The 1,153,433-nt window shown below is 33.7% G+C and overlaps 9 protein-coding genes, 2 long non-coding RNA genes and 1 pseudogene across 20 annotated transcripts; 3 read left to right on the forward strand and 9 right to left on the reverse strand.

Moving 5' to 3' along the window:
* Positions 1-67,436: 67,436 nt before the first annotated feature.
* LOC149412201 (dipeptidase 1-like) lies at positions 67,437-208,808 on the reverse strand. The gene is made up of 11 exons (XM_089645735.1): positions 208,474-208,808; positions 196,936-197,077; positions 191,946-192,102; positions 189,941-190,073; positions 184,876-185,032; positions 184,691-184,745; positions 181,270-181,446; positions 175,636-175,720; positions 74,820-74,895; positions 72,979-73,117; positions 67,437-68,035 (listed from the first exon to the last, which is right to left on the reverse strand). The coding sequence occupies exons 1-11, from the start codon at positions 208,568-208,570 to the stop codon at positions 67,916-67,918; spliced, it is 1,338 nt and encodes a 445-aa protein (XP_089501861.1). The 5' UTR covers positions 208,571-208,808; the 3' UTR covers positions 67,437-67,915.
* Positions 208,809-217,621: 8,813 nt separating this feature from the next.
* On the forward strand, positions 217,622-340,242 carry LOC149412202 (dipeptidase 1-like). The gene is made up of 11 exons (XM_089645757.1): positions 217,622-217,731; positions 226,044-226,161; positions 227,320-227,476; positions 230,863-230,995; positions 297,186-297,342; positions 298,259-298,313; positions 320,668-320,844; positions 322,998-323,082; positions 335,944-336,019; positions 338,880-339,018; positions 339,768-340,242. Exons 1-11 carry the CDS (start codon positions 217,725-217,727, stop codon positions 339,864-339,866), a joined length of 1,203 nt encoding a protein of 400 aa, XP_089501883.1. The 5' UTR covers positions 217,622-217,724; the 3' UTR covers positions 339,867-340,242.
* Positions 340,243-340,391: 149 nt separating this feature from the next.
* Positions 340,392-638,499, reverse strand: trol (terribly reduced optic lobes). 5 transcript variants are annotated; one of them, XM_089645751.1, is made up of 69 exons: positions 638,351-638,499; positions 534,669-534,813; positions 533,084-533,181; positions 519,664-519,704; positions 519,413-519,510; positions 518,911-519,073; positions 518,436-518,605; positions 517,886-518,020; positions 516,601-517,017; positions 515,620-515,730; positions 416,082-416,192; positions 414,487-414,603; positions 403,671-403,787; positions 403,188-403,323; positions 401,056-401,165; positions 399,434-399,540; positions 396,213-396,330; positions 394,186-394,401; positions 393,709-393,828; positions 392,866-392,925; positions 389,567-389,581; positions 388,651-388,784; positions 387,759-387,852; positions 387,521-387,661; positions 387,040-387,291; positions 385,691-385,884; positions 384,864-384,991; positions 384,262-384,481; positions 383,921-384,097; positions 383,198-383,349; positions 379,637-379,805; positions 379,297-379,511; positions 378,584-378,802; positions 378,103-378,363; positions 377,618-377,732; positions 377,356-377,453; positions 375,407-375,643; positions 374,664-374,754; positions 374,329-374,450; positions 373,725-373,908; positions 367,396-367,594; positions 366,760-366,929; positions 366,272-366,496; positions 364,496-364,685; positions 363,385-363,717; positions 360,983-361,199; positions 359,871-360,065; positions 359,243-359,528; positions 357,151-357,304; positions 356,031-356,211; positions 355,288-355,502; positions 354,567-354,761; positions 353,952-354,103; positions 353,670-353,799; positions 352,937-353,124; positions 352,412-352,619; positions 352,105-352,299; positions 351,785-351,926; positions 350,849-350,984; positions 350,590-350,759; positions 350,138-350,370; positions 346,427-346,563; positions 346,211-346,318; positions 344,828-344,977; positions 344,352-344,595; positions 343,853-344,050; positions 343,560-343,772; positions 342,767-342,905; positions 340,392-341,755 (listed from the first exon to the last, which is right to left on the reverse strand). In XM_089645751.1, exons 1-69 carry the CDS (start codon positions 638,402-638,404, stop codon positions 341,749-341,751), a joined length of 11,172 nt encoding a protein of 3,723 aa, XP_089501877.1. In that variant the 5' UTR covers positions 638,405-638,499; the 3' UTR covers positions 340,392-341,748. The 5 variants fall into 5 exon arrangements, with proteins under 5 accessions (XP_089501877.1, XP_089501879.1, XP_089501878.1 ...); XM_089645753.1 differs by lacking the exon at positions 393,709-393,828; XM_089645752.1 differs by lacking the exon at positions 389,567-389,581.
* LOC149412204 (uncharacterized) lies at positions 396,616-397,685 on the forward strand (annotated as a pseudogene).
* On the reverse strand, positions 407,266-412,791 carry LOC149412205 (CD320 antigen-like). Its single transcript, XM_089645756.1, has 4 exons — positions 412,148-412,791; positions 409,409-409,519; positions 408,120-408,359; positions 407,266-407,654 (listed from the first exon to the last, which is right to left on the reverse strand). The coding sequence occupies exons 1-4, from the start codon at positions 412,275-412,277 to the stop codon at positions 407,608-407,610; spliced, it is 528 nt and encodes a 175-aa protein (XP_089501882.1). The 5' UTR covers positions 412,278-412,791; the 3' UTR covers positions 407,266-407,607.
* Positions 638,500-662,815: 24,316 nt separating the features above from the next.
* Positions 662,816-679,601, reverse strand: LOC149412206 (eukaryotic translation initiation factor 4 gamma 3-like). 5 transcript variants are annotated; one of them, XM_089645763.1, is made up of 21 exons: positions 679,465-679,601; positions 677,776-678,031; positions 676,542-676,721; positions 675,694-675,833; positions 675,488-675,605; positions 675,080-675,249; positions 674,508-674,711; positions 674,167-674,313; positions 671,287-671,371; positions 670,799-671,024; positions 670,214-670,331; positions 668,780-669,001; positions 667,449-667,641; positions 666,804-666,863; positions 666,436-666,637; positions 666,126-666,318; positions 665,605-665,778; positions 665,321-665,458; positions 664,129-664,369; positions 663,597-663,707; positions 662,816-663,408 (listed from the first exon to the last, which is right to left on the reverse strand). In XM_089645763.1, the coding sequence occupies exons 2-21, from the start codon at positions 677,807-677,809 to the stop codon at positions 663,311-663,313; spliced, it is 3,054 nt and encodes a 1,017-aa protein (XP_089501889.1). In that variant the 5' UTR covers positions 677,810-678,031; positions 679,465-679,601; the 3' UTR covers positions 662,816-663,310. The 5 variants fall into 5 exon arrangements, with proteins under 5 accessions (XP_089501889.1, XP_089501893.1, XP_089501888.1 ...); XM_089645767.1 differs by having other exon boundaries at positions 675,080-675,216; positions 679,395-679,592; XM_089645762.1 differs by having other exon boundaries at positions 679,395-679,592.
* A 31,202-nt stretch (positions 679,602-710,803) lies between these two features.
* Positions 710,804-727,892, reverse strand: tll (nuclear receptor subfamily 2 group E member tailless). Its single transcript, XM_089645686.1, has 4 exons — positions 727,832-727,892; positions 712,987-713,220; positions 712,118-712,584; positions 710,804-710,986 (listed from the first exon to the last, which is right to left on the reverse strand). Exons 1-4 carry the CDS (start codon positions 727,890-727,892, stop codon positions 710,804-710,806), a joined length of 945 nt encoding a protein of 314 aa, XP_089501812.1.
* A 19,071-nt stretch (positions 727,893-746,963) lies between these two features.
* On the reverse strand, positions 746,964-772,042 carry LOC149412208 (uncharacterized). Its single transcript, XR_016304562.1, has 4 exons — positions 770,953-772,042; positions 754,595-754,732; positions 754,197-754,299; positions 746,964-747,049 (listed from the first exon to the last, which is right to left on the reverse strand). It is a non-coding gene; the product is annotated as an uncharacterized LOC149412208 (long non-coding RNA).
* LOC149412209 (tetratricopeptide repeat protein 39B-like) lies at positions 764,836-847,192 on the forward strand. The gene is made up of 15 exons (XM_089645758.1): positions 764,836-765,038; positions 819,237-819,311; positions 821,172-821,306; positions 830,558-830,586; positions 832,620-832,724; positions 837,001-837,187; positions 837,315-837,472; positions 838,181-838,346; positions 839,262-839,429; positions 839,886-840,049; positions 840,299-840,460; positions 841,343-841,532; positions 843,178-843,311; positions 843,414-843,533; positions 845,863-847,192. The coding sequence occupies exons 3-15, from the start codon at positions 821,196-821,198 to the stop codon at positions 845,939-845,941; spliced, it is 1,773 nt and encodes a 590-aa protein (XP_089501884.1). The 5' UTR covers positions 764,836-765,038; positions 819,237-819,311; positions 821,172-821,195; the 3' UTR covers positions 845,942-847,192.
* Positions 847,193-852,956: 5,764 nt separating this feature from the next.
* Positions 852,957-891,843, reverse strand: l(1)G0289 (plexin domain containing lethal (1) G0289). 2 transcript variants are annotated; one of them, XM_089646103.1, is made up of 12 exons: positions 891,741-891,843; positions 882,696-882,929; positions 879,617-879,760; positions 878,173-878,267; positions 877,915-878,046; positions 876,358-876,550; positions 873,351-873,560; positions 872,576-872,730; positions 871,049-871,121; positions 870,727-870,861; positions 866,001-866,167; positions 852,957-862,544 (listed from the first exon to the last, which is right to left on the reverse strand). In XM_089646103.1, the coding sequence occupies exons 1-12, from the start codon at positions 891,817-891,819 to the stop codon at positions 862,476-862,478; spliced, it is 1,686 nt and encodes a 561-aa protein (XP_089502229.1). In that variant the 5' UTR covers positions 891,820-891,843; the 3' UTR covers positions 852,957-862,475. The 2 variants fall into 2 exon arrangements, with proteins under 2 accessions (XP_089502229.1, XP_089502228.1); XM_089646102.1 differs by having other exon boundaries at positions 872,576-872,733.
* A 17,274-nt stretch (positions 891,844-909,117) lies between these two features.
* On the reverse strand, positions 909,118-975,441 carry LOC149412211 (Krueppel-like factor 5). Its single transcript, XM_089645687.1, has 5 exons — positions 975,361-975,441; positions 921,828-922,199; positions 910,861-911,056; positions 909,951-910,010; positions 909,118-909,434 (listed from the first exon to the last, which is right to left on the reverse strand). The coding sequence occupies exons 1-5, from the start codon at positions 975,439-975,441 to the stop codon at positions 909,244-909,246; spliced, it is 900 nt and encodes a 299-aa protein (XP_089501813.1). The 3' UTR covers positions 909,118-909,243.
* LOC149412212 (uncharacterized) lies at positions 975,408-1,079,459 on the reverse strand. The gene is made up of 4 exons (XR_016304570.1): positions 1,078,885-1,079,459; positions 1,073,679-1,073,768; positions 1,009,559-1,009,628; positions 975,408-975,447 (listed from the first exon to the last, which is right to left on the reverse strand). It is a non-coding gene; the product is annotated as an uncharacterized LOC149412212 (long non-coding RNA).
* Between the last annotated feature and the right edge of the window lie 73,974 nt (positions 1,079,460-1,153,433).

The following is a 1,153,433-nucleotide window of genomic DNA, read 5'->3' on the forward strand; positions in this document are numbered from 1 at the left end:
AAAGCTAGATGCACCTAAAATCTCCAACAGCTTCACTACATTACAAGATTACCTTTAGATAAATACATTTTTTCCTGTCCAGAGCACCTGACCGGACATCAGAAGGTGCGGGTTCTATTCCCGTCGGCGGCATTAATTAAAAAAGAATACATTTTTGTTATATGTTTTAGTTTTCAAATATAGTAGAGAGCCATCGTAACTGACCATAAAAAATAATAAATGAATGCACTTTAATTAAAAGAAAATGACGAACTTTGTTTCCACTTCTATTTTTAATGAAAATTATGAAGTTAATTATCAGTATGATCAAAACCTATAATTTATTCATTCGGGTGCAACATTTACTAAAAATTAATAATTTCACTGACTTGGTAAATGCAAAAAAATTTTTACATCAGTTATGTATAATTTTTTTTTAAGAGAATTGCACACTGCACAGTGATTATTGTAGTTATTTATAAGTAATTAATAATATGATAGTTATTACGTGTGGTAGTAAGTACATTACAGTGTGAAAGTAAAAAACAGTTATTATTCATTTGTAAAAGAATTGCCTAAAAACGGCGTAAATAATGAAAAAAATAAATTTCAGAACATACGAATAAGTGTGCACAAATAAACAACTATAGTCATAAAGTATTACAATGATGGCGGTTAATTAGTTATTATTAAAAAAAAATAACTCAATCAAATAACTGAAAATAAATAAAATTTTGGTTAAATTATTATTCTATTTACGTGACAAAAACTTTCATAAATGAAAAAGAAACTATCAAGGAGTAACAAACATGGTCTTGTGGCGATCGGAGATTAATCTAGATTGTCTAGCACATTACTCGAACTCACTAGAAGGTTCTAGCCTGTTGCCTAGGAATAATAGCAGCGCCAACGAAAGTTCCAGTAGGACCCAGACTAAGCAAGTTGTCTCCATTTTACTTGCGATCTCGCTTACCTACTGATGCCATCGGCCGGTCTGTATCAATAAGCCCGACGAAGCGAGTCAGTCAGTCATCAGTCAGCCGTCAATTAACAAGGCTCAACGAGTAATCACCCGCGCTCCTCTTACCCGCGCGTTAGGACAACATTCCTGGCTCTGCACGGATTCAACCATCGACTCCATCGTGACATCATCATAGTGCCTTGGCCCCGGCCACCGTCCCTGGTCAGCGCTACACTGGATCACAGCGCCCTGTTTTCAGCGCATCTGACCAGTGCTACATCCGCGCACCTAGACCACGCAGCGTCCTCCCTGGTCTATGCACCTCCCGTACAACCGCCTACAAGGTCCACCGAACCTTTGGTTTTGCTGTCAGCACTGAAGTATCTGAAGATCCATGTTCTTCGCCAGTTCCTGACCATCAACGAGTCCGGTCACCAGCAGCGGCGTCGACTCACTGACCCGCGCCTTACCAGCATATCATCGCCTGCATCCGGAGTGTACAAAATCGGTCCTAAGTCATCTCTCATCACGGCTACCTCACTCAATAACCTTCACAACCTCTTTCATTCCGTGCCTCCTAACCAGATCCCCAAAGTCTAAGTAAAAAACTTAAAATAAAAAAAAATAAATGCAGGAGTAAGAGAGTAGTAAGAAATGTGAGTAAGAGTAATGATATGTAAGAGATGGCTATTGCGAACAATTAATTGGATGTAAATTATATTTTAATAGACTGTTAACACTTTTGCCAATTTCTAATATTTCAATTCAAGTATGTAAACAATTTAACACATTATTTACGGCAAAATAATGATTTTTTATCTATAACTTGTCTCTTTTTGCTTCAAAATAGAGTTAACAACGATTTTGGACACGAGACTAGTGATTACAGTAGGAACACAGGGACACAAGAGTAACTAAGTAAAAATTACTACTTCCTTTGAATCATCAGTTCCTAATAACAGATTCAATTACATCTTAACTACACAGTTTATTGATTATAATTATTTTAACAACATCTTTTGTCAGCAGATTTGTGTAAGGTCTTATACAAACCTAGTATTCATTCAACTATTACTACACTATTAGATATTTATTTTAATTATGTATTGTCTCATTGCACTTCTATTAAAAACTGTATCACTTGCAATAATATTTTTGTGTACACATTACTTGTTCTGTAATTTATTACTAATATTCTCCACTGTATGCTTATAATCCGAAAACACTTTAATATAACTTTTTGTCATATTAGGATAACATTTACCAACCAATAAGTCGAGTATAAAACGGATACCCAAGGTATGTATTTGTACGGGTGGTTATAAAAGAAATACAATCCAGCCATGTAAATATAATCCTCAACAAATAACGACATTATGTATGTATACCGTATATTAACAGAGAAGATTAAAAAGCATTCAAGAATTTACATAAATAAACCATTTCCATTTGTGTTATTTGTAACATGATAAAACTTAGGCAAAGCAAAAAGTTTTATTCTCAGCATCCAATTAAGCAGATTCGAATAAATGAATATTCAAAAATAGCTGAGGAAACAAAATTTCCCACCGCGAAAATTGATCCTCGAAGTATAGAGAAGTACTCGCTGGAAGGAGGTGTGGGTGTTACCATCTCAGTAGAAGCATTGCGGCTCTAGCAATATGTGTCCCTTGTTGCGCCGCTGGCTTTTATTAAGAAAACTCTTCATTCAGTGAAATTCCTCCGCGCCTTGAAATGGTACCTATCTCTTAAGGAATAATGCCGGCTTGGTTTCTAAGGGCTTTACTTCCCCGGGAAAATTCAAAGCCTAGCAACCATGGCCACCTACACACCATGAAGTTCACTCACATTTTTAGATTGTAAAAAGGAATTCGTTCTTTGTCCGTATCGCACTGCGAGCACTTTAAAATAGGCGGGGTACAAAGTTATCAAAGATTCGGCCGGGGATCTTCAAGTGCATGTTTACTTTTTACAATATATGGGATATATTGCTCAGTGCTCGGTATCTCGGGAAGAACAAAGAAAGCATTGGGGCAATCTTGAGATCCCCGTTTTATATTGGTGTTTCCTGGCAACTTTCCATATTATTCCAATCTGAAGTTTTGTTCCAACTTTCATCCGATATCAGCATATTTGAACTAATGATATATTCTGAGAGAACGGCTGCTGGAATAGCATTAGAAGGGGATAAAAACTTGGACTTGTTTGGCGGTCTCGGTGTGGATTCCTGACAAAGATCTATTAGAAAAATGTCACAAACATTTCGACAATCCGTGCAAAACGTCGAATCAAAGTACCTAATAATGAAAAACTCTTTGTTTGAGAATTAAGCCGAATAGTATGCATTAGTTAACAAACTAATTACAAAATAGGAGGAATTATTTCAAGTGATTTTATAATTTGAAGGGTTTTCCGTCCATTACAATATTAATTACTGAAACAATATCAAGGGTATTCACACAAGGTTTAGCTGTACTCGAGAAGATTAGTTGGCATTTATATAAATAATGAACGAAAAAATAAAAAACAAAGAAAAAATTATACACAAGTGTGTATTCATATTTTATCCTCATTTAAAGAGAGCAACTTAACTTTTCCCGTAATATGAAAAATATTTTTTCAAATGAGACAAGGCTACATTAGGAGCATACATTCAGACATGAGTTCAGAGAACAAGGCCAAAAACTTCTGGTATCTAAAGTTCCATCTGAACCAAGATAAATTTAGAATTTCAGAAGAGCACTTGTATCTTTGTACAAGGAATTGAATACGTGGCATTCGATTGCATTTTTATCTGGTGTTTCTGCATTTCCGACTGCAGAACTTCATCGTTAAAAATATTCGCAAAATTCATTAAAAAAAAATCCAATAACCTCTTCTTCTTCTTTCGTATGGTGGGGGGGGTCAGAGGTGTACATCTAGGTCTGCGAGCCAGTCTAGGGCCTCAGGCTTCACCATGTTGACCTCATCAATCCCGTCGGAGAATGAATGGAGCGGGCATTCGTTGACCACATGGCGACGTTATCTCTTAACATCACTCTCAAATCACTGTAAATACGAAAAATAATATTTTACGTTTGCACAAAATGTTTCATGTCCGATTACAAAAAAATATCGTTTTCTTGTTGTTATTTGTTTTATTTTGCCAATGATGAAGAATATGTAGTAACTTTATTGAGTGATTTTCACTTTTTTATATATAAAAAAACTAATCATTGAAACGATGTTACACCCAAAAATACTTTCTTCAACCTAGATTTGACAGTCTAAAAATTATTAATTCATGTAGCAGTTATTGGTGCTTAAGACATTGAAGCAAACAGATTTTCCGCTTTATCGCCAGAACTTATAAAAGTTTATGTCACATGTTTGATGATGGCATTGTACTCTTATAGGTATTTGGTGTGTAGAGTGTATCGTTACGGGCGATACTCTTAAAAACATGTTTGTACCTCCATGGATCTTAAAAGCGTGACTAATACTTAAGTATGACGGCTAAAAGACCAAAAAAGCTTTGCAAAGCTTAACGACCCTAAGCGAACAAATGTTGTGTTAAAGTGGAAGTATATACGTACGTGCATTACTTTCCAGTGCAATTACAAAACGATCATATTAATTTGTCTCCAACAAACAGTTTCTTGTATTGGTGCACAATACAATATAAGAGAAGTAATTTCAAATACAATTCGACTATTTGATCTCCATACCATAAAGAACATAAAATACAAATTGAGAGAATTCAACATAAATTACTGCACACTAAAAAAAAAAATTACGTTAAAGCGATGCACTAGTTGTAACGATGTAATATTTGAAATTGAGCCGCTATCAATAACAACCCTTACGTAGATGGCGATAAGGTTTAAATTGCCGCTTAACACCATCCGCCTGTTTTGATTTAAACCAGAAAAAAACAAGGCTAAAAAGTGCCTTTTATTTTATTTTGTGGATTTTCAGGAATAAATATTTAATTTTTTTTCGATCATTTTATAAAAACTTAATATTCCACATTATACAATAAAATCATAACCGAAAATGGGTTCGTAAGTAGGAGATTTTGAACTTTAAAGCAGTTTTCATAGGCCTTTACAATATTTTTTTCTGGGCTTATAAAAAGACTTATCTAAAAAATACTCGACTATTTCAAAGGCCAAGATGTATTCCACTCGCAGAATTCAATTAAAGCATCTGAAACATTTCTAGGCAACCAAATTTTCAAACCAAAAACACATGATTTTGCATTACTACGTATGTGGCATCGCCTTAATATAATGAAATCACTTGATTTAATCGATACCTATATTTTTCAACAGAACTTTGGTATTCTGATACAAATTAGTCAATTACTCAAAGGATGCACTTAACAAAGCTAATAACGTTCCGAGTACGAAATCGTATCGCGAAGCTTCCAGTGGTTTTATTTGTTTATTCGGCGAAAAAGAACTATTTAATTGATTCCGCAGGCCAACGGCTACCATCAGCTTGGATATAAATTTAGTTTCGTTTATATTTTCATTAATTCCATACTAATAATTAAATCGGAATATTCCAACTCTTTGTTACCCCAATATTACATATTATAATCAGAAACTTACTTTTTAAATTCAAATTTACCATATTTACACACTGTTAACTTTTTCTTTTACTGTTGATTTTTGCTCTTTACTTTCGTCAGAAAGATTGCTTAAGGCTTGTTTTTTATAGTCCTATTATAAAAATATACTTATGACTTGCATAAAGCAATCAAACTGGTTAAAGTAGGATAAAAGTAAATGATTCCCAAGTCATTAAGAAACTAATCAGCAAATGTTCCCTTCATACCCACTTCAGACTGATTGAGTTTCATGGATGGATCACCAAAACGATGGACTTGCACATAATGGAGTTGCGCAAACCACGTCACGCGAAGTCTTAATCTTCTAACAGATGAATAACTAGGACTAACCGCTTCCTCCACGGCTTTCTTACTGTATTTTCCATTCATTTATGTTACTCTTCTTGCAATAATCTTTATTGATAAAGTTTGAATGGCATCTTGAATAATATCTGTGGATCTCGGGTAAATGGGTACCTCTCGCATTTTTACTCAAATTGAGTCAAGTATAAAGATCGAATGCTATTTTTTTTAACTTCATTCCAGTAAATGGGAATACCAATAAGCAAAATGCGGGTATATGAGAAAGAAAAATGTGGTTTTATGTTTGAGTACCTAAAGGGAAACAATTAATCCATTAGCGCCCGCGGATACCATATGGTTTAAATTATGTTGTTATTTTTTTATTATTTTTTTTATTTTTACTTTAATTATATTTATTAAATAATTAATCAATTTACAGGGGATAATCAATAATATTAACAAAGATAATTCATACGATTTGTACAATTAGTTTTCACTGCTTTTGATTATTTAATGTTCCTATTCTATAGAAGCTTGCGCTTGTGTCTAGAAGAGTGGTGAGTATCAACATGAAGAACATTTAATATTTGTAATTATGAATATTAAAATTTATAATTAATTACAAAGATAGTTTCATCATTTTGGTATTTTTACATTGAACTTCTCTTTAATTGCTTTTAGTAGGTGTTTATCGTTTTCTATTATTCTGATATTTTTGGGTAGGCTGTGGAAGTATTTTTTCCCTAAATATATGTAATGATGTTTTTTTCGTCGCTTTCTTAAAATGTCTGGTGGGAGGTATGATGTGATTGGTCCCATCAGCGTACCAGAGGTATGTGAAGACATCTGACTCAAAGGACAGGAATTTTTAGACACTTATGAATTATGAACGAGAGTCAATCAACCGCTTAGAAAAGGGAAACAAGAAATAAATAGTAAAGAAAATAACGTACCTAGAATAATTATTATCAAAGGTTTCGTAGCCAGAACATTCCCTACATATTTTCTGCAAGGTGATGGTTAGGAAGTGAAAGGAACTGGATAAAATTCCTAGATGAAAATTAATGGGTAAAAGGAATTTCTTTGGTGGGGGGAGAGAAGAGGAGTGGTCATATAAATTAAATACTGCGGGTTACCTGGCCGGCCGAAACTCACCCGGTTTCTTAATGAATGAACGAATAATTAGGCCACTTATGGGATCAAGCAAAATGGATCAATATCTTAAAAGGCTTATTTAATATCACAAACAACATAAACACGTTTAAACTTTATTGCATGAACGATTTCAGAGAGTAACCTGGCCATTCATTGGCCCGATATATTAAAATTATTTCGTTTTGGTCCAAGTATGATTTTCTTTAACCTTGTCTGCACTTGAGCAGTAATCAAAACTCGCAACATTTACTTTACCTTTTCCTATATTTATTTTGTTTCTGATTATTACAAATCCAATAAAGAACATGAATAGAAATTTAGAGAACAATAAAAATTGTAAATAAATCTCAAATTATATCTAAAGAACAATTCACAGTATTTCAAGTGTCCTTTAACTAACAATGAGCCGCAGCAGAGTGGTAAAATAAGATCGAAGCTGAACATTTGAATCTCAGCTCCTAGTGTCAGATTTGAAAACCGTCTGAACATATAACAATGCGTTAGATTAAATTTAAAAAATATATCATGTAATATGTCTGTACAACGAGCATTGTCATCTTTATATTATGCGTAGTGTGGTTTGGTATCTCCGCATTTGCTTTATGAACAAAAGAGAACGGCCTACCATGTGTTATTATTTCTTTTCCAATTTTGGTCTACTAATCAATACCTACCGCTTTGTTCTTATGACACTCCACATTCTGTTAGCATATTTATGTACAGGGTATTAACATCAATGTCAATTATCATGATTATCTGAATAATTTTTGAGATGAAATCCATTAAGAAGGGGTGTTAATTCTTCGTGCCTTATCACCATACTTAATTTTTTTATAAGAGGTACCATTTGTATGAATATAAAAAAGGTTTTACCCTATATGAATAAATCAGATATTTTGTACCTAGATTTGTGATCGTTGCACTTATCAACCTACACGATACACAAAGTGTACATATTCAAGGTATACACTCCATTTCTGTGTGTGGAAGCAAACATAATCGAGGCGTGAAGTAACCGCTCCTTATACAATTTTGCCAAAGGAAAAACAGAGGAAGAAGTTGTCTGGAAGGAGAGCCCTTCATCCTGTAGTGTTATTGTAGTAGTGAGACCAGAAATTTCAAATAAGATTGGTACTTTAGTGATTTGATTTTGGCGTACTATGACGTGTTGCGCTACTTCCTTATTTAGCCAACGTTTTATCACATCTGTCCGAAATGACCAATGAAGAAGGTAACGCGACACGGCATAATACCTCAAAACTAAAACACAAATATATATGTATACTTTTACTTTTGGCCGTGAAAATCTCAAATCATATCCAAAGTTAGTACTTGATTATTTAACTTGTGAAAATACCAAAATAATCAAATTCAAAATCTTGTATATACAATGGATCGTCAACCAAAGGTTGGGCAATAATTATTAGTCAACTCACCAAAATCCAAATAAATTTAGTTATTAGTGTGGTTATTCTCATGAATTTACTCAAAATACCATATCTTTAGGTACTCAACTTGTCTATGATATATAATAAACTATCCCGTTTAGTCAGCCTAGCCAAGCATAATGTTTAATTTGCTAAATATTGTCAAATTATTAACACCAAATCGATTGAATTTGGGAAGTTAAATATTTTTATCTACAAATCAAACATATCGAAAAAATTAAATATTATAAAAAATACAGTAGCTTAGATTATCTGTGACAGTTTCACTTGATTAACTTTTTTGATTTCTTATAAAATTATTTATAAAATAATTAAAAACAAGTTTTTTTCTTGAAATCGAACGTTTCTAGACTCTGTTTATCAAGCGATATTAATGCCTGTTACCTACGATGTAAGGTATACCAAGAATATATACATTTTTGGCTTGTGGTTTCCTCTTAACACTAAAACTAAAGCACCTCACCGGCAGTCAAAAGGCTATGGGTTCAATTTCCATCAGCAATATGTATTTTTTTAAATAATAATTTTTGTTTATAAACTTATGTTATCCTTTGTTCTACACATGAAAACCTTGTCTCTTAAACATTATTATTATTAATTACTGCTGTGTTAATCTGTTAAAAATGTGTTAGGATATGAATTCATAGTATTTTATAGTATGTGATTTTTAGAATAAAAACAACAAAAAAATGGTGCAGGCTAGCCTACGCTACCTTCATATCCACAACCTTCTACAGTGTACAGTATGAAATGTTTTTAAATTGGCTACTTGAAGGCTTTCATCTCAACTTTGTGGAAAGCAATTAAATCGCGATAACGGGGAAAAGTTTTATACACCAATCCTCACTCAAAAGTACTGATACAAAATACCAACAACATCCATAGTATTAAACAACATTATATTATAATAAACTTCGCAAACTCAGAAAAGTTACGTAAACTCGGTGCAAGAAATAATAATTATTTACAATACAATACGTTGTAAAAAAGGCATATTTTGTTTGGAATTAATGATCCTTAAAATAACCTTTAATAGGCTTCTAAAGCTATTCATAAAATTTAATGTGGGCCGAAAATCTTGTAATTTATTATTTCAATTATTCATGGTTTACAATCATGCTTGTTATGAAATATTAAATCCAATTCCTTAAAATTAAATTAAACTTAAAAATTAATCACCCAATATAGAGCAAAGACTGTCTAGTATATTGTCAGTAGGAATCCAAAATTTCAGTCCGTTCGGTGCCATAGAGACCGAGAAAACGACTCCCAAAGTTCGAACGCAGTTCGAAGCCTTTCGTTTGTGCCGGTTAGAATAATGATTTTTTCACTAATGCAACTGTTTGCAGATTTTGATATTTATTTCACTTTTGACCATGATTCTAAATACGATTAGGTTAGATAAGATTCGGTAAGGTTAGGTTGGGTTAGAATAGTTAAGTTTAGGTTAGGTTAGGTTACGTTAGGTTTAGTATGGTAAGGTTAGGTTAGGTGAAGCTAGGTAAGGTTAGGTTAGGTTAGGTTTAGTATGGTCAGGTTAAATAAGGTTAGGTTGCTTGCAAAGCTTCCTTAATTTCAGTCCGTTTGGCGTAATAGAGCCCGAGAAAACGACTCCCAAAGTTCGAACCCAAGTCTTGCATTTGTGCCATCTTGCATTAGAATGATGTTTTTTTTGAAAATGTTACTTTAGCATATTTCGATATTGATTTCACTACAGACCATGATTCTCAGTACGAATCCAAAATTTCATTCCGTTCGTTGCCGTGGAGCCCGAGAAAACGACTCCCAAAGTTCGAACCTTCGAAGTCTTGCATTTGTGCCCGTTAGAATGACGATTTTTCCACAAATGCTCCTGTTTGCAGACATTCTTATTTTTGAGTCTGCACAAATATATATGTACGCAAAACGTCAGAAGTCATTTCACTCGAACAACAAGTGGTTCGACCCACTCGTTGTCCTCTTCAAGAATTGTGGCCCTGGGCTGATACCAATATTACATAATCCGTGAAAAATTTCACTCGAACAACGAGTGGTTCGACCCACTCGTTGTCCTCTTCAAGAATTGTGGCCCTGGGCTGAAACCAATATTACATAATCCGTGAAAACGAAATATATAAAAAAAAAAAAAATTAAAAAAAAATAATTTTCTGTTAAAATATCTCATTACGGATAGGTTCTTAAACATTTGTCAAAATTTTCGAACAAATACTTCCTGTGTTGAAATTGATGACACAAATTTAAACCTAATACCAGTTTAGCGTTCAATAAGAACAATAATATATCTTTCTTGGAAGAAATTTCCATCTATATCTAAAAATACTTGTTAGTATAGTGTACATTTGCTTACAATTTCGTTAAGTAAAAAAAAATAACAATAGAAAATAATAAAATATAAAGAGAAGTTAGTAAGAAGCAAATAGAAATGTAAAGTTTTAATGTGAAGTTTCTAATTACCCTCCGCACTAGACTAGCTTGTGTTGAGGCAATAATTTTACAAGTTAATTAATACATATGATTATACCTACAATTTACTACAAAAGTTTTGTTCAATCAATAATTTAGAATTTTGGTAAGTGCACCGGTAAAGGCCCTATCACGATTTTTTATCCAACTTGAGAACCGGAGTTAGTTTCAATTTCATTACCGACACGTTTCTTAGCTATTTCTTCCAGCAATTATTCTTCTCTCCCTGCCTATTGTTTCAGACAGCACATTGACCATGAAGAGTTGCCTTAGTGTCCTGCAGAAGCCTGGTTCCATATGGCTGGACTCCGTATATCGTCTTAATTACCGTCTTTCTCCCTTGACATATATGGCCAATCCTTGCTTGCTTGGTTCACACCTCACTGGTTATGAGGGTAGTTAGGTCATGAAATTTATTGATACTTGATCGCTCCTGTAAATCCACGATTCTACTGCAATAATAATTCATGATCTGCATTTAGTATCATGAGATAATATAGCACAAACAGAAACAATTATCAAGTTTTAAAAAAACGGCATTTGTATATAATTTCACAAATTTTCATCAAATATTTGTCAAAAATCAAACGTATGGCTGATTTACTTTCTGTAACTTTCAAGTATATTTAAACAACGTTGTTTATAAAAACGGTGAAAACAGATAAATGACAGATTTTTTACACAGCAAAATTGGTAAATTTACGGATATTTGCGAAGTAACTCAAAATCTCGATTTAAAAATTCGAATTTCGCACATGAGGTTCTTTCGCATTACACAAACGATAGTTAATTGAATTTATGTTCATGTTTTCGACATTTTATTGCCTTGTTTTATCGATTTCATTATTATTTATATACATTTGTCATATTCATATATATATATGAGTGTATGTATTTATATATGTTTAATGGTATTCGTAAAACATTAATACTCCACTAGCAGTTAAAAACCCGCTCCGCGGGTTTTTGCTGCTAGGCCCTGCGGGCGGCACTTGGTTGGGCTTCGCCCAGTTTATGTGATACTAACAGTTACATTTAATAGGTAGATATTAGATCATTGGGTAGATATATAATAGAAAGACATTCTGCACCACTAAACACCCCTCACCCCAACATAAATCTCGTCAATGAGAAAAATGTTTCCTCTTCCATACCACCGAAATGATTTAATTTTTAAATCGAAATTAAATTGCAAAATATTTATATGTAATTCGAAAATAAAAAAATTTCAACATATTACAATATTACATATAACTTTGGTAAAATAATATACTCTTACCAAAAGACTGTCAAAGTAATTACATTTTTTTTAAATATATTAAGAATTATTTTATTGGGATAAGTCCTAAAAATCTACATATTTGGGTGAAATAATATTACGCTCTTACCTAACGATTGTCAAAGTAAATACACCAAAACTCTCTTAATTCGCGAAAACCTTACAGGTGGGATAAATTGAGTCATTTTCATTTCAAGGGACACAAAAAACAAAACTTTTTAAGCAAGTACAATTTATTATACTTTTATTTTTTACAATCTACAACATAATATTATACACTTTCATTAGGAAAAAATCTTTTTATAAACAATATTATCCGTATACCAATCAGTCAGAATTTGTATAAATAACGATGACTGCGCTCAAACTGTCCATAAGAAAATACTGGTTCAGGAAGTAACAGTCCACCCCGTTCAAAAGTTTGTCCTTGAGATTTATTTAATTTAATTTGACTGGAAAGTGTTTCCTGCACATATTGAATTATATTGTAACATCCGACACAGTGTTTTAAATTCTAGGAATGAAATGTAATGTACCTTTTCTGTTCCCTGTAATGATTTTGGCTTGAATTAAGTTACAGCTGAAATTTTTATAGCACCGCTTTTGTGAGATATCACCTCAGGGGCGCTTTCCGTTGAAGTACATCCTCATTGATTGCATAAACATGACTATTTTTAGGGCACAATATGGTACGTTGACTCAACTCTAAGGCATCAGCAGTTGTATGTGTCTCACCGTATATATAGTGAATCTTGACAAATATTTACATTGGGAATAAGCACAGATGACTCTAATGTTCCTTCTACAAAAGGAAGTTTGCCATCTTCCAAGTCCAAAAGCCATTTAGAAAATATATTTTCACTTTCTAAAGCTCTGACATTTGTTTTTAATTGAAAAGTTTTGAAATGGTACCAAAGTGTGCTGCTTTTATGCAAGCGGCAATTAATTGTCCTCGTGAAGCACGTTGACACACTGGAAGGATCTGACGAAAGTCTCCGCCCAAAACAATAACTTTGTTACCAAAGACAGAATCACTTCCCATGATATCACGTATAGTACGCTCAATTACTTCTAAAGCTACACCTGTCATTGGTGCTTCATCCCATATTATAATATCTGCTTTCGTTATAATTTTCCGATTCTTTGATGTGACCTTACATGTTGTATTGTCCTGTAAATTGAGGGGTAAATTAAAAGCAGTATGACACGTTACCCCACCTGGAAGCAAGAGTGCTGCAATGCCTGTCCAAGCGACTGATAAAACTCTTTTACCTTTTCGTCTTAGAGTGTGAATTAAAGTTTAGTAAAGGTATGTTTTCCCTGTTTCGCCTGGGCATCAATGAAGAAAAATTTATTGTCATCATTTTCATGTGAAAAAAACTTATTCAAAATAGAATTATATGCTTGAAGTTGTACGTCATTGAGTTTGGCAGCCATCAATTCACCTAAATTTTTTTTTAGAAATTACATTAAAATCAGATACTTTCATCAGGTTCAGGTAAGCCCTGCATTCTGCAAGATGAATTCTCCTTCATGAGAATATCCTGTATGTTTAAAATACAAAGATTAATAGCTGTTTCTTCAGCAACACCATGATGAAAAAAATCTTCAGCCGAAGATCGAAGGGATACATTGTATTAAAATTAAAACAAATAGATGTCTAAGAATTTTAGGCGTCAAATACAATGAAGCCTCCGTCATACTGCGACCATTCTCGTTTGTCATCAATGAACTTCAGTTCACGCGCCGCATCATGAAAAGTAGCTACATAGTAAATTGCCATCAACAGTTCGCAAAGATTCAAAGGATGTAGCTCCAGCCACCTTTATAAGAATCAACCGTAAATGATACAGTTCTATATTTCTAGGAGAAATTGAAGGTATTCATCCAATGATGTTTCCGCCTCCCCGCTGTCGCCTCGTCCACTTTTTACCAGCTGTAAAGACATAGTTATTTGGTACATCTTGATAGAGAATAGAGCTTCCCTCAATATTTTGAAGATTCAATTGGAACCACGCTGTTAAAGAGGTGTTTCTTGTAGATGCTTCCCTGAGAGCCTGTTCCTCCCGCCCAGAGGGGAGGGAGGAACAGGTTTATTTTGTAGAGACAAAATAAACAGATTGGCTGTCGGGTAAATGTAAAGCCAGAAGTAAAATTAAGTGAGATTGATCATGTATAGATAAATAAATACTATCCAAAGAGGAACAAATTTTAACACTAATATGAGCATCATATTTTTTGCTAAGGAATGCATTATATGGAACAACAAATCGATTGTCGATACGTATATCCCGAATAACGTGATTTTCAGAAAAATTATCACGTCTCCTGTAATCTGGGTAGCCTGCGGAATTATTATCAGTAGCGTCTTTAAATGATTTGGGGAATTTTTTAGAGCACTTACCGTCTACTATGCAGACTGACCTTGGATTAAGTACGCCACATGGTCCATGAATCTTATTTTTTTAAATAATACGGTACAAAGCCGAATTCTTCGGATGGGGTAGTTTTGCAGATACGGCATTATCAATATCAGAAGCTGTATACAACTTATCTTCGCTGCAAAGTGTAAACACACCATGTAGATGAGGTAGTCCTCTTTTTTGCTATTCAATTGTATACACCCAATAAATTACCTTTCCAAAAACATGTTTCTCAGTCATATCATGAATAAATTCCTTGACTTTTAGATGGAAAACCTTGGCTACTATATCAGGCCTGTCCGCGGCCGATTGATAATGTTCCAATTCGGTTGGTATATCTGGCCATTTGGGATTGCATGTAAAAGTTATGACGACGACAGGATGACCAAATTTACGTACCATAGCCATTGAAACTTGATAAAGTTTATTCATATGGCGTGGTCCACCAGTAAATGAAGATGGAAGAATGACTGTATTACCTGCACATACTCCTCTATCAGTGGCTAAATTTCTTACATGGTTTTGCAAACCTTGATAGCATTCCACTCTGAGGTGTCGTTGGTTTTTCCTAATGTAATCTAGGCGACCAGATTCATAAATAATGATAATAGATAAATAATGTAAGCATAAATTAAATACTGTTGAAAAAGTTTACCCGCATAATGGATTGGATTAAATATGTTTCTTCGCACTGCTAATTTACTTGCATAAAACTACATAGCAGTTACAGTATGACATTGAGCAGTACAGAAATCAGCATGATGCTTAAAGCCGGGGTCCAACCACATTCACCTGATGGAAATAGTAGTGGGAAAACCATAGGATCTAAATGCTTTGATAAAGTTGCCATCCTTTGAAGTCCTTAACATTTTTAGGTTAAACAGCAATATCTATACCCGATGGCAAATTCCCGTCTGTCTGCTACGTATACCATGGCGATATCGTGAGAACTGGTTGGAGCATTTTACCTCTGATGAACGTGTAAATAATAGACGTATATCTCTCACCTGCCCACCCTCAGCCGCAATGCGTATTTCTTCTTCCTCGACAGATTCTTTTACTTTCTTATACTGATGAGGGCTTATTTGGCGTATTTCACTATCAATTATTTGCATTATATTTTTATAGCAATCGGCATTACATAGATGGATGACTCATACGCACTCTAACAGCCTCATCAGGATCGTATAGATAAAGCTGAGCATAGGAAGGTATTTCACCTGCAACTTGTATACTTCTGGAAGTGAGATGATAAACCTAACCAGAAATTTTTAAACAATATGGACCATTACCTGGGATATTAGCTATTTGCGCTCCAAATGAGGCAAATCTATTAGCACTCTTGTATTGACAAATAAAATTCCTAAAGTTTTTAGATTGACTACAATCTCCGGTCAATAATTCGGTGCTGGATAATAAGCTAAAATTTGTGGTATTATTTTTCCAGTATGACAGCAAGAATGTAACAGTTTACCTTTTTATATGACACTCTTTTGATATGACGCCGAAATAATTCTGTTCTAGAAGCACATAATTAGGATTATTGAGCACACTTCAAGAATACACTACTATCGCTTCGCTTGGTAAATTTCCCTCTCATTCGAACATTCCGAAATTCGACCAATTCTGGTAAAATATTGTCCACATTCCTTTTAGCCATAGTAATTAAATTGAAATAATAATCTGAAAACAAAATATTTATTTTTAGCGATCCACAGGTAGTTTGTAAACAAATTTCTTGGTTATCACGTCAATAATTCTATAATTATCACATATGACACATATCAAACATTGACAGCGCATGGTGGCGCATGAGGTCGGTGTTGTAATATCAAAAAATAATTAATTACGTATTTAAGTATCGAGTGGAACTGGTTATTTTAGCAGCCGCCTTTTTAATGGTGGATTTATTATAATATATTATATTTATAATTATATATTTGTATATATATATAAATATAACTTTAAAAAATTACACTGACATTGTACATTGCTTGACACTAACTGGCTATAAAGGCTTTTTGCATTGATTGGAAATCGATATACGCTGGCAGCACTGAACAATGTGTCTTTCGCGTGAATAATGATAAACGTCAAATTTCAATACGTAATTGTGGATAATTTTTACTGTAATGTAATTAATCCAATGGATTGTGAACTTTCTAAAACATATTTTCTTCGATATTATCCAAAAATTATATGAGCATCGTGTCTTAATTTTCAAATCGTGTCTTAATTTTCAAATCGTGTCTTAATTTTCAAATCGTGTTAATTTTCAAGTTAGCGGAATTTAACCGAAACAGATAATTTAAATTTGACCAATCAGAGGGCCTACACCGTCCAGACGCTGGAGTATTAATACTATCAGATTATATTATATTTAGAACAAATAATGACATTTTGTCGGTGGAGTCCAGCCTTTCTGCAAGTGAGTGAAGATGGCAAGGAGTGTATGTATAGAGCAATGAGAGAATGTGTACTGGTGTCCGAGCTTAAAGTGCACTAACTTCAGGGGGGATCATTCTACATGATTTTAGTAGTCGAAAATAATAATAACTTTTTTTCGAAATTCCAAGGTTTAAAGGTAGTTTTTTAGTAAAGAAGTTGAATTGTTCGTATGGAAAAATAAATATCTATGGAAAATATTTAGGTATGGAAAAGAAAATAGAATTTCGAAAAAAGTTACTTAAATTTTTTTCTTCTACCATCATGTAGAATTAACTCCTGAAGTTTGAAATTTGCAGTTGTGTAGTCACGTCAGTTCATGATTGTACTATCTCTAACGTATTTTCTCAATTGGTATGATAATTGCACCATGTGCATATTATTGATGTAACATTTAAAAAAGTTGTATTTGAACCCGCTGCCTCTGGATCCTTAACCGAGGATCTTAACTCAGATTAATAAAAGTGCCTCTTTGTTTTTCACCCCGTCATTAAAGTGAATGTTACTGGTTTCAAAGTAACAAAACTCATTTTAAAATAAAGCAACCATAAAATTCACTTAAAACCTTACGTACTTGTGTTGTTTATATTCGCTCCTTGACTGGAGCTATTACTCTTTATTAAAGACTAGCTGCCATGTACCCGGCGTTGCTCTGCTTTTTTCTACTTTCTAAAAATATAATACGCACAAATATACAATTTATATATATCGTCCTCATCTGAGTCATGAGGAGTCAGCCGCGTTTTTCAAGATTTTGTCACTAAAAAGTCGTAGAAACTCCGCAGATGTACTATTATTACAAAAAATAGCCACCTCCGTGATAGATTGCCCAGAATTACTTGAAAGAATTCAATTAAGGGTTCTCATCAGACAAACCAGACAAAACCACATACTAAAGATCCCTCATTTTAATACTATTTTTTTTTATTTGGTACAATATTTTTACTTTTTAAGTTTTCCAGTAATGTAGGCCTCATTGGGTGGCTTGCCCGTGCTGAGGCCTTCATTTTATAATATGAAAATATAATCTACATAATACATTTAAAGAGAAAATAATACATTTAAAATTAAAAATACATAATACATTATAATATATTTAAAATTAAAAAATAATACATTGAAAATAATCTTGTGTGTTTGTGGGTGATGTGTGTTTTTATTGGTTTTGTGTGTTACGTGTAGGTTTTATTTTTATTTTATGCCATGACATTTTGGTAATATTATCTTTTTTGTTCTTTAATCCATTTTGTAATTTTGTGTGTGAATTTATTATTATTTTCCTCAATTTTAATTTCAAGTTTCACACTTTTGAAAGCTTTTATAGCGTGGTATTGGTAGTGTCTTTGTCCAAAGCATGAATTTACTGTATTATATATTTCAAAACAAAATACATTCACTCTCCGGGCTTTCCATACTTTCAACAATTCGTACAACACATTTAACTTATTTAACACAACACCACGCATTTTTAAATCTAAAATCATAAAATAACATTCACATTAGCATGTTACTCATCACATAGACTAGATCCATCCCATACCCCTCCCTTCTTCCATCCCATCCCATCCCCATAGGTCAATGTAACTTTTTTCTCTTATATTCATTAAATAATTAAGATACATCAGTGGAAACCTATTATTGGTTGTATTTTATATTATTAATACTGCTACACTTTATAAAATATTATAACTGTTGATTATCCAAATAAAACAAGATAAAATAAAATATAAATATAAACCTTCCGGAAAAAGTTCTCTAAACGACAGTGAAAACCCAATTACAATCCATTACGTAGTTGGTTTAGAAGAACTGAGCGCACAGACAGGCGCGGATAGCGACTTTGTTTTATACTATTTAGAGACAATAAATAATAAGAGTTTTTGTAGATAAATTTCACACCTACTCGTATATCTTCAATTTAAATAAATGTATTGTAATTAATGTTGGAACATGGAACACAACAACCAGCTGGGAATGAAGAAATTTTTTTGTGAATTCCGCCCTAGTACCAACATTCTGGAGTCAGTGATATTTTCAAAGTTTAAGTAATAGTGAGAATGGGAAGGAGATAATGAATATTAAGGTGTGGAAGTCCCTGGCTATTCAGATCTGGTCATTAAAAACGGCTGAAGCCATTTCAGGCAACTTTTCAATTCTGAATGGTGGTCTTTCATCAGAGAGTATCTTACGATTCCATGGTTCCACGAATACACTATTCACATAAAAAATACAACACAGCACTTGTATTTTCTCCCTTTTTTAAATGGAATCTTACCTAAAGACTATTTACCTAAAGTATCCCCCTACCTCTTCTGATAAAAAAAAAACGAATTAACGGAGGGTACAAAAATATACAGGTCTTAAAAAAAATCTCATTTATCAACAATTTCCATGTACGCAATGATTATACTGTGAATTTATGGATACTATTTTACCACTTTAAATATTTTTCAAAATTAATGTAAATATTTGCCAGGAGCGCGAGATTTGCATTTAACGCGCCTGCAAACATGTTCAGTATTAGATTGCAAAAATGGATTTTTACCTCAAATGTGTGAAGAAGTTAAGACATTTTTAAGTTAGTCAATAACTTGAGTCGGACCATGTTAAGAGTCAGATTAGAAAAGGGTACGAGTATGTGTAAAAATGTATAAAGCCATGAGTGTGTGCCATGACCTAGTTGTTTGAAGGTACGTCCTCTAATAATAATAATAATATTTGGATGATTTGTATAGAGCCGTTTATGTCAAAAATCACCTTAAGAGCGTTGTACAAATACACTTTGGAGGATTGTGATTATGGCCAGTTTAAATGGAATGTTGGCTGAATGATTGTGTGGTTCTCCAATCCGCAGAATCCAAGGTTGCGTGATTACTCTCGGTGTGTAATAATGAGAATTCGAATATTTTCGATTTAGTTTTTATTTTAACAAAACTAACATAACAATAATTTTATGAACAAAACAAATAACGTACGTTAAAGGAGATTTAGGGCCAAGCCGGCGGCTAGACCACTGGAGAGAGAATGAAATATTTGCCGCGCGAGTATACCGCGCGATACCAGTCTCACATAATTGTGGGTAAAAGTAATGTTGTTATTATTTCCGGGAGATGTAAACTCCCTATAATTTACCCTACAACACAATATATTTGTATAATTCTCCAACTTAATAGTAACTATAGACTAGACAAAATATTATAACAATTTACGGCTTACAGATTGCATCCACCCGTCAATCAGTAATTCAAATCTATAATATATGTACAATGCAATTTATTTATTTATTTATTTATTTAATATCAACGGTATAAATATACCATAAACAATGATAACATGTCACAGTTAAAATCGTAGAAATATTTTCAAAAAGAATTACAAATATATGTGGCATTTGATTGTGAAATGACATTAGAGAGTAAGTAAGTAAGTAAACAAGAGATACAAGTACATAAGTTTCTATAGTGCAAATAAGGTAGAATTAGATTAAATTAATATTGATTGAAAAGATTTGATAGCATAGCCCTCTTGTACCTACCTTGCGTGCAGTTAAATAGATCTGCCACATCTGCGTATCTATTACTAACTTGATGCAACCTAGGTACAAGCGAGTGTTTGGAATACTCAGTCCTGATATTGTTGCATTTAAACAAAATTTTAGAACGAGTAGCTCTCGTGGGTATATGAAATTCAATGAGGTTAATTAAATCAGGACTGTCTATACTACCATTTACAATTTTGAACATAAATATTAAGTCGGATATAATTCTTCGATCTGAGAGTTTTAATAAATTTAGATTTTTCATCAAGTAATTATAATTTATATTTTCAATGGGAATACCGAGTTTAAAATTAATGTGTCTTAGGAATTTATGTTGAATTTTTTCGATTGAATCTGAATGTATTTGTAGTGGGGGGACCAGATCGAGGAGTTATATTCGACTTGACTACGAACCAGGGATGTATACAAAATTTTTAGTGTTGAAATATTCTTGAAACCTCTGGAATTTCGAAGAATGAAGCCTAGCATTTTCATTCCTTTATTATTAATATTATTTATATGCGATATAAAGTTTAATTTAGAGTCAAAAGTTATCCCCAGGTCATTAATTTCTTCGACAGAGGTAAGGATTGAGTTATTGAGTTTATATGAATGAATAATTGGTTGATTTATTCTGTAAAATTTAATTGAATAACACTTATTTATGTTCAGATGAAGTTTGTTAAGAGAACACCAATTAATTAACCTGTTCAAATTATTTTGTAGACAGATACAATCTTCAGCGCTTTTGATTATTTTAAATATTTTTAAATCATCTGCGAAAAGTAACGTATTAATATCTTCATCAAATATATTTACAATATCATTTATGAACAGTAAAAATAATATTGGGCCTAAATGAGACCCCTGTGGTACACCACTGGTAGCTATAAATTTATTGGAAATGAACAAATTGATTTTTACAAGTAAAACTCTATCAGTTAGATAGCTAGCAAACCATTCTAAAAGTTTTCCGTCAATACCGAGCTTACGTAGTTTGATCAGGAGAATTTTATGGCATACTTTGTCAAAGGCCTTGATAAAGTCCGTATATATGGAATCGACTTGAGTTCTGTTAGCTAATGCGTTTGATATATAGTTTTCATATAACGAGAGATTTGTCAGAGTTGATCTACCCGACAAAAATCCGTGTTGATTCTGAACAATGAGATGGTTAATACATGGTGAAATTTTATCAAGTAATAGTTTTTCAAAAAGTTTAGGAATTACAGATAGCTTACATATTGGTCTATAGTTAGTAACATCACTTTTATTACCCTTTTTAAATATAGGAGTTAGATAACAACGTTTCCAAATATCAGGGAAGCACCCTGTGTCAAGTGATTGATTAAACAATAGAAAAATCGGCTCAGCCAGTGAAGTAATGCAATTTATCAGGATATTGGGATGTACATTATCAGGTCCAGCCTTTTTGTTTCTATCTAAGGATTTGATTTTACTTATAACGTCGTTTATGTTGATGTGTATGACAGGGATATGTATGCTATTATCCAAAAGAATTGACCAACGAACATTGTTTACAGTTTATTGGAGAAATTTAGACAGTTCGCAAGTAGAAGACATAATTTGGAAAACGCTTTATTGGAAATACTATTATTTAAACCTGGTATAATGAACGTTTTTAAAAGAAAGGAAAATCACATTTCAAGATGGGCTGTGCAAGGATTGGATTAGAATTTTTCTTCCTAAATGTGATTCGTCACTCAGTAAGAGAGAGATGAAGGTGTAAAGTGTTAATACAAAAGAAAAAAGAATTTCGTTTATTAAAGGCATTACAATAATCATACTCTCAAGTATTTATATTTAATATAAAGGTATGAGTGCCCAAAAAGGAAGTCTTAAGTTCGGACCAAAATTCTGTTGTGCTTCTGAGGTCAGGTAACTCGGAAATCACGATCTCCAAACTTCATAATTGGCTTGCGCTTAGGTCCCATCAGCTGATATGTTGCTAAATTAAAGCGTTGATAGCCTCAGACCAGAGTTTTCCGGGACACATAGTTCAGAGATGTAAGGTGGGACAATTTCATTGATGAATTTAAACAAAATCCGGCACAATTCCAAACTGGATTCTTTCTTGTCACCTGAGCCAGTAAAGGTTGCAAAGGTAAGCTGATATGTGCAAATATTTAGATACTGCGGTATGAGCCGTACCGCAGCATTAAGCGGGGATTAAAGTTTGTCAGTTTGATATTAATTTTGGAAGACAGTAATCGAGACTTGAGACTATTTAAGAGTTGATTAATAATTTTGTAGACTGACTTTAGCTGTCTTATATTCTGTCAATGCGCTTGTTTGTTTCAACTGTTGCGAGTTGCCAAGTCAACGGAGTCATTACGCGAAATCTTTTATTCACAGATCTACTAATGGGTAATTACTGCGTTCAGCCCGACTTATATTGTTCTAATATTTTGCCCTTTAACTTGAGGCTTAACTACTATCTCAAAAAAAACATTGCATTCCGAAAAAATTGATGTAATAAATATAGTGATGATTGTGTTATTTTCAAAACAATAACTCTAAAAAGTTGTCACATCAGCAAGCAATTTAATTAATTATTAGGTTGGTTTGTGCCGGAATGGAAATGCAGGCTCTGAATCCACATTTGCCTACCATTACCCAGCCTAGTCAGGATCAAATCGGGTGAGTTTCGCTTGATTACCGACAGTCGGTTTCGACGTTTTGTGATTGCCAATCTTCCACCGCATTTCAGATAATGAACTGGCTTATTCGGGCATGTTTTCAAAGGGATCAACTTCAAAGAAATTACAAAATATACAATTCAAAGGTTGATGTAATGTTTTAACTTTAAGTTAAATGGAAATTTTATGTCTCATTCCCGCGCTCCAACACAAAAACGTTCTTTCGACAATGGTGTTTTTTATGGTTTAATGGTAACTTTCATTAATAATTCGCTAACTCGTTAAAATATATTCCAATCGATTTCTTTAGTATCACATCCGACATTGTTGCATTGAAGATTAAATAATTCACGTTGGTCATCGTACAGGATCTTGCGAACGTATTCAAAATAGATAAAAAAGAGAATTTTAAAGAAAACTGTAACTTATTATCATCATATGTTGTTATTGCATTCAGTTTGTCAATCAGTTGTCATAAAAATAGGATATTTCTAGTGAATGACGACTCAAGAAGAGACGTAAGAGTTGTGGGAATTACCTTGCATCATCAAATCATTTCTTCAAAAGCAATGCTTATAGCTGATTTCCTGCATTTTGTTTCACAATTTCCATTGTGCTCACAATGTGGAGCAAAACATTACGAATGGAATTTTGTTCCCTCTCCACGCTGATAATTATCACAATTTCATTTGGAGCGACAGCGTTATGACATCTATTTTTACATGAAACATACAATATAACATCAGTTAGTTTGGTGTATGTAATTTTAATATTAAACCTTTTTGAATTTTATACTAGCTCAAACCCATGAAAAGTTACCGGATATTCCAATTCAATTTTACAAAAAGACAATTAAATAAATTTATATTAAAATTTTTAGTTTATGATTATTATTATTATAATAAATATTTAATCCAATTCCAATACATTCAGTCCCAATTTGGAAAATTAATTCTAAAATTCATTGAACCAGAGTTGAGATTATTATTTGTATTCTAAACATTCTATTAAACATGAATTAATTAAATTCTATTTTAATTGTTATTGTGTTTGGAAAATAAACTATTTGAATTCAACAAATATTAAAAAAGCAATCATTCAAGCGTTTGGTTGATAGGTTCTCTAAACAACATTTCCTCCACCAACCAACAGCCTTCGAGAAATCTGTCCTTCGAAATCGGCGAATTCTTCTTCTCTTATAGCAGAAATTATTAAGAACGTTGGCAGTCATTTGTAAAAAATGATAAATAAAATATTTTTGCATAGTTTTTCATCATTTAAAGTATTACATAAATCAACCCTTTTAGAATTGTTTATTTTCTATCCTGTATAACAGTCATTTGCACGGAAGTGTAGCCGACAGCATTCGAACATAGCATTCCACTACAATAAAACTTTAATACGACATTCTATTCAAATACAGCCAGTGACTTTATACCGCAGTGAAGGAATCAGCTCTCACCGTACATATCAGCCACGTGCGTATCATAAAAAATAACGACAAGATAAAATCGTAACAACAGACCTTTTCAGTTTGGTAAATTTCAACTTGTCCAAGTTTCCCAGATGGACGTGATGTATTACGAGTACGAGCGTTTCGTTACGGCGGGAACATCCCTTGGCCATACCGCAGCGCTATTAAAGCTCAACAAAAAGGTCACCGACACTTAGCATATGACCCTCGGACCGCCGCTGTTGACATAAATTAATGCCGGGTAGTATTTAAAGCAACGCCGAATGGACGGGAGATAAACACAATGGTGCCGGCGCGAAGTTCGTGGAATAGGAGGAGTTGTACGTCAAATACCTGATGTTTAATTGCATATATTAAATCTGTGGCTTAGTGCTGGAAGTGCCCATGTCAAATACTCGTAATGTGAATTGCTCAGGATTGGTGATTGTTGGTTGATTTATTGGCGAAACATTATTTTGAAATTCTCATTACGCCGGTCAGAATTTCATTAATATTGAGTGGCTGACTGAGAAAATAAGGGACATTTTTAAGTACGTTTTGATGGGAAGTTACATTTAACTTTTTATTTTATTTTAATAATAAAGCAATTATTTTATTACTTTACACAAATATACACACAGAAATAGATTATAAAAATAAAAATCGACAAAATTTAGAAAAAGATTCATTGCCAATTTCGGTGAGAATAAAAGAAAATATGCCGCACATAGTTTTAGTGAGAATAAAAAAAAATATATCGCACATACTTTTAGTGAGAATAGAAACAAACATTCCGCACATATTTTTAGTGAGAATAAAAGCAAATATACCCTACATAGTTTTAGTGAGAATAGAAGACAATATACCGCACATAGAGTTTTTGTGAGAATAGAAGCAAATATATCGCACAGAGTTTTGGCAGCCTGGCGAAAAGAGCCGACAAGCCGCCAGGCTGTTTCGTGTTGAAAGAAATTGATTTAGTCTATTGTGTTATAAAAATAATCAAAATATTACATCCTTAAAAAACCCTGTCCAGGTATGGTAAGAGCAAGTAGTATAAAGGTTCCTAGTCGAATTGCAAAAAAATGGTTGCAACGAATACATGACTGAATTCTGGTGCGAATTAAACCTTGGTAGGTGCTGATCAACTTTTTGATTTGGAGGTCAAGTTCTGAAAAGAGTTGGTTTCTGTCAACAATAAGAAATTCTCATCGGTTATATAGGAGAAAACGCTTATTTTTTCTTTATTTTAAATTGAATTTGTTCACATAACATTTTACGTTTATAAACTCATGTGCACATGGTTACATTTCGATATTTTTAAAATTATACTTTTGCAAAATCTAAAATTTTTTGAAATACGTTCATTCTTCAGACATTCAAGCATTTCAACATACACCCTTAAACCTTAAACCTGCGATTCTGTATGTGGCAATCTAATTCTTATTTCTGGTTACATAATTTTGAATATTTTTTTTAAATACTATTTCATCCTTAAAGTATTTAGGCATTTAGTTATTTTTAATTTTATGTATAAAAATTAACACATTATATAACAAGACAATTCCAAACGTGAGACTTACGGTTATACCTACGAACTTCAAATTTATTTATTTATTAATGCGCTTTGTAGGTGCTTTTTCGTAAGTAAAAATTATACATTATATATTTTAGGTAGGTACATAACTAAACGGTCTCAGTAAATCATTATTTGGTTAGTGACAAATTGAAGATCTCTACTGACTCGGTATAATTATTTCTCTCCATAAGTGTTCTGGGAAATAAGAGGAATACATAAAATGGTAGTTAGTCCCTGATTTTCTGCACTGAATTAAATACTGAGTATTACGTAGTAGAATCCGAAAGCTTATCCATGCAAGCAATTCCAGGCAATCAATTTCAGTATTTTATATAGAAATACTAAGGACGGGTTGTTTCGGAGAATTTGAAAAATTCATCAAATTTCAACGTTCATTTTCAAGTTCTGTGAAAGATTTTTTCAAGTTCTGTTTTTATTTCAGTTTTGTCAAGCAACTAGCCTACAATGATATAATAACAGAACATGAATAGGACTTTCACCGAACCCGAAAATGAACGTTGAAATTTGATGAATTGTTCAAATTCTCCGAAACAACTCGTCCTTAATCAGTGAAAATCCTTCTATCTGACAATTTAAGCAATTCAATAAAATTGCTGGAATACCCATTTTAAAACGTAATAATTTGTTTTGTGTTCTTTCCCTTTCCCTTCGATTGATCAATTAAATTCTCTTCTATGCTTACATTTTCAGAAACAAGTAATTTTTTTTCTGCATAGTGTCTCTCAAATTGAACAGAAATTCTTTTTTTCTTTCTTTGGTAAACAAATTTATTAACCAATAATACTCAGAAACTATTCGACCTGCTTGCTGCAGTATTCCATTAGAAAGAGGGCCATCTCCACACGGATTAGTGTCTGTGTGCAATAGTGTCAATGTCGGGAGGCTATCTTGCAGCACCTCTGAACAAACGGGTGGGACATAACCATTACCCCCCTCCCACCCCCTCCCCCTTTTCGACTCGTATTCAGCAACCCTACCAGACAAGAGATCAGGGAAGACTTGTCAACATATTGGCCACGTATATACCTCCCCCTCTCCGTCCGCCCTTTAGGGAACAACGGCTAAGCTTCGTGCTATGTTTTAAGTATAAAAGATGCTGCCACGAATCTAAGAGTATTTAATTTTTTTCATTATGAATGTTGATAATAATTATTTATGTAATAATGGTTTTTGCAATGCATCTCTCACTAAAGTAGTTGGAATTCTTGTGTGCGTAAAACACTTACTTATTTTTTATAAAGAGTTGTAATATAATATTGTATATTTTGTATAGCGGCGTTTTTGTGAAAAATCACCCCAAGGGCACTGACGTTCCATAAATTTTTTTGATTTAATTAATTTACCATGTTTTTTTTTGATTATCAAGAAAAATAAACATGGCATATTCATATATATATTGCAAAGTTTTAAAAATTTTACACAATTCAGTGTTTCCGACTAAAAACTTTCACAAAATTATGTTTTTCAACTAGAATTTTATTTATAAAAAAGTAATATGTCTTATATGATAAAATATTTTGCCATATTGTTTGATCTACATGTTTAAACTGTCTAATAAAGTGTGCTGAAACATGGAAAAAGTCAGAAGGTACCTTCTGGTGTTTTTTTTTTATTTTACAATTGTACTGATTGTAATTGACTGTGTCAAAAAAGAATGATACAGTATGTGGGTATTTTTATCCAAGTGAATAATGTATCCAAAGGTTTTTTTCCCATCACTAAACTGTGAAAAGCTCAAAGCGCGATTATTCATGAAAAGTACGAAGCTTTCCTGTAAAATTTCTAAACGGGGTTGTTACTGAAAATTTATTCGGGAAAATGTGTATGATTTTTTAAGAGATATGCTATCAGAAAAGTTGTGCTGTTAAGAACTCTGCTGTAAATTATTTACAAGTGTAATTCCACTGGAGATGTTTAAATAAGACATCGCAGTAAGATATCATTACAAGCAAAGAATATTTAAGTAATTGAGTTGAATGACTTTTTTTTTATTTATAACCCAAAAAGATAACTCTCTATTTTATAGTGATTTGGTTTTGGGGTATTATGCCGTGTTGCGCTACCCCTTTTTTTGGCCAACGTTTCGGACAGCATTGCAGTGTCCATCATCGGGGCAGATGTGTAATCTAAGGTTATGGTGAAGTGTGTGATACCGTGTTGCCACCTCCAACTCTCTAAGAGTTGACATTAACATATAATTTTAAAATGGTTTTCTGCGTTTAGTTTTGGTGTAGCTGTCAATTACCGGATACCAAGAACTACTGAGCTTAGCTCATCTATTTGTTTTTGATAAATTAAGTGTAAATTGAAATCTATTTTTCTTCCATCAACAATTGAAAGTCGAAAGTATCAATGGCTAGTTTTACTATTGATTACTCTTTATTTAACCTTAGATTTAAATAGGAAATTTTTAGCTCATTGCGGAAATGAGGTTGGATTGTGAAAAAAATTACGTTAGACTGGAAATTCTAGAATTAGTTAGTTAGTTGATTTCATAACACAATAGAGTATAAATAGTATTTATGTCTCGAGATCATCAAATCAAAAATTATTATGTCATGAAAAGCAGAATATTTTCACTCAGTGACAAGTAATTTGCGATAATTCAATATTGCCCCAAGTTAAATGTTTGATGACGAATTCGAGATTTTCATTTAATTTGTTTGACTTGGAATTTCATAAGCGTTTGTTTGATGTTGTTTGCTGAAAGTTTCCCCTGCCGGAACTAAATAGAAACATTTTTCAGTTTATCGCCAAAGTTGGTGGCGACTAGCGTCGTCGGTTAATTTAAATATATCCACATCCGTTGAAAGCTTTACTCCACTCAGTGCTGAGAGGCTCGACACAAAGGCGTGTAACTTTATCGTAAAATCAGAAGATAAAATGTGACTTTTATGCCGACCTTGCTGCTGATTCAAAAGATGCAGATTCTTTACCTAGTGTGCAAATCTTAAGAGCTTTATCACAAAAAATACACATACAAACTATTGAAATATATCACATCTATAATATACGAGCTGAAATCCTCGGCGTAGCCAGACTCTATAGAGAGTTTTTCTAAATCAGATGAAGACAGTTTTCCTGAAGTGTGCACAAATTCATAGAGAGGTATCAAAATTCTACTTGACGGTTTTAGAAAAAGAGTGGTTTTATGAAATCTCTTTTGAACAAGTGGGCAAAATTCATCATTTTCGGGTTAAAACCATAGATTTTTATTGAAAAACAAAGCCACGCGGTTACGTCCCCCGCCACGCCACCCCACACACTCTTTTTAATACGGGATATCTCAAAGAGTAGTGTAAAGCGAAAGTCCAGAGGTAGAACACTTCTGGGAGTACACAAATTATCCCCACGTATGTTCTAGGATTTTTTGTAGTTTTCGGATTATGATTTTGTTCGTATTTTTTGTGGAAACTTGTAATTACAAGAGATTATTGGTCACAGGAACATGAATTATTTAGATACATAGTGAATTTTTTATTTATTTGGTAAATAGTTTGCCTTGTAGACACACGGACAGTTGTGGGCACATATTATACCATTTAGTGAATAGTATGCCTTGTAGTCACACAGTCAGTTGTAGGCAGATATGATACCAATGGGCCATAAAAAAATGTTGGATCTCAAACTTAATTCAAATTCTAAACTTGAAATTAAATATGTTTTATAATATATTAATTTTCATGCATCGTAAAACTTGCATCTCAAACAAATGTTGCAATGCTTCGGCAGTGAACTCTCACCATCGCTTTAGAAATGTACCACCATTCGGAAACTAAGCGTTATTTAAAATTGTTGTTTGAAAATATAAATATTCAGGTACCTTCACTCAAACCTACCCCTTCGACTTTACCTCAACACTTTCTTTAATCACTCAACGATTCCAGAATAGTACATTCCTATGTAGGTACCACTAGCTTCAGGAAAATAGAATTTTTATATGGCATTATTTAAGAAAATAAATGCCAATAAGCAATACAAAAAGAAGTACATTCCTTTATATTATATCAAATTAAAGATATTTTTTCTAATTTGTTCTGCCAATAATAATGAGTCCGATATCGAATAGACGGAGATATTGGTATACCATTATTTTTAATAAGCTTTTCTGCCATTGGGAATGCGGAATATCTTCCCATCCTAGAAATTGGATTAAAAATTCTTCCGTCATACGACATCCCATGAGAATATCATGTTCCGAGGAAAACAAGATAATTTTTTAAAGAAATATATTTTATTTACAACTACATGGCTAATCATAATGTAGCACACGAAGTATTTTAGTTAATAAAAATACGTTATTTTTCTTTAATCCGTTCTTCGAATATATAGGTGTATATTTTATATTTAAAAAAAAAGGATTGTTTGAATTGGTACGCAACCTGAAATAGAGGTTTGGTAATGAGTAGTATTTTTTTTGTTAGTACTGTATTTCAAAATGGATAATATTCGTTTGAAAATTAGTCTGCGTATCATGAAATAAAATAAGAAATCTCTAAAATTCAACAGAGCGAACATTACGTAGCTTGCAGGTATATATTTCCGAAGATGTCAAAAACAAAGGAAACCTAATCATCTGTCAAATGCAAAAATTGAGAAGTCGCTGTAGGGTAATGAAATAAACTAGGATTTTGTTGTTTGCACGAAAAGTTAAAGGTTTCGGTTCCAACCTGCAATTTAAATACAAATAAAAAACAAATTTACAGAGGTATAACAATCAATTTACAGAGGTATAACAATTATATTTTCCAAACGAAAACTAACAACAGATGCTTACGAGAGAGTATACTTGTACAGATCATAGCAGGGGTGCTCATACTTATATCCAGGGATCTAGCTTTAAAATTTGGGGAGACAAGCCATAGATTGTGCAACTAAGAAAACAAACATCTTAAATCACTTTAGTGCATATCCGTTTATCATGTGATAACCGCACAAAAGGAGTAGAGCAATGAGAGGTTTAATCGAAATTTTTTTTATTTTTTTTTATTTACGCCCAAATTGAAATTATACATTGTTATCACTAATATAACATATTTAGCAGGTTATACACCACGTAGTGCAGCAATATAAAATTTTAGGTCATATAAAAATTATAAAAGCACATAAGTATAGCGTGCAAACATACATAATAAAATAAAAATTTTGAGGAATGTCGTGAGGTAGACGGAAGTGTGGACGTAAAGAGAAAGTTTCCAAAGTACCTGGCTGGTCAGATCTAGTCACTAAAACATTCCGACACCGTGTCATAAAATTATTTATTCCCACAATTCAACATGGGCGCCATACACTTGGCCTCTACCTACTAACAGCCCTACTAAAGAAAAACCACTTCACATTCTTTTTGTTATTTGTTTTTGGGGTGTTATGCCGTGTTGCGCTAACTCCTTCTTTAGCCAACGTTTCGGACAGCATTGCAGTGTCCATCATCAGGGCAGATGCTGTCCGAAACGTTGGCTAAAGAAGGAGTTAGCGCAACACGGCATAACACCCCAAAAACAAATAACAAAAATACTTTTGGCCGTGAAAATCTTAAATCATATTTCACTTCACATTCGTTAAACCGTGTTTTTGTTACACAGTGTATAAAGAATGTGAAAATTAAGATTCGAGTTGGTACCAATAAAAAAATATCTGTCACACTATTTTTTTTTAATTTCGCAACAATTGAATTTTTTCATTTCACTCATGCTGATTAAAATATTCTTCAAGCGCGAAAGCCGCGGTTGACAGTTGTTTTTATGTCTCACATATCATGAGGCTAGCCGAATGAAACGTCGTTCCGTGCAAGAACGTCTTGCCTACGTAAGAATCGGTTTTACTCCCCTAGACGGGCCAAAAAATGTCTCACTTCAACAAACCTTATCTCCGCGATCGACTATAAATTTATTAATAACCACCGTTTGAGCTCCCCTGCTGTATACAGGGTGTAAAGGCTATGGAAATGCGCCTATAGGAGGGCGAGGACACATTTGTGGATACTGCGTATCGACAGGGAGGAATTCCTTTACTCCTTAGTTTATGGGCAATAAATTTTCATGGAAACGGAACATAACATTTTTGTCTGGTACAACCATTACATAAGTCATTAATCGATCCACATTGAGTTCTAGCTTCGGCGGGGTAGAACACACATTTGGAAAAATAACCGAGAACAAAGGCGGCCGGGCTCAAGTTAAACCACCTCAATCCAGGCCAGGACGGTCAATCAAATCGACCTCTCATGTCCATAAGATCCTAATACATTGTGTTCATTTTTGAATAAATCATTTTACAGTGTTTCGATGAAGTAGTTATAAACCAAGGCAATCGAGCTCAAGCAAAACCACCTCAACCCAGGCTAGGACACTAAATCAAATCGGCTATTTGTATCAATAAGATCGTCATATTATATTTTTTTAATTAATAAATTTATATTATTAAAACAACTATAATAATTTCAATGTATTTTTAAAGGAAACGGTTTACATGGTTGTCGTGAGCACTCAGGCAATTTTACTTCAATCCTTTTATAGTAACACGGCCTCCTCGATAAACTTCCGCCAGGTTTATTTAATGTAGTAGTTAGTTACACAATACAGAATGATTTACAACATATTTATATAAAAGGATCTTCTACAAATTAATAAGAGGCCGATTTCATTTTGTTTCATGGCCTGGGTTGAGGTGGTATTGGCTCGAAGGGGCCAGTTTGTTTCTATCCCATTTACATGTGAAATACAATAGTCGGAATTAATAAAACGAAAAGCGAAAGCTTATTTTACAATCTTTTTAGGTGCTGTTTCATATATAGGTAAGCAAAGGTATTGATCAGGCATTGAATGTATGGTACTTACCTCGCTCATAATTAGTTATAGGGTATATACATTACGTATATTTTTGTACTTTTTTAACATTTTTTAAGTATTGTGTACAATATCAAAAATATCCTACAAGTTTCGAAAAATGTAATGGTTTTTATAAAACCCGCTTAGTGTATTTTCACTGTTGTTTTTAGATTAGAAAAAATTAATTTTTTTTTTTCAGCAACCCGTGCTTTTATTTTATTGTTGTTTTATGTTTTATTAAATACTTTTTTTTACCCGTCTCACTAGACTAAGTCTGTTTGATAATAAAGGTATTTTATAAGAATGAACGAATAAATAAATTAACACTTTACAATGTGCTATTTTCGATTTCCCTCCAAAATGACTTCTTACATTCGGCGGCGGCGACTGGAGGTTTTCATGTCATAATGATGTTGTAGCAAGTTGGAACCGTTTTAGATCGTTTTTAAAATCAATATTAAAATAACATATGTTTAGCACTATAATCATACTCAGAAAAATAAATAGTAATTGCCCCATTATAATATCGTTGCTAATTAAAAAAATAATAATTATTTTTAAATTATTAAAATATTAATAATTATTATATTATAATAATCATTTTTAAATATTTATGTTGAGGGATCAGTAGGATTTATAGGCCCTGTTAGAAGTTCTACCGAGCCGAACCCTCTGATATGAAAATATCTGGAGTCGGTGAATTATTTTCCCATTTGATCTCTGGTGAGTTGACGTGTTGTTCTTGTATTGTTTTGTATTTATTTTGCTTATATAATGCACTCACTGTTGATTGACTAGATGATCTTTTGTGGAAAAGTGAATGGAAGGGTTAAGTTTTTCCTTTGGGGAAGATTTAACCCGGACAACTAAATCGGAAGTTTAAAAAATACCACACATATTGTAAATGTTAGCAAACAAACTATTACACGTTATGAGTTTATTAAAATAACATATGTTTAGCACTATAATCATACTCAGAAAAATAAATAGAAATTGCCCCATTATAATATCAAATTAATTAAAAAAAAATAATAATACCACACATATTGTAAATGTTAGCAAACAAACTATTACACTTTTTTTTTTTTTTTTTTTATATTTACTCCACACAGGAGGCCCTGAAGAAAATAATTTCCCTCAGGGCCTATGTCATCTTTGGGGATGCTGTGTGGAGGGTCTTTTTGTAGAGAGGAAGGAGTGAACATGGGTCTTGAAGAGTCCCATGTTGTAGGAGGGAGGAAACACAGAGGCCGGCAGTTCGTTCCACAGCCGAGCTGTTGAACTTAAGAACGAATCGTAGAAGCGACCCGTTCTCATGTGACAAGTGTCAACTGTGTACAAATGTTGGGCGCGCGTTTGGCGTGTATCCCGACTACGCACCGGTGCCGAAGGAATCAATGACGCTAGTTCCTCAGAGCATCTTCCATTGTAATACCGATAGAACAAGGACAGCATATCTACCTGACGCCTGTGCTCTAAAGATTGCAGTCCGTCTGTTAAGATTGGGGAATCTATCAAACGGACCGCCCGTTTCTGCACAGAGTCAAGGGTTTTTTTCAGGTATTTTGGGGCTCCAGACCAGAGATGGCTGCCAAATTCGACAGTAGGGCGCACTTGCGATTTGTACAGGGTCAGCAGTTGTGTACTATTAAAGTATCTGCGGGCCCTGTACAGTACGCCCAGCTTCTGAGAGGCCAACTTTACTCTGGCTTCGATGGAGCCCCCGTACCTGAGCTGGTCACTTATAGTTACACCAAGCATATCAATGGAAGGCCTGTTCGGAAGATTGCTTCCGTTGAAGGAGACTAGATTATCATTTGTATCCCTTTTAGACGTAATCAGACAGGATTGGGTCTTTGAAACATTAAATTTGACGAGATTATTTTTACCCCAGGAGGAAATACTCTCGAGATAACCGTCCATTCTCTGCTTCAAAGCCCTCCGAGCCGTTGGAGTTATGCGTTAGTATTATTCATAGCATGATATTAATTTAGATTCAATATACAAGTTATTCACTTCGAAAGGTCGAGACCTTTGAACTTTTAATTATCCACCTCAAACATTGATACTAACACTTACCGAGTAATCTATCTCACTTTATTACTGTATCTTATGTATATTTTTATTGTCGATTTAACGTCAAAATTTTAACTGAAAAATGTAATAATATTCGTTTATCGCTACAATATACACGCACAGGCTTTATTTTGTTGTAACTACACTTTTACTAACTTGATTGTTTTTGGTTACATAAAAATTTAAAATAAATAGATAAAAATAAAAATCAATTTTGGTATTTATTAATTGATTACGATGACCGTATGGATATAATAATATATTATTCAGCAAGCAAAGGATAGTCGGTGAAAAGTTGATGTGAAGACGTTTTGATCATTTCACATTTCACATGCAGATCAAAAATTGTAAACATGACCACCATGCTGAAACTAAAATTTGCTTAAAATAGCTTTAGCCATGTTATGTGAATAGATCTGAAAATTGAAAAATTGTAACAAACACAAAACTATTGCCAAATAATTTTTGAGTAATATATATTTCATGAAGACATTAAAAAAATGTTTATTTCTTTGTTTGAGTTAAACAAATTACAAAAATCTAAATTAATATAATTGTAGTTAAATACACGTCTAAAATATAAGTTGCAAATGCTCATGCAAAATAAATTAAAATACCAACTGTGCGGATTGCTTCCTGTCAACCGGACGATATTTCAACACTGAGGACGGGTTGTTTCGGAGAATTTGAACAATTCATCAAATTTCAACGTTCATTTTCGGGTTCTGTGAAAGTCCTATTCAACTTCTGTTATTATATCATTGTAGGCTAGTTGCTTGACAAAACTAAAATAAAAACTTGAAAAATCTTTCACAGAACTTGAAAATGAGCGTTGAAATTTGATGAATTATTCAAATTCTCCGAAACAACCGGTCCTGACACAATTTCAACAAAATAATGACATTTCTGTTAACCTACTTGGTCTGACATCTTACGGATATCTGCACTGCAGGAAATCCCAAATAGCGCCATATACTACCTAAATAAATCTCTTTCTTATACTACAGGATATGTATTTAATAGATATTTTGCAGTGCAAAACAACCCAACTTGAACAAAGTGACGATAGCACGCAATATTTTTTTTTAATGGTTAATATAAGCAAATGGGGCTGTAACAAAGAAAAATGGAGTATTATCACGTTCATCATGTTCAGCGGGATTTGTATTGTTATCGGACAACATGTGCGGCGGCGTCGAAGGTAGGGGATTCAGCAGAGGGGGAATCTGAAATAATAAAAATAAATCTATATTAATTAGTAACAAAATAAAATCAAATATAAATTTAAAAAAAACATTACTAGGTTAATTTAAAAAAAAAATAATTTTCAAAATAAATAACTAACCATAATGCCAATTCCTTGTAGGGGTATGCAGAGAGGACGGACCCCCAAACGACTCGGACTTGACACACACTCCTTGCTTCATACATATTCTTCAATTATTCTCACTCTTGACTTTACTCAAGTATCTGATTCACTTGATCGTGCCATGTCTTCCTTGGGCGTTCTCGAATTCTGCTCCCATTCACATTTGCGTCATATATTCTCCTTCCACTCCTTTTTTGGCATTTTTCTCTTACATGCCCGAACCATCTATGTTTAAGTTAAGTCTAAGTTTCTTAATCTTACTCGTTACGCTTACATCAGCCTTTCAACAAAATTTCAACCACCACAAACTAGCATTAATAGTCCAGTTAGATGAGCGTACTTATAAAACTCTGTCGATACCCTCAAGCTTTAGACAAAGCATTCAGAAATCTTAAACTCAAATGAGGAAAAGTAAAACATTTCAGAAACAAAATTAAATATAGATAAAAGAACAAAAAGGGTGATATTACTTTAAAAAAAAAATATACAAAGTAAACAAATATATTAGGCACAACCGTATCATTAATTGCATGCACATAACTAACTAACTAACTAACTAACCATAGGTCCGTCCAGAGGACGGACCGCCAAACAACTCGGTCTTGGCACACACTCCTCGCCTCATTCACATTCATACATCGTCTCATACATACTCTTCTATTGTTCTGACTCTTGATATGGCCCGACTCAAGTATCTGATTCACTTGATCGTGCCATGTCTTCCTCGGGCGTCCCCGACTTCTGCTACCATTCACATTTGCATCTTATATTCTCCTTACACTCCTTTCTTCGTTCATTCGCTCTACATGCCCAAACCATCTAAGCGTCCCTTTCTTGATCTTACTCATTACGCTTACATCAGCCTTGCACTCTTTGCGGATCTCCACATTCCTCACACGATCATACATGGTGTTACCACACATACGCCTCAGGGACCTCATTTCAACAGCATTCAATCTACTTTCATCCTTTCTTTGCCAGTTCCATGCCTCACTTCCATACATCAGGGTAGGTACCAGCACTCCATTGTGGACTGCTAACTTTGCTTCTTTGGACATTTTTTTGTTAGCGCCAACTGCGTTCAGTCTTCCATTAATGGAGTTACCTGCATTTACTCTTCTTTCAATATCTCTGTCAGCCTTCCCATATCTCGTAAACATGCTTCCTAAATACACAAACTGATCCACCTGCTCCAAGTATTCCTCATTCACAGCTATATTGCACACTATTTTCGTACTCTCTCTTTCAAACACCATTACTTTAGTCTTACTTACATTCATCATTAACTCATTTTTCATGCATACTTCGTTCATCTTAGACATGAGAGACTGCAGATCATCCATACTATTAGCAATCAGCATCGCATCATCAGCATACAAGAGGCAACATACTTTCAAATTACTCAAATTCGCTCCCAATCCCACCTCTTTCAATTCTTGCACACAATTATCCATGTTATAGATTGAATAACCATGGTGACATTACGCAGCCTTGTTTAACACCTTTTGTGATATCAAACCACCCCGTAAAATCACCGTTCACCCTAACACATGCAACGCTTCCCCATACAGAGACGCAATTGCTTGAGTCAGATTCGTATTCACTCCATACTCGGACAACACCTTCCATAGCTTTTTCCTGTCGACTCGGTCGTATGCTTTTTGTAGATCTACAAAGGCACAGAAAAGTTTCTGGTTTTTTTGCCAGAAACTTCTCGGTGAGCATACGCAATGAGAAGATCTGGTCCATGCACCCCCTTCCACTCATAAAAGCACCTTGCACATTCCATATTTTATCCTTTATTTCCTTTCTTACCCTTTCAATCAAAATTCTACCATACAGCTTGCCAACTGAACTTAACAGGCCAATAGGCCTATGATTCCCACATTCCATACGTGACCCTTTACCTTTGTATAGTGGCATGATCACTGCCCTTCTCCAATCTAAAGGCATGCACATTGTCTAATATATTTCTTTTTATTATTGCCTTCATTATTTTATTTGCATTACTTTGTCTAATTACTATTTTACGTTATTGCTTAATATTTAATTTTTATTTGTTTGATTGCAATGCAGTCCATTTTATAACAAACCTGTATATTTTATATTTTCTACAACTATAAAATGAAGTCCTCAGCACGCACAAGAAATCAGTGAGGCTTACATTACAAAATAATGATTTATAAAAAAATCCCGTTAATGTATCAAAAATATAAAAAATGTTTACTACGTAGTGCGTTGTAGTGTACAAATCTTTTAACAATTTACTACCAACCTGCTTTAGAGACCGACTGCATTACAATAAGAACTTCAATACACACTATACAAGACGGAAAGAAAACACAAATTACAAAGAACGCACAAAACAAAACACATAATAGTTTACTCTACAGAAAAATTCCTTAACGCATTTCTAGTGGGAACACGTCCAGTGGTGCTAAAACAAAGTTCGGATTTGTGCTGGGATAGGTTGAGCCTGCAATGGACGGAAGTTGCTAAAATAGGTCAGGACAGATTAGCCTAAAGTCATTTTACCGAATCGGTAGGTCGCCGAACCGAATAGGAAAAGATGAAGAAGACGAATTCGGAAAGAAATTACATTTCTACTGTTGCTTCTTCAGGTTACTTCATTAATTTTAAGTATTTCTCCGTATTCTCCATGAAACGGTTGTGTACCAATATTTTACGGAGACCATTACAACTTGGAGGTATGGTGTAAGTATGAAAAGGTCGTAAAATCAGTCTTACTATTTTTTTACATGCATCAAAATACAGTTGCTGAACAGTTTGTAAGTGACGTTGAAAATGTCGATAGTCAATGCAGAATTCTTATCTGTTGATTCGCGCATTCTCGTAGGCTAAAGTCCTCGCTTTCGGAGCATAAAAATGCATGGGAACTCCCACTGTTGACGCAACTATCTTCATTTAACATTGTCCTTGCGATTTTTCCCATCCTATTCTACCTACAAGTACCTGTCACTATCCGACTATATCCACTTTTGTGTGACATTTTACAACAATAAACGTAACTGTCAAACCAGTTTATTAATGAAGCCTGTTTTATTAACATCTGTTTGTGATCAGTGCTTTTTATTGATATTAACTCGGGGTAGAAGACTGTGCAGTGAACATATCCGATTCCCTCAGTATGTTTCTTATCAAACCTAGATGTTATGAAAGCTTGTGTGTGTAAATCTCTTGTCTCCTGTGAGTGAAACCAACCATCAACATCGTTGAAGAACATCAAAGGGGTAAGTCGGATTCCTTCCTTACTCCATGTTCACCATCTCAAACCATAGTTGTGTCAACTCCAAAGTTCACAATTAATTTTTACAGTCCACTTTTGATTGCGATCACACCGACGATTGAACTTGTTAGGATCGTATAAGTTTTCCTTTTTCAAAACACGTGTATTAAATATTTTTTTAGTGATTAATTTATAAATCTTTACTAAAAAATATGACCCATAGAGTAAATTATGAACAAGAATCTTTGAAAATTTCAGATTTTGATTGAAAAAGCTACTCGCAATTTTATGGAGCTTTTGGATATTAAAAAACATCTTGTCCATATGATTTAAGATATTCACGGCCAAAAGTATTTTTGTTATTTGTTTTTTGAGGTGTTATGCCGTGTTGCGCTAACTCCTTCTTTAGCCAACGTTTCGGACAGCATTGCAGTGTCCATCATCAGGGCAGATGTGTTATTTGAGGTGGTGGTGAAATGTGAGCTTATGTATGAGGTTGTGATATCGTGTTGCCAGCTCCAACCCTCTGAGCTAACATTAACGTATCATTTTTAATTAAAAAATTATAATCATGAAATATATCTTCTATATGAAATGTTGTATTATTATTATTCTAGTTTGAAAAAAAAAAAAAAAAAAAAAAACGAAATGTATTAACTGTATTAACTGCATTGTATTAACTGTACACGTGACTTTATTTGTACATAATATGTGAAATGTTAACTCTTCTTCCATCCACAAGCTAAGGCTTTTAATGGAAGACCACTAAAATTATAATAGAAAAAATGTAACTAATAAAATTATAATAAAAAAAAAATAAAAAAATAAAATAAATAAATAAAAATATTTTCAAAATCGCTTTTTGGCGTCATTTTAATTTAAATAAAATCATTATACCATCGAAGAAAGCAAACACTTTGTGGCTTGACATTATACAAAATAAAAAAAAGTTTTTTGTTTTAAATCAAAGATTTAGGAACGGTAGATACCCTCAGTACCCTCCTGGTGAAAGACCACCAATAGGACTCGTTATGTTGCTTGAAATGACTTTAGCCATGTTTCTTAACGAGATCTTATTAGCCTGGTACTTCCCTCCTTCCTCTACCATATCTCCTTACCGTCCCCTTCTCGTAAGCCCCACAACATACCATCTTTGTGGATACCATTGTCCCACTAGCTTCGGGCGGTTGGGACTCGTGTTGGGTGTTCAGTGTTCACATAAAAAACTATCATTTTGATAAACATAACATAGATACAAGAAAAAAACAGTGATGACAAATTTCTTCTCTTCTCTAACATTACTCATACATTTACCAGTGGCGGTTTTCTCTAAAGTGCGTTTGTGCGGCGAACCCCCATTAAAAATATGAGAAAATAAAACATCCTTGTTTTATAATAATATAAGCACATTATAGATAGCACGCTATTAAAATTTCGCCTTCAAAACCCGCGCCACCGAAAAATACGATGCCTATTCCAAATTTGTGCGAGTTAAAATCCGCGCCAAACTCTCCATACAAATTAATCTTAGCCGGTACAGACCCTATGACGGTGATATATACAAAATTTGGTCTTTCTTTGCAAAAATAAGACAAATTGTGTGCGCCGAACACGCGTTGTGATATCACGTGACCTCCGAACATTGACGAATGTAACCGAAGAAACCCGAGAACTTCGCGGCCGACGTTTAACCTTTGAACCATAGGGATGCAAGTTAAGTGTTATTTTTTTATGTTATATTATGGTATTTAACTTTGTAGTCATTTTTGTACATATTTTTGTTTTCTTGTTTCTGCATTTCTCCAACCGTTTGCTTATGGCATTTGTAAATCTACTACCTATTTTTAAATTTATTTCGTGCCACCTTTATTTGTTTTTTTGATGTTTTAAAATATCTATTATATATTCTACGAAATTATTCTTCTCTAAAAAACAATAATAATTAGCAACGTACCTACATTGAGTGCTATAAAAACATTAAACAATTTAATTCCTATAAAACTTTTCTCATTATCTAATAATTGTGTCTAGGTAAAGTGATTTAAAAACAATAATATGTAGGTACCCCTCCCACTAACTTTATTTAAGTTGTGTGACTGCTGCCGTATTCGACTATTTGACGTAGGACAACAGTAAGTAAATCTTAATTAGATATGTTTATCTTCTCTTGAATTTCTGAACCCCCTGTTAAAAAGACCACGAACCGCCACTGACATTTACCATCAAATAATTATGAGAGAAAAATTCGTTTCGATTCCTTATTATTCGTTTCGTTGGCTGTTTACCAATTATTTGTTGATAAACAAACATAATATTTTTTTTCACATTTAAAGATAATCACTCTTTCTGCCGTGTGAAATTTGAAAAATATATTTTTATTTTATTTTGCAAATATAGCAATAACCCGTTTATTTTTATTTGTTTGCGTAACCATAGTGACGAGATGGTGTGTGTTAGCAGAAAAAAATTTAATATGTTTTTATTACACTGGTCAACACATTTTTTGTCCCTTTAACGAAAGTAGCCAAATCTGACAGAAAATTTCACGCTGATTTCAGATATGTGATTAGTTTTTTTCTATCACGTCAGGTTTTTATGGGTTTTAAGTTTTACTAAAATGTGTATTAATTCATATTTATTCGTGAGTTATAATTGATTTTTTTTATAATATGGCAACACAAGGTTCGAATGTCATTTAAATGTCACAAACATGAAAGAGAACTATGACAACATGAAGCTGCTGCTAACAAAAAATAAATATGCAAAATACGAATCGAAAATATGTGGTGATCTAAAAGTAATAGGGCTCCTACTAGGACTGCAAGCGGGATACACAAAGTATTGTTGTTTTCTGTGCGAGTGGGACAGCAGAGACAGGAAAGACCAAGGACTGGCCTACTAGAAAGCACCTTAAACCTGGCACAAAGAATGTTCAACATGCTCCCTTAGTGAAATCTAAATATATCTTACTTCCACCCTTACACATTATATTGGGTTTGATGAAAATTTTTTTAAAAGGCTTGTCTAAAGATGGAAATGGCATGATTTACTTAAAGCTAAAGTTTCCTAAGATCAGCGACGCAAAAAATAAAGAAGGAATATTTGTGGGACCACAAATAAGGGAGGTCTTGACTGATCCGAATTTTATAACAGTGTTGAGAACAGTCGAGCTAGCCGCTTGTTCATCCTTCAAGAATGTTGTCGAGAGCTTTCTTGGAAATCATAAAAGTGAAGACTATATCAGCATTCTGTCTGAAATGCTCATGGCCTATATAAATATGGGATGTAACATGTCACTAAAAATACACTTCCTTCACTCTCATTTGAATTTTTTCCCCGAAAATATGGGAGATGTCAGTGACGAGCACGGCGAACGATTTCACCAGGACATTGCGGCTATGGAAAAGCGATACCAAGGAAAGTGGAGTCCATCTATGCTAGCAGACTATTGCTGGACCCTGCAGAGAGACTCTCAAGATACTCACAAGCGCAAATCAGGAGCAAAAAAAATTAAATTGAATTAGTTTTGAAATTTTGTTAAGTAAGTACCCGTCATACTATGGAAGAATTATGTAAAATAACATTGTTAAATAATAAAAAAAACCTGACCTATAATTTTTTTTTTGTTTCATTTAGTGTTTATGAATACTAAATACATATAAAAAAATTAGCTATGCTTAAAGGACTGCACTTAAAAAAATAAATGTCGACCAGTGTTATTAGCGTTAGCAGAAAATTGTGTACTTTTGGTGGAAATAATCAGTGATTCAGAAAACCTGTGATACGGCGATAATTATTTTGATTATTTTTTTCCTTTTTTTTTTCTTTCATTTATTCGTAAAATATATTTTAGGTTTTCGACTACTACACTAGATTATTATTATTATTGTTTTATGTTGTTCTCACTTACAGCGGATGGATAAGAATTCTCATGATGTAACTGATGTTACAGAAGATACCATGAAATAATTTGAATCCGATGATTGTTATCCAAATGTCAGCAATCAGCAATTTGGAAGAGCTTATTTTCAAATTGATGGGAGATCAAGATCAGTGAAATATATATATATATATATATATTTAAGCCTTCCGGAAAAAAATCTCTAAATGATAGTGAAAACCTTATCAAAATAGGTTGTGTAGTTTAGAAGAATTGAGCGTATAAACAGACAGACGTGGATGGAGACTTTGTTTCATACTATTTAGAGATAAGTACCAAAATTCTATAAGTTTTTGTGAAAACAATCAGGGATCCTTAAAACTAGTGTTTTGGGGACAGTTATTGCTTTAAGATACTCTTATTCACTGTGGATCGATGAGACTTATTATCATGATAATGACGTTACAGAAGATGTCATGAAGTAGTCTGAAGTCGATGATCATCATTTAAATGTCAGCAAACAGCAATTTGGAAGAGCTTAGTTTCGAAGTGATGTTAATTACCCTAAGGAATTGATTACTTTGAGTGGCTTACATATAATTTGGAAAACGTTATGGAAAGGAAATATATAAATGCCCTGAAGGCGTGGTTCTGTAGAAAAATGCTAATTTATCGATTCAGGGAGAGCTGGCAATTAACCGTCTGCCAACAACGTATCCTAAGATATTTTGAAACTGCGAACTCAAACCTGAAGAAACGCAACACCTGCAAAGTGAAGGCAGGAGAAGCCAAGAACTTTTGCCGACGCGTTGGAGTGATCAAATATCATAGGTGTTCGGGTAACGATCTTCCGCAAACAAGCAACAACTAAGAAGAGAAGAATTTGATATATTAGGTACACATTAGTAAGACTTATGAGAACGGGCATTAGTTGTTACTAATAAACTATCAAAATGGCTGAAGATACTAGCGCAATCAGTGGATATTACATTTTGCGAATTATGAAGCAATTTACAACATTTTTTTTAATATTTGCCTCAGGATCATTGCCTTTCTTATTCCGGTTCTCGGAGCGGAGGTAAACCTGCCTCTCGAATTGTGGGAGAGATAATCAATTCCATTGATGGTCTGGGGCCTAGGAGTCAAACAGATTAATTTGTAGTTAGTCGCATGTCATATGTTCTATTTTCCGTCTAGAATTCGATAGTTTTAAAATATTCCTAGAACTTCTCCATCCAGAGTCGACAGCTTACTAGAAATATCATTAGCCATGTTCGGTGACCAGAACCGAATAGCCAGGTACTTCCCAACCTTCTTCTTCTTCATATTCTTCCCTTCCATACTTCTTTGAGTCTCACATCATACCTCGGTGAGGTTGCTTTTCCCCTGGCTTTGAAAGGAATGTCCTCTAATGTAGGCGTAATGGATTCAATAATAGGGTACGTATGTAATAGTAAATTATTTTTTCTTTTTAATGATTAACTACTATTTATAAGACAAGATTGGTATACATAACACAAAGGAGAAGAAATATTATATGCATTATTTGCCTGAAATACTCATCCATATAAACAAAAAATATCTCCTGAGTAAAAATAAATGCCGCCGACGGGAAATAAACCCACACTCTTCTGATTGCCATTCAGTTACTCTAAACCACTAAGCTACATAGGCTTTTTCCCAATCCTTCAATATGGAGTAGTATTTCATTAAGCAATTGTGGCTTAGTAAATTATTGTACTACAATGAAAGCCCATATTCACCAAGTCGTAAAATTATATTTTTTAATGAGAATCGAAAATATTTGTTTTTGAAAGGCGTGAATCCTGAATGAAATATTGTATAAATACAAATCCTACAGACATTATGTATTGACCGGTCGGTGGCCGAGTTGACATCGCGCTTGGGTCCCACTCAGGCGTAGTGTGGTCAATTCCTCGGCTGGCTAAGTCCTCCATCACAACACAAGCAACATTTTCAGCTTACTGTGGTGGTAGTAGGAGATTTTCAAATATTGTCAGGTTATTCGTAACCCGGGAATGTTTGTCTTTCTTTAAAAAAAATAATAAAAAATATTATACAGGGTTTTCTAATAAGAGGTGTTATTTTGATATTCAATCGTAAAAGATCAATGATTTCGTTGCTTGTGTGGCACCAAGCGCCGTTTTGTTGAAATTAAACGTTGTCCAGATCAATACCATCCAATTCAGGCCATAAAAAATCATTAATCATCTTTTGATAGGGCAATCCATTCACCGTAACTGTTGCTCCAGCCTCATTTTCAAAAAAGTAAGGTCCAATGACTCTGCCGGACCATAAATCGCACCAAACAGTCACACGTTGAGGATAGAGAGGCTTTTTAACAATAACTCTTGGGTTTCCCGAGCCCCAGATGCGACAATTTTGCTTGTTGATGAAGCCACCGAAGCCAAAATGGGCCTCATCACTCAAAATGATTTGCATTTGATTCACTCAAGTGAATTTTAATAATTTCAAGGCGTTGTTGAAGCGTGTATTGTTCCATTTTATTAATTGCGTAGTTTCTACTTGTCAAATGTCAAAAAATAACAGCTTCACAAGTAACATCTACGAAATAGAGAGCTATTCAAAATAACACCTCTTATTGGAAAACCGAGTAATATCCAGTATTTTTATAATGTGTCTATACTAGCTTGCCTAACAACGACTATTGACTTGCCTTTTAATGGAAAATATCAGATGGAACATAACACGTCAACCGGTTTAATTGTTGGCATATGAATCATCTAAATGCAGTAAAGATCGACGATTAATTTCATGCATTCACTTCATTCATTTAAGATATATATGTTTACTTTTTTATAAATCCAGTTAACCCATTGGGTGCATTTTGTACCCGTGTTCTAAAATTAATAATGAAACACCCTTATATTGTAGGAATTCTATTTCTGACGCTACTTAAATTAGAAAGATTATTCATTTTTCATATTTTTAAATATAAGTATGTTAATTGTATATCATTAAGATAGTAGTTATAGGCCTTAGTCGTAAATCACTAGATATAAGTCTCAGATGTATGTCACTAGTTTTAAGTCAGTAGTTCTAGTATTAACTATTTAAGAAATATATTTGTACAGCGCCCTTGAGGTGATTTTTCATGAAGACGACGCCATATAAATTATTATTAATCATGTTTATAATAACTTTAATATTTTAAAAACGATATAAAATCATAAAACCGATTACCTCATGGTTGTCAGTACAGTAGACTTTTTAAAAATGTGGATTAAAAAAAACATTATTAATCTTTTTTCATGGATGGCAAAAGAAATATAAAAGAGCGATAATAATTTCCAAAAGAATGCTCACTGTATGAACTGCGGGCAAGTTCCTATTTTGTCGTATATATATTTTTTAAATATTTGATGCTATTACATTCGAATTTCGGAATCTATGTTTCTTTCTTTAAACAAAAATAAAATCGTGATTAAACGGCCTTAAAATTTTATATTATTTGTAAATATTATACAAAACTATTGCTGTTTGAAATCAACAGGACTGTAACATGAATGTAAGTGCTTGTTATTTCGAAATTCGGACATCAATATCATTTTACAATATAATATGAATAGTTATTTGTTAAAGATAATTTATTCGGTTTCTTTATAGATGTATAGAGACGAACCTAACATGATTCCGTCAAAAGAGGTCCAAAAACAGGCAATTCCTCAGCCCATTCCAACAACTACCACTTTCATATTGTTAGAGGATCCAAGACCATCACAGAAACTGGTATGCTCTCCATCAATAGGAAAAACAATTTTATGTATTGGCATATTCTGTTGTGTTGGTTGGTATGCTACCGTTTTGTTGCGGGCTGCTTAAATAATTTTCTACGTGCATTGTTTACAACACAATAAATAACATCTTTCATTACATTCAATGAATGTTTTCTTTTAAGTTTAGTATTGTTTCAAATTATCCGTAGACAGTAACTCTGGCAAATAAGCAAAATAATGTGTTTTAGTTCGACAAACAATTTTATTCCACAAAAGCTTAAAGTAGGTAAGCCTTTCAACATCAATATGGTATAGTCGTTACTCAGGTAAGTATATTTCTGAAGCGGGAGCATCTTCAACAGTTTCGAGGGCTTCAAGACTTTCTGGCCACAGAATGCTACTACTCCAGGGGTATTCAAGCAGCACCCTGTGGGCCACAAGCAGTTCTGGCAAACTCGGTAACGGTTACGAGTTTGTTGTAGATTATCATGTCACCCGTTGACGAAATGTCACCGCATTTTCGTAGTACGTAGATTTGTTCATTAAAACCCTTAAATGCATACTGTTGTAAAACTGCAACATACCGTTCAAACCACCTTTCTCTTTGGTGTATACTTAATGCATGCCGTTTTAAAATTATCAAGTTCACGGTAATATATTTTATCGAGTGGCATCACCTTTTTTTTTCTTTCGCGAATGTCAAATGTCACTTTTTCTTCAACAAAGTGAAGATTCTCGAAAATTGGTTGGAGGTTAGAATTACAGTTTGGTTTTGCTGTTATTATTTTGATTTTCTTAGGTAAGTAGATACAATAATACAATACTTATATGTAATAACTCGTATTTTTCCGGTACACTTATTAGTTTTGAGATTTTTTTTTAGGTTTTTTTTTTTTTTTTCATACGTAAATTGTTCATATTATTTTTTTATTAAATACATGGTGTTGTAAATTTGCAACAATTTTTTTTAATCAAATATCATTAAAAAATTACAAATAAAATAAATTCTTTATATTTCCTTGCATATGCATGTAAATATCTGCAAAATATTTTTTTTCCAGAAAATTTAATAAATCATGCATTTAAGGGTTAAGTATTTGAAGGTCACCTGGAAATGGAACCGCTACAAATCAAACCAAGCCATACATTCAAACATAATTTTACAGAAAAGCACGTATATACATTAAGGTGGAGCGGTCTAGTATGGAGAATTTTTTTTTTCGTAATATAGAATTCGGCATACGCGGGATGGGTGCTCCGTTATGTACTTATCTTAAATAAAAAAATATTTTTTTATAATTACGACATCGCCATCACTTTGAATTTTTGATAAAAAACACTGAAAACACCAATAATGTTCTCCCGATTCTTAGAAATGTTTATAATTATGTAAAAAAAGAGTGTTTATTTATTACCAATGATATAATTACTTAATTATTTTATGATATAATTATAAAGTAGGACTGTAGGAACAGTTAAACTACTCCCCCACAGCAACGAATCCTTCTACCCCAAACGCGTATCAAACAGAGTGAAGTGTATCGCGTATCATCTTGGCGAAGTTTCCGATCCGCTAGACATTATCTAGTAGATCGGGGTTCCCTCGGACAAGGACTTCTCCTACTTAGGGTACTATTGTTTATTGGGGTTACGTATTGCGCAATGCGCATGCATCTCTTCACTGTTCTTTGTTTATCATGGTGCGCGTCGTTCGAGTTTACAATTTACGTAGTGGGTACTTGTAATTGTGCGCTGCAATAGAATAAATCAATTAATTTTCGAAGTTTGTGTTTATATCGACTGTTCTTTGAAATTCGAACATTATGACAATGTTAAGAAGTGAACTAACTTGTCCTGTATTCGGTTCTGGAAGTGATTTACCTTTGAATGTTTTGCCTACTTGTGAAGATGTATTAAGAAGTGTTTTGTGGGTGCACCATTCTAAAAAACAACAATTTAAAGATACATATGAAGTAATTTCCGTGAAGTTAGAGGATATCTGGAATAGAGCGTCAATTCCCATTATTAACCACAGGAGCTTTACGAGAGGAATTCGTACGTATTATAATAAGTACTATAGTTTAGTAAATAAGTCGTACAAAAGCAGAAAAAATATTACGGCTCATTGTCAAAAACTTCAACATTTCAAATAAAAAACCCCGTTTCTTTTTGATATAGCGACATGCAGATGCACATCTTTTGACTTATGTTTGTGTGAAAAGAAACGAAAAATTCCTATCAAAAAACAAAAATTCCTACTGGATCAGCGAACGGATCGAAAAATGATGATAGGAGGTCTGGACCGAGATGCTACATAAAAAACCATGAATTTATCGACAAGGAAAAAACCAATTAACTGACGCTATTCCTTCTTGTAGTTTAAACTTTAGACTCTCAAAAAAATGTGCTTCGTCTTCAATTCCTCAAGAAATAATGCAAAGTGAAGCACAACCAAATAATTCTCACCATGAGGTGAAAGACTTCCCTGTTGTAGCCAAAACATTAGACAGATATTGTATTTCAGATCGAGCAGGAGCTGCAATTGTTTCCGCTGTATTACAAGATGTCGGCTTAATTTCACAGAACGATACATCTCGCGTTGTGGATCGGAGTAAAATTAGTCGAGCTCGAATGGAGAAAAGAACTGCCCTTACTAGTAAGCCGTTAGTAATCGATTCCAATCAATTTGGTTTATACTTCGACGGCCGGAAGGACAAAACTTTAAGCATGGAGGACAACCGGTGAAAAATAATAACTGAAGAACACGTAAGTTTAGTAAAAGAACCAGGTAGCGAGTACATGGGACACATTTCATTAAAAACCTGAAAATATGAAGTAATACGTAATGGAATTATTTCATTACGGCGGAACTGCAGTTAATACGGGGTATAAAGGAGGTGTTATTCGGCGCCTCAAATCACATCTCAAACGGCCTTTACAGTGGATTGTCTGTCAATTACATGCAAACGAACTCATTTTGCGACATCTCTTTGAAAACATCGACAGAACCACGACTGGACCGCAAAGTTTCACTGGAATTATTGGTAAATCTTTAAATAAGTGTGAACAACTTCTTGTCGTGAAATTTAAAATCATTCAATGTTCATCACCAAGTATAACAAATAAACAGGATTTAAGTACAGATCAGTTCTTGTCACATAAATATTATGTGACTAGTGCAGTTCTTGCCTATTTGGTTATTTTGTCTATGGTATTTTTTTTTTGAAGTTTGGCAATCTTTTTGGGGAAGACAAATAGTTTTTTTGTTTATGGTCACTTCCTCTCGTACAGCCATGGGCTGGCTGCACGCAAATTAGTCACTCACCATGAAGGTGTTTTAATCTAAGTAAATCATGTGAATACAAGTTGTTTTTATCTTTAAAAAGGGAGCGGGGTGTTTTTTCTTAACACGAATAGTTCGTGTAGGTTTTTATTTTTAGTGGAGGTTATGTGAATCCCACTTTTTCGGTGTTGGCAGGTGGCCATTTTTGTGGAATTTGTTTTTTGACTTGAAATTATTAAGAGATTGGTCCTGGTTGTGGCTAGAATATATGCCTGTTCAACCCCGCGTCGCGAAGTCACGACGAGACTGGTTGGACCACGTGCTTCTCGGATGGAGATTCTTGAGACGCTCTTTGGAGGTGTAGCGCCCTCCTCCCCAAAGTGAAGGATGACCTAGGTTCCCTGGATTCGTTATATCGGATAGGACCCCGGTTGATCCGTGGTCCCGTCAAGGGTCCGTTCCCCTCTACCAGAATCAAGTTTTCGTTCGCCATCCCTTGTTTTCCTACGATATTCGGCTACGTTTAGTTAGCATAATGTGTTCAGGAGTCCATCTGGTATGTTTATGTTTTATATTCTTAATGTTACTTTGGTATAACTTTGAACTCCCATGTTTTTTTCTTTTGATGGTTACATTATAAATTTATAAAGTTCATCTTTTTTTTATTTACTGATTTCCTACCTACTTGACAGAAAACTAATCCCATAATCCTGAGCTGTGGTCTCTGCTCTGTCGTATAAATTCCACTACTTTCATCCTGATTATCTCACCATTACATTTGAATTTATCACCATTACACTGTATCTACTGAAAATGTGTAAAACTATTGACTCCGGATTCTGCAATGAAAATTTATCAAAAACTAATCCCGGTAAAATTGTACAATCCAGGTGGCTCACTACAGCGAATCGAATTCTTCGGCTTTTCATTTCTACCCTAAAACCATAAAAAATATGGTAACTTTAACGACATTTATATTAACAGTTTACGCACCTATGTGTCAACATTAAGACCAAACCATTATCTATTTCCGGTGCAAGGCACTTACACAAAACAGTAGTGCTTTCACGGTATTTGCCCAGTGATTAACTCTTAAACCCTACCACTCTGGGAATGTAATTATTCCTACCACGGGGTACTGCAGTACCCCGCGCAAAAAAAATGAATAAAATAAAAGTCTTTGATATTTTTTAAAATATTATTTTTACTATGGCAAAGTAATAAGTAAAGACAATAAAATTTATTAATAAAAACTAATAGACATTTTTGTCGTTACATGAAGGACAGATTTTGTATTGATGGTCAACACAAATATGGCGGCGACAAGTGTTACAGACAGATCGAGATTTTCTGTCCTTTGTGCGCGGACAAAAATATCAGCGACCAGGTTTGAGATTATTAGGGACCGGCCTATGATCTTCACTATGAATATTCAAGACTCCACGTATAGTTTCTCTGATATCCCGGGGTAAACTTTGCTATTGTAATTTTGCTCTCATATGAGGCTTTATGAGTGCCATTGACAAACACTTAAGAAATTCACGCCGCTTGGTTATTTTCTCTTCATCAATGTTAGTTAACAGCTTGAATAAAACCCAAGAGTTGACAATAACGGCATTTAGCAACCCGTAGAAGAGACACATGGGCCACCTTTCGATGTTCCTGGACGTCGAGTATTTCTTACAAAGTTTGTCGAACACATCCACCCCGCATTTGGTTTTACTATAGAAATGTATTATTTCTGGAAGGTACACTTCATCATCCTTTTCAGGGCTGTCATGCATGGTGGACAGCATGATTACAAGTTTCTTCTTAGCTGACTTCAGAGGACAATACGACAAAAGTGTGAGAGGTCCGTCGTAGGCAAACATTGATGTGTATCTCTCTCGATTTTTAGTGTCCAAGAAAACAGGAGGAATTTCTCGTTTATTCTTCTTTACTGTTCCAACTAATGTTATAACTTTTTCCAGTAACTTTTTGGCTGTGGGTATAGACGTGAACCAATTCTCACATGTCAGGTTTCTGTTAATACGTTACCAGGTGGGTGCAACAAAATATTGCGGCGAGGCATTCTTGAGCGAGAAGGCTTAACACCAGTCCACTTTTGTCGATTATTATGACCTTTTCCATACATAACTAATGGAGAATCAACCAAGCGCCTACCGTCTTCATTTATACCAGCCCAGTCATTTTCAGGCACTAAATACTCTTCATCTCCTTCCACACTATCTTGATCACCGTCTTCACGAGGTGCGACTTCAGAATGGTCCCGGAAATCCTCGATAACACCGTCGGGCTCATCTTCTGAATCTTCTCCTAGGTTGAGCTCTTCGTCATCAGATACCAACAAAGCAGCTGCAATTTAACCCTCCCCCCCAAGACTTCGAGTCTGGGATGCCATATTTGAAAACAATACAGACAACTTATTACAATACATACACTTTCATTACATTCATAACACATTATTAGTCCATGAATGTCTCGTTATTGGGCGCAGGCCCTCCCTATCAACACTGTACTCTAACCATTATCACAAAGTAAAGTAAATCATAAATAATGTGTAAACTTACCAGAGAGATGTCGAAAAATACCTTCAGTAATTCAAGTATAACTGGAAGGAATAACTAACAGTATTCCTACCACGGGGTACTGGGGTACCCCGGAACACCTGTGGACGCGAATGCACTTGCCGGGCGGTGACGGCTTCCTGACGTACTTACGCGCCAATTATCGAGAGTAGATTAGCTAGAGCAATTTTTGCAACAGTGCAATATTGTTAAAATTGTTGATATTTTAAACACCAGGGGGGTACTCCAGTACCCCAGGTAGGGTTTAAGAGTTAAAAGATATAGTAATCCAACGTAATGGCTTTTTTGGGCATCACGAAAATATATTGTTAGCCATGTTAAACGACAACCGAAAATACGTAAGAGTATTTTACATACATTTAGTATACACTAACCAAATTTGTAAGTGACGAGACAATTTTTCAAGCCATTATTGATCACACGATCATTGACGATGTCATACTACCAATGACAAAGAATTTTCCTTGCCACACTCAAGCTACAGAGAGATGTGTGAAAATTGTAACAGAAGCCTCAGCCGTTGTTTGTGGACACTTGAGGCGAGATGGATTAATAAAAACAAGGTTAGAGTCACGACACCTTATGCCTATTTTTAACACCAAAATGCAGTACCGTTCATAGTAACTTTTGTAACTTTCAAGTTTTTAAATGCGGTAAATAATATATGTACATTTTGTATTTCCACTATTTGTTCCATTCTTACAATCTACGAATGTATTATCGGTAAAATAAATGGTAAAATACAAATTTTATGTGTGTTTTATTTTGCGTATATGAGCTATAAATACTTAGGTAAAATCGTGAAAATGATAAAATATGAAGCTTTGGCGATGTCCAGAAATTGTGAATATATTATTTTTATTATTTTTGTTGTAATTGTTTATATATAGAGCATCTTTCCTTTTATGCTGATTTCGAAATTCTCAAAAAAAAAAATTCACTCCACCTTAATATACACATTTATATCATTTTATATGTTTATAAAATAGCAAGATGCCATCAGAATGTATAGGAAATGTTAGAAGTTGGAGCTAATAATAATATAACGGGGTATTTGGTAATATATAAATTGGATAATAACAATGAGTTATCGACGGAGCTTGAGTTAATGCCTTTCATTTAGATTGCTCCTTATTTCAGTTTGAATAGCATTTTTCTTCCTGTTTTTAACTACCTACGTTATTGTAGTATTACGTCACTTTCCCATCGTTATCCTGCGAAGCCAGAAGGTTGCGTACCCCTGTACAAGTGGGTTACAATCCATTGAGCGCCTGCCATTCCGAAAAGCGACCTCGGGGGAGAAAGACAAAAAAGGCCCGACCAGTAAGTAATTTAAAATGTACATAAAGGATATATTGATATTATTTGCATTTTCCGCTAGGGGATTTACAGTGGTATTATACTGGACGCATATTGTTATATCTACTTTGTCTTTTTTAGTGTAAAACGAATAGTTTTAGTATGATACAATGAAACAATGTGACTTTGTTTGAACCACTATATGTTTATTTTTTAATAAATGTCGACCGGTTTCTGAACAACCGTTTCTTTTTCAAGGAAAAATAAATACTAACTTAACACTGTAAAACAGAGGCTGAACACAAAACATTACGTGAAGTGGGCTAGTAGTGAAGAGTTTTGAAAAAAAATACACGGATAAATAATATTCTTCATATTAATAATAAAATAAAAAAGTTACATAACCTAGAAGCCTTAGACATAAAGAAATCTCTCAATAATAATGAGTTAATAATCAATTAAAAAATGTTATGTTACAGTCCCATTTTAGAACTTTTTCCTTTCAAGGTACGTTCCAGTTGATTCGTTGAAATCAACAAGGCGGTATTAATCGAACATCAGAAAAAAAACTAGTTTCGTTAATGGTGTAATTGTGTTACGTCCTGCAAAGGTCTATAATCCAAGAACCAAACTAAATCATTAAATCCGAGTTACTGAGCCAGGCAGAGCCATTATTTGGGGCTGTAGTCGACCGTGGTCATCTATCGGATTATCCTTTATCTCATCCCATCTTTCATGTCAATAGTCTATAGGCAAATAAAAAACTGAGTAAAAAACCTCCATGTATTATTATGTTCTAGCGAAGACCCGCGAAAAAGCAGGGATATTAAAGTTGTAAAATGTTTGAAGCCGAATTATCAGAAAATATTTGCACCAAGATCACTTTTCAAAAAGAAACCTTGTCAATTTTCTTTATAATATACAATAATTTCTTGTTTTTTTGATAAATTATAGAGATAACCTGTAATTTATCTTGTTGATGAAGTAGGTATAATAGTAAGGATAGTTTTGAGATTTTCACGGCCAAAAGTACTATCGATATTTATCTTTGAGGTACTGTTGCCGTGTTGCGTTTCCTCCTTCTTTAGCCAAATAAACTACCTTAGTAAATTTGAAAAATCACGAAGTCAATCAAAAATATAAACAAAATTAATTCACATTTCAAATACGTAATTATTGAAAATAAAACATATATTTTTTTTAATAATACATACTTCAATGCTTTCAATGTTTAAAATAAGTCTTATATTCAATTGAGTTCACTGAACGTGATAACTAACATTTCAGACACAAAAAAACGACTGAAAGTTCACAAACAGACAACCGATTAACATTTTACGCACAGACAACCGACTAACATTTCACACACAGACAACCGACTAACATTTAACGCACGTTCAACCGAAATTACGCTGACCAACGCTGAAGAGAAACTGTGACTTATGATTAAATAAATATATTTGAATTTAGGTTTATATTTTTATAAATAAAATTATTATTGGGATGATGTCTTAGGAACGGGACGAGTAATGCAAAAGAAATTTCCAACTAGGAAAAGTAAAAATCGAGCACAAACAGATTAATTACATACTAGGCCTTTCAACTGTAATAGAGTTCTGAAAGATTAGAAAATATATTTAAAATTTAAGAAACCTGCCCACATTAAATTTGAATGCTTTTAATAGTTTATTTGCCAAATTTCCATCTGTAAATAGTATGAAACAGAATCACTATCTGTGTCCGTCTGTTTGTGCGCTTATTTCTCCTAAACTATGCAACGAAGTTTAATAGGGTTTTCACTATCATTTGGAGAATTTTTTCCGGAAGGTTCATATATAGGTATAATAAATGGAAATTAGATTTATTGAAAGTAGAGAAAATTCGAGCAACGCCGGGTTTACGTCAGCTTGTAGATTAATATGAATAAATTATTAGCACGCATGATGATGTGAACAGACTCAAGATAAATAAATAAATATTGGCTACTTGCAGACAAAACTGCACATTCACCGAGCCACTCCTAACTAGTACCTTAAATAATAATATGCTTAAACAATGACGATTGGTGGAAAGAGCAGCAAACACTATTAGAGTCACAATTGATTTCTTACATTTATGTTGCCCTTTTGACTTCTTAATTATCTACTTGATGGTTGGTGCGGGGGACTACTTGAAAGAGCAAAACGGACAAAAAATAACCGTCACGGGACACCTGGTAGATGTGAAATATCGAAATTGATTTTTATTGAAGGAAGTGTAAATGTAAGTAAGCAAGTCTTCATATCTTCGATTAGATCCTTGATTACTTAGATTAGATTCATTATTTATTATGAATAGAAGCAAATATACCGCACAGAGTTTTGGTAGCCGTTGATTTGAAGTAGTTGATTCTGCTACATTTGATTAAAAACTTTTCTGTGGATCAATGAACCATCTTCGATTTACATACAGACACAGGCTGAATAATATATATCAGTTGTGGCTAGCATAGACCTCAATTACGTGAATGCCATAATATAGATAACGCCAACATACTTCTCACAATATTATTTTACCTTATTTAGAAAGGAGTTGGGGGCGTTTTTAAGGAATGAATAACTTTGCATTTATATGCTACTATATTCGTAGCGGAACTATTTCCGGTACGGATAAAAGTCCGCCTCTGGCTCCACAGTTTCCATGTAGCTGATGTAATACGCAGAGACATAAAAAAATATGCAAAGATAATCCAATTGTAAAGGAACCCACGCTCACCTTTTCCTACATGCAAGCAATGGTTATATGGGGGGAGTTTTTTTTATCTGGCACGACTGGGGCGAGGCCAAGCAAACTAGACGGAGTGCGAAAACGAGTTGAAGGTTGTTTTATAATTGAGTTTGTAAGTTACGGGAAAAATAATGCAGAAAAGACGTATGGCGGTGATAATAATATATTATTATAACCACCTCTGTAGGAGAGGGATTAGATTTTTTTAACGTTAATTCCTCACAGATGTGTCATCTTTGGGATACTGTGTGGAGAGTCTTTTTGAAGAGAGAAAAGAGTCAATATATGTAATTAAGAGACAAAGGTTGTAGGGAGGAAACACAGAAGCCGGCAATTTCTTCCACAGCTGAGCTGTTGAACTCTAAAATATCATCTTGACAGAGCGGTAAGATCCCTGACTATAAGCCCAACAGTTTCATTATCTTAAACCAACGATAATATAGTTTCAAAAGATAGAAGTGAAATGTTTGGTGTGTAATTAAGGATAATAATTTCCCTCCATCAAAATTTATTGAACCTGTCAAGTAACAAAATATTCTGCAATCAATTTTGTTGACTTATTTAAATTGATTACATAAAATTTCGACACTGCGTCGACATTTACCCGGGGGTTTTTCCCTCCTCTGGATTCAGTCTAATTTCACGTACTTTCTTTGTCAGTTTCATGCATACGTCATATATCAGTGTTGGTATTATAATTCCATTTAGAACTCACACCTTTATTTTCTTTCGCTTGATCTTATTAGTGGCTATTGCACTCATTCCTTTATTAATTAATTATTTATTTTATTTGCGTTATAAACAATCTTCACACATTCATATTACACAATGTTTTTATGTCATTGACCGATAAAATAACGACATTCAAAATTAACGACTAAAATAAAAATAATACCAAACAATAACAATAAACAGTTCTGACATAGTGCGACTTCAAGAAACAAAGTTTTTTTTAAATTTATATATCCAAGGATTACATTTAAACATGGAATGGGTTTCAATAATAGCAATAAGAGGATTTCATGATGTTCAATTAAAACTGCTAAAAGCAAAAAAGGAAAACGAATGACCGACCGAATGTTGTTTTTTAGGAATGTGAGGTTCGTGTTAGACACATCGATATCTGTGCGTAATTATGAACTTCTTCTTATGAATACATTTTTCCAAATTAGTATTGCTCTTAGAAATATAAAATGTGTCCAGAGATCGAGTAACTCTTTTTGGAATAGTTACAATACTATATCCTTTTTATCACTCACACCTTCCATGTTAATTGAAAAGGATATTTCACTAAATTATAATTTCTATTTTGTAATTTTACATTTTATATCATTAAATTGCGCATTCGGATAGTGGAGTCTGGGTAACGTAACCGCAGTATTCCACATGGAATAATGGTGGCAGTAGAGTTATATCTTATAATCTTGAGTTACAAGCGATCGGGAAAATCTACCAATACCACTGGAATGCAAAACGAAAGATTGTAACATGCGATCATAAATACATTTTTGGAATAACTTAATCATTGATGTCAATATCAGCGACTCTCAGCTGAAAGACAAACTAAGTTAATAGCACTCAGTCGAATTATAATAGATTTAAAAATTAATTTAGTTCATATGGTCGAATTAACTCTGAGTTCAAAGCACTTTCCGGCATTTTCTAGATGCTACTGAATCTCTTCTGGTTCACATCTATCGTTTGAATAGTAAAGTAATAAAGTTTTACTAACTAAGTTTTTCAACTATAAAAATATTCACCCAAGACTTGTAAAATAGTCAATAGATGTCTTTATAGCACATTAAAATAAAAATGGATATATTTATCCAAAAAACTATGTATTGGATTTAAATCGTGTAGAATCTTGCAATCATAGATTTTTTTACATTAACCCCACACAGGAAGCTCGGAGGAAAATAATTTCCCTTAGGGCCTATGTCATATTTTGGTGGGACTTTTTTAAGGAAAGAAAAGAGAGAAAGTTCTGCAAAGGTAAAGGGTATGATAATGGTGGAAAAAGAGGAGAGGAGACAGCACTAGGGCAACTGAGCACATCACATTGAACTAACTCAACCGAGCTCAATTGGGCGAGGCCTAATAGGCCAGTATGATTTCTGAAGGAGTAGACTGATCTTGCACAAGCTATAAAGTGCTATTGTTATCTCTAAATGATGAAATGCAGTGTGAAGTTTTGAAAAAAATATTTGGAAAAATGTGAAAAACTAGGGATGACATTACTTTTCACGTGAAATTATTATTATTATTTATTATATTTGTAATTAAAAACTCGCGTTTCTAACACATATTTTTGACCCTTTTTGTCGTAGCAACCTGCTTTGTATAGCAATGTTATGCAATAATGGGTTTTGAAGAAAGTTACTTAGGTCGAAATCGCATAGCTTTGGCTTGTCGGATGGAAAATTGTTATTTCAAAAGATCAGTAGATGTTGATTTCATTGTTTCTTTTAATTCCGATAGATGCTTTTCGCCATATTTACTTAAATAAAAATTAAAAAAATCATTAAAACGCATTTAATTATCTAGCGTACGTTGCATGGCATGTGAATTATTATTTTATAAATAAGATGTTTGTTTATTTCGTTTGTTGCACTTCACAGCAAACGAAAAACGTTTTGTTAAAAGTTTAAATTATACATGAGGGAAGCGTTGCATGTGGTGTAAACGGTGAGTAAGTATGAGCGTAAGGAGGATATATAATGCAAATGCGAATGGTAGCAGAAGTCGGGGACGCCGCGAGGAAGACATGGCACGATCAAGTGAATCAGATACTCGAGTCGGGCCATGTCAAGAGTCAGAATAATAGAAGAGTATGTATGAATGTGAATGAGGCAAAAAGTGTGTTCCAAGACCGAGTTTTTTGGCGGTCCTTCCTCTCTGCCTACCCCTGTGGGGAAACGGCGTGATGGTTAGTTAGTTTTTTTTTTTAAAATTATAATCATGTTTTAATTAGCGCCATCTATTGCTGTACCGAGATGAATGAGCGTTTCAATTTAAAATTCCCCCTGCACAACAGGGTTCTGTCCTCGAAGTTCGCCACAAAAATTTTGTCGGAAATGTTCGTATTACCACCTCCTCTCCTTTCCTTCTTCCGTGGGTATGAGGGTTGGGTAGGAATCTAGGGATCAGTTTGGTCGTGGGACCAGTTGGAGAGGTCGAAGATCTCCTCGAACCAGCCTCTCCCAATCTGGCATGCCACGAGGCTGGTGGGCAGGCGCATCATGAACACACGTCAACCGATGAACCCGGGCACCCCTGCTAAAACACCAAACCTACGACCTATGGCAGAGATGTTAGTTATCCAATAAATTGTGTCTGGGGCGGCGGTACCCAAACCCACCTCTCAAATTGAAATATGAGATAAAGATAACAGGCAAAAAAAACATGAGTTAAGAAAATGGAGTTAATGTTGGTAGCTCTCAGTCGAAGTCATGATACGGTTAAAAATTAAGTTGATATGATCGAATTAGCTCATTGGTCAGAGTACTTCCCCGGCAAGGAAGATGTCTTGGATTCGATTCCTAGTTGTAACGGAATCTTTTATTTTTTTATTCTTTCTTTTACTCTACGGTCTAGTGTCGTTAAAATTGGCTTAAATTATTAAATAAATATATTTAAATAACCATTCTCACTTGTATAGAATCCAATAACCAAGACTTTCGCGTATTTAAAATGTTCTTATTGGATTGTTGTTTAGCTCGACGTCATATTATTATAATTTAGATAGATATTATTATAATTTCCTCTTAGTCTAAGCGAATACAGTATGTCTCATGATTAATTAATGGCCTGCTCATTAAGAAGCAAGTCGCAAGAACGTGTTCATGAATATTATCTTTTGAAGGCAGAGGAAAAAGTGTAATGTGTATTAGCAAAACTTATCAAAAGCTTTTACATATAACTTGATTGTATTTGTGTAAACGGAGAGTATTGAAAGTTTAAAAACTAGTTTTGAACATGCCAGCTATCCCTTTTTACCCCGAAAATGCCTAAAAATGATAGGTCCTAGCGAATTTTCTCAACTCTGCTTAAATTTATACTCGCGATTCAATTCGATAATTTTATTTTGTTCATTATTCAACTTTCAAACAAAACACAAATTTAAAAATTGATGTTCGGAGGTTGCCACTCAAGAAAACTTATTCCACTCAAGAAAACTTCTGCCACTGAAGAAAACTTCTTCCACTCAAGAAAACTTCTGCCACTAAATAAAACTCCTTACACTCAAGACTGCAACTCAAGAAAACTTCTGCCACTCAAGAAAACTTCTTCCACTCAAGAAAACTCATTCCACTCAAGAAAACTTCTGGCACTGAAGAAAACTTCTTCCACTCAAGAAAACTTCTTCCACTTAAGAAAACTTATTTCACTCAAGAAAACTTCTGCCACTCAACAAAACAATATGGATTGAAAAAATCACATGGTTGTGAAATTAATAATTAGAAAATCTGTAACTTCATAATATTTAACATTTTTCAAAAATGTAAGGGTATACTTATACTATGATGTGTATAAGCATCCTTTCTACTCCTTCACAAAGAATGTTTACAATCTATAAAATGATTTTTATTTTTAAAGTTCACCCTTTAGAATTTGGTTACTTTACTTGGGTATTTAATAAGTCACTTTGATCTCTAATATCAAAGGTCAAATGGCGAACAGGTTCGTTAGCGTTTTGCCAAAGGTCGTAAAGGTCGCAAATTTGATTTTAAATGGTGCTGAAATATTTATTCTACCTACACTTGAAATGGTACCCAAATTAAATCAGCTCGTATTAGATATGAGACCGAGTAATAAACAAGAACAATGATTTTTTTTTTAATTACTGAGTATCCGTCGCTCTAGTTCGTTTTTATCCAACAGACCAAAGCGTAAATCCGGTAGAAATAGCGCTTCGAAGTTTTTTTTACGAAAAACGCATTACCATGAAATAAGCTCAATTCTAAACTTGCTAAAATGATTTAAAGTTATAGAAATTATTATTTTTAAGTGAAATTCGTTCCAAATGTTTAAAATTACGCAGAAAAAACGTTTTTAATTTGGATGTAGGACAAAGTGTTGGATAAACACGCTCGGAATGTTGTTTAATTTTGATGGACTTAAGACAAACTGCGTTTTGAAAACACATTAAAATATTTTTTTTTTTCACTTGTATTGTATAAATTAACGCTTTCTGAGAACAACTGCATACTTAACTAAATTTCGTCCAAAATAGTCTGTTGGACAAAATTGAAATAGAACGACTAATCGTTAAGCTGAACATTTAGCTAATAATATTGTAAAATATCAGTGCATAAATAAATTTTCCAAGGAAAATAATTCTTATTGAAAAAGCTTTATCTCTGGACTGCCCTATAGTAAAAACATAGATAATTGAACGTCGTTCTGCGCAATGAAGAAGTGCAATAAAATTTAAATTGGTACCTTGCTTTCATCGCATTAATGTCTTTAAAGTTTTGGAAATATTCAAATAACTTTTCGTGTTAATTAAATACTTTAACAGGTACTTATTGTATTCTTTGTTGGCGCTATTTAACCATCAACGGAGCTCGGTGTAGATGCTCTATGGATATAAATAGTTTTTGCGCACCTAAATTATGCCTGGGTTCAGTAGGTAATACGGTGTATGCCCCTTTTGTTAACCATAAATAGATTAACATCAATTGTGAACATATTTCTAGGGCATATTCAATTCATTTTTACGGATATATTTTTGGAAAAATAAACAAAGCTAGAAATTAAGGCTCGGATCTCGCAAGCGGTGCTTATGCTTCTTTCCCTGCTAATCCATCAGCCTAATTGAAGGAGGTGACAGATTACCAGATTGCCATAAGTTAAAAGAGATTTCAATCCCATACAGACCTGTCATACCTAAAATGATGAAATGTTACAAGTGTGGGCGTGGCAACGATATGCGCTGTGATCTGCTAACCAGGCTATATTCGAAAAGTATATGACCTTCTCTCCGGAACGCCGTAATTACGCAGCTGTTTTCTGTATAAGTGACAGATATCGTGCAAATAAATGATATTCCGCGGCAGTTCCCACAATTGATCTCACCCCCTCTCCTGAGGAAGATTATAGTGTAGTGTCACCCCAACATATAATACATATACACCACGCCTAAATTAGGCTTGATACAATATTTTTGATAATTTTTAATACATTTTTGTCATGGTACCGAGATCAAGGTTATTCTTTCGATGGTAGCAAGTTTGTCAAGAATAGTCCTGCATTCCATCACCGGCCGGAATTGCGTCGCATTTCCAGCGTCGTTACAGCTGCCAATACCGTCGATGGCAATCCATCACCGCGTAAATCATATATGACCACTTTGCAGGAGAAACAAAAAAACCGGGGATAATTTTACCTAAGCGGAAGGCAATTGAGATGTGTGGTGTTACTTTTTTCGTTGTTTCATTATTCCGGTGTAGGTTGATTACCGCCGTCGAATGGCATTGCAAGATGACGTACGCAGTGATGGATTGTTTATATTTTTATTCCTATATCTGATACATACATTCTTCTATGCGCACGCGCAGGCTAAGACAGCTTTCATCTTCGCTTAAAACATGGTACATTATATTCCTATTGGTTTACTGATTTTCCTCCAATCCCTGCAGACAGACCCCGGCCCCAGCTTTTTCTCTATTTTAGACCCATCTGAAAACCAGTTTTGTTCCTATTTGGAGGGTGAAACTGAATTTGTGTCCCATTTTTACCTTGTGGGGTACATCACTCTAAAGAAAGGTTATTTATTTACAATTTGATTTGAAATGGTGTGAATAAAATACCAGCGAAAAATAATTCACTCGCATGATAAATCTTTACACCAGTCATAGCTCTACCACGGGGCATTTTGAGCCCTTCAAAAAACTTGTAAATTTTTACATTCGCTGCCCACTTACCATTCCGCTGGAAGTGTTAAAACTTAAACGTTAAAACGTTATAGAAGCACGTTATATTTTGATTCAGAACCATCCCGTAATAAATCTCCGCAGTTTTGCCGTTGCTGATTAATTCGCGGAGTAAGCAGGCGGTTCCGGGCAAATTTATATTGCCTATCATGACTTGGCATGATTGGGCGAAGACTTCTGACAAAAGAGACTGTTGAGGGAGAAAATTACGTACATATAGGAAACTGCCATGAAGAAGTACTCACTCGCACACGTGAAGTGATGCTTTTATCACTTTGAAGATTAAGAATACAATATTGGTACCAAAGTGTTACGAGATAATATTTTAACCAAGAACTCTTTTTATAATTAGTTCTAGTAAATATAAATTATTTTGGCAACTGCTAAATCTAACCTTTTGCATAATGTTATTAACGGATGCACATAACGGTCTTAATAAAAAATTATTTGCTACCGTTCAACGGTGTTTTTGTTACACATTGTACAAAGACTATACACTTTTTATTACTAAAAAAATGTCTCGCAGCATTGCATTTTTAAGACTTATGCGCGTCATGCACGTCAGTTTTCCCGCAAATTACGGTGTTTAGAATCATGCTTTTAAAAGAAATTTCCATTCTAATGATTAATTCACTATTATGTTTGTATAATTCAATATATTTTCTGGTATTTATGGTATTTTTCATAAGTTTTAGTACATTAATAATGTCATATTGTGAATAAAATAGTTTCATATTGTCGAAAAAACCTTTTAATTTCGTAGTTAATATTTTAAATCACTCGATGAAAGTGATGTTTTTTACTAACATAAACGCTTTATGCATGTGTAGGTGAATGCAAAGTTTAAAAAAATCGATATTTTTGTTATTCTCTTGAAGTATTATTACAATTTTTAATCATTTTTTTATTGTGTGAACGAGATTAAAAGGGAAGCGACCGTTTTCTTGTAAAATTGTTAAATAAATGGACATTAATCTTTAAATCTCTTATTTTTATGATGTTTTGATTGAGCCTTTTTTTCGTGTTCAAAATTAAAATATTACAATTTTTAAACATTACTATCCTTATTAAAGAAAACCAAATCACATTCATTAAACGGTGTTTTTGTAACACATTGTATAAAGACTGTAAAAGTTTATATTCGAGTAGGTACTAAGAAAAAATATTTTTAACTGTGCTCCGAAAGAACTGGCAACGTTGGACTTTCCATTTTCGTTGAATTTTGGACACATTATTCTATAATTGACTATTACCGCGTGAATTTAATGAGAATTCTATGAGAGTGGTTTTTTTTTAAGAACTTCAATGTTATATGTAAGTGTAGGTAAATATAAATCACAAAAATCAACGTACGTATTACGCTAACAATGAGTTCACGATCTCAATTTTGTTATTATTCCCTCAGCCGGTTCGGGCATGACAGGTTCGCATACGTACATTTGTAGGGCAGTAGTTACCGTGGAATGCGCACCTACATTAAAGTAATCCGGAGCCACTCGCAAATATCAACATATGAATCTGATTTTCCCAACTTTCCTATGTTTAATTCATCAAGTTAAAAGCCTCCGGCAAAAGGCCTGTAAATTCAAGCGAGCCACTCGTATATCACGGGAGTGCGGCGTAAATGTTTCGGGACTTGAGATTAACTGGAAGAGTTTAAAGTGAAAACATTACTAAGCGAAAATCACAATTTACTTATCCGTATGGGGCTGGCGCATCTGCTTCGTGGAGAACCTACCGTATAGTTTTGTTGGCCCGAAGAATCCTTCCCGAATCTCTTGATTATGATTTTAAGAGCTTTCTTGCTTTGTTTTATTATTGCAATAAACCATTTTGGAAATGTTTATGTAGTAAGATAACATATTATTTTCACCCGGAAGTTTGTGTTTTCAAACTTTCAACAGATTTTGGGTACTGTGAAAGGTTCAAGAAAAGTAGAAGAAGAACTTAATCTACAACACCACATCCTTGGGAGGCGGTGGGATATTAGAGGTCATTTGTCAAAACTCGATGGATTCCAAGAAGATGTCTTAAGTTGATAAAGGTTAATTCGTACACAATTCATTTATTGTTCGACGTAGCTTATTTAAAATCCAAAGATCCGGATATTATACAACCTTTGTATTCATCCTTTTTCTTAACGCTTTCTTCTGACAAACAAAAATTAATATTATCGCTAGCTTCATACATCATACTTTTACAACAAAGAATACATGAGCATGTAACCGTTATCATTTATATTAAAGATTCATTTGAAAATAAGACTATTTGACAGGAAACTAAAAATCATAACCAAGTGGAAGCAGCCTAGAGGTAGACCAAGAATGCGGAGGAATGGAAATTGAAAATTAAGGACCAGAACCGAACGAAATTTTTTTGTTTAGACTTCAGGTTTTCATTCAATCCAATTACAACATTTGATGAATTCCAAATAAATATAAAATAAAACAATTGGTACAATGAGTATTGTTTATTAACAATATTAAATCACAAGATTCTTTTGTCGTACATTCATAATGTGTGTGTTATTACATAAATAATAATAAAAATTTAAAATTACGACCTGATTGTCATTATAATTCCATATTACACAATATCGGTTTATTAGCTGAAAAATACACATTGGTGTTAACAACAGCATATAACAAACTTTGTGATAGAAATGAGTAGTTTTTATACCATTATGCCTTGATAATATGAACTCGTATTGGATGAAGATTTTGAGAGGATTCAAAAATGATATATATAAGTAGAAAAGTTTTTTAATGATGAAAGTATTCCTCATAATATAATAAATTTATTTGCATAATATAATAAATTTATTTGCATAATATTTACAATTAGTACTTAGCTGATATACATTACTTTACAGCATCGGATAATTAATTTAACTCAAAATTATATTTTTTTAAAGTGCATTATTTTTAAAACATTTGTTTTTAAAAAATTTCACATCCAAATATTAAAAATATTACTTCCCTTACACCGATAAATAATTAAATTTAAAAAAAAATTGTTTCAATGGCCACATTTATTTAATCATATTTACACTTCTTCAATTTATTTACAAACCAAAATAAAATTTTATTTATATCTAACATCGCTTATGTAAATAACATTCAGATTCTTTCAAAATGTGAAATAATGAAATATATATTTTATCGAAAGGGAGGAGATTCAAGTAGATGACCACTTTTTTGTCATTTGGAAATGATCACAAGAAAGTTATGAAGTTATTTAATAACATCTTTATTATTTGACAAAAACACTCAGATTGACAATTGAAAAGGGTTATATTATTTTATCATTTTTCCTTTAGGATCACATAATACCGTTTAAGCACTGCCAAAATCACGAATGTGAAAAATACTATTTGAAAAACTCAGCTTATAAAATTTGGGCGTTCCTGCAGAGTTCGGTTAAAAATTCAATTTCCCAAAAACCGGAGATAACAATATCTGTGCTCCAAGCCAACAGTATATTTATGGAAAACAAACACACAGCGAATGTAACTTTGGCAACACTGTAACGATATCATGTTATATTTATTTATACGTAACATGTTAATGTTATGATGTATTGACGTTTAATTGACCGGTGTGAATTGTTCCATGTGGAATGCGTTACTGGTGCAATCCCCATTGTCTTGGGGTGAATCGGGGTGCTCCTCTGGCCCCACTCCTTGGGTCCTCAAATCATCACGGATCTTAAACAAACATATTAAATATTATAAGGTTTACAATTGACTGATTGGAACAATATGGATCCCGACCTTCAGGTTCCCACCTTATTTATCATATACTCGGTCTCTACAATACTCGATAGCTAAACGCCATCTATCGGTAACCTAATAGACTAATATACAGTGCCATCTATGTGTGAGCTTTTACAGTTATACAAGGTGTTCGGGGGTAAAGTGCGCTAACTTCGGGAGGTGATTCTACATGGTGGTAGAAGTAAAAAAGATAATCAACTTTAGTCGAAATTAATGTTTATTTTCCCATACAAATAAAAATTTATTTCCATCCAAACAATTGAACTTTTTTTACCTAAAAAACTTTGGAATTTCGGGAGAATTATTTTTCTTTTGCTTACACTATCATGTAGAAAATTTCCCCCCGAGGAAAGCTCACTTTACCCTAGGGCACCCTGTATAACGATATTACTCATCAGAAATCCTAAAAATGTTAATTATGTTATACTGTTAATTATTAATTAGTATTCAGTTTTGGCGTTGTGATCTTAGCAGTAATTTTAATGGAACCACCGAAGATATAAAATAATAGAAGTCTATTGTGGGCGTGTGTGTGTTTTCGAAGTTAGGTCAAGAGTCGACAGACGTTTATAAAATCTTCATTAACACCATTATTAAGAAGTGCTGAAATTTATCAAACGTTTTCACATTAGAGTAGGTCAAAAATTTACCTTGAACAGAAAATAAAACAAAAACAGTTCATGTGAATAATGTAAGAGTCCAACCGTATGGAGTCAGTGAAACTATAGCATCCCCAATTGGGGTATGCAGTGATGCTGAAGGTAGTGGGCGGGGAAGGATATGGGGAAGAGGAAGATGGGGAAGTACCTGGCTATTCAAATATGGTCACCAAATACGGAAAAAAGCAACTACAAGCAACGCTCCAATTCTAGATACTGAGAGCATCTTCCGCTTTGGAACGTTCCGCAAATATGCTCTATGTTCTTTTTAATTAATAAAATTTACCTATTTGTCCCGTGGACATCTGGAATGCTTACCCTTCGAAAACTGAGGCCATTAAATGACCTGTATGGGGCGTAGAAGTTCAAAGGTCTATGTATATTAGCGACACCTGTTTTCGTTTGTATCTACGGATTATCTGTTTGATACATGAAACGTATGATTTTTGATAGAAAATTTATTAAAATACGTAAGTACCCAATCTGACACAAGTAAGATTTTTTGCATATAGGCTATCTTATTAATTCTGTTGAAGACACTTAACTCGCCTTTCATCTTTATTTCTTAGAAAAATAATAATTAACTTTCCGATATGCCCATGTTTTAAGATACCTATAGAAATTGACTCCATTTTATAATCTGCCTCATCAACAATAACTTTGTTCAGTAAACAGAAATCTTCGTATTAATTTTGTTAAATTATCGAACATTAATGGAAATGATGTGAAATTATCGGTTTTCCAAGAAAAAATACTTAAATTCGAAATATTTTAGTATCCGTTTCAATACCGATCGGAAAAAAATTAATGCTTCAAGCTACACCTATAAACATAAATGTTAACTTTAATAACAATCATATCGAACCTTCTCAAACTTGTTCCCTGCTGGGAATACAACTAGATGCAAATATAAACTGTAAAGAACATGTATCTAAAGTTGTAGCAAAATCAGTACCTTTTCTTTTGCACCCTTAAAAATATCTTAAACAATCAGTAATCACCCCATACTAAGGATACGTATACTTAATGATAAAAATTTTGGGGAAATTCAGTAAACGCCAAAGATGTTTTTACCATCCAAAAGAGGTGCCTACGAAAAATTACAAACTCTGATCACAGAAATTCATGTAGACCAATTTTTTAAAATCTCAAACTTCTGACAGTGACGGACATATATATAATGGAGTTATGCCTGTTAGTTCGATCATCTCCAGAAAAGTTCCCACAAAAAAACTCAACACATAAAAACGCTACAAGATTCACAAAAAACTTATTAATGTAAACAAAACTATATTTCAAAAAGGACCATACTACATGGCCATTAAAGTATATAACAACCTTCCACGTAGCATCGAACAAATAACCGACAAACTTAAATTTAAATCATCACTAAAAACATGTATTTTAAAAAAATGTCACTGTTCCTTAAATAATGAATACCTCACATAAATTAAATACCTCTGTTTTTTTTATTTTTTATTTACATACATTTGTTAACATGTAATTGTTGTGTTATGTAATATAATGTATATTTGTTGGGTTTACTGGGAGAAATAGGACGTAACCTATATACCCTTTGTACTCTTTTTGTGCAATAAATATTTTTTTTGAATTTGAATTTTTTTGTATTGAGTTGTGTTTGATTTAAATTATCTTCAACAGAGTTACGTATTATTCTGCAAAAGAGCTAAACCATAACAAAATTTTCAAAGATACTCCCTTGGGTCGGACAGTGAGGATGGGTTGTTTCAGGAAATTTGAACAATTCTTCAAATTTCAACGTTCATTTTCGGGTTGTGTGAAAGTATTACTCGTGTTCTTTTAATATATCATTATAGGCTAGTTGCTTGATAGATCTTGAAAAAATCTTTGACAGAACTTGAAAATTGACTTCAAAATTTGAAGAATTGTTAAAATTCTCTGAAACAACCCATCTTTAGAGTCGAGGTTACCAAAACATACATACGTTGTAAAATTTTGGGTATTGTTCCGAACATTATATACATTTATCTCTTCACACAGTGATATCCTTTCAAAACCAAAAATTTTCCATTCCTAACTCGAATAACAAGTAAAAACACACGATGTCTTCAAGCAATGCATTTGTGTGAGTTCTGTGTTCGCATCAACTCTCGCTGTGGTATGTACTCATAGAAAATAGCTAGAATGTTAGTGGTTGAATTTCATCGAATGTGAAAGTTCTGCTTCCCGCCCGAAATTGGATTATGAAATTGTGAACAATTCCGCTCAATACAACTGCTCCGTTGTTTCTAAAAGTTATGAAAGAAGATTTACATTTTTTCCCGTAAATATATACCTCCACCCGCACGTGAGAAGTTTATGAAAAGGGTCTATACTTTATGGTAAGGAACATAAGTCAAGGAAGTCCGAGACAACAAATTACTGACTTACGGACTTATGTAGGTACTAAAGTCGTAATAATCAACAGACGTGCTCTTTTAGAAAATGTGCATAACTGATAGATTCCATGATATATCATAATATTATTTACGTTATCTGGTAAGAAAAGAGTGCCTCGTCTATTTCCCATTTCGTAAATAATAAGAAAAAAAATCGGTTTGAATTAGGAAAGTCAAAAACTTGTTTCTATTCGATCATCAAATAATAAGAAATAAATTATGGCACAAAAATAACAAAAAAATATTTAATTGCTCTGTAAAAAAACTAATCTCCAATATAAAATTGCAAGCATGATTTTTTTTTAAATAATTTCGCTGCAAATCTGAAGAAAAACGATTGAATCGCAGGAATTGAAGTGTATGAAGTAATTTTATCTCGATAATCAAAATTTTGATTTGAAAAGCACAATTCAAAATGAAAACAGATTCGGATTGTGATTAGTAAAAATTTTATCTGAATTGGTTTCATTTCTGACACTTCTGAAGGTTTCGAAACATCATCTACCCGTTTCATCTACCTGCTTCATTTATCTGCTTCATCTACCCCTCTCCAATTCACTTCCGCTTCAGAACATTACCTGATTGGGGGTTCCCAAGTCTCTCTCGTTGCTAGGACTCTTGAATGGAGTAATAATGTTTCTAATTCCCAGTGGCAATGTAGATATTAGAACCCCGTAATATTTCAAATGGAGGATGTTGGTAACGTTATGTACATCAAAGGAATTTTTTTGGTGATTATTATAAAAAACGAGGGTGTAAACTATGTTTTTAAGTTAAATAATAATAATAATTGTGAATAAATGAACAAAAATGATAGTTTCGTTTGTGACGAACAAACCTATTTGACCAAATACGTAATATTTAATTAAACAAACCCCAAAACAGTTGGTGAATAAATTTAAATAAAATCATGGTTAAAAACAAGATGTTAGTTTCATTTATTAATATATAACATTTGACGACCTTAGTGGCTTAGTTAACAGGTGAGAAAACAATTATTTTACTATGGGCATAAACCGCTTACTTTTGATTGCATCAGGTTTCAGAGAATGATACTTTCAGTGTTAAATACGTTGCTTGAGGTTGCGTTAGCTTTGATTAGCGACCATATCAAAACAGCCAGGTATGCAAAACTATACATAATATACACCCTATATGTTTGCAATCTCATTGCGCGAGATTTTATGGGACTCCGTAAAACACTACTTTTGCAGATAAATAACACCGTTACACTTAAAATGTGGAGTATTTTTTCCTACATATATGTAAGTATCATAACATCACACTTACAAGACATCAAATAATTACAAAGAAACATAAGGTGATTAATAGTATACAAAATATTTTAACATTAGTAGTAGTGGGCATTGGAATATTATTTTCATAGAAAACCAGGTTCATTCATTATTTTATTTTAACAGAATCAGATCGTACTTGTGCAAATGTGGTTAATAATTTTTTGTATTTCTTTGGCATTCACTATGTAACAATTTCTAGACATTTTTTGTTTTTAATGAGTTTTTATTATTCACAATGTACATTTGTTACATATAAATTTTTTTATAAAATTAGCGACCGAGTTTTAAAATAGCTAGTTAATGACACGGACGTGTCGAAACCGGTCGCTAATTTTATAAAAAAATTTATACGTAACAAATGTACATTGTGAATAATAAAAACTCATTAAAAACAAAAAAAAGTGGTTAATAATCTTAATTAAGGAAACAGTGTAAGAATAAAGATCTCATTAGATTGTTTAGTAATAGTAATGTCGAACTTTAGAATAATCACATACCTTTTCAACCTTCTGCATAACCCTAAGTATGTTTAAGCCGGCGAGGTTCTTTAGCTCCTGCACGCTCCACTGGCCGCTCCTCAGCAGTTCCGCGAACAGCTCGGGGTACTTGGACACGTCCTCCAGCCCGCGGGGCACCCTGGGGACATGGTATAACGGAGGGAATGAAAGCACTGAGCTATTGATTCAGGAACGATATTGGTTGTAGAGTGTATGTATATACTACAACCAATAGACTGACTACTCGGATATTGTATAAGTCTTGTAATTAGTATTTGAGTGAACTATCTTATTTGCTCGATGCAAAATAATAATTTGTGAATATTGGGGGAATCTTGGGAGTACGGAATAAGGCAGGTAATCCGGAGACGATATTGGTTGTGGATTGTGCATAGTCTGTATTTAAAATTGAAATATTTTTATGGTTATTCCAATACAGTTCCTACCTAAATTGTCTTTTCCTTTATTTTCCTTTGTCGCCCCTTCGTAATAAATGTAGATTACATTGAATAAGTGTTATTTTCGAGAGTGATCAAGGGACCATTCATACTGTGAAATAATAACTATTTGACATTCAAAAACCATTCATATGGTGAAAAAACATTAGATGTACATCTATAGACTATAGTGCCCATATCAAGACCAACATCAGAACTACTAATTGAAGCCACAACTTTGAAAAGGTAAAGACCTCCTTCCCATTTCTATTTGTTACTTGTGATAAACGAGATTGTTCATTCTTATTTTCTCGTTAAAAATTACAGTCCATCGAGTCTTGTTTACTATGTTACCTTTAAAGAAGACAAAGACGTTGTTGCATTGTATTTTTGCAGCTCTCATTGGCTTGATACATAATAATATTTTATTCATGAATACTCTGGGCACCTTGTAAATACGGAATAACGCAGGTAAGGTATGCAATTGGTTAAGAAACGATATTTATAGCAGAATGTAGTCTACTTCCTCGATATTATATGAGACTTATGTATTACACTTTTTAGTGAATATATATTGAGTTGGGAGTAAAAAATATCTCTCAATAGCTCACATTGGCTAGATGAAAAGTTGCTGCAGAATGCTTTTAGGATTCGGAGGTAAGGTTGACGTTATCAGATAAAGTTGACGATATGATTTAAGATTTTCACGGCCAAAAGTATTTTTGTTATTTGTTTTTGGGGTATTATGCCGTGTTGCGCTAACTCCTTCTTTAGCCATCGTTTCGGACAGCATTGCAGTGTCCATCATCAGGGCAGATGATGGCAGACACTGCAATGCTGTCCGAAACGTTGGCTAAAGAAGGAGTTAGCGCAACACGGCATAATACCCCAAAAACAAATAACAAACAAAAAAAAAAAAAAAAAAAAAAAAAGTTGACGATGTCATATACGATATTGATTGGGAAATGTCCATAATCTACTCAAAAATTTTAGTATGAATTTTTTTAAATAAAAAAAAAAAACATTGTCGTTTTGTATTTGTTTTTCTTTTATATAAAATGGTTTTTAAAGAAAAACCAAAAACAATATGCATATATATATTTAGATGAGAGTGAAAATTGGCGCATTGCATTTTAAAGTAAGTAACTCTCATAGGGTAGAATAAATTGTCCGTGATGCTTTTGAATACATTATAGTAAATTAACTCTATTTAGATATTTATAAAAAAATCAACAAATCAAAAACCTTGGAAAAAAGGTTTCAAAAGCCGTTCGAATCCGATCGCAGCGCCTTTGTGAATAAGTTCAAATCACGCCATTTCACGTGTTTCCAACATGTATTTAGTAATCTTGCACTCTTATATCCGTACATCCAAACAAAATATTATTGAAATCAAATAGTTACCTATTTACACCGTCATAGTCACCCCCCAAGCCAATGTGTTCAGCTCCAATCATTCTTTTGATATAGTGGATGTGTTCTGAAACAATAAGAAATATGTTTGTAATATTGTAACCTGTAATATTTTTAACATTGTCGATTTTTATAAAATGGAACAAATAAACAACTGTTTTTTTAGCGTAACCAATATTTTCTAATAAATTGTTTCCAAATCATTTTGAGAGTAGGAAATAAAGATTCCGGGAAAATATGCTAGCCATTATTTTCGCAATAAAACCTTGAAGAAATATTTTCACAGGCGGGCGGCCCTATTAAATTCAATCTCAATTCCTTTTTACCGAAATATTTTTTCTTAAATCTCTTGTTTTCTTCGCCGTAAGATTGATGGCTCAAAAGTTGAAAAGTTTTTGCTATTATCTTCACTTTCTAACGTTGAAACTTCGAGTAACTCATAAGTAAGACCGTGTAAAAAATTATAACTCCTGATACATCTATCATCCAATGTTTTGGCAAGCAATCTAAATGTCAAAAATTGGTAGAATGAAAGTATTGGGTTTATGCATAAGTTCCATAGACATATGAATATTAGTAGACCTGCCCTAAGTGATTAAAAGCGTATTATCCCCACTCCCCATACCGGTTCCATTGGAGCCGGCTGGGCTCGCGTATGGCCTCAAGTGAAATTTGAAAACGTGACGTCATCATTCTTGTGCGAACTATGGTCGAGGCATCATCGGTTCATTTTACGAAATAACACGGCAAAATGTTGACTTGTGATATGAAAACTTGTAAAAATAGATGTGAAAAAGAGAATAAACCCAATTGTCGTATTACATTCCATAAGTAAGCATTATTTTACTTTATTTTAAGCTTATTCACACCGTATTATATGGATCAGTTTTAGAAACATATACTATCACATCACAATGTAGCGATTCTCAAGTGTGCTCATCGTTGTTTACTGGGGTAAGTAAATTATGAAACATTTGTAAAAGTGTCTTAACTAAATACTCTGAAACTAACTACGACTCTGCAAACAGAAGAAATTTACTTTGCCAAATTTGGACTTCGCAAATTAGTTCATAACGTGGCGAGTAATTTGCGCTCCCACGTAAAAATGTCTATTCATTCAAAAGCAGATTTTACTTTTAAGAACTAAATGGTGATATTATAATGCGAGATGCCTATTTACTGTCAGATTGATTTATTGACGAATCACAGTCAGCTTAACCCCCTTCGTTCTTCAACAGTTGATTTTACCCCTCGCCATTATCTTCTCGTCTATTAATTCCTATGTCTGTGATAAGTTCTTAGTTTTCTCTTAAAATAAAAATAAAGAAAACTTAATTATTCTTAATAAAAATACTTTTCCTCTTCAATAATATCGCCACGAAGCCGCGAAAAAAATGTTTTGGCAGACTGCAAGTTTAACATATAAATTAAATATTCGTTTGTTAAAAATCTGAAAACTCCAAAAGTTCTTCACCGATTGATTTTACATATTGACACAACCTTGCATTCGAATACGCATGTGTTTTTATATACCTCTATTATATAGATGTCACATGTGGTAAATAATTGCTTTTAAAAATAAAAAAGCGCCTTCTGTTAGACGCAAGCAACACGAACAAATATAAATACCTAACACTGAGACCGAAAACTGAGCCAAAAAATCGCGTGGCGGGGTCCAGATAGTTTTATTATAATAAAGTGCAATCATTTGATAGTTTTACTTATGTTATTAAATTAAACCAAAACAATGTTTTGTTTTAACCGTTGATGTATTTGGTCAATGGTTTTAATCGCTTACTTTACTTACTTATTAGTTTCACTTCAGTCGAGCTTAAAGGGGTTATATTATTAACACTAACAAACATACCCAAGAAAAAGTAACAGTGTGACAGAGAAAGATTTGAAAGGTATATATATTAAAGAGAGTTATAACATATAAAATGAAAGAGACAAAACACCAAAAGAGCATGGGACTAATTGTAGAAATTGAGGATTTAACAAGAAACGTACCTAATAAATCTGTCCAGAAGTCCTATAAAGTGACTGTTTCATTATATATTATACTATGCGTCAACTCATTATATAAAAAAACATAGTATATTTATGCAAAATGCGCATTTTTTAAGCTCTTAGCAACATTTTTTCTAAATGCACATTTTTTTAAAGCAACTCGCGAGCTTTTTTCCCGCATCAAAGGAGTTTTATTATTTCTATAAAAGTAATTTTCCCTTCTCGGTGAAATAAACTTTGATAAACCTGCCAAGGCAATACAATTTTACACACTACAACACAGATAAATAATACTACCACGCAGGTTCCCCGGGGTAGACCGGGAGGAATGGCAATACATTTTTTGGTACCGATGTGCCATCTTTATTCCCTGCGCATGAATGGAGCTGATTCACTCTCACAGCCATTGGCTCCTGACGTCAGAATCATTGAGAATAAAACTTATGTTCCGCATTGTTCTTCTGGCAAGCTGTCAGTGGCGTATGGTAACATTTTTTCAAAAGTAAAAGCTTACCCTTTTCCCGGATAACAAAGTTTGTTCGAAATAATCAGTGACAGTTTGTTTTTCTTACTTTCAAACTGAATATGTAAAAAATGTTTTATTCTGATTAAAGTACACCGAGAGCAGTAGTTATTTTTCATGCTTAAGTACGCTAAGAGGAGTAGTTTTATAGTGTTATTCTGACTGAAGTACACCGAGATGAAAAGTTTTATTTCATGCTTAAGTAGAAGTACACTAAGAGCAGTAATATTATTGTGTTATTCTGATTGAAGTACACCGAGAGGAGTAATTTTATTGTGTTATTTTGATTGAAGTGCACTGAGAGGAGTAGTTTTATTTCATGTTTAAGTACGCGAAAGGGAGTAGTTTTATTGTGTTATTCTGATTGAAGTGCACCGAGAGGAGTAGTTTTATTTCATGTTTAAGTACGCGAAAGGGAGTAGTTTTATTGTGTTATTCTGATTGAAGTGCACCGAGAGGAGTAGTTTTATTTCATGTTTAAGTACGCGAAAGGGAGTAGTTTTATTGTGTTTTTCTGATTGAAGTGCACCGAGAGGAGTAGTTATGTTGTGTTATTCTGATTGAAGTACGCCGAAAGGAGTAGTTTCATTGTGTTATTCTGATTAAAGTACACCGAGATGAATAGTTTTATTTCATGTTTTAGTTTTTTAACAAAAATAAAAACGGTATATTTTTATTTAAGTCAGTACATCACAGTATCATTATAGTAATGGTACATACATATTTAAGTAAGTAAGTAATTAATATATATATATATTTTTTTTAAAGGAAACACAATTTTTTCAAGGTATAATACATATAATTCTCCTGTGTACCTACACTGTGTACTCATGATTTTATTTTAAATACCCAGAAGTATTTATCAACCATTTAGTACATCTTTTTATATATGTGATTAAATTTTAAATTAAATTTATTCCCAAATTGATAGATTACAATGAAAATTATTATAAAAATACGAAAGAATCAATACAATTTGTTGTATTACCTACTATTATGCCTTAAACTACATCTATTTATAGATATTTTTTTCTTGATTGAAAGAATTAAATGCAATGTTGGAAATTGAAATTAATCCACTTTCCGACATCAGATGAAACTCGACAGATAGATAGACACATGAAAATGCATTCTGTTGATATCATTTGGTGGCACGTACGCACAACAACACACGCGCACACACACGATTTTTTTTCTTTTTTTACGGGTTAATTTTTTATGCATATAAATAAAGAACAAAATTAAAAAATATATCCTGGGACTATGCGTTTATCTTGAAAAATATAAAATATATATTTTTTTAAAGAATATTATAAACTTTAGGCCACTTGCAAGAGACTTGAATGATTTTCAATTGCGCCGATTTTTGTAGTACATGTGGGTCCATATAGACAAATTTTTATCAACTTGAAATATTTAATTTCAATCAAGTTTTTTTTATGCGTTCTACTGTACAATGTTTGTCCTTTAAGTAATTTTGCGTAGCTACCCTTTCTTGTACCGTCATTTTCACACTGCCTTTCAGTTTTGATAATTAGAACGGATGATAAAAGTGTAAAACAATATACAACATTTATGATTTGAAAGGGCGTATATATGTGTAACGTGCGGACAATTGGTATTCATAAAAAAATGATGATCACCAAAAGAAAGGGCAGTAAGCGCAATATGATAAATTACAAGAACCTCATAATTAATCTTTAATTATTAACTTACCTCCCTTGATAAAAGTCATCAATCATAACATTAATGTTGGTACTTGATGTTATTATGAAAACTGTAGTTGATAAGTTGATTATATACAACTGTGTGTTCTGATATATATATATATTAGTGTATGTTTAATAACCTCTGCGTATTAGGTACTGTTGGCTTAAATGAATGCTCTAAATTTTCTAATAAATAAATTAGTATTTGCTTTAGCATTGTAACGTCTTCTATTACACGTAAATGAACTGTAAATCAAATCCACAATAAAAATACGACAGTGTAAAGCTCATTCAATTGGTTTTGAAAAATCACGGGAAAAGTGGAATGAAGGAACAGCCTACCTTGAATTCCCAAGAATCCCGGTAATAGGGCTCTCGACGAACTTGCACTGTTCACAGGGTGAAATTTCCTTCGAAACGAGATAATCTTTAATATGATTTTGATATTTGCAAACCGAGCACAAAGCATGAGAATAATACGACGAGGAAACTACGATTTCACCTTCTTGCTACATGACACGACATCGAATGTTTTACTTGCGACAATTTATAATGCAACAAACTATCCTCTTCTTTCCAAGTGTGGGTAAGGCTGTTTTTAAGGAATGAAATGGATAGTATATGATGGGAAAATTTGTAGGTATTATCCAAAACTGTTTCAATACTAAACAAGCATTCTCATTTACATGTCATTTTTACAGAAGTTGACAGTCTATTAAGACGATGTATCTTCGCTAAATGAACACATGCGTGTTTCTTGTTATTAATGCTTTGACTGAAGTTCAGCAAATTCGAGAACAATGTTATAGCTTAGTTGGGTACAAATAAATTAGTCACCATTAGTTTATACCTAACTTTGCCCAAGATTCAACATTTAATCAAAGAAATATTATAAAAATATGGAATTAACTTAACATTCACGATGTCATGTCTTTATTACTGTAAAAGAGTGGGTCGTGGATCCAGTCACTCGCCTTTTAAGGGGTTAATCTGAGTTAATCATGTGAATAGAAGTTATTATTTTCTTTCAAATGAGGCGCGGGGTGTTTATCCTTTCACGAATAGTTCGTGTTGGTTATTATTTCTAGTGGGGATTATGGAATCCCGCTTTTCATCCAGTGTTGGCCGTTGGTCATATTTGTAATACTCGTGTTTCGGATCTGAAACCGTAAATGGATCGGTCCTAGCTGTGGCTAGTAGTTGATGGCTGAGTATCCCCGCGTCGCGAAGGAACGGATTGCTGTTCCCGAAGTCTGTAAGACGAGTCTGGTCGGTTACCACGTGCTGCAGACCTGATGTTCCTGCAGGCGCGCGTTGTAGGAGTTGCGTCCTCCCGTTTCACTAAGAGAAGGATGTCCTGGCTCCGTAAGAAAAGTCTGGTTGCTTGCCTCGTCCTGCAGACCTGATGTTCCTGCAGGCACGCGTTGTAGGAGTTGCGTCCTCCCGTGTCCACCAAGAGAAGGATGTCCTGGCCTTCGTCCCGGGTCCGTTCCCCGCTACTGAAAACAAGTTTTCGTTCGCCAACCGTTGTTATTCCTTCGTTTCTCGACCACGTAAAGTTAGTTTAGTTTGGTTCAGGAGTCCATCTGGTATGTGCCTTACTTTTATTCCTATTGTTACATGGTTATTATTTTGTACTCCTTTGTTGTAACTTTTGATGGTTTCAATATAATTTCTATTAAGAATTTACTCGTATTATTTCTGATCACCCAACTTACTTGACAGGAAATTAATCCCACAATCATGAGATTGAGGTCTTTGCTCTACCATTTTTGTATACATTGGAATGTACCTACATTACTTTTTACACCCCAACAAACTTTACCATTACATTTGGCGCCCCAACTTTTACCATTTTTTTTATTTTTTTTTATGTGACACCTCACAAGAGTGTCCCTGCCTGTGCAGTGCACAGACAGGTGAACTATGTCACCACCCGGTTGGGCGGCGTTGTGAGGCGGAGTAAGGTAGGGGCTGTAGGAAGGGGTTTGTTAATGCGGGCCTTGAAGAGGCTCGGATTATAGGAGGGAGGAAAAACAGATGCCGGTAGCTCGTTCCACATACGAGCCGACTTACACAAAAACGAGTCGTAAAAACGGCCCGTTCTCATGAAGCCAACGTCAACCGTGAACGGGTGTTCAGTTCGTGTCCGTCGAGTTTCGCGCACGTGCACCGGTGCATCAGGAATCAATGCTGCTAGCTCCTTGGAGCAGGCTCCATTGAAATACCTGTAGAACAGACACAGCATGCCTACATTGCGTCTATGCATCGGAGAAGGCAATCGGTCTGTTAACAACGGATTTTCAATCAGACGGATCGCTCTCCTTTGCACAGACTCAAGCAGGTTTATCAAGTATTTTGGGGCACCAGCCTAAAGGTGGCTCCCAAATTCAATAGTTGGGCGGACTTGAGACTTGTACAGGGTCAGCAGCTGGTCACTGTTGAAGAATCTCCTAGCCCTGTACGAGACGCCCAATTTTTTGGAGGCCTGATTTACTCGGGCTTCTATGGATCCCCGATACTTGAGCTGGTCTGATATAGTAACTCCAAGCATTTCAATGGAGTCTTTATTGGGGAGAGTGCTCCCATCAAATTTCACCAGACAGTCATTGATCTCCCTCTTTGCCGAAATCAGACACGCTTGGGTTTTTGAGACGTTGAAACTGACCAAGTTGGCCTTACCCCAGGCACGAACCATCTCTAGGTGGTGGTCAATTTTTCGCTTCAAAACTTCCCGAGCTGTTCGGACATCATAGGTGGAAGGGGGCCTGTCAAAAAGATAACCCTCGTGAACGGTGCTGTCATCAGCGTAGCAGTGAATTGGTGCACATTCAACGAGATCGTTGATGCTTTCTGTTTGTGCAATAAAAACAGCGTCGGAGACAGCACAGATCCTTGTGGCACCCCCGCATTGATTTGGTGCGGTGAGGAAGAAGAGCCGTCAACCACGGTTTGAATTGTTCTTCCCCTCAGAAAGTCCGCAATCCAACTATGCAGGGTTGGGTGGATCCCATACGATGGTAATTTCCCGATAAGCGCCCGGTGCCAGACTCTGTCAAAGGCTTTGGAGATATCCAACCCAACGGTTTGGGTTTCACCAAAACGTTCCATGTACCGCCCCCAAATATGCGTTACATATCCGAGTAGATCGCCACACGATCGGTTTCGACGAAATCCATATTGCCGATCGCTTAGGATATTGTTATTCTCGAGATATGTGAGCAATTTGTTGTTAACCACCCTTTCTAATACCTTCGAGAGTATGGAAGTGATGGCTATGGGGCGGTAGTTAGAAGGGTCGGAACGGTCCCCCTTTTTTGGGATTGGGTGGACGATTGCTTTTTTCCAAAGATCTGGCACCTTTCCACCTTTGAGAGAGAGCCTAAATAATTTCGCGAGCACTGGAGTCATTTCTGCAGAACACCTCTTGAGGACCAAGGCAGGTATTCCGTCCGGCCCACTGGCTTTGTCGACTTTCAGCTCGTTCAAGACTCGGAGAACCTCTCTGTTCCGGATCTTCGGTTCCTCCATTTGAAAACCGCAGTGCGGAATGGAAGGGGGAGTCTCTCCGTTATCTTGAAGAGTTGAGTTTTCCGCGAAAATTTTGCCTAATAATTCAGCTTTCTCGCGGGCCGAGTTAGCCAGCCGACCATCAGGCTTGGTCTGAGGTGGGAAAGTGGTTCTGCAGAAATTTCTTCCGATCGAGCTAGCGAGTGACCAGAAAGCACGGCTACCAGTGGGGCAGTCAGCCAGCTTTTTCGCAATTCTCTGGTCGTGATCGCTCTTAGCTCTATTTAGAACTCTCTTACAATCCCTTGCCCGTTTTCGGTATTCCGAAAGGTTATTCATGGAGCTAATCTTCCGGAGTGCATTAAAAGCCGTATTTTTGAGTCTGACAGCTTCAGCACAGCGATAGTCAAACCACGGTTTTGTGCCCGCTCCAGAGAATTTGACGGAGAAGGGAATGTAGCAATCCATTGCTGATGTGATTACTTCTTCTACCTCGCGTGCACAAATTGATGGGTCCTCGGAGCTAAAGCAAACAGTACTCTAAGGAAAGGCGCCGAAGAAAGACCGCATGCCGTCCCATTTTGCTGCCCTGTAGTGCCATACCTTCCTCTTTACATGTTTGTCGGGTTGACGGTTCATGGAGGATGGGACAGAGGTGGTAATCAGGCAGTGGTCAGAGGATCCTAAGGGCGCTGTCACCTCCACTCTGTACCCGAGTGGAGGTGAGTTGGCTTAGTCCATGGATAAGGGCAAAGGATTCCGCTGATCTACCGGCAGAGTTTGTTGGGCCCGAGAACTTCAGCCATTGTTCATTATGAACATTGAAGTACCCCAGGATTACAAACTCGGCCGATGGGTAACGGGGCAAGAGAATATCTACAGTGCCAGTGTCCTCAAGTAAAAATGAGTGTAATCAAATCAAATATTTGGAGTCAAAAATCTATGGTAAAGATTACTTTTTCAGACGGTTTGACATTAGATTTCACAAAACATTAATTTTAATGAACTACATTTTCTCTAAAACATGTTATTTTATAAATCTTACCCAAATACTGTTGACAAAAATTCAATTTCGGTTGTGTTTTTATTTAGGTTATAATAACAACCATCAAAATTTTAACTTCTTTCCAGCGTTTATTTAACGATTTTCATTGTTGAAAAAATTCTTTCCGCCAAGATAAGAAAACTCCTTGAAATTAAAGTGAAAAGCGAAATTTAAAAACAGGAATCCCGACGTGAAATTTAAGACAATCACCATTTTTGATCCGAAAAAGTTGGCGTGTTAGTTTTTTTCCTTTTTCATAAGCTTAGACTTAATTGGCAATTTTTTTGGATTGTTTCGTGGCGCCCGGGACCATTTAGAAAAGGAATGTCAACTTAAGCCCCCGCTTTAAACGTAACAAAGTAACGTTCTCATTTTACGGTAAGTATCAGGGCTTTTTTCTTCATAATATTCCTCTTAAGAGTGTATTTTCGGAAAACCTACTCGTGCCATCAGGGCACACAATAGAATATTATTTTTTAGTAAAACACTACATAACTTTTAGACAAGTTGTTTATTTTGCACGGACCAGTTTACCCGTTTACTGAAATCACAATCTTCATCAAACTTGATATAATTGAATTTCAGTAAAATGTGAAAATGCCGTAAAAATAAGTGTTGAAAAAACGTTAATAATCTTAAAAGCATATGAAGAGACAAAGAAAATTACGAGATTAGGTTCTGACCTAGAATAGAACTCGGTACCTTTGCTCTATTGGGATAACTTAAAGCATTATTATTCAACTCTGCCAATTCAACTAATTAACACGTCATTATTCAACTCTGCCAATCCAATTAAATAACACGTCATTTTTAATAAGTTAAGATATCACCAAAGTCTCACAACCGTCTGTAGTCATGATCAATGAATATTGAATGAATATTGATCATAACTACAGACGGTTGTGGGGCTGAAGGTAGTGGGCAGAGGAAAGGAGATAAGTAAGAGGATGAGTACCCCAGTATTCAGATCACAAAACACGCAAAAAAATAAAGCCATTTCAAGCAAAGTTTCAATTCTTAATGGTGTCTTAATTACACCAGGGCGATCCTGATAATATATTTCAGTATAAGACCTGCCACAGGCATACTATATATTATTTTTAATGAATAAATTGTGAAATAACACAAATACATCAACAACAAAGAAATATTTGCGCACGACAAGATTTGAGCCCGCGACCTTCGAATCGTTAGTTGAGAGCCTTACCCCTCGACTACGGAGGCCGTCAATAGAAAAGTAGGTAAGCATTTACCATTTTTTTATGAAAATGGTCTAAATATCTCAAGATTGAAATCAAAGCCAATAAGCTTTTTAAAAATATTTTTTTACCGTCGATCTAAAGGTCTGAATAAAAAGTGTTATAAGAAATGTGGTCTTTGGTGATCTTTTCAGAATAGATTGGGATAAAGCATCACCGGTGTTTTGACAAAGAGGAAAGTTGACCTATAAACTATCCGGGTATATTTTTCATCGAAAACATAAAGCACCTGGGATAAGAGACCCGATTTCGTATAATAGAGTTAAGATGAAATCAATAAGACTTGATTTAAATGGGGTTTTGATGAAAGAAGCAAAAAAACTATTCACTTTGCTTCATGGAAAAAACCGAACGGAATATCTATTATTATTTGGGTGAAATGTTGACGTTGACAAAAATATGTTTTCTATAAAGTTCGCGATTCTGCTTTTTATTAGAAAAAGTATGCAAGGGCAAGGTATTTTGTACAAGGTTTTCGTTTTTCACAAGAGATTCAACTATCCGGGATTAGTGGAACTATGATATCTCCATTTGAGTGAAACAGGGGATGGTCAGAATATTGTAGTTATTCAGATCTTGTGAATTATAATTGTCACGTGCGCGGTGTCTTTTACGCACACCTTTAATAGTACTACCTCCTTCTTTAGCCAACGTTTTGAATAGCATTAGAGCGTCCATCATAAGGGCAAATGCGTAATGGATCGTTTATAAACCTGACCTGAAGTGTTACACTGTGCTACCCTCTACTACTACACTGTAATGTTATTTGAAACGTTGGAAAAATAATGAAGAAGCACAATTTTTTATTTTTTTATTTTTTTATTGTTGCTACATTATTTTACAATATTTATATTCTGATTCAGTAATGTTGGCCTCACTGGGTTGTTTACCCGTGCTGAGGCCCCCATTTTATAATATAAGAATTTATACATTTAAAAATAAAACAACATTAAAATAAAGATAAATTTAAACTAAAAATGAAGATTACAAATCCGGTCAGTGGTTGAGTGGGCATAGCGCTTGGGTCTCACCCGAGCGTCGCGTTTTCGATTCCTCGGCTGGCTAAGTCCTCCATCATAACACAAGCAACATTTTCGGCTTTCTGTGGTGGTAGTAGGAGATTTTCAAACATTGTTATTCGTAACCTGGGAATGTTTGTCTTTCTTTTATAAAAAAAATATATATAATTATCACACTAAAAGAAAAATATTAAAAGAGAATGGAAATCGGCATTTATAATGATTTATGTGTTTGTGTGTGTTGCGTGTTTTATATATTTTTTTGTGTTGCGTGTTTATGTTTTATTCTTTTATGTTATAGAATTTTGGTAATATTGTCTTTTTTGTTCTTTAATCCATTTTTTTTATTTTGTGTTTGAATTTATTTTTATTTTCCTCAATTTTTGTTTCAAGTGGAAGACTGTTGAATGCTTTAATAGCGTGGTATTTATGGTGTCTTTGTCCAAAGGTAGTGTTTACCGTCGGAGTTTTTATGTTTTCTTTGTACGCTTGTCTGACCGGTCTATTAGTGATATTTTGTGTTTGCAATACAGCATAATACCCCAAAAATAAATCAATATAATACTTTTAGCCGTGAAAATCTCAAATCATGTTGTTATATCCGAAACTGCTTCCGAATTGCAGCTTCAGATGAACATGAATTACGGACTGTGATTTTTATGAAAGAAGGAAAAATGGAGACCAATCACTAACCACGAAGCAGCACATAACACAATATAGTTAGTTCAAGCACAACACAATCACATGCGTTCCACCGCGATACCTCGAGGTAATAACTGTGGCCACAGCACGACGAATGTAAAGCACTTTTAATATAATTGAATTCCTTCTTTTCAATTATTAAACACATGATAAACATCAACAACTTGCTTCCAATAATTCAATTCGTATTCTGTCTTTTCCAAAACAAATGCACTCATGACCATGACCGAACAACCAATTTGCAAAGTGGTCTTGCCATTTTTCTAAATAACAAATCCTTTTTCAGCAAGGTGATGGTTGGAGGTAGGTAGGAACTGGATAAATAATATTCCCGTATGAACTGTATATATTTTCATTTCTAAACCAAACACATGTTTTAGTTCTGATTAAAATTTTATATGAAAACGCACATACCTGTTACCATGCACCATGAAAATACGCCACCCCATGGCCCAGATCAGACAATTTCACCGTTTTGCCACGAAGGTCAGTGAATATTTCCAATAAAAATTATTAAATCAATTTTGGCGTAACTTGTTCATTAGAATTACCCCTCTTACGTAAGTGTTTTAAGGCCATTTAAATTCCTTACCTACTTGAGGTTACAAAGGCACTATAATTATTTGCCTGAAATCGGATATTAACAACAGTATCTTCAGGTCCAAACTGTAACTCGTTGAAAGAGAATTATGGGTACCTATATATTATTGTTATTAAGCTGTCCACTTAACCAGCATTAAACTGAACTTAACTATTAAACCATAATAACCAAGCAGTAATAGTGCTGATACAAGGATTTTACTAGGTAGTAAAAATAGCTTGGATGATTTTTTTAAAAAAATTTTTTTATAGTGAATACCTCACAAGAGTCCCAACTGCTCCCGTCTGGAGCCAGTGAAACTATGGCATCCCCAATTGGGGGATGTTGTGAGGCTGAAGGTAAGTGGGGAAGGTAAAGAGGAAGGTGGGGAAGTACCTGGCTATTCAGATCTAGTCACTAAACACGGCTAAAGCCATTTGGAGCAACGTTTCAATTCTGAATGGTGGTCTTACACCAGGGCGATACTGGTAATATCTTCCACTCTGGAACGTGCCGCAAATATACTATATATTATTTTAATTAATTAATTGTGAAATCACACAAATTAATCAAATAAAATTTATTAGCGCACGCCGGGTTCGAACCCGCGACCTTCGGAATGGCAGTCCAATGCGTTACCACTGGACTATGCCGGCCGTCAGATATGCATCGGCATCTTAGCAGTTAAACAATTAGGATCACTAACAGCAACTAAATGATGTATGAGGGTGGGTTTAATTAAGTTTTGATTCATTGAAAATGTAACTAGATTTAACTGATTTAGTAACTGTAATCATTGGAAAATCACTGTAATAAAAATAATAATAAATAACTGAATTAGTAACTGTAATGAAGTATCTTGATGATTCTAGATTTTTTCTTGCAAATTGTTTAAGTTTAATGTATGAGGCTGGGTGTGATGAAGTTTCGAGTCATTGAAAAATCACTATACGTAACTGAATTAGTAACTTTAATGAAGTCTCTTGATGATTATAGTTTTTTTCTAGCAAATGGTAAGTTTAATGTATGAGGTGGGCTTATTGAAGTTTTGAGTCTTTGAAAAATTACTAGATGTAACTGAATAAGTAAATGTAATGTAGACTCTTAATGATTCTAATTTTTTGTTGTCCAAGTTTTAAATCTTTTAGAATCGTATTTTTTTATAAAACTGTTGCCGGAGAATGAATATTTATGGCATAAATGAACTGACCTATTAAACCACAATAATAAATCAGTTAATGATTTTATTAGGCAGTAAAAATAGTTCGATTAACATCTGTAATGAAACGCCGCAGTAATATATATATAGAATCATGAAGAGTAATTAAAATATGTATGAGGATGGGTTTCCTTAAGCGAGTAGTCAAAATTTGCATCGAAACCTAATTAATAATACAATCGGCAAACATTCCGGCCCAACCTTGAGTTGTGGGATAAATTTGCAAAGCACAAAGCGAATTATTAATTCAGTTAAAGTGGTGTGGCGACAAATTGGGTTGAAAGTTAGTCTCGTTTCGGTCGATAGAGAGTCGCTTAGAGCCTTTAACGGTTTTGCAACAAATACTCTAACAGAGAGGGGAGAATATTTGCAGCCTAATGGAAATGTCTGGGTGACGTTTTTGTGGTAAGATTCATAAAACCCCCCTCTTAAAGTGCTTTAGGACATATAAACCATAGAAAAGTTCCTATGGAACCATAGCATAAAATATAAGAATACAATATATCTCCCAGTATCCCAACTGAGTTTACAAGTCTAGAAATACAGAATTTTAAAAATGTGTCTATACGAGGGTACACAGTATTGATTAAACTTACCTTTCATGAAAAGGTAACTGAAAACTGCGGTACTTCTTTTTTTTTAAATAGTACGAAAGCTGTTTGAGACTTAATAAACTTCTTATCATCACGGTATAAATACAAACTCCGTTTGCCGACAGCGAAACATTTTCAATCAAATAAATATTTGAACTGCCGAATTGTGATGTATATGTAAATCAGAGATTTTTAATTTTATTTTAGCGTTAGCAACTATCTCTAAATGGGATAAATCAAAAATATATTTTAATGCCATGAAAGGTAATAGGTAAGATCGTCAGTCGTCAGTAACCATGACAATGAAACCATTTAAAAATGAACTAAAATAATTTAAAGAGTTGAAATCGCGCTTGGGTCCCACCCAGGTATTTAATGTTAATTTCCTTGGCTGGCTAAGTTCTCCAACACAACATAATCAATATTTTCCGTTTGCTGTGGTGGTAGTAGGAGATTTTCAAATATTGTTATGTGATTCGTAACTCGGGAATGTTTCTTTAAAACAAAATTATACAAAATAATAATATTTTTCCATTAATGTTTAATTATGATTATTTCTGTCAACAAAAACTAAAATGTGCTCTTAATTAGCGATTACAATAAAAATGTCGTTATGAACTTCCACACCTATTTGTGATAGTGTTTGTATTCTAGTGATGTTTGCATGACGCCGCTTCCTAGCTGTTTGCTAAAATTCTGTATTGTTCGTATTTATTATTTGTTCATGTATCAATTATAAAAGTATTTGTTTTAACAGCTGGTAAAATCACAAATATGAATCGATTCGTTTGTACAACACAACACTTGTCCGTTTGACATGATTTTGAGATTTTCTCGATCAAAAGAATTATCTTGGTTTATTTTTAGGGTACTATGAGATGCGCTTCCTTCTTTATAAAAGTCTACTAGTACATCAGCACTACATAAGTTTGGATGATCTACCCTGATGATGGACACTGTAACGCTGAACGAAAAGTTGGCTAAAGAAGGAGAAAGCGCAACCCGTCACACGTTTGTAAATGCGGCAAAATGGGCAGCTAGACTTCCTGAGACTGTTGAGTGCAGAACGCTCAAAATGATTTGAATGGAATCTAATTACTTGTAATGTGTTTTGTGAGCGGAGGGGGTCTTCCGACAAAAGAGTCTTTTGATTCAAAGAAACTTTCTTTGAATCGAACAATATCATCCGCCAGGTACAAGGAAAACAAATGTCGAGATTTGATAAGGTTGTATTCTTCCCATTCTTTCTTTGTACTTGATTTCTTAAGGAAAAACTTGATATAATGGCTTTGTCAAAGCCTTGAAACTATGGCGGTATATCATTATTATCTACCTGAAAATATTTTATTATTTTAAGAATTCAGAGGACAACCAAAGTTCTGAAAAACTTAAGATACTATATTAAATATCAATAAATAAATAAAAGCAGTGTTTTTTAATACATTACCAGACAACATAATACAAACAAAGAAATATCTAAAATAAAAACACATCCCCATATACACTAGCCTAGCTTTATTATTGTGGTTGTAATGATCTACCCTTTCTACTTCAAACTTTTCCTTCTCTTCTTTCTACGATACATTTTCCTTAAGTCCCGTAGGTAACTTTTCCATAAGGCTTTGGTTATATATATATATCCGGGGTAGGAAGGTCCTCCCTGCCGTCTTTTCTTTATTACACACCCCTTCAAGTGTGTACATCCTAGTTTGTCTACGTGACGTACGACCTTGAACGTACTCATTTCACGTGACGGTTCAGTATAAAAAGGCTTCACCGAACGTTGTGTTGGGTTTTTGTTTCTCGGTTTAGAAACCTAGTTATTTATGTTTTGTGTGGTATCCCTTGGTTCTTTTGAGATAGAGTGAGTTGAATCCATTACCGCTGTTTTTCAAAACCATTTTATAAACCTTATCTTCTAAGTCGCCTGCTCACCCCCCCCTAGCTACTCGATTCTACCTATCGTTGGGTAATGTGAATATAATAAAGTGTTAGATTTTATATATGTGATATACATACGATAAATTTATGGTGTTAGTTGTCGGCGCCATCCATGTATATATTTTGGGAGGGGAAGGAGAGGAAAGGAAATGAATTTTTTTCAAGTTAAGATTGGCTCCTCCGCTTACCAAACAAAACTGATGGATGATAATTTGAGCAAGGCGATCGATATCTGCGTGTCTGGATATCACAACCGGCCGGGTCTCCCCTTGTTCCAAATCGGCAACCTTCACGCCAGAATAAAGAGAACCAGGTCTCTTCACCAATTTCAGAATTGCCCCAATCTCAAACACCTCCAGGATAAACTACTTTACTGAGTGTAGAAGGGGAAAACCATAACATCCCTTTATCACGAATCTAGTCGCGAAAATGTGACACGTAAGGTCCTAAGTTACGTGCCACCTCTAGAAAACGTTGTAACTCCCACGTCGTCGGGGATTTACATCCCTTTCTAGGTCAATACACATATAACACACGACGATCTTGTCGACATTCTGCCTGCTTATTAACGATAGGTTGTGTGCCTACCCATTCAGCCAATTATCATGTGAGATATATGTAAGGTCTACTCGATATGCCAAATTTGGGATGAGGACTGTCTGTATTTTAATATTTGGTTCCAGTATTTATTTTATGAGGTTACTAGCATCCTCGTGTATTAGGTATGGGTAACTTCTACTGAATACCTATCCTCTCAGGTAAGGTATAAACGGATAATTGGTTTGATTTTTTGCATTTAATTTAAAGAGGCTGCCTACCTCTCGAAAGATACCTGTTGAGAAAAGTTGTTCGGTTGGTAGTTTTATTTCGGAGATTGCCATCTCCCTCTTTCGACTTTAGATTTGTTTTTGTGCATCCCAATTCGTAACTTAGAAAGTCAAATAATAGATGAAAAGTATTAAATTAGAAGGTCAAATAACAGAAGAAAAGTTTTCATTTCGTTCCGTCTGGTTGTATCCGATCGCTTTCAATTTGGGACGGCATACGCTAGCAAAACTTCCCCTTTGACTGACTGTACTCCGCGCCTCTCGGCCTATATATGAAAAGGTCGTTGACTCGTCTCTCGCTCACAGCTGATTGACAATGCGTCTAGCGTATCCCTTCTTATGGGAAGATTATTTGGGTTGCAGGCGTTGCAAACTCGATTCCTGTACCTCGGTTGTATCCTATTATTTAAAAGGTCCTCTGAAATTTTATAAATAATATAAAAAACTCACCCTGTTAGTCACCTCCAAATCCTTGTGTGAAACTTACCTGGTTACACTATATAGCTAAATCACTTTAATTTTCGACCTCCTCCCTACGCTTATAAAAGGGTAATTAAATATTCCTGTAAATAAAATTGTACCTCCCTAATCTGTTAGGATTCGAACCCACAGTTAATAATCTATTTGATTCTCTGGTTTTCGGTCTCCGTGGATAGAATGCCATCTCGCCAAATCAATAACTTAGCCCGATTAAACACTTCCTGCCTTTAAGTACATTCACTCTATTTTAAAAACGCAATCATTATTATTTTTATTATTTTCATGTTTTTAAGACAAGCAATCTAGTTCGAACTGTATACGAAATCACGATTAAATCAACACAACTTTGTAACACAATCGCGATTGCACAACACCTGGCGCCCCTGAGGTGGGTTTTTACAAAACGGCGCTCTACAAATTATCCAATTATTATTATTGTCATTATTATTAATTGTTTTCTCACTGAGTCCAACCACTTTCACTTCGCACAAAACCGGTTCAATAATATTTCACTTTAGTTCAAAATTCCACAATACTATTAACACCAACTGAATCCACTAATTCACTGCAATTTCACATAACACTTCTCATTTGTATAGATTTCATGGAGCTGTCAACGCACTCAAGTTCCAAACCTGACTGTCCTCCGGTCTCTCCTTTCCCGTGGGAATCTGTTTACTCAAGGCCTGTCTGTCAATAAATCTTCCGTCGTTGTTTAAACAAAAAATTTTTAGAGCACGTTATTTTATTATTTATCGTTTATTTTTGTGGATGTCCAAAACATCACAGCCTCCCTTTAGTTCTAAGCCCAACGGGTAATCTCGCTTCCTCGTGTTAGTCGATGGGATTAGAAATAACTATAGGTAATTTACGTTTCTCGAATACCTCTGTATTTATTTTTTATTTTTATTTTAAATTTTATTTTAATTCTTCCAAAATGTTGAGCGCCCCTGTTCTTCGTTTCTAACCTAGCATCTGTTTATTTTTTTGGTTCCCGTGATTATCGGCTTGTTCTACTGGTGAGTTTTTTTCCGCCCTCAGCTTTTCAAGTGTTTTTGTGTCTCTATGGGTAGAAATTCAATATGTCATGTCACACTTGTTTATTTTTAAACTCTGAGTTATTTGTTTAAACAGTGTTGTTTCACCTCAATACGTTATTTGTATTATGTTCGAGTGTTATTTATTTTCATGTTGATTTGTTTTTATTTTGTGTCCTCGGCGGTGATCCGATGGTTTTGTCTGTCTTTTATTATTTATGTCTTAAACATTCTCTGCCTTTTAGATCTGGAATAAACAATAATTGTTTACATTTATTCAAATATCAACGGTATAAAATATGCCATATACTTCACGATATCTGAATGCAATGTTTATTTTAGATTTGTCCCAGCTATCTTATTCTTGTGTTATAATTAATCCGATTTCGATGTTTGTTTATCCTTTGGCTTCGTTGTTTATGAACATTTTAGATGTTTTTTGTCGTCACAATGAATTCAATGTTTTCCGGGTCTGTCTGTTTATTCTATTTTGCCTTTGAAGTACGATGTCTCTGTTATCATTTTTGACGATAGGTACCATTTCTTTTGCTGTTAATGTGAATTAATAAGGTTTATGAAATCCATTTTTTTTTTCAACAACAGTAATGAATTCAAACCAGCTTGTATATCTATCTCTCCTGGTTTGCGGCATCAGATGTAATGATCTACCCTTTCTACTTCAAACTTTTCCTTCTCTTCTTTCTACGATACATTTTCCTTAAGTCCCGTAGGTAACTTTTCCATAAGGCTTTGGTTATATATATATATCCGGGGTAGGAAGGTCCTCCCTGCCGTCTTTTCTTTATTACACACCCCTTCAAGTGTGTACATCCTAGTTTGTCTACGTGACGTACGACCTTGAACGTACTCATTTCACGTGACGGTTCAGTATAAAAAGGCTTCACCGAACGTTGTGTTGGGTTTTTGTTTCTCGGTTTAGAAACCTAGTTATTTATGTTTTGTGTGGTATCCCTTGGTTCTTTTGAGATAGAGTGAGTTGAATCCATTACCGCTGTTTTTCAAAACCATTTTATAAACCTTATCTTCTAAGTCGCCTGCTCACCCCCCCCTAGCTACTCGATTCTACCTATCGTAGGGTAATGTGAATATAATAAAGTGTTAGATTTTATATATGTGATATACATACGATAAATTTATGGTGTTAGTTGTCGGCGCCATCCATGTATATATTTTGGGAGGGGAAGGAGAGGAAAGGAAATGAATTTTTTTCAAGTTAAGATTGGCTCCTCCGCTTACCAAACAAAACTGATGGATGATAATTTGAGCAAGGCGATCGATATCTGCGTGTCTGGATATCACAGCCGGCCGGGTCTCCCCTTGTTCCAAATCGGCAACCTTCACGCCAGAATAAAGAGAACCAGGTCTCTTCACCAATTTCAGAATTGCCCCAATCTCAAACACCTCCAGGATAAACTACTTTACTGAGTGTAGAAGGGGAAAACCATAACATCCCTTTATCACGAATCTAGTCGCGAAAATGTGACACGTAAGGTCCTAAGTTACGTGCCACCTCTAGAAAACGTTGTAACTCCCACGTCGTCGGGGATTTACATCCCTTTCTAGGTCAATACACATATAACACACGACGATCTTGTCGACATTCTGCCTGCTTATTAACGATAGGTTGTGTGCCTACCCATTCAGCCAATTATCATGTGAGATATATGTAAGGTCTACTCGATATGCCAAATTTGGGATGAGGACTGTCTGTATTTTAATATTTGGTTCCAGTATTTATTTTATGAGGTTACTAGCATCCTCGTGTATTAGGTATGGGTAACTTCTACTGAATACCTATCCTCTCAGGTAAGGTATAAACGGATAATTGGTTTGATTTTTTGCATTTAATTTAAAGAGGCTGCCTACCTCTCGAAAGATACCTGTTGAGAAAAGTTGTTCGGTTGGTAGTTTTATTTCGGAGATTGCCATCTCCCTCTTTCGACTTTAGATTTGTTTTTGTGCATCCCAATTCGTAACTTAGAAAGTCAAATAATAGATGAAAAGTATTAAATTAGAAGGTCAAATAACAGAAGAAAAGTTTTCATTTCGTTCCGTCTGGTTGTATCCGATCGCTTTCAATTTGGGACGGCATACGCTAGCAAAACTTCCCCTTTGACTGACTGTACTCCGCGCCTCTCGGCCTATATATGAAAAGGTCGTTGACTCGTCTCTCGCTCACAGCTGATTGACAATGCGTCTAGCGTATCCCTTCTTATGGGAAGATTATTTGGGTTGCAGGCGTTGCAAACTCGATTCCTGTACCTCGGTTGTATCCTATTATTTAAAAGGTCCTCTGAAATTTTATAAATAATATAAAAAACTCACCCTGTTAGTCACCTCCAAATCCTCGTGTGAAACTTACCTGGTTACACTATATAGCTAAATCACTTTAATTTTCGACCTCCTCCCTACGCTTATAAAAGGGTAATTAAATATTCCTGTAAATAAAATTGTACCTCCCTAATCTGTTAGGATTCGAACCCACAGTTAATAATCTATTTGATTCTCTGGTTTTCGGTCTCCGTGGATAGAATGCCATCTCGCCAAATCAATAACTTAGCCCGATTAAACACTTCCTGCCTTTAAGTACATTCACTCTATTTTAAAAACGCAATCATTATTATTTTTATTATTTTCATGTTTTTAAGACAAGCAATCTAGTTCGAACTGTATACGAAATCACGATTAAATCAACACAACTTTGTAACACAATCGCGATTGCACAACACCTGGCGCCCCTGAGGTGGGTTTTTACAAAACGGCGCTCTACAAATTATCCAATTATTATTATTGTCATTATTATTAATTGTTTTCTCACTGAGTCCAACCACTTTCACTTCGCACAAAACCGGTTCAATAATATTTCACTTTAGTTCAAAATTCCACAATACTATTAACACCAACTGAATCCACTAATCCACTGCAATTTCACACAACACTTCTCATTTGTATAGATTTCATGGAGCTGTCAACGCACTCTCAAGTTCCAAACCTGACTGTCCTCCGGTCTCTCCTTTCCCGTGGGAATCTGTTTACTCAAGGCCTGTCTGTCAATAAATCTTCCGTCGTTGTTTAAACAAAAAATTTTTAGAGCACGTTATTTTATTATTTATCGTTTATTTTTGTGGATGTCCAAAACATCACATGGTACATCTTATATACAGGGAAATTTTGAAATTTTGGAATCCGGTGACATTTTTGATGTTTTTTTTTGTTTTCAACTTAAAACATATAAAATCAATTAGTATTGGACAGTTAGGATCAGGGTGAAAGGTTGGTCGTTTACTAGGCTGAGTGATCAGTGACGACATTTAAAAAAAAAAATTCCTAATTTGCAAAAACAATTTTTGATAAAAAAAAGTCACCGGATAACAAAATTTGACTAACATTTTTTTATTCCAAATAATGTCAGGATTCACTAGTTAAAGTAAGTCAAGTATGTTTCTTTAACACCCTGTATAACATTATGTGAAATGATTACTATTCACACTGTAACACATTGTATGTAATCACGTAACATAAATTATTTTACTTTTATAATATTTGTTAAAGGTAACCTATACCTGTAAGTATATGTATATTGTAGAATGAAATATAGTATTTTATGATTTTCAATTTAAGTTTATGTCTGGTGTTAATTATATGTACTAATATCTTATTGATAATATTTCTGTATATTTTTTTAAAATTTTATGTTCTTCAAAACAATTGATTTTAGAAATATTTTTTCTAAAACAAAACCGCTTTACCACATTGTTGAGTTTTATCATTAAACTTGTCTGAATAAAGTAAAGGTATTACATTACATTTTGAATATGTGAATAATAATGCTGAATTAACGAAACCTTTAATTTAAAAGCAATCACGCGGTGGATTCCATATTTTTATTACGAAAACACATCACTAGTGAAATTTACGTGTTTTGTTAAAAAATCGATAGATATAATATTGTAACCAATCAAAATCACTGTAGATGGGGCCTGTAGAATGAAAAATCGCTTTTACATTAGGTACAAATAACACATGAAAAAAACTCAATGTTTGCTATCAATTAAACGATTGCAAAAAATCTCGCTGCCAAAACAAAACATTTTTTTTGTTTTCCGTGAGATAGATATATTTTTATTGGTTGTTCTCGACTAAGGGGAGAATGTTTATCCAATCCTCGTTTAATCCTACAGTTTTACAGCGAGAGTGTTCCTGGTAAATCCCCCTCCACCCCATACCTCCACAAACAAACCCCCTCCAAAACAACATTCTGCAAAGTTTTACAAAAAAAAATGTTTTTATTCTTGTTCGGGAAACACTTCAGTTGGTTAATCCTTCTGGTCAACTTCCCGGGAGTTACGTGACTAGTGTTGGGCAAACGTGTTCTGCAAGTTTATATTTCCACCATTACAAGTCTGTTAGTTCCGTAGACGTCAGACATGGCCCTACTTGGTCTGTTAGTTCCGTGGACGTAGGTCACAGCCCTATTTAGGAATACAAAGTGGCGGCGAGTGTGTACCGTAATCGATTGTTTGTTTTTATGCCATTCTTTGAAAGAAAATAATCTTCACACTTAGTTCGGGCTTTTGGTGTATCTTTTAGTTAGGGCCTACAGTCGTTATTTGTTTTGGTAGTTTGTTTTATTTTTGTACGGAAAAAGAGTACCTATGTGTAATCTGCGGTTTTATTCCGAGAATGATGAAATTTTGCACACACACCAGAGAAAAATCACTGTCCACGTGAAGTTTCGAAAAACTCATCCAATTATCTTTTCCCTCTCCTTCAACCAAAATTTTGAAACTTGTCATTTTGCACATTGAAAACTAGAGGAAAATTTTTGTGTGTAGGCACCCAGGTTTTTAATGATGCGATGAAAAGTATTGTAAATAATTTACTTGAACAATTTTGAAGAATTTTTGTAGTTTTAAGAAAATCGATAAAAAGCGAATATATTTTGATGCAATATCTTATTAGCTAGTTTATTTTCAAATTAAGCCACCATAATTGGAAACAAATATTAAAAACACTCGAATAATTAGTCATAATTAACAAACTGCTACGTAATATTTTCATATCCGTTGAGAAAAATCGGTGAAAAAACAAAAACTGAAATTTAAATATTAAAAAAAATCAAACGCATTAATGGCGGGTCGGGATGCTTCCATGTCGATATAGACCTTCCAATCCCTGGGGAGTGGTAATGAGTATTTTTTCAATAAAAAAATAATTAAGCTAATTGAAAATATGCTGAAGGAAATAAGATGAACAAAAAACCTCTAATTTATAAAAAAACTGCTAACCAGGTTTGTTCACTCTGTTATTAATTCTACGCCAAAAGACAATGAATATTCAATTTTAGCTAGAGCGGACAACAAACGTGAGCACAATATGGGGATCAGTTCGGTCTCATCTGCACATTATAATGTAACGACATAAATACATCATTAACAACCCTTTTTAGCTAAGATGGTATGCTTGTTAAGCTATATTAAAGTTATGCAATGCTATCCAGCGTTCAGTTCGTAGCTTATAATTATTCCATTAGAATGCAGGTACTCCTCTCCGACGAACATTGAAATAACATATAATTACACTATAAAAACCGATCGGATATAAGTGGGTGAAAGCAGCGAAAAATCGGCAAAACTATTGAGATTTAAAAAAGGGCAAGAAACACTTTTAAATAAATATATTTTATTAAAATTGAAATAATGAATTTAAATATGGAGAGTTGAGAGATACGCATCATCTCATTGCCTCCAGTAAAAGATGGCTCCAGAAGAATATGTTAAGAAAGGTACTTATAACGAAGAATAAATGGTTAAAAGAGTTTCAAACATTTAATGTTTAAAAGTATATTTTAGTTAGTTATAAAATTTATTATTTTATATCTAGTGTACACCTATTTTTAAACTACCATAAAAATATTCCATTACCTACGTACTTATTTTTGGACTTCACAACATGCAGATATAATCCACGTAAAATTACAACACTTTTGGCTTCCTTAACATTTAAAATGAGTTCATTGAACATTTTGAAACCTTTATAATAAATATCATTTTGTTTTGCTGATAAATTTGTCTAAGAAAGCCTAAAATCGTTGCAGCTTCTCTTAGGATAGCCATGGACTGTACAATTGATACTAAGAAAGCCGAAACTCATTACCGTGTCATTTCCAGCGTTTTGAGCTTACGAAATAAAAATTATTATATTCCTTCGACAATTTAGTCTATTAAAAGGCTTGTGCAAACACGATCTACTCGCCAACACCTACAGGTGTCCGTAAGGTGTCTCGGGCGAGATTTTACCTTCTGGCGGTTGGTGATCGAAGGAAAATGCTCATCGTTAAACCTGCCACGCTTAATTTCTCTGAACTTAAATTTACCTTACGTGAAAATACACTGAAACTTCACACTTCTATGAAAATTAACCGTACTGAGTATACTGTCACTGACGTACTACTGAGTTAACTTTATTTATATTAATTATCTTTTCAGTTCGCTAAATTCAGAATACTTTTAATTAATATGTAATGCTGAAAGAGACTAAACGAATTATTATTTTTGACACCGTGGGAATTTATTTACATTCGACCATCTGTTCAAATTTACACATCCCTCACAAAATAATATAATATTATCAAAATTAATAAATCTCCCGAAAAGGTCAATGAGTAATTAAATTATCATTAAAATATTTAGTAGGAACATTTTGTTTACTTTGATAGAAAGATAACGTTAGCACCATTAAAACATTAACACTAGCAACTCGTGTTTATATATAATTAAAGTTTGTTTATTTATTTATTAATTTTCGGGAAATCGACAGTTTACATTTTCATCAGTTTGTAAATAATATTATATAGCCAAAATAAAACCAATTATAGATTTCCTCCTTGTGACTTTACCTCTACTGAGATAGCATAATATGGAATAAGTAAATAAAATGTGTAAAAAAGGAATATGAATCAAAAATTTTATACAAAACAAAAGATTATATAAAACGAAAAATTTACAAAACAATACATTTATTGCCATGGAGAGAGTTTGTAGATATAAATCAAATCATAATAGAGATATAAACAATGGAGACATAAACATTATTCACAAACCATCAGAGAAATATTTTTTTGTGGATCTCTTGTATTTGGTAAGTTTGCAATTGAAAATATCAACCTTGGATAATACGCTATTGTAATTATTGCAAAGTCTGTTCAGAAGAATTCTGCTTAGAGTTAGTTTTGCATTGATCAAGATTAAATTAAAGTTTCTTTGTTTGTCTGGACTAATTTCAAAATTCGTTCTGATTAGTGTCACGAGTGTTTAGAGAGTGGATTGCATGGAATGAGATACGCAGTCAAATTAAAGACAATTTTATGTAGGTTTTTTAACAGCTACAATGTGGGCTCCATGAAACTATATGAAGTAAATGGTAGATAAAGTCGGAGACGCACGAATATAACATCGAGCGAAACGAATACTACAATGAAGATTTTTTTTCAATTTTTTGATAGTATATTATTTACACCAAAAAAATTCACTATGATATCATTAACCTTAGAATACACGACCTTCAAACTTTGAGCTCCAAGCAATTCATATTCCCGAGCGACGCCGGATGAATGTCAGTTAGTTAATTATATTTCCCTAAATACATGAAATGAAAAACAAAATACATATCAAAAATAACCATCTGAAAAATATCAATCTGTACGTTGGTGTAATCAATGTACATATGTTAGATAAACTACGTTCATTGTTGAGAATATCAAAGTAGTTGTGCAATGAAATGTTCGCATTAAAGTTAAATTTATCATTAAAGCATGTTTCATTTAATTAGACTCTTACAACCGGTATGGCTTTCTGATTGACTAGATCGAATAATAAAACAGTGTCTATCTTAAATGGCCATATTAATTATAATTTAGTACTAGATCTCCTTAGAAGGTAGCTTAATTTAGCGCACGCGGGTTGATCGATACTATGAGCCCTGTTTACTTTGGCAAACATGTGGCTAATTGAAATTATTTACATATAGCTATGATATCCGTTACGTCTAGGTAACACAATACCATTGTAATGGCATTACCAGGGAACAGGGTAGACGAAACATGAATGGACCGGGTGCTTAGAGATATATTTTGCCTAATAAACTTCGGGATATTGAAAATTGGTATTGATTTTAAAACTTTGTTTTTATTCACTGTCTGCCTAAGCGAGTAATCTATATCGTGGCATGTTCCACAAGCTTAGGAATTGTATAAAAATATGTGGCTGAAAATACAATTTACATATTTTTATATTATTATTGTCGTCATGGGTGCTTTATAAACATTTTACAGGTATCTAGGAATAATTACCAATACATATAATAAAATAATCAAAAAATCTCAATACTTTGGGTAGGTATCTATGTGGAATTGAGGCTCTGGAAACAGTTGCGGTTTTCTATAATCAGCGGCAGTGGAGTGAAGCTACGACGAACAAGGCTCACTTAGATTATTATATTACTACAGTATGAATAAACTTATCAATACAAGATATTTCAAAACTATAGATCTCAATGTAAAAAAATGTCTAAAATATTGAAAATCCTATACCTTCCAACATTCAGAACTTTTTCAATCATGTTAACTCTCTAAGAAAAAACAAACAAGGCTTACCCAACTCAATGCATTTCAAAGAAAAGAGTAGTACTGATATGAAAGTAAATGTTAACTACAAGTATCTTGCTGACTACTTCAAATGTGTTTATAACGAAGATATCCCAGACAATTACATCCCACCTTCATCCATTAACGAGACCATACATATCAATATAATCCAAACATATCAATATAATCCCTGTCATACATATCAATAAAAACTACGTTAAAACTAAGATTAAATACTTAGGCAAAATCAAGAATTCTATCTATATAAATTGTATTGATTCACTGGCTGAGCCGATTTGCTTATTGTTTAATCAATCCCTTGATACAGGTTGCTTCTCTAACATTTGGATACGTTGTTATCTGACTTTGACCTTTATTCAAAAAGGGCAATAAATGTGATATAACTAACTATAGACCAATATAGAATCTATCCGTAATACCGAAACTTTTCGAAAAACTATTACTAGATAAAATTTCACCTTATATTTACCAACTGATTGTTCTGAATCAACATGGATTTTTGCTGTGCAGATCAACTTTGACAAATCTCTCATTATATGAAAACTATATATCAAACGCATTAGCTAATAGAACTCAAGTTGATTCCATATATACGGACTATAAGGCATTTGACAAAGTTTCCCATAAAATTCTCCTCGTCAAACTATGTGAGCTCGGTATCGATGGAAAACTTTTAGACTGGTTCGCAAGCTTTCTAACTAATAGAGTTCTACTAGTAAAAATCAATTCGTTCCTTTCTGTTATGTATGGCCATGTTGGCAGTCCTGATGCGTCACGTGGGAGATTATAACGAGGTGCGCAGTGTCAATAAACGTCATAGGTCTGAGTCAACAGTCTTTTATTTTTAATAATCCCCGATATAATAATTGGCGACGAGGATAATCGAAAAAGTTAAATAAATAACGAGTAATATTAAGTCCAGTGTAAAACAGTGATTTCGTCTTTGTTTTTTCAATCATTTTAACATGTCTACGAGTACTTTGCCAGTGCCGCAATACGAGTCGAGTTGTGAAACCTTCGTAATGTTTTTAGAACGTGTTCAAATTTATTTAAAAGTAATTAATATTACGGACAAAGAGAAAATTGGATATCTTTGTATGATTATTGGTGCGGAAAAATATAAAATTTTAAAAGAAACAGTTCATCCGAAAAATATTGAAGAGTTAACTTATAACGAGATTGTAACAACACTTCAAAATAAATATGAAGAAAAAAAATGTACGATCGCCCAAAGATATAAATTTTATAATCGTCAGCAACAGTCGAACGAGGGAATTGATGATTACATTTCAGAAATAAAAAGTCTGTCAATATCATGTAATTTTGGAGCATTTCTGGATGAAGCCTTGAGGGATAAATTGGTGTGCGGTGTGAAAAATGAAGCCATGACTATAAGATTACTGTCTGAAGATGAATCGCTGAGTTTCGAAAAAGCAAAAAAAATTGTGAAGAATATGGAGACAGTAAGTTGTTCTGCAGAAATATTACACAAAGAAGATCTTTCATCGGGAGTTTTCGAAGTAAAGCCGAAAACGTCACGTCAAAGGAGTACTAGTCCGCAACAAGGTCAAAGGAGTTCAATGTCATCAAGTCGTATTTCATCTCCATCACGTGGAAATCCCAGAAAAAGATGCGAGAGGTGTTTTATCAGTCATCAACCAGAGTCATGTCCGTCAAGGAATTGGAAATGTTACAAGTGTAATACATACGGTCATACGTCAAAATTTTGTTCTAGTGTAAAATCAATTGTTATTAATCATGTAAAATGTGTGGGTAATATAAATGTTTTAAATATGTCCGTGTCTGAAACAGCTAATATTGATTTGTTTGTAAACGGTAGGAAAATGTCCTTCATGATTGACACAGGGAGTTCATCGACCTTGATAAGTCACAAAATGTACATAAAATTTTTCAAAACTTGTAAATTAAGTCAGTTCTATGGTAATTTGTTTACAGCAAATAGTCAAAATTTATATTGTTTTGGATTTTTTATTGCAAAAGTAAGTGTAAAAGATGATTCTAAATTGGTCGTGGATTTACCAGTATTAGTTATTAAAAATCTATCGTCTGAAGCTATTCTTGGTAGGAATTGGATAAATGTTTTGAATCCGTCTTGGGAAAATACATTTATAAATTCTTTTATGTCAAATATTGGTAATGATAATACTGTAAATTCAGTGTCTGTCAGTGGAAAAAATAAATCAAACATTGTCGAAAAATTGTCACAAAAATATTTAAATTCTTTTTCTAAAACGAATAACGACATACCAATTAAAGAGTTTTCGGTAAATTCAAGTTTAAAAAATAATTCAACTCCTGTTTTCCACAAAGCATATGAGGTCCCTTATGCACTGCGTGCAGAAGTATGCCAAGAGCTAGATCGTCTTGAAAGCGAAGGCATAATTTCTAAAGTTAAATATAGTACTTGGTCTTCTCCAATAGTTTGTGTACCAAAACAAAATGGAAAAATACGTTTATGTGCAGATTTAAAATCTACAGTCAATCCACAATTGAGAATTGATCAATATCCTATTCCACGTCCAGAGGATATTTTTAATAAATTTTCAGGTTGTCAAGTATTTTGTAAATTAGACTTAACAAATGCATATTTACAGTTGTCTGTGTCAGATTCTAGTAAAGAATTACTTACAATTAATACATGTAATGGTTTATATGTTTACAATCGTTTACCTTTTGGGTTGTCATCGGCTCCTGCCACATTTCAAATGGTCATTGATACAGTCTTGGGAGGCATAAAAAACTGTGCTGCATACATTGATGATATTTGTGTAGGTGGTAAAGATGAAACGGAGTGTTGTAATACTTTAGAAAAAGTTTTGTCAAAGTTAAATGAGTTTAATATAAAAATTAATGTGTCAAAAAGTGAATTTTTTGTATCTTCTTTTGAATTTTTAGGTTTTACTTTGTCAGGTCAAGGCAAAAGTCCGTCTTTGTCGAAAGTTGAGAAAATTAAGTCTACTGGGTGTCCAGAAAATGTTACTCAACTAAAATCGTATTTGTCAATGTTGAATTTTTATAGGAATTTTATTCCTATGTGTCCTACTGTACTAGAACCACTCCATAATTTATTAAGAAAGAATGTAGAATGGTGTTGGTCTGATGAATGCGAAAAAGCATTTATAAATAGTAAGTCTCTCTTGTCAGATAAAACTATGTTAGTTTTATTTGATCCGTCAAAACCATTGTGTCTTACAGTCGACTCCAGTGCATACGGTGTCGGATGTGTCTTAAGTCATGTCGTAAAGAATCAAGAATTTCCTATAGCTTTTGAGTCTGCAACGTTAAACTCAGCTCAAAGAAATTATAGCCAATTGCACAAGGAAGCCCTTGCTGTTATTTTTGGAATCAAGAAATTTCATAAATATTTAATTGGTCGTCATTTTACTATATATACTGATCATGCTCCATTGTTGTCTTTATTTGCCGAAGATAAAAAAGTCCCCGTTTTAGCTGCATCACGTCTCATAAGATGGTCTATAATATTGTCCGCGTACAATTATAAATTAGTTTTTAAAAATGGACTGAAAATTCCTCAAGCTGATGTGATGTCACGTTTGCCAAGTGAACAACAATTTAATGTAGAGGAATGTAATTTTGTATACATGTCAACACCCTTAATTCCATTTTCAGAAGTTGAAAGTCATTCTGAAAAAGATGAAATGTTATCTAAAGTCATTAAGTATGTTTCAATCGGTTGGATTGAAAACTTGTCAAGTCCAGAAATTAAAAAATATTTCAAATTCAGAAATTTACTGTCAGTCAAGGGAAAATGTCTTTTATTTGGTGACAGAATTGTAATACCAGAATCTCTTAAGTCTAAAGTCTTAAATTTAATACATTATGGTCATCCTGGTATAGTCAGATCAAAAATTCTTGCTCGTTCTTATGTTTGGTGGTTAGGTATGAATCAAGATATTGAAGATATTATTTCTAGATGTGAAATGTGTCAGTCGGTACAAAAAGCTAACAAAAATGTGCGTCATAATTGGCCTATTGCTGAAAGTCCATGGGAAAGAGTCCATTTGGATTTTTTTGACTTAAAAGGTTCCAAATACTTGTTAGTTTGTGATTCATATTCAAAGTGGATAGAATGTTTTTATATGAAAAATACTAAATATTCGGATTTGTTATCAAAATTAAGTGAAGTTTTTTCCAGATTTGCGTTTCCGAAAACTATTGTTTGTGATAACGGTCCTCCATTTTCATGTAAAGAATTTTCTATTTTTTGTAAAGAAAAATCTATTAAATTATTATTTTCTCCACCATATAATCCCGAGTCAAATGGATTAGCAGAACGATCTGTTCAAACATTCAAAAAGATTTTAATTAAATTTATGTTTTCAAAAAATTCTAAATTTTTGTCACCAGCTCAACGTCTAATAGATTGTTTGTATACTTATCGTTCCACCCCTACTTCTGTCACGGGTTTGTCTCCTATGGCTAAAATATTTTCGTATGAGCCACGTACACCTCTTCATGTTTTGACAGAAGAAAATAATGTAAATAAAAGTAAGCAATCAAGTAAAAATGCATTGACAGAGTATGAGGAAAATGATAATGTATTGGTATACTTAAGACATTTGAAAGGTCCTATGAAATGGGTTCAGGGAACTATTAAGTTAAAATTAAGTTCATGGGTGTATTTAATTCTTTTAATCGGAGGAGAGGTAAAAAAGGTCCATGTTAACCAAATAAAAAAAAGTTGCATAAAGTTAAAATCAAATTATGAAAATCCCGATAAATGGTATGACTTGGGAAGTCAAGAAAATAAAAATGATAGTGAGCCTTTACCCAGCACTAGTGGGAAAACTGATGTAGTAACTAGGGCTGGCAGATTGGTGAAACCTCCTGTCAGATTTAGTCATAGTGATTATGTTTAAGTTTTATTTGGTATTGTAAATTGTTTGAAAATAAAAAAAATAATAAAGGAGGAAAGGATGTTATGTATGGCCATGTTGGCAGTCCTGATGCGTCACGTGGGAGATTATAACGAGGTGCGCAGTGTCAATAAACGTCATAGGTCTGAGTCAACAGTCTTTTATTTTTAATAATCCCCGATATAATACTTTCCAACCAATTTATAGCTACAAGTGGTGTACCACAAGGGTCTTATTTAGGCCCAATATTGTTGTTACTGTTTAAAAACGATATTGTCAATACATTTGATAACGATATAAATAACTTTTTGCAGACGATTTAAAAAAAATTTAAAAAGTAAAAACTGTTGAAGATTGTATCCGTCTACAAAATAAGAATATAAAAATAATAAAAATAGGTTAATTAATTGGTCCACTCTAAATAAACTTTATCTAAATATAAATAAGTGTCATTCAATAAGGTTTTACAAAATAAGTCAAATCAAGAAATTAATGACCTGGGCATCATTTTCGACTCTAAATTAAACATTACATAAACTCAATTAACAATAAGGGAATGAAAATGCTTGGATTCATTTTTCGAAACTCTAGAGGCTTCAAAAATATGTCGACCTTAAAAATTTTGTATACATCTTTAGTTCGAAGTCAAGTCGAATATATCTCCTCGACCTGGTCCCCCCCATTATAATACATTCAGATTCTACAGAAAAAATTCAACTCAAGACACATTCCTAAGACACGTTAATTTTAAACTCGGTATTCCCATTAAAAGTATGAACTGTAATTTATTCAAACTCTCAGATCGAAGAATTATATCCGACTTAATATTTCTGTTCAAAATTGTAAATAGTAGTGTAGACAGCCTTGAATTAATTAAACTCATTGAATTTCGTGTACCCATAAGAGCCACTCATTCTAAAACCCTGTTTAATTGTAACAATTCCAAGACTGAGCATTTCAAACACTCGCTTGTACCTAGATTACATGAAATTAGTAATAGGTACGCAGATGTAGCGGATCTGTTTAACTGCACAGAAGCTAGATACAAAAAGGCATTAATATCATTTATTTTAAATCATTACCAATAAAATGTAAGGGTAAAATTCGGCTTAGGGGAGTCACTCGAATAACCGAAATTGAACTTGATTTAGACTAATTTAGGGCTGGAAAATCCGAATCTGTAAGAATTAGGTGGGGGGTCGGCACTATTAACTGAGTTATAGGGTCTTGAAATTTCGTACGCGATACATAGAATCCATGTTTTATTTTGTTAGCTTGTGTTTTTACTGAATTAAGAAAATCAAATTAATAACTATTTAATACTTTTGAAATTTATTCCAAATGTAAGTTTACTCATACTTGTTGTAAAAAGTCAAATAAAAAATAAAATTATTTAGAAAGGTACTACAAATACATTTTTAAGATTGAATGTTGAATTTTACACTATTATTTTGACTGGAATTACATTTCAAAGGGTAGGTATGGATATTATATTAGTCATCAGGTATATGAATTTGGAAGGCCTTTTTACTAATAAATTGAGAAAAAAGGTGTATATACATTTATAAAATTATCATTGTTTAATCTTTACTGACTGGTTTTCAACTATTTTACTGTTAATAATGCTTCGCTCAGTATTAAAAACATGTATATTAGGGTGTCCCAGGACATAAGGAAGAATTTTTTTTTCATGAATTTAAATATGCATACCCTCTTATTTTATTCCATTTGATCTCAATAACTCATATAATAAATATTATTTTGATTTAACACCGGCAACCCGTGCCGACTTGATGCCAAACATATGGTACAAACATTTGTACAGAGTTAATATGGAAGGATTTTCAACTTTCATTTTTGTCGGATAAATAAAATTTCAAAATGCACAAATGTTCAATTATGTAGTATTTTATATTCAAAAATGGTTTATTGATTAAATTTTTTTTTCATAGTTTGTTTTTTACAGTCAGGATAAATCTTCCTTTGTTCCTGAACGCATCGTAACAAAAATTATTTTTGTTCCTCTTCGACCGTGAGATTAAGCCATGAAAATCTTGCATTAACTTAACAGTTCTTTCAGCTGTATCATTCACTACCCTCAGCGGCGACACCTTCTTTCTGACTTCTTGATACGAAGCATTATTTGACAACATCGTAGGTAATTCGTTAAGAAAACTGGCATCTGTTTTCAGACGATCAAATAAATACTTGCTTTTGACTGAAATGAAGTCGTAAATATTTTTCTCTGAAACAAAAGTCACTAAATTATTATATGAACAAAAACCTCAATACAAAACATAATTTAAACTACTTAATAAACTTACCATCAAGATCTTCCTTCGATGGGATGTAACGTTTGTCATGGGTTGATAATTTTTTTTTTTTTAAATTTCGAGCATTTTTATTTTAGTTGTTTGATTCACAGCGTCGTCAAACAGCAATAAAATAGATCCTTCATCGGTCAAATACCATAACTGCTTACTGAACAGAAATAAAGCTGCCATTGAGATGTTTTCATCAATTTTTTCTTAAGCCTTCATCGATTTCAAAAAGCACAAGTCCTGGTAAGGTGCTTTAACTGCTATAATACATTGTAACCATGGCTTAACATAGAATGTTACTATGAAAAGGCAAACGTCTAAAAATGCCGCCTTATCCTTACCGGTAATTTTAAATTGCGCACAAATTAGTGATATTTTCAAGGAATAAAGCGCCTTTGCCATCCACCGAGCACCTGGAGGCCGAATCTTAAATTTTCTCGCTGTATCTCCTCCTAAAACTATCTCACAGAGCTCTAAAAACTCTCAATAGTCATCTCCAAGTATTTTTGTTGTCAGTGCAGTACGGTAAAAGTCAAGCAAATCATCGATTTCGGAAGCGGTTAGGTGCGATGTGAGATTTTCTCTGTAGCACTGAATTTTATCGGGATCAACATTTTTACAGTTATCTCGAAACTTTTTGAAGAGTGGTATGTCAGGGCTTGTAGTCACTTAACTGATTTTTACTTCAAATACAGCTTTTAATACCAACTATGGCCATATTTGGTATATATTGACAGTTAAATTCACTTTCCGGATATTGTAGAACAAAACTTCAAGAACTTGTCCATTAGATAGCAGTTTAGAACCCGATATTTGGTGTTTTACGACTCCCATTAAAAATATACTCTTTTTAGAAGTACGTAAATCTAACAACATCTCGCCTGAACGAGTGATTTTCGTTTACTAACAAAATAGCAAGTTACTACAAGCTCATCAACACGTTTGCTCGCTGGCGTCTTAATGTACAAGTACTGACATCTTTCGATGCAAGTCGGCACGGGTTGCAGTTGTCCAAAGTAAACGAAATTTTTTTTATGAGTGTTTTGTCATTATTAAAACAAAATTAGAGAAAAAACATTATTGATAATAAAAAACATCATTATAATAAATGAAATTAATGCTTTTTTGAATAGATTAAAGAATAGAAGAAATGGCCCGAAAATTGAAAGACGGGATAAACAGCAGATAGACTCGATGTCGACGACATTGCATCAACTTAAAAAACCATTGTAATTTAATAACCCAAAAAAAAATGTACCTACCTTGACATTGTGTACCTAATTTTGTATAAATTCTGTAACAAAAGAATTTCAATTGCCAGCCTGAAGATGTCCATAATAGGACGAAACCGGTACTGGTAAAATAAACAAGTGGAAATAAGTTAAAAAATGTTTTATTTTCTATTTTAATAATAAAAGTTATTTTAAAATCCATATATCTCAGTGCAAAATCTTTATTTTAAATTTAATAACTACTTTTTCATCTGCGTTCACCAACTTTTGAAATGACTTTACTTATGAATAAAGAAAAGTTGCCAACTGAAATTCATAATGATTTCTTAGTTCATTTACATCTAACTACGTTTAGTATAAGAGAGCAATAATTAGAGTTGAACCAAAGATTTTTTGTAGGAAAGTTTGAAAGGACGCTGATTGCGAAAAATGACTTGATATAATTTCAACCTTTTCCCGGTTAATGCAAATGTGTGCTAAAACTATGCATATTTAATTAATATAGGATACTACGGCTGGCATCCTTCCATTTTCGTACCTATAAAGTACGTATAAAGCTTTAAAAATAATCATTTTACCAATTGTCAAAATAGTGATTACTTGCTTTAAGAAATCCTAAAATTAAAATTAATTAAATTTCGCGCAATCGGGAAATATTATGTCAAATTATCCCAACACTCAGTTAGCGTGCATTTCTCGAGTTATAATCCCGGTGGCGGCAAACACATGCACTTATCTATTGATTAATTTATTTTCTAAAGCAGTTTAAATATTTTAAAAACGCTTATTTGTCGCTTGTTCAAAATATCCTGGACCGAATGGGGTGACTAGTTTGCTGGTTGTTGAAAGATGGAATAATACATTTTTTAAATTTTCGCATCGTGAATATACCGTAAAGATTTTCTGAAAATACAGAGGAAGTTTCGTGAAAAACAATGTAGTCTAAAAAGAAGCACATCTGACACGGTTACTGGTATAGTTTTATCACATTACTGGTAGAGTACAGATTTTAGGTAGAGAAGCTGATCATTGATGAGATCATCAGACATGTCCCATAGTATGGCCTGTGGGATTCATTTAAGTTTGGTGATAGCCGACCTCCGAGAGGAGATGGCAACAAGGGAAGAAGTAAGAAGGAGATAGTTAAATATTTTGTAATATTCATGTTTTGTAATGTTTGTCTGAATTTCAGATGATTAGGTTCGAAAACCGAGTTTATCCAAACAAATCTTTTTTTAATAAATTAACTAAAATACAGTAATTTATTCTTGGGGTTTTATGCCGTGTAATGCTTTTCGATATGTTGACTAAAGAAGGAGATAGCGCAACACGGCAGAATACCCAAAAATAAATCACTTTAACACTTCTAGCCGTGACAATCTCAAATCATATCCAAAAGTGTATTCGGTTGCCTGATCCGCCACTGTTCATCATAACGATAGCTTTCTATGTTAAACGAAACCATCTTATTATGATTCCCAACTCACAGCAAATACTTGAGACAGTCTGAGAGGGAGAGAACACTAAACATACAATCTCCAGAATAGTCATATATATAATCATGAATATGATGAAGGTAACTATTTCCGTAAATTTAATTCATGTTCAAGCGTGAATATCGACGTTTGAATTTTTTTGATTATTTTCTGGCAAGTAAGGCAAAATTGAGTTTGTTTCACGACACTTCTATAAGTTACTTACTGGAGAAAACTTAACGACATGATAATATATATTGTTAATTTATTAAAAATCTTTTTCAAATTAATCATTTTCTCGTTAAAATGGAAGTGGAGGCCTATAACTAATGATTTGACAAATTCTATAACAAACTATCATTAAAGCGAATATGTTATTGAGGAAGTCGGAACACGTATTCTTGAAAATAATAATGGTTTCGCATTCATCCATTATATTTATTTGGACAAGGGCACCTGCGTGAATATGTGTTCAGATATATTCTGAAAGATTAATTTCTTATTCGGAATCGTATCTTGAAAAAAAGCCGTACACATTTTTCTCCGTCTGGGAAAGAAGAATAATGGTAGGTTAATTACATGTAGTGAGATAGGTTAATTACATGAGTGTATTTTCTCTAATTTACGATGGCAAATATATATTTTTTATATACAGTTATCGGATGACATTTTTTTTCAATTAAAAAAAAAATTATATCACACTTCGCCACTGACCACACGTGCTACTCGTCCGGACGGGATCACATGATACCCGTTCTCTCTCCGCTGTTACCGTGCTGCTGGAACGAGACGGAGTGAGTATCACGTAACCTGCTAAACAGAACCCAACTATTGAAAAAAATGTTATCGGACAGCAAAATTAAATTACCATTTTTAACTACAAATATGTATTTAAAATCCTTTATTCACTATATGTAAAGATGGGTGTCCCGGTAAGGGTTTGCCTATTAAGCAAATCTACGTGTTTATTTCGAGATTAAAGATATGACCTTATAAATAGAAGTAAAGGCAATATTTAGATAAAATTTCTAAAAGTTACCCTCACACACTTTTCCAACCATTAAAGCAGCATTTTGATATATCGTAATGACATTTTGCACACTCTACGTTCACAATAGGAGGAATTTTATTTTGATATCTAAAAACTCACAATAAAACTGGGGCGACGTCGACGCTTGAGACTTCACCTAGTATCTACAATTGGTAATACTTTTAATGGGTCTACGATGTGCCCTGCCAAGATGTTCTAAATCGGTTTGTAACTGAGTTCTTCAAATCACACGATAAAGTTTTCCAGCATTATACAAGTTAGAAAAAAAACTTTAATTGACAGATGTAACTTGTAACTTCTTTAAAATTATTATATCACATTAATATATCTATAAGGTACGAGATTTGTTTCATATAACTTAATAACAATAACGCCGTTTCTCCGCAGGGTAGGCAGAGAGGACGAACAGCCAAAAACTCAATCTTTGCACAAATTTCTAACTTCATTTACATTCATATATCGTCTCATAGATACTCTTCTATTATTCTGTATTACCATATTACCCAAGTACAAGCTTCGCCTTTGGGTTTTTTCTTTTGTTATTTTGTTATATTTTACATTATAATGTGCACGTAGAAAAATGAATATTGCAGATTTATTTATTAACTTTTCTAATTATCGGTATTCCGGTTAAAAACGGGATTGCATGACGCTTTGTGACAAACTTTTATTACATTTGTATTTTTTACACTAACCTAACACAGGAGGCTTTAAAGAAAATAATTTCCTCAGGGCCCATATCACCTTGTATGGAGGATCTTCTTTAAAGAAAGGACAGAGAAGAAGCTCTGGGAAGGAAAAATGTATGAAGGTTGGGTAGGAATCTAGGGATCAGGGTATCCAGGAGTGACGGACGTATGTGTAAGAATAACCGTTTAAATAGGTTATGGGCCCAGTCCAATGTTAAAAAGGATTTTTAAGCAAGAGCGAGATTGCTAATGACCATTGATCCATATTAAAGGCGAAACTAAAGTGCAAAATGTATGGAAGAAATTGAAATCTTTGTTTGACGACTCCGATTTTACACGCAAGATCAGTTTACTAAGGAATTTAATTTCAATTCGCTTGGAGTCTTGTGATTGCATGACTTGTTATGTCACACAAATAGTTGAAACAGCACAGAAGTTAAAAATGACGGGTGGATTGGTTCATTGCTGTTCTTGCTGGACTTCCAGAAAAGTTTATTATAGAACATTCGGGCATGAAAATAAGTGCAGATGCTATTAAAACTAAGTTGTTGGACATGAGTACAGATTTTGAAAATAAATCGGATGGTGGAAATTCTCAGAAACGAGTCGGCGGCAATAGCGGCGGTAGTAAATTTCCAAAGCATCGCGGAATTACCAAGTCAAACATCTGTCAACTCAAATGTGAAAACTGTAACAGAAACTGTAACGGAATATGTAAACAGATTGGACATTATAAAAACCAATGTTCTGCAGAAAAAAATAAGAATGCATTCAGTGCAGTGTTTATAACGAATGAATTCAGTCAAAATGACAAGTACACCAATTCCGGTGCCAGTGTTCATTTAGTTTCAAATATCTCTTAACAACTAAAAACTAAAGAGATTATATTGGCAAATCAAACCCGTGTACAAGTTTTATGTTCCGGAGACAATTAACAACTGCAGTAGCAAACAAGTAGTATGAAATAGATGTAAACAATGTTTTACATGTACCTAACCCATAGACTTAACCTCACCACAAACTTGCTGTCAATGAGTAGATTCGTTGCGAGTGACATTTAATCAACATGGATGTTCTATGAACATATATTATCCACTGCGGCGTAAGGCGATGGGTCGAGAGACCAGTTGGAGAAGTCGAGGGGTCTCCCCAAACCAGCCTCTTCCGATCTGGTACGCCACGCAGTTGGTAGGCAGACGCATCCTGAATACACATCATCCGATGAACCCGTGCACCCCTGCTTAGTCACCAAACGTAACGAAACACTTGGGGTGACCTATGGCAGAGGTTAATTTTATCCAATAAATGGTTTCCGTGGCGGCGGTACCCAAATTTCTTAATAATATATAATGACAAAATGCGAAAATGTTATGATTTTTATGACAACTTGTTCCGACATCGTGACAAAACATTGGCATTTTACTAAAAGTTTATCGGGAGGCCTATCAATTAAATCGTTAATGGCCAGCAATCTCGAATTTAACTAGATTACGAATAATTTGAAGAGGTTCTTAATAAATTACCAATATTTTTATAAGTGATCCTATATAATATTTTTTCATTTAATCCTTAATTTGAGAACGTTTCTTCTCTCGTGTGATTTATCCGATGAGTTCGGTTTGTCTAACTTATTAAGTTAACGTGGTTAATTGTTGGGTTATTGTTCCTTATTGCGGTTCCTCCTTCTTTACCGAACAGTGTTACTTTTGTTTTGGACAACGTTACAGTATCCATCGTCAAGGTAGAAGTAATTTTTGGAGTACCCGGTCGGCTTCTCGAGATGAGAAGTGTTTATTGATTCGGATGTGTGCCGGTAAGATCGATTCCTCGATGCACCTATTGATAAAATCTAGACTTCCCAATAGATGGTTCCTTCTCATCCTCTGATTCTCTAATCGCCTTACCATGATGTAAACATCCTCCCCATAGACTAACTAAACTGACTAACCTTCCCGAACAAATACGCCAAAGAACTCGACTTGGCACACACTCTTTGCCTCATTCACATACATACATGTATTGTTCTGACTGCCGACATGGCAAACTCAAGTATCTGATTCACTTGATCGTGCCATGTCTTCCTCGCATCAGGCATGCATCAGCAAGTTACTAGCAATCCCTTCTTAGTCTAATTCTCATTCCTTATTTACCAACATGTGTTATTTACATTTATAGAGATTTACTCTTCCTTATTAAGACTGCTTATGTTGTTTAAACTATTTTTGATATGTTATTATTATGAGATTTAGACGCTACCATTTATGTAAATTTAAAGTTCCTACGAAATTCCTGTTTTTATGTAACTATAATATGATGATCATATATTGATAAATTTATGTGTATGTGTAAGCATAGATATGTACCCGCCTCAGAACAGAAATCTTCTAGTGAGGCGTGTTACTTTCATATTTGTAATTTTGATTTTGTTATTGCAATAAACGCCCGGGTTGCCGGCAATCAAAAATAAATTAAATAAATATATTCACCTTACAAACCACCTGAACAACACTTTAAATCTCACTCATTACGTTTACACGCTTTTTACACATTTCTCAAACGATCATACATGGTGTTCCCACACCACACACTCCTCAGGGATCTCATTTCTACTGCATTCATTCTACAGGGTTTTCCAATAAGAGGTGTTATTTTGATATTCAATCGTAAAAGATCAATGGTTTCGTTGCTTGTGTGGCACGTAGCGCTGTTAAAAGTAAACGCTGTCCAGATCAATACCATCCAATTCCGGCCATAAAAAATCATTAATCATCTCTCGATATCGCAATCCATTCACCGTAACTGTTGCTCCAGCCTCATTTTCTAAAAAGTAAATTCCAATGACTCTGCTGGACCACAAACCATACCAAACAGTCACACGTCGAGGATAGAGAGGCTTTTCAACAATAACTCTTGGGTTTTCCGAGCCTCAGCCACCGAGGTGGAAATTGGCCTCATCACTCAAGATGATTTCCATTTGACTCACTCAAGTGAATTTTAATAATTTTAATGCGTTGTTGAAGCGTGTATTGTTCCATTTTTATTAATGGCGTAGTTTCTACTTGTGAAATGTCAAAAAATGACAGCTTTAAAAGTAACACCTACCGAAATAGCGGGCTATTCAAAATAACACCTCTTATTGGAAAACCCTGTACTTTCATCCTTTCATCAGGGTAGATACCAGCATTCCATTGTGAACTGCTAGCTTCACTTCTTAAGACAATTTTTTGTCAGCGCCAACCGCGTTCAGTCATATGGAATTACCTGTAATAACCCTTCTTTCATTAGGTATCTCTATCAGAATTTGTCACACATGATTTGAGATTTCAAAAGCGAAAAGTGGCATCGTGGTTATTTTTATTTTTTTAAATTCCTGGATTAAATTTTAAATTTAATTAAATATAAACAATTTAAATAAAATGCTAAGGTATTTGTTCAAATTCATTCAAGTATAGAACACCCATAACACAGTTTCTACCAGTTTATCTCTTCTCATAACAACTATCACATTTTCATCTTTGGGCTACAATAATGAAGAAAACCCCCATTTTGTATTACGAATATGTTGCGTTAAATATAACTGTACCTAATCGTGAGAATATTTAAGACTTTAAGTGAATTATTTAACGTTATCTCCTATGAGATAATATGAGAGAAGGTTATCACAACGATGGAATTAGAGTATTTGCGGCTCAAGTGTTTGCAGCCAGAACAGGTAATTACCTTCTAGGTATGGTTCCCGTTTAGCGAAACGCAGAGCTTCGTTATATAATACTTAGTGGTGTTTGTTAGTGTTTTAGCCACTCGCGCGTACGTATCCTAATATCATGACGTGTTGGTGTTAATACAGTCATGATTTTTTGTTGGTGTTAATAAACTAACCAGTATTCTTTCCTATTTATTAGTTTAATACACTCACCGGAATTATATGCAATTTGTTGGTGTTAATACACTCAACAGTATTATATGGTATTTGTAGTGTTAGTATACTTTTCAGTTTTTAATGGCATTTGTTGGTTTTATGGGGTAAATTATAGGGATTTTATATCTCCCGAAAATAATAACAACGTTTGCTTTTCGCTACATTTATGTCAGACTGGTATCATTGTGAACTCGCGCGCGATACTCTGGTCTCAGCCGCCGGTTTAGCCCTAAATCCCTTCTAACGTACTCAGTCTACTTTTGTTCATAAAATTATTGTAACGTGAGTTTGTCAAAATAAAACAAAATTTAAAATATTCGAATTCTGATTTTACACACCCAGTGTAATTTTTTGTTTTTGTTTTGTCTCCCCAGATAATGCAGCGCTTCCCGTATGTTCACGGAGGGGCGAGTTCCCGGATATGCAGCCCTTATTAGATCCAGGGTGGCAGGAATGAGGGAAAGGATAAGAAGCTCTGGAAATATCCTCACTATGGAAGCCCGCCTCACTCCATCCTCCAGCATTGACGCACACTGGAGAAAAATACTAGCTAAATATTGAAGACAATATTAGTGATTTCTAAACGAAAATCTGAAACAGAAAAATCAGAAAAGGAAACGGTCACATCTGGGACCAGATGTGACCGTTTCCTTTTCTGATTTTTCTGTTTCAGATTTTCGTTTAGAAATCACTTATATTGTCTTCAATATTTAAATATTACAATTTGAGGTTTTACTCAATAAAGTTATTCCGAAAAATAAAAATACTAGCGCCTAATATAGTCACGGCTCCCTAAAGGCTTCAACTTTCTATTATTCTATTATTTTATCATTTTATTTTCAATTTATTCTGTTTTCTTTTCTTTTTCTTTCTGTTCTATCTTTTTGTTTTTGATTATATATTTTGTTTTATCTCTATATGGAATGTGTGGGACTGCACTAACCTCCCCACATACCGGAATAAACACCTTATTATTATTATTATTATAGTAACCACGCAACCTTGGGTCCTGCGGATTGAAGAACCACAGAATCATCCAGCCAACAATCTATTTAAATTGGCGACAATTTACAATCCTCCAAATTTTTAATACACTTACCAAAATGTGTTATGAGGATATCGGAACAAGTGTTCATAAAAATTCTAACATTGCGCATTTCATCATTACATTTATCAGTCAACAGTGTTCCGATATATTCTGAAAGGATTAATATTTTACTAGAAAATTGTTTTCCGTCATGTTTTTTACATGGTTTTAATATATCAGCCATCGCCGTGCAGTTAATTGAGAAATATTCTCGAATCTAACTAGGTAGCTAGTCTGTTTACATATATTTATAATTAATAAAGGTGTATATACAAAATAGTACGAACTTTGTCCATCATCTAGTTACTACATTTTCCCAGTAATTATTATCTTGGTATTATCAAAATAATTACAAATTTCGTACAATAAATAAAAACATTGATAATTATAAGATATTGATAAGCCGGTGTATAAAACGTAAGAGATCTTAATATACTACAAAGTTGGATAATAAAAAAATATATTAACAATATATATTAATAAAACCGGCTACATGATCCTAATCTCACCTAAAATAATAATACCGTCGCATAAACCTTTACAAATAGAAGAAAGGGACCTGCTCATTCTAGACAGCGAAAAATACCTTGGCTCACATATTGATAAATATCTGACATTTAAACAACACGTAGAAAAATTAAAAGCAAAAATCATCCCACTAATCGGTGTTTTGGTAGAATTGCCCATCTCCTACCAACATAGGTAAACAGGGGCTTATACTTTAGTTTAATCCAGTCCCATCTAAATTATTTAATAGAAATATGGGGAAACACATACATTACAATCCTAAATGATTTACAAACAATATAGAACAAAGTTATTAAAAAACTCTTCAATTATAACCCGGACACTCCCACAAAAAAACTATATCAGGAAATGAAACTCTTAAAATAAGAAAATTGTACGAATACAACATATGCCTCCTAATCTACATTATCCAAAATGGACACACAAACACAACATTTAAACAAACGTCACAAGTACACGAATATTATACTAGGCAACATAACAAACTGTACACAAATACTGTAAGGACTGAAAGTTGCAAAAGAGGCATTGGCTACGAGGGTGTACAAATATACAATCTCCTTCCAGATAACCTTAAAACTGAGAGTATAAGTGTATTAAAAAAAACTTTCTTAAGTAATCAGAACAAAATTAGAAAACTACTTATTTAATGTTGTGTGTACTTATATAAGTTAAGAAAGTGAAATTTAAATTTCTTTTAACTTAATAAATTTAAAAAAATAAATCGTTAACCGAATTAAACGTAAAGGCGATCGCTTCCTATTTCGTATTCACTTATTAGCCTCATCTTCTCGCTTTTGGGAAACAATCCAAGTCCCACCTGTCTACAGTTTTCCAGTTCTTTACGTCTTACGTAGGTAAAAATAAAATAAACAATCTACAGAATAAAGATATCATCAATAGATGTTTTAGCAACAGAGTTGTTATTGGAAATAATGTTGAAAGGGAAAAAGCTTTTTTTAAAACACGCAATTTAAATCCTTTCTTTGACCGATTTTCTGGTATTTTAAACTGTATTTCATTTCATAATATTTCGCCTTTGAAGAGTATTTCGAATGAAATCTTTTGCCAGAGTAGGTTTAAATACAAATAATATTGACATTGCACACAACTCTAAGATACCGATCCCATTGCAAATATTAATTTAAAGTAGGATCCTATTTATCATACTGCCGTTGCGCAACTCTGAAACCATTTAATGCAACGATTTATTGCACGGGCATGCTAAGGAGCTTATGGAATGGTTTCTGATGGCTTAAGCCCCAAAACCCTGAGAAGAACGTCAGTTCTCCTATGTGCGCGGATGAAACGTAAGAAACGACTTCGTAAATGTAAACATATCAAATGGAATGTGCGCATATGAATCCTATAATTTCTATACCCGCTATATCCGATTTTTTGACAAAATGATCTGAGTATGACATCTTGTTCAAATTTTTGCGAGCAACAAGAGGAGCCTAAAATTGAGTTTCAAAACCCTCCTTATCATGACCAAAAACCATGTTAAAACTGCGAGTGAGAAACCAAATCCGCTATATCATACAGAAAGTCACTATCAAAACCCGCTATATCGGATTCAACGAATCACAAGCAGTTATTTTGCCAAAATACAATATGGCCGCCGCTCTGACGCCACGCTCGTATGTCAAAATGATCTACGCGTGAGTTTCTAAACCCGCCATGTCGCCTCAGTTGACTTTCAAAATCACGAAGTGAGTATCAAAATCCGCTATATCCATTTTATTTATCGAAATTACTTAATTATTGCTAGACATATATAGAAAAATAAATGCTTTTCGAAATTTTATTACTCCAATTCATTATATAAAAAATTTTAATGCATTTACTTATGTACGCTAGAGATGTGACAGTTTTTTGCGGTTTTCTCCAAATCAATGAAAGTTGATATAGCGGGTATAGAAATTACACGACTCATATGTACGTGATATAATGTAGTATGCCAACATTATTCTACATTTAATTTGAGGAACGGAGAACAGAAGGAGGGAGTATTTCATTAATCAGTTCAAGTAAATAACTTATTTATTTATACATTTAAACGCCCTGATGGGCTTTTACGTGATAGACATTTAACATCATTTACTGCATAATACAGTGCCAACAGAAGATTTTCATTTTTAGAACACAAACAAAAAATAACAATATACAAATCAAGTATGTTCGTACATTTACAGTCATTAATATGTGTGCAAAAAACAAAATTATACTAAAAAGGAGTATGCGATATACTCGTAGGAAGGTATAGAGACTAGATTTTTTTTAAATACAATTAATGATAAAAGTTTGTAACGAGCAAATAGGTCTGAAATTAGTTGCCTTTTGAAACCCACAAAATTATTAACACCAAACATCAATAAGTTTGTTTGCGCGGTGATGAATTCTTGGAATTGGTGAATAAATAGAGTAGTTAGTATTGAGTTTGTTGTTACATTTAAAAGTTTCTTTGTTTCGATTTAGTCTGGCGGGTACATTCATGTACATGAATGCCAATAATTGAGGGCTGTGAATTATAAATTTAATAATTTTGAATAAAAATAATATATCAGTTAAAATAAAATAAAAAATCTAATGGTTTCGGTTCAGTTATTATTACAATTTATGAATTCGATGAAAATATCATTCTAAGGCAGTCAATTAGCTAAAACATTGATAAATGTATTATTATTTAGGGAGGTACCTACCAAACGCTGAAGAGAAAACATGTGAAGTACCTATTGATTTACCAGAAAAATGTTTTCTGGTAAATATTCACATATTTTTACTTTCTGTGAATTTACATTATGTGAATTTTGTATCGATAAGAAATATGTACTTTATTATTCACACACAATGGGAGCTATTCGAAATGCAAAATGCAGATATTTATTTCGTTACATTGCAGGGGAAGAATGATATCTAAATAATAGTTAGGTTTTATTCCAGCAAGCGTGTGTAGCGTATGTCAAAAGAGAAATTTATGTAAAAAAACAATACTTTTCCAAGTTGACTTCTTTTGTCAGATATTAATCAATAGCATTCGCTTAGTTTTAAACTGAATTTTTGAATATTTAAAATATTAGTAAGCAATGCCGCTTTTTTGTCTTACTTTTGGGTATAATTTCATAGTTTATAGTGAAAATTATTTTGCGGCCTCTAAGTACATAATACATTGCGTTGATCTGTAGAAAATGTTGTGCAAACTGCATGAGCCCAGATCTCTTCGTTCAAGAACTTTTATTGTTTCAGAATCAAACAAACGAATATAATATCAGCAGAATTACGTTAATTCATTTATAATTCACCATGTCAGATAATTGTGAAAACATTTCATTATTTTCGAACAGCATTATACCAAAAAATATTGTTGGCTCACTTACACCACAACAATTTATTAAAGTACTAGCTCAAGTCCAGGGCGTTTCTAGGGCTTTACGCAGAGTTTTTAAATCTAATGTATATAGTGACCTTCATCTTGTTTTGAAGGTCGATTAGAAAAATTTCATCTGTTTTGGAATATTACTGTAGATTTGTATAGAAATCAAATCCAAGTCGTTCGCCCGGTACCTACCCGCACGTTTCCCGCCTACCCATCACATATCTTTACAGAGGGTGCCGTGGAGTGTTAATATATTAAATTGGAAATAACTACACAATCCAATTACTTACAGCAAATTATTATTAAGAGATTACGTTTTAATGTAGTTGTGCACAACATTAAAGTTAATAAATGAAGAAACGCCCGTCCGCAGTATCCAAAGATACTTGGTGTGAAGCAATTGAAAAACAATTAATGCTCCACATAATAATGGAGTTAACGGCCTTTGATAACAATGTGGTTGATTTGACAAGAATATGAATCGGCCGCATATAGGTATATCTATTTGCATCACAGGCATATTTTAAATTGAAATATCGGTTTACCAAATACAAAAGAAAGAACGCATTATCGAATTTGCCGGATTTTGATGTAATTCAAACACACAGGGTCAAACGTCAAGTTAGCAATAAAATGACCGTTTTTTTTGAGGTTTGGAACAAAGTTTTACACGAGCTTTTCTCTTAAAGAGGTTTTTACACATTCCGTCATATATAATACATTAGTATATCTCTCTAAAAAATAGACAATCACATATCTTGTATACAAAAACATTTTCAAAACGTCTCAAATGAACACATTTTACACAAAATCGTGATAAAAACACATTTAAACATCACACAAACACTATATGGGGGAAGTCTATATAATTGCTTTCCAGAAGGCCTACAAAAAAGAAAGTCATGTATCTGAACAAAATAATTTTAATTTGCAATATTATATTGTCATACATGTTTAGGGTATTTTAATGTGAGTAAAAAAATATATAAAAGTTCAACGTAAGTCAAAAAGGTATAAAAAATTGAAAAAAATTTCATTCCTTCAGTTCTTCAAACGAAAGTCAAATTTGAAAGGACATCTTGGTACCTAATAAGTAGGATATTCACGCCTTGGTGTCCTGTTTACCTACAGATGTTCGGTACTCAAACCTTTTCAAGCGTGTATTTGTTTGACAGCTCTTGGTGGAGTTAGTTTAAATAAAGAATGCGCACAATACCAGCCATTTAAACACAGGAAATCACAAAACGTACTCATACAAACATTCTCATTCATTTGACATACGACCCTTCTGAAAGTCGGGCGGTTTGTCAAAGAAAAACATTGAATTTGTCCCGTTGGCGGTTTATTTAGCCTGTCCGTTCGAGAGTTGAATATTTTACGACCAGCAACGAGATTTATTTTGTAATCCTCTGAATATTAAATGTTGAATATCGCAAGGTTTCGCTTTATAATATTTTTTCTTTACAGTATTTACATTTGACAGTTAAATGAGGTGTATTTTTTAAGGTCGAAGAAAAAACATGTTGAGGTAGGTATTATTCTTTTGTCGAAGACTTATTATCTTTAAATGATACCAAAAACGGTAACTTTTTGTAAAGAAGAGCTAATTTTGAAAAAAATTGGTTTGATTGATCCGCAACTGTTAACTTAGTTGTATGTTAAGCAGAGCTGATTTTGAAAGATTGTGGGGTCTTTTTTAAAAATAGTGGATTAATTTTTACTTTCATTGATTGATTCCACGACTGCTTACTTTTTCTCAAGAAGAGCTGATGTTTGAAGAATGTGGGCTCTTTTTTTACAATAATGGCTTAATTGTAAATTCTTCGATTGATTCCACGACTTGTGATTTTTTAAACCGTGCCAAGATGGCAATCAATGTTGCCTGGTTTCTATAAATTTGAAAATCTCCGTAAAACAACACGATACAAGCCTTACATGTTATAAAAAAAGTTAAAATTATAAATTGTATACTATTGTTATCATTATTCAAAGGTTTGACCACGTAATGAAATAAATATATTTATATATATATATATATATATATATTTTAACGAATATTTCAGGTTCCCCTACGACATGAAGTGATTGAATAACACATATGTTTATTTAATTTTAAAACATTCCACATATCATAACGCTAGCTTGTCACCTTGAAATTGGAAGGAAGTTTCTGATATTGATGACGGGATAATACCTCTATTAATATTTTTATTAAAGGTATACATGTGTTTACAAGACAAGGTTTTATGCAAAGCACAAAAGATAAGAAATTTTTAAAAGCAATAATTATTAGCCTTAATCACAAATATAAATAGAAAAATTATCCGAAAAAAATTAGATAAACTTTGCTTTGATATCTCACAAAAGTGGCGCTATACAAATTGTCCAATAAATAAAATAAAAATTTTATTATTATGTACAACAAGTAGAAATATTTCACTATTGAATACAGATATAATATATCTCGACGCCACCTAGTGAAAAATTAGGTTTTTAACAATACCTTTTCTTCAAACCTAATGTTGTTTTTTTATTTCGCGTTTAAAAATAAGCCAACGCAGCATATTGGTTCCTTGCACCTGATGGGTAATCAGAAGATGCGGGTTCAATTCCCGTCATTGGCATTTATTTTTACTCGGAAGATTTTTTCAATTTATATTTGTGTTTTAGGCTAAAAATTATTTAATTTGCTAACCTCTATTAAATTATTTATCCTGTTCAAAGTAGATCAATGCAAAACAAACCGTAAACTAAATTTTCGCTTGAATTAAATTATGTAAACATTAAAACAACCATATTTTCAAATGTGGACATTTTCAATTGCGAGATTAACAAATATTGACTGTTTTGTAGTTTAAATTTATAATTCTGTTATGAATTAAATTTGTTTTATGCACCGCCATTCTTTTTATGGTTAGTAATAATAGTGTGATTTTTCTGAATTATTATTATCTCGAGTGAGTTTTTGTTGTTATTGTTTTATATAAATCTGTAGTGAATATAAATAATGTTATATCCCGTCTTATATTTACTATACTATGATATCTTATATTAATATGACAACGTCAATTACACCAGAATAAGCTCCACTTTACTTATTTTTCACAAGCTAATTCATTGTTTTTTATGTAATTTTCTTATAATTTTTTATCTATATATAAACATATATTTATTATATTGTCTTAATAGAGTTACAGTCACGTCGATAACTGGTTAATTTTGGCTGCACTACACATGTATAAACTGATATGATATAAACTGTCGATTTCCCTGAAATAAATAAACAAGCATTATCTCTCAGTATGTTGTTGCTTTAATACCTAATTAGCTACATATTTGTGTAATCCGTTAGTAACTGCATCTATTGTGCATCCTTGACAAGCGTGGGCTCGTTAACCACTTAGTAACCAGTTTGCAACTCGGGAAGTGTTAATATTATGCCACAAGAACACTATCCACATAACATATATTGTATAGGGAAGTGCCTTTACGGAGGACTTCGGTTTAGCGCTACGTCGATAAACCGACCGTTTTATACGACCCAGGTTGATCACGACCTACTGGCGAAGTGAGCGGGTACTTTGCGGGAAAAAATGTTATCGATAGATCGATGCACCGCCGCTGGTCGGTCAAAGTATTGGTAGACAGGAGGTAGACCTTTAAAATGTATCCGTTATCTGATGGATAGGGTACTTTCAGCTAGGTATTGGGTAGACTTATCAAAGCAATTTTTTTTTTTAAGGTAATTCCTGCTTTCGACCATATATGTATAAATTGTGTCGAACGGGCGCGGGCGGCCGTCCCAATTTTCGTTTTCCCCCTACAACAATAGACATGGTTAATCTGAAATAGACTGTCACGCGGTTGCATTTTCCAGTTGCCAGAGACTGAAACGCGGACTACTTGGAACTAATTATTTATCCAGTTACTTTTTAAACAGATACGTGGACTACTTGGAACTAATTTTTGATACAGTTACTTTTTAAACAGATACGTGGAGTACTTGGAATTAATTATTCAAACAGTTACTTTTTAAACAGATATGTGGACTACTTGGAACTAATTCTTTAAACAGTTGTTATGAAAATAATTACTTTTGTTTTATAAATAATTATTTTCCGAACTAAAATTAGTAATGTTTCATATTACCCCGGGTAAATTGCAGTCAGTTCATTATAATCGACTGGCTATGTATAATTTCATCTTTTCTCCGGGAATAGTTTAAGATTTGATCTACAGAGGGTTATTGGTCGTTTGGTTCACTTTTTTGGGAACGCGCCGACAGGCCACGGCACGTTACCGACTGGTCACAAAAATGTGGATTATTTATTAATAAAGTGTAACGGATCGGGGTGCAATTTAGTAGTATTATGTGATCGTTAAGTTTACAGCCGGTCGAGGAGCGACCGCGCTGATTTATTTGTCTTATCGGGAAATTCAAGTACGGAATTCCGGTTATAATGGCGGGCGGTGATACCGTCTTTGTAACATTCATATCCGCGGGATATTTAAGTCATCCGACCATGTTCGAGCTGCAAAGCGGAGGAATAAACGTCACATCGCATTACCATATTCGTGTCGGCTTATTTGTGGAATTTGGGGATTCCACCGACCTCATGTCGAGGGTCCACGCGCACACCAGCCAGAGGGAGGAAAGAGCTACCAGACCAGACGCTGATGCCATGAGGAGGGAGATGGAGGGCTCCTCAGGCCCGTGGAGTCTCCATCCCGTTTCCAGAAACCCGAATCGTCGCATCAAGTGATCTTAGGTACTAGATAGATAGCTCAGGTGTAGAATTGGTCCACAGGTATGTCTTTAAACCCAGGTATATTGACTAATAAATCTTTAATATCAATCCACTTCTATTTTCTTTATTATGATTCCAAAGCTCTAATTAATGTAAAAAAAACAGTGCCCATCCCTGATGATGATGATTCTCATACTTTACCACACTGTTCAGCATACTTTGTTTTCACTGGCATAGTTTGACGTCCAAGTTTCCATCAAAGGAAATGAAGCTGTTCACTGTGCAAATTGATTGCATCTATGTACCATATCTTATATTACCTACCCCACAATAGTAAAGATTGCATAACAAACTTTCCACCATAACACCTTTGCCCGTAGCACAGTTACTTTTTAAGCAGGTTCACGTTAGCGGGAAGGTTTATAGGTATGCTAATTGCTAATCTGATCCGGTTCGGATAACACTGGTCAACACATTTTTTGTCCCTTTAACGAAAGTAGCCAAATCTGACAGGAAATTTCACGCTGATTTCAGATATGTGATTAGTTTTTTTCTATCACGTCAGGTTTTTATGGGTTTTAAGTTTTACTAAAATGTGTATTAATTCATTTTTATTCGTGAGTTATCATTGATTTTTTGATATTTGACCATCCATTCCATTTGGTCATGCTGCAAACATGAAAAAGAACTATGACAACATGAAGCTGCTGTTAACAAAAAATAAATTCGTAAAATACGAATGGAAAATATGTGGTGATCTAAAAATAATAGGGCTCCTACTAGGACTGCAAGCGGGATACACAAAGTATTGTTGTTTTCTGTGCGAGTGGGACAGCAGAGACAGGAAAAACCATTATGCCAAGAAGGAATGGTCTACTAGAAAGCACCTTAAACCTGGCACGAAGAATTTTCAACATGCTCCCTTACTAAAATCTAAAGATATCTTACTTACACCCTTACACGTTAAATTGGGATTGATGAAATTTTTTCAAAAGGCTTCTCTAAGGATGGAAATGGCATGATTTACTTAAAGCAAAAGTTTCCTAAGGTCAGCGACGCAAAAATTAAAGAAGGAATATTTATGGGACCACAAATAAGGGAGGTCTTGACTGATCCGAATTTTATAACAGTGTTGAGACCAGTCGAGCTAGCCGCTTGGTCAGCCTTCAAGAATGTTGTCGAGAACTTTCTTGGAAGTGATAAAAGTGAAGACTATATCAGCATTGTGTCTGAAATGCTCATAGTCTATAAAAATATGGGATATAACATGTCACTAAAAATACACTTCCTTCACTCTCATTTGAATTTTTTCCCCGAAAATATGGGAGATGTCAGTGACGAGCACGGCGAACGATTTCACCAGGACATTGCGGATATGGAAAAGTGATACCAAGGAAAGTGGAGTCCATCTACGCTAGCAGACTATTGCTGGACCCTGCAGAGAGACTCTCAAAATACTCACAAGCGCAAATCAGGAGCAAAAAAAATAAATTGAATTAGTTTTGAAATTTTGTTAAGTAAGTACCCGTCATACTATGGAAGAATTATGTAAAAAAACTGTGTTGAATAATAAAAAAACCTGACCTATTAAAAAAAAAAATTGTTTCATTTCGTGTTTATGGATACTAAATACACATAAAAAATTAGCTATGCTTAAGGGACAGCACTTAAAAAAATAAATGTCGACCAGTGTAATAGGTAGAAACCACAATCAGTGTTAAATACTAAATATTACTTAACCGCTACAGAAAATTTCGTTTCATTAATATTCATGTGTCGTCTGATCGTCTCAAACAAACTATTCTGTTATTCTGACTCTTGACTCTGACATGACCCGACTTACGTATTTGATTATTTTGGTCGTGACACATCTTCGACGGGCGCCCTCAACTTTTTCTTAACGCTAAATAAAACACCGACTTTGAAATGAACAGTACTGGGAGTACAAAAGTGTATGCAAAAAAATCATGTTTGGAATCATTGCATAATTTTCATATTCCAGAAGAAACTAAAAAAAGTATCGGCTTCATATCGGTCTTCGTTAACTACAACCGCATTAGCCTTCAGATTTTAGGTATCTACCATTTATATTTTTCTCTTAACCGAAAGACCTCTCGGTCTTTTGTCCTAGCGGAAAATTTAGTAATCAGATGACGACTTAATTTGGGTTCCACTTCACTCTCTAATACACGCGATCAGCACAGCGGTCAGCTGGCGGCAGTTGGCGCACGAATGTGCCCAATAATCAAGGGTAGGTATGCCATTACTCTATCGGCTACCGGCAGATAACTCTTGGGAGGTATAACATAAACTTAAAAACAAAACAAATATTTCATTTAAATACTGAAGACAATATTAGTGACTTTTTCAAACGAAAATTTGAAACAGAAAAATCAGAAAAGGAAACGGTCACATCTGGGACTCGAACCCAGGACCCTTGTCTTTCCGGGACAATGCTCTACCAACTGCGCTAATGGGACCCTATCCTATTCGGTCACTTTTAACTGTATCATACTTCGAATAAGAACTACCAACGTTGTCTTCATTTTTTCACCGCACATTTTTATTGGCAACTATCTTTTATGTATGATCGCAAGATTCAACCCGAACTAAATGCAATCCTAGACAGCGTCTTATAGATAAACCTATCTTATTGTTTTTATTTTTAATGTGCGACATCTATTGACTTTTTCTGCAAGTCTAGAAAATGAATTATTATTTTTCGGAATAACTTATTGAGTAAAACCTCAAATTATAATATTTAAATACTGAAGACAATATTAGTGATTTTTTCAAACGAAAATCTGAAACAGAAAAATCAGAAAAGGAAACGGTCACATCTGGGACTCGAACCCAGGACCCTTGTCTTTCCGGGACAATGCTCTACCAACTGCGCTAATGGGACCCTATCCTATTCGGTCACTTTTAACTGTATCATACTTCGAATAAGAACTACCAACGTTGTCTTCATTTTTTCACCGCACATTTTTATTGGCAACTATCTTTTATGTATGATCGCAAGATTCAACCCGAACTAAATGCAATCCTAGACAGCGTCTTATAGATAAACCTATCTTATTGTTTTTATTTTTAATGTGCGACATCTATTGACTTTTTCTGCAAGTCTAGAAAATGAATTATTATTTTTCGGAATAACTTATTGAGTAAAACCTCAAATTATAATATTTAAATACTGAAGACAATATTAGTGATTTTTTCAAACAGTTGGTAGAGCATTGTCCCGGAAAGACAAGGGTCCTGGGTTCGAGTCCCAGATGTGACCGTTTCCTTTTCTGATTTTTCTGTTTCAGATTTTCGTTTGAAAAAATCACTAATATTGTCTTCAGTATTTAAATATTATAATTTGAGGTTTTACTCAATAAGTTATTCCGAAAAATAATAAATATTTCATTAATAATGATTTTTTTGGTCAACCTTACCACTCAACAAAGACGAAAGTAACAAAACATGTACCCATTTTAGTGATGACTGACCATTCACCAATTTAAATCGAAAAGTCTAACTGGTCAACGGTCGACTTATGAGATGCAGGTGATTATAACAAAAAAATATCTCGTAAAATCGCCGTTCCAACATTTAGGCCAGTTTTGACGAAAAGTTCATCTTAGCGCGGCATTGGTATTCTATACACCATCTCTAGTATACCTACCCTTGTTGTAAGTGGTGCGGCGTGTTTGGTATTCCAACAACTCGGGTGACAGTCAAACTTTATTCAATCTAACCTAACCAGAGTGATTTGGTAGTTTTCAATAGACGTTGACAACAATTTACGAAAGGTCAGTAATGGATTTAGTTTGCTTTGAACGGACGTGTAGTAGCAATGTCAATCAACGAGCATTAGTGACAAAACTTATTAAAACATCGTTATAAAAGAAGAATTGATATTTAAATTACATTGTTTTAGCAACCATTTTAATAATAATAATCAACATTTTTCAGAACCAATGATTCCTTCAAGGATACAAAGCTAAATGAAATTAAAAATAACATTTATAAGAATATATAACATAGACAAAACTGATGGTAACAATAATTATTGGAAAAAATTATGTAATTAAGTCTTAATGTAAAAATAATTATCAAATAAACAAACTTATTTATAATATGTATAAACGTACGTAATAATACAAAATAAAGTCTTCTGGAAATTTAAAAAACATTTTACTTTAATATTTATATACATCGGGTTACTAATCCTTAGTACATTTCTATTTTCATAGTTTTATGCGCAATATAGCATGAAACGTTTGCATAAAAATTTGAACATTCTCTAAATATTTTTGCCGTACATACTCATCTATTTTAAGTGTTTAAATACCAAAATTGTAGATATTTATTGATTTGACAGTTCAACGTATTATATAAAATGACATAAGTCAACATAAATATTATTTTCACGGAGTAAATAACCTAGGGGATTTGGAAGAAAGGGTTTTCAGAGGGATGTCACTATTTTTACAGTTATAGTGGCAGTTCCAGTTCACTACGGAATTAAGTAGGTAGACACATCACTATTTAAGAAATATATTTGTACAGCGCCTTTGAAGAGATTTTTCACGAAAACGGCACTATATAAATTATCCAAATATTATTATTATTATTATCACAATACCACGTGAAGTTTTACTATTCACATTGAAGTTTTGATTTTAAACCCGTTTTATAGATATGTCTCATGCCCAGGTTAATTTCCGAGAATAATACATTACATATTTTTTTGTATAATGCATATAAGGTGCGTATATTTTAAAATCTGGTACAATGGCGGTAGTCACCTGCGAACAATGAAATTTTTCCTTTACAATTTACCGTAGATTTACAAAAGATATACGATATTATAATATAATTTTGCTGTTATTTTACATATTTGCATAATTATAAATATGAATTAGGAACTCATATAGGTGCTGCCGGGGTAATGTAAGTAATAAATATAAATTGTGAAATTATAACAGTACGAAAGTTATTGTCTTTTATGAAATTCTAAATTTTGAATTTTGGAGAAAGAAAATGAATGTTTAAAGTTACAGTTTATTTATAAGTAGCCAGCAACATTAGTTAATTAACTCACGTTCATAGAAATGTGCTTCAAAACTTAAGTCATTCAGTCAAATTTAAACATAAAATCTATAAGTAAGTTGTAAAAGAGAATTTACTTTATTAACAAAGAGAAAATCAAGGAAGGTGATACATTTTGGAAGGTTTTGATGATACCTTAATTTAATTATATTACATAGTTTTTATACCATATAGTCGAATAAATGATTATTTAAGGAGATGAATTTTTTTTTAAATAACTGTTACTTTTGGCAAACGTGAAATATCTTTATATTTGGTCTTAATGTTTTTGATAAATTAACAATAATTTCATGTATCGTTATTAAAATAAACCCAAAGAAATACATTACAAATTAAAAATGCGTCGTCATTTCGAAGAGGTCTATTGCCAATTTTAGTCAGAATAGAATAGAATATAAAATATACATGCACGGAGTTTTGGTGGCCGGTGGAAAGAGCTAACGAGTCACGAGGCTGGCCGAACGAAGCCTCGTTCCGTGCAAAAGCATTGTTCCGTGTGTGCACAAGAAATTCGTCCGTCTTGCAACGCAGGAGTCAGTTTTACTCACTAGGCCCGCCAAAAAATAAAAAAAAAATAAACTTTTCCATCATATTCAATGTGTTTGAAATGAAAAAATAACATTTAGTGGAATTAATGACGAAGTTGCTAATATTTATCAAAAATTAAAAGGAGAAAATGCTAACATTTCACATATTGTGAAGGATGAAAATGCAAATTATAATAGACTAATACGAAGCAAATAGTATATACATCTGACGACGGTATGACCAATGTCCCGATTCGTAAGTACATTGAAAAATAGTAAGGAAAGCTTGACTTGGACAAAATGTTATGGAAAAAAAGGACAGAGAAATTTGAATAAACTCCAATACCATCAATGTACACAACAATATAGAAAGTGACGTTGTTTTAAATTGCAGATTTATTTTCATTTGCAGTAAATGCATGACATTTACCAGGGTCGTTTTTTTAAAACTTCCGCGTCCTTACATCGGATGTTTACGAAGCTGTTATAAACTTTGCTATTTGATTTCTGTGACAATTAAGACATCTGTTGCAAAACTTCTATAATATTGAACAATTCAATTCGGTCATTCCTTAGAACATTATTCTCGAAGTTTCCAACGCCGTTATAAACTGGCAAAGTTTGCAATACCGTTGTATTCTGTTTTGCTTTTAAAATAACCTGTGTTTTATAATATACATAATATATATGTTTTAATGTTTTAGTTTTTATTTATCTTGAACATACTTATTTATATCTCAGCAGGGAATATTATAATTTAAAAAAATACAATATTTATTATTTTAGGCGCCTGCCAAATCGGTTTGTTGCAAATCTATCCGAAATTTAAAATAAATATCTACGTGTCTCACTATAAAAGAATGCATTTATTACCAGATTGGAACAAAAAGTAATTACCAATTGTCATCTTGATACCAGTGATGTGTCATCAGCAATTTTGTGTATTTATTTGCAAAAAAAAATATAATGTGTAAGCAACTAGAAATACAATATCCATTAAGGCGATGCAATACGTCGTGTAATATTTTAAATTGAGCCGCTATCAATAACAACCCTTACGTAGATGGGCGATAAGGTTTAAATTCCCGCTTAACACCATCCGCCTGTTGTGATTTATGCAAGAAAAAAACATCGCCAAAAAGTGCCTTTTATTTTATGTTGTGAATGTTCAGGCAAAATTGTAAAAAATTTTTTCGATCATTTTATAAATATTATTTTTCGGAATAACTTATTGAGTAAAACCTCAAATTATAATATTTAAATATTGAAGACAATATTAGTGATTTTTAAACGCAAATCTGAAACAGAAAAATCAGAAAAGGAAACGGTCACATCTGGGACTCGAACCCAGGACCAGTTGGTAGAGCATTGTCCCGGAAAGACAAGGGTCCTGGGTTCGAGTCCCAGATGTGACCGTTTCCTTTTCTGATTTTTCTGTTTCAGATTTGCGTTTAAAAATCACTAATATTGTCTTCAATATTTAAATTTTATAAATAATTTGATTCGCCACATTATACAATAAAATCATAACCGAAAATGGGTTCGTAAGTAGGAGATTTTGAACTTTAAAGGAGTTTTCATAGGCCTTTACATTATTTTTTTCTGGGCTTATAAAAGACTTATCTAAAAAATACTCGATTATTTCAAAGACCAGGATGTTGCTACTCGCAGTATTTAATTAAAGCATCTGAAACATTTCTAGGCGATCAAATTTTCAAACCAAAAACACATGATTTTGCATTACTACGTATGGTATCGCCTTAAAGTGAAATTTTACAATCGAACGAACATGAATATCCAGGTACTTCGCCACCTTTCTCTACACCATCTCCTTCCGTTCCCCACTACCTTTAGACTCACAACATACTCCAATAGGGAACTCCATAATCTCTGTGGCTCCAGATTGTTGGGAGCAGTTAGGAACCTTATGCGGTATTCACATAAAAAAAACATGTATTTATCAAAATAATACATAATAGTAGAATATTTTGACAAATAAAAATAAGCAATTCTTGAATTCACAATCTAATGTTATTATGAACCCCCAAGTCCCATTTTTACTTCCCTGGATTCAGCCCTCCCGTTTGCTGCGTTGTTTATTCGGGTAACTTTAATTGCTGGGCCTTATCCTAACAATAAAAACATACCATTAATTAATTCAACTAAGGGATATTTTTAACCTTTTTATATGTACGTGAAAAATGTGGAGGTTCTCAGATATACCGTAAACGAGGTTTATAAAATATGAATATTAGAACCAATTATTCTATAGATTCTTAGAACATGTATAGGTTTTTTCTGAATTCTAAAAATTAACCCACGAAAAGACAACGAAAAATTAGAGATATAAGTATATTTTTTTACTCAATGTGGACCACAACTTTAAGCCCCACGCACCGAAGGGGGGTAATATACACCCCGCAAACGAGAGTTTTATACAATATCTACCCCCCTCGTTTTATCGTTATGCAATTACTTACTGATTGACTGCCGGTTAATGATAGCCGTTGTCCGGTTAAAACGGTGCGTAAAAAATCAACCCGTAAAACAGTTTTTGTCTATTAAAATGTCTATTTATTATTAATTATGTTTTTTTTCGTTTGACTGAGGATTGAACCTTCCTCCCCAGGGACTAGCTCTCAGCTGCTGTGAACTTTCTAAATGTTAAAATTTAAATAAAAAGTTATTTTGACTGAGGATTGAATTTTCCTCCCCAGTGACTGACTAAAATGAGTGGACGGCGCTATCTCTTAAGCTAAATGTTAACTGCTGTTGTATGCGTACGTAGTTGTGCGTGTGTGCCTCATTGACAGAATGCATTGTCATCGACAACGAGCCTATCTGCCGAGTTTTAGCCTTATCGTTTGTCAGGAATTGGGTTAATTTCCACTACAAAAAATTTCACACAATTTATTCATTTATTTACTAATTCATTCAAGAAAATAAAGTCGAAACTCAAATACCTTATATCTGAGTTTTACTGAAAAGGGGTTAAAAGATTATTAATAGACACAATCGCCCCGCGATGTATGGGGGACCCTAGTGACCCCCATTTTAGTCCAGTCAAGTTAAACATGAAAAGGGGGTTGTGCTTGCAAAAGGTCCAGTCATTCTGATTTTTTTATATGTTGTTAGGACCTAAACCAATATTAAAAAAAAAATTTTGCAACTTCGAAAGTGCTGTGCGAGCGGCGGTGGACCTAAAAAACTAGGAAATTTTCGAATTTTTTTCAGTTTTTTCTCAATATCTCAGTAAAGGAAGGGTCTTACCGGTGTAGTCGGTATAGATACTTTTAAAGTAGATTAAATTTTCTATAATTTGAGACCAAAGCAAGCTATATAAAGCCATTGGTTTTCAAGATACAGTTCTTCAAAAATAGGCAATTTTTTCCAAAAAATGAAATTTTTTCGAAATGGTCACTTATTTTTTTTTTATTTTTTATTTTTTTTTTAAAAGAAATACAAACATTCCCAGGTTACCAATAACCCAACAATGTTTGAAAATCTCCTACTACCACCACAGAAAGCCGAAAATGTTGCTTGTGTTGTGATGGAGGACTTAGCCAGCCGAGGAATCGAACACGCGACGCTCGGGTGAGACCCAAGCGCTATGCCCACTCAACCACTGACCGGTCGAATTTTGTAAAATAACTTCTAAAATACGCATCCCACGTCAAATATTATGGGAAATAAAGTTGTTGTAAATTTAATTAGCTTTCATTTGAAATTAGATTAATATCTGTAGACTAAACGGTTCTCTCAAAAATGGCAGATAACCAAAAACAGTCATAAGTGGATTTTGGGTGAAATGCAAATAAACTGTTCTCACGTCTTTTTATGGTTTTATTTATCAAACAGTTAACAGATTTTTGATGAAAAAAAGAAAAGATATTACATCTATCGGGAATTACGTCATCTTCAAACATTGTTTTATATACCTACATACCAAAATGCTTGTACAAACATCATGGTACCTACTATAAGGACAAATTACATGTACACAAAAAATAAAACTAATATAAATCATGTAGGTATTGTGTCTTGGTTGCCAAATCATGTATTTCTTTTTATCTTAGCTGGGAGAGGCGCCCAGTCTGTAGTCGGGTCATCTTCATCGTCCGAGCATTTCAGCTCCACATCCGGGACGTTAATGCAAAATTTTCCACCGCATGACTGACAGAGGACTGAGCAGTGGAGCCCAGCCTTTCTACACGAGCAGCTCCCAGAGCATCCTTTATTGCATTTACACGAAATTTTTCGCAAAAGGGCAGGAGGTGCGGGATCCACCGTGGTGGGGATGGGGGTGAGTCCTTGAGAAGACAGCTTCCACCCCCATTCAGTGGGATTCAAGTTGACTCCCCGCCACTTCTGCACTTGGAGGTAGCACCTTGCTGCATGGTGGCCTGCAGCATCTTCCGTCGGTGGCAAACGGGCGAGGTTTATGTTTGTTGAAGTGACAAACGTCTTATACCTCAGGAAATCCAAAGTATCCCTCGCGATGTCACCCCCATATAGAGCCACGAAGCACTTGATGCCTGCTTCACTCACGGTTTGTGGGGTAGAGTCTGGCCGAAGGAAGACCTCCACTTGCTCAGCAAGTGGTTCAATCTTGCTCAGAAGTGTGCTGATTTTGGTCTTTCCTTGGCCAAACGGTGCTGAGGTGGTATCGCACCCGGCAAACGCGTGGGTAAATAGTACCGTCCCTGGTAATTGTCGGGAGTCCTGGTTGTTGTAGGAGGTCGTAGAGTAGTGACAGCAACCAGCTTCACCCTTCGTGCTCTTCTGAAGATAGACGTTTGTCTCTTCAGCGCCTAAACCATTGAGAAGAACGATCAGGTCGACATCTTCTCCCACTATGACGACCCGATCGGCATCTGCTCTTTTTGATAACGCCATCATGACGATCTCTCGATCAGCATCTTCTTCGGCAACAGCCACTTCTACTCCCTCCTTCTGAAAGGCGTCACAGAGAAGAGTTATAAGGCGTCTCTTATTGTTTTCATTCCCCAAATATGCTCTTGAGCAATTTGAATTACTGTGGATTCATCGAAAGTCAATTCGTAGCTGGAATGAGCTGCGTAGCGCCGGAGTCGTTCCGCTGTTTTGGTGTTTTTTTGGTAGCATCTTCGGGGTAGCCGTCAAAAACGATGGAGACGTTCTTCCCAAAGTGGTTTCGGACGTAGGTGATATAACGCGCCAAAAGTGCTCGAACCGTGCTTTTCCTCTGCCACACGACCTTGTGCAAGAGGTAGCCAACATCCAAAATTATGAAAGGTAATCAGGAATTTCGTGGCTTGGGTGTGGCAAACGCATTTGCTGATCATTTTTAATCGGTCTACAATAAAGACCCTCCACTTCTAGAGATTAATAATGCGGCCACATTTAATACCAAAGGAGCTTCAAACGTCGATTTAGGTATACTTACGGAATCTGACGTTATGAGTGCCATAAGACTCATGAAGAACTCGCACTCTATCGGACCAGACTTCGTTCCCGTATTTTTTATTAAAGGGTGTGCCGAGTTCCTAAAAACACCACTATGTCTTATCTTTAACTTAGCTATAAATACTTCAACTTTTCCCGAAGTATGGAAAACTTCAAAAATATGTCCTATTTTTAAGAATGGTTCGAAAAACTTAATCGAAAACTATAGACCAGTTGCTATACTATCAGCTCCTGCTAAAGTATTTGAAAAATTAATTCATAAATTCATTATGCCTCAGATAGACGCATACATTATCCCAGAACAGCATGGTTTCCGGAAAGGAAGATCCACTGAAACCAACCTGATGGTTTTCACCGACTATGTTGCTAGGTCCCTAGACAGAGGTTACCAAGTAGACTGTTCGTACAACGACTTCTCCAAAGCTTTTGACACCGTGAATCACGATATCTTACTCATAAAACTTGCCCAGATGGGTTTTTCACTTCGGATGTTAGAGTTTTTTAAAAGTTACCTCAAGAACAGAAAACAATTTGTCACTCACGGAATCTTCCAATCTGCCGAATTTCTTGTTTTTTCTGGGGTTCCCCAAGGATCGATCCTAGGGCCTCTTCTTTTTTCCATTTTCATTAATGACATTGCTGAAGTCATTCGTTTTTCTCGCTTTCTGCTGTTCGCTGACGATCTAAAATTATTTCTTCTAATAAGAAATATTGAGGACTGCCTGCACCTTCAAGCTGATGTTGATAACATTTCAGAATGGAGTCAACGAAACAAGCTTCATTTCAATGTCATGAAATGCGTAGTTCTGACTTTCACCAGAGCATTTAGTCTCACATACCACAGGTACACTATGCTCGGTCATAATCTCAAACGAGTTTCAAACATAAAGGATCTTGGGATTATGTATGAGAATAAGTTGACATTTCGTCCTCATATCGAAGGGGTGTGCCAGTCGGCCTTAAAAATGTTAGGGTTTGTTCTCCGAACCGTCAGAGTATTTCGGGATACCCGTGCTCTGAAGATTTTATACTTCTCCCTGGTCCGCAGTAGGCTGGAGAGTGGTTCGCTTATCTGGAATCCTCATGAGGCAGGGTGCTCCCTCATGTTGGAGAGGGTTCAAAAAAAGTTTCTAAGATTTCTTTACATGAAGGAGTACGGCCACTATCCATGGCTCTACCCGACGAACTTTCTTCTGGGCATGCTGGGACTTCACTCCCTGCAGCTCAGAAGGGAGGGGTATGCCGCTACCCACTTATTCAGACTGCTGCGAGGCTATATTGAGAACTCAGCCATTTTGGAGCGCGTGAGTCTCTATGTTCCAGATGACTATCTTAGACAACGTCATCATAGATTATTCTATCTTCCTGCCTGCAGAACTAACCTGCCAATGGTTCTCCCGGTAGGGAGGAGTATATTGCTCCTGAACCAAATCTCCTCCGAGATTGATATATTTGGCGTCAGTGAGGAGAGATTCAGAAGGGAAATTCTTCTGATTCTTGAAAGAGTCTCTCCACATTGACGAGATCTTTCACCACTGCCTGAATTTTTTTTGGAAATTCCACATTTCTTGAAATTTCTTTTTCTATGTATAAATACTTAAAACCATATTTTGTAAAATTTATATAACCTAATTTCTTATATGTATTAAATCCTAATTTGTAATTGTGTAAGAAATTAATAAAAAATTATTATTATTATTATTATTAAAAATGACGTGAGTGCTGGCATCTATCGGCGTGTGGCTGGAAAGAGGAGTGAAGGCAGAGTACAGAGTAGATTTTGTGCCCTTGCGCATCCCCTGTTCATTGAACAGAGACATCGGGAACGGGGCCAACTCATACTTGAAGTCATCCTGTAAATCCTGTTCAGATTTCTTTGCAATACACACTCGCTGAAAAATTGTGAGCGGATCCACAGCCACTCTTCTGTTTTTGTCCGGCAGTTTAACGGTTGAGGTGATCGATGCCAGCGTGGTAACTTTATTTTTCCGTTTTATTACTACCTTGTCGTACATTTTCCCCACAATTTTCATTACTCCTTCCGTTCCAACTCTCTGGGCTGTGTGGCAATTAATTTCAGGACCTGCCAGTGAACCACCACTGATAGAAATTAAACTGTCAGTTTTGGGAAATGGAGGGTGGAGAGCAAACCAATATTTTAGTTTTTCCACATCACTATTATCTCGGATGATTCGAGAAGGTCTCTTGTCTACATGCTGCTCTCCAGTATGACATGATAAGCTGGAAAAACTTTCCAGTTCTTCACAAATGTTCAACATAAACACCATTCCTGTTGTCCACCTTGCCAGAACACTTTCGGAGATTCCTCTTCCTTGGGTCAACCCACCGTAGGTTTAAATGGATCGCATCAGCTTCTGCTCAATTGTTAGGTCTGACCACAACCCAGACCAAAACTCGTCAGACCGGCAAATGGTGAAGGATCCTTTTGTGAACATTTCGTATTCACTTTTATCCATCCGATCTTATAGAGTCATCATATCCTGAAGATAGAGGTGCGCGCTCTTAGCTTACAAAAAATGTCCAGCTGCGTGGAAAAAAGGGAGCATCTTGTGGACAGTGTACAAATGAAGGTTCCAATCACCAGCACGCTCTGCCTGGATGAATAGTTTTATCAAAGTGGTAATACGAAAGTATTGGACCCACAACTGTGATGTTGGTTCATTCGCTTCAATTTTCTCCAAGGCACTTTTAAATTTTGCCTTTAGTATTTAGTAGGTATCAATTTCTTCTGCTGATATAGTGAGAGACCTTTCAGTATCTTGCAGCAATTTTTCAGTATCGTCTCGCTCCTCAGGAGTTATGTCAACCTCATAAAAAAACAATGCTGGCCAGTGTGAGGTTTGCCAAAATGTGGGCTCGAACAGCTCGTGAATATGCGTGCCCATTCATATGGGTACCCATGGGTATAGGTACTAATGAGTACTTGAAATTTGAAATAGTCGTAATTATATTATAACCCTAGGATAAACCCACGATGATTAATGGATTTACTTCACAGCACAATAAAACCATAAAAAGACGCAAGAACAGTTTATTTGCATTTCACCCAAAACCCACTTATGACTGTTTTTGGTTATCTGCCATTTTTGAGAGAACCGTTTAGTTTACAGATATCAATCTAGTCTCAAATAAAAGCTTATTAAATTTACAACAACTTTATTTCCAACAATATTTGACGTGAAATGCGTATTTTAGAAATTATTTTACAAAATAAGAGACCATTTCGAAAAAATTTCACTTTTTGGAAAAAATTGCCTATTTTTGAAGAACTGTATCTTGAAAACCAATAGCTTTATATAGCTTGCTTTGGTCTCAAATTATAGCAAATTTAGTCTACTTTAAAAGTATTTACACCAACTATACCGGTAAGACCCTTCCTTACTGAGATATTGAGCAAAAACTGAAAAAAATCCGAAAATTTCCTAGTTTTTTAGGTCCACCGCCGCTCGCACAGCACTTTCGAAGTTGCAAATTTTTTTTTTAATACTGGTTTAGGTCCTAACAACATATAAAAAATTCAGAATGACTGGACCTTTTGCAAGCACGGATGTACATCTTGACTGGACTATTTGGGTGATATATGATTTTAACTATCTTAAGTTAAGTAGCTAAAGGTTAAAGTAGAGTTTCCAACAAAATAAATTTAATAATGTCTTTGCCATTAGTGGATTCGGTTAGTACAATGACAATGTTTAATATAACACTTTTATGGTTATCCCAACAATCCAGTTCCTACCTAAATTGACCTCTCCTTTGGTTTTGTTCCATTTTCTAAAGGTAATATTTACTTAGAAAAAAGCAAGCAAGAAGATTTAAAAATAGAAGCCAAAAGCAAGTGTCACTTTTTAAATGTTTATTTCGTCATTGTTGCAGATCATTGCATATCTGTAGCCCCCTCGTAATAATTATCGGAAAACATTATAAATTATCACCCCCAATCATCAAACATTAAATAAATATTGTATATTATCGAGACTGATAAAAAAAACCTTTCATGTTGTGAAACAGTAGATATTTTTATTCAAAAACAATACTACAACAATACTCGATGTACATTTATAAACCCTAGTAAAACCCTATAATTTTCAAAGGTGCAAAATCATTCCCAAAGTAAAGGCCTCCTTTCTCACTCCTATTTTACCTAGTTTTAAACACAATTGCTTAATTTTATTCTTATTAAAAATTACAGTCCATTTATCGAGTACCAATCGATTAGATACGCAATTGGCAAAATTATAATATTATTTAAATTATATGCGTGTAGTAATACTGGTAGTTTGTATTATATGTCTTACGTTAATATAATAATGTATTATAATATTCCTTATGTAAGATGCTGTGTGTTACGTATAATACATAAATATAGTGACGTGTAACTGATGCGAGGCTATTTATAACGTATACAGCGTGGCCCGGGAAGGGCAATTTAGCATAGGTACTGCTGGATAATGTTTCCTCATAAGACACATGAATCTTAATGAAATTCTAGGAAATGGAGAGAAACAAAAACAAATAGAGTAAAAACATAATATATGCCATTCAAGTAGATCCATTTTTGTACTAACTGCATCGTGTACTTGTGAGGAAAAGTAAAACGGAACCTTATTATAATAAATTAATGAACAACAACAAAAAAATTGTATAAATCTTTCTCTAGAGCATAATTCTCACTGGACGTGTTCTGGCATCATGAAATTAACCATGGATTTATGTCCAAAGAATTAACTTTTGTTTTTCAAGAAAGTGGCTATTTCTTTTCCATTACAGCGCGTGGAGATTTGAAATATTCATTTCCAAAAATAAGGTAACATGTTTTGTTTAGTGTTATTTGCTTGTGTTTATTTGTTTACTTGTGTCTATTTTGTAAGTATTCAACAAGAAACTTAATAAACTTTCAAAAACATGACTAAGCGCTTTAAATTGTGTTTTACAGGGTACTTAAGTCATTGTTATCGACTGTTAAAGTTCGAGTTAAACTGTTGGAGCTAGGAAATGGAACCAATAAAAAACAATATAATATCATTATGTCAATATGTCTGTCTACATTGTTAAGTTGTAATGTATTTGTTGCTATTCTTAAATTACATAATATATGTACAGTGGTTGTATTCTCTACATTTGTTCTATTACTACATTTGTGCATTAAACTCCCATAAGAAAATATATATTGTAATTTAACCATACTCGAAACAGCGCGCCATTCAATTTTCGTTCAAAAAATATACCGCCTATATGATACTGCGCAAGATGAGTCCAAAATAAATCCCTTATGTGTTTTATGAAATCAGAAATTTATTCATCACTATTATTTATTCATTCCAATCCATCGATTGTCCTGCGTTTTATATAGTCAAAAGGTCAAAACGTCTCGTAATATTAATAACCACTCCTAAGATGCCTGAATAGTAACGACTCAACCCAATTTGCAAACCAACTCAATGAAATAGATCGTATATTTAATAAAAACACAGGTAACTTCATAAGAACGGAAAGCCATAAACATGAATGGCCAAGTCATCGACAATCAAATCAACATATATAGAAGCCCAATACTTAGATTGTTCCCTATTGACAAAGGCCACTATTTTCCCAACCCCCTACCTACTCCTACAATCTCTTCCACTGGAACTCGTACCAATTTCTTACAACCCATATAAGCTTAATATATTGATAACACATGTTACTCGTAGATTTTAGATTTTAATGTTTAATACAGTATTATACAGCTCTGACGAAGCTATGGTTGTAGCGAAACTCAGTTGTCCTTAATTTTATAAATAAAAGTGGTGTACACTAAGTTATTTTTTTATTTAAATATATAAATTTTACTGGCGCACCCTGGGATTTGAACCCGCAATCCTCGGCATGCTAGACGAGAGCCTTACCACTCGAACACGGTGGCCGTCACGTTTATTGGTTTAGTCCCACCGACACTTAACTCTTATATTGTAGCACACGCAGAGAGGATGGAACCACCAAAAATCTCGGTCTTGGCACACACTTCTCGCCTCACTCAAATTCATACATTCATGCATACATTTTATTATTTTGACTCTTGACATGGCCCGACTCAAGTATCTGATCCACTTAATTCTGCCGTATCTTCCTCGGGCTTCCCCGACTTCTTCTAACGTTCACATTTTCGTCATATATACAATATTTTTTTCGTAATTTGTTCTTCATGACCAAATCATCTAAGTCTCCCTTTTTTAATCTTACTCATTATGCTTACATCAGCCTTGTATTCTCTGCGGATCTCCATTTTTCTCACACGATCATACATGGTTTTACCATGCATAGGCCTCAGGGATCTCATTTCTACAGCTTTCATTCTTCCTCTGTCAGTTCCATGCATCACTGCCATACATCAGGGTAGGTACCAGCACTGCATTGTAGACTGCTAGCTTCACCTCTTTGGACAATTTTTCGCTAACGCCAACTGCGTTCAGCTCTTGATTAATGGAGTTACCTCCATTTTTACTTCTTTCAATATCTCTGTCAGCCTTTCCATCACTCGTAAACATTCTTCCCAACATACAGAAATACAGAAACTCGTCCACCTGTTCCAAGAATTCATCATTCACAACTATATTGCACGCTAGTATCATACTCTTTCCTTCAAACACCATGACTTTAGACTTACTTACATTCATAATTAACTCATTCCTCATACATACTTAGTTCATCCTAGACACGAGAGAGTCTATCAAAGCGCAGTTAACTTTGATACGTTAATTTGCATAAATCCGTTTCGCGATAGCAAGATTTGTAATAAAAATCTTAGGAGGATGTAAATTACTTCCATTAAATGAAAACTTACGATTTCCAATAGTTATTCCTTTATGCCTTTGAGCGAATTACTAGATACAGCCAGTTAACTTGAGGAAATTAACAGATCTTGTTTTATTTTATAGGGACTTTAATTAAGCGTTAGGAAAGAAGAAGCCATTAAATCTTTATCGGAGAAAACTTTCATTGGGACAGTTCTAAAGATACTAATGTAAACTGTAGATTACTCCAGTTAAATTTTAGCAATTACACGTTCCCGTAAACCCACTGTTCTCTGTTCTTTTCATGTTTTATCTGAGAATCTTTAAATGAATAATAATTGTTTCGAAACAAAATTTTATTATGACTTTATTTAATACCTACTAGCGCAGACCTGTGATAAATCACGGGATATTACAATTCCACGAAGCTGAATAAATAACCTTTGGTAATTTTAGAGACGATCTGAAATTTACCATTCAAAAGAACGTGTGTCAAAAATTCAAACAATATGTACTAACTATTTTAATAAAATCAAAGCATTTCCCAGTTGTAGAGGTCATTGAACCGGAGTTACACACAGATATAGAGACGGACTACTGGAATGATTTTTTACATTTATAATTTCATTTAGGAATCTGTTAATTCGCGGCGAAGAATAAAATTATCAAAAATACCGATTGCTATTGTTTGTGCCTCCCGTGTAACTCTGGTTCAATGAACTCAAATTTGCATTCAATTTGTAATTTTTAAAATTCGAACTGGCTTTGTAAAAAAATCAGTCAACTGATAAAGTAGTTACATATCAACTTATCAAAAAATTCCATTTTTTTAAATGGAATATTTTTTTAGGATCCAGACTATCCCGTAATTTTTCACTTGTCTTTTCACGTGAGGTTTAATAAAATAAAACGCTGTTACCATCAAGGTTCGAAATTCCAGTGATGGTAAAAATTGTTGGCTAAAGCAACGCCTCCTAAGTTATTTACTTTTCACTAATAACCCCACTTACAAATAATTGATAAACCACCATGTACCATACAATAATTATTGTTTATCAGCTGTGTAAAACTTAAAACACATTTTCATGCCGTACACGTTTAAAATTTAATTCCTGTTTTGTTGTTTAGAGCAGTGTTCGGCAAAGCGTGTGCCGTGTACCGTGGTCATCAGTCGGTGTGCCGCGGAAAAATTCAAGGTATTGTGAAGATAATAAGAAAGCAAATGGAAGCAGATCATCAGTCACTTCTGTTCATACAGAAATATTATGGATTTCTCGCGGAAAAGTGCTATTTCGGATTTACGAGCTAAAAAATGAGCCCCAGACGTTTTTAGAGGCCCAGGGTTCAGATTTTGTTTCTGTGTTTAAAAAAGAAGAATTATGAGTAAATTTGCATATCTGGCGGACATATTCGTTCATTTAAATAAGCTCAACGGAAAAATGCAAGGTAGGAATTCTTATATTTTAACGTCTTCGGACAGAATTGAAAACTTTCGCGCTAAGTTGGTATTATGGATCAGCCACGCTGTCAATTGTAGTAATGAATTGTTTCCAAATGTCATGGTTGCCAATTCAGAAAACAATTGCAGTCTTTGATAGTGAAATCTTGGAGCTATTAGCAGAAAAACTGTTATTTTCCTAAGTGTGACCTACAACCTATGGACTGGGTACAAAATCCACCCGGATAACATTTCCCTTGGACACTTACCGATAAACGAGCACGAATAATTCATGGAGTTAAAAACTGATCGGACATTAAAACTAAAATATTCCAAAGTAGGGCTAGCACATTTTTGGATGCATATAAAAAATGAGTATCCACTGCTTTTAAAGCATGCTGTTCAAAATATATTACCATCTGCCACAACCTACTTATGCGAATTGGGATTTTCAACTCTCACTACTATTAAATTGAAAAAAAAAGACGAAGTTTGAGGCCAATCAATGAAGAGATGAGAGCAGCCTTATCAACGATTGCTCCAAATTTCGATCACCTGTGCTCAGTTTAACAGGCTCACATTTCTCACTAAACATCTTTTCATATTAGGTATATTGATTTTAGTAATAAATAAATATTAAATAAACATCGCACTTTTTCTTTGGTGTGCCTCTAAAATTTCTTAATTTGATAGATGTACCTTCGCGCAAAAATTTGCGGAACACTGGTTTAGAGAACTAAGACGTGTAAGAATGGGCAAAACTATAATTATTCATTATCTTAGAGCTGTGGGAGAAGCGGGATGTTGCTCTTACGAACGGTTTTAACAAAATATACATAAATATGTACGAAAAGCAGACTACATTACTGAAAATTTAAGACTCAAATTGCCAATGCCAAAACAAGTCAAGATTAAGTAGACCGCTTTAGTTTATTACAACGGCTCTCCAATAAAACGATTTTAAAAAGTACCAAATAAGAATAACCCTGATAATTATTACTACATTGGTGCCTGGATTGTTTTAATTTTGCTTTCATGCTACCAGGCAAATTGTTAGAATGCCTGACAGTGCTGCTTGCTGGTACTTTAGAGTGCACTCGGTCATGAATATTGCGCGAGTGGCTGGGGCATCCTTGTGGAACTCTGTGACTGGCTCTTCCCATCGCGCAATTAACTAAATGAACCGAACTGTTACTTTAATTATTTATTTCAATTGCTTTTGTGCGCATAATATTTAATATAATTTCAAAAAAGTATGCATTGTACCCCGCTTCACGCTTATTAGTTTTTTATTTTTTTTATAAAGGTACATATACAATGGTTTCTAAATGAGGTTTTGCTATGCGAGTCTGAAATAACGTTCATGGATAATGCAGCATTTGCATCAATGTTTATCCAAACTGTGATATCTATCTCCACATGTTTCAGTTTCGATTACCCCTGAAATAATATCGCACAAATTTACATGTATTGATCAAAACATTTTGCAGCCCTGCAAAATGCGATGAAATTGAAATGGTAAATGAACCCGTTTATTTGGAGGTGACTGTTGATTGCCATTTCAAATAGGACATTCAAATAAACAATATGTTTAAAAGACTGAGAGCCATAGTGGGTAGATTATATAAACTATAGTGTTTCGTTTATGTGAGTATATAAAATATTATTACCTATCACTCGCAGAATCAACTCTACGATATGGAATAACCACTTGGGGACATTCTTGTAAAACTAACTCAAATTACATACAATCAGTTTAAAATTCAATGGTTAACTTACTAGTTTCAAAAAAGATTTTTTCAGAAACGTTATATTTTATCGTTGTATCGAAACTTAAATATCTTGCCAGTGCTGGCCTTACTATTGGGCAATATATTGATTCAGCATATACCTGACTCTGAATATAAAAATAAATTGGAACATGAACAAAACACTTGGTTCACAAAGAATGAAGGCATGCTTGTTCCAAAATATGACAATAAATACGGACAGCACACCCAGTTGCCCAAAATGTTTAATATGTTTCCAAGTAACATAAAAAAATCTAAATACCCAAATAGATTCAAATATATGCTGAAAGCTCATAAGTAAAAATTCTTTATATTAGTCCTACTATCAATCAATAGTTGTTATTTAATAATAATAATCTGAATATCTAACAAGTACCAGCAACATTATGTATATTTATAATTAGTAATAATATTATTTATACATATTTACACTGTAATTGAACATTTACATCGTGTTGACAAACAGACTGCTTGATTGTAGTTTTACGGGAAGAAACTTTAAAGAACAATAAAAATAATAAAAATATTTAAAAGGAAAAATTAAATTGTGATAAAGTATATTACAGGGTTTTCAATAAGAGGTGTTATTTTGATATTCAATCGTAAAAGATCGCCGTTTAGCGCCGTTTTGTTGAAATTAAACGTTTTTCAGATCAATACCATCCAATTCCGACTGTAAAAAATCATTAATAATCTCTCGATAGCGCAATCCAATCACCGTAACTGTTGCTCCAGCTTTATTTTCGAAATAGTAAGGTCCAATGACTCCACCGGACCATAAACCGCAGCAAACAGTCACACGTTGAGGACAAAAAGGCTTTTCGACAATAATTCTTGGGTTTTCCGAGCCCCAGATGCGACAATTTTTTTTGTTGACGAAGCTAACGAGGTAGAAATGGGCCTCATCACTCAAGATGATTTGCATTTGATTCACTCAAGTGAATTTTAATAATTTCAATGCGTTGTTGAAGGGTGTATCGTTCCATTTTTGTTAATGGTGTAGTTTTTACTTGTCAAATGTCAAAAAATGATAGCTTTAAAAGTAACATCTACCGAAATAGCGGGCTATTTAAAATAACACCTCTTATTGGAAAACCCTGAATAAAAATACTAAAGGTATAGGAAAAAACAGTTATTCGTACACTTGATGTATCAACTTATCTAAACGGTCCGGCTTGGTTCTGACATTATCTGAATCCCATCGAGACGTCCTACGACTCCGTAGGATGACGTTGACGGTTGTGACGTCATACATAAATTATGTACAATCACCTGGTGTCACAATTTACTTTTAATTTCAACAGTTTTTAAGAGTAAAAAATTAAGCTTTTATCTATTTAAATACGAAAAACGATCGTTATTTAAGCAAGCTGGTTTACCGATACTGAAAGGAAAAATAATATTTTTCTAATCCTCGAACGTTTATTACATTTACCCTTCTCCAATTTGCTTTATTTTCTGAGCTATGAAGAGAAAGGGGCCAGGAGATGGCCAAGTGAGAGAGATTATTCTAGCACATTTATAATAATAATCGGACTATTATTTCACTGTGCGCCGTTTAGTAATATAATCACCCCGAGGGCGCTTCTCATATGCTCGGGACAAAGACAAAGGGTTAGCGAACCTGCGTTTCTTAACACGCCAAAACAATGGCGGGCCATTGTAAAGGGCGGGAAAATATTATTTTAATGACAACATCTCAAAATGGCGACGGCAGATAAAAGCCGCTGAGTTTTTGGAATATATCTCACCCTTGTTACTGATGTACAGATGGCGGGAGTTCTGTCCACACGAAAATGAACAAAATTATTATTGTAGCACACAAACAAGATAATCACAATGATGAAAGAATCAACAACCCACGTTGTTTTAAACCTTGTTCCGGAACAAACTTAAAATAATATATGGGATGTGTGGTTTTGCACATCTCCTCATATTCCGGAACAATTTTTTTTAGTAACGGAGAAAATACTACAGCATTTTAGAACAAAATTATTATTGTAGCACACAAACAACATAATCACAATGATGAAAGAATCAACAACCCACGTTGTTTTAAACCTTGTTCCGGAACAAACTTAAAATAATATATGGGATGTGTGGTTTTGCACATCTCCTCATATTCCGGAACAATTTTTTTTAGTAACGGAGAAAATACTACAGCATTTTCCCGATTCGCGAGATAATTTATTTTAATAGCTAACTTCTAGTCTCGTACTTTTAAAAATGTGTACACCACAAGCCTCATGAGTTATTAAATTTATTAATTAATCTAGCAAATACGCTTTTCCCAATGTTATGGGAACTATTTGTTAATTTATATTATTATTATTAAATATTCATGGTTATAAAATGCACGTGCCTTAATAATATATCTTGATGAATAATTGCGAAAATATTCGGATTTTCATGAATACGTGTTCCGACATCGTAACAATACATTCGTAAATTACTGAAAGTTTAATAGAAAACCTGTTAATTCTTTCGTTAGGGCCTACAATCCCGTTTTTATACGAATAGCCAATAATTTGAAGAGATTCATATTAAATTAGCAAAACTCATATTTTTCCATTAACTTACGTTTCCTACGAACAGCGACTCTTACTTTATTTATTTTTTAGTAATAAATATTGAGGGTACATAATATATAAATATGTATTCACAGTTCTCTTTAGTATCTACGATGTCTATCTAAACTTCACAAATAACGCAATAATAAAATTAAAAAAAAATTATGTTATAGTCTTCCGCAACTCGTACGAGACTTTCCAAGTAAATCAATTAGAAACCAAGTTTATCAAAAATACGAAGTGCACGCTGTAGTACAAAATTGGGGCGAACATTTTCGAAAACGCTTTAGTCATTGCTTGATGTACCTAACTTCATCGGCATTGTTCCGAGTGGTTCCATCTAAACTGGAAATTGTCTTCCTACCTTCGTCAAAACAAGAACAACAACAAAAAGTTGAACTGCCGACCGACTGCCGAGGCATAGACAATATAAGAGCCACCTACTCAGGATGAAGAAGAAAATGAGGGATTGACAATTTGGAGAACGAAGACAAACTTTGATGCAACTTTTTTTATTTATTTGTTTTGAATACAAGCGACAGATCTTTGCCGATATCTGCGAAATTTAGCATACGGTGTACTGAATAGATCGTGACTTGCGAGGTAAAATAATATCTCCTTGAACATACTTGTTAGATCGAATGCTTGCGAGCAATGGTTGATGACGAAAATTTGAACGTAGGTAGATGTTGGTTAGGTAAACAGGGCCTAGAATGGCAATCATTCCTGCAATACGCCTTTATAATTACAATTTTACTTTCAACTGAACATGACAAAACGCTGGAAAATTATATAGGTAGGTAATTTATTATTTGAATTGAAGAATATTGATTATACCTGTCACAATACGTGAACATGCCAAGCCAAAATGTGTAGAGTTTTATAGCTTTATATTGGGAGAGATGTATGTTACTGAAGAATTTCAAGAAATGCTTTCTTGCGCGAGAAAACGAAAAAATTAAAAACCATTTCAATTCTGAATTTTAGTCTACCAGAGTAACAACACTATTTCTCCCGCTTTACGTCTTTACCATGAATCCCACATCTCAATATATGCGCTGCGTCCACAGACGTTAGCTATTCTAAGTTGAATCACATAAAGTGAATTAACAAAGCACTGGACTAGGTTGTTTTATGGGTGGACGATGTCTTTATGTCTGTTTTTTTAAATGCCATGTGAAAATTAGAACAAGTGCTCCGCCACGGACAGGCATTCAATTACTGTATTTCATTTATTCCCCGCCGCAATGCGAGCTACGGACATGTTCGGCTCGTTGGACATACGCATTTGGCACATAAACAATTAGTGTAAACCAGGGACATATACATCACGAGATTGGCGTGTTGTATGGATGCGAAATTGCAATTCGTGACAGTAAGGAGAAAAACAGAGAAAAACAGAGAAAAATAGGGAAAATTACTTTTAAAAAATGTCATTTCAGTTGCATGCATTACCTCTTAATAGTATAAAGTCGCCACCCGCGTCCGTCCGTTTATGCTGTTTGTTTTTCTAAACTACGAGTATGTTGCTGGTTTTAATAGGTTTTGACTATCACTAAGAGATTTTTTTCGATAGGTTTATATATACAGGATTTTCCAATAAGAGGTGTTATTTTGATATTCAATCGTAAAATATCAATGGTTTCGTAGCTTGTGTGGCACGTAGCGCCGTCTTGTTGAAAGTAAACGTTGTCCAGATCAATACCATCCAATTCCGGCCATAAAAAATCATTAATCATATCTCGATAGCGCAATCCATTCACGGTAACTGTTGCTCCAGCCTCATTTACGAAAAAGTAAGGTCCAATGACTCCGCCGGACCATAAACCGCATCAAACAGTCACACGTTGAGGATAGAGAGGCTTTTCAACAATAACTCTTGGGTTTTCCGAGCCCTTCTTATCATTTTGTAGAAACATCTTAAAATAATTATGTTTATTTTCATTCAATTTGAAAAGTGAAATGACCCAATAAATAGGATGTAAAATTTTCATGAATAGTTTTTAATCGCGTTAACATTTTATTCAATCTTCTTGCTAAAGGCTTTTATACCATTCTATAGGTTTCTTTCTCAATGGTGCACGCTGTGCTTATATATTACAACCATATATGTATGTCAATATATGTGTACATGCTAACATTCAGCTAATTGTGTGTGTTTATTTTGTTTATAACGTGTATCATTGTAATGGCCTGTAAAGGGTGAAAATCTTTTGGAACGAAATAAAAGTGGCAACGGCTGCTCGCGTTTTATTTTATTTTATTTATTTCCGAATTGTTGGAATATATGTAGTTTGTTTAAAAAATTTTGCTTTAACATTTTTGCAAAATAAATCATAGTGTAAAATTAAAAAAATATATTAATGTCCTTGAGAATGAATACACACTAATGTTGTCACATTTCAGGGAAATTAATCTGGAAATATGCACAGTTGAATGGCAGATAATCGATCATTCTTCTTTTTCGGTAGAAATTAAATCACATTTTTCAACTGTAAAAAAATAATCTTACTACCATATCAGGCATAATAATCAAACGATAGAAAAATTACAAAAAATTCAACCACTGCGTACAGATCACTTGGAAGGAACGATATTGTATTCATTTTATACATTTTAAAATTTTGATTTTTATAAAACATTTGTCATTTTCTTTGTAGGATAGGTAAAAAGCAACTTAATGCTGTTTTTATAAAACATTTGTAAAGTAGGTACCGTGTAAATTACGGGTTTACAAAGGGAGGTGAGAAGTCAAATAATAAGAGTAACGGTGAGCGTTGTGACTTTTCAAACGCGTTAATGTATATTTGTATTCATAACGTATGTTTAATGCTCATGGGTGATACATGAAATGAGTAGTCACTATCCATTTTTGGTCAATATCTTTTTTGAACCCATCTATTTGAATTTCAATGTTTTTTTCTTGGTTGAATGAATAAATTAATTAATTAACGAAAAAAAAATTTGGAATTGGAAATTACCTCACATCCCGACATCCGATCGAGCTGCAACTCAGCAGACAGACTCGTTGTCGATGACATTGCATTATTTTAATTTTATTTTGATAGACACTAAAACACGTAGAATGTTTGTGAAATTGGGTCACATTATATTAATCATTTACAACCGTTAATACACGAAATAAACGTTGGTACTATCCTACTATCTAAGTAAGGTGTTATCCAATTAGGTGTAAGCGGTATTAACTCTAGTCCCTGGGGAGCATGGTTCAATCCTCATTTAAACCAGTTTAAAAAAAAGTAATATTATATTCTTTAAAATTGGCTACTAGCCAGCAAAGAGACGGCTTTTTCATTTCGAAAATTCTAGTTTATGTTATTATATTAAATTATTTTAAATATTAAACTAAGTAAATTTTAACATTCCAATAAACATTTGCCTATTAGATTGAAATTATCATAACATTAGGGTTAAACACTAAAAAAATATTTTCATGTGTAAAATATTCGTGATTTCAAAATGTGTCATGAATTATGTATTTGACACAAGACGATTTTTTTAAGAGTCTTGACACAGGAATTTTTTTAAAAAGAACAACTATGAGGTTATTGACAACTCTGTCCTTGCTTCATAAACATTCGCACAAAGTCTCTTCTGTTAAAATTAAAATTGATTGTAAATATTTGAATCGTTGGTCATGCCGTGTCTAAATATTTTTATTTGATTTTAAATATCCCTTGAAACTAAAAAAAAAACACGTTAGAAACTCATAAGACTCTGAAGAAAAGTCGACTCAACGGTTCTTATAAAGCTTCACAATATTATTATGCTCGGATATCGCTAAAACTTTAGCACCCGTCTTTCCCGGGAGATGATTGCTTATTATTGAAAAGAGATGGTTATTCTACACTCATGTACGTAAAACGGAAGATTTAAATTACGTTCTTTGGAGTTGAAAGTGTTTTCGTTGAAAACATCTTCATTATTTATATTACGTTGCCGGAAGGATAAGAATAAGTAGTTTCTAAGTAGATTTTAATCATTAATTCAATGTGTTTATATATTTTTTATAAAGCAAGTATTTCACTCACAATCTTTAAGAGATTGCGGTTAAGTTAAATATGTTTTTGGTTGAAGGAATTGTTCAGCACGATAAAAATTAGCGTGAGATTGCTGATTGGTTTGATATTATTATGCAATACATGCAAACTCTGCGCAATAAACTGGAGAGGAAGATAAAAGTGATATGTTGCTCTGTCCGAATCAAATCTTTTTCAGATGGGTAAAATCATTGGTTATGCACAACTTGATTCAATCAATCAAACGTTCACAGAACCTTGAATAGTACAACCACTGCACTTTTTCAGGCTCTTCATAATTACTGTCGTATTTCATCAGTAAAATACTTTCACAGATAGAAGTGGAGTACACAACCGACCTTCTGTATTCTGAATTAAGCATCGATCAAAAATACTTCCTTGATAAATTCAAAACAGTTTCCAGCGGACGTTGTTATCCTGATCGTGCCATAAAAAATCCAGGAGTCCAGGAGTGGTGCCACAAGCACGGTGGCTTACTCCATCGAGTCGTATCACACAACTTTGTATTGGAAGCAAAATGCCATCAGATAATTTGTACAAATAATCACGTTTTTTATGAGGGCATACGTTCCTATGTAGTTTGAATAAAACTACACGAGCCGTGCAAAGACGGAAGACATATTTTTAATATTAATTAATCCTGAGATTAAGCAAAATTCTTTCTATAATCCTGAATATTTACTCTTGACGGTGATAACAGAAGAATCACCTGCCACCAAAGAACTTGGGAAAAGGCCTTTATTGGAAGCCAGAGAGTTAGCCCGTCGTCGCACGGGTTAGAAAGCAACCGAGTGCAGTAAGACCATGTGCAGCGAATTAAGTTCGTTATTGTAAGGTATAACAAACATTTATTCAATGTAGAAGTTTTCTGCGCAAGGTCTTACTGCTTTTGGTTTATGTCGATTGTTTATCGACCGGATGGGCTTCGTTACCCCGGAGAGAAAATTTAAAATGCCGTTACAAAATTTGGATGCACAAACCTACATTAATATCATATCTTGGCAAGATTTTGCAAATCACATATCTTCCCATTTTGAAAGATGTAACATTTGACGAACTAGAGGAATGTCTAACATCAAAAGTCAGTTGCATTTTCATCATTTTATTTGACAGGTAGAATATGGAAGGCTTTATTACTACCACCATAAACTTTTGGAAATTACTCCAAAAATTGAGACAAAACGTTATTTCATACCGGAATAATTAATCACATTTAAGCATTCTGTTATCATTTTGACTTCAATTCTTAATTCGGTAAGTGTTTTTGATTGTAAATGTTATAGTTATAAATCTTTCCTGACATATCAATGGGAATAATTGACACAAATTATTTTTTAACCTATTTTCAATCGCTTGGGGAAACCTAATGAGGATAATACCAAAGAACTTGTTTTTAAATTTTTTATTAACAACAAAATATCAAAGATAGAAGACTTTTTATTACTACCTCATATTGATATACTACATTTTTTTCCAGTACACAGTAGCGACCTGCACTGCTCTTTATTCCCCGGGGTATAATCAATACTATTTAGAAATGGCTTCAGCTTTTCTTAACGACCAAATAATAAAAGCTGAAAACTTCCCCCACTCCTATTCCTCCTTAACTTTTATCTCACCAATAACATGTATCCAAATGAAAAATGACGTAATATCACGATCTTTGGGTAATTGCCACTCTATGCAGAAGCATTAAAGTGTGCCCTTTGAAAGCACGCAATGATATTTCATAAAAATCGTCCAAGCTAAAGTGAAACTTTTGTCATAGCTATCCACATTCATTAGCTTGTCTGTGTGGGTTCCCTCTAGTCGTATGTCTGTGTAAGCAAGGTGGAGATATAGCGGGGAACACGGGCAACATTAAAATGATTTAGGTGTGTGTGCCGCCTTATTATATTGTTAGGGTTTTGTTAATTTCCGTTTTATTTATGACTCTGAGCCCAGGTGGAGTCCCCTACCTTTGTGGGTGAATATTATATGTGAAAGCACAATATACACACATTTACACACTTGCGCGCGCTTCATGGTAAGTGTGAGGGGGATTTAATTAATTAATCTCTATTTTGCAAGAGCAATTTGACTTTTCTCAATTAAGCCGGTGGCGGAAACTGTACACGTTTTGTATGAATCAAGGCTACATGGATAAGTTACAGTACACACGTGTTGAATGGCCAAGTGCACTATTTTCAAAAGTTGATTTTGATAGATAAAATTACTAAAGTCGGTATTATAAAAAAAAAATTAACATACGGTATTCGATTATTTGTAAATACGCTTACCTAATTTATATCTTTAGAGTTTTTTTTTGTTTGTGCGAGAAAAAAATTGAATTAAGTAGGGGAAGGAAGAAGAAGGGGGTAGAGGAAGAATTCAAAATCTTTGCATATTAATATCTGATAACTAGCCATAGATAAAGCCTTTTCAAAGAGTGTTGAACCCTCGCGAAGGCTATACTGAGAGCATATCAGGGAGAATTCTTTAAAATTTGTGCTAATTTCATTTTTGTTAAGTTATATTATGGTCAACTTAAGGTTTGTAGCCAAATCGTAAAAATCATCCTGTTGCTTATTTCGTTAAGTCGGGAATGTATTTTTTCATTGTAAAATTAATATTTTATCTAAGAATGCTCCATAATAATATGTTTGTATTTCACTGCACAATAACTAATTTTTAAAGGACGTCGCGGGGGTGGGTATTGGATACTGACTCCCTCAGCACTTCGATGAGCATGATCGATTTTTCGCTCGCTTATTTTCAACTTTGCGGTTGTAGCGCTCATCTCCACATAATGCAGTCGGAAAACACTTAGTCTCGCCGCTAACAAAGCCCTGTTAGACTGCTGCACCGACTGATTCTGGCACAAGGACGAGATAGTTTAATGTTTGCAGCATCGGCAAAAACGTGTAAGTGATAAATAATTTGTGTTAGCCTTCCGAAGCCCTGCCTGGAAAACTTTTATTAGTGAGTACCCGGAAAGCACGGAGTGGGCGGTATTTTACTTCAAATAAATTTCTATTAACGTTTTAAACAACTTGCATTTTATTACTACTATTTATGTTTTGTTTCCTTTATAACGAATAACAAATTTAATTTATAACTGCACACACTTTCTAACATTTAAGAAAATTATTAAACTAATACTTTCAATTGATTCAGTTGATACAGATTTAAGAAAAGTTTTTCACACAGTTTCTCATTTAAAATTTGAAATACATGAAATTTGTTGCAACATCGTAGCCTGGTTTATGAGCTGTCTTAATAATAAACAACAAATTTTAAAAATAAAATCTTTGCTTTCAGATAAAAAAAGTGTGCAACAAGTGGTGTGGCACAGGGCTCGCACCTTGGTCCAATTTTGTTTACCTTAATTATAAATAACATTACATGTTGTATTACCAGATAAAGATAATTATAGGTGAATTGCCCCCTTGGTTTCTTTTATATTTTGGAGTTAGGAGTATGAAAGTTTGTCTGAGTAATATATTGTTTTTAAATGGTGCATTTTTATTTAAAATATTATCTTTGTAAATTTGTAACGTATTTAGATTTCTGACTTATAACGTGAACAGTTCATAAATAATATCGACACTATACGGAGAAAACTTACTGATAAAAAAATATTAAAATATGGTCAATTTATTCGTATTCCTGGTAAAAAAACTTTCTTAACACGTGTTCATATAAATTCTAGTAATGTCGCATTTCGTTATTATATTTATCAATAAAAGCGCAGCTGCATGAACACGTGTTCCTATATATTCTGAATGGTCTTATATTTAATTAGGAAATGGCTTGCCATCACGTTTTAACAAGATTTTAATAAATCAGTCATAATAATTTTTGTTCGTTTACGCAATGAGGACTATACCTATTTTACCTATAGACACGATTATTTATCAGAAAGGTACGACGAATTCACTATTGCCTACATTAAGTTATTGTTATTCTAATCACATAAAAGAATTCTACACCAAGTTTTAAAATAAATTACTACAATATAAAGTTCAAAAGAAATATTTTTTAACTAACGGCAACCGAGGGTTAAAGGGTAAATATTAACTTAGTCAATATGAAACATTTTGTGAAATTTATCAATTGGCATAAGCGTAGTTAAGTTAATTTAAAATAGTCTAATGTATAAAGTAAAGCGCTTAAAATTCTGTTGACACTGACTCAATCTAACGAATTATTTGTAAAATATTTGTCAAGGATATTTCAACTTTTATCAGGAAAATCATTAAAGTGTAACTGAACATTAAACACATACATTCGTGTTAGGGTCACCATTCCATGTAAATATATTTTTACAAAAAAAATTGACTCAGTTGAACCCATTCCTTCTAGATTTGGATCTGCCGTGAAGTTAGGGCTGGATGAAATAAACAGTTTCTTTGTGTACTATAATGGGGGCTATCGGGGAGCACGGGACCGACGAGAGTCTTCGCATATCTTTGTTGGCCCATAACCGCAAACAATATTCTGTACACTTCTATACCAACCCGCAAACATTCCACGTTTAAATATATACACACCCCCTCCCCACATATACATGGTGTAACGGGACTTATTTCTAAAGCAAACTAAGATTTATATGGATCGATTTATTACACCCTGTATTTTGTTTCCCCTTCCACAATCATCTCACATCCTTCTCCCAACATTCTATAACCGACTACCAACAACATATTACCCAACAAAATTCTTACACAACAACTTGTTTCTTTTTCCGGGTAATTTCGGCTATTTATACAGGGTGTATACCGTACTACGTAGGTACTTACTTTAACCAGTGATTCTTGACATTTTTTGGAGTTAAAAATGTTAATGAAATTTCGGTCTTCGGTGACTTTTGATTTATTTTTATTTTCAAAATTAAAAATAAAATTATACCTAACCTTAACCTGCCGTAAACCTAACCTAACCTAAAAACATAAACTTACCTAACCCAACAAAACTCTTACACAACAACTTGTCTTTTTCCGGGTAACTTCAGCTATATATACAGGGTGTTAACCTTTAACTATGGACGTCGGGTCTCAGAGGCCCAACCCCTTCTTCAATTTCTCGGAATAAACACCTTCCCCGCCCGTGCCATCCCCGCGCGTCTCAGTAGCTTCAGTTTTAGTTGTGTTATGACCAAGGAGGGAGAAGGTCGCGTCATCCGGCACTTATTACGTGAGTAATAATCATTTAAAATTAGATCAGGGCCTGGGAGACCCGTTGACTATAATTTTCATACAAATATACTCGGGCCTATGTGACCTGTCTACTATAATTTTCTTACATTTTAGTATTATAATCTTTTTTAATTTGTTCTAGATTTAAAAACAAAATGGCGGACAGTAGTGAGCCAACTACATCAGCTGTGAAACGTGGTGCCCAACCAACAAATGAACATTGCAGGCGTAAAGTAATGTTTGTAAATGACATGCAAGAAGCCAGTTTGTCTTCAGTGTTCCAAGCCTCTATGTTCTGAGTGCCAGTAATTTTACATAAGTTTGATCCTTGTGAGAATTTTTATTTTATTTTTTTCAGAAGTTTTTTTTATGACTTTTTGTTACTGTTTCTTTTATTAGCTAGGAAAAATTATTGGTTTTGATGTTTGTAATACCTACTATAATTAAGGAGCCTTAATATGATCTCAAGTCAATTAAGACTGAAAACTGACTAGTTTTGTTAAATTTAGAGATAATTATTAAAATATGAATAAAAGTTGATTATTTTTATTACTCGATCTTTTATTTATAAATACTTTATACAAACAAACTCCTTGCTAAAGTCAGATTGGTCCAGGTTTGAAAATTAGAAGAATTTTATGAAGGGGTCTGTGTGACCCGACGTCCATGGGAGTGTGATTTTTTTTCACGTCCATAGTTAAGGGTTAAGCTACATACTTGGCTTACTTTAACCAGTGATTCTTGACATTATTTGGATTTAAAAATGTAAATTAAATTTTGGTCTTCAATGACTTATGAATGTTTTTTATTCGTTATTAAATTTAAAAAAATTACAATTCTTTTATTTATTTCTTCCATATGTCAACATTAGTCGCTCAGCCGAGTGACAGCCCAACCGCTTAAATCGACCCTATTGTCCAATTCCGACTGATTTTCTATGTTTCTTGTAGCAAAACAGAAAAAAAAACATTAAAAAGTCACCGGAGACGATACTTCAAATAATGTTAGGAATCACTGGTTAAAGTAAGTCAGGTAACACCCTTTATATTGAAAAGAAGAAACAAGCTGTTGGGACATTATATATATATATATATCCATACTTCCGATCAACAACAACACCACTGTACACCAAGACGATACCGTTACTCGTTATCCTGTTTTCACAAGTTATTTTCAATCAGTGTCTTTTTTAATTCTCAGTATAAAGTATAAAGGAATTGTTACTGGGTACGTGCCTATACAGCGCCTTCTAAAGAGACGAGTTTACAAACAAACACAGTTTCTTGTTTCTCGACTAGCGCGTAAATTATTAATGAATCGAATACAAGTTTATTTTTTAACTTTCTCACAACGCCTTCAAATATTTTGGAAAGTTTAGAGAGTAATTAGTTACCCTGTTCTCAATGCTAAACTATATTATCATGTGCTTCTATTTCAAATCCACTGGAAAAAATCCAAGTAATATCAGACCTAGCTATCTGATTGTCGCAGCAGAAACTATGTAAAGGTTAATTATATCATATCATCAAAAAGAAGGTCAGTAGTGTACCGCGTATTATAAATTGACTACTTGTTCACTACTTGCACCTAACCTAACACAACCTCATTTCTTTATGTTGTAAATCTTAATCTAATTCCTCAAACATGTTATCACGTTATTTTTAATGATAAACTAATGTTTATAAGACAAGGTTTTATGCGTAGCATAAAAGATAACAAATAATTATAAACAATAATTCCCGTTGGGATATTTCACTCCACTAATTATTGCTTATAATTATATGTTATCAGGTGCCTGGTTTACATTGTTCAATACTACTCACTTATATCATACACTGTAAATCCTTAAATATTATATGAAACCAGGTTAATTCGGTAAATTTTGAATAAAATATATGCTACCAGGTTACTTTTTCTACATTGTCACAACTACAAAAAAAAACTCCATTTCTACTTTTCATTACTACTAAATACCTAACTTATCTCTTATACTGTAAATCCGAATTCAATATATGTTACCATGTTTCTCTTTACAAAGCCACTTAAAAATAATAAAAATAATCTGATGTTCTGATTTCTGATGGTCTGAGTTCTAATGGCGTATGATATAAATTTGTTTATTTCTAGTTTGTTTGACATAACGTAACAACATACTTGCTTAGGTACGTTGTAATTATAAAACATGCCTTAGAAATATTATGTTGTTTACTTTGGTATATTTATGTTTGTATTTTTTGGGGAGGTTACAGCAAATCCATAAATCCGATTATAAATGCATATAACTATAATTAAAAATACAAAAATGTTGGATAGGTGCCAATTTTTTTCTACTTCAAATAATATTATGTACCTTCTTTGGGCTTGAAAACAATGAATACCCGAGATACCTAAACAACTACAAAGCAGATTACACGTTGACGCAACCAGACTTAAAAAACAAAAAAATATATCAAACACATTTACCTTACACTGAAACACTCCCAGATATTACAAAAGACAAAAGGATTATTGAACTTTTTCACACGAGCATGATGATTGTGAATCTCACAACCCGAACACAACTCCAATAAAAAACAACAAAAAAAATACATTTCCGAAAATCATATTTTGATGTACTGGTTTTATTTGAGTTTTTAAACCATTTTTAAAAATCTATTCGTGTTTCGCCTTTTACTTGGCAGATATTTTCGTATATGTTGTAAAATCTGAAAACTCATGATAGAAATATTGATGCAAACTGAAAGGATAGGAATAGACCGGCTACAGAATTTTCATTTTCATCATTCATGCCGAAAAAGCTGCTTAAATTTTGTAACTCAAAAGCTTTCCATCCGAAATATGTTTCTTCTTTTAAACGTATCTACATAGTTTTGTTACCAGTAATGATGTAATGTAAAAAGTAATATCTTCTACTATGCAACACAGGTAAAATAAATTTAATTTATTAACTTTATAAGGATACTGGAGGATTTTATGGGAGCCTAGGATATACAGGGAAACAACTTGCACGGAGCAAATTTTATGTAACTTGTTCGACTATGTTCAGATTCTATTATCATGTTCCATATTTATTTTCAAGGAATATTGCATTTGACCTCATTGTTTGAGAATATTTGCTAAGGCAATTTCAACTAAATACATATATGGTTAATGCGGTAAAATGCTTCCAACTCCACGTTCAACAAATAGATGGGGGTTGACGAAAGACCAGGTTTTTTAGTGAATTTTGAAAATTAATTTTTTTCTACCTTTCCAAAACTTACTACAACTGAGCAGAAAAAAACTAGTTAGTTAGTTAGTTATTTTTTCTGCTCAGTTGCAGTAAGTTTTGGAAAGGTAGAATTAGCATTCGTGGCCAAAAAAGCAAAAAAGCCCAAACTTCTGATATACAGATGACACTACCCTCATTGCCTCTTCTGAAGAATAAATAAATCACATTCTTGCTAAAATAGAGATAGAAAACCAAATGGAGCGCTGATTGACAAAGCCTACAATATTTTAATAATTTAGTGCAAAATATTTAGAGAGACAGAGCCATTACGCAGATCACCAAGCTGAGACTCGTCGGGTACATAGAGATACAATTGCTACTGCGTACTATATTCTAGTCGAAACTTGTTCCACTGTTAGAACGTGATAAACAGTATTGAACCTGATTCGGTAGTTTGGGTTAGAGCATTGGGAGAGTTGCAGGTATAAAAGCGGAACTAATTTTATCGTTATTTTTTAATCTAAATATAATACATCAATATCCGGGTACTGATTTTACCACGTTTCTATACGTTGTAGAAACATGGACACCAGGGATAGGAAGCGAATATACCCCCCCGAAATCGGTCCCTACTTACACCAGATTGTCTCGCGTTTAGGTCCCTACCCATACCGAAGGCTACTAGGTAGGGATTAATGTGCGTTGTTGATGAGTTATGAACTCTGGTTGAAGTACTTGGTATAAAGTTTATGAAATCTTTAATGAGATCTCATAGTTCAGTTGACTTTAGTTCAAATAATCAAATTACAAGGAGGGTTCATCACAAATTAAATCTTACCAAATCCCACCCCAAGTTCTAGACAAAAATATTTGAAAATAGGTTTTAAATAAACGATCTTTAAGTTGTTTTTTGTAATTGTAAATTTCAAGCACACTATTACCTCACTGCGTCACCATGGGCCACGGATTCACTACGCCCGTCGTCGCACGCCCTTAAAGGAGAGGCTAAAATTAATGAACGACTCCGCAGGAAATTAAAATAGAGGCCAGTCCATGTGAAATCTTCCCTGGTCTGCGCCCCCTTTGCTGGTCATTTGCTGGCCTGCGCCTTAGACTTGCAACATCTTTGTCGGCTGGTATATTTTGATGGCATCATCAGCTGACTAGGTCACCCGCACCTTGGGCTTTCTTACTTCACCCTGGAGTACCCGAAAGACAAATGATTTTCACCAGTGCTGAACACCACCCACAAGTCCAGTCTCCACCAATGCGGTGCCGAGCCACCGACATCATCGCCACGATTACTCCACCACCGTACATCTCCACTTCATATGGGGTTGACCATCGACCCTTGACGCCGTCAACTAAATCCACCGTCGCGGTATCGATTTTCAGCCTGGGGAAATCGCCACCTAACATTTCCACTAACTGCGACGAGTATCGATTCGAAGTTATCGCAACACCTTCACTGACTCAATAAACGCTATGATACTACACTCATCTTTCATTCGCCTCTTACGTACCATTGCCAAAGTTCTTTATTAAAGTTCGGCATCAAAATTATTTTAAAAATTACTAAGCACTTGTTGTTTCAACGGAAGGCGTTCACGAAATCCCTCTTCTTTTTTATATTAAATCAACTGAAAAATAAAAGAAATTTGAACCGGTTGAGTTTTAGCTGGGCAAAAAGCATAATTATGTGATTACCGCATAAGAGTTCTAACTGTTCCCAATCATCTGGAACTGGTGACAATGTGGCATCCCCAATTGGTGTATTTTGTGAGGTTGAAAGTAGTGGGAGGGAAAGGAGATGTTGTAGAGGTAGTTGGGAAGTATCTGGCTATTCAAAACTTGTCACCGAAGACGTCTAAAATAAAATTTGAACCGGCGACCTCAATAACCACCCAACCACGAAGATCGTTAAACAATTTAGGAAAATATCCGGATTTTTTTAACATAATTACTAATTTGTGTATGTTATATCAATGGCTGGACCTCAGAAAACCGGTATAACATAGTGAGGTATATTTACAAGCTACCTTTATAGCTCCCTCTCTATATCGAAACATGAAACAGGAGAAGGTAACTAGAATAGTCAGGTTCCTAGTTGGTTAGTTATTCTGGAAAGCCATAACTTACGATATCTCTATGGCTGTACTTTGGCCTTTTGTGTGCCTCTGTAAGTTATATTATTTCGATACCACAGGAAGTAATGCCAACTGACCAACGCTTTCGAACACTATTATTAATTGGTTTAAGCATTGCTTTAGCAATGTGGAAATATAATGTACAATACTTTATAGGTACAAAGATTTATTCACAATACGTTTTTATTCCAATTGTTAAAATGTTTATTCTTAATCTGTGTGAATGTGTCATTTAAAACTCGCTATCAGCAAGTCTTAACGTCGTTAATTTTTTAAGCCTTTTTACAGTGGTTCCGAATTTTCGATTAGAAATTAATTTATATAAACACTGTGGAAACTCCAACAAAGTTTTAAACAAACTTCTTGTTGTGTTACAAATATCGTTATCTGAATACGGTGAATGTCAAATTTGACGCATTCGTCGAAACAAACAATAAGTTTACAACGTTTTTAGAATTACACATACACTTTGGAAACATACCGGAAACTCGTGGTACAAACGGGAGACTGGGGAATCAAGTCGATTTTGTGATGTTTTTTTAACTTTATGATTTGAGTTTTCGTTTTCGAGTAAATCAAGTTCGAAGTGGAAATGTTTAGGACAATTTGGAATAAAATATCACAGAGAAAAAGAAAATGCAACAGTGTTTTGTAGCGAATAAGACATATGAGAAAAAAAGTTATATGTAGGTGTATTACGATCTCTCCAAATTATCTCTCGTTTATTTACATTATTTATGTAGGAACCGAAATGGTAACATTTTCGTTTACATGTCTGAGTAGGTACCTGTATTATAAATCTGTTTTTAAAATGTAGGATAAAAGAAAATATTTTTCAGCTCCCTTTAATCGAGAAAATATGACACAGTGAAACAGATATTATTTAATGAGGTATGCTCAGTATTCAGATTTCTTGTTTGAAAAATAACAAGGTTAGTCGTTTTCTTTTCTTTTCGTAAACCCTTATTCGCATAAGCCGCTCCAGTTTTACGTGCGTGTGAGCAAAACCACCTCAAACCAGGCCATGGCACTACAATTTAAAGGATCCTCAAAAATTTATTTTATTTTTAAACGGTTGTATGCCGCGCGTTTACGCGCTCTAGGTAGCCGTGCTCACAAGGCCGGCCATACAAAATGAGCGCGTTAACATGCTGTTCTATATGACGAATTTGCTTGTCAAACTCAAGTAATTGGAAAAAACTAAAATATGTAACCCACGGTGACATCTATTGGGATGATGAAATAATTATAATATAACAGTTCACAGATTATATCGACTTTAGAGTGATCTAAATGAAGCTTATTTTAAAGTTAAAAATTCGCGGCCTGTCGGTACATCCAAGCAAAATACATTCCGTCATTTAAAGGGTTTTAATGGAAAATGTTTTTAAGATGTTAAAAATAGGACGATCTTGATCTTAAAGAGCCGATTTAATTCAGTGTCCTGGCCTAGCTTAAGATGGTTTTGGTGCAAGTCACGTGGGAGGGAAATGTACACGAATGCGGACGCAAAAGAAAAGAAAATGGCGCATGCGGTGATTCTATTTACAAAAATGATATTGTTATTGATTATATTGAATTGTGCAAAATAAATCGTCCGCGGATTATTCATTAGGTTAAAAAGATAATATCCTCTTCGCTTTTTGGTATTCATTCATACTTTTATAAAAATATATATTTAATTCCCACGTTATTAATTCGGTGACATACTCTATGTAATGTTAAAGTTGAACTAAAAATCCATGCCATCAACGCTTTAGAATAGTTTCTTACTGAAAGGAAGCGAATAACAATAACAACACAAGACTTTAATAATGGTGATTTGCTCGAGGCTCACATTTTAATTCCAACAAATTAATAACCATATTATTAATTTTTTATATTGAAACCCTAGGATATAATTATTTATATTTAAGATTAATAAATACATAACCTTACCATTAAAGTATTTTACCTAAAACATATTTTAAACATTTAAGAGTGTTCGTTTGGGCAAAGTTGACCGGGGTCGTGCGTCGTGTATTTTGTTCACGCCTTCTTTAATTACGTCGATAATATTCTGACATTATTACAGGGTATTGTGTCATTCTAAGCTGTCAAAAAATTAAAATAAAGTGTATTACATAAATTGTGACTACAACAGTGCACTCGGACCCTCCCATCAAAGTACCAGCTACGGACGGCATCACTCAACCTCCCACAATTATACTAGGTACATATCCGCTCGAAACACCGCAGCCGCATCAGCAACCAAACTATTTTCATATTCCAATTCAATCACTTGAACACAAAATGCAAAATGAACATTATATATTATCGGTCATAAATCACGCATATGCTTTCCTCACCCTCCGCTGCAAAGTATGAAGGAATTTTATACAAAGTAGTAGTTTTCCACGGGTCGGGGCAAGCATCATGGAATGGGTGAAATATTAAATTATCCCGATGGCACTCCTAGCAGGAAAATGTTGTACGGTGAGCATGTACATACTCCCAGCCGATATACTTGCGGTCAGGAGTAAGGCAAGGAAGGTGTATGTCCCCCATCCTGTTTAATGTTTACATGGACAAGTTGTCAAATCACCTGGGTGAGAGAGCGGGCTGTCGTATTAACAATGTATGCATGCACCACATAAACTACGCGATCCTACGAGATGATCCTCATAACTCCGTCGGTCAAGGGATTAAGATTACTGCAAAATATTTGTGAAGATTTTGAAAACACCACAATATGGTGTAAAACCCGAAGAAAATGGAATTTTTTTTTTTTAAAGAAAGACAAACATTCCCAGGTTACGAATAACCCAACAATGTTTGAAAAAATCTCCTACTACCACCACAGAAAGCCGAAAATGTTGCTTGTGTTGTGATGGAAGACTTAGCCAGCCGAGGAATCGAACACGCGACGCTCGGGTGAGACCCAAGCGCTATGCCCACTCAACCACTGACCGGTCAATTGATTGCGTTCCATTATGGAAAAAATCCAGAAACAAGTAGGATACTCCCCGTATACCTTAACGAGGCAAGAATAAATACGGTTCCATGATAACTCAACACAGTGACAATTCAACACTCTTTAAAAAAGTGATATAAAGTCATTAAAAACAATGAAAAAAAAATTTAAACCTAACCCAGTTAATAAAGTTTTTGTTTCATCACTTTCCATGACTTTTTAAAGGTGTAATGAATTATCAATTTGATGATTTATCCGAGCACCAATAAATACATGTACGAACGTTAAATACTTGGGGCACATTATTAACCAAGACCTGTCGGACGATGGCGATATCGAACGACAAAGGAAAAGCCTAATCACATTGTCGAATATGATTGACCGTAGATTTTTCAAATGCAGCAATTCTGTTAAAAAACCACTGTTCAACGCATTCTGTACCAGCCTGCATACGTGTGAGACATGGTGTCAATAACTCCACGACGGAACTACTCCAAATCCAATATAATGACTCCTATAGAATCATATTATGTAAGGATACAGAAGATACAGCAGCGCATCGACAATGTTCACGGAATTAGGAAAAATGGATTTGCCGGCCTGATGAGACACCGGGTCACTGGTGCCAGGATGCGGCTAATGGCCTCCACCAACACGTTGGTGACCGCAGCCTACCAGCACCAAGCGCCACTCCTGAGTGAGCGCTGGGCCCAAGCTCAGTCAAGACCACGCCCTACATAGTTGACCTTATTTCTAATTTATTTTTCTTTATCAATTTTTGCATTTTAAAAAGTCTCTACAAAAATGTGTATATCTATATGGGACGTGTGAGATTGCGCCAACCTCCCCACATCCTGGAATAAACAATATTATTATTATTAGTAGTTTCTTGAAAATACCTACCTACATGCTCTGCAGCCAAAGGTCTGAAATTATATGTACCCGACAAAACATTTGTTTTGCTTCTCTACAAACGTGCGAAGAATTGGTTGGCGCATAGAATAAACCCTATTACTAACGCAACTGCGGCACTTCAAACGGAAATAACAACATCATTATAGAAAACTGAGTGACTTTGTCCAAAAGGGCTGATCCTTTGACAGGAAGACCCGAAACAGACCAGTACATCACAACTGATTTCATGCAAAATTTACTTTTCCCCTTTGACTGCTCAACCATTTTCTTGCCAGCTGGGAGCGACTCAGTGCCTTGTGGGGGCATTATTAAATTTTGTATATACCATGTGCAAAATATTCGCATAAATGATATGTTACAGAAGAGACATTCGATGCAAACCATTTTTTATAAAAACTGTCGGACGCAAGGACACTACTAGTCACACACACTATGGTGTTGATGGTATATGTTCCTTGAGAGTCTGTGAAGGACAGATCTGACCGAGGCGTCCTTGCATAGTAATAGTATTCTTTTTTATTTTTTTTCTATAACGTAGAGATATTTGATTTGTTTGCCGTTTGAAAGAGAAATATAATAAAATATTTTTACTTGATTCCACGAAAAAAATCCTAAAATTTGTAAAAGTGTGCAATAACAAATTGACTGGTTTTTTCGTTGACAGTTAAAAGTTAACCAAATTGTGTATATTTTTTAGTAAAAATAGCATATTAAATTAAATTACAGTTTATGTTCTTATTCTATACAAAAAAAGGAATGTGTTCTCTGAATATCGACTAAAAATTAAGGACGATTCGAGTCAAATCATTTTCATGTTTGATACTAAAATTGTATTATTTATAAATTTCATGGTTTATTTTGAATACAAACTGTAAAATAATTTTATTTAATTTATTTAAAATAGTATTTGTTTTTAACAACTCAAAAAAAAGAAATTTAACCGTCGTTGGGACTTGTAGGTGAATATATTCAAAAGTCTAAAGGCTTAAAGGTCACATAAGCAATACCCTATTCCCTTGTTTGTATTGAAAAGATTTTCAAATCCTATTTTTGTTCATTCGGAACACCAGTCAAATATCTTCCATTTTCTTCTTGAAGATTTTCTTACTTTTTGAAGGAATGAGAACAACTGTGACAAGTAGACAGAGTGGTAAAACCAAGATACGCCGATATCTTGTCAAGATTACAAACAAGAAAAGATAACTCCAAGACTTAGCCTGCAAAAGGCCAAAAAAACATGTTTTTAACAATGTGTGCGTGTGTGTCAACATCTAATATACAGTATTTGATTTTATGCGTCAACATGGTAGCTAAACGATAAGAAAAACGAGATATTTCTATTATTTTTCGAGAAAACTTTTCTAAATGTTGTTTTTCAGCGGCGTGTTGGCAAAAATTCAGCCAGACTATTATTATCAAGTTATAAACATCAGGGTATTGTATCGGAAATTTATGGTTGGACGCTTTTCGTAAAGTGAAAAATATATATAAATTCGTTAAATAAAAACCAGCTAACATTAATGTAGTTTATACTGGTCGATAGCAGTAAACCATAAATTATAATTTACGCTGAAACCGTTGTTTTGGAAATACACATTTAAATTTGCTTGAAAGCCAAATTATTTTTAAATAAATTTATTTGACTTTATCAAATTGAACAGATATCTACATAATACCCAGTAAGTAAGTGATGCTATTCTTCATTGGTTTATTTGAAATTTCGAGTTTTTCATTAAATGAAAGAAAGTTTTTTAACCCTAACTCCACACAGCAAGCCCTTAAGAAAATAATTTCCCTCAGAGAATTTGTCATCTTTGGGTACGTTGTGTCGGGGGTCTTTTAGAGGAGAGGAAGGAATGAATACGGGAGTTGAAGACACTTGTAGGAGGGAGGAAAAACAGAAGCCGACCAATTGTTCCACAGCTGAACAATTGCAGGACAGAAGGGAACCGTTCTTATGAGACAAATGTCAACCGTGTACATAAGTTGGACACGCGTTTGGCGTTTTTCCTGACTACGCACTGGTGCCGAACGGATCAATAATGCTAGTTCCTCAGGGCATCTTACATTGTAATACCGGTAACACAGTAACAGAGACAACATACCTATCTGACATCTGTTCTCTAGGGATTGCAATCCGTTTTTTAAGACAAGGGAATCATGTCTTAACATGGAAGATTATTACATAATGTATTGAAGGGTAAAAGTATTTAAAATGTCTAAAAATACGTTTGGCCAGAGATGCATATTAGATCTATGAGGTTTGGGAGCGATTAAGATATTACCTGAAAGTTGCTAGATGTAAGCAATTTAGGAGCGGAAGATCGCAATTATATTGCAAGAAAAATCTACCTTCAAATTTTAATTGTTTTAAAGCACATTACGAATGTTTGGTTATGTTTGGTGGTGTTTCAAATACAGTTTTGCATGATATTAGATTCAAACAAATCGACGATCAGCGGTATAGATTTTTTTAAATGTGACTTTTTCCCGTTGAACGCCAATTCTCAGCGTGCTGAAGCAAATTATAATCAGCGTCAAGCATATCGGTCAAAGTCTTATGATTTACGACTGAAATGGGCGAGAATTGATTTTTTATAAAATAGCTGATCGTCAATCACATATTAACGAAGCTTGAATCACTCCAACCTTTCAGGGGAAATTGTGATTATGAACAAGTAATTCAACTTTTCGTTAGTTTGTTTAAAATTATCATTCTCAGCTAATGGGCGTAATTTGTATAAAAAATTAAACGAAAAAGAAAACTGTGTTTTAAAAATTAAACTGAAGTATTTATTATTGTAAATATAGAGTAACATCATACGATGCGAACAGCCTCTTTTCTACATAAATCAAGTAACTGTCTCGTAAATATAAAGGGTAGCGGAGTAACCCAACGCAATAACAAATGAATAACAACAGATTTCCATCTTGATTTGTTAGTTTAAGGTTAATATTTCAAAACATCAATAAACTTTTTAGACTTGTCTTTTTTCGACCGAACCGGTTTCATGCTAATATGGACATAATTAATTTATTTTACCCAACATTACATTTCACGTTACCTGGCGACTTTCTTATTTAATATTTTTGTTAGCTTATGCAATAATTGCCTTACATTTTACGTAGTCCATTTTTTTTTAATGAACGATTATAACTAGTCATAACAATTCATGTTATAGTATCTCACCAATAATATATTTTTATCACCATAAAAAAATCATGGATAGTAAAAGAAATGGCATAGTAAAATAGGAAATGAGTTCATATAAGGTTAAACAGAAAGTACGTAAGTAGTAAAAAATTTAAGGTTAAAATGTAAATAAATTGTTTATAAACTTATTCAGGCTTTTCATTAATTTAGTAAAAACATATTGTTATACGGGCATAAATAGATAATATAGTACTGTGATAATTGAATTACATGGGTGATAAATACCTATCTCAACACATGAACTCCTCCCACAGAGAAAGGCGCAGAAACACCATTGTTTAAAATTAGAAAAGTATGAACAAAAATAATAAATCATAGGTTTTCAGAAAAAGTAAAAATAATTCAATTATCACAGTAGCGTTTGTGTGTCATCTTGGGCTCATAAAAAAGTTTTCGAACTGGGTAAAGGGAAGAATAAATAAGTTAACTAATTTTTTGGAGAATCACAATTCAGTGAATAAATAAATAATTAAACAAAAACATACACTTTCAGAGAAATGTGTAAATAACTTAATTATTACAATAATGCTGTCTTGTCATCTTGGTATCGTAAAGAAGTTTTCGAACTTGGTGAGGAGAAGTTTAAATTAGTCTTCTCATTTATCGGAGATAGTTAAGGAGTTAATTCAGTACGAGAATAAATTATAAGGTGCTGGCGCTGCGGGCAGATACACGGTGTATGGAGATTCTCGGGGCATACTGTTGCCGTTAAGGCTGGGTCACACGGTTACGTTTTGTCGCTGCTACGTTACCGCGGCAAGTGATTGCCGCAATTGCGATCGCTAGTAGGCTGTCATGCAACTGCGAGTCGGTAGTAGTAATTCAAATATCGCAGACACTATACTCATAACAACTTGAGAACACGTTTAGGGATTCTGAAAGTCAGATGATGCAACAGTAGCGATGTATAGCGGCGACTAGGTAACGTGACCATTGGAGGTGACCCACCCTCTGAAACTGATTGTTTAACCTCCTTAGCCGCACACGTCAGGACTCTAATTTTTTTTTCTAAAAAGATGCTACATTTATTTTATGACGATTCTAGACCCTCCAATGTCCCTGCATGCATGATTGTTAGTACGAAATAATGTATGCATACTTACATTAATAGTAACACAAAATAAGAACACATCAGAGATGTGTTCGTCTGGTGGTTTGCCATCTAAAATTTATTTATTTATTTATTGACGCCCTATTGGGCTTTTAAGTACATACAAATTACAAAATTTCATTTTTAACAACAGTATAAAACAAACAATAGAAAATCGAAATAAAATATAATGCTTTCTCATACATTATTTACATTTAAACAGTGGTTGACTAATTTGGCTTTAAATGTTTTGAAGTTTAAATTAAATATGTCAGCGACATCACTTAGTTCATTGCCCAACCTATGTATTCTTTCTAACACAGAATTCGTAGCGAAGTTATTGTTGTAGAATAAAATATTCCGTCTAGTATATTTTGGAGGTATATGTAGAAATAGCAAGTTTATAGTGTCAGGGCAGTCTAACCTTGAATGAACAATTTTATATAATAAAAGGAGATCAAATATTTTTCGGCTTTCGGATAATTTCGATAAGTTAAGTTTACTGCGTAAATTGACATAATTGATTTCAATAATAGGAATACCAATTTTGAAATTAATAAAACGTAATAAAATTTATTTTGATTTTTTTCAATTTGTAAACAATGAGAGTTGAAATGAGGACACCAAATGGTTGCATTGTATTCAACCTGACTTCTAACCAGAGACGTGTTTAGTAATTTTATAGTTTTTATGTTATTAAATTCTTTAGCGATTCTGAGAATAAATCCAAGCATTTGTAATCCCTTACTGGTAATGCTATTAATGTGATTCAAGAAGCGTAATTTGGAGTCAAAGATAACTCCAAGGTCATTGAATTCAAAAACTCTTTTTAGATTGGCATTGTTAATTGAGTAGTCGAATAATAAAGGTGTTCTAGATCTATGGAAACTGATTGTTTGGCATTTGTTGATATTAAGATGTAATTTGTTTACGATGCACCATTCATAAAGTTTATTTAAGTTCATTTGTAGATTTAAACAATCAGAAGAATTACCGATCCATTTAAACATCTTTAGATCGTCGGCGAATAGAAGAAAGTGAATATTATCGAAAATTAGTGAAATTTCATTAATAAATAGTAGAAAAAGAATTGGTCCTAGGTGGGAACCTTGGGGGACCCCACTTAAGGCAAAAAAAGTGTAAGAAGTTGTGGAGGTAATTTTTACAGATAATTTTCTGTATGATAAGTAACTTCTAAGCCATTCGAGAAAGTTGCCGCTTATTCCCAAGTGTTCTAATTTTTCCATTAAAATGCGATGAGAAACAGTATCAAAGGCTTTGCTAAAGTCAGTATAATTGTATCAACTTGAAGACCCTTGGACAGTGCATTATGAATAAAATTTTCGTAAAGCAATAAGTTAGATGACGTAGATCTGTCTGGCATAAAACCATATTGAAATGATGATGTAATTGGTTAAATTTTATGCATGATTTTACTTAATATAATCTTTTCTAAAAGTTTAGGTAGTGATGACAAATAAATAAAGAAGGAAAACAATATTTACAAGTGGAAGTATGATTGAAACATAAAAATATACAAGCCGCATATCGAGGGCAGTTCACGTGACCAGCTACTAGGTTACGTGACTATCAAATTCATGTTTTTCTGGCGACTAGAATGGAACCGCAATCATTTAAAAATAATTCGCAATAAAAATCTATTCGCCCGCTACGTATACTAGCCGCGAGTCGAGCCACTCGCAGCGACTACTTGGTCATTTCGTAATTTTGTCGGTACTATTTAAGTAGCAGCGATCAAGATTTTAGATCGGGTGGGTACAGGTTAAACAGCGACACGGGCACACTGTTAACATTATAGCGGGTAGGTATACGATATACGGCGAGTTCACAGGCATACTATTACCGTTAGATATTCCGACAAGCAATAAATAGAAGATAGTCTCTAGAACTTACCGGCCACGTCTGCAAGGGTCGCATTGTCGCTGCACTTGACAAAGTTGGGGTAGAAATTCACCATGATGATGCCACCGGAGTCGCGCTGTGGGGAAAAATAACAGTGATTAAAACTTTTGCAATCAAAATCTTATAAAACAAGAATCTTCTAGGATAAACCCAGGCACGAGCAACTGAGCATGCAAATGTTTGTTTTTGTAAACGAAATAGAGCATTGAAGCAACAGCGTGTTTTAATATTTACTTTTCAGTCATTGTTTTTTTTTTTAATTTTTTAAACTGTAGAACGGTGAATAGAAAATCTTACATATTTTATTTATTGTTTCATAAAACGAATATATTTTACGATTCTCAAATCAAATTAAATAATTTACTTTTATTATTGATTGAGGCCTATGCCAAGAGGCAAACTGAGCTTTGGGATAAATTATAACAAACAAAACATTTATAATATTAATATACCTAACAGAAGTTCAGAATAAAAGGCTTAATATTATTATTATTATTATTGTGTTTAATCTTCAGCTAAAAGTATTTGTCCATTTTGTTCCTTGAAGAATATACAATTTGAAACGACATTATTTTTAAAAATCGTGAAACGGAAGTTTTATCTATTTTAAGTCAAATTGCGTTATTTTGAAATATTACGTTTAATTTGTATTTAATATACTGAACTAACTTTAGTTGAACTAATTTACATAATAAAACACCACACAATGTCGTGCTAGTGGGTCAGTGGCGAAAACAGTTGTCAGAGTTACTGAAGATCACATGGTTCAAATCAGTGGCGGTTCGTGTCTTTTGGGTGTACTAGAGTGCTAATATTAAAAAAAATAGCAGAATTGATGTGGTTGTAGTTGATAAAAAAAACTAAAATTCGTTTGTTTGTACGAAATTTTCAGAAAATGCGTGCGGCACACGGCCAAACTGAAATTTCTTTAAAATATTCATAAAAAAATCGAATTTTCGATAAAAATAAAACTCGTTTTCAGCTACAACAACATCAATAATGCCATTTTTGTAATATTGGCACTCTAGTACTCCCAAAAGTCATGAGCCGCCATTGGTTCAAATCCCGGTCTCGACAATAATTATTATAGTAGGATAGTTTATGTAATTTGATGTAGATGAATAAGTGCAATATTCTTATCCTTCTTATCGAAGTAAAACACATCTTATACGCTATTAGCTATCAAAAGATGAACGTTTTATTCAGAACGCATATACTTATTTGGAAAGTTTCTATTCAATTGAGTAATTAAGTCATAACGACCAAGGTTAAGAAAGCCTCGGGGATCAAAACTCTAACTCTGAATATCGACCGACTCAAGTCTGAAAGGCTTGCTGAATTTTGCGTTTCACTTTTACTTCTAAAGCCAACTTACTTGGAGTTCAAAAGGGGCGCTGATATACAAAAACACATAAACGAAATTATTATTTGCCACCGTAAAATTTCTCGAATACTTCGCCGAAGTGCGGAAATTTCCCGTGAAATTATTTCGCTTTTGTTGGCGAACTTGTGAATCGACAACTCTTAACTTCATCTTTTTTAAATCACATTTAAAATGTTCGTGAAAGGTTTCAGATTTCACAAAGTTATGACGTGAACAAAACAGCTGAAAATCTTTGACGGCAGTTCGTTAGTGACATTTTCTTTATTTTGGTAGTAAAATCTACTCTCACGAAAGGCTTAAATTTTTTTAAATATGTATTATAATAACTAACGAAGGCCCGTGAAAAAAAACGAGATTTCCTGATTAATAAATTTTAAAAGCATAAACTTATATTTAATTGAAAGAAATTCTAACGATTTGAATAATTATGTAAAAGAACAACAGTTAAGGTATGTCCACTGGACCTAGTTTAGTGAAACAGCGCGCATTGTCTCAATAAAGTATCTATGCTCTATTCATTATTTTAAGCATCTGTCAAACAGTTAATAAATTAATACACATTTTAATAAATAATTATAAATTCATTGAATAATTTTGGTACCCACCTACTTTATCAGTTTTCTGATTTATGATAACTAGTTCTAATATGTTGGACGAATTTCGAAAATTCATACTTGAATTATGTTACGAATTACGCAGGAATATTTCGCATAACTTAGTTACCCATACACCAGCAACCGAAATATTTTATATTGGATAAGATTGAATTTTTTTAAACTTGGAACCCTTATATTTAATTTAATTTTGTTCAATAATAGGGTAAGTAATTTTAAAATCTATTTCAAAGTGTTTCTACAACTGCTTGGTGTGGTTGGCTTAAATATTTGACTTGTTTGTCGGTTTACCTATCACAAACACAAAAGTATTATCGAAAATGTTAGCGGTTTTTTCAAACAATACGATTTCAGCAAAAACAATTCTTCTGTACGACTTTCCTTAAAATAAATATCCTGCGTGATTTACTCACTCTATGCTAGTCAGAAATATTTGAGGTTCATAAAGCCTTCAGGTACGATTTGAATATTACAAAACTTCGTGAACATTGCCAACTAGAATTTTGATGCATATCAATCGAATGTCAAATAAAACTTGACAATATTTTTAAAAGCTTCGAAGTGTCTAAAACATTTTCGTCTAAGCTCTAAATTGATTTGGGAATCAGTCCTAAACAGTAACACTACAAACGTGCCGTTGATATTTATTGGTATTTATCAAGGGAAATGCGAATATATTTTAAACTTAAAACTTTTGATTGGGAATCAGTCCTAAACAGTGAAACTATAAACGTGCCGTTGATATTTATTAGTATTTATCAAGGGAAATTCAAATATATTTTAAACTTAAAACTTTTGATTGGGAATCAGTCCTAAACAGTGAAACTATAAACGTGCCGTTGATATTTATTAGTATTTATCAAGGGAAATTCAAATATATTTTAAACTTAAAACTTTTGATTGGGAATCAGTCCTAGCCCTGCCGTTGATATTTGTTAGTATTTATCAAGGGAAATTCGAATATATTTTAAACTTAAAACTTTTGATTGGGAATCAGTCCTAAACAGTGACACTACGAACGTGCCGTTGATATTTATTAGTATTTATCTAGGGAAATGTAAAAATATTTTTCAAATTATTTATCTGAAATGTTTGCAAACATCTGAATTTATATGATTTAATAAGTTTAACTTTTGTTTTCGGGAATGCAAATCTTGGAAGTCGAATTCAACCCACTTCCCGATCTAGCTTAAACTCGGTACATAGGCTCGCTGTCCAAAACAATGCATTCTATCAAATTTAGGTGCCAATCACGATCATACAAGCGGAGTTGGTAGAATTCTCAACTTCAGTCCCGGGAAGGAAGGTTCAATCCCCGGTTAAAATTTTGTTTTAAGGTTTTTAATAATTAAATAGATGCATTATTAAAAAAAACTTTTTTTTTCGTTAGAAGTTTTATCAGGGTATCACTAATAATAAAATGATTGTGGAACTTTTTTATAGAAGTTCACGTAACACTTTCAAATAAAGAAAAGATATAATCTCTTAAAGTTGAACCAAATTAATTACATCTTAAAACTGTTTGATACATCTGTAAATGCAGTGGATTAAAGCAGGAATAACGGTTAAAAACAACATCAGGAAATATGTAATATGACTAGAGAAAAATTATTAAAGATATTTAAATATTACCACCGATGTCAATGCTATCAACTTTTGGTGGCAGGCACGCGGACATAAACGCATTTCTGTGAAATTGGATGACATTACAGCAGATATACAAAATAAATTACGGTCCAAGTCATCGGGATTTGATTTAGTCGTTAGCGCTGTTGTTTTCAGTCCCATAGAGAAGGTTCAATCCTCAGTCTAACAAATTTTGAGATTATTCTTCCTCATAGGATGGTTAATATTTGTGTTTATGTTCAATGAAATTGGGACGACAGTATTAGAAAATTTGGATGTAGGGAATTCGGGTACACAGTAAAGTTTAAATGTATCAAATATAAAGGTATCCAAGTACCTCAATATTTTTATTTATATATTTTACAACACCCAATAAGTCCCTAAAAATTTTTATTTAGATATTTTACAACACCCAATAAGTCCCTCTTTATTTTTATTTAGATATATTACAACACCCAATAAGTCCATCAATATTTTTATTTAAATATTTTACAATACTCAAAATAAAATTAGTACATCTTTTCTGAACACTCGGTTAAAAAGAGCAACGCAGAAAAATAAATTCGAAAGTTTATAAATATATTAATTTCGCTTAGAAGACAAGCCCTTTTCAATTCTAACCCCCGACAAGCCACGAAATTTTTGATTATATGCTCAATGCAAGCCAAATTAAATTAAATCTTACATTATTTCGGAAAACAGACAAGCCCATAAAATAATTTTGGGTGTTACGTATTATTTCAGGCATTTGCAATCAGCAATGCATTTTTTTGGTTAGTGGCCAAAATAATAACTACTATAACTGCGGTTCCTCAAATACAAATTTACTTCGTTCTTGAAAAATAAGCCAGTTACTTTAATCCCATTCGTAATATGAAAAAACTCAGTTTGAGAAAATCTGAGATTAGGAGAGTCTCAATGAACTAAGCGGCTTTTTTATTATAACTCTCAAACGTATTTGCTGATTGCGAGCATCTAGTGAAAGTCGAATAATCATCGATATTGTTAAATTTATCATTTTTAATGGGCACGGCAACGACGACGTTTCATTTACTCTTCTTCTTCTTCTTTCGTATGGTGGGGAGTCGGAGGGGGACATGTAGATCTGCGAGTTATACTAGCGCCTCAGGCGTCGCCATGTGAACTTCATCAATCCCGACGGGGAATGAATGGAGCGGGCATTTGTTGACCACGTTTTCGGTGGTCTGCACCGCACCACATTCACACATTGCCGACTCTTTAAGGTCCAATCTGTGCATTGTGTAGGCACAGCGGCTATTCTTAACCTATTGATGGCGGACCAGGTTTTGCGAGGCAATGAGAACCCAGGCTGTCTCTCGATGGGGTCCTGTATGAGATGGGCATTTCCCACGTTGGCCGTTTTCCACTCATGTTTCCATCTATCTTTTGGGATGAGAGGTAATTGGAGAAGCCTCTCTCCTTCCGCCCAGAAGGGCTTTCGGGACTTCAAGCGGCATGCCGGGTGGGAGACGACATCTTCGTGCGAAGGTATTGCGCTTTTTTGCAGCGCCTTCTTGTATTACCTAAATATTATTCATTGAGTGAAACGGATACCAAATAAAGTGGGCCTCCAACTACAAACTATGCCGTTATTTAAAGGGCCGAAGAACGATAGGTCTCCCGGCCAAGGGGTATCGATAAACATCGGGGTACAATTAAAAATGTCCCTGAATATTTAGGGAACCTCTATTTTTATAAAGAACGTACGTTTTTTTGTTTCACACGTGCCGTAGCCATAAGCATTTTAATATCACATATTGAATTTTAGTGTGCTAGATAATATTGAAAAATCATACATTATTTATTTTGGTGTTGCCAAAAAATAATTGAAACAAAAATCTAATTTGTCCAGGATTTTACTGATTTGCTGAATAAATACTAATATCTTCATACCAAAAATATTATTATACAAGACGTCCAGATATGGTGTTACAATTTAAAGCTAATATCTCCAGGATTCTATAGAATCTTAGAACTCACAATGGACTTGATGATGTCGTCGGGAACGTTCCGGTTGTGCGGGCACAGCGAGTACACGGACGAGTGGCTGAAGATGACAGGAGCCTTGGACAGCTTGATGACGGCCCGGCTCGTATTAGCGCTCACATGGCTCAGGTCAATCAGCATACCCAACCGGTTCATCTCGCGGACCACTTTCTGCAATTCAAAACAATTCAGGCGTATGCCAGGCGAACAAACAACATGAATCAATATAAGTTGCGCATGTAACAGAAAGAGAGGTTACAAAGAACCTATTAGCTGTGAAACCGTTACAATTAAATGTCCACATGGCACGAAGCAGGGTCGCAACGCAATATTTGTCTCGTGGAGTTTGGAGCTGTCTCCGCTACGCGGCATACGCTTGAGACACGTCCATACTACATGAGAACATGGACAAAGATAATATTGAGATTTGGCAATAGGTAGGTGGTGCTGTTTCAAATTCATTGACATTTTATGCCATTAAATCGAAGATTTACTTCATTTTGAATATAAGAGATTTTAACCGTCCGTTAAATGTCAAATTTTCGACTAGTTTTAACTGTGATCACATCATAATCAGCTGTGATTAATCTTTATTTAATCAAAATAAAGAATCAATTTAAACGGAATTTTAATTGACGCGGACTGTTGATTTGATGGACATACAGAGAGTTTGAAACACCCCAATATTATTTTTTGCCGTCAAACCGGTAAGTTTTCGTTAAAAGGTATTTGTGTTATATGCCAGTTAAGTAAGCACGAACTTACAACAGAGCTATCAATATTAAGACAAGTAGCCCATTGAATGCAAGAGTATTTTTAAACTCAATGTAGTACAAAGGTAGATGGAGATTAAAAAAAAATCGCTTCTCATAATATTAAATAATTAAGTCGCAGATGAATAATGTTAATTACCGAATTACCTACCTTCCAGGAATGTGAAGTTTTCGTTTTTCATAACAACATTTTTACTACTTTTATTATATGCACTTTGAAACTCAATAAAATCGCAAAAACATGTTATCGACTCACATGTTAACACGAGTTATAAAAAACATCTTATTGAGTGACAAGTTAACACGAGTTATAAAAACCATGTTATCGAGTCACATGTTATCACAAGTTATAAAAACCATGTTATCGCGTCACATACGAGTTATAAAAACCATGTTATCGAGTCACATGTCAACACGAGTTATAAAAATCATGTTATCGAGTCATATGTTAAAACGAGTTATAAAAACCATGTTATCGAGTAACATATTAAAACGAGTTATAAAAACCATTTTATCGACTCACATGTTAAAATAATATGTTTGCATTTTATCCACCGTAATATTATATGCGCAAGCGTTGGATGTGGCCATACGTATAACAAAAATTGAATAAGATGTAACAAAAAAAAAATTAAAACGTCAACTGGAGAATTCGCCTACATCCCAAATATTTCTTACGAATCAACACGAGCAAAGATAAATAAAAATTTACAAAAAAGTTTAGATTAATTTAAGGCGAGAAAAAACTAAATTAATATTGGTGCGTAGGTAGAGTAAGTAAAAATGCTTAGTGTCTAAACAAAGAATCAGCGTTAGGTAAAGCCTTACAATTTTTAAAAATAAAAAAGCAAAACCAAATTAAATAATACTAAAATATTTAATTTAAAAAAATATATACAAACATTTATTCTTTTAGTATGGGAATAAAAAAGAAGACTTGATAAAAAATATAGTGATTTAATGTAACTACAGAAAAAATGTTTTATGAGAGCGGAATTTAAAAGATTTTTTTAGAATTTTGTTAATTTCCAAAACGAATAAACATCAGGAGCACCGTGTATTTAATAAACGGTTTTCTCATGGTATATGAAAATAAAATAGCATTTTAGTAGATAATTCTGTGTTTTTATGTGGGTCTTGAGCATTTTTCACGTTATTAGTGTTAGTATAATAAACGAGCCGAATTAGTAAGGTGGTGCCCATGAATTCTAAATGGGAATTTTATTTACAAGAAGAAACGAATCATTTGATAACTAAGTTAATTTTTTTAGAAGAAAAATAGATGATCATTATTAGATTAACGAGACTTCTAAAAATCACAGGAACATTAATCGAAAAGAGTACATACGAATTTACATGGGTTGTACATTTTCGGGCAGTGTAATGATCAATTATCTTCACTTTGCTAACCGCAACATTATTTATCACTAACATAGTCACATTCGAAATAACGATTGCGTGATTGTGGAAATCACAAATTTCCTGCAAACAACAGAATACATTTTGAAATTTCATCAATGGCACGCTCACAAAAATTGGAAATACTTGATTTGTTTGAAAATCAATTAAGTACTTATGGTTTTCAGTCATTTGCAGGTTCTGATTTTCAATCAAAATGCTGCATATCAATATTCCCAACGCGTCAGGCATCAGACATGCTAAATTTTATTATTTTCATCGCATCCATTAAATCCAACTTTTGAACGTAATTTCAACAATTAAAAATCAAACATTCTAGATAATACAAATAAAATGATTTTTTAATTTTAGTAATTTTTGATATTCACAAAACATTTTAGCGTTTGTCTGACGTCCATCGGTTAACATATAAAATGAGGACAAACCAATAAAAAACTTCCGTCTCATAAAATTCTATGAAGTCAATTGGTGAAATATTATCATATTTTATGGGTGTACCTTGTAGAGGTGGTTTTTAATATTGATTTTTACACGCCGCATTATAATACAATAACAATAATGAGTATAGCACACATACAATGATATTAAATCGCTGTTTTGTTATGTATTTAGAAAAATACTCTGTATATTAGACTATATTAATATATGCGGTGTAAAAGGACGTATTCCAAAGACTTAACAAGCGATTTCTGGGCTTATTTGGAGTGAAAAATGCAAATTACATTTTGGTCTCCGTTGATGTTTTTTTGCAAATAACATCCAAAAATCTGTATTTCTTTCACATGTCACCACTGATTCCAGTGCCAACACTAGTTTCCATAGCGTTGGACAGTAAGGGTTGGTTGGTATAAAAGCGTACTAGCAATAATTTCTTGTTAGTGGCGACAAGTCAAAGAAATAAAAATTCTTTTATTTATTTTTTAAAAAATGTCACCGGTGGCAAAACGGCCACAAAAGACCACACACAAATTTTCGCAAGTAACCAAACTCAGGAATTGCTGGTAAAAGTCTTTTGGGTATCTTGAATGGCTAAAAATAAAGGCAACCAGGAGAAATTGGTAAATCTGTGTACACTTTCTTATTGAAATCGCAATACATGTATTATATTGTGCTCACTTTAGTTTATACAGTTTATCTTACATCATCAAAGTTTATTTTAAATATATGTGTTGTCACTTCCTCGGTCATGGCATTAGTTCAACGTTTGGTTTTTGTATATTTACCTCTCCGAATAGGCTGAGGCCATTCAAGTTGGGTTTATCACCGGAGGAATCCGCCCTAAAAGAGGAATTAAATATTAGTTGAGCAATAAATAAGAGCCATGCTCTAAACAAACTAATTATTTTCCTACCAACACATAATGAATTAACAAAATAGATTTTTTGAATATCTTGGTTAAGGTACTCACCACGGCGTGTTGCATGTGTGCGTGAGGGTAAGGTAGCGTACGCCCAGCTCATAATACATCCTGAGGACGCCCAGTGAGTTACCGATGCTGTGGCCCCCTTCCACTCCAATGAGGGACGCTATCTTCCGGGGCCGCGCCCCATGGGACTCCAGGATATCTGCAGAATAAACAAACATCAAACAACCAGACTAACAATGGGGAACTTTTTTATATGTGAATATTTTCATTGATCATTTAAGATCATTATTTTGCAAACTGAAAGTAGAAAAGTAAAACCCTGTAATTAATATATTACATTGAAATTTCATTAAAGTCATCAATTAAAGCGCTGGTTTTCAGAATACAAACTAAATTCTTTGTGTTTCATGATAGAAGTCTCATCGTGATACTAAGTTTTAAAAGTGGGTTCCAACAGCTCCAAACCATCTGGAGACAGTAAGATTATGGCATTTCTTATTGGGGCTTATTGCGAGGCCAGAAGTAATGGTGAGGGGAACTAATGGGAAGAGGAAGGTGAGGAAGTACCTGTATATTCAGATCTGGTCACGTAACAAGCATTTTTTTAAATTAACGCCACGTAGGAGGCCCTGAGAAAAAATAAATTCATTTTGGGCCTACTTCATCTTTGGGGATGCTGTGTGAAGGTACTTTTTTTCTGAGAATACAAAAGGTATGTGGGTTGGGTAGGAATCTAGGGATCAGTGCGTCTAGGAGTGACGAACATTTTTTTTATTTGGTACTATATTTTTTTACATTTCAAAGTTTTCCAGTAATGTTGGCCTCACTGGGTGGCTTGCCCGTGCTGAGGCCTTCATTTTATAATATGAAAATATAATCTAAATACAATCTACGATATAAGATAAAATAATACATTTAATATATAATCTTGTGTGTTTGTGAGTGATGTGTGTTTATATTGGTTTTGTGTGTTACGTGTAGGTTTTATTTTTATTTTATGCTATGATATTTTGGTAATATTGTCTTTTTTGTTTTTTAATCCATTTTGTAATTTTGTGTGTGAATTTATTTTTATCTTCCTCAATTTTAATTTCAATTTTTACACTGTTGAAAGCTTTAATAGCATGGTATTGGTAGTGTCTTTGTCTAAAGCTTGAATTTACTGTCGGAGTTTTTATGTTTTCTTTGTACGCTTGTCTAACTGGTCTGTTCGTGTTATTTTGTGTATGTTGAAATTTTTTTTTTGTCAAAAATGTAGTTTAGTAGTGTTTTAACGTATAATTGGCGTATATCTAGTACGTCACAGCTGTTGAATATTTGGTCTGTATCAGTCAGTCTATGTTTTTTTAGTATTACCTTTAAGATCGTTTTCTGTGCGGTTTCTATGTAATTAATAGCCAAAAACTCGGCTCCCCCCCAAGCAATAATTCCATATTCTATTATTGATTGGCAAAGTGCAAAATATATTGTTTTCAGTTGTTTTATTTTATATATGTTTCTTATGTTTAGGAAAATGTGTATTGTTATATATTATTATATATTATTACATATGAATATATCCCTCCCACTGCCAGGCGATGGGTCGAGAGAGGCCAAAGGGTTTCCCCAAACCAGCCTCTCCCGATCTGGTACGCGATGAACCCGGACACAGCTGCTAAATCACCAAACGTAGCGAACCACTTGGTGTGACTTATGACGGAAGTGTTATTAGTACAATAAAAGATTCCCGGGGCGGCGGTACTCAAAACCGCCTACATAATTGAACCAATGTTTCAATATTGAATGTTGGTCGTTAACCAGGACGATACTGAGAGTATGTTCGCATTCTAATGCAATTTACATATTGCTTTAATTATTCACTGTCTATCTGAAAAACCGTTATTTTTAAAAAAACGTTTCACGTTTTTGTAGCAAAAAAAGTATTTTTTTAGGCGGACTATTCAGATTATATTTTTGAACACCTCCCACATGAATGCAACTGTGGTATTCCCAAAAGGGGTTTTGTATCTATTGAGTACGCCACAATACAACGTTGAAAAACTTTATTTTTTATTTTATTTTTTTTTTCATAGGAAGCAATTACTTTGTGGCTAGACATTATATTATAAAATAAAACACAAACACTTTGTATTTAACCACGAATTTATTATTTCATATATCGACCGGTTTCACTTCGACCAAGCTTCTTCAGGATATAATAATAACTAAATGCTAAGACAGAGTTATGGCTTATATATAAGAGTGACAGAGAGAGAAAGAACAAAATTAGAGGGAGACAAAATATTTGACATAGGTAAAATGGATAATCAATTGGTGGGAGGGAGACAACAATACAATAATCAATTACTGGGGGGGAAACATCAATACACATCATAATCCCAAGTAAATGAACAAACAACAGTTAACTGTAATCTATGAGATATTAAAAAAAAAAAAAATCTTTTTTAGTTATTATTATATCCTGAAGAAGCTTGGTCGAAGTGAAACCGGTCGATATATGAAATAATAAATTCGTGGTTAAATACAAAGTGTTTGTGTTTTATTTTATAAAAACTTTATTATTGATGTAATAATAAAAATACTAGTTAAATATAATGCCCGTAATATTAATATCCTACAATTCAGAATCGAAAAATTGCCTGAAATGAAAATATCTATTTTTAGATCCCACATCTGAATAGCTGGATACTTTCCCATCCTCTCTACGATCTCTGTGTTCTTCCTATACCCATCCCCATTGGCCTCCATCCCTAAAAATAGATATTTAACAGCCCCACAGGCTCCCGTGGTCTCCGGGATCACATTAAAGTGATGCGGTAATTATATTTAAGAAATTAACAAAGCTTTGAATTTTTTTAAATACTTTGATCCGCGGAAAAACAAAATTCAAAGGGTATTTTGTAAATTTAATAATTCACTGAAAAGCTTTCATGCTTTGAACACTTGAATTTGAAAAATAATACAGGGCTTTATCTTGAGTATACTTCCTAATATTTAATGGTATCTATAAAAATCCTTCGTGGTTTAGGTAATAGCTCTTTGTTAGACAGTTACAGAGCCGTTACGTTTTTATAACATTTTTTTCATTAAAAGTTCTTTCAAATTTGACAAATAACGTATTATTGGTATTTAATGAAACCAAATTTTTCGTTCGAATATTATTAGTAGTCTAATAAAATCAAAATGATCAACCATCCCTATGATGTTGTATAAAATCTAGTCCGCGCTGTGTGTACTTGATAATAATCATATTATTTTGGACCTCGCTGAAAGCTTCTTCCATTTTTAAATTGAAAAAATTATTTTATTTTGCGCTTTTTGTTTCACGCCTCCGTCGACCCAACCTACCAATCGGTCAGACTAGAAAAGATAAAAAAATTCGAATATGTTCCGCGTTATTGAAATATATTATTTTAAATAAATTAACAGTTACAAAGTTAATAGTAGGATTCTGGCCCAAATTTAGATTCTCATACTCAGGGACGTCGCCATAATGTATTGTCAAGCGAGTCCGACCGAGCGACCAGGGTATCGATTCTCCAATTCAGGCCGCTCGCAATTACAGTACATTCATTGCTAGACATTCTTATTCTTGAGTTTCGACAAAGTCATTCCACTCGAACAACGAGTTTTTCGACCCACTCGTTTTTCAAGTGGAATGACTTTTGACGTTTGGCGTATGTAAGTATGTACCTTCGATGAGGCTCAGAATATGATTGTCGAGCAATTTATGTACTTTCGACGGCGATTGCAAGCGGCCTGGATTGTAGAATCAATACCCTGCTATCTGAACTTGATGTAAAATGTGTTCATCGAAACAGACGGTGATTTTTCAAGTATTTTAAAACTATATAATTTCTTTACTCATCAACGATACTTTTACAATGTATTAGATAATATACCATGGTTTATTTTTGGCAACCTAAATTTAGGTCGGTGATTTTTATGAATTAAAATGCATTATAAATTTGACTTTTTATTTTATTTTTATAAAACTTAAAAGAATTCAATAAACAGTGAAATCTTGGCGAGTTTTTTAGCCGTAAGCCGCAATAATTAGTTCATAAGTTTCAGTATTAATATTTGGAGGTATGATATTAATTCTATATCCATCGCGTACAAAAAAATCATATCAGGCTATTAATTAAGGGGTTCACTGTGACTTTTGATTATGCGCTAGCTGAAATAGTTTATTTGCTCTTTCTGAGAAGTTAGATATTTTTAATGGCAATATGAAAATTCTTAATCTTTTACATCCCTTTCCTTTCCTAACACGTTCAATAACCATGTTTGATGTCGTAATGCATGCTAAAGTTCAACAATTGTTTAACTGCACAGCTGTCTATGCTGTCACTTCGTTACAATATCTTCCACTAGATATTTCAAGTTGTGAATTTCTAAGCGCTAAAATTCTTTATTTTTATGAAAGTTCTCGTCACAGTGAAAACAACCTGTCACTAAAAATCAATACCAACAACACTAATTAATATTAATTATATAAAAATCAAAATTAAACACACACGTGTCCGGGGTTAAAATGCACTAACTCCGGGCGGTGATTCTACATGATATTATATTTATGGCAGTTTTCAGTTAAAAAGTTTATTTGTTTGTATAGAAAATATATTGTCTTCTTTGTAAGGGAAAAATAACAAAGTAATTTGCCCAATTCCCTATATATTATAAGTCTGATGTTTGCTTATGATGTTAGGATGTAATTAGCGTGAAAAATTAATTGTCCGGGAGAAATATATAGGCGGGGCTCACATTAATGAAACTTTATGGAGAGTTAACCCTTTCATCAGTAACTCAAAGCTAAACATTTTCTTATTGTTTCTTTGTTATTTGAGTCAAGTATTCAAGGTCATTATTGAACCATAGAGGTCATTCTTCTTTGTCATCGCACTGTACAATCTTTGGCGACAATATCGTAGTATAAAACAAAAATAATATAAACATGTAGATATCTTTTCTAATAGTACTTCTAAAACATGACAGAAAACAAGTGTTTTGCTGTAGGTACTTTCTAAAATTTGCTGAGCGACAACATAAAAAAAGCTATTTTATAAAGGTTAAATTTAATGTATGAGTAAAGTAGTTGTCTTACCGTTCACAGAGGTGGCGAACTGGAAATAATTGGGGTATTTCTCAACCAGGCGCTTGATAACATCAATCTGCTCGAGGGTGAGTTGCACGGCGTCTTTGTTCTGCGCCGCGCAAGGCACAAATGCAGACCAGAACTGAAAGAAAACTTCAAGTGAATACCGTACCGTCTTGTATCCATACATATTAAATGTACTTCTTCTCCACTTCTTCTTTATGTGCCGTATCAGGTCCCCCTGACGTTGGCGATCACTCTTGAAAATGTCTCTTTGTCTTGCGCTGCCCGGAATAGCTCCTCCACACTTCTAATGCCGGTCCACTCTCGTATATTTCGCAGCCAAGACATTTGTCTCCTACCAGGCCCTCTGCGACCCTCTATCTTGCCTTTCAATATTAACTGGAGCAAGTGATACTTCTCCCCTCGAAGTACATGACCCAGATATGAAATTTTCCTGATTTTTATTAATCTAAGCAGTTCTCTCTCTGCTCTAGCCCGTCTGAGAATTTCTGTGTTGGTGATCATGTCGGTCCATGGTCTTCTCCACAATAAACACTATTATTATTATTATTTTAGCAGTTATTAGAAGGAGTCAATAGGGTATCAATGGATTCACAGAAATCTTAACAAATTGTGTATAATATGAAGGTTACAATAAAAAACGGAAAATTGAAAATAATTGTTTGGAAAAGGATATGTTTCTCGTTTTTTGTTATATATATAAATGGGGTGATTAGTATCTCGACACTACAGTAACTTTTTATGTGAAAACATCACTGGGCACGACTTTTGTTTTTATGCTTAACTTGCATTTGAAATAATAATAATGTTTATTTCAGCTGGACAGAGCGGTGTGTGCAATGCTCTGCCTGCCATAAAAGTTTACATTCAAGTTAATACATACATAAAAATAAAATCAATAAAGAAATAAATAAAAATAATGAAAAATGAATACTTTGATGAGCACATTAGGACTTTATGGTGGCTTGAGTGAAATTCTCCATCTCTGGTGTAGAGGCGCTCCCTGCCACTGGGCAACGGCCTGGACAAGAGTGTTGTCCGATCTCTGGTAGCGCTGACTCGTCCCGGCTATTCTGTGGCGCATCAAAGCAGCGAACCCATGCACCCTTCCTTCGGTGAACATCTGTGAGGCGCTACATCGCCAGGGGAGGCCAAATAGGGCTCTGTATGCGTGGTTGTACTGTACTCGGAGTGTGTTCATGACGCCTTGTGTGTATGTCGTCCATAGCTCGCTAGTGTAGAAGCTCATACAATATGTTTGGAAAAGTTGCTTCTTCACCGGAGGACTGCATTTGTTGAATCTTCTGGCAAGCATGTTAGCTCGCACACTCAGTACTCTGCTTTGACGTTCTATGTCTTTTTTTATCATTTAGGTCATCGGTGATGACATGCCCCAAATATTTGATTTCGCTGCATATTTTCCGAGACGTATGGGTGGAATTCAAGTGGGACCAGTATTTGCTTTAAAGAACAGCAGGGATGACTTTTTAGCATTGTACATCAGCCCGTGATCATCAACGTAAGCTTCGCATATTGCCAGAAGTTTTCTCATCGCTCTTACCGATGAAGCTAGTATGACCATGTCGTCTGCATAGCTAATATTGTTCATACATACCCCGGCAATATGGCATCCGATTCTTGTTGTATTTAGTGTTTTACTAAGTTCATCCATATACACGTTGAAAAGCACTGGGGATATTGAGCCTCCTTGTCTAACGCCGCACTTTAATTTGGCCGCGCTTTAAAGCACCATGGACGTAAGAACACGATAAAGTAAGCGCACTAGCAAGCAACGAATAGTTTATTTTTTTATAATATCCATGCTTCTTGGCGCCACAATCCTTGGGCCAGGAGATATATGTGATGACAAAAAAAGCATTGGTATGAGAGCCTTATAAAATGCGTTTTCACTTTAACATGAGCAACAAAAAATATCAATCATTTGGTTTTCAGGGATAACAGGTTGTGATTTAATTTAATAATTGTTTACCTGTGCACCCACCATCCCCGCCCGCAGCTTAGGCAGGTCCGTGTGGGAGTATTTGGACTTGGACCAAGGTTCCACGATGGTCAGGTCGGTGTCCAAGTCGAACTCGTTTAGCTCGTTCCGCATGAACTTGCGAAGGTTCCACGGCAAGTCGTTGTGCCTGTGAACAAGACCAAAAAAATTTTCACATGTTACATAATAATATATTACCACCCCTGAAAAATCACTTTAATGTAAAAATAATTATTTGTGTTTTTTTTATAATTATTGTGACTGAGCAATAAATTTTTACAATAGTGACCAAATGGAAATTTGATTTCAAGTGCCGAATAGGAATACAAGACAAAATATAACATTCTTCTGCATTACATACACAACCAACTATCAGACACATTCACTGACTAATAGGATGCAATCTTATAAATTAGAGTAGCGTTGGTAATATAGATTTAGTGATTTGTCTTATATGTTGTACTGTTCTAGTTTCTATAATATTTAATGTTACTGTTACATGTTTTACTAATATTATTTTATATTCATCAACTTAATATTTTTTGTATAATTTTTGATACCTTACTAGATATATTCTGTTTTAAAATGCATGTAAAAGCCCAGCTGGGCGTAAAACCAAATATAATAAAATTATCCCAGAAAAATAACAAGACAAACGAAAGAAGAATAAAAGAAAAGAAGATTTCTGATTATATGTCCAAATAGAATTAATATCGTGAACCGACTTCTACACCTCTCGAAATCAAGCGGCGAGATTATGAAAACATCCCAAACAAAATATCGCCACTAGCGTAAATACAATTATATACTCCTTCAAAATATAATATCCCCTACTTTAGCCAGAGTTGGTCGGTGTGTTCCAGAGAGGAGGTTAAGGGCAGCGAAGCGTGTCGGAACCCGGGTATAATTTCATTCAGTAAGATTTTCTCCACTAAGTAATTCCGTACGGCGAGAGAATACATAAATACACGGACCAAATCTACAGAAGGACCATTATTTTAGAAGCAAAACCGATTTACACCGAATAAACCGTAATTTATCGATGCCCGGGAAATTAACAACATAGGTGACGGTGACGGGCGAAGGTGTAGGGCTGGGGCTAGGTGGCGCAAACCAGTTTAAAAACAAATCGGCCAATCGTTTATTTGGACAAATTCCAACACTCGATCAATTTTTTCTTGCAGAATCTCTAATTTGCACAAATAAGCATAAGCGTTAAGACGGCAACGGATTTGCGCAATCTAAATTAGCACAAGTAAGTAAATAATTTAAGAATTTATGATTGCGACTTTTGCACAAACTGTTCCCCGATGCAAGTCGCTGTCGTATGAAAACCGCACCACTCAACCGATTGCGCATATAAGTCGTTGGGTGTAGACGGACCTTAAAATATTTCAAGCACGTACTTCAATTTATCGAATAAAAATAAAATTTCCACCCACAACGGTTTTGCAGTTTTATTTGACCGAGTTCAGAATCAATCACCGATTTTTCGGATTTATGAGTAACCAAAAACCAGTTAGTAGATTGTAAGGATAAAAATAATGTCAGGATAGAAGCAAGTGGATAGAAGAAAACGTAGAGGATGCGCTAGGAAAACATCACAAGTTCAAGTAAATTAAATATTTGTGTTGGGTCCAAATCAGTAATGGATTTATCGTGTGTATATGAACAACCGAAAACCTGTAGGGATGATATAGTTAGAATGAAGGAAAGGAAGGAGAAAGCAGTAAAAAAGCGGATTGAAGAATAAATTGCTACATGGTGAGATTAGTTGAATCAAAATATTATTTAGCCTGTGCAATCAGTCAGATAATTTATAAGGATCTCAAAAGAACAATAAATTACAGTCTAACAGATACACAGATCTATTATGGTACGAGAAATTCAAAACAAATTAGATTGTAAATAAGGAAAAAAATCAAGAACACAGAAATCTCGTGTACCAGGACCAGGCCATGCAACTATGTAATAAAATCAAGAACGCATAAATGTCGTGTTTCAGGCCGTGCAACTATGTAATAAAATTAAGAACCCATAAATGTCGTGTTTCAGGCCGTGCAACTATGTAATAAAATCAAGAACGCATAAATGTCGTGTTTCAGGCCGTGCAACTATGTAATAAAATCAAGAACCCATAAATGTCGTGTTTCAGGCCGTGCAACTATGTAATAAAATCAAGAACGCATAAATGTCGTGTTTCAGGCCGTGCAACTATGTAATAAAATCAAGAACCCATAAATGTCGTGTTTCAGGCCTTGCAACTATGTAATAAAATCAAGAACGCATAAATGTCGTGTTTCAGGCCGTGCAACTATGTAATAAAATCAAGAAGGCATTAATGTCGTGTTTCAGGCCGTGCAACTTTGTAATACAATCAAGAACCCATAAATGTCGTGTTTCAGGCCGTGCAACTATGTAATAAAATCAAGAAGGCATTAATGTCGTGTTTCAGGCCGTGCAACTTTGTAATACAATCAAGAACCCATAAATGTCGTGTTTCAGGCCGTGCAACTATGTAATAAAATCAAGAACGCATAAATGTCGTGTTTTAGGCCGTGCAACTTTGTAATAAAATCATGAACCCATAAATGTCGTGTTTCAGGCCGTGCAACTTTGTAATACAATCAAAAACCCATAAATGTCGTGTTTCAGGCCGTGCAACTATCTAATAAAATCAAAAACACAGATGTCTTGTGTACCGTCATGTAATAAAATTCCGAAAGAAAGTCTTCAATAGAAAATATTTTTTTTAAGATGTTCGAAAATACGTCTGCCACAATCATTAAAGTTATTTTAAGTGTAGGTAATAAATAAATAAAGTGAAATAGCCAGTTTCTTGGATTTATAAACTTTATAACCGACAACCAGTTAGTAGAATTAAAGGATGGATAGATAAAGGGGTTTCAGGAAAGTATACCCATAGTACGCAAGTGAAGAGATGGCATGATCTGGTAAATAGTTACAAAATATCTCCGTAGCACGAATAATGGAAAACTGGTTAGTAGAATGAGGCGGTTAATTGGAAGCCCTGATGCCACCTCCAGCTGCCAGGGGGAGAACAATAATAATAGCTACCATCCATTATTGTAACATTATCTTAACGATCTTAGTGGCTAGATTAGATTTCTAAGCTTTTCCCTCCCCCAGTCGGGTGACCTTACAGGGCACTGAGGAGGTCTTACGCAATCCATCACGTCCGATCGGTTAGAAGAGCTTCTCGTTACGTGTAAGTTTATATGTATAGAACATCTATCGTATATGTGTAATATCCAACAGAATCTGACAGATGCTGTGTGAAAGGTCTTTTTAGGAAAGGAAGGGGAATAATTTCTAGGAAGAAAAAAGTTATGAGGGTTGGATGGGAATCAGTGTGTCCAGGTGTGACAGATGTATTAATCCATCCCTCCCACTGCAGTGCAAGACAATGTTCTGAGAGTAAAGCTGTAGAGGTCATAAGGTCTGTTTTAACAAGTATCTCTCGATCCGGACCGCCACCCATCTGGTGGGCAGACCAAGACCCAAACAAACAAACCTCACCCGATAAACCAGGGCACCCCTTCTAAGTCACAAAACTAATAAATGGTTCCCGGGGCGGCCGTACCCGTACCCGCCTCACAAATTTGATAACGAAAAATATTTGATCTCCTTTTAATATATAAAATTGTTCATTCAAGGTTAGACTGCCCTGACACTATAAACTTGCTATCTTTATACTAGACGGAATATTTTATTCTACAACAATAACTTCGCTACGAATTCTGTGTTAGAAAGAATACATAGGTTGGGCAATGAACTTAGTGATGTCGCTGACATATTTAATTTAAACTTCAATACATTTAAAGCCAAATTAGTCCTCCACTTTTTAAATGTTAATAATGTATGTGAAATCATTATATTTTATTTCGATTTTCTATTGTTTGTTTTATACTGTTTTTAAAAATGAAATTTGTAATTTGTATGTACTTAAAAGCCCAATAGGGCGTTAATAAATAAATAAATAAAAATTATATTTCCAACGAGAGGATCAACCGCCACATAACTTGGAATAACAATGTACTCTTTGCTTCTCCACATTCATGCATCATCTCACTCGTGCTTTTTTGCTATTCGAGATAACTTGCTAAAAGTTAATAATGGTGCTGATTTTTTTTATGTGAGTACTTCACAAGATTCCCAAATTCTCCCAAACTGTCAGAGCTAGTGAGACTATGACATTCTCAATCTGGCTATATTTATTGTGAGGCTGGTGAGGCGGTAATGGAAAGGGGAAGGAGCGAGAGAGAAGAAGGTGGGGAAGTACCTGGCTAATCAGATGTAGTCATCAAAGTAGTAACCAATGTATCTTTTCTGAATGATGGTCTTTCATCAGGGTGATACTGTCAGTATTTACTTTTGTGCCGCAAATACAGAAGTTCTAAAATATTATGTGAAATTAATAAATAATAAAATAACCAAAATGAAATAAAATGCCAATTGCATTACGATGTCCAACCAGCGATAAGCACCTTGACTAATCACCGATTTTCAGCACGTTCCAGTGTTGGAAAAAATTTCGATTGGCTGGCAAGCATAACAGAGTGATGATTATGCTAAACTGAAGTTTAAATTTGATCGAACCCCTAAACGGGCCGATAATCAACGGCTAAAGCGAATCTCTCAAAAGTCAAAACATTCTAATTAGCGATAGTCGTCAATGTATTACTTTGTCAAATCAGACGAAAGTTCACGTGGGGCGATGCATAAGAAGTAACCTACCTACGTACGCTTACGATATAAAATAACATAATATATTATATTCTGAATTTCAACATTAGAAATAAGACGTTTTTGTATTTTTTTGTAGAATCTGTATAAGTAAATATGTTGTCTTCTCCAAAATTCCTTCCTTCACATTATCAGGAATGTATGGTACCATTAAATCTGTGACTCCGGCCAGCCGGACAGTATAAAAGATCGGAAAGGGTGATAATGTGATTACCCGTCTACGAGCGGCACTTCAGCCAGAATCTGCATGGCAGTCTCGAGGCGTTCGCGGTCCGAAGCAGCGGTCGCCAACACAAGTAGACCGGCGGCCAGAGTCCATAGTCGCACGGTCATTCCGAGGTTCTTGTCCACGTCAACTGTAACAAGCAACAATTCAAATATTATAAAATTGTTTGTTTACGCTTTGGCAAGTGAAAAAAAAAGATATTTTAACACTTGGTCGACCAATAGAAACTATAAATTACAACTAGGTGATGAAAGAACTAAAATTATTAAAACTCTCAGATAGAAAATTGAATACAATTATAGACAGCCCTGATGTACTCAGTCTAATTACCTCCCGTATACCAAGTAGAACCCCTGGATTAAAAATTATTTTAAATTGCAACAACACTATCAGGAATTATGTTAATATTCGCTCGTACCTAGATTGCATGCAGTCAATACTTTCGCAGAAATAGTAAATTTGTTCAACTGCACGGAATATAGTTACAAGAAGGCTAATATATACCTCAATCGTATAAGAACCCTATATATTTCATTAGTTATAACTCTAGTGGAATATAATTCACCTATTTGGTCCCCTTTGTATAAAGTTAACTGTATCAATATAGAACGAGTTCAGCACACATTTCTTAGGTACATAAATTTAAGGCTCAAAATTCCAATTGACTACTTTAACTATGTCAGCTTGCATCTAATAACGCTGTCTGATAGGAGAATTATGTCACTGGGTGAACTACATCTCTTCACCTTATTGAAGTGAAACTTCTTTACGCGCGTCTTGCATTTTCGAGGAGCAGAGTAAAACCGACTCATGACCGTCACGAAAAACAGTGATCATTTGGTGGTGGGGGTACTACAATAATGACATTAATAACAGTGATCATTTGGTGGTGGGGGTACGGGACCCCCACCACCGCTCACCGTTCACTGACGCTCTTTCACCGTAGTCGCTTACTGAGGTGAGGGAGCCACTGACGAACGTTCTCTCTCTCTCTCTCTTCTCTCTTTTCCTCTCTCTCTAGCCAACGACGCCACGCCAGGCATCAAGGCTGCTTGCTTCGTGTACTGCGCGGTGAGTGTAATACGAGTGAAATACGTAATTGATTGTGGTTTATTCGATTTAGAACAGAGTTTTAGTGTCAAAAATGAGTAGTGACGAGATAGAAGTGATAAAAACATTCGTGGCAAAAGAATAATGAAATGAAAAGAGAGAGAGAAGAATACTAAAAGTTTCACTTCCGTCGTGCGTAGGCTTGCCACACACTGTATTTTTTTTATCTCACGTTTTTACAACATTTAAATTATAAATTTATTGTTTATTTTTTTTCTGATTCCCATTACACTAAACCACCTATGAAGGTGATTTTCACTATTTTTCCTCGTAAAATCCACAGACGCATATTTATGAAATAACGTATATATTATAAATTCCTGAAATCTATCCTATTAAAAGAACCACAGTACGAATGAAACATCGATAGCTTAAAACCAAGAGATTGCATCTCCGTTTTATTGCAATAATTGCTTAGATTCTCTTAAATAAATTCCAAATTTGTAAGGGTTAATAATGACATTAATAACTCTCGCCATTCCTAAGATATTTGCATATTTTAGTGCGTAGATTAAGGAGACACAATATCTTGAATCGGGGAAGAAAAATAAGCCACCTTTATTTAAATCATCTTTTTAAAAATTAAAATAGGAGATAATATGAATAAGTATTATTCACATATGAACCAACAACATTGCCATTTACGAATACAAACATATATAGCGACGGTCCGAAGTTTTGGTTTCGGCCAGTAAACGAGTTTCGGTTTCGATAAAAATTAGTCGAAACTTCGATTCAGTCGAAACCTGCGTTCGTCATGTGTCGGATGATGTTCGGCTTTTCTCGGGCGCATGTGTATGCATCAAGAATAACTAAAATGTTGTTTTAAAAGAAGTTGTACATTAAAAAAGTTGTGTTGTAGTTCAAAGTTAAGAGTTTTTAATTTTAAAATACCATTGATTTTGTCTAAGTTTATGTTTAGATAATATTTTTTGCATCTAACATAAAAACTAGACACATTTATTAGATTTTTGTATTCTTTTTAATTCCTATGTCGTTCCTTAAAGAACTATTAAAGGAATAACAACTAACCAAAAAACTCTAAAACTTAACCAATTTTATTTAACACCAATGAACTCTCAGAAAATTAACAATAAAAACGACTAACTATGAGGTACAGAGTTTGGTCATTACATATGTTTCGATTTCGGTTGCGGATTCTGCTAAAAAACAATCATACATGTTAGATAATGTTTGATTTTATTGAATTCCATCAAAGTTATTCAGTTTCTCAAAATGAGACTTTAATATTCCTTTAAAAGATTCAAATAGCTTTGTTTATTTAATTAATTCAATAATTAATTAATTAATGAATTCTAAAAAATTTAAACGAAAAAGGAGGCAAATGAAACCAAACACAATAAGAATTATTTTTGTTGTGAAATTCATTTCCTACAGATTTCGTGAAAATTTAAATTAAATACTGAAAACGTAGAGAGCATATTCACGTTCCTTACAGAAAGTAAAGAAACCTTTTAACTTTATTTCTTCATTTGAAATAATATTTTAAAGGTTTTTCAACAGTAGGTAGGTATTATATAATATTCAAGGAAATATGATGGTGTTTATTACAATAGTTTAGTTCCGAATATTTCGCAAAAGAAATCTTATGAAACGATGAAATCGATAAAATCTTGGATATTCCCATATACAATTTGAGAGGTTGGCCATATATTGGATAACCAACACCTCTGCCGTAGGTCACCTCAAATGGTTCGCTACTTTTGTTGATTTAGCAGGGGTGCCCAGGTTGATCGGTCGAGGTGAGCTCAGGGTGCGCCTTCCCACCCATGGGTTAAATTTATAGGTCCGCCACTCCTGAACACACTGATCCCTAGATTCCTACCCAACCTTCATACCTTTTACATTCCCAGATCTTCCTCTCCTTCCTTCCCTTAAAAAAGATCCTCCACACAACAAAACAACAAAACAGAACATAGGCCCTGAGATAAATTATTTTCCTCAGGACCTCCTGTGTGGCGTTAATTTTATAACAAAAAATGCACCTTTTTAATGACTAGTAGCAACTAATGTAATTAATAAATATTTTAAATCATGTATTGGATGTCGACAAATTTATTTCGTAATGCTGTCTCTGTCCGTATTCTTCTATAGAGAATATAGTTATTCATTTCTGTATTTCCACAGAAAATACGTATAAACTTTTGATTTCAGTGGCGTGTAGAACAACAAGGTTAAAAGGCAGTGCTTATTCTAAGAAATATGAACGAAAAAATTTAAAAGACGACAATATCTTTGATCATGGAGCAATGTACGCTATTGGTTAATTCATGATTTATCCACAACATGTACATGACGTAAAGCTAATTAGTAGATCGTTGTCTTCCTGGATATAAAATATAAATAAAATTGTGCTTAAAGCAAAATAAGTATATTTACCCTGATATTTGGTTACATAAATGTTACCCACAAAAAGCTGTGGAGTTTTTTAGACTTCCGAAAACTATTTGCCGGGAACCCAAGAAAATATAAATTTTTAAGGATTCAAGATATTTAATCAACAACCGATGGATGTCAAAAAATCTAAAAGCCTTGCAGCCTTTTGTAGTTTATGCCCAAATGCGATAAAGATTATGTTTTAGATGTAATAATAATAATAATATTTGGATGAATTATGAAGCGCTGTTTTTTGTGCAAAATCACCTCAAGGGCGCTGTACAAATTTATAATACATTTCTACAGCGATCTATGTTATGAGTAACTATTTATGGAGATAATATACAGTACAATACTTACTTGAGATTAACACTATATTAACATTAACTAATTGTTTATTAGCAAAATTTAGATACAGGATTTAGGACATAATTGAAAAATTGGATATAACTGGACTTTCTCTCAGGAATGGTTTATTTAATTTAAGGGTTGTTTAGACCTGAATTCTGTTGGACTTGTTATGGATCTTAGTTCCGGAGGGAGTTTATTCCAAGACTTCGGCCCAGATGCTCCGAAAGCACGATCACCAAACTTAGTATTAGGCTTGCGCTTAGGTTCCATCAGTCTGCCTACAGCTGCTGATGTTGCTGATCTAAGAGTTGACTGCCTCAGACCAGTGTTTTCCGGGACGCATAGTTCAGAGATATAGGACCATTTCATTGATTGATTTATACACCATCCAGCACAATTTGTACTGGATTCTTTCAGGGCACTGACTCAGTGAAGGTTACGAAGGTGTTCTAAAATGTGCGAATATTTTGAAACACCGGTTATGAGCCATGCTGCTGCATTAAACACTGATAGAAGTTTGTCAAATTTAATATTTTGGAAGGCTGGCATAAATTCCGTTGCAGTAATCGAGACGTGTGACTACGTAAGAGTTGATAAGTAGTTTTGATGCTTCTGTAAGAAGATTTCTTCGGACAGACTTGAGTTGTCTTAGGTGAAAAAAACCGGTGCTTACAGTCCTATTTATTTGACTTTCAAAAGAAAAGTCTGAATCTAAATTGATACCGAGAAGTTTGACTGTTGTTTTCGGGATGATATCGCTGCCGGAAATAGAAATAGGTGAATCGTCTATGAAATGTTGACGTTTGTTTGTGGCCCTCCAGAGAAACTCAGTCTTAGATGGATTCAACTTCAGCTTGTTTGAAGACATCCGACCAGTTGTTGCTTCTAGACATTCAGTTATACGGATCTTGAGACTATTGATTTCGTTTAGAGCGCAGTAAAAATAAACTTGCTGATCGTCAGCGTAGCAGTGAGACAAGAGACCAAATGACTCGATTATTTTAGCGACATCATTTGTAAAAAGATGAAGAGAAGTGGACCCAAAACGGATCCCTGGGGTACCGTTGAAGAAAGTGTTGCGAAGTTGGACAATTTATTTCCAACCCTCACGGCTTGTAAGGCGTAAAGTGTGCCCAAATATCATACAAATAATTTGCTAGTAACTCTAAAGTAATTTAGTTATAAAAAACACGCAAGTGTTTAAATAGATAAGTTATAAGTAGAGTAAATCTGCCAAAACTCAAAAAAATACACTGGCACTAATATATACGACATTGAAACATAAAACATTATTATATTACGACTATATAAATATTACTTTAAATAATTACTCTGGATGGAGTCACCACTAGCACCCCGACACTATATGTACTGATTTTTCACTGCAAAAACATTTTTTTTGTTTTTTTGAACAGCTTTTTTTTCCGAAAGAGCAATTTCCCGGTGGAGTTTTCAACGAAAAATTGAAGAATGTATCGTTTTAAAAAAAACTTTTCGAGTATAAAAAATTCACAGCTCTGGACTGGTAACCATTTACTAGGCAGGCCATTATTTTCCATGGGCCAGTAGCCGCTAACTGATTAGATATTCCGTTTATTCGTAAAAGATTGTACATTTTTTTAAGGACGAGCTCCTGTTAAATCGAGGGAAATAAATTCTTATCGAAAATGTAAATTAATTTGCTAAAAAATATAAATCGTTTGATAGTATTTACGATTGCCATTACAGAGGTGTAGTTTGAAAACATGTTTTTAGAAAACTTTCCTTTTTCCAAAAACGATATAAATGTTTTATTTGAAATATCTGCATTTATCGTCATCCGTATTTATGTTCAAATATTGTTGAACAATTGACTTCTCTTTTCACAATACATTTTATAGACAGAATTACACTCAGTCGAAACAAAAGTTTTATGTTATGTAAATTTTCATTTACATTTGTTGCTCTAAATAATGTCGGGAATCTGTGATTAAATTAAGTCAAGTACGTCTCTTAACACCCTTTATAATGTACATACGTACAATGTGATATTACTTTTAACAGCTTTCCTTAGTCATTCATATCGTAGTAGTAATTCTGAGGGCTTCCCAACGTGTTTATCATCAATCTTATTCCATGCAGTCAGATTACCTCGACATTGAACGGCTTCTCGGTTTTCCGCTTTGCTATGATTTACATTGATCGGTCGTATGTCATCTTGAATTCCACCACTTGAATATGATTTTCATTTTTCTGTAGTGTGTCAACTGGTATTAAATTCTTTCATTTGGATATGATTTTCGTTGTTTCGTCGTTCGTCATTTAGAATTAATCTACTTGGAAATGATCTTCATCGTTCCGTCATATATCATCTAGAATTTTTCCACTTGGATATGATTTTCACTACTCCGTAGTTCGTCATTTAGGATTAATTCACTTGGACATGAATTCCATCGTTCCGTCATATGTCATCTATCCACTTGGATATGATTTACATTTTTAATTTTATCCTTTTTGAGATCATTTAAATGTTATATCATATGTCATCTAGAACTCTTCCACTTTCCACCTTCTCACGTTAGTTCTTGAACTTTCAGAATCATGGATTTTTTTTAATACAGCTCCAAGAAAAATAAATAATTATAATTACATCTGTGGGGATGCCGTGTGAGTGTCTCTTCGAGGAGAGGAATGAATGGACATGGGCCTTGAATAGAACCCATGTTGTAAGAGGGAGAAAATACAGAGACCGGAAAATCGTTCCACAGCCGATCTGCTGAACTCAAGAACGAGTTGTAGAAGCGACCCGTTCTCATGTGACGGATGTCAATCATATACACATGTTGAGTGCGCGTTTGGCGTGTTTCCCGACTATGCACCGGCGCTGAAGGGATCAATGACGCTGTTTCCTCGGAGCATCTTACATTGTAATACCAGTAGAACACGAACAGCATTCATACCTGACGCGTGAATTATCTGTAATTAGAAGTCCCTGGCGTTGCCTAGGCTTTATACGAAGTTTTTCAAAATCAGATGTTGACGGTAATTTTGATCGTATTTTGAACGTCAAGTGCGCAAAATTTAATAAAGAATTATTAATATTCAGTTTTAGATAGTGGGAAGTTGGGTCGTATTTCTAAATTGCGTGTAGACAGTTACCTTCCTGAAATGGAATAAAACTGTAGATTTGTAAAAAAAATACAAATCTACGCCTATCAATTTTTGAACAAGAATTTTTCTCGTAATTTATTTTTATTTATTTATTTTAAATACATAAACGGCTATACTGCTTTTTATAAATAAACATATAATAGAGTACAAAGTAAAAAAATAATATCATTTCATTATAGTAGTTTTAAACTTAAAAATAACATACAATTATGTGTATCACAACCAAAAATAACAAAAAAAGAACATGAGAAATATCATCATTTTATTTTAACATGTCCATATTGCGTATATAAAGTTACATTATGGAAAAATAATTTTGAGTGCATGTTTATATTGCGCTAATTTTAAGAAATAAATGTCGCCGATGTTGGCATGTTCATTTCCTAAAATGTGTAATCGACTGATTGGTGAGTAATAATGTGATAATGTATGTGTGTTATTATGGTAGAACGGTAGAGTCAGTCTATTGTTAGCGCGACCAGGGCAATGAAATCGTATTAGTTCTATCAAATCAGGGGTATCCAGGACCGAGTGAATTATTTTATATAATATTAATAGATCACACATTTTTCTGCGATCTGATAAATTTACGAGATTAGTCCAGTTCAATAACAAATTATAGTCCACGGATTCTCTTGGAATACCTAATTTAAAATTAATATACCTAAGGAATCTATGCTGGACTTTTTCAATCGCTTGAATATGGATATTGTAATGTGGAGCCCAAATCGTAGAGTTATATTCCAAAATGCTTCTCACTAGATTTATGATTTGGGTTCAAGTTTTTACCAATTTCTAGGGAAGTTTTAAAACACTAACTGAGTATTTTGTAAAAAACAAGTTATGTATGTGTGCACGGGTTGGTATTTATTAAAATCCTGTTAAAACGGAATAGCAGGCGGCTTTCAAACAAAACACTTTCAAATTTCAAAAGACACAGGCAAAACAAATTATTAAACTTTCGTATAATACTAAACTCTAAATTAACCCATTCCAAACACCTGCAACTTATAAACTTAAACATCCCCACTAGAACAACGAGACACAATACTCAATTCTACCGCAGTCTGCTGTAGCGCAACTATATTGCTGATTCTCCCATACAAAGGTTTAACACCATGGAAAATCAATACTTATGTGATATTGATTTGTTTAATGTTGACTTTGGTGAATTTTGTGGATCATATTAAAAACCGATACCAACCCTTTTCTTGAACCTTTGAGTGTCTCTTTGTTAACTTATCTGATCACTGTATCTTAATAAAAAAATCTTGTGTGTTATTTCATGAATGTATGTATTTTTTGTTTATTTTTTTTATTTATTTATTTCATCAATAATTTACTATATAATATATCATTAGTAAGTTATATAATAATATGTAAGTTAGTAACAATGAGATTGTTGAAAGAATAATGTTAGAATAATAGAGCAGTTTCTGATAGTAGAAAAAGTAAATGTGTATGTAAGAGTGTTGAAAATATATGGCATAATATACTATATTTTAAGTTGTGCATAACCTGCCTCACTAGGCGAACCTGTGTTGAGGCAAAAATTTTAGTTTATGAATGAATTAGATGAATTATCATTGTAATTATTTATCCGGTCACCATCAAAATGATAATTCATCACATCTTTAAAAAGTTATATAAAGTCGTGGAAAGAGATGAAACAAAAACTTTTTAACTAGGTTAAGTAGGTTAGGTAAGGTTAAATTTTTTTTTTTCATCGTTTTTAATGACTTTTTAAATGTGTGTTGAATAGTCACTGTGTTGAGTTATCATGGAACCATTTTTTGCATATACACAATACGAATAAAGCTTGTTTCAGCACAATACATACTATAATCTTATTTTTATTATTTCTTCTATTGGTTCTAAATTATGCATCGCGTCAAATTATACCACCATGTAAAATCCCCACAAGCGTAAAACGAATTACATCGGAATACATCGGAATACCCGTGCATACACCTGAGTTTGTGCTATTAATATTTAATGACGAAATGCGACAGTGTAATGATTTTTATGAACACGTGTTCCAACATCGGGGTAATACATTTATTTTTTACTACAAGCTTAATATGAAACTTATCAGTTCATTCAGTAAGGGCCTGCAGTCCCGTTTTTAACAGATTACTAATAATTTTGAAGATATTTTTAATAAATAAGCAAAATTTTATATCAAGTTTTTCCGTGTGTAATTTCTTTGGGAAGCATTGATTTCATATTACAAATGAATAATGGTGTATTCAAAATGAAATTTTTATGCAATTTCCAAGCGGGGCCGAAATTTTAGTTTTTCGTACCGTACCCAAAGACAAAGAATATTATGGTATATTATTATTATTATTGGACAACCTACATAGTGCCGCTTTGTCTCAGTGAAAAGCCACCTCAAAAGCTCTTTACTTAATTTAATTAAACCTGAGACTTTTACGGGTATTGTAAACTTGGGTCGATTTCTGTCAGAATATGAAATATTAAATTAAGTATTTAGTAGAAAATTTCATAATTTATTTGGTTTATGCGATCCGTAAATTAATGTTTTAATATTCAGCAAATAATAATACAAATAATTACATTTGATAATAATTTATTAAAAGTAAGAGTTTTCCAGGATCTAAATCAATAAGGTTACGTGACAAAATTTCACGCATGAATGGACATTACATGCCAGAATTACACACCGACGGAATAACACACTGACGAAATTGCACATGGAGAGAAATACCCATACTAAAATACCAGATAACCTAACCTTACTTATTTCAGTATATAAAAATGATTTTACATATGAAAAAAGCACACACTTCAATCTGTTAATAACAATAACAAAAGATTTGTTGACGTTGTAATTCACCGAGTGTAATTCTGCCTACGTTTAACGTAGACAGAATTACATTCGGTTACTACGTCCGTGTGTAATTCTTGCAGTAAAAAAAGCTTGACTTTGCCTTAGAATTGAAAAAAAAGTCCATTATTGGTACGTTTAATTCACGCATGTCCTGGTACCCTAAATAATGCATTAACAATGTATACCTAATATCTCGGTTCGATGTAAACGATGTTAAAAACATTCTAATATAATGTATAATAACACCACCGCTTGAAGATTCGTGAGGGGTTATTAAGACGAGACAATATCCGAAAACGAAAGCCAGAAACTTAACGACGCATGTGAAGCAGCCGTGCACACAAATATGCGACGCGTGGCTCTGGTGTATTGGACAGACCTGCGGTTGAATTTTCCCTAGCAAATCTCAAAAATAAAGTGGGAATCTTAACGACATAAGTGATGAAGTCGGGTAAAACTATATTCGGCGAGCGGCCCGGCCTAATGGACGGGCTTATAATCTACTTTGCCCTAGCAGGCCTAGAAAATCGATCTTTACGTGGGGTTTATTTTAATTGTTTCTGATGAACGTATTACTAAAATCTCAAACGTTTCTAGAGAAATCCACTAATTTCTAAAGTTACTAATTCATCGAATAAAATAATTGAATTTGGTACGCACAACTAACTTTATGGTTGGAAAACGTTTTATAACATTTTCAAACCGTTTTACATAAAATATTTTAATTGTAAGTTCCTGTTTTTATTAATCTTTAATTTAAAAACATATTGTTTCTATAATGCGTATATATGTTATTTCGTCATTGAAAAAACAAATAATAAATCTTCTTAGTTCGCCTCAAATATTTATACTTGATTACATGGATAGAATAAAAAAAATCAATGGTCATCATTACGAATTGGTGGATTTTTTTTTAATTTAAAAAAAATTTTGATATTGTAAAAACAACATAAAATGTGAAGTGACATTATTCTTACTAATTACCTACACAAAGGGAATATTACAGAAATATCGAATTTTTTCAAAGTTATGAACGTTTCGGATCAAAACATACCGATAAGTTTTTTTGTTAACATTTTCATGTTTGATATTAAAAATATATATTTTCGAAATATCAAAGTTTATTTCAATTACAAACATATCGAAGATAATTTGATCTAATTTCTAAAATAGTATTTCTATTTATGAGAACTTTAAATCATCAGATACATCATAAGCATACAGAAATTCCATGAAATTTTACCATGTCATTGGGACTTATCGGAAAAAATCTTTTTAAATCTGATGGGTGAAATTACTTTGCATTCTATTTTATTCAAGAACTTTTAAATATTATACTGCTGCAGTCAGAGTGAAATATAACGTTTGTTTACATGTATGCAATATACAAACATAAATCTACTATAAGTTATGACATTTTGTTAAATGTTTTTCATGTGATAGCAATAAATCAGTTAGTACGTAAATAAAAAATCTCTTCGAGATTTTCCGTATGGGACAAAAATAGAAGGTATAAAATGACATTTTTTAATTCTAAGGCAATGTCAAGCTTTTTTGCAAAAATAGCAAAAAGGATTAAATCGAATCAATCTAGGTTTAGTGAAAGGTATTTCAAACGCAGGTTCAATAGTTGAAATGTAAAGACAAAAACGAAAATTACTTACCTTTGTAAAAATTTCTGGAAAATATGTGCGAAGAATACTGGATGACTGAAGAACATTTATCCCGGAAGACCTGCATAACTGTGTAAAAACACCACATCTCTCTTCACAATAAACTCTTCAAACCACCTTCACTATAGACAAAAGTTCGATATCTTAAAAATGCATGTTTTCCTCGTCCACCGTTTGCAGCAAAAAGCGTAGATATATATTTTCTTAAGCGTAGAGAATATATTTTTCAAGTTTTTCTAAGTTTAAAAAAAAGAAAACGCGACCACCGGTTGCTCCAAATATTCCGATAGATTTTCCGGAATTTCCTCCCTGAAGGACAAGCGTCCTGGCCGACGTGCGGGAACTGAATGCGGGAGGAGAGGAATCTCCATCGGAGGGAAGGGAGGGAGCTCTACAACCCAGCGGCAAAAAACCGAATACACTTGCGAATAACCCCGCACAAAAAGCATCTATACTACCATTCCTCATGCATAAGTACTGCTTTATATGTCGGGATCTTTTTTATGTGTGCTGCTATTTGGTAAGCTGTTTTAGGTAATAATTTCGAGGGAAGTTTACCGAGTCGGCTGTCGGCTCCACAGGCGGTTATTTGCCAGCGACACTAGCGCCATTAAGCTAAATTCTGAAGCTCGCATTAATGTTCATGCAAATTAGCACATGGGAGAGTGGGCAGTCAAAACATATTATTATTATTTTATTATTCGGCTCTGGGAGAACGCTTTAATCGATGTCAGCCATCTACGTAAGATAAGGAAAAGCGTGTAAAAAATATATTAAAGTAATATACTAACTTACGTGTACCCGACGTTTTCAAATGGTTTGGTGTAAAGTTTTTAGACTGTGAGGCCTTTTTAAGATACCTTCATACAATTACGGAGTACATTATTTTGATGTATTTCTTAGGGTTTACGCGGAAATAGTATAAAATATATATTTTTGAATTTCGGTGATTTATATTTCCTTATTTTTTACTATTTACTAATTTCATAACAATTTTCGGCACAATTAGGAATCTACTTAAGAAAAACCAACACAAAATAGTTATTTTTTACAATATTTACAGATGTCCTCCGTCTTCTAACGTGAAAATCTATTCGGTATCGACACCTATTTCGGTATCACATTATTTTAGGCATTTAGTGCAAATCAATAACTAGAACTAAATGCAAAGGAAAATGTCTACTTAAATAGTTCTCATTTTATACAATCTGCAGATAACCCCCTCCTCCTATCGTGCAATTCTATTCGGTATCAATACGCAAATTATTTTAGGTATTTAGTACAAATTGATGACTAGAACTAAATTCAATGGAAAATAAATAATTAAATAAAATAAAATACATGGCTCACTTTTTATACAATTTACAGATGGCTCCCGTCTCCTAACGTGCAAATCTATTCAGTGTTGATACACAAATTATTTTAGGAACTTAGTGCAAATCAATGAATAGAACCAAATTCAAAATAAAATGTTGAGAATATGTTTAATAGACGAATAAATAAGGTAAGTATCTTAAAAATAGAAGCATTAAATAATTTTTGCTACAGCGATTGCACGGCGCGGCGCACGTACCCACTTTGCAAAGACCTAGTTATGAGCGCCGTAATATGTTAAAATCATGTATCCACTGAACGAACAATCCATAGAAATTTCTGTACCGATTTAAACTAACTGTTCTGTGATCAGTGTTCCTCGAGTCCAAAAATTATTTAATTAATCAAAACCATTTTTTTTTGTTTTGTCAATTTGTAAACCAAAGTAGTTACCAAAGTAAGTTGAATACTCAAATCAACAATATTTTAAATTTCGATTACGGAATAATTTTCCCTAGAAAATATCACCATCTCAATTCTTTTTCAAACTTTCTTCAGGCCGGTAGGTATCATAAAATTGGTTATTCCGGTTTGACAGCTCGTAGTAGGAACCACACTACGGATTGCTATTTTACCCCTCGACAACGAAGATCTCATGAAATCACATCTCGAAAATTCATGCAATATAAAAATGTAGTATCAAACACGACAACCATCTTTAAACACAACTAGAAGCAACAAGCTTTCGAATCTTAGTTCCAAGATAGGCCAATGAAATTGAGTCCAAGAAAAATTACGAAAACTGAAATATTTTTTCAATTTCACCCGAAGGAAAATAGAGTTCACCTAATTTCTGGCGCAAAGATACGCCCACATTACAGTTCTGTCAACTTTCTCGTGAGTGTAGTTATTGCAAACGGGCTGATCGTTGATTCAATCAAAGTAAGATAACACTGAGGGACACGCCCACATCACGCTTCTATCAGTATATCTCTTCATAGGTGAATCCCCTTGGATCTCCGAGCGGAAACGCGGCCCGGACCCGGCTCTATCCCTGCTCAAACCGCTCGACCCTCTCGGCCCGATCCCCAAATATTGAGTTTGAGGGGTTTAAAATGGGCGAAACTTCGTCGTTATATTTCGCACGCAGGCAGACACTTTCATTCCTCGAAACTTGTGCACTCCTGGTTACGTGGAAATGGTTTGGTTTATTTATATATTAATTAACGCTTTATATATATTGATTCACAGCAGATAGAAACAAGTCAAGATAAGTGATGTGATTACTTAGAAATACACAGTATATTTTATTACAAGTGACGAGAAAGGTACTTATATTAAATAGTACGTAATTGAAGTAATTAGTTAAATCAATACAATATCTTAGTATTTTGGTTTAGGATGGGAATGATTTTTAATCTTAACTAATGAAGATTGGTATGAGTGACAATAATAAAAACATCAACAAGTAAAAACCTTTTTATTTACTCTAACACATCTATTTTAAAACTCAAAAAATGTGGTTTGGGACAGGATTAAACCTTCTTATGCTAGAACTGGAGTAGAAAAATCACAAATGTATTGGATCGAAATTTATTGCGCCTAAATAACTTCTGTAATTTCATCCGTTCCAGGGAAATGCATATAAGGTGGCGTACGTGCATGCGATTGCAGCAAAAACTTGGCATAATGTATTTTCATCAACAACTAGTTTCAGCTCGATTGGATGCCGGTAAGTGGTTCAATTTCCATTTCCAAGATTTGCATTTATTCTCAAAGTCAAAAGAGAAATTTTAGTAGACGTATTTAAAAATTCAAACCAATATATTTTCTACCATAGTACAGGGTTTTCCAATAAGAGGTGTTATTTTGAATAGCCCGCTATTGCGGTAGATGTTACTTATAAAGCTGTCATTTTCTAACATTTTACAAGTAAAAACAACGTTATTAATAAAAATGGAACGATACACGCTTTAACAACGCATTAGAATTATTTAAATTCACTTGAGTGAATCAATTGCAAATCATCTTGAGTGATGAGGCCCATTTCCACCTCGATGGCTTCGTCAACAAGCAAATCAATCAAGCTTTGTCGCATCTCGGGCTCGGAAAACCCATGAGTTATTATTGAAAAGCCTCTTTATTCTCAACGTGTGACTTTTTGGTGCGGTTTATGGTCGGGCGGAGTCATTGGACCTTACTTTTTCAAAAATGAGGCTGGAGCAACAGTTACGGTGAATGGATCGCTATCGAGAGATGATTAATGATTTTTTATGGCCAAAATTGGATGGTATTGATCTGGAAAAAGTTTATTTTCAACAAGACGGCGCTTTATGCCACACAAGCAACGAAATTATTGATCTTTTACGATTGAATACCAAAATAACACCTATTATAGGAAAACCCTGAACTTCAATTTAGAAATGTCTTTTAAAATTAAAAAAAATTGGCTTGACTAAGGATTGAACCTTCCTACCCAGGAACTAGAGTTGATAACTCTACCAACGTCGCCAAATGCCCATCGGGTAGGACTTATGTCGCATACGAAATGCTGTGATGTCATCCGATTTTAGAGAAATGCGTATATTTGATTGTGATTGCGTGTGAATGCGTGATTGCCGCCAAAAGTTGAGTTGAGTGAGATTAGTGAAATATACAGGTTAAAAAGGTATTTGGAAACATAACGACATATAAGTGCAAGTTTTTCCGTTGTTTGATTGATAAACACATAAAAAAATGTAGTACGACTAAGATCTAACAAAGTAACAGCTTACTTGATCTATTCTTCTTCCACCAGCTGTGGATAAACAAAAAATAATTCCGGATATAAATCTTTGTCAATTCAAGGGGGCAGCAAAGAAATATTTATACAAAACTCAACGTAACAATTCCAATAAAGATACTGACTGAAAGTGTCGGGTGAACGAGTGATGGAAAACTAAACGAATGAATGTGAATGACAGCGAAACGTTATCATTTATGAAATAACCCATTTATTTTATCCTTGAGAGTCGCATTTTAGAGAGTAAATTTTAAACCTGAGAGGGTAGCTCCTTTGAGAGTGGAACGATAGATGAAATCATTAAGAACAACTTCATTATTTTTACCACTCTCATATATCAACTTGCTAAATTGGAAAAATAAAATATCTACACCGTCGATACTTTTTTGAAATGAAAATGTATTTCTAATTTATATTTTTCTACTGAATTTACTTTTTAGAGCACCTATCTACTTGACGAGCAAGAATATTTCATGTACCCCTTTCTGTCACAAAGTTGTCTGTTATCTGGCCTCCTCTGGCGCCACAACCCTTGGGCCACGAGATATATTTAAAAAAATGGCGATAATAAAACCGTTTCATCGCGAACTTTTTCGCCTCAAAAAGTTGGAAAATATCAATTCATTATTGACTACCTTCGGTTTCGTAACATACCGATACCCCGATTGGGGTTGCCATTACTACCATCTCCATACGGTTGAGACTTTTGTGCGGTATTCACATATAAATATGATATTAAGGTGTATTTCCAAGTTTTCTGTGATACCTCATGATCTGATTAAACAAATATCATCTAACGTAATGCTAATCCTAGATTGTGCGATCAGCGTAGTTCTAAGGGGTATTCATCAAATAGATAGAGTGAGGTTGACCGGTGCCAGTGCGCACGGTATTATCTTATTTCCTCTGGAATCGTCCACTTCCCAACCCAATGAGGCTAAACCCAATCCAAACCGCAATTCATTAGAGTGATTACACGAAAATGTAGGCTTGTGTACGCAAATTAATGGGTAGGTACGTAAAACACAGTAGTATAAATTTGGGAGGCGGGTCCGGGTACCGTCGCCGCGGGAACCATTCATTGGTTAACTAACACCTCTGCGATAGGTCATCCCAAGTGGTTCGCTACGTTTGGTGAATTAGGAGGGGTGCCCGGTATCATGGGGAGAAGATTTTCTAGGTCTTAACGGCGGAGTCGTCTGCCCATCTAATGTGTGGAGATACTGGTTGAGGGAGATTTTTTTACCTCTCCAGCAGGATTCTCTGGACCCGAGTTTCTCTACACCCCAAGGGAAGGGATGAATTCAAACGTCCGTCACTCCTGGATACACCCTCATAGTTCCAAAATCTTCGTCTCCTTCCTCTCTTTCTTTTCATTAAAAAAAACACTCCACACAGCATATCCAACGATGACGTAGGTCTTCAGGTAAATTATTTTCCTCAGGGCCTCCAGTGCGGAGCTAATGTAAAAAAATATATATGAATGCTGTCCCTCATTTTTCCAAAAAAGAAATTTCTTCACTTATTCGAATGAGGATCGGACATTGCTCCGTTCCTTCCCATCTTTTTAAAATTCACGTCCTTGACTCCCCAGATTGTACATTCTGTGGTCTAGAAGTGGGAACTTTAGATCACATATTTTTTGGTTGTCCCTCTCTAAACAAATATCCACTCTTCTATCAAGCCTTATCTAAAATTGCCTCCCCCCCATTCAACATCTCATCTCTTCTAAGTCTGAACTCGACTCCAATTTTCATTATAATTTTGAAATTTGCCTATTTAAATAAAATTAATATTTAAATTCACCTTTCATTTTTCAATAATTTTAAATGATGGCCAAGAACACCCTTGAAGGGTGAAAGCCAGAAATAATGGAAAAAAATGCTGTTATAATCATATTTCTGGTCGGTGGCTGAGTCGACATCGTGTTTGGGTCCCACCCAGGCGTAGTGTGTTCAATTCCTCGGGTGGATAAGTCCTCCATCACAACACAAGCAACATTTTCTTCTTTCTGTGGTGGCAGTAAGAGGTTTTAAAATATTGTTAGGTTATTCGTAACCCGGGAATGTTGGTCTTCCGTTACCTGTATTTTAAAATTGTATTACAACATGTGTTTTCAACGTGAAGAGTCTGAACAACAGAATAGTGCCTAATGCCTACGTGTGAAAAGATCTATGGATGTAAATCAAAGGTGTGCCACGACAGATTTTAGTGTCAGTCCAATTTCTATGCCTACCCATTCCGGGATATACCCCTACGATACCATAGCGTGATGGTTAAATAGATCGGTTAATGGCAGAGTGGATAAATGTGGTGTCTGGTTCACTACCACATGTCGTGGATTCAACTCTCTGCTTACTATCATTGCAAAAGCAACATTTTCCACTTAAACTGATGAAAGTAAGAGCAATTCAAATATTTTCATTAACGTTATTAGCTGGAGTATGTTTTTTCTCTTTAATACAGACGTAAGAGAGATCATTATAAATAATAAGTTTACAATAGCTGCCTACAGTAAAAATCTTGTGCAATTGACTGATTTTCTCCCAAATACAGGGCTATATAAAGAATATTATTAATTTATGAGATAATAATAAATAATAATACTAAATCATTGAAAACAATATTAACGACACTTAGATCTCAAAGTCTATAGACTCGCAAATAAAAATAAAAATATTTATCCAAGACACTATCTATATTACATTTAGTTCAAGTAGTATCATGCAATCATACATAAATATAGCAGCCATAAAACATGCGTTAGTTAAATGAAAATAATGCTGGTAGTCGAGGTACGATATAGATGAAAATGACGTAGGTTAATATGGTCGAATTAGCTCAGTAGTCAGAGCACTTCCCCGGCAAGAAAGAGGACCTGGGTTCAATTACTAGATGCGATTGATGCTTTTTTCTGTTTCAAACCATTGCTGTTTCAAATTTTCAAATTGTCTTGGATGATAAAATTTTACAATTTGATGTTTTCCTCATTTAAAGTTGAAATAACTTTTTTACTGTAAAAATAATACATTTATTTGGTTTAGCCACTACTTTAACTAAAAATATCATCTTGTTTTAGAACCATTATTTTAACAGTAACCTTAGCTGATGTTTTGATTAATGGCCTCAGGTAACTTTTCCGCTTTTTTAAAAAAAATTACCGTTCAACTGTAACAAATCTAATTTCTGATTACTTTTGTCAAAAATACGCCTTTTAGCAGTTTATTTACAAAGTTAATTGAAAAAAAAAATTAACTATTATTTTTTTAATCTTTCAACATTAAAATAAACCATTGCAGTCTTTACGCTTATTGTGAAAATTATTATTCAAATATGATAAAGTATAAACAGTCTTGGTTGCTAACTAGTGAGTCATGAAATTTACATGAAAATAAAATAATTTGTATACAACACTATTTAATCAAAAGGTTTGACTTGGATAAAAATAATGAAATTAATTTAAAATGAATGAATCAAATATATAAAAATAAACAATTCAATTGACGCCACAAAATAATTTTGCGACTATCGCAATAATAATTATTATTGTTAGAATGAATAGAAATCACATTTAAATAAATATTTATGTTTATTCTACGAATAAATACAATTATATACAGCTGATAGCAAATAATATAACCATGTCGTAATATTTGATAGTGTGACCTGCAGAATGTGACTTTGTCAGAGATACGGAAATAATGATAAAATAATCTTAATACGTATTCAATATATCTCAATGGTTGAGTATCAACAAATCAAATATTTCTATTAAATTTACACTTAAAAATTTTAATAAATAATATTTTTTTAAACACAAATCTAAATAAAAATTAACTTTTAAATAAATATTATACACAATTATTCATCTATGCTTATTTTGGTTATGTTCCCCGTGTTTACAAATAATATAAAAATATACAAATTGAAAAAGTTTTTTGTTTTAAACCACTTTATTTTATTATGTTTATACGTCGACCGCTTTCGGTTGTTCCCAACCTTCTTCACGACAGTAAATATATAAACTATTTATTGTCCTGAAAAAGGTTGGAAACAACCGAAACCGGTCGACGTATATAATAAAATAAAGTGGTTTAAAACAAAAAAAAATATTTTGTATAATGTCAAGCCAACCTTGAAATGTATATTTCTCTTAAATTATCGAAGTTAAGCAGACAGTGGTGTAGTCTCAAAGCACGCGCTACCATTGTTTTAATGTACGACAGTTACAAAGTCCGTTTACTCATTGAAAATCCTCGGTTGCAATTTGGAAGATTTTTTTCATTTGGACCACATCACTATTGAAAGGACTCCCCTCTCAAAATCCATTAATAGATACATTTGAAGACGAGGAAGGTGAAGATACTGAACCTTATGACTTTTAAAATAATTAGTGACTGATAAGAGTGCAGTACTTGCAGCAGAATTTTTCCGGACTGCAATGTAAGTGCTATCCAACTTCCGATAGGATAAGGTTTCCAAAGAAGACCCAGAAGAAATCACCAGTTAATTGACTGAACATAGCGGAAGTTCAGTTTTAACTTAACCGTTTTGCGTTCCTTCTGCCTGTAAATCTTTTGCGTTTTCCGGTTCAAGATGGCTGTGTTGGATACAACCTTTTTACAACGCCAGGATTTTCCATGAGTAGTCTAAATCACGGTACCTACCTTCCTGAAGAAGGCTTAACTGTTGTCGAGATTCTTGAACGAATTTGGAATAAAATTATGTTTGATATAGTATTTATGGTTCATTATTACGTAGGTGGGTATTTAAGCTCCTACTATTTATTAAAAAAAAAGAATATTAGAAACATGCTTTTTCGAACGCGAGGTCTAGTGTTCACAGAACGACTAGCTTAAGTGATCGCCAACCATACGTCAACCTCCGATAAGAAAAGGCACTCAAAGTTGAACTGATAAAACACGAAGTAAATGTCGAAACTTACTTTATAATATTTTTAGGAAACGTTCAAAAGCCAACAAGATTGTGGTTATCAAAATTAATGTGATAGCAGTTTGAAACAACTCAACCTAACGCTTTTGAGACTACGCTTATCCAAAGATATGAAATTAGTTTGCTCATATTATGCATGAACACTTAAAATTTATCAGTTCACTATTGGTTTTAAAACGATACAGTGTGCAACATGGCTTGTAAGTTGAAATACTTTTTTTTCACAAATTTATTGCGAATATATAGTTTGAATTAAGCCTCCGCATACCCAATTTGTACCAATTTATAACAAGTTTCTCGCTAACTCCTTAAGTTTTTAAGTTCCACAAAAAGATATATGTTATTTTTAAGATAATGTGTACACATTTGTTATGCCGAAACGCTAATTGTATGAAATTCCCTCGGTATACAAAAATTACCAAGTAAGCTACGAAAATTATTAAAAACACGTTTTGTTCTGTTAATAATTTATGGGCATGAAAAAATTCTCACTGTACTTTCAAATGCAACAAAAGCATTTGACGAGAGGTTTTTGCTCTAATTCAAACGAGTCGTATTTTATTAAATATTATCAACTATTATAGTTTTTTAATATTAGCGCGCTCCCTCCAACATTCGTATTTACATATCTCCCTTTCAAACCATCTTTGAACGCTTACTACGGGGCTTTAAGTACTAATATAATTGTGAAATGAATTGTGAATTATGACATATGTATTATAATAAATTTTAAATACTAGCGAACCAGCGATTACATCAATTTGTGTTCAGCGTTTTTTCTATATAATGCGTTTGTTTCTTATATGTTTGAATATTTTTTTTTTATTTCAGTGGGACAGAGTGGTGTTAGCTATTGCGTGTCTTCCGTGAAAAAATAAAATGACATAAGATATTATTTATAATAATAAAAGAAAAAATAAATTTTCGTGGCCTGCTAGGGAAAATCGACAGCAAGTCCGTCAATTACGCTGGGCCGCGCGCCCAAATTTTTTGACACGACTTCTTTACTTACGTCGTTATGATTCCCACGTTATTTTATTGACGAAATTCAACCAAAGTCCATTCAATACACCATACATATATAGCAGACGGTCACATATTTTTGAGCATTGGCATCTTAACACTAGAAAGACCGAAGCGGTCATTTTGACCGTTTCTTGATGTAATATGACGATATTTTGCTTAAAATTTATGGTAATGATCTGATTTTTTTTTACTTTTCATGATTCATGATTTAACGACCATTGTGAAAAAAACAGGTACGTACCTTATTTATTTATCGAAATATAATGATTTATACCTACAAAGACCGCCGCGGTCAATGTGACCGTTAGGGCCATTTTAAGCTGGGTTTGTTTAGGATCTTCTTTATCCAAGTTACGCTCGCGGGGCTTATAATGCTAGCCACCTGTATATTGACTTATTATGGTTGATATTATGGGGACCCTTCATATTCAAAGAAACTATGAGTAAGAACAGGTTCAAAGAAATTGTGAAATATTTGCGTTTTGATTTGCGAACTACGAGATCTTCACGACTGGCAACTGATAAATTTGCATAAGCATCGGCAATTTGGAACAAGTTCTTAGATAACTGTAATCTGTGTTACGTTCGTGGTGAAAATTTGATGGTCGGTGAACAGCTTTTTCCTAGCAAAACTCGTTTTCCGTTTACTCAGTATATAGGAAATAAGCCTGACAAATTTGGAATAAAGTATTGGCTTCTAGTGGACGTAGATACTAAATACCTATGTAATAGATTTCCATATTTAGGTAAAACTGTGGAACGTTCAAATGAGTCATTACCAGAATATGTAATAATGAAACAACCGTTTCTCAAAAGGGGACGAAATATCACAACTGACAATTTTTTTACTTCGATGAAGCTGGCAGAGAAATTATGAACTGAACAAACAAGTATTGTCGGACGATGAGAAGGGCCTGGAGAGAAATACCAGCAGTTTGCAAAACCGTTTGTACTCCACGTTATGAATAATTTATTTTGAAGGCTAAAAATGGTACTACACTAAGGACGGGTTGTTTCGGAGAAGTTGAACAATTCATCAAATTTCAACGTTCATTTTCAAGTTCTGTGAAAGATTTTTTAAAGTTCTGTTTTAATTTCAGTTTTGTCAAGCACCTAGCCTATGATGATATAATAACAGAACTTGAATAGGACTTTCACAGAACCCGGAAATGAACGTTGAAATTCGATGAATTGTTCAAATTCTCCGAAACAACCCGTCGTAACTGTTTATCTAGGAAAACCGAAGAAAAATGTAATGATATTGAGTACAGTACATCCAAATTTTCAATTTGGCGACAGAACAAAGAAAATTCCCGAAACGATTGAATTTTACAATTCTACAAAATATTGTGTCAATACAAATATTACGTAAGAGCTGGAAGTAGAAGGTGGCCTGTGCACGTTTTCTACAACATACTTGATCTAACCGCTATAAATGCATGGATAATTTATAAAAAAATATATCTCGTCACAATTTTATTCTATAGCTTGTTGGAGAACTAAGGACAGCATATACAAATAGCAGAGCTGGTCCAGTTGTATTTGCTCCTGAAAAATTGACAGAAAGGGAACCGGAAAATAAAACTTCTAAAAGACAACAGTGCCAAATTTATAAAAAATGTAAGCAAAATAAAACAACCGACACATATGATAATTGTAAGAAATCTGTTTGCGGAAAGTGCCTTGGATATTATAAAAAAAAAACAGTTTGTACTAAATGTGCACCTAATTAATTAAAGTTAATCATTTTAATATATAATTATTGTTTAATTTATTTAATATTATGCCAAATATTACAAATATTACACAACTACAATAATAATAAACTCGCATGTTATCAGCGGTCAAAATGACCGCTGTGGTCTTTATAGGTATGGAGCAGTACCCGGTCTTTCTAGTGTTAACTTTATGAGTTCATTTTAGGGAATTGTCCCGTCTTAAATAGATGTTTTGTGAAGAACTCGGGCTATCGCATGATTTTTCTCGAGTCTGCTCTAGTATACCTTTAATTTTTTCTAAATTTCATGTTTCAAATTAACAACATTGGTATATTTTTCAATTTGTCATCAATAAAAAGAATATTTGATAACTCACAACAGACACAACGCTGTAAGTGACTTAAAGAACAAGGGTAAAAGAAGAGTGTGTAAATTTTATGATAAATTTCCCTTATTACTAATTCAATATTTAAAATTACAACAAAACTATACTTACCATAAGACGAAAACCAAATGTTCAACACACACTAATCCAAATGCGTAGAAATATTACATGTCGCGTAATAATTGGTAGCCCGTGGGTTTAAGGCACCTTTAAAATATTGTTTTCATATTGAATTTAAAACAATTCATTCGTTTCCGTTCATGTTTTTTTTTAAATATTAAAGTAAGTACCTACTTTGTATTGAACACTCAACGAATGAATAACGAAATAAGTGTTTTGCTCCGTTCGTTTCTCGGAGTTGTAAATATTTAGAAAATGAAAGGTTAGATAATCTTAAATAATTACAGCGATAAAGGTGAAGGTTGCGCCGTATTACATTTTGCTCCATCTTTTAAATACCTATATCTTATTTACGAGAAGGACGCCTGAAGTTCATTTGTAAAAGTGCCCATAATGGTGTTCTTAATGCTTTCTTGCGTTTCCAAGAATAATAATTTCCTTGTTATACAATAAAAAAAGTTTTTCCTTTATTTTGCTTTCATTGGAGGGATCTGTGAGGGAAGTGGATCACCAGTTGAGTCATGTTTGTACACGTAGAAAAATTTCAATTGAAAAATTTATGAAGAATCTCTTCCAATAAAATTATTGTTGATTCCGATTATAAACAAGATTGCAGGCCTTACGAATGAATTAGTTAATAAATCTATAAAAATTATATGCTTTCGTCTGGACGTTTTCGGTTCTCTGATTGGTCGAATTCAAATCTTATGTTTCGCGTAAATTCCGCAAAGCCTTCAATCAAAAAAATTAAATCGGGGGTCTGCAGGCAAAAAACGACCACTATGTCCATCAATTGTAACCAAACGTAAGATTCACTTAAGACTCAAAAAATTAAGACTTGAAAATTAAGACCCGATTTAATACTGAAATAACGTTACAAAATTTACCTACGACCCCATGGCAACCAAAACTGGAACCTCTCATAACTCACTGAAGAAATTCCGCCGTAGTTTTATTTCAAAGCGGCATTTTATCGTAATTTAATTGGATTAAATAAATTACGTTAAAAATTATCCACAATTACTGTGTTTATTTTACGTTTAAATCACGCGTTCTGAAGTTCCTTGAAAATTGAAAAATATACCTAGCCATTGGGACATTTGAAATATCTGATGGGACATAGGAAATGTCTTATTGGACATTGGAAATGTCTTACTGGACATTGAAAATGTCTGATGGGATATACGAAATGTCTTATTGGACATTGGAAATGTCTGATGGGACATAGGAAATGTCTTATTGGACATTTCCTTGGGTATGTCCGATAAGGAGGAAATATCTTATTGGACATTGGAAATGTCTGATGGGACATAGGAAATGTCTTATTGGACATTGGAAATTATATGTAATATTGTTGATATTTATTGTATTTCCGAATTACATATATTTATATTTTTTGCAATTTAATTTCGATTTGAAAATGAAGTCATTTCGGTGGTATGGGAAAGAAAACATTTTTCTCATTGACGAGATTAATGTTGGGGCGAAGGGTGTTCCTCTCATTGTCCTCGCTCTGACTGCTACATAATGTCTTAATAATATGTATCTACCCTTTGACCTTATATCTACCTATTAAATGTAACTGTTGTTAGTATCACTTAAACTGGGCGAAGTCCAACCAAGTGCCGCCCAAGGTTTTAGTTTTTATTATTGTGACATCTGTTTCGGCGTTCAAGGCCATTTTCAAACTCTGGCTAGGCCGCGTTGAAATGACTTATTGATGTGATTTATTTTGGTAGCTACTCAAAAGTAAATGTGAAAAAAATTTTAAAATAAAAAATATAAAAAAGTCTTGCACGATGTATATATCTATAAAAAAATATAAAAAAATCAATAAAACTTAAAAAACATTCGTCTTTTTTAAAATTGTATACTACTTATATTATCTTAAATTATGAACTCCTTATTTTCTATTAAATTATATATTTATTTTAATTTCCTTCTATATTTCTTACTTGATTTATTATTTTAATGTACTGTATTTATAATCAACCACCACAACTCGGGTACGTACCTAGCTTGGTGGTCTTAACATACCCAATAATTACCCAATAATAAGCGCCCTTGAGGTGATTTTTCACAAAAACGGCACTCTACAAATTATCCAATTATTATTATTATTATTATTATTAATTTAAATAACTGTTTATATATCGTTAGGGCATACATCGATTACTCTTCGTGTATTACTAATCATAATTTTTAAGTTGCGATCCTTATTTCTATTTATTGTTTTTATTTTAGTAATTTGTACATTTAAGTTTACAAATGACTAATTAATTATTAAATACAAATATACTATGTTTTTTTCTTGCTTGATGTGGCTCCTACACAACATCTTGAACTTTTCAATTGGGGCAGACTTAAGGTTTTCCGGCAGCGCGTTATAGTATTTTATCCCTTTATATAATATACTATTCTGGGTATTCGCTTTGTCCTTCTTTGGTAGCCTGATTTGATTGTACGTCCTAGTTTTATGTTTTATATTAATCTTTTTTTGTCTCTAAGAACCTTTTTACATTTTAAATAAGATTTTCAATTACTGAATCGATTGCTTAAATCTGTTTTCGAGTAACTTCACCAAGTACTAACCCATAAATGAATAGGCAACTGGTGGTCGGGAATGTGTTCATTCCGCCAGCGCTACTCGCCTTATCACAGGTCTCAGGAAAGATCAAGTAAACACCTTTCACGGGTCTGCTGAAACGGCTGTTTGGGATATCATTCTAAAACACGGCTAGAGGTAATGATTCCGTTTTGATTCTCCTGGCCTGACTTCTACGCTTTTACGTTATAAGCTTAGCTTACACTAACTTCAAATCTAATTTTAAAATATAACTTATTTTTACCGTTGCGAACAAATTTAATGTAACTGAGAGCGTTTTATGATTGTTGGTTGGTTTTCCCGTTATAATTTTTACGTTTTTCGTATATAAATATAATAACGTGAAAAGTTTTTAAAAGAATAAATATGAAAAATGTTTGCAAAATCTGTAAAAAATTTAAAATACAAAAAACTTTCCAAATTTTATTTAAACAAAATCATAAGAATCACAGCTGGACTGGTAAAAACAGATTGGCTAGTATTATTTTAGAATGTAAACCAATATGTTCAACTATAATCATAAAACGAAAATAGCTAGTATTATTATTAAATGTAAACTAATTATTTTTAGCTATTATCATAAATCAAAAAAAGATATGCTTGTATTATTATAGAATGTAAACCAATTTGTTCAAATATTATCATAAAACCAAAACAGTACAATATATACAAGCGACAACTGATAATTATTACTATCTGTGAAATCGATCACAATGAAAAACCCTTATAAATAGAATAGTTATAACCGTAAAAAATTCAAATCGTGTGTATTCAAATTTACAAATCTCCTTATCTGTCTAAATGACGGAGATGCATATTTTGTGTTATAACCTTGATATTTCTTATTTGCTTGGATAAAATGCCAAACGACTCGGTATTGGCAGTCAATTAGTCAATTGGCAGTAATTAACCTCTGATAGTTTAGTTATTATTATGTCAACTCTTCACGTGACCCAACTCAGGTATTTGATTTACTCAATCGTGCCATGCCTTCTTCTGGAGTCCCCGACTTGTTCTATCATTCACTTACATATTACACTCCAATATTCATTAACCCGCGCTATATGCCCACATCATCTAAGCGTCCCTTTATTAATGTTACTTTAACATCAGTCTTTCCTTCTTTCCGAATATCCACATTTTTGACACGGTCATACATTGTTTGACACAAATACATCTCTTGGATATCTTTTCTACAGCATCAAGTGACAGATTACGCTATAAGTTCAAAGCATTTTGTATTACTCCATATAGCTCACTATACAATCCCATACAGACCTTTCACACCTAAAAATATGATGTGATGTAAGTGAGGGGGTGGCGACGATATGCGGTGTGATCTGCTAGCCTAGCTATATTTGAAAAGTATGCCAGCCCTTTTCTTACCTACGGCAGGAAAAGGGGTCAGAGCAGTTTACGGAGCGCCGTAATTACGCGGCTGTCATCTGACAAAGTGACAGATCGCATACATAAAAATGGTATTGAGTCCCCCAATTGATCTGACTCCCTCTCCTGAGGAAGATTATAGCGTAGTGTGTCAGCCCAACATATAATGCGTAGTATTGCGTGTAATATAGCGTAATGTGTATAAGGCCTAATAGTCTAAGATCCCTTAAAGAACGACCGTCACCGAGATGTTTATTTGATGAAATGAATGAAAAGGATAGCGATAGACTCGTGCACTCTAGTCTTGATGGTACCTTGCACGAGTCTATCGCTATCCTTTTCATTTTCAAGAACAAATAGCATGCGCACTCTCTTTGTTTTAATGGACGGACAGCTGCTATGCTTTGTCCTCTTCTATCGCATGGGATGGTTGGTTGGGACCTCTCAGTCGCACACGAGAATTCCCGGCTAGTTTTCAAAAAGTTTTAGTTTTCAAAATTCGACAACCGGAATTCGGGACTGATTTTTAGCAGGCAACCTTATACCATCGTGTTCATAATGAAATAATCTTTAATTTCATATAATTTTTATTCAATAATCAGACCGGTGCAAAATGCTTTTTCGATTTACCTGTTTATACATGGCAACCTGAGAGTTGTGACCGGAAAAGAGTAGGCAACCTAACGTTTGCATATTCTATGGGTTTCATACTTTCGATTGGTATAGAATTTTTATAATAATCAAACCGGTGCAATGTTTAAAATTTTTTTTTTTTAATTATTAATTAATCATACCCTGGAATAAAATTTGCTAGGCAACCGATATGCAATATATTTATTGACATATTAAATTAATTATAAAATACGTTTCATCAAATAAACATCTCGGTGACGGTCGTTCTTTAAGGGATCCTATACTATAATTCTAATTGCATCTTTCTCTGCTAGTTCCGTGCCTCACTGCCATACACGTTCGGTATCAGTACTTTATTGCGGACTACTAGTTAGCGCCAACCGCGTACATTCATTCTATGGGGATATTTTGTTATTTTCTACGTTATCGTTAATATATTCTTTAAATAAACTCTTTGTTATTTTTTTTCAATTTGTACTAATTCAAAGTGCTGCAATTACTGCATTATATATTGTACGTACCTGTTGAACTGACAAATAAATAAAGTACTTGAAAACCTTTTTGTGTATTTCACTGCTTTTCAATACACGAATCCCAATGTTTTCCTGTTTTTCAAACTAATTTGAATATTTTTTTTAGCTCATCATCGATTTGGCACGATTCTTCGGCTTTTGGTCCTGGCCCTTTGTGTCTTGTTCTCCTTGGGGAGCAGGCAAGACGCTGAGATATTGCTGTCTCAAGTGCCACTCATAGACGGGTAAGGTTTCATTTTCTTTCTAACTATACTCTTTTCCAGAGGAAATATTTTTATAACGACCGGTTTAGTCAATATATTGTTAATGTAACTTTTAAGTAGAACAAATGATATTGAAAACATCCAGCAAAAAAATGCTTTCATTTTGATTAGATTGTCATTTAAGTTTTGAAGCAATTTGTAGTGTTTCGGGAAATTAACTTTAATTACATACCGTACAATACGCATTCGACGAGAGACACAAAATATTGTTTAATTTAAGACAACCGTTTGATTCTAACGTTTGATTTTGATGTGAAACCGAATTTTAGTTTTTTTTGGAAAGAAATTTCAGAAATGTCGTTATAAGAAAACATGTTTAGGGAATTTTTAAGAAAAACATAAAGGAGGTTTATTACAATGAAACTATATTATTGTATCAGAGACATCGTACAGAGAATCATTTTGGGATAAGTCGTTTTTACGATCAACAAAATAAATTCCTCGTCACTAAATCGATTAATTATTTGTCGATTTAATTAATAAGGTTCCAATAAATCATTGTAAATAACTTTAAATTAACAAGATTATTTCATTATTTACCTTTACCAGTAAAGTAACCATTTCTCGGATGATTGTTTCCGGGAAACGTATCCCTTTCTTCGCCTTTATTTTGGAATTCGTGTTTCAGCCGTTATTCCAATACTGCGTATAATAATACATTGTGCATGAAAATTGAAATATTCAATAATTCTAAGTTGTTCATATATTATTAATAATTTATTTACCCCAAACTTCTATGGAATGAAGTAAATTGGTTATCGATAAATTGGAAAATTCTACAATACATTAAAAATGCTGTGATGGTAATGATTACACCACAGATCTTAGAGATCTGAGAATTACATATAAGGGTTAGATTTGTCAGAAAAACTTATTCCGTTTTTAAGTACCCACAAGTAGTCAATTACTTTCAGATTTTTTCTTTTCAAAAATTACTAGTTGATTTGTTTTCTGTTTCTACAATATCTTGGAAAAATGTTTCAGGCATGATTAAGGTAATTCCTGCTACATCTAGTCTGATAATAACTGGAATAGATGCGTATAAAACCATATTCTGAAATCGTTTTCCACCGCGGATAATTTATATACTATAACTTATGTTGATTTTATTGATCACAGGCACAACGACTTGCCATGGAACATCCGAAAGTTTCTAAGGAACGAGATTAACGGATTTGCGTTGGACTCCGACTTGACCGTTGCGGAGCCCTGGGCTTCCTCGCAGTACTCCCACACTGACCTCCCTCGGCTGCGCTCTGGACATGTTGGGGCTCAGGTAAAGATAATACGCCTACTTATTTTTCTTTTTTAATGGAATTGAGCTGATCTTTGACCTGACCGTCCTTCCAGGACTCCAACACTGAACTCCAGACATATTTCCCTTATTTAACTTCAAATTCACAGGTGCTAGAATCTTACAATACAAAGATGGTGGAATTAAGAAATATAACAATCAATCACACCTAACATAACCTAAGCTAACCCAACCAAAAGTAAACTACTTTAAATATAATATATGAAGTGTATCATATTCCGTTTTATCCGATAACGGAAACATTCCAGTACTTGATCATTTTTATACAAAAATAAACAGGGGATCGGTCATAAAATGATCAAACGAAATGAGTACACTTATGTGTTTGTCCATGTCATTTTTTTCTTAAATACAGAATCAGGTCACATGCTTTGTGCTTTCATAAGTTGGTGCTTTGATTCCTTGAAGTATGTGAAACTTATCTTTGGCAATAATCTTTTTATCGTCAACAAAACAAAATCAATCCCCATCTTATCGTTTCTCCAAATTATAAAGCCGAAATACGGTCGTATTCTCATTTTTTGCGAAATAATGAAATGCGTGGAATAGCAAAAATTATTCAACTATCGCCATTTTGGTAAGTAAATGAAATCTTAATTTAGCGTTCATACTTTCGGTGTAAATGATGATGCAAATATTAGCTTTCAAGTAGAATACCAACAAAAAAAAAAATATGACGTTCACTTTTCGAGAAGATATAACATTATTTAGTGTATTTTAGATATATCATATAATGTAGTTACTGGTTAATATTTCTAAATATTAACTTTTACTTACAAACATTCCACAATCACTTCAACTTGTCACTAGAACACTCTGTTGGGGTGAAAAGAAACTGAAAACAAAAAAAATAAATTAATAAAAATGTCTGCTTTCATTTAAACCCAAAGTACCTTCATAATAATCTGGATATAGATACAAACTACTTAATCTGTTTGTGAACTTTAACATTGCAAAAAGAGAAAATGTAGTGATCAGTCAATGTGATTGAGATATTAAAACTGAATGAATTGATTTGAAAAATTCTCTCCCGCTGAAATTCTAGGAATTCCCTATAAAAATGTCATCGGTCACGTTGGCCAGGAAATGTGGCCGCATTTCGCGATTAACGTTCCATTTCCATTATGACATTCCATTTTCATATTTTTCTTTATTGTTGGAGAAATATTTCCCACGGGCTGGCGTTTCTCGTTCTGTTTTCTTTGCACCCTTTTCTCCTTTTAGTGGCCCACTTCAATAAGGGAAACTAGGATAAAGGAGTAAAAAAGGTCACTCGAATAGAAAACCTTTTGTTCGCAAAAGGATGTTGTTCAGGACTCAGAACACATAATTCACGCCCTTTTAATGTTTAATAAAAGGAGTCTTAATAGACTTAATGAATTTTATCATTTGGTTTAAATGGAGCCGCTTTTTAATGTGGTAATTGAATTTCTGGATTACTCTAACTTAAGCTGACGTTAGATAACTTATCTAGATGTATATTCATCGCAATGAAAGGACTTTGAAATGTCCCTAAAGCCACAAGCAATACTTAACCGATTTAATACTGTGGACATATGATTTTATTATCTCTACCGAAAACATTATTATTTATGACTGCGATTAAAGAAAATATGACTTTAAATGTTTATTTTATCTTCATCACTACGAAATTTTTATCTCGAATTTTGGAGTACCTATGTACCACACATCAAATGGTGACCGGATAACTTATCAAAATTACAATTCAAAACACCTTTAAAAAGTGATATAAAGTCATTGAAAGTGATAAGATACAAACTCGGCTAAATAGGTTACGTATGTTAGGTTTATAGGTTACTTTTGTTTCATGACTTTTTAAAAGTGTGCTGAAATGTCATTGTGCTGAGATCATGGAACTTGCCAAGCTTACCTAATCTCCTGCGTAAAAATATCTGTCTTTCCAGGTTCTCGAATAATACACCGCTGCTCATAAAATATAATGTTATTAATAAAATATAAATATTAATTTTTGGTATTATTTTGAAGATTAATTTTTAAATTGTTGTATTATTTTATCCCGGCTTTTGTCCATGTGAAGAGGGAGCCGCTCCGCCTGCTCCTAACAACTCGGAGGTTTTTCTGCCAGTTCGTTCTCCGATTACCGGCACTTGGTTTCCCTTCAATTATACCTTAAAAGAACAGCGTATTACTTTGAGAGCAAAACCATTGCATTTTCTAGAGCATTCAAGTATTCACCACATACTTAATTTTCTTTTTTTTTACAAAGAATTTTTATCATGCAGAGATATTATATTCAGAGAGAAGATATTATTTTCTCCTTATTATATTAGTTTCGCTCTCATTTCAATATAAGGTTGTTTTCTTGTTTCCTACAATCAAATATGTTTAGGTATATTATATCGATGACTAATAATCTGTATGGTGTACGTTTACTACTCCAAAAACTTTTTTCCAATTGGAGAATTGATATACATGGAACACAGATTATGGCAACCTATCCTAACCTAAACTAACCTAACCTAACTTAACCTAACTTATCCTCACCTTTTCAATCCTAACCTGTCCTATCCTAACCTGACCTATTGTAACCGAAACTAACCTAACCTATCCTATCCTAACCTAACCTAACCTAAACTATCCTAACCTAATCTAACCTAACCTAACCTACCGTTACTTATCCTATCCTAACCTAACCTAACCTTAACTATCCTAACCTTACCTAACCTAACCTAATCTAACCTAACCTATCCTATTTCAACCTAACCTATACTGACCTAACCTAACATGCCTAAATGCCTTTATTTTATTTTCATTGCTCGGCCAAATAGTAACTACCTAATTTGCATAGATTAAATGGTAACTCTAGCCACTCCTATGGTATCAGGAATACCAACATAAGAAAATGTCATCAAGAGAAATTATTTTGGCAATTTTTTTTTTCTTTCCAAAATGCAGTCAGTTTCTTTTTATAGTAATTAAGGTGAATCAACTATCCCAAATATTTACCAAAAAAATTTATGCAATGCTAGATACTAAACTCTACATCAAAATCCCACTCTCATTAAAAAAAACGCAACACAACATTTAAAACTTAAATAAAAATCTGCTCACAAACATAGTGAGATCTTAAATAGTTAACACACACCAAATAAAGAAACCACTCAACAACTCTACTTACCTAATGTAATATATTTTTTCATCAACTTTAAGTTATTCAAATACAAAATTCAATTTTAATACGTAAATAAATTTAATATGTCTCTCCGCACGGAAGATCTCAGTGAGGATATCAACGTATTACAACGACAAAAGAAAGAAAATAAAACATTTATTAATTATTATCCTATCTTTTTGTTCATTTTTAGTTCTGGTCCGCATACGTACCGTGCAGCGCCCAGAACAAGGACGCCGTGCAGCTGACTTTCGAACAAGTTGACGTCATCAAGCGCCTGGTCGCTCGGAACCCGGACTCACTTGTGTTCGCGACGTCCCCAGACGGTGAGTGGGTTCCATTTTTACCCAAATTGTTTTACCCCACTTAAGCGCTAGGATCATGAGACTCGGACTGGATGAGAGTGGAGAACTAAACTACCAAGAGAATTATCACCCTTACAATTCCAAAGCAATTATTTTTTTGTGTTATCTTTCTTATTTTGCGTAGAAAATATGATCCTGTCTGAAAGTCACATTTATCATAGATTATTAAATAATTTTATTGTCTGAGCTTGGTTTTAGTTTTCCGCAAAAATACCGAAAAAAAAACTTTGTAATCATTAAAAAAAATAGCTGCCAAAAATATGGGGAAAAATAGTTTAGAAGTTTAGAATATTCTTTTTATTTTTTGTATCTTATTCTTTTTCATGTTTTGTTTAGATTTTTTAAATTATCTTATTTAGCAAAGAACTCTATTACGACCAAGAAGACTTCTATTATGAATAACCCTGGAATTAAGTGACAGGGTTGCCAATTCGTGGGGAATTTTAACTGATGGGAGTATTCTGTTGGGGTACCTTGATGTGGTGAAACGCGGGGATTCAAATAACGATAATTTAAAGTGAAAAAATACTATAATTGCTTTTTCTTTGGTAGTAATTTTGAAACAAATTTCAGTAAAATTGTAAAATGACTTAATAATAAAAATGTTAATGGAATTTGGTTTCATTTTGAAGGTAGAATTATAAAGGAACTTGTAAGGAACTTTTAACTATTATTGCTTCTTTAAAATTCCTTCCGTGTGATCAATTCTTCGAATTGTCGCTCACCCCTTGAGATCATGCTAATCATATTATTTGAGAATCTCTAGCTCTATTTGTTTTGAATAAATGTTAATTAATCATCGCACCACTTTTATTCAATAACAAAGCTGGTGTCGCGAAGCTGCGACTCCACTATATATTTTAGAGGTGGTGTGATATGCCACACGCCCAAAGGACCAGTCCCAAACTACTCCGAATGATAGGTATGGGACGATATATGCATCCGACAAACCCGATGGACAGTGCAATAATCAAAGGTATAAATCTGGGCTTCTGGAGCACAAGATAAGCCCAGATTGGAATGCAGGAAAGATGGACTCACCCGTTGATGACTATCACACGTCTCCAGGAGTATTAGTTGATTTCACTTCACAAATTATATGTATATTCGCACTGTCTGATATTAATTATCACTCCGAACTCTGATAAGCAACTGACACCACTTGTCAGATTTCACATGTGTCGCAACAATATTTTTAATATGGTGACATTTTGGGATGGGTAAAAGGGTAGGTAGGACATTTGCAGGATTTGGTATTGACATTACACTTGTCCATTAAGCCTGTGGATGCATACCTAACAATCCCATATATATTGCGCGAACATTCTCCCGGCGTTGAAAGTACCTTCCGAAATTTTAAGTACTTTCAAATAAAGTAAAGAATTAAATGTAAAACGAAGTAAGATGAAATATAAATATTCTTATCAATACGCTATTAATATTACAAAGTTAAAACGAAAATTTATAAAATAATGAAATAAAGAAATAATAATTATTGTGTAGGCAAAGGACACAATTTTACGACTGGTCGTTTAAAGTTCCCGGAAGGGGTCCTTACGCGTGCGACACGAACCACTCCGTCTTTACCAGGGAACACCTCCTCAACAACGCCCACCGGCCAATAAAGTGGAGGCGCATCCTCTTGATTCACCAATACTATGGTACCTACTAGAATGTTATTCGCGGGACTATTCCATTTTTTTCTCATCTGCAGAGAGTGAAGATACTCTATATGCCACTTCTTCCAATAAGATTGAACGAGGTGGTCCAAAAGCTCTTTCCTTTTCAGTAGACTAATGCGTTCATTAGTCAAATCATAAGCAGGTAGATGCTGAATCGGGGTAGACATCAGAAAATGAGCCGGAGTAAGAGCTTCTGGATAATGAGAACTGCTTAATAAACATAATGGCCGTGAATTAAGTACAGCCTCTATTTGTGTCAGAACTGTGAGAAGCTCTTCATAACATAAAAGTTGAGTACCCACAACCCTATACAGATGCGATTTAATGCATTTAATATTTGACTCCCATAATCCTCCAAAGTGAGGAGCGCGGGGTGGAATCGTCTTCCATTCAATTCTCCGAATGTTAAATTCATTGCGAAGAACTTCTTTAGTTGAATTTGCCTCTAAAAAATTATATAAGTCATCCAGACAATTCTTTGCGCCTATGAAATTTGTCGCATTGTCACTGTACATACATGAAACCGGTCCGCGTCTGGATAGAAAACGCTTAAATGCGTTTAAAAAATTGTCCGTGCTTAGATCTGATACCACTTCCATATGTATAGCCTTCGTTGTTAAACAAATAAATAGACATATATATGCCTTTTGACTTTTTACCCCACGACGCCTAGAAAGGGTTATATTTATTGGTCCGGCAAAATCTACACCCGTATGTGTAAATGCCTTTGCTTCCTGAACTCTAGCTGTAGGTAAATCTGCCATTAGCGGTATAATATTAGAAGGTGCAGTTTTAAAACAGAAATTACAAGCATGTACTCTTTTGCGTATTAGATTTCTCCCCGATAAGATCCAATAACGCTGTCTAATTATTGACATAAGGAGATGTGCACCAGTATGACAATTCACACGATGGTGAAAGTCTATAATTATATCGACAATATGATCCTGTCTTGGCAAAAGTACTGGATGTTTGTTTTCAAAAGGTATATTCGCGTTTGTTAATCTACCACCTATACGTAACAAGCCATTATGATCTAAGAACGGGTTTAGTTTTCGGATTGAAGGTGAGCATAATTTATCCCTCTGTATTAATTGTATATCGGCACTAAAATACCTATTCTGTAAAGCTTTTAATACATTCATTTCAGCAATGTTTAATTCCGTGGAACTTATAACTGTTGAGCGTGATAACTTTCGCATAAATCGTAAAATATATACCACAATTCTCAGCAGTTTTGGCCATGAGGAAATTTTTAAAGTGAGATTATATATCGGAGAATTTTCCTCTATTGACGTTATCGTAAATGTATGCGATTTTTTCAATTCCAAAGTATTCTCCTCCTCTCGTGAGGGGGAAAATCTTTCGACAGGCCACTCGGATACTGGGTTCGCAGCCCAGGGCGGACCGTGCCACCAAAGAGAATGATCGACCAGCTGAGCAGGCAGTAGTCCTCGTGATAAACAATCACTAGGATTGGTAACGCCATCTATGTGATAAAAATGTTTCGCGGGTAAATTTTCCTGAATTTCACTAACTCGATTAGCTACAAAAGTTTGCCACCGGTGCGGGGACGAGTGAATCCAAGAAAGTGCTATTTTTGAATCTGAAAAAGCAAATATATCGTTTATCGAAACGCGATTTCTATAAGTATCTATAATAGATCTAACGAGTCTAGATAAAATAAGCGCTGCGCATAATTCCAATCGAGCGAGCGATACTGTTTTCAGAGGGGCCACCTTGGATTTAGAACATATCAAATTCATTGTAGTGTTGCCACCCTTATCCGTGACATGAAGATATATTACACAACCGTATGCTTTCATACTCGCATCTGCGAAGGCGATAATATTTATCGTGCAGTCCTCCTTTACTCCCAAATATCGAGGTAAATATAAATTAGAAAGCATCGGTAATTCTTCCTTGAATTTGACATATCTATTAACAATACTTTGGGGTAGTTCCTCGTCCCATCCTACTTTCTCTAACCACAGCTCTTGTAAAAGTAATTTGGCATATAAAATTACCAGAGCAACCAAACCTAATACATCGAATAAACGAGCTATTGTGGAAAGAATTGATCTTTTACATATAGTTTTTTCCTCCGTCGGACATATCATAAATTGAAAACAATCAGATATCGGATCCCATTTTAATCCTAAAATGCTACATTTATCCGAAAAATCCATTGTCGCGCGGTGCGACTCTGGTAATTGGGCCAGTAAATGAGGAGAATTACTCGACCATTTGACTAATTCAAATCCTCCACACTTGAACATCGCCATTAAATCTGTAGCCAAAGTGATGCCTTCACTTATAGTATTTACAGAATATACAAAATCGTCCATATATAAATCATTAATTGCAACTTCCGCCGCTTTCGGATAACGATTTCTTTCATCGCTCGCTAGCTGCCGTATAGTTCGCATTGCTAGAAATGGTGAACAGTTCAACCCAAACGCGAGTGAATTAAATTGATAAACTCCAATTTGTTCATCTTTGTGAAATCTATAGAGAATTTTTTGATATTTTCGATGGCTTTCCGTTACCATTATACGTAGATACATTTGCTTAACATCTGCGGTTAATGCTACAGCGAATAAGCGAAATTTAATTAAAAGTGTAAATAAATTAGATTGCAAATTTGGACCTGTATACAAAATATCATTAAGTGATAACCCTGAACTGGTCCTTGTACTTGCATCTAATACAACACGAGTTTTAGTTGTTGATTTATCTTTACGAATTACTGCGTGATGGGGAATGAAATATCCCTCATCAATATTAGATGAAGACGGAACTTCAACCCTCATATATCCCTTTTCCAGATATTCAGAAACTACTTCATTATAACTGCAATGCAATTCTGGCGACGTATTAAATTTCCGTTCTAAATATTCATATCGACGCTGCGCAACACGGCGCGAATCACCTAAATTATTAGGATCTATCTTAAACGGTAAAGATACAATATACCTTCCCGATTCATCCCGTTGGACTGACTCGAGGTACATTTTCTCACATTCTGCATCTTCAGCACTCATCAACGACTTAATAGGCATGTCTTCCATCGTCCAAAACTTGGATAACGCATTATATAAATCTACATTGGTTATGGGGCCGAACGTCCACGAAACCTCCGGCGTACACGTAGGTATTTCACCCATTACAATATACCCGAATACTGTCTGTATAGCCGGTGGTGCATTCGTATTATGTTTAGATAAAACCTTATTCCCCAGCAGAATATATGGAAATAACTGTGCACCTAATAAGATATCAACATCGGATGGAACGTTCCAGGATTCATCCGCTAAGTTTAAACCCACTAAATGCTCACATGACTTTGTGTCAACATGTTGTGTAGGAAGCTTATCAGTTATTTTATCGACAACTAATAGACTAATTTTATAAGTATCTTCTGAAACGCGGGATTTAATTTTTAACGCAACTTGTCCCAATATTGGTGTCTCTACTGAACCAACACTTTAACTACTGAATTATTTAAAGGAATTATTTTAAGATTTAATTCATTACAAGTGTTTAAACTGATTAAATTTTGTTGCGAGGCGCAATCAATTAAACACCTTACGGTTACTTGATTATTTTTATTGTCATAAGCAAATAACTGCGCGGTTGACAGTAGTACATTCGTAGCTATATTACCCGCAGAAAAATTATTATAATGTTTATTATTACGCGCTATTAATGTAATGGCTTCGTTTTTCGATTGACTTTCAGTATTCACCGTGCTCTCAAAATGCAGAGCGGTGTGATGTCGTTTTTTACAAATTCTACAATCCGATTTAGATGGACATTTCACAGTTTTATGTTTATCGCTTAAGCAGTTTACACATAAATTATTTAATTTCACAAACTGAAAGCGAGCATTTGGTCTTAATTCGTTAAATTGTTCACATTTAAACAATTCAACATGATCAGAATGATTACATTTCCGACACCTGTTACGATTATTATTACTTGACTTCGGTTCGACCACAGCGAATGAATGCGTAACTTTGTTTTTATTATTAACAACTTTATTATCATTTTGCCCAGTTCGTTCTAGGATTTTGACATGCGACCGAATGTATTCTATTAAATCGGTATATGTAGGTATAGCTTTCTCCCGTATAGACATTTCGAAATTTTGCACCAACTGTATATCTAATTTTTTCAGTGCAACATGTAATATTATAAAATCGGTTAGGTCATCAATACCTAATTCCTTGAGTGCAGCTATGGAAGACGCAAACCTTTCGATAAAATTATTTAACTCATTTGGGTTACTAGGTGCCAATAATTTTAAATTCAAAATATTGTTCAGATAAAAGGTACCTAGCACGCGTTTGTCCTGATATTTCTTTTCGAGAGCTTCCCAAATTAAAAAATAATTTTGTTCGTTCGGAAGTATTCCCGCAAAAACTGATAACGCCTTTCCTTGGAGTTTCCCTATCAGATATTGCATCTTTTGCGACGTATTCAAATTTTCATTTGAGTGAATGTTTAATTTAAAAGCTTCATAAAATATCGACCAATTCTCTTGATTACCATCGAACGATGGCATCTCGATCGGTGGGAGCTTAATTAATGGTGAATTATTTAACTTCTGTCGATCGCGTGATGAATCTTGCTTTGCTATAATGCTTTCGCGTATAGAAACTACAAAACAGTACTTATTTTCGAATTTACTCCATAAATCGAAATTCATATTGTAATTTGAATCCTTTTTCAACTGAAGTGTATGAAATTCATCACAAAATGTGTTAAATTGTGCATAATATGTAGCTATATTAACCGTTTGTTTAAGAAAATCCTCCGAACTTCTCGTCTCCCTGTCCGCAATACTTTTCGCTTTCTCGTATAATTCATTAACACGATTATGCATCAAATTAATCTTCGATTCTACTAACTTGATTTTAATATCCTGAGTACTATCGCTAGTCGCCATGATTAATTGTATGTAGGAATTTAAACACAACAATAATTACAAATGCAACCTAGTACATACAAATTAACAAAGTATAAAGAGGAAATAATATTTATTTATAACTTTAAATATGTTAATTTTAAATACCCCGTTGGTAATCCGGCTCGAAAGAACCAAAAATGGTGTCGCGAAGCTGCGACTCCACTATATATTTTAGAGGTGGTGTGATATGCCACACGCCCAAAGGACCAGTCCCAAACTACTCCGAATGATAGGTATGGGACGATATATGCATCCGACAAACCCGATGGACAGTGCAATAATCAAAGGTATAAATCTGGGCTTCTGGAGCACAAGATAAGCCCAGATTGGAATGCAGGAAAGATGGACTCACCCGTTGATGACTATCACACGTCTCCAGGAGTATTAGTTGATTTCACTTCACAAATTATATGTATATTCGCACTGTCTGATATTAATTATCACTCCGAACTCTGATAAGCAACTGACACCACTTGTCAGATTTCACATGTGTCGCAACAATATTTTTAATATGGTGACATTTTGGGATGGGTAAAAGGGTAGGTAGGACATTTGCAGGATTTGGTATTGACATTACACTTGTCCATTAAGCCTGTGGATGCATACCTAACAATCCCATATATATTGCGCGAACAAAAGCAATCCTCCTTGTCTTATACTAATCTTGATACAATGGCCCTGGATGGTAGAGTGGTTGAATTGTACGTGAATTTATTGTTTTACACTGGCGACCAAACGAGTCTAAATTATTATTAGCCAAATTGTGCAGTCACACTGTTTGGTGATCCCTTCAGCGCCGGTGTAATTATGGTTATTAAGTTATTATTTAATTTTAAAATTTATTCATGATGACCAAACAAATTTCGGTGTTTAGGTATTCGAAACCTAAGCAAATATTGATCTGACTTTTGGATCTCGAAAAACGCCAACTTAGCATTTCTTGTGTTTTTCTTTATTTATGGTCGTGGTCTTCGAAGTGAATTTTATCATACTTTTGGATAGATTCGTCAATCTTTTAAAATGTCGTAATACTTCCTTGAACAAATACGTAATAACTTTGACCTGCCTGGGGCCTAGGAGTCGTTATTTGGCATATCATTTTTACTCGGTAGGATATATCTGTGTTTGGATTAAATTTATTAAAAATCAATTATAAAATAGGCATCTACACTAAGGACGGGTTGTTTCATTTCAGTTTTCTGAAGCAACTACCAATAATGTTATCATAATAGAACTTAAAAATTAACTTTGAAATTTGATGAATCATTCAAATTCCGTGAAAAAACGAGTCCTAAGTTTTGTTTAAATATCATTATTTGTAAATAAAAATGATAATTTCTGTCTGAAACTCTTTGATTTAGGATTGATTTTTTAAATTGGAAGTGGTTGTATGGAAAATTCAGACAAGCGATGACACACTTATTTACAATAATATAAGATTAATAATAGAAAATTATTGCTTTCGCCATTGGAACACTGTTTTGTCGAAAACTCAGACTAACCTCAATGATTTACATATTATATGTAGATGAGACGCGAAGCCAAATAAATGTTTTATTTTACATTTTTACCCTCAATTAGTCTAATTTGACGTCCACCGTTCTGACGCCGAACGACCGGAAATTACCGAATTCGGTCCCACGTTTCGACAAATATTAGTAAAACAATAGCGCCTCTGTGACTACCCCATGATTTTTCACGGATAAACGGTGATATGATGGTGATGTTCACAACATTCCAATATGCTCAAATACTATTAATCGTATATTTTCAGCACAAAAAGTGACTTTATGCCGCCGTTCTTACAATATTTACAATTGTCAGCCTTCCAAACAGTTAATCGGGGTTAAATTCTCAACTCTAACATTTATTTTTAAAAAATAATTTATATTGGTATTTTTATTTTATTTAAAATTTATATATCCCGTGATTTTTTGCAGATTTACGCTAGTAATGTACAATGTACATGTTTGACAAAATAAAGATGCAGACAACTATGGCAAAATAAATGTTAATAAAAAGTATCTAGTCTAATAAACGGTTCAACTTTGAGTAACCCTTATTTCTTGAAATGTTTTTCGCTTATGAACATAGATTAATTATATAATTTTATCTTTTAAACCATATGGTATTAGTATTTCCAATTGTCTTAGATTATAATATATTCGTACATAATCTAGCCGACAGTATTTGTAATTGGTGATGTCGGCTTTAGTGGAAGTGAGATGATACCTCATTATTTACGATGTATCTTATCACTTGAATAATGGTGTTACTGCATCGATAAGCAGACTCAAAATAGTAATATTTTGATCGATATGGTATTAATATGACAATCCATCAATTTAAATCCCTCACCGTTATCGAGTCAGAGCGCAAATAATTGCTTAGTTGATCCGGCTAAGCCAATTTCCAGAAGGAAGATGGATGGAGTAATCATGTACTTACAAGAAAACCGGCCTTACTTTCTTTAATTTTTTTCTCAATAATCGATAAATATATTAGTGTAAAAAGGAGACATTTATCGATTTTTACCCCCGGTAGCAGAGTTGACATTGCGTTTGGGTCCCAAGAGTCGTGTGTTAAATTCCCCGGCTGGCAAAAAAAAATAAATTAATACATATACAAATATGTAATGTGATGGTGATGTATGCAACAGTACATATATATGTTGATGTGTACAACAATAGATATGTATTGTTATATATATATATATACCTATATACACCAAGCAACAACAATTGTATAATAATATATTCACAACATAATATATTTCAATGTTCTTGAATAATATAATTTAATACTAACTGCAGATATAAATGCTAAGATGGTTTTATTAATTTTACTCTTATTTTACACAAAAGTCAAATGCAAAAAAAAATCATGAAGACGTACAAAACTCCGTTTTAAGAGATGGAAAAGGATTTAAAAAGCTTTATAGAAATCGTAAGTAAACAAACACCTTCATTTTATTTTGAAGGTTGTGTGTGCAAAATTTCATCAATCTGTGAAAACTGTGCGATAAATATAAAAAAAACAAGGCCATGCCGCCCGCTACGAACACTTTTCTCACAGAAATGTAGAAAACCGGTTTTAAATCGACCATTTAGCATTTTGTCTGTCTGTAGATTCGGTGGTAACGTTCCGGTTCCGGTTAAAGATTTTGCCTGGTTTTATTGCTGTTGTAAAAAAAAAAAATTTATTAGAAAATTAAGTAAGCAGTTAGATATGTATGTACTTACAAATCTTATGATTTCATAGGAAATTTATGGTTTTGAATTGAGAAAACACGTTCTTTGTACGCGAGGGTGTACCCTTCACTATTATCGTTTAATAGATTATGAATATAAACTTTTTAGGAAAAAAATTTTTTTTTTTAAAGTTCTTAAGTTGGTCTCTAAATATTGTTTTAAGTTGTAATTTATGTATAATCTTAGTTATAGTATAAAATTATATTTTTTATTTCATTCTACCAAACAGGAAGTTATTCCTAATATAAGAATAATCATTTTTAACCATAAACCTGGTCTACTTGTATGTATAAAAAGTTTGTTTTTGATTTTTGTGTTAATGATAATGATAATTTGGAGTTAATGATGAATGTAAGTAAGTCTAAAGTAATGGTGTTTGAAAGAGAGAGTACGGAAACAGTATGCAATATAGCTGTGAATGAGGAATACTTGGAGCAGGTGGATGAGTTTGTATATTTAGTTTAGGGAGTATGTTTACGAGAGATGGGAAGGCTGACAGATATATTGAAAGAAGGGTAAAAGCAGGTGACTCCATTAATGAAAAATTATCCAAAGAAGCGAAATTAGCAGTCCACAATGGAGTGCTGGTACCTACCCTGATGTACGGAAGTGAGGCATGGAACTGGCAGAGAAAGGATGAAAGTAGACTGAATACTGTAGAAATGAGATCCCTGAGGCGTATGTGAGGTAAAACCATGTATGATCGTGAAGAAATGAGGAGAGAGTAAAGAGTGGAATGCTGATGTAAGCAAAATGAATAAGATGAAGAAATGGATGCTTAGATGGTTTGGGCATGATGAGAAAATGAGCAAAGAAAGGAGTGTAAGGAGAATATTCGATGCAGATGTGAATGGTAGCAGAAGTCAGGGACGCGCGAGGAAGATACGACATGACCAATCAGATACTTGAGTCAGGCCATGTCAAGAGTCAGAATAATAGAAGAGTATGTATGAGACGATGTATGAATGTGAATGAGGCAAGGAGTGTGTGCCAAGACCGAGTTGTTGGGTGGTCCGTCCTCTAAGCATAAGCCCAGCGGAAAAACGGCGTGATGGTTTGTTAGTTAGTTTTTTTGAAAAAAACATCAACAAAGTTTTGTCCAAAAACTTCACCAAAAAGGCCACTGTGCGTACGCCTTGCGTACCTATAAATGTTGATTTTTGGTTAAAAATAATAAATTACTTTTATTACTACGGCCTCCGTGGTCGAGGGTTAAGGTTTTTTGAATGCGCAAATAAAATTAATTTGTGTTGTTATACCATTAATACATTTATTAAAATAATATACATTTGTGACACATTCCGGGGTTAGATACTCTCAATATAGATTAGATTAGATACACTGCAAAACTAGGCTGGGCCGAAGGCACATCAACTATATTGCCCCAAAATTGTCCAATCTTTACCCAATTCCATCAACATGTGTGAAAACCTGAACTTATATAAGAAAAATGTTAAAAGTTGGATAAGAAATAATTTCAAAGCGAGTAATTTTTTTCTATAATTTAAGCCATCTGTTTCTAAATAACTAAAATACCACATGTCTTTTTGTAAATCAAAGAAATATACATGCATCTATGTTTTATGTGTGTGTGTGTGTGTGTGTGTGTGTGTGTGTATTTGTAAATTTAAAAAAAATAGAAACTTCTGTAAAAAAAACCAATCACATTGATCTCTATAGATACTTTTTACAAGTTTAAAAAAAACATATTTTAAACACCACTGTTTTATCCTTACACTATAATACCCACGCTCAGGCTTCGCCTTTGTGGGATTTTTTTGTTACTCTTTCATTCTATATTACTATGTATGTACCTGAATTGTATATGTATCAAAAATTTTGTTTATAATAAAAAAAAAATATCGTCCTGTTGAAATACCGTGATTCAAAATTGGAAGTTTGCTTGAAATTACTTTAGCCGTGTTTGATTACCAGATCTGAATACTTACCCACCTCAATCCTCTCCATTTCCCTCCCCTCCCCACTACTTTCAGCTTCACAAAATGCCCCAGTTGGGGATGCCATAGTCACATTGGCTCCAGACGGTCGGGAGCAATTTGGACTAGTGCGATATGTATACCGTTAAAAAATAAAACCCGTAAATGAATTTTTGGTAATCATTCAATTATTCTTGCTTCAGGTTCATTTAAAAGAGAAAGCGTAAATGAAACCTTGGGGCTCCGTGGGGAGGTATTGGAGAATGGAGGGCCTATTGAATTTGTCGCACAAATTTATAAATAATTAAATGCGGTTGAATCACCAATAACGTGTAAGGGTCGTTAAATCGGGTGGAAATAAATTTCAACGGTAATAAAATACGATCGTTCTTAAATTTGGCGTCCATTGACAACGTACTTTAAAATAAATTTAATTAAATATTTTGTATTGATATTTTATTATCATAAATTGATTAGCGCACAACAGGAAAACAATCACGGTAGTCATACAGGTGCTATTGCGTACTAATTTCTCATCGAAACGGGTTCCACTATTATCACGTTAGAGGTCAAATTGGACTAATTGGAAGTGAAAAAAAATGGAACAAGTTTTTTTCAAAAATATTGTATTATTTTCTGTTAAAAAATTATACTATGAGTAGGAACTTTATTGCTTGTCTGATTTCTTCAAACAAACACTTCCAAGTTTTTGAAAACAATGGCACAATTCAAGGCAAAACATTCAAGAGTTCTTTGAACCTGAATTACACACAGAGCCACATCCGAGATTAGTATTTGTATTGTTTTTTTTTAATGATAAACTAATATTTATAAGACAAGGTTTTTATGCATAGCACACAGGGTAATAAATAAATAAAAATAAGCAATAACTAGCCCTGGTAAAAATAAATGCCGCCGACGGGAAGTGAACCCGCGCCTGATAGTGAAAAATATAATAAGCAGTAATTTTTGATTGAAGTACTAGTACATATTTAATTATTTGGCGTGTTGAAAATAAGCCGACGTGGCTCAGTGGTCCAGAGCGTCTGACCGGACATCAGAAAGCGCGGGTTCAATTCCAGTCGGCGGCATCTATTTTTACTTGGGAGATATTTTCAATTTGTATTGATATTAGAGGTGACTAATTATTGCTTATAATAATTTATTAGTATTTGTATAGTTATGAACAGAAATTAACTGTTATAAAAGCCATATTATTAATATTAAACGGAAATCCGTGAACAATCAATTTCATAACACAGATCAAAACAATAACTTCCAAGAAAAATACTGACGTTTTGTAAATACTTAATTTTTGAGGATCAAACAAACTTTTCTCATTTGATTTATTATTCCAACACGAGGCTGCGTATTTTATTTTATTATTTAGTACCAAATATCAAGTTTCCTGACTCTCTCGGCTGTAGGCTAAGCTCGCGCACGCAATAATTTCCCGCATCCAGTTTCATTCGGAATAAAAACCGGAGTCACGCTCTTCTGGGCTTTTCCTTGAATTAAATTATAATCCCGCGAACGAAGCCACAAAAAGGAGACAAAAGGCGGAGCACTCGCGTACATTCAAATTAGACCTACATTTAATTGAAGGATTCGATTATCTCGCAGATGAGAGACCCGCGACCTTAATTATTTAATTTGACGCCAACAATAAACATGAAGAAAATCTTGAAATACTGCGGTCATTATCTTGGAAGGAAATACGAGCAACAATACACACTTTCATTCGATTTCATCCGAGGATTATCTCGTTTGGAGGTATTTTTTATTTAATGCGTCCTAAAAAATGACTCATTTTTCGAATACTGAGTGACAAGTTTAACAATCTGGAAAGTTCACATGAATATTTTTTTATAGATTATTACCATCACACCGTGCGGTGTCTACGGTTATTTGCGGTTCGTGATTTTCTTGTGCTAAAATGACATCAAAAGAAAGCTTTAGTAAAAACCTAGCAATTTTAAATAAGACCTTCTCATTTGGGACTCATTGTAAAGTTGAAGGAATTGCGGGAGAGGAGAAAGTGAAGAAAAATAAAGTTGAGAATAATCAGGTTATTCTGATTGTGTTTCTCAACAATAAAGGACAGCCTGAAAGTGAGACCGTGGTGATTCCAATGCATGGTAAACTGCACCATGAAGGTCTGTTCTTATTACAGTAGGTACGGAACATTAAATTAGTGAAGAGTTTTTAAAATTTTCTCGAAACATTTAAACTAAATATTGTGAACAGTTTATAGCAACAAAAAAATCATCTGTTGTCACTGGCTACGTACATTAATATCGTGATTAAATACAAGTATTTGGAAAAATAATGAATCATTGCTACCTTTTCTCAACTTCATAATTTTAACTTTAAACCCAATATTTTGAGAAGAAAATCCCCCGGGAATCTAATTGAAAAACAATGGAGGCTGCCGAGGGAAAGTTTCTTATTAAAATACTAAATTGAATAAAAGGCTTAAGCCCGAATAATTAATGCTAAAAGATTCACTCCTTCAGCCTTACATTTCACAGCCCGCATAGAAAATAAATTCTTAATTTTTAATATATAAATAAAATCTAATTTATTTAAGGAAGCTAAGCTTTTAAAATTAATTGTATTAATTTATATTTTCTTTTCTTGTAATTCATTCTTTAAATCCCCTCCGGACTCCGGGGATGCCAGCTTAGTTAATTAGTTAATATATTATTTAAGCCGTAAGGAGAAAGCTAACTTTAAGCATTGACTTAGACTTGCGTCTTAGTACAGAATAAAAGAGTTTGTTTTTAAATATGGAAATTCTCAAATATAGCAGTAATTCCAATCATTTTAGAATTTTATGTTTATTCAATTGTCATTGGATAATTATTTTATTTAAAATTATGAATTTTCATGTCCGAGGAAGACATGTCCCGATCAAGTAAATCAAATACTGGAGTCGAGCCATGTCTAGAGTCGGCACAATATAAGAATTTGACGGGTGTGTACCTATACAAAATTGTGTTTGCATTTAGTAACTAGATTTGAATAATCAGGTACTTCCAATCTATTCTTCCCATTATTTTAGCCAGTTGGAATTCATAAAAAAGGTATTTAGGAAGAAATCAATTTCCTAAAGCAGAAAACCTCACGGTTCATGAGCTCTGACTCAACGTAACTTTTTTTTAAATAACGGCTTTTTCATCATGAGATAAATATCGTTTTCTTGGCACTTTTATATTGACTGAGAAAACATCTCCAAACACAGCATACTTATTTTGTAGCATCAGTTTAATTCAAAATAATCAACACTTTTTTTTCACCACTTTTCAAAAAAACAATCCACATTTTAGACTTAAAATGATGGAAGTGTTTAAAACAAGGTGTTAATTATTTGTAATTAAATAGAAAAATGCTCAATGCTGCAGGCTTATAAATCAGACCTTTATTTTGTTTCAAATAAGTTTACGTACCTTCTGAACACCTTTATTTTTCCGGCTGAAAGTTTTCAATTTTTCTTCACTTTTCCAAGCTATAATAATAGTTATTAACGACTCATCACCATTATTCATCGCTCAGTGATATAATATTACTAATCAATCAAGGCGGCAATCCATTTATCTCGCTTCATTTAGAATGATTAAACCGCTTTCAACGACAAAGCCAGTCAAGGGTGATTGATCCTGGAACGTAATTCTAAGTGGATTCAAACGGAGAGGCTTGTACCAACTCTTGGCGTTGGTTCAACCTAGCGACGGCACCAATTGGTGTGCAAAATACCGTGCACCATAATATGTACACAGTTCTCAGCTAGTTGCAACTATTAACTGTTGCTATGTGATAGTTACGATACCCTCGGGTGGCAAATTCCTTGCGCACTTGCATCGTCTAATGGTGCCAAATACACAACCAATCTTTTTCGTAAAAACTGTAAGAAACTCGAGATACAATAATTATAAATGGAAATCAATAATAGAACGAATGATCCCAATAAACCATTAATAATTGATAAAGTAGGAAAATGAATTATTCTCCACTTCTCAGTATGTTCACATTAGCTAATAGCATTCACGTCATTATTAAACAATTATGAAAACACTGCCATTTAAAGTGGAAAAAACAAATTTCAAAATATCACACAAAACAGAGAATCTATTTTCATAGTTGATTTCTCAGTAAATCGGTTTAACCGGTAATAAATCATTTTAGACATCATACAGATTAAAGTTGGCGGGGGTAAATAGAATCATATAAATATTTGTCTCAACGTAGTCTAACCACAGTTTGAAAATGGCCTTGAGCGCCAAACAATTTCAGTTTTATTATTATTTTGACGAAACTGTCAAAATAATAATAAAACTGAAAAACTTGATTAACATTAATTTTGATTAACATTAATAATACAATAATCTACGATGCTTGCCATAAGAATTTTTATATTATTAACCCCTCCGACTTTTCGCGAACTTGAAGCTAAGATGTCTTTATTGAAATGTCAATTTCACGAAAACGTTGTGTTATTACCGCCTCACAAACAAAGCTCTATAAATGAAACATTACTGAACGGAGCCGAATAGTAAAAACTGTTTTAGAAAGGTTACAAAATAGGCTTTCAAATTGTTGTATCATAAATAAATATTAACATTTGTAAATATTTAAATTTAGAATGGAAACATGAAAAAATTGTAAAAATGACTCACCTGTAATGTTTTATGTAAAAACGATACTAAAATCACGGATAATGTAAAAAAAAAACACTTATTTCATCGTACAAATGTACAATAAACAATTCTGTCACTTCACTTTTTGACCATTTCATACAAAATATATTTTTTAAAAAATAATTAAACTTGCGAGGCGGGTCGGCACGTCAAACGGCTTTCTTGGCGTCGTTTTACGATTTGGCGGGTAAAATTTGCTTCCACTGAGTAGGTCTTTTTACGGGTTTCTATGGATAACTTTGAATAGAGATGTGAAGCTTCATTCAATACGAATATTCTACTTCTTGTTTTAGGGATGTCACTAGAAGAATAACGGAGTTATGACGATTTTTGTGGAAACACACGCGTTGACGTGTAAACACGCTTATTGTACTTGACTGCTATCGTTATTTTATCGTGTATATCTGCTTACGTTGCTGACCGTTAGGCGGTGCAAATAATACGTAATACGAAAAATATTATTATTTTATGCTTTATTTTGCGTAGGAGGTGTCGACCTAGTTTCTTTTTTAGGTTTCAAGAAAAATAATGTTTAGTTACCAGAAACATGAAGGAAAAATTTATGGTTCCAAGATAACTCAACACAGTGACAATTCAACACACCTTTAAAAAGTGATATAAAGTCATTAAAAATGATGAAAAAAAATTTTAAGCCTAACCTAATATAACCTAACCTAATTAACCCAGTTAAAAAAGTTTTTTTCATCACTTTACATGACTTTATATAACTTTTTAAAAATGTGATAAATATCATTTTGATGATTTATCCGGTCACCAATATATATATATATATATATATATCATTTCTCGTTTTCTTTTGGAGTCAGCTCAACGTTCGCGACCCCCCATTCCATTTTCCATGCTGCACAAAGCTCCTCCACTCCTCGCAGTTTTGCGATGCATGCAAAGCCATGGAAACCAACCTTTGCCATTTTACCAATTATCGTGAGTTTTTCCAGGTTGTGGTCCTCAGTTCAGAGAGCAACATGTCCAACTTGAAATACGATAGTCGATAGCCTATTGTGGATGTCTAGCATTTTCTCCATCACCTCATTTCGTCTTTCATAGGGCGTCTGTTCGCTCCCTTTCGCTGGCTCTAAGTGTCCATGTTTCCACACCGAATAGTAAAAAGGGAAAACTTATCGCCCGGGCGGGTTTTATCTTGTTGGTCTTCTTAATACCAATGCCATCCCATAGCTTTTGCATTTTCTCATTGCATCTTTTTCTTGCAAATTTTTTTTCACTTATGCTCGTAAATGATCCTAGGTATATGAAGTAGTTTGCCGTTCCTAAGTATGTGAGAGCATTTGTTTGTACGAAAGTTTTTGTTTTGTTGATTGTAGTTTTGTTTTGGCTTTGCTGATCAGTTGTAAAAGATTGCGGCTTTTTTACTCTATTTTAGCAAGATTTAACTAATTTCTTTTGCAGAAGATGCAATTAAGGTAGCAACAACTGTATTTCGGATAATTCAGTTTTTTTTGGGCCACATTTTCAAAAGTTATTAGGTAGGACAAATATTCACTTTTAATGATGTCAAATGCATTTTTCCTTAAAAAAATAAGGAAGATGAAAAATATGAACTAAATGTAGTCGAACCAATTACATCCCCTCTGTACGAGTGGTTTTCCTGGATAGCTTAGGATCCCCTAAAGACCATCAGTATTATAACCCTAGTAAAATAAATTCTATTGAGGGCCCTTGGATATTATGGAATTGCAGGTCATTACCGTAAAGGTGCCGTTCCTTAGATCACTTAACTATCAGCGAAGACCCTAAAGCAATTCAACATTTTCATGACGTATAATAAGACGTAGTGGGTTCTCAGCTAGAAATAGTTCACCGACGAATTTAAATAGTTGTAAAATTTATAAATTTAACAAATTTATGTAATTAGTAATGATTCATCGAATAAGAAGATATTATAATAAATCTTAACGAAACATGAAACATACTAAGAGACAAAAAAATAAAAAGTGTTCGGTCGCACTTGGGAAATGAACCAGGATCTCTGACTTACCGGTGCAACGCCTTTAACCACTTAACCATTGAGATGATTTTATCACATCATTTTTGTCTTTCTCATGTCTCATTATTAGATTTACCAATATTATCTTTAACTTTTATTATTTATCCTACTCTGTTTTATGATTCGTTAAGATTTATTAGTAATATTTCTTTCTTCAATGATTAAAAATAACATTGATGGCTTTATCCTTCAAAAGTTATTTCAATAATTTGTTATTTTTCGTACACTATATGAATAGTTTTATTTATTGTAGTTTGATTTTCACTGCCGTGTTGGACTTCCTACTTTTTTGGCATTACAATGTCCATCATGAAAACAGACAGGTTGTTATGAAAAGATTCGATTTACATGAGAATTTTTTTAGTGTGTCCGTGGATGATTTCACATATTTATTTGCTTGCAAAGTACTTCTTCAACGATTCTATTCCAAATAATATGGGGTTATATTCGGGAAACGTGTTAAGCGAATGATTATTACAGTTGAAAAGTTTTGCTTTCCATGATTTCCAAAGAAGGCTCTCCTCGCGAGTGCCGCGGAGAATTTATGAGAAGTCACGTTTCGTCAACTTTTCCCGGGTACTTAAAGCAGCTACACGGCGTTTCCGAAATAATCACCGCGGAGACGTGATCCCAAAGTTCTTTATATGTTGGGAATAACAGGTTTGAACTTATATTTGTAACAAATTCTTTTCATTAATGTTCAGTCCCAGAGTGGAAGATACTCTCAATATCACCCTGGTAAAAGACCACCATTCAGTCTCACTGGCTCCAGACGGTTAGGAACAGTTGGGACTCCTGTGAGATTTCACATAAAAAAATAATAAACACTCGCCATCGCGTGACGTTTTGGTTTTAAAAGGTTGATGCCAAAGTCACAAACTTAATCTAACAAATAAAAGCAATACTTGATTATTTTATTTTTGTATACATATTTTGATGAGTTTCTTATTTGTAATCAATAGATGTCGCACATTAAAATAAAAAAAGTAAATATTTTTCCAAGACACTATCTTTATTGCATTTAGTTCAATATCAATGTTCCGATCATAAATAAAGATATTAGACAATAAAAATGTGCCGTGAGAAAAATGACGATAATAATTGTAGTTTATATTCGCAGTACCTATGATACAGTTAAATATTACCTACCAAAGAAAATAGGGTCCCTTTTAGCGCAGTTGGCAGAGCAAGTTGGCAGGACCTTGTTGGTTGCAAATGCTCATTATCGTCTGATAAATCTGTGACTTCTTTGTTTCTTATCATAAAAAAATAAAATTTAGTGTGCTGATTAAAAACTTAACAATCTTTATTTTTCATATTTTTATTCAGTGAATTGTTACAAGCATTCTTAATATATTGAATCTGAAAAACATTTGTTTACTTTAAATAAATTCACTTGCAATAATAATCAATCGTAAGTAAAACATGTATTGTGTATCCATTATTATTTTAAAAGGTCTTTAGTCTCGTCATCTAGCTCCAGCGTCTTTTTGAATATGATCTGATGAATAGAGCAAAGAATGCAGAACATCTTCGTTTGTTACAGATCTTGAACACTTTCTAACCCGGTGCAATCTATGCATCTTATAGTCTTTATTTCTAGATTCCCGAGCACCTTCAGATAACTGTCCAAGTGGTACAATTGAATTAAACCTAATAATATTTTCTCCGTGGCATAATATTTTATGCACCGACGCTGGCATGTGATACCAGTTGTACTTGCTAACTTACAACTCTGCGGTTTTATTCGTATACTCTCCAAATGTATTTGCATTTATGACTCTTCCGCATGCCATGGTCTGTAAAATTTTAGAAAACCTTCTTATTATCTCTTCGTCTACTCCAGTTATATCAGCAGTACAAACAGGATTAGTAAAACATCTTCTAGCCGTGTTTCCGTCATTACTATTTCCAGTACCTTGTCTTGGTTTATCTATATAATCAAATCGAGCGCTTTGCGAAATCGTTCTTGAATATATGTTTTTGTTAGCCTTTACTCTCTTGTTTTGTTCATTTGTGGCGGACCGCTTCATAAATGATAAATTATATGATATGTGGAGTATCAATTCCATACAACGAATCCAAGCATGTAACGTAGATAAGCCAAATCTGTAAGTTTTCTCTCGGTCAACTTTTTGCCTTACACGCTCAGGATCATTCATTTCTTTGGGTTTTGTAAGGCATACAACACACGTAGAAGAAGATGGTGTGTCCTTCCCGGTATCATCGTAATAAATATTTGGTGTTTGACCGAAAATTCTTTCCCGTCCAGTCGAATATTAGACTCCACCAGCTCACAAATTGTCAAAATAGCTTTCGGATTATTGTAATTTTAATATTTAGGGCAATTTAAAATCAATAAAATTTTGTTAAATAGCTTTCTCACCTATTTTTTTTTAATATTAACTCCACGCAAGAGGCCCTGAAGAAAATAATTTCCCTCAGGGCCTATGTCATATTTGGGGATGCTGTGTGGTGGGTCTTTTTGTGGAGAGGAAGTAGTGAACATGGGTCTTGAAGAGTCCCATGTTGTAGGAGGGAGGAAACACAGAGGCCGGCAGTTCGTTCCACAGCCGAGCTGTTGAACTTAAGAACGAATCGTAGAAGCGACCCGCTCTCATGTGACAAATGTCGACCGTGTACAAATGTTGGGCGCGCGTTTGGCGTGTATCCCGAACACTGACGCTAGTTCCTCAGAGCATCTTCCATTGTAATACCGATAGAACAAGGACAGCATACCTACCTGACGCCTGTGCTCTAAAGATTGCAGTCCGTTTGTTAAGATTGGGGAATCTATCAAACGGACCGCCCGTTTTTGCACAGAGTGAAGGGTTAAAAAAAAAACTTAACAAATATTTTGATATTAAGCATGTCATTTAAAAACAATTCATCCTTTGTAGGTACTGCGACAAGTTAATTATCTGATAAAAAAGAGCAGCGGCAAAACCGTTTTTTGACGCTGTTGCGCAAAATCTCTTTTTTTAATACATTAATTTTTTTTAATAATATGGTGTTTTAATATCCACAGAGTCAAACCCTGCGACCAGTTAAAAGTTTACCTGAACTTTGTCAAAATCTGGTTTAGGTGTCATTTGCTTAAAGGGAGCTTATAGATCATTATTATTTCAAATTTAAATATTGAAAATACATCTTATTAAAGCTTAAAAAAAATCTTTTCGCTTAGGTATATATAATATGTTATTTTTAAACTAGTTCAAAAGCTTTAAATTCGCACCATGAAATATTCCACATTTTGATTCAATAAAATATCTCTGCCCGAACCCGCAGCTTCTTTTCTGTCCTTTTTTCCGTTTTTTCAACGGATATAAATACATCAATCATTTATGTACTCAAAAACCAAATTGTACCTAAAAAAAATGTCATTTTTTCGATTTATCAGACGGTCTTGTTCCGGGCCCAACCATACTGCAACGCCCCTGCAAGGCGAAGGACCAGATGTGTCCGTATATTTTCTATTTTAAATTTTCATTTAAAAATCGCTAGTATTATATTTATTTTATTTTTTAAATATTTAGAATTTTACCTACGTGAAATCCCATTACCGAAGTCAGTATGAGAAAAATTGTAAATCGTGTTATATATAATAATAATAATATTGGTTAAGTCCTATTTACTTTCAGCTTTATGGCTAAAAAAGGTCGAAATAGTAAAATATCCAAGGTACATTCGTCGAATCATAAAATTTAAGTTCTTTTTACATTAACTCCATTCTATGTCATATTTGGGAAGTATGCTGTGTGGTGGGTTTTTTCTATGACATGAAGGAGCGATCATGGGTCGTGAAGAGGCTCATGATTTAGGGAGGGAGGAAACACAAATCTTTTCACAACTGTGGTGTTGAATAGTAGAACGAGTTGTAAAAGTTGTATCAGTTCTCATGATACACACGTGCACATGTGCATATGTTGGGTGGGCATTTGGTATTTATTTCGAATGTGCACTGCGCCGAAGGGATCAATTACGTAGGTTTCTCAGACCATCTTCCGTAATACAAGGAAAATTCCCACCTGATGTCTGTGCTCCGAAAATTATGATATGATTGGCAAATCTATCGATCGGATGGTCCGTTTCTTTCTAGTCTCTAAAAAAACCCAATTTCCACTAAGCTCTTCTTAGCCTAAAATGAAATCCTCTCCAGGTAATCGTCCATTCTCTGCCTCAAAGCCATCCGAGCCGTTGGAGTTTGTGTTCCCTTTGGGGTTTGTCGAATAAAAGTTATCTTGTACTGAACTGTCATCCGCGTAACAATGAATCGGTGTACACTACAAAGAGACATTGATACGCGACAAAAACAAAGTCGGAGTCAGAACCGATCCCTGTGGGGCGACAGCATTTATTGATAGTGAGGGGGAGGTGAAACCGCCAGCAATCGTCTGAATTGACCTGATTCTCAAAAAGTTGGCAATGCACGTAAAAAAGGATGCGGGAAGTCCAAACGAAGGCAATTCGTTTATCTTTTATTAAAATCCTCGGTTCAAAATATAGTCCAAGTCCCTGAAAATAAACATTGAAACCTTGTTGGTCTCACCGTAATGTTCTAGGTGCCGCCACTAAACATGCGTCACATATGCGAGAAGATCACCGCACGAACGGTTACGCCGGAATCCTTACTGACGGTGGTTAATGCTTTTGCTTTTTTCGAGGTTTGTGAGCAGTTCTTCATTGATCACACGCTCCATTAACTTGGGTAAAACTAGGACGGGTTGGTGCGATCACCTATCTTCGGAATAGAATGAATAACCGCCTTTGGGTACATTATCGCGTCAATAATAAGATTCAAAGTAGGTATTTCTAAAATAATTAACAGCTCATATTTCCGAGTTTCAACTTACAAGTAAAAATTGAATATTTCTTCAATCTTCTGTTAACTAAATCACTCATCATTGCAAAGGCAACATTTTCCGCTCGTAATGATGGTGGTAGGAGAAAAAAAATTGGTAGGTTATTCATAATCAAGAAATTTTTGCAGTTCTTTAATAAAAAAATACCTATGCAAATTTTACATACCGAAATGTAATCAATTGCGATAAAAAAATCTGACTAAGTTTTATATAAATTTGTTACAAAATTTGAAATAAAATTCTTAATTATCAGTGTTTTCGCAGGTGCACAATTTTAACTTCTGTAAATTCAAACTTTTAGTTAACGGCCTAAGTTAGTTTTATTATTGACCTTTCGTTGAACCGTGTAGCTGCCCTTCCAACTTGCCGAGACGTTTCCACTTAACGCAGCGAGAAGGATGAGCGTCATTTCGGCTATGAAATTTTAGCGAAATTAATTTAGTACGCTGTTTGTCACAATTATGTTTTCCGACAATTTTGTCAGTGCCCTGTTGACATACGGGCATACTTTATGATGAGATATGCAGAGATTTTTTTCTATTTCTTTGTTATGCCAATGTTGATTACAACCCAATGTAAAAACTTATGACAACCTCGGTTATAGAAATTTAAGTGAAGCGAGGTGTTCAATAAGAAAGAAATGGGAAAAACTTAGGTTAGTATGTAACCGGATAACTAGATTTGGTCATTAAATACCTTTGTTTTTGTTTATAGACGTCCATGTTTACAACTATTATTTCTTCCAAAGAACTTAAAAATTTAGTGGGAATAAAACAATACTTATTTTACCATAAAAAATATAAATTTGTTTTTGACCACTTTAATTTTAATTACACTCTACCGGTTTCGGAAGCACCCTTCCTTCATATTATAACTAATTAAAATTAAAGTGTCGAAAACAAATTTATATATTTTTATTGTAAATTATGACGAGCAGTAAATGCTTATTACAAATATGTGACTTATTTTACCATTTGTTGCATTTTGTGAATGTATGATTGTGTGAAACGTATTCAAGCACTTTGACGTTGAGGTGCATATTGTATTTTCAAACATGTTCATTTTACATTATTAGTCGTTAGTTCTAATTCAACTTCTAATAGAATTCCAAATTTGTGTATTACTATGTTAATAAATGGAAAAAATAATTGAAGAAAAATCATTTTCAGATTGTGCATAAGATTGGAAAAATTTTACAAAAAAATACAAAATTTATCCACTACGCCAAGTTTTTTGGTTTTTAATATCTTATAAATAGGCTTTCTTTTATTCATTAGAGAAAAACATTTTGAATTCGCGCATAAGGACTAAAATTTTCATACATTGAAAAGTCAGACATTTGACTAAATCTCATAAATGAGGATAACCATTACGTGTTTATTTATGTTTGCAATCGAAAATTGCAAATGTGATGTGATGTACTTAGCAAGGTTCACATCAAACAAACTTGTTACTATATACTACCAGCTGACAAATTACAGAAGCAATTTAGACCTATTTTTAATAATTAAATAATAAAAAATATATAAAGCATTTGATATGGAAACATTGGTAAAGTCGCTTCAAGTCATGCATCGCTCCAATTCTAAATGGTGGTCTCACACACGCCTAATGTTTCTAATGGTTTCTTAAATATGGTATAAATTTAAATATTGTTTTTGAAAGATCTCAATTTTTTTAACATCTTCGACTGGGGGTGATTATTATTCATAATACATAAGTATTCTTTTAAGAATATCATAAACTAGAAACATGTTCAGAAAAGACAGGCAACAAATAATGTCTCAAACCACAGAAACCTATTTTCATCACCAGGTAAACACAGCAGATTTCAGAATTAGTTCCCGACCAACCCTTCCGTTCCCGCAAAAGTTTTACTGCGTTCCAGTCATCAATCTCGTAATTCTAATAGCTGTCAGCTAGTTTGTCGGCAGTGCCAGTGATCTGATATAATATTTTAACCAACTGAATGACACTGTTGTCGCCTCAATATGTGCTCTGGAAATAACTAAGTTTAAAAAGTGTGCGCACATATTACCAGAGTTCAGCATGAAAGGAGTACTTTTAACTTACCAATTTAAGAGAAATGGCTGTGCGGCCTTTTTATGAAAACTTTATTTTAGATTTGTGGCTAAAATATATTTTTAATCAAAAGATTTAGCATAAATCTTGTAAAAGTAAGTGCTTCGTCAATTATTTGTTTCAAATTACAAAATATGGGCCACTAAAGAAGTCGTTTTTAATGATTTTAGTGTTTCGTTTTACGTTCCTCTCAAAAAACTATTTAATTGATAAAAAAAATCCAATACTGCTATAGGAGAGCGGCCTGAACGGCTTTTGAGATCTTGTCACTAATCATGCCCTAAGCTTAAGCCGTTCGAGTAAAGTTGTATTCTGAAACGTCACCTACATAATATATGACTTTGGCAATGCCGAGAGGAAAAACAATATTCAGAATACTAACAACCGGTTAGCGAAGACATATTTTGGGCACAGAACTGTTTTAATATTGCTCGGGTGAATTTATTGAAGTAACTGTCCTATATAATATATGACTTTGGCAATGACGAGAGGAAGAACAATATACAGAATTCTAACAACCGGTTAGCGAAGACATATATTGTGGTCCCAGAACTAATTTCACATTACTCTGGTGAATTTAACTCTGGTGAAGTTATTGCTTTTTGTAAAAGGGTAAGAGAGTTCATATCTACCTATATCAGGTGATTTAAAACTGCTTCGTCGTTTTCCGATGAGTGTTTAATAATTTTATTCAACAAAACATTCCTGATCGGCACAATTTATTACCAATATTACCCACTTTTCGTAAGTTTGGCCAATGATACTTACCACAGTATGTGGACTTCTCATTAAATACCGCTCTGTAGTAATACACTAATTTCTTTGCGTGCTTATGAATACAAATTAAATTCTATTGGTAATGCCGAGAGTCATAATTCATCAAACCACTTAAAACGCTTTAAACTTCTAAGTGAAAAACAACCTCAATTTTTCGGTTTTGAAAACTCTATTTGTTTTCCGGCTTTACCCTTTTGAGTCGCAAGTTGCCTTTAAATTAATGCCATTTTTCCTTGAGAGTCTGAACATTCAAAGTACTCGTGGAGGTTCAGCGCTTAGTAAAATATTCAATACAACGTCAGTTTGAAAAATGTACACGACGGGTTTATAAATTTACATATTAGGTCTTTCGGATAACTTTATGAAATAATACTGTTGTATTTTTCAACATCTTTACATAATTTGGACATATCGTCTTCCTTTTTGCGGAGAAATGTGAAAATAACGAACCACTCCACTACTCGTAAGAAGTGTGTGTTTTGTGTTGAATTCGCACAAACACAATTGTTCACACGAACAATGTACCATGCGTGTTGTTTCACTTTCCATCTTATTTGTCTTTTCCACTTGAAGATATTTATTTACCAGAAATTGCATTTTTTAATTTTACAATTTTTTATTACATTCACACATTTCAGAAACCACTGTATTAATTTTGAGTTTTCTATGTTTCTACATTAAATTTAATACCGGTTGAAAAAAAATGCCACCTTACAATAGTCTGCCTCATACTATTAAAATTGATAAATAAAAACATTGTTAAATTTTGAATTCACTGAAACGATTTTCAATACTCATTTGTTGACATTTCAAGACTTTCGGCTTTATCGAAGTGGTGGAGAACTTACAAATATATATCGAAAAATCCTTTAGAGAAAATCGTTTGAGAATAGCATTTCTGAGAAAGGAGATTTATGGAAGACAATTCCCTAGAAGTCTTAAACATAACTATACCATCAACACCATGTATAATATGTAATGTAGCACGGAAAATTTACCCTGTCATATAACGATGATATGCATATTGTACAATAGGTACGGTAGTTCAAATAATTAATTTGTGTATCTTTTATTTTGATTTAGTCCGAAACATTTTGTTCATTTTATGTGTGGATGTATCTTTTGCATGTGTGTAAATATTAGAACAATCGATTTAATTGACCTAATTACCCAAATGCTTTGTACATGTTTTGTTAAGGGTATAATTATATCACGTTTTCTGCCATAGGTATGTACTTCTTTTTATGAAAATATGGTTTCTGGTTTACCTATAATTTCCATTGAATGGAATCTCCATTTCTGAAAGAATTATTACTAAGGGAAGTGGCTTTTAAAACAAAACCAATATTCACCCTTGACCTTTTCAGGCGGTACCGCCCATTCCAATTTAAAACGGTTGATTTATTATCCAATGCGGAACCTAAAACAACCCTTGTCATAAAACGTCTTGCAAAATCCAGAATTTAAGTCAATCGACATCAATATATTATTAAAGACCTCTGTCATTGTTAGCTCCACAAAAGCTGTCATATTATATAGCAACCTTTATTCTTACTCGCCCTGTACCTAGTACATATCGAATATTGTTCGGTCGGTGGCTGGGTTGAAATCTCGTTTGGGTCCCACCTAGGCGTCGTGTGTTCAATTCTTCGGATGACTAAGTCCTCCATCACAACACAAGTGAAATTTTCCGCTTCCTGTGGTGGCAGTAGAAGATTTTTTATATATTTTCAGGTTATCCGTAACCCATGAATGTTTTGTCTTTCGATAATTTTTTCTAACATATACAGGAAACTAAAAGCTCAGTAGTCAGAACAATGCCTCGGCAAGGCAATTTCGTTTGAGAGTTGTTAATATCGTCTTCGATGATTAAATATTACAATTTGAGTTTTTACTCAATAAGTTAATCTGCTATAAAAATGTTTAATATGAATTGTTTTGAGGAACCGTTCCTCTACAAAGATTCAATTAAAATTATCAATGTTACAATACTCGCAGCAATATTAGTTCGTTGAAGCTATTTAAAGAAATAATTTGAAAAAAAATCTTTTTGGATAAGATACAAAAAAACTTTTATGAATATTTTACAAGAGTTGATTTCTGTAATTTTATTTACCGTTGATTCTAAATGTATTTTCGATCATTCACCTTGTCAATCCCCCTCTTATGAAGTCCCCATATTGGGTTTAAAGACCCATCGTTTTGGTAAGGCGCCTACTACCACGATCAATTGACAATATCAGATGGATAGGCTCAACTTCTGACTTTTACATCGATGTGTCTCGCACGGTTCGGCTGTCGATAGTCAAACCGATATTGACAGACATACTGCCAAACTGGTCATAACTAGTGATATTTGAAAAGCTTTCGTTTTTCCAAGCTGGAACGGTATCAATCGATAGTGCATTCGATTTCTTTCAATTCTGAAAGCTTCGTTAGTTCACCTTCATCCATTAATAAGCCTTTTTTTACATAATGAACGACATTAATCAAAAGTTAATCTATATTGAAAGTTAACCGAAGTTAAACAGGCACCTTGGAGGTGGCACTAAAAGCGGCGGCTTTTATCTACCGACTGTGAGTGTCGGAATCATATGTTGATCGTACTCGCAAATATCGGTAACTGAACATAATTGACGGATTTAGTCAATAAATAGTCAATATAGAATTGATACAGGGTTTAATCGATCGACTGTGATAAACCTCCAGATTTTATTAGCCTCTCCCCTAACTCGTTCCCCTCCCCGCTCCTTTCAGCCTCACAACATACCCCATACTTCAGCTTCCTCAATCCATTGAAAGTTCAGTCTCTCCTTACACAGCTTCTATAACTGATTTTTCTGGGTAGCTCAACTTAGAGACTGTGGAATTTTTCCGCCCTAGTCACTTTACTGTAATTCGCAGTATTATGTCCTAGAAACTTTATCTGATATTTTCCTATAACGAGTAGCAAAGGTTCGGTTTTGAATATGATTTTATGTTGAGTAGAGTAGAGTAGCGAGTAAATTAGACGCAAGACAAAGGTAGCCGACATTACTATCACAATCTCCACACTCAAGGGGGGGTATATGGGGCCTGTGGCATTGCTAACAAACAGGTGGAATCCTGACAACATCCAGTGGCGTACACGGTTTGGAGAGTACAAAAACTAAGAATAACAGAATTCTATAAATTATGTGATAGTCTACAATCAAGTGACGTTTTGAATAGATCCATCTACAAAGCTGTAAGTCTAAAACTAATTAAGAACTGTCTACCTATCAGTAAACTCATTCAGAATTTTATGAGAGGCGAAAAAAAATCTGTGTGGAAAGTTTCTATGTATCACTCGTGGTTTCTTCCCTTTACTCTAGCTTATCAGAAATTAATGCCTAATGTGTATGCTTGCACAAACTAAATTCATGTTTGACACACTGTATTCCTTGCAAATTACACACCTTATTCGAATGGATCTGGATATTCATACAAATATCGATGTTTAGTTTATAAAACCGATAAAAATACAGATTAAACAAGGTTGAAAAGCATCAAGATACTCTCAGTATTGGCCTTGGCCCACTATTTAGATTTGTATCGTTGCTCGGAATGGCTTTAGCCGTGTTTGGTGACCCGTTAGCCTCACAACATACTATGATTGGGGATGCCATAGTATTACTGGCTCCAGACGGTTGGGAGCAGTTGGTACTCTTTGAGGTTTCACATAAAACAAAAAAAAGTCATAATAAATGGATAGAAATTTCTACCAAGCAATGTATTTTGAAAATGAGTCCAAACATACAACAAAGCGACTTAGAAGCCAGGGAAATCTAGTAAAGTCAAATGTGGATAATCGCGGGAATATCCTGATAATACCGAATTATAAATAATATCATTGATATGTATCGGATATCAATATCATAATATATTTTGTGACATAATATAACAGTCAAATAAGACACTTTTATTTGAACCCCAAAAATAAGTAACGTAGAGGCAACTTAAAAAATCCTACTCTTCTCTCCTCTTCACATGCGATGCTGCATAATATTGAACATTGATTTAAATTTATACATTCCACATAGTCAACACCGTAAAGGAACCTAACAATATAATGTTATGTAACATGCAAACTCTGTGCGAATATTACAAATTCATACTCAGTTAACCTACATAAATATTCAGTGATCCTTTGTACACACTCAGTGTTGGTACATTCCTGTCCCATTCCTGAGCAGTGTCCCGAGTACTAGGAACGTCCACGATTCCACAATGTTCCACAATGTTGAGTTCGGTACCATTCCAGGCGATAAGAGACGAAACCGACACTAGTCAGGGCGGCGAGTTTTAATAGACCGGAAATAAAGTTTTCGCTTTGTCATGCGAACAGCTTCCGCGGGATGATTCACTGGCAACAGAGGGCGAATATCTTAACGAGATATTTAATTCGCGACAAACTATTACTATGCTATGGTCCCGCCGCGACGTTATAAACTTCATTGAAACCTATTACTTGTTATGTGTATCGATAATTAATAATATTTAAACAGTATTCAAATTCCTGCCGCTAAAAGTTACAATGTAACTCAACAATGTCTCCTTGTCACTTCTGAAAACGAATAAAATGTTTACAATCTGAAGCAGCACCCGTTGAACCTTTTTTCTGTTATGTATCTACCTTCACTGTTTAAGAAGAAAAAGATAAACATTAATTTGCACTTCCGTCGAAATTTTAATTATTTTTAAGCTGTTATTAAAATACTATATTTTTAAATGAATAAATTCTGTTCGCTTCTATGTTAGCGTTAAGTATTTTTCACATTTAATGTAATATTTTAGAATTAAATTAAATTAGTTTGAATCTCCGAGGGCAAGCCGTAGCTTAGCGTTTAAATTTTCAATGTTCCAGACCAGAAATATTGCGGTTATTTATAATACTGAATTTATAATTTATTCTTTGAAGTTGTTCTTTTGATGTTTTTTCGGTAATTTATTGTAAAACACTATAAGTTCCTAGAAGTGTATAGTGGTGTTGTAAAATCTAAGGTAGGCATTTATTATGGTTTGGCAATTTATACATCGAATTCTCTTTCAATTTTTTATTTAATTCTTCTAACAAACATCTGCTCGGTGATGAAAGGGTTCCTCTGGATTATTTAAATCAGAGTCTGTTTTGTCAACAGCAGCTGTTGCCGTGGATATTGGTGACCAATATCGGAATAGAATAACTAGGCAGATAGGTACTTCTCAAATATCCGATCTCTATCCTCACTTTCTTCAATCTCACAATTGGAGAGCTGTAGTCGCACTTGCTCCGGGCGATTGTATGTCTAGTGCGTAATTACACTAATTATCCTAAGTAACATTATTTTTACGAAAGTGTGTTATATAATATATACTTTCATCTGGTCACACAAAGTAAAACATTCATTAAAATGTACCTACTTATTGTACATACAAATTATGAAGAAACACATTTCTCTCAACTGTGTGTAGGAAATTTAACATATGAAATCCGCTACATTATTCGGGCTCACATAATTCTTTTAATTAGTTTTCAGACTGACGGAGAGTAAGTTAGTTTTTAGTAGTATGTATAATGTAAATATCGCACAAGAATCCCAACTATTCAAAGCCAGTAGCTAATGCCAACTATGGCATTCCAAATATCGGTATTCTGTGAGGCTAAAGAGAGTTGAGAGGGGGAGGAATTGATAAAAAGGAAGATTAAAAGAGGTTGTTTTCAAATTGCCGCCATTGTTTTGTCGGTATTTCGTTTGTCGCTTTTAAGGAATTTTTTTTTATAGAGTAGAGTATGTCAATGTGATAGCACAATGAACGTTGGTGGCATCAAATTCTACATCTGAAAACTCATTTTTTTCCGGGTTTGTGGAACAAGTGGAAAATTATAACACTTTCCACTCACGTTCCTGGTTGGATTAATCAAGGAATTCAATAAACTTCTTAGTGCATTTTCGTGAATCCTTCAAATTTTTTCTTGAATTACACGGCAATAGCCATTACATATCTTATTGTTCTTCAATTTAACACGTTTATTCAACTGGTGTCATGTACAGGTGGAATTCAAACATCATTAGTGCCAACCTTTGTTGAGGGAAAGTTGGAAAACTACAAAACGTGCTTGAGACACTTGCCTTTTTCCTGTTATTTACTCTCCGGTATAATGGAAGTTCAAGGGAACATTATTCGGGTAAGTCACGAAAATCACAATATATGTTATTCAATTTGTTGCTTCTAATTGTCTTGTGGGAAGGCCAGCTCATGAAAATTATTATCGTATCAAAATAACATTACGAAGTACGACAGAAAGAATGTTTTAAAACTGCACAATTGTTTGAGACTTTTTTCTTCATATTTACCTTCTCTCTGATTTATATGCGAACTCACCGGAACGCTATTCGGGTTTTACAAAGAGATTAAAAGGAGATATTGCGGGGAGATTTACAACTAATTAGACGTCATCTGGTTAAAAATCGCTTTAAACCCCAAATTATACGTGATTTTTTTTTTCTTAAGCAGACCTGAGTTTTTCAATCCCAGAGTCAATGTTAGCTAACCAGTACGCCGCGCCGACACCGTACAGTGTCTTCATCTCATAGAACCAATGGAACCTGGTGAATTTTTGCGATATATTGAAATTAACTTCTTTTTGAGGATTATCTTGACATGATTTAAATGTAAAATTTATTTTAATGCTTATCCACCTGCGTGGACATAGTCTTGGGTTAAACTTGACACTATTTGAAGGTATTGAAATGTTGATAGTTTTTTGGTTGATTTTGAAAACTCGTATAGTTACTATTGATTACTGCATATGTAAAACATCCTCTGGCTTTTATTATAAATATAGGTTTTTCCAATAAGAGGTGTTATTTAGAATAGCCAGCTATTACGGTAGATGTAACTTTTTAAGCTGTCATTTTTTGACATTTGACAAGTAAAATCTACGTCATTAATAAAATTGGAACGATACACGCTTCAACAACGCATTTAAATTATTAAAATTCACTTGAGTGAATCAAATGCAAATCATCTTGAGTGATGAGGCCCATTTCCACCTCGGTGGCTTCGTCAACAAGCAAAATTGTCGCATCTGGGGCACGGAAAACCCAAGAATTATTGTTGAAAAGCCTCTCTATTCTCAACGTGTGACTGTTTGGTGCGGTTAATGGTCCTTCGGAGTCATTGGACCTTACTTTTTCGAAAATGAGGCTGGAGCAACAGTTACGGTGAGTGGATCGCTATCGAAAGATATTTAATGATTTTTTTATAGCCGGAATTGGATGGTATTGATCTGGACAACGTTTACTTTTAACAAGACGGCTCTACGTGCCACACAGGCAACAAAACCATTGATCTTTTACGATTGAATATCAAAATAACAACTCTTATTGGAAAACCCTGTACTTTTTTCTAAATTTCCACATATTTATTTATTTTTATGTTTCATGCTTTATGGATTTTTTACGGTGTCAATTTTTTTAAACTAAAATATAGTTTGTCCACCCGTGTCCTCCAGGAAACCAACATATAGAAAAATGTTAAAACTATTGAAGTTTTTTGTTCGAACTATTATAATATTATTTATTTTAAATGTTATAAATCTTTTGTATTTTATTAAAACAAAATCATAATGAACAGTAAATTTTTAAAACTAAAATATAGTTTGTCCACCTAGGTCCTCCAGGAAACCAATATATAGAAAATGTGTAATAACTATTCTAGTAAGAGGTTGAAAATTTTCAGCTACGGAAATTTTAGTTGATTGAGTTTTTAACCGAAAGTTAGTTTTTCTCTATTTTGAGAGATAATAGATATTACTTTTTATATTTGGATACTTCAGATAGCTGTTTCATGAATATAGATTAATATAATTTATGCCTACTAACTTTTTTATTTATATTTTCCTATACTCTTTCAAATATTTTAAGTAAGTACTAAAAAATTAAATTAAATTTGAACAAACCAAACGTATATTTCTCAATATTTTTATTTAGTACCTAATAATAATAATGATTGGATTATTTATATAGCGCCGTTTTCGTGAGAAAATCACCTCAAGGGCGCTTAACAACTTAATTTATGCAATGATCACTTAGACTTAATTACTTTTGGTTTATAACTAAGTTTCATAGATAGAGAGAGACTTATAACTGAGACTAATGTCAAGTGATTTACAACTAAGACTTTTAACTAATGACTTAAGCTATACATATTTTTATGACCAAGTGGGCATTTTTACACAATACCGCTACAAAACGACTAACATACATATTTAATTTATATTTACAAATACCGATTGTTATGATTTCTGCGCGTGGTGTCAGTTATAAAATATTTAAAAAAAATTGTTTACGCGTAATAAACAGTTAATAAAGGTGAAAAAAAAGGCTAATAGAAAATCCCCTGGACTGAGCAATGAAATACTACTGATGAATAAAACAATAAAAAAAGGTCATCATTCTGGATACGACAAGTTGAAAAGGTGAGTCTTTAGTTTTGCTCTGAACTCAGATGAGCTGTCGATCTTTCGCAAATATGAAGGGAGTTTGTTCCAAGCTGTTGGGCCTGCTACTGCAAAAGCTCGGTCTCCAAAATTGGTATTGTGATTGCGCATAGGTACTGAAAGTCTACCTATGGCTGTTGAAGATGCTGATCGAAGCGTTGCTTGCCTAACATTAACATCGTTTGGAATGCAGAGTTCCGACAAGTAGGGTGGCGCATTATCATGTACGGCTTTAAAAACCATCCAGCAGAGTTTGAATTGGATTCTCTCAGGGTACTTAAGCCAATGAAGGTTCCGCAAATGTTGTGAGATGTGGGAATATTTGGGAACACCAGTTATCAGCCTTGCTGCAGCATTGAAAACTGACTGAAGTCTGTCAGTGTATATTTTAGGGAGACTTGCGTATATGCCATTGCAATAGTCGAGTCGTGATACAACGTAGGAGTTTACTAACATCTTTGTGGCGCTAGCCGGAATATTTCTTTTTATAGATTTGATTTGACGCAGGTGAAAGAAACCTGCGCTTACTGTTTTGTTAATTTGGGATTTGAGTGAGAGATCTTCATCTAGATGAACACCTAGGAGTTTAATGCCATTTTTAGGGATGATGTTGCAGCCAGAAGTAATGAGAGGAGTTTTGTTTAACATTGACTGGCGCTTTTTTGTTGCTGTCCAGAGAAATTCTGTTTTGGATGGATTTAGTCTAAGTTTGTTCGAAGACATCCACTCTGTTATGGCACCAATGCATTTAACAGTAATATCTTTTAATTTGTCTTTCTCATTCGGTGCACAGTAGAAATAGATTTGCTGATCGTCAGCATAGCAATGGGAAAGAAGTCCGAATGAATCTATAATTTTGGCAACATCGTTGATGAACAGAATAAAAATTAGGGGCCCCAAGACTGAACCCTGGGGGACTCCAGAAGTCAGGGTCACGTAGGGAGAGTTTTTAACGCCCGCTTGTACAGATTGGGTTCAGCCACAGAGGTATGATTTTATCCACTTAATAATTTCACCACCCAGTCCAAAAGTTTTTTCCAGTCTGTCGATCAGGAAATTGTGGTCGATGGTGTCAAATGCTGCACTCAGATCTAATAGTGATAGCAAAGCTAGCTTACTTGACTCATTTTCAAGCATCAAATCTGACAACACGCGCAGTAATCCAGTCTCTGTAGAATGGTACCTCCTATAAGCTGATTGGTACTTTGACAGCAGTTCATTTTTCGCCAGATGGGCGGTTATCTGCCTGATCACAATTTTCTCTAGGATTTTTGAGATGAACGGTAGATTTGACACAGGACGATAATTACTTAAATCCTCAGAATCTAGTTGGGGTTTCTTTAGAATTGGTGAGACGAGGGCCTTCTTAAGCAGTTGGGGTACCTCGCCTAAGTCAAAAGTTTTGTTATATAAGTAAACTAGGAATGGTACTATATGTTTCAGACACTTTTTCAGAAGCCACGTTGGGATTGGGTCTAAAGCACATTGTTTGTTTAGTGAACTGGACACAATTTTGGTGACTTCTTCCGATGTAGTGTGTGTGAACTTAGTAAAGGATTCACCGTTGTAGGTGGTGAACGTAGGTGGAGGTGCAGATGCTGTTGTGGCCCGAATATTGTCGATTTTTTCTTGGAAAAAGTCGGAAAAATCTTTCGGACTGAGCGCTGCCGTGGTTGAGTTTTCAGACTCACCTCTGACAGTTTTAAGCGAATTCCAAAGTCGCTGGGGGTCCGAATCTTCACTCTCAATCTTCGTAATCTAGTAATCGGCTCTTTTTCTCCGAATCGTTTCCCTATATTCAGTTTGCACACTAACCCACGCTTCCCTTTGGCTGGCTAGTTTTCTGCTCCTGTATGTCCTCTCAAGTCGGCGCATAGCCCTCTTCTTTTCCCGGCATTCTGCGTCAAACCAGGAATCAACTTGCGAACAGCACAGGTTTTGGTCGAAAAGGGGGCTTGTTTGTTTATTAGTGTAGTTAAAATATCATTATAGACTTCTACTAGGCCAGATGTCGTATTTTGCAAGGATGGAAGTCTTCAGTTCTTCCTCAAAGAGGGCAAAGTCAAACTTTCACCACTCTCTGGTCGTCTTCGTTTTGTAGACAGGTTTGGAAGGATTTAAGTCTACCTCGGTACGCACAAGCCTGTGATCTGAGAGACCCACGTCTATTACTTTGGTTATTAGCGGTGGGTCAGTATTCCTAGATACAAAAATATCAAGTATTCCGCCTGCGTCATGAGTCGGAATATCTACCCATTGCCTACATCCGTAGTACTCTAAAACATCAAAAAATTTTGTTGTGTTAATGTCAGTTTTCCTATCTGGTACCTATATACCTTTATTATTTCGATGTTTCAATTTTTCTTCCTTCTAATTCTACAAATATAATTATTTGTTTTTTCCCGAAAGTGCATTAAAAATATAATTAAAAATAATTTTTAAAATTCTTTCAACTTTGTTTCCGAAAGAGATGTTTCCATTCAATTTAGTACATACGCCTTATTTTTAGCCACCTATTTTTTACCTATGCTACTCCATTCCGAACATAATAAGTAAAAAAAATTATAAATATATTTAAAAATAGTAAAATTTACCGCATTTCATTGTTTCAGGATCTTTTGCAGTATTTCAACCTTAATTTCAAAAACTTGTTTTTGTAACGCTACAACAATCTTAAACATCCATGAAAAATGATATAAAATTTATAATCTGTAAATTTGTTTACTATTAATAATACACCTATGTCATTAAAATAACACAATTTTTGTTTTCAATTTTTATTCAGTACCTAAATCTATAAACCCTTCTTTTTTTTACTTAATGCTACATTTATCTAGAAGCATTACAAAAATATCATGAAAAAATACCGCACAGTCTTCTCATAAACACCTTTTCGCGACACCGTGCGCGGCTCCGTTCCATGAAATCCATCATTGGCACCATTTATTTTTACCCTTACTGTTATTAAGTCTTTACATATATAATACTGTATTCAAGCAATTTATCCGGTCGTGTTTACTCAAACAAAGACTATTACGAATTCTTGGTTTCCGCGCGAGGTGGCGCGCGTTCGGGTAAGAAGGATATTATATTCCCGTCGCGTGGTACCATGTTATTCCCACCGCACTCCCATTATTCGCGGTTGGTATACATTCGGTTATCCATATCCATGTGTCAAAATTCGTTTGCTTGCAATTTCAAAAGGGTTCAGCAGGACAAAAATAGTGGCTGAATTTGAAGAACCAATTTAAACTTTTGTAACAACGAAATATATAAAAAATCAATTGGAATATCCAACTTTCAACTTTCCAACTGAGCAGTTTTTTTTTTATACGTAAGAAAATTATATTTTTAAATGATTTCATTAGATTTTCTTGTAGATATTTTTGTAAGATATAAATACATACGTTATGCGTATAGATGTACACATTACACACGTCGTTTATAGGCACACGTTCTTAAAGAGGATGTAAAACATTTTTACTGAAGCAGCAACATCTTTCTACTGAACGAATAGCTTTGTGGCTATGAAAAGTATACAGTTTGCTTAAACTGGAACTTCCAGATCACTTATTTTATAGAACTGAAATTCGCTTCTAGGCTTCAACGTCAGTTTTTATTTTCAGAATGAAACATATCAGGTACTAATCATTGATATTATTATTGATATTACTTAGTAAAATACATACAATGTAGAAATGCAATAGTTTACCTCTGAGTCTGTGAATGGAATAATACACCAATGTAAATGTTTAAAAATGAGACCTTCTCTCGTACCGCTCTGGTTACCTTTTAATCTCAAATAAAGCTTGAGAGAAATAAACACCCTGTACAATAACAGACTAACGTATGTATACCTATTGAATAGTTTCACGTGCGTTTTGCAAAGATAAAGAACAGGCTTGCGCTGGAAGGCCGGTTGATTGTCACTGCCACTGTCAATGCATTTAATTATAATTCCCTTTGTCCTTTGTGTTCGTGAACCGCTGCCTGCAAGGCATTCTGAGTACTAACCCAACAGAGATAGCGTTGGACTTAAAGCTTTACGTTCATTTCAAATTTAAATGCAGCTGAATAAAATTAATATAATAATAGACCGGTCGGTGGATGAGTTGACATCGCGTTTGTGTCCCACCCAGGTGTAGAGTGTTCAATTTCTCGGCTCCTTCATCACAACACAAACAACATTTTTCGCTTGCTCTGGTGGTAGTAAGAGATTTTGAAATATTTTCAGGCTATTCGTAACCCGGGAATGTTTGTGCATGTTTAAATAAAAAAATTAAAAACTCAGGTGACATTGTTTTTTCTTGAATCCTGATTTTTTAAATTTAGAAATTAGCACCAACCCGCAGAAAATAGAAAAAAAAATGGCACATTACAATTGATTTGTATTGGAGAAAATTAAAATGAAAGTTAGTATTTTACTTACTAATGATATATTATATATTCTGTAATTTTTTTGATGTTATAAATAAATTTAAAAAAAAAATCTTTTCAGGATTAAAAAAATTAACACAGTTATCTCGTTAATCTTTGGACTTAAGTCTTAAGAATTCAAATAGTCAGTCACTTAAGCACGTTATATGAATGTCAGCATGGCGTAGATATTAATTTAAGATCAAATAAATAAGTTACCGGGCAAAACTAACATTGTCTCCGGAAATCCCGTTATCTCGGAGTGGTAGATTTAAGAGATTTATTATCGCAAGAAGCCAAAAACAATTTTAAACGTAATGCGAACTGCAAAGAGGTAATGGTAGTCATTTTTCGTGGCCCGCTTACAATATTGGTTACCATTTGTTTCTAGCGTCGAAACCCCATCAGACGAATCGCCTCATCAGTTATGGAAGGTGTCAAAATACACGGGAGATAAAGAATAGATAACATGGCGTGTTCTTCTGGTATTAGTTAGGAGAAAAATATTGTATACGGGATTGCAGCCTGTTTCCTTATAAACTTATAGTGAATTCCTAATATATCGGAACACGCGTTCATGCACCTGCATTTGCATTTATAACATGTTATGACGAAAAACGAAGATATTTTTATTAACAAGTGTTCCAACATTATGATAAAATATAATGCGTTCATCACTATCTAATTAATTTTATTTATATTTATATGTACCACATGATGCGGTAATTACACATTCCCTTGTACATGTACGGTTGTACAATATAGAACTACGTACTCTATAATGCGTTCTTCACTATCGTATTAATTTTATTTACATTTATATATATATTTTTTTTTTTTTTATTTTTTTTGAAAGAAAGACAAACATTCCCGGGTTACGAATAACCCAACAATGTTTGAAAATCTCCTACTACCACCACAGAAAGCCGAAAATGTTGCTTGTGTTGTGATGGAGGACTTAGCCAGCCGAGGAATCGAACACGCGACGCTCGGGTGAGACCCAAGCGCTATGCCCACTCAACCACTGACCGGTCATATGTACCACTTGATGCGTTAATTATACAATGCGTTGTACATGTATGGTTGCACAATATAGAACAGTACTTTATACTGCGTTCATCAATATCTGATTCATTTTATTTCTTAATACCTAATAGTATGAGCACATCTGTTTGTCCTTACATTTACTCACTTATTAAACCGTTTACCCAAATGCTTAACTCCTATCCGACTCACATGCGGGGAATGATCCTCGCTTATTTATGGTAGTGGCACTTAAGTTTCTAAATTCTCACTATATTTTCCTAGCGAGTCCGTACCTACTCGGTAAAATGTAAATTTCTAAATATAAAATATATTCTTTGTAGGAAAATTTTCTCGGTTCGGTAAGTTATCAGGTTTTTATAAACTCGGAAAATTTTAAGTGCTTGTGTTTAAGAATAAAAAAGATAACCGCCGCGGCGGTTTCATATTCCGTAGAAAGTATCTATGTGAATAGTGGAGTTCAGATTTTGTATTAAAATATGTTGGGAATTACCACAAACCTTTATTTATAAAGGTTGTTGTCCCCTGTTTTAATGTGAATTACGCATAAAAGTGTCTCAGAGCCAATGTCTCTATAGCACTGCTTCTTTCTACGTTAATATATTATTTTAAATGTATAAGTTATGAAATAACACAAATTAATCAAATAAAATTTACTTGCACACGCTCCAATTTGAACCGTAGCCTTTGACTTGCTAGTCGAGAGTCCTACTCCTATCATTAAAATGTTACAAACTCCAAGTCAAGGTATTAAATTTCAGGTAGCAGAATCCGATATTTTACGCATTGAATATTTTTCCGCATAGAATTTCGGGTGAATCCATTGAGCCTGTCATATCTCCATCCCGCGGCGGGGGTCGCGCACAAAGTCGAAACTTTTTAGCCGAGTGAAATTTACGACCCAAAGGTGAGAAAAATGCGAATTCTTTCGATACATTTTAAAGTGTATGAATAGTGAAAGAACGTTTCTATTCATGTCTCTGCTTTTTGATTTTTATATTTGTAGCGGTTATATTATCTCGCTTTGTGCCCGGTGCCTCGGGGCTCAGGTAAGCCGGAAAGCTGCGGGCGCACGGGCCTCCATGTGTACTGAATGATTCATTCCGGGTCTGGAGGGTTTTTATCACCAAACTCTGAGGAAAATGGCCATAAAAACTGCCGCTTGGTTCGATCTGCTTATAAATGTTACTGGAAAATACTGATATAAATGCGCGGCCTAAGACCTTTTATACTAGTTTATTTAATATTCATATGAATACACTGGAAAAGAATTTGTATTACGCTTTTTACGAGCAGATATGCATCAAAGGAAATGCGAAACATACATGTTACGAATTTTGGTTGATATTTTGTAATATTTTATATATAGAAAACCTTTAGATGGTTTCCTGCGACAGCGCTGCGAGGCTTACTAATGGAAAGTGAAAATATTTCCTACTTTACGATGATAAATATTGTGGATCTTAGGTCATAATATGAAAAGTGCAAAAATGGTTTATATATACATTTATCTCTGGGGAATAGTATGAAACTTTCAATTTAAATCTAATCAAAACAAAGTTTCGCAATTTTTTTGGTTTTATTAGAAATCTCGTGAATTAAATAAAGTTATCATAGTTTTATCAAACTAAAAAAAGCGTGTATCTTTTTTATCGAAATGATTGTGGAGAAATTATTAGAAGCACTTATCATAATATATTGACCTCTTACCAATGAATAAATATATATCTTGCCACAGTTACAATATTTATTTATTCATTCATTTTCGTGAAATCGACAGTTTACATTTAATCAGATTGTACATAAGTATTATATTGTAAAATAAAACCAATTATGGTTTTCCCCCTTGTGACTTTAACTGAGACAGCATAATATGGAAGAAGTTATATAAATTTGTGAGAAAGGAATATGATTTAAAAACTTTATACAAAACAAAATATTATATAAAATAATATAATGTAGTGACACCCAGTCAAATGAATATTTTCGGTTAGCAAAATCAAGAAACAAAAAATTGAACGTGTACCTACCTATGTTTTTTTGCCCCTTTTTAAATACCTTTTGACAAACATCTATTCAAGTAATAACATAAAGCATAACGTAAAGTATCCAGCATATTGTTCTGATCTCAAATTCTAAGAAATTTAAATTTCAAAAGCATCTAAAGTGGCAGATTACAGATTGAACTGTAACTCACGAGAAAGGGATGTTTGTTAAAATTCAGAGTCAATAAACTTGAGATTGGTTGCAATTTCAAACCCCTTTGTTCAAATCTGATGGAACATTTATAACGCCCGCCTTAAAGGCTGCTAATGTTGAGAAACAGAAATACGGATTAACGGTCAACGCATCCCCTCACCCTTCCGTTCCCTTTCCCCGGCCGTCGCCACCGAGATCGCAATTTATAGCCTCAGACTTTACTGTTGTCTTTTTATAGATTCTCAACAAAGATAGATGGTATGAAATAAATTTGAAACATGAAAAATTTATGAAGACGTAAAAAAGTACACTTTTACGACGTATATTTGGAGAAGTAATTTAATTCGGATAATGGAAAGCATTAGTCTTGCTTACCTTACCCATGACAGGATATTGTACAGCTTAACATTAGTCTTGCTTACCGTACCCACGACAGGATATTTTACATCTTAACATTAGTCTTCCTTAACTTACCAATGACAATATATTGTCATCGGTATATTAGTCTTGCTTACCTTACCCACGACAGGATATTGTACATCTTAACATTAGTCTTCCTTAACTTACCAATGACAGTATATTGTCATCGTTATATTAGTCTTGCTTACCTTACCCATGACAAGATATTGTGTATCTTAACATTAGTCTTGCTTAGCTTACCCATGACAGGATATTGTATATCTGAACATTAGTCTTGCTTACCTTACCCACAACAGGGTATTGTACATCTTAACATTAGTCTTGCTTAGCTTACCCATGACAGGAGATTGTATATCCTAACATTTTTAAATCACTGGATAAAATTTTCTATAGATGCAGATTTCTTAAACGGAAAGATATTTACTTAATGGAAGTTACGGTAATAAGATTTATTTATTAAAAATAGTAATTTCTATGGTGTGTCTCTGTGACATATACCTATGTGTAACTCGGTATCAATGAACTCCAAAACTAGGATTTACTCGTACTTGTTCGACTAAGGATTGAAATTTCCTACCCAGGGACTGGCTCTTAGTCTGCTGTAAATTTAAAAGATGTCTTTAAATTTTTTTAATAATATAATAATTTTATTTTGACTGAAGATTGAATATTCCTCCACAGGGACTGGAGTCAACCGTACTAACTGATTCAAATCACGATAAGGTAGCATCGACATTTATTTCGTATATTAACTGCTAAAATGTCATCCAATTTCAGAGAAAAGTGTATATGTTTACTGGTGTATTCGTAATTGCCACCAAAAGTTGTTGCATTGCCGAGTTTTCACTCGATCGGACGACGGGAATAGGATTAATATTTCCACTTACAAGATTTGCATCCATTCAGATACGAAAAAAAAATTGAAATTCGAATAGAGGTATTTAAAAATGGTATTTAGTTTTAAAAAGCATATTCATATTATTTATCAACCGTGGTTCTCAGTGGATTACATTCGAGTATCTGTTTACTTTGAAAGCTTCAAATACGAACGCCTAGTCTCAACTTTTTTACTTTGATATGGCGGAAACTAAGAACATCTTGAATGGGAATTACGGAACTTTTTCGAGAAATTTATACTTATCTAGTTGAAAATATGCTTGTAGGGTTTTCTTTCTTTTTCAACATTAAGTAAGTACTTGAATGTTTTCGTGAAGAAAAAGTTTTGCTTTGAATGAGGAATAAATGAATCTGTATTATAGAATATAAAAAAGAGTGTTTGTGGCGGGCGGCCACATACTTTGTTTTTTATACAAATCTAAAGTTCTGTAAAATATAAAAAATGGCTCATTTGACCTTCAAAACAAGAGTAAGGTGATTTCTACACGAAACTTCGAAAAACCACCCAATTCCCATTTCTCAACCCTCAAAGGCGAATTTTGATACATATTCAAGAAATTTTTTACACTTGACATTCAAAATAAAACTTAAACTACTGTCTACTTCTGATTTAGAAAATCTCGGAGTAAAGCCCGGGCAACGCCGGGAACTTCAAATAATAACAGAATAATGTAAAAATAAAGAAAGTAGACTGATGTTGAATTAAGATCCCTGAGGCGTATTTATGAAAAACCGTGTATGATCGTGTGACAAATTGACTCTTAGACGATATTGGAATGTAGAACGAATGATCGGAGAAATGTGTGCAAGTAGAATATATATTTTTTAACTTTTATTATCAATATAAAGTTGTTCTACAGGTGTTTTTCGATATCTGTCTCACTAGGATGTCTCACTTGTGTCGATACAGACGTATTGGATACAAATATGAGTATTTACGTATTATTTGATACACGCATAACCATAACTAAAATATAAATTATAAAGTTGTGCACTTTTATGTATAATGTACAGTTGTATAATTATGATGCGAATGTGATTGGAGGAATAAGTCGATGAAGATATGGCTCGATCTAGTAAGCCAAACACTTGATTCGGGCCATGTCAAGAGTCAGAATAACAGAATTGTATATTTTTATGAGACGATGCATGAAAGATATTGAAGCAAAAATTGTTGCTAATTGTTTGGCGGTCTATTTTCTTTGTCTACCACTACGTATAAATGGCGTGATAGTTAGTTAGTTATGTTTCCTATGGCCATAAATATATAATTGATGTGATTAAACATTCAGTAAGTTGTAGGATAACATACTGAATCAAACCTTTCGATTAAAATGTATATTTTTGAAACTTAAATTACTATAAAAACCAATTACACATATTTTACGAATCTCCATCTAAATTTCTTTTAAGATTTCCACAATCTTCAATCCCTTTTGCAAAATAAATCTTTGATTTTTGTTGAAATGTGCTGAAAAGTGAATGAAAAAGTAAGTGCTTCGGTAACTTATTTTTGACCATACAAAATACTGCAATATGATTAACTACTTAATACAATAATTATTTAATAAAATGTTGCGATTGTATTAAGTAGTTAAATTTAACACATGGGCAAACAAGTAAATCACGTGAACAGCTATGAAGCTGCTAATATTGGGTATCCTATACACATTTGTATATGTTTAATGTACCAACATTTATGATATTAAGTAGGTATATGGCTTCTATATGATATACCAGGAAAACTATTGCGTGACCGTATAAAATATGTTCCCTACCAATCTAACCATTTTCTATTACCGTTGTATTGGTTTAATGTAAAATATGGACTGGATAGTGCTTAATATTTATGGTCAGCTGTGCATATTATGCTGAAGCGGGTGTTGGGTATATTAATTATTGTGAATAGCTTTTAACTAATAAGAGGGTTAATTCTAGAAGTGCATCTGATATTTTTTCGTAATTTGATTTTGGTACCAGAAAGTACTCTGAAACGTCGCGCGTCGCTTATTTGGAGACTGTGAACTATGAATACCTTTAGTAAAGTAGTTGCTCTGATGTAGAACTCAAAATATTATTCAGGTTTTTTTCTTCGAACGATCTTCATTCCTGAATGATTCACAAAATTGTGATAGGCACTTGTAGCATTAAGCGCCAGATGTATAGCCCACCCCTTGCTCTTTTAGACAGAACGTAGGCCCTAGTAGTAGTAGTCGGACGTGCAAATTGATCATTTAGTGTGGTTTTTATTCATGAAACAAACACTTTTGTAACCCTAACCCTGCGAACTGTGTGAAATCCAGCACTACAAAGCAGGGGTGAATAATTAAATTAACAAGACTCTAACACCTTGAACTTTAAATGCTGTGGTGTTTTTTTTTAATATTAAGAACGGCAGGCGTACACGTACTTTTTTCCTGTGTGGGTGGAGCAGTGCTATTCAACACAATCCTACAATATTATAGTACCTATATACACAGTTCTAGAAGAAAAAAATATATATATACGCAAAAAAAACAATAATGTTGTAAAAGAGGAATATTACATACAAAAGAAAAATGTAAAATAACTTTCAGAACCCATAGAAAATTTCGAACATACTTAAAGTAATTGCTAATATAACCCAAAATAAAAAGCACGAATATCTAGCAAATTAAAACTTTTAACAAATAACACCAGATATAATTAAACTTAACACTCTTAACAAATACTTTGCAACAATAGAACAGAATCTTGCCAATATGTCCCTAAATAAGATAAAAACGACAGAAAGACAGCTGACTATAAACTTCTACAGAGCGAGCCAACAAATTACTTTTTCCTCCCACAAACAAACAATAAATAAATTAATAGGATCATCTCCAAACTGAAACCCAACTCACTACCTGGAATAGATGAAATAACTTCAAATGTCATAAATAAATATAAATAAGGTATAAGAACACCTCTAAGACAATTTGTAATTTGAGCATGCAATCTGAAGTATTCCCAATTTGTTTCAAAAAAGCTATTATTTGTTCAATATTCAAAGGAGGAGATCCCTCTTATACGAGTAATTAGAGATAGATATCTATATTAAGCATGAATTTCTTCAATAAGCATAAACTAATCTCACCAAAACAATTAGGCTTCCAACAGAAAAATTCTACCGAAAATGCGATTACTGACATGACAAAACATCTTGCGATAAACATAGTTGCAGGTATGAAACGCATGGGAATATATACAGAGAATTTTTGACTTAATATCACAAAAAAACAGGAGGAAACTAACAATGATGGGTATGAGAGGCATACCGCTCGCCTAGTATTATGACGATCCTTAGGAAAGAACTCAAGTGTTAAAGTACGATGCTAAATTTAGTAACTCGAAAAACAAATCATTCGGAGTACCCCAGGGCAGTACGCTTGGATCAATACTTGGAATACTTGGAAATGGGAAAATTATAACATTTGCCGATGATACAGTTTTAATTTTTAAAGGAAAGATATGGGAGAAGTAAAAATCAAAATCTGAAACATGTCTAGTAAGAGTATCAAAGTGGCTATAATGTAATCTCTTGTAATTAAATGCAAAAAATAAATAAGTACTCCTTACATTAATAAAAATATTAAAGTCCATGTGAATAACACGCGTACACCAGAAGTAAAAATACAACACACAAGCGCATGCCAAGAACTTGAGAAGGTAGAATTAGTCATATATTGAATCGAATATCTGGGAATTGTAAAGATGACTCTTTAACCTGGAGATCGCACATTGAAAATACGGCCAAACGAATACTCAAACAAATATTATTCTTGAAAGATGTTCGCAACATTTTTGTCAAGAACACATTGAAAGAAAACATAGAAATCATTGAAATTGTGTACTACAAATTGTGCCATTCAATTATTAGGTATGGCTTACTAAGCCGAGGCTGTGCAGCAAAGACCATTCTGAGCTAACGGGCAAAAAACTGTAGAAAGAGTGGTGATTAAAAACCTTACATGTATCCATCCTTACAGCCAATGAAACAAAATTATTATATGTAAGGCAGATGAATATATATGCACTTATAATGTACTATACGAACAACCCCGGGCTTCATTGTCTTGCAGATCACAGCTACAGGATAAGATTAACATCAGAACAAAGAGTGATGACACCAAAAATGAATATATAGTTTGGACAACGTTTTCACATATTCCTAGCTCCTAAGTTGTATTATGGATTCAAACTCGGTAGGCATACAACAGACAATCTTAAAAAGCTAATTACAGTATGGGTGATAGAAAGTGGCAAAACAGAATTGGAAAGTTTCCTGAATAAAATCATTTTCTAACTCAAGAAAGACACTGACGAATCGTTGTGGAAATCGGGGTAAAGATTCCACTTATCCATCATTCCGTTTCAATCTCTATTATCGATCAACCCTGACTGTGAGACAACCCTGTAATAGAAGTGAAGAATATAAGTATACAAATTGGACTCGACTTGAAAACTAAACTGGACAGGACTAAACTTGAGGACTGGACGAGACATGACTGAACTTGAAGACTGGAGAAGCAGATTTCAGAATCTGCTGTTTTTCAACTGACATCTCCGTATTTTCCAACCAAAACCGAAGCACCATTATCTGTAAGCCACCAATAAATGAACAGTTACCCAAATAATGGAAAGGAGATGTCAAATAAAAATTATTTTTGTTTTTTATTAGTTTTATAACATATGTATATTATTGTATCATTGTTATTCTATTATTCTTATATATATTTTGTTACCACCATAATACGGACATTTACCCAGGTGAGTTATTTTTATAATACTAAATAAAAAATGTCGCCCTCGTAAAACCCTCCGCGAGAGTGTCATGAAAACGCTAGAAGTTTGCTACGAACCACAAGTGTCAAATAAAATGTTGCCACAGCAATTTAACGTCAGATTTTCAACTGGCATATAACGTGCATATTTTTCAACTGGCTAATAAAATATAAAGTGGAATTCATTTTCTTCCAAAAATATGGATTTTTCTTTAAAGATTTATGATTGTTTTAATCAATTCTACAAATACATGTTTTTCTCTAGTAACTTTACTCCAATGGTGTACATTTTTTTAAAACTCGAATTGACACTCTAACACTCACAATGAATTTAATGTGTTCATATAACGCGCTTACTTTACACAAATGGTAATCTATTCTATTGTTTATTTTATTAATTCTATCATGAAAGCAATGAAAATTGGATAAATTCTTTGTTTGATAAAATAGATATAACCAAAAGAGTATATAACTTATGACGTATTATTCATCATGAAATATAATATATACATTATAAGAAACAACGAAAACATGTTATTACAAAGGCGTACAAATTAGAAATAGAAGATACAGAAACAGCGTACAGAAAATAATGTTAATTGTTAAAAGTTAACTGAAAACTGGCTTTACATTAAAAATTGGTAAATGTGTTAAACGACCAAAGCGCACTTTTCAAAGTTGGTCACGAACCGACTAATTTAATAATTCAAACTTAACAACATCGGATCGACAAACTTCCGACGATTTATATCAACATCCCGAGCACGGCTGCGCCGTAGACACGATACGAAAACGTCATGCGATGGCAATATCGGCGAATCTGTCTGTGAAATGAAATTCCTATACGTCAGACGACTACGTAAAACCTAAAATACTAATAACTTGACAATGTGAAGTATTTTTACAATTGGGCAGTTGATTTATTTGCGTTTTTCTAGATGTCAAATGGCGTTATACAAGCGGAAATACTAAAAAAAAAATTATGTGAAAAACAAAAATATTTTTTCATCATGCAAGTCAAAGTTTTATTTTTTGTCATTCTTCATTAAAAAGGAGGGGGTAGTATAAATTGGCAGTCCGCATGCACTTTTTTACACTAAAAAGAGAGTTAATTAGTTCATGAGGATTTAGTCACAACGAACAACTTTAGTTTCTCTAAGCTGGAACGGAATCAGCACGATCTGACCTTGATGAATTAGTTAAGTCTATTTATTGTGCATACGATTTATTTCAATTCTAAGAGCATAGTTAGTTCACCATCATAAATAAAGAAAGACATTATCCAAATAGTTATGCATATTGCGACTTTTGTCTACCGATTGCCGGTATCATATTCTGATCGTGCTTGCAAATATCGCTAACTGATCATATAAGACAGATTAAAAGTTTTGTAGATCTACCGCGCTATATACCCAAGTGATTGAATTCCCGTCACATTTGATATTGTCAAAGTTATAAAAAGATGCGACGCATGGAAAACATAATGTAGTTCTGATACCAATATTTGTTGTTTAAGAGGAAGATACAAGCCAAAAATGTGTTTATTCTTGGTATATCGAAGGTAATAGATATTAAAATCGTTTGACAAACGGAGTCTAGAAACGTTCGATTTCAAGCAAAAAACTGTTTTTTATTTATTTTGTAAATAATTTTATAAGAAAGCAAAAAAGTCAATCTAGTAAAACTGTCACAGATAATTTTAGCATTAATACTACTTTTTTGTTGTTTCCTTTATGCGTTCATACATTTATATTGAAAAAACATTTTTTTTAGTAGTTTGCATTTATATTTTGTATTGAGTAATTTATTTTTTTATTTGTATTCTACACAAGCGGAGCGATAGGAAATCGTTCAATTTATCTAAAGCATATTTTTGGTATTCATAATAAACACCAATTCGTTATAGAGATTAATCAATATAGTGATTTGGCATTTAGCTTCGTCTTAACTCGAATCATTATCGCTTTTCAATTAACGCGTGAAGATTAAATTAATAGTCCAATAACGTATTTTTAAATACATCTTTTATTTTCGGTAATGAATGAATAAATGCAAATCTTTGATGCGAAAATTTTCCCACTTTCCGATCGAGCTGAAACTTGGTAGATAGACTTGCTGTCGATGACAATGAGATCTTCTTTTAGTGGCAATCACGTACATATGAATACACATGTTGATAGTTAAATATATTTTTACTAGTACCAACATTAATCTAAACTTTCACAGTGTTTATACAACGTGTAAAGAAAAAGGTTTTCATGCTCGAACTCGAAGTGTTCTAATAATGTCAGTTTATTACAAGAATACTTTACTATTCTTCTTCTTCTACTGCCCTCTCTTGTTGGGTTGGCTAACATCCATTTTAATTTTTTAACTGTTGCATGAATCAACTAAGTGGAACTGGACTTTAAAATCAAGATTTTAAAATTGTGTGGTGTCTCTTTCTCAGCCTTCAAACGAATCGAAAAGAAATAGCTGAATAATGAACAGTGAATTTATGTAAAAAAATGTATTTACATAAATATATGAGGATATATTTAAACGTCTTTTATTTGTTTTTTGATACTTCACGCCAAGTGTGTATAAATTCACCTCTTTTATAAAAATACTAACGAAGTACTTAAATTTTTGAAACTGAAATTATGAAAATTAAAAAAGGTTAAAGTTCGTGATATGGATTTTATTTATTAGTGTAGGAATGAGCATAAATTCGAGCACCGTAAAAAGCGCGGGTCGAGGAATTCGCCCAACAAAACCCCTCGTGGGCAAAGCAAAAACTGAATCTAGTGGTTTCTGAAGCACCTTAAAATTATGAAATAGTTTCATGGAAAATGTAAATTTATTATTTAAAAACCTCCCGCGTGCCGCCATGTTTAGCGTCGAAAATTTCAAGCAGTCTAGGAATTTAATATTTCATTCGGTAGCACAATTTTCCACCGGCATATAAAAATTCTGATGGCGAATGGGAAGTTTGCATTCAGGTGCATGCCGTCCCGGGCGAATTAACGACTCCGGAAACTTTTCAAGACTGAAAGATAATCATTTTAACGGAGTAGAGTCGCCGGCATTGTTTTCCTGGATAACGAGGTAACTAGATTGTTAAAAGTCTCGACATCGCCATGATGCAATGGTATCTGCAACTTTGGGGTGTTAGATTAATTTAAAAAAAGATAACACTCATACTGATAGATGGGTAACTAAAGTTTCATAAACATTCTTATTTATATTATGATGTAAATCTGGTGAAGCCATTATATGAATCAGGTCATGTCTACAGTTAGAGAACAACTGAAGAGTACACATGAGACAAGATACGTATGTGAATGAAGCATAAATAGGAAACGTTCGATTAGTTAGGCTGGATGATGTAGACTGGTGGTTTTACTTAGAGACCGGCGCGAAACCGTTGAAGATCACAAACAATAAAACTAATAAAAGCAAAAATGATAAATTTAAATAAAGAAATACGGAAATATGGAAAAAAACATTTGTATTTATTGTTTTTTTTTTAATTGACTAAAACCTTTAAAATAAAATAAAATTAAAATATTGGAGGTTCTCTACAAGTATCTATGTGAGGATATTGTGTCAGCGCTTTATTAGCAGCAGACACATACCTGGACGGATGACGAACCTCGTGATGGCACTGTTGGTGGACGCGGTAGACTCTCTCGCTGCAGCAGCTGGTCCAGTTTCTTCACCACCTAGAATTCTTGCTGCAGAGTCTCCATCTTCGTGTCACCTGTTCCTATTCTTCATTTTACTTAACTTCACTTTATTTTTGTAACATTTATATTTTTTGTAATACCTGCATCAACTGTAAAGCGCCCCTGAGGCGATATCTCACAAAAGCGGCGCTATACAAATTATCCAGCAAAATTAATTAATTATTATTAGGAGACCGAATTGATTTAGTGTGCCGGCCTTGTGCTCTAGGTGGTTTAAGTTCAATTCCTTTGCTAGCTCATTCCTCCAGCATTGCACAAGCTAAATTTTACGCTCATAATTATTGCGGTAGGAGTTTCAAATTATATAATTGTCAGTTATTCATGATCTGGATAAATTTTGTATTTCTTTAAAAAAAATAACAGATAATCAACAAATAATCCACAAATATTGTGCATTCATTTTATTACAAACCATTACATTTGTTTGCTTGTGCCTTTGTAGATCTACAAAAAGCATACGACCGAGTCGACAGGAAAAAGCTATGGAAGGTGTTGTCCAAGTATAGAGTGAATACGAATCTGACTCAAGCAATTGCGTCTCTGTATGATGGAAGCGTTGCATGTGTTAGGGTGAACGGTGGTTTTACGGGGTGGTTTGATATGTGTTAAATAAGGCTGCGTAATATCACCATGATTATTCAATCTATACATGGATAATTGTATGCAAGAATTGAAAGAGGTGGGATTGGGCGCGAATTTGAGTAATCTGATAGTATGTTGCCTGTTGTATGCTGATGATGCGGTGCTGATTGCTAATAGTATGGATGATCTGCAGTCTCTCGTGTCTAGGATGAACGAAGTGTGCATGAATAATGAGTTAATGATAAATGTAAGTAAGTCTAAAGTAATTGTGTTTGAAAGAGAGAGTACGAAAACAGTGTGCAATATAGCTGTGAATGAGGAATACTTGGAGCAGGTGGATGAATTTGTGTATTTAGGAAGCATGTTTACGAGAGATGGGAAGGCTGACAGAGATATTGAAAGAAGAGTAAATGCAGGTAACTCCGTAAATAGAGGACTGAACGCAGTTGGCGCAAACAAAAAATTGTCCAAAGAAGCGAAATTAGCAGTCCACAATGGAGTGCTGGTACCTACCCTGATGTATGGAAGTGAGGCATGGAAATGGCAAAGAAAGGATGAAAGTAGATTGAATGGTGTTGAAATGAGATCCTTGAGGCGTATGTGTGGTAAAACTATGTACGATCGCGTGAGGAATGTGGAGATCCGGAAAGAGTGCAAGGCTGATGTAAGCGTAATGAGTAAGATCAAGAAAGGGACGCTTAGATGGTTTGGGCATGTAGAGCGAATGAGCGAAGAAAGGAGTGTAAGGAGAATATACGATGCAAATTTGAATAGTAGCAGAAGTCGGGGACGCCCGAGGAAGACATGGCACGACCAAGTGAATCAGATACTTGAGTCGGGCCATGTCAAGAACAATAGAAGAGTATGTATGAGACGATGTATGAATGTGAATGAGGCAAGGAGTGAGTGTCAAGACCGAGTTGTTTGGCGGTCCGTCCTCTCTGCCTACCCCTGCGGGGAAACGGCACACACTGGGGCAAGAGTGATGAAAAACGCCCTTTATTCACAGGGACGTTTTTAAGAGAAAATTTGAATGTGGAAAGGAAGGTTATAAAAAAACAAAAATTTTAAATACATAATATATGTAAACTTTATTATGTACATATTATGAATACACAATTTAAATAAATAAATAACAAAAAAAATCAATTCTCTTTATCCGACTTGTTTGAGTCAAAATCACTATCATCATCACCATCATCAACACTACCATCATCACCATCATCAACACTACCATCATCACGATCATCATAATAATCGTAATCGTCACTATCATCATCATCATCCTGAGTACTTGAATAATTTTCACCTGTCGGCTGTAATGATGGAGCCATTATCAGTTCTACCACTTCTATGGGGAGTGTGGTCAATTTTTTTTTGTTGCTTCCTGTTGCTCGCAGAGGATCTGATGACAAAAACAACAAATTGAAAACATATTTTATAATTCCTTAGAATTGAGTGTACGTATTACATCGCCCTGAGCGAAGACCAAACGCTCAATGGTAAGATTGAGTATTGTCTGCAAATCAACATGAACTGAAGTATCACTAACATTGATTTTTGCAGTCACTGGGTAACATTCCTTTTTTGCGGCCTGTACAGTGTACAATTTTATAAGACGGGTATAGTTTTGGAGCATTTGATCTTATTACATTGTATTGATGTCGAGATAATCCCGCTTCCACTACGAGTGCTACAGCATCCTCTCCTGACATAGTAACTGTTTCAACAGAATTTCTATAAGCTTTTAAATATTTACTGGGACTTGATGAATCCGATAAAATATCAGTGATAAACGCCTCTGTCTGTCCTGTAGCTCTAAGTTCCATATGTGTGGCATAAACTAATTCATCTAGAGGAGTAGACTTCACAAATCCAGAGTATTTTGTCGTTTCATTCGTTTTTTACTCTGATCAAAGGTAATTTTCGGGCGACCGGGACCACCACGTTTTAGTGTAAGATTTGGAAAATAAATTGATGAATCCAGAAATGTTTTATTTTTCTCCAGAAATCTTACTTCAATCCGGTGCGCTGCTACCCATCGTGAATAGTGTTCCGATTTAAAGCGATTTATCCTTCTCGAGATATGTTTTCTGGGATCACCGATGCATCCTGTCCTCAACTCCATTTCCTTTTGCAGCGAATTTAGCTTATCTGGAATGTGTACGTGTCCAGAGTTTTTCATTATTGTGAATAGTTGTCGTCTTGTCATGAATAAGGTATCAGAATTCACACCTGTGTGAAGAAAATGAATAAATTTCTCCGCTCGGTTCACGTAGTGCTGTATTTTTCACGAAGCATAAAAAACCGCTAAATTGCGTTGTGCGTTGCTCACCAACTGACACGATTTTGTCTTTCAGAAAACTCGTTCTATCTTTGTTCTATTATGACCAGATATGTGGTATAAACAATTTTAGGAAGGGAGACCATGAAGTTTTATCATTGAGTTAAACTTTACCATCTTACGTCCAAAAAATGGAAATTGAATGTCGGTAACGATTATTTTGAAATAAATCTCTATTCTGACAGGTTTTGTAACTAACATGATATTAAATTGTCTGATCCCAAGTTTTTAAAAAAACTGTTCATTTTAATTATAGCTACCGATCACATTAAAATAATTCATTACTTAAAAAAGTGTACATGTGTGCAAGATTTTAAAAGTGATTCGTAAATAACAATAGTTACTGGTCCTAAAAGTGTTTGAATGATAGCCCGGAGTTCAACTAATCTCTAAAAGAAAATCAATTTTTTTTAAATCACGACAAAATTTTTGTATATATTTGATATACAATTTTATCTATTAAAATAATTAATAATGTTCAAAATTTAATGTGAAAAAATAAGATAAATATTTGAACATGATGGTTTCATACTCACTTTTGGGATTGGTAATAGGTGTTTTCCGAAATAAGTACTTGAATTTGAGGTTTATTCTGGCACTTGTAAACGGCGTATTATCTGCACGAGTGTTCGCTCTGTATTGAGCGGTGTCACAGGTAGAAGGGTATGGTCAAGGGTTTCTACCTGCTATATAATAATGCTACAACTATCGAGGTACCTCGAAACAAATGAAGCGACATCGTATTATTGAATTTTTTTTTTTTGTTTATTGTATCAACTTCTGGTATTTGGCCCCAGTGTGCGGCGTGATGGTTAGTTAGTTGGTTAAATTTGTGGATTACATATGTATCTATCTCTATAACAACACATATTATATGCTAAACACGATCATGATTGCCGATAATATAACACAGTACACGTGTCCAGCGAAACATGTATTTGACAGGCGGTTCAAAGCACAAATCCTTCAAAACCAGGGAGAGCTTGATCGCTTAAATGTATATTGAAGGAATAGATTGCCGATAACTTTAATGGAATGAAATGGCATGTTATAAAAAAATCGCGTTTTCTTTCAAAAAAATCATTTAATGGCGCTTAGTCTATTTCCTTTCGGTACGGTGTATTCATTTTGTTAAATATTATTTAAGTTATTATTAATGCTGGAGTCATTACATTATTATTATTTTCGATTTGTTTCGTCACGTGATGGTTTGACAATGCTTTAGGATGTCTGTAAACTGTCACTCGTAAAAATATATCGACTTCTTGGTCGAAGAAATGTACCTACCGTAAGACGAGGTTAAATCAAATAATCAATTTTTATGTTGTTGTTTTCTTGTTTTTTGTGATAAATTAAAGAAAAAAAAAAAAAATTATGTTTTGGTAACATAATTTATATTAAGTGGCGTAAAATTCCTACGAAACAGTTATGTATGTATACAGATAATGTATATGTATACAGATAATGTATATGTATACAGATAATGTAAATTCCCAATAATTATTATTATTGTTTTTGTAGAATCATTAGTGCTATTACATAAGTATGTATTTCATTGTTCCTATTAGAATTATTTTACCAATATAACACAGGCATTTTCTTATCTTGGGGTATTTTAATAATTAATACATAAATAAATAAAATCAAAGTCCCATGTACAGTTAAATATGGTTTAATATCAGAAATTCTTAAATATGCTTCTTAGCATATCCAAGCCTCATGGGTACAATCATAAGTCCTCTTTAATTGCACAAACAATTTTTTTCGATTATAATGAATCAGGAGAAATTTTCAGGTAATATCAGGTAATTTTTATGTATACCTATCCCTGCTCTCAGTTGACGTATTGTTTTCTTATTAGGGCGATGCCATACGTAGCAATGCAAAATCATGTGTTTTTGGTTTGAAAATTTGGTCGCCTAGAAATGTTTCAGATGCTTTAATTAAATACTGCGAGTAGAATACATCTTGGTCTTTGAAATAATAGAGTATTTTTTAGATTAATCTTTTTATAAGCCCAGAAAAAAATAATTTATATGGTCTATGAAAACTGCTTTTCAAAGTTCAAAATCTCCTACTTACAAACCCATTTTCGGTAATGATTTTATTGTATAATGTGGCAAATTAAGTTATCTATAAAATAATAGAAAAAATATATAAATTTATGCCTGAACATCCACAAAATAAAATAAAAGGCACTTTTTGGCCATTTTTTTTTCTTGCATAAATCAAAACAGGCGGATGGTGTTAAGCGGGAATTTAAACCTTATCGCCATCTATGTAAGGGTTGTTATTGACAGCGGCTCAATTTAAAATATTACACGACGTAGAGCATCGCCTTAATTGTTTCGTGTAGGGACTTGGAACGTGTACGCCATCAAATTTGATAACTCCAGTCGTACGCGCTGCCTCGTGTCTAAGCCACTTTGACCAATTCAGCAAACGCGCTGCTATAGCCGAAAACCCCTGCGAATACCAAAGGTTCGTGTTTAGAGTTATTCTGGGGCACCTGAGCCCGCTCCTTAATAACAAGCCACATGCATGCATTTTATAAATTTAAAAAAAATCGTGTAGGTGGATGTATCTTCTAAGATTTTACAAATATTACTAGAAAAATGGACACTTGCACAATCTTTTAATAATAAAATAAACAAATCCATTTTTCAACCTGGTGACGTCGTAAACATAAAAATGTTTCGTTAAGAATTTTCTTTTTTTATTGAATTCTACCGAGACTTCTGTTGACTTTTGGTCTTCCGAATTTTGACATATCGGCTTGGAAACATAACGATGCGGGTGTAAACATTCACAAAATGATACTTTAATACGTTTAATTTAAAACGTATGGTGAGTTTTCTACTTCACATTGGAAAGACAGTTTTTTTGTTGTTTTAATTAAAAACTTATTTAATTGTAAAATATTTGGAAAAATTGAAACAAACATCTAACATTTTAATGATCAATAAGATTGATCATAGAAAAAAAATAAGATGTAATATTGTCGTGCGCTTCGTTATTCCCCACTTCCATTCGTGTGGAATTCATCTGTTTTCAACCTGATTTTTTGCTATTTAACAAAAAAATGTACTGTCCTTCCGGTTTATAAATATTTCAGTTTATAAAAACACGGTTTTTCAAATAGAAATTTAAAAAAAAAAAAAATGGCCTGGACCAAAAGTAAAATTTAATAAAACACGACACAAGTGGCCTATTTTCATGAATTGACGTGAATAGAATGTTCATTTAGTTTAGTTAGATCATCCTGCTCTTTTATAGCTAAATTAATGATTTAAAAATCTAAATCACTCTAACCAAATGGTTCCGTTCACACGACGCCGAAAAACGCGCTGTGCGGCGAGAACTAGAAGTAACTTAGTAAGTATTTGAACATTGATGGAAAGGCCCGCACACTTATTAGGCAGTTTTGTTAGTTGGGAGCGGCTCAGCGCTTTGTGTGGTCTTCGTATGGACGTAATCCTTTTTTTTGTAATTTTGAACATCAATGTGTTTCATATGAATGCAGTGGTAGTTTAACTAGTATATCCGCGGCTCTCAAATTTTTTTTGATAACAATAAAATAATTTGGGTCTTTTTTGGAAGAGTTAAATGATTATTGTTTCACAATTTTTTAACCTAAAGCAGAAAATATTTGTTGTATGTTAGAAAGTTTACACAAAAACCCTCATAGTTTTATAAGAAAATGAAAATGTCCAGGTTATATCGGAACCCTCCCCGATTTCCATCAATTAAAGCGGAAAATATTGTTGTTGCAGAGAATTGAACCCGTTTCGCTGTACGTGTACCACTTGGCTACAATCCGATTAAGTCTGCTTTACAGTAAAGATAGTGTAACACCCCATTTGGTTAAAATAAATTTTACAAAAAATTTAATGACTTTTAAGACACGTTTAAAGAAGAGTTATGTTAGAATTATTTTATTTTTCTCGGGCCTGATTAGATGCTTCTAATGTTCTCTTCAGTGCTTGAGACACTGAAAAATGGATATTTAACGACCGTTAATTATCGGCAGGCCTCGTTCGAATCGCGATTTCGTTTCCGCCGCTAAACGAGACGTTGGATGTTAACAAGGTTGTTGAGTTTTATAATCTATATATAGAGTCGGTACCTACTTGACATACTTTACCAGTGATTTCTGACATTATTTATAGTTTAAAACAAAATAAAAATATAAATTTTCTCCTGTGACATTTAAGTAACTTTTTTTTTTCAAAATGCACAAAAACTAAAATTCTTTCACATGTCGTTAATACTTAGCCAAATAGTCACCCAAACCTCACCTCGACACGAAATTTCCTACTGTCTTTATGTATTATACTTCTTTTTTATATATATCCAGCTAACAGTAAAAACTAATTATAAAAATACCTTAATATAATAGAACTTATTTCTTCTTCTGACGTAGTTGCAAGTTTTTTCATATGTAAATATATATGTCATTAAGATAATAGTTATAGGTCTTAGTCGTAAGTCACTAGATGTAAGTCTTAGAGATAAGTCACTAGAAATAAGTCAGTAGTTCTCATAGACATGAAATTCCTATGTCTGTGGTAGTTCTAGTATTCACTATTTAAGAAATATATTTGTACAGCGCCCTTGAGGTGATTTCTCACGAAAACAGCGCTTTATAAATAAGCCAAATATTTTTTCTCTTTTCCGACTTTATGTCCGGGTTAAATCTTCCCCATAGGAAAAACTAAACCCTTCCACACACTTTTCCACAAATGATCATCTAGTCAATCCACATTATGCAAGTGCATTATATAAGCAAAATAAATACAAAACAATACAAGAACAACACGTCAACTCACCAGAGATCAAATGGGAAAATAATTCACCGACACCAGATATTTTCATATCAAAGGGTTCGGCTCGGTAGAACTCCTAACAGGGCCTATACAATTAATTATTATTATTTAGTTGAAAATAAAAATTCAAAATGTCGCTGTGGCCAAAATTTCATTTACAAATTTTTACTCCGACGTTGTCAGGAAACACTGGTTCATGTACCACAAGAGTGTCTGTGGAGGCACGGCAATGTTTTTTTATACGAACCTATATTTTTATTCCGAGATTGATGACATTTTGCCCACTTGACTTTCAAAACAAGAAGAATCCCATGTATACATGTATACACATTCTACATGTAATTTAAAAAATCACCCCTCATTCCTTTTCTATCCCCTCGAGGCCGAATTTGGATACTTTTAGATCAAATTTTGTAGACTTGACTTTCAAAACTTTGAAAAGGGAAGTATCCCCAGGCCGTCGAAGCAATAAAAACAAAACATTACATGGATGACTATTTAGATAGTGTAAATTCAGTAGAAAGTGCGAAGAAATTAATACAAGATATTACATACATACATGCTCAAGGCGGGTTTAATATCACCGGCTGGGCAAGTAACGCGCCAGAGGCGCTAGAAAACATTCCCGTAGCCCACAGGTCGAAGAATGTTGTTTGTTTCGAACAAGGTGAGGAAAACATACAGAGAACATTAGGTTTGCAATGGGATCCAAATTCAGACACATTGTCATTCGATCTAAGCTTCAAAAAAATTCCCGGGGATATTATTTCTGGGAAGTAAAGACCCACGAAAAGGCAGATGTTGAAAGTCATTATGACAATATTCGATCCGCCCGGGTTTTTAGCACCCCTGACAGTTCGGTCTAAAATACTACTGCAAAATGTATGGAGGTCGGGTACTGACTGGGATAAGAAATTAAATGATCGTAATTTTAATGAATGGCTTCATTGGTTGGAAGCCTTAAGGTCAATAAGTAAAGTTAAAATTCCTAGGTATTACGAGATTTTATGCGGTGGTGAAAACGCCGTAGACAGACAACTTCATATTTTCTGTGATGCGAGCGAAAAGGCAATGTGTTGTGTAGCTTATAGTCGTGTTCAAAATGCTAATGGTCAGGTCTTCGTAAATTTTATTGCTAGCAAAACCCGCGTAGCCCCAATCAAGCCGATGTCAATTCCGCGCTTAGAATTGCAAGCAGCCCTTTTAGGTAGTAGATTATATAAATGTATAATCGGTGAACACACGCTCACCTTTAACTCGAAACATTTTTGGACAGATTCAAAAACCGTAATGTGCTGGTTAAAATCTGATTCAAGAAATTTTAAGCCTTTTGTTGCGCATAGGTTAGGTGAGTTGGAAGAAACAGTTGGTTCAGAATGCTGGCGGTGGCTTCCAACTAAAGATAATATAGCAGATGAGGCTACCAGAGATACTAGGATGACAGATTTAGGATTAGAGGGGCGATGGTTTTCTGGTCCCGAATTCCTAAAATCACCTCCAGAAGTATGGCCGCAAGAGAATTTGGCTAAACAGTGTGATAGCATAAACAAAGAACTATTAGAGTTAAAACCATCGGCTATCTTACTCGCCACATCGGCGGCATGTTTCATAGACTTAAATAAATTCTCCAAATATTCAAGATTATTAAGAGCTACAGCGTACGTTTTTAAATTCATCAACAAATGTAGAGGCAAACAAGCAGAAAATAATTCTCTTACTGCTGATGACTTAACTTCAGCAGAACATTTTCTTATAAAAGAGTCTCAGAAAAGAACGTTTCATAGAGAAATTATAATTTTATCCAAAAAAGAAAGATTGCCAAAAGATAGTAGATTAAGACAATTAAGTGCGTATTTAGATGTAAATGGAATAATACGCATACAGGGTAGGATTGCGGCGATTGAAGACGTACAATTAAGTACAGTCTTCCCGATAATTCTCGACAATAAAGATAAGTTAGCTCAATTATTAATTACACAGTTTCACGAGATGTCTAGCCACGGTGGAGTTGAACACGTCTTAAATTCAATAAGACAAAAGTATTGGATACTTAATGCGCGTCAGTCTATTAGAAAAATTAAATATATATGTCAAACTTGCAAAAATAAGAGAGCCCAATCACAGGCACCTCTAATGGGATGTTTACCTATGGAAAGGTTACAACATCATATACGTCCTTTTACACACACAGGCATGGATTACTTTGGTCCCATGAAAGTAACAATAGGGCGCAGAAATGAAAAACGGTACGGTGTTTTGTTTACATGTTTATCAACAAGAGCCGTGCATATTGAAATCGCGGATTCCCTGACTACGGATTCCGCCATACTAGCAATCAGACGTTTTATTGCTAGGCGCGGTTACCCGCTAACTATTTGGAGTGATAATGGAACAAACCTTAGAGGTGCTGATAAGGTATTATCAGAATCATTATCATCTCTAAACCAGGACAAATTAAATAACGAAATGTCGGCAAGGAAAATAAATTGGAAATTTAATCCGCCAGGATCTCCTCACCACGGAGGCTCCTGGGAAAGTCTAATAAAATCAATTAAAACTACGTTTTACGCCATATTACGCGAGCAAGCACCACGCCCGGACACTTTGCACACATTGCTGTTAGAAGCAGAAAATATAGTTAATAGTAGACCACTCACACACGTTTCTCTCGATAGCAAGGATTTTGAAAGTCTAACACCAAATCATTTCCTGTTAGGTTATAAATATGACACCCCAATCGTAGGGGTCTTTGATCACGGCGATTTATGCCTAAAAAAGCAATGGCGTATTGCACAATTTTTTGCCGACCAATTTTGGTCACGATGGGTAAAAGAATATTTACCTACACTGGTAAAACGTTCTAAATGGCATGACGTGATACCACCTATAAAGGTAGGCGACGTAGTTATCCTATGTGACAACACGTTGCCCCGGAATACCTGGCCAAAGGGTATGGTAGTAAAAGTATACCCCGGAGCCGATGGACAAGTTCGCGTTGTAGATATTCAAACAAATCACGGTACGTTTCGCAGACCGGCTACTAAAGTAGCAGTATTGAAGATACAACCATCGCATTCTTTTTATCCGCTAGGTGAAATGAATTCACGGGGGGAGGTGAATGCGAAATTACCTACTACAACCATTTAGTCATAAGATATACATTTTTACGGGATTTCTAGTTTTAAGACATTACCTACTACACGATATTTAGTCATAAGATATACATTTTACGGGATTTCTAGTTTTAAGACATTACCTACTACACGATTTTTAGTCATAAGATTTACATATTCCACGGAATTTTTAGTTTTAAGAGTAGCATAAATATTTTTATTTTAGTAATTTTAATAAATTTAACTGGTAATTTTTGTAGACAAGCAGTAGGTACCTAATAAAGATAACAGTCGCATTCTTTGCCTATTTTGTGAAGTATCTTCACGGGAGGAGGTATGTATCTTCCAGAATGCGACTATTACATATTGCTCAGTAAAATTTAACCTTCTGGCCAGTTCTCACAATTCGTATTTTTAAAGATAGTGTAGCTTCCCACATTTGCAGATTCGACCCTACAATAAAACAATTCATTGGCCTGGTATTTTTATAAACATATTGCCTTGTTTGTATCATTTATGATTTAAGAATTGGTGACATTTTACTGCAAGCGGCGGCAGTTTTCAAATAGAGCTGTTCGCCTTCGATTTTATGATGACCCTAGTTAAACCATTATGCCTAAAAATATTTGCCAATACCTTTCCCACCCCTGTCCCATAGTAATAAAAACCCCAAATAAAGTTTCATCTTCCTCAAAATAATTCCTTTAAAATATTTCTATTGTTTAAGTCACGTTTGTATCATTAAGAATAGTTAAATGCATTTTATTTTATGTTAAGAATGTTGTTTGCCAACGAGCGGGTGGAACATCTTTATTTTGGTAAAATGTCCTTCAGAATTTAGTTTAAATACAGATACCTCCCAGAAAAAGGACAGTATTAGAGTGTTGCTATAACTGGTAGGTACATGCGTACCTAGGCAGTCAGTCGTGAGATAATTACTAGGTTTATGTAAACCTAGGGAAAACTGAAGAATAGAGGAAACTAGACCTTTATTTCTTTCAGTTTAAGTTTTAGCAGAGGAAAATAAGATCCTCTGCAATTATATTGTGAATTAATAAATTTATATGTCAAAAAGAAGAAGTGTTTTCCTGCATTCCATCTGACGGCGTGTTCTCGTACCACGATAGCAGAAACAGATGGGGTGAAAATCATCGATCGCTTTCAACTTGCTTGAAAAGCGATTAAAATTGTCATTCATGTTGCTTATCAGATCAAACTAAAAGCAGTTATTAAAAACAGTTTAAAACATAATTATTTACTGGAACTATCATTTCTTGGTGCCAGAAAGCAGTCATCATGAATGAGGATGACTTAAACTCGATTTCTTTACCTCCAGAAAGCAGGAAGCGACCCGTTCAAAATATATGTAGATCACTCTCTGTACAATTAGAGTTGATTTAACCTTCCCGTTGCCAAGTTTGTAAACTTCCTTCCGATCTCATGGTACATATTATTTGAGTTTACACTTTACGCATTCAGTTTACATAAGTTTAAATTAAATTATCCGTTAGATCATATCTGAATAGCTACATATTTATCTACTTCCTAACAAACCTCTTTCCCATCTCCTTCCTCCCACCTCCTTCCATCATTCCCCAAAACCCATACATAACATAACATAACTGATTAACATGCATTAACATTAACATTAACATGCTTAAACGAAATCTACATAAACACTTTGCTGAAATGTATGACTTCTCCACTCCATAGTGAAAAACCCATTTTTTAGCTTCTGTTTTTTCACTCTTTTCTTTTATGACTCTTTAACTTTAATATATATGTTTTAACTTTACAAATTAATATTGTAATTTAAATAACAATTCGAATATGATTTTAAGTCCCTATAAATGCTGATTAATTCCAATCCATTTATTTTTCTAAGTAAGTAAAAAAAAAAAAAAAAAAAAAACTGTTCTCCATAATGGTATTCTGTATTATTTGTAAAACATTTATGTACTACAGATATAATAACTATTTTATTTATATATGTACGTAAACTTCTAAATGTCACATAGTTAATGTAATAACACTAATAACAATGTATGTAAACGCCCAATGGGCGTTTAAATAAATAAATAAATAACATACCCCAAATTAGCTATAACATTGCCGTAGTGATTCCGGAAAATCGGTTTTATTGTGCTATAATCATATTCAATAAAATTGTACACCTGCATATTCTAACTTCTGATTAGTGGTCCTCTGGCAAAGTCAAGTGTCTCTAGATATTCCTGTCCACTGGACAGATATACAAAAGTAAACAAAAATCTTTTTCACCGCAACACCCTTTCACTCTACACTACGCATACAGTCTAGAAAACCAATGTGCAGAAGTTACAGATATTATTAATTGGTTTACATAATGTTTTCTGTGGCCTAATTATAATTTGTTAAAGTTTTTTGTAACGTGTTATTTTCATGATGTGTGTTTAAAGATACTTGTACCTACCGTAAATAAATAAAAAAATATCTTGAAGAATCTTTATCGATTTGAAAGAAAACAAATGTCGCCTATTTGCGGTAGTGGTTCTGTTTGTTTGCAGTAGATTTTTCGTAATGTTGATTATTTCGATTAGAGAACTCGTGCTCCAGGGAGCATAAGCGCGCTCTGGCGGGATAAAAAGTTACTATAAGACACGGCTACCATGTTTGCTAGTACAAAATTGACGGGACTCAGGAAGCACAAACAAATTTACAGATAGACGAAATGCAAAGGGATCGACTTAAAGTAGGACTTCGGTACGCTCAATCAATAAGAACACTAGACTAGTCAATTAAACTGATTATTTTGTTCAGTTAAGATTATTGGTATTTGTAAATTTTGGATAAAAAAATAAATAATAATAATTTTACTTTAGGTATACACATATATCTATAATACACTTTCTTCAGATGTCTTGTCAATCTGTCTTACTCAATTCTACACTTATTTATTCAGATTTAAGTAACATAATAATACATTTTTTTAAATTATGCATTTTATTGCAGACATCCTCGCGGCCCTCGACGCTCGGCCAAGGAAGATCGCATCTATGATCGGCATAGAAGGAGGTCACAGTATTGGAAATTCCCTGGGAGTCCTGAGGATGTTTTACGAATTGGGAGTTAGATACATGTCTCTGACCCACAACTGCAATACCCTGTGGTGAGTTTCTGAATTCAGTATACATTTGAAACATTGAAAATTATCTAGTCTTGAGATGGAAAGAAGAAAAAAAAAAGAAGTTGCATGGACGTAGACTTAATGCTGTGGGATCCATGTTTAATCCTGTTACAAATGTAAAATGCACGTGTACAAATAATATCGACATCCAGAAAGAAAACAGCGCTGAAGAAAGCAAAGTGAACTAGATTAAAAACACACACTCCGCTGGTTTGATCATGCAAAGCGGACGAACGGATGAGGGAGTATAAGAAATATATGAATGGTGGAAGAACTCTGAGACGTCCGAAGAAGACATGGCACTAGTGGTAGCTTGCGACTTTTCATTATGATAGAGTGCTAAGTTTTTTCTAAAATTCGATTTTTTGTATGTAGATTTTCAGGAAAACTCAGTTATTCACTCAGGAAAATGCCTTTTTGTAATATTATAACTCTAGTACACCCAAAAGTCACGAGCCTCCACTTCGTGGCACGACCAAGTGAATCTAATATGTGTGTCGGTATATTATGTATTATGTACCCGCCTCAGAACAGAAATCTTCTAGTGAGGCGTGTTACTTTCATGTTTGTAATTTTGATTATGTTATTGCAATATACGCCTGGGTTGCCGGCAATAAAAAAAAATATATATATATTGTCAGAATAACAGAAAAGTGTGAATGAGACAATGCATGAACGTGAATGAATAAAGTGTGCGCCAAGACAGAGTTGCGTAGAGGTCTATCCTCATAGTTAGATTTAAGATGTTTGCACAGAAACTGTAAAGCTTAGTAAAGAATTATATGATACAAATTTCAAGTGGTACATTAAAAAAATACGTGTACAGTTATGGAATTTCAAAGTACTGGGTACTACTATAATATAATGGGTATTTTAAGTAACTTCTTTCAACTTTCAGGGCTGACTCTTCAACTGATACTCCCAATTTGAATGGACTCAATGTCTTTGGCGAGGTAAGAAATTGAATCAAATATACTTGTATTTATTTTCTCCAGATTATGTATTAGATTATTAAAACTCCACGATATACTAAATATATTTATTTTCCGTAGATTGAAGGAACCCGTAGGTTTATTTTTCCAAACGTGTCATGACTCTCGTTCGCAAATTAAATTATTTTGTTCATGTAACTCGCTTAAAAGGTGTTTTATAGGTACCAAATCTGTTTCTCAGCGCAAATGGAAAATAAATAATTCTTTTTTAAATGTTTCTACTACACAAACATATTTTAAACGTTTTGCTCGGTGTTAAACCTGTGTTTCTTCAACAGTTTCGCGCTTTTCGTTAGGTGCCTACATCTAAATTCCGTTTACTTTGTAAAAAAAAGTCAAAATTGATATAATAATAAATCCTACATAAAACCCATAATGCCTTTAGAAACGCAAAAACTTTTAAAACAAGTTAACTGAACTAAAAAATCACTATGTAATCAAAATCGGTTACATTTTCGACTGCGGAAAATCCTACCTATTTGAGTTAGGATTGTGAATAATACAGTACAGTACATGTTTTATAATTTTTATTTCTTGGTAGAGAAATCCTGACGAGTTACAAAACTCATTGTAGGACGGGAGGAACTTACAATACATAGGTGGGAGTCAATAAGTAATTTTTTAAATGGGTATTTTTATATCAAGATTACAAGTTTCACGTACAAAAATATATAAAATAATTAAAATTATAAGTTTCAATACCACAGTACAAACATAGAAAAAGTGAGGTTAAGTAGAACACACAAGAAAAAACAAAAATGATTCGTTAAACTCGTTACACTTTAGTAGTAACACGTCGTTTAACAAGTATTTACGATTCAAGTTCTTGGGACTGCTTTGGTTGTTTCACAGAATTCGAACAATCATCACATTTCAAATTAAAAATTCAAGTTCTGTAAAATTCCTATTCGGGCGCTGTTAATATTCCACCATGTGCCTAGTACTTTGATAATAACTGAACATAAATAAGAATTTCACAAAACTCGAAAATTACCTTTCCCGTTTCCTTGATGTTCGTTTTTGCCGATGTCTATTTTGTAACCCTTCAGGTTTTAAAATATTTTTACAAATAAGTCCCAACGACGCGACCGTCGCGACGTGGTGAATTTTCTTGGTATTTCGGAATGCTCCCAGGGTATCTAAAATGTGCTAAATATTACTTATTTTTTAAGTTGTCGGTTAAAGAAAAACTATTTTAGAAACTAGATTAAATTGCTTAGCAAATATTTACATTTAAAAAAATTTGATCTTTCTAAAAATTTTATTTTTAATATCAAACACAAAATGTTAACAAAAAACTTACAAAGACATTTTGACTCGGAACGTCCATAATTTTGAAAGAATTAAATATTTATAAAACGTATTCCTTTTGTGTACGTAATTAGCAATAAAACTGACATTTCGCTGTTCGAACAATAAAAAATATATTAATATTTTTTTAACTGTCAATGAAAAAATGCCGCCAATTCGTAATCATGGACTTTGGCATTTTTTTTTAAATTTATCTATTTAGTAATGTATAAATTTTTGATACAAACTGTAAAGAATAATTATTTTTCTTTCCAATAAAGAACATTTCACATATCTACGCATTATAGAAAAAACAATAAAAATACTTTCATAATGTATTGACGCCCCGGTCAGATCTGTCCTTCAGAGGCTATAATGGAATATGATGTTTATATATGGCTAGTAATATCCTTCCGAGGCCTGAATGGTTAATAGAAAACTTTCATAAACTATTGGAAAGAATCTTAATTTTTATCACTCAGTCCAAACTTGTTTGGCTTAAACAATGCTTGCAACATTCAATTATCAAATAAGTTTCATTTTTACTGCTATTATTCAACTCTGTATTTTACTTTCAAGTTATGGCGCATCAATTCCAATATTATAATATAGCCAACGTTGGAACGACTGCTAAAACTTTAGTTATTCTTATAAACTTTTGTTTTATATCTGAATTTTTACGATCAGTTTAACGCCGAGGCAGCGAATTTACGGCGTAAACTCCCGAAGATATGTAGTATATACTAGCTACCAACGTCAAAATGAAGAAAATGAGGCTGTACTGATTTAATTAAATGCTCGCGCGAAATATGAACGCAGAAAATTGAATAATGCAGTAATTAGATCAGATCGAAACCTTGAATGCAAACTTCGCCATACTATAGTTACAATTAATACTCATTGTTCCGTCACGCCGTTTGCTTTTGTCAGGCCGTGTGCTAACCAATAGTATGGTCAGAATTTGAACTGTGTAGTTTAAATTCACACACGTCAGCTTTAACCACGGAGTGCCGTGAGCCGCACAATCGCACAAAAAACGTTCGTCCTGTCAAAACCAATGTGTATACTATCGCCGGTTATTTATCGGAATAATCCCTTAATACGTATTTTATCGCAATCCAATTCAAAATAACGAGTGCTACCGTACAACGATCACCGTTCCAGTGCTGACAGATGATTCTCGAGATGCAGATTTCATTCGCCACCCGGTAAGTTGATTGTGAATTAACCTTACGAATTGTATTTTCGCATTTGCCTGTCATAAGCCATAGGCTTCATCCATGCTTTATCAGTGTGGAATAGCCCTTTAAAGTACGGACATCCCAACCCTTGTTCGTTCCTCGAACACTCATTGTTATTACAAATGACTACCAGTAAAATATCATGGGTTAAATTTAAAAAAATGATCTGGTAATATTATCAGGCGTAGATATATATACTGCAGTGGATTTATGCACATTCAGGTCAAACAAGTTGCAGTTGCAGCAAGTAAAAGGCGCTTTACAATTTCGTTCTACTTAGAACGTCTTTAGATCACGGATATGATCTTTTAAAGATTAAACTTTTTTTTAAATGTCTTAAAATCTCACCTTTAGCCATATTGACTTTGTGTAATGTTGATTACTCCGATATGACAGCTCGTGAAAGTCACATGCTCATGCGCGAAGGCGGAATAAAAATAAACTATAAAATACAACCGCTATCTTGACAGCATCGACCGAACACGGAACAAATAAACAAATGTATAAACAGATGTAATGCGTAACGCTCAGTCATTAAAGATTTTAATTTAACGTAATAACACGATTAGGTACTAGATGTGAAAAAGGTATCCATATAGTTTAGTCTAGTTTTTTTCAACATTGGTGAACGAAGACAGCAACTAGGGTTGCCAGACGTCCTTTATTTTAAAGGACGTCCTCTATTTCAGACCCAAAAATTGATCTTGTCCTCTAATTTAAAATCTTCAATACAGGACAATACTTTGTCGTTTAATTTGGAAAAAATAAATGAATCAGCGTGATTTCGCGCGATGTGCTGCGAGGCGGCGGGCGGCGGCGCGGCGCGGGCGGCTGAGTCGAAATGCGGGGGAAGGGAACACGGTCGGGCAGCCGCTGACACTGACGAAAGAAATTAAGTTCCAGTATTTGCGCATCGTGGTATCAAAACTACATATACCTAATATTAACCTTGATGCATTGTATGAAGAGTTCTGTTCTGATATTAAAGCCTCTCCTCACGAAAACTATATACGATAAGAAGTGTGAAAATGTTCTTGAAATTTGGATTCAGATTCTCAAATCTACGGATGAAAACAAGAATCTGCTAAAAATAATACTATACGTATTTTCCATCCCCGTTTCTAATGCCCAAGCCGAAAGGATTTTTTCCTTGTGTACGAATACGTGGACCAAAAACCGAAATAAGTTAAATATTGATACTTTAAAAGCAGAACATTACACCAGTATTCAAACCCGGCTCTAAAAACGACGTCCAAAACTATCGGCCAATTTCAAAACTACCTATCTACAGTAAGATTCTTGAAAAGATTGTTCATGAGCAACTCTATGACTGTGTTAAGTCTGTTATAACTGATAATCAACACGGCTTTATTAAAAAAAGATCAACTGTATCCAATCTTGCAGTATTCACCGAATATATTTCAAAATCAATGGACAAACGAATCCAAGTGGATGCTATATATACAGATTTCTCCAAAGCATTCGATAAAATCGACCACAGCCTATTATTGTCTAAACTTTTAGCTTTAGGAATACACGGTAATTTGTACCGATGGCTAGTTTCATACCTAAACGGACGCTCCCAGATAATAGCAGTAAACGGTTTCAATTCTGAGATTGTCAATGTACCTTCAGGTGTCCCTCAAGGATCTCACCTGGGACCGTTGCTTTTTACTATATTTATCAATGACATTGTAAAATGCTTTAAGCATGCTAAAGTTTTACTTTTTGCTGATGACATGAAAATATTTCTTTCTATTAACTCTATTACTGAATGTTATAAACTGCAACAAGATCTTAATAGGCTTAATGATTATTGTACTGTCAACTATCTCCACATGAATACTGCCAAATATTATGTAATAACCTTTACAAAAAAAATAAATAAAATTGAATATAATTACCATATTACAAACAGTCAACCACTCAAAAAAGTCAATCAAATTCGAGACCTCGGTGTACTGATTAACGACAAAGTTTCATTCAAGGCACATGTGGATAAGATTGTCAAGAAATCATTGAGCATGTTAGGATTTTTATTCCGTATTGAAAAGGAATTCAACAATATCCATGCACTCAAAATTTTGTATTACTCCTACGTCCGTAGTCATCTTGAGTACGCTTCTGCCATATGGAATCCTTTTTATAACATTCACACAAAACGCATTGAAGCTGTTCAAAGAAAGTTTGTACATCACTTGAACTTCAGGAGACAATTACGTTATTATGATATGGAAAGCTCTATCAAGCACTACGGACTTAAAACATTAAAAAGCAGGAGAGACACTGGGGACATGATTTACTTACACAAAGTCTTGAGTGGTCATATTGACTGTCCAGCCCTTTTGTCATCAATCAATATTAGAGTCCCAAGTAAGAAAACTAGAGACAAATCATTGTTTCATATCGAAATTGCTTCAACGAGTCTCAGGAAAAATTCTTTCTTACTAAGAACTTGCAATTATTATAATAAAACTTATTTTGATGCTGATATCTGTGATGAACTTGCCCTGGGATAAATTTTTTTTATTATTGATTTATTATGGTGGGAAAGAAATTTTCAGTTGATCTCACGACATAGGGAATTACCAGATGTTGGACAACTGATTTTAAAACAAGTGCTTAGATTTATTATGGTAGGGAAAAAAACTTGGAACATGCCCTGCGTTCAGCAGAAGACCTCCGGGGTGGTGCTGAAATTCTCGGATTTAGTTCAGTGCAGTAGTAGCGGATTTGCCAGTGTAGGGGGCGGATAGAAAAAAAACCCTAACAAGATCAATAAGAAACAATTCACCTCCGTTGAGCAATGCTACTAAGTGACTTTCTAAGTAGGAAATACGCCGTTAAATATAGTCACGTAACTTTTCTAAGGATTTGGATGAATTATAATTATGAATAGCGAGGTAAATAATATTTTAACAGGACGAGTTTGGAATTTGCCTAGGTAAATTAAAATCCTGCAAGAAGATTTAAAAATAAAACTTATAAATAAAAGATGTTTAATACATCCTAGACCGTGTTGATAATTGTAAGCCGAGCTAAAATGCTGGTGGGCCGACACGCCACTGGACTGAGGGGAGTCGGGTTCCATTCTTTTGCAAAGAATTGGACAGTTTACTTGAGAAATAACAAGTTATTGGTTCTGAAACGATTTAAATTAATGTGACGGGTTCCAGAGCTTATAATCTATGTGTGGTCCTTTTAGTGCAATTCTGTCCTTGAACACACGAAATTTCGAGAATTCAAAATACATAAATTAGATATCGCATATGGCGAGAGGCGGAGTTGATTTGGGGGAAGAGATAAGGGGGTGGGGAAGGGGGTCTAGCTTGAGGAGCGCAAGGAAACGGGCGGAGATAATTAAGATAGTTAGCGTGGAAGAACGGGAGAAGGAAGTCGATGGTCGTGGTTAAAGAGCGCGGGCGGATAGTCAGGTTTTGATAGTCTAGATTGGGGAGAGCTAAGAGACGGTCGAGGGTGAAAAAGCGGTTCAAGATAGTCAGTTTTGAAAGCGTTGGGAGACGGTCAAATAGAGTCAAGGGGGTCAGAGATTCAAGGTTTGGGAGATGGTCAGGGATAATCAGGATCGGTCAGCGTTTTAAAATAGTCGAGTCAGTAAAAACTAGGAAGCGCGTCAACAAGAATTAATCGTCGGAACGCGAACACGGCTAAAATCATTTAGTGTAGAAGGAGTGGTTTTTCTAACAGCATGGGTATTTTACTGCATGTGACTGTGTTTGTTGGTTGTAGTTTTTTGGATTGTTGACACTAAGATGAATTGGTAAGTCTATTATAATTTAATTACTAACCCTTATTTTCCTTTATGTAAACCAAATAATTCAATTGTATTTTGAAGTAAGAGTATTTAACCTGAATACTATAGGTAATTATGTTAAAATCTTCAACAGAAGAATTGAGTCCGGACCCTTTTAGCAAGAGGGGCCATAAATCACCTATTGTGTTAAGGCCGCCTGGGCACTTGGTTAGTTTTAACACTTTAGATTATCGAACAATGCGCATTATTTGGGTTATGAGTTGGACTATTTTTTGAAATTTAAAATGATTTAATAATTCTCCAGTAATAATATTTAACGATTAGGTTATACGGAATTCATAAAATATATTTAATTAAATATAACTTATTCGACCATCACTCTCACTTAGCCATGTACAGCGAGTGCACCATTATTTCAACTATTAGAGCTACGTGCGTATATCTACGTACTCCTAATCCCTACTTCCAACTTCGTTTTGCGAACTTTGTGAAGGCTACGGTGTATTGTATTTATTACAGGGGGTTCTCTGTCAGCATATAATTTTCATTCATATTCGTGGAATTAACACAGCGGATTGAAGCTAGCCGCCGAGAGAATGCATCTGTCTGGCATTCCTATTCTATCAAGTGAGATTTTCATCAACATAAGTTTGGCGAAGACGAAGTGTACGAATTTTCCGTAGGCTGTCCTATCTTATCAAAGCGACGAAAGCGAAGGAAACGAAATTGGTAATTGGCTTGCCTAATAGGAACTTTGGTGTTAGCAAAGTCGATAACCCTGGGTACCGAGATAACGTCTATTTCAGTAGAGCAGCGCCGGCCCTTTCCCGTGCTCTTGGTGTGGTTGAGTTATTCCCGTAAAAGCATCGGTTTCTGTCGAAGGTGTTGGAGGACCAGCCTAAGATAGTTACCCTGGATAGACCCCTGTTTCGAGTATTTTCAGCTGGTGAGAGGACGCTTTCACGGAGTTCCAATCGAAGGGAACGAAGATTGCTAATGGGCTTTCCTACTTGAATTAGCTTGGTAGACGAAGGAACAAAGCGGATAATGGCTATGCTATTCTTTTCTGACGTATGGGAAGGATTTTCTCGCTGACAGAACGAAGGGATCGTGACGAATATGAAGTTGTTTCGGCGATTTCTGACGTCCTTCCTGTCAAATTCAATAAATACTTACCCCACTATAGGAGGAGAAGTCATCCAGAATTAGGTTGGGAATTGACTCCGACTGAAACCGTTTGAGCTGACGGAGATCGGATGACTTCAGATTCACGACCTGATAATTCCAGTATCCCTGATCCTTAGCGCCGGAAGTCGAGGATATCATTTTCTACCATTCTTTGATATTTGAAGCGAACGGAGGGTAACAAACGATAGAGCGAATGACCATGACTTTAAAGTGGGGTAAAATCTCCCGTCGCGGAAACATTCGTTATGTCGGATGGACGCCCTCATTCAAATTAAATATCGACATGACTATTTTGAGTGTGGACGAAAGACTTGAAGTATGTTCTGTATTGCACATATGGTAAACATGTGTCATTACCTCTACTGGAACGAGAAGCTGTATAGACTGGAGCCAGGAGCTATTTGGAGTAACGTGACTGCAGAGGCGAAGGCGAACAAACTGAAGCTGAATTCATCATTATTCTTACGAGCGTAAACCAGAGGGGTGTTCACGGGACTCCCGAACTCCCGACGTTGCTGATGCAAACCACTTCAGTATATGTTTATGTTTGAGGTTAGTAGAGTGGACTCCTAACTTTCGGCATACTGGCGAAGCTTAACTCATCATCGATTTGGGGGAGGTTGACGCGACCTAAACCTCGCGCTACCCACGTGACCCAAATGGTTCCTGACATCAGGCTGTCATGCCACCGGACCGGAGCAGCTCCTTGTACCTAACGGTATAAGATGAATCTTCCTCAATCATCATCATCATCAACATCATCATTTACCAACAAGGACCCACATCCCACCTTCATCACCCTCCGGCAGGAGGCAAAACATGTCATTATTTCATCTGTCGCTGAGCGATATTCAATTAATTTCTGGAGGTGTTGGGATTGGACCATCAATTTGGCTGTTCTCGAGCTGGTCACGTTGATGGGTGGGATTTGGACGGAGACCAATCGAAAGCAACACATGTTTTGTCTCTAGCTATTCCCAAAAATACCTACTCATAGAAATAACTCACAAAACTAACAATCCATAGTCAAATCATTAACCTAGAATCTTGTGCATCTTGAATTGAATTGTCTATAGAGAATTTCATGTACCTAATTGTATTAAATTGTCTCATTATATTAGCACATTATCGACTGCAGCAACCTGAAACGTTTGGGCGAGCAAACAAGGTAGGAAAAGGTAGTTAAAATCAGGGTAGTGGGTCATTGTCTTATTTTCAAACCATACAGAATGTAACACGTCTCATCTAAAAAGAACCAAAGTTACCACAACCAATTAAAAGGATTCTTCAATGAATTAATCACTGTCGAAACAAAAAATTGACACAACGTGACATATTAGTTCGTTAAGATTGAAGGGTTGATGAACCGCGAAAAGTTGCAAATCAGACGGAAGAAATTATATTAATCCAATTTCGATAAAAAACGCAAGGAGGGACTTTAAAAACATTACATATCCTGTCGTGTACCTTAGGAGCTTTTAAAAAAATTGTTAACAGAGTATTGTAATAATTAACCCTTTTCTAAATTTAATACATTACATTCATCATTTATTCATTATCACTTTTACATATTATTTTATTTAATATCAAATGTACGTGTGTGTGTGTATGTATGTATGCATGTATGTATGCGTATGTATGTATGCAACTATGTATATGTATGTGTGTACGTATGTATTTATATGTGTATATGCATGTGTATGTATATATATGTATGTATGTGTTTATACGTGTATGTGTTTATACGTGTACATTTTCTCTTATTATTTCCTTGTTTATAACATTTCTTTGTTTTTAACCTTTCTTTGTTTTCTTTGTTTGTTTATTGCTTTTTAACCTTCTTTATCTTTATTGCATGATGTGAACATTGGTTATTGGGTTGTAACCTAATTCTTTTACTTATTTTTTCTCTCTCTCTATGCATGTTATGTTATAAACCTGTTAATGTTCCTAGTAAAATAAAAATAAAATAAAAAAAAGAACTACTAATAAAGTCGAACTTCAACATGAAATGCAAACAATTTTATAATTTCATTATAGAAAACGAAGAAGCTCTTAGAGCAGCCAAAAGCAATACCAAGTATTAACTTTATTTATTACTTTAAATGCAAAATTACTAATTAAGGTCGTACTACTTACTTGGCTTCGATTAACATTGTTTTTTATTAATAAATGTAACTACTGATACCATAACAGCATTTTATTAAAAAAATATTGATGTCCTTTATTTTCATCATATGTCCTTTATTTAATCGTATCAAATCCTCTAATTCATAAAACGGGAGCTGGCAACCCTAACAGTAACACACAAGTTGACTGAAAATTATTATATAAGTATGGAAGAATATTACAAAAATTTTACAAATTTTCCTGGGATAAAAGCTTTGTCGCTTATGAATAAGCATAAGATATTCCTAATTTGCATTTTCTTTACTTAATTTCACAATTTCACAATTCGAAAATAAGGTTATATTTCAGATTCTACAATTAAATTATTATTTTTTTTTAAATAAGAAACCGAATATCTCCCTACCTAACACAAACAATACCTAAAGCACCTACTACTACAGTATTATTATATCTTCCCGTTTTGAAGGAGCATTCATTAACTGTACTGAAAATAACAAAGGTGATTGTTCCACGCTTTCATTGTTTGCACTGAAAAGTTGACAATCCCAAACAATTATTTTCTGACTCGATATTTACATGAGAGTAAGTAGGGAGTATGTGCCTTCCTCGAACTCGACCCTTTTCTGGACCTCAGTTTTTCCGTTGGAAATATTTAACCATTTTCGGAGCCTGCTGGTTAGGGCAGGAAGACGGAAAAACTTGTAATTTTGAATAATTCATAAAAATACAATTAATAATTTAGAAGCATTAGAGATATCCAAATCTAATAAAAATAAAAATATTTGCCCACTTTTAAATAAACAGCTATTATTAACCGACAGTCCAATCTTAAAGTTTTTCCCTTTGTCCCGAGGTAAACCCTACCCTTCTCCTCCACCTACCCCTCCACCAGCCTGTCTGTGATGCTCTCTCCCTCTCGCACATGCTTTCTTTTTTCCTTCCGTTTACCTTGTAATTGTCCTCTGTATTTAATTTAGTTTATATCTCCATTGCCCTGAAGGTTGAGTGCAACCGAAACCGGTCGATTCATATAACTCAAAAAAGTGGTTCAAAACATTTATATGTTTATAATTTTGATCTAAAACACCTGTTCTATATATCATTATAATATTATTATTATAATTATCGATTTCTAATTTTTTTCAAAAAGAAATACTTATGAATATTTTCTGTTATTGGTTTGTAAATCTGGAAAGTATCTCAGTTTTATTGAAGGACAGTTTTGTAAAAACCTAATTTGTGTAAAGACGATTTACTCAAATAATGAGAATTCCTGAGCTCAGTGGAGGGAGGCAAACACCTGTATTTGTGGCAGGTACAGTTGGTAGTTCCCTTTTAGAATGGCCCTGTGTTAATTTCTTTGTCCTAAAAATGGTCGTCTATTAAAGATGTTTTTCCCATGTACATAGTAGTTCATGCTAAAAACCTATTTGATCTTGGGTTTGAATTTTTATCTGCAAAAGACGCTTAAGGTAGAAAATGTAAATTTGTAATTTGTATAGTAATAAGTACTTTCTTAAATTGTCGTAGTAATTTGTGTGCACACTTTTGTACGAATGATTTCACAAATGCGCGTTGATATTGAAGAAAATAATAAATTTACTCTTTTAAGTTATAGTATGAAAGAAAAATAAAACAAAATTTATCTTCAATTCTTGAGATCAAATCTTAAAACAAATTTACAGTCGTATACGAAACTTTTGAAGTACCTACTTACTTTCTGAAATTGCTTAATAAATTTGAGCGGAAACTTTTTATCGTAGGGAATTTCTTAATATCAAAGCCATCAATATTGTTCGAAGTATAAAACAAAATACATTTAAATAGTGTTTAAATAAAAAAAAACCTGTGCCGTAATTGTTCAACAACTAATAATATGTATTTCACTAAGTTTATTTTTGCAAATGCGTAATTGTGTGCATGGTAATCAAGGGAAAACTATTCTTATGCGACCAACGTGGAAAATATACAAACAATAATTATAGTTATTTTCTATAAACAAACGTTTCTAGACAAATAACTCATTAATAGTAATATCACAAGTATTCTAACATAGATTCCGAATTTTTTTTTATGATATACTAATGTTTATAAGATAAGTTTTTTTTAATGCTTAGCACAAAGGCAAATTACTATAAGCAATAATTAATCGCCTGAAATATCTATACAAATTGAAAAAAAGCCGACGTAGCTCAGTGGTCCAGAGAACCTGACCGGACATCAGAAGGTGCGGGTTCATTTCTCGTCGGCGGCATTTATTTTTACTCGGGAGATATTTTCAATGTTTGTAGATATTTCAGACGATTAATTATTGCTTATAATAATTTGTTGATGATTCTGAAACTAGTTCTGGAAAAGGGCAACTTTTTCATTGTTTAGTTTTTTATATAATTCATCCTTTTAACACATACAGGTACTTCACATCAAACATAATAATTTCGATTTTCTGTGCGTTAGTCCTGCGTGAAATCGGGTTGAATGAACTCAAATTTGCTTGTGTCATCTTAAGAATTGGCACTGTATGTGTGTAATTATTCAGGCAAGCGATAAAGTAGGTACCTACCTATCAAATATACCAATTTCAGTTGTCTGTGAGTAAAATGCTGGTTATTCAGATGAAATCAATTTTGCATTGAATTTAAACGTCGTTTTCCAAATTAGAACTGATTGTTCAGAAAAGCAATAAAAAGTAGGTAGCACCTACCCACCACAAACAAAATTTAGTTTTTTTTTTAAATGATTAAATAATAATTCTTTATTAGAAATGAGAATTTCTTTTGTTAAAATTTTCGACAGCTTTTGACAACAAAAAATATTTTTAAATATTGTTATTTTTTTTAATACAAGGATACTGAGGCAAATATTTTCAAGTGCGCAAATATTACTACCATATCATTTCGTGTTTTTTCATGGGTCTGAGCTAGTAGTAGTCGTTGTCAACATTAAAACTATAATATCCCGCGTTTTTGCGGGATTGCTAAATTATTATAATGTTCATGAAAATGGTTCAAAAAAGAAATAAATTATATTTTGCCCTGGATCGTCAATAATAATTATTATAAACTGTTTACAACCTCTTCGATACTTTAATTCACTAATTGTATATTGTTTCCGCGATAAATGGATAGAACTGATAGTTAATTATAAATTCACACTAGGTATCTGTGATCAGTTTGGTATTTTGAAATGGAACAACGGGAATAACCTCCCGCTGCTTTACGATATGGTGACCGAAGACGAATCCAATATAGTGAAAGATAGGAAGTAAGAACCGACTTGCTCTACAAAAATCGCGTTCTCTTTGATAAAAACTTGGCAGACATCCTCGTATTCAAAGTTTTAAGCAATCCGAGGACTGTACGTATTTCGATGGAAGGAGAGATAAAACGTTTAATGAAGAAAATATAGGAGTGAAGCAACATCGGAGAACGACAGCAAAATAACATTACTCTATTTAATCTGAACTAAGATTTCACTACTTACGGCACGTGATACCATCAACGGGATTGAGTAGAATGTTCCAAAGACCATTCTAGACTTTTTTCAGTCGAATAGGTTCAATTTATCGGCAGTTGGATGTGATGAAACTGCCTTTATGGTCCAAGAAGTTGGTCGTCTGTCGCAATTGTTTATTTGTCAGCTTCGTGGCATATACATTCCCCTTCGCCAACTTATTCTTCGTATGATAAACCGCAGTGGCTTTTTCATCAATATTTACCTTTATTATGGCTTTTACCGGTACACTCACCCAAAGTGGTAATTATTGATTTAACAAAACTATTGTAATAAAATTGTAGGTATATTCATGTACTAATTAACTTGTAAAATGAATGCCTCAACACAGGCTAGTCTAGTGAGGCGGGTTATAAGAAACCTAAAATCATAACTATACATTTCTATTTGTTACATACCACCAACTCTTTATTTTTTTCAATTGTTATTTTATTAACTTACCTAATTTGCAAGTGTACACTTGCAAATCTAACATGTATTTATAGTTTTCACTTACAATTTTCTTGCAATTAATATTTATTATTATTATTATTCTAACAAAAAATACCTGTTTTATTTTTTGTGTTGTTAAAGTTAGATTTGTTAATAGTTTAAATAATTTTCAAAGTTTTAATTTTTTTTTGTATCTGTAGAAGTGATTTTTCAACAGGCGCTGAGTTTATTTGCTCTTAACATCGAACAACTCTTGGTAAAATGTAAGCATCTCGTCACCGATGTTATCATATTGAATCAAAGTGCAAAAATTTATCAATGAACACACTTTATCCATGTTTAAAAACAGGCTTTAAAATATTTTCATTGTTTCACATGTGAATGAGGACCATAGTTGCCAAATGCATATGTTCTAAAATACTCACAAACGATGAAGAGAATATCAAATTTTCCACTAGTTCCTTTACCATTAAAATGAAAAAAAAAATATATATATAGATATTTTTTTTTTTTTATATATACATTATTAGCATTGTTTTTATCATCTAGTCATTTTTGGATTTTCTCTCTCGTTCAGGTCTTAAAAATAAACTTATTTTTATAATAATAATAATTTGCTATATAAAACGAAACATAGAGCGTTCTCACAATAATTCTAAGTATTATTTTTCAATATTTTTGGACAGTCGACAGATACTCTCGGGGTTCTGTTCTCCCCGCAAACAAAATTCTTGAAAATCTTTCAAATTCCCTTTCGGGAATTTTCCACAAAGTGGAAACCCTTATGTGGAAGTTTTAGAACACAGAATAGATATATTACTCACGTAGAATGGTTGTGATAAAGCAGGTTCAGTCGTAACAAAACGTTGTGTTTTAATGACATGATGTTTTATTCGTTTTTAAATGAAGTTATAGCGATTGTTGATCTGTATAAATTTATTTTTTAAGCCATGATATTATTCACTGCAGGTACTAATTAGGAGTTGCAACCAAATAATGGTTTCAAAACCTTGTGAAGATAATTTGTTTTCACGCCCTTTTGAAACACGAGAATCGATGCGTTCTGGACTAATGAAGCATGAAATTGCTGTTTGTGTCTGGAATAGCTCTGAAGTTGACATTATTTTCAGTTCGCAACGCCATTCCATCATGAGCCATGCAGCTTTGAAACAACAAGCACTTAAATAATAATACAGATCGGTAGATATGTTGTTTGATACATAGGTGCTTTTGAATTGTTAATTGTCATTAAAAATATGTAAGTTGTATATATTTATACAAAAATTTATCTTAGCAAATCAAAATGTTTGCTAGTGTGCCTTGTAAGATAATAAAAAAAATTACGATGAAAATTTTTTCTAATGTTCCTTTTAAGAAAATTTAACAAAACAATAAAATTACTTTGAAAATATTCCTAGGTACGATAGAAGTGATCGTGGATGGCGAAAAACATGTTTTAAAAAGCAATCAGAAAGAGCAAATGAGACAAAAACTCACCTGTAAAAACTGTTCTAAAACGAACCTCCCAAAAAAAATCCATATATCGACTATCCGACTTTGCCTATTGGTTCTAGAACGTTCACTTTTCCCTGCTATCGACAAGAAAACATATTGAAATACTGAACATATATATTATGTAACATGTATATACTATATTCACATGACACAACACAATAGGAGTTCTCGCGTACAGCTAGAGTTTACTTGAATGTCAATTTGCTTAATAATATATGTAGGAAGTTTCCCTATTTTCTTCGTATATCCTTCATGTATAAAGAAAATAGCCAAAAACCAATGTTCTTCTTCGATACATACAATTTTGTATATTTTTTATGAAATTTAATTTGAAGAACTCCATTTTATTTTTAAACTTTTTTTCTTTTTAGATTATATTCATTAACAATATTGTAACATGTTCTATTACACGTAAAATGAACCGTAAATCAAATCTATTATAAAATACAACAGTAAAGAGCTCATTCAATTGGTTTTGAATAAATCACGGTAAAGTGGAATGCAGGAAACAGCAACCTTGAATTCCCATGAATCCGGGCAATAGGGCTCTCCATGCACTTGCACTGTTCGGGTAAAATTTCCTTCACAGCAAGATAAACGAGAAAAACGAGAGAATTTTGATATTTAGCACAAAGCATGTGAATAATACAACGAGGATACTAAGATTGCACCTTCTTGCTATACGACACGAATTCGACTGACTTGCGACAATTTACAGTGCAACATAAATCATCTTATTCTTTCCAATGTGGGTAAGGCTGTTTTAAGGAAGGGAAGAGATAGTAGATATGATATTATATGGATAGGAAAATGGTAATAGGTACTATCCAAAACTGTTTCAATACTAAAAAAATATAAATAAATTTACAAAAAAAAACATATATCTATTCGTAAACAATCTCTGCTGTGTAATTAATACTTCGGGTGACAGCTGTTTCACATTCTGAAGGCATTATCAAAATGTCATTTATTTTTGTTCGATCTAATTTAATGAATGGTATAATATTGTTACATTATACTTACATAAATTTGTACGGGTAATTACAATAATACTTATTAATTTCACGCCAAATCAAGATTTTTGTGAATAGCGTAGCCGTTGAACTTTTATAAACTAATACCTTATGCCACCTTAATAGCAGAAAATAATGAAATCGTGACACAGATAATTTTTTTATGTGAAATTGGTGCGCCTAAGACCGTAATACCGACTCCTGCGTAGGAAGCGTGGCAAGACGGGACGACGCTATTGCACGGAACGACGCTGCATTCTGCCAGCCTCGTGACTCGATGGCTCTTTCTGCCCGGCTGCCAAAACTCTGTATTACTATATTTGTTTCTATTCTCACTAACATTTTCAATTTATCTATTCTAAATGGGGAGGAATTTTTAATTTGTGGAATGTATCATTGTGTATACATATTTTAATAATAGTAAATATGTTTTAAAAATATTTTAAAAAAATGGATGATATTCATTTTCACTTCCTTTACTAAAAATCTATCTAATGTTTCATATCTGACGGCTATTATTTTATTTTGCGACTTTTACTTACACTATATACAGTATACTTTTAAAACTTTTATTAAATATCTATGTAATGTCTCATATCTGCAAGGCGTCTCATGACGGCTATTATTTTATTTTGTGACTTTTACTCACACTATAAACAGTATACTTTTGAAACTTTTACTAAAAATCTATTTAATGTCTCATATCAGCCAGGCGTCCCATGACGGCTTTTATTTTATTTTGTGACTTTTACTCACACTATATACAGTATACTTTTGAAACTTTTACTAAAAATCTATTTAATGTCTCATATCTGCAAGACGTCTCATGACGGCTATTATTTTATTTTGTGACTTTTACTCACACTATATACAGTATACTTTTGAAACTTTTACTAAAAATCTATTTAATGTCTCATATCAGCCAGGCGTCCCATGACGGCTTTTATTTTATTTTGTGACTTTTACTCAAACTATATACAGTATACTTTTGAAACTTTTACTAAAAATCTATTTAATGTCTCATATCTGCCAGGCGTCCCATGACGGCTATTATTTTATTTTGTGAGTTTTACTCATACTATAAATAGTATACTTATTAGCTTATAAATTTTAGAGCAGCGTGATGAAAACCCGGGACGTTTTGATTAACCCCATGTCATTCTCCTTCAAAAGTTGTGTGTTTTATCTTGTGCTGTGATAGAGAGAAAAATCATTAAATCCGTGTACCCGGATGCAAAACGGATGCTTTTTAATATTAAATTTTTGAAATTAGAATTTATTTTTTAATCACAAAAAAATAATCACGGAAAGTGTGGTCTACACATACATATTTGAAAGAAAATCATTTCATATGACGCGTTTGGCTACTAACCTCCAGACACGTCTATAAAATTAATTAACTACGCAAGCAGCGATGTGTAAAAATAAATGCGTACTAAACGACACGAACGTGTTCAAAATTCTATCAGTCTTTATTGAAAAAAAATCCAAATAATCAAATAATGAAATAACGCAAAAGCAAAATAAAATTATATTCAATAGTGTAAAATAATGAAGAACCTACCTAATTATTAATATAATATAAATATATAATTTGATATTACACGTTTATTTATGTACAATAACCTACATAGTCAAACAAATCGTTGGAAAGCGGAGGCACGAGGTTTCCCCGCACGGAAGAGTAAAAAATATCCTCTCACGCAAAAATCTAAAGCGCTCAACGCGTCATTACTTAATCTATCTTTTGTCTCACCTCTTTCCTTTGAGTAGCGTGTGTATATCAACCTTTTGAGATGACTGAGAGATAATGGCGCTGCAACAGAACTCTCTCAACTTTTCATGCACAACTACTCAAAGTTGACTCCATTGTGTACAACATGATCTTGTTTTACTTATAACGAACTGAGATTCCCATACAAACAGTTTCCAACAAAGAGAAAGATATCCAAGTTTTTTTTAATTCATACATAAATGATTCACATAACTGGGTAATGCGCAGTTATAATTCTTCATAGAAAAAAGTATAACAATAGATGAGCCTTCCATCGAAGTTTCAATGGAAACAAACGTTTATTTGGCCCAATAGCTCAGCGCTTCGTCTCACTTACATTTTCCTGACATCATAGATGTCCAACTTTTGAAGAAAATGATACAACTATTTGCTTATCTACTTTTTCGGGGGTATTGTTTGAAAAAGTGTCAAGCTTTGGCCTTATTCAGGTTTTGAGCAAAATCTACAGGTTAACTATTTATGTTCAGCGGACAAGGTGTTAATATCTACTCACTCATGAGCTTCATGTAGTTAGTTTGTTTTAATTTATCGTTCAAAAATATAAAACTTGTTTTAAATAATTTTAACTCGGGCTAGGCCGGATAGTAAAACTAGTAGATGTCATCTACAAACACTCTACATCACGTCTGAGACGAATTCTGATTGCTTTCGAAGAGAACATGGGAATGTAAAAGGAATGTCAATTGTTTTCCCTGAAAATGGTTTTTCCGTGAACCGAAACATTCAACAAAACTCACAATATTTATCCAACAAAAAATAAGTTTTATAAAACAAATAGATACACATAAATACTATGTTTTTCTGTAAAACCGTAAAAATTCGAAGCTCTTTATTTAAATTTTACTTTCATTTTTTGAGAATCATTTCGATTCTTCAGTTTGCCAAACTAATGAAAAAATCTCTTCCTCTCCCCTTGCGAATCATAACTAATGTTTAATTATTTAGAACAACAATGTTTTTATGTTTTGTTCTCTAAGTAACCCTAGTTGAATCTCCCGGCTGAAATCATACTGTGATAATATTAGCGAAACTTGCGCAGCGTCTACCATCCACCGTTCGGCCAATGTACATAAATGTTTCCTTTCTGCGAGCTAAATGTAAAGCGGAGACTTTGAGAAAGCGCTCCAGCAAAATCTCCTGAACACTGCATGCATAAATAATGAACGGTTGTCTACGAGTTTATTTCATATTATTTGCTAGGCTGTTCCGACCCACAGGGCGCTGAAACCTAGATGCCACCCTGCAAGACAATACCTGCAAATTGAGTTTCCGACAAGCAATCATTTGCCTACATTCAATTCAAAGAAAAATAAACAATAAGAGGTCCTTGTGGAATATCCAGTAAAGGGCTTTTCGCATTGATAAACACACTTTGGTACCCGTCTGCCTCTCAGCAAGGAAGACGCTATTAGTTTAGTTCTGGCGATAGAACAGCAACCAGATTCTAAGAATTTCTTTGAAAAATGAATATCATTTTTTTAACCCCCCCGGGTTTAGAAAAAAAACTACCGTGTCATCAAATACGCTGGCTTGACATTAATTTTCAAATAGATTCGCAGTTTTCAAAAGTACCCTAAAGGAACATACTACTTTTAAAGCAGACGCAAGACGACTTCAGGTGCAATATTTCAAAGGGTTATATCCAATTATATATTAAAATTTTGAATGCCAATAGCTAAATTAAAAATCGCTTACCACTGGTTTTTTTTGGTGTAAAATTTATTTGTCACTGAATTTAATGTTCCGGGAATACTATCGAATGTTCTGGACTGTTTTAGAAATTCTAGAGGGTGAAACTTTCAGCCCTTATATCTTCAAAAGCGCGCCCTTTCTATTAAAACGGGAACCTTCTTCATGGATGGGAGATAGAGGGCTCCCACACCATGTAACTCATTTGATCGTACCGGGACACGTTTCTGAGTTTTAGCGGCACGCACATTGTACACTAACTTTTATTTTTTACTTAATAAGTTAGTACAAATAAAATCTATAGAAATAGAATATTTCATAATATACCATCGAAAGAAATTTTGGTTACCAGGGGAGCTAAATAATTAAAATATTTCTGCCAATTAAAGGTATAAAAAATGTTTTCTGTTATACCTAATAGTGCATTATTATTATATTACATAATTGCTATTCACATAATATTACTGTTATTTTTTTACAAATTTGTACTTGATACTTGTATTTCTTTAAAAATATATATATTTACATATATATATCACATATTTAATATACAATCACATATTTAATTAATCACATATTTTTTATACAATCAAAATGTATATCTGTTGTGGACGTGTGGGATTGCACTAACCTCCCACATCCTGGAATAAAAATTATTATTATTATTATTTAAAATAATGTTATGTAAGACAAACTAAATCTGACATTTGTATATACATCTTCGGCGTGTGATCACAACAAAACCAAACAATTTTAAAAAAACTTCTAAAGTTGAAAATATGTTTGTAGCCTACTCACTCTTTTTGGGTTATAATATCACTTAAAAATATATATAAGAATTTTATTGGTAAGGGGATTATGTTTTAGTAAATGTCACATGTTTTGTACATATTATTATACCCTGTAATGAGGGCAGCTTGTGATTATGGAAACCATGTCAATCTTATCAACATGTGTCATGTAAATTTTGACAACAATAGCTCGACATCAAGTGTGTACAGACTGCGCATTGTGATAAACTATATTATATTACACAGGAGAATGTTCTTGATGGTAGATACCTTCTACCACTGCTGGGACGAGTTTATTAGCCATTGATGTATTATATTTAGATGAGACATAAAGCGAAAAAACAGGTTAAACTGTTTACCTCCATTTGAACTCCAATTGACCCCCAAAACTCTCAACGCTATAACTAAAACTATTGAATCCGGTCTACGCGCACCACTTAGCACGTTCAATAGTCGAACATGTTTAGACGAGATATTAGTATGCAATATCGCTTCTAATCGTATCCCTCCGTGGTATTAGCTCAACATACAGGGTAAATTGCGCTAACTTCGGGAGGTGATTCTATATAATGGTAGAAGTAAAAAATATGAATAACTATTTTCGAAATCCCAACTCTTTGTACCATACAAAAATATTTTTCCATAGAAGAATATTTGTTTTCCCGCACAAACAATTCAACTTCGTTGTAATTACGAAAAAGTTTACGTTTCTTTTTACTTGTAACATCATGTAGAATCACCCTGCAAACAATACTCCCGGACACCCTGTATAATAGGCCAGTAGAATAAAGAGATATTTTATTTACTTAGCTGTGCAATGACCATGAAACACAATAGCAAAAAATCGGATATTCTTCGCCTTTTTCTAATCGGATCAAAGAACTATCGCTTCGCTAAAACGCTCTTGTGCATTCTTGTCCTGTGTCACTTCAGCGGCCTCTACTTGCAAAACCTTCGGGATAGCTTTCCCGTACTTGAGGGGCCAGTCTGGCCTGAGGTAACACACTGGACGTCTATCTGGAAGTCGATCTTCTGGCAATCTTGGTACATGTCTAAAACACCGTATTTGCGAAAGCAAAATTAATTTTACATTTTGCCGTAAGCAATAAAAAGTGATCTTATTATTGTCACGGTTACTAGTGTTCCGTATACGGTGTCTAGATACCTGTAGTATAAGTGGGAAAGAATCTATATCACATTTAGAGTCGACTTTTAGGTACAACTATTATTTAATTTGAACTTTTACTTTCAATCAAATCGAGTCCGATTGGAATTTTTTAGGTTAAATTTAAAAAAAAACCGTTAACTAGGTGTAAAGGCGAATTTTAATGCCAAATCACTATTTTGATTAATCTTCTTAACGAATCGGTGAACATTATGAATACCAAAAAATATGCTTTAGATAAATTGAAGGTTTTCCTATCGCTTCGCTTGAGTAGAATACAAATGAAAAAATAAATTACTTAATAAAAAATATAAATGCAAACTAATAAAATAAATATTTTTTCAATAGAAATGTATGAACGCGTAAAGGAAATAACTTTTAAAAAATACAGTATTATAGCTAAGATTATTTGTGACAGTTTCATTTGATTAACTTTTTTGCTTTCTTATAAAATTATTTACAAAATAAATAAAAACCAATTTTTTGCTTGAAATCGAACGTCCCTAGACTCCGTCTGTCAAGCTATTTTAATCCCTATTACCCACGATATAAGGTATAACAAGAATATACACATTTTTGGCTTGTAGCTTCCTCTTAATATCAGCCGTTTCTAATACATAAATTAAATTCGTCAAGACTCCTACATGCATAGAACGCGTAGAGCCGACTTTTTTATCTGAAAAAATATATATATAAATCCAACGTTCTAAGAGTTTCCCGGTACCTTGAAAATTATAATTTTTATCACATTGAATTTATTGAAATGTAATATTTCCAGAAAGTGGTAAATGAAATGAATCGTCTGGGTATGCTGATCGACCTGAGCCACGTGAGCCCCGACACCTCGCGGGCCACCATCAAGCTGTCCAAGGCTCCCGTCATGTTCAGCCACTCCTCGGTCTACTCCATCTGCCCCACCAACAGGAATGTCCAGGACGATATCATCGATTCAGTTGTAAGTATGCTTCTTTTTATGTGAACAACGCACAAGAGTCCAAGAGTACTCCCAATCTTCTGGAGCCAGTGAGTATGGCATTCCCAATTGTGGTTTATTATGCGACTGAACGTAGAGGCAAAGAGGAGGAGATTTCTATTCAGATCCGGTCACCAAACACAGCTAAAGCCATTTCAAGCAAGGTTTCAATTCTGATTTAAAAGTTATTATGAATTCAAAATAAGAAAAAAAAATGAATTAGCTATCCCAAACTAACCTTGTTGTTTTTTTAAATGATGAATATAATTTTTTATGTCATGTTTATTTTAATAAATAATAATCTTACATTTGTTATTTCGGCTACTGGCATTATACCTAGCTCTCTCATTCAAAATTTAGGCGTATTAGATCTGTCAAAGAATTTATTCATAAAAATGCAAAAATCAGTCATTTTAAATACATGTTAGATTACGAAAGATTTTTTGAATATTTATATTTAGGGATCAGTAGGATTTATAGGTCCATTTAAGAGTTCTATCTAGAGTAGAAAAAATATTTTCCCATCTCTGGTGGGTTGACGTGTCGTTCTTGTATTGTTTTTATTTTATTTATTATGCTTACATAATTCACTTGCATAATGTGGATTGACTAGATGATCATTTGTGGAAAATTGTTTGGAAGGGTTTCTTTTTTCCTGTGGGGAGGATTTAACCCGGACATAAAGTCGAAAAAAATATTTGATACCTGTTTTTTTGTTAACTTATAATAATCATTTTGAGGTTTCCGTTGTTGGTGGGTAGTATGTAGAATCTAATAATGGTGAAAGATTGTGTTTATATTTCAGTTGGTGAAAAAATGGATTTTAATCATTTAGGTAACTAAATACACATCTCCATCTTCAGAGCGGATAATGTACATTTTGTCATATTGCTGTTTTTCATATTAATTCCATAAAGTTTCAATTTCTAAATAAATGTTTTATGTTATTTTACATAATGTTGATATTGGACAACTGTTAATATTAAAAAACAAATATATAAATAATATCAATGTAATTATATACTTCCCAGTTACCTACGTCAAGCTAGTTCACTCAAAACCACCTCAAGCAAGGCCAGAATAATGAATCCAATCGGCATCCTAACTTCTATAAGATCCCCTTTTGTATTGTAAATTGATAAATACATTTTTAAATTTATCATTGAATAATCTACATTCCTTTTATTTGAATGACTTTGTACTTGTCAACTGAATATGATTTTATCATAAGATAAACGACATAATACTGATAAATCTAAATTAGCTATGACACAGAACAAGACACAGAAAATACAAATAAGTCGCAAGTGAGGATCGAACTCAGGATCTCCGTCTTAACGGGACAGCACTTTTAACCACTAATTATTATCTGTAATGTTTAACTTATGTCAAATTTAAGAATAACAATTATTATCCATAAATAATTCCCAATTTTTGAAACTGTAATTTATTTTATTTTTTTTTATTTTTTTTATTATTTTTTTTTTATTTAGTAACTTTTTTAAATAATTAGGTACATTTTGTATGGCACATGAAATAAAAAATATATATATAAAATTAAAACAGATCATTGAAGTCCTCCTCACTAGGAGATCCTGTGCTGAGGGGGACTATATATATGTTAGTATACGTTTTCAGCTTTTTTTTTTCTTTTTCTATTTCGTTTTTATTTTAGATTAATTAATATTATCTTCTTCTTAAATGAAAATCAATTATAAACAATGGGAGGATCTTATAGAAGTTAACCTGTAGAACGCCAATGGGTCTCTTGAGAACATTCGAGCATTCTGATATGATTCTTACTAGAATAATTTGCGATAATATTTTGACCTTAATACTTCGAAAAATGTATGAAAACAAAATCAGCATCGTTTGGGAGTATTAGGGAGAGAATGACTTATAAAAAGGCTAAATGGTTTATCACATTTAAATAGATGACCACAAGAGTTCAGTGTTCTGGCCTTGTTTGACTCGGCTTGGTTTAGTAGGTTACGTATCTACTCGGAATTTGTAATCAAGTCGGGAGTGCTTAATCTCCAGCATTTAGCCCCGAGGGCAAACAATCTGATGCGGAAGATGCACTAAGCTCCTTCACAAGTGTTTAAGTAAACTTTTGTAATTTTCTCCCTCCGCAGAAAGAGACTGGCAGTATCATTATGGTGAACTTTTATCCCAACTTCGTGAAGTGTACCAATAATGCCACCCTGGAGGACGTAGTTGGTAAGTTTTTGGTTACGCAAAATGTCTGACTAAAATAAGATAAAGTATCCTATTCCGTAGGTACCGGCTCACCAACTTGGTAGAACATTTTTACCTGTGGAAACTGCTGTTGGTATTATTTTAATAATGATAATAAATGTTATATTATTAAAAAAATAACCTTGAGGGTGTTAAGATGCTCTAATTAATTAAAACACCTTTACATTTTTACCCTGTACCTTTTATTGGAAATGGAAGGTTTACATTTTATTATGTCAAAATAAAACGAATTATGGATTTCCTCTTTGTGACTTTACCTCTAATAGAACAACACGATAAAAAATTATTATATGCATGACAAAATTACATAAAAATCAAAAATTGCTCGTGAAAAGTAAGAATTTCATGTATTTGTGTAATTAAAGATGTTATATTATTATAAATCTAAGACAGGACAAAGTATTTATTAAGTTCAATGCAGAATTATATAAAACTCACTCACAATTATGATAATTCATAACAATTTTTTTTTCAGTTTACTTAAAACATGTACATAAAACGAATTCAATTCATAATAGAATTGTAAATATAAACAACAGAAAAGTTACGTTCTCGTGAAATATCAGAGAAATGCCCTTTTATGTAATTTTTATTATTACATAATCTGTTCAAGTAAGAATTTTTTTATATGTTTTTGCATTGATCCGCTTTGAACAGGACTAAAGAGCGTATGGAGCGCGCACGTGCTAATTTATACAGGAATAATGCATCTGTGTAATGCCTCAGTTAACACTACAGAACAGTTTCTAGTCGCAGGTGATATTTTCGGTGGTATCATGAATATATAATATACTTTAAGTTTATTTAAAGTTATTATTATTCTAAAACATGACTGAAAACAACTGCTCTCGCGGTGCCCATTAGTCAAAAGTTGCTAACAAATAACCGTATGTACTACGCTGTGGGGTTCTCTTACTTTCTAGCATAAAACGTATATATAACGTTGCCTCTTTCCTCATAAACAAAATATTGAACGTTTCTTTTAAAAGCCAGATACACGGTAAAAATGCCACCGCACGCCACTGCCCGTTCGGTACAGGGGCGTACCGAGCTGGCGGACACTGGGCATTTTCCAGCCGGCAAGAATTTTTCACCGTCATAAATAAAAACCCTTAAAGTCTTTTACATCAGGGTCGTTCAATCCGATAAGCGGTGAATTATCTGACCTTTAAACCGTCCGGTCCAGAAAAGAATAGCTTATAGCAAACTTGCTTCAAATTTTCGCCTGCGCCGCTGCCATTAATCTTTGCAATAAGTCTCTTACTATAATAGCTTGATTTGAGCTTATAAACGTAATATGTGTTTTATCTTTTAACATAATTCGATAAATAAATTTACCAAAAAAATATATTTTTCCATGCCGCTTCATAAGTAAATCGTTTTAAAAGGTATTGTTGTTGTATTGGGGCATGTAATATTAGCTTGTGGATCAACGCCTGTTGAAGCTAAAAACCACCTGTGTGGAGGAGTTACATGGTATTACAACAGGGAAAATTGTATGTTTCAAGCCGGTCTCATTAATTTACTTTCGTAATGTTTGTCAGTATTTTAAAGATGTGTAAAGATCGTGTACTGATTGAATTTATACGATTGGAATTGAGAATAGATGCTTATGGAAACGAGTGGTGTAGTGATTAAAATTCCAACTTTTATTCAGAAAGTGATTTTATAATATACTGTCAATAGATGTGTAGCGACTCGCTACTTCTAATACGGGCCGCGCAGTCTTGAAACTTTTAAATTTACGACGAGAACTCGCCGGCTTTCCCGCAGCTGCTAGAATAATCGGATCGGCTCTTCAAATATAAATGTCGCGCACTGCACCACATACACAGTCCAGTCTAGTACTCAAATACAGTTAGTCAACAGCTCACTTCACTCACCACCGCCATCCTGGTGCCGAAAAGGAGCAGGAGGACCAGGAAAGACTGTCATCTTCACTACCAGCTCTCCTTTACATCACTGAGCATAAAACCCGTTTCTCGACCTGGTGTGACCTAGCTGACATGCATCCCAACGTGATGCATACACCAATGCTGTCTATGTAATAGACCCAGTAATACCTCCTACTTTACCTCTCTACCTACCATTACCCACAGATGGAAATAATTAGGTATACAGTATACGTAATGTTTAAATCCGAGAAGCGATATAACAATGATCCCTGACCCAGACCGTGAGATCGGAGGGTGTCTGCAAGATCTAGTTGTCGCTAGTTAGCGAATCAGGTGAGTCTGCCAGCCTGTCAACAAAGGGGAAGGAACCCGTTGCTAGGTGGATGGCTACAGAGTGTTATAATATTCTGAATAAAAATGTGTACTTCACGAAAGAAAAACATTCTTTTCGGTTTGATACTAAAAGTCAACCACACATTTTTCAACTTTAATTCGGGTTATGATTCATGTTAGTCATTCGATGCGCTCTGCAATCTGCGTGGTTAGAGAAAACATATTCTACTGAAAATATATAAGTATATCGACATATATGAGTCCTGGTTTGATGAGTCAATGATTACATTAAAACACTTGAGAATTTCGAGAGGTTAGAGTTAGATTACTTCTACTTCTCTTAATACGTATTCGATTCTCTCCTAAGTGAAAATATTATGTTGACATGCTACATTAGAGCATTTCATGAGGGTTTGGTTCATTTTCGTGTTATAACCAACTGTATACCTGATTGTATAAATACGTCAATATTTATACGATATGCATAAATACTGACGAACTTTATTTAATTTCGTTTATGGACATTGCTTTTTACATTAGCTCCAAACAAGAGGCCATGAGGAAAATATTTTCTATCAGAGCCTGTGTCATCTTTGTGGGTACGAATCTTGGAGTCAGTGTTTCCAGGAGTAACGGACATATTAATCCATCCCTCTAACAGCGGTGCAAGGCGATGGATCGAGGAGCACTACTGGAGAGTTCAAAATGCCTCCATCAACCAGTATCTCTAGATCCGGCCCGCCACGCACTAAGTGGGCAGACGCATCCAGCGCCAAGACCTAAACAAACCTCACTCCATGAACTCGGGCACCCCTACTAAGGGACCAAACGTAGTAAACTACTAGGAGTGACTTATGCCAAAGGTGTTTGTTATTCAATAAATATTAGAACCATACCTACCTACCATATTAGAAAAGCACTCCATCACTGGATTTAGTGATTTTCACAGTTAAGTTTGATGTACCCTAGGTACACAAAGGTCTCTAACTATCGTTACAAAAAAGGTTTTAATAAATGTTAACATATCCACTTTGAGTGATTTTTATTTTTTTACCACATTCAAAAATCGTGCCTTATTTCCAAGTGGAAATGACCCGCCAAAGCCGGCGGGCTATCAAATAAAATTGAAAATTATATTTGAAATGATAGACGTTCTTCTACAATATCATATTTTTACTTAGGAATTTTCATGGACAGTAACGAAAAGCATTAAAAACTTCTAAAACCCACTTCTACACTGCAAGATAGTCATAATTTCTTTGGACTACAAATGTAGCCAACCGCACTACAGGGGTTAAATGCGTACTGCGTCGTTGGTGGGATGACGGGTCTTCGTCTCCATGCCAAGCCGTTGACAGACCTTATAGTTGGTACTTCCGACTGATAACATTATTGTCACAACAATATCACGATACGTTAAACTTGAAGGAAAACAATGCGTATTTGGCAAATATGACTATCTGCTTTGGCAACTCACCAAAAGCCACGATTTGAATGTGTCAAGGTACCTTATCTAGGTGATGGGTTTCTCTGGACATAAACAAGTGGGTACCTGATTAAGTATCTTGTTTTCGATAGTTGACTCAGACAATACGAACATAGGATTATATTATATATACTTGTGACAGTGTTGTACTGGTCAAACGTCAATGAGAAACATGTTTTTCTCGCTTACACCTACTTATTGTTTTTTATAGATTTTGAACATTCTAAAAGATTTCACATAGTATAACTTTGTGTTAAAATTTATTTATTTTTCATTTTCTCTGGAATAATCTTTACTAAAATTGAATAACAATTCTAAAACATGCTGTATGCAATTTTAACGTAATGCGTCTGTTTGAGAACTGTGCTCGACTATTGGAGCCAAATTAAACTTAAATGACATAACATAATAACTTCAATTACATGAATGGCTCATATTTAGTAGGTGGTGAACGTTTCTTTGCTGTATATGTGCACCAAAAAATTTAGCAGCTGTTTTTTATTATATTTCATTGTTGTTATGCCATACTTGAATGACTTCCTCGATGAAATTTTCATTCTTCACAATCAATCATACATGTTCGATAGGGTTCATTTCTGTGCTATTTTCAGATCCTTTTTAAAATTTCCTCCACACAGGAGGTCGTTACGAAAATAATTTTCCTCATAGCCTTTGTCGTCTCTTGGGATGCTGTGTGGTGGGTATTTTAGAGAAGAGGAATATTGGAGGGAGGAAATACAGAGTTCCACAGCCGAGCTTCTGAACTCAAAAACGAGTCGTTGAAGCGACCCATTCTCATGCGACAAATGTCAACCATGTGCGTGTGTTGGACGTGCGTTTTGCGTGTTTCCCAAGTATGCACTGATGTCGAAAGTTCTTTGGAGCATCTTCCATTGTAATACCGGTAGAACAAGGACGGCATATCTACCCGACCATTTGTGGTCTAAAGATTGCATTCCGCCTGATAAGATAGCGTGAAAATATTTGTTGACAATTTTGGTATTGTGGTAGGAGCTTTGTCGTGAATAAATGTTCCATCACCAGATTATTAATTTATGTGATTTTAATATTTTATCGAAATTCATCCAACTTATCAATAAAAATCACCTCCTTACCCTAAGATGAAAAACTTGCGAATTTATATTTGAGTCTAATAATCTACAAACATCTGTAAGCTTTGAAGAATGTAGATTCAAACTCGCTGTTAATGACAAGGCTGTGCAAAAATCTTAAAAGTTTTGCTTAGCATTTAAATGTTTTCTCTAAACCTTACGGGAAATAAGAATTTCTGTCTCTGAATATTATTATTCCATATAAAAGTTTCAAAGGTCTTTTATTTTTGTTCATACCAATCATCTGCTCAGAATATTAAATTTCGTCCAGGGAATTTTATTTTCCTCCTCGCTGCCGTTAGAAATGTTAAAATATAGCTATGCTTTCCATTTAATGGTGTTACTATGTAAATTCGTTGTATTAAAACAGAACCTTTGATTTGATGTATTTAAAAATGGAAATGAGATTGTGAACTCTAAATTAACATAATATTATGTATTTAGAGTAGAAAGGGAGAGCTTTTTTGCAGGTACCTATTTAATAATATTCACATTGCACTAAAAGCGAACGGTGGTAAAAGCAATAGTTTTACATGGTCAATACTTATAAGAGACTGACATGTTTTTAATGACTAAATTACACCATTATAATTTGTTTTGAATTTACGCACCACTAAGCGAAGGTACATCAAAAGCCAAACTTTCTTAAGCCGAAATCCTGAACACCGAAATACAAATAGCTGAAAATTAGAACAATAAAAGTCCGAATGACCAATATCTCAAATGATCCACGATAATCAAAAATTTTAAATCGGTCGTATTAAATTAAAAAGCGACATATTTCACCTGTAAAGGGGTGAAATCCGTATAAGGTATTGTTCCACAACCTCAAATTAACCCACTATCTCCATGAAGATCTGCATCTTTAAAATAGATGAAAAGTATGATTTTTTTTTCGCTTTGATAAAAACTGATTCCGAACAAAACATTATGCAGCATTTCAAGATTTGGTATTTTAACATAATACGATAATATGTTTTGATTGTTATATTTTTTTATTAATCATTTGTCAAAACACTGAAAATAATCCATAGACAAAATGAAAATAATAAAATGCGTACGTGACATAATGTTAGCAAAAGACCAATGGCCGGCAAAATTGTTTCAAAATAGTATAATAGCACAAGACCACCAGGTATCACTCAAAGTAGGTGATGCCTGCATGCAACTTTTGGAGGTCATCTGTGACAAGATATTTGTATATGTTAGTGCGCTCTCAAAAAATCAGTTGTGTCGTGTTATGTGAGTAATTGTTATTGAAATTGGTAGTTTGTGTCGGTTTTCACACATTTATTAAATATGTCGAAAATATCTACTTCCCCGCCTGTAATTTGTAATTATATTATAAAACTGCTGAACCACTCACGATACAGTAACGACAGAATTGAAGTGCTCTGTAAAATAAGTTGACAATGTGCGTGAAGCTGTTGTGATTCCTTCAGAAAACGTCAACGAACAGTTGGACAAAGAGCGTATTGACCTCCGTAGGTTCATCCAATTTCTAATATGTTGAATAAAAAATATCTGCAATTCGGTGTTTTCGCTCACAAACATTCCATCGACAAGCGTATATCCATCAACAAATGTGTTCTATTACGGCCGACATTCTTGCAAGATGTACATAAATAATAAGCAAATGAATATCAGCTATAAGATTTAATGTTTTCCTTTCGCCGAAGGCTACTTGTTCCGATGCACCTGGTACCTATATGATCCTGAATTAGGTCGGGATCATTACCGTTGTACCAGACACAGTTGTACTGTCAAAGATGGTGTAGGTAGACTTCCCCGCACATCTTTTTTTTTTAACAATAACTATTTCTGCACATCTTTCCATTTGAAGATCCTCATGGATATTAGAATGTGCGTTACTGGCATTAATTTTTAAACCAGTTCGATTTCCTAATCTCAACGGTTTAAGCATGTTGAAGACTTGGAAACTATTGCCAAAAGCTTACATTTTAACATCATCATTCTGTTTCTCCCTCCGCTCTTCTAATTACAAGTGAATTTGATGTGGCAGTAGATGTATATAAAGATGCATAAAATAGGTTTTAATCAACCCTTACTGACATTTTTTGCGTCATATTTAAAAGATAGAAGTCAGTATGTAAATATAAATGGATACGACTCCCATAAGTTCGCAGCTCTTTCGGGAATTCCTCAAGGATCGAATCTCGGTCCCGTGTTATTCCTTATTCTGATATATGACATTCAGGACTGCATACGTCACAGCTCATGTCTACTATTCGCGGATTACATGAAACTGATGAAGGAAATCGAATCAGATGATGATTATTCAAAACTGCAGGCTGACCTCGATTCAATCATGATATGGTCGGTAGATAATAAACTTAATTTGAATATAAAAAATGCATTGTTATGACTTATAGTCAAAAATAAAATCTGCTATTCTGCCCGTATAGAATGAATGGTGAAGTACTAACACGCGTAAACATCATCAAGGACCTTGGGGTGATCTTTGATCCCAAGCTGACATTTTCAAACCACATAGTGCAGCTTACCTCGGCTTGCTCCAAAACTCTTGGTTTTGTAATTGGAACTTGCAAACAATTCAATAACATAGAAGCAATGACCGCCATTTTCAACGGAGTGGTCAGAAGCAAGCTGGAATACGCTAGTACTGTCTGGATACCTTATCAACTTAAATACATAAATATGATTGAACAAATTTAAAAAAATCCTAAGGTATGTTTATATGCGATCATACGGAATATATCCGAAATTCATGCATCACGTGGAACTAATAAAGGAGACACATTACCAAAGCCTGGAGACCAGGCGTAGTGCCGGACTCGTGGTATTTGAATTAAAGTTACTAAAAAACCTTATCGATTGTCTATATCTCTGTCATGCTGTGGCTTATTCGTTCCTGATAAATACTGTCGAAATCGTAGCCATGACCTATTATGCATACCGCAGGGTCGTACAGATGTCATTGCTCAACATAGCATGATAAGAGCTATGACCTTGCTAAATGCCCTACCAGTGGATATATAGATGTGTTAAATATCACTATACCATGTTTTAAAAAAAATATGTACTTGTATTTGTACACCATAATTGGACTTACCTGTCTGTTGTACAAAAAAAATGTAGCAAACAAAATACTCGTATTTTGTTGGCAGGACAACTGAAATATTGGCCACAATCTATGATCGAAAGGAGCCAGTAAGCCAGTACGTTGGCAGAAATCGTAGTAGCTTAAAAGTAGCTTCGGTCCAAGAGTCGTGCTGGCCTTTATTTGGGTCTTCCCTCAGAAACACTCATGTAAATGGGTGGAAAGTTGCCCTGCTCTTTGAGGGAGTATGACCATGAGTTGGGAAACCAGATGACCAGACGATAGAGAAAACCTTCTCAGAAGGCATTCCGTGTAGGAAATGGCTCTTATAATTTAATTTCTTTTCCAAATCAGTCAATGCTGAAATCGAGCAATGACAGTACAAGTATGAAGAATATGGGAATCATGTGCCTCTAAAACAAGAATACCATTTGCCATATCTGCAAATGTCGTCTTCGTTGTACCCTGTGCAAAAAAAATCCAACGGTCTGTCGTCGCAGAGCTTGTTATCGTATGACTGCTTCGATGAGTACCCAGATTCGGCTAATTTTCCTCATTCTTTAAGAATTTCAATTTTTTTTTAATTTAATTTTCCAATTATTATTTCGCTATAGGAGCCTAGCTAATATTATATACCTAGTTTAGGTCTCTCTCCAAACTCAGTTTCGCGGTCTAGAGGCAAAGCGCCCGACTGTCGTCGTGAAGAACCGAGGTTCGATCCCCGCTTTAACTATTTTTTTTTTGTGATTTTTTTAATACGAGGAAAAGTGATAAAATGCTCTCGTGCTGCGACTTTGTCAGGCATACATATAAGAAGATATCTACATGATTTGTAATAATGTAGTAAAAAATTACATAAATTTGTTAATTTTAACCAAGAGTCTCCCGAAATGTCTAAATCCATTTAGTGAGACTCTAGACCGGCAGGTGTTCACTCGAGTAATTGGCTAGAAGTAACGGTCGGTACCTATATGATATTTTAGTCGAAATATAGCTTACAAATCGAGCCGGTGGAGTCGCTCGGTATTTTGATTAATTATTTTTATTTTGAATCATTAAAATTACTAATCAAGGCCGATAACGCGACTAATTACCCTCGCAGACGTGCGTGACAAGTTGTTTTAGTAAAAAACACAGCCGTAAGTGAATTTTTCAAAATTTAGAAATTTTTTTAAATTCAGACTCTATACGGGTGTGAGACTGTTAAAACACGATAGATCTTTTCCAAAACGGACAAATATACGGAAATATTTTTAAAAACGACAGTAATGACTTCACACTGCCGATATATCTTCGATTCGACCCTATATAAAGCGTTAACGAGACGTTATGTGATATTATTCATTTGCCGTGTTTGAAAACGAAAATTTGCGAGGGACAAGTCAATTGAGGAGTACACGTTGTATACGCGGTTCTCGTCGCGCGAGATACCTCTCCTCGCGGTCTAGAGGCAGAGCGTTCGACACTCGTTATGCAGGACCCGGGTTCGAATCCCATATTTTTATAACTTTTGATTTTTTTATTACATGCTACTTATAAATATGTCAATATTAGGAATCTAGTTAAACGTTCATTTGTTAACAACACGCCTATAAATAAATTTATGCTTTTTAAAACTATAATGTACAGCATTCTGAATAATAATAATATGAAATGAAAAGAGAGAGATAAGAATACTAAAAGTTTCACTTCCGTCGTGCGTAGGCTTGCCACACACTGTATTTTATTATAACATCGAATTACGACGATGATTCATCTTTTAAAAATCATGGAGGTAATGGGTAATGGTTGAAATTGTAAAATAGGTAAGTTAAAAATAAATCATTTGAATATATTTGGTTAGTAAATTAATTAGGGTACCTACTTTTTTTTTAATTCGATTAATAAATTTATCCGGGTTTTGAATGAGAAAGGTGGTTTTTAAGGATTTCAGCACTCGGTATTTCTGGAAGTAGGCTTCGGCAACATTACCCAAACATAATGATTTCACATGCGCAACGGAAAAATTATATTTTAAAATAAAATAAAAATTATAAAAATGTTTTTCAAGTTTTGTTATTATTTAACCATGGACCGGTTGTTTGACAGTACTTGATAGTAACATAACTTGAATAAATTTGATGAATTGTTCAAATACTGTGAAATAACCCGTCCTAATAGTATTTAATCCGTGTTGAAGTGCTTCATTTCCATTCGTTATCAATGCTTGAAGTTTTGTATTGTCTTTTCAAAACGCTCGCGCAGCCGGGAACAAAAATGTTTTTATTATTATTATTATCATTTGCAGCAGCTACTTCTGGTGTAGTAAAAGTGCAGGCAAAAATAAAATCTTCCATTCCGTGTATTATTTCAGCGCGCCCAAAGAATTCATTGTGGCTTTACATCACACGTCTTCTTAGCAGTCTCTTGGATGAGTTATTTTCATTTTTATTTCCCGCGAAGAGGCAGGGTATAACGACGCGCGATGTGGGTGTGAAACGAAACGGTGTTCGCTCGGCTCTGGAACACTGAACTGTTGTTCTCTGCTCTGAATATATCCAACACTCTTTTACGATGTGTGCACACAGAATTTTCCTTTGTGCAAATACTTTGTGCGACATTTTTATTATGTAATTGGGCAAAACTTAATGAAAATTATAAAATTATTTTGTATAGTTTAATACTTGCCTTTTATAATAAACATGAACACCCCAAATAAAAAATATAAAAAAAAAACTTCACAAGTATGCGAACACTATACAAGACAACATAATAAATTGTACACTAATACATTAAATACTGAAAGTGTTAAAAGAGCAATAGAACATGGTGGTAGAGACATTTACAATCTTCTTCTTGATAGCCTTAAAACAGGGAAACGAATAAATTTATGTTTTTTAAACTGTTTAATCTTAAGATAAGTGAACAATATTATATTGTGGAATAATTTTAAGATAACAATTTTTTGTGTATTATTGTTTTATTATGAAATTATTTTTGTTTTGAAATAATTAAATATGGCTTCGAATTAAGTTATTAGTTAGAAAACAAAATAATTATATATTTATTTAACTATAACAAATGATCAAATAAAAATTTCAAAAATTGTGAATCGCTCAGGAATTAAGATAATTTTTTAAAATCTTGTCGTAAAATACGATGATTTTTTTTTTACTTCTTCGTCCTACAAAAGACAAAGAAACATCTGACATTAACCCCAGAATACTTACTATATTTACACTAACACGTAGGTACCCGGGCAAGGGTCAATTCAAGAGTCGGAATAACAGATATATTTATATAAATAAAGCGAGAAGTTTGTGTTATGCGAACCATAATGTAGTTATTAAATTAAGCTTAAAATTATTTTTTTGTAAATACAGCACAAGATTCCCAGCTAGCCTCTAGTTTTATGTCATCATAATTCATCGGGGTATGTTTTGAGGTTGAAGGGTGTGAGGAGGAGAAGAGCATAGACAAGATGGTGGTGGAAAAGTACCTGGCTATTCAGATCTAGACCCAAGCATTTCAAGAAAATTTGAAAATTGCTAAAGCATTTCAAGAAACTCTTCATTTCGGAATGGTGGTTTTTCACCAGGACAATACTGAGAGTATCTACCACGGTATGATCATATGCCTACATAATGTACAGGCGGGATACAACTTAGATAGGTGTTTATTTTTTTTCTATTTAAGTTCATAAAACAGGCATGATGACCAAAAATTTACGTACATGAAAATTTTAATAGAGAGCAATAACAAAAATTACAAAAAGATATATATTGTATAGTCCACAAATATATTATGGTTTTCCGCATGTTGGCTTTTATAAAAGAGTTATAGAATAAAAAATCGGGTTGAATTGAATAAATCATGCCCAACGATGTTTGATTGAGTTTAATTTACGTATTATCCCGCGTTCCTTCAACAGACGAAGGATATAATTTATTTTATTTATTCATTTTCGGGAAATCGACAGTTTACATTTAATCAGTTTGTACACAAGTATTATATAGTAAAATAAAACCAATTATGGATTTCCTCCTTGTGACTTTACCTCTACTGAGACAGCAAAATATGGAATAAGTAAATTAAATTTGTGGGAAAGGAATATGAATTTAAAAAATTATACAAAACAAAGATTATATAAAACGAAAAATTTACAAAACAATACATTTATAGCCATGGAGAGAGGTTGTAGATAAAAATCAAATCATAATAGAGATATAAACAATAGAAACATAAACATTATTCACAAACCATCAGAGAAATATTCTTTTATGGACCTCTTGTATTTGGTAAGTTTGCAACTGAAAATATCAACCTTGGATAATACACTATTGTAATTATTGCATACTCTGTTCAGGCAAGAATTTTGCTTGGAGTTCGTTTTGCTTTGATAAACCCTGAACAGGACACAAGACCGTGTTGAACGCGCATGTACATTGAATGGAATCTTGTTTAGCAACTCTGGGCATTGAATTTTATTGTTAACTAGTTTATACAGGAATAGTGCATCCTTATGATGCCTCCGTACACTCAGTGAATTAATTTTAAAGTATGAAGCTGCCTCTGCATAATTATTAAATCTTACTTGACTTGTAACAAATATATTTTAAGATAATAACAATGAAGTCGTATTATTACGACATCGGTAGTTATAATTTGTAATAAAATTAATAATATATTAGTATATGTCTATCTATGTATTCAATACATATAAGAATAGTAAAATATTTTGTTGCGTGACTTTTTCTAATGGTGGGCCGTGTTGGGCTTAAATCTTAGTTTATCTGTGAAATTTCCTTCTGCACAAAAACTCTTATGTTGAATCAAGAAAAATGAGAAGGCTCGCGCTACAATCCATTAAATTATTGTAATAATATTATGTATTCGTTCGAAATCATATTGATTAAAAATATTTTTTTATTTCAGAACATCTGACGTACATCAAAAATAAGATTGGGTCCGAATATGTTGGTTTGGGCGGTGACTACGACGGAGTAAGCAGGTAAAGAAAACTGAAAGTTTGCTATTCATAAAACATAATTTCGATGAAATTCAATAAAAACAAACAGATATTTTGTTTAAAACCACGATTTTTTATTAATTTCTTAGTTTAGCTTAAACATCAGCAGGGTGTAAATTAACAATGAATTCATTTTTATTAATTATTATAGCCGGGTGCAAATTATTACTATATTATTTTTTATTAATTATTAATACAATATTAATTTTCACCCTGATGATGTTTAAGCTAAACGAAGCCAGTCGATCAATAAATTATTAAAAAATCGTAATTTTAAACAAAATAACTCTTTATTTTTATTAAATATGTATGTACATTTTACAAAAATCGCTGAAATTCTTTGGCGATGAGAAAATATCTTCCAAAAGGTTTAAAAGATTAATTTGTGAATTTCAAAAAATTATATTTTCAATTTCTATTTCGCTTTCTCCACAAATGTAATTATTTTAGATATGTATGTTAACGGGTGAGATCTCTGTGTGAATTATTATTGAAGAATAGGGTGAATTCATTTATTCAAAAGCCTTTCTATTCATGTAACATTATTATAATAAGTGTTTCTGTAAAATTGAATAAATAGAGTTGAACTTGCGCATAAATTTATCAAGAGTGAGAATAAGGCATTTAAATTTGGTCGGTTATATTTATATAATCACGCACTCTTGTACGTAGTATGCCAAGACGTGTGTGTACATTTAGACAATGTGTACATTTTATTATTTTTGTACGTTAACTCCACACATCTATGTCATCTTTGAGGATACTGTGTAAAAGGTATTTTTAAGGAAAGGAAGGAGTGAACACGGGTCTTGAAGAGACCCATGTTGTAGGATGGAGGAAACATAGAGGCCGGCAAAACGATCCATGGCCGAGCTGTTGAAATGAATAACGAGTCGAAAAAACGACCTTTGACAAATGAAAACTGTGTAAAAATTTGGGGCGCGTGTTTGGCAATATACTGGGTGCAAAAAAACAGACAGCGCTGTTTTTAAGGGCCGGTACATCCGCGTGATGAGAGTAGGAACCTGCGAGGGGTTTCATTGAGTCGGGAGGGTCGTGCCGTTTTCAGTCGTTACATGGTTTAGTCCGGAATAAACCGGGGCTTCGCCGTCCGCGCGTTTCTTTAAAGTGGCCGTTCTTTCGTCGCCACCCAACGGGCCTTCCGGCTGCACTTCAATCGTAATTTAACCGCGAGTTGGGTGCGTACATTCAAAGAAACTTGTTCCATACTAAGACCTAGGGGTTTAAGAAGATCCAAAATGGTAAGAACACCCGAAAATGTAACGAGAGTGAGAGAAGCTATCGAACGGTGGCATATGCCCATGCGATTGCATTGTGCATTGCTGACCGCTCACTTAGAAGGATTTTGCCTCAAGACTTATCATTCCACCCCTACAAGATTATGATTGTCCAAGATGTTCCTTGCACGGAGTGGCCAGCACGCTCACCTGATTTGAGCAGTTGCGACTTCTTCATGTGGAGCTACCTGAAGAAAAATGTTGAAAAATTCGCCGCTATACCCGTCGAGATTATCAGAGAGTCCATCTATAAGTTATGCTTGACCAGAAGTGAGAAAAATTGGATCTTACTTCGGGCAAACAAACAGTGTTTTTGTCAAACACGCCCACAACAAACTTACATCGCTTTATCGCTTCATGAAAAAAAAATAGCAGAATAAGAATAGAAATAGCATTATGGCGAAAAAGAGAGCATCCCCGAGGGTGCGATCTAAGCCACGAAACGGCATTCATATTTTTGTCCCTCACAAATATTTGTTAGGTTCGGAGCCCATTGCCCGGGCAATTATTCCCTGACGTAACATTTCCACACTGCAAATTACACCAAACTTCCAAAGGTCGGGGCATTATTAACCAAACAACGCAAAGGATTCTTGGACCCCGTCAGAATTGTTCTCGGGGGTGCGGGTGGTTGACTAATTCAAGATAGATAGACATATTAGTACACGCAGAACGACATTCTGGACTTTTGTTGATTCTCAGCACAGATTTTATGTATTTAATTAATCATATTATTATATAGTGCAGATCTACAAACTCTTTCGTCTAAGGCAATAAGTGGTTAAAGTTAAGCCGGCTTTAAGCTCGGTTTAAGGCTGTTTTAAACAAACTCCCGCCATTATTTTCATAACTTTCCCGTTATTATCGTTTTTTTTTAATATTTACGAGCTCCTTAAAAATCAAATCATCTTCTTCTTTTTTTTGAATTCTTACTACGGGGTGTAAAAAGATGTAAAAAAAATTCAAAAACAATTGTACTTTTGCATTTAAAAAATAGGAGACCTTTCATTTTGTATTACCCTTGTTTAATGACAATTATTTTTTCCACAACGGTAATCACGAAGAAAGGCACATTACATAGTTTTTATTTCTGGGCTTCTTCGAAAGGCTGCGATTTTGCAATTAAACGATTTTACAACAGAAATGACCATCGACTAAATGATAGGATGATTAAAGATCGATTTTGGTCGGCTACACTGATGAGTTTGTAGATCTCTGTTTTTTTATCTCGATTTTTTTTCCATTTTCTACGATTAAAACGTTTTTTTAATATTTTTATTATAAATAATAATTATTAGGTTGATATGATTGCTCTCAAATTTTTTGTCTCCAAACTTTGCACTCTAATAAATAATAATAATGGTACTGTATTCCACAATTCTTATTTTTATTTCCATTTCAATTATTAATAGGTACCTACACTTTTAACTATTTTTTAAAAAATTAACTGTTGTGCCTTCAATCTTCTTTCATACGATATAAATTTAATAATGGACTAAGTTAAACTGTTTTGAAAAACTTTGCTGTTTTTATTTGATTCGCAGGTTGCCCAAGGGATTAGAAGACGTAGACAAATATCCAGATCTTATTTCGGTCCTGATAGAAAGCGGAGACTGGACAGATCAAGAAATCAAGAACTTGGCTGGACTCAATCTCATCAGAGTTTTCAGGAAAGTAGAGCAGGTAAGATTATTAAAAATAAATCACAGATTACCGTCGATTCAATCAACGTTTTGAGCTATAGATATTAGATCTGTTGTATCCTCTCCCTCTCTTCCTAAAAAACGACGAATGTAAAAAAAATAACTCCATCAAAATCTTGTTCCTGTCTTGACTTGACATTATTATATTTTTTTGTGTCCTATAATAAAATATTTTTTATTCTAGATTGAATCACTTCTCCTTGTATTAACTTCGTTGAATATGTATTGTATTGTAATTGGACTTCATCGATTTAAAAAAATAAATTTAAGAGAAGGGGCACAGAATGGAGCTCTCAGTATGTTGTTTCGCTTTAAACTGACCGTTTATGAATGCTTTTGAAAGGCGTAACAGCTTACTAAAAAACAAACATTCCTGGCAGAACTTTAATCTGTCTTTATTTAATTTAATATTTACACGTGTTGCTCTTCTCCTTCCATCTTGAGTCAAAGTTTCAAACAGATTTGCAGATTTACTCATTGATTGCAAGGCTGTCTTTAACATTAGCCCATAAAGGGATATTTTACAAATCGTTTTCTTATAAATATAATTCTTCTTATTTCCTGGTATGGTTAGGAAAGGCTTGGCGGTACAGGCAGAATTTTAGTGATAATTTGTAACTATTTGAACACAGAGATACCTTTCCATCTATGTAAGTCCCTCATGTTCCCATCCTCATCTATTGTGCCTCATGTTATGTATTATGAATTTATCACCATTTACATTTTCAGGTAAGGGATGAATTAAAGCAAGCAGGAGTCCTTCCCCTGGAACATCCCGACTCAGCCCAAGACAACGGAAACTGCACCAGCAACGCTTTTGGAGTATAGTTCTTCCAATCAAAATGCAATACTCCATTTTCAGTTTACTATATTTAAAATTCATCACTTAATAATTGAGGTAATCAAAGTGGCGTAACCCTCAAAAACATACTAATAGAAAGGGTTTTAAATCTGTAAACAGAAGATGATAGATCAACAAATAATAAGTATTACCAGTGACATGCATCCGAGTTCTTTTCACATTTTTACAGAGAAATCACATAATATAACTTTAAAGGAGTTTATTTCAGCTTAACGTTTTGTTGTTGCACTGACGGCCTCAGTTATTAATAATTGTGCATATAAATATGTAATTCAGAAGTTACAAAAATATTAACATTTACTTTACACTATACAAAATAAATAGGTCTTGAATGAAATTTTATTCTCAAATTTTCATTATATCACCAATTCACCACATCGTCTAACGTCCTTGTCATTTTCCTCTTCACCTTTTCTCATGATATTTGCAGCCATGAATACATATGTATTATGGTTTTAAGATTACCTTTATTAGTTTACATTGGCCTTTTTTTATATGTATTTATTTTTAGTAGATTTTTTGTAAAATGCAAGAACAATTTTGTCAAGCCACAGATGTGTCGCCAGGGACACTTTTTCGTTTTTGGCTCCACCCTAGATCAGAAATAATGTTAAAAACGTATTTGTTTTATTTCTTATTTTCTATTCTGACCGGTCGGTGGCTGAGTTGAAATCGTTAGATTTCTTTAGTTAGATCGTTTCTACGCATCAATAGATACCGCCACATCACAGATTTCCACACGTTTGTTTGTATTGAAATAAAACCAGGTTTTGTTTATTTATGAATAATGATTATTTATTGTCAGAAGTAATTGATGTTGTTGGTCACACAATAATTATTCATTGCTACATTAACAATTGGTTAAACTTGGTTACATAAACATTGAACATTCATCATTAATGCAACATTTTATTTTGAATATATTATTTTCACAGTAATATTTTGTATTTTTAATAAATAAAAAATCTAATTTTGTTCCTTAAATAAATGATTATGATCAGAAGTAAACATACTGTGCTTTATCTTTATTACAACATATGGAGAATAAGATTGCACGAAATGAAGTCATGTAAATATTATTTTAAAGAAATGACGCTAAACAATAAATGCATATTAATCATATTAAAGTACTTAACTTAAAAGGCAGTATTGTAAAAGATACAAATAATATATTACTTTCAACAGAAATGTTTCTGCTTACTCCTTGGGACTTACACTGGTATCTTATAAAAAACTTAGGCTAAAAAATCACATATTTCTGAAATATCCGAGGTGATTTGTATGGTAAGAGTAAATAAATGGTGGAGACGTTCGAAGTAGTTTCAATGACTGCTCTAAGAATATCATAGTATTCAATGTAAAATATTATAGAAATATACCACCCCCCCAATAATGATAGTGGGACAGTTCTTTAAATGCTATAAAATCAAGTCTATTCGATATGTAACATTTTCTTTAGAAATAAGTTTTAACTAGATGCAGCATCTGAGCTAAAATATACATTGGAAGCTTAAACCCATAAGACGCCACTTGAAGGCTGATGTTGGCTGGATGTGATCTTTTCCAAAAAACTATTAGAATACCAATGTAGAGGCTGAAATTATTTCAAAACAAAACATGATCTTTAAGGCTCCGATCCACTCGCTGGATTCAATGTTGTAGACATATTAAATAATCGTTAGATTCGCGACATATTAGCTTAACATTAGCATTTAATCTATTGTGGCATGGCACACATTACACAGCAATATCTTATTTACAGTATTTATTTATCGAGCACAACTGTAAATTCGATTTTTATTCTCTAGGGTCACTCCAAGTTTACCCTTCCTCACTCAGGTCCATTCCTTAAAAACTGTAAAAGAAGCAAAAAAAATATTAATAGTGTGAATATAAGAATGGTAGGAATTAAATATTTTGATAAATTCTATTATATATAATGTAGGTTGCACATTTCCGTTTCTTGTGAAAATAGTAAAATAAATGTACAATGTGTCAATTTCATGGAGTATTTGGGAAAAAAATGTTAAAACATTACAACATTTAAATTATGAAAAGTATTGGATCTACTCACAGTTCAATAAAAATGATATGTCAATTTTGAGCTTTGGGTATTTAATAAACAAACATAACTTAACATAAGGGATGAAATCAAACAGAAAACTAAGGAAATGGATGGGGGGAAGGGGGGGGCGGAGTTTCGACGAGGATTAAAGTGGTGGGGATGGGGAATGTAAACTGGAGGGGGGGATTCCACTGCATCAAACTGCTCCCAGAACATGAGGGAGCCGAGAGAAAGACTGCTGCATTCCAAACAACAAATCACAGGGTATTACTCCTCTCAGTTGCAGTGTTTTCCTTCAATTTCAACCACTGTAGTTTATATTCCTCCCATATTTATTTATGTTTAAGCTGCTTACACCCAATATTCATTCAATCAAACGACAATTTAATGTAGGTATAATAATATTATAATATAATATAATAATATGCAATTTAGCCCCAAAAAAAGTTTTTTTTTTTTAATTATCAAATTTGCCTCATTCTACAACTTTGAAGGCCATAATTTCCTACTTATGCTGTTGAAATATATTATTTAAATAGATTATTATAATTTTGATGTCCTTTTTGATACAAAAAAAAAATTCATGAAATTTCATATCGACGAGTGCGTAAAAACCTTTTTATTAAATTCTATGGGAATCGAACCCTTCACTTCCAAATCAAAATAAATTGTTCCTAGGATGTCACTAGCGAACTATTGCTGTAAGATTTAAAAATTATTGTAAGTACTGTTCTTAATTTTTAGTACTTAGTGATTTCATTTTTATTTTACTATCTCGAGGATAATTATAAAAATACTCACGAAGAACATGAGTTTGCATTTCGGGATGCAACAGCTGTTCTTCCAAAGTTGACAGCCCGATCATCCCGGAACTCAATTTGGTGAATACATCCTGAGAAACCAATTAGTCCAGTGTTGGTCATGTCACTGGGAATCCCTCCTAAAAATGTTAAAATGAAGTTATTATTATATGTTCAATTTTCTACCGTAAATGTAATATCTTGGATCTAATTTTATGCAGACTAACTTTAAAAATGGAGTTTTGGCTATTTTCACACCAAGAAGTCCTTAAAAAAAAATTTTTTTCAGTTCAGGAAAGATTTCTAAGGCATTCAAATATATTTTTTTTTAATATATTTAATTTTTTTTTAATACACAGCAGAAAATAAAATAAATATATTATTTTTAACTCTTGATAAAAGCATTTTCTCGATGTAAACAAGAAAAGTGATATTTATTGATGTCCAAACAGTCTTACAAATAAAATTTTAAACAGCCAATATTACTAACAGCTGGCACAAGACATAACAGAGGTCGACTCAGTGTGAAGTTTGCTGTTGTCAGCAGAGGCAAAGAAAACGAAGTGTTGATAGAAATCTTTAGAAATAACTGAATAGCAGAACCAATTTTTGTACAGTGACTCCAACATTTTATTTCCAGAATTGCTTACTTTCTTATATCAATATTTTGCATTATTGTAACAGTAATGCATAATTTTCCTTTTAAAACAATTTAATTAAAGAATATCCTTTTGGTTCTAAAAACCCATAGAATCTAAATGATGATTTTGAATGATGAATGAAAATATACTAACCGACAAATATGTTCGAGTCGGCATTCAGAATCTGTGTCAGTCCCGGGGCCTTTCCATGGTCTTCTCTGCCATCAACTTGGAGTGTGGCCTCGAGAGCGGTTCTCTTCACAACCACTGAATGGCGCTGGTTGTCTGATACTGGAACTCTTGTGTTCTGAATGGACCCTACTCCGCCTCCAAGCTCCCACTGCAGCTCAACATATCCTCCATTCACTGAAATAAAGATGATGTTTTTGTCAAAACAAACAACTTCCAGAATTTATAATAATTCGAAATCGAGTTGCTATTCGTACCGCTTAGCATGATGAAGTCACCCTCCTTGAAATTGACGTCTTCCTGCTTTTGCAGCACAAGTAGTCCATCTGGAGACGATGTGGTGAAAACAATGGCGAAAAATTCCTCAGCCGTGGGGTCATTGTGGTCAAGCAGGGATGATGGAAGCTCCACGTATCCTTCTCCTGTCAGTGAAACATCATCTGAAAGCTCGAATACTGGAAACAAAAAAACAATTATAATACTTTTACTTTTATAGCAACATTCACTGGGAGAAATTATTTATTTCTTTTTAATCCCTTTCATGTGCCAACATTCATCTTGAACAACAATTATTATTTCACACAGTTTATTAATACATATATTTTTTTTATAAATGATCATCCATTACAATAATCAAATTGCAAATAAAAAAGCGTATTTAAACCACTTTAAAAGCTAACTATATTTATTAATTGTCAGCCCACACAAAATAATTCATCTTCCTTTTAAAAAGTCAATATTATGAGGTTAACTCACATTGTTTGCATTGGAATCCGCCTGTTCCCTTGGGACAATCGCACTGGTACATGGAGCCTTGCCTGGTGGGCCTACAGATGCCCCCATTCTCGCAGGGCTGCAGTTCGCAAGGGGATGTCTGGGGAGCGGTGGGGACGGCTGTCTCGCAGCGCTGGCCACGGAAGCCGACAAGGCAGGTACACTGCGTGTCGCCAGCCTGTGCACAGTATCCTCCGTTCTGGCACCAGCGGCATATGCCTTCATACTGGAACATTTCAAACATCAATACATACTTTATCGCATTGAAAGGCTTGTTTCATTTCTGGAAAATACCAAATTCTTATAAGTCAACATTAATTTAGGGAAACATTCTGGAAGGAACAACCATACAGCCATACACATCAAAGTTCTGGAATGTATTACAACCATGAGAGTGCATATTATACACAAGAAAGATACAAGTATATTAAGTATTTATGTAAGTTTATATTTCTTACTTCTGGGTAGGGAGTGTTGGCCTCAGAAATGTCTCCTCTTCTTGGTATTGGGTTTGCTGTATAGGGTTCGGATGCATTCTTGCACTCAAGTACATTCGCTGATTTTACTGACGAACTTTTTATGTCCAGTTTGACATCCGAAATTTTTACCTAAGGCAAGCAAAATTACAGCATGTTATGAATATAAAGTAGATTTCAGCATCAAACATATATTCATTTTACTTTTAAAACATTTTTTTTATATCTGTAAGAGTTTACCAGGGAGAAGACAAAAATATAAATAACATATTATCAATTATTTTACAAGCAATAATTATTCGCCTGAAACACTCATCCACATTGAAAAATCTCCTGATAAAAGATACATGACGCCAACGGGACTCGAATCCGTGTCCCTTCGATTTCCGGTCGACAGCTCTGACCACTGAGCTATGGCGGCTTATCCCGTTGGCGTCATGTATCTTTTATCAGGAGATTTTTCAATGTGGATGAGTGTTTCAGGCGAATAATTATTGCTTGTAAAATAATTGTTACCCTTTGTGCTATGCATAAAAAATCTTGTCTTAAACATTAGTTTACCAAAAAAATAATAATAACATATTATCAGATTAGGGTGCAATTGCAGCCTGTTATCTCTTTTGTCCTGTGGTTTGGGCAGAACTTGAATCTGTTGAACATTCTTATTGGCCAATGTATTTCAACTTCTTGCCGCCGAGGTTTTATTAATACTTTATCAATGGATTGTGAATTCCTACGCTTATGAAATTGTAGAATCAGTAATTACAAAATGTTACATTATTTAGTATCTACGCAATCCATGTCAAGGAATAAAATGTGTTTATTATTATTTAAAATAAGTAAATAATAGTATCAATCATATCAATTTTTGTTTTATAATTGATTGAATTTATAAACATAACTTACGTAGTCAATAAGTTACAATACTTTACTATTAATTTGTAAAAGTAATAATAATGAAAAAAATAATGAATAATCCCATTTTTATCAGAAAGCAACATTAGCGTCGAGCAATGTGATTGGCTTGCACACACAACGGATATTTTTCAGATGCCTACTCACGGGAACCATGAGGTGATTGGCGGCAAAAATTCTGACATATTAAATAAGTCAACCGGTATAATGTGAATTCTACTTTGTTTCACATACTTACAAATTAAAACGTTTTCATTGTTGACAGTTTGGTAAATATTAGATAATGACAAAAATTAAACTGTCATCTGCAAAATATGTCAGTCAGTGGTGAATGTTCATCAAATAATTGTTAATACTGATAACATTTTGGTAATTAAGATATAATGATGAAATTCGATTGATGAATTTTTTTACAAATTGTAATAGAAATAATGATTAATGTATATTTACATCTCCGATGCATCCATCAAAGCCGTCCTCGACTCCAGTTCCCTTATTAATAGTGAGCAATTCCGAGTCATAACCACCGACATAAAGTGGAGTCATAAGATTCAGCATCTGCCAAAAAAACATTGAAAATCAGTAGTATTCAACGACACCGTAATTTATCTTATACATATATAATTCACAATACAGATATTGATAAAGTCGAACAATATACTTTACCTTCTTCCCTCTAAGGCTTCCAGTGACAGGCTCTTGACCTTCCACTGAAAGTTTTCCTTGGTTTATAACCCTTGCAATATTCACGGTCACCCATTCATTTGGAACCAGAGGTTTGCGGCTTTTGATCACCACAGGCCCTAAAATTTACAAAAAAAAATAAGTGCATTGGAGTAATACAAGAATAACAAATTAAATAACTAAACAAATTAATTTTCAAAGCATTGTCACGTAACGAATCGGACACGTTCAAAACTCCCGCGAATTCAAATTAGTTAGCTGTCAGCAGTTTACCATTGTTCGCTGTGCGCATGCGTGCACAGTTAGGTTGGTAAACTACTCATGCTCGACACACGCCGGGCTGACGAAATCACCAACGGCCCGCCACTCACAATCTAACCTTGGCCTTGTCAACATGTGTGTTTTGCAATCAACCAAGACGCTATCGTAGCGCGCCTAAATTAACGGCTACTTTTGTACAAGTACTTTTGAAACCTGTACCTAATTTCTGTGCCAATTTACCATGGAGAACTGCACGCGCAATGGCGCGTACAGTATAGAAGATAACCCTCCATTTGTGGTTCAACATGTACGTGAAACCTACTGCAAATTCATGTAAGCTGATTAACTATCATTACCCTTTATGTGCCTTTTTATGACTTGAATCATGCCTACGTACAAACTTGCCAGCCAGAACTTTAAATAGAGAGAGATTGTTCCTAACAAACAACTAGGAATATTTAGGGTGTTAACCCAATGCCTGCCCAAGCAATATACTCTGTCAACTACGACACGCCAAGCTATTTCAGTCTTTTTTAAGTTCTCAATTAAATTAATCTTTACGGCATTCCCATTGCCATTGAGGGCTTTGTTTATACTAGATGCTCATTACTGATATCTTTGGTACATACTTGATAAGATATTTGAATCCTCGAGTGTGTCCCGTAATGTATTTTCGACATAAATAATAAACACCGACAGAATAATTGAGTGCGGTGAATCGCCATAGTGCTGACTCACTAACACAAATAAACAAAGAGATATAAGATAAACACTCACAGTCATTATGGATTGTATCGAGTCGGCAACGATTCTCCAACTTTTTTCACATTTTATATTTGATATTGCACTAAATTGTTTTACATTTTATTTACACAATGTTTTAAAGATTTAAAATTAATATTCTTTTTTCTCGTGGAATATTGTTGAGCATGGCCAAACACATAACGGTACGTTACATTCGCCACACATGTACTTCGTCGCTTTTCTTGTTTTTGGTCTAAGTTTAGTGTTAGAGCAAACATAACAGTTTTTATAAGGTTTTTGGGTTTTTTCCTTTGCGGGTATAGGTATCGGCATATGTTTTACTAGCATTTTGGCAGATAACCGTAATGGCACATCTTGTGACGTACATGGACCAACTTCAGGGTGCGATGTAGTATGATATTTTTCTAATAATTGTCTTATCACATATAATTGGAAATCAGGAAAAGTAATGTTTTTGGAAGTAACGGTTTTGTGCATAATGTACGAATTCAGTAAAAATAAATCGATTAAATGAAAGAAAACTTTTTTGTACCACTTAATTGATTTTCTAAGCGAATTTACACTAGTTATCATCATATCCGCTTTATCTACTAAGCCCATGTTTTTATTATAATCTTGAATACAATTTGGCTTCGAAATTACTTCTCCAGTTCTAAAATTTATTTTCCCAGTTGGAGAAACTTTATCATCATGAAGCGTCGTTAACATGTGAATTTCTCTTTTGTCGTGCCATTTTAATGCCATCAGTGAATCGGAATACTGAGAAGTAATTTCCCCTTTCTTCAATTTGTTGAATTTTGGCATGTTTTTACGGTTTTTTCGCACCGTTCCACATGCGTAAGTTTGGTGGTCATGCAAAAATTTAAATAATATTGGACTAGTGTACCAATTATCTACATATAATTTGTGGCCTTTTCCGAGGTAGTCATTTAACATAGTGGTGACAACAGCTCCTGAAGCCCCAAGACATTGATTGTCAGTGACATCCGTCCCATCTCCACAATAAATAATTATATCTAAAATATAACCTGTCTTCGAGTCGCACAAAATAAACATTTTTATTCCAAACCGATGGCGTTTGGATGGAATATATTGTTTAAACTTAAGACGTCCTTTGAACTCTATAATACTCTCGTCAATGCAAAGATTTTCGTATGGCACCATTGTTTCTTTGAACATTTTTCGAGTGTGATTGACCAGAAGTTTAATTTTATTTAATTTGTCACCAGCAATTTGAGAATCAGGGTCTGACATATGCAGCATACTCAGCAATATCTGGTAACGATTTCTTGCCATCGTCTTGCCAAATATATTACTTGTCAGAAGGGGATCTTTCGACCAGTGCTCTTCTATCGTGTGGTGCTTATTTCTGGTCATTAGCATTGTCACTGCAATAAATATGTAGAGTTCATTAACTGATGTATCTTTCCACCTGCGAAGCCGTGAATGTTCAGAAATAACTTTATTTCTAATAGTCGCTTGATAATATTTGTTTGTCTCCTTGACAATTTCGGCCATTATATTTGTATTTAGAAAGTGTTCAAAAAAATTTATTTCCGGGGAATTTTCTGATAATAATGGGGTCGCGATTATTCCAGATGGAAAATCATTAAATTGATGGATGATTGGTTTAAAATTTCCGGAATTCACAGTCCAATTTCCTGACGAAGTTCTTTGGGTAACTTCAGTCTCCATAGGCTCATCTTCATTGTCACTAAGTTGCGTTATAATATCTGAGTCATCATCACTCTCCTCAATTTCAGAGTCAATATCGAGGACGCAAAATATATTATCTCTTATCTCTTCTTCATTGAGATCGCGTCTTGACATATTTAGGGATATTAAAAATAAAGATTCAAAAATGATTGTATAAAAGTACACACGAAAAGAAATATCGAACTAAATTTTTAAAAAATACGCAAACTAAATTCTCAATTCGGGAATAAAAACTCAAGTCCACATTTCACCGAATATTAAAAAAACTTTTAGAACCACACCACAGAGAACGTAATAAGAACCACGTGACATCCACACACACGACGCTGCGATGGCGGGAGAATCAAACGACTGCGTCAAGAAATCTGTTGACCTTTTTTGGATGCTGCTTTTCGTAGTATAAACAATTAAAATTATCATATTTTACCAGAGATGTCGCAAAGAAACAGTTCATAATATTTTACAAAATAATATTTAGCCCCATCTACCGTTAGAACTTAGAAATATCATCTTCGAAACATTCATACTGGCGATTTACGTGATACGGCGTAGATGGCAGTTGTGGCACGGATCGTTCGTACGCCGATACGCGTAAATGGCAGCGATTGGGTTAATAATTCTTCTCACTTGTGTATCTGTTATGTAATCGTGCTTTGTGAATATACTTTCATACCCCCATTCTTGTGTTTCCTTTGACGAATATGGAGTGGTTGGTCTGGCATTTGTCCCTCGTGTAAAAGCCCAATTGGCTGACCTAACGCCTGACGATACGGAACTCAATCTCTACCACCTGAGCTAACGCCGATATGTTCCAAGGCACGCTCTTTGCAATGGACCCGCAGGGAAAATTGCGCTTTTTACAGCATTTATCTTTGTTTGCCATAAGTGACTGGTTATATACAGTATTCTAATTTAAACACTTGTGAAACTAACAGACTTTATGAACAGTACCTGTGCCAGAGTCGAATCTGAATTCCAAGAAGCCATTCTTCATGGCTAAGGATGTAAAATCGCCATGGCCGTGTCTGGATTCAGCGCAGTAGAGAATGATTCCATCTTTAAGAGGGTAGTTTGGTTTCACCCTCAGAGACATCTTCAGGTGGTAGGCATTCTTAGGAGTTGCGAAAGCCAGAAAAGACTTTCCTCCGAAGGCGGGATATTCTATATCAACACTGGTTTCGCATCTGCAAAGGAAAAAATAATGTTATTAAGAAGACAATAAAATACTTTGTAAATGTAAATGGATTCACAACTTTGTCTGTCTCAGCATTTTGAAGTATTTATTTTTATTTCTCACTCTACTATGCATGTCATTTTAGGAAAAGAAGGATTAAACCTGGGTCTTGATGAGGTATTAGGTTATGCCAAGGATATCGGGAAGATTGATTCCGTTCTAGTCTTACCTTTTTCCAGCGAATCCTACAGGGCATACGCAGCTGAATCCGTCTTCTGTATCTTTGCAGTGACCTCTTCCGCATAGTCCCGGGTGACAAGCATTTCCCGTTCTATTACAGTCCAGACCAGAGTATCCTTCGGTGCAAAGGCAAGAGTAACCACGCTCTGTGAGGGCTTCCTGTGAATCACAGCAACAAAGCAATAGTAAAAACAGTTGTTGTTTATTTAAACCAAAATTAAAAGACGAAATTAGAAAGCGGGACATACCTGGCACACGGCACCATGCCTGCAAGAGTTATGTGTGCACGAGTCGCACTGGTCGGCTCTCTTCGTCTCTAGAGCCTCTCTCATAAGGGAAATTTCAGAGCTTTCAAGCACAAGCTTGCCAACGCATCCCACAAATCTGTGAATGATAATTTTTTTGTCAGGTACTTCAAATCAACCCAAAATGCAAACACTTATCATAATATCAAGAGGGTAATTACTACAACTAAGTAACTATGAAATCAGCGTCAACATCAAAGTCAGCGTTGATTAACTTTATTTCCTCGCCCGTGTATGCCACAACACATTTTATGTATTTATGGTATACATGAGATTATATAATATATAAACCATCAACACATATTATGTTTTTGTGGTATACAACATGGGAGAGGAAATAAAGGTATGGTTAGCTTCAGTTGTGGTAATTACCTACCCCACAACATAATATTATGCAAGTAATGTAAAATTTGAACTCAATTTACATACATTTGTTAATACATATTGTACTGGACAGCAGATGGATGTACCAAAATAATTATTGGAATAATTAAGGAAATGTATGTGTATTTATCTGTTATCACACATTTTATGTCACTGAATCCTTTATGAGGCTTATCACTGGACATGTATCATGTGTCAAATGGGATCTAATGGTAGCAATTAAAATTCTGTGTTTTTCTTGGTTCTTTAATGCTCTCATGCATCCTATTTAGATATAAGAATAATTTCTGCACATTAACACATGTAGAAAATGTTGAATTTTAACTCAATATGCAAATAACTGGCCCAACCAGTCAGTAGTCCGATGACATTCGTGAAGTTGTGTTTCAATTGGAAATCCTTACCCAAGGTAACCATTAAGAGGAAGACGGCATTTTACAGTATATTCACTGGCGTAGGTATCCAGTGCAAATATTAAAGTATTGTATTAGTTACCCGGTCCTTGGCTGGAAGTCTTCAGGAAGTTGGTTGTAATCTGGTACTCCACCAATGTAAAGAGGCTCAAACAAGTCAAGGCCCAGGGGTTTGCTTGTTGAGGAGCCAGAGAAGGGTCCCTTACCATCGACATACATGTAACCTATCAAAAAAAATTCAAAATGAAATTATAGATATTGCAACACTTATTTATGTACGGTAAAGTGCATCAAGGAAGCAATTACTTTTACACCCTTTTACAATAAACCAAGTTAAGTGAAATATTAATACATACAGGGCAATATGTATAAATTAAAAATAGAAATTTATTTTAAACAAACCATCTTTACGACTCCTGGTAATCTTAATTGTATGCCATTCGTCGAGTGTCAAAGGTGTGTCTCCACGGATGACGACAGCAGAACCAGATCCCAAAATGTAACGGAACTCGGGGATACCATCAACCAGTGCAAGGGATACCATATCGCCACTGGGACCAGTCTTTTCAGAGTTGTAGAGAATAATTCCATTATTGTCTGAAAATATAGAAAATAAGCTTTAAAAACACCATTAATATGTTTCTATATTACACACTGAATAATTATCTAAGTGATATTCTAGAAGCCTCTTTAGCAGAGTTTAACTTACCTAGAGGTTTGATGATAATCACAATATCAAAGTAGTAGTAGGCATCCTTAAGTTTATTCAGGGCTAGGAAACCGTCACCAGAGAACCGTGGTACAACGTGTGTGACCTTCAGAATCACTCTGCTTTCCATCTTCAGGTTCTTGTGACTGACATGGCAAACATATGGTCCGGCATCATTTTCACTGATCGATGTCAACACGAGTTCAGGCTGCAGCAAATAAATATAACAATAATTACCCTTACATACAAGATTGTTATAAATTGGGTATCAATTCATTCAAAATTAGACAGTACGGTATGCTTTTAGCAATGATATTAGCAGCAAGCAATTATAAATGGAATGAAGTTGAAATTGCATGTGGGAACATATACATAACTCATTGAATTTACTTATTTTTTATAGGTAAACTAAATAATTAAATAAGACTTTTAACAGAGCCTGAGGTCCCATGTGCATAGAAATTATATGCCTACATTTTCATATAAAATTATTAATAAAGTAAATGGCTAATAATCTATACTTACCGATCTGGCTTGCACGCTTCTGGGCAGAATTGCATGGGGTCTTTCCCATTCGAAAAGTACGGGCGTCGGCAGATCGGTATCGCACGGCATGTGCACCACACTTCCAAGCTTGGCGGAGTACACCTTGGGTGAATCACTTAGCCAATCGATTTCTCGCTCTGTCGGCGGGGGGGTATTGGGCATATATTCTGTTGGATAAAATAAACTAATAAAGTAAAAACTAAAATATATAATTAATTTTTACAATTGAAGATCGCTATACATAAATTTCCTAAAATTAATCAATTGATGGCAGTGAGTAATTTTTAGCCAACAACACAAAATACTTCAGACATGTCATATTCTTAAAATATCAATAATACATTCTTTAATCAAATGTTTCGACAGCTTTGTAATCGAGAGCTTACCGTGCCTTGCCCCTTGTGTTACTGTGCCTTTTATTTCCACAGACACAGAGACACAACTTAATATTTCGAATGTGTTAATAGTTATTTTTATTTAATTTATTATATTTATATTTGTTTAATTTATATGTATGTTTTTATTTATACATAAGTAAATTTATGATGTGTCATTGCTTTTATGTCGTGCTTATTATAAATAAAGTAGCACAAAAATCATTTATCAATTATCAGAAAAATTGGATTGTGGTTATACGATAATAAATAGATTTACAATATTTAAAGTAGGAGAAATACAGTTAGTTATTGCAGGTCATAATTCAAAAGCATACCGGGAATAACTTCCAGAGTAAATTCATCTATCGTTGAGACCCCATTGTTGTCGAATCCTTCACATCTGTAAACGCCAGAATCTTGAGGGACAAGACTGTTCAGAACAAGTACTGATCCACCTGCCATGGACTAAATAAAAAAAACTAAATTAGAACATAATAATTCATACATAAAATATCTTATCACCATAAAGATTAATTATTAGGTAGTATTAACTGAAATAAAATAATCATCCATTGGGACAGTTTAAATAAAATTCTATCAGCTTTAAAAAATCCTACCTCGGTAATCAGATAGGTCCTGGTATCGGCCTTGGTCCAAATGATTCGGTTAATATTCCGGGTACCCTTGCAACTAACTCGTAGAGTGTCGCCGACTCTTGCTTGCTGGATTCCCCTGCCGGTTGAAATAGTAACCTTTGGAGAAATTGGACCTGCAATACAAAAAATCTTCCTTCATTCATTGACAGAATTTTTTTATTTGTATGATTTAAAAAAAGTACAAACAGAATCTAGTTTTTGTACACTACATATTCGAATGTATTGTAAACATTGGAAAAATTTAAGAAATATGTAAACTCTCAAACAATAGCCCAATACACAGAAACGGGAACATGTTGATTGGGAAGTAACTGACTATTCAGCTCTTCTAAACATCATCAAACAAGACATTAAGTGAAGTTTGGTAAATGGGGAGTAACTGACTATTCAGCTCTTCTAAACATCATCAAACAAGACATTAAGTGAAGTTTGGTAAATGGGGAGTAACTGACTATTCAGCTCTTCTAAACATCATCAAAAAAGACATGTGAGAAAGTGAAGTTCGAATTCTGAATGGTAGTCTTCCGCCAGAAGATTCTGGGAGAATCTAAATCTAAGTATACCTAGAGGACTTACCAGAAATATCACCACGCACTGGTTCTGAATCAATACCATTATCCAGAAGTGTGACCTGAACTCTTTCCTCTTGGATTCCAGCATCGTTTCGGGCCACGCAAGCGTAGGTTCCCTCATCGGCCTCTTCCACTGAAGGAAGGTTCAGAATGGCAACACCAGAACTCTCAGAACCAATGGTCTTTTCCTCGGGAGAAACTGAAATTAAAAATAATGTTGAAAGTCACAGAAATTTTTTTCATAACTATTTACATATAGGTATATAGATTAAATTAATAAGAACAAGACTTTATTTTATACACTTAACTAGTACACCACTCAACAATCAGCGCATACATGAACCGTGCGCAGCTCTATTTAGACATTTTTTCAAATTAGCATTCAACTTATTTTGAAACCATGATTCTTTTATTACAGTAACATAATGTAGCTACGGACCATCCCATACTAAAATTATGGTCGTAATTTATGATACCTACAGACGAAATATAAAATTGAATAAGCAAAATCGAAGCGAGAGAGATAATGATACATATCAACTAAATGGCGGGAGATCGCCTCCCAGTCGCCGGCTGCCTAGAATTAGGGACTTTATTTTTTCATGTTTCTAATTTATATTTCAATATATGTCAGTGGAAACCGCAGTGCGGTAGGCTTGACTTTCTCATATGTGAGCATCAGCGCAGGTAAAAAGTTAATCCAAATATGTCTAATTATTACTCACCCATAACCCAGTGAGCGATTGGTTCAGGGTAGCCAGATGCTCGACACTCAATGACCACTTCACTTCCTTGTATCGCGGTGATGACGGAATCGGGGTAGATGGTCAATACGGGGGGTGAGTGAATCTTGATGGTGGCATTGGCAGATCCTTCGCCAGCCAAATTCGATCCGGTGCATGTATACACTCCCTCTTCATTGACGCTGATTGATGAGAAGCTGGAAAAAATGTTCATTTAATTTATTTGTTAGAACTGTCAGTAACAAGCTTTATAAATTTGTGAGCTCCACCTCACAAGATAAGTAGCCAGAAAAGGAAGACAGCCAATCACCAAAGATTCTATATTAAACCTGCAGTGTTTGAATAAGAGCGCAACATTTCAAGGTTCAATAAAACGTGTTTTTCAAAGAATTAAAATATTTATTGAGTTATAATTTATACTTTTGGGAATTATGTATAGAACAACACGTCCGGTAAGTGGCTACCATGGCTTAGCTGGCATACACATTCACTTTTGGCAAAATTTGCAATAACTTTGTTGCATACGTGTGGCGGTATTTCATTGACAGAGTGTCTTATTTCAGCCTTGAATGCTTCGGTGGTCGCGGGCTTGTTGGCATTAACCTGCGACTTCAGATAACCCCACACCCAAAAGTCCAAAGGTGTTAAATTGCAAGAGCGTGGCGGCCAATTCTGGTCACCAAACCTGGAGATGACACGACCAGGAGCAAACTCGTGGAACTCACCTCAGTATGCCGTCAGGCAGCAAATGAGTATTGGTAGACAGTGTGCGACCAGAAGGTCGAGACCAGATAAGCACAGGCTCTGGGGCACCACGGTGCACTCGGCACTGCAGGCGCGCGGAGCTACCCGGGCGCACTGCCTGGACACCCTCAGGCCACACACTCACGGTGGGCGCCTCGCGCCCTGAAACAAGTTGAAAATTAACATTTCAAGAGACATGTCAGATGAACAACAGCTGAGTAAATCAAGAGTGCATGGCGACTATCTGGCGATAATAGAACGTCGTTCTATTACCTCTCTCATTTTTAAGCGGCTGGTGTCAACCTGACAAAAATTTTAATATGTTTCAGAGTCTGTTTATGTTCAAATTGAATATATAATGTATTTTTAATAGCGTGCTTCCATTGCGACTCTAAATGATTTTAGAAAATATTTTCCAAAAACTTCAGTTTAAAAACACCTATATGTATTTCATAAATTTCATGAGATTTTTCATTAATTTTTTGGTCACAAAGAGTTTTACAGCCTCTATAAACTGTACGCCACTGGATCTTTTAAAATCATTAGGCTAGAATTATTACAAATCTATCCAAACATATTAACAAATCCTGCGTAATTGCATTTCAGTCTATTTTATTTTAGTTAAGTTATATACATACTTCTCTTTTTAACATACAAAAATCTAAATATTATTGTTTACCACCTAACTTACATAAGTACATTTTAATTTTGCTCTATAATCTTTAAAGCATATAGTTTTTACTTAAATATATTCATTCTAATTACTGTTTTCTGGAAGGAGATTGTATGTGTGCACACCCTCGTGGCCTATGTTTCTTTTACTACTTTCAGTCTTTACTAAAAATGTGTACAGTTTATTATTTTGTCCCGTGAAGTGTTCATGTTGTTGTGATTTATTCATTAATGTTGTATTTGTGTGTATAAATCAATTTTGGATTTATTTAAACGACCTACAAAAATACATTATGTATGTGTTTCCCCAGATTTCAATTAGATAATTTAGATGGTGTTGTAGTTATTATAATTGGTCTTATTTAGTATGAATAGTGTCATAAATTATTATAGTTAAATGTGATTTATGATTTTTCAACAGTAACTCACTTTCAACTTCAATGATTGCTGATGACTGTGCAATTGTTTCTCCATCAAGAGTAGATCCAACGCAAACGTAGACGCCTCTGTCGGATAATTTGGCTTGTGAAATAACTAAAGCGTTTCCTCGCTGGCTTACTCCTGGGCTGAACTCGGCACCGTCCTGTGAAAATAATTAGGAGAATTATATCTTATCAGGCACAAGAGCTCCTCTTTTCTGATAAGGTATACATGACCAATTATGTACCTAAATATTATATTTTGCAAAATATGTATGTATTTATGTAACTATGAAATATATTAAAATAATTAAAAAAAAAAAAAACAATTAACATTATTGAAATCGATTCAATCCCATAAGCTAGAAATCAATGTGTTCTGGTTTTTTCTAGTAAATCTACCAACTATTTCTACTGAACAGTATCAAAACTATGTGACAAAAATATACCAGATAATACAAGGGTGTCCAACCCAAGACCTACCGTGACATCCCAGGTCAGGGCCTTGAATCAAGTTAGTCGCCTATTTATATGAAATTCAACAGCCATCGTGACTCAGTGTCACAAAAACCGGCGGTTTTGCATTTAGCCCGCGACAAGCCCTCATAAAGAAATGTATAAATATTTTTATTTACCGAATTGCCAAAGTGCAACAGGTTACCTACGGTCCACCAAGACTATCCAAATTAATAGTAAATTTGAAAAAACTAGATCTGTTTGACTAAAAGCCTGGTGTTCTATCCATTGACAACTTGTTGATAGAGGCAACTTGCTCAATCTGTCTCTCACCAGTGAGCCACTCGGGTACAGAGTGGAGGTTACAGTGCCTATAGGATCCTCTGACCATTGCCTGATTACCACCTCTGTCCCATCCTCCATGAACAGTCAACCTGACAATCATGTAAAGAAGAAGGAATGTCACTACATAGCAGCAAAATGGGACAGCATGCGGTCTGCTTTAGCTCAGAAGACCCATCAATCTGGGCATGAGAGGTGGGAGAAATAATCACATCTGCGATGGATTGCTACATTCCCTTCACCGTCAAATCCTTTGGAGCAGGCACAAAACTGTGGTTTGTCCTTGGCTTTGCTGAAGCGGTCAGATTAAAAAAGTGGCTTTTAACGCACTCCAGAAAATTGGCTCGTTGGATAAACTATCTACCCACAACGGGCAAAGGATTGCAAGAGAACCGTAAATAGACCTAAGAGCGATCACGACCAAAGAATTTCCAAAAAGCTGGCAGACTGCCACACTGGTATCCATTCTTTCTGCTCGCTGGTTCAATTTGGAGAAATTTCCGGTGAACCACTTTTCCACCTCTGACCAAGCCGAATGGCTCGCTGGCCAACTCGGCTCATGAGAAAGCTGAGTTATTAGGCAAAATTTTCGCGGAAAACTCCTGAGATTTCCCCTTCCATTAAGGAACCAAAGATTCGGTACAAGGAGGTTCTCCGGGTCTTTAATCAGCTGAAAATCGTTAAAGCCAGCAGGCCAGACGGAATACCTGCCCTGGTCCTTAAGAGGTGTTCTGCAGATTTATCAGCACCATTCACAAGGGTTATCCTTTTGACAAGCCTCCTTCCACTTATGATGTCCATACAGCTTGAAAAGTTTTGAGACAAAAGTTGACTACCACCTCGAGAAGGTTCATACCTAGGGTAAGGCCAAGCTGGTCAGATTCAATGTCTCAAAAACCCAAGTATGTTTTATTTCGGCAAAGAGTGAGATCAATAACTGTCTGATATAGTTTGGTGGAATTTGATGGAAGCACCCTCCCTAATAAAGACTCCATTGAAATGCTTGGACAAACGACGACAAACTTCATTGGGATGCACACATCAAAGGAATCTCAAAAAAGCTAAGGATGATAAAAAGAATGGGGCTCAGCATCATCAAACCATCTTAAACAACTAAAGAAAACTCAAAATTGGATCATAAAGACCATATTAAAGCTCCCCGTAAGGACGCCAACTACTGATATTTTTAATCTGTTTGATGTTCCAAGTTTACAAAAAATCTATGATAAAAATATTAACTAAAATATAAACTAAAATTAACTAAAATAAAAATAAAAACTTATAATAAAATCTATGAATGTTACCTTGGTCCACTTGATGATTGGCAGAGGGGCTCCTCTGGGCTCGCACTTGACGGTCAGACTCTGTCCCTCGGGTACGGTAGAGTGACTTCTATCTACGACCACGGTTCCTGGCACCATGGGCGGGCGCGGTGCCCTCTGCACGGTAACCACCACTCTAGCCGGCACCACTCGCTGCGGTGCGCTATCGGCTGAGCAACGGTAGACTCCAGCATCTTCAGGGCGTACTCCTTCCAGCCGTAACTGGCCATTGGCAGAGTGGGAATTTGGTGGAAGGTATCCTTCGTCTCTGTAAGATGGTGAAACAAACTTTATAAAATAAACCAAATACGTATATATATATATTTTTTTTTTTTTTTTAAACACATAAAGCTTAGTCATTTAAAGCAGAGAGTGTTATTTTTATCAGTAATGAAATGCTAAAATCACAAAAATATTTACAGTTCATCTTAAAGATGGGAGAGCAAGGTTGGCGATATTCAGATTTGATCACCAAAAAAAGCAAAAGCCACTTTTGCATATGCATTGTTTAATTTCAAAATGTGGTCTCTCACCTGGGTGATCAAGAAAGCAACTACTACCAATGGGTAGTGTTGTACTGGTTTTAAAATAGGCATAAATGTTTCCATACCTTGTCCATGTGATATAGTTGGAGGGCACGGAGGGTTCAGCAGCGCAAACGAGGGTCAAGGAGTCACCCTCCTTCACTACGGGCGAAGCGGGTCTGACTGACAGGATGGGCTGGCGCGGGTAGGGCTCAGGGGGTGGGTTGACGTAGATAATTGCTACTTTGTAATCCTGGCCTCCAGCATTGTTTGCGATACATCTGCGAACATTAAAGAACATGATGAGGAACTTTTAAATAGAATGCAGATACCTAGATATTTTATTTATTATTTAATATATTTGTATAATAGATTTTAAAATACAGATAGTTCTGAAATATAATATTACAAAAAAGGGAGGACAGGTTGTACCACAGAATTTAAACAATTTATCAAATTTCAAGAACATGAACATGAAGTTGAGTTCTATGCAAGTTCTGTTATTATTTCATCATGGGCCGGTTGTTTGCAGTACTTTGATAATCAAAATATTAATAGAATGTGAACATAATTTTGTAAATAATTTAGTTAACAAATTATAATAATTTAATAGAGCAGGCCATAGCTTCAACAAAGAAAAAACCAATTCAAATATTAATACATATTTTAATTTGTGTGCTATAGAAACCTTAGAAATTGACAAAAAAATAATTTTGTTAACAAAATAATAGTACCCTGTGAGTCACCTCTATTGACAATGTTCCAATGAAATGTAACAATAAGCTTTACAAAAAACACAATAAAGATTAATATTTTCAGTAATACTTTGAAAGCTAATAATAAGCTAGAATATTTCTGAGGGATCTTTTCATTACTAAAATCAAAATGCGTACATAGATATAATCAAAATTTATGTACAATTCATCGAAATAAATTACAACTTAGTATGTAATCAGTTGCTGTCGGAGTTATCTAATAATTGTTATATTTGTGATTCAAAAACTTTATAATTTTTTTCAGGTTTGATTTTTCACGGGTCTGCACTAGTACAACCCAATTAAAGTAGTTTGTTTTGTAATACAATTTCCCTTCCTTTTGAGGTAACGTAAATGAAAAAAAAAATAGACAACACCAAACACATAAATATTTTCATAGGTTATTGGCCATGTAGAGCACAAATTGAAAATTTCATACTCACTTGTACTCTCCTTGGTCAGATTGGCGGGCTTGGCTAATTCTGAACACTCCATCAACAAAAGTGTGCAGGAAGTTGAGAGGCTTGCGATCAGCTCGGGACCAGGTGGTGGCCGGAGTGGGGATTCCCGCAACGTCACACCTCATCTCGATTGGCTCTCCCTCGTACACCTCGATGAAGGCGGGGTTGATGGACACTTGCGGAGGAACTACCTCGTTTCCTGCAAAATAATCAAATATTAAAATTTGAGCTGATCTCTGGTTTATCTAAAGAAATAAGAAAATTATGAAATGATAAAATTGTTGTTAAAAAATTATTTTATTTTGAAAAGAGATAAATAAATATACAAAATAATATTTTTTAATTTTTCATTATGGGCGTACCGCTGAGATCACCGTCGTAACTTCCCAGTACATCACTCAAACTACATACTAAAAGACAATAAACAATATCCAATATGGTTTACTGGAGAGATCATTCACCGCATACGAGAGAAAAATAGAATGCACTATCTTTGGAAAAACCAAATGCCTTAACTTCAAAAATTACGGAAAATAATCAAGTGGTTAATTGTTCAGGCCTACACTGACTTTACACATGAGGCAGAGAATAGTATAATAACAGACCCCAGTCGATTTTAATGACTACAATAAATATGATAGATGTTCTGAGATCCCGGAAGGTTTCGCAGATTATTTTCAATCAGTACTTAGCGACAAATATCCAAAACTTGACGTTTTCTTCACAGCTTCGTCATCGTACAATGCTTTACACGTGTTTACGAAATTAATATGGACAATATTGTTACTGCTTTTCACAAGCTAAAACCAAAATACTCCGTCGGCCCAGTTTGTATACCATCTGTCATACTCAGAAGATACTCAAATTATTTAATTCAACCTCGGAAGCACATTTTTAACGTTTCATTTCGTAATAATATCTTTCTTGAAATTTGGAAACTTACAAAAGTTACACACATGCACAAAAAAGGCAAAAAGTCATCAATTGATAATTATAGACCTATTTGCTGTCTTATCAGCATCTGCAAAACTTTTAGAAACCACAATTTATTCACAAAATATAATCGAACCAAACATACACTCACCGAGAATCATCACGGATCTAACCCCACTCTATCACCTTCAACAAACCTTATGAATCTTACTACCTATATTAATAAGTCGTTTGAAAAAGATTGTACCTGTTGATGTGATTTATACAGACTCCGAGAAAGCATTTAACAAAAACGACCATATTATATTACAGTAAAAAAATTGAGTGACATCAGATTTTCGTAGTCATTATGTCAGTTACGGACAAAATCTTTCTACAGAATACAAAACCAACTCCGGTATTCCCCAGTGATCGAACATAGGACCCCTCCTCTTTCTTCTGTTCATTAACAACATTGGTAAGACCATCAACCACTCAAAATATCTCCGATGATATAAATATATATTTATATTCGCTGATGATATAAACTTTTTCAAAACTATTTAAAGTCACATTGTTTCTATTCTTCTCCACAATGTCCTTGATCTACTTGTCAAATGGTTGGAACTGAACAACTTTTCAGCATCCAGAAATGTCGTCACATTTACAAGATTGAAGGATACATTCCTGTTCCCCTACCACATTAATATATTTTTATCAATACGCAAGAACTTGATTTGAGTCCTTAGCGGGATTTCCAAAGCAAATCTCTCTTTCAAATCCTACATATATGACATTGTCTCCCGCAACAACAAAATGCTTGGATTTGTTCTTCGTAATGCGAGATCATTTACTAACGGAATCGCAGTACTGAGAACATATGAAGCCCTTGTTCGCAGTATCCTGGAACATATTTCCATTATTTGGGTACCTTCTGAACAAAACCATATCCAAGAAATATAAAAAATACAAAAGAGGTTTATGCGTTATATATACATGAGAGAATATACGTACTATCCATTTATGTATCCATCTTTGTTCTTAACAAGAATGCTCAATTTCCTTAGAAACTTATTTCACCTTAGAAGCACGCCATTTATAATATATATATATATAATAAATAACATTTTTTGTCAAAGTGATTTTTTAATATTCTTTATTAAAGTATTCTTTATCATTGAAATAAAAATAGTTTCATGATAAAGGAAATTGTAGAGAACACATGATAATTGAAAACTCCACTTGGAAAAAAATGTTAATAAATCGCTTGGCATTCTTAACAGAAAATAAATACGTATTATAAGACATACCTACCTACTTAAAGATAAACAATACTTACCAGGGGCATATATAACACTGTCAGGAAAAACTGCAGCAGTAAAAGGATAAAAAAATGTTAATGGTACAAATATATTGTATTATTTTTAAAATTATAGTTAATTTAAAGGTTAAAATCTTTATGGATAACTTACGTGGAACTGTCAAAGTGGCTCTGTCCATCGCGGTCGAGATTCCGTCATTGGCTTGGCAAATGTAGGTTCCGGAATCGGAAATTTTGAGGTCCCTGATGGTAAGCACTCCGCCACTGGCGTCTTCAATGAATCTTCCAAGTGGTAGGACTCCCCTCTCCTTGCTCCAGGTCGCTCGAAGTGGTGATGAAGAGTAGGAACTCCTGGCCGTGCAGATGAATTGGACGGTGCCACCCACTGGCTTATTCTCAATAGTCGGTGCTGCGATCACAACCTGGATCGTCGGGATGATTGCGGGCGGGGGAGTGTTTGGGACGAGGGTAGAGTTTCTGTAGTCTGAAATCGTTAAATAATTAAATTAATAAAACAAAAACTAAAAATTAAACACATTCATTTTTTTTAAAGAATTATCCACAATTTTTTAAAATGTTTAGCCTTAGCTGGTAGGCAAATCTCAAAAATAGCTAATAAATTAAGCTATTACTAAGCCAGATATTACGCTTTCCCACATTTCCAAGTTTCCCACGTCCAATAGTATTATAAATGTTATTTTTCTTTATGTGATTGAGACAAAACTTTGGGCGTTTAGTGATTTTTTTATTTTTTTTATTTATCAATAATTTTTTTGTTACATACATATTACAAAAGTAATTAAAAAAATATATGTACAATAGTATGCATTATAAATTATAACAATCTTTAAATACATTTGAATTGTAAGTTTTGCGCGTAAGTAAGTTTTTATAGATTTCAAGAAATTCTAGTTAATACAATGTAGGATTACTTATTTATGTCATGCAACCATTAAAGGGTTATGTGCTAATAAACCTTACCCTCTATATGTGGTATCACTTTCATAGAAAATGTACAAAAAAAAAAAAGTGCTGCATACAAATGTTATAATATAAACCTCAGGAACTCTCACCGTGAGATCAACATAACATAATATATTACATTGATTGCATAGCGAATTAAACATTATTTGAAGAATAGATTCAACAGTTTAATTAGAGATATACGATATGACAAATATTTAGTGTTTCATAAATGTACATATTAATCTTTGATGAAGGTATACTGTCCAGTAGATCAGTGATAAGGGTTGGCTACCCACCGATTCCGGAACAATCAACGCCGGTGTAGCCGGGCTGGCAGTCGCAGATGACATCGCGGCTGCCGAGGTGGCAGCCTTCCTCACGGTCAGAGCAAGGGCAGCGCTCGCAGCGGCCAGCCTTGGAGCGGTAGTGGCCGGTGGAACAGGTCTCGCAGCTGGTTCCACTGTAGCCAGAGGGGCAACGACACACCTAGAAGGATGATATAATGTGAGATACAATATACATATTGGACACATGGTGTAGTATCATAAATGTTCAAGTTCAGACAGATTTACAACCGGTTATCAAGTTTAATGGTAGATCAACCTTTTTTTGTAGACGGTTTCAGTCTTATCAAAAACATAATATAGAAGATAATATTAGCGATTCTTAATTCAGTAACTTAATCCAAATATTACATTTTAACAGGTTCGCTGCCGCCTATGCACAATATAACTGATCCTAGGTGCCAAGCGGCACCACGGTTGAAAATCACTTAGCAGGTGCCGGCGGTTTCGTCCGTTTAGTCGCACTCTTTTTACTCTCTTCTTATTATTTTGATAAAACAAAAATAGACAATTTTTTTTTTTGTCTTTTGTTCAAATAATAACTAAAATACAAGTAGCAAATCAAATAAGATAACGAAAGTAATACACATCTCATGAAGAAAAAATATTTATAAAATTTGGTGGTACTCATTGACGCACTCAAGTTCATTTTCTAACTCCCTCTCAATGTCTTCAACTTGCAGAGATTTACGTAAGGGACGAGACTTTTTAGGACGAGATGGTCCAGCATCATCACTCATTATGACAATAAGAAGATTTTTACACAAAAAAATTAAAAAACACAAACTTATCATTTACTTTTTTAAATGGCCCTTTACAACAATAACCTAATTTTTTCTTGAAAACCAATTGCTATAAAATGTTGGTACAATTGTCAACAACAACGCCAGCTACAGAAACAACCATTCGCCGCGAGTGCCGGCAGGAAAATGATGTTTGTGCAGACATACTACTCATGGCTCCGGCCGGAGCCGCCGGCACCCAGTGCCAGACGCCGAATGGCTCCGACCGGAGTCGCCGGCAGCGAACCTGTTAAGGTCTTACTCAAAATCTAAGTTATTCCAAAAATAAATATTCATCTTAAAATTGCAGCAAAGTCAACAGATGTTGCACATTAAAATTAAAATAGTATGTATGTATCCAAGACAGTGTGTAGATTGCATTTAGTTCGCGTTGAATCTTGTGACCATACAGCAGCCAATAAAATGTGCGGTGAGAAAATGAAGAAAATGTTGGTAGTTTTTATTTGAAGTGTGACTATTCAAAGGAGACAGGGTCCCATTATCTCAGTTGGTAGAGCGGCGCCCCGGCAAGGCGAAGGTCCTGAGTTCATGTGCAGATGTGAGCATATCTTTTTATGATTTTTCTATTTCAAATTTTCGTTTAAGAATCACTAATATTGTCTTCAATAATTAAATATTAAAATTTGAGGTTTTACTCATTAAGTAAAAAAATAAAAATAAAACATAATATCTGATTGGAGTCATTACGGGTTGGGGGATATAATTAATCTTCGTTAAAGCAAAAAATGTTACACCTATGTAAGTTCAAAACTACATAAGCCAAGCCAAGCTTGTACTCGGTTAAAGTCTATAGCGCAATCTACACTTCTGCCCTGATGATGGATACTGTAACACTGTCTGGAGAAAGAGCAACATTGTATAATAACCCAAAATTAATCACAATAATAGTTCTGACTGTAAAAATCTCAAATCACATCTTAATTACCTCAATGTTTCTGGCGAGTGGTTGCCCGGTTTCGGCTGGCACGGCAATGTCCATTGCAACATCGGCGATGTATGTGTGGGTCAGTTGGTCCGCGAGAGTGGCCCTTACGAGCACCTGGTGTAGATCAGCGAGGATGGACAGGAAGTCGCTGCGGGAAACTGGACGGGGAGCCTCTCCAGGGGACATGGTGCTCCAGCCATCCTCAGTCAGTGTTACTGAGTATGTCTGCAAATAATTTAATATATATATTGGTCAGAATATGAAAGATTTTCTTTTAGTATATTCAATGATCACAAGACAATAATCTCCACTTTGGGTTCTGCTGCTTGGAATAGGTATTAACATTACAATAATTTTGTGTGGATTTGTGTCTTGACAATCTTGCACAGGCAGAGTGGGTCCCCGGCCCCACTATGTAAGGGGATAAAAATAATGATGATGACATATGTGTTTCATTTTATAAAATATAAGTAACTAAGAGCACTTACTAGTGGAGTACCAGAGCGTAGGCGGTTAGGATTTTTCCAGAAAATGGTGTAGCCACTTCCGACCAGCAAGACATTGTAGTCATCGTTGTTGGAATATTCATCACGTCCTCTAGCAACATCAAATTTCTGGGTGACAGTTATCTGACCTCCATAGGAAGTTATCTTGTTGCCTGTTGAAGAAGTGACAACAATATTAGAATTACGATTTTTTTATCAATGTAATTGTTTTTAATAATAATAATTAGCAGGCGTCACATTGGAGTCCACAGCTTCGTTGGCATTATCAAAGTAACTGGCGAGAAGATCATGATCATCAGCAATAAAGCAACATTTCAAAAACTGTATACAGAAATAACGAATTGAAATTAGCGGCAATGTAGAGGAAGACATTATGTACAACCAGTGGTGGCTCGTGACTTTTTTTTGTATTAGAATGCTAATACAAAATCAAATCAAAAACATAAAATCAAAGTACGAACATTTGAGGTAGGTAATGGAAAAAAGAAATCCTTTTTCTAGTGGTCAACAAATATTTTCTACTGCCAAGAGCCTTCAGTAGTTTGTAGAGGAGAAGGATCATTCATCCTATTTCATTGACATACGGTTAAGTTATATATTTTTTTTATTTTAACTTACCGGTGAATGTAGACGGTAATGACCAGAAAAGCCTGTTGGCTCGAACTCTTCCATCGAAGCCATAGCTGATTTGATTCAAAGAAATGTTCAGTTGGAAGTTAGAATCAATCACAGTACGTTGGTCCAAAGTTGTCAATGTGAAACCGTGAGAGTCATCAAAGATGGCAGTTGGTATCTGCTGTCTGTACAAGTGGCTAGCCTGGAGGAAAATATGTATAGTTATTGAGTGACCTAGTAGGCAGGTAGTATAGTATATAATAATGATCATGTCGCAGCAGAAGTTGTGTAGAAAACAGTTGTTGAAATGTTTCTCCGGGAAGGTAAAATAAAGTATCTCTAAATATTTTTGTTATTTGTTTTTGGGGTGTTATGCCGTGTTGCGCTAACTCCTTCTTTAGCCAACGTTTCGGACAGCATTGCAGTGTCCATCATCAGGGCAGATGTGTTATTATGATGATGCCCTGATGATGGACACTGCAATGCTGTCCGAAACGTTGGCTAAAGAAGGAGTTAGCGCAACACGGCATAATACCCCAAAAACAAATAACAAAAATACTTTTGGCCGTGAAAATCTTAAATCATATTTATCTCTAAATAATACAAAATAAAGTCGCTATCTGCGTCTGTCTGTTTGTGAGCTTAGTTCTTCTAAACTGCGCAGCAGATTTTGATACGGTTTTTACTATCATTTAGAGAATTTCTTCCGGAAGGTTTATGTATATATAATGAATATAATACATTCATATTATATTTATAGAAAGTAGAGATAAGTCGATGGTTTGTAATCAAATCGTAAATAAAATATTTTCGGGCACTTACATTGCTAACGCTGGCTAAACCGTATGAGATACATAAAAATAATTTTCTAAACAATTGTATACATTAAAAAGGCCTTCAGAAAAGTCTGCAATGGTAAATGTATATCTCCTAAGAATAATTCCCAGCAACACCGGGTACACGTCAGCTAGTTTTCTTATAAATTCACATCAATACATGAAAATATTAAGCTTACAATTACCTTTCATCATTAAAATATATGGGCGAAACAAAGATAATAGAATATAAGGGATATGCTATCAGGGCTGCCCAACCGTCAGCGGATCACGGTTTAATGAGCGGGATTTCAATACGTAAAGATTTCGTTCATTTAGTCGAGTTTCTGTTGTCCACAGTACATTTTGTCCACTTTTTATTAAAAATGCCGTCTTGTTCAGTGCAACTTTGTGAAAATGCGATGCGCCAAGTGAACTTCAAAACAAATGGAATATAATTTCACCTGTAAGTGCAAAATTAGAATACGATAACAATTGTTTATGATTTTTCAAAGTTTTTATTGACGTCGGCCCCCGATTGTCGGCGAAGCTGTCTTCGCAAAGCTAGTAATGGAACGTGAGTTTGTTTAAATGACTATCGATATTTCACAATAATATATATTTTTTAAAATCTATTATTTTTTGTTGATAATTATTGTTGTAGAAGCTGATGGTGGTAGAAAAAATGCTTTTCTATTCAAATACCAAATATGATAAACTGTAACTTTTTTTTACCTATGAACTTTGATTGGAAAAATGGATCTTAAATGCATCGTTTACCATCTCTCCGGATGTAAATAGATGCTTGTTGTGATAATTAAGTTGAAACAAAGTTTTGCTTAAATAATGTGCGTAGCGGAGTAAAGAAATTTTATCCCTTTTTTCCCCACAATATACTCCAATTGGGAATGCCAGAGTCTCCATACGGATGGGAGCATGACGGATGACTCTTGTACCAAGTTCACTTGAAAAACAATGTGGATTATTTATTTATTTCTATTAGGTAAAGAATAATTTATCTCAGTTTTATGTCTCATAACTTATAGTATCATTAATTCAGATTTCCAAAGGAACGAAAAATTTAAGAAAAATGGATTGACGCAACGGGGAGAAAGTGAACTGGTTTCCTACTTGCCATAATATTATTTGCTCGTCTCACTTTGACCAAAATGGTTTTAAACCATTATCCAATATTCGCAGACTTACTGCATGGGCTGTTCCTACATTGAAACTACCACCTATGTATAATTATGTGTGATTTCTATTTATTTTTTATAATGAATATTTTTATAATATTAGGTTAGATGAGAAGAATAAATATTTTTTCTCCACGGTTGCACAATTTTTTGCTGTTTTAATAAATTTTTTTTTGTTGTTATTATCAGCTCTCAAGTGAACCCACAATCTATAATTCGCTCACTGCAGCTGTAGTGCAAACACCAACAATTGAAGATTCGTATGGTGAAAATAAGTTGCAGTTATTGATAGAATTTTTTTTTTAAATTTAAATAGATATCAAAAATTGCACATAAAACGTCTTCTATCAACCAAAAGGCGATATCAGAAATGCATTAAAAAAGAAATCTGATTAATGCAGATCAACAATAGTTGTTAGAGAGCTCCGACAGAGGAGTCGGAGACCTGAAGACTCGGTGTAATATAAGGCTAACATCATTCCGTTAAAACGAAATATACTGCCGAACTAAAAACTTTTGCAAACCCTTCACTTCTATTCTAGTTTAAAGCCTATGAATATATCAGAAAAAAGTTTGAGAAATGTTTCTGATTTCGAAAAACTCTGCGTAAAAGCCGGACAACGCCGGGTACCTCGGTTAGTTCTTGAAATTAGCTGATATGCTAAGCAAAAAGAACCTAGTTCAATTAACAAAAAAATTATGTAGCAAGCTCGCTAATTCCTTGCCTACTCTTGTCTTGATCACATCAATGTAAAAAATATTAACTTTATTGACACTTTTGTTATACACTCAACTATTTCAGACCACTATACAACATCTCTTTGTCTTAAAAACAAGCCTCCCACTTCTTCGAAAATTAAATACGTTGCTAAAACTAATTTCAACAAGTTAATTGAGGACTTGAGCGCAGAAAACTGGCTAAATGTTCTTGATAAATCAGATACTGACTTAGCAATGAAAGAATTTATTATCAAACTACACGAGTATATATCAAAACACACAAGTAATATAACCGTATCTAATAAACAAATTAAATTCACACCATGGATCACCCTGGGGCTAGTTAAATCGATTCACAGAAGAAATCATCTTCATGAAAAGGCAAAAATATATCCTGAGAATTTGGTATTACAATGTTATTATAAAAAATATAGGAATTTGTGTAAGAAATTAATTACATCGGCGAAAGAAAATTATTATAAAAAACTCATTTACGAAAACAACTGCAATCCAAAACGTTTTTGGGATACCTTTCGCAACATAACCAAATCCAAAATCAATAAATCTTCTGAAATAAAATCGCTATACATCAACACATCAAACTCTGAAGTCCCCAAAGATATGGCAAACTTTGCAAATAGTTACTTTTCATCTGTGGGTGACACACTTGCGAAAAAAATTCTCGATAAGTGTAAGAAATCAGAAACCGCTCTCGCCAATTTAACTATCCCTAGGATCGGTCACAAAATAGACTCAATCACAACTTCAACTTACGAAGTCATGAAGATAATTGACGACCTTAAATCATCAAAAGCATGTGGTCCCGATAAGATTTCATCAAATCTTCTAAAAATCATTAAAGTATACATAGCCATACCGATTGCGTTCATTGCGAATCTAAGCTTTAATTCAGGGAAATTCCCTAACCATTTAAAACAGTCAATCGTCATTTTACTACATAAAAGTGGGGACAAATCACTGATACATAATTACCGGCCTGTTTCCTTGCTCAACTCTGTCTCTAAAATTATGGAGAAAATTGTAAAGAACCGTCTCATCCTTTATCTCGAAAATAACAACATCCTTTCTAGTAGACAATTCGGCTTTCGCAAAGGTTTAAGCACTGAAAACGCCATCGCTAATTTGACAAAAATCATCTCTAACAATCTAGATAAAGGTAGTAAATGCATTGCACTTTTTTTAGATCTAGCTAAAGCGTTCGACACTATCTCGCACAAAATTCTGCTGAATAAACTACAGCGAATTGGGATACAGGGTCAAATTTTCAAGTGGTTTCTTAGTTACCTAGAAAACAGGAGCCAAAGAGTGGATATTAACGGTACTCTAAGTGATCCAGCCAATATTAAATATGGCGTACCGCAAGGAAGTACACTAGGTCCCATATTGTTTAATGTTTATATAAATGACTTATGTAATACTTCATTTGCAGACCACATTATTACATTTGCTGACGATACAGTACTTTTATTCGAAGGCAAAACCTGGAATGAGTCTTGCATTAAAGCTGAATTTGGCATAAACAAAGTTAAACAGTGGCTAGATAGTAATCTCCTCACTCTAAACTCGGATAAAACGAAATTCATCTGCTTCAGTTCAACTCAAGCGGGTCAACCACAAGAAATTATTAACATTAGAATACACCATTGTTACGACACTATTACATGTAAATGCAATACCTTAGAATGTGTGGACAATATAAGATACCTAGGAATTATCATTGATAAATTTCTGAGATGGGACAAACACATAGCCTTTACTTCCACAAAGGTCAGGAAACTTACACATCTGTTTATAGCAATAAGAAATATTCTATGTCTAAATGATTTGAAACGAATTTACTTTGCAATGTGCAATTCCATACTAGACTATGCTTCCTTAGGTTGGGGAGGTTGTGCCAAAACCATACTCGATCCCTTAGCTAAATCCCAGAAATCGCTTATAAGAGTCATACTGAAAAAACCTTTCAGGTACCCCAGCGATTCATTGTTCGCAGAGTTTCGTGTTCTTGATGTAAGACAATTATACATGAGGAAAATCATTTTACATACTCAAAAACAGAGGCACTACTTAGCTTCCGTAAACCACTGTCATAATACAAGACATGCAAAAAAAAACCCAACAGTTCCGCCCACCACTTCCTCATCTTTAGCACAGAGACAATTCTCATACTTAGGCCCTAAACTGCTCAATCTCATACCTGATGCATGGAAGGCAAAGAGTACTAATATTCTGCGTATGCAGGTAAACAATTGGCTTCTGGTCTTGGGGAGAGTTGAATGCGAGAATATGCTAAAAAACAGTAATTAAATTGTAAATTTTGTTTTTCTTTACATTCTTCTTTACATTTTAACTTATATTGGTATTATATTAGCATTACAGGAACTGTATTTTTACATAAAGAAAGTTCGAAAATTGTTCAATTCTTCGTGATATTTTTCCTTAAAGGAAAAGTTCCTTCTTTACTTTCATTTTTAATTTTTTGTTATTTTTCATTTCCTTGTTTTATATATTAATATTTCTTTAGTTTAATATATCAGCTAAACAATAGTAAAAAAAAAAAAATGAATATACATTTGTATTACCTTACCAACAGAATTTCTTCAATTCAGTTTCATTTTCTTGTTTTTATCTATTAATTCAGCTTATGTTATGTTAATTCAGTTATTATGTCAGCTAAATAATAGTCAAATATGTCGTGATATAACTGGAAGTATTCGAGAGTATGAATATACATATGTATTTTTTTTTTAACAACAGAATAGTCAACACTATAATGTACCATATATTACATGTAAAAACTTTATCATACTGGAATGTCCTAAAACGGGCAATCGCCTAGTTGGACATTTTAGGTTCATTAATTGTATTATGTAATATTTACAAACAAACAATAAATAAATATTTTAGCAAATGAATATACCAATTATTATTAGTTCAATTTAAATATTATATCTGATAATTGTAAACCACTCTAATGTAAGAAATAATTTTTTGCAATCATTGTTTGTAACTATAACCCTTGTGTACAAAATTGTAAACATTTTAATTTATCCAATGTAAAAGCCTCATGACTTTTTATCAAATGAAAGATAAACTTGAATAATTCAATAGAAATGTAGATTTTTATATCTATTTGTGTCTTGTAATCCCTACCCGTCTTCATTTGAAAGTATTGCTAATGATAAACGCTGTCGGAACGTGTAGGCATGGGAATCTGTTCTATTATTTGTGTCAATACTTGGCACGTTTCATGTTTAGGTTTGAAAAGGGGCAGAAACTTTAGCGTAAGCGAATAGTATTGGTTAACAAATTCGGCGGCATACTGTTCCATGGTGAAAATACTTCACAGTAATCCTTATATTATAATATCTTTGGGGCAGAACCTATCCATGTGCTTTCGAAATAAAATATTTATTTTTGGTTTGTATTTAATTTATAATAATATATTATATAAATCAGCACATCACAATAGCCGTGATAATCCGTACAAAAATTATTTATTTATTCTCTGGCAAAAGAGGAATGCGGGGATTGCAGCTCTCTTATTTTTAAATTTGGTAAACATTGTATGATGGCTCACCTCTTCGCATTGCACACTGACTCCGGAGCAGAAGCATTGTGCACATCCCCAAGGATTAGCCTCGGTAAGTTTGAATGAGCCACTCCTGCACTGATCACACCTCTCCCCTTCGACATTGGGCTTGCAACGGCAAGTGGTGGATCCTCCCACACAGAACGGTGCTTGTGTGCCACGGACATCGCATCTATGATAATGATAATAAATAATATGATTAATATTGTAATATATGTACAGTAATACTTAAACTTATGGGAAAACTGGTACGTCGGGTTTCAAATTTGAAATGTTTTGACTTACTCGAAAATGAAAAATTCTTACATGGAAACTTCGTGTGTAGGATATGCTGTGTACAGATTTATCCTTTTTTGAAACAGATTATATACACATGGGCCTTACTAATAAATGTGTTTTTAATTTTACACAACTGATAAACAACGTTGCAGTATCCTTCCCCCCGGTAATAATATAATAAGGTAATCATCCACTTACCTATTGGAGTGTGGTCTTATGCTTTCATAATTATTAAGATTTAATAATATATCTGTAAACTACAAATTTACAAAAACTACATATTTATTTAAACGTGAAAACAATGGATTCACACCTGCACAGAAGAGGGTTTTCTTTTCTGGGTTTGCAAGAGTCAGAATTACCAATAGTGGCATCTCCCTCATAGCCAATGGAGCAGTTTTCGCAAAACTCGCCTTCCGTGTTGTGTTGGCAGTTCTGTAACATCGTATTTATAATTAATTGAAGCTCTCCAACCGAAAAAAAAATTAGCCAAGAAAGTTATATAAGTATTAAATAGTATTTTTTTAAAGACAATTATGGTGCATCATAAATGTCTTCCGTAAATTGGAAATTTATTATTTTGAATGTAACATAAGGTTGGAGTTCATTTACATACACAATAAGATTATAAAATAAATGTAAACTTACCAAGCACTCTCCAGTTTCTGGGTGGCACTGGTCAGCGTGACCATTGCAGCTGCAGAGCACACACAAGCCAAGGTAGAGTCCTTCCATCGACCTGCAATAAGAAATATGTAATGTGTTTAGTGTCCAGTAATATAGTCAGAGCCGGCCCTCTGCAGGTGCGACTTGCCATGGCGCCAGAAAGTTAAGGAGCCAAGATAATACTTTAATGCTAATGATACCTAGCATAGCGCCCTTGAGGTTTTTACTAGCGCCAGGGGCCGTTTTGCTCTGGGTCGGCCCTGAATACACCTTTGAGAGGCGTTCGGGAAATATAAAGTGCCCTATTAAATAAATGGTGTACCTTTTTTAATTTTTTTTTCAATTTTTGATTTGAGCATTTTAATAATTATATTTTTGTATTTCCATTTTTTTCCAACCAAACAATACATTTGAAATACTTTAAAAAGCTTATATAAACCCCCTCTGACTGATTTTTGTAAATTTTGACCTAGAAAAATTCCAACTTCTGATGCAATTTACTCGAAAACGAATGTTCAAATAAAAAAATATTGTTCCATAAAATCTACTCCAAATGTGATGATATATTCCACCAGTTTCCTGCTTTTCCTATGAGTTTCCCGACACCTTGTATATTGTAAGTTAATTTTCTTGTAACTTTTGTTTTGAAATTTAGCCAATAGAACAATGTTTACTACTGAACTGTATTGTGTTCTAAATCTTTGTGCCTATCATATTAAAATCACCTTGTGTATCCTGGAGCGCAATCCTGACAGGAAGTACCTAGGTAGCCCGGCGGGCACTGGCACACCTCAACATGGCTAGCCCGGTCACCGGTTCCTCGGTCGTTGGCTACCTGCAGCGAGGCCGCCACCAGCGAGGCCCTCTCAGTTCCTGCCGCATAAGTCGCCTTCACCAGAATAGATTCAACATCAGCCAACGCCATCAGCATGTGTTCTCGACCCATTGGTTGACCGTCACTCCTATAAAAAAAAGTTAACTCATTGAATAAAGGCGAATTACAGACGGCAATTATTTTTTCAATCATAAATTGACTCTTCAATATTTTGAAGATTAACCTTTTCACCATATTCATGATGTATACACGATAACTAGGGGTACGTAAATTTCGTTTTTACGAAATAGATGCGATAAAAGCGAAATCTGCATTTTATTTGCGATAAAAGCGAAATTTGAAAATTAAATACTTTTGCACCTTTTTACGTTACGTGCTTTCAAATGTTGATCAGACGCGCTAACAATTATTACATCTGTTCAAAACAGACAGAGACGGCTATTTTATGAACCGAAAATTCTATCGATCACAGCATGATGTTGAAGACATGCTCAAAAGAGCTTGGATAAATTGTTGGTACACATGGGGCCGAATCCAACAAATGAGTGCTACAAGCACATTGACAGATTATTTTGTCCATCGGAAGCAGAAAATTTGCCCTCTTCTTCTGTCAATTCAAATTCCATAGTGGAAAGCTTGGCAAAAATTCCGTTTTTCAAAAGTGTACCACAAGACGAACTAATTGACGGGTACTCACATTTTCACAGACAATTACTTCGATTGGTCGGCCAAGAAGCTCCTGTGGATGTAATGCAAGTTTTAGTGTTGATAATTGCCCTGTCAATAGTGTTGATGCCGACAGGTACTTTAGTATCTACAACAGTGGTTCTTAACCTGGGTTCGTTCGAACCCCAGGGGTTCGGTGAGTTAGTCTCGGGGGTTCGGTGGAGGTCAAGACCCCCGAATTATATTTGATGAAATCATTGAAATTCAGCAGAGCCAGGTTCAACAGCAACTCTTCATAACAACATCATTCTTAACGTATTGGTGTCAACAAATGGAAACATACCCTGTTATTGCTAAGAAAGCTCTGGAGATTATTTGTACCGTTTGTTACAACATATCTTTGCGAGCAATCCTTTTCGAAAATGCTGGATATAAAAACTAAGAAAAGGAATTGACTGTGTTGTGAAAATGACATGAGAGTGGCACTTGCCAAGGTAAAGCCGCGAATTTCTGAATTGGTGTCTGAAAGACAACAGCAGAAGTCACACTGATTTAAAGTAAATAATAATTAATATGTTTCATGTTTTGATTTAACCATTAAAATTTAATGTTTTTTTTTCTTTTTGTACACCTATATATAAATAAATACCATGTTTTGAATTTGTAAAAATCCAATTTTATTTTTCAAATTAGGAAGGGTTCGGTGAATGCGCATATGAAACTGGTGGGGTTCGGTACCTCCAAAAAGGTTAAGAACCACTGATCTACAACATTGTCGTAACTGATCGCAGGCAAACAATGTAGAAATTACAGCAATGCTAGCCTTTAATTGAGTTTTTAACACCGTATTTCTTTTTTGCGAAATAAATGCGAAATTTTCTATTTTGGGTTTTTTTAAATGCGAAATCACGATTTTTTATTTGCGAAATTTACGTACCCCTAACGATAACGAATGTGTGCAATCTCTGTGACATTTATACATTTTCTTTGAAAATGAGCACATCCATGTAGCGCTGAGTGCATGCATTATTCACATAGTGTGCGCATAGCGGTGTATAAGTTTCTTATGTTTCAAATTCTCTCAAGGAAGGGGAAAAATTAAATAATACTTGAAAAATTAATAGTTATTATCATAGTATGTACCATACTTTCATACACAAATGCTATTTTTACCTTTGCCAATTCTGTTCCAAGAGTTGAACGGTTTCAGAAATATACCCATCTTCTCCAGGTGTGGCTCCGTTGTAATGCCTCAAGTACAGTCCATTTTTCTGCAAATATAAACTTTATTTAAACCTCCAACTTTGTCAGTTTTTCCATTAATTATGAATACATGTGATGTCAAGTGAGATTAATTAAATCACGTTTACAATTCTGGTCATTCGTAATAAGTTTCAGATTAACTGGGTTTCAGGAACCATTTGGGCAAACTTACTGAAATCAATTGAACATCGGGGTCATTGTTAGCATTGTTAGGGCCATTTCCTGCAACATGACGGATTTTGTAGTGGAAGAAACCACCGTATGCTGAGATCTTATCACCAGAAAACCTGTAAACATACAATAATCAATAAATTGTGAATGAATTGTAACATACATACCTATTTAATTAAGTTATGAATTCAATTCTATTTCATTCATTCAAATGTTCTACTTTTTGAGAAAGCTCACTTGACATTCAATCAAATGTACCCAGTTATGATTAAAACCTGCAGCTGAAATTAGCTTTTGCCTAAAAAATTATTTTTTCTGGCTAATGAAATGTGTTCATGTAAATAATGAAACAGTGTAGAATTAGTTATCAATGGCACATCATCTATTAATGATAATATCTGAACACAAATACATGTTCATTGCGAACAGATTTGCTTTTTTTTCAACAAAATTGTGCGTAGTAGATGGGTACATAATATTACATACCAGTCAGGTAGACTCCAGTAGTAGGTGTTCGGCTTGTTGGCATCAAATTCGTTGAAAGTGATCTCCTGCTTGGCGAGATCTGTTTTAAGTGCTTCGGCGCCAAAAGCACGAGATGTGGCGAGCTGACCATCCCATTCTAACAGCTTAACGGACTGTGCGGAAGAGTGAGTGACAAACTTGGCGCTCACCGGTGAGTACCTCCATCGAGAGCTACTGCAAGACCTCGTCACACCCATGCAGAAACACTGGGAGCAACCAAACCTGGAATTATTCAATTAATCAATATTTTTCAATGATGTTAAGGCCACTTGGGCAGCAAAACAAAATTCAGTGTGGATAGCATTAAAAAGCTGTTTCGACTTTCTAAACAAATTTAGGGAATTGTTTCATAGTAAACATTGTGGATGCTGCCACTCCTGTACCACACAGTGTGCTGTTATTAAAGTACACATGTTTCATAAAATTCTTATGGCCTACTCACATGTTTTCAATTGACAGGTCGAAAGCCTCTGGGGCACATTCATTACAGCGGGTTCCGACCACATTGGGCTTGCATCGACAGTTGTTACCATCCTCACTCGCCGTGCCTCTGGGATCACAGCGGCTCGAGGGAGGAGGGGCGATACGGCAAGAGTCTCCGGGCACGGTGGGGTTGCCGATGTAGCCCGAAGAACAGGTCTCACAACGACGTCCCTGGTAGCTGGAATACAGAAAACCACACGGTTTATGTTAAAACTACTAACATTCTTGCTATCACAACTTTAATCTCTAAGTGTTTCAATTCAATATTATCAATGCACTAGAAGTTTTCCAGTGAGCGTATAATGTCTTTTAATAAAAAAGGTCGACTTCCTGGTAGCCCATTAAAGCCTTGATTGCATGGGTCTAATCACGCTAACATGTTATAATTAACTTAAGTTTATAAATGTTCAAAACAAATCATAATGTGATGTTCAAAAGAAGAATGTCTTGTCAATAAAATTGTAATAATAAAAATTATCTGCATGTTCCTTTTCGAAAGGGTGTTTTAGAAAGAATCACCAAATGCAAGTTCTAAAAAAATATAGAAACTATTAAAGAGTAGACTGTAAAATCAAAAATTCTATTGTATCATGCCAAGAATTGAAGGGGCTGATCATCCAACTCTGTCAATAGAATATGTAGAAGATAATGATGATATATGCGAACACTTACCCAGGTGGACAATTGCAAGTGACCTGGCCGTCTGATTCGAGTCGGCAACTCCGTGAGAACTGGTTGCTCGGGTTGGTCATCGGGCACGGGCAAAGGCGGCAAGGCACTCCTCCTGAGGGGTTGCCATAGTAACCGGACAGGCAAGGTTCCTCTTCTCGTATACACCTTCCGAGCATTGTGCTGGAATCAGAGCGCGAGTATCCAGGGCTACATTTCTGAAAAAAAAAAATTTTTCTAGCTTAAAATTTTGTTGATATGTAAAATGCTTTCATAATTTTACTTTTGTTAGTGAATTTTATATTTATATTATCTATATGTCTTCTATCTTTTAAATACATACTTGGCAAGAGAGACCAGAGTGTCCTGGAGGACAAGCGCACTCCTCAACGAAGGAAGCGGATCCTTGTCCACTGTTGGATACACTGGCTGAATCCATTTGGAAGTTCTTTATATCCACACCAGATCCGCTTACTTCTCCTCTCAACAGAACTGCCTCAATAGTTGCCAACCTGGAAATAGATTAATTTAATAAGAATGCAGTAATACCATATCTAACATAATCTGATAAATATGGTGATGTGATGATAGTGGTGAATCTGCTTTAAATTCTTTGCTTAGTAAATCTTTGCGTATTGAAACTTCTATATTGGTTATTGTTGAGAAACAGAGCTCAAAAAAATAAGATTCTGAAACCCATTTAGTCTGCATATTTATTTGTATACATTTATTTTATTTGTGTAATTTTTTTATAACTTTCGGAAAAAATATGACCATACTGTTTAACAATTACAATTTTTGACCATATATTAAAATGTACTACATAGTATTTCTGTTTTTAAAACTGACAATTCATGGAGGAATTCCATTACAATATATTATAATAAAACAAATATGAAACTTGTAGACCACCCCTCTCCCCCTCCCCCATATGTTATGTATATTAACCATAGACTAAGAATAATTTGTACCAGTCTGAAGATGGCTGTAACGAGCTGAAACCGGTTACAGTCAATAAAATTTAAGTGGAAAAAAGTTTCATATTTGTTTTATTATAATATATATACATAGTAGTTCTGAGAACAGTAGACCTCGCATACAAAAAAGTATATTTCTAATTTTCTCTTATTTAATAAAACAAAACCAAAATTTTGTAAGCCGGTACTTAAATACATCTGTAGTTAATTATAAAGCACACATATTTTTATTTTTTTTATTAAGTCCATCTGCTCACGGGGCAACTGAAAAAAAAAACAGTTGTCAACTCAAGTTGCTATCCTGTGTATTTCAACGGCGGTCTGCACACAGAGCAAGTTACCAAAAACTAGTTTTCAATGACGATGCAACCAGTCACTTGCAACTCCGCTTGCGCATTTTCAGTTGCCAGTTGCCCATAGATTTGTCAATTTTCAAAAAATTACCATACCTCAAGAGCTGTCAGATTATGATATGTCCAGGCAAGAAAAGATAAAATTTGTTCAGGAGGTTGAAAAATTCCCGTGTATTTACGACTATAGGCTCCTGATTATGAAAGAAAAGAAAAAATAATAATGATAGTGACAGAGGACAGTCAAAGTGTTCTTCTTCATTCTATGGCTAAACAAGCTTAGATAATTTGTGAAATCGTAAACTTGAGTTCCACCGTGAGAGAAGCTTGATTGCCAATCAGTCTTAGTTTAGTTTATATAGATATAGCTATACAAATAATCCAATCATTATTATTATTATTAGTTGCCCATGATAGATGGACTAGGGATTTATACAATTCCAAAGAAAATTCGATATCTCAATTGCAATTCTTTTTCAAACTTTCTTCACCCAGGTAGGTACCATAACGTCAAAAAAGCAAATAAGAAAGTACACATAAACAAGACGATTTCACATTTGAAAAAAGAATCTTTACTAAACCATAGTCAGGGCTTGCCACACAAAATTACATATTGATAGGTGGGTCAAATCCCAGCACCGCAAAGAATGGGAGAGGGCACCTGGAATGAGACAATCCAAAGTATTCATAAAAGGACCAGACCCTAGATGAACCAAGAAACTACTCAATATGGACAGAAACTCGTTGAGGGAACTGGTAGGACTACTAATGGGACACTGCCATCTCAGGAGACACATGCAGATATTGGGGGTGGAAAAAACCAATAGATGAAGGAAATGTGAAGATGATGAAGAGACTCCAATTCACCTATGGTGCCAATGTCGAGCCCTGGTGGGAACTAGGCTCAGATACCTGGGGAGACATACAGTAGAACCAGAAGACATAGCCACATACCCAATGACAACCCTGGTGAACTTTATAAAAGGGACTGGGTTGTTGTTAAAGGATTGAAGTAAAATGGAAGATAGTCCAATGGGCCTATGGCCTAAGTGCTCACGGGAACTACGTGTAAACCATCTCCGCTTTAACCCTTAAATGCATACTGTTGTAAAACTGCAACATACCGTTCAAACCACCTTTAACTCTTTGGTGTATACTTAATGCGTGCCGTTTTAGAATTATCAAGTTCACGGTAATATATTTTATCGAGTGGCATCACCTTTTTTTTCTTTCGCGAATGTCAAATGTCACTTTTTCTTCAACAAATTGGTTGGAGGTTAGAATTACAGTTTGGTTTTGCTGTTATTATTTTGATTTTCTTAGGTAAGTAGATACAATAATACAATACTTATTTGTAATAACTCGTATTTTTCCGGTACACTTATTAGTTTTGAGAATTTTTTTTAGTTTTTTTTTTTTTTTTCATACGTAAATTGTTCATATTATTTTTTTATTAAATACATGGTGTTGTAAATTTGCAACAATTTTTTTTTAATCAAATATCATTAAAAAATTACAAATAAAATAAATTCTTTATATTTCCTTGCATATGCATGTAAATATCTACAAAATATTTTTTTTTCCAGAAAAATTAATAAATCATGCATTTAAGGGTTAAAAAAAAAAAAAAAACCATAGTCAAAGTACTGTGTATCAAAATAAGGCTTGCTTGAATAATAAAGTGGATGCAGCAGATTTTCGAAAATGGAAACTGAACACACAAACAAATTTAGTAGAATATCGATGGAATAAGTCTTGTCGTTTCTCATGTGTTTTTTATTGTTGTCCCAATGCTGATGTGAAAGTCAATGTGAATATGTATTTTGAATATCTTATCTGCTGAAAATGTCAATTCCTAAAGTTCAGTGTAGTGTTGGGCTGTACAGTGTACAGATTTAAATTCAATTCAACAAAAGTTTCTGACCTATTTAAGTTGCAAGGAAAGTCTGTTTCGGAAATGGTCGTAGAACAGATTAGAATATATTGAATACGTGATATTAGTGAGATGTCCGTCAATTCGTGCCTCTCATTTCTCAATCGGAAGCAAAAGGCCTAATAGTAGGTTAAGTATTTGCGCGAATCTCTCTGTTTGTTTCTAATTTGTAAACAGCCTAAACTTAACTAGACTGCAGAATTGTATATATTTTCTTTTTCAGATCATATCCGTGTTCCTGCCAGGATTGTGTGCGTATTTTATCATGCAAGGTGTAATTTTCATTGTTCTACCTTATTCATTAATGATTTAACCTGTTTGCCGTTTTATTGTCTTGCTGAAAAAAAAAACCTAATGAGTAACTGAGTTTATCATTTTTCTCTTACCAATTATTTTTTAAATATTTTAGGCTAATGAATGGGGTAGGCTCCTAATGAGAATTATATAGACTATGGTCGCGCCTTTTTTTCAGTTTCTTCTATCCTCGTCTACGGTGTTTTATGTAGACGAATCTCTTTTATAGAGGATTAATTTGCTTCATTCAAAAAGCACAGAGTTGTATAAGCCCAACGGTTGAGTTAAAACAGGATTTAACTAAGATCAGCCAGTTATGCACACACAGACTTTTTAAACAAAATACTTACACCATCATGATGTCCTCCCGTGAAGCAGTCTGTGGTCCATAAGCAGTCACTTTATTCCATTGGCCTTGGAACAGCCTCACGGAAACATTGTTCTCCTGGTCAAGCCTCATGGTTCCGGGAATGTTGTGGGTTAGGAGAGTACCGCCAGCACCCTAAAAATACAATAAATATTACTAATTTTACACTAATTTGTCTTGAATGAACATCAGTAATAAAATTATTATAATATGCGTCAAAGTATAGGGAATAAATACAAGTAAAACGCAAATAAAAAGGGCGAATAAACAAACTCATTCTCATAATAGATTTCGGGCATCGATGGAACCAAAGTATGAATTTTATTGGTAGGTAAAAATCTTTTATTATAATATGCATCAATTATTGATTATTTGTAGCAGCTGCTTTGTTGAAAAGATGCATTTTCTGTAAATAATTTATTTTTCTGTTGACCACACCAAAGTCACAATTACTGGTAGCGCTATGGTCAAACTGGGAAATATTAGGGAAACTTTTGAGATGAATGGAATAATTGGGAGATGAAAATAATGAACAAAGAGCGAGGCTATTCGAATTTAGACAAATATATGGCTAGCGCCACTTCAAGTTTTGTTTCAATGCTTTTTGATAATTCACCAGAGATATTAAAAACATCTGGTTTGGTGACTAACTATGTCAAATTATCTTACAAGAAGAATTTAATATAATAATATTAGTAATATATACCTTGATGATAATATCTGGCAGTGGAGAGTAGCCATATGGGGGTGGGTGTGAACCATGGGGTGCTACTGTGTACTTGATGTAACCTCCGTAGGACGTCAGTTGACTGCCGTGGTATGTCTCAGGCAGCGCCAGGTAAGGGTAAATGTTACGCGGAGACCATTTTCCAATGCGGGTGATCTGAATATTTAAAAATATATGTATTACTGTAAGATGACGAAAAATCGTATATTAGTTCATGGTGTCAATCAAAATATCGTAAAACATATACATATCATGATTTGTTTACGTGGTTTTTGTGAATATTGTGTTACATATATAAATATGATAATGATAAAACTCACAGTTGCGCCATTGTATTCTGGTGTGTACTCAAATATGTCAGAAATAGGTTCATCAGTAATTTGAAGAGGTTGTCCGGTGGGTTGGGTGACTCCAGCGAGGTGGGAGCCGCCGCTATTGAGGGGAGGTGGCAGTTGGTAAGTGAAGAGATCTGCGCTTGTGCACTCGCTAGTGGCACCAAAGCAGAAGCAACTGATGCAATCCTGAGCCACACGAGCCTCACTGGAAGGAAATAGTTTTGTAAATTAACAGAAGTAATCAGAGCAGTTAAATATCAACCTGATCTTGCATGGGCTTTTGCTATCCTGGCTTCATCGATAAACTACATAGTGCAATCAGATATGTATTCTGGATTTTTACTATGGTGGATTGATCGACAAACTACATGGTGCAATCGGATATGTATTCTGGACTTTTGCTTTGCTGGCTTAGCTAATTATATAACTGTTCTCTGTTGTCTCGCCCTATAGGCTTAAGAATGTGGTATTCAGAAAAACATGCATCAGGTTTGATTTTATTAAAGCGATATCTCCCGAAAGACTGCCGGAGAGGTTCAAGGAGGTACAAAATGAGAAACAGTAAGTTAAATGTACAGATTACATACCTGTTGAAAAATCCAGCTGGGCAAACTCCAGAATTAGTGCCATTGATGACTAAAATGGTGTCGGGTACGGCAAACACTGATCCACGATTGTTAAGAGCCTCGCAAGAATAAGCACCCTGGTCCGCGTTCTAAACAAATCATAATAATAATTAAAAAATATTCTTTTTGAAACCTCCACTGACCGGTTGATAACTTTGCTAGAGGATTGAAGACCTTGGAGAGAAAATCTCAAATGACACAAATGGATCATTTTTCGGCATGGTTCCACTGATGCTTTTTTATATTTTTGAAATAATAAAATGTAGAATCACATTTTAAGCACTGAATAGGTTGAACAAATATTATTAAAGTATGTATAATTAAATATTAATTACAAATTCAATGCGACATTTGCTGTTTTTACAAAAGATTTTGACCATTGCTGTTTTTTCATAAAAGTATGGAGAATTTATAGAAAAGTAGCAATTAACAAATGTCAAACAGTGAGTGATTACAGTGCTACGCAGCTGTAAAAAAGTGAACTAATGGACATTTGGGCCAATAATTAATTTTCAAACAAATTTTCTGGACAATTGCTAATTTTACAGAAGTACCATATTTCAATCAATTTGAGGGACATGATTTTTTTTAAATATATAACAAGAACGTCGCATAGACCCATAGACAAACACCGAAAAATTAACATACCAAGATTGTCCACTCGATTGTCGTTCCATGTCATGTTACATAATTGCATACGAGATGTGTCTGCCACATATCAAACAATGTTGTTGATATATTTTTAACCAAGCTGATGCTAATATTTCGAGAAGGCCATTAATATTTACCTGAACATTCGGGCAAGTGAGCGTTCCCAGACCGTTAACACTTGTGTATGAGCACTTGCTGGGGATGTGTCCCCAGTTGAGCCTCCAGACCACCTGTGGGGTGGGAACTCCCACCGCCTGGCAAGTGATTACCAGTGTGGAATACTCAAACAGGACCACCAGTGGGGGAGGGGGGCGAGAGATGTAAACCGGAGCTGAAATACAATTGAAAATACAAGCTGAAATACATTACAAGGTTGACATTTGTAACATGAGAATGGGTTGCTTCTGCGACTCGTTCTTGAGTTCAACAGCTCGGCTGTGGAACGATTTGCCGACCTCTGTGTTTCTCTACAACATGGGTCTCTTCAAGACTTATTTTCACTCCTTCATCTCCTCAAAAAGTCCCTCCCCACAGCATCTTCAAAGATGGCATAGGCCCTGAGGGAAATTATATTCCTCAGGGCCCCCTGCGTGGAGTTCATGTTAAAAAAAAGTAATATATTCCATAATTAGTTATTTTTGTATTCGGTAAGTACCTACTTTCTGTTATCACAAAAAAAGGTTAAAGTGCTGAAGGTTTCATCATTCAGTGATGATCTTATTTTAGTCGCTATTTTCCTACGTCCTGAAGAAACCTGTTTGGATTCTACGCTGGCAGTTGGTATGGATTTTAAATACTCAAATCATATTTCTAGATTAACTTCCATGCTATGTATCAAATTCTAAATTGGCCAGCTCATTTTTATTAATGATTGATATTACTTTGGCCGTTCTCGATTTAGAAGTGTTTTTTTATTTATTTTATTTAAGCCCTTTATAGATAGTACTATGGAGTTTTTGCAATCAAACGCATCTTACTTTCTAAATGATATGCTGCCGATGATTGAAAGAAGGTGACGATATCAACAAAAATTCTAAAATATGAGAAAAAAATCTGCCAGCACTGTAAACCCGGTATTTAGAAAAACTCAGCACCAGCCAAGATGAATAATAGAAAATTCATGTAGTCTTTTTTAAACTACCTGTATTTAGGGCTTTCAAATTATCTTCCTGAGAATGCCGAAATGGATTTTTTCTTCATTACTAGAAATTACATAAGAATCTCAACCCGAAAATGATCATTTTAGAAGTTAGTAACTTTTGTGGTTAATTTTAAATTTAAAACTTTATGTAAACCACGTCAATTAACAACAAGCTAAGAACTATGATATAATCCTCACTTCATGAGGCAGTACAAACAATTCAATAGATGTTTTAGTGTTTCAATCAATTATTCATTTTAATCATTTTTCTTCTCGCTGGACTGTCTTGTTGTGAGTAAAAATGTTTTTTTTATGTGCCACTTCATTACTAAATACTACACTTACAGCAACCAACTTCATCAGATCCGTCGAGGCAATCCTTCTCCCCATCGCAGTGGAAACTGCGCGGTACGCATTGGAGGCCGGATCGGCACTGGTACTCGTTTGGTCGGCAAACGGCGCCCACGGGGCCCTGGTCGCAATCCTGCTCATCCGAGCCGTCCTTGCAATCGTCCTCAGAGTCGCACAGCCACGTCTTTAGGATGCAGCGCTTGTTGGCACACTTGAATTCATTAGGCTCGCAAAGTCCATGAACATCTGAAATTTTGTGAAAAATATAAATGGAAGTGTAATCGATAAAAAAATGAAAGGTTTTCTTTTAGGAAAGTGATAAAGATTACAGTGATGAGTGTTTTTGTCATAAAAATCATAATGTTAATTAAAATGAATGGTAAATGTTTCTCGCAAGGGGATTACTTTTATATAACAGATATGTATACATATATGTACACTAATAAAAAATATTATATGAAATATTGTGTCTTACTGCATGCAATTTCATCAGAACCATCGGTGCAGTCATAGCGTCCATTGCAAACATTGATCTTTGGGATGCATTCACCATTTGAGCAAGTGGCTTCGTGTAGCTTGCATGCTTCCTGAGGGCGGGCCACTTCATTTCTGTTGTCTAAATAACATTAAATTTACAGTATTAAAATAAACTCGTGAATATTGTTGTAAAAAATAATACAATTTCAGAATGATTATAATATTATGATCCTTACATGCTTCTACGGTCAAACGAACAGAAAGTTCAGTTCCAGGGGTGTATTTTGGATATCCAACAGCAATGCAAATGTAGATTCCACTGTCAGAAACCTGAAATTATTTAACAATGTTGTACATACATATGTTTTTGATTTTGTTTATTTGAATAATAAGACATTATTTCTAAGGTAATCGTTAATAGGGTATTTTTTATTTTCGAAAAAATTTAGATAGTATTTATGATAATTGTAGTATTTGGTGATTAAAAGGTTCGGGTAAGTTCGGGTTCTACCGAACGCGACCAACCGTCTTCTGTTACATTTTCGGGTTCGCGAAGAGAGCGCTACTCTTTCGCTAGACGGCTTTTGGGCAACTTCTTACTTGTATTGTCATATAATTATATTCCGAATAAAACAGCGTCCGTGTATTAAGAATCTACGTGTATTCAATATTCGTACCAGATCCTTTCCTCATAGAATACTGGAGATAAAGGGCCCAGTATTCTATCCTAAGAAGATATCATAAAACAACAATACGTTACAATAATGAAGGTATTTTTATGTTGACAAATAAATTTTCTGTAACAATTTAAAAATTGCCATATATTTGTTTTTATTCATCAATTCGTTGGCGTTGAAATCACGCCAAGTGACAGCCGTCTTACCGGTGTTGGTGTTTTCTATCTCATACTGATGTTGTAGCCAGTTGGAACCGTTTCAGAATGTGCGGTTTGTCAAATCAATAATGATGGATTAAAATATTAAAATTACACATTTTTAGTGCAATGATCAGAATAAGAAAAATAAACATTCAATCTTTCTCACCCCAAAATACCCCATCGATTTACAAATGTGGGGAATTTAGATTCGGTATTACTGTTTGCATATCAACTGATTAATTTTTTAGTACCTGGATGTTTGGCATTTCGAGACGACCATTTCTGTCGGTGGAGTCAACTGGTAGTGGCCTGCCACCCTCTCGCACCCACTTCACGGAGGCTCTGATCGGTCCTTCGTCTCGGCATTGGAATACCACCTCTCCGCCTAAACAGTCAACACTTCTTTACTATTCATTTTCAAACAACAAATACATTTTTTCGACATGCGTTATTTCAGCCAACAATACATAGTTTATAACATAGTAAACTATAAATCTGCACTTTTAACCAGTGGCGTCACACGACTTTTGAGTGTGATAGAGTCCTAAGATTGAAAATTACGATTATTGATGTTGTTTCGGCCCGAAATTTTTTTTTTTTCGAAAATTTTGGTTTTTTGTATGAGAATTTTCAAGAATTTTCATATTGATGCACTGCAGCAATTTAAAAAAAAAACAGACTGCGTTTTTTTTATATTAGCACTCTAGCACACTCAAAAATCATGAGCTACCACTAAACAGGTTATAACGAAGCAATCAATGGTAGAAACTTATTGAAACCACAAAATGATACATAATGTTGAATATTTTTATTTGAAAATGATTATTCATTTTGAGGGGTGTACATTTATTTTGATTCTAAATGAATGTTCTATGCACTATATCGTAAATAGTGAGTCCACAAATGATCAACTGAAACTGAAGATTTTAAGTTTAGCTTTCATGCGCAGCTACATAAATGACTATTACATATGTCGATAAAATCTTTCAATGTGTACAATCAAATGAGTTTTTTTTAAATGCGTGTTTTTTTTTTCATAATTGTGATACAGAGTAGAATGCTGAAAATTTGCAGTAAGTAAGTAAAATGAAAAACAGTAGACATGTCTACAAGTTAGTAATAGCGTGAAATGAAGCAGAGGTCCCATATTTATTTACAACAACTCACCAATTCGATAGGGATCTGAGAACAGCACCATGAAAAGGGATAAATATACAGAATAGAATTAATAGGGTTAATCATTAATACAGTTGGAGGGGGATAAAAGATTGGGGATTAAAAAAATGTTAAAGAAAATATTTTGTTAATACAGAGCTTTGGGGAATTACTGCTTTCATTATGAACTTAGAAAGGTTGGTGTTAAAAAGTTTTTTGTTACAATTACGCAAATACTACTAATATTTCGTTTAGTTGATAGTATGTTAACACACTTTATACAGTCGAAAACAAGGATCCCATTCGAGAAAATGGATTTAGTTTTTAAACAGCTATATATTTGAAAATAATACATTTATATTTTAATGATTTTTTTTACATAGTACTCACCACACCCCAACTATAAAATTGTTTTCTGAAATTAAGCCTACTTTGTAATACGACTCCATAATCTGAAGTTGATGTCTTGGTTCACATTTTTAAATACATATACATATAGTTGGGACCCTTAAAAAGATATTGGTATAAAAAATGTATGTTAAATTTTCGGACAGCAATGCCTTTTCTGCCATTCAAGCAGGACCGATCTAAAAGGTAGAACTACCCTTCCCGGACAAAGTGTGTTAATACTTAAATTGCTGAACACAATATATTTTTTAAGGCTTCTTGCATGTAATTATCTAAAATATGTAGGTATGCAATTTAAAAAAATATATTACGATAAGAAAGAAATAGGTAGAGGCACAAAAATGTTTTTATTTTATATTACATTGTAATTTTCAAATGATCAGCTTTTATATTATTTGATCACAATGGTTTGGGTCAATAATATTTACCAATATAACATAATAATAAAATTAGGATGAGGTGATGTGATTAGGTTTGACATTTCATGACCATCAAATCAACGATTAGCGGCATTTTTAATTGTTGACATTTGAACGGCCCCTGTTAAACACCGATTTTAGCTTTTGATGAAATTACAATGTACTTTCTTTTTTTACATTTAACCTACACTGGAGGCAATATCCCTGATAATGTAATAATAATGTGTGGAGGGTCTCTTTAACCCTTAGAAGACATGTTATATGTTGTAAATATCTCAAAGCCAAATATAATATTGGAAATTTTATATGAAATAATTGACAGGCATCTACAGTGTCAACGTTATACAAATTTTCATGGACAATATTGAAATGCGTTCAAAACTTCTAAACCCGAGCTCTACACACTACACATTGTAGTGCACCTGAACGTAGTCATGACTTCACTGAACGGCTATTGTAGTTGGTCGGATCATAAGAGTTAAGGAAAGGAAGGAGAGGATGTTCGGGAAAGAAACTCCTAAATATTGTGACATCATCCACAAATGAAAAAGTCTAAAAGTCTATGAAATAAACTTCTGGCTGAGTGGAACATTTATGGTTGTTTGAAGCCATGCTCGTGTAGTTTTGACAGATTTGAATATATTGTTTATCCAATATTAGCGAGATGTCCGTTACTTTGTGACTCTCATTATTTATTACTATTTTATTTTATTTTTTAGTATAATAAGTAGGCTCTGAATGAGAATTGTACTGTCTATATACAGATGGCGCAAAACTACCGTTATGGTTTAAATGTTTAATAACTTTTTAAATTTATTTATATTTTTTATTTTTATTTCAGAATTTTGTGAAGAAAGCTTGGGGAATTTGAAATGGAACACTACACAACAGAACAGCGACCAACAATTGTTGAATTTTATTATGAAAATCAACGGTCAATTGTTTTGACGCAGCGTGCTTATCGTTGTTTTATTAATGTGCGTACTGGACCTTCCGCACCAACAATAAACCGCCTGGTTGCAAATTTTCGACAACATGGTAAGACACCTTCCATGTACCGGCAGACCACGTACGATCCACACAGAAGAAAATATCCAACATGTTGTGGATAGTGTGCAGGACAGTCCAGAAACATTAACAAGAAGACATTCATATCGCGGAGGTCCGTTCAGAGGATTTTGGCCACATTACACATATTCCCGTAAAACATTCAGCTTGTGCAAGAATTGAAGCCGATAGACTACCAACAACTGCTTGATTATGCCATTTCATTCTGACAAAAAGCAGAAGAAAATCGCGATTTCATTAACAATTTGATAATGAGCGATGAAGCCCATTTCCAATTGAATGGTTTTGTAAACAAGCAAAATTGCAGGATATGGACTACGGAGAATCCAAATCAGTTCATCAGCAACAATTACACCCACAAGTGTACTGTTTGGTGTGGTGTATCATCTGAAAGGATCATTGTTCCATATTTCTTTGAAAATGCACAGTTACGGTTAATGGTGCTGAATTTCGAACGATGCTGGTCATTTTTTTTAATCCAGCTGTAGAAAACCATCCGCAGTTGTGGTTTCAATAAGATGGGGCCACAGCTCAAACTGCAAGGGACACAATGGCTCTGTTACGGGACCTCTTTGGCGAACGCATTATTTCACGCAGAAGCGATTTCAATTGACCCCCACGTTCACCGAATTTGTTTTCGAAGACTGTTTTCTTTGGGGTTATTTGAAAGAAAGGATATACATAAATAAGCCAGCGACCATATCACAGCTAAAACAAAATATTCGCAATGAAATTCCAGCCATAACACCGGAAATTTTACGAAAAGTTATGCAAAATGTACTCGAAAGAGCACGAATGTGCGAAGCCGAAAATGGCCACCACTTGCGGGATATCATTTTTCACACTTAAGCCAAAAATATTCCCCATTAATATACTGTATAACAAAAAAATTATTATAATAATTAACCATTAAATAAAAAAGTTATTACACATTCAAACCATATCGGTAGTTTTGCGTCACCCTGTATTATATATATATATATATATTAGATATACTATTAGATATTTTAGATATATTATTGTTAAATAGAGGACCAATTTGTTTCATACAAAAAGCCTGAAGATATTGATCTAGTGATCTGTTGGTTTATTTATAGAAAAAGGTATAAGGGGTGTGTAGGAATCTGGGGTCAGTGAGTCAAGGAGTGACGGACCTATAAATCTGTCCCTCCCGCTGTGGTACAAGGCAAAGAATCGAGAGGGACCAATTGGAGAGGTCATAGGGTCCCCCTAAACCAGCCTCTCCGAATCTGGCCTGCCACGCATATAACTTTTTGGTATGGATATATTGTACAAAATGGTTAATTATGAGATTTCAACAGTTATGCTTTATTTATTATTTGTTTAAATTTGTTAAAGAAAACAATATTGGAAAACAGCTGTTAGTAAATGATGCTATATTTTTGCAGTACTTACTTTGCCTGATGATTTGGTCATTAGGATATGTCTTCAGATTTAATCCACGATCTGGGAAATCTGAAAAAGAAGTATCCGTTTAAAATAACAATCTTACAAAGAGGAACGATCTGATAAAAATAATGAATTCCTTGAAAAGAAAATTAAATTAGACTTGTAAAGACCAATGTATCATAATGGGTAAAAATCCATAATGAATATCAATTATTGTTTACTGAAGGAGCTTGTTTCCCAAATTACATAAATTAATCTTAAAACTAAATTATGTTTCTTAGTTTGACCTTTTTAATCATTTTATTTTAGGGAAAATGTATTAGTTGTTTAAAAAAATCTACTCAATAATTATTATGATTCAGATTTAAAAGTATTATGTATAAAAATTATTCATCCACTATTTCATGCACCGCATTATGTAGCGTGTTTCCAAATTATTAACCCTGTTCTGACAGAAAGTGTTCACTTGTAAAGACTTCTCTCACAAGATAACATTTGCACAAGGATACTATAATAATATTATAAATTCATATATAAAGTAATCACAAAACACTAAGAATAGGTGCAATAATTATTATAAGTAGCATGAATTGCATTGTAATTTAATTTTAGATAATAATTTGATAGCGTTAATAATATAATATTTAGTAGCTGAAATAATAACTTCAAGTGGTACATAAAAGTAAAGTAAATTGTTTATAATAAAATAAATTCATTTAACACACTGTTTTCATAGCAATGATTCCTTCTAGTTTGTTAAATGGAGTGCACTTGGATGGTTATTAATAAATTAATATTGTTACGCTTCGGCTTGTAAAGCATTAAGCTGTAAATGGCATCCATTCTTACTGGGGCAGTCGAGTTCATCGCTATTATCATAAGGGCAGTCCACCTTTCCATTGCACCGAAGTTTAGTGAGTATGCAGGGGCCATTTTCACACCTCCACTCATCGTGCCGACATGTCTCGTCTTGTAGAAAATATACATAAAAGACATTTCGAGTTTATCGAAGTTTGCATCAAATATCTATTAAGTGTATGCTTTTTGCGGCATCAACATTATTTGTATTTTCATGGGTTAACTTGCACTGCGTTGGGCTAAAAAGGTTTTTATTAAGAAGGGTAACAGACAAAATATAATTTTCGTGTAATCAATGTTAATGGGAGAGATTGAACGAAGTTTTAGGAGTTCACTTTACATTGAAGCTGCATTATGCAAGACAAGTTTACTTTTAGATGTAAAATAGAGTATGAACACATTTTTGTTGTAGAAATGTACCGCAAAAAGATATCTGTACAATATGTGACATGTGAATATGGGTGTTACCTATTGGCCCCCAAGGGTTGCTGGTGGTAATCTCAGGTGCCGGCGAGGGTGGGGGGCGGGTGTAGGGAGGCCGGGTGACATAGGGCAAGGGAGTGGTCACACGGCACGAAGGCAGCCTCTCATCAGAGCCATCGGGGCAGTCCGAGAACCCATTGCACAAAGTCGCCCTATCCACACAATCTCCTGAAGTGCACTGCCATTCTGACGCTCGGCAACCTACAACATTACCCCAACCTTTACCAAACACTATACTATTCCACAGATAATAAAACAACAATATTTTTTATGTTTCTAGTCAATTTATAAATTCTTTCCTTATTCTGAAATGATAGGAATATTTTTATTAAAAGTGATATTAATAAAGGGTTTAATTAATGGGAAATGAGTTTTTCTCTCATAAGTAGTTTTGATACTTCAAAAACATGTTTTTTTATTGAAAATTTTCGAAGAAATGCATCTAGATTTAGTTATTATTTTTTCACTACAGTCAGATATATTTATGTATACATTTTTTGTAATCAATGGAGCGGTTGTGTCATAGATTATTTTTTTTATTTAAAGGGGTTTATGGTATGTAATTTAAATTTAAACAAAATTCAATGCATGTTAGCTCGAATTCTAGTATAAAATGTTGTTGTAATTTTTTATAATCATTCACTAAACAGATCCAAAAACGAAACAACAAAATTTCTAATATCTACTATATTGTTTCATTTCCTGAACAGAACTCATTCAAGATGATGCGAAAAAGTCATAAATATTAAAAATAATGTGATTATTACATGAGAATACTAGTATTATTTATTTTAGAATAATATTATCTGACTTTTAATGCATTGGCCGAGCGCCTCACAGCACAGACACGTCAGTATGGTAAATGTCAAAAACATTTTGTAATGAACTTCATGCAAAAATAACTATGGTCTGTACTGCATTTCGGATGCTGAACACAACCAGAAAATACTTGAAATCAGTCAAAACCTTGTTGCAACAAGTTAAACATAATTAACCTGTAAGTTTTTCAAAGTAATGTATTTTTGCATGACAACTATACAATACAAAAAAAATTGAATCAACATGAAAATAATTAACTGGAATGGTAAAACAAAAAATGGCATATTTTTATTTATGTATCAAAAATTAGGGATGTTTACTTTACTAAGGAATTATAACGAATTATGTTTCTACAGCTATTCTAAGGGAAAAAATAAAAATTACATGAATGCATGTTTCTGTTGATTATTTGTAACGGAGATGCATCATCAAGACACCTTTACTAAATATGGGAAAAAGGGGTGGGTTCATGCTTCTGCGATCATATTATCTGAAAAATCAAACAAGATATGATGACTTGGTCATGCAATTTGTGACCTGTACCAGAATTGAAACAATTTTGTTCGTCGGAAAAATCACGGCAATCGTAAACATTGTCACATCGCTGAACGTGCGGCACGCACCCGCCGGTGTCGCAAGCAAACTGCGACTCGCTGCAGCTGCTTCCCAGTCCTAGCGACAGACATAACAAACTCACCTTACTGCATTGCATCAATATATTAATAGTCACATTTCACCATCCTTTTCCTATCCCTAACAAATATATATTTAGAGACGGATTCATTTTATTTTACTAAACTGGCTTTTTCAGAATCAGATTACTGATGCTTATTTATTTCTTTATCAAATCTTTATGTGTATTTTCCTACATAATAAAAATATAAATGTGGGCTTACTGCCTGTTGGCAATTTATTCCAATCAACCCAGATCCTTAAGCCTCATCATTTTTTAAACTGAATGTGATAATAATATATAACATTATCAAAATTTAGAGTGGGTTTTAATAATTCTACTAATAATAATGCTTTAGGATTAATTCATAAAACGTCATGACAATCAACATTATAACATCACCCACAAAAACTTAAGTTTCACGAAAACGAAAGTTTATATTATTTTTTGCCTGTTAAATTTATTTTTTTACTGAATAATTAAAATTTTGGTCTCAATTAAAGGAGGGAATTTCCCATACTTTCGCAATAACTCTCATCGCCCCCATCACTGCAGTCAGCGACTCCGTCGCACACCTTGGTGTATTTAATACAGCTGTGGTCTTCACACTCATACTCATTGGACAGGCAGCTTGGACCCTGAAAAATACAAAAATACATTCAGGTAATAAGGGCTATGATTAGTGATGTAGACCCGGGAATATTCCCCGGGGAATATTCCCGGGAACAGGAATATTCCCGGGAATATTCCCCGACCTGAAATAATTTCCCGAAAACGGGGAATTTATTTTATTTTTAATAAAATGGTTTCTACACTTCTCTTGGATGCTTTATTGACTGTTGCGGCCAATATGAAGAAAACGTGCAAGCTTTTACAAAGTGAATATCCACTATATAATATCCCTTGGGTGCATAGCTCATACAATGCACCTATTGGTGAATGACATTCTTTCTACCAAATCAGCAAACGTCTTTATTCAAAGGGTTGTTAGTATCGTTAAGACCATCCGTCAATCACAAATACTGAGCGCATTACTAACTGAAATAAATACAGTAAAGAAATTGAATTCGACTCTACATCTTCTTGTCAAAACACGCTGGGGCAGTTATTCAAATTGCCTTGACAGCATGATGAAATGTAAAGTAAGCCTGCAAACATTTGCAGTAAACGAAGCTGCCTCATCTTTACCTCGTGATATGAAGAACAGCCTGTTGGACGATGATGTTTACTGGACAAGAGTGACATCATTAGCCGATGTTCTGAGACCGATTGTTTCCTGGATTACACAGCTAGAGGGAGACGATCCACTAACACACAAAGCATTATATGCTTTTGAGGATATTGAGAGTAGTCTAAGTAAAACTCTTCCAGGATCTCTACTGTCACATGTCGAAGAGAAGCAAATACTGGAAAAGGCGGCGCAGCGCAAAGAATTTGCTATTACTCCAATACATCTGGCTGCTGCCCTACTAGATTCAGGTTCCCAAGGACATCTGCTAAGCCACGCACAGCAACTTGAAGCATTTGAATTCATTGACCAAATAGCAAGTCATATGGAGACTGTTGATAGTGCAAATGTTCTTGTTGATTTAGCCAATTATAGGGCTAAAGAAGAATCATGGAGCAAGGCATTCCTATGGAAGTGTGTCGATAAAATCACGCCAGTGACCTGGTGGAAGGGGATGTGTGGGTGTTCTGATTTGTCACAGGTTGCCATAAGAATATTGACTGCTCCCATTACTTCAGCAGCCACTGAGAGATCTTTTAGCACTTTAGTCGCATTCATACAACACGGAGGAATCGTCTAACAACTCAAAGAGCAGGGAAAATAACATTTGTGGCACACAATTGGAAACTTCTTTCCTCTAAAAGAGGCTCTCAAGTTGCTCCCAAGAAAACCCTTTCTTCCACGGATGAGCAGATTGCTTCGCATCATAACGTTTCAAACCTATCTGGTACTCGCAAACGCAAACATCCAATTGACTGTGCTTAGGAAGAAGAAAACGTAGATAATCCTGAGTCGTGTCATTTTTACAGTTTTACGATTGATTTTTTATATGTAGCTTTTGCTAGCATAAAGTGTATATAGGCTACTAATACTGTACAGTATACGATTATATAGAGATACTACTCACTTTAAAATAATTTTGATCTGTGTTTTTTTGTTATTTTTCTCTTGGATCCTATTCCTAAATAGTTTAGTTTTTTTATGGATCTATCCTGCTCTATATGTACCATATGTGTGTATATTTTATTTTTTATTTAATAAATATTATTATTTTTGATGTATTATGTTGTTAAAATCAAAATTCCCAAAATTCCCCGTCCAGGGGAATATTCCCGGGAATATTCCCAGGAATATTCCCCAGAAATAAATTCCCGGGAATTTATACATCACTAGCTATGATATAACATGTATCCACTTCAAAGTTCACCACTCTAAAGTAATGTATTTTGTGAACTCTACTGTACGTAGGACCTGTGAATATATAATATGTATTTTATTATCCAATCAGAATATCATAACATAGTATTAGGATAGAGTAACTAATTTGTCTTTCATTTAGGCAGAGTTTAATCACACAACTATGAAGTTACTGAGGTGCTTTGTGAATTGAGAAGGACTACAACTACTTTTTGTTGCTTATTATATTATATTATCATGTATTCAATATCTATATGTTCTAAAATGGATAATTACTTTCCTTACTTGTCAGATTTTTTATGGAAATTATTTGAACTACTCAAAGATAATATAGTAAAACAGTACTCTCTCACTAATCCACTACCCCATAAACTGATGAGTGACTAATTGATGAAAGTGGCGGAATATAGAACATACTTACAAAATATACTAAAAATGAAAACAGGTATGTACATATATTAAAATAAAACAAATATGAAACTTTTTTCTACTTTCATTTTATTGACCGTAACCAGTTTCAGCTTGTTAAAGCCATCTTAACCGTCAATAAAATTAAAGTGGAAAAAAGTTTCATATTTGTTTTATTATAATATATTATAATTGAATTCCACCATGAATTGTTAATTTCAAAAATAGGTATGTAGGTACATATTTTATAAAAAAAAAACACTGCTGTCGACCATTTGCATTTTTTGGGTTTAAAGTTAAGGTGTTATGTTTATACTTTCCGGAAGACTGCATTTTATAAACAAATTCAAACCAAAATCGTAGCAGAACGAAACAAACAGTAACACAGGCACAGCTTGCTAGAATACACAGCAACCAAAATGTCATAAAACTGGTAAAATGGTCAGCTCTAGCAAGCTAGACGGCAGTATAGTAACTGAGTGTGTAAAAATAAGATAACCCAACCCATCAGTGTACAAAGCTTGGTACTGGAGTTTAGGCACACAGTGGACTACTAAATTACATATATGAATGCTGACAAATTATAGAGTTTGATTTTATGCTTTCATCTGGCAAAAATATCATAAATAATAATATAGGCATTATCTGTATTAACTGTATTAAAGAAGTCATCAAGTTTGGGATGTTTGAACCACTTCCCTTTTTTTTGAAAATTATTTCGTTTTTTGATTAACAACCAATTCACAGCGCATTTTATTTTGTGATCAGTAATTAGCATGATCGTAATGGCTAATTATTAATTTGAGGAAACGCTTCATTTTGGTCATCCTTAAGATGTTATGGAGATTGAAACAACATAACCTTAATATTTTTTTATGAAATTTTTTGGAAAAAATGCTTGATTTTACCTTTTTACAATCAATTTCATCATCTCCTTTTGTGCAATCCTCCCTCCCATCGCAGACCAGAGCGGGATCGAGGCAGACGCCATCACACCAAACGCTGTCAGAACATGCTAAAAAGAAGTTTCGCTTGTCAAAATGTGGTTTTTCCATACTTTGAGGGTTCATATTTAATTCTTGAAAATTATGATTATGTAAGGCTATGATGTAGAAAATACAAGATTCGCCTATAGTATATCAAACATTATACTAATAGCTTGACATGGAAAAATTTGATTGGGCATTGTCTGTTTGGATTTCTTGGATCAAATAAAAAATGGATTGAAAAATAATTAGTTATAAAGTTAGTTATTCCTTTGTCTCACTTGAAAAGTTATCCGTGTCGAGATGTAGACTCAATGGATCTGTAGTTGATTGATTAGATTAGCGAAATGTGGAATTAAATTTCTCATAGTCATTTGAAACCATTCAAACATGAGTGACATTAACAAATAATTGTCTTGAGATTTCTCCAGTTTGGTTTGCACTGATAAACCAGCCTGATGGACTGATCCTATTCTATAAAAGTTACGGTAAAAGCTGGGCTGAACTAATTACGCGGTTCAGTTTCTTTTTAGCAATAGGTATTAAGTTTAATGATATCTATTTGTTATAAACTTTTGCTTTACACATATGAGGGCGCAATTATCTTCTAGTCTTTATTAATTATTACATTTTAACTGGAAAAAAAATCGCACTTCGTTTGTAAAAATTAACAGTGTGTTGTGTTCTCAATTTTGCAAAATTATTGAAATCGCAAAATATGAAGCAATAAAAATTAAAAGACATTACTTAATAGCGACCATGGCATAGGTGTAGGCAAGGGATTATTAAACTAAAAAAATAGAGAAGGCAGAAAGAATATTAATTAATTAATAATGCTATTAAACTCTATGTACCGACAAGAAATACTAGACAAAATACAACATTCTTTTGCGACACATATAAAACCAACTATCAGTCAAACTCACTTACCAATAGGATGCATGATTTGGGCAACAAGTTTGGTGGTATTATAGATATATTCCATGATTCCCTTTATAATCTTAAATTCAAATTAAACCAACACTTTGTGGAATCATACAAATTATTGTAATAGATTTAACGATTAGATATGTTATTGTAATGTTTTATATTATATTTTGTTCTTTGTTATTGTTAAATATTATGTTGTTTAAAATGTTTCTTTACGCCATATTCTTCAAAAACTACTTGTATATTTTTTTAAAATTCTTCACTTTTATAACTCTTAGTATAAATTCTAACTCGATAACTTATGTAAAACTTATTTATAATCTATGTAAAAGCCCCTATGGGCGTATAACAACAACAATAAACAATATACATTACGTATATAAAAAAAAAAAAAAAAAAAAAAAAAAAAAAAAAAAAAAAAAAAAAAATACGCTTCCAATTTTAAATATTCTTTCATAAAATCTTATTACTCAATCGTTTTTAATATTTTTCTCGGTTCTGATTGATTTATCATATTAACTAATTTATAGTATACAATCTGGGGAAAACGCTATGCAAATATGATCTCGTAATTGTGCTAATTTCGATTTATGTTTATTATTAAAGGTTCTTACAACTGGATGGAGAATCTGTTGGTGAGCAGTCAAGTTCATCAGTCTCGTCATCACAATCAGAGATGCCATCACACCTCCTGTCTTCGGGAACGCACAGCCCACTGTCGCATCTAAATCAATATGAGAAAGCCACAAATTATTCATCGCATTTTCGATTACCTGTACACAAGGGAATCTGACGAGACATGTGAAATCGCAATTCATCTGAAAAACCAATACTACATTCATATCGCCAATTTCTTGGTATAAAACTAATAACAAAAATATTTTCTGAATTTTGTCGCATAAAACTGTTGCTTCGCAAAATGTGTCGCAATATCGCAATGAATAAAAAAATGGTTTTACCAACAACTGAAAATGCAATATAGCAATTTAGAATCCTTCTCTCCCCGCCAACGCCTTGTGCCAGTCATACATGGATCAGAAAAAACAATATCACTTAATTCGCACACTTTCCCATAATCGCGAGGATGTATATTGGTGTTCTTTATCAATAATTTCATAATGTGTGAATGTTTTCCAGGGGGAATGAAACACATATAAAAGGTTTATATGATAGATTTGTAACTTTTCTAGTTGATCAGTTAAAAATAGGTCTACATATTATTATAATATGATAAACCGCTGTCCAAATGCAGTTGTTCTAAATTCTTAAAACAATGTTTTTTTAAATGTGTAGAGAATAAATACTAATCTTGGAATAATTATACTACAAGAAATTTAGAATTAAAGGTAAATTTTAATTTTTTTATTACGTGTTTATCAATAAAATATGTTTTTATCATTACAGAATTCGGTGAATGCAAAATGGAAGCCAACTGATCATCGATTTGGGAAAAAACAATTTATTCACACAAAATAATTAAATTAACGCCATCTATGAACGAGTAGATTATAACGTATGTCTAGTTTAACCTTAAGGTTAAACGCAACGCTCGTTGTATTCTACTTGTTCACAGATGGCGTTAATTAATTAATTTTGTTTAAATACGATTTTGCAAGGTATTGCTTTACAATATTAAGACAAATCATTTGTTTGCGCCCGTATATACGCAATATGAATATGAATCAATAGTTTTGTTCGTTTAAAGACTTAATTCTTTCGAGAAAGGCACACAAATACAATATTTTACCGATGATTCAATCCAATATTGTATTTGTATGCCTTTCTCGATAGAATTGAGTTTTTATATGGACAAAACTATTTATTCATATTCATATTGCGTATATGAGGGCGCAAACAAATAATTTGTCTTAATACTGTAAAGCAATACCTTGCAAAAGCGTATTTAAACAAAATTAATTAATTAACGCCATCTGTGAACACGTAGAATACAACGAGCATTGCGTTTAACCTTAATGGGTGTCAAAATGCATTTTCAACTGTCACACGCTTTAACAAAAAATAATATTTCTAAATTAATTTTAAAATTTGCATTCTACATATTTTTATTTGTTTGGCATTTCACTTTATATTTTAAGATAACATTAAGTTTTTCAATATATATAAGGATGTCAAAGTTTATCAATGATAAAATTTTATAACAAGTAACTTTTAACAAATATTTTTATAAGGAGAATGAAATATAATTTTACTATCCATTTTTATTCACTGATTGATCCTTTCGGAGGTATTCAAGCAAGAATTATAATGAATTTTAATAAACAATAATGATTTAAGAATATTTCTGTCAAAATTCTATCCACACCAGGAGAATTCGTATTGAGCAGAATCACCTGTCTTTTCTGACGGTTTAAAATAATCCCAGGGAACATATTTTTTAAATACATATTTCAAGTGTGACAAATCACATATAAGTGAGAGCAAACCATTATTCAGATAAGTATTTTTTAAATGCAAATCAATAATAAAATTTCCCAGATTGCGAGCGATGCACAGATATAAAAATATCATTTTTCTGGTTTCTATTAATTGTGTAGATATTGTACCAACATTTTTTTCACTCTTTTGAGTGAAATATATGTAATCGTGGTACAGATGGTAATAATCGACCAGGTAACAACTCATTTCCCAATGATCATGGGTACACACAACCTTTTAGTTAAGAATTAGTAATGTTATCCCTATGTGGTATCCTTCCTGTAACCTGTTAACCTTCCCGGGTCTGTACCTGAATTCATTGTCTTGGCAAGGCCCACAGTCCCTCTCGTCTGCCATGTCATTACAGTCCGCCTTCAGATCGCAGCGTTTGGAGTTGTCCACGCATGTACCATCTCCGCACAGGATGTCACAAGGAGCTGAAGATGCTGCAACATCAACATAAGCGTATTCAAGTTTGGTGATTTTGTGATATGATATGAAATTACTAAAACCGGAGTTTCCATTGCACCGTAGCCGTAGAGGTTGTCTCTTGGGGGAATGAATTGGAAAAAAGTACGAGATGGCTGGATATTACTTCTGTTTATAAGATATTATCTATCTTTTAAATTTCCACTTGCAGAATAGGAGGGGTTAAATCACAGTGAAATTTACACCTCTCACGCTGAGGACTGTATTGAGAATTACAAATTGAAAGGTGACATGTACAAAAATGAATAACTTAAAAAAAATTGCGTGGATAATTTGGCGGTTACATACTGAAGTAAGAACTTACGGCAGTTTTCCTCATCGTCTCCAAAGGGACATTGCTTGACGCCATCACACTGATATTGGTTCGAGATACAGATCGCAGCTGCTCGGCATCGGTATGCACCCGCCGCGCAAGCTGGGGCTGCACAAAATACACAAAGAAATTAAATAAACAATTAAAATAGGTTTATGCATTTGGCTATCTTTGGTAATGAATTTTAATTTATCTATGTTTTGAATACATAGACTATAAATATGAATATGTAGGCATTGCACCTATTTATATGGTGCTGATTTTGGAGAGGTATGCAATTTTTTGATAAAAAATGAAATTTTTCTGGCTACTCAGGAAAATTTAGAAAAGTGGCAATCAATACACTTTAACACACTCTTTAAAAGTGATATAAAGTCATGAAAAGTGGTGAAAAATACTGGGTTAAATAGGTTAAAAGGTTAGGTTTATTTGACTTTTTTCATCACTTCTAATGTCTTCACTTTTCTAATATCACCTTTCAACAGTGTATCGAATTGCCACTGTCCTGAGTTGCCATGGAACCATTTTTATTTGTTGACCAAACATTAGAATATTATAACCAAACTGGTGTATGTAGGTTTTATTTAAAACTTTTGCAAAGTGATCACCACAATGCTTACGTTAGTGGGTTGGTAAATTTGTTTCAATTAATAATAGATAATTATATCCTAAAGATATTATCAATATCATGTATTTTTATTGAACAAAGTCATATAACATAGTTATAATTAAAGTGGCGAACTTCATCATATAAATCTATATTCCTAAAATCGAAGTGGAAAGAAAAAATAGGATTAGTAATAATATCTAGACATCTTATATTTACATAAAGGACATTCACAAATATAAAATAATTTTAAAAAACTTAAGATAAATAAATATTTTATTAACATATTAAGCACATCATTGAATAATATGAAATAAACCAAAAGGATTTTTCTTTATCCACATAGGTTGGTAGGTAAGTAATTTCCCAATTCAGAATTTAAATATTATTATTTTACAGAAATAAGATATAATAATAAAATTGTATATTATTCTAATAAATTAATAGTGACCGACCGAAACTAGATTTTCAGCCAAAGCCTAAACCGAAAATTGTTTAAAAAGCACAATGAAATAAAAGACATCGGTTTTGATGAGTAAATCGGTTTACTTCAACGCTTTTCGGTTATTTTTCAATTTAAACCGTAGGTACTTTAACTTTAAGGAATTACAAAAATACAAATGATGTAAGAACTCAATGAAGAAGAAAATAAAACTAGTAAATCTAAATGAGACATGAAAGAGAACAAGACTCAGAAAAATAAAAAGAAAACGGTCACAACGGAATCGGGTGGTTTTTAATACGCCTGTCTATGTAAGACAAGAGATCCTGAGGTCGTTTCTTGTTCTGTTTCATGTTTTATTTATATTTATTAGTATTACCTTCTTCTTCACTGATATATTGCATTGATTGGTATAACCTTCAAAATAAATAATAAATTGGAAATTGTTCCTGATCTAAGAACTTCTTGATATAGTAAAATAAACAGTCTTGTCTTTAATAATCCTTATTTTAGACAATAACCATACAACAAACAATTATTAGAAACTGGCCGAAACCGAAACTTCTGTCGGTCACAATAAATTAATGAAAGGAAATAATAATTAATAAAGTGACAGTGATAAATTAATATGAATACTCATAAGTGTCGCCGGTAGTTTTACCTGATCATTAAATAGTAGATACCTACATATTATGTATTATGAACTGGTAAAATCTAAAAGCCGAGGCACACGAGTCAACAAGAGTAGGTACATCTTAAAATTTTACATTTCCTCTTACAAAATGATGGTTTTGACCCATGGACCATCAGAATGTCTCTCTGGTATATGTCATAATATTAAAAGTTTGAGTACAAACAGTTAATTATAGTCATATAATAAATTATATTGATTGATTTCATGATCCTTTTCACCACGTCTCAAACAAGGAACATACACACTTACTTTTTATTATTTATTAAGAAATATTCAAAATATACATACTTAAAACTATACTTACATATATTTTAATCCCAATAAATGTTTAAAGTTAAACAATGTATAACTATAGCCATACGAAAACATAGGTAGAAATTATATACATACCTACCTTTATTTTCCTATGGCTATAGTTAAACATTGTTTAACTTCAAACGTTTATTGGGAATATAATATATATGTAAGTACAGTTTTAAGTATGTATATTTTGAATATACCTTAAAATATATATATACTTGAAACTATATTTACATATAGTATAATCCCAATAAACGTTTAAAGTTAAACAATATATAACTATATCCATTCGAAAACAGAGGTAGGTATGTATATAATGTCTACCTTCACATCACAATGTATTGTCACTAAGCAATATAAAACTATAATATAGGTACATAATACTGTATTACATTAGTTACATTTTGAACATGACAAATAAATAGTTATTATTATAATACCTAATACATAGTAACATATTTCCCAATAATAGTAACAGGCAGGTACCTCGGTATAGCTAATGATTAAAACTAAAAAGCGTTTAATGTGATTTTTGTAGTTTTATAAGTGGTGTACAAAGAGGATTTTGAAATTGAACCGTTCTGTGTTTGAACGAAATTGGAGTTTTAGTATAACTTTAAAATAGGCCACTTTAAATAAATTTCTTGTCTTAACCGAATATTTATTGAATATATCAAATACTAGGCTAAAAATACTAATATTTAATTCATAAATACTTTTTTATTAAAAAATTTGTTCATTTTTAATGAATCGTCTGTATATTTTCTGTGTTTTGACGAACCTAGGCTTTTCTCTGTTCCGTGTAAGGCTATCCATTATCCATGTTAACTGCATAACAAAGCCTTGCACTAAAATCTATTTTATACTGAAATTATGTTTTATTTGTAAGACCGGGTACCTTCCTATTACACGGAGAAAACTTACTGACCAGGAATATTGCTAATTTATTAAGAATTTATTCAAATTATTCGTACTCCGATTAAAAGGGGGACGGCAGACCCTTAACGGATGAATTGACAGGTTTCCTAATAAACGTTTAGTAAGATACGAATGTATAATAATGATGTCGGAACACATGTTCATAAAATCCGAATATTTCCACATTTCGCCGTTGTATATTATTAACCCTTTCAATTCAGTCCCTTTATTTCAAAACAAAAAATTAATATCTCTTGATTTTGTCAAACGCTGTATCGCTTGTAAAGGATATTCCTCTTATTTTTTGAATGCTGCGTTGCAACTTTATTTCAACAAAAAATACCGTAAATAAAATGACAGATCCCGTTTCGGCTGTTTTGCTTGGACTGGGATGCATTATTATTTTTATGTTATCTTTGTATTTATGCATGTTACACTGTAAATTAATATATTTTATTCAATCAAAGAATTGTTTGTGCTATTGGTTTTTTTCCTTACTAATAAAAAATAAAGCTTTGAGACCTAAAAAAAAAAAAAATCTTAATTAGTGAACAAAAAAAAATGCTTGAAATATGGTCTCTATGTTGAAATAAAAGTGCGGCACTGAAAGGGTTAAGATAAATGCAGTTGTATGAACACGTGTTCCGATATATTAGGAATGTACTAAAAGTTTATCAGAAAACAGCCTGCAAATTCCGTTTTTAACGAGATTTCAACAAATTAACAATGCTCATTTTTCTCCGTGTATATATTTTAGTCAGAAATTGTTAGAACAGAATAAATATAACATAAAATTTCTCCAAATTTCAAATAGGCAGGCAATATTTCCGTAATGATAAATATTGTATGTGTAGCCCGTTTTTTAGTAAAATTATAATAAAGAAAAATAAGTTTTGCAGAGGAAGAATCATTGAAAAGCTCATAGTGTAAAAAATTATTGGATCCCTTTTAAGACTGGTTATTAAATTTACTTACGTTGTCTTACAAATTCCGGGTATTCGATGCAGTGATAGCCTAAAATCATTAATTTTCCAACAAAAACAACATTAAAATGCAACCATAACCACAAACAATAAGAGTAAAAAAGTAGTTTTTAGTTAAATTTTGAGAGTTAGATAATAATATGAATATCTGTTTTGAGGTCAAATGAATTGGCAATAATTTTAAATTGAAAATTTAAAAAAAAATCTGACACATGGCCGGAGTTAATAAAGACAAAAAAATAAGCTTATTTTGGTGTGTATTTTTTTTTGTTGTGTTTTGTTTTTTGTGCTGTTTAATGTTTCGTTTTTTGTTTTATGTTTTTGCTGTTTAATGTTTCATTTTTTGTTTTGTTTGTTTTTTTTGTGCTGTTTAATGTTTCGTTTTGTTGTTTTGTTTTGTTTTATTGTGAGAGTTTGATTTGAGTATTGTGTTTTACTGACACAAACCATTACCACATAATTATGATAAAACACAAGTTAAAGCGTTTGTACGTACCGCAGTTGTATTCATCCTCGCCTTCGGGACATTCGGGGATTCCGTTGCAATAACTCCTTTCGCCGATACAACTACCATCGTAGCACTTAAACTCGTGTTTGCCACATTGGCATTTCCATGCTCTGTTATTCCATTCCTCGCAGGGTGACAATGGCGGCATGCACCTGCGTGGGCCGAACTGGCGGCACCTCAACGGATGGAAACGTATCTCTACGGCGCCTAGTTTCATTTTGATATTTGCTAAAGCGACCACAACCAAATCATAAATACATTATTTATCAAACCAAACCTTTTATAGAGTTTAATATAAGTCAAGCACACCACTGCACACTTATTACTTTATTTTTTTTTTAAATATTTCAATTTTAAAAGTTAATAAGAAACAAAGTCAACAGTGTCTATCAATGTTAGAAAATTAATATAATACCGCTTCAAAGAAAACACATGTCCTAAAAATTGGTGTTTTTTTTTAAACCGTCAACAAAACACTTTTTTTTGTAAAATCAGACTCAAAGTTTGTCAATAAAATCGGCAGAAAAAGGACAAATAATTGTATGCAAGAAAAAAATTTTGGTGTTCTCATATGAATTTAATATTTTAAAATATCGCAAACATGGAGGCGTGTGTTGTATTAAAAAACCGATAGTGTCAAAAAGTTGACGAAATAAAATAAACAGAAATTAATTACGTAATATCTGGAAATCAAAATTCTGGAAAGCAATAAAATTTGCTCAAATTTTAGGAACTGGCTATTTTTTATTTCAGTTTGATAAAGCCTTAGAAGGCGAAACAATTGTCACGTGCAATAATAACTATATAACTTGTTCATAAATAAACTGTTTTTATAAATTGATTAATAATGTTATTGGAATATATAAAAGGAAAAAACGAAATTCTGAAAATTAAACTTGATAAAAAAAGAATTTAAAAATAATTGGCTATGTTTTATAAATTAATATTGGATGCATCAAAAATTTTCTAAGAAAAATTACTGTCACTGAAATCTTTGTTTCTATGTGTAAAGATACATAAATGTAAAATTTAACTACTAACCTAACAGAAGAAAGTAAAATAATAAGTGTGCCGACTACCATAGTATAAATAGGAAATCATATAATATATTTATAAATTCAAATAATAATAATCCAAACCAAAAGAAAATTACGTTAAATTTAAGCACAAATGAAACTTAATGAATCATGAAATCAAAATACACACGTCGCGTTGTATGAAATACTAATTATTATAACTGATGACTGAAGATATAAAATATATGAAACCAATCAAACCTCCGCAGCCTATCTCGTCAGAGGAGTCCGTGCAATGATTTAACCCGTCACATCGAAGCTCTCCTCTAATACAAACACCGGTACGGCACTCGAAGTCGTTATCTCTGCAGGCTAATAAAATGTGCATTCTTTGAACGTATTCAATTTCAAAATAATAAGAAACTCAATTTAAAAATTTGAAAAAGCAGATAGAGTCTAACCCACTACAGAATGAGAAAGTACCTACAATCAATACAAGAACCGAAACCATTTTTGTGTTAAAAAGATTCTGAGTAAAAAGCGTAAGTTATATAGTAGAGAGAACCAATTGAAGAGAGTCATAGTTCTCCATTAGGAATGATAAAACAGGAAACCCTATCAAATAGAAAGATTGTAGAAACATTTGAAAGATTGAACACACGGAAGAAGCCCCATGCACCATTTAAAAAAAATCAGAACATACTGCATCCAAAACCTTTCATACCGCATTCAGTATCAAAAGCAGAAGAAATGAGAAAGTTTTGTTTCAGACATGGACATTAAAAACTGGTTGTAAACGATAAGCAAAGAGAATAAATAAACCATGGCAGAAAACATACAAATTAAATAGAAGAAACAGTAATCTCAGTCAATGCAACTCTCACACCAATGAAGCATACATACAAATTAATCCGTAAAAAGGTTTTTTAACTCTAATTCGTATATCGATTTTTATTTTGTTTCATTAAGGATTGAACCTTCCTCCACAGAGACCTGCTCTTAACTGAAGCAAACTTTTAAAATACCTTTAAAATAATGGTTCAACTGAGGATTGAACCTTCCTCCCCAAGGACTGACTTAAATGAATGAACCACTTGAGCGCTATCACTTAAGGCAAATCCTAATTGGATGGTATCGAGATTTTTTTCGTATCCGTGTCATCCAATTTCAGAGAAATGCATGTGTGTGCGTGAGTACCATCTAAAGTTGGTAGAATACATTGTCATTGACAACGAATCTTTCAAGTTTCAGGTCGATCAGATATCGGGTGTCCACTTCAAGATTCCACATTCTTCATTCATCATTCATTCGCATATTCGTTTATTAAAGAAAGCAAAACCGAAAATAACGAATGTAATAATTAATAGGCAACACTCAGAGGAAAATATTGTTAGAATAGATATTGGGAAACAAGAAACAGCACAGAAAAATAAGAAATATTTAGTAAGTACTTCATAAAATTTACTTAAGGCGATGCACTACGTCGTGTAATATTTTAAATTGAGCCGCTATCAATAACAGCCCTTACCGTAGATGGCGATAAGGTTTAAATTCCCGATTAACACCATCCGCCTCTTTTGATTTATGCAAGAAAAAAACATGACCAAAAAGTGCCTTTTATTTTATTTTGTGAATGTTCAGGCATAAATATTAAAAAAAATTTCGATCATTTTATAAATAACTTAATTTGCCACACTATACAATAAAATCATAACCGAAAATGGGTTCGTAAGTAGGAGATTTTGAACTTTAAAGCAGTTTTCATAGGCCTTTACATGATTTTTTTCTGGGCTTATAAAAATACTTATCTAAAAAATACTCGATTATTCCAAAGGCCAAGATGTATTCTACTCGCAGTATTTAATTAAAGCATCTGAAACATTTCTAGGCGACCAAATTTTCAAACCAAAAACACATGATTTTGCATTACTACGTATGGCATCGCCTTAATCTACAAACTACCAACTCAATTAGTCAACTAAATGAACCTTGGATCTATAAAGTTTTTTTTCTATATAATGTCTATAAATACAAGTAAGTACCTACATTGTACATTCTATTCAATTAAAAAATAAAATTGTCTAAAAATATATTTCAAATACGAATTTTACATCATGCTTCGTATATTATTTTATATATTACATTAGGGTTCAACGTTATTTAAATGTAACTGAGAGTTTATAAATAAATAAAATAAAGATATTATACTAATTATCTTTGGTCAATAATTCTAACTACTACCGTTATTAACTAATTATTGTTACTCTAATAAATTCGAGGGAGGCGAGCAAAGAGATCTAAATTATTATTGAAGGTTAGAAATATTATACTAATTATCCTCTTTCAATAATTCTAACTATTACCGTTATTAACTAATTAATGTTACTCTAATAAATTCGAGGGAGGCGAGCAAAGAGATCTCAATCATTATTGAAAGTTTGAGATATTATAATAATTATCCTCTTTCAATAATTCTAATTACTACCGTTACTAACTAATTAATGTTACTCTAATAAATTCGAGGGAGGCGAGCAAAGAGTTCTAAATTATTATTGAAGGTTTGAGATATTATAATAATTATCCTCTTTCAATAATTCTAACTATTACCGTTATTAACTAATTAATGTTACTCTAATAAATTTGAGGGAGGCGAGCAAAGAGATCTAAATTATTTTTGATGGTGTTTATAATGTGTATGTTGTTGAATTTCTTGTTCATAAATAACTTGTTTTATAAAATTATAAAAAAGTCGATATGAATACGCTTGAATATATATAATATTACTATACCTACTGTTCTTTTGTGCGCGTACAGCATTAGACCTAACCAAATCTAGCGGTGATGTTTTTTTTCAAATACTTACCAACGTAAACACATTGTCGAACGGCACATGGTCCAAATTGCACAAACATTACAGAAAGTGTGGGTAACCCGACATAGGATAGCAGGAAAGCGAAGAGCCCAGTAATAGCTGCTGAAAATTTTTCATAAAAGACTTACGGCAGTTTTTCTCGTCGGATTGATCGGAGCAATCGTTATATCGGTCGCACTTCTTCTCGTTGGGGATACAGTAACCATCGCCACATTGGAACTGACCATAATTGCACCGCGTGCGGGCTACGTGTACCATGCAAACAAGAATGAATAACAGTCAGTGTAAGTAAAGTACTAGAGACTCACCGATGCAGTTTCGCTCGTCGGAGCGATCGGAGGGACAGTCCACATGGCCGTCGCATCGCTTAGCTTTAGCGATGCAAGTGCCGAAGTCACATTGCCACTGGTCTGGTGTGCACGCTATGGAATAGTACCGATTCTTCCTTACTATCAATTTTATCTGACAATCAGCGATCACTAACACTGCCCACAACGTTCGATTAAGTCAACGACTTTAAACAAAGAACGTGTTGTTACTTGTAACCCCATTTTATCTATATAAATCTGTGATTCCCAAAGTTATCAATAATACTCCCACAGACATAACAGGGGAGTATTCAATTAAAGGAGCGGCGAGTAGACCTTACAAATGTAAGTGAAATTGGAATTGTTGACCACCAATACTTCGTTACTTGTAATGTGCGGTCGCACTCTGGAGTCGATATTACTGGAGCATTTGCAGACTATTTTAAAGTTTGCAGTCAGCAAGCCGAGAATTTGAATGATTTTATACCTAGAAACTGTACTAAATCGATAGCGCAGAATGTATATATTCCAAACATCACCAAAAAGGATGTGTAATGATAGCAAATACTTCATTAAGTCTAAAAAATGTGTTAAAAACACAAGGTTTAAAAAAAATATCTTTTGACATACTTAAATCGAAAGGTCAGTAAATAATAATGATTGCAATATTTAGATAGCGTCGTTTTCATGAAAAAATCACCTCAACGACGAAAATACAGTGTTGAAAAAAAACTATCATCTTCCTGAAGTGGGAATTGGAGAAATAGAATCATTATGAAAAGGGGTGAATCAGATAATTTTGGGAATCTCTGATTTATAAAAGAGGGAATTTTAAATTTTGGCAAAGAATGTTAAATAATTTCATTGATATATGATATTAAATCTCTTAACGTACGGCAATCCGCCTCATCCGAAGCGTCCTTGGGGCAGTGCGTAACGCCGTCGCAGCGGTGCAGGACAGACAAGCACGTGCCGTCCCCGCACATGAACTGCCCCTGCTTGACACAGACGTGCACTCCGGACCAGCTCCCCTTTCTCCCTAACCGACCTCAACCAGCAGTCCGTTAAATGCAGCAGTAAAGAGAACATACACCCATGTCAATACATTGTTATACAGAATATATATAGAAGAAGTACATACCTAGTACACACTTGTTCTAGTAATTAAATGAATGATTGTCGATTAACATTTCTAGAAAATATTATTGGTATGATGTTGATGATGATGACAATATCTTAAAATCATAAGGTTATACAAAATAAGAAAGGCCACATTGTTGCGGCTCAGCAACAAAGTTGAACCAATAAAAGTAGCAAAAAACTTTTAAAATTTATTTGTAGGTTTTTGGTTTCATTAAAAACACACTTTCTAGGGCTGAATCAAATCATATTTCAATTTAACAATTGTGCTAAAAAGTACGACTTTTTCATTGATAATAGTCATCTACTACTTTTGCTGATCTTATTATAAAAAATAACAAAACAAGTTAACATTAGTTTACAAATAAAAAATCTAAATTAAACAGGTTGGTTCCATATAATAATTATAACAAACAGTTAAGCATGTACTTAAATCAAGAGTAGATTAAATCTAACTCTCCAGTATGCAAAGACGAGCAATGTGGTCGGTATCTTTCAATGATGCTCTAAATTATTGTCAGAAATAATATATTACAATGTGAACTCTTACTAAGTTGCAAACGAAAATGAGCTGGTTCCACATTTTTATTGCCTAGAACAAACACAACTCGCACAGAGCCATAGTACTTGATTAAACAAACTGTTTAATTTTCCGTCAACATATCAATAATATAATGCAAAAATGTTTTCTCCACCTACATTAAACAAAATTTAGATTTTCACATCTAGATTTTAGATTAAGTGAGATTTAAACAGTAACTTTGTGAAACGAGAAGAATCTGCTATAATATTTAAAAAAACTGTTTGTTATTTTACACGACCAGATCAGTATATCCACAGATTTCCTAAATGTTCGTGTTTATCATTGTGTCCGATCGTCCGATGTTCTGCAGCACTATAAGACTATAGATAGGTATATCCTATCTAATAATAATGCTGTCCAATTGTTGTGTAGTTAGTTCTGTCTAAGGCAATAGTGTAGCGCTGGCAGTGGTCTAATCGGAACTTGCGGAACATACCTTCAGTTGGACAGTTGACCTCATCGGAGCCATCTTTGCAGTTCAGGTAACCGTCACAAACCATCCTGCGCTCGATGCAGGCGCTGTCTCCACATCGGAATTCGTTGCTCAGGCAGGCTACAAAAAACACCACAAATAAACAATTAAGTCCTAATAGTTTTACATCACAGCCACTCTATCGGATCACTTGACTAGCCTAAAACGGGAAAATCTTCCTACTTGATAGACAAAAATTCATTTCATAATTGTCTTAACATAACTGAGAGAAGCAATACCAGCGACTGTGCGAGGCCAGGCTAGGCCTGTTTGTTGATGATGTAACAGGTGCTCAGCTTTTTAAAAAGCATAATATTTTTTCTCGAATTCATTAGTAATTACTTATCCGTTATTTTTTCACTTCTTCAGGAAGACTATTAAAATATTTTACGCCTTTGTCAAATGTAATTGATGTGTACTTCTTGTGTATAAAATAAAGGAGTTTTAATGTTATGTCTATGTCTCAATGATGAATTAAGTTTTAATTGTTTTAATGTGTTATTTATTGTTATCAAGTTTAATTTGTAGAAGTCCTTTTTAAGTTTTTCTTTTTTATATACAGTAGTATTGTTATTCAATTATTAAAAAAATGTTTATTTGTAAACAAGTTCTGCTGCATAATTATTACTGCGCGTGACTACCTTAATAATGTGAACAGTTTTATAATGCCTTCATAAGGTGAAATAGCTATTACGCATCATAATAAGAATGATGATAATAATTACACAGCAGAACACGTTCATAATTCTGTTTCTTATGAATTGAATAGTAATATTGAATATATAACAAAAAAACTTAATAATATTCTTGAATATATAACAGAAATACTTAATAATATGAATGTGTTAGCTTTGAGTATTTGTACTAAAATTAAATTTTAATCAATGTTTTGATGGGAATGTAGATGGTTTTTTTTTCAAAATCAATATAATAATTCATTCAAATAAAGCAGATACTTTGTGGGGTGACATTATAATTTAAAATGTAAACAATAACTTAGTAAACACCACTTTTATTTTTTATTTAATGCCGACCGAGTTTCGCCAAAACCGTAGCTAATACACAATATTTTACAGCCCCGACGAAGCTACGGTGGCCTTATAAAAGTTATTGTTTTATTTTAAATTACAATCATTCATCTTTTTACCATATTTACAGTGCCTGTAATTTCGGGGTGCTGTCGAGGGGTAAGACACTCGACTAGCAAGTTGGAAGTCGAGGGTTAATGTCCCGGTTCTTGTGCCGTTTCCCATTTTGTTTAAAGAATTTTTATTTTGACAGTTTGAAATTTAAGACCACTGTTATTCGACAATATATAATTTTATTTAATATATTATTTTAAATATAATCTTTCTTCTAAATAACGTGATTTTCCTGCTTTAATTAATTAAAAACAACTAAAAGACAACCTAAAGTTTTATTTCAAAATGTAATGCTTTTTAATTAAAAGCCAGTGACAATAGCTATTGATGAGTAGGTGTATGAAAGAGGGATAAAGCTGATTACGATATTTGCTTGGAGAATGGTTTAAAGTAGATATTATTAATAGATTTACTTACGGCAACCCTTCTCGTCTTCACCACCCGTGCAATCCACAACCTTGTCGCATCGTCTGAATCCCTCAAAGCATTTGCCATCGTTACAATGGTAATCATCGGGCTTGCAGTGATCTGGGGAAGAAGAATAAAAACAACAAAATTATTTTAGGGAATTTTCCATACGTAAATAAATTATATTATTATAAGATAAATAATTTTATAAATAATGCGATTAAAAACGGGATTGTAGGCCGTTTCCTGCAAACTTTTAGTGAATTCTTAATACGTCGGAATACGTGTTTATGCAACCGCATTTGCCTTGATAAGATATTATGACGAAATGCGAAAATAATAAGATTTTACGAACGCGTATTCCGACATTGTGATAATATAGTTGTATTTTACTAAAAGTTAATTAATTCATTCGTTAGATTCTTAATAAATAAGCAATACTATTTTTTCTCCATGTAGATGGATAGTTTAATTAAAATTATTATCATACAAGGGTATTAAAAAAAACTGTTCTACCCTGAAACGAGCGATGTAAATTGATAAATCTCTCTCTTCAAAGTGCTCAACACCAACGAGTAACGGATGGATTACGAAGATCGGAGAACATATTGGTTGAAGCAGTAATCCGGAGTACAGAAAGGTGAAGAGGCCTCTCGAATCGGAAACTTCACGTTCACCGAAACGTCTCTCCACCGATCCTCCCCATTCCTTAGATATCCGATCGGCAAAATGCCGGCAACATAACCTTTACGGAACGCCTTTGGAAACGTGATATCCTTGTACGATGAATAGTGAAGGCCTTCGACAAATTTGCCACGATTAACATTATTATTATTAAGAAAGAAATTTTTCTCTACAAGAACATCATTTAAACGCATAACATTCGAATAATAATGTATGCAAAGTGAGTTCTATTACTACCTTAAATTACAAGAAACAGAGAGAACTCTAAATAAAGATCCAATCATATCGAGGTGAAAGTTTTATTGACAGCAACTTCAAACTCAGTTACATACAGCAAGTGAGTGCAAATATCTATTTTATTTTATTTTAAACAGCTGTAAACGCGGGGACCCATTGACCAGGATCGTTACAAATCTAGGCGCAAGTCCCTATTGTGTAATTGAACAATCCTGCTTGCACAAAATGCACGAGAATTGACAACAGCTTCAGTGGTGTATTAGTTAGGCACTTGAATTTTAATGAATGTTCTCAGCTTGACCCCAATCGCAAACTAGTCCAAACGTATATATTTACAATAATTAATGTTTATTCACATACAGACAATTAGAGCATGGTGTTAATTTTTTTTTTACTAAATTATTCCTCCTCATAAGTGCAGCAAGCCGAAGCAGGGTTTAATGTGAACTTCAGTTTAACTAAATAACTAGTAAGGCTTTAGCTGATGGTAAAGGTTATGTTTACGCTGATTTATCAGGCTTTAGTTGACTACTCCATTATGAGGGGGAAGTTGCACGTATTACGTGTTCAATTAAAATGCTCCGGATGGTGGGATTCCCTTTAAAGTTCGACGGTTAACGGGTTGCTTTGCCGTAACAATACAGTTGTATACTTCTAAAAATAACAATAACAATAATATTTCAGAAAATATATATGATCGAATAAAAAATGAACGCTTCATTTTGTGTTGTAGCGTCCCTAAATAAAACGCTCAGATTAGGAAATCAAAACCAAATACAACAGGATTTTTAGAAATATGTCGGTCAGGAAGAAATTATACGTCTGACGACAAGCGCGGTTAGTGCGAGAAAATATGATAAAAAAGGGGGAAAATGTGGAGGTGCAATCAAATGTTCAGAGGAGTTAATTTAATTATTAGATTGGGTTACTAAAACATTAAAATAGAGAGAAAATATTTTTACTGTTATCAGATTTAATCTTTAATAGAAATGGTATAAAAGAAATGGCTTTTTCAAGTCATCCGATGCTCCGGACGATTGTTTAAAACTAAAAATAATCCTAACACAATACTTAAAGCCACAAAACGGTGAACAATGAAGGTGGGCCAAGTATGGGGACTACAAGTAGACACGGGACGTGATCTATATTCTCTAAGCTTGTGTACTCTTCACTATAAGGCGGCCACGTCCCTACCATTTGTCAAAGGTGTTAACTTTGAGAGCTGCTCCATTTTATGTTAAGAATATTTATACATTCAAAGTTTTTAATCTTAACAGCCAAGCTCTTGTTTCGCCCATGTCCTTAAAATGCGGCGAATATCAACAAAACAACCCACGCGGAGTTTTTTGCTTTCTAAGTGTATCGATCGACATAAAAAATCAATTAATATTCCAATATAGCTACGAAGTCAATAAATGTTTCTAACATAAAAATTTAAGCTTGAATAAAGTTTCTACACTTAGGAAAAACTGGCTTGGTGTATTGTACCTATATCCCCGTTAAAAAAATTTGATCTCAGTAAGTTCAAAGTTTGAAAATCTTTCTGTAATCTATAAATATCTTTGAAAAGCGTGACTTAGGTATAGTAATAGACACAATATCTATTATCTGTGCTCTAAGATCCTAGCCATCGATATGTGTAATGCGAATACATGTCGGCAATGCACATCTTTCTAAATATGTAAAATGCACATTCACTTGAGACTCGAGAAAACCGACAGCAGGCAATTCCATTTGACCATCCCCACCTCAGCCACAGGAAATATAATCAGCTAATTTCACACAAAATAAAAAAAAAATTCGTTCGCTGCCCTTCAATTCATTAGTAAGTAACAAGTCTACTTTGCGTTATGTCACTCTCGAATCGAATACGGAATTATAGGATGCTATATCTAAATAGTATATTAAAGTATAAGTGGATAAACAGGTCTTTAAAACACGCGCGATTTTTCGAGCGCGACGGCGTAGCCGAGTGCTCGAAATAAAGCAAGTGTTTTAAAGACCAGTTATCCACGAATACTTTACGCTATTTTTTTTTATTGGTACACTTTGAAAACATAAATATTGATATTATTATTAAAAATTTGGAAATAAGAACTATTAATGAATTCGTGATGTGACATCACAATATCTTGTTGTCATGGAAATGAAAAACACAATTGACACTTAGACTTCACATTTTGTTGATTTGTTGATGTTGCCATGGTAACTTTAAAAAAAGCGCGTTCCATAAAGTGCGATTTAAACACGCTAGAGCGTACTTTAAATGAGTAAAAAAGGGCACCAATAAAAAAATATATTATTAAAACTATTCAAAAATATGAAACCTTCTATAAAACCGCGTATCCATCACATTAGATCGAATCAAAATTACGTAAAGTAACATTCCAAATTATAAAATCAAATTTGGACAAAGAAACTACATATTCACGATGTTAAGGGGCGTACTTGACTTACCAGTGATTCCGGACATTATTTGGTATAAAAAAAGGAAATGAAATTTTGGAATCCAATGATATGTTTGATAATTTTTTTTCAACTTAAAACATTAAGACTCAGTAGGTATTGGAAATTTAGGATCGTGGTATTGGGTTGATCGATTACTAGGTTGATTGACCAGTAACGACATGTGGAAGAAAATTTATTTAGCTTGGTTTTAAAAAAAAACATTAAAAAGTCACCAAATATCATTTACATTTTTAACTCCAAATAAGTAGTCAGGAATCTCTAAAATAAGCCAAGTACGTCATTTAACACCCTATATTTTGCAACAAAACTCCACCACATCCTTCCCCCAGATGTAAAGCGAATAGAAAAGTTTAATGAGTACAAGTCAAGAATTAAAGTCTGACTGAAAGAAGTCACCTAATTAATACAGCACTAAAAACTACATACCTAGAGCACGCCTAATTAAAACAGCACTAAAAACTACATACATAGAACACGCACCTAATTAAAACAACACTGAAAACTACATACATAGAACACGCACCTAATTAAAACAGCACTAAAAACTACATACATAGAACACGCACCTAATTAAAACATCACTAAAAACTACATACATAGAACACACACCTAATTAAAACAGCACTAAAAACTACATACATAGAACACGCACCTAATTAAACGAAATTAAATTAGTTTAATAGTGAAGAGGTCTAAAAAAAACATTATTATGGTTATCTACAACATTATAGTTTCACAAGTTTTTTACAATGTTATATAGAAATGCATAATTATTTTTTCTATTATTGATGTTCAGTTTATTTTGTGGCATCAGCAGGTTGTTCCTATACAGCGCCAATTGCAGTCGTTTTGTTACGAAACAATGTAGTCACTCATCCACTGCCAAGTGTTATTTTAAATGAATACCGTGACTTATTGTTACAATTTTAATTATAATTATTTTCACAGCATCATTTCAACATGCAACGTTAACCATAATAGTGGGCTTAGTGTCGATCATACGTGCCGATCACGATAATTATAACAATATTTCCCAACCGTGTTTCGCCCACACATTGTTTAGAGAAATTAACACAATATTTGAATGACTGAAAACCTACCTAGTCAATTTATTGTATCCTTGAAGGTAGATTACCTACCTGCCGTTCTGATTATTACAAAGGACAAAAATCGCATAATATTTTGACAGAACCTATTGGCTAACAATTGGAACCATCCGGCGACGAACGAAATTTAAATTGTAACGTATGGAACAAATACTAACACAGTATTAAGCATTTATTACTTTTTTATATTTTGGGTTGTCAATGTTGTCATTTATAATATTGGACGAATTTCACATTACTAGCTTCTACCAGCGGCTTTGCTCGCGTTGTATTAAGGAGAAATTGAATTTTCCCACGGTAATGAAATAGAAATGAAATTTAAAAAGGATGAATGATAGCCAATGTCACTTCCCAGTCCTCGAACTATATGTATGTAAAAAATCACCTCGATCGGTAGCTCCGTTGCAACGTAAAAGAAAGACAAACAAAATAATCACTTTGTGCATTTACAATATAAAAATATATTTTAGGATAATTCCTTCGTGCAGAATTTGAATTTGAATGGAACAAATGGTAACACAGAATTAATCTATCCGTTTCTTGGACATTAGTTTAAAATAAATAAAAAACCGAAATTTTCATTGCTCGCATACTACTTTTTTAATGATACATTAGAAGTATTATTTTTATAAATATTACTTGGTAATCTGAACCTCAGTGGTTTGAGGGCCCCATTTTAAAGTGTAATAATTTACCAAATGTGTAAATAAAATGGACTTTTCTGAAATTAAATTAAATTTAACGAACTTAACTGAAATATCAAAAATAATAATTATTAATAATGTTAAAGTTGGTACTTAGTAAAACAAAATAAAGGCAGTAATAAAAAATTAGGCAATATGTATGTACGGTTATTATTATTGGTAATTATTGGTGCAATGTATATATGTACAGATTTCAGTGACATTTGTCGTAATCTTAAGTGAATTGCTAGAATTCATTGTTAGAGTTGAATTGACTTTGAAAGTGTTTTGTTGACACCGAGTATGTTAGCCACCGGACCACTGAGACGGCCGCGTTTGAAACGCTGTAAATAAGTACCTCGCGCTCGGCCACGTAACGAGAAGCAATCGCTCGGCATTTAGTGCAATGTAAAGTGTATGCACCTACAGGCCGGTTGGCAGTTTGACACAGTTCTAGTTATGTGTAATTAGCTTTGTACAAACCTCGAGCTAATTCATTTTTCAGCCGCGCCATCCTCGGGCGAAAACAATATTTTCTATGGTCGTTTTGCGCGGCTCCTGAGCTATTTAGGATTATTTATCAATCTCTGCTGGAAAGGCTATTTCTGTAAACACGGACAACTCCTTTTATTGGCCTACGTTCGTAATATAATTGTGTTAGGCCGTGGTATATTTTATATCATCTTCATCTACAAATAATAACAATAGATGATTTACACAAACGTTTGTTTTTAGTTTCCTGAACGGTAATATAATACAATAAATACTCAAATAGCAGTCATTAAGATTACTTTTGAATGTACGTTCATTCCCCTGTTTATCTGTATTCTATATATGAGCTCAAATATATTTTTCATGTTTTCCTGCAGTGGAAGTGTCGCCTTAGTTGCTTGAAATGGCTGTAAATGTGCTATGAAACAACAATTATTTTGCAGAGCTTTCCAAACACTCTCTTTCAAACCATTTTTAATTTCCCCACTCACAACGACCTTTGCAAGCACGGATACGATAGTTTCAATGGCTTAGAGCAATTGGGACTTGTTTGAGCTCATCATCACATCAAAAAAATAATTTTAATGTTCCCCTCTGAAAGCACACACTGAATATGAAAAAATAAAGCCAGGAGATCAGGCGTCGAAAAGAGACGTGGCAACGCTTTAAAAAAACAACCTCTCAACAATTCTGGCGTAGGTAATACTGCGAGGATAATATATATTATGTACTTCGTAGAACCACGTGGAGGCGTGCTATTCAGGCATAGCTAAGACTCGTCCATTACTCCCCAAGCCTCTCGTAAAATTTAAAATACCACTTGTACCAGAGATTTATCCTACGCAAATGTGCCGAGAACGACGTGTTGCGATTGAAGGTAAAACTTTTCCCGGGGATTCTAACAGCCTGTTCACCTGTCATTATTTCGGCTGTAAATCCCGGCGCGGTGTTAAGATATGTTTTTTTATGTAAATGCAGATGTTTCGGATAGTTCCCCGTTGTCGCGGTAATCTCGGACCCTCCTGGGTCGTGCCGTATCAGGACTTGCAAACTCTTACTTTTTTCGGAGATAAATTTCGAAAAATAGCGAAATAACAAACACATACAATTAAACTGGTATCTCTGGTTATATATTATACTGGCATCTACCAATGTAACCGATGGTTCTCTTGGTTACCACTGCAGTTGACATTGGTTGTAAAAAACGCTTGGATCAATTTTACTACTAAAACGAACTACGAACAGAGGATTGCTGTTCTAAAGCAGAGTCATCAATATGATAAAATATGAGCATTATTACATAATATTGCAAACATAACATATTACATTATGGAAGTATTCTAATGTCGTTGCATTCATAAAATACAATTGCGAATGTTTAACCTTCACAATACACAATAATACACAATACACCATTTCGTCAGAAAAGAATATCTATTGTATTAAACGAAAACAGATAAGAAGTATTGTAGAGAAGTGTCTTAAATTAGCTAGGATTCACACCCATAATCTGTTGGGGCCATCGTGCTATGTGCATTGTGTTGTGTAACTAGGAAGATCTGCGAGACTGGCTTTGTGTCTTGTCAAAACTTTGCTTGTTCGTATGTGACTACTCGTAAATAGTTGTAATACCAGTTTGTAACTTATTAAGTCGGTACTTTCCTGTTGCAGAGCATTTTCTGAGATTATCGAATATTATACAGCATAGCAGGAACCCCATCACAATATATACAATTTTGTGAATTTTTGTTCCGAAAAAACTGAGTGAAAAAGGGGCTAATGTTTGTTAGCAAGAAATTCAAGATGAATTACCTTGAGAGCATTGACTCTAGACCGTAGAACTCAAGATCGAAAAATTATAAAAAAGATTATTAGATGATTATGTGAGAATTATGGTTTTTGAATTGTGATCAAATCAAACTGAGTAGGTAGTATACTTTGGGTGGTATATTCATAAAATTAGCTTTAATAAATCTTAATAGAACAATAAATAACAGTAAAACTTTTTAAAATTTATATTTTAGATGCCTAATAACATGCTCACTCAACTAGGCCAACTAGTTTCGGGTGTAAAGAATTGATGATTAAATAATGTGAAGTTAAAGTGAATTTAAAATGACATATCACGAGTGGGTAAACTGAGAGTTCATGTTGTTATTCCCTACCATCAATATCATGAGTAAATTTTGTACAAGAATAAAAACAAACTTTGAATACATTATATACCCGACAGAATAACAGCGGCGATAACTAGTGTAAGGATCTTCGCGACCGCCAACACGTCCTTGGTAATCCCTGCAGTGGAGCCTTGCTCGCCGGCTCCCCTAACCCTATCACGTACAATCTGCTCTTGCGGGTCAGGTGCGCTCAACACGCTCGCGCATATTAACACCTGCTGCCTCGCAGAACAACACGAAGGCACGCCACATCCCGCAAGGGGAAGGAGAGGGGCAGAGGAAGGTCTTAGAGTTTTGAGGAAACGCCACTTAACACATTAGACTGCAATCGTTCACATATTTATAAGTTCGTTCACTTATAAGACTATTACAAACGTTCACACGAGCATTTAGTATTTTAAGTTAACAAAAGGTAGGTACCTATTAATAATGTAATGATCATGTTTTGATATTTTTTAATATTATTTGACATTGATTTTGTGAAAATAGAGGAGGGGGGCGAATATTGAATTATCTCACGATTACAAAAACGCGTTCTTAATTTTAGGTACTTTTTTTAAGGACCTAGTTCGAGGGATCCTGCCCACGTTACTACAGAAGAAACAGTATAAACATGTTTATAATACTAACATAGGAAAGCAGGAAGTAGGAAGGTAACTACTAATGCTGATAAATCGGATCGGTGTATATTTTCAGCATTTTACCTAAACGCTGTTTTACTATTTATGGCCAGACACTCAGTAACAGTTGACCCAAGTTAGGGGAAAATAATAGCTTTTGGCCGGGACGTCTGTCTCCAGCAAACAAATGGACACTCGCTGTGACAAAATTTCATGAAGAGTGAAAGCATTAAGCTTTGAACAGCTATTATCCATTACTTTTAATTCCCATCCAATTAACGGTACATATCGAGAGCCTTCAATTATTACATTGCTGACCGATGATTCGAATATTCGGTATGGAAGTTACTAAAATATACAAAAGCGACCGATTAATATCAAATTTAATAATTTAGCTGATGTAAATTAAAAGTTGGCTTTTCAATCGATTGTTAAATAAACGCCTCGATTGGACAAATCAAAACATTTGACCGATTATTGTGATATTATCCCCTACGATGATTTAATTATTCATAAAATAAATAATGACACCAGAACGTTAAGCTCGGGGATAAATGATACGTTGTAATAATTTGTCGAAGACCATCATTATGGTAATTCGATAATTTTACAAATTATCACTAAACAATATTTTACCTATGTAGTTTTGTGTAAATATTAAAGGCTTAATTTTATTAATATTTTTTTCCATAAAGTATTTCAAACACAAAACCTACTTTTGTTTTGTAATCAAAATATTATATATTTTTAATTCATTTTCTATTGTTCCTCCGTGTCTGAAATGATGAACTCACTGAAATATATTAAAATCGGCCGTTCATTTGTTGAAAAGGTCATGCCCATATCACAGGGTTTACTTTTAACAAATAATATTATTTGGGTAACTCAATCACTTAGCGCAATCACGAATAAAACTTTTGTTTATACAATCAATACTCGTACGTGAATTATTCAACGCTGTAAACAAATCATTCATTTACTAAAAACATATTATCCAATATACTCGGACAAAACAATAGTTTGACGAATTAATAAAACATATTATCTACTATACTTGAACAAAACAATAGTTTGACGAATTAATAAAAACATATTATCCACTATACTCGGACAAAACAATAGTTTGACGAATTAATAAAACATATTATCTACTATACTTGAACAAAACAATAGTTTGACGAATTAATAAAAACATATTATCCACTATACTCGGACAAAACAATAGTTTGACGAATTATTATTTTTTTGTTTTCAACCATGGGTGCATATTAGAAAGCTTTTTATCAATATAGGGACGTCTCAGGAGACGGAAACCATGATTTAATTTGCTGAATTGAATGGTACAAACGCGTTACACTTTATATTTATTTATCGATATAAAAAAACGGCAATGTCCGCATGTACGTGCCCTGTAAAGTCAAAAAACTACTAGACCGATTTATTTACTAATTATTTACAGAATAACAGACTATTCTCCATTCATAAATGGTAGAAGAAATCGAGGATGCCCAAGGAAGGTTTCATGCATAATCTTTGCACTGGGATGATATACGTAATCATTTTAAAGTCGATATAATGTAACAGTAGCAATACAGAATACAGTTTCTGAATGTTATAAAAAGACCTATTTATTATACATGCACTGGTATAAGATACTTCTTTTTAAAAGAAATAATGTTTATTTCACGATTCTACATTAAGTGAATGGGAAAAACGGTCGGGGACGTCCGAGAAATACATGAATCAAATATTTTATAGTGAAATGAGACGTACGTGATGAAAGAAGAAAGAGGCGGTAAGAAGAAGGTAACTAACTAACTAACCAACACGCCGTTTCCCCGCAGGGGTAGACAGAGAGGACGGACCGCCAAACAACTCGGTCTTGGCACACACTTCTTGCCTCATTCACATTCATACATCGTCTCATACATACTCTGACTCTTGACATGGCCCGACTCAATTATCTGATTCACTTGGTCGTTCCATGTCTTCCTCGGGCGTCCCCGACTTCTGCTACCATTCACATTTGCATCGTATATTCTCCTTACACTCCTTTCTTCGCTCATTCGCTCTACATGCCCAAACCATCTAAGCGTCCCTTTCTTGATCTTACTCATTACGCTTACATCAGCCTTGCACTCTTTACGGATATCCACATTCCTCACACGATCATACATGGTTTTACCACACATACGCCTCAGGGATCTCATTTCAATAGCATTCAATCTACTTTCATCCTTTCTTTGCCAGTTCCATGCCTCACTTCCATACATCAGGGTAGGTACCAGCACTCCATTGTGGACTGCTAACTTCGCTTATTTGGACAATTTTTTGTTCGCGCCAACTACGTTCAGTCCTCCATTAACGGAGTTACCTGCATTTACTCTTCTTTCAATATCTCTGTCAGCCTTTCCATCTCTCTAGAACATGCTTCCTAAATACACAAACTCATCCACCTGCTCCAAGTATTCCTCATTCACAGCTATATTGCACACTGTTTTCGTACTCTCTCTTTCAAACATCATGACTTTAGACTTACTTTCATTCATCATTAACTCATTCTTCACGCATACTTCGTTCATCCTAGAAGAAGGTATGACGTGGAAATTAATGGATGAAGAAGTTGAGGACGCCTGAGAAAGACATGGCACCACCTAATAAATCCAATAATTAAGTGTGAAAAAAGTAATGAAAGAAGAACGGGGTGTAAGGAGAAAGGTAGATAAAGTCGAGGACGCCCGAGGAAGACACGATCAAGTGAAACAAATCATTATGTGTGGTAAAATTAGTACCTACGTGATGAGCTAAGAATGGGGTCAAAGGAGAATGTATGTTGTGAAAGATAATGGTTGAATAAGTCGAGGAAGCCCGAGGAGGACATGACACGATTAATTGATACAAATACTTGAAATAAGTAACATTTTTAAATTCTTTCAACAACTCGTTCTCATATCCAACCGTTCGTCCATATAATTAATTATTTGTTATCTACTATACACCGTACTCCGGGATGTCACGGACGTCATTTGTGGGAGGAGTATAAAATGAATTATTTGTTATCTAGTATACACCATACTCCAGTATGTTATGGACGTCATTTGTGGGACGAGTATAGAATTAATTATTTATTTTCTACTATGCACCATACTCCGGGATGTCATGGGCGTCATTTGTGAGAGGAATAAAAAGTTTTTTTTTTTTACCTTTACGTTAAGAGTTAGTTTACTTATGAAACTTTTTACCTGTTTTCCCACGCGATGAGTAGGATTACAAGAGAATTATCCCTGAACTTCAAATATAGAAGAGCTACACCTACACGTATAGGTATAACTGAGAAGCGTTAAAAACACATTCATTACTTTTGATTCCCTGTAATACACCAATACCGTAGGCGTATAAAGCAGTTTCGAAACATGACTTTGCAGGAATCCCGCGGAACAGAAATAAAAGCAAAAGGAAAGTGAAACGAAAGCAAACCGGCGAATGTATTGTTTGTGAGGCGCACAAAACACCTGGGTACATAACCCACAGGAAGGGCTGGTGTGAGTCTAGGAGCTAATAAATTGTAAATCGACATATAAATCATTTCAGCCAGTCAGTCTGTGCGGTGGAAAAATATCAGTATTTCCGATATCCGGTTCCGCCGAACCGGCGCAGTGAGGGAAATGCGCGGGAAATCGTACTCGGACTTGTTGTACCGACCTCCGACCGTAGGTCACAAGTAACAGTCATAATGCTTAACACAACAAAGGGAGAAACAACCGAAGCCAGAATCCGCACTTTTGTGGTACCCTATACAAGATTTGCCCCTGGAACGGTTTGTCGAGATTTCAAGAGTACGGTTGTTGATAAACGTTCGACAGTCATTTTTATAAAATGCTGGTAGTAAGAAGGTTTTTTTGTGAGAATTTCAACTTTATCTTCTTCTTATTGGGCAGATGAATATTTTGAAGATTGACGTGTCAATCCGAATTTAAAACAATTGCGACGGTGTAGACGGTGATCTGGTTACTGCAATGAACCTTATGCAACATGATTTTATTGCCCTACTGAAATGGTCGCATGATGCAGGCCTCTTTATAAACGCCAAAAAAACTAAAATTATGCACATCAGATCTCCACACGCCAGATGTAATGTAATTCCTTCATTATATACACACACATTTGACTGCATACATAAAAATGTTGCACAGCCCTGTTCATGTGAAACCATTGATTTTGTCAAAAGTTATGTATATTTGGGTGTTACTATTGACTGCTACATGAAATGGGATGTACAAATTGCTAATGTTTGTAAACGTCTACGAGCTATTGTGGGTAGGATTTATAAAATAAAATATTTCGTGCCTATAAGTACTTTAAAGTTAATCTACTTATCTCTGGCTGAATCCACTATACGTTATGGAATTACTTCTTGGGGACATTCTTGTAAAACTAATATAAGCTATATACAAACATTACAAAACTCCATTATAAAATTGTTAATCCATAAATATGACAATCAACACAGAAGTAACATTAAATTAATATACAAGTCTCTGAATATTTTACCTGTCAGAGGATTATTGTTTTATAATATTGTAAGTCAACATGTTATATTGTCTGATTCATTGTATAGGGAAAGAGTTTGCCATAAACATAACACAAGATTCACTCAAAATGAAGGACTGGTAGTTCCGAAATGTACTAATAAATATGGTGAAAGAACTTTAAACTATATAGTACCCAAAATGTTTAACTTATTACCAATGACAATTAAAAATAATAACATGTATACTGCTAATGTTAAATATAATCTAAGGAAATGGTTATTGGATAATAATGATCTATACTGATGCCCCTGAAATGGAATTCACATTCTTAGAAAATGGAAAAACAATTATTTTGTAATACCTGACTACCTACCTCTATTTATGAAACTATTGATGTACTTGTTGATAATACTAATTTGTTCATACATTTATTTTTACTTGCTTATTTTATAAGGCTTTTATGTTTTATGTTGATAATACTAATTTGTTCATACATTTATTTTTACTTGCTTATTATATAAGGCTTTTATGCTGCTATTTAAACTTTTCTGCAATGTAACCAATTTATGTAATTATGTACCGTTCAAATTGTATCTTATGAGTGTATAAATGTTGTCTCTATGTCCCTGCTGACAAACTACATAAGTAGTTTAGCGGGTTTAAATGTGAATAAATAAAAAAAAAAAATAATAAAAAAATAAATAGAAAATCTCACAGAAAAAACTATCCAAATTTCATTACTGCAAAACTCACCTTTCTAAGGTTTTTGGTGCTATGCAAAACAGAATTCAGTTGCACACTTGTTAGGTTAAGACATACTGGTAACTATGTACAACATTATTTATCGCAACCATACACGATGTTTGGTAAAACCCTTCAAGCACCAAAATGAAAACTTTGCAAGAGACAAAAAAATGTTGTATCTATATGCCATGTATTACTAGTACATAAAACGATTAAAAAATCTTGAAGATTGTATAAAAGTGATTTTACGTTTTTATTTTTTATGTAAAATATTGCAATTTTTATTTATCCGAGAGATTTCAGGATGTAGTAATTTTATAAATGTTATTTCATAAAATAATAATACTTGGATGTTTTGTATAGCACCGTTTTTGTACACAATCGATGGGCGCAATTATTAGTTTTTGGTTTTACCATTGCCTTCATAAGGAAAAAGTACTGTTCCATGTTATACTTTGAATACTATTCCTTATGAAGCCGCTGAAAAGTAACTATTCTAAAAAATGTGACTTGCAGGGTTTAACTAAAACACGGCCAATAACTTTCAACACATTTTTTAGATATAGAATAGGTAATACTTTATATTCACTTGCTATCAAACAATAACTCAAAATAAGACAAATTTTATAATGATGTCATAGTTCTGTAAATCGATGACAGTTTCCCTAACAGTGACACGTTATCATATTAAATAACTACCTACCGATTTAAGAACTTTCGAGTTCAGTTAAGAGTTTGTGGGTTGTATTACATTACCATGATAATGTTTACTAAACAAGCCTCTTTTAGCCCCCTTTAGTCCCATTTAGCCCCCTTGGCCCCTTCAGCGACAGCACCCCCCCCCCCACCCTGCCGCTGGGATGGGTGCATCAGTCTCGCGTCATTATCCCGGGCCCTCACAGCTAATCGGAATGGGAAACCGCCTAATGGTTACTTCTGCCATAAATATTAACATTTTCTTTTTAAAGTCCTAGATTTACATTCTTAGTGGCGCGGAGCGTTTCCATTCCCTTACACGACCAAAAAATGAAGAGATTTTTACAAAAAAACGGTTTATCTTATAAGATGTTGTTATGTTGTCTTATGCGGTGGATTGTGGAGACATGCGTCATTTCTATATTAGACAGACCTGTTTGATTCTGTATTAACGTAAATGAAAACATTAATGCCTAGCCAAATTAGTAGGTATTAATAAACATGTCTAAGAATGGCGTACCATTCATAAAACGTTATTATTCAATAGGAAAGTTAAATACAAACACTACATATATTAAATAAATTAACAAAATAAAATTTGCAGCTTCATGCTGTTTGATAAAACTCCCCTAAAGCGAATACACTTCCACCGAAAAGGCTTCCTGGACGTTGGGCACTTAGGACGGGTTGTTTCGGAGAATCTGAACAATTCATCAAATTTCAACGTTAATTTGCGAGTTCTGTGAAAGATATTTTCTAGTTCTGTTATTACTTCAGTTCTGTCAAGCAACTAGCCTATAATGATATAATATCAGAACTTGAATAGGACTTTCACAGAACTCGCAAATTAACGTTGAAATTTGATGAATTGTTCAAATACTCCGAAACAACCCGTCCTAAGTAAGCCACAAATTATGATATTACGAGAGAATCTTTTTACGAAATTCAACTGCCTGATCATGATAATACCACAAGATTTTTTTTTCTCGTTTGCATATGAAAAAACTTAAACATATACTAGAAGGCTTGAACCTCATTTAAGTGAACGCCTCAACAAATCTACATGAACTTAGTTCATTATAACTTTAAAGGGAGGGTAATTGACGACAAGTAGGTACCAAATAACTAGTACGGTTTATAGAACAAAACGATCGAATGGAAAAAGTAATAAAAACAAATCTGCATTTAATTTACATTCTTTGACTGCCATGTATCCCTAATTCTTGTTCATCAGAGTTATAACAACAATAATAAGTCACAAGGAAATGTTTGGCGAACTTCAAAAGCTATGGACGTGGAATTTTACAATTAGCGTCGACCCCGTTCGGAATGAAAGCAACAACACACAAACATAACAATATTTTTTTATTAAGAAAAATTCTTTGAAGTTAATTGTCTGCAAAACAAATATATTGACAGGACTGAATATCAGAATTATTTTCATGTTGTGTGTATGAGATCGTTATAAAATTTAAAGAATACAAAATTGCTTTTTTGGAGGTACCTAATTTTTGGATAGTAATTATTAAAATATCGTTTTTATGTTATTTTTTTTTCAGTATATATTTATTTATAACGCTGCTCTTTTTGTTGCTTGATTACTGATACGGGACCATTAATGTTCATTTTTTTATACATTACCAAAATTGAATTTCAAGTACACGGTAGGGGAAGGAAAATTAGATCGTTAGAAAGTACCTTACTAAAAATAAAGCTTAATTTCAAAAAGCTCGAGGTTTCGATTCTTTAGAAATTTTTTCGAATTAAAATTTAAAAAAATAAAATTTTATGCATTTTTTAATGACAATTTTTAAACAATTTCATAAAATAATCACCATTTATAAATAATAAAAATACCTAATTATATTTTTATTGACAAATTAGGGAGATGTCAGAAAATAACCTTTCGAATGAAAACCGTTAGTAAACTTGAAAAATCATTTGTTAAAAATATAAACAAAACACAAAAATATTTCAAATATAGAATTACAAAAAAATATTTTGTGGTTAATGGTAGGTACCTACTTTATCGCTAGTTTGAATTCACATAATCATCAGTTCCAATTTTGAAAATTTCTAAATTAATAATCATGAATATTTCACATATTTTCACGAATTTTACCAATTCATCAATTTTCAACGTTAATTTAATAATTCTGTGAAAGTCTTATTCAAATTCTGATATTATATAATTATGGGTCAGTTTCTTGGCAGAACTGAAATAATAACAGAAATTGAATAGAACTTTCACAGAACTTGAAAAATAACTTCGAAATATGATGAATTGTACAAATTCTATAAAACAAACCCGTCCTTGGTAATTTTGATCTCTTCAGATAGTTGTCGCTTAAATATTGGATAATAATAAATCTTAAATGATATATTAGAGCATTTTTTCATTGAATGTACCACAACCAATAAAATAAAAACCCCATGCCTCCCACTGGGTGGATGTTGAAAGAGGTATTTAAGGACCGAACTCGCTAACCACATTTTTTCATCTAATGGATCTCGCACCTCCTATGTAAATGGATAACAAAAGATAAGTCTATTTTAAAAATGCCACAAGTCCTAATTGATGGTTCTGCCTACCTACTGCATAAATTGTAACAATATGGTGTAGGCCAACGAAGTATTAAATGTTGTCCAACGTTCTTTTTTTTTCTGTGCTTATACTTTTTTGTAACCTATAATTACATATATTATGACGTGGGTGAGTAGTAAAGATCTTTGACGGATTCGAATTCGAAACCTAGCGTCCGCAAATAATTTTATTTATTTTATAAATGTTCTACAATTAATCAATCAATTAACTTATTAGTTATACTAAATCTATTTATATAAAGTAGAGTGTCTGAATTGTATACAACTCTATAGTTTTTTACCCAGATTGATGAAATTTAGCACACTTCTTATTCAAAACAAGGGGAAGTTCAATGTCTATATGATATTTCGAAAAACTCTGCAAAAAGCATGGACAACACCGGGCATATTATGATCTTATAAAGAAATGTGTCTGTGTGTTTGTGGCGGGTCGCGTTAATATGATTTGTAAACAATTATAGTTTTATTCCGAAACTGATGTTATTTGGAACGGTGCCGGATAAATCATCAAAATGATAAACATCACATCTTTAAAAAGTTATATAAAGTCATGGAAAGTGATGAAACAAAAACTTTTATACTGGGTTAAGTAGGTTAGGTTAGGTTAGGTTTTTTTTTCATCGTTTCTAATGACTTTATATCACTTTTTAAAGGTGTGTTGAATTGTCACTGTGTTGAGTTATCATGGAACCTTTGGAACACTTGACCATAAAAACAAGAAGAGGAGGAAAAACTGTCTATATATATTTGAAAAAAATATGTGTAAAGCCCGGGCAATGCCGGGAACTTTGCCTAATCATGTATATTTGTGGCACGTTACAGAGTGGTTAATATTCTCAATATTGGCTTGGTGAAAGACAACTATTCAGAGTAGTTTAAAATGATTTTTTCCGTGTTTAGTGACCAAATCTGAATAACCAGAATAGTTCCAAACATTCCTCTCTCCCATATCCTTCCATTTCCACTTCCCTTAGCCTCAGAACATACCTCAATGGGAACGCTAATACCACGATGTTAACATTAAAAAACATATATTTAGAAATGTATTCGCAATATTTACATCAAGTTCAAACAGCATAAAAGTCTAGTCACTTTTAATCAATTATTCATTCATCGATTTCGACTTGAAAAATTTCGTCGTTCATTTACCAAAACAGGAAAACCCGACGGTAGCCGTGATTTAAGTCTGCCTTTTGACATTCTGGGTTTGAAGCACGGACCGTGATTATTCCATGATATCATCAATTTGAGAAACACTACTGTTCGATCAGACGACTTATTTCGGCTCCTGCAATGGCGGATGTGCTGAATAATAATAAGGATTGAACACGAGAGGAACCTATAAATACATACTCTTTACTTATATTTTTTAGTTAAATCCTACAAAATCCATGGCAAAACGGTATGCTTTATGTTTGCTGTAAGAGAGGTCGCTTGTTCGAATCATTATTATTTATTCTGCTGATGCGTTCATATCTGATTTCACAATAAAGTTAACGGTAATTGAGTTTCCTTTAATATTAATTCAGTTATTTTTAATAATAATTGAGTTATTTTTAACAGTAATCGAGTTATTTTCAAAAGTAATCGTGTTTTTTTTAACAGTAATCGAGTTATTTTAGTTTAAATTATTAACTAAAAAATACAAACAAAAAAATATTGGCACTTCCTACAGTATAGGATCCTGCTATCATCTACAGGGTTTTCCAATAAGAGGTGTTATTTTGAATAGCCCGCTATTTCGGTAGATGTTACTTTTAAAGCTGTCATTTTTTGACATTTGACAAGTAAAAACTACGCCATTATTAAAAATGGAACGATACGCGCTTCAACAACGCATTGAAATTATTAAAATTCACTTGAGTGAATCAAACGCAAATCATCTTGAGTGAAGAGGCCCATTTCCACCTCGGTGGCTTCGTCAACAAGCAAAATTGTCGCATCTGGGGCTCGGAAAACCCAAGAGTTATTTTTGAAATCCTCTCTATCCTCGACGTGTGACTGTTTGGTGCGGTTTATGGTCCGGCGGAGTCATTGAACCTTACTTTTTCGAAAAAGGCTGGAGCAACAGTTACGGTGAATGGATTGCGCTATCGAGAGATGATTAATGATTTTTATGGCCGAAATTGGATGGTATGGATCTGGACAACGTTTACTTTCAACAAGACGGCGCTACGTGCCACAAAAGCAACGAAACCATTGATCTTTTACGATTGAATATCAAAATAACACCTATTGGAAAATCCTGTATAATGTAAATCGTTTAACTCAACGTATCGCTGTGGTGAAAATACAACCACTTAAAGTTAACGTTGTTTTAATTGGCAATAGCCATCTTTAGCGACCATAATTTAATAGCCAGGTGCATCCCAACCCTCCTCTTCCCATTTCCTTCTTCTCGTCATTGCAATCAGCTTTTGTGAAGAATGTTTAGCAACTAGATCTAATAGCCAGTTACTTTCGAACCTATATTTTCTTTTCTTCTCTCTTCTTCACTCGAGGTTCGTTTGATAGAATCTCCTACCTTAAAAAATGGATTGCAGTCTTTAAATCACAAGCGACGGATGGGAATGCTGTCATTGTTTTACCAGTATTTAAATATGGTATGCTCCGAGAGACTAGCGTCATTGATTCCTTTGGCACCTGTGAACGGTTGGGAAAAACGCCGAACGCGCACCCGAAATTTTTACACAGTTGAAATTTGTAACATTAGAAAGGGTCGTATCTACGGCTCGTTGTCGGCTGTGGAACTATGTTTTGTCTTTTCTAGATGGGTATCTTATAAAACCATTCTTTCCGTGTCTTTTAACATTTCTTGAAAAAAATGTAATCCCATAGTACAACTGGCTCCAGACAGACCAAATTCTTTCTACGCATTATGTTAATACAAAGATAAGCTCAAAGTATTGATACTATTTATTTGCACTTAAAGTTATTTATCATTATTGATATGAATATATTATCGTAATTAGGTCGTAAGCCAGTAGTGCAAAAAGTTTTGGTGCAAACTTTAACATTATTCCCAATCAATCGATAACATGCACTCCCATTAAAACAGTGCCATGTAATTTGAGTCAATGTACGGCGTACTTTATTTATCAATCTTATTGCTTATTGCCTGTAATGAAGCTTTTCTTTTATATATTCCTTGTGCACGCCCAACTGATGATAAAATTGCGAAAAAGATCTCAGTGAAAGAAAAGCTGATGTATGAAAGATTTTCTTAGTTAATTAAGTTACTTGGTTATTTAAGTGATTTGTTTTTGGGGTATTATGCCGTTTTGCGCTACCTCCTTCTTTAGCCAACGTTTCGGACAGCATTGCAGTGTTTAAAATTATGCAATTTGAACCGTTTCAGTTAAATGCCAATTCTCTGCCCGTTTAAGATTTTGATAAAATTCTGATTACAAGAAATTGTGTGGTAACAAGGAATTTAAAAAAATATATTAATAATTTAAAAAAATGAAATCATGAAAATTTATGATTTAATTAAAAATCATATTACGTTTAAGATTTTTTGGGTTAAAAAGTTTATATTACCCATACACAGGCAGTGCCTTTGTGGGTTCCCATAACTTTTTTTTAAATATTTGTTCTAAGTATGTAATTTTTAGGATGTGTGTACTTAGGGAAAAAAGTTACATAGACTTTGTTAAAAGAAGCATGCTCATATCGCGCAGTTGTTGCTTGGTTTATTGGTTGTATAATGGCTGCGCTCTACCTCAGACCTCGTGTAATTTGAATGCAGACAAGGTGAGTTTGTTTTTCATGGTCCTACCGCCCTGATCACTCACCGTTAAAACCTTTGAGTTAAATGGTTCCAACATACACAATACGCTTCGTGTATAAAAAGCAGCTTACAATGGAGCTATCAAAGATGCAATGATACCAGCAGGCGTTACTATGATACCAATGAATTAGTGTTGTTATAAAACAAAGATAAGACAACATAAGATGAGTCAAGAATCCCACACAAGTCGAAATAATTAGACGTTACTTATTAAAAGTTATAAGCAATATTTACATCAAGAGATTATTAAGCATAGAGCCACCGGAATTGATAAACAAAGAAAGAGACTTGTGTTACAATTGTTTTGTTTAAACTGTTAAGCACTCCAATGAGATAAGACTATTGAATCGTTGCACAAACACGAGTGCCAATGAACTCAAGCACGTGGGTGGCCTTTCAAGAATGAATTCTCTCATCTCAGCATTCATCAATTATGGGACCTGTCAATTGAGACAAGAGTGCTGGGGAGTGTTAAAAAACAACAATTAACTATTTAAAACAAAAACATGAGCATATTTTATTTCTTGTACATAATTAAAAACATTTCAAATGATGATTTGTTCGGCTGACAGTAAATTATATTTTTTTAAATTAAAACATTATTTCGACAATGAGGGCCAGTGTTGTGATTTTTATCCAAGTAATGAGTTTCCTTTTTGTTGATCTGAAGCAGAAAAGACTTTAGAACGGTTATGTAAGGCATCAACTAATTTTAATGTGCACACATTTTATAATAATAATAATAATAATTTGTAGAGAGTCGATTTGAGAAAATTCAGGGCGCTGTACACAACATGTGACTTCAGAGGCTCTGTCTAATTATTAATTATCTCTATCGTTATAATATATTTTAATGCTATTTTTTATTAACTTGAAGGAAAACAACAATATTTAAATTTATGTCAAAATATCGTTTTTTGACATCAAAATCTAGATAATTGACTTTAGAACTTGAGAGTACATTCTAGGACTAATCAGAATGAAATTTAAATTGGACTCCCACTAAAGGAACAAGTTAACGCTTCACTATTCGACAAAAGCTTGGCATCGAACCTCGAACCCATGCTTATGGATTAACCCTTCAATAAATAACAATACATTTATATTAAGGCCAACATGAAGACAATATGTGTTTAATAAACCCAGTAGAAGTAATATCAAAAGGCAAAATAAATGTATAAGATCGATACTGCAATTGCAGTGCTTCGTGACGTGCGTTGGCACAATTCTTCTGAAATACACTGCAATTGAAGAGTTCCGGCTCCTATGGGTTTTAACAACCCAAATGCGCTAGCATCAATCTACATAGTGGCAAGCCAACTGGTTTCGGCACTATTCGATCGTGCTGTGGTCGGATAGTGTTTTTTTAATATTCCCTGCCAAAGGCACGGTTATTCCGAAAGCGATCGACGTGTTAATAAATTTACTTACAAACAATAATTATTATTGTTACGCTTTTTACCTATATGGTTTGTGTAAAATTTAGATAATGGTTTACCGAAACATTCATTCTGAAATCTAGTGACACATTTTCCAATATATCAAACTAGGTAACTATTGTTAAATTAATAGATTAGGTTATGCTGATTTCCTTTGGAGCCATTTATTATTTAATATGCACATTTGTCATTTAATTACAAAATGCAAATAACGAAACGTAATGTGGACATTATCCACGTAACGTGAATATTATATTGTCATGTGATTAACTCTCCTGTGGATGTATCGAAATTTATTTGTTCCACTCATTAGAAACATTGCGTTGTTACACTAATGATAGGACGAATGGCCAATGTTGTTCAGTCCTGCAACGTACTAATATAATTTTCCCTAATACAGGCTGTATCGTGGTGTACCAGCGATTCCTGCGATTTATTTGTATTAAAAATGTATTTGACATTTTTTTTCATGAATCTGAATTCGGCATAATCTGTCCGGTAAGTTCTGAAAAACCTTATAAATCTTAAATCGATCTACGTGTTTGGGCATAAACTATTTTAACCCTCCTTTGTGGAATGCGGAGCAAATGTATAGGTCAAGTTACATGGCTAGGTACCTAATCATTTGTAAACATATTTTGCTTGTCTTATTGTACTTAAAAACATTTCATTTTCGAAAATGTTTTGCAGAGATTTAAAGATTTAACCTCTTGTGCGCCAACATATCCTGAAAGATATTTTCAAAAAATCTTGCTATGCTGGTGAAACTACTAATATTTTTTATAATACTATATGTAAGCACATTTTCTGGTAAGGCGGTACAATTTACAATTGGATAATTTTACAAAAAACAAGTAAGTAATTACTAAAATAGAATCAGCTGGCGAACGGCGAAAATTTATTTGTCGCCGATCAAGAAGTTATACTGTTCTTTGTTATTAATTTCTAACGTGACTGTTTGACCTTACAAAGAATAAGAATACAATCATTGTCATTTTAAAAGAACAATCAGGTCGGTATTCTAGTGTCATTGTGTAGATATACATATCACTTGTAACATGTGATTATGTGTACTTTACATTATATCAATATTCATACGACTTACATGAAAACAGACACTTGCACTGAATACATGTTCATGTTTTACTAACTTATATGAGAACCTCCAAAAAAGGTATTTTAATTTTTTAAATTTCACTAAAAGTTTTTAAGATGTTTTAATAAATAAAAAAATTTAAACAATTTATTTGTAAAATCAGATACAAGTTAGTAGGCTGCTTTGAATGAGTGTCTCGGCCTTGTGATCTAGGAGGTTTTGGTTAAAGTCCTGACGAATTGACTAAATAAGTAACACAAAAGTAGCAAATGAACCTGGAAAGAGGTCAGTATTGACAAAGTTTTACAACACTTAATTTTTTTTACAATATTATAAATACGTTTTTTTTTAATTCCTCACTGAGAATACTTATTTTTTTGGCTACAATATTATAAATACGTTTTTTTAATTTCTCACTGAGAAACATCACCACTACCTGACTTGTCAGACACCTAATTAATACAAAAAGTACAGATGACGACGAATGAATTTAAACTAATTATCTTTTGAATGGATGTGTCGATTATGCCGACTACGCCCATCACTTTGTTGTGGTGAGTTAGTTAACTATCTTCTTCCAATGCTAATAGCACCAACTGAGATCAACAAGAAGTGTGATAAAGCTACCTTAAAACCTACTAATAAATAAATCCTTTTTAGTAATTATTAGACTTTTATCAATTTTTATGGGAAGTGAGCATTTTATGTAGGATACTCTATTAATAGTTGCTATCAGTGAAGCAAGCTGCTTTATTATACCTACACTTACAAAGTATTAATGGAACACCTAAGTAGTTCCGTACGAGGCACTTACAAGGAACTTACTGCGGTTATCACCTATGCAACTATTCACATTATGTCGAAACGATTTCTTGTTTTCATAAAACTTAACTCTTAAGTTTAAAACTAGAAAATAATGAAAAGGTATTGTTTGGTACCAAAGCAAAGATTCAGATATTTCCTGAAAATTTACAAATATAAATAAAACTTCGGTGAAACTAGAGAAAAATATTTTTAATTTAGAAAAGGGAATGACTGAACTTCATCAAACTTGGTACTTTCTGGGTCAAATTATAAAAAAAATAGCGAGACAAAAGCGTGACAAAGCAACTTAAATGATTCAATATACGATAATATGTTTTAAAGTTTTGTAGCTTCAACTTTGGTGAGTTAAATGGCACGTCTCGGAAATGTGGAAACCTTAATAATGAATTGTACTAAACATTCCACAATAAATGAAAGTTAGTGCCACACAATCCTAGTTTAATGTAAATAGACAAGTCAATTTACGCGAAGTATGCACATTAACGTAAGTGTCCACATATTACCTACGGCTTTTTACGTAATAATAATGGCTCCTTCTGTATTAGTAATGTGGAGTTATGAATATAAGATGTTAGTGGCATTTCTCGTTGAGCCTAGCAGGAAGTAGGCTCTTGGATCTCTAGTCACGTATGGAAAGAATAGGAATGTAAGTATCCCGTAATTAGGAAGATTTAATGAAGCGAAGTAGAATTCATTTTTACACCGGTTAATGACATTATTGTCGTAAGATCAGTGGTGTTTTTCGTTGTTGTAATTCTTCTTGATCATGTTAGATTCATTGAATATCTCAACTACGGTACCTAAATATTACTGCTTAGATCTAGTTGAGGAAGGAAATATAAGCGAGGAAACAAACAATATGTAGTAGGTTGCGAGTTATCTTGATATTGATTTCTAGTTAGTAAAAATGTCACAAGGTATTCTAAGGATAATATTATAAGGGTGGATCTAAGGATAATATGTAAACAAGAAAAAAATTGTATATGTATAAGAGAGACGTAAATATCAAACATTGTGTACTCTGTCTATATATATATATTTATACATATATATGCCGAGTATATACATACATATATTTTTTTTTTTTAATTGATGCACTAATATTATATATTTTAAAACATTATATAATGATATACCCCCATTTTACAAATTAATAAAATTCAATAAAAATATGATACTAAATAATAAATTGAAACGAAATAAAATAAAACAAAAAGGCGGTAATGAAAAAATAAATAATATTAAAAAAAAACAAAACATTATTCGATGGTTCAATTATGAAGAAGTTGGTTTACGTTTCCATTAGGTATACAAAAATAAATTGTAATTATAAATAATTACCATTTTTTAAAGTTGCTTGATAAACAATAAACGCATGAAAAAAGAAATACACATAAATTGTGTCTTAACAAAACAAAATAACGTCAGTAATAAACTGCTTAAGAAGGGATTTTGTGTGCAAATGAAAATGAAAAGAAAAATCGAGGGAATTTTATTTAATATTTATTTTTTACCTAGGGTAGATGCGAGACTATTCAAGTAGCCATCCAGCCAAGGCATGAACCTCTTTCAGAGTGTACAGCATAGTATACGCACAGCTTATAAGGATATCCCGTTAGTAAAACCCATGCCCAGGACTTATATAACAGTCGGGTAGCAACCATAAACAATAATTTATTTATGACTAATATATTACAAACATTAGTTAGTGTTCTGGTGACAATAATATGGTATAATGTTATTATTTCTACATGAAGCGATGCCTAAACGAAACTTTAGATTGGTCCCGTTCATATTAAATCCGTATTCGGCAATGATGTTATCTTTAAGCGACGTATAATATGTCCTTAATGAGCAGCGGAATCACTCAACTTAGAAAAAAAGACAGCGGCCGCCGAAGTTCGTCGTTAGTCATTTTGACAAGCAGTCACGCAGCCCTGCGGAGACGTTCTACATGCAGATTCGAATGCTCTAACCAACTTATAACTACTAGCCCTTCGGTCAGGGGTGACACAAACATAATAAATAAAAATAAATAGCTACTAGTAATTCATGCAACATATCCATGCGTCCTTTTCTTTCATAAGCATTTTTTTCTAGAAAGTCATCAGAAAGTTAATATCGTATTAAATCGTTAATAAGACGGATTTTTTCACAGATTTGGAATAATTCACCAAATATTATATTATGAATAGAAAGTTCTATTCATATTCGGTTATTATCCAAGTACTGTGAAACAATCGGCCCATGATGAAGTTAATGGTAACCCTGAGAAGATGGCTTATATTTTGTAAATATCTCAAAGCCAAATTTGAAATAATTGACAGGCATCTACAATGTCAACGTTTTACTTAGAAATTTTAATGGATAATATTGAAATGCGTTCAAATCTTCTACACTGCACATTGAAGTGCACCTAAAGGTAGTCATGATTTCACTGTACTCTTGTAGTTGCTAACTTTAAAATTACCCCACAGAACTTGAATTTTAACAGTGAAATTTGATAGATTGTTAAAATTCTGTGAAACAAACCGTCCTAACACTCAACATGAAAGGTTGTAACTGTCAATATCCTCTAACGAGGATAGTAGAATCTAATACGATCTTTGACATTTTTAAGTAGTGAGGAAAAAAAAAGACCCCATTACGAGGAATGCCGTGAAAATTTAATTACTAATCTACGTAAATGTATTTCTGAAGAGACTTAAGGCATGATAAAATATCGATTTCATTTCAGGAAGGTACCACACATATTATATTCATGTTCAACGGTTTAGCTCGATCGAACATGTTGACTTGAAACGCCCGAACAGCTCGATACAAGACGCCATAGTTATGCTATCAAGATGCTTTGTAAAAACGAAAATTTCCAAAAACATCGAGCAATAATTACGGCCCTTGAATCTTTTTCTCATCGAACCGTTCGCTCGATATCGAACAAAAAAGCATCGAACGATAAGGTATACACGTTGAGACATGTTCGAATGAGCGTAAAACCATCGAGCATGAATGAGCGTGGGTACATAGCTTAACAAGCAGAAATTCCATCGCAGGATGCTGCTGAAAGAAATGCGCGTGCGTTCACAGCGTCCTTTTACGAAGCAGCAAGATGCTAATAATGTAAAGTTTTTTTTTAATTAAAGAAGAGAGTTTTATTTCACGAAAAAAGTGTTTTATGAAGGTAAACAGTGAAAAGTAATTTTAATGACTATTTATAGAAATATGATGTTTTGTTTTACATATAATTTTTTTTTTCACTTTTTCTATATATGGTTCCTTCACAAGGATACAATATATATACTAAAAATTAAGATGATGTGCAAGTAGAGACGCGAGCACAACTTAATATTTTCTTCAATTCATTTTGTTTGTATTGTACTTTTAAATCAATAATCTTATGATAACCATTTATTATGAACCTCGAGGATAGCAAATGCCACGCGTAGACCATGATGGGTAAAGTTGACAGTAGAAGAAATAAGTATGTAATCCTGACTGCAGAAGATCAGCAAGTGAATATGGTCATGCCGAGTTCCAGGTAACTGCTAATAAATACTATTAAAATTGCTGCTCTTAAGGCAAGGGGTTAACTATTGGATGGAAATAAGAAACAAAAAAAAGTCATCATTAAAATTTAGGAGTTCAATGTATTAATACTTGCAGCTTTTTACTGTACACTAAATTATTTCATTTTTCCTCTTAGGCCAGCCCTGTTAGGAATAAGTTTCGGTAAATGAGCTCCATCGGATACACAAATTCGCCCGCAATAATAAAAGATAAATTTAATTCAGCAGCTATTAGCGGTCTGGGAATTGCGGGACAGATTCCATGATGGTTGACGTGCACGTTATGATAATATTGTTAATCACTAATCATCAATAGCTTGCGTGTATACGTCACACATCTATGTACACAATCTTATGTACCTCACGCAATCCCATGGGTCTACTTTACAGACTCGCAACTTACCCAGAAGAAACAATGCAGGAGATGAGTACAGTAAGACTAATAGAAATAAGGATTACAGCGAGTGATCTGTGCCGTCTTAAGCGAGCAAATCCCAGGGACCTGTCCAACATGCAAGGCTTCATTTTTATACTAAACGTATCTATTTAAATGGTTAATAATGATACGGAAACTATAATCTAGATATTGTTCAGAGTCAGATCCAAATTAGATAGAATTATATTCATCTACTCTCACGGAAACACAATCGTAGTGTAGGAAAATCCAGAACTCTGGCGTCTTAAACAACATGGCAACACCGGTATTGAATTCCAATGCAAATGGACACATTGATATTCTTCAATAATCTTCTGCATTCCTCGATTCCTCGAGTTGAGCATTTGAGCAGGCATGACCAGACCTGCGCAGTGGCAATGCGCACTGGTCGACCTTGCTTAGCACTCCATTGCAGGTCTTGCAACCCTCCCGGCGTTACTGCATGTACCGTACCTATTATTAATAAAACATCTCGATATAAGCATCTTTCAGAAGTAACAGGAAAATATATTTTATGCTTTAGAGCGCAACAGGATATTCTTCAAACTGTTCAACTTGTAATCCTCTTATTTTCGCGCTCTTCCCACATCATTGAAAGTCCCTATTATATAAAGGCTTCTATTGCAGCGAATATAAAACGAGGGTTTCACGTGCTGTCTCTATATATGTAGTAAATATTAAATTCTGATAAAACGTATAAGCACTGTTTAGGAAAATAATACTATGTAAATTCAAATATTTTATGTACAAAATTGAATTCAGAATTCTGGCGTTAATTGGGGAGTTCCCGAATAACAATTTGTTAGAATGTCGATACCGCCTTCGAAAACAAACCTGCACAAGTTATTAGTCGATACGGGGTGGATTTATTCGGAACGCGACCATTTTAATTCTACTGCTTAGTAACAGTGTGCATGATGTAGCGACGAGATATCGTGTCATCGTAACATTTAAATGTTAAATCATTAATCTAGTCCTAGCATGACATTTGAACTAAAAACCGACCTGGGTACCAGGCTCTTCGCAAATTAAGTACCTACCTACTATACTAAACATCTTGCGACCGATCAACAGTCTGGGAAAGAAAATACAAAACTCCTACAGTTCAGTTCAAATTAATAATACACATAAAAATAATACTAATCGATCAGAAAAAATATTATTTTAGAGTTATTCTAAATCTAGAGCAGGCTTCACGCACGTGTTTCGATTCAACAACAGGTGAAAAGTATTGGTGGTTTGTTGTTTTAAAACAACGGTAAAGATTTACGACTTGAACTCGAATCGAAAACACTATCATCGAAGAAAAATTTCGAAATGACAATATTGTCTGTCCACATTTAATAAGCTTTGATTACAAAATCGATATAATATGATTCCGATGTTGGAGTGAATGGAGAAATAGTTACTTATCACGTTGATACAATGTCCCCTTTCAGATTAAGGAAAATTAGCTCATACTTTGTTTACGTTTTAGCTTAATAATGTAACATCAAATATTCTACTATAAATACAAGTACTTTCAACTGCATATTTCAATAAAACTTAAAAGCTGTAAATATAGACTCACTACTCAAATAGAAATGCAAGGACGAGTAACGTTTTTAATTAAACGAGAAAAGGAAAAAAAAGTACACAAATCATTTTCCGGTCTCCTTAAATAACAAAAACACGTGCACTTTGTACGTAAATACTAATAACAGTTTTTTTTTAATTGACTAGCCTTTTGATGCGTCTCTTCGTATAGCTATTTATATATTTTTTATGCAGCTTTATACCTACGTTTACTACTCACATTTATACAAAGTAGATACTGACATCTTCACTAGTTTAACCTCGTTAGCGTTAGGGTTTTATTAATAGTTAATATCTAATTACCAATTTTTTATTTATTCATTTTATTGCAGGTGCATTAGGAAGTTACGACCACCAGAGCATTTTTCCTTGTTATGGCGGTAAATGCACAGCATGGTAACATAACTATATCAGAGCGCTTACATTATTTTTAATCAAATAATATTGTAATTGCATCAATTCCGCGGGCAGAATATACTGTGAACGCGAATAACGCGAACGCAACAAGCAAGAAAATCATACAAAAATATGAAACTCACTGCAATAAGAATAGGACATTAAATGAATACGCAATACATAAGGAGTTTAATTTCATTTTTATCCTGCTGTAGCTCTATAATTCAACAATACATAAGGCGTTCAATTTAATTTTATTACTACTGTAGCTCTATAATTCCACAATACATAAGGCGTCTAATTTCATTTTTATCCTGCTGTAGCTCTATAATTCCACAATACATAAGGCGTTCAATTTAATTTTATTTCTACTGTAGCTCTATAATTCCACAATACAAGGAGTATAATACGCATACAACTATATGTTGTGTTTGTCATTCAATCCTGCGGCATTCTGCAATCGGCCCTTGAGTTCAGGACTTGAGAAGGTAAGTATAGGCGTACCGCTGAGAGCTCCATTGGAACATCTCGCTCTTTCTCACAAACGAAGAATTCAAAAGAAAGGTATGTTAGACCGAACCTCTCAGCGGTCGAGCAACCATGCGCAACACCCAGTCGTTTGGCAGAAGCAACACGACTTTTTCTTTTATTTTTGGTTAGTTTGTTGTCTGAATCGGCCCGTCGTTGCGGTGTCCTTTGTTATTCGCGGATATATTCAGCAATAGGATAATAATTGAATTATCCTGAGAGAAAGACACCCTCTCCCCGCGGAGTAATCAGGCCCGAGGGCGGGTCCGGGGGTAAGTTACAAGGTCCTAACCCCGCTGCGTGTATAAAACGCTATTAATCTGCGCTACTGATATTACGTCCATGCTTTCTGTCATATATTTCAATAAGTATCATCTAAGCTTCGCGAAATAAAACACAGATTTAATATTATACTTTATAACTACGAGATTTGATTAAAATTCAATTTGATCAAGACAAAGTTACATGTTATCCTTCAGAAATGTGCAAAATTAGTCGGTTGGAATAAATTATCAATCTAAAATCTGAATTGACGTAGATAAGTTCTCTGAAAACACGATTTCTAGTTATATCCATATTTTTCGAAGAGTATTATCAATTATCGTAAACTACTTTAAAAAAAATCTATATTTTTACTATAAATTTAAGTGCATAAAACTGTTACATACAAAACCAACATAATGTTTTTTTTTAATGAGGTACATATATGTAAAGGCATAAACTGAAAATGTTTGATCGTCTGGGAATGTTTTTGATAAAACTCCTCTGAAGTGGTGTGGTTTTTATTTTATTATTATTTTTTGTATGTGTTTATTTAGTTTTCATTTTTATATATAATAAAAACCTTTTAACAACTTATTTCTATGACATTAGGGACACTTTATTGGGCAACGATATACGTACAATTAAACAACGCGTGTATTTAAAAAAAATCTAACTAATAAATTGATCGAAATCTATAATGTAAAACACGCCTACTCTAAGCGCCCTGTCGATCGAATCTGATTTTAGGTTTAATTCATTAATTCTATGTCGATAATAAAACATAGATGTGTTTAATAGACTTGATGGCAATTTCAGTAAATAACTATTTCATTGATTCGATAAATGACACACCGTATGAGACATACATACATACTTATGAATACGGATATGTTAGCTTTGATCATAATTTGAATTTAATCTTTGTCATTATCGTAAAAAAAAAACAAAAAGGATTGGTTAAAATTTTGCTGTCGAATTTTATTTAATGTTTCCTAGTAACTATTAACCCGTATTGCCTGTTTGTAGATCAAAACTTAATTATTTGTCGATAATTATTACTCACTGAAAAAAAAAACTATCATAGATACTATAATAAAATTTTGTACAAAGTGATATACTTCTTACAAAGTCTTTGATTTGGGTAACTTGTCATCAACAACTTACATCAACACCCTACTATTTTGGCATAAAGATGACCGAATTGTTGATGTATTACCTCATTACAAGTAAGTAAAAGTTATCAATTTGTCTGTGTAAATGCTTAAATGACAGCATTATTTAATCAAACAGAAATTAACACAAACCTTGCTTACGTAGTTATTTACACATAGGTAACTAAAATACACCATTTATTTTTTTATAAGAGAACTGTACGTGTATCCTCAAGTTAGAGATAACTAGCCAAATTAGTTGCGTATCTGTATAGCATCCCGGTGGACTGGGCACGTGCGGATCTCAAATGGTTGCTATTCAAAACAAGGATATTATTTAAACTATACTAATAACTTTGACTCGTGTTAAACATAACACAGATTTATATTGAAACAAGCTATTTGTAATTGTGTTTTGATTTTGAACATAGTTAACATATTGCATTCAGAGTGGTAATCGGTAACTTCCTGGTAAAGTTCACCATTCGGTATTGAAACTAGTACTGTATCAAAACATAACTAGCCGTTGGAAACAATAGTTATATTGTTTCAAAGTCCAACGCTGTTGATAATAATTGGCGTCAATAGTTGAAATATAATACCTACTTGCGAATATTATTCAACGCAGTCAACGATTCAACTGCCTAATAAATAAAAGGGTTAAGAGTTTGCACTTCGTGAAAATCATTACTCGATATTTCAAATGGTCTTTTGGTTATGTAACTCCTGCTAGACGTTTTTCTTTTATTTTTCCATCCAATACTGCCGATACACAGCGCCAATGGACAGCCAAATTTATCAACGACAAGCAAAAAATAACCAACGTCGGCCGCCTAGCTACGTTTTGTACGTATTGTTTTCAACAGTTTGGCTTGTTAAATCAAAAGGGTCAAGAGATTACACTTCGTGAACGATATTATGCCTAATTTGAAATGGTCTTTTGGTAATGTACGTACCTACTGCACGTTTTTTTTTTCTCATCCAATACGGCCGATACGCAGCGCCAAGGGACAATAAAATTTATCAACGACAAGCAAAATATATCTTCAACGTCTTTAATATTTCAACAGGGTAATGTTTTCAACACCGAAACCAACGTCTTCCAACAGTTTCAATTTTAGGTATTGTAGGATTATTATTACGTGTGTGGGGCATAGAGATAATAATAATACATCAATGATCCGGGGAACCACCCGTTAATAGGGATTTCCTAATACGATTTTGATCTATTTTTTGTTTGTTTTTTTGTTAGTATCGTGTCGATCTCCTATACGTTTAGTTTGATTGTACTAGCTTGTCGCGCGTCTATTCAATCTGTTTTTGTTTTTTTTTTTCTTAGAATGTAAAAATACATAAGTGTTTGATATAAATTTGATGACTAAACTAATTTCTAATTGAATAATAATTATTAGTGTAAGTGTCGTAGTGTGATTGAACTTTGGACTGATGATAAATATTAAACAGTTTAACAGATGGTGATTTATTACTCTAATCCCAACACTGTTAATGTGTTTAAAAATATAGTTCACGAACTTTTGTTAACCTACTCCCTCGGAAGAACAAGACTATTCGCATAAATGAACCACTCACTAGATCAATATCTTCGGGTTTTTAGTACTGAGCCCATGGGTCCTAAAGTTTGCCATAGATAAAAGTCTGTAACTGAAAAATATACGTCACTACTACACATACTCACCATCGACTAGGATAGAAACTATAAAAAAGGCGTAACCATAGACAATATAATTCTCATTCGGAGCCAATCCCATTCACTAGCCTAAAATCTTGTTCTGAGATGAACAATCAACCTGTCGTAAAAATAAACTAAAATGACTTAAAATCCTTTAAATAAAGGAAAAACATTTATAAGATTATCAAATATGAAATGTTTTTTTACGACAGTAACGAATTTTGATATTTCTCTGCTTTTAACAGAAAAATGAAAAACACAGAAGATTTTTGTATTTCGTTTTAATACGAGTTACATTTATACATATATATTTTACAAGATATTATATGTAAGGTCATGTATTCCTCATCAGAAAAGAGAATTTGTTTGGCCTGATAAGAAGGGAGACACGATTCTTACTTTGGTTGTTTCGCATAAAATATAAATTTTAATGCAAGTTTTTTTTGAGAAATGATTCATATACATTGTATATTAATATAGATATTACAGAAACAAGAAATACAATAATATACAAGCATGAAACACATTTAGAAGGTGTACCAAGACAATATAAAAATACATAAACAGGAAATACAAGAATGTAGAAGTACAAAACACATTTTAAAAAAGGTATTGAAAGATATGTATGTATAGAAAGACCGGTCGGTGGCCGAGTTGACCATGCGCTTGGGTCCCATCCAGGCGTAGCGTGTTCAATTCCTCGGCTGGCTAAGTCCTCCATCACAACACAAGCAACATTTTCCGCTTTCTGTGGTGGTAGTAGGAGATTTTCAAATATTGTCAGGTTATTCGTAACCCGGGAATGTTTGTCTTTCTTTAAAAAAAAAAAAAAAAATATTCATTAAGATGTCGAGTAAGTAAAAAAAAAATCTAGACAAATAAAATAAACTAATTAGGACAACCATCACTGCGTGCTTTCTTAACGCACCACTCCATCTTTTACAATCGATTCCAAAATGCGATCCACACACTCTTGCGTACGTCGTCAATATTGGATTCTGAATAAATTCTAATCTATTCAATTCAATTCAATTCAATTCAATTTGTTTATTCCTTTAAAAACATTACAAAATTACATTTTATTTCGTTTTTAAGTATATTTGTAAAATGGTATTACATAATAGTTAGCGGTGTATAAACTATACCAGCATCAATAGAGCTTGCCTTTTAAAGGCAGCTTCACCGATGCTAAATATGTCGATATCCGAATTAATTCTCTTCAACAGCAAGACTGCTCTCCCCACCGGCATGACCATTGGCAAGTTAGTCCTGCAGGCCGGGAGATAAAACAGTCTATGCTGTCGGTGACGGAGATAACCATCAGGAACATAGAGACTAATACTCTCCATGATAGTCGGATTTACTAACCATCCACGAATCAGTTTGAAGAAGTGTGATACAATATGCACATCTCTTCTGACCCGTAGATGGTTCATACCGAGCATGCCCAAGAGAAAGTCAGTAGGATAGAGCCACGGGTAGTAGCCATACTCCCTCAGGTAGAGGAATCTCATAAATTTCTTCTGCACTCTCTCCAACATGAGGGAATACTTCACCTGATGTGGGCTCCAAACCACCGACCCACTCTCAAGCCTACTCTATCTATCAATCCGTATTGACCATTTGCGAAAAAGACTATGGTACTCCTTAAAACTCGGAAACCGATGTCGAATCGATGTATTGTCCGTACATCCTTTCACATCGCACTTAACATTTTTTGACATTTTCATGTTTTGACAGCGGCCTATAAACATGCATGAAGTTCGCACTGGTTTGTGGAAAATATACGTCACAAGATACACAGCCATAGAGATTACCGTGTATTTTTTTCTGACCCACTTTTTTCTCGGAGTTATACCCCCCTGACTATTCGCAAGATATTTCTGACAATCAAACAGAATCTTCAGACGAACCGTTTTGGAATGCATTAAATTCAGTAGTCGAAAAAAATAAGCCAGTGAATAATCCAAATAACAAATTCCGCAAAGAACTGGACATGTGTCTCGAAATGGATCTTCTTGATAGAAAGAGTTGTCCCCTGAAATGGTGGAAGGAACATGGAGTATATTTTCCGAATTTGAAAAAATCTTCATAGAACAATGTAGTATTGTAGCAACATCCGTTCCTTGTGAACGAATTTTTTCCAAGACTGGACTAATTATATCCGACCGCAGGTGCAGTCATTAAGGCTAGAAAAGTGTTTTTGAATATGGATTCGAAAATATAGAAATGCGCAAAAAAAAACAAACGGTAAATAACCTTTAAATGACTTAATAACCTTAAATATTGTAAATAATAAAATAATATTTTACATAAATAATTTGATGTGTAAAAACTTCTGAACTGTGCTAAAAAAGGTGGGACCTTAAATAGACTGAGCTTGGAGTAAACCTGTTAAATAATGTAAGTCATGGTTTTATTTTTCTTAAAAAACGTCTAATCTTATTAATTTTTCAAAACTGGACATTATGTTCTTACAAATAACTAAGCTGAATAAGCATCGAAATTCGAAATACTTGGACCGTAATTTTTTATAAAGTTTAATTATTTTTGATAATTTGAATATGTGTAGATTTTAGTAAATTATCTAAAAAAATATAATAACAAATGTAATGAATGAGGTTTCATCGAGTATGGATAATTAAGCACTAAAAACAGACCTGAGTTAATAAATCACTAGAAATAATCAATTATAGTTGCGTCAACGTCGGCGTTATTTTCAACAGTTATTTTCAACAGTTGAACGATAACGACGTTGGCGTTGGATGGAATTATCGTGAACGCCCAGTACTAATTGAAACGTTGCTTGAAATGCCGTTGGTTTAGTCATGTTTGTTGACCAGATCTGAACAGTCAGGCACTTCCCAATCTTCGTATTTCCCGTCTACTTAGGGTATCCCAATTAGGGATGTCATAGTCACACTGGAATTGGGGACTTTAGAAAGGTATTCACATAAAAACAGCTGGTACGAGAGCGAGATAGGGCTTGTCTCGGGGGCGTTAATTAACAGGCCACGCCACTGGTCCTAAGCAAACGCATCGTACACAAAACACTATCATAATTCTTCGTGGCATATTTAGATAACAAAGGTCAAATTCTAAACACAACACAATTCATTCTGTACACTGAACTTGGCCACAAAAAAAAACAATAATGTATTTATTGATTCCTTGTCAGACAGCAATTAATTTATCGTTTATTCCAGACTTAAAAGGATACATTAATTTAATGTGGACAGTTGGTAATGGTAATGAATCAAAATAATTTACGAATAATAATTATTATTGCCATTCAAGTTTTTTTATAAATGTTTCTTGTTAAGACCATAATATTAGGTACATATTTTTGAATGCCATGAAATTTAACAAATAACCCAATATGAATAGCGTCAACACTAAAATGATATCTTACATCTGTGATTTATAATAAATATCTTAACTTTACAGGGACAGTAATAATACTGAAAATTGTTATTGAAATATAAATTTTTTTGCCCACTACTAACACATCATTGACACTATTTCTTTAACCAGATAGAAATCTCTGATCATATAACTTTGAATAAATACAAACTTCCAAGGAAAGCGTTACGTACTTTATCATCGTGTCCCACTGGCACAATTCTTGTACTATTTGCCAATTTAATTTTAAAATCAATCAACGCTATTGGTCATTTGATTAATTGGATTGAATATTTAGGGGTGTTATCAAACAGTGTGAAAGTGATGTAATCCGATAAAGCCTCCGTGGTCGACGGGTAAGGCTCTCGACTAGCAATCTGAAGGTCGCGGGTTCAAATCCTGGCGTGCGCAAGTAAATTATATTTGATAAATTTGTAATATTTCAAAAAGTAGATTTAGTTTTAAATGGCTTTAGCCGTGTTTTGTGTCCGGATCCGAATAGCTAGTTACTCCCCCACCTTCCTCTTTCTCATGTCCTTTCCTTATTACCTACAACCTCACAACATACCCCAATAGGGGATACCATAGTATCACTGGCCTCAGACGGTTGGGAGCAGATGGGACTCTTCTACGGTATTCATATAAAAACAGAATAATCAATTAATTTTAATTATCAGAAACTTAAAACCACCCTCTACCTTTTTTGTTTATTTATTTATGTCTATTCTTGAATACACGTTTTACAAATTATTACAGTGGTTTATATTGCAGTAATGGGCATACTGTTAAAAAGTTTGGTTGCGTAGTATTGAAAGTGTCTTTGTCCGTGTGTGGTGTGTGTTATCGGAATGTTCAGTATTTTATTTGTTGAGGACCTGGTTTTTATTATGGCTTTTTCTTGATTTGTAATATGAAGATTATTATGGATGAGGTGTAGCAGAGCAGTTTTGGCGTAAAGTTGTCTTATTGACATACGTCTAGTGTTTTGAAGATTTTGGTTGAGTCTGTGTAGAATGGTACTTGCAGTATGAGTTTTATTATTGCCTTTTGAATTGGGTCAACTGCTGTGTTTGTAGCGCCTTATACTGAGCCACTTCCTAACTCCAAAGGATTCCTTCATTGGAGTGCGTGGTAGCTCCCCTACTAAAAATTACTTTTTAGCAGCTTTCGCAAGTTGACCCCATCGAGGTAGGTACCCACCGACACTTTAATGTGATGATTTCTAATAGGGAGGTTGCCGATTCAATTCTACGATGACATGCTTTTTATCATACCTAGTATCTCTTGTATCTTTTCGTCTGTGTCCGACCAAAGATTACTTTGAAGAGACGGAATCAATGCTCAAATGATTCATTTTATAATGCTACGAGTAGGTGAAAATTCATTCAGCTTGAATTTATTTATTTTTTAAATTAGCATTTTTTTTTTAAATTTAATTTATTTAAATTGTATTAAATTTACTCAAAACTTTTTATTGTTGGACCGATTCCGATATCAGCCTGTTACGGCCGGCTTCACATTGGTCTTTAGTTTGGGCTCAAAATTAGCAAATAGTTACACATGTCTGTACAATGTAAAGAATGGGGAACTAAATCGCCACCCGGTTGGGCAGAGTTGTGAGGCGGGTTAAGGTAGGGGCTGTAGGAAGGAATTTATTAATGCCGGTCTTGAAGAAGCCCGGATTATATGAAGGATCAAACACAGATGCCGGTAGCTCGTTCCACATACGAGCCGACTTACACAAAAAACTTGTGGAACAAACGTCCCGTTCTCATGAAGAAAACATCAACTGTGAACTAGTGTTTCGCGCGTGTCCGTCAAGTGCATCGGGGATCAATACTGCTAGCTCCTTAGAGCAGGCTCCATTAAAATACTTGAAGATCAGACACATTAGATATGACGATCGGTCTGTTAACAACGGATTGTCAGACGGACCGCCTTTTTTTGCAGAGAATGGAATAGGTTTATCAAATATTGTGGGGGTCCCAAATTCAATTGTTGTGTGTACTTGAGATTTGTACAGAATAAAAAGCGGGTCACAATTGAAGTTTATGCTAGCCTTATACAAGACACTAGCCCAATTGATTTTGGAGAGAGATTTGCCTAATGCTACCCTGTGTTATTTAGCTTAAGTACCTATGTGAATTGCGGTGTTAAATATAAAAGTTGTGCGCCGAGTTTGAAAGCTTGGAGCAAAAAATCCAAAACAGCACAGAACACACATCCAGCGCCTTAGTGTCCATCGGACTTTGTGAAATGGCCATAACGACGCTGCCAATTATAAGACGGTGGCTTGCTGCACCCAATTAAGATAGTTTTCAGCCACACTCACCAAACTGCGGCCTGAATAGGCCAGGCTAGGGATGCCATGATAGGATATATTATTCGAGGTTGTCTTCCGGTTAAGTTTAGTTTTCTAATTAAGGCGTAACAGCCCAGGAGAAGACCACGGGAAGCCACAATATGGGGCTGCTCACCACCGCCAGAGAACGGCGTATTCATAAATATAATATATATCAAGTATGATTTTCGTGTTTTTCAGCAGCCGAGCAATGCGGGGAGGCGAGGGAACAACAAAATCACAGCATGAAGTCAAGCCTGGTCCGCTTCAACGTGTAATATAGGTTCGAAGTGTCGGGTACATAGTCCTAGCCTCTAACGGTAGGTACTGCCAAAATGTTAACGCTTTCTTTTAGACCGAAAGTCTTTTGTTCGAATCATTCAAATGAACATAATTTTACTTTGTGTAGAGAGAAAATCTGAAAATGCTTTCCTAAAGAAAGTTATTTTATCCACTATCGGGTGGTCGAAAGCTAGTTAGTCAGGATGATCTGCTAACAGTCAAGAAGATTTCATAACAAGTTATGGTTAGTGAAGATGTCAGACAATCAATGAATTTCTTTTAAAGCGACAATAAAAAACTTATCATCTACATTTTTAAGAAAGCAAACACTTGGTGGCTTGACATTATATAAATGAAAAAAAAACAACTCAAATAAAGTGGTTTAAAACATTTTTTTTTTAATTTATAATTTTTTAAGTATTGATTTCGCAACAACCAAACCACGATTAAATGAAAACATGTACCTAGTATATATTGTACCTATTTATTTAAACGAAGTTATGTATATTTAACCTTTATGAAATATCGGAATTCAAGACTCAAGCTTTGACTTGTAGTAAGATTGAAGCATTTTTCCAGGACGTTAAATCTTTGTTTTGCATTTTATAAGCGTCCTAAAAATACTAACATTTATTAGTATTTATTTATTGTAAATTTCTAAAAATACTATCATTTATTAGTATTTATTTATTATAATTTTCTAAAAATACTAACATTTATTAGTATTTTTTAAGCTCAATTTAAAGCTGTGGAGAATGTGTAAATTATTGTTTAGATTTTTTGGGGTATGTGCAATACTACAGATAATACTTGCAAATTAATTTCAAAGCCGATTCTAAATGATTTATTACTTTTTCAATTATATCCGTTGCCTATTATTAACTACTTATCTTTTCGGTCGAACACAATTTTATTTGTACTTAATTGAATAACAGCCCTAATAGGATGAAATTCTGGGGAAGGAATTGAAAATAGGGAATTTTAGGGAAGTAAATGAACTATAAATGCAATTAGAGTGATAATCCTGGAGGGATCATAAAATAAAATTAGGCAGTTTGATAAGGCGTGACGGTAAATCCATTTCTACGGGAATTAAAGGATTGCCCTGCATTCATCGGGCAAATGCGTTTTACATCACTGTATACATAGTCAGGTAAATTTATATTAACATTAGAATAATACACAAATAACTTTGTTTATATCACTTTAATATATATAACCTCTACATGTTTCATGAACAATGTTAACATCATCAGGAGCAAGCATATACATGATGTGAACATTGTTTATGAAACATGTAGAGGTTATATATATTAAAGTGATATAAACAAAGTTATTTGTGTATTATTCTAATAAATAATGACATCACAAAGTGATAAGCTTTCAGAAGAAATTTTCTTCGAAAAATGTATATTAACACACTAGACGAGCATTGAAAAAATTGCATTTCAGATACCTTTTGCAGATTCAATCAAATACAACAATTTTATTTATGCCAATTTAGTATTAGAATTATCACAATTATACTTGACGTCCACGAGTTTCGCTTATACCTTATTTTCTTTATGGCATTGTGACAATGTTTATATAGCTCATGACTTGTGAGGAACTCCTCAGTAGATCGTAGACAATGTTATAGTCAGAATTACCATTATTACAACTCAATTAAATAAAAGAATACTTTACCAGTGAATCTGTAACGTTGGCCTGAAGTAGTGTTGATGACCATCACCAACAATAAGGCGAAAACAGCTTTCGACGGCATCATGTTTTTATATATACCTAATGTTAACACTCAAACAACGATCATGGGTGTATTGTCTTGGCAGCAATTCCTTAATAAAATCTCGACGACAGCTAAAAATAACAATCATTCACTTAATAATATTTTCGGATATCCGTTTTTCACTGGACCGTTTTACATTCAGTTAATGAGACCTTTTGGTATAAGAAGCGAATCAAAAATTACATTAGGTAAAATTAATTCAATTTTCACTTTATTGATCATGTTATAAAATGTTTCACAGGTTTAAACAACGCCAATTTTGACAAGATGTAATATGTCATTTTATCCGCATATCAAATATAATTAATCTACTACGTAATTATAACGCTATTCCAGTAAAATTTCAGGCACCAGTGAGTTAAAACCTTTAAATTAGAAGTAATGTTTTCACGGAGACGAATTTCACGTCGTTAATTAGACGTTTTAATTGAACAAATATTTGATAAGAAAAAAGTTCGTCGAGGGTTTCCGCGGTGGATCATTTGTTTAATTAACACGCACAAGTTGGTGTTACGTTTGTAAGCGGGCGTGGATCCACTGTATCAACTCGGTGACAAGTTCCAGAGGCAAGAGCAAATGGGTATCACAGATGAAAGTTACACCGCGGAAAGGTTTCAAGGCTGCAGCCGCAGTCTCAGATAATACTTCTATTGTTAGTCATACACTTATCAACTCTTCCTCAGTGACTTAGTACTGGGTGGCTGTATCATTACCAGGAGCTAGTATTCCAGATAAAGTCTTACTAAAAAAACAGATTGTCACGGATTGTAGATAAAGAATAGGTATAACTTTACATTTATCTCTGATTCTAGAACTTTAACAATTTGGAAAGGTAAATTGAAAGTCGAAATCCGGAGCATCGAAAATAGGAATCTAGCGTGACAAAACAGTTTTAAACTATTTCAGTTGATGAAAGTTAGACGTCAAATAATCTGACCAACATTAACATACAAATTTGAATGGTAAACCGACTTCTACTAGTATGTATTGGACTTTATACAGGGTTTTATTTCAATGATTTCTAGAAATATAAATGCAAGTGTTTGAAAATTTCTATTGACGAATGGATTTCAGCGAAAGAAAGTACTTTTAAAACGTAATATTGTTTCGGCTGTGGGTGTAAAGTTGCAAAAAGAAAACGAAATTCATTTAAATATTATGAATTTGACTCTTTGATACAGAATAATATTATAAAATGGAAACCAAGTTAAGCAGAACTGTTCATAGGTGGCAAGATGATAGCCATGATCATCCCTTTTTATTGGGGATTTGCGGGCAAAATTTTATCCGGCGGCGGCAGACTGAATTTTCGACCCGAATCACAAATCTGCATCTAAGATTCCGCCGACTAGAAAGTCTCTATTCTTTCCTAAAACAAATACCAGCATTACAAAATAGCAAGATACGTATGAAGCGAAAAATCTAACGAGGTGTCTCATCAAAAATTACGATTTAACATTGGTTTTATTCCTAAATCAAAAGCTTTTCTACCAAAAATTCATCAAAGTCAATTCACATCTGACTTTTTTCTGGGTCGCTCACTTCTCAAAAACGAAACAATACCCAAGTATGACCCACCTACCAACTATAAGATTCGTTATATCATCGAAACGGTCGCTTTTTCAACAGTAGTATCTTTAACAAACAAATGTGTTGTAACAATTTTGGAGATCTTCCTACTAGATAAAAAAATAAGTGATTGAAGTTAGATAGTCATTAATCTAAACCAAACAATGATTTTACACGCGTTGAACTCTATTTCAGAAAAATGATAACAAAACTAAAATTTTTAACAAGCAACGGGATAAAGTGAGAAAAAAATACGTGAAATTTAATACAATGCGAATAACAGCATAAAGCTTGTTTAACGCAACATTGTTCGTTATTTCTAGTTAAAAGAACGTATTTATGTATCACTACCGACGGAAGCAAAGGAAAAACTGACAAAAAACTATCATTTATGAAATCTCAGAATTGTGTGTGCTGGTAAAATCTAAGTTATTAAAATTCAAAGGATTATTATTATTTTTTTCTCGAAAAGATGTAGATTTTATGTATAGTAGGTATTCAATATACACCACCATTTACGCGATGTATTGAGGCAAAAATGTTTAAAGTTAATTATAACTCATAATGAAAACTAAAAAAAAAATCTTAGTTTCTAATATGAGAAAATATTTTTTTTAAATCTGAAAATGTTGAATTCTAATTTTATTTAAATAACAAAAAAAAAATATTTACAATCCAATGAATTGTATAGATTTGAATAAAACAATTCTTTAGTTTCATTAAATATGGATTTCATTTAATTATCAATTTGAACCTGCATTCATTTCTAGTGAGTTAATCCATTGAAATAAACTTGCCTTTAAAATAAGAATAGAAATATTTTTAAAACCTATGAAACATTCATAACAGATTGATAAGTCTTGAAATGTGAAACATTGACTAAAAAAAGTTTTTCACCAAAAGGGAAATCGAAAATCATAAAAAAGATTTTTTCAAAAGTGATCTCTAAATATAAAAGCAAAAAACATACCAAGAATTCCCAAAAATTTCACGTAAAACACACGAAACTTTAAAGAGATTTATATTTCAAACAATGAAATTCAACGTTAACTTTTCCGTACCAGTAGAGGAAAAAGCTGGGAAGAGCGGTGGCGGATGTTCTCTTTTGATACGTTCTACCACCGCGACGCCCGGCGTAGGACTGATCAGTCACTGATGGCAGCAAGCGGTGGTGGCAGCGCAGCGTAGGAACATGCAAGGCTGCAGCCGGCGGCTAAACCGCGCCCCCGACCTACCAAGCTTGCGCTCCCCGCCCAACGCCAACTCATGCGCATACAATGCTCTAACCCTTTTAGCAACTTCCTTACTTATTCACTATTACTCCTGCTCAGGATCGCAGATAAAAAGTGCATTTCCATGCACCAGGAACGGTCAACCATAAAAACGAAAGTGATCTTGCATCCTCGCTGCAATCTCATTAACGGGCGCATTAAAATGCACTTTTTTAATGAGTGCCTTCGACTGCAACCGGCGCGACTGATTTTGGCCAGGTGGGGCTCGGCTCAGAGCTTGCGGGGAACCCCGTTTCTACTCTGTGTATCAGAGAACGCACTTTTACGCCTCATCGGACTTTATTCAGTCACCGCTATTTGATTTAAAATATATTATGACCAAATAGAACCATTTATCGTTATACTATTTGTGTACGTTTAAGCATAAATTGTAGGTACTAGTTAATACACGTTATAAGTAGATGACATTAAGGCGATGCCATACGTAGTAATGTAAAATCATGTGTTTTTGGTTTGAAAATTTGGTCACCTAGAAATTTTTCAGATGCTTTAATTAAATACTGCGAGTAGAATACATCTTGGCCTTTGAAATAATCTAGTATTTTTTAGATAAGTCTTTTTATAAGCCCAGAAAAATATAATGTATAAGGCCTATGAACACTGCTTTAAAGTTGAAAATCTCCTACGTTCGAACCCATTTTCGGTTATGATTTTATTGTATAATGTGGCAAGTAAAGTTATTTATAAAATGATCGAAAAAAAATTAAATATTTATGCCTGAATATCCACAAAATAAAATAAAAGGCACTTTTTGGCCATGTTTTTTTCTTGCATAAATCAAAACGGGCGGATGGTGTTAAGTGGGAATTTAAACCTTATTGCCATCTACGTCAGGGTTGTTATTGATAGCGGCTCAATTTAAAATATTACACGACGTAGTGCATCGCCTTAATTGCATTAACTAAGACTTAAAGCCTGTGCCAGACCACGCCATAAGCGCGCTATATTGTCATGGTTTGACCTATTTTAGCACATTGCTCGCCTTACATTCCCGTTGGTATTGTATGGCGAGAGATATACTTATATAGGCTAAGCCATATTGCGTATAGCGTAATCTATATGCATTAAAATAAGAATGATCAATTGGAAATGAAGCTTATTTCGGGAAGTATGTAAGTGTCTACATATTAATGCACAAAATATTGTTTTACGTTCCGTTTTAAGGTATAAAAATTGTTAGAATGATGGCAGTGCTGCTTATAAACAGATATTTCAAAAGCAATGGTATTATGTTCATAGGAACGCGTGTTAATAATGCAAACAAAGCTGATCACGACTCTGAAAGAACCGTCCCTATTGTTCACTTTAATCCTATTTCCGTGTTATTTATAATCCGTCTTGTTTAAATTTTTCCCTGCAAAACGATGATTAAACAGAACAAAGGACAGCAAATAATGTTCGTACAGTATTATATTTACCGAATATGAAAGTGTATCTATTTACCAGGGTGGTTCAGATTAGAAGTGAACAGTTTGTTAGTAAGTGCGCCCTACAATCATTTAGGTGCGCATTAAGTTTTTAATTAATGAACAACGCTTATAACCATAATTCTCACATTCACAAGTGTAAATCGGTCTTTGGTCGACATAAATTCATTTCAATGAATAATCGATTTAAAAAAGACAAGTCTACACAGTGATGTTTATGGCCATTTTTCAGTGCTGAACCTTAAGAAGTTTTGAAATTTTTTGCATATTCCGAAAAGTACCTGCCTACCTATTATCATTATATTTAAAGAATCATAATGTTCTGAGTAGCACGATGTTTTGATTTGCGCGATATTTTGGTTATAATAATGTATCGATTTAAAAAAATATTTAAAATGTTTGTATGTACAGAGGATAATATTTTTCATCATTGTCCTTTCTTAAATAACAAAATTTTATATAAGTCCCATTTGCTTAAAACTTAATGTCACCCTAGATGTCTTTATTCTTTATATTGTTTCTTCTTGGAAACAATGATTAGTTATGATTCAAATATTGTTACAATATACTGTCAAATTACCTATCTGGCCACTCATGTGGTATATCTTTTACTATCTTTTTAAATATGTTTTTTTTGTATATAGTATTACTTTATGTTCGTGATTACTTTATGTGTGCCTCAGTCGAATTTTAATTGTTAAACTCGAAACAGGCTTAATCCTAGTGAGGTTGATTTTTATGAGAAATAACATGATTTATGTTCTGCGAGATGGAATAAATAGATAAGTAAACAAAATTGATTATCGTGTGTTTTGTATTTTATGATTTTCCTAAAGTACCGATACGACCTATGCCCATCGATAGTCTACATATAATACAACATTATCCCTTTAATACTAATTTTTATTTTTAAGGTAAATGTGTATCACCATGGCAATCATTAATAATCGTGGAATGTGTTTTATGAAATATTTCCCACGTTCATAAACAAAACAATCCTCTTTATTTGTGTTATCGAAAGCTATCAAAAAGAAACAACCTACCACGAAGCAACGGGAGAAGTTTGTTTACCAGACCACCTACAGAAACTCTATGTCTCTAGGTAGTGTTAATAGCCCCCACGGTAATAGTAATCTTGTTACAGATATAAAGATACATATCGTTGGTTTCTAATTTATTTATTGCACCTTTATCAATAGTGACACTGAAGATACTACTCGTAATGTAGTGTGAAACCACTATTCAAGAACGAAAACTTAATTGAAATCATAAAATGTTTCAAAACCCAAAATTTTCTAATTATTTCGGGTGAGGATTAGTTCTGAGTTGTGTGCAAGAACTAAATAGAAAATAAAATTTTAGCATATTCAATATAAACAAAATTCTTAAATTTTCATTCAATAGTCATATCTTCATTACCGCTTCGACTTTGTAATCCACTATTATTAATTAAGAAAACGTCTAAAATAACAAAACTCTTAAAGCAAGATTAATTAAAGGTTTCACACTCTTTGACAGAGTGTCAAATTCAATAGGTTTGGATTACAAGAATTCCATATTAGAAAATGTGAACTGTCTGCTTAGCGTAGTGTGGCCTTTGAGAGATTCCAGCTAAACATTCCAGCAATATATACGGGCTTCCACGAAAGCTACAAAATTGCTGAAAAAATCGCAATTTTTAAAATACGTATTCCATAACAATTTAACATTATTAAGTCAGATTCATACATTCCCCCCCACCCCCTCTCCCGAAATATATTTGCTTTTCACTGAACATCGCTTCCGCTCTGTAACAAAAGCTTTTGAACCGGCATCATTCAACAAATTTCCCAAAAATATTTTATCAAAACAAAGGTAAATCAATGATTACACACACATGTCGGTTAGGTACCTTTTATCACGACAAAGGGTTAGTATCGATGACTTTTCAATCGTTTAAAATAAATAAAATAGTGTTAACAAATTCAAGGTTGCAGACCCGCAACGAGATGTCACAAATAATGAACAAGATTTTTACAAGGATTAAAAGCACAAGCGCGAATTAAAAATTAAGAAATGCCTAGTAAAATCAGGACCCGCCTTAAAAGATGCAAATCATTCCGAGCAAGTAATTAGCAACATTTCAGAAGATTTTAAGAAAAGTGATTCAGAGCCGTCGGCTGAAATTGGAGCCACATTCTTATGGGTAAACGCGAAGAAATGTATGTCAGAGATTTGTGACTCTACAACGTCGTACAATGGCCGCCGTGGGCGTCAGTGTTTTATTTAGATGAAACGCGACATCACTTCGGGTTGATTACTTCATACGTGCCAGGTGAATTGGGGACAGGACTGCTCGCAACACTAAGAAGCACGGCTCATTATGAGAAAATCAAACACTCACCGGTATTCATCGGAAATATTAATATAATATAATATGTTGATAGGTCGGTTGAAGCTTGTTCGGTGAGGAGGTCGGTAAATGTGGGTTACACTAACTTTATATAAACACTTGCATTTTATATAAACCTCTATTCATCAACATCCCTTATTTTATCGAAACATCATTATAAAATGTATTACATTAAGTTTATGTTGTTCTACTAATAATTTAAGGTTTATTAGAGACAAGCTGACGTGTACCGGTCGTTGATCGGGATTATGAAGTATTTTTTTCTTTAGTAATTTTTTGGTAGGAGAAATAAAAGTTAGATTTTCTTTGGCCGAGTTTTTTTTTTAATTTTACGAAATTTTAAAACGTAATTAACAAGCTAGAAAGCTAAGGTACATCCGTTCTTCGACGCGGTACATTTTTAAGGAGTTTTCACGCTAAGCGAAGAAAACATATGCTTATGCGCCATCATCGTTTTGTGAGATGATGGCTGAAAGGTTAGGCGGTGAAGGTTGGGGGGGTAGCCTCCTCGCCACAGCTCCCTGTTCTTCTTTAATCCCCCTGTCACGCAATATCCCCAATAATTTGGGGATATTGTTGAACCACCAAACCCGATCGGTGAGACTCCGGTGTAGATTACATACAAATTATGCAATTCGTAGATCTCATTGAAATTTTCATTTTTGTCTACCTTTTTTTAAACTTTAGTGAAAGGGATTTGTATGGGGGTTCTAATTTTTTTTAATATTTTGAATTTTTATAATATTATAAGGTATTTTTTTCAAATGAAAATATATGTATCCATAGTTGTCACTACCACGGCTGTATATTGTTATGCAGCGTTAAAGAAGTTACGGTTGTAGCGAAACCCTATCGACATTAAGTATAAAAACATAAGTGGTGTTTACGAAGTTATTATTTTATATTAAATTATTATTATTATGACACATCCAGTGGCGGCTCGTGACTTTTGGGTGTACTAGAATACTAATATTACAATTTTTTTTTTTTTTTTTTCAAAAATTCGATTGATTGTATGAAGAAAATCGCTGCGGCGCACTGCTAAACTGAAATTTCCTGAAAATCTTCATACAAAAAACCGTTTTCAGTTACAACAACATCAATTATGCCATTGTTTGTAATATTAGTTCTCAAGTACACCCAAAAGTCACGAGCCGCCACTGGTCACATCCTAAAGTATTTGATTTATAGAACAAATAATTTATAGATAATTGAAACCTGAATGCATAGCATTTTAACTTTACAAAGAAGATATTCTATTTTAAAGGGTGTAAAGGTTAAAAATTCCTAATCTGAAGGTACTAATAAGTTGAGACAGACAAATAAATAACACCCTTGCATGTATACCTACAGGGACAAATATGCATTTACATACATTGTTTTGATAGAATGCATAAAAGGGTTTGCGTCAAGCTAAGCACTAAATATTTAATATTTTAATATTATAATATTTTTTTAATTCAACTGTGGGTTACATGATGATAATATATCAAACCTAAGAACAATGCATTGTCTATGTGTTGTTTTTGCTATTATCTGTCAACAGATTGATGGCTGCATGACATTAATATCCAACTAGCCAAGTTTCGACTCTTATCTATAAAATTATTTTGTTGCACTGATTAAGAATACGAAAGAAATGTTGACAGAAATTGCAAACCACGAAAAACATAAATATATTGTACTTGCTTCATAAGAATCTCCTTTTAGTTTGTGCAATTCAATACAATATGCACAAAAAATTACACAAATACCTACATTAAAGGATCTAAGGACCTCAGAGATCGTGGGTTCGAAATCCGGCAACCCAAATTGAATTTTCAAATTAAATCTTTCATGCTTATGTTATCAAAAATACAAATTTAAGTTGTTAACTTTAGTTCAATGCACTCAAATTAGCTTTGAATTTATTTTTTTAATTCAGACAAGTGTTAAATACTGTATATGAGGGAATATACATACATACTATCCATTCCTGTATCCATCCTTGTTCTTAACAGGAATGCTCGATTTCAATACGTTAAAAGCCCGCAGAAAAATATTTTTAGGCAAACACTTTTTTAAGTTAATCTCTGGTACAATACATAATCCGCCTATGTTGAAAGAGGTTAACTTTTATGTCCCTAACAATTATACTCGAAGGAGATCCCATGCACTCTTATATGCTCCGAAAGCGAGGACTTCTGCCTATCAGAACGCGCCAATAAACAGAGCGACTCAACTGCTTAACGATTCTGCATTAGCCATCGACATTTTCAATGTCACCTACAGACAATTCAGTAACTATCTTATAACGCATGTGACAAAATAGTAAAACTGCCTGTGTAAACCTTTTAATTTGTAATCTTCTCCATGATATATTGGTGTATAACCGTTTCATGGAGAACATGAAAAAATAAATAAATATATATCTACGATGAATATTTTTGTTACCTGTCATTTTCAAAATTGGAATTGATTTGTAAAGAATTTGTATTCATATTATACAGCACATTTCAACCTCATTCCAGAAAAGTATATAATATAAATGTTGCCTAGTGAAAGACTACCATTCAAAATTGAAGAGAAAGCTTCAAAAAACAATGGCTCTGTATAATTAGAGTATTACATATATGTATATTGTATACAAATGGACATTTAAAAGTGGTATATTCATATAAATGTCCACGTAATATCATCTATCAAAGGAACTAGTTAAAATTCCGACACTATCTTGGCTAGTTGAATCTATAAACGACTTGAACTTGCAGCTAGTGGGAGGTACTCTGCAGGTGGGTGGTGGGTGGGTGGCGGGCGCGGACCGTTTGGTTCTTGTCACGACCGGCCCGCGACCTCGCGACCCGCGACCGCGACTCGTGACTGTGTCATCGTAGGCTTGAACCGCGCTTCCACCCAGCCTCCCTTTACCCCATGCATATGTAAACAGTTGCACATGGATCCCGAAACCAGATATACGTCATTTATTATAAGATTTTTTAAATCATGTCAATACAACAGATTAAGTGTAGGTATGTATGTGTGAATACATGTATGCATGTAGGTGCATACATGTACATTATTCTTTACTTACAGTGTTGTGTTCATTAATGTTGTGTTTGTCTGTAATTAGTGATAGTATCAACCAAGTTTAATTAATGTAATTGTATTTCGAGAGCTTTGATATAAATCACTGTTGACAAACCTAAGAAAAAAAAAAAGAAAAAAAACATAATTTGTAATGTGATTTTATCAATATATGTTTCAATAGTAACATATAACAAAAATAAAAGAACTTCACATTTTTATGTTTTGTTGTCAGATATTCTGCCCCTTACACAGTATGAAGGACTAATTTATTATATATTTTGTTCTACAAAATGTAGATTTTGTATAATATATAATAATTTTATATAATATGCCATGCAATCAATCTTTTTGTTTTAACCCTTTATTATTAAGTACATGTATCTCTGATTTTAATCAAACATCAAATCTTTATGTTTAAAAAAATATATATATATTAAAAATAAAAAATATTGAAAAAAAGAGGAGAAGAATAAAAAATATATATATTTATATATTATTTATATAAAAAATTTTTATCAAATATTTATGATAACATTTACTAAATAAAATAAATTTTCGAAATTCTAAAGTTTTATAGCAGTCTTCAGGTTAAAAAAATTCAACTGTTTGTACGGAAAAAAATCCTCCTTGCAAAAATATTTTTTTATGGGAAAATAAACTATGGAATTTGTAAAAAAATCTTCTTTATTTCTGCCCTTGAGGTGTTTTTGCACAAAAACGGCGCTATACAAGTCATTCAAGTATTATTATTATTACTACCGTGATCATCTCAAACAGCTTGTGTATTGGATCGACGTTCATTGTTGTATCCATTTTTAAGTATTAAGAGGAACGACTGCGCGACCTTTATCGTACAAAACTTAAATTAGGATTTGAGGCCAACAAACTAATACGAAGTACTAGCAAATATCTATTACGTATATATGCTACTTTTTTATTTATATGTAAAGGAAATTTATTTCCTTTAAAATTTTGAAAAGGAATTAAAGTTCAATAAGGCACAAATTAAATTTTAAAATATAGGTTATTAAGGAATTCCATTATTTTTTAATCAACTTTGACAAATTTTTGTGTGTTAGTAAAAATTAGAAAAAAACTCCCTTTTTACGGACGAAACATTTGTGTTCTAATGTAAATAAAAATTAATTTAAGTTCATCATAATGATTTTTTAATAATAAATATTATTATTTCACACTTCATTTCCTTATACCTAGGTAAATAGGTAAGGAAAGTGTATTTTTAAATAATTATCATTATTTAAAAAATAATTTTCAAAGTTGCCTCTAAAATCGTGCAAAAATGATTTCTTTAATGGCCTATGTATATTATATAAAACGAAACAAAATAAAGTTTTTTGCCTCAAATCCAAATGTAAGTTTTGTAAGTAAAAGGCCGGGCAGTCGCTCCTCTTAATATTTTTCACTGCAGTTCCTTATTACTGAAATTAATGAAAGTAATTGGAACGAAGCGACTTTGACAACGGAGCGACCGTGATTCTGCTTGGAGATGTGGAAAATAATTATGAAAATAAACAATGTACATAGCAGCCAATCGATGGAGTTCAACTGAAATCATTTGAGAATAATTCGACGTTGACACCTTCACCTCGTTTCAACACTGAATTTTTGAGCTCAGATTTGGACTATGGATGCAGTAAAGTTAGCTATGGATTTTCCCAGGAGATATCACATCAAAAAATACTGGCGTTTGTGTGTAAGTAAAGATTGATATTATCGAGATAATAAAGCAGGAGTCGGCGAACCGGCCTTATAAGGTACTTTAAATGGTGTAAAGGATAAAATATCTATGTCTAACGGGGTAATCGGTCAACTCAATTTTGTGAGCGGGTTTAAGTACCGCCACTTAAGTTACCCTTGGCTAATTATTTTCTCTTTTATTTATGTCAATATTTTTTTAAATCTTCGGTCATAAAGAAATGTTGAGTTTTTATATAGTTTGTTAGGTATATGTATAGTTTGTCATAAAACACAATAAAATATACATTTTTAGGTATCAATTAAATATTGTTCATTTGAAATATTTAATATTTTCAGGGCTAGTTAAGAAATATATCTTCATAGGTTTTGTAATAATGCTACAATTATTTGAATATATGTTAGTTAGTCTTACAAAATTGTAATTGATGTCCGATTACTGTATTATAATGAAGATATCGCATAACATAACACTTCGAAATTGCATATTCGGTTAAGTAAACATCGCACGATTCTTCGCAGGGGTGGTAGGCAAGGATGATGAAACTTCATGCAACTCTATCTTTGCCCATGGTCCTGCGCGTTCCTTCCGCATCCTTCATTTTCGTTAATGAATAATGATATACATACTCTTCTGGTATTGACTATTGAATGACTGAAATGTTTGTTTCACTTTGCCATGCCATATCTATATATTTTTGAGCCGTTCAGGCGAGGAATTACTGAGCACGAGCCTAGATGCGTCGATGCAGCCGCACCGTGATCGATTGCAGAGTTTTCCCGTGACTAAAGGTCGAGTGTTATTTTATTGGGACCGGTCGATTGGGCACGCCCGGCGCGGCGTAACGGAACACACCGCTGGCCACCGCTTCCTGCTGCTGGGTATCAAAGCGACTCCGGCTCGAACACGATAATCTAATGTTACCGTCACTCTTCCTGCTCAAACGGGCGACAGCTTTTACACGAATCCCGAGAATCTTTAAGTACACTAAATAGCTTTTATCGACTTCAGATGCGCGAGTTACAGACCTCAATAATTTTTATTGCTCTTCGGACTTGCCAACTTGCTTTCGTGGTAGGACCTCCTAACATACATTTTGTCAATCAACTGTGTATGGCTTCTTATTTGTTAGGTTTATATTTACCTACTTAACTATTATTTAAATCAAGTTTTTTAAACATTGCATAATTACCATGATTTGACGACAGTTGGGTACAGGATGTGGAAAACATCATATTTAAATAATAAATTCTCAAGTATTCGTATTAATAACTCTAAAAATGTTATTGTTAATTTTTAGGAAAATATTCAAGATTTAAATTTGGTGTTACAAAATAACGTTAACGTTATTTAAAAGTTACGTTATGTGGTTCCTACGTTTAATCTTAAAGTTATTAATAAATAACAAAGTTCAACAACATTGGCAGATGTAAAACAGCGAAATTGAATTTTTTATGGACATTGAAATTAAAGTAAACAAATCATTATATTTTTGATAGTAAAACAATTATTTTATTATTATAAAAATATACACACAGAATAAGATTTAAATATTGGCATTATTTAGAATAACATGAGGCTGGCCGAATGAAGCGTCGTCCCGTCTTGCCAAGTTTGCTATGCTAGAGTCAGTTCTTGAGATAATTTAAAACTAAATTAAGGCGATGCACTACGTCGTTTAATATTTTAAATTGAGCCGCTATCAATAACAACCCTTACGTAGATGGCGATAAGGTTTAAATTCCCGTTTAACACCATCCGCCTGTTTTGATTTATGCAAGAAAAAAAACATGGCCAAAAACTGCCTTTTATTTTATTTTGTGGATGTTCAGGCATAAATATTTATGTTTTTCCGATCATTTTATAAATAACTTAATTTGCCACATTATACAATAAAATCATAACCGAAAATGGTTTCGTAAGTAGGAGATTTTGAACTTTAAAGTAGTTTTCATAGGCCTATACATTATTTTTTTCTGGGCTTATAAAAAGACTATATAAAAAATACTCGATTATTTCAAAGGTCAAGATGTATTCTACTCGCAGTATTTAATTGAAGCATCTGAAACATTTCTAGGCGACCAAATTTTCAAACCAAAAACACATGATTTTGCATTACTACGTATGGCATCGCCTTAATTCAATTATAAAAAATTAGCTGACGTTTACCCGGCATTGCTGGGGGTTATCTTTAGGACACAGACTTATACCGTCCCGGATTTTCTATAGGCCTTTTTAAGATATACAATTCCGTAGTAAATTATTTTGATGTATCTCGTTTAGCCAGCGTTAACAATGTAGTGCCAGAAAATATATTTTTACGACTTGATTATAAAACATCGACTTTTAGTTGATGTAAGAAGCGAATTAACCTACATCACTGAACTCAACAAATATCTAAAGAAAATGGAAAATAGATTAAGATTTTTTGTATTAAAATTGTTTATAAATACATAAGTATCCATTGATTGTATTCATGTCATTGAATAAATAAACCTATGAGTTTGATTTAAGTACGTCGTAAGAGTGCAAAGCTGATGTAAGCGTAATGAGTAAGATCAAGAAAGGGACGCTTAGATGGTTTGAGCATGTAGAGCGAATAAAGATGTGTAAGGAGAATATATGATACAAATGTGAATGACAGCAAAAGTCGGGGACGCCCGAGGAAGACGTGGCACGGCCAAGTGAATCAGATAGTTAAGTCGAGCCATGTCAAGAGTCAGAATAATAGAAGAGTATGTATGAATTTGAATGAGGCAAGGAGTGTGTGCCAAGACCGAGTTATTTGGCGGTGCGTCCTCTCTCCCTACCCCTGCGGGGAAACAGCGTGATGGTTAGTTAGTTAGTTATGTCGTATGCCTTTAAGTTTGTGTGCATGCTTATGATATGTAAACTGTCTATATATCTGTCTAAGTATTTTATGCCTTTGTATTGTAGTCACCTGAAACGTTATTCTTCTTTATCTTATTTCTATGTTCTGGCATCATGTTATATGTCTGCTTTAGTGTTATAATTAGTATTGTGAAATCTACTGCTGACAAATTGCTTTATTATTTTAGTAAGTGCTTGTAATGAAAAATAAATAATGTATTCTACCGAAGTACGAAAAAAAAATCACACTAAATAGCTTAAATTATTGCTTGTGCAATGAGGTGTTTAGTTTAGCTTGGAGGATAAGTAGTGATAAGAGGATAAGTGCAATAACAGAAATATAATTACAATCATAAAGCTTTTCACTGCATTTAAATAAAAATCTGGCTGAGGTTTGCACAAATGTTTTCGATGCATATACCCGATATAGAAAATGTGCACTTAAAAACACTACACGAGTATTGACTTTTAACCACAAAAAACAATGTGGCTACATGATATAAATAACAATGTTTTACTTATTATTGATTTAATTTTGTTATTATTTATTTGATATTATAGAAACAAACATTACATAAGTTACAGTGATGACATAATTTAAAGCAATTAGATATTTCATATTGGGTACTTATGATATGTTTCCTTGTAATGTCTGTGTGTGTGTGTGTGTGTGTGTGTGTGTGTGTGTGTGTGTGTAGGTGTGTGGGTGTGTATGTATCCGGATCGAACAGTTTATATTATTAATATGATGTCAGGTTTGAATTTGGGCAGTGAATCCGAAAAAGTGTCAATGTTTGAGATTAGAAATTTATTATTTAGAGTATGAAGAGCTCGGTTTTATAAATGTATTCTGCGAAATTCTGAAGCCAGACTGGAATACCACATAAATAAACCAAAGTGCTGATACTTGCATCGCCTACGCATAGATGATGATCAAGAGGTAAATGTCATCACAGAATTAACTGGAACTTTATCCAATTTATAAACATTGATAATTTATCTCTGGAACGTGGTTTTTAATAAATACACATGTTATCCGAGCTTATAATGTCCATCGTGCTATGAAAAATAACAAGAAATGGTGACTGCACTTGTCATTGTTCTAATATATTTTAGTTTTATGTAGGTAGGACACGGAGAAAACTTACTGATTTAAAATATTACTAATTTATTAAAAATATAGTCATATTATTCTTGTTCCTGTCAAAAACAAAATTGCAAGCCTTTAACGAATAAATTGGCAGATTTTCTAACAAACAACACGAATGTGTAATGAGGATGTCGGAACACGTCTTCATAAAAAATCTCTTTTCGTTATTATATTTATCAGGAAAAGTGGTGCTACATAAACCACGTTCTCCGATATATTCTGAAAAGACTAATATTTTATTAGGAAATGGTTTGTCATTACGTTTTGAAAAGAGTTTAATAAATCAGCCATACTAATTTTTCTCCGTGTCCTGTGTGAGCTTTTTATAAATGCTATTTTAATCAAGATAACATATTCATACAGATATTTGTAATTGAGTTTAAAAACATCTGCATCAACCTGAACCAACAGGTAATACCTACATAAGAACCGAGCCTATAAATATGTAAAATATTTTTGAAAAAATCTTATGTTTTTTTGTAACTCGTTTCAAAAAATCGTTGGCACGCTGAAGAAAATAGGATAGGTACTCGTACATTAAGAGGGGTATTATGACCGTTGACGATGAAAATCCAGTCAATAAACGCATATTAAGCTATTTCACGCCACGCTTCGTTGTAGATCTTTCTCCGGTGTTATACTGAGTTCATCTTTTACTCTGAAACTTTGAAACGATTTTTGCACCATACTCGATATACTCGCTTACATAAATATATTATCGGTGACCTAGTTTTCAAATACTACAAAAACAATTGCAGTTATTATAAAGTAAAAAGCGTAGCGTTTGAGATGAGTAGTTAATTCGGCGGGGTTCGGAGTCGTTGGTCGGGGGCTGCGGTACGGTACGGGCGTGGTCCTGATATTGGATACCTAGAATCTGCTATCGTTTACTTCCTCGGTTTCTATGTTTTTTTTTAACATATATACGAGGAAAATAATTTCCCTATAGATCTATGCCATCTTCAGCCATGATGTGTGGAGGAGTAGTCTCTCCACTAGCCTCAAGAACCAAGAACAAAAAATAAAAATACCCTTTTAGATGTATTTGTTTTTAGTCTGTGCTATGCTGGGACAGTCGAGGGCATTTAGAGTATTTAATTTAGCGTTGGTAATACTCCCCAAGAGTGAGTCAGAAATGAGTCGCAAATGTGTGTTATGAATTCAGTGGAGTACCATACTTTCTGGTAGAAATAGTTCATACAATACATACTAATGGCGCCAGAACGGTAGACCTGCAAACCTAGGGCATTTATGTACCTTGTACGCAGCGTCTATGAGATTGATAAAACCACGTTATTTGTACGCAATTTATATTGCTGAGGACATTTTTGTACAAAATGGCGTGAAGTCAATAACGGGTGTCCCGATGCTAAGATAAACGAAAGGTTTAAAGAAAATTAAAAATACGAAAATTTCTAAAATAAATGTTTTCATGAAGGATCTTGTACGTTAATTTATTCAGTTGTACTCAACAATCGGCGGAAAGAATGATAAAATGGGAATTTTAAAATATTTACTGCACAATTTATACAAACAATATTATGAAAAACTACACACAGTAAAGCAACGCACGCCACTGGTTGACCATGAATCCAAAACTCCATTACAGAGATTTTGCTTTCTTGCAAACTATTAGATCACACTTCTAGATATTATATTTTCAGTGCAAGACGTTAAAAGATATTTAAAGTCGCCCCTAGTGATTCATTTATAAGTTAAGCTTATAAACTTAAGTTAAGGTTAGCAAAAAAATACTGGAAATCCCCCTTACTTATGAACTCGGTCTAAATATTACGCGGCACTTAAGATCGAAATAGTGAACCTCTTGTCTTATAATAATTCATCACATCTTTAAAAAGTTGTATAAAGTCATGGAAAGTGATGAAACAAAAACTTTTTTAACTGGGTTATGTAGGTTAGGTTATGTTAGGTTAAAAAATTTGTTTTCATTGTTTCTATATCTTTATATCACTTTTTAAAAGTGTATTGAATTGTCACTGTGCTGAGTTATCATGGAACCCTTATAACCATGGGGCGGCGTTGGTGGGTATAGTAAATCTGTATTAAGGCCGGCTTAACTAATCCAATGCCAAACCGGCGAGTAAGAATCTAATAGGTAAATTATTAAATTACTTATATTGATCACATGTTTTATTTCATTTATTGAAACTTCTTTTGGCGCGCCTAGGGGGCTAAAACCGACTCTTGCGTAGCAAGCGTGGCAATACGGGACGACACTCTAGCAAAGAAACGGAACTGACGACTTTCGGTCAGCTTCGTGACTCTCTATATCTATTCTATTTCATTTGTGATACGTTTGTTTTACATATGTTCTAATAATAATAAAACCAATTCTCATTCTCAGACTATAAAAATATTACCATTCGTTATTTCGGCTACTGGCATTATACCTAGCTCTCTCATTAAAAATTTAGGCGTATTAGATCTATCAAAAAAATTATATATAAAGATGCAAAAGTCGGTCATTTTGAATACATGTAGGATAAAAAAAGATTTTTTAAATATTTATGTTGAGGGATCAGTAGGATTTATAGGCCCTGTTAGGAGTTCTACCGAGCCGAACCCTCTGATATGAAAATATCTGGAGTCGGTGAATTATTTTCCCATTTGATCTCTGGTGAGTTGACGTGTTGTTCTTGTATTGTTTTGTATTTATTTTGCTTTTATAATGCACTTACATAATGTTGATTGACTAGATGATCATTTGTAGAAAAGTGTGTGGAAGGGTTTAGTTTTTCCCATGGGGAAGATTTAACCCGGAAAATAAAATCGGAAGTTAAAAAAAATAAAATAAAAAATCTTTCAATAAAAATTCAATTCCGGTGTTTCATGTAAGCCAGACCCCGTAGCGGCTATGTATATTTTTAGTAAGTTTCCAAAACGTTCAATGAATTTCATGCCCCACATGTGCTCAATAATTTGCCTAGTAGGTATTATGATTTGATTGCTCTTCGTGGGTTGTCCCGTTCTGCCTTAGCCTCGTGAGCCTCCCCCTCGCGCCGGTTCCCGGTGCTTCTTCCCCCGTCTAATAGTGCCCGCCTTCAAAGGGCTCCAGAATACGTGCGCCTACTTAGGGTTTTCCCCCTTCCGGGCGTTGTGTATTCATGTGCGATTATCTTCGGTAATCTTCCGTGTTACCAACTTATGGACTCTTGGAGTCACATGCATCAAATGTGAAATGCATTGTTTCAATCGACTTTTACACGATTTCAATTAGAACTTATAATGTAACGAGCTGAGATTATTCATAGTGACAAAACAGAAAATGCTGTACAAAGTACATCATACCAGAGCTCTTTGAACATTGCTTATAATTGGTAAGTGTATTAATTTTGGAATGAATTTAAGTATGCCTGACAAGGTGAAATATGTTTTGAAACTACACAATATAAGATTGTGTTTGAAGGTTTCAAAAAGAATAAGAATATGGTTTGAAAGAGAGATACGTATATAAGAGACAGTGCGTTAATAATACACGCAAGCGAAAATATTTAATAAAGCATGACTTACTAAAAATAAAGAAAAATTTTTTCGGCAAATAATTTCTATGGTAGCATTAAAAGAACACTGTTTTTTTCATACTTGTAACCAATGACGGCCGGCATAGTCCAGTGGTAACGCATTGGACTGCCATTCCGAAGGTCGCGGGTTCGAACCCGGCGTGCGCAAATAAATTTTATTTGATTAATTTGTGTTATTTCACAATTAATTAATTAAAATAATATATAGTATATTTGCGGCACGTTCCAGAGTGGAAGATACTACCAGTATCGCCCTGGTGTAAGACCACCATTCAGAATTGAAACGTTGCTCCAAATGGCTTTAGCCGTGTTTAGTGACTAGATCTGAATAGCCAGGTACTTCCCCACCTTCCTCTTTCCCTTCCCCACTTACCTTCAGCCTCACAACATCCCCCAATTGGGGATGCCATAGTCTCACTGGCTCCAGACGGGAGCAGTTGGGACTCTTGTGAGGTATTCACTATAAAAAAAATAAAAAAAAATGACGTTACAACATATATAGACACGCTATAGAAATCTAAAAAGTGGAAAGCAAAAAGTACGTCAATCGGATTTCTTTCTATTTTCGTACTTTTAGTACAGTCACGCGTCGCGTAAGGTTGTGTGCTACCTCTAAATAAATTGCCTTAAAAAAGTGCCAAAATTACGTCGTGTGTGATGATTAAATATTTTCATTATTCGGCAAAAAGTAGCAAAAGCCAAAAAAAAATTTCATTCGGAAGAATGAAACTAGGGAAGAATGGGGAGGATATAAAACTAATGGGCAATTTTAACGTTACTTCTCATTTACGATATTTTACAAAAATTGTCTACTAATAATAAAGGTTCTTTGAGAAAGGTTTATCAGCACTGCATAATGCTAATACGTAGATGTTGTAACCGTGAGCATTCAAATTTAAGTACACGCCACGGAAGCGGTCAAAGACCATCGTTGCTTCGAAGAAGAACAGATTAACCTTACCGGCTTTTCCAAGAATGGAAGATTTCGTTAAGTATTCCTTTGGCTGATTTTTACGCTGAGTTTACCACTCAATTACGAAAATTATATTATAGATAAATGTAAACTATTTCAGTATACATTAATTGAGATAGCCTCATTGGTGTAAGTCCTAGATTTAGGTACATTTCACTCTACCATCAAGTGTTATAAATAAAGGCTATTTTTGACTGCCCATTAATAATTATCATCTCAAGAAGTACATATACAGGGTGTATCGGCACTAACCCGACAAACTTTAACCAGCTATTCCTTAGCACATTTGGAGTAAAAAATGTTATGGGCACTTTGGTGTCCGGTATCATTTTTTTTTCAATGAAAAACAAAAAAATTAAAAATTTCCACACTCCATCACTGTCATTAGCATTGCTTTTCGTGTTTAACAGCTGTTATAAGCAAGTATGTCGAAAAGTGTCTTCGTTCTTTCGCACACACTAAATAATAATAGTTAAAAATGAGACGAATGGTGCCGTGCCATTTCGTTGTGATTGTAAAAGCGCGCCAATATAGGTACACACGTACATTATTCAACAGAATTCGAATAAAATATTGCCAGATGGGTTTTTAAACTTTGACAAAGGATAAAACAGCAGTGACATGTGGTGAAAATATGAATGGTAATTTTTTTATTAAAAAAAAACCTTACCGGACAGCAAAGTGCACATAAGATTTTTTACTGAAAATATGCTAAGGAATAGCTGGTTAAAGTTTGTCGGGTACGTGCCGATACACCCTGTATACAGTACCGCACCGAAATATTGCTTTTTTTGTAGAATCATCTTCTCTCGAAAAGTACCACTAATTTCTGAATATCATGAACGAAGTAACCTATATTTAAACAATAATGCGGGTAATATTCATTCCCTTGTTTAAGACGTCTCATCAAGAAGCGAGTGTATCTGCAATTGGGCAGATAGACTCGTTGTCGATGACAATGCATTCTATTTTGTTGGCACTGACGCCCTCATTTCTTTGAAATTGGATGGCATTATATGATAAATCTCGGTACAATCCAATTAGGATTTGGCTTAAATGATAGCGTGGTTCACTCATTGTAGTCAGTTCCTTAGGAGGAAGGTTCAATCCTCAGTCTAACCAAAACAAAAAAAATGTATTTTCTTTTGATAAAAATAGATTGTGTTATGGTAAAAAAAGTTCTGTCTGTTAACACGTTGATTTTTTTAGCTCGTTAAACACACATCATCCAACAATTACTGATTTCTAAAAAATTGATTTTTAAAGAAACTCAATAATTTTTTTGTTACGAATAATATTTGAAAGCCTCCCACTACCATCATAACAACTTGGAAAATTATACGATTTAGTTTAACCATGAGCGGAAACCTAAAGAGTTGGACCGCTCTACATTTAACCGTTCTAAATAAATGCAATATGTTTTACATGGTTTAAAGTTGATGTCTGTGAACCGTCGCGTTGATGAAATCGCAGATCTTATTTCTAAAACTGATCGCCGCACCGCAGAGCAAAATGTGGTCAAACCACGACCATACAAATCTTCTGGCCTATTTTTCCACCCTGACATCATTTTGAGTGATGAAACGATTAACATAACTAATTAGGTTACGATAATTACATCTACAATTTGAATTGGTATATTATTGTAAGTTTCCTGTGGAGCAGGGGTAAGAACCTAAAATTTTTTCTCCATTGATGGTCATACACAATTTTCTGGAATTAAAAGTTACGATAATTATATCTACAATATAAATTGGTATATTATTGTAAGTTTCCTGTGGAGCAGGGGTAAGAACCTACGAACGTTTCTCCATTGATGGTCATACACAATTTTCTGGAATTAACAGTTACGATAATTATATCTACAATATAAATTGGTATTGTAAGTTTCCTGTGGAGCAGGGATAAGAACCTAAGAACGTTTCTCCATTGATGGTCGTACACAATTTTCTGGAATTAACAGTTACGATAATTATATCTACAATATAAATTGGTATGTTATTGTAAGTTTCCTGTGGAGCAGGGGTAAGAACCTAAGAACTTCTCAATAAAGGGAAAAAAAATTAAGTGACCAATGTATTTGAAAACATCTAAGATGATCTTCAATTCAGCAATATGAGGTACGATGACTAATTTCTTTTGAAATTGATGCTGAACTATATATTTGTTCTATTCTGTAATTTATTTTTATTTTTAAGGGTGACAAGGTTGTCAAGCGCTGATTTCCGCAGGTTGTTTACGACATCTAGTCTTATCAAACGGAATTATGTTAACAAAACTGTTGTAAACATTGAACTTGTCAGAAAAATGCCTTCCTTACTTTTACTTTTTATTTCGTTAAACATACAATTTTTGACATATTGAATGTTCACTTGTTTACAGTTATAGCTAATAATATTTTTTTTGGTTTGACTGAGTATTGAACTTTCCTCTCCGGAAATGGTTCTTAACTGCTGTAAACTTTTAAAATTCTACATTATATAAATTAAAAGTTAAAAATATATATATATGGTTTTACTGAGGATTGAACCTTCATCCCCAGGAACTGGAGTCAACCTCGCAATGAAGCTAAATCGTAATTGGGTAGGACTGACAATCATTTCGTATATTAACAGTGGCGATTAGAAGTAAACTAAATAAGTAGTCAAATAAATTACTTATTCATTTAGTTTCTGAGAAATACGAATTAAAACTTATTGTAAATAATATGTGCTTCGATACACAGATGAATGTAAATTAAAGACCGGGGAAGGAATGGCATGATCAAGTGAACCAGATACTTGAGTCGGCTCATGTCAAGAGTGGGAATAACAGAAGATTATGTATGAGATGATATATATGAATGTGAATGAGGCAAGTATTGTGTTCCAATATCAAGTTGTTAAGAGATCCGTCATCTCTTTCTACATTGTGGTGATGGTTAGTTAGTTATAAAATCAATAAATCAAAAGTGATAAATGTTGTTGTTGTTGTCAATATAAAAGTTTTAAAAATTCAACGTGACGAGAACGAAAACTGGAAAAATTAATTAAATAACATCATAATATAATTCACACTTATAACTTGTGATTTATTTTTTTCTAGTATGCATTTATTAAATTCACCAGAGAATAAACGAGCAATTTGCAAACAGTTTTCACTTTGGTATCCATGGAAAGCGGCATAGTGTTTCCGCTACCAACTAAACTTGCCGAGATTAAAACTTTAGCCACCGTGTATTTTGCAAATACTATTCAAATAAGGCTGTAACTTAAAAAAATATAATCGTAAAATGTTATTCAGTGCATTAATATTGTACATTGTACAAGTTAAATTAAGTTTTATTAGTAACTAACTGTACCCCGCCACGCGTTATAGTGGGTCAGTCAGTCTGTGCAGATAGAGAAACATAGAGATTGTTGCTTTTACGTCCAAAAGATGGCGCTGTTTAAAAAACCTTGTTTTACCTGACACAGGTGACATCTACGTAATATATTTATATAATAACATAAATGTATTAGAATGTAACGTCGTGTAAAAATTTCAAAGCAAACGGACATTTGCATTTTTATTTATATAGATACTACTAAAACAAAATGTTTTGTGTTAACCTCATAATACTAATACATATAAATATATATTTACTTGTCGTGTGTGTATTTATAGATTGGATAATATTTTAATAAAATTAATTGATTAATAATTATTTTATTTTAATTCGTAAAATAATACTATCAATCACTAATCCCAGCGAGAGATCGAATATGAAGTAATTGTAATGGCTTTAGCCTTGTTTGGTAACCAGATCTGAACTGCCCGGTACTTCTCCAGCTTCTTCTTCCCCATCTCCATTCTCTCCCCACTCCCCAGCCTCACAACATATACCAATTGGGGATGCCATAGTCTCACTGGCTCTTGACATTAGAAGCAGTTGGGACTCTGGTACGGTATTAATTAAAAAAGCGCTGTTATTTTCTTCGAGACTAAAGTTGTTGAAGTTGTTTAAAGATATGTTTATTATTTGTAGCAATGTTTTGGAAAAAGCGAAAGCGCGAGGAAATGTTACGGTTTGTGTCAACTTTTTTGAAGGTTTTGTGTATTTTCAGCATGTTACTTGAAGTGAAATCAATTATCTTAGTATGGTAATCACTTTATTTATTGCAATTAAGATGACCTTATTACAAATTAATCTAAACTTATTAGAAATTTTGCTAGCCATACAATTATCAAGTAAAAATAGAATTATAGGGGGTCCATGAATTTTTATTTACTAAACGGTATTTAACACTGTCATTTTTCTAAATATGGAAAATTCGGTTCCATGATAACTCAACACAGTGACAATTCAACACACTTTTAAAAAATGATATAAAGTCATTAGAAACGATGAAAAATATTATTTTTTTAACCTAACCTAACCTAATTAACCCAGTTAATAAAGTTTTTGTTTCATCACTTTCAATGACTTTATATAACTTTTTAAAGATGTGATGAATTATCATTGTGATGATTTATCCGGTCACCAGAAAATTCATAGATTATTTTTAAGCTGAACTTATACTTAAAATTAGTAATAAACATTTGTTTTTTATGAATATAAATGCATTTATATATTAATATGAAAGTGTCCACTTTGCGTCGTTATTTGTTACAAGTGGCGATATTGACGACCGCTCTTGTGACAAAAGCGGTATTATTGTAGAATACGGTAAATAATAATTTGATATTAGAGATAAGGTCACGTGGTGGACGATCACGCTAGCGCATTAATCTATACAGCGCAAAAACTATCGAGGAAAAGTCGATACATTTTTAACGAAAATATTTTTAAATCTCACACATGTGGCATATCTAGTATAAAATATATTAAAAAAAACTTAAGTGCGCTATCAGATAGAAGATATTAAGTTTTTTTTCTGCAGTAGACCCACAACTATTCACTGTGATAAATGTGAGTAATTGACCGTTTTTAAATCATATTGGCACAGAGTTGCTAACTGTGTTTTGTAAAGTTTTTTCTTGTGACGCTGTATTTAGTCCACAACAAAATGTTTGTATAAAAAGTATAGATTAATAAAAAGACGACAACAAGTGATTTAACAATTATTCTAAATTTGCAGAAGGTGCCTCTGTATATTATTTTCAAAGCCCCATACAGATAGATAAATAATAACACTCCACGATAAAAGCTAAATACAGGTTTTCCAATAAGAGGTGTTATTTTGAATAGCCTGCTATTTCGGTAGATGTTACTTTTGAAGCTGTCATTTTTTGACATTTGACAAGTAGAAACTACGCCATTAATAAAAATGGAACGATACACGCTTCAACAACGCATTGAAATTACTAAAATTCACTTGAGTGAATCAAATGTAAATCATCTTGAGTGATGAGATCCACCTGTGTGATTGATCTGGACAACGTTTACTTTCAACAAGATGGCGATAAGTGCCACACAAGCAACGAAACCATTGATCTTTTACGATTGCATATCAAAATAACACCTCTTATTGGAAAACCCTGTATAATGAACGCGCGGACTTTTCAGAACCACCGCAAAACAAACCTGTGGCTCGATTGGGGCTTTTTCGTTGTTTTTTTCGAACGAGTTTAAAAATACCGAAATTCCAAATAATTTTATGTATTAGCAATGATACACATCACTTTTAAATTTCTGCAGTTAAATATTCTTTGCATTACCAACGTCGGCCTACTGCAACGTCACGGAACACCACCGATACTATGATATCCCTTTCACAAATTCAAAAGAAACGCACACATCATTAAAATAATCAATAATTTACAAAGGCAAGTGATAAATGCATTCATATTTCAATAATGTGTCGATAAAGTGTCGCTAGCGTGAAAAAATAAAACATGATCAGACCATGTTTTATTACACGTAATGCATCCTGGATGTTTCACCAATACGGCGTTAAATAAATATGTATTTTTTTAGTAATCTTAAGAGATATCAAAAAAAAGTTATCTGACATGACTACTGTAGAAATTATTGTCGAGGCAACTAATTACACATTTTAATTAAAAAGCTTTTAAACTTCTCTTCGTAATAAGTTGTTATATTAATAATTGAATATCTACTGACAGAAAGAGTTTTGCACAACGATATATTTTATTTTCATAAAAATATACCTATAATCGCTTGACTGTCAAACTTCAAGTTCAGAATTTTCTCATAGTGCAAAAGCTTTACACACGTACAAATTTACGTCACGAGGTGTTAGCACATAAAAGTTTTTAGCGCAATTGCGCTTAGGAAAGGACCGATTCAGTTCCCTACAAACTTATTAATAATTGGCGACGCAGCCTTAGAAAACTTTTCTTTGCATGTTCTTTGTCGGCTCCTGAGCGAGCGACTGTGGTAATTAAATTCGCCATTGTAGGTCCAGGCAAAAAATGCCCAACTGAAATTAAACTGGACGCTCTTTTCAGAAATGCAGCGCTGTTTTTACGGTTGACTTTCCTCGGCGAGGGGTGCCAATAGAAAAGCGGCTCCATTCTCAGCTCTCCCCCGCAGCTCATCATCTTTCCTATTTCTTTACTTGTACCTCCGTTTCTTGCAATTCCTTTGTAACGTTTTCTCACTGTTGCAAGGATGCGCGTCTTTAGAATAACAGATATATATTTTTTTATTAAATTAGCTGTGATGATAAGTCAAGTGTGAAACAATACTAACATTCTGTTGATTTATTCGCTAGTTACTTTAGAATGAATTGGTTTTTCAAAGGAAATGAATCTCGAACGGAAACACAAGTTTAGTGAAGTGTAGTTCATTAATTTTGATCGACCTGCTGAAGCTTTTCCTACAACTTTTTTACTGAATTGAGAAATAAATTATAAATTAAAATATCATTTATTAGATGGCGTCTAGCTTGTAATAAAAAACAGCGATCGCCCAGAAATAAAATGAGGAGTAGATCGTCAATAATCCGCTAAACTCGACTGATCTGAGGGAGGCCAATGTCTATAGTGGGGCGCTAGAAGGTTCATTTATTTAATCATTTAATGGATCGATTAAAGGTACATGGGCACGGGTAAAGCACCCATTGAGGCCCACATTATCAAATAATATTTTAAAATGTGTAATAAAACTAACAGAAGTGCCATTTCACGGAGGAACCGAAAGAGTTTTTTTAAAATTAATTTATCCATTGTCAGATTATCCAACAATCCCAGTTAAAATACGACTTTCAGTTTAAAATAAATAACAAGAAAAGCGCTTTGCAGAACTGTGAACAAAACATGGTAGATCTGATTAAAACTCATTTTATGAAAAATCGTAAGCAGTTTAAACGAATGTTGTCAAAAATTAAAAGTTTTGGCAATAAATTACGCACTGCCTTGGATGGTATCGTGCTCGTGCCAGTAGCGATCGTGCATCTTTGTTTGCTAAGAATTTAATGTCTGGCATAACTTGGTTATACACGTTTGCGCAATTTCCCCGACTCATTTGTTTTGTGTCATCGTTTTGGCGACCCGCGGACACGGATCGCGTGCAGAGGGTGGTGGCTCCCAGCGCGAGCCGCGGCCGATAGCGGCATTACAGTCAGAGAGCCGCAGCCGATAAGCCAATAGGGACAGACGACAGACCGATATCAGTCAGCACAGCCAAAGGGCACAGATCTGAGTAATCGATGATAGCAGAGACCTAAATAGGCCGCGTTCCATTCCAAGAGTTTGTGCTTTACGCTTATATCGCTCGGTTAACTCCGAGTGGGCGGTTACCAGATGTCACCGATGCGATGTAACACCGTCTTTGAAGAACGAAATTTAAAACCCGTATGTAAGGAGATTGACCACTACTACTTCGACGATCAGTTAACTACGTTCATTAAGAAATAAGCGTTCCTTTCAAAATAAGCGTTCCTTTCAAAATAAGCGTTCCTTTCAAAATAATACAAAACGCTTGTACCACGAAAACACTACATGACCGAAATGGGTAAGAGGTAGAGATTTCAATCCAGGGATCCCGGAAATTACGTGGGGCGGAATTGTTTCTAAATTCCATAAGGATGACTGTCAACAATTAGGACTTGAGAAATATATTAAGATAATTGAAGCAGATCAGCCGGTGGAAATAGAGGACTTTTTACATCCATTGATCCAAAAAATTATCGTTAGATTATTTCGCAAATCGCGACCAAAAACATACAAACGATCAATTTGGCAAAAAACTTAAATTAATGCTGGAAGTCCATAGATCGGTGGAACAGCTTGTTTTTCATGCTGCAAAGATTTTATCACGTTAAATTGGTGTGAAAGAATATGAATTAATTCATAATTTTTAAACACTTGAACCTATAAATGTAGCAGTAGAAACATTTTGATTCTGTCATGTCTATTTCACGTTGAACAATTTAGGCAATGCTGTTGGTTTTGCTGTTCAATAATTGAACGTAACATAAAGGCAATTAAGACTATGCATAAATTAATTTAGACCGTTGTTAAATTTTGATGTTTGAGTTTCAATAATGTCAATGGTTGCTGATATGTTGAAATCAGTCAAAGAAAAAGTGTCTTTATCTGTGTCGGAATTAGATACTGAGATTGTAGAGGAAGACGATTTCAATTTGTCTCTAGAAAAAAATCTTAATAGAGCTATTGATCATGGACCTAATTCAAAATCTCTTCATAAATAAAAATTGCGTAGATAAAAGAAATATTATTAAAAACGAACTGGCAAATTTCGAATTCGAAACTAAGCGTTGAGAAAATCTATAAAAACTCTACGAGGATTTAAAATCAATACCACCTGCCGGCTGTACCTCCCAGCGTGGAATCTGAACGCGTTTTTTTGAGATATGGAAATATAGCGGCCAAAATAAGATCAAATATCACTAAATGATAGAACCTTAAGCATTTCAATCTTATTCAGGTCGCATTTGAGTCTCTAAATATTTGATTTTTTATTGTATTGTGTATTTTTTTATCTTCTTTTATTTTTTTTTCTTTTGTGCAGCTACTTTTTATGTTATTAGAATTTTGTTGATAATGTGTGTTATTATGTTAATAAACATTTGTTAGAACTCCTATTTTTTAAATTATTTAAACATTTATGATCCCGGTGCCAGCACCGGTTTCTCGAGATTGAAAAATGCAAGCACCGTTATCCCGGTTCTGAAAAAAGTTCTCTAGATTGAAATCCCTAGTAAAAGGAACATAACTGTACGTGTACTTTTTATATTTCACAGAAAAATTATTAATCCCAAAAGCAAACAAAACTATATTTCAAAAAGGACCACACTACATGGCCATTAACGTATTTAACAACCCTTCACGTAGCATCAAACAAATAACCGACATACTTAAATTTAAATCATCACTAAAAACATTTCTTTTAAACAAATGTCACTACACCTTAAATGAATACCTTACATAAATTAAATACCTCTGTTTTTTTATTTATTTATTTACATACATTTGCTAACATGTATTTGTTGGGTTAGCTGGAAGAAATAGGATGTAACCTATAAGCGATACCCGTTGTACTCTTTTTGTGGAATAAATATTTTTTTGAATTTGAATTTGAGTTTATAAATCAATATGTATCTTAAATCAATCCTAACAAGAAGATACTACCGCCCTCCCCTGATAAAATAAATTTAATCCAATGACCAGATATTTTATAAAGACATGTCCTTAGTGCCGATCCTTAAATTTTTTTCTAAAATCATTTTTTTATACTTTTTACCACGCATTTTACCTATGTACTATTAAAATAATAAAAAATCAATTCGAAGATAGCCGAATTAAAAACGCCTTATAAATGATACGCATACCTAAGCTATACTAACGGATTATTGTTTCCAATTTTTTTTTTACTTTAGTTTTAAAATATTGTTTCATAATTAAACGATTATTTGTGTTGAATAAACTATGCCCGTATAGATTTTCTACGCCTAGTACGCGTCATCATTACGACAATTGAAACAAACTGAATGTTCCAAATAAATAACTATTAAAAAAAAGTTTTTCTTTTTGTCCCCACAATCCAGAAATCAGAATAATGGAATAATGAAAATAACTCCCGCTGCAAGTCCTTGAGAACATTATCGTTTCCAACTTTCCCCCACCAACTAAGAGTTTTTATTAGTTTCATTCTGCTTAATCCACTGAACTTATTATATCAATTTAGTAATAAAATTCATCCATGGCTATTGACGTTTATGAATCATAATATTCGCAATAATTTCTTATTGTTTCAAAAACAAATAGTTGAATAAATTCGTGATGAATGATGATCAACGGTCACTTTTAATTCATTTACACAATTGCAGTGAACAAAAACTAAACATATTGTATGTTTCTGAAACTACAATACTAGTAGGTACATAAAACAATACCTAGATAATAGTTGGTAATTTATATTTTTAACACTGTTAAAGTATTTGCGGAGGTGTATTTATTGAGTTGGCGAACGAAGAAACATAAATAATTATAATTCTACTAATATTATGTAATACTTGTGGTTTATATTATACTATAATATAAACCACAAGTATTATAAATTGTTGGATTTGTGAAGCCGAAAGTATTTAAAAATATATATAGGTATTTGCTTATCAAAAACAAACATTGTCTAATTTAGAGACAGTCAGAAATTTACCTTTCGAATAAATACCGTTAGTAAACTTGACAAATTGCGCCATCTGTCAAAAATTTAAACAAAATGAATAAACATTTCAAATATAGAAGTATTTATTAATTTTATATTTATTTACGGCGAATTATTCAATCAGTTCCACGTTAGTGACACTTAGGACGGGTTGTTTCGGAGAATTTGAACAATTCATCAAATTTCAACGTTCATTTTTGGGTTCTGTGAAAGTCCTATTCTAGTTCTATTATTATATCATTGTAGGCTAGTTGCTTGACAAAACTGTAATAAAAACAGAACTTGAAAAAATCATTCACAGAACTTGAAAATGAACTTTGAAATTTGATGAATTGTTCAAATTCTCCGAAACAACCCGTCCTTAGATTCAAAGCAAATCCAAGTTCCAAAGTTCATTGAACTGTTAAATGCAACCGAATATAATTTAATCACAAACGAAATTAGTATTTTTAATTAATACTATTATATTAATTATTATTATAAACTGTCAAAATGATGCGCTGATTTGTTTATGATTTATAAATTTTTTTTTTAAGTTTTTAAAAATTTTTTTAAGCAGTTAGACATCAATGGAAAAGTATAATAAAATAATTTATTATAAATTACATAGTAGTCTTATTGACAAACTAGAATGAGATCAATTTGTAGATTAACAGACTTTTGTTTTTATTTGTCTTTCTTCATTGTATTAATCCAACCAGGTTCACTACATTGATAAGATGACCCACTTTAAGGTAGAAGTCATAAACAACATTAAAAATTTGTGTAACTTATTTGCATGAAAAATAACCGATTAGCTACGAGTATAAATCTCCAAAATATTCAAACAGAATTAAGGTTTTTATACATTTTAAATTTTCCTAGATTTCAAAATGGGTTTTTATGAGGGATCATCGATAGTTCAATACTGGATTAAAATAAAAAATTTTCCCCAAAAATATTTTCGAATTCACAGAGAGAGAGGGTGGCGAGAGAATTTTTGAGAAATTTTTAAATCTATGGGGAGGGGTTTTTGCTAGGAAATTAAAAAAAAAATGCCTAGTTTTTTTCACTTAAAAATATTTTTCTCCTAGATCTAGGGAAATTTCCCTATACATCACATCAATGTGTGATTGTATACTCCGTAATATCTACATTGAAAAGCGGTTCAGAAGATTTTAAAAATGTTGGTTGTTTAATATTGTCTAATTTTATACAGCTTAATAATGTTATTTTTTTATACATTATGTTAACGAAACTCAATACTTCATTTGTATGAAAGCACTATGAAACAATACATGATATTGTATATATCTTCTACACCAATAACCACACGACTATCGTTGTTTCCTGATTAAAAATAGTCATTCATCGTGTATATTCATCATAATATTTTTAAAAATTCATTATGGACACATTACACATAAATATTAACATTACATTACACTTCAAAATAAACTAAACGAATTACAATAGCGTGTTTCGGTAAATATGTTGAATACAAAGCTATTTAAAATAATAATGCTAAAAGCATTTAAATGCAACTTGCAATTGCTCTACGCTTATCCGACTACAATTATTAACATTACTGGTAAGAGTATGTGGTTAGAGCTATTGCACAACTGAGATATATCGCGTCATCAAACATTTAGGTTTATGATTTAATTCGAACCACAAATGAACAATTTTCAATAAATAGGTATCCAAGCCAAGCTGTTCACTCTCAGATTTAATGCAATCATTTTCACTTACAGTAAGCCTTATTGAAAAGAGAATAAGTCGATACACGGTGTGGGATTCGAACTCGATCCGTAGGACGTCTCACCTGATTCTTGTAGAAGTTGAATGATGTAACATTTTCTGTTATATCTTGCGATTTTACAGAGCAAAATGTTTGAGTTTGGTATTATTTCTTCAACAGAGTAGTTTTGTTTTTATCAATTACTATAGTTTTTTTTACAAAGAAAATTACCATGACGTTTATATTAGCTTTAAAAAGAACAGTAAAGGTTGTTTACTAGACAAAAAAATGTAAAAAAAAAACACTTTCGCAAACATATTTAAATTAATACTTTCTCTAAATTTAATTAATACGATACACTACCCCTTGTAATATTTTGAATCGAGCCGCCATAAATAACACTCCGTACGTAGATGGCGATAAGGCTTAAATTCCCGCTTAACACCATCCAGATTTTTTGATTTAGGCAAGAAAAAAACATGGCCCAAAAGTGCCTATTATTTTATTTTGTGGATGCTCAGGCATAAATATTTAAATGTTTTCCGATCATTTTATAAATAACTTAATTTGCCACACTATTCAATAAAACAATAACCGAAAATGGGTTCGTGAGGAGGAAATTTCGAACTTTAAAGCAGTTTTCATAGGCCTTATAAATCATTTTTTTGGGCTTATAAAAAGACTTACGTAAAAAATACTAGATTATTTTAAAGGTCAAGATGTATTCTACTAGCGGTATTTATTTAAAGCATCTGAAACATTTCTAAGCTACCAAATTTTCAAACCAAAAACACATGATTTTGCATTACTACGTAGTGCATCGCCTTAAGTTCAAATTATTGGAAAGTATTCGATATCTTAAAACTTAATCCTTCAGGCCCCTGGCATACTGACGGTTATTTTTCTTAAAAATTGGTGTGTCTTTCCGCTTCCTCGTGAAATTCCAAAAAAAATATTAGACAAATGAACATTACTGCCATCTACCTTTTCTATCGTTTCATATAAAAAAATTGAATTTAAATTGACAAAGTTTTATAAAATATTGTCATCTTTCGACCGGAACCTTTGGTTTCATGGAGGTGTACATTTTGATTATTCTGTGGTTATCTTCTATATTTATTTTAGTTCATATTTCTAACTATGACAGTAAGGCAGGCACAACGATTTCTATGAAACTATATGAGCCGTTCCGAAAAGCTAACCAATTGACTACGGATAATAGCTATTAAAAAAACGAACAAATTAGCCTGAGCAGTTAATGAATTGATATAGACAGTGTAGATATAGACTGAAGACATTAATAGATTGTTTTTATGAAATGCGTAATTTATGGTTTATATTGGAATTGTATTGGTATTGCGTAAGATGAAGGTGGAGATGAAAATAGATGTTTTCCACCATCGCATCCGTCTCATTATCGGCCCCGTTCTGGCATCCGACATCCATGTTTCCATTGACGTTACCGTTGCACTCTCCTCTCTAATTATATATTTGTTTGATCGAACTATTTCAAAATTTACACTACAATATTTTACTAGTTGTAGGTGCAGTTAATAACAACTGAGATTTAAGCCCACATAACAGGAGTAACCAATTTAACAAATTTGTATTTTACTATAAGTCTCAATGTCGTTGACTGATCGCAGAGAAGTCCTGTAATAACTCGATCTTACGTCTGGTTATTTTTGTTGGTATGGTAGATTGTAAAAGTGTTGGATAGTACCTTTTTACTTACCCAGTGTTCGAATGAGCGTTACGAGCTGTTAAATCCAATTAATGAACATTACGCGAGGTCTACTGTTCACAAAAATTCTACTCAAAACATTGTTTTATAAAGTAGGTCCAATGTTAAGTAACTATTTTTGAAAACTAGAAAACAAATAATAACTTTTTTACTTACTTCATTCCTAGTGAATTACACATAAGAGAATGTAATTTTGACACATAACTCAGTAAGGAAAAGGATATATATTTTTTTTATTTTCACTTATTATTTGTTTTTTCGTTTAAGTTCTTAAGACCTTAACTCTATCTCTGCTGTGAATTTGGATGATTTTTTTGTATGAGGTCAGGAAATTTCTGAATAAGGACATATCCAAATAGGTAGGAATACGTATTATGATTTCTTTTTACGAAAGTTAAAAACTCTCTAAAGTTAATATTTTCTTAGCGGGTATAAATAATATTGTATGTAATCTTTATACAAATAAAAAAAATATATATATATATATATATACTTTATTATTAACTAATATTTAAAAAAACTACTTACCCAATTCCTATAGCATAATGAACATTGCGTTTGTTAATAAACGATAATTTTTTTAATTGTTATTCAGTTAAATTTGAGATTATTTGAATAAGTAATGCAAGAACAGGGTAAAAGCATTGTACAAAAATAGCAGCGGAGATTTTAAATTTAACTCGTTATATTTAATCCAGATTTGTTAGTCGTCACGTGGCAAATGGAAATTGAACTTTATAACTTTAATAGAACTGCTAGTTTTACTGTAACCAAATGAACTGTCGCTGCGATTCCGGCTTACTTTAGAAATTCATTCCAAATCGGCTGGCATGACAATTTCAGTTTCTGAAAAATCACTACCAATTAGAATATTTAATGGAGCTTAAACTGCTTTTACGACTAACAATGATAAATCATGTTGATGTAAGAAACAACATGCAACGCCAACTTCTCTAAATATATGTTCTAAAGTTCTTCGCTAGTTAGTGCACTTGGTTAGTCAGTCTAATAGCTCATTGATCCAAGTATTAAATCAATAGATTTCTTTCTCCCGTTGCCAATGGGTAATCAAAAGTTCTAAAATTATTATCCTCAATGATTCTGCTGAAATAATGAATTAACTGTATTATGTTGTGTGTTTTTAATTCCTACTAATCTTCAAACCATATCACACATAAAAGAATTTTGTTTACAAATAAATATACTCGTATATATGAGACTAGCATAACCGAATCCATACTATAACATTAATATTAATGATCGACGTAGTGATGGGCGGAATCGTCACATTTAAATATTCTTTTACGAAACATATTGTGTACAGTTTAATGAAAAGAGAATCGCGTGAATATAGATGACGTTACATAATAATTTCGAATGGGAATAATTTTAAGTTAAGCGGATTAATTTTCTTTTTTAAGCAGTCAAATTATCTGAGTACCTAGTTTGGAAACTAAAAAACATAATATTATATCGGTCATAGCATAATCTAGTGATCATATGGAGACATTTAGATGCATTCCAAATTTTGTGTGGCGTGGCATAAACATAACCCATAATATTAATTTATTCTTTCAAACGGGATATTCTGAAAAGTTTAGACGCATTTGAAATTTACTGTGGCGTGGCATAAACAGAACCTAAATACCCATAACATTATTTTAGTCTTTCCAACGGAATATTCGTTTGATTGATTTATATTATATATAAACAGTATTTTAATTAGTTTTAGGAACCCCTCGTGGTAGCACAAGTTTTTGTTGCATCCTGAAATTTCCAAGGATAATTGTTTACATCAGCGTTTCCCAACCTTTTTACACCTGCGGATCGGCGAAAATAGGAAAAATATTTCGCGCACCTGCTGACAACTAAGAATCGTGCTGGCTTTATCAGAACAGTAGTGATTTCTGTTTTCACAAAATGTACTGGATTTAAAACTTTTTTTCTATAAACATTGGAAAAACAGAACGATCGTTTTCCCAAAAATATCGTTTTACATTCCCTATTAGTATTTCACTGTGTTTTATCTGCGCATTAGTAGCCTTTTCCAGAAACCATCAGATGAGCCGTTGCCAACGTTGATTACGTAATAAGATTCACTATTGTTTTCGTAGATTTATCTTGCCTTTGATTTCTTAATTATTTGTTTGCTAATTGTGAATCGCTCACATGCGTTGTGCAGGCTTTTTGGACAAAACTAGTGAGTAAATCAGTCTAATGAACGAAACTAATGAGTGATAGTAAATCGGTCGTACCGTTATCGCCGAAAATTGATTACAATAATCGGTTTTGGTACAATATCGACAAAAACAAAAAGGATCTAACCCAAAATCAAATAAGCAGGAAATCCAATATCCGTGATTCAGCACGGTTCAATCAAATTTAATATTGAAATTTAGATTTGAAATAATATACATGCTTCCACAAAATTGGCTTTATCATGGAGAGTAATGAAATGCAGTGCAATTCAATGTAGTTATAATCTCAGTGGACTGCAAATGTAATCATCCGTACAGTAGGATTAAAGTCGCATGCAAAATTAAATTAAATTTATGTTGCCTATAAGTATACCTATTTACTCATAAGTCTGGAAAATAATTACCTTAGAAATATTTAACTGACATCATGTTGTTGGTAGATTATTACATCTTTGAAATCCGATATGTCGCATTCAAGTATCGAAGGCGATGACGCATGCGCGATAACTCCTTGTGTTATGAAATTAAATATTCCATTAAAATTAAAATAAAACTATTTATCATTTAAATAAATATGGTGTCAGTTGTCCATACTTGTGAATCATTCCATGGGTATTAAGGTAATCAATTGAATTATCGATGAAGTAATCCGTCACTTCCCTTTTAATAAGTTTATTATTCATTACAAACGTTCACTGATCTAGAGATGGACATAACCAAAATACATACACATATTTTTTATCTCCACTCTCAAGATTCTGAAACATTTAAATAGCGTACTTGAAGAAACAAATCAATCATATCCCGTTTGAAAGAATAAATTAATATTATGGGTTATGTTTATGCCACGCCACACTAAATTTGGAATGCATCTAAATGTCTCCATATGATCACTAGATTATGCTATGACCGATATAATATTATGTTTTTTAGTTTCCAAACTAGGTACTTAGATAATTTGAAAGTTTAAAAGAGACAATTAATCTGACAAACTTAAAATTCCCATCGATATATTATGTATACAACGTCACCTCTTTTCGCTCGGTTCTCTTTATTTTTCATCCAATTGTACATAATTTGTTTCGTAAAAGAATATTTAAATGTATCGATACCGCCCATCACTACGTCGATCATTAATATGATTGTTAGAGAATGGACCCGGTTAAGCTAGTCTCGCACAAGCGCTATACTCTTAAAAGTAATATATTATTAATACCATAACGTAATATATTATTACTATATATACTCATAAAATAATAATGTATCACATTATGATCTTGGCCTATTTCACCGTATGGGCAAAACCCCATCTATTTTGAGATTTTTGAAATTTATTCCAAAATAAAAAGAGTGCAAGGCTGATGTAAGCGTAATGAGTAAGATCAAGAAAGGGACGCCACGTCAAGAGTCAGAATAATAGAAGAGTATGTAAGTGACGATGTATAAATGTGAATGAGGCAAGGAGTGTGTGCCAAGACCGGGTTGTTTGGCGGTCCGTCCTCTCTGCCTAAAAACGAAGAAACCATCATGCCGGTTATTTAGCTATTCCAAAATATTAAAATTCAATTAAAAAAAAGTTATAAGCTTTTTTTATGAATGGAATAAAATAAAAAAGGAAATCTTAAAATTTAAATGGAGTTCTAAAAACTAACCTTGATAACAGCGCATATATAATGAGAGTATAGTTCTCGTGTGAGATAAGCATTATGAGCACATTAATTTATACAAGTTACAAGATGCGTGGTTGTGTAATGTACCATCAATAAACATCTGAAACACATCACTGATGAAGCATATGTTTAAAGCATCACATGATTATTAATTGAGAAGCCATTGTTGCGCTAAGAGTGACCTTTGCCGAGGAATTTTGATTGAAAGTGCAAGAGAAAAATGATTTGGTCGTAAATTCTAGAGCTGAGAGGATTCTTGTTGTCCGTATTCTGAATCTATCTTTCAACGAACACAGCAGCGGGTCTTATTACTTATAGGTCATATCTCAAAAATGTTACATCCGTTTGGACCAAAAGGATTCTCTCTGTGCTTTCATCCAATCTCAATTATGCTTTGTACTTTTAAGTAATACTTCAAACACAGTATTGAATAATTGTCTTCTTTGACAAGAATGGTAGTTTTCGAGAATGCAATTCGGTTAAATTTATTTTTTAAATGTGGATATTCATCTGTGCATAAAATAAGGTCTGTCTTTGTGAGGATATTGGTAACATTGAAAAGTTCTCTTTCAATTTTCTCCGAGGTAGGTACTTCAGATAAGGTATATTGAATAGTTTGATGAAAATGAAAATATATTTTTGTTTTCAAATTAACAGTAATATTTATAGATAACTAACATTACGCCTTTCGATTTACATCAAATTGTTTTACGTAGCGCAAAAGATTATTTTAGACCGCTAATTTCTGCTGTGGGTATTCGTAGCATTTCAGAAAGTAAGGTGGATGGATATAAATAAACTAACAAGAAATAATGGGATAATAAATGTAACAGGGGACAGTAGCAATTTAACATACAACAACATACTCTTTAAAAGTGATATTAAGTCGTGAATAGTGATGAAAAAATTAGGTTAAATAAGTTACGATAGTTTATGTTCAGAAGCCTTTTTTATTACTTTAATGATTTTATAACTCTTAACAAGTGTAGCTGGCCCACTCATTTGGAATAAACTTCCCCCAGCCCTTACCAATATACAAAATTTGGCTGAATTTAAACGGGTTTTAAAAACAAAATTGTTCAAAAAATCATATTTAATAATTTAAAATCATTTATATTCTCATGAATCTAAGCTTCTTTTTAATATACTATAAAAAGCCAGGTTTTGAAGTTTTCCGGTAATTGTTTGGTTTCGGTTTCCTCCTTATTGTACTTTTATGTTTAATGCACACCTATTATATAATATTTTAATGTTTTCCTGTTTTATATAATATTTTAATTTTAAAGTTTTTTTCGTGCACTGTCACTGTCTTTTATTGTTGTCCTCTACTAAAATAGCACTGTTATTGTTAAATTTTATTCTCTGCTTTTGTGTAAACCGTTTATTCTTTATTTCATATTATGTAATTAATTTTTTTTAAAGGAACACAATACGAAATTTTATTTTAAGTTTATTATAGTTAAGCGCACTTGAAGTGAAACAACACAAAACTGCGCTATATAAATGTTATGTTATTATTATTATTATTAAAAGTGTGTTAAATTGCGACTGTCCTGAATTGCCGCGGAACCACAATAGAAATAGGTACCTATGTCAGAAAGCTCCTTTTTTTATTTTTTAAAGTGAGGTTATGTAAATATTCTTTTAAAGTTGTCATAGATCTGTCCAAAAGAAAAGTGAAATCACAAATTAAGCCGCACACGAAAAAGAGTAATTATTGTTCGAAGACCATTAAGAATGGAGTAAAAAGTGGTCTTAAGAAGAGCACAAAACGATGAAGAAGATATAAATCTGGTCTAAGTAAAGCGGGTGATAAAAGAAGCAGATTCTTATGAAGCGAGGCTGGTATGCACCAAGGCTGTCCAAAGATACCTTTTCGGTATTGAATATTCATACGGCGGCGGGTGGTGGGCGGTGGGCGCTTGCCACCCACCCCCTCTCCCCTCCCGCCACCACACCCCTCTGGCTTCCGAACAAATGTTAAATGCCGCGGAACCTTTTTCACAATATGCCGCAATATGAATACATTATGTCTTTCGCTCAGTTGCTCTCTAAATAGATAAAGATACAAGTGGACGATCTTTTCTTTTTGTCGCTCATTCATACGTACGGGCAAGTGGGGTCGGAGACATGTTAGGCAGATAGGACAACGTTACGCACATCTAACTGAGATTCTGACAAACTTGTTTGATATAATGCCCTATCTTAGAGTATAGATTGCATCACGCCAAATGGATTGGATTGGATTGTTTTATCGGTATTTCAATGGAGTTTTTATGAACAGCTGGGAGACACTCCAAACTTATGTGAACGGTTTATATTTTACCGTGTGAGAACAGGTTGTTTTTACGTGTGTTTGTTTTGCTTAATACATCGGCGGTTGTATGATTTTTTGCATTTGTTTTTCATCCCTTCCCGTCCTTCGTCCCTTTATCCTAATCTTCTAATCTAACATCGCGCTAAGAAACAAAGCATCCACACAATATGAAATAAATTACGATGCTTTACAATATTTGTTACCTTTATATAAATTATGCCGTTGGGCTTGCAGCAAGTTTAGTATGTCAGGATGTTATTTCGTTCAGCTCATTGGATGCGGAGCTGGCGCGCGTAATTTTCTTCGCTTTGTGAAAACGACATTGCACTCTTAATGTATTTTCCGCGTGTTAAATAACATTTCAAATCGCAACCAAATGTCTGACGGAACAGTGCGTTTGATCGCGTCCTGGAAACGCGAAGAGATTGGGGTTTATTGTACTTTACACTCAATAACCAGAGTCATATTATGTGCTCCGTGTGTTGCCCGTTAAGCTCCCTTCCGTGTATCCACCGTCACAGAATGCACGTAGGTAGTCACTGATATACTGCTTACTTATACGCGCGGTGTAAATATTACGCTGCGTAAGGCCGGAATAATGAAAAACTTGACTTATTAGCACCGCTTATAGAGGGCTTAATTGCTGAAACGGAGCGTGAAAACTTATAAGGAACATGGTTGTTAAATATAATAAATTACGATATTAAATCGTTTAATTTATGCTAAGTATTTGTTTTAACGCAATGGGTCTTACTAATAAACTTTTTTAAATGTGCACAACCGATAAACAACCATTAATTTATAGTGAATGGTTGTTAATCATTTGTCTAAAATTTAAAACACGTTTATTAGTAAGGGGGTTATCTCTACAGGTGACAGTATTTTTTTAATACTAGCGGAGACCCGTGAAAAACACGGAATTGTCACAGAAGCACTATTGTGTATTAATATCACGTTGAAACGTACCAATATTATCACGCGGGTGGTGGTGCGCTGGAACCGGATTCAGAATTTTCCAGGTGATTCGGCGATAAAACGTTGCGAATCAAGTTGGACTAATTGAGAGTAGAAGAATGGAACAATTTTTTTCCTTTCGTGTATCAAATAAATACAAGGTTTTCTAATAAGAGGTGTTATTTTGAATAGCCCGCTATTTCGGTAGATGTTACTTTTGAAGCTGTTATTTTTTGACATTTGACAAGTAGAAACTACGCCATTAATAAAAATGGAACGGTACACGCTTCAACAATGCATTTAAATTATTAAAATTCACTTGAGTGAATCAAACGCAAATCATCTTGAGTGATGAGGCCCATTTCCACCTCGGTGGCTTCGTCAACAAGCAACATTTTCGCATCTGGGGCTCGGAAAACCCAAGAATTATTATTGAAAAGCCTCTCTATTCTCAACGTGTTTGATGTTTGATGCGGTTTATGGTCCGGCGGAGTCATTAGTCCTTACTTTTTCGAAAATGAGGCTGGAGCAACAGTTACGGTGAATGGATTGAGTTATCGAGAGATGATTAATGATTTTTTATGGCCGGAATTGGATGGTATTGATCTGGACAACGTTTACTTTTAACGAAACGGCGCTACGTGCTACACAAGCAACGAAACCATTGATATTTTACGATTGAATATCAAAATAACACCTCTTATTGGAAAACCCTGTATTAGAATAGGTACATCAAAGGGGATTGGATAAAATAAAATTGTAGTTTAAATCATTTTCTGTAAAAGTTATAGGTAGATACTTTATTGCTTGTCTGGATTCTATAAACAAACCCTTTCAATTTAGAAAACGATGGAACAATTCATAGCATAAGTTCTAGTCTTCATTGAACTGAAGTTACTCAACCGATATTAATATTTTTAATAATTTATGGCTGGCATTAACTATTATTTTCATCACAACAGACTGCGGTTTGCCAATCATTATCATCACTAATATTATGTTTAAGGTATTCATTTATAGGTTTGACGTAATTTTTAGGAATTGTGATCTTTTGCACTTTCCCCATTGCTTGTTTAATCAAATGAGATCAGATGCTGGAAAAAGACCTCAGTGTAAATTGCAATTTAAAAACAGATGACGGAGTTATCAACAGGAAGTGGTCTTCAGCAAGTATGCACTCATCATTGAGTGAATTTTTAATTAATAATTCCACTGTTATGTTGTCCTATCACACATTGGTTACTACCAGGGCAATATTCAGCATGCAAGCCTCAGCCTGAAATTGTTTTGTGGGTTATATTTTATCAATCACTCCTCCTGAAGTGGACAAGCATTCGAAAATGTTTTATTGTTGTATTTAGTTCAATTGTATGGTCATACGTAATGACGTTGCAGATATATTAAAACGTAGTTGGCTATTCGTCGAATTTCTTCAATATTTGTCACTTTATTCACAAATATTTCAGGAGTATACTTGTGATAGTGTAATTTTGTATATATTAAATTACAATTTTATATATATAAAATTACACCTATCATCACAAGTAAACTCCTGAAAAAAAGTGACAAATATTACATATAATATAAAAAACAATATTACTTCTACATGTAAGTAGTGAACGTATTTTAGTTTAAGGTAATTTTTTAATTTAAGGTGAAATTCCTGAATATTTTCGATATTTTTTAAATTTAATGGATGGTTATTAAAATAAATTATGCCTAGAAAAAGATAGGTATTTTGAATGAGCTTAGTGTTAAATTTTGGGATTTTAATAGTTTTCTGGTATCTTGCTGATGTATTGAATTGTCTGTTAGTGTATGAGTTTAATTTCAGAGTTTCAGCAGTACAGTTTCCATCATCAGGACAGATATGTCATCATCAGGGCACATCTGCCTCGATGATGGGCACTGTATTGAAATCGGAAACATTGGTTAAACACAGCATAAATCATTGTTATAATGTGAGCATTGTAACAATGAGCTTGTTTTATTTTCAACAGACAAAAAAGTACCCAATTTAAAAATTTTAACATCTTGGGGAAAATTATAAATATCTGTAGTATTAATATCAGAGCGAGGCAGTCATCACAATACACAATCGGACCATTATTATTTGTCGGACGCAAAGGGAAAAAGCTCGCAAATGAAAACAATACGCGGCAAATTTGTATAAATCTTCATTAAGCCTCGTTTGTTTTTTAGGAACTCTTTTATATTTTATATTTTGTATTCAATTTCTCACATCGCTTCGCCTTGTGGTTTGTGGGTGTGAGGCGGCCACGGAAAGGATGACACATTAATATAGGTTATATTCGGAAAGCGAGTGCCAGATTGGGTCCGCACTTTTTGCAAGGCGGGGGGTTAACACTGAAGTTGCACTGATTATTCCTTTTAATTTGTTTATATCAGACGTGACAGACATTTTTTGGCGATAAAAAAAGCGTATTTTAGTGTACAAATTTTGTTTTTGTAATTTAAATTACGCACACTAAAATTGTTTTTCCATCATTTTTATTTTATATTTTAAAATATGTTTTACGTAATTCTGATATAACATAAAACATAATTTGAAAACACGCAACTACTGAAAACTAACATAATTTAAAGAATTATATTAAATTATTTGTCAACATGTAATGTATTTGTTGTGTTATGTAATATAATGTGTATTTGTTGGGTTAGCTGGAAGAAATAGGATGTAACCTATACAGGGTGTATCGGCACGTACCCGACAAACTTTAACCAGCTATTCTTTAGCACATTTGGACTAAAAAATGTTATGGACACTTTGCTGTCCGGTAACATTTTTTTTAATAAAAAAATTTTCATTCATATTTTCACCACATGTCACCACTGTTTTATCCTTTGTCAAAGTTTGAAAACCCATCCGGCAATATTTTATTCGAGTTTCGTTGAATAATGTATGTACGTACCTACATTGGCGCGCTTTTACAATCACAACGAAATGTTATGGCACCATTCGTCTCATTTTTAACTATTATTATTTAGTGTGTATGAAAGAGCGAAGATGCTTTTTGACACACTTGCTAATAACAGCTGTTGAACACGAGAAACAATGCCAATGACAGTGACGGAGTGTGGATTTTTTTATAATTTTTTGTTTTTTTAAAAAATGTTACCGGACAGCAAAGTGCCGATAACATTTTTTACTCCAAATGTGCTAAGGAAAAGCTGGTTAAAGTTTGTCGGGTACGTGCCGATACACCCTGTATAAGCTATACCCTTTGTACTCTGTATTTTTGTGCAATAAATATTTTTTTGAATTTTGAATTTATAAGTCTTGGCACCCTAAGCATCCTCATATATTTTATCTCTGAGAATTGATGAAGTATCTACCCGTGAACAAAAATATTTTTTTATAATAAATTATTAAATATATTATAAGTTTTTTGGTTAGTTAAATAAATTTAATAATAAAAAGTAAAGTGTGTAGCGAATCTCCTAGTTTGTCAATGGCGGTACATCAGGGTTGTGGGAGTGGACGATTACACTCCGCGGGGGGTCGTTTGGAGTGGGTGGGGTGGGAAGGGGTGCAAGGGGAGGATTTCTCACATTAGAATATAAATCTCAACAAGTTCGCACTCACTCTTCAACGATTCTTTTTCATTATTTTTTGTAGAATGCTTCATTATTGTTAGGATTTTGTAATTTCACTAGTCTGACATACACTTATTTATTTATTTTATTTTCTGTGAAGTGTAATATACCCAATCTATCTGGTGAGACCATCATACAGAAGTCAAACTTCGGTTATGATAATGGTAAGTGATTAGATCTGAGTAACCAGGTGAGTACTTCGATTTCCTTCAACCCTGTAACCTTCGGCGATTCTCGGACCGTTTCAGTTTTTCAACAAATTGTGATCAACCAAAAGTAATGACCTTTCATTTTTAAAACACTCATGATGTTACAAACAATTAGCCACACCCATCCACCGAGTTGACGCCATTGAGTATTGGGTGTAATATTTTTGCATACATATTTTTAATTGAAGATATCAATGGATAGAATAAACTAATTGAAATTCTTATCATAAGGAACTTTTTTTATGTGACACGCACAAGACTCCCATCAGTTTCGTATGAACGTAGATTAGTTTTTTGTCAACGTTCTCGAGAAGGACAACCGAGGTACGTATGACGTCACGCGTACTCCGTCTCCACGGATTGCACGTATGAAGGATAACTCCCAACCGTCTGGAGCTAGTGAGACTGTGGCTTCCTCAATTGGGGTATGTTTTGAGGTTGAAAGTAGTGGAGAGGGAAGGAGACGAGGAAGAGGAATGTAGGGGAGTATCTGGGTTTCAGATCTGGTCACCAAACACGGCAAAAGCTATTTCGAGCAACGTTTCAATTCTAAATAGTGGTCTTACACAAGGGCGAAACTGAGAGTATCTTCCACTCTGGAACGTGCCGCAAATATACTTTGTATTAATTTTAATGAGTAATTTTGTAAAATAACACAAATGAATCAAATAAAATTTAAATGCGCACGTCGGGATTTGAACTCGCAAACTCTAGCTATATATAAAAAAAGCAAATGACAAAAACTTACATTTGAACGATCACATTAAAAACAATGTCACAACGTTCTACATTTAAAAGCTCCAGTAATGGCATTTTTCCGATAAGTTTTCTATCTATATTTTTTTCCATAAAAGATAGTCGGAATGAGTCGCCTTCTGAAACCAACAAACCATCTCCCACATTGTATTATGTACTTTTGAAAAGGTGATTATTTCGGGACAGTTGAAATGAACACAAAAAACCAATCTAAGAAAGGGTTGCATCATTAACAGGTCGATTCATTCGCACCCTCTACTTGCGATATAATTAACGTAAGAATAATATTTTCTACTAGTGAGTGCATTTGAATGGATAATTTGCATCGTTTGAGAGTCATAAAATCTTTATCTTTTTATCTCGGAGTTCTCAGTACTTGATAGCAGGCAAAGCGGATCGTTGGCATTTGTGTAATTTGATTTCTAGGAACAGCTTTATCAATAGGAGTTGAAAAATGAAACCTAAATGCACGTAGAACACCCGCCAAGCTGATTTTATTTTCATTTTGTCGTCTGGAAACATGATTCTGTTCGTGAAAATCAAAACGACTGAAATTTTTCTTCATTGCTTCACACATACAATATTATAACATGTATTTGTAAAATGGCGTGGGAATATGCTTTGTTCATGAATCACACCACAGAAACAAGTATCTTCCTGGTGAAAGACCTGCATTCAGAATCGAAACGCGCGTTGCTTGAAATGACTTTCACACATTTCACATTATTACTCACCAATCAGTCGATTACACATTTAGGGAAATGAACATAATAAAATCGGCGACATTTATTTCTTAAAATTAGCGCATTATAAACATGCACTCAAAAATTATTTTTCCATAATGTAACTTTATATACGCAATATGGACATGTTGAAATGAAATGATGATATTTCTCATTGTTCTTTTTTTGTTATTTTTGGTTGTGATACACAAAATAATTGTATGTTATTTTAAAGTTTAAAACTACTATTATGTAATGATATTATTTTTCTTACTTTTGTACTCTATTATATGTTTATTTATAAAAGGCAGTATAGCCGTTTATGTATTTAAAATTTTAAAAAATAAAATTAAAAAATTAAAATTTAAAAATTTAAATTAAAATTTAAAAATTTAAATTAAAATTTAAAAATTTAAATTAAAATTAAAAAATTTAAAATTTATCTAGGTGTTTCCCAACCATCTCGTTCCCTTCCCCATCCTTCTTTTTCACCACATACCCCAATCGGGAAGACCATAGTCCTACTGGATCTGGACAGTTGGAAGCAGTTGGAACTCTTACGCCATATTCACATTAAAAATAGTATTAATTTTAATGTTCAAAGGTGAGATGAACAATTATATACCATTTTAACTCATCGAATGGATTTCAATTGAAAACTTGAATGGACTTATAATTATTAAATTCTGTCTTAGACAACAAGACTTTACGGCTTTTGTTCAATCATCACTGTTTTAAGCACTCTATAATCATGAAACTAGCAAGCGATGATAATCGTATTCTAATAATTATAATACCTTTATCGACAGTATTGGGCGATTCATGTTCTAAATGGTGATAAAGTGGTAGCAAACTTATAAATAAACCATCAATACTACTCCCACATGTCAAGATCAACATTCCACAGTTGTGAGCAGGTCCTTGACTCGTTGGGCAAATTGCGCTCATAATGGATCCGTACGTACATCCGACTGATTATTTCCCACAACCGTAAACAAATATTTCAAGCATTTTTGATAAATCTGAAATATATACGTAATTGAAATGATGCATCATTGATCTATCGGTACTTTCCTGCTACCCGAAGAGCTCAATTTTCAATAGCTAATTTATTTAGTTTAGAGATTGTAGAGCTTTTAACTAATAAGTTGAACATCCAAAAAAACAACCCGTTATTGGCTGACAGATTACGCAATACGCATCATGGCTTGACCTATTTCAGCAGATAGCTCGCCGTACAATGCTAATGGGAATGTCACAGGCTGTATCTTGGACTATAAGCATAGTTATTTTTACCATAATTTTTACTGAATATTGAACATTTCTAACGAGGAACTGGAGTCGACAACTTTACCAAATGTCGATCAGGCAGGACTGACATTTATTTCGTATATTAACAGCTGTAATGTCATCCGATTTTAGAGAAATGCGTGAATGTCCTCATGTGTGACAACAAGTCTATCTGCTGAGTTTCTGCTCGATCGGGTGTCGGGAAAAGGGTCGATTTCTGCTTTCAAGATTTGTATTCATTCATTTCCAAATTAAAAATGATTTTTTAAAATTGGTTAAAAATAGACTTATCACGGTAAAATACTTTCTTTACGCGGAATAAAATAAGTCTTATTTTATTGCAATTACCCTCATTATAACTAAGCATCAAAGACCAGAGATGCACCTGTACTAATTTTATCTACAAATAAGTATGAGCCGTAGGCATGCAGTTCACAAGACGACAACAGAAGGATAGCAAAAACGGTTCCATGATATTCCATCAAAATGATAACTAAACATTTATAGGGTTTTCCAATAAGAGGTGTTATTTTTAATAGCCCGTTATTTCGGTAGATGTTACTTTTGAAGCCGTCATTTTTTGACATTTGACAATTAAAAACTACGCCATTAATAAAAATGGAACGATACTCGCTTCAACAACGCATTAAAATTATTAAAATTCACTTGCGTGAATCAAATGCAAATCATCTTGAGTGATGAGTCCCATTTCCACCTCGGTGGCTTCGTCAACAAGCAAAATTGGGGTTCGGAAAACCCAAGAGTTATTGTTGAAAAGCCTCTTTATCCTCAACGTGTGACTGTTTGGTGCGGTTTATGGTCCGGCGGAGTCATTGAACCTTACTTTTTCGAAAATGAGGCTGGAGCAACAGTTACGGTGATTGGATTGCGCTATCGAGAGATGATTAATGACTTTTTATGGCCGGAATTGGTTGGTATTGATCTGGACAACGTTTACTTTCAACAAGACGGCGCTAAAGGCGACGTACGTTATAATATCCGCGTTCGTAGATGGCGTTAATTTAATTATAATTAATCTTTTTCCAAGTTATGCATTAAAATTATTAGACGAATTACTTGTTTGCGTCCGTCACAAGCAAATATGAATGAGTAGTTTTGTCCGTATTAAAACTCAAATGTTTCAAATAAGGCATGCAAGTACAATTTTGGATTGAATCGTTGATATAATATTGTATTTGTATGCCTTTCTAGAAAGAAATGAGTTTTTATACGGACAAAACTCTTGATTCATATTCATATTACGTAACAAATAATTCGTCTTAATATTTTTAAGTGATATTATTAAATTAGCGCCATCTATGAAAGAGCAGATTATGAAATATTTTATGTTACCCTTAATAGAAGATACAGTACTTAAAATATGTACTGTAGATACCACAAGAAAATAAAAATAAATTATTCCTTCGAGAATGCATGCAAAGCTTTACTGCCTCTCAGGACGGCGAGCCAATGTTATGAGTGCTTGAAGCCGTCTTATAAATTAATAAACTGTTTCTATTGAATGTTTCTGAGTAAGTATGTTGTTCAACGAGTAAACAGTTTCGCGGTGGAGAAGTAATCGCAGTGATGCTATGTTTATTTTTAGCGCTTATTATGGAGATATCTAATGATTTGCTCTGACAAGCCGACAGTGAGTCCTGAGTCAGGCAGTCAAGTGCGAATCATAATATAAATTACACGATGGGCAATGCGCGTGGACACTCGTTGCGCTTGGCGCTTGATAATGAAATAATAAGAACATACCCTGACAACAAGTGGTCGGTCAAAGCTCACGAATTGTTACATTTCTACTAAGAACACAATTGCTTTTGATTTCTTCTCCAATTATTTAAACTGTTTAATTGTAACACCGAAAATCTATTTATAAATACTTCTGTCTTCGTGTGTCAAATGTCAAGTGAATTTTGTGGCCTTCATTTGATTTTAGATTTTTCTACTCGACTGACGACAGACTGTCGCTTGATTTCGCAGCTAAGCCTTATGAGTGGTCGCTTCTTTTTCACCTGATTCCTGTGAATTTTCTCCATTCATAAATTAAATCAGAAATGTAAAAGTAGCGCCACACAACAGGTAATGTAAGTTATTTTGCAATACCAAGAGTACCGAATTTCCCAATATAAAATATTAAAATTAATTTTCTAATGTTTATTATTGTCAACCACGTTTTAGGTAGGTATTCTTTATCATAAATCACACAAAATATCATAAACAAAAAATGCAAGTGAATTCTACCATGATTTTTTTTAGTTTTTTACCTGATAATTTACAGAACATTAACAATTTAACACACTTTTGAAAAGTGATATAAAGTCACGAAAATTGATGCGAAAAACTAAGTTTAAAAGGTCCACGTTAGGTTAGGTTTATTGGCTTTTTTTTTCATCACTTTAATTACATTATTTGTTTGTTGTTGATTTGTTATCGTCCTGAGTTTTCATGGAAGCGTTTTCACAATCATGAAGAAATTTCGATTTTTTATAACATTTCTCTTCATCTTTCATTCTCTCGTGCAGCAGCAAATTTGGTGGACCACGTCTTGGACGCCCCTGACTCAAACGATATAAATGGACTGGTCAAAATAACACAACATACCAATCTTCATATTTGCACGCAAAATATATAATACACGCACTGTGCGTTTTCCGGTGATATCAGGGCTCGCCGCACGAATACCAAGCAATATTGCAAAACATGTATCTAACAACGAATATTCATAAGCCAAACAAGATCCGGACACAGGGTTTTGTCTTCGCCCAGATGCAACAACTTGCATCCAGTTAATGTGTTTAAAATAACTATGCGGTTTTGTTCAGCCGGTGGCCACTTGACCAAAGTGCGCGGCCGCCTTCATAGGCGCGGTTTGACGCAGTGTTAATGACAAGACCTTATTATTTATTTGCTGAGATTTATTGGTAGATCGGAATGCGGCACGGCTACAGGCCGGTGCCCCTGAACCAAATTCCAGGAGTACACGCCAATTGAGTAATGTTTATTTATATACTCCCCAATTCCTTACCTAGCATCCTGTTATAGAATATTACCTCATTCTTCATTAATGCGTCAACATGTAATGGTTCTTTAATTTCTTACTTAATTTTATGTCGGTTTATTCATATTCAACCCATCGAAGAACAATAACTTTTTTTATAATCAAAATGAAGTCATTTTGTCGAGCATGAAACTATTGTGATTGGTGAGTTTCAAAAAAGACACTTAAACTAAAAAAAAACAGCAAAAATAGTTCTCGCAAACTAGGTGTCAAAAATAATAAATAGAAGTAGATCATATGTTATAAATATATGATTTTATTTAGGTCGCTACGAGAATTATTAATCATTCTACGATATGTTATTATGATGCATTTAGTCCAACACTATCAGCAAATTGTTTACATGCCGTTCATGAACTACTCTCAATTTAGCGGTACATAGGGGAACTTAAATTCAACTTGCAAACGATTGATTTACGTTGAAATAAACAAAAAAATGTTCGTAAATAAACTAATTATTACTATTTGTAGCCAACCAAATTTTTTCAAAGATATGATTGATGATATTGAAACAGTGGGTAGGGTAAGGTTTTCTTTTTTAACAATTACAATTAATTAACAAAAAAATACAAAAGTTGCCTCTAAAATCAACCAAATTTTAATTATTTAATGGCATCTCTTTTATTATTAAAAACGCAAATAACTTAAGTAGCACATATCCGCACGAAATGGTTCAATGATATTTCATAAAAATGACAAATAAACACATGTTTAAAAGGTGATATAGAGTCATTAAAAGTAATGAAACAAAAACTAAGTTAAATAGTTATCTATGTCCTAGTTTTTATTTCACCACTTTTCATGACTTTATATCACTTTTTACTGTCATTTTGATGAGATATAGACCGATAGACATATACCGTTGCGGACTTTTCTGTGGACCTTTTTAATATTTACAATTCCGTTGTACATTATGTTGATAAGTATTATTATATTTCATAAGGTTTAGAGAGTGTAGCCATTTAAGCGCCCGAAAATATATTTTTTACTACTTGATTATAATCATTGACTTTTCACTAATTTCTATAAATATAATATACGTGTGTTATATATATATAAATAAATCCTCCGGAAAAAATCTCAAAATGATAATGAAATCCCTCTTAAAAACAGTTACGTAATTTAGATGAACTAAGCGCACACACGATAGCAGATAGCGACTTTATACTTTTTTATACATTAAAAGGTTAACATTTTTTTAAATAAGACGAATCAGGAAAATAATCGGTTTCTCTTAACTTTTGGCACTCTATTCTGGAGCATCAAGATTTCGCATTACTGCGTCAGAAGCATTTTCAAGGCATGTTAAAAATTACGCAAAGTAACTCTTAAATGCGTGGCGATAAAATGTTACCGGATAATATGAAAAAGGAAATGACATAGTGGCCGCAGCGATCGTCGCGAGGCGCTCGGAATGGTGGCTTCATCGCCCTTAAAGATATGAAGTGTTTGCCGTCAGGGGTGGCAAGCGCTTTGTCACTCGATTAGGGCTCAAAGGTGACTCCCTCGGGGCAGGGGCGGGGAGGCTGCGATTCTCATCCGTTTCCTTTTTGTTTTAATGGAAGTGGAAGCCGTGTAGAACCAAAGAGAGCAAGAAAACTAAACGGATGATTGTTTGTTTGCTGCGAATGAGAACCGGATTTTATTAACGGTGATGAAGTAATAATCTTTTATCGTGCTTTATGTATATTCTGGATCTGTAGCTGTAGATTTAAAGTTGAAAATATATATTTTTTAACTACTATTTTCTTTAAATGAACGTTTTGCGAATCTTTTAAGGACACCGAATCCCATGATTATGAATTATTGCATGAAATAAGCAATGCATTATTTTTTTCTTTTAACCACGTCACTAAATTCAAACCAAGTACAAATAGAGTACAGGACTGGGTGCGACCGTCAAATTGCTGTTATTTTACCGGTAGATACATATCACCGTTAAAGATAGTATAATCACTGTTTATTTAATATGTTGCGGCAAAAAACATACAAATCAGGAGTAACAACGAATGTCAACAATATTCGCCGCCATTTGCAAACTGTCGCTACTCGATGGCACTGACTTTATCACGTGACACAACACACTTCCGAACAGGCCAATGTATGTATTTAAGGCCAATGTATGAATGTATTTTATGTTACCTACTCACCTTCATACATACCTACGATATAAAAGGGTTTTATAATATTTCTCTGTTAAACGCTATCGTTAAGATTCTAAACATATTGTCGTCATAATGTAAAAATGTTTCTCGTTCGCTCTACATAAATGCACAACCGCAAAACTGATTATAAATCCTTGTTGTCGCGGAGTGTATCAGGCGTGGGGGAGAGGGTGGTTTGGGTATTACCCCCCTGAAACCCTGATCTGTACTCGCGTTCGGAGAGCGGGGGATGTGAATGGCTGAAGATGGAATCAGTGGCGTATTTACACCCACTCGAGCCGCTACTAGACTATATATAGTCCCGATCAACAAGGATCTGCCCGGCCAGGGAGCAAGGAAGCGTCCTGCAGCGGTGCGGGGAGGTTTACCAACCGCCCGGGAACAAAAAAGGGCATTCGGAATGCGAAATCAAACATTGCCTTCATCGTGTTTTTGTAACTTTCTAGATCAATTTTATTTTCACTATACAATCTTATTCACCAAATTATGTCCTATACTATCAGGGGTTGGCTCTCATAAAGGCAATTTACAAGTTTCACGGAATCAAGCTATGTTGTTAAATGTTTTAAAGAAGTTTGTACCGATTGTATGTGGGTATATCATAAAAAATACTAATTTCGGTTGTGAGTCTGCCTATAACTCTGTTTAAATGAAATATTTGAAGCTTTCAAAATTATTAAATCCAAAATTTATTAAATTTAATTCAAAATTTTTAGTTTAAAAACTAAAAAAAATACGTTTGAAATGTGCATTTCTTACGTTTACATTTTTGGAAGATTTACTCTAACTAACTAATTTTATTGTAAGTTTTACCAACGAGGTTCGTGTGATAGGTAAATTTATGAAAGAAAATTTACAGAACATGCATTTGTTTTTAAATGGCAATGATTCTGAGCCAAATATTTTATAAATGCTTTCAGCTTCACAAATTCAACAATTACAATATTCCGCGTTTTTTCTCGTTCTGTCTGCGTTAGTATAATATGCATGAGTTTACATAATATGAATGTTCTTTGCTAGTATTCATTGTTGTGTGTGGTAAGTAAATGCATTAAACATATTTCTACCATTATCATTCAATGTGCATCATCCTTGTAGGTACCGACTTCTAAATAATCAGCCCAAATTTAATTATAGCATTACATTGGTATTTGTTTAAATCAATGCTTAGTGTTGGAATTCACGATATGATATAATGTGGAGGTTAGAGTATCGATATACCCTTTGTGGATATAATTCATTTAAATTTTATCGTTTGAATTGGTGATGAAATTACAAGGAATCATTCGAATGGATTTAGCGTCGGAATAATCGAAATACATTACAATTCGAATGATATCTCTAAATAACTACACGAATAAGTAGGTACCCACCGCGTACACATTTGCGTGCGAGCCGAAACGCGAGCCGAGCTTCGAATTATGAGAAAGGAACGAAGCAACCACATGCGGCGTTTCGGGCCATTTGCTGTTGCTTCGTTCCTTTCCCATAATTAAAGGCTCGGCTCGCAAATATATACGCAGAATTAGGGTGCGTATAAGGGAAAGGGACAAAGCATCGGCGCAAAGCATTCGCGGTTCGGCTCGCCGAATTTTCGTCCTGTTTATACGTAGCATAAAAAGATCGGAATCCTATATTTTCTGTCAATTTTTATTTATTTATTTTTAAATCGAAATGGGTTGTATCGAGTTATTATGTAATTTAAAAAGAATTAGGATCTGAAATTTAAACGATCAAACATCTATCGATACACATTGATCCGATCAAATTTTTTCCACAACAATATCGAAGAAGTAACCCTAAAAGATAAATGTATTTATACTATTTATTACGATTAATTCCCTGGTTATATTTATGTCATTTGGAATAAACAGCTACCTATGATAAAATAAAATATAAACGCTTATCCGATTACCATAAAACGTAGGTAATCAGGTTAACCTTGTTGAGACAACTAACAATAATAACAATGTAATATAATACAATATAAGGTGTTTTATTCTATAAAAGTCCAATCAGGATCTCTCGTCTTACCGGTACAAGGGTCTTAACCAACTTGACCATAGGCACCTATTTATTAAACGTCATATTTGTCGATCTCATATTTCAAATTCAGAATTAACAATATCAGCTTCAACAATTTTTCCCCTATTTTTGGAATCTAAAAATAATGTCAACGCCGTTCAACTACCCGATAACTATTATAAATAATGGTTCTCAACAGAGTGGAAATCAACACTCCTTTGAAATGTGATATAAAGTCGTTAACTCTTCAGGCTAATTTGTTCGTTTTTGGGAACAAACGGCTACTACCCGAAACAGTTCGTTGTGTCTTCCTCGCCGCCATAGTTAGACATATGAACTAAATGGTCTTAGAAAGAGAAAACACCAAGCTTTATATTCAAATACAAAAGTTAACCCCAGAATAATATAAATGTACACCTATATGAAACCAAAATTTCCGACCACAAATTGGGAAAAATTAATTAAACTTATTAGTTTAGACTAAAAAACGTAAGATGAGCCATTTTTATTACTTTTTTATGTTTGATTTCAAAATTACAAAATATAAAAATTAATTATTTTTTTTACAATATTACATCTTGACACTGTTGAGATATCCGGTTATCATAAAAAATACGCCGATATTTTTACTAATTGAAAGTTAAAGCACAAATCCAACTCTAAAATTTGGCTGTATTCGTTCGTCACACTCAGTGGTCCTTAAATATCATTTCCATTGAGCTACGGAACAAAAAAGTATGTATAGAATTTATTTGAAAGTAATCAAACGAGATGTCATGTTGGGGAGTATATACCTACATAGTATTGTAATAATCTACTTAAGTACCTACTATTTTTAGTGTAGGTAAGATTAAGTATGAATCTAAACACACGTACGTACTTCTTTAAATGCATAGGTGGTTTCACTATACTCATTTTAACGACGAGGAATGTTCGAATCTCAGTCGGCGGCGTTAGATAAATGGGTATTTATATTCATGATGATATTCGGTTAAAAATAACTACATTATAACGTAGGTAACTGTAGGTAACTACAATATAATCGATGTAATATAATGTTAGTCGATGGTGGGTACCTTATCAATGATTTTCTATCTGAAATCAATATTTTTCGGAGAATTAATTAGAACATTTTACACTTTGTCTAAAGAACCTTTTACACCGTGCATGAAGAACATTTTACACCATGCATGAAGAACATTTTACACCATGTATAAAGAACATTTTACACCATGTATGAATAACATTTTACATCGTGTAAAAAGAACATCTTACACCATGTATAAAGAAAATTTTACACCATGTACGAAGACCATTTTACACCATGTATAAAGAACATTTTACACCATGTACGAAGACCATTTTACACCATGTATAAAGAACATTTTACACCATGTACGAAGACCATTTTACACCATGTATAAAGAACATTTTACACCATGTACGAAGACCATTTTACACCATGTATAAAGAACATTTTACACCATGTACGAAGACCATTTTACACCATGTACAAAGAAAATTTTACACCATGTATAAAGATAGACCAGCAATTTACTACTCGGATTCAACCGAGATTTGAGTAGAGAAATGCGTAACAAGTCAGTCGAATTGTCTAGCTTTGGATGCAATGGATATTTCAAATCTCCAATGCTCACAGCGAAAACGTTGGTACTAAGGATGGGTTGTTTTACGGAATTCGAACAATTCATTAAATTTGAAAATTAAAATTCAAGTTCTGTGAAAGTTATTATCGAGATCTGTTATTATTTCATCTTGGGCCGGTTGATTCACAGTACCTACTTGGATAGTAACAGATCTTTGATCGGACTTTCACAGAACTTGACTATTAACTTTGAATGAAACAACTCGTCCTAACAGTTAAGAGTGTGTATTTTCTACTATTTATAGAACAAGATGAAAGTACATTTTTTCCTATTTCTTTATTCGAATATCTAAGTTTTTTTCTGCACGTATTTTTTTCTCATGGCCAACTACACTCAACAGAGGAGGTCCTTAAAACAAGTGCAAGGATTCTAAAAAAATGTAAAACTACGGTAAGTATTTCCCACAATACATAATAATATGTTTTCGTTGTTGGATTATAATAACACCAAGCTTGGCCTGTAAAATGAAATATGTAATTCATTGCATCTTGCAGCTGTAAAGTGTAACATACAATATGGAATATTGTACTCGTAAATATATGAAAGTGGGTATCAGCGGTCAGATGAGATTGATAGCGTTCCCGCAATTCACGTAAAAACGATTCCAATAATCAAATCCGTATTATTTGTGTTATTATTTCGCCACCAAAATGATCATTTGAATAATGCTGCACAAATGTTCGCGTTCCGCACATTTCGCGCATTTCGGATGCGGTTACCAGATTTCCATATTCAGGAGCGTTAGTTATTGAATATATCATACAATTTTCTCGTTTTTCCGAACACGTTTTCATATTTGCAGTTAACCGAGGAGAAAATCCCAGCATTGGGACGGGACGGCGATCCAACGCGGGTCGGTTTGGTTAGCGATTATTTCTTGTTTGCCGGTTTCTCAAAGATTGTTCCCATGATTGTTCCCACGATGTTCTTGATTTCGAAGATTTACACTGTCCTCGTATTGGAAGCGATAAGAACAAAAAATGATATTGAATTATCCCAAAAAAATATTTTTTTGATTTACTTGTACTTATATCTTACAAATTAGATACAATTTTAAAGTAAAAATCCCCACGTCTACGGCCACGTGGTATTTTTTTAACAACGCTCGATTGTTTATTTGCCATTAAAATCTTCACTAATAAGTTGTACACAATAAACATGGGTATACGCATCTGAAATAAAAGAAAAAGCACTCACCACCGCAATCTCGCTCGTCAGCGCCATCTATGCAGTCGGGCATTCCGTCGCAGCGCTTGCTGCCGTGCACGCAGCGAGAGACGTCGCAAACCATCTCGTCCTTTTGGCAATCTGTTGGCATTTCAACAAAGCATGTTATAGCCGAGGCGCAAACCAATCTCGTGAACTTTGTTAGTAGAATAATGTTGCTTGCAAGAGGTGAAACCAAGAACTGTTTTTATTGATGCAAATTTTCATCTTTATTATAATAGTTCGTGATTTCAGCGTTGTAAGTATAGTGCTTCTTATTTCCGAACTCACGATTGATAACGATAACAAATAGGTTTATATTCAATTTCTTAGTGATTTTTTAAAATATTGATCGATACAAAACTGACAAGCAACCATATTATGACTACCCAGTGCAGATAGGTTTTAAGAAATATGAAGGATTGATATAAATTTTTTATGAGGCTTAATTATTATTTTTTAGCACACAATGAATATATGAAAGCAAAAAGTAGCAAAGGCACAATGCAGTATATTGGGCCCAGAAAAATAAGTGTTTTGTTTTAATTAGTAAGTATAAATATAAACAGGGACAGCTGCAAAAACACAAACGGTAATCACTTCAAAAATGTTATCACACCAAGCACTAACATAATAAAAATAGACTTATGAAACTTATGGATGAAATATAAATAAAATTGATGTTCCAGGCTGAAAAAAAAGTGCAAAGCTAAAGTAATTAATGACCTTACATATTTATGCAGGTAGCATTCTTATGAATCAAGTAAAGAAATATATATGTTTCCTGTTGGAACTTCACCAATATCATGCTAAAAATAATGGTAATATATGTAATGTACTTGATAGAATGGTGCATGAAGAAGAAAGAGAGAATGTTTAAGATTTGGCAATTATTGATTAGTCAAGTTTAGTGCAAATGGAAAGAACATCCAGTGGTTAGAAGCCCCAAAGTCATCAAGACTGTTTCTCCACCTTGGTCGCATTCGGCCTCATCGTCTCCCTCGGGACAGTCCGGGATTCCATCGCACCATTGGCTTCTGCAGATGTACTCGGAGCTATCAGCGCAGTATATCTGGTCTTCAGGACTGCAATGAGGTGCTTCAGCTTCAGGGTATGAAGTTGGCTGTTGAGGAGCGATTGTTTCTCTCTCCCAATCATCAGGGATCGGTTCTTCCGTTGGCTCCACGGTCATTTCATATTCAGGAGTTTCAAGATCTTCAGTAGTTTCGGCTGTATATTTTACTGTGGTATGGTCTTCATAATCATTTTCTTCAAATTCGGTTGTAATTTCCTGGTCGCCACGGTTCGGTGGCGTTGACTCCGTGACTTCAGTGGCTGGTGGAACGGTTCCCAGTTCTGCAGTTTCAACCTCGTTTGGACCACCTCGATCTTTCATTGGAAATATGCACAATTTATTATGAAATTCAGTATTTCCTACCTATGCCTTGACTAAAATTTGATTATTTATAACTATGTATTTATACTATTTATATATTTACAAATACTACACAAGAAAAGAATATAAAAAACAAATATCTTTACTTTGTTTACTAGGTCAAAGTCAAAGATGTCAAAAATAACATACTATACAAAAATAATATACTGTACAGAAATAATATATTATAGAGAAATAATATATTATAAAGAATATTTGGTTTAAAAAAAACTAAAGATGGTGATAACATACCGAAAATAATATTTACGGAATTTTTTTTATCGCAGGTGTTTCTTTTGAAATGTATTTAGTTTCCATAATTTTAATTTAATATCTTTGATGTGTACACACAGTGTCCGGAAACTCGTAGTAAAACCGAGAAACTGGTGAATCTACAATACATTTGGAGTCAATGTCGTAGTATTACTTTTTTGATTTGAGCTTTCATTTTTAAGTAAATCGAGCCCGAATATTGATTTTTTTATATAAAATTTTAAAAGAAATTGGATGCTAGAGATTAATATCAGCTGTTTAATGTATTTTAAAGTACGTCAAAGTATAGGCTCGGCTCTATAAGTCTTTAAACCTTTTCATTGTCAAAAAAAATTAATTCATTTTAATAAAAATAGAAGATCTCAAATAAAAAAATAGATTTTTTGGGATCTTTAAGTGATGTAGCGTCAACAGTTTTCCACTTGTACTACGAGTTTCCGGACTTCTTATGTATCTACAATCAATGGACATTAAATATATCTACAATCAATTCTATACAATGTTATAACTATGTTAAATAATATATTATGGTGATGTATTTATATGTACCAATGTCGCAGCCAATTTCATCAGAGTGGTCAGAGCAGTCGTTGACTCCGTTGCAGCGCTTGCTGGCGTCCACGCACTCTCCATTGCGACACTGCTGCTCTCCCAACGCACACTCGTTCGTGGGCTCTACCACCTCTGCTTAATATAATCCAGCCAGTCCAGAGCATCCATTTTCAATACAGTGGAGCAATTGGCAAATTAATCCAGCGTTGAATTAGACCAAGTTGTTGCAATGCGAGAGGTTATGTTCATTTCGGAAGTAAGACATGTTTGTCAGAACGAATTGAACATTACAGGACCAACAGGAGTGTTTCGTGAATGAAATTATAAAACAAAACAAAAAAATAAATAACAAAGATGATTAAAAGTTACTGACTAAAACTAGAATCTGTATTCAAAATAATGATTTTGTAAAAAAAAACTAAATAACTAAAAAAATATTTTTTAATGAATAGTACCAATATTGAGCTATATTAGAAATTAAAAAAATAATAATAAAATCTAAATAAGTGCATTTGTATTGTGAGTTATGAATGTGCGTGCAGCTTACCGCCAAACTGTTTGTAGCTGAACTCTTCGGCTGAAACAATAACCTTCCCCAGTCGCCCGGTCTCGGAGATGTGCCTCTTCAGGAAGTCCTGGATCTTCTTTGTGTCGTATTCGTTGATTGTCTGGAGTTCGAGAGTCACTTTGCATGTAAAGTTATCTTCAGGCCTTGATCTGTTGTATGGAGAAAACACCGAGTTAAGTGTAACGATTTTATGTAGTTTAACCGTGTTTTGAGGAAGGTAGGCATCATATTACCAAGCAAACACTGCATCGGTAAAACTTGTTAAATGGAAACGTCCCTTATGGGTCCATTAAAATTTCACAAATTCAACTATTTCAATTGAATGAAGAGAGAAAAATTCAAAGTTGAAAAATTAATAACTGTAGAATATTTGGTTGACAAATATATATTTATTATATTTTATATTTTACGGAAGCTTTACTGGTTCATAGCCATTTATTTGGAAATAACTCACTGAATCCTGACGAGTCGCGCTCTCTGCTCTCCAGGGAAAGTGTCGAAGAGCTCGTTTACGCCATCGGCCAGGTTCCTGGAGAGGTTCTGGAAGGGCACTGAGTCCCGGTTGTCGAACTGATCCTGATACGGCTCGCGGACCACAAATGATACCCGAATCGTTACTGAAATATTTACAAAAACTTTCATTAATAAAATAGTACGAGAAGTCATATTGCTACACTGTGAACCGTATGTAGTGTAAGGTATACTATCTACTAACCACTTATATACTTTTTGAAATTTTATTAACATTTTTAATTAAATGCGATACAGAAAATTAACTAAAAATAATTTTAATAAGATTGTTGAAAAGTAACTGTTTTCTTTTTAGCTGGAAACTTTTAAAATATCTTGTTAAAAATATATATTTGATTGAATAGTTTCATGAAGTGCTTTGTGGTAAATTGCACGATGTTAATTATTATTTTTTTGAAAAGTTAAACATATTTCTTCATGTTTACGTTCTTTTCCTGGGGTGTAGATTGGTTGTTTGATATTATCTTCTGCTCCGGACCCAAATGTTGAACCCTCCAAATCTTCATCATCTCCTGGGATGGCTCTGTAATATGATTTTCAAATAAGCGGGGGAAACAAAAATATGTTTTATTAAGCTTAGCAGTGCAATGTTCAATTTTCAATTTAAATATAAATAACGTTTTCCTAAGAAATATAACATATTTTAGGTTAGTAGTAACAAAGTAATATATCATACCTTCTTAATCTGCGATGAACATTTCTCGGCTCCAAATCAATCTAAAAATTAAAAAATTTCCATTATATACAAATAAAACGTAAAACTTAAAATATCTTTACGGAAAAATATTGTCTTATTTTAGAAACCTTCCTCTCAATTTTATAACTATCGATCACATTTTTACATTCTAGGAACGGAAGAAAAATCTGCATAAAAAAGGTTTGGGTGCTCGCTATTAAATTTTACATTCGAGGAACGGAGAAAAATCTGCTCAAAAAAGGTTCTGATGCTCGCTGATAAATTGTTATTTTTGTATGAAAATACCGTTTCTTCCTTTAATAAAGTTTTAAAACATCTCTAAAAATATATTATTAAATGATGGTTAATGGAGATATTTCAATAATACGTATATTTAAACGATTAACTTAAAAATATACTATTTCTTAAAAAATACTGGGATTCCCAGCGCTACACACGATTGTTTGACTTAATAACCAAAAGAGGTCGTTCCAACAATTATTTTCTTACTAAAAATAATTTTGTATTGCAGAAAAATTGTGAAATGGGATTTTCGCTGAAAGGGTGAGAAAATAAAAATACGCGAATTTCGTGAACGAAATAACAATTATTATTACGATAAGGTAAAGTGTATGTGCCTTGTCTCCACAGAAGTGCTTGCGTCCAATTCCTAAACTATGAATCTTTCTTTTATACAAAACAAAAAAAATCCTACTTGCAAACATTCTCTGGAATGTGATCAAATTAAATTGAATTAACTCCAACGTACAAATATAAAAAAATCATTATGGAATAAAAATATCGTAATTCTGGTGAATAATTTACCCAGTCAGAATTTTATTATTATTATTGTCCATTATTCAGTTTTGAGTGGAATGAAGTAGGATTTTTATGTGCTACACAAAAAATTTTTATGTGCTACACAAAAATTTTTTATGTGCTACACTATTTTTATGTGTCACACCCTACGAATTTTCACAACTCTCTCAACTAGCAATTCTAGTGATTTTGATGAGAAACATCTTATAGCGCGCCTAAAGAAACTCTATATATTTGTTTATATTCTCACTAAAGATTAGCACCGGATCTACTCTATATGGTGATAATTTTTAATTCGCAATATGTTATTATATCAATATTTAAATAATAAAACGATTTGTTTAGTTAAAAAAAAATACTTGTTTACTTTCATGTTCACTTCCTTCAATAAAAATAAATTTCTGCACAGGCCAGTCTATTTACGTACTTCCCATTTAGCGACGCCTTACAAATCTCACTACTACTGAATCGACTACAATTTAATTTTAAATATTATGAAACTAATTCAATATACTACCTAATTAACCTAACCTAATTGAATATGCAAATAAAAATAAGGGCACCAGAAGCCAAACGGCGCAGAAGTAAAATTGGCGCCCCTTCTCAAAGGCAGTAGACACCTAGGTAAGTGATCACTGTAATTAATAATATTTGGATGATTTGTATTTTTGTGTAGCGTCGTTTTTATGAAAAATGAGCTAAAGAGTGATGTTTTTGGACTCTTGGGTGTTAGCCATTATCAGCGCATTGTCAATTCGGCGCCAAGAGCGCGCTGCAATTGTGCCCGCATAGCCCAGCCCTGTGAGCAGGTATGCGAGAGTCAATATTACATAATTAACTTTTTGCGTAGGTACGTACATGCATACCTTGTGTGTTTAATTGCGGATGATAAGGTTGTACAAATGTACATTACCTTGTGCATTTCTAAGGACAGAAGCGAATTTAGGAGAATAGATATTAATGTTTTAATTTTATGTCATATTTGAATGATCTATTAGCTACCCACCGAAGTTTCGGTTACGGTTTTGGCCAGTTTCAACCAATAAATGATTTTCGGCCGAGGTTTCGGTTCCGGTTTCAACCAATAAACGATTTTCGGCCGTGGTTTCGGATTCGTACAAAAAAATTTCGATTGCAGCTTAACTGAAGTTATTTAGCTGGGTACCCATTGTATTCCTATTTTCTAACATAAAGACAAATAAATACTAAACTGATTTGTTTAATAACTTATAGAATTTTTACTTAAATAATATTAATACTTTTTTTATCCGTGTAAGTGACAAAGCCATAATATATACCCCTCCCCTTTAGTTGTAGTTCTAAGATATTTTAAGCATTATTACAAAACAACAAACAAAGTGTGGCAATCGACATCTTGTTACATTACGCATTTTATTTAATACAAATTTTATTTAACCCATACCATATCCGTTTCAATTTCGGCCCATAACTAGAACAGAAGCCGAGATTATAGTTACGGTTGGTCACTATGGTTGATTAATGAAATATATTAACTGTCTTTTTTTTAACAATTCTCATTCTTGAATAGTAATTTTTTAAAGACTGTTAAACTCATCATGCTTTAGAAGTGGGTATAATTGCAGTGTACATAATTCCAATTTATCTGTAGGTTTAGATGTCGTAACCAGAGTTGGTCGAATAAAGTACTCACAGAGTTGCATTGCTTGCCCTCGACATATATCAATATTGTTAATCGACAAAATAAAATTTTCCGTTTGTTAAAATTTGATGACTTGTTTTCCTTTTCTCGCTAAAAACAATAACTATATCTAAGCCCGATAAAGAACTATTTCTCAGTGACTTTCGAGTTTGGGTATCCGGCTTTCTTGTATATGTGTTTTTTTATTAAGTTATATTGTTTTATGGATTTAAAAAAAACGTTATATATACATATAAATATCTCAAATATCGTTATTATTTGTATTATTCATTAATAACACAGGCAAATAAGTGGAATTGAAAGAAAACTGCTGTCGCCAGTTTACGTAAGATTGTCGACTCCTAGACTTTAATTACAAAGAAAGACTAACGGTTTTCGAAAATTTTGGTAAAAAAATTAAGCATTTTCATGTACAACATATTTATCGCTTTAATCATAAAGAAATGAATAAGATAATTAATGTTTTATATTTGAATTCTAGAGACAAAGTTGAAGAAAATAATTTTAACGGAGTACCTTCAAACATAAATAACATTTAGGTAAAGTAATGTAAATTATAATTTATCCGCTGTTATGTGTTAAACCACGGGCCTGTACTTCCTCGTGACCTTATAAAACAAACGGGTCCCGTCACCGAGAACTCGTACATTAACTCAGTGACTCATGCAAGACGAACTGAGGTCCTGATAAGAAACTCTCTTGAGCATACTCCACTCAACACATAACACCTGTAGCCAGATAATGCATCGGTATACCGAATAATGAATCAAATACTTGAGTCGGGTCTTGTCAAGAGTCAGAATGCGGTCTATTCTCTATGTCTACCCTTGCGGGGATACGAAGAGATGGTAAGTTATAATAATTTATTTTATACAAATTGTTTTTTTTTAAACCAAATTTCTTCGGTTAAATTGGGTATTTAAATTCGGTTATTATTCAATGACGTGGTTAATTTTTGAGTTTTTGGAATTGTACTCAGTGTTTCATAGTAATCTTTTATTTTACATCTTAGGTACATTTGGTTGTTTCTGGGAAAGGTTACAACGGATCTATCTCCATATCAGGAGCCTCCGAGAGCTTTCTCTTTCTAAGCCATTATTACACATAATATAGCAAATTTTGCAAACAAAAAAAATATTGCTTAATCAATGATAATTAGTTCTAATCACAAAATAGAGAAATTTTTCAATAGATATATACATGTATCTTTTCCAGAGTGGAATATTCTCTCAGTATCGCCCTGGTGTAAGACATAAATGGCATTGGCCGTGTTTGGTGACTAGATCTGAATAACCAAGTAATAATAATAATAATTGGATGACTTGTATAGCGCTGTTTTTGTACAAAATCACCTCAAGGGCGCTGTACAAACTTATAATACATTTCTACAGTGATCTATGTCATTACTTAACTATTTATGGAGAAAATATACAGTACAATACTTACCTGGTAGCTCACTTGAGATCAACACTTAATTAACATTATCTAATTGTTTATTGGCGAAATTTAGATACAGGATTTAGGACTTAATTGAAAAATTGAATATAACTGGACTTTCTATTAGGAATGGTATTTAATGATACGACAGCTTAAAAGGGTAAGTATTTAGTTTAGACCTGAATTCTGTTGGACTTGTTATGGATCTTAGTTCCGGAGGGAGTTTGTTCCAAGTCTTCGGCCCAGATACTCCGAAAGCGCGATCACCAAACTTAGTATTTGGCTTGCGCTTAGGTTCTATCAGTCTGCCTACAGCTGATGATGTTGCTGATCTAAGAGTTGACTGCCTCAGACCAGTGTTTTCCGGGACGCATAGTTCAGAGATGTAGGGTGGGGCCATTTCATTGATGGATTTAAACACCATCCAGCACAGTTTGTACTGGATTCTTTTAGGGCACTTGAAAGTTACGAAGGTGTTCTGAAATGTGCGAATATTTTGAAACCCCGGTTATGAGCCGTGCTGCTGCATTAAACACTGATTGAAGTTTGTCAATTTGATATTTTGGAAGGCTGGCATAAATGCCGTTGCAGTAATCGAGACGTGAGACTACGTAAGAGTACTTCTCCACCTTCCTCTTTCCCATCTATTTCGCCTCACCACAACATTACTACTCATCAATTAACGTTATTACTTTGACACCATATGCGTTTCTTTTCCCATGTTTAAAATGAGATGTTTCAAATAATAATAAATCGAATCGTTATAAAAAGACATACTTATAAAGAAAAGTGGCCTTGTGTTCTAAAATAAAGTTGCAGTCTGCTTTGTGGGGCATGCGCCACAGTATTATTTATTTACTGAAGTCATAACATTATCTTATCAGGATTAGCCAACTCCCAGAAGACATTCACCTCCGATAAGAGATTAGGGAGACCTGTTATAAACGGCATCCTGAAAAGATGGTGTTTACAGGAATAATAATTATTGGTGATTCAACTTCAATATTATTTTAATATTTGCTATATTTGCGCCAGAGGATAACTTACTACAACCTAACTAAGATCTATTTCAACATATTTAATGAAAAAAAAACTATTGTACGTATCTGTTATAGCTGTTAATATTCTTCTTGCTCCTTTTATTAATTTTCCGACTAAACCATGTCAGTGGCGGCTCATAACTTTTGATTAAAAATTAAGAAGAATTAAGACAGGTATATGCCTCTAACAAATCTCGAAACGATATATTGAAATCCTATTTTTTCAAATGTTATTTGGAAAACGAGTCATAAGTAGGTACAAACTCTGTTCTGATAGCCGTCCTAATTATCTCCAAATACCAAACTTTGTACATCCAGAGATGATGAGCTTTTTTAATCTTCTCATGTATTTTGAATGTAAAACATCTTGTATTAGGTCTGTTTATTTTTGACCCCGTACTTTTTAATGTATTTTCCTGATTTTGTTTTTATGCATTTATATGTATAATCCATCATTGAGTATACTTTTTCAACTTTTTGACACCAACAGTACATAAATCAAATGAGTGATTATAAAAATTCATAAAGTCTTATAAGACAATTGTTTTTGTAACATATCTGTAAAGTGATTCTTCATATGTTGTGTCTGTATGTCGCTTCTGTGAAATGTTTTGTAAATGTTTTCTTCATACATTGTGTCTGCACATTGGGTTGGGTTGGTTATTTTTAATTTTTAATCTAATTTTTCTGTACAAAACTCTTTTTTTAATTTTTTTATTTCTTCTATTTGAAAACTACCAATTGGCGATCCCTTAATGAGTTTAATAACTCATGGGAATACAACATCGTTTGTTGTATGTTTAAAAAAAAAAAAAAAAAATTATGATGGAGTGCTAAGTTTTAAAAATTCGAAATTAATTAACCCAAAACGATTTGTTTTAAAGTTTTTTGTATGAAGTTATTTAAAAAAAAACAGTTTGGCAGAGCGCTGCGCCCATTTCGTAAAAAAAAATCATACGAAAAAAAAACAAAAAGAACCTTTTCAGATAAAAAAAATTCAAAAGTCACGAACCGCCACTGGGTATAGTCAAACTGGAGGATGAGGGGTGACCTAACTAAGAATATACGTAATTATAATTTTAATCGTGTCGTTACCACAAAACTTCAATTTTTTGTCTAAAGGGAAAACTTTTCGAAAAATGCATGTTTTATTTATTACTTATGTAGTACAAAAAAACTTAAAAGGTTTGGCAATGTTTAAAAGTAATTTCGACTTCCAGCCGGGAAGGTTTTCCCGTTTTAGGACAATCAACACGATTTACTGGCAACAATTTTAAAGTAGCTTGGAACTAAAAGATGTATTCATGGAAGTTACATGTATATTTGGCAGAGATCGGATAAGAAATGGGTAAACAAGCTAAACAAACAAAAGAATCTAATAGCATTCAAATTTTTTATCACGTTTTTATTTATTCCGAACATCAGAAGAGTGTAGGTAATCATCTTGGTAATTCTATCCAACAATAAACTGCTACATTTAACATCACGTAGCAAAAACTAATTTTAATGTTTTTTTATCTTTATGGGTAGTGGTACAAAAGGCGTTGTACGTATTTCCTTATAAAATTCGCATATTCCGAAGAAAAAATCAACTGACTGGAGAGAAGGGTTGAAGGAGTCACATTACATCAGTTTTTCGTTCCAAACTTTAGAATATTAAAAACCAAGTGATAATAACCTATCTTGAAATTAAGGGAGAAAACATGGTTTGTTTCTGCTTTCCCACGTACAGTGGCCGTCGTTTTCACACCCAAAACCGTTTTAAATGTTTATACATGAAATGTTTATAATAAATGTTGATATATAAGTGAAAATTATTTGGAACAAACTATAATGAAAAGTGTGATTGGGGCTAACTCAATAGTTCTTTGTGTCCGGTAATTGACAGCTACACCAAAACTAAACGCAGAAATTATACTTTTTTTAAAAGAATTCTAACATTTACGGGTTTCGAATAACCTGACAATATTTTAAAATCTCGTACTACCACCACAGTAAGCGGAAAATGATACTTGTATTGTGATGGAGGACTTAGCCAGCCGATGAATTGAACGCACTACGCCTGGGTGGGACCCAAACGCGATGTCAAACCAGCTCTTTGAGTTTAGAGGATTGCCCTCGTATTTTTTAAACTATTTAAACAAATTATTCCCGCATCTTGTGTAACGGATAGAAGCGAATAGATTTATCTCACTTCAGCCTCAGATCATGGCACTTTTCAACACTACAAACAGCTACTCACACTTGTGAAAAGTTCCGATAAATATTTAAGAGTTTATATCATCAGAACGAGGCATTAATAATTAATACATAGGTGTACTACAAGATTTTTTTGAAGCTAATGTTTAATGCTTTTTTTAAATTATAAAGTTATGTAGGGGAGGGGGGGGGGCATATTGGGGCCACGGGGCATAGTAGGGCGAGCCTCATGCAGCTCAAAACGAACGCTGTGCAAACTGTCAAAGGGCTCGCTTTGATTGGTCGTCGCTCGACGCGTGACCTCCATACGCGAGCCACGTCATTTCGGTACGCGTCTGTGTGATGTAATCAAAAATATCAAAACCAGTGTTTTTCTTAAAAAAATTAGTGAAATTGAATAGCAATTCTTTCTAAAACGTACCTGTGTGTTTTAGTTTATTATTAATCAGATCCCTTCCGGATTTCTCAATCAACAAGCACAAGGTCATTGAATCAAAGGTAAGATGTCATAAGTTTGTGTTTAGTTTTGAACGAGCCGGTGGGGCATAGTGGGGTATGGCGCCTGGGGCAAAGTGGGGCACCCCACTATGCCCTTTTTTGATTTTAGAAAAGTGCCCCACTTTGCCCCGTTTTAAAGACTTCTAAGTTGTAATACATTTATTTTTTACGTTTTTAGCCAACATGTTGCGCACATACAATAGGAAGACTGAACAGCATTCATGGTCTGTAGCTGTAGTCTATAAGCTGGACTATTCGGAAAAGCTTTTGTATCTGCAGCAACAATGACGACTGCAATTAATGCATTCAGAGCTACAGGTATATGGCCTGTAAACAAGGATGTTTTTACTGACGCAGATTTTGCACCCGCGGACACTACAGACAATCCTGAGCCTGCTGAGGTGCCTTTAGTTAACGAAGCCATTTCGCAGAGAGACAACACTTCAATGAGACAAGAAACCCCAGAAGGTGACCCTGGTGCCAAGACGCCACACAGACAACCACTCCTAGAAATTTTGACCGGTAACAAGACACCACCATCGCAAATACCACAACAGAAAAGGAATATTCAAACCCCATCTGTGCAACCTTCTCCACAACCTGGTTGTTCATGGATGATCGATAGGCCCTCGAGTTTTGCAACAACTCCAGAACAAATAATGCTAGTGCCTAAGAAGAACAGAACATGCAAAAGACTTAGTAAACAACGAGGAAAAACAGCAATCATCACAGAATCACCGTACAAAAACGAGCTTCTAGTCGTAAAAAAGGCCGCAGAACTAAAATAACAGAAAAAGAGGGTAGCTAAAGATTTAAAATTGAAATCCATCAAACCGAAAAAGAGAAAGGTTGTCAAAAAGAAAGGCATCAAAAGCTCTGCAGAAGAATATGCTGGTGCTGAAGATACTGAATGTATCTATTGTGGTTACTTGTGGTCAGAGTCAACCGAGGGATGGATACGTTGCCTAAAATGTTCAAAATGGGCACACTACTCTTGTGCTGGAGAGGATGAAAAGATGAAGAGGCTACTCATGTATGTGCATTGTGGATTTTGTTATCTTGATTGAAGTTTTAAAGGAGATGTTTATAACTAACCGTAATTCATTACTTAACTGTACCATAGTTCTGTATTTCCTTTTTTTAATGTTTAAGTTTTATAAAAGATTAAAGAAACGTACTAAAGGTTTTTACGTGATCTCTGATTTCCTTAACCTACAAAAATAATTATGAGGAGATTTTTTGTACTGAATTTGTTATGCTAAAGTGTTGTTGTTATTTTTATTTATTTAAACTATCGTTATGTTGCTAAGAAATAAAATTATTTCGTTTTGAAGTTGCCTTCGTTCCTTATTATGACCACCCCACAATGCCCCACAGAAGACCCCACTTTACCCCTATGCACGGGGCATAGCGGGTCAAATGCCTATTTTCATTTAAGTGTTTACATCTCTTAGATTAATTACGTTATCAACATAAATGTATCCATAAGCATTCGCAATGAATTAAGCTACGATTCTAAGTTATTTTTTTAAAATTTAATCACATTATTTTAGTTTTTAGGAATGTTTAAACGTTAAGTACCCTACTATGCCCCCCCCCACCCCTATAACACGAGAACTAAATACGATTTCTGGAACATTGACCAACTTAGACTTTGACGAAATGGCCATTTGCCTATACAGGGCTATAACATTGAAAATCTGTTCAAGAAAGAATTTCGGTATTTGATATTGTTTATTAATTTCACACGAAGTAAGATAAAATCTTCCTAATTGGTGAACACAGACAAGCCCACAACGCTTATATCGATTTACACCTTTAGTGTGTGTGAGGGAATGTTTTTAATCGCGCTTGCGGCCAATGCTCCCTTTTTCCGACTCTGGCTATACTTGTTAGCTTCGCCCAGACACTCCACACAACGCACGTGAGGCGTTCCCAACTAGCAAATAAGTAAATAAAAACTGGAACATTGATGAAAAATCCCGAATCCGTTATTATAGCCACTATAATTGTCATAGGTAAACTTGTCGAATTCCGCTTCATGCAAAGGCTCTTTAAAAAACAACACTTGATTTTATCATAAATACCTAATGAAAACAAATATTTAAGGTGTTCAAGAGAACAGTATTTTCTAAACTTCAAACTTAATTTAAATTTGAGAAAAATTGGAACTTTAAAGCATCTTTTATCATCTCCCACATAAATATTTATTTCTCGTAGTAATTAAGGCGACATAAGTCTCTAATAACGGGGATTTTCTCGACGGTTTATCATTTCTGATGAACGTATTACTAAAATCTCAAGTATTTCAAGGGATCCCTACACATGATTGTTATTTAACAGTACTTTACCATTCAAATATTTTAATTAAAACGGTTTACGAAAAATCATAAAATTTCAATCAATCATTTCAACTATAAAATTAGCGGTAAGCATCAGATTTTGTTTTTCCGGACGATGAATTTGTAACTTCCAGATATATCCCTCTACAAAAAATGAGATTTTAGTAACGTTCATCAGAATTAATTAAAATAAACCCCATGGAAGAATTGATTTTATAGGCCAGCTAAGAGAAATTCAACCGCATGTCACGGCTCCTTTACTTAAGTCGTTAAGATTCTGGCATTATTTTAAGGTATTGTCTCGTCTTAAGTTGAAACCATGCGTTATTTATAAATATTTTTTGCATATTAACAAGAATTCTTAAAAGATTATTTCTTCAAGATTATCATTGTCATACACTTTATTTTATTCTTTTGACTGCTTAGTTATTTATTTGATAGTTGGGAACGGTTTGATCGCGCGGTTTCGCGCGCGTTGAATGCAATGTCTGGACGAAGCTTTTGTAATACACTAGGTCGTAAACTCGTATACTGTTATTCTAGGAACAATAACAACTCTTCTGTAAGTACTCCGTGATGCAATCGGTCAACACTGCATTTACAATAAGTTACTGTTGACTCTCACCTATGACGGCCTCCGTAGTCAAGAGGTAAGACTCGACTAACAAGAGAGAGGTTGCGTGCGCAAATTAATTTAATTTGATTATTTTGTGTTATTTTATATATTACCTACTCATTTCAAAATATGCAAAGTTTTCAAAAGTGCTAAGACTCTGAAAATGTTGTTTTGTTCATTGGTCAGAAGTCCACTGGAGTATGCTTCCACAATATTGAATCATCAATATAAGATATACATAGATTTAGTAGAAAGTATACAAAATAAATTTTCGAAACATTTACTCAAGAAATACAACGCAAAACTACAAATAATATGTTAACTTTACAAAAAAGACGCACATTATCAGACCTGTTGTTTCTACATAATCTGCTAAATAATAAAATAGATAGTCCCGAATTGCTATCCGTCATTGGTTTAAATGTTCCAACGAGGCGTACCAGGCACACTACACTTTTTCATATTGAAGCCAACAATACCAATGCAGCAAACAACTCAGTAATTACTCGCGCAATCACAATTACTACATTTTACTCACAATTACTGTTTACAAAAATTACTAGATTTAGACATCTTTCATGATTCCTTTCTAACATACAAAACTAACTTATTAAATTTCTTAGCATGACATATTTCAAAAATATTTTCACATTAACTAACTAACTAACTAACCATCACGCCGTTTCCCCGAAGGAGTAGGCAGAGAGGACGGACCGCTAAACAACTCGGTCTTGGCACACACTCCTTGCCTCATTCACATTCATACATCGTCCAATACATACTCTTCTATTGTTCCGACTCTTGACATGGCCCGACTCAAGTATCTGATTCACTTGGTCGTGCCATGTCTTCCTCGGGCGTCCCCGACTTCTGCTACCATTCACATTTGCATCGTATATTCTCCTTACACTCCTTTCTTCGCTCATTCGCTCTACATGCCCAAACCATCTAAGCGTCCCTTTCTTAATCATACTCATTACGCTTACATCAGCCTTGCACTCTTTGCGGATATCCACATTCCTCACACGATCATACATGGTTTTACCACACATACGCCTCAGGGATCTCATTTCAACATCATTCAATCTACTCTCATCCTTTCTTTGCCAGTTCCATGCCTCACTTCATTTTCAAATCATTTTTCAAAACTCCTATGTATTAACAGTCAATTACAATTCGTGAGCTTATTATAATTCTTGTTTTCAATTCATTTATTATTATCTATCCACACACTTCCTTCCTTTTTTCTCAGGCGAAATTACGTAATGATATTTTATGGACATACGTAATAGGTACTACAACTATGTAATAACTAAAAATATCTAACTGTATCTTATTGTACTGTGTATGTCTTAACAAATCAATAAATAAAAGGATAATAAAAAAATATCGTATATTTACAGCACGTTCCAGAGTGGAAGATACTCTCAGTATCGCCCTGGTGAAAGACCACCATTCAGAATTGAAACTTTGCTCCAAATGGCTTTGGTCATGTTTGATGACCAGATCTAGCCAGCTACTTCCCCACCTTTCTTTTCCCCGGCTTTTACACTTCCCCGCTACCTCCAGCCTCACAACATACACCAATTGGGGATGCTATGGTCTCACTGGCTCCAGATTGTTGGGAGCAGTTGGGAGTCTTGTACTGTTTCACATAAAAAAAAGCAAATGCTTCTCTTGATATATTAATAGAAGCTCGACGGAACTTTGAAATGTGAGGAATGGTTCAAATTTCTAAATTTAATTCAAATTGAACTGTTTTTTTTACGATAGCGATCTGCAGTCCTTAAAGATCCTTTATCGGTCGACTATGTTAGATACCCAGAATCAGTGTTACGCCGAAATTTTTACTTGAGGAACAATACTCAAAATCGTATCCAAGTTATATTTAAATATAAGTTCATAATTTACTCGTATAATAATGTTATTATCATAGAATAAGTACTATATTTAAGTTATAACATTTACTGACAAGAGTCCCAGAGCCAGTGGTACTATGGCGTGAGGATGAAGTCGTACTGTAAGTATCTGCTTTTCTGATCTGACGGTGAACGGTGATCTTTCAGCAGGGCGATACTGAAAATACATACCACTCTGGAACGAGGTGAAAATTTAGTAGATTTTTTTAAACTTTAATTATGATATGATTTGTATCGATAGGATTGAATAAACAAACATTTCAATTGATGTCATTTAATATTTGCGCAGGTTGGGTTTCGAACCTCCGAGCAAAGAGTCCGCAGCAAAGTAGCGTAGTTATTCAGAGGTCGACTAAGAAGTGAAGTGACTTAAGCCCTCGCATTCCAGATTCCTACCGATGTATAACAAGATTCTCTTATTTTAAAGTTTTAAAAAAATAATTGTTTTTTTGAAGATAATATCTATACATTTGTAATGCCGAAGCGTTAATTATTTAAAATTTCGCAAAGTAAGCTCCGAAAATTATTAAAAACACGTTTTGTTTTGTTATTTAAATATTAAAGGCATGCAAAAAATTAAGGTGTTACTTTATACTAAAAAAGTTTGTTCTATTTCAAATGAGTCGTATTTTATTAAATATTTTCGCTTAATTATTATCGTTTTTTTAATATTAGCGCGCTCCCTCTGACATTCTTATTTACATATCTCCCTTTAAAACCATCTTTGAAAGCTTACTACGGGGCCTTAACCAGTGATTCCTAAATTTTATGTATAATATTTTAAAAAGAATCTAAAAAATCGCTTACTACGGGGCCTTAAGAAGTGTATCTATCTTATATTATGTGTCACATGTATAACATTAACAAACCTCGTGATTTCCGTAAAAGAGGTCTTCGGCTTTTCTTCTAACGGACGCTGATGATTCCGTTGTTACTGATGGCGGAGATGAGGAAGAGAAGACGTTGACTGAAAATATAATTAAAATAAATTAAAAATTACATTCCAAAAAATGAGGTCTTGGAGTGACCTCTCTAGTAAAAAAATATAAATGGCATTTTGGTATTCGGTGCAAGAAGAAAACTTACAAATATGTCATTTTGTTGATTTATTAAAACAATCTGGTAAAATTATTCATTTTCCTTTTAAAAACGGGACTGAAGGCTCATAACGAATGATTTGATAAATTTCCAAACTAAAGTAAAGCATGAATATGTTATTAGGAAGTTGGAACATGTGTATAAATATCTTCAATTAGATTCATTCGGACAAGGCTACCTGCGTGAATACTGCGTGTTCAGATAAACTCTAAACGACTTATATTTTACTAGGAAATGGTCACACATTTAAAAGAAATTTAAAAACAAACTTTAGTTCTTTCACATGTCATGGGTACCAGCATACTTGTACCACGTGATATGCATTTTCCATTACTGTCCAACGTCCATTGGTCCAATGCTAGGGGATCGGGTATCAAACGCACACAAAAAAATAAATGTCTCACAATATTCCTGGGTTGTCATTTCAATTATTTAATCAACGGAAAAAAGACGATCGTTATGACTCAATATCGCAATCAAATGTCATATACATTATGCATACGAGTGTCGGATTAAAACGGAGAGTAAAAACAAATATCTACTAAGCCGTGGATAACTTATTTATAAAAAAAAATATTTGAATAAATCTTAAAAAGTTTAACTGGAAAAAAGTGTAGTTACATCTGTGTTTTATTCTCTTCAAAGTTATGACTGGTCATCAATCATAAAGCTATCACTTCACCTAAAATTTAAGTGGGCGATAATTAATTTCAGTCATCCTCAAACATGAAGATTAAAACAAGCCAACAAATAATAATGTATCCATAAATATGTCGCCCCCCAATCTTTTTACTTTAAATTAATTCATTTTTTCCCTTAATACCTAAGGAGTATGTTATTTATAGAATTCCACATAAATGTAGCAATCCAAATAAAAAACATTAAATCTTGCAATTTCACAAATGTGAAAGGAAAAAAATAGTGATTTTATTCAGCCGCCCAAAATTACATTTTATTCAAATTCGTTCTTTGATATGTTTGGATAATAAACATTACGTGATAATATGAACATGAGTAATACGTAATATGAGTGTCAACTTAATCATTTATTCTGTTTTAACTTATAACCTGCATAGGACTCAAATATTTTTGCAGATTCTGCAAAATATTTTAAAGGATTATTAATCAAATTGTGTTGCATAACGAAACTTTTGCAAATCGAACAGTGAAATGATCCGCTCAAGGAAAAATACTTTGTTTGTTATTTTGATGTTTTATATACGAGTATAAGCTAACAATTAATAAACAACAATTTTTCAAATTGCTTATAGTTTTCTTCGCCAAAATAATTGATTTAAAACAATTCATACAAAATACGAAGATATTAAAAAAATAGGTTTGAAATTGAATACTTACAGTCCAGCAGGCTTCCGAAGATTTGGCTTTTAAACCTCTGAAGTCTTCCTCCCAGTCCCGGTTCTTCTTCTGAGATATATTCTAATTCGTTATCTAGTAATCTTCTAGGATCTTCATTTTCAAAAACAAGGTCCGAGTCTTCGCCCTGTGAACAAAAAAAAACAAATAGTTAGTTTTACAGTAAAAATTATTTAAAATAATGAATAGTTCTGGATGCACAAGGCTTGTTCGTCACATAAAAGTTTAAAACTCAAAAAGGGTTTTACAAAAACACATAATCTAATGTACTAGTCAAAACGGCTTCAAATTAATTCACCGATAAAGAACACAGGACGATTGACTAGATTCGATTTTCAATAGTTATGTTTCGATTGACCTTGATTAATTATTTTTTTCGCAAAATTAAAAAAAAAGAAATGATCTGTTTTTTTACACAAAATGATGGCACATTGTGGATATCAGAATAATAGTCACTTACAATAGTTGATATTTTAATGTGAGTTTTATATACCTTGTTGGATCATCCTAATTATGAAAGTTAATAAATTTTGTCAGTTCAAAGTTCGAACCTCTAACCTGCGTAATATTATTACCGTAGAATATTTAAACACCCAACGTATCTCCGTATAGCCGTAGAGCATGTTACATTGAATTTACACGTGTTCCGATTTTCTTTTATACTTGCAAAATCTGAGTTTATTTTCTTCAACAACATTCCTTACAATGTCACATGTTACATGATCAAGACCAAAATATATGGTATGATGTTAAACGTAAAATCATTATGGAGTTAGTTAATTAACAATGACGATATTTGTTTTAATTTTCCTCCATTTCGTTATTCTGCTGTCCGATACATATTATTAAGGCTCTTTCACCTATAGAAAAATCAACATTTTTTAACCCCATGCTATGCATTTAAATTTAGTAATATTTTCTTTTCCATCTGTGTGCCTTTTGAATTATATTTAGGATGGGTTGTTTTATAGAATTTGAACAATTCTTAAAATTTCAACGTTCATTTTTGGGTTCCATGAAAGTCCTGTTCAAGTTCTGTTATTATATCATTATAGGCCATTTACTTGACAGAACTGAAATAATAACAGATTTTTTTTGTGTTTTCATAATTAATTTGTGTAAATTCTTTACTTTTGAATTAGTATTAAAGATCAATTAAATAATGTTTTGAATAAGAAATAGTATAAATTATTTATTGGTTATTTCACCATCCACCTCATTCGTGGGAACGATTTATTTATTTATAAAGTTCATGTTTACTAATCGGCAGTCGAACCTGTGAATAGAAGTTATACAGGATAAGTTAAACTCTGACGTTTTAAATAAATAAATCATAAATCGATGATATACGTTATCCAGCGGATAGTCATTCAAGAGGATCGTGAAATACCCCTTAGTGTAAGATTCTATTTATTTTGTATTTTTCAAGAGTTTTAAATTTATAATGTTACGAGTTATTTTAAATATTAGGTCACCAAATTGGGAGATCTCATTTGTTATGTATGTGAAAATGACTTGATTAAGTAAAATGAGTTATTCTACACACTTCACCGTTGTCTATGAATCGCTTCGTGGCAGATAAAGTGATAGAAAAAATGAATATTGTTTGTATTTCCCAAGACGCTTTGAGCTTGAACAGTAGCTCATTCCGAATACAAGGCATGATTCAGTGAAAGAGGCAAGTCTCGACTATAAAGAGAAAGGGATGATGTGATATGAAATGCATTGATCCAATAAAAATTTTAAACAACCCCGCTACGAGACGGCGGAGATATCACACTTCGCGCTAAGTCGGCACGTCCCTGCAAGTATGGACAACAAATCCCCATTACATGATTGCGGGCTTGTTTTTCACGGGGCTGTGGTGCGGGGGGCGGGGCTCGGAGCTCGGGGGGCGAAGACATAAGGGGGTGGGAGTTTAGATGCTGTTAAGGTGGGATTTAGTTCGTGGGGCTTATGAGAGTGCATTAAAAGGGCTTCCAGCCAATTACTTCAACAGCTGCTTCTAAATATCCGGCGTCTGACTCTCTTGTTTCCCTTTGATTGTACACACGTGAATAACTTACGCCGTTTTTTCATTATTGTAGTTTTGGACATCTTTTATAGTCGCTTTAGGTACAAACGATTTATTACTTGATTATTTTGTTTTATACGTATACTTATCGTTTCCATGATAATTACGATCATCTAAAATTCTTGTCTTATTTTACCTAAAACACAATTTTATAATCTATATTTTCCTTCTCAAGTCATTGATAAAATTAAGTACTAAACATTTATTTTGACTTAACCAAATACATTCCGTTTTTTTTATTTATTTACTAGGAACCCACCAAAAGTAATACACGTATTAACAACAATTCATGAAAAATACTATTTCTCGACAACTCATCCCAAGAAACATTAAAAAACCACAACATGGTACCTAGTGCAATAAAACCCCTGTCATGTTCATGTACCGGTGCCTTAAACTAGCCTATATTAGCCTATCATTCACCGTTGCATCATCACGTGGATACTTGACTGCAAGGACGGGATACCTCACCAGATGAAACAATGAATCGAGTCATGTTCCAGCTAGGCCGATACCGGTCTGTACCGGTGCATACAACTGGCCTACACAGGATTCATCCAAATATTGCACCCCATTCAGTCCATATCACAGATACAGTGATATGGACTGAATACAACGCCAGTGGCGAGTGGAACAGGCCGGGTGCCGAGGGGCGGCCCTCACGGGCGGGCGATAGTTCCCGAAGGATACCGCGGCGCTCCCGGCGGAATACTAAACGCCTCCACGGGTATTAGCGAACCAAAAAACACCCAAGCAGGGCCGCCATTGGCCCATTGGCGATTCCAACTGGAATGTTCGCATTTTTTACCATTAACTTTTTTTTAAAAGAAACGTTACGAGTTAAGTGTCATGATGGAGAACTTGAACTCACAGCGCATGGGTGTTCGCCTGGGTGAACCTGTATTTTTGAAGCAATCAAATGTATATGCTACTAACTATATTAATGTTACTTTAATCTACATGAATATAAGTTTAAAATAATGATATAACATAATTAAAGTGGATATCAAAAAAAAATTCTTTATGGTGAAATAGGAAAAATATCCCCAGAAAGGTGTACGTCGCGTTGTATATAATGTTATAATAATACCGTTAGACGTAGATGTTTAAATAATATAAGTATTATCACAAACAACTAATATTATAACAGTGCAATTATTAGATTACCGTGTTTTCTCACTCATTAACCATCGCAATATGTTTTCTTTATTACAGGTTCAACCGCAACAAAAAACATTTCCGTATCATATCTTCTCGAAAGCCTATGACAAAAGACAATAGACAATGGGCAATAAACAATCCACGTTAAACTGTACAATTTCAATTTAACTATCTGCACTTAAACAACCCGCCATTCTTTCACTATGTACCTACAGGTTTGGGGGTAAAGTGTACTAACTTTGGGAGATGTTTCTACAAGGTGGTAAAATTTAAAAACAAAATTATATTCTTTATTTCCATCTTTTTCTCACATCACATATAAGACTGTTTTCTTCCAAACTAAATTTTTTACTTTTTAACCAGAAAACTACCTTTAAACGATGGCATTTCGAAGTTACTGCCTTTTGCCCCCGGACACCGTGAGTACCTAGTTTATATACCTACCTATATAGTAATATTTTGCATCTAAGCTTTACTATGTATTTATGATCATATTGTAATTTTCGATTTCGTAAAACCCTTCAAGCCACATTTCGAATGTCACTTTTCAGTGGTTTTATAAAAAATAATTTTCCAAACACCACATGGTAAAATAAATTTAATTAATAAGGCATTTTTAATACTTAAAACAAAATTTTGTTATTTTTTTAGGTTATTTCGAAAAAAACATCAGTGAAGTTACTCAACCCTCAAATAACTCAACATTATAAATAGAATATTATTAAAATATTTTCCATAAATTTTGTTTAAATAACCACATTCATATAAACCTCAAGATTTTTGATTAGTCGTTTTCATTATCTCCTGCAAAGTTTTCATTTTGTGGCTTGATGGGTTTTTACCAAACCACAGTCGATATAAACATGTAAGTGTTTCGATTTATTCTGATTGCATGATAAAAACAGCACTTTTAAAAATAATAAATTATTTAACTTATTTATTTCCACGGGATTATCACAAAGTTTCATGGCGTGAACAAAATTGTTTTATTTTTATTGTGATTTTGAATAAAATGCTTTAGTCTTTCTCATGTATATGTCAGTGATCGAAATTGTGACATTAAGCAATTTACAAATCTTACTCTCTCAGTATTTTGCAACTAAGAATTATTCGCACTGTTGTGTAATATTTGCATAAAGCATAAAAGCAACTCCTTACTGAAACAGAACCGCGGCAAATCTTATCGATTGCTTTACAGATTTATCGTCTACACATACGATAAATACATGGTTTTCCTGTAAAACATTCGCACTTTGTCGTTTAAAAGTGTTTCTGTTTTGTATCCACAACATCTGTCATAATGCTACGAAATTATGTTTCAAAATTTTCTATCAAACTTCCATACCGTGTTTTATTTAACATTATATCATTTCCTATCACGATAACGAAGTCTTTTATTATTAGCTTAATTCATTATTGATGAGAACCTACACATCTGGAGTGTTGCTATCCGTTTTGTCTTGTCCTAATAACTGCACCGCCGCCCGTTCAAGTTTCTATAATGCGCTCATCGTTGTAATCACTTAAACGTATTTGTTTTCAATGACACCTCAAATAATAGTGATTAGTGACTAAGCAACCAAATACAGCTGGAGTCAGCGAAAGAAAATGGGATGATCTGGACTATAAACAGTGACCATCCCGAATCACGAAAACAGTGTTTAAGAATTATGACGGGTTGGTTTTGATTTTGATGATCTTAAAAGGAGTACATACAATGAAGTTACCAAAGAACAATATATTGTCATAAACGCCAAATAAAACTGACAAGATCTGAAAAATAAAAAAAAATTGAATTATGAATCTAAACACGAAAATAAAAAAATGATACTTAACATGGTTCATTGTCAAAAGAATAAGCCTGTGTATTGGATAACCTACACCTCTGCCACAGGTCACCCCAAGTGGTACGTATGTACATACCACTTGTACGTACACACGTTTGGTGATTTAGCAGAAGGATGCGCCTTCCTTGTATTGTAACCTCACGAATTTACCTACACATGAAAACAAAAAAGGAGTCTTAATTTTAGATTTTCTACATCATAGAATGATCTAAAAAAAATTCAGCATCATCGGATGTCTTCCGACTCATCCAAATATTGTCAAATCAACTACCAAAATGTGCTTTGATCACTAACCTTCCGAAATTCATCACACAAATAATGATTGAAATTTATAATGGTTGATTGTAAATAAAGTATCATTGATCTCAAGAATATAGATTTGATACCATAAAGACCCAATTAAATTGACATGATCTCGAATACGAACAGTGACCTACCGAATTTAATCATGAAAGCAATAATTGAGACTTATAATGGCTGATAGTCAACATTAAAAAATGATTATTATAAACGTCACTTTTAAAAGCGACCGAGTGGGAAAAGATTTCATCATAAAATGTGATGACAATTTATTTTATGGGCAAAATCAATTAGGCATACGGACTGGCCACTGCTCATTAATCATTATTATAGCTGCAGTATATTCGGACATATACTTATACCCCAAACGGCGTATAATTTAAATTGACTGCCCAATGTTTTAATATCACATCCTTGAGAGGCGATCTAATTTTAATGACTGCTCGTGATAAATGACAATAAAAGTTAATAAATAGGACCCTTCATTGTTATGTTTAATTATGCGTCGAATAAGGTCATTCGGCAAAAACACTAATAAATAGTGACATACGCGCGGACAACCGTGTAAATGGACGACATCCAAAAGGAGGTCATTAAAGAAAAACAATAATCCAAAGTCAAAACTTGAAATTTCAGAATAAAACCACCAACACAACACAACCAATAGAAGTAACACACTAAAATCTACTTTTTGTTTATTTTTTTATTAGTGAGATCCATACAAGCTCTTTTTTTTAATGAAATAAATAAAAAACTAAAAAAAATTGATAAATTATGATGCAAATTTTTAGTAAGTTTGTTTTCTTTTGTGTCTTGTTATATTTATGACTTTCCTGGTTCCAGTACGGCCCCTGCAAGTTTGTATGTACGGCTCGTCCTCGCTAGATGGCCCTCTTATAGGCCAAATATTACAAGTTATTGCCGGGATGTGATACGCGCGGCTCGCGGGACAAAGCCACCGAGGCGAGGCACCCCGCTACAAGCGACGGCCGCCGACATCTATCTTCTTCCAATTCTTCTTCTACCCCTTCTCGGGCGCGCTAATAAGCCGCACATATTTCTTGCCAGGAGTAATTTTACACAAATTTAACGTTGTCCGAATTTAACTGAACACTTATCACTACTAAATTTGTTTATTTTATTTCAGTATATATAGTCAATATTCTGTGACTGAAGGAAATTGGAAGGCGAAAAAAAATTTAAAAATACGATTAAAGCTAGAAATTATTCTAGGGGGGAGAGGAAAGGAATGAAAAAAATAGTTTAATACATAATACATGCTGCACCGAAACTGAACGTATCTTAAATAACTCTTGACAGGCCAAGATGCCAAACAAAACGTCTGTAACCAAGTGGGTCTTCCGACGACCCTATGCGATTTTCTGTCTTATGGGCTTTTAAACTATAGAAATTCCAATTATTCAGTCAATTATTAATCCTAACATATGTTTGCGCAGAAATACTAAAATGATATGTCAAGTATTTAAGCTAATATAAGAGGATAGTCATTTTCGGTACTACCTACTCCCCCACTTGGCTGCGGGATAGTTAAGTAAGACTAATAACAAGTCTTATTGGTAGTTATTTGTATCATATACTTATTACTGTTAGATACTACTTAGAAAATAATTGTTACATTTTATACATAATAATTTTATATGTAGGTATGCATATATTTTAAGCGAAGTTTGAGATTGGATAAATCTCTTCATAATTCGGAAAACGGAAATAAAATCTAAAATGCACGCACAGAATTTCAAAATCGAGTGCCCTTCCTTTATTTTTTATCGCTGTTCTATTTATTTTAGTACCTTCCGTAAAGGGATAGTTAGTAGTTAGCCACTCTTATCTGTGTCCAGCAAACAGATTAGTTCCATATCAACCCTGATAATGTGTCAATCAAAGGACGTTGACTCTAGAACTTACCTACTTTTATACTGTCTATTTGTAACAAAACTGCGATGTGTTATTTTACAACATTATAATCGTTAACTGGATGCTTATTATAAAGCATTGACTAAAACTACTTAGGATTGAATAATTCTTTCGAGTGGTATGTTTTTGGAATTGGCTGAAGGTAGGTTTTTGAAATAATCAGCAGTAGAGCATTTTTTAATTATTTGTAATGACATAAATGAAGTATAAACGGGCTGAAAAGCTCAACACAGTATATGTCATCTTTGGGGGCACTGTTAGGAGTTTTTTTTAAGGAAGAAATTTGATGAAATAGAAAAAGGTTTTGGAAGGAAAAACGTATGAAGAGTGGTTAGAAATCTGGAGGTCAGTGTGTCCAGGAGTGACGGACATTTTAATTCATTCCTCCCACTGCGGTACACTGATCGAGAGAGTCCTGCTGGAGAGGTAAAAACTTCTCGCTCAACCACCCTCTCCAAATCCTATCCGGCACACAAGATCTAGACAACCCTCAACCCATAAACTCGGACACCCCCGTTAAGTCACCAAATGTAGCATACGACTTGGTTACCCATGGCAGAAGTTTTGGTTATCCAACTATCGAGCTCACTGTTCTTGATTGTTTGTTGTTTCATGCAACCAGATTTACCACCAATGTTTTTTTTTAAAATTAGATAAGGTTGATTTTCACAAACCAGAATAATATTTATAAAATGCAATATCCTCTGATTGTATGTGGCGAGCCGGGAGGGTGCCGTTGATGTGATCAAAACCCGATCTTGTCAATATAAGCGCCCCCTCCCCCACCCCCACCCACTCCCCCTTCCCCGCCCCTCGGTCAGGTACGGGAACTGAGTGCTTCGTTTCTTTAATCATCCCTCCCGCCTCAAAGTTTCTATGCCCGCTAATGTAGAAGACGTGAATCTCATATTTTTAAAAACGTCCTTTTTAACACCCACCCTTTCTGCCCCGGGGCTCTAAATGTCTTCACTTGAACACCCTCCCCCCCTCTCACCACGACCGCCACCGCCACCCGTTAGTGAACTAAGCCTATTAACCTATGTTCTCTCTCTGCTGTCGGGTCGGGACGACCGCTTTCAAACAACAAATTTAATGACAAACGATGGATGAAGATGTATTAATGAACTGTTTACGCCGCACGAATACAATTCGATGAAGCAAAATCTTTAAATAAATTCTTGAATTCACAAAATGCTAGATTCACGTTCTGTAGGGAATAGAGTTTGATGTAATCTCATTAAAAGTTTTCTTATTGTACCATTTTTCCTCTAATAATTTCACTATGCAATCTATCATAAACATTTGTGTAATTGCTATTTATAAGCTTGTAGCACTTATGTCAGAACTTTAATACGTAACAAACCCAAATTAAAAATTCTGATATAGTTTACGAATCACACGTTCCTATTTGTCACAATTTTTATTATTATTTTTACTAATGTTTTATGAAGTTTTGTCTCTCCTGAATAATTTCATAAATGATGCGAAACTCAAGGAGCACCTTAAAAAAAAAGCAAAGATCATTATTGGTTTGCTGATAACTGAAATAAATATTCTTCTGTTCAGAGACTAGAGATAAATAAATGAAAAAACTTCACTCGTTTACTCTGGTCACCTCTGGTCACAAATTACAATATTTGTAATTTTTTTAAGTAAGAGAAAATTTTTTTTCAAGCTTGATGTACTTTCTAGAAGTTTACAGTATACTTGGTAAAAAAAAAGTATTTTTCTTAGAAATGTGGGTTTTATTCTATGTTCAATTGCCATTTTAGACCGTTTCGATGACCACACATAGCGCAACGCACGCGAATGATTGCAACCGTTCTGGCATTCTGATGATCAGTTCCAACTGGTTGTTCGCAGTCAATGATTCAAAAATTCCAATCTGACGTGTACTATAATTATTCGCGCAGATTTTAAGGAAAAAAAATTAACGCACCATATTTGGAATTTATTATTTCAGGACTTCGAGCAATTTAAACTATGTTTTATGAATGTAAATATGAGTGTTTTTTTCATAATCTCACACACATTTTTTTTGTATTGTATGTTTTGCTACATTGTTATTTTTATTCGTGATAGTGTTTTCTCCTTCTGAAGGCATAGTCAAGCTATGATAGTATATAATTAGCTAGATAATAATTAGCTTCTTGCATACGCGTAACCTCGAGATGGTAGTCTAAAAGACGATGTCATCAAGTAGAGTGCCGTGAAAACATAAATTTAAAGGCTTTTTAGAACGAAGGCTCGTCGTAGCATCTTTTTATAAGACATCACAACAAAATATCCTAATTGTATCGCATCCTTGCGATTAATTCGGTTATCTCAATATTATGCCCATCGCTAAATACAGGGTGTATCGGCACGTACCCGACAAACTTTAACCAGCTATTCCTTAGCATATTTGGAGTAAAAAATCTTATGTGCACTTTGCTGTCCGGTAACGTTTTTTTTTAATAAAAAATTTATTATTCATATTTTCACCACATGTCACCACTGTTTTATCCTTTGTCAAAGTTTGAAAACCCATCTGGCAAATATTTTATTCGAATTCCGTTGAATAATGCACGTGTGTACCTATATTGGCGCACTCTTACAATCACAACGAAATGGCACGGCACCATTCGTCTCATTTTTAACTATTATTATTTAGTGTGTGCGAAAGAGCGAAGACGCTTTTTGAAATACTTGCTTATAACAGCTGTTGAACACGAAACGCAATGCCAATGACAGTGATGTAGTGTGGAAATTTTAATTTTTTTTTGTTTTTAATTGAAAAAAAATGCTACCGGACAGCAAAGTGCCCATAACATTTTTTACTCCAAATGTGCTAAGGAATAGCTAGTTAAAGTTTGTCGGGTTAGTGCCGATACACCCTGTATAATTACGTAAAAAATGATATTGAGAAGGTTTCTCTTCTCCCAGCTCGTTATCGGAGAACGTTGGTCCATAAGGTCGGCGGACTCCCTCACCCTCCCCCTTCCCTCCCGTCCCTCCCCAAGTCGGGCTATGTGGTTAAACTGCCAAACTTTCACGGTACTTTATATGTAAAATGAATTGGACCAAATAAAGGCTTCATGAAAGATTTTTTCGCTCTATCAAGATGACAAAGCCTCAAACGTTGCGAATTGAAATAGATGAATGAGCGTATTGTTGTTTACAAACTGAGAGCCATGAAACATTCAAACCAAGTTTTAACTTCATCAAAGTTCGTCAAATTTAATAGTAGTCGTTAGTTTAGTAACAAAAATGTGTTTTACATGTTTCCGCAAATCATCGTCGATTTCTGCTCAGCGATGGCAATCAAAACGTGGGATGAATCGATCCATTAAAATTTTTAATAATAAGTTCATACTTTCGCTAAACAATAAACAAGCCGGTGTGTTATTGCTATTTAGAAGAGCAAATAAAAATTCATAAACCGACATTATCCATCTTCACATCAAATTAATTCGAAAATCTGTTTAAAAAAAATCGTAAACGCGAAAATACAACATAAACATCGCTCAAAATGTTGTAAGATCGAACTCATTTGTTTACAATAGCCAAAAGAGATAAATCAAACAGATGTTTTCAATAGCCAACAGTTTCAGTTAAAATATGTTATAGCATTTGAAAAGTCGCTTTTTCCTGATTTCACAGTTTATCCTAGCGTTTGAAAAGCGTCTGTAATCTAAACACATCGTGTTAGACTTGACCTAGGCGCGTGGCCCGAATGATCCTTTCATCAGAAAATAGTCCAGACATGTGTTCCGCCTGCGAAATGGACGCATCTAATAGATGTTTACTCGATGTGGCGAAAAATTGGGCGGCCGCACATGGCGAGGGGGATTAAAAAGTCCACTCAGGGACGAGATTCTATCAAATATTTCCCCCGGCTCATATGGCGGAGGTTGGGAGGAAGGTTATAGTTGCCTCACCAAAACTCAGTTCCTCTTTAAATTAAAGACAGTCGTTCTGAAAATAAGCCAATATCAACAAGAACAATAGGTTGGTGTGTTATAATATGTTATATGTGGTTCCATGATAACTCAACACAGTGACAATTCAACACACTTTTAAAAAGTGATATAAAGTCATTAGAAACGATGAAAATTTTTTTTTTTTAACCTAACCTAACCTACTTAACCCACTTGATAAATTTTTTGTTTCATCACTTTCCATGACTTTATATAACTTTTTAAAGATGTGATGACTTTTACGGTTACCGTTATATGTTTAATAAATGTGTATTTTTCAGTATAATGATATTTTTCTAGATTGCTTTACCCCGATCCGGGTATTATTCATCGATCAATATTAAAACGTCATCGCGACAGTCGACGTGACAAGTTCTTAATATCTGGTTTCCTTATCTGTTTTTCAACACTGCACAAGCCCTACCGTAGGGGTTAGTACCTCGAACATTACAATAACAACCTACTTGCGAGCATAGGTCGAATAATCATGGTTCTACTGCTTTCTAAATGTCGGTATACAAGTATTTTATATCAGCGATAAGGCAATATGTTTTGAAGATGTAAAAGCGATGAAACTGACATTGTATAACATCTATCAGCCTTTAGAACTCGCTTGAGTGATGACGTGTTTACGCTATTAACATCAAATTTTAATCTGGCTCCAGGCAATAAACCATTTTCTTGCGTTTTCGTGACGCGATGCGGACAGGCGCCGAAAATGCAGTAAATTGAAGAAAAACATTGGTTCGCGGTTTAAAATTAAACATAAATAAAAGCAAAGTCATAATAAAAAGAAAGCCGCACGATGTACATCCTGGCTGATGACACAACTCTTTTCGTGGACTATATTCATGTTGTGAGTCATCTCCCATCGGCTCAAATGTATAACCACGAAGAAAAACAACCGCTTCATTGCAATCTTTAATCGTACTAATAGCGGTTTTAAATAAACTGTTCCAGCTACTGTTTTATTGCAATAATTAAATCAGGTTCGCGTCGGTAGCAGGGATGAGAGCTGATTTAAACATAACATAGCTTTTTGTATTCGCATGTTGAAGCGATCACTATTTTAAATTAAGTATATATATGAGTTTATGACATTTAAAGGACGCGGATCCATCATTTAGTGTCAATTGACCTACAATAGGCGAAATATCACCCGAATATATTCAATCATGCAAATTATCTCCGCTAAATTTTCAACTAATACAACACGAATATAAATATGATATCAGAAATGTATTATTAGCATTGCGTTAAATATACACTCCATAGCTTGCGTCAGCTACTGTTTAAAAAATGTGTACTTCGAACTGATAAAACTAAAAAAACAGTAAATGTTCTTTTAAATAATTACACAATTGCAAAATTTTAGTACTCTTTTTCATGGTTGAAATGGTCAAAAAATATTTAAACAATGACATTATCATTGCGAATAAGTCGTTCGAATGTACATGGCATCGCTTAAGATCTTTTAAAAATACCAAATTTGTAATACCTACCTATGTAACTAATATTCATTCAATTTTAACTAGAACTAATAAATATTAATTGTAACATTAGCCCATTATTAGTTTCAAATATTTTTTCTATTTCCTACATAAAGTCATAAATAAATTATTTTTATATTATTAAAAACGAGTTTTCAGAATTCGGTAAATTGACAAATTGACATTACAATACACAAATGCTCGAATCCATTTTGATTATAATTTATTCTGGTGATTTTTCATTTCGTATTTGTGGTATAAATTATCCAGAAAAGAGTTAATCACGAAACAATTTAAATTTTGTACAAACAGAAAATATATTTTAAGTACAGGATTTCAGTACAACGACAAATATTTAAAGATGATTTCCTAAAGTCTTTTTTATTTATGTTTATCGTTATGTCATATCCAATGTTCTCACTGCGAATAATAATAAATAAATATTTATTATACAACTAGCTGCAGATAGAGAAACAATAGCGAGTGTTGCTTTTATGTCCAACAGATGGCGCTTTTTTTTTAAACATGTGCTTACTTGTCACAGGTGAAATCTATATAAAATGGGTATATAAATACACACGCGTATTCGAATGCAATGTTGTGTCAAAACTTCAAAGCAATTGGTGAAGAACTCTCGGAGATTTAAGATTTTTAACAAACGAAAATCTACATTTTTATTTATATAGATAATATGCTAGTTCCAGACGTAAAAATGGAATATTGTATTGTAAAGATTCTTAGAAATCTGAAACAGAATGGTGTGATTGATTGAACTTTTATTTTGAAAACTAGCCCACTTCACAATAATAGTAATTTGTTGATTTAAAAAATATATGTGAACTTGCTGTGGTCTCCGGATTATAGCCATTTTTTTATATTACACTTCTCTGTCGCTTTAATTCACAAACTGAAAACAGCACTCTGAGACTTTTTGAATTTTGAATATTTTAGATTTTCTGAAACTGTTTATAGTCGACCAATAATAGGAGTTGTCTTTTTTGCAAGAAAATTGTACTTTCCGTATCATCACAGATGAACGAATGGTATATTTTCGAGTGGTTTTATGAAAAAACAATGTTGCAAAGCCAAGTAGAAGTGGTGGTTGTCACGAGAAACCTGAGAGGGTAGTGCCGTGACTGATGGCTCTCCACACATTACCCAGGTCCGAACCGGCGTGGCAAAAACTAAACTGACTGCAATATATACATATGTACGCAAAACTACACATTTTCATTTTTATTTTTCTTCTTTTTCCTCTACGGATGGTGAAGGAAAATAGGTTGCGGTCAAAGTGGGATGTATTAGGTTATCCAGCCAGTTGATGGCATCTCTGAGTCAGTGTGTTCATAACAGGTGTGCCTACGGGAAACTGGTGAAGGGGATATTTTGAGGAGTAGTAGAGATAGGTGATTTCTGAGTTGGCATCGCGTCTGGGACCCACCCTCACGTCATGAGTTCAGTTCATCGGCTGGCTAAGTCTCCATCACGCAGCAAACAACATTTTCTGCTTAGTGTGATAGTAGTAGGAGATTTTAAAATTATTGTCAACTTCTTTTGGTCTCATTTTAGCCCAATATACGCACACGATATGTACCTTTTGCAAATATAACAGATATAAAATGACATATAACGTAAGGCACATATCTAACTGAAGTATAATGCATACGTAAGATGTGTAGGCATTATACTGTTATACTTATTATATGTTACTTTTATTTGGCTCTTATCTGTCCATTGTTAATCTTAAGCAATAAGCCTCCTTACTTGTGCCCCAGATATTTTGCATAAGTTTGCCTTCTGGATCCAGCTGTTGCTTCAATGTCGTCAGACAGTCTTGTTTACATAATGCTGTAACAAGTTACTTTTTATATTACGCATAGTGTCGGTGAAATTAAATTAAAGTTTCTGAGATGAAAGCATACGTTTAAACATATCGCTATTTCTCATAAACGATAGATGTTACTGAAAATGTGGAGACAACGGATTCCTCAGTAGCACGATGATAGGAGAACTGCTAATGAACATGAGGCACTTTAACTCCAGGAACATATCCATGTGTATTGCCCATAAATATTGAAGCCATGAAAGTAACAGTATTTGATTGATTATTTTTCTAACTGTGGTGGTCTCACTGCGGTGCAAGGCGATGGGTCGAGATAGTTCTGCTGAAGTTAAGTCTCCCTCAACCAATCTCTCCCAATTTCCACCGACCTGCCACGCAGTCGGCGGGCAGACGCATCCGCTGCCACGACCTAGACAAACCTCAACCCATAAATTCGGGCAACCCTGCTAATTCACTAAACGTGACGACCACTTGGGGTGACCTACCGCCGAGGTGTTTGTTATCCAATGAATGGTTCCCGGGGCGGCGGTATCTACAACCGCCACCCAAATTGAAAACATCTGAATATATCTGAACACCGTTATACAGTGCGTCTATAATAACGCACTCCAATTAAAGCGCGACTATCGCCGTCGGAACAATAAAACAGCGTCCGCTATTCGCGCGCATGACTCAAGCATAGGTCAAACGCCATATGCCGGTCATAAATCTACCATAACTCAAGTCGCTCCGGATCAGACGGTCCGGGTCCCGGCGCGGAGACAGAGGACCTAGCGACGATGCCCAATGACATTCAAATAATACTGGCACGACTTAAGGTGTTCTTATTTTTTCACGTTTCATCCAAGAAACCATTTTTTTCCATTTTCGTATACTATCTATGAATTGACGTTTCATCCATAACTGCATGAATTTATCCATTTCCCATGTTTCATCCATATTTTTTTTTCCATTTCCCTTATCTTGTCCATGAATTGACGTTTCACCCATGATTTCATGACTTTTTCCATTACCCATCATCTTCTCTTTTTAACATTTCCCATGTTTCATACACGAATTATATTTTCCTTCTTTATAACATTTTCCATGTTTTATACACGAATTATATTTTCCTTATTTTTTTAACATTTTACATGTTTATACACGAATTGTACTTTCCTTCTTTTTTTAACATTTTCCATGTTTTATACTCGAATTATGTTTTCCTTCTTTTTTTAACATTTTCCATGTTTTATACACGAATTATATTTTCCTTCTTTTTTATAATATTTTCCATGTTTTATACACGAATTATATTTTCCTTATTTTTATAATATTTTCCATGTTTTATGCACGAATTACATTTTCCTCCTTTTTTTAACATTTTCCAAGTTTTATACAGGAATTATATTTTCCTTATTTTTTTTAAATTTTCCATGTTTTATACTCGAATCATATTTTCATTCTTTTTTTAACATTTTCCATGTTAAATATGATTTAAGATTTTCACGGCCAAACGTATTTTTGTTATTTGTTGTCGGGGTATTATGACGAAGGAGTATAGGAGTTTAGGCTAAAGAAGGAGTTAGCGCAACACGGCATAACACCCCAAAAATAAATAACAAAAGTTTTCCATGTTTCATACACGAATAATATTTTTCTGTTGCTGAAACAAACTTATTTTTGTATGATTTCTACAACTTTTTTCACTGTGCTGTCATTTTAATGAGTTTGAATATTAACTTTGCAAGACTCTGGTAATTACTGCCCGGCTTCACCAATTTAAATTATTATTTGAAATGTAGTTTTCTATTGAATAAATGAGAAAATCATGGAAAAATTGGCGTTCAATATCATTTTCAACATTAAAAAGTTGTTGACATGTAAAAGCTCCGGAGCTCTTATTATGAAAATAATGTTAAAAACTAAAAATTATTACATTACAGACAGAAAATCTTTGCAATGTTCAAGAAAGATGACCTCCAAAAACTTTGTGGCTTTATTTTTAAAAATCATCCTGCTCTATAGTTAAGACTGGATTGGGCGTACCAAAGGATTAATGTGTATTTAATATACCCCAATCCATTACTGTAGATTGACTGTTGCATTCGAGTTAATTTCACAATTAATTACTTGCGGTAAAGATGGTGTCAGTGAACTTTTTGCCAAAGACATAAATATTTATACTATAATGAAATTGTTTGTTATATTATGTGAAACCACATAAGCTATCGCATGGCTGTGTTATGGTGAAGCATCGGGAACTATTTCACAACCAGGATGCAAAAATCATACTATTTCTGCAAACGTTAACAGTTTTCGTAGCCTGCTGAATCGTTTTTCAATTTTTTTATTGTTTGAGTTATGCAGCACGATTCCAGAATGGATATGTAGGTGCTTCTGACAAATTGTCAGCGAGGTTATCGACCATATTTACCAAGAAGTGTAGTTAAATGCACTAGCGTCCATGCAGTTAATCACCATAAACATTTAATACGAAAAATGATCACAATATTATTTTCTACTAACATCGCGCAACAAAAGTAGATATATTGTTAGAAAAGGCAAAAAACATAATAGTACCTAGAAGCAATAACCAATATCTGTGAGGATCAACAAAGTAAAAGTATAATTTTTTTATCTAAGACACTGTCTAGATTGCGTTTAGTTCGATTTAAATCTTGCGATCGTATATAAATATAGCAGCCAATAAAAATATGCGGTGAGAAAATGAATATAATGTTCGTAGTTCTTATTCGAAGATACAGTTAAATACGACCGAAGGAGATAGGGTCCCTTTATCTCAGTTGGTAGAGCGATGCACTGGAAAGTCAAGGGTCCTGGTTTCGAGTCCTAGATGTTAATAAATAATATTAAATTTTCGTTTAAGAATCGCTAATATTGTCTTCAATAATTAAAAGTATAAATATCATGGGGTCAGTTTTATAAATTTTATGATTAAAATAATATAGATTCTAAACTGTCGTAAGTTAAAAATGTCAACGGTCAACGCACAATTGAGTCGCTTTTATGATTGCGCATTCTGATAAGTAGAATGTCTCGCATTCTGAGCATATACAAGCATACTTTTAGAAATGTGTAAGTCAACCTCTCTCTCTCAACAGTAAAAAATCGTTACTTAAAATGTGTTTCAACAGGATTTAATAACAATGACGAATATTAGAATGGATAGTAAGTTTATTCCTTACTGTATAGGAAACTCATAAACCTCTTTAACACTCTTTATTTTTCGAGGATATGGTTTTGTTCAAAGAAGAAAGTGCTTTGTACGTTCCTCGTATTGCGATTCCAATTAGTAAACGATCTCGCATTACAGAGAATAAACCAAACATTTTTTGCGCGGGAGACAATGTAACATACACACTATGTGGGATTTGAAAGAGAATTCTTGTAAGTAATTCTGTAATTGCAAATGTGACACAAATTTCATGCAGGCGCGAATATGTTACACGAAGCGTTAAAAAAATTATGTACGACAGCCATTGTGAGAAAATATTATATATTTTTATTACATAATTCAAAATAATTTATGAATAAAAAATGCTAATTGAGTCATTGCATTACCAGCTACTGATTTTAAAAAACTGTTTAATTGCAGGCAGTTTATCATATTTTCCAAAATTTTGTAAAAATTACATAAGTAAAAGCAAGCAATTTAATGGTGAAATAGTTCTTGTTCTAGTCCGCCCCTGGTGTTGTAGTCTAACCCCAGTGTCAGTTAAATGCGGGGCTAACCGTGTGTTGATGTAGCCATGGGTAAACTAACACCCACTTTGCGGCATTGTGGGCTTTTCAAGTTTAGCCCTTATTTTAATAAGTTTTCTTTGAGCGTCTAGTTTATTTGCGAGTCTACTATTATGATTTTTAAAGGGTGACATGTCTATTCTTATTTTATTGAATGTGTTTTTACTTTGATTATCACAAATTGCATTGACAACAACTAAAAACTGAATTAGTGGATAATAAAAGCATAATTGTCTAGCCTTCTCTGTTCGGAAGATCTCGTTGATTTACTGAAAAACTTAAATATATAAGTACTATAAAATAAACAGAAATATCCGCCCCCTCTAGTTTAGCCAATATTGAAAACGTCTTTAAACATAACAGAAATACAATAATGTTGGTGACATTGAATGAAAACAAGAGTTTAATGGGCAGAAATGGCATCAGAAATTCGTTCAATTCAGACCAGAGTCATAGAATCCGAAGTAAGCGATTGTATCCTGAGCTAAACACGGACAGGAAGTGAAGAAATTAAGGAACGGGTCCATTGGCCGAATACTCCGATGTACCCGGAGTATATTAGTTCGCCGAGTGTTGCTATCGACAGGAGGACATTACTCCCATTACTCCCATTATAGTGCAATAAAATAATCTTGCAGGATATTCAAAATTAGCTTTTCAAATAACACACTGCGCGGTTAATCGCAACTTGAATACGGGAACACCTTGGTGCCTGAACAAATCATTGATTATTTCTGATTTATAACTGAACTAAGCCATAAAATGAAAATTGTATACGATGTAGAAATATATTTATATTCTAATTTATTGATTATTGAGTAAGCAACAGTTTAATTTTATCATTTAAATGTACCTTATGATTTGACAATCAAAAACATGTTTTCAATTTCGAATATTTCATGTTGACAAAATTAAAACGCTTTTTTAATCAATAATTTTACCAACGAAACTAAAATCAGCTATTAAAAGATGGAAATTAACTGTCAATTTTAGAGTCCTTATCATTTTCCGTGCGGTCTGAAGTCAAGGCGGCCAATACATCTTTTTCTGTATCTTAATTTATTGAGTAATTATTCAAACATGAAAATAGGCATTGATTCAAGGCATTGAAAATATTAACGATAAAAAACAAGAATTCCATCTCTTGCACAATATGAAGTTATGTAATTTAAAATGGAACCAAGAGCGTCTTCTGCAGCGGGAACGCTTTGATTTAACTTGCTTTGATTAAGGTCATAGTGAATGAGATAGGGGCTCGTGGGATCGTGTATTAATAAAACAGTTCCTTGGGTATTTTACTACTGTAGTAAAACTGACCTTGTGCATCTCCAACTGCAAGATAAGCCACCCGCTGGCATTACTCATTATGTCATTATCAAACAAAGCAAATAAGATGCATGAGAAGTTGCACAAATAATGCAAGATGTAATCTTCTAATGCTCGTTGTGCGCTTTTGGTTAATATATAGCTACTGTGAGACAACTAAAGAAAGGACTGGAACTGGGTCTTTAAGAGACCTATTTTATAGATTACGACTCGTTCTTGTGTTCAAGAGCTCGGCTGTGCTTCCTCTAATTTCCAAAACAGGTCACACATATATATATAATTATATAACATAACATAAATATAGTAATGCAGTATGTTATCTTATACGCCTTTTTGCCGTGGCCCAGACTTATAGCTTATTTTACATTAGCACATCATCAAAGATATTATCCAGTTATTGTGCTTCCTGTCATTTTTGTATTAATCCGTCTACTTGCGTGAAATTAATGCATGAATATAAGCCCAAATACCTTTTTAATTCGATGGATATAACAAATCAATGTTTTTGTGTGGTTAAACATTAATCTTTAAATCTGCTATTGAAACTAAATACTATGTTCCTACAGGCAATGTTCCCTCTAAGGTGTGCGGGTGTGTGGCCGCACAAAAACTGTACGCATTAACCTCGTTTTTCCTTTCATATCTTGCGCAGATAAGTTGATAAGCTGCACACATGAAAATATTAGAGGGAACGTTACCGTTAGGTATACAAATTATAATTATTTGACATCATATTTACATGAATATTTATTTATGAATACTACATACAAAAATAATATTGGAATCTACAAAGTGCAGTTCACCGACAGCGGATGTTGTTCACATTTATCTCGAAACATTTCATGACAATACTAAATACATGTATGGAAATGTAAGCACAAGGACCCCGCAACCGAATTGGACAAAAATCGTGTTAACAGCTCTGTTAGACAAGTGCATTACTCATTTATGGGAGGAAATGAAAACACATTCATTTTTAAAATTACACACATCCATTAAAAACTGATAAAAGCTTGGTAAAAAATGGTCAATGCAAATATATTATTAACCCATTTAATTATTTTAAAGGTGGCAAGCGACAACCGATTCATTCCTATTTAAGATTGGTGCAATACATGTGCTCATCGTCAGAAATGATTGATTGATCTAGAATAAATATTGTTAATAACTTTCATTAAGGCCAATTTGCATGCAATCAACAAGTATCCATTGCAATTTGTCTTGAATCGTCATGAGCCCAGTTTAGCCGTCCCACAAAGTGTGTCATGGTCCGTAGAATACTACAAACCCAGCCCAAATTACGTCACTTTTGCTTTTCTCGGCTAATTTCCACCCAGTACAAAAGTAAATATGTTGTCACGTGTGAATTCGATCACAAGTATTCGATTCCGATGCAGCGATGAGCCATTCCATTGCTACAACTAACCGGAAGATTTGAGCCTGCAAGGTTCAGGAGATAAATTAGTTTATTTTTATTTTGTTGGCCGCATTATGGCTTAAGCAAATCTGACCGCAAGGCTTTGACAGAATGGTTGATAGCTCTTTGGTCTCGTGGTTGATAACTCCACGGTTTTATACCATTTCAGATTGCGATGTAGTTTTAATAACACAAGCGTTGAATAAGGAAATGGCCCTGCTATACACGGGAGATAAATCAGCCGCGAATATTTCATTAAACAGACAATTGATATTTAATCATTGAAGACGACATTAACCTGTCTCAAACGGAAAATGTGAAAAAGAAAAAGTTGCGATCGCATCTGGGAATTTCATCTGATTGATTGACTAAATGCGCTTATTCAAAAGACTACATTGAATTTTTGCAGCTTTGTCACGCAGTGCAAATAAACATTCCAACGAGTGATCCAATCCAGATAGTGACATCACTCCCTTCCGCATTTGGAAAACGGCGCCTATTAATGTTATTTACGAGTGATGTTATTAAGAATATTTTAGATGCATAAAATATTAATCGCCGCCTATTTAAATAGTAGTGCCTAGCCTGAGAAAGGCCTATTTGGAATGATGACCTATTGATCGTTGCTGACGCCACAAACTCGACAAAATTAGTATTAATGAATACCTACTACTATCAATATACCACATTCATTTTATGCACAGCAGTCGAGTACAGTTCGTCATTATTCAACATTCACTCTGGCCGATATTTCAAATGGAAATTTTAATTTCCCATTAAAATGAAGAGCCATCTAAAAATGATATTCTACAAATCCACCTCAATTTCGCATTTTGCTTTGAAAACACATCCAATATAATCCAATATATCAATATATTAGCGTGGGTTAATTCCAGGTTCCAACCTCAATTGCATAGTGTTTTTCGAAATATGCAACATGTTTATTGTCGCGTTTATTTCCCATATTTAAATATTTATTACTGACTTATTTTAATTTTATTTCCAATATAAAAAATAATAATAAAAAATATGATTTATAACAACTACACTGAGCAATAAATGTTTATAAAAAACAGTAACCAAATGGGAATACCCTTTGATATTTCTGTGCTCCTAGTATTTTGTTCCTGTAGAGAGGTACACGTTTTGACGTGTATTATTTGTACTCGTGAAGATCATGGATATTCTGAATTTTCGACAAATCACTTCCAATTTTGAAAATGGCAATTAACATAATTTTCTGTATTATTTATTTGTGTATTTTGGTTTTGTAAGAACTTTACCGCTTATCTGAATTCTCCAAACAAGTACTTCCGATTTTTAAAATAGTACTTAAATTCAAAGCAAAAGTTCATGCGTTTATTGATCATTGGGTAAAATCAGACATAACCGAAATTGTCTTTATTAATAAACACGAAAAATGAATTATTACGTTTTATTATTTAAATTTCTTGTGTAAATTGTGACGTATCATTACAGAAAATCATGATTTCTTCGTATTGACAGTTTATAACAGTAAGACAAACTTGCCTTGTTTCATTTTGTGTTGTTTGTGATATCTTCAATATTTGAAAAGCTCCTTTAAAATGTTACCGTGGCCGGAACGTGACCCACAGTTTGGTAAACTCTTATCTAGCAGAAGGACCCAAATACGTATTATTATTCGTATTTCTAAATATCCGCGTGACGAATTGTTGTAATTTATTTTAAATTTGCACTAATATTTGTAAATACTGTAAATAAATTCTATAATAATTATATTTTTAGATGAAGTAGCTAAAATTTATATGATTACTTTTGTTAGATGTGGAGGCTAAGGAGTACCTAGCTATTCAGATCTGGTCACCATACACGGCTAAAGCCATTTCAAGCAACGTTTCATTTCTGAATGTCATTCTTACACTAGGGCGATACTGATAGTTTCTTCCACTCTGGAACGTGCCACAATTAATATTATATATTATTTTAAATGGTGAAATAATAAAAATTCATTAAAAAATTATGTGCATGTCGGGATTTGAACACGCGACTTTCGGATTGCTAGTCGAGAGCCTTACCCCTCAAACAAGGAGGCTGTTAATGTACAATATGTATTCTTGTGTAAAATTGCCAAGCAATCCGCAATAATAAAGTATAACGTAGGAATGTAGGTTTAAGTTTTACGACATACTCGTACATTTCGATAAGTCATGTTTGACCAAATTATAATGATTTATTGTGTTGGTGCATTCAATAGGACCATTGGCAGTAAGTGGCTCTGTCAGTTAATATTGGATAAAGGAAACTTTTGGCACAATGATGTCATTGGATGCCAATTGAGAGCAAAGCATTACTTATTCGATGAATAGGAATATTGAGAACGTTGCATGTTTTAATGAAGTGTGAGGGTTCCTGCGTTGGACCAATTAATCGATCGAATCTCTCTCGTACATTCTTATTTTGCAGATAAAATTGGTATTTATTTTTCCTAAAGCATCACTTATGAGTCTGTAAGAGAGTGAGGGAAGAAAAAGACAAAACCCATAAGAGTACCATGAGTAGGAGGAAGTGGTGAAGAACTGAAAAATATAAGGAATTAGGAAGAACATAGCCGATTACTCAAGTTTCAGTTATCAATGACAGATTATTGTTAATTGTCATTAAGGGTTTTTTGTACGTATACCGGACACTGGTCCCAATTGCACTTAGCCGTCTAGAGCTACTGAAGATATGGCATCCCCCATCGGGGTATGCTGAGAGGCTGAAGTTAGTGGGAAGGGAAGACGATGGGAAGATCAAGGTGACTGGACTCCGGAGACTGTGGATGGTGATCTCTACCAGGTTAAAGTGGTAAATAGATGAAACCAGAATATATCGTCCTGGAAGTAAGTGCAAATGTACTCAGTAGTTGTAAATTCAGTATAGGTATCTAGAGGTAGATGATAAAGTTCTAAAAATGTGCCTATGCACTTGATATACCATAAATAACACGCATTACATATTATTGTATTATAATTCATAGTATTGGACACGGCTATTTTCATTCTCGGAATCATTACAAAATTATTTCAGTAATCTTTAATGTTGCCAGTTACCGCCCGAAAGCAGATTTGACATTTGTGATAGTGTGGCGGGTTCCGCGGAATCCGCAGTTTGCGATGTAAATATTGCTTTCGCGATCGGTGTAGTTTTCAGTTCGAAGAACAACCGATGATGGTACGAATAACTAGTACCGGAGAGTAACCGCTTATAAATAAATCTGCCACTGGACTGACAGAGAAAATAAACTGCGCTTTGTCATAAGCTGGGACTTGGAACAGAGAGTGCGTGATGTTGCACACACGCGGAAACTTATTACGTTATTACGCTCCACGTCACTTGCACGGAGAACCAATTAGGATTATATTTTATATTACTAGGATATACTAACAACCTTTACGCGAGTGTTCACTGTTTTTAATCACATTTCAAGGATTAAGAATACTCGTAAAGAAGGATTTTTTTATTGATTACGTCAAGTTAAGTCCTGCTGTCTTTGCTCGCATATTTAATATTCCGTCCGTTCACATACGAGTAGTATTTACTATTGTAATTTTAAAGCTTCATTCAATGTCTCAATAGTTTTATTGTATGAAGGAACCTACCAATATGATTTTTACCCTTCAGAGACCAAAAACAAGTGTTGTTATAGGTTATTGAACCATTGTCATTAAATAAATCGGTTTAAATTCTTTCTGTTCAATTCTAGTCATCATTATGTTATTAAAACTGTAATAAACTAACTAACCACCAAGCAATTTCTCCGCAGGGGTAGGCAGAGAGGACGGACCGCCTAACAACTCGGTCTTGGCACACACTTCTTGCCTCATTCAAATTCATACATAATCTTATATTATTCTGACTCTTGACATGGTCCGAATTGAGTATCTGATTTACTTGGTCGTGCCATGTCTTCCTCGGGCGTCCCCGATTTCTGCTACTTGTCATAAATGGTTCCATGATAACTCATCAAAATGACAATTCAACACACCTTTAAAAAATGATACAAAGTCATTAAAAGTGATTAAACAAAAACTAAGTTAAATAGTTACATATGTAACCTAGTTTTTGTTTCATCGCTTTTCATAACTTACAACACTTTTTATAAGTGCGTTGCATTGTCATTTTGATGAGTTATCCCATCACCTAAATAGATAGATACCTTATAGTGTTTTTTTGTCATTATATGATAGTGGAATGTGACCAGATTATCAAAATATTATTTTATGTTTAATTTTGGTCCTTGTGACAATAAATATATGTTATTTTACCATTACGCATGCATTAGACGCTGTGACTATACTTAGGAGTAATATTGAATAATACTACGAGTATAATGCTTATGTTTGATCCTGTTTATGATAATTTCTTGCGAAACCGGTCGTGTAATGTGTGATGATTATGGTATGCTAATATAAGTAATATATGGTCGGTGTGCTTTGGAGAGACGTTGGCCTTGGAACTGTAATTTGAGGTTTTTGTTTTAATTTTGGAGATGGTTTGCACGATATTGCTGATCACTGGATTTAGTTGCGTGATTGGACATGATGATTTTTTTTCCGTTCTAAAATCCAACAATATATACATATTTACCCACTGTAACTGTTTGCATTCTGTGCATATCATATATGTGATTCGTTCATATTATTTGTACTCTAAGAGAAAAGATTAAGATCAGAAACAGAAGATCCTAGCTAAGAAACAATAACAGAACTTGCAATTTATCTATGAATATCGATAATTATTTAAATTCTGTGAAAAAAAAACTTCCTTAAACTTTAAATTCCTGCTATGAATATTTGACTTCCTCGTTCTACTTCTAACTATTCTAGTATTATATTTATTAAAAACGGCAAGCGATAAAAACCCACAATCAACCATATTATTCAAACAAACAGTGACAGCCTTTTTTAATATAAAGTAATAAAAATACTCGAGCAATCATTCAATTCACTGATGAGAATGTGACAGGGAATCAGACGCACTTAATAAAACTGCCACAATAATTAACTACTTTTATTAAGATACATTCAATGGAATTACGAAATTCCTAATCGAATTATATCACTTGCTGAAATGCAGTCTGGATTTTAATCTTTCAATGGAAGCCGTTGATCTTACAATTAAATTCTCCGTCGACTGCAACTGATTAAAAGTTGTAAACAAGTTGGCAGACTAAATTCTTTTTTATCTTGTTTTGACTGCTTCCTCTTCAAGAAGTGACAAAGAGGTAGTGTAGCACGATGAACAAATAATAATCATTGTATAAGAAAACACACACCAAACATGTATATTTACTTTTCTCTATTTTAGAAAAAAGTATTGCAGAACCTCTTTTGGAAAATGCCATGAAAAAGATAGCTTATAGTGTGTAACGTTTCAATAACATATTAAGTAGGTTAACAATCTACAACTGGTTAGTAACTTAGTGGACAAATGCATCAGATTCTAGCCCAAGATCGATTCAGTGTAATAAATCAGAATTGTGTAATGTAATTACTATAATGTGAAATCACTATTTAGATGAATCTTTACTATGAATTGGTTTACATTATGAGCACCAACAATAATAAAATAAAATTGTCAATTATACGAACGCGGGTAAGAAACAACATTTTAAAATAAAATTATATGGTAAAGTTTATCAGTGACAACAACCCTTTATTAATTTATTTCTTTCTCATATAAGTTTTTAATCAGGCCTCCAAAAAGTTGGGCGTCTTGTACAGGGCTAGGAGATTCTTCAACAGTGACCAGCTGCTGACCCTGTACAAGTCTCAAGTCCGCCCAACTATTGAATTTGGGAGCCACCTTTGGGCTGGTGCCCCAAAATACTTGATAAACCTGCTTGAGTCTGTGCAAAGGAGAGCGATCCGTCTGATTGACAATCCGTTGTTAACAGACCGATTGCCTTCTCTAATGCATAGACGCAATGTAGGCATGCTGTGTCTGTTCTACAGGTATTTCAATGGAGCCTGCTCCAAGGAGCTAGCAGCATTGATCCCTGATGCACCGGTGCACGTGCGCGAAACTCGACGGACACGAACTGAACACTCGTTCACGGTTGACGTTGGCTTCATGAGAACGGGCCGTTTTTACGACTCGTTTTTGTGTAAGTCGGCTCGTATGTGGAACGAGCTACCGGCATCTGTTTTTCCTCCCTCCTATAATCCGAGTCTCTTCAAGGCCCGCATTAACAAATCCCTTCCTACAGCCCCTACCTTACTCCGCCTCACAACGCCGCCCAACCGGGTGGTGACATAGTTCCCCTGTCTGTAAACTGCACAGGCAGGGACACTCTTGTGAGGTGTCACATAAAAAAAAAAAAAAGTGTTTTCAAAATATTAAAAAAAAAATTAAAAAAAAAAACAATTTTATCTATATTCGTAGTGAACACGCTAGGAATATACACATGTTTGACTTGTGTATTCGTCTTACAAGGAAGCTACATGCTAAAAATGTGTACAATCTTGGTATAACTTATATTGTAGGTAATAGGCATTAAAATCGCTTGACAAACGGAGTCTAAAAACGTTCGATTTCAAACGTAAAACTGGTTTTTATTTATTTTGTAAATAATTTTATAAGAAAGCAAAAAAGTTAATCAAGTGAAACTGTCACAGATAATCTTAGCTATAGTACTGTACATTTTTTAAGTTGTTCCCTTTACGCGTTCATACTATTGAAAAAAAATCTATTGAAAAAAAAATTTTTTAGTAGTTTACATTTATATGCTTTATTGAGTAAATTATTTTTTTATTTGTATTCTAATCAAGCGAAACGATAGGAAAAACTTCAATTTATCTAAATCATATTTTTTGGTATTCATAATGTACACCAATTCGTTTTTTTTTTGTTTTTATTTATTTCATATATATCCCGTTAAACTACAGTTAAGTAGTTTGCCAAACAGAATTTTTATTACAACTTTTTACAGATTACAACTTAGACCTTAATTTATACAATAACAATAAACTTATACAAATTACATAAAATTTAAATAAATTATACAAAATACAAATTATTTCTACCTAGTAGCCATGTTTTCAGCAAATATCTGACTCTATTTCACCACAAGATTAATAAAAATAGTGATTTAGTATTAAGCTTCGCCATAATTCATTCTGTAAACTTCACCCACCATAACATAGAGACATTCCTAGCATAGCGGACAAAATAATACAAACATGAAATTAAAAAAAACTAAGTATCTGCGAAACATCAAGTAATAAAGAAAAAAATTAAAGCCTGCCCACAAACCAATTTAGAACCAACAAACAAATGAAGTAACTACACCGTATCGTTACCATAGCTTTTTAAGTGAAAAGTAAGCAAACAATAAAAATAAAAAATGATTCGTGTTAATCTGAAAAAAAATTATTATTTCCGTATGAGCATCGCGACGCTTTAGTGAGGAGGTGTCGCTTTCCAATTGCTGGCTTTCCCGAAGTGATAATAATTCCACAATCTTCGTTAAACCTCCCGTGAACAGCGATTAAGTGGGTGGTGTGTCTAGGGTTAGGGCTACACCGGTTCTACCCTACCGCCAGACCGGCCCGACACAGCTGTCACGCAGCCGAGACTAAGGGACAGTGTGCCACTTGTTGCCGGTTGCCGCTACCAATACACCACTTGATAAATCGCATCGGCTCAACCACTCAAGCAGGCCGACGCCTCAGCTCGGCGCTCCCAGCTCCACGCACATTTTCATTTCTAACACAGTTATTAATTATTTATGTGCGTATCAAATCGCGTGATGCGTGTAAGATCATTATTATTCTGGTTTAATGGGACCGCATGGGACAGCATGTGTTACCAGATTCTTCTGATTAAGTTGAAGTCAAGTTTCAGATGTAAGTTCAAGGCAATGGGTCAGAAGAATTTCTCACGATCTTCAAGTATACTTTTTACTGTTCTGTAAGTCTAAAATTCTTAGGTAACAGTGAAAAAGAAATAAAAACTACATTTTTACGTGTTTATTACATAAAGCTTCATTGACGGAACACATAAGTTAACTAACTAACCACCATGCAGTTGCTCCGCAGGGGTAGGCAGAGAGGATGGATCTCCAAACAACTCGGTCTTGTCACACACTCCTAGTATCTGTTTAACTTAACCGTGCCATGTCTTCCTCGGGCGTCCCCGACTTCTGCTACAGTTGTAAACATTTAAAATGAATCTACGCTGAAGGCATGTTCCATTATCAATTTGGTTGAGAGTTTATATTATGTTAATTAATTAATATCACATCAACGGGCAAATTGCGTTTAATTGATGAAATTAGAACGGAATTGAATGAATCAAATAATAAAGCAACACATTAGACGTACGTAGTAATATGTTTAACTACCATCTACTGTAACTCATGAGTACACCTTTATTAAAACACGACATAACTTCTCAGTGTCGTGTTTTAATAAAGGCGATGAAAACAATTACATAATAAGTGTTAAGACCCATTGACAACTGACATGAGGAGATGTGAACAAAATTAACTACTTTAATTGCTGGGTAATACAATCTCAGCCTTTTGCTTATTAATCTGTCCATTGTGACTTACACGCATTTTTTAAACAATCTGTTCTGGATTTGCAGGAACGCAACGTCCAAACAATTTGCACGGTAATGTTCGAACTTGCATTGGAAAATTGGCAACAATTGTCCCGGTTTCTTCATAACCGAAACATTTATAAAATTAACGAAGTGTGCAAGGCGGCAAAATTTTAAGATCTTTTAAATAAGTTCCCTTGTTTGAGTAACAATTATTGGTCACATAAATTCATTGTGAGACCGTTCGAAGACACGAGCCGCTCCGGCATAGAAGAAAAAGATTGCTCTTTTGAAGAGAGGAGAAAATTGAAAGCTTATCGAATGTTTATTAAAGTCTTAACGCGAATTAAAAATAAGTGATGAATTACTAAAAATACAGTTCGATTCCAGGTTTTTTAGAAGAAGCCCTTTTTGACCTTATCACCTCTCTGGACCATTTATCTCGCCGAAAATTCTTTACGGTTTTTTTTCAATGGCAAAACGTAAACATTGTGTAAATTACAACCAATCGCTAAAAATAACTTTAACTGGATCATTTTATTTTAATTTTTTGCTCAACCCGTGAAGGCTGTTAAATATTCCCTGAATTAATTACTTCATTGCTTTCTAGCAGTTGAACATTTTACAGATTTTATACAACTTCTGCACGAAGAAGCCGTGGATCGGCAATTTGAACATGATAATATTGATGCTTTTGGAGTAGAAAAATATTTTCATTTCATGTCTTAACTTGGATTACATAATAAGTGAAATTAAGCAACATTCCAAATGATATTCCTTAACAACTAGGTAATTGATTAATTAAGTTGATCGTCTTTATTTCTTCCATATTATAGAGGTTCGCATTTATGTATAACATTTTGTTACTATTTATTTAATTAGTTAGTATGACTTTGGAGACCGCTTCCGTTAAATTATATCCATAGTTTGAATGCATATCCCCCAGAATCTTGGAGTGAAAATCATATAAGGAAATCTCATAAGCTAACCAAACGTAACTAACGAAATAGGAATATTTATTTTTTCGATGAATTCATCAAATAACTCCACTGACCCGCTAACTGGAAATAAATCAATCTAAAATTGATAAGTACGCAGGGAACCTTTAAAACTGGTTACGTGAAGAAAACCGAGTGAAAACGAGTTTTACATATTCAATAACAATTAACAATAATTGGTATTGCCGCTTGTTCACAAGAAATGTAAGATCATAATTTGTGAAAACGTTCGACAAGTTACAACCAAAACTTCTTCTAAACAGCGTCCTTTTGGGAGTCAAACTATTACGTAAAAGCTGTTTTTACGTAACATAAAGATTACGTACTAAAAACCATATCCATTAAATTGTTCTCATGTTTTGGTTGACCATATTCCCTCTACTTTCTTCATTACCGACAAAGATACAGATATATACTGTATTTTTGAATAAATAATAAAAAAGACAATATTTTTTTCTGATCTCCTGATCTGTTACTAATGTTAATCAACCAATGACGTCCTAATGCACAAACATAATGTTACTAAACGCGACAAAATATTACACGATCAAAATTCAAAATACCAATGTAAAATTGTACCTATTAAATCCCATCTATCTATAAGTTAAGTTCCTCCCGTCCTACAATGAGTTTCGTAACTCATCGGGATCGCTCTAACAAGAAATAAAAATGATTAAAAATTAAAAAATATATATATACTCGTACTACCACGTGTATATGTAGAGAGTGCCGTGAAATTTTTAGTAATTAATTGTTTTTCTCTCGAGAGAGAGTTATTGTTTCGCCATCTCCAATTCGATATCCAATTCGTCCCAAAGAACTGAAACCTTTTCTAGGGAGAAGCCCCCACATTTGAGGCTCTTCTACAGTCAGCGATAAGCTACTAACATTTTCATTTATTTTACCTAAATAATGTTTTATTAAAGTATAATCAGTGAATTTGAATGGGGAGTTGCCTAAAAGAACTATGTGAATATTGCATTGCACATCCACAATTTATCCGATTTCAATGATTTTTCCAAATTTTACCGAAGTTAGTAAAATCTAAATCTTTCAAATTCTTTTTGCGTGCCACCCCGTTCTTGAACGAATGATTTTTAATGCAATAATTATGTTATCTGCTGTGTCTTATATTGCTATTTTACTACTAGTATTTTTTTTCTATTGCTGTAATGTTATATTCTTAAGAGTTAAGACTCTCTCTGGACCATTAAGACCAACCCAAAATAATGTTTTTTTCATGTCCCTCCATTATTTTTAGATATACCCAAATATAATTCCTCGGACATTTTCTATAAACTACGACACAAAACCAACAAATTACTACTTAAATACCTGCAACAAAAATAGGTCACTAAGCCAACCCTAAAATTGATTTTTTGACTAAAAATTAAAATACTTACGTGAAACTTACTGTCCAAATAATTAACTGTCTTGTTTTTTGGATCAAAAGAAAAACACGGTATGCCAATTAAATCAATTAATCGACTACATTTTTACACTTCATTTAGTATCCACGAACCATCGTATTAATTATTTCGAATTCACTCAATACCAATTATTGTTAATTGATGGCAGCTTTAAAATCAGGGTCGTAGCGACGTATAGGACTGCCCGGGCAGTCGCAGTGGGCTGGTGAAAAAAAATAGATTAAAAATATGTAAACTTTCCTATCTAGTGCAAGTTGGTTTAGTTTCTAAACATAGGATGTATTTTATTTTCAAATTTCAAAAAATGTATTGTATCAGAAATATAATACGAAAGGTTGAATTGGCTTGGGCTACAAATTCAATTGAAGATAAATAAATTCTTCTTCCTACATCAATGATTAAAAAAAATCTTACAATAAGTTTTGTTCTAAGTCATTATTTTACAAATCTGCTATTTCTACATTGTATTACACATTTATTAGATAGATTCACAAGAACCACAAACTCCGACTTTAATCCTTGAGTTTTGCATCAATACGAAACAAGAGAGTGAAGCATCGCATTTGTGCAATATTTTACAATATAACCTTCAATTATGATTTATTACCAGTGTGACATTATAGTCCTGTGCGCATAGGCGTTATCTCAGCCAATTATAATAGATATATTTATTTTTAAGATCGTATTTTAGTAGTTTTACTGGACGTGCTATCTAATGATTGTACATCGATAGGAGGTCTGTTGGGTTTCCTGTATTGCAACGAACAACGCACATAATTACATCGCTTGGATTTTGACGCCTCGCGTAGGAAGATTAAAATTGGTTTCAATAAACCTTCCTTCCTGGACTTTATCAGCAAAATTTTTGCTCAATTTTCATGGGAATTTTTTATTATGTTAGATGGATATATTTTAGAAATAATTTCAATTTTATTTATTAATTAGTAAAAACTCATGTAGTAATATAGTTATATTGGGTTACCAAATAATATGCGATTTGAAAATAAACGAAATAAAAATTCTGTTTTGTGAAAAATTTCGATTTAGCTTAAATAAAATAAATCATTTTAAACTTCCTCTCTAATAACATTTGACCAAAGCGTTAATTTTGTGTCACGTGCGTCATTTTAGTTGTTTCTCAGAACTTGAACAATAACAAAACTTGAAATTTGATCAATTGTTCAAATTCTGTGAAAATACTGGCCCTTCGTAGAGACTTATCACTGTTGTGAATATTATAAGTCATTTAACATAATCATTCTGGTGTAACTATATTTATTATACTGTCAATGGGTACTTTTCATCACTTTTAACCTGAAGTGTGCCTTACCAACTTCGTCACCTCTCCCAGTTAAATGATATTTTTATTAAGTTGTATTAAATAAGGGGAAATCTCCACTGATTAAGCCGTTGAGTAACTACTTGTCAAGTAACTTTAATCATATGATTTACTTTTCTGCAAATAGATATTTACTATTGTTGCACGGATACACTGAAAAAATACTGATTAAAAAAATTGCTAATTTATTAAGAATCTCTTCAAATTATCCGTAATTCGGATAAAAACGGGATTGCAGGCCCTTAACCAATGAATCGATAGGTAAACTGATAAAATTTTAATAAAATACATTTGTAAATATGATGTCGGAACACGTCTTCTTAAAAATCCTAACATTTCCGCATTTCGTTATTATGTATTAAGGATACAGGTGCATGTTCCGATATTATTACGAATTTACTAAAAGTTTTTCAGTAAACGGCATTCAATCCCGTTTTTAACTGGATTGCCAATTATTTGAAGAGTTTCTTAATAAATTAGCAATACTCGTATTTCTCCGTGTAACAATGGTGAAACATATAATATACGCTACCCACCACTTTAATCGACATTTTACTTACAGGTGGTGAAATACCCTTATAAGTCCGCAACTAACGAGTATCACAAGAGTAAGCTGTGCAACAGTTTCGTCAATAGCGTATAATACTACCTACATGGTATCAAATGCCAAACGCCCCACTCCCCGGGGGTGGTTTGGTTTGATTGTGGAGCACAATTAGACAATGTATCGCCGTCTAATTGAGGTAATGATCTCTGAAATATGTTTACCAGTTTTCCCGATTAATGAGCGAATGTTATGCAAACGCGTTTCATCCGACTCCGGTGTTAAATCCTACATATTATAGCCATAGAGGTTGCGGCATAGTTCAATAAAATATTGTTATTTAAGGCGTGACCGTATTACACAGGACTAGTGTGTAACATGTTAGAAATGTTATAAACATTAACAATGTAAGCAATAGAGAATTTAAAATAATTTTAAATGGAGGCACAAAAAATTTTAACTCGCTGATATTGTGGAAATTTTGAACAAATATTATTTTATAATAAAAATAGCCGACTGATTTTTATATACGTATAAAAGCTAAGACCCTAGAAATGTTGTTTTGTTCAGTGGTCAGAAGTCCACTGGAGTATGCTTCCACAATATGGAATCCTCAATATAAGGTTCACATAGATTTATTAGAAAGAATACAGAATAAATTTTCGAAACATTTACTCAAGAAATACAACAAAACTACAAATAATATGTTAACTTTACAAAAAAGACGCACATTGTCAGACCTGTTGTAGGAACATAATCTGCTAAATAATAAAATAGATAATCCCAAATTGATATCCCTCATTGGTTTAAATGTTCCAACGAGGCGTACCAGGCACACTACACTTTTTCATATTGAAGCCAACAATACCAATGCAGCAAACAACTCAGTAATTACTCGCGCAATCACAACTTACACCCACTACGAAAAATTACTACATTTAGACATCTTTCATGATTCCTTTCTAACATACAAAACTAACTTATTAAATTTATTAGCATGACATATTTCAAAAATATTTTGACATAATTTTTCAAAACTTCTATGTATTAACAGTCATTTACAATTCGTGAGCATATTATAATTCTTGATTTCAATTCGTTTATTTCTCTCCTCACACTTTCTTCCTTTTATAACCATCTCAGGCGAAATTACGAAATGATATTTTATAGACATACGTAAATGGTACTTCAACTATGTAATAACGAAAAATATCCTTAACTGTATTTTATTGTACCGTGTATGTCCTTATAAATAAATAAATAACGCAAATCTGGTTTTATAAAGGTTTGCTAAATACTGACATGCAAAACAATAAACATTTCATATTTATTTTACTTACATTGTTATTGAATATTGTTCTGCTACTACTTTTATAGTACCTTCAGTAGCTATATTCTACATATTATTATATTTATTTATTAAACAACTATCAACGATAACTAGTATTGTACCTGCTTATATTGTCCGTACTTGGCCTATTATGTAATATACACACATTATTCTACTCTTAAACATTGTACACATGTAAAAGTCTTCATGGCGTGAATAAATAAATAAATTACTCCCTTTTTATGCAAACGTCAGATCACGAGCTCGTAACTTATTTAAATAATGAATACTACCCTTACTTATAAACGCGGTGTAAATATTACGTGAGTTCAGAACAGTGAAAAACTTGAGTAATTACTATGGCGTTTGTATGGTTAAAACGTCCTTAGACCAAGCTCAAAGCCGGCTTTACCACACCATGGTTTAACCGTGGTGAATACATAAAGATTTCGTTTTCTTTGGAAGAATTCCGGAATGTGTTTGTGGAAAGTTTCAGTTATATTTATTTTCGATCGTATTTTGTACCCCGGTGTTTCATGTACCTACTGTAGTATTTATATAAATTCTCACTAATAATAGTTATATCCAGAGATGTGCAAAATGGGTACCCAAAACCATTTGAAATGCAAAATGGAAATAGGTCAAAACTTTTCCATTTGAAAATGCAAAATGCAAAATGGTTTTTAGAAAAGCATTTCAAATGCAAAATGCAAAATACCTATTTTCAAAATGCATTGAAAATGCAAAATGGTTTCTCAGGTCAAACAATTAAAATAATTATAGAATTTTTAAACAATTTTGTCATTTAATAATGGACATCAATGTAAAACAAACATATTACATGATGGTAAATCCAAAAACACCACGACTACAGATTATGAAACCACAAAAAATTTGCGCTGGACTAATGTTGCCAACGTAAAAACGTAGAAACTGCTATCTAACATTTAATATTACAGCGTCATGGCCCCATGTTCAGTATTTGAATCAGTATTTTTTGTAATGGTATCACTCAATTGCCAGGGCTCCAAACAGGGAGCAACTTGACAAATGGAAATTATCTCTCATAGCGAGGTTGAGGACCGACTGATATTAGGGGCTTATGAAAAAAAGATGAGTGGTGATAGTAGGAAGAATGTTGCAAAAAAGCATTTAAAATGGAAAATGCATTGAGAAAAGCATTTAAAATGCAAAATGCAAAATGGTTTTTAGAAAAGCATTTAAAATGCAAAATGGAAAATACCCATTTTGCATTTTGCATTTCCATTTGAAATGGATTTATTTGAAATAAAGCACATCTCTGGTTATATCAATCATTCCCCCGCTAAGGTCACCTGTCCAGTGTTGCACTCGCGGTTCACATAATTATAGTCTGTATAACCCAGCGACAAGCTGGATGCGCGCTGTACTCTTCATTATTTACAGTGTCCACCATCAGGCTACGGACTATTCTCGGCGTTTTCATGATATTTATTTATTTATCAAAAGTATACAATACAGAATATAGTATATTATATAAAGCATTGTACTCCCAGGAGTTAATAAACTCATTGCGGGAATGATACGCATTACATGAAACATATAGCTGTATGTATTAAATGGACATATGATGGGACATACACAACATTATTATTTCAGATAGTCATTAATAAGATGAAGTTTGAGCTTGAGCTTGAGCATGAGCGTTTGAGTTTGAGCATGTTAGTTTGGGTCTTTTTACATTGACTTGCACATTTGATCTCGTTGGGTAGTTGATTATATTTTGTGTGAGCTATGTATTCTAGGGATCTTAGTCCAATTATTTTAAAGGTTTCTCACAAATGTGTAATCTTTCAACATTTCATTTTTTAAAGGTCATAATGATTTGAATGGATTTCAACCGGCTTAGAAAAATAATGAAAATAGTTTTTTTTATTGAAATCAGATTAAAAAATAAAATAAGAACCTTTAAGTTTTGTCCGGTTACTCGTGACGCCATTTTATGAAGACATTTATTAAACATTGTTTTGGCTACACAACTTTAACTAAAAACTAAATAAATCATTGAAGAAGAAGATAACAATCATAAATTTGATCGCAAGACACAGAAAAATAAAAGTTAACGGTCTTAATGGGAATCGAACCCACGACCTCCGTCTTTCCGGGACAACGTCTCTAACCATAATTAGTAAATTCTCTCATACCATCATTGGTTGATAGATAATATTGTTAATTCTGATTTTGAAATATGAGATTAACAAAAATGACATCAAATAATTGGGTCCCAATGGCCGAGTTGAGTTGAGAATAGAGTCGTTGTCCGGTAAGACAAGATATCCTCGGTTCAATTCGCAGTTGAGAGTGTTACCTTTTACTTATCTATCTATGTCTTATTAGTATTATCAAATACTTCAATGATGTACATTGATGGGTATAACCGTCAACTAACTAATCACCGTGCTGTTTCCCCGCAGGGGTAGGCAGAGAGGACGGACCGCCAAACAACTCGGTCTTGGCACACACTCCTTGCCTCATTCACATTCATACATACTCTTCTATTATTCTGACTCTTGACATGGCCCGACTCAAGTATCTGATTCACTTGGTCGTGCCATGTCTTCTTCGTCTATATTCTCTTTACACTCCATTCTTCGCTCATTCGCTCTACATGCCCAAACCATCTAAGCGTCCCTTTCTTGATCTTGCTCATCAAACTTACATCAGCCTTGCACTCTTTGCGGATTTCCACATTTCTCACATGATCATACATGGTTTTACCACACATACACCTCAAGGATCAAATTTCTACAGCATTCAGTCTACTGTCATCCTTTCTCTGCCAGTTCCATGCCTTACTTCCGTACATCAGGGTATTTCGTAGGTACTAGCATTCCATTGTGGACTGCTAGCTTCGCTTCTTTGGACATTTTTTGTTAGCGCCAACTGCGTTCAGTCCTCCATTAATGGAGTTACCTGCATTTACTTCTTTCAATATCTCCGTAATCTTCCTCCGTAACGTGTCTCCGATAACCGTCAAAAGTTAATAAAAGAAAAGTTATTTCAATAAAAATTTTATAAATCTTTAAATTAATTTAAAAACGAACTTATGTTTTCAATGATCATGAATATGGTCAAAAAAAATTAACCGTGATACCTGATGTCATTACCGAAACAGCTCGATGGAACGACTCCTAGTCAAATATATTATTTACTTGGACATTAGAAATAGCATAGTTAGAAATAGGCAGCCTATGGGCAATGTTCACGGAGCAACGAATAAATGGATTCGCCGGCCTGATGAGACAGCGGTTACAGGAGCCAGGATGTGACTAATGGCGTCCGACAATACGGTGGTGACCGCAGTCTACCAACATCTGAGTGAACGCTGTTATTCTTTTATATTTAATTGTATTTTGTTTGAATACCCTGTTGTGTTATTATTATTATCTTCTAATATTTAAAAATTCAGCCACCGTATATTATTTGTGCTCGCATAACTTGAAAATGTCATTGTTTGTTCTTATTAGTTCCAAGAGCGTTCAAATAGTGATTTGAGTGTCAAAAAAGAAGTCGGGGATTTCCGAGGAATACTTAACGTAATATTTCTGCACCGAAATGAGGTACGGGTTAGAATTGAAGTCGATGTAATGTCGTTTGTTTAACAGTAACGTTAATACAAAGGTGCAATAAATCAGAGACCCCCCAGAAAGACATTAGCAATACGGAAGTATTACGGGGTAAACTAGTTTCTATAATTATATGGGACCTGTGAGATTGCACCAATCTTCCCACATACTAAAATTAAAAACTATTATTTTTGTTATTTAATGCTAAGAAACATATATTTGTAAAGAATTTATTACATTTTCTTACTAAACTTGAAATTATTATGTGCGTGATGTGTCAGCCTAGATAATGATTCTGTGCAATAATGTTTTATTTGCATTGGCCGACAGTGATAATACAGTATCATTGGTTGACTTTTCATGAAAGCAATCGACTTTTGTAAGTTTTTAATTGAGTCTGTCAAGACTTCTACAGGGAGTTTTAATAATTGTTTGTTTGTGATGAACATCCATGAGTCCTCCCAGAAGAAGCGAAATAGAAAATAGTGAAAGTAAAAAATAGTTCGTAAGTAAATCGACGATTGTCCTCCTTCTTCGTTCGTTGTAAAGAAAGCGAAGTTTGTAAAAATTCAAAATATTTTCAGGTCGTACTTTCTAACAACATGCCAAAATAGTTAAGTATTTTAAACATAAAAGCTTTCTGCTCAAACTCGAGGTTTTCGGCCATATGTTGGAATTAAACGAGTTTTCGTAAAAGCACGAAACGCATTCGTACTGATTATGGTTCCTGGTTCGGTAGATTTAATCTAAACCATGTAACGTTCGTGGTTTTATCTTTCAGTTGAAAAGGTAATAAGAGAAACGCCCGCACGATTGTTAATTAATTTCCATAATAAATAACTTTTCATATTTTTTTAAACCAGAAAGGCTTCTTTTCTTTCTTAGAGAAACGTCTAGTTATATTTTGTTAAGTTAAATATTGTATTCATAAATTGTCAAATTTTTGCTGTGGATATCCAAAAAGTTTCTGTGAGTCACTTCAAGTTATGTTAGATTAGGTTAGAAATAAAGTTCTTCAAATTAAACCGTTGCTAAAAATCTTAAAAAGTTAGTGCCGGTAACTTCCGGTGAGGAACAGTGTATAAAGGAATCCGTGGCTAAGTCATTTGCTGGACGCATTGGGCAATAAAACTAAAGATAAGATAAAAAGTTTTGTTATCCCAGAACAAGAATAGGTATACATTGGGCGCCTTGCCAAGAGGATAAGCAGTCGATCCGTGCAATCGGGAAAATTAATCTTTTAAAAATCCTGTTTAAAATATCCAATGGCATCACACCTTCAGTCCAATGATTCAGATTCGGGGAAGAACGACGATTAAGCCTTTTGTTTTGCAATGTTTTTTTCGGTTTTCTGATCTGGTTACTAAACAAACTATTTAACCGACAGGCTGTCAAACGAGGCAGTGACTTTATGATCTAAAAGCTTATAATTTTAAGATAATAATTTGGCAGCCCATTGACTTCGGCCGTTGCAGTCCGATGATCTAGAGACAACGTTTCATACAACCTTCTAGTGTCCGTAATCAGGGCAGATGTGTTTTGTACCGATACTTTGTAAGTTTGTTAGTGTATCGCTGATCCTCGTTAAAGTGAATTCTTCCGATTGCTATTTGGAAATAATACCCTTCAAGGTCTTCCATGTTGATTTTAATCAACTACCAAAAAAAATTGTTTTTGTTTAAACTGGTGTTGAGGATTTTGCACCATCCAGTGCTTAAGGCGCAAATTTAAAGAAAGCACCAACATGTTCAAAGTCTCTTTCGCCATAATCTGTTTTGTCATGATCTGATTTATCATAATCTGTTTCGCCTCAAGGACATAAAGTTAAAAATGCGTCGGATGAGCACACTTTCAAGATAAAACTTTCATTTGATTCGTTAAATAGAATTTTTAATTTTGAACAATTTAAAGATTTTTGTCTAATTTAGTCTATGTTTTTAGCACAAGACAAAAACGAAAAATGACTCCAAGTGACTTCAGTGGCATAAATTTAGAATAGGTACTACCTTACCACTTGATGGCCCTTATAATGATGATCATAAATATAAATTAATTATTTTTTTAACATTTAACTAAATTGCCAACTAAAAACCGAACCTTGTATGAAAAGCAAAGCGGTCATTACGGTCATAATTTTTTTGTTAGGCAATAATAGCCAATTGTTAACATGTTAAAATATAATTTATTAACTCTCGTATTACTGTTACCGTGTATCAACAAGCTGTCATTAACATCCTCCGATGCCCATATCGTTGTTCAGATTTAATTCAAAATGTTGCCTCCTATTTTTAATGAGATGAAAGGACAAAATATCACCATATCATATTTCAATTACTATTAAAATTACCGGGGCTGGCGCTGCCAACAATTATTGCAAATGTGTTCTTGAATTTCAGAATTTCAAATTACGCGGTGTCAAACCTTGTACACCTGGTTATTACTGCAGTAATTTAAGCAAATCGCAATGAAAAAATACTTCCGTGTAGTCGAATAATTGAAAAATATACCGCCCATGCGGTGCAATTTCACATTTTCTTACTTGTCTAGACTTAAGTAAGTATCTTTGTTTTTTTAAGTATCTGATACACTCAGTATCGCCCTGATGAAAGACTTGATTGAAGTGTTTGGTGACCAGCTCTTAATAGCTAGTTACTTCCCAATCTCCATCTTCCCTTCTTTCACTTCCCACAACATTATAACAGACCCCAATTGGAAGTGCCATATTGCCACGGGCTCCGGACAGATGGAACTCTTGAGCAGTATTATCAAAAGTACATAATTATATTTTATTATTATATTATACCTCTCAAGTAAAAAATACTTATTAGATATTAAAAATTGTACCGTTTTATCACGAAAAGTGTCTAAAAAGTTTTGACTGACATCTTAACGATAGAAATTTGCTTTGAAGTAATATTAGCACGGCTCATAACCGGGGTTTCAAAATATTCACACATTTCAGAACACCTTCGTAACCTTCACTGGCTCAAGTGCCCTGAAAGAATCCAGTACAAATTGTTCTGGATGGTGTTTAAATCCATCAATGAAATGGCCTCACCCTACATCTCTGAACTATGCTTCCCGGAAAACACTGGTCTGAGACAGTCAACTCTTAGATCTGCAACATCATCAGCTGTAGGCAGACTGATAGAACCTAAGCGCAAGCCAAATACTAAGTTAGGTGATCGCGCTTTCGGAGTATCTGGGCCGAAGGCTTGGAATAAACTCCCTCCGGAACTAAGATCCATAACAAGTCCAACAGAATTCAGGTCTAAACTAAAAACTTACCTTTTTAAGCTGTCGTACCCTTAAACTAAATATACCATTCCTAAGAGAAAGTCCAGTTATATTCAATTTTTCAATTAAGTCCTAAATCCTGTATCTAAATTTCGCCAATAAACAATTAGATAATGTTAATTAAGTGTTAATCTCAAGTGACCTACCAGGTAAGTATTGTACTGTATACTTTCTCCATAAATAGTTAATTAATAACATAGATCACTGTAGAAATGTATTATAAGTTTGTACAGCGCCCTTGAGGTGATTTTGCACAAAAACGGCGCTATACAAGTCATCCAATTATTATTATTTATTATTATACTCAAATCAAGTGCGACCTCATCATATAAATATTGTAATCTGTTAGATGCCAATTCCATGATATGTAGGTAAGTACCTACAACATAAAAAAATACAAATTTGGATTGTCTGTGCGTCCTGAGTAATTCTGGTTCAAATAATTCGAATTTGATTAGAATTTATGTGAATTATTTTAAATTGGCACTGATTGTGTGAATAATTCAGACTTGCAGTACCTACCATACTATTAACAGAAAATTATGACTGATTTACAAGATTTTATACTCTACTGTGAATTTTACATAGTTGTATTATCAAAGCTACTTTTAAAATCCTAAAAGTCTAGCAGTTAAAAATGGCAGTGTGCAAATGTTCATTTATATCGGAAGGCAGATTAATGAAAGGTATAGGTACAAAGGTATGCTCCAACTTTTGTTGTTTTCATCGCGCTTCGGTAGTAGATCATCGGGCGGTGCAATCGATAGCTTCATTACGAAACACGGTCTACATTTGGTAGCTATAGCGGCCACCGCACCGACCTGCCTTATACAGTCCGTCTATCACTACACCTCTTTATCTTTATTAGTTATATCATGAACAGTGCATTGCAGGCGTTTTGAATTTTGCAACAGACCAAGTACAAGCCCGCGTCTGTCCTTTTAAATGTATCTACTTCTCTAATTGTACTGAAGTTACAGAGCTTTTTGATTTTCTTCATTATACGCCGTTACCACTAACTTTGGTTTTCTTTTATTTTTTTGTTAATTATGTTTATTAGGATTGTTATTTTTCGATGAATACATAATCATCAAAATGATGATTCATCACATCTTTAAAAAGTTATATAAAGTCATGGAAAGTGATGAAACAAAAACTTACACATACATAAATCATCAAAATGATAATTCATCACATCTTTAAAAAGTTATATAAAGTCATTGAAAGTGATGAAACAAAAACTTACACATACATAAATCATCGAAATGATAATTCATCACATCTTTAAAAAGTTATATAAAGTCATGGAAAGTGATGAAACAAAAACTTACACATACATGAATCGTCAAAATGATAATTCATCTGATCTTTAAAAAGTTATATAAAGTCATGGAAAGTGATGAAACAAAAACTTATACATACATAAATCATCAAAATGATAATTCATCACATCTTTAAAAAGTTATATAAAGTCATGGAAAGTGATGAAACAAAAACTTACTCATACATAAATCGTCAAAATGATAATTCATCACATCTTTAAAAAGTTATATGAAGTCATGGAAAGTGATGAAACAAAAACTTACTCATACATAAATCGTCAAAATGATAATTCATCACATCTTTAAAAAGTTATATGAAGTCATGGAAAGTGATGAAACAAAAACTTTATTAACTGGGTTAAGTAGGTTAGGTTAGGTTAGATTAAAAAAAATCATCGTTTTTAATGACTTTATATCACTTTTTAAAAGTGTGTTGAATAGTCACTGTGTTGAGTTAGCATGGAACCGTTTTGCGGCTGAAGGTAGTGGGGAGTACAGAGGTGGGGACGTACATGGCTATTCAGATCTGATCACCAAAAACGGCTAAAGCCATTGCAAGCCACGTTTCTGGTGGTCTTACACCAGGGCGATACTGAGAGTAACTTCCACTCCGGAAGGTTCAGCAAATATACCTAATATTATTTTAAATTATTGAATTGCGAATTTACACAAATCAGTCGAATAAAATTTTCTTGCCCTCGCCGGGATTTGACCCGTGACCCTCGGACTGTTAGTCGAGAGCTTTACCCCTCAACCACAAAGTGCGTCATTGTCTATACTTATTTTCATATAATATTTTTTCTTAAGAGTAGGGTAAGAGTAGGTACATGTATTAACTTTCAATACGCATTGTATCCTGATGAAGAAACCATTATGCTTTAAGGCTATGGATAAGGGTAGTTTTTCGAAATCTCATGTAGGCAGTCACATTTCTCTTATTTTAAAGGCCATGTATGGAATAAAACTGTCGATTTGTATAAAAACAATACACCGTCTTTTAAATATATTTTACGATGTACACTTGTTACTTATATTTGTATAATTCGCTACCGGTTTCGGAATAATAATAATAATAATATTGGACAATTTTTATAGCGCCGCTTTTGTGAGTTATCACCTCAGGGGCGCTTTACAGTTGATGCAGGTATTACAAAAAAAATATATATATATTACCAAAATAAAGTGAAGTTAAGTAAAGTAAAATGAAGAACAGGAACAGGTGACATGAAGACAGAAGATGGAGACTCTGCAGCAAGAATCCTAGGTGGTGAAGAGGCTGGACCAGCTGCCGCAGCGAGAGAGAGAGTAACAATTGTAAAATAAACTTCTTCAAATAACGGTTTAATTAACTGTGCAAAAATAAAGTGTTTTCAAAAATATGGTACTCATATTTAAACTACCTTCTTGTACCTATGTACACATAATTTCTGATTTTTAAAATTTTTTATTTTAGGCGATGCCATACGAAGTAATGCAAAATCATGTGTTTTTGGTCGCCTAGAAATGTTTCAGATGCTTTAATTAAATACTGCGAGTAGAATACATCTTGGCCTTTGAAATAATAATAAGTCTTTTTATAAGCCCAGAAAAAAATAATGTAAAGGCCTATGAAAACTGCTTTAAAGTTCAAAATTTCCTACTTACGAACCCATTTTCGGTTATGATTTTATTGTACCTATAATGTGGTAAATTAAGTTATTTATAAAATGATCGAAAAAAATTAAATATTTATGTCTGAACATCCACAAAATAAAATAAAAGGCCCTTTTTGACCATGTTTTTTTCTTGCCTAAATCAAAACAGGCGGATGATGTTAAGCGGAAATTTAAACCTTATCGCCATCTACGTAAGGGTTTATATTGATAGCGGCTCAATTTAAAATATTACATGACGTAGTGCATCGCCTTAAGTATTTGCAATTTTGTAATCAAGCCATATTGCAATGTTGGTATTGAGAATGTCTACTACTATGCTAAAGGGTTCGTTAAATAGGTGGCGCGAGATGCTCTCGAATCCCGGACTTAAGCAGACGCGCCGCGAAGGTATGCGATACGATCTCAAATTCCCGAAGATTGATGCAAAGTGCTGGTTAACTGTAAAAACCGGACAATACCGCATCTCCGACACCACCCAGTCAATTTAAAACAGACTTAGGGACGGTTGTTTCAGCGACCGTTACATTTGACATCGAAACAAATCGATGATTTTTAAAATGTTTACGTATCATGGTCCCTGTTCGCCATTTTTTTTGTTCGGTTGATTAATCAATCGGTAAAATAACGGTAGTCATATAATGAAACAGGCCGAAAATCAGCAGAAATTATTATTTTTTATGTGAAATCGCGAAACTGCTCACAACCGTCTGGAGCCAGTAAGACTGTGTCATCCCCAATTGGGTTGTGTTGTAAGGCTGAAGGTAATGGGGAGGGGAAGGAAATGGGGAAGAGAAGTATGGGGAAGTACTGGCTACTTCAGATCTGGTCAATACCATCTCAAGTTAAGTTTCAATTTTAAATGGTGGTCTTACACGTGGGCCATACTGAGAGTATCTTCACTTCTGGAACTTGTCCACAGCATACAATATGCGTTGATCGTCGATTTGATGTGACGGTCATTCAAACAACTAGCCCATAGTGATGTTCAATTATACACTCATACAAAGAAGCCGGGAATTAAAAACTACGCACGAGTAATTTATAGATGCTACGCCTATACTTATCTCGGTTGCCCATTTTTGTTTGAAGAATCCAAATGGTATTTAAATGCCCGACAAAATACCTGAAGTGAAAATAAAATAAGTCTAATCTACTACTGTCAAGCCATTATTTCATGGCGTGGGGATACAGTCAGTATTTATAGGAAACAAATGGATTCTTCCTGATCAGAATAGAACTATAAGACCTTGGGATAGTTTAGGAGCAAGTACACCCAGTGTATAAGTGCAAAGTTTGGGTACCTTACATAACAACTTAAATAACCATTAATTGAAATTTACCACGTAATTAAAAATTGTATACATGAAGATTTCGTGTATAGTAAATGTATTATTGGTGGCTAGGTTTGTTGAGAATTATTATCATGAATTGACTGAAAGAGTTTTTTTTATGATTTCCGTTCTCCGAAAACCTTTCATGGGAGTGATCGGTTAATGGCTTTATTGGGAATCAGGTGATGCGGTATTAAAAATAATAAACATTTATTAATTCCGTGTAGTTTTGTGGGTGACAAATAATAAAACAGGTTTATGGTGATAACAACATCGTCAACTAATCGAATGATTATAAAACACTAAGATTTAACAAGTATGGAGAGATTTAGCAGCATAGTGAGTGCATTCCGGCTAACAAAAGCTCACGGACAGAAGCATTGCCTGGCTGACGCGCCGAGCTATTTATAGCGCCGGCACTTTACACCCACTACCTGCAACTTGCATCCTACGTATTCCCCGTGAAACACTATTATATATGTAATTAAGTTATTTATTTTCCTCAAATCTTTTTCCTCGGGATAAAGATTCGGACACGTACAATGTTGTTAAAGTCGATGGCTATTCTTATGCAAAACAAAAAGGGGCACATTATTCACCATTAGGTAGGGACATCTCTCGTGCGGTGACACGGTTTGGATATAGTGCCGCCCCGGGCCGCTGGTGATCGCCCCCCCCAAAAGGAATTCATAACTTATTCTCTGTAAAAACACAATTCTTAGAATTGGCTCCCTTGCCGGCCGATCCCGGAATAAAGGCGAAAGGTTTACATAAGATCGGGCCATTTATGCAGAAGATAAGACTTTCATGGGGATGTGGAACAAGCGGTCGAAGAACACTATTCTAACATTTACTCTCACCATAAAACATAATCACAAGATTCAGCAAAAAAGATTCTTAACAAAAATTAAAATTAAATAAAAATTATTAACAAGTTAACTGGTGGCAATTTTAATTATTTTTAATTTCTAATTCATAATTGTTCAACTACAAAGTAATAAAAATGAAGTGCGATCTTTTTTTCTGAATTATTAAATAAAATTGACGTGTTAGCTACGATTCACCATTAGCCGATTTTAATTAGCTTCTTGGTATTTTAATTCAGACATCATGCCAATCAGTGTTCGGGTGGGACACCATTATTATGTCCACTGATGATAACGTAAACGTGATGGAATTTTTTACAAAACTTCTATTTAAATACCCTTTAACGGTCGTTCTAACCTTCGATATATTTATAAATAATTACGAGGCTTGTCCACCTAAGACAGCCTGGGATATTCAAATATTTAGTCATCAGTTTATTGACAGGCTTCGGGAAACAGAATGACCGAAGTAGATAATATCATCGTATGTGCTACGCAATAATGGATTACAGAATCAGTCAATACCCTACAAAACAGTTTTACGTTTATTTTTCTACAGTTGTATAATATTTAGCGTATAGCTACGAACAGCGTATAAATGATTCGTGTCGTTAGCATGGCGAAAAGTTGGACAGATGATCGTTCTATGCAGTTTTGTTGTATTAGAAGCTCATCCAAACAAAACAGGTTGGTGCGAAATTATGGACATGCAAGAAAAAATAAAATGTGTAATTAGTTATAAAATTTGGTATAAACTGACAGTCAGCTCTGTCGTTCTGAAATGTGCACAAATTTTATCATTTGAAATATTTCAAGTTCTTAAATATCTAAATGTGAAAAAAAAACTGTGGTATTGTGGCATGTCATAATAGTAAAGTACTGTTTTTAATAGTGTTCAAATCAGAAGAAAAGTTGTTTAGTTCTCGTAGCTCTCGACTAGCAAGCCGAAGGTCTCGGGTTCAAACTCCGGCGCGAGCAAGTGAAATTTATTCGATTAATTTGTGTTAGTTCACAATTTATTAATTAAAAATAATATATATTATATGTGCGGCACGTTCCAGAGTGGAAGATACTCTCAGTATCGCCCTGGTGTAAGACCACCATTCGGAATCGAAACGTTGCTTGAAATTGCTTTAGCCAGTTCTGAATAACCAGGTACTCCCCCACCTTACTCTTCCCCATCTCCTTCCCCTCCCCACAACCTTCAGCCTCACAACATACCCCAGTTGGGGATGCTATAGTCTCACTGGCTCCCGACGGTTGGGAGCAGTTGTGACTTCAAAGCAGTTAATTATATCTTCCAAATAACATAGTAAACAGAAATATTATTTATTTAGTGTTAAGCACTTTGAGTGCAATGTTACTTCCTATGGAGACTTTACCCGCATAGTTAGGTAACACAGAAACTATGTTTCCACGTCATGTTTATGGCTTTACACACGTGCTGTATGAAATTGAAAGCATGCGTGTTTAAATATTAAACTCGCTTGCATTGAAAGGGTAAAAACTTCAGCGAAATATTATTAAATGAGCTCTCTTATCGTTTGTCAAAGTTATAAATATTTTCCAACATTGTTTACCGTACAAAATACTAACAAAACAATGTGAAATCAACTATTTCATCTTTAGTGATTCTGAATGCTGAGAATAGGAAGAAGTAAACATGAGTCTAAAAGTTCCACAGCCTAGTTGTTGAGCTCAAGAACGAGTCGCAACGGGACGAGTGTTAACCATGTACAAATTTGGGACTTGATTGAATTTTCCTATATCCTTCCCTGCCCCATTTACTTCAGCCTAATAACGTACCCCAATTGAGGATGGAACAGGAACGACAGTTGGGATTTCTTTGCGGTATTCACATTTACAAATGGTAATTTACTATAGAAATACCGTTACCGACTCCTACGTTAAGAATGACATAATGTGTTATAGTCGTATATAATTATGTCCAGCTACTTTGAACAAAACAAAAAATAAACTTTGTTCAGTTCATATTTACACTACGTACATTTTTACAACCTGTACATAATATGTATGTTTTAATGGCACATGTGTCGTGTATGTATTAATAAATCAACGTAGTTGCGCTCACGTTCAGGACTTGTTGCACACGTATTGGCTCGCGGCCGATTCGTCGCCGGATTAATTTTCGACTCCTCGTAAATAATAAGGTTATTTATTTAGGAAGATAGGTACCCTCAAAGGCGCCGACCAAGTCGCGGTCACACAGTCGTGCCGGCTGGCTATTTACATAAATCATCTTGGTCGATGGCCGGATTTCGTCATCCTATATCCGATAGCGATTCTCGCTCACAAGTCAGGCTGTATGTCTACTACGGTCCTGCCGCTGAGAACCACGTTGTAGTGTCTCTGTCTGTTACGTGCATCACTTATGAGGAAGAGGGAATGATTGCAACGAAACTATCAGCGGAATGGCTTTAGCAAGAATCTCTTAAGTAAGTCTCTTACAATAAACGATTCGGTCATAATGTCAATACGTTTTCCATATGTTCACGAATTGCGATACACTGCCATATTTAGAAGCATTTTTTTCGCTGGCACCAACTTTTTTTACACACTTATTTTATTGGCGAAGGAAAGGAATATATCTTTATATTTTACCTTCCTTTTTTTAGAAGATCAAGTGTGCAAAATTTCATCAATCTCGGAATCGAACTGTAGATTTGCATAAAAATCAAACAAACGCCGCCCACCCGGTGTTGGTGCGGCTGCCCCCCACAAACATTCTTCTATATAGATCATTATTATCAATTATTCAAAACCTACGTGTTTTCTTTCTATAGCGAGTGTTTGTTCTACTATGGTGAGTTGAGATGTTAGCATATGAATATTTTTGCGAATAAAAATGTTTATAGTTCCGCTCCCCTTACCCTTTCCGGCCGACTAAGCGCAGTGTCGCGATATTGCTGAGCGGACAGCCCGCAGTTCGGGCCCGGGAATCGATATTATTGGAATATCTCACTAAATAATGCTCAGACAATAATAATACTTCAACATCACGAGGCGACATCTTTACGCGCAATGCATATCTGTGATCACCATATCAATGGGACGCTAATTGTTACTTCACATAGACCTAAGGCAACAATGCAGCCTTGGAAATCTGGAGAAAGTGGACTCTAAGCACATCTCTCGGCAATCTGTTGGGTATTGTTTTTCAAAGTGAATATTATGTACAGATATTATGTGCACCATTTTCTTACATGTTTCCATTTCTCTAGTTGCACTGAGCACGCTTCCAATTTAGACAACGTAGCTTACTTCTGGTTCTGCTAGACTTACACAGGAGGCGGCCCAAGCGGGCACAGCAGGGAATCCCGACCCTCTATGGAAAAATTGTAATACACAACGACAATTGTTTTACAACGACTTAGTCTACGCACGAGTATGATGTATAATAATGATGTATTTTGGGTTAATATAACATTTTACAGTGTGTACTTGGTTACATTTTGTTATTTATAAAATTATATTTTTGAAGTAAACATAACATTTTTGTCTAAATTCATTAATTCTTCACACTTTCTGGCATTTTATCATACATCTTAAATCCTTTGTACACTAAGCAGGTGGATGATTCTTTTTTTTTTCATAAGCAATTGAGCAATTATTATTTTATTGACATTTCTGGTTTCATAATTATGAATAATTTTACTAAATACTATTTCATCCTTAAAGTATTTAGGCATTTGGTTATTCATAATTTTACGTATAGAAATTAACACATTATAAAACAGTATTTTTTATTGGAATCCAAGAATCGTCTCGCTCGTCAAGCTCGTCTCTCATCTGAGTAACCTTTGCATATTTGCCTTTACTAAGGACGGGTTGTTTCGGAGAATTTGAACAATTCATCAAATTTCAACGTTCATTTTCGGGTTCTGTGAAAGACTTATTCAAGTTCTGTTTTTATATCATTGGAGGCTAGTTGCTTGACAAAACTGAAATAAAAACAGAATTTGAAAAAATCTTTCACAGAACTTGAAAATGAACGTTGAAATTTGACGAATTGTTCAGATTCTCCGAAACAACCCGTCCTTAGTATACATTTCATTACTCTTTTTTCAATAACTTCCAGCTTATTCAGGCTTCCTTCTTTCGCTAAAATAACTTGGAGCAGTAGACTAAATGAGTTCTGTAGTATTTTTACTTAATTTATTTCTCAGTCTTCTAATAAAGTTTACCTTTTTTGTGACCTTCAGCACATATTTAAAATTTGCTATGAAATTTAGTATTGAATCGAATATTACACCTAGATGTTTGATTTAATTTAATTTTTTTTCATCATTAATTGTCACATTTAACACTACGTTATGCATTTTATTGCCTATTTCTATAGTTGACATTCAGAGTCAACTTATTGATTTTCAGCCACTTGGCCATATTTTGAATGTCTTCATTGATTTTATTTATTGCGTCAATTTACTTTTCACATGAAACATAGATCAACATATATTATCGTCTGCGATTAGTCTAATTTTCCAATGTTTTATGGTTTTCATTATATCATTTATGAATAAAATTAGGCCTAATACTAATCCTTGCGGAACACCTGGGATGTTTTCTGTCGGTTCTGATACTGAGTTTTCAACTTTTGTTACCTGTTTTCAATAAATAAATACCATTTAAAACTAGGTTCATCGCCTTTGAACATTAAAAGTTAACAGACACCGAGTAACTACTTTATGACTGCCGTATCTAGTAACAGTCTTCAGTTTATTTCAGGTATGTACCTATACTCGATGATAAATATTGCCTCATTCAATCTTTTTAAAATTATAAGTACTAAAAATAGTTCGCGATGACAAATTAACATTGCTATTTATATTATATTATTTGTTTGAAACTACAATTAAACAATAATATCTCTTGGTCATAAAAACTACTATTTAATTGTTACCACCTACGTGAGTTGAAATGCAGTGAACCGATCATCAGTAAATTGAACACCTTTTTGCATTTATCGGATTTGATAATTATTATACAGAAAAACTGTCTCCACTTTTGGATATTTTAATATTTCACCCAAGCCAACAGTAAAAAAAATTAAACAAATTGGAAGATACAGGTTCGAAGAAAAATGTTCTTTCAAAAACGCGAAAATATAGATATTGTTTTGTACCTATATTATTTTGCTTTATAGAATACTAGATGAGCTCGTAATAGCGTATTTGTCACAGAATCTAGACCAAATCAATAACATTAATAAAGAAACATACTAGTAGTAGATCTGTGAACAGTTTTCGCGTAATTGATTATTCCGATGTGTCTCATCTCGTGCACTAGAATTTATTAGCGCGCTCTGGCGGAATAAAAGTACACTATCAAACACGGCTACCATCTTGAGAAGATTGACCGGACCCTGAACACACAAACAAATTTATAGGCAGACGAATTTCAAAGTGGTCGAGTTGTAAAATAAGAAATATGTTTATCGTTGTATGAAAGGAAATCTCCACGGCTAATAATGTTTTACCTGACCAAGAAATAATTTTTAAACATGAATTTTTTTGTTTATCGACTTGATAAATGCATACGTTGGGACAAAAGTTTATGTTTAAGCATTTAAAAGACTGGTATTTGTTATTTATTCTACTCCAGCTTTTATTCTTTGTCAGTAAATAATTTATAATTTAATATTTTTTACGACGTGTAGCTTACAATCTCCATAACGGAATGCGAAAATGACTCTGGGCCCAGAGGTCGCATGTATGATTCGCGGCATATTTCTAAAATGTTAAAGTCTACGTTTACATAAAAGGAGATATAATTTGTTTACAATGTCAAAAAAACTTTTGTTAAGTTTTATTATTTTATTCCACAAACGATTCATTCTAATCCAATTGTTGTGCAAATATTTTTTACTCCAGTGGTAGACGTTTGAAGTATTTATCGGCGACAGATTCTTGTAAGTCTTACTAGGGAATTCTGGTAACTAAGTATGTTTTTCTTTTGAAGATTAGTAGAAACTTACATAGGAACCAGATAATGGTTTACAAATCTTAATTCCTTGTACACAATATATACCAACCTCCCACCTCTGGTTTAACACATCACTTAAATGTAATGCCGGTAGATGTCTGCTTTTGTCTAAAGGCCGCAGTCTCATAAACCGGGAATGCAGAAATAAAAAAAGGTAAAAACATTGTTTTTTTTATAACTAACTAACTAACTAACTAACTATCACGCCGTTTCCCCGCAGGGGTAGGCAGAGAGGACGGACCTCCAAACAACTAGGTCTTGGCACACACTCCTTGACTCATTCACATTCATACATAGTCTCATTTATATCTGCATAATACAAACTTATTTGAGAAGAACCAGACAGGTAGGTACTTTCGTACTTTTTGCTACCCCCACTCCATCTCCACTCAATTCCTCCAAACCCACAACATCCTCCAATTAGGGAAGTAAATAAAACATTTATGATATAATTGTTGGAGGGAAGAATATGATAGTGGATAGAAAAAGAAATGTTTAATTATTTATGTAAATCAGAATGTAAAAAAATATCTCGTTTTGAATATGAAAATAATTAAAAAATGCTATTATTTTATTGCAAAGTAATATTCTGAACGCATTCAGTTCATCTTGTTTTGTTTTAACTTGTTTCTCATTCTCAGATAGTGGATAAGCAACTATGTACAAGTAGGCATGTGTATATGTGTGTATGTATGTATGCATACATATATATATGTGTATGTATGTATGTATACATATATATTTGTATATCTTTGTATGAATATGTATGCATCTATAAATATGAATAAGTGTGTGTGTGGATGTATGCGTGTACACGCGTATTTACGCGCTCATACATGCATGTACACTTACACAACCAGAAAAGAGAGTTATGTATTTGATCTTTTCCTGCATAATAGCATGTCTTAGACTTCTAAATTTAATTTTTTTTTGTTTTTCTTTTATTTTTATTTCTTCTTTATTCTTTTTATTTTTCTTTTTGTCTTCTGCTTTCTACTTTAACATTTTTATATTTTCTATTTCCATTATAATTCATTCTAATATAATCTTTCATACTTTAAACATGTATAAATATTTAATTCATATGTTAACACTAGACCTCACATACTAACTATATACCATTGGTCGCCACGAGACAGGCAGTCGCCTAGTGTGGTGATTTAATGTATCACATGTAAGAAAATGTATTATTGTATTATCATGTATCCTATAAATAAATAAATAAAAAAAATCTCGGGTCATGTGATATTTTCCATTGATTTACTGTCGACAGACATATGTAGAACTCTTGGTTTTTTCATCGCTGACTCAGAAGACCGAAAGCGATAAATTTTATCAAGTCGCGAATAATGTTAACACTTTTATTGGTGTAATTATTTTTGCATGCTCGCCCTTCTGTCTCCAACTAACTACCTATTTTTGTCATAATAACAAAAAAATAGCACTTAACTTGTGTGAGTAACTCTTAAGAATAGCAGCACATAACTGGTAGCGAGTTTTGTTCTTTATTAGAAAATATTCAAGTATATTTATAATTTATACCGATATATAATTTTTTTATGGATTATTTTATAAACCTTATATCTTAATGGCGATTAAGTTCTCATTTGATGGTTGTATTCTCATTAAAGTGGTTATTTATTATGTCTCCATGGACGTTCGTAAGAAATCACTGACTAACAACCCACATGATATTTAATTAATTATCTTTCGTATCCGATAACTAAGTCCACAATGTTAATAAATCCTGACTCAATCTTTACGAAAGTTGGTCAAAACTTCAACATTGCTCTGACGGAACGAATATGTTTGGGAATATTGAAATACATACATGAATTCTCTTTCAGGACGTTCGGAATTTACTAGTTTGTCAACGGACATAGCCCTTTTACAAAACAAGACGGACTTAGTTGTGAAATAGTGAAGGCATTTATAAAAGATAAAAGACGTTAAGAGTTGTTTGACTTACTTATTATACAGTATCGCCTAGGGAAAAAATAATGATTTCGTAAGAAAATTATTATGTTCAATAAAAAGTGTTTAGGATCTCGGACGAAACTGGGTATCAATTATGCAGGTTAAGTTGGGTTAGGTTGTGTTCTTTTTCTTTTCTGTTCTGTTTTGACGGTAAACCAAACGATTAATCCCCATTTCTGTGCCTGTACAATGTACAAACTATAATAATACTGACGAATCGCCCAATTGTTTTCGTTACTCATTTCGTTGAAACTTTAATGGCTTGTGCTGTTTTTTTTGTGTGAAATAGAGGTGATAAATAAAACCATGTGACGAAAACAAGAAGCAATAAGCTGTTTGGCGAAACCGTGACCTCGTGTCATAGCACAAGCTGAGTCAATAAATTAAAATAAATTTTTAATGGCTGTTTATTTTTCCAGTTAGAATTTCGACCAAAGGCTTATAAAATCAGATTTCAAGATAATATTGCATGAAAATGAGTACCATTCTGTGATTCCAACAAGAAACGAGCACTTTAACCAATCTCGTATAATCGTTAATAACAAATCAATCGTCAGAAATAGGATTAAAGAATTAATTGTTGAGAAGAGTATGATACAAATCACGGTGGGTAAAACGTTTGGCAAGCAGTCAGACGGAACGTGTTCGATGCTCACAGCAGATAGAGTACTTATCAAAATACTTAAGGTTGATAAATATCTTATCAAAAATAAAAATAGGCTAGTCATTGGATAAACGACTTTTTAAGTGTATATTTTTCATCTTTAACTTTTCAGTACTTTCATCACTTTTGTACAGTTTGAAATTTTTTCAGTGCAAATGCGCTATATACTATACATTTTATTTTTTAATTTTCCGTAAAAACAAATACTGTTTTAGAAATAAGATAAAATTATCTTTCCTGTGTTTGCAATAAAAATAATCATGACTTTTTCTAAATAATAAAAAATTTAAATCAAACGTGAAAAATTTTGTCAATAACACTAACCAAATTTTTACTTTTTTCCAATCTTAGAAAATTGAGAGAACTCGATATTTCAAAAATACGTTCCATTTTGGGGAATTTGTCGTTCATATAATAAAAACAATATTTTTTAATGCCAAACCGATTGCCACGATAGCGGCGCGAACTATGAATTATTCATTTTGACTATTTTTAGAATTGTATTCCAGTATAAATATTTGAAGCACTCTGTAAAGAATTATTATTTATCTTTCTAACGCCTTTCTAAATACTTTTATGAAATATGGACGCCCGGTCATATATGACCCTCAAACGCTAGAGGGGTTAAGTTTTCTCGAGGAAAGGGTTAAAATGTACTGATTTGACTGTCTGTGTGCTCACCTTTGCACTTTGCAAAAGCTCCTAGGTCTCATGATTTGATTTCGATATGCGCTTTTGTAAGATACATTTTTATGACATGATTCTATTGAAAATAATTCCTATATTTATTTTCAGAGCTTCTCCGGGATACAAGAGTATAAATTTTCTTTACAATTTGGTTTTAAACTTTACAAGGCGAAAAACTGTCGTAAATCATATGAAGAAGATTTTCATTTTTTAATGTTAGTTTCCACGGAATAAACTTCAAATTGCATTATGTTGTTTTGAATGTAAATATCTATTTACCTATTAAAATTGATTTGTGGTTGTCGAAGTTTTCTTACCCCACAACCGATATAAGAAAACTAAATAAATATATTATTTCTGCACACAGAAATCTTGGACTTTTCTCACCTTTTTTAGAAAAATATAATTATTTTTACGTTGATTGATTTAAAAATAACACTTAATAACGCTTCTTTTCTGACTTAACTATTTTTACGCCCCGATCTAAATGTATTTTAAACAACCAATCACGTGATTCTTAATAACCGTGGAATTTACGTGACGTCATTACATTTCCACTTTCCACGTTTCATACTTTAATGCTTGTGCCAATGTTCGTACAAGCTAAATGCATCAAAAGTTTTTTCCACAATTTCACCTGGCCTTGGTGATCTAGCGGCAAGTGAAAAAATTATATTTAAAATAAAATATTAGCTGTCTTTGAAAAATACTATTCTATTTTAAACTGTGTGTTGTCTTTTGGATTGTCAAAAATCGCACATACTTTACTGTTAAAATTAACTGCACTTAATATAGTACGTACAAGTAATATTTACAGATTTAACTTACAACTATGTATGTATTACGTCGTGTAGCATTTGGAATCAAGCCGCTAACAATAACAGTCCTTAAGTTTTAAATTTCAGCTTAACACCAACCACCCGTTTTGATGTATGCAAAAAAAAAATTGTGATTTATTTTGGTTTTCGCGAAGTTCTTTACTTAATTCTCGATCTTAATTTGCCACACCACAATAAAACCACAACCGAAAAGAGGTTCGTAAGTAGGAAATTAATAACTTTAAGCAGCCTAATATATAAAAATTATTTATTTATTTATTACACGCCCTAGTGGGCTATTCTTAAAAAAAATACAAGCATTTTGTATCAGAATAAATACTTAAAAATTAATACAATAAAGAAGAATGTAAACATAATGGCAAAAATGAATCCTCACGCATATAATTGAATAAGATTCAACAAAACAAAATAGTAGAAGCGGAGAAGTTATATGGGTACACAGGTCTATTTGTGTCTAGAAGAGTAAAAGTGAAAGAATATACAACATTTATACTGATTAGTTTTTCAAATGAAATATATCACCCAGATCAGAATATTTGTTTCCGAGATTGTGAAGTCTCGGAATCGGAGAATTTTGGTAAGCTAGTGTCCTGGTGTTATTGAAGTAAAAAGGTAAGAAATGTCGGCATGCATTTTTGGGAACATGGATATTGATACACATGATTTTGCATTACTTCGTAGTACTTGCCTTAAACTGTTATATTGTTATTATTTTTTGGTAAACTAATGTTTAAGACAAGATTTTTTATGCATAGCACAAAGGGTAACAATTATTTTACAAGCAATAATTATTCGCCTGAAACACTCATCCACATTGAACTGATAAAAGATACATGACGCCAACGGGACTCGAACCCGTGTCCCTTCGATTTCCGGTCGACAGCTCTGACCACTGAGCTATGGCGGTTTATATTGTATTGCTTATTCTACCTACACTCTTTACTTGCATGTGTTCGTGTTAATTTTGAGACTCTGCAGAACATGTTTTAAAATTTTAAATAAGCTGATATTATATGTAATACACGCAAAGTAATACGTAATTTACTCACTTAAGTTACAAACTTGCAAACTACATCTTATTTTATATGTATTCCTTCTTGGAAAGCTTCTTGTATAGGTTCTCTTACCTACGTATGTTTATATTTTGGATGAGGCGATAATGTTTTCGTGTATGCATTGTGCTGCAAAGCCTGATTCATATTCCAGCAATAATCAATCAGGTAAAACTTACATCTACGTAAAAAGGGAATAAGCTTTATAGGGGATTTTTCTCGTTGAGTTAAGCTTCGTAAAGGTTTTTCTTGCGAGAGAGAAAACTTTTCCCGAGAATTAGCTAAATATAGTTTGAAGTGCGTGGGTGACCGCTGCACTCGAGACCAGAGAGCTTCTCTCATCAGACCTCTATTCAGGGTTTTGAAAGCGCAGTACGTATTACATAGATTCTTTTTGAAGTCAATACGTCTTACACAAGAATGAAACTACCAATTGTTCCTACTTCATTCACATTCCCTACGAAAGCCTTATACTTATTACTAATTATATTTGCAAAATCAGTGAAACGAAATAACTTACAAGTCATAATAATTTTAACACAGTAAATTTACTACACATACTTTTATATTTGAACCCCAAGGAACAAATTATAAAGAATTTAGAGGGGAGGCTTGTGAAGTTCTGGCTATGTAGATCCAGTCACTGAAATAACAAAACCGGTTGGTGGCCGAGTTGACATCGCGCTTGGGTCCCACGGCGTAGTGTGTTCAATTCCTCGGCTGGCTAAGTCCTCCATCACAACACAAGCAACATTTTCAGCTTACTGTGGTGGTAGTAGGAGATTTTCAAAGATTTTCAGGTTATTCGTAACCCGGAAATGTTTGACTTTCTATTTAAAAAAAAAAAAAAAATTAATTCCGACAAGATCTATCACTATAATTATACTGATAACATCTTTCTCTCGGAACAAGAAGCAAATATTACTCTTGGCGTGTGAAATGAAATTCCCTCTCCGGATTTCAGTTTGACTCTGGGTCCAAAACTAAAGATCTGAATATTGTGACATCGGACAATATAACTTAACACCTTTTAACATCATCCGGATTTCAGTTTGACTCTAGGCCCAAATCTAAGGATCTGAATATTGTGACATCGGACAATATAACTTTACCCCTTTTAGCATCTTTCTCTCGGAACACGAAGCAAATATAACACTTAATATATTATTTCCATATTATGTATTACTATTGATGTGTGAAATAAAATTCCCTCTCCGGATTTCAGTTTGACTCTGGGTCCAAAACTAGGGATCTAAATATTCTGACATCGGACAATATAACTTAATCCCCTCTCTTGTTTGCTGATTCCATTGAACTGGGCCATGGTCAGATACAGGCATAACTGCAATAATATACATGTTTGACGTAATCATAACATACAATGAGGCATGGCGGTGTAGGACTTTAAATACGTAGTAGGAATACGTAAAATAGTTCCTTATATGTAAAGCTGATGAATGCGACAATGTTGTACGGCGTTCGGTGATGCAGAATTTCATATTTATATGAATGATGCAAATTGAGAATTTAATTTGCCAAACGCAAGCAGCACGTCGACTTCGTAGGGTTATATGTTTTCTCTAAATCCGGCATTTAGCCATTGTTGAATTAATTATTTACTACGAACTGATTAATCGAAAATAAATCATGGTGGGTTCATAATTATATATGGGTGTAAATGCACAATTCGCTAATAATAAATTGTTGCATAATTTAAAACGCCGTTATCGTATGTAATCGCGTTAACTTTGTTTTAAATCGTAATCGATTACCAAAAGAGTTTAAAAATATATATATATATATATATATATATATATATATATATATATATATATATTTCGATCTTTAGAGTTTTTGTGTAGGTATTGTGATTGCCACACACTCAAGCATAATGATAAAAATCTGTGGTGACCGGATAAATCATCAAAATGATAATTCATCACATCTTTAAAAAGATATATAAAGTCATGGAAAGTGATGAAACAAAAACTTTTTAACTGGGTTAAGTAGGTTAGGTGAGGTCAGGTTAAATTTTTTCATCGTTTTTAATGACTTTATATCACTTTTTAAAGGTGTGTTGAATAGTCACTGTGTTGAGTTATCATGGAACCAAATCTGTAGTGCAAAACTATTCTAAACTTTCTGATGAAAGTTTAGAATAGTTGAATTGAAATTATTCGTGATCCGGTTAAAAACAGGATTGCAGGCCCTTAACAAATGAATTGATTGGTATATTACAAATGCACTAAAAGTTTATTAGGAAACGGCCTGAAATCCCGTTTTTAATGGGATTTTAATAAATCAGCAACACTCATTTGTCGCCGTACAAACAGATAATTAACTCAACATAAATTATATTGCGTGCTACACGGCTGAAAGGACATAAATAATAATAATAATAAAGTTTAAAAATAAAATTTAAAAAAAAGGATAATTTGTAGAGCGCCGTTTTTGTGAAAAATCTAAATAGATACACTGCATGTAAAACAGGAGGTCTTTATATTATACGAATACTATTCTTATACAAAATCGTGAACAGTCTTGTTTTCAATTTTTCGAAGAAAACTTCTTCTAACTGCTTTTCACTTTGTGATGGCATTATTTATTTTTTATTAAAACTAGTATACTTGTGCTCCTGATGAAGTGAACTTGGTTCATGAAACATGTTGAGATTTTGTATCGAAATAAAGTGATGTAAACAATGTTATTTGTGTTTTAATAAAAAAAAAAAGTCTTGTTTTCATTTATTTGATTCATCATATCTGCTAGGAAAGATTGCATTTCGTTGCCCTGAACCCAACACCAGATCAAACGACTTATTTAGAACACCGCACTGTAAAGCCAAATAGGCGCAAAACTCTTTAATAGGACGTATCTGTAAAACTCGATGTAGACATTTTCAAGTGTAACTTGAAAACATAAAATGCAACTTACTAAACTGATAACTCAATTTTTCACTTTGTGAAATAATCCTACCATCTTAGTTTATTTTATTGTTTTTATTATAATCATGCGAAAACTACTAACTGTCTTTAATTGTTTTTATAACATTTTGTAATTCCTTATAATGTTTATTCTTTATATTTCTTTGTCATTTATAAATATATTGTATAGGTGCAAATATTGAATCAACGACTAAAATTAATGGAACATTACTGGTCAAATATTGTAAATAATTGCTGTTTATGCTAAATGTATAAATGACTGTTTGTTTCCTAAATAAATAAATAAAAAATACTGTTTTCACAGCACAGGTCAAATAAGGTTCTTCTGTCCCTACGATTTATGGAATTGGAAAAAACTGTCAGACGCATCCATTTGATTCTCAAATTGAAACAATGACCCCCCTAAATTCCTCCAAATGTTTTTTTATATTGTCTTCAGATCGCTAGAAATATTATTGAATATTATCAAAACATTGGGATAGTTATAGATCGAAAATAACTCAAGTTGTAAGTGTAAAATAAACTAATATATCCGACCTGTAATCTCCTGAAGTCATCATATATCACTGCACTATAGAAACGGGGCTGACCACCCGTCGTGAAGAATGTCACATTTATACGAGCGAATACAAATCCATCCTCCTCGGGATATTATATTATTTTGAATAGGATGTAAGAAGTACAAGATGAGTAATTTTGCCAGACGCATTCAGTATTGGTACGTTTTCAGTCTGGAAGAATAGTGAGTCAACGGTGCTACGGATTGAGATCGAGAACTCGTTCTTGTGTAGTATATAGCTTCAAGCCAAAGAGATATAACAACAAAACAAAAAAGTTTTATTGAGCCTTTCCACTTTAAAACTTAAAAAGAAGAATTTCATAAGCCGAGAACGTTACTGATAACTGATTGCATTTTACAATTTACTTTGTGCGTACGCTGAAAGAAAGATAATTAACATTGATTGGGGGTTTTGCCAATTTTTTGTCACTCACCACGACAACACCGCATCACTCACATTTGGATCGTGAACTTGTTGATTCTTAAAAAGTGAAATTTATTTTCATGGAGATGCGTATTATTGTTATAAGTTTTGAATCAACAATACCAAATGGAAGGAAAGGTTGATAGATTAGAGGCATAAGATAAGGTGAAAAGAAAGGTTGGAATGAAGTGTAAATGGACTCAATGCATCATACGAGATATTTTGACCACATTAAAGTCACAGCTGGATCCAGATAAAGGGCAAATGCCAAAAGTTTTGGTACCAGATTACTTCTGCTGAAATAACAAGTTAATTTATGAGGACAGTAGCAACATAGATAGGTATACATACAAAAATAAAACTAGGTTAAGAAACAGAAAGCCTTCTGTCGTTAATTCTATTGGTAAAGTAATAAAAGCCTAGAGTGGTAGTCAATTATATATTGAGCCTCATGAAAGATATTACGTTCTAGTGAAGTGTCAAAGATTCAAAGATTCCAGTGGAAGGTCATCCAGTTGGCAGCCTCAGACATAGCTGAAGGAAACATAAGATGCTACTGAGAGACACGCATATTGACCGAGGCCACCGAAGTAGGGCAAGATAGGGACGCCTGGAGGTTCCAGATGCAACCACGAAAAGCGCGTTGAAGCAATGACGAAATGGAAAAAAAATCTAAATTTTAATCCCTTTTTCAGTTTCTGTTATTAGTTACGTAATTAAATTATTTTTTAATGTAAAAGTATCTCTGCGATGTCATCTTGGGGTTAGAAGGAAGTTTTCGAATATGACAACGTAAATCGAAAAGCATGTATGGTTTGAAGTGGATATTATTATTGACGAGATCTCTCGGAGTAGACATAGACAGAGTGAGAGTAGTAGCACGGTCCTTGTTGTGTAGAATAATAGCGAATAATTTACGATCCATTTTAGCAAACATCATTGCTGAGGCATTGCTTGTCCAAATCGGATAATATTATTGGAAACTAAATTTCTGCCCAAAGCGAAATCAGAACCCACATACCAGATGAAAACTGTAGTTGTTTATAATGCATTTATATTGAAATGATTGTAACGAGTACCTATTGTAAACAATAATTATTTCCTTCGATAAAATAAAATATCACTCAAAAGGAAAATTTCTAAGACTATTTACTATATCACTATTAAAATTTCATAAAATTAGGGAATACATAAGATTTTAAGAGAGGGGGAGAGTGGCATGTAATCAGAGTCCGTCCGATGGAGAAATACCAAGAGTAGCTGTTCTCTTACATCTTCGCGTCGCTTTGTGAGGCTGGACGCGAGTGTTGCCAGCATTGAGCCAAAAATGTGATTCTTTTTTTTATTTATTTTACCTACTCGCGACACGATCCAAAAAGAAGAAAACAACATTAATCCAGCTCATTTAGGTATCTGATTCACTGTCCATGACAACAACATTATTATTTTTTTAATGTCTCTGTTTATGCCTAACATATCCGATAATCAACTCATTTATTTATTCAAAGCACCCCCCTAGTTTTCATAACAGAATTTTAATGTTTAATTTAAGTTGCATCAAATCCTCATCAATAAATTAAGGCAGCTGGCGATGCAATTATTTCAAATCTGCAATGCACTTTGCATATTTAATGTCATCTGCAAGAGTAAATTTAAAAAAGAAGCTTCTGATTTAATTGAACGTGACCTGCTGGGCGTATTCTTTTTAAATGCCTACACCAATCAATTCTGAAGTTATTTAAAATGTTTGCCACAATTTTTTTTATTTTTTTTTTGTTTTTTTATCTGATTTGTTTTGACTATTCTTGGAGGTTAATAAAGACGTTAAAATATATATGTTGCTTGCAATCAATGGAAAATTCCGGAACTAATCAAGTCTGGGTGTTAATCTGCATTACGTTAGCTAATAAATCAATACAAGCAAATATAAAAAACAATTAAGTTACATAACATCTTAGGTCAAGACGTAAAGTAAATTACGTAAAACGATCACTACCATATCGAGATTTATATGCTGTTTTAGAAAACACACATTTTTGCATTATAGTTATGATTTGTCGCCTACCATGTTCACGGTAGGTACTATTTTGTAAAAGAATTGCATACATGATTTTTTTTAAAGGTAATTTGTCTCAGTGAAACATTGAACTTGTTTTGAATACAACAGCCGCCGTCGTACATAACTTTGACGCTCTCTCCAAATTACGGTGTTGGTTCGAGTCGTTAAACCATTATTAGACAAATTGATCATATTATATTACGTATTCATGTGTATGTACGGAATATAGTCGGGTTATTTATAGAAATGCAAATAAAATTAGCCAAGACTCGGTCGTTTGTTTGAGCCCCGGTTGCGACAGAGAGGTGGCGTACAATCCACAGGTCGGGTCTCTCGCCAGGGGGGTGGGGGGCTGTAACCGGCGACCGGTAACCGGCAACTGATCACCGGTAACCGGTAACACTGTGTTAACTCGGTAAATCTGATCATTAAACTCATCTGTAATCTATATTACACGAGGTAATGGTAGCAATGGCGTGCAAGTGAACATTTTGCAGCTCTTTAACTTTTTTCCTGCAATTATTTTTTTTTTTTAATATTCATCCCGTACAAGAGGCCCTTAGGAAGTGTCGCATTGGCGGACACTGTGTTGGGACTATCGATCGATTTGTTTATTCCCACAATACATTATTTGATTTTATAATATTATCTAATAAATATCTGAATGGATACAATATTCTATAAATATACTTATTAACAGGCCATGTACCGAAGAATTTACAAAAAGGACAGAAACTTGTCACGTTTTAAAATGTTAATTTGAGGGATCAAATCTCTATAGTACATTATGTAAATAAGCTGTGCAAATTTTGGCATGAGTCACTGATTGATAGATTTAGCCACTCCAGAACCAATAAACAAAAGTTCCACTTTATAATTATGATAAAATAATCAATTGTATATTTATCGCACACCGGTTACATTTACATAAGTTCCTCAAGGCAAAATAAACATTACGGTTGGTGGTAGGCAATACATAAATCAGTACATGGGTGGTCTTTAATTTCATATATAATTAAAATTCTCAAATTATTATAAGCAATAATTAGTCGCCTGAAATATCCATACAAATTGAAAATATTTCCCGAGTAAAAATAAATGCCGCCGACGGGAATTGAAACCGCACCTTCTGATGTCCGTTCAGGTACTCTGGACATGCCAAATAATTCAACATATTCTAGTACTTCAATCAGCAATTACTGATTATTATATGTTTTCACCTGTAAACAACCAACTTTATTTTTGTAGGAAAGGCTTTGTTAGTGCTAAATTTCCCACTAGATGGCGTCGAGACATATTATATCTACATTTTTTGGCGAAATAATTTGACTTATAGCACAAAGGATAACAAATTATTATAAGCAATAATTAGTAGTCTGAAATATCCATACGCATTTATTTTTACTCGGGAGATATTTTAAATTTGTATCGATATTTCAGGCGACTAATTATTGCTTATAATAATTTGTTATCCTTTGTGCTATGCATAAGAAACCTTGTCTTATAAACATTAGTTTATCATTTAAAAAATATATAACTAAAATACCCCATTACAAAGTGAGTACCCTCCACAAAGACACAACAATTCAGTTTTTTATTAAAAAAGAATAATAACATAATAATATGGACCAAGATGCATAAAATAATTTGTTCTAGAGATAAAAAAATCACACGCCACTGCTGCTAACATTATCTGGAGAGTATGATTCCGTCAGGTGGGATATTTGAGACGGAAAATTACTTGACTTACCAGTTACAATAAATTAACTTTAAGTATTTCTACTAGTAGTATATCTAATAGCCGCCATGCTTTTAATATCATGATTATGCTATTAAATTACGTTTGCAGAATGCAATAGTTATTATTAAAGGCTATAATTTAGAAAATCTGTCAGTCTTTCATATGGAAAGACGTCACGTCAAAATAAAGCGTCATAAGTCTCAACTAAATATATATTTCGAAGGTTTTCTAGAATCAATTTAAATATGCAATAATATCGTTTAAATTCTGAATTCGGGCATTATATACCTCGGGTACATATTGTGATAAAATGTTTGCCTTGGCAATTTATTTAATTTGTGAGAAGAAAAGTTAGCCAGTTGGTATCTGTACTGACCAAAAGATGTTTATTTTATTTATTGGACAATTTGTATAGCGCCGCTTTTGTGAGATATCACCATATGTTCAACATCTGCTAATTTTATGCAATTCTGTCATCAAAAACGGGAATTTTATTTACTTTAGTCGGCTGTTTTATGAAATTATTTAAATTTGTTTATTGTGAATTTGAATAATTATGGAATATGATCAATTGTATTTTATTTAGTTATGACGACCTCAGCGGTCGAGAGGTAAAACTAACGACTTGCTTTCCGTACGTCGCGGGTTCAAAAAATTGTATATGATTAATTTCTGTTATTTCACAATTTACTCATTTAAAAATAATATATAGTATACTTGAGGCACGTTCCAGGGTGTATCACCCTGTTGTAAAACCACTAATAGCCAGGAACTTCCTCACATTCCTCTTTCCTATCTACTTCCCCCCCCTTCTACCGTCTGCCTCGCAACATACCCAGTTGGAACTGCTATGAGGTTTCACATTTTTTTTAAAAAAACAAAAAAAAACTTCGTTCGCGAACACAATAAGATTCGGTCAGTTTATCTCTTGAACCATTACTTATTTTGACTGTTTGTCTCTATACCCAAGACCATTTTCGGCATAAGATTGTGGTTGTGAAAAAATCACACGAATTAACGATTGATTACGGAATGCATTGCCTTAATCCGCGGAATCCTTTTTCGGCTTTCACTTCTGACACGGTTGTGATTACACTTACAAGCTGCAAAGGTCGCGACGGGCCTAAAGGTTTTGTAATACGGCCCCAAGTGAGTCATCCCGATCCCAAGTCGCAGCTGTGAGTACTCCAAAACCATAACCCGACAAAACAGAACATGATAAAAAAAAAATTGCTTAGGTCCAGGTCAGGTAAGTATTTTTTCTCACTTTTCTTCAGGTTCTGTTTTGTCACCAATCTGTATTGTCAATGTCAATGTTTTGTATGTTCACTATTCTGTTTCAATGTTCTGTTATGTCAATATTCTGTTTTGTCATTGTTCTGTTATGTCACAGTTTTGTTTTGTCAAAATTCTATTTCGTCACTATTCCGTTTTGTCACTGCTCTATTCGTCACTGTTCTGTTTTATCAATGTTTTGTTTTGTCACTGTTCTGTTTTGTCACTGTGGATCGATCGATCCACAACACGTCCGTGACACGGTAACGAGCGTACAGGGGACAACATACGGTTATGCGATATGCACCAGCTGATTTCCACAAAGACACTGCGGCCTTAATCGTTTTTGATGTTACCTGCCGGAGTTATAATTATTTCCAGGTGGCTCCCTGCCGAAAAAATGTATTGTTCAAAGTTTGTACCAAGGAACCCCATTCATAATATTACAACGAATGCAGACCCTTGTAAGAGAGTTCTTCGCATAGTAAGTATAAAAAATCTTGTTTGAAAGCTTGTTTGGCATAAACTACAATGAATCTCTTTTTATTCTTCTCGTATTATCATATATTATAAAATCGAGTAAAAATAAATTCGCGGGTTACGAATGATCTAATATTATTTCAAATATTCAGTCAGTGGAATTATTTATAATTTTACACGATTATGATGTGTAACAAACTATAACGTCTTCCAAAATACTAATTAACATTACTTTTTGCTTTGCTGAAATCTGAATATCTTGCTTATATTTAGTACAATTTAGCCGCCCAATGGAAAGGTTTCACTTATTATTATGACAGGACAATACTTTAAAATAAAGTCAAAATCTTAACGACGTAAGTGAAGAAGACATGCAAAAAATATGCGACGCGCGGCTCTGGTATATTGGACGGACCAACGGTTGAATTTTCCTTAGCAAATTGTGTATCGTGTGAAAAAACATTCGGCGCGCGGACCGACGTAAAGAACCGTCTAATTTGCCCTAGAACGCCTAGAAAATTGATATTCACTTGGGGTTCACTTTAATTATTTCCGATGAACGTATTACCAAAATCTCAGATGTTATCGTGTAGAAAAATAAAATCAGGTGCTTACCGCTAATTTGATAGTTTCATAAAATTTTCAAACCGTTAGACATAAAATATTTTAATGCTAAGATACAGCTTTTATTTATTTTAAATGAAAGTAATTAACATCCGTATGTATAGGTCAAAATAATATATTATTGTTTCGAATTCGTCGGAATTAACTAAAGCGTGAGCCTCGAGCAAACCCCTGTTATTAGTGTCTTGTGTCGTCTTAACTAAACTTATTGGAAAACAAAACACCCCCTTTTATACTAATACTTGAACTCTTTTACTCCTATATTGTATACAGTTTATTATGTACATAACAACTGTTCGTACACTACCACCCTGAGAAAAATGACGTCTGATTTATTTTTATCGACGATTCCAAATACACAGCAATTTTATGAAGGATTCTCAAGGCTTATTCTACCTTCCCAGTCGAATCGCTTTTTTTATCTGCATACCGCACAAGAATTCCGACTGTCCTGTGCCTATCGGATTAAGACATCCCATTTGGTGTGCTAGAGGGAATTGGGAAATGAAGAAGATGAGAAAGAGGAATAATAGTAACAGGACGGTGAAATTTCTAAAATTACTAAATATATGTCATTAAAGAAATCAATTTTTCGTCATTTTAGAGGCAACATATTGTGAGTTAGTGATAATTATTAAAAAAAATCCTATCTTCTTTGGAAATCAATGAATTGCAATTTTTGGAAATATTTAAACATATAATAATACAATAAAATAAAATTATATATTAATGAAAAATTTTCCCTACTCTCGAAAACATTTTAAGCCTCTTCACACATATTCCTACTGGGTGAGTACTTTAACGTGCCCTAATATTATAATATTATTATTCGATTCCACAATTGCCCATTATTCTCAAAGCGGGATTTCATTAATGCCAGCTATCAACTACCCGATGACCGTCTCAATAATCAAATGTTTAGCTGTGACGTGTGATTAACTGTTGAATTCCATTTTGTCATTTAATTTCAACATTATCAATATTCATATCCATAAATCAATGGGATATATAGCGCCCTGAATCCATGACCTTTCCTTTCAGTCAGTGCACGGCGAAAACAAATTAACAAAAAACATTGTTAATTTTTTAAGAATCTCTTTAAATTATTTGTAATCCGGTAAAAAACGGGATTGCAGGCCATTGATGAATGAATTGATAGGTATCCTGATAAACTTTTAGTGAAATACTAATGTTTTGTCACAATGTAAAAAGACGCGTTCATGAAAATCCTAACATTTTCGCAATTCGTTATTATACATTATTAAGACAAACGCAGGTGCGAACACGTGTTCCGATATTATTATGAATTTACTAAAAGTTTACCAGGAAGCGGCCTGCAGTCCTCTTTATACCCGGATTATCAATAATTTGAAGATATTTTTAATAAACCATCAATACTCATTTTCTCCATGGTTTCGCCAGGACAATCTATTTGAAAAACATTACAGGTATTTTTTTCTGTTTGTATTAGATTATCAAAATGAACTGTTAATGTACAAACTGAAAAATATTGCATTGACCTGTAAATTATATTTTAATCTGACGCCAGAGCTCAGCGATTGATAGTTTTTTTTTTACTTCATACAAACTGATTTCGGTATTTGAATTGAATTGTGTTTAGCAAAGGTTGGACGTCATTTTAAATAATATATTATACATTCCCAAGGGAAAACTATGGTGAATCTAAGCAAATCATTAAATTTGTAGAGTTGTATTTGTGCATGCGTGTTATGCAAGAGGAGAGTTTGGGAAACATTTCACTACGCAATTACCCAACAATTCTAAAATTATGCATCAATTCATAATCGACAGATGTGGTTGAAACGATGTTGCGAGATATTGCATTCTAGAAATTTCGGGCGGAAAAATCTGTGCAAAAGCATTACGAACTCATAGACTCACAGATCTTGTTTTGTTTGCTTTGTAGTTATAATATTTTTCAGGGTAAATGCTTAATCTGTCAAAGGTTGGGCAAAATAAATTGGGTTTTAAGCTAGTATCACGCGTAGGCTGTAATCTCACAAAGTATTTGTTTATTTCTGTTCTCTTACATACAGTTTACATAAAAAGTAACAGTTTTTATTAATCAGTAACTGTATGGGTAAGTACTAGTGTTCTGTGAACACCTCACTAGAAAAACCTGTACTGAGGTGTTCGCATGATTTATATAATGTTTTCTTATGCCATTTTAAGTTTTTAAAAAAATAGATTGATAGTCATTTTGAGATTCTTAAAAAGGAAACTGTGGTTCCACCCATGGCGGTAGTATTGTATAATAGGTCAGTCGCTTTTAAAGTATATACAAGCCTATATAATGTTGATTTGGCATATTTCACCATATCGCTCGCCATACCCATTGCGGTAGGTCAAGCCCATATATATTATGAGAATTTAGCGTCCGTGTGATAATAGCATTAAGCTTAATCTTATGTATCTAGCTACCAATACCGCATTATGTCACGAAATAATGGCATAACATACTATTCATTGCTTTTGCATTGCTACGGTTAGTTGTTCGGTTCCAATATGAATCCTGCGACGTCTATTGTATTTGTGAGTATCAAATTGAGAACCTATACCATTAAATTATTTTGTATACTTTCATACATATAGACATATCTCGAATCATGATTCATTTTTAAAGCAGTCATAAAATAATTTATTTTTATGAAATCATCGCGTTACATTGCGTGTTCTATTTCTCATTGTCATAATGCAGTGAGGTTTTTTTCAATGTTCCAGATTAGATTTTTAATGACGCATTATAAAAGTATGCACAATATAAAACAGAGTCATAATACGCGAGATAATTTAAAAAATAATATTAGTTCAGTTCGCCCGGTGTCAAAGAATCAGTGCGAGGCATGAGGCCCCAAAGCCCGGCTTATAATCTTAGGACATTCAAAGAACAAAACGTTTTCTATTCACTGAAAATGTAGTTTCATTATCCGCTTAGTATTTTTTTAATTTTTCATTGTTGAGAAGATATTCGTGTGAAGTATTACCAACACAATAGAAATGGCCTTCGTGATGAAATGATATGCGAACTTTCTTCCCAATAGCGACCCTTTGTCCGCGTTAAATGTTTTATTCATTATTTCAGACAGCAAAATGTCAAAATAAACATTACAGACGAAATCTGAACAGCTCATATGAAAATTGTTGACGCTAGAAAGCCGAAATAATCAAATAACTACGATCTGTGTATGTAGGCGCATAGAAAATTTAATGTTTAGTGCAATTCATGCTTGTTAGAATATAGAAATATGAATTTTGAGAATTGTTTTGTATTGGTGAATTGTGTTTGGTTTTGCGGGTTGTTGAAGTTTATTGTTGAACCATTAAAGTTGTTTGGTACCGCGTAAGAATATTTTGATTATTGGGTAAGGCCTCGTAAGCACCAACCGGAAAACTTGTTTCATGTTTAGTGATGAGACGAGAATAGAGATACGTTCTCGCTTCTCCCCCGCATTCCCACATCTCCACAGGTATAATATTACTATAAAATTCTAAAAAGACAGAAGTTAAATTTATGTTTTAATCTATCATTTATTATTTTTATTCTACTTTTTTTGTTCTAAAAATATAAATACAGGACTATTATACCCAATGCGACCACCAGTTACATACCTTCATATTTAAATCCTATATTATTATGTTTATGTACCCATATTAGTTTAATAAGTTTGCCAAACAAACATCAGCTAACTGTATGTTTTCATTTTTTTTTAAATATGTATGCTAATTTATCAAAAAGTTGGACAGTCAAAATATTTTATGCTAATTTATGCAAAAGTTGGACAGTCAAAGCATTTTATGCTAATTTATGCAAAAGTTAACCAGTCATCATGCAAAAGTTGGACAGTCAAAACATTTTATGCTAATTTATGCAAAAGTTGGACAGTCAAAGCATTTTATGCTAATTTATGCAAAAGTTAACCAGTTAAAACATTTTATGCAAAAGTTGGACAGTCAAAACATTTTATGCTAATTTATGCAAAAGTTGGACAGTCAAAACATTTTATGCTAATTTATGCAAAATTGGACAGTAAAAACATTTTATGCTAATTTATCCAAAAGTTTGACAGTCAAAACATTTTACTAGCAAAATTTTAACTTACGAGAAAACTTTTATCCATTCAAGAAAATGAAATTCAAAAAAGCATCATGGTTGTAAACTACAAATAAAAAGTTGTTTATAAAATAAAAGAAAAAAACCAAAGAAAAATACCACGGCACACCATTTCACAGTTTTTCTTTGGATGTTTTTTTAGAAACATAAATTCAGTACAAACTTAATAAAAATGTAAAAATGTAGACCCTACTTACACTAAGGTAAGGTTTTTTCACAGAAATGTAAATAATTTGACATTTTTAACGTACCTAAAATCATTGTTTAACGGGGACGTTTTAAATGTAAAAATATAAGATAAGCCATTTGTTAACAACGTTAGATTTATTTTTTAGTGAAAAACCCCAAACCTTGTTGTCACAATAACAGTATGGAACTATAAACATATAATAAAATAAATGTTTAAATTATGCTGCGGACATGTATTGTTCCACATTATAAATTCCACAGTTTCAAAAACAACAAGCGAATTCATTAGCGAACCTTATACCTCCATAATTACTATCCATCCATTTTACGGAAGAGTTGAACGGATCCGGCTTCACTGAAAATAATTAATTGGTTAACAACTTTATTAAATTAATGAAAATTTCATCTTAGAAATTATTGATATTTTGACGAAAATACTCTTCCCGCCCGATTTTGTAATCGCGGGTTTTCTCTTGGTTAAAAGTTCTGAGAGTGTTTTCATATTTTCGTCGAATCCTACCTTTTTGACTTTGGAAAGAATTAAAAATTTTACTACCATCATTATAAACGAAAGGTGTTACGAGTGCATTGATAGATAATTTTCCAGAGGAATCGAACCCAATGTGCTTGGGTGGGAATTAGATACTACCCGGTCTCGGTATACTATTTACAGTATCGTTAAATTTTTCTTACCATATTAGCTATTGATGGGCTAGTTTGCAAAGTTTATCAATCGCAAAAACTTTCAGAGGTGAGGTCTGGAGTCATGAAATTTTTATAAGTTTTGAATTAATATATTGATTAATATATTACATAAATCTTTGCTACTAAAGGTTTACTATGCATAGCCCAATCAGTTCTGCAATACGGAATAATAGGATGGGGAGGAGCGTATAAAACCAACTTAACCCCACTTGAAATAGTACATAGAAGACTCATCAAAATTATTCTAAAGAAACAATTAGACTATTCAACCCAAAAATTATTCTAAAGAAACAATTAGACTATTCAACCCAAAAATTATTCTAAAGAAACAATTAGACTATTCAACCCAAAAATTATTCTAAAGAAACAATTAGACTATTCAACCCAAAAATTATTCTAAAGGAACAATTAGACTATTCAACCCAAAAATTATTCTAAACAAACAATTAGACTATTCAACCCAAAAATTATTCTAAAGAAACAATTAGACTATTCAACCCAAACATTATTATGAAGAAACAATTAGACTATTCAACCCAAAAATTATTCTAAAGAAACAATTAGACTATTCAACCCAAAAATTATTCTAAAGAAACAATTAGACTATTCAACTCAAAAATTATTCTAAAGAAACAATTAGACTATTCAACCCAAAAATTATTCTAAAGAAACAATTAGACTATTCAACTCAAAAATTATTCTAAAGAAACAATTAGACTATTCAACCCAAAAATTATTCTAAAGAAACAATTAGACTATTCAACCCAAAAATTATTATAAAGAAACAATTAGACTATTCAACCCAAAAATTATTCTAAAGAAACAATTAGACTATTCAACCCAAAAATTATTCTAAAGAAACAATTAGACTATTCAACTCAAAAATTATTCTAAAGAAACAATTAGACTATTCAACCCAAAAATTATTCTAAAGAAACAATTAGACTATTCAACCCAAAAATTATTCGATGAATTCAAAGTATTACCACTAAATAAAATGTATCAAAAAAACGCATTACTTCAAATCCATAAAGACAAACTAACAATAAAGTCATTTAGCATCAGACCGAGAACCTTAGGACAAATAATAATAATCCCTAAACTTAATACTACAACAGCCCAACATCATTACACATACTCAGCAATAAAATGCTTTAACGAACTCCCTATAGAAATACAATCCGAGAGGAATTATGAAATTTTCAAACAAAAACTCAAAAAACATTTTACTATTAAATAATTTTTGAGTATGTGTTACGATGTGCCAACCTATATTTCCATTATGTACAAAACAAATTCCATCTTATATTTTTCATTATGTATAAAAAAAATTTGATTATGGACAAAAAAAAAAAATTCCAACTTATATTTTCATTATGTATAAAAAAATTAGTCCTTCATGCATCCAAATTGTAACAACTGATAAGTATGTATAGTACTGTCAATTTGATAGTGCTCAATCCCTAAACACGAGAATTTCTCAATTAGGCAGGTATTGTTACCACCAATATTATATATATTGGTTAATTATGTATTATATGTATATTGGTTAATAATAAAAAAGATAAATCATCATTTATATTTTTGTTGTTTGTTTTTGGGGTGTTATGCCGTGTTGCGCTAACTCCTTCTTTAGCCAACGTTTCGGACAGCGTTGCAGTGTCCATCATCAGGGCAGATGTGTCACATCTGAAGATATCTGCCCTGATGATGAACACTGTAACGTTGTCCGTAATGTTGGCTAAAGAAGGAGTTACAACAGGGCATAACACCCCAAAAACAAATAACAAAAATATTTTTAGCCGTGAAACTCTTAAATCATATAATTTATATTGAAATAATAATTAAGCTTTGAAGCTCTATGAAGCTTTGTTATATTCACTTAATAATCAAGAAAATTAATTTTGTACTACGTACTTTCTTTAATTACACATTTTTTCCAATTATGGAAATCACGGGAAGCCACGTAGCTACACAAGTGTTTAATAAAGCAACGAACTGCACAGTTTTTTATACATTATTTCCACCAATGCATTTTTTGCTGAAGGAAAATAATTTGAAATTTAGCTTTGAAAATCATGTAATTAAATTCCGATACATTATGGCGAGGACTACCCGCATTTCTTGTTTTAGAAAAACATAATGAATTTTCAATACAAAATTGAAGGATTAACTGCTTACGAACGGCGTTTATCCACAAAATGAAAACAGAATTATCGATTTAACTTAGATTTCTGACATTTTAGTTTTATGTGTAACAAAGTTGAATACTCATTAAAAAAAAATTGAGTTGAAAATACTAAATTTTGATTTAATTTCTAAAGAATCCAAAAATTGTACAGGAAACTACAACCAAGATTTAACAAAGTTATTAAGCAAATATGTCGATCTCTGAGGTAGATCTGTACTAGATATTAGCCATACTTTATGGTTAAAAAAAATTATTTAATTTGATCAAGTATTTTGGTTTCAAATCCAAATTTAAGTTTTGTGTGAAGAAGTCTGCGCAGTCATTCCTCTGTTTCTGGTATTAATTTGTCTGTATCATCTTGGAAAAAAACTATGCTATCGTTTGTTATAAATGCAAGCCAATATAGTCTTTGTACTGGGGAACTAATGAAATATTATGAAGGTACTTTTTTTTCGATGAATTAATAAAGAAAATCTCTGGGAGTCTCTTTTTAACGTTATTAGCTTAATTTAGGTGCATTCATTGAGCTATTAACTAGTATTTTAGTACAAAGTCGCTCATGGTTCGCAGTGACCCATAAGACAATTAAATCGATATATTAATACAGCGCATATATTCAATAAGTATAGATAGTTTTAAATTGATAAATCTTAAAATAATGTGCTGAACTCTCTCAATACGGAGAAAACTTACTGATATAAAATTATTCGTTTTCATGTTAAAAACGGGACTGCAGGTCTTCAGCGACCAATTTTTCAGATTTCGTAGCAAATTCTCTTCAGGATATGAAAACCCGCATGAACATGTGTTCCGATATTTTCTGAATAGACAAATATTTTATTAGGAAGTGGAGATGGCAATAACGTTGTTAACAGGATTTCAATAAATCAACCATATTATTTACTCTCAGTGTATTTTTATTTGCTGTACTTTATGGTATGGGAACCAAATTTTGGAATAGTATTCTATATTACTTCTTACTAAAGCAGTGGAATTTTACAAGAATGCACGTAAAATATTTATAGTTCTTCAAATAAATCCCAAACATTTCATGGTTTTATTTCAACGTCATTGATGTGATCGATAAACGTTAGTTTTGATAGAATAAGATACCTAAACCTTTGATATAAGTAATGGGGTATTGTTTATACTTCGGGCACATCAGACACGTCCACAGCACACTTCTATCCATTTATCAATTCAGAGATTATGTCCATTGTCCAACTTCTGCTACCTTTTAAGAATAAATCGAATATGAAACGGTTCACGTGCGGCATGAGTAATGTTATTATTAATATTATTAACAAGGGAATCTAATATTATGTGCTGCAATGAACAGTTGTACGGTTTGGTTTTCATAATATTTTAAGAAATGTCGGTCTCCAATACATGTACATGGTGTGTTTAAAAGAATCTAGATATGTCTTCGGTAGTAGAAACTTAGTAGTCAGCAGAAACGTGATTAACAGTCAGAAATCAATAGAATCTGCTGTCGTTCTAAGATTTTGAAACAAGAATCTAATCAGATATGGCTTGGAGTTAAATGAGCGTCAATAATATTATAACATTAGCTGACATATTATACCCGGCGTTGTTTGACTTTTCTCTACTTTCAGCGACATGTTTTATACTATTTAGAGAAATATATTTATAAATAAAATAATACATGTTTTGACAACAATTATTATAAATTACAAATGAGAAGTTTTTGAATAATATTGAAATCGTACATTTGCAAAATTTCGTACTTTCCCAATAACCCTCACGTACTTTCCCAAAATCCTTACAAAAATAATAAACCAAATCAAAATTAAAATAATCATTCATGTATAAATTTGGATTCTAAGTGCTTGGTGGTTTTAGGTTCAATGATGTTTATTTCAGATGAATTTTATGTCTTGTTTTATGCATTGTTAAGACCGCCACAATGCCATTTATGTAAGGTTCACCAGACTTCAATCGACATCACTACACCCGAACTGGCACGGACCATGTTTGAAAAGAATAATAATCTTGGTGCGTTGGGAAAGGAACCCGCAAACTTTCGACCTAAATTATTCAACTACAGTGACCGCCATGGTAGAGATCAATTTAGGAATCATCGAGCAATTATTGTTTTTAGTAAAAACTCCTGCATTTAATAAATCAGTAAGTACCTAACCAAATGATTAGACAAACATTTACATTTTACTTTGTGTATTATATATCCCATTCCAACTACAGTTTGCATTCCTCAACACAAAGTTTATACTTGGTAACACATATTTAAACGATATGTATGTATTTGAACGTAAACTTCTAACGCAGTATCAATGTATCAATAAATTACAATATTTTTAGCACTAACAATATTATACATTTTTATTAACATTATCGTACATTTGCTATATTATCTGTTTTCATATTATTCTAAAATATTACTTCTTTACATTGATTAAAATAATATATATATATTCATACAAAACACAAGAAATAACAACTGACACATATATTAGAGAAACTAGATCTCAGGGTCAAAAACATATCCATAAAGCAACTACAAATACAACATTTGGGCAGAAAAGCTTAATATATTATGGTACTAAACTCTATAACAAAACCCCACTCTCATTCAAACCTCTCAACACTGTTTTAATATTTAAAACTCAAATAAAAAGCTGGATACAAACTAGAGGGAGATCAGAAGTAAATAATATACAACAAATACAGACTGAAACCACTCAACTGACCAAAAATACACCATGTAATAAATATATAATTAATTAATTATTTCAGAAAAACACTATTTAATATAATACTTTATACTATCCATAATACTAAATTTGTGTCATGTGTAAATGAAATCCTCAGCACAGAAGATCCTAGTGATGATATCAATGTATCTATTTGTTACAAAAAAGTAAATTAATAAAACACGTTTTATTATTATAAGCCTTCGATCCAATTATTTCACGCGGCCCATTGGATTGTTTACGATCGAGAAGCCTTCAACCTTCAGCGCAGCATCGCGGATTTTCTGTTTGCGGAAAAAATAACAAGAAATGTTATTTTCAATTTTCGGTGCAGCTAGATTCCTGCGGATTGGGTTAACCCTGCAGATACACATAGGCGGCCTGCTGATCGGTCAAACCGGTAAATATGTCAAACATATGCCGCTGCCAGCCGGCATAGGGCATCCCACTCCGTACAACTCTTACTTATGTACCGTCTCACACGAACTCTATGTCCTTTGTCCGGGCGCGTTCTCCAAACTTCGCCAACCAAACTTTGATTGTATTAAGTTCACTTTGCGTGAAACTGAAATTGTAGGAGGAGATGGGAGGTGCGGAGAAAGTGCATTTGAGGATGTGGGTGGTGTGTTAGGGGGCACTTTGATTTCCTAACCTAACCCAACTCTACATATATAATATACGTTTACATTGTTTTGTTTCCACTCTGCAATTATCTTTGTTGATAGAGGGAGATCTGCAAAACTTTGAAAACAACTAGTCCTATTAGTTCTAGCCTATATTTTATAATTGCGCTGGGCACGATAGGCTTTTTTTATCAAATTTATTTTTTGACTGGTCTGCGAGCTAATCTATGAAAGCAAGAGTAAATAATCAACACAAACAGACGTAAAAGAAGATGAGCCCAGAAATTTTAATTTGTGGATCAAAAAAAAACTAAATCTTTTAGTTCTTCGGGACACATTTAGGGTAAAACTTTGCATTAAAACGTTATACTTTTAATCGTCTTCTATTTTAAAAAGTAGTTTTAATATTATAGATAAATGTAATCATAAATAAATAAATAAAGATAAATTAAAAATAAATCATTTAAAAATACAAAACATATCATATCTTTAGTAAAAGATCGTCAGAGAGTGTGCCCCTTTTCAAAGATTTGTTGTTAGTTTTTTACGTCGGAGTATGATTATTTAGAATATTTTTGGAAAACAAAGCTACTAATTAGCATATTGTCAAATTGAAGGGAAACCATTTTACTTTAATTAGCCCAGTTTTTTCACAATCTTGATGTATGTCGACATTTAAAAACGCTGATAAATAACAAAGCTTGGCCGCATGCTAGCCGCAATAAAAACATGATTTTCAGTCTCCTGTGCAAATATTAGTGTATTAATAACCACATCGTCAAGTAATAAACTCCCGATGTAATATTGTGCACTGAAGTTGCCTCCGCTTAAACGCTATACTGAAGTTTAATAATAATTATGGAAACGCATACTTTGAATTATTGGCGCTCAACTCCATACAATCGCTGTGCATCGGAATAATAAAACCGCAAATAATAGCTGGTGATTTGAAGTTCCAGCATTATTAATAGTCCGAATAGTTGATGATCCGCACGGCTCAAGCGGGGCCAGCGAACTCCCCTATTGACACTCTCGGACGCATAAAGAACAGTGGCTTCGGACGCATTGTCGGTTCTGGCCGGACCTGGGCGTCCACCGCTCCGCCTGGTATCAACTGAAGCGAGCTGAAAGAATGGCAGCGCGATGGGATAGTTCGAACACGGGATGATGGACGATCTCCTTCTTCCTGTCAGTTAAACTCAGAATGGAAGAGGCTTACATCAATTTGGATCACCACCTGACTCAAACTGCTGTCCAGTCAGACGGAGGTCCGGAGTTCAGGAGGAGGCTGTACAGCCTGGCCCTGCAACATCATCCGAACTGCACATTTGGTGATAATAATGAATCAGTCAAGCACATTCTGTGGCATTGCGTAATCATGACGGATCCTAGAGAGGAAATGCTGGACGGTTTGAGCGTAACTAAAATACCAGCTTGGAATCTCGTCTCGAATAAGGAACATTTCGGATGCTTGAGGAAGTTTACAAGGATTTGGGTTGAAGGATGGCCTGAGCTTAGTGCCGAGTCTTATATTAAAATTATCTAAAGTTTCAGGTGCTTGGTGTGATTGCTCCTGAGACCCACGGTTATCCTACTTGTTTTACATATACGCCTTAAACTGTAAATATTTTGAAGTGAAACTTCTTTACGCGCGTCATGCAATTTCGAGGACCGGAGTAAAACCGACTCATGACCGAAACGAAAATGCGGGTACCCCCACCACCGATTAAAGTTCATTTGATCTAGTCAAAGTTTTGAAGTAACATATAAATGCTTCTTAGCTCATCCCGACAACTGGCGTTGGTGGTGTAATGGTCAGCATAGTTGCCTTCCAAGCAGTTGATCCGAGTTCGATTCTCGGCCATCGCACATTATTTTTTTGTTTTTAACGCCTTTTTCATTCAATATCTTATTTTTTAGTAGGTCAGAACATTTTTTAAAAGAAAATAATATTGCAAAATAATAAAAACACTTATCTCACTGTGATAAAACATTACTCCGCTAGAGCGCGCTTTGCGTTATTGTGTTGGATTAAAATTATTATCTAATCCGTATATTATGATAATTGTATTACATTTATTTAATTAATTTATTTATTTTGATAATATGTAATAATTTACAGAAAAAAAAATTAAAACTATCTCCCTCTGATAAAATATCCGTTCGCTAGAGCGCACTACGCGATCTTGTGTGGGATTCTATTTCTGTACATTGTACATTATTTTTAAAAATATATTATATTTTGGGTGTGATGTAGGTAACATTATAAAACATAACAAGCTCTCATATTTTCAGAACCTACATAATATAATCAATTTATGCGGCTTTGCTTACAGTTGGTGCTCAGCGTGGTTGGCTTTCAATCAGTTAAGCGAGGTTCGATTCTCGGCTGTGGCATTTTTGAAGTGAAACCTTGTTGAGGTGGGGGAGCCGCTCACGAACGTTCTCTCTCTTCTCTTCTTTCCTCTCTCTCAGACACCAGCGAACTGCGCCACGCCAAGCATCAGCTGAAACTAGAAGTTTCACTTCTGTCTTGCGTAGGCTTGACACACCCACTTTTTTATCATTAATTTGCCCATCACTGTTTATGACAGACTATTATATTTTATTTTTTATCGTTATAGCCTCTATTTTATGTTTATTACTGTTTTTGTCTTATGTTTAGCACCCTTCACATGTTTTATACATAGTTGTGTTATTATATATGTTTTGTTTTCTTTTGAAGAAAAAAAATAGAGTGTGCGATGAAGGTGGAAATCATATGTTTTCTTATGACGCCGTTGGGAAGGTGGTGGGGTCTGTAAAACAATGTTGCTTTACCAAAAGGAACAAAGTGTTAATTATATCGTATTGTTTGCGCAATGCAATCTTTACTGATAAACTTTCCGTCTTAAGTGTAAATATTCGGTGAAATAATGTTACGCCACATAGGAACCTAGAATATTTGTTTACAAAACACAATTACTACTAGTGATTCGCTAAATTTCCGGCATGAAACACTGAATTAAAAATAGATGCTTTCTAAAATAAACTAGTGTTTATATTACATTTGGAAGTTTGTTAATAAAACGGCAAATTTTCCAACACGCGAGTCCATCTGCTTTTAGAAATAAACAACTGTTTTGTTATGTTATTGCAACACGATATTTAATAATCAGAACCGTAAGTTTTATGTCATCACCAAAATCAGAATATATCCTGATCAGAATATTCAGAAAATCATTGTAGGCTAAAAAGAGGAATAATTTATAGTTTAAAGTAAGACCGAAAAACAGTGATGCTTTCCAAAACAAAAATACTATGTCTATTGTTTAATTATTAGTGCAATTAGTAGTCCATTAGACCGGATGGTAAATTTTCTGGTAAACTTTAAACAATATTCTATGTTTTATTATTGAACCGGATTCGTAAAGAAAGCCGAGAATTGACGTGGTGTATATGCATTATGTGCTTATACACTATTATATTAATATTATACTCAGTTAATTTTTAAATGGAGATTGCTCGGACGGAAAAAATAATAAAATGTAATGCGATGTATGTATATTGTAATTAATTTTTATAATTCTCATTTCGGCTGTGACTCTGTCTTTCAGTCTGTAACTCCGGTTCAGTGAACTCTAAGTTTGTTTGAATAATTCACACAAGCGATTGACTGTAATATAAAATATTTTAAGCTGAAATTATTGCAATTTCCAAAATTGGAAATGATTGGTCGAACATTTTCACGGGTTATAAAATTTTTAACTTTTTAGAAAAAATCTACGTTAGTTAAACTTTGCCTTTATAAAACACTATCTACTAAAAAACATAATAAACCGTTATAATCATACATTATTTAGTAAAAATCATAATAAACCGTTACAATCATACATTATCTAGTAAAAAAAGATAATAAACCGTTACGATTAAACACTATCTAGTAAAAAAAATTAAAAATCATTGGTAGAAAAGAAACTCTACAAAGTTATCTTTTGTTTTTTCTAACACTGTCACATTTAAAAAAAAATTAATAATATTATTATTATTATATTTGATTTAGATTAAATTTTAAACTAAAAGGGGAAAGTGTTCGAACAAACACAACTTTTTAGTTCAGCAAGTATTTGGGTTTTCATTGTTGTTACAACTTCGTCGTTCAGGGCCATTTTGAAACTGTGACTTATTTTTATGATTATATTTCCCAATTTAAATTTTATGATATCAAAAATGATTTATTACCGGGTAAAACAAATGAGACTATGGATTTCTTATTCTGTGAGGTATTTTGAAGTCTGTTTTCCCCACATTAATGTAATTGTTTAATAATAACGTGATTGCTATTAACTTATTTAAATGTGTTATATTGTTTAGGTTTTGTGAACATACTTAGAAGTGGGGAATAAGTAATTTTCCTTACTTTATTAATAAATATTAGATTAGGGTCATTTGTTCGTTTATATAAAACCAAGATACTTGCATAACTAAATGATAATATTATTTACATTAAATGGAGTTCTACGAATGAAACATAAAAACTATTAATACCGTCACAGCTGACAAATATAACAACAGGGCTATTATCCTTTTTAAACATTTTGTATACTTTACAATATATAAAATAGTTAAAATTAATAATTATGCTTAAAAATATATCTGTAAACCGAAAATTTATAGTCTTCTTGAAAAGTTTAATAATAATGTAATAATATATGTGTCTATCTCTAAATAGTATAAAATAAAGTCGCTTTTTTTGTCTGTCTGTTTGTGCGCTTAGTTCTTCTAAACTACGCAACGGATTTAGATAGGGTTTTCAATATACTGCATTTAAATATGCTACATTTTTCTGTGACAATTTTAAAACCAACTATGAAGCTCATACACCTATAAATAGACTACATCATTTTGGCAATAAATTTAAGAATATTGTAGACATGTTTAAAGATTCCGTATTAGTTATAAAACGAAATTTTTTTAATCATTTTACTGAGATGTATGAATTCACAACTCCTTAGTGAATACACTTTTGTTTTTATATTTATATGTTCCTTAATACATATTTAGCTTTCCGTAATCCACACTATTAATTTGAATGTACCTTAATTTAATCGAAAATCATAATTTATTGTAAACTATGTAACACAACTGTATTACTTGTTAACTACTTTTGTAAAAGCCCATTAGGGCGTAAATAAATAAATAAATATCATTTACAAAATTTCTTTCGGAAGGTATACATATATATAATTATTACATAAAACTACTATAAAAGTCCATATCTTACTCTTATTATTATTTCCTTCAAATCTTGAAACTGTATTATTGATAAATCTTGCCTATTTCTTACTTATCCCTTTGGTTTTGCAAATATATTATTTACTTACTTATATGATTCCATATAATTGAGCTATGATTCACTCACCTAACACAAGAGCCTCGTCTCTTTATGGTGAGGAAAAGCTATTATTATTTACCTTGATAACACTGTATAATATGTATAATTGTATATTTATTGTAAAAAACATACAAATATTAAATAAAAAAAATATGAGACATGCATATTATATTTATAGAAAGTAGAGAAAAGTCAATATTATATAATCAAGTCGTAAAAATATATTTTCGGGCACTTGCTAACGCTGCCTAAACCACATGAGGTACATCAAAATAATGTATGACAGAATTGTATATCTTAAAAAGGCCTACAGAAAAATCCATGATAGTATACGTCTATCTCCTAAGGATAACCCTTAGCAACGCCGGCATCAGCTGGTAAAGTAATATTATTATTTTCTTGGCATTCTTTGACACTAGCCAAAGAGTGGCGGGAAGGGGCGCGGTGACACTGTTGACCTTACCAGAGATGAAAGGTTCGCTGAAACAGGTTCTCACTAACGTGCGGAATATAAGGACGCAAGGATGAATTCTCCTCACAAACTGACAAATTTGCATGCCTTTAATTTCTTCGGCCATTGGTAGTATGAACTGAATAAATTTGCGGTTGTTTTCTAAGAGGAATAACGTCTCCATCTGAAACGAAATCACGCGTTGAATATTTATAAAGTGCAATGAGTGTGCAAACTACTTGTGGAAATTTTACTATTTGTTACCAGCCTTTAAAATCACGTGAAATTAATTATTTTTGTAAACAGGCGAGGGTTAACTATTAGAAAGTGTATTTGGTAAGATATTTGGTAGGTTTAATTATTGACGGGCGGTGCGGAGCGCAACCTAAATTCGCCTAAGTAAATTACGATTACAATCATTTTATTTTTCTTCGTAGTTCTGTGAACAGTAGACGTCGCATCCAAATTTAGTTTTCTCTTATTTAAAAAAATAAAACCAATTTTTTCTATGAAAGATGAAATTTGTAATTAGGTGCCTATCTACTTAATTATGAACTAAAAATAATTTACATAACTTTTCTTTATTTCAAATGAGTAATTATACAGTTCAACGAAATGTCACCATCTCGATAAAAAATAATTTTAAATGAAAAAACTTTCTTCTGGTAGGTAGGTACATTGACTACCCCGATTTTGTAGTAGAAACAACGGTTTTGCGAACTTTGGCAGGATGAAAATGTAGTATCGGCCACCATCTTGAACCGGAACCAGAACGTAACAAACAAATTTACAGACAAATGCAATGCCAAAATAGGACTTCGCATATGCTCAATGCTCAGTTAATAATTCATTAAAATTAACTCACGATACAAGCTAATAGTTAGATCCGACTTAAATAACCAATACATACTTATATTAAATATTTCATTACCAAAAACCATACTAAAAAATTTCTATTTTAATTTAATAATATTCTTAAATTATATTTATATATGTATTGGACGGCTTAAAGCTGCAGTCTTGGGTTATGTGTGGAGTTTAATGTTCTCTTCTACCCTTACATTAAAATGACCTAAAAGTTAAATTATCTGATCTCAACAACTAATACGTTTTGCCTTCCTCACAATTAACATGAAATTAATAAAAAAAATTAAAATTGCAGAACCATCCTATTTTAGAACTTCACTAATCCAGTGAGGTTAGTATACAATAGTGAGATCATAGGTACATCAGATCTGTAGATGTCCCTATGTTCAGAGTTAATTTTGTGTTGCGTTTGAACCATTTTATATGACATGTTGCTTACGAAAGCATTATTCAATAATATGAATAGTAAATTATTAAGTAAAAGGCGCTCGTTATCCGACTTTTAGAGCTTACACTTATTTCCTGTATCGTGATTATATCCGAGACAAAGGCAGCTATTTTTCATATTCCTACAGTAATTTTTTTGCTCGGCGAACAAACGTAGGTGTGTGTTTTATTTGATAATGCGAGATAAGGAACTGAATGTATGCCAGCATGCTTTGCTTGTGAATGACGATGATCATAATTTTCTAAGCCATAAATAAATAGCTTACGGTGGCTCTACGAACGAAAATGTCTTTGCCATTTTCGTGATACAGTTATGTTTCATTCTTTTATTGCTTACTTTACAGAGTACTGGACACCAATATGGTATTTTATTTGGTATCGCCCTTGCTTATCAACATTGCTTGAAATTACAATGGTCTACGTTTAGTAACCAGATGTGAATAGCTAGGTACTTCTATCTTTTAACTTCCTTTTCCTTAATCTCCTTCCCTCTCCAGTCTTTTCTGTCTCATAACATATACAAATTGGGAATGGCTTGGTCTCAGCTGGGAGCAGTTGGGACTCTGGTCCGGTATTCACATAAAAAAGCTACTCTAAATAATAATATCCAATCAAAACCATCCTTTTTTCTCGGAAGCTATTTATCCGAGCGACCTTGGTCTAACAGCTATCGATTGTTCCTTAAATGGGAACTAGTTTGATTGACTCGGATATATTTGCGATTTCCTACCCATGGCATATATTGCCGAGTACTATTTCCATTATAACTTTCAATCATTTGTGACCCTCCATCCGTTAGATGTTTAGCGCACTACTTTATGTTCTTGTTTCAATGATTCGTGTTTCCGTGCTATTTAATAATACTGGTATCTATAGATAACCCGATACGAAGATAACCCGACATAATTCACATAATCGTTTTAATAAACAAGCCTGTATTGCAGAGACTGACTTACTGAGGTTAATTTGGGCCATCTCGATCTTTATCTTAGTCTTCTCAATTCTCACCCACCATAAAGTTAGGTAGGCAGATCGTAAAGCATTATGCTTTGAACGTGATAAAATTAAATTATTGATTTCTATCTAATACGTTTATCTTGGTCGGCTTATTACTGACAATTTTAACAACAGGTTTACTGGCCACACACATAAAAGAAAGGCGTCATAAAAAATTGTAATTTTAAACATTTATCTAACACCATTTGCGTAAAAAAACTCTGTCACATGAAGAAAATGTTATATTTACTAACGTATCATAAATTATAAAATTCTATCCATATGTCCAAACAAATATAAATCGAATTCTAGAATGCAATACGATTTTTAATTAGGTTTTCTTTGAATATCAGCATAATTCAAAAGTTTTTATGATTTGGACTTTAAATTTAGTTTTCGTTAGCAATAGAAAAATAGAAGAAACAAGTGTCCCAAAAAGACTGATCTTAACATTATTTTTTTCGTTAAAATACCACATTCAATGTTACGTACAATACATGAACGTATGTATTACTATCCCGAGTGTGTGCCTAGACCGAGTTGTCTGGCGGTCCGTCCTCTCTGCCTACCCCTGCGGAAAACGGCGTGATGGTTAGTTAGCATTATGAAATTGTTGCTAAAAACAAGTTTGTTTAAAAATCATATCACTTGACAGTAATATGAAGTAATGCGGAAACTTCAAAATCTTTATCTTACTTACACAACGATACGTGGTTTACGTTTTAATAACCAGCATTCCTTGTAGAAACTCTCATTTTATTGTCATGCTATTTACTGCAGGATGAGAGTCATTCCAACATTGTTCCACTCCCGTGATAAAGTTTAGTCCGATGAAATGCATGAAAACCACAATCACAGCGCTGAATTCTGACATTATACCTTCTTCGTCCGTGTGAAAAATCTATGAAACAATATTAAAAATATTATCAATAAAATTTTGCTGCGTAGAAAATTGTTGTGACTTTTTTTGTATCTAATATCGGTATAAAATCTGAGTATTAATTTTGTAAGAATACATATTCATATTTGACACCTGTTGTTCCCTTGTCACGCCATAAAACAAGACGATACTATCCGAATATCTGGCATTGAAATCTCACATCTAAGATTATGTAATACTGAATATTAAATGTTAGACAAATGTAACATTCAAGCGCTTCAAATGAATATGTCGTCTAAAAGCAAAGTCAGAATATTATTTTTAAAATGCAATAAAAGGCAATACATATTTCTTTTTTAAAACGTAAAATATATAATTTAACATTTTTTTTAAGTGGCGTTTTGCCTCAAAGTTATTTTCATTTTATTCATTGGAAATTCGCTTATTTGACTTTACGTAGATCTAGACATATTACGTAGGTACCTATGTTTATCGTCACTGTCACTGTGGCAAACACAATTTTAATTTTATTACCATTTGACTTATATGGTTCAGAGCAAGAAGATTGTTATATGCCAAACACTGCGGGTGAATGAACTTAAATAGGCAGTTGGTACATACTTACACTCACCAGTACCTAAGAAGTGCATTGAGCTTGAACTGTGAGTGACCGAGTACCTACATAGGTATATTTTAGCGTCTATTTTAGTTTTATGCTAAAAAATTGTACTTATAATTTCGACTTTGATAGAAAGAAAAAAAAAACTGTGAAAGCAGCAAAATGAGCTCTAATAATTTTAGGTGCTGCATTGTTTAAAACACTGTGAAGTAAACGAATAGTGTATTTTTATATTTACTTACAGACGAAGCAAATTAATAATACCGTGAAAATGGGTTCAGATTTTTTAGCGAAGGGTCAATATTGATGGAATGAGCTAAGAACAATCCGATGTAGAAGACTCAGAAGCAAGGTTAGTCGTTCATAACAAGCGATTGTAGGGAGATTAGTTATTAAAATAAGATCTATAAATACATCCATATTTTAAATTTAAAAAAAAAAAAAACGACATTAAATTTTACCAAAAAAAAAAATCGATTTTCGTTGCTTAGAAATATTTTTCATAATAGATTTCAGACGCATTTTATGCTATATCGGCAATAATGGTAAAAATACATAAACTAATAGATTTTCTAGACATAAAAAGATACTTTGACAGCCTCCGTGGTCGAGGGGTAAGGCTCTTGACTAGCAATCCGAAGGTCACGGGTTCAAATCCCGGTGTGCAAAGTAAATTTAATTCGATAAATTTGTGTTATTTCACAATTTATTAATTTAAAATAATAAATGGTATATTTGCGGCAGGTTCGAAAATGAAAACTACAATTAGTATCACCCTGGTATAAGACCACTATTCAGAATTGAAACTTTGTTTTTTGGATTTAGCCATGTTTGGTGACCAGATTAGAATAGCTAGGTTCTCCCTTACCTTCCTCTGCCCTGTCTCCTCCCCCCCCCCCCCTATTACCTTCAGCCTCACAATATACCTTAATTGAGGATGCCATAGTCTCAAAGTCAAAGTCAATAGTTAACCCATTTAACACATTTGAGTGTCTTCATCGAAAATGAAAGTATAAATGGTTTTCTGTATCAAGTTTTTAATTGTTATCTAACAAAAGTAATCATTCAAATTTTATCTACTTTATCTATTTCACCCGATCAACAAAATTTCATCCAAAAATCTTATAAATTTAGGATGAAATATAATTTTAGGATGAAACTTTATCACGTTATTAAATATTTTGTAACAAAAATCTTACAATTTTATAAATAATCTATACGATAATAATATCAAATAAATCATTTTCCACTAATTTAATTGCTTGAAAAAAATTACTTTACAGTAACTCAAAATATTCAATTAACAATTCGTCTATTGGGGATGGTCTCACTGGCTCCCGACTGTTGGTCTGTTGTGCAGTATTCACATTAAAAAACTACTCTTTTAATTTTAATCACAGTAGGTACATTTTAAAACTTGTATCAGACTCCGAGTAGGTACTTTTTTATGACTTGTGCATTGTGCAGTTTCTAATTCTAATTACCAGACTTCGTATTACCATATTATTCAAATGGAGAATTTAACAACTGCTGAAAACTGCGACCAGAAGCAGGGCGGTGGCCTTAGTCCTTTGTCGGTGAAAATATCAGAAATGAAAGCTTCATGGACTTGTGTCGTATTAGTGAAATTAGCGACATACTGCAAGAGGCTTTTAATCGCTGCTCATTTCCACTGCCCCGGAAGAAGTAGTGAAATCAGTTTTATAAAGTTGTGTGACTCTAATTTATTATTTACTGTGAAGGAATATGTCAACAGAAAAGTGTAAATGGCTTCTGTGAAGTAAGTCATTTGAATACGAATATTGTTTATGACAGCTGTTGTGCCATTTTTACAAGGTTCAAGCAATAAATAATATAAAGTGTGGCATTGTGGTATATTATATTAGAATTTATGAAAAATTGAAGGAAAATAACTAGGTATAATTTCGTATGGTGAAAATCGATTCATATCGTATATTAAAAAAAATATATATCTATATTTTTACCTAAGGAAAAATTACAATGTGGGGCATTATTGAACTAAATGCTGTATTTTTGCGCCATAGAAAAATATTTACCTAGCTAATTAAGAAAATGTCACTCAGTTCGGTGCACTGGAACCGCCGTTACAGAAAACGCCATTGCATACTCAAAGCGTAATGGGGCCGATAGACGCTATACGCATCACGTCTCGGCCTATTTCAGTATATCGCTTGCCATACAATCTTAATAGGAATGTATGGCGTGCGATATGCTGAAATAGGCCAAGCCATGAGAATATAGCGTGGTCTCTCACAGGCTTAGTGGTTAAACAAATACTTTTAGTTTGTTTGCTGCCATGGAGAGCAAAAATATATATACATAAGGCTTTTAGCTTATAGAAAATAATTACTCTAAAATCACTCTTTCACTTAACACTTGAACAATATTTAATAAAAAAAAAATTTATTGGCCATTTCGGCAAGTCTGAAGAGTGTCCTGAGAACTCAGTGAATTAGAGCAGTCAACGGCTTAACATAACGATGATAATATTGAAGTTCGGAAGTGAAATCACCAATTACCACACAGTAAAAACAGAAGTAAGAAAAATTACTTCACTTTCACGATTTTTTACATCATATTAAAAGTTTTTTTAGTGTGAATACTGCACTAGAGTCCCAACTGCCCGCCAAGCGTCTGAAGCCATTGAGACTATGGCATCCCCGATCGGGGTATGTTATAAGCCTGAAGCAAGTAGGGAGACGAATGAGATGGGATAAAGGATGTGGCCAAATATGGCTAAAGCCATTTAATTATTCAATTATCAATGGTGGTCTTTCACCAGAACAATACTGAGAGTAGATTCTACTCTGGTATTGGTCAGTGGCTGAGTTGGCATCGCGTTTGGGTCCCACCCAAGCGTCGTGCGTTCAATTCCTCGGCTGGCTAAGTCTTCTATCACAACACAACCAATCATTTTCCGCTTACTGTGGTGGTAGTAGGAGATTTCTATATATTGACAGGTTATTCGTAACCCGGGAATGTTAGTTTTTCTTTAAAAAATATATAAAAATTGTAGATTAACTTAGTTTTTTTATGAAACTTTTAGGCATGGCCAATTAGTGAGAAAATAATTATTTATTTCATTATTGTGTGAAAGTTGAGATAACACATCTCAATAAAATGTAGATTGGATTCTCCGTCCAGCTTTTATGTTGATTCTCTGTCCATTAATTAAATCAAGCAATATGTTTTTTTTATCCTTCTTGAATCATATCCAAGTGTAAATATTTTTTTTACATTTTTAATCATCGATGTTATCGTAGGTCTATTTCCAAAGCAGCTGTAATTAAATATATAGGTCACCATTTCAGAATATGACCGAAACAATGCAATCTGCTAAGGTTTCTTCATATTATGTTTACGACTATTTGTATATGAGTAATCTATGCTAATGTATATTTTAGTAACCCAATTGTTTGTTACAGGATACAGACATTGCCCATACGGCGTTCGAAGCCAAACCATCTGATACCAATATAGGACGGTCGATAGATAAATAATTTATCGATAATGTCTACAACTTGTCATCGTTCCCGAGCACGACTGCAGATTGCTGACATAAAATCAACAGTTCACGTCGATCGTGTACTATTTTCTGTTCGTTTGCGATCTGCAGTCATGCTCTGGAATGACGACAAGTTACCGACATCACCGATAATACCTAAAGGCGAAGCTTAGTGCTAAATCGCTATTTCGATTAATCTTTATAACGAATTGGTGTACATCAATCAATGCCAAAAAATATGCTTTAGATAAATTGAAGGTTTTCCTATCGTTTCGCTTGAGTAGAATACAAATAAAAAAATAAATTACTTAATAAAAAATATTAATGTAAACTACTAAAAAAATTTTTTTTTCAATAGAAATGTATGAAAACAACTTTAAAAAAAATACAGTATTACTGCTAAGATTATCTGTGAAAGTTTCATTTGAATTTTTTTGCTTTTTTATAAAATTATTTACAAAATAAATAAAAAGCAGTTTTGTGCTTGAAATCGAACGTTTCTAGACTCCGTTTGTCAAGTGATTTTAATGCCTATTACCTGCAATATAAGGAATACCAAGAATGTACCCATTTTTGTCTTGTAGCTTCTTCTTAATCGATCTGCCGCGCTATGTATCCATTCCTTTAGAGAGATCAAGACGGTTATTCTAAGTATCGAGAACAAAGTATTGATTTCCCCTTAGAGACATACGGAAGAAAGAAACAAAATATATCTATATAAAAACACAATTTCCTTATATTTGAATGGACGGTAGACTCCAAAACTACTGGACAGATTTTGCTGAAAATTTCTAAGTTCATTCTTATTAGTGCCAGGATCCAACTGTAAAGACAGTTGTTTGAGTATTAAAAGAAGTCGGGGAAAGACTTTATTATCTCTGCACTGTAATGAGATACGGAGTCGAATGAATGTATATTTAGTAGTTTGTTTAACAGTTACAATATACACTAGTAAATGGTAGAAAAATTCGAGGACGCCCGAGGAAGACTTAACGCATTATCTCTTCACTGGAATGAGTTACAGAGTCGAATCGAAGTTTTTTCAACAGCAACAATGTGGATTTATTGATACTACATGAATGAATGGTAGAAAAAGACGAGGACGCCCGAGGAAGACTTAACGCATTATCTCTTCACTGGAATGAGTTACAGAGTCGAATCGAAGTTTTTTCAACAGCAACAATGTGGATTTATTGATACTACATGAATGAATGGTAGAAAAAGACGAGGACGCCCGAGGAAGACTTAACGCATTATCTCTTCACTGGAATGAGTTACAGAGTCGAATCGAAGTTTTTTCAACAGCAACAATGTGGATTTATTGATACTACATGAATGAATGGTAGAAAAAGACGAGGACGCCCGAGGAAGACTTAACGCATTATCTCTTCACTGGAATGAGTTACAGAGTCGAATCGAAGTTTTTTCAACAGCAACAATGTGGATTTCCTGATACTACATGAATGAATGGTCGAGTCGAGGACGCCCGAGGAAGACACGTATCAAATAATTATTTTTGGACGTGACGAATGAAGAAAAATCTGTAAGGAGAATGTTTCCATGATAACTCATCAAAACCACAATTCAACACACATATAAAAATAACTATGAAGTTATGAAACAAAAACTAGGTTAAATAGTTACTTATATAATCTAATGCATGACTAAGGAATTGAATGGTTGAAGAAGACGTGGCACGATCAAGTGAAACAAATACTTATTACAATACAAAAATAATCCTTCCACCTTAAATGTCCTAAGAGCTGAATGGTCGTTGTAATTATGTTTAAGACTTGGTTTTTGCAAAAGATAGATATAAACTGATGTATTTTTACAGGTTAGGTACCAAAGATGAAATCGTCCTAGATAACTCGAGCAAGTTTTATTGCCAAGACGAATAATAATATGGTCGTGTTGTGAGGATAGATAAGAGCATTAGAAATATTTGGGCATGTCAGTTGCCCACTCCTTCCGCTTGGGGTTATCGTGTAAATTAACCGAAACCGCAGATAATGAATGAGATCACACGAAAAAAACTGAAATTTAGCATTCTTATCCTACTGACCTTCTGCATCACAAGTCAATCTTTTTAGCACTACAAATATCACGTAAACATGACTTCATTTAAATGTTCAATGCTATGGTTTAATTTTTTCTAAATAGACATTAATATACGAGTGCTAACTTAACGACTCATGGACAATCACAGATTGTTCTCAACATGTTTTCCAAATTTAGTTGCTCTGCGACCTACTTTTTAGAACATCTCGTTTTTGTAAACATGTATTTTTCAACATTGTCAAAATAATTTTAAGAAATTTTCTATAGTTTATTTTAAAAAATGCATTTTCAATGCACATTGCACATTGTTGAAGTGCATATGACTTAAATACTAGTCAATAATTGTATGAACCTATTACATGAGCTTTAAAATCTAAGTATTATACATCATAAAATATTCTAAACTTGTCGAAAATTGAAAATAAATGTTTGTAATGGTAAAAAAATACTGTTTTTTACTGGATTATTTTTTTACATTGATATGATTATTACAAGAAAATAATTATTTATTATTCAGATTATTATTACTAATGAAAATATGTCACATACTTGAGATTTAAATAAGTTTGATATCAGCGTCGGAAATATTTATATTGCAACTGAGTCTAAAAGGAAAACATGATGGTAATTGTTTTATTGACGCAAAGTCATAGCTTTACACATAAAGGGAAAATTCGCTAAGCAAATATGTATGTAACCAAATAACGCTCTCATGTTCATTATTCCGTTATACATATTTATGGAAATAGGACACTAAAGCGCTTTTCTTCAGCACATTGTGCTTCATTTGTTTATCTTTATTCAGAGCATGTTGCGAACTTACTTACTAGTTTTTAGTTGGGAGCCTCTGTAATTTGCTATGGAACATAATGTCTGTTTTAAAACTGTTATGAAGTATTTTCTTCATGTAAAATTAATCACCTTCTAGAAAGGTTTTGATCTCATTTTACATTAGGTATCAAAAAAGGCCACGTGTAGACCGCCAACCAACTCGGTATTGGCACATACTCTTTGCTTCATTCACATACAAAAATCTCTTACTGTTGTCTCTTGAAATGGTCCGAAGTATTTGGTTCACTTGATAGTGTTTACCTCGGGTTTTCCGATTTCTTCCACCATTCAAAACGCGTCATTCATTCGCTCTACATGTCCTTTCTTAATCTTACTCATTACTATTACTTCAGCCTTACATTCTTTGCGAACCTTCACACTTCCCAGAAGATCACACATCTTTGATACACCTCAGGAATCTCATTTCTACTGCACTCACTTTCCTCTGTCAGTTCCATGCTTCACTGTCTCACGTCAGGGTAGGTACCGGCACTCTGTTGAGGTCTGCCAGCAACGGATTTTTGAAAATTATTAACGTTTTACTCAATAAACCAGATATTCAATATTTTACTGTTTCGGTGAGAAGAACTTTAAAAAATTTATATTGTTTCCGACAACAATACATGAATAATCAACCACATTTTTTTAACAATTGGCATCTTTTCAGCGTGTAAAATTCATCGGCTTATCACTTTATTTCCGGCAACGAACGCGATGTAAATATACTGTGTGTATTTGTCACTTTCTATGTGGCGGAATCCGGCAGTAGATACATATAAATAATACATAATTGTGATAGAAAATATTAATAAGTTCAAAAATGAATTAAGAAAATATGTCTATCTCAATTATTAATGTTTCTTTTTTTGTGACTTTATTGAAATATTTAAAGAAAGGTTATGTTTGCCAAACAATGTACATGTTTATATGTTTATAAAACTATTAGCACACACGAAGATGTGAGCTAACTTAAGATTAATAAATAAATAAATAAAAATATATAATATTTTTTTTATAATAATACTTAGATTGTCTTCGGTCAGAACAACGCCCAGGCGGGATTGTAGGTCGAATTGTTGGCTGCGAAAATTGGCTAGTTGGCTAGCATCGTAAACATGCATTGCAAACTTTGCATTAGAGACGTCGTCGCGTCATCGGCAGCTTTGCGACATTTTTTTGGCTACTCTTTTTTTTCTTATAAAAGCAGTTATAAATACACTTAAGTTAGTTAATCGCTAAATTCACTGTGCCAGGACTAAAAGCCACTGTGCCAGGACTCATCGATCAACAAAAAACATAAGAATTTATTTCTTATTTTTTTCCTGGTTTTTACTACTTGCTAACTCGATTGTCTTGTCTTTATTTTGACAGTTAAATAGATTTGCTTTGGTCTTACCGGATATTCCGTACAGCAAAGCTATGGAAATAAGATGACCGTTTGTAAGATTTTGCTGCTCTTGTGGCACACAAGTTTATATTATTTATACTCAATTATTGTTAAGATAATTCTTTATGGGGTATTGTGTTTTAAAACATAATAATGTATTTAAAACAAATATGAAAACTTAAAACACCATTTTACACAATTAAACAGCGCTTTTGATATTTTCTGCATTTTTAGTGCTTTTCATTTTTATCGGATGTAAATTATTATAAAGGTAGATACTGTTGAATCCATCTTATACTTTGTGGTTGTTCATTATGAATATAAAATAATTTCACGAAAAAAATACCAATTTAAAAGTACAGAGTGTGGGTGGGAAGAAGAGACAGATTTTATGGGGGAACCATTGATGTTATTTAGTCAACGGGGGGAATATATTCAAAATAGGATGAATTAATTTTTTTTGATTATTAATATTCATTGCTATTTATGGATATCTTCAATTCTAAGTCCTTGAAATGTTTAATAATTTTCCTTTGTGGTGTGTGTGAAGTAAGCTATTGGCGAATTCAGATTGTTGACAAGTTATTATTGTTCAGGCTTCTTACTAGACTTCACAAAAAAACCATTTCGCAAAATAACTCTAACAGATGAAATTACTTATATATATGGGTATATATTTTATTTGTACATATACATGTATATATATCTGTATGAATATGTATGCGTCTATGTATATGAATATGTGTATGTATGGATGTATTTGTGTATTTACGCGCTTATGCATGCATGCAAGCATACACAACTAGAAAAAAGAGTTATGTATATGATCCAATCCTGCATAATAGCATAATATCTTATTCTTCTTTTTTTTCGTTATTCTGTTTTATATTTTATAATACCATGTCTTATTCTTCTTTATTCTTTTTTATTTTCGTTTTTCTGTTTTCTGTTTTATATTTATATTTCCTTTATAAATTTTCTACTGTGATCCTTCCTATTTTCAACACGTTTATATATTCAGTTCATTTTTTCACACTAGACCTCACATGACTATATTTGATTGATCATCATGAAACACGCGTCGCCTAGTATGGTGATTTAATGTATTTTATAAATAAATAAATAAAAATAAATGTTTTAATGTAGGTATAGCATAAACTTCTACCCCCATTTTTCAATCTATAATTCGCGTAACACAATTATTATCACAATTATTAAATAAAGAACGAGTGGCAATTAAATTTGGTCCACTTAAATAAACACACGCACTATAATTTATATAATTCAGTGTCGTGTCATTATCTAAACGTTTTGTTTAATTTTTATGGGTAGGTAGGTTAATGTGGGACATGACATGTCATATATTTGATAGATATTAGGAAAATCATGAGGTCGCAAGAAAAAATAATAATAATTAATTTTACACCTTTTTATGTATGTAAGCGAGCCTAGTCATTCCATGAAACTATTTATTCAGATATAGTAAATTACATTTTTTTTGTATTACAATATACATTTATACTATATAGATAGGTGCCCACCGACCAAAGCACTTATTTTCATTGTTACTTGTTCTGCAAGGCGTAATTATTTTAGGACAAGTCATTTAACTAACTAACTAACTAACTAACTAACCATCACGCCTTTTCCCCGCAGGGGTAGGCAGAGAGGACGGACCGCCAAATAACTCGGTCTTGGCACACACTCCTTGCCTCATTCACATTCATACATCGTCTCATACATACCCTTCTATTGTTCTGACTCTTGACATGGCCCGACTCAAGTATCTGATTCACTTGGTCATGCCATGTCTTCCTCGGGCATCCCCGACTTCTGCTACCATTCACATTTGCATCGTATATTCTCCTTACACTCCTTTCTTCGCTCATTCGCTCTACATGCCCAAACCATCTAAGCGTCCCTTTCTTGATCTTACTCACTACGCTTACATCAGCCTTTCACTCTTTGCGGATCTCCACATTCCTCACACGATCATACATGGTTTTACCACACATACGCCTCATTTCAACAGCATCAGAGATCTCATTTCAACAGCATTCAATCTACTTTCATCCTTTCTTTGCCAGTTCCATGCCTCACTTCCATACATCAGGGTAGGCACCAGCACTCCATTGTGGACTGCTAACTTCGCTTCTTTGGACAATTTTTTGTTAGCGCCAACTGCGTTCAGTCCTCCATTAATGTAGTTACCATTAATGGAGGACTGAACGCATTTAACTTTGTGAAAACGCATGTATGGTCCTCTGCGTAATATTTTTCTATTTGTAATTTCTATCCAATAAAACTGTTTTCAACACGTTATTCGTGTCATGACCCATGGAATTCCGAGATGTGTATTTTAAAATGTTAAAAATAAGACACCGTTTTTGGATCCAAATATCGGGTAGTAAAAAATGTTTACTTTAAAAAAAAATCTTTACGGTTTTGTACAAAATAAACCAAATTATATGCTCCATCTCCTCTATCATCAAAATGCTAACATAACATGCTAATGCTAATAGTTCTTCTATTAGCTATGAACTTTGGTCGTCATTTTGGTGTAAAAACAAAATTGCTGGAATGACATGGCTCGATCAAGTAAATCAAATACTTTAGTGTGAGTGAAGCAAGGATTGGATAATGTGTGGAGTTCTATCCTCTCTGCCTAGTTAGTTAAGAATGGGGGCATTTGGGGACGACTTGATTTAAACTTGACTTTAAATTGTAAATACTAACGTTAAGTTTTGAACCAATTTTTATTGTATTTATTGTGCAGAAATTCGAAATGAACCCTCAATGGCAACCATGGTTCCGACTCGCCGAAGCAAATCGAGCTAGCCCTTGTGTTTCATTGTTACTGGGTTCGGTTCGAATCGTTGTACGTAAGTGATTTTGTATTGGAATGCAATAATTATTAAACAGGATACGCTTCGATAATTACTTATGAATAAAATGAAGGGAGCCACAACATTAAATTTATGATTGCTGTTCTAACGAAAGAGGTGCAGTTATTTTTGTGCGGTTCGAACACAAAAGCAATAAAAAATTAAAATATTACAATACGTCTATTTTGATCGATAGATGATGTAAAAAATATATATTTTATGTTTGACTGAAGATTGTACCTTCCTCCCCAGGGACTGCAATCTACCGTGCTAACTGAGCCAAATCGCTATTTTCGACCGACATTTATTTCGTACATTAATTGCTGTAATATCATTAATTTAATGTGTGTGTTATTTTCACAAAAAATGATTGAATGTATTGTCATCGATAACGAGTATATCGGCCGAGTATCAGCTCGATCGGATATCGGGAAGAGGATTAATTCCGCTTCTAAGTTTTTGATATATTTAACAAGCGTTTCAAGTGGACAATGAAATGCAAAAAAAATAAATTATGATAAACCGTAAATATGTACACTGAATAAAAAACTGAACTTAAACTTGGTAAACTTATTAATACATTTTTTAATAACCACAGGGTGTAAATGTGTAATAGAGCAATAATAGAAAAATATTTAACGAATATTAAATAGTGCAACTTTATAAGTATGTCATCCAATAACTTGAAAGAATCCATTCACAGACTATGTAAAATGAAAATATGATATGTGTCAACCCATTTGCACGCCACACAATTAATCCTTCAATTAGTAAAATTTCTCTTGATTCGTGTAATAATACAATACATGGTAACTTCATGTAGGTTGTTCCAGAAAATTATATTTTAAAATGATAATAATGAGTTATCTGCAAGAGAATAAATTCCGTCCGGTGCAACTTTGAAGTTATTTATGTTTGTGTTTGAAACGTTACGCAAATCAATTTGCAGCCAAAATTCCTAGAACAGTTTTAAGAGAAGTAAATAATTGTTGTCTAGACGTGTGAGAAATTACTGTAAGTACTGCAACAGGTGTGGGCGTGCTCGCGCATGCGCATCTCTCCCAGATGTTTGGAGACAACATTTTTTCACACAACACGGTTTCAACAACGCCTATAAAGGGGTTATATCGTGTGGGTATTGTTATATACCTACAAACAAACAACACATATTCCTTTCTTTCATTATACTTGTTACGTTCTTACGTATTCACAACGCGGTTAAAATAACGCCTGTATTATATCATGTTGAATTTGTTTTTGTCATACAAATATGTAAATAAAAGCATTACTTTCATCTGGCCATTTTATAAGAACATGTTCGACCATACATAATATCATAAATAATGTTGACCTCCTTCCGAACCCTGCGAGTCGCTCCTAAATAACGAGATTATACCAAACTTCTGCTATTTTTAATTTGACTCACAACCTTTGTCAAATCGTTAATAGGCATATGCATATCATTTTTCTTTTCAGCAAAACTAATAAAGACAGTCATTAAATGATAAATACACCAGTTCACAAGAAAACATGGTTCTCTATTTAAGTTCGTGGTTTTCTTTTACAATGACTAACAGATGTGGCCGAAGGATCGTTAAACGTTTGATTATATATTATTATCATATTGTACACCTATATAAAGCCATTAAAGTGGTGTAAACCTAAAAATTATTTATTTGAACGGAGCGAAAGTTTAAAAGCAGAGCTATCGAAGGTTACAAATAATTCTAGAATATTATACCTAATATCCATAGTAATAATACCTTCTCGCGAGGCATAATAATTAACCCTCTATCACGGAACCTCTTCGATCCAAAACTACGGTAAAGTTTTCTTTGCTCGGAATAAAAGGGGCAAACGCTTCGTTTTCGGCATTAATGCGCTCGGAAAACATAATCAACCTTTTGTATACATGTTCCCCAATTAAAAGAGTAACTTATTGACACCTACCAAACCATCGATGGAAACAAAATAAAAAAACTGCGACGGTGAAAATATATCACATTTTTATATATGCCGAATTGCATCAGCAGCTTATAAATCTGTACAAACTCTTACTAACTAACCTTTGCATTTTACGAAATAATATACTTTTTGTGATACATCACGTAAGTTCTCCCTACTCTTAGGAATTATTATCACATTAATTTGCAGAGTACTGCGTAACTAAATAAAACAATAATAATCGAATGGTCTCTTTGCTTCTTACGTAAAGAATAAATGTTATCAAATTATATTTTTTCTGTTCCTACAACCTTTAATTTCAAATGTAATTAAAATTTTAAAAATACATTATCTGCAAAAAAAATATGGACGATAAACTTTAATGTTGTATCAAAAGTCAGCAAATGTCACAATTACAGCAGATAACAGTCATGGCCGGCGAGAAGATTGCACGAAAAATATACATATTTCATATATTATGTCCAAATTATATCACATATTTCGTAAACCATAAGTTAATACATATTATGGCTTGCTTGTAGATAAGTGGAGCACAACAATTTCTAAGAGCTTCAGTTATAAATCCATTTGTTTTATTTTATTAAAATTGTGTGTCGTTTCAATTTAAAACGTATTTAAAATTAATTTACACGCTTTCCGATACAAAATAAATATAAAACAATTCTGTCTTTTTATGTTCTAAATAATTTACCTTCATAATTTCTACATTTGGAATTCTCTTTTCGTCTGCAGGCAACAGCAATTAATTTAATTAACAAAATATCAAATTACTCGTGAGCTTTCAGCTTGAGGATCACGTCATTATAAAGCGCATTGAAAATGTGTAACCATACAAGAGAAAAGTGAGCCTTAAAGTATATTTAACTTTACACGTGAGCTTCAAAATATATGTTAACACTGTTTTAGTGTAATTTGCACCACGTCGGAGATTTAATGTTGTTCTTCAATGAATAAATCTTGTGGTTTCGAGTCTAATAAAATTTAATTGATTGTGGTTTTAGTAAAACCCTCACTATCCGCCAATTAACATTTATGATTGATTTTGTATAATATTTGAATTTGAATAAATACAGCATTAGCTGTATAGAATAAAATTGTTATTTTTTATAATACCCAAGACAATTTTCACGCCAATATGAAACCGGACTTCTGAAAATAATGTAAATATACATTTTTTAATAACTTAGCTGAAAATTATTTAATAGCGTTTTTTCGTTACCTCGGCAAGATTAAAAACTCATTTACTTCTTTTAAACAACTTGGATGGTATTGTTCGTGAAATATTACAATAAATGAGACGAAAACGTTTGTGATATTACGAATAATGATTTTTTTTCCATTTCTGGGACATAATATTTAAAAAAAATGAAAGTGTTAACTTATAATATATCGCATGGGCTTCAGTAAAATACTGAAACACGCTAGTAAATTTTGGAGACAAGATAATTTTCACCAGAGTCCAATACAACAAAACATATGTGAAAAAACATAGATTACATAGGTATAATTGACACCTACGAAATATTATGAAAACATAAAAACAAGTCGCATTTTTAAATAGATATGTAGTTAAAAAAAATCTGCTTTTTTTTCGGGGTATCTTTTCTGAATGATCAAAAATAATATTTGCTGAATTGATGATGATTTTTAGTAGGCATAAACATATATTTTTTAATGACCGCCAAGATCCAAGAGTTCTGTCATTCTTATTCATCTTCGTAAGTGTTATTAGAGGTTATAAATAATATTAAAACCGAACATGTTTCTAAGAACAATTATGCATTTTTTAAAGAATTTGAAAGAAATACAATAATTATAAAAAACTTATCATTTGTTAATACTTTACTATCTGTTGAAGACGATTGGGTTTTACAATTTATAAGGATATAAAACATTATTTGAAGGGTATAAGGATATAAAATATTATTTTTGAAAACATATTCCGGAGCTTTATTAAATTGTACTAATACTTTTACAACATATTATTTAAACCATTTGGAAAAACCACCACTAAAAAAAGCAGAAATCTGTCAAAAAAATTGTCATTTTTTTACGATTTTTTTTTTGCAATGTTATTTGTGAAATTTACTCACGGTCGTGGCGGCAGCCGCTAAAAGCAACAGTAAAAGGAGCCTTGCCCCCATCATGTTCGCTGCGGGAAGTTATGCGTATTCTGTTGCGTTTCCGCTGGCGCGAGTACCCCGGACGAGATCGCGCAACGCACTAGCAGCAGCCGACAATCGGCGGTCCGGCTTCGGCGGAACTTTTCGGAACTTTTCGAACACAGCGCGGGCGCCCGACCCCCTCCCCACCTCCCGCTTACCGCATCCCGCGCCGCGCAGCCTCCGTGGACCGCGAGGCAAGTCGGTAAAACAGGGACTTTCGAATAAAAGGGTTTGTTCGAAAAAACTTTTACGCCGAACTGTTTTTGTGTTTATGAATTTTCCTTGGAAAATGTAACTAACCAGCTAACCATCACGCCGGTTTTCTCACAAGGGTAGGCAGAGAGGATGTACTGCCAAACAGCTCTTATCTTAGCACACCTCGCGATTGATTTACACTCATAAATCATCAGTTCCGTTATACTCACTCATGATCGTGCCATGACTTCCTCGGACTTCTCCGAGCTGGTACAATTCATAAATATCACATGTATTTAGTTTCATTTGACAGCTGTTGCGCCTGCCGGTATAAACCTCCTTTCAGAAAATATACATGTCAAATTTATGTCACAGATGATTTTTATGATAAAAATTAGTATGTACCTACCTAACTAAAAATATTTTTTGTTAAAATAAACAAACCACAATTTTAACATCTCTTCTATTTTCATAAAAATCACAATTTCATATCTTTAATTTGGCTACGTCCGCGCCCCTTTGAAAATAACAACAAATAATGGCGGGCTACTGTTATGACCGTGTTGGATGCTGCGTTTTTATCCCGCTAGAGTAAGAATGAACATGGATTCCACTACGAGTCCACGTAATCCTATAAATTTTAAAATTAAGGATGTAGGTATTTATATAGGTACCTAGATACAATTCTTAAGATTTCAGGGGATATTTTGGGTTTAATTTATTATATAAGAGAAAATAAGAAAAACAGTTTTAGTCGTTAGGTCTACTGTTGTTGATGACCTTTATAAGAACTTGTAGGACTCCCAACGGTATTCCAACTCCTGCAGTTTCCTGGAGGCACATCTGTGATGAATCAAGTGATTCCCGATGCGGTCGACTAAAAAATCTCAGCATCCCATTTTGACATTTACTAACATTCCTCCTCAAAAAGAAAATAAATCCAATCATTAAAATATATAATTAATCAAATCATTTAAAATTGTATACGTTATCACTTTCAGACCTGATTTAAAACTGGCAGTTGTAGAACATATTACATGCTTGATAAAGTTATTTGAAAAAAATATATTCTTATTCTCAGAATGCGTGTTTCACATAAAATGGCAAATCGTACTCTGTATACGAAAAATAAAACATTTTATTAAGTTAAAAAAAATACATAAAAATTAATCATTGAAAAAAGATATCAAAATTACATTTTTTTAAATATGGAGAAAAAATTCTGTCGAGACAACACAAAGATCACATTTCAAAATATAAAAATGGCTACCGTGTGAACTAGTCACAAAAATTAAATAAAAAAATAGCGCGTGAGGAAAAAATTCAGAAATGTGTGCATTTTCAAATATACACAACAACTCTCAGTGATAGCACTATTTCAATTTAGCTACTGGTATGTTTTATCGATCTCATACTTTAATTTAGATAATGTTTTATTTTTTATCAATCTCATACCTCAAATTTAATTTAAAATAACTTTATTATGTTTTTTTACAAATATTATAATGAGTGAACTTCAGTGAATATTCTGATAATAAATTAATTTCAAAATGGCCTTGAACGCTGAAACAGCCGTCACAATAATAAAAACGAAAAAACTTGCAGAATAATATTATTAAAGTTGCTTTACATTACATTTTTATGTTGTTATTTGTTTTAATATTTGAGCTTAACATGCTTTCGATTGGCCGGATCCATTGCCGTTGTAGGTACTATGGTGTCTCTAGTTTTGGGGAATGATGCGAGACTTCGGGAAGAAGTCGGATTTGCAGACAGGCCTATCCCATATAGAGAAATCGTGTTAATAAGTCCACAGAAGTTTGGTTTTTGCCCGAAAATATATTTTTTTTTTGTAAATTCTTGCCGAAATTTTAATTCATGACCTCTGGGCCTAGAGTCAACCACACCGCCACGGTGATCGTCAAATCTACGTTATTCCTTACAACTGCGTATTCTATTCCTGCACCACCTGCCTATCTCTAGAAAACAACATCCTAGGCTATTTCGACCAAACCGATTGTGTGGCGATCTGCTTGGACATGTGATGCATATTTTATAATAGAACTAAGTTAAAATCCCTCGATCTTAACAAATCGGCTGGTCCTGATAACATTCCTCCAATCCTCGTATCAAAATCAGTCTTGACTTATCATATTACTAAACTTTTTAACTTATCTATAAAATTGGCACCTGTCCGAAAAAATGGAAAACAAGCTTCTTGTCTCCAATCTTTAAGGAAGGTAATCAATCAGATATCTCTAACTCTAGACCTACATGTATGCAGTCATCAATCCCGAAATTATTTGAATCTAATCTGCTCTCCAAACTCTCGCCTGAGATCAATAAATAATTTTGCACCGTCAAAACGTGGTTTCATGGCACATAAATCTACTCTAACAAACATAATGATTTATCAGAAATATTTATTTAGTACATTGAACAAACTTCTTTAAACATACGGAGTGTACACCGATTTAAGTAAGGCTTTTGATAAAGTCTCACATAACATTTTAATTGAAAAATTAAGAAGTCTTGGAATAGCGGGAATAATTTTGAGATGGTTTGAAAGTTATCTGCACAAAATAAAAATACCAGTTAAATTCAATTTAAACTTTTTACACCAGTTTGAAGTCTTCACCGGCTTTCCACAAGGGTCTCATTTGGGACCAATATTATTTTCCTTGTTTATCAACGACATAACCACCAATTTTGTTAGAGTTTTGATACTCATTTTTTTGACAATCTTAAAATTTACAAAACTATTAGTAACCGCAATGACTGTAATGAATTACAATTAAATCTTGAACCACTCTTGTAAGGTGCACCCGTAATGAACTATTCATAAATATTGAAAAATGTCAAACTTTTGCCCGTATCAAAAATCCGATCATGCATCAATATACTATCAATAAAATTATTACACAAAGAGACGAGCAATTTAAGGACCTTGGTATTATGTTTGATAGTAAATTCACTTTTGTTCTTCATTTATATGAAATAACAAACAAGGCCATAAAATTTTTGGGTTTATTTTGAAGATGATAAAACATTTAAAATTAATTTATTAATTTAATTTACTGTTCACTAGGTTAATGGAAGCAATCTGGAGTATAACTCGACAATCCGGGCTCCATTTCATATGATTCACAAACTAAAACTCAAGAGAGTGCAGCATAAATTTCTTAGATTTATTAACTATAAATTAGGAAATCCAATCAAAGATCTTAATTACACCTTTTTAATGGATTTACTAAACTTGACTGACTTACCATCAAGGCGCACAATGACTGATTCAGTTTGTCTTTTCAAAAAGGGTATGGCAGATTAGACGCCATGGATTTAAGGATCCTTAATACTTTGCGTGTACAAAGGCGTAAGGCAAGACAGACTGCTTTATATAATGTTCCAAAGTCTTCTTATAATTATATTTCGAAAATTCGTTCATTTAGAGGTTACACAGAGTAAGTAATAAATATAGTTCAATCGATGTTTACCGCCACCACTCAGTGACCAAACCAAAAATCAATATATTAGAATATTTGTAACTGATCTTCAAAATGTATTTTTTCCTACCCGCACACTTTATCTTTTTTTGTATGCTCCATAAAACACCCAATCGGGCGTAATAAATATTTGTTGATTACAAATTTGCTTTACAACAAACCGTTCTTGTTTATTCTTATAGTAATGTTAAGCTATGTGCTGTATAATACCCAATCTTACATTATAAAGGTTTGCTAAATACTAACATGCTTAATAACAAACACCTCATATTTATTTTGCTAACATCAACAATGTTTTGAATATTTTTCTGCTACTACTTTCATGGTACTTTTGGTACCTATCTCGTACTCTTATTATTATTTATTTAACAACAATTACTTGGATGTACAACAACTCTCAACTGTAACTAGTATTGTACCTGCTTGTATTGTCCAAACTCGGCCAATAACATACTCATTATTGTACTCCTGATCAGATTACCCTAAATATGTTGTGCATGTGAAAGCCTTCACAGTGTGAATAAATAAATATTTAAGGGCTGTACTTGGGACGTTTTGAAGAAACTCAATCCGTCGGGTTGGATATCTCCAAAGCCTTTGGTAGGGTCTGGGTCACTGGGCGCTTTTCGGGAAGTTACCGCAGCATGGAATTAATTCAACCCTGCATGGTTGGATTGCGTACTTTCTCAAAGGGAAGAAACCTTAAACTACGTCACACCGTATTTGATCTTTTTTTTTCCTCTCTGCACCAAATAAATGCGAGGGTGCCACAAGGATCTGTACTGTCATCGTCGCTGTTTCTGTTGCGCACCAACGAGATAGTTGGTTGCGCTTCTGCGAACATTTCGGACAGCGTTATAGCGTTCATCGCCAGGACATTGTGTAGATTGTGGTGAAATGTGTGTTATGCATGTAGAAAGTTACCCCAAAAGAAATTAAAATAACTATTTTAACGTATATAATATTCTTCAATAATAATAACTAAATAAAAAAAACTTACCCGGCATTTCCAGTTATATTCCCTAAAGTATGTATTCTGAATTAATAAAATAACTGTAAGTTTTACCACATAATATACAAATAAAAATATTAACTTCTTATTTTCATGTTCTGTAACACAATAATAAATTTATTATAGATAATTTAATGGCACGTCAATTGTATGCATTATTTTCTCTGAACATAGATTTGATGACTTGTTTTTTTCACAAGAAACAGATGAGCAGATCCAACATGTGATGCAGACTATGAATGCTATGATGGACCTTCTTGTTAGTACAACTAGTCTTAAAAATGCTGCAACCATGGTGGACGGTAATCTAAAATTTGGAGAAAATGATCGAAGGGAAACTGACCGTGGAAATTCAACCCACTTTAACACACTTTTGAAAAATGATAAAAAATCATGAAAAATTATGAACAATAGGTTATGAACTAGGATAAATAGGTACCGTTGGGTTAGGTTTATGGGCATTTTTTAATCGCTATTAATGATTTTATATCACTTTTCAAAAATCTGTCCAACCACCACTTTCCTAAGTTGCCGTAAAACCGGCTTTATCAGAATTAAATAACGTGATTATGTTTTGGGGTCACCAGAGCACATGATGGACACTGTAACGCAACAAGGCATAAAACCTCACAAATCATTCACGATACTTTTACAATGGTTAAAGTAGCTACGTTTGTTGGCTTAGCAGGGGTTCCCGGGTTTATAAGGTAAGGTTTTGTTTAGACCTTGGCGGCGGATGCATCTGCCCACTTACTGCATTGCAGGTCGGATCGGGAGAGACTGGTTGAGAGAGACTAGTAGAACTCTCTAGCGGGTCTCTCTCAACCCATCGCACTGCAGTGGGAGGGATGGATTCACGTGTTCCTCACCCCAGGACCCACTGCATTTTCCTTCCCAGAACATCATCTCCTTCATGTTCTTCAATAGACCCTCTACATAGCATCCCCAAAAATGACAGTATTTTTTTTCTCAGAGCCTCCTGTGTTATTTGAAAAAAAGCACTTCTGAAGCTTTTCATGCGAATAAAACCAATCATTTGCTACGCTGACGATAGCACCTTTCACGGGGGTTATCATTTTGACCCCCCCCCCCCCCACTCATGACGTCCGAACAGCTTGAGAAATTTTCTGACAAAGGGTTTATCACCACCTCAAGAAATTTTTATAGATTTTGGTATAAAATCGACGATCAATTAATAACCCTATCGAGCTATTCTTGTAGAGACAGATTTTAATTGAATTCAATGTCTAATTCCGAAGCACGATCGCCGCTTGCGGTTGCTACGTTATGCCAATAACTAAAATAATATATTCCCACAGTTGAACCAGGGTCGTGAAACCAACAAAAATCTTATAATCCCCGGATTGCGACAAGCGCAGCACCGCCATTGCGGTGCCGACAAAGGTCCGAGATTCTCTGGATCCCGGGTTTTCGATATCCCGCGATCGTAAGCTCCAGTCTAGTGCCTACAAAGGGCTGCCTTGATTTGTTAACATTCGGAACTTTAACTATCTTAACAGAGTGTAAGATACTCTCAGTGTCGCTCTAGTGCAAGACCATAATTCAGAATTGAAATGCTGTTAGATTACCAGATATTAATAGCCAGGTACTTCTCCAACTGTTTCGATAGCTCTTGGAAATAACAGGATATATTTCCGGCCGCGAGTTTCTTCCTTAAATATTGTTAGCGAAAGGCGAACGAAGGGATCTATAAGAGGATGCCACCAGAATAATGAAAGACCTACCTTTGTCCTGGTGTCCTCAATGTTCGTCTTTCTGCCAGCGTAACTCCACGACGTATTACACTGAACTTTGAAATGCCACCTGACAACCTCTTATCGGAGGCGGTGCATTGAATCGACTGGTGAATTTTACCCTCTACTGGTAACAACTTTACAAGGACTGGAAGGTAGAGAATAATTATTGAAAATAAACATCGGTTATATGCCCGAACACCACCTTTCTCTTCCCTATCTCCTTCTTGTCACGACATACCCCTACTAAGGTTCTCAAAGTCTCACTGTCTCCAGACGTTCGGGATCAGTTCGAACTCTTGTGCAGCACTCACATAAATAAAATGTTTTTCAATAAAAGGGTTTAATGTGGGTATTTTTAACGGACTTTTTTTAACATGTTTGAAAAAAAACTCCGCGCCAGAATTTGAATTTTACCGTATAACTAAAATTTTATATATATGTAGATAGATATATAAAATATATCCTATATACATATAGGAGTGTAAGGAGGATATATGATGTAAATGCGAATGGTAGCAGAAGTCGGGGACGCCCGAGGAAGACATGGCACGATCAAGTGTATCAGATACTCGAGTCGGGCCATGTCAAGAGTCATAATAATAGAATAGTATGTTTGAGACGATGTATGAATGTGAATGAGGCAAGAAGTGTGTGCCAAGCCTGAAGTTGTTTGGCGGTCCGTCCTCTCTGCCTACCCCTGAGGGGAAACGGCGTGATGGTTAGTTAGTTAGTTAGTTAGATACATATAATATTCCCAGTGACGTGCAGTTCGTAAAGGCGAAGCTGTGGATACCTATCTGGTGACCTAGATTTCCGAAAAAAAGCTATTTTTCCCAGAAATTTCTGATGTCTTGACCGTAATAAGATAAGAAATATTGTTTCTGCTTGACAAATTTATATATTTTTTATTTATAATTTTCCTATTATACTACATACATTATTTATTTATTTACGCCCTAGTGGGCTTTTACAAAAGTAGTTAACAAGTAATACAGTTGTGTTACATAATTTACAATAAATTATGATTTTTAAGGTGAATTCAAATTAATAATGATTAAATTAAGGTAAATTCAAATTAATAATGTGGATTACGGAAAGCTAAATATGTATTAAGGAACATATAAATATAAAAACAAAAGTTTATTCACTACGGAGTTGTGAATTCATACATCTCAGTAAAATGATTAAAAAGATTTCGTTTTATAACTAATACGGAATCTTTAAACATGTCTACAATATTCCCAAATTTATTGTCATAATGATGTAGTCTATTTATAGGTGTATGAGCTTCATAGTTGGTTTTAAAATTGTCACAGAAAAATGTAGCACTTTGCCTAGTCGGTACGTAAAATTTTATTTTGGCGAGAATTTCAGGATTGTCAATGGAATTATTAATAATTTTATTTAAAAGTACAAGGTCAGAGATGATCCGCCTATCTGATAGCGTTATTAAGTTAAGTTGTTTCATCAAAATAACATAGTTAATATTTTGAATTGGAATATTCAGTTTAAAGTTATTAAATCTTAGAAATTTGTGCGGAACCCTTTCAATATTGTCAGAATGCGTTTTATACAATGGGGACTAAATAGGCGAATTATATCTACCTGGCTTCTTACTAAAGAAGTGTACAATTTTTTCAAACATTCAAGTGACTTGAAATCACTCGCCGTTTTGCATATGAAACCAAGAATTTTTATAGTTCTCTTTGTTATATCATTTACATGCAGAGTGAATGTTAATGTTAATTATGGTATGATTAATAAGTATAAACGACACCTGAAAATCTACATCCTATCCTTAGTAAAGGATCAATGCACGCCACTGTGTACTTATGCGTACAACTACTATTATTTTCATTTTAATATATTTAACACTTAGCTGCTTGAATTTTATTTTTTAATATTTTTCGAAATTATTTAATATGTTGTGGGTGTGAATGAAATTTTTTTTTCAAATTCGAACTAAAACTTTGTTATGAAAATATCTAGAAACATAACAATTATAATTAGGTACTAATTATTATTTTGATTTTTGTCTATGGTTATTTTGACAGCCATAAAATCGGCGCAAAATAACGGGAAAGGGTTATTCTTGCAAGGTTCCACACTTTCCAACGGAGCCCAGTTGGGCGAGGACTCAGTTGAAACGTCAGGTGCCAAGTTTATATGGAGCAATTTAAAAAACCGTTCGGAGCAAGTACGCGACGAATCTTAAAAGTAAAATCAGGCATCCGATCCTGAGATACGCGGAGTAATGGTTAAATGCAAAAAAAACCCGCGCCGAAATACGCGCAATGTCGGTCGACAATTTTAAAACCCGCGTGAATTAAACGAGTGCCAAAGTGCACCGGGCCGCGTGTTCCGTTTGGGATGTAATCCACGTTTAAAGAGACAATCCTCTCTCGCTTCGTACATGCAAACCTTGAGTACGCTAAGGAATACTAGATCGTTCGGATGAGTATTGTATTTGGGTGCGTGAACGCCGCCTACCGCCATTCACACGCGCGCCTTGAAAGGATCCGTAATAATCGGGTGGATGGACACCGGAGACTGGTTTCCTGGCTGGAGACTGGAAGAGAGACGGAGCTGGTGGGCCGGTCGCCCGCGCCGAAGCAGACGTTCCCCTGGGAGGAAGGGATCTCCACTCATCCGCGTTTAGATAGTTAGATAGGATAGAATCGGTCTGATAGGGGGTAAGTCCTTTAAAATCCCTTGCTTAATGTTTACTCTGTTATCATGAAATATAGTTCAACTTATATGTACAGAAACTTGTCTTTTACTCTGATTTACTTGTGAATAAGCCCATATGCCCACCACCCTGAGAAGGGTTCTTATGTCTCACCGCAGAGCTCGGCATATCTTGCCCCCGGCAAGATTTGGCGTCCAAAGGTTCCACATCGGAACCAAAGCCGACCACTGTGATGATGACCAATCCTTATATGCACCCATTTAACAAGAGGTGTTGACCGGCTACTACCCCTAGCCTCACAAAGTAGGTACAACCCCACTCACCAGCATATCAACTTATTGAAATAACTTTCCTGAAGGGGTAGGCAGAAAGGATAAACAGCAACACAACGTATTGACACAATCTCCTTGCTTCATTCGCCTTCATATAGTGTGCTGTTCGTGACTTTTGGGTGTACTAGAGTGATAATATTTAAAAAAGATTTTTAGGATATTTCAGTTTGGCCGTGGGATTACCCCAAAATTTTCATTTAAAAAATTGAATTAAAAAAAAATCGATTTGTAGGTACTAAACAACATTAATAATGTCGAATTTTTCAAACTTAGCACTCTATCACATTCAAAAGTCATGAGCTGCCTCTGCTCATCCATACTATTCAGTTATTCAGACTCTTCGCATGACCCGACTATTTGTCTTCCTCGGGCATCCTTGACTATTTATTATTATTATTCGTCCTTGATTACCATTCACTTTCATGTTATATATTCTACTGGCACTCCTCCCCTCGTTCATCCACTCCACGTGTCAAAAAATCTAAACATCCCTTTGTAATCTTTCCACCCCCAATTTAGTATCACGGTTAAATGTGGTTTTACATTACATACGATTCATGGATTTCATTTCTACAGAATTCATGCTTTCTCTACTAGTTCCATGCATTACTGTCATACATCAGGATTGGAATCAACTCTCCACTGTGAACTGTTAGCTTAGTTTCTTTTATTTTTTTCTAACCTGCTGAGTTTCCTGGAGTGAACATAATACTTAAAATTCACAAATTCATCCAGTTACTCCGAGAATTCATAGAATATATTATACTAATACAAATATCAAAACTAATAGAAGATCTACAGTCTCTCGTGTCTAGGATGAATGAAGTATGTACGAAGAATGAGTTAATGATGAATGTAAGTAAGTCTAAAGTAATGTTGTTTGAAGGAGAGAGTACGAAAACAGTGTGCAATATAGTTGTGAATGAGGAATACTTGGAGCGGGTGGATGAGTTTGTGTATTTAGGAAGTATGTTTACGAGAGATAGGAAGGCTGACAGAGATATTGAAAGAAGGATAAATGCAGGTAACTCCATTAGTGGAGGACTGAACGCAGTTGGCGCTAACAAAAAAAATGTCCAAAGAAGCGAAGCTTGCAGTTCACAATGGAGTGCTGGTACCCACCCTGATGTACGGAAGTGAGGCATGGAACTGACAGAGAAAGGATGAAAGTAGACTGAATGCTGTAGAAATGAGATCTTTGGGGCGTATTTGTGGTAAAACCATACATAATCTTGTGAGAAATGTGGAGATCATCAAAGAGTGCAAGGCTGACGAAAGCGAAATGAGGAAGATCGAGAAAAGGACGCTTAGATGGTTTAGGCATGTAGAGCAAATGAGCGAAGAAAGGAGTGTAAGGAGAATATACTATGCAAATGTGAATGGTAGCAGAAGTCGGGGACGCCCGAGGAAGACATGGCACGATGAAGTGAATCAGATACTTGAGTCGGACCATGTCAAGAGTCAGAATAATAGAAGAATATGTATGAATGTGAATGAGACAAGGAGTTTGTGCCAACACCGAGTTGTTTGGCGGTTCGTCCTCTCTGCCTACCCCTGCGGGGAAATCAAAACGAATTCAAAGTGAACGTTTGTACAAGTACGTATGTCTATATTGTCTATGGGTAATAAATAGCCCAATCTTAAAACTAAAATTAAAGCTTCAATGAATATGTAGGACCTATTAAAATAGTAAAATAATTGATTTTCCACAGTCCAGAGTTCGAGTGAGCGAGATACTAATAGGTACCCAGAATTGATTCATTCCATTGTGGCGATGTTGTATGCTATTGTGATTTGAAAATAGAAAACATTAATAAACAAAATTAAGCTTTATTATCATTCACGTTCACCATTCAATTGTGCGTAGCTTAATGAATTTATAGTTTACCAAAGTTATCTTTACGCGCTGACAAAAAGCAACGAGGGGAACTTTTAATTATTTTTGTATTCCGTATGAATAAAATAAATATGTCTTAATTTATATAATCAAAAAAGGTAAAATCACTCATACTTACAAACACAGAAATCGTTAAAATATCACAAATTCACAGACAACATGATGACATATATTTACATCATACACACACATAACATGGCTTTTAATCCATTAACTACGACGCACAGTGGGCTGAAAATCGCCTTTCATAGACATAGAGACTTGAATTTTCAAGGGTATTTTTTTTTGCTAGAAATGGATTTTGCTGATCATTATATGCTATAAAATGTCGTACGAAGAAATTGCGTGTACAAATGAAGGAGTTATAATTTTTTTAAGAAAAATTTGTATGGCGCTGACATTAAAAATGAGGCTATCTCTGGAATCATAAGGTTGGCCGTTCTATCTTTACACACAGATAATACTACTATTTATTTGTATTTTTTGACATACTTCATATTGTGGCGCAAGGTGCGATTATTTTTTTAAAAATCCTCAAAGTTGAAAAAAACCCTTTTTAATGTTGATGATTCATTTTAATGCTTAAATGCTTTTAGGCTTGCAGTGTAAATAAAATATTGTAAACTAGACAAACCATACCCATATGTAAAGCATTTAAGCATTAAAATGAATCTTCAACATAAAAAAAGTTTTTTTTTCAACTTTGAGGATTAAAAAAAAAAAATCACAAGTTTCGCCACAATACAAAGTATGTCAAAAAAATACAAATAAATAGTAGTATATTTGTATGTAAGGATATAATGGTCAACCTTATGATTCCAGAGATAGCCTCATTTTTAATGTCAGTTCCATACAAATTTTTCTTAAAAAAATGATGACTCCTTCATTTGTACACGCAATTCCTTCATACAAAATTTTATAGCATATTAATGATCAGCAGAATCCATTTCTAGCCAAAAAAAATACACTTGAAAATTCAAGTCTCTATGTCTATGAAAGGCGATTTTCAGCCCACTGTGCACAGTGTTTTGGCTTGCAGTGTAAATAAAATATTGTAAACTAGACAAAGCATACTCATATGTAAAGCATTTAAGCATTAAAATGATTCATCAACAAAAAAAAGATTTTTTTTCAACTTTAGGATTTAAAAAAAAAAAATCGCACCTTGCGCCACAATATGAAGTATGTCAAAAAATACAAATAAATAGTAGTATTATCTGTGTGTAAAGATAGAACGGCCAACCTTATGATTCCAGAGATAGCCTCATTTTTAATGTCAGCGCCATACAAATTTTTCTTAAAAAAATTATAACTCCTTCATTTGTACACGCAATTGCTTCGTACGACATTTTATAGCATATTAATGATCAGCAGAATCCATTTCTAGCCAAAAAAAATACCCTTGAAAATTCAAGTCTCTATGTCTATGAAAGGCGATTTTCAGCCCACTGTGCGACGGGGAAATGTATACATGCCTTCCAGATATTAAAAAAAGAAAGATATGTATAAATAAATATATTTTTTCTCAACCGGTATCAAACGATTTTTGATGAAGGTATGTACCGATATTTTTTGAGAATATCAAACAAGAGTCCAAACCGTACAGAAACAGTGACAATATGGTATCCCCAGTTGGATAATGTTGTGAGACTAATGGCAGAGGTGAGGGGGAAGATAGATGAAAGTACCTGGCTATTCAACCTGGTCACTTGACACTGCTCTAGCAAATTCACGCAACGTTCCGATTCTGGATGATGGTCTTTCACCAGTGAAACCGCATTCGGTTTAGTCACTGCCGCTGATGTTGCACAAATGAGGCAAGATTCTAAATTATTGTGTGAATGAGGTCATTCAAAAGTCAAACTAATAGAAAACTCCCCTTCATCAGTTTCTTCCCTATGACCCACTGTGATTTTCAAGTGACCACCTGTTCCGACGACTGCTTGATGTCCTCCGCAACCCACTTTGGCTCCACCTACTCTCTTCCACCATACGAAGAAGAAGACCATGCAACACGGCCATAAATCAGTAGGATAAAATAATAAGCTGTCGATGTTTGTCATCAGGTCATCGATAATACATCGATAACCTTAAATTAATCGATCGAAATTAATCAGTGTCGGTAAAAAGATGCCCTTTGACGGCAATACTAACGCATTGTATCTATTGCGTAGACCTTGTAGACGATACATATTACCAAAAATATAAATATTATTTATTTGTTAACGGACCACGTCCAATTACAACACATAGCATATTACACGAATAGTTAGTGCAAGAAGAAATGTTACAATAAAGGATAATTTACATCTATGACAAAAATAGGGCACAAAAACAATATATATAATATCAAGTCAAGGCAGAAATATATCCTTGGTTCCAAGGACTCCATGTCATGGAGTTCACGACTTTTGCCACATCAATACAAAATATTACTTACGTACCTAAAAACTGAAGAAGGTCATTAAGACTAGATTAAAATTTCAAAAAATTCAAGGTCTTGACTTTGTGTTGACAAGTCTGGCCATTCTGAACTTTAGTGAACTGTATCCATAATTTGTGGAGTGTTGATTGAGTAAACGCAGTTCATTATTTCGAAGTCCACTGGAAGGGATATCGAAAGGGATGAGATGCAACAAAGTAGGTGAATCAAAATGAAAATAAACATAAATATTAAGTATTTCAAAAATTCATTATAAAACCCAACAAAAAAAAACGTCGTGAGTATTAACATTTTGATAAGTTGTTTGATAAGTATAGTATTAAAATAATAATGAAATAATAGATATTTGTACTTTTAACTGGTGCCTAAGCCTACTAACAAGTTTGTATAAATATGAATAACAAAGAGAAGAAATACCATAAAATAAAATATCCAATTAAACATAAGATTCATATTCTAATTTAAAAGTACTAGGTAGGTACATATACAGGGTGTATCGGCAAGTACCCGACAAACTTTAACCAGCTATTCCTCAGCACATTTGGAGTAAAAAATGTTATTGGCGCTTTGCTGTCCGGTAACATTTTTTTCCCATTAAAAACAAAAAATAAATAAAAAAATCCACAGTCCGTCACTGTCATTTGCATTGTTACTCGTGTCCAACAGCTGTTATTAGCAAGTGTGTCAAAAAGTGTCCTCGCTCTTTCGTACACACTAAATAATAATAGTTAAAAATGAGACGAATGGTGCCGTGCCATTTCGTTGTGATTGTAAAAGCGCGCCAACGTAGGTATGTACATACATTATTCAACGAAACTCGAACGAAATATAGCCAGACGGGTTCTCAAACTTTGACAAAAGATAAAACATTGGTGACATGTGGTGAAAATATGAATAATAAATTTTTTATTAAAAAAAAATGTTACCGGACAGCAAAGTGCCCATAAAATTTTTTACTCCAAATGTGCTAAGGAATAGCTGGTTAAAGTTTCTCGGGTACGTGCCGATACACCCTGTATACACATAATGATAAAGATTAGAACATAAAGGTATCTTTTACATGGTTTATTTTTTGTTGGAGTTTTTGTTGTTGTTTTTGGTTTGTGTTTGATTTCATTTTTTGTGTAGTAAAAGTTCACTCTCCTTTCTACCTAATTGATGAAACCAATTAGTGGTCAATTTATGAAGAATAGTTGTGTTTTCCTTTTTCCAAGCATCAGGCATGAAGTTGTATAGTTTTGGACCTAAGAATGAGAAGTGTCTTTGAGCGAGAGATGTTTTAGTTGTGAGTGGTACAATTGGATTTCTCCGTGAGTGGCGGGTGTCGTGAGAGTGGTTAATAGATGGGTAGAGGTGGCCTTTTTGATGGGTGTTTAAAATTAATTTTCTCATGTATAGTTGTCTAACATCCAGAACTCGGAATTCTTCAAATAGTGCATCGCTATGATATCTAAATGGTTTTTTGAGGATTACCCTTATTAGTGATTTTTGAGCTTTTTCTAATTTGTGAAAAAACAGTTTATGCACATCCGCCCCAACCTAAGGATGCATAGTCTAGAAGTGACCCACAGATAGCATCATAGATGAGTTTCAATTCTTTTTTACGTAAGATATTTCTGATTGTCATAAACATGTACGTAAGCTTTCTAACCTTTGTGGCAACTAGATCTATGTGTCCGTCCCATCTAAGATATTTGTATAATATAACACCAAGGTATTTTATACTGTCTATGCATTCCAATCTATAGCTATTACAGGTAGTGGAGTCAATGCATTTATGTATAAAAATATTATGTGCTTCCTCGGGTTGGCCCGCTTCTGTCGCACTAAATCGTATAAATTTAGTTTTTTCCGAATTGAGTGTCAGCAGATTATAGTCTAACCAAAGTTTTAGCTGTTTTATTCCACTTTCTGCTTTGCAGTGTATACATCGTTCCATGTTTTTCCTTCAAATATTAGGACAGTATCATCTGCAAATGTTATAATATGATTGGAAAAATTGCTGTTACACAGATCATTGATATAAATACTGAACAAAATAGGTCCTAAGGTACTCCCTTGGGGTACACCAAATTCTACAAGGGCTGAATCGCTAACAGTATCATTAATTTTAACTTTTTGGTATCTGTTAGTTAAGTAACTATCCATCCATTTGTATAGCAGTCCCTGAATACCTATAGCCTTTAGTTTTTTTAGAAGTATTTTATGCGAGATGGTATCAAAAGCTTTGGCAAGATCTAAAGAGAGAGCGATGGATTTATTACCCCTGTCAATATCGTTAAATCGAATACAAAATTTTGGTAATAAATTTGGTAATGTTGTTGATATATTTAGAGATTCCGTAGCAGTGCTCAAACGAAATCTACATAAACACTTTGCTGATATGTATGACTTCTCCACTCCATAGTAAAAAACCCATTTTTTAGCTTCTGTTTTTTCACTCTTTTCTTTTATGACTTCTTTTATGACTTTTTAACTTTAATATATATGTTTTAACTTTACAAATTAATATTGTAATTTAAATAACAATTCGAATATGATTTTAAGTCCCTATAAATGCTGATTAATTTCAATCCATTTATTTTTCTAAGTAAGTAAAAAAAGAAAAAAAAAACTGTTCTCCATAATGGTATTCTGTATTATTTGTAAAACATTTATGTACTACAGATATAATAACTATTTTATTTATATATGTACGTAAACTTTTCAATGTCACATAGTTAATGTAATAACTCTAATAACAATGTATGTAAAAGCCCAATGGGCGTTTAAATAAAATAAATAAATATTATTGGAAATAATATCCAGTTATAAAGCAACTTATACCAGCAATGTAATGGAAACGGAAAACCGACAATTTTTATTTGTTCTGGCTCTAGATAGTGAGTAAAACAATCATAAATCTGTGTATTTTCAAATTTACGCACGGTCTGAAAGGGTAAAAAATAAAATACAATACGTATTTGGGAACGTACACACATGAATCCCAACTTTGTATTATTTTTTTATATTGATGTTCTTTGCATTGAATACCATAAAACATGTATTCAACTCGATTATGTGGATACTTTCTCACGTTCCTCTCCCCCCAGTAATTTTTTTTTACCCATAAATAGTGGTAAAATGAGGAGCATGTGATGAATGAAGAAAGGGATGTAAGCTAAATGTATGTCACTGAAGTGAATGTTAGAAGTAGTCGGGGACAACCGAGGAAGACATGGCACGATGAAGTGAAACTGTACTTAAACCTGCGTATCTGTATTAAAATTAAGCAATGTATAAGGCTGATGTAAACCAAATGGATAAGATTAAGAAAGGAACGCTTCGATTGTTTGCATATTAAGAGCAGTTGAATAAAGAACTGCAATAGGATTATGTGACATGGAAGTGAATGGTAGAAGATGTCAGAGACGACTGAGGAAGACATGATAAGGGCAGGTGAATCGAATACATTAAAAAAATAACTTTTTAAAATAAACAATATTATTTTCTCCTCCTTACCCCGAGCCACAGCAGGTTAACTTCGTCTAGTATGTAAACGAAGAAATGCAGACTTATACCCGTGGTGAGGTGTAACTGTATTATAAAATGATGTACATTTAAGGGACTACCTCTGGCCAGCACCAGTAACCGTCAAGAATACCAGAGAGAGAATATTGAAATATCTGATTTTGCCATACTGCTGAATCAAATACCTACTCTACACTTGAGATGAGTAAGGTCTGCGTTTTGCCGGAGTCCTCCGAGGAGTGCTTCCTTGTAAAAGGACTCGAGATCTACGAGTGGGTCTGGCTTCCGAGTTCTTGGGTACAAACTGTAAACCAGAACACGCACCTCGCACACACTCGCAGGGTTCTAGTGTAAGAACAAGAACCGCAATGAGGCGAATGCAGGGGGACACGGTTTACCGAAGCCAAGCTGCCGAGCACTGGGAATGATGAAGTGGCATTCGGGTCCGAGTCCAGGTCCGAGTTCTCAGGGAATAGTTGATTTGAAAAAGGAGTAGGTGGAATCTGCTTGCCGCAAAGGACTTTGGTTCAAGAACTCATTCTATCAGAACCTACACACCGCTACTCTACACCAACCAGACTTTTCCCATAGTGAGGGTAGTTATGACTGGATTATAATAAGATGTGACAGCATCCATGGTCGGGGGGTAAGGCTCTCAACTAGCAAGGTTGCAGGTTTAAATCCCAACATGCGCAAGTAAATTTTATTTGATTAATTTGTGTTATGTCACAATTTGTTAATTTAAAATAATATATAGTACACTTGCGGCACGTCCCAGAGTGGAAGATACTCTCAGTATCGCCCTGGAATAAGACCACCATTCAGAATTGAAACCAGTGGCGGCTCGTGACTTTTAAGTGTAATTACACTGCTAAGTTTGAAAAATTAGACATTATTGATGTTGTTTAGTCCAAAACAATGTTTTTTTTTAATTCGATTTTTTTTATGAAGATATTCGGTTTGAATTTCTCCAAAATGTTCCAAGTACTGCCCACAAATATGCGTTACATACCCGAGCAGATTGTCACACATTTGGTTTCGATGAAATCCATATTGCCGATCACTAAGGATGTTTTTATTCTCGAGGTATGTGAGCAACTTGTTATTAACCAAGTTTCCCCTTTCCAATACCTTTCAGAGTGCTGAATTGATGGCTATGATAACTAGTTCAAGACCCGGAGAACCTTCTTGTTCCGGATCTTTGGTTCCTTCATTTGGAAACCACAATGCACAAAAAAATGTGCTTAATAACTCAGCTTTCTGGCGGTCCGAGTTAGCCAGCCGGCCATCTGGCTTGGTCAGAGGTGGAAAAGTGGTTCTGCAGAAATTTCTCCCAATTGAACCAGCGAGCGACCAGAAAGAACGGCTACCGGTGAGGGTATTTGCCAGCTTTTTGGCAATTCTTTGATCGTGGTCGCTCTTAGTTCTATTTACAGTTCTCTTGCAAACCTCTGCCTGTTTTCGATTTTCTGAAAGTTAATCCACGGAGCCAATTTTCCGGAGAGCATTATAAACCGTGTTTTTTAGTCTAACTGCTTCAGCACAGAGACGGTCCGTTATTATATGCCCGTCCCAGAAGATTTTCCGGCTGAGCTTGTTGGGCCCGAGAACTTCAGCCATTGTTTATTGTGAACATTGAAGTCACCCAGAATCACAAACTCAAAGGCAGATACCTCCCTTTGGCTTGAAAAGGCTTTCCAGGTATAGCCTGGGCAGTTCAGATAGGAGGTGTCTGGGGGCTCATCGATCTGAGTCTCAGTAAGGAAGAAGGGATGGGATTTTAGGGAAAAATGTGATGGTGGATGGGTATTAGGTTGATGTGTGGACTGCAAATGTTGCCGAAATTCACCTTCACCCGTGGTGCGCACCAAGGATGCCTTCTGTTAGCTGTCATAAGGTTGATGTTTTTTTGTTGTTAATTCATAAATTTTTAGGTTTGTTTTGTTTGTAGGGGGCAGACTTTTAGACTTTTCCTGTGGTGAGGGTAGTTGCGACTGGATTATAATAGGATAGATACACAAGGGGCTGGCTCCGTCCATTACCAATGGCCAATACCAATAGTGGCGGCTCGAGACTTTTGGGTGTACTAGACTGCTAATATAAATATTTTTTTTAAATGCCATTATTGATGTTGTATCCGAAAATGATTTTTTTATTTTTTATTTTAATTTTGTATTAAGATTTTCAGGAAATCCGTGCGTCCAAACTGAAATTTCCTGAAAATCTTCATACAAAGAATTTAATTTTTGAAAAAAAAAAAAATTACCGTTTTGGACTAAACAACATCAATAAAGACGAATTTGTCAAACTTAGCACCCTATTACTCAAAAGTCGTGAACAGTCAAGAACACCAGAGAGAGGATATTGAAACGTCTGATTCCGCTATCCTGCTTAACCAAATGTCTGTACTATGCCAGCCAGACTTTTAGACTTTTCCCATAGTGAGGGTAGATGTGACTGGATTATAATAGGATAAACACATAGGGGGGTGCCTCTGATGTCACCAGTGGCCAGAACTAGTTACCGTCATGAAGATAAATTGAAAGGCATGCACAATTAATTGGGTAAATATGTAGTAGTTTTAAAAATAAACTAAAATTTGTTTTTTATTGTATATTTTAGATAATAATTATTATGAGTATAAAATTATAAATTAAATGAACGATGTTTAAGAAATTAGTTCTCAACAAAAGCACTAGCTATCATTTTCGCACATGGTAACTTATTTTCAAATCTTCGATAGTTCTTGTAAATGGAATCTGAAAGTATTATACATGTGAATTTGCAATATACTAGTTGGCAAGTTTAACTACAGATTCTAAATTGATAAACCTGCCAATCAAATCATTCACTTAAATAGTCCAATTATTAATAATCAAATATTGATTTGTGAGTATTTTTAAATAACTCAAGAACTTGTAAAAAATGATGTACAACATCTAAAAAAAAAAAAAAAACAGAACTACAGTAAAATTGGGTCACAAATCAAAAAAATGTTCCCCTAAAAACTTAAAATATCTAAATACATGTAAGTAAATAAAAGTACAATTATAATTCAAACCAAAACAACGATACAAATATTTTGTAGGAACATTGCTTTTAATTTTTATACACAATACATTTAACATTAAATAGTTAGCTTGTGGTGTGTTTTTGTATAATCTGACTCTTTCAGACTTTTAATGAGAAACTAAGTATACCAAGTAAGAAAACTGGAGACATTATAAGTGTGGCAGAACAAAAGCCCAAGTTAACATAACTTTTGCTTTCAGCCATTGGAAAGCGCTCCACTCGGGAGAATACAGGATTCACTGAATTCTTCCAATGCGCATACATTACATCATAATGGCTATACAATGTGCACAAAGTACACTCGCATACAGTGCAGAATTTAGCATCAGCTGCTATTAAGTAATAAAATATTTTTCCTTCTATTACTAAAATAATAAAGTCCTTTAAATATTAATGAGCATTTACCAATTTACTTCTGGGTCAAAGCGTGTTCTATTATGCATTTAGTTAACATTGTAAATATCATTTTGTCAATTTCAGGAGCATGTAAATTGTAAAATTAAAAATGACTAGCAAATAAATTTATATTGTAATATATAAGTAAAAACATACACAGTAATGTTTTTTTTCATTAACATAGATATTATTTGCTCAATCTACAATCATTAAAATTAAGTAGATTTATGCCAACTAACGGACACTATCCACTGAATGGTGAAAACTAGATAGAAGGAAATAAAGAATTGTAAAATGAACGCTATTTATATTACACCTTTACCAATGAAAAAAATCAGAGTAAAATCAGTTATTATTATTCAATTTATTTTATCTTACAGTAATTGTATAGAGGACATAAAACTAGATAAATCAAAAAATTTTGTGATAATGTGATACTGCAATAAATTCTCAACTACAGTGGTCTCTATAATCCGAATGGGTATTAATCCGAACCATAGGGTGAGGGGAGCGGGGTGGGGATGTCAAGATTTCATATTATCCCGCGAAAAATCACAGGATAATCTGAAATCTTGACAAATCAGTTCCAATTTTGAGAATGCATTATAAAGATTGTGTTATAGGTAGGTACCTGCTTTATCGCTGATATGAATACTTCGCATAATGAAAACATAAGAAGAATTATTGCAATATAAAATTTTTCAGCGGTTAGTTCATCATAATTACATGAATGACTCCTATTCGCATTTAGTATAAGGCACCATGTTTATTGAACTGGGGAACTTCAACGCGAAAATCAACTCGTATACAATTTACAAGTATTGCAGTGACAGTAGTTTGGTTTTGCAAAGAAAAAACATTATAATATTGGTGATATATATGCTTATATGCGGATTTATGTGCTAATCTCAACATTCCAACCAAGCCGAGCTTAAAAGCAACTGATATACCAAACCAGTGGAGAGAGTTGTATAAAGTTAGCGAGGGAATATAATATTAAAGACTCCACAGTAATCTGAAAATTTGTTAAACCAAAAAGGTTCCATTTTTAATCATTCGGATTAGAGACTATAATATTGTACTACATTGTAATATTTTAAAAAGAATATCTACCGCATTATGAAGAGAATTATTATTAACACACTAGAATTTGAAGAAAAAATACATAACTTTAAAATAACATGACTGGTAACCTGACCGAAGCATGTATTTTTTTCCTTCGGGTGGTCAATCTCCAAGTTGCATTTCAAAATTAATATAAGTGATTGATAGAAACATAATATTCCAATGCACTAAATTATGAAACACCGTCATATTCTATTCGCTTGTATATTATTATCTTAGGATATAAGTATGATTATCTTAAATTTCCAAGGAGCATTCAATAAATTAAGAGAAATAATATTATTAACAGAGTAATTACTTTCTGGATTGTATAATATTCATCGAGTTCCTAGTGATATTTACAGTGAAACTATCTTAAGGACCGGAAAAAAACTTATTATGTGAATAAACCTTTGTGAAATATGTTAGGCTAATTTTAAATTTCTGTTCGGACTGAAAAAACATAACTTTAGTATGAAAATTTGTTTGAGAAGCTTATTAATGGGTTTCACTGTAATAATAAAATAACAATTTATAACCCTGCCATAAAGCACAACTTTTTTTTTGAATGCTTAACATTAAAAACCTTTTATTGCTTTTTTGTTGTCGCTTAAAGGTATGGGCGTGAAAATATTACTGTTATGAGGAAATTATTCAAAATTCAAATTAATGCATTGGATGAATTAAAGTATTGCTTTCCTGATTGTATGATTTCTCTATGTGCCTAATTTCTCATGATTTAAAAAAAATTAAGTATCAATTTACAACCCAAATACATAATATTACAATATAATATTCAACTTTGTATACATCTGCAATTCAACTTTTTAATTTTACGCATTTCGTTAATCATTCAATTAAATATTATGTAGGTTCAACAATTTTATAATTTTTAAGGACTTAACGTTATCAGTTACTAAGGACAGGATTATAGATATTAATGCTTCGTTATAATCAATGATTTTTAACATAATAATTTTCATAAATACTATTTTTGAATTATTTTTGTTTGAATTGAGTAAGAAAATTGCAGTAAAAAATTGATTTTTAAATAATGAAAAAGATACATTTTGATTAGTACATATATACACTGTGTTTGAGCTAAAGACTTTTCTAATGCATTTAGTTTTCACTTAAGTTATGCTTAGTAAATTGAGATGGTATAATTTAGTCATTCTCAAACACAATATACTTATATAAAATAAATGTTTTATTAAACTTTTTTTAGATTTATAAATAAGCATTTTTACCTTAGAGCTGATTCTGGAAAGGTAAATCTGAGTCCTACTCATTATTTGCATTCAAAAATTTGAATGGTATAAAAATAAATCACTCCACAAGACAATATTATAATACAACAGGCACTTATAACTACATGACAATATTGTTATATAAACATTAACAAATATAACATATACGTATGAAAATAATATACATATGCAGTATAGTCTCTGTAATCCGAACCCACTATAAATCACTATAACTTTAAGAATTAACCATTGGAAAAAAAAAATTTATAGAAACTTAAAAGTAGAGAGTTCTATGAAGTAAGCGAGGAACAAAACAATAAAATTGCAAATCCATATTATACAATTTGAAAGGTAGAAATAATAAAACATTCAATTAACAATCTGAATTAAAAGGTAATGTCAAACTCTCAAGTTTAAATGTTAATAATTTTAATTCAAATTCGTTAAAATGAACCGACTAAGTTTTTGATTGTTCAGTTTATAGGAACTATACTACATTATTATTGATGGAAAGTTATAATTCCGTACGCTTATAATGTTGTTTAGAAATAACAAATCAAAATTAAAAAATAATTCATTTCATACATCTTATAACTATCATATATTATATTTAATAATTATCTTTATAACTATCATATAAATATATCATCGGTGTAAGTCCAATACCGTAGAACAACCATTTGTAAAAGACAGAAAAGAGGGACAGAAACTATCTAGGGATATACATGTTCTTCCTCTCTTACTTACTGTAGATGGTTTATTCGTATTATTGACTTTAACTGAGTACAAGCAGTCTATTGGTCAATTTCAATATTTGAAAGCACCATACAATGCAGCTTGTGCTCAACTGAAAGCGCCAAATTTTTTTTTTTTAAATTATTGTCTCGTACACGGTATTGAAATTACATAGACGATCTGTAATCATAGATAATAGAAACAAGGGAGATGGACCATAAACCATTAATGTGTGAAACTATGGGCACAAAAGTATCGCCAACATCATTCACCAATATCTACGTACAGCGGCGCCCCGCTATTGTTTCTGCCTACACACCAAACTCATAACTTTCATTAGCTACGCTGTTTTGATAGTGAATGCAGTTTGATCGTAAAATGGTGACAGTCGCCACGTTTGCATCTCGCATAATTTCTGTTATCAATGTTGAATGAGTGAGTTGAATGAGTGAGTTGAATGAGTGAGTTGAAACATCTATTGCAGACTTCAAAGTGAGCCCTGGGGTCCACTTCTCAATACATTGCACTATGTAATAATATATTCTTAACGTAACATAATATTTCAATAATTTTAAGTCAATAGAGCAGTTATTTTAAAAAATTAGTTAATGGGTAAAAAATTAGAAAACTCAGTAATGCCACTAGTAAAAAGGCAACCCATGCCCATGGAAAGAGGACAATGTAATATTAAGGCAACACTGAAGCTCACAACAATTAACATAAAACGTTACATTTTTCACATATTATTGCCATCGAATACCGAAATAAGTATATATTACACTGGTACAAAACACTTAAAAAATTATGCACTGTCAATTTAGCTAATTATGGAAAATAAAAAATTACTGCAAAGAAAAGATTCTGATACAATATAGAGCAAAAATAATATTTTGTATATATATACACCAAACACATTAACGTTCACATTTCATTCAATAATGCACCAGGGTGTTTCACGATTATGTACTTTATAGTCTCTTTTTTCGTAAAAATTTATGTGGAGTCATCTGCTATGGAAGCCGTGTCGTCAGAAGATTCATCATATGATTTCAATGCGGTGTAAAACGAAGTTAAACTCATTAGCATGACACCTAGAAAGTGAGAAAAAAGACTATTAATTCCTAGTTCCGGTCTCCTTGAAAATCGCCATTAATTGGTCATCAGGTGCTTGCTGATAATGCAATAAATCACACCAGTTATCAAAAATTGTTCAAAAGAAATATGTTCACTGGCCAAAAAGATTTCTTAAGGCAAAGAGCGAAAGAAAAAACAAACAAACCTTTTCCTTCTTGTTCAGCAACGTCGTTGTTTGTTTCCCATTTAAAGAATCCCTCGATAGAAATTACTTCTGCAGAATCCCAAAGATGGTCAAACAATTGTACCGTCAATCCTGTAAATTAATGAAAATTACATAATTATTTTATTGAAAAAATTGACTCATTTTAATCAATTAATAACTCAGCGGGAGCCAGCTCAAAGAGTCGACTCAATTGAACGGGAGCCATGAGCTCAGAGCGCAATGAGAATACTTTTAATGGAGTTATTTTTTTTAAATATCTCCTGATAAAAAAGAGTAACCGTTGAAATGAGCCGTGGTACAACTTACCGGGAGTTTGTACGAATACGGCTCATCAAAAAGAGGTAACGTTCCTGAACGACTCGTTACTTTGAATATTGAATTCATCTCCCAAAAATTAATCTAACCCAAAAATCACATACACATTATATTGTAAAAAATAAACACAAACTAGATGTCACAATTGTGTTCTAAAAGGAAAAATCAATAATATTACAAAATGACAACAACATACCTAATGGGTGCTCAAACTTAATCATGAGGCGCTGAATGGCAAAGAGACATTCCACTTCCAAGGCCACATCCTTGTTTCCAATGGTGACAATTAATAATGGGTAGTAAGCATTGAGACGCTGCTGAGCTTCATTATCAAATCTAGGCTTAACGTCCTCCAAAGGACACAGAGTGTACGTGTACACAGCTTCTGTCAAAGCCCTAACAAACCATCCACTCTTCACTGCTTCCCCAATCTTATTCTGTTAAATAACAAAAAGACACATTGTTACATTTTTCAATAATTATTTTTTTTAAATACTTTGATAAAATGTCAACACTGATGACTCTGATGTCTGTGACAACTGACTTTTTAGAGGAGAGATATGGTTAGGCATGATACACAGGTTAAGTCATAAAGCCGCCAGATGCTGAAGTTCTGTACCACCAACCTAACAAAAGTTCAGTTTTAAAAACGCCACTAAGCTGAGTTGAACTGAAAAAACCACCATTATTCAAAATATATATATTTTTTAAATCTATCCACTTATCTTATCTAAAAAAAAACACACCCAACTTTGCAATATTACAATAGCGTATTATCCAAGGTGGATATTTTCAGTTGCGAACTTACTAAATACAAGAGGTCCATAAAAGAATATTTCTCTGATGGTTTTTGAATAATGTTAGGTCTCTATTGTTTATATTTCTATTATGATTTGATTTATATCTACAACCTAGCTCCATGGCTATAAATGTTTTGTTTTTTAATTTTTCGTTTTATATAATCTTTCGTTTTGTATAAATTTTTGAATTCATAATCCTTTCTTACAAATTTAATTTACTTATCCTTTATTATGCTGTCTCAGTAGAGGTAAAATCACAACGAGAAAATCCATAACTGGTTTATTTTGGCTATATAATACTTATGTACAAACTGAAATAAATTTAAACTGTCGATTTCCCGAAAAAAAAATTAATAAATAAATATATGCTAATGGTTTTTTTTTAATGCTGAACATTTTGCATTTGTGGATTAGTGGCAGTTTTGGTTTTATGCCCCTCGTTAGGAAGATAATAAATGACAAAAGGTGCGTCTATAATTGTTGGCATCAAGGTAATAATTTGTTTCAGTGTTATACTAGTGTCAATATTTGATTAAGAATTTGAATCGGCACTACGGAGATGCCATTTTAAGACATAAATTAATTTACCTTAATCCATGTTTCGACAGTCGCCAATGGCGTTTTGTTCTTCATTTGAGCTAATAGTTGAGTTACAACAGTTTCAGGATTTGTAATCAGTTGATGTCCAAAGCAGTCCAGAGGCAGGACAGTCATGAATTCTTCAACCTGAAAAGGACAGAATATTAATACCATTTGATGTTTACTCGATAAAAGGCTTTTATATGATTCTAAAGAAAATGAAAATCTGTGTTACTTCGAAGTTAAGGCATTAATTGTGGGGGGCTCGTTGATAAGAAGTAAGAATCACTCACCCGACTTTCATTGAACCAGTCAGTGAGCTTCATTTTTCCGTTTACCCACAATGAGTTCACTTTATTTTCTTGCTCCTTTGCCTTTAGTTGGAAGAAGGCTAGTAAAAATTCGTATCCTTTTCCTACTTCAATCACTTTGGCTACAGCGGTGTGTATTTGGTTCAAGGTTAGCGCCTGGAAATATATTAAATTTAATAAATATTAAATTCCTTGTGTTGGCATTAGAGAGCTTTAATTTAGAGCTTCAGAAACAAATACAAGTTTAAATATTGAAGACAATATTAGTGATTTCTAAACGAAAATCTGAAACAGAAAAATCAGAAAAGGAAACGGTCACATCTGGGACGATGATGTATAATTAAATAGTGTAATTAAATAGTGTATATATTATGTAGATTTCAACAAATATGCATTCATGTGAAGGAAGTGCTCACCTTGCCTTCTAATACAAAATAGAAATAATTTATGTGTAAATACAGTGTGATGTTATTGAATGATAGGTAACTTAATGTAACACTTACATTCTTCATCATATGGGCCCATACGAAATTGGCCAGCATTTCCCATGTGGTTTCATCCCCATCCAAAAATAGGTCAATGGATGTGTCCATGACTTGCTTGAAGGCGTCCAAGAACTGTTCAGTTGTCAGTGCTGAGTCGTCCACGAGTCTGCCAGTTACCTCTCCAATGGTCTGCATGTTCTTGACCTTGTTACTGTAAAAAACGACAACAGTAAAATTAATTTTGCAACTTGACTGTAGCTCTAAATTGAGAGTAAAATTTTATTTTTAGAGAAACTAACAATTCTAATAAACATAATGAAATACTCACAATTGCAGTCCCCACAGTGTAACCTCTTTCACAACAGTGACAATGGACACATTGTCTTTCAAGAAGTTGCGTTGAATCTTATCTAGGATTCCATAAGCCTTGTCGTTCTGAGACTGGTCCATCATAGCCTGAACCTTCCGTGGAATATCATCTCCGAATGCCTCTAGTGTACTGGCCAGAGAAGCGCTCTTATTATTGTCTTCTGTGAAAATATTAAAATAATTAAATTAATTAAATTAATTTAAAGTTAATGACAGTTAGGGTTTTCTAAAGAATTAAATAGCTGGTTGAATTGGGATAGCATTATTTCAACGCACTTCACATAAAACTGGAATGAGAAGAAAATATAGCAATGCACGAGTACTTACGTTCAAAGTTGTTCTTGAAAGTAGACCTTTCAATTGATGCTCCCTTTGATCGATAAGTACCTGAAAGAAAATATATTATAATTATTCAAGAGAAAATAATTCATTTCCCTAAACATAATGTGTCTAATAAAAGAAAATATTATTTTAATCATTATAAATTATTTAAACTAATTAAAACGATACAAAGACAATTTGTAACAATAACAAACTTTTTAATAGACAGATGTTATTAATAATATTTAATTGATTTATTAAATTGATTAATTAGTTTTTCATTATTATATATTCATTACTACATATCAACAAGAAAATTAAGGTTGGGTTGTTTCAAACCATCATTCCCGTGTGATTTTTTTGCATTTAAATGGCCTCGTTAGATGCTGATTCTTGGTCAGTGTCAGCTTCTGATAAAATTATGATTAACTGTCAAGTACAATGGCAGCTAAACACAAATCATTCAAAAGATGAAATGCGCTGAGACTCAAATTAACGAAGTCTATTCAAAAGCAAATAATTCAAAATGCCGCTGATCGACATTTTAATGGCGATCAAATATATATTCAGAATCAACAATTGTTTTATTATGTTTTTCATTGTAGTTATTTGTTTGGTTCAATGCGTCAGAATGATCAGATATTTTCTTACCGGGTCCGTTTTGTGAAGGGGCCTCATCGCCAGTGGCGTCCCTGAGGGCATTGTACACGTTGAAGGACTCGGTGGTGTTCTTGCGAGCCGGAGAGTTGTTGGAGTTGGTGCTGGATGGGCCCTTGGCGGTGGCCGCTCCCCTGCCCCAGGACATGTAAGTGGGGGGCTGCAGAGAAGTCTGGGTGATCGGGGTCTACAATCATCAAGTCATTGACTTATCATTAAAACAATATCAACAAAAAATGAAGAAAAAAAATGCAAATAAATTTGCAGTAAAACCTGGATCTCACCAATAATTTCGTTATTTTACATAGTTAATATAAATTTTACTTTTTTATTTAAAATATATACATCTGATTTCGAAAAGCCCGGGGACAATGTCGGGGACCTCGGGGACTGGGATGGTTTTGTAATAATTAGTGAAGATTCAATCCATTACATTATGAATATTAAAACACAAAAATGAATCATGAAGCCAATCTTAGCAAAAAATCTTTTAACGGGTGTTTAAAAAAAATATTTTTTATGTGTTCAAAATATCTTTAGTGATAAATAATCCATTCATTATAATATATATTATGTAGCAACAACCACTTTTAAAATTATCTTTGCAGATTATCCATGGGTAAGTAATCATCCTTGCAAATGTATTAGACCTATTTATTTAAATTTATGATGATTTAATTCAAATACAGGAGTAGTCAATCTGCTAAATGTTTTAAGGTAGGGGACACACTGGGTCTAAGTACGCAACATTCGTAACACATTGAGACATCTGAAGGCGGATTCACATTATTTATCCTTAGCCAAGGAACATACCACTCCCCTCATGATAGCTTTGGCATAAACCAGAGCAAAGTGTAAGTAGCGATCGCTATGAACACTAAAGAAGAAGAATCCACCTCCCAGACAACTTACAATTCGTACCTACATTTTTTTATGAAAATAGTTCAATCCTACGCAATCATGCAAAGCCGATCTGTGCTGTTCAGATAGAGGTTGGATGTGTAAAAGGTGGAGGGGGTGGCCGCCGATGACACCCCTTCCATACACACTTCTAGAGACATCCATTGAGACGCGACTAAGCCGAATAATACATTTGCATCTTCCAAGTGAATCGTGTCTGTGATCAGAATTTGAAATGCTTATGTAATATACGTAAGTGTACACATGGGGTGGAAACTTAGCATCGCCTACATTGCGTAAGTTGGATAATCGGTTGGTTAATCTTTGTTAAGACAAGGACACTTGACACTTTCGTAGCCAACATTTCGGACAGCTTTACAGTCAGAGTTACAGTTAAAAACAGTTTACGGAGTTTTCAAACTTACGGAGGTGTTCAACTTGCTGAGCTTTCCAGAATCCACTGAGTAGGGCACTGGCTTGACTCTTGCGTTTCTGGAGGGGGTATGCGACCAGCCGTCTTCAATGGCGCTCTTAGACCCTCCCCTCTTGTTCATGTTGTTGGGACGGTCATCGCGCCTATCATCGCGCCTATCGTCCCGCCGGTCGTCCCTGCGAGGAGTGTTTGACTGAGAACCATAGTTTGACAACTGGAAACAAATAAACATTAGTTAGTATAATTCTACACTTATATATAGGAAACCTCGACACTAAACCAAGAATTAATTAAGACAAAAGCCTTAGAATGAGTGTGATATATAAACTCATCCTACTAACATTTTTAGCAGTTACTCTAGTATCCAATTTAGAAGTTCTTCATGGAATTACCAAAAATTGTGAATTTGTTTTCACTGACTCTCAAACAGACAAAGATGTCAAACAAAACTGTCGGTAACCAAGTGGGGCTTCCGACGATCCCATGAATTTTTCTCTCTTATGGGCTTTTAAACAATAGAAATCCCAATTATTCAGTCAATTATTAATGTTAGCTTATGTATTTGCGCAGAAATACGTAAAATACTAAAATGATCTGTCAAGTATTTAAGCTAATATAAGGAGGATAGTAATTTTGGGTACTACCTACTCCCCCACTTGAGTACATTTCAGCAACGTTACAGAAACAAAAAATAGTTTTAAATATTATAAAATTTTAGATTACGCTTTTGTACAACTCTACAAGTATACATTTGCGATGAAATTTTTTGTTTTCTGGTCCATGATACTCGATGTGGGTTCCAGGGAAAAAGGCATTGTTAGGTCTTTTTTAGAATTGTCAATCCTTACATATTTTATTTTCAATGCCAAAAATTCATGCATTCAGTTATGCCCCTGTTGTATTGGTTTCATTGAAGTCAAAATCGGCTTTGTAGAGTATATTTTCTAACTCCAAATTTCAGAAAAATATTTTTAACTTTACCAGTGAGTAAATTCGGCCGAGATCACTTTACTAGTAATGGAACTCTGAATTTAAATTTAGGTCAAAGTCAGAGAGGCATTTGGTTACTTTGACTTTAAAATAAAGGCTTATGTACTAAACATAATATTATAAATAACACCCACAGTAGCACTACCACTTGGATAACGTAACACCAGCTGTTTATTCTCCCCTCAGATTATATTTTCAACAAAAAATTGTAGTATAAAAAAAATCTTAAGATTAACTCACATGCATAAGAAAGTATAAACTTGAGACATAAGGAAGATTACCAAATAATTAAAAATTAATGCAGAATCACTTGATTGTCCTATAGTGAACAGTGATTGTCCTATAATAATCAAAAGCAGCGTTGCAGATATTACCATTTACAGTTTGATTGCATAAATTAATCATTTTAGATATTGTCAAACAAAAAAATTATTACCTGCTCTAATTCCATCTCATTTTGAATTTGATCCATTGTCTTAGGGTTTGATTGCACCACAATGGCTCGAGGCACCCAGTTCTTCATTCGGAGTTCAATAACATCCTGCAGCATAAATCTAAAAACATAAATAAAAATATAGTTAGCTCTTTCGAATCAACAGTCATTGAATGATCATTAGATTTTCCACAAATATTTAGATAATTTGTACAATGAATTTATTTGGCTGATTATGAAAAATCTTGTCTTCATGGGAAGAAGTGGACTACTTTTAAAGGAATAATATGAAGCATGTGATAGCATTATATATTCATTTGAATACACATGGCAAATATAATGTGTATATTAGTAGGCATGTATAACATATACGTAAGCAACACTCAAGACTGATGGGGAAGGGGTTCGGAATGGCGGGAGAGGGGGAAAGATAAATTACAACATACGGATCTGACTAGCGGATAAAGAAATATATATTCTAGGCCAAGCCCACGTGTTATATATAGTATATTACGTGTCTATTATGACTATATGGAAGTGTATGACGGATATATTCCTCATGCATAAAGTTTAATGGCCTTAACATACCTGACTCGACTGCTCACTTTCTTTCCATCTTTAATGTCAACAATCTTTTGCATTGTTGTGAAATATGGCTCCAGATTTATGTTACCGACTTTCTCCAGATTTTTACCAATAGTGGTGAGGAGTTTGCATAAACATTCGAGGGTTTCTTCTTCTACCTTCGACAGCAAGTGTGTAATGCAGTACACCATGATCTTCGCAGTTATCAGATTTTGCTTGAATAGTTCTCCTGGAAAAAAACATGAACAATCAATTTTGATTCAAAGGCCACAAAAAAATCAATGTACAGCAACGAACGCATTTCAAGAGATATTCATCTCTCACATAGGTAATCGCTTTGTGTTTTTTAACAAAATACACATTGGATAAAAGCAGCAAGAAAATGTTTTATTACGCATGACATTTTAAGTTCACTACAATAAACATGAGTTACATGATTTTCAATATTTTAAAACAATTTCTTAAGTTAGAAAAATGCAACATGTACTTGCCTATGAAACGCACATTGCCCACGGAACGCATCCTAACTTTACGTTCTTCCTCAGCAAGATTCATTAGCAGTTCCTTTTTCTTTTCCTAGAAAAAAAATAGAAAAATTTATAGGAAACTACTATAATTAGTAGATAATGTTTTGGGCGTATTAAGAGGTATTTATTATCATGGAATCGTTCATCAATAACCACTTCAAGGAATTGACTAATTACAGTGGAACAGACTTCCAAGGTTCCCACATAAGTTTTGTTTTTTGATCCCTTGAAAAGTTTAAATCAAAAAATACTGCATAATTTATCATACATTCAAAGATTTCCCATTTGAGGTTCTTTTTTTTGGTCCCTTGAAAGAGTTATTAAAGTAATGTTAAAATGTAATGTACAATATTATTTAGTATCCGACAAAAATTTGATGCCAATAAAACAATATAGACAGCGAGCTCATAAAATATAACGCAACAAAAATAATAATAATGCTTATGTTCATATAATATCTTTTTGATTTTTTGAAAAACATACTCTTTTAAGGAATTTTCAATACTGACCTTTCAATGTGTCAGTTGATTAATAAAATTAAATGTTTGGTAAGAGTATGGCACTGTGTTGAACATAATTAAAAATTAAAATCCTAATCTGATAAAACATATTATAACATATAAGAAATGATGTAACACTGGAAGCGGATTTGATTATTTCTAATTAAAATTGCATTAAATATAGTACCTCCATCATCTAAACTAAACACACAGAAAAATGTGAGACAGACCAAAACAATATTATTTTTGCAACAAGTTGGAATGCAGTTATAAATACATTTTGCTATTTTCTATTACAAGTACAAGTTATTTCTGTTTTTTAGTCAACAACATTAAAAATAATATGATTTGCAGAATAAAGAAATTACCAAAAATAAAATCGAAAATAGAAAACAAATGAAAATTCAAATAGATGTCATTACATAAATGCATGTGTTAGTTAAGCCCTGCGCCACATTATGCTTTAAAATGCTATTCGTTTAAAGAACCCGCAATCTTGTAACACTTAACAATGGTTGTTTTTGTTCTCTTAACAGTAACGCAGCAACAACAATCTACAGACCAACAGAGATGTGCAAAATGGGTACCCAAAACCATTTGAAATGCAAAATGGAAATGGGTCAAAATTTTTCCATTTGAAAATGCAAAATGGTTTTTAGAAAAGCATTTAAAATGCAAAATGCAAAATACCTATTTTCAAAATGCATTGAAAATGCAAAATGGTTTCTTAGGTCAAACAATTAAAATAATTATAGAATTTTTAAACAATTTTGTCATTTAATAATGGACATCAATGTAGAACAAACATATTACATGATGGTAAATCCAAAAACACCACGACTACAGATTATGAAACCACAAAAAATTTGCGCAGGACTAATGTTGCCAACGTAAAAACATAGAAACTGCTATCTAACATTTAATATTACAGCGTCATGGTCCCATGTTCAGTTTTTGATTCAGTATTTTTTGTAATGGTATCACTCAATTGCCAGGGCTCCTACCAGGGAGCAACTTGACAAATGTAAATTATCTCTCATAGCGAGGTTGAGGACCGACTGATATTTATGAAAAAAAGATGAGTGGAGATAGTAGGAAGTATGTTGCAAAAAAGCATTTAAAATGGAAAATGCATTGAGAAAAGCATTTAAAATGCAAAATGGTTTTTAGAAAAGCATTTAAAATGCAAAATGGAAAATACCCATTTTGCATTTCCATTTGAAATGGATTTATTTGAAATAAAGCACATCTCTGCAGACCAACATATTACTCCTGTAGCCTCTATCGGCCGCACCTAGACTGCTAGAGAGCCTCAGTGGCGATCTTTATTTAAAATTAATTTCATCAAAATAGAAGAAAAATGAAACGATAAAATCTAAGAATAAACTTTTGATGGAGATTTTTTGTTAAAAAATGCGATTTTTATGTAATTTTGTAAATTGTGAAATTTTTCACATGTTTCTGCTATTTTAAAATAAGAAAGCAATATTATAAATGGTTTTCTATGGTTATAAAATTGAACTTTATGTTGACAATGCTGTTGTACTACCAATTCAATTTTCAATTTTGAAAAAAAAGTAAACATAATATTCGGAAAAATTATAATGCGGATTTCACCAAAAACATCACGAAATTTTCAGGTCACTACTCGTCATAATTAAATGAGAGTTACAGGAGTTATGGAGATTATCTTTATTATTTAACTATTGGTCCCGCTATGCTAATTCTTTGCAATTTATTTAAACAATGTCATACTTTATAATAAGTTCAATAAACAAAATAACAGCAATAATAATTCTATTCATTAATTTGGGCCGCTGCCCTCATAATGGCATAGACATAAAATGTGTATTCAGAGCATATAGTAAAAGAAGAATGATTGAAAATAAGTGATATAAATATGCATCATCCTTTTTAAAATCTTTAATAACTAGGTCAATGTTTTGAACTAAATAATTACAATTCAAATATATGCATATCAAATATATATAATTATGTTGATATTCAAAATAAAAGTGTTTAATTTACATTTATGTCTATGACAGACCACGCTATACTCTCATGGTTTGGCCTATTACAGCATATCATTCGCCCACTGAAGTAGGGCAAACCATGAGAATATATCACAAGTGTTTCAGCCCCATTATGCTTCTCAAGTAAAGAAAACCAAATAAAGGGGAATTCTTTTCTACTATTAAAGCAACCGATATGACTGATTAATGATAACTTTGTTGATGTGATAAGAAGTATTGTTCAATGGAATTCAATTGCACATACAAATTACATATCAACTCAAACGCAGATTAACAGATTAATATTAAAAAAAAATGTGTCAGTTACTTACAGGATCAGTACATTCATTGAATTCCTTTTGCTTTTCCTGATCAATCGTATCCGCCTTTTCAAACTCCTTTTGGCACCTTGTCACAATTAGTTTCCGGAACACGACATAAGTCTCCTCAGTAGAATCTCCAGTGGGTGGCGCCTTCACCTACAAGTAATAACATTTTCAAGATAAACATAAAATTAATGATACAAAAGTAGCAGTGACCGGATAACTCATCAATTGATAATTCAACACATCTTTCAAATTGTGAGTATAATGTTAAGAATTAGGCATTATCAGATGAATTGTAGTACATATTGGGGTTACTTTGTTAATCCCGCGAGTAAAATAAAATTTACCTTGATCTGTTCCAATTCTTTACACATGAGTGCGTATGTGGTAGAGAAATTAGGTTCATCCAATGCTTTTTCGAATACCAAATCAATCACACCGCATAACCTTTCGGAACTATTGATGTTCATTAATCTGACTTGTGATATAAGTTTATCAAAGTTTTGTGGGGTCAATTTATTCAAAATTCCTCTGAATTTCTTATACAGATCCTGGAACAAAAAAAAATATATATATATATGAATACAGAAAGTTTAGCAATTAGTTTAGGATCAACCAATGACTTCAGTGAGCAAAACAGTACAACTTCAAGGTTTATATGGCGGGGTAATTACTACAACTAGGTATCTCTGAAACGAGCGTTTTCAAGTTATGCACAAAACCATAACTTTATTTCATCACCCAAGTATGTCACACAGGTACTAAGTATTTGTAGCATAAATAGGCAAGCAAATAAAGTTATGGTTTTGTGTGTAAAGGCTGTTTTCCGAGTTAGTTACTTGTATTAATTACCCCTTGATGTTATGGGTGATATCTCGATAAGCGATAAATTTCCCAAAATGAAAATTTCACAACATACCTGAGAGTCTATTTCGTACTGCTCTTCACTATTGGCCGTCTTCACAGAGCGGTGCGGCTTCCAGGCGTTCTGTGTCTCATTGAGCTTGACATCGGACTTCAGGGAAAGGCTGACGTGAATAACGCCTCTGTTGTTCCCTATGGAAGAATTATTGTTATTTCTTCCCATTCCTGGCAAAACACCAATTAATTAATGCTTCATGTACAGATTCAAAATCTCACTATGAAAAGAGAATTTGAGGGGAAAAGTGACATATAAAGATGGTAATTATCGAGGATGAGGTCAGGGTCAGTCGAATTAGTCACCAACATCCAACACATTGCAGATACAAGTCTAAGCTATAATATAGATAGTAACAATACGGTACTGTGGCAATGCTTGATACGACATGTTGGTTGATGGTTTTACCTTGCTGTGATCTTCTGTTTGGTGGGGGACCGCGAGATCCGCGGGCGAATCCAGGGAGTAAATCGTTTTGCTTCATCATTCCTGGAAGTGCGCGGGATCCATCAGATCCTTGTTGTACCTGGAGATACAACAAAATCCAATCAAATAATATTACAAATTCAACAGATGACAACCAACTTCTTTTCATATTTATGAATATGTCTTACCTTGTGGGGGATGTCGGCAAACAACTCCGGCATTTTGATGTTTTCCGGTTTTTTCAAGGCATTAGGATCATCCCTAAATTGCATTAGGAACGATATGTCATAACACTTCTTTCCATCAATATTTTGAGGCGACCATTGATCTGGAATCATAAAAATGTGCACATTGAGAATATTTAGTCCTCTACAAAATGTGGATACTTGTAACACTCAAATCTCAATATTTTGATATGGTTCATGGTTGGTAAGGTTACTTAATTCCAATCAGATCGCATTTAGCTTCAAATGTGTATCAGTCGGCAATTCCTATCAAAGAATTAGGATCATCACTTTGGAATGGCTATGAATATAATATGAATTAGTCGTTTATCGATTGATAATTTTTCATAACCTGGGTTGATAACCTTCCCAAAAATAAATGGAAAAAGAAACGGTTCCACATCGGTCTCTGGTAACTGAAACGACAGCCTATTTCAGATATCAACCATCTCTAATTGTTTGGCAATCGAGGATCGAGACGACTGTATATAAACAGCTTGCAGGTCCTGGCTAGACTGGCATTACAATCTCTAGTGGTCGCTACGGTCACCACGCCTGATTGAGTGATTTGATCAATCATAGGTGGTTCATGATCGGACCAAAGTGATTGGATCAATTATGATCAACCCTGGACCAGTACGTATTACAAATAGGAATGATCAACCCTGGACCAGTACGTATTACAAATAGGAATGATCAACCCTGGACCAGTACGTATTACAAATAGGAATGATCAACTCTGGACCAGTATGCATTACAAATAGAAATGACCTGTGGAAAATTAAATCTTGTAAAGAAAAAGTTCAACTTACCATTAGAGTAGGAGTATTTTCGTACAGGCTTCTCTTCTTCCTTAGGTTTGTCATTCTCAGTAGGCACATCGGCCGACTCTTGCTTTTCCCCATTGCCATTAGAGATGATCTCTGTATTCTCGTTTGAATTAAGGTCAATCTGACCAACGCTGCTAGCGATCTCTTCGATCTTTTCGCAATCTGGAAATCATTAAAAAAATCATTGGAGGGAAGTTTAGATAATGCAGAACAAGTGAACACCCTGGTGTTCACAAGATAAAACTTATATCATTAACTAACTTAATGAGCAAATACTATGAATGCCTCTGAAGTATTAAAATATTCTTAAAATATAATAGGTTTTAGCATTGTTCATTTTATAACTAATGTTCTTGATAAAATATTATAGCCCAATCATGAAACCAGTATAAGTTTATTAAGATACTGATAACGTAATTATAAAAAAATTCACATCACATAATTTGCAAGTGAAAGTAATTTTGTTGATTATTGATGCTAAGATTGGTTAGAAGTTCCAATAAAAGGGAGTAAAATATAAGGAACTAATAACTGTATAGTAAATTTGATGATTTACAGGAGCGCAATGCACTATAATAGTGAGTAAAATATAAGGAACTAATAACTGTATAGTAAATTTTATGATTTACAGGAGCGCAACGTACTATAATAGGGAGTAAAATATAAGGAACTAATAACTGTATAGTAAATTTGATGATTTACATGAGCACAAAGCACTTTTAGTAACAAACTTAATTAGTACTACAATTATAGTACTAATTAAGACGGATATTGACTTTAAAAAATTAATAATTATACTGCTTATTCAAGTTAGATTCGATACAAAATCTGAACAGCACATATTCAAGCTAAGACCCTTTTTGCTAAAGATGGCTGGGAACAACACGGGAAGCATTCTATAGAACTCAGGTGGCTGATTTGTCAATAATAAATATATTTATTAATTTACGTTGTATGCCCGTACGGGCTTTTACAAACACGTGATACATAATAGTTTAGTGGTACATTTTTAAAAGAAAAATTTGTTACAGAAATTAAGTATTTCTAGTAGGTATATGCTAAGAAAATCAGGGCTGTCTATAATACCACTAACAATTTTAAAAATAAAAGTTAAAAAATGAAAGAGACAAGCAATTTCTTTTAAGGGTACAAGGAACTTGAGAAATTGGTTAGTACATATTTTAAAAATTAATGTTAATATGCAACTAAAACTTACCAGTTGTACTTTTTTGTTGCGGTAGAAGATCCATGATTGGAGTTTTTCTAAATATATATATTTGTGATATTTATATAATTTGCTTATTTGTTTTGTGCTTCTTGTTTCTTCAGTCTTGTTACTTATAGGATTGTTTCCGTTATTAGTCTTTCATTCTTGAGTTCACAACTTTATAGAAATCCACAGCCAGTTTTGTTCCTCGAGCAATCTATATTTGGAAGCTCTTTTAAAATGATAAATATGTTTGCTTTCTTTTCTGAAAATGGAGCAAAAGATAATCATGAGGTCAAAGTGTTTAGTGAAAAAAATTACAGATATTTGGAATCTCTACAAAACTAACTCTTTTTAAAACCTTCATTTTTGTCTGTTCATGATTTTAAATTTATCACCCTCAGTTAGATAAGCATGATGAAGCAAATAACTAGGCTGGGTAAATACTGGAGCAAACTGAATAGAATAAGCATCGAGGTAGTTGAAAGTAACCTCTAAGGACACAACAAAATTTTCAAAAATATCTAAACCACAATAAAATATTATTCATGAAAATTCAAAAGGGCACAAAAATGCTGATTTCTTTGCAGACAATATTAGTAACTAACTTCTTAGTTTTAGATACCAAATACACATTCAGATATATTGCATACCCCACTTAGTAGAAGTTCTTTATCATAATGGGAAAATATTAGGTAGGTACATTGACCGTGAAAATTGAGGAATTACTTTTTCTAGGTCATGGTCACTTATTTTGGCAAGTCAACTGATTTTTAAAATGACATTATTAGTGTTACTTTCCAAAAGTAAAACAAGCCATTTCATAACCTATGAATATTATCATTATTCGTAATCTTTTATCATCCATAATCTAAAGAACTATTCTACAAAAGGACACGAAAATAACTAATGTAGCATCAGGGTGATCGGGTAATATGATACATTAAAAGTTTGGGAACTGAATAAAAAAAAAAGTTAAATCATGATAGGATAACATATTGCTTAATTTTTAATGAGGTGGATTTTAAATTTCTAACCTACAAATAGTACGTGACTTAAGTTCCCGAATAGCTTTCATTATTTGACGATTGAAACCGGGAATAGGGTGAACTGCTCTCCATCAACATAGCCGAAAGAGAACATTGGAATTGTTAGCAACCGATATGAGCGCAGATTGGAGTAATGTACTTTCTCCTGGCGCGACATTTAATCGTCCTAGCGTCCCATATGCGCGCAGCTCAGGGGTACATGGACGAACACTTGCACTGATAGTGTGTACCTACGCCGATAGTGTGTATTTAACAGGTCTTGGATTAAATAGAACTAAGATCATGAGGGCGTAGCAAGACACAGCTGTTCATTTTCGGCACGAAATATGCACTACATGCAGGGATCGCAAAAAAATTAACGGCTAAAAATAGATGTGAGAAATGGGCCCACGTGGGTGTCGGTTAGCTAAAACTAACGTGCAAAGATTTAAATGGTATAGTCAATGACAGATAGTGGTAGAGGCGACGTTCGCCAAGAAACTGTCTAAAAGAAACACAATACTAGATGAATCAACCGAAAAAAGTAAAATTAAAGTACGATATCATTATACAATGAAAGCGTGGAATATGATCACTTACCCAACTTAAGTCACTTGTTTACACTTATGCTATTAAGAGTTAGTTGAATCAATATGTGTCTAGTTGTCACCTTTTTAAGTCACTGACACGGATCAGGCGACATATTTCACTTGAAGTTGCTATCACTCGAGTTTTAGCCTAGCCTCGGGCCAAAGATCGACCAAATTCCAAATCACAGCACGGAATGAGCAGAACAGCGGAGTGCTAACTTTGCGACTGCGCACGCGTGCAAACTTGCAGATACTATTCTTACTGACTTCGGGTTCCTTACAAAACACCTCGAGGGCGCCGCGAGCAAAAGGGGCCGCTGCAGCGCACTCGCTCTTTCTCGGAATCTGTCGCCGCTTTTACCGTTGTACCGAACGCTCCTTTTCTCGCAGCCAAATATCAAGCAACTACCTGCCTACTAGCCTTGGCTGGACCGACTTTTTGAATCGTGGAGATCGGAATAAGGCAGGTAACATGGTAACAACCCAACAAACATATTTTTAAGAAAAATCAAGGACTTTTAAAAGTTTACTTTTTGTTTTGGTTTCATGAAAGTTTACCTTCCCAAAATCATAACAAAAGCTAACTTTTCTGTACTTCCACAACGTACCTTTATAAAGCAACACAGTTTTTAAATATAAAAAAATAATATTTGTGTTACGCGCGCTGGTAGCAACAAGATACGTTTTATAAATAATATTAAAAATGGCGATAGAATAAGTTATTTTCTAAGTATTATTATTATATATGTGTGTGTGTGTGTATTTCGATAAAGAACAAATTCCTTTTTATGATTTGAAATATTATTTTTAATTATATAATATCATTCATTATTCCGCTTGTAGCTCCGTTCTAACTATCCCTTCTTTCTCATAAACGAAGCGTGGAACCGAAAGAGAGGTTACCAAGGGGCTTTCAACGGCACTGAGTACAGATAAAGTGTTATATTGACGTTACCACGAGTCAATGTCCGTCCCTTTCAAAAATATTTACAAAATTTCGAACGGCCCATAATTTCAGTATTTTTGTAGTACGTTTAGGTAAAAGGTTAGAAAATAAATCTTTTCTCTCCCTACCCGATAAAACCTAAACCTATAGCTTGTGTAAAACCTTTTTCGTCAGAACAGATCTACTGAAAAGTCAATGTTTTTCCTAGAAATCACAACCTCAAAACTTTACTCAAAATCATTCATAACTCCGGGCAACGCCGGATTCACAAAAATTACAATACTGACTTTATCACTGTGCTTATCTAGCCAGGGCCTCTGCCAGAGAGCAACACAACGGACGTAAATATATCTCTAATAGCGGTTCAGAAGTTTCAATTTTATTTTTCAACTTTTATTGAAAGACAAGATTTTTATTACCAGGTTATACCTTTCAATTTTAGTTGCTCAACTTTACACTTTTAAGTGTCGAGTTGATCAACTTTATTTATATTATATGTAATAATGATTTTAAATTTAATAAATAGCGCTGTGATTATTGCTTTCACAGTCCTCACTTATGTATCTATCAATCGTTTTGTATTTGATTAGTGTATTTCTTTTGTTTAAATTTAGATATTTCGTTTTTAGCAGGGGTGCCAGGGTTCATATTCGAGTGGGAGGGATATACTCTTATGTTCGTCACTCCTGGACACACCGACCTCCTTGACTCCTACCCAACCCTCATACCTCTTACCTTCCCAGAAATTCCTCTCGAAAATAATAATTCATCTTAAAAATATAAAAATACATACTAGCGGTAGGTACATAGTGGCGGTCCGTGACTTTTTAGTGAACGAAAGTGGTAACATTGAAAAAATTACCTGATGTCGGTGTTGCTGAAAATACAATTTACATTCATATATACAATTTTGATTTTTAAGTTGGGGATGCCGCGCTACCCTAAATCCTGAAAAAAGTCATACAAAAAATTTAAATTTAAAAAATGTGAAAAATAAATAATGACATATTTTTCATTAGCCTGTTTATGATATCGCTTGTCTGATTAAATATTTATTTACACAATAAGTTACAACTATGAATATGACACTTAAATTCAAAGCAAATTAATGTTCACCCAACGTAAAAATATTCACGCAGGTATAACTAACTCACATCCCAACAACCGAAATAAGTATGTTAAAGCCTGTGACAGACCGCGATACAAGCGCGCTATATTTTCGTGGCTTGGCTTATTTCAGCATATCGCTCGCCATACATTCCCATTGGTAGTGTATAGCAAGTGATATGCTGAAATAGGCCAAGCCATGATGCAAATAGCGTAACGAGTCGCCTACCTCAGGCTCTCGAAATACAAGTCGTCGTTGAACAAAGAAAAGAGTGCCGGAAAATTATGTGACAGATAAGGAATGGATGAAGAATTAGGGAATGCCCAGGGAAAACATGGCACGATCGAATGAAACGGAAACCTGGCAACTCAGTACAGTGGCAAAATTCAAAAAAGTTTTGAAAAGTGATGAAAAAATTAGGTTTATAAATCACAATTTTAATGACTTTATATCACTTTTTTAAGTTTCTTTATTCATTGAATTGTTATGGTGGTCGATAGTTCGATATGTTCAAAAGTTTGTTGAATTGCCACTGTCCTGAGTTGCCATGCAATCATATTTAGTTATATTCTCAATAAAGTGGTAACTAAACAAAGTTATTTCATTCTAATTATAATTATGTACACCCACGAAATGATTGCCACATGTGATACTTTTTTTAACTTTGTTAACTTTTTTTCACAAAATTTACAGATAAAGTGATGTAAACAAAGTAATTTGTCTTTTAAATAAATAAGTAATGCCAACACAAGGTAAAAACCAATTGGACGATTTTTTTTTCGAAAAATAATGAATTTGTTTTAAGCTCAACTACAGCGGATGCTTACGTAGTATGTACTTACCCTTTTTCTATTTAAGCGTAAGAAAAATGTTCGAACCTTATAAAGAAAAAAAACATGAATAAATTCACGGCAATATTTGATACTGTGTATTGTGTGGTCGATGGATCGATATTACGGTATGCAACGGGTGCTCTATTTTTTGTTTGTGCATTATGCCCGTACTTGATTAATAAAAATTGTTAGAATACTGATAGAAAATAGTGTCAATACCGAAAATTGTTGTTTAGGTACAACTGATAAGAACAGATTACCTGCCTGCTCAATCTCGCGCGGCACTTCAGCTAAATTGAGAGAATAGGCTCTGCCACACGTACACTCAGGCCGCCGCGTAGAAAAATTTCACAATGGACTACGCTGTAAACCGTTACCTTATTTTCGGATTTTACTTTTCTTCGCTGAAGTATACGTGTGGCAGAGCCTTACGTTGACCTTGACCAAAACAGATGTGAGCATTATATAATATGTAATATTTTAGCGAATCTCTATGTATATTATTAAGTGAATAGTTCTTATGTCACGACTGCAAACATGCATATGTGCCTGCTGATTTTGGCACATGTGTAAACAGCAGGAAGGTATATTCAATTTGCAGTGGCGTTCTATGAAATGGTTTTAATGCTAGCGATTTATTGTTGCAGCAAGTAAGATTTTTCCGTGTTTTTTTTTCACATTTCATTACACAAATTTCATTGATAAATGTTATCAGCTACATACATATTTAAATTGATTTTACTTCTGGGAATGCTATTGAGTAGTTCTATGTTTATTAATACTTAATACCTGCATACCTTGTATGTCGCCGAGAGATACGTTGTAACCTCTAGGTATATTATCTGATAATAAATAATTTGCGAGAGAGAGTAATATGAATATGCTTATATCTACATATTTACTGTAGATATAAGCATATTCACAACCGAGCTGAAATCTGAGTAATTTATATATAATTTATATTAAAATAATATACGTATTTATAATTTTCAGATTATAAGGTGGGTTAAACCACATCTTCTTCGTGAAGGTTTTGGAGTCGAAATTTTCACATGGTTGAAATCCGCGAGTGGTAGATGCTCTCAATATCGCCCCAGCCAAAGAACAACATTCAGAATAGAAACGTTGTTGTTTTTTTTTTTTTTTTTTTTATTTGGTACAATATTTTTTTACATTTCAAAGTTTTTCAGTAATGTTGGCCTCACTGGGTGGCTTGCCCGTGCTGAGGCCTTCATTTTATAATATGAAGATATAATCTAAATACAATCTACGGTATAAGATAAAATAATACATTTAATATATAATCTTGTGTGTTTGTGAGTGATGTGTGTTTATATTGGTTTTGTGTGTTACGTGTAGGTTTTATTTTTATTTTATGCTATGACATTTTGGTAATATTGTCTTTTTTGTTGTTTAATCCATTTTGTAATTTTGTGTGTGAATTTATTTTTATTTTCCTCAATTTTAATTTCAATTTTTAGACTGTTGAAAGCTTTTATAGCATGGTATTGGTAGTGTCTTTGTCCAAAACTTGAATTTACTGTTGGAGTTTTTATGTTTTCTTTGTACGCTTGTCTGACTGGTCTGTTAGTGTTATTTTGTGTTTGAAATGGCTTTATCCGTATTTAGTCACCAAGTTAGATTTGCTTCTTCCTTGACTACTTCCCCTCCCCACTGATTTTACCCTCACAAAATATACTAATTGGTGATGCCATAGACCAGCTAACACCGGACAATTGGGACTCGGTATTTTGGTGTGTGTTAAATTGCATCATTGTGTTTTTGAATGTCAAAGTATCAAAGGTAAATTTTAAAAATTTGTCTGTCTGAGAAGTATCTTAGATAATTTATAATTAGCAATAAAACTGTGAAATATTATGTATTCATCTCTGTGTCGTTCTTATTTACAATGTTTCATTTTTAAATTGAACGTAAGTAATAATATATTCTAAAACATTGAAGTTTCCCTTTATTTGTGTTATTATTTCTCTTCCAGTGGCAGCTTTAAAAGCCCAAACCGTCATAAATCATGGTGGCTTTTCTTAAAAATCTCTTATCTACAAGAATAATAAATATGTACCTACTGAGGTTTTAGGTAGTATGTATTCTGCATATTAGAAAAACCACACATAATTAGTATGAATAATGTATTTATTTAAGGGATCAATCGTTGGGAAGTTCGTGACTCACCATTTGGGTAATCATGCCAATAATTTATTATGTTATCTTGTAATTGGAATTCCTGTACACGGTGTCCAGAAATTAGTTGTACAAGCGGAAAACTGCGGATTCTACGTTATATAGATAACTCAAAAACTTTTATTTCCTACTTTGGGCTCGATTTACGTGAAAAAGATAGCTCAAATCAAGAAAGTTATATTTATTTACCACAAAATCGATTCAAAATATGACGTGGATTTACCAGTTTTCTCCTTGTACCAGTAGATTCCGGACACCATGTACAGTTATTATTTCTAAGTACGATTTTAGTTACGCACTTTGTACCTTGAAATTTTGTAATGGCTTCTTTTAATTACTTCTGACCACATCAACCCTATCTGCTTTAGAATGTAAAGGTTCTTAATTACTATATTCATTGTGCCAATTAGCACACAATTTTTAATATAGACCTATATTATAATTATATAAATAACTGTATATTATGTTATGACTAATAATGACACTAATGATAATATGGAATTTAATATAAGTATGACTTGCTATTAGTGTTTTAAAAAAACTGATTTTTTAATTTATAGGAAATTTGGCACATCTCGAATTATATCGTCAGAAAAAAAAAATATTTAGAAAAAATCCCTACAAGCCAAAAATGTGTATATTCTTGGTATATCTTATATTCTAGGTAATAGGCATTAAAATCGCTTGACAAACGGAGTCTAGAAACGTTCGATTTCAAGCACAAAACTGGTTTTTATTTATTTTGTAAATAATTTTATAAGAAAGTAAAAAAGTCAATCAATTGAAACTGTCACAGATAACCTTAGCTATAATACTGTATTTTTTTAAGTCGTTTCCTTTATGCGTCCATACATTTCTATTGACAAAATATATTTTTTAGTAGTTTACATTTATATTTTTTATTGAGTAATTTATTATTTTATTTCTATTCTACTCAAGCGAAACGATAGGAAAAACTTCAATTTATCTAAAGAATATTTTTGGTATTCATAATATACACCAATTCGTTATAAAGATTAATCAAAATAGTGGCATTAAGCTTCGCCTTAATTTGAGTCCTGAAAGATCACCATTTAGAACCGGAATGTTCCTCTAAATGGCTTTAGTAGTGTTCATTGACCATATCTGAATAAAGATTTTCTTCCCCTGTCCAGTGCCTTCAGCGTGCCTCACAATACAACGACTGAACACAAATCAAGTTTTGTGGGCGTATCAGTGTGCCAGAATTCAGCTCAATATTAATTACATACTTCTTACTAGTGGTGAGACAGATTCAATCATTTTCAAATCCTGAACAAGTTACCAAATTCACTGGGCAGTCTTGAGTCTTAAGAGGGAAATTAACCTTTCGGAACAAACAAGATCTATCTGACACAGTTTCTTGCGATATTGAGCTCTAGAGAGTAATAATTTAGAGTTCCATATCGCAGAACACTGCCGAGTCAGTTACAATCTTGTTTGTCAAAGGGCACAATTTTAGGCAGGTAGCAAAGTTGGACCCGACACTATATTTGTCACATTGTTCATACTCTCTTCATTATTTTAATCATTGTTGATAGGTACCTCGCCGATACATTTTTAACAGCTGAGCGTTATGCTACGTATACATACGCGAGCCGAACTGCCGAACTAAACCTCAACTTATGGGAAAGAAACGCCGTTTGCAGTTGATTCGTTCCTTTCCCGTAATTCGTGGTACAGTTCGCGATTCGATTCGCAAATGTTCTTGTACCTCAGTTACTACCCCGCTCCGTCCGAAAGTTTTAACAAACTTTCTTTTATTTTAGAATATTTTTTTCTTACCTAAAGTATGTAGGTATGTTTATGATATTTGAAAAATATAATAAAACTAACATTAGTATAATGGTTTGTCAAATTAATATTTCAAAGCTCTGTAGTAGGTATATTATAAAAATGACTAGGATAGCTGAAAATGATCGGGCCGACTTCGAAAATTTCATGCACAAAATTTTCTATTTATAAATTTTATGACGCCACTGCTTACCGATGTTGTTTACGATTTTATATAGCAACACCGCATACGCAAATTGTCTACTTACACTGTTACCAAAATACAGTTGCATCGAGATAATTATCAAATAGATTGTGCGATTTGTATTTAATGATTTGCATGATTTTACAATGAAAGACTGACGTAATCATAATGAGAAGATTAAGAAAAGGACGCTCAGATGGCTTGGGAATGTAGAGCGAAGGATTATAAGGAGAATATATGATTCAAATGCGAATGGTAGCAGAAGTCGGGGACGCCCGAGTAAGACGTGGCACTATCAAGTGAATCAGCAGTATGTGTGAGACGATGTATGAATGTGAATGATGCAATAAGTGCATGCCAAGACATTGTTTGACGGTCCGTCATCTGTCTGTCAAATGGACACCACACATAATTGTGATAATGAAATGACATTGATAATGACAATGTTTGTGAAATATTTTTATTTCTTTTTACGAAACCAAACATTTTATCTGCTTTATTTGCGGATTGATTTATATGACATTTGTATTGTTAATTACTATCGAGAACCACACCAAGATCACGCATATTGGAGCTGGTTACAAGTTTGTATTGTTACTTATTATCGAAAACCACACCAAGATCACACATATCGGAGCTGGTTACAATTTCGTATTGTTACTTATTATCGAGAACCACACCAAGATCACACATATTGGAGCTGGTTACAAGTTTGTATTGTTACTTATTATCGAGAACCACACAAAGATCACGCATATTGGAGCTGGTTACAATTTTTTATTGTTACTTATGATTGAGAACCACACCAAGATCACACATATTGGAGCTGGTTACAAGTTTGTATTGTTACTTATTATCGAGAACCACACCAAGATCACGCATATTGGAGATAGTTACAAATTTGTATTGTTACTTATTATCAAGAACCACACCAAGATGACACATATTGGAGCTGGTTACAATTTTGTTTTCATTTAACCCCATAATAATAATATTGGACAATTTGTATAGCGCCGCTTTTGTGAGATATCACCTCATAGGCGCTTTAGTGATTTTCCTTACGTTAACATCTTATTTTGTACTTTCCTTAAAAACATATACTTTTTAAAAATTATCTTAACGGTGTGCGTATTAAAACTAACCATTACTAATTCTAAATAATAAAATTTTTATATCAAACGTGAAAAATGTTGAAAAAAGTAGTTCATTTTTACAATTGAGAGAATTTAAAATTTAGAAAACTCATTCGGTTATGTTTAGGGAATTTGTAAGAAAACTGTAACTTCACTTTTATGTCGTTCGTATAATAAAAAATAAGAAATCATTTTGAAAGTTAACAGGAATGTTACCTTAGCGGCGCGAAATATTAATTATTGACTTTGGCTATTTTTAGGATTTGATTCATGAAATATACATATTTGAGGAAAACGGGAAAGATTTTTTTTCTTTCTAACATCGAAAAAATTACGTAATTCCGCGTGACAGAAAAAAAATATGAAATTACTTTTATAAAAGATGGACGCCCGGTTACGTATGACCCTAGAACGCTGGAGGGTTTAATTGATGTTTAATTTTTCATGAGTCATTTCTTGAGAATAGGATACGTGACACTTCGAGCCATATAAAAATAAACAGTTTATTGTAACAATAGATAACTACGTTCTTTAAGTCATCCTGTAATTTGACACAATCATTTAGGTTATTTACATGCTTTTCATACTCTTATATGGCCCGACTCAAGTATCTGAATCACTTGATCGTTCCATGTCTTCCTCGGCCATCCCTTGTGTTTTAATTTTAATGTTTTTAAATACATCTGAGAGATCTGAAAATTTAGCATAATTTGTTGAGTCTTTTTGTAGTATAATTAATATTTGCCTCCCAGCGCAGTTGATCATCTATAATAAAGTACTTGATTTCGTTAGATATTTTTAGGTTCTCGCATGAGCAATTATTGTGAGATGATGGTGAGATGTTGTTGAATGAATGTTGCATGAATGGATGGCAAGTTTATGACAGTTTTGAGGGAGATTGGGCTTACGTATGGAAAAACGTAGGTATTTTGTTTTATCAATATTGAGAGTGAGGAGGTTACATGATCCTTGCATTCTTATCGGATAATACAATGTTTAAACTTTTTAATAATCGCTTTGCTTCTGGATAATATAAAAAGCATTGCAAAACGTAACAGTATAATATAACAAAATAAGTTAAATAGTATGTTCAGGAACAACGTTTTATTTTAAACTTATTCTGAAGGTTATACCCATTAATGTAATATATTATTGAAGAAGAAGATAATACTAACACATTCAAACGAAACATGAGACAGAACAAGACACAGACAAATAAAAAGATAGCGATCCCAGGTTCTCTTGTCTTCTTAGAGTAAAATGATAACGGTGAGAAAAATAGATAATATATGATGTTACAATGATGTAAGCAACCAATATGTAAATATGTAGACATGCCTATTTACAACCTGAAACTTGCAGAAATCCGAGTAATAATGGGTTATCAAATGACATTATAAAAATAATATACATTTTCAATATGCAGATTCTAGAACAGATCTAAACCTCATCTCCTTCGTGAAGGTTTTGAAGTCAAAATTTTCCGATTCTTACACACGGTTAAAATCCCTGAGTGATAGATGCTCTCAGTATCGCCCGGCCAAAGAACGCCATTTAGAATTAAAACGTTGTTTGAAAAGGCTTTATCCATATTTAGTCACCAAATTAGATTTGCCTCTTCCTTGTCTCCTTCCCCTCCCCACTTATTTCAGCCTCACAATATATACAAATTGGGGATGTCATAGACCATCAATGTAATATATCATGACATGTCATTTATCATGTCATTTGTCATGTAATTTTTCACACTCGGGAGATATTTTCAATTTGTATTAATATTTGAAGCGACTAATTTTAGTTTTTAATAATTTGTTATCCTTTGTGCTATTCGTTTAGATTTACTATCGTATTATCTTCTTCTTCAATGATATAGTATGTAACAATTATTTTACAAGCAATAATTATTCGCCTGAAACACTCATCCACATTGAAAAATCTCCTGATAAAAGATACATGACGCCAACGGGACATGAACCCGTGTCCTTTCGATTTCCGGTCGACAGCTCTGACCACTGAGCTATGGCGGCTTATTTTTTATTATTTTTTTTATAGAGAATACCTCACAAGAGTCCCAACTGCTCCCGTATGGAGCCAGTGAGACTATGGCATCCCCAATTGGGGGATGTTGTGAGGCTGAAGGTAAGTGGGGAATGGAAAGAGGAAGGTGGGGAAGTTTATCTCTTATCCGCGAAATAATTCAATATATACTAGTGTTTAATTCAACAATTACTGCTTGTTCCATTTTTTCACCTGAAAACAACCAACTTTATTTTATATGAGAAAGGCATTGTAAGTGCTAACTCTCTCACTAGATGGCGTCGAGACAAATTGTCTACATTTTTAGGTGAAATACTAGAACTAGTCAAATATAGTATGAAGTTACTTTCCTCTGTTCTATTTCTATTATGATGTGGGTCCTAGAAGGTACCTAATTTCTTGACATAGTAAAATATATTTATATAGGTATGTACGAGTATTTACTGATTACGAGTGATTAGGTACCTACATACAAATATATTTTTTTAATAAAGGGAAAAACCTGAAATATATAAGTACCAATTTTTAATCTAATCATATTTCATAAGTCTCTGATAGGCAACACATTTGGAAGACACGAAATAAATTTATAGATTTTTTGTTTATTTAAGTTTATATATACCAATATTATTGAAGAAGAAGATGATACTAATAAATCTAAACTAAATGTTACACAGAACAATAAAAAGATAACGGTCACAACTAGGCATTGAACTCAGAATCTCTTGTCTCACCGGGACAGGCGTTTTCAACCGCTCGACTCGGTAAGACACGAGAACCTGGGTTCAATTCCTAGTTATGACCGCTATCTTTTTTTTGTTTGTCTGTGTCCTATTCAAAATAATTATAAGGAAAAAAAGTAAGTGTTTTATAATATTTGACTGAAATTATATCCATATTAAACGCAGATAATAATATGTCCATTGAAAGTATATGGCTTGGTGACTTTTGCCAGAACGTTGACGATATTTTATTCTATCTATCGGTAAATGTGATTATACAGGATTCGGATTAAATTAAAACATAATTCTGTTGTCTTCGTCATTATAATACGAAATATTTTATTCACTGACGTTTTTATCAATAAAATGAGATAAGATGGTAGTCGTCCAATATTTTATCAATTATTGGTCATCGTCACCGTTATCGTCAGCATCATTCATTCTATCATCGATGATTAAATTCAGCTGCGTATGCTTAAATGTGCGTATATATTAGATTTATTTACTAAAAATAAAGTTAACCGACGTAAAATTGCGTTATGAAATCAACCAAAGAAACTAGATATATATTTTGTGGTAACCGGATAAATCATCACAATGATAATTCATCACATCTTTAAAAAGTTATATAAAGTCATGGAAAGTGATGAAACAAAAACTTTATTAACTGTGTAATGTAGGTTAGGTTAGGTTAAAAAAAAATCATTGTTTCTAATGATATTAAATCACTTTTTAAAAGTGTGTTGAATTGTCACTGTGTTGAGTTATCATGGAACCATATTATGTATTTTCGATTTTCGAAGTTCGGCTCACATAATAAGGCTTAAACTAACTAACCATCACGCCGTTTCCCCACAGGGGTAGGCATTTAAAAAAAAATTAAAAATCATTTTTTGCTACAAAACCATCAAAAGTGCCATTTTTGGAATATTATCACTCTACTACAGTATACCAAGTTTCACAATCAAAAACACAGCCAAATCAAATAAAGGTTTCTTGAGAGAAATATACATTTTTGTTGTTGCTCACTTTTTGTAGTTATCAATTTTTTTCGCACCTTCTTGAAGCTAGACAATTGTTTATTAAACATAAAACCAATGTTAAATCGCATACTTATAAATAAAAAACACTATTTTCATACCTCAGAATACAATAATCTATTGAATTATTGATCATGAAAATAGTGTTGAAAAATAAATGTTTGTAGTTATTATGAGATTTGGTCTTTTGTAATAAAACATTGCTATTTAAATTAAATACGAAACATTTATATCAATCTCAATTAATCTACTTTTTTATTATATTAAGTTGATAAACATGAAAGATTATGACTTTTGAATATTATAACTGCCTTTTTGTTTATGACGGCAGAGTACCTACCTACATGTAAGCTTCCCGCCTCACAAGAAGATGTCTTTTCTTAAGGTTAAACGCAACGCTCGTTGTATTCTACGTGTTCACAGATGGCGTTAATTAATTAATTTTGTTTAAATACGCTTTTGCAAGGTATTGCTTTACAGTATTAAGACAAATCATTTGTTTGCGCCCGTATATACGCAATATGAATATGAATAAATAGTTTTGTCCATATAAAAACTCAATTCTATCGAGAAAGGCATACAAATACAATATTGGATTAAATCATCGGTAAAATATTGTATTTGTGTGCCTTTCTCGAAAGAATTGAGTTTTTAAACGAACAAAACTATTGATTCATATTCATATTGCGTATATACGGGCGCAAACAAATGATTTGTCTTAATATTGTAAAGCAATACCTTGCAAAAGCGTATTTAAACAAAATTAATTAATTAACGCCATCTGTGAACACGTAGAATACAACGAGCGTTGCGTTTAACCTTAAGTGGGTGCATGACCATAAACATTGATAATGTCTTATCTGTGTTGATTATTTAGTAATATCTTCGAGCACTTATTCGTAAACAACGGTTCTGAGATGTATCAAAATATTTCTCAACCGAATTGAAAGCAGTCCAAGAATCTGCTCCAAGAAAGTATTTATTATTGTGGAAAACACAGAGTAAATTTATTGTGTGATAATCCTGCCGCGGGTTGTTTTGCAACTCATTGCCCAGGGCCAGAATTAGAAAGATTCTCCGTCAGAAAGTAATTGGTTTTCTCTTGAATTGGTAAACAAAACCGAATCGGTATGTGATTAGGCGGTAATAAAATAAGGAATACGTGAACAGTGGCAAAAGATTTACTACTTATTTGGGACGTGTGTAATGTCAGTCGTATTTTTATGGTCAAACATCTTTTGGCACGCCTAGGGGGGTAAAACCGACATTTACGTGGCAAAGCGAGAAGACGCACGGAACGAATTTTCAATTTCGAATAATATATTTCTTAGTACATATTTTAATAATAATTAAAGAATTGTTTTATTTTCAAAATATAATGCCTATTTATTTTATTTATTACAAAATAATAACAAAGTAATAATGTATTATTCCCAGTGACTTTACAAAACTCATTTCGGGAAAGACAACATTAGATTGAAGATAAGACAACATAAAGACATTAAAATAAATAAACGCAGATGTTATTATGGAGTTGCAAAGAAAGATTGTGTTAATCATTAATAAAACTACTGAGGAAATAGCTTTTAAGAGCTTTTGCCAATGTTTTGTGTTCGTTGCCGGAAGTTTTAGATTATTAGGTAATGCGTTGCATTGCTTATAAGTAGATGACGATAAGTGTATTTGATTTTGTTTTGTGTTTGTGTGTGAGAAGTGTTGAATTATTTGTAGAATGGCAGTTGTGATGTTATACTTTGGCAGGATCGTAAAAAGAAGTATTTCTGTCTGTGAGTATGTATCTTTGACATGTGTATCCCATGGCAGATTATTTACTTTCACTTTCACTTCCGTCCATAAAAATTTAATATAACACATGAAAATTAAAAATACAATATTATAACACGCCGGGATTCGAACTCGATCTTCTATTTTATTATATTTTCGCAATTTTCATATTTAATCTGGTTTTTTTAAAGTCAGAATGTGTATTCGTTTAATTTACGTGTTTTTTTTTTATTTTCCTCAAGTCAAGTCGTTGAAAAATAGGCCTAATTTAGTATTAATGTCTACCTGTATGCTCCAGATAACGTTTACAGCAACGTTTTGAGTAAAAAAATATTTTTTAAATTTCAGTTTATTAATTGGGTTCATTATTTTGTCATCGTACATCTGCGTCGTCTACGCTTTTCAAATACAAGTCACAGTTTAACCCATTGCTATTGTCCGGTAATGGTGAAATTATAATCTATTCCAACGAACCAAGCAATTACGAAGGGCTCACCATTTCATATTTCTCAGAAAGTAGCAGTAGTTGTCATTTGGCTTATTTGGTATTTCCAATCAGCTGTTGTCAATAATAAACTGTAATTACCTATCTATAGGTATGTATTACTCACTATCGAACAAAAGGGGAATTTCTAAGAATGCGAAAAGAGTGTACCTAATTATGCTAATTACGAATGATATGCATAAATGTACCTTCATATTACTACTTTCTAAATATTTGTAATCCAAATAAATTCTTCAACCTGAATTACCATTTTTAACTTGGAAGGCGGGTTTGGATATCGCTGGCACAGGAACCATATATGTATTGGATAACCAACACCTCCGTCATAGGTAACCCCTTCGTTTGGTGACTTTGCAGGGGTGCCCGGGTTCATCTGTTGAGGTGCGTTCAGGATGCCAGCTGCGTGGTGGGCCGGATCGGAAGAGGCCGGTTTGGAGAGACCCTTTGCTCTTTCCAGCTGGTCTTTCTAGACCCATCGTCTTGCAGCCGACGCGGAAGGGATGGATTCATACGTTACACACTGACACTGACCCCTAGATTCTTAACCAGAAATTCATCTCCTCCATTTAGGGTACAAAAGGGTACTCCTAAGAGCATCTCCAAAGATGTTAAAAGCTCTGAGGCAAATATGCCTCATGTGAATAAAGGTAAAAAAACAGGGAAACTAAAAGAACTAAAAAACCTTTGCAAAAAGAAAACTAGATTCATAACAAATTATTATAAGCAACAATTACTCGCCTGAAATTTCTAGAAAAATAAATGCCGCCGACGGGAATTGAACCAGCACCTTCTGATTGCCGGTCGGTCGTTGATATGTCGGCTTATTCCCAACCCGCCAAATAATTCAATGTGTGCTAATATTTCAGTCAACAATTTTTGCTTATTATACCTTAAAAAAACCAACTTTATTTTTGTAAATTTGTTATGAAAATTTTTTTACAAAAAAAAAAAAACAGTTTCGTGCTTGAAATCTAACGTTACTAGACTCCGTTTGTCAAGCGATTTTAATGCCTATTACCTACAACATGAGGTATACCAAGAATATACACATTTTTTCTTGTGGCCTCTTAAGGAATATTAGACATTACAATAACAATAAGGAAGCTAGAAGCCAAAAATGTTTATATTCTTGGTATATTCACGTCAAGAGTATATGAATGTATATGTATATATGTGGATATATATGTATGTATATTTATGTATATGTATGTATATGTATGTATATGAATGTATATGAATGTATATGAATCTATATGAATGTATATGAATGTATATGAATGTATATGAATGTATATGAATGTATATGAATATATAAGACTGGTCAGTGGTTGAGTGGGCATAGCGCTTGGGTCTCACCCGAGCGTCGCGTGTTCGATTCCTCGGCTGGCTAAGTCCTCCATCACAACACAAGCAACATTTTCGGCTTTCTGTGGTGGTAGTAGGAGATTTTCAAACATTGTTGGGTTACTCGTAACCTGGGAATGTTTGTCTTTCCTTAAAAAAAAAAAAAATAATATATATGTATGTATGTATGTGTATGTGTGTATGGATGTGAATGAAGCGAGGAGTGTGTGCCAAAATGGAGTTGTTAGGTGGTCGATCCTATCTGCCTACCCTACGAAGAAAATGTTTGTGATTTAGATAGTTAGTTTACCAATGGAAGAAATTGCCGGACCTAAAAATAAACTTACAAATTTGAATGCACAATCACAGTAGACAAAGCAGCGTTTCGCGTTTTTGCTTATTATTTGTCAGATCTAAAGTAATACGCATTCCTCGAATTAAACTTTCTTTAATTTTGCACGCATTAATTAACCACGCATTGGAATGAAATGTGAACCTATTTACATTCTCCATCCTATTAGAGAATATGTAATTGAGTATGTCAAGAGAAGAATGATAAGCGTTAGAAGTCATCCAGTATTTCGTTTTTGTAAAATCGATCGTAGGGTATTTTATTATAATTAGAACTAACAGTCAGACCCTTCCTTGCTTTTGTAACGTGTAGATAGTGGTGTACTGGATGAATATAAAAATCAACTTCAAATCTTTACATTACAAATATAAAGTAAAGTAGCTTATAGGTACATCATATTTCTTACAGATAACCCAATAAGCAATAAATACATATAAAAAATACATTTGATAATTGATAAGCGTGGATACGCACCCAGAATATTTTGGCCATTTACCGAGTAAGAGGGTAATATAACTCTCTATATAAATATATTTTTTTGAAATTTACGATGCTACCGGTGTGCAAAAATGCATTCAAACGAGTAGTCTTTTAAATGTTTTACATGTATACGTAATGTTCCATGGTTACGGTACCCATATTCTTTAGTAACAAAGTTGTTGAATACGTTTATGTTCGAACAAAAATAACTTTACCATCCAGCCCATTTCGTGTAAGAGGCACATTATTAATTTACCAGGAACATTCAAAGATAGTGCCTATTGTTAATTTTACTGCTGGCCGAACGGGGGTAAATTGACCTGCGCCTTTCTTCCCTGGCAGAAAATCAGAATACGATTACATTTTATGGTTTTTAGGATGGAAATATATGACCGTAACCATCGTGCAGTCACATAAATGTTGGGCTCTCCACAGAGTTAATCTTCTGGATTACCTGAGTCAGAGGCAAGGCGAGAGATTTCTAGAACTCGAGGCGTGATTGTGTCTGGCAGTGGACAGCGATTGAACACTGTAGTGTTTCGGAATATATATTTTATATTGTTTTTATTGAATTTATTTTTGTGGAAAAGGTGCAATTTTTATGACTCCGTCTGGGGATTATCATGAGAGAGTGGAGATTTGATGAAGGAAAGGAGAGTACCTGGGTAGGTATATATGAGTGCTAATCTTAGCCAATCTTACTTGTAACTTTTTAACTAACTAACTAACTAACTAACCATCACGCCGTTTCCCCGCAGGGGTAGGCAGAGAGGACGGACCGCCAAACAACTCTGTCTTGGCACACACTCCTTGCCTCATTCACATTCATACATCGTCTCATACATACTCTTCTATTGTTCTGACTCTTGACATGGCCCGACTCAAGTATCTGATTCACTTGGTCGTGCCATGTCTTCCTCGGGCGCCCCCGACTTCTGCTACCATTCACATTTGCATCGTATATTCTCCTTACACTCCTTTCTTCGCTCATTCGCTCTACATGCCCAAACCATCTAAGCGTCCCTTTCTTGATCTTACTCATTACGCTTACATCAGCCTTGCACTCTTTGCGGATATCCACATTCCTCACACGATCATACATGGTTTTACCACACATACGCCTCAGGGATCTCATTTCAACAGCATTCAATCTACTTTCATCCTTTCTTTGCCAGTTCCATGCCTCACTTCCATACATCAGGGTAGGTACCAGCACTCCATTGTGGACTGCTAACTTCGCTTCTTTGGACAATTTTTTGTTAGCGCCAACTGCGTTCAGTCCTCCATTAATGGAGTTACCTGCATTTACTCTTCTTTCAATATCTCTGTCAGCCTTCCCATCACTCGTAAACATGCTTCCTAAATACACAAATTCATCCACCTGCTCCAAGTATTCCTCATTCACAGCTATATTACACACTGTTTTCGTACTTTCTCTTTCAAACACCATTACTTTAGACTTACTTACATTCATCATTAACTCATTCTTCACGCATACTTCGTTCATCCTAGACACGAGAGACTGCAGATCATCCATACTATTAGCAATCAGCACCGCATCATCAGCATACAACAGGCAACATACTTTCAGATTACTCAAATTCGCGCCCAATCCCACATCTTTCAATTCTTGCATACAATTATCCATGTATAGATTGAATAACCACGGTGACATTACGCAGCCTTGTTTAACACCTTTTGTGATATCAAACCACTCCGTAAAACCACCGTTCACCCTAACACATGCAACGCTTCCCTCATATAGAGACGCAATTGCCTGAGTCAGATTCGCATTCACTCCATACTTGGACAACACCTTCCATAGCTTTTTCCTGTCGACTCGGTCGTATGCTTTTTGTAGATCTACAAAGGCACAGAAAAGTTTCTGGTTTTTTGCCAGAAACTTCTCGGTGAGCATACGCAATGAGAAGATCTGGTCCATGCACCCCCTTCCACTCATAAAAGCACCTTGCACATCCCATATAGTGAAACTTCAGTAAATTTTCGATTAGGTATGTATTATATATATGCGAAAAATGGGGGAGTAGTAAGATGAAGAGAAAAGTTAGTAAGATTAAGACTAAGACTTAGGGCGTTACTAATCAATGTGTATTAAATTTAAAGCAACTGATAAACAATTTTAAATTAAATTATTGATTTGGGTACCGCAGCCTTGGCAACCATTTATTGGATAACCATCACCTCTGCCATAGGTCACCTCAAGTGTGGTGTGTGCTATGTGTGGTAATTTAACAGGGGTGCCCGGGTTCATCAGGTGAGGTGTGTTCAGTATGCGCCTGCCCACCAGCTGTGTGGCGTGCCAGATCGGGAGAGGCTACTTTGGGGAGACCCTTCGACCTCTCCAACTGGTCTCTCGACCCATCGCATTGCGCCACAGTGGGAGAGATATATTCATATGTCCGTCACTCCTGGACATACAGATCCCTAGATTCCCATCCAAAACTCTCACCTTTTACCTTCCTAGAACTTCCTCTCCTTTCTTTCCTTAAAAAAGATCCTCCACACAGTATCCCAAAAGATAAAACAGGCCCTGAGGGAAATTATGATCATCAGGGCCTCCTATGTGGTGTTAATGAAAAAAACAACCTGAATGCACAGACATAATGCATGAATGGTTATTTTATTGTTCTTTACTCTATGTATTATCCCGTTAAACTACAATTAAGGCGATGCACTACGTCGTGTAATATTTCAAATTGAGCCGCTATCAATAACAACCCTAACATAGATAGCGATAAGGTTTAAATTCCCGCTTAACACCATCCGCCTGTTTTGATTTATGCAAGAAAAAAACATGGCCAAAAAGTGCCTTTTATTTTATTTTATGGATGTTCAATCATAAATATTTAATTTTTTTTTCTAAATAACTTAATTTGCCACATTATACAATAAAATCATAACCGAAAATGGGTTCGTAAGTAGGAGATTTTGAACTTTAAAGCAGTTATTCTATAATGTGGAAAATTAAGTTATTTATAAAATGTGCCAAGACCGAGTTGTTTGGCGGTCCGTCCTCTCTGCCTACCCCTGCGGGGAAACGGCGTGATGGTTAGTTAGTTAGTTAGTTATAAAATGATCGAAAAAAAATTAAATATTTATGCCGGAACATCCACAAAATAAAATAAAAGGCACTTTTTGGCTATGTTTTTTTCTTGCATAAATCAAAACAGGCGGATGGTGTTGAGCGGGAATTTAAACCTTATCGCCATCTACGTAAGGGTTGTTATTGATAGCGGCTCAATTTAAAATATTACACGACGTAGTGCATCGCCTTAACACTCTTTTGAAAAGTGATATTTTTTGTGAAACTGCACACTGCTCCCAACCGTCAGAGCCATTGATACTGGTATCCCCAATTAGGTTATGTTGTGAACCTGAAGATTGTAAGGAAGGAAGGCTTTGTAAAGTTTATTAAAAAACATAAACATAAAAACTCCGACGGTAAATACAAGCTTTGGACAAAGACTCCTTCAATACCATACTAAAAAACATCAACAATCTAACACTTAAAATAAAATTGAGGAAAACATAAATAAATTCAGACAGAAAATGGATTAAAGAACAAAAAAGACAATGTTACCAAAATTTCATAACATAAAATAAAAAAACCTACACGTAACATACAAAACCAATATAAAACACACATCACTCACAAACGCAATATATAATATACCGATATTCACTTTATTTCATTTTTTTCTTTAATTTTAAATCTTTATATTTACTTAAAATTTATCTTAATCTTGTGTTTTTTTTTCTTCACCAACAATATATATATATATTTTCTTAAAATGTATTATGTATTTTTTTTGTATTATTAAGTGGAGGCCTCACACGGGTAAGCCACCCAGTACTGGATTGTACTATAAAATGTCAAATATTGTACCAAAATAAAAAAAGATTCATATAATAGGTTACGATAGGTTAGGTTTATCTGCCAGTTTTTTTTCATCACTTATACTTCATCAGCATCACTATTCAAAAAATATGCTGAATTGATACTTTTCCGAGTTGTCATGAAATCCATAAAAATGTACACGGCAGAAACCTTTCGTCAAACCTAGTAACTTTTTTCAAACTTTAATTTACCCCTACACCGCTAGAGGGTAAGCTAAACTTAAAATTATTAATAAACTGCTCGTTTACAGGTGGCGCTAATCTAGTTATTTATTGAAAAAAACGTTTTTTTGCAAGTATTATAATAAGATAATTTTTTGTTTTGCGCCTGTACTTAAGGTGTATGAAGATGAATAAATAGTTTTGTCCGTATAAAAACTCAATTCTTTCAAGAAAGGCATACCAATGCAATATTGGATTTTATTACCTATAACCTATACGATATTGGACTTGTGTGCCTTTCTTGAAATAATTTTAAAAGGACAAAACTCTTCACTCATTTGCGTATTCCATGTACATGTGCAAATAAACAATTGTTCATTAGCACCTTTTAAACGTGATTTTTTTCTAAAATAATTAAATCAGTGCCATCTATGAACGAGATGCCATGCATCTTTCTGCACACATAAAACACAGAGCTCTTTACCACCATCTTGTTGCGCCGCCCGGTATTAACTTTTGGTTTAATTATATAGATGTCACTAAGTTGACCAATTGTTGTTTTTAATATTGAGCAGTTTGTGATACAATAATTTTTATCGTGTGTTTTGGAATTGTCATGTGCGATAACGTCAAAATGTTTAGGGGTGTAATAGATGACACATGTTTTATCACTATTTGGTGAAAGTAAATTAATGTCGAAGAAATTCTTAGGAACTTTTATTTTCAATGTACAAATAAAATAAATACATAAGATGAACAAAATAATTATGTTGCATAAACTAAATAAATACTTAATAATAATATAATACTTAATAATAATACTTAATAACTAATAAAGGACCAGAGATGTACTTTATTTCAAATAAATCCATTTCAAATGGAAATGCAAAATGCAAAATGGGTATTTTCCATTTTGCATTTTAAATGCTTTTCTAAAAACCATTTTGCATTTTGCATTTTAAATGCTTTTCTCAATGCATTTTCCATTTTAAATGCTTTTTTAGCAACATTCTTCCTATTATCTCCACTCATATTTTTTTCATAAGCCCCGAATATCAGTCGGTCCTCAACCTCGCTATGAGAGATAATTTACATTTGTCAAGTTGCTCCCTGGTAGAAGCCCTGGCAATTGAGTGATACCATTACAAAAAATACTGATTCAAATACTGAACATGGGGCCATAACGCTGTAATATTAAATGTTAGATAGCGGATCGGTTCTGTCTCCGACTTTGTTTTTGTTGCACATCAATGACCTTTTGACATGTGCACCGATTCATTGTTACGCGGATGACAGTACAGTTCATGATAGCTTTTTGTTTGACAAGCCCCCAAAGGGCACACAAACTCCAACGGCTCGGAGGGCTTTAAAGCAGAGAATGGACGGTTATCTCGAGATTATTTCCTCCTGGGGTAAAAATAATCTCGTCGAATTTAATGTTTTAAAGACCCAATCCTGTCTGATTACGTCTAAAAGGGATCCAAATGATAATCTAGTTTCCTTCAACGGAAGCAATCTTCCGAACAGGCCTTCCATTGATATGCTTGGTGTAACTATAAGTGACCAGCTCAGGTACGGGAGCTCCATCGAAGCCAGAGTAAAGTTGGCCTCTCAGAAGCTGGGCGTACTGTACAGGGCCCGCAGATACTTTAATAGTACACAACTGCTGACCCTGTACAAATCGCAAGTGCGCCCTACTGTCGAATTTGGCAGCCATCTCTGGTCCGGAGCCCCTAAATACCTGAAAAAAACCCTTGACTCTGTTCAAAAACGGGCGGTCCGTTTGATAGATTCCCCAATCTTAACAAACGGACTGCAATCTTTAGAGCACAGGCGTCAGGTAGGTATGCTGTCCTTTTTATATTGGTATTACAATGGAAGATGCTCTGAGGAACTAGCGTCATTGATCCCTTCGGCACCGGTGCGTAGTCGGGATACACGCCGAACGCGCGCCCAACATTTGTACACGGTTGACATTTGTCACATGAGAACGGGTCGCTTCTACGATTCGTTCTTAAGTTCAACAGCTCGGCTGTGGAACGAACTGCCGGCCTCTGTGTTTCCTCCCTCCTACAACATGGGACTCTTCAAGACCCATGTTTACTCCTTCCTCTCCACAAAAAGACCCTCCACACAGCATCCCAAAGATGACATAGGCCCTGAGGGAAATTATTTTCTTCAGGGCCTCCTGTGTGGAGTTAATATAAAAAAAGAGTTTCTATGTTTTTACGTTGGCAACATTTGTCCCGCGCAAATTTTTTGTGGTTCATAATCCGTAGTCGTGGCATTTTTAGATTTACCATCATGTAATATGTTTGTTCTACATTGATGTCCATTATTAAATGACAAAACTGTTTAAAACTCAATAATTATTTTAATTGTTTGACCTGAGAAACCATTTTGCATTTTCAATGCATTTTGAAAATAGGTATTTTGCATTTTGCATTTTAAATGCTTTTCTAAAAACCATTTTGCATTTTGCATTTTCAAATGGAAAAGTTTTGACCCATTTCCATTTTGCATTTCAAATGGTTTTGGGTACCCATTTTGAACATCTCTGCTTAGGACGAACAAAATAAATAAGTAGCATGTTTCTGATCCTCTTTTATCAACAATTTTGTTGTTGTTTTACCTAAACAAGGCAGTGTCTTAGTAGGTTCCCTTCGGTTACATTTGGTTTATATAATAAATAGGAGAACATAAGAGTAGAAAATAAACTTTTTTTAATTGTTTTTTCAGATGAACGCAGCGTGGCTGATATACTCTGTCTGCCATAAAAATTTCAATAAATTATATGATAATAATTACATCATAATAGTATGATAATTTGACGGCCTCCGTGGTCGAGGGGTAAGGCTCTAGACCTAGACTATCAAGCCGAAGGTCGCGGATTTGAATCCTGGCGTCGCAATTAAATTTTATTTGATTAATTTGTGTTTTTTCGCATTTCATTCAATTAAAATAATATATGTTATATATGTGGCACGTTCCAGTATAGAAGATACTCTCAGTATCGCCTTGGTGTAATACCAGCATTTATATTTAAAACTTTGTTCGAAATGGCTTCTGCCGTTTTTTGTGACCAGATCTGAATAGCCAGGTACTCCCACACCTTCCTCTCCCCCATTTCCTTCCCATCCCCACTACCCTTCAGCCTCACAACATACCTCCGTTGGGGATGCCATAGTCTCACTGGCTCTAGATTGTTAGGTGCAGTTGGGTATTCACATGAAAAAAATGGTAAACGTATTTAGCTCTTGATTTATATTTTTAGCGATGTAAGACAATTCTGAAGACTAATAACCGTCTTACTAATTAGATTCTTACACGTGTTGGTATGGTAAAGCCGGCCTTGAGTCGGGTTTAAGAGCGTTTTAACAAAGCAAACGCCATGGTAATAAGTTTTTCACTCTTCTGAACTTACGCGCCGCGTAATAAGGAATAGTATAAAGGTAAGTTGAACATATTGGGAGTAATATAAACTTATTGACTTTCATCACAATAATAATATGTATGTTAATGCACCCATCCCGCGGTTCGGCACAATGATGGCGGGTACAGGCTGGGCACCCGGGCTACCCCATCGGAGTCGAAACCATCACGCACAAGTAACTAAATTCCAACTTTTGCCTCCAGACCCATTGTTGACTTTATATACTGCGATTGCACTCCATTAAAAGACTGAACAAAGGGCTAGAATGATAATAAAATGCAGATAATGCGAGGGGCTGGGCGGCTTACGCTCGATTCTGAATGCCCCTAACAGATAATAATGTTGACGTTAATACATAACTGAAGAGAGATTAATGCAGTGGCGTACAGTAGTAGTAGTTTTATTTTTATATTTTCAAAATCCCTATTTATTTTATTTGGTACATTATTTTTTACAATTTATGTTTTCCAGTAATGTAAGCCTCACTGGGTGGCTTGCCCGTGCTGAGGCCTTCATTTTATAATATGAAAATATAATCTACATATTATTTAAAGAGAAAATAATACATTTAAAAAGAAAATAATACATTTAAAATTAAAAATACGAAATACATAATAATACATTTAAAATTAAAAAATAATACAATGAAAATAATCTTGTGTGTTTGTGAGTGATGTGTGTTTATATTGGTTTTGTGTGTTACGTGTGGGTTTTATTTTTATTTTATGCTATGACATTTTGGTAATATTGTCTTTTTTGTTCTTTAATCCATTTTGTAATTTTGTGTGTGAATTTATTTTTATTTTCCTCAATTTTAATTTCAAGTTTTACACTGTTGAAAGCTTTTATAGCATGGTATTGGTAGTGTCTTTGTCCAAAGCTTGAATTTACCGTCGGAGTTTTTATGTTTTCTTTGTACGCTTGTCTAACTGGTCTGTTAGTGTTATTTTGTGTAGGTTGAAAAAATTTTTTTTTGTCAAAAATGTAGTTTAGTTGTGTTTTAACGTATAATTGGCGTATATCTAGTACGTCACAGCTGTTGAATATTTTGTCTGTATCAGTCAGTCTATGTTTTTTTAGTATCTTTAAGATCGTTTTCTGTGTGGTTTCTATGTAATTGATAGCCGAGTTTGTTGCTCCTCCCCAAGCAATAATTCCATATTCTATTTTTGATTGGCAAAGTGCAAAATATATTGTTTTCAATTGTTTTATTTTATATATGTTTCTTATGTTTAGGAAAATGTGTATTGTTTTGAGAAGTTTATTTGTGATTTGTTTGATGTGAGGTATCCATCTAAGGTTATGGTCAATTACGATTCCTAGATACTTTATTTGTTCTGTTTTTTCTAGAGGAGGGCAATCGTAGATGTTGGTGTTTAAACATTCGTGTATTTTTATGGTGTTTGTGTTGTTTTTTGGCTGTCCCGTAAAAGCCTTAATAGGCGTGAAATAAATAAATAAATATTAAATGAATGACCCTATAACATATGAGAAAAAATACTGCGACGACATCTTTAGGGTTACAACGAAAACATTTTTTTTCACATTACTAGAGCTATTCAAGTATCTTTTACTATTTATGGTGGCACGTGTTGGACTATTGCTGCTCGCTATTGCAACTCTTCCAAGCTTTAATATGTATTTATTTGTTATTGCGCTAAAGACAACATTTTATCAGAAAAAATATTTATAATAAATATAATATGTATGTTTTAATTATAACAAATTATTATTATTTACTTTTTAAAATCCAACACTCCGATAGCTGAGAGTTTTTCAAGTCATTATCAGGGAACTTCACGCCATGTGGGAATGCAGTGACTGTAACCGTTATTTCAAAGGAAGGCAAGGCCGACGCTGAGCCGAGGAGCCAATAATACCTAGCACATGATTCAGCGCCCTTTAGGTTATTACTGGCGCTGTTTGACTCATGGCCGGCCCTGAAGGTAACTGCTCAGAAATGAACGAGGTACCTGTCTACTGTTGATTTTACTCCCTCCTACAATATTGATATTTTCACGACCCTTTAATCTCACAAAAAGTCCCTCCGCACTACTTTTGAAATATGAGACCATAAGTTAATTTATATTTATATAGTTAATAAGTTTGCATTTATTTAGACATACAGATTCATTAATATGAAGTTATTTTCTTGGGTTCAGTCCAAATTTTGTTCGGGTTACTTTGTATCTTAGATATCTCTGTTTTCTATTTTTCAATTAAATTTATACTAGAGATAAAAAATAATTCTAAAATATCCCGATAAAAGCTCCGCAACCCTTGGTGAAGTTAGGTTAGGTTGATAATGTGCTCATATATTAAGCTATCTTGTACAAAGAATAGAAATTAGTGATTTTCTCATTAAAATACACCCTCACGCGCCGTCAATGCTCGTTTTAACAAAATCATAAAGGGAGCCCAAATTTAGTCATGTCCTTTGTTAGTGCAGTTAGTTGGGATGAGTGTAGTATGTAGCAGGCACCACCTGGCGGCGGTAATCCCAATCTCATCCCTGGGCTTGCAAATACATACATATCCGAACGACATAATTGCGGAAGATATGTCACATTGACACATTGTAAAGAGAATTGAAAAAAGTGCAAATTAAGTATTGAAGTAAAGTATGATATTAGGGAACTTTCTTTATGAGACCCGTGATTTTATAATAATTGTGAGATTTAAGAAGTTTATAAAATTTATAAAAAAATATTAGTTTCAGGATTATCGCATTTCAAAGGGCGATCAGAAATTTTACTTTCGTATGAACACCGTAAGTAAACCTGACAAATTGCAACATTTGTCGAAAATTCAAAAAAAAATAGGCTTTACTAATTGATAAATAATTTTGGTACCTACTTTTTCGCTAGTCTGAATCGTTCCAACAGTCAATTCGAATTATGATGTAAAAGCAAATCCAAGTTCTAGAGTTCATCATTCATCATTCGGGTTCAACCCGAGTTACACATTGAAAATCAGACAAAATTAAATATATTTTTAAATTTCAAAAGTGACAGAAAAATTACCTCTGCCCTTTATTAAAATTGATGGCACCAAAGGAAATTTAATTATAAAAATGTCAAATCAGTACTAAAAAAATATGATTAGATCAGACACCTAGATTTTTTGTGATAGCGGTCAGGATAGCATTCTACATTCCTTAAGTTTCACAACATACCCCAAACTGAGGATGCCATAGTCCCACTGGCTCCGGGCAAAACTATGACGCCTAAAGGTGGTAATATTCGCCCTTTGGAGCAAACATTTCTCAAAATTATAATAAATTAAACTATGTATGTTGTGCATTCTGCATCCTCCACATTTGAGCAATCCAAGGGTCTTGCAAATAATTATTATTATTGAATCTCCTATAATCCTCAACTTTTGAGCATTTATTGTTAACTTTTGGTAATACCCTTCGGTTTCCTTTTCGCTTTGTCGATTGTACAAAATATAAAACCATTCCATTGTGGGCTTTCTGATTTTGTCGACAAATTGATGTCGGAACGAACAATGTTTGTTTTTTGCATCACCGTCGCATCTCAAATAGGCACCTAAACGATATTGACCATAATATTTTTCACGGTTGAATTTAAAACTCCAATAATGACACCGTTTAAATATACATTTATCTGCATTGTTGAATAATATTATGGGTTCCATTGCAAAACAAACAACCTTTGAAAAGTGACAAAGTCTTCAAGAATGATGACAAAACTAAACTAACCTACCTAAACTATTATTTTATATATTTTGTCCGGTTACCAATAATATGTAATTCGGCGATCAATAATATTATTGGTTGAATCAATATTAATAAGATTCAAATCAACAAACAAAATCTACGCAAGAAATTATTAAGTTAACGCTGTATTTTTTCGGTATCTTGAGAAGCTGCCTCTGAAGCCGAGATACCCAAATTTTAATTGCAAACAATAAATTTTAAAATTAAGATGTTTAATACATTTCTTTAGAAATATGAACAAAGACGCCGTATGTATTATGTCATCATTTATTAATTAAAATATTTTCAAAATGTGGTTGATTATCCCTCGGCCGAATATAGGAATAACCATTGTCGTTCTCCGTTTTCAAGATCTGCTGCATTTACTCTACATAAGCCAATAGATCTACATAAATCAGAAATGTTTTGTTACCTACTAATTCAAATTAATATTGCTTGATTTTATTTGTTTCAATAATTCATATTATAATGAAAGCGTTAAGGCTTTAAAATGTTAATATCAAATAAACAAATGTTGATTATAGATCATACAATCTTTAAAAATCATTGGTCGTTTACTATTGACACTATGTAGATAGATATATATATTACTGTTGACACTAATATTAAGCATTAATTATTAAGCATATATATATATTCTATATATATATATATATATATACATATTAGCTACTTTAGAATTTTACTTGTGATAGAATATTCTGTTACAAATGTAAAGAAATAAATCTTAAAAGTCACAACCACATCGTGATTGATAAAACCAACATTATGGAAATTGGATTAGGTAGCGCAATTATTGGTAGAGCGTAAACATATTGATTTCGATTAGTAGAATAGTAGATTAGATTTTGGTAGGTAGGTAAACATTATTTGTTTTATTGTGGACCTCGATAGCTCTGGAATTGTCAGATTGGCGAAGATAACTAACTAGTATTTGGTGGCTACAAAGAAAATATAACATTAAGATGCGTCCAACTACTAAATAAACTTATGTTTTATTATGGACCTCGATAGCTCTGGAATTGTCAGATTTGCGAAGATAACTAACTAGTATTTGGTGGCTACAAAGAAAATAAAACATTAAGATGCGTCCAACTACTAAATCAACTTATGTTTTATTATGGACCTCGATAGCTCTGGAATTGTCAGATTGGCGAAGATTACAAAGTAATATTTAGTGGCTACAAAGAAAATTTAACATTAAGATGCGTCCAACTGACTCCAACTACTAAATCAAATTATTTTTTACTAATGGTAAAATTGTGTTTTAACAATACAACGTTTTTATGCAAAGAAAAAATTATTATACGCAATAATTATAAGCACGAAACGCAAATATAATTTGAAAAATCTTAATTCCCGCGGGTGGCATTTTTTTTTCTCGGAAGATTTTTTCAATTTATATTTGTTTTTCAGGCTAATAATTATTGCTTATAATAATATGTTATTAAATCTGCGCCATATAAATGTTATTTTTGATCAATGACACTTTATAATGTTACGAATTTGGTAGGTAGCTTTCATGCATAATAATTTCAATAATACGAATTAATTAAAATAGAAATAATATTTATTGCTTTACATTTGATGTTTATACATATTCATAGCACTAAACAGAAGGCACTGCTATTATATTATTTTTCGGGACCGTTGGTAGGTACTAATTCAATTGGTAAAAATACCCTAAATTTTCAGAAAAAAGCGTTAAATCAAAGTTACTTAATAATAATAGTATGTACCTTCCTACCTAGGTGGCAGTCATTTTTGATTAATTTTGGCAAAAAATAATTTCTTTTTAAATCCTTTTTTGTGTGCCAAAATAATATGTTACTAAGTACAAAATACAAAAATAGATATTTACAATATATTCAATGTGGATTTTGTTGGGAGTCTATAATATAGCCTTATTTCCAGTAGGCATTTATTTAGGTACATTCGTTAGGGTCATCCAAAGATAATAGAATGCCGTTGATAATTTATTATTTTTGTCATTTTTATGAAAGGAACCATATAATTAAGTACCTTTGTAGGAATGTATTTAATTCGAACAAAAAATAAACATTTTTTAAATAGGCATTTTATTTATATACTTTTTCGCACTAGAATAATAAAGGCTGGTTCACACGTTTTTATTAATAAACACTTACTTTAAAAAAATAATCTCAAAGCAGTTCTGCAGAAGCATATAAAATGATCTATCACGAAACATATTATGGTTGATTTGTTACCATCGATATTGTTTATTTTCCGATTTAACGATTTCAGAACGAATACATTCTATTTTTTATTATATTATACTAATTTTCTTCCATTCCTACCTACCATTAGTATATTTTTTATTATTAATATTTTATATAATCACTTTGCGTTAGCTGTAAATCACTGGTATATTAAATTATCCTTATTTATATAAAAAATATCATATAGGTACAATAAGGCAAATGTGCGAATCTTTAAATAACTTACGTCTTAATAATAAAACTAGTAATGTTGGCTATTCTAATTATTAACCTCGAAGGTTGGGTAATTTTGCTAAAAACTTATTGCTTCCTCGTATTAAATTCTATTCGGTATTTTTTGTACAACATCTATTAAAGATCAGTGTTTTTCTATTAGAACGTACCTTAGAAGTCAAAAGTGAGTTGTAATTTTTAACAACAAATAATTATGTAAGTAACATATTTTGGTTTTATATTACCTACTATCTACACAGTGAATTAAACAATGTTATAAGTCAGTTAAAAAGTTACAGGACGAAAATTTTAAATGATTTAATAAAATGTTTGTTAAATGTGAATTACCGACGCAGGGTGTAGCTCTTTAGCATGTAGGGTAAGAGGCGCAAGAGTACGCACGTTTTGGATTTGTACCTGTCCATATCTACGAATATTAACAATATATTAATATATCCTTTTATTGCTATGATATAACCGTTATTCAACTTTATTTGTGGATACTAAATTAATAATCTTATTGTATAAACAATATTAAATAAAAAGAACAAAATAAGAGATCAATAATTATTTGAACTCTTCCAAACCCATGTTGCAATATAAAATTCTTATCTAAAAACTAGAATACGGTCAATTTTTCCAAATCTTTCCTGTATCAACATGTGCTGTGTCCAGGTCTATCAGAATTGTATTAGTTATTATTATATACCTTTTAGTTAATATCACGCGCGATGCGACGGTTGTGCGGACGCTGCGTACTCTTACGAACCGCGTACTCTTGGAGCACCTTATCCTACATATATTATTATAACCACATTTAACCATTCGGTGAGAACTAATACAGATTGAGAAATAACTATTTCATTTATCTTGAACTATAAACGGTGATTTCTGACTTTTAAGTAGATACCTATTAAAATATGTTGTTCTGAAGTAAATACATGTTAAAAATGTATTAGTTGGTGTTTAAAAAAAGCCGATAGCTATGAATCTACGATAAGCCATATTGTTCAGCCAATGAGGTACCCCTCTTTCTGTAACTTGTTTAGGGGACATTAGTTTGCTTTCAGATTGGCGTGGATAGACTTCTAGATATTACCTATTCAGTGGATACATTTATGTCTGAGAAACAAATCGTGTCTGTCAATCCTCTAATAACTGTTAACTCCATCTGTTGATCCGATCATGGCATATTAATTGTTCAGAAGTGTGTTGATATGTTCCCTGCTGATCACGGTTCGCAATCGCTGCTTCTGTACATATCGCTGATGATTCGCTCAATGGGGATGTTCCCTATGGTTTTCCTGAAGAAAAGGGACTCTATTGTGGCGGCGGACACCAGCTGTAGGGTGGGAATCAGCATCAAGAGGCTGCTGAAGCGAAGTGGTTTTGAAGGGTATGCCATGGTGATATACTGAAATCATAAAAAAAACATTTATTTATTGCTAAAATTATTGATAATCGCGACTGAACGCAATATTTCTGTTATCGTGTAATTTAAAAGAGAAAAGATAATACAATAAAAAGCTGAAGAAATAGATAGTCAGTGGGTAAGCTACAGTTCCAAGGGTAAATTCTTCTAAACTACGATTAACTTATTGTACACTCTAATGCCAGTCTCACACGAGCCCTATATTCAAATATTATAACTGCATTTGGGCGTGGCCTATATCACCATATCGTTCGACATACAACCCCACACGGTTGTCTCACACGATTTGTTTCTCATACATAAATGTTTTTTTTTCTCTTTTAATTTTTTGTTTCGCATCTTTTTATTACTATACCTCAACCTAACCGACCCCCCCCCCATCCTACCCCTCCCTATTCCCCCCTAAATAACTTGTCTCTTGAAATGTAATTTTCCTTAAATATCTCGGAATCACTACACTTGTATACAATACCTATGTGGAAACCTGTAAATGGTTTAATTATTGTAACTCAATTATTATTACGCTTTTATTAATGTAAACTGTTGGTATCCCAAATAAAATAAATAAATAGACAGATAATATTTTGCACGTGCGGGCGTGGTCTGGTTGATGTGCTATGATTTGCTAACTGAGCAATATTTGAATATGATTTTCTCTTGATGTAGACAGATACATTTGCGAGGCGCCATGGTTACGCGGCTATGAGCTGTTAAGGTGGCAGACTTCGTAAAAATAAACGATCCTGTAGCCTCTCTACCTCCCCACACTTCCTCTCCCCTATGATAAGGGAGGGGAGAGAAAGATTACAGCCTAAGTGTGAGACTAGAATATAAATAATCTATAATACATTGTACATTGAGTGTATATTTAATCCCGATTATGTGAACATCGTTCACGAAACATGTAGATGTTGTATATAAATAAAAATGATGTAAACAAATTTACTTGTATTTTGAATAAACTATATAATATACGCCACGCCCAAATACCGCATTAGAGTATAGCGCTCGTGTGAGACAAGTATAAAGGTTAACAAAATAATGTAATTTGTATCACAATAAGTATGATGTGTTTTGTATCAAGAAATCCATAAATACATGTTTTTAACTAACTTTGCTGAGAACGAGGTGTGCGTGGTCGTGCAGTGCAGCTACCGCACGCGCGTCTTCGAAAGCAGCAGGAGCGCGCACAGCGGGTTGAAACAGCACGATGGCTCTCAAGCACGCCAGCTCGTGCACGTCGAGCTGCAACCTCGCGACGCCCTCCACGACGGAGCAGAAGGGCCTGGCCTCCACGCAACCGGCGAGCGGGACGAGGAGGTGCGCGGCGCCCAGCGCGAACAGCTCGCGCCACGATTCCTCGAGCAGGAGCGTGCGGTCGGGTAGCGGCAGCGAGGAGAAAGCGCCCACCTGGCGCGCCCAGCGCACGTTGAGGAACAGCAGGCGGGCCGCGGCTTCGCACGCCGCCTCGCCGGGGCTGGGCAGGGCAGGCTGGCTCGGGGGCTCCATGGGCTCCTTCAAGAAGAGCGCCATTTGCCGGCGGAGGGTGGAGTTGCGGGGGCCTCGTTCATGTTGTACAGCTACACAACAAAATGATTAGGTACTTTCAAAAAAATCCTTTTTCCTACAAGTGATTTTACGGGTAGTAACATGCTTAATTCAAGTTGGATTAAAATTGTTGCCTATAGGTAGATATTATATTTTATTTGGAAAACCATCATTTTACAATATTTTATAAAATACTAGCTGAAATTCTGGGCATTGGGATGGGAATTTTTAGAAATTTCATTTAGACAGTGACCTTTCTCTTGTTTTGAAGATCAAGGGTGCAAAATTTCATCAACTCAGAATAACGAATCCACGCCGTCCGCCCGGTTTTCACGCATAGGACCTACAGCTGATGTGGATGATAATGATAAAAAATGGAGGCTTGCCCCACGTATATCTACATCTAGTAATTATATCACATTGCGGCAACTCACCGTCCTTATTCATGCCGACGTCCAGACACTTGGCCAGGCGGCAGGAGCGGCACTGATTGCGGTGTGCCTTGTCCACAAGACAACCCCCGCGGCGCGCTTTGCACGCGTACTGACGCGCGCGCCGCACCGAGCGCTTGAAGAAGCCCGCGCAGCCGTCGCACGCGAAGATGCCGTAGTGCTTGCCCGAGGAGTGGTCACGGCACACGGCACATGGAACGTCGTAGAGTATGCGACCTGCAACCAAAGTCGAAACAACGTTATCTATAAAAACTTGCCAATAATTATTCTAGGTCTTATAATCAAACAACGTTGTCTACAACAATTATTCGAAGACTTCAAGTCAAACATTCTCCACAAAATTATTACTATTATAGATCGCAGGAAGCAAAAATCTTTGTGCGATAGGTAAAGAAAGATTAAAATTATATATTTTTTTGTTTGAGTTGAGTGGGTAGATACCTACTATATACATTCGCAAAGTGACCCCAACATTTCATATATTTTGAAAAGAGGGGATCGAGAAACTATATGAGATAATTATCATCAAAATTATAATTCATCACATCTTTAAAATTATAAAGTCATGGAAAGTGATGAAACAAAAACTTTATTAACTGGGTTAAGTAGGTTAGGTTAGGTTAGGTTTAAAGAATGATTAAAATTATTATTTTTTTGTTTGAGTTGAGAGGGTAGATACTACATACATTCGCAAAGTGACCCCAAAATTTCATATATTTTGAAAAGAGGAGATCGACAAACTATACATGATAATAAAATTATCATCAAAATGATAATTCATCACATCTTTAAAAAGTTATATAAAGTCATGGAAAGTGATGAAACAAAAACTTTATTAACTGGGTTAAGTAGGTTAGGTTAGGTTAGGTTTAATTTTTTGTTCATCGTTTCTAATGGCTTTATTACACACCTTAAGGTGTGTTGGATTGTCGATGTGTTGATTTATCATGGAACCACATCTTACATGTGCAGTAATACACCTAGGAAAATCAAATTGGCTGGAATGGCGAACAACTACTGTTATCAAGAAGACCTAGATAATCGCCGAAGCAACAGTAGAGTTCAACAAAGTTCAATGATATTTGGGATAATTTATATTTTTGCTGTCCGAGGAGTTTATATATTTACACCCAAATTGAGCTTTATAAATTAATTACTAATATTGAATATTGTTAATTTATTAATAATCTCTAAAATTATTCGTAATCCGGTTTAAAACAGGATTGAAAGCCCATAAGGAATGAAAATGATTGGTTTTCTTTACTTAGATAAAAACTTTTTGCAAAATACTAAATTGAACGGCCTGGTACATCAGAGATTTTTGGGTGCAGTTTTTCAACAGAGATGTTGAAGCGAGACAAAGATATGTCGCAAAACAGAAATTATTGTTTCCTGTACATCGCCACGCTACGCCGTAGATAGGTTCAGGCATCCAGGCGCTGACGCTTGGATGCAGGTAAATTATTTATAAGTGACCTTTGCTTGTGTTAATGTGTACTGGATGTATAAAAAATAAAGACGTAATTTAAAAATAACATTGTTTATGTAATGAAACACAAGTAAGATGCACATCAGGGATGTCACCAACATTTCCAATTAAAGTGGGGGTACACCAAGGATCTGTCCTCAGCCCATTGCTATTCATAATGGTCATGAATTACCTAACGAGTCAAGAAATGAACAGTATTCTCAAGACTATGCTTTTTGCAGATGATGTAGTACTGATAGAAGAAAATCATTGTGATCTACAAAATAGCCTGGAAAGGTGGAGAAAGATCCTGGAGGATAATGGACTAAAAATTAGCAGGAAAAAGACGGAATATTTGTATTTACCATTTGAAGACCCAAATGCTGTAACTCCTTCGATGCAATTGGATGGATTAACATTAGCCAACTGTGACTCATTTAAGTATCTGGGCTCACTCATCCACAGAGACGGAGGATGTGCAGCGGATGTCAACCATAGGATAGGAGTGGGATGGATGAAATTTAGATCCGTAACAGGAATTTTGTGCGACACGAAAATGCCAATAAAACTTAAAGGAAATACATACCAGACTATTGTTAGACCCGCGATAATGTATGGCTCCGAATGCTGGACTATGTACAACTCCTACTCTAGGCAACTCGAATCAGCAGAAATGCGAATGCTTAGATGGACGGCAGGAGTATCATTAAAAGATAAAATTAAAAGCTCACGCATTCGTGGTAGCCTGGGTGTCACTGACATAAACAGTAAGCTAGAGGAACGACAGACCACACTGTGAAGCAGGCAATGTCTATAGAGCTTCAAAGACAGTCATCCAGAGGTAGACCAAAGAACCCCTGGATGACCCAATGCTCCAAAATCCTACAAAGAAACGGCCTAGATGAAAGCGACACTCAGAACCGAAGAAGCTATAACCTGAGAACGAGAAGAGCCGACCCCAACAGCCTACCTAGGCAATGAGTTGGGATAGTGCTAGGAAGAAGAAGAAGATTGTTTATGTAATGAAACCAAAAATAAAAACATAAAAGAAAATTGTTGTATTAAATCGCGAGTACGAGTGCAAAAATCAGTACCTATTGTAAAATTATTAAAAATATCTTCAAATTATTGTTAATCCGGATAAAAACGAAACTGCAGGCCGTTTACTGATAAACTTTTTGTAAATTTTATCGGAACACATATTCATGCACCTGTATTTGCCTTCATAATATACAATGACGAAATGCGGAAATATTATGATTTATGTGAACACGTGTTCCGACATCGTGATAATAGGTTCGTATTTTAATAAAATATTATTAGGAAAGCTATGAATGCATTCGTTAAGGGCCCGCAATCCCTTTTTTACAGGATTACCAATAATTTGAAGGAAATCTTAATAAATTATAATTTTTTAATTAATAATTTTTCTCCGTATGTAGGTACTCCTTAAAAAATATTTGCCAGTAGATACCTACAACCCTTTAAGCGTGTTCATCGATTAGGCACACTAAAATCCTATACTTTTTACGAGGTACATCTATAACCTTTGTAACACCAGACCCTTTTTGATGAAAATCAAAAATGGAATCAAAAATAAACTCTAAAGTGTTTCAAGTACAAGCCATTACGTTATTTACTTACATCGCATACAGGTTTAAATCGCATATCAAAAAAATCCAGCTAGGGTGAAATTCCAACGCCGGGAATAATTCTTGACACTGATGTTCGAACGGTTTTTCAGAGGTTAATTTAAAATGTAGATCCAAAATTACATAATTATAAAATTGTAATGTTGCTACACATACAAATGAATTATTACTCCTATACAATAATTGAATAAATAAATTTATTTATATAAATTCGCTAGCAAGATGTCCGTACACTAAAGTTGGTTATAGTATTGATGGAAGGAGATTTTATAAATACAATTCATACCTTGGCAGAAACCTGATCAAAAAAATGCAATGATATTTTTTTGGTCTTGGAGAAGTAAACACACTCTCAATAAAATATGGTAATAACGTATTTTATTTATGTACGCAGAAACATTATGTAGGCACTGCATTATTAGGAATAAAGTATTTTTTTTTAGTTTTGCAGTCCCTTCTACCGTGTTTCAACAGATTTGTATAGAAAGGGAGGTTGGTTGACTTAACCCACAATCGCGCGCTATTGGTCCCGTAGTGTCATAAATCACGGAGGAGGATGGACCGGGTGGTGATTTATGAGATAGAGGGGTGGAGAGACATAGCATCAAGGATGACATCTACTATTGGCTGGCGTATCTCTTATTTTTTCTATTCTAGGTAGGTACTGTACTGTAGGTGATGTACTGAAGGTGCTGTACGTCTGTGTGGAGCTGCTGGAATGAGACAGAGTGCGTACCACGTGATGCATTATGTTGTGCCTAGTGGAGGAGTTTGGCGTATGATGTAACTTTTTTAAATAATTAAGACGATCCACTAGTCAAAAACTATTTTTAGGAATCGGGAGGGGCCTATTATTTTATGAGAGATTATAAAAAACTTTTAAAAAGTTTTGACGTGACAATAAAAATGAAGCGCGTGCCAAACCTGTTCTATTACGCACACTGGTAAAATTTGTAAAATACAGAAATTTTAATAAAATTTTAGGATTGTCATAATATGCTTTAAAACTTATACATCGACGGCTTAATTCGAAGAATACGTAACATCCATTTATCAAATTTTACAGTAGGCACAAAAACTGTATTTTATACTTATTACAATATTGATATTGTAATAAATATTTGATTCACTTGATCGTGCCATGTATACCTCGGGCGTTGTCGACCTTTTCAAACATTCAGTTCCCAGTCATACATCCTTACACCTCTTTCTTAATTCATCCCTTACATCTCATCCACATTGGCACCCCCGACTTTTTCTATAATTCACTTCATGTAGTATCACGAAATCCACTTTGCTACTGTTGAAAAACTAATGACTAATAACTAACGACTTTAATTCGTATCCGTATCTCATTCCACCACAGAATTTAAATCTTTCTCGAGCGTCCTAGACTTCTTCTTCTATTCGAGCCACTCTCTAACACTCCTGTTACTAATAAGAACAGGTTTTGAGATTTTTATTGAAATCGGAAAAAATGAAAATGACGCCATAAAGTGTATTTACAATTTTAAGTAATTTTTATTTCTTAAGAAAGTTTTATATCCATATCCAGATTACCAAAATTCAGAGCCTCAAACCTATATATCTATACGCCCGAGCAATGTCAGGTAATATTATTCGAAGTATTGCTTTGTGCACACTGCACATAGAATGGAGAGCAGAAAACGAGCAACTCATGACCGTATTATTTCAGCGGTCGGATTTGTGTTCAAATCAATTTCTGATTTGCTGCAATCAGTGCATTTTGTTTTAAAAGCGACAGGAGTCAATTCTAAATCGCTGAGGGATTGTATAAACGATTGCTCATTTCGACGAGACTTCTATTTTAGACGGAACCCCCTTGAATGAAATTTGCTGCGAGGGGCGGATGACTGTGGCGCAATTGTGATTTTTACTTTCATCGCCACCTCATTTAGCTCTTCAAGAGTTTTGAATAGTAATTGATATGTCTAAATAAGTCTATAATTAATACGATCAATTTTTAAATTATTTTTGCTGAATTATTTAAAAAAAACATACAAACACGTTGCAACGCATGTAACCAATGTAGGTAACAAACAAAAATCTAGCAGTTTTGTGGAATACGTTGAAGTTTTAGACCTGGTTATTAGATATTTTTTACGGTTCTATGAAAACTCAACAGACCTTTAAAAAGTGATAATTCTTAGTTAAAAGCGACGAAAAAAATAACCTATAAACCTACCCTACGTAACATATTTAACCTAGTTTTAGTTTCATCACTTTTCATTACTTTATGTCATTTTTTAAAGGTGTGTTGAATTGTCATTTTGATGGGTTATCCGGTCATAATTTTTTACAGCTTAACATTTTTTTAATTAACCTTTTTGTAATGATGAAACACTTTTCAATACCTATAGGACAAGCAACGGTTTCGGTTCTAAAACATGGAGTAGAAAGGTACCTGAAGACTGTTTTTTTTTTAATTCCTGGCTGTCGGGTAATTTTCCTTGCTCTTGTCCTCAAGCTAGATAGACAAAGCTTAGTAGATATCTTGTGAATTATTTAATAATGATGTTAGATGTTCTCTTGATAAACACAACTGACTCTTTGATAGAATACACAAAGAGATGGAAGCGTTCCTTTTGATTCCATCGTCTATCGTTTCCTGGACCTATTCAATAAATACAGCTGTATGAAGTTTCCCAGTAAAGACGGTGCGGTGCAAGTGTTTAGCTTACTTAACTCGCGTCTAATGGAAGTAACAACAATATAATAAACTGACGAGCCCGTATAGAATTCCCTGATAATCCAGCGGAGACGACGCGACTCTGAAAGACTCCGTGAAAGGGAATGAGGGAGCCCTGCTTTGTTAGATCGGCACATAAAAACGTGTATTTCTAAAAACTGAACAAGACACCGCATTTCCTGCCCGCGTAAGTGTACTCCATTCATGTGAGAGTATTTAAAATGATTTTAATGAAAAGAATCTGCCTTTGTGCCTTTTCGACTGAAGACAAGTGGGACGCGAAGGGACTGAAGAAGATGTGTTCGGTTGCCGCCGTGGGCCATCACAATGGGCATTGCCTTCCGAGCCAAACATGGGCGTTTAAACTAGTCTTCATTCACATAACGATCTTTTCCTTTTGACGGCCTTGTAAATGCCGTTTGTAAATAAATACGCTGCATTTAAGAATGCCCACCTGATGGTCGTATTCGACATCGAATGGGTAATGTCACGTGAAGGTGTTTGGTAGACACTCTTATAAATTAATGGAAATATCATCAAGTCAGCAACAGTGAAAACGAAGAAATAAACAAACTGCTTCACAAGTAATAAAGCAAAAGTACCTCTCTTGAAAACAATACAAGCCGGTGAGCTAATCCCAAAGCATCAATCCTATAATCTTTCTTTCTTCTCCATTCAGGCGACCGCAATTACCCACTGCAAGACATAGGTACCTTTACGGACGTACAAAACCAACAACAACATTTATAAATTTACGAAAATAATACGTGTACAAATACTTTTCAAACGCATTAGAAATTAGAAAATAAACATATTATTTGTAGATTTGCGGTTATTTAATACTAGTCCAAACCCGTAAAAAATCGCGGATAACGTGAATTCTCGACAAATCAATTTGTAATAAAAAATCTGTTAAGAATATTATATTACCGGTAGGTACTTATCGCTTGTCTGAATTATTCAAACAATCAGTTCCAATTTTGATATTACGCAGGATTAAAGTGAATAACAACCCAAATAAGTCTTGTTGACGACGTTAAACGCAGTGCTTATGAACTCACAATAAGTATTAATATTACCATATTCTACGATAACTTTTAAAGACAATAAAAATAATAAGATTCGTTGATACGCGAGAAAATAATGATTATGTACAAGGTGTCCGGTCCGGGAATAAAGTACAGTAACTTACAAAGGTGATTCTGCAATACTTAAGTAAAAATATTAATACCTAAATAATTTACGAATTTCTAACGTTTTGCGTGTAGACACTTTTTACTCTTATTAGGTTCTTTTCAGGTACCTAAAATTGAATAGTAATATTAATTTAATTCCCGTTCATAAGCGTAGGTATATAGGGAATAAGTATACGATAACATCTACATTTAAGGCATAGGTATATAGGGAATAAGTATACGATAACGTCTACATTTAAAGCATAGGTAGGTATATAGGGAATAGGCATACGACAACTTCTACATTTAAAGCATAGGTATATAGCGAATAGGCATACGAAAACGTCTACATTTAAAGCATAGGTATATAGGGAATAAGTATACGATAACGTCTACATTTAAAGCATAGGTAGGTATATAGGGAATAGGCATACGACAACTTCTACATTTAAAGCATAGGTATATAGCGAATAGGCATACGAAAACGTCTACATTTAAAGCATAGGTATATAGGGAATAGGCATACGGCAACTATTGGGAATAAGTATACGACAACGTCTGCATTTAAAGCGGTGACCGGTTAAATCATCACAATGATAATTCATCACATCTTTAAAAAGATATATAAAGTCATGGAAAGTGAAGAAACAAAAACTTTATTAACTGGGTTTAGTAGGTTAGATTAGGTTAGGTTAGGTTAAAAAAAAAATTTCATCGTTTCTAATGACCCAAAATAAACCGAGAATCAAATTTAAACATAACAACCCTAAAATTTTTTTCCGAAAGAATTGAATTCCTGTTCCGAGTCACAGTGTAGTTTTAAGTATCGTTGTCCAAAACCCCATAATATTAAAAATAAAATTTCCAAGTTCGGATAGATATATACATATATAGATAGATATTTCCATTGAGAGACATTACAATATTTTTAGGGACTCTTTGTATTGTTTTCCTATGCAAAAAAATGGAATAAGAAAATCAATAAATACCTATTATAACAAGCTGAAACACTCATTCTTATAAAATATATTTATACATTTTTTACAAATAAGTCATTGCTGTTCCAAAACAGGTAGGAGCATATTCCTAAGAGAGGTTGTATCTATATCAATATGAAAAAATGTAACGGATGATCAAACAAGCAAATTCTACCTAGTTGGGGGGTTCATTGGATAATTGGGGGTGGTTGGTAGTTGGTATTACATCGCGTGACCATCAGATGCTAGGGGAAGCTGCACATCGTGGGAAGATAGATAGATACTTGCGTAGCTCTGAATACCTACTTCACCAGTAACTAGTTTACTGTTTAGTATTAATGGGCACCTGCCAACCGTACATCACACATTACGCGATATGGGGAGGTAATGACGACACAGACATTCCGTTGCATCTGGATACATCATCACGCGAGACGCGCACGGGTGTTCCCATTGCAGCGGGTGGCAATATGCCCTCGTCACCCTGGGAACGTTTTACAGTCTCGTTATGCCAATTTGTTTATATTAATGGAGATATATTTATAGGTAACTGAAAACTGTTTGTATTTTCAATTACGAAGATACTAAATTAAGCATATTCAAATATTAAACAAAATATATTAATTAGATTCAAAATTGGCCGAAAGGTGAATGAAGCTTCCTACATTAAAAGCTACTTTAAGGGTTTTTATTGTTGTTTTCAACGTTAATAGTAGACAGACAGCGCCCTTGAGGTGATTTTTCACAAAAACGGCGCTCTAAAAATTATCCAATTATTATTATTATTATTATTACACATGTCTGATTTTTTAAGTAGGACCGTGAAAATGATGGATAAATCTATAAAAGATACCCACTATGTTATTTAGGTAACTTTCTTCCTACAAATAAAATGTAGGTAGGTCTCTAAACCCTATTCATTTTAAAAATGTTAATTACGAACAAGATACCTGTTTATAATATTGCAAAATAAGAAAACCCATACCTCGGTTAAAACATTTTATTTTATTAGAATATCTAATATTACTGTAACAAGTAATTATATCTACCTACTACGAAATGTAATTTTATTAATAAAAATGTTGTTTTTGTTAAATATTTAATTTTGCTAGAAAATATAATTTTACCATAAAATATAATATTACCATAAAATATAGGTAGTTAGGTACATAATTTTTCTAAAAAGCATAATTTTTCTACAAAGCATAATTTTTTTACAAAACATTATTTTATTCTTATTACATGCCGAGTTAACATAGTAAAAATGGGTGAAGGTTTTCTAAAATACCTAAATAGAATTTACGATCTGCCTATTAAAAATCTACTTACCAACCTAAATCATTTGATAATTTTCTACAGTAACCAGAAATCCTGTGATGTAATGTAAAATATGACCCCTAAATTCCCTCTAAATTAGAGTAGAGAATTAGTGATCCAGGTGTTTCCCAGAGTAGGTGTATCGGTGTTCATCCGACAAGATGGCCAATTAGCTCCCCCAATGATGATGCGACACTCGTTAACATATCATCGAACAATGATCGTGGGAAGCAGATTCCCCTTGTTTCCGCCGCGATACGAGATGGCTAATTCGATGGCCAAATGGTGTCATAAAACATCTGAAAATTTGACCATTGAAAATGATAAATTGAATCTAATCGCATTGGGTTACGGAGTTCAATATATCTACATTAGAATAAACGTGACCGACAGTCCTATAGTATGTCGTGTCTCAGTAAGTACCTAAGTCATATTGTCATGTACATATTATGCTACGTATACATGCGATAGGGGAACTGCCGAGCTGAACCTCAAGTTATAAGAAAGGTACGATGCAACCACAAATAGCGCGATACGGCACTTGCAGTTGCTTCGTTCCTTTCCTTTAATTCGTTTCTCGCTTCGCGTTTCGGTTCGCAAATGTAAATTTACTATTAGATGTGAAATTCAAAAAATAGTCATATTCATTTTAATAGTTAAAGATAAACCTGTAATAGCTATTTATTTCAGAAAAAAAAGGAAGGTCGCTGTCTATATTAGATTTCAAAAACTCTGCGAAAAGCCCGGGCAACCCCGGGCACTTCGAAAATTTCACTTATATTTTACTTCAACTATCTATATAGGTGAAATATATATATAAGCCCAATCCCTTTTCCCACCCCTTAAAGCAAATATTTGATGAAATTTTGCACACTTGTTGAAAATTACTGTCTACATCTGATTTCGAAAAATTCGGCGTAAATCAATTGCAACACCTGGGACTTCAGCTAGTAATAGAAGGTAATAATAATAATAATTGGGTTGTTTGTACAGCGTCGTTTTTGTCAAAATCACCTCAAGGGCGCTGTATTTGCCGGCGCAAGGAAAATGTATTTAAACACGAATTAATTTAATAAAACGAATTGGGGAGAAACATTGTGTCAGTTTTTAACCGTTAGGAGCTGGAGCCCTGCAGTTGTAATGTTGAAGAATTGTCCCCACGCACGTCACGCACGCCAAGGATATTGAAGGTTTAACAAGGATTGCTATTTTTATCGCACATTAATCAGAAATAGTAAACCTTTGGTCTATTAAGAAAGTTTGATTGATATTTATGAGATACAGTAAAAGTGCGACTGCCCGGACCCAGTGAATCAACGGTTTGTAAAGTGTTAATAAACGCAACGTACAAAAGTAGGTAGGTATATATTTCAATCATAATCGTAAAATGCAACTATTTATGTATTTACATTATTTCTTCCAAAAATCAAAAATTCATTTAAACTATATATAAACACAGAGAAAGCCATTAGTAAACAATGTGATTTTAGATTGATTACATGAAATCCAAAGTGACGAAACGCTCCGGTCCTTTTGTTGGTGACGTCACTTATCATACAGATCACCCCCCATTGTTTCCCCTTATGGGGGACCCACCGTAATATTGTTATTGCCCTCCTAATACGCGATGTCCGCTTTGCGTTTACCAAAATGTTTGGGTGCCAATTCATAAAGGGCGGGTGGCAGATTTTAAATATGTTTTTTTTATTTTTTTCTTTATTAATCTTAAGGGTACGAAGCCTACATAAAAATTTTATTTTTTTATACAATGATAATCATGATTATACCTATTTTTACAGCTGACGCTCTTTTTAAAAACATATAAAATATATAAAAATAACAGATACGAAAGAGAAAAAAAGAAGACAGGTAATATCTAATATTATCATTGAGGAAAATCATATCACTTTATCAAGTAAGGTAAACGCATATGTGAGTGCTGCACATTACCTACGAATTAAAAAAAAAAAAAAATTATGTGTGATTTTGACCCTTATGTATAAGGAATTTGTGTGAAGAACAAGGTCACAATCGCTTGGGCTATTCTCGTTCTTTAGGCAACAAATACCGGAATGTCTTCTAGCTTTTCAGATTTTTTAAAAAGAATTTTTCTGTGGAATGCCAACGAAATATTTGTCGCGTTTTTAGTGTCAAAGCGTCTTCTTTCATTATTTTTGATATAAATTGATTGTGGAAATAATAGATTTGAGGTATTATCAGAAAGATAGTTTTATCTACATTATTTTGATGTAATTTTTATAATATTTCACCCAAGAAAAGTGATGAAAATTAACTTCGTAAGAAATGTCAAAATTTTTACGTCATGATGAATAATTATATTTTTAGCATTATTTATTTACAGGTTTCTTGTACAAAATAGTATTATTAGTAACAACAGTTGTATAAACTACCGAAATCTGGAAGAAATGTTATCATATACTTATTTAATGCGACACAAAAAAAATTTAAGTGGACACTTGACGTTTGATTTTGGAATTAAATAAGCTTGGAATTTCCTGGCACACCACAGGTTAAATGTATTAGAAATATAATTTGTCTACAGTTACGTATTATTTTAAAAAATTCTTAATATTTTTTTTAAATAATAAACTATTCATTACTTTGTAATATAATTAGGTACATGCATATTTTTTTTTCAAAGTTTCTCTACGCGCTAAGTACTTGGGGCACTATAACATAAAATACCTTTATTATTTACCTGTTCTCTTATTATTAACCCCATGAGGTAAATAATATATGTAAAAACGGTGGGTAATCGGTTAGGTAAATATTCGGAATCGCTGGACAAGGATTATATGAAATATTTTTAAATAAAACCTTCTGATTTACCTTAATTACTATAAAAGGGATCTTTTCGAGTTTGGCCAAAACAGTACCTAACTAGAATTTGCATTCCGAAATGATTCAAATTCTAGCTACTCGTATCAAGAATACCAACCAGAGAAAATGTCATCAACAGAAATCATTCCAGCTGTCATCCCATACAACGAAAGTGAATTTTCGATTTACGTAATTAAAAATTAAAATGCTAAAATTAAAAATATCCCAAATGCAGTCAGATTCCTTTTATAGTAATTAATGTAAATCAGAAGGTTTTATTTAAAAATATTTCATATAATCCTTGTCCAGCGATTCCGAATAATTACCATCGGTTAAAATAGAAAAATGGCAAAAGCAGAAAATGATAAAATAATATTTTAGGCTAGGTTTTTTTGTGTGTTCGTTATTTTCTACAATATTGTGTTTTGTCATGGAATATATGAAAACTTATTAATACTATTCCAGTTTGCTAAATGTAACAATGTAGGTATCATGTTTAGTGAAACGACATATTTCTTTTTTTTGGTGAGGAAAAAGATAATGCTAATACTTTTTCTCTTTATTTTCTGTCTTACCAATTATAAAAAAGCTTGGTTTTAGGAAAATCTATGAATATCATTAAATTTAAATACAAAAAAAATTGTATTAAAAAAATACTAAAAAAATCCGATACGGCGTAGAGAACGGCGTAGAGCAGTCATGTCACGCTTAGAACTTCCCACGCGTACACTATTTTAAAATAAATATCTCCCACTGGGTATATAATATTCCACTAGACGGCGTAAATCCGTATATAAATACCGAAAACTGTTCGGGTTAGAAAAATTAAAAAAAAACTTTTAGATACCTGCTAATTATCGCACGTACCTATAGGTATTTGAATGAATGAATTTTTTGTTAAACGTAATAAGAAAAACCTCAAATTGTAATATTAAATCAATGAAAACCATATGAATGACTCTCAAACGAAAAATATGAAAAAGAAAAGTAAGTGAAATATTCAGTCGCATCCAGGAATTGAACCCATGACCTTTTCCTTGCCGGGAAAGTGCTCTGTCCACTGTGCTAATCCGACTACATAACTTAAGAAATTTTTAACTGTTTCATACTTCAAGTGAGAGATACCAACATTATCTTCAAAATATGCGTTAAGAAAATGAAGATGAACAAAAATTCACGGGTTAATAATAACCTGATAATATTTTAATTCCTCCAACCTCCATCATTATAAGCAGAAAATGCTACAAAAAAGTGTTGATTCCAAACAAATGTAATAGAATACAAGGTTTCAGAGATTATTGATGTGGTATTTTGGCCATTTAAGTATTCATATAATATAAAACTACATTTAACTCGTATTTGGGCCGTTTAGGTATTCATATAATGTTAAACTACATTTAACTCGTATTTTGGCCGTTTAGGTATTTATATATTATAAAACTACATTTTTTTTATTTTTTTTTTATTATTTTAATATACATCATATGGGTTACATTAATACATACATATTTTGCAAAATATAATATTAAGGTTCATATATGGTCATGTATACCTTATCAGAAAAGAGGAGCTCTTGTGCCTGATAAGGGAGCCACGATTCTTACTTAGATTCATAATTCATAATGAGATATAATAATAATAATATAATAATAATAATAATAATAATTTATTTTACTTATATAATGCACTTACATAGTGTTGATTGACTAGCTGATCATTTGTGGAAAAGTGAGTGGAAAGGTTAAGTTTTTCCTTTGGGGAAGACTTAACCCGGACAACTAAATCGGAAGTTTAAAAAAAAAAAAAAAAAAAAAACATTTAACTAGTATTTTGGCCATTTAGGTATTCATATAATATAAAACTACATTCAATTCGTATTTTGGCCATTTAGGTATTCATATAATATAAAATTACATTTCATTTTTCAGACCAGATAGTTATAATATAGTCTCACTTTTAAACTACATGGATTTTTATTCTCTTATTGGTGAATGAGCCAAATCTTCTAACAAGAGGAAAAACTAATTAATTGTCATGGATAAAATACATTTAATGGGTTTTACCTTTAAAGAAAAACCTACAAAAAATTCAAAATACCTAAAAAGAATTCAAAATACCTGTCGCATTATTTTAACGTCAGAAATAATAACATCAAATAGGTAGGTAGGTAGGTATTGAACATGTAGGTACAAACAGTTCATTCAAATTTAGATATAATGTCGCAATAATTCATAATGTAGCAACCATAACAATTCCTACCCGATGTGCTAAATACCAAAAATTAAGACGGATAATTACGTTCATAACATACCTACTTAAACCATAAGTATAAGCTTTAAATTTAACAAATTTAAAAGTACCTACTCAGGTTCAAGTTATAATGTGTCTATATGTAGATACATTTAGGTACACTTGTAAATAATTCATTATATAACAAATATGATACAAAGGTTTCTAATAACCACGCTAAAAGCGGGAACATATTATATCCATGAAAATGAATTGACTAAAAAGTATGGCAATTAAGTTTATACTTTATACCTATTTAGCCAATAATATAGAATGACTAATACATTAGTACATTTACGCAACATTTCATTCAATACTTTCGCAGAGGTAAAAATATAAATTCTACAATTTTACATCAAACAATTATATTTACTAAATCAATATATAAAAGATCTTACTTGAAGATGTCGCCGGCCGCATGTCCGATTCCACGGTCCAGGAACTACTCGCACTCTTCATCATGCTAATGGCGAAAGTAAACTGTCAACGACGTCAATATTTTTTGTAAATCAATTGTCCTTCAAAAATCACTAAACTTTAATTTCCAACAGCATTCCATGGCTGAACTCGCAATAAGGTAAGTGATGTGTTTTATATTGTTGATATTCAACGTTTTTACTTTCTTCTTGGTCCTGATTCAACTCTTCTCTTCAAAACATAACAAATGTGTGCACAAAAGAATTTTGTTCACACGAAGCAGCTACTCGCAATTTTACCTGTTAATAAAACAAAGACATATTATTGCAAATGTTAAGTCTGCAAGTAGTAACATAGGAAGGACAATACGAAAACAATCGCCTGTTTACCCCCAATGAAATAACGTCTCTTACGCATTTGTTAGAGGTAAATTTTCATTGAGAATTAAACATTTTATTTGCAATTTCAAGAGTCATCGAAAGTGTAACATGTTTTGTGGTAAATTCAGAATGGCTTCGAGTGGCAAAGGGTACTTTAAATTAACAGATCGCATTGTTTAAAATCGGTTTGTAAAATGGAGACCCTCAGTGGTTGTTGAATGCAATTCGATAATTCTCATTTAGAACACTCCTTTGTTAGCGATGTGTGCGCGCAATTCATTATTTAAAAATATAGTTAATGTATCAAGTATTCGCAAGGAAGAAACGCTTTACATTCTAACAAACGCAAGCAAACTAACTACTAAAACGATCGCCGTTCCTACACAGGTTTGCAATTACCTGCTTTTGGTTTTTAAAATGTACCACTTTCAAATATTTTGCTATTTCCCATTTCTGTATCTGCTTTCATTTTTTCATAATATTTTTAATCTTCTGCGCCTGTCTAGATCTTTGAATACTTCACAGTTCAGAAAACAAGTCGGCAAGCCAAACAAGGAATGGACCTAATCTCGGGATTTAATCTGGCTTAAGAACAAGCGAAAATATCGGTCAAGCATGTCATAGCTCCTAGTTTTTTTTCTGCCGGCGGGTATATTAAAGGGGAAATTTTAAGAATGCATTTGTCCAATATCTTTCCTTTCAAATATTTAACAATTGTTTGCGAGCTACTGAATCAGATACCGAGTTGGCTTTAGGGGATAGAGATGTGCCATATTTTGGTCATCTTAAATATGTTTTTCTAAAATACCTTCACTATATTGCTTAACTACCAAACTACCAACCTACGAATCTACTTTAATTCTTAGATTCTTAGTTTGGGTTTTATAAAAAAAAAATAAAGAAACTATCTTAAAACCCACTAATTATAATCGGCCAATCTACGAGATTTTATTACTTACCGGATTAGGTGGGTAATTAGGTACTTACTATGACATTTTCAGAAAATTTCTGGAGACGATTTGGTAGGTACATTAGGTACCTACCTACCTACCCGCCATCGCTATAATATTTTTGGTGTTATTCTGTCACTGTACAATTCTTATAATTCCACCATGACGTATCTTTGATGTTTATTTTTATCTTCTTGATTTGTTTCTTCTACATATATTATATTGTATATTAAAACAATCTGCAGATAAGCTTCTGGAAAAAGCCGCTCGATCGACATTCTCGATATTGTGCCTAATTTTTTAGGAACATAATATATTATGTATTTATGCTTATACCTAAATAATCTAACCTTTGGCTGGACAATGAAAAAGCTATCGCGAGATTATCTAGTATTTTATGAATAATATTTGACTAATTTATATCATGAAAAATCACCTCAAGTATAATATAATTCATATATCATTCAGATCATATTCATAAACAAAATAATGAATCAGTAGGTACATATCTTACAGATAAATACATTTGTATTCTGTCTTCTTATCTTCTAGGTACATGTAAATGTAACACCGACATATTATTTCTAGATACAGTCAAACTTATCAGTTATAACGAGCATGAGGGGACCGACTAAATTTACTCCTCATAGCCAACCGTAAATCTTGAGGTGATTTTGCACAAAAACGGCGCTATAAAAATCATCCAAATATTATTATTATTATCCTAAATAATTTATTTAAAAGTCGTATATACCTATCCACCTACCTCTACTGTCACTATACGTATATGTTTTTCGATTCGATATCGATTCAAACAAATAATATTCAGTGGGAAGAAGTTGATATGACGATTAACCTTAGAAGTTTTTTTTTATATCGTGTCTAATTAATACGCGATAAACCAGTTAGATACCTAAATTACTGGAACAGTTAGGCCACAGAATATAGTTACAAAAAGGCTAAAATTACATATCTCAATTGTAGCTAATTTTAGCATAATAGATATCTACTATTCTTTACGCGCAAATTTTACTTCATGATTACTGTTCTACCAAATCATTATGAATGCATATCATATGTTTAAAGATTGTAAGGGCGTATAATATAAATAAATAAATTAGTTGATTATTTATTTTATTTCAAAAAGATTGTACCTATGTCAGATCTAGCCAACCTACTAATAATAACCTGTAGCAAATGGGTGCTACTCTTCAAATAATACTTTATTTTCAGCATAACTTTAGGCACGTTATACCTATATTTGGATACAGAACAAATTATAAGAAATAAAATTGATCATTACAGGAAGAGTTACAAGTTTTCCGAAGTTGATACAAGTGAAAATGCTGTAGTGTTAAAATGGAACGAAGTGGTTCATACATTTTCAATACCATTATTATTATCACTTATTTAATTAGTGCAAATCCGTATTAGCCGCAAAACTGTACCATTGATACAGGAAAAAGAGTCGCAGACAATATGACCTAAATCGCACAGGGTTTATAAAGTGGTGTTTATAAATCAATTTCGCTAATATTTCATACATACCAATTTGAAAAATATTATTAAGTACTTCAAATTCAACATAAAAAAATTACATACATTGTATGTATTTTTATTTATTCATCAAACCTTTAAATAACTGTTTGTAGCATTCTATCCACCAAAATAATTGAAATAATAAGTGTAATTTACATTTACAGTTGGTACTCTGTAATAACAAGAGAAATAATATGAAATTAAACAATAACTTTGTTTTCACCACTAATGTTAGCAAATTAGTGGTTAAAAAAATCCACAATTATAATTACAATATCTATTTTATATCAACTTTTTTACAATTGTAATACTATTCCCGTTTATGGGACTAATCCACATTTTCCATTTGTTTTTTTTTATTTGAAAAATTATTCCACCAACTGTAAAAAAGAATGTAAAAATGGATTCAACCTTAGTATTTAAATATTATTTTTATACAAATTCATGAACCTCCTAATACACAGGTATTTTCTAGTGAGACAGGCATCGAAGAAAACACTTGCAGTCAAAGTTTACTAGATAAATAAATAAAATAAATATAATAGCAAATAACTTACCATAAATTTTACACTGCAACAAAACAGAAGAAAAATAACTTTCACTCAATGCTTGAATTGCAACACTTGAACAAATAGTATTTGCACAAAAAAAATCGATGGATTAAACTTTTCGATGGCAACTTCAACTTTTTTTGAAACTAGTCGTTAAAGTTTTCAGCAACCCTGCAGGGTGTGTATGTTGTTACTAGCGTGTTATGTCAGCGGGAAATGAGGTAACTTGACGGTAACGGGTGCATCCCCATACAGTCAACCCCCTCCCTTCGTGATGTGTCGGCAGTCTGCTGGAGGAACCTCCCCAATCATTGGGAAAAAATACACCATTTCAATTAGATCATATTTTTAAAGAAAACTCCGGGGGAGTAGATTCTACGTAAAAGTAAAAAAGATAATTAACTTTTTAAGAAAATCCTTTCTTTTTCTTTTCGAACAAACAAGTTTTTTGAAGGAATTTCGAAAAAAGGTATTTATCATTTTTACTTGTACCACACGGAGAAATCTTACTGATATAGTGTTAAGTGTGGTTCGTCTTTGATTTGTCAAATTTCATAACAAACTATCAGTAAAGCACGAATATGTCATGAGTAAATCGAAATATGTATTCGTCCATTATTTCATTCGGACGAAGCCACCTGCGTTGAACACTTGTTCAGATATATACTGAATGACTAATATTTTATTAGGAAATGGTTCACATGCCATCACATTGTTAATAGTATCGTGATAAAATAGTGGTACTCATTTCTCTCTGTGTATCATGTAGAATCATCCCCCGAAGTTAATCTACTTTACCCCTGGACATATTGTATTTACACGGTATCCGGAAACTCGATTTTGCGTCATAATTTTTTTTTTTGATTTGTGCTTTCGTAGTCCGAAATTGTAATCTTGTGGGACAAATTTTAAAAAAATCTCCAGGGGGGTTAGTATCATATCGAACGTCTTTCAAAATGCGTTGAAGCATAGGCCTGAGTCAAAAATTTTATTAACCCTTTGGAAGCCAAAAAAAACGAAAAAAGGAAAAAAATCCAAACTCTAGGATCGAATCTTTGTTGTGTTCCCTTAGGATACAAATTTATCAATTTCCCGTTTATACTACAAGTTTCCGGACACCGTGTGGGTATGTATTTAATTTTGTATTAATTAAATAATTTGAAAAACAAAACTATTTTGTACTTCAAGTTTAATATAAATTTGTGCTACATGCTATTAACGTTCTTAAATTGTATATTTGACTCCCCGAATTATAGATGACTGAAAATGGTTTTAGAGGACGAAAGTAAGCTGTTATAGTTAAACGTGTAGGTACGTAAAAAAAGCCGTCTTCTAAACCAAAAATTCCCCCGCGCAACACGCTGTTACTGTTTTCAATAATTCATTTCATAAAATGAGTTCCTCTTCCATCGTATCTAGTTATAAAATAAACATAAACAATTAGCGTCTTGGTGACCCGGTTGTAATGAAGTGTGTCCATGACTCCTCTAGTATGTATGCACCATCTGTCTACCATATCTACCCACGACCTCCCTCCGTGTTTTCGGAAATTAAATACATTTTAATGCCCGATTCATACGAGGCTAGTTTTTTAAGCAGGCGTCCTTTCCTAACTTACTAGTTGGGAAAACGGAGCGGTTTACATGATGCTAGGAAATTGCGTTGACTAAGGTAACAACACATCCGTAATGCACTCTTTAGATATATTCGTTGTTATTTTTCTCGTTGACCTACGTATTACCATTGTTAATGCTTAGGACTACACACATTAATGTCAACTTTAGATTAAATAAACAATTCTTTATTATAAAAATATGTAGATATTACTTTCCTCAGGTATTTTTTACAAATGCTCCAAACAGGAGGCTTTGAGGGAAATAATTACCCTCAGGGCCTATATCTTCTTGGGGTATGGTGTATGGAGGAGTCGAGATGCCGCCAAGACCTAGAAAAACATCACGCCGGGCACCCCTGCTAAGTCACCAAACGTAGCGATTTACTTTGGGAGACCTATGGAAGATGTGTTGGTTACCCAATAAATAGTTGCCCTCTAAGTTGTAATACTTTAGACCAGGGGTCTCCAAACTTTTCAGCCGGAGGGCCACATTGACTACTCCAGTGAGTTCGGAGGGCCAAAACCGTTTTAATTTCTAGACACCCATATTTTCTGTCCCAGGGAGGGGGGGGGGGTTAGACAATAGAACTTTCAAGGATGAAAATATAGCTTTAGATAACGTAGCTTTGAAGATATTTTTTGATACTCGTTTCTCAGACCTTGATATCATTGCGAATCAAATAAAGATTTTTCAAAAAAATCCTCTTGATATATTCGCGCGATACTTGTGGACGCAATGTATTGGTGCCAAGTACCTAGCCGACGAGCATATTTATTTATTCGCACGAAAAAATTCGCGGAGTTTTCGCCCCTTCTGAGCAAGGTCTTAGCCATTAGCTGTCACGAGTCCTTGATGACACTGGTCATTAAATGTCGCGGGCCGGATGGAAGACACTATGGCGGGCCGGATACGGCCCGCGGGCCGTAGTTTGGAGACCCCTGCTTTAGACAGTGGTCGTTTTAGTATGAAAATACGTAAACGACCTAGAAATAGAATAGGTACATGAGACAACATTTCAAATTTAAAATTGAGAAAATAATTACAGAAATAAAAGGGTAGATACCTGTGAAAATCACTTTATTGAAAAAATCACTAATTAGCTAGTAAAATTAATGGAAATGATTAAAATACAATAAAAACGTTCAAATAATATAATCATGCTCCGTGTGTGTCCAGCTTTATATTTTTTTTACATCGTGTTTATTTAAAATTAAATGCTATTGAAAATGGCAAAGGGAGCTGTTACGAACTCACTAAAATAATTTAATATTTAGTGATACTGAGAGTGATCTTAGAATAAATCATTTAAATTTCACGAAATTTTAATATCTCTCAATTGATCTGCTACTTTCGACATACACATATGAAAGAGGGCATGTCTGGTATGCAATATTGCGCCTGATTAAAAAAAATCAAGTTTTTTTTGTCTAAATTCTCAAGCCAATATTGGAAATTTATGAAATATTCTTTGGATTTCTGTAAATTGAAAATTCACCTCATACAAAATTGTTAATTGACACAGGATGGACAAAAATATATGTGCTTTGAAATATTGTGTTTCCATATATTTAATGCTAGTCTCACACGAGCGCTGTAATATAAAAAAATTGTTTTACTAGATTGAATTTTCCTCCTACCTATAAATTGGTCTCGTAAATTCTAACATTGAAGAAATGCGGAGATTATCTAAGGTTTCGGGGATTCACTTTCAGCGGTGATACTTGTCCCTTGATTGGTCGACCCATCCCCTTCGCAATGGGTATGGGAGGAGTCAACCGCGGGAAGGATGAGCGGGCAATCCTCCATTCATAAATCCTCCGATGTGGGTCACAAAGGGAAGAACCCCCCTCCCCCCTCCTCCCACCCAACCATTCGCTCGGCATACTTTCCCATAACTTGACTTGACTAACTGAAACGTGACTTTCGTACTCATAAATCAAAGCCCAGTGTGCCAAACATTGACACCTAGATAATATTACCTACTTAGCTGTTTTTACGCCTACGCATAAAATAGTACGAATCTACAGAAGAAATTTAATAACGTCATACAGCGCAATTTAGGTATCTCGATTTTTAAATATTCTCAGTAAAAATATATACGACAATCATCTTCAATTTTTGTTCTATGATTTATTTATAGAAAGGCAGGGGTTTAACATGTAGGTACCTACATCATTTAGCCACAAATTTACGAATTCCTTCCAAGAAGAGAGTTTTCGGTTTCGCAAGCAAGTCTGTGGGAAATTGACAACTTTTCAAAGCATCCTAGAATGTTCCAGTACCTTACATACCGTACCTTAAACAAAACTTGTTTACGTTTAGGGGCGGAACAGTGACTGATGTATTGACTCGAGTATTCTCTTTAAATTCTCTTCTATTCTCCTTTCAAAGAGTTTAAGGCGATGCACTACGTCGTGTAATATTTTAAATTGAGCCGCTATCAATAACAACCCTTACGTAGATGGCGATAAGTAACACCATCCGCCTGTTTTGATTTATGCAAGAAAAAAAATGGCCAAAAAGTGCCTTTTATTTTATTTTGTGGATGTTCAGGCATAAATATTTAAATTTTGTTCGATCATTTTATAAATAACCTAAATTGCCACATTATATTTACAATAAAATCATAACCGAAAATGGGTACGTAAGTAGGAGATTTTGAACTTTGAAGTAGTTTTCATAGACCTTTACAAAAAATTTTCTGGGCTTGTAAAAAGACTTATCTAAAAATTACTCGATTATTTCAAAGGCCAAGATGTATTCTACTCGCAGTATTTATTTAAAGCATCTGAAACATTTCTAGGCGACCAAATTTTCAAACCAAAAACACATGATTTTGCATTACTACATCGCCTTAACGCTTTTAAGAGGAAGCTACAAGCCAAAAATGTGTATATTCTTGGTATACCTTATATTGTTGGTAATAGGCATTAACAATAATAATAATAATTTTATTCTAGAATGTGGGGAGGTTAGTGCAATCCCACACGTCCCATATAGATGTTGGGTTAGCTGGAAGAAATAGGATGTAACCTATAAGTTATACCCTTTGTATTTTTTTTTGTGCAATAAATATTTTTTTGAATTTTGAATTTGATTTGCATTTTTTTGTTTGTATAATAGATATAATAAATTAACAAATAAGGACAACTATGCAGGGTGTTGTCTTGAGTGCGCTTGGGCCCAGGGCTCACTCAGGAGTGGCGCTTGGTGCTGGTAGGCTGCGGTCACCAACGTGTTGGCTCCAGTGAGCCGGTGTCTCATCAGGCCGGCAAATCCATTCAGTCCTAGTTCCGTGAACATTGTCGATGCGCTGCTGTATCTTCGGTATCCAAATATGATTCTACAGGCGTCATTATATTGAATTCGGAGTCGTTCCATCGAGCAAGTTCGGTAGTGACACCATGTCTCACACGTATACAGGCTAGTACAGAATGCGTTGAACACTATTTTTTTAACGGTATTGCTGCATTTGCAAAATCTGCGGGCAATCATGTTAGACACTATGTTTAGGCTTCTCCTTTGTCGTTCGATATCGCCATCGTCCGATAGGTCTTCATTAATAATGTGCCCCAAGTATTTCACATTCGAACATGCATTTATTTTTGCCTCGTTAAGGTATACGGGGAACATGTTACTTGTATCTTGACTTTTTCCGTGGTGGAGCACAATCAATTTCGTCTTCTTCGTCTTGCATTAAAATCGCTTGACAAACGGAGTCTAGAAACGTTCGATTTCAAGCAAAAAACTGTTTTTTGTTTATTTTGTAAATAATTTTATAAGAAAGCAAAAAAGTTAATCAAGTGAAACTGTCACAGATAATCTTAGCTATAATATTGTATTTTTTTTAAAGTTTCCATTACGCGTTCATACATTTCTTTTGAAAAAATGTTTTCTTTAGTACTTTATATTTATATTTTTTATTGAGTAATTTATTTTCTTATTTGTATTCTACTCAAGCCGATAATATCGGTAACTTTTAATCGTTTCTGAACACGGTTGCAGACCGCCAACGAAAAAACAATGGTGCACAACGACTAAGTGTTTTTTAAAATTTATTTGAAGTGAACTGTTGTTTATCCATTGATCGACCGTGCTAGATACCCTAGTGGTGTGATTCAAACGATGTAGAAAAAATTTGAATCGTCCTGAACTGTGACTATTCATTCATTAACAAATTCATCTAATAAAATTTACCGGCGCAGGCCTGGATTTGAATCCGCGACCGAAAGTCTCGACCACGGAGGAAATTTCATATTTACACCGGTCAGCTCGCAAGTACACAAGAGCACCCCTTACACTATTTAGTTGGACATTTTTATAAATGAGTTATAATTTACCCACCTCACTCATTTTTAGAGTCGCTACGCCAGGCGGTTCGTTTAAAAATGAACATTCAAATCCAGCAGAAGAGTTTTACAATTGTCTGCGCTGCAAACTTTTGCCATCCTTCAGCGAATTTTACTTTTTTTTGCGCAGGGTCTTCAATGTGAGCTCTTCGACAGCCAATGTACGACTAATGCATAAATATACCACTCAATAGATCAATATCATCGGGGTTTTTCATAGATATACGACATTCCACTCACTAGACTAATGTCTTAGTTCGCCAAGTTTTTTCCTGTTATCAAAAATATGGTTACGTTGTTTGCCTCCAGCTCGTCAAAATACCACCCAGATTTCATGTTAGGGTAAGTTCATCAATTTGGATGTCTGTGTTTTCACCTGTAAAGTTGAGCAATATATTTTACAGCTTACAAGACAAGGTTTTTACTCAAACCTCAAAGGATAATAAATTATTATGAACAATAATTATTAGTCTGTAATACACATGTAAATTGAAAAATCTTCTGAGAAAAAATACCGGCCATCAGAAGGCTGCGAGTTCAATTCCTGTCGGCGGCATTTATTTTTCTCAAAAGATTTTCAATTTATATGGACTTTTCAGGCTAATAATTACTGTTCATAATAAAGATAGACATTTCTTTATTTATCAACGCCCTTTTTAGGGGCTTTTACATATGAATAGTAAAAATTAAACAGTTTATACGTAACTAAACTGGCTTAGTAACAATCTTTTGTATTTGTTAAGTGATAACTTGAAGATGTCCATCACTGACTCGGTATAATTATTTCCCTCCATATGTAGGTATTTTGGGCAATGAGGAATACATATGGTAGTTAGTCCCAGAATTGCTGCTCTAAAATAAATTCCGACTTCTAGTATTATGTAGCGAAATCCCAAAGCTTATCGAAACCAATTCGGGACTATCAAACGCATCATTTAGAATTTTATATAGAAATACCAAGTCAGTGAAAATCCTTCTGACAGACAATTTAAGCATATTAATTTGATTTTAAAAAACCGTCATAGTTTAACAAAATTGCTGGAATACCCATTTTATAACTTATAAAATGAAAGAATTTAATTTGTATTCTTACAATAACTATTACATGAATATTGTAATGTGGGTTCTAGACGGGGGAATTGTACTCTGGTTGACTTCTAACACAGGCAAAATATAACAGTTTAGTTCAATCAATGCGGTTGAGATATCTGGTTAACCAATATATAAATCCCAACATTTGTTAGTGAGCTTTATAAGTAGAGCCAGCTTTGGCGTTCGAAGTACGGGCACGCATATCGGATCATTAAAATATAATCATCATAAACATAAATTATAGATTAGGAATTCCTATTGAACTGTTGAAAGTCATGGGTCTTGCCACATTAAAAGATAAAAGAATATGTTCAGATCTATTTGTTCTTTATAAAATTGTTAATAACATGTTTGACTCCCCTGAACTCCTTAGGCTGATTGACTTTCATGTGCCTAGTAGAACGGTTCGTCAGAAGGTATCTTACCATATGCATTGTAACATTGCAGGTACCAAAGCCGAAATAAATTCAGTAATGAACCGACTGCACAGAGCAGTGAATAAATATCACATGAACACCAACAGTACTGAATGTCTACCAGCCTATAAAAACATTGTTATTAAATCTGTGTGTCTATCTCGATAGCTTTGTAATGTTTATAAATTTTCAATGTTTCAAAATGTATAGGAATGTGCATCCTATAGTTTACTCCGTTTGTTGCTTTAAGTTAATATTTCTATATTTGGTACATATTTTATGGTTATATCTCTTTTACTCTCTGATTATATCAAATGTATTTTCAATTGTATCATAATATGATTAATTAGGGCTTTTACATATTATGTAAAAGCCCTAATTGGGCGTGTACAAATAAATAAATAAATAATTGTGAGATGTGAGATATTACAGCATCAGTCGCCCGCCGATATTGTAAAAGTCGTACTGGAAAATGTAAGGAAAGCAGTGGTGTAACCTTTCATGAGTAAGTAGGGCTTTAACATTGTCAATTTTAGTTTAAATTTATGCTTTTAATTTTAAAGAACTATTTTGCCAAAATGCGCGCTGCGAGTTTGCTCATTCGGCCGACAGCGGAGTGCCGCAGTGTGAAAGTTATTAGGGTCGCCACAATCGTAACACAAAATATTTGAATTTTTAATTTGTATATTATTGTAGATATTCTTTCTCACTTAATTCCAGCTAAAAACATTATCTCATTGCTATATTTAAACCTATGTACGAATGGTGAATTCAATTTCAAACGTTTTTTTGTCTTAACATACATACACAGTATCAAATGGGTTAATTAGACGAAAAACAACTAACTAACCATCCCGCCGGGGTAGGCATAGAGCAGTCATACTCAACCTGCGGCCCGCCAAGCTATTTTGTGCGGCCCTCAATACATTTAATATCAGGAACATGATTTACAAAATCTGGCATTCTATATCACGTTAATTTGAGATTAATTGCGACTTTGACGTACAGACATTGAAACCCGAAGAGGATAGTCGTTGTCGTGTCAACATCAGATCTGGTATAAAAGTGTTGCTACTGCACACGCTAGATCTATCTCCAAAAAACAAAGATTTGACAGACAAATATGCGCACAAATAATTTTGCTCGTGGTAACACATAAATTTTTGACAGCTCCAAAGTTAAATGGCTCCCAGTGTTGCCAACGAAGACATAACAAAAACCTCTTGAACTTACCTTACAAAAATACACCGGTATTTGATATAATATTTTTTGCGACCGGAAAAATGTGAGGAATTATTTGAAATGGAATTCCGTAGCTACCCCCCCTCACCATGGATTTCGAAAAATTGTTGTGGGGAATTACATATGATGTTTTTGGCTGTGCGGATTTTTTTTTTCGGCGAAGTTCTGTAACAACCCCCCCCCCTCCCATGGATTTCGAATAATAAAGGGGGAATCAAGCTTACGTAGAATATTTGTGGGGAATATGTGGGCAGAATTTATGTGAGTTCATTAGAATTACTGCAACTGAAATTCGGCTACTTAATGTTTGAAAAACGGCGACATTAGGCCAAGATCCGTTGGCAACACTGATGGTTACTCAAATGGATTTCCAAAAAAACGGGGGTGGTGGGTTTCATGATATTTTTTGTCATACCACTATAGTGTTGCGGCCCGCGTAGCTTTACAAACATGTGAATATGGCCCGCAGAAGAAAAAGGTTGAGTATCATTGGCATAGAGGCTTGACCACCACACAGCTCTATATTGGCGCACACTCCTTACTTTATTCGCATTCATACATGTCTACTCTTCTGTTATTCTTCGGTGTTGCCCGAGGACATGGCACAATTAAGTGACTAAAATGCTTGAGGCGGGTATTGTAAAGAGTGTGACAGAATTTTTTTTGTATTTACATTTGAAAATATTCTTTGACTGTACAAGATTTTAGTTCCTTTTTGGCTTTTTCATTCTCACCTCATTTGAGGAGAGACACCTTGACACCTAATTTCAGTATCTGAGTAGGTACCGCATGCAAATTTATTCCGAAATCGTATCCTACCCAAGGCCGGGCCAGTGCCAAACGGCGCCTGGTGCTAGTAGAGGGGCAATTAGCAATCAGTGACCGGAGCGGACTGCTTTAATTGCGCCTGCACAGGTCTGGCCCTGGTCCTTCTCAACAGTAGTGGCGAGACATAGGGGAGACCCAGGCAAAGCGAATGGACCAGGTAAAGCGGATGAATTGAATATTTCCGAAAATTACCACTACAATGCGCTAATACTCTCATAATCGGTGTACCGCATCACTACCGACGCCATGGTATTTGTGATTATTATTATTTGGTTATATTTAATGTGTTTATTTCATCCAATGTGTATTGGTTTCCTATCTAAAAAACTAACTTTAATTAAGAAATACAGAAACCACATTGTATTTTTTAACAAAATGTTATTTGATACTGCCTTGGGCAAAGCGAATAGGGCAAAGCGGAGACCATTCACTTTGCCCGAGAGAATGAACTTTTTGATTGATTATGTGCAATTGCGTACTAAATATCCCATAAAAAAACATACAAAAATGAAGCCAACATTCGAAAAAATAAAAATAAATGAAATAATAAAGAAAATAAAAACTTGGCCCATCTACCTGCGGACTAAAAGTTTGAAAAAAATTGATTTGCCTTAATTGTGACTAAAATTATGTTGAATCATTAACAGAGTATTGGATTCGATGCAGCCAGTGTAAAAATTGGGCTCACGAATCATGCACCTCATAAAGTGGATATGGTTCTTACTTCTACTACGATTGTGATTCCTAATTCTCTTTGCCCGGAGCCCAAGTTCGAAGTTTGTGAACAATGCGAAGAGTTTTTTAAATTTACATTATTTTTATAATTCTAATTAATATTACCTTTTCCTTTATTTATTTTTGTAGACAAACATTTTTTTAACATTACACTTGATAAAGTTTTTATGTTATGCAAACATTGTCTGTTTTATTTAATATCTCCCTTAACACATCCGCTTTGCCTGGGTCTCCCCTAATTTTGTGGTGGTCTATCCTCCCTGCCTCCCCCTGTGGGAAGACGGCGTGGTGGTTAGTTATATTGCACACCGTTTTCGTACACTCTTTCAAAAACCATGCCTTTGTATTTTGTTTCATTCTTCATTAACTCATTCTGCACACTTACATCGTTCTTCCTAGACCGTATATCTTTCGTACAGTTATAGTGCGTATATTATCTGCTCGCCGAAAAATTTCACGAGCCGCTGGTTGGGACGGGGTTGTGAACTCAAACAAAATGCACGTGGACCGCTTTCGGCGAACCGCATCCTGTCGGATTTTTGACGAACACAAAAGAGTTCACAGTTCACATTGGGACGCGCGGCGTCACAAACGCTCAACGTATGATCACAAACCTCCAGACCCCATCGTCTATTTTATTTTGTACTTATTGATTTTGGTTTTTTATTTGAAAATTTTTGTGTGGCGAGAGGAAAATATATCCAAATGGATTTCTGGAGATTCGTTGAAAAAATAAGCAATTACTTTGTGGTTAGGTTAAAAATCTATGATAGCTGGTCCAGTTTCTTCACCACCTAGGATTCTTGCTGCAGAGTCTCCATCTTCTATCTTTGTCTAACGTCACAGCGGTGCTCACAAGGTCTGAAATCTATGTGAAGATATTGTGTCAGCGTTTTATTAGCAGCAGACACATACCTGGATGGATGACGAACCTCATGCTGGCACTGTTGGTAGACGAGGTGGACTCTCTCGCTGCAGCAGCTGGTCCAGTTTCTTCACCACCTAGGATTCTTGCTGCAGAGTCTCCATCTTCTATCTCCGTGTCACCTGTTCCTTTTCTTCATTTTACTTAACTTAATTTCACTTTATTTTCGTAATATTTATATTTTTGTAATACCTGCATCAACTGCAAAGCGCCCTTGAGGTGATATCTCAAATTGTCCATTAAATTAAATTAATTGAAATTAAAGTAAGTACCTACTATTTTATAATCTTGTATTTAAGTATTTATGTACTACGTCCGTCTTTACACGAGAACTCCTTCCAGAAAGATAGACACACGAAAAATAATTTTAATATTTGTAATTAATAAAAAATAAAAACAAATAAATGCACAACAGAAATAAATAAAAAAAATTAAATTAATATCAATTGTGTTTTTTATGTTATATGTAATGCTGCAGCCCTGGTACGATTTCATTCTGTTGACGCTGAAGTTTATCGGAACTGCCCGAAAAGGATGTGCTCAGCGGCCGGCGGGCGGTGCCGTTGTAGAAAAGTTCCTGTTAATTGAAATTTCACTCAAGTGTAATGTAAAATTCAAATAAATTAACGTTGAATGAAGTACTCGAGCAATATCCATGTGAAGAAAGGGTCGTAGGAAATGTGTTTTTTTTAATTATAATAAATAAATATAATTTATTATATATAGCCTTTAGCCTAGGATAGTCTTTCTATAGACATGAAAAAGACCCTACCAAAAAACATAGGGCTTACTGCTCTTAGGCATCATACATACTCGTACGTAAGTAATACATTAATTTATAGATTATTCTAGATGTTGGTAATTCATATATTTTTTTAAATTTATAATGATATTATTATGTATTTATTTTAAGTTAACGCAATAATTTATGATATCGTAAAGTTATCCGAATTATTCGATAAATGTGCACAATGTATGTACTCATTTCAAAATAACAATTTGATGAAATTGACCAGCTAAACTGAAACTGATTCCAATAAAACATAAATATTGGTACAATGCCATCCTCACATACATTTCCACTACCGAAAAATTCTTTTTACAATTAATAATTGTTTTGAATTATTACTTTGATTGAATTTTGATTAATTATTGTCAGTACTATGTTCGAAGCCATGTGCTACGCTCGGTGAACAGAGTAGTCGGGCTGACCCGAGGTAGTTTGTCTGTCTCACTCTAAGCTCGGTCAACAGAGCAAGACAGAAAGCTCTCCCACCGGCGGATGATCGAGCGTAGAGTAAATGACATTAGTAAGCCCTTGTTAGAGATTTCGTTTAAAATGATGTCTAAGTTTTAATTAATGTTTCAAGAGCTTTGTTTTCAATATTTTAATTAAAAACCAATTTGAGATATTTATGTAAAGTCTGTTCTTACTGCACCAAATTAACAATTTATATTATCTTGAAGAATATTATAATGATAAATATTTGAACAATTCTAAAAATGTTGAGGTCATCAGCAACCAAATAAGATAAATTCACCAAGAAACATTTTTGTAATATCATTTATAAACAAGATTGGACCAAGACCCTGTTGGACTCCATTTGTTGCATTAATTTATTCTGACGGGGAGGATTTTATTTTAAGAATTTATTGCCTACAAGTAAGATAGCTCCTAAACCAGGCTGTTTTATAGTTTTCACATGTTGAAGTAAGAAAAAATATAGTTTGGGTTCAGAAATTCAACGGCTACTGAAACTAACAGCCTGGCAGAGCAGGGACTAACAATGAACATTCACCGTGGGCATTGAGGAATGAATTAGGAACTTCTGACTATTGTCTTGCAGTCAGTGGCGGCTCGTGACTTTTGGGTGTACTATAGTGCTAATATTTAAAAAAAATGGCAATATTGATGTTGTTATATAATATCTTAAAAATATTTTTAGAAAATTCGGTTTTTAGTATCATGAATATTTCCTAAGATGAGGAACATTCTTGTATTCAGAATGCTGAAGGAATTAACAGTGGAAGACATCCGAACACATCTTGACAAGAACAATATAACAAAGTGTGAAATTCAGAAATTCATTTAAAAATTTATTTACCCACTCTCCGATACAACGACTTCACACCATGGGAAATCATTACTTGGGTGATGTTGACATATTCAATACCAACTTGGCAAGTTTTGTGGATCATTTATCATTTATTTCAACAATACCCCTAAACACATCATGTAAACCTACAAATAGCTGTAATTTTCTGTTTTTGTTTCTTGTGTTTGTATGACTTGTTGCATAGCTTTTATCAAATGTAATTTTATTCTTATTTTTTATGTTTCAAAGTATCTGTCAAATTAAAATTATACTACCAACCATGTAAAAGCCCTATGGGCGTTAAATAAATAAAATAATTATGCAGCCTTCTGCATAGGAAACAGCATAGCATTCAAAAGATAACTATAATTAAGTCTTACAAGAAGCTTCGTGGCCCAGAGGAGTTCCTGTGAGACATTACAGGTAGAGGTGTGAATAACGGTTATTTTCCGATACCTAATATAACAAATAACACCCCAACCCAATAACATAGTATCATACCTGTTATTTAATAACATAGTATTCCAAGAATTCGGATAAGCTTGTAGATACGTAATAACGAACGGCATCGTTATTCGTTGCTGGGGCTGAGCGGCTGAGTCGATAATGAAATGTTATAATATGTTATATTCATATTAGGGCAGGAGAGGAGCATTAAATAAATAATGTTTATAATTTGATGATTTTTATTGCTTTGCACTTTTCTAGTGACAGTTAGGTTGCATATACATTATGAATTACATAAAATTGTTGAATTAATTTTGAATAAATACCTCAAATAAAAAATATATATTTTTACCACTGGAGCGATTACAGAAATAAAAAATATTCTCCTTGATTGCTTGACATTCCTGCGCGAAAAAAGTTCATTCCACATTAAAAATAAATTACCGCCGAATTTGAATATGGAGACACACAAAACTGATTTCATTGATATCTAGGCAATGAATCCAACTATATTTAATCATATATTTTTATCACATATTTTTAGGATTTAGCTATTAAAAATCATTAATTTTTAAATTTTTTTACAGAATTTATTCTCAAAGCCACAAATCAATCCGAGACATTTAAAATAGTATCAAAATATGGCAAAAATCGCTCCATTGGATAAGTATGTAAGGTAAATGTGAGATTTGAAACACTCGATTTGTAAGATTGTTTTTGTTTGTATTTGTTTGCACTTGGCAATTTTTTCAGTTTCACACCCAACTTCAAAAAAGTTCCACGCTTCACTCGATTTTCTATTCGACATCTTAAATATACGCGAAGTCAAGAAAAAAACTAATTGAATCTCCACAAGCGAACAACAAACACTAAAATAAATAGTCTATAATAATGTCTATATTGCTTTCCAGTCCTCTCTATATTCAAAATATCACAACAGTACGTTTTCACAAACTTGAAAAAACGGTAGAACGAAATAAGCACTTTAATCATCGATAACTACTAGGGCTGACCGATGGATACTGATTCTAAATACTAAATAATTGAATAAGTCAATAATGCCACTCACGAAAGGAACGGAATAACAAAATTATCAAACAATACTTCGTATGTCTTCGGTGATCGGGAATTACACGAATTACGTTCTTACCTTCTTAGAACTTGGAACTTCCAAGTTCCAAGAAGTTAACATTATTTCATAATTTTGTTATTCCATTCCGTTCGTTATTCGAATTATTTAGTTATTCAGTTATTTTACAAGTCAACCGTTCCATGTCAGAACGGTCGACTAGTCGACTTATAAAATAACGGGAAGTTATTCAATACTATGTTATGCGGTACTAGAGTAACAGGTATGCCATTATTTGAAGATACTATGTTATCCATACCTGTTAACTTTATATTAGGCACACCTCTAATTACAGGTACCTTAAACTGCAATTAAATTCAGAAAGAGAAAGAGGCATTCGAGTTGACTTGAGAAGAGTCAGGATGTGAGTTCCTTCATTACCATTGATGTAATTAGTCAATGTTCATTACACTATTTTTTACCAAAATTTGCGAGGACTAAGATCAAAGATCAAGATTTGTAGTGATCCATAGACCAAATACACCAATTTGTAGTCACAACTGACTGAGTCACATATAAGGGACTGGTTACTCTTTGTATAATCCTTTGTGTATTCTTATGATAGAGATCAGTGGATAATCTCATATAATAATGATGGGTAGCTTTACAATAATAATATTGGAGTGTAGGTACACTATTTATACATTTATTGTCGCATTACTGGTACATTTTACTTAGAAGGAAATTAATACAGGACAATGACATCATTATACTATTGGAGATATGGCTCAACGACAGTATTTACAAAGCTCAGCACTCTGACGACAGATACAATATCTTCAAGAAGGATAGAGCTTCGCCCTCGGGTCAAACAAGGGGCGTAGAAAGAGTAGAGAGTATTCTTCTAAGAGTACTCTTGGCTATGCGACGCGACCGCGATTTCCAAACTGAGAGGCTCGCCTATCTAGAAAGTAAAGACGAAAATATGTGGATAAAGGCATGCTTAATGACTGATAGTGTTATTAACATTTTTGTGTTATGTTTATTCCAGCGGCATCGCCAAATAAAACTTATTTGAATTTTTTTGATAAGGTAACTTAGTACTTCAATTTCTTAAAGAATAAAAAAGTTATTGTAATAGGTGACTTCAATTCAAATTCTTGTGTTAGCAATAATGCACCCAAATGGATCTCTTATATTTTATGAATCTTTTTCAAATGCGGCACAAAAAATTACATACATACAAATGTGAAGGAAAGTACACTAGACATTGTTATTAGAAAGTTAGATTTAAAAGTATGCAAATCTCTCTATTCACTAGACAGAGAAGACTCATGTCATCCATCATTAAAAAGACAGCCTATAGTCAAACGTCTTGAATAGTCTTGATAACAGTGTTAATCTTCTTGAATAATATTGATAAGATTGTTAAACTTCTATATATTCATATAAAATAAAGTTGGTTGTTTCAGGTGAAAAAAATGTAACAAGCAGTAATTGTTGAATGAAACACTAGTATATATTGAATTATTTCGCGGATAAGAGATTAGCCGCCATAGCTCAGTGGTCAGAGCTGTCGACCGGAAATCGAAAGGACACGGGTTCAAGTCCCGTTGGCGTCATGTATCTTTTATCAGGAGATTTTTCAATGTGGATGAGTGTTTCAGGCTAATAATTATTGCTTATAAAATAATTCTTGAATAATATTGATAAAAGTGTTAAACTTCTTGAATAATATTGATAATATTGTTAAACTTTTTGAATAATATTGATAATAGTGTTAAACTTCTTGAATAATATTGAAAATAGTGTTAGGCGAGGATTGAACTTAGAACATGGCGACTTTAAAGCACGTAATGCCATTTGAAATAACACGATTGGCAACCTTTGTGAGACATAAATGTTGTTAATTTAGCCACTATCTTTTTCTATTCAATATATAATAATACTATTTTGTAAAGTGTTTAATAATTAAACATACCCCGAGGTAGGAAAGGAAATATCCTAAATGATTTTCTGGTGAAGTTTTTAGCAACATAAAGCTCAAATTCAAACATTACAAAAGTGGAAGAAAATGGAAATGTTAAGTGAACGGGACATGTTTTGTTTCCTTAGGACAAAAGTGAAACGCAGTTTTCAATTAGCACATCTGCATTATATTAATACTACTGAAAAAAATTTGAAATGCGATCCCAAATCTTTCTGGAAATATATCTCGTCCAAAAGAAGTGATGGAGGCTTTGTTGACAAGGTTACTTGGAATGATCAGTCTTTCTCGGGAGCTGCTATTCCATAAGCATTTGCAGACTATTTCAAATTAACTTAAAGAAAGCAAGCGGCAGACTTAAATTCGTTTGTACCTGGAAACAATACACCACTAAAAGCACAGAAAGTTGATATTCCAAATAACACAAGAATTGAAATAACAGCGACTGTTAAAAAACTAAAAGCCAAAACTTCTTTTGGACCACATCCTATTCCTTCATTTGAATTAAAGAGCTTTTTTGAGCCCTTAATAACATCACATGTGTATATTTATAATCTTTCACTTGGCTCTGGAATATTTCAAGATTTGTGGAAGAACTCCAAAGTTACACCTTTGTATCAAACTGTTGATAAAGCTTTGGTCCCTAATTACAGATCAGTGATCCTATCTTCTCCAGCCAATTGGTTAGAATTCAAAAAGTATATATATGCCCAGGTGGAACCTTTTAACCCGTGACCAGAAGCACATTTTTAGGCCTGGCAGATCTACTGTGTCTAATCTAATGGTTTTTACAGAGTACGTACCTCAAGCTCTTGACAGTAACAATCAAGTAGAGGTATCATACACGGCTTCGCAAAAGCCTTTGACTCTGTAGATCCGCTTTTTCTCCTAGACTGGATCAATTTGGATTTTCTGTGAAACTTTTATATCTCTTTCTAGGTTATTTCTTTACCATCTTTATCACTCTGGAGTACCGCAGGAGTCGAATCTTTTACTTTTCTCGCTTTTTATCAATGACATATACCGTTGCATAAAATATGGTAAGTTTCTCTTAATTGCGGATGATATTAAACTATTCCTTTTAATAAAAAATTTGGAAAATTACTTGCAGCTAGAAAGCGATATAATTTCTATCGTCGAAAAGTATTACGCAATTTAATTGAGATTTAATCTCAAGAAATGTTTCATTATGTGCTACACTAAAGCCACTCGACCGTCGACAGGAAAAAGCTATGGAACGTGTTGTCCAAGTATGGAGTGAAAACGCATCTCACACAGGCAATTGCGTCTCTGTATGAGGGAAGTGTTGCATGTGTTAGGGTGAACGGTGGTTTTACGGATTGGTTTGATATGTGTTAAATAAGGCTGCGTAATATCACCATGATTATTCAATCTATACATGGATAATTGCATGCAAAAATCAAAATAGGTAGGATTGGGCGCGAATTTGAGTAATCTGAGAGTATGTTGCCTGTTGTATGCTGATGATGCGGTGCTGATTGCTAACAGAATGGAAGATCTACAGTCTCTCGTGTCTAGGATGAACGAAGTATGTATGAAGAATGAGTTAATGATAAATGTAAGTAAGTATAAAGTCATGGTGTTTGAAAGATATAGTACGAAAGTAGTGTGCAATATAGTTGTGAATGAGAAATACTTAGAGCAAGTGGATGAGTTTGTGTATGTTTACGAGAGATTTATAGTTTACGAGATATGGGAAGGCTGACAAAGATATTGAAAGAAGAGTAAATGCAGGTAACTCACAGACATAGGAATTAATAGACGAGAAGATAATGGCGAGGGGTAAAATCAACTGTTGAAGAACGAAGGGAGTGAAGCTGACTGTGATTCGTCAATAAATCAATCTGACAGTAAATAGGAATCTCGCATTATAATATCACCATTTACTTCTTAAAAGTAAAATCTGCTTTTGAATGAATAGACATTTTTACATGGGAGCACAAATTACTCGCCACGTTATGAACAAATTTGCGAAGTCCAAATTCGGCAAAAAAATTCGGTTCTATTTTCAGAGTCGAATATTTCGATTAAGTATTTAGTTAAGACACTTTTATAAATGTTCATAATTTACTTCCCAGCAACCAACCAGCTTTGTGTTTCGCGTCCAGACGTTTCTCGATGTGATAGTAACAACTGATTCATATTATACGATGTGAATATGCTTAAAATAAAGTAAAATAATGCTTATATATGGAATGTAATACGACAATTGGGTTTATTCTCTTTTTCACATCTATTTTTACAAGTTTTCATAGTACAAGTCAACATTTTGCCGTGTTATTTCGTAAAATGAACCGATGATGCCTCGACCATAGTTCGCACAAGAATGATGACGTCACGTTTTCAAATTTCACTTGAGGCCATACGCGAGCACATCCGGCTCCAATGGAACCGGTATGGGGAGTGGGGATAATACGCTTTTAATCACTTAGGGCAGGTCTACTAATATTCATATGTCTATGAGGTAACTCCATTAATGGAGGACTGAACGCAGTTGGCGCTAACCAAAAATTGTCCAAAGAAGCGAAGCTAGCAGTCCACAATGGAATGCTGGTACCTACCCTGATGTACGGAAGTGAGGCATGGAACTGGCAGAGAAAGGATGAAAGTAGACTGAATGCTGTAGAAATGAGATCCCTGAGGCGTATGTGTGGTAAAACCATGTATGATCGTGTGAGAAATGTGAAGATCCGCAAAGAGTACAAGGATGATGTAAGCGTAATGAATAAGATTAAGAAAGGGACGCTTAGATGGTTTGGGAATGTAGAGCGAATGAGCGAAGAAAGGAGTTTAAGAAGAATATACAATGCAAATGTGAATGGTAGCAGAAGTCGGGGACGCCCGAGGAAGACATGGCACGACCAAGTGAATCAGATACTTGAGTCGGGCCATGTCAAGAGTCAGAATAATAGAAGAGTATGTATGAGACGGTATATGAATGTGAATGAGGCAAGGAGTGTGTGCAAAGACCGAGTTTTTGTCCTCTTTCCTCTGTCCTCTTTGGCTACCCCTGCTGGAAAACGGCGTGATGGTTAGTTAGTTAGTCTGGAGCAAACAAATATTGTACTATAACTAAAAAATGTCTTTTTCATCTCTGAAGCACATTGTTATTTCGAAAGAATTGGGAATCTCAATTGATACACACTTAACATTTTATGTCCACATAGAAACGATAAAAGAGTAATTGAGAGTGATGGGATTTGTGCTAAGCAACTCCAGTCATTTTTGGAGCTCGGCCGCAATTCGTGTGTTAGCGGCTCAATGACATGGACACCAGTGGATTTTACATACTCTCGTAATGGTAGAGAAAGTACAAAATAAGTTTCTGAGATATTTATATCTTAGAGACTTCAGGTATTATCCCTGGTTATATCCATCGGCTTCTCTGTCCGGTAAGCTGGGTATAAATATCCTCGCCGATAGAATAAAAACTGCTTTGCTGACAACTGTCAGCACATAATTTTTTCTCAAATAGGACTTCTAAATAAATAAATTCTTTGAACCACTAAAATCAATTGTTGGTATATTATATAAATTCTAATTCTATGTTCTTACTTACTTAGACAAATTTATTTTTCACTAGCTTTACACTTTGCTGTGGCTTAGTCTGTCTGTGCAGATAGAAATACAATAGCGCGTGTTGCTTTTATGTCCAACAGATGACAGTTACCTATCACAGGTGACATCTATATAATACAGGTATATATAAACGCATGCATTATCAAAATTCAAAGCAATCGGTGTAGAACTTTCCGAGATTTAAGATTTTAAGTATTATGAGATTTAAGATTTTAAGTATTATGAGATTTAAGATTTTAAGTATTATGAGATTTAAGATTTTGATCAAACGAACATTTAAATTTTTATTTAGGTATTTGGATTATTATTTTTTTTTATTAAATCTATTATAAGGTAAATAATTACAGCTTGGAGACTATCCCGTAAAACAAAAATTAATCATGTTATCAGTTAAATATTCATTAGTTAAATTATTAGCTCATATATTCCCTCCAGAACTAAGATGTATAAGAGGTCTTAACTAAAAACTTACATTTTTAAGCTCTCATACCCTCAAATTAAATATACCAGTCTTATACCGAGGGACGGATCACATTCAGGAAGATGAATTCTGATCTTAAACTTTGTACTCTGGTACCGCCCAGCATTAAGTTTTCTTTTCTTTTCCTAAACACGCTCATTAAAGAACATAAATACACATTATTAAAATAAATACTGGAAAGCCCAGTTATGTCCAATTTTCTAATTACATATAAGCGTATCTAGATTTCTCTAATAAACAATAAATAGTGTTAATCTCAAGTGACCTACCAGGTAAGTATAGTACTGTATATTATATGCTTGTATAAAATGTAAAAAATAATAATAATAACATGTGTACATTCTAGCATCACGTTCATCAATGAAATGCATTGTACATGTGGCTTTGTATTGGTGATCGACGAAACGTGGATGCAATCTGTGAGTCATAAACTGATAATAGTTTGACTAGTCTATAATAATAATAATAATAATATTTGGCTAATTTATATAGCGCCGTTTTCGTGAGAAATCACCTCAAGGGCGCTGTACAAATTTATTTCTTAAATAGTTAATACTAGAACTCTGACTTATCTCTAAGACTTATATCTAGTGACTTATGACTAAGGCCTATAACTACTATCTTAATGACATATATACGAGTATTTACATATTTAGCAACTTACAACTAAAATTAATATTAACAATCTAATCTTAGTAACGCCAGAAGAAGAAGGAAGTTCTATTATATTAGGGTGTTTTTATTGTTAGCTGGATATATATGTTAAATGAATGAAATTAATGAATAAAATCAATCGTCAATCTTAAATGCATTTAGATAATTCATCTGCCAACAATTAAACCGATTGACTTGTTATGTTCCCGCTGATATTGTCTATTGTCCATAGGTAGACAAGTCAATAGCAAAATTGAATGAACGGAATAGCTAGAATGTAACAATTACGGTATAAAAAAATGAAAAAAAAAAAAATTTGGATAGTATGATAGATTTAGTGTCTGAAAAAGTGAGTTTTTAGTTTGGATCTAAATTCTGTTGGGCTGGTTATACATCTCAATTCCATAGGAAGTTTATTCCAGGCCTTAGGGCCGGTTACTCCGAATGCACGATCACCAAACTTAGTGTTCAGATTTCGCTTAGGCTCTTTCAACCTTCCAATTGCAGATGATGTTGCTGATCTAAGAGTTGACTGCCTTAGACCAGTATTTTCCGGAATGCATATAGTTATATAAGATAGATAATTTATTGTATAAATGTATCATATATTTGTGCAGCACCCTTGAGGTGATTTTGCACAAAAACAGCGCTATAAAAATCATCCAAATATTATAATTATTATAAAACAATGGACAAAGGCACATTCATAAACATATTCAATACTTATCTGCCACTTATCGCCTAATGCATTAGCTTGAATACAAATTCGAAGATCATGTTGACTGCGCAGCCTGGCTCACTTGGGGTTGGAGAGCCTCAGTTCCTAGCCTTACGCAGGTCAAGTTCTGAAACTAGGTAAAGAAAACCAGACAAGATTGAGGAGGAGAATATTTGGATGGTCTGCCTTCAGAAAATTTAGTCATGTCCTAAAAAAACAGGAAGATACCCCAATACCTCCAGACGTTTAACAAATTAACAAGTATGTATATACTTCCTGTTAGATATTCCTGTCCCGGTTACTTACGGAGCTGCCAACCACACTAGAGCTACAAAATACTAATGATAAATCGCGACAAAATGTGTTGAAATTTTTAGAAATTTCTTTTTTCTCAGAATTTCTCTAGCCACCCCTCTTCCCCCACCCTCAACAAAGATTTGGATGTGGCTGAAAAGTAATTACAAAAAGAACTGGTCCCACGTCTCTGCGACAACCGATTTCAGGAATCAACTAATCACTTCTTCCAGTTTAGAGTGCAAACATGGACGCAAACAAAAACATTGAGACGAAAATAGCCACGGCACAAAGAGCCATGCGAGATAGAAAGAAAAATTCGTGGATAAGGAGAGTGTCCAAGGTTGCCGACATTACAATCACAATCAACCTCCAACCTTGAGTGGAACTATGCTGTGCATGTGGTTCGGTCGCCCATATATGAGATGGGCAGACGATCTGAGAGGACTGCAGGCCTCAGATGAATGAGAACCGGAAAACCTGAAAAAGTTGAGGGCTAAATTTAGAAACAAAATAAAGAGGAGGTGATTAACCCGGAGTATAGGTCAGGTGGGAAGATACAAAGAACAAGAGTAAAAACGTCATCAATCTTCTTTCATGGAGGATATTATTTGATGCACTTGTCTACTGAGGGCCACCAATGGCGCCTCATCTAGGCAGCAGTATATTATCATTGAGGAAAGAGTACTTACTACTCGAATCGAATTCTGGGCTATAGGCATCGAAATGAGTTTGATTTAAAAATAAAAATATTTTTAATTAAGCTATTGTTTACCTTCTTCTCGTCATTTGTTTGGTGTGACTGTGATCAAGGAGTTCGCATTGATACGAGAAGATTCCGTAAGATTCTCCACCCGAGTTCATCCCTCCTTCTTATTTTGCTACTCATGTTTCTTGGGGATGTTGATACAATCTGTCAAAAGTTAGGAAATTCTAAAAACAAAATATGAAAACTACATAAAACTGCATTTAAAATTTAGCTTCTAGGAGAGTATGCATTCTTTACCATATCCCCCGACGTAAAAAGTTTGTTTTAGTATATAAGTTACAATGAAGTTTATTTTCAAAATATCAAATGTAGCACAAAAGCATAACTTCCCGCTAGCCGCCATGCACAAATATACCACTCTCTAGATCGATATCTTCGGGCTTTTTGTATGTAACGGAATTATACAGTACTTAACCACAGATATACAATCAGTACCTACCGTGCGGAGCAGAGCAGTAGACAAGGTAGAGGAAACTCAAGGCCATTTAAAAAAAGATGCGACCATAGACAGCATAATTGCTCTCAGCCTACCATATTCATTCACTAGCCCAAAAAAACTATTATAAAAATAAAAATGTCCTTGAAGCAGAAAAATGTCGAAATATTTTCCAAGGGCAAGGTTCATCTGACTAAGAAAATAAACTTTTACAGTGCATTTCCTTAAGATGAAACTTGTTAATCTGAGAAGAAGAAACCCAAAATGACAAGAAATTTGCAAAAACACTGAAGAAAATTTCCAAAACATGATTGTCCGACAGTACGACGAAGAATTCCGACATTTTTCAGCCTCATGAACTCATGGTTACATATGTTTAAAAATCTTTAATTTCACCAAAACAATAAGATAATACAGGATAACACTAATCAATAACATGAATAAGTTTATCGATATAATAAATAACATTTATACGTTCTTAGCATTGTTCAAAAAACCGAATAACCTTAAAACTGTCAATTCACTTTAAACTTGAACTTACGTAGGTAGGTTGAATATATGTTTGTAACTCGCTAACACTATACTGGCTTATATTGTATTTTCATCACGAACAGCTTTAACACGCAATATTTTCGACGGAAATGATAGTATTTCGGCAGCAAATGACAACCCGCGTGTATAAATAAACCATTCTCATTTTGTTTGAATGAATTGAAACTGTCAAACGGCAAAATTCCGTCATCTCTTTCTGTTACACCAGTCATTATGGTAGAGAGCGAGAGATCAAACCAATCCTTCTGTTCTCACCAATGAGATCTGAGCTTATAGCCATATTATTCGTTTTCTATAAGAATTTTGAGGTGGGCGTGGCGGTTTCAAATGAGTTTCAAGGCCAAAGCTGAGAGAAATGCCCCTGCCGCCATGCCAGAAATCAGTGATGGTATGCCCAAAATTTTTATTTCCCTAGATTTCCGAATTAATTTGTATGGGGTATTCTCCTGTTACTCTGTACTGGATTCCCACAATATTTTATCAAATCCATGAGGTGGGCTGGGGGGGGGGGGGGTAACTAGAGATATCAGAGAAAACTGATTCCCCACAAAATTCTCAAATAAATGGGGAGGGGGGGGGGGGGTAAAAATTTCGCTTTATTCTGAGAAAATTTCGAAATATTTAAAATTTTTACCCGAAATGCACCAGAGTAGGTACATGAAAATATTGTGGGAAATTATTTCTCTCAAAATTCTTTAGCCACCCCCACCCCATGGATTGAAAACATATTGTCGGGATAAAATATGTTGGGCATATTGCATTGATATAATCGTATGGAATAAAAATGGGGCTACGAATCTTCCTTAAAATATGTGAAAATTTTGCACTAGAAACAAACATGTTTTACAAACCAAAAAACAACAACACTATTGGACATCTGATACGGACAGGGTCCCAAAAGCATTTCACCAGCTTTCCTGAAAAGGGAGCTTCTGAAAGTAGTTGAAGAAACAAAGTATCCAGGGCACATCATTTGATAGTAACCTAGCGGACGACGATGACATCGACCTGCAAAGTCGAATATTCTTAGTAGAAGGTTCCAGCTTTTGCAACCCACTCGTAAAAAGAATGCTATGCCTTACGTTTTGTACATCCTTTTATGCGTGCTAGCTTTGGGCAGCGGCATGGAAAGGCTACAACATATAACAAAGCCTACCGTATGATTTTTATAACGTAGTGCTTCCAAGATGCTCACGGAATGGCGAATACCAGGTTTTGCAGCCCTCTTAAGAGTCCGGATAGCAAGGTTAAGGGAGACGACAAGCAACTCCAAAAATGTCCTTATCAAAGAATCTCGATTCCAGAGTTCTAATTCAACCCTGAGATAGTTAAGGCAGTTATGTGATATCTTTTATACTTTTAGTTATATATCTACAGGTTGTTGTTTCCTTCTAAGAAATCACTTCATCCGCGCCGCTTTGTTAATTATAACAAAACCCGTGTAAGTAATACATTTTTCCCGGAATTTATTTATTTTACTTCTTGATGAGTTACTAATAATAAATTGTTAATAATTTCCAAAAGATTCTTCAATAAATGAATATTTTTAGATATTGTGCACATTCTCGCATTTTTCCACAAAGACAATTTTCTTGTGTAATTTTTTTCATGTACAAAATATTTATTTAACTCTTTTTATGTTAATCTGTGTGAAATGTAAGTAGTTAAGATTGCTTTATGTCGTCGTAGTAATTAATCAGTATCTGTGTTTTCTTCTGTAAACAAAAAAATCACACTATTTTTAATGTAATTTTTTTCCATGTCTCACACATTGTTTGGTTACTACATTGTTAATATAATTTTATTAATAATTAAAAAATAACATCTCTCATGCCACTTGAATTTTTTTAAATAACGTTACATTAAATTACATTATGCACATACTACGTTTATATTCATTATGATAATGTCGCCTATCTCCCGGTTTTTTCACTTCCACTTTTCGGTGTCAAGATGTCACATTATTATCAATTTATATAGGGTGAATATTCTACCACGAGTACCAGTAGCGCATGCATACACATAAAAATACGCTAGGTACCTACCTAATTTTTAACGATGGTGATAAAGTTGTTTATTTATGGTTACATTGCTCAATGACATACTTTCGTCTCGAAAGTGAACCGTAACGACGAATATTGTAAATAAAAAGTGTATTCATTGAAATGTTGTGTAGGTAAGTCAAAAAGAGAATCATATCACTTTTTTTCTAGGGAAATTCAAAATTATGTCGAAACTTGAAACTAAAATATTGATATATTAGGCTCCGCCACACGTACACTTACCACGCGGCCACCGCGCAGAAAAGTCTCACAATACACTGCGCTGTAAAACCGTTCCCCTACTTTCGAACTTTACTTATCTGCGCGGCGGCCTCGATTGGTGCGTGTTACCGCCGCTCCGAAGTGTACGTTGGCAGAGCCTAATATGTTTCTATCCGTTCGTAAGGTATGTTGCCAGAACGGTGAAAAATTCTCATTTGTAGGGAAACTGTGTTAAAATGAAATTGTTAAAATTTTTATTATATTTTCTTTCGTAGCTGGAGTAATTTGAAAATAAAGATTCGTTTCAGTACATATATAAATATATATATATATATATATATTTATATAAAAATTCTAATTATATATATATAATTAGAATTTTTTCGTATAACTATCAGAATTGCTTATGCATTGGATATTATTATATCCACAAAAAATTGAGGAAGGTACAACACAAAAAAGCATTCCAATTTACGCACAGTGTAATTCACGAAGTCTTTGAACTGGTAACTTATATTTATTTACCGGAAAGATGTTTAAAATATATATACTCATAAGAGTGCGTTAAGTTGTGCTGGATAATACTCGTACTATTTGCTGTCGAATTGTTGACGTACACGAGACGCCACCTTTAAATAATTGTCCAAGGCTAGTTAAATTTTGATAATTGTAAGGGTTATTTTCCAGCTCAGTCGGTTCAGGGGCCTTAGCATGAGAATCGATCGAACTTAACGATATCGGATTGCTAAGCGTATCTACCGACGATTTTATAACGACTTCCCTAGCATGAGAACGCTATTGATATCTCTAACGACATCGATAAGGCAATAAATACAAATCGATATACGCTGGCAATACTGGGACAGAATTGTCTATGAATTGGATGGACGTCAAACGTCAGATTTCAAGCGTGACCATTGTAACCGCCGTGTTTTTTAAAATATTTTACGATGTCGCAAGCAATGGTAGCTGGGTAAGTTATTTATTTATCTTTTTATGTGAAAGAATTTCCATTATTATCAAAGAGATATACTTACATTCTATTGTGTCAAAATTTTGAAGTTATTTTTACTAATATTTCAATCATACGCAGTATTTTAAAATATTCAAAATGCTGATATTATGATAAATACAGGTAAAGTGCTATATAGTCAACGAATAATGACTATATAGCACTTTAATAAGTTTTTATGTTTCCATGTTAAAATTCGAAGTTATGATTTTTTAAATGTCGGCGAAAAATTATCATCTGGAAATCTCTAGCAATCGAAGCAAATTTATTTATTTCACGTGGTCGTTCCAGTGGTGGATAGATTTACATTGTGTTTTTGTTTTACTAAGATATCAATAATATTTAATACTCTCACTTTAATGTATACTGGAAGTCCTAATGTATTTTTGACACTAGAAAAGGAGTTAATTGATCAATGAGATCTCTAGCCATAATACGAGATATTCGAAACAATTGTCTGAATTCCGTCTCTGCAAGTTCGAACGGATTCAATTGATCGCGTAAACGACGCCTTTCAATCCTACGATCTTCCCTAACCTGCCTCCTTTCATTGAACCAGAAATTTTGCATAATGAACGACATTATTAAAAAAATACGTATATCGACAGCCAACCAAAGTTTTAACTGACACTCAAGACCCCACGTTATATTCGGCGGGCTTTTAGCAACCGTCGGTCGGAAGTTATCCTATCGATACATTCTCATGCTCGCAATTTCAACGATACCGTCGCTACTTTGACCATAGACAAGGAATTTTAACAATCGTCGGTTGTTATATTTTGATCGTGCTAGCATATGTCGTTAAGTGCTCATTGATGACGTATTTTAACGATATCGTATTGCTATAGGGCTATTAGGACTTCTCATGCTAAGGCCCCTGCTCAAAAACTCCTACTAGGGATAGAGTCGTGTGGAGATTGATGCATGTGTAGTGATTTTATGGTAAAATATGAGACACCGACAGTTGCCCCCCCCCCCAAAAGCTTCTCCTCTCCTAGAGTGAGTATAGAGGTCCTTTCCATGACGTTTGGCCCCTTTCTGTGTCCATCCAAAACTATTCTATATTTTAAGCTAGAACCATCCATACACATTCACAAAATTTCATTAAAATCGGTTGGGCAGTTTCGGGGATTAGCGTGATAATAACGAGCATCAGAAAAACATACAAAACTAATATGAATTAGCAAAATACTAGTACTAATATAATATCGACGGCCGGCATAGTCCAGTGGTAACGCATTGGACTGCCATTCCGAAGGTCGCGGGTTCGAACCCGGCGTGCGCAAATAAATTTTATTTGATTAATTTGTGTTATTTCACAATTAATTAATTAAAATAATATATAGCATATTTGCGGCACGTTCCAGAGTGGAAGATACTACCAGTATCGCCCTGGTGTAAGACCACCATTCAGAATTGAAACGTTGCTCCAAATGGCTTTAGCCGTGTTTAGTGACTAGATCTGAATAGCCAGGTACTTCCCCACCTTCCTCTTTCCCTTCCCCACTTACCTTCAGCCTCACAACATCCCCCAATTGGGGATGCCATAGTCTCACTGGCTCCAGACGGGAGCAGTTGGGACTCTTGTGAGGTATTCACTGTAAAAAAAAAAAAAAGGGACTAGGAAAATACTTATAATTTTATAATAAATTATGGCGAACTAAAAGTAAAGATACATACTATAAGAAACTCGAACAGGTCTACGACACATTACCATCGAACGACATTAATATGGTAATTGGGGACTTCAACGCCAAGATAGGACAGGATCCTCTGAACCCGAGTGATCGATTTCGCAGAATCAAGAAACCTAATAGTGGCCTCGACTCTATTCCCAAGAAAAGACATACACAAACGGACCTGGACGTCGCCAGATGGTAGACACCATAACCAAATTGATCATGTCCTGATAGAAAGAAGGGGGGCAACGAGCATCACAAACGTAAGGACGTATAGGGGTGCCAACTGTGATTCAGACCACTACATGGTGGTGGCCACCTATAGGAGCCGAATTGCAAACAACAGGACACGAAAATCACCAACTATTCCAAAAATCAATACGGAAGCTCTAAAAACACCAGAAGGCAAAGAGAAGTATCACAACGCCCTTTTAAATAGCCTACCAGATCAGATCACTGAGCAGAACTCCCAAGAATCACTCGAAAAAGATTGGAATGATATAAAAGAAGCAATTGTAAAAGCAGTGGAATCAAGTGTCGGAAACATGCCCAGACAGCCCAGGAACCCGTGGTTTGATGAAGAGTGTGAAAGAAAGATAGCTGAAAAGAATATACTCAGAAAGAAGTACTTGGAAACGTCAACAAGAAACAAAAGACAGGCGTACGAACAAGCGAGAAAAAAAACGAGTAAGCTGATACGGGGAAAGAAAAGAATATTCTTGAATGATATACTGCTAAAAATGGAACAGGACTTTGTCAATAATAATCCTAGAGAAGCATATAGGGGAATAAACTTCTTCAAGAAGGGTTTCAAACCGAATACAACACTATGCAAAGACGCTGATGGATCAATTATATCAGATAAGGAACGAATAAAAACAGTGTGGAAAAACTACTTCTATAAACTTCTCAACCCTTATAGCGACCTGAAAAGTCACCCTACCAACATCCCCACTGAATCATGTAATGAAGAATCAGCGAATCCACCAACAATGCAAGAAATAAATGCTGCACTAAAGAAACTTAAAAACAACAAATCACCTGGGAAAGACAACCTCCCGGCAGAGTTGTTCAAATATGGAAATGAGCATCTGAGAAATCTGCTACTCAATTTAATAACTAAAATATGGACACTGGAAAAAATCCCAGAGGAATGGCAAATAAGCATAATATGCCCAATTCACAAGAAAGGTGACAAATTAAAATGCGAAAATCATAGAGGAATATCACTTCTATGCACAGCATATAAAATCCAAACCATGATACTGAAAGAAAGAATTGATAAATATGCAGAAAACCTACTGGGAGAGTATCAGGCAGGCTTCCGCACCGGTAGATCCACAACAGACCAACTGTTCACCGTTAGACAGATCTTGGCAAAGTGCTGGGAATTTGACATAGACATTAGACATACACCAACTATTCATTGATTTCAAGCAAGCATATGATAGCATAGATCGGGAGTGTCTATATGACATACTACTACAATTCCAGATTCCACCTAAATTGGTTAGGCTCATAAAAGCCACAATGTCAGACTCAAGATGTCAGGTCAAAATAGACGGAGAATTGTCGGAAGAATTTACAGTATCACAGGGACTTAAACAGGGGGACAGTCTGGCTCCCACTCTCTTCAACATTGTGCTCGAACATGTAATACGAAAAACACTAATAGACACTGGCTCCAATATTTGTTTCAAGAGCAGTCAAGTTGTCGGATATGCGGATGACATCAACATTGTCGGAAGATCAATTTCAGCCATTAAGGAGGTCATCGACCCTTTAGAAACAGGGGCGCGGGAAGTAGGACTGCGAGTTAATGTTGACAAAACAAAAATGATGGTACAGAGCAGGAACCCCTCACACAGAAGAAGAAGTAGTGCACTATTTAAAGACAACTACTCATACGAAGTGGTCGATCAATTCACCTACCTGGGCTCCAGCCTGACAGAGAACAATGAGGATCCAGCAGAAATCAGAAGGAGAATCACAGCAGCCAACAAAACATACTTCTCTTTGCTGCCAGTGTTTAAGTCACGTAGTGTCCACAGAAAAACCAAAATAACCATATATAAGACCATTGTAAGAACTGTATTGGCATATGGATGTGAGGCGCTGACACTGACGGTAAAGATGGCTGAAATGCTGGATACTTTTGAAAGAAAGGTGCTGAGAAGAATATGTGGACCCGTGAAAGAGGGCGAACAGTGGCGTATCCGGCAGAGGCGGTCCCTGCCTTAGTGCATTTGTGCACTGCACTGCCAAACATCGATATACGTTAGAAATGTAAATTCGTATATCCACTCACGAAGAATTCACGCCAGATCATTATAATATTCTTACCAATCAAAGTTTGTACTAGACTGCCGCGCATGCGAAAAACAGTGTAATATATCAACCCGTGCATTTTCGGCTTTGCCCGAGACATGCCATGTACCTTCTATAGGCACTGTCTCTAGAGGTCGGAACCGTGAAATGAGCGAGACAGGTAGAGACCCATAACGGCTGATGATGTGTTAGAGCAGTGGAGATAGAAGCAGGTCTGTGCATTATCGGCGCATGCGCAGAAACATCCTGATATGTATCAAAACCTTAAACATGCGTAAAACGTTTGGAATGCATTAGTTAGGATTGACAGATTTCGAACTAATTAACAATGTTATAATATTCTAGCGTTACCGGCGCGATCTACATATCTGCAAACTTGACAGTATTCATTATTGGCGATTGACGCGACGTTTTAACGGTTTTTACGAGTTTTGCTCTGCAAAAAGCTTTTTAAAAATGAGTGCTAATGAAAACATTGCGGTTTTATCAAAAGTAACCGAAGTTCATTTAATCCCAACAAACTAGAGATGATTTTGCGAATGCTGACGGAGCAATATCAATTTTACAAGTGTAACTTGGTGGAGTGTTTTAGTGAAATAGTGAAATTGTTAAAAATAATTTGTACTATTCCGATGACAACTGTCGAGTGCGAAAGGTGTTTTTCTACGTTGAAACGTGTAAAAACATTTTTGTCCCAAGATCGTCTCAATGTTTTATCAATGATGAGCATCGAAAAAAGTTTGATCTCGTCTATACCAGTCTTTAATAATCTTGTAATTGAAGAATTTTCTCAAATGAAAGAGCGACGAATGGATTTTCACTACAAATGAATTATTTGTACTGGGTATGTAGTTCCCTTTAAATCACTTTATTTTCCTATTTTACATTTTACCATTATTTGTGAAATGCACTGCTGGCAAATTCTGTCACGAGCCGCCTCTGGTATCCGGCACAATATAGAATTGTACGATATATATAAGGCCCCTAGCATCTCTGCACACATGAGACTCCTCAGGCTGAGATGGGCTGGGCATGTACAGAGAATGCCGGATACACGCGTCCCAAAAAGAGTTCTGACTGGTCACCCAGGTGGAAAGAGAAAAGTGGGAAGACCCAGACTGAGGTGGGAAGATGAGGTAAGAGGGGATGCAGCACAGCTTCTCCAGGTGACAAACTGGAAGTCAGCCGCTGAGGACAGGAGGAGTTGGAGGCGACTGTTGCAGGAGGCCAAAGCTCGATATGGGCTGTAGCGCCATCGAAGAAGAAGAAGAAGAAAAGTAAAAATAATCTTTAACAAGTCAAAATTTTTGAAATCTGTCGTTTAATAATACATTTGACAAACTATTTAAGATTGATTATCAATTAATAACATCGACGTTCCTCATCGCTCGACGAATATAATAGTCCATACTGATGAAATTAGTAATTTACATAATTTTCTGTGAGATGGAAGTATGCCATTACATATATACATAAATGTTAAATTTGACTTTTGTTACTGTTAATAGTCTAAAGAAGGAACATATCAAGGATTGAGCGGCCGATATAGTTAACTTAAATTTGAGCGAGGAATTTCGTTTATAGCAAAGATACGGACCAAGAGCTGTAATATTTCCGTATTCCTCCTTAGTGAAATACCCTGCTAGGTTTTAGGTAACATTAATGGTCATGTCTGTGGGGAGAACAATCTTGCTGTTGAACAGAATGAATTCGGATATCGACATTTTTAGCATCAATGAAGCTTCCTTTAAAAGGCAAGCTCTATTATCCCTGGTATATTTGATATACACACTGTTAATATTAATCTAAGAATTCTTATCATAAAAATATTTTAAAAACGAATTGAAATTAACAATTTTGTAATGTTTTTGAAATGAATAAACAAAATTGAATTATAATTTTCTCGGGAAAATTTCGCAATGTATCATGGCAGCACCGCATGCTTCATAATTTCTGACAGTTGTGATTCCGGTAAATCTATGGCAGTAATCGGTGGAGATTTTGTTCTCTATCGTATGCAGATCATTCTCAGTAATTGAGATAATCTACAGTTTTGCTATTATAATTCACGTCGCACGCGTATTGACCGACCGAATACTGAAAATAATATTTGTGAACCAGTGCTTTTTTCGAAAGTTCTACTCTCTTTACGGACACAACTTCTTCAATACTTCGTTCAGTGAGTATATATTTTAAATAGTGAATTTTTGAATGGCATTGCCAACATTTTTGTGTATTTATTAAAATGAAAGAATATCTGAATTATATACTGAGCTAATGCTAGATGATTTTGTGAATGAAGGCTAAGTTTTGCAAATGTGTCTCTATAAAAATAACCCGTGAATTGATTACGAGTACGATAACATTTCACCTATTTCAAGTTTGTTATGTTGACAGTCATGATTTTGATTTGCTCTGTACTTCTTTTGTATTTTTAGAGTGATTGGTCAATTGTGATCTGTATAGAGTTAAAAAATTTCCTTTGGAGCTAATACATAGCGTCATAAGTCCTTTTTGAAGAAAGTCTAGTTTTTATTTGACAGTTTTAAATGTTTATTATTTACCATTTCCACGTGGATCAGCTGTCAATACAAGTTCGTATTCTAACAATTGCTTAGCAAAAAAAACTAATTAAGGCGATGCCATACGTAGTAATGCAAAATCGTGTGTTTTTGGTTTGAAAATTTGGTTGCCTTGAAATGTTTAAAATTAAATACTGCGAGTAGAATACATCTTGGCCTTTGAAATAATCGAGTACTTTTTAGATAAGTCTTTTTATAAGCCCAGAAAAAAATTATGTATAAGGCCTATGAAAACTACTTTAAAGTTCAAAATCTCGTACTTACGAACCCATTTTCGGTAATGATTTTATTGTATAATGTGGAAAATTAAGGTTTTTATAAAATGATCGAAAAATAAATAAATATTTGTGCCTGAACATCCACAAAATAAAATAAAAGGCACTTTTTGGCCATGTTTTTTCTTGCATAAATCAAAACAGGCGGATGGTTTTAAGCGGGAATTAAAACCTTATCGCCATCTACGTAAGGGTTGTTATTGATAGCGGCTCAATTTAAAATATTACACGACGTAGTGCATCGCCTTAACGAATTTTCGTGGTGATTGTAAAAACCTTTCGTATATTTTTTAAGAATATGAGAATTCATTACTGTATTATTGCATGATCAAGTGAATCAAATACTTGAGTCGCAGTATCTGAGTGATGATAGTTTTGCGGGGGTTCATCTTCTCTGCCTACCCCTTTGGTGAAACTAGAACGTCGTGATGGTTGTTAGTTATTATGTATGTATCAACAGAGGCGGATTTGCCCTTAGGCCTATGTAGGCCCGGGCCTAGGGCGGCCAGATATTAGGGGCGGCCAATCGTGACAAAATAGTCACAGATGATAACAAGAAATTACTTCCTAAGTACCTAAATATTCTACGTACGAAATAGCGATATGCAAGAGCGTGTTCACACACAGCACACAGCGCACGACAATCGACAATTATACAGTAATTGAACTAGCGAATTTAGCAAGCGTATTTTTTTACATTAATTCCACACAGGAGGCTTTGAGGAAAATATTTTCCCTCACGACCTATGTCATCTTAGGTGATGCTGTGTGGAGGGTCTTTTTAAGGAAGGGAAGGATAGGAAGTTCTGAAAAGGAAAATGTATGAGGGGTGGGTAGGAATCTGGGGATTAGTGTGTCCAGGAGTGAAATACGTATGAATACATCCCTCCAACTGCGGTGCAAGGCGATGGGTCAAGATAGTCCGGCTGGAAAGGTCAAAAGGCCTCCCTCACCCAGTCTCTCTCGATCCGGCCCGCCACGCAGCAGGTGGGCAGACGTATCCGCCGCCAAGACCTGAACAAATCTCACCCCATGAACCATGAATGATAATGGCAGGAAAATTAAAACGGTTTTGACCCTAGGAACTTACAGAAAAGTTTGGATACTCCTGGTCAATATGATGGGTACTGAGAAAGGGGCGGGTACATGGTCTGGGGCCTTAGGGCCTAGGGCGGCCAAGACTGCAAATCCGCCTCTGTGTATCAAGTTTACATTTCGGACTCTCACTAATCTAAGCACTAAAGCCACCTACAAACAGTAATAAAACACGACTCGACCTTTGTGCTGCTCCATGATTGACATAAATTAGTTTGTCATATTCTTGAGATCGGAGTCTGAATATTCTGCATCTCTATGGCTAGCGTTAGACTTGTAAGTTTTTTCGTAAATTTACGACTTCTAGCCAATGGGCATATTGCATTTTGAAAATCCAATATGCCCATTGGCTAGAAGTCGTAAATTTACGAAAAAACTTACAAGTCTAAAGCTAGCCTATCTGTGTTGGCTCCTTGGCGCCTTTACAGGTCGGCGCCCGGAGTAAACTGCTTCAATTGTGCCAGGACTTTTTATGACTACAATGTTTCAAGGCTTCATGGTTTTGTGACTACATGGCACCATGACTCCGTTTCCCCGCAGGGGTAGGCAGAGAGGACGAACCGCCAAACAACTCGGTCTTGTCACACATTTCTTGCCTCATTCACATTCATACATCGTCTCATACATACTCTTCTATTATTCTGACTCTTGACATTGGCCGACTCAAGTATCTGATTCACTTGATCGTGCCATGTCTTCCTCGGGAGACCCGAATTCAGCTACCATTCGCATTTGGACACTTTAAAATACATATTATACATAGTATTTAGGCACGAAAAGCAGTAAGGCTTTTAACTTCTTCAACATCTGTTGTAAATTATGTTGTATTCACAGACATATGAATATTAATAGACTAGAAAATAAGGATGAGGGGTAAAATCAACTGTTGAAGAACGAAGAGGGTAAAGCTGACTGTGATTCGTCAATAAATCAATCTGATAGTATATAGGCATCTCGCCTTATAATATCACCATTTAGTTCTTAAAAGTAAAATCTTTTGAATGAATAGACATTTTTACATGGGCGCGCAAATTACTCGCCACGTTATGAACAAATTTGCGAAGTCCAAATTCGGCAAAATAAATTTCTTCTATTTTCAGAGTCGAATATTTCGTTTATGTATTTAGTTAAGACACTTTTATAAATGTTCATAATTTACTTCCCAGCAACCAACCAGCTTTGTGTTTCACGTCCAGACGTGTCTCGATGTGATAGTATATGTTTCTACAACTGATCCATATTATACGATGTGAATATGCTTAAAATAAAGTAAAATAATGCCTATATATGGAATGTAATACGACAATTGGATTTATTCTCTTTTTCACATCTATTTTTACAAGTTTTCATAGTACAAGTCACCATTTTGCCGTGTTATTTCGTAAAATGAACCGATGATGCCTCGACCATAGTTCGCACAAGAATGATGACGTCACGTTTTCTAAATTAACTTGAGGCCATACGCGAGCACAGCCGGTTCCAATGGAACCGGTATGGGGAGTGGGGATAATACGCTTTTAATCACTTAGGGCAGGTCTACTAATATTCATATGTCTATGGTTGTTTTTTTTTTTTTTAATATCGGGTCATATGATCGAAGAGACAAATGTAATATCGTTAACCGGGGTTACTTCGCATCACTTTTTAATAATTTAAGTAATAATAAAAATTATTATTTTTTTGGTAAACTAATGTTTAAGACAAGATTTTTTATGCATAGCACAAAGGGTAACAATTATTTTACAAGCAATAATTATTCGCCTGAAACACTCATCCACATTGAAAAATCTCCTGATAAAAGATACATGACGCCAATGGGACTCGAACCCGTGTCCCTTCGATTTCCGGTCGACAGCTCTGACCACTGAGCTATGGCGTATATATATATATATATATATATATATATATATATACAGGGTGTCCGGAAACTCGTAGTACAAGCGGGAAACTGGTGAATCTACATCACATTTGGAGTCGATTTTGTAGTATATTTTTTTTTGATTTGAGCTTTCGTTATCGAGTAAATCGAGTTAGAAGTTGATTTTTTAAATTTTTTTTTTAATCAAATTCTTATAAATTATTACTGAAGATCAAAGTACCCAACTAATTAAAACTATTTGAAAGTAAAACAAATGAAGAAACTCGGATTTGAAGCATTATTTTGAAATCACCCTTCATTTTATCCGGTGTAATCATAAAATATTTCTGCTCTGCAGGGTTGAAACATCTGTTGTTCAACCCTAAACACCAGAAAAAACTTTAACCCTAAAATAGCCGAAAAATATTTTTTTTTGGTTTTTTTTTTTTTTTGTGAAAATGCTCAAATCAAAAAACTTTATGTTTATTTGGGTTCCCCATGTGGTGTAGATTCTCCAGTTTCCCGCTTGTACTACGAGTTTCCGGACACCGTGTATATAAAAAAATATATATGTTATAGATGAAGATAATATCTGTACATTTATTATGCCGAAAAATTGATTATTTGAAATTCCCTTGATAGAAAATAATCGAAAAGTATGCTCCGAATATTAATAAAAACACTTTTTTTGTTATTTAATATGTTATAGGTATGAAAAAATTCACAGTGTAGCATTAAATGCAATTAAGGCGATGCACTACGTCGTGTAATATTTTAAATTGAGCCGCTATCAATAACAACCCTTACGTAGATGGCGATAAGGTTTAAATTCCCGCTTAACACCATCCGCCTGTTTTGATTTATGCAAGAAAAAACATGGCCAAAAAGTGCCTTTTATTTTATTTTGTGGATGTTCAGGCATAAATATTTTTTTTTCGATCATTTTATAAATAACTTAATGTGCCACACAATACAATAGAATCATAACCGAAAATGGGTTCGTAATTAAGAGATTTTGAACTTTAAATCAGTTTTCATAGGCCTTATACATAATTTTTTTCTGGGCTTATAAAAAGACTTGTCAAAAAAATGCTCGATTATTTCAAAGGCCTGGATGTATTCTACTCGCAGTATTTAATTAAAGCATCTGAAACATTTCTAGGCGACCAAATTTTCAAACCAAAAACACATGATTTTGCATTACTACGTATGGCATCGCCAAAGCATCTAAAGATTTGTGCTCTATTTCAAACAATTTTCGCTTAATTGTTACCGTTTTTTGAAATTAGCGCGCTCCCTCTAATATTTGTGTTTACATATCTCCCTTTCAAACCATGTTTGAACGCTTACTACTGCGCCTTAAAGAGGAAGAAGAAGTGCAGTACCGTTTATTCTGACCAAGGCGGTTTTCTACTTCAAGAGCTCGCTTCCCCGAAATGCACTTTTCACCGGTTCCAAGTCTAACAAAAATATTAAATTTTAATATTCTGCATTACTCATTATTATATCCGTCGGTATTTATACACTCGTACAATATAAGACACGTGGAATTTTTGTAAATAATGTACTCATGCACGTCGTTGAAGTTATCCCATTACCATATCCAACCTTGCCAAAATATGTAAATGCGAAATATCTGGTCAATGGTTATGGTATGTAGCCGCCTACTCACTTCTGTGGGCGAAGTGATAGACAAACTATGACTGAAAATAACACTGACTGACTGACTGCTAGGGAGTCAATATTGGAGGTGAATATTGCTCGACGACGTGGAATCCGTTTGGTTTAATGTTGATTGTTGTGGTCTTGAACTTGCAACATTCAATGTATTAGCAACACACAATCCTGGAACCATTGGAACTTTACTCAGCTTGGAGGAAAGACATTTTTGTAGATTTGATATTTATACAATCTACAGTTTTATTACGATATTTATGAAATTTTGCACAATTAACGTTCCAAACAGAAACAGACGAAGGTCACTATCTAAATGAGATTCCTAAAAACCTTACTTACAGCCCGGGCAACGCTTGTATTTCAGCTGGTATTTTATATTGTAAAGTTTAGGCACAAATATTAAAATGTTTCCGGTCATACCCAAAAATTAATAATACTTGCCTCATTATACAATAAAATCAAATTCGAAAATGGGTTCCTAAGTAGGATACTATAAAACATTTTAAAATATTTTATTTGTGGGCTCGCGGGCCGCATATTGCGCATCAGTATTGATACGAATATACAGTATTGATAGTTAGTATTGATACGAATGCGAATACTCACGTCTTTCTGTCGCGCCGTAATTAAAAACATTTTTTCGTGAGTTTTAATTCACTCTCGCACGAAATAATGAGTGATACCGTACAACTTTGAATTGAGAAACATCATTCTCGAACAAAACAAAACAACAAACGAATTATTAATCCGTGTAAAGTCCGTGGAAGAAATATTAAATCGACAGGCGACAAACAGTGTAAACACTAATGGTCTACCTACACCTCCCGCTACCGCCAGCTGGGCTGACGGCTGACGTCGCCGCACCGCCCGCCGCCCCCCCCGCCAACCCGCACGCTGTTACACTAACCAAAGAACGTATGCGCACTAGGGCGGCCACCAAGGCCAAAAATAACGCAAGTCATCTCGAAGTCCCCACTACCAGCGGCGCGATCCCCAAAATACAGACGACGGAACCACGCATTCTAACTTCCGAATCTGAAGCGAAAACCGCGCCAAATAAGGAAGAATGGATGAACGTCAAACGCAGACAACGGACAAGCAAGAATCTGACAGTCGGAAATGGCGATAAATCCTCTAGTATCAAGGTATGTCCAAGGATAAGGAATATCATAGTATCTAGGATTTCAAAGGACACCACAGTAGATGATATCCGAGCGCATCTAGAGAAAAATAATATAACAAACTGTGAGATAGAGAAATTCATCGCTAATTCTCAGGAATACGCAGCGTTCCGTATAGGAGTAACAGATGAGTTATACGATAAACTTTTGCAGGAAGATTTGTGGCCCCGAGGAGTACCGGTAAGAAACTACCGTTACTTAAAACCGAGACAAAATCCGGTTGATCTTAACCAAAACCGAGGCAAACAAAACGATTCTGCGGCCACTAAATGACTAGAGAGCAGAGTTAAAGTAAATTCTCTCCCCTGCACAATGTATTATCAAAATGTGCGGGGATTGAGATCCAAGACCGATGACTTCTTACATAGTGTTATTATACAAGACAACGACTTTATATTATTGTCAGAGACCTGGCTCAACGACAGTATTCATAATTGTCAACTGTTCGATCAACGATATGACGTCTTCAGAAAGGACAGAACTTCAGGCCAATCATGAGGAGGAGGTGTGCTACTAGCCGCGAGACGTGATCGCGTCAAACAATGCCAGAGACTCACGTTTCTAGAAAATGATGGCGAAAACTTATGGATTAAGGCTAAAATAAATGAAATTAGTATTTATATATGTATAGTGTACATTCCACCGGCTTCACAGAGAACTACTTACTCTGATTTTTTCGATAAAATCATAGCTAATTTTAACTTTTTAGTAGATAAAAAAATTATTATTGTTGGCGATTTTAACTTACACTCCTGTGTGAGTCACAAAGCAACTCAAACAGATTTGTTATATTTTATGGAACTATTTCAATTGGAACAGAAAAACTTAATCACTAATATAACGAACAGGACCTTGGACGTTATTATCACTAATTTTGACTTAAAAGTGTTCAAATCCGTATACTCACTTGTTAGTGAAGATTCATACCACCCATCTTTATATATAGAATTCGCGCTCAATGTAAGCAAAGCCTATTGTCGGAATTTATTAAATGACGACAATGGAAATTGTGTTAAGCGAGGATGGAATCTAGAACGTGGTAACTTCGAATATTTTTATGTTTACTTGAATTCTCACGACTGGAAACCCTTATTAAAACTTAAAGATGTAGATTTAGCAGTAGAATATTTTTATAATGTAATTTATGACCTTTTTGACATGTGTTTTGAGAGAAAGCGTGTACCTTGTTTTGAAAGAAGATACCCTAAATGGTTTAATGGTGAAATTATTAGTGACCTGAAAAAGAAATGCAAACTTCACAGAAACTGGAGGCGCACCGGATTGATAAGATATCGGGAAAAGTTTTGTATTCTACGATCTAAAATCAAACGTAGTATAAATATTGCGTATAAGGATTACATAAATAATATCGAAAAAAACGTCAAGAGTGATCCGAAATCCTTCTGGAAATTTGTATCCGAAAAGAGGAAAGACGGTGGGTTTCTAAACTCAGTGTCATGGAACGGAAGTACTCATACTGGGCCCGATATTCCGGAAGCATTTGTGAATTACTTTAAGTCAGTCTATAGCGAACATAGTGCAGAATTTGACTCATACACCCCAGGCGGTTACTCTTCACTAGCTCAAAATGTTGAAATTTTAAGTGTAAATAAAAATGATTACCTAGCTGCAATTAAAAAACTAAAACCAAAAAAATCTGTTGGACCAGATTTTATTAACACAATTGTCCTGAAGGGATATGCAGATCCGTTAATGGTACCGCTTTTACATATCTTTAATATTTCACTTAACTCCGGTAAGTTCCCCGACCGCTGGAAAATCTCAAAAGTCACGCCCTTACACAAAAACGGCGATAAATCATGTGTATCTAATTACAGACCTGTGGCAATTCTTTCGGCACCGGCCAAATTATTTGAACTCGTAATACAAAAACGTATATACTATAAAGTAGAACCATTTCTCATAAACCAGCAGCATGGGTTTAGAGAGGGCAGGTCTACAACGACCAACTTAATGGTATTTACGGATTACGTCTCAAATATATTGGACAATAACGAACAAGTAGATGTCTCATATAATGATTTTGCGAAAGCTTTTGACAAAGTGGATCACCTCATATTACTGAATAAACTTGAAAGCTTCGGCTTCTCATACATGCTGCTTTTGTTCTTTCATAATTATTTGTCTAACAGAAAACAATACGTTGTTTACGGGCAGTTCACATCGAAACTCAACGCCACAAATTCTGGGGTCCCTCAAGGGTCTAATTTAGGACCACTATTATTTTTATTGTTTATTAATGACAAAGGGATGTTTATAAGATTTGTAAAATTTTTATTATTTGCGGATGACATTAAACTATACACCTGTATAACGACAAATGAAGAATCCATTCGTCTACAAATCGATATCGACGGTATAGTAGAGTGGAGTCATCAAAATAAACTTCATTTTAACAGTAGTAAGTGTTCAATTATGTGCTTAACGAGGGCAAAGCGTACTTTGTATTTTAACTATAAAATGTCTGGTACCTCTCTAAAACATATTTCGATAACGAAGGATTTAGGAATCACTTTTGACACGCGTCTAACTTTTCGAACTCATATCGATTCGGTGTGCAACTCTGCAATGCGAATGCTGGGTTTTGTTATATGTAATTCGAAATCTTTTACGAATACGGCAGTCATAAAAATGCTTTATTTTACTCTGGTTCGCAGCATTCTTGAGAGTGGATCGATAATATGGGGACCCGAAGATGCCCTTTACTCAAATGATGTAGAAAAGGTGCAAAAAAAGTTTATGCGATACCTCTACATGCGAGAGTTCGGATATTACCCTTTATTGTATCCCTCTGATTTTCTTGCCGGAATGCTGGGGATAGAACGTCTAGACGTTAGGAGAAATATTGCAATGGTGTTAGTGGCGCACAAGCTGCTAAATGGGCACATTTGCAATCCAGATATTCGGGAACGAATTTCTTTTTATGTCCCTGATAATTTCATCAGAGATAGACAGCACAGATTATTTATTTTTCCAAGGGGCAGGACCAACCTACCAATGATCATGCCTTTGGGGAGAATAACTACTTTGTTAAATCAAATTTCTTCTGTGATTGACATTTTCAATTTGAACCAAAGAGAATTTAAGACGGCAATAAGCATACTATTTAACAAATCTGGTTAATCAGATAGTATTGATGTATTTACCCATGCAAATAAATGTATGTACTGACTTCTTATAAACTGTAATTTATAAACTGTTATTTGTGAAATGTAAATGGAATATACTGTTTTTCACAATAAATCAATAAAATAAAAAAAAAAAAATAAAAAAAAATCACTGATCTAAAAGCTTATAATTTCAGGAGAGTACCTGTCGTTTGTTCTTTTACTAGTGGGTCTATACAAATGTTGGTTGGACTTTCCCAAGACGAAGTAGTCCATATTATGTGATTATCGATTGGGAAGGTCTTTTTGGGATGATGTTTTACTATCTATGAAACACGTAGTTTTAGCTAAAGACGATTTATAATGTCGTATATTCATCACAAAGGATCCGAATTAATATAATTAATTTAAGTCTTAAATATAACCGGCTAACATACCCATTCATCCGAAACATTGTGTTTTTTAATGGATTCGCCTACATGTTCTTTAACCTAATCAGTGTTCACAGAATACTCTCTTAACCTTAACCTTACAAAATCCAAGACGAACAAAAACCATTATCTGTGTTTGTCGGGTGAACTTTACCATTTCTTTGAAGTTTAAACTGTGCTTGTAATTTAGCAACCTTCCGTTTCTGACTAGATTGGAGGCATATTATTTAGTAATTACATTACGAAGCAATATTTGAAAGTGCCCGGAGCCAGTGGTACTATGAGACCCGGAGTGGAAGGAGGATGGAAGATAAAGTATTTGGCTCTTCAGATTTGGGCACTATACACGGCTAAAGCCATTTCGACAAACGTGCAACGTTTCGATTCTGAATGGATTCCCTTCAGGATTGTGCAGACAGGGCCACCCTTGTGAGGTATTACACCAAATGAAAATGGAGCAGGATAAGCAACGGGATTTTTTTTTCTGTACCTGGCCCTACAGAACTGCCCCTTAGTTCTTTGTTAGCGCTTATTCCGATCAGTTCTTCTTGTCATATGATATCAGATTCTTCAACATTCCACTTCCACAGTCAAAATGTCCTCAAACTTAGTTTTGAAGTCTGTGTGAAGTACATTTAAATGTTGAACGTCATTATTACCCTCGACGTTTTTCAAAAACAAGTTGGGAATCTAGGAAAATTCGCGGCTTCCGATGTGCAATGTTTTGCTACAATATATTAATACTGACGAGAAAAGGAACGTATAATTTTATTTATATTCCTCACCTTTACGAAATATAAAAATACAAACATCAAATAAGTAATTTCTCAGTCTATTATTAGTATTACGTAAACTGTGTTATTTGTGTTAGGTGTATTGTGTCATCTACGGAACTCCTAAATGTTGACTTGAGGTAAATGGGGGTCCGCCCGTATGTACCTCCATTTGAATCTCGCAGACCCCCAATTTTTTTTCTTCCCCTTTCAAACCATCTTCTTCTTTTTGAACGCTACTACGGAACCTTAACATAGAAATTAAATACATTTTATTTGCGCACGCCGGGTGTCGAACCAGCGGGCTCTGGATTTGGAGCTGAAGCTAATGAGGTCTTTAATGTAATAACTATGTAAAGTCCTCGTTTGTTGATTACCATATCATTATGTTCCTCGAACATTCCCGCGTTTGCTTTAATCGGCTGATCCCATCGACATGGACCAATATATATATCGATGGCTGATCCCTAATAAATGTCCGAATGATTAAATGGTAGCCTAGTCGAGTCACGCTACCGGCTTTGACGCAATAGATGCAATTTGTGGTCGGGCTCTGACCACCTGGCCACTGGGCGTGTACTATTAGCTTGGTACGGGAGGCGTTAGGGCTTTTTCATTTCACGTTTCACGTCATTGCTGACAACCCGGGCGTTTTAGCTTTCATGCTATATTGCCTAGGGCCTTATAAATAAACTTGGTGTACATTTTAAACACATTAATTAATAAGGGGTACGTGTTTAACTTTTCCCCTTATACACGGTGTCCGGAAACTCGTAGTACAAGCGGGAAACTGGAGAATCTACACCACATGGGGAACCCAAAAAAACATAAAGTTTTTTGATTTGACCATTTTCAAAAAAAAAAAAAAACAAAAAAAAAATATTTTTCGGCTATTTTAGGGTTAAAGTTTTTTCTGGTGTTTAGGGTTGAATAACAGATGTTTTAACCCTGCAGAGCAGAAATATTTTATGATTACACCGGGTTAAATGAAGGGTGATTTCAAAATAATGCTTCAAATCCGAGTTTCTTCATTTGTTTTACTTTCAAATAGTTTTAATTAGTTGGGTACTTTGATCTTCAGTAATAATTTATAAGAATTTGATTAAAAAAAAAAAAAAAAAAATCAACTTCAAACTCGATTTACTCGATAACGAAAGCTCAAATAAAAAAAAATATACTACAAAATCGACTCCAAATGTGATGTAGATTCACCAGTTTCCCGCTTGTACTACGAGTTTCCGGACACCCTGTATATTGTTTTTATTTGAAGATCTTGTACGGATAAAACTGAGTGATGTGCAGAGATGTACTTTATTTCAAATAAATCCATTTCAAATGGAAATGCAAAATGGGTATTTTCCATTTTGCATTTTAAATGCTTTTCTAAAAACCATTTTGCATTTTGCATTTTAAATGCTTTTCTCAATGCATTTTCCATTTTAAATGCTTTTTTGCAACATTCTTCCTACTATCTCCACTCATCTTTTTTTATTAAGCCCCAAATATCAGTCGGTCCTCAACCTCGCTATGAGAGATAATTTACATTTGTCAAGTTGCTCCCTGGTAGGAGCCCTGGCAATTGAGTGATACCATTACAAAAAATACTGATTCAAATACTGAACATGGGGCCATGACGCTGTAATATTAAATGTTAGATAGCAGTTTCTATGTTTTTACGGTGGCAACATTTGTCCCGCACAATTTTTTTGTGGTTCATAATCCGTAGCCGTGGCATTTTTTGATTTACCATCATGTAATATGTTTGTTCTACATTGATGTCCATTATTAAATGACAAAACTGTTTAAAAATTCTATAATTATTTTAATTGTTTGACCTGAGAAACCATTTTGCATTTTCAATGCATTTTGAAAATAGGTATTTTGCATTTTGCATTTGAAATGCTTTTCTAAAAACCATTTTGCATTTTGCATTTTCAAATGGAAAAGTTTTGACCCATTTCCATTTTGCATTTCAAATGGTTTTGGGTACCCATTTTGCACATCTCTGGTGATGTGAAATATTTTTGTTATTTGTTTTTGGGGTGTTATGCCGTGTTGCGCTAACTCCTTCTTTAGCCAACGTTTCGGACAGCATTGCAGTGTGTTATAACACATCTGCCCTGATGATGGACACTGCAATGCTGTCCGAAACGTTGGCTAAAGAAGGAGTTAGCGCAACACGGCATAACACCCCAAAAACAAATAACTTTTGTGAAAATCTTAAATCATATTTGATGTGAAATATTGTCAATTTATTAAAAAAGCTGGTCAAATTATTCGTTTTCCTGTTAAAAATGGGACTAAAGGTCTATAACGGATGATTTTACAAATTTCATGACCAACTATCATTAAAGCACGAATATGTTATACGGAAGTCGGAACACGTGTTCTTCAAAATTATAAATATGTTCGTATCTCGTCCATTATATTTATTAATAAGATGTGTTGAGATATATTCTGAATGACTAATATTCAATCAAGAAATGGTCATTCAGTCAGACGTTTTCGAAATCAGTTTTAGTAAGTAATTTACCTCCGTCAATTTCATTAATAACAACTATAAAAATTCTATTTTAGGGTGGGAGAAGAGGATGGGGTGGTTATTTCAAATTTCACGTAGACAGCGAAGTTCCTCTACTTTTGAAGGTTAAGTGGTCAAAATTGCATCAATATCGGAAAGAAAATGTGGATTTACATTTAAAAAAACATACCACATACATAGCCACTCCTCTTTTATACTTATTATATATTAATTTTTTTGTGAAACCGCACAAGAGTCCCAACTGCTCCCAACCGTCTGAAGCCAGTTATACTCACATCCCCAATCGGGGTATGTCGTTACGCTTAAGATAATAGGGAGGGGAAGGACATGGGGAAAAAAGAAGAGGGTGGGGAAGTACTATTCAGATTTGTTCACCAAACACGGCTAAAGCCATTTTAAGCAACGTTTCAATTCTGAATGCTGGTCTTACACCAGGGCGATATTGAGAGTACCTTCTAGTATACAGGGTGTATCGGCACTAACCCGACAAACTTTAACCAGCTATTCCTTAGCACATTTGGAGTAAAAAATGTTATGGGCACTTTGCTGTCCGGTAGCATTTTTTTTTCAATTAAAAACAAAAAAATTTAACATTTCCACACTACATCACTGTTATTGGCACTGCGTTTCGTGTTCAACAGCTGTTATAAGCAAGTATGTCATAAAGCGTCTTCGCTCTTTCGCACACACTAAATAATAATAGTTAAAAATGAGACGAATGGTGCCGTGCCATTTCGTTGTGATTCTAAAAGTGCGCCAATATAGGTACACACGTGCATTATTCAACGGAATTCGAATAAAATATTTGCCAGATGGGTTTTCAAACTTTGACAAAGCATAAAACAGTGGTGACATGTGGTGAAAATATGAATAATAATTTTTTTATTAAAAAAAAACGTTACCGGACAGCAAAGTGCACATAAGATTTTTTACTCCAAATATGCTAAGGAATAGCTGGTTAAAGTTTGTCGGGTACGTGCCGATACACCCTGTATACATAGATAAATATGAATATACAATCTATATAGACAATAAATAACGGTACACTGCCAATTAAGTGATTTTTTTTTTTTTTAAAGTAGATACAGTGGGTTGCCATATTAATAGGGACACCTATGGAAAATGTGTTTTTCACACTTTGTGTTCATAAAACAAAGATATTTATAATTTTAGGTGCGGTTATTATTATTTATTAACAAGGACATTGAATTTTGAAAATTATATACACCGTATTTGTCCTTAATCTGCGATTATTATTTTTTTTTTTATTATTTTTAAACATTATCGAACAAAAAGTTAATATTTCGTAATTTCGCCTTTAGCCGCAATAACAGCTTGTACACGCCGTGGTATACTATCAATGCACAATTTTGCAGTAATCTTTAGTTCAGGAGAATGATGCCACACCCGGATGAGGGTTTCGATGAGCTGCTGCTTCGTTGTGATCACCTCCTTGGCAATCTCCCTCTTGGTGAGCTCCTACAGGTTTTCAATAGGGTTCATGTTAGGGGAATTCCCCGGCAAAGGTAAAACCGGCACATTTTTTTTCAGCCAGGAGTGCAGTGACTGTCCTGGCTTTATGACAGGGTTCGGAGTTGTGCATATAAACGTATTCCTGGCCACCAGGGAACCATTCTCCGACTTGAGGCAGTAATCGATTTTCCAGTATTTGTCTTACTGATACTGCCTCATAGTCCCTTGCACGATGTGGAGGCGCCCCATCCCTTTGGAAGAGATGACTGACCACACCATGATACTGGTAGGGTGTTTGATCGTCTCTACAAGGCAGTCCGGATGAAATTTCTCTCCTGGGCGTCGTCGGACGAACGATGATTTATCCAACAAAATTTGGAATATGGCCTCGTCAGAGAAGTACACCTAAAAAAAGGCCATAATCAAACTAGTGGAATTTTTTTAAAGTTTGATAACCACGAAATTGTTAATTACAATATTCCAGTTCTCTATAGTCATGTTTTGGTGTGCGTTGGCCCTCCAGTAGTTTTTTCCTCATATCTACTGTGAGGCGAGGTTTTTTAGCTGGCCGATGGCCAATGAGGTTCTCCTCAGCCAATCTCCTCTAGACTCTCCTTTGGGAGACTTCGATATCATATTCGTTGATCATCAAGGTCAGACGAGCCACACTCTTTTTGTGGTTTTGGAGACAGACGTCTTTGATTTTGCGGTCAGTACGAGGTGTAGTGATTCGTTTTCTGCCACCATTTTCCAATTTCCCATTGTGATTCAATTCAAGGGGCAGGTTTTGATTGATTTTCTAATTTATCCTGTTAACCACAGACTTTAAAATATCTGTAATGGTTGCTATTTTCCTTTGGGAATGTTGAGTGTTTAACAATAGTGTCTTCACTTCCGCACATTTTCTTGGGGACGTGTCTGAAGACCTAGCCATACTGAAAAAACAGAACATTGGACTCAATATGGAAAAACTATTCACTGAAATAAGATATTAAAAATAAAATTACAAAATTAATAGATAATTAATAATTACTTACATTTTTGTACAGCTAAACTGTTAAAACTCTTAAATATAATTATTATGTATATTTATTTACCAAAACTTAAATCACGAATTTTCACAAAAATGCTGGCCACATGGAAAAAAACCTTAAATTTTCGAGGGATGTGGCACTTTGCGAGTGTTGCCACTTCTTAAAAATATCAGTGGTGATACCAGCAACAAAAATAACGAAGGAATGGCCATCATATCCAAGTTATTTAGAAGTAGAGACAACTTAAACATAAAAATCAGGAAATATTGGAACTGTCCCTATTAATATGGCAACCCACTGTATTACAATTTAAAATGTCTGTTCGATTGTGTCTATGACTGTACTTCCGGTTCAATTAACTCTTCTGCTTTGAATTTGAATTTCACTTTCGAAATTAGAAGTATTTGTTTGGAGAATTCAGACAAGCGATAAAGTACCAACCTATTTAAATATTTTTTACCGAAAAATATTTAAAATGCCATTTTAAAAATTGGAATTGATTTGTCGAGAATTCAGACTAACCAATTTAGGTGAGACACGTACCGAAATAATTGATTCCACTTTTTTCATCTCCAATTTGACCTCCTACGCTTCCGACGCTCTAATGCCAAACGACTGGAAACTACCGAATCCGGTCCCCGCGCACTGCTACTCGCGTGATAATAGTGGAACACGTTTCGATGAAATATTACTAAGCAATAGCGCCCCAGTCTTTATCACGTGATTTTTCACGTGTCTGCGCTAGTGACATTATACATAACATAATCACATAAACCAACACCCAGCAATGCTACCTTTGTACCTCTGATTCTGTGTGAGGGAAAGTTTTGAGCAAAGGAAGCAGTTAAACTGGGCCTTGAAGAGATCCAAGTTGTAGGAGGGAGGAAACAATCAGGCCGGCAAATCATCCCGCAGCTAAACTATTAAGGCGATGTCATACGTAGTAATGTAAAATCATGTGTTTTTGGTTTGAAAATTTGGTCGCCTTGAAATGTTTCAGATGCTTTAATTAAATACTGCGAGTAGAATACATCTTGGCCTTTGAAATCATCGAGTAATTTTTAGATAAGTCTTTTTATAAGATCAGAAAAAAATTATGTATAAGGCCTATGAAAACTGCTTTAAAGTTCAAAATCTCCTACTTACGAACCCGTTTTCGGTTATGATTTTATTGTTTAGTTTGGAAAATTAAGTTATTTATAAAATGATCGAAAAAAAAATTATATTTTTTGCCTGAAAATCCACAAAATAAAACAAAAGGCACTTTTTGGCCATGTTTTTTTCTTGCATAAATCAAAACAGTCGGATGGTATTAAACGGGAATTTATACCTTATCGCCATCTACGTAAGGATTGTTATTGATAGCGGCTCAATTTAAAATATTACACGACGTAGTGCATCGCCTTAAACACATTACGTCATAAATTTGGTTTGTAAGTATGTAAATATAATACATGCATATTATATTTATAGAAAGTAAAGTGTCAGCTACACTACTCGCTTCGACGCTTCGACGAAGTCCTCGACGAAGTTAGCCGAAGTTCGAAGTGCGTGCCCACACACTCGTGCAATTTCGCGAGTAACCTTTGAAGTCCTTTGACTCGGGCGCATTTACCGACAACAATCGGAAGTCGGGCGAAGCGAAGCGAATTTGCCCGAAGCGAAGCGAAGTTCGTGCCCACACTATCGTATTCGGTCAACTTCGATCAACTTCGCGAGTAGTGTAGCTGGGCTTTAAAAAGAGTCGATGTTTTATTATCAAGTCGTAAAAATATATTTTCGGGCACTACATTGCTAACGCTGGCTAAACCTCATGAGATACACCAAAATAATGTACTACGGAATTATATATCTTAAGGTGATGCACTACGTCGTGTATTGAGCCGCTATCAATAACAACCCTTACGTAGATGGTGATAAGGTTTAAATTCCCGCTTAACACCATCCGCCTGTTTTGATTTATGCATGAAATTTTTATTTATTTTATTTTGTGGATGTTCAGGCATAAATATATTTTTTTTTCGATCATTTTATAAATAACTTAATTTGCCACATTATACAATAAAATCATAACCGAAAATGGGTTCGTAAGTAGGAGATTTTGAACTTTAAAGCAGTTTTCATAGGCCTTATACATTTTTTTTTCTGGGCTTATAAAAAGACTTATCTAAAAAATACTCGATTGTTTCAAAGGCCAAGATGTATTATACTCGCAGTATTTAATTAAAGCATCTGAAACATTTCTAGGCGACCAAATTTTCAAACCAAAAACACATGATTTTGCATGACTACGTATGGCATCGCCTTAAAAAGGGCTACAGAAAAGTCCTTAATGGTATATGTCTATCTCATAAGGATAATCCCTAGCAACGCCGGGTATACGTCAACTATTTTGTAATAAAAGGAAAACTTTCGCATATATCATTATGATAATGTATACAGGGTGTCCGGAAACTCGTAGTACAAGCGGGAAACTGGTGAATCTACATCACATTTGGAGTCGATTTTGTAGTATATTTTTTTTTTATTTGAGCTTTCGTTATCGAGTAAATCGAGTTAGAAGTTGATTTTTTAAAAAAATTTTTTAATCAAATTCTTATAAATTATTACTGAAGATCAAAGTACCCAACTAATTAAAACTATTTGAAAGTAAAACAAATGAAGAAACTCGGATTTGAAGCATTATTTTGAAATCACCCTTCATTTAATCCGGTGTAATCATAAAATATTTCTGCTCTGCAGGGTTAAAACATCTGTTGTTCAACCCTAAACACCGGAAAAAACTTTAACCCTAAAATAGCCGAAAAATATTTTTTTTTGTTTTTTTTTTTTTTTTTGTGAAAATGCTCAAATCAAAAAACTTTATGTTTATTTGGGTTCCCCATGTGGTGTAGATTCTCCAGTTTCCCGCTTGTACTACGAGTTTCCGGACACCGTGTATATTAAGAAGGTTATCCACTGGAATTAAAGAAGCAACTCAACATCTCCCGTGACGTAACGTTTGGTCGTAAAAATTATAACATTTATAGAATTATATCATCTATGACGTCATTTTAGTTTCAGGGCTTATTGCAAGATGTGTTTATTTTTATTTATTTTTTATTTTTTTATTATTATTTTAATATAGATCATAGTTACATTAAATCATACATATTTTGCAATATATCATATTATTATATATTATTATTTTATAAATACAAACTTATGTTTTCATGAGAAGGTTTTTGTGCAAAGCACAAAGGATAACAAATAATTATTAGCCTGAAACACCCATATAATTTGAAAATAATCTTGCAAATGTTGCAAATATAAATGTCGGCGGCATTTATTTTTTCTCGGAAGATTTTTAAAATTTATATATGTGTTTCAGGCTGTTAATTTGTGTTCATATACGTCATCTTCAAACTTCAAACAGGGAAGTGATATAATAATAATCGGTTTGTCCATGTTGCAGTTATATTATCCTTTTCGAAATCAAAATATTTACATTTGCGATGCAATTCGTGCATTAGTAATAACAATATTTCAATAATCGAATTATGTTTCCAAATAAACGTTTGGAAAACTACCACACCACCCACATACATGTGCCTACGAGTTTTGCTAAGCGCAATTATTTGAATCTCGACTAGTTATGTACTACAATATTGCGTTTTGATTTATTTAGATGGATATGTAGTGCAAAAAAAGTTGTTTACCCAATAATTTCAGACAGAAAACAAAATTGCAATGTTGACGATGCCAGGACTTAACGTTCGGGAGTTTTTTCTTCTTTCGAACGCAGCGTGCGTCGCCCATATTTGATTTGAGACATCTATAAATGTTTCGCAATCGGACATTCTTGCTTTAAGACGTAACAATACCTTAAAATAACGTCGGAATCTTAACGACGTAAGTGAAGAAGCCATGCACAAAAATATGCGACGCTCGGCCCTGGTGTATTGGACAGAGCTATGGTTGAATTTGCATTAACTAATCTATAAAAAAAATAAAATCTTAACCACACAAGTGGGGAAGTCGTGTAAAAGCAGTAATCGGCGGGCGGCTCGCCGGCGGTTCTGGGCGGTCCTATGGTCGAATTTGCCCTAGCATGCCTAGAAAATTGATCTTTCCGTAGGGTTTATTTTCATTATTTCTGATGAACGTATTACTAAAACGTCACATGTCAAATTTTCAAACCGTTTTACATTAACTATTTAATGGTAAAGAACTGTTTTTAATAATCTTATGTATAAATATCTTACATCCGTAGGGATCGCTCTAAATATATACGAGTATATATGTACGATATAACAACTTCTTTGGAATTGATGAAACCCCTGTTGTTGGAGTCTTGGATCGCCTTAAGAGGACCAACCGCCACACAACTCTGTCACGGGGACAAGCTTTTTGCTTCATTCACATTTATACGTCGTCTCTTAAATTTATTTTTTCGCAGAAGGTACCTAATTACAAAATTGTTTCGGCGTCGTATACGTCATCGCGAGTGTATTCCTATTTCGATAGTTGTGTTCCTTTTGCCGACCTCTGTGACATCAGCTTTGAGATATGCTTGCAATATTATTCTCGCCTTCTGAAGAAAGGTCAGCCTATAATAATATAATTATGATGGTAGCTTTTTCTTTGATTGTAGAGTGACGTCAACTCTAACACAAATAAATATACACACAAAAAATATTGTTGGAGTTTATTATTAAATGCTTCCAAATAGAGATTTTTTATGACCACAGCAATACCTATGTTTTTATTTATTTTTCGTCACTTTGATAAGTAAAACTGATTAGGTGATGTATTAGTTCTACGCAGAAACGACGGTATGATTCTTACAACCACGGAGAGCTCCACTGCAACCTCTTTTTTTTTTAAAGTTAAAAATGATTAGCGGTAGGTAGGCTATTTTCTTTAATATTTTTTTGTGATTAAATTGTTTTGAATGTTTCGACGACTATATTATATATTGTGAGGCTAGAGGAAGAGGTGATGGGTATGAGATGAGAAAGATGAAGGTTGTAAAATATTTAATCATATCTAGTCACTAAATACAGCCAACGGCGTTTTAAGAATCTGGTGTTTCACTGGGGTGATACTGAGAGTATCTATCTCTGGAACTCTGTATAAACGAGACAGACAGACGCAATGCAGGCTTGTTGAGTCTATTCTACAAATATTTTAATGGAGCCTGCTCTAAGGAGCTGGCAGTATTGATCCCCGTTGCACCGGTACATGTGCATGAAACTCGATGGAGCCGAACATCTTTCACAGTTGAACATCTTTCTCTAGCCGAACATCTTTCACAGTTGATGTTATCTTCATGAAAACGATCGTTCTGTAAGTGTAAGTCGGCTCGTATGTGGAACGAACTACCGGCATCTGTTTTTATTCCTTCATATAATCCTGGCCTCTTCTAGAACCTTAAACTCTCCTCACATCGTTTCCCAACCGAGTGAGGACATACTTTATTTACACTGTACATACAGGAGCGCTGAGGGTATCATATAACGAATAAATAAATATGAAATACAACACATTAATGCGTACACACTGTTTCCATCAATCTTTTATAAAAATGTTTTTTTTATCTTTCACATTTCATTGAAAAACTTTGCTTACAGGGGAAGTACATAATTTTGCAGTTATTCTACCGCAAATATGCGAATCTATGTAAATGTTCGTTTTTTTCAAAATCTTTAATCTACGAAAGTTCTTCAGTGTTTGCATTGATATTTCATACAACGAATACGTCTGTGTTTTTATATACCTATACCTACCTACTATGTGATTGTTAAAAAAAGTGTTTTTTTAAAAACAACGTAATCTGGTAAACAAACGTGCTATAAAAAAGCGCCATCTGTTGAACGTAAAAGCAAAACGCACTTTTTTTTTCTATCTGCACAGTCAGACTGAACCACAGCAACGCGTGTAGGGGTAGCGCTAGTTTCCTAATAATTCGCTTTGATAAATCTTTGTAGTTCAGTGACGATTTTGATAATTTTCCAAATTGTGAAGTTATAATATTATAATGATTTAAATAGCAGTATTATGTCAAAATAATCAATACATTTTATAAAGAAATCCCAGAGACAATGTATTCTCACGAACATAAAAATAATAAAGCAGGTAACTAGATATAATTTGGGCGAGTTGGGGTGGTATCAATTTGGATTATATCCATTATCCATGAATGCTTTCAAAATCATGACAAGATTGACAAGGATTGACATTATTCAATACATTGTTTTCCTTCGTGCCCAAATAACGTAAATAAAATGTGTTTACTTACAAATATTTTACTTGACAAAGCAAATTAGAACGAAATTCTAGACATTTTAGTCTGATTATTTCACAATAGTTGTCTAACCCCAAATTTATATACCCGTAGGTATGTCCATTTTCCAAATGTATTAAAGAGACAACCGAGTGTGAATGAGATAGAATGATTGTTTTATTTATTTATTGTATTACTACCTATACCCGCCAAGCGTTCTGTGGCTCACTCTGTCTGTGCAGATATAGAGACAGTAGCGCGTGTTGCTTTTACGTCCAATAGATAAAAAAACCCTGTTTTTACCTGTCACGCGCGACATCTATATAATATAGGTATATAAAAACACACGCGTATTCGAAATCAACGTTGTGTCAAAATTTCAAAGTAATCGGCAAGAACTTTCAGAGATTTAAAATTTCGAACAAACGAACATTTACATCTTTATTTATATACATATATAGATACATAAGTTGCATTTTAAACATGTATTTTCCAAAGTATTACATTTAATGGCATTCTTGGTCGTGTAGGAATTATCATAAAAAGGGGGCTCTTGTGTCTGAGAAGGGAGCCACAATTCTTAAGTTGGTAAAACGTCTCGTAAACACTTACATACCTATGGCTCCATAGTAAGTTCAAAACGAAAAATACGTTTTTAAAGGGAGATACGTAAATACGAATGGTGGAGGGAGCGTGCCAATATTGAAATTAAACGATTATGTTTATAATAGGCGCAAGCGAAAATATTTAATATAGCATCACTTATTTAAAATCGAGAAAGTATCTCTCAACAAATGTATAAAATGGCATTCAAAAAAACGTTAAACCCAAATGTTTTTAAGTATTCCGAGCGTACTTATTACTTCATGATTTACTTCATGACCATTGCCAATATTAGTTTGGCGACAATCATCTCAGCTATGCTAAATATACCTTTCAAAATGCGTGAGGGTTTGTTTTGTAGTCAAACCTGTATGTTTTGTGGATGTCTTGAATTTTTAGATTCTGCGCACGTTGCTTTTTATTCTCTACATTGATGTTGCATTACCTGTTGCCCGTTGTAATACATGTTTAATTATTCAGAACAGATGATTTATTACTTTATATGCATATTACACATTAAAAAAAAATATTTTCGACAGACCAAATACAGGGTTTTCCAATAAGAGGTGTTATTTTGATATTCAATCGTAAAAGATCAATGGTTTCATTGCTTGTGTGGCACGTAGCGCCGTCTTGTTGAAAGTAAACGTTATCCAGATCAATACCATCCAATTCCGGCGATAAAAAAATCATTAATCATCTCTCGATAGCACAATCCATTCACCGTAACTGTTGCTCCAGCCTCATTTTCGAAAAAGTAAGGTCCAATGACTCCGCCGGACCATAAACCGCACCAAAAAGTCACACGTTGAGGATAGAGAGGCTTTTAAACAATAACTCTTGGGTTTTCCGAGCTCCAGATGCGACAATTTTGCTTGTTGACGAAGCCACCGAGGTGGAAATGGGCCTCATCACTCAAGATGATTTGCATTTGATTCACTCGAGTGAATTTTAATAATTTCAATGCGTTGTTGAAGCGGGTATCGTTCATTTTTATGAATGGCGTAGTTCCTACTTGTCAAATGTCAAAAAATGACAGCTTCAAAAGTAACATCTACCGAAATAGCGGGTTATTCAAAATAACACCTCTTATTGGAAAACCCTGTAGTAAGATTTACGCAATGTTGTACGTTGCATTACATTTTACCCGTTTTATTACATGCCACACTTTGCTTTATAGGCGGAGAAAACTTACTGATATAAATTATTGCGAATGTATAGAAATTCTCTTCAATTTCTTCGTAATCCTGTTCAAAACGGGACTTCAAGTTGTCAACGAAAGAATTAATAAGATATCAGTAAAACACCAAGTGGCGATTTCGGAACAGGTGTTCTAAATTATAAACAAAATTCTAATATTATCGCATTTCGTCATTAAATAATTATAGGATAAACGCAGCTGTATGAACACGTGTTACTATATATTATTAAAGTATTAATATATCATTGAAGAAGAAGATAATACTAATAAAACATGAAACAAGAACAAGACACAGAAAAATAAAAAGATAACGGTCACAACTAGGAATTGAACCCAGGATCTCTTGTTTTACCGGGACAGGCGTCTTTAACCACTCGACCATTGGGACCTATTTATTAAGCGTCATATTTATCGATATCATATTTCTAATTCAGAATTAGTAATATCTTACAACTAATTTTCCCATGTGGGTATAATACCTAACCTCCGAAATAAATTAAAAAGAAAAGTTGTTGAAAGTAAGTAGTTAAGTAGTTTATTAGGAAATGACCTGCTGTCACCATTTTAACAGGGTTTTAATAAATCCGCAATACTCAATTTTCTCCATTTATGAACCAGAAGGCTGTGTTGGCTGAACACGGTTTGTGTGTCCCAAATCCCATTGAAACTACGTTAAAATTTCTAATTTCTAAATAGAAACGCAACTGTTACTAATTAATCATTACACTTTTAACATATATACGAAGCATAATAATACAATAAGATAACTGAATCACACATTGTTTGTTGTTAGAAAACACGAATTCGGAATCGCGGTCACTTTCTAGTGTGATTATAAGAATTGATTCCTTCAGATCTGACGAAGTGGGAGAAAGTGACTAGTGACGTCACAGCGATCTGCGCCCATCGGGCAGATTTCAGTGTGGGGGCTTTCTCCCGAAACGTTCTCCTCCGCCACGTTACATTTAGTGGACATGGCCGACTGCGGAGCGCGAAATCACTGCAGGCGCCATCTTACCATGGAATTATTAACATTTACGATCAAGTGCCTCGGTCATGACCGTACTAATCGCTGTACTGCGTTGAATATGGTGATGGGATCAGACGAAAGTAACAACTACTACTTATTTTCTACTATTTTAAGAAGCCATGTAAAAAAGTAGCTAGACCGTTAGTGGCCGGAAGGTCCAACGCGTCAGATTCTCACGGGTTCATTCCTCTGTTTCTCAAGTTCTTCGTTTGTAATTTGGGAACGTTATCACTTTTCATATTATTGTTTGTGAGTGTGTTGGTAATTTACAACACATAATTCAATTTATTTATTTATCAAGCGATAGAAATATCATACTTTTACTATTCAACATACCTAGATTAGCCTCATTAGCTTAAGATTATGCTGTTATTTTTGCATAAAGATTATGTTTATAATATTTAATAAAACGTTTGGATTATCTTGTTAATTTGCTCAAATAATTTTGTTTATATATATTTATATACATTTGATTAAAATAAATCGCCTAATATTGTCACAAGTTATTCGAAAGAAATGTTATTTAAAATCTGTTTCATTGTCTCATCGAGAAATCTCATTTGGTGAACTTGGCTGTAAAGAAATTTGCACTACATTAAAATATATATGTTAAACTGCAACATTTTAATAGTACAATAAATCATACTGTTTGCTCTATATTTTTAAAATCAATGTAAAAAATAGTGTGAGAGGCGAAGCTAGCTAGCAATTATCTCTCTCTCTCTCTCTGGTTTCAATCCTGGGATTGGTTTGCAGCAATTTCGTCTAATCTCCTCTTCCATTCTTCCCTGTCTTGTGCGGCTCTTTTGACTTGTGCATATGATGAGCAGCGCACGTCCACCAGCAGGTCCTCCAGGTACTCTCGTCCCCTAGAGTTGGTCCCCTCGGTCATACCCTCCATTATGACATGCAAGAGGCCTTCTTGTCGTATAACATGGCCGATCCATCTTGCACGCCTTTCGGACAAGGTCCTGAGCAGGTGCCTTCCTCCTTCGATAGCAATTATATTAGAGATAAATTGTAAAAAGTAGTAAATACTGTTCCACATATTACACATTTTTTTTTTCATATTTAAACCTTTTTTGAATGCGTAAAAACAGACATCATGTGGAATATTTTGTTTTTAATTTTGTGGTTGACAAAAACATGTAGACTAGGTGGCAAACAAACACAACATCCTGCTGAAGTAATGAAGAACCAAACTAAGTGGATATGACTCACAACAATGGATTGCTTTTCTGTTGAATATACTAAACCAATATTTGCCATTTGCTGGCCCCTGTGACAGCGCCTCTTCATCCAAATAATTTCTCGCGGGTCCACAACTCGCGCGAATGGCCAATACACATTTCGAGTACATACTCAAAATGCAATTTTGCCTTTAGTTAGAAATGACTAAATGGTGTTTTTTCATCACTTACTGGGTTAGAATTGTTTTTGTTTATTATTTTCTTAAATTTTCGTCAATGTTCTGTTTTGTCTTGGAATCTCTTGGTGGTAACCGGATAAAACAGAACGTGATAAAATAATAGGTTAAGTTAGGTTTGTTTGTTCTGTTTCTTCGCTCTTCTGAAATACATCTATTAAATTTTGTTTCCTTGATTGAATGAATTTATGATTTTAAATTAATGGAATGGATGAAACGATGATAATGTTTTCTATAAACTTTTGGTGACAGTCAGACATTATATTTAAAAATTTACTGCAATTAATATACGAAATAAATTTCGGTAATTTAGTATTAAATATTTAACTTAGGCGGTTTTGACTCCGTTCCCTGGAGAGGAAGATTTTATCCCCAGAAAAAGAAAAAAATCTTTGAAATTATCTAGCTAGCCCAAGAGATGGCGCAACTAGGTCGACAATTGAAAAAATTGTAGTACAAAAAAAAACTTGTTTTATACGGTTTTCAATGTTCCTTCTTTGTCGTAGAACCATTTAACATAATTTTTGTAACTTTTGAGCTCTTATCATGATTTGTGGCATCAACAAAATAAAATAGGCGCGGGTGGAACATCTTCAAATTTCTTCTGTTTTTGTACACTTTTTTCAGTTGTTTACGATTTTGTGATAAGATGATAAAAGACAATTGAATAAATAAATATATATGGGTACCTCAAGGTTCCCACTTAGGGCCCCTGCTCTTTATTTTGTACTTCAATGACATCAAGCATGTCGTCAGTCATTCTGGTTTTATACTTTATGCTGACTATATGAAAATATTGAAATGCATAAGCTCAGTAGTTGATATTAATAAAATTAATGAATAGAGCGTAGAACATCAATTATTTCTAAACATAAATAAATGTAATGCGATAACACTTTCACGTAAAAATCACACAATCTTCCATACTTACCACCTGAACCACATTGCTCTTCAACGAGTTGAAAAAATCAAGAACTTGAAATATTACTTGTTATTTAAAGAACATGTTGAACACATCTTAGAAAAAGCCTAAAAACAAATAAGGTTCATTCTACGCATGACTAAATCATTTAATTAATCTTTTGCACTTGAACTACTGTATATTAAAAACGTAAGATCTCATCTCGAATTTACTTCTGTCATTAAAAATCCTCAATACCAATACCAAACTTATATTAACCGAATTGTAATATTAAAAAAAATTTAAACACTGTCGTATCGCTTTGAAAATCACCAATTTAACCCTATCACTCCACTCAAAGCAAAGACAAAAAAAATGACGCACATAGAAACATCTATAAAAGATCGTGAACTGCCTTATTGACTCACCAGCTCTATTAGAAAAGATTGCATTTCATTGCCCTGAAAGCAATTCCAGATGGAATACTTTATTTTACATACAAAAATTCAACTCAAAACTCTTTTTATTCAGACGTATCTGCAAAACTTGCAATTCCCCAAGAGAAATTTGCTATGTATGTATATATATATATATATATATATATTTTAGTCTGCAAGCGCGATTTTTTTATAGACATAATTTAAATCTAATCGTTTTATTAGTGAAGCGGTTGAAAGAGAAGCTCTTGCCAGATAATGCTACCGTTTTAATATTATTTATTAACTAAGAGGAAGCTTTTTTGTAAATCAGTGAAGCAACGGAAAGGTATTTGACTTCGATAATCACCCGGTGGACAGAGGATCTCTTACAGAAGATTTGACAAGTGTGGAAAAGTGGAAATGCTCCGTCATCCTGTTCAGTGCAATCATTATTTCCGTTGAACTAAGCGCTGAAAGAAATCTTCTGTAAAATACACATTTTAATGGGATGCGTCTGACGTAAATGGAGAAGTGACGGCGCGTGGCGTTGCGCTTTTCATGCAAATGAATCACATTAACGTTTTACGTATGCTAATGACCCCATGAATATGCAGTGTTATTCCAGCGGTAATAAGGGGGAATAAAAGGGTGTGTTTATTTTTATGTCAGCTTCGCCATTATGTTATGTGGGTCACATCTGGATTTCAAGCCATTTTCTTTTATCGTTGAATTGATACGCGCTGGGCCGTGTTGGGAGCTGGCTTCGAGTTCCAAAGCAAAGAACACGTAAGTCTTCATACCGCGTTCGTGCAGGTTCATAAAAGAGAAACCTCACGTTATTTTCGTGAATTCCATTCAGTGCCAACAATTATTAAAATATGAAGAAAAAAAAAACAATTATTCTCTTTCACTCCGTCTCAAGGTGGACTGGAAATTTGCAGACAAAATGAATAACGAGTTATTTGATTAGATTTTTTTACAGGATACGACACAAGAACCACAACTGACTGGAGCTTAGTGGAATTGCAGTGTTATAATTTTTATTTTATTTTATTAAATAAAATTCTTAACACCTTTTAAAACATGATTTGATTATATGGGTCTCACTGGGTGCCCGCGCTAAGCCCCCAATTTTGCAATTTAATATTTTTAATAAAAATATAAATAATTAATTGAATTAAAAAAAAGGATTTTAGTTTGTTATTATTATTATAGCTGTTTCAGCGTTCAAGGCCATTTGCAAACTGTGATTAGACCACGTTGAGACGACTTATCTGTATAATTCTATTTCAATTTTTATGATGTATGAAATAATTTATTACCGGTTAAACCGATTCAGTTAGGACGGGTTGTTTCACCGAATTTGAACAATTCATCAAATGTCGTTGATTTTAAAGTTCTGTCAAAGTTCTATTCATGTTCTGTTATTTAATAATTATTGGCCAGTTCTATCACAAAACTAAAATAATAACAGTACTTGAAGGAAACCTTCACAGAACTTGAAAATCAACCATGAAATTTGATGAATTGTTCAAATTCTGTGAAAACCATCCATCCTTAGAAAGTCATTGTGACAATAGATTCTCTATTCTGTTGCGTACCTTGAAATCTGTTTTCCCCACATTAAATGATATTGTTTTCTTAATTTTAGTAATTCTGTGACTGCTATTTAAAGGTGTTATTAGGCCTTGTGAACATACTGAGAATTGTAGAATACTGAGAAGTGGGGAATAAATAATTTTACTTGCTTTATTAATGTGTTTATTGGTATCATTCGTTTGTTTATTGATTTCCAATTGTTCGAGTAAATTTAACCAGAAAACCCTTTAAGGGTTTAGGCTCGTTGTTGTCAAGCAGAACGCAAATATTCACTAATGTTCTTCGAATTATGAAGAATGTTTTTTTAATTAAAAAAAAAAACAATAAATGGAGTTCTGTGAAATAAACACAAAAACAATTAATAAAATAAAACTAAGTCGAATCATGTAGTTTTTTTAATGATAACAATGAGGTATAAAGTAGGAAATTGTGGACATCGGGAACGCACGAAGAAGACATGGTTCGGTCAGGTGAAACAAAAACTTTTCTAGAGGAAAAAAACGTTTCTAGAGTTTAAAAAATATTGGCAAATATTTTTTTTGTATATCGTCATCCGAAAATTCGCTGTAAATAAACCCGTGGTGATAAAATCTGTTTTATTTTATATTTATTGCATCTCACAATACATAAATCATGTTTTTTCTCATAAAAATTAACCTCACTAGGACTAAGCCTGTATCGAGGTTAAAAATTTACATTTGAGTGAAGCAAACATAAGAGTATCACAAACATAAAGTAATAATACATACGAACACAAAGTATTACAAAAAGAAAGACAAAAATATGTATACATTACCAGATGGGTAATTTGAATTATTGTAACAATATTTGAACCATAACTACTTAGTAATAAAGACAGCTAGGATGAAATTCAGTTTTTAGCCAATTTTACTTGACTTATATAAAATCTTATTATTTAAGAAAGGACAAGGATGAAAAAATATTAAGAGAATCGTCTGTCAATTCAAACATCTTCATTAACTGGACATTATTAACATTGTTTGAAGAATTCAAGTTTTATCGAAATTAACTTATTTTACTGGTCATTTAAATTCCAGATTACGCTAATGAAAGATGAATGTTGAACAGTTGAAATTAATTAATTATGAAAGTACCAAATCATCACAATATTATACGAGTTATTTAAAAAAAAAATCTCTTGTTGAATCAACTCAATGCATTGACGCATACAATTAAACAAAAGGTTTCAGCTTGGATCAAAACAAAATGTACAGATTTTTATCCTTTACTTTAATAACCCAAACCAAGCATAACGCAACACCATTTAAATTTCATTTGTTTTTGATTTCTAATATTAACCACGTATTTAACATAACTAAAACAACTGAACACCTAAGTACAAGTTCTCCTAGTGAGGTGATCACGAAACTGTATCACATATAAACCATATATAATACTGTTTACAGTTACCCATCATTCCTACTTTGTTATAAACTACATATATTATTATGAAAATACTATCTAATATACACGGTGTCCGGAAACTCGTAGTAATCTACATCACATTTTGTGTCGTTTTTGTGGAATAATTTTTTTTTTTGGGTTTTCGTTGTCGAGAAAATCGAAAAAACGGTCTCTAGTAATAACAGAATTTTAATGTCTTTTAAAATTCGTCGAAACGTAGACCCGACTTCAAAAGTATTAAACCCTTTAGTTGCCGAAAAAAATGGAATTTAAAGTTTAAAAAAATATTGAACTACAGAAACAAAGTTTTTTTTGGATTCTCTGTGTGATATAGATTAACTATTATTATTAATTAACACCGTTATATTATTATTTTCTGTCATCATTTTAAATTAAATACGAAAAAATGTATGTAGACAGTGACATATCACGTTTAGCAGAAAATGTTTTGCTAGTTTTGTAAAAAGTATGATATTATGCAACTTGTATTATTCTGTCTTAGGAGTTATATAAATTTCTTTCATACTTGAGGGACCTCGCGTTGCTGGGATAAAACGATAACAATTAACACAAAAACTTACTGACATAAAATACTGTTCATTTATTTTCTGGTCTGATTGTTGTTGTTTCATTGTTAAAAAACGGGACTGCAGGCCTTTAACGAATGATTGACAGAGTTCATAACAAAGTATCAGTTAAAAGCGAATATTTTATTAGGACAGCGGAACACGTGTTCTTACCAATACTGATATTATCGTGTTCTCGCACCTGTTCTCGATATATTCTGTGACTAATATTTTATCACGAAATTGTCATGCTCTCACTTTTTTACTACCCGACCAAGTTTAGTATAAATAACATCCTTGAATATTTCATGTAGGTCAACTTCCAAGATCATGGGGAATTAATACAATCTGATGCCTATTTTACATCTTGAACGATATTGTTGTGCTTTCGAAGGGGGGGGGGGTGGGTTCCGGATCTGAGTAGCCATTACGTCCGTGCTTGAAGGGGGTCTAGTCCTAGAGCCGCTAGAATATATATATCTGATATCAATCCTTTGCCGGGAGTAAAGATATCTTGGCGGGACAATTATTGGGATTGAGAGTTCGCTCCTAGGACGGGTATCGAAGCGCGAGGAGAGGCGATGGTCCAGGGTGTAACAGAATCAAACAAAGTTCCAGGTTAGAGCCGGCAGGAAGCAGTCAGGCAGATCTTACAGTCGAGAAGAGGAACTGGCGGCAGGGGAGCGTGCACCCATATTTATAGCAGATCAACCCAAGCTTTAGGGATTAAAACGCAGGGTCTTGAACGTGTCGGCGATGTGTGAAGGTGACGGAAGGTGGAAGGTTGATGCTGTCGCTAGTCTCGGCACGCCCTCGCCCCTGCCAGCAACAAGTGAAGAGTAGAGAGAAGTCTTCGCAAATATGTAAGTACGTATTGCCCGGTATGGGGATTCATTTCAGATTAGCTCTCGGGTAGTATTAATGGGGATGGGTGGATTATTTAGCACGGAATTTGAATAGTGCGCTGTTTACAGCGTGAACTAAATTTTAACACAAGTTGGTCGTATTTTTCTAATATTTTTTATTAGAGTACACTGCATTAACGCACAGAAAACCGCCACCGCTTAAGTGCTATTGTAAGTCTTTACAAATTAACGATTTTTTACTCGGAACAGAACTTCATTGTAGGAAGTTGTTTGTCATTGAACTACAGTGCATTTAATAATTATTAACAATTAAAAAATATATTTTAATATAGTTTGAATATCCTCATTTTCAAATATGAATATATTAATGACACGCGCTGCAAACGCAGAGCAATTAAGTTCCTAAAATGATTAACGAAAAATTAATTATGCATTTGCACGTGCTGATTGAAATTTGGTTAGGTTTTGTGGAACAAACTACAATATGTATTTCGTACTTAATTATTTACACGTGTTCACTTTATAAATAATTTATTATTATTCAGGTGGTGTGCGATCTAGTTACCTCGAGTGACGTGTAGTAATAAAACATTATACATTAGATACTGATTGAAGGTTTATTTACAAATACAGGATTTTCCAATAAGAGGTATTATTTTGATTTTCAATTGTAAAAGATCAATGGTTTCGTTGCTTGTGTGGCACGTAGCGCCGTCTTGTTGAAAGTAAACGTTGTCCAGATCAATACCATCTAATTCCGGCCATACAAAATCATTAATCATCTCTCGATAGCGATCCATTCACCGTAACTGTTGCTCCAGCCTCATTTTCGAAAAAGTAAGGTCCAATGACTCCTCCGGGCCATAAACCGCACCAAACAGTCACACTTTGAGGATAGAGAGGCTTTTCAACAATAACTCTTGGGTTTTCCGAGCCCCAGATGCGACAATTTTGCTTGTTGACGAAGCCACCGAGGTGGAAATGGGCCTCATCACTCAAGATGATTTTTCGATTGAATTCTAATAATTAATAATAGTGAATTTTAGTAATTTAAATGCGTTGTTGAAGCGTGTATCGTTCCATTTTTATTAATGGCGTAGTTTCTACTTGTCAAAAAATGACTGCTTCAAAAGTAACATATACCGAAATAGCAAAATAACACCTCTTATTGGAAAACCCTGTACAAATAAAAAAAAAACATAGTAAATTACAAATCACAATGCGAAAGGGAGTCGTGAAAGGAACACCCGTGGGAAGGAAATGCTAGGAGATTTGGGCAGTCATCATTGAAGTCGATTCATTGTTTATAGGTACCTCTCAATGACAATGGGATCTTTTCAATTTGGGAGGCGGTATTACCGCCCCCGGAACAATTTATTAGATAACCAATACCCCTGCCATAGGTCCCCAAGTGTTTCACTAGGTTTGGTGACTTAGCAGGGGTGCCTGGGTCTTGGCGGCGGATACATTTGGTAACTTACTGCGTGGCGGGTCGGAACAAGAGAGACTGGTTGAGGGAAACCTTTTGACCTCTCCAGCCGGACTCTTTCGACCTATAGACTCGTGATAGGAGTGATGAATTCAGACGTCTGTCACTCTTGGATACACTGATCCCCATACTATCCACCCCTCATACCTTTTTCCTTCCCAGATCATCCTGTCCTTTTTCTCCTTAAAAAAACCCTCCACACAGCATCCCCAAAACGACGTAGGTTCTGAGAGAAATTGTTTTCTTCAGGGCCTTCTGTGTGGAGCTAATGTAAAAAAAGGGATGCCAACTATCTAATCGCTGTGGCGACGGTTCCTGACTACATATCCCCTTCCCAGCGCCTTGACTTGGATACCGATACAACATACAAATAAACCCTACGTTATTGAGTACACAGATGAAACTACTTTGTAATGAGAATGGACGTTTAGTAAGCCTTAAAAAAGCTGGTCTGCCGGTGCGCCTCTTTGAGGGTTCCGCACAGTCATGGAAATAGTGATCGAATTTTTTCGGCAAAATTAAGTCATAAGGTACATGAATGGGAATGGTTTCTTACGAAGTGGTCGATTAGTAGATAAAAAAACCGGTCTGCCGATCGGCAGCCTGGAGCCTTTGCAGCTTGAATCCAGCAAAAACAAATTGGCCTTCGACCAGAATATAATAGTTTTTATCCGTGCCTGAAAATTAAAAATATTGAAATAATTATTTTTTTGTAAATTACAATTGTAATTTTTGAGATCGACGTAAAATTAAGTAATAATTGAAAGCCACTTTGTTAACTGAAATCTGCGATCATTGGTAGCCTCAGACACGGACAGTTAGTTACACTAACTACTAACTAGTACCTACGTTATTTTTTCCAACTTTACAGAATAACTGCACTGTTGGATGTTGATTAGTCGTCGATGATGGGAGCAGGGAAGGTGGGTTGGGAGGAGGTTCCGCTATCCGAGGGGCGCCACTGAGAGTACCGAAACTTTTAATACACTCAAGTGTGTTTATATCGACAACGGTGATGTCAGTTAATAAATTCGTAACAAGCAAATGTTTCAAACTAACTTAACAATCACAATGTTTCTGAGTAGTTGAATAAAGAGATGGACGGCCCCACAACCGACTCAATTTTGCGTTCTCAATCTCATTGCTGTTTATTTCATGTTAGATACTTACAATATTGCATGAATATGTGGATTCGCGAAGTGCTCCACGGTTGAATTTGGCAGCCATCTCTGGTCTGCAGTCCAAAAATTCTTGAAAAAACCCTTGACTTTATTATTTTCCCCATGTCTTCCTGTGTAGAGTTGATGTAAAAAAGTATCAGAAGCCTGTGTTGGCGACCTCGTATTATCTAGGATATAGAATCCAATCTCAACCAGGATATCAGGAATCGATGGGGTACCGTTCAGAAGTTTTTGTGCCATTACCTAGTGCAATTTTCCTTCGATAAACATCGACACATCTAACACCGACATTTTTTCGGACCGTAGTGGCCACATGTCAATATTATAAATTATCCAATGCGCATGTAAATGTTACAGAAACACTCACGCGTACACACACACACACTTCTAGTCACCCGGTAATTACTAAATATACATTCCACATATAAGACACTACATATTATTATAGGTCATTCCTTGAAATATTTAATATCTGTAAATTGTTCCACCACTGTAAAAAATTTACTGTTGGATTCTATAATAAAATAAATAAATAATTTACGTTGCAAAAAACTCACCATTCACAAGCTAAACGCTGTCGAAAACAACTATGACCGAAGCCTCTAATGTAGTGGTCCTTTGAGCCGGATCCTTTCACCGAGCAGCGACTATGACGTTGCTTTCCCTGCACTCTGGTAATATTACGTCTGACAGATGATACAGCTAGGGCGGCTAGCGCATCGACCACCGGTTTCGTAAAAATATATATTATAAATTACCTAGATCTACGTAATTTGATGTAATTTCCTAAATACCTACAGTTTGCATTTCCAGCTGAATTTTTTTTCTATGAAACGATGACAACACAGAACACGCATGGTCACGCCGTACCTCTACTGCCATTTGATATGTACGTGTTTTATGATGAAAACATATTGTACCTATGTAAACCATATATAACTATTTCGACATAATGTATTTGTAGGTAATTACAATTACTAATCACACCAATGGTTTCATCAAAGTTTTTCAGGTATTTTTGAATTAATGCACATTACGCTGATGGACAAGGTACATCCTGATATAAACCTCTCACTACATGAGCCGTCATTGCAAGCGCATTAAGGCGATGCACTACGTCGTGTAATATTTTAAATTGAGCCGCTATCAATAACAACCCTTACGTAGATGGCGATAAGGTTTAAATTCTCGCTTAACACCATCCGCCTGTTTTGATTTATGCAAGAAAAAAACATGGCCAAAAAGTGCCTTTTATTTTATTTTCTGGATGTTCAGGCACAAATAGTTAATTTTTTTCGATCATTTTATAGATAACTTAATTTACCACATTATACAATAAAATCATAACCGAAAATGGGTTCGTAAGTAGGAGATTTTGAACTTTAAAGCAGTTTTCATAGGCCTTATACATTATTTTTTTCTGGGCTTATAAAAAGACTTACCTATCTAAAAAATACTCGATTATTTCAAAGGCTAAGATGTATTCTACTCGCAATATTTAATTGAAGCACCTGAAACATTTCTAGGCGACCAAGTTTTCAAACCAAAAACATATGATTTTGCATTACTACGTATGGCATCGCCTTAAACAAAAAAAGAATTACAATTTCGGCCTGAATAAAAAATAACTTTTTTTTGTTACCATTCAATTCTCCAACGATCAATTTAAATTTCAAACAAGAAGAAAGGGAAGACCGACTGCAAAATTTCGCATATATTTATTTTAACATTTTGGAATATTCGAAGTTAAATTTTTAAGTAAATTTTGTTATGTGTTTTAAGAAAAAGATTATATTTTACTCGCAATATGCAAAATTATCTGTTTCTTTCCCAAAAATATTGTATATTTAGGCACCTACGTATACCTAGCTATCTATTCTTTTTTTGTGAAACTGGTTAATGACATCTGTCGATAGGGGGTTAAATAGATATCAGTTAGTCTGGTAATAGGTTCATTATAATAACGCTTTTCCTCTTGTTAAGCGTCGAAGTAGATATTATATCATATAACAAAGCTACACAAACATATTATGTCGCTAAGTGTATTTAAATATACCATGAATTCCACGTGTACGAATTTTATAATGATTATGAGCAAAATGCGTACAATATATTTGCGTTTTAACTCTTCCACACGGAGAAAAAATAATATTGCTGATTTATTAAAATCCTTTCCTAATAATGTTAGTACCTACTTTCCGAATATATCGGAACATCTGCGTGTGCCCTGTTGCATGCGAAAATATTATGATTTTTATGAACACAGTGAAAAGTTTAACATGAAGCCTTTCAATTCATTCGTTAAGGGCCTGCAGTCCCATTTTTAACAAAACTACGAATAATTTGAAGAGATTTTTAATAAATTAGCAATATTTTATATCTGTAAGTTTTCTCCGTGCCCATATGATGCAGAAAGTGCATCCTAAGGTAAATATTTGTTTACCTTGATTAATAATTTGTATGTCCTGTAATCAACGAGAAATAAAGAGAATAAATCCAAACAGTGAATAATTATAATACAACATATATCCCGGAACCTCAATCTCCAGATATTATCTAGATCTAGATATCTTCAATCAAGTGTCAAGTTGTTATGATTGTTTTTACTCTTTGCTATGGGGCCCGTTTGTGAAATATTATGTAAAGAACGTTGTCAATTAAAATATAAAAATTGGGTGGTGTTTAACAAAAATGTCTTGAAATTGGGTATGTTGATATGGACGCAGGAAAGGCTTTTTTAATTTGGTGCACAAGAGTTACTACTGCTCAGGGGACTTGTTGCATCCACCGATCAACTTGTATTGATTATGGCATCCCATTTGTTAGGACGGGTTGTTTCGGAGAATTTGAACAATTCATCAAATTTTAACGTTCATTTCCGGGTTCTGTGAAAGTCCTATTCAAGTTCTGTTATTATATCATTATAGGCTAGTTGCTTGACAAAACTGAAATTAAAACAGAACTTTAAAAAATCTTTCCCAGAACTTGAAAATGAATGTTGAAATTTGATGAATTGTTCAAATTCTCCGAAACAACCCGTCCTTAGACATTGTGAGACTGGAGGAAGCTTGGGTTTAGAAGATAGGATGAGAATGATTGGCTGTTAAGGTCACTAAATACAGAGGGGGGCATCTCACACACCATTTCTTTGGATTCTGAGAAATGGTCCCTCACTTGGGCGATACCGAGAGTAACTTCCAATCAAGAGACATTGAGTTAAAATGCTTACACTAAGAAGAATGAGTATTGCTAATTTATTAAGAATCTCTTCAAATTATTAGTAATTCAGTTATAAACGGGATTGCAGGCTTGTACTAATGAATTATCACAATGTTGAAACACGTGTTCTTAAAGGCCTGCAATCCCATTTTAACAGAATTACCAATAATTTGAAGAGATTCTTAATAATTAGCAATACTCTGTTTTCTCCGTGTATGAAGAAGAATACGAAAAAGCTTATAAAATATATTTCAAACGCAAACATTAATTCTAAATATCATCCGTGTTCTATTGTAGATACTCGTATAAATGATGTTCTAAGTAGGAGTACAAACTAATTAGGTAAATCATAATTAAGACGACTTGACGTAATTTTGTGCAGTATGCATTGTGAGCAAGAAGTCTCTGATAACGCGTTCCGGCTTATCTGCATTTTACATTATTTGTAGAGATGTGCCGATTATGACTTTCGCCGACTAGCCGACTAGCCGATTAGTCGGTTGTAATAAGACCGACTAGTCGGCCGACTAGTCGGCTAAGCCGATTACGGTTTGAAGCAGAAGCTTTAGTCTTCTTACATCATAATTTACCCTTAATTAAAAAATATAAGTAAGTTATAAAAAATATAAGGAGATTATGATATTTTTGGTTGTCACAATTGTGACTTTGATTTGATTAAATTATGTAGGTATGGTTATAAGAAATATGTTTTTTTCATTTTTTTTTTGTTTTTATCAAACAGTTCATGTTTAGAATTTTTTGATATATATATAAAATATATAATATACATATATTACTGTGCATCTTGTACATACAATCTTGCTTTAATACATATAACTGAGTTTGTTAATTTAAAAAATCTACTTTTTATTTTAATAATAAGAAATACTTATAAATGTTCATTGAAGATAAGAAGATATTATGTTGTTTTTTATGTTAATTAGGATAGGTACTAATTTTGTTCAATAAATTTCATAATTATGTTTTCTTTACAAGCAAGTAATTTTAAAAGCTGATTACCAAAGGAAAGATTGCTTTACATTTTTTAATGTATAAGACTGATTATAAAATAAAAAAATAATATATAATCAAGGTTTTTATTTCATGTAGTTCCCCACATTCATATTATTGAGAAATACATACAACGTAAGAAGCCGGATAGTCGGCGCTCTTTGCCGATTAGTCGCCGACTAATCGCCGACTACAATAGTGGCCGGATAGTCGGCTTTACCGACTAGTCGCCGACTAGTCGGAACATCTCTAATTATTTGTTCTTATCTGTCATGAATATCAGTCACAGTAATGAATTTTGTTTAATCATTAATTTCATTTTACCACACGTGCAATGTCATCATATTAATTATAACAATACATTAGATAATTTAAATTAATAACTCACCGCTGCCTTGTTCGGCTACTGAAATATCAGACTCCCGGCTTAAGCCCCCGAATTCCCAATTTCTACCGATTTATAACTAGTTTCTCTTTAACTCTTTAAGTTTTTAAGTTCTAAAAAAATATATGTTATTTTCGAAGATAATATCTACATATTTGTTAGGCCGAAACGTTAATTATTTGAAATTAACTCGATAGAAAAAAATCGTAAATCGCAAGCTCCGATAATTATTAAAAACACGTTTTGTTCTGTTATTTAATATGTTATAGGCATGAAAAAATTCACAGCGTATCTTTAAATGAAACTCAAGCATTTGTCGAGAGATTTTTGCCTTATTTCAAACGAGTCGTGTTTTATTAAATATTTTCACCATTTTCGCTTAATTGTTATCGTTTTTGATATTAGCGCGCTCCCTCTAAAATTCGTATTTACATATCTCCCTTTCAAATCATCTTTTAACGCTTACTACGGGGCCATAAGGCGAAGCTATCTTTATATCACTATTTTCGATTAATATTTACCACGAATCTGTTTATATTATGAATAGGTCCCAAAAATTATCATATTATTAATGCCAAGCATCGTAAGTGACAAATATAAACAAATGATTCGCTAAATAACTAGACATAAAAACGTAACCGCCACTATCCCCAAATCAGCGTTCAGTGTTTAATGCAGCAGCAAGGCTCATAACCGGGGTTTCAAAATATTCGCACATTTCAGAACACCTTCGTAACTTTCAAGTGCCCTGAAAGAATCCAGTACAAACTGTGCTGGATGGTGTTTAAATCCATCAATGAAATGGCCCCACCCTACATCTCTGAACTATGCGTCCCGGAAAACACTGGTCTGAGGCAGTCAACTCTTAGATCAGCACCATCATCAGCTGTAGGCAGACTGATAGAACCTAAGCGCAAGCCAAATACTAAGTTTGGTGATCGCGCTTTCGGAGTATCTGGGCCGAAGGCTTGGAATAAACTCCCTCCGGAACTAAGATCCATAACAAGTCCAACAGAATTCAGGTCTAAACTAAAAACTTACCTTTTTAAGCTGTCGTACCCTTAAATTAAATATACCATTCCTAAGAGAAAGTCCAATTATATTCAATTTTTCAATTAAGTCCTAAATCCTGTATCTAAATTTCGCCAATAAACAATTAGATAATGTTAATTAAGTGTTAATCTCAAGTGACCTACCAGGTAAGTATTGTACTGTATATTTTCTCCATAAATAGTTAAGTAATAACATAGATCACTGTAGAAATGTATTATAAGTTTGTACAGCGCCCTTGAGGTGATTTTGCACAAAAACGGCGCTATACAAGTCATCCAATTATTATTATTTATTATTATTAAATAAAGTTCGGTACAGTACATTCCTTAAAAAAAAGAAGAAAAATATCGTCTGCCGTAAAAATGTATTTCGTCGGTTACGATCTTTCGTTATCATGGCGAGATAAATATATCATTTTATACTGGTGCATTGATCCATACTCTTAGATTGCAACAACCCTTGAGGTGATTTTTCACAAAAACGGCGCTCTACAAATTATCCAATTTTTTAACTTCCGATTTAGTTGTCCGGGTTAAATCTACCCCAAAGGAAAAACATAACCCTTCCACTCACTTTTCCACAAATGATCATCTAGTCAATCAACATTATGTAAGTGCATTATATAAGCAAAATAAATACAAAACAATACAAGAACAACACGTCAACTCACCAGAGATCGAATGGGAAAATAATTCACCGACTCCAGATATTTTCATATCAGAGGGTTCGGCTCGGTAGAACTTCTAACAGGGCCTATAAATCCTACTGATCCCTCATCATAAATATTTAAAAAATCTTTTGTTATCCTACATGTATTCAAAATGACCGACTTTTGCATCTTTATATATAATTTTTTTGATAGATCTAATACGCCTAAATTTTTAATTAGAGAGCTAGGTATAATGCCAGTAGCCGAAATAACGAATGGTAATATTTTTATAGTCTGAGAATGCCAAATTCTTTTTTTTTTCATTTCCTAAATCTGTGTATTTTCTTATTTTTTCACTAACAGATTTTTGAATATTACAGGAATTTGGAATAGCGTCATCAATGATATAAGTTATTTTTTTAAATTTTGTCATGTAAAACTATATCGGGTCTATTATGACTAATCGCTCGGTCTGTTAGTATAGTTTTATCATAATATATTTTATAAAATTCGTTTTCTAAAAATGAATTTGGTTCGTGTTCATAATATGGTACTACATTACGGCAGTCAATCAAGTTATGTTTAATTACCAAATTTTGGTGAATTATTTTTAAAACTTGATTGTGCCTAAATGTATACTCGGACGGTGCTAATATAGAACATCCCGATATAATATGTTCTATAGTTTCCGGAAAAGCCAAACATTTTCTACACAAATCATCAATTTGATTTGTATCTTTGATTATATGCTTTCTATAATTGTTAGTATTAATGACTCTATCCTGAATGGCAAGCATAAATCCTTCTATTTCTGCGCTCAACTGTCCAATACTCAACCATTTGTTTGACGAAATTTTGTCAACATACGTTTGGTTGAGATAATTGAAGTGTTTTGCGTGTAAAATTTTATTTGACCAGGAATCTAATAATTCCTGGTTGGGATTTATAAAAATGTTGGCATTCTCATCGTATAAATTTAAAGGTGTAATATTTCTATCTGCCTTGCAAATTATTTTGTGCATTTCTGAGCTATGAGCTTTCCTATGGAAAAAAGTTCTTAGCATTTCTACCTGATTATGTTTCAAAGAAGTTATTTTGACTATACCTCTACCTCCTAAATTTCTAGGTAAATTAACTCGTTCTATAGCTGAATTTGGATGATGGCAATTAAACTTTGTTAGCGTAGTTCTAATTAATCTTTCTAAGTTATCTAAATCATTAGACCATTTAATTATGCCAAATGAGTACGTTAATAGAGGTATTGCCCAAGTATTTATTGCTTTTACTAAATTTTTAACAGATAGATTGCATTTTAAATTTTTCCTGATCCTAGTTTGAAATTTAATCCTAATATCATTTTTAATACTAGTATGGTCTAATCTATTTGATTGTGGGTATCCTAAATACTTATAAACCTCATCCCTTTTCATACTAGTAATTTGGAAATTTCTAAATATACTCTCGTCCTCTATTTATTATTATTATTATTAACGGGCGAAGACAATGTCAAGTGTTCACGCGCGCGGCGGGGTTAAATAAAGGTAGGGGCATCTGTGGGTGGTGTTCGCTCGGTGCCCGGGAGCCTCCCTCGGCGCCCCACCTGTTGTTGGGTTCGCAGTTGCGATTCTCTCTTCGAGCCGAGCGTAGCCTCTCTCCTGGACTCCGACTTCGCTCAACTTGCACTTGTGGTCCGAACAAGTAAGTTTGCATGTTACAATCAACTAATCGTCCATTAACTGTTGTAATCATGTCTGTCATGTTATGATGCTATTATAGCGAATTTTGCAATAATTAAAGTCGTTATTGATAGAATTACTACTACCTAAGATAAAATATTATCATAATTATTATTCTATGCGTCGCGAACACTGAAGTTTATTTTTAAACTTCCGATTTAGTTGTCCGGGTTAAATCTTCCCCAAAGGAAAAACTTAACCCTTCCACCCACTTTTCCACAAATGATCATCTAGTCAATCAACATTATGTAAGTGCATTATATAAGCAAAATAAATACAAAACAATACAAGAACAACACGTCAAATCACCAGAGATCAAATGGGAAAATAATTCACCGACTCCAGATATTTTCATATCAGAGGGTTCGGCTCGGTAGAACTTCTAACAGGGCCTATAAATCCTACTGATCCCTCATCATAAATATTTAAAAAATCTTTTGTTATCCTACATGTATTCAAAATGACCGACTTTTGCATCTTTATATATAATTTCTTTGATAGATCTAATACGCCTAAATTTCTAATTAGAGAGCCAGGTATAATGCCAGTAGCCGAAATAACGAATGGTAATATTTTTATTGTCTGAGAATGCCAAATTCTTTTTATTTCATTTCCTAAATCTGTGTATTTTCTTATTTTTTCACTAACAGATTTTTGAATATTACAGGAATTTGGAATAGCGACGTCAATGATATAAGTTATTTTTTTAATTTTGTCATGTAAAACTATATCGGGTCTATTATGACTAATCGCTCGGTCTGTTAGTATAGTTTTATCATAATATATTTTATAAAATTCGTTTTCTAAAAATGAATTTGGTTCGTATTCATAATATGGTACTACATTACGGCAGTCAATCAAGTTATGTTTAATTACCAAATTTTGGTGAATTATTTTTAAAACTTGATTGTGCCTAAATGTATACTCGGACGGTGCTAATATAGAACATCCCGATATAATATGTTCTATAGTTTCCGGAAAAGCCAAACATTTTCTACATAAATCATCAATTTGATTTGTATCTTTGATTATATGCTTTCTATAATTTTTAGTATTAATTACTCTATCCTGAATGGCAAGCATAAATCCTTCTATTTCTGCGCTCAACTGTCCAATACTCAACCATTTGTTTGACGAAATTTTGTCAACATACGTTTGGTTGAGATAATTGAAGTGTTTTGCGTGTAAAATTTTATTTGACCAGGAATCTAATAATTCCTGGTTGGGATTTATAAAAATGTTGGCATTCTCATCGTATAAATTTAAAGGTGTAATATTTCTATCTGCCTTGCAAATTATTTTTGTGCATTTCTGAGCTATGAGCTTTCCCATGGAAAAAAGTTCTTAGCATTTCCACCTGTATTTATTTATTTATATTTATTTATGTATCTATGACTTTATTATTACACAATTTTTGTAATTAAGATAATTTTTTTCTTTAATTTTTCTAGCCAAAAATAAAGTAAACATATTTTCAATGTGCCGAGTATGACGTAGGATATTTTTTTACATAGATATTAGTTTTAATCAGGATTTGTTACGCTTGAAGTTTTTTTTAATGTTACGTCTACGTTCGATGTCTTGATAAATGAACGTCAATGATTGTTACATATTTATATTTCCAGACAGCAATCCTGAATTATATTATTTATCTATAAATATAAATATCTATTTTATTTATTATATACTAAAACATACAATTACGGAATAACGAATCTTTGACTGTTCAACTGAATAGGTTTCCCGTTTCAGGATTTCAAATCGATAGGTTCAGTTCGGTTCTATGATAACTCAACACAATGACAATTCAACACACTTTTAAAAAGTGATATAAAGTCATTAGAAACGATGAAAAAAACATTAAATTTAACCTAACCTAACCTACTTAACCCAGTTAATAAAGTTTTTGTTTCATCACTTTCCATGACTTATATAACTTTTTAAAGATGTGATGAATTATCATTGTGATGACTTACATCACTTTTTAAAGGTGTGTTGAATTGTCGATGTGTTGATTTATCATGGAACCGTTCGTCCCATCTCAGAAATTTGTCTATTTTATATTTACTTGAGTAAGTTCACATCATCGTGTATTTTAATAACTATACAAACATACATATATTGTCCGGAAAATAGTGGCACAAGCGGGGAAACGGAGAATTTACATTTTATTTATTTGTAGTATAATTTTATTCTGATATTTATCGTGTCCGACGTTGAATTTTTAAAAAAATATTCTCCACGGGGAGAAGGATTACTGGCAGTTTTTTTAGAGTTTTTCGCAGCGTTGATCCAGCTCCAAGAGTTTTTAAACCCTTTAGCTGCCGAAAAAAATTCTTTGTTTATTTTTTTAATAACGTAATTTTTAACATTGTTTAATGTTATATTGTATATTAATTACTACAATAATGTGCAGTCCTCTTCCAAACACAAGCTAACGCTTCTGTGGAACAATAGTAATCAAGTCTCTTAATATGTAAAAAACAAATATAAATACGATTATATAATATATAACTAGCTGACGTGTACCCAGCGTTGCTAGACTTTTCTCTACTTTCAATAAATATAATATATGTATTATATACCTATATAAATATATAAACCTTCCGGAAAAAAAACTCTAAATAATAGTGAAAACCCTATCAAACTCCGTTGCATGGAAGAACTAAGCGCACAAACAGACAGACGCGGAGAGTGACTTTGTTTTATACTATTTAGAGATACCAATGTATTGTCACGATTACGAATTTACACTTTGCGTATTTAGTTCAATAAGATCTGGGATGTTCCCGAACGTTCCAGATTATTCCCGAACATTCCACAACACTCCACAATGTTCCGGGATGTTCTTTGAATTTCGAGGAATGCTCTCCAATACTCTCGAATGTTCTTGACTGTTCTAGAAATTTCTATAGGTTGAAATTTCCAGCCCTTATATCTTAAAAAATACGCCCTTCAGGTAAAAACGGGAAACTTCTTCATGGATGGGGGATAGAAGGCTACCACACCATATAAATCCCTCGATCGTACCGGGATTCGTTTCTGAGTTTTAGCGGCACGCACATTGTGCACTTACTTTTATAATATTGATATATTGATCGATTGATTACTTTACAATTTAAGAAAAAATAAATGATTCAGAAAAAATTCGGTTTGTAGTTATATGATTTTACAGTACCTACGTACTTCTCAAACCTTCTCAATGCAATCTTTAAAGATCATGAAGCCAGTGTAGTCAACGTTGTAATTACATGTGGCCTTGAGATGTGATGCATAGAAACACGATATAATAGGTGAGGGTTACATAGGAACTTTTTGCATGTCCGGAAGCGGTTATTAAATGAGTTAAGAAATAAATAAGTGTATTAAATTATTAAATGTATGTTTTTATACCTTCGCCTGTCAATAGCATTGTTGTAAAGCGTTATTATACTTCTCATACTTCCATCACCAAGCCACAATTATTGTGTAATTAGCTATTAATTAACTTTGCAACAATCAATTAAACATACATATTTACTATGGAAAGATTATTAATCATTTAATCGTTAATTTATCTATGAAATAAATTGGAAAAACACAATTCAATTGTCGTTTTGATAAAACTTACTAAAAACAGAAATAACATAATAAAAAACAGAATAGTTACACGTACTATGTGCATGTCAATTTTATCTGATTCTCTTTATCTGATTTTTTGATTCTCTGATGTAGATGTATTCGTTCGACTTTTAGATCTAGGTCTAATTTTTCAACAATCACTTCACTGGGGAATCAAACACGAAAAGAAAATAACCGTCACGAAACGCCTCACAGATGTGAAACATTGACATTATTTTTTATTGAAGGAAGTAAAAATGAAAGTAAAATAAGTCTTTATAATTTTAATCAAATAAATCATTTCAAAATTAAAAATATCATCATTTAGAACAGACCCATTATCAATTTTAGTGAGAATAGAAGCAAATGTAGCGAACAGAGTTATGGTCGAGTCACGAGGCTAGCCGAATGAAGAGTCGTTCCGTGCAAGAGCGTCGTCCCGTCTTGTCACGCAGCAAGCGTCTGTTTTACTCCCCTAGGCGCAGCAAAAGGTGTTTCACGTGATTTTTGAAGAAGTTTTAATTCCTGGACCTAATTTAAAGTATTTTCCAAATACGTATGTCCCTACGAAATGATTTACCTTTCAGCTTTCCCTCTCCATATTTTATCGTAAGCCGATTGACTTACCAAAATTTTGTGTTCACGTTGTTACAATTGAATCATTCGAATCTTTCAAATTCTCCTAGAATAAATCGTTCAACGCCGATTTATATATAAATTTTGCACATCCGTCGTTTTGCGCGTGTTTGTACACCCGGAAGTTCGCCAAGGAGCAGATGGAAATGCAATTATAAATGGTAGGTACGAAACAAAAGGTCGCGAGTGAATTTGTTGAAGAGCCACGGCAAGTTGGTACTAGATCTACCTACCCCGGAAGCTGGGCTAAACGAATGGAAATAAAACTGGAGTAGGACTTTTGTTAATCCGATTCCAAACCGTTGGATAGAAAGAAAAATATCATTTTTTTATGCTGCGTATACGTATATACGCCGAGCTGAACCCCAACTTATGGGAAAGTAACAAAACAATCGCAAATGGCGCGAAACGCCGCTTGCAGTTAATTCGTTCCTATCCCGTAATTCATGGAACGGTTCGCGTTTCGGTTCGCAAATGTATACGTATCCTTAGAGGTACGGTGAATCATCCTCCAACTAATGTTTAAAAAAAACTCATGGAAAAGATGTCTTGTTTAAGGCGATGCCATACGTAGTAATGCAAAATGATGTGTTTTTGGTTTGAAAATTTGGTCGCCTATAATAAATGTTTCTGATGCTTTAATTAAATACTGCGAGTAGAATACATATTGGCCTTTGAAATAATCGAGTATTTTTTAGATAAGTCTTTTTATAAGCCCAGAAAAAAATAATGTAAAGGCCTATGAAAACTGCTTTAAAGTTCAAAATCTCCTCCTTACGAACTCATTTTGGGTTATAATTTTATGTATAATGTGACAAATTAAGTTATTTATAAAATTATCGAAAAAAAACGTTTAGGCCTGAACATTCACAAAATAAAATAAAAGGCACTTTTTGGCCATGTTTTTTTCTTGCATAAATCAAAACAGTCGGATGGTGTTAAGCGGGCATTTAAACCTTATCGCCATCTACGTAAGGGCTGTTATTGATAGCGGCTCAATTTAAAATATTACACGACGTAGTGCATCGCCTTAAGTGTTCATAACTTCTCTATTATTTTCTTAGTGCCAAGAATAATAAAAAAAGTAATTATGTGGTTTCCTGTAAATAAATAAGTACGTACTATGACTTTTAAAAATAGAATTACGACATTTAAAATGGAAATTTTGCAACATGCTTCTTTACAACTAAATAAACGGGGTGAAATGCAGATCACGCCAAACTCTGGGAATTGAATAAAAATGCACTTTCTAGATGAGAAAAGTGTGTAGAAACTCATTAAAAAAAGAATTAAGGCGCGGAAGAATAAATTGAAGGAGATACAGCCGATCAAAGTTTAATAAAATTGCACTTCGCGATCTGAGGGTAATATTCGGTTTATGGGAGTATAACCGAAATTGAACTTGATTTAGACTAATTTAGGGCTGGGGAATCCGAATCTGAAAGAATTAGGTGGGGGTCGGCACTATTAACTGAGTTATAGGGTTTTGAAACTTCGTACGCGATACATAGGAACCATGTTTTATTTATCAATTATGACTTAAGAAAATCAAATTAGCAACTATTTACTTTTGAAATTTCAGTAGTGCCAACCAAAAAAAGAAAAGTGTTGCCATATAATAATAATATTTTTTTACAAAATAGGTTAGGTGTTTAGTTTGGGTTAGAGTAGGCAGAAGAACATGGGAAAAAGGTATTAGAATTAAATCACAAACCAGTCTATACAAACCTAGCGTAGCCCACAAACTACTTGAAAACTGGGATATAACTCTAAAGGGGACGCGAGCAGGCGTTATTAAAGGGGCAATTTTGTGTAACAGGAAATAACATGGAAAAAAGGTATTAGTATTAAATCACAAACCGTCTATACAAACCTAGCGTAGCCCACAAACTACTTGAAAACTGGGATAAAACTCTAAAGGGGACGCGAGTGGGCGTTATTAAAGGGTCATTTTTTTGTTATAGAAAATCACAGTTAGGTTAGGTTATATATATACATAAATTAAGTATTTACAAGATTTTAAATAATAAACTACCAATCTGGCAAATGATATTTAATTTTCAGAATTTTCCATGCATTGATATTATTATATGGCAACACTTTTTATTTTTTGGATGGCACTACTGAAATTTCAAAAGTATTACAAGTTTTTAATTTGATTTTCGTGACAAAATATGGCGGCGGACTGTCCGAATATGGTGATAATATCAGATCGCGAAGTGCAATTTATTAAATTTTGATCGGCTGTATCTCCCTCAATTTATTCTTCCGCGCCTTAATTATTTTTTTAATGAATTTCTACACACTTTTTTCATCTAGAAAGTGCATTTTTATTCAATTCCCAGAGTTTGGCGTGATCTGCATTCCTCCCAATAAACGTATTTGAAGGTTGCGAAACGTCAAACTAGAATAACATTAAAATACATTATTTTAGTATGCTTTGATAATTTTTTTATGGTTCAAAATACCATAAAAACGAAATGCGAAATGAAAGTGGGGCAATGATTTTACTGGCACACTAGGGGTTAGTGGAAAATAGTGTCAATTGTCAACTTTGATTTTCTCGAAAAAGTGAGTCAGGATACCAAGCATAATACCCACTCGGTTATAAAAATATGTACAGTTTAAAGTCATTAGTTAAAAGTCTTATTTGTAAGTTACTCGAAATTAATCTTAGTTATAAGCCACTAGTTATAAGTCACTAGCTATGAAACTTAGTTATAAGCATAGACATATGATAATTCCTATGTCTGTGGTTATAAGCCACAAGTAATAAATTACTACTGTAAGCGAAAGGAATAGATTAAGTTGTTATGCGCCCTTGGAGTGATTTTACCACGTAAACGACGCTATACAAAGAATTCAATCATTATTATTATTATTGTAATAAAGAGTACGTCTTTAGTTAATTCGCTTTGTGAAAATGTGTGTGTGGGTAGATTTTTCACTTTATAAAAAAATAATCGTTTTCTTGTAGACAAAACGCAGATAAATAATTTGGATAGAAATCTGTAGCGATGGGTGGAATCATCCAGAATGTCTCGCCGATAGTAAACAACACGACCTACCTGTCTACGAGTACCTACTTGCGAGTGAACTACCTACTCGCGACGTCTAGAGCTACCTACGACGATACGTTGCGAGTTGGTCTAGCACATTATGTCTACACAAAAACAATAAAAAAAAATCATTTTTAGTTATACATTTTTATTTGAAAATCTCCTTACTAATACACTGCATAGTGTAGGTACTACAACTTTATTTTTATATTAACTCCACACAGGAGGCCCTGAAGAAAATAATTTCCCTCAGGGCCTATGTCATCTTTGGGGATGCTGTGTGGAGGGTCTTTTTGTGGAGAGGAAGGAGTGAACATGGGTCTTGAAGAGTCCCATGTTGTAGGAGGGAGGAAACACAGAGGCCGGCAGTTCGTTCCACAGCCGAGCTGTTGAACTTAAGAACGAATCGTAGAAGCGACCCGTTCTCATGTGACAAATGTCAACCGTGTACAAATGTTGGGCGCGCGTTTGGCGTGTATCCCGACTACGCACCGGTGCCGAAGGGATCAATGACGCTAGTTCCTCAGAGCATCTTCCATTGTAATACCGATAGAACAAGGACAGCATACCTACCTGACGCCTGTGCTCTAAAGATTGCAGTCCGTTTGTTAAGATTGGGGAATCTATCAAACGGACCGCCCGTTTCTGCACAGAGTCAAGGGTTTTTTTTTCAGTTATTTAAGGGCTCCGGACCAGAGATGGCTGCCAAATTCGACAGTAGGGCGCACTTGCGATTTGTACAGGGTCAGCAGTTGTGTACTATTAAAGTATCTGCGGGCCCTGTACAGTACGCCCAGCTTCTGAGAGGCCAACTTTACTCTGGCTTCGATGGAGCCCCACGTACCTGAGCTGGTCACTTTAGTTACACCAAGCATATCAATGGAAGGCCTGTTCGGAATATTGCTTCCTGCTTAACTGCTTCCAAGAAATTTGTTCTGCAGTTTCAAGAACTGTCTTTGAGTATTTAGGCTAATCAGTCATTCATTTTCTTTGTATCCTTACCTGTTCACTTTAAATTAACTTTTTTGTTTTTATCTCTGAATTGTATTTGAGGAAAATCATTTTTACGATTCACTTACGGTTTTATATGTGAATACCGCTCAAGAGACCCAACTCCGAACTGTCCGAAGCAAGTGGGACTATGGCATCCTTGATCGCAGTATGTTATGAGGCTGAAAGACTTGGGGAAGGGGGGAGGAAGGTTGAAAAGTATCCTGATGTTCAGATCTGGGGGCCTACTCACAAACCACAAGTCACAAAACCGTATAACCCTTCCCTTGCGGTGTTCAAAAATTCCACGTCCTCCGTTGCTATACACTCGGTAAATATTTATGAATACCTAAAATTTTTAACCCTTTTTTAGTATATTTACGATGTTCACTCAGTTGACAGTACCGGTAAGGAAAGGTTAAATTACGAACTCACTGGTTTGTTAACACGAAAGAAACAAAGTAGGCCCCCTGATCTGTTCGGCTAAAGTCATTTAAATAAACTTACCTATTCTGAATGGTGATAAAATGCCCTTCCTAAGTATCAAACCGTTTTTTTCCTCATGAAAAATATATACGTGTTCTTGGCTTAATTATAGCTACAGATAAACTGATTTTTCACAGTTGCAAATCTGTGCAAATGACACTGCAAATATATATATATATATATATATATATATATATATATACAGGGTGTCCGGTGGTAAAGTGCAGTAACTTCGGGAGGTGATTCTACGTGATCGTAGGAGTAAAAAAGATTTATAAATTTTTCTGAAATTCCAACTTTTAGATGTACTTTTAAGCTAATAACGAAAAATTTCTCCGACGTGCCTAGACGGCATTATTTTTTTCGTCGTTGCCAAATCTACATCCCGCGCCCCCCCGGTAACTAATCCCCGCTACCCCCGGCACCCGAATTCAGTCGGTCAGCTGGAAAACTGTCCCCCGCACCCCCTCCTGCACCACCGCTATTAGTAAATCGTGCTTTGAATGTCATGTGTCACAAAATTTGACGGGCGGAGTAAACAACTTTGAAAATTTAATTTATCTAAGAATTTTTTAATTCGTTCACTAGATTTATTGTTTGTTCTCTGCGAACTTTTCATTTGGTTTGAATTTTTGACAGATGTGAAGAGAACCCCGTACAATTTAGATGTCGGTACGTGTTTTAGAGGTATAATGGTTATGGTGCTGATTTTATCAAAATAAAATTTTATAATATTCTTATTATTATTATAATTTACAAGTACAAGTATATTACATTGGATTTATTAATATAGACGTTGTACATTATAATGATTTATGATCAATAAGATGGATCAAGGAAAAAAATATTTATGAGATGTAATATTTTTGGTATGCCTCGTTATTCTGCTGTGTCATTCGTGTGGAAAACGTTCTTTTTTTAAAAATGATTTTCGGCTATGTAATCATTGTTTTTTCTCACCTATAAAATTATGTCCCGTCTTTCCGGTTTATAAAAAAAGGTCTGATTTTTCGGATTGAAATTTTCAAAAAATCCCCAGGGTTTCAAAAATACGATTAAAAAAATAATAATAATACAGAATGTCTTAGAATATTTTCCTTAACCGGAAAAAAAAAATAAAAAATATGATGCAAGTGGCCTATTAGTAAAAAGCGATGAAATTAGTTAAGTGTTCAATGAGTTATTAATATTTTTTATAATAAAAAGTGTAACGTGATTTTAGTGCAGTTCTCTTTTTGAATTTGGTAAAATATCAAAACATACGGCGAACTCTGTGTTGTTATTGTTTACAATTCACATGCGGTTGCCATGGATACGCGCCACTCACAAATATGCAACGTTGCCACGTTCACACTTGCGAATTTATCGGGTAAGTTTGCACCTACACTATGGCTTTTTAGCAGGTATGTCTTTTTGTATGAAAAATAAAAAATTGGAATTTCGGAAAAAGTTACTTATATTTTTTACTCCTACGATCATGTAGAATCCCCCCACGAAGTTACTGCACTTTACCCCCGGACACCCTGTATATGCCCAATTGTTTTATTTATTTGTTGCGAAGCTTTAGTAAAGTATGGTGGATACAAAGTATTTTATTTTCATTAAAATAGTATTATATTTATTTATTCATTTCACGCCCATTAAGGCTTTTACATACATATATATAAAAAAATATTTACGAAATTATACATGAAAATAGTGCAGGAAACGACTATTAAAACAATTGCAGAAAAATAAATATAAACTCAAAATATCACTCAACTTGATCTACACAGCATGCTGGCACAAAACATAAAAAATCCAAATTTTTTTTTTCTGTTTCAGTTGACAAAATTATTATATGTTAGTCAAATCAAATTAAATACCTTTATTAAAATATTCCACTACTTGATGAAAAAAACTTCAATAGGGTATGCTAATATATTGAAATTGATGTACCAAATATATCAACAACATCGTAGTATTTGTTTCCTAGCTGTTGAATCCGTCGCATAAGAGTGTGATATTGGGACGTTGACATAGAATTGCTACAATAATATGGTAGGTACTGTCTTGTAACTGATCTGCTTGGAGTATGAAAAGAGATTACATATAATAAATGAGGGGTATCAAACATTGAATTAATGATTTTATACAAACAGGTTAAATCGGAAATAATTCTGCGATCAGATAATTTTATTAAATTTAATGAACAAAGTAAGCTATCGTAATTTAGGTTTTCTCTAGGAATACCAATTTTGAAATTTATGTATCTTAAAAATTTATTTTGGATTCTTTCAATCGCATGTGAATGAACCTCATAATTTGGGGACCAAACCGTAGAATTGTATTCTACATGACTCCTTACTTGTGACATACCTATATAATGTTTTTACAGTATTTACATTATTGAAATCACTAGATACCCTTAAAATAAATCCCAACATTTTCAAAGCTTTATTGGTTATTATTTCAATATGCTTATTGGTTATTATTTCAATATTCTTATTGGTTATTATTTCAATATATTTGACGTATTGTTATTTTGTTTCAGACTGAGGGCTGGCTCCATTAAGCATCCGCAGCGAATGTTAGATTAATCAAAACTTCAGTTCAACAAATTCAAAAGGTGAGACGTAATCTTGTTTTGTTTGTTTGTTTGTTTTTTTTTTAATTTTAATTTTAATAACCCCAAATAATCTCAACTGCACGAAGGGTAAGGAGATGTCGCAGAGGAAAGTTTGAAAGTAGGGAACACTGCTAAAGTCACTTTAACCAACGTTTGGATTTTGAAGGGTACTATTTCACCACTGCGATACTGAGAGCGTCTATCCGGATTTGAAATACGATCTCGGATCTTCCGCTATCTAAACGTCTGCTCTAACCACTGAGCGTACGCGTCAATTTCAAGCTGTGGTTCTCCAACACGCCTGATGTTTGATTCACCTTAATTATAATATATAATTTATTTACTGTCGTTATGTTTCAGAGTGGTTGTTTAGTATTGAAACAGTTTTGGATAATAGCTACCATTTTTCCCATCACATCTACTATCCATTTCCTTCCTTAAAAACAGCCTTACCCACATTGGAAAGAAGAAGATGTTGTTGCACTGTAAATTCAGTATCAGTATTGGTATTCGTGTCGTGTGGCAAGCAGGTGTAATCGTCGTGTCCTCGTGAATTGGAGGCGTATATTCACATGTTTTGTGTTCTGTTTGCAAATATCAAAATCATATCAAAGATTATCTCAATTTGGAGGAAATTTCACCCCGTGAACAGTGCAAGTTCGTCGAGAGACCTACTGCCGGGATTCATGGGAATTCAAGTAGGCTGTTTCCATCACTCCACATTTCCCATTGATTTTCAAACCCAATTGATTGTGCTTTATACTGTCGTATCCTTGTTGATTTGGTTCACAGTCCATTTCCGTGTAATAGAATACGGTACAGTGGTAGATACTTTAAATATCGCCCTCGTACAACTATTAAAAATCAAAACATGTTGCTTCAAATGGCTTTAACGGTGTTTAGTAACATATCTGAATATCTCGATACTTCCTTACATTTCTCTCCCCGTATAGTTCCCCACTCCACTATTTTCCGCCTCACAAAGTACCTCCATTGTTGAAGTCTCTGGCACACTCACTGGCTACAGACAGTTTACACTCTTCAAGCTTCGCCAAACGCAAGAAAATAAACCAAATACGAGAGTGTTCTTTTACTCGGAAAGAAAATGTAAAAATTTAAAATACTCGTACTTCCACACAAACTAATTGATTTCATGTAAGAAAAAAAGAAATAGTAGCGTGCAGTTTTTTTTTTTTTTTGAATTTAGAAATTAAATAAAGTAAACTACATTTTTTATTCGGTGCTTAGGCGAGATTAGCAGTAGTATGACGATGTTGGCGACACTTTTGTGCGCACGATTTCACACAAGGTTTATGGTACATGTCTCATGTTTCTATTATCTATAACTGCAGGGTCTAACAGCAGGTACCCGAAGAATTTTAACCAGCAATTCCTGAGCACATTTGGAGTAAACGACGGACCACGTGATACGCGCTCCGTCTCGTCTATTACCATGCTGATGGAACGAGACGGGGTGCATATTACGTGACCCGATAGGCTGTACCCAAGTACCCAGTGTTGACGTGTGTTGGATAAATATATATTTTTAGAATACTTCGGGTGCGTGCTGATACACCCTGCATTTTACAAAGAAGAGAAGTGAAGATGAACCCAATCTAGTGTTTTTTAACCCTACCAATATTCATAGAAATTTGAAGAAACAAAATAATACCGCTTGATCTTCTGAAATAAAGCGAAAGATATTCCTCATGGCGTGTATTTTTTTCTGCAAGTTTGCAATAAATTCTGTAAATATAATGACAGATCCCAATTATGCTGTTTTGCTTGAACCATTATTATTTTGATAACTTTTAATTGTCAGACTATCTACCATTTGTGTGTATTTTTTTCCATTGATAGGAGGCGTGTTATCTAGTATTCACCATGAACAAGGACAATGGAGACAAGGAGCTGCGATCGGATGGCGCAGTGGCGAGCGTGTCGGCTGACCGCGACTCTGTCTCCTCCTCCGATACCGAGGAATACCCTGACGTGGTTAGTCGCCTGAATACATATTTATCTGTTTCTTCTATTATCTTTAATTATCGGATTCTCGCATCACTTTCCAAATTCACGAGAATTATTATTAACTGCGAACGTGTTGTGCTATTTTTTTGTCTTGTTTATTCCTGATCTCGGGGAGGGTGTTGCCATCCCACGAGTTCTATATAATACACAGAATTATATTAAAGTAAATACAAAAATATTGTAAAATAAGAAATAGTACAGAGTAATAAAGTCAAACTTTTAGACATCTACGATATCAGGAATTGGCTCCATCACTTGTAAATGGGACCCTGCCAGAAGTGGGGTGCTGCCATCTTAAGCGTTTTTGCTCGTGGCTTGTCGCGTTCTATAGCTGGTGATCTGTTTTCTGATTTCTGGTGCCAGGACAACCTTAAAAGCATTCGGAACGCGATGTTGTATTGAACATCCATTATTTTTAGAGACGCTTTATTGTAGTTGGTTCACAGCTCCACGGTATACAAGCTGGTGCAGTACCTATGTATTAAAAATTTGAAATAAAATAGATAAGTTTAATGATGTTCATAATTTTTAAATGATGAAAAGGGTGAAAACCAGAAACACAACCAAAAAAAGTTTGATGACGTCGTGGAAAATACAATGAATCGCTTACATGGTGTTTTTTTTTTTCAACTCTTTTTTGGTTCATGAAGGATTTCTAAGGACGGTTTGTTTCACAGAATTTGAACAATACATCAAATTTCATAGTTGATTTTCAAGTTCTGTGAAGGTTCTAACTGAAATAGTAACAGAACTTGGAAAGAACCTTCACAGAACTTGAAAATTAACGTTGACATTTGATGAACTGTCCAAATTCTGTGGAAAACCCGACCTAAGTCATTTACTATCACCCTATTTTCAAAGCCGCAGTAATGTTTTGAAAATATATTAAAATAAGAATAGAATAAATTTATAAGAATTATTCAGAAACAAGTTTTGTATTATTTTTGTTTTTTAAACATAAAAACGTTAAAAAAATTAAGCCAGATGTAGGAATACATTTCCTCCAAAGTCAGAACTGTCAAATCATCGGCAAGTGAAAATAAAATCAAAATGGCATTAATTGTCGTTGTCTAATGTGACAGAGGTTCAAAAACTAACTCTAAGAATTTGCCCTAATGATGAACACTATAACGCTGTCTGAAACGTTGACTAAACAAGGAGGAAGCTCAAAATGGCATAAAACCCCGAAAAAAGTAAGATTACTGGTTTTGATGAACTGGTAATGAAAGTTGACAAAATTAAAAAGAGATGTTTGAGAATCCCTGTGTAATATGTCACAATATATCAGGGGAGGAGGACATTATTTGCTGAACAATGAGTTATTCACTTATTTGCCAAGGCTGAATCATGTGCCGCAATATTTTAGTATCGCTTAACAACCGCGTAATAGTTTATAATTACCGTAATAGTTATACATTTCTTTTGAAATAACAAACTACGATTAACAACATTATCTTGTTATTATTTATTCTGTCTCTATGTTCAATTGTAAAACACGTTAATTAGCATACTGCATGTATTTTAAGCTGGTTTGGAAAATACTGGTGAATAGATTTTTCTATTGAGAATACGGATAATTTATAGTTTCTTAATAAACCTTTTGTCTATGTTATAACATCGTCATATTACAGAAAAAAACATCTTTATTTTGCAGTCATTCGATTTTGGACAAATATTTTAAAATTCGTCAAATAATATTCAGACGCTGTTTTCTTTTGAAGTAAATTACACATCTGCCCTGATGATGGACACTGCAATGCTGTCCGAAACGTTAGCTAAATATGGATGTAGCGCAAAACGGCATAATACCCCAAAACACATCACTACAATAGAGTTGTGGCAGTACGATGAATCCATATTTACACATATACATAGTAACTAGATTTAACTAACCTACCCAATTTTACGGAAAAAATCCACGAGGACTTCGTTTAAAAAAATACATATAAATGTATAGGTATATATAAAATAAAATACTTTTTGTTTTAAAACCCCAATTTTTTAATAATTTTTAGAACCGACTGGTTTCGCTTTACTCCCGTACAAAACCGGTCAGTTCTAAAAATTATTAAAAACTAGTTTTAAAACAAAAAGTATTTTAAATATTGAAGACAATATTAATGATTTCTAAACGAAAATCTGAAACAGAAAAATCAGAAAAGGAAACTGTCACATCTGGGACTCGAATTTTTTTATTTTTTTTAACCGTTTCCTTTTCTGATTTTTCTATTTCAGATTTTCGTTTAGAAATCATTAATATTGTCTTCAATATTTAAATATTACAATTTGAGGTTTTACTCAATAAAGTTATTCCGAAAAATAAATAAAAAAGTATTTTATTAAATATGTCAAACCACAAAGTGATTGCTTTCTATAATATATATATATATATATATGTGTTATTTTAATTAATACATAATACGTAAAATAAAAACAAAATTCAAGCGACTCAGTTTTTAGTGTTGAAGTGCTATCTATGGGTGAAAGGATGCAATATTTATAATTGTTTTCTTTATCAGTAGGCATAAATTTCAAGTAGCTATGTGGGTGGCGGGCTATTTATGAACGAATTGCAAAACATTGCTTTGTGCCTCTTCTTGATATACACATGCGAATGTATCCTGATTACGTACACAGGTATGGGGACATACTTGTTATTATTTGGTGTTATCGGGGAAACCGTCGACATGTAACAAATTACAACTAACCCTGCTGGGTCAAAACGTATCTACAGGCCATTTTTCAGTCTCAGGGGATTATTTCACTACGATTTAAATTAAAAAAATATATGTGTATTCATCTAAAGCATGACAAAAAACACCTGCTTGCGTGCGCTTGCTAAGCTACCACCCGGTTTTTGACATATGGTTACTTTGGTTTGACAAGGTTCTAACTGGAAATTACCTATTCTGAGTTATGGCGTCCAGACATTACAATGTCAATTTCTGTAACGTCTATAACAAATTCTGCCCTTTATGGTTTGATCTAATGTATAGTATTTTAGTTCTTCACTATAAACGATTTTTAAAAAAATTTAATGTATATTTTAGATTCTTGAACATTAGATAGTTAGATCCTTGTTCAACCAGAAATGTAACAGTACGTTACTTGGAACCTTGTTCAACATGTTTGGTTATTTTTTGTTGATGTGATAGTATGACTTGAAGTAAAACATGTAAATATAGAAGTTAACCACAGAATCAAAATAGAATATCGAAATATTTATATCGAAAGTGATAATAATTGTAATTTAATTGCTGAAATCATGAATAAACCATCGGCAGATGCTAAAAAAACGTGCGTGGGGTCCACATCTAACGACGGTCCGCGACCGACTGGCTGGCGGCTAGCACACACACAGTCGTAGGCATCGATGGTCTAAATCAAAATACAACTGCGGACGTATGGATTTCTCATGTTCCCGCATAGCGAACTAAAGCGGGACATCAATAGCGTGTCATTTCCTCGCACACTCTTCGCGTAGCATTGTAACACGCTTGATTGTATTGGTGTATTTGTTTCCGATTTTCAACAAAAATCTCTGATTTTTAATTGAATTTGAAAACTATGTAAAATTTTATTTTTTATTTCAGTTCATAAATGTATAACGCAGGAATATCTAAAATCTGAACCCAGAATTTATAATATTTATATAGTTATTAAAGTTATTAGAAGCAATGTGTAGTAAATACACACCACAGATAAGGAAAGGTTAACCTCTCCCACTTCACCAAAACGGCATATTATAAATGAAAAGATAATTAAACGGAGCTTTTGGTGGCAGAAACATAGAATATGTGAGATTCTGTTACAGCACGCGTTATAATACTACCCTCAAGCATTTCTTGTCTTAAAATATTGTTCCGACCGAACACCTTCATCGTGATTAGACAAAAACAAACAACGGTAACGTAGATGGGATGAGAAGGCCCTAGGCTCAGATCTAGTCACTACTTTTTCTACGAGTACATATCGAGTACTGTTTATAGATACTCGTATCTAGTATCGCCCGTATTTAGCTGTGATTTGTGACCAGATTTGTATATCCATGTTATTAAAATCCTGTTAAAACGTGAAGCAATGACGAACTGCGACAATATTAGAATTTTTATGAACACGTGTTTCGACATTTTCATTAAACACATGAATGTTTTACTGATAGTTTTTTAGGAAATCTGTCAATTCATTCGTTAAAGGCCTGCAGTCCCGTTTTGAATACGAAAAATTTGCATAGATTTTTAATAAATAGCTATATTTTATATCAGTAAGTGTTCTCCGTGTAGATATTGTCAATATCGCCCCCGTAAAAGAACTCCATTCAGTATCAAAACATTGTTTAAATTTCCTCTTTTTTTAATGCAAAACCAAGTTGGGCTTATACCTATTACATGTGAACATAAATACAATACAAGTAGTATGACGTCAAATATAATACCTAATCGGTTTTTAATATATGATAGGAAAGATTTCACACGTATCCGAGTGTGACTACAGTGGGTTGCCATATTAATAGGGACAGTTCCAATATTTCCTGATTTTTATGTTTACGTTGTCTCTACTTCTAAATAACTTGGATATGATGGCCATTCCTTTGTTATTTTTGTTGCTGGTATCACCACTGATACTTTTAAGAAGTGGCAACACTCGCAAAGTGCCACATCCCTCGAAAATTTAAGGTTTTTTCCATGTGGCCAGCATTTTTGTGAAAATTCGTGATTGAAGTTCTGGTAAATAAATATACATAATAATTATATTTAAGAGTTTTAACAGTTAAGCTGTACAAAAATGTAAGTAATTATTAATTATGTATTAATTTTGTAATTTTTTTTTTCATATCTTATTTCAGTGAATAGTTTTTCCATATTGAGTCCAATGTTCTGTTTTTTCAGTATGGCCAGGTCTTCAGACACGTCCCCAAGAAAATGTGCAGAAGTGAAGACACTATTGTTAAACACTCAACATTCCCAAATGGAAATAGCAACCATTACAGGTATTTTAAAGTCTGTGGTTAACAGGATAAATTAGAAAATCAATCAAAACCTGCCCCTTGAATTGAATCACAATGGGAAATGTGGCAGAAAACGAATCACTACACCTCGTACTGACCGCAAAATCAAAGACGTCTGTCTCCAAAACCGCAAAAAGAGTGTGGCTCGTCTGACCTTGATGATCAAGGAAGATGATATCGAAGTCTCCCAAAGGAGAGTCCAGAGGAGATTGGCTGAGGAGAACCTCATTGGCCATCGGCAAGCTAAAAAACCTCGCCTCACAGTAGATATGAGGAAAAAACTACTGGAATGGGCCAACGCACACCAAAACATGACTATAGAGAACTGGAATATGGTAATTAACAATTTTGTGGTTATCAAACTTTAAAAAAAATCCATTAGTTTGATTATGGCCTTTTTTTAGGTGTGCTTCTCTGACGAGTCCATATTCCAAATTTTGTTGGATAAATCATAGTTCGTCAGACGACGCCCAGGAGAGAAATTTCATCCGGACTGCCTTGTAGAGACGATCAAACACCCTACCAGTATCATGGTGTGGTCAGTCATCTCTTCCAAAGGGATGGGGCGCCTCCACATCGTGCAAGGGACTATGAGGCAGGATCAGTACAGACAAATACTGGAAAATCGATTACTGCCTCAAGTCGGAGAATGGTTCCCTGGTGGCCAGGAATACGTTTATATGCACAACTCCGCACCCTGTCATAAAGCCAGGACTGTCACTGCACTCCTGGCTGAAAAAAATGTGCCGGTTTTAACTTTGCCGGGGAATTTCCTTAACATGAACCCTATTGAAAACCTGTAGGAGCTCACCAAGAGGGAGATTGCCAAGGAGGTGGTCACAACGAAGCAGCAGCTCGTCGAAACCCTCATCCGGGTGTGGCATCATTCTCCTGAACTAAAGATTACTGCAAAATTGTGCATTGATAGTATACCACGACGTGTACAAGCTGTTATTGCGGCTTAAGGTGAAATTACGAAATATTAACTTTTTGTTCGATAATGTTTAAAAATAATAAAATAATCGCAGATTAAGGACAAATACGGTGCATATAATTTTCAAAATACAATGTCCTTGTTAATAAATAATAATAACCGCACCTAAAATTATAAACATCTTTGTTTTATGAACACAAAGTGTGAAAAACACATTTTCCATAGGTGTCCCTATTAATATGGCAACCCACTGTAGATTTTGGGCAATTTTAACAGAACAACGTTTTTCTTTGTGCTAAGTAAGATAACATTGTGTCGTTGTGGCCACGCTAGTTTAGCCACTATTGGTTTGAAATATAAGGTGACAATCCCATGGCAAGTTATTAAACCTGACTCGTATCCATACATTTTTTTTATTATCATTTGCCGTTATTTTTTTTACACAATCATTCTGATTTTAAGATAAGAGATCTAATTAAAAATATATATCTTTTGTACCTTTAATAGAGATTAGATGAGTTATTAAGGTTTACCTCAGAAAAGGGCACACGGCAATAAAAAATATTTTATTTTACGTAAATATCTTGGTGAAAAACCACAATTTGGAATTGCTTGTAGTTTTTATTTATGTTTTTATGGCACGATAGTTCCAACAGCCCGGAATTAGTTAACTATGGAATCCCCATTTTAGAGTATGCTGTGTGGCAGGAGGACGTAGGGAGGGGAAAAGGGCTGGGAAGTACCTGGCTGTTCCGATCTGGTCACTTAATGGGCTGAAGCCATTTCAAGCAAAGTTTCGATTCTTTAGGGTGGACTTTTAACAGGGCGATACTAAAAGTATAAAACGCTTTTTAGTGATAACGTCTGAAAATGCATGTACCCACCCCTTGAGTTTACTCCATCTTATCCTCACTCTCCACTCACAACACTATCTAATTTTTGTAATGCAAACTACCTTCGGTCAAAGAAATTTTAGATATATTGCAACAAGATTTTAAAATATTCTTGCAGAGAACATAAAAAAATGTGATACACAAACAAATTTCAAAAAGAACATTATAATTTGGATCAAAGGTAATAATAGGGCCTTTTCGTGTGCCCTCACCCAAATTCGAAATAATTGACCTAACAAACCTATCGAGCTATTATATTGTAATGTAGGTATATTCATATGTATTTAAATTAACTTTTAAAATGACAGCCTCAACACTTAACATGTATTCTTAGTCATAATTGCAAAATTTATGATTAAACACCATAGTATAATTTATTTTAATTTATATTTTCGTAGAAAGCATTCACTTTGTGTTTTAACATTTTAATGAAATAAAACATTATTTTTTGTTTAAAACCACGAATTTTTATTAATTTTAAGACCGACCGGTTTCGCTTCACTCGAGCATCGTCAGGGTACAAAATTAAACTGAAGTTTAATTATAACAACAGTTTAATTTATATAATAACAGTTTAATTTTGTACCCTGACGATGCTCGAGTGAAGCGAAACCGGTCGGTCTTAAAATTAATAAAAATTCGTGGTTTTAAACAAAAAATATTGCTTTATTTCATTATTTTAATTTAGGTTAGTTTAAAATTTCTTAGTATTTTAAATAAGTACCTCAAAGATTGTGTTTCATTTAGTCATTGTATATTATCAGGATAAACGCAGGTGTTCCGATATACATATTATGAATGTACTAAAAGTTAATTAGGATACGACCTACAATCTCATTTTCAACAGGTTTTTAATCAATCGGCAATACTCATTTTTCTCCGTGTACATATATATATATATATTATAATATGTAAATAGATAAACATTATAATATATTACATGAAGTTGAGGCGATTAAACAGGCTACTACCGCCAGGCCCGGACACTGAATCGAACGGCCTCAAATTTCCATAAGATCTTCCTATAATATAATATAAGCCATTCTAAGTTGTACGTAATTATGTTTATGGCTTCCATAAATTTACCTACATGATTTTATATAAATAAGAGGCCGATTTTATTCAGTGTCCTGGCCTGAGTTAAGGTGGTTTCTAGTTTAATTGCATTCAAATTGCCCTTCTACAGCATACTAACGATAATCATTTTATCGTATTTTCGCTGGAGTTTATTGTGGGCTCGTTATGTTATTATAACTAACATCATAATGTACATTATAAATAATGTTGCATTATTACATTTTTATCTATGGTTATCTTAGATTGTTAACAAAATTACATCATTATGCAGGGAACAGAGCTACTGTCAACAGTAACAGTATTTATTATTTTTTTTTCAAAATTACAGTTTTTAAATAAAATATTTGCTGTGACGCACTAAATAATAAACCCATAGAGCTGACTACATACTAAAGTTAGTCTATTGGACGATTGTCATCTCTTTAACTCAGTATGGATTTATTAGGTGGGGAAATGCATACAAAAAAATGTAATACGACTAATTATTAAAGAAAAAAACCGTTTTTCTGAATTCTTCTCTTGCACCAAAGATTAAAAAAGACTTGCATACTTGGTATATTTTCCTATTTTGTTAACCCCTGAGTTATATCCCAAATATCCCAACATATCCCAAAATGAATTACTGTTTTAGAAAGTAGATGAAAGACTCTTTTAGATTTTAATATATTATAAATGGACATACGCAATTAAAAATATTAATATTTTGATTTCATAAATGTCTTTTTTTTAAAGACTTCTTGTCGCTTACTGAATTTTTCTGGTATTTTACCAATACCACTTGATACGAAAATAACGAATTATAAATTGTCACTTCACTTTATCGCTCCATAATTTTTTTTTCTTTATTGGGTAGTATTATTTATGTTTACATCATATTACTTGATTTTGTAGTGTATAATTTACAAGCAATGGTGGTCGATGACCTTTTATAATATATTAAAATTGTCTACAAGTGTATATGGCAAACTTTTAAATGAAAATAAAAAGCGTGTTTTGCTGCTTTCTAACACTGCTTAAATCGTTAAATCGTATTTCTCACGTACAAAATAAGATAAAACAACTTTTAAGATTCCATCTCATCTATGCCGTAAAGTACAAAAATACTCTACTACTATGAACCGTATATACCGTTTGCTGAAAGGCTCAAAACTACCTAAGGGGTTAACATGTTTGTGTATGTGTTCTACGACTGATATTCGATTTTTTCTCTTACAAGAAATATAAAAAGTGACTGTAATTTTTTGTAAGTAAGATTCAACTGCGATTTAGTTATTGAATTTATATGTTTCTTCTGTTTTTTTTACAGTTCGAGGATGCTGACGACATTGATGTCATGTAAGTGCCTACATACTAAACGTAGAAGGGACACTGATCTGATTTGCATATTTAAGATTATCAATGGTATTACAGACTCACCTGCTTTGTTGCAACTTATCCAATTCAACATCCCTTCCCGTAGACTCCGAAATAATGAATTGCTGTTCGTCAATCAACATTCTACCAATTATGGATACCATTCTCCTTTGTCCAGAATGTCGAGACTTGTCAACTCACTGTCAAGTCAAAGCATTGAATTTTGTGGTATATGCCTAAATGACTTTCGACAGTCAATACGCAATGTCTAATTTCTAATGCCCTTTGAACCATCTTCATGCTTTGACTTATTATTATCTCCCATTCTTACTTTTATATTATTATTGTCATTGTTATTGTCTTCGCTCCTCATTTATATATGCTCTCTTTTCACTGTCATCTCTGTTTATAAAACTTATTCGTGTAATTAATATGTTGTTAATGGACTATTTGTCCGTAAATAAATAAATAAATAAATACTAAATAATAATTGCCTAAGTACAAAAATGTATTGTAGCGCCCTTCGTGGCAGCAGGACGCGTCCTAACGCTTCCTCCAACCGCTTTGTGTTTTTTTAGTATTTTCAAGGGAAATGAGGCAACATCCCTTTGAAATTATTTTTAAAATCAATCCATCAACATTTGAACTTAAATAAAAATAAACTTAATAATTATTAGAACTTTATAATATGTGATTTGAGTGCAGTGTTTTAAAGTGAATATTCTGAAATTTGCTCAAAAATATCGGACTTTCGAAACGAACGGCGACCAGTAAATACACTCCAGATGTTTTCAAAAAAATTCTCGGAAACTGGGCAAGCTTGGACACTGGCAAGTTTTTTACTAAGCCCAGGGCAATTTATTACCCAACCGTCGCTTTTTATTGCGGACAGAATGCACCACTTCAACAATTACCAGGAACAGGATTACATGGAGATAAATGATGGACTTGCCAAACGTCACAGCGGTGCTGCCAGGGTCTCTTATCTATGTGAGGTGTCAGCGCTTTATTAGCAGCAGATACATACCTGGACGCTGTTGTTGGACGCGGTGGACTCTCTTACTGCAGCAGCTGGTCCAGTTCCTTCACCACTTAGGATTCTTGCTGCAGAGTCTCCATCTTCTATCTTCGTAGAACGTCACAGCGGTGCTGTCAAGGTCTGGTATCTGTGAGAGGATAGTGTGTCAGCGCTTTATTAGCAGCAGACACATACCTGGACGGATGACGAACCTCGTGCTGGCACTGTTGGTGGACGCGGTGGACTCTTTCGCTGCAGCAGCTGGACCAGTTTCTTCACCACCTGGGATTCTTGCTGCAGAGTCTCCATCTTCTATCTTCGTGTCACCTGTTCCTTTACTTCATTTTACTTAACTTAACTTCACTCTATTTTTGTAATATTTATATTTTCTGTAATACCTGCATCAACTGTAAAGCGCCCCTGAGGTGATATCTCACAAAAGCGGCGCTATACAAATTATCCAATAATAAATAAATAAATAAATAAATAAAATAAATAAAACATTAACACGTAAATCTATTTGTAAATAGGTAAGTCCCGATAATTGATTTTAGTTCCGGAAGCTAAGTAAGTGGTTACCTGTTTTTAAAATAAATTTATTTAGAGTAGTTTAAGTCCGTAAACCATTTTTATGAAAAACTATTTTGTTTTTATGAGATTTAATAACAAGCGAAATTGGTATATTTGACAAGTGGATATCTTTTAAATAGTCTGATTAAGGGCCAATTGTTCCATAGAAATTGAACGCAAATGTAATCTGACTTCAATTATTCGTATGACTAGAATCAATGATGTGATTGATGGACGTTACGTGTGGATAATGTAACGGATCTATTAACGTAAGTAGTAGTATAAAGTATCTATGTAAGTTCTATGAAACCATTGGTCCTTAGAGATGCCACAAATATGTTATCTAATTCATTTGGACTATCGGGTGCATATTATTAAAGTATCACCCTTTTATGTGTTATTATTTAGAATTATACTTTTTGTACAGGGCATCCGCGATGGACTTGGACAAGGCCATGGAGCAGTCTCAGATGGCTATCGACTACTTCTTTAATAACAAATTCATCGAAGCCCGCGAGATAACCGAAGCATGGTAAGACATTCTTTAGTTTCAGATTTTCCGGATTTATTTAAGTTTAATGTGAAAAGCGCGTACAATTAAAATGCACTTACAATGTTTCGGATCAAAGAACTTCTAAGTACTGAAAAAACTTGAAAACGTGTAAGGACTGAAATGCGAAGATTGAGGAACTTTTAACTTTTCTTTCGATTTTAAATATTTTAGAGAAAAAGCCTTTCTTCGACGTACCCATAGTTTGACCTTTAATATGGAAATAAGTGGCAGGTTATTTCAGTTTGAAACATTTTAATAGTATAGTAATACGGTGTATAACTCTATTGATAACCTTGTCCTCTTGGAATGCTACATAGTTTATTTAAAAACTTCAACTGTAGTCGTTACCAAGATACTAAATATGCAAGATACCACACCGCAGAACAGATTTTCTAGCACGGCATCGTGTGACAAGAACAATGGTGCTAATTTAAGACATTTCTAAAATAGTATATATATTTTATTAGGTAGGTAATCTGTAGTTCAATATTTTTTGTTATCTACCGTGATGTATGGAAGTGAGGCATGGAACTGGCAGAGAAAGGATGAAAGTAGACTGAATGCTGTAGACATGAGATCCCTGAGGCGTATGTGTGGTAAAACCATGTATGACCGTGTGAGAAATGTGGAGATCCGCAAAGAGTGCAAGGCTGATTTAAGCGTAGTGAGTAATATAAAGAAATTTGAATTTGAAAAGCATGTAGAGCGAATGAGCGAAAAAAGGAGTGTAAGGAGAATATATGATGCAAATGTGAATTGTAGCAGAAGTCGGAGACGTCCGAGGAAGACATGGCACGATCAAGTGAAACAGAAACTTGAGTCGGGCCATGTTAAGAATCTCTTCATCACACAAACACAATGGTAAGATTTGTTAAAATTAGGCCCAGACCCTAGAAAGTTGAGTCATTAAACTAATAAACGATAAACAATTTTGTGAAGATTCGTAACCGGAAGATTTGTTGTTCTTCGGAGATGCGAAATTTGTTCGAGTATTTGTTGACGAGTCTTTATATAAAAGCTCGGGAAAAAATAATATCTTAGCACTAGGCCCATAAAAACGGCTTTGAAGTGCAAAACATTTAGGACGGGTTGTTTCGGAGAATTTGAATAATTCATCAAATTTCAACGTTCATTTTTGGGTTCTGTGAAAGACTTATTCAAATTCTGTTATTATATCATTGTAGGCTAGTTGCTTGACAAGACTGAAATAAAATCAGAACTTGAAAAAATCTTTCACAGAACTTGAAAATGAACGTTGAAATTTGATGAATTGTTCAAATTCTCCGAAACAACCCGTCCTTAAATATTTGTGCCTGAACAAACTAAAATGAAATACCCTTTTTGGCGATATATTTATTTGTTGCATACATCAAATCAGGCGACTGATTTTAAGCGGGAATTTATCCTTATCCCCATCTACATAAGGAGTGTTATTGTTAGTGGCCCGATTAAGAATGTTACATCCACCTCGATGCGTTGCATTCGGATTCGGGCGAAATCACGCACTCCTGGCGCAGATGGCGATAAGATCTCTTTACGCAGATGGCGATTCCTGCAGACGTGAGTAGACAGGATGAAAACACACTATTTGCTTCATTCAAAATAAATAGTCTGATACACTATTCTGTTATACTGTTATCTTAATATATCCCGACGCAAGTCTTTGATTCACTTGGTCACGCGTCACACGTGTTCGGTGTTTGAGTCACACGGAAACAGTGCCAGGAGGTGGAACCCTGGCGCCTTTTCCGGACCCTTCCATCTTCCCCTTCACCTTTCTCCTGACACCCCTCTCTCGGTCCATCCTTTCTACACCTTCAAACCATTAAGTGTCCCTTACTCATGTTTAATACGCTCTAATCATCGTTGCATTGTATTTATATAAGATTGTATTTTATTATCTTGTGAATATTTACTTCATATGGCGGGTTGTGTGTTGCGGTAACCGGGCAACTCAGAACAGTGGTAATTCAACACACTTTTGAAAGGTCATAAAAAGTGATGAAAAAAAACGGTTAAATAGGTTATGTTAGGTTTAAAGGTCATTTTTTTATCACTTTTAAATATGACTTTTCAAATGTGTGTTGAATAGCCACTATACTGAGTTGTCAATGAACCGTGTTTGCACGTTCAACACAACCACGCTGGGAAAATAGCATTATTAATCTGATCACATCATTTGTAAAACCGTCTTACATAGTTTAGCGTATTATTACCTCTATTTTTCATAAACGATATTCTTAAATCGTTAATTTCTGTAACCGAATTACAGAACATCTGGTGTATCCAGGGTCGGCCATGTGCAGGCGCAATTGGAGCAGTCTGCTCCGAGCGCCAAGATACTGATAATACTTAACCCCTAATACAGCGCCAGGCGTCGTTTGGTTCAAGGCCGGCCTTTCGGCGACAACATAAAAAACTCAAACAATTATTATTGAGTCGCCTTTGTATAATAAGTGCCACAGCTCTTAAGTTGGGATGGCGAAACGAACGTAAACTTTTGCCTGGCAATTCATTCCATTTACTCGTTGCAATATATGCGAGAGTAGCATCGGAAATAATTAAAAGCAATACCCCGCTTGTGTTAAGAATCCTCGCTGAAAGCTCACAGCTTATAAACCCGAGGAGGTGATATACTGCATTTTAGTACTTTAAAACACCGCGCGGTTCAAGTCAGTAAGAAGTTTGTATACCATACTCACTATTTGCACATGAAATACTCACTAAACTCACTTGTATACTTTTGTTATCGTTTTCAAATAAGTTCTCGCTTGTCGTCTTTTACGGCAATGTTTTGAAAACTTGTGAGTTTTAGCCTATATTTATGAGCATATTACACTTTTGCTGATGAATTTGAATTGTTTTAGGAAAAATGGCGGATAATTTGTATAAATTTTGGAGATTCCTGCTTGGCCATTCCTACTAATCATTTTTTGAAATTACCGATTGGAATGATGATTGATTGATTTTAAAGAGACCCTTATTTGTGTCGTGGAGTGTCTGATGGATAAAAAAATATATTTTATAACATCTAATTTCGTTACAGAATGATACAAAATAATACATCGAAATTTTTATTTTTTTTATACAGCAGTACTATGTATTTTCAAACCTTTTAATATTATTATATTTTTCTAATTTGGGCCTCACTGGGTACTTTGTACTACTGAAGCCCCCTTGAATTGAATCGCGAGTCTATATTTAATCTGAATTGATAAACCTCTCTATGCACCCAGTATCTTTGGAAATTTGTGGGGTTAAATTGAACTGCCGACAGAAGTTGCAAACTAGTTCGAATTTTTTCTCCTTTCCATTTTTATTATTTTTTTGTGAGAATACCACACAAGAGTCCCAACTGCTCCGAATCATCTAGAGCCGGTGAGACTATGGCATCCTCAATTAAGGGATGTTGTGAGGCTGAAGGTAGTGGGGAAGAAAGGATATGGGGAAGAGGAAGGTGGGGATGTACCTGGTTATTTAGATCCGGTCACCAAACATGGCTAAAGCCATTTCAAGCAACATTTTAATTCTGAATTTTGGTCTTAGACCAGGGCGATACTGAGAGTGTCTTCCACTGCAAAAATGGAACATTCTGCAAAAATACTATATATTATTTTAAATGAATTCATTGTGAAATAATACAAATAAAATTTACTTGTGCTTCCCAGAATTTGATTCCGCGACTTCCGGATTGTTAATTCACGAGCTTTACCCCTCGACGACGTACTCCGTCGCACTTCCCCTTGTTTTAAATCAAGTCTTATTTTTTGTTCCACATAATTATTCACACGTTTTAAAGTTTTTGGACCCCTTCGAACTTATTATTATGTATATGTAAATATAAGTTCATAAAACTGGGAAGACTTCGGTGGCTAGGTCATGTGGAGAGAATGACCGAGCATCAAGAACCAAAGTCCCTGCTGAGCTCAAGACCGATAGGGAGAAGGAGCCTGGGAAGGCCAAGGTTAAGATGGAGCGACATCGTCCTCAAAGATTTGTCTGCCTTGGAGCTTCGAAACTGGAGAGAGCTGTCGCGGGACCGAGATGAGTGGAGGAAGACTCTTGAGGAGGCCAAGACCCACCAGGGGTTGTAGAGCCAAAAGTGATGATGATGATGATGATATGTAAATATAAACAGACCAGAGACAAACCAGAACATGGTGCATGAATATTTTAGGTTAGGTTTGTGGTTTATTTATTATTTTTCTTCAATTTCTTCTTTTGTAATGGAACAATATGTATGAATGTTTTTCAGGGCGAAGACTTCGACATATCACGCCACCGGTGAGTGTGTGTTCGCCTTCCTTTCCGCCACACTAACATTCGACAGGGAGCTGATTGCCGATGCGAATACTAAGATAAAGCACTGCATCAACCTCTGCTCCTCCCAGCGTAAGAAGAAAACCATCACAGAGACCTTGACGGGCGGAATTATAAAGAAGGTGGGATTAATAATAAATTAAAAATTATGACATAAACAATATGTGATTATCTACATATGTACATCTTACCTATAAACATTATATATCTATTATATTGTGATTATCTCTGAATCGCTGAATTTTGCAGGTAAACTACTATACCATAACTGACGTGGAGGCCCATGCCGAGTTGTGCTACGCCGAGGTGCTACTGCTGAAAGCCATCTTGACCTTCATGGAGGATGAGGAGCTCCTGTCTCTGGTGAAGGGAAGTCTGAAGATCAAGTCATGCTTCAACAGCTACAAGTAATACAAGTTCTATTATACACAGACTGTTCTTATAGGCCCTACACAACAATACAATCCGATTTTCAAAACCCAACATGTCGGCTAAGATCGTGTGTAGATAAAACCGACAACATTATTTTTTGTTATGACATTTAAAACTTTTGTGAAGCAGCGAGAACTCTCAAAATGTGAGCTCTGGCATCTTGAAATTTGTACAACTTTTCAGCCTGGAGTTTCTAATAACTATTTTCAACTCAGTGTCCTTTCCACCATAGAATTGTAAAAAATATATATGAAATGTCATATTGTCGCTGTTCAGTTAAAAGTCACCAACCAGGTAACCACTAAAGCACAAGTTTTGAGATATCTAAATTTGAGTCTCAGAAAAATAATTTTATTTAAATGCTCAAATATTTTTTTTTTATATTTTCTTTTTGTAATTTTCAATTGTTCAATAAGATAAACAGTGTAGTGAATGGTTGAGTCGGGTAGGTGTATGAATATGAATATAAAACAATAATGCTGTGTAAGGGGGTTTTTGGTGGTCAGATCTGAACAGCCAGGTACTTTCCCACCTTCCTCTTCCCCATCTTCTTCCCCTCCCTGCTACCTTCAGCCTCACAACATTCCCCAATAGGGGATGCCATAATCTCACCGGCTTCAGACGGTTGGGAGCATTTGGGCGATTTCTCAATAAAAAATAATGTGACAATTGATGTTTTGCAGGGCATGCGCAACCATCCTGAAGGTCAGAAACTGGGAGAATGAGACCTCCAAGATTCACTTTGAGAGCGGTGTACGAATGGGCATTGGCTCCTTCAACCTGATGATCTCCCTTCTGCCGGGTCGGGTCATTCGTTTGCTCGAGTTCGTTGGGTTCAGCGGAGACAAGGTAAACATTAGCTGAAGTAGGTACTTAATCCTTTCCTGCGCTGGATTAAATACAATGTTGCTGTATCTATGCATTTTATTGCTGTTGTTATTTTTAGTGACTTCGCTGATTTCAATAGTTGTTCTGTTATATATACGTACTAAATCAGTGGAGTCACTAGAAAAATCTTCCGTTTTAGTTATAATTGAAATGAAGGACAGAAAAATCATTTTAAAGAGCGCATGTTTGATTGTAATTGTTAGTTTGGATCACCTGATTCGCTGTGCCCTCTTACCGTGCAGGGTCCCTATGATATAGTACACAACTACACAAGCAAGAATCTCTTTATTTTGATTTATCTCTAAAACTATTAAAATTTCTTAAATCTCTGATAATTATTGCGAAATAAATTCACTGGTTTCACTAGCTTTGATTGTAAGTAAAATTAAATATTGCCATTCAATTTTCCTTGTGCATTCCAATGGTATAAAATGGAAAATGTCAACAATGAAAGTAGGTTGCCCATTGAAAGCTTTCCTGTAACCGGTAAAAGCTTTTCCGAGTGAATGCAAACTCACTCAAAGCTTGTTTTATAGCGCTTTTATAGAGACTGTGTGTAATGACTGTATTGGCTTACAAAGTAAAACAGAGAATCTGCTACTTCCACAAGTTTTATACAATCCGCTAGTTTTAAAGTGTTTCCTAGTTTATGGTTTCAATTGGAAACTTCATCATGCGTCATTATTTTTCTTTTATAAAATTTGATTGTAATAAGCGTAAAATATTATTATTATCTTTTAAAGGTTTGACTTATTAAATATGTGAACCTTTATTCTGTTTAAACAATACACATTTAAATTTTTTGCGGCGACATTTACGTTCATGTAGCGATATGTAGAATTATGGCAGTGTGTTATTTAATTTGGTGTTTAACAGAACCAAGGAATCAGTGAGCTGCTGAAGGGGTTGAACGGGGAAGGTGGTATCAGACAGGTGCTATGTGTGATGACCATTCTAGGCTATCATCTCATCATCTGCTACACCATTACCGACCAGCCTGGAGACCTGGTCCTTTGTGATGAAATCATCAATAAGCAACTGGAGGTGATTTCTTAACAATTCAATTTCACAATCACAGACTAAACAGAGTGAAAATTATATTACTATTTCTTTATGAAATGTTGATCAGTATGTAGTCTCTTTGTTGAAGTCTTATCCTGGAGGTGATGTGTCCTTTCAATTGGCCTATTTTATTGAAATAAATGTACACAATGTAATATATATTACCACTCGGGGGACGACAAATATTCTTAGATGCTCACTTATCAAAGAATAGAATAGATAGAAGAATATTTAAACTGACCAACTAGCTTTAATTGGAACTCCATTCTGTCATCTTCAGTGCACTTTATTCGCTTCACTCACATAACATGCATATTACGTAGTTTACCCAATAACATTCATCCACAACCCATGCTCTGTTCTCGGTACCCATTTTACTATGCAAACCTTTTAATTTCATTGGTACATATTTAATTATGGAAAAATATATGTTTGCAGGCTTATCCATCAGGCGTGTGGTTCCAATTCTTCAAGGGACGGTTAGAGTACATGAAAGGCAACTTGGATGAGGCCGTAATGTGGTACAAGCGGTCCTGGGAGAGCCAGGACATATGGCCCCAGTTCCACCACATATGCTTCTGGGAGCTCTTATGGGTGCACTGGTAGGTATAAGTAAAATGTAAATGCATTTTGATAACATTGACTAAATGTCCCTTGTATATCTACGTAATAGTAAAGTTATATATCAGATGGGCACGAAGCCTCGTGAATTCTAGCAGTAACTTGGGGTAAACTAGATCTTGCCCTATTTTCTAATCTTTTTTATAATGTAGGTAGATACATATTTTTGTTGGTCCATTATTCTAGCCCTCTACTTGTCCTTTTTTCAAAGCACAATTAATGTTTTCCAGCACTTCCCTTGATTGGCCTGAGGCAATGCTGTATTGCGACTACTTGTTGGAAGCAAGCCGCTGGTCCCGTACCATCTACTCCTATCAGAAGGCTGCCATCATGATCATGGCCTGGGATGATCTGACCGCCACTGAGAAGACGACCTGCATCCGTCTGATGAAGTAAAGTGAACAATCCTACTACTATTGAGGTTATCTTCTACCACGGAATTTCAGTAATTTGCGTCATATTATTTGTAACGTTTGCCATGCTGAAGACAGAACTTTTAGAATTTTTAGAAAATACCGAATAGTACCAAAGATAAAAGCCGTCGAAGCGTTGATATTTGCGAATGACTGAAAACATGTGAGTACTGCTATTCGAATTATGAAATGTACTTCGTGTGACGTCACGAAGTACATTTAAAAGTATACAAGATACAATTGTATACTTTTATCAATGTTAACTTAGCATATAACTCCGTCATTTTTGGAGATATTCTAAAAGTAATTGCACTATTAACTCTTTAAATATAATACATTTTCATAAAATAAAAATAAAAATAAATTAGGCGACAAGCCCAGATAGTTAAATAGTTAAATAAAATTAAATAGTTCACAATAGTCATATTACTTTTTAAATATTTTAATTTTATTTTTAAAGATTTTTTAAATATTTATGTTGAGGGATAGGTCTAATTAGAAGTTCTACCGAGCCGAACCCTCTGATATGAAAATATCTGGAGTTGGTGAATTATTTTCCCATTTGATCTCTGGTGAGTTGACATGTTGTTCTTGTATTGTTTTGTATTTCTTTTGCTTATATAATGCACTTGCATAATGTTGATTGACTAGATGATCATTTGTGGAAAAGTGTGTGGAAGGGTTTAGTTTTTCCTATGGGGAAGATTTAACCCGGAAAAAAAAAAAAAAACTGTTCATCTTTATGTAGTGTAAAAGTTCAATGTTGTCAGTATCTCCCCCTCAATTCTAACTCCATTTATTTTCAACAATCAAATTGTTAACATACCTTTAAGTCATCTCAGGTTCTCAATTTATTTCCAGTGAAGCTCCATCTTACAAGCAGAGAATCGCTGGCAAGTCTCTGCCGATGGAGAAGTTTGTCATCAAGCGTTGCCTGAAGTTCATTGAGAAGGGAGAACGACTCCTACTGCCTGCAATTGAGATGATGTATCTCTGGAACATGTTTCGTGTTTTCAGCAACAACTTCTCTGTTGGAGATAAAGTACTCAAGGTAATCCTGTAAAAGAATTTGATATGAGAAATAAGTAATTCCAAATTACATTTTAGTGGTATTTTGTTTAAGGGTAATCGTAACATTCGTTATAATCTACACGTTCATAGATAGCGTCAATCAGCGTAATTATTTTAATACAATACACTTTTTGCAAATTATGCTTTACAATATTAATACAAATTATTTTTTTGCACCCATACATTTAAGTTTAGACTTAGTACATCGTTTGTGTGAAAGCTCTGTGAAGTAATAAATACAATTACAATATGGATAGAATCACCGATTCAAAAAATTTCAGCTCGGGTGATATTAGAACATTTTCTGGAGACCTATAGGCAATTTCAGTCATAAAAATGTCTCCGGAAAACGATTGGCGTTTGACTCTTTAAAGCAGGGGTGGGGACCAGTGACTTGAAAAAAAGAAGACATTTTCGGCTACAATAATGCCTTTCTTTAATAATATTAGCACCTGTGAGGCTTTTTGTTGCTGCCCGCGAGCATTTCTGTACGGCCTGCTCACTACAAATTTCTTTCACGGTGTTTCTGATACATTTTTAAGACATTATCACAAAAAGTTTAACATATCTGGCAGTTACTTACGTATGCACCAACATTACTAGAAAGCAGTTTAGACACAAATAAATAGGCGATCCAATCCACCCTTTTGAATTTTATTTTAATTCTTTTACTAACAAGAAATTCTGAGTGTAATGCTAATTAAACTGGGGAATCGCTTATAGATAAAATTACATTTGCGGATTCATCTGCATAAGTGAGAAGGATACCATTTGCGTGTTCTGGGTGTAGTTGGGAATTCGCACAAGAAGTACATAACTGAAAGTAAGTTAAAACCAGTTTTGTGTTCAGAATGTAATGATAAAATTCCAGTGGTGGATTCATCTGCTGACACATTTTAAAGGAAAACATTATTGTGTTTGAAGTGCAGTTATAAAATCCAAAAAGCAGACTATGTGCTGCAAAAATCGGAGGAAACCATTTTGTTTGTTCCGCGTGTATTATTTAAGCTCTTGGACTCTTATGCAGAATTACTCTTAGGTTTAAAGCAGTCTTGTGTTTTGAACGCAACCTAAAATTCGATTTGCGGACTCATCTGTAGACGCAACTCAGAGAAACCATTCTCGCGTTCCGAGTGCGGTTATAAATTTCTAGTAAAAGACATTTGTGAACATGACGTTTAGTCACGTATTTTCTATTTTTTTATCACACCTATAAAAAAATAGAAAATACGTGACTAAACGTCATGTTCACAAATGTCTTTTACTAGAAATTTATAACCGCACTCGGAACGCGAGAATGGTTTCTCTGAGTTGCGTCTACAGATGAGTCCGCAAATCGAATTTTAGGTTGCGTTCAAAACACAAGACTGCTTTAAACCTAAGAGTAATTCTGCATAAGAGTCCAAGAGCTTAAATAATACACGCGGAACAAACAAAATGGTTTCCTCCGATTTTTGCAGCACATAGTCTGCTTTTTGGATTTTATAACTGTGTACTTGGTAAAATAAGATTATAATAATATATTACACAACAACCTATAAAATGATAGAGGCAGCACGCCGAAGGAGCAAGGGATTAAGATGTAATAGGAAATTTAAAAAAAAATTATGTGTTAATTTTTCCAGTTGCTTGAAAATACCGAGGCTTCTGGGGTTAGTGGTGTTGAGGAGAAAGCTCTTCTTATGCTGTTGAAGGGTTCTGCTCTCCGTCACCTTGGGGCGCATCTACAAGCCCAAAAATGTCTGGACACAGTTATCGGGTAATATAATAATATAAATTAAAGTACTTAACAGTAGATTATTATTGAATCCTATAATGTAATACATAATTCCAATAATTAAACATTATATTCTGTTTTTAGCTTGAAGAAGCAAATCAAAGAGGATACTTTCCTAATCCCATACGCCATTGTGGAGATTGGTCTCCTGTTCAACAACATGGGTCAGAAGAACAAAGCCATTGGTTCATTGGAAGACGCTCGGTAATTACTGCAATTACATACCTAATATTAATACATTTCATCCTGAAGTTATCTTCCTCGGAATTGGCTAGACCTGCATGCCGTGACTTCCTCCACCTGGTCCGTCCATCAGGCGGGGATTGACCTTATGTTAGTGTATTTTAAAATAATGGGTAATGGGCGCCATCCTTTTTTAAAGAAAAGGAATCTAATTAGCCTTTGAGAAATCTTACCTCAGGTCGTGTACCTATGAGTAGGTAACCTGTGATAATGGTACTGCAACTTAGGATTCATATTAAAAGTCAAATTTGCAATCAGCAAACAAATAGGTATACATATTGCGAAATAAGTTATAAAAACATTTTTTAAAAATACCTACAACCTATCCTGAAAAGAGCTTCATTTACTAATACAAAGCAGCAAACGGGGTGGATACTTCGGGTTTAAAAGGGTACATGCCCAAAGCAGCATAGGCATTATCAAAACCTGATTTCACTAAATGTTGGAAAGGTAATAAAAATACGACTTTTTTATTATTGATTGATGATTATCCAATCATTCCAGGTAGAATTTGCCTCGCTGGGCTATAAAATACACCAATTACTTCAGATTAGCATTGTCCTATACTTTTAAAATAAAATATCATATGTTATTGATTCACACAAGGCGAGAGCTGCTGTCTCATCTTGTTTTGTTAAAGAATTACTTTCTTTCCATCACAATCATAGACAAATATCGGGATTCCAGTGCATGAAAGCATCAAAGGCAAATTAATGAATGTAGGTAGCCTTTATAGTTGCATACAATAGAACCTCGTTAATTCGAAATCCACGGGACATCAAAAATTAAATTTCGAATTAACAAATTCCCACGTAATTCGAAATTTTATGAAAAAAAAAAAAAAAAAAAATACGCCAAAAATCGATTTTCTCGGCCGCCTCTTCAAATCCGGGTGGTATTTTAGGAGTAAAATCGTATTAATACCAATTATTTCTTTATTTTCGCGGCCGATTACCATGGCGGCTGGCCCTTTAAATTGAGATATTCGCAATAAATTCGTAAAACTGCTATATATTTACGCGTAAATCGAGATTTCGCGGCCAATTTCGTCGGGGCCGGCCCTTTATTTCGAATATCTGCATTTAAATTCGTAAAAATAGATACGATATATTTCCGCGTAAATCGAGATTTTGCGGTAGATTTCCGTCGCCGCCTGCCCTTTATTTCGAATATCTGAATTTAAATATGTAAAAATACGATATATTTCCGCGTAAATCGAGAATTCGCGGCCGTATTCCGTTGCGGCCGGCTCTGTAAATTTAGATATTCGAAATAAATTCGCAAAAAATACGATATATTTCCGTGTAAATCGAGAATGCGCGGCCGATTTCCGTCGCGGCTGACCCTTTGAATTCAGATATTTGATGTAAAATCGTGAGAATATGATATATTTCCACATAAATCGAATCGCCGATTTCTGTCGCGCCGTATTCTTTAACTCGGATATTCGAAGTAAAGTTAGTAAAAATACGATATATTTCCGTGTAAATTGAAATTTCGCGTCCGAGTTTCATCGCGGCCGACCCTTTCAATTCAGATATTTGGTGTAAACTCGTAAAACTACGGCATATATCCACGTAAAACGTATTTTCTCGGCCCTTCAATCTCGGATATTCCAAATTAATTGGAAAAAATACGACATTCCAGTGTAAATCGATTCAGATTTACAAAATAATAATACTAATTAGGATGATGTATAACCACGTAAAAATACATTTTTCGGCGTTTTACCGCCACGGGTGACTTTTAGATTCAGATTTACGAAATATTATGATTTATTTTCGCAAAAATCAAATTTTATCGAATTACACGAACAAATTTTCGTGCGCGGACAAAAATAAATTTCGAATTACGAATTAACGAATTTCGAATTAAAAAACCATTTTGTATGAAAAAAAATTTCTGCGGAAAATTTTTTGGCGAAAATTTCGAATTACGCGTTTTTTCGAATTATCGGGGTTCGAATTAATGGGGTTCTACTGTATTTATATGTAACACTTATTCCTGGAATATTTTCTATTAGGATAAGTTTCTATAAACTCTCTTGTTATCCCCTTGCAATGTGGAAAAAATATTGAAGGATTCTTCGGAGGTAGTGTGTGGATAGTGAGCTGTTAATACAACTACTTATACATATGCATATGTACTCTCTTATAAATAATATTACACATAGGAAGGAGGCGGGAAGGTGTACCTACCGTATGCTACTACAATGGGCTCAATATATATTCAAAAATATTTAACGATACAATTTAATAAATTGATTATTGTTGTTTTTCTTTCTTTGCAGCAAAAACTATTCAGGCTATTCTCTGGAGTCTCGCCTACATTTCAAAATACATACTGCTCTCACCCAACTGAAGGGTTGAACACACTCCTTCTTCGTTGATTCTTAGTTTTATGGTTGTTCCGCTATATACTTCTTAACGCCCCATCTCAAACTAGAAGTCAGCCTAACAATCCCATCACAGTGATAGGGGAGCGAACTAACAAACAAATAGTCATGCTTACCTGTAGAATAAAACAGGTTTAATGATGATTTTAGAGTTTATCTTATGAAACATTCAAATGTACTATTTTTCTTCTAAAACATATATTAACTAGCTGCTGGCAAAAAATAACAATTATGTTGATAAAAATTTATATGTGTTGTTTTCCCAGATATAATATATATTATGCAATGTTATAACATAAAAGTTAGAGATTCCTAGTTTTTGGTAATAAAATATTTTGCACTGTTTCAGCACTGGTTAGTTTGACTATGTAGTAGCACATTATGAGAGATTATTCATTAGAGATTGAAATTATAATCAAAACCGCTTTTATGAGATATATTTTTCATAGTTAGGGGTTTTTATACTTTTGCATTGAAAGATTTGCATGATTTAAATTTTAAAATAATCTTTATATCAATTCATTTCATGAATGGTAATACATAATACCGTGTATGTAATTATTTATGTAGACTCACATTATAAAAGTGATTGATGTTTAGGAAGGAAATGCTTTTATTGTTATATAACTGTCAATGTTCTTATAAAATGTTATATGTACTCTGCTATATTTGATGGTATATCTCATTGATGGTATATCTATCTTTTTGATTAAGCTTATGTGAAATATATTGTGTGTTGTAATTTTTTTTTCAATCAATTATTATTGTGCAAATCAAATTAATGTTTCCATTATTTGTCACCGAGTTAAAATTTTGCAGTTTTACACAAATGGATTATAAAATCTATATAATCTTACAGAGGAATCATTTTAAAGAGATTTTTGCTTACATAATAGTGTACTGTACCATAGGATTACTGCGGGATAAGAGGGGTCTGCGGGCGGCGATTTCAAAATATATCGAAAAAATTTGAACTACCTAGTACAAATGGGTACAAATACTTTCAAAATTACGCTTTTCAAAACGATTTGCATGTACAATCCTTTTGTTTTCCATACATCTTTAAAGATTTAAAAAAATTAAATCTTGTTCTAAAATGACATTTATTGAGTTTGAAATATTCAAGTCTGTAAAACAAGTTTTATATTTATTACACACATAATTCATTTCACTTAGGACGGGTTGTTTCAGAGAATTTGAACAATTCATCAAATTTCTTCGTTCATTTTAACCCATTGGCCTCCGAATTGTTTTGTACCGAAGTTTTAAATCTGCAGTGGTGTACTAAATCTTACATAACTTTTAAACTAAACATACAAACGAAACAATTTTTTAAAATTTACTCGTTCATTGAATTAAGGTATGCAAAAAATATATGCAGTTTTTTAAAAAATAATAATAATATGATTAAACGAGGATATAAAAATATTTTTTTTCATAAAACCCATTTTTTTTTCTTTTTTTTATAATTGGATTAAGAAAAGTTTTACATTAATCATACTTATGACCATAATATATTTTATTTCAATTTGGGCTGATGTTAGCCGCCCACCACGCATTTTACGAACAAGCTTGTCAATTCCCGAACCACACGCTATTTAAAAAAAAATTCAATGACGCTGAAATATAACAAAATTTCAATCGTAAATATCAGGAAAAAACTGTACCAACGGAGTCCTGCCAATTACTACGAAATGAATGCTTAATTATCTACAGAGCGATTGGCATTTAAAATTTTAAACACAGATGTCAATAATGTATCCCTTTTTCGTTTTTAAGCCGACGACACCAGACCCGCCAGGATGGCGTCGTTTGAGGCCAATGGGTTAAGGGTTTTGTGAAAGTCCTATTCAAGTTCTGTTACAATATCATTATAGGCAAGTTTCTTGACAGAACTTGAAAAAATCTTTCACAGAACTGTAAAATTAACTTTGAATTATTGTTCAAATTTTCAAACAATCCGTCCTTATTAAAATATTTGTCAAAGGTTCATTTCGATATAATGTGAAATAGTCGAGTGATAAATGTACATGTTGATTTTCTCTTTTGCGTGATTTTGCATGAATTCAATTTAATTTAATGAATCAATCATTTGATAAGAAAAGTCTTGTCAATTTTTTTTTTATTAATATTAGTCGAACACCATAAATTTTTATATTTATTACCAATCACAAATGTTGATTATGAACAACCTTTTTACAAAACAATTGTAAGTATTTCAATGATTTTATTGCAAATCAATCACTTTTGTTATTTATCTTTTTCTGATGGCTTATCGAATCCACATCTATATACATACCATGCTGTGCCAGTATTAATTGCCAAAATGGTTTAAAAAAACATCCCATTTGAATGAAAATTTATTATTAAATTATACCAAAGATAAATTTACATTTAGTTATAATAACTACCTCTCAAATGATATATTTTTATAGTAAACTTTGCAAAGTTATTTATTTTTTACCAGTATGCACTTACGCACCTTTCAAGTAATTTTTCGCTTATAGTTTCATAATCTTTTGGAGGCTTTCCATTTCAATTCATTCCAATATTTGATTAATAAAATTCTCTTAGAACGCAGTACATATTTGTTATTTTGATTATTGAAGAAAATTAAGTCATTTTTAAATGTGCATTTTATTATTTAATGACAATATGATATACATAATAATAATAATTGGATGACATTAGATAGTAGTAATAATAGTTTGATACAAAAAAATAAGTCCATGAATTCCTCAACTTCGTGGACTTAATGGCGATACCTGATCAGAATATTGTGACCTATTTTATGGGAATTTGTGAGAATATCTTTGAGACTATTATTCAACTCATTTTTTTTCCAAAAAAGGCTTTCTGGTCAGGTCATTTGGTCTAACAACGTCGTAATATCAGCGGCGTACATTATTCTATGACCGAAGGTAGGCTGTGTGTAATTTTCAAGTACGGGAAAAAATTGTGCATTGAATATTTGAAAATTGCCATTACATTACCACCTTCCACTGAATGTTGTGGCCAACTAAATTCACAAGTTCCTTGCTTACTTGTATGTAGGTATATGCATAATATGATTTTTCATATAACTTTGTTTATGGTTCATTTTTCTCAGGGTAAGCACAGCTTTTCAATCTTTTTTGGATTGCATACCACTGCTGTATATGCATAATATATATTATTACACATGGATTGGAAATGTAATAATTTTTTACACTAAAAAAAAGCGATTGCACTTCCATAACTTTTTAGCATACCAGCCGTGATGGAAGAATTTATTGTTATTATTTAATTTTTAACCCTGATCACTAAGTGCAGGTTGTAGTGCAAGAGTAATAAGTCGCGGAATTCGAGCTTTACACAATGCATGACAGCCAAGCGGCCTATCGACCACCAATGGTTGTTGAAATTCAAGTTTCTCTTAAGAATAATGTTTGGTTATGTACATGTAAAATTTACCAACACTACTTATTGAATAAGACTGTTTATAAATGAGGTGAGAATTGTAAACAATTGTAAAATGTACCAATTCAACTGGATATAAATAAAGCTCAGCATCTTAACTCTTTACAAACTTATGTTAACCATCAGATTCGTTTTGGGAAAAATCATTAGTATTCCTGATAAAATTAAGAAAACTATACTAAATCGTCTTAAGAGATCAATGCACTAGAGTAAATTAATTGCATACCTAACTAGCTAACCGTCACGGCTTTTCCCGCAAGGGTAGGCCGAGAGGACGGACCGCCAAAAAACTCGGTCTTGGCATACACTCCTTGCCTCATTCACATTCATACATACTGCATGCCTGTCCCGGCCAGAAACTGTATAGAAAGGAGGATTTTGGCAAAGTCACCTGGTGAATCATACAGTATTTTATTAAAATGGGCGCAGTAGGATGTCGAGTTTTAAAATCTTGTTGATTTGATGTTTAGTACATTTTTTTGTGAAATAAATGTGATTATTTTCATAAATGTATACCTACTTATATGATTGAATAAAATAATAAAAATGTTAGTGCATTTTCATGATATTCTCATCCCCATCATCTTCTTTCCCTTGACCTGTTTGGGGACCCAACGCCAAGATAAGGCGTCTACAGGCATTCCTGTCCTGCTCTACTTCAGTGCCCAATACACCGTGTTCCATGTTAAACCTTGAAACTTTGGGGTTAATAATAAAATAATGTTTTTCATAATAATCCAAAACCGGTCTCCAGTGACCGTTACAATTATTGTTTTCGTACACATTCCGCCTTCTTCCGTTGTTGTTCAAAAGTACAATGAATAGACTTATAGGACTTTATGAAAAGAGGGTTCATGATTGAAACAATCATCCATTACAACATAATTTATTTATAATTATTAAGCTCGCTTAGTGCACATAACCTCAAAAAGTTGCGCGATTTATGCTCCGTTACTGACCACACCGCGCGGCGGTTGTCAAAAAATGAAATAATCCACTTCCATGTCTTCCCCATTCCACCCGCGCAGTTAATGTTTTCCATCTGCCACAGAAAACATAAATGTTGGGATTTCAAACAAAAGTATATACGGGAATTGTTTGGAGTAATATTTGTGGAAACGGTCGCAGGAGACGGCGCTTAAACAAAAACATCCTAATAAAGGTTTTTTAAACAAAGCAATTCTAATTACAAAAAAAAAATTGTCTAGTGTAATCCTATTTTGCGTTATTATCATTTGAGATGTGTTGGGTAGGTATGTGCCAAGTAACAGCTGAAAAATTTTCCAATAACCATAAGATAAACAAATTAAGTAGTGTAAATTAAAAATCAATGTTATTTATAGAACAGTTGACGGAGCACAGAGAAATAAGGATAATTATAAAGGTGCGTTAATACTAATGTTTTGAATCCCGCACAAAAATAAGAATTTTTTTATTTTTATTTTGGTACTAATGAACAAATAGCAACATATTTGCCAAGTTTTTCATGAATCCCCCCAAAGTCTCGCGGTATGAGTGGTATATATAAATAAATATTATGTATATCCATGAGCAAATCCAATGCCACCTATAAAATATGTAGCACTCACTTACTGCATACACACTTTAAATTTATTGTATATATCATTTTTATTTATTGTAAGATTGGGTGACAGGGGTGTTTTTGGAATCATATGATTTACTGCACTTACACCTTCTTGAACTAACAATTTGGACTACCATCTCCGTCTGGCCTGGTCTATGGCAATTTCAATTGGATCAGCCCATTCCAGGGGAGATGAATGGTTTCTAAATAAATAATATATTTGTTATTATATATAGTAATAATGATCACTTTGTTTTAACCACTTTTATTGTTTCACTCATCAGGGTTTATTACATGTGAAAATGTTTAAAACTAAGTGGGTATTATTTTTTTGTAAAATGATGCCACTAAATAAGTTTGTTGTATTTGATGAAGTGTTATACATATAATATTTTACACCGTGAAGTAATTGATATCCTGATGCAAAGTAAAATGTGTGTGTACCTTGAAGAGGCCATGCCTGAACAAGCGGCAGCACTATTAAGGGCACAGTACCTCGGATATACACCTATTGTGCAAATAGACTACGTACTAGAATAATGCTTCATTGTTTTTAAAATAAGGATCAATTTACAACTTGCTTGTAAAAAGTCACCTACGGTTCTGCATAGAAGATGCCGAATGAAGTAGCTATCACTGTTTACTTTATAATTTAAAAGAGCCAAAATCCAACTGACCCAGTATTAAACCTTACCACTCCATTATTTTTTAATATTTTTTGCCAGCCAACTCTAAATAATGGCAAAATATTAATTTATTGATAGGCAGTTACAAAATAAATCGTTAAAAATTCATTTGTTATGATTTATTCTTCAAATAAAAAACAGTTTACAGAAAACATTATGGACTACTTATACAGGGTTTTCCAATAAGAGGTGTTATTTTGAATAGCCCGCTATTTCGGTAGATGTTACTTTTGAAGCTGTCATTTTTTGACATTTGATAAGTAGAAACTATGGCATTAATAAAAATGGAACGATACACGCTTCAAAAACGCATTGAAATTATTAAAATTCACTTGAGTGAATCAAATGCAAATCATCTTGAGTGATGGGGCCCATTTCCACCTCGGTGGCTTCGTCAACAAGCAAAATTGTCGCATCTGGGGATCGGAAAACCCAAGAGTTATTGTTGAAAAGCCTCTCTATCCTCAACGTGTGACTGTTTAATACGGTTTATGGTCCGGCGGAGTCATTGGACCTTACTTTTTCGAAAATGAGGCGGGAGCGGTGAGTGGATTGCGCTATCGAGAGATGATTAATGATTTTTTATGGCCGGAATTGGATGGTATTGATCTGGACAACGTTTACTTTCAACAAGACGGAGCTACGTGCCACACTACGAAACCATTGATCTTTTACGATTGAATATCAAAATAACAGCTCTTATTGGAAAACCCTGTATTTTTGCATAGTATGGTACTTTTTAAAACATTCTCCAGGATGGAGACCAGGTTTTCTGGAAAAGGTCTCACAAAACCACACTGTTTCGTGACTTTCAACATTTGTTGTACTGTCATCATTTTCATTGTTATTTTCTGTACTGTTAACACTATCATCATCAGGATTTTCAAGGCTCGTACTCACTGTCACTTTCATAAGATTCATCTTCCGAATACACTTGGTGTTCAGATGCCATATCACGCGAAGTTCCCGCCATTTTAGGTTATGTGAATTTGCAAATGTTATTTTATGGTAAAATAAAAACGGAAAACAGTGAAAATCTTATGAAAACGTGAATTTAAATGTTTTTTTATCGAATAATCACAAGAAACAACGTCACGTGTCAAGTTTTGCGCACGAAAATACACCGCGCGCACACGTCTTATCTTGTCGGCCGTCGGCCGACAACTGAGTTGTAGCGTACAAATAGTTATGTCGGCCGACACCCGACAAATGAGTGGTAAGGGTTAAAAAATTGTCTGCCATTGGCTTCACCACATTAATAAAATAAAAATATTTATTCAATGTATTTTATACATGATTATTTAAACATAAGTAAGTTTAAACATAAAATAACTAAGACAATGCTTCCGAATACCTGTTTCATTTTACTAACTTATAAAATTAGTTATTTGATTATTACCTAACCCTTTGAATGCACAGGTTTTGTTGAAATATATGCCAGAAATTAATTTATGTACATTATCTTTGTCTAGTGGAAAAAGTTAAGATTTTAGATCAACTCCTTGCAGGGTATGCCAAGACAGGGGTAAGTGAAGTTCCATCCTCTCGGCCTGTCAGACTATCCAACAGGGAAACAGTATATTGAGGAATCAATACACATAATTTAAATGCACAAAATGAACATTATTGGAAGAAAACAATTTTGAGTCAAAGGCAGCTAGTTCTATCGGATTGAGTATTATAATATTTACTGATGAGATGGAAAAATAATAATATCTCTAAAATGAAAAAGATTGCTTACAGATTGATGATAATAAACAACTGCGTTTCCAAAATCTACTTCTTTCACTTTAAAAGTTACTCGATTACCAGTTAACATAGTTCATTACCAAAAAGCATTACTTGTATTAATTCTTTTTTAATCATTCTAGGGGTTAAACAGAGTAAAGGCAAGGTTTTTGATTATCTAGAAATCATATTGCTGAGTAAAGAACACAAGGTGGACAAATATATAAAAATTATTTCACGACGATATAAAACTTTGTGTATATTGTTCAAATAGATTAATCTATACTGAGTTTCATTGAATGATATAATAATTTTTAACAGTCATTAAGTTAAGACTGTTTCCAAAAATCATTGATAAAATGGTGAATTACATTATTTATGTATACATAAAGAAATGTGTATTTTAATCACAGAAAACAGATTGCATTGAATGTTAAAAAATATTTGTAACATTAATTTCCATAAACTAATGATATTTTTTTACATAAATAGCGTTTTGAATATGGATTTTGGAATAAAAATATTTAATAAGATGAATACAAAGTTATATTGAATTAAATAATAATATTATTAACATTATTTTCCACAGAGACAATGTTGTTGATTATAATAAAGGTCTGTGTAAACAAATGTGGATAATAAATAATCACAGAGGTTATCAGATTTTCAAACAATTCAATCAATGAACACTCTGCTTGAAGAATTAATATTTGGATATTATCAATATCAGTTTATATTAGGCTGTCATGTTGACACGAAGAAGAATAAACTACATATTTAACATTACTAAAATAAGATAAATTGATTGTTTATTTCAACTACTACACATAATATTTTTTTGTAAGTATGTTTTTATAAGATCAAAATTTTCATCACTAGATTAAAATGTTAAATAACCGAAAATCATCACTATACAAAGCAATTTTTCCTGATATTTATATAATGCAGATCATTACACAGATAATTCTTATTAATATTATCTAATTTGGTTTTCATAAAAAAACATGGGTCACCACAATGGTGTAAGGCTTGAGGAAACATATGTATAGATAGGAATACAGTTTTTTTTAGATCATGGATAAAATAACAAATATATAGACATGAAATCAAAAAATCATGCTCCATTCACCGTACCCTGCCCATCCAACTAGTCATTGAATTCTTCATCACGGATGATAAATTTTGACCGATTCTTTTTCTGTTTTCATAATAACTTTCTTGTTTTTATCAAAATTACGTTTTTGTAAATTGTACTATCTTACCAGATATGTGTTTATATATTTATTAAAATAGTACATAATATAGGGTTTTCCAATAAGAGTTGTTATGTGTATTTAATTCTGGCCACAAAATGATTTTTCATGGCCCGAATTGGATGGTATTGATCTGGACAACGTTTACTTTCAACAAGACGGCGCTACATGCCACACAAGCAACGAAACCATTGATCTTTATGGGAAAAGTTTCCGGACCGTATTATCTCTCGAAAAGGTGATCACAATTGGCCACCGAGATCTTGTGATTTAACACCTTGCGACTTCTTCCTTTGGGGCCACGTGAAAGAGAAGGTCCACGCCAACAGCCCAGCGTCAATTCAAGACCTCAAAGATGGAATTCGTGAGGCTATCGAGGACATAAGTCAGCCACTTTGCGATTTGGTTATGGAAAATTTCATGAAAAGGATATGGTCCTGTAGGCGTGGTCGTGGTGGTCATTTGACTGATGTTATTTTTCACTATTAACGGCATACCTTCCTCTTTATATAATTAAATAAACATTCAATCATTTATATTAAAAAATGGCATTTTTCTTTGAATATCAAAATAACACCTCTTATTGGAAAACCCGCAAGTAGTCTTCCCAGAATAGCTAGTTATATTCATAGAAATGATTTTTTTATAGTATCCTTGTGGATTTCGCTGGCAAACAATTGGTCAATCAATTCACCTCCATAAAAAGTTGCTACATATATTAAATTGTTATTTTACCCATGGATTGAATTGATTGATCTAATGTTGATAATATTTCTTTGGTGTTCATATGAAGGGTTTAAGTCAGTTCTTGTCACAAACTGACTTAACCCCTTTATACAAAACATGTTCCAGTATGCATTCAAAATTTCATAAAAATAAATATAAAAAAGCATAATACATAGTAAGATAATTGACAGCATACTTTATAAAAAAGGTGTTCTAATAATATGTAAAGAAAACCACTTAGGAGTGCTTTCTTTAAGTTTGAATTTGTCGCGTTACCGACAAGTTAGTTGGTGGCCCGCTAGATGTCACTGATGACAGCTTTGACATTTGCGAATTAAAGCGAGATATAAAAGTAAAAGGGTCATCATTAATTCATTAAATACACCGAATACACCTGAATATAATATCTCACATTATTAAGAAACCTGAAATAAGGGCTTTAAATGTTGTTTCTTTTGTTTTTACAGGTGAGTGAATCTTTTGTTAACAGATAATGTGATGGTTAAGAGTTGTAAATACGTATTGTTAATAAATCTTTTGTTTTTACAGAGAAACGCAATTACGCCTTTGATTTAAAATTATAGTTTTAGATTATAAAAAAACTATTATATATATAATACATACATATGGAGGGCATGATCGTCGTTGAACTGTTAAAGCTGTTAATTGTCGATATAACAATATATATACCTTATTTGAAAATGTATTACTTCTTGTAAAGTCTACAATTTATACATAATACTATCTAAAATATCTCCATCATAATGCAACTACAACATCAGATTTGTCTGAAGGAGGTTTTAATAGCCCAACGACAAAATACAAGTAGGTATCATCTAAATATTGCTTGAGACTCTTTAAAAATATTTATTAAGTATAAGTGCTTGTTTTGCATTTTTAGATATAAATAAGTTCTATCTTTTAAATGTATACATGTTTAAGTGCGTGTTTTGAATTAATAGAAATATTAAGGATGGGTTGTTTCACAGAATTTGAACAATTCATCAAATTTTAAAGCTAATTTTCAAGTTCTGTAAAACTTCTTTTCAAGTTCTGTTTTTATTTCAGTGCTGTGAAGCAATTCGGCAATGGTAAAATGATAACAGAACTAGAAAATTAACTTTGAAAATTGATGAATTGTTCATATTCTTTGAAACTACCCGTCCTAAGTGTTTGTTTTCATTTTCATTCATAATTATGTATTACAATGTTGCATTTTATGAATTGTAAAAATGATTGCGTGCTTGTTATAAAGTAAAGTGTAATTTATCTATGTAAATGCAATATGAAATGGTGTTAAAAGCATTAGAATTTTGTTACAATTGGACAATATTTTTAAGGCACATTGATCTGTAAAACATTAAATGTACACCTTTATGAATACTTTAAACATTTTACAGGTTAGGACAGGGTAACTGTATTTTATCAAAAATATACGATGCAAGGCTTCTAATATATATTATAGTATGTGAAGATATATACATAAAATACAGGGCTCAGACTGAGACCCAGAATGTGGTTCATTTTGACACAGCCAAAATTTCGGCCTACTGAGTGCTAAAGGTCTCAAATTTCCATTATTTCATACATAACAAGTGAAAAATATGGTAAGACTCATTTTGTAAAACATAATATCATTTGAAAAACATACAATTTATTAAAAATCATCAGTTTTTTTAGAAAAACAAATACATGTTTTCTAAAGTGGTTATTATTTGTTAATGTTTCATATAGAAAGAGCTTTTATATTAAATTTTCTTTACAAATGAATTATTTTCTTAATTTAAAAATATAACTCATTATATTTTTTGCAAAACTTCAAATTTGGAATTAATTGTTTTTCAAAGTACGCTGACAGTTGTGTAAAATAAGGGAATTTAACCGTTTGGGTGCCAATCGTCGATTTTCGTCAATTCGTGTTTTAACGAAGATTGCCGATCGTCGATTTCCGTCGATTGCGTCAGTCGTGTTCTGATTCGCGCATACGTCTGTACGTAAAATTCTCATTTTTTCGAAACGCCTGGACTTCGGGATCCTCCTCCGCTTGATTCTAAACCAATATTCTTTAATAAAACACCGAAAAATCATCGAAATCTTTGAAAATTCAAAGAATTTATGGGGTTTTAAAAAAATATATATTTTCATAAAAAATAATATTTTTTTGGTGGCATTTTACAAGCAACTGTATGAATTTTTTTGGCACTCAAACGGTTAATAAATTGGTAATTTGTCAGAACATACATTTAAAAGTTACAATACCGTTATTATCTTGGAGGAATTAAAATTAATATGATTCAGAATTTATTTTATGTTTTCTACCAATAATAATTAGATTTATTATGAGACTTAAATCATGTTCACTTTTAACAAATTAGCACTTGTGATAACAAATATTTGTTTGTAAAAATTAATTAGTTAAACCACAACTTGAAACATTTTAAAATTAACAATCTATCATATGTTTAGTAGTGGAATTCAATTTATAATTAAATTTAGTTTTTGATAATTGATTCCACAACTAGCATTTATTTATGTATTCACGCTCCATTTCAATACATTACAAATTAATAAAATATTAAATTAAAAAATAGGGGTATAATATAGAATGCATATAAATAGTGTTATAAGAAACAAGGGCAATAACAAAACAACAAGGACAGATTCAAATTTTGATAACACTATTTTCGTAAGTTGACAGGCTAATCAATTTCAAATATTAAGCTTATAATTAAGGGTTAAATAAGCTTCAAAATACTATATGAGAGCCAAATGAATTTTTTTTTCACATTATAAAAATCCTCTCCGATATAAAAAATGTAATTAAAAAAAAACTAGAACATCAAATAACAGGTGAAGAAGTGAAAAATCCCAAAATGAAATCAACAAGTAGTTTGTAATATAACAATAATAACCACTCGATTGATGGGTGTTCGGTTTTTGTATTAATTAATATCATTCCTATAAATATTAATATAAAAACTTACTGCAGTTTATTTTCAATGAATCAAACTAGATATCCCCGTTTATCCCATATTTTGATGTTCTATAAATTTGGCACACTATGGCAAGCGAAAGGCTCAAGACGTTTTGTAAACTTGCCATAATATGCCAAAAATCGCGAGTGGTTAAACTGAACTAACAATATTTTTTAACACAACATATTTCAATTGGGTATACATATATATCTTTTGCTATAAATTATTATCAAATGTTCCAATAAAAATTTTCATTACCTGTTATGAAAGCGACTCAAAAACTGAAAACAGAATCATTAATTCAATACCAATTATAATAAGATTTTTAAAGAGGTTTAAATGTCAATACCGGTCAAAATAAGTTTGTCTTACAACATTTACCCTAAAATTCTTCCCACTCAACTTAAACCGTTGAAGGTCGAGTGCAGAAATCATGTGGTTAGAAATTATTCTAGCAAATTACGTGCCTTGACAATTGATACCAAATATTAAAAAAAAAAGTTGCAAAATTTTACACTGCACAACGAATAAAGTCCCTTAGAATTGATATTTCGGCTATTAATAAAATAATAACCTTTTTTCTGACATTGCCAACTACACAAGTCGCATATTTGGTGATCACACTTATTAGTGAAAAAATTATTTGACAAAAGCCAAAAATATGGTGTTGGAATTGTACTTTTATTTATATTATGACATATAAATTAAATGAGTTTTTACTTGTATGTGTACCAGCGTGTTGTTTGAACGTTTGCTGGGAAGCTTAGTTCATATTGTTATTATAAGCTGGGAAGTTACTAGTTACACTCGCTATCTTTTTATTGATTCAACTCTTTATTGTTCACTTTCACACTGAGGTAAAATACTATTCTACTAATTTTGTTCAGTGGTTTCAGTTAAAATGAAAATAATGTGCAGAAATTTTAACAGCTTATTATTATTTGGGTCTTGGTTCGTATTCTCAAAAGCAATCACCTTATTCATATGCAGTTATTTAAATTACATTTAAAACCAATAAAAGAAAACAATGTTAAACTATTAAAAATATCAATATGTATACCTGATAATTGATAAGAAGGCAACATGCCTTCTATCAATATAATATTATCTACATGATAAGAAATAATTTCTCTACATTATAAAATGTACCAAAAACCTGAAGAAAGATGACAGTGTATGTATTTTTAGAAGAATGTATTGATAAAACCTGAAGACAGATGACAGTATATGTATTTTTAGAAGAATGTATTGATAAAACCTGAAGACAGATGACAGTATATGTATTTTTAGAAGAATGTATTGATAAAACCTGAAGACAGATGACAGTATATGTATTTTTAGAAGAATGTATTGATAAAACCTGAAGACAGATGACAGTATATGTATTTTTAGAAGAATGTATTGATAAAACCTGAAGACATATGACAGTATATGTATTTTTAGAAGAATGTATTGATAAAACCTGAAGACAGATGACAGTATATGTATTTTTAGAAGAATGTATTGATAAAACCTGAAGACAGATGACAGTATATGTATTTTTAGAAGAATGTATTGATAAAACCTGAAGACAGATGACAGTATATGTATTTTTAGAATAATGTATTGATAAAACCTGAAGAAATATGACAGTATATATATTTTTAGAAGAATGAATTGATAAAAACATGGGATTACGCATGCACCAAAATTTTAACAACTCAAGTATTTTTTAAATTAATTTAAGTAGATTATGTTTAAGGGCATAAAGATTTACTTGGACGAACTGATATTTCATTTAACAAATGAGATTAAGTATCCAAAAGCATAATAAAATTAAAGTTATCATAAACATAAAAAAAATTAAGTGCCTGTAGACCTAATTCCGAAAAAAGAGATTGATAATATGGTAAATGTACAAATAATATATATATATACAGTAGAACCCCGTTAATTCGAACCTCTATAATTCGAAAAAACACATAATTCGAAATTTTAGCCAAAACAACATCCACAAAAAAAATTTCATACAAAATAGTTATTAATTCATAATTTATTTTTGTTGGCGTATGAAATTTGGTTCATGTAGTTAAAAAAATAGAAATTTGCGAAATAAATCAAAAAATTACGTAAATCTGAATCTGAAAGAAAGCCGTGGCGGTAAAACGCTGAAAAATGTATTTTTACGTGGTTATACATCATCCTAATTAGTATTAAAATTTACACCAAATATCTGAACTTAAAAAGTCAGCCGCGACGGAGATGGGCTGCGAAATTTTAATTTGTGCATAAATATATTTTTATAAATGCATTTTTACAAAGTTACCTGAATTTGAAGGGGCGGCTGAGAAACTCGAATTATAGGCGTATTTAAAAAAAAAAATTTATGATGTTATTTCGAATTACGTAGGAATTTGTAAATTTTAAATTTGATATTTGATGTCCCGTGGATTTCGAATTAAAGAGGTTCTAATGTATTAGTGTGAAAGGCATTCACTTAAAATAATCAATACAGAATACGTAGATGCTTTCTAACAGTATTAAAAAAAAAACAGTATCTACATCATACAGTCAGATCGCAACAATCACAAGCTGTGCTACAACAGTTATACATTAATTTGTACCGGACTGCCAAACTAGGTATTCTATATCGATGCTTAGAATAAAATTACCACTCGAATGACAATAAAGTGTCGATAGTTTTGCTGACCTTTAAAGTGAATACATATGAGCCATTATAGTAAAAAGTCTCCCTTGAGGACATTTTTAGAGTAAAAAAAACTTCTTGTCCATGTAGGATGCATTATTGTTATTATTTTAGTACATTTTCCCTGCAGAATTGAACTAAGTGCGAGGGACAATGTGAAGATTATGATGGTAAATCACAATGATATTACAACAAATCTTTGAACAGTTAATAAAATTACACAAACCTTGAAGAATTCTACAAATATTTAAGTATTTTATGAAACCGATATTTTAAAATACATAGAATTAAAAACATGAAAACTATTTTTTAAATATTGTACAATTTTTTTACGAAGAATACAACATAAATACTTTGTTGGTTTACACCAGTTTTCAATACAAAATATAATACAGTTAGCATAATTTATTCATGAAACAAATAAACTTAAGTAAACTCATTACATTTGTATAAAATATTTCGAATTTTTCAGATTTTTTTGAATCCCCAATTTTAAAAATCAAGTCTTTTCCAATCAACTTGTAAACAAACAAAAAAATATTAAGGCTTAATCGAATCTCTTCTTTATCACAAATTTTGTTTGGAACGTTATGCAAACTCTCACCTTACAATATAATAGGAAATGTTATATTCATTTCATATTATTTCACCTAACAATATAATTAGGGAATGATTTATAGAAGGTAGATCATGGAATGACATTCATTTTCAATATATATTACATTGTGATCGGTTTTGTCCGATGTGCTGCTCATCACACAACATTTTAAAAAAACATACTTCTTGAGGCACTGTCAACTCAAAGTTTTTTTTTAGCACAGTAACAACTAATAGAATCAGTCAATGATTAAAGCAAAATGCAACATTGTAAGATTGGTAATATAAAATACAGAATTTATTTGGATTAAATCCATTGAAACACAAGAAGAATGCATGAAGGAGGATGAAAAAGAGATTCATGTCTGGGAAGTCAGAAATAATGACAACCAATGTACAAAAGTGAGAAGTTAAAAAAGATTCAAATTTAATTTAAAAATATGTACTACGCATTTTAATATTGGATATGTAAAAATATTACACAGATTACAAAGAATATTGTTTTAATAAGTAATATGTGACGATATGTAAAAATATTACACAGATTACAAAGACTATTGTAGTAATAAGTAATATGTTACGATATGTAAAAATATTACACACATTACAAGGATTATTGCTGTAAGAAGTATTCTCGTGAACGATTTACAAGATAAATACACATATGTAATATTATATGTATTTTAAAAGTAGATTCTACTAGTTTTAGGTGAAACATTCATGACTAGGACATTTGATAAAATTATTTCCTTCTGAACATGATGAATAATGCAGTGCTAATAGATAAGATTTGGACAGATATATGTATTTGGTTCACATGTGGATGGTGGCAGCTGTGTAGCGGGCCTCTCCGCGGCGCCAGCTCCACTGTGACGGGCGATACTGTAACCAAGTAACAAGTACATTTATTAGCATGATAACATGACATATTGTTTTTGTGCTTGCAAAAATGGCTATATGCCAGATTTCAGCAAAATGTTTTTTTTTTAATCAAGGAATCGGGCCCAATTTTGGCTATGTGAATAAATTTTGTTTGTTGTTACTAACTATGTAGTTAGTTTGCTGCTAACTACTGACTTTACTGTGGTCCGGGACTGTCTACTTTTAGTGTAAAAAGCGTCCTCTAATTTGGAAACAATGAGAATGAAGAACCTCTATGGGACAAATATATTTAAAGGAGAATGTAATGGGGACGTCGTTGCTAGATTGACAAAGAAAAAGATGCAACGAACCCCAACCGTAAATGGAGAAATCTTATGTAATTAAAAAATTGAAATTAAAATTGAGTGTTACAGACAATACTTTATATGTATGAGTGGTGTAGTTGCAAAATCTTCTAGAAATTTTGAACGGTTTTGATACATACCTTAAAGTGTTTGAAATACATACGATACTGCATAATTTTGGTAATAGATTGGGGAATGTTGTAGACATGTCTAAAGATTCCGCATTAGTGATGAAAAGAAAACTTCATAATTACTTTTCTCAATTGTACGAGTTTACCTCTCGGTAGTGATGTAGTGTTTCTTTATTTTTAGATACATATGTTTTTTTTTAAATACTTTTATATTTATTTTATTATTATTATTGTAGAAAGCAATCACTTTGTTCTTTGACATATTTAAAATGAAATAAAATAATTTTTGTTTTAAAACCACGAGTTTTAAATAATTTTTTGAACCGACCGGTTTCGCTTTACTCAAGCATCTTCAGGGTACAAATTGTTTATAATTTTTTACTGAATTTATTTTAATTATGTAGTTAATTTTATTTCCCATTTTAATGAAGTGAATTGTCTATATTATTTCTAATGTACTTAACTTAAACATTTTGTAACTTTATTTTATAAACCATGTACTTGCTTTATCATTGTTACAATGTATAACAAATACCTAGTTAACACAACTGTATTACTTATATTTATTTATTGTTTTTGTGTTTAATTCATAGAACTCCATTTAATTTTTTAAAAATTTAATTAAAATCAAATTTAATAATATAATTATTACTTCTAAGTATGTTCACAAAACCTAAACAATATAACATATTAAAATAAATTAATAACTGCTACATCATTATTAAACAATTAAGGTAACATTAATGTGGGGAAAACAGAATTCAAAATACCCCCACAGAATATGAAATCTATTGTCACAATTATTTTTATCAGTAAATTGGTTTAACCGGTAATAAATCATTTTAAATTGGGAGGGGGTAAAATAGAATCATATTAATAAGTCGTCTAAATGTGGCTAAACCACAGATTGAAAATGGCATTGAAAGCCGAAACAGCTGTAACAATAACAAAAACCAAAAAATACTTGCAGAACTTAATAATTATAATATTAAATTTGATTTTAATTAAATTAAAAAAAAAAAAAAAAACTTATATTTACTTCATGTAAAAGACCAATGGTCAACTAGTTAACACAACTGTATTTCTTATATTTATTTCATGTAAAATCCACTGGGGCGTAAATAAACATAATATTAATATGTTTTGCTAAATACAAAATGAATAATCTATTGAGATATTTGGCATAAAATGTTAATTATTTCCATATTCAAGGATTTCCAAACAGTTTTTAACTCTCTTCAGATGTAAAACAATTTCAAAAAAGGTTTTAAAACTCCACGACTCATCAGGTCCTGTATTCAATATTACTTTTTTTTTCTTCTGTCCAGTGATTAAAAAGCATATAATTAGTATGTACTTACACTAACACGTCTCCCTGCCTTTAGTGTGCATGAAAAAAGGATTATGATTGAATGATATTAAATACATTAGTTTCACTACATGCCCGGTAGAAATTTTTTCTTAAGTAAGATGGTTTAATGGTACTTGGATGGACAGAGAAAGAGTGTCAAGATGATATTATGACATTCATAATATACAGTGAAACTTGGTTCCCACGAGGGAAAACAACAAATCTGCAAAAGCCCAATATCACGTGATGATGATGACAATTTTACATAGTGCCCAATGGATAGTAATGTTTCACTTAGCTGACAATCTACAGAGGTATTGGAAATTCCTGCCAGCCGCCGCGCTATGGTGCCCCTTTGTTTGTTATTAGTTACCTTGAGAAAAATTCCAATTTTCTGTTTTTTTCTTTATTCTCAAATTATTGACTCATTTCAGATTAATTCATGTAGGCAGAAATTGTGTTGATAAAATTATTTGCACGGTGTATGAGTGAATCGTTCTTGTTATAACAGTCAACAATTATATGAATATCATTTGGTAATTGCTCATAATAGCCGTGAACTGCCATGATCATTATAACCAATTTCGACTTTTTTTTTATTTATATTAACTCCACACAGGAGACCCTGAAGAAAATAATTTCCCTCCGGGCCTATGTCATCTTTGGGGATGCTGTGTGGAGGGTCTTTTTGTGGAGAGGAAGGAGTGAACATGGGTCTTGAAGAGTCCCATGTTGTAGGAGGGTGGAAACACAGAGGCCGGCAGTTCGTTCCACAGCCGAGCTGTTGAACTTAAGAACGAATCGTAGAAGCGACCCGTTCTCATGTGACAAATGTCAACCGTGTACAAATGTTGGGCGCGCGTTTGGCGTGTATCCCGACTACGCACCGGTGCCGAAGGGATCAATGACGTTAGTTCCTCAGAGCATCTTCCATTGTAATATCGATAGAACAAGGACAGCATACCTACCTGACGCCTGTGCTCTAAAGATTGCAGTCCGTTTGTTAAGATTGGGGAATCTATCAAACGGACCGCCCGTTTTTGCACAGAGTCAAGGGTTTTTTTCAGGTATTTAGGGGCTCCGGACCAGAGATGGCTGCCAAATTCGACAGTAGGGCGCACTTGCGATTTGTACAGGGTCAGCAGTTGTGTACTATTAAAGTATCTGCGGGCCCTGTACAGTACGCCCAGATTCTGAGAGGCCAACTTTACTCTGGCTTCGATGGAGCCCCCGTACCTGAGCTGGTCACTTATAGTTACACCAAGCATATCAATGGAAGGCCTGTTCGGAAGACTGCTTCCGTTGAATGAGACTAGATTATCATTTGGATCCCTTTTAGACGTAATCAGACAGGATTGGGTCTTTGAAACATTAAATTCGACGAGATTATTTTTACCCCAGGAGGAAATACTCTCGGTATAACCGTCCATTCTCTGCTTCAAAGCCCTCCGAGCCGTTGGAGTTTGTGTGCCCTTTGGGGGCTTGTCAAACAAAAAGCTATCATGAACTGTACTGTCATCCACGTAACAATGAATCGGTGCACATGTCAAAAGGTCATTGATGTGCAACAAAAACAAAGTATGTATATGAAATAGTTTGTTTTACAATAGACAAAATAATTAGAACATACTTTGACAAGGAACTGTCCACTGTTGGTGTGGGGGTTGCGATAGGCGTAGAGGAACCAAGCCATAATACCACCAGCGGTGATGATGGCGATGAGTCCAGCCACGATGGCGCCTGCTGATCCTCCATCCCCTTCCGCCTCTGCCTTCTTCCTGGATAATTCAATGCTCGCTGAAAACAAATAAAACAAAGGAATTATATACACAAATGAAAATTAACCTCCAAGAGAGTGAGTTTCTGAGAGAAAAAAGTGTTCAAAAGAGTGAGATTTTTTTAGCTCTAAAATTTATAAATTATATTCATAGTGGGTCAATCCGCACCAAATCATCCAGGCCATGTCACCCACCATCTCAGATTTTGATGAAACTTTAAATTTTTAATCCTTCCATATAGATAAGAAAATATACCAAATTTTACCTTCCTACCTCAACTCGTTTTTTTTTTATGGGCAGTTGAAGTTTGGGCAAAATAAGCGTTTTTACATATTCCGAGCACTCCGGAAGAGCTTGTACCTTCAATGAAAAAAAATTGTATCTTTGTCATTTATAGTGCAAATGCAATGAAAATTTTCAATATTATCAAGAAAACTATGCTGATTGCAGAAAAAAATAAATAAACCCTTTACATTTATCTACTTGACTTTAAAAAATTACCAAAAGTAATTTTTTAAGTAATTTTTGGGACGGAAAAGGTACTTTACAAAAAAGCAATATCTCGGGAAGGTACAGTGTTAATGAAGTAATTTTTTTTTTTATTCATATCTACAAATAGCATAGAATCACATACAAAAATAAAATTCATGGCATTTTACTTGCTTCAATAAATAAAATCCATTTTAAACTTTTTTCAAACTTTTTGAAATTTTTTTTTTATTCTTATCTACAATAAACATAGTACAACCTAAAAAAATAAAACTCCTGGTATTTTGTGTGCTTCACAGTGTAGAAACGTTTTTAAAATGAGAAATCTTAATCATACAGAATTGTTCCAAGTTTTTTAAAATCTAGATACTGTATTTGCAAATAAAAAAAGTCAAACTTATTCGGTCCTTTACAACATGCTGGTAAGCTTGCAATGTAAGCTTAAGGCACCAACAAAATAATGTACCTTGTTCCTTACCCTGAATGCATACACCATAGCAATATTTTATAACAAGATCAACTTGTATTCTAACAAATGTTTCTTAAGATTTTCACTAGATGTTGAACACTTATCGCAATGTCGAAGCATACGGTCTCTATTGTTCTTTGAGCACACTAAGTAGTCCATTAAATCATTGTACGTTTCTTCACTGTCACAAGCATTAAGAAGCAACACTACATTTTGATGAATTGCACAAACGCAGACAGAATGAGAGCCTGGAGAACCTACTGGCACACACCATTTGGGACGCAACCAACAAAATTTCGAAATCCCAATTTTTGAAGCAGGGTATTCAAACTTGAAGGTAGCATAAAGTTCATTCAGGTTACAAAGCAATAGTCTTTTTTGTTCATAAACATTTTTGGTTATGCTAACTTTATCTTTTTTCCCTGGCATCATCTTTTTTCATCATCTAGTGAAAATCTTAAGAAACATTTGTTAGAATACAAGTTGATCTTGTTATAAAATATTGCTATGGTGTATGCATTCAGGGTAAGGAACAAGGTACATTATTTTGTTGGTGCCTTAAGCTTACATTGCAAGCTTACCAGCATGTTGTAAAGGACCGAATAAGTTTGACTTTTTTTATTTGCAAATACAGTATCTAGATTTTAAAAAACTTGGAACAATTCTGTATGATTAAGATTTCTCATTTTAAAAACGTTTCTACACTGTGAAGCACACAAAATACCAGGAGTTTTATTTTTTTAGGTTGTACTATGTTTATTGTAGATAAGAATAAAAAAAAAATTTCAAAAAGTTTGAAAAAAGTTTAAAATGGATTTTATTTATTGAAGCAAGTAAAATGCCATGAATTTTATTTTTGTATGTGATTCTATGCTATTTGTAGATATGAATAAAAAAAAAAATTACTTCATTAACACTGTACCTTCCCGAGATATTGCTTTTTTGTAAAGTACCTTTTCCGTCCCAAAAATTACTTAAAAAATTACTTTTGGTAATTTTTTAAAGTCAAGTAGATAAATGTAAAGGGTTTATTTATTTTTTTCTGCAATCAGCATAGTTTTCTTGATAATATTGAAAATTTTCATTGCATTTGCACTATAAATGACAAAGATACAATTTTTTTTCATTGAAGGTACAAGCTCTTCCGGAGTGCTCGGAATATGTAAAAACGCTTATTTTGCCCAAACTTCAACTGCCCATAAAAAAAAAACGAGTTGAGGTAGGAAGGTAAAATTTGGTATATTTTCTTATCTATATGGAAGGATTAAAAATTTAAAGTTTCATCAAAATCTGAGATGGTGGGTGACAAATCCAAAATTTTCTGGATGATTTGGTGCGGATTGACCCAGTATGTAGTTTATAAAATATTAAACTTTGTTCCAAAAATACCTACATTATATCAAAACGACTGAATAAATCAGCCTTTTTTTCCTATTATTTCTGGCTTTCACCCTTCAAGGGTGTTCTTGGCCATCATTTAAAATTATGGAGAAATGAAAGGTGAATTTAAATATTAATTTAATTTAAAAAGGTAAATTTCAAAATTATGATGAAAATTGGAGTCGAGTTCAGACTTAGAAGAGATGAGATGTTGAATGGAGGGGAGGCAATTATAGATATGGCTTGATAGAAGAGAGGATATTTGTTTAGAGAGGGACAACCAAAAAATATGTGATATAAAGTTACCACTTCTAGACCGCAGAATGTACAATCTGGGGAGTCAAGGACGTGAATTTTAAAAAGATGGGAAGGAACGGAACAATGTCCGATCCTCATTCGAAAAAGAGAAGAAATTTATTTTTTGGAAAAATGTGAGAATTGCTGAAACCACGCTTTTGATGGGATAGTTCTTTGTATTAAGGCATAGCAGGCTCCCTTGGATTGACTAGCAATGTGCCAATACTCTGCCCAAACATTGTGGGATCTATCTTTGATGATGGAAAAAAATGTCAGATAGGGGAATGTGGTTTACGAGGGTAACAACGGGGTTGGAGGCTCCTTGTTTTGCCAAGGCATCCGCAATATCATTACCCATGATACCAACATGTCCAGGAATCCAAATCCGAGTTACAGTTTTTCCAGAGCTTTGAATGGAGGCATCACTCGAATAAGGCATACAAAGTGATCAACAGGATGAAGAAGGGGTAAATCAGACATTATATTAAAAAATATTTAATATTATTAAAAAATAATATCACTAATAGGAGGATTTCTACAAACACCGCCGTACGGTATACATCCATACTGTCCTGAAGGTTATTTATGTAATTTTATGTCTTTTTGTGTTTGTCGGTTGGGATCACCTGTTCGAAGCAAATCATAAACATATATCGTTGCTTCCATGGCGACACCATCATCAGAATATTGATAATTTTTCAGAAGTATGAAATATCACACAAACTTTAAAAAATACAACACTTGAGTCGTGGAATTGCAAAACTCGCTCTGGAAATTTCATCTGGTTTTGATACAACCCCAAAAAAAGAGTTGAAATACGTTAAAATAAATATAGTAATATTAACCTCTCAGACAAAGACTTTTATTTATTATGTGTTTCTTTGAGAACTGTCAAAATGTGATAATTTTTGTGTTATTTACGAGTTTTGCTAAAAGCTTCATAACTCACGTTTTGGGAAACGTAGCCTCATTCTAAAAAATGTTTTGGAAAGATTATGAAATCCACTATCGCATTGTGTTGTTATACGTAAATATTTGCGTTTCCAAGTATACATTTTATGAAAACGTCAAATATATGTAAAAATCGCTTACCATTATTTCAAAGCCTTGAAAAATGTACTTTTTTCTGAGTATCATAAAGAAATAACACATTATATATTGAAGAAATATAATTAAAAACTATTAGTAACCTCAAAATATTAACCGTCCAAACTAAAATATTTTTAATAAATTATTTTGAAACGCAATAAATTACGAACGAACAAGATGACAGATTCAATCGGCTTAGATAATGCACCTCTACGTTCCATAGATATTCTTGAATACAGACGCGTAGCGTTATTCATTATCGATACTCTGTTTTTTAAATCATGGCAATCCGTATACTAGTGATGGAAATAAATCAATTTTTGTAAAATCTCGCGCATTTACGTGAAAAGACGTTCTAATGTCTTGACCGCTATTATCATATTTACGTCTTTTGACGTTCTAATGTTCTGAGTGGTTAACATTGCCGCTAAATATCAAAAAAATAGTGTTGGTATTATTATTTAGACATTTGGCATAAAAGGTAAATTCTTCTTATATATTGAAAGCATTCCAAACTGTTTTTTGCAGGTAACTTCAGATTTTAAAAAAAATTCCAGTGCGAGTTTTGCAACTCACATTATCTTTATTTTAATACAAAACATTGTTATTGTACTTATAGCAATGATATTATGGTAAAGTAATGATAAAATACTGCTTTTGTAAGGTTTGTGCAATGTTTTGTCTCTGAAATATAAATAAATATTCTGATTAAATGTTTAGCTGTGAAGCGATGATTGCACACACACATGTATTGGAAGTTTAGTCCATTGAAAGAATTTTGTTAAAGAAATGTGTTGGGTTGTGGTAATTTTTGTCTGAACTGTAACTAATATTAAACCGTAATGGATAATTACCTGCATGTTCAGCATTAAGTACAGTGACATTCTTGGTAGTGGTATACGGAGGAGAGGCGCGATCCCCAATGTCTGTATTGAAAACTTTGGTGTCTTCACATAGAGCCACATCAGTTATGTTTCCATCAAGGCACTCTGCAATATTAAATACACATTAGTCTATCAAATACTTCACAATAAAACTGTTTGAGCTTATCAGCTTATTAGTTTAAGTGAAGGGGAAGCTTTGATTGGAGGTTTAACAAAGCAATGGAGAGGCTCAAAAGCAAAGGTGTTTTAGGGGAGAACTATTACAGCAGGGGGTATAAAATGAAACACTTACGCAAGTACATCCATTCTTGCCGCTGTCTATCATTGCCAATAGAACACAGCTTTGCCATGGGGCACCAGGTACACTAAAACATAAAACTAAAGTATTAACTCTTGGATTTCCAGGGGTAAAATGCTAATCGCCCACATTGTACCTTCTTACCAGAAGATAAATTGTTTGTTTAGTTTCCCAAGGATAACTAATTATATTCAGTGAAATGTTTTTTCTCTCTAATAGCGTGAACTGCCACATGTGGTTGGTTTGTTTCTTCCCATAATTCATGATTCGGCTCGCAAATGTATAGGCAGCATTTATATAAATAAAAATGTTAGTTTGTTGAAAAATCTGGGAAAGTTCTTCACCAATTGCTTTGAAATTTTGACACAACGTTGCATTGGAATACGCGTGTGTTATTATACGTCTGGCATTGTCGTGCAGCAGGCTGACTCCCTTTGTCAGCATGCCTCTCCTCTTGTTTTGAATCGCCTTCCGCAATTTTTTTAGGGTCTCACAGTATCTTGCAGAGTTGATGGTCTCCCCTTGAGGCAGATATTCAATCAAAATTATGGCTTGACAGTCCCAAAACACGGATGCCATAATTTTCTTGGCTGAAATTGTGGTTTTGAACTTTTTGGCGGAGGGTGAAGAGGTGAGAACCATTTTTAAACTCGCGATACCACTTGCACATACTTGTACGATTCATAGCTTTATCACCATATGCAGTTTTCACCAAATTATAAACCTCAAACGGAGGTTTTCCCTTCCAAACGTGATAACGGATGACGCCGCGTATTTCGCACTTGGCGGGAGATTGTATTGACATTCTTCACAAAACGTGTTGTCGCGTCGACACTTCTCAACGTACTGACCTTGAACCGGTCTCGTTGCGGAGGGGAAGAGTCAGGCTACGTGTAAGTGTAGCCAACATGTCGAAAATAAAATTCATTCGGTCATGAGAGCCTCAGTACACTTACTTTCTGGATACGCCTCGTACATCTATATTATATAGATGTCACCTGTGACAGGTAAAACCACGCTTTTTTTTAAAAATAGCACCATCTGTTTGACGTGAAAGCAAAATATGCTATTGTTTCTCTATCTGCACAGACAGACGCGCGGCAGTGTACAGCTAGTAATTTTATTAAAAAATATAATATAATGAAGTCATGAAAATATTCTCAAGTTTTATTATGTTTTTCAGCTAAATAAGTATTCTTCACAAAAAACTAAGTCTTATGTGCCTTTTTTAAAAATAAATAAGGTACTATGAAATTTGGCAAGGAATTTTTGCGATGCTCTTTTTCACACAAAATAAAAAAAAAACAATTGACGAAACGACAAGCCAGAACAATATTAAGACACATTCCTTGACAGCGAATAAAATTTATTTTAATATGCTAAGAGCATTTTTCAAAGGTTTCAGGAGGTTCGCTACTAGTTAATCCATGTTGGATTTCTTGGCACAAAAACTACCCACGAGTAAAGAAGTAAATTTATGTATGTCGGAAAATTGTCTGCACATTTACAAGGGAGGTTTACCTCAAAGACCGTATCATGTTGCAGACATGTAGTGCATGTTTTATGCTGAGGGCAGGAGGGCAGAGCAGTCAGCTTCACAATGGTGTTGTTGGTGATGTGCTTCTGGTTTCTGAACTCCAATCGGTGGTACTCGTAGATTGTCTTGCGCCGGAGAACTGCTGGGATAAAATGGTCCGTCAATTGGCATATATATAAGAAGAATTTACCTTTTATGCCAAATGTCTAAGTAATAATACCAACAGTATTCTTTTGATATTTAGCGGCAATGTTAATATAACTATATTTATTTGAACGTATTTCAACTCTTTTTTTGGGGTTGTATCAAAACCAGTTGAAATTTCCAGAGCGGGTTTTGCAACTCCACGACTCAAGTGTTGTATTTTTTAAAGTTTGTGTGATATTTCAATTCCCCCATTTTTTCAAAAAATAAATTTCTTCACTCTTTCGAATGAGGATCAGACATTGTTCCGTTCCTTCCCATATTTTTAAAATTCACGTCCTTATAAAATTCACGTCCTTATAAAATTCACGTCCTGATAAAATTCACGTCAATATGGACGGTATTAGAGCTCACACAAGTACGCAAGCACCAAACACAGTGGCAAATTTTAGAGTGCTCTTGTGTTTGTAAAACAGTCCATTGGTTAAGAGAGATGATTATACTGTTCACCTCTTTGAAAGAAAACTTTACATGATGGGGAGAGACAATGGTGGCATTACGTATGTATTTAAATATTTCGGGAACAAAGTAAATTAAGTCAAAATGAATTCTTACACAGTGACACGTGGTCAATGATGAAGGCATCACTAAGTCCAACTTTCACGGGGTGTTCAACATCTTGGATGTTTTCAATAGGTATTGGTATATCTTTATAAGTGAATGCCAAATCGCCGGTGTCATAGAGCGTGGCGGCAAAGGTAAACTTGCCGTCCATCGGCCTGTCTTGGAGTACTACATTTTCCCAAATCACAGTCAAAGCCGTTCCTTTAAAAGAGAAAAATTACAACAATAAATAAATAACAACGCCAGCAGGTACATATTACATTTTGTGGGAATAAGCATAAATACAAAATTTCAAATAAAATGCGCTCTGCTAATAATGATTTACACAATCACAGATAGTCGTGATGGAAACAAATAGTTATTTTTTTATTATCGCCATTTACAATTGACATAATATTTTTTAATGTGAATAACGCACAAGAGTACCAACTGCTCCCAACCGTCTGGAGCTAGTGAGACTATGGCATCCCCAACTGGGGTATGCTGTGAAGCTGAAGGGAGTGGGGAGGGGAAAGAAATGAGGAAGAGGAAGGTGGGGAAGTACCTGGCTATTCAGATCTGGTCACCTAACATGACTAAAGCCATTTCAAGCAATGTTTCATGAATGGTGGTCTTTCACCAGGGCGATATTTAGAGTATCTTCCACTCTGGAACATGCTGCAAATATACTACCCATAGATAAATTAAAAAGGATTATTTGTTAAATAACACAAATTTCGCACGCCGTACCGCGACCTGCGACCTCTGGATCTGAACCGGCGAACTCTGGATTCATGGTCGAGAGCCTTACTCCTACACACAATAAAAACAATAACAAACAGCTAATGTCTTTTATGGGTACTTAATTTTAATTGTTAGACACCTAACACATTAATAATGCGCAACAAAGTTACAACAATGCAACACTGAATTAAATAAATGCAAAAACATTATTTCTGTTCTGTTCTGTTTCTGAAATGTGTATTAGTTTAAATAATAGTCAATTAACCATTCTTCAATATTACATTGCAAAATTTCTAATACATACGCACATCTTATACACAAATACGATAAAAAGTATTACTGTGTAAGTCACATAAATTTATCGCAACAGTGGTACATAATTAAAAGATTAAATGAGTTTACAACGCAAAAAAATCATTTTAAAATACAGAAGTACGCTAGTTTGTAATAATGTTGGCAAATTTGCGAATAGATGAAGGGCACTCTGTTTAGTATTAAAGTTCTCATGTTGAGTAAATTAGTGTAGTTTGTAATTACACAAATAACTCTTTCGCATACATCTTTTGATACAATGCTTTTGATTCAAATGAAAATGTGTTGGCATGGATACAAAAGGAGATGGGGAAAAAAGTAGGATTTAATTAAATAATGTATTGGAATCTGACAATTAGGTATAGGTTTTGTTTTCACACACATTTTTAATGTGTTATTAATATTTTATGTTATACACGGTGTCCGGAAGTACTTAGTACAAGCAGAATGCGAAAATACAAGTGAAAATACAATGCGAAAGTACAAGCGAAACAAAACGGAAACCGAAAAGAACTTTTGGAGTCGGGTCTACGCTTTAAACACATTTAAAGACAATTTTAGACACATTTTAAAAGACAATAAACAGATGGCATTAATCAACAGACTTTAAAAAAAAATCAACTTCAGACTTGATTTCTAAATGTGATTTAGATTCACCAGTTTTTGCACTTTAAGTTATAAGTTTGTACAGCCATGTTTAATCATGCTTTTGTTCAAAACATTTAATAAGAACTGTAGAAGGACTGCTTTAATTTGACAGTAATTTTTACTGAGGATTCGCACGGAACTCACAATGTAACGACGGTGGGGAGTAATCAACTAACAATTATGCTAGTCACGGTTAGATTTAGCAACTCGCTCGAGCAATGATACCAGTGGTATAAAATATTCAATTCAATATCCTTCTACAGAACCTTTATAATTTATAAGATAATTTTTATATAATATACCTATTAAACAAAAAAACATTTGAAACTTTAAAATCAAGCAACTGAAGATGCAGAACCATAGTTAGTACATAACCATTAATAAAACGCAATGACATTTGGAATGATTGATTTTATAAGGTGGGTCAGAAGTCAAAGTTTGCGTGAAGAAATCCCACGCAGGAGGCCCTGAGGTAAATTACTTTACTCAGGGCCTACTATGTGGGATTTCTTCATGCAAAATTTGGGGATGCTGCATGGAGGGCCTTTTTAAGGAGAGGAAGTTCTGGGAAGGAAAAGGTATGAGGGGTGGATAGAAATCTAGGGATCAGTGTGAACAGGAGTGAAGTATAAATATATCCCTTCTGCTGTGGCGCAAAATGATGAGTCGAGAAACCAGTTGGAGAGGTCAAGGGTCTTAAAACCAGCCTCTTCCGATCTGGCATGCTACGCAGGTGATGGGCAGGCTCATCCTGAACACACCTCCCCCACTGAACCCGGGCACCCCTGCTAAATCACCAAATCACCATTCTGGCAAGCGAACCACTTAGGGTGACCTATGGCAGAGGTGTTTGTTATTCAATAAATGGTTACCCGGGTCAATAAATGGTAGCCAAGCCCGTCTCCCAAATTAATTTATTAATAATTTATCATCAGATACTTTTAATATTAAGATCATGTCATGATGAATTATTAAAAACGGACCAAACAAATAAATATTTTTTTTATAGTGCACCAGAAAAATATCCAAAATAAAACAAGTTTTGCATTGCTCTCTGAAGATGTGAAAGAAATGTACAGAAATTATTCTAACACACTGCGTATGATCAAACAGATAGTTCGCTACTTTTGGGACACTTATTGTCAGAATATATAATGTGTTGCTGCCTTTGAGAGCTCCATTGCTACCTCTCATTTTGGTAGATGTGTCGTTTATGAGAAAGAGGGAGAGATTACAATGGATCTGTCAGCGGAATGTCGTTGGTTACAAATGATAATATAAAGAAGTCGTCACTTGGGATTGACATCCAACTAACCATTGTCTATATACTTCACATAGCTGTCTTCGGATTGGCTGGTATCAAAGTTACCCATCAGGGGAGCTATGTACTGGGTGGCCGCCAGCCAGCTGTGGATGTAGTCTCCAGTGTAAATGAAGCCCCCCGTTGCTATGGTCACGTTCCTGACAAACTGCCCGTAGAATGGGAACTCAAATTGCAGCCGGAGAGTCTGTAAAAGGGTGTATTTCAAAGAATGAAGTAAAGTTATCATGTAAATGATGATTCTAACTTTCAACCTTGACGATCGTGTAATCAATGTATTTTCATAAACAAGGATTATCACATAAATTTCATTTATAAAATATTATTATTGCACTTCAAGAAAATATAAATAACAATATTTTGTTTATTAAATTTCTCCTACATTACAAACTTACAAAAATATATAAGAAATTACGGTGACCGGATAACTCATCAAAATGACAATTCAATGCACCTTTAAACCCCTTTGAGACGAGTAAAATTTTGTAAATAACAAAAAAATTAAATTTAATATTGAAAATTAAATTTGTAATAATATACATAATTTTACAAAATTTGGAAAAAAAACTTTTTAACTTTGGAATTTTCATGGACAGTAATGAAATGCATTAAAAACATATAAAAACTAGCTCTACACACTACAGTGCACCACAAGGTAGTCATAATTTTACTGGACTGCAAATGTAGCCAGCCGCACAATAGGAGTCAAAAGGTGATATAGTCATTTAAAGTGATAAAAAAACTAGGGTCAATATGTTGGGTTTATAGGTTAGTTTTTTTTCATTGCTTTTAATAACTTTATATAATTTTTTAAAGGTGTGTTGAATTGTCATTGTGTTGAGTTATGATGGAACCAAAGTGTTAAGTCCCAGGACGCCGAAAAGAAAGTTTGTCAGTTAAAATCTCAGAAACTTTTTCTGAACCGTCTGCAACATTGGGAAGCACCCCACCTCACGAGGGTTCCATACAGCCGAGCCACTCTCCAGCTTACTACATACCATGGAGAAGTATAAAATTCTTGAGTACTGGTATCCCGAAAAACTCATGACAGAACAAACAAACTCTTGAAAAAACACAAAAACTCGGAGAAAAAACCCTAATATTTTTAAAGCCGTCTTGCACGCCTCTTTGATATCAACACGAAATGTCAGCTTACTCTCATAAACAATTCGAAGATGCTTTATAGTTGCAACTCTTTTGAGATTAGCATAGCCTAGTATACCTGTGGGAGGCGAGACTAAATGCTCTGGTGAAAGTCAGGACTACTCATTTCAAAATATTTATATGAAGCTTGTTATCAACGTCAGCTTGAAGACACAGGCAACCATATCAATATTTCCACACAGTTTACTATAAATATAATATTTCATCTTTCCATTACAATTATTATTCTTTCTAAAAAAACAGATTTCTTACTAAGTACCTTAGGCCTTATTATACAGTATGCAAAGGTGGGGCCAAAAACATTACAATGTTACATTACACAGCAAATAAATCTGCTAAACATACCAATTTGGTTCACATTTAACAATTTGATATATTTAAACTTACAGTGGCTCTCCTGTGGGAATGACTAAGTAGATCATTCACTTTGATCTCTCCGCTTTTCATAAGGTTTGCCCAATGTGACTCAAAGACAGTACTGTCAAAAATGAATGTGCTATTGTAATACTCATGGGTGTCCTGCAATCAAACAAAATATCGTCATAATAGTATACATTGTACGTACAGAGTAATAAATTATAATACAAGTCTATGACTTAATGTAAAATTATGCGGATAGATGTATTTTTCAAATAATATATTCACATTTGTAACATTTGTGCTGTTGTTGTCAGATAAAAGTTTATCTTGTGGTTCCGAAAAGTCCTCCATGTTTATATCTCCAGAAGCAGTTGAATTCCCTGGAAAAAATTACAGTATTACTGATTTAAAATACAAACTCAAGTGACAAACGGCATGTGCAAGTAGGTTAAACATTGTCAACAGTTCATATAAATTCTGAATGTCGTTACTATATCGCCAGTAGATATTGGTTGGAAAAGTAAAAAGCCCGCCTTTATGCTACCAAGTAATGTAGAATGTCTATACAAAGTGTTTAGCCGTAAGCTGCTCAATTAATTCCGCCATATTATTATTATATACCACCTCGCTGGATTATTTAATACATATTGTTTTCGTGAATTAATGCAAACCTTAAAAGTGGAAATTAACCCCCCAGGCCTCTGGCATATTGTGTTAGATGGTCAAAGTATTTCCGCTTTGCAATAAAAACCAAATAAATTAAATAATTATTTTTGTATGACCATATGTAGAGAGATGATTCGAGAAATAGGCTACTCAATATTTAATTTAATAATGTTGATAACACATCCATTATATTAAATAATACAAAACTATTACGAATTGAAATTCACTGATAAAGTCTGAAAAGGAAAATGTGGCTGGAGAATGGTTGTAATGCTTCCTTATACATAGTTAACAGTTGGTGCTTACATATTCAATTGAAATTTTCACACATTGCTTTTAATTTAATGTGCTATCAAACCACAAGGTTATTTATACACCTTTAAATATGTTGTGAAACAAATCTACACATATTTTAGGATTTGAGGTTTAGATTACACTATTTTTAAGATTACACTATTTGAGGTTTAGATTACACTATTTTTAAGATTACACTATTTGAGGTTTAGATTACACTATTTTTATGTTATACCGCACAAAAGTAACAACTACCTCGAGCCAACGGGACTAAGGAATCTCCGAAAACACTTTATTAAATATTAATAATTACATGACTAAAATAAAACATTTAAATGTCACCGTGGAAAGTACTATAGATAATTAGTATGGTCAAGCGCAACTCCTTCAGCAACATTTTAAAGAAGTAACTCTTTATCGTTATGAGTAATGTGTGTTTCAGACTTTTAAAGTTGATAATGGATGCTTGCAGTTATTAACCTAAGTTACCTTTTAAAATTCCCCAATATTGGGGGGTTGCCAGTTCTAGTGTGTTGTCGCATATTATGGATAAGCTAGTAATAATTATAAGACATTTTATTGTTGGAACAAGGTAAATAAAAGAGCCTTACTCTATGTGCATCTGTTCCATGAGAGTTTATTTAAGATATGTTATATAGGCATTTAATCTTATGTAAACATGAAGACAGACTAAACTACCATTTAGAGAATAATTTACATATTACTATAAAGAAGTTAAGTAAGTTTGAAGACATAATTAATAGTTTACCTTCATCGGGAACAATGGGGTCACTCACACAGATGGGTGTGGGTCCAGAGCTGTTACTGGGAGCAGTAGTGTTACACTCCTTGTACAGGTGTATGCCGGTACCATTCTCCCCCAAGTTGCGGCGTGGTATAAGCAGCTCAATTCCTGTAAACATTGCAAAACTTTAGAGAACTTAGCTTGAGGTGTTTCAAACTTCATTGCATTTGATGACCAAAGATCAGATTTTTACAAAACATAATGGCGTTGATGAGAATGTTCTATTTGAATATACTTTGGCTCTAAGAGTTCGATTCTTGTAATTGCAAATCATTTAAAAACAATGAGGTTGCTTCTGTAAAAGAGATAACAAAACAATAATGAACTTGATTCCTTCTGTAAGCAATGTTAATATTTAAGAAAAGCTTTTAACAGGATTGTTGAACATTTCGAAAAAGCTAAACTAAGGAGCTCGATTCTATTTTCCTACATTTAATTTAATAAGCTTTGCGAATGTGAAGTAACATTACCAAATTAAAGGCAAACAAAATCTGGTCAAGTAGTGCACCAGATATCCAGTAAAAGACCAATTTAATTATATCTGTAACATCTCCAGTAAAGAAAAATACAGGGTTTTCCAATAAGAGGTGTTATTTTGATATTCAATCGTAAAAAATCAATGGTTTCGTCGCTTGTGTGGCACGTAGCGCCGTCTTGTTGAAAGTAAACGCTGTCCAGATCAATATCATCCAATTCCGGCCATAAAAAATCATAAATCGTCTCTCGATAGCGCAATCCATCCACCGTAACTGTTGCTCCAGCCTCATTTTCGAAAAAGTAAGGTCCAATGACTCCGCCAGACCATAAACTGCACCAAACAGTCACACATTGAGGATAGAGAGGCTTTTCAACAATAACTCTTGGGTTTTCCGAGCCCCAGATGCGACAATTTTGCTTGTTGACGAAGCCACCAAGGTGGAAATGGGCCTCATCACTCAAGATGATTTGCATTTGATTCACTCAAGTGAATTTTAATAATTTCAATGCGTTGTAGAAGCGTGTATCGTTCCATTTTTATTAATGGCGTAGTTTCTTCTTGTCAAATGTCAAAAAATGACAGCTTCAAAAGTAACATCTACCGAAATAGCGAACTATTCAAAATAACACCTCTTATTGGAAAACCCTGTACATTATTTTTGAAGAAAATTATTGCATTGATAAATCAATAATGTCTTGTATACAACTCATTCGTGATTAGTAAAACAATACAAAATTACAATAATGTCTTGTATACAACTCATTCGTGATTAGTACCACAATACAAAATACAATGAATTTATGACTCATTACTTTAACAATACTAAGTTACCTCATTTATCATAAAGTTTATTTTTGCAGCAGGCTTATTATCAATAAAATGTATTCAAACTTATCAACTGTTCGTGATGTATTGCAAATCAGAGATGTATTGGATGATGTAATCAATAATCAATAAAATTATAATCTGCTTTCTCTGGTCAACAGAGTTCAAGTAGTGAAGCTGTAGGCCCGGTGCACGCAAAATTGATGTGGCACAGCATTTATGGTGGGGGATCATTTATACGTTAGATAGAGTCTTACACCAAGAATATACGTTAGATCTCTTGTATATTCGTATATTCTTGGTGTAAGACTCTATCTAACATATAAATGGGTTCTCCAAACCTTCAACATATTAGAATAGTATTTTAGATTATGATTGGTGTAAGACTCTATCTAACGTATATTCTTGGTGTAAGACTCTTCTTACACCAAGAATATACGTTAGATAGAGTCTTACACCAATCATAATCTAAAATACTATTCTAATATGTTGAAGGTTTGGAGAACCCAACTATTCAGATCTGGTTACTCATTTTAAAGTAGTGTATTTCTTTGATTATGACCAGGCCTGGACAACAAGCACACCCCATTATTAATTTGAATGCAAGTAAAAAGCATGCATATTCTAGAATGCAACATATTTACAAATAATTTATTTTAAAATTTTGTTATTTTTTCTAATATTGGCACCAAGGAGAGGAAAGAGAAAAGAGGATGGTGACTGTGGAATCAGGAACAACAGAGGTTAATGTACATTTCAATTTTTTGTGTACCAAATTAATTGTAATTCCTGATTCTGCCGTAGTCAATCTACTGGCAACTGTAGAATATAGGCAATAATATCACACTTCTGCAGGCATAAAGAAGAGTGAACAAAAACATATAGGTGAACTACAAGTGTAGACACTGTGGGCTATTAAATAAATAAACAGTAATAAATTATATTAAATGAAAAGAAAACACTTGGTTTTTAATAACAAATTTATAAATTTATCTACTAACTGGTTTCGCTTGGCTCTTTTTTCAACATGGTCAAATTTATGTTCAGTTTTAATTTGATGTAAAGCATAAAAACAAAACTTTCCATGAAAACAAAATAAATTTATTCCATTATAATATATTGAAACAATTTTAAGCTTTTTTCCACATTTTATTTCTGACCGTTACCGGTTTCAGCCTGTCACAGGCGTGATCAGCTGAAACCGGTAACGGTCAGAAATAATAATTGTGGAAAAAGTTTAAAATTGTTTCAATATACTATTATAATGGAATTCCAATAGGAATTATCAGTATCAAAAAAATATATTTTTTAAATATTGTCTGAGATGTTAAGCAATTCAGTAGTAAATGAATTCAATACTTATGATAATACATGCAACATTTAATCGTTATTTGACAATACAACATTTAATTTACAAACAGAGACCAGTTGGAGAGGTCAAAGGGTCTCCCCAAACACGCAACGCAGCTGGCACATCCTGAACACACCTTACCCACATGAACCTTAGCACCCCTGCTAAATCATTAAACATAGGAAACCACTTGGGGTTACCTATGGCAGAGTTGTTAGTTATACAATGAACGGTTCCTGGGGAGGCAGTAAGAATTATGGACTTAGCTGATAATCAACCACAGCGCCCTTGAGGTGATTTTTCACAAAAATGGCGCTATATAAATGAGCCAAATATTATTATTATAGTATAGTCGAAATAACACTTAGTTGCATTTCTTTTGTACTCACTCGGGACAGTTCCATTTTTGGGTGTAATTTTTGGGGTAGTAACATCGGGGCCGGTTTGGTTCACGGCCACCGCGGGAGGAGGGGGCTTGGCCAGAGTTGTGGTGGTGATGAGGGTCGTTGGGGTGGTGACATCGCGAGGCAGTCTCAGGCGCGCACACGTCAACACCTCGATGTCAGCAAGTGACACCTCACCGTTCTGGGAATCAGCCGAATAGGGCACCACCATACAGGCATCTGAGATAATAAACACAATTGGTTGTAGCTTGTTAGTAACATGGTACATTTAATAAAATCCTCCGCCGCACATCTCCCTAAAGTATTCCTGTGTCGAGATGAGCAACTTTACAATTATATGTAATCAAATAATACATACATACATACATACTGTCGTACCCTTAAATTAAATATACCAACCCTAAGAGAAAGTCCAGTTATATTCAACTTTTCAATTAAGTCCTAAATCCTGTATCGAAATTTCACCAATAAACAATTAGAGAATGTTAATTAAGGACGGGTTGTTTCGGAGAACTTGAACAATTCTTCAAATTTCAATGTTAATTTTCAAGTTCTGTGAAAGATATTTTTAAGTTCTGTTTTTATTTCAGTTCTGTCAAGCAACTAGCCTATAATGATATAATAACAGAATTTGAATAGGACTTTCACAGAACCCGTAAATGAACGTTGAAATTTGATGAATTGTTCAAATTCTCCGAAACAACCCGTCCTAAGTGTTAATTTCAAGTGACCTACCAGGTAAGTATTGTACTGTATATTTTCTCCATAAATAGTTAAGTAATAACATAGATCTCTGTAGAAATGTATTATAAGTTTGTACAGCGCCCTTGAGGTGTTTTTGCACAAAAACGGCACTATACAAGTCATCCAAGTATTATTATTATTATATATATGGATTATGTAGAATGTGGGGTTTCTATGGTGATTTATGACAAAATCCACGATATTATAGATGCAGTTTTTTGCAATTTTTTCAGTTCCCTTAAAAATTTTGGAACAAATACACAATCAGGAAATATGTTCATTTAAATGTAATTTATAACAATAAAAGAACATTTTTTAAATTATTTAAAAGTTGTTTTGAAATGACCCGTAAGCTTCTTTGGTTATTAACCGCATCTGCGCAGTAATCTCAAATACGAAATTAGACCGGATCCCACACTGGTTCGGGATTTCATAGCGGGCTTCCAACTAATGGTAGAATATGTCATTTAGGATTGTTAGGTGATGCAAGAGAAATATGGTTGCAAGGGATCATGTCTTGGTAATAATTTTTGGTCAGGTGTATACAAAATCTACCAATAACTAATCCATTAAAAAAATTATCGAAATATTGATCTCCAATCTATTTTTTCGTAAACTTAATAAAAGAATATCTACTTTCATAGCAGTGATAAAGTGAATTCTCGGAACCATAGTCAACGTCCCGGTTTAATCAGTTTCTTATTAGCTGTCTGAATTCACAAACCAGAACAGTGTGGAAAATAGATTTCACGTTGTGCACGATTGTTCCAATTGAAACCATTAAACTATTATTAGATTGGTAACTTGACATATATATACAACTTTAATTGCAAAAGTTGAACCAGCCTGGTTTCATGTAGTTTTCTTGGTGCAGCAAAGAATATTTTGTGTCTTTTGTATTAACCGTTAAGAAATTAGTATTGAGGTAAGCTAACAATAAATTACATCGTCGGTCGGCATGCAACACTGCGTATCTACAGTTTTGCTTAAAATGGATTATCCATAGATAATTTTTCTTATTCCTTATTGGCTGTCCCTTATTCACAACATGCATGATCAACCAACAGAAATGGAGTATTTGATCTATATTAACCTTTCCCTTACTGTGATAAAAAATATCCACGCGTTCCGGTGCTGTGTAGTCAATACACATATCAAAATAAGCGATTTAATATCGGAAAAATATAAATATTCATAGCTAATCGCTTATGATTATTATATTTTATATCAAAAATGATAATAATTGTAATTTAATTGCTGAAAACATGAAAAAACCATCGGCAGATGCTAAAAAAACGTGAGTCCACATCTAACGACGGTCAGCGACTGACTGGGTGGCGGCTATGACAGCTATGCGGTCGTAGGTATCGATGGTCTAAATCAAAATACAACTGCGGACGTGTGGATTTCTCATGTTCCCGCATAGCGAACTAAAGCGGGACATCAATAGCGTGTCATTTCCTCGCACACTCTTCGCGTAACAGCGTCACACGGTTGATTGTATTAGTGAATTTGTTCCCGATTTTTAACAAAAATCTCTGATTTTTAATTGAATTTGAAAAAAATGTAAAAATTTATTTTTTAATTCAGTGCATAAATGTATGACAGGGGAATAACTTAAATCTGAACCCAGAATTTATTATATTTATAGAGTTATTAAAGTTATTAGAAGCAATGTGTAGTAAATACACACCACAGATAAGGAAAGGTTAAGAAAGTCGTCCTTGCAAAGCACCTACTAAAGATTGTTGTTATATGAAATAGGAGAGTTGCGATTGCGGCTTGAGATTAAAGGGGCAATTTTATACTTATTTCTTGTAACTAAAACACCCATGAAACTTGCTATTTTATATATCGACTGTATTTATTTAATTAAACGTCCATCAATATATTTCACTGAAATTGAATTGTTATAATCTGCAATGTAGCTTGGTGGTTTTATATATCGTCGCATTAATTCGTAGACTGCGTAACTCCAAGTTTTTCGAAAATACGTTTTTAATGCCATCTGGTGTTAAAATTAGACCCGCATCGACTAGTAAAACTCGAAAATTTAAAAAAAAATTAACCTTTTAGATAAACACAAATTAGGAAACTGCGTAAAATTATGGTGCCATTTTTACTCACGAATACTTCGTAACTCCTTAATTCAGTATTGGCCGGTGAGCCGTGCACGCTTGTTGTGTTTTTGACTGAGGAAATTTATTTACGGTGTAATAGTTTTACCGTGAAATTAACTGAGATAAGTTGATTAATCAATTTTGAACATTTTATAACCTTAATTTTAATTGTGAAGTCACGAATAGTGTTTTGTATCTGTAGTCTAAACTGACGTCTTCTGCACCGTGTGACGCTCTGCCGTAGCTCTCTTGTTTTATGTGCCTCTGCGGTTTCGTAAATACCTAATAGGTCCTTGTTCTGTGATTATCTCTTCTTCAAGGTCACCATCTCTTTGCAAGTGGATCTCCTCCTGATGCATATCCGGATCCGGTTCTTCACTGTCCTCTTCAAACAAACCCAAAATATTTACGGTGGAACGTGCGGAAATTCCATCTAGTCTCTCCTCAGACACAGTCCGTTCTCTGTCAGGCATCTTCCGCGGGTCAAGCACATGTCTTGGTATGCCATCTACTTCGATGTTGTTGACTGAAGTAAGTCCTGTCACCCTTCCATGCACGATGTGCATCTCCCATCTACTGGTTTAACCACAAGAAGATCGCCCACTTAGAGCTCAGTCAATACATCCTCTTCTATATTCACTTGCGCAGAAGGGTGTCTCCACGAATGTGAAGTGTGAACTATACTAGACAGCGCAATACCTCGATCATCCTGACTTTTTGCAGCAAACGATTGTACCGAAACACTGCCTGCAGGGGATCGCTTCCACTTCTGGCTGCAGTTCTCTTTATTGTTTGATGATGTCGTTCAACTATACCGTTTCCAGCTGGTCGGTATGCCGCGCAAAATCTTTGACGAACATTCCATCTCTTACACTTATCTGTAACACTGTAGGAACAAAATGCAGTACCATTGTCCATGAGAACTACTTTGGGCGGGCCTCTTTCCCGAAACACTTCTTCCAAATGTCTGATAATCGAAGCTGCATTATCTGACTCGATTTCCCGCCACACGGCAAATCTACTTGGACCGCAATCGATAAATGTGAGTAAACATTTCCTACCGAAATGAGTAACATCAACTGCCAAGCGACTCCAGGTTGTCACAACATTAAGATTACCCGCTTCATGGGATGATGGTGGAGGGTCAATTGTCGTGCATTGTACGCAGGAACGCACGCATCTATCGACGTCCTTTCTTCTCGCCTCGGGATCGACCAGCCGGGCAAGATGAAGCGTTCACTTTACTCCAAAGTGATGCTGAGCATGAAGAGTTTCTACGCTTAAAGCACATGTTTGCTCACCAGTTCCACTTTCAAGTCTCTCCCACCTATCTTCACACTCTGAGGAGTCTCTTTCACAACGTTTCCTGTCATGGCTACTCTTTGCCCGGGTTTTGCAAACCCTAGTAAGTACATCAGTTTTATTTCTACAGGACAACAAGGGTGATCGACAATGTCAGATCAAATTCTTCTACAATCTCCTTCATCAACTCCAAGCGTCACTTAACGATCATCTCTGACACGACTACTCCCGGTCAGTGTAGATCTCACCCAGCACAAAACCGTCGCCGAATCTGTAATGATCTCCAGAGTTTGAAGATTTCACTTGAGAGTCAGATTTAATCCCTTAAGGAAGGAAAAGTACCAGCATTTACAAGACTTAACCCTTTGCACTCCTAATTTTTTTTTTAATTACCTACTACCAACTCCTTAATTAATTTACAAAAAAGGGATAAAAAGTGGCCTCAATAAAAAGTTAAACAAAAATTTTTAAAATATGTAATTTTTATTACTCTTTCTTTACAAAAAGAAATGTAAAACTATATTTTCACCTAATTACTGAGTATTATTTTCAAGACCGAACGACACATGTGCTTTCTCGGCCACGAAATATTTGCCACTAAAAACAGTAAAAACAAATGTAAATACACAAACAGAACAAAATATTATGTGATAACAAGTGAATAGGTATAATAATCCTTTGTTATGTGTTGGGAGAAATCCCTCAGCGCTTCCTATTGTTACGCAGGTAGACAGGCAAGTACCTACCTACTTACATGCGTCGCAACCAAATAACTGCGCAGTGCATTTACAAGGTTAAAAATAATACGATTTTAAAAATTATCTAAAAGGCGAAACTTGACGAGATATATGTATTTTGCGTATTCGGAATATTCAGAATGAGATATAAAGTGTTTAAAAGAAAAAAAAATACATTTGATAATTTAAATTATTTTTCGAAATTGCGTTACTATAATGTCGAGTATGACTCGACATAGGAGTTGGTGTAAGAAATATAATGTCGAGCCACACTCGACAAAGGAGTGGTATGAGTTAAAACAGACATTAGAAAAGGATTACCACTCCTTTAACGATAACCTTCCGCATCATTAAAATGCATCTAAATAGACTGCCTCGACATACACATACATTGTTGTGTTTTATTTTGTAAATGTAAAATTCCTATCTCCCAAATTTTCCGCTAGGTTGTTCATAAAACTGTTCGCAGAAAAGTATGTATCTTTTGTAAAATGCGTATCTCCATTCTCGGTTTTTACGTAAACTTCCTAACTCCGATTTGAAATAGAAAGCCTTAACTTACAAAAGTGTAATGATTGAAAATAAATTTCCAATTATACTATATGTTCGAAACATAAATAAAAAGAATAAGCCGTCTTTCATTTTTTTTCACTACGAGGTTTTTTGTGCCTCCTGTAAAATTTTACATTTGGGAGTTACGCATTCTACGAATTAATGCGACGATATGCAAATCTCATTACGGCTATTTATTACGTTAGTTAGAAGGTATTTTTAATTGACACTAAACAAACAAGTTCATAATCACATTATTTGAAATACTAATTATTTGTGTCATTTTAATGAAGAGAAGCGTTGAATAAATATAATACATAATTACATTATTTGAAATAATGATTATTTGTGTAATTTAAATGAAGAGTAACATTCTTTCAGAGACAATGGATGCTCCATATATTTGATACATGAATAATTATAACTAAAATATTTGTTACCTCAATTTTGTTTACTTTGCTACCGGGTTCGACACAACCGTGTCATTAATTGTGTCGAAACCGGTAATAAAGGAAACAAAATTTCATAACTAAGCATATATTGAATTTTTTTGAAGGGCAGAAATAATCTTTGTCTATAAAAATCAGATAATACAACATAGATAATTTATGACATAATAAAATGCGGCAGCAGGCGTCTTTTAGAAACAATTACATCAAGCATTACCAGAACAAAGGTTTTCTTCTAAATCCAGTTAATTATTTTCCAGAATTTTTCAAAAACGTGTTTATGAATTTTTTCTGAAAAAAATTGGCAGTGGTGGAGTTTTGATTTGCGGCAAAAACATGATGAGTAAGGTGGTCCCACGTTTCTGGGCTGTCTCTCCTGGGGGCCTACTCTGTATCTTTTGGGTTAACAAGCCAGTAAGTTCGTTGTTTAACCTTTCCTTGCCGGTGCTGTTAACACATTGTAATCGGATCACGTATTAATACGTTTTTAGCAAATTAATGCTAGAGAGCGGATCACGTATTTATACGTTTTTGATAGATTGTTAGTGGAGCGCGGGTCACGTTAAAATACGGGTTCCAATATACTTGAGTTTTCGCTATATAGCGTCTGTAGGGTTGTAGCCATGCAATAATAATTTTTATTTTACATTTAGAAATAGTTTTTGTGTATAATTTGTAAAATAAAGGATGTTATGTAAAAAAAATATTATTTTTTTCAAAACTTTCCTACTTTATGTGAAATTCTGCACTAGTTTAACGATGAAGAATAATTACATTTATAAATATAATAAAATAAAATGAAATAAAATAAATAATTTGCAAAAAGAATTATTGAAATCAAACAAATATTTTTGAAGTTATCGCAATTTTTCTAGAGGTCTACGTTAGCGCGAAATTACGCGAAAAATCACCTGTTACCAGCACTAGTAGGTACGCGGCCGAAAACTGCCCGATCAAAATGTGTTAACTGGGTGAACATCGAATATCTCTCTCTAATAAATAGAGTATCTCTCAGAAAACACAGAGCTCACAATTTCGGTATTCCTCCGCAATACATTTATGTATTGCATTAAGTAATTACAATATCTAAATATTTACCGAGTGTATAGCACAAGAGGACGAGGAATTTTTAAACGCCGTAAGGGAAAGGTTAATACGCGTTTGTGACGTGGCTAAACCGGCGGCAGGAAAGTTTCAAAAGATATAGAGTAGGCCCCCAGGTCTTGTGTAGTGAGATTTTGACTTTTTATAAATTCTACGTATTTAGCTAACTTTTCCCTCCCTTTGTTTTGCTTCCAAGTAGGTAGTTGATCCGTTTTTGTCTTTTTGAAAAATTTGTTCGATATTCGTAGAATAGGCTTGGTTAGGCATGTTAACTGAAGATTGATCACCTGCAACTGCATCTTCAAGTATAACCCCAGTGTTCTCTGCATAGTCTAAGACCGAAGTATTATTTCTGAGGATATTGGATCCAAATAACTGATTGTAATGCTGGAAGAGTGTGCAGTAGTAACAACAGCATGTCTGGAAGGCGGAGGTTTGTTACGGTCAACGGATTTTTATATCCAATATGTCTGTCTCGACACAGATATATCCTACTGTGACAGATATTGAAAAACACCTGTAAAACAACTATATATTGATAGTAAAAATAAAAAAAATGTACATTAAAAAAAAAAACAAAAAAAAAAAACAAGGTGTTTTACATGTTTTGTTGCAAAACTAGACTTTTGTGGGTGTATGTTAGAATTTCATTGCTACCTATTTATTGAGATGCCACCATGCCAGTGAGAGTTTGGCAGCCCTGCAGGCAAATTTCAAAACCCTTAACCCGTGTTTTGCGAGTCATTAAAATTTACTTCGCCGTGTGCGCAAACTTAAAATCAAGTCCAATGTAACTACTTTTGTATTTCATTGATTATTTTGGGCAGGAATTTCTTTCTAAATTATAATTGGTTACATGGAGCAATCTTAAAGGTCAATGTATTTTAAATTCTTACCACCAGGATTATAGAAAAAATGTTCCTTGTATATTCTGTTATTTGTTTACGAAAATGCCAAAATAATAAAAGTACAAAATTTAGTAAATATGACTCATTATTATTTGAAATTGAAACCATTTTTTTGATTTTTTTTATCGATTCTCTATTTCCACCTAGTTGGTTCTAAACTAAATAATCGACTTTATGCACACAACTTGCATAGTCAATAAGCTGTAATACTTGGCTTAATATTTATCGTATTTAAAAAAATGTTTAGTACTTGCAATATATATCTATTGTATTTTGCAAAAATGTGTTGTATTGTTTAAAAAGCACTCATTAATATTATATTCAAAATTCTAATTTTATGCAGACTGTGACATTAGCCGTGGGCAACTCAATTAGCTTGAGCACCCGATGAATATTTTTCAGACGGCTACTCGCTCTAACTACGGGTTAATCTAGAAATGAAAGAAACGTAAAACTAGGTGTGAAATACAAATATCTGTCTGTAATTTAAGCAGAGAGAACAAAATGATGTTATTGATTTAAGTATGATGATTTATCTGTCGGCTGTGAACCGTCTTAAGTGGCGCCCCTTGAGGTAATTAACTCACGAATGTACCGACATGGTATCGCAATCACATCCGAGAGCGAAGATCGAATGACGAAACCTTTGCAAATGAGTGAACACCCAAGTATTGATATTGATACGCCACGGAAGGAAACTGATGATACCTTATTTGGTCAAATCGTTACCAAAGCACTAAAACCGTCACTAATAACATCACAAGATCGAAACAGCTTTAAAAGTAAGTAAGTAAAACCGTTTTTTCCTAGAAAAAAAAGTACATCGCAATAAGTGAAAATGCACACAAAAAGTACACCTACAGTTTGCGATACACATCTCTCCAATGGTACTAATTTCCTCAAGTTGTTTACAACTTAAGTATGCGACCTGACGTAACTTATCGTAATTCATGAAACTCGTTTTAATTATGATGCAGTAATTCTAATGCGAGAATTGCAGCACTTCAGCAACCGGACAATGGAGAAAGACCAAACGATATCACTTCACGGATCTAAAATTAACTTCAAATAAGTCACAAGAATTATCACAGTGATAGATTAAAAAGATAATTACCTTGCAGCGAGGGTTGGATCCAAAATACGCTAATAGTTAGTACAATTAATAACATCACGTCAAACGGACGGACAGCCATCTTCCTGGGCAATACACTTTTAATCTGACGTCATCAGTCATCAGTGTCAACCATAGAAAAAATATGCACGGCTCAATAATATGCAGGTAAACTAGTGATGGGAATGATCGAAATATTTATATAATCGATTTTTTTTAACCGAAACATCAAAAGAATCGAATGATCTATTCGAATGAATCGCTCGGAGTGCGGGAGCAATAGCTACTAGTGGTGGGCGTTTTTGTTCTTTTTAAAAAACGAAAACGAACTGTTATTTGTAAAACGTCAACTGTTTGCCCAAACTGTTGAAAAAAAACGAGCCGTTTTTGAGGTAATTTGTGTGAATTAGTAATGGGTTAGTAGCGTAACTGTAAGTTACAGTCCATAACAATAAAAGTAATAAAACCCTGTTACTATAGGGGCGAGATAGCTAGGTATCATTAAAATTAAGTTATATTCACAAAACCAAGAATTCGTCGTTCAGAAAATAAACAACTTTACACTATCAACACTCAGTATACGAGCCGTTTGGTGAGGTCTGTTCGTTTTTCTCGTTACTCTCGTTTTGTAATAATAAACAACTGAATGGAAAACAGCCCCTTATTTATGTGATTTCAATTTCAGCCCGTTTTAAAAATAACAGGATTGCCTTCTCACTCTTTGCCCGTAATGGGTGTTAAGTGTGAAACGTTAAGATAGTGTTTTTTCCTGGAAAAAACAGCTAAACAGGGTGCCTTACAGAAAACAGCCCTTACCTGTTAAGGATTGCCTTCTCGCTCTTTACCCGTAATGGACCTTAAGTGTGAAACGTTAAGATAGTGTTTTTTCCCGGAAAAAACAGCTAAACAGGGTGCCTTACAGAAAACAGCCATTACCTGTTATGAATTGCCTTCTCGCTCTTTACCCGTAATGGGCCTTAAGTGTGAAACGTTAAGATAGTGTTTTTCCCGGAATAACAGGTACTGTTTTTCGCCTGCAACAGACCTATCTCACTCTTACATATTATTACGACGTTAGTGCGAAAGAGTAAGATAATGTTATTCGTTTGGAATAGTTCTTTTTCATTCATACTCGTGCTTTCTTGATATAAGTTAGAAGAGTCGACAAAACGGACAAACTGTTTGTGCGGATTATAAATAACAGTTTGGGCATTTTTTAACTCCAAACATGTTGTGCAAACGTGTTTGTCGTTTTTGGACTCACCACTAATAGCTACGGACAGGGGCAAAAATTTCCGTCGGGGGGGGGGGGGGGTAGGATTCGAAAATAGAACAACACGTCAAATCACCAGATATCAAATGGGAAAAAAAATTCACCGTCTCCAGATATTTTCATATCAGAGGGTTCGGCTCGGTAGAACTTCTAACAGGGCCTATAAATCCTACTGATCCCTCAACATAAATATTTAAAAAATCTTTTGTTATCCTACATGTATTCAAAATGACCGACTTTTGCATCTTTATATATAAATTTTTTGATAGATCTAATACGCCTAAATTTTTAATTAGAGAGCTAGGTATAATGCCAGTAGCCGAAATAATAATATCAAGACTATTCCTATCGTAAAAAAAATTGTTTGCATATTCCGGTTGTAATTTATTTTCATTAGTATGGCAATATTTTTGGTAAGCAAGTACTAGCAAAATTTCAATCACTAATTTTCATTCCTGGCAATGATTCCCTTGTTGTCTGCTAGCAACATTAGTATTATTCCTGTTAGCCACGAATTTCAAATATGTATCTACATATTATATTACAGGCAGATTTAATTTTGGGTACCTGTATCTTATTATGTACATTAATATTTTGCTGTAATTTTCATTTGCTGTACTTTGATATCTGCTTTATATAATATTGTAAGCTCCTGCTGAATAGCTACTTAGTGTAGCCAGTAGGTACAAATTCCCATCAATAATATTTATAATGTACCTCTTAATAATAAGATAATAATTATATGCCGTTTTGTTAAAAATAACCTCTACATCTCATGTACGTTGTAGGCGCCTACTAAAACCCAAAACAAACCATTCATTCATTTGTAATTTGTATGCAATTCACAAATTATTATTAAGTAAATAAAGTTATTTTACTACAGAAAGCGTTTCATTTTAATTACTAACTAAGAGACACCGATGTTAATTTCAAATAAATTAAATATATTTGCTCGTAGCATAGGTAGCAGATATATTATGTTTATATGAACGAACACATGTCACTTGATGAGTTTAATATATACTGAATATTGTATACTGCCCGAAGAAGCTACGGTTGTAGTGAAACCCGATCAGCATTAAATATTAAAATGGTGTTTGCTAAGTTATTGGTTTATTTTATTTTAAATATACACTACCCGAATGTCCCGAATAGATGATACATAACCTAAAAATAACATAGGTAGGTATTAAACCTTCAATTGTGAAAAACTATCACCATGAAAATCTTTTACACATAAACTATACCTACTGGAAACGTAAATCGTCACCTAAAAGTATTAATTCATAATTTACAATTCACACACGAGGTTGATTATAACATCAACATGCTTCAGTAGGCAGCCAACAATGTACTTATAAAATATTTCGTTTGTCAAGCAATCTGAGATATTTTGATATCTCGAAATATAACCTCTCGAATGTGAGAATCGATTTGCGTTTTCGAACGAATTCTGACAGTTTGAAAACGATTGTCTCGGACTGAACATTCGAATGATTTCTGACATTTCAGAGCGATTGTCTCGATTCCACTTTCGATGACATTTGAAAACGATTATTTCGGACCGTGCATTCGAATTAATTCTGACCAATCACAACGCTTGGCTGGCATCGATTATTTCTGACCAATCACAGCGACGACTTTCGATGACGTTTCAAAACGATTGTCTCGGAGTTGCATTCGAATTAATTCTGACAATGAATCGAGATATTTCGAATGGTAAAAAAGATCGAGTAAACCATCGATGATTCATCGATTCCGCCCATCGCTAAGGTAAACTGGCAATTGGGGGAGGGGGCACATTGTGGCACATAGACAAAGCATGATACATACTCGTATGGCAACATTTTGGTAGGTAAGTACTGCATTTGCAAAAATGAACTTAACCAGTATTTTCATACTTGGTTGCTTACTAGCATATAGCAACATAATGATCATAATATTATTATAATTATGTAAATGACTACGAATTTACAAGGGTTTCGTATGACATAAAATTTAAAATATCTACATTTAAACTTAATGAATAATACAAATAAGTTTCGTACTTACTTCAAATTATAAATAAATTCTATATAGTTCAATATTCCTAATAGAGGTTTGAAATCTAATCATTCCGTGAAGTCATTCTTCAATAGAAGACATAATGAAAATATATAATCCCCACGGAAATAAAAACATTGACACTAAAACAATACTGAATATAATATTTATCAAAACCTTGATTCTGTCTTGAATTGACATTATCTCTATTGTATCTTTTTGATGCACTTATAAATGTACTGACTTACAAAGTAAGTACTTTATTACGTACATATTTATAAAAAAAACTCATTGTTGCAATATTCACGTTTCCAGTTGAGGTGGGTCCTATGAGTATCTTTCGTTACTGGGTACAATGAGTACAGGTACAAAGAAATACCGGTGGCAAAATACTCAAAAGTATTTAATACCGACCTGAGGATTGATTCAGAATAAGTCCTGAATTCCGCCCACATATTCTAATGAACTTCAGTGAAAAAAATCATATGTGATTCCCCACAATAACTTTTCCAAATTCATGGGGGAGGGGGGTAGCAACGGAATTCACTGTCGAAAATTCCCCACATTTTTCCGGTCGCAAAAATTCATCATAAAAATTACCTATCAGTAATACCAATCACAAATACCCGTCAAAAATACCTACTAAAAATACCCATCAAAAATACCTACTAAAAAAACCCACCAAAAATACCTATCAAAAATACCTACTAAAAATACCCATCAAAAATATCCGTCCAAAATACCTGGTAAAAGAACCTATTAAAAATATTTAGTCCCGGTATAAAATACTTAAGTATTTTGGAACCAGGTATTTTGGAGATTTGTCACAAGTACAAAGTATCGTATGAAAATACCCGATATTTTTACTGGGTACGATAAATACGCCTCACCTCTAGTCTCTAGTTTTCAGTTGTCATGTCTATGGTGGTAACATTGTGGTTCATTTATGATAATATTATTGTGGCATGATTGTGGCGGTTTTCGCGGTTTCAGTTGGAAATTTTCGAATATCACTGAAAAGTTCTTATAATGGATAAAATAAAGTTGAAACGGAACAAGGATTGGGTTTACGCACGTAAGGTTTGTTTGCCTTTTATCTCGACTCTAATGTTTTGATTGTTTGTATGAAATTAGCAATGACTTTATTCCTTCAATGGAAATTAGTGTGTTGACTTATTTTTTCGGGTATTATTAAAATATAGATATCAGGGAGAAAATATTCTGATACTGACACCTAATATGCCCAGAGGAATGCGTGGAAACTAATTTTAATGTAAAATATATAATATGACTTTTTTGACGATGGAAATTCTGAATCCGATGTAAATATCCAACCATGTATTTTTGGTAATTATCATGGGAATTTTACTTTATTTCAACAATTATCACAATAAGCAGCATTTATTTGCACAAATATATGTAATTAGGTTCTTAGTTGTGTTAATTAAGTAATTTATGCTGAGAAGAAAATTTTGCAAACATTCCCCTACGAAAAAATGGCGATTGAAGAATTGTTTCTTAAGGGAGATTCTTTTTTTTTTTTTGTAATTATTTTTTATTGTTAATAATATGCTTACATGGTACATAATTCATTTTACATCTTGGGTCTTTTTACTACTCTTCCATTGAAAGCATTTGCTTGTGTATGGAAGGGGAGTGTACATAAATGTTGTTGTTAGTTAGTATTTAAATAATTCATTGTACATAAATGTATGTTGCTGTAGTATTTTTTTGATAGTAGTGAAGGATAATATATTAATATAATAAATTTTTAAAAAAGAAAGGAAGTTATGGAAAACTAAGGATATTTGTGAGATTAATTAAGTGACAGTAGTTTTTTTTTTCAGAATATTTTTAAAGTGTCTCTTGACAGAGAGCAGTATTCGGGTTTTATCATTAATGCTTCTGATTTCTTCTGGTAGACGATTGAAAAAAGTTCTTCCTTGGTAAGTATAATGATGTCGTGCAAAAGACGTATTTAGTTTTGGGCATAGAAAAACATGTCTAAGTCGCGTTCTGTTTCCATTTAAAAATTGATATTTATCTTTTTCTTTTATAATTTGGATTAGTGAGTTTTTAATATATAGGTCTTTAAATGTAGGTACTTGAAATTCTTCAAACAGGCGTTCTGTTGGGTAGTCAAAGGATTTTTTTAATATAATTTTAATAATTCTGAAAACGAAATGTTTTTCTAAAGAAATGTTGGTACTATGTTTTAAAATTGAATAAAAATTTGCCTTTGTGCGAGATTTATTGGTAATGCGTATTGTTTTAATATTACAATAGGTACATACACTCCGAATCTGGACATATATTATGGCGCAGTTTTACAGGATGTTAAAATGCACCAAGATGAAGACATTGATATCGAAATTTTAACAGAAGTACAACAACCAGCTTCATTTTGTAAAACAAATCTGACATGAACTTCAAGATGTTGTGTATGAAGTATGTATGTGGAGTACCATTTCCACATATCTAGGAAAGATTATCTGAAGAACATAAAAATAAAATAGGTGAGTTAGAACAATATTATATTTTAACAAATTTTAATTGAAGAAGTACAACAACCAGCTTCATTTTAAAAAACAAATCTGACATGAACTTTAAGACGTTGTGTAGGAAGTATGTATGTGGAGAATCATTTCCACATATCTAGGAAAGATTATCTGAAGAACAGAAAAATAAAACATGTGAGTTAGAGAAATATTATATTTAAACAAATTTTCAAGTGCTAATTGAAACATTTCGTGGAATAAAGGCATTATGGGCCTAATGCCTTTTATGCTGTTATTAGCTCAAACGATCATCTGTTCCCTGTTTTAATGTCTGACAAAAACTCATTTTATCTGACATACCGATCAGATATCTCTGTGCATTTTACCATTGCTACTCTTATTTTGCAAGTATTTATGTAAATTTTGTTTTTACATATAAAAGTATGGTATTAAATAAAAATGCAATTACTTGGACAAATATCAACAAATTTTTGATTCGTTTTGCAATTGAACAAGTAAATAATGATATTTTATGCTGATGGTTCAGGCTACGTAATTAGATAGTTTTACCTACTAATAAAACTTGTATTATGTACCTTACACATTTAAACACATTTGCAACTTGTCGCTTCACAATCGTGTTTTCCTGCGCAAAGTCCATGTAGTCCTTTTTGCAGTGAGAGCATGAGGTTGGATCGCCTTATCTCACTAGAATCTCTTTTAAAATAAGAAAAAATGGTGGTTGTAATGTTATCCCATTTCCAGTAAGACTGAAATGAATGCTTTTATTTTATCCACAGTGTCCATTTTTTGCCACTTTTCCAACCAATGCTTCAATAATTAATATAATATTATTTCTATCTCTGAATATAAGACCAAAAATCACTGCTGTCATTTTGTTCACGCCTTATATTGGAACACCAATTGAACTACAACTTAAGTTGCTCTAATCCGCCTGGCCTCACAAAGCGCCTCTTACTGAGGAAACCATTCACCAATATCTGGACACTTCATTTTTATTTTTTAAATAAACTTTATTTTCTTAATATATCAAAAGATTAATAAGAACAATAATAATTCAGTTTAATTTCTTAGAATTATGTCAAAACTTAGTGATTCTAATTTTAAGAAATTTTGAATGTTTTATGTCGGTACTACATTTCTGCTGTTGCATTTTTTTTCAGATATCTTAATCTACTGATGAATTAAAGAAAAACAATAAAATACAAAAAATACTCTACCTAATAATAAGTGGCTCGAGTTCTTTAAACATCAATGTACAATACCAAGATCGGCCTTAAGGCCTTCAAAATGACCCCGGGTCTAGTTGAATCTACTAGACACATCATAACAAGTTGAGGAGTAATGGCGTTAGTTTCCATTTGTAAGTATACTCAAATCTTATTTTATTTTGTTAAATTTCCATGGAATAACATGCAAATCTTTTTGTAAACCAATGTACACCCATAATACACTTCATGTACACATTATTATGTTCGTCCATTTGGCTATCAAAGGTTGCAGTCAATTAAAAAAAAAAGTTTTTGAACCCCAATATTTTAACAGTTTTGGACAATTTATTGATAATATCTATTTATATTGAGAACTTAAAAATTTAAACAAAAAGAAGTAAACACCAGGTACGATTAATAATGTTTCATTCTTTCAGGCTCATCTTATAGTGGATCCACGTACTGCGTAAAGGGATCCCTATGTGGGAGTATTGGAGGAGTCTGCCAGCAGCCGCGAGAATCACAGCCAAATCAGTGGACCCTGAAACTTAGATTCACCGTTAATGGTACTCTTGAGAGAACAGTTAAATAAATAAATAAAAATACACAAGAACCATCTATCCAAGGTATTCTGTCTGTTTAAAATCATATTTCTCACCTTAATAAAAAAATGAGATAGTGTACTTTTATGAGATTGTGTCAGGAGATATATCTCCCAAAAGTGTTCTATGGTTGTTTGTTGTCTGTGACGAATATCTAAAAAATTGCTTATAAAACATAACAATAATAAGATACAAAATTTATATTGTATTTGTATTAAAGCGGAGATTGTGTATGAATAGTTCCCGTGAGCATTCATTGCTTTAAGTTTGTGTACAGATTCTGTGGGGTTTCATGTTTTTTAGTATAAGGATCCTCTGGAGAATCCTGCAGCGGAAAGGGTTTTCATATAGGAAAGCCCTTTTTTTTGGGTTCCCTGAATGCCTGAAGGGAAGGATCCGCAGAGGTGACTTTCTCAAGCACCGGAAGCGCCCCACAAGAGGAGAAGGCCTTAATTTCACCAATAAAGTAACTTCATGCCACATTTACTTTTGAAATCAAATAATGAAAGTTAAACCAGCATCTCGGTTACTTAGCCTAAGCAATTGTTTTTTGTAGAAAACATATAACCACATTTAAATAAGCAATTGTATTTTGTAGAAAAAATATAACCACATTTAAATAAGCAATTGTATTTTGTAGAAAACATATAACCACATTTCAATGGCTTCGCAACTGTGTGCTTTGCAATGATAAATTATGTCTTTTACATTTTAAGCTCTTGAAAATTATGAGATTCCAGTTTTAAACATCTCCTGTCCCCGCGATAACAAAAATAATTTATTTTTTTTAGATGGAGTCAAATAATAGTTAGTTATTCATTATTTATTATTTTTATTTCTTTATTATTTTTTCCAACATAGTTCTGATAATTATAAAAACTAAAAGAACAAATAAAAAAATATATTATTATTGATGTAAATGTAACGGAATCTTCGATTGATTAGATTAGAAGTTCATCGTGTTAAGATAGATATTCCATGTTATCATTTCTCTGGTCTAAAATATATAGATTTAAAATCTTACTCGGATAGTGCCGCAAATGGGTCATATTGTTTTCAAGCACGTTCTTCGTGCACATCCTGGATAAAGCTGATCGATATTTTTTAAACCTCACGGAAAAATTCCAAGTCTGCCATCTCTTTTGTTGTATGATTTTATATTAGGGGTACAAATGGAATAAATAGCCGGTGTACACCTATGCTGTGATTCTGAGTAACGTTTTCAACTGCCGAACTTTGCTCAGTTAAAATTTTATCCAACAATACAAGAAGAAACACTTCCAATTTGGTTGTGATTAAAAAAAAATGTTACATCTTTTTTTTTTGTCTGCTTATATGAATATTTTATAGTAACAAAATTTGTTACTATTATTACAAAAAAATACTTATATTATGCAAACAAGAAACACAAATGCAGAACACTTTTGAAAATAACAACAAATTTGGAAATGCGTCTTTCTTGTAATAAATATTTTAGAACTATAAATAATGTATATATAAACTAACTAACTATCACGCAGTTTCCTTGCAGGGGAAGGTAGAGATGACGGACCTCCAAACAACTCGGTCTTGGCACACACTCCTTGCCTCATTCACATTCATACATACTCTTCTATTATTCTGACTCTTGACATGGCCCGACTCAAGTATCTGATTCACTTGATCGTGCCATGTCTTCATCGGGCGTCCCCGACTTCTGCTACCATTCACATTTGCATCGTATATTCTCCTTACACTCCTTTCTTCACTCATTCGCTCTACATGCCTAAACCATCTAAGCGTCCCTTTCTTGATCTTACTCACTACGCTTACATCAGGCTTGCACTCTTTGCGGATCTCCACATTTCTCACACGATCATACATGGTTACACCACACATACGCCTCAGGGATCTCATTTCTACAGCATTCAGCCTACTTTCATCCTTTCTCTGCCAGTTCAATGCTTGGTAGGTACCAGCATTCCTTGTGGACTGCTAGCTTCGCTTCTTTGGACAATTTTTTGTTAGCGCTAACTGCGTTCAGTCCTTCATTAATGGAGTTACCTGCATTTACCCTTCGTTCAGTATCTCTGTCAGCCTTCCCATCTCTCGTAAACATACTGCCTAAATACACAAACTCATCCGCTTGCTCCAAGTATTCCTCATTCACAACTATATTGCACACTGTTTTCGTACTCTCTCTTTCAAACACCATGACTTTAGACTTATTTACATTCATCATTAACTCATTCTTCATACATACTTCGTTCATCCTAGACACGAGAGACTGTAGATCTGCCATTCTGTTAGCAATCAGCACCGCATCATCAGCATACAATAGGCAACATACTCTCAGATTACTCAAATTCGCGCCCAATCCTACCTCTTTCAATTTTTGCATACCATTCCATGTATAGATTGAATAACCGTGGTGACATTAGGCAGCCTTGTTTAACACCTTTTGTGATATCAACCGTAAAACCACCGTTCACCCTAACACATGCAACACTTCCTTCATACAGAGATGCAATTGCCTGTATGAGATTCGTTTTCACTCCATACTTGGACAACACCTTCCATAGTTTTTTCCTGTCGACTCGGTTGTATGCGTTTTGTAAATCTACAAAGGCACAGAAAAGTTTCTGGTTTTTTTACAGAAACTTCTCAGTGAGCATACGCAATGAGAAGATCTACCTAAAAGCACCTTGCACATCCCATATTTTATCCTTTATTTCCTTTCTTACCCTTTCAATCAAAATTCTACCATACAGCTTGCCAACTGAACCTAGCAGGCTAATAGCCCTATGATTCCCACATTCCATATGTGACCCTTTACCTCATATTCTAAGACAATTTTATGTTCCACTTTCAATTTTGTCATATTCTAAGACACAGTGAGTAGGTAGCTTGGTGTTGCCATAGAAATGAAGAATTTTTGTGCGATTTGAATACCAAGCTGTATAAAGAAGGTAAGTAAACATCGATTTTTCAAAGTATTTATTGTAAAACGTTTCAATTACATATAATATTTTATAATTAAATTTCATTCTTTAAATGTACAATGGTAACTAATTAATACATAATTACACAAAACATCTACCAGCTTAAAATAAATTGAACCAAGGCAAACATTCAAAGTTGCTGCAAAAAACATATTCGGTGTTTTTATAAGAAACTTGAGCAGAAGAATTTTTTAAAAACTATTATTTGTTAATTATTTAACAAATATCTCAAAAACTACATTAAAAATGAATTAAATTTGTTTTTCTACAATGGGAAAAATGTTCGGTTTGACATATTTCAATGCCTAAAATCTATTTATTTAGAAATTACAAGCAGTAAAAAATGAAAACCGTAACATCTTTTTAAAGAATATATATAATCAAAGTCCATATGGCAAAATGTTGTTCCTTTTAAATCATTCATAGATTTAGCCCGCTCTCTCACAGGTATGAAATCATCGCCTGCATACAGTAAGAATGAGGGCAAGGGGAGTAAGCTACACCGACCCATCTACGGATGTCAATATATGGAACGGAATGCTTTCGCTTATACAAAGCTTAAAACATTATTTGAATACTTAATCAAAATGCACCAATGCATTACTTGTAGTTATTGTTTTTTTTTTTTATATAATGAACATATTTATAATATATTAAAAGATATGAAATTCATGTTATTCGAGATTTTTTGTGCTCTTAATTAGATAAATGGAGTAAATCTTTTGTTTTCGGTACACTGAACTTAATTTTTACACGGTTTCGAAATAACGCGGTGCCATGTTTCTTGATGTCGTACCAAATATGCCTAAACGGGTTTGTCTATTATATGATAGTTTTAGTGAATAATCTTTTTTACGACAATAATGCATTTTATCTTTTGATTTCCTGATCATATTTCTATACAGGTATACTTTTATAGTATATTTTTTTATACAGTGTTGTGTAGAACGTATCCACCGTGTAAAAAGGGAGTAAAGTGTAGTTTTAAATATTAAGCTAAAATTCAATACAAATATTTGAATCAATTTTCCCTTTCGTAAAAATATTCTACACCAATTTGTTAATTTTGAATTGAGTCATCATTGCAAACAGGCTTTTAGGTGAAAAAGGCTTTACAACCTGTAAACAACACATTCATACACTAGTTACATATTGTATACGATATAATGTAAAACATAGGTAGCTGACGAATATATAAATGCGATTGGTTCAATAACATTAATCTAGTTTTATTACTTTAATGGCACTTTATGGCAACACCGACATTTGGTTTTGTGCGATTTTAGCAATAATTAGAAGATTATAATATATTATAATAATGATATTGTGTTCACCAAATATTTCAAAAAATACATAAAAAATGTATATAATGCATGTCCCTACATGCATTGCGCATCTACTCATCGTGCACGCAACAGCCGCGAAAGCTAACATTATAACTTACTTAATAATTTAAATGGTTTTAACAAAAAATATAAACAAATTTGTACAATATATTTTCACGTCTCAAATCACATTTAAATGATATATTATTATGTTTGCTCTTGAATAAATTACTCATTGGTAATATTCAAAACTTATAAAACATCTTACATAATTAATTAAGATTAGAGTTAATATTCGAATTTTAATCTAATTAATACCCAAAGTAAATGCTTTTGACTGAAATATATATTAATTAATGTATTATAATGTTTCCTGTACAAGTTGTTTGTAATTCGATTGTTTATTATGTACATTTTTAATATTATTCACTGTTTATTTGACGGGAAAACGAATAAAATCAGACGGGATCGAAAATGTTTGTATAATACATTATTATTAACGAGTACATCTTAAAATTCACTTGGAATTATATTTAATAAGCATAACTATTATGACCTCACTGGGAAATTAGTTGATTGGAACCAAAATGATAAAATAAAATCAATGAAGAAAAAGATAATACCAATAAATCTAAACGAAACATGAAACAGAATAAGACACATAAAAATAAAAAGATAATGGTCATAATTAGGAGTTGAACCCAGGACCTCTTGTCTTATCGGGACAAGTCTTAAACGTGTTTTTTTGAATGAGAAAATTAATTAAATCACACATCTAAGTGAGTGCAAGGCAATTCTTCGCATAAACAATTATAATTTGATGTTTAACGAATAATACTGAGCAATGGTAAGTTTTTAGATTCTCACGGCCAAAAGCATTTTTGTTGTTTGTTTTTGGGGTGTTATGTTACACATCTTCGGATCTACCGGATCTGCCCTGATGATGGACACTGCAACGCTGTCCGAAACGTCGGCTAAAGAAGGAGTTAGCGCAACACGGCATAATACCCCAAAAACAAACAACAAAAATACTGAGCAATGTTTTTTTTTAAATCTCATTTCCATAATGACAAATATTTAAATGACAGTAAAAATATTTAAGCCATCAGAGCCCGTTTCAATATTCAATGGGATTAAAAATGTTGATGTGAATTCCTAATATAAATAAATGTAGCGTATTATATACAAAAGTGCGAATTGAATTTGAATTCTTCTTAACCTTCAAAAATATTATTACGAAAAAGATTTCTCAATTATATCTATTAAGTACGATATTACAATTTAATTTCCCTTCTTTGTCTTATTTTCTCTTAATAGCTATGATTTGCTTCTGCAAATGCACTGGCTTCTGCCAGTGGCTCGTTTGTGGGGTTAAAAAGAGGGGAGGCACAAAAAATATTACCTACAAAAACCTACTTTAGCAGAAGATCAAATCAATGCGACCATCTTTCATGGCGGCAAAATAATCTGTGGTGTAATTAAATAGAAAAGTAACTCCACCGCCACAGCACACGGTATGTGCCTAGTATGGAGGTTTAAAAATTCATAGCAATGTTTTAAATTATCAATTTATTGATACGATTACGAAAGGAATATAATTTTTTTTTTATTTGAAAATTGAACAACTTGTAACAAATTGAACATCAGCTACCGTTAATTTCGATTCCTTGTGACTTCGCCACTCGAATTAGCGGCTCTTTGAGGCGGTCCGTGTCCGTACGTATGCCTCTCTATGCTCTTTGGCCAGCCTGTTTGAGTTACAATGTTATAATATTTAAATTGAAGTAACTTTGAGGCTAATACAATTTATAATTAGTAACTTAAAGGCTTACACAATTTATAAATTGATAATATTTAAACTGTAGTAACTAGGCTTATTTATTTTCTGAAGTATAGGAGAAAAGGTGAAAAATATACACATATCCACCAGTGTCTGTCCGTGACTTTTCTGTGAGCTAGAGTGGTAAGATTGAAACATACGACATTATTGATGTTGTTGAAGCTGAAAAAAAAATCAATAAAAATTTGTTTGGGTGAAGATTTTCAGGATTCTTTCAGTTTAGGGATGCTGCGCTTCCCCAAACACGTATTCAAACAATTATTTTTCAGTTACCTCATCTTCATACAATTTTTTTTGTTGCCTCATTTTCATACATTTTTTTTCACTTGCCTCATCTACATATATTTTTTGTTCCGCTACCGCTAAGTCATTAACGTCGTATTTTTCAATATTACCACTCCAGCTAACTGAAAACACACTGAAAACACACACATTTTCCTTAGGTGATGCACAGAATCCACTACATCATTGTACGAACCGCCACTGGCTAAAGATAATGAACGAATACAAACATGTATTTCCATAATGCTATGACACTTTACGCAAATATGTTTCAGTTATTATAAATAATTTTATTGATATTTAGTAACCTATGGGGGAAAAAAGCGAGAAAAAATGACTGATGAAAGGAAATAATGATTTTAAATAATTTGTGGCCAAACGGAGCGGCATTAATGATTTTTTTTTAAATAATTTTCCTTATACAAAACTAGCTTTTATAAATTTTGACAAAATTAAAAAAAAATAACCAATAATCGGTTAATACACGGTTTAGTGAAGAGATCTTTGGTAGAAATAAATAATTTACTGTTTGACTCTTTTGTAGATATATTTAAATCCATGGCTAACGCATTACGAATTGCAAACATACATAACTAAGATTGGTTTACATCTATCTCAATTAGCTTCAATGAAAAACAAATAATAATCTTCTTTCATTTTACATTCCTATTATATTTTACCGAAAGCAAAACAATTTGCAGTTGTGGTTAACATTTATTTGCAATATAATAATTATTGTTATATACATGTATGTGCCGTAATTTCAATTTAAAATGATTAACTCTTCCACATTTCACGTCAATTTATATTAGACTCTGCCACATGTAAACTTCGGAGTACCGCTCCAGGCCGCCAGGCAAAAAGTCTCACAATGGATTTAAACCCTTACCTTAAGCTGCTGCCACACGCAAAGCTCACATCAACAGATAATATAAAGCACAATAGCGCTCGCCATACAATCCCATACAGACCCGACACACGTAAAAAGATAACGCGCTATAAGTGTGGTTCTGAACTTCGCTAACCGAATTTATTTTACGTAACCGCTCCCGACGCGATATTTGAAAAGTTATGCGTCCCCCTCTCCGCCGTAAAAAGGAGAGGGGGTCATTTTAATTATGGAGCTACCAACTAATTTCCGTGTTCCCTTTGACAGCCATGACATAAGCAGCCTAATAATGCATTTCTTATTTATTATGTTAGCTCATATCGTCATGTGTGCTAGTAAATTTAGAAACATAAAAAAAAACTTTATTTGGAAAACATACTTAACATATATTTAAAATATAAATATAATCAATATTTGAATTTGAAGTAAACAAATTTTCGCCCTTTCAAAATTAATCATATTTTTAATCTCAGTATGTTTATATGGTAATATCATCCGGTTTTTTGATAAAGTTGGACGGCCTGATACCTACATAGAGAAGCTTCTAGTTTGTTCATTTGTTGATTGTTTTCAATTGTTTTCCTGGGTAATCTGGTTTGCTCTCGTCAGCTCTCGTGCTCTCTTCTCGTTCCCTGCCCTGGTGTTGGTCGAGCTGTCCAACAGATCCAGCAATAGGCGACAAGTATCATCCATTTCGAAAACGTGCTCAAGCTGTCAGTAAGTAAAGTTGTCACTTCGACAGATGAAATTATGTACCTCGGCCGCTCTCGAATTCAACTGACCCCCTCTCCTACCATAGGAAGAAATATTTGATAGCGTCGTGTGTCGGTAGAAAAGATGATGCGCTGTACATTCACTTTTGATGTGAGCTTTGCGTGTGGCAGCAGCTTTACGTTCGGACTTTACTTTTCTGCGCGGCGGCTTGGAGCGGCGCGTGATACCGCCGCTCCGAAGTGTACGTGTGGCAGAGCCTAATGTGTGCAATAATTTTTTAAGTGTCCTTAGGTCATTTTAAGATTTTTGAACAAATGTATATCTTGTGTTACGTTGATTGCCCAAAGCTTATTTTGAGAATTTCAATTTCATCGATTTCAATTGAGGTACTTTTTTGAAGGCACTTTCATAAATTGGCTGGTCCGACAGCATAATAATAAGTACGTTCATTTGAAAACCATTAATATGCATCATTATTAATCTATTTATTTGTACGTACACCAGGTTAAATAAGACAACATCTTTTAAATAAATGTATTTAGTGGCTTTAGGTTTGGTTTACTTGATGAGAAAGAGTTTTATTTAGAATAGACTTATAATACATTTATTAAAGAAACTCAAAAGCCTTTTTTTGTCAATGATAAAATTTTTAATGGAATCATAAAAAGTGAAAAGAGGAACTTTTGGTTCCATGTTCAAAAAATAAACATGTTGTTTTCAGAATAAATTGAGAAATTTAGAATTTATTACAAAATCTGACATAACCTTGACATACGGGTAACAATAATGAATAAATTACTACATTAAAATTTGTACTAAAAAATATTCGAATCACTCAAAACCACGAAATAAATACCTAATATGTTATGCTAAAAAACTAAAATATTTATATAACTTTTTATGATATATTAAAGAGAGCTGATAAATTATTCAGAAAATAAGTGAAAGTAACTATAACGATATTCAGAAAAGCGTATTTATCATCTATATGTATGTAATATTTGATAAAAGTACGGGGATAATATTCACTTTCCGCACCCTGTGCAATATTATAATATTGAAAGTACATATTTAGGGCAATTAAATTTATTTTAAAACTAAGCCCGTTAAAATTAACTCATGTGTGGAGCTATTGTAAAAAAACATTATTATAATTTTTTCATGACACTTAAAATAATAAATAAGAATTTAGCGAGTGAAATGAGACACAGCAGGACAGATTAACAGAACGTGTTCTTCCGTGTTACTAAATATTAAAATAATAATATATTATATGGTTAGCAGAACAAAGCGCAAATGTACGTGATTTTTTCATTCCCATTATCACGACTCACGACAGAAAATCTTTTGTGATAATTTTGCGGGATTATTAATAAAATAATTTTTATTTTTACTGATCACATATTGCTTTAAATAATATTATCTATGACTCTTCGGTATCTGAAAAAATATGACTTGGAAATATACTTTACTAGAAGTAGGTATGTAATCCATTCGAGCGCACGCTGAGCGATATCTGTATGGACAACCATACTCCGAGTAGAGCTTTCTTACAGCTAATGGCAGCTTAACAGAAATAACTGAATTATTCACCATCAACTTGATCAATGATCAACCACTTAATTGATGTTTATTTTTCTCCAACGAATCGTTCAACGCAATGCACTTGTATCGCATTTGACTGACATGACTGTTGAGTGGTGAGTGGTGAGGGAGGACTAAGTTTAGTTAGAGATGAAGGGCGCACTGGAGCTGCTGGTCGTGCAGCTGGACAGGCGGGTGCGCGGCCGGGCGGGGCGGTCGGGCAGCGGCGGCCCTTCGCGCGGGTCATTTGCTCGCCTTGGGCAAGTGGCGCTTCATGTGCAGCGCGAGGTGGTCGCTGCGCGCGAAGGAGCGCTCGCACACGGCGCACTTGAAGGGCTTGGCCCCCGTGTGCTTGCGGTAGTGGCGGGTCAGCTCGTCCGAGCGCGCGAATCGCCACTCGCACTGCGGCCACTGGCAGCTGTACGGCTTTTCCCCTGCAACAAGTAACTACTAACAACGTCTGCACACCAACGAACACACACCATCACCACACCTTTCTCAATGCAATGTGTTTTCATAGAAACAGTCGCAAAACGGTCTGAAAGCTCGAAGCCCATCCAGCGGGACACGTGGGCATCGGAACGCAATTGTGCGTCTGCAACTCCCACGTCACTCGCTCTATGAGATTTTCGCAAACATTATTACATAATACATGTATTATTTTTAACGCTCGCTCATTGTCTTCATTAAATAGTTTTCGTGGAGCCACATGAGAAACCATGAATACAAAATAAAACATGCGCACTCGCTATTATTTTCAGATATTCGCATTTAAAATAGCTGTTCGCAGAACTTTAAATAAAAACAATTATTAGGCCCATGCAAATATTAGTAAAAAATAAATAATCATATTTACTGGAAATATAAAAAAAGGATTTACAATATCGACAGTGTAATGAAAGATTTGAGTCATATTATTACGATTGCTGAGGTTCGACTTCACTTCTTACCTGTGTGGATTCTCTGGTGAGCTTTCAGGTGCGAGCTCTTAGTATAGACCTTCGCACATCCTAGAAATGAGAAAATATGTATTAAATATACGAATAAAAAAACAAACATATGCAAATAGACCTGCTAACAGTGCAGAAAAAGGACATTTTCTCTAGTATCAATGTTTGTTCGCATGGGCAGGGGAAATATTCTGTTACGCAAATCAAAGGCCGATGCTCGTTCCATTTCAGCATAATATATGATCAAATTGTGATCAACTGATAAGCATAATAACTGATTGCAATTTGGTCAAAAGCTGAAAAGGTTCGAAATTCGGTGTTTAACGGGAACTATTCATATGTCATTAATTCAAAATGGCGCTGATCGACGATTTGATTATTATCAAATATGCAAAGAGTCAAATCAAATCTTCATAATTTATTTGTTGTCATTGTGTTTAATTTGTGGAAACCATACATTTAAAGAAAATCTAAATCAAATTTAAAAATGTTATTAGGAAGTTCTGCAACTTTAAATTAAATGAAAGATACCGTGCTTTCAAAAATAATCTGTAATCATAGATGGAATGTAAAGGTATTGTTAAATAAATAAGGAGCACATCATAGGCAAAATAATACAATACACTAGCGTGGCTAGGGGTAATCTATTTTTAGTCTAGTTTTTAATAAGCTGTTATTAAAAACCATAGGCTTTCGTGACTCTCGACTTGGACGGGTCACATCTCTTCACATAGTTTGCTTATTCGTGCATCGTTTATTAAATATCTGTATCTTATTTCTTAAATGTTATACACTATCTTCTGAAATATGGTTAATAATAGAAATAGTTCTTCTTATTATATTAAATTCACAGCTGCCCTTGTTTTAGCTGTGCACTATAATTGCAAAGGATCACGTGTAATATTCATACCTATGAAGTCGCAGTGGTGCACCCGTCGCTTTTCCAGCTCGGGGTTGTTCCTGCGGTTGAACTTAAGCCCGTGCGGGTGGGAATGCGGGTGCGGTTGCGAGTGCGGTTGCGGGTGCGGGTGCGGTGCTGGCGGCAGCGAGGGCGGCAGGTGGCGCGGCGCGGGGTAGGGCGGCGGGGGAGTCCTGCGGGAACCGCACTGTGAACAACATAAAGGAAATTTTCCATTAAAATGATTTAGACGTGTTACAACAAAAATGTTAGTATTATTATTAAATAATGTATGTAACAACAAGTATGGACATATTAACTTTTTAATATATAATTATATATTTTTTAAATTTGCTTATTACTTTCAATTTGCCGGTCTGCTTTTAAAAATCAGATTTTAAAGCTCATTACATCAGATACTTCAAATATGATTTAAGATTTTCACGGCATTAAGTATTTTTGTTGGCAGATGTTTTCAACACATCTGCCCTGATGATGGACACTGCAATGCTGTCCGAAACGTTGGCTAAAGAAGGAGTTAGTGCAACACGGCATAACACCCCAAAAACAAATAACAAAAATCATCAGATACTTACTTTTCCCAGTTTATATGGCACCTGTTTAAAAAAATAGTTAACGTTTTATCATTACTATGATTCAATAATAAAAGGAATAAGTTAACAAAATCTTTTTTCAAATTTTAAAACTTGAACTTACTACGTTCTGGATACCTTCAGAAAATTAAAAATTTCAGAACGGATCGAAAATCATGAAATACACCAAATGAAATTTTGCTACAACATTTCATTAAAATAAATATGAAAGTATCAAAAGCTATTATTACCCAGACACGATGCCAACTCAGCCACTGAATGTTTATTCAACATCGTGTAACCATTACAAATAAGTAGAAAACGATTTAAATTGATTTCATTTTAAATTTTCTAAATTATTTTAGGAATATAACTTTTTCCAAATTTATTTTTTTATATATAGGAGTAGGCCCGGGCAGACGTTGTCCCGTCACAGACCGCCTTCTATGTAGGAAAGTTAAAATTTGCGGTAGTATGTATTTTTGGAAGAAAAATCTGAAAAAATAGATCTTGACGACAGCGCCACCTATCGGGTCCAAAACTATCCTATGTTTCAAGATGGAACCAACCATACACATTCGGAAAATTTCATTGAAATTAGTGTTGGGCGGTTTCGTAGATTAGCGTGTACGAACCCGGTAAAACGTGGATTTTATACATTAATATTTAAATATATTTTGGAGGATTGTGATTATCGCCAATTTAAATGGGTTGTTGGCTGAATGATTCTGTGGTTCTCCAATCCGCAGAATTCAAGGTTGCGTGCATTACTATCGGTGTGCAAAAATGTGAATTCGGATATTTACAATTTAGTTTTTATTTTAACAAAACTCACGTTACAATAATTTTATGAACAAAACAGATCGCGTGCGTTAGAGAAGATTTAGGTCTAAACCGGCGGCTATACCACTGGAGAGAGAATGAAATATTTGCCGCGCGAGGTATCGCGCGCAGGCTTACGGTGATACCAGTCTCACATAAATGTAGGTAAAAGTAATGTTGTTATTATTTTCGGATAGATGTAAACTCCCTATAATTTACCCTACAATATCATCGGTAAAATATAAGTAAGTTGAGTATTATATGGAGTTTTTTGGTCCCTTGAAATTCGTTACAAAAGTAATTAATGCATATTTCAGCCACTTTATTCCTTTAATCATAATTTTTCCGATGTATTATAATATCAAACTTAGTATATAAGTACAAATCAGTGATAGGTATATTTTTTGATTTATTAATTGCATTGGTATCACGTCCTGCCATATTTCATAAGAAAACTTTATGTATCACGATTTGTCATTTCAATTGCGATAAGGAGCACGCCGTATCTTAGATAGGTAATCATGTAAAATTTATTTACACTATTAGTAGATACTACTCGGGTATGTCGACATGTAAATTAGCATAATATTATAAGTCAGAAGACGGAATTGATACGCGCCGTCATACTCCACCTTATCGCATCATCCACGTAAATGAGACTCTTGCACGCAATTTCAACGGTTTCACGACAAAACAGAAAAGTGAAGAAAAAAATATCTACCCTAATCTAGCCTAACCTTCGGTACCTTATTATTTTTTCATATTCTGTATTGCCACTGTTCTGTTTTACCAGTTACCCCTTTTAAATGGTCTGGAAATTTTCCCATACCTACCTTTTACTTGTTGGAAATGAAGTTTTTAGCAAGCTAACGTTTTTAAATAAATAATTAATTATTTGATTTATTTGTACGGTCATAAAAGTTACAAAAAATATAACTCGATTTTATTAATGTATGTAATTTGAAATGATTTCAATTGGTAATTTGACACTTATTATTATAGGTATACGATGGAAAATGAGTATTGCTAATCCCTTCAAATTATTGGTACTTTGGTTAAAACCGGTATTGCAGGCCGTTTTAGTATATTCCAAATACATCGGAACACGTGTTTATGCACGTGCATTTGTTATATTATTGTTTATTTCGATTTTCATGAAACATGTAATATATTTGTACAGCGCCCTTGAGGTGATTTTTAACGAAAACGGCGCTATATAATAAGCCAAATATTGTTATTATTATTATTATGTTGCGACGTTGTGATGATATATTCATCATGTATCAAAAGCTTATCAGGAAACCTGTTAATTCGTTCGTTAAGTCATGCAATAGCGTTTAACCGGATTACCAATAATTTAAAGAGATTCTTAATAAAATTGCAGTACTCATTTTTTCTGTGTACTCGACCGCACGTTCGAAAAATAATATTTTCCGCTGTTGATAAAAAAATGCCTCGATTTAGAAAGTAGGTACTAGATTTTTTAACTGATTTGAAAATATGATTTAAAAAGTAAAAAAAAAACAAAACTAATTTAAATCCTCCCCAACATGACTTTTTGTAAAAAAAAATGCAAGCGGCTCATTGTGAAAATGCGAGGATTCATTTTTGTTCTAACCCGAGAATGGGTTCCATTAGTGTCAAAGGAAGCATGCACAGCACAGCTATTTAACTAAGTAATATGAAGCTACAATTCAGATTTGTTATGCGGTTCATCAGCGGGGAATGCAAATAATGCTTGAATTAAATGCACAATATAACATCCACTAATTACCGACCTTCTTGACGAACTGTAATGAATTTCAACTGATTTCAAAATAAGTCCCTGCGAACTAGGATTATTCAATACAAAAAAAGTAACCAATAAAAGCTCATTTAAAACGTACCTGTGATTTATTCTTATTTCACTAGTAAAATTATTCACATTGTTTTATACAGTCAAATCAGAAAAAATACTAATTTCGGTTGTGTTTCAGTGATTGTAACTCTGGTTCTGTAAACTCGAATAAATTAAAAAAAAATTCTAACTGATTGGTGAAGAATCCAGACAAGCAAGAAATTACCTATAACATAATATTTTATTAAAAAATGTATATTTTTGGTCATTTTCAAAATTGGATCTGTTTTGTCTATTTTATTAAGGGAACTTTAAGAATAACTTTCATAATTAATTTATGTGCATTCGAAAATGAATCTATAGCTGATAGTGTTGTACTTCCCCATGCGATTATTCCGTACTCAATGATAGATTGACAAAAAGAGTAATAAACCATTTCCATAGATTTGGAGTCTTTTGACATGGCCCAACTAAAGTATCTGATTCACTTGATCGTGCCATGTCTTCCTCGGGTGTTCCTGAATTTTTCTACCATTCAAATATGCATCTTATATTCTCATTACACTTTTTGTCGTTCATTGACTCTATATGCCAAAATCATCTGAGCGTCTCTTTCTGAATCTTACTCGTCACGCTTTCATCAGCCATGGATAATACATGGTTTAATAATTACATATCTACAAATTTATAAGATTGTAGTGGATCCCCTAATGTCCTTTTCGGGCGCTTCCGACTTCTTCCACAATTCTCTACAGTATAACACAACGTTACTATTCAAAAACTACATTACATCGACTTTAATTCTGTCTTAATCTATGAAAACATCAGTGAATAAGTAAATGCACCCCGCCAGTCAATCGTTACATCATCCCCCGACTCTTTTTCAATATTTTACTTTTTTTTTTTTCTTTTCTAAATTTCTTAAAAATGTATTTATTTTTATTGTATATTATAGTTAGGTATCTACTCGTGAAAGCAACATTTACCAAAGTTTAAATATTAGCATAATCGGTGCACGGGTGCGTGATTTGAAATTAAATTCTTGCATGGAGCGTAAAATTATTAAATGCAACGAAATTTAAAATTTAAATATTGGAACTGACAAGCATAAAAATCATATCAGACAAACTATGAAGTACGACAAACTTGTTTTATGACTTAATTATTCTCTATTTTAAAATTGTTGTAATTTTTTAAGTTTAACTTACCCGACTTTCAGCAATCGGCAACTTTGGATTGGGAAACAAAATGCTTACAAGGAAGAAGTAACGCAGAAAAAATCTAACTTTTGGTGTGAGCAAATTGAGACAGAAAAGGACCCTCGAAAACTATGGCAAAATATAAAAACTTTATGTGGAGAGAGCAACATCAATATTGATTCCTCTCGTGAAGCGGATAGTCTTGCGATATATTTTAGGAGTAAAGTTGAAAAAATTCGGGCCCTCGGTGGGGTAGGATTGCCTTTTATCGCAGCAACAACTCTGCTCTCTGGTAACTTCACTACTTTTGTAGCAGTAACGGAAGAAGATGTCATACGTGCTGTGAAGTCTTGCCCAAACAAGCAATGCGCTCAAGACCCCATACCGACCTGGCTCTTAAAAAAATGTCTCCCGGATATAGCACCTGTAATTACCGCAATTATCCAGAAGTCTCTAGTAAATTCACTTGTACCGGGATCACTTAAAAAATCAATTATAACATCAATACTAAAAAAACAAAATCTTAATACTGATAATACAGATAATTACATGCCAATATCCAACCTACCATTCCTATCAAAACTGCTTGAGAAAATCGTTGATAAACAATTAGTGGGGTACTTGAACACCGCTGGTCTGTTTGCCAAAAATCAATCCGCCTATCGACGGTTTCATTCAACGAAAACTGTTCTTTTGCGGGTTGTTTCAGACTTGATCATCGGGATGGAATCAGGTAAGTTGGGTTTGATATCTGTTCTTGACATGAGTGCGGCATTTGACACAGTAGATCATAGTATTTTACTAAATGTGCTTGAAACCGAATTTAGCGTTCGAGGCGATGCACTCCTCCTGTATGGACGAGTAGCCTCAGTAACTTTCAATAAATGTACATCACCTGAAACTCCCATAGAATTTGGAGTTCCCCAGGGTTCTGTCCTAGGCCCCATTCTCCATCGTCTTGAACGACTAATTCACTCAGCTGGCTTTGAATCACAAGGCTACGCAGATGATCGTTTGATTTTCAAGTTTTGTTCTCCGGACGAAAAAGACGTCCTTAAAAACGAGGTGGTAAGCCTCATTAACACAATCTCAAGTTGGATGTCTGTCAATAAACTTGCACTCTGTGCACTCTAGACTAGATGGTACCTTGCACGAGTCTATCGCTATCCTTTTCATTTTCAAGAACAAATAGCATGCGCACTCTCTTTGTTTTAATGGACGGACAGCTGCTATGCTTTGTCCTCTTCTATCGCATGGGATGGTTGGTTGGGACCTCTCAGTCGCACACGAGAATTCCCGACTAGTTTTCAAAAAGTTTTAGTTTTCAAAATTCGACAACCGGAATTCGGGACTGATTTTTAGCAGGCAACCTTATACCATCGTGTTCACAATGAAATAATCTTTAATTTCATATAATTTTTATTCAATAATCAGACCGGTGCAAAATGCTTTTTCGATTTACCTGTTTTTATTTATTGACATATTAAATTAAATATAAAATACGTTTCATCAAATAAACATCTCGGTGACGGTCGTTCTTTAAGGGATGGCAACGTGGCAACCTGAGAGTTGTGACCGGAAAAGAGTAGGCAACCTAACGTTTGCATATTCTATGGGTTTCATACTTTCGATTGGTATAGAATTTTTATAATAATCAAACCGGTGCAATGTTTAAATTTTTTTTTTAAATTATTAATTAATCATACCCTGGACTAAAATTTGTTAGGCAACCGATATGCAATATATTTATTGACATATTAAATTAAATATAAAATACGTTTCATCAAATAAACATCTCGGTGACGGTCGTTCTTTAAGGGATCTTAGACTATAAGTATTGTCGTATAACCCCACTTCTAAAGGATAAGCCTTCACTGGCTTCGTTGCCCTGAAAGAATAGAGTTTAAGATCTGCATGACCTTCAACGCATTGCAAGGAATGGCGCCAGTCTATATATCGGAACTATGTATCAGACAAAACTTAAGCAATAGACAGCTTACTCTAAGGTCAGGAGATATAGATGTTAGTAATCGTCTAATCGAACTTTCTAGGTCAAATCGAGCCGTTTACTATGATCGTTCTTTTAGTGTAACAGGCCCGCTCATCTGGAATAGACTTCCCTCAGCTCTTACTAATCTCCAGAATTTTGCTGAATTTAAACGGGCTTTAAAAACAAAATTATTTAAAAAATCTTACCATTCATAAATTTTAACTTCATTTCAATATTTTATAATAAGCAATATTCGAAAACTTCCGGTAATTGATTGGTTTCTGTTGTCTCCTTATTGTACCCTTTTAAAATGTCTGCACAGAAGATTCTCACTTCTGAGCACAAACTGCCTCCTGTTATATATTATATTTTAGTTTTTATATTCTTGTTTTGTCCTGTCCGGCTGTTATTGTTATTCTAAGTTTTGTCATCACTTTGCATAAACAGTGTATTTAGTGTTATAATATTGGATCTGTATTTGGTAAGGCACACTGTAGGAATAATTTTAAGAACCACTAATACTGAATTACCATTTTTAATTTTCTTATACGAGTAGTTAAGCGCACTTGAAGTGAAATGACACTAAACTGAAAACTTAAATGCCATAATGATTACTATTATTATTATTAGTGGAAAGGTAAATTGCTTCAATGATCCTCAGGCAAAAATTTTTTTACAAATGCTTTCAGCTTATCAAATCCTACATTCATAGTATCCCGTGAATTTTCACGGGTCTGCAGTAGTACATACATACACACATCAGTGGTATGAGCGTAGACTTGTAAATACATTGTATCTATACAGGGTGTTTAGGGACGTACTTGACTTACTTTAACCAATGATTCCTGACATCATTTGGAGTAAAAAATGTAAATGAAATTTTGGTCTTCGGTAATTTTTTTATGTATTTTTTAAAAAACAATTTTTTTTAAAGTCCAAATGTCGACTCTGGTCATTCAGCCGAGTAACCGCCCAAAACCCTCACATCGACCCTGGCTGTCCAATTACTACTGATATTCTATGTTTTTGTAGAAAGATAAAAAAAATTATAGTCATTTACATTTTTTACTCCAGATAATGTCAGCAATCACTGGTAAAAGTAAGTCATGTACTCCCCTTAACACCCTGTATATTTCTCCATAGTTTGTATTTTGCGATTCCTTCTGCAAAGCACGGATCCCAGGTCTGCAGGCTAGTTTCCATAGTACGGTATTCTGCCTAGTTAACGTTCAGAGATCCTATGCAAGTCATTGTAGTATCACCCACGCCTCACTTTATTACTGAAATAGACAATAAACCTACCTGCCTGTGGCATGAAATATTAAAGCTCAATAAATATATCTACTCGGAGAGAGGCAATAATGAAATAAATCAATGATTTTGCGTATATTTTTATTAGCTATAAGTCGATTTAGCTTTATGGCAGATATATTGCGTTATTGGTTAAGTGTTCATCTTATTTTATCGCTCAACGTGAAAAGAAATAAGATTTAAGACTCTTTCTTAGCCTCTACCTACATTATTTTATTTATTTAATCGTGGGAGTTTCAATATTATTTACCTTGGCATCATCGACTAAGTTTATATTATATCGATGCTTGGCATCTATATACACACTCGAGGCAATACTACCCCTTACTTCTGCCATTGTTTTTAGATTTATTATTGTGAACAGTATATACGCGATATCCGGAAATTCGTAGTACAAGCGATAATCTACATCACATTTAAAGTCGATTTTGCGGTATTTTTTTTTTGATTTGAGCTTTGGTTATTGAGTCCGAAATTGGAATTATTGAGGTCAAATTTTGAAAAAAAACTGTCGCTGGAGGTTGAATATTACCTCTTTAATGTCTCTCAAAATGCGTAAAAGCCACAGACATCCAAATTAATAGACAGGTCAATCAGGGAAAGGGGAAAAAACCAACTTGCGCGGAGCGCGAGAGGCGTTGTGATCGTCCCACTTTTGGTGGTTTGTCAATCAATGAATCTGACAGTATGCATGCAACTCGCATTGTAATATCACCATATATTCGATCTCTGTAAATAAAATCTGCTTACGAATGACTAGTCGTTTTTAGTCAAATCATTCTCGAACCCTCTTGTTGCCAAATATATAGTCACGTGGTTTACCCCCTCGCTCCACGAAATGATACCCAGATTTTATGTTAGGGCAAGTCTATTAATTTTAATGTCGATGATCGAGGCGTAAATCGGCTCCAAAAGTTTAATTTTTACTCTTTACCGTTGATGAAAATATTTCACCCGGGAGAGCGGGAGGAATTGCAAAAAACAATCTCTCCGAAGATGGAAAAATGTTTCGGACTACAAAAAAGTATACATATCTTAGTACTACATATCGTGGGTTTTATCACCTCAGCTTTGGAACCTATTTGCATTTTATTTATTTATTTATTGTTTGAAACATTTACAGAGTGTTAACAATTATTACATTTATATAATTTCGGTGGGAATGTGCACAGATATTAACACCCCAATTAAAAATGTTCACAGCATGCGTAAACAAGGTTTAGTTGATATTAGGCGGAGATGCTAGTAGTGAAAGAAAAAAATACATATATAATAATAATTAAAAAGAAATATAAAACATGAAAATATAAAATATAAAGTATGAAATATAAAATATAGTAAATGTACAGAGAAAGGATAAGGAAGAAAAGTAAAGAAAATAATAAAGCAATTATATCTCTTAACTGTTCTCCATAAAATATTATCATGGTAGAAGATGGTTGATTTGTTTTTTAAAATATGCGAGACTGTTTGCGAATATATCTATAAGGTCACATTCAACTGTATTGTACAGACGACACATTCTAGATAGTGGATTGAAATATGCAATATTGTTATTAAATATATCAATATGGAATATATTTTGGCTCCTTAAATTATGTCTATTAGGGACTTTAATATGAATATTGTTCAGACAATTAGTGGTAAGAAGTTTATCATGAATAATTTTATATAAACATATTAAGTCGGCAAATTGTCTTCTTTTTTCCAATGTCGTAAATTTGAAGTTTAGTAGACGTTCTTCACAAGATTTGAGTGAGGCATTTAATCCAAGTTTATATGATAACAGTCTTAGGAATTTTTTTTGCACAGATTCAATACTTTTAGAATATTTTATATAATGTGGGTTCCAGATAACACTCCCATATTCCAATTTGCTTCTGACCAACGAGTTGTATAATGTTATAATGGATTGGGGGTATTTAAATGGTTTCGATATTCTATGAATGAATCCAATCATTTTCATTGATTTACTTATAATATCATTTATGTGTACATCAAACATAAACTTTGAATCAAGAGTGATTCCTAGATCTCTTATAGTGGTGACTGCATTTAATCGTACATTATTAATGGAATATGCAAAATCCTTTCGTTTTCTGTTACGAGTAAAAGTAATAATGTAACATTTTTCAATATTTAAAAACATATCGTTTTGAATGCACCAGCTATTTAGTGTGTAAAGGTCTTCTTGAAGCTTAACATGATCAGAATCAGTGTAAATTTTGCGGTAAATCTTGAGATCATCGGCAAATAGAACAAAATCACAGCGTAACATGGGGCCAAGGTCGTTAAAAAAGATTAAGAAAAGCAGTGGGCCAAGATTGGACCCCTGGGGTACGCCTGATGTTACAATTATGGGAGGTGATTCGTACCCATTAATAAGTACTAATTGTGTTCTATTTTCTAAGTAAGACTAAAGCCATCTTAAAAGATCACCGTGAATACCTATTCGATCAAGCTTCTGTAGCAGAACAGAATGGTTTACTTTATCAAATGCCTTTTGAAAATCTGTGTAAATGGCATCTACTTGAGTTCTTTCATTGAAAGCATTACAAACATAATCACAAAAGTCTAGAAGATTTGAATTTGTAGATCTGTTGGGAACAAACCCATGTTGATTGCTGCATAATTGGGGTTTAAAGTGTGAAAATACAGAAATATATATTATAGATTCAAAGACTTTCGCAAAACAAGATAAAATGCTGATTGGTCGGTAATTTTTCACAAAAGATTTATCACCAGATTTATGTATTGGAACAATATGTGCATTTTTCCACAAGTCTGGGAAAGTTCTTGAAGATAATGATTCATTATATATTAAAAGAAGTGGGTTAATCAACGCGCTGGAACAACATCTTACAAACAAGGGAGGTATTTTATCAGGTCCTGGGCCTTTGGATGTATCGATTTTTTCTAAACAAGATTTAATGGTTTCCTTGCTAACATTGATTTTTCCAAGATTAAATTGGTTGTTTTGTGAAACTTTTGGCATGGCAGTATATAACAAGGGATTTGATTGAGTATAAACGGATGCGAAATAATTAGAGAAAAGATTGGCAATGTGTTGTCCATTATCTGCAGATATAGAATCCAGGTGCATTAATTTAGGAATGCAATTGGTAGTACGCAACGCTTTTGAGTATGCCCAGAAAGCTATTAAGGCGTTTGAACATGTTTGTCCCATTGGCATGGCTGAAAGATAATATGAATTGGCGAAACGTTACCTGCATAGGTCCCGGCGAGCCCGGATCCGACGTGGGCGGCGTCAGCGGGGACATGTAGAGTGGGCGCGCCGAGGGCGGGAAGGGTGGCGCGAAGTTGCCCTGCGCGAAGGGCGGTGGCTTGACCTCGTGCGGGGGCGGCGCGGCCAGCTCGGCGGCCTCGAGCTTCACGTGCGCGGGCCCCAGCGACCCCAGCGGTCCTAGCGGCGCCAGCATGCACGCGTTCTCCGGGTCGATGCTGCGGATGGACGATGCGATGTCCTCCCAGAGCGCGGGTCGCAGGTAGGCGTCCTCGCGTCCGGCCTCGAATAGCTCCGCCTCCAGCGAGGGCGGCCCGCCCTCCTGCTTGCATAGCAGGTTATCCAGCTCGCTCGTCTGAAAACACAACGAGAACTTTATTTAGTCATGTTCACTTTTTCAATGCTCATATAACATCACAATATATCACCCTGAAGAGGCGTGTAAGGTAGGAACACGGGAAAATTACCACATTACCACGGCGTTTGTATGGTTAAGACGGCCTTAAACCAGACTTAAAGCCAGCTTTACCATGCCAGCCAACTTTGAACCGCCGCAGCGTATACCCATCCAATTAGTAAGATTCTTACCAATAAACGCGTTTTAAATTTTACACAACTGATAAACAACCATTAGAGAAGGGTAATTCATCAGTGGTATTTAATTTAAAACAAGACGGCCTTAAACCAGGCTTAAAGCCGGCTTTACTATGCCAGCCAACTTTGAACCGCTGCAGCGTGTATCCAATTAGTAAGAGTCTTCCCAATAAACACGTTTTAAATTTTACACAACTGATAACAACCATTAACGAAGTAAATGAAATATTTAGAGGTTGATTGTAAACAAAGTTAATTATGTATTAATAAAATAAATTATGCCATCACAAAGTGATAAGCTTTCAGAAGAAATTTACTTCGAAAAATTTGAAATTATGTATATTATCTACGTGACCTAAATTTGGCAAGAAACAGGTACTACTTCCAATAGTTAGTGGACTAAAAAATATGTATAAACATTACAATACAAAAAAATACATAACCATTTCTACGAATGGAATGGGAATAGGGAGGGCGATTGATCTAAGTGAAGTGCAATAAATACTATGTACCAACATGCGTATGTAATAAAACATAAAAAAAATAATAAAACAAACGTAGTATAATAGTTGTACAGTGAAATGAGTTATCAAACTTATTTGCTGGCATTTCGACATCCAACGTCAGGTACAGCGAAAAACGATAAATGTTCCCAATCGAACACAACTTTGTTGCATGACAGAACTGGAATAAAACAAGAACTTGAAAAATCTTTCGCAGAACTTGAAAACGATTGTTGAAATTTGATGAATTATTCAAATTCTCCGAAACAACCCGTCCTTGTGTTCGATTGGGAACATTTAACGTTTTGCGCTGTACCTGACGTTGGATGTCGAAATGCTAGCAAATAAGTTTGATAACGCATTTCACTGTACAACTATTCTACTAAGTTTGTTTTATTATTTTATATGTTTTATTATATTTATTTGACATTATAACCATACACTTATAAATTAAATAGACTTATGATTTTGAGTTGAGGTTTAAGGATGAGTTGTTTCGGAGAATTTGAACAATTCATCAAATGTCAACGTTCATTTTAGGGTTCTGTGAAAGTCCTATATATATATAAACTGACAGAACTGAAATAAAACAAGAAAATGAAAAAAAAATTCGCAGAACTTGAAAACGATCGTTAAAAATTTGATGAATTGTTCAAATTCTCCGAAACAACTCGTCCTTAAACTCAAAATCATAAGTCTATTCAATTTATAAGTGTGTGGTTATAATGTCACACTTTTGATATTCCACGTTCCACGCAAACTAAACATTAATTTTATTTTTACTCCACTCCGACAAAGTTGTCCGTTTAAAACCACTTAATCTTCCAAAATGCAGTATCTTCGTAGAACAGTAGAATATCACGAAGGACTAGATAATAGGTGAGCAATTTCCTTATGCGATGACCTATTTAGATAATAATTTTGTTCCAGATTTTTAACTTTGTTCTTTATATATGTGATTATTTGTGCATACATAGGTACACATCCGTTGTAATCCAATAAAATGAAATTAAACAAATAAAATGAAACATCCCGAAAAATGACCAATGATGAAAATATTTTCCCTTTCAAGATTAAATCTTTAAAACGGGTTGTGTCATAGAATTTAAACAATTCGACAAGGTTTCGAAGTTAAAATTCAAATTCTGTTATTGCTTCAACATGGGCCGGTCGTTTCAAGGTACTTGGATGATAACAAAACTTAAACAGGACCTTCACAGAACTTGAATGAAAACTTTGAAATTTGATGAATTGTTCGAATTCCGTGAAACAACCCAAGATAGTATCACGAAGGCTAAGACAGGATAATTTTTCAATTTGAAATCAAATAACTTGTTTGCATTTCCACCAAGTAAAGATACCTCTGTAGGTAGAAACTTTGTATAACTACGCGTAATAGGTATATATTACATGAATAATTCATTAAAACATGCTTACCGAAGTATCAACATATTTAATGAATAAAGCACCCGTGTGTATTTTGAAATATGCTTTCAGTGAATGCTGAAAAGATTATACCATTGTACTTTTCCATGATCTAAATAAAATCGTACAAGAAAATTAAAGCCAAAGCTGATAGAGACAGGTTATATATGGTTATTATGGTTATGTTTTGACAATCGAGATTTGAGCGTATAAATAAACAATCAATAGAAGACGTCTGCACAGCACATGCGCCCGCTTGTCTCTCGCTCTCGGCCCGAAACGACAATCGGCCGGCGCCGCCCACTCCACGGAGCATTGTATGCTAATGGTGTCGAGAGTGCGCGCTGCTAATGCGCCCCACTGCACGAAATTATTACGGAATATTTCTGTCAGAATTCACGGCGATCTTTCACTCTCGGTCTTCCAGGGAAGGAGATGCGTTTCTTTAGAGAGAGAAACAGAGAAAATTTTACATTTCCCAACGAGAAACCCTCTTGACAATAAAATCAAAAGTGGAAGACTCTTTCATTATCGCCCTGGTGAAAACTCCATTGCAGCATTGCTTGAAATGGCAATGGACATCTTTTCCTTATTATTACCTTCAGTCTCACAACGTACCCCATTTGACGATGCCATAGTCCTACTGTCTCTAAACGTTTAGGAGCAGTTGGGATTCTGTGTACGCTACAATATTAATAATACAAAATGAACAATGAACTCGATAATTTCATCTGGCATAACACCATTGTAAGATTTCTCGATCCCAAACTAAACTGAGCAATACGTGTTGAAAAAATGTTAGAAATAAACTTCAGTCAACTTTTTATTTATTTATTTTTAATTATCAATGAATAGGTACTACACCATGTTGAAATTAATGTTAGGTAAAATAAAATACTTTTTTGTTTTAAAACCACGATATTGTAAACCACAATATCGTGGTTTTAAAACAAAAAAGTATTTTATTTTATTAAATATGTCAAACCACAAAGTGATTGCTTTCTACAATAATATTAATGTTAGGTATTCTGTTTTTCGGTGGTCTTTATTAATGAGGCGCTCAGCGGAAGAGAGGCAGTGACTTACATCTAAGACATATCTAGTGACTTACGACTAAGGCCTATAACTACTATCTTAATGACATATATATTTACATATGTAGAAACTTACAACTAACATTAACAATCTAATTTTACTAGCGCCAGAAGAAGAAGGACGTTCTATAATATTAGGGTGTTTTTATAATTAATTTCAAAACACGGGTGCAAAATGCGCCCAATGGGTTAGCTGGATATACATCTTAAAGGAATGAAGTGAATGAATGAAATTAATCGTCGATCTTTAACGCATTTAGAAGATTCATCTGCCAAAAATTGAACCGATTGACGTGTTATGTTCCCGCTGATATTGTCCATTGTCCATTGGTGGGCAAGTCAATAGCATTTTGACTTAATCACAAGTAGTTGAATGGAATCGCTAGAGAAAATTCTCTAGCGATTAAAATTCACACACATAAATATGTGTGTGAATCAACAATTACGGTATAGCAAAAAGGAAAATAAATGCAATATTATCTTTAACAATCCGATGTTTTAATTGATTTCAAAGGATGGCGCTATATAATATCGTTTTTCCATTACTAGATTAAATACTTGTCTTTAACAATCTGATGTTTTCGTGAATCATGAATTTTTGACATTTTGGCCACTCTTCCGCTGAGCGCCTCAAATTAGAAAATTATTTATGTAGATATTTTTTTTTCACTTTATTTTATTTTAGCGACTATATAAAACATTGTACACTCATCATACTATGATGAATTTAAGTATGGTAATGGTATTTATTAGTCTTATGTCCTGTGCTGAGGCGGACGAATGTTATTTAATTCTACGAGGGTTGTCTGAAAAGTTTCCGATCTCAACGCAAAAATGGCGGTACTCTTTAATAAAAGTTGGTGAATATAGTTGTGCATCTTTTGACAGTTACTCACCAAAGTTTCGGCCATTTTGGAAGCGCAGTTTTTAGATGACAGTCGTTTGAGTGAGTCGATGTGTGTGTTTTTGTGAAAATGTAAAAATTGAGTATCGGGCTGTTATTAAATTTTTTTGAAAGGCAAACGCCTACGCAAATCAAAGATGAGTTGGACTCTGTGTATGGGGGCTCTGCTCCATCATTTACCACAGTGAAATTTTGGGCAGCTGAATTTAAACGTGGCCGTAAGAGCTTGGGAGACGATGAACGTTCGGGACGTCTAAAAACTGCAACTACTGACGATAACATTGCTAAACTTCACCAAATAGTGTTAGACGACCGCCGAATTAAAATGAGAAAGATAGCAGAGGTTATGAAAATGTCCATAGAACGTGTCTGTCGCATATTAAATCAAGAATTAGATATGAGAAAGCTGTCCGCGCGTTGGGTGCCGCGTTTGCTCACGTTAGACCAAAAAGTGTTCGAATGAACATTAAGTATTTAGAGTTTTTTTCATTGACCTCTTTCAGCCAGATTTTTATTGATTAAACTTTTCCATAAGTTTTATACGCGGGGGAAGGATGTTGTTGAGTTTTGTTGCTAAAGCTTTCACACATTTTTAACCCTTTAACAGATATTTTAAAGTAGACGTATAATTTTTTTCGTACAGTATTGATTTTTTTTCCATTCGATTCAATCTCATTTAAAGCAACACGGACGGATGATACACATGTCTAGGTATATTGGTTTGATTAGTTGTGTGCTTATTTTATTGAAAATAGCGTAGTAATGCTTTAGCATCTAGTTGAACCCACTATTATTAGATCGTTTTACCAACTGACCCGTTGAAGTATTCATCACTTTAAAGGTTTTTTCATGTCATTTTGGTAATGGAGCGAATCGATCATCGAACCGAATGACTGAACAGAATAGACGCGAAGTAACGTGATTAATGAGTTTCTGATTGACAATATCGATTTGCACAAAATACCAAATAAACCAGATCCGTAATTGTAACAATGTCAGGTATTTTATGCGTATAAAATGATTCAGCCTCCTCGAGGTGATTTTTTTTACAAAAAAGACGTTATACACATCGGTGACGGAATAACTCATCAAAATGACAATTCAACACACCTATAAAAAGTGCTATAAAGTTATGAAAAGTGATGAAACAAAAATTAGGTTAAAATTGGTTGCTACATGTGCAAAAGTGATCAAACAAAAACTAGGTTACATATGAAACCTACTCGTATTTAACCTAGTTTTTTGTTTCATCACTTTTCATAACTTTATAGCCCTTTTTATGGGTGTGTTGAATTGTCATTTTGAGGAGTTATCATGGAACCATACACATAATGCAAATAATATTATTATTTTAACTATAGATAAAAAGGGGAGCCCTTCGTTATTAATTAAGTTATGAGTTGCTGATAATCTCAGTATCGCCTTGGTGAAAGAATTCCATTGAGGATGGGACTTTGCTTGAAACTACTTTAGTCGTGTTTGGTGACCAGAACTGATCAGCCAGATTCTTCCCAAACTTATTTTTCATCATCTCATTCGCTTCCCTGTCTCTCAACATAACCCAATTATTGCGGATGCCGTAGTCCCAAATGGGACTCTTACGTAACATTAACAAAAAAAAAACAAAATGTTTTCATCTAGAAAAAACTTAATTAACTAACTTTACTAACCATGCAGCATTTCTATTCTATACTGTTTGACCAAAAAATATGTTGGTATATATGCTAAATAGATTCATGGCTTGATAAGCCATGTTGTGACTGCAACACAATAATATTAATAGAAAAACATTAATTAGGTATATCTGTCGTGCGTCACTGCTCACTGCTCACTGCTGGCTGGTGGCTGGTGCTAATACCCAAACAATGGCCGGGCCAAGCGTTCGAGAAATGTCGAGTAACATAACAGTCGGGTCGAACGGCCCCACGCTGAGCAGAACACCGAGCCATCCAGCCTTCCATCGGACCAACACCACACCTGGCGGAGCTCAACTCATTTTGCATCTCAGCACCGTTAATTCGATACCACGTCACCTGTCAAAAGATTTCTCCAACTCGACCCATTCTTACGAATAAAACTTACAAAACCTCCAAGACTTGCAAGACTCCAGCGTTGTCCGATTGTAAACCAAGCAACATTTTCTATTTGAGTGTAGCTTGTCCAGATTACGTGTAACAGACACAATTAGGTTTGTTCGAGTCATGTTAGGTATCTACTTGTATTTTGTTTAAATCCAAATGTTATCTATTTGTTTCAATATGAATAATGTTGAGTATTGAATTTGAAGCCTTGTTACTTTTTACCCTTTCATGTTAATTTGTTAACAGAGTTTGTGCTGTGAATATTAACAAGCAGTTAAATTATGTGTATTTATAAATAATTTCAACCTAAAATTTGAAAGAAGGTGACTGTAGATTGGAAGTTTCTTCTTCTTACATTCAGGGTACTACCGTGTACACATTGTTCACAGAATCATTCATCGTTGTCAAAAAATAATAAAAATTATAAGGCTCAGTGAAGGGAATACAGATATAAATGCATCATTATTTAACACAGAAAGGTACTGTTGGTATTTTGACTCTAGAAATCAGGCACATAATCTATATATAATTTAAAGAAGGTTGTCCAAGGCCCTCAAGGCGTGAAGGGATCCATTGGCACAAAGAGTTCTATTTCAGCTTTCGGAATCTCTAGCATACTCTCACATATAAGACTAAGAATAGTTTACCGTAACTTTTTCATGAGCTCATAAAATCAGTTTATTAATCAACGAATTAAGAGCAAATTTAACTTTAGATAAAGGATTTCAGTTATCATATAAATTAATATTTGATAGCCGTTCTGTGATAAACGTTCTCACCTTCTTGGTGTTGAATAAAATTTTTGCGGCGAGTTCCGAAGTTAAATAATTTCCTTTTGAACATTGAATATACGAGTATAATAATAAAAAGTTAAATTTATAGTTATATGATAGTTGGGAGCGAGTTGGCACCCCTTTTGACTTCTAGTAGCGGGAGAGAAGATGACACCGATTTGGGATAGGTCAAACCTTTCTTTCCCTGTTTGACAATTTAACCCTTCACATTTTCGCGGTCCAACTTTTACCATGTAAGTAGACTTCGACGGTATGGAGGAGCGGACTGGGATATTCCACTACCAGGTGCGTGCATACGACCCATTGTGCCGTCCGATTTCTAGGATCCACTTTTCGAAATAAGAATCCAGCGCTTTCAGAAAGTCATCGCAGATATCTTCATCAGAGATAATAGGTTCAAACTGTTATCTATAAAAACACTATCATCTTGTGGTGGGCAAGGAGAGTCTAGCGAAGACTGACCATCTATTATCTTGATAGTCTGAATGTTCGGGTATTGGAGATCAATGTAACTGTTGGCTAGTCTGTGGCTTGGTGCATGTACTTTATCATCTCATCCATCTTAGGGTAGGTCGATGAGGAGGGTCCGGGGTTTCTTCCTCGGATCCTCCCAACAGGACGTGCGGGATCTTCTGTCACAGCCAATATCTTGACTGTCGTAAGAAGGCCCTCTTTTATCATACCCTTTTAAGCGGGATCTGTATTTTTGAAAGAGGATGCCCTTTGTTCATAAGGACACATTCTTTTCTCAAAGGAACTTACCCGCTTTTCATAGCAAGGAGCTCGCTTCTCGCAAGAAGTTACTCTCCGCTCGTAAGAGGGAGCTCGCTTTTCAAAGAATGAACCTTTATTTTCTAACGTTGTGTAAAGCCCGGGTAACGCCGGAGACTTTAGCTACTATGATTAAAATAAAAGCAACTTGTATATATTTTATCCTTTGTTCCTACGAGTAGACTAACATTGCAGATATCCGAGACTTACCAAAAAAGATTTTGACCGTAGGCAGGTAATTTAATATCCGAGAAAATTATGTTTTAAATTCCAACTTTATGGGAAGCCCTGAACACGAATTCGCTTAGAATTCGATAAAAAATTTAAAAAACACTGGATCATTGAATACACACCAGTTAAGTTTAAGGAGAACCTATACTTAAGTAACATTTCGTGAACCGAATGTTACATTTGCATTGCGAATTCGAAGCGTTCCTAAGATAATCGTACGTCGGCGTTATTGGAAAATGATTTGGAACCCTTCTCATTTCACCTGCCTTATTTCCTCGACTGCTTCGCCTTTCGAATAGTTGCGATACCTCCGTAAAGTTCACGGGACTTACACAATAATACGCTGAAGACGTAAATTCCCGAAGTAGGTCGAGCGTAATGGTAAATTGTCAATTTGCTTGGTAAGTAAGCATTAAGTATTTGAATTCCTTGATACCGATGCATAATTTACAAATATTACGCACATAAATAAATCGCTGCCGGTTGTCGATCGGAACAGGGCGGGAGGCCACCTCTCGCTGGCAAGAAATGCGGGAATAATGCGAAAAGTCCGCATTAAACAATAATTATTACGATTAATTTAGTATTATGGATTACTGTAATAAATGCGCTTGACATGTGAATACATTTTTGTCTAGGCGTACTTTATCTGAGTTGTGGCTGACATTAAACAGATTACTCATGTTGCAAGATTGCAGACTTATAAATGTAAATAGCGCTTAATATATATTTCAATTCTATTAAATATAAATTTATACTTCTTGATTTGTTGTATATATTATGATATAATACTTTCAATTGATTTACAAGATAGACGAAGCATAAATTAAGAAATAACAATCTATTGAAAGTCGTCATTAAACTATAAAAAATGGGTTATTCGTTTTGTTATTACCCATAACTTCTCATCCCACGTGAAAAGTATGTTGTTGTTCGATATAATGTTTCTCAACGTTGTAAAATAAGATGATAAAAAGAACAAATAATGCAATATTATCGTACAATTAATACAAAAAGATATATCTAATAAATACCATGTTAACCGAGCATAAATAATCAATGAACTAATGCATGGTAGCAAAGTCAAGGAATAATGCGCCTTGTAAATGCATATTGCGATTATATTTTTTCGATAATAGTCTGCATCAGAAATGGTCATTAGCGTTCTACTGGAATTAAATGTATCACGAGATTACTGTTCTGTATTTTTTAATGAATTGTAAGCGCCAATGAGGTATGGATGGTAAAATGAATCTTACTGAGTAAAAAAAACCTTGGAAAGTCAATCAAAATCGTATAAATGTTGTAATACCTGTCTGTAATGGATATGGTATTTAACATCCTACCTACTGTAATTAATTATACCACGAGAGTGCTGTACCATATGTATACATAATTTATTTGCAATTATTGTAAGCGCCAGTGAGGTACCGACGGCAAAATGCATCGAAATAAGTTATAAACACTTGGAAATCTTAATCAAAATCGAATGCATATAAAATTTCATATTATATACCTAAATCTATAAGTAAATAAGATATAATGATCAATCGCAAATTCCCGCAAATAATACCAGCAAATAATCAGGTGGGAGGCGGTTTTTCTACGAGATGCGAAAAGCTATGAGATGCGCGCGCAGGTTGGCGGTCCAATGGCAGCGCGCAATTCCGGCGTCGAACGATCGCGGCCATTGCTAGGCGCATGCGTCGCGGCGGCGGGCGTCCCCTACTCCACAAATACATCGCCAATGTATATTATTATATATACGCCATGCGTATTGAAGGCTCAGTGCTTCGTGGTATACGTCCAATGGCGGGGCGGTCGGAGATAATGTGATTATAGCGGCAGTGGAATAATGCGCTCCGTGGGACATGTCGTTGTTCTCTTTATCTATCAAATGTAATGGCTTCGAGTAGGCTAATGTGCGGACATTAAATACATTTACTCCTACATGTCGCGGCTGACAGACGCTGCCGATTCAGCATGGAAAGGAAACTAAAGGATAAATCATTTTTATCTATTTCTTCTTCTCTAGTACGAATAATATATCTTATATAATACATTATATCTTTTATTTGCAGTGCAAATGAAAAATATACTTTATTACATTTTATTGAAGAAGAAGATTGTACTAATAAATCTAAACAAAACATGAAAGACACAGAAAAATAGACATGTAACGGTCTCAGCTGGGAATCGAACCCAACATCTCTGTCTTACCGGGACAACACCTCTAACCACTTTTGCATTCGATCTCATATTTAAAATTCACAAATAACAGTACCTACTCTCTTCAACTATCCCATCATAAAAGAATAACCATCAAAATATAATAAGGTTATTCCAATAAAATTGTGTATTACATTTATTTGGCAATATTATAATATTATCTCTTATTTCCATAAAATTAAAGTGCAAACCTGTTTTAAAATATCTTCTTGGTTAAACTTTGACTTAATCAAGCTCCCATTAGGAGAGAGCAGTTCAAACACAACTATAAAGATGGTTTGGGACAGCTAACTTGTAAACACATCACTTTCAGATATACCTACATTATTAATGTCATAGATTTGGTCATTTACATCGAATGAATCACTTGACATAAAAAAGTGTATGTTGTGTCTGACCTGTCAGCAATTTTAATATAAGAAGCATTCTGTGTTATTCTAGTGACACAAGTTGTTGTAAATTGATTACCAAGTATTGCCAATTTTCTTACCCTTTTCTACACAAATTGGTCCACCGGCTCTGTATAATGTAATTCTTATGTTACATTTGGCGTGTGACTTATTTGATGTGAATGCGTGTGAATATTTATGAAATATTTGAGTTAATATGAATTCTACAAATGAAAACATACATATTTACTGTCTGAACTAAAGATCATAAATAAAGGGTGATTTTTCTAAATTGTTTATAACTTTTCATTTAGCGGTAAATATCTTCGATCGCCACAACACGGGAATCACACTACACGGAGAAAACTTCATTTAGAAGCGCTAAATAACTTCGATCGCCATAACACGGGAATCACACTACACGGAGAAAACTTCATTTAGTGGCGCTAAATAACTTCGATCGCCATAAAACAGGAATCACAGTACACGGAGAAAACTTCATTTAGCGGCGCTAAATAACTTCGATCGCCACAACACGGGAATCACACTACACGGAGAAAACTTCATTTAGAAGCGCTAAATAACTTCGATCGCCATAAAACGGGAATCACACTACACGGAGAAAACTTCATTTAGCGGCGCTAAATAACTTCGATCGCCACAACACGGGAATCACACTACACGGAGAAAACTTACTAAAAAATATTGCTAATTTAATATGAATCTATTCAAATTATTCGTAATCCGGTGAAAACTGGATTAACGAATGAATTGATAGGTATCCTTATAGACTTTTAGTAAATACAATTGTTTTGTCACGATGTCGGAACACGGGTTCATAAAAAATCTTAACATTTTCTCATTTCGTCATTATACATTATAAAGAAAAACGCAGGTGCTTGAACACGCGTTCCGATATCATTATATCATTAGGAATTTACAAAAAGTTTATTAAGAAGCGGCCTGTAGTCCCGTTTTGAACCAATAATTTTAAGAGGTTTTTGATAAATCTGCGACACTCATATTTCTCCGTGTAGGTCAAAAAAATAAAAACATTGTAATAACCTACATATTATATATTGGTATGTACATACATATGTTTAAATGTACATAGGTATGTTTAAATTTTTAAATTAACACCTTATCCGTCCTAAATAGGTACCCAAAAATTAAAATGTCATTTATAAGGTATTTATCGAATATAACACACTGATAGAGTGGAAGAGGCGCATTTCAGATTTTTTAAGATTTAAAGCAGTAAATCTTCAATTAAATCGTTTATTTGGCCGATAAGGGACTGTAGATAAAGATGTCAGGACGGCATAAGGACTATTATGTTTATTGATATATTAAGTCCAACGTCGGTAAAAGAACCCAAAGGAAATATTAACAAGATATTTGGACACATAAAATTTCATGACGTCTAGACTGACATTTAATCTAATAATAACATTTAATTACTATTATAGAAGAATTGTTTTATGATTTTCATACTGGGCATTTTATTTGATAATGGAATCATCTAAATTTTCTTCAATTATTGACGGTGCAAGTGGAAAATTGATGAGTCTATATCACACATAGTAACAATTTTCGGAGGATTTAGATTTTTTCCCGTTTTAAATACATCTATTTGATTTTTCCGAAGAAAACTTCTTCGGAAAGGTTTTCACTTTGTGATGGCATTATTTATTTTAGTAAAAAGACAAATAACTTTGTTTACATCACTTTATTTGTACACAATCAACATGTTTCGTGAACAATGTTCACTTCTTCAGGATCAAACGTATACTCTTGAAAAGTATACGTTTTACATTTAAAACGTATACGTTTGATCCTGAAGAAGTGAACATTGTTCACGAAACATGTTGATTGTGTACAAATAATGTGATGTAAACAAAGTTATTTGTCTTTTTATTAAAAAACATCTACTGGAATTTAGATTTTGTTTTTGTGAATGAATGAATGAATAATAAATGTTGGAAGTGGAACTCGGCAGATGGATTCTTTGTCAATCATGCATACGCACGGTCCAAACCTCAGTAAAACATGCATACGCACGGTCCAAACCTCAGTAAAACATGCATCGGCACTGTCCAAACCTCAGTAAAACATTTTTAAATACATCCATTAATAAAAATAACATGTTATAGTACTATTACGTATCTAGAAGTCGGGAATTAATTCAGTGCAGTAATTCTGGTGCTAACTACCACATGTATTCCTCATTGCCCAAAATACTTGCGGAGGGAAATAATTTTACCTAGTCTCTGGACATCTTTAATTTATCACTTAACAAATACAATAGATTATTACGGAGACAGTTTAGTTTTGTAAAAAAATATGTACTGTATTAATGTATAATTTTACTATTCATATATATAAGCCCCTAAAAAGGACGTTAATAAAGCAATAAATAATAAATAAAAATTACGGGTTGATTTTTTCTCGGCATTTAAGGGTTAAAAACTATTGGAGATGGATCTACGCTATATATTAAAAACAACAGCTGATAGTAACCCTTCGAAGATTTTTTTCAAATTTTTAATTAAAAAATATAAACTTCTTTCTCGATTTACTCGAAAACAAGAGCTGAAATCAAAAAAGTTATACCAAAAAATCGATTATAAGTATCGTATTCGTAGCGTATATTATCTGATTTGGCAAGCATTCATTATATAGGTAGGTATATATGGTGATCTCAATGGTAGATCTGTAAGCTGCTTTTCTCAGAGCTGAGATATAAGTTATACAATAAGTCCTTAACACTCATGTTTACGCTTGCTTTGTAGGATATTTAAAGAACAAAGACATCATGATTGAAAAAAAATGTATACTATAAACGATTATCAATAATACATAATATAAACACACAGCAAAAGTAATCGCACACTAAAATGACGTCGCATTCAGTGAATATAACGAAGCATGTAATGCGACGGTCTTCGGGCATTGTTTCAGCTTAGCCGAGTGGAACAGAGCATGCGCGCACAAGTAACGATTGGTCCCGGGCGGAAGTGCCCCGGTATACCCCACACTCATACTGGCTCAGCCTGAAAGAAGAATAACCATTAACGGCGATTCTGAAAGGAGACACATAATGATGGCTTAAATATAGCGGAGATTACGGATTCGTCCGCTTGGGCGGCTACTGCGATTGGTGGCATTGAAATGACGTGGAATTGGTGATTAGTCTGGTACAATTAAGTTAATTTCCCGAGTGCATTGTTATAAGTTCTAAATGATTGACTCTTTCTTGGAATCCTACAGAATTGATGATGGAATGATTATACGTGATAGGCTTTTCACTTTTTTGATTGATATTAACTTTATTTACTATTGCTTGTAACGTGTTTGTACCCATCTATTTAGAAACAATGGCTAGGTTTGGTCAATCAATAATGCCATACAATATCACTCATTTTCCAATTTAGGCATTTCCTTTATAACATAATGTGTGACGTAGTGTCTCGTCGAATCTACTCTGACGGTTGATAACCAAATTTATAATGGTTGCTAAAAACAGTTATTTTTAAATGAATACTTTTAAAATTAAATTAACACAATAAATCTTGTCGAAACCACTATTTTTAATAAAAAATATGAACATGTTTCAAAACCAAAGGTTTCTTAATCAGGACAAAGTATACCAATAATGCAAAGTAAAAACGAAGTGAATTTGAAATTATTTAAGAACCAGATGACGTGTACCTGGCGTTACTGGGGGTTATCCTTAGAAGATAGACAAATACCATGGCCGATTTTTCTGTAGACCTTTTTAAGATGTAGAATTCCGGAGTATATTATTTTGATGTATCTCATAAGGTTTCGCCAGCGTTAGCAATGAAAATATTTTTTACGACAGTGCAAAATATCGATATACATTTATAAACCTTTCAGAATTCTCTAAACATACATACATATTTTAAAACGATAGATATAGTAAATTTACTGATTTCCCGCCGTTCTACATTTGTAAAACATTTCGAAATTTCGATGGTACAATCAATTAAAAAAACTTCTCTGCATTCGCTTTATCACTGAAAGCACATAATTTTAAATACCATTTTATATAGAAAATACGGTTGATAACCTTTTCTGAAGCAGTTGTAATTAAGAAATACCAAAAAAAAAATTCTTGTAGACCACTTGTTTCTCTTCTTCCCTTCACTTCTATTTTATGATTTTAATATCATTAATTTACGTATCGTTCCATCAAACATACTAATTTCGGTTGTATGTCCGTAAAATGAAATTATTCATGTACAATGAAATCAAATTTGCTTTGATTTAAAGTGTCACTGTCAAAATTTGAATTGCTTGTGTGAAGAATAAATATTCAGACAAGCGATAAAGTGTGCAACTACCTATCAAATATACTAATTACGGTTGTACTACCTATAAAAGATAGTAACTCGGATTTGTTTTGAATTTGAGTGTCACCTCCGAAAATGGAACTTTTTGTTTGAATTATTAAGACATGCGATGAAGTACCTACTATTACTACAAATAGAATACCTAATGATTATAATGATCATTTTCAAAATTGGAACAGAATTGTCAAGAATTCTTGTTTTTTCAAAATTGGAATTATATTATTCGCACTAGTAATAATAATTCCTTTAAACCAAAAACAAAACAAAGTGTAAATATTAATCAAGAATGAGATTTGTGAAGACGAAGGATTGAGTCCTTTGTCCTGCCAGGAGAGTCTCGCGACTGACTGAGGCTGTAATTTGAGGCAATAAATTCGGCCGCCGTGGCACGAGGAAAGTGCCTCCCCTCGACCCCGTCCTCCGCTGAATACCAATTGGCCGCTAGGCGTACCTTGTAATTAAAACCAACGTGATTTGCCATGTGCCAATAAGCCATTGATGTAAAAATGTTCTGGAGTGATGAATTACATAATTTGTCGGAAAAGTAAGTTTTTAAATATGTATTGATCTGGCAGCTTCGCATGTTTTTTGCGTAGACATAAACACGGAGAAAAGAGTAATAAGTTTTAAATTTTATATAACAAAATAATAACTTTTTCCTAAGCAATCTTTGCTACCTTATATAATGTAGCAGTTCTGTGAACAGTGGTAGACCTGGAGTCCAAAAAATATGTTTCTAATTTTCTCTTATTTAACTGTTGACAGGCCAAGATGCCAAACAAAACGTCTGTAACCAAGTGGGTCTTCCGACGACCCCATGCATTTTTCTGTCTTATGGGCTTTTAAACTATAGTTATCCCAATTATTAATGGCAACTTATGTATTTGCGCAGAAATACGTATAATACTAAAATTGTATATCAAGTATTTAAGCTAATATAAGTACTTTAGGATATTTTCACTTTTTTTTTATTCTTGGAAAAGCGACGAAAAATATTACGGTTATAAATATTGCCTAGAAACAATAAATGACACGTTAATCCATGCATCGCTGAATTTAATTTCTCTACTAGCTAATTCCTCCATCATTGGCAATTAACATTAGATAACTTTACGATATTGTGAAAAATTTAGAATAATAAGATTGCATATGATACTGATGTTTTGAGATAATGAATTCTAAAGTAACTTTATATAGAGCACATTATTGAATTGTAGTTCTAGATTGTGGAACCTTACTTTTCTAAGGAGTCGATATTTTTAAAATGCTTAGAATGTCCTGAGATAAAGTAGTGCACCTAGTAACTTCGGCAGGTGATTCTTCACGTTGGAGGAAATAAAATATATTTTTTAAATTAGATTTTTCCCTTACCAACCATTCGACATTTTTTAACCTGAAAATCATCTTCAAACGTTGGAATTTCAAAATAGTTTTTCACCCATTTTCATCTTTTTTTTACATTCCGGACACCTTGTATAGCAAGATGGAAGATTTGAATTCGAAACCACATCACACATTCTTGAAATACCGCATTTTGATAGTATGAATGTGAAGATGAACAAAGATTTAAATTTGTTTATAGTTATTAATATAAACTTTAAACAAATATATTATATACTCTCTACATTTTAAAGTTCGACCAACACCACAATATAAAAATAAATTAAAACATCGAAATTAAGGTTTATATCCAGCATTCAAATGTAAGACTGTGTGGATTAGTGACTTTTGCCTGAGGACGATATTAGGTAGCTGATAGTACCAACCTAAATTTTCTTAGGAAACCTAGGTGCACAGGATCATCAGCAACGTTTCGTCCAGGCACAAAGCTGTAATCATTGAGTTATGTAAACCTTAATACGCGAATCTTCCCAAATACTATTACCTCGTGTTATTTACGAAATACGTTCACATTGTGTGTAGCATACCGACTATGACGATACTCTGCTGTCACCAGACTCATTGTACCTTATTTTGGAATGAATCGATTTAATTTGCCTTATTATAATAAGTAGTTGCATTATGTATGTTTTAACGTCGTGTATCGTGCATATTATTAGGTACCTTCACGTACGGTGGTTGTTTTCCGAGAACAGACGAGAGTGGGCGCACGTGTGCACGTGTTACCAGCTGAGAGTGAAACGAAAAACTTTATTATCGTCCGACCAAACATATTATGCAAAATGTGCTCACTTGATGCGAGCGCACAGCTGATATTGGAAATTGATAAATTTAATAGTTGGAGCAAGTTGTGCTTGTGACAAAACGAAAAAATGTAACCATTATTTTAAAGGGAGTGGTGAAGAGAGATGTTCAGATCTGGTTACCGAACATGGCTTCGACAATATCTACCACTTGTGTACTAAAGAGTAATACATCGTGAGAATCTAACTGATTCCAAAAACAAAACAAACTTAATTATTGTGAATATCGGCGTTGAAGCTCTTGCCCTCGGAGTCATATCCTGGGATGCGTTGGGTGGAGTGGAGAATGTTGAGTTCGTAACTTCTTCCAGAGTTGCGAAGTTCCGAAGGTGATGAGGGAGAGACCCACGTCCAAGTGTTTAGCAGGCGGCGGTGTAACTCTGTACTAGGGCAGTGCATGTGTGTACGCTGCACACATAATGCGTTCTCCGTCAATCCTGGTGATGGCGACGTGGCAGGTGATGTCTTTGTTGGAAAACCTGCACTGACAGTTTGCAGGCGTAGTAGTCAATCGTTCCTTAAGGATGCCTCTTGAACTTGACTTGGTACAGCTTAGAGTAGTGTTTCGAAAACAAATCTGAACGGTGCAACTTCAATTATTATTATGTAGGGTTTTGCTTTTAAAGTGTAGGTACAGTGTGTTCAGAGCGTAGAGTCAGGCGGAGAGAGAGAGAGAGAGAGAGAACACCGATCACCCGAGGCTTTGTCTGAATTTCAATAATATCAAAGTCATCAGTTTTGCTAGAGGGGTACACCTACGCAACGCCGTCTCCAGAACTCACAAAGAGAATGTGAAATAATAATTATTGTTATCGCAATCGACTAACTCGATTAGAGAAGGATTACCTATGGTTAAAAATAAGTATTACTATGTACCAATCCATACACATTTTATGTATATTATTCAAGGGCAGACAACGGAAAATAAAACCATGACAAATCACGGGATATTACAATTATAGAATTTGTAATGCTGATATATTTAAAAATTAAATTTCCTCAGGATCATTGCCTATTAAATGATGAAAGTTACCTTTTCGAATTTTTGTAAACTTCAGCATCTAACAAACACTCAAATAAAAGAAATACTCATTTAAAATAATGAATTATTAATAAATAAAATAATTTCATAACCTATATTATCGCTTCTCTCGTAATAGTTCCAATTATGAAAAATAAGAATTCGTTGAATTTTAATAATTTTACGTATTAAGTACTCGGCAATACAGTTTTAAATCACTCACCCATGCACTGACCATTACGAATCAGAACAGTAACAGTAGAAAATTTAAGCAAAGTAAAGGAAGTGAACGAACAGACAACTAACCTAACCTGAGCTGAATAACCTAACCTAGCCTAACCAATAATTGGTAAAATTTTTTTTTTTTTCATTTACTGTTTTTTTATTGCTTTGCTTTTATTGTTTTTTTGTAATTATTCTATGACTGTTTTGTTTCTGCATCAAAAACTCCTAAAAAGAGAGCTCAGGCGTCCGAACTCCGAACCGTTTGTATGGTCAGGAACTTCCTACTTATATTCAGCTCGTAACATCATTCCATAACTGGGAAAGAGTTTAAAAAAATCCATAAATTTTTACAAAAATAAGGCAAGACGTTTTTACCGTGAAATTAGGAGGCTACAGTTTAAAAAAATAGTATGTAAAATACAAACTAACTTTCTGAGTATGTAAGGTTAGCTGAAATAAAGCTACGAGTAATACAAAAAACTTTGCACGCATCTTCCTGCGTTTTTCTCTTCAATCTCCTCAAATGCTTCTTACGCCACTTAAGTAGGCCACAATATAAGTAATGTTGAACAAAGGACTACAATATTTTCTTTGTGATAACTAATTGAACCAACCGAATTCAAGTTTTTATGACACTTAGTGACATATTATATAACACCCCCAATAAAGGAATATCATGCGCACATATGAAATGGGGGATGGATAAGAAGAAATTACAGAGTAATGTCGGAGGAACTCAAATTATTCGATATCCGACATTTCAATTCTGATAACTATTCTTACACCGGTGAAAACGTATCTTTCACCTGAAAAATGTCATTAATTTAATTAGATACTAGTTAGTTAACAGAGACACCTTTCGATAAATTTGATTTTACTCAGTCGGTGTATTTGTATTGATTTCTACTACATAATTAATATGGTGTACGAAAAATCACGACTCCGAAAAAATAATAATGTTATATGTTTATCCAATTATCTTTGTGACCCACTTCGTTACTTTCGCATCCATGACTTCCAAAATATAAATATGATATAAAATATTTATAAAATTATTCTTATAAAAAAAACAGACAAACAACACCAGATGTGTGTCGTAAGGAGGAATATATTTGGCAAACACGTTAATTATTATAGCAGAAATATAAAACGATGAAGTGGTGATGCATCAAAGTATAAACAAATAGGTGTTACATCTCGATAACGGTGAAGGAATCTAGAATGTAGTGATTTCCCAATATTTGAGTTCTCACGCCTACTAGTGTTGGGTGTTAGTACACTGTCTGACTGAGCCAGCCATTTGTTTGTGTCAAACGTTTCTACTCACATATTTTTTTATAAATTGCTTTTTCACTATCTCCAATCATTAGTAATAACTTATGTTTTAGAATTTCAAAATATTCTTTTTCGTTGCGGGTTCAGTTTAGTAATACGATTGTGAATTTGGTTAAGTTCTCGCCTTGGGAATTGGGAAGACGTACTGCTGCCGAATATGTATCTGACACATTTTTAACAGACATAGACATCGAAGCCGTATTACAGTGTATAAGTGGGTGGGCTTTGTTAAGTGGGGAACACATTATTAAGTGCCAACAATAATAATAATTTGTAGGTTCGTGTAAGATGAGGTATTTAATTTTTTTGAATTACACCTCGCAAATGCCCCAAGTGCAAGAATCTATTGACTTAGTTATGCGCTGAAGTGTCAAGCAATAGTATCATTTTTTTGATGTTGTTAAGTTTTTTTTCTACACAAACGAAGGATCATTCTGCACGAATGCATAGGTACTTTAAATCCAAGAAATTTCCTGAACCATGACAATGTCAAATATGATTTAAAAGACATGACAATGTCGATTATATGTTTTCCTTTCTATCGTATAAAATATCGGAAAACACATTTTTTAATATTTTTATGGGAATGTAACAAAGTATGTATTCACCATTGATTGTGAAAATTTCCTCTTTGTACATTTCCATTAGTCATGTTTCATGTTATGGAATTCGTTCATCAAACTTTTCGACTATTCGATGGTAACAAAAAGTTTGTTGCTTTAACCCGATTGCATGAAAATAGCTACTAACGGTATTACTAAATAAAATCTACCCTGTAAAATGGTGAAATAAAATTCCTCAATTTCTTTTGAATCTTCTGTTTGCTTTAATGTCAATAACTACTAAAAAGGGATACGCGTTTTTTTGTTTAATTAATTAGAATTTAAATAAAATAAGCCAGCAGTCCAAATTTATTACATATACAGAAAAAATAAATAAATTGGTGTTACTTTGCAACCAAAACCGGTTCGAAATCTTCTGTAGAAATTAGTCCATAAAAATCTTATTTCAAGAATATTTCGAACGTTTATTTGTAAATATAAATGTGTGTTATATTCTATTCTGTTTTACATTACATATGATTACTACAATAGCTACTTATATCATAATTCCTATAGATGAATCAGCCAGTAAGTCGATTAATCACAAACGCCATAAAAATACTGTCGTGATATTTAATATTTTATAAATTCAAAACAAAGTGTTCAGTGTTTAATGCACAAGAACACACATATAATTTATGGAACTTATAAATTAATATGTTTTTTCCTAACGAACCAAGAATTAGCGCATCTCATGAGCAATTTATTCAATGAGTCATAATAATATGATCGATCTCCTTATTTGAATAACACACATATCCTATTTTTACCTCTACCATAATTAAAACAGTTATGATGTAAACATGTAAACAACATAAAATAATACCTATAGAAACTAGAATAATACTACATATAAGATAAATCACTAAAACTACATTACCAACGCTACTCTAATTTATAGAATTCAACAAATTGCTGGTATAGATTAATTCTATAAATGGAGTCAGTAAATATAATAATAATAATAACATGGCATTTATATAGCGCAGTTTAGTGTCATTTCACTTCAAGTGCGCTTAACTATAACAAACTTAAAAATGGTAATTCAGTATAAGTGGTTCTTAAAATTATTCCTACAGTGTGCCTTACCCAATACAAATCTAATATTATAACACTAAATACACTGTATATACAAAGTGATGACAAAACTTAGAATAACAATAACAGCAGGACACGACAAAACAAGAATATTAAAACTAAAACATAATATAAAACAGGAGGCAATATAACAATAGTATCCCCAAACATGTTGCCCAGATCATGCATCATATTGGTTAGTGAGTGTGGATGATAGTTGGTTGTGTATACATAGCAGAATAATGTTATATTTTGTCTTGTATTCCTAGTCGGTACATGGAATTTAATAGTGGCGACCATGGCAGGACTGTCAATTATGTTGATATGACTCTGTGTAACACAACCAGGTCCGACATAATTCTCCTGTCAGACAATGTTATTAGAATCAATTGATTCATCAAACCGACTTAATTAATGTATTCGATAGGAATTCTGATCTTAAAATTTACGTATCTAATATGTTATTCCGATTCTCTAAAATGTAAGCTGATTGTCGATGAAACTAGTTTATTCTTATGGAATACCCATTACTCAGTGCAAGAGAAAGCTTCGATAATTCAAACGTATTAAATGCTGTTTTGGTTTAAGCGAAGGCAAAATCAACAAAAACTTTGATTTTTGATTTATGTATAGTGAATTAATGAAATCCAGCGTATGATGAACCGAACATCAGAAATAAGATATAAGGGTCATGAGTCATGACTCACTAGAGAATATACCTGTGCCACCATTATTAACATAAAATGTTTTATAAAAAATAGAAAACATTGAGTCACGCGATTATCTGACCAGCATTCTATCTTAATTTATTAGCGATGTATCGTTAATCAGTTGTACACCGTCACGGATTAAGCTCGGTATTTTCAAAATATTAATGGTCACTCGCCTGACAGTCATTACATCACCTTGGAAAAATGGCCTGTCGGTTCTGTGGTAGGTTCATTGTTTCGGGTTATTGTTGAGGAGATTTATTAATTTATAATGTGGTTTGTATTTTGCCCGCCGTCCTCTAAATATTTAAATGTTGTGTCTCTTAAATTAAGACGGTCTTCTACCGTTATTCTCCATTCATCCAGTTTACATTTACAAACTATCGTAACACCTATATCTTGATCGTTTAACTATGTTTACATTGCTGTCGGAACTTCTCGAAATATATCCGGTATAACAATTCAACATTCAGACATTTTGGTATAAAATTTGATTATCAAATTTTATTTATATTTATGTACTTTTTTGATGCTCTTGGAGGAAATGCTAACTAAACCATTGACACTAATAAGAGGAAAATAAATAATTATAAAACAAATGCAGCATCTAATTCGCCATTTAACCGAGCTCTTCATACGCTAAATAATATTTGTCATAAATTGACATTTTTTCGGATTCACTGCCCAAATTCAAACGTGGCATCATGTCAATAATTTAAACTATTCAATGCGCATACATACAGACACACACAGACAAACACTCAAACATACATTACACACGTCACACACACCTATAAACAACACAAGTCACCTGGTAATTAAGGAATAAACATACCACTTAGCAGACATTACAAGGAAACATATCATAGATACCACAAACATGAAGTATCTTATTCCTATATATTGTTTCTTCTCTGTAAATCATGTACTGTTTGTTTCTATAATATAAAAAAAAAAAAAAATAATTATTGCCTGCAGTTTACCTACTTTTGCAGTGTTTTAATTGTTGATTACCACATAAAAGTTTAATTCGGAGTCGAGGGGGACTTTGACATGTAATAATGAGAAGAACACAGATGCTGTTGAAATGAGATCCTTGGGGTAAAACTAAACCATGTTGTAATACCTTGAATGATCGTGGGAGAAATGCAGAGATTCGCAAAGTATGTAAGCGTAATGGAGAAGGGACGCTTAGATAGTTTGGGCATGTAGAGCGAATGAACGAAGAAATGAGTGTAAGGAGAAAATATGATGTGCATGCGAATGGTAGTAGATGTTGGGGAAGCCCGAGGAATATATGGAACGATCAACTGAACCAAATACTGAGTCGGGTCATGTCAATAGTAGATTCATTGGTTTGGTTTATTGTTGCTGCCTACTGGTTCCAGCCATTGTGATAGTGCTGCCATTCGCCTGTCTCTCAACAGAAGACACTTTGTTCGAAAGAGTTTTTATCAATGTTGTAAAGAAACGGTGCGGTGGAGCGATTTATTTCTTTTAGGCGGATGAATAACAATATGACGAGACATTGACATTTTTATACGCAGACGTGCCTTTCTATGGCATTGAGAGCCGGATAATTTGCATATTAAATATAATGTACCAATTTATTGAATATAGTATTTACTATTAGTAACACCTATAAGCCATAAATAATTCTGATTATTTTTTTATAGTTTCCTAGTGCACGATGATTGTAATAATAATGGTAAAAATCAAAACTAGTCCCCCAGGTGTTCATTATAGCGATATTAGAGTGATTTTTAGCCTACCTCACTTAGGTATCTACCTATATCTATGAATCTATTGTATTACATAATATCTTAAAACTACTTGATCCTTTTTAAGTTGGTAGGCGGGTATGTCTGGTTCGCTACTTTTGGTTACTTAGCAGGGGTGCCCGGTTTCATGGGGTGAGGTTTATCCAGGTCTTGACGTCGGATGTGTCCACCAACTGCATGGCAGGTCGGATTTGGAGAGACTGATTGATGGAGACCTTTAGACCTCTCCAATAGGAATGGATGGGTTCATACCACTCATTGTACCTTTTCCTTCCCATAACTTTTCACCCTTACTTTTCTAAAAATACCCTCCACACAGCATCCAGAAAGATGACATAGGCCCTGAGGGGAATTATTTTGCTCAGGGCATCCTGTGTGGAATTAAAGTATATAGCTAAGTAATAATATAATTATTACTCTCTTTTGTACTTATATTCTTCTATATCCACGTGAAAGTAGGTGTATGTACAGTAGGTATATCTGTTTTCTGTCATTTTAAATAAAAAATCTACACCTATTTGTTAATTTGCCTTCTTCAGTTGTATACATATCTTCATTTTGAAAATACATTTTTAACTAAACCATTTTAAACTAACAAAACGTTGTCAACCTGCTGCCAAATACACGAGTAGTTTAGAAGGTTTTACATGTAAAAATATTAATCATCCAACTTGATTTACTAAAACCATTTTTTTTAAAATTAAAAATTCCAAAGAATCGCATCGAAAAAGACACAGATTGAACAAGAAGCAGTCAAATTATTTGTTATTTTCTCCGATGTGATCCTGAAACTGCAAAACACTAAGTTTTTTATACGCAATTTGTATTTACATATAATTCAGGTTGGGATCAGACGATGACAAATGCTTTTGGGATTTTATTAAATCCCAAATAAATCTAGATTGTACCCGAACTGAGGATATCTGAGACATCGGCAAAATCGTCACTGGCTCAGAGGAAGTATATGCCCGTATCTGCGCTCACGAGCATAACAAGGCTGCAGGCCCAGACGCAATACCCCCTTACATAATTACTTGTGCCCATTAGTCAACTACTGAGCTAAATATATAATCTTAGTACATCGATCGGTCATTTCCTCCAATCCTGGAAACTGAAGACAAGACAAGGAATTATGTACAGACCTGTAGCCATACTGTCAACGATTCCAAAAAAATGAAATAATTATTTTAAACGAATCTTATAACAATACATTTTTTTCAGGAGAAAGCCAATACGGTTACACGCCGAAAAAATCCGCGGAATCTAATTAATTTTTTGTTTGCAAACAAAATTTTCACGATTGGTAGGTGTACGACTGGACTCGAGACACCAAAGAGACTTAGTGTATACTATTTTCGCTAATGCATTTGATCGAGTTGATCTTGACATTTTACTGTTGTTCCTCATACTTATAGACGATATCCAGGTTTGTGTATAGTACCGCAGGTGGCTTTTATTGGCGGATGACCTCAAACTTCTGTTGAAAATAACCTCTTACTAAGACTGCTTACAAATTCAATCTGACCTTGATGGTGTAGCAAAATGATCAGGGAAAAATAAGTAAAAAATTAACATTGTTTTTAGTAGATCTTAAAAGGGCGGTTATACTGAGTCCTTAGATCTCGGTTTTATATTTGATATTAAATAAATGGCTCAATCCAGCTTGCTACTAATTTCTGGGATTCTTCATTGGAATATCTCAACTGATTAATGATCCCGATGCAATGATAATCTTGTTTGATGGCATTGTACGAACCAAGTTAGAATATGCGTGTTTAGTATTGAAACAGTTTGGGATAATACCTATTATCATGTTCCATCATATACTATCATAACTTCTATCCACTTCCTTCCTTAAAACAGCCTTACCCACATTGGAAAGAAGAAGATGATTTTTTCGCATTGTAAATTGTCGCAAGTCAGTACATTATTCCCATTTGTGGCAAGCAGTTGCATTGTTGCGTCGTCGTGAATTGGAGTCGGGTATTCACATGCTTTGTGCTCTGTTTTGAAAATTATCATCTCGTTTTGGAGAAAATTTTAACCCTGTGTTCAGTGCCAGATCGTTGAGAGCCATACTGCAGGGATTCACGGGAATTCAAGGTAGGCTGTTTCCATCATTCCACATTTCCCGTGATTTTCAAACCCAATTGAATGTGCTTTATAGTTTCGTATTCTTGTTGATTTGGTTTACAGTCCATTCCGTGTAATAGAACACGGTACAATGCTAGTTGTGTATTATCTACCCAACTAAATATATAAATATGCAGGAAAAAATATTTAAAAGAAAAAACTTCACGTCCATATTGTGGATCAAGTTCCATGCGTCCCCATGTAAGATGTACTTCAGGCAAATAATAGATTTAGTCTAGAAACCAGACGTTTTTGTGCAAATCTTGCTTTACTTAGTTCTAATAATGTATAGTGCATAACCCTATCGATAGCCCATTCACCACAGAACATTGAAGAAAATTGAAAGAAAAACGAACAAACCTTACCTAGTCTAACCTATTCTCTTATCAAGTTCTATTTTGTCACTGTTCTGTTTTATCCGGTTACACATACATATCGCATTGTAAATATTCTTTTGGGCTTGTAATCATTATAATTTATTTTTTTACAGTACAAATATAAGTAATTATTGAAGACAATATTAGCGATTTCTAAACGAAAATCTGAAACAGAAAAATCAGAAAAGGATACGGTCACATCTAGGACCGTATAGACCGTCCTAGATGTGATCGTATCCTTTTCTGATTTTTCTGTTTCAGATTTTCGTTTAGAAATCGCTAATATTGTCTTCAATAATTAAATATTACAATTTGAGGTTTTACTTAATAAAGTTATTCCGAAAAATAAACATATATAAGTAGTTTCACCATTATAAGATCCTCGGATATGAGATTGTTGAATTAAATTGGTATTTGAGGATACCAATTTAAATCCAAAATCATCAATATAAGTTTTCATACCAGTTATTTTGGAATTATTTTTCAACAATAACAATTACCAAAGGTCCAGGAATATAAATTTGTGAAGCATTCTGAACTAAGTGCCTCTTGACAAGGATACAATAATCTGTGAGTAGGCATCTACCTGCGTATTTATTAGAGTTTGTCCCGGAGCAAGGACGAGCGCAGCGCATTACTTTATATTATTATTCCGTACGGAACCTTCGCCGCGGTGCCGTTGAACTCTTTACTCCTCAACTGAGCAATATTTTTCTTGGCAATCGAAGTTTTTGCTACACATTCTTCCATACATGTACCATTCACCTGTTTCATTTGCATCAGTGCTTAGTATTCTTCCCCTAACCAGACAATTCAATAAAGATCCTTATCATCGCTTCATTACCATTTATATTAAAATACCTATTTAATAAGCGCGATATTACCACAATCGCATATTTTATACAAAATCTCTCTTTAAATGTACCGTGTGCTTTGAATTAAGCACTGTGTTTTGTTGTAGGCAGGTCTATCTTTGATTATATAGCCAATAGAAGTGTCACAACTCACACTTCTGCAATAAACGAACTTAAGTCTTTTTGATTTTGAGTTTTAATTTAAAACTCTCACGGTCAAGATTGATTGATTTCTGGATGTTGCGCTGTGTTGCGCTTCCTTCTCCCTCTCGAACCAAAGTTTGCCCTGATGGTGGACACTGCAAGGCTGGCCGAAAAGTTGGCTCAAGAAGGAGTAGCGAATAAAAAAACAAACAGCTTATTACCTAAACAAATTGTTTGGTTTTGGAAGTGAGGTTAATAATTTAGCTGCGTCACCTTCGAGGCATGATCGCAGATAATACAATTTTTGAATAACTTCTAAAGATGGATTATTTTCAACTAAAGCAACAAAAGTATCCCGAAAATTCAACCAATTTTCGTAACTCCCATTAAATTTTGGCAACTCAAGTATAGGCAAACGTATGTTATGTGATGTTGTATTCTGAACTTTATTTAACAATTTATCTTTAGCCTTAGCAACAAGATTATAATATAAATTTTCAAATGCTTGCCTTTCTGTTTTGGTTAATTCTTCCGGCGAAATTGCTTCTATGTTATCTTGTAATGAGTCGAAAGTGTCTAAAATTGGTTCAAGTTTCTTCAATCTGACTTCAATTTCAGATTGCGACAAATTATCACCGTTTATATATTCATTGAACCTAGTTAATTTCGCCTTGCAAATTCCACGCTGGTTAATCAAAGTTTTGAGATCCATTTTTAAATATCAAGAAAGGAGGTATTCACAGAACGTATTGTCAAATGATAATCACTTGTAATCAATCACTACACGTGCACTGTCCTTGATCACAGAACTTTACTAATTAACCGATAAACAATGAATTTTATCTGAATTTTATAAATGCAACAGCTCGATGGCTGTCAAAAAGAAAACAATTTGACACTATTGTTATTCTCTCCACAATCTCCACCGCGCATGCGTCAGCTTGCTTCGCGGCTGGGTTGGTGTTTTTACCGACTCGCGGTAACTTTCGAAATTTAAACTAACGGATTTTCAAATATAACCGCTCGTAATAAATCTTTTAAGAAATTTAAAATACTTGCTTTGTATTCTAACTTCTTTTTATATTGTTGTAACAATTATTATTGCTTACTACAATTTCGATGATGGGTATGAAATCAATTCAAACAACACTTGGTAACAATCAGCCCGATTCAATTTTAAAACAAACAAAGAAATACGGCTGTGTAATAAATCATGCTCTCCTGCCTGGGAAAATAAGGTAGGTATATGGGATATGGTCACTTGCCCGTTTTTCTGAAGATCCCCTCTGATGTTGGATGTTGAAGATGTTTGCTGGTTCTTTTATCATCCGCGATTCAATCGATAATACGGATGCGGCACGAAGGTCCAATGTTTATTTTTGGATCAAGGTAGAAATATAAACCCACTTATTTCGCCAGAAATGTTTATTGCAGAAGAGGAGATAAAAATGATAAGCCAACCTATTTATTAACTTTTAACAGGAAGAATCTATGGCGACATCTATGAAAAAACTATGAACTTATTTTCTAACACAAATATTGGCAATTATATCAAGTATTTAGTTTTTTTTTTCAAAATTGTAATCAGCCGTACTATTGTCATAGTGTCAAACACACACAGTGATTTAGATCTGTAAACACTAGATGATATTATAATTCAGGTAGGGACATATATTTTGTAATCAGCTGTACTATTGTCATAGTGTCACACACACAGTGATTTAGATCTGAAAACACTAGATGATATTAGAATTCAGGTAGGGACATATATTTTGTAATCAGTTGTACTATTGTCATAGTGTCACACACACAGTGATTTAGATCTGTAAACACTAGATGATATTAGAATTCAGGTAGGGACATACATTTTGTAATCAGCTGTACTATTGTCATAGTGTCACACACACAGTGATTTAGATCTGTAAACACTAGATGATATTAGAATTCAGGTAGGGACATATATTTTGTAATCAGCTATACTATTGTCATAGTGTCACACACACAGTGATTTAGATCTGTAAACACTAGATGATATTATAATTCAGGTAGGGACATATATTTTGTAATCAGCTATACTATTGTCATAGTGTCACACACACAGTGATTTAGATCTGTAAACACTAGATGATATTATAATTCAGGTAGGGACATATATTTTGTAATCAGCTATACTATTGTCATAGTGTCACACACACAGTGATTTAGATCTGTAAACACTAGATGATATTAGAATTCAGGTACGGACATATATTTTGTAATCAGCTGTACTATTGTCATAGTGTCACACACACAGTGATTTAGATCTGTAAACACTAGATGATATTAGAATTCAGGTAGGGACATATATTTTGTAATCAGCTGTACTATTGTCATAGTGTCACACACACGGTGATTTAGATCTGTAAACACTAGATGATATTAGAATTCAGGTAGGGACATATATTTTGTAATCAGCTGTACTATTGTCATAGTGTCACACACACAGTGATTTAGATCTGTAAACACTAGATGATATTATAATTCAGGTAGGGACATACATTTTGTAATCAGCTGTAGGTACTATTGTCATAGTGTCACACACACAGTGATTTAGATCTGTAAACACTAGATGATATTAGAATTCAGGTAGGGACATATATTTTGTAATCAGCTGTACTATTGTCATAGTGTCACACACACAGTGATTTAGATCTGTAAACACTAGATGATATTAGAATTCAGGTAGGGACATATATTTTGTAATCAGCTGTACTATTGTCATAGTGTCACACACACAGTGATTTAGATCTGTAAACACTAGATGATATTAGAATTTAGGTAGGGACATATATTTTGTAATCAGCTGTACTATTGTCATAGTGTCACACACACAGTGATTTAGATCTGTAAACACTAGATGATATTATAATTCAGGTAGGGACATATATTTTGTAATCAGCTGTACTATTGTCATAGTGTCACACACACAGTGATTTAGATCTGTAAACACTAGATGATATTATAATTCAGGTAGGGACATATATTTTGAATCATTATAATATGGAATCTATCTATCTGTAGATAAATATTCCCGGTGTCGTTTTGTGACTTTGTTTAAAAAAACTACAGTTTTTTTCCGAGATTGATGAAATTTTGCTCGCTTAGCCTTCAAAAAAGGAGGAAGGTCACTGTCTACACGAGATTTTGAAAAACAATATCCTACCCTTTACCCACCCCTTAAAGCAGAATTTTCATACTTCATGAAATTTCGCACACTTGACTTGATTACTATTAACATATGATTTCGAAAACTGTTAATTTTAGACAACGCCGTGAAATTTAGCTAGTTATTAAATAATGCGGATAAAATTCAAAATTTCAATGTTCATTATCTCAGTATAACATATTTTATTTATTTTTAAATATGACAGTCTGATATAATATGATGGCGGGAGTGGAATTGTCCCAGATAGTTTACTTAGAGCCAGGTACGTTTTTTAATGATACATCTGACGAATGCTTTCATCTTTGAAGATGTGACACCAATGGTCTGCTTGGTTAATTGAAGGAACTAACCTACCGTATCGAAGCGACGGCACTAACGAGTGAAACAAGTAAATAAGTGCGGTAAACATGATATACAAGCGAAATTAATAAACATAATAATTTAAAGGTATATTATCAAACATTTCAGTTAAGTCGTTATATAAATAATCCACTTATCTTGTGTAGACATAAACTTACGAAATCCTGTAATCTTGTACCCATTTATCTCGTACTTCTGTTTATTTCAATTTTACAAGAGTGACCTTAAGGTAAATTTCTGTTATTTGTTGTAAATAAACGTTTGATTGTGTTGGTATATTACATACACAGCTAGGTAGGTTATCACAGATTAAAGTTTAAGATCCAGGATGCATACACAATATTATTATTCTCTGTGCGAGAGATCGTATCGGGGGCTTAGGATCACAGGGGCCTAAATACAAAAACTGGTGTTTTTAGTTAAGCTTGATTTCGGTAATGCCGTAATAATATTTATTAGTGACAAGAAGCTGTATCACGATATACAGCCGTTTAAGATATAGTTGGGCATATCAGTTAGGTGTACAGTAAGGCATATCCAATCTTTATTTGCGTTTATTTCAAAACCATGTTTTTGTATATAGGCCCCTGTGATCCTAAACCCCCTTTACTAAGAAAAGTTGACAGTTAACAGCTAACTATTTTCTGAGTCTGTCTTTTACATATTTAATAATGTTATTTTTCATTAAAAACAACAATTTTATTATAAACAAGTTCTGCTATTTAATCATTGTTAAGATGTTTCGCCTTCTGAAGGCATAAAGGTACAAACTTTAAAAATAACACATTTTAGAAACGTTTTTTAATTTGTGAACCGCCCTTGAGGAGATGTTTTACATAAACGCGGTGGTACGTGATAAAAAAAAATTATGTACCTTCTAGTGAATAAAACCATGTTTTCAAGTATCGTCATGGAATTCAACCGTCACGCGTAATAATTATTACACAGCAGAAATAAATAAAAGCTGTAAATTGTACAAAAAAAATTCATTCAAAATAGTGTTCAACAAATTAAACTTGATGACAATGAAAATACAGAAATCAATATTATCTTTGAAGAATTGGGAGATTGTGCTTTTTTCTACGAAACTTATCATGTGTTTGTGTGTTACGACTCGAGATGCCACACGTTAATTGTTTGAAAAAAAAAATCTTTCTCTTTTTATTATTAAGTATGTACACATAAACCAAACATTTTACTTAAAATTGACACTACTATATATGAATAATCAATGTAAGTTCTTTGCAGAACCATTTAGTTTGACAGTGTAACTATAATATTAACAATATAACAGTAAACCTAATCAAAAGACAACAAAACCCTTTTAGAAAAAGTGTTGATTGATTTTAGATGATTTGTTAAGAACATCTTTAAATGTGGAAACATTGAAAATTATAAACAAGCCTCATAGATTAATGAATGACCTAGAACGATAACTTAATTCTTCAGAGATAACCCACTGACCTATTATTGTATAAATATATTGGAAAGAGATGATAACTGATTAAGTAATTCATTAACTGATTGATGTTAGTTACACGTTGTAGAAAGAGTGTTCTTTTTCATTGTTGATTCATGAAGCGAAAATACGAATGTACACAATGTTATTATATTGTTTACAAGATTAGTCGCCACTCTAATCAAGTACCTAGTAACTACTATACATACAGACTTAATCCGTCAGTGGCGTGCGCTGATTTTTAAACACTTTATAATTATTTTCATCTTATTATTTTGTGAAGAAAAATCAAGTATTAGTATATTCATTTCAACATAAACAATTTTCGTATTTGATTTATTATAAGGGAAAACAGATTTCTCTCCGTGTATTACAACTGAAGCTAAGATTAAAAAAAACTGCTAATATGAGTGACATACGCAAAAATAAAGTGGTTGATATTGACATTTTCGAGATTTTTAATTTGGTGTAATAATGCTTTTAAACTATAAGCTTTTAAACTATAGAAATCTCAACTATTCAGTCAATTATTAATGATAACTTTTGTATTTCCGTAGAAATAAGTAAAATACTAAAGGTATTTAAGCTAATAAAAAGAGAATAGTATTTTGGGTAATACCTACTCCCCCACTTGGCTGCGCGATAGTTAAGAAAGTGATAAACTGAATAATGCAATTAAACGCATCGTATGAATGGAAAAAATATAATATTTCAAATGAAAAGATCAGATAATATTTATATTTCTGTCGGTTCACACGTTTGCCATGATTGAATAATAACAATTCGAAATGGATTAAACATAGGTAACACTGGTGACTGCGTGAGCCGACTGTATTACCTAAATGAAGCTACGTGTATGCAATGGTAATTGGGATATTGCTCCAGGGTCGATGCTCGTCCAGAAGAATGTTGACTCTTTTTTATTTGGATAAGTACACGCGTTGAGATTTTACTATAAATTCTTACTCTTCTCTTTTCTCGAACGGTATCTATATCAAAATATCCGATTGGCGAAAAATTGGCACTAACCGCTCTTATCAGGTGTGAGTCCATATGATTTTTTTTGATAGTGTTTTCGAACGGTTTATATATAGGAACAATTATTGAATACTAGGCTGAAGGAATATTGGCACAGGAATCGAATAGGTCATTTAATAGGTCATCGAATAGGATTCTTTTGCTTCATTGTATAGTTAGTACCTATATTGAGATTTTTTGATAAATTTAACGGCATGGAACAATTCGGGATAGGCAGGATAGTGAAAGAATACCGAATGTTATTATCAAACATGGTCAGGCCACATCTAAGCGTCCTTTCTTAATCTTACTCATTACGCTTATATCAGCCTTGCACTCTTTGCGGATCTCCACATTCCTCACACGATCAAACATGGTTTTACCACACATACGCCTCAGGGATCTCATTTCAACAGCATTTAATCTACTTTCATCCTTTCTTTGCCAGTTCCATGCCTTAATTATGGTTTGGGCATGTAGAGCGAATGAGTGAAGATAGGAGTGTAAGGAGGATATATGATGCAAATGTGAATGGTAGCAGAAGTCGGGGACGCCCGAGGAAGACATGGCATGATCAAGTGAATCAGATACTCGAGTCGGGCCATGTCAAGAGTCAGAATAATAGAAGAGTATGTATGAGACGATGTATGAATGTGAATGAGGCAAGAAGTGTGTGCCAAGACCGAGTTGTTTGGCGGTCCGTCCTCTCTGCCTACCCCTGCGGGGAAACGGTGTGATGGTTAGTTAGTTAGTTAGTTAGTCAGGCCACATGGAGATAGTTCTCCAACTTTCTTATGTGGTAAGTAACTACCCCAAATGGAGAGTTACGTAATGCTGAATTCTTATTTTATGTTTTAACGACCTCTTCCTCTTAGTATCAAAGTACGCATGTAATAGAAAGATATATTTCATTATTATTTTGTGCAACTTGCTTAACTTAAAACGAAATACATTTGACATCAGATTTTATTCGACCAATCATGAAGCGTATACACAGTAAAGCTTTTAAATCATTTTCATCACAAGAACGATTTATAATTCTGAGAACAAAAATATAGAAATATATAAGTATATTCAGAATCGGTGTTTTTGATCTACATGAATATATTTTTTATAAGTCTAAATATTTTTTACTCAAATTCCTTATTGTCCTTTTTGATGGTGATTATCCTTATCTTTGAACTTTGAAATAGATGATTTTATCCTTCACCTACCGCAGTGAATTACAAATTGTGCTGATGATTAAATGATTGCATTACGGTAAAGAGCCGGTCATCTTTTATCTTTGAGTCAAAGCGAAATAAAAACAACAAAAAATCGTGACCAAAACCAATTTAACAAAAGAATATATAAAGAATTAAAAAAAAATATTACTTTCAAATCTAGTACTGAGAGGCTCAGGAACCCCAAGAGAGGCGAATAAAAATACGTCTTTGGTATAAATAACATAATTTCTTATCATTATGTTTGCATTTTGGGTAACACAAAAGTTTCCCAAATTATGGTATGATGTATGTTGTATAAGTTATAGGTTAATGGTTTATGATGCCAACCTCAATGTTTGGATTAAGAAATGGTAAAAATGAGCGAAAACGCTGCATCGTACTGCATTTTTAGCTCTCAAGCGTCAACGCAAATGCACAACAATAGCATGTGTACCAACTTGCCATAAACACACTACTTACCACTCGGTCAATCGGAAGTCTCTTAAAGCTTAGCTTAGTTGAGTACACACCCCGACACCAAGTCCCGCCACTTCTAACCGGGTCGATAGTCGCTAGCTGTGCTTATTATTACCATAGTGCATTTGGTCGACTATGTTTTACGATAGTTGTAATCAGTATCCAAATGCTTTTGCGCTGATATAAGAGTCGAACTCGCATCCTCCCTTCTAAAAATCTGATTCGTAGACCATTACGATTAGCACGGAGACCGTTGTTAAGCTTATAATGTCATTTTAAACTTAAAAAAAGCAATTGAAGTTTCAGCGTTATTCAGAGGATATAAAATAACATGTCATCTTAAGGCGATGCCATACGTAGTAATGCAAAATCATGTGTTTTTGGTTTGAAATTTGGTCGCCTAGAAATGTTTCAGATGCTTTAATTAAATACTGCGAGTATAATACATCTTGGACTTTGAAATAATCGAGTATTTTTTAGATAAGTCTTTTTATAAGCCCAGAAAAAAATAATGTATAAGGCTGCTAAAAACTGCTTTAAAGTTCAAAATCTCCTACTTACGAACCCATTTTTGATTATGATTGTACAATGTGGCAAATTAAGTCATTTAAAATTAAATATTTATGCCTGAACATTCACAAAATAAAATAAAAGGCACTTTTTGGCCATGTTTTTTTCTTGCATAAATCAAACAGGCGGATGGTGTTAATCGGGAATTTAAACCTTATCGCCATCTGTTATTGATAGCGGCTCAATTTAAAATATTACACATTAAATAGTATTTTATTAAAATATAATATTTTATTTCATTTCATTTAATTTAATTTAATTTATTACCTGACACTATAAAGCAATGTAAATGTATGAATAAGGTTAAATATATGGTGAAAAATTGGCTATCGGAAAAAAATATTTACTTTAATATGTATGAAAAATTGTATGAAAAAATTGTTGATTCTGTAGATATAAGATGTAAATTATAACTTATAAAATGTATATGAAACTAAACTTTAAGCACCTGTTGACAAGCCAATTCAATTGGCTTAGCAGGACTTGTTTGTTGATATGTACTAACTATTTATTCAATAAAAAAAAATAAAAAAAATTATAATAAAAAAAAAAATATATAAGCACCGAAAAGTGAGGTCATGAATTGTGTTTTTTTTCGATTAAGACTGAATCACTATTTGCAGGTTTTCATTACAATTTTACTTTATCTTAGTTTACAAGAAATTATGTACCTACCTAAAAATGCCATGAACCCTGAAATACCACACCATAAACGCATTTATAGTCAACCTATTGGCTTTTGTTTCCCTTCGTTCTTATCTTTTTAACAGCAAAAAGATTAATTAAACGTCAAAGTCAAATTCAATAAATTTTAGTATATTATTTTTTTAAAGAATGTCAAGGAGTTGTAAGTCTACATTTGCAAGTATGAATGTATAAACCAGATGGCTGAATCGAACGTACGAAGTTTTTTTATAAATCAGATGTGAACGGTAAAGTTACATTTCTCGAAAGCTTTTTTTTGTAGAATAGTTAAGACTGGTCCGAAGATTAAGGCAGGGATTGCTAATTATTAACCTAAAAGTTAACCACCCTAGTAGTAAATACGGTGACCGGATAAATCATCACAATGATAATTCATCACATCTTTGAAATTTTATACAAAGTCATGGAAAGTGATGAAACAAAAACTTTATTAACTGCGTTAAGTAGGTTAGGTTAGACTAAATTTTTTTTTTTCATTGTTTCTAATGATTTTATATCACTTTTAAAAGTGTGTTGAATTGTCACTATGATGAGTTATCATGGAACCAGTAATTACACATAAAAATATCTATCCTAGTGGTTAATAGTGATAAACGGTTCCATGATAACTCAACACAGTGACAATTCAACACACTTTTAAAAGTGATATAAAGTCATTAGAAACGATGAAAACAAAATTTAAGCCTAACCTAACCTAACCTAACCTACTTAACCCAGTTAGTAAAGTTTTTGTTTCATTACTCTCCATGACTTCATATAACTTTTTTAAAATGTGATGATTTATTTCACAACCGACGCAAGGGACAATAAAATTACACAGTGCTAACAAGGTTTCTTTATTATATACCTAGTGAGAGTTATGTCTCACAGTCCTCTCTGCTTACCCCATACGATCACGTTCTAAAGGTGCGTTTACCTTGCATTCTTTGCATATATATTTCTGTCAATTTCTGTAAAATCCATACATTTTATGTCTATTTATAATCACAGGGTATCAACATAAGTGTTAAAAGGGAGTTTATAACTAACTAACAAACCATCACGTACTTCTCCACAGGGGTAGGCAGAGAGGAAGGACCGTAAGGCAATTTGGTCTTGGCACACACTCCTTGCCCCATTTACATTCATACATCGTCTCATTTCAATTCAATTCAATTCAATTTGTTTATTCCTTTAAAAACATTACAAAATTACATTTTATTTCGTTTTTAAGTATATTTGTAAAATGGTATTACATAATAGTTAGCGGTGTATAAACTATACCAGCATCAATAGAGCTTGCCTTTTAAAGGCAGCTTCACCGATGCTAAATATGTCGATATCCGAATTAATTCTGTTCAACAGCAAGACTGCTCTCCCCACCGGCATGACCATTGGCAAGTTGGTCCTGCAGGCCGGGAGATGGCACAGTCTATGCTGTCGGTGACGGAGATAACCATCAGGAACATAGAGACTAATACTCTCCATGATAGTCGGATTTACTAACCACTTTAACAGAGAGAACTTCGATGGCCATCGTTAGCAAACGAAGCGCATTCGTTTCCTCGTTGATATCCATTAGGATAAACTTGTAAACTTGTAAATTATTTAATAAATTAAAATTACGGCGCGCGGCGAAAAACACGTACGTCCTGCCGGCGAATCTAGAAGACGTACGTACGTATCTAGAAGACATACGTACTCTTCTATTATTCTGACTCTTGGCATGGCCCTACTCAAGTATTTGGTTTACTTGATCATTCCATTTCTTCCTCGGGTTCTTCTACCATTCACATTTGCGTCAGATTTTTTCCTTACACTACTTTCTTTGCCCATTCAATAATACAATAAATTAATTAAAAACCTACTAACTTAACCTCTTCTTAGAATTCCCATTTCCTACAGTCTACACTATTCAAAAATTTTAAAATTAAAACCGCTATTCCCTTTCTTATACACCAACAATGTATGAAGTACAAAATCTTTTTCAGTTTTGATTCATCAGAAATCAAATCTGCAGTTTCAGATAGTGATGTTTCAAAATTATTTCTGAGAAAACTATTTTCAACATGATCAGTGTCAACAAAATAATTTATTAAACAAGCAATTGATGATGTAAATATTGTAAATGAACGGTACTCGAATATCGAACCACTGAGAATTCTATAACTATACAGAACAAATTTATACAATTTATTTTTTTTGTTTTTGTTTATATTCTTCTGCATCTGTCAATAATTATCATAAAGCTCAAATCACTCAGTACAATCGGAATGTACATGAATACATTTTAAATCGGCTTAAATCTAGTGTGCCCGCACATATGCACATAAAGCATCCGCACGCGGACACACACACGGCCGCACTCCAAGTGACACAATGCACGAGGCATCTGCCGTGAAGGAACGTGAATCGATTTGCACAAATTAAAATAAATGCCCGCAAAATGGCGCGATGTATTCACTGTGCGCAAAACTAACTGAAACGGAGCAATCGGTGAAACAAACAACAAAGCCTTCGTTATCAGAAATATTTTATTCAAGGGTATATCTTATATCTTTGCTAAACTATCTCTGAAAAAATATTCCAAAGTCAGCTGAAATTCCAATACTGTCAACAAAAAAACGAGCTATTGCAGCACTTCAACTACGTTGCCGGTGACCAAACTCAAACCTCCCTTCTGAGACAGGAGAAAACGACTGTTCTCTCAATTGCTTTGCGGTTGGTTTGGGTTTACCTCGTTTTCTTATAATAGTATTTGGGTTCATTACGTAATACTTACATCATTTAGGTATTATTATTGTTGCATTATTGATTACACAAGTATCAAATCGTTTTTGACTGTATTGACCATTTCATGTAATACTCTAGGTAATTTTGCTAGTAGCAAACATAATGTTTCAGAAATAATATCTTGTTTCCCATCCATTGATAGGTAAACAGATCTACAATTGAAACGATGCAATTAGGAAACAGGATAATCAATTTTATTACTACCACCCGGATGTTAGACTGCGATAGATACTTGAAATTGCGACTTCATTGGTTCTATCGGTTTGTTCTATCTTCGTTACTATACCTGCAAAGCTACATGCTTTACACAACCCTTCCGTATTATCTAATAACTTTTTCCAACAACACTGTATTATAATGAGATTTGCATATATTTTATTGGTAGATACTTTTATTACAAAATCGACTGTCAAGAATTGAACTATAACTGGAAATTCACAAAATGCATGCACAATTTGTAAGAAAAATAATATAATATACCTAAGAACAGGTTTATAAATTATATCAATTTTTATGTTTCTTCTTTTCATTTTTAAATTAGAATTATCAAAAAATATATATTTCAAAAGATCACCCAAATCTCATGCATTTTTAGAGGTACCAATTAAGATGGTGTCCTGATATAACGTAACAGTGACAAAAAGGACATGGTAAAAGGTTAGGTTAGGATAGATTTCGTTTTTTTTTTCAGACGTTGGTTTTTTTTTCACTTGTCTGATTTGTCAGTATTCTGTTTTTCTATGGAACCAGTTAGAATAGTTCACTGAGAGCAGTATAATATTAAATCACATTTACTACCCACTTACATAAGAATCGATTGACATTTAGCGTGACCTAAATACATCGTCATCCCGTTTTATAAGAACTTAAGAAGCGTGAATAATAGCTTAATTGGCATCAGTCATAGCCGTGGCGATAGAGCCCGATGGCTGTTGGCTGTTGGCTGATGGCTGATGGCTGATGGGTGTAGCCGTGCTGAATGGCTCAGGAACAGAGCTCGACGCGGAGGGAGTCGATACATCTCTTAATTATGGTTATTACACCTGGCCCAGGGCTAGCTTATGTCATACCGCGATGGCTCATTCTCTATCTGATTTCTGCTAGCTGGCCCGATGCTTGCTAGATACGATGGTGGTTTAGATTTAGATCGCATTCATAACACTATTTCATTTACAAAAGATTTACGTGAAACGAACTATACAAAGTTTTGATTTACTCAATGACTAAAAATATATCGATGGGTTCACTTTATCGTTCCACGTCTTCCTCAGACCTTTCAAATTTGACCGTAAAATTCTCAAATCATAATATCCAAATAACATGTACATTTCTTATGAGAAACCACTAGGGTCGATTTCAGCCTCAACTCCTCGGCGTCAGAATCCAATTCATCAGAGTGGGAGGTATAGATGGAACTATAGTGAAGGCTTTTTCGCCACTTTTTTTGTTAATATTTAATCACGTCAATGCATTAATATCGTTACTTTAAAAAATGCGTTTAGATTTGTAAACACCGTATTTCACAAATTCACAACTCAATCGCAAACTATATTTCACTCGGAGTAAGATAAAATTGACCTTACTTTGGGCACACAATTCACAAAACGCTTCCACGCTTATCCCGCTAGTGGGTATCTTGGATCCAATATCTACAGAATTTTCACCCCCCCCGCATTCTACCAATGTCCCGTTTTAAGGTCTAAATATCTGGTCACCAATCTGTACCTAGAAGGCATTGAGAAATTCGATTTTTCATTTACACGCTCACCAGAACCCATCTCGTAAATGGAATGGCTAAACGGTGATGCCTAAAGGGAAATTCGTCATTAATGAAATATAATACATTGCCTGTAAACCAGTCCCAGAGAGAGCTCGTACAGACGTCACCTACGTTAGTCCTCTTTTTCTTACGCGTCTTGTTTAAAAACGAAAAAGACAGAAGATTCTAGAACGATGACGACACGTACTATCTCTCGCTGGGACTAGCATAGCTCGGTACTTGACTGCATTGTGCCCTACAGACACATTGGTTAATCTTAAAATTATAGCTATCTGTCTTACAATTTATATTTCGTTGCTTCATTTTCTCTTTTATGCAAAACCGTGCCACCGAAGCGTAGGTACCTAATAATTGTCTATGGGATTGAATTGGTTTCGGATTCGATTTCCTTGCTAAGTTTGATGGAGCTAAATAAATAGGCGTTGAAAACGAAAATTAAAAGTCTTTTGAAGTTGAATTATTAATAAACAAGAAAAAAATAATAATTCACAGGAATACATTTCAAAATCACGTACCCCTGCAAAGACAACCGAAATTAGTACATATAATAACATTTATCTAACTTACGAAGCATCATACCGTCTAACAAATTATTATAAGCAATAATTAGTCGCCTGAAATATCCATACAAATTGAACATATCTCCCGAGTAAGAATAAATGCCGCCGACGGGAATTGAACCCGCGCCTTCTGATGTCAGGTGGTCTGGACCAGTGAGCTACGTCGGCTTATTCCCAACTCGCCAACTAATTCAATATGTACTAGTACTTCCATCAACAATTACTGGTTATTATATTTTTTCACCTCTAACTAACCAACTTTATTTTTGTAGGACAGGCTTTGTTAGTGCTAAATTTCCCACTTGATGATAAGACAAATTAAATCTACATTTGTTGGTGAAAATATTTTGTCTGGCCAAATATTATTATTTTTTAATGATAAACTAATTTTTTTTTTTTTTTTTTTTTAGATTTATTTATTATATAAGTACATTTTTGTTTATTTGTTACAATATAAGATAAAATATTTCAGGACCCCTCTTCCATAGAAGCATTAGCTTGTGGCTGGAAGAGGAGTGTACATTGTTTTATTATTACAATAAGTAAGTAATTAAAAATAAAATGATTTTAAATTTATTTAAATGAAGTGAGTTATTTTTCATGAAGTGAGTTATTCTTAAGATTAATTCAATTGGAAACATTTTTATTTTTTGTGAGTTTGTCTTTAAAATATTTTTTTACAGTGTTTATTATTTTGATGTTATCATTAATGTTTCTAATTTCTTCAGGTAGTCGATTGAAAAAATTTTTTGCCCGGTAAGTGTAATAATTTTGTGCAAAGGAAGTGTTTAATTTTGGGCATGGAAAAATATATTTAAGTCTAGTACGGTTTTCAGTTAGAAATTGAATAATAATAATGTTTATATAATTATATAATCTTCAGAACTATGTATGTAAAAGCCCAATGGGCGTATAAATAAATAAGACCAGATTTTATATGTAAAGCACAAAGGATAACAAATTATTATAAGCAATAATTAGTCAGTAAAAATATAACAAGCAGTAATTGTTGATTGAAGTACTAGTACATACTGAATTATTTGGCGGGTTGGGAATAAACCGACGTAGCTCAGAGGTTCAGAGCACCTGACCGGACATCAGAAGGGGCGGGTTCAATTCCAAGATATTTTCAATTTGTATGGATATTTCAGGCGACTAGTTATTGCGGATAATAATTTGTGTTATGCATAAAAACCTTGTCTTTTAAACATTACTTTATCATTAAAAATATAATCACACCATTTCCCTATACCTAAAAGTGGATAGAGCGCTTCACAAATCTTTACTGATAAACAATTCTTGTTGCATTCAATTCAGATAAATCAGATCACTTATTTCAATAAAAATCAAATGGAATTAAACAGGTTTTAAATTTCTTGACTATAAAAAAACTGAATGATTATTAAAACAAAGTATATATCATCATAATTTAGAACGGATACATTGCCAATTTATGTGAAAATAGAAGCAAATAACGACGTACCGGTTCCGTGCAAGAGCGTCGTCCCGTCTTGCCAAGCTTGTTACGCAATAATAGGTTTTACCCCCTTTTAATTGACACAATATTTAGAGAAAAACAGTGATATTGCTTAATGTTTAAAGAAATTTACAGTTAGGTAAGCAACGTACTATATTGGTTCAAAGGCGACTACAATATTGATTGGGTAGTTGTCCATCATTGAAATAAAAGGCATTGTTGGCTCCTTTCCAGAATTCATTATTCAGAGAGATACTTATATCGGAATTCTAGCCAGTTCAACATAACAGTACTATCTTGCAATAATAGTACACCGAGAGCTAGTAGGACTATGGTATCAAGCAATGTTTTTAATCTGAATGGTATTCTCCTACCACGCCACGTCTCATCTACCGCGAAACAGACTGGAAGATACTATCAGTATCGCCCCGGCGAACGAACAACATTCAAAAACGATCCTTAAACTGAAGTGTCTTTAGCCGTGTTTATGGATCAGATTTGAATATCCAGGCACTTTCTCACTTTTCTCGTTAAGGCGATGCCATACGTAGTAATGCAAAATCATATGTTTTTGGTTTGAAAATTTGGTCGCTTAAAAATGTTTCAGATGCTTTAATTAAATACTACGAGTAGAATACATCTTGGTCTTTGAAATAATCGAGTATTTTTTAGATAAGTCTTTTTATAAGCCCAGAAAAAAATAATGTATAAGGCCTATGAAAACTGCTTTAAAGTTCAAAATCTCCTACTTACGAACCCATTTTCGGTTATTGTTTTGTTGTATAATGTGGAAAATTAAGTTATCTATAAAATGATCGAAAAAAATTAAAATATTTATGCCTGAACATCCACAAAATAAACTAAAAGGCATTTTTTGGCCATGTTTTTTTCTTGCATAAATCAAAACAGGCGGATGGTGTTAAAGCGGGAATTTAAACCTTATCGCCATGTGCGTAAGGGTTTTTATTGATGGCGGCTCAATTTAAAATATTACACGATGTAGTGCATCGCCTTTATATATCTCCACTACCATCTGCCTCACAACACACGGCGATTGGGATGCTATAGTAGCACTTGTTTCAGGTGGTTAACCTGATCTATGCCTGTGAAAAATTACGGGATATTCTGAAATCTCTATTCTTGACATCAGTTCCAATTTTTAAAATAATAATATATTTTGCCTACTGTAGGTAGGTACTTTATCCTTATCTGAATTCTTCATAGAACTGAGTCCAATGTTGAAAATGATATTAAAATTCAAAGAAAATTTTAATTCATTGGACCAGATTTCACCGGGACAAACAACTACGCACAGACATCTAAAGTTTGGTAATGTTTGTTTTAAGTCACATTCTTTTATATTATAATCCTTAATTGGTACTTAAAAAGTAACTATCTAAATTTTATCTACATTAAAGAAATATACACGCTCACTCCAAAACTTATTTTTGAAAATGTTTCCCGCTTCCTTTGAAACTGTTTGCAGAGCCAGTGTAATAAAGGCGTAGGTAAGATGTTAGAAATCGTAACATTTTTAAAAATTCCTTTGAATTGAATATTTACCCGGAACACTGTTATTCCTTAAATGTAGACCACGAACACGCGACAGGTCAAAGTGAGTTGCGCGGCAGCAACACACTTCTGTTAGATGATGTTTCACTTCATGAAAAGATTGTATCACATTGCAGACGTGACAGACGTAGATGCGACCCGGAGGCTCTAACTCTAGTCAAGTCTCCGCTTAATCTGTACATACATAACATATAATATTATGTAATAATTATACATATATATCTACCTACACAAAATACCTCAGATATTATGCTCTTTGTGAGTAACTTACATGCCTCAATTTAGTTATACAAAATAGATCATAATACGCAATATGATATATCAGTGGCCTAATTAGAAGTTCAATCTGGGATTAAAAATAGATAAAAAAACCATCAAATACCAATACTTATTTATTTATTTATATTAAACGAGCCAACACGTGATATACAGGGTGTATCGGCACGTACCCGACAAACTTTAACCAGCTATTCCTTAGCATATTTGGAGTAAAAAATCTTATGTGCACTTTGTTGTCCGGTAACGTTTTTTTTTAATAAAAAAATTATTATTCATATTTTCACCACATGTCACCACTGTTTTATCCTTTGTCTAAGTTTGAAAACCCATCTGGCAATATTTTATTCGAATTCCGTTGAATAATGCACGTGTGTACCTATATTGGCGCACTTTTACAGTCACAACGAAATGGCACGGCACCATTCGTCTCATTTTTAACTATTATTATTTGATGTGTGCGAAAGAGCGAAGACGCTTTTCGACATACTTGCTTATAACAGCTGTTGGACACGAAAAGCAATGCCAATGACAGTGATGTAGTGTGGAAATTTTTTATTTTTTTGTTTTTAACTGAAAAAAAATGCTACCGGGCAGCAAAGTGCCCATAACATTTTTTACTCCAAATGTGCTAAGGAATAGCTGGTTAAAGTTTGTCGGGTTAGTGCCGATACACCCTGTATATATATATATATATATAAAATTTAGTGGAACTCATTCATTATATTATTATTCAATTCATTATAAAATAGAACAAAAGCTAATATTAATATTTATTTACGAGATATTTTATTATAGCCTTCTTGTAACTAAATTCTTGAAATAGAGCACATCTATTATTTCTGAGAAATAATTGCAAACTGCATGCAATCTAGGTTCAAGCGAGTATCTAAATGACTTAGTTCTGATGATGCAATTAAAAATAATTTTTGACTTGAAAAACTCTATCCTTATCCATATATGTTATACATGCAGATAAATAGTATATTATAACAACTTAATACACCATAATCACAAAAAAAACTGTTGGTTTATTCAAAATACTTCTCCGTACAAATTTGGTATTAATAAACCTCATAGTTGCTGCGCAAGCAGCTAGTGGATCCCAAGGTTTGCAGGTCTACCGCTCTAGCGCCTGTAGCATGTAATAACCTAATGAATTTGACGGAAGGTTTCATAGGTGCTGATGTTCATAACGCACACATGGGATTTCGGATTAATTTCGGGTTTCATTAGTACCTATCATTCGGAACGATGGATTTTAAGCACCAAATTTGATTGGCTAACTGTTTAAAGTTTAATATCAATTTGTCTTATTTCCTTATATTATTTTATGGGAGTTCACTTGCAGAAAACCGCCACTGTGATTTATACATACGCGTGCACATATTATAAGGAATACCTCAGGTAACATGGGGATTTTTTAATGTAATTATATCACTTATGCAACGTGCGAATCGGGGACAGAAGGGTTTGCAAAATAGTGTTAATATTTTTAATAATAAATAATAATAATAATTGGATGACTTGTCCAGCGCAGTTTTTGTACAAAATCACCTCAAGAGCGCTGAATGTGAATAACAGTATATAGGATATAGGCTTATTTAATAAAAGTAACTTTAATGTGATACGGCTCACGAGTCCTCGTTTGGTCAGGGCCAGTAGATCTTTGATCCATAGCATTCTTATAATCTAATTTTTGTGAAACCTAAGGAAGGTTGGGAGGTACGGGAAATCATCCCATACACGGCATCCTCAAATACGGCTTAGCTTAATTATTTTTCTGAGGGCCTCGTGTTGAGTTCATGTAAAAAAAGTCGCATATGTGTTGCCTTTGTTGTAACCGTTACGTACTATTGTTTCAAATACTATAGTTCTGTTTATATAATGTTATAAATATAATCAAATGTTATTCGCGATAATTTTTTGGCCTTTTTGAAAATATATAAAAGGTGAAAACATTTCACAAGATCACACATTCAAATATATAACCGCAATCTCGAGTCTACTGTACAAAAATTATAATATCAGATTGATACAATACCAGACCAACAGATGTATCAGTATATTACAATATAAAATCATCAGACGTATGAATTATTGAGTCTCGAACAAAAAGAATTCCAACTTTGTGAAAATAATAAAAAAAAATAAAAAAAGTTCCTGTTGCAGGTTAAATGTCACGCAAAAAGTATTAATAGCGGAATTAATTTGAGGAGCATTGCGTAATGTAAGTAATGAATATTATTTGGTATCTAGGTAAATTACAACAGGCACCGCTTTGTGCGAACGTCAAACCAGAACCAGTAATTATTTGCGAAATTACTACGTATCATTAATCCAAGAATTACAGTTATACGTAGGCAGTAAGGAAGGTTATAAATATCCAGGAGAAGGACGTAAAACAGACTGCGAAATAATAGCCCTAATCAAACCCCTGCAATTCGCTGGCAGTTAGTTGAACCATAAGATAAATAACTGTTTAACGCTAGTGTGAGAGCGTTCTAAAAAAACCGATAACAATCATGAAAGGGAGAATACCTGAATAATTTTCAGTATTTTTTCAAACAAAAATAAATCTATGTCGAATTTTAATTCAATTATTTTTAGGAAAATGTACTTTGTAGAAAATGACTTTCTTGTCAGATCAGAAGTAGCAACGAAAACAGAATTCTTTTTACCTTGAATTAAAGATTACCGTGCTTTTTATCGGCTTTAATAATAATCAATTTAACTTCCGAAATAAAGAAAAAATCTCTTAAAAATTGACTTAAAAAAATTACTCCTAATGCTACTAGTAGAATTCGTGAAATGGATATAAAATATTAAAGGAATTATATTAGAAGGATGCCAAAAAGTACGCCTATTTTCATTAATGGATGTTCTTTACAAAATATAGACTGTATCCTTTTTTGATTCTCTTATTCAAATTTTAGAATCGCTTCAATAATTAAATATTACAATTCGAGGTTTTACTCAATAAGTTATTCTATAAATAAATATTCATCCTAGACTTGCAGAAAAGTCAATAAATGTCGTTAAAATTAAATTAAAATAGGATAATTTTATCTAAGACACTGTCTAGATTGTATTTAGTTCGAGTTGAATCTTTCGCCCATAAAATTGTGCGGTGAGAAAATAAAGATAGTAGTTCTTATTCGAAGTATGATACAGTTATATGTGACCGAAGGAGATAGGGTCCCATTAGCTCAGTTGGTAGATCGGCAAGATGAGTGTGCTGGTTTCAAGTCCTAGATACGACCGTATCTTTTTGCTTCTATTTCTTAGTAAATTTCTTGCAAAATATAGAAACTAAATAGTCTTGCTAGATTCGACCGCCCCTAAATTTTGCTGGCATAGCTGCTTATGCTCCTTAGGCCTTAATACGGTACTGATTATGCAGCTGGCTACGGATTGAAAGTGTTTTACTGGTACCCGCGAATAGATCGTGTCGCATTTGATTACGACATTGGCGTGTGTAATTGTTAATGACATACCATAGTCCTATAGTCGCATGTTACGCGGAAGACCCGAGTTATGTTGTCACCGACTTGGGTTATAATTAAAATTAAATAGTGAATAGGTCGAATAGGATACCTATAATATCTTTATAATGCAAATCACTACTCGTGTTTGACCAACACGACATTTAGTCTCAGTAATACAAAATCTTTTATAATGTCGATAATCAAATAATCCTGACGCAATCAGTGCTTGTTTCTAAATTATAGCTTTTAGTTATCAGACTTGGGTGGATATGATTTCCGATCTTCCAACTTCCATCGACGATTGATAAGACTACAATTTAAGGCTTGCCTATATCCATTTAGAATGCTCAACCAATAAAGTTTTAAACTGTAATTTAGCCCGAAAACAATAAAATAAAATGTATTAATTAAGTTGCTGCCAAGTTAAATGAGAAAGCTGCTAGTAATAATGTAAGCTTGGACGATGAAGTTCGAGCGACCCAATGGCTCAGACAAAGCTGTGGATGCGGTCTTCCACAAACATCGTTGAAGCGCTGCAGTAGCGCGGTAGCTCAAACAGCATAAAACAAAATATCGTGTGCTCCATCAAAAGCTCCAAGCATTCTTCATATCCATTAAAAGAATTGGTTGAATTTTTCCAAAAAGTTTAATATCTTTAATTCAAAAACAACAAATAAAAAATTATTAACTTTCTATATTGATGGCAGATACCTTTATTACAAGATTTTTAACACGCAGTCATAATGTAACAATCGATTGTGTTGCATTGAGGAAAAAAACACAAGGTTTTGTTGTTTACACAACATTTGTTTCTGCCTAATATCATACTTTAAACAATTCTAATATCGAAAACAAACGGAGTTTCTTTTGTATCGCCAAATCTATTGTTTTTAGATTTTAAACACCCACGCCAAAATAATAATGGCAAGTATTTTTATATAATAAAACGCGAATGATGGCATATATCTTAACAAAGAGCTATTTTAGATGCTAAATTTATTGATACATCATTCCTTTCTGACTCATACATAAGTCATTAGTATAATTATGATGTTAAGAACGTCTTTTATAATAATTCTAAATAACATTTATTTACGCACAGCGTGATGTAAATCAATATAATGTTTAATTGCTTTTTATAAACTATAGAAAAAATATGTGCGATAAAATATATTTTTAATGGAATACATATACACATTTAATCAATTTCTAAATAGACAGAAATTAAAAATCTTTGCCTTTTTTATTGTTTTAATTGAACAGTAAGTCATTCTAGCTTAAATCCTTAATTAATAAGCATTATAATTTCATTGATTTTAATGATGATTTTTACAAAGATTATTGTTACATTGCTACTAATTATTGACAATTCAATGAAAATATACTCGCTATTTCAATTGATGTAACTCATTGAGATATTGCAATAATTCGTAATAACTTGTAAATGATTGCTTATATACATTAGTCAATTCAACGAGAAAACCCACACATAATACGCACGGCTTTTTGATGTTGCCTTCTAATCAGTTTTATCACGAAGTCCAAATACTTTTGTTCCCAGTTTGACTTCTTTTATTTTGTATTGAAAATCAAACAGTTTTGAGTTTATAAACATAGAATGTTTTAACAACGATTATTATTTTATGATGTCATTGTTCAATCTTCAATCTTCAATGACTGAGTTGGCTAAACGGACTTACTTTGTTGTAGAGCATTTCAAATAATATGAAAATACTAGTTTTTTTTACTTTTAAATAAATTAAAACTAATATTTTCATCACTTATGATACTACTAGTTAAGTAAGTATTTCCGAGGGTAATATTGTTTTTTCATTACTGTGCTTGAATACGCAAGTGCTATTATATTATTTATTTTTTAATTGTGAGCCATAGAACTGAAAATTATAGAATTCAAATTCATCAAGAAGATATTAAAAATTTTAATATTTTATGTGGCTAAATACAAAAGAATACAATAAACATATAGTATTTTTATTTGTACTGATAAAGATCAGATAAAAGCGATGAAATTCCTCTTTCTAACAATCCTATTTACATATCTCCCTTTGAAACATCTTCTTATTCTTTTTGAACGCTTACTGCGGAGCCTTAATTTGATTAAACTATAGTTGTAGTTCTTTATAACATTCGTCCTTATATATTATAACAATTAACATATTATAACGGACAGCAGACACGTTGTTCACAGGGTCAAGGAATGGACACAGCGACCTTATATGCTTACTGTCGAAAATCATGCCTTTAAATGAATGCTAATCAAGGGAAGTTATTAGTGAATTGCGTGCGGATTAGCTTTTAGTTCCCTCGCGTGCAAGTATGGTGCTCAAAACAGCGGAGCTTTGGACCGCGTAATGTGAACTTTTGAGCTCGGTGTTATTTATTATTCGCCTGTTTGCACGAACGTCCAGACCCGCGAATGGCTTTTTGTACTGAGGTCGAGCGCTCAGCGTTGGACGCAGACATATTAAGCTATTAATGCATTCGCATAAATATCAATTTGCTGGAAGCCAGCGTGAACTAACTATTCCTCAATACACTTGCACTCCGCATTCAAATGTTCCGCTGAGTTATTCCTCGGTAATTAATTAAGGTCAGCGGCCATCGCGATCTGTGGATGCCGCTAATGTTAAACCCACTTACAAGACATTATATCATTTTTCAATGACATAACTAATTACTTTATCTGAACGTATCGTGACATATGTAGCGAAAACACTTATTTCGGAAAAGCTTTCTCGCAGGCATTACTAATTGACGATATAAAACTAATTAATCAAAAAGCTATGAAAAAATACATTTCCGTTTGCATCGTATTTACGTTTCCTACTTAACTTATTTTTGTTTTCGTACAAGTGGGTCTTTTACCTTAGATGGAGTCTTGAGTAGTTTTCCTGAACGTTTTTAATGTACATAGATTACTTGGTACTTATTTAAATATTATTTAAAATATAAATGATTTTTATTTAAATATTTATATTTACTTTTTTAATTTATTGAAAATGTTAGAATATTAGAAAAAACAATGTGCCACTGACTAAAACGATAATATAATAATAATATTTCATTTTTTTAATGTCGAATGAGTCCGTAGAGACTCATGATGGAACATCTGTCACTATTACTTACACGCATATTGCACGAGTATAATGAGCGAGCTAGTACGTCCGAATCAACAGAAAGTGATATTAAAAATGTTTACATGTATCTGCGTTTACGTAATTCGACAAATTTAGTTAAAAACACATGAGTAATCAATCACTGGTTAAAGAAATATGAACATAACCACTCGTTTGATATTCAAAGTATTCCTTCTTTAAAATTTTATATACAGCGTAAAGTTATGGTCGAACTGTATTCCTTTTTTAAATTTTATTTACAGCGTAAAATTATGGTCGAACACTATCCACAACCGGAATCAAATAAAAACAAATTTTATATACAGCGTAAAGTTATGGTCGAACTGTATTCCTTTTTTAAATTTTATTTACAGCGTAAAGTTATGGTCGAACACTATCCACAACTGGAATCAAATAAAAACAAATTTTATTATATAAAATGTAAAATAAATATATTTTATAAAAAACAAAAATTTAAAAAATTACGGTGAATTGTGGTGATTATTTAACACGCCCGTATACACATTAAGTACGTTTTACACATGATAAAAATTACAAACAGACATGCCTATTTTTTTACCTTATAAGGTTTGATACTTTTCCGATACATATTGCTCATTTCTACTTTGTACAAACACAGAAATCAGGCATGCTAGGAGTGGGTGGTGCAGTGATAAAGTTTAGTGCTGTTGTGGGTGGCGGTGCTTATTCGGGTGGTTACCTACTACAGTGCTGCGGTGCAAATGGGGTAGTGATGGTGCTAGGCTAGGAATGGTGCGAGGTATGGACGATTGCAGTGTACCAGACAATGCTAGGAATTGCGTATTACATGGGGATGCAGAAAGGTATTTGGTTTAGGTGGTGAAAGATTTGGGGAGAGACTGTCAAATCACTAAAGTAGGCCCATAATTGGTTCTGTTTTATTCGGTTTCAATCAGCTTTTGCAAGATGGTATTGGCATACCGCTCCGATGTAATCTTTCCCATTTTCATGAAATAGTGGTTACAACGGAGATCTCAGCGGCAGCACCATCGTTATTTTATTCAGTTATGGTTGCATTTAATGCATAATTTGTTCTGTGTTTATATTGCTTGGTTTGTGAGTGAGGTATGGGTTTCAAAATGGTGGAAAACTTGAGTATTTTTTTTACTATTTTTGTTGAGGAAAGAGATTTTTTTCAAGGTGGTGTAGGATTAATGAACTTAGTTTTGAAATCCAGTATTATCGGGCGCACGATTGGTTCAATGTGGCTTGGGTGATATTGTTTGCTTGTTGCCAAGAGATGAGTAGTCACGATACTTAGTGACATTAGGCGAACAATTGAACAGTATTGAAGGGCAGTTATGATTGGGCGCACAATTGGTTCAATGTGGCTTGGGTGATATTGTTTGCTTGTTGCCAAGAGATGAGTAGTCACGATACTTAGTGACATTAGGTGAACAATTGAACAGTATTGAAGGGCAGTTATGATTGGGCGCACAATTGGTTCAATGTGGCTTGCTTGTGTGACAATGTTGTGGATGCAGGAGTGGGTTGTGTATAGGGTGTATCAAGGCGGTAGACGGTGCAAGGTGTGGTAGGTTGGTTGGTTGGACACATTACCTGGTGGTGGTAGGAGGGCGGGAATAGTCCTTGGAGGGCGTCCATCGGAGAGACGCAACCCTCGCCATGGCCTTGGAGCATCCAGCTCTACCACAGAAACAGAAACAACACCCTTTATTCGCTGAAGGACCACATTCTCTAAATCTATGTACAAAATGGGTTACTAAAATCCTATCGTCTAAATCATTTAACAATCATTCATAATATTTTTTAAGTAGACAAAAAATTTAGATATTATTATTAAAAATGTTAAAACTTTTATTATTAAAACGGTTTCCAGTTTCAATTACATAATTATAATGTGTTTTGTCATTGTAATTAATAAGTTAGAACGACAAAAGAAACTAGTTTACTAACACCGATTTTTTCTATATCGCAGCCAAGAATAGTTTTATGTAGGTGCAGCGTTCTGGAACCATAATCTTGCCTGTGTCACTCTTCCTATCCGTCATTAGAAGAAATATCATTTTTCTTTATACACGTCACGACTTTAAAAACGTCATTAAACGGCTCTAAGTAATTGAACTTGGTGACAAAAAAGATATAAACATTTCTATTTTATCCATAATCGTAATCAATATCAATCACCATCTCTTAAGAAACCTCTATACTTTCCGTAATTATTAAGAACCTACATAACCTTCTCCCAGCCTCTTGTGCAAAGGTGTCGTCTTTGTATAGACATATCATGTATTTGGCGATTGCCCCCTGAACTAATTTATAATACGCAATACTTTTAATCTGAAAACCTAGTGCTGAACAAAAAGGATGTAGAGTGTAGAAAGAAGCCAATCTCAGCAGTAATTTATTAGTATATATCTTAGATCCTTTTTTTTCACAGGTTAAGAGTAACGTCGCGTTCTAACATTTTTCGCACACACACACACAGTATTACGAAAACCTTACATCTGTATAATATTACATTAGATAGTTGGAAATAAACAGAAAAAATACAGTGAAATAGAGAAAACAAAAAAAGTATAATTTAAAAAATATTAATGTTTGAATTGTGTGTCTTCGTCGTCGATTTATTGTATTTTATTGAATTATTGATTTATTGAATCTTAGAATTATTAATGAATTCATTGTTAAGTATCTACCCACTTCAAATAAAATTCAGCCAGAATTCTAAAATAACTAATTTATTTATATAAAAAAGCTTCGATAGTTAAATTGGGAATTGAAATATTTAGTTAAGGTTCACAACTAAGTGCATTGATTAAACTCAAGTGGTTATAATTTATGTTTCCCTCGTTTAACTCGTATATTCAATTCTGTAGGTAACAATATTGTCATTTAATTGCTAGCAACTCAAATGGCTTGAAATCTTCCAATGATTATTTGAGAAGTCCGACTTTCTCACATTCTCCTCGGAGACACATTAATGTCTCACGGTGAAAATCATCTCTTTAAACTAGGTTCACGGCTTGCAAAATACTACTGCTATCAAAGCTAACTATTATGGACAAGATGTTATCCGCCATTCGCTTAGCATTCAGGTGAAATCACGCCAAACGAGAGACAATAATCATGGATATTTCATTGTAGGTTGGACAATATCACTGAACCTTACTAGAAATTCTAAAGAGGGAAATTTTATGCTGAGAAACGAGTCATTCCGAATTTGCGATAACTTTATGCAGCCTTAGAAACGTCATCCTTTACTGAACTGTAAACTTAATATGCTTCGCACATGACCTCACTAATGCAAGTTATAAATCACTGTAATTTTATATTTTACTCTAACTAACTTCCTAATTAATGTTGGGGGTTTCCAACATTTCTTTCTTACTCCTTTGTAAACCCTATTTAAATAATACTTGTTCCGTCTATTTATTTGATATTTGGAATCTGGACTACGCATGAGCTTTAGGACGAGTTGTTTTGGAGAATTTGAACAATTCATAAAATTTCAACGTTAATTTTCGAGTTTTGTGAAAATCATATTCAAGTTTTATTATCATATCATTATAGGCTAGTTGCTTGACAGAACTGAAATAATAACAACACTTGAAAATATCTTTTACAGAATTATTTTTTTTTTGGTAAACTAATGTTTAAGACAAGATTTTTTATGCATAGCACAAAGGGTAACAATTATTTTATAAGCAATAATTATTAGCCTGTCCCGTTGGCGTCATGTATCTTTTATCAGGAGATTTTTCAATGTGGATGAGTGTTTCTTTCACATAACTTGAAAATTAACTTTGAAATTTGAAGAATTGTTCAAATTCTCCGAAACAACCCTTATTTGGAGTTATCAATAATATATATAAGAATATATATTGATATTTACAATAAAGATTACTTATTAATTATTGTTGAAACTTAATCCGTATATTTTAATATTGCAATACAGAACAATATTTTTTCATCAGAATAGCTGAATGTAAAAACACTAATGAATGAATGAATTCCTTGTAAGTATATATATATAGTAGGTGCTTTGCAGAAATCTTAGTAAAGGAAAGAAAAGTGAAGAAATAATAAAATATTTTTTTTCATAAATGTAATCACTAACGTATTTAAACTTATTTACCAACCGGTTTCGCTACAACACGATAAAATTAAAACTGAACGATTTATGCCAAGCCAGTCTGAGCCAATTGAAAAACAAAATGTTTGTTTCATTTATTAATATGTTAAACCACAGGGTGATTCCTTTCTATGAAAACAATATAATATCCAAACGTGTCTGATTTATACGCAAGTTGTCTTTGTGGTGTTCTTAGATCAGATTTTGACGTGTTTTTCACAGGAAGGAAGTAACTAAGTTGATATTATTTTATCAACAAATGCACAAGGTATAAAAACAATATTTTTGTTTAATTGGTTGGTATGCACACTTTTGTCGCTTAACTTAATTGAATGTGCTTTATTCTTTTCGTGCCCTTAGATGCCCAAAATTATAACACGTAAAATCACCTTTCACGTGTGCATATTTACACCTCGGCGTGTGCGTGTACATTAAGCTCATCTGCCGGCCTGCGATCACATCGTCATCCCGACGTCAAATCATTAAAAAATACACGGTGTTGAATAGGAAAAAATCACCTAAAACACTGTTGAAATAAAACGCAAAATTGCTTGGCAATTTGATTGGAGTTAGGTTGTTAGGTGACGGGGTTGCTTTGCGTCAACTAATTTAAATTCAAGGTTATTGGTTTGACGAATTGTCTCTAAAACACTCATGGAATAAGACCTAAATTTGCTTGGCGTTTTGAATGGAGTTAGTTTATTTGGGATGGGGTTACGTTGCGTCCGGCGCGTGGCGTGACGCCGTCCGGCGCCGACGTCCATTAGTTGATTAGGAGGAGGGGGAGCTCTCACCTGGCGGTGGTGGGGGAGTAAAAGGGGGGGGGGGGAGTGACCGCCGTTCACGATAAGATAAAACACCGGTCATTCTGACTAATAGCGCTATGTTAAAAATGTTTTCTTTGTGAATTTTCACTTCTTTGGTTTTGCTTTTTTATTTAAATATTTTCTTTAGTCAAGATACATTTAGGACAATAAATTATACAATTAACACTACGCTACCCAGAAAGAAGAATACATCTATGCACTAACCTCCAAACTCAAAATCAAATACGTAAGTAAATCGGCCACGGAGAAATACTTAAATACCTACTCTAAAGTTATAATCTTATAGGTTTTTTTTAATCTAGGAGACTTAAATACGATAACTTAAAGAAGATATTTATTAACAATTGATCTTTGTAGTAGCTAAAAGGAAATCGAATACATTACGATCTCAATAAATAAAATTCAAAGTCTCCACACTCAATAGCGGAAGACGCGTTAAAAGAAATTCAAAAATATGTAATCGATGTCAATGGTTGAGTTTTTATTATGAAAAATAATGAAATAAATTTGTATGAAAGTTATTTCTTATTCAGTGATGCTGCACATAGATATATGTGTCCTACCTAAAATTGAATAGGTAATCTTTACTATAAAATATTAAAAATCCAAACGGTATAAAAATTGCCAAGCATAAGTAATTTAAAAATTATAAAAAAAAAATAAAAAAATATTTTAGCATGCCTGGTGGGAATCAAAACGCTGCTTTAATTGGCTCTAGTTTTCTTTGCCGACTAGTTCTTATTCGGCAGGTACTTCTGAACGTGCCTGATGTCTATCCAATCATTTACTTCCTTCAACCTCACAGCATTAGGCAAAAGGGAATGAAACAAAACCACTGATTCTGGGCAGGTGAGAAGTACAACACAAAATATAAATTAATAAAAGTTAAAATATAACGCAAATTGTGTACTGTAATACAACAATAAATAAGAAAAGTGTTTAGGTTTAGACGCAAGATTGGTTTTTCTCCCTCATACAACCGGATCTCTTCAATATCAGCACTAATAAATCCCTTCATACAGCCCCTATCGTAACCCGCCTCACAACATTACCCAACCGGGTGGTGACACATTTCCCAAACCTTTACACTGAACAAACAGGGGCCCTCTTGTGACGTGACAATAATTTTAGAAAAAAAAAGTTTAGAAAGTATCCCAGATAAACCACAAAATGTCTAACTCAAATGAATGTAGAAAATATAACATTTTTGAAATATAAGAGTTAAACATGATGTTCTCTCTTATTGCATAATATCCTGAGATCGCGACATTTTAAAACGGTACCGGATAAATCATCAAAATGATAATTCGTCACATCTTTAAACAGTTATATAAATTTATGGAAAGTGATAAAACAAAAACTTTATTAACTGGGTTAAGTAGGTTAGGTTAGGTTAGGTTTAGTTTTTTTTTCATCATTTCTAATGACTTTCTATCACTTTTTAAAGGTGTGTTGAATTTTCATTATGTTGAGTTATCATGGAACCCATTAAAACAAACCTTTCGGGATAGTGTTACTCTGGCGCAATGATATTCATAAGGAAAGATTTGTTCATCGTGTTGAGCACAATTCATAAACGTTCAAGACCCTAACAATGCACTATATATTTAACGAAAACGATAATTTATTATGAAGTCTCTTTGTTCTGGAAGCAGTTTGGTTAGCAGTTTCCGTATTTCGCACTTAACGTCAATACTAATGAAAGGTGGTCGATAACACCGGCGACAAATTAATATATGTTGACGTCCGCGTTATCAACACCAACGGGAGCAAGTAGTAAAATTGCTCTATACCCGATGTTTAAAGCGCAATACATTCAACACTCAGCAATCTTTTGTTCAACAGTTCTGTAGAAACAATATTCACAAAGAATTGTTATTTTTTTCAAAGAAATAATACATTCTCAGGTTACGTATAATCTGATAATATTTTGTAAGCTCCGAGAAAAGCTGTTTATGCAATGATGGGGGAGTTATTTTGTAGAGAAATTGAACCCGCATCACCTCGGTGCGGTGGGAACCAGCTACTAATCTGAGTGACAGTTTATTTTTGGAACAGTGTAGAATGTTGTTTTGTGTGCACTCCTTCAATATATATAATAAATTGTTACCTATGTCAGCGTTAATACAATAATATAAGGTGATTCCCAAAGTGGGCGATATCTAGGTGGTGGTGTATTGGAGGGCAAATGGCGGACGGCGGACGACTGAAGAAAAATATTATGAATTGTGAGGAAAATAAGATTGGAAAACACTGGTTTAAGTACTTTTTCTATAATGTTTAAGTTTATCAGCAGATATGTTAATTTATACATAATATGAATGCTAAGCATGAGTTAAAATTCAAAACAAGTTGTAATTTTTAAAATAAAACGTTTCGACGTAACATACAAAATTAGAAATAGATGTAGGTAGGTAGGAAGTTGGAAAACAATTTGTTGAAAATTTATCTCTCTTTTGTTATAAAATAAATGTTTAAAACACGCTTATGATGTATGCACGTGGTCAATGATCTCACTATATTGTCAATAGAACATCATCTCGGCGAAATCCGATTAAATATTCTAATTAATTCAAGAGTGCCTGTTAATTTTTATTCATAATGTGAGTTGAATGGGATACTTTTGTGTTTAAAGTTAACATGTCCATGTGGCGGGCATGTTCGGTAAATATCGATGACATAAAAACCGGAACCTTATACTGGTGCATTACCATTCAAATTATTATGTATGACATTTTTTTATTTAAATTGGGAGCGTGACTCAAGAATGATTCGATTCTCTACTAAACGTTAAAGCGACGGGTCCTCCTCTTTGAGAGAATGAATTAATGTTTATTCCATTATGTTCGGCGACCGGCGGAGGTGGGCGGTGGGGTTGAGGGGTGGTGAGGTTAAAGGGGGGATACTCGCAGTGGTCGTAATGGCTTTTAGGAAGGGGAGGTTCGGATTCTTAAGGGTGAACGTAGACAGATGGTGATAGATTCTTGTAAAAAATTTCATTATCATAATGTAAATTAATAGCCACTATTGAACGGGTATTATGAGAAGGGCAGGTAAAGACTTCGAACACCTAATAAGGTTTAAAATTGTGATTTAATATCAATTATTGTATTTTCTTCTCAAAACATAGGGAGTGTTTTATCATTATCAGTCCGCGTCATTCTTATTTTTCGACATCTATTATTTAGTCTAACTTTTATTTATTTTTTCCAAAAGTAACTGCCCGGTACTAGTAACTCGAATCAGTTCTAGAGTTCATTGACTTCAACAGGAGTTATGGACAGACAGAGTCACTACTGAATCTAGTATTTTTATAATTGTATGCCGCGTCAGTAGCGGTGCCGTTCCTTTTCTATTTGTAATAAAAATCTGGCTGAAAGAGATTAATGAAAAACTTTGAACAAAACATTAAAAACGACACAGAAAACTAATAAAACAGAAATGAATAATTTTAGTCCGCCTCGCCACAGGTCACCCTAGTGAGGAGGACTAAGCAATACAACTTACCATACATATATATTTAACATCATATTTTGTATGTACAATGTTTAAATAGTAGCTAGAATAAAAAAATGTTTTGTTCTGAATTGTCATTTTTCATTGAAATCGAAATAATTGGCATAAACATTGAAGAGAAATTACATACAATCATACCTTGTGGAATTTTTATTTTTATGTCTATTACTATTTATATCCTTATTCTAAGATAGAATAATTATTTTCATTACTCATATCAGACATTCCAGCGCTATCGAAAGGTTATCCGTGCGACCTTCGGTCCCCGGGGAACCTTCAGATTGGAGGGGAACGGCGGTGCGGAGAAGTGCGGGAGGGAACAGGGTGACCGGGGGTCCCTAACACGTGCTAAACGGCGACACGTGGCACTCGTTTGTCGGTCACTCTCCGGTGCCCGCAGGTAGAGGGTAGAAGAACAATCATTGCTTACAAATTAATTCGATGCTCGCCCAGACACGCAATTTTGTAGCCACAAGTAAAGAGAAAAGCGAGATGCTAAAAAACGATAAATAATACAACTGTGTTTGGGAGATGACACGGTAGCAAGTCTTCATATGAAAAAGCAGAGATTAAGAAAGGAAAATAGAAATTTATAGAAATAACTTTAAATGACCCCTGAAAGATGGTTAAATCAATCTTCTTAGAAGAATCTGGAGAACAGTACAAGCCACAAGTCATATAGTGTAGCCTCTTCCTCTGCTGCGATTTCCATCAATCATGGAAGATCAATTGTTATATTTGTAATTTTTCATAACATGACCAAGATGTTGAAGTTTTCTTCTAATAAGTTGGTTAACCTGTCCGTTCAGGGTTAAAGGATGCGCCTGTATATCCACATTTCAAAGGCCACAATTAATCAGAAACCTTTGAATGATACGACACAGTGGTTATACAATTATTTATAATGGAGACTCGAACATCCAGTATTCAATCCTTTGTAGATTGCAATGCTTAAAAGAAACTAGATATGAATAGATTCAAAACCTTCATTTTCGTTTTCTCTTTAACTTTCTATATTGCATTAATTTACAGGCTAAATCATCCTTTTCACTTATTAAGATTTTCATCAAACACAATGATGTGTTAACACCGATTAACACCGTGAAATTTTCATGAAATTTTTAGTAAAAACAGTTTATTTTAATTCCAGTTCCCAGCACGGAAAATATCTTCAATTAGACCCTAAAAAGCGTTGTCATGGTCATACCAGCCTCTAGAAGTACACCTCTTGTATTCCATAGTGGAAGATACGTTGTATACCCTGGTGAAAGATCAACATTCAAAATCGAAACTTTTCTCGAAATGACTTTTACCTATTTGGTGACTTTTTTTACCAGGTACTTCCCTTAATCATTTTATTCCTTTGCCTTATTTATTCTAACATACCGTTCAGACCGTTAGGAGTAGTTGTGAATTCTTCCAATATTGTACTTATTTAAACCATACTTAAATTTATTATGCTTAATCTTAGTTCAAACACATTCCTATAAAAAAGAGAAATATTTTTTCCCTGTACAAATGTTCTTATTGGTGATATATTGGGGGCGGGTTGACTTTCCTCGGGGAGGGAGGGAGGGGAGTTGGATAGCGTGCTTGGGCCCCGTAGCTGTCTATGTGTATAGCAGTTAATGGCACTTCGAAATATGTTAGGACGTTATTAAACACATTAAACAGTCGTTTTAAAATAAAGTTCCTTGAAAATTATCACTCCAAACTACCTAACGGCTCTTGTAATTAATTCAAACGATAAGGAAAGTATTGAAATAATTTACTTGTTAGACAAAGGTGACGCCATTTTGGTCGCAGCAAAGAAAACATGGAATCATTCTTTTCATATTGTGAAAATAAGAATATTAGTGAATATTAGTACGACGGCAGATTTAAGTGAACATAAGTGAGTGAATAAGCACGTACACGTTGTATACGTATTATACATTGTAAAACTACCTAAAATAACAAATTATTATAAGCAATAAATTAGTCGCCTAAAATATCCATACAAATTGAAAATATCTCTCTTGTAAAAATAATTCCCGTTGGAGGTATTTATATTTACTATCCTTTGTGCTATGCAAAAAAACCTTGTCTTATAAACATTAGTTTATCATAACAAAAAATATTATTTTTGGTAATTAGAATCTATTCAGACTCTTTCGTACTTACTATAACAAATAAAATGTATGTTGGGAAGACGTAAAATAATGCATTTAAATATCAATTTCATAAATAACTAATATTGGTTTAATTTTTTCGTTTCAGTTTCAGACGATTTCTGGAAATTTGTAGTAAGTATTTAAGTAAGAAGCAGTAGTACCAACAGTATAAATTGTATTGTTATCATAAAGCTACAATCTATACCTAATAGGTAGGTTCTCTGTTATCTCACGTTCTGGATGAAATAATTTTAAAAAATATATAATTTTTGTTATAGGAGTTTAAATGCAAGTTTTTCCATTAATTTAATTTATACGATATAAATATTTTTTAAATAGGCCCAAAAACTTATTTTGATTAAAATATGAATTAGGTTTTATTTTTTTTTATTTGTACAATATGTGCAGTTAATTTTAAAAACATTAGCCTACAAATCCACAAGATTAGATTAGGTATTTAGGCTGATAAAAAAAATATTAAAACAAAAAACTGGCCTAAAAATCTATTTTGCATTAAATTAAAAACAAAATGTTTAAAAAATATACAAATTTTGTATCACTTTGAACTCGTAACAACATACTTCTTTACCGTTCAAAATTAAATATGGCTGTCAAATGTAATAAAAAATCAAAATAATGCACATATTAATGAAATTAAAATTTAAATGCTTATTTTTTCATTTCCCCGTTGTAGATAGTTTTTTTGTTTATCTTAGGCTTAGTTGAAAAGAAAATTTCAATAATCAATGTTTTATTAAAGTAAATAATTTTTAGTTTTAGTTTTAGCGCTGTGGCTCTTTTTCATTTCAACTTTAATCATGAGAAAGCACATTCAACTCTTTATGAATTAATTAAAAGCAAATAAAATTCGTACCATAGTGCCATTATAATTTATCTCTATTTCACTTAATTTTGGCGTACAGGTTAAATCTATTTATCATACATATTTCACCGTGGACAGCAATACTACTTCCCCGAAAAGCTTCTACGGCCGGTGTGCTACCGCTAGCTTCTACCCCCGCACGTACGCGTAAACGTATACGTGGGTGCTCTGTATTCAGTTAGCACTATCGCTCGCTCCACTCGCCCGTGCCGCATTAAGGCTTTGTCTATAATTTAATATGTGCTCTTTGGGGATATATTATTTGACGTTTCCATGTCACTGTCTAATTAAAAATATTATTTTCCATTTTACTCGCCCCGCGTATGCTAATTTATAGTGGCTGACAGTTAAAACTCATGAGTCATCGTTAGCCCACTTTCAGAGCGGAGCTTCCACGGTAATTTAATATGAATTATTTTCGCAAATGCTTATATTCCACTCGGCTCTAAAATTTTTAGTGGAAATTCTGCCACGCCATGTGGAAATGGGCATTAAGATATAACTAATATTTATTGCACTTTCGCGCTTTATTACTTTCCACGAACATGTTTCTTCATACGTAATAAAAACGGAACACTCGCACATCAAATAAGCTAACTACATTATTAATACGCTTGGTGAAAGCCAGTCAACCAAAGGCCAATCACGCAACAAAGCTAGATAAATTTTATTTGAATAACTTATTTTAAATATTTTTTTTAAGGTTATACCCATCAATGTAATATGTCATTGAAGAAGAAGTTATACTAACAAATTTAAAAGAAACACTATTAATACACATAACAATAATAAGGTAACGGCCTTATCCATTTAAAATTTTATGAAAAGTCAATAGATGTCCCATATTAATAACAATCTGATTTTTATCCGAGACACTTTTTAGGTTAAGATAAATAATTAGGTCCCATTGGCCGAGTAGTTAGATGCGTTGTCCCGGTAAGACCTGTTGTCCTGTTGAGACAGTTACCTTTTTATTTTCCTGTGTCTTAATCTTTTTCATGTTTTGTTAAGATTTGTTAGTATTTTCTTCTTCTTCAATGAAAGAGTTGGTCGTCCAAATGGAATTAGTTTTTTAAATTACCAACACACTTTAATGCCTTCTGGTTCCCGCCAGGCCTTTGTTATTTGTCTACGAGGAATTAGACTATACACATTACACGTAGAACTAGAAAAAAATTCTAAACGAAATTCTGACACAGATATAGGCATTTTTTTATATTTCTCCAAAGTGCGTCATTCGTTCAGATAGATCTATATTTAGGTCGATTGATATTTATTTGTGAGGGAAACAATATAAACGACTGTATTATCTGTCGCTTTACACAATTTGCAGCCATTAGAGCTAATAAGTTTTGTTCCACCATCTTGTTTGAGCATTATTCGCAGGTAGTTCAAACATGTTCCTTAATAAGAAAAATTAATACGATTCCCAACTAAAATTTAATGTGCCGTAAAATTACTATGTTCTTAGATAAATTACATATTATTTTCTATAAGTATCAACTACCGTCTGAACCATTACTTAAAGATTTATGAAATTTAGAAAGGAAATCAGCGAAAATTTGGAGGTTGGCACAGCGAAAAGCGTGGGTGGTGGGTTGGATTTGGTAAATTTAAAGTCAGAGATAAAATGATGTTTTTTTAACCTATCAATTATTTATAACGGTCTATTAAAGATTACGCAAGTGTAACCTTCCTCTCGAGCTATTCTTTGCTGGTGGAAAGTCTTTGTTGGGAGTGCTATCGTTGTGATATTGAGAATAATAGAAATATGATCGTATAGCGGTAGGTAGCTACTTGGAACTACACGGTGAAACTTCTTGGCCAAAAAAAGCTCAAGGAAAATCACAGACAGAAGTAGAAACGTCTTGAAGGTAACAATCATTTACATATGAAGGTACGTAATATTATTTCGAAATAATATTTTATTTATCTGTGATTACTGAATAACTTTATGCCACTCGTTTCGCAGAACTTGAACAATTCATCAATTTTATTCACGTCGGGTTCTGTGTAAATTCTGTAAAAGTTCTGTTATTATTGAATTATGAGCTTATTGTTTCACAATACTTAATAAAATTAAAAAAAATCTGAACTTGAATTGTTCAAGTTCTGCGAAACATCTGTCCCTTAGTTGTGTTACAACTACATATTATTACTATCTATTTACGGTAATAGATCAAATTTATGCATTTCATCTATTAGGTATACCTACCAAGTAATTCGTAGTTAGATATTATTTTTTAAAAGTAGAATGTAAAAAAAATACTTTTGGAATATAATTAAAAATGCAATATGCAGAATATATATACAGAATATAGACAACGGTTTTAATTTATTTTTTAAACGGCGTATTGGCTTCCTTCGTCTGTTGCTTGTAACGGATTATGCATAGTTTTTCTCAAGCGGGTCTCCAATATTTTTTTCCAAAATAAATATTTTCAACGAAGATACTCGAGAACCTCACTAGAGTAATATTATAACTTTACGCCTTTCTTTTCAAAAATAGTTAGATAAAAAATATCGGTTTGAAACTGAAATAGGTAATAAAAACTTTATATAAATTGATCACAATGATCTGTATGTATGACGTAAGAAATCAATAAGTCTTTTTGGCAGGGTTGGAAAATAGAAAACCTGGTAATATTTATGTCTGTATTTTTCAGGCTTAATGTATGTTTATTATATGCCGAGGAATGTAACGATTATGGTTTATTACATAGAGCTCCACGCTCCATGTTCCACGCGCCTGTCGTGGGGGTATTGAGCGGCTCCGAGGGGCGGGGCTCCTCCACGCATGCGCGAGCCATACTAAATGTTATGCCAATTCTCCGACGCCGCGCGCCGCTGACAAATTATCTGTCCTGGCCGTAGTAAAATTCACATTTCATTATTCATGCGCCATAAATTATTTCACGAGGACCGACATTTGAACTCGGACGTTTAAACTCTTCTGCAGTCGCACGATGCCATACGTAACTAGCAGGGTTATGATTATCTACTTAGTAGAACGTCTCTACATATTAATGCCTACCTGCGCAAAGCCTCCTTCAGAGAGCTTCCGCTTTGCCGTGGCTGTAATGGACTGATGCTGACAGTGTCATCAGACAATCATGTTTGAGGTTTCCTTCTATTACTCTTTTAGCCTACTGCAGACAGTTGTTGAATTTATGTCAACGCCGGTCATCTCTCAAGACACGATCAGTCAATTCTCACTTACTTCGTCATAGCAGTGCTTTCACCCACATCAAATGTAATTTACATCCCAGGCATTTGTTATTCATTTGGTTTTGTTGTGTTACGTTGGCTGAAAATAATAATCCGTTATGCATCAACCGATACGCTGAATCACGATTAGTGAGATGTCTGTTAAATACAAGATCGTTAATTAGACAGCAAAGAACCTATTTGCAGGTACTCGATTGACATTATTCTGGAAACATTTGCATAAGTTCCATGACGTTATTAGAGATAGCAATCGCTAACGCGTAGCTCGAAGATACGACCGGCTAAATGGAACCATGAGGAAAAGGTCACCATAAAGGACAATAGATTTAACTCTACAGAGGCTTGGTATTCCGCTTAATACATTACTCACAAAGACTTGCATTTAAAAGCTCTTTGCTGATATACTTCAAAGATACAAATATATTTTTTAAATTAATTTGTAATAAAACTTTTATTGGCCGTGAATTGAAATAGAAAGGCTTCGTCTAAAGGTTATGAATAATATATTTAATAAAATTAAAGTCCCCGTACAATGCAGAGTTAAACTGGTTCTAGCACACTATGACCGGAGGTTGTTTGCTGGGTTTCAACACCTATTGTTATTGAGTGGGGAGCTAGCTAGGACTGGGACTATAAGGTACACATCTGCGGCTGTGGATGTCTTGGCTTGCTGGCTCCGCTAGTGAGGCGTGTGCAATAAGCACCAAATATTGCCGCCCCAGGCGATAACAGAATTCTCACAAATTTATTCAAAGTCTCAAGATGAATTATGGTAAGTTGCAAATGACCATTACTCATTGTAATAAATTTTCCGTATTAAACTCTAGGCAGACCATAAAAAAACAATAATTCGTTCCTTCATTTTGGGTGATGCCAGTGAAAAACAATATTAAAAACAAGGCTGTGTTCAAATGTTAACTTTCAAATTAGTTTTCATTTAGGCATGCACAATTTACTTTGGCGCTTAAAGCCTTAAATCATTCTATCGTAGAATAAAAACTTCTCAGATTATAATGTAAAAACGTGATACATATTTGATATCTATGTGTAGGTAGAAACTAGCCACTTTCATTTCGGTAGTCATGGGAACATCCTTAACTGTGTCGCAGAATTGATAGCAATCAACGCAAATCGCCTAGTTTCGAAACGAGCCATCCCATTTTTTGCTCCACCATGCCTACGCTCCGTGCAGAAATTCCTCCGTGTCGCCAATAATCATTGTTCGATTCCTCAGTGTTCGAGGTATGCAACTCTGTGCCCGACAAATCCGCCCACGCGCGATCGGATGAAGTATAAATTTCTTCTCGGGTTCCGCTAGTAACAAATAAAAATCGGTATGATCAACCTGTGTGGCATAAAGTAATAATGGGTCCCCATTCAGCTCGGCCCGGTAACGAAAATAGGCATTACTGCGCTCCGGAGGGGCGGGGATATTTGATTCATACTGGGGCCTTAGCGGGTCCGTTTGACGAAAAGAGTCTAAATATTCAACCGCCATTATAATCCCTTAATTATTAACTGATTCAGCTTTGATTTAAAGTTTAATTATTCCTATTTCAATCTTACGCACCGCGTAATATTTATTTTGCGTTTTTAAATAATTGAGATGGAGTAATATACAAATGATAATTTAAGGGCTAATGTCACTCGTTTTTTATTACTTAAATGGTGTTTTAGGGACCTGTAAATAAGATAGAGAGGTACAATATTTAAGTTCACCGAACTGCCAATGCCTATACAGACCTTTTCGACTCAAAACCTCTCCGTCCTGTGATGTGACCTAACATTTTTGAAGTAGATTTTTTTTTCTTAACACGTAGATCTGAACATTTAAAAATAGGTTCTTCTTATGCAAAATACCTCTATATGAATTAATTAAATCTGATTGAAGAAGAATAAGATAATACGTACTAACAAATCTAAAAAAAACATGAAACAGAACAACACACGGAAAAATAAAAAGGTAAGGGTCTCAACTGGGAATCGAACCGAGGATCTCTTTCTTACCGGGACAGCGACTCCAACCACTAGGCTACACAAAACATTCACTGTTTCGTTTTGATCTGTTTTGTTATCTTATTCTTCTATGATATATTGCATTGATGGGTTTAACCTGCAAAGTTATAAAAATAAAATTTATTCCAATAAAAATTAATTAAACTCCTTTGATAAACCGACCAAAACTGTAATAAAGCACAATGCTGATGACACAATTAGGTTTTTACAGACGTCAAGTCACAATATGTTGGCAAGTATTTTTTTAAAGATTTATTAATGAACCCATAACGCGGGAGAGTAATTATTTATTTTGAAAAACATATTTTAATGTAGCTGTGTAAGATATAGATTTAATTTTACAAAATTAGAACTTTTTAGAGAAGTAATATATATGGAAAAGAGGTTTTATCATTCGAACGAGCGACTCAAATAATGCGTAGGTATTTACGCCACATAACTATTTAAAAACATGATGTCCCCATTTTACTTGCTCCCATGTTCATAGGCTTCGAATACGACAACGGTAACGATTTTCTGCTAAAGTCTGCTTTTCTGTTTGATGTATTTCACCAAAAGTGAGGAAAAAATGAGCTCGCTTCAGGCATATGGACAGGCCCACAATCCACTTCCATCTGTTTATCTCTTGATTGCATGAATGAATAGTTTGATGGATGGATAAATGAAATTAACCCCTTTCCTGACATCCAATCGAGCTGAAACTCGATAGATAGACTTGTTGTTGTTGATTATGCATTCTACCATTGGTGGCACTCATGCACGCACACTCCCACAAAACTTTCAATTTTGGATGACATTTCATTGAATAAATAAAAATTTACAGATATCCGAAATATTTTTTTGTACTAACGAATTAGAATTTGGCTTAGTTGTTAACTACAGTCCCTGGTGAGGAAGGGGCAATTCTCAGACAAATCATTTTTGTTGTTGTATTTTTAAAATGTGTTCACCACAGTTAAGGTTCAATACTCAGTGAAATAAAAAATGTATAATTAAAACGAAAAAATTCGGTCGATGTTTTTAATAAGTTACGGAATCATGATTAAATTAATGAAAAACTAATGCCAAGGCACTGATTGTTCACTTGGTATTTACAGGAGTATCTTCATCGGTTTAATATAGGTAATAATAAAGCATTGTTAATCAGCTAAAAGTATTCGAAGATTGCCAGATAGCTTTTATGGAGAAATAATGTTAATTTTCTTATAACCATTACTGGTACGTATTTAATGAAGTGATTGATTGTGAATGCCGTCAGTGTCGCCCTTCGATTTATATGACGCTGAAAAAAAGGGTCGCCAAGTAACAAAGCCCATCAGTTATCGAACGTTTTCTTATTAACTTAATCACTGCAATTTTCCTTTTTGCAAATTTCCATTTAAATCAAAATAACATATTCACGACACACGACGCCACACATTATTTTGCATGGAATATTGTATTTGCATCCAAGGTTACAATATTTTATAAACATAAGAGATTTATTTATAATAATACTAATAACGATAATAAACTCCTGTACCGAGGATTTCATACTTATTTTATATTATTATGATATAAATATTGATTACACGTATTTAAAATTTGAATAATATAAGTCACTGATAGAATTATAAAGATACTTATGTGGTATAATATATCAGTATCATATTATGAAATATTTTTAGTAGTATTGAATGGTTTCTGTTTCGAAGTATAAGCAAGAAGAGAGGAGAAGAATCAAGAAACAATAACCAACGCTCAATCAATTTATTTATTCCCACCCAACCTAAATACAATAAAGGCTTATTAGTTTGCCTTCTATGTAGATTGTATGTTAATTGTAGCAAAACATTATGCTCATCTTATTTTTGGACAATTAAATAGCTACTTCAAATATTTCCACAATTTGTGAAATATATTTTTTGCAAATGGAGTGAACGCATTCTGTTAGTATGTCCCCTGTTTTAGGTTCACAGACAGTCAGGCAATGTATACGTAAGAAGAGTTCTCAATTTTCAACAAAATTATCATCATCAAGTGCCATCATAAAATGTTTCAACACCTTTAATGGTAAATGGTTTTAGGATTTTATGAATAGAATGGTCTGCTATGTGGAATTCTTTATCATTACCACCCTCATTGTTGTAAGACTTTTCATATTTGTTGTTTCCACAATTTGTGAAATGCAGTTTTTTCAAATAGAGTGAATGCATTCTGTTAAAATTGGAACTTGCTGTAGGTTCACAGACAATCAAGCAATTTTCACGTAAGAAAAGTTTTTGATTTTCAACTTAATTACCATCATCGAGTGCCATTAGATCTTCACATAAGGTTGAAGGAGCAGTATGGAATGGTTCATCTTCTACAACTTTAATTGTAATTTTTTTTAGAATTTTACTAATAGAATGGTCTGCTATGTGGAATTCTTTATCATTATCACCTTCAATATTATGAGATTTTTCAAAAATATCTGAAGTGTGGAATGCTACATCTTCAACTGTACATATTTTTTTGTTTTTATCAATGGGACGATTTGATTTGTGGAAAGACTCACCTTCCACTCTTTCAATGAAGTAAGAAACCACACAAGACAACATAATAAATTATACACAAATTAAGCAAAGACAGAGTGTGGTAAAAGAAACATAGGCCATGAGGGTGTACACATATATAATCTCCTTCCTGATAGCCTGACAATCGTAAATAGAATAAATATATTTAAGAAAAAACTGTTTGCCCTCCAAGATCAATGAGCAAAACCAACATGTTCTTACTTAAGTAAAATATGTTACTTAACTAGTAAACCATAATTATTAATATATATTATTTTTGTTTTAATCAATGTACACTTAAGTTAACAAAGCGAAATATGTATTTCTTTTAACTTAATAAATAACTAAAAAAATAATTCTTATCACTATCAATAGGGACTGCTATTTAGAGTCATAAATCTTTAATGACATTAGGGATTTTATTGATCTGGAAAGTCGAAAAACCCATCTTTAAGATCTTGAATAATATAAGGTATTTTGTTCATGACCTGGTCTGTGGCAAGATTTACCTTCCACTATTTCAATAAAGTAACTATTCTTATCACTGTCAATAGGGACTGCTATTTGGAATCATTAATCTTTAATGACGCAAGGTATTTTATTGATCTGGAAATTCGAAAAACCCATCTTTAAGATATTCAATAATATAAGGTATTTTGTTCGTAACAATAGATGAACTGGAAAAGTGAAATGGAATCCTTGAATTGACTGTTTATGAAAATATATTCAGCGGAAGTTAGATGAACTGGGTTTAAAATTAATAAAGCTTCCATATTTTATAGGTTACAAGGTTAACATTTATCTATAATACCCGGGTTAAAATTCCCTTGTAAACTAGGTTTAATCCATAGGTGCGTTGATAATGAAATTATATACAGAAAATAAAAAAAATAATAATTAAAAAAATCAGCATTTGTTCTACTAGAGTACTACTACCACCAATCAGCTTCATAATTAAGATACCGACACAATGGCAGGTATTTTTTCATAACTTAAATACAAACTTTAAAATAGCAAATATTAATATCGAACGGATTAAGTGGCATTTTGAGGCAGCAGGGGGGAAAATGATAAATGAAGAAATTAGAAAGGTGGGGAAAATATTAATTACATAATACAAATATAGTTAGGAAACATCACAGACATAGGAATTAATAGACGAGAAGATAATGGCGAGGGGTAAAATCAACTGTTGAAGAACGAAGGGGGTTAAACTGACTGTGATTCGTCAATAAATCAATCTGACAGTAAATAGGCATCTCGCATTATAATATCACCATTTAGTTCTTAAAAGTAAAATCTGCTTTTGAATGAATAGACATTTTTACATGGGAGCGCAAATTACTCGCCACGTTATGAACTAATTTGCGAAGTCCAAATTCGGCAAAGTAAATTTCTTCTGTTTGCAGAGTCGTAGTTAGTTTCAGAGTATTTAGTTAAGACACTTTTACAAATGTTTCATAATTTACTTACCCCAGTAAACAACGATGAGCACACTTGAGAATCGCTACATTGTGATGTGATAATATATGTTTCTAAAACTGATCCATATAATACGGTGTGAATAAGCTTAAAATAAAGTAAAATAATGCTTACTTATGGAATGTAATACGACAATTGGGTTTATTCTCTTTTTCACATCTATTTTTACAAGTTTTCATAGTACAAGTCAACATTTTGCCGTGTTATTTCGTAAAATGAACCGATGATGCCTCGACCATAGTTCGCACAAGAATGATGACGTCACGTTTTCAAATTTCACTTGAGGCCATACGCGAGCCCAGCCGGCTCCAATGGAACCGGTATGGGGAGTGGGGATAATACGCTTTTAATCACTTAGGGCAGGTCTACTAATATTCATATGTCTATGGGAAACATACATAAATTTGAATGTTGGTAGCTTACTTTCAGGAAAATTAATCTTTCTGATCATCCCCTAATACGGAACCTTCGATTCATGACGCGTATCCACAGCTTACATTCGGATGCGTCAGATAACTATTGCCTACCCATCTACACTATTCAATCAAACAACTTTGATTAAAAAAACATAGTCGATTGAGTACACAACGCCGGCCACAACGCATTAGAACGGTCACACAATACTGATTGCCTGATCCCTTGACAATGTTGTTGATTGAGGAAATTAATTTCCGGTCGATGAAATTTTGTTTGACACATACAATATAGCTGAACACAGTATTCGCTAATTCAACGAAAAATTATGTTGAGTTTATAAAATTTCGTGAATGTAAACGAATGTTTTTCGCTTCACTGCCTTTTGACAATATACGATAAATTTTCATGTTAGTATTTAACTGTACAAGGCCTTATAATATATATTACTTCCATCGGTATTGGTTGTCCCTACTATTGCAGCGTGAAAAACAATATTGTTCTACTTGCCTGACCTTTTGAAAATCTGATTTTATTAATGTGAAAAATAATTTGAATTAATTTCACGGTAGATTATTTTAGCACTTGAAAGAATTTTAATGAAGAGTTGAACATGTATCCAAGTTTTGGTATCACGATATGTCCTTGGAGGATGAAAGGTGATGACGGCGCATTCATCATCACATTTTGTTATGATTTACACTCGATTCCGATGAAATTGATTTGTATAATTTTCAACTACACTCCCTGCGGCATTTGCAGTTTTTTTCAAATCATTATAAGAAACGCCCATTTTTAAAAAATCATTATTTTTTCATTAAAGATAAATATATGTTTTTAAAAGACAAGGTTTTTATGCAAAGCACAGAGGATAACAAATTATTAGCATGAAATACAAATATAAGTTGAAAAAATCTTCAGAGAAAAAATAAATGCCTCTGATGGGAATTGAATCTTCTGATTGCCTGATAGCACAGTGGTTGCGTGCACCTGACCGGCGATCAGAATGTGCGGGCTCAATTTCAGTCGGCAGCAATTATTTTTTCTTGTAAGATTTAAAAAAAAATTATTTCCGTTTCATGATAATAATTTTTGCCTATAATAATAATGATAAATTAATTTGGAAATTTTCAGATGCATCGAAGCACGATGAATAAATATGATTTACATAATAATGATCCGCTTTTATACAATAGAGCAAAAAAAACATTAATTTTATCACCATAAATATAATAATAAACTTTTGCAGTAATTAAGATTGAAGTATTAAATTAAGTTTAGATTTAATTACTTTCTTTAAAACTTTAACTTTAAGTCCTCTGCAGAATATTTATTGTGAAATACGAAAAAAGGTAATAGCAACATAGTTTTTGTAGGTACTGGTGGTATTTATAGTAGAAATCTATATCTGTAGAAGTAATAATAAATGTAATAAAAGTGTGTCTTAAAAACTAACTTCTAACGGAATCTGGTTGAATGTTATTCATGTCACCTCAGAAACCTTTTACCCTTTTTGAATTATACACAAGTTTTACCACCTAGACAACATATGTCTTTCGCAATAATACATGCACCTACATAATATTGTATGCACAAAAATTATATACATATTCTGTCCATGTCAATATTGACACTACTTCTGTGAACAGTAGGCTTCACGTCCAAAAAAGTGTGTTTAATTTAGGCGAAAAAATGCTAGCAGGAAAGTCCAAATAAACACGACAATTTCGCATTTAAAAAAAGAATCTTTACTTAATCATTTAAACGGCCTCGATCTTGATTCGGAAAAGGAATTGACAAAGAAATTAACAGAAAGTCGAAAAGCGAAATTGTCGAGTATTTAATTCACATTATCATTGGTTTGATAAGAACTTTTGTTGGTGCACGGTTTGTTGGTGATTTATATTATACGATGCAGTTGATCGGGCGATGGTTATAAACTGCTAAGGTTATCCAGTCAGTATTTGTATTTAATGCGACGCAATTGACCTTTCCAATAATGAAGTAATGTGTGAACTACTTTTTTTTCAATGATTGCTCGATCAGTAGGCAGGCATATAGACGGTGATTGGTTTTCCTTGTATAAATTAAGTACCTGCATTATAAAATTATGATATTAATTTTACAACAGTTCTAACATCAAAAATGTTGTAATATATTTATGAAGTCTTTTATTTATTGTATTTTAGGCCTTAATCTAAATGATTAAAACAATAACAGCATCATAAAATAAAACAAAATCGAAAAAAGTGTTCTAATATAAATACATAATATGTACATAGAAAAAAATTAAATTTCTTCAAATCATTTGTAATCCGGTTAAAAACGGGATTGCAGGCAATGAATGAGTTATCAGGTTTCCTGAGAAACTTTTTTCACATTAAGAATACATTATGTCTAACGATAAAATATTCATAGAAAAACATATTTATAAAGCGGAAACAATAACAAGAATCTTTACTTCAATGATGTGATTGAAAACTTATAAAAATTACAATTTTATCAATTTCCAAATTTAAAAAAATATTTTTTAAATCGGAATCATTCAAAGCTCGCACGATTTTATACCTCTTAGAATAATATGTATTATGCATTGTGTAACGGAAAAACTTGGATCTTATATATAAAATAGTAACACAGGTTCTTATATGTAAAAAAGTTTTTAAAAGTAATTAGATGAGATAGGTAAAGATAAATAGCTTTCATCATGTCTGGGTGAATCTACGGACTTATCTGCAGTGACGAGAACAGTTTGGTCGAGGAATTATTTTGATCCACGAACAGATTGAGCCCACGACTTCCGTGTGCACTGAAGTCGGTTGTGCAAGCGCAGGACCATCGGGCATGGTGGGCCTGACCCATAAACCAAGAAGGAAATGCAATACAGGTGAATGTTACCAAAGCAACCTTTCCACGTTTGCCCATTGAAGAGCCGGCGGGGAGGAGTTTTGCAGCCGACATGGCATTATCACATTGCAAAGTAAAGCGTCTATTAAATTGCAAATGAAAAATGTTTTTCATACAAACATGATGATTCTGTTTTCCATCACGAAGTAACTTCAACTTACTGAATTTTATCAACAAAGATTAGCAACAAGTTATATGTTGGTTTATGAGCATACACGAGCAACATTAACCTACTCGTGTTTGCAACGAACTTAAATCTTTTAAAATTAAGAAAACATATTTAAGAATGCACTTTATGTAGGTACCGTTTTTCCATGAGAAGTATTACAATTTAGTTTATTATCATATCATCTCACCCCATTTACTTTACACTCTCTTAGCATTACATTAGTGGTGGTCCGTGTCTCGGATGCGAAAGAATTTTTTTTTTGGAAAGTTTTGATTCTTAAATTTTTTAGGTCACTGAAAATTTAAATACAAAATTTTAAAAATATGTTTTTTCTGACACAACAACATCATTAATCACTATTTTTTAATCTTACCACTCTAGCTCCCTGAAAAGTCATTGATGAGGCTAAATCATTCAGTGTAAAAATAAATATATTTTAAGCGAACCCGATAAATAATGTATTTATTTTAGTGTCATTCTAGTTTCTAAAGGAATAAGGAAAAACACAACTCAATTAAAAAAAATAACCAAACAAAATAATGTGAGTCCGGGTTTGATGCTTTCCTAATCGTTAAAATCTTTTCATTAATAACATATTACGCACCACACATGCACTGTGCACCGTAGAAACTGCATTCTTACCTTGGAGGAAATATGTGCAATTTTAAAAATAAATTCGAAATCGTTAAAAAAATGTTATAATCTTAAGATCACGATTTTTTTTCATTAAATGTAAATTTTATGACAGAAAACCGAACATTAATTTTCTAACTATAGGTTTTCGTTGTTTGTTTATAGTGTAGGAAAGTAGTTGTTTAAATTTGAAGTGTTACCAAATTATTATAAGCAATAATTAGTCGCTTGAAATATCCATACAAATTGAAAATATCTACCGAGTAAAAATAAATTGAACCCGTACCTTCTGATGTCCGGTCAGGTGCTCTGGACAACTGAGCTACGTCGATTCCCAACAAGCCAAATAATTCACTAGTACTAGTACTTCAATCAACAATTACTACATATTATATTTTTTACTGACTACTTATTGCTTATTATAATTTGTTATCCTTTGTGCTATGCATATAAAAACTTGTCTTATAAACAGTACAAGACAAGTTTTTAAGACAAGTTTTTAAAACAGTAGTTTATAAGACAAGTTTTTAAAACAGTAGTTTATAAGACAAGTTTTTAAAACAGTAGTTTATAAGACAAGTTTTTAAAACAGTAGTTTATAAGACAAGTTTTTAAAACAGTAGTTTATAAGACAAGTTTTTAAAACAGTAGTTTATAAGACAAGTTTATAAAACAGTAGTTTATAAGACAAGTTTTTATTTCTGAGACCACTGAGCTACGTCGATTTATTTCCAACTTGCCAAATAATTCAATATTGACTAGTATTTCAATGAAAAATTACTGCTTATCATATTTTTTCCAGTAAATAACCAACTTTATTTTGTAGAAAAGGCTTTGTTAGTGCTAAATTTCTTACTAGATGGCGTCGAGACATATTATATCTACATTTGTTGGTGAAATATTTTGACTTGTCAACTATTATTATTTTTTTAATGATAAACCAATAAGACAAGGTTTTTTATGCATACAACAAAGGATAACAAATTATTATAAGAAATTATTATTGCTTATAATAATTTGTTAACCTTTGTGCTGTGCATACAAAAATACATTTTATATAAATCTTCCTAAAAATTTGTTTTCATGCCAACAAAAATATTCCAAAAAATTTGTAATAAAGGTCCTTTGCAAAATAAAATATTAATTAATATATTTTTCTACAACATGATTTCAAAATCCAGGGGATTACTAGGGGAATGGGGAGTGGGGATGCCCTCATGGAAGATTTCCGCAAGAATTTTTTTTTAAACTAGAACGTTTGAATCTCATAGCTATATTTTTACATAGTTTTGAAGGTCAAGCGTGCAAAGTTTCATTAATGTCGGAATAAACTATATATTTGTTTAAAAATCCAATCCGCGCCGCCTGTCCGATGTCACCCTTAAACAAAGGTTGATATCTGTGGCAATCGGAAGCGTAAACTCAAAAAACGTTCCCATCTGTAAATTATGCCTTGAATTTAATATATACTTATAGTTTAACAATTGGTAAACTACAAATATCTAATAAAAATAAATAAAAGTCACGCCGCTGCATTCATCCATCTTCAGAAGAAAAAAATACACACACGATTTCAGCTACTGATTTGACACGATCAAAAATCATGCTGGCAAGATATATGCGCCATGTCTTAAAAAGGCATTAATTTAAACGGTCGGAGCCCCTGTAGATTTAATTGATCGGGTGTTTGTTTGTTCGTTTGTTTGTTTTGCATAACAAAGCATGATTCTCCTTATTGGTAATGGGCATCTAATAGGCCACGGGTAAGGTAGGTAATAGGTGAGAGCACACCTAGCAGCAGTACCATCACCCACTTGGCAACCTGTTTCGGTTGGAAAAGTTGTGCTGCCGCTGCACATGCTTCCGAATCGTTTAGTGGCCAAAAATATACAATATTTAAAAAATATTTTACTAAAATATTAGAAAAAATAGTTTTCACGGGATGCTTTGCAATAATTTTAATTGATTTTTTCTTGCGGGAGGTAAAAACAAAAGTAAACATGACATTTATGATAATTACACGAGTCTCTTATTATTGTTAAAATATACACAAAAAAATATCTCGTTAAAAATTCATCATCATTTGGAATAGATCGATTGCCAATTTTGGTGGGGATAGAATCAAATATACCGCACAGAGTTTTGCCGGTCAGGCGGAAAGAGCCGACGAGTCACGAGATTGGCCGAAAGATGCGTGGCGCAACGTTCCATATAAGAGCGTCGTCTTGTCTTGCCAAAAGATGCTTGTTTGTTTTTGAGCAGTTCAAAAACAAACACGTCACGTATTTTGTCATATTTAAGCTGGTAGTGTGATTTAGAGTTAATTTACATTATTTGGTTGCCCCCCACTAAAATAAACGGTGACCGGATAAATCATCACAATGATAATTCATCACATCTTTAAAAAGTTATATAAAGTCATGGAAATTGATGAAACAAAAACTTTATTAACTGGGTTAACTAGGTTAGGTTGAGTTAGGTTAGGTTAGGTTAAATTTTTTATTTTTTTCTTATGACTTTTTAAAAGTGTGTTGAATTGTCACAGTGTTGAGTTATCATGGAACCAAAAAAACACCCCAGCTATCTATCTCCTATCACGGATCACCTAGAATTCCTTTCCAGATATTTAAAACACGGACTCGCAGGTGAGTCCAATTTTGCCTAATTTGAATAATAATAAAGTCCATTAAAACTACCCTTTACATTTATTAAAACAATATCCAAGTTGAAAGATGAAAACTATACATTTAGATACATTGAAAAGAAAAATAAGTTGTTATATGTATTTTCTATGGAGTCTTTCAGCTGACTTTAAACCTTACGATTTCATCCGTACTATCGAATCAAACACGTCTGACCGTCATTTTTCGACCCCTTCTCATTCCTCGTTCTCCTAAATTGATATATCTGGGGTTTCAATTAACATTTTGAACTATATTTTTTCATCCAATTTCGAGTGAGTAGTGTTTCGTTGGAAAAATAAGCTGTATCCATTCGAAATATTTTTTTAATTAAAGATGATGATAAAAAAAAATTAGTTTCTCTACTTTTTGGCTAACAAAAGTAATGATTTGGACGCATGTGTGCCGTTGGGATCGCGTAACCCACTGCGGTGATCTTTGGCCTAGGATTGGCCCATTCAACTCGCCCATCACGGGGATGGGATTTATCGGAGTGGATGCTATTTAATTTGACAGCTGCGCTAAGAAGTGTGCGCCTCACATTTTACAAACATTGTTAATATAATTAAATAACAATTCAGTTGGGTCGCGCTGTGACGGGGGTTAAGAAGGGGCTATAGGAAGGATACGCAATACGGATCTTGAAGAGGTTCTGATTTGATTAGTTATTGTAGTGTTGGTAAGACTGGCGAAGCGCTCGGAACTGCTCAGGATCGCCGAGCATTTCCGATCGGTTTTGCATGGGCAACGAGCGCCGAGCATGGCTCGATTTCGCGCTCAGCCCAGACGAGAATTTACCCTACTAGAGATCTGACGTTATCATCTTATATTGTACAAGCTCTGTTGTAGCAATCATTATCGTAAATAAATCTGTAACGAACCTAGAGAGTTTTCAATATTATAAAGTCTTGGAAACAAGTAATAATTACCGACACAGAATATCACAGTGGTAATCAAAGGAACATTACAGTTATTAAAGATGAATGAAAATTTTTCAATTATTCGCAGCTTTCTCCCATCCAAAGCCTGAAACTAGCATCAGGCTTCCTTCTCCAGACCTTCGGAGAGCTCTTCGTCACTCTTTACCCTAGGGCTCGTAGCGCTCTGTCATGATATTCGGTCCTGCGCAGTGGTAATACATCAATTTTTTGACAATTATACCAACCTTTCATGCAATGTTCTATTTCCACCGCGCTTAAGTTTAAACAGAATATTTAATAAGTAACTTCATCTCAAAGGTCCAGCATTCCGCATTGTAACGAAATGTCGTAACAATATTAATCCCAGTGAGGTTCTGTTAAATGTTGGCTTCTCCTAGCGGCAACACCTTATTTGCGGTTGGCGTGGCCAGAAAATGGGAAATCATTAATGTTAAAGTTTTCATCTCCGTCGGTTACCCGATCGCCGATAGGTCAGGGGTTCACACTTCACGGATAACTTAAACCGCACTCGGCCGAACACGACTGCGGGAATGGCGAGGGAACAACTATTATTTATTGTTCTATTACACAATCTTTCCATTCTGCACGCGTATCTGCTTAATAGGTTCTTTATCTACTTGTAATGTACTATCATTACAATCGGGTTAGATTGGTTGCAGATTTTTCACTTGGTCGCAAAAAGGAGCCCTCGTATTCAACGAAAATAAATCATTTAACCCTCTACTACTAACGAGTTTTTTTTCTTCATTGAGTAGTAATCTGACAGACGTCCATTTAAGGCGATGCACTGCGTCGTGTAATATTTTAAATTGACACATTGAATCAATAACAACCTTTACGTAGATGGCTATAAGGTTTAAATTTCTACTTAACACCATCCGCCTATTTTGATTTATGCAAGAAAAAAACATGGCCAAAAAGTGCCTCTTATTTTATTTTGTGGATGTTTAGGAATAAATATTTTTTCGATAATTTCATAAATAACTTAATTTGCCACATTATACAATAAAATCATAACCGAAAATGGGTTCATAAGTAGGAGATTTTGAACTTTAAAGCAGTTTTCATAGGCCTTATTCATTATTATTTTTTATTTATTTTTATTTAGGAAGCAAACAGTCGTACAGTAAAAAAATATAACAATATACATTCATATGTTCTAGACCAATTAAGTTCCTTTGAGTTAAATGTTGATTTAGTATTAAATATAAAAAGACTTATCCAAAAAATACTCGATTGTTTCAAAGGCCAAGATGTATTCTACTCGCAGTATTTAATTAAAGCATCTGAAACATTTCTAGGCGACCAAATTTTCAAACCAAAAACACATGATTTTGCATTACTACGTATGGCATCGCCTTAAGGTACTATTATATAGAGTTTTATCTGACGAACAGTATTTTTGCAAAATTATTTTATATGTTTAAAAATAGTTATGCAGGAAATCTTTATATATGAAAAATTAGCCTGCGTATGTTTGCGCTCTCTAAACTCGAAAAGAAGTCCACGGATATTGCTGAAAGGTTGTTCTTATTAGTGCCAGGAGTGTTTAGATAGTATTTTGAATCACCTCACTTCACGTGCGATCAAGGGTGGAGGGAACTTGCTCAGAAAGGTACTGAACCAGGCAGAACGGTGCGCTAAATGGCAATGTAGCAACTGCACATAAGTTTTTTACGGTGTCTGACAGATGTAACGTCACCGGTAGAGAATTATAACAAAAAAACGAAATACAAAATTTTTTTGAAGTGACAAAATAGGGAGGCAATTTTAACTACTAAAATAGAGTTAAAAATCACTTGTAAATATTACAGGTCAAAGTGGCGTATCTTCTCTTAATGTTACAAGTTTTTAGTTGCTTTATTCATGGTGTATAAGTGATTTGTCATCCGCGAACAATAGATAGATATACATACCTACATAGGTTTGTTTTAATATTTCCCCCCAATTAAATAAGCAAATCACCCATGAAAGTCATCCGATAAACTTAAGTAAAGTCAATCTTCTCTCCAATCCGTACCGACCAGAAATGATGACTAATCAAATGGATTTAATTTTGAAAAAAACGGAAAATAAAATAAGTTTTTTTATGTACATAAATATCGCACAATATCTCATGTTGGGACTTCCAACTACTCCCAACTGCCTGGCACCAGTACAGCTAATTCACCCCCAATCGGGGTATGTTTTCAGGCTAAAGGGTGTGAGAAGGGAAGGAGATGCGAAAGAAGACGGTTCAGAAGAATCTGGCTATTTAGATCTGGTCACAAAACACGGGTAATGCCTTTCAAAGCAACATTTCGGTTCTGGATGGTGACTTTTCAGTAGAGCTTTCAATCCCGGGATCCTGGAAATCCCGGACCTTTTTCAGCACCGTAATCCTGTTGCTGCGCTTGTCTTAATCCTGGGATTTTCGTTAAAGGCGTTCACCTTGGCGATATCGACACTGAGTATATATACCACTCTACAAAAGTGTATAATTATGAGTCAGTGGTTAAGTAGGTGCCTACCTAAATGCGAAATAATGTTTCCTGTAAGCTTATCACGTAGACTGTTTATATTGGCTATAATTAATTAAAACTCAATAAAAATCTAGCATTCATTAAATTAAAACGTTCCTAAGTATGTACCGACTTACTTAAGCTCCGCCTGATGATGCCATTAAGTTAAGCCTTTGACCAAGAGCATAAGTTACTACCCAACTCTAACGCGGATTTGCATTTTACCGTTTAGCATAACTCCATAGAACTCCAAAAGTTAAATAATTACTGAACAGGTTGACTATAATATCATCGAGGACAATGGTTGTTTTTATTTCTGCTTTCATTCATAAACTCGAATTTTTGTTTGGTAATTCACCATCAATATCTTTTATTATTAATAATAATCCAAACCTGTTTGACTTCTTCGAGCCCGATGTTAATAAGAATGAGTCAGTGATTTATAATAATTTTATAACATTACTATTGGTAAATAATAGTCTACAGGTGGATGGGTAGTAAGTAGGTACATATTATTGGATTTTGCTTTTTTTAACTGTAAATATAAAATCAACGCGAATATTACAAAGGCCCACTTCGTGGTGGTTGTGGCATATTTTGGAGAGTACAATAGAAATTTGTTCGATTACGCTTTTCGCATTGTTTTTTTTAGCTTTTTATACTTTTTAAACGATATATTTGATAACCTGCATATCAAAGTAACCTCAAAATGTTGTTTGTGTCATGGTGGAGGACATAGTCAGTCGAGGAAATTAACTCATAACGCCTGAATGGCATCCAGAGGCGATGCCAACTCAGTCTTTTTACTTCATGATTTTACCAATTTCCAAAATACCTCACCCGTCATTCATAAACTATAATCGAATTATATTATAAATAATGTCATACTCCGATATGTTCAAGCATTTACAATGCGAAAGGAACATTAAAAACTGTTTAGAGAATACATATAATTATGTGACTTATTTGATTTGAAAGGCTGATTAATCAACACCTTTCCATTTAAATGTCTAGATACTGACAGCGCCTCTAGCGGCAGATTCTTGAATATTTTGTTAATATTCACATAAAATGATTTTGTTTCTTTATTTTTGTTTATATTTTTATCTCAAATATTGTTTTTAAAACTATTAAACTAGAAACTATTATCAAACAAGATTGTCGGCCACATTGGCTGTCACTGACCTAGTACCTATAATATAGTGCTGGGTAAATTTCAATTCCCTTTCTCAATTTATTATGAGCGTAAAATATTAAATGGCATAGATTTTATCCACAACGATAGAAAAACAAAAATTAGTATCTTTAAAAAGTAACTTAATTCAACATTTGATTTTATTGTTTTTAACTGGTGGACATAATTATGACCACGTTTCATCAGTGCAATGATGTAGTATCGTTACATAGCGGCATTGTTTCCCCTAAATTAATTATCTAAATGGTGTTTACAGCTCTGTGTTGTATTCCCAGAAGGGTGGTCACAAAAGACCATGATACTTTATAGGGCAAAGCTTGCGTCATAACCGGATTCCGATCTCGTAGTGAGAAAAAACTTTATTTACCCATATATATTTTTTTAACACCTTACAGATAAATTAAGTAAGTGTAAGGACAAAATTTTTTTTACGAAGTATTGATACTGTGGAGTGTAAGGTAGGATTGATGAAAAAAGTGATATAAAGTGATGAAACAAAAACTAGGTTAATTAGGTTATATAGGTAATTATTAAACCTAGTTTTTGTTTTAATGATTCTATATCACTTTTAAAAGGAGTGTTGAATTTTAATTTTGATAAAATATCATGGAACCGTCTTATAAAATCTTTACACGCTTGTGTTATTCTGAATCAAATCCGGAATTAATTAACTTCATATATTCTCTAGGCGATCCTTTCTCCGTGTGTTCGTTCAGCATAAAATCTCCGAAAAGAATATGGAATATATCTTTTGCTACGGCATTTACCGCGTTAGAAAAGCATTTTGATATAAAATAAAACCCACAAATTCTAGATTCCAAGTCAAATTTTGCGACCTCTTCTCTATGGAGACTGTCGAAGCTATGATTGTATCTATCGGTTGATGTAAAAAGACGAACAGGTAATGCTTACCTTCATTTTAATTTCAGATTGATATTAGCGATTGTCAGCAAGATTTGAATAAAACTCATGAACTTAAGAAACTAAGTCAGAATGTGGTGACTATTTCTTTTTAAGTACCGTCGAAGCAACGATAACGTCTATCGTTTGGTACAGCACGACGAATAGTGCGTTTTAACCTTGAATTTAATTTCAGATTGAAATTCGCGATTGTGAATAAGATTTGAATAAAACGCCTGAACTTTCGAAACTCAGTTTTACTAAGACCGGTTAGTGGCAAAGTTGACATCGCGTTTGGGTCCCACCCAGCCGTTGTGTGTTCAATTCATCGGCTGGCTAAGTCCTGCATCACAAAACAAGTAAAATTTTCCGCTTACTGTGATGGTAGTAGGAGATTTTAGAATATTGCCAGATTATTCGTAACCCAGAAATGTTTGTCTTACTTTAAAAGAAATATATTTTTTTAATGTCAGCATGTGGTGACTATTTCTCTATAAAGACCGTCGAAGCAACGATAGCGTCTATCGTTTGGTACAGCACGACGAATAGTGCGTTTTAACCTTGAATTTAATTTCAGATTGAAATTCGCAATTGTCTGCGACTGCTGCCCCCGATTATTGTTAAAACCAGCAGTTATCAAAATTTTTCCAATCGTTCCGTGTGCTAGCAAATGGACAAGTCAGCCCGAGTGTCGAACACTGTTCTACGACCAAACATGCTCATTACTGGCTTCCCAGCAACGTGCTCGCTAAGCATTTGGACATAAAACCTAGTATCGCTTGCGAGCTGCGGAGGATTTACGACCGTCGTGGAGGCTCGGATGATAGTGAGGCCAAACCCGTCTTGTGGGCGGACGGGACGGATAAATATTCGACAGCCATACTGCAGCAAAGATGATGGTTGAATACCAGAATTCAGAACCATTATCGAAGCAGTCAACAACTAGTTTCAACTATTTCGCTAACATATTGTGCATGTATTATACACTCTCGGATCGATCTTGTTCGAATGTTTTACAACGCAAATTCAAACACAGAGTTTAAGGTAATATCGAAAAAATATTTTATTCATCGGACATAAAACTGTAAGGGATTTAGCAAAAAAATTAAGTGCCTATTTTAATTATATTTATGTATGTACTTGCTAGTATAAATAGCAGTGGGGTGCATTGCTTTATGACAAAAGGTAAGCAGCGTGTAGTTTAACAAGTTACGGGTAAGAAGTATTTCACATAGCCATTATATTAACACATACAGCTGATTGTTTTGGCCATTGTTTTCGTATTATTAAGCGTACAAGTTCCTTTTGAATCTACATAAAATAATTTTCACTTTTTCAAAAGTAGGCACATCTTTTCTGCCTTTATGGACTGCACGCCGCTCATAAGTAGGCACGTAATCAAAATATTTAAAAAAAAACCTTTACCGAAGTACCTTCTAAGGCTTAGTTGCTTCAACCGCGTGAGCATCATTTTAAATGTTTAACATTCAAACCATTTCTAATAATCGCTCATTTCTGCATTTCATCAAATTTGCATCAACGGTAGCGGTCACTTTGTTAATCTTAACGTATGATGTACCCAAGAAGAAACGTAAAACCTATATCACTTAAAAAAATGTACCTAGTATATAAAATATACATAAATTTATTTTTCTTTGAATGTTACATAAATATAATTAAGTCCCTTTAAGCTGCTAGATAAATGTTTGTCAACGGATTCTTAAAAACTATCCAACTTCTTTACCTTCAGGAAAATCTAATTTGTACTTACATCCAAACATTGTCAAGTGTATTATATGATTAGATTCAATGACCATGTTAAAGTGCTAAGTTACCTGCTTTATTAATTAAATTATCTGAATGTAGAATTATTTATGATGTAATGGGTTTGTTTAAAATTATTAATTTAACATTTTACACCCCTAAAATACATTATTTAATTTATTTTCGTATTCCTGGTAGGACAATAAAATATTAAAAGACACTGTCTTCTTTCCATATTATTGTGACAATTCTCCTATACCGTTGCATTTTAATATTCCTGTGCAACGGATACAAAGTTTTGGAAACAAATACAACTTTACAACATAATATATTTTTCAAACTTCCCACTTTTAGTCATAAACTTTTGGATTTGTCTTACTGTCGCATGTTTTGTATGAACTGAAAGCTGCCCTACGTATAATTTTACATGATTTTAAATGCGCAACGATGATTTACGATATTGGCTTGCACAACGTATGCACATAATGTAACAAAATTACTTGTATGCAAGATAAATTATTGTCTTTAAAATATTCTGCGATTCCAGTAAAACTTGAAATAAAACATTTAAAAACGATGTTTGGTTTTGTAAAGTTACAAATTTAACATGTAATATTTTAAGGTATTAGCCTAATCTTTGCATTACACCCAATGTTCGAATTATTGTATTCATATTTCTGTATACATAATAAACAAACTATACTTCAGAATATGTTTTACTTATTACGTGTAAGAACCTATAAAACAATTGTGAATAAATAAACAAAGAATCTTCAACACACTTTTTTGTAAAGGCATACCGTATTGATCTTAGTTGTAACCTCTCATATTGAAAAAAATATCACATTGGATGTCACAACGGAGAGCTCAACAAATTTTTAAGAGTTTACATGAAATATAATGCGTAAAATATCCTACCTTGATATTATTGTAATGATGAATCATTTTGCAGATGTTTTGGCAATTGTGAAGCAGAGCAATTCCTTACCTGAAACAATACAAACAAAAGTAAACAGTTGTGAAACTACAATAAAGGACGAATGCTTATAGTGTTGATTGGTTCCTTAAACAAACAAGTTTTATAATACCATATAGAGAAAAATAACTTTGGTTACTGTCTCTAGGGCACTTTCTGAGGATATTGATGTTTCATATAAAACTTTTGTATATAAGATGATATTTTTAAAAATTTTGATTTCAAATTTTGTAACGTTGGCAAGGTCCCATAAGATGCAGAGATATAGCTCGTACGATGCCTCAATTTCGTCTTAATACGGTGCAGTGTCAGAAAAAACCCAGTTGTTCTGAGATGACGACTTTTAAAATTAAATCTCAATATTAATACTAATAATCACTGATAAATGAATACACCAGAACATTCGTGCGATTTGCATACCCGTCGCGTTGTTCAGCTGGTGTATATATGTTAAACACGATATAGAGATGAAGAATGTGCTGCACGTCAGTGGCGACTGGTGAAATTATTTCGTAATAGTTAATATTAAAAAGATTAAAACAAAATAAAACAGTTTTTTTGAGATTTCGTAATTGCAAGATTCTTATTTTTTTTGCAGATTAATATTATTTGGACTAATTACCACAAATGGAAACAATTGGCTATATCAACAATTTAAACATGATTTTTTAATTGAGCCCATCACAACGTATCAGAAAATCTTTGTTAAAAAGAGTTTTCATTAGTTTACGATTATCACAAGAAATAGGTTTCTTTCTTGGTGGTTTGATAATGCAAAAAATGTTTTATTCTTCTGACTCTTATATGTTAACGCTGTCTAAATATAGGTACCGATAAATGAATATATTGATAGTTCTTAGAACAGAATTCCTTGTACCCAAAAACAGGAAGTTCTCTTACTTATACTTTTCTTTAAACGAAATGTCATGGTCCAAATGACAATTATTTTTGTTAAACTTTCTTATGTCCGGTAGGTAGGTATTATAATATTGGATATTTCGATTTGACAACTTGTAGTAGGAATCACGTCCATACGACCTCTGGCGGGATAAAAATGTAATAAAAACGGGAAACTGAACGTAACAAATTTACGTTAAGTTTCAATAATATTTACAAACAGTCGAGTTAAAACAGTAAATAATTTTTTTTCAACCTATTAAATTTGACCATAATCGGGTGTAATAGCACAATTTGGAACTTTCTTGAAAATCGCGAGAAAATAGACAACGGTCACTTGATCATATTAAGACCATTGTTTGTGATGTTCTGTCTTACCCGGTACACTGTTAAAAGATAAATCATTGTAAAATTCAATTTTTTCTAACATCCACTCAAATTTATTTAGTTAGTAGAACGATATCATTTTCAAAAAAGGTAGAGAATTTTTGCCATGAACATTTATAGAGTATTTCATATAAAAAGTGTGCGTTTCCTTTATGAAATCTCATCTACTCTTATCTAATAGAAGAAAATGATAATATAATTCTGCATGCATAATGAGTCGTCAAGTAATGAGACTCGCCGAATAAAGCGTATTTACGTCAAACCGCAAAAGAATTAACCTTCCCCGCACAGAGTTTTAAGGGCCGGGCGGAAAGAGCCCGCGAGTGACGAGGCTGGCCTAGTGAAATGTCGTTCCGTACAAGAGCATCGCCCCGTTTTGGCACGCAAGGATCGGTTTCACCTCCCTAGTCGCGGTAAAAAAATGTTTCACATCAAAAAAATCTTAGGTATCTAGTGAAAGTTTCTCCTACGACTGTACAGTGCAATGATTAAAACAAATGTCCAGACATAAGTCAGTAAAATAAGAATGGGATAATCTATTGGAGCCCATATTAAAATAAAGTAAAGTTGACTAATAAAATTATAGGTGCATTAAGTTCAGACTACAACACCCTCTCCCATTCCCCCTTCCTCCTCCCCGGGCGGATGGGTCACCGGCCTGTTAATGCTTTTGGACTCATAAACGGAACAAAATATCAATTTGATCCTAATTACGGGGGTAATCTAAACAACAGGGGTGACTTTGTCCCGGGTTGACCCCAACGGGGTGGTGGGCAAACTCTCCCCTTGTATCATTTTACCCCGCGAGGGGTCACGTGGTGTGAAATCAACCGTTCATCGGCCTAAGTGTAATGGATGTTTTTTTTTGTCATGGATTAAACCATGCATGGAGCGGTTACCCCCTTAATATCAGAAAGCAGTGAGTAGTGATCAATGTTATTATTATAGTTCCGCCGTTTACAAACGTGAGAAAAAGTCGTTTAACTTCACTTACCATAATTGGATCATTATAATTACCATTAGCTTCAATATTGTGTAAATTTAGATGAATATGAATGAAAATTTTTTGTTTTATTTATAGTGTATTAACACCGATTTTTCCTAACAACTCCTGTTGTTTTGTCATTCTCATTTTTTAACACTCATTTTCTTTACCTATGTCCAAAACCACCTCAAGATACTGTCCTAGTTTGAGGTGGCTTTCTTCAGGATATGTACTAGAACTCCAATGTGTAATGTTAGTTTTACTTTTTTTAAATAGGTAAATAATTAATTAATTAATTAATTAAACTTATGCATGCATCATTCACTTCGTTTCCTGCATTCACCCTTCTCAAAAAGCATATCCGTCGTATAAACTTTTTTGAAAATGCACACAAGAAACTTGGTTGCTCTGCAGATTAGGTACTAAACTTCTAAAATGTCTTCCTTTTATCAGGATAAACATCTTGGTGGTTGGTAGATGTAATAACAGGGTAAACATCTTGATGGTTGGTAGATGCATTAATAATAGAATAAGTATTTTGCTAATAGGTACCCAGGGGTGTTCTGACGAAAACTGCAAGGCTATCCGAAACGTCTAATCGAGTAGGAGTAGAAGGCGCAGTATCTACTCTGTACTCTATCGGTGCGTGTTTCTTTGTACAATAAAGGCTTTCTACGGTATAATAATAAGGAACCTTAGCCCAAGCAAATCATTGGTTGATTGAATTGGTGGCTTATCGTCCTCCATGATAATAATAATAATATTTCCAAGTATTGCTACATATTCCGGCTCACACGGTAATATGTATGTACATAGCCACGCGGCTAGAACAAACGCATCGTTTTTACGATGCATTATAAATATTGGATGAATATTTTTATTTGTTTACACAAATTTTAGTCGTTTTGACAGCGATAATGCTATTTAGATACCCGATTTCAAGGAAAATTCAACGTTTTAAAATAACGTAACTTATAATCATAACATGAAAAATGGATATTAATTAAAATAATTTTTCAGTGCTGCGCAGTTGCCTAAACTGTGTTTTTGTTTATAGAAAAAAAATATATCATCTAATACGTATGACTTGGGATTACCAACTCTTAACAGTTTGTTTTCAAATGCAAACACGAATTAATTTCTCCCTTGTGCTTCCTCACGGTTTATTTATTCCGAATATATTTATTACTTACAATAATCATCATCAAGACGTAGCAAGGAAACTGATTAGTTTACTAAGACTTTAGACTGTAATTGTAGCCAGACATACACAATATATTGCACAAAATAATATTTTCCAATTCGCTTAACTTGACACAAAACAACGATGACAGAAGATACACGTGTATCCTTTTAACAGAAGAAAACTGAAACCCATCGCTTAGTAATCATTAGTGGTGTCGATAACGGGCCGTTTTATCGGTAGGTTAAACATTTTATTTTATTATGATGTTATTTTTATCAATGCAAATAAGAACGTAAAAATTGCACATAGCCTGCGAATGTTTAATGTCGGTTACTTATCGCACGTGTAGATCAGTAAAATGTTAAATTCCGACAAACTCATAGAAGATCGCCCGATAACTTTGGTTACATTTCTATTCATAATGTCAGGTGCTAAGATTTGTGGAGGTAGATAAGAACATTAAAAACATGTTTTACTTTTTAGTACCTAAAAAAATAAATCAGAAAACGTTTTTAAGAATGTCGAAAATATTGGGGATTTCATTTTTAACGTCTAAAAACGAATATATAAAAAAAAAATAAAAAAATTTCTTTGTGCAGTGAAACACGGATTATCCGGTCGTAAGTTTTGATTAATTTATTTAACAGGATTAACCTTGGTTCTCATTGAATAAGGAGCTCCCGAGAAATGTATTATTATATAAAAGGAATACTTTCTTATAGATCAACAATCGATGATTCTGAATATACAAGTTTTATTATATATTTATTATACGCAAAATTCACAAATGTTTATTAAAAAAATAATAAAACACTACCACATTAAAACGCTGTTTGGTTGGCAAGACTGAATCTGTTAATTCCTGGGGCCGAGCTGTCCCGGGGGGTGCCGGGGGCCCCAAGAGCTGCAGCGGGTGGCTCTTGTCTATGCCGGCCCTTGTGCGGCGTTCCTTGATCATCTGCCGGACCTTGCCGGGGTTCTGCGGGGCGGTGGTGTCCGCGGCCCCCCTGCTCATCTTGAAATAATTTTGACAAACAATTTTTTTATTCGATAGTAAAAGAACAACATTATAATATCAAACTAATAACAAAAAATACTAAAAATATTAATACACACAAAACATCATTTTACTATTATTTAATTAAGTTTCAATTTTGAGGTTAAGTCTACAAAGCAAGAATCTCTATTAGGTTATATATTGTGTGAAAACTTTTCTTACTTTTCTACTTTACTTCTAACGAAATTGAAGCTTCTGATTTATTTAACTGATATTTTATATAACAAAGAGATACAATATAGAAAAAGTATTAAAAATCTGATTTCAAAAATAGAGGATTTTGTGTCGCTTACCGATAGTTTTTTCTTGTAATCTGTAGAAATACCACGTTACACGAAAATTAAAAACATGTTTCATTACACAAGTGAATTATGAAGGTAAAAGTTACTTTTTACCTGTAACATAAAAAATAATTAATATAAAATTCACAAACTTTATGGTCGATGACTTTTTGGAATATATTACAACTATTTGGAAGTGTATAGTAACCTTTTCGATGACTAACCCTCTATCTTCGTTCCCAACCACCCCCCCCCCCCTTAGGATAGAACCCCCCTCAATGTGAATGCTATAGCTATGCCCAAGATTACTACGCCCAAGAAACTGAAGTGAAACTAACCCCATTTCACTGAGACGCGGGAAAAACTATTCTATTTGTTAATTAATTACTTATTTTTAATAATTTGGTGCCTATAATTTTAAAGTTAGTTGTTAGATAATACAGAATCAGATCAAGGATTCCAGGAACAGAACAAAATAGTTAATAACTAATTATTATAAGCAATAATTAGTCGCCTGATATATCCATACAAATTTAAAATATCTTCCGAGTTAAAATTAATGCCGCCGACGGGAATTGAATCCGAGCCTTCTGATTTCCGGTCAGACGCTCTGGACCACTGAGCTACGTCAGCTTATTCCCAACAAGCCAAATAATTTAATATGTACTAGTACTTCAATCAACAATTACTGCTTATTATATTATTTCACCTGTAAACAACCAACTTTAGTTAATTAATTAATTTCAGCCGACTAATAATTGATTATAATAATTTGTTAGCCTTTGCGCTATGCATAAAAAAATTTGTCTTATAAACATTAGTTAATCATTAAAAAAATAACAAGAGTTGATATACGAGAATGGATATTTTTTAAAGGACTTAAACGATGGTTTTTTTATTTGTTAACACGTGACACTTCTGTGACTTGTTATTAGCCATTCTACCTCACATACCTAAACAATTTAAAAATGCATATTGACGTTTAAAAATGTAGTTTGTTAATGTATAATGAAGTTGTTATATAAAGTAGAATGTTTATTATATAATTCTACTAAGATCTTAAATAAATAAAAGGACAGCTTGATTCAGTGTCATAGCCTGGGTTGGGTGGTTTTGAGAAAAGACTTTATGCCCCCGTCCTGGTTATATATATTAGTACCGGCGCTCGCTCCAATGTGATGCGCGTGATGAAATTTTACTTTGACGTTTAGAAATTAGCGTATTACAACACGTTTTATTGTGCCTTGGGTTGCGCCAGATCGACTCCTCACCCGAACAATGAACTGCCAACATTCGCTGTCCGATTGACTTCTTCGATGATTGATTATTATATCAAACACAATTGATATCTACCTACCATGCAATCGAGATATTATATTCGTTCGATTTGAAATAATCGATTTATGAGATTAATTTAAACGTAGATGGAAGAAAGAAGGGAGAGGGGACATGAAACGTTCATATGTACAACCAAAAGCGTAAGCAAATCGCTTCTACGCCTGTTTAATAAATGACATATTATTCCGAAATAATAAAAATACCTGCTTAACTAAGTTCTAGTCAAAGTTTTTCGATATCGTTACCCCGGACCACGCTATGGCTGTTACAAGTTTATGATGCTAACTTACCCTTCTTCAGTTAACTGTGGGAATCTACGGTCAAAGTAAATTACTTGCGAATTAAGAAAGCGTTACCTATGTACTTTAATTTTATCAGTTCAAACACAACTTTCGATTATATTGGACACTACCTAACTAACTATGCATCACGCCGTTTCTCTGCAGGTGTAGAAATAGAGGAAGGATCACAAAAAACTCGGTCTTGGCACACACTCCTTGCCTCATTCACAATCATACATCGTATCATACATACTCTTCTAAGATTCTCACCCTTGACACACTGATACACTTGTTTCATGTCATCCTCGGGCGTCCCCAACTTCTGTTACGATTCACATTGCGTCATATATTCTCATCATATTCATTTCTTCGCTCATTCGCTCTACATGCCCAAACCATCTAAGCGTTCCTTTTTAATCTTACTCATTACGATTACACCAGCCTTGCACACTTTGCGGATCTACACATTTCTCACACGGTTATACATGGTTTTACCACACGTACGCCTCAGTCACTGCTCGCCCGACTTTTTGTAATTTTCGATTTTCCAGCGGTCTTTTTTTTGACCGGTGTCCATTAGGTAAAAAAAAATTATCTAAAATTTTTGTTTTCATTACAAAAAGACAGGACAAGCAAAAATGTACTTTTATTTATTTGCGTTACAGGAGAAAAACTGCTCTGATAATTTTTTAGAGAAAATGACCAGGACGCGATTTTCGTAAATTTACTCAACATGTGCGAACTTCGGATCGGTTGGTTTGATTCAAGACCTCTGTGCGTTACCTCAGAATGATTACAACCCATAAAAGCGATTATAACTTGTAAATATAAAGAAATATAGACCTTAATGTTGCAGGTCTCAAAACTACCCGTTTTTAGCTTATGACCTATAAAGGGTTAGAAGAAATAAGCGCACAAACAGACAGACGCAGATAGCGAATAAAAATAAAACAAAATATTTTATAAAGTAAGTGTAGCTGATAAATTAGTAATAATGTGGACACAACATCTGCTGCTATTTGATTAATTTATTCTGAGCATTTATTATAATGCATCAGTGTATATATGATATTATAATCTAGCTGTTGAACATGATTGTTGCCGTTGTTGGGTGTGGTAGGTACATTTTGAATTCCCTCAGCCTTCCGATCACATGTTCTGCCTGGTGCTTCGAGTGTTTGCGACAACACTGGGAGTCGAAATAAAAAATCACTCCAGCTGCTGTAAAACACCAGCTATATTTTTAAAGCCTCTGTTGGAAAATAGTAGAGGGCGTTGGCTTCTTTTGGCTTAACTGGTTCCTCCGATACACATTAAAAAATATATATTATTCACTGGGAAACTATATCGGAAATCACAAGCAGATTGTCCAGGTATCACGGGCGGTGAACGTTAAACGCTTTAAAATGCACTAGTATGAAGAATGTAACTCGATTCAATAGTTTTAGTTAGTTGTAGCCGTGCCGCAATTATGACTTTTAAAACTGTTAATTCGTCCGAGTATTTCACAATAATTCATCATAACTGCATCGGGTCTAAGGATATTGAAATGGGACTTAAATACAAAAGGATCTCCACTCGATCCTGTACATAATTGGATAGTATTACTGCAAGTAATACTATCAAGTCACAAAGGCGCCGAATTTTCCAGATCGGCGGCTATGCAAAACGTGTCTGGAGCAGGAAAACAAACTTCTGTGTTATAAGTCGTTGTTGCTAACCTTCTAAAAACGATTTTATTTAATAATTACTTGAAAATGGATCAAGTTTGGAACTGGTTAAATTAATTTGAAATTATTATTTCATAATAACTGGAATATATCTAATATGAACTAATAAGTGTTTAATGAAAAAAAATGTTAATATTTTTTTTTTTTTTTTTTTAGTAATACTTATTTGAGTACTTAGATAGAAAAAAATAAAAATATAAAAGCGTTGATACTATTATGTTAAATTTTATTTTAATTTTCCAAAAGGCTATTTTATACTTAAGAGAGATAAGGATCTAAAGTAACTTTTTATTTCAAGTTTAAAAATGGTTATTTTTGTTCCTAATACATGATCTTCATTTGATCATACATGATCGTTGTTATTATTTACATTTAAATTTACGAATCTTTTGCGCGGTTTTATTTCAATTACTGTATAATAATAACTAGCCATTTAATAAATAAAGATTCGAAATTTTTAAATTAGAAATTCATATGTCATTCGGCATATATTCTGGTCTAGTAATGTGTAATTTCCATCACCTAAGAAATTCTAAAAATATAGTACTAAAGGATTCATATGTCTTATACTGATTTATAAATGTGAATATTATAACTATACAATTGTAAATGTTCTCCAAAATGCCCTGGAAAGAATCTCAGACTTATGATGTCCCGAAAGAAACCATTCATCTGTTCTGAATGCAATTATTAATGTTATCAAAATTGACCCTGGTAATAAATTACATCTTTGCGATTCTTTCAAGGATAAAGAAACCATCCTGTCACTTCGAATGCAATCAACAATGTTCTCAAAATTTGTTTTGACACCATCGTCATTCCATTGTAAGAATATTATGTACTAAATACACAATTTGGCTGTCCTGAAACGGGAATCCTTCCCAGTTGGACAGACAAAGGTTCATTTTGTTTTGTATATATATAAATAAATAAAGAAATAAATATGAATTAAAACATTGCTTCCGTTTAATCGTACATTATTAACACCCTTTCACACATTTACATAGCTAAATCAGAAGTTAGATATTACGCGGCAAAACATTGGAGGAAATTGATCGATTGACCAGTCATGGCAGAACAACGCAAAACGCAATGGCCTGGTCAATCGGCACACAAACGCCGATTCGTCTATTGCTCACGTCTTCGGTGTGGCTTATAATATTATTATTATTATGATTTAAGTTCCTCCACAACTGATTGAAAAATGTGCGATGCCTTGGTGGAACAATCGGCCCAAATATACCGTAAATGTGGTACTACACACAAACAAATGAATAATTTAACTCTTTAGTATCGAAATATAGAGCATATTTTGCGCTGTATGAAATTTTGTTTTGCTTTATAGTTAGATTTTTTTCTAATTTAACAGTAGTTTTATTGCCAAATCACCACAGGCTAGAGATAGATAGCTTTAGTTTATTAAACATAAAGGTTTATATCCAAGTCATAAATATTATGAGTAAAGTTCTTAATAGTGATGATAACAATTTATGAAAAACTTTGAAAAAAATTATGAAATTTTATTTCACTAGCGCCCAAATACAAAAGGAACGATAATTTTCTTATTTTTGTGTGGTTTACAAATTGTTCGTATAGACACGCCTTTATAATGATTATTTCTTCCCACTCGGTCAGTTGTTCTATTTGAAATGTGAGGATGACCATTTTGTTGTCCGAACACTTGCATTACTCACAAAAGTACCTATAGCCAAGTTTACAACAGCCGTTTTTTAGTAATTAGAATTGCTTAAAAAAACTTTTAAGCAATTTTTATCTCAGAAAATTATTGACCCCCAAAGTGGCGTAGTATGAGCATGTAAAACGGCGTATATGTATATTTTTTCATGTCATTAAATGCTTTTATTTCCTTTGTATGCATAATTAAAAAAAAATATATATATATATAAATCCATTAGGCATATACCATTTTATTTACTTTTACATCTCTAAATAAATCAAGTTACGCCATTTTATAAAGTCGTAAAAATGTACTTAATTTAATAATTATTGTATAAAAATCTTTTTTATGACATAAGGAATGCTGGATTTTAATGGTGTATTAGATTTATTGTAATGTGATGATTTTTATTGATATGTATCTAAACATTTAAAAGGAATCATAAATTTTAATTCATGCGTCCGGTTATTTTCACTTCATCATCATTTTTACTAGTAAGCAACAATACAAGTATTAAAAAATGTTATTTTTATATATTAAATGTATGATTACTTACCTATAATATTGTGAAATACATGATTGATTACTCACTAAACACAAATATCGTAACATAAAAACGTTCAATCTGTTGTGTATACCGAAGTCTCCCGAGTCGTCACGTGGACCCCGTGATTAGATCGATTGTACATTAGGGCATTTTGCATCTTTAGTTGTTCTGATAAAACCCACGTCAATATTCTTACTTATGGTGGAGAGATCCAAGGGCTTCTTGACAACCTGACTGTATCCTGGAGCGAGGTCATGGGTGATGGGTTCAATATAGGTAATATTTTGTAAAACCTATCAACAAGTGTTATATATACAGGGTGCAGCAAAACAGACAGTGCAGTTTTGAAGGGCCGGTAAATCACGTGTGGTGGGGGTAAGAAACTGGAAGAAGTCTCATTGTGTCGGGAGGGTCGTGCCATTTTCAGTCGCTCCGGCCAATACGGGAGCTTAGCCGCCCGCACGTTTCTTGCAAATAGCCGTTCCTTAGTTACCACCCAGCGGGCCTTCCGGCTGCAATTTGCGACTTTTTCCTATGGGGCTTCCTGAAGAAAAATGTTTTTAAATATCGGTCTCACACCTTGGAAGAACTCAAAGATCAAATTCGGGAGGAAATCGCCGCTGTACCCGTCGAGATGCGCAAAAAATGACGCCAAAATGCCGCCGAAAACTTCAGAAATCGCCTTCTTGGTGAAATTCTAAAATGTGATTAATAAGATATAGGTATGTTATCGAAGTTTAAAACATCTTATTTGTTAGATATGAATTGAGATATTCACGGCCAAAAGTATAATACCGAATTATTTTTGGGGTATTGTGCCGTGTTGTGCTACCTCTTTCTTTAGCCAATAATTACACACTTACAATTAACGTTACTTGACGATTAACACAGTAACGCTGTCTGAAACGTTGGATAACGCATTTCTTTGTGTTCAATAAGAACAAAATGTTTTCGGAGAAGGACTGTTCAAACTTGAGAAATCGGACTGTAAAACTCTTATCTTGTAAACGTTACCATCATTTTTTACTTTGACTGAGCACACACACTTATTTGTAAAGATTACTTTTTCACCTGTTCTACTTTTCAAGACTATTTTTTTCCCATTTGTTTCTTGACCTGGTGTCACGGTTTGATAGCTGCGATGAGTCTACAGTGCTTTTAACAATTTTGCGCAGTGACTGATACCATTGCGTAAAAAGATCTAATCCCAATATCATATTATGTCTACAGAACTAATACGGGATAAATAGAAATAAACAACGCGCGCTCCGCACGAGCTTGGCTGGTCGGTTCCAAATCAATTTCCAGTTTGGAAAAGGAATTCTCGGCATGTTAAAATGTCAGAGGGGCTCGCTGAATTTTTATCGTAAACTCGTTTATTACAAAAGGCTGATGGCACAAATCTCGGTACCTAGTACCTAGCCACTATTAAATTATTCCCGTAATTGTTCGCAATGGGATCCTTTTTATGCCTTGGGAAGAAGAAGACACCAATCAGATATTGTATGGACAAACTTAGGAACTTGGAGATATTATGTATTTTTTTAAAGCCAACACCAACAAGATGTTGTCTCCAACCTATCACCTTAACCCTAACCTACAGAAGCTTTTAATGTTAATACCGCACCCAGAGTCTACAAATTCAGTAATATTGCTGATTGACTAAGGGTAGCGAACTCTACGGTATTTCATTTCGTCTGTCCGTCTCCGTTTCGATAATAATAATATTGGGATGATTTGTCTAGCTCTGTATTTGTGTGAAATTGCCTCAAGGGCGCTGTACAAATATATAATACATTTCTACAAGGATCTATGTTATTACTAACTATATATGGAGATAATATACAGTACCATACTTACCTGGTAGGTCGCTTAAGATTAAAACCCCTAATTAACATTAACTAATGGTTTATTAGCGAAATTTAGAGACAGGATTTAGGACATACTTGGAAAATTGGACATAGTTGGAATTTCTCTCAGGAATCGTTTATTTAATTTAAGGGCATGACAGTTTAAAAATGAAAGTTTTCAGTTTTGACCTGAATTCTGTTGGACTTAATTTTAATACCGCACCCAAAGTCTAAAAATTCAGTAATATTGCTGATTGACTGAGCGTAGCAAACTCTACAGTTTTTCATTTCGTCTGTCCGTCTCCGTTTCGATAATAATAATATTTGGATGATTTGTCTAGCTCTGTTTATGTGAAAAATTGCCTCAAGGGCGCTGTACAAATATATAATACATTTCTACTATGTTATTACTAACTATATATGGAGATAATATACAGTACAATACTTACCTGGTAGGTCACGTGAGATTAACATTTAATTAACATTAGCTAATTGTTTATTAGCGAATTTGTGGATCTTAGTTCCTGAAGAAGTTTATTCCAAGCCTTCGGCCCAGATGCTTCGAAATCACCAAACTTAGTATTTGGCTTGCGCTTAGGTTAGGTTCGCGATATTGTTTCCGTTTTAATGGTTCGGTATTTTTTTAAAATTTGAAAACTTCCTGTTTATTTGTACTTTCTCATTCGAATTTTATCGTTTTTTAGGTACCTAAATACCTGAAAAAAGTTTGAGAAAAGAATTGTCATTGAGATAATGACGTTTCTTTAGATATTTGGTTATACCTTATTAGAAATACAAAAAAAGTTACACAAATCGTTTGTAATTTAGTAGGCAGATATTTAATTACCTACCTACAAACAAATTTTTAGTTTTGTTTTATTGAATAAGAGAAAATTAGAAACATATGTTTTAGGACGCGAGGTCTATTGCACGAAGTTCACAGAACTACAAGTTTTAAACGTTTGTTACTTCAGAATAATAAATCTTTAATATTTTCCAAGTTTCCACCGCCCAAGGACAAAGTGGAAACGAAAAATACGTTGGAACAGGAAGGTGTATGACTAAACAAAGCAACGGTAACAATTCTTCGTCCATCAAAGGCCATAGGGATGGTTAAAATTACTTATTGCAACACATGAACCCAAAGTCAACAATTTTACCGCAGTGTACTCACGTTGCTATTTTTAAAACAAATTTGAATTAATTTTATTTATTCTACCTTTTTTTTTTATTTGGTACAATATTTTTTACATTTCAAGTTTTCCAGTAATGTTAGCCTCACTGGGTGGCTTGCCCGTGCTGAGGCCTTCATTAAACTTAATTATTAATTATTAACCTCCTTCACCTTAAATCCACATCGTGGTTAGTAAAAACCATTTTTCACGACTTGTGACAATCATTCATTAAAAAATGAATTTTCTTATTAATCCATGGAAAATACGTCGGCGTATTCCTTAGAATCAAGCTACGAACGATATCGGAACAATAAACGGTTCAAGAATGTTTTATAATCAGTTGTAAAAAAAATAATAGTCTATATCAAAAAGTTTCTTGAGGACCTTGGCCTTTGGTTAAATTGATTAATTCTTATTTATAGAGATATCGTTCAGTATTTAGAATTCCATCGAATAAAAAAGCACCTAATCTAAAGTTCTTGCCTACATATTTCGATTAATTGGCTCGATACTGACTAATTGTTTCAATTATTCATTAATTGTAATCGTTTTGAAAAATCATCGAGAATAATACAGACCATTCGTCTAGTGTGTAGTGAGTGCTAGATAAAGTATTAAATATTGTTATTGGAGGAGGTTATTGATTACATATTTGTTCCCCGACTTCTCGACATTTAATCGAACTTAAACTCGGCAGGTAGACTCGTTGTCGATGACAATGCATCCTATCAACAACTATATGTTTACCTTTTGGTGTTGGTATTTTATGCATTTCTTTATCAGTTAATATACGTAATAAATATCGGTCAAGCCAATTGGGATTTTGCTCAGTTGTTAGCGCGGTTGACTCCAGTATTGGGGGGGAAGGTTAAATCCTCGGTCAAACCAAAAGAATTGTGTTTACACATCTTTTTAAATATATAGATGTATTATTGTAAGAAAAACTTTGTTTTTTTTTTATTATTTAACAACTTATATCGGCGTTATATTGGATAAGTGTATCTGTTATCTATGGTAACCGGATAAATCATCACAATGATAATTCATCACATCTTTAAAATGTTTTATAAAGTCATGGAAAGTGATTAAACAAAAACTTTATTAACTGAAGGGTTAAGGATTAGGTTAAAAAAAAATTTCATCGTTTCTAATGACTTTATATCACTTTTTAAAAGTGTGTTGAATTATCACTGTGTTGAGTTATCGTGGAACCCTTATCTATAGAAACATACGAGCTCATATGTAAGTGATTTTTTGGTACTTTAGTTAAGCGTCTTAAAATTTAATAAATTTTAATAATTTTAATAAAAATATTTTATTAGTATTATGCATTTCAACAAATTATAATCTGTATTTTTTTAATAAATACACATAAAAGAATATTCGCATAAATATCGTCAATTTACTAGCTTTATAACTACTGTCTATCAAAATTTTTGGTAATTTTTCAGCATAATCTAAAAAAAAAAATTTTGAATTTAAATATATAGTTACCAATTAAATAATTAATATCTTTTTAATATATGTAAATATCATTAACCATTTATGTTAATTTACAATTATTGCGCTAAGTTTTTTTTAAATAAAGCAATTTGAAGTTTCAATGTGGCAAATAATTTACAACAATACTACATTTTCATTTTTGAAGTATTGTATTTTTTGTAATCTATTATTGAATTATTTATAATAAATAAATATTTTCAAAGTACCTACAGTAGACAAAATGTATCAAAAATATTCAATACTTCAAATTTACAAAGAAATACAGACAAATACTCATAACTCTATTAAAATCCCAAAATTTAACACTAACCTCATTCAAAATACCTATCTTTATCTAGGCATAATGTATTTTAATAACCTTCCATTAAATTTAAAAAATATCGAAAATATTCAGGAATTTCACCTTAAATTAAAAAAATTACCTTAAACTATTATAAGTCCAAAATACGTTCAATACTTACATCTAGAAGTAATATTGTTTAAATCTTGTGTTGTTTCTAAATAATTTATTTACCTTAATACTAACATATAGGTATATATAATTGAACTAGAATTCCCTCACCAAACACAAGAGCATTGTCTCTTTATGGTGAGGAAAGACTACTTTAATTTCTATTGTTTAATATCTTGTTTATATCCTGTATACTTAATATACAGGTAAAAATGTAAAAATTATCTATGTAAAAAAATATTTTATTCAAATATTAAATAAAAAAAAAATTACATTATATTTTAATAAAACAGATAAAATAAATTATTTTTACTTTACATAAATTTACTAATATAAAAGTACACTCGAGTAATATAAAAACAAACCAATTAAGAATCCTTCAATCTTATCCTAAATATACTATATAAAAAAAAAATATATACTATCTGACTTGTACCCGGTGTTGCCCGAAGACTTTTTCTCTACTTTCTATCAATATAAATACTTCCTTCTATATATGCAAACCTTCCGGAAGAAATCTAAATGAGAGTGAAAACTCTATAAAAATCCGTTACGTAGTTTAGAAGAACTAAGCGCACAAACAGACAGACGCGAAGAGCAACTTTGTTTTATACTATTTAGAGATTCACGAAACTCGTATCAGAATGACATATAAATAATTGGGTGCTACTATTTACCGAAAATGAAACTTTTTAAAACCCATTCATCTAAATATTAAATATAAAATTACCATTTGTCATCTCGCGAGCAGGAAATGACGAGGCCGTGTGGTCTTTTCTCCACACCGCTCGCCCCCACTTTACCCGCTCTTACCGTGAACCCAGACAATGGACAAGTTTTTTTGTATAATTTTCACAACACAATACATCCGAGATACATTTTAAATTATACATTTAGCTGGTATGATAGATACAACTCACTAGTTCACAGAGGTGTCTCGTGAAATTATTTTACAATTTTAATATTTTTCTAAAATACTTATAGACTGATTTTTAATTGCCCCCATGCAGATACTAACATTTTTTACTTACTATCAATAAAAAACGCTCTTTATATTTTATCAAAATTTATGCAGAAAACACGATTCAAAAGTAAAAAAAAACCGTTTAAAATCCCCTGAACCGAAAAAAAATCATCTCGCTCACTAAAGATTAAAAATATCAAACTATCTTTTCCGTAAAACGTTTTTTTTGTATTATATTTGGTTCTATGTACCTACATATACTTGTTAATGTTTGGCATACTCATACCTACATACTCAATATCAATACCTTCCTTATGTTTGGCGGTGGCATGTACCTATAAAGTACAGGTTAATTTTATGTAATAAAAGGAACTAACACTTGAGTGTTTCATTGCATGTTTAGTATCAGAGAATTCCGACAAATAACGCACAGGTTAATATGCAATTATTGTATTCGCACTGAACTGACGATCACACCACGGAAACCACAAGGTAACTGAATAAACTATATGATTGTATATACCTATTAGGTACCTAAGATACTTGTTTCAAAACCATACTAAATAGTGGTTCTTCCATTATATTATATTACGATATACCGGTTTCATTTCACATTTTACTTTTGTGCTTACAATAATTACTTTCAAAGTGAGTCGATACCACCAAGGAAGTAAAAATGATCCGTGGCTGGGTCGGAGACCTACAATTGGATAGGATTCTCATTTTCCGGCTGTCAGTGAGTCCGCACACAGCACAGCCTCATGCTCATCTCTCAATAAAGCAGAAAAGGAAATATCAGTACGGCAGACATTCTGAGATTCCGCTGTCTGTAGTGCAATGTGTCACATAACATGACCGCATGTCCCTTTCTCTTGGGCCCCATCTCGGAAGCGCCGATATCTGAATCAAGCGTGTGAATAAAACAATAAAACGCATCTTTATCACAGCCCCCACGAAAGTGCACGGTGCTTTTGGCTAGATACTTTGCGCAAGGTGGCTGTCTTTACGCGGCTTCGCGGGCGGTGGAGTCCAAAAGAGGTTTTATAGTAAAACTGGTTTGTAGGCGAGCGGGACGGTGGCCGGCTAGAGAGAGAAGGAGGCTCCCGCGCCGGATCATGAATGAAGCTGGGTACATTGATGAGAATGGTCTGTAAATCAGCGCTGTACAGTTAGAGGATACCGTTCTGGCCGTTAGCGGCCGGACACGAGGGAATCTCTACGCGCGCCGACGACCGGTACGAAACTCGCATCGCGTGAAAAAATAAACAATGAGGCTGTAACTTGAATGGGGCTCACTGTGCCATCATGCCGGAAAAGAAAAGTGGCAAGATCGGTCATCACTGCATCCATCGTGTACCGAGGGGCACCTACTGCTGATATTTATTGCATTACTTTTACAATCACTGAGTCTGGCCGTTACTGGCCAACAACCCATCCGGCTACGACTTTGATAGTAAAAGCTTATGTAGGTCTACGTTTAACAAACCCAAAGAAATAAAAAATATGTTTGTAGATACGCACCAATATAGGGAGAGCCAAAAATCATCAGTTCTGATTTTTAAATACTTTTCTACGTGCATTTGGCAATGTCTACGTTCCTACTCACCGACATGAAAGTTGTTAAGTTAAAAGAAACCCGTGACACTTGAGCAAAATATACAAGCGTATTCCATTTCCAAAGTGATAAATCGTCATTCGTTTGCCTACGGACATGTGCAGGTGTACCTACGGCCCGACGCGATGTGTCTTTAGTATATCTGTAGGTATCCCATGTGCGTGGGCATTCTCAAAACTCGCGTGCTTTAAACATTATTGCTTTCGAATAAAATCAATAATCTGACAAAGGAACATGAAAAAGAATTGGCCTACAACCCAGAAGATCACGCTATAATATTAGAGAAACTTTCTAGCTTACTTCGTTCTTTGTTTTATTATGCTTTACCAATTAAACTTCAAGATAAAGCAGGCAATATGAAAGATGTATTCATTTTATGTTTAGTTATTGGTAAGTTTTTGCGATGTGAAGAGATTCCTGTCCATTGTTTTACCAACTTCTCTATATCCAATCAAATGTATTATCTATCCATATTATGTTTAAGGTTATATTATTACTTGTCTTTGATACGAAGCTTTGAAATCTGTTGGGAATTTTTATTTATTTAAACCTAGTGTATTCTATAACAAAGAAAAAACTTATCTCAAAATAGCCCATTTTTTAATTTTCTTATATAAACTATCTAACTATCACGCCGCAAAGTTTCCCAGCAGGGGAAGGCAGAGAAGATAGACCGCCCCACAACTCTGCCACGACACAAACTTCTTGTTTAATTCACATTCATTTATCGTCTCTTGCGTTCTTTTACATATTTTAAAAAGAAGTGTATAATTTTTTTTCAATTTTGTGCTAAGTAAATCAAATTTCATTAATGTTATTCTTAAGTTCTGTTAGTACATTATAACAGCATGAATAAATTCGATTTATTTAAATTTAAGAAAAAAAAGTAAAGGAGCCATAAAATACATATATTAAAAAAATTGAATTTTTTTTTGTTGTAATTTTTATAAATTTATTTGTTTTGATAACAATTCTGTATGGAATATTGTAAATTGAAAAATAAAAGCGCCGCAGGCGAAAAATACGAAAGGCGAACCAATAAATGCTTTCGATTTCTATTTTTCGGCGAGCCAGAATCTCAACAAAATTTACACGAAAATTCTATAGTATTTTGTTGAACGAAAATATTTTGGTAAAGTTTAAAACGTAAATCTGAAAAGATATGTTAAACAAACCTCCCAAGTTAAAATGCTCAAATTATCAGTAGGTATTTAAAATCTTCTTTGTAAAATGAATAAGATCGTTTTAGAAGGTGCATTAATAACCAAGTGAGGCATTTTACATACTGGTTAAAGAATGATGTCAACGACCGTATCTTCGGTATCTCTGGAGTCTGCTAGAATTTAATTGCCACAAATTCTGGTTCCGTCTAATCCTTTGACCGCACATTCGGCACATATTGGGTCATCATCTACAAAAGCGAAACCGGGCGGGTTTCTGGAGATCCAAACATTTCTCAAAAATTCCGTATTTGCTGAAAGCCGCACACGAGGGAAGATTTCAAACGTTATTTAAAACGTAGATAAATTTTTAAAAAAATGTTAGTCTTTTTTAAGAGAAAATATCACCCGGTCTTTTGTTACTTTCACGAAAATCTGTAACCATGATTATTTCGTTTATTGATACAGTTTTCTTTTTTGAGAATTTGTCAATAATTTATTTTGAAAATGAAACTCATCATCACCACACAACTCTGCCTTGGCTTGCACTCCTTGCTTCATTCACAATTATACATCGTCTCATACATAGCCTTCTTATGTTATTCTCAATAAAGTAAATACGCCAGCAGGCATGTATTTACGAAACATAGTTAAGCTATAAAAAGCGAACTAGATGATATTGAGTAACTAGTTTGGTGGAATATATTCGGACGGCAGGTTTCATCTCCCCACCCCCACCTACCCCCTTCCTTTTTAAATTTAATTGGCCACCGTTTGCGATGAACACAACGTGACGGTATAATAATTATTAGTATAGACGGAGCCACGATATCGTGGATGGTCCAAACTCAGACTATTTCTATTTATTTTGAGATGAAAATTGCTGCGACATGAGAAGGCCTCAGAAGAAGAAGAAGAAGTAGCGGCATGCCTTTAATTTTTTAATTGTTTAATTCCGATAAAATGTTGATGAAATTTTGCACACCTGACCTCCAAAACAGGGGTTAGGTCTACATAAGATTTCTAAAAACCACCCTCACCTCTCTTTTCACCCTTTAAAGCAGATTTTTGATATTTGCTGGTCTGAGCATAAAAAGGAAACGAAAAAGCGGAATCTTAACTATTTCAATGAAAGTTATTTCTAAAATAAATAGTCATCAAAAAAACGCGCTGGTTGCTCGCTTACATACTTTGACAAACGAATGTAAAAATTACAACTAAATTTTGAAAGACATTTAATCTACTCGGTCGGTGGCCGAGTTGACATCGCGTTTGGGTCCCACCCAGGCGTAGTGTGTTCAATTCCTCGGCTGGCTAAGTCCTCCATCACAAAACAAGCAACATTTTCAGCTTACTGTGGTGGTAGTAGGAGATTTTTAAATATTGTCAGGTTATTCGTAACCTGGGAATGTTTGACTTTCTTTTAAAAAAAAAAAAAAAAAATTTACGATGTCAAAATATGAAACCTGAAATTATGACTTTCTTTTGGATATCTACATTGTAATTGTCATTGTAATTAAATTTTATATACTTTAATTCATTGTTATTGTCAACCGGATTAATTAAAGTACCTATATAAAAATAACCATCTCAGTAAATTTAAAAGCTCCATAGAATAATACGAAATGAAAATCGATTAATAAAATTGGAACAACATTATTTCGCCGATTTGCATCCACTTTCGTTCTTAAATCCCCGTTTGCATGTATTCGTATCGCTTAGGTAAATCTGGCCCGGTCGGGTATCAAGATCAGTACAATTTGAGGTTGAAGTTAAATGAAAGTTGAAGATTGGAATGTATATCTGACTAATCGCCTGTCGTGATCTGCTACTGCTACCTGTCGCCTGCAGCTACAGCCTGTGACGTCAGTACACCCGAACCAACAATACACACATGTCATATTCCCGGCAATGTCCAAACAAACATATTGCATGATTATAAGCAAAACAGTGACTGCTAGATACTCTCAGAAAGACCAATATTCATCATTGAAATATTGCTTGAAATGGCTTTTGGTGTGTTTAGTGACTTAGGCCAAAACCACATCAACCCAAGCCAAGAGACTGCATGAGTAAGATCTGCAAAATATAATATAAAATTCTCCTACATGTTATTAGTTGTAGCTTTTATTATTTATACTAGTTGTTCTGTAGACAGTAGACTCCGCGTATTGTTGATTATAACATTACGACTGTCGCAAAGCTCACGCGCTAGGGCGGAATAAAAAGGTACCATTCTACACGGCTACCATCTTGACAAGATTATCCGGACACGGAACACACAAACAAATTTACAGACAGATAAAGTGTTTGAGTCAAAACAGGACTTCGCGACAGTCAATAACTACTTCATTGAAATATTTATTATTTTTAATATTCTTCTGAAGGTGGAAAGCTACTTCATTGATTATCTTTGAAAAAGTGGTTTAAAACATATTAGCTATTACATAATACTGTAATTAGATATGGCAAGCGACATTGTAAATGCTTTTACCGAATAAGCTAACTTTTGAAGTGATTTATTTTTTGGGTATTATGCCGTGTTGCGCTACCTCCTTCTTTAGCCAACATTTCAGAGTCCATCATCGGGGCAGATGTGTAAAGATTGTGATGAAGTCATTTTCAGTATATTTTAAAATAGTATTCTGCCTTTAGTTTTGGTGTAGCCGACAATTACCGGATAGCAAAAACTATTGAACTTAGCCCAGTTGTCTTTATTAATATCAAAGGGATTTTTATGAATTTCAATTGCCTCCTTAATTAGGCGAGCTCGATGTGTTTCGGGTCTTCCCAGGACTTCAGAAACAAATCAAAAGTGCCGATTTCAATTAAATGCTCGCCAATAACCGATTTTTAGGGTGGCCGAGTTTATATGCTATACTAAACGTAATATTTTATTTATTTAGCTTACAAAAAACGGTCATGTACATTAGGATCTACCTACCTAGTGTGCGGATGGTGGGTGAATGTTAAGTAGGTACGTTTTGTAGAAGTGATGTCTTTCAATAAACTAACCCTTAGGAAGGTAAATTAAAAATAGTATACTATCGACACGCCTTCCACAAGACTGCACTAGTGAGATTAGTGGCTTATGTTTTAATTTTGTTATTTATTTCAGCCACTCGAGCGTATGGTTATATATTTAACACATAAAAATAAAAATTCAGTTGATTTGTTCTTCAAAAATTAGAATTACCATTAATTTCCCCTCTGTTGTTCAAAATCAGGAAAATATTGAATAGTCCCTTTACGCCACTGTGAGAACGGTGCCCCGGAATAAAAAGGTTCACTAGGATTGTGTGCGTATTTGTGGAGAGCTTTAGCATAATTTAGATGTATTGACATACCTCTACATAAGTTTACCTAACCTTCGCAAATTGTGCAATTTGTAAAGCCATTAGCCCATATTTAATAGCTTTGTTTAACGGTCAGTTCCGTCGATTAGTTTTAGTGTTAGACATACTTCCATAATGCACATTAACTTACGCAATTAAAGTTTCTCGTTGATTTACTCTACACATGTAATAATCTCTTACTCCAGTTAATATTTCATATTTTATAAGGAATTTTATATAATTATTTTTAAACTTGGAAAATAAATGGTGATTGACTAAAAAAATTAAAATAAATTTTTGATAGCTTAAAACTTAAAGTTGTCAAGGGAAGTATGAGTATATTTCGGAAGAAATTCGGAGTCTTATGAGAACATTATTAATTTATTAAATTCCGTTAACGTTTTGGAAGGAAAATGATTTAGTAAATATGAAGAATTGTATTTATATTGATAAACGAAACAACGGTTGTGCAGAAATATGACGCGGAAATAACTTACGGATACATTCGGAAAATGTTTATATTTCAGATATTTATCGCATTACAGATCTCACGCAAGACTCCGCTGCGAACCAAAGTATCATTCCCAGATTCTCATAGCCATAACTTCAACTGGGCGAAGACCGGCCTCTCAGAAATGATGTCAACAATATCAAATATCATATTATGCACTTCTTTATAAACAAACTCCCTTTACTATGAATATGATGCAGTGGAATTTTATCTCTGCAAAGTTGTCGGAGAAATAATTTGAAGAAATAAAATTTAAGAAAACGTTAAAAGTGTCCACGCACGCACTGTCCAAAGGAACCTGCAGTTCTGTATTCTGCGCTCTGTGTTCTGTAGGTAGTTTCGGTGCCGCAGTACGTACTATTAGTTGGGAATATTTTACGATCGCCCATGTTGTTTAAACGGGTATCTCAGATCTAATGATTCCGGTATTTTCGAATCGCATTCTAGAATTAAATTCTAACACCTGCTAAATTACGTTTTGTGAACAAGGCAGAAGTCGAATATTATCTCGAGCCAGAGAAATTTTGTATTTATTGATGCCCATTGGAACATTTTCTCTTTCTCTGCAGGTTTCAGAAAATCGTTCATCAGCACACAACGTGCACAAATGTTGTTAATGCTCAGCTCAGGAATATTGGTCACTGGTTTTTCGCATGTTTATGTAATTTTTAAGCTGAAGCTATTAAAATTGTGCCACATAGATATATACTTAAAACAAAAATTTTCTCCCATAAATCAATGCATGTTGTGTTGGGGTTGACTAAAATAGATTTATCACGATTACAAAGACCAGCGTGACATTAATCCTTTATTGTGTCAGCCGAATGGAATGGACTGAAATGGTAGATTACCGGTTAGTGTAAACCAACTTACTCATGGAGGAAAATAAATGGTTATATTACATGTCCTACACTACATACTTAATAAATACTTAGATTTATTCCTTGCAAATTGAAATTCAGCACATAAATATAGCTAACAATGTGCCGAATATCCACGAATCTTACATTTTACAGAATAATTACGAAAATTTTTTTAAAACTTATATAATCTTGACTTCTTTATTCGTTAACAATAGTGGCAAGTTTGTATTAAAAACGACAACTCGTTGGAAGCCAACGACTGTACATGAATTAAAGCAATTAAACACTTAGCAAAACCGATAAAAAGTTATTGAATTCAAGGCATGTGAGATAAACAGAACACCATTTCGCGCGCGATACTGAAAGTCACCGGCCGATCTAGTTTTCTCAATGCTGACGAAATAGCAACACGAGCTCGCGCTGCCAACAGATTCCGTGGCATTTATCCACTGTACTCAGCTCAGTACCCGATCATAGTGTATTATCGTACCCAATGCTCTGCTTTACTCTATCTCTGTAGTCTCTGTACCCTGCGCCTGTACCTCTGGTAGCGGCTAGCGGCTCGCAGATCGATTATCCTTGAGCACTCCGACCGATACATTCTACCAAACATGGTGGCACTACACAAGAAGCTGCTCTCTCTCTTCTCTCCGTCAAAAGTTACCGTACAGAATCGTCCATTCTTTTTGTGGAGTATTTCTCTCAGATATTTTATATTAAGTCTTCTTGATTGCACGTTTGCCGACAAAGCTCTGACTCGGTAAACATTTTAATGCCCTGAAATTCCATTACGAGTGATGGTCGCGCGGAACTGTTTTTATAAACTGTCCCGTTCCAGTTTTATTAAAATAACCGCGATGTGGTAAAGTTGTGTACCTACCTTGTAAAATACGATAGCCATTGCGCCGTTTATTGCAAGCAAGGGGCTAATTTTCGGTCCAATATTTTAATGAAGGTTGTAAGCGTGTTCTGATTGGAGTTCTGGCACAAGGACGTTACTAAAAATTTAAATGAACTGTGTCATATTTGATGAATTCTTACTAAAGTTATTAAATACTTAGACTGCACGCTCAAGAATTGTCACATTACATCGAACATTATCGAAAAACATTTTTTACAAAAGGAAAATGTAGATAATGCAGATGAGAGGATGATTAAAACATTTTTCATTTTGACTGTTCGTCAATATTGAATAGAAGTAACGTACCTACTTCCGAAAGGCTAAGATGAATGAAGTATCCAGGCACCTACATAGATTACAGGGGATATATACAAATATCTTCGTAGGGAAATGTTGATAAAGTTTTCGGGCCCGTAATATATGTGTATCTGACTCGAATAGAATTGTTGTTTTTATCGTCTTTAGGTTTTAATCGGGCTCATGTTTATGTTTGAATGAATATATTATAATATTTGCGTTACCGATTGTATCAAAGAATTTTAGCACAGTATTTTTATCAATGATTAAAAATTTAAAAAAATGTTACGAAGATATTATATACAAGCGGAAACATTAATCAGGGAGAAGGAGTAATTGATTAATTAACGGCAGTATCATTAAGAAGCTACTGAAATAGAGGTTAGATATCCTTAATTTGGGCTGAGAGAAGGGGGAAGGAAAAAATGGTGGTCCATAAAAACATGCCTTTTAAATGATTTATTTTATTTGCCCACTGCAGGAATCAACCCTGCGACCTTTGGTCAAGAGCCAAGGAGCTAACCGCGGTTGTCGACGGTAACAATACAATAGCATGCGGTACGTGCGCAGAATGACGCGTACAGCAGGTTGCAGGGTGTCGTAACATTAAGACTAATCCAGTCGGAGAATGTTGCAGCGTAATCTGTATCTACCGCTGGAGAAATAATGTTAAGCAACGGCAACAGTGTTTCTTCGGTATTTCATAAATGTCAATAAAGGGAACGCCACAGCCTTTACTGTGCTAACGAAGGATCGTGCACTTTGCATTTGGCACCGTGTTTGCTTTGGCATTAGCCGTTCCCAAAGGCTTTCTTTAACTTTCCACTTTTAGTCCAGTCAAGTTAAACATGAAAAGGGGGTTGTGCTTGCAAAAGGTCCAGTCATTCTGAATTTTTTATATGTTGTTAGGACTTAAACCAGTATTAAAAAAAAAATTTTGCAACTTCGAAAGTGCTGTGCGAGCGGCGGTGGACCTAAAAAACCAGGAAATTTTCGGATTTTTTTCAGTTTTTGCTCAATATCTCAGTAAAGGAAGGGTCTGACCGGTGTAGTCGGTATACACACTTTTAAAGTAGACTGAATTTAATATAATTTGAGACCAAAAAAAGCTATATAAAGCCATTGGTTTTCAAGATACAGTTCTTCAAAAATAGGCAATTTTTTCCAAAAAGTGAATTTTTTTCGAAATGGTCACTTATTTTGTAAAATAATTTCTAAAATACGCATCTCACGTCAAATATTGTATGAAGTAAAGTTGTTGTAAATTTAATAAGCTTTCATTTGAGACTAGATTGATATCTGTAAACTAAACGGTTCTCTCAAAAATGGCAGATAACCAAAAACAGTCATAAGTGGGTTTTCGGTGAAATGCAAATAAACTGTTCTCGCGTCTTTTTATGGTTTTATTTATCAAATAGTTAACAGATTTTTGATGAAAAAAAGAAAAGATATTACATCTATCGGGAATCACGTCATCTTCAAACATTGTTTTATATACCTACATACCAAAATGCTTGTACAAACATCATGGTACCTACTATAAGGACAAATTACATGTACACAAAAAATAAAACTAATATAAATCATGTAGGTATTGTGTCTTGGTTGCCAAATCATGTCTTTCTTTTTATCTTACTTGGGAGAGGCGCCCAGTCTGTAGTCGGGTCATCTTCATCTTCCGAGCATTTCAGCTCCACATCCGGGACGTTAATGCAAATTTGCCACCGCATGACTGACAGAGGACTGAGCAGTGGAGCCCAGCCTTTCTACACGAGCAGCTCCCAGAGCATCTTTTATTGCATTTACACGAAATTTTTCGCAAAAGGGCAGGAGGTGCGGGATCCATCGTGGTGGGGATGGGGGTGAGTCCTTGAGAAGACAGCTTCCACCCCCATTCAGTGGGATTCAAGTTGACTCCCCGCCACTTCTGCACTTGGAGGTAGCACCTTGCTGCATGGTGGCCTGCAGCATCTTCCGTCGGTGGCAAACGGGCGAGGTTTATGTTTGTTGAAGTGACAAACGTCTTATACCTCAGAAAATCCAAAGTATCCCTCGCGATGTCACCCCCATATAGAGCCACGAAGCACTTGATGCCTGCTTCACTCACGGCTTGTGGGGTAGAGTCTGGCCGAAGGAAGACCTCCACTTGCTCAGCAAGTGGTTCACTCTTGCTCAGAAGTGTGCTGATTTTGGTCTTTCCTTGGCCAAACGGTGCTGAGGTGGTATCGCACCCGGAAAACGCGTGGGTAAATAGTACCGTTCCTGGTAATTGTCGGGAGTCCTGGTTGTTGTAGGAGGTCGTAGAGTAGTAACAGCAACCAGCTTCACCCTTCGTGCTCTTCTGAAGATAGACGTTTGTCTCTTCAGCGCCTAAACCATTGAGAAGAACGAGCAGGTCGACATCTTCTCCCACTATGACGACCCGATCGGCATCTGCTCTTTTTGATAACGCCATCATGACGATCTCTCGATCAGCATATTCTTCGGCAACAGCCACTTCTACTCCCTCCTTCTGAAAGGCGTCACAGAAAAGAGTTATAAGGCGTCTCTTATTGTTTTCATTGCCCAAAACATGCTCTTGAGCAATTTGAATTACTGTGGATTCATCGAAAGTCAATTCGTAGCTGGAATGAGCTGCGTAGCGCCGGAGTCGTTCCGCTGTTTTGGTGTTTTTTTTTGGTAGCATCTTCGGGGTAGCCGTCAAAAACGATGGAGACGTTCTTCCTAAAGTGGTTTCGGACGTAGGTGGTATAACGCGCCAAAAGTGCTCGAACCGTGCTTTTCCGCTGCCACACGACCTTGTGCAAGAGGTAGCCAACATCCAAAGTGACGTGAGTGCTGGCATCTATCGGCGTGTGGCTGGAAAGAGGAGTGAAGGCAGAGTACAGAGTAGATTTTGTGCCCTTGCGCATCCCTTGTTCATTGAACAGAGACATCGGGAACGGGGCCAACTCATATTTGAAGTCATCCTGTAAATCCTGTTCAGATTTCTTTGCAATACACACTCGCTGAAAAATTGTGAGCGGATCCACAGCCACTCTTCTGTTTTTGTCCGGCAGTTTAACGGTTGAGGTGATCGATGCCAGCGTGGTAACTTTATTTTTCCGTTATATTACTACCTTGTCGTACATTTTCCCCACAATTTTCATTACTCCTTCCGATCCAACTCTCTGGGCTGTGTGGCAATTAATTTCAGGACCTGCCAGTAAACCACTACTGATAGAAATTAAACTGTCAGTTTTGGGAAATGGAGGGTGGAGAGCAAACCAGTTTTTTAGTTTTTCCACATCACTATTATCTCGGATGATTCGAGAAGGTCTCATGTCTACATGCTGCTCTCCAGTATGACATGATAAGCTGCAAAAACTTTCCAGTTCTTCACAAATGTTCAACATAAACACCATTCCTGTTGTCCACCTTGCCAGAACACTTTCGGAGATTCCTCTTCCTTGGGTCAACCCACCGTAGGTTTTCATGGATCGCATCAGCTTCTGCTCAATTGTTAGGTCTGACCACAACCCAGACCAAAACTTGTCAGACCGGCAAATGGTGAAGGATCCTTTTGTGAACATGTCGTATTCACTTTTATCCATCCGATCTTATAGAGCCATCATATCCTGAAGAGGTGCGCGCTCTTAGCATACAAAAAATGTCAAGCTGCGTGGAAAAAAGGGAGCATCTTGTGGACAGTGTACAAATGAAGGTTCCAATCACCAGCACACTCTGCCTGGATGAATAGTTTTATCAAAGTGGTCATACGAAAGTATTGGACCCACAACTGTGATGTTAGACCATTCGCTTTAATTTTCTCCAAGGCACTTTTAAATTTTGCCTTTAGTATTTGGTAGGTATCAATTTCTTCTACTGATATAGTGAGAGACCTTTCAGTGTCTCGCAGCAATTTTTCAGTCTCGTCTCGCTCCTCAGGAGTTATGTCAACCTCATAAAAACAATGCTGGCCAGTGTGAGGTTTGCCAAAATGTGGGCTCGAACAGCTCGTGAATATGCGTGCCCATTCATATGGGTAACCATGGGTATAAGTACTAATGGGTACTTGAAATTTGAAATAGTCGTAATTATATTATAACCCTAGGATAAACTCACGAAGATTAATGGACTTACTTCACATCACAATAAAACCATAAAAAGACGCGAGAACAGTTTATTTGCATTTCACCGAAAACCCACTTATGACTGTTTTTGGTTATCTGCCATTTTTGAGAGAACCGTTTAGTCTACAGTTATCAATCTAGTCTCAAATAAAAGCTTATTAAATTTACAACAACTTTATTTCATACAATATTTGACGTGAGATGCGTATTTTAGAAATTATTTTACAAAATAAGTGACCATTTCGAAAAAATTTCACTTTTTGGAAAAAATTGCCTATTTTTGAAGAACTGTATCTTGAAAACCAATAGCTTTATATAGCTTGTTTTGGTCTCAAATTATAGTAAATTCAGTCTACTTTAAAAGTGTGTATACCGACTACACCGGTCAGACCCTTCCTTTACTGAGATATTGAGCAAAAACTGAAAAAAATCCGAAAATTTCTTGGTTTTTTAGGTCCACCGCCGCTCGCACAGCACTTTCGAAGTTGCAAAATTTTTTTTTTAATACTGGTTTAGGTCCTAACAACATATAAAAAATTCAGAATGACTGGACCTTTTGCAAGCACGGATGTACATCTTGACTGGACTATTTAGCTAACGCTTCAAATCAACGTTTTCCTCTCGAAAAACAGAAATCTTCATAAAAAAGCCTTGCAATAAAAATATAATGACGGTTTGTGTGTGTGTGTGTCGAGGCTTCTTATTCTATGTCCATACATTTATATGGAAGTAAATAATATTGTTTTGTTTGTTTGTTTGTTTAGTAACTAAACTTCAATCCGTAATACTTGAAGATGCCACCGAATCTTTTTCTGATTTCTTTCATTCGAGAGTTGCTAATATTGTATTCAATGCTTAAATATTATTGAATCAAATAAATATTCTGCAAAAACCATTATCGTGAAAAGAGTCTCAAAAATTATATTCTAGAAGTAACCAGCAAAAGTGAGATTTGGAATGAGCGATTATGGAATAAAAATGTCGCAATCTTTTGATTTCTAAAACAAATGATGAAAATTCACTTGATATCTTCGATTTGTATATTATATCGACACCCTTACGCCATTAATAGAATCATTCCGCTGATACGGTTTGAGACAAAATAAGTTACGCGACGATGTAGAATAATTGTTGAGAATCGTTGTTTTAGTAAGTTACGATTATTATGCTGAAATTGCTCATCGATAGCTGCTTGTTTAATACAAGTTATTATTTACCAAAATGGAAAGTGGATTGGGCATCAAGCCATGCAGCTAATCCAAATATAAACTTAAATAAGATATCAGTTGGGTGAAATAAAAACACGATCTACCTTGTAACCGTTGAACTTTAAGAATAGTGAACATTAAAAAAGAGTCTTGTCATCATGAACGATTCGCGTCCGAGATGTTCCGAGCGTGTGCAACAAAAAACGAGCACACTTCAATTATCTGTGATACAAGGGTCCCCATCTCGGGGAGAACGAGCATTGTAAAAAAAGATGCGTCATTGTGTTACTGCTGAGGAAATAAGCCAATAAGCAAGGCAAGTACCCTAAGAGTCTCAGCAGGGGTCCCAATTGTATGGATGGCTATAGCCTACAGCGACTACCAAAGGCACAGGTGATGAGGACTATCAGATGAAGAAACCACTTACCTCCTAAGGTTCGCTCGTTGCTGGACCTAATGTGGAAATTATGCAGACACTTAAATGTCGAACTGAGCTTCCGTTGGTATTAAATTGTTCTAAGAAGCGAAGAATTTTAACTAATAACATTCTGACAAATGGACGGATATTTTGTTCAAACAACTCAAACCTTTCGGGAGGTAGCAGCAAACAGGCTGTTTGATTGATGGTCGCTTCTCAACCTGTGACACCTGTGCTTAGATAAAACCGTGTTGTGTTGTTGTGAAAATCGTGCTGGTGTAATTGGTAGGTAATATTTTTTTTTAATAAGGAAAAATCTTTAAAATCAGTTAATAGGAAACCTTATTTATCATTTCAATAAGTGGGAAACTTACGTACACTATCTTAGGTTTGTTCAAAGACCAAATCCAAATAGTCAGATACTTCCCAACTTTCGTCTACCTCATCTCCTTCCCTTACCCACTCACACCAGCCTCACAAATCATTACAATTAGGGATGCCTACATCCCACTGGCTAAGGACAGCAGGGAGCAGTTGATAGTTGGTACTCTTTTGCGATATTTACATTAAAATGGTTATTATAATTTTTAAATAGGTAGGTACCTACCGTAACCTGCCTATATATTTTCAAAAGCTTGCACATTAACTTCCGTTGTTGCCAGATGTTAAGATAATATACGAGTAGATTGCTCGCCAAGATAGGCAAAAGATTTAAAATGGTTTCATTCACGGTGATATTAGGATTATTGTCACGGCTAGTATATTTATTTTGACGACTCATTCTGAGGGGAACAAACATAGAAGAAGACGATCTCGGAACCATCTCGTGGCTGCGGATGGACAGAGGCACAATGGCCCTACAGAGGAGCGATGCTTATCTCGGGCATAATAGGATTACACGGTAGCAGTCAATATTGGTAGCGACCATTCATAAGCTACACTTGAGAGATTAACTCGCTACTACCTTGCGACAGGGAGGCATTAGTCAAAAATACCTATAAATAATTTATTTTTTGGAAAAAATGTGCATAATTTTGAACTAAGTAGGAGAAGACACAGAAAAAAATCAGAACTCTAACTACGAATAAAAATATATCCATACAAGGATATCTCATTTGGTTTTATTTGCCAATTGGGGATATATTCTTTCCTAGCCTTTAGGTAAGAATTTAGAATCTCTTCTGCTACTTTATAGGTTTTTACTTGGGTTGTGACGACGATGTCATAGATAGATCAATTTTCTTGTTGACAATCCTGTGCTGATAAATAATCGGTGATTTGCTCTCCAGCTTTATCGATCGTCAAGTAGCCCAACAGAAAGTAGTGACTGTTGAAATCTCCCAAATACACCGCCGGGTGATGGTGTGCCGAAAGTGTTGGTGACTGCCATACTTAATTGGGAGGTTTGCAGATACTAAATACAACAAATTGTAAATAATATAATAATCCCCTAAAAACATTAACTTCTATTGATTAATGTCATTCAATTTCAGAGAAATGTGTCTATGTCGGGAAGTGGGTTCATTTCATATTCCAAGATTTGAATCCATTCATTCTTGAAAACAAAAGGTAAATTCAAATAGACGTACATAAAAACTACTAATCATGTAAGTTACAACACTAATTGATCGATTGACTAATTTAGATATATTAAAAAAAAACTGTATTTGGTAGCAAAGCTTATAGGATGTTTTCCAAGTGTGCTAGTGCGGGCCTGTAGTATTGGAAGAGGTTTGTTATAATTCCCAAGAAGCTGAAAACCTTACCATACCGGTCTAAGGTGGTTTGATTGTGCCCACTAGATTCTCGGAACTCTTATTTTTCTATTATATTAAATTATTATTCAATTTAGTATCATATCGATAGTGGAATAATACAAAATTACATGATATTATTGTATTGTAAAAAGCATCTCTGCTAAACGGCGAAAACATCAAACATTTTGCCATACTCTGTAACGAACATTCAGCGAAGGGCGAATCAAAATGTGTAAGGTTATAAAAGCTATAAAGGTTATAATAATGCGTATTTTCTTATTGTTCTTATTTCTCATTGTTCTATTTTCTTATTGTTCTCATTTCTCATTGTTCTCATTGAAGTCGGGGATCTATCAGGTGAATCACATTTTTGATATATTTATTCTTTAATGAATAAAAATAGCATAGCGCATTATGTATGAGACTATGCAAACATGGAGGGCAAATCAAAATGCGTAAGGTTATAAAAGCTTTTTCATGTTTTTTTGTTTATATTTATAATAATGCGTATTTTTCCATTGTTCTCATTTCTCATTGTTCTATTTTCTTATTGTTCTATTTTCTCATAGTTCTCATTGAAGTCGGGGATCTATCAGGTGAATCACATTTTTGATATATTTATTCTTTAATGAATAAAAATAGCATAGCGCATTATGTATGAGACTATGCAAACATGGAGGGCAAATCAAAATGCGTAAGGTTATAAAAGCTTTTTCATGATTTTTTGTGTATATTTATAATAATGCGTATTTTTTCATTGTTCTCATTTCTCATTGTTCTATTTTCCTATTGTTCTCATTTCTCATTGTTCTATTTTCTCATAGTTCTCATTGAAGTCGGGGATCGATTAGGTGAATCTCATTTTTGATACATTTATTCTTTCAAGAATAAAAATAGCATAGCGGATTATGTATGAGACTATGCAAGAATGTGAATGAAGCAAAAACGATAACAAGTGTGGCTTTGCGGCGTGTTGTGTGGCGGTCCACCATCTCCGTCTACCCGTGGGGAAGTGGCGTGGTGGTTAGTTACGATGTTAGTAAGTTGAGGATGGAAGTCAAGGGCTCAATCCTGATAAAAGCGCTATTAAATTAAATTTGAATATATTGCAATATTTAAAAATTTCAGTATCAACCACTGAAAGTTGCTTGAAATGTCTTTAGCCATGTTTGGTGACCAAATTTTAATAGCCAGGTGCTTTCCCACCCTTCCCCAACCTATTTCGGGCTAGCCTGAACATCAGGGTTGTATTAAGTAAGCACTAAAATAAAACAGAATTGAAATAAAAATACAATGTTTTTAGAACGATTCTTAAATTATTTTATTAAATTCTAGACTAATGCAAACTATTAAATCATGAAAATTGTTTATAATTGTTTGTTTATAAAATAGAATATAACCTGTATTTTAAATATTAAATTATAATAGCGTAGTTGTTGCTTACTATGAAAGTTCAATAAATTAGACTCCATTTTAATTTTAATAATTGGTACAAGAGGCTACATATTGAATAGAGAATTTAAAAAAAATCCGAAATGTGAGAAAATAATTTATCAATTACAAAAATACCATAGTTTACGTGCAATAGAAATTCGTACGAATATCTAGAATCTACCTCAGTTGACCTCCTTTTCTATAATTCGCTCTTTGACCCAAATTTTGATAATATAGGTCATCGCCATTTTTGACGGATAAAATACAGTGGGTATATTATAAACACGTCGTTTAACCTTAAAATGATTTAACGGGTAGGTAGGTATATAATACCATCATATTCTTCCGGAAACTAAGCTATAAATTACACATTTATAATTTCAATGAATCTTAGATGAACTTTGGGATAGGATTCACATTGTTTGATTTGACCATAGTGCTTAAAGTTTGAACCCACTCCATAGTTAATAGATTGAAATTTACGATAAATATTTTATGGTGTGTACTGTGTACATATATTTCTTATATAAATCACCTAAATTATTAATCATATTTCTGTTGTCTTTTGTGGGCAGTTAATATTTAATCACACTCCTGTGAGGAATTGTTTATAACTGGGCCACTGTCATCTACGGGGACGAGGAAAGGATATATATAAAGGAAGATGACAAAGTGTAATGAGTAAGATTAAGAATGGGACGCTTGAATGGTTTGTGCATGTAGAGCGAATGAACGAAGAAATTAGTGCAAGGAAAATATATGATGCACATGCGAATAGTAGCAGAAGTCGGGGACGCCCAATGAAGACATGGCACGACCAAGTGAATCAGGTACTTGAGTCGGCCATGCTATGCCAAGAGTCAGAATAATATATGAGTTTGTATGAATGTGAATGAGGCAAAGAGTGTGTGCCAAGACTGAGTTGTTAGGCGATCCGTCCTCTCTGCCTACCCTGCGGGGATACGGCGTGGTGGTTAGTTTGTGTTAGTTAAGTTGGTAGAGGGTGGATAGGAATCCGGGGGTCAGTGTTTTCGGGAGTGATGGACGTATGAATCCACTCCAACTGCATTGCAAGGTGATGGGTCCAGAGCGTCCGGCTGGAGAGGTCAAAGGGTCTCCCTTAAACGGCATCTCCTGATCCGTCCCGCTACTCAGTTGGTGCCAATCCGCTGCCAAGACCTGGACAAACACCATTAAATCCCCTGCTAAGAAATCAAACGTAGCGTACTATGTGGCGTGACTAATGGCAGAGGTGTTGGTTGTCTTACAGATGGAACTCATACCTGCCTCTCAAATTGGTCTAACGAATCCAAATTATTATCGTATTATTCATCAATTACGTATTTTAACCAAGTTGTTATAATCGGGTTGTTATCAATAACGTCAATTTGTTCGGGAATCGGTTCAATAATGGAATGTATAGAAACGATGCTACACATCATATTTGTTTAAGTAAGTAGATATTTTACGGCTGTATATCATCTAACAAACCTGAGAAATACATACTTAGTTAAATTCTGCGTTATCGCCTATTACTTCACGCTAAAATGATTTCATGTTAATGTCATCAATATAAATATCTCCATCGCCTTAAATTGCATATTTGCAATCAACTTGAAATGTTATCTACAGTTATATTACGGTTTTAAGTGAAAAACGGAAACATGACGAATTACCGAAAACACAAAAATAAGAGGAATAAATAACGATAACGGAAAGAAAACTTTCGTTTACTCTAACAAAATGATAATATTAAGTTAAGCCACAGAAATGTCACCTGTCGACGCTCTTGATGGAAAAAACGCTGTGAGACAAATTTCCGTAAATACACGTGTTACATCACGTTAATTAATAAAACAACTTATTCTGACATTGGGGTACACTTTATAGGTAAATTATTATTACTTATCACCTAATACGAACGTATTATTAATAAAATTGAGGCATGTATTTCAAAAAGAAGAAATGTCGTTAATTTTGGATGATTATTATAACGAACCGATACCGACATAGAAATGGTTCACTTTCCGGTGTTGGCACACGAATCAATATTTACCAGACAATTTTAGTTAAAAGTTTAAAGATATGTGTCATTATACAAACATTACGTTATGGAGATAACGCCGACAACGTACCTGAAGAATTTAATGCTCAGGTTTCATTATCGACTACTCACACGAAGTACCTATATTATTTAGTGTTTAGTGTATCAACACGCTCGTTGCCTGAGCTTACAACGCTTACAACAATGGAGCTTAGTTGTTAAATAGGCACTTTGTTTTTGTAGCAGTTACGAGAAGATCTTATTCCAAATTACAAATAAAAACACCGAAAATCTTATTGTCAAATCTCCCTTGACTTCATTTCAGTGTGAATATTAAGTAGGCAGTTCCCAAAAAGTATATTGTTTGGTATATTCTAGGCAATCGGTGTAGATATCGGTGCCAGAGCTTACAAAGCTTACAACAACAGAGCCTAGTTGTTAAATAGACAGTATGTTTTTGTAATAGTTACGAGAAGATATTATTCCAAATTACAAGTAAAAACATCAGTAATCTCGTTTTCAAAACTCTCTTGACTTCTTTTAAGTGTGAATATTAAGTAGGCAGTTCCCAAAAAGTATATTGTTGGTAAATTGTAGGCAACTCCTTGAAGTTAAAGGTTTACCATTATACAAAAATCGTATTAATTTTTTACTACGATTTTCTGTAAAAGCAACAAATTCATCATAAAATCTCAACATAGCGAAAACGAGATATAAATGAACTAGCTTTACTAAGGAGAACCCATATTTTTGTCTATTAAAATAATTTCAAAGTTTACGCTTTTCAATAGGTAAAAATCAAGTTTTCTAAGAGATTCAAGCTGTCCACAATAATTTCAACATAATGGGTTTTGGAAATACGATACCAAAACCACAAGTAATTTAAATGAGTGAAATTTTCTAATCATCATTTTATCGTTCTCCGTCCCCTCCCTGATTATGTACAGCCCTTTTCATCAATATTCCCCATTTAGGGGGATAAAAAATTTACTTATATTGTACTTTGTGCCCAATTAATCTAAGATTTAAAGGTCCTATACTAAAATTTGCAATTGCGCGGTCATTGTAATTCGGTGTATAAAAAGAACATGCGTTATGGACAAATAAAATTATTAGGGTTAAAAAGAAAATAATGTAAATACAACAGGTTTTACTATGGACCTTGGAGTAGTAAAATTTATTTACATTTGAGCCCCGTACATAAGGTGTTGCCAGATTACAATATAAATTTGTCCACAAAATGAAACTCATAAATACCTTCGCGTGTGTATTTAAATATTTTCTCAAGCATTCGGCAAATAAGATTATCGCAATTTTTTTATTTACTCAAACGTTTTAAAGATACACTATCGATATCTCCGCTGAAACGGCTAATCGCTTTCTTATCGTTTGCTTTAACCTCTAAGAATATGGTTTGGTGTTTGAAAAAGAATTGACATGGGTATTGTGAGAATTGCGAAACAATTTATGTTATTTTTTTATAAATTGAATGCAATATTATAGGGAATTGCAAAACGCAGAATAAATAAATTCTAATTATTTAAAGGTTGTAAAGGGTCATGGAACGGAAGAGATTTGTCATTTGAGGAAGGGAAACCCATTCTTATAGTCATTCAATTCAATGTCACACAAAAGATTTTTTCTTTGAATTAAAATAACTAAGTTTGTTTATACCACCATTTTTAATCAAAATATAACTGACCTATATTTTTTTATTTAAAAAAAACTCTTATAACCTACACCTAATCAAAAATATTAATTTCTGTTATTTTACGTTAAAATAAATCGATTTTGATTTGAATTTAAGTATCCTAAAAAGTTTTCAGAATTAAAACTGATTGGTCAGATATGCGATGAAGTAGGTACCTACTAATAAAAAAGAATATATTTTTATTGAATTTTTGAAATGTATATTTCTTTTGTTTCAGTATTTGACAGATTTGGTGATTTTTCAAGTGTGCTAACGGTGTTCATTCGAAAGGTAATTTTTTTATTGTCTTTCGAAAGACAAAGATCGTGGAGCAAATAATATTTCATAAATACTTTAGGCTTCACAAATCCTACATTTACAATATCCCGTGATTTTTCACGGATCTGTGCTTTGTATATGTATGAACATTTTCAACTAGATGTCACTAAAAAAATCACGGAATGTTACTTGGCTAGCCAAGATAAAAAAATGAGAAACTCAAAAAGAAATCTAAAAATAAATAAAATACAAATAATATCAATTACGATGTACATATTTATTTATTATTTATTAACGCCCTATCGGGCTTTTACATATTAAGTTGACAGTATATGTATGTAAGTGTAACATGTAACATGGATAAAATAGATAAATATAATTTACTCATAAGGTAATTAGAAAATAATATGGTAAAGTAAATCAATGTATGAAGACAAGACCTTTTTTTTAAAGCTAATAAATAATAAAAGTTAACAACTAGCAAATAGGTCTGAAATTAGTTGCCTTTTGAAACTCACAAAGTTATTAACACCAAATACATACATACATACGAGTAGGTACATCATCGCTTGTCTCGAAAAGATTCTTTTACATTATTGATACATATTGTTGATTATTATTATTTCAGAATCCTTTTCTTCCAAACAGTTTAACACGTGGTACGATTTAATCTACAATCACTATAAGTCCTATAATTAATCACGCTTAATTGTTATTCATTGATCAACATTGACACATTATTTTTACATTCAAATCTTTCTATAAGCCATATACCTAATATGAAAATAATCCAAACGATGTCTTAGACAGCGAGGATTCGCTTTAACAAGATATCAAATGTAAACAAACACATGATAGATAAGATTATGATTGTATTTGAGGAACTAGTGAATATATTTTCCCATATTATAACACGAGCTATTTTCATGTGTTGATGATTCGCGATAAAAAAATGTGTTGTGAGTGAAACAACCCTATTATTGCAACGCAATGTTATTAATTAACAATTTCATCAATATATAGCAAGTAATGTATTACATTTGATGATATATTTATTCCTTAGTTTATTGTGTAAACGTGCCACTGAAATCTTGCGTGAGAGAGACGGTAAGAAAGCCATACGATTTTAGATATTTAAAGAGTTTGCACGGTTGTCCGGTTGCTTTTCAATATAGCAAGTAATACGTTACATTTTATGATATATTTATTACTTATTTTATTGTGTTAACATGCCACTGAAATCTTTCGTGAGAGAGACGGTAAGAACCATACGATTTTAGGTATTTAAAGAGTTTGCACGGTTGTCCGGTCGCTATTCAATATGGCAAGTAATACGTTACATTAGAACAGGTTGATACTATTTATACAGACTTCTCTAAGGCTTTCGATCGCGTAATACACTCAATTCTTTTGAAAAAGCTCGTCCTACTTGGTATACACGGTGACCTGTTTAGATGGATTAAATCTTACATTAGTAACCGTAATCAGGTAATCTTAATCAACGGTGTCTTCTCAAAATCTTTCGAGGTAAAATCTGGTGTCCCCTAAGGGTCCCACCTAGTTCCGCTATGTTCAACATTTATATATGACATTGGACATGGATTACAATGACATTGGATCATGTTTTCGAAATTCCAAATATGAACTTTATGCCGATGACATGAAAATATTCAAAGTTATTTGTTCTCTTTGTGACTGCGAAGCGTTACAGAGTAACCAAGATAGGCTTTGCAAGTATTGCAAAGTTAACTGTCTAAATATAAAAGTTTCTGATTGTCACACTATGACATTCACTAGAAATAAACACGCAATTAAGTACTCATATTCACTCAACAATGAACTTGCCATCTCTAAAACGGAATGTTTAGACCTTGGCGTTTACCTTGATAGCAAACTTATATTTAATAAGCACATTGGCTCAATCGTTAATAGGTCGTATTAAATGCTAGTTTTTGTGCCACGTGTAAACAAAGAATTCAGTAATCCGCGTACAATTGTAATGTTATATTTCGCATTAGTCAGATGTACACTGCAATATGCATCACTAATTTGAAATCCACAATATAAACTTTACGTAGATAGTTAATAACGTATCCAAAACAAATTTATAAAATATATTACCTACAAATTCAACAATAACTTTGAATGTACATTTGAAACTTTGCAGCAAAGACGAGCAGTAGCTGACTCAATATTTATACACAGAATTTTAAACAATGACATCGACTGTACCGAACTTCTGTCCTTTATTAACATTAACATACCTTTGAGACGTACAAGACATACAGTGCTATTCCAAACGCTAATTGTAAACAAATGCAGGATCTAATTCGCCAATTAAACGAGCTCTTCATACTCTAAATAATATTTGTCTAAACTCTAACATTGACATTTTTTCGGATTCACTGCCCAAATTCAAACGTGGTATCAAGTCAATAATTTAAATTGGACAATGCGCTTATAATCAGACAAACACACACAAACACCCACACATACATTAAACACGTCACACACACACCTATATACTACACACGTCACCTGGTAATTAAGGAATAAACATACCACTTAGAACTGTTATTACAAGGAAACATATCATAGGTAGCCAACATGAAGTATCTTCTTCCTGTATATTATTTCATCTCTGTAAATCATGTACTGTTTGTTTCTATAATATAAATAAAAAATAAAATAAATAAAATTCTCTACTCCTTTTGTGAGCGGTGACTCAATTCCGCTACACGTCAAGTTCTGATCACCTCTTGAACCAACGTCAACACGATTTGAACTTTTATTCAAATTGTTATCAGCCACCACGCAGTTTTCCAGAGGCGTGCTGTCGCTTTAATTTTATATTCATTGTTTTCTAGTTAACGATTTCATACCCAAACAAATTATGAATATATTAAAAACCGGATATACAAATTTTAATTCTTAATAGAAAATATAAAAACATACCTTTTCTAGAATGATATATATGACACAATTATTGAAGGCTTTTGCTAAATATGATAAGTAGTCATTTTCACCACATAAAAGTTTTTATGTGGCGGTATTGCTTGGTTTTTTATACAAATTTACAGTTTTATTCCGAGATTGGTGAAATTTTGTAAACTTGGCTTCAAAATAAGAGGAACTTTCTTCACAGGATTTCAAGGAGAACTCTATCTCACCCCTTGAAGCAGAATGTTGGTGAAATTATGTATGTTCAAAGTAAGAGGAAAATTACTACTACATCCGATTTCGAAAAAAAAAACTGCGCAAAACCCCGACAACGCCGGGAACTTCAGCTAGTAATACATATTTACGAAATACAATGTAGACATGAACCGATAGAAGTGCGCTGTAGGCGTGTCCGTGTGCCGTAAGTTAAAACTTTCCTCATTTTAGGTGAAATTGACCAAACATATTTAAATTTCGAAATTCTTTCTTCTACAAATAGTCAATTTATTTTCCTTGTTTTAGGACTAGAAGTCGAAAGATATTGTAATGTTTTAATTGGCGACGACTGTGTTCTTTAAAATCTTTTATTAAGAATATCCGTTTTTTTCTTTTTTAAGGTGCAAAAAAGATAGTGTATTATATTTAAAGATACTTATTTTCGTAACAAAAAGCAACAAAATATTATGTAAGACATTCATCCCACAACTTTATTATAGAGATTGTAATGTTGACTTATTTGTCGGCTTTTGAAAGGAAAATTATTTTGATAAAAATGCTTTTGTCAATAATATGAAGTCAGTGCCCGCCACTGGGGTATAAAGACTTAATAAGGTATGCACATCGCGCATCCACAATTTATTATGCCTCGTACCGATCATGGCTCTGAATGTTCTCTTAAGAATACGAATGTCCGTGACATTGTGTGCGAATTTGCAGGGATTTTAAAATATCTTTTGCCAAAAAATCATGTCTCTTCATCATATCGTCGATCGATATCTAATAATATGAAAAGAAATAGGTAGGTAGATATAGTACAGGTAGAATTATAATCTCAGTACAACATAAAATTAACTTTTCAAATCATTGCACATTGAACAACCTAACACAAAATAACAGCATGCGTTACCAATATATTTATAAATATATTACTCTAATTAAACAAACAGCTTTAAAAAACTTGGATCAATATAAATTAGATTTCAAATAGAAATGAAAAGGAACGCAGAACTCCTAAAAGAATTGTATTTGAAAACAATATTTATAATCGTTACGAACGCTGACGATATTGCAAAAAACTTTAACCACTTTTTTCACAAACATTGCTTCAACCCTAATAGAACATAATCTCTCTCTTATACTCACAGCAAGTACCGTCTGAAATTTTAGAGACTTATGTTACATTTGAATTAACTGATTTCGACGAAATTACAGTACTTGAAATCTCAAAAAACATTGATAATCTAAACGTTAGGTCTGCAAACGGCCGAGATAATTTAAGTAACGTTACAATCAAATCCATTAAAATACATATACAGCCAATTAGACCATATATTTAATACATGCGTCAGAAATAACATTATTCCGAATAAATTTCAAAAACAAGACAATTCACAATTATCTAAGATCTTTAAAAATTTCTTTTCTATTTCAAATACACTCATTATGCACTAACCAATATGGTTTTTGAAATAAACTAGGTACTGATGGTGCCATATATAATAAAACCAAGAATATATATTCTAACCTTGATGCAAACACCAAAACTCCAATATTTTTTATAGATTTAAAAAGAGTCTTTGACACCGTTAACCATATAACTCTTTAAAAGAAACTATCTAACATTGGAATTAAAGATATGTTTCAAAAGCCACTACAAAACTACAGACTAAACCTTCAGAAACGCACAAAAGTTGTAGAATGCTAAAGTAATTTTGATCTTGTTCACATGGTATCCCATAAGGAAGTGTATTGGGACCTCTACTCTTCCAAGTATATAAATAACCTGTGTAATGTTGATAAACCTGGTATAATTTTACCGACATACTTCAATGACAATTGTTGAAAATTTTAATATTTTTAATTGCATAATCTCTCCTGTAGGCCATAGCAGAGGATTTAGGCGTTAAGTAGTTAGGTGTAAAATATTAGTATATATTGTGTATAAAAAACTGTAAATAAATTGAGATACTTTATAAATTAAGTAGGTAACATAGTAAATATAAAATAAAAACATGAAACTTGTCTACGATGCATTAGTGTATTGTCTCTTGCCTAAAGATTAATTGGGTGAGGAGGAACCTACAATAATCACATAAAACAACTGGAAATTGTACAAAAATCATTTATCAAGATTTTATATTATGAGATCAAAACTTACCCCTCCTATTAATTGTTCCGAAAGTGATATTTTGAGCTAAGACAAACCTACAGCAATCAATGTCTAAAAGATAATTTACACACGAACAAACAAATTCAAAGACATGGCTTTTGCTCATATGCAATACCCCATTGCAAAATCAGATTAGACCAAAGGTATTTTAATTTGATTGCCCCTAAAATGTACAACACACTACTTACAATATCTGAAGAGACCGTATTGTCTCAAAACATTAACACTGAAACAAATGTATTTTTCTTGCAAGTGATGAAGACTATGCCAGACCAAGCTATAAGCGCGCTATATTCTCGTGGCTTGGCCTATTTTGGCATATCGACATACATTCCCACTGGGATGGTATGGCGAGCGATATTCTGAAATAGGACAAGTCATGATGCGTATATAGTCACCTGTCAGCCCCATAACAGTCTTCATCGTAAAGTATTTTCTCCTAGACAGAATTTTACCGTTTTTCTTTTTATTCTAATTCTTACTCGCTTTTAAATAATTTTATATAATTTTTCGTACAAACTAAGACTGTATGAAATTCTTAATATTGTATGCAAACTTTTAAGATCTTAAATCATAGAATAATGTTAAAAATGATTATATAACCGAAACATGCTTTTTCTTTACACTTATTTTTTGTTGTATTTCCTTGTGTTTTTGTATTTTTGTAATTTCATTTTATAACCCTGCAATTTATAATTGTTCCAACGTAATGTAACACATATTTTCAAATAAAAAAAATACTTAATAAAAAACTGTGATTTTCTTATTTTTCTTCCAAAAGAGCAAATGGCAAAAACTATGAAAGTACCCTATAAAGATAAATAAACCACTATAAATAAAACCACCATAAAGATAAATTTACCAACAGAAGAAGGATATTTTTTTTAATTGAGCGATTACATTTGTACCCTTTCTGAATATCTTATATCATATTGTAAGACAAGTATATTGGGCCCTCATTTCCATCACGAGTTACGGAGCTACGGAAGAACAAAACTGGGACAAGACTTTAACTAAACCGGATAGTAGGTATTATTAAAATCTGAGTATTTTGAAGAACCTAATTATATAGTGACACTTTATTAAAATTTTATGATATTCTTGAAAATTCAATTATCAGGCCATTTTGTTATGATTCTAATCTAATTATTTCGTAAGTTAATAAACCACTTGTCAATAGTTGGTGCTTCACACTTATCGAAGTGTATGGGTACTCGAGGATACACTATTTTCACACTGTTCGCCCCGTTTCCTCCGAGGACCGAAATAACATAATGAACTAATATTATAATCGTAGGACTGATAATTGCATGATAGCTTAAATGCGCAGATCACTGAAAAATAACGGAATAAAATGATATAAGGAATTTATACAAAAGAAAAACACATTTCGAAAATTAAATAAAATTAATTTCCTAAATATCTCTTGTCTGAAATCTGCACACACGAGTTTAAAATGTTTAAAAACAACATTTAAAATGAAAATTAAAATACTTTTCCGTTGAGATATACAAACAAAAGGAGCAAGTTGGAGAGTTAAAGTCAAAAGCCCAATCAGCGTCATTTTGCTTTTTTGACATTTGAAAGGTCCCCGTTAAACGCCGATTCCACGTTTATTTAAGCTTTATATCAAATTGTGTTCATGTTGCTACGATTTTAACGGGTCCTTTAAATTGTAAAATAAATGGCCATATTACATTTGAGTTCCTGTGAAACACCATATCTTAAGTGTTTTATTAGCGATGTAATGTAATCAATTATTATCGATTGGTTATTCCTGCAAATAGCAGAGATACATCGGAATGCTGTGAAAACATAAAAATGCATTTGCAATTGTTTGAACGTGCCACTGCAAACAATCTGTCCAGTATTCAAGGTAAATCATAACTGCCGTGATCAAGTGCCTCCGAAGGTAATTAAGTGGCCATTGTTTGTGGCATTATAACGCTACTTGCGGTAATATGTTACCGTGTTAAATTTTTATCAATTTACATTTTATTTTTGTTATTAATTATTTAGACTTACAGATTATTACTACTTGATTTGCTGCCCGGCTTTGCGTGATTTAGCCCTTAAGTGGCGTGGTAAAAATAGTTACTCTAATAATATGACTTTCGCAGATCTTCTTTTGTGAGCTATCTCAGTCAGAATGTAGGAAGGTACCTGCCGAGACGGGGCCAACTGTGAACAGTATGGTCGAGATAGAAAGAGAGTGGGGGGGGGGGGGTAGATGATTTAAACTGGGTCCCGCTGACCCAATCCGCCACTTAAGGTTTAAACAATGTTTTTTTCTATTTTTTGCTCACTAAAAAAATTACTAAATTGTTGATTTAAATGACAGATAAACACATATTACAAAGCTCTATAGCTCATAATGGAAATGACGCTGCGAGCCGAAAACAATTTCAGCTTTAAAGCAAAGATTTTTTTTTTATATTAACTCCACACAGGAGGCCCTGAAGAAAATAATTTCCCTCAGGGCTTATGTAATCTTTGGGGATGCTGTGTGGAGGATCTTTTTGTGGAGAGGAAGGAGTGAACATGGGTCTTGAAGAGTCCCAAGTTGTAGGAGGGAGGAAACACGGAGGCCCGCAGTTCGTTCCACAGCCGAGCTGTTGAACCTAAGAACGAATCGTAGAAGCGACCCGTTCCCATGTGACAAATGTCAACCGTGTACAAATGTTGGGCGCGCGTTTGGCGTGTATCCCGACTACGCACCGGAGCCGAAGGGATCAATGACGCTAGTTCCTCAGAGCATCTTCCATTGTAATACCGATAGAACAAGGACAGTATACCTACCTGACGCCTGTGCTCTAAAGATTGCAGTCCGTTTGTTAAGATTGTTACCTACTTAAATTTTCAGTTATACAGGGTGTCCGGGGGTAAAGTGCGCTAACTTCGGGAGGTGATTCAACACGATAGTACGGAAGTAAAAAAAATAAATAACTTTTTTAGAAATTCTTACGTTTTAAGGTAGTTTTTAGGTAAAAAATTTAATTTTTTTAATTGAATATAAATATTATTTTATTCAAAAATATTTTATTGGAAAATAAACATTCAAATTTATTTTTCTTTTTAACTTCTACCATCATGTAAAATCCACCTTCCAAAAATAGCGCACTTTACCTTTGCACACCCGTAGATATTGCATTAATAATAATTTATCTATGATGTTATTTTTTTTAAGTTTTGTTTTAAAGACACACTTATACCTGATTACGACTAAAATGTAACGAAATGACAATCTGCCCGTAAAGCCTTCCATTTAAATGCTTGATATAATTGTAAAAGACGAGCTCAAGCAGAATTGCTTCATCTAATACAGAAACAATATAGTCTTTCAGAATCTAGACGTATCGCACAGAGCCCGCAGATTCTTCAATTGTTCTGCTGACCACGTGAAAACCGCTAGTGAGCTTAACTGTTGATTTTGACAGTCCGCATCACTACCAGTATATGTATCAGTATTTTATAAAGCTTTCATTGAAAAATATCAGGTTCAACTCTTGTAGACCTTATATCAGTATCACAATCTCCGTCACAACTTCTGGATTAATTATATATAGATCTTCCTCACGTAGATACTCACTAATCAATCTACTCACCTATAAAACGTACTAAAATGGTATTAATATTAAGTTTATATACAACAAACGAGTACCTACCGATGTACTCGTTTGTTTGTGTGACTCAATCAATAAGAGATTGGCCACGAGATATCAAAATATTCCAGATCAGTTTGACAGATAACATCCAGTCTGCAACTATCAATAACTACGAATTGTATAACTAATTATAAAACAGTAAATTATCGTTGAAAATTTCAAGCCAGGAATGTCTTTGGTATTTGTGAAAGACAGAGCAGCATTGTGATAGCAAAAATAATTACTTTCTTACAATTTGGTTTAATTTTATATCACTTACTAAATATATTTGGATAATTTCTTCTTGCTTTTGCGGAAGGTTGAGGGAAAATTAATGAATGTAAGTATGTTGTATGTTGTTGTGCCACTAGGCACGTATACCACAGACCGAAGATATTTTCTCTGCGAATACACACAAAAACAGGTGGGTTCCTACAAAGTTTAATTCCAGTGGACTTCTAGAAAGTAATATTCTGTTTTGTCACGGAACCTGATAAAACCTTAAATGAAATCTGTAAAAGTTTTAACCAAATCAGGACAAAATCCCTCCCTGGAAAGCGGCCTACCGATATGAATGTAATTTTGGCAAAGGAGAGAAGGCGGCTGCCCGCCTCAGCCAGCCACAGCACAGGTGCGCGAGAGAAAGTTCTGAGCTCCTGAGCCAGAGACGGCGGATCTTTAATACTTGGTACTGGAATGCAGAATCAGACGGCTATTGCGATTATATAAAACTACAAGAAACACATACATATACAATATGTACATTATCTGCACTAGCACGCATTAAAACAATGCATGTCTTGTTTTTATTTAAAAGAAAAGCTTCCACAAATCTGGTTTCGGGGAGAACTTGCCTAATACCCAATGCAATTTTTTTACGTTACTCATGAACTGATTATCCCAAACAACTTCTACCCAAGCCATAGCTGTGAATCAAGTTGACCTTGTGGAGAGTTTTTAAAGTATATTCACTAATATTTATAATAATTTTGTATTAGACTTTATGAAATCAAAGCAAGTTTGTGTTCATGTTACGAGCCGTTAAACAATGATTTTATGACCTGACACTGGCACTGTCACATGTTGATACACGAAGAAAAATGCGCATTGCTGATTTGTTAAAATCCTGTTGAAAACGGGTTAGCATACCGATAACTAATATTTTTTTAGTACATTCGTAATATATTGGAACACGTGTTCATGCACCATGCGAAAATATTATAACCTCAATAAACACGTGTAACAACATCGCCTTAACACATTCGTGTTTTACTAATAGTTTATTAGGAAACCTATTAATTCATTCGTTAACTGCCTACAGTTCCATTTTTAACTAGATGAAGACTAATTTGAAGACATTCTTAATTAATTAGCAATATTTTATATCAGTCAATTTTCTCCTTGTATGACCTATAATATACTGATGTTGTAAGAAAATAACTTATTTAACGTAAGTATGTAGGAAGATCTAATATAAATAGCAGGCCAACTAGCTTCAGTATCCAGGCCTGGGTTGAGGTGGTTTTGGATTAACGCCGATGACAAGCAACGAAATCGGATACGAAACATCAAAGAATCGGGAATTTCTTACTTGAGTCTTGTATTTAATATTATGCTAAGTGTAGAATTTTCAGAATATGTTAACTATTATTTACAATAATTATGATATTAGACCTTATGAAATCTAAGCTTGTTACGAGCTGTTAAACAATGATTTTATAACCCTAGGCACAACACTGTCACATATTCTGTTTTATAATTCGGTGATACAACAATTGATAATGGTAGGGAAAATTAGGAAAACAATGAGTAAGTTTACTTTTATTTCACTTTACATTACCCTAGATTCTAGTTAAGGCAATGCACTACGTTGTGTAATATTTTAAATTGAGCCGCTATCAATAACAACCCTTACGTAGATGGCGATAAGGTTTAAATTCCCACTTAACACCATCTGCCTGTTTTGATTTATACAAGAAAAAAACATAAACAAAAAGTGCCTTTTATTTTATTTTGTGGATGTTCAGGCATAAATATTTTTTTTTTCGATCATTTTATAAATAACTTAATTTGCTACACTATACAATAAAATCATAACCGAAAATGGGTTCGTAAGTAGGAGGTTTTGAACTTTAAAGCAGTTTTCATATGCCTTATAGATTATTTTTTTCTGGGCTCAAAGGCCAAGATGTATTCTACTCGCAGTATTTAATTCAAGCATCTGAAACATTTCTAAGAGACCAAATTTTCAAACCAAAAACACATGACTTTGCATTACTACGTAGTGCATCGTCTTAATGTAATTTCTTCAAGCCTCGTTACGTCGTTACTAATGAAATAAAAAATGTTTTCTTCGTCAATGAACGCTTAACACATAATTCAAAGAGAATGCACATAATTTTTTGTACAATAGAATAACCGTTCTAGCATTAATCTATAATAATTCATCTTCCATCAAAAGGTATAAGGTATATCAAACATGTTATTAGAGTCAAGTATTATAATAGAGTTGAATGTAATGCCAATTGCCATTACCAAACAGTAACTGACCGTTTTGTTGTGAAACTGAGGCACCGATCTTGTGAATTCCATCTCTTATATAGGGGAAAGTTCATTTATCGATAAGGCGGACTGGTATTTTGTCTTCTCCACAAAGCGCATTAGACCATTCAATAGGCATAATAATATAGTGCTCCTTCGCAATTATATGTAGGTATAATATTGCGTAGTAAGATTGATTTTAGGTCCCTAAGTTTTTAATATTATTATTGCAACATGTTCGTATTGTGTTCACGACTTGTCGACATGTAAATGTGACTTCTAAACAACGCAACTGATTTTGATAGGGTTTTCAGTATAATTTAGAGAATTTCTCCCGGGAGGTACATAATACATTTGAAATCGTCCAAATTACAAAATAATAACACGAATAAATTAAAATGAAAAATATAGAGTAGACAACGGTACATGAAAGCAAAGACATATGGTAGATATAATACAAGAAAATAAAGTGACAAGTCGAATCTAGTCAAGAATACGCCGTGGGTCAGGACCACAGGACACTTATAATATTCCGTCACTTGTTTAGCGACTGGCAAAAATCATTCAGACTTATCCCAAAAAAATTAAGGTTTTGACTTGAGTTGACCAGTCCACACATTCTGGACAATGGTGAATAATATCCATAATTTGTCGAATGATGGTTGAGGAAGAGCAGTTCGTTATTTCTGAGTCTGTGCGAGGGGATATTGAAGGGAATGAGTTGCAGTAGAGTAGGTGAATCAATAATACCATTTATAATTTTGAAGAAGCAAATGAGGTCATTTCTTTCCCGACGGACTTCCAAAGGAGAGAGGTTTAGAGTTAGTTCAATTTCATCATATGAGTATTTGCCTTTTTCTAAACCTAGCCTCCTAGCAATAATCACTCTTAAGAACCGATGTTGAACAGATTCAATGCGTCGAATGTGGACAGCATAAAAATGAGACCAAATAACACAAGCATATTCAATATTAAACTGCATGTTATATTGATAGATAATAGAGAAAACATAATGTACTACGGAATTGTATATCTCGAACAGGCCCACAGAAAAGTAAGAGCTGGTATATGTCTATCTCCTTAGGATAACCTCTACCAACGCCGGGTACACGACAGCTAGCTATCTATAGGTACAGATCACAGACATCTGATAGTATTATTGTCCCAGCGTCTGGACGATGTAGGCCCTCTGATTGGTCAAATTAACATTGTCTGTTTCGGGTAACTTGAATATTAAGACACGATTCCATACTAAAATAGGAATCGCCTCATAATAATACGAGATTTCTTCAAAAGCATCGTTTCTGCTCATATAATTTTTGGATAATATCGAAGAAAATATGTTTTAGAAAGTTCATAATCCATTGGATTAATTACATTACAATGAAAATTCTCCACAGTTACGTGATTATGTTTGACGTTTATAAAAATTCACGCGTTTCTTCAAGATGGCCGACAGAGCGCACCTCTGGCGGTTTAAAAACGAACCAAATGCCTGGCGCGAATATTTAATTATGCACCTCACAATACTTGACTACTTACCATTAACAAGCGTTTTACAAGAAGATTTCTTCTGGAAGCTTATCACTTTGTAATGACATTTATCATTATTATTTATATTTTTTTTCTTATTAATTATATCTGATTTTATATTGGCATGTTTTCTAATTTCTAAAATTTCAAAATTATTTATTTACGATGCTTTATATCCTGAGTGAAGTATTTTAAGACCTGAATTTTTATCGAAAGTGTGATCATTATTCAAAAGATTATTTGCAAACTCAGATTCACTATTTCCATTTATAGCCCTGCGATATTCTTTAGTTCTGACTTCAAAGTTTCTATTGGTTCTACCTTTGTACAAGATTATTAAGAATATATTTCTTCATTGTTATTAGTGTAAAACGCCTGTTGAATGGTACCAGGATTGTTTATATATATAATTTTAGAAGTATCGTTATCCACAAACAGAATTCTACGCCATTGTTTATTTCTATCTTTAGAAAGACCGTTAGAAGAGAATGTGTTTAATTTTTTTTATTTAGTATTTCAACTATCAATTTATTAGAATAACCGTTATTAAATGCTATTTGTCTTATATTGAATATATTGTTTTATGGTTATATGCTATTTGTTTTTTTCAGGTCTTAAAATACTTCACTATAAATAATTTTTGAAATTTTAGAAATGAGGAAACATATTAATATAAAAGCAGATATAATTAACAAGATTTTTTTTATAAACTCTCTTTTAGATATTTTCCCACTCAACTGGTCTTTCCCGTCTAACGATATTGTAATTCCTAATTATTATAAACCCAGCCTACTCTTACCCCTCCCCCCTCCTTCCACTTCTTCTTTCCCAATTGCAATCTATATTTAATTTTTGACTTCGGTGTATACACAATAAAATGTAAACATTATATTTATTTATTTATTGGACAATTTGCATAGCGCCGCTTTTGTGAGATATCACCACAGGGGCGCTATATTATAATAATCTACCTTTATATATAGATTTTTACTCTCCTGATGAAGGTGTATATATAATCTAGCTTTAAACTTTATTAGATACAGTAAAAGTTGTAGGTAAAGAATTACCACCAGTTGGAGTAAAATTAACACCTTTTAATTAAACCGACTGCTAATGTCATCGCACAATTACCCTCCTTTTATTCATAAACACGGGTACAATTAATCAATTTGTAATAATCTATTATTTAAGTCAACTTTGTTAAAACTATCTTTAATTGTGACAAACTAAACGATATTGATTCAACTTATAGACATTGACGGTTGTAACACATATTCAAGCACTGCAAGTCTCCTATGAGCTAATTATATTAGGTACGATAACAGTTAATATCAATTGTAGACATGTAGTCAATAATAGTGTTTCATTTGAAACAATCCATCACAAATACGTAAAATTTCATTTATTCAAACAACTGTCATTCTTATTATGCGTAAATTTAGCATGTTATTATTAATTAACTCCTTCCTGTTCCGTGTTTTAACAATATATATACTCACCCTCTCTCTGTGAATGTTCTAATATCTATCTATTAAATGTAACTGTTGTTAATATCACTTAAAATGGGCGAAGCCCAACTTAGATCCGCCCGCAGGGCCTAGCAGAAAAAAACCCGCGGAGCGGGTTTTTAACTGCTAGTAGGAATTAATAGACGAGAAGATAATGGCGAGGGGTAAAATCAACTGTTGAAGAACGAAGGGGGTTAAGCTGACTGTGATTCGTCAATAAATCAATCTGACAGTAAATAGGCATCTCGCATTATAATATCACCATTTACTTCTTAAAAGTAAAATCTGCTTTTGAATGAATAGACATTTTTACATGGGAGCGCAAATTACTCGCCACGTTATGAACAAATTTGCGAAGTCCAAATTCGGCAAAAAAATTCGGTTCTATTTTCAGAGTCGAATATTTCGTTTAAGTATTTAGTTAAGACACTTTTATAAATGTTCATAATATACTTCCCAGCAACCAACCAGCTTTGTGTTTCGCGTCCAGACGTTTCTCGGTGTGATAGTATATGTTTCTAAAACTGATCTATATTATACGATGTGAATATGCTTAAAATAAAGTAAAATAATGCTTATATATGGAATGTAATACGACAATTGGGTTTATTCTCTTTTTCACATCTATTTTTACAAGTTTTCATAGTACAAGTCAACATTTTGCCGTGTTATTTTGTAAAATGAACCGATGATGCCTCGACCATAGTTCGCACAAGAATGATGACGTCACGTTTTCAAATTTCACTTGAGGCCATACGCGAGCACAGCCGGCTCCAATGGAACCGGTATGGGGAGTGGGGATAATACGCTTTTAATCACTTAGGGCAGGTCTACTAATATTCATATGTCTATGGTACAGATTGTTATTTCACGACAATTTATTATTTTTTTAAACTTTATTTGGGAAACAAACCATTTAATGCACATATTTTATACAAGGAGGTGCAATGAAATCAGACTACTAAAAAGGACAAAGCCAACAAGGATGGCTTATTATGGTTCCATGACAACTCCTCAAAATAACCATTCAACACACCTATAAAAAGTGCTATAAAGTTATGAAAAGTGAAGAAACAAAAACTAGGTTAAATAGTTACATAATATGTAACCTATTTAACATAGTTTGTATTTCATCACTTTTCATAACTTTACTATCCGGAGTTATCCGGTCACCATTTATTATATTAAGTGGAGAATATTTAAAATTGTATACACTACTATTTACAATAATCGTGATATTCGACTTCATGAAATCTATGCAAGTTGTTGTTCATGTAACGAGCCGTTAAATAATGATTTTACAACCCTACACAGTCTACACACACCAAATAAACATTCCAGGTAAAAAAATGATCCGGGAGATTTTGTTGAAGAAGATGTTTTTGTTTAGATGGAAAGATAAAAAATGGATTTTAATGTCATCTTCATTTGGTAAAAATATGTTGCTTAAGCGCGCTTATATTTATTTTATTAATATTAAATTATTTTATTGTATTAAAAAACGCTCATGCGACAAATAATATATAATATAATAACATTTTGGTTTTTATTAATTTTAATAAAGTTATTTTTATTTACGGTATGTTAGTTTTAGTATATTGTTAAAGTATACTAGGTTTTAATATTAAATATGATTTCAGTAATATTGTTGTTCATTTTTTGGGTATTGTGCCGTGTTGTACTATCCACACTTTAGCCAAAGATTCAGCAGACAGCGCTATAGGCTCCATCATCAATGCACACGTGTAATAATGATGGGCACTGTACCGCTGTTCAAAACGTTGCTTAGTAAAGAGGTAACGCAACACGGCCTAGTATCCCAAAAATAAATCATGATAAGGTTTTAAGATGGATTTGTTGACGAGACAACTGCCATGTCAGATTTATTTTGTATAATTTTAATTCTTTTATTTTATTATTTTAATCCTTTTAATATATACAATTATTTTGATGTATCCCATAAGGTTTAGACAGCGTTAGAAATGTAAACGTCCGAAAATATATTTTTTTTGATTGGATTAAAAAACATCGACTTTTCTCTACTTTCTATAAATTTAATATGTAAATACATATTCCATATATATAAAACTTCCAGAAGAAATTCTCTAAAAGATGGTGAAAATCCGTTGCGTAGTTTAGAAGAACTAAGCACACAAACAGACAGACGTGGATAGCGACTTTGTTTTATACTATTTAACTAGATTTTTATCTACTTTTAATAAATATAATATACATGTATTGTATATATTAACCTTCCGGAAGAAATTCTCTAAATGATAGTGAAAACCCTATCAAACTCCATTGCATAGTTTGGAAGAACTAAGCCCACAAACAGACAGACGCGGATAGTGACTTTGTTTTATACTATTTAACTAGATTTTTATCTACTTTTAATAAATATAATATCCATGTATTGTATATATAAACCTTCCGGAAGAAATTCTCTAAATGATAGTGAAAACCCTATCAAACTCCATTGCATAGTTTGGAAGAACTAAGCCCACAAACAGACAGACGCGGATAGCGACTTTGTTTTATACTATTTAACTAGATTTTTATCTACTTTTAATAAATATAATATCCATGTATTGTATATATAAACCTTCCGGAAGAAATTCTCTAAATGATAGTGAAAACCCTATCAAACTCCATTGCATAGTTTGGAAGAACTAAGCCCACAAACAGACAGACGCGGATAGCGACTTTGTTTTATACTATTTAACTAGATTTTTATCTACTTTTAATAAATATAATATCCATGTGTTGTATATATAAACCTTCCGGAAGAAATTCTCTAAATGATAGTGAAAACCCTATCAAACTCCATTGCATGGTTTGGAAGAACTAAGCCCACAAACAGACAGACGCGGATAGTGACTTTGTTTTATACTATTTAGAGATAATTTGCAACTAATTCATAAATCATAATCTGGTTCTCATGGAATCAACATTCATTTAATACGATGTAATTACATGCATATGAATATGTTATAATAGCGATCAGTTCGGCTCATCGGAGGCGGAACGTCCTGAGATATTAGAGTACAGAATGGGCCATTTAGTTCTCCACACTTCAGCGGTTCCTATGAATCGACATCCGGATGATTCTTCATTAACCAGGTAGGTAGGTGGGTAGGTAGGTTGATACGGTAATAGCGCCGGTCGAGATCGATAATTCACGGGGGTTAATTGCCGGCGATAAAGCGCCGATTCTTTTAAAAATCGGCGTAATACGCGGCCGACTACACAACGGCTAATTTCCATCAGGAAATATTTATTTATTTGAAATTATAGAAACATGTGTTACGGTGATGAAACAATATACAGGAATTAGATATTTCATGATGGGTACCTACGAAATGTTTCCTTGTAATGTCTGCTAAGTGATATGTTCATTCCTTAATTACCAGGTGACGTGTGTATGTATATATGTGAGTGTGTGTATATGTATGCGCATTGAAAAGTTTATATTATTGACACGATGCCACGTTTGAATTTGGGCAGTGAATCCGATCCGAAAATGTTAATGTTTAAGTTTAGACAAATAACATTTAAAATATTGGTATTATAAAAAAAAAACAAACAAAACTATATTTCAAACAGGACCACACTACATGGCCATTAAAGTATATAACAACCTTCCACGTAGCATCAAACAAATAACCGACATACTTAAATTTAAATCATCAATAAAAACATTTCTTTTAAACAAATGTCACTGCACCTTAAATGAATATCTGACATAAATTAAATACCTCTATTTTTTAAAAATTTTTATTTACATTTATTTGTTAACATGTAATTGTTGGGTTATGTAATATAATGTATATTTGTTGGGTTAGCTGGAAGAAATAGGATGTAACCTATAAGCACCCTTTGTACTCTGTATTTTTGTGCAATAAATATTTTTTTGAACTTTGAATTTTTGAATTCATTTATTATAAACAATCGCAAAACAACTGTATTTACATTAAAAGTATTTTTTTCACTTTGTATTTACAATTATGAAACTTGCTGCATATAACATTCGGAGAAGTGGTGGGCGCTATTGACTAGTGACTGGTGAGAGTGCAATTCCTCTTCTAATATAACTCTAACTCCACCCCCCCTTATTTAGGTACTTATTATAATCGATATAAAATATATATATATATATATATTCTTATTATAACGGATATAAAATTAATAAATTTAAAAAATAAAATAAAACATATGCCACCGCTGAGGATTAAACCCCGCTCAACCGCTTTGAAGGCAATTTTGCTGACCATTACTCCACCAACTATTATAAAAACGACAGAATATATTCACCATAATCAACAATACTGATTCCGATTGTCTGTGCGTCCTGCGTAACTCTATCCCAATGAACTCAAAATTGCTTTATTTTCATAATTGTAACTGATTGTGTGAAGAATTCAGATCATACCCAGCTTTTTACGGGACTGCGATAGGAAGTACTGATTACAAAAATTAGGTACACATTCAACCAAAATTAAATATTTTAATAATGTCCATATTATTAATATTTAATTAAAAAAATACTTTTCGGTTGTACATTACATTATTGAATATAGAAACCAATTAGTTTAGGTTCAGGCTGAACCTTCATCAGCATTAAAAAAATATATCAATAATTGACAGATATGGTTTTTGAGCATTCAAATTGTTTTAGTAAAATTAACAGTCATTAAGGACCCACTCAGATTATTGTTTGAATATTGGCGTGAATTATTGGCACATTAGTTCCAATCTAGAAAATGACACATAAATTAAAAACAAATCTGAATTCAGAACCAGAGTTACAATCAAAAAAGAGCCACAACCGAAATCAGTATGAAGATTAAAATTGATAATCAAAGAGGTATTTGAATTTAATTAATATCTTGAAAGAGTGTAGGAAAACAGTAAATTATTTGTTTATATAATATAATACTCAATAAAGTAGTGTTTATTTGAAAAATATTTTGATTCGAATTATAAGTTGTAAGTAAGGATGGAATTACATGTTCAAAATGGTAAGTTAATAAATAGTGAAGATTGCATGAGGAAACATCCCGTGGATTTTAACTACTTCATCGTAGTTTATCAGTGATATTTAATTGACGTATTTAACCAACACGTTGTGTAGAAACTTAGTCACTAAAAACTGAAATGATTTTCACAAAATTCGTAAGTGATAATAACAAGTAATTTACCAAACCAACTTACTAACCTATTTCAAATTACCGTGGATCTAAAATCAATTTACCTACCTAACTAACAAACCAAACATCACGCCATTTCTCGCAGATAGGTCGGACCGCCAAACTGCTCGGCCTTGGCACACACTCCTTGCCTGATTAACATTCATACATACTCTTCTATTATTCTGACTCTTGACATTACCCGACTCAAGTATCTGATTTATTTGATGGTGCCGTGTGTTCTTCGGGCGTCCCTGACTTCTGCTACCATTCACATTTGCGTCCCTGAGTTATGTAAAAAATTACACATTAATAATAAATAATAATTCTTGGATGATTTGTATAACGCTATTTTTGTGTAAAATCACCTCAAGGGCGCTGTACAAATATAAAGTATGTGTCTACAGTGATCTTTCTTGTTGTAGTTAATAACATATGGAAAATGAGCTTGTCTCCTACAGTAAAAGTTCTAGTTTTTTTTTTTAATTATCATATTACAGCGTACTGAGAACAAAACTTTGGTTTCTGGAAAATATTATTAGATATTTAAGCGGTCGATTTTTGCGGCCATCCGAATAGACTGTGACTTTAAACACAGGTTCTCTCATAGCTTATATTATAGTTTTTTTGTGGTATCAGAAAACTTATTTTAATGTCATTAATAACTGTTTATAAATAGATCAGAAATTTACAAAGACCGTCGATTTATGTGCCTCGTATATATAGAAGCCATATATAAACTTATTTGGAATATTAGTACCTATTTGTGTGTTAACTGAGTTTTTATAACAGGATTGTTATCACGTAAGTGAGATCGTCTGTAAAAAAATAGTAAAAATAAATATTCCGTAAAAATAGCTTTTTCAGAAAGCTCCGCTGAGAAATGTGAATATTGCTAATTTATTGTAAATATCTAATAGTATTTTCCAAAAACCAAAGTTTTGTTCTCAGCACGCTGTAAAATAATGCTTAAAAAAACTAGAACTTTCGTTGTAGGAGACAAGCTTATTCTCCATTAGTTATTACCTATAACAATAATAAAAACACCATTGATACGTCACATAAATTTAATGTATTCTTTCAAAACAATAGAATGAATTCGTTAAAATATTATTTGGAAATAAATCTTGTTTGGCAAAAAGTTGTGGAAATAAAGTAGGTTGACTTAAATTAAGTAGGTACTATGATTTCGATATCACTGTGCAGAACTGTATTTATTAATTTATAAATCGACGTTGAACGTAAATACCTACAAGTAAAATATTTTAAATATGTAAAATGGAGGAACACTGCGCCTGCGTATAATTCAAAGGCAATAAAGTGGCCGGAATCACGGTTCATACAAGAATAACAATAAGCACTCGGCATAACATGGGCCGTATGCATTAGTAGTTTATGAGCAATTATTAATTGTAAGAGTGGATACGGTTTGTAACTGTTTACCATTCCCGATCATTACAAATCTCCTTGACACTAAATTCCTAAGTATTTTTAACTTACCTTCTCCCTTACCGTCAATCTATTAGTATATATTATAATAAACCATTATTAAAGCGAATTATGCTGAACAAATAGCCAGTAGAATAGCTCTAAATACACATAATTCTAAACCAATTTATAAAACGACTTTATAAAGTAGTATTGTTGTTTACATTAGGTAAGGTGAATCATTAACTATTATTAACTGATTGAAATTTTTTAATATTTTTATTACTAGATGTACATATTTAGAAATTAACATTTTTTGGTTTGAATGAGGATTGAACCCTCCTCCCCAACTGCGCTAACAGAGCCAATTTAAAATTGTCTAGGTCCGACATTTATTTCATATATTAACTGCTTTAATGTCATCAAATTAATGTAATCAAAGATATGCGTGCGTATGCGTGATTGCCACCAAAAAATGACAAAATGCATTGTCATCGACAACGAGTCTATCTGCCGAATTTCAGCTGGATCAGATCAGAAAGTGGGTTAATTTTCATTTTCAAGAAAACGTAAGTAAAATTCAAAAAAACCTCTCAACATTAAGTGTGTGAAATATAATATAAAAACTTATACATAGCGGGGGAGTCAGATAGTGGGGTAAAGGAATGTTGAAAATTCTTACTCGTACAAATCATTAAAGATTATTTAAGCTCTGCTATATATTTTGTTTATTTATACGAATGACAGAATTTTTCTTTCACTATTTTACTATATATATATATTCTCATTTTTAAGTAACACGCGTGTGCTGTTACCCGCAACCGAGGGACAAATTTTTTTTTTTAATTATGTATCCTGCATTCCTTTAGAGATAAGAATAACTTACCCTATTAACACGTGTTTATACTTTACAAATTTTGCCCAATACTAGAGAAGCAACTGGCCCGATAGTTGGTCACCCCCTGGTCAGTTAGTTGTTCGACGACGTTCACGATTGTTTCATTCGCAAATCCTTACTCAAGTTACCCCATAGAGGAAACCGGCAATTTACAGTCGATGTCACTGGCGTCAGCGTTCAGTGCAATATCTTTCTTTAGTTGTCCGACGACGTTCACGATTGTTTCATTCGCAAACCCTTACTCAAGTTACCCTATTGAGGAAACTGGCAATTTACAGTCGATGTCACTGGCGTCAGCGTTCAGTGCAATATCTTTCTTTAGTTGTCCGACGACGTTCACGATTGTTTCATTCGCAAACCCTTACTCAAGTTACCCTATTGAGGAAACTGGCAATTTACAGTCGATGTCACTGGCGTCAGCGTTCAGTGCAATATCTTTCTTTAGTTGTCCGACGACGTTCACGATTGTTTCATTCGCAAATCCTTACTCAAGTTACCTTATTGAAGAAACCGGCAATTTACAGTCGATGTCACTGGCGTCAGCGTTCAGTGCAATATCTTTCTTTAGTTGTCCGACGACGTTCACGATTGTTTCATTCGCAAACCCTTACTCAAGTTACCCTATTGAGGAAACTGGCAATTTACAGTCGATGTCACTGGCGTCAGCGTTCAGTGCAATATCTTTCTTTAGTTGTCCGACGACGTTCACGATTGTTTCATTCGCAAATCCTTACTCAAGTTACCTTATTGAAGAAACCGGCAATTTACAGTCGATGTCACTGGCGTCAGCGTTCAGTGCAATTTCATTTTTTAGTTGTCCGACGACGTTCACGATTGTTTCATTCGCAAATCCTTACTCAAGTTACCCTATAGAGGAAACCGGCAATTTACAGTCGATGTCACTGGCGTCAGCGTTCAGTGCAATTTCTTTCTTAAGTTGTCCGACGACGTTCACGATTGTTTCATTCGCAAATCCTTACTCAAGTTACCCTATTGAAGAAACCGGCAATTTACAGTCGATGTCACTGGCGTCAGCGTTCAGTGCAATTTCCTTCTTTAGTTGTCCGACGACGTTCACGATTGTTTCATTCGCAAATCCTTACTCAAGCTACCCTATAGAGGAAACTGGCAATTTACAGTCGATGTCACTGGCGTCAGCGTTCAGTGCAATTTCTTTCTTTAGTTGTCCGACGACGTTCACGATTGTTTCATTCGCAAATCCTTACTCAAGTTACCCTAAAGAGAAAACCGGCAATTTACAGTCGATGTCACTGGCGTCAGCGTTCAGTGCAATATCTTTCCTTAGTTGTCCGACGACGTTCACGATTGTTTCATTCGCAAATCCTTACTCAAGTTACCCTATTGAGGAAACCGGCAATTTACATCGATGTCACTGGCGTCAGCGTTCAGTGCAATATCTTTCTTTCTCTTTCCGAAGGTGAAATATATTTTAAACATAATGTAACAATCAAAGTTAATTAGCTATTTTACGTATGCATTAAAAATATATTTTTTTTCACTAGCAAATTTTTGAAATCTCTAAATAGTGTAAAACAAAGTCGTCACCGCGACTGTCTGTTTGTGCGCTTAGTTCTTCTAAACTGTGCAACTGATTTTGGTAGGGTTTTCACTATCATTTATATAATTTTTCTGGAAGATTTATATATTTAATACACGTACGTTATATTTACAGAAAGTAGAGAAAAGACGATGTTTTGTAATCATGTCATAAAAATATATTTTCTAGATTACATTTCTAACGCTGCTAAGGATATATCCTCAGGATAACCATCAGCAACGCTGGGTACAAGTAATTTAGTAATATATATTATTATCTTAATGGGCATAGGGTAATAGTTAGTACCCACTAGTAGTCATAATGAAAAGCATCAATTATCTACTTACCTTGCATACACTTTAAGATTATGATCGCCAAACTGTTAACACTTTCATTTAATATCATACTATTACATTTAAATTAATGCATTTAGTAATTTTCAATGATTATGATTAAATAAAGACCAAAACAATCGATATTTGATAATCATTCCTAGCTACTTTAAGTCGCAATGAAAATCCTTCAAATACCTATTTACAGATAAATCGTTTTAAAGACACCGTTGCTTATGCAGTGGTGTATGAATGGATGAATAATAAACAATTTAACAGTCATATGTATTTGTTTTTGTTAGGAAGCCGAAGCACGCAAATCATTGTCGCCACGCACCCTCTGGGCATTTTAAGGGTAAGAGGGGACTGCGGGCGTGTGTTCCAAACTGGTTCAAAAAAAAATTCAATACGTATAAATAACACATAAATATATTCGACCATGTCATTTTTAAAGTGATTTGACTGTACTAATTAGGTGTATACAGATTTTATGATCACCAGCTATGAGCATGTAGTTAAATAATTGTATGGTGGTAGTCGAGTCACAAAATGTTTACAAGTTTTAAAACTTTGAAATAATTAATTATTGATCCATAAAGTAATTTTCAATAACCATTATTATTAACCATTTCAGTATGATAAACGCTGCATCCGTTTCCCACGGCCTGGGTAAATAATAACTCATTGGTGCATACAATGCGAGCATAGGTATGTAAATGTTTTAAATCGGTCAAACACTTTATCGCTCGAGTGACTCCCCCAATAAGTTGTCAGCCTTTGTGACGCCAATAAACAGTTTGCCATCTCGTATGTAAAATATAAGCAATACCTTCCTCAGTTAGGAATAATACATTGGTTTGTTTTAACATTAACTCCGCACTCTACAGGAAAAATAATTTTCCTCATGGCCTATGTCATCTTTGGAGATGCTGTGTGGTAGTCTTTTTAAGGAGTGAAGTTGTAAATATGGATCTTGAATAGAACCAGAAACCAGTAAATCATTCCACGACGGAGTCGTAGTAACGGCCCGTTCTCATGTCACAAATTTCAACTGTGTACATGTACAATTACATATTATATTGGGTGCATTTGGTGTGTTTCCTAACTGTGAACCGGTGCCGAAGGGATCAATGATGCGAGTTTCTTGGAGCATCTTTCATTGTGATACTGGTAGAACGAATACAGCATTACTTGACGCCTTTGCTCTAAAGATATCAATTCGTTGGTTAAGATAGGGGAATCTATCAAACAAACCGCCAGTTTCTAAACAGAGTTAAGGATTTTTTCAGGTTTTAAGGGCTCTAGAGATGGCTGCCAAATTCAACAGTAGGGCACACCTGCGAATTTTGAAGAGTCAACAGTTGTGTACTATTAAAGTATCTGCGGTATCTGTACAGTAAGCCCAGCTTCTGAGAGGTTAACAAGACCACGACTTCGATGGCATAGATAATGTTTTATCGCGATAAAAATTTGTAGTGGTGATATAGATAACTTGGAATAATTTACATTGTTTAATCTTTTGAAAATTGCTCGTAAAATAGAGCCATTCCTATGTAGGTATAGGCAGAGGACACGTTTGAAAGTATTTGTGCACACCGATAGTATCGAATGTTTCAAAAAAGTTTTTCAAACTCATTTGTGATACCCACCCGCAGTCCCCTCCTGCCCTGAAAATGCCCAAAGATACTGGCTGCATAGCGATGTTTATCAATGTTGTTTAAATTAAAATTAAAATTTTCTTCCTTAGACTTCCTAACAAAAACAACATTATTTTTTATCCGTTTGGTAGGTTCCTGCATCTCAATATCATCCGTCTATATAACCGAAAACCTTTTGCAGAAAAGCCTTACAATGGTACTGGTAATGGTAATTTACCTGTACGCATATTTCAAGTAAAGATTTAAATTAATAAGATCATCTCCAACATCAAAGTAATATATATTCTTTTAAATGTACGATATTAATTAGAGCATGCTGTGGCTAAAAATTTATGAAAATACCGAATAGTAGTTACCGTAGATGTTGATTTTCGCGGGCGACCGAAAAGCATATTTTCTGTATGCTGTCAGGTTAACAAATTCGATTAAAAATGATAATACTCCGTGATTGTTGACATGTCTGCGCTGGCATGTAATAATTGATAAGAGTATTACTTATTGTTACAAACTTACCTGCATCTGAATCCAAGCGTCGGCAAAGGGACTGTTACTTTGATAAGGTGGGTGGGACCCAGACCAAGTTTCCGAAGCTCCCGGTACGATCTAAAAACAGAAAGCTGTCAATTATGTCTAAGTCTTTTAAAGTTTTTAAAATTTGGTTGAATGAAAAGAACAGAACGGTTTAAACATTACTTTGTGCATAAAACAGCTATATATCACTCAAATACTTTGTCGATTTTTTATCAATATTAAATTTGCTGAAATAACACAACAAACGCGGACAACTAGAATTAGCTCTACATTGAACTTTGTGGCGGTACATACTAAAACTTCTTTTGGTCAAAGAAATTATTTATATCAGGCACCACTTATGTTTAATATTCCAAATCATATTAAGTGTACCAATTCCTTAGTTTAATTTAAAAAGTTAATTAAGGTATTTGTATTGACAGACGATTGTCTTAATATTTTTTTCATCCTTGTCCTTTCTTAAATAATAAGATTTTATATAAGTCCCATTTGCTAAAAACTGAATGTCACCCTATCTGCCTTTATTATCTACTTTTGAATAATGATTAACGATTAGTTATGCTTCAAATATTGTTCCAATATACTGTCAAATTACCCATCTGGTAACGTAATACTTATTTTTTCTTTAATTTTGAAGTATTTTGTGTTTGTATGTAGAATTACTTTATGTTTGTGATTACTCTTATGTTTGCTTCACTCAAATGTAAATTGTTAACCTCGATACAGGCTTAGTTCTAGTGAGGTTGATTTTTATGTGAAAAAAAGTGTTTTCTGTATAGTGAGATGCAATAAATAAATAATATCCTTAGAGCAATTTTGGGAGATATTTCTCCAAGACGTCAAACACAAATAGAGTCTGTTCAGGAGATATTTCTTTCAGCCTGATACGGACTCATAAAAGCAATACTATCACGTTTTATATTGCGTTAAGATAAATGATTTACAGTACATTTATTAACAGTGTAAGAATGAGAGAACACCACAATTTGTATTTGCATATGAATGTTTACCATAGATGCTCCAGAAAATTCTATGAAAAAGCTTTTTTTAGTTTCGTGTTAACGTGGCAATTACAGTTTACACGATAAAAAACATCGGTAAGTGATTTTAAAATCTTTGACTATGTTTGTGTTCAAATTTTTAATATTCTTAATTGCATAATGTCAATTTGTCCTGATTTTAAAATTTAAAAGATTCTTTCGTCTGCTTTTAAGGATGGTATTTTATTTTAAAATACGTTCCATCACATCGAAGTTATCTGGAATTGAAAAATTTTTCATTTAGATTTTACTGCTTACTTGATTGGGTATGTAAAATTAATATAAACTAAATAATGCAGGAATGCTCTAAAATGCAATAAATATATAATAACTGGTGCCGATATTATTATAATAATAGTTGCATAATAGTTTTAACACGAATGCAATTTGATAATGTAATTTTATGTAATAAGTATAAAAATATAAACTATATTATTACATTAAACTACATTTTTTTATGACTATGTGTGCACTGTTCTAGGAAAGTGTTCCTGCAGGTAAGTAAATACCTATTATAGCAAGGTTTATCCACTTCATTTTTACTTAGCTCAGTTTTTTTTAATACAGATACAATAAACTAAAACTACAAACGATATACAATATAATATAATATGCAGAAATATTGCAGCTAAAAGTTTGTTGCCGTGACGGCGATTTTTTGACCAACGTAACATTCCGATAAGCTAAAAATGAATAATTAAATTAAAGTTTATTTTTATAATTATTTATTAATTGAACACGAATATTTAATAACGTGAAAATACTGCAAGATGGTATCGTTGAATTAAATTTCCACTTTGTTGCAGGTTATCGGCTTGTCTAATATATAATACATAAACTTTATTATGTGTGAATAATATACTAGGTAGATAATTAGGCGATTCTCGAAAGTTCTGGTCTCAGCACCTTTTCGTGTTTCTCTGGTGCGTATAATTTTATGATAGGTATTAGGTATATATATATATATACGGCCTCCGGGGGTAAAGCGCGCTAACTTCGGGAGATGATTCTAGATGATTTTAGAAAAAAAACCCTATATAGGTAACTACGCATGTTTTCGTATTAGGTTAGATCATGGTGTCTACTCATTAATTATTATTGTAAATCTTATCTTATAATCCTACTGTTAAATCCCGCACTATAAAGATTAAAATAATTGAATGTGAAAACATTTTGCAGATAAATATTGTTGATTTGGTAAAAACGAGACGATAGAATAGTTATAAGACGTAAAAATAAAAAAATAAAAAACATATGTTTAAAGGATAGATAATTATGGAGGTTGTTACACAAAGTTCAACCCTAAAAGCTTTTATCTGAGGAAAGCATTTTAAAAGATGGGTCAGGGCATATGTTATCACTTACGCGAAGAATAAGCCAATAAGTATTAGATTAGATGTTAAAACATTACATTAATATGTAAGTTGGTTTTGTTTTAAAAGTTATTTTAGATAGGATGAAAATACTGCGTAGATTGTTAATTGCAAATTTTTTTGATGAGAGAACACAAAGTGGACAGTATTCAAAATTATATTTAGAAGGTTATAAATAGTAATTCATTGAAGAATACAATATTTTGAAATAGCTCAATTTTTGTCCTATATTCCCATTATTTTTACGTAGATAAGGTTTTTTAAGTACCCATATAAATTTAATATGTATACAGGATGTATCAGCACGTTTGTACCCGAAATGCTTTAGCCAGCAATTTTGAACATATTTGGAGTAAAAAACTAAGATGTTTTTGCTGTCCGATGATAGTTTTTAAATAAAAATAAAATTATGTATCGCACACTGCCACACATAACAATGGATCACGTGATACGCACCTTGCCTCGTCTGTACGGTGCAGACGGAACGTGCAGTTAGAAAATAAAGTTGTTAATTTAAAAAAAAAATTAATTGTACAGCTAATTTAATTAATCCAAATGACTTCGGGAATCGCTTGTCTTTGGGTTACGTGCTGCTAGACCATGTAAAAAATTCATATAAAACAAGTAATGCAAGTAATAGGAACCAACTACGGTGCTGTCTGTTTATGTAATAGGTTAAATTATTACTTTTTAAAGTTGAATTCTACATAGTTATATTTAAGAGTAGAGTTCAGCTTAGCAAAAATACAAAATACATGATTTTTGATATTTTCTATCTAGGTGCGTGGAATTCATGATTTGATGTAATATAACCAACAAACAATTATGTAATGGAAATTTTCGCATTACGGTATGTATGTGTACGCAATGAAAAGTAATGTAGTTAAGTAAACATACATGTGTGATTTATCTACAATGGCAGGAAACTAATAGAAATTTTTGGAAGGAAATCAATAAATTGTCGGAAAAATGTAACTAATTTCAATAATTTGTTAAAAGATACGTTCAATTGAAAAACTCTTACATCGATCGAAAAGCTTTATATGTATCGCAGCCTTCTATCACTGTAGCCTACTGTAGAAGTGAACGCCCATCCCTTGGTATATCTACCTTTGATAAATAGATATTTTTTCCGAAACCATCAATTTCGGTAAACGAGCTACTTATGTAAAGCGGAGGTAATATAATAACGACTTTATTAACACTTGCCAAAATAACACAAAGGAAAAGCAATTAGATATTAGTATCAGACGCTAATTATCGAATAGAACAGAGTTTTTAAATATTTTCATAAAAGGCATAAGTCGGGTCTTCAGCGAAAAATATTTTCAAAACATTGTAAAAAAAAAATACATTGGGTTAGGGCCACAACGTTTTATTGTTTTCCATCGGCCAAGGAAAAGAAAAGCGTACTGGTCCTGCCTCCAATGATTCATAATTCAATTTAATTCAATGTTGTCGCTGGACACCCGCATTTAGGTAGGTATTTTATGTTGGAATAAATACTACACATTTTATTTTTATTTCTAATATGCATACCTACCTACATACTTAACTCCCTATCTCCCTTATTAGAGATAATGATATATTGACTGATTAAAAAAAAAAAAAGATATTTAATATATTTTTTTTTTTTTTGCATAATTAGCATTATTTAAATTAAATGAATGAAACGAAAATGTTGTAAGTGCAATATAAATGAGATATGAAGCTAAACCATATATTTTACTATTAGTATATTTCCGGGAAGTTTATCTGGTAACGAATATAAAATTTTATCATTTAAAAAAGAAATAAATATTACGTATATTGTAGTTATTATTATTACTTTGTAGTATACCTAGAATATCATTTATTACGAATATATATACCGGCGCCCATTAGAAAGAATAAGTTTGCCGCAGTATGTATATATACATATTTAAATATATGTATATAAATATAAGTACTTTTCCACATCATTACATACAAGGATTTGATAAAATATATCTAATACATAAAATAAATAAACTTTTGATAAAATTAAATTAGTGTTTGGTTAATGTAACTTTAATGCTTTTCTAAAAGAATTTACAAACTAAATTCTCCTTGACAATATTCTTATTTATTAATAGGTATATTTATAACCGAAGCATGAAAATTAAATATGTTGTGAATTCGCATTAAACAATAATAAGTGTTATTTGAAACCAGTGCAGCTAGGCATGTACATGAAATTTGCACGTTTTCAGGACAATGTACTGAAAACTCTTAATTTTTTAGCTGGTGATAAATTACATTACATGTTTCACTAATAATATACCGTGTGATATCAGTGGACATTATAATGATTTACAAATGAATAAATAAGTTTGTTTCAATAGGTATTCGCACTGTCATAATATTTAGTCTTAAATGTATAAATAAACAACAACATTTCACCTGTACATTTAATATTGTCATCATTTTGTCAGTCCAGGCAATACGATGGTGTAATACATTGCTTCAAATAAGATTCTAACAAGAAAATCACCAGAATCAGGAGTTGACATAATATACCTACACGTATTAAAAAATTAATATTGTCCATCAACATTCATATAGAGATAATAGAAATATAATACATAGGTATACCTCTGGAAAACATTAGGTATGAATCTGTCGCGAAGAATGTACCTGTACAATATAATTTAGCAATCAATAATTGAGTTGCAATAAGCTCGCTGGGAAATGCGGGAGTAGAGTGAGGGTGGTGGGTGGAAGGTTTTTTAAAAGGGCACAGGGTATTGGTATTACCTGGTCCCCCAACAGGTCTCCGGAGGGTCCTCGCACGCAGCAGGCCACCTCCATGCCCCCGGACGGGGGCCCGGGCTCCGTCCCGGTCTCGGGCAGGCAGATGCGAGGCGGGGCCCTCGGCAGTGGCAGTATCCCGGTTGTCCCGCGCGCTCAGCACCCCGCTAGGCGCGCTACCGAGCCATTCATGAAGATATTTATTTTCAGACACTTTTCAGGACCTCAATTTGTTTATCTCAAATATTTAAACGCACTCTTTAAATCATTCGTTTTTCACATATTTTCCATAATATATATTTGTATGCTAATTGATTTTTTTTACACTTTCTCAAAATAGTTTTCAATATTTTTTTATTGATTTGTTCTATTATTTTCGCGCTGACAGCGAAAAATTCCGTTGTCAAAAGTTTTTACGCGTGATGTATCTTTGACTGTGATAATATGGTTCGCAATGGACAACGTTGAAAGGATTTGTTTGAAAGCATTTATTTGTGTTTGAGGGTAAAACACTCGAAGAGTCGCTCGTGTTGTCAATGGTGATCGCAAGTGACAGAGTGCGCACGATGCGTGCTTATTGCGCGGCGGTCACCACCGAACTAACTCGCATCCTCCGCCGAGCAAAACGGAGGCACCACCTGGCGCGCGCCCCGACGCAACCTTTTCAACAGCCTTTTTGCTAAGTGCCCGCTTCGCTCTGCGCGGTATCGCATTGGTTCATCGGTTGGAGTCTCGTTAGAGCCACATTAAATCTACTTAAATTGACTCTTTCAAAAAAATATACTTAGACACCTAAATTCATATTCCATTCGAGGATATAAAAGAGATTCATAATAAGTACTCAATTAAAATATTATTTAAAACATTTATTGTGTTAACATGATTAGGTATATTTATAAAATTGGCATTGGGATATTATACATTTTATCATTTTCAAACTTTCCATTCTGTACATCTACTATTTTTCAGTGCACAAATTCTAGGACCAACTACCTATTATGAGGTACTATTCATTGAACTAATTTAGGGTAATAATGTGTATTTGTCAGTGGACATCTTCAATTTATCACTTAATACATTCAAAATTAATAATAAATAATAAAAAAAACATTTTTACACAAGTAAAAAATAAATTCAACGTTTTAAGGTATTTTCAGGTACAAAAGTTGAAATGTTGGTATGGAGAAAATCATATTCTAAGATTTAATTTATGTTCCTATTCCTATGTAAATGCATCTAAAAATAGAAATGGTTACGGGGTAGATTTCATGGGTTCAACAAATGTTAATCTTGACTTTTTTCAATGTTGGTCCAAATTTGTGTTAAAATTGAATACTTAAAAAATATATTATGCAACCTTTTTAAGACACTTCAAAATTAGACAATGTTCCTATATTTTTGACTCAGCGTATCAATGTCTTGTATTAACTCAACCGTTTTACATTTCATCTGTCTGTAAATTTGAATGCACGTTTCGTTTCCTTTCAAGATGGTGGCCGATTTAACATTTCAGTAAATATTATTTTTCGAAAATTTGAAATTTTCGTGTTTATTTTTGGACTCCTTTTCAATATTACCGTACCTATTTACCTGCCTGAAACCGACGTAGCTTAGTGGTCCAGAGCACCTGACCAGACATCAGAAGATGCGGATTCAATTCCCGTCGGCGGCATTTATTTTTACTCGAGAAATATTTTCAATTTGTATTGATATTTCAGACGACTAATTATTGCTTATCTTCTTCTTCTTTATGTGCCGTATCAGGTCCCCCCGACGTTGGCGATCACTCTAAAAAATGTCTCTTTGTCTTGCGCTGCCCGGAAAAGCTCCTCCACACTTCTAATGCCGGTCCACTCTCGTATATTTCGCAGCCAAGACATTTGTCTCCTACCAGGCCCTCTGCGACCCTCTATCTTGCCTTTCAATATTAACTGGAGCAAGTGATACTTCTCCCCTCGAAGTACATGACCCAGATATGAAATTTTCCTGATTTTTATTAATTGCTTATAATAATTTGTTATCCTTAGTGCAATGCATAAAAAACCCTGTCTTATAAATATTAGTTTTTCAATTTAAAATTTGACTTTAAATTTTAATACTTTTCTATTTTCAATCACTATTCAAAAGTTTTTGAGGCTATTCTGATTTTTAACTTTAATCACTTTAAATTTTAATACTTTTCTATTTTTAATTAATTTTAATCACTATTCAAAAGTTTTTGTATCTATTCTGATTTTTCACTTTAACCACTTTTATCACTATCACTGTAATCACTTTAAATTCTAATAACTTTTCGATATTTAATCAATTTCAATCACTATTCAAAACTTTATTGACTGAACCTGAAATGTGTCTTGGTAGGATTTTGGAATGTCGAAGTATTAATCACTAAAAATCATTTTTTAATACAAATGTCATAACACCTCAAACGAATATTTCACATTAATTAAGTATGTGCATGTATTTCTATTTGTACATTTAACACTGTAATATTATATATGTACTTGACTTCTTCTGATTTGGGTTTTCTGTAAGTAATAGGATTTACGTATAAGCACTTTCTGCTTTGGGTAAACTTGTACAGTAAATGTTTTTGAATTTTGATCCTGATTTGATGATGATTGAAGTAAATCGAGTGAAAAATTTGATGAACTTACACAATATGATTCATTAATTTAACATATAATAAAATTAAAATTAAAAAAAACCTCGTGTTCACAACATTCCAAACGTGACGTTATTTACATCATATAGTACGAAAATGTAATTTTAAAAAAAAACAAGTCAGACAGTGAAAATTATTGAAAAAATAACTACTTTAGTATGTAGGTATTTTGAATGTTTATTTTACATTGTAATATGTGGGAAATGAGATACTTACCTTTAGTTGATTGACATTTAAAATTAATAATCAAAAATAAAGTTAGTTACCGCTGAAAAAATACAATATATATTGTTCCCCGATTCTAAAGTCTGGAGTCTAGGTTGTGAGTGAGTTAATGCATTTGTTGAAACAATAGAATGTGGTAGTTGACCTGCTTAAGCGATCTGTAACGATAACAAACAACAATAACCAAACAGGCCACTCGGTAATTATGAGGAATGGACCAAGTCAGTAAATATTCCTCAGATACTGTGTAATCAGTGAATATTTTAATAAAGATTACTACAAAGTTTTCAATTTAAATGATACAAAATTTAATTTTGAGGGCTTTGACAATCTTGACTTTTTAAAATTATTTTATAATTTGATGACCTATGTGACGGAGGCACAAGATGTAGCGACCACCTTGAAGAACGCTCTATTTTATTTATTTTTAGAACAGTAGAATAAGAGTCGAATAATAATAAAATAAGTTTCTATTTATTTATATATAATAGGTATTTGTATTTTAGAGACTTCAGGTAACACCCCAGGTCATATCCGTCAGCCTTCTGATTGGGATCCTGGGTAAATAGCCTTTCTAACAGTCAAAACGGTGCCTTTTTATAATGGCACATAACCAGTCAATCATAAGTGAAAAAAATAATGCTACCATGTTCCTTACAATTTTACAGGAAAGTCCGTACACAATTTTTTTTTGTTACCAGATGCTGAATTATAAGTAATGGTTTCGGAAAAATTATCGTGCTCTTAAATGAAGGCCTCATGTGATATTTTCCACGTGAATTAAAATGCTAATTATTCGCTAACAAATAAAGGGTATCGACTAGTAATAGATATTATTAGTAATTAGAATGTAATTCATAAATATTATGTGTTCAAATAATAATAAATTGAAAAGAGTAGAACAGAGAAGAAAATTTAAAAAAAAAGTTTAAAAAAAAGTAGAAAGGTGTAGAAAAAAGTAGAATTTAATAAGATTATAAAAAGGTTAAAATAGTTAAAATGAGCGTGGAAAAGAATATAAATGAGTAAAAAGGAGAATAATAAGTTGATTGGGTCGAAGTGTAGAGAGGAGAAGAGCAAGTTTATCTAGGGTTGAAGTGTAGAAAGGGATAAGAACAAGTTGATCGACGGTTGAAGTGTAGAAAGAAGAAGAACAAGTTAATCGAGGGATGATGTGTGGAAAGGAGAAAAACAAGTTGATCGAGGGTTGAAGTGTAGAAAGGAGAAGAACAAGTTGATCGAGGGTTAAGTGTAGGAAGGAGAAGAACAAGTTGATCAAGGGTTGAAGTGTATAAAGGAGAAAAACAAGTTGATCGAGTGTTGAAGTTTAGAAAGGAGAAGAACAAGTTGATCGAGGGTTAAGTGTAGAAAGGATAAGAACAAGTTGATCAAGGGTTGAAGTGTAGAAAGGAGAAAAACAAGTTGATCAAGGGTTAAGTGTTGAAAGGAGAAAAACAAGTTGATCGAGGGTTGAAGTGTAGAAAGGATAAGAACAAGTTGATCGAGGGTTAAGTGTAGAAAGGAGAAGAACAAGTTGATCAAGGGTTAAGTGTTGAAAGGAGAAAAACAAGTTGATCGAGGGTTGAAGTGTATAAAGGAGAAGAACAAGTTGATCGAGGGTTAAGTGTAGAAAGGAGAAGAACAAGTTGATCAAGGGTTAAGTGTTGAAAGGAGAAAAACAAGTTGATCGAGGGTTGAATGTAGAAAGGAGAAGAACAAGTTGATCGAGGGTTAAGTGTAGAAAGGATAAGAACAAGTTGATCGAGGGTTTAAGTGTAGAAACGATAAGAACAAGTTGATCGAGGGTTAAGTGTTGAAAAGAGAAAAACAAGTTGATCGAGGGTTAAGTGTAGAAAGGATAAGAACAAGTTGATCGAGGGTTTAAGTGTAGAAACGATAAGAACAAGTTGATCGAGGGTTATGTGTTGAAAAGAGAAAAACAAGTTGATCGAGGGTTGAAGTGTTGAAAGGAGAAAAACAAGTTGATCGAGGGTTGAAATGTAGAAAGGATAAGAACAAGTTGATCGAGGGTTGAAGTGTATAAAGGAGATAAACAAGTTGATCGAGGGTTGTAGTTTAGAAAGGAGAAGAACAAGTTGATCGAGGGTTAAGTGTAGAAAGGATAAGAACAAGTTGATCAAGGGTTGAAGTGTTGAAAGGAGAAAAACAAGTTGATTGAGGGTTGAAGTGTAGAAAGGATAAGAACAAGTTGATCGAGGGTTGAAGTGTATAAAGGAGATAAACAAGTTGATCGAGGGTTGAAGTTTAGAAAGGAGAAGAACAAGTTGATCGAGGGTTAAGTGTAGAAAGGATAAGAACAAGTTGATCGAGGGTTGAAGTGTATAAAGGAGATAAACAAGTTGATCGAGGGTTGAAGTTTAGAAAGGAGAAGAACAAGTTGATCGAGGGTTAAGTGTAGAAAGGATAAGAACAAGTTGATCAAGGGTTGAAGTGTTGAAAGGAGAAAAACAAGTTGATCGAGGGTTGAAGTGTAGAAAGGATAAGAACAAGTTGATCGAGGGTTTAAGTGTAGAAACGATAAGAACAAGTTGATTGAGGGTTAAGTGTAGAGAGGAGAAGAACAAATTGATCGAGGGTTGAAGTGTAGAAAGGATTTAATAATAAAAGTTTAAACGCTTAATGTGTAATTCTTAGTATGTTTTTTTTGCAATTAGTTTTTATTATATGTTATTTTTATGCCTAAACGAATGTAATATGGCAAATTGCACCATCTACCAAAGTAATATTTATTTTTTATTTTTAGTATGTTTTGTTTTAGTTTAGGAATTAACTCCGGTTTGAAATTTAGAAAAAATGTAATTAAAGTGCCTACAGTTCATAGCATTACCTTAAACCACTAAGGTTTTTCAATGTTTTTGCTAAATTTCCGGTGTATTTTTATGAACTGTACTAAATTATCATTTAGTTGGATGTAATTAAAAATAATTGATACTTCTAAATAAGTAAATTTAAATATCAAACATTTTTACTTCATGATTTACTCCTATTAATTTAGTCGATAATAAAACACATTTTTTTAAAGTATTTTTAGGAAAATAATTGTCACTTTATTTTTTCTCTCGTTCATACCATAAAATGTTATAATATATTTTTAAAGTGTAAGGGAGAGTATCTCTAAGCGTATGAAAGAGACAGCATGAAAGTGAATATGAGAATAAAAGGGATGACTATTGTATTGTTCGTCCTTCCGAACATGTAACTTCTGAAATACAAATTATACCAGTTGAATTCTGCCTACAAAAATTTTATTATTCACTACCACGAAATTTTCTTGTTGTTGTTCTGCAATATTCAAAACCAGCAATCACCAAATAAAGTTATACCGAATATTATAATGGGGGATTTTTTTTCTGTGCTCTATTTTAAGGATATTACTAATGGTTTTCCTGTTTATACATTTTAGGCAAACTGAGAAGAAGATTATGGAGACATTGAAACAATGTTTAAATTTTTTACCACTTATTTGAAAAATGTGAGGATCCGCAAAGAATGCAAGAACGAATGAAGTAAGCGTAGTGACCAAGATTAAGAAAGGGACGCTTACATGGTTTGGGTACGTAGTGCGAATATATGACGCAAATGTGAATGGTAGCAGAAGTCGGGGACGCCGAAGGAAGACATGGCTCTATCAAGTAAATCAATTACTTTAGTCGGGTCATTTCAAGAGTTAGAATAATAGAAGAGTGTGTTTGAGACGATGTATGAATGTGAATGAGGCAAGGAGTGTGTGCCAAGACCGAGTTGTTTTGCGGTCCATTCTCTCTGAGTAGGTACCGCTGCGGGTAAGTGGGTGATGATTAGTTAGTTAGTTAGTTACCATTATTTTTACCATTACCGGCTTCAGCCTATAATGCCCATAGTTAGACTGGTACAATTATTCCTTAAATCACGGTTTATGTATACAACATTTATTGTATACAACGAGGAGGATTAACTCGTGTCGTGGAAAGAATGTCTTAGGTGGATTTTTCCCTACAGAACATGAAAAATATTTTTTAATTATCTACCCAGTACACCAATCTATTCTGATACAATATCTGAGCAGGTCAAATAATAATAATCAATTTGAATTTATTCGAAATTTTAGGATTTTACTAAAATTTGAAAATTTTTGAAAGTTGAGATTTAAAATAAAAATTTGAAAATTTATAAAAAAATTGTTTTAGAATTTTTTTTTAACCTAACCTAACTTAACCTAACTTAACCTACTTAACTCAGTTAATAAAGTTTTTGTTTCATCATAACATATAACTTTTTAAAGATGTGATGAATTATCATTGTGATGATTTATCCGGTCACCCTAGAAGGTACATACGGATCCAGTTATTATTGACATTGACAAAGTTACATAACTTTTGGTTTCTAAAATTAATTATATTGGTTATTTTTTTATGATTGAACTCGAATCATTTGAAAGTATTGTTTGTTAGTTTGATTTTTTTATTCCAGATCTCGGGGAGGCAGAGAATCGATAAACGTTTTATTGATAATGTCGGTAACTTGTCATCGTTTCTGAGCTTGACTGCACATAGCCAACGAACAAACAGCAATTCACAACGACTAAGTGTTCTTAATTTATTCGACGTGAACTGTTGTTTGGAAGTTAGATATCAGAAATCGTGCTCGGGAACAATGACAAGTTATCGACATTATTGAGAAATCTTTTATCGATCGATTATGGCAGATACTCTGGTGCAATCCCGAAATCCATACATCAAAATAAAATAAAAATAATATTAGTTTAAAATAAAACTTTTAGTAATTAAGACATCAATAATTGGCTGCATTGCTTGTAAATGGGGTAATTGCTACATGCGATTGCGATGCGTTGTTGCTATCACAAATCATAAAAGTGTTTTCGCTTCTGGCTAGTCTCGTTCGGTACTACTGATCCATTTTCTTAGTAGGGCACAAAATTCAGGAACGCGCCCTTCTTGCTATTGCTATACAAATTGTAATTTTGTTCAATGTTGATTTGTTAAGAAACGTCCAGCTCCGATGGGCTACTTTTGATATATACTTTTGGGGTGCTCTAGTTCGAGAGTTCCAGAGTGTTATAATTCAGAAATAACTGCTTTAGGAAAATTCGCAATAATTAAGATTCTGGTGAAAGTTTGAACTCTAACTGCCTACTTTTCTATTGCACATTTACGATTTTAGGAACTGATAAATGTATACATTCTGAACTCTTTCTTAACTCAAGACTGCCAAATTCTGACTTGTTGAACTCTAGAACTTGTGTACCGATTATGTGTGATCTTTTTGCGGCTCAATATACGCATCTCATATAAGCGTCGCTGTTATTTTTTGTACTAAGTACTAACTTCCGATCTTTATGCGACATTAGTTCCATTTATGTTGAGTAGTGGGTAGTATTTGTATGGTCCTGCGAATCGCCTTGTACGCTACCAATACAGATTTACAGATCGTATACAGTTGTCCCAAAAGTCAACGTTATTCATTGGAGGGCTAATAGGCCAAATCATGACGGAAAAGATTATTAAAATATCACAATATCTTGGATCAGTGACGCATCTACAAAATTTCATGTCATGCGATTCTAATTATACGCAACCCTAAATAACTACTCTATTGATCTTAGTTCAAAATAACACTAACGGTGCTTGTACGTATGGGAAATACATTTTAACCTGATTAATGAGTAAAAAATGTTATTTGCAATTTTTTAACATTTGTTACAGTAGATGAACTGAACTTAGCTGATGGATGAACTCGATAATATATTTTCCTGTCTGAATGGCTTACTATCATTTTATCAGTATCGTTCGTAAGAATTTCCTTGGTCTGTGCATATGTCTTGCATATGGTTTGTTCTTACTTTAACAAATTAATTAAATTAATTAACAAATGATCTAAAAATTAACTATTCAACTATTCAAAATATTTACCATTGCAACATTCTTCAAGACAATATCAACAAATTATTAATTTGGTGTAATGAAAATAGACTTTACTTAAATATCTCAAAATGTCAAATAGTTAGATTTTATCAAATAAAAAATCCAGTGATTTTTGATTACAACATTGATATCTTGAGACATTAACACAAATCAAAGACTAAGGCATCACTTTTCAATCAAATCTTTCACTTGTTAACCACATAACAGAAATCTCTAGTAAGGGCTTAAAAATGTTGGGATTTATAACTAGGCTACAACCAGAAATTTTAACAATATAAAGTGTATTAAATTGTTATATTTTGCCTATGTAAGAAGTCAACTTGAGTACAATTCTCCTGTCTGTAACCCACATTATAATATACATGTACCTAGAAGCTGTTGAAAGAATACAAAACAAATTCTTACGTTTTATAAATTTTAAAATTGGTACTCCAGCAATTATGTTGAACTACAAAACTCTGTTAAATTATATGAATATGCTCAAATTGTCAGACAGAAGTATTTTCACTGACTTAGTATTTCTATATAAAATTCTAAATGATTTAGTTGATAGATATTGCTACAATTGATAAGCTTTCGGATTCCACAACGTAATACTAGAATTCAGGATTTATTTCAGTGCAGAAATTCTGGGACTAACTACCATATGTATTCCTCTTTGTCCAGAATACTAATGGAGGGAAACAATTATACCAAGTCAGTGGACATCTTCAATTTATGTTTAAACAAATATAAAATGTTGTTAATGAATCAATTCAGTTATGTACAATAAATAATGTATATTTATTAATAATCTCATGTAAAAGCCCCGAAAAAGGGCGTAATAAATAAATATGTCAAAGAATCTGCACGGAGAAAAATGAGTGTGGCTGATTTAAGAAAATCCTGTTAAAAACGTGATGGCACGCCATTTCCTAACAAACTATCAATACATTCAGAATAATTAGAACACGTAATCATGCAGGTGCGTTTATCCTAATAAATATAAATACGAAATGCGAAAATATTTGATTTTTCATGAACACGCGGAATTCATCCTTATAACATATTCGTGTTTTACCTACAGCTGCAGTCCTTTTTTTAAGAGGAATACGAATAATTTGACAGGATTTTTAATAAATTAGTAATTTTTTATATCTGTAAGTTGTTTCATATTAATAATAATATTTCTAGAAGGGTGTTTATTGTGTAAACATGTTCAATACTATCATCAGAATCGGAAATTTTTACAGCTTTCAATCATTTCACAGCCGTTTTGACCATATCATCTGCGGTCTTTCTTCAGCACCTTTCCTTGGAAAGTGGTGTGCTTCTTTCTGTTTAAGACCCATCAATCTGTGTATGTGATGTGGGAAAGGTAATCACATCTGCGATGGATCACTTCATTCCCTTCTCGTGGACACAAAGCTGTGTTTGATCATCGCTGAAGTGGTCAGGTCAGACTCAAAAACACAGCTTATAATGCATTCCGGAAAATTCGCTTTTTGGATGACCTTTAAGTAGAGCTTAGAGCGACCACGACTTTTCCTTTTTTACTGGTTACTCGCTGGTTCACCCGGGAGAAGTTTCTGCAGAATTGTTCTGCGTCACCGATTGTCGGCTAACTTAGTTAGCCCGATGGTCGGTTTTCTAACTCGGCCCCTGAAAAAGCTAAGCTGTACTGGCGGAATACCTGCCCCGGTCTTTAAGACGTGTTTTAGTGGTTTAAAAATTATTCAAACTCTCACTCAAAAGAGGAAAAGGGTAACAGTTCACCCAATCCCTAATAAGGGGGACGCCCTAAGGGGGAAGGGGGCACCCGATCCTTCCAACTACCGCCCCATAGCCATCACTTCCATACTCTCAAAGGTAATGGAAACATGTGTACCGAAATCCATATTAACCATCGGTAATATGCTAGAATATGTGATGCATATTTGAGGGCGGAACCTACTTGAAACGTTTTGAGAAACTAATACACAGGGCGCTTTTTTATTTGTAATTTGTTTTGTTTTAATGTGACACCTCACAAGAGCACCCTTGTCTGTACGGAGTAAATACAGAGGATCTATATCGCAGCGCTTGTCGGGAAGGTACCACCGTAAGGAATCCATTCTACCCTGCTTAGTTGAATTACGGACTTTCACAAAAAAGAATAATTCAGATCGTAGTTGACAGCTCTTTTTAAACTTTGCACCAAATCAATGCGGGGTTGCCACAAGGATCACCGACGCTGTTTTTGTTTCACATCAAGGATCTCGTTGAATGAGCAATATTTCATTATTACTCTCGGCTGATTTAAAATGTAATCCATTCGACGTGTTTAAAACGTCATGAAGTCAAGTTGCGTCGAAATCTATTAGAGACCTATTTTTTTAAACAGCACAGAACCCCTTGTTAAAAGGCGTTACAAAGGTTCAAAAATGCCAAATAACGTCATAATGGTTAAACACAAACATGTCAAAACCTCAAACAGGATATGTTGTGAGGCTGAAAGTTTTGGGGAGGGGAAGGAGATGGTGGAAGGTTGAGGAAGCATCTGGCTATTCGGATCTGATCCTTCCTGAATGGTGATCTTTCACCAGGGCGATATCGAGAGTATCTTCAACTCTGGAACGATGCCGAAAATATACTAAGTTCCTGTATATAATAGTGAAATAAAAACAAAATTAACACAATAAAATTTTCTTGTAAATGCCGAGAAATAAAAATCCGAGACCTCTGGATTCGCAGTCGAAAGCCTTGCCCATCATATTATTGGATTGGGTAGATAAGTAGGTATCATCTACCTTTAATTAAATTTTAATAATTTTTTTTATTTTTATAATTAGTAACAAATATATTGTAAATTTCCCTCGATGATAGGAGTTCATCAGTTTTGTGGAGACAGTGGGCAGTTAGAGTACCTGTATAAAAAGGCGGACTTAGTAGTATGTAAGAAAAATAAACATTTTTAATATAATACGTTAAATCGACTTTTACATAGTTTTAACAAAATACATTAATCTTATGAGTAAGGAAAAAATTATAACTTATTAAAAAAAACCTTAAAAAAAAAGAAATAAATTAAAAAAAAATATTATACACCTAGTTAATATTCTAAAAATGCTAGTGCTAGAATATCAATAAGGCTGCGCCCTTGAGGTGATTTCTCACAAAAATGGCGCTATATAAATTAGCCAAATATTATTTAAATATTAATATTAAGGTATGCGACACATTACGCTAAACGCAACATGGCTTGGTCTATTTTAGCACATCGCTCGCCATACACTACCAATGTGTATGTATGGCAAGCGATACGCTGAAATAGGCCAAGCCACGGAAATATACACGCCTGTCCACAGGCTTCAGCAAAAATTCAATTTCGTTGACACTCGATAAAATTTCCTCTGAAAAAGTTTTCTATTAGTTTTCAAAATAATATGTTCAACAATGGTACAGAGACATCTATTGACAATAATGTTTTTTTTATTTTATAAAACATTTTGTAACTTAAAGATTTTTGCCCTTTTTTTCCATAGATGTCTCTCATCACTAAAGCGTGGTTTATTTCTTCCATTCAATATACTTCTAGAAAAATTTCATAGATGTCAGTAATTAAGACAAAAAAATCAGTACCGTTGTGCTCCAGATAAACCGTGCTTCTGCTCATGGTGAGGGGTTAGATTTCAAATATTTTCTTAAATATTTTTTTATATTACCTATACTTTTCATAATGATAAAAACATTTTTAAATACATTTTTAACATTTCCGTATTATTTTCGTGAATTAATGAATGCTACTCTTGGAAGTGGAAATTAACCTATTTCCCGACATCCGATCGAGCTGTTACTCGGCAGATAGACTCATTATCGATGACGATGCATCCTTCCAACTGTTGGTGGCAATCAAGCATACACTCGATAATATTCGTATCTATCTGAAATTGGATATCATTACAGAAGTTTATATAGGAATTACATAAATATTAACGTTTATTAATAAATTAAATTCGGAAGACACAAGACCAAAATATTCGTCTTAATTAATTTTCATAACTAAAACTGAAACTGAAACTTTCGGCAGGTTAATTGATTTACGGCTTCTTTTTTATATACTTACAAGAAAAAAATTTAATTAAAGATAAGTTTATAGCTAGACAATTTATTCCAAAATTATTTTGAAAAATTGTTTAATTTATTGAGAATTCTTACAATAATCGAACAAATAAAAATATTTATTCTGGATTTACCTTTTTTCAAGATAGATAAATGTAGATAAGAAATAAAAATATCTTTTGTTATAATAGTCATAGAAACACCATTAAAGATATAAAACCATTTAAAAATATTTTGCTAGTGTATTTGAACTAAGGTCAAATTTAGCTTACATTTTTATACAAATATAATACAGATGTGTACCTATATAGATAAAAATATATTTACAACTGTATAATTTTGGATCCAGGTAGAAATTTAAACCCACTTGTTTCGCCAGAAATGTTTATTGCAGAAGAGGAAGAAAATTATAAATCAACCTATTTATTGACTTTTAGCAGGGGAGCATTTATGGCGACATCTATTGAAAAAACTATCAACTTATTTATTAACTTCAGTCCGTTGGAAAGGCAGAGACATCTATGCAAAGCCAACAAACTCCAATTTCTAACAACAACATTATCTGTTAAAGGCCACTATTGTTATAAATGATGGCCATGATGTAATAAATGTTATAGAAAACTAACAAAATCATGAGGCGGAGTACAGTTTTGTCAGCGACCATTTATGTATTTATGATGATTGAGTTATATGTTGATTCTTGATCGCTTCCCGCTCCTTATTCGTTTCCAATCGCTCGATTGAGAAGTGGAAGTCGGCTACATTCATCTGTTCTGATTGATTCAGGTCTGGAAGAGATTCATCTATTATCCGGTCCGTTTCCGGATCGCATCGGATTGATCCGTAGTGGCGAACGCGTTTGCCGGTTTATTTGACCGACATTTTTAAATTAATTTTTGCTGTTTTGTATGTTTATTAAATTATTTGACGTGTTTACATATTACGTGTTTTGCATGTTATTTGACTAATTTCATGTGTTTTGAAATTGTTTTTAAGATTTTGACGTTTATTTGTCATTTTTCACGTAACTTGGCGCAATTTCACGGCGTGCGGGTGACCAATGCCAGGGAGTGCGATGGAGATAGTTCGTTAAGAGGGCTGTTCAATGTTTTTTGGTGGGATAGGGCCTGAACGGCAAGATTCGCTGATTGGGCTGAGCACAGAATGTAATTTAGAAGGTGATAATGACGGTAATCATTGCGACGATTCGACAGACGGAAATGAAAGAGCAATGATTTGTCACGGTATTAAAGACAACACGTTATAAACGTAAAACGGCAAATATCCTCAAAGACGGTCAAAATAACCTCAAAAAACGACGAAACCGCATGAAATTAGTAAAATTACGTGTACAAAAGGCAATTAACGTGAAAATGTATGAAACGGTTAAATTTACTACCAAAAATGTTAACAATTAATAGACAAATAACGTCAAAAAAGATAAATAACATGATTAAACATGTAAATTTGTCAAAAAATATTCACAAAAAAAATAAAAAAAATTCCAACAACACATCTAAAAAGGTTAAGAAACGTGAAACAATCATATTTTTAACTGTGTCTTTTTATGTATGTTGTGCCTGCGGCCTCTCTTCGTATTATTTGTCATTTAATAATAATAATAATAATAATTGGATAATTTGTACATTTGTGTGTTTTACATTTATAATTTTGCAATTTTACATGGACACTATGTATCCCTTGGTTTTTTAAAGTCAGAACATTCCAGTTATCGAAATTATATGTAATAAATAACCCAGTATAAATAAATAAATTTTACACAAATTTTTATAAAATTTTATTTATTTATTTAACGCCCAGAGGACTTTTACATGGTTGGTAGTATAATTTTAATTTGACAGATACCTACTTTGAAACATAAAATAAAAATACATTTGATAAAAGCTATGCAACAAGTCATACAAACACAAGAAACAAAAACAGAAAATTACATGATGTGTTTAGGAGTATTGTTGAAATAAATGTTTTAAATGATCCACAAAACTTGCCAAGTTGGTATTGAATGTGTCAACATCACCCAAGTAATGATTTCCCATGGTGTGAAGTCGTTGTATCGGAGAGTGGGCAATGTAGTTACGCTTATGTGTGCTGCTGTAGAATATTGTATTTTGTCGTGTTGTTACTGTGGGTGTATGTATGTTTATAAGTTGCAGGAGTTCATATGTAATATTTTATTAATGATACATATGTAGTCTTTCTAAAAAAATTGTTGTAAATTTTAATCAATTGAAAAATGACCGTCTGTAAATGAAAAATGACTAACTGAAACGTAAAATAGAAACTGACATAAAATAGTTCAGGTCAGTTTCTATTAGTAAAGAAACATAAGAGATATTAATTGCTTTACCAGTCATAGGGGGGTTGTTTATCTGTTGTATAAACTAGAAATAATAATAATTTTGAAAGAATAAAAATAATTTCATTGAATTTCAGAATTTTTTCAAGATATTTTAATTGTTCCATATATTTATTCATTTTGAAGATATCGTAAAAATATCAATTTAGAATCTAGATAAAATTACCTTTATGATTTAATATTTAAAATATTTTAATATCAAACATGAAAAAGGGTGAAAAATAAGCTTATCACAAACATTTTTTGTTAAAACGTCGCAATATTTCAGAGAAATCAAAATTCGAAAAACACAGACTCTTTACTAAAGGAGTTTGCAAGAAATCTGTCACTTTACTTTTTATCTCGCTCGTATAATTAAAAATTATTTAATATATTATTGTGTCTTGTAATTTTTGTAATTTTAAGCTTTGTGTAAAAAAATCTGACATTGTTGTGTTTCCTTCAGTGAATGTGCAAATGCGATTGCTGCGGACACATTAGTCTAGGGACATTTATATTTGTATGTAAATTTATTTTATACCAACCACTATAATGTATTTTAAATGTCCTGTTTGTGTCACAAATAAAAAAAGATTATAAACTAAAAAATCTGACGTACTGGCTCCATTTTAGCACAATAAAAAGTTGTTTTATTTTAAATTTGTATTTACCTTCATATGCATAAGGCATTCATGTTTTTAAAAAAATCACTTTCATGGAAGTATAAGTCAAATCAAAAATACAATGTCCGATTGCTGCAAACCATTGCTTGACAATTTTGCTTCTTTCTGACAATAAAATGAAACTAAATTCACAACATGACATTATTAATGGATTAAAACTGACTTAAAAGAACACAAATAATAGTAAATATATTGGATTCTACTAATATGATAGTTAATTCATCATTAGAAAAGAAATAATGAACAAAAACTTGTTTTGTTCATTATTTCATGTTCTTTTTGTTCATTACATTATACAGCTGTCATATTACTTATATTTCCGTGAAAGAGCCAGTCAAAGAAGTAATAATTCGAAATTGAAATTGTACAGGTTTTGTACAATGTGTAACAACATAAAGTATTTTTTTTTATTAATAAAGCTGTTAGTATCTAGTTTACCCTGAAAAAGCACGGTGGTTCCGAAACCGATGGTGATTCAATAAAGTAGTTCTAAAACAAACAAAAAGTTTTTTATTTACGTCTAAATTTATAAAAAGTGTTCATATTATTGGTTAGTTAAGAGCTAATATTTTGCAATGCAGATAATATTATGAAGAAGTGAAAAAAACATTTTTTACAAGGTGCCATCCCTCTTACCTGAGTAACTTTTTGAGTGTCACTTTAAGAGAAGGCACGTTTCGATTCAGTGCCGTCAACTTTATTTTACCTGAGCAGCCCTAAGCGTGACCGCCACCTGCCGCCCGGCAGCTGCGAGCGCTGCGATCCGGCATCTGTTGCGCCGCACGCCGGCGCCCCATCTGGGCCTGTACGGGCTATCCGGGCCTTCTTCCAGCCTTCCCAGCTTTCCTGTGTTCCAGTCTCACCACTTAGCAAGGTATGTAAATCAAATGTTGTACATAAATATCTACAAATTATTGACAACAAAAAACAAGAAAAACATTTTACAGCAGCTGTGCTTGTTGTACCAGCATTCCACCTATAAATCCTCGTCATTGATCCTTTTGGCGCACGCACCGGTGCAAAGCCAGAGGACACTTTAAACGCGTGTCTAGCATTTGACCGTTCAACTGTGAGAAGATTTGCCGGCTTCTGCGTTTGGCAGGTCCAGTGCAGACGCAATTGGAGCCGCCAATCTGCCAAGGCGCCAATGAGCCAAGGCGCTTATAATACCTAACACCTAATGCTACGTATAAACAGGACAAAAAAGGGAGCGAATAAATATTAGTTTATTTCTTTATTGTTCCACTTTGGATGCTGAACCATCAGGCGAACATATCTCTGATGTGTCTTCATTTAGAGTTACTATAAATGCAAGTATGCAATCATGTTTCTTTCTTACTAATCTGTCCTGTCGTATGAGGCTAACAATCAGAATTCTCACACAGCCGCCGCTGGGAAAGTGGTGGGTCCCTTCCAGTGCTTGCGTGCAACAATCGGGGACGCCCGAAGAAGACAAATACGTATGTGTGATTAATTGAGGCTTGTGTAATGAACGGGGTGTAAGGAGAATGTATGAAGTGGAAGTGTAACAGAAGTGAAGATGAAACAGAACTTGATTACGAATTTCACATTTAAATTTTATCTAGTATTCAATCATTTACATTACGTAAAAAGTATTCATGTATTTAAACAAAACTGGCATAGTTATCGCTGTGCTATTGTGTAGATAATTATAAATGATCAAAATTATATATATTATCAATATTATACTATATGGCACTTTGTTAGAGTGGCATTTTTAAATATTGAGAGCGAGGAGACAAAGCAGAGAAAAACATCATGAACCTAATTCTGAGAAAAGAATGAGCCACTACGGAAGTAATATCCACCAACCATTTTAGAAATCAAACCGGTTGAAGGGTTCCGCAATGGAACAAAAGTAAAATGTACGGCGAATTTGGTAGGTAGGTACTCATAATGAATACAATTTCAACCCCATTTATTATGCCAGCTGTACTTTAACTTTTCAATCAACGTAACTAAAACCAGACTGTAATCGCAAATGTTTATGTTCGTATTGAGTCGTACCCCATTCAGAGGATTGTGACCACCACTATAATGAGGAACTACAGAACCTTCTAACGTACAATACAAACATTTTTATAGTTAGTTTTAATAGTTAAAATAATTTTCAAAGTTTCCGATGCCCGCTAAAAGGCCCGAGATATTACGAGGAAACTTGTGACGATACAAGAAGCTTACTTTTGTATCAACAGGGTCAACTCAGTGCCAATCTGAGAAGGACAATGCAGGCCACGTGCAAGCGCAATTGGAGCAGTCCACTCCGGGCGCCGACTTGCCAAGGCGTCAAGGAGCCAAGTCGCTGATAACACCTAATACAACGACGGGCGCCGTAAGGCTCAGGGCCGGCCATAGAAATGGTCTCATAATAATATAGTCGATGTAAAAATAAAAATAAAATTATTGGAAAAAAATAAAGTACACAAAAACTTCTTGTATTACGGTAAGGTGTATGATAGTGTTAGGAATAGATATAACAGCACACTTTGTATTATTACCTTCTAAAATCTTACCACACCCGTAATATATTCCAAAAAGTCATTTGTCATAGAAGTTTGCGAAATTTTTGTAATGATTTAATTTTTTTTATAAATTATTATTATACCTTTATAACACTTCAATGTAATTAAATATATGTTTTTTAGTTTCATAAAATCAGTATTTCTACATTTGCTATGTAGAGTTATATAGTCACCGTGTTAGGTGACAAATTGATAAGTAGAATTAAATTGGATTGACGTGGAGTGAGGGTTTACAGTAAAGAGTAGATTTTTCAGGGCACTAGCGCCTTTCCACGTACTTTACATTGTTAAACTGAGTGCCAAAATCTTTTTGGTATATACATTTAGTCCAGTGCAATAAGCGATTCGCGGTCGTAATTATTCCGGCAGTCCCAATTTTTTTATATGTTTTATAAACTGATCCTCTGATGTAAAATCTGAGTTTCCAACCTTGGCGCACCTGTGCTCGCGCCGCCATTTTGAAAAAATCGGCCGAAGTCGCATCAAATATCTCATTTCCAATGCAAATTTCAGCTAAAGTAGCTGAACAAGTATAGTAGAACATAAAATTACCTACAACTTTTTTGAGATACATCTCTAATAGGTACTGAGGTAGAAAGTCGTAAAAGTGCGTATATGTTTTAAAAAACAGGTTTGGTCCGCGACTAGGCTTGGTTTTTTGTAAATACCTCGTTTCGAGTACAATTTTGTTAAAAATTTATTGATACTAATTTTGTAGAAAATAAAATTTCATAAAAGAAATAGGTATATAATTTATGTTTTTATATCTCTATTACATATCCTTCTCTAATCCACCAAAACCAGGCCAAAAATTGAAAGAGAGGTAAAGTGTTTTAAACTTGTCATTCCTTGATTTTATTTTTCTTTAACAATTATTATTGTAATAACATATACGTTGACAGCAATCGTCATGCCTGTGTCAGACCTAGCTATAAATGTAGTAGATGGCCTATTTCAGAATATCGGTCGCCATACATTCCCAATGAGAAGACCACTAAAATAGGCCAAGCCACTACATTTATGCTCGCAGCTAGGTCTGACATGCCTCTCAACGTAATCACAACATAAATTTAAGATTATTAATATAATTAAGATGATAAGGTATATAAAAAAGAGATAATTGGTATTTTCGTAAAATTTACATTTATTGACATTCTTTTAATTTTACCTAAGTTGTCAGCTTAACAAAAATTAAAATTAATGGTAGATCAGTTTAGACAGAAGTACGCGCTCTTGACTATATTACTCCTGAATAATAAAATGAATAGCTTCTTCATCTGTCTCAGCACCCAAATTTCTGGCGATTGGGTCATCAACTTCATCAGGCTTCTACAGCATTCTTGCAGGAGTTGCCATTGCAATGAATGCAGAGTAGGGAGTTCAAACCCAACTTTCTTGGGCTTCTTCTTCAAGGTGCACTTTTCAACGCAACCTTTTTTTCATTGATATGATATAAAGTTCAGCAAGGCCTGAGGTGCAGCTTCCTTCAACATTGATACGGCATTAGTAACCCAACAGCATCCTTTTTCCACCTCCATTCAGTCGGATCTTTATCGTGGTCAAGTCTGCAATTGCAAGGATGCTCTTGAAGCGTGTTGCTGGACTGCATCTTTGGTGGGTGGTAGCCTGGATAAATTGAATTTGTTCTACTTACTCATTTGACAAAAAATTACCTTAAATTTTCCAAATTTGATTTCTTATTGCCGCCATACAAAAGTGCAAATAATTGTTCGGCAGCCAAAGTGATTGTTTCTGGCTTTGCTATTGGATCTTGAAATACACGGACAAGTTCATTCACTGAGTGGTTCTTGAGAAGAATATTACAAAATTTTTGTTTGCCTTGATCTAACGGAGCTCCAGTTGTATCGCAACCACTAATGGCATGAAGGAATAAAATGTTTTTTTAACTATTTCAATGTGTTTAAAACATTTGTTCGAGTACAACGCGTTAGGTGATTTACCTTTACCAACTTTTTGCTAATATACTTTGGGAGGTGAGAGAGCTGTAAGGCGTACCAGCAGGTCAATATCCTGACCAAAGATTATGACTACATCATGTTGAGATTACAACTAGTTTGCTGTGGTTACTATAAGAACGTCAGCATCCTCTTCAACTTGTACTGTCGTTATGTGGGATCGTGCAAATGAGATTTTGAGTATGTTTTTAGAATTTTATTTATTTATTTATGTTAAAGTTAAAGCAACAATAATAATATTTGAGACAAAAGGCACTTGATCAAAAACTTTGGTTCGCCTTGTGATGGTTTGGACACATCAGATTAGTTTGGTAAAGCGGAGGAGCCAACTTAGCTGGAACAAATTCATTTCCGTTCCTCTCCTTTCCCTCCCAAAATATACATATGGATGGCGCCGACAACTAACACCATAAATTTATCGTATGTATATCACACATATAAAATCTAACACTTTATCATACTCACATTACCCTACGACAGGTAGAATCACATAGCTAGTTGGAGAGCAGGCGAGACAGAAAATAAGGTTTATGAAATGGCTTTAAAACACAGCGGTAATGGATTCAACTCACTCTATCTCAAAAGAACCAAGGGATACCACATACATAGATAATCAGGTCTCTATACCGAGAAACAAAAAAAACCAACACAACGTTCGGTGAGACCTTTTTATACTGAACCGTCACGTGAAATAATTACGTTCAAGGTCGTAAAACACGTAGATAAACTAGGATGCACACACTTGAAGGGGTGTGTAATAAAGAGAGAGAGAAGCAAATGGTTGTACAGACGGCAAGGAGGATATTCCTACCCCGGATATATACATAATCAAAGCCTTATGGAAAAGTTACCTATGGAACTTAAAGAAAATTCATCGCAGAAAGAAAAGTTTGAAAAGTGTAGATCATTACAGCCTTCGTCCAATGTTGTTTTCATTCTCGCTCAGGGGCCCTCTATGTTCGGGGCCCCGGGGCACTTATCAGCTTGCCCGGCGGTAGTTACGGCCCTGACAATAAACACCATAACAGGTTTGTAATAACCACCAGTATTTTGGTAGCCGATGCAGGATTTGTACGTAGGTAAGCTAGTTTTATTAACATGACTCAATATTTCGGTGAAGGTTCTTTATGTGTTTACGCAAGAGATAAAGCTTTTTTAACAATTTTTCATTAAGTGTATTTTTTACATCATTGAGTTACAATAAAATCAACTACCCAATCTATTCATCGTTTCTTTAAAATTGGATTATTGCCACTGGAAAACTTACCATCACGCCGTTTCTACGCAAAAGTAGGCTTTAACTCTGTTATAGCAACACCCCTTCCTGCTTACATGTTTATTCATAGGATATTCTGAATCTAAGGCATAATCCGACTCAACTTCTCGATGCACATGATTGTGTTATTTCTTCCTTGGACGTTATCGACTTATTTTACCATTATTATTAGATATTGGGGTCATGTACTCCACTTCAGAGATGTGCTTTATTTCAAATAAATCCATTTCAAATGGAAATGCAAAATGCAAAATGGGTATTTTCCATTTTGCATTTAAAATGCATTTTTGCAACATTCTTCCTACTATCTCCACTCATCTTTTTTTCGTAAGCCCCAAATATCAGTCGGTCGTCAACCTCGCTATGAGAGATAATTTATATTTGTCAAGTTGCTCCATAAATAAATTAGTTGCTCCCTGGTAGGAGCCCTGGCAATTGAGTGATACCATTACAAAAAATACTGATTCAAATACTGAACATGGGGCCATGACGCTGTAATATTAAATGTTGGATAGCAGTTTTCATGTTTTTACGTTGGCAACTCATTTTTTTTGAGTTGGATGAATTGGATGAGTTGGATGAATTGTCCCGCGAAAATTGTTTGTGGTTTCATAATCTGTAGTCGTGGTGTTTTTGGATTTACCATCATGTAAATGATTTACCATCATAATATGTTTGTTCTACAATCTACATTGATGTCCATTATTAAATGACAAAATTGTTTAAAAATTCTAAAATTATTTTAATTGTTTGAATGAGAAACCATTTTGCATTTTCAATGCATTTTGAAAATAGGTATTTTGCATTTTGCATTTGAAATGCTTTTCTAAAAACCATTTTGCATTTTGCATTTTGCATTTTCAAATGGAAAAGTTTTGACCCACTACCATTTTGCATTTCAAATGGTTTTGGGTACCCATTTTGCACATCTCTGCTCCACTTACACTCATTTCTTCGTTCAACCATGAAAACGTCTCTTTCTTGATCTTGTTCATTACACTTACATCAGCCTTGGATTATTTTGTTCAAGTAGTTGGCTACTCTGTTTAGGCTCCTTAAAATATTGTAAGCAAGTCACCCTTCAATAGGAGCCAGTTGTTTGTCGACATATGACTTTTGTACTCGTACGAGAATAGCTGCAATTTTTTCGTGGCAGGTGGTTGGTTTCGAATATGCTTTCGCAAACGCTGCAGTCAGATAGAAGCAATTGTTTTTCTTATCTGTGAACATGAAAGTTTATTTTTATTATTATATTATATAATATAATCTTGATAAAAAATGTTAAAATGGTTTATGCTGCAAAATTTTTAATAATTTTAGTCGCTACTTTGGGAATTATTTGTGAGTTAATTATAATATATTCATATATTAATAATTCACATTGAAATACAAAGACGTCGAATGTCAGCTAAAATTTGAAAAAGATTATCATTTTTGCACAGTAGGCAGGGCAAGATTATTTTTATAATAATTACAATAAACTCCAAAAAAATCGGAAAATTGCCTAAATTCATGTAAAATTATTTTTTTTAATATCCTATATATATCTTAAATTAAAACACAAATATATAAAGTAGCACATATCTGTACTAGATTTTAGCTATTCACTTTGACTAAACAAATATTGTTCAGTTTGGTTGGGTACCATGGCTTGTATGAAAAAAACTGCGCGGCCGTTCCTCTTTTGGTACAATACAATACAGTTCAGTTACAATACAATACAGTACAGTACAGTACAGTACAGTACAGTACAGTACAATACAGTACAGTACAGTTCGATAAATTATGTAGTATATAATTACAATACATTTAAGTACAATAACATTACTGGTATGCCAGTTAAAAACGAAAGAGTAACGTTAATTTGAAAACGTTAAATTTGTGTATCAAGTATTTTAGACGTTTTTAATTTTGATGTGCCGCGGAAATCTGGGAAGTGCTTTGGTATACCGTTGGTGATAAATGGTTGCGAAGCACTGCCTCTAATCCTCACCTCACAATACATTTATTATAAATACCGATGTGTCAAAGCAGAGATGTGGGCACTCACGCTCAATGAAAAGGGGGTAATTCTTGGCAGGATTCTTGTGGTATAATTATGTTATATTATACAAGGCGCTCGGCAATATGCTTGAGTTATTTGACAAACACGTAACGAGAAAGATGTCAATATGCCAGGATTAGCCTTGTGTATTTGTACCTTCAATGATAACAACGATTTGTTGGAAAAATAGATAACAAGAAAGGTATCCATAAACATATATAGGGCCGGCCTGAAGCAAAAGGTACCTGGTGCTAGTAAAAACCTCAAGGGTGCTATTAGGGTGGTATTAGGTGTTCGGTATTGTCGGCGCCTTGGCAAGTAGGCGCTCGGATCGGGCTGCTCCAATTGCGCATGCACAAGATTAGCCTTGTGTATTGATACCTTCAATGGTAACATCGATGTGTCATGTATGAGCACTCAGGCTCAATGACAATATGCAGGGAGTTAGTCTCATGGTGAGATACTCGTATATTAAATACAAGGCGCTCGTCAATGTCTACAAATCGTTGGTCGGCCAATTAGGAGCGGACCGTGACTTTCTCTCTTGGGGACTCCGACCACCTCCGCCGGTCACCTGCTCGCCAGCTCACCTGGTAATGAAACAACTTTTGATCAATTGATTGGACGATACCTTCTCAATACCAGTATACGTATATATAAAAACTCTGGGACTACGAAAACTTTCCGGGCAGGTGGAAGCTTTTCGGAGATATTTCAGAAATCAACGCCGTTAATAAAGAACAGTGAAAAAACAGAACATAATCAAAGTTTAAGAAAGGTAGGTTTAGATAAGGTTGATTGAGTTTTAAAAGGTGTTCTATTTTGTCACCGTTCTGTTTGTAATGAAACTTTTAAATATTGTATATTTATAGTTTATACTCTCTCTTAGACACAATATCATGGTACCAGGATGATCGACACTACCAGCATATCCCTGGTGAGAGATTACCTTCTAGAAAATGAGATAAGGGAGATGTAGGTTGGGAAATCTTAAACCTTCCACTTCCGCATGTTTTTTTCCTTTCCTTATTTCCTACTTTCTACAACATGGTTGAGAAAGCTAGCTGGGGATGCTGTTATTCCGTTGGCTACGGGCATTTGCGATTCTTATACGGTAATCACATTAAAAATGAAGCCAAAAAATGATAAAAAAGGGAAAGGAACCGGCCAAGTTTTAAACCTTTGATATACTATACATATTTAACTAAATATGAAATATTCTTTTTACGGATATCCCTTAGCCTAAGTAAGTAAATAATTACAAACGATACGATATATTGTATATCGATATACATACATAACGTATATAAACCTACATGCAGACCAAAGTAAATAAACACAAGTTAAATTGAATCCAAACTGTAGTATCATTATTATTCCGAATACAAGCAAACTACATCTCCGACAATATCAATCACAAGTGACAATAAATAATACATAATAAATAAATAAATAAAGAATGATATATGTTAATGATATACATTTTATATATTAATAAATAAATATTTATATACATAGAAGTAGAATATAAACGAATTCCACGAGAATGTTACAAGATATTCCGAGCCAATATCTTTGATTTAATTAAATTTAAAATTGACCAGCTGACGTGTACCCGACATTGAACGAGGTTATGCATGGTTTTTACCTTGCACCAAACTTATACGTCCATGAAGGAAAATAACTCCAAGTGTTGGCTTTATATTCGATTATATTTGATATACATTAAACAAGGTTTTTAAAAAATCACAGGAATCCTTTGTTTGGAGTAACGATTTGGTTTAGCACTAATAATAATATTTGATAGATGGACGCTTATTACAATAAAAACAACCAAAAAGCTTTAAAATAATTGCTGTTATTGCAAAAACGTGTTTTGTGTTAGGTTGTTGTGGCCAACTGTTTTTTTGATAACGAGGTTGTTAGGTTTGTTTGTGGTAATTAAGATTTCAGTAATGTTTGAGTCTATTTGGCATAAATATTTAGTGACGGTTAGGCTTCTGTGGCAATCACAATTTGATATTATGAGTATTAGCTCAAAGGCCACCTTTTATCATGAAAATTTCATGCCAAATGAACTCATGTAACAATCACAACAAATTTGACCATTTCTCAGTGTAACATAATAAAAAAAACTTGTTTTCAAACACTTAAAACACACACACAAATTTTTTTTTTTAAATATTAATTTTTTTTTAAATTGTCATATTTCTAAGTTTATAAATGATAATGCCACAGAAGCATATGTACCAAAATAAATAGCAAGAAGCATTTTTTTTTAAAATTTTGTGCCAAAGGGGCTCAACAGTTCAACACCCCTGTTTTTGGAAACCAATAGATATTTTAAGTAAATATTTTTCCAAATAAAACTTAAAATAATAAATTAGTTAAAAACTTGTACTACTTTTTTTTTGCATTTTCGTAAAATGGTGCTTGAGCTACTTTGGCGCTCAACGTCTCATATACATTCGCTTTCTTCTTTCATCACACACACATAACTTTAACATATCTTTCATTAAATTACTACACACATTCTCCTTACACATCTTTCTCCGTTCATCACGTACGCCTTACTCTGCATACATAAAAATATGATTCATGTCTTCCTCGGGCATCCCCGACATTTTCCACCCTTCACTTCACGTAGTATCATGAAATATACATTGTTATTGTTAAAAAAAACTATATTATTATTCGACTACGTATCTCATTCCAGTGCTAAAATTATTTGTAAGGCCTTCCTCGGGCTTCCCCGAAGACTTTATCTCTAAACTATTCTCTGAACAAACTTTAAAAAATTCATCAAATCGCTCCACAATTTTTGATTTGTCTATGTCATCCATCTCTTCATGACTTCTTAATATACGCGACTGATATGAGAATAATTGTTCCAGGTTGCACCCCGCCAGGTGAAAATTTGCCACGACTTTAGCCAACTTCCGACAGGTGAGGGAGAAATAATAAGTCATCATTCTCAACTGTATGATATGCCAATATGTATTAGATTGCATTGAAAAACCCCTGCACGTAGCCCGGAATAAAAAAATAATAATTATTTTTAAGTATAGTTGTTTACTTGTACTCGGTGGTACTAAGCAGGTAATATTCCGATGTCGTAATTGAAATTCACAATGGCGGCTGAACACGCCTGAACTGTAATCCGTAATCCCGCACATCGAATCCATCACGATCTCGGAACACGTGTTTATGAAAAAAGAAAATGCAGCTGCATGAACACGTGTTCCGATATATTACTAATTGCCTATAAGTTTATCAGTAAACGGAACACAATCCCGTTTATAACTGCATTACAACACAATCACCATACTCATTTTTCTGAAGTTGAAAATGAAAATAATGTGATTTTGTATGTAAATATTGGTATGTCTCTTTACGACAGTTTCTGTTTAACTATTTCTTCAAGTAAGTATCTAATTGAGCGCATTTAAAGTATAAATCTCAAAATTAACCCTTTACAGATGAAGCAAAACTGGAATTAAAAATTACCCTAAGTACAACAGTATCAATTCAAAGGGTTAAAGGTTAACCAGAAAAAATACCTTCATGCAACTATTATGTACCTGCATTAATCAAGTCCAAATATTTTTAAATACTGTTATCATGTTTAAAAGTGTGTGTGTGTGTTTTTTTTAATTTAACCGTTATGGAGCTTTTAAAAAGTAGCTAGATGTATTGGCCGATACTTATCACAGAAGTATAGAGTCGCTTAACCAATCTCCGGTTCTTTTCACCTGCTCTCTGATTTACACCTGTTTCAAGGGGCATATAATTTTATGTACGTACCAACAGATACGCGTAAATGTTACTCTCTTGAATATATCAATACATCCACAGTTTGCTGCGTGTAATGATATTATTCAAATCTATGCAAACATCAATTTAAAAAAAAATATTAATGCCTCTAAATTGTTGTAAATTACTGCAAGTTTTTATCACTTTAAAAGATTTCAATTAAAATTTTACATTGTTTCTAGTATTTATATTTTTTAATCAATTTCAATACAAAATCATACCTTATTGAAGTTGTTTTCATCAAGTAGTGGAATATTTTAATAAAGGTATTTGATTTGAATAACACATAATAATAATGTCGACAAAGGAAAAAAAATGTTTTGCTTTTTGATGTTTGTGCCTTCATTTTGTGTGGATCAAGTTCAGTGATATTTTGTTTTTCGATTTATTTTTGTGCAATTAATTTAAATAGTCGTTTCTTGCACTATTTGCGAGTATAATTTCGTAAATATTTTTATATATATGTATGTAAAAGCCTTAATAGGCGTGAAATACATAAATAAATAAATAATTATTATTTTTAACAAAAAACCGTAGTATTTAAATTATACAGATATAAATCGTAATATTTTAAGCTTGATTTTAAAAATTAAGTTGATATTTTATGGTGAATGCTAATCCTCAGTCGGGTAGTAAAATATAGGTGCTGTAAAAATATATTGTATAAATAAAGGGAAATGCTGTATATTTTTTTACGCGTAATTTCATAATAAGGCTTATTATGTATAAATAACCGGTTTCCTATGAAGTCTGTCTTTAGAAGGTTTTTTCCATTGAAAGGCCACGGCTAGCAGATGTTTTTACCGAGGTCTGGAGGAAAGCTCTGATTATGAAAGGGCTGTGGAAGGGGGACCTTCTTGAGATTGCGTTAAAGTATAAAAACTTTTTAAATATTAAAATACGATCAACAAATACACCTGTTATTCCTTTCTCGCTGCAATCAGGCGTAAACAAGACAAAAGCTGTTTCTCAGTGACGTTCGGCAAGGACATCACAGTCGGAAGTTAATACAATTGCACTAATACACACTATTCTAAAAATGGCGTTGTTATAGGTATAAAAAAGACTTTAAAGTTCGATCTCAAAAGTCATGGACATCAAAAGCCGAGGATATATGGATCTCACTATTACTAAGACATTCAAAACATCGCGCTACAAATATTCATATTTGTTGCTCTTACCTACCAGGAGTTAGTCCTAAGTTGTCTAATGCACAGCGTTTCTCTATTATCAATAGTCATACAACTGCCATATCTGACTTACCTACTGAATTTCCAAATGACATTTTTCTAGTAATAGGCGATTATAATATGCCAAATGTGAGCTGGAACTCTACGTATCAGCCACGTAGTATTGACCTCTGTGCCTCTACCCTCATTAGCTGCCTTTCGTTCTCCAATTTAATAAAGTAAAATGAAATTTATAATACTCACGAACGAATTTTAGATCTCGTGCTTTGTAATAACTACAATCACCGTATCCGCGGCTGACTCGCCACTAGTAATCGAAGATGCACATCATAAATCTATTATAGTTGAACTTATTATTCCTCTACATGCTATATACCATCCTAAAACCCCAGATAGTCAAAATGTTCAATAAAGTTAACTATGAGGTAGTTAATGATGCTCTCCGAAACAGTGATTGGTCCTCTGTCGTTAATGCACAGGACGTGGATGCTGCGGTACATCATTTTTATGGTATTATTGATGCCCTGATAGATGATCTGGTTCCAAAGAAAGTAACCAAAACAACCAAATTCCCAACATGTTATTCGGCGGCTTTAATTAGTATAACTAAAGAAAAATTAAAGTTTTTTCGTGGAAACGGTACAAGAATCCTCTAGATTCTTTCTCAATACTTCGCAAAAGACAAAAGAAAATTAATTTCTAGTCATACTCGTAACGCCTACATTCCTCAATTGGAATCAGATATAAAAAATTATGTTAAAAAAATATGGAATTATGTTAAGAAGCAAACAAAATCTCTGACTATACCGGAATATATGACCTTTCACTTCATCACTTCATAAATATAAAAGTAGGCACACACCTCTCGCTGCATCCACATTCAAACATTACACCACATTTTTAACCATTAGTTGCCTGCAACGGGCAAAAAGATAGTTTTATATTATTATAAATTCTCAATAAACATAAGAATGTTAAAACTCGGGATGTACATAGAACGGATGTAACTAACAAAACGGCAATACCTATAAATGTGAGTTGTATTTATGTTTAAGATTCTGTAAATCGTTAGGGTTGGTTTTCCTCTATCAGCGTATATTTTTATAAGTACTTAAAAGTTAACAAAATATAATAAATGGTGAGAATCCTTAGAAACTCTTTTGAAATGGATGAATTACTCAAACCTACCTTACCCATCTTTAACCCGTAAACACATTATCTCGTTAAAATCACTTTCACGTTCAACAACCACCTGACCGGGAGGTCGCACTTTTGACTTCAAAAGAGACAATTCTCGTGTATTACATAACAAAGGCAAGAACAGTTGAGATAATTGCTAAAATGAGTGATTACGTATGTACCTACTTGCCTAATTAATATTTTGATTCTGATTACACTCGCGAAGGATGGCTTTTATTAGTCATTTTCCGCGGAAGGTTGCAAAAATATGGTAATTCCATGTCCAAATCTTTGATTTACAAAAATATTTTTTACCCATTAGTTGCCATTAGTTGGTGGGTAATATTAAAATAATGGTAACAAAATTATCAAATGTGTTTAGTGGCGCCATCTATATTGAAACAATGTGTAACATTTCAAATAAATTTCAAGAACAATAAAGATTATTCTTTTGTCTATTGCGAAAAGCAACGTGTTTTAATAGGTTATGGGCAAATATCCATATATTTTTTCGGTTTTTACTGTGTAAATTTAGTATAAAACAGTCGAAAATTGTTGACTTTTCGTGGAAATATGGCTGTAAACTATTTTCAAAGTATTGAGAAGCTGACAGGACGCCAGAATTATGATCAGTGGAGTTTTGCGGTCGAAAATCTGTTGGTGCTTGACAACCTCGCAAACTATATCAAGTCGGAGCCAGATAAAAATTTCGAATCAAAAGCATCAGATGACGCAAGAGCCAAGGCGAAGCTAGTTTTAACTATTGACCCTGGATTGTACGTGCATATTAAGGAAACAAAAACAACTTTAGAGTTATGGATTAAACTGAGGTCTATATTTGATGACTAAGGCTTTTCTCGTAAAATATCTCTACTAAGACATTTAATCTCGTTACGACAAGAAAATTGTGATTCCATGAATTCATACGTCACGCAAGTGGTCGAAACAGCTCAGAGATTGAAGGGCACAGGATTTACAATTACAGAAGAATGGGTCGGATCGTTACTTCTCGCAGGTCTGCCAGAAAAATTCATGCCAATGATTATGTCGGTGGAGCACTCAGGAATGCAGATTACCACCGATTTAATAAAATCTAAGAATCTAAAGAATGACGTGGATTCCAGCGGCGCAGCATTTGCTGCAAATAAAAGCTACAAGCAGAAATTTAAAAATGGCGCGACGTCATCGAAAAATTCAAAAGTGACAGGTGACAAGACCATCACTTGTTACAAATGTAAACAGACGGGTCACTATCGAAACCAGTGTCCAGTGTTACAAAAAAACAAACAATCAAATGCTTTTAGTGAAGTTTTTTTGAACGGAGAATACAATAAAAACGAATGGTACATTGACAGTGGCGCAAGTGCACATATGACGGCCAACAAAGAGTGGATAAAACACGCAAATTTTACGCCATATTTATCAGAGATAACCGTCGCGAATAATATGAAAGTGCCAGTTTTGTGTTCCGGAGATGTACAAATAATAACTAATTGCAACTACGATATCATGGTTAAAGATGTGCTTTGCATACCGAGCTTAACAACAAACCTGTTGTCAGTGAGCGAACTAATCAAGAACGGAAACAATGTTGTTTTTGGTGAAAACAAATGCTACATACGTAACACTAAGAATGTGTTGGTGGCCACAGGAACGTCAATAAATGGAGTGTACAAGCTAAACCTCAAAGTAGCAGATTGTATACTGGCAGCACCTGCTGTAGCAAATGCGGCACAGGCGGTTAGCGCATATTAACAGTAATGATTTAAATAAAATGAAGAACGGCATTGTAGATGGATTGTCCTACCCGGGTACCAGTGATATGACAATGGCGAAATGTGTGACCTGTTGCGAAGGTAAACAAATGAGGTTACCATTTCATCATGTTCGAAAAATAAGTACAGAAATACTACATACAATACATGCAGATGTATGTGGTCCTATGGAAACGAAGTCCATAGGTGGTGCTAGGTATTTTGTCTTGTTCATTGATGATCACATTCGTATGACCTTTATATACTTCCACAAACATAAAAATGAAGTCTTCAAGATATTTAAGAATTTTAAAGCAATGACTGAAAATAGTCAGAAAACAAAAATAAAAATATTACGCACAGATAATGGTGGTGAATTTTGTAGTGGTGAGATGGAGAATTACTTACTCAGAGAAGGAATTATACACCAGAAGACAACTGCATACACACCTAAACAAAATGGTGTTTGTGAACGGGCTTATAGAACTATTATAGAGAAAGCGCGATGCTTACTTTTTAATGCGAAATTAGAAAAAAAGTTCTTGGCTGAAGCAGCTAATACAGCAGTATACCTAAAAAATAGATCTGTAACTTCAAGTTTGGGAAATAAAACACCCTATGAAGCGTGGTATAAAAAAAAACCAGATTTAAGTCATATAAGCCTATTTGGCAGCCCCGTAATGGTCCACATACCGAAGGAAAGAAGATTAAAATGGGACAAGAAGGCTAAAATGCAGATTCTTGTAGGATTTTCAGAAACAGTAAAGAGATATCGTGTATATGATCCCATAAAAAATATTATAACTATAAAGAGAGATATAATGGTGATAGAAGAAGAAACAGTATCATCGGAAATCAATGCAGAAAACATAGCAGAATGGATACAGGATGATGTTGAATTTGAAGGGCATGAGTCTCCGGCAACAAACGAAGATGGCAGAGATTCAGTGGGGAAGTCTTCAATGGATGAATCTCTCCAAAATTCAAATACATCTGTATATACTGATCCGGCTAGTGAAAATGATGACGATACAAGCATCACAAACATAGAGACAGATATCTCAATCAGTGAGTTGCAACCAATTCCAGAATTACCAGAACAGGAGAAGAGAACACGAAAACCTCCGGAACGTTTTGGGTTTGGTAATATCTGTATTTCCAATTCCAATCCAGATGTCGAACAAATAGACTTCTCAGAAGCGCTGAATGGACCAGAAGCTGATCAGTGGAGACAGGCCATGCGAGAGGAGCTTCAGTCGTTCGAGGATAACGATGCGTGGGAAATTGTTGATATACCAAGTAATGGATTAATTGTGCAAAACAAGTGGGTGTTAAATAAAAAACTAGATGTGAATGATAAAGTGCGGTATCGTGCCCGACTCGTGGCTAAAGGTTTTACGCAACGACGTGGTATTGATTATGAGAACACTTTTTCTCCTGTCATATAACATTCTACGCTGAGAATGTTATTTGCTCTGAGTGTACAGTGGGATATGGACATAACACATCTAGATGTGACAACAGCTTTTTTAAATGGTAATTTAAAAGAAAATATTTACATGTCAATTCCAGAAGGTTTTGTAAATAAGCAAATTAGAAAGGTCTTGAAATTAAAAAGAGCTATATACGGACTGAAACAGTCTGCTTTAGTCTGGTATGAAAAAGTGAAAGATTGTTTGCTGAACTTTGGTTTTAAAATAATTAAATTTGAACCATGCTTGTTTACATTTTTTTATGAGAATGTCAAGATTATTGTAGCTATATATGTTGACGATTTCTTAATTTTTTCTAATAGTATTGCAGAAACAGAAAAATTAAAAAATATTAAGTTCTCAATTTAAATTAAAAGATTTAGGTCCTGTTAGACGTTACTTAAGCATCGATGACACGGAGCTAGTTTACGAGCTGCTAGTCGACGAGTCTACAAGCTAGCGAGTAAGCGAGTTAGCGAGTGTCGATGACACACAAAACTTTCCACTCGCTCAGTAGCGAACTAGCTAGCGAGTTGGAATCACGTGTTATTTTGCGTGACGTGTTGTTTGCATTCTATCGTTTATTTTTTTAAGCTGAAAAGTTTCTCAACATCTACGAACAATACCCTATTTTATGGAATATAAAAGACAAAGAGTATTGTAACACAAAAGTAAAGGAAAATTTTCAAATACCTCTTAATTAAACTTAACGAAAAACAACTAACTTTCGGTATTTTTTGAGACTATGGCATCCCCAATTGGGGGATGTTGTGAGGCTGAAGGTAAGTGGGGAAGGGAAAGAGGAAGGTGGGGAAGTACCTGGCTATTCAGATCTAGTCACTAAACACGGCTAAAGCCATTTGGAGCAACGTTTCAATTCTGAATGGTGGTCTTACACCAGGGCGATATTGGTAGTATCTTCCACTCTGGAACGTGCCGCAAATATACTATTTATTATTTTAATTAATTAATTGTGAAATAACATAAATTAATCAAATAAAATTTATTTGCGCACGCCGGGTTCGAACCCGCGACCTTCGGAATGGCAGTCCAATGCGTTACCACTGGACTATGCCGGCCGTCAGACGGTATAGATGTGAAGCAACTGAAGACAAAAATAAAATCAATAAAAGACGTATACAGACAAAAAATAAACAAAATTGAAAAATCCAAGAAAAGTGGATGTGGTACTGAAGAAGTATACACGCCAAAGTTGGCATGGTTCGAAGAAGCAAAATTTTTGGCAGAGGTTGTGGCAACAAGAAGCAGCAAATCAAATTACGTGAGTAAAATATATTTATTTTTTGTTTTTAATGAGTTTTTATTATTCACAATGTACATTTGTTACGTATAATTTTTTTATAAAATTAGCGACCGGTTTCGACACGTCCGTGTCATTAACTAGCTATTTTAAAACAGCAGTTTTAAAATAGCTAGTTAATGACACGGACGTGTCGAAACCGGTCGCTAATTTTATAAAAAATTTATACGTAACAAATGTACATTGTGAATAATAAAAACTCATTAAAAACAAAAAATGTCTAGAAATTGTTACATAGTGAATGCCAAAGAAATACAAAAAAAAAAAAATTTAATCTCAAATCAATATATTTATAATTAGACCGTTATTCCAGCTTTCTCCCATTGCCAAGGCAGAAGATTTTCTTCTGTAAAGTAGGTGACATATGCTCTTCTGATCCCCTCAGTAGTCCGACTGTAATGATTTCCTCGTAGGTGATTAATAGGCTGCACAATATTAGCATTTTCCCTCCAAAGTCCAGGTGTGATATTTCCAGTATTCAAGTCCTCTCTATCTACTGCTTGTTGTAGCATGTAGCTACCTGGATCAGACTTTTGTAGCCAGTTATGAAGACTGCAAGCAGCCCAAATTACTTTATCGATAGTTTCCGGTGCCAAATCAATCGGTCTTGAAAATATTCTGAATCGCCATACTAGTATTCCAAAAGCATTTTCTACGACTTTTCTGGCACGGGATAGACGATAGTTGAATATTTTTTCGTCAGGACTAAGACCTATTTTACTGTACGGTTTCATAAGATTTTTCCTCAAAGGGAAAGCATCGTCTCCAATAATAACGCCGTATTCAGGCAAGCCAAGAGTCTTGTTTTCCATTGCAATATTCAAAGTACTATCTCTAAATATAGCACTATCGCTTGCTCAGCCATTTGCACCTACGTCAATGTAAGTAAAGCAGTAATCGGCATCAACCATAGCAAATAATATTATACTGTAGGTTCTTTTATAATTGAAGTAGACTGAACCGGAACACCAAGAGATTGGGTTTCCATTGGCACACATATGTCAGAGTGAATCAATTCTAGGGGTTTGCTAACCTTTGATCCTTCACTTTTAAAAGGTAATCGTGTCTGTTTACCTTCCTTGCAGGTTATACATGCCAGATTTTCTGTTTTGTTTAGAAAAGTTACATGTTTAGTATTTTCAGCCATTTTCATTAAACTGTAAAAATTCAGATGCCCCATTCTTTGGTGCCACAGGTAAGCATCTTGTTCTTCAACATTAGTCATGTGAGCATGCCCTCCAGGCATGTTCAGCCGGTACAGAGAGCTACCACAGAGACTACGGTGCAAGAATGTACCTCGTCATCTAAACCACTGGAAATGGTTTTCTCACCAATCAAATCTAAATCAAGGTTAAACTTGACCAAAATATAAAATATACAAATATTACAGCCAGGCCGAAAACTAAGCAACATGCTGTAGTGAGGGCATAGACATATGAATATTAGTAGACCTGCCCTAAGTGATTAAAAACGTATTATCCCCACTCCCCATACCGGTTTCATTGGAGCCGGCTGTGCTCGCGTATGGCCTCAAGTGAAATTTGAAAACGTGACGTTATCATTCTTGTGCGAACTATGGTCGAGGCATCATCGGTTCATTTTACGAAATAACACGGCAAAATGTTGACTTGTACTATGAAAACTTTTAAAAATAGATGTGAAAAAGAGAATAAACCCAATTGTCGTATTACATTCCATATATAAGCATTATTTGACTTTATTTTAAGCATATTCACATCGTATAATATAGATCAGTTTTAGAAACATATACTATCACATCGAGAAACGTCTGGACGCGAAACACAAAGCTGGTTGGTTGCTGGGAAGTAAATTATGAACATTTATAAAAGTGTCTTAACTAAATACTTAAACGAAATATTCGACTCTGAAAATAGAACCGAATTTTTTTGCCGAATTTGGACTTCGCAAATTTGTTCATAACGTGGCGAGTAATTTGCGCTCCCATGTAAAAATGTCTATTCATTCAAAAGCAGATTTTACTTTTAAGAAGTAAATGGTGATATTATAATGCGAGATGCCTATTTACTGTCAGATTGATTTATTGACGAATCACAGTCAGCCTTACTCCCTTCGTTCTTCAACAGTTGATTTTACCCCTCGCCATTATCTTCTCGTCTATTAATTCCTATGTCTGTGAGTGAGGGGAAAAATTCTGATGGTTGGGACCCGCTGACAAAGAAGCATGTTGGTGTTCGATCTCTTAGTATTGGTGTATCGGGGATGCGAAAAACTAACACACCCACAAACTCACTACAGGACGAAAATAATTTAAGGCGGAGCTGATCGAAAAATGTTATAGGCTTCAAGAATTACTACCCATTCATTTACTAACTTTGGTATATTATGCCGTGGTACATTGACGTGGAATACAACGAAAGAGAATTTCCATTTTACATAATTAAAAATTAGAATGTTAATATTTCCCATATGCAGATAGCTGCTTTTTACAGTAATTATTTAAAAAAACGTATTAATTACAAATAAATTAAATACAAAATGACAAATCTAAACATAATATATGTTGTATAATTGTTGCACACATTCTGCAACGACCAAATTAGTAGACGGTGTATTAGTGGATTGCAGATAAACGGATGGTAAATGATGGTGATTTGAGTGACCTTACAGAACATGATAAAATAATATGTTAGGTGAGCTTAATTTATTAGTTTTATTATAAAACATTGATATTACTAAAATTCTGTGCTGCCACAAAGCAGCTTGTCTACAGGATCGACAATTTTTCTTTAATTTATTAAACATAACACAATTTAATCATTTTGTTTATAATAAAGGTATATTGTTTATTAATTTGTTTTGTGTCTCAAGTTTTCTTCAATGTTCTTGTTTTTCACCAAATTAAAATCCATAAAATAATTTGTATGCATTTTAATTTTTTATAATTCTTTTTACTTTGTTTTTTATTTATATTATTTTTTCCACAAATGTACACTCCTCTTCCATCCACAAGCAAATGCTTTTAATGGAAGTGTAGTATAAATTAAAACAGTATGACTTGTAAACATTGTATATTTATTGTAAAAAACAAAAATATTTATAAATAAAATATCAAAATAAAATTATAATAAGAAGACATTTTCGATCGTCGTTCTGCCATGCTAACATCGGAAATACTAATACCTCATTGACCGAGTGGCAAACAAATGCCGGAGTCAAAGTTTAAAGCCTTGAAATCTTTACTATCTCTCATTCCAAAAGATGCACAGGATCTTCATATAAAATTTACTTGAAAAAAACTCTGTTAAAGATGACGCTGATGGATTTTCGGGCAGTTCAGATTTTTATATCGAGGTTGAAGGTGATGTTGTTGTTCTGTTTTGTCATCGAACCGTTTTTTGAACCGTAGATCCATCTTGTATAATTTGATTAATTTAGAAACGTTATACTGCATGTTTTACTACACCGACATAAAGTTCTCGTTTCAGAGGGTGGAAATTTTAATAAAATTTTCTCAGTGGTACGGGATTCTTGTGGGCGTTTTGGCAAATTAATTGTTGTCGAAATTTCGGAACCTTCGTGTATTATCCAACACAGTCTTAAGGTAACCTTAAGTAACCATAACAACCTGCCTTTCGTTTCGACTTCGGTTTTATAATCTTCCCAGAAGAATCACGCGGTCTTAAATTATAACGACTCCTGTTTGGAGGGTTATTCTTGGGATGGCTGTGTCTATCTGTTGACCTCGATTGTAGACTGAATGTTGGATAATTTCGCATAAAGTTTATTCGAAATCTCTTTGCCACCTCGGTTACTTCTGACAACTCTCTTAACTGTTCTTCAGTGTTTTCCTTCATATTGGTTTGCCTTAATTATAGCAACAAACAAATATAAAACAACGCGAATCAAATAAAATGTACTATTTAACATATGCATTCCTAGGTAACGAAAACAAAAATATAAAATGTTCTAATTAGGAAACAAAAAAATATGACTACCAAAAATACAAAACGACATATCTACGTACTTACTTATTTACCCAGTCGGAGTAGTCTCTAGCGTAGGTTATTGAAACATTGCAGCAAAGACGAGTAGTAGCTGACTTAATATTTATTCACAGAATTTTAAACAATAACATCAACTGCACTGAACTTCTGTCCCTTATTAATTTTAACATACCTTTGAGACGTACACGACATACAGTGCTATTCCACACGCTTAATTATAAAACAAATGCAGCATCTAATTCGCCAATTAACCGAGCTCTTCATACTCTAAATAATATTTGTCTAAACTCTAACATTGACATTTTTTCAGATTCATCGCCAAAATTCAAACGTGGCATCATGTCAACAATTTAAACTGTTCAATGCGCATACATAGAGACACACACACACACAAACACTCACATATACAATACACACACACCTATATACTACACACGTCACCTGGTAATTAAGGAATAAACACACCACCTAGCAGACATTACAAGGAAACATCATAGGTACCCAACATGAAGTATCTTATTCCTGTGTATTATTTCATCTCAGTAAATCATGTACCTACTGTTTGTTTTTATGATATTTAAATTAAATAAAAAATGTGTATTTTGGGTCAATTCTAATTGCATGGCCTATAATATTTTTGAAATTTAGTTTGTAGCCACAGTAATAATGCCTTTGTTGGGCTTTTTTTATAGTGAATACCTCACAAGAGTCCCAACTGCTCCCGTCTGGAGCCAGTGAGACTATGGCATCCCCAATTGGGGGATGTTGTGAGGCTGAAGGTAAGTGGGGAAGGGAAAGAGGAAGGTGGGGAAGTACCTGGCTATTCAGATCTAGTCACTAAACACGGCTAAACCCATTTGGAGCAACGTTTCAATTCTGAATGGTGGTCTTACACCAGGGCGATACTGGTAGTATCTTCCACTCTGGAACGTGCCGCAAATATACTATTTATTATTTTAATTAATTAATTGTGAAATTACACAAATTAATCAAATAAAATTTATTTGCGCACGCCGGGTTCGAACCCGCGACCTTCGGAATGGCAGTCCAATGCGTTACCACTGGACTATGCCGGCCGTCAAATGCCGGCCGGGCTGTTTGTCTTGGCCAGAAGTTTTGTTAGTCTGCGGCGAAGGTAGGTAGAATCAGAGTTCCGGTTAATATCACAGAGGCAGGACACAACTTCGGAGGTCATAGGAGTTGTTTGCGGGCGGAGGTTGTCAGTTGGCACCTGCCTTCGACTAGTCATATTAAGTTGCTTAGTATTGCGTCCAAAAATTAAATGTTTGAAAGACTAAAGCGGGCAGTTTCTAAATGAAGAAAAAAACAAAGTACTCACTAATTAGTCCTATTGTGGTCTTCTTTGGACACTAGCCGGATTTTCGCAATTTTTTCCACTCGTTCTATGTACTGAAATACATATTTTATTGGAGTTTGTATAGATATTACCCACGCGTAACTCCATTTATCAGCACAGTTAATATTCACCTATTTGTCCACGGATGACAACGAAGAGGTCCGGCGAACGAGCAGATACGGTGTATTGTGCACCAGTGATTGAATAATTACCTTTGCATTTTTCCATTACAATGGCATCCGGTAATTTTGCCACAAACTGTAGGCACGTCATATATATTTTTGTGTGACACCCATTCTCCATTCCTGTAAAAACGGCTTCAATTCTGCATATTTTTCGCAGTTGCGTAATGTTGTGTTATCGTAATTGAGTACAGTTTTAATTTATTCCAGAAAGTGTTATTAGCTACTCAGTACAATTTGACGGCGGTTATATGAATACGGGTATACAAAATAGCGGCAGGGTGGCAACGCACGCACGGCAGGAGAAATATTCGTAGAGGTCAAGGAAGTGGGTAATCTCAGATGGATAGTTATAAATATTATACTCTTCACGTTTTGAATAGATAGTCTCTTTTATAATCGGTTGGATAACTGCATTCCATTTTGCTCATTTGAACGAAGTTTTGCATACATTCAGTTGTTAGTAATGTAAATTATTGTCTGCGCATGAAAAGAGATTTAAAAGATTGGAAGCGTTTCACAAATAAAATATAACTTACCAAAGTTACAATGAATATAAACAAATAGTATTTCCTCAGAAGATCAATGCTACCATACACAATTTATTATTATACTGGTACAGACTCGAGAAAAATAGCTTGTCTGTATTCTTCACAAATCAGGAATCCAATTTTTTAAATGACATTGTAGGTAGGAACATTATCGCTTTTCTAAACTCTCACACAATCAGTTCTTATTTTGAAAATGACATTTAATTTCAAATAAATTTGTGTTCATTGAACCAAAGTTACATACACAGATAATTTTTTAGTATTTTTGTTTAGTAACTTCTCACTCGAGCACGTGTTTTTTTTTTGAAAAATATATACATAAGAATATTATTTTACAAATAGAGATATAACAGTCTTCATTTTTCTACTAAAAGTAGTGCGTGTATCAAAAAATAAGTCAGAGTCCTTGAGGTTTTGATTCTGATTAAGTGATTCGCACATTCTTCTGATTGGATCCCTGACACCAGCATTTGTACGCGTCCTGCTAATGTGGAATAAGTCGTTAAGCCTTGTTACTCTGGGTGGTACTTTGAAGTTTATTAATTTCAGTAAGTCGGGACAGTCAAAAACGTTGTTACAGATTTTATACAGAGTCATGAGATCAAGGTATGTTCGCCGGTTAGATAGAGTGGAGACGTTATAACTCGACAGCATATTTATGTACCCGCGTTTGGGTGCGCTCATTCTGTAATTGAGGCATCGCAGAAATTTCTTTTGCATACTTTCAATTTTTTCTTTATAGATATCGTAAAGTGGATTCCATATGGAGGTGCAGTATTCAAGTTGAGAACAGACCAGAGTGTAGTAAAGAAGAAGATATGTTTCAGGTTTTCGAAATTCACGGCTGTTTCTGATGACAAATTCAAGCATGCTGTAAGCTTTATTCACAATATTATCAATGTGCGCATCGAAGTGGAGTTTGGAATCAAAAAGTACGCCTAGATCTCTTATAAAGTAAACGCGCTCGAGTAAATAATTACCAATACCATAATCGTGTTTGATAGCGTTGTGATTTTTAGTAAAACTTATTTGTTTACAATTATTTTAATTTTTTCTGTTTTCCACACCTATTTTTTATATTCATATATCTTAAACTTATGTAGATATTTTGCATTATTTTTAATTCCTTTATACTTCATACTTGTTTTAGATGTATAAATTATTTTATTTTATTTTTATATTATTTTGTTTTCATTCAACTTATTTTTAATTTGTATTATTATACTTAACATAAAATTGACCACTACAACACGGGCATGTGCCTAGTGTGGTGGCCAAAAATTTACCCGTTTACTGTAATTTATAAACTTTACTGAATAAAGAACATAAAAAAAAAATTGTATCTTTTGTTATCATTGCAAAACGTTTAGAACCTTACTAAGTCGCTTTGTATGAGCAGACAATCGTTTAAATTCCGAACAATGGCAAATATTTTTATATCATCAGCATAAAAAAGATATAAACAATGCACTAAACATTTAGTAACAGTGTTAATAAAAAGAATAAACAACAGCGGACCCAGGATTGACCCCTGTGGCACGCCAGTAGTAACTGGTTCCCATGTAGAAGTGTGTCCTCGTAATGATACGGCTTGTTGTCTTTTTGTTAAATCTGAGATAAACCAACGTAATAAATTTCCTCTAATTCCGTTGTACATAATTTTTTTAATAAGAATAAGGTGGTCAACCTTGTCGAAAGCTTTTTTGAAATCGCAATATATTGCATCTACCTGGTGGCCTCGATCTATGCTAGTAAATAAGAAATTTGAGTAAATAAGTTAATTACTCATGGTAGATTTGCCTTTTACAAACCCGCGTTGTTGTTGTTCAGTAATTTTGGCAGCAAGCTGGGGATATATATTGTCATGGACAATTCTTTCTAATAGTTTAGGGATCGCCGAGAGAATGGATATTGGCCTATAGTTTTCCACTATTTGACGCGAGTCACCATTGTGGACCGGTATAGTATAGGCCAACTTCCACCTATCAGGGAAAACCCCATCACTCAGGCATTTATTAAATATTATGGTAAGCGGCACACACAGTGACGACGCAGCAGATCTAAGGAAAAACGCCGGTATTCCATCGTGACCCGCACCCTTGTTTATGTTTATCGATTTTAAACTCGATTGCACTTCTTTTTCCGTTAGTTTAATTGTGTGAATGTGCGCAAGTCCAGAGTCCTGAACTTCATCAAGTTGGTCAATGTTAATAATTAGGTCATTGATAGAGGAAGGTTCAAATGTTGACTTAAAGAATTCAGAGAACATATCACAAATTTCCTGGGCATCGTTAGATTTGCGCCCTTCGAAGGACATTGCAGTAGGGTATCCATCAGACGATTTTAATGAGGATATGTATGACCAAAAGCTTTTGATATTATTTTGCAATGAACTTTCGATGTTGTCAAAAAATAACCTTCGGGTTTCATAAGTCAATTTTTTGTATGTAGCACGTAAGAAAGAAAATTCACGATAATCAGAAAGACCTTTATATGTCTTCCATTTGAGCCAGACTTTATCTTTTTTCCTTGATAACCTAATAAGTTCTGGAGTAAACAGAGTAAGATTGCCGTTTGACATATTCCACAATCGAACGAGTGATACATTATGCAGGGCATATGAGGCTTCGAAATTACATAAAAAACATAGACTACTTATTAGATCAAGGAATGTGAAATATGTTGACATTTTAGAATGTGAATGAATATGTGAGAAACATGGTATTGGTTTAAAGTTATAGGGATATTGCGCGGTAAACAAAAATATAAAGTAGCTTTGAAAGAAACAAATTACAGGATACAGAATACTGTGAGAAAGCGGATACCGAAGACAGCAGTAACATGTTTGTAGTCACATGTTTTGCTGATCATGTGTGATTATCTTTTGAAGGTCTCCCTCACGGCGAACGGTGAAAATCCGAGAGAGATGTGTTATTATAATTAGAGATCTGTGCAAACTTTTTAATTCCTGACTCATGGTGAATAACGCTAACTGCGTGCTCGGCTTTGTTAACGGAAAAAGTCCTGTATTTCTAAAATCGGAAACCTACCTTCTATGTTATTCTACAGCGAACGCTGATACGTTCTCCACTTGAATACTGCGCCCCCGTAATATGGACTCCACTTTACGATGTGTTTTATACATTGTGTACAAAGTATTTAGAAGAAATTTCTGTCATTATTTGTTTATTTATCATGATTTCAATAAGTCGGCCATTCACCTAATTTTTAAATAGATTGCAAGTGTACAGCAACAAGCACAGAAGAGAAGAAATTGTGTATTATAGGAGAAAATGGGGCGTGTTGTGACAGTTACAAAACCGATTGTAGTAGAAAAATCTCTAATGAAATCACAGGTTAAAAATTATAATGCAAATAAATAACCCTTTGGCTACATTATTTTGGTATTATTGACCATGTCAACAAAGGAAAAATGGCGACAAAATATGGGAACTGTCCCAACCTGCACCACTTGTGGAGTTAGTTGTGGAAAAGGGTGGGGTAGATTGCGATGAACAAAATAACAATCAATTAAAATTAACCTCAGCTAGTCAAGGAAAAGTAGCAGATGAAGTTAGGCACATAACTCATGTCACCATTTTATGCACCTCACCCACCTTTCACACTTCCACCTTTGGCATGACTAAAACTCATGGCTTCTGGTACACGGAGAGATAAAGAGATAGAGAGATTTTCCTAAAGCTGATCATCCAATCTTTTATAGCGCCTTGATTTTCCTTCCAGTTTTCCGGATTTTTTGACATTTTTGCACTTTTTACGTTTTAACTTTTGATATTTTATCGTTTATACATATCAGTTGTTGTTAGTCAATAATAAACTGCTACATTTTACAATATAATCTCCAAGTTCTTTTTCCTGCTCATAAAAACTTGCCATGGGCTGACATAGCCCACATTAAAATTTATCTCTATCCTATCGATGAACCGATGTAGTGTAATATGATTATTACCAAAAGAGACTGCAACTTTTTGAAGCGACACGTTTGTAGTCACGATTTCAGCAGCAGCGCCTTTTGTTGATGATCAATTGAAATGAATTCATTCCGAACATAACATGACCACAAAAGTAAATTTGTTAGACGTGTAGGGTAAATTACAAGGAGTTTACATCTCCCGAAAATAATGACAACATTATTTTTACCCACATTCTTGTCAGGTTGGCATCACTGTAAGCCTGCGCGCGATATCTCGGGCGGAAAATATTTTATTCTTCCAGCGCTCTAGCCGTCGGGTTAGCCCTAAATCTCCTCTAGCGTACGCGATCTGTTTGTTCATAAAATTATTGTAATCTGAGTTTTGTTAAAATAAAAAGTAAATTGGAAATATCCGAATTCTCATTATTACACACCGAGAGTAATCACTTCACCTTGGATTCTGCGGATTGGAGAACCACAGAATCATTCAGCAAACATCCCATTTAATTTGGCGATTAAATTTTCGTTTATCAATAATAATACAATAAAAAAACAGTGCTTGAAGAAAAATATAACAAATAACAACTTAACGAGTGCTAGCAGGCTTGCAGGTGATTTCGAAAAACTGCAGAAAAAGTACGTTTAGCGCCTCAAAATCCCACTTTATAGTATAACTTTTACAGTACCATCGCATTGTTTTGACTGAAACTAACGGTACGGGATTCACACGAAAAGGCGCGTCGCAAGTCAAATAGCGGGTATTTTAAATGCGAAGTCACAAACTGCTCCCATCCCAACACGCACCACTCTCCCAGGGATCCAGAAGAATGTACCAACTATTTATCAACCAATCAATCAACGAAATACTCCAAAGGATTACGAAATATTACTATCTGAAACACGCCCACGAGGCACTTCTTGTGTTTTTATCTACATTATGATTTTTATTTTATTTTCAGACATTCCTCTTCCCCATCCTATTTCACACTTCCTTAAATCTCACCGCCCAATTTGGGAGTTTCACGCGGTTGGGACTCTATTGTGGTATTAATAAAAAAGTACAGGAGCCTGGTGATAGTATATACACTTGTGTGGAAATCACAAATGTTAATACCTATTAATTTTTTATAGTTATTTTCACGCAAATTCGTACATGAAAGGTTTCACCACATGACGTTACTAACTGCCTTCACCTTTAACATTCCTGGAATATCTTATGTGATTCGGGCTTTATCACAGCCCAAACATGAACTTACTCTCAGTGGCTTGATTTTGTATCGTTCTAGTGGTAAAATACTTGACTTTTTCACCTTAAAATTGTGTCTTATAAATGAGGTGAGATATTTTTTTATTAATTAACATCTTTTTACATATGAATAGTAAAAGTATATAGTATTTACTATACATAACTAAACTGCCTCAGTAAAAATCTTTCATATTGATAAATTAAACATGTCCACTGACTTGGTATAATTATTTCCCTCCGTAAGTATTCTGAGCAATGAGAAATACATATGGTAGTTAGTCCCACAATTTCAGCACTTAAATTGATCCCGACTTCTAGTATTATGCAATCTGAAAGCTTATCAATGCAAAGAGTTCTGGACTATCAAATGCATAATTTAGAATTGTATATAAAATACAAAGTCGTTGAAAATCCTTCTGTGTGACAATTTAAGTATATTAAGTTCATTTAAAGAAGCGTTGTTGTTCAACGAAATTGTTTGAATACCCATTTTAAAACTTACGGCATGTAAGAAATAATTTTCTATTCTTTGAATAGCTTGTACATACATGATATTGTACATACATGTGGGTTCCAGATGAGAGAATCGTAGGTACTCAAACTACTTCGTAATGAACCAACACAAACCGAGTAAAATATAATATCGACAATTTAACGACAGCAAATATACTGAAATCTACAGACCCGTGTGCGAGTCCATGCAACGATCCGACTATCCGCATTTTGCAGTCAATCAAGTAAACAAGTCAATTTTTCGAATTGCCAGTCATTTTTTAAGAATTGACGATATCTACCCGAATTACCACCTCGAAGAGACACTATCATTATTCACCGTTGCTCAAAATGGTTTTAGCTATGTTGTGCTCAGAACTAAATAGATAGCTAGGAGGTATTTTCCAACCATGTTATTTCACTTTTCCTTCTTCTACTCACATTTGCTTCTTAATAATATTTCCATAGTTCCTCAATCAGACAAGGTACCCAGTTTTTACCGCTTAGCCTTTACGCTTACCGCGATTCGATAAATTGAAAAAAAATATTTCTTTCTTCCTACAAAATAAAACAATTTGTTTGTGTAAATAGATAAATATTTTTTAATAGATTATTTAGTCACGACAAAGGCAAAATACTTTTCCGAAAATAAACTCAGCTGCTCAGACGGTAAACGGTAGGTGTAATTAAATAATCTTAGAGCGGTCGCATCAGGGCGCATGCGCTGCCATCTGCCCCAGGTGCGCGCGCACCTTGGCACTGAGGAGCAGCCTTCCCGAAGCGGTGAAAACATCCACCATATAAGGGCACTTTATACAACAATAAATCAGGGAAGGTGCAATCTAGATTTTGGAAATATTCAAAGGCCACTGCGGAAGGAGTCGGTAATGAAGGCTATTTTAATAGTATATCGATGTTGGTGAATTTATATTTTTTTTATAGCACGTAAGGCATCATGTGGAAATTTTCAACCAAAAGTTGTCACAAAAACTTTCAATCTGTCTATGACACCCCTAATAATAATAATAATAATAATAATAATAATAAAAGCGCAGAAATAGAAGGATTTATGCTTGCAATTCAGGATAGAGTCATTAATATTAAAAATTATAGAAAGCATATAATCAAAGATACAAATCAAATTGATGATTTGTGTAGAAAATGTTTGGCTTTTCCGGAAACTATAGAACATATTATATCGGGATGTTCTATATTAGCACCGTCCGAGTATACATTTAGGCACAATCAAGTTTTAAAAATAATTCACCAAAATTTGGTAATTAAACATAACTTGATTGACTGCCGTAATGTAGTACCATATTATGAATACGAACCAAATTCATTTTTAGAAAACGAATTTTATAAAATATATTATGATAAAACTATACTAACAGACCGAGCGATTAGTCATAATAGACCCGATATAGTTTTACATGACAAAATTAAAAAAATAACTTATATCATTGATGTTGCTATTCCAAATTCCTGTAATATTCAAAAATCTGTTAGTGAAAAAATAAGAAAATACACAGATTTAGGAAATGAAATAAAAAGAATTTGGCATTCTCAGACTATAAAAATATTACCTTTCGTTATTTCGGCTACTGGCATTATACCTAGCTCTCTAATTAAAAATTTAGGCGTATTAGATCTATCAAAAAATTTATATATAAAGATGCAAAAGTCGGTCATTTTGAATACATGTAGGATAACAAAAGATTTTTTAAATATTTATGTTGAGGGATCAGTAGGATTTATAGGCCCTGTTAGAAGTTCTACCGAGCCGAACCCTCTGATATGAAAATATCTGGAGACGGTGAATTTTTTTTTCCCATTTGATATCTGGTGATTTGACGTGTTGTTGTTCTTGTATTGTTTTGTATTTATTTTACTTATATAATGCACTTACATAGTGTTGATTGACTAGCTGATCATTTGTGGAAAAGTGAGTGGAAGGGTTAAGTTTTTCCTTTGGGGAAGACTTAACCCGGACAACTAAATCGGAAGTTTAAAAATAAAAATATACGGTGGATAATTTGTAGAGCGCCGTTTTTGTGAAAAATCACCTCAAGGGCGCTGTACAATTTATTTCCTAGAATCTACATTTGTTATTTAGAAAAGATACCAAAACATACTTACCTGGCAAGTCACTTCCGACAAACACACTTATATTAAAAAGTTTATGCTGATAGAAAATAAAACTGCACGCACAGGACACTATATCAAAAAACACTGGTCATCGCATGAACTCAAGTCTGCTATAGTTTTTATTTAAAAAGCCTACAAATTGTTAGTTGTTATCGTTTTTATTTATTTATTTTTTATTATTATTTTTATTTATTTTATTTTATTTTTAGTATTTTTAACATTTTGTTAATTTAAATTGCCGTCGACTGTGAAAGTGGAGGTTTCTGAAATTATGGATACGACTGTCTGAAAAGGTGCGTTTTAAGTTTAGACCTAAATTCTGTCGAGTCTGCGATCATTCTCAAATCATGTGGCAGTCCATTCCAGGCTTTAGGTCCTGACACGGCGAAAGAACGCTCACCGAACTTAGTATCTGGTGTGCGCTTTGGTTCCTTCAACCTTCCAATAGCTGATGACGTTGCTGACCTAAGGGTTGACTGTCGGGAATTGGAATCTTCGGGAATACACAATTCTGATAAGTAAGCCGGAGCCATTCCGTTAAGTGACTTAAATACCATCCAGCATACCTTGAACTGGATTCTTTCAGGACATTTGAGCCAGTGCAGATTTTTGAGATGCTCTGAAATGTGGGAGTATTTAGATACTCCGGTGATAAGCCTTGCCGCGGCATTGAAAACGGATTGTAATTTGTTGATTTGACATTTGGGGAGACTTGCATATATTCCGTTGCAATAATCTAGACGTGAAACAACATAGGAATTGACTAGCAATTTAGTCGCCTCTGTTGGCAGGTTTCTCCGCACTGCTTTAATTTGCCTTAATTGAAAGAACCCCGTGCTTACAGTTCTGTTCACCTGAGTTTTAAGGGAAAAATTAGCGTCCAGATTGACACCCAGTAATTTGATGCACGTTTTTGGAGTGATGTCACTTCCTGAAATGGTTATTGGGGAGTTTTCAATGTTATGCTGACGTCTGCTTGTAGCAGTCTACAGAAACTCAGTCTTTGTGGGATTCAGTTTCAATCTATTTGAGGTCATCCAGCGAGTAATTGCTTCTATACACTCAGTTATACGAGTTTTTAGACTGTTTATTTCTTCTGGTAAGCAGTAAAAATAAACTTGCTGGTCATCAGCGTAGCAGTGAGATAGAAGGCCGAATGATTCGATTATTTTAGCGACATCATTTGTGAAGAGGATGAAGAGTAGTGGGCCCAGAACGGACCCTTGGGGTACTCGAGATGAAAGGGTTGCATAATTTGATTGGTTTTTTCCCACTTTTACGGCTTGTAAACGGTTGGCCAGGTACGATGTCAGCCAGGTCTTAACATCACAGTTTAAACCAAATGATTCATCTAATCGTTTAATAAGAAAGTCATGGTCAATCGTGTCAAATGCAGCACTCATGTCCAAGGCTGAAAGAAGTGCCAGTTTACCCGACTCAATGGCAGTAGTTATGTCCGACAAAACACGTAGTAACCCGGTTTCTGTGGAGTGGAACCGTCTATATGCAGATTGGTATTTAGTTAATAATTCATTTGAATTTAAGTGACATATGACCTGTGAGGCAGCGATTTTTTCTAATATTTTTGATATAAAAGGCAGATTTGAAACGGGTCGGTAATTTGAAAGATCTTCAGCGTCCAGTTGTGTTTTTTTTAATAATGGAGTTACGATAGCTGATTTTAGGAATTTTGGAAATTCACCCGTGCTAAGTGACTTATTGAAAAGATGAACTAAAAAGGGAGCAATTTCATTGCAACACTTTTTCAGTAGCCACGTTGGAATAGGGTCGAGCGAACACTGCTTGTTCGGTGAAGTAAGAATTAATTTCCTTACTTCTTCGAGAGATGTAGGTTTGAAGGCAGAAAGGTTTTCTTTATTGCATTTAGTAAAATACGGTGGTGGAGCGTAGGTTGTTAGGGCTCGTATTGACTCAATTTTTTAAAGAAAAAACTTGGAGAAGATTTCCGGAGCAATGTTGATTGTATTTGGTGCATGGACATCAGCAATGACTGTCTTAACCGAGTTCCAAAGACTACGTGGATTTTGACTCTCTGAAGTGATCCTATTTGTCCAATATTCAGACCTTTTTGAACGGATTAAGATCATGTACTCTTTTTGAGCCTGTATCCAATCGTTCCGTGATGTAACCCCCGAGTGTCTGTAGGACCTCTCCAATTTACGCATCAATCTCTTCTGGCTCCGACATTCTTCGTCAAACCAGGCATCAGATTTTCGTAGACGCCGAGTTTTTGTAGAAATTCGATCATACGTATTTAAAAGGGTTGAAAGGATGGTGTTATAATCTGCTGCTAGTTTGGTTGGCGACTCTGTTGCCCATGCGCTATGCGTACAGAACGGGGAAGCTTTTAGTTCTGACAGGAAGTCGTCAAAGTTAAAACTGCGCCATGCTCTTGATGTGATAGTAACATAAGGAATTTTCGGTGGGATAAAATCGATTTCTGCGCGAATAAGTCGATGGTCTGATAATCCTACATCAGCACTATCCGCTACCAGAAACGGACCGCTTGACTTTGAGATAAAAATGTCCAAAGTTCCGCCAGCATCGTGAGTTGGGGAATTAACCCATTGACGGCATCCGAAGCAGTCTAATAAATCGGTAAATTTAAGAGTATTTGGTGATTCTAGACGCTTTAAGTGAATGTTAATGTCGCCTGTTATGAAAATACTATCGGAAAGTCCCACAACCCGCTCGAGAAAACACGAAAATTCATTAAAAAAGTCCAAAGTGATTTGTTTTGAACCCAGCCGGTATAGGGTACATAAAATGAATGATGCTCCTGCAGAAGAAACTCGGCATCCCAAGTGCTCAAAAGTTCGGTATGCACCAATTAACACCCTTGTTAAACGCAAGCCCTGGCGACCTAAAATCACGATACCCCCGTGATTTACGCTAGCAATGTTGTCATCCCGAGAAATTGTTGCTTTAGGTCGGGCTTCTTCTAGCACGACATAACCTAAAGCTCGGAGTCTCTTTATTGAAAAAGAGTCACCATTTTCGTGCCAAGTCTCAGTTATGGCCAGGACATGAAGATTCTGTTCGTTGAAAACCTCCCCTACCTCCTCTATCTTATTATTGAGAGATCTAACATTCCAGGATCCTATACCTAGTTGATGGCTCTTAAAGTTGGCATGCCGTTGTATACAAGCATTAACTGTGTTATATTCTCTCTCCGGATTCGCGAGAATTTGAGTTGCAGCTTTTTCCTGTTCTTTTGTTAGCGGTGACAAAACTATTTCGATGCTGTGTTCCAGATATTTTTTCCTACTGCGTCCAGCTCTGCAACCACGAAACCTAATTTTACGGGTAGTTGTTTTAGTAATAACGCGTCCAAGGTTATACAGCGATATCTTTGCAGCTATTGCAGGGTCCAAATAAACACTTTCAATATTAAGTCTGAGTAGTGTGGCCCGGTCATATCCGACATTGTTTACAACCACCATAGCTTAAAGGATACCCTCATAAATCACTTACACGCACTTGAAACTGTTCACTAGTCTATCACCGTGCACATGTGCAGCAGCCCCGAAGAGCGCCGATCGATTATATTTATTGAAAGTAGAGAAAAGTCGAGCAACGCTGGGTACACGTCAGCTATTCCATAATGAAACCATTTTCACAATAATAATAATAATAATAATATTTGCATAGCGTCGTTTTTGTGCAAAATCAAGGGCAATAAATATATATCGATTAAACTGGTACACATAGAAAGGAAATTTAAATAAAAAAAGATTGGCGATAAAATATTTAAATCGGTGAGACCGGCTAAAGTAAGGATTAAACGTTATAAAAAATGACATAGCACTACCAGCAGGATTACATGCTTAAAATTAAAATAAACACCACTTAATATGAAATTACAAGTATATCTATCATCGTCTTGAATACTGGCATTGGCATAACAAGGCCTCCAATTAAAATCCTTAAAAGAAAGCTCCTTAGGTACTATAAGGTTTTAAAATTAAGAATAAAGCACAATGCTAAAGAGATCGAAGCCTTTGAGACGCTTTATCCTTATAAATGTACTTAGTTAAGACGTAAAAAATAGAATTTTTCAGAAAGTTGTTTTTAAATTGTAATTTTAGTGAGAATTGTTCCATTTCACTGGTCAATTAATAATATAATTCAGTCGATTGAGCACACAATGTCCTGCGAATGCAATTCCCAAATATTATTAATGTTATTATTGTTATTGAAAGCCTTAATAAATTTCGACAGGACTTGTAATTACACAAAACTGCCATAAAAAATACTTTGCAGGTGATAGTAATAATTAATCTCCGGGTTAAGGACGGATATTTTTTGCTCCACAATTGGAGGGCGGAGTGGGAGGGAACGAAAGTATCAAGGGTTGCTGAATTCAGGCGGCCTTTGAAAATAGTCACATACACAGAATTGTAATGAAGAACCGAAAAACAACAACAATTAAATAGTCCCATACACAGAATTGTAATGAAGAGGCATTGAGAGAGCTGTGTGATGACCTAGAAACACCTAACGGAGTGCAAAGAATATACAAAATCGCAGCACACAGGAGAGAAAAGGCCAAATCTATTAGAACACCCAAATACATAGAAAACACTGACGGTGAGTTGATCACAGACGAAATCAAAATATGTGAAAGATGGAAAGATTATTATTCTACATTACTGAACGAAGAATTTCCAAGAACAATTCATGTGTCAGAGAAACCAGTGCTGGGGCCAGTTGAAGAAATCACTCCGACAGAAGTTAAAGTAGCCATATCACAAATGAAAAAGGGGAAAGCAGTAGGGCCAGACAATATTGAAATATCCTTTGAAAATAGTCACATACACAGAATTGTAATGAAGAACCGAAAAACAACAACAATTAAATAGTCCCATACCCAGAATTGTAATGAAGAGGCATTGAGAGAGCTGTGTGATGACCTAGAAACACCTAACGGAGTGCAAAGAATATACAAAATCGCAGCACACAGGAGAGAAAAGGCCAAATCTATTAGAACACCCAAATACATAGAAAACACTGACGGTGAGTTTATCACAGACGAAATCAAAATATGTGAAAGATGGAAAGATTATTATTCTACATTACTGAACGAAGAATTTCCAAGAACAATTCATGTGTCAGAGAAACCAGTGCTGGGGCCAGTTGAAGAAATCACTCCGACAGAAGTTAAAGTAGCCATATCACAAATGAAAAAGGGGAAAGCAGTAGGGCCAGACAATATTCCAGCCGAATTATGGAAAGAGTGTGGGTAAGTGGGACATAAATGGCTGTGCAACCTGTATAATAAAGTACTGACCGGAGAACCAATGCCATAAAGCTTTAGGAAAAGCTATCTTCTTCCATTTTACAAAAATAAGGGAGACTCTAGGAAGTGCGACAATTATAGAGGGATAAAGCTTATGTCTCACACCATGAAAATATATGAGAGGATTATAAACACACGAATTAGGAATATTGTAAAAATACACGACGATCAATGCGGCTTTGTATCGGGGAAATCAACAATAGATGCTATTCAAACAGTCAGAATCATAGTTGAAAAATATCGAGATGCAAAAAAAGATTTACACATGGTATTTATAGACTTGGAAAAAGCATTTGACAGGGTACCCCGAAGCCTGATATGGGCGGCATTGAGATCTCATAACGTACCAGAAGGATATGTGCTCTCTGAAACACAAGTAAGATGCACATCAGGGATGTCACCAACATTTCCAATTAAAGTGGGGGTACACCAAGGATCTGTCCTCAGCCCATTGCTATTCATAATGGTCATGAATTACCTAACAAGTCAAGAAATGAACAGTATTCTCAAGACTATTCTTTTTGCAGATGATGTAGTACTGATAGAAGAAAATCATTGTGATCTACAAAATAGCCTGGAAAGGCGGAGAAAGATCCTGGAGGATAATGGACTAAAATTAGCAGGAAAAAGACGGAATATTTGTATTTACCATTTGAAGACCCAAATGCTGTAACTCCTTCGACGCAATTGGATGGAGTAACATTAGCCAACTGTGACTCATTTAAGTATCTGGGCTCACTCATCCACAGAGACGGAGGATGTGCAGCGGATGTCAACCATAGGATAGGAGTGGGATGGATGAAATTTAGATCCGTAACAGGAATTTTGCGACACGAAAATGCCAATAAAACTTAAAGGAAAGACATACCAGACTATTGTTAGACCCGCGATAATGTATGGCTCCGAATGCTGGACTATGTACAACTCCTACTCTAGGCAACTCGAATCAGCAGAAATGTGAATGCTTAGATGGACGGCAGGAGTATCATTAAAAGATAAAATTAAAAGCTCACGCATTCGTGGTAGCCTGGGTGTCACTGACATAAACAGTAAGCTAGAGGAACGACAGTTAAGATGGTATGGACACATAAGACGGAGACCACCAGACCACACAGTGAAGCAGGCAATGTCTATAGAGCTTCAAAGACAGTCATCCGGAGGTAGACTAAAGAACTCCTGGATGACCCAATGCTCCAAAATCCTACAAAGAAATGGCCTAGATGAAAGCGACACTCAGAACCGAAGAAGCTATAACCTGAGAACGAGAAGAGCCGACCCCAACAGCCTACCTAGGCAATGAGTTGGGATAGTGCTAGGAAGAAGAAGAAGAAGACAGAATTGTAATGAAGAACCGAAAAACAACACCAATTAAATAGTCTCACACACAGAATTGTAATGAAGAACCGACACACAACACTAATTCAATAGTCTCATACACAGAATTGTAATGAAGAACCCAAAAACAACACCAATTAAATAGTCTCACACGCAGAATTTTAATGAATAACCGACACACAACACTAATTCAATAGTCTCATACACAAAATTGTAATCAAGAACCGAAAAACAACACTGATTAAATAGTCTCATATACATAATTGTAATGAAGAACCGAAAAAAAACACCAATTAAATAGTCGCATACACATAATTGAAATGAAAAACCGACACAAACACCAATAAAAAAAACAAACTTTAATGCGTAAGGCCTTTCTTAGTTTTAACAACCTCTATACGAAGAAAGGATTTATTCCACTATGTATTTTTGCTACATGTATTGTAATGTTCATTTCTTTATTTGAATATACGCGCAACTGGGCTTTTACATAGATTGTACAAACAAAATATACCAAGTCGAAAATTTAAAAAAATAGTAATGTACAACTGACTAACTAAACATACATATTAAAACAAATATTTTTTTTTTAATACGTATTTTCATGTTTCAAATAAAATTGAAACTAAAACAATAAATCCCTACGTAACCTGAACTTTTGTCCTTTAATGCACAATACATGTTTATTGAATAAGGGTGAACGTTTTTCAAGTTTATTAAATGGGAAGCACTTCACAATGAAAAATTAATGAAATAAACTAAAAGTTGTTGAACGTAAGGGGATAAAAGACAGATTGTTCTGCTTTAAAGTTACGAGAAAATATTTTAATTTTCATGAGAAAAATATGAAAAACAATCTATACAATTACATTTTCAATAAACGACCTCTGGGACTTGCCAGTGACCAGCGGCGGCTCGTGCCTTTTGTGTCTTCTAGAGTAGGAAATTTCAGATTTACTGAAAATCTTCATACAAAAAAAACAATTTTTATAAAAAAAATCGTTTTCAATTACGACAACGTCAATAACGCCATTTTTTGTAATATTAACACTCTAGAACACCCAAAAAGCACGAGCCGCTATTGCTTGCCACCCTGTCACGTAATCCGTCAAACAAATTGTATTAATCTCACTGCGGTCACAGGAGTCACGTAAACCCCTCGGCTTTGGGGGAAAACGTGCAACCGTTTAGCACATCAGTGCTCAGCAGGTGACGACACGTCCAACAAGGTGTGCTTTTACTTTGTCCACACCCTTTAAAGCTTCATACATAATGTACAGTGTACACAAGAGTGCTGGTACTGACCTTGATGAATGGCATTGAGAAACCCTGGGGTAAAACCACGTACGATCGTGATAGAAATACGGAGATATTCAAAGAATGCAAGGCCGATGCAAGAGTAATAAGCAAGATTAAGAGGGACGATTAGATGGTTTAGACATGTACACCGAATGAACGAAGAACCGAGTGTGAGAATAATATATGTGAAATGTAGAAGAAGTCGCGTACCCCGAGGAAGTCACAAGCGAACCAAATACTCGATTAGTATAGTGGGCCGTTTCAAGAGTCAGCACAACATAAGTGTGTGCCAAGACCGAGTTGTTTGGCGGTACATCCGCTCTGCTTACCCCTCCGGATAAACGGCGTGATGGTTATTTGGTTATAAGTACTGTACACGTGAACTTGTACTCTATTGCTTATACACATAATTTTATAAATATATTATTAATTTCAGTTCTAGGCCTGCAGAAAATAGGTCATCAGGGCTAAAAATATACTGCACTATATTATAAATTTAAAATTCAATCGTAACACGGGAAAACTGAAGGGGAACTACGATACTCCATCTAGGGGGTTGCGATCGCAGTCCATACTTTACCACCCCTGTCGAGGTGTTGGCAAGGGGTGGTTTGACTACAGCTCGTCTCCAGGGGTCGCCAAAAATGGCGTGAAGAATTTGGATGTCCGTTTAGGGGGTATTATCTGACCGCCGTTGAACTCAAAAACTAACAATTCACTTCGCATATCGTGACAACTTACGAACCGTATTAAAATTTTATTTTAGTTTTTAGAATAAAAGTGCACAATTTCATATAACCGTTTCGCGCTTTCAATTTTAGTTAAAAATCTTAAATTATTAAGTTTTAAGGAATTTTTCACACAACTTTAATATTTTTTTGACGAACATAGCCATTACAATTGGCTAAAGAAGGAGAAATAACCCAAATAACAACACATACAATACAATAACTTATTATTGAAGAAAATGATAACATTAATAAATCTAAACGAAACATGAAGCAGAACAAGACACAGAAAAGAGGTAACGGTCTCAACTGGCAATTGAACACGGTATCACTGTTTTACCGGGACATGGTCTCAACCAACTCCATACATTACATTGGTGAATACAACCGTTGTTCATAAAAATGAATTCTAATAAAATTAAATAAACTATTTGATGTAAAAAACTTAAAACACATTCACTTCGTTTTAGATTAAAGACAGTTTATTTCGGTTATGTCCAAAACTGTAGTAGTTACACAAGATGGTATAAAACGAATTTTAAAGTTACAAGTTCTTAGTTAAGTTTAAGGATGTAATTTCTTTGTATTTAATTTACTTGTGGTAATTTGAATAATTGCTGTAAAGCCCTAAACCCTAAACTTTCCACTAAGCATAAAATTACTTACTTTCAATACAAAATAACACGTTCATTCATAACCAATATTCTTAGAATGATTTCATTATTTCTTTAGCATATTATAAAATTGACATTTTTATAAAAGTTTCTAATATTATTATTTTTGATTGATACCCGCTGAAACACTGCCCTACATGAAGTAGTCATCCACTATTATTTTTAATAAGAATAGGAACTTTTATACAAATGACAATTTTAATTATGGTAAAGGAATAATGAAATCATTCTAATATATACATATGGTGGTCGAAATATATATAACCATATATATACGAGTATATCAGGTGGTCATGGTATGTCATGAAACAAAGGGAGCGGGGAGACGACATGAACTAGATGAGTAAGAGGAAGGCTGTGAAGTACTTATAATCTAACCAAAGCCATTTCAAGCAAAGTTTCTTTTCTGAATGGTCGTCTTTTACCAGGGCGATCTGAAAGTATTAGAAGTGTAGGTTGTTAATACATACTTCTTCATCAGTTACGTGTACTATTTAGTATGTGAGGAACAAAAACTTAGTAATTTCGTAATTTTATAATTTAGTAATTTTAAAAGGAGAATGAATAACGTGAAAGTGGATGGTAGAAAAAGTCAAGGTCGTCCGAGGAAAACATGGCATGATCAAGTGAAACAAATATTTTAAAAGTTGACTTTTAATTATTTACAGTAGTTTCATTTCCAACTTTAAAATGTACCCAGTTTTCAGGTACACTAGAATTAACAACCTCAAAACTTTACTTCATATCCCCGAACAACGCCTGATGAAAAAATCTAAAATTAATAAAGCTGACGGAAGGTTGGTATCTAATTTATATTTATTTTTAAAATCATTAATTCCTTTATTGACAGCCCTAAATTTTTTACATTCATTTCATTCCATGTTCCTAAGGAGTCACACGAACTAAAAATATCTTTAGCTGTAACAATAATATCAATATTCATTTACAAACTTCCTATTATATCTCGCACACACATCATAAGTAACCAATAAGCAGAAGTAGCAGATATTTTTAATAGCACCGAAAGAACTCACAAAAAAATAATTACACATGTTTTTGAAACATTTATTAGTTTTTATGGTTTCTTATCGTCTGGTTATAAATTTCACAAAATTTCAACTATATACACTGTATATATATTTTTTTTTGTAAATACTTTTTTTAACTTTTATTTTATTACACATCAATGTAATACATCGTTGAAGAAGAAGATATTAATAATAAATCAAAATAAAGTAGTTTCGTTTAGGGTTCGTTGTGTTTTTGTCATATTATTTTTTTAGTGTCAGTCAATCTTTCGGTAGTTAAAATCTATCTTAAGTCTCACAATACCGATGATTTTCCTGAACCAACTAAGTCAGCTGTAGTTACACCAATACTAAAATGATCACAGCTTGATTCCGCTAACTTAGGTTATTATCGACCCGTTACAAACTTAACTTTCATATCAAAAAACCTGTCGAAAATTGCTGCTGCACAAATAACCAGTCACTTGAACTAAAAAAAATTATTCAAAAATCGTCAATCTGCATACAGAAAGTTCCACTCAACAGAAACCGGACTACTTCGAAGGCCATAGAGTCGGGTAAGTTAGCACTTATCTCACTCCTAGACATCTCTTCAGGGGTACCCCGAGTATCCGTTTTGGGTCCACTTCTATTCGTACTTTTTACAAAGATGTCGCCAAAATAATCGAGTCGTTTGGTCTCTTGTCTCACTATTACGCTGACGATCAGCAAGTTTATTTTACTGCACTCTAAACAAAATCAATAATCTCAAAATCCGGATAGCTGTGTAGAAGCATTAACCTATTGGATGTCTTCAAACAAGCTGAATGTGAATTCATCTAAGACTATGTTTCTCTGGGCGGCCACAAACAAACGTCAACATTTCATAGACGATTTACCTATTTCTATTTCATCCCAAATACAACAGTTAAACTTCTCAGTGTCAATCTAGATTCAGACTATACGCTTAAAAGTCAAATGAATAGGTAAGCACATGTTTTTTTCACCAAACAACTCAAGTCTGTGATGTCATGATATACATATCCCTAGGAATTAATTACACATTTAGGATGATAAATTTTGATAAAATGGCATTTTCAACCACATGTGCTCCAATTATGTCCTCTGCACGTGTAATATTTTCATGATCCTCATGGCAATCTTTAATATCATGGGGCTTGTCAAATTTTGAACATGATTTCTCATTTTTGCAACTTTCTTCTTTGTGTTTGAAGCCATTGCAATTAAAGCAACTCATAATGCCGATATTGTCATATATTCAAAAATTTGTTGTTTTTAAATATACCTGCTTGCGAACTGTGTTCTTCTAATAAACAATAAACAGCATTAATCTCAAGTGACCTCCCAGGTAAGTATGGACCTGTATGGTATCTGCCCGTACAATATATAAATAAATAATAATAATAATAAAACGTATATATTCTAACGCACATCACGTTCATTAATCAAATGCATTGTACATCAACGAACCGGTCGATGCAATAGGTTGGTAATAAGTTCATAATAGTTTGACTTTCTGTAGTTAGTAATATGAAGGATCATTGTAGACGAATTCTACATATATGTAGGTACAGCTTACTTGAGGTGATTGGAATGTGAACAGATTGAAATATAGCGCTATACAAATCATCTAAATATTAATATTATTATTATATTATACCTTCAAGTTTCAGCATTTTTTTCAGTATTCAAATTTTATTGTCATATTTTTAAACCCATTGAAAACTATTTGTGAAATACTATTCTTTAGTGGTTGCATCGTACTAGACAGGTCGTCTCTGCTTTACATAATCCATTAATTTTCCCAATCGCTTTCATTAGATTCAGCAAATTTCGAATATTTTTGATTTTAATGTTAATATTTTTCTGTTACGTACATGTTATGAATGTGAAATTTAAATAATATATAAATTTCATTGAAGTAGTACAATCCACTCATCTACTCCCTGGGTATATTTTGATTGCGTTGATCGCGATTGCACCTGTCGAAATCAATACAACCCCCTCTCCTCCTGACCTAGTGAGTGAAAAGTCTGCTGTGTTATCCCCATTGATTATTATATTTATGTTACTCGTAAATATCTTTAAAAAATGCAATTTTTCCTTTACAAGACCTATATTTTAGGTCAACAGTGTAATACGTACATATGTTCTTCAATATTTTGTTTATATTAGTATATCGCACACTGAAAAGAATTGAGCCACACATGCATTTTTTTAGTAAAGTGAACCAATAAACCAATCATTCTATACAATAATTTATGAAAAACAGTCAACCATTAATTGCTGTACATTAATAATGATCCAATCCAAATATATATTATTAAAATAATGTGAAATGTATCGTATTAGAATTTTTATTTAAAAAAAAATTACATAGGATGATACATTTTTAATGTTATTTCAACCGCCTTACTTGGGATGCCCCTGTGTTATATCCCTGTTTACATTTTGAAGATTTTCATGAAATACATAATATTTAGGACGGGTTAAATCGAAGAATTTGAACAATTCATCTCATTTCAACGTTCATTTTAGGGTTCTTTGAAAGCCCATTTTAAGTTCTGTTATATATCTTTATTGGATAGTTGCTTGACAGAACTAAAAAAATAAGAGAACTTGAAATTCAACTTTGAAATTTGAAATATTATGAAATTTTTCCGAAACAACACGTCCTTATAGAATTTAGTTCATATTTTATGTAAAAAATAATATTTTTTGTATTTCTTTGGCATTCACTATGTAACAATTTCTAGACATTTTTTGTTTTTAATGAGTTTTTATTATTCACAATGTACATTTGTTACGTATAATTTTTTTATAAAATTAGCGACCGGTTTCGACACGTCCGTGTCATTAACTAGCTATTTTAAAACTAGCTAGTTTTACACGGACGTGTCGAAACCGGTCGCTAATTTTATAAAAAAATTTATACGTAACAAATGTACATTTTGAATAATAAAAACTCATTAAAAACAAAAAATAATAATTTAAAATTAAACAGTAACTTTGTAAACATCACTTATGGTGATCACTTCATGGTCATCCATAAGTGATGTTTACAAAGTTACTGTTTAATTTTAAATTATAATGTCACATCACAAAGTAACCGCTTCATATGAAGAAAAAAAAAAAAAATAATAATAATAAGTTAATAATTAATAAAATATTGATGCGTATTATTTTTTATACGAATTAAGTCTATTGAGGAATGTAAGAGATTTGTGGAGAAAAGAAGAAGTTAAAAATTAAAGTGTAGAATGTATGGGTGTTGTAATTAAATGTTTTGCAGATGCAAGGATCCATATATTTATTTGTGTTTTGAAAGTATGGAGCGGAGTTTCTTTTTTTAGGATATCAGGGAGAAGGTTGAAGGTTTTGGGAGCCTAGGTAGGTGAATTGTCTTTGTGCTGAAGGTTTAGGTACATTGTGTTAAAGTAAGCATTAAGCATTAAAATGCATAATATAATTTAGACTCTCGTGTTAAAGCAAGCTTATTAAAATGGCTGCACGTATTTAAGATAGAATTCAGATTTTAAATACGTGCTACCACTTAAATAAGCTTACTGTGTTAAAGTAAGCACTAAGCATTAAAAATGTATAATCTAATTTAGACTCCCGTGTTAAAGTAAGCTTATTAAAGTAAGCATTAAAAATGAACAGTTTAATTTAGACACCCATGTTAAAGTGAGTTTATTAAAATGGTTGCACGTATTTAAGAAAGAATCCAATTTTTATGAAAACTGGATCAATTTCAATAGAATTAGAAATAAATGAGCTGCTCAAGATATTTGTCAAAAATCAAACAACTACAATGTGCTGGTTTATCTCAGCTGACAAAAAGATACGATTTGCGTTACTAAGACATATGTAAGAAGGTTCATAATATTATGTATTTATTATCTACCTTAACAAAGTTTGTTAAATCCGAAGGTAAATTCATACCTGTTGGCAGTGAAAACTTTATTATAATATTCCGTCCTATTCCATGTTTTAATTTTTGTGCCAGCCTGTCGATAGTAAACGTTCTGATCGAGGCAATCTACGACATTCGAGAAGTAGGATAGTTTTTTGTCAATATTAAATTATTTATAGCAATGAAGGCAGTTGGCAACTGTGTTCCAATGGGCTGTTCCCGTCTAGCATCTGTCTGCTCGAGAGATTCAGGAAATAAGGATATGGGATAGAAGCACATTTGAAGAATATTATATGTATATATCTTATTGTGTTCGCTGCCTAAAACCTGTATGCTGTGGGTTGCAGAGGTGTAGGAGGGGAGTATCAGACAGCATGTGGAAGTATTTCAAAAAAATATTTGTTTTTTTATTATTTATTGTTGCACCTTTTGCAAATCTATTAAATTGAATGTTATCCGATGTAAGAGAAATTGGCTTTGAGAAAATGAACCTACGCATTCTAAATTAGTGCTCCTTTCGCAAAACCATTAAGGCCCCGTAGTAAGCGTGCCAATATAAAAAACGATAATAGTTAACAAAAATGGTGAAAATATTTAATAAAACACCACTCGTTTCAAAGAGAAAAAAAATCTCTCGACAAATGCTTAGGTTGCATTTAAAGATACACTGTGAATTTTTTCACGCCTATAACATAATAAATAATATGTCAACGTGTTTTTAATAATTTTCAGAGCTCACTTTGCGATTGTTTTCTATCGAGGGATTTTCATATAATAACGTTTCGACATTACAAATGTATCTTCAAAAATAACTTTTTTTAGAACTTAAAAAATAAACGAGAAACTTGTTATAAATCGGTAGAAATAGGGTATGTGGGGACATAAGAGCAACTGCTACGTGGCCTTATAAATAAAAAAATTATAAATTTGGATTTGAATACCTAAAAAAAACTTTATAGTATTTTTTTAATCAAACGGTATTGCAAATATCTAGTATGGATACGTGTTATTTATAAGGTCACCAAAGAATTCATATTTGCAAGGTTTTAGTGGAAACTTTGGCGTTTTTTTGGAAGTCAAGTGCAATTATAAAAAAAGTAATCCTACCCTATATAATTAATAATAAAACATTGTAAAAAATGCGTTTTTGGTAGAATTTAAATTTGTTAACGACAAATTTGTGCTCCAACTTAATTCGGTCGTTTGTAATATAAATTTACGCCCATCAAAATGTTTTTTTATTTATTTTATATTTCATCATATTTGTATTAGAGAGCAAAATCATCTTTTTGGATAATTATCACTACCTCACTTTAAAACCCAAATAAATGAAGTAACACATATCCGTACCACTATTTTTCATTCATTTTGACTAATAAATACTTATTTAATTTGTTTGTGTATTTTGGCTTCAAATTCAACAGTTTTTCATTTTTTTAAAGTTAATATTCTAGTTCTATGAAGTTCCTATTCAAAAAGAGTTGCGAAAGAGAGGAAATAAATAAACTGCCTGGAACCACATAGCTTCCTCCTCACAGGAAATAAAGTGAGGTTGAATGATTGCGGAAGAATATTAAATTAGAAAATCTTTTTTCTTTTCCGTGTACCTTTAGTATCGAGAGTTTTAATATTGCTTCCGTGCCGAATGGGCGGAAATACACATCCCGCAAAGGAGAGTTTTGTGGGATATTTAAAGACGGGCTTTTTCACAGAACTTTTAACACAAGACTCTAATAACGGAGATTTGCTCGAGGTTCACATTTTAATGAATTTAGATGAGTTCGTAACTACAATAACTTTTTTAAGACCGATACCAACGGTGCGAGTTATATATATTTAAGATACTATTTTTATATTTAAGATAAATTTATTTTATTTTAAAATTCACCAAACAAAACTGATGTGTTTTCGAAATATCAAGTACTCTTATTTTTTAATGATTGAAAGAAAAAAATTAAATAAAATGTGATTAGCGTTTTTGACAACAATTTTCACTTTGAAATTTTATTATTTAGAAATAGTAAAGTTTATTTTAAATGCACACACCTGAAAGATAATTTAATTTAGTTTCTAAAACAGTATTTGTTTTAACATTTGAACAGAAAACATCGCAAACTGAACAAATGTGTAGTAAGTTCTGAAGGTACTGAACATGGTATGCAAGTGTTGAAAATACTGATTAAATAACTGGTATAAACTACTAACGACTGTTATAATTTTACCTGAAAATTTTGAACGCTAATTCAAACTCGGAAATAAAAAAAGTTGTACAACAAAACTGAATCCAAATGCGCAGTAAATTCACCAGTTTCCCGCTTGCAGTTCGAGTTTCCGAACTCCGTGTATATTACGAGGTAAGAGTTTTAATGTACTGTGAGAATTTGAAGTTATGTTGAAGTTGTTAGATGGAGAAGAAATTAAAAGGAATCTTGGGAAATTGAGAGAATATATGATAAATTGGAAAAGAATAGTTCTAGAAGTGTTCTTTGAGGCAAATATCTAAGTTCACTTTATTATTACGGCATTCCGTTCAAAGTGCAACTGACTGTAATAGAGGAAGTTTAATGGAATAACCCGTGATGGGATCCGCGGTGATAACCAGGGGGGGAATTCTTATTGGAGATGTGGGGCAAAACGTTAGTTGCCTATTTTATTAATGCATCTCTCTTTATATATAATTCTTATTGTTCAACAATGGTTTGTGTTATTGGTAAACGAATTCGGTGTGATTTAGGTTAGGTTAGGTTAGGAAGTTGTGGACTCGATATGAAAAAATCCCATCGAACATTGTCGAATGTACATATTGGATAAATTTCCTTTGTTTAACGTCTAAATTTTCATTGATTTTGAGAGCAATAAATAATATGATGTGCTTTGATATTGTGCGTAAGCTTTTTTCATGGAAACTTCAAATACTCTAATACAAAGTTACCAATTCGCATATCCGACAGTGTTCATTGAGAGTCGAAACATTATCACGGTCTATCGCGGGTTAGGTTGTGTAAGTTTAATTAAGGTAAGGTGTGGCTTATTTAGATTAGGTTAGGTTATGTTTGGAAAATCGTTGCCATAATATATTTTACCCATGATTCGTTGTTGACTTGATTTGTTTGGGCTAGGGCAGGTTGGACAAGGTTAGGTTAGGTTAGGGTAGGTGAGGTTAGGTTAGGTGAGGTTAGGTAAGGTTAATTAAAGTTACTTTGGGATGTTGTGGACACATGTATCCCAAGGCATATTGTTACAACATAATTATTATTTGAAATGGGAACGAGCATTATCAACGGATGACTGTCCCCTCAAGGTGTTCCCAGGATACTTTAGGATAGGTCAGGTTAGGTCAGGTTAGGCTAGGTTAGGCTAGGTTAAGTTAGGTTAGTTTAGGTTAGGTTAGGTTATGTGAATTTAGATAAGGTTTGATTTGGAGAGGTTTGGTTAGGATAGGCTAATTAAAGTAACGTTGGGATTGTGTGGACATATATACCCCAAGGCATATCGTTATAACATAATTACTATAACGAAAAATGGATGACTGTCCCCTCAAGTTGTTTTTAGGTTAGGTTAGGTAAGTTGAGATTTGATTAGATAAGGTTAAGTGAAATTACGTTGGGATATTGTGGACCCATACACAACCAAGGCATTAATGTTGCAACTTATTTAAAATAAATTGAAATGAGAGTGTGCAGCGGATGACCGTCCCCTCAAGGTGTTCCCAGTTTGATGAACACATTGCTATTTGCCAACACACTCCGGCCCGGTACCTCTCAACTGGACCTAGCACTCCTGTCAGAGCAAATTTCAATGGCCGCCAGCCGAGCGGCGGCTGGTAATCCACACGGTATCTACCTGCCACCACCACCCACCGTGCATCACACTTAGGGCTGGTCCTGTGCAAGCGCAATTGGAGCAGTCCGCTCCAACCGAATTGCCAAGGAGCTAATTATATCTAACACAGAACACAACGGTATTTTAATTTGCAGAACATTTAATTTTATTCTCTATAATATAACTATTAAATTTATGAAAAAAAACAACAGATTCCGATCTCATATGAATGAAAATGTGGTAAACGATACCTCGTTCGACATATTTTGTAAACATGTATTTTTCAAAAATTTCTCCCCTCACCCTCCTTCTAGAAGAGTGCTGATTCTGCAGATTCATTAACAATGCCAATATGAATGTATGACCAAAGTTTCATAAACATCTTTTACCTGTACTATTTGTAGGGATTTTAAAAATCATCAGCGTGGGTAGATATAAACGTATCCATTCGAACATAAATTATTATAAAGGTACTAATTTATGTCTCTGTCTTTATGGATTTAGTTATATTTCGAGGAGAAACTTGATAAACACGAATAGTTAGCAGTGTGGCACTTTGTATAATATTTTGTACATCATATTAAACCGCATGCATTTAAAATAATTGTATATACTTGCAATGCAAAAGTTATTATTATTACAATAATTAAACAATAAGCTATTTGGAGTTGGAACAGAAACTGGATAGAGGTTTTAATCAGCTCATTGCGTTCATGGTAAGTGGTTGTTTTTTTTACGTAAAAAAAGGTTTTTAGATCATTTTGGTCTGTAAACCCTGTCAAAATCTGTTGCGTAGTTCAGAAGAACTAAGTACAAACATACAGATACGGATAGCGACTTTATTTAAGTAAGATTTAATGAAATAATACTTAATACACAACTGCGCTATAAGAATGTTATGTTATTATTATTAAGATGATAAAAATAGGAGCATAAGAAAATATATAATTAAATAAACAATTCACTAGAAACCTTTTATGAGTTTATTTATTACACTGTTATACGTGGTGGAATTATATAGTATTAAAATAGAAAATAAAACATTTTTTAACTTATTTCCACTTGTTTATTTTACCAGTACCGTTAAAAACGAAACCGGTACTGGTAAAATAAACAAGTGGAAATAAGTTAAAAAATGTTTTATTTTCTATTTTAACACTAGAAACCTGATAATTAGTAGTCTAACTGAAGAAGAAAATAATATCAAGGGGTTAGGATAAGTAAAGGTACATCCATTGAATATAATCGTTGATAAAGGAATAGATAAAAATTTAATAAAACCATGAATAAGTTTAATTTATGCGGCTTATCATTTGAAAATATTTTTTTTAGATGGGAACACAATTTAAAGTACTGTAAATAAGTGAAAATCGAAAAACAGTGTCACAAAGCGAAAGAAAATATTAAGCTTTTAATAGATTTCAACCCATTTACAAGATTATCTTGCCACGTAAGATCATAAAATAACGGATAGTCTGAGCGTCCGGTCCTAGTTGACGATAATGATACCAGGGGATAAGAAATGATGAGGTTATAAACTTATTATAATCATTAATAATGTGTGTGGTAAAAATGAATGGTCACAAAACCGAAGAAAATTTTAAACGGATCCATATGTATATTATAATATCCAGTGGCGGTTCGTGGTCTTTTTAACAGGGGGTTCAGAAATTCAAGAGAAGATAAACATATCTAATTAAAATTTACTTACTGTTTTCCTTCGTCAAATAGTCGAATACGGCAGCAGTCACACAACTTAAATAAAGTTAGTGGGAGGGGTACCTACATATTATTGTTTTTAAATCACTTTACAGGAAGTTAGCACTTTACTTTTTTTCGTGGAAATTGTAGGTTTTCACTGTCTGCGTAAAATCTGATTCGGTTAAAATCGGTCTATTTCAATAGGTAGTAGATTTACAAATGCCATAAGCAAACGGTTGGAGAAATGCAGAAACAAGAAAACAAAAATATGTACAAAAATGACTACAAAGTTAAATACCATAATATAACATAAAAAAATAACATTTAACTTGCATCCCTATGGTTCAAAGGTCAAACGTCGGCCGGTCATTCCGCGAAATTCTCGGGTTTCTTCGGTTACATTCGTCAATGTTCGGAGGTCACGTGATATCATAACGCGTGTTCGACGCACACAATTTGTCTTATTTTTGCAAAGAAAGACCAAATTTTGTATATATCACCGTTATATGGTCTGTACCGGCTAAGATTATTTTGTATGAAGAGTTTGGCGCGGATTTCAACTCGCACAAATTTGGAATAGGTATCGTATTTTTCGGTGGGGCGGGTTTTGAAGGCAAAATTTTAATAGCGTGCTATCTATAATGTGCCTATATTATTATAAAACAAGTTTGTTTTATTTTCTCATCTTTTTAATGGGGGTTCGCCGCACAAACGCACTTTAGAGAAAACCGCCACTGATAATATCATCAACCGATAAAAAATGTAAGGTAAATAAATACATGATAATCATTTGGGCATCTAGGTCTAATTGTCTATAATGATACCAGGGGATAAGAAGATAGGTGGAGGCATTCACTTCAATCAGGTATTCTATGGTATGGCTTTTACAAGAGGCTCCAAAATATTACTTGCCAGGCGCCGTTTGGCTCTGGGGCGGCCCTGATCACCCTCACGCCACCGTCCGCAACCAGCGCATTCTACATCGGATTCGAATTGCATTGCTCCGATGATGGATTGTGCAAGGGATGCAAAATATTCTCCCTAAAACTTTACCCAACGCGAAATAATGGATATATTGTTACGGGTTTGGCTTACCCAATTATGTATATGAATTATAGCAGACTGTGGTAGGAGAAAACGACGGAAACTAAAATCACCAACCACTGGCAATATCCTATTTGCAATCAATGTTACACAATCGAAATTGACCAAAGCTACAATACTGCCATTAAAAAAGAAGATAATACTAATAAATTTGAAAGAAACAAGAAACAGAACAGGAGACAGAAAACTAAAAAAGATAACGATGTAAATTGGGAGTCGATCCAAGGATTTCTGTTTTACCGGGATAACTTTTTTAATATCAATAATCAACAAGAAAAGACAGAGATCCTGGATTCGATTCCCAGATATTATGGTGAGGTGACTATATTATTATGGTGACAAATGATTTTATACACTTGATTTTGCTCATTTGATGGCGTACTTATTTATTCACTAGTTGGGAGTGCACGTTGTACGTTGTTAACTGTCTAGGCGAAGCTATTAACAAATATTTTTTAAGCTGTTCAGAGGGCAAACGAAATCATTTGTGACCTTAATAATATTGACATTGCATTAACATTACATTAAAACTACTGCTTGATGCTTGCTCGTCCTTGTCTAGGTTGTGCGTAGCACGCCTTTGGAATTGAACTATGCCCGAAATCTGCGTGAAACTTGCTGTTTTTATGGCGGTCTCTTAGAATTCACAAATTTATATTTATAGCAATACCAAAATTATACTAACTACCTACATAAGGTTATGCTTGACTCCTGAACTTGACCGAAAATTTTTTAATTTGACTGTAGTGTACATCTCTTTCAAACAGTTTTAAATTTTATGTTGATTTATTACGGCGACATTTGTTACGGCGACAGGGCTGAATGTATTTGTGGTGTTCTCAGCCGAAGGCAGCATCACCAGAAAGGACCCGTGAACTTTTTCAAGTATCGTAATGCGCCAAAATTCCAATGAGACATGGAATTATGTTCACGTGCGCTTACTGTATGCCACCCTCTGTAGGTAGGAGCGTGATCTTCCATTCGGGGCTCATGAGCACTGTTAAATTGGGATCCCTGATAAGATAATATTATATAGTAAAGTAATCAAACAGCATATTGCTTTTAGTAACCAATAAAACATGTATTTTGTATTACCGGGTACAAATTATATAGTATAAACTTATACATAAATAGACAAACAGTACAAGTCTCACCCCATTGTGACCGACCTAGGAGCTAACTACGCTATTCTGGCTGAACTGGGATATTCGCAGTACGATATCTGGCCCAAGGGACATGCGTAGAAGTAGAAGTCGCTGAGGAATGATGCAGGATCAGCCTGTGGTGAAAACAGTTTAACTTTTGTTTTAATTTGACTGTAGTGAACATCTCTTTCAAACAGTTTTAAGTTTTATGTTGATTTAAAACCTAATAAATTATAGGTCTATTAATAATCCGTTTAAATTTATTGTTTACAAAAGGTTTAAAAACAAAAAATTCAAACAATTCAATCATTATTTGAAATGTATCTTTGATTTCTGAACATCAAAAAAAGGTATGATCGCACCTAGGACTTGAACACGGGACAGTATCTTTTTCTGGTTGTTCTGTTTCAATTGTTCGTTTGAGAATCACTAATATTATCTTCTTATTTTTTTTTATGATAAACTTTTAATGTTTACAAGACAAGGTTTTTTTGCTTTTTTGTGACAAGTTAACAAAACAAATGTAGATATAATATGTCTTGACACCATCTAGTGGGAAATTTAGAACTAACAAAGCCTTTCCTAAAAAAAATAAAGTTGGTGTTTTATAGGTGAAAAAATATAATACATATTTAATTATTTGGCGTGTTGGAAATAAGCCGACGTAGCTCAGTGGTCCAGAGCACCTGACCGGACAATTCCCGTCGGCGGAATTTATTTTTACTCGGGAGATATTTTAAATTTGTATTGATATTTCAGGCGACTAATTGTGGTTATAAAAAATAGTTTGAATATTATCTTCAATAATTCAATATTAGAGGTTTTATTCATAAGTTATAGGTACCAAAAATAAAAATAAAATGTATTGACTATTTTGTGCACAAAGTCTGTAAAGAGATGCATCAATTTTTTCGCATATTTGGAAAATTGGACAGGAATTTATTTTGTAAAAGACCCGATGGTAAAATATTTTTGTCGGGTGACGTTGAAATCGGATATGCATTTTAAAAAAAATTGGAGGTGTAATGTCTGCACCAGCGGATTTTTGGGATAGGAATTTTAAAATGAAATAAAATTATTATAATAGTTTAAATCTAGCAATTCGCGCCTTCGGCAAATAAGTGCGTATTTTCTGGAGGCGTATCTGCAATTGAACTATGGTATTAAATTTATATGTGTAATTTCAGTTTAATTCCGATTAAGATTATTTGCGAAATCGAATATATTTTGTAATGGTTACTCCATATTTTCCAAATATTTTTGTCATGGAATCAACAACTTTTTACTTTTTTTTCAAATTTTATCTAATTTACTAGTATTAGTGGTCATGTGTTTAAAATTATTCCCACATTGTGCCTTACCCAATACAAATATAATATTATAACACTAAATATACTGTTTGTACAAAGTGATGACAAAACTTAAAATAACAATAACAACAGGACAGGACAAAGCAAGAACGTTAAAACTAAAACATATTATAAAACAGGAGGCAGTTTGTGTTCAGAAATGAGAGTCTTCTGAGCAGACATTTTAAAAAGGTACAATAAGACTGAATAGTATAGATTAGCTCTTCATTATAATTTATAATTAGATATCCTAATTCTATCGTGCAGTTTTATTCTTTCCAAGATAAATCTACGCTTTTTCTAAACCTATATTAGCCATTCAACTGATATTGTACTCTTTTAAAATGTCAAGGAACAATGCAAAATATTAAAATAATTAGAATGAAAACTTTTCCCGGTAAAATCAAATACATAATGGTAAGATTTATATTTCATTTTAATTATTTGTTAATCGTCAGTACTTTTGATTTCAAAGTGGTGGTTAATATTATTCATTAAAATATCATCAGTAGCTTAATAGTCCAAAATGGGGCAAATTTGAAATAATCACATTGCGTTTGAAATTTTAAGAATATAAAGCATCCTTGAGATGAGCATTTGAATACACTGTGTTTTTTTCTCATTTTAGTTGAAGGTTGTACAATTCACCCTGTATACTGCAAAAAATTGTGGGGAAAATGTTCTGAATAATCAGTGTGCCATTTTCGTTTGAATGGGATTGTTTGGACTGTATAAATAATATATGTTACTATTTCGAAATGGATACCTCGACTCGCCCATCGCTAATGTAAACCACTTGTTCCAACGTTTTCAAACTCAACGGTCAATATTTATGAGCATTCAATCGGGGATAAGGGGAAGTAATAGGTTTGCCGTACTCAATGGGTTAAATATAACGCAGTTGTAATTCGTTATTCATTCATTAACATTATGACCATTTGTTTTTTATTAAAAATCGTAAACTTTTTCAATGTACATAGTACACATAAAACAATCCAATACAATCCAAGAGGTACTTATTAAAATTCGTATGTTAAAAGGTAATTATCTATTAGATTTTACATATTCACACACGTATCGTAAAAAACGGATAACTTAATATGAAGATAGTTGGCAACATTATATGAAGATATGAATAACATCATATGAAGATATTTGGCAACACTTTAATTTCCGTTATTTACACTGTTTCAGAAGGAGGCCCGAAAATATAACAAGAACAAAAAATCATATAGTTCACACCCAATATAACTAATCTTTATAAAAATCTATAAAATAAATTATTGAACTTAAAGTTTTCAATATATATAATCAAGCTTCTCTCTCAGTGGAAGCTTTAGAGAAATTAGTGATGGAAAATCAATTACACGATGTTAACCGGTTTGCCTCCACTGCGCTCAGAAATTCTCATTTAATCCAATTATGCAAGCAAATCGATTTACAAAAAGTTTTTATATGATGAACTTACGATCAATCAATAAGCAAAAATTTGTTTTTAGTCTTAAACTTTTTGACAGATTTTTGAAGACAAAAATCATTATTACACTGTCGCATTATTATATCGACGGGTAGCAGGATATAGACTTACAAAAGATAAGTATTTTTAAAGTATGTGGATGATATAAGGCATATGTTTACAGCTTATATAATACTCTCATTTGATTTTTGAAATGTTGTTCCTCGCTAAATCGCAATACAACAGGAACTAACATTCAGCAGTAAATAATTGATATTTATAAAAGTATCCAAAGGATAATCCGAGGATTTAAAAGCATACAATATTTATTGTCAAAACACTGATACATAATTTTTTAAAGTACATACTATACAAAAATACATATTTATCACCTCTGAACACAATTGTCAATTCTGTATTAATCTGTACTTTATTTATCAATGCTTTCGATTATTTTCTAATCATCCAACTATATTATAAACTTATAAACTACCCTTCCCATTTTTTCTACCTTACAACTCCTGTGGTGATCTGTCTTTTTATTACTACTATCTGGCTGTTATTTACTTACCGGTTTTGTTTTATATTAAGTACTAAATTATAATATGAACTAAACTTGTCAATTTGACTGGCCTAAAACAGGATCCATTCCTAGTTGGCTAGTCAAAGTTTCCGCATGTTTTATTGTATGATTTTTATGTAAAATAAATTTATTTTTAATCTTCCGATTTTGTTGTCCGGGTTAAATCTTCCCCATAGGAAAAACTAAACCCTTCCACTCACTTTTCCACAAATGATCATCTAGTCAATCAACATTATGTAAGTGCATTATATAAGCAAAATAAATACAAAACAATACAAGAACAACACGTCAACTCACCAGAGATCAAATGGGAAAATAATTCACCGACTCCAGATATTTTCATATCAGCGGGTTCGGCTCGGTAGAACTTCTAACAGGGCCTATAAATCCTACTGATCCCTCAACATAAATATTTAAAAAATATTAAATATTATTATTATTATTTTTCTTTTTTTAACTTCCGATTTAGTTGTCCGGGTTAAATCTTCCCCAAAGGAAAAACTTAACCCTTCTACTCACTTTTCCACAAATGATCATCTAGTCAATCAACATTATGTAAGTGCATTATATAAGCAAAATAAATACAAAACAATACAAGAACAACACGTCAACTCACCAGAGATCAAATGGGAAAATAATTCACCGACTCCAGATATTTTCATATCAGAGGGTTCGGCTCG

Source organism: Hesperophylax consimilis, chromosome 23, assembly GCF_061612785.1.
Source record: "Hesperophylax consimilis isolate HC1 chromosome 23, BYU_Hcon_1.0, whole genome shotgun sequence".
Classification (NCBI taxonomy): Eukaryota; Metazoa; Arthropoda; class Insecta; order Trichoptera; family Limnephilidae; genus Hesperophylax; species Hesperophylax consimilis.

Excerpts from the sequence above, each read along its gene's own strand:
- LOC149412202 (XM_089645757.1), top strand. Across the intron at positions 226,162-227,319 it reads CAAGTGCCACTCATAGACGG|GCACAACGACTTGCCATGGA; the intron begins GTAAGGTTTCAT and ends TATTGATCACAG. Across the intron at positions 336,020-338,879 it reads GACTACGACGGAGTAAGCAG|GTTGCCCAAGGGATTAGAAG; the intron begins GTAAAGAAAACT and ends TTTGATTCGCAG.
- tll (XM_089645686.1), bottom strand. The coding sequence starts at position 727,892 with ATGAAGAGTGCGAGTAGTTCCTGGACCGTGGAATCGGACATGCGGCCG. Across the intron at positions 713,221-727,831 it reads GCGGCCGGCGACATCTTCAA|GTCGCATACTCTACGACGTT; the intron begins GTAAGATCTTTT and ends CTTTGGTTGCAG. Across the intron at positions 712,585-712,986 it reads CGTCGGCATGAATAAGGACG|CTGTACAACATGAACGAGGC; the intron begins GTGAGTTGCCGC and ends TTTGTTGTGTAG.
- LOC149412206 (XM_089645763.1), bottom strand. The coding sequence starts at position 677,809 with ATGGATCTTCTACCGCAACAAAAAAGTACAACTG. Across the intron at positions 665,459-665,604 it reads ACTGGTTCAATGAAAGTCGG|GTTGAAGAATTCATGACTGT; the intron begins GTGAGTGATTCT and ends TGTCCTTTTCAG. Across the intron at positions 663,708-664,128 it reads TAAGTTTGAGCACCCATTAG|GATTGACGGTACAATTGTTT; the intron begins GTATGTTGTTGT and ends ATTAATTTACAG.
- trol (XM_089645751.1), bottom strand. The coding sequence starts at position 638,404 with ATGATGGGGGCAAGGCTCCTTTTACTGTTGCTTTTAGCGGCTGCCGCC. Across the intron at positions 416,193-515,619 it reads TGACGAGCGAGATTGCGGTG|ATCACTGCAAGCCCGATGAT; the intron begins GTGAGTGCTTTT and ends CTTCTTCCCCAG. Across the intron at positions 359,529-359,870 it reads AACTATATCACATGGACAAG|AGACGAAGGATACCTTCCAC; the intron begins GTATGGAAACAT and ends ACCATCTTACAG.
- LOC149412211 (XM_089645687.1), bottom strand. The coding sequence starts at position 975,441 with ATGCTCCAAGGCCATGGCGAGGGTTGCGTCTCTCCGATGGACGCCCTC. Across the intron at positions 922,200-975,360 it reads CGCCCTCCTACCACCACCAG|ACGAGCGAGCTGGATAACCT; the intron begins GTAATGTGTCCA and ends TTGTGTTTTCAG. Across the intron at positions 909,435-909,950 it reads TCACCAGAGAATCCACACAG|GGGAAAAGCCGTACAGCTGC; the intron begins GTAAGAAGTGAA and ends TACTTGTTGCAG.
- LOC149412201 (XM_089645735.1), bottom strand. The coding sequence starts at position 208,570 with ATGTGGTGTTTTTACACAGTTATGCAGGTCTTCCGGGATAAATGTTCT. Across the intron at positions 73,118-74,819 it reads GACTATGACGGTGTAAATAG|GGTGCCCCGCGGGCTGGAGG; the intron begins GTAACTATTTGA and ends CCATGTCCCCAG. Across the intron at positions 68,036-72,978 it reads TTATGCAGAAGGTTGAAAAG|ATCCGTGATGATTTGAGGAC; the intron begins GTATGTGATTAT and ends TGTTTGTTTAAG.
- LOC149412205 (XM_089645756.1), bottom strand. The coding sequence starts at position 412,277 with ATGGTACACGTAGCCCGCACGCGGTGCAATTATGGTCAGTTCCAATGT. Across the intron at positions 409,520-412,147 it reads ATCCGACGAGAAAAACTGCC|CCTGCAGAGATAACGACTTC; the intron begins GTAAGTCTTTTA and ends ACATTTTATTAG. Across the intron at positions 407,655-408,119 it reads CGAGGATGAATACAACTGCG|GCTATCACTGCATCGAATAC; the intron begins GTACGTACAAAC and ends TAATGATTTTAG.
- LOC149412209 (XM_089645758.1), top strand. The coding sequence starts at position 821,196 with ATGAACAAGGACAATGGAGACAAGGAGCTGCGATCGGATGGCGCAGTG. Across the intron at positions 840,050-840,298 it reads GAGCTCTTATGGGTGCACTG|CACTTCCCTTGATTGGCCTG; the intron begins GTAGGTATAAGT and ends AATGTTTTCCAG. Across the intron at positions 841,533-843,177 it reads TTGGAGATAAAGTACTCAAG|TTGCTTGAAAATACCGAGGC; the intron begins GTAATCCTGTAA and ends TAATTTTTCCAG.